General features: G+C 41.2%; 10 protein-coding genes across 21 annotated transcripts in view; 5 read left to right on the top strand and 5 right to left on the bottom strand.

Moving 5' to 3' along the window:
- The window catches only part of camk1ga (calcium/calmodulin-dependent protein kinase IGa), a 23,057-nt gene extending 8,249 nt beyond the window's left edge, over positions 1–14,808 (top strand). The window contains exons 3-13 of the mRNA XM_078249323.1: positions 1,172–1,297; positions 1,611–1,685; positions 2,851–2,989; positions 3,239–3,362; positions 4,545–4,620; positions 5,542–5,654; positions 10,540–10,618; positions 10,726–10,813; positions 11,504–11,856; positions 12,669–12,765; positions 12,869–14,808. Coding sequence (XP_078105449.1) covers positions 1,172–1,297; positions 1,611–1,685; positions 2,851–2,989; positions 3,239–3,362; positions 4,545–4,620; positions 5,542–5,654; positions 10,540–10,618; positions 10,726–10,813; positions 11,504–11,856; positions 12,669–12,732 — 1,237 coding nt within the window. The 3' untranslated portion in view covers positions 12,733–12,765; positions 12,869–14,808. The remainder of the gene's footprint in view (positions 1–1,171; positions 1,298–1,610; positions 1,686–2,850; positions 2,990–3,238; positions 3,363–4,544; positions 4,621–5,541; positions 5,655–10,539; positions 10,619–10,725; positions 10,814–11,503; positions 11,857–12,668; positions 12,766–12,868) is intronic.
- A 366-nt stretch (positions 14,809–15,174) lies between these two features.
- Positions 15,175–46,294, bottom strand: lamb3 (laminin subunit beta 3). Its single transcript, XM_078249322.1, has 23 exons — positions 46,186–46,294; positions 46,042–46,090; positions 44,108–44,262; positions 37,239–37,353; positions 36,376–36,449; positions 36,036–36,227; positions 35,031–35,094; positions 34,761–34,951; positions 32,765–32,885; positions 30,966–31,154; positions 30,388–30,543; positions 28,317–28,510; positions 26,746–26,842; positions 24,953–25,328; positions 24,089–24,249; positions 23,288–23,499; positions 21,289–21,495; positions 20,831–20,975; positions 19,242–19,449; positions 18,739–18,880; positions 18,318–18,494; positions 17,616–17,769; positions 15,175–17,054 (listed from the first exon to the last, which is right to left on the bottom strand). The coding sequence occupies exons 2-23, from the start codon at positions 46,064–46,066 to the stop codon at positions 16,915–16,917; spliced, it is 3,495 nt and encodes a 1,164-aa protein (XP_078105448.1). The 5' UTR covers positions 46,067–46,090; positions 46,186–46,294; the 3' UTR covers positions 15,175–16,914.
- Positions 46,295–53,728: 7,434 nt separating this feature from the next.
- On the top strand, positions 53,729–54,757 carry LOC144516341 (G0/G1 switch protein 2-like). The gene has a single exon (XM_078247567.1). It carries the CDS (start codon positions 53,732–53,734, stop codon positions 54,086–54,088), a length of 357 nt encoding a protein of 118 aa, XP_078103693.1. The 5' UTR covers positions 53,729–53,731; the 3' UTR covers positions 54,089–54,757.
- A 3,953-nt stretch (positions 54,758–58,710) lies between these two features.
- On the bottom strand, positions 58,711–75,965 carry ldlrad2 (low density lipoprotein receptor class A domain containing 2). Its single transcript, XM_078249321.1, has 5 exons — positions 75,761–75,965; positions 69,495–69,980; positions 66,665–66,814; positions 66,411–66,551; positions 58,711–62,863 (listed from the first exon to the last, which is right to left on the bottom strand). The coding sequence occupies exons 1-5, from the start codon at positions 75,846–75,848 to the stop codon at positions 62,568–62,570; spliced, it is 1,161 nt and encodes a 386-aa protein (XP_078105447.1). The 5' UTR covers positions 75,849–75,965; the 3' UTR covers positions 58,711–62,567.
- An 8,688-nt stretch (positions 75,966–84,653) lies between these two features.
- On the bottom strand, positions 84,654–115,409 carry nampt2 (nicotinamide phosphoribosyltransferase 2). The gene is made up of 11 exons (XM_078249319.1): positions 115,109–115,409; positions 107,378–107,513; positions 105,581–105,684; positions 105,357–105,485; positions 104,541–104,699; positions 100,058–100,188; positions 98,547–98,772; positions 97,802–97,921; positions 93,849–93,989; positions 90,910–91,035; positions 84,654–85,488 (listed from the first exon to the last, which is right to left on the bottom strand). Exons 1-11 carry the CDS (start codon positions 115,154–115,156, stop codon positions 85,336–85,338), a joined length of 1,473 nt encoding a protein of 490 aa, XP_078105445.1. The 5' UTR covers positions 115,157–115,409; the 3' UTR covers positions 84,654–85,335.
- Positions 115,410–126,014: 10,605 nt separating this feature from the next.
- cadpsa (Ca2+-dependent activator protein for secretion a) lies at positions 126,015–362,114 on the top strand. 11 transcript variants are annotated; one of them, XM_078247564.1, is made up of 30 exons: positions 126,015–126,399; positions 154,536–154,649; positions 159,447–159,779; positions 205,428–205,508; positions 206,268–206,504; positions 210,163–210,284; positions 217,164–217,275; positions 217,407–217,546; positions 226,029–226,095; positions 251,856–251,964; positions 253,131–253,338; positions 258,310–258,314; positions 261,316–261,452; positions 262,430–262,617; positions 275,414–275,515; positions 275,605–275,668; positions 276,702–276,829; positions 294,264–294,279; positions 295,071–295,175; positions 297,584–297,592; positions 301,923–302,079; positions 309,626–309,767; positions 313,727–313,882; positions 314,846–314,993; positions 319,145–319,219; positions 320,214–320,297; positions 321,045–321,077; positions 326,207–326,314; positions 359,790–359,894; positions 361,838–362,114. In XM_078247564.1, exons 1-30 carry the CDS (start codon positions 126,055–126,057, stop codon positions 362,006–362,008), a joined length of 3,801 nt encoding a protein of 1,266 aa, XP_078103690.1. In that variant the 5' UTR covers positions 126,015–126,054; the 3' UTR covers positions 362,009–362,114. The 11 variants fall into 11 exon arrangements, with proteins under 11 accessions (XP_078103690.1, XP_078103689.1, XP_078103688.1 ...); XM_078247563.1 differs by lacking the exon at positions 294,264–294,279 and having other exon boundaries at positions 276,702–276,825; positions 295,069–295,175; XM_078247562.1 differs by lacking the exon at positions 297,584–297,592.
- A 28,043-nt stretch (positions 362,115–390,157) lies between these two features.
- Positions 390,158–395,604, top strand: fezf2 (FEZ family zinc finger 2). Its single transcript, XM_078247552.1, has 4 exons — positions 390,158–390,928; positions 391,548–391,682; positions 391,816–391,948; positions 395,354–395,604. Exons 1-4 carry the CDS (start codon positions 390,158–390,160, stop codon positions 395,602–395,604), a joined length of 1,290 nt encoding a protein of 429 aa, XP_078103678.1.
- Positions 395,605–407,363: 11,759 nt separating this feature from the next.
- cep15 (centrosomal protein 15) lies at positions 407,364–413,404 on the bottom strand. 2 transcript variants are annotated; one of them, XM_078249317.1, is made up of 5 exons: positions 413,317–413,404; positions 412,786–412,909; positions 412,014–412,082; positions 409,495–409,671; positions 407,364–407,666 (listed from the first exon to the last, which is right to left on the bottom strand). In XM_078249317.1, the coding sequence occupies exons 1-4, from the start codon at positions 413,367–413,369 to the stop codon at positions 409,495–409,497; spliced, it is 423 nt and encodes a 140-aa protein (XP_078105443.1). In that variant the 5' UTR covers positions 413,370–413,404; the 3' UTR covers positions 407,364–407,666. The 2 variants fall into 2 exon arrangements, with proteins under 2 accessions (XP_078105443.1, XP_078105444.1); XM_078249318.1 differs by lacking the exon at positions 413,317–413,404 and adding an exon at positions 413,217–413,310 and having other exon boundaries at positions 407,364–409,671.
- A 16,001-nt stretch (positions 413,405–429,405) lies between these two features.
- On the bottom strand, positions 429,406–942,503 carry LOC144517283 (receptor-type tyrosine-protein phosphatase gamma-like). The gene is made up of 29 exons (XM_078249315.1): positions 942,407–942,503; positions 842,414–842,518; positions 637,193–637,375; positions 621,724–621,872; positions 582,164–582,259; positions 553,060–553,126; positions 533,935–534,092; positions 514,556–514,748; positions 505,078–505,262; positions 492,465–492,573; positions 491,840–491,889; positions 489,498–490,230; positions 481,274–481,427; positions 468,605–468,696; positions 462,536–462,627; positions 454,328–454,424; positions 452,257–452,339; positions 451,257–451,391; positions 449,053–449,187; positions 448,202–448,377; positions 444,339–444,474; positions 442,814–442,960; positions 441,454–441,547; positions 440,111–440,187; positions 437,709–437,837; positions 435,461–435,607; positions 434,361–434,503; positions 432,300–432,435; positions 429,406–430,845 (listed from the first exon to the last, which is right to left on the bottom strand). Exons 1-29 carry the CDS (start codon positions 942,501–942,503, stop codon positions 430,696–430,698), a joined length of 4,248 nt encoding a protein of 1,415 aa, XP_078105441.1. The 3' UTR covers positions 429,406–430,695.
- A 19,817-nt stretch (positions 942,504–962,320) lies between these two features.
- The window catches only part of fhit (fragile histidine triad diadenosine triphosphatase), a 417,147-nt gene continuing 416,967 nt past the window's right edge, over positions 962,321–962,500 (top strand). The window contains exon 1 of the mRNA XM_078247548.1: positions 962,321–962,350. The gene's annotated coding sequence lies outside the window, so the exon portion shown is untranslated. The remainder of the gene's footprint in view (positions 962,351–962,500) is intronic.

Below are 962,500 nucleotides of genomic sequence, written 5' to 3'. Positions count from 1 at the left end.
AAATCCAGACAGCTAGCTAGACTATCTGTCCAATCTGAGTTTTCTGTTGCACGACTAAAACAACTTTTGAACGTATACGTTCCACCAAAACAAGTTCCTTCCCGAGGCTATTTTGCAGAGGCACCGTGGCTCCGCCCAGCGCTTAGCACCAACCTTGACGATTGTGATTGGTTTAAAGAAATTGCCAATAAACCAGAGCACGTCATCCCGGAATGCTGTGTGGACTAGCCAGACCCTCCTCCACAGCACGGTGGAGGAAGGTCTGGCAATGCGAGACTACTTTTTACCTGACAAAATACAATACGTTAAAGCTAAAGCCTTGAGCAGAGAAACTCCTGCCCATCAGCCTCGGCCTGGTTTGGCCAGCCAAGGCAGCAAGGCCATCCGAGGCCGGACAAAGTATGCTTGCGGTTGGATTAACCCTGAGATTCTCAGCAACACCATAGGATGGCTGAAGATTGATTAGCATGTACGAAATAGAATAGAATAGAACACTTTCAAATCTGTTTTAAAAAAAATAAAACCTTACTGTACAGAAGTGATGCATCTTACAGTACTTCTGGTTACCCTAAGGCAGGGGTGTCACACTTAACTTCACTACGGACCACACTGGAAAATGAGAATCGCATCAAGGGCCAGACATGTTTAGTTTATTGCTTTTGTTTCATGGAAAAAGTCAAATATCTTTGACTGTGTTATTGCCTATATTATTGTCTCATATAGTCTTCTCACTTAGAGTTTACAGTGTACAGTTTGGTCAACAAAAATGTCGAAGGAAATGCCAAAAACAATCGGAAAAGCGTAGAAAAAAAGCGACAAAAACGTAAAAAGTGACTTTATTGTGAACGTAAATTTTTGTTTGAGCTTGACACATGTGCCCTAAAGCAAGTGACCAATCTAATGCCTTTGCACTTTTGGGGTCACATCATCTTTGCATTTTTGGGGTCACATCAGGTCCACAGTTGTTTCAAGGGCTTATTAATATATAATAATCTAGGCTGACTGGATTTTTGTTTGTTGAAAAGTATGGTAGTATTTGCAGATAATTGTCCATCATCCTGGAAACATTCATGTCTCTGTGTTGACGTAAAGGAATATTGAACCAGAACAGAAACTATTTCCACAGACCGATTTTGATTCATTAATTCTGTCATTACTGTTTTTTTTGCAGGGGGTCATTTTCAGAGGTTTTTATGGTACGAGAGAAGAAAACAGGACAACTGTACGCTATGAAATGTCTGAGGAAGAAACACCTTGCTCATAGCAACCTTGAAAATGAAATCAATGTACTGAGAAGGTACACACACACACACACACACACACACACACACACACACACACATATACACGTACAGGTGATTTCCATTGTGTTCTAGCCAACAGAGAGCAGTGCAGCAGCAGTTTTCTGCCATATGAGAAGTACACATTGACTTACTCTTTAATTGTATTGAATTATACATGTAGCACCTTCTTACCTTTACAACAACCTGTTCTGATTGAGAAGTTTACCAGGGCCGAGGATAACAGGCAGCATCTGCTACACCGTAAACATGTTACAACTGCGACTGAAGCGAGCGGTGATGCCTCAACCTCTTTCTTAACTATTTCAGGATACAGCATGAGAACGTAGTGGGACTGGAGGATTTCTATGAGAGTCGGACACACTATTACCTGGTCATGCAGCTGTGAGTGGACTCATTATTATCACATTTTCACAAATGATTACCTTGGTAGAACCCAATGATGCCAATGGGTCTCCTATTGAGTGTAATTAAATCTTACAATAACAACAACCATATATGGTAAGCGTGCTTCTTTTATATAAGAGTTCCTTTAGAAGTCTTTGTTTTTTTCTTCTTAAATTTACCTTCAAGTCACTGTAATGTTAGAAACATTATTAAAAAAAATCCACTGACATTTTTCCATTTGTTTCCTCTGTAGCTTTAAGCCTGGAATAATCATCTTATTCTACACAGCCTGACTGAGTTTAATACATTCTGTATCAGATTGTTCCAGCTCTTCGTTGAAACTACAGTATATGAGATTTAGGGCCCTATCTTGCACCTATCTTTGCTAGTTTAAGACCGATGCAGTCGTCAATTTCCCGTCCAGTGCCCACGTCATTTAAATAGCAAATGCACCTGCGCCCATCTGTGCGCCCATGGGCGTGCTGGTCTTACAGGGAGGTGTGTTCAGGTGCATTCTTGCCGTATTGCTATCTGGAGGCAGCGGAAAGTGATCACGTCATTGACCAACAAAAACCTGGTCTAAAGTCAACAACGCAGCATTTCATTGTTATTTTAACAGCAAATTAGTAAAATGTGCCTAGGCTCGTGCACAGCGCGCACACACTATGCTTGTTACACACACACAGGGACGCACAGCAGCACACATGCAAAAGTTGAAAATTAAAATATTACAATGTGAAATAGTATTATGATATGATCTGCTCGTGTGCTTTCACTTCACGCACAAGCAGATCAGTTTCTTCTCCTGAAAATCTCTCTTTCCTGCTCAGCAAATCCTCCATCATAATAGCAATGCTCCAAGGTCCAAACGCGCCTGGCTTTTAAAGGGAATGGGAGATGACACTCTGATTGGTTTATTGCATGTTACGCCCAAAACACACCTATGATTAATTTAGACACTAAGTACAACCCCTTTGAACCGTGCGCCTGGCGCACGGAGCATTTTTTCCACCGTCAAACTAGCAAAAGTAGATTTGTACATGCCCACATTGTTGTCCAGCAGAACTCTTTGTTCAAGTAGTAGGTCGACTTGGTTAAAGAAGGCAACAAGATCCCAGAGAAAGATAGAAACATTGATGATTTTCTTTGTGTGTGTGCGCAGGGTGTCAGGCGGGGAGCTGTTTGATCGCATTTTAGACAAGGGGGTTTACACCGAGAAGGACGCCAGCACAGTGATCCAACAGGTGCTGCAGGCTGTCAGTTACCTGCACGAAAACGGCATTGTACACAGGGACCTTAAAGTAAGACAGACACACACACAAATGAACTACATGACCAAATTACCAAAACAAATTATAGTAAAAGAAGTTTAAGCAGATGTTTTGTGAGTGTTTTCTGAAGTACTGTATGCTTTAATTAAATTACACTTTAGGTTTAAATAATAAACAATCCATATAATTAAATGCATTAATAAATGTACATCATTTTCTCTCTTTTCTCCCATCTTTTACTTTGTACCATTCTCTCTCTTTCTCTCTGTCTCTGAGCAGCCTGAGAACCTGTTGTACTATAATACAGATGAGAATGCTAAGATCATGGTCAGTGACTTTGGTCTGTCTAAGACGGTGGAGCATGGTACGATGTCCACAGCCTGCGGTACACCAAGATATGTTGGTGAGTTATTGGGGACGGGCCTATACCTGATATACAATTGTACATTGTACGTTTTTTTTTCCCGTCAGTATAATTCAAGACTAAATTACAATCCACTGTTATGTAAGTGGTGTACCTGTGGTGATGACAAAAAGAAAATGAATCCAGAAAACTAAAAGGAATCATTAAAGTTACATCATACAGTCCATCCATGCATCCATCTTCATCCACTTATCCGGGTTCGGGTCGCCGGGGCTGCAGCTCAATATACAGCGTGCATGCTAATTAAATAGTTGAAAAAGACAAGATTTTACAGCCCAGTCATCCATCGATTTTCTTGTTGTGTATCTGGGTCCGGGTAACAGTGGCTGTAAGGCTAAGTAAGGTAGTCCAGACATCCCTCTACCCAGCAATGTTTTCCAGCTCCTCCTTTGGGGGGGGTGTTCCAAGTCAGATAAGATATACTGTATAATCTCTCCAGCGTGTTCTGGGTCATCCCTGGTGTCTCTTACCAGTAGGATTAAAAGCTCCAAAGAAAGGCGCCTAGTTGGCATTCTGATCAAATGCCCCAATCACCTCAACTGGCTCCTTTTGACATAAAGGAGCAGCAGCTGTAATCTGAGCTCCGTCCAGATGTGCAGAATCTGATTGCTCCTAGATCTCTACCTCCGGCCCCCCTTTTTAAACATGGTAACCACCCTGGTCTCCAGGCGTCCATGGCCCATATGCTTATGAGGGAATTTATCATACTATGTTCAAATGCTTAAATGTATTAGCAGCTGAAAGGTACACATTGTCATAATGACACATTGAAGGTGTTTGATTGTCGTATTTAAACTGTATATGAATGTCAATGGGAGTTGTTGTAGTTGAAATGATTAATAATATCATGTGTGATATAAACGTGCCATCAAGTGAAGAGATTAAGATATTCAAGACTAAATCATGGGATCATAGTAATCATCATAGTAATCATGTTTAACATTTTCACAGTGTAATCTATTACATTCTGCAGCTGGCAGGTATAGGCAGAGATGTTTGTGGAGACATTTTAAACTCCAACAACAACACTACAGATGAACTTTGATGATCCTCTATCACAATAAAAGAAACTTAAACATTCGAGGACATCCATGGTAAAAGTAATCAGTTTTGAACTTCTTGCTCATCGTACCTGCATTACTATTGTGTGTCATTGTACAGCGCCTGAGGTGTTGGCCCAGAAACCATACAGCAAAGCAGTGGACTGCTGGTCCATTGGAGTTATCACTTACATCCTGTGAGTACATTTCTGTCCTCAAACATTAACATAGCACATAACATATACATGACTGTTCATAAATAGTCAATCAGCTACTCCTGGAGCTATTTATCCCACTATAAGCTTACATTTGAAAGTCTACTTTCAATAATAACCTAAATGTCAGAACCCTGAGGTTATGCAGTAAATACTAGGGTGGGCGGGTAAAAAAAATTGAAAATGGTATGTAATGTGATTTTTTTTTTTTTGGGACAATTTAAAAAAAAAATCTATTCATTTCCCCAGAATCAATATTTTTTATTTTTATTTTATGTTTTATTTTTAATTCACCCACATATTTTTTGCTTATACTGTAGCGCTGACGGCGACCACATCATATCCGTTTCCAGCTAAACAGACGAAAATGCAGAAAATCCATCCTCGTGGACTGACGTGATGTGCATTATTCTTAGAAAACAATTCGTTTTGAGAAATGTTGCATGATACATTGTCTCTAGATCCATCCGTTTGTGATGTAGGTGAATGTTGTGTGTGATGTATTAAGCTACTGGGACCTTGAATTTCCCCTTGAGGATCAATAAAGTATCTATATATCTATCTATCTCTAGAAGTGTATTATTCAACTTTTGTTTTTGTTAAAGGAAAAGAAAATCGCAATACTCAATACTATCTAATCGCAATAAATGAAAATGGCAATACAAAGCCAATCGGCGCCCATGTATAGTGAAAGAATCGAATCAGGACAAAAGCAATATTGTCCCAGCCCTAGTAAATACATCAACGTTTCTTTGTTGTTCTTTGTCGTCATTTTTCCATCAGTTTGATACAACCAGAGTTATAGCAAATTAAAACATATATTTCAAAACATAGATGTAAGGGATTTACAAAAGGTTGATATAATGGGATTAGCTGAGTTAGCTCCCTGTCTCTGTGTTGCAGGCTCTGCGGCTACCCTCCATTCTTTGAAGAGAATGAGACCCGTCTGCTTTCAAAGATCATGAGAGCGGAGTACGCCTTCCATTCACCTTTCTGGGACGACATCTCTGAGTCAGGTATGAAAACAGCAGAAAACATTTCACATCTCAGTCACATTTTCTCTTTTGGAATTGTATTCATTCTTATGCATTGCTTTGATGCTAATCCAAATGACTGTGACTTAGTCTAGGACCTGAGCCAGACCCAATAATGGCTATAATTAATATTTTTATAATAACTAAATCAAATGACAATGTTAAAACCTCAACAGAGAATGATCAGCTGAATCTGCAGCTTTACAGAGCTTTATGGGGAGTTTCAGCTCATTGTACATCTGTCTGGCCTGCAACGTTACTCTTCTGGTTCACTTGCATAGTTTAATTTTGGGATGCAGCATGCAGCTGTTTTCAGCTGATAGACCCAGTTAGAACTTAGCTGATGAACAAAGTGGAACATTTAGCAGTTTAAGAATCAGATGTTCTCCTAAAAGAGTGCATGCTGTTTGAGTTTCTGTTTATTCTGTTACTTTGTTACACATTTTTATTTATTATTTTAAAAGTTCCATGAAATTGCATTGCACTGTTGCACTATTGAAAAGAGTGTGTTGGAAGCAAGAAGTGTCATGTTATTGTACAGGATGAGGTCAGCATGCATCTAGTCTCGCATTGCATTCCTCCACAGCGCTGTGGAGGAAGGTCACGCTAGTCCACACAGCATTCTGGGATGGGAGAAAAACGTGCTCTGGTCATGGCGCTAAGCCCCAGACACGACGGTGCCTCTGCAAAATAGCCTCGGGAAGGAACTTGTTTTGGTGGAACATGTGTACGTTCAAAAGTTGTTTTAGTCATGCAACAGAAAACTCAGATTGGACAGATAGTCTAGCTAGCTGTCTGGATTTACCCTGCAGAGATCTGAGGAGCAGTTAACCATAGTCCTCAGAAATCCACCAGAGTTTAGAACGCCAACACAAAGAAAGAGGAAGTTAACGGACATCCGGCCAAAAATTAGGGACATCTGACGGAACTTCTGGTGGCACTGGAGCAATCCCGGAAGTGGAACATTGTCAATAAAGACTAGCATGTATCTGGACTTGCAATATTCTCATAAGTATTCTCAAAGTCTGAAGACGTAGTTTGTGACTTGCCTCCAAAGACTAAAGTCAGCTGTTGTTGTTTAAGGAAATGTAACAAATATAGTATCATTACTATGATCAACTTTGTGTGTGTGTGTGTGTGTGTGTGTGTGTGTGTGTGTGTGTGTGTCCCTCAGAGCTTAACCTAATATAGACAGCATACCTATTCACATCATACTTACATCATCCTCAGCTAAAGTGGCTTGTCCTGTTCGGATTAGGTCAGATATAAATACCGTAGTTAGAAAATGGGCAAGGACAGTTCTCGCTTGCCTGAGGGATTAAATTATCTGCTGGCATGTCAAACATCCGAAAAAAAAAAAAAGGACTGAATTCACCACCTGAGGTTTCTCCCTAAAAGGGAGTTTTTCCTCGCCACTGTCACACTAAATGCTTGCTCTTGGGGGAATTACTAGAATTGTTGGGTCTTTGTATATTATAGAGTGTGGTCTAGACCTACTCTATCTGTAAAGTGTCTTGAGATAACTCTTGTTATGATTTGATACTATAAATAAAATTGAATTCAATTCTTTCTGTGAAGCTGTGCAAATACATATGATGCTACCGGACACATCTTCAGTGATGTTCCTGGAATCATTGGGTGTTTCGGGTCTTTCAACATCATACACCCTCCTCCAGGCGACCCAGCTGAGGCTGATCAGACCCCAGCTTGTGTCCAGTTGTTGAATCTAGCTACTCTACCCCCATGGATCTCCTCTCTTTAGCCATAGCCATCTTGAGGCTTTCTCTGCCGCTTCGGTGGTATTGTGGATGGCTCTTCTCCTTCTCACTCCATCGATGCCTAACACGCTGAAGGCTCTGACCAGTGATCGGGCTGCAAAGCCCCTGCTTCCAACCTCTATTGGAGACACCTTGCTCTCCATCCGGCTTGTCAACACTCGCTAACCAGTCCCTCGTACTTGGCAAGCTTCCTTTCAAAGGCCTCTTCCAAACGGTTAGCTCCAACAGAACCACTTGTTTGGTGGATTCAGACAAGAGAACAACATCTGGTATTAAGGTGGTGATCACAATGTGGTTGGGGAACTTGAGTTGCTGCTCCAGGTCCACCAACAGCTGCCAGTCTCTCGCAGTGGCCAGGATACCTGCAGATGTTTTTGCAGCTGGTCTTGGTTGCTCTCCAGCTCTAATGAAGGTGATGGTTTGCATGGAGGGGCGGGAACGTTTGGCCCACTCGACTCCTGCAGCAATGGCTTCAGCAGTGGTCTTCAACACCTGGTCATGTCTCCACCTGTACCTTCCCTCTCCCAGTGCCTTTGAGCAGCTGCTCAGAATGTGCTCTAGGGTTCCACGCTTGGAGCACACTGTACATGCTGGTGACTCCACTTTGCTCGATATGTGAAGGTTTGATGCGCTGGGAAACACATCATATACCGCCTGGACGAGAAACTTGATCCGCTGTGGCTCTGCCTTCCACAGCTGAGCCCATGTCGCCTTCCTCTCGATCGCATTCTCCCATCGTATCCAGGCACCCTGTTGCCTCATTCCCACTGTCCTGCAGGTTCTCTCCTCCTCTACCGCTGCTCTTGCCGACCTTCCTCTCTAAGGTTTCCACAGTCGAAATTGGCCATTGATCTTGACTTGGCTGGTTTGAAACACATACGTGCCCACTCCATTAGCTTTTCAAGAATTAGCTTATTAGCTTTAGAATCCACCGGCAGCCTGGGACTGACTCTGTGGTGACTGTGAGGTCATCCATAAATGCTCTTATCGATGGCTGGCGTTGAGCTGACTTCGTCTTGGGCCCTCTGCACTCTGGTTCAGCAGACTTTGTGAGCATATTCATGGCCAAAGAGAAGAGAATTACGGAAATGGTACAGCCCGTGATAATTCCGATCTCGATCTTGTGCCAGCCTGATGTCACTGCTCCTAAAGAGGTTCTCATCATGAAGTTGTTGTAATAGTCAGCGATGAGATCTCTGACTCTGCTGGGGACGTGATGTTTTGTCAGAGTGAGCTGCACAAGCTTGTGTGGTATTGAGCCATATGCATTTGCCAGATCAAGCCAAAGCACTGACAGATTGCCCTTGTTCTCTCTGGCCTCTCTGATGAGCTGCGTCACCACACCTGTGTGTTCCAGGCATCCGGGCATTCCTGCGATTCCCCCTTTCTGAACTGATGCGTCGATACACCTGTTCTTTGAGAGGAAGGTGCACAGCCGGTTGGAGACAGCACTGAAGAAGATCTTGGCTTCAACACACAACAGGGAGATGATGCGGAACTGGTCTATCTTCCTGGAGTTCTCCTCCTTTGGAATCCAGACCCCTTCTGCAACTTTCCATTGTTCCGGAATCCTGCCCCTCCTCCAGATGACACGCAGGATCTTCCACAGATGCTGCAGGAGTTTAGGACAGTTCTTGTACACTTTGTACGAAGTGCCGCTTGGTCCTGGAGCAGAGCTTGCTCGTGCTTTCAGCTGCACGCTTGGCCCAGGAGGGTCTATCAGAGTGCTGCATTCCCCCAACTCCTGTTCTCTGTCTGGGTCGCTGTATGTTTCCTTCAGGTGGTGATTAATCTCACAAACTGAACAAAAAAAATAGTCAAAAACTATTTTTACTTTCCCTTCTTGTTTTATTTTTATTTGTGTAGCTGAAGCATCAACATAGTGCTACATTACTCCACTCCACCAGAAAGACCAAAACATACAAATGGGCAGCAACACTGGGACAGTGCAAACAAATGAACACATAAAAGTAAATGCCATGTTCAAAGATGGGCCAGAGGGCAAAGGTCCTGTTGTCTTGTCTTACTATGATGACCAATCTGAGCATTGTATTGTGGTACATGTCTTGACTTGAAGAACTTTAAACTGCAGAAAAATGTCAGAACATTTTTTTTTTTTAACTACAGAGGGTCATCTCATCCTCCTAATGGTCACGGAAAGGACATTTTTTAACATTATGCAACAAAGTTTCCTTTATACAGTACCTGCTGTTATCCAAGGCTCAATGTCCCTTAAACACACAAGCATGAACTTTTCTGTAAATGGGCTTCAGTTTGCACAGACCAGCACTTTACTTTGCACTTTACATGCCTGTGTTCTTTTTTTAAGTTTAGTTTAGTAGAAAACAAAGGTATGTACAGTGCAGGAAGAGGCAGAAACCCCAATGGGCTTCTAATATTATAAAGAACACAATATTATACAGAAAATAATACGACTACATTAATTTAAAGTGCTCATATTATGCTCATTTTCAGGTTCATAATTGTATTTAGAGGTTATATCGGAATAGGTTTACTTTTTATGATTTAATTTTTAAAAAAATACCATATTTTTGTTGTACTGCACATTGCTGCAGTTGCTCTTTTCACCCAGTCTGTTGAGCTCTCTGTCTTCTGTTCAATCTTAGTTGGGAGTCGCACATGCGCAGTAGCTAGGTAAGGACTACTACCCAGTCAGAAGCAGAGTATGAGAGCAGCTAGACGAGCATTATAACGTGTGTTGCAAATTGACTCACATTTGTCACAGAAGTAAAGGCTGGACTACAATAGAGCTGTTTAGAGCAGTTTGTGAACTGTGTTTTCTGTTGGAGATGGTAAGTCCCTTTGGGGTGGACTTTGGGCTTTTTCACTTTGTAAACCTATAATGTGCACAAAAAGATACATAACACAAAAAAGGAAAGGGAAAAAGCCAAAAAGCATAATATGAGCACTTTAAGTAATTACGTGTTTTTTGTTCCCCTGGTAGGAGTGTCTCTGTATTTTGGAACCATACATCACTTTACTGTAGGTGTGTTATTGTATGCTTGTAGCAGATCAGAGTAATGCATTCTAATTAGAAACTAACCGATGGCCATGCCATGTCTCAACAGCCAAAGACTTCATCAGGAATATGATGGAGAAAAACCCCACAAAACGCTTCCTCACCGAGCAGGCACTCAGGCACCCATGGTAAATACACACAAAAACACACACACACACACACACACACACACACACACACACACACACACACACACACACACACACAAACACTAATGCCAGCGACTTGATTGCAGGATTGCTGGTAACGCAGCTAAAGACCTGGACATTTATCAGTCTGTCTATGAACAGATGGAGAGGAACTTTGCTAAATCCAAATGGAAGGTAAGTGCTCTGCTGTTGTTTTATGGATTACTTATATTGCAACAACATTTGCTTTTGTTAGTTATGGGCAACCAACATAAGCTGAGCTAACCATGCAAGATAACAACACATACAGTGTATTTAGCCATATTTTAGCTAAATATAAGCATTTGGAACATACTGAGCAGATTGACAAACCATGGTGAAATGGTTTAAGAAGTTTTTATGGATATTCTAATAGTATTCCAATATATTTTTTACACTATGACAACTTTTCACCATCCCTATATCTCTATAAGGGAAAAAAAACTCCTTGCGTTTTTTTAGCCACCTTTGAAAGCCTACGGGGAAAGTATTTCATATTAAAAAAGACTGTCAAAATTACTTAGTTGATCTAGGGCAAAATGGTTTGGAAGCTAAAGCTTCAAATACAATATCAAGTGCTAACACGTACTGTACTTTAAGTGTTGTCAAATGCTGTAAACTGTAAAAACACTGTGAATATAATTGCATTTGACACTTTGACATTTAATTATGTCATTACCTTGTTTCCAAACTGTAACAATTTAATTGCAGTCAAGTAAATGATTATTGGCACAGTCAGTTATTATATAAAGTCAACCGAGACATGTTTAAGACAGGCTGTCGTTACTAATTCAGACAGATGTGTCGCAGTATAACCTTTTCTCTTTGTGTGGGTATTTCCAACAGCAAGCCTTCAATGCAGCTTCAGTAGTCCACCACATGAAGAAACTGCAGTTATCCCTCACTGAACCCTTCACCTCACACCTCTGCATGCCCAATATCATAGTACAGTCCACCTCCCAGTATGACCAGGAGGTGCTGGGACCCTGCCAAGATGAGGCTGATGCCCTCGACCCAAACGGGAATCCCGTTCTTGCGGCCAATCATCTATTCTGCAGTAATCCTGAGTCGGACAGAGGTCTCTGTCTACCACTGAGAGCCAATCAAAGTGAGCCTGGCAACACTCTAGTTGTTGAAGAATCAACAGAGGTCAATAACTTTCTTTCAGAGATCAATGCGCCTTTCAGGCCGTCCAAGAGGTGAGAGCTGCTAGAAAATTGTGCATGCCAGATTTACTAGAAATATAAGAAAAAAATGAGTTGATAGAATATTGTGGTAATTAAGGAATGGTTGATTATAGCTATAGATGGGAGTAAAGTAAATTGGCAAAGAGATCACTGCTATTTTAATAATAAAGCTAATTTGACTCTCCCATGAGAGTACATCATCCGATGGCACCCCTGAACATTGAGTCAAATTAACTTTCCAAATTCTAAGAAGTTAAAAAAATATCAAATTAGATTATCTTTAAGTAAAACTTATTTTAAATTATTCTTACATATTTTCAGATATGTGTTTACTTTGGACATACTATAATGTATGCCCAAATGTAAACTTATATTATGATGAAATTATTAGATTAACATCTGCAAAATGTATTGGCAATATTGCATCCATTGCATATGTGAGATCATTTATGTAAATTAGAAATAGCCATGGTTCATGAATAGAGCCTTGAGGTACCCCACAAGGGATTATACTGTATCAGTGTCAGCGGTAAGCTATTGGTCCTGAAAGTTTTTGAATAAATATTTCAAGAGTATTTATTATTTTCACATTATTTGTATTTACATTAAATGCAGTGGATAATATACTTCTAGTTTGAGTAATAATTGTCATAGAGATTGAATATTTTTATTAGAACTGTATTGACAAAGTTTGTTATTATTATTATTATTATTATTATTGTTCAAATGCTTTAAAAGTCTATTTATATCTTGAGATTGGTGCAACTAGTTGTTGCACATTTCTCTGGGTGAATCTATAATCCTGGCTGTGTGATGTGTTGCAGCCTGGACGCTGTGTCTCCGAGGAAGGACCAGAAAGTTCAGAGTGGAGTGTGTTCTGTCATGTGATTGGCTGGCTAACCTGAGATGAATCTCATGCAGGTAAAAAGTCATCTCTCTCAGTCAGAATTTAGATGTTGACTAGACAAATTTCTGACTTAAAAAATCCTGTAATTGATACATTTTTATTTGTCTTTTTTTTTAGTTTGTCTCTTGAGTTGACGGCACTCAGCAGCATCCCTCTGGATATAAAGGTGTTGACACATCTGCTGCTCGGCTTTTTCATGTCTGCTGTTTTTCTCTGCTGCAGAACATATGTTCCATTGACGGACACACACAGTATCTGCACTATAAAAAAAACACTTTAACTGTTTATATGTAAATAACACTGCATTAAAACAGACACAAGCAGGAACTCATAATATAATTCATCCAAATTGTGTTATACTGATGACATTTATTTTCTCAAAACTATTATTATGTATTGTATATTACTGTCAACATGTTACTAAATTCCATTAAAATGTATTTGTTTTGAATAGATTTTGGTGACATAAGCAATGTGAAAGCTAATGTTGGCTCCTCACTAGAGTGTAATTAGACAGATTTGGGGTCTGATTTGCCCCTCTCGACAAAGTGTTCCCATTTTCCTATAGTGTGAGGGGTTTACAGACACTCTTAATGTTACCAACTGGATTGGAGTCTTCCCGTTCCTGTAGTGTGAAAGGAACAGCGGTGGAATATTGAGCAGGAACCCGCAAAAGCCAATGACAGCGAGCTGACTGGGAAGCATCACTAAACGGAGGTTGCATACTTGTGTAGAACAGAAACATGGCAGCCAACAGCGTGAATAGGACTTTTGTCTCCCCAGCCAGATGGACAGCAGAAAAGCTTGTGGAAGCTTGTGGAATTATGGCAACAGTACTGTATGAGTGCTTGTTTGATGTCATCCTTTTTTTTCCGGTGCAAAACAGCACACGTAACTGCAACCATCTGACGACGATTCTTTGAGCTCCCAAGTCCCTGATTGCCACTCTGAAACTGTTTAGTTTAAAAACCGAGTGTGTGATCCTGACTGAATCATCTGGTGTGTTCGTTCTTACTATTAAAATATTTATTATCGGTTAAATCTGATGTTTAAATCGGTTAAGAAAAAATATCCTCTAGTGTGCACCTGGCATTAATAATTATTTTTTGGAGTTGTGTTTGACTGATGTGGCTGGACTTTGAATTCCAATGGCTTAAAGGTTTTTATGAAGCTGATAAGTTGACTCTGAAACTTCAGAGTCGTGTCATTTGTATGCTCTGTATGTCTTTTTATATCTACTGTTGAACACTATAACAACATATTGGAATGTACCTTTAGCTGTAGTGTTTGGACTGGACCTTGCAGGCTGATTTTTAGACATGTATTACTATTTTTCCATTTATGCAGGATTACATTGGTGGACTATACATCCAATTTCCACTTTACACAAAGATGGTTCTTTGTATTTATGAGATGAAACTTTATTTTGAGGTGGAGTCATTCACACACAGCAACGTGCTGGGTTTTCTATGATATTTACATAAGTGCCACGAGATGTTGTAAAGATGCTGCCAACACTAGTGATGTCATGAAGCATTCTGAATTCACAAATGTAGCGACATTTTTTTTTTTTTCTTTTCACATTATTTTCTCAAGTAAGTAGGAACCAGTCTTTCTGTCTCTTGTGATGAATGCATAGCTACAGTGTCATGTTGGCCTCTCACATGAAGCTTAAAGACATGCATCAAAGTATTAACAGGTTTTTATTTAAATATTGTGGATTCTGCACAAACAAAAGATGCAAAGCAGAAAATAAATAATGTAACATTCACCCTTTTTAAAGTTCTGCAGCACAGACGCATGTTCACAGTGGAGGGTATCGTTGCTGAAAAATAAAGCTTTGTGTTGGCTCCTTGCTGGAAGTCACAATCTGTGCTTTTTTTTCTAGATTCAATGCTAAATGATGAACATGATATTGATGAACTCATATCAAAATGTTTCTGCACAAATATTAAAAATGTAATTATATAATGTGAAAATATTGATACTTTCAAAAGGTATTAGTGGATATGTGGATTTCTGATCGGTAAATGAAACCATTAAAGTACTCCCCCCTATGTTTCACTAGTCTTACATACATATATACCAGCAGTTATGATATCTAACACGTTATAATAACATACCTTATTAATGGAAAATTGATAGTTAATTAAACTTTAGTAGTTATTTTACTGTTAACAAAAAATGACATGATAATTCATGTTTACTAATTATTAGTAATGCTATAATGTGTTATTTGAACTGTTTTGTTGCACATATATTTTATGTTATAATTTGTTAATGATAACCAAATGATCCGTAAACCTTTAAGAAATTGTTTGTAAACTGTCAAAAAACATCATTTGGATGGTTATTATAAAGTTGCAACTGATGATTATAACCACCTTGTTAATAGTTAATAAATACTCTGTAAAGCATCTATACCCATTTTTAGATATATATTTTATATATATATTTTCAGTGCACAAATAATTACAAATGTATCTCTTTTATACATCAACAAAGATTTCATGGAGCCAAATTAATGTTACTTGATGCTTTATAAACTGCTTATTAATCATTAATTAATTATAAGCATTAGTTGTAACTTTATAATAGTACAAATAATACAAATAACGTTTATAGATGGTTTATAAAACAATCATTAACCATTTACTAAGTTACTTATCATCGTCTAAATGTATGAACAGATTATTTTATATTATACTAAACTGATAAAATAACACATTTAAAACATAAGTAAGCATTACAAAGCATCATTTCATTGTTAAAAGTAAAATAACTATTAAGTTTAATTAACTGTCAATTTACCATGTATTAATGATGATGGTTAGTGTTACTAAGAGTAGTCATTGACGTCCCTCTTCTACCTCATTTAACCCTAGATAATGACTTCCTATATTTCCCACAATTATTTGACAACTGCCAGAGGAAAGGTGCAACGTTTTAGAGAAGAGTTATAGCAGTGCTCCAGAGTAGGGCTGATAATTGTTTTCAAATTGAAATCGCGATTTGAAAGAATGCCATTTGCTAACCATGAAGAGCGATCCGATGAAGAATCCAATGAGAATATTTAGTTGAATGTTTGGTGTAACATTTAACATTTAAATGCTGTAATAAAACTGAGGCATATCAGAAATTTGGGTTTGCAGAAAAGTACTAATATTTTTTATTGGAATTGTTTCATTATTATTATAACTTTGGCTTTTGTGATAACTGTTCTGTGTTTGACTGTTCAATGTTCCATGCTTATTAAAAGAAAAACACTTATTGCTGGCGGTTCATATCCATGTTCTCATCCTTAAGAATATAGAGCAGTTTTGATGGTGTTTCATGTTATAATGCTTTATAACATGTTTTATCTGTTAAATGTGCTGTAGGTCTGATTGTGAAGATCCAGGACTTAGCCAAAAAATTTGAACATCAACTTCTCAGTCCCTCCCCCCTTTCAGGTAAAGCCCAAAACGGTCTCCTAAGCCCCTCCCCCCACAAGGGAGAATGAATGTGTGTGCGTGAGCAGTGATTGACACGCAGTTAGACACCCCCCCACCCGGGCCCTCATTGGTGCATCTAAACAGGGAGCGGTGGATTTTTGTAGATCGCACTACAGGCTGCAGGTGGAGCCAGAGGAGCCAGATTTTTTTTTAAATGACCTGCTTCATGTAGTTCTACTGAAACATAGGGTCAGTTTCAGCAAATATGACAGAAAGTTAGTTTTATAAGGCTTACCTACTGCACCTTTTTTTTAATTTAAGATTATTTTTTGGGGCTTTTCCCTTTATTTTATATTGACAGTGGATAGACTGGAAAGGTGGGAGAGAGATGGGGGATGACACACAGCAAAGGGCCGCAGGTCGGACTTCAACCCGGGCCGCTGCAGAGGACTCAGCCTACACGGGGCGCACGCTCTTACTGGGTGAGCTAGAGGTCGCCCCTACCTACTGCATCTTTAATATTGAACATTAGATATACTTTAAAAAAATAAATAAATCGCAAAATGAATCGTAATCTCAATGTCTGGCAGAAAAATCCCAATTAGATTTTTTTTCCCTAAATCGTTCAGCCCTACTCCAGAGTTAGGGAGGAGGACTTTTAGTAAAGTGACATCATTTTCTGAGAGTAGAAGGTGTGAATGGTGTGGAAGGATGCTAGCGTGGGGGCTTTCAGCCCTGGCAGGTGCTGAGGTCCTGGGCTTTGTTTCGAAGTTTTCCCAAAATGTCTTTAAGCTTAGCATCGAGTCCTTCAAGCTGTTTGGACTTCAGTAAGATCTCGTCCTGCAGCCCCTTGAGGGAATCTGCTTTACCTGAAAATAAAATGAAAGTACAGGGAGTTACCTCGGATCTCATACACTCTAATAAACCCTCACAGGACCAGTGTTTTTATTTTATTTTTGCAGTTCTGGGGGTTTTAAAGACCTGTGTCCACTTATGAACATTCTACAATATATGTTACACATATTAAGTCATTTTGAAATTTTTTTTTTTGAATTTTGTCTTTTAACCAAGAAAAAGGATCCCTGCCAGATTTTTATTTCTGGCATGTTTATTGCCATGTTTATTATATGTTTATTTTCGGCAATGTAGAAAACAAAATCATTAAGACCTTAATGTAGGGTAACTTTGGGACAAACTGCCTTGAAATCAAAAAAATGAATGACATTCAAGTCAGAATCAGAGGGGGGAAACAAGACTAAGGTCCTCTCAGGTTCACCCCGAGGAACTGCTTTTCAGGGCAAAGGTGAAAGGGCAGAAAATCATCCTTCCTCAGAGAAAAAAAAAGGACTTCATGAAATGTTCTGACAGTTCTGAGAGTGACTGGCGTTACTAAAGCACATACGTGGTGGTGGTGTGGGTTAAGGTATTACCTTCCAGAGCCTTCATCATGTTGTCAGTGGTGTTGGCCAGTGCTCCGGCATCCTGCTGCAGCTTCACCAGTCGATCCCCCAGCGGCCCCGCCCCTTCACTGGCTGCAGCCTTCTCTTTAAGAAGCTCCAGCTGCTTCTCCAGAGACAACAAGTCCTACACACACACACACACACACACACACACACACACACACGCACACACATCCCAGTATTACCAACAGTAGACTATCGGGCTATACCACTTCTTCTGTTTCTGCTCTTTAAAAAAAGAAAAAGAACAGAACTTAACTTTTAAGCTATTTTACTGAAAATGTGCTTTTAAAGACCAAGCGGGGACGTGCATCCTCGAGCGATGTCTACATATCAAAGAGGGGAAGTCCATAAACTGCAAGGGAACTGTTTGTACCCATTCTTTCAATGAATGAGAAATACTTTTGTTTGTTTTTCAACTATCCTAAATGCAGATTGAAATGCATTGTAAAAAGGCCAATACTTTATTTTCTCAGCATTAAAAACATAACTCGCCATTAAAACTAATTTCATCTTTATAGTACATTAATATTAAATACAAGTGAGTCAACGTTGCAGTTTAAGACATTGATGAATACCAATAGCTATAATATAAGCCTTAAATCCTGATTCTAAACTGGCCCATGGTAAAAGGAAATGTTCATATTTCAATATAAAGCAGCTACAGCATACCTTATTGGCAGCAGCTGCTTCATCCCCAGCTTTGTCTGCGTTGTCCTGTGCATCCTGGGCCTTCTGGTCTCCGTTCTGCAGCAGTTCTTTGAGCTCGTCCAGTTGGGGCTTCATTGGCTTTATGAGTGCCGATGCATCATCCAGAGCCTTCTCCGCTGGGATCAGCTGCTCTTTGGCCTGCATGAAGAAAACCACTACAGCTCAGTAAAGCTTGGCAAGCAGCTTTTATTGGAATACATGGGCCACCATGTCACCCATGGTTTGCTTCGTACCAGGGACGTAGCACAAAATTCTGGGCTCTGTAGAAAGGCATTCTCTATGGGCCCCTCTCCGTATCCACATCTATTCATTCTAGCATCTATTTGGGCCCTGGGTACTCAATCCCATTTCCACCCCCCAGTCCGACACCCCTGCTCCATACCTTAGTCAGGCTGTTGCTCACGTTGTCTATGAGATCCATGCTGTTGTGCAGTTTGTCCTCCAGTTCAGAGAGGGAGCCCTCCACCGAGACGAAGCCTGCCAGCAACCCGTCCACGTCGGCCTTTACTCCCAGGGCAGTATCCCTGTGAATGTGCAACCAGAGAAACAATCTTTTACATAACTGTGACATCTATCATCACTAGAGAGATATAGCTGTGTTGAGAGGAAGGCTGAAGGAGCGCCCTACAGACCTCCAGAAAGACCACAGTATTTTTGGTTTTGGCCTCAAAATCTATTCCTGATAGCATCTTGATTAATCTTTACAGTTTATTCAATACAAAAAAACCTTTTATGATGTATCTATCATGTCCTTGTGAATTGATTTAATATCCATCCTGGGATTAATAAAAAACACTAGTTTGACTATCCAGGCCTTTTTAAATGCTAAGAATGTGCAGAGCTGATGATTAACAGTGGTCTGGTCCTGTGAGTGTGGAAGCCCACCTGGCGTCCTGTGCTTCCTCCAGCAGTTTCCTGGCTTTGTCCAGCTGCGGCTCGGCCTGATTCAACACGGCCGTGCTGTCTGGGAGATTGGCCGCCAAATTCTTCAGCTCCTCCAGCTTCCTCTTCAGAGCGGCCAGGCTGAGAGGCAGTTTGGCTTTCAGGATCCAGTCGCTCACCTCCTGGATGTGGGTCAGGTTGGAGGACGGGTCTGCGCAGACAGAAACATAATCCATTCAAAATGCCCTGCTACACCCTGCTATGCCCTGCTACAGTATGCCCTGCTACAGTATGCCCTGCTACACCCTGCTACGCTCTGCTATGCCCTGCTACAGTATGCCCTGCTACACCCTGCTACGCCCTGCTATGCCCTGCTACAGTATGCCCTGCTACACCCTGCTACACCCTGCTATGCCCTGCTACAGTATGCCCTGCTACAGTATGCCCTGCTACACCCTGCTACACCCTGCTATGCCCTGCTACAGTATGCCCTGCTACACCCTGCTACACCCTGCTACACCCTGCTATGCCCTGCTACAGTATGCCCTGCTACAGTACGCCCTGCTACACCCTGCTACACCCTGCTACAGTATTCCCTGCTACAGTATGCCCTGCTACACCCTGCTACACCCTGCTACAGTATTCCCTGCTACAGTATGCCCTGCTACACCCTGCTACACCCTGCTATGCCCTGCTACAGTGTGCCCTGCTACAGTATGCCCTGCTACGCCCTGCTGCTCCCTGCTATGCCCTGCTACAGTATGCCCCTGCTACAGTATGCCCTGCTACACCCTGCTACGCTCTGCTATGCCTCTGCTACAGTATGCCCTGCTACACCCTGCTACACCCTGCTACAGTATGCCCTGCTACAGTATGCCCTGCTACACCCTGCTACACCCTGCTATGCCCTGCTACAGTATGCCCTGCTACAGTACGCCCTGCTACACCCTGCTACACCCTGCTACAGTATTCCCTGCTACAGTATGCCCTGCTACACTATGCCCTGCTATGCTACAACTATTGCTTTTAGTCATGGTTCCATTATCTTTATTGTTTCTAATTGCTACTTTTCATCATATCAACTTCTGTGATTATTATGAATTATATTTCTCTATATCTGTATTAGTGTCTCTGTGTCCCAGCCGTCACCGGCAGATAGAGCCTGGGTATGTCTGAGGTTTCTGTCTAAAAGGAAGTTTTTTCTTGCCACTGTTGCACTAAACGCTTGTTCCTGGGGGAATTGTTGGAATTGTTGCGTCTTTGTAAATTATAGTGTGGTCTAGACCTATTCTATCTGTAAAGTGTCCTGAGATAACTCTTGTTATGATTTGATACTATAAATAAAATGTAATTATAATTTAAAGTGAACCTTCCCTCCATATATACTCTGGCTGTCTGAGGGGCAAGGGCGAAACAACAGCTGCATGCAGTGCAGCACCAATGTACAGAAGGTTTTCTAGCATGTAGGGCAGCACTGCATTGTGTTTTCTCCACTGGAATAGCACCGTAGAGGGCACTTCATCATGTTTTATCTATCCATTCCACCAGGGAGTCACTCATTCATCTGTCATCTGCATCAAAACAATCTTTACCTGACAGGAAATCTTTGAGGTCTCGCACAACGTCACGCGTCTCTCTCAAGTCGTCTTCTAGCTCGTCTCGGGCCTGCTTCATCCTATTGGACAGCTTCTCCGCAGACTGTCTCACCTGATTGGTTGTATCCTGTGTTTCCTGGAGCTGTAAGGAATAAAAGCTGAGTTAAATGATACTTTAGGGGTGCCTGGGTAGCTCACCTGGTAGAGCAGGGGCCTATGTATAGAAGTTTACTCCTTGATGCAGCGGCCGCAGGTTTGACTCCGCCCTGCGGCCCTTTGCTGCATGTAATTCCCCCTATCTTTCCCCTTTCAAGCTTCAGCTGTCTTGTATAAATAAAGGCCTGAAATGCCCAATAAATAAATGATGCTTTAGTCTCTGTAAACTGTTTTATAAGTCACAGTGGCGCTGCCGGTGGGGTCGACAGAAGTGAAAAGTAATCTGAGTGTGTGTGTACCTTCTCTACAGCCTCTGTTATCTTCCCGGTCAGCTTGTCTAGTCGCTCTTTCACATCCTTAGCATCAGCGTCTGCCCTCTTGCTCAGAGGCAGGGCGCCCACGCATTTCTCACCCTTTGCACAAGGTGGGGTTCCGTCCGGTGGACACAACTCTCCACCCTCACACTGGAGAGGGGTGCAGGGCTCTGAGCGAACACTGCCACATACCTGAAATAAAGTCACAGATAGATATATGGTGATTGAAAGAGGACATGTGGAAGCTATGGTCCCATTTAACACAATAGTTATTACATTATAGGTACATTTCTTATTTAGGGGGTGATACAAGTCTCAATTGCAGTATCTATCTTATTATATATTAACAACTTCTGGCCGGATCGCCTCAAAATGTGCAGTGACTGATCCCTAATGTTTTAGTGGCCCTTTGAGCTTTCCTTCAGTGCCAACATTTCCACTTGTACACAAGAAGTATCACATCTAACAGGCCCACACATTTTAGTGAGCATTTTTATGCTACCCAGATGAACCCTTTCCCTACAGAACAGATTATAATGAACATTTTGCTCATGGAAGGCATGCATCATTTTAGCATTTATGCCCCAATGGCCTTTCCTCTGGTGCCACATATTCTCAAGCAGACATCCGGGACCATTAGGGGGTCCTTAGAGATATTGCAGTGGGGCCCCAAGTTATTGTTTAATCATAAAAAAAAAAACATGATTCCAACATATTATTAGCAAAGATAAATTGGCCTATTTGCAATTTTGGTGTGGTTTTTAAATTTACACAACTTGATGACAGGCTTATCGGCCTGTAAGGTAGCCGCTAAGGTAGCCATCCACAGACATAGTTAATCTTAAACCTACATTGTGTAATTTTTTGAGTTTGTTCTTTCACAAATATGTGCTCATTCATGTGTAATTACTTCCACCAACTAATCAAAGTATTCTCGTAAGCGTAGAATCGGACATTCAGAATCATTCAGAATACATACGAGCGACTCGCTCGAAGCCATGTAGCGCCTCCATCTTTAAAATACATTAGCCAAAGAGGGACATACCTCCGCATTTCGCCCTCTTAACACCTATTGGCACTGTGACGAATGCAAGGGGGAGATTACTCGCCAGGGAAGAGTAAAAGAGAATTAAAACGACAACGCGACAGGCAAAGCAACAAGACCAAAGTTAATATTGGAGTGGCTAGAAGAGCTAATTTCGGGTTCGGCCACCGTAGGAGGGAGGGCTAGAAAGTAATATTCAGTTGGTTGTCATATACAATTCCACCGCTAGATGGGAGAAATTCTTACACAATGTAGCTTTAAGGATTCACTGTGCTACATGTATGTTTAACATTAAAACATGATGTATAAATATATGAATGTCAATAATTATGTAAATAGCTTAGTATTGTATGCACCATAAAAAGGTATATGTAAAGGCTTTAGGCAGCCCTATACATTACTGTAGGCCCAGTTTATTATGCAACTCAATTTCATACAAAATGTAGAAGGGGGTCCCTGGTCTGTCTCTTTTAGCTATGGGGTCCTTGGCCTAAAAAACCTTGAACACCCCTGTTGTAAAGAGAAGGGAAATTAAAGGTGGTGCAGATGTATACAAAGATGTAAATAGATAATTGGACCTGAATTAAATTAAATGAATTTGTGAAAGATGGCACAAATTGGAAGGTGAAGACTTGCTGATTCAAAATGAAAATGTTTCAGCCTCACACTGCTAGTTGTTCCTTTGTTTTGTCTTTACATCTGACAGATGTGTTAGATTTACACAGAATTGGAATAACATCATGATAACGATTTCTTTACTCTAAGTAGTACAAATCAGCGGACGTTTCCAAGTAAATAGTAGATCCAGGAGATGTTTGTTTCTGAAACAAATTTAAGAGCTGTAGTTTTCATCATGCCACACAACACGATAATCTGTCTCCCTGCTAGATGAAATGAGAATCCCAGCATCACGTTGATGGGATGAGGCCTGGGAGTTACCTGTTTGGCAACAGGAGTGAGGTCGGGTCGGGAGGCCATGCTCTGGTTCAGTTTGTCCAGGTCTCTGGTGTTGGCTGGCTGGACTTGGTTTTGAAGGTCCATAGTGTCTCCTCTGGCATTAGCTGACTCCTTCACCACGTCTCCGCTGGCAATTACTTTCTTAGCTGCATCTTTAGACTCATCGTAGGCGGTCTTGATGGCAAAAAATGCTCCTGAATGAGACAGAAACACTCAACTTGAGTACAGTATATTTTAATGATGTCACCATATCAGAATGTCTGTTTGAGAAACATGAGAGATGCTTCAGTCAGACATTGTGCTTAAACCAATGTTAAGTGTGTTTGCACCATATTTTACGGTGGCCTAGCCGGTTCAACACTAACACAAAAGCCACAACAAAATAGAAAAGCTACAACACAAACACAAAAGCCCAAAAGCTACAACATGAATGCAAAAACTTACAAAGATTTTTATTTTTTTATAGCCACAATGGAAGTGAGCGTCAACAATGTTAACAATGAAATAAAACCGACTATTAACATGTGGAGAAAAAGAGGTCTTAAAAAAATAAATAAAAAATAAACTTCTATTGTGGCTTACGTTTTTGAGTTGTGACTTTTGTTTGTGTTGATTTGTCTAGGCCACCAATATACTTTCAGTTTTATTAAAAAATTTAATTTTCAATTGGAGCCACTTGACGCTGATGTCACATAATTCATGCACCTAAATAACATCTGCAGTCAATGATGCCTTACTAAAAGTGTAGTGTGTAGTGGTGGTTGGTGTGTCTTTGTTTCTGACCTGCGTTGTTCTGATTGCTGGAGTTGTCCTTTGCATCTTTCTTGGCTTTGTACACCAGAGTGAGGCTGTCCAGCAGAGCCTGCAGTCTGTCCAGCTCCGGGTCCAGACCAGTAGTTGTTGTCAGGGGTGAAAGGTCACTGTTAACCCTGTCCACCCGGTTCCTGGGAGACAAAAACATCAGCTGTTCAAATAGGCATCAGTGAGAGAATCACCGTCCAAAAGTCCACAAAGAACTGACATCCATGAATTTCCACAACAATGATGGAACCAGTGGTGGAATGGAACTAAGTAGGCTACATTTACTCAAGTACTGTGCTTAAGTCCAAATGTTGAGGTACTTGTACTTTACTTGAGTTTGAGTCTTTTTCTTTTCATGCCACTTTCTACTTCTACTCCGCTACATTTCAGAGAGAAATATTGTACTTTTTACAGCTTTAGTTAATAATTACTTTACACATTGATATATTTGCACACTAAACACATGGAGTTTATAAATGTTAATGTTTTATTATAAATTAAACTAGCCAACAATATAACGGCCTACAAGTCCAACTGACATGATTAGACCATTAAGCACACTGTTTGGATCCTTTACACTTTCTAAAATGGGAGGATTTATCTGCACTGAGTACTTTTACTTTTATTTCTTTAAGTAGATTTTCCTGATGATACTTACATACTTTTACTTAAGTAACATTTTCAATGCAGGGCTTTTACTTGTCACAGAGTATTTCTACAGTGTGGTATTAGTACTTGTACTGAAGTAAAGGGTCTGAATACTTCTTCCACCACCTTTATAAAGAGCAGATTAGTGCTTTCATAGCAAATCCAAATTCTGGCTTTTTTTTCTCAGCAGTCCCTTACCTGAGCTTGTCCAGTTGGAGCAGAGCATTATCGACCTGTGTGGTAATACTGGGGGGGAGTGAGATGGAGTCCCGGATCAGGTTCAGGCTGTTCTCCAGGATGAGGATGCGAGGTCCAAAGTTTCCAGGATCACCAGCCCCTCCAGGACGGGAAGGGAATCTGGGGGAGAGTCTCTCCAGAGCTGCACTGAGGTTCTGTCTCTGGGCGTCCAGGGTGAAGAAGCACGACGGACATGTCTCGCAGCCAGGGAAGGAGTCACAGTGTCCTCGGCTACAGGAGTCACAGCGGGTTCCTCTGACGCCGGGCCGACACAAACAGGCTCCTGTCTGCTTGTCGCAACCGCCTGGAAGTGTTCCTTCAGCATCACAGCGACACGCTGTGGAGGAAGAGACAAGAAGATCAGAAGACAAGAAATACTCATTTCGGCTCTAATTCTAATTCTAATTAGCAGTGAGTATGAAGTGACAGAATTGAACAGAACTGAAATGTAGAATATGTATAAGTTCTTGTTTTGACAAATACAAATCCAAACTTTACACTTTGGGTGGGCAGTGTGGATTATTTTTGAAAAATGAATGGAAAAAGTGAGAAAAACACAAACTTCCTGAAACTACCCTCTGTGAGCTAACATAAGAGTGAATAGTAAATATGTGCAAAGGCCAGGAATCAAACTCTGGACATTTGCCAAGTAATAACAGTGCATCGCTGTGGCCAGGATAGCTCAGTTGTTAGAGCGGGCGCATATATGCACTGGTTCATGCCTTGATGCAGAAGGTCCAGGGTCCGAGTCAGACCTGGGACGATTTCCTACATGTCTCCCCCCTCTCTCTTCCCAGTTCCAACTTGGAATTGTTTCAAAAATGCCGATTCCAATGGAATCGTTTGGAAAGTTTGGTTTCATATCCGATCAGCGGTTCCAAATTTAACACGCGTAAGTTTTGGTTTCCGTAGCGGTAGTCATTGAGCACAGTAAGCGGAACTCTAGGGTGGCTTTACTTTATGTTGTAAAAGCCTGCTAAAACTGTAAATCACCATTGAATCAAAATAAAATGTTCCTCTTATCTGTAAAATAAGCATGTGACCCGTTTCAACTCTCCCTCAAAGAATCGGAATCAAGAATCGATAAGAGCCGGAATCGAAAGGAAGAATCGGAATTGGCATCAGAATTATTAAAATCGAAACGATGCCCAATCCTACGTATGACTATTACGACTTTTGTCTGCTATTTTTTTGGCATTTGTTGTCCATCCTATAGGTCACTTATAAAATACTATTGATATACCACTCTATACATACAAAATTGTATAATTGCATAACAACAAGGCTAGCACTAGACACTGACCACACCTAAATTGATGGACTTGGTTGCACTTTCAGATACATTTTTATGTTTATTTTATTTAATCACTATACAAAATGTCCAATTACCCAGGAAAAGAAGCCAACTTTAGAGTTAAATGAAGCCACCATGTGGAACTACAGTAGCAAACCTGAGTCATGTCTTCATGGAAGTATTAAGGATTAACCTGTGACTGCAATCTGGTACCAACAGTTATAATGAGGCTTCATTAGCCTGTGCTAAACATGGAATTTGTGTGTGAACCTGGGGTATTTACAAGCCCGGTTAACTTTCACTTACTAAAATGTGAGTCCTACATTAACCGAATGGAAAAATTAAACAACTTTCTACCATGACTGAGACGGCAAAGTAAACTACAACCTCCAATACATCTCACAAATCCATCAAGTGGCTTCTCAACAATAAATGGAGTAATGCGAGAGAGTTGACTCACATCGGCAGCCTATGAGAGGGTCTCCGTATGTGTTGTCTGGGCACTCGCTACATGTTGGGCCTCCAAAGCCTGGTCTGCACTGACACTGACCTGTCACCTGGAAATAAAGAAACAGTTGATTTCAGTGTTATTACTGGTGAGAACAAATCCAAACTAGATACAAACTCTGCTACAAATCCTTCTACTTATGCTCAGCTGATGATCCAGCAACATCTGCAACCTCTAGGGCTGCATCTCATGGCTCTTATTTTGATAATGGCTCTTCGATTCCTCAAGTTGTTCTGTGCTCCTCGGTGAAGGCCGTCTCAAAGGTCTTATTTCTGCCCCGAGGAGCGACCATCGAGGAGGGATCATGGAGGAGCTATAGGCGAGGAAACATGAGAGTAGCCTTCCCGGAAGTCGTGCAACTGAAGGAGTTGCTAACTCCGCCCGTACAGCTGACGTATTCATGTGATGCTTCAGAGGAAAGGACGTCTCATCCCTCTAAAACACATTTGCTCATTTCCTCTCTCCTCCCATGATTTCCTGCGTCTTTCCCGTGCCTCCTCGGTGAGATGGTAAGGACGCGAGGAAGGGAGGCAAGTGGAGGACTCGAGGAGGCAACTCAAGAGCTATGAGATGCAGCTTAGGACTAGCAGTAGTAGCACTACCAGTAGCAGCAGACGCAGTGGTAGTAACAGTCCTAATTCATTGTTATTATACATACATTAAGTTCTATCATTGTTATGTTGAACAAGGCTGTTAATCATCCATTCAACTGCAATTTTAATGAATTAATTGATACATGTTAATAAACAGATGCCAGGTTTATGTCTATAGAACGTAGCATTCTATGCTTGTGTGTGCACTGCATGTTGTGCAAATACTGTGCTCTTTTTTTACTGTACTATGTTATATGTATACTATGTTTTGCCACTGTGTAGTTTATAATGTTAATGCATGTCTGTGTTGCTGCCTGGGTGATATTCTTTGTTCCGCTGATCATTTTTAATAAGTGGCAGCTTATTTTAATTGATGTAGTCTAATAATGCTTGTTGCTCCCGCCTATTTATTGTTGGTCATTTTTGTTACATTTTTGGAGTTTTGTCTCTTTTCTGGTTGTATATTCATAATTAATGATCAGTTATGTGCACAGGCTGCTACGTGCCATCTACAGAAAAAGGACTATATTGGTGGTATGGCCATAAGGGCTCTGTGGTGTGATGTGTAAAGGTTGGCATGTTAATGCACTTTATTTTGTAGCAAAAGATTTTATTTAATAGGTCTGTCAAATAACATCATCACCAAATACATTTTTCTTTACCTTCCCTCCACCACCCCCCCTTCCCTTTTAAAATGTAATGCACTAATGTTTACTCACAGTACATTATTACAGACCTACTTTTTACTTTTATCTAAGTGCATTTTAATGTAATTAGGTTTAACTCTGACCGGCGGCCCTTCGCTGCATGTCATTCTCCCTCTAGCTCCCCTTTCATTTCTTCAACTGTCCTGTCTTTAAAGGCCTAAAAATGCCCCAAAAAAAAAATCGTGAAAAAAAGAAATGACTGATTTCTGGGTATTGATCATACCTGGTCACAAGTATCACTGTATGACCTGGTGGGGTCACAGCCGCAGGGTTTGCAGAATGATGTCAGCGCTGGTTTCCAGTAGCCTTTGGAACACACTTCACAGGTCCGGCCGTGGAAGTGGGGCCGACAGGCGCACTGGCCGCTCATCGCGTCACAGACATCTGACAGGGACCCGTCTGGGGAACAGGAACACTCTGGACAGCAGAGGGGGACATCAGAGTTAGCTACTGTCAACTTGATATATATGATATATGATATATATATATATATATATATGAACATTTGCACACATAAGCCTCTTTCCGACCAAGTAGTTACAGGAACGTAGTTATAGAAACAGTCCACTTCTAAACAGTTCTACTACACGTACTCTCCCCCAAAACCAGTTTTTCCATTTGCATTCACACTGGATACATGGGAACTGACCTTTTGTTATTATAATCACAGCCATCTAACCACTATGCGGAAAAGGGAAAAGGGAAAAGACCGTGCCCTGAAGTAGGAGCTGAAAGAGTTACAGGAACTGTGGCCAGAGGAACTTAATAATCCCCAAATTGGTCCAGTCAGAACAGGAGAAAAAAAGGGTTCTAGGAATGTTATGTTCTAGGAACTGCAAAAATCCCTCCGGTCGGAAAGTGGCTATTTATACACTTTGACCATAGCTATAAGCATTGGTGGAAGAAGTATTCAGATCCTTTACTTAAGTCACAGCTCTTTAACAGGGGTTCCGCGACCCCTTGGGGGTCCTCAGAGTCACTGCAGAGGGGCTGCCAAATTATAGTTTAATACTTTTTTGAAAGTTTATTTCACCCCAAATTAAAATATGTCGGAAAATATACATTAACATGAATCCAACATATTATTAGCAAAGATAATTATTCGTAAAAAACCTCAACAACATTGATGAGGGGCTTATCGGCCTGTAAGGTAGCCACTAAGGTAGTCATCCACAGATACAGTTAATCTTAAGGATTCACTGTGCCACATGTATGTTTGACATTAAAACATGATTATATATAAATATGTAAATAGTAGTTTAGTATTGTAGGGCACCATAAAAGGTATGTGTATAGGCAGCCCTACATGTTATTGTAGGCCCAGTTTATTATGCAACTTAATTTTGTACAGTATTATAAAATACAGGTTAAAGGTCCTTGGCCTACAAAACATTGAAGACCCCTGACTTAAGTGAAAGTACTAGTACCACACTTCAAAAATACTCTTTTACAAGTAAAAGTCCTGCATTGAAAATATTACCTAAGTAAAAGTATGTAAGTAGTATCAGATGCAAATAACTTTTTATTAAAAGTATAAGTACTCAATGCAGTAAAATCCTCCCATTTTAGAAAGTGGAAAGGATCCAAACAGTTGTGTGTTTAATGGTCTAATCATTTCAGCTGGACTTGTAGGCCGTTATATTGTTGGCTAGTTTCATTTATAATAAAACATCAGATTTTATAAACTTTCTGTTATAATTGCTGAAACCACCACCTACAGCCTGTAGTGCGATTTGCAAAAATCCACCGCTCCCTGTTCAGATGCACCAATCAGGGCCAGGGGGGGGTGTCTAACTGCGTGTCAATCACTGCTCATGCACAGTGGGAGGGGCTTAGGAGACAGTTTTGGGCTTTAGCGGAAAGGGGGGAGGGACTGAGAAGTTGTCGATGTTCAAATTTTTTGGCTAAGTCCTGGATCTTCACAATCCTACCTACAGCACATTTAACATGTAAAGTAACTAGTAACTAAATCTGTCAGATGAATGTAGTGGAGTAAAAAGAACAATATTTCTCTCTGAAATGTAGCAAGTAGAAGTAGAAAGTGGCAGGAAAACAAAAGGACTCAAGTAAAGTACAAGTACCTGGAATTTGTACTTAAGTGCAGTACTAGTAAATGTACTTAGTTACTTCCACCACTGGCTATAAGGACCTGGAGATTAGGCGTAGCTATGTATTTAAAGATGTCCCTGCTCAAGCTAAGCTGTGATAGTTAAGTGCTCACTGAAAACAGACCCAGCTGAAAGAAGAAGCCGCTGGTGTTACAAAGTGTGATATGAAGGTGTTGGATGACTCACTGGAGCAGCCCAGAGGGTTGGAGGCGCTCAGGTCGTAGTAGCCTCTCTTACAGCGCTCACAGTGGGGGCCTTCCACATTCACTTTACACTGACACGCGCCAGTGCTGTCGTCACACCGGCCCCCGTTTACTGTCCCCTCAGCACTGCAGATACAGCCTGGCAGCAACACAACAACACAAACTCATCAACCATTGTATCTACAGGGCGATTTCATATTTAGATTTAACATTTAACTTTTTATTTTACTTTTATAAACATATTGTTGACAATTACAAAGAACATGTAGGCTAGTTTTACACAAATTGATGTCTTAAATGTGAGAAAAAATAGCTAAATGTAAGGAAAGTGAGCTACATAATCAAAATACATTATTGATATATAAAATTGTGAATTTTTACATTTGGCTGAATTTTTACATTTGGCACATATATACATTTGTATATACATCAAATATTTAGCCCATTTTTGAAGTTTTAGTTGGAACGTGCACGCCACGTTCAGCTTTTTGATGCTTTGCACTTGTGAAGGACCTAACTTGAAGTTCAGAGTGCTTTTCATTTCCCTAATGAACAACTCACGTATGCAGGCATCGGGGCGGTCCATTCGGCTGCGAGGGTTTGGCTGGTAGCCCGGGGCACACTGGTCACACTTTGGCCCTGTGGTGTGGTGCATGCAACCCTCACACACACCTCCGCTCCTCCGCCCACTGGCCTCAAACACCGCCTGGTCAAACTGACAGCGCTGGGCGTGGTTGTTACACTCACAACCTGAGGAGGAGCAAGGAGGTTAGTATACAGCACGTGTCAAACTCAAGGCCTGTGGGCCAAATCTGGGCCCTCACAAATTTTGATCCGGCCCGCATATCAATTTAGATTAACGATACATTTTTACCCGCCTTTAAACCAAAAAGAGGGGAAACTGTTTTTCAAAATGTAATTACGCTCAGAGCAGAATTTGGCCGACTTTAAGACTCGTTGCTGTGAGTCGGCTGTGTTGTGGTAGCCTGCTTTTAAAAATGTAATCATTGTTTTGCTTGATTTGTTAAACTCTATGATGGCTAAGGAACGTTTTAGCTGACTTTTGTAGGGCTTTATGTCGAGAAACTGTGACAAAAGTCGGAAAAAGCGACAAAGGTGTAAAAAAAAAAAACAGCAACAAAAACATTGAAAAGAGTCACAAAAATGGCCCTTAATGTGATTCTTATTTTCCAGTTTGGCCCTTAGTAAAAGTGGTTTATCTGTGTTTTAAGCCCTCAACGTCTCTAGATTAGGATTAGGCAATGGTTATGGTTATGGGTATGGTTATGGTTAGGGTTAAGGTTAGGATTAGGTGTCTTGAAGTCAACGGCTGCAGCGGTGCCTTGAAGTCGATTAGGCAATGGTTATGGTTATGGTTAGGGTTAAGGTTAGGATTAGGTACCTTGAAGTCAACGGTCGCAGCGCTGCCTTGAAGTCGATTAGGCAATGGTTATGGTTATGGTTATGTTTAGGTTTGGTTTGGGGTTAAGGTTAGGGTTAGGTGCCTTGAAGTCAACGGTTGCAGCGCTGCCTGGAAGGAGACGTTTGGGGCTTAAAACAACATCAAGCGTAAAAGTGAGGTTGACACCCCTCATACAGTATGAGGTAATGATTAAAATAAATAAATACATTTGAGTTAAAATGGCTTTCACGTAACCCCAATGAAACATTACATACAACAACAACAACAAAAATCTAATAATACATCAGATTGCCAACATTGTGGGAGAATTTTGGCCTTCACTATTGTCTAGCTTTGATAATGGATGCTCAAAAACAGTCTAGGGTATGGTAGTCTATATCCTCAACGTTCCACTTCCAATCTGCTGGATTTTCCTTATTTAGACCGGATATCTGTTACCTTCCTCTTCCTTTGTGTTGGCGTTCTAAACTCCGGTGGATTTATGAGGACTATGGTTAACTTCTCCTCAGATCTCTGCAGGGTAAATCCAGACAGCTAGCTAGACTATCTGTCCAATCTGAGTACTGAAACGTACACATGTTCCATCAAAACAAGTTCCTTCCCGAGGCTATTTTGCAGCGGCACCGCGGCTTTTCTTCGGTGTTTAGCACCGCTCAAGACAATTGTGATTGGTTTAAAGAAATGCCAATAAACCAGAGCACGTTTTCCTCTCATCCCTGAATGCTATGTGGAGTAGCAAGACTCTCCTCCCGCGCGCTTTGGAGGAAGGTCTGGTAAAGCGAGACTAGGGGTATGGTGAAAAATGTGAGAGGCATTATTGCATTAATTCGACAGATGCTACCTCCATGTCTTTCTACAGTCTGTGGTGGGTCATGACACCATCATGCTGATCAGCTGGGTTTAGAGAGACGTGTAACAGGTACGGGCGAAGTCTTACGTTTGCAGGTATGAGTGTTGCCCTCTTCTGCGGGTCTCCAGGGCAGGTCGTTGTAGAGATCAGCACAACGCTCACAGTTGACGCCGGCAGTGTTATGCTGGCAGTCACACTGAGGATTCACCTGCAGAGAGACACAGAAGCACGTTTATCGACGCTGAGCTGATTCACTCAGGCTGGGATCAGCTGAGGACTGCTACCAGAGACATATGAGTATCACATCACTAAGTTATACCAGCAAGCTTTTTTGAAGTGAAATACATCTCGATTATATACTGTATTTAGCCTGCAGGGCTGGTTATCGTTCAAAAAGTTTCGATACTGGTACCAATTTAATGGCTTACTGGTACTGGTTCCTAAATCTATTAAATCCATTTTAAAAAATCTTTTTGTTTTTTCCTTAGCTCCTTTACACCTATGTGACTCACACACTGTAGTCAAGCCTTTAAAAATACAACACATGAGCCCCGTCTCTGTGTGTAACGTAGAGTTTTTCCTGCATACCTCTACAACGCGTAACGTTAGACAGCCAATCATTATCAGACCTTGGTAGAAGCATGCTGCGTGCTTATCGGCTCACTGACGCTGATGAGACTTACTCCTCAGGTATGGAACTTTGGTATTGAATGACACTAGAGAGGCAATTCGTTCGGTGCCTAAAACGTATTGAAGTACGGTACCCAACATGCACCTACAATGAAAATGTCAGTATGCATAAAGACGAAAGTTGAAATGAAATCCAGAGTAGATTTCAGTTCAGAACAGCTAACAAATATGTTTATCACTTATTATTATTATTATTATTATTATTATTATTTATGTTCAATCACAGGGACATGCACACTAACAGTAGTATGGCATTGCCAGGACTATATCTCCACAGCGCTCTGGATGTCTGTGCACCCAGAGGAAACCCACGCAGTCACGAGGAGAACATGAACACTCCGCACAGAAAGGCCCGGCCGGCCTGTGGGTTCGAACCTTGTGAGGCGACAGTGCTAACCACTGCACCATGCATATTAAATAATATACTTTTTTGAAATGTACTGCCGCTCTCATGTAACCCTGGTGAGGGTTCACTGCTGCTTTCCTTTGAGACTGAGTTTGAATGCATGAGGATCATTGTCCTGGTAGCCACTGAATGAGCAGCTTATTTCATTTAAAGCTATAGTGCGTAGTTTCTTTCGCCCCCCCCCATTCTAAGTAATGACAACAAAACTGTCGGCTGATACAAGCCTTCCGTGATCGCGATAAAACCATAAAACATCAAGACAGGCAATGACAAAGACAAGACACGACGGAACAAAAATGTGTAGTTATAGTTTAAAAAGTAAATAAATGAAATGTTGTGGAAAGGGAATCAGTGGATTTCATAAATTATAAGTTATAGTGAGTAGGCCAGTTTAAACAGGTGGGTTTTGAGGTGGGATTTGAATGATGTTATGGTGTCAGACTGGCGGATGTGTGGGGGGTTTGGGTTAGGGTTAGGGGAGTTCCAGAGCCAGGCAGCAGTGCAGCTGATAGGCCTCGCCCCCATGGTGCTGAGGCGTGTGGTGGGTATGTTAGGAGACCAGCAGAGGAGGAGCGCAGAGAGAGGGAGGAACTACTGTCAACTAGGGGTGTTGAGATGAATCATTGCATCGATGCATCGCGATGCAGACCTAGACGATTCTGCATCGATACTGTGACAGACCATAATCGATTATTGCCTACTGATGTAACTTGTTGATTTTCTGCTCGCTGCTTTTTTACACTTTTTTGTCTGTTGTCTGTTCAGACTCCGCTACATTCAGAAAGTGTCTTTTTTAAGAGCGGATAAAATAAAAAGGGGAGTTCATATACAGTATATCTGACTGCTTGAATTTGTCAATGAAAGCCATGTCTAGTAATATATTTTAATATTGAGGAGGTGACGGATCGTGATGCATCATGATATTGAATCGTTGAGGACAGTGAAGATCCCCCCCCCCCCCAAACCTCCAAACCCCCACACACGTACCTGTATGCTGTTGGTCAGCAGGTTGTTGTCGGCCTCTGGCAGGCATCGGTTGGCGTGTCCGTGGCACATACAGCTGCCCATCACCCTCATCTCCTTCAGGGCGTAGAACCTACTGAGAGCTCTGCCTGGCAGACGCGGCACATCGCCGAGCTCCATCAGGCTCACCCTCAGCCCCGTCACCGCAGACACATCTGGGGATGAGACAGCTGTCAGTCAGCAGCACCTACACACCTCTAACCAGGTGGAGAAACTTGACAGACAGAGACTTACCTTCAATTTTTTGGTTTGTAGAAGCAGGCACATAAGCATACTGACGCAAAGGATTGAACTGGATCTGGAGAAGAGAAATGTACATCTTATTATGATTATACCTTTATGGGACACTTCGCACTAACTTTACCTAAAACTAATGCCACACAGAAAACTGTAATGTATAGGGCGATGTCAAATTGGAGAATTTCCACTGCATTTAACACAAATTACAAGTGAGATACATTTTTTTTATTAAAAGACTAAGATGAGCAATTAGTCAAAAATAAATCATCTTAAACTGCATATGATAGCGGGGCTGTGAATGTGGATTAACATTCTGTTGTTTACCTAAGTACAGACACTAGTGTACACCGTGTCCATTGGTTATTTGTGTCAAACGGCTGTTAAGAAGGAAATGTGAATGTATCAGTAGAACTATATTTTATTGATAATGTGGAATTATTAATTATATAGTATTTATTTATTGTATTGACAATGTGGAATATTAATGTATCGTTGAATGTCTTGTTTTGTTTTATCTTTTGTGTGGACCCCAGTAAGAATAGTTGTTTGTTACTACGGTTACAAAAAAACAATTATATATATATATATATATAAATTATACTGTATATAGCATCATTGTTTTATCCATTCATCCATATACAAATCAAGAAACAAGAAATCCCAGATGAAAGTTCATTCTGCAGTTATGCACAGCTTTCTATGCCCACCCAGCCCCCACCTTCCACCCTGCCCCCAGATTCATTTATAATAAAACATTGTATTTTATAAACGACATGTGTTTTGTGTGCAAAAAGCTTAACATGTAAAGTAACTAATAACTAAAGCTGTCAGATGAATGTAGTGGAGTAAAAAGAACAATATTTCTGTCTGAAATGTAGCGGCGTACAAATAGAAAGTGGCATGAAAAGAAAAAGATTAAAGTAAAGTACAAGTACCTCAACATTTGTAATTAACTGCGTACTTGAGTAAATGTAGTTACATTCCACCACTGGTCCTTACTTTGTGATCTTGGTATGGGTTTGCTCCAGTAGGGGGCAGTGTGTAGCAGTATGTCTGGTCCAGGGTGAGAGGTGTAGTTGTGGGGATGCCAGGGAAAGCCTTGTGACAGTCTGTAGCCAAGTAGAGAGCGGGTTGCCACGTCCTGCCATTATCCCGTGTCCTCTCTATGAGAAAGGAACTGGGACGCGGACCCTGCAGGACACAAACACAGGTTTATACTCAGATGTGTTCCATAAACTATAAAATAACGATCAAATACAATATGTTTCAGAAGTAGATGCGTCAAACGTTCAACAGAACAGATCCATGGTGGTCATGTGATCAGCAGACTGTGTCCCACCTTGAAGCTGAGCACCAGGTTGTCCAGCTGGAACAGGCTGCCCAGGTCCAACTGGAGAGTGACAGGATTCACCTCTGCAGGACAAAACAGGCACAACAGCATTTCCATGTCAAATAAAAATACTTTGCTTTGGTTGAAATTATTTCCCATGAGATTTGATGTTGTTTTGTTTCCTACAGTTTAGAGTTAACAGCTGGAAGACAATGAAAGAAATGGCTTTAAAACAAGGTATGTACTTTTGGTACTTAAGTCCTGACTTGGCCACAGACATAATGTCAGCGAGCACTTTGGACTATGGATTCTTCAGGACAAGTAATAAGTCCAAGAATGGGAACATTCAGAGTTTTTTTTAGTGCCACCTGTGTTGCTTGTTATTTGTTACATTTTGCACAATGTTCTTGTAACACCAGAATAAAAAGACTCAACATCTAAAATGTGAAGTTGCACTTCAGCTCTATGTGACTTAAATGAAACTGTTACACTTAAGGTAAATAATATGGCCTAATTTGATCCTACAGTGTTGTACTCTGCACTTGCTTTTCATTACAAATAATAATAATAATGCAAAATGATCATCTTAAAATAAAAGAAATACTGTCTCTCACATCATATCAATTATCAACAGGTAAGTACAGTGGGTGGACTTGAAGAGGATTCTTATTTTCTGTCTCGGTATTGACTGTCTCTCATTTGGACTCGGTCTTGACTTGGACTTGAACCTGTTTGTACTCGGTCCTGACTAGTCCTGGTCCTGGACTTGTCTTGGACTCGACAATGGTGGACTTGACTACAGCCCTGCTTGAAATATGCCATTTCACTCCTGCTAATAGAAAAGCCCTTTCTTTCTTTCTTTCTTTGCCCACCTTTCACAGACTGCCACCATCTGTCTGGTCCAGATGTGGACAGGACATCCTGGACAGTGTGGGCCAGCTGACCATTTGGGTTTCTGGAGTCACATGGACAACACTTCATCCTCCTCTAAGAAACAAACAAACAAACATAGAAACAAATGAGTAACAATGGACGCTCCTGCAGAGTTACATTGTAATAGTTGGTGTATGGGATTGTGTCACTGTGAGTGCCAGTAGTCCTGAAAGTGACCCTTGGACCTAAGACCCAACTTCTAAATGAGTCTCTTTTGCTCCCCGCTTTGATTAGCTGGGTCACTGAGCAGGTCACACAGAAAATCAATATGCATCAGATACAGCTCTATAGATTGGGTTTGTCAACAATTTGGAGGGAAACTTTACCCCAGTAACAGATGAGGAAGGAGCACTGTGTGACACCTGTGGAACCTGACTTGTCAACACAGGCAAAACAAATCCATTGTGAAATAAATAAAGATGAAATTCAGACTCTTTCCAAAACACAATTCCATTGTAGACGTCTAATATAACTTATAATGACTTTAGTAAAATAATCTACCCAATTCCCACATCCCAAAAATTATGTTTAGGTGAAGTATTGTCTTCTAACCATGAGTCAGTGTGATGTGTGCATGTACACATGTACACACAAACACACCAACGTTATCAATGCATTAAATAAAAGTGAGCAGATCATGTTTTTCCACCTCTGATGAGCTACGTACTGTTTATGAAGACATCCACGATGGGTTTGGAGATGTATCGACTTGGATAATAATGCCCACATGACTGACAGCTCTACTTTCATCAGTCAATATTTAGGAGCTCCTCCTCTATTCTGGTGATTCTGGACATGGCTGCTTTCCCTGTAGGGAAAAGTTCCCTCTGGGTTGCTGATTGTTACGACATACTGTAAAAGCCTTACTAATGCTTTCCCTCCAGCTACGTGACTCAACTCAGTCACACATTAGGACGCAACATGACATTCAAGTTTAGCGGGCGGTCTTTACAGTTACATTTAGCCAGGAAAAGGTCAGTGGGAGCAAGGTAGTGATCACCATGAGGTGTTGGTCCTTTCAGAGGCCGATGTAGTTGAGTTTAGCCTGATGGCTTTAAAGTAATAAAAATGCAATGTTTTCATATAAATGCCAGTTTTGCTATAGTTGTGTATCTTTGATGTGAATAAGACAATACTAAACCATGTCTGACAGCCTGAAGGTTTCATATTTCAGCTGCTAGGCTACAGCCTCTCCTACTTGGTAGGAGTTATAAACCAACACAGTTTACAATTAGCACTTCAAAATATGCATAAACCTATTAAAAATAATGCATCTATCAAGTCATCAATTAACCTCAGTATTGGTTGTTGGCTATTGATGGATTATCCCTTACAAACTGATATGTAAATATGAAAGCCGTTTTTTTTCTGCTTTGGATGAAACCAGCTAGCAGTTTCCCATTCGTGCTAAGCTAGGCTAAGCTTACTGGATGCACAGTTAGCATATTGTTATCAGTCTTCTCATTTGGATGTGTTTGATAGGAGACAATAGCATTCCTAAAATGCAAGCGTGTTAGGAGTGTTTATTTGAATTACATGAATGATGCATTCAATGTAACCCTTGTGTTGTCTTCGGGTCAAATTTGACCCGTTGTCTATATCAGAAATATGGGTTTCTTTTTAACTACCTCATTTTGATTACCCCAAAATAACATGGGACATTCCATACCACGCGCTTCGCAAGTACAACAAAAATATATACTTTCATTGAATTTTGTGCTTTGTTACATTTTTTAGCGTTTGAAAAATAACTGAAATTTTTCGAAACAGTATCTCGACTGAACGTTGACATATGCCATTCTGGGATTATCCTTCCTTTAATATTAATAAAAAAAGAATCATAATTTCTGCTTTTTAAGTCAAGAATTAGGCATCATTTCCTATAAATGAACTGTACATCTAGTAATGAATTTGTGATAGTGGTGTTTATACTGTACATGGTAGTGAAAAGAAGTGTTAAACGTCGAACACAAGGGTTAAATTGTGTAAATCTTACTTCTTGATTGCAAGACTGTGAATCTAATCTCAGGCGATAAAGACTAAAGACCCTCAAGGAGTCAATTGTATCCATGTCATTTTTACAACTACTTCACCCCAGATACCCCAGATAAGCATGATATGGAGATTCTTCTTAACCTGCAGGTTAAAAGGGATTCAACTTGAAGGCTTTTTTTTACAGACAGATTTAGTTTAATAATGCCCACTGTAGACTTTATACCAAAACTGAGAATCAAACACATGTACAGTTGATGCAACAGTCAGCTGGCAACAGCTAAATGCAAACAATGTGTTTGCACGGGTGTTTGAGGGGACACGCTGTAGTGCCAAAAAACACAAACCTTTGTGCCCACGTTGACTCACTTTTAACCTACAAGTCAAGAAGAATCTCCATGTCAAGCTTAACTCACCTCAGATTCGATAACATTCACAGTTTTGCAACAAGAAAAAAGGATTTACACACTTTAAATTGAATGGATTTAAGTTGAACCAGCAGGTATCTGGCTAGAATGAGTGATTCTGAACTGCTGTTCAGAATCACATGATCTTAGTTGTGCAATACGTAGGCTATTTGGGTTGTGCATTATGTTAGTTGTGCAATATCTCATTGTGTAAGGGCTGTGCTACACTTATAGCGTAGAATGCAGCCGACAGTAGCCTAGAAATCTAGACGCACCCTAGCGGCAGCAAATGTAATTTGCAGCCAGGGGGTCTAGCAACTCTCCGTTGGCTTGCGAGCTGGAAACCCAAACTCTGGCCGGGCCAATCACATTGTGTATAGAGTTGGTGGGCAGGATTATGGCTGCTGCTGCTGGGAACAGCGGTCTTTCAAATCGGCTTTGGCCGCGACTCTGGAAGACTTGGAGTTAAGAGTTAAGCTTTTCAAAGAACAAAGAACGGCACTGAAGTCATTCTTAAAAAAGGAAGATGTGTTCAGAGTTTTGCTGACCGGATACGGCAAAAGTTTAATCTATTAACTAGCTTTGCTACCTTCTTCGTTGCTCTGCTTGGTTGTAGCACTATCCTATTGCGTGCAGAGAGAATTTGAAAGCCAACCGTTTATCCCGCCCCTCGGATTGAGCCCTGTCAATGGTGAGTTCCCAGACCCAACATCTTGATGTGGGTCTGGCTTGTCAGGCCAAGCTGACAGGGTTGTTCAATTAAAAACTCCCAATGAAAGGAGGAGTTCATGTGCTTACTATATAGGTACCTGTCTAATGTATATGAAAGCATGTTTTGTGTTGCATGAGAGTATGTGTTGAGAGATGCTTATTTTCTGTATTTTGTGTTGTCTTTGTAAAGCTGCGGAATGGACCGAGTCCAAAACAAATTTCCCCTCGAGGACAATAAAGTATATCTTATCTTATCTTATGTTATCTTATCTAGCTTTCAGCTTCATCATTGTTGGTCTTTACTTGCAGTCATGCATGTGTGTGTCAGCTCTGAGGTAGAGCTGAGTGTTCCCTCCGCTCCCTGTCTGGATGAGGTGCGGCTTAGGTATAAAAAAAAAAAGGGAAAACATTGATCAATCAGAGAGAGTCCACGCCTAACACAGCTATCCATTCCCTGAGGCAGACTCAATGCAGCACACACACACTGTGAGGTATGAAGGGTGTGTAACATCAACACAAACATTACCCTGCCTGTCTTTCTGTGCTGCTCTGTCTTTTAGGTTGGATTTGGACTGCTTAGGTTTAGGTTACCTTAGTGCACATGTGTCAAACTCATATCAATGTAGGTTCTCAATACATTTTGCCACCTATTTGTTTGTAACTTTTTCAATACTTTGTCGCTTTTTCAGGAGTTTGTGTCACATTTGCCGACGTTTTCGTCTGATTCACACCCCCGACCGGCACCGTCAGACGCCGGCACATACCAAGAGCCTAGGTCTGTCCAAGGTTTCTCACTAAAAGGAGTTTTTCCTCGCTACTGTCACACTAAATGCTTGCTGTGGGGGAATTACTGGAATTGTTGGGTCTTTGTAAGTGATATAGTGTGGTCTAGACCAGTGGTTCTCAAACTTTTTTCAATAATGCACCCCATCTGAATTGTGTTTTTAAGCCAAGTACCCCCTGACCAGCGATAGATTTACCAAACAACAACAAAAAACATTTACATGCTGATGAAAAAAGGCAACAAAAACTTGGAAAAAGTCGGTAGAAAGAAGGAAGTAAGGCAAGAAAAGGTGGAAAATAGTATCAAAAACGTAGAAAACAGCGACAAAAACGTTGTAAAAAGTGACAGACTTGTAGAAAAAACACAGTAGAAAGAAGGAAGACAACCTTGGAAAAGGCGGAATTGTTTTTTGAAAAAAGCGACAAAAACTTCGACAAACCTGGAAAAAAAAAAGAAGACAGTAGAAAAAAAGAAGGAAGGAAGGCAAGAACAGGTTAAAAATAGTGACAAAACAGCGACAAAAACTTGCAACTTCTCTCCAAATTGTTGCAGTCCTCCAAAGTACTCCTTGGGGTACATGTACCCCCATTTGAGAAACACTGGTCTAGACCTACTCTATCTGTAAAGTGTCCTGAGATAACTCTTGTTATAATTTGATACTATGAATAAAATTAATTGATGTTTTTGTCTGATGTTTTTGTCGCTTTTTTTACTTTGATGGCTAAGTTTGTCGGCCAAACTGTAAGTAAGAAAGCTACGTATATGAGACATGCAATAATACAGTCAGAAATGCTTGACTTTTTCAATGAAATAAAAGCATGACAATAAACTTAACATGTCTGGCCCTTGATGTGATTCTTATTTTCCAGTGTGGCTCTTAGAGAAACTGAGTTTGACACCCCTGCCTTGGTGAGAGTCATAATGAAAATTACTGAAAGTTGGAATACAACAGGACATTTTCCTTGTTACAGCAGAGTAGGCTAATGCTAACATGTACATGTGGTAACTAGTACTGTACTTAGTCATTTTTTTTGAAGTGCTCAAACTTTACTTATTATATAGCCTACTAACTTATTTACTTATTTCCAGCTTGGGAGACTTCTGTTTTTCCTCCGCTACATGTCTGAGGCAATATTGTACTTTATCCTGCACTACATTTATCTGAAGGTGGGAGGTTCCAGTTACATTGCAGATGAAGCTAGACTTCAGTCCAGCCCTCTTGCTCTGTGTTACACCATCCCTCTTATCATTGGACTATTGCAAAACTAATATACTGCACATATTAAATATCTTTTAGCACATCTCTTCAAAAACTCTCCATCTGCGGGAATTCTGGCAGCACAGCAGATAGCGCACAATACCAAATTTAAACTTTAACGCCCCCGCAGCACCAAATAATGTAATAACTTCACCAATAATGTAATAAAATGTCCTGGCTGATTTTGTAATAACATTTTTACTAGCTTTCATGTGGGTTCTCATTTTTCAAAACTGATGATGTAATCATGTTGAGAGATAATGTTATAATTATTAAGTATGCTTTTTTCTGGGGAATGTGCAAGTATTATACAACATGTATAATACTGTTAGTGTCACGTAAGCCTACTGAAAACATCAACATTTGACAGAGATTTCATGTTTGGAAATGTATCCTGTATTTGACATTTACAACAGATGGTAAGTGGTATGTTGCTATCAGGCAAAGATGCATTAACTGAAATCCCTATCACTGGGAAATTAATCCGCCCATACCCATGCTGATTGGTTGTCGTGCAAAGATGGTACATTAGGCCATAGTGGATCTTAGATGAGACCCCGTCAGAAGATGGCCAACGTCGATTTTTATCTCCATGGAATGTAGTTAGTCCACCGGGATTCTTATTGATTAAAGGCACTCCTTTGCCTCACCTCGCCTCTTGGTCGTTTGAAATTTCTGCATTCAAAAAGAGTTTCCGGAGCAACTTTTTGACTTTTACCTAATGCACCCCCATGGAATATGTTGTGTGTGTGTGTGTGTGTGTATGTGTGTGTGTGTGTGTGTGTGTGTGTGTGAGGACCACTGCTTTAACTTGAGTAGAATACCTGAGTACTTTTTTACACATTTTATAACTTTATAAGCTTCAGCATGATAACTGATTTAAAGAAAAAAGTTGATCTGTATGGCAAACAAAGGTTTGATCTCACATAGAGGCGCTTTTCCTAGTTTCTTGAGCGACAATAAAAATGGTAAAATAACAGGCTTAACCCTGTTCTCTGCTCTCTCTTATTTCAAAATCAGCGTTTGCATCCAGTAACGGGAGGTTTGTGCTGAGCCAGCCGATGGGCTGGCGAGTGGTTTTCAGACGTCGGTCAAAGAGTACAGTTACAACATGATGCGCTGGCACTGAAATCAGACAGCAGGCAGTCTGGCCCAAACCACCACAGCCTCCATCCTGTCTGTTCACCATGACCTCTGCACCGCTCGCCTCCTGACGGGGCAAACTTCACGTAGAGACCCACACGTGGCCCGGGTGAACACAGCTGGCCGAGCCACTGACTGTGTATGTGCTCTGGTTTGACTGATAAGGTTTTTTTATAAAGCCAATATTAATTATTATTATGTTTGTGCTGCTATGTGTCTTTTCACACATTTTTAACTGAACAGCTCTTTTAACCAGAGAAGCCTCTCTTGATCAAGATGATTTACTGAGATTTGATCACAGTGGCTTTTAGAGGTTGATACTATATCCACAACGTTCCACTTCTGGGATTGTTCAGGTGCCGATGGAAATTCGGCCGGATGTCCCTCTTTTCGGCTGGATGTCTCTCCCCTTCCTCTTTCTTTGTGTAGACTAATACTAATATAGTGTGAAACAAACTTGAGATTTGTCTCCAAACATCTGTGATTAGCAGAGATGACATCCTGTGCTCCTACCTGTTCGTACGGGGTGCAGTAGACCTCGGAGCCTGCGAGGCCGCAGGTGGAGGAGGCGTGGAGCTGCTGGGCCCTACCCAGGAGCAGGTCCCTGCTGGGTGGGTAACAAGCCCCCCGAGAGCAGTCAGTTTGGGCTTGGGAGACTGCAGCTATGGCTATCAGGAGGAAGGCACAACAAGAAATGAAACGTTACAATGAGTTGTAACTCTGTATATAATAATAATAATAATAATAATAATAATAATAATAATAATAATAATGGTACTTGAATTAATAATAATTTATACTTTATTGATTTCCAGGGGGGAAATTACAATGTTTTGACTCTGTTGTTAGAACACATTGTTATGAACAATATCAGTCATCAAAATATCTGAGTTCATAATCAATACTGACATTTATCGTGATTCATGACATACAAACACAGTCCAAAACAAGCAAGACCAATCCTATAATGATGGTCACAAAAAGGGAAGTTCAACTCAAATCTTTCCAGCATACAGCACTTGAACCACAGTGTGTGCAGACATCTTTCTGATGTGAGATGAACACAAAATGAGAATCTTGTGAGACCAGTGAGCCAAAACCTTTAGAAAATACAAATGTTCATAGTCCTATTTGTTGCTTCTCAAAGCCCCCCTTCATCTCTACTCGTGTTTCACTCCTTCAGTGCTATAATATCATTTACACTGACATGAGCCTTTCTCTCCATCAGTAGGGTGGAATTTGCTTTTTCACAAAACAAACAGTGACACAACAGTGATTATTGTCCTAAAGTTGATTATAAAATGAAACCATTTGATTCAAGAGATGATCTTATGGAAAGTACCCCATGCCAATCTCACAAAGAAAATTGGTGTCCTTAAAGGTTGGCTTTTTCCTTATTTCTTTAAATTAAGGCATTAAGATCAATTTCCAAAAGATGATTTTTTATTCCTCTTTTTAGTCAACTTTAGCATGGGTGTATTCACTTATGCTGAGCAATGCAAGTACATGTACTGCAGTACTGTACTTAAGTACAAATGTTAAGGTACTTGTACTTTACTTGAATCTTTTATTTTCATGCTACTTTCTACTTCTACTCTGCTACATTTCAGAGAGAAATGTTGTTCTTTTTACTCCACTACATTCATCTGACAGCTTTAGTTACTAGTTACTTTACACATTAAGATCTCTGCACACAAAACACATGTAGTTTATAAAATCTGATGTTTCATTATAAATGAAACTACCCAACAATATAATGGCCTACAAGTCCAGTATGAAATGATTTGACAGATTTTTGAAAGTTTTGACAGTTTGGATCCTTTACACTTTCTAAAATGGGAGGATTTTTCTGTATCGAGTACTTTTACTTTTAATACTTTAACTATGTTTTCCTGATGATACTTACAGACTTTTACTTAAGTAACATTTTAAATGCAGGACTTTTACTTAAAACAGTATTATTTACAGTGTGGTATTAGTACTTTTACTTTACTTTTAAAGGACCTGAATACTTCTTCTACCGCTGGTGTCTAGCATGCATTGGTATGGATAATATGGGATTTACATACTGATAATAACAAGGTGTTGCCAATATTTTGTTTCCTTAAAGTAATGTCCTTGTCAGGGTAAAGCAGACTACTGAAACCCCTTCAGACTTCACAACTCTTTGAACATGTGCCAACATGAAAAGAGAGCATGCAGGTTTTCTTTCCAGCCAATCACTGCAGCTGTGCTGCTCTCTGCTCGAAAATGGAGGGATCTGTGGAATCAGCTGCTGCAGTGTTTCGCTGGATGGAAAAGCTGTATACTGTCAACTCCCCACGATTTATGAATGTGAACTCATGGCGTGGAAAATTGAAGGTAGAGTTGCAGGACAAACTTGAAATAGAAAGAGGACACTAACATTCAAACATTTAAGCAAAAAGAACTAACATAAGAAATCTTACCTGCTAGGAGTAAAAGTATTTTCATGTTGTGTTCCTCCTATGAAAAAGTCTGAAACAGACGAGACAACAACAAAAATATCAGCCCGCAGAAAGAATCAAATAGAATCAAAGCCAGTGGAGTGTATTCCCTGATGTGAGGCTCACCTGGCAGTCCGTGTTCTATCAGCTCTGTTATCTGCCGTATTAAACTGTGTGTTGCTTCCAAGCGGCTGCTTTATAAACACTGTCTCACCTGGACGCTATGATACAGTGTGTGTGTCAGAGTCACACCCTGCACCTCCACTCCTTTTCTCCATGAATCAACACATACACATACAGACATGCAGCCAGACGTAGACACACACTAAACTAAACTAGGTGTAATAAAACACTATTGTGACCTCCAATAAAAAACTAAAACTGAGCTCAAATGATTCCATCTACACGTTAAAAACATCAGAAGTTTGTAGATTTGTTTCTTGTTAATGTGTAGGCTTAACAAATGTCTTTACAAAATCTTGTCCATTCAGGGTCCCAGAGGATATATCCTCTTAAATGTGGTGACCTTCTGACTTTCCATTTAGTGCCATCATCAGGTCAAACTAATCTAATATTTGTCCGATACTTTGGTTTATGACCAAATATCTGAAAAAGTACTGATGTTCCCATCAGCCTCGGCTGTACTTTATGTTTACTGCTAGTTTGCAAATGTTAGCATGATACTAGTCTAAACTAAGATGCTGAACATGGTAAACATACTGTATCTGCTAACCATCAGCATGTTAGCATTGTCACTGTGAACATTTGAATCAGAAACACAAATGGCTCAGTTTAAGAGCGTGGGGAGGATCGAGGCTGTTGTCAAAACGATGCAATGCACGATGGAAATGGGGAGAGGGTGACTTTATGCACCACTCTTTATCATTCATACAGAACAGCAAAGTATGTTCACTTCTTGTGTACTAACTGCCAAAACTGTCAACATTTGTGGTGTATATTTAATAGAGACAGAGCGCATTTAAGTCCCGCCGGCACCAGAGGGGAAACCAATTAATCGTTCTCTATTGACTTTGTATTGCGTGAAGGTTTCCTCCTCGTCAATTCCGTCTGCTAGCAAACAACAGAAAAATGCCTAAAAGCTGCTGGGTGGTGGGATGCACTACCAACAGAGTAAAGAACCCAGGACTAAGTTTTTATAAGCTGGCGAACCGAAAAACTGAACTTTTAGGAAGACAAAAGTGGATACAGAGAATAAGACGTAAGGAATCAGCAGGCAGAATGGGAAAACTGTGTGATCTGACACTAATGGTATGCTTAACGTTTACATGTGCATTAGTCTGGATCAACGGAAGTACATTTCCAGGATAATTGCCTGAATGTCCCTCACCTTCTGCTCTCTGTGTGAAAAATCCCTTTGCTTCGGGGAACAACAACAAAAGAGCAACTTAGGTATCCAGCTACAAGTCATTGTAGTCATTAGCTTGCTAACACATAGGCTATAGCTAATATTAGCATACTGTACTCACAGCTAACTTGTTCTCTGGTAGACAAAAGGTGCTAAAATAATACTTTGATATGCTTAAACCTAATGTTTTCCTAGCTACAGGCAATCTGTTAGCATCAGTGGTTGCAATTTGTGGTGCTTGTTTTCCCTCCTGTGGTCATGGCTTTCAGAGTATGACCCGTTGCGTTATACTACAGGAGTGGACACGCTGTATGTTTGGCTAACAGACACAGAGTGAAACCCATACATTCCTTAAATGCCAGAATTTGAAAGCATGTCGCCAACAAAAACAACCACGTCATAAAAACATGATGCAGAAGTATTGATCTGTAGTGATTTTGTTATTTATTTATCATAAAAAATGTATTATGTAACACTGTTTAATCACTGGTTTGTGAGTTTTCATTTCCATTCAGAAACACAGTCACACAGACAGCTCACTCGTCCCTCCCCAGACACAATCCATACCCTGTAGGCACTGTTTGCCAAGCTGCTGATCATCACCTGTGTCTGAAGTAATAGGCCGAGGGCCAGCTGAATACGCACATTATGTTTTTTCCCGTTCTCTCCGCAGACACACTGACTAAGTCCAAGTACAGGGTGTGTCATCTGACTCAACACACACACACACACACACACACACACACACACACACACACACACACACACACACACACACACACACACACACCGAGGCTACTGCACACTATACAACTTCAGACAAGTACCGTCACGCCTGCAATCACTCTGGATAGTAGCTGTAGCTGTGATTTATTTCTTGGTAACAGCCGGTTTCCTCTCTGTCAACACTGGCCCCTGGTTACACTGAAATGGAGCCAAGGCTGCTTTATTGAAGTTATTGCTATCATAAGATACGGACACAAACACGCACACAACACACACACACACACACACACACACACACACACACACACACACACACACACACACACACACACACACACACACACACACAGCCGATTCCATCTGGCTAGGTCAGAAAAAGTCATATAAAAATTCTGCACATCAAAGATATAAACAAAAAAGAAATTCTGTGACGTATAGTCTCCCTGTTATTTACATTACTTTTTTTAAAGTGAGGCACATATGCAACATTTGTGTATGCTGTCACATTGTTCTAGGCTGTTGCACTTCTGTAACAGTCAGATAAGGCAGCGCAAACTACAATTACTGTTACAAAATTATGTCATTTGATGTTGAAATGTGATGCATTAACTGTCACAAGTTCTAGACTTCTAAATATTAGCCAGTGGTTGGTAACAAGTGGATTTGCATGTAAGCGATTACGATCTAAATTGACAAAAAATGGTGAATAATTCAATAACCAGCACAAGAAGAGAACATCTGTGCAGTTACTTTTACCAAGTTTGTTATGCATTAGTTACCAACAATAGTCTTTCCCAGAAGGGGAATTCTAAAGGCAAAGAAAGCTTGGTGGACACTGCAGAAACAGCCTGTCCAGACAAGCGGGAGCTGTTTGAATAAACATCTTTTCTGAGACAAACTTACAAGGTGGGTCGAGGAAATAGCAGCAGCACTTTGTACTTTTTCTTCCACTACTCTTTGTCCCTTGACAAAAGATGTGATACGCGACATACAGCAGCTCCGTTCTCTTTAAAACAGGAATAATGCAAAGATTTTAAACTGGTAAGCTGTACAACATGGTACAAGGAACAGAATGTTGCCACATAATAACAGCCAAGTAATCTCAATGTTCTTTCTGGTTAGTTACTGTAGTCAAATAGAGTGCATTTAAAGCTACAGTGCGTAGTTTCTGCCAAAGCCCTGAGGAATTCTAAGTAATGTCGCCCCAGTCGGAGAGTCGCCCCAGTCCGACACTGAGTGACCGCTGACAGCAGCAGAGAAAGGAACAGTTCTAAACTTTGACAGCAACGAGGTCTTCGGCTCACATGATTGGTTTAGATAGATAGATAGGTAGATAGATAGATAGATAGATAGATAGATAGATAGATAGATAGATAGATAGATAGATCAATAGATAGAGCTTTAATGTCAGTGTTTGCGATACAACGAAATTGAAATTGAAAGAGTGATCGCCCTTAGTCAGCTGACTGAGTTGGAAAACCCTCGTACCATAATTCTTTATATGTATTTCCCAAGGTTTTACCCATTTTAGATCAACTTTTTTTAATGCAAACATACAGAACAGAAACAGAGAAATACAAGCTGAACAAGAACAAAAACCCTCACCCACCCCCCCCACCCTCTGTGAAAAAAAAAAACAACAACCAATAAACAAACAGAAATCGCACCTTGCCTAGTCACTCTCTAGTTCTTGTGGCGCTGATGTCATTAGGTCTGATATTTGTGCTACTTTCCCATAGGCTGATAGTTGATGATTTAGCTTTGTTAATCCTTGCTGTAGAGAGCTCAAGCATAACTATGTCCAGAAAGTATACCAAACACTGTTTTATACAAAGCGAGTGGGGGGGGGGGAGGGGGAGAGAGCCAGTGCTGAGCCATCATTTTCTTAGTTGCAGTTGAGCCGGCTAGCCAAATTTTCCTCTGTCTCCCAAGCAGGTGTAATTTAGAGTCGTCGTTAAGTAACAAAACAATCGGGTCAGATCCTATCACATCAGATATTATTGATGTTGTTTTATTCCAACTCATGCACCTGTTCACACTCCCAGACCATATGTAGAAAAGTTCCAGTTTGTTCAGGTTGACAGAGAAAGTGTCTTTTTGTGACAAGGCCCCGGCGTGCGCCAGTCACAGACTGATTGACAGCATTAATGTGGAGCAAAATAGCTTCAGTGATAATAACAGAATCATGGATGGAATCGAGAAATTTTGAAAAAAAAAAGCTATAAGACAGATTCCATAGGGCCCTACATTGAGTCAGAGCTAAAAGCTAACTGGAGAAAATATGACTTCGTCGTCTACGTTTCCAACTGAGCCGCCCACCTGTAACTGTAGTTTAAAAAACGTCTTAAAAAGAATTCCCAGTGGCTTAGGCTCGGTGGGGAGCAACTTAGGCCCGGTGGGCCACCAGGCTAGCAATACACTGGGGGAAACCCTGATTTCTAATGTTCATTCATGCCAGCTGCGTTGATGAAGAAATGAATATCCAGCTAAACTCTTTACATACAGTTCATCATGTGAGCAAATGAAACGAGTCCTTGTGCACCCAAGGATATCATAAAACAGGCATCAATTACAGCATAATATGGTTATTTACTGAAATAACTGTTTCATACTAGGACAGGTATTCTGCTTCATTTCAATGAATATACTGTAGTAAATATCCCCTATGTTGGCCCAGGAAAGGTGCACTACCTGTAAATGACAGACAATAGAGAAGAGAGTGGCAAGTCTTCTTGGGAGAATCTCTTTGACAATTAAAGTGGGTGTGCATATGCATTTAAAAAATTTATTCTGATCACACTGTTTACATGAGGCATAATTTAGCTTTCATTGGGATCAGTTATCACGGTTAAATGGAGCAAGGTTTCTACTGCCGTGAATAGAGCTGAGCCTTTTACTTTTCCTTCGTATTCATGGTTCGGCTGAGTATCCTCAGTTCTGACCTATGATTACGTAACGCCTATCCTCTGTTCCTTTACATTTGTTCATCTCTGTATCTAATCTGAATGGCCAATACTGACACTGTTGGTTAGTAGATGTACACTCATAAATACTTTAGTCTAGAAACCTACTGTTAGATGAATTTTAACTTTTTTAGCTACAAAGGAAAATCATATATTATAAAGAAATGTTAAGTGTTCTTATTTAAATACATTTGCAAATATATAGAATTAAGAAAAGGACATTACCATTTTTTGGGGGGAAAAAAAGCTTTTTTATTTTTTTTTTGATTGATGGATTGATTGTTTTTTATTTCGAATATGTAAAGACCAGAACAGCAGACAAGAAATAAAAACAAAACAAATCAATAACAACACATAACAAGACAATACATTAATAATAATAACAACTTGTGAACACTTGACGATCTTGACTTTGATTGGTCATACGCAGGTGTGACTAATATTAATAATTGTAATGATGGTACCATTTTATTAAGGTGTGTCAGGAAGCCATCCCAGCGAGCCAGCATGCACAGAACCCGGGCTCTGAAATCTGAAATATCCATGCAGCCATTTCTCCATGTTATTACATACATCTGTTTCAATCTCCAATGAAAAAAGTCTATTACAGATTTCAACAGCATTATGAGTAGAAGCAATTTGATTGGCCCACGAAACTAGAAGGTCTAGAAAAGATTAAAAAGCTTAGTTATAAAGTTATATGTATCTGCCATTTCAGAACAGAAACGGACAGGTTCCAATCAAACAGTAATCAAATAACACCCTCCTGTTGGTTTTCAAGAAAAAATGTGAAGTTGAAGTAATCATGCTCCTCTACGTGCTGTCACATGTCTGCACTTCCTGTGCTGTTCGTCAGCATCATTAGTGCGTGTGCTACGTGTGGTAGACTCTGTGTGCTATTATTTATGGCTCCACTCTGACCACGGTTCACAGCAGCAGAAATGCTGCAGGGTAAATATGGGTTTACACAACCTTTCCCCTGGTTTGGAGACTGTTGATGTGGAAGATTCACATGGACTCCAATCAGCCGAATGGAGACCCCCGGGTCACCTGTACAGGTATTAGCCTACCTACTCCCAGACGGCCAGGGGCGGGGGTAGAAACCCCCCTCTTCCAATTCACTGGGCTAGAGTGCTGTCAATCTGATTAATTGTGATTTCCATTGGATCAGAGTACTGTCACTTGGCTGCCTGTTCTGCCAATCTTCCCAGCCCTTGTCACATGACCAATTCATGTTTCCATGACAACTATCCAAAATTGTGATATCATGGAACCAGCACTGGAATTGTTTTGTTAAGAAGTGGCAGACTGTGCCTACTGAGTATGTGTATTGTATTCTGATATACAGTTGGTTTAAAATGAAAACAAGTGATATTGATAATGAATGTGATGTTTTATTTAGCAGAATTACATTGTGTTGTTCCATCCAATCCAATATTTCCTATATTTCTAAGCATATTGATATATTGAGATATTGGCTATACACCATCATAACATATAAAACTCAACATGCTCAACTCACATTTAGAGCTTGAAAGCTGGGTGCTGAAACCTTAATGTGGATAATAATATAAAGGAAATTAGGACTGCACTCCTATTCAACTTTTTATTGCCGAACGGACGTTGCATTCTCACAACTGAATGGCACTTTTTTTTTGTAAACGGGTACGACAGGTAATTTAGCAAAGTATGAATGCAATCCATTACTTCCAACCCTGCCGGTATGACCTATCCAACTTCACAGGATACATTATACACATTGTAAATTCTGAGAATGTTACTGTGACACTTAAATTTAACCTAAAATACAGCAGTTATATCTCACTTTTGCACACTGCAGATGTTCCTAATGGAATATTAGTAAGAATATTGGTGACAGGGTTGACTGTGTAATAAGCCCACAAACAACTGGGTCAAAGTTTCTGGCTCAAAGCCTATCCTGAAATGCTCCTCTATGCTTCTGAATATTCAGCAGCTGTCACTGTGTGGGTGGAGTCACTGGGGCTATAAATGACCACAGTGTCAGTAAAGGTGTGTTCTACCACAGACTGGAGCTCATGATTAGGGTCTACCTGGGACTGGAGCAAACAGCAGACTACATCACAGTAAGTTCATATGTTTTCTTCTGAGACATCAAAGTGTATGTGTTTCCAATGCAGTAATGGGATATTACACTGCTGTTACATTAGTCTATTTTCAAAAAGCCAGCAGTTGGAGTATTTACACATTTCATGTGACAAATGAAAAATGTTTGATTGAGTTGCATATAGCCTTACCCTGCGTTGAATTGCTTTTGTCGACTTAACTGCAGGTTAAATTGAAATATATTTCATGTGTAAACCCATGAAAGCTCAATTTCTAATGTTGCTGCATTGTTGCTGCAAATCTCAGAGTTGATATGTGACCTGGTCTAATGGCTGCAAGTTCCCAGATCCCAAAGAGATGTCTGAAATTGCTTTTAGTCTGACCAACAATTTCATTAGTCAAAGATATTGCATTTACAATGATTATGGCACAGACAAATGGTATATCTGCACATCTGACAACAGCTTTTAATCATCTTTAACAGGTCTACACACAATCTTGAGCACACTATTGTGTCTCAGCCATTGAAAGCATGCAGGAGTTGATCCCCTTCGCCAAAGAGCTGCTGAGTCAGAAACCCAGCCGTGGTTTGCTGAAGGTCTACCTGGTGGGTTCCGTGTTTGCAGTGTTGGGGACAGTCATTGGCCTGGTCGAGACCGTGTGTCACCCTTTCTTCTCCGGTGAGCCCATGGACGCAGAGATGCTCCTCATGTTGGCCCGGGAGCAGAGGACTGTTGAGGCCCAGATACAGCGCAATGCGGCCGGCCAGGAAGAGGAGGAGGAGGATCAGCTGGCTCATGACAATGAGGTCACGACTCAGAGCACCAACCTCCACAAAACCCATACACTCAGCCAACGTAGCGTGGCCAACCGGCTGCACGCTTCCTAAAGCCAGAGGGGTCAATCCTAAGTGACTGGAGATATTTATTAGGGAAGTGCTACTGCAACAGCACTGAGTTGTCCAACACGTACATAATCTAAAGTTTTATACAGAAGTGTCAGAGCTGCCTGCCATTCTCTTCTGCTTATTAATGATGCCTAAAGGTTCTGTCGGAAATGTGTCTTAGTATGCCTTCGAGTATGAATTGAGACTTTTTGACAGGCCCACCTACTGTCGTGAGATCATGGAAAACATGTCAATAATACAGTATGTGGTATAAGTGAAGTGTACAATAACTCAGTGAGAGCAATGGCTGTGTGGTTCCTCAGGGACCGTCTCATTGGATCCACTGGGGCCCCAGCAAACATAGGAATTGTTAAATGTTACTATTAGTAGTTTACTTAAATGACAGACCTGTTGGAAAATGGATAAATGCAAGTCATAGACACTCGAAGTTTATGAGGAGTATGTGAGGGCAGCAGCATGGTGTCCGCAGTCTGCCCGGCTGTAAGCTGCTGTGTAGCGCCACCTTCTGTCTGTTGGATGTATCTCATCTGCTAATCCACCCATGAACTGGGTACACTGAGAGGAACCTTTGTTGTAAATATTATGCTATGTGCAAATACTGTAAATATACATTGTTTTTCATACCAATAAAGTTCATTTTATTTATAAAGACTGCTCTCCCTCTGGTTTGACTCCTTCACACTTTTGAAGCACACTTTATTTGCCAACATATGAAGAATAAGCACAGATGAACTTATGCTTGTCAAGGAAAGTGTTAAGATCACTTCACAAATACCTTATGATATTTGATAAAAACCTGAGTGGATGAGACTTACACCTGTTATTACAAAATATGAGAGTGTCAGTTGGTCTTGAAGGTTAACGATTTCTTATTGTGTGTTGTTTTAAGATACTGACACCTATTTCTGGAAAGTTCCTAAATTAGGTTTTGAAAACGTGAAATTTTAACCCATTGGCAGATTTTGTATATAATTATTTCTATGACTCCATAGACAGACATTATTGTTGAGATACATGAAAGACCGCCCCCTCACTGCCAAAGGTCCATAGTTTAAGTCAGTTATTTTTTGTTAACTAGTTTTTTGTTGTTGTAATAAACAAGTGTCTTGGAAATTTGAATCAAATAACGACGATCTAAACCAAACCGAAGCCCTAATCTTGTTAGAAGCACCACTTCTGTGAATGTGTTAACTGGCACCAACATGTAACAATCTGACGTCTAATGTATCAACAATCCACGCAACTAACTTTATATGCTCATAAAAAAATGAGTTTGAGGCGTGCATGAGTGTGTGTGTGCATTTAGAGTAAAAAAGGTGGTACATGATCTTGGTAAGACATATATATTTATATATATATATATATTTGACATTGTAGTAAATATTTTTGGTGCATCAAAAAGCGTGCTCGTTAAAATACCAGCAGAAATTAGTGCATAAAAAGTCACCTCACCAAAATGAAGTATTTGAACCTCATAATTAAATACAAAATGAGGGAACAAGTGCAAAAAGGTCCACCAAAAGAACCCCCCCTTCCACTAGGCTGGCCTCGGGCCTGTAGATACCTATCCACACAGACTCGAGGCTGTGCCATTGCATCCTCAAGCTTTTCACTTCGACGTGAGGTTGTCCTCAGTCAGTCCCATGAACCATGAAAACCATGAACTCAAGTTTTACAGAATGATAAAGCATGCGGTCCAAATGTGAATCTATTATCAGTGAGCTCCAGTCGAGCACCAAGTGTAGGTTGTAGAGCTAAGTACGGTTAACTGGCCCTGCAGTCTGTGTTAACAGGAGACGCTCATATACTCACTCTAGTGTTGACTGATTGCCCTGAGCCCCATGACTGCAGAATTTGTAAGGTCACAGGACGGTCCGGCTGAGTCACCAACAGATGGAGCATGGTTCACTGAGATAGCACAGCAACAATGGGATAAAGCTGCCTGACACATGCACACACGAGTGTAAGGCCGATATAACCCTGAGTCAACATGATACTCTTTGGTCTAAGAATAGTTGATAGAGTGATGGCCTATGTCAGGGCTGAAATGGATGACACTTAAATCTCTGAACACAGTTGACCAAAACTGACTATCAGCCTCCTATACAGTTAAAAAACACGGGGCAAAGAAAATACAAACGGGGCGAAAATTGCATTTTAAGTTCAAGAACATCTTGAGCCCCCCCTTCCTTGCCTCACAGTGGTTTAGGCCCTGACACACCAAGCTGGCATCCAGGGACTAGTGGTGACAACGGCCGACTGTGGCATCACCTCACGTCGGCCCTTGTTGCCTTTGTCTTGTTAAAAAATTAGCAGAGCCTACGGTCCCTCTGCTTCACTCCACGCTGGGAAGACAGCGGACACTGGGAGATGGCTAACAAGTCTGTCCATCTCCCGTGCTGTCATCTGTTCTCTCAGCAAAATAAGTAACGACGAATGCCATGCTTGAGCTATGTTACTGGTTACTGGTTACACGGCCGTTCGACTGGTCATGGCTGTTTTCCCAAGATGGCGCCTGCTTGTATACGTGAACGCTACTGTCTTTATAATCTATCTTTTTAATAAACTGTCTGTACACCTACAAAGTTCTCAATGCTTCGGTTGACATGTAGGGACCCTCATTATGCTACCGTGGAAGTGTGGTGCTATTTTGAGCCTTGTTAGTGGTATAGAAATAGCGATTTCTTTTTACTTTACCCGTGCCCCGACGACTAGCGTTATAAGGCAATTAGCGGTTTGCGCTATCTTGTTTCAAGCTAGAGACACATTCGATTAGCATGAAAACACATCTCAGAGAACGGTCGACTCGGTTATCATGTGTTAATAACCCCTAGGTTCATTTTGAATTGTCCTTTAAGAATCAATCTCAGCTGTTTTACCTGTTAAGGTTTCTCTTTACTGCTGTATAGCTGTGATAGGTTTGTCATATCGATTGATGTGACTATGCAGGTGGTTAAACTCTGTTTAAGTCTGTTTGGCAAATGAAAAGCGGGCCAAGTACTGTCTGCTTAAGAAAGGTAAAAAAATATGCATATGATCTAATACATTCTGTGCAGAAAGGTTGCTTTGTGTCAACACATTTGACGCAGTAATGAACCTTCCAGCTGCACAACTTACCAATTTAACTAGGGGTCCAAAGGTCAATTACAGAAAGTCAAATCAAAGTGACAAAAGGGTTGGGTAGAGATTTATTTCTGTCTTTTATAGAAATAGGGGTTTGACTTGAAAGGTTGCTAGTGGATACCAGAGGCGATACACAGTGTGAAGCTGCTGACTGTTTGCCAAGCCCTCCCCACTGCCAACCAAGCAGCCTCTGAGTCACATAGAGAACTACAGGCTGCACAATGCTGCAGACCAGGATGGGATTACACTACATCCTGGTTTGTGCTTTTCTAACCATATTAAAATGTACACACCTGCAAGTAGGACAAATATGATGTGGAAGAGGATTTGTAAAACTCACCAAACTTTGGTCTAGTGAAGAATATTTCCCATTTGATGGCCATGGTGCAGCTAATGCATCTTGAGTTTGAATATTTCACTCAGTGAAAGCATCGTTTAGGTTCAGTAAAGTGACAGAAAATACTGCATGTAATCAGGGTTTCCGCAGGTTTCACCAAGTCAAATTTAAGACTTTTTAAGATCCTTATGACTATTATGAATGAAATTTGAGACCTATATCATGACAATTTTTTTTTAAAGACTAGAGCTGCCAGATACTTGGCAGAACTGGTTGATGGCTGTCGTTTGCCTTCAGTTAGAAGGCTCTCCTTCTTGCATGAGACTCCAGCGTCTGTACACCCATGCAGCGTTCCCAGTTTAAAGGCCCCATGGCATGAAAATTTCACTTTATGAGGTTTTTTAACATTAATGTGAGTTCCCCTAGCCTGCCTATGGTCCCCCAGTGGCTTGAAATGGCGATATGTAAACCGAGCCCTGGGTATCCTGCTCTGCCTTTGAGAAAATGAAAGCTCAGATGGGCCGACCTGGAATCTCCTCCTTATGAGGTCATAAGGAGCAAGGTTACCTCCCCTTTCTCTGCTTTGCCCGCCCAGAGAATTTGGCCCACCCATGAGAGAGAGAGAGAGAGCATGGCTTTCAAACAAGCGAAGCATGGCAGTTGGTCAAGTACACCCCCCCCAAGCCAGGTATTGCTAAACTTCCACTCCCCCATAGCTGAAGAATAAAATCTGTTTCATGTCTGTGGTACAATCCGAAAGACTCGCGCTAATAACACAAACGCTGATTGGCTAGGAACTAATAATAATTAAAAATGCGGGAGCTGCGGGAGCATTTCAATGAGCATTAGAGATAGTGTTTCACGGATGTAGGAAACTTAAGAATGATTAAAAATGATTTAAGACCTAGAACACAATACCTTAGTAAAATTAAGACTTAAGGACAACATTTTTAATTTAGGCGGTCTCTACTTTTTTTTTAGAGGTTTTAAGACCCCGCTGAAACCCTGGTAATACTGTCATACTTTGTGAAAGGTTTATTTTTTCCACAAATGATAGAAAATATATGGCATTAATAAACAGCAATACATTTCTATTTTGCACCATTTATTAAAACATTGTATGTACACAACAGAGACTGACACTTAGACACTGCACTGTTCATCTGTAAGCACTGACAACTGAAAACATTAGCCTATAACTTTTTTACCAATACAAAAAATGTTCTTTGTTCTTCTACAACAATCCAAGCAAATCTTCATTATTCACATTATGCTGCAATTTAGTGAAAAGACTTCCGGTTTCATGTTTCTTTTCTGCTTGAATGCAGATTTTCTGATATTCAGATGTAATGTAATAAATGTTAATGTCTTGATACTATACCTTTCAGACAAATTGAATCATTCAAACTATTTAACATTTATTTGAAAACACAAATAACACTCGTTTAAAGCTGCTTTAATTGACTTTTTTGGTGACATGGGGACGGTGGAAACACTGCAAACACAAATTATCACCGTACAAAGTTATTATGGTGAACTTGTTAGCAAACAGTTGCCTATTTACACATCCAGCAGCGTTATTATGGAACCCACACAACTTCTAAGAAAGGCCCGCCCTTCAATAGCATTCACACGCTACTATTGGCCAAGCGTCCATGCTTACGCAAGGTAACGTAAACCGATTTGTTCAGGTCCTATCCCCTGACCAATCGGCTATCCTAACCTTAACCACTCGAGGTCAATGCCTAACCCCAACCAATCGAGCTGCTTCATAGGGCGGGCCTTTTCTAGAAGTAACGTGGGTTCCATAATACCGCCATCCAGCACACACGGAGCAACATTAGCACGTATTTGTAGTTGTGTCCACCTGACGAATGCAAGCCGACTGGTTTAGTCTCCGCCAAAGCCTGTAGGAAATATCCAGCTCTTAATCTTCTGAATGCTTCACTATGTTCACCAGCTGTTAGTGTACAGCACACTGGGTTCATCAGAGCTTTTTCACTGGAACCAGCTGCCTGCTGCTGCTGGAAATGAGGTTGCTGAGAGCCAGAAATCCAAAACAAAGTGCAAAAAGAGGCTAGAAACCATAGAAGGGAACTGCAAAGTTGGTTTACCGCTTTCACTTCACACATTTAATATAAAAATATTGATTAGTGCCGCTTTAAGGCTGGGATGACCTTTCTTTGACATTAACTTTAATCGACTTTCACAGTGTTTATTAAAACACAGATGTGATAAAATCAGCCTGTAACAGTGGGATTTATCAATGAAATGATCTGAGGAGATGCTAAATATTAGCATACAGTAAAATGTGAGAAAAGTCTTGTTGGCAGGAACATCCAGCTGGAGGGCTGACCTCCACAGAGTGATGCATATGCAAGTCTGAGCATGTGCATTGACAGGATGTATACTGTACTGTGTGTGTGTTGTCTCATGAGTGTATAGTACGTGTATTCCTGTACAGTCTCAGCAGAAAGTCAGATAGATAAAGAAGTCTGCATGCTTCAGTGTGCTGTAGCCTGGCAACCTGGAGGTCAGAAACACATGGTTTGTTTAAGCATATGGCCTTATGCCTTATGTGATGTACAACACACAGTGTGGCAGAGGGAGGAAAGGTTATGGAGCTACTCCATCTAGAGGATGTCACAAAGAAGGTTTGCCTGGTGGACACATGAACACAGGCTGCCCCTCACATGAAGCATCAATCTGGATAATAGGAGGAGAGGGCAGGGACTCTATTGTGCTTTTTTTTTTTAAGATTATTTTTTGGGCATTTTTAGGCCTTTATTGACAGGACAGCTGAAGAAACGAAAGGGATAGAGAGGGAGGGGGGGGAATGACGTGCAGCAAAGGGCCACAGGTCAGAGTCGAACCTCTATATATGGGTACCCGCTCTACCAACTGAGCTATCTGGGCTCCCGACTCTACTGTACTCTTAACTGTATATGAAGCCTGCTAGAAAGACATCAAACCCACATTTGGATTTACTTCATGGCATAATATGTACATTTTCTCTTGATTTGGTTAGATCACACCCTCATTTCCGTGTTTGGATAATTCCCTTCGTTCCAATGAAGTAAAATAAAGATTAGACTACATCAGTGGAGGCTGTTGTAGCAGCATGTTAATGCCCAAACTTCTGGAATGATAAACGGATGTTCAACCGTCACATACAGGTGTAATGTTCAGGTGTCCAGCTGAGGCGCATGTGTATGTCATTAGTTTATGCAGGTATATTTGGGCATAAATCAAAGTACTGGACAAAATAAAATGTTGACCTGATGCGCTAGATAAAAAGTCAGAGGATCACCAAAGTTATTATAATTAATCCTGAGGGCAGGGGCAGAGCCAGATGTTGTAAACATTCAGGGCTCAGCCCAAATTCCACTTTATTCACCTTGTTTTAATGTATTGCAAATTATCAATACAATACAGGTTTTTATTTTCAATATTTTATTTTTCAGTTTCACCCCTCAGATATGTGCCCATTACGACTACCCGTCTATTTACTTCAGCTGACAATACTTGATTGATTTAAGTTGGTCAATTAGCAGGAATCTCTGTTGTAATTCGCTATATGTTTATTTTGTCATACAATATCATGTTAGAAGTTCATACTTACCATAAGGTTTTCCCTACAAAATGTTGACCGCTATACACTGAGTGACTTTGTGCTCTATTGTTCAAACTCCACATTGGCTTATATGTGGAACAGTGGACTGCTGGGAGGAGAGTGGAAAGTTTGAAGGAATTTCTCCAAGGGAGAACAGCTGTTGTCACCAGGTGGGTAACTTTGTAGTTCTGGAGCTGATTCCTCAGCATGTGTCCATGGCAAACTTTTGGTCCAAGATGTGGATTGAAGTGTAGTTCCACTGCATGACTAAATTGTTTCCTCTACGGCAGAGCAGAAAAGCACTTTTATATACAAACCAACATCACTAAAAACTGTTCACACCAACAACTTAACACTACCATGACAGCTGACCAAGCCTTAAAGGCTGCACTTCTCAAACGTCATAAGCAATCTCTTCAACAGAATGTGCTGCCATCACAATATGTAAGAGATAACTACAAAACAGGCTGGATGTGCTGTTAACAAAAAAGTCATTAAAAGAACCCTTAAGTCCAGTTCAGACCAAAGATTTGCGACGAGACGAGTTGAAACGTGCGACTTCTTACAATGCGTCTTCTTGCAAAGTCACGTGATCAGGATATATTATTATCAGGAGTATTTTCATGGGCTCGGGATGGGATGGGTGCGACAACTGATTCCCGTGTCACCCTCTACTCTCTAGCTTGTTCGACTGTACACACCGTGCTTGCGGGCGCTTGTTGAGACGCCGTCTACCTGCCATTTCGACCAGTTAACAGTTTGTAGCAGAAATAAAATGGATTATGGATCATTTCATTTCAATAGTTTGTAGATGACTTTACAAGATGACTTTGCTATTGGCTGTTGAAACAGGTGACGTCTCTTACGTTCTAAAAACCAGCCTCTGGAGACTCGACAAGCTGAGTCGCAGCCACACCATCAGCTGGTTTGAGTCGAGCTGAGAAGGAGCGGTTCAGACCGCTGCAACTTTTCTGTCTGCGACGTTCTAAAACTCTTGTTCTTCAAGAGTCTTCAACTTCTTCTTGTCGCGAATCTTTGGTCTGAACTGGGCTTTAATCCTGTCTTTTGAGATACATTCATATTTTTTTTTACACAATCCATAGTCATACTGTACCCTGCTTTACCTCCTCATAACAACATAAACATGGCAGTCTCATCACCTGCATCGTCACATTTAAAGCACACAAACCCCAGTTTTACCGAAACCATTCAGCTCTGTTCATTCCAGCATTGCATACTGGACTGCATGAGTCCAACCTTCACTATAAGGATCCTTGGTCATGTTGCAATGCCTAATGCAGTAACTGCTCATGTCCACCACTGATCACAGCTCAGTATCAGCATACTGTACCCACGCCCAAACTTATCAACCGGACAGTCCTTCTGCTCTAAACAGCTGCCGTGGTAACATTTTCCTCAGCAGTGTTGGGGGTGGCCGCTGTGCCTGTCAAGGTCCCGGTGACTGGTGTGTGTGGGGTGACTTTTGCCAGTCGGTGCTCCTTGCTGTGGGTGCAGCAGAGCTGGAAGGAGGCGCAGGCCGAGTTGCAGCAGGGTAAAAAGCGACAGACACTGACCCGCCACAGAAACCAACCGGGTGACCAGCAGCACCAGCAGAGCACCACGCTGCCTGCTACCACACCCAGGATGATGTAGAGAACCAACAGGGACAGGGAGGCAGGGGAGTCTAGGGATAAGAGGGGGGGAGGCAAAATACAAATGGCTTTATTCACATGGCAGCCATATTTCATTGAAGTTATAATTCATGTGGGAAACACTTACTGTATAGCTTATCTTATAATTAACCAAACTACTTTTGTCATTTTTAGGGTTTGAGCTGCCACCACAAGCGTTGCAATCCGGCAATTTTTCGCAGGGTTGTGCGGCGGTGGGTGTGTCACTGAAACAGCTCATTTGTGTGATGTCCTCATGTGTTCTTTAACCCCCCAATGTAGCACAAGTTATATTTCACAGTTACTGTTTTCCGCTTCAGATAGACTGTTTCGTTGTGTGGCAAACATTGAGCTGTTCCGCAAACTCCTGAGCAGTTTAGCGCTTGTGTGTTTAAATGTTCTTGTGGCAGCAATAGAGGCAGTGATGTTTCCTGTTTCCTGTACAGGATTCTCACACCGCCTCAAAACACCCTGACAAGTCTGATCTCCGGTGACATGATTGGCCACCCCCAGCCACAGCCTTAATACACTACCCCCCCTCAAAATGAATGGAAAGACCTGCTTTTTTGCCGCACAGTCTGATGGCCGACGCAGCCTGTGAATGCACCGGAAGGCTCCCAAACCACTCAGTACTGAAAAGGGTGTTCTATCTGCCAGGGATCAAATCTTCCCAGGGCTCCTCTCCTCCCTTTCTACCTTCCTACTGTCTAAATAAGAGAAGTTCATGGGACAGTGCTTAGTTCACTCTCGTATTTTACAACATCATTCTCTAAAGAGTCACGGTGGCACTAGTTAAAAGTAGTGCTCACCACCTTCAAACAAAATGTTTTTTTTGTCGGATGGTTAGGTAGACCACATCTTTTTTGCATACAAATCACAAGAATATCTATAAAAAATGTCATATTTTTATGTTAAATGATATAATTTATTCACTATTTACACTGGCCTCCTGTCTCTCAAAGAATTGATTTCAAAATACCGATGTTTATAAAGCGCTGAATGGTTTAGGGCCAAAATACATTTCTGATCTTCTGCTACATTATGAAGAAATCACTACATTTTTAAAATGGTCTAGAACCACCACTGGGACTAACACATTGTTGGTTTTGTTCTTTTCATGTAAAGAAACATCAGCCCTATCCTTCAAGAAAAGAAACATATTACGTCGTCTTTCTGTCCAATACAGAGACACAGGTCACAAACTATGCCCTCCAGGACATCTAAATAGGGCTGGGCAATATATCAATATTATACCGATATCAATATATGAGACTAGATATAGTCTTAGATTTTGGATATCGTAATATAGCATAATTGTCCTTTCCTGGTTTTAAAGGCTGCATTACAGTAAAAGGATGTAATTTTCTGAATTTACCAGACTGTTCTAGCTTTTCTATTATTTTCATTTACCCACTTAGTCATCATAAACCCATGACTGAGGATTATTTATCAAAACTCTCATTGTGTTAATATTTTGTGAAAGCACCAATTGTCAACCCAACATTATTGCCGCAATATCGACATTGATGTATTTGGTCAAGAATATCGTGATATTTCATATCGCCCAGCTCTACATCTAAATCTGTCTAATTGTCCTGACATACTATAGATGTAGTTCATAGAGGTTGGCTGTAACAGTCATTTAAGATACTTACTGTGCAATAAATTACATTTTGATATGCCTGGAGCCCACTGACTGTTTAGATGCCCAGTATTTACAAATTAATTCAACCATAGCTAACAAGTTGCTACTGAATCTGTCTGTCTGTTCATACAGCCTGTGGCCCCTCACTGTGGGCTGACCTGGATGCATTGAAATGGAACTCAGGAAAAAGCTGGCAATTTGTACAGCAGGCGAATGTGAATCGCTTCTGCTGCTCTCATTTGAACAGTCAGAACAGAAGAATAGCTGTGTGTTCTCAGGCCAGAGTTGGCAGGGCCCTAAAAGCAATCAGAAGCTGATCGACTGGCCCAAACTCTGTGAGAGTCTGTGTTTGTACCTGTGACGCTGGAATACAGACAGATCACTCAAAAGGCTGCTCTCTGCCGTGAGTATCCATCACCATTTATTGGTTTACGAGCCTTTAGGTGAAATTAACAACTCAATAGTCACCACCATTAGTTTTATTGGCAGTGATCAGGACTACTTTGCATCCAAATGGTTAATTAGTTTACCAACCAACTGACTGCAGGACATAGCCAGTGGAGAGTGTTTCTACTGGTTGAATTAATAAATATCTATTTAGCCCTATCTTGCACCCGGCGCAGAGCAAAGCCCGACGCAAGTGTCTTTGCTAGTTTAAGACCGACGCAGTTGTCAATTTCCCGTCCAGCGCCCAGCTCGTTTAAATAGCAAATGCACCTGCGCCCATCTGTGCGTCCATGGGCGTGCTGCTCTTACAGGGAGGTGTGTTCAGGCGCATTCTTGGCGTATTGCTATCTTGAGGCAGCGTAAAAGCGATCGCGGCATTGACCAACAAAAACCTGGTCTAAAGTCAACAACGCAGCATTTCTTTTTTTTTAACAGCGCATTAGTAAAATGTGCCTAGGCTCGTGCACAGCACGTGCACACTATGCTTGTTACACACACAGCAGCAGCAGCACACAAACATGCAAAAGATTGAAAATCTAAAAAAATTCTTAATTTCTTAATTCTTAAAATTCTTAAAAAATCTTAAAATAAAAATATTACAATGTGAAATAGTATTATGATATGATCTGCTTGGGCACTTGCACTTTACGAGCAGATCAGTTTCTTCTCCTAAGAATCTCTCCTTACTGCTTAGCAAATCTGCCATCATAATAGCAATGTGCCAAGTTACAAACTATACTGGCTTTTAAAGGGAATGAGAGATGACACTGTGATAGGTTTATTGCACGTTACGACCAAAACGTTTATCGGTGTTTAAAGCCCCCAACGTCTCCTTCTAGGCAGCGCTGCGCACAGACCCTTTTTTCCACCTTTAAACTAGCAAAAGTGGATTCGTACATGCCCTAAACACACCTGCGCCAGGCACTTCACGCCGTGTGTTTGGATTGATAAAGTTCCCATGGCATGAAAATGTCACTTTATGAGTGTTTTTAACATTAATATGAGTTCCCCTAGCCTGTCCATGGTCCCCCAGTGGCTAGAAATGGCGATAGGTGTAAACCGAGCCCTGGGTATTCTGAAAGCTCAGATGGGCCAATCTGGAATCTTCCCTTTACTATCATAAAGGGAAAGGTTACCTCCCCTTTCTCTGCTTTGCCCACCACCCACAGCTGCCCAGAGAATTTGGCCCGCCCATGAGGAAATAGAGCTACAACCGTGGCCGCAAGCTGGTCAAGGCCACACCCCCACCCTCCACCTTGCCCCACCTCTCTCCTCCTCAATAGCATTTAAAGCTACGGACACAGAAATGGCCCATACTAAGGAAAGCTCATTGTGGGACTGGCTCGTAGTGGCTGTAATTCTGCACCAAAAGCTGAAGGGGACCACTAAGGCCTATATAAAAGCATCCAAAAAGCAGCATGTCATAGGACCTTTAAACTAGAGCCCATTATGTCACAGTGCTCACTCACCTGTTACAGACTCATGACTAGGAGCGCTGTTTGGCATGCCACAGTTGATATGTGTAGGAATCGGCACTGTGGGTGGATTCACAAAAGGTGGGGGTGGGGTTCCTATTGGCGGCGGAGGTTCAGGAAGTAAAAGCTGACCTGCTGATGAAGATTAAAGATGTTGCAAAGAGATTTTGAGCGTGCTGTAATAAAATCAGGGACTGTATCTTTAAACATCAGCATCACCAATGTCACCTCATCATCCCTTAACTGACCTTTACAACCCGTAGTCAGGTTTTCCTCCAGGTCACTTCCATCCCCACAGTTGTCAATGGCTTTATCATCACACACCAGACTGAGAGGGATACACTTCCCATTTCTGCAGGTGAAATAGGGCTCATTGTTGCACTCGGATTGGTTAAAACCTAAAGAGGAAGATAACAATTAAGGGATCAGGGTATGAGAGGAAGGATCTGAGTTAACCATAAACATTGTAGGGAAGTTTAACTGTCCCCACCCCTCCTCCTCCTCCACACAGTTGCTTGTAACCAAGGAGGACACGGAGGATTAAAAAACATGATGGGCTCTTCAGAAGAGGTAACGACACAATCTTCTGAACATAGCCATACTGAGAAATACAGAGAGAGTTGTGTGGCGCTGATAGTCTTAATGAGCTTTGTAGCAACTCATTTTAATGTAACGGACGTTCATTAATATAAAAAAAGTTACGCACTAAAGCTTTCATTAAAGCAAAAGGAAAATATGGCTGCTTATGAGTTTTATTGTAAACAAAACAGTTATTTTTGAGGGCTAACAAACATGAATGCATTTTCATCTGCATAAAGCATTTTCAAAGCTTTCTTGTGGAATACATGAAACCATTGGCTGGAATATTGCAGCACGAATACGTGTGATTTCTCAGCCACTTGGTGAAGAGTACAAAAAGTCATCCAAACATCTGAAACCTCTGTTGCTTTACAGGCTGATTAACGTACGAGCTGTCTGTTGTTGGATCGATAGTAACATTAGAGTTAACACAGTCTTACATTTACACTGACATAGCATGTTTGGTGTGTTTTCCCATTTTTTTTTTTTCTCATCAATGCAACACTGTTCGGCAGAAAACTCTAATATCACAGATTTCATCTAAGCAGCACATGAACAGTTAGTGCCACTAGTGCAGTGCAGTCCAGATGCATGACTTGATGTTTGTTATGCTACTGTGAACTTTCAGCTGTATTATCATTCAACCATAAAGTACCATTCAGTGTGTGATGGACACCCAGCGAAAATAAGTTTCAAGTATCTGCATGTATATTTTCAAAGCGTACTGAAATGAAGTTAACCAATAGAGCATACAGAAACAATAGTATTGTATACCTTGAAAAATATTGGACAGTAATGTAGGGAATATTTCATTTATAGGGATCAAACAATAATGAAAGAAAGTCAGTGAACTAATAACTACTAGTATGTTTTCTTAATAGACTGCTCAGATGACTTGTACAATTTGCACAGGTTAATGAATGATGTGATATTGTTGTGCCGTGCATTAAGGGCAATGAATAATTTCAACCTTTGCGAAGGATATTTGTGCTAAATGCTATCGTTGAATCAGCACGCCTTCGCGATGGTGAAGTTAAAAGAATGCAGCAGTGGCTTCAAATTTATCAACCAAAACGCTTGACTTTTATGGCAGCTACACACCGGGCCGATAATCGGCCGTTGGACAGTCTGGCGAGGTCAGTGACTCGAAGCCCGTTTCGGTGTTCCGCCTGTCGCAACCATTTTGGCTGACCGACATGTTCGGGGTCGGACACACACGGCATGCGGAAATGGCAAGCGGACACCAGGATTGCTTCTCTCAAACTGCGCCGCTGCTGTTATGGAGACGATACGCCCCGCCGCCGTGTTCCGAGGAAATTTTTTGACCAACTCGGGGAGACTGATCAGTCCAACTGCCTTTTCTGCCAACGGTCGGCCGTCTGGTTGGTGTGTAACGGCCTTTACTGTGAACATTTTACTGGTCAATATGCTGCAGTTTTACAAACAAGAAAGAGAACAAACTTTTGCATGACTTTTTTGCATCTAGCGTCTCACGTTCATCTCATGACACAAGCTAGCGAGAGTACACAACACTCAACTTCCGTGTAGGCTACTACACTACAAAATAAAATCACTTCCTGTGACGGTTCGTAGTATTACTGATCTACTGTTAAACCTAATAAGGTTGTGTACGTTTTTCACATATTCATATTATATTTTCGCTGTTAATCGAGCACTGTAAATAATGTAAATAGTGAGTTTTAACCACACTACAATTTAACATTTCCTTTAGACTGTTTTAAACTCATTCAGTTGCTTATTCAAGTGCTTTAAATAAACAGTTTACCAGTAAAGCTAACCTAGCCATGTGGTAAACTGGCTACAAATGCACTTGGATAGAAGATCATTGAACATACCTTTACTTGAGAGGTTATTGTATGAGAGTGATAATGCACTCCTTTCCTGATTTCAGGCCATCAGGATAATTATAACATCATCATATATTGGTTTATGTATGTGTATCTCAGACACATCATCTGTAGAATGGATGGACATGTCTGCGGCTACATTACATTGTACATACGTTTTGGTTTTAAGCAGTTTTGAGCCAAAAGCGGTCTCTGTGCACACAGTGTTTTTAGCTCCAGTAGAAGAACTAATCTGTGTTTAAACTAACAAACCCAAACCACATATCTCATCAACATTCTCGTATACTAGGCATGCACGTGCTGGGGTAAACAGGAGGCAGAATGTATACTCTGCGCGTTGCTGGTAGTTGCCATGGTAACGTTATTAGCTTAGTCTCAGAGAACGAGACATTGTGACCCAATCAGGCGGCGAAACATTGGCGTCAGTGTCGGTGTTGCCAAAGGTCTCCGTTTGCGTCCGAGACTGCAACACAACCCCACAGATTCCAAACCAAAATGGGTCAGATATGTTTCCGGTTTAGGGGCCCTAAAATGCCAGAACAGGGGGGAATGCAAGGTGTAAACGTAGCAAAAGATATTCGTTTTTTAAACCAAAACGTGGCAATGTCAATGCAGCCTGTATCTTTCTTACCCAGTCTGAAGGAGGTGAAGTCTCCCACAAAGTCGACTCTGGGCTGAGTCCCCCGGGTCACCAGCCTCAGGGTCAGGTAGTTTCCTGTGGATAACACTGGCCGGGGCGGGCTCTTCCCACAAAGAGGAGGCCCGAGGGGCGGCGAGCTCCTGTCCCATCCGTCATAGAACTGAACATACGAGCCGGCATGACACGGGTCCTCCGAGCTCTCACCGGTGGTGGGCTCCAGTCTGGGGTTGAGAGGGGCGGAGCCCCGAGGGGACTCTGGGAAGAGAGGCGCCGGGCTCAGGGGGGCCACTCGTAGCAAACTGTAGACCAGAAAGAAGCGGAAGTGGAACTGGACCTTGTCTTTAGGGGAGCTGGCTTGCATGGTGAGGTGGCAGTCAGTTCCCATGGTCACAAAGTAGTACTTCTTGGATTCCTGGTGCGAGTTGACGATCATGCCGTCACCCCGGATCGTCTGGCCACAGAAGTCCACCACGTTCACTGACAAGAGAGAGACAGAATCCTCAGAGACAAGCTGACACATGGAGCATTTCTGTAAGGAGAACTAGAGATGGTCCGATACCATTTTTTTCTTCCCGATATCGATTCTGATACCTGAACTTCGGAAAATCGGCTGATACTGAGTTATGATCCGATACTATCCCTGTATCGCTGTGATATGATTGCTATCTTTGTTGTGCGGCCTATCTCAGGTTAAACCCTTTGGGAAACATGAACAAACACAAACAATGAATGCCATAGAACTTTTGTTTGACAGTCAGTCATAATGGATAAAGAACAGGAATGAACTACTTTAAAGTCGATTTTTTTCTGGGCTAAATTACGTGGTATTGGATCGGGGCATAAATTCCAGTACTCGCCGATACCAATACCAGTATTTTTCCTCTAGTGGTATCGGTATAGGAACATCTCTAATGATAACGGACGACTGTGTTTGGCTTTTTAATGTGATTTTTCATTGATCACAAAGGGAACTTTTCAGCCTTGTTCTTGCCAAAGTGCAGAAGCCTGTTTGCCAGGTAATTAGAGATTTTAGTTGTGAACAGGAAAACCACTCAGAATCTTGACATAACAGGCAAAAAGGCTTTGGCAACCATGCCAACCCAGCTCATATTTTGGGCTGTTGTAAAGTGTTTGAGTGTATGAGTGTAAGACTACTGATTGGTAGGGGCACACAAGTCATTAATGAGTGGAGAAAACAATATATGAGTCCATATGAAACAACATCACATGTTACATTTATCATCTATTATTATTATTTTAACTCCACAAGAGTGTATCTTCATGTGTTTTGGTTTTGTCGAAAGGTCTTTATTATTCTAACCATTGTCTGTCTCCTTGATGATGACTGTCGTATCAATCTTAACTTGATATGTTATTTTATCTGTTTTTATTTTAATGTTAAAGGATAGGTTCACTATTTTTCAGGTCCGTCTGTTTGTTACCAATCCTCCGCTGCAGAGTTTGTTTGTTTGAGCCGCACCAGAGTTTAGATGAGCTTTCGCACTAGCCCAAACCAACCGGACTATCTGACCAAAACTCACACACACCAGTGCTGCTAACTCAGCCATGTGATCAGCGCGGTGATGGTTTGAGAAGCAGCTCACTGCTTATTAGGGCTGCTCGATATTAGGAAAATATGCGATATGCCAAAACGTTGTTTAATATCGCGATAACGATATTACTTACATACATGCACATAATATTTCGGTTTTGGCCCTTATTCCGAAAAAGATGATATTCTAAGCTGTTTACATGGCTAATGAAGGTGAATATTCCACTAATATTCCCGTTAACATGTAGCTGTGCAAAATACCATTTTTTTCATAGTTTTCCAATGGTGGAGGACTTGTTGGAGCGTGCAAACACAGCCTCCCTCTTTCATTCCTTCAACCAGCTTCTTGAAAAGGTCAGCGTAGCGATGTTTGCTCATATCCAAAAACCTGTTGATATCCAAGTCTTTGATAATGTTTAAAAGTAGCTGTGTTTCTCCTTCTTAATGGGTCTGCAGCCTTGCAAACTGTTGGCCAGTTGGTTTGTGTACAGTAACCATAGCAACACACAGAGCTGACCATAAGCCGTAAACAGGCAAGAGGCTGTAAACTGGGCGTAAACTGCAGTAAAAACCATGACTGAGACGCATACTGAGTGCGCTGTATACACTTCCAAACAATGCCTCTAAAACCTGAATAATACCGGAATATCCCACGTCTTAATCGGAAAATGCTACATTCGGAAAAAGGCCTTATTCTGAATATCCAACCGGAATATGCTGTTTACATGACCTGTATCAAATTCGGAATATTGTCACATTCGGAATAATAGTGGAATATTGGTGTGCATGTAAACGTACTCATTGCTTGTAGAAGAAAATAATTTCCAACATTCTTTTATTGAACAAATTGAGCATTGAATTGAATATAAAAGGCAGCACTAAAAAAAGAAGAACAGTTACATTTTAAAGTCTAGTTCTCTACAGAAATTTTCTTTCAAACTAACACAAAAAATCTCTGAGTGTCTATCGCAATGACTATAAAAAGACCATATATTGTGCAGCCCTACTGCTCATCCACAGGCAGTATCAGGCCAGATGGGAAGGCGGATCCGGGTGCCCCCACACAGCCAGCCACCCACCGCCCACCGCCCCCTGCCTCTGGGCAGCAGGCCAAAAAAATGAGAAAATTTACGACCACCCCTGGAGTTTATTAGCTCTGTTTCCCTGGGAGACAACTAGATCCTCCCGCACTGACCTCCAGGAATGTCCCAAAGCCAGGGAGCCCCTGTTGGTGGGAAACAGCTCATCCCCTTTTGCACTGCACAAGTAAATACAAAGCTTCAGGGGACACTGTCCAAAACATGGCTGACCAGAGGACGCCAAGTCCCCAGTAAAGATTTTTGCAGGCTGAAAATCCAACTCTTTTAAAAATACTATCATTGTAAATGGAGTCCATTTCAGAGAGCATATCCCGAGGGCGGGTGAGGGTCAAGGTCTGGGTGACACATGGGAGACAGCATTGTGTGGAAAAGGGCAGCAGCCTCACTGTCCATCCATGTGTTGTTCTAATATTGGTGACAACACATTATATCACTTTACACTTAAAAGTGATTCAGTTCAGTGTTTCTGTACGCCAAACAAACTTTATAAACAGTACAGTGATCAACATGGATAAACTGGTCTAAGGGGGCTAAAGCAGGGCTGGGCCATTATCATATCTTATGCAATTTTATATCACAATATATATATATATATATAATGAAAGGGCTTTTATTTATTTATTTATTTATATATTTAAGTATCTTTTGGTGTCATGCCTCTGGTGTTTCCTCACTTCCTCACATGATGGCATTTCCTCAGCTTGGTTCCTGTTTTTAATGAATTCATTTTTGTCGATTTATGGGGGTTTATTGTGTTATGTGTAGATATCTGTGTGCGTGTGTGTGTGTGTGTGTGTGTGTGTGTGTGTGTCCGCATGTGTGTGTGTGTGTGTGTGTGTGTGTGTGTGTGTAGGGGGAGAGGATATTGTGTTATGTGTGGATATCTGTGTCTGTGTGTGTGTGGGGTGAGGATATTGTATGAAGCACTTTGTGCTACATTTACATGAAAAGTGCTATATAAATAAAGTCTGATTGATTGATCAAAAGGGAATTATTTTTTTTAAGACAAATCGTATAAAGACAAAAAGACCGGAATATGTGTGTTATGATCGACGTAGCGTTCTGTGTACCTGGCTTTTGTTTTTTTGTTTCAGAAAGCTTCCGATTAACTAACTGCCTCACACTCTCTCTCAGCCAGCACACTGCAGCTCTCTCTACACCACTTTCTTGTATTTAACTATGCATACTAAACTTTATTTTAACGCTTTCTCCTTCATGTTGCTTCCCCCTGAGACGGGTTGTCACAATTTGTCTTGAAAATGAGATATTTTAAAAAATGGATTACCTATATCACAGAGATGCAACATTTAAAAAACAATCCTAACACAGAACACTGCTAAATGATTTGCAACATTGGCCACAATGGTCTAATGCAAGGAAGGTATTAACGTGACAGCTACCTCTGGGATGGTCCACACATTTCTGTTATTTCACTGTATATGTTGTCATGTTGCCCAAACTTACTGTATTGTATCCATTTTAATTAAACTTAGTCTTTATTATTTACTTATTGATCAATAACTTTAACATCATTTGATCATATAACCACAGCAATACAATCATAATAATGAAGTTTGAACTTGTTTTTATCAAACAAATGATTACAAACATTAGTTTTAGAAGTGATTTAAAGGGCCTGTGGTGGTTTGACATTTACACAGCAGCTATCCATTGGCTCTCGTGTTCCAGGCGTCTTATTCCCATATGATATGAAAAGAAATGAACAGACTCTTCAAACGTGCGTGAGTCATGTGATTCATATAGTGACCATCAAGCATGCATTCATTTTAGTTGACATTCTAATGCAGTAAGACTTCAGAATGCTTTATCTGCATTTAAGGGGAGACACCCCAAGGAGAATAGAAAAAAGAAATTGAACTAATAGATATCACCATGAAACCTCCCCAGTTGATTACTTACATTAAGACAAATATCTTTTGTATTTCATGTTTTCTGAAATGTTATGTTTAAATATGGAAATTATGCATTATCTTTTTAAATATGCGCTAATTTGCATACATTTCCAGAAGAGAAATCTGAACATTGGAAAAAGCCAGGTTCAAAATTCTTCAGTTATTTTGTTGACATATTAGAGTCAAAGGTTTTTACAGACGGGATTTTGGATCTCCTTTTATCACTCCATAAATCAGAATATGGTGTCAACAGCCATAAAAAAATAAATAAAAATAAAAATAAAAAAAAAAGTACACTGTTTAGGTATAAAATGTTACATACATCAGGCTATGAATGACATCTGAACAAACCCCTCTGTAAAAACCTTCAGATTATAGATAGGAGTTGTGTACATCAGCGGGTAGAGCACGCGCACATATAGTGACACAACACATAGGCTTATTCCTCGACGCAGAGGTCCAGGGTTCGAGTCCGACCTGTGATGATTTCCTGCGTGTCTTCCCCCTTTCTCACCTAGCTGTCCTATGAATTAAAAGGTGGAGAAGTCCAAAAAATAATCTTAAAAGAATATAGATAGGAGTGAAACTGGAACGTTTGGTGTATGTAAGTGCTGCTGAAGTGGAGATGTCTGAGAAAAATCTCATTTTGAGAAAACAGCCTTTAAAGATTATAAAATTCCACAGACTTTGCAAGACATTACAGGTGATTGGGGTAAACATTTGAACTAACAGATATCAACATGACACTTCCCCAGTTAATTACTTACATTAAGACATGTTTTTGCATTACAAGTTTTAAATATGCAAAAGAGGCATTATCTAATGCTATTTTTTAGTGAATTTAGGAGAAATCTGCAGGTGCAAATAGACAAAGTGTAGTAAAATAAACACCTACATGTGTATTTTTGGCTGTGTTTTTCCCAATAGTCTGAAAGAAGACATGCTGCGGAAGCAAAATAGCCCAAAAACTCAAAATTGAAAAATTCTGGTTTTGCCTGGGGTGTCTCCCCTTAAACCACATGATCACAAAACAATACTTTGACCCGCATGCATAATTAGACAATAATGAGTATGATGTGTGGAATAAAGCTGTTGGCACGCGTCTTGAGCTATATTTCGCATCGCATACACAACAATATTATTGCCACTCACAAACACTACTACTTTTGTTACCTTTCCTTACTATCACAGTGGCACTATACTTCTACTTTTAGGCTACTACTAGATGGGGGTGGGTGATGTAATAGTGCAGTAATTATCATGTAGGATTCAATATCTCAATATTAAGGAAGAGGATGTGAAAATTGTATTTGAATTCTGAGAATTCTAACTTTAAACTAAGAATTCTGAGTTTAAACTCAGAACTCAAATACATGTTTTACATGTGGCCCTAATCCTTTTCCGTACAATATTCAAATGTTACAACAGTCACTATATATATGTTTTCTTCAGATAATAGTACATGATTAGACTTTGAGTCAAGAAACAGAAATAGAAGATAAACTTTGCTCCAGTTATAAAACTAGTCCTATTGCTCTTTCTCTCTCTCTGAAACAATAGCTCTACCACACTCATCGCAATCACAGCGTTACGCTTGCACTAAAGGGAACTGGACGCACTTTTCCCGAGTGCTTCACTTTCAACGCGATCCAAATGTCATTAGCAGTCAGTGACAAGTGTCTGAAGTCTTACCGGTCTCGATGGCCGAGCTGTGCAGAGTCACGAAGCAGAGCAGGAGGAGCAGCCTGAGCCAGCAGCTCTCCACCTCCACCTCCATCATCCACACTGACAGACAGGAGACTCACAGAGGAGACAGCAGCAGCAGAGCCATTCTGACTTCACACTGACCTGGCATCATACAGCAGTGCTAACTGCTCAGCGGAGAGGAGAAAGTGTCTGACCGCTCTGCTCTCCATCACAAACTCTCTCTGCCTGGCTTTTATTCCAGTTCAACCTCCTCCCGTTCCCGCCCTGTCATCTCCATGACAACAACCAACCAATCAGCTGCCAAGCCAGCAGAAAAAGGGTCGTATTTCAAACCAAAGCCCCCCCCCTCCACACACACACACACACACACACACGCGCGCGCACACACACACACACACACACACACACACACACACACACACACACACACACACACACAGAGTACAGAGTACAGAGTACAGTAGCAGTAGCTTACAGTAGGCTACTCAGCTAGCAATTGTTAAACGTTAAATGCTAACTTACATAGCAAAGCTTTACTTGTGACTTAACACAACAAAACAACAAAACGTCTAGTATAGGGTGACCAGACGTCCGGTTTCCGGGGACAGTCCCCGGTTTTGGTGACCTGTCCCCGGCTGGAGCTGTCCCCGGGAATGTCCCCGGTTTTCACTGTGACTGTGACAGACCCGAAATTGGAATGAAAGAAAGCAAGAAAGAAAGAAAACATTGACCAAACATATAGTCGCGCTGACTCGCGCACCTACACGCGCAAACTCAAGCCAGAGCAAGCGCTGCTCAGAGCTCAGAGATGTTCTAGAATGTCCATATTTTACGATGCTAAAACTACTGTTTATTTACATGAAGTCTGGTGGGTTTAGCGAACGCAATTTTGCGGACTTTTTTATCTTTAAAAAAAGGACCTTACTCTTTAACAGAAATATCAACCTCCTTAGAAATCCTTTCCATAATGTTGTCAGACACTTAGAATGTTAATCTGAGTCTGTCAGCGGCAAAACAGGCACTTTTATGAACGTAAAAACAAGCTGGACAATTGACGTCCTATTAACTTACACTGTAGCTTGTTTCGCCGTTGCCGACGGCGATCTCGTTTAATACTGGACCAATGCCAAAGGAAAATATTTCCTCAATAGTTTTAAGTGTATCTGATACTCAATGAGCTGTTGCAGAAACAAGCTGAGCGTGAAGCAATAAAGCAAAAGCTGTCAGATAAACGTAGTGCAGTAAACATTACAACATTTTCCTCAGAGGTGTAGTGGAGTACAAGTATGAAGTAGCAGCAGGGGCGATTCTAGGATCAGACCTTTAGGGGGGCTCAGCCCCTAATGAGAACGTGAAACGGATACAGTGCATGCAAAAGTGTTAATCTGCGCCATGAAATTACCAACTTCTTCACAACCGCACTCCTGCTCTCCCTCTGACAGATAAGACTCAGCCAAAGGCGTGAGTCTGGCACAACCACCTCAACCAGAATCTAAGCTACTGGGTTAAGCAATCCCACTTACAAATACGAATATATATTTCTACTGGTATGCTTCCTAGTGACATTAATGCAAAAATATGAAGAAAAAACTATTCAACCTGTGTGTGCATGGTTAAAATTCTGAAGTGCAAAATAGTTCAGGCTACAGCACAAATACAGTATTTCCATCCATAGATAAGAATAATCAAGTCTTACCTCTGAATTTCTCTTCAAAGTGCACCAGATTGATGCATTTTACATTAAACAACATTAAAATAGACTAAATGTTCTTACAGGGGAGCATGCCCATGGACCCCCCCTAGGGGAGCTTGTGCCCCAGTGCAGCTCTAGGTCTAGTGACGACCCTGGGGCAGTGTCCCCGTTTTAAGTTTTACGAAGATAAAAACATTACCCTTTTTGGAGGTATTTACGCTTCTGAGCCGAAAATGTCCCCGGATTTTGTCTCAGAAATCTGGTCACCTTAGTCTAGTAACCATGCTAGGAAAATACATCACAGACAACATACAGTATATGATCAATACTTACTCTTTATTGCTCTTGTAGGAATCCAGTAGTGCCACTGTTTAGGGTGTCTGTCGCCTACAAACGCATGCTAGCTGCACCGAACAGTCTGGTCAGGCACTGAGCTGTCACTCAAGTGCACCCAAAAACTCGTTAGCCAATGGGGACGCACCCTGAAAAACCCATGCAAGAGGTTTGTGTCAGAACTGCAAACAAAAAGTCGGGGAGGTGCAAACCGCAAAGCTGACATAGAGAGCAAAACACTGATCAGGGAGAAAGAAGCAGGGGGAACTGTAACAGAAGGACATATTACCAAACAAGTAAAAGACCAATAGTTGATGATTTCACAAACAATTAGTGAAGTTTGGTTTGAATATATTGCCACGAATCTTATTCCATAGTACAGTAAATTCCAAAGCTATTGTTCTTGTAAAGCTTGCCATATATTTTTGCACATACCTTACATTCATCTGATGCAACTTAACAGTGGTCTCAGTGAACATCTTTACTGTAGCTTTAAAGGGTCCTTTCACCCAAATAAAAACTCACCTTTAGTGTACGTAGCCATCTAGCTTCATTTGATGACGTTGAGATCTACAGTATCTCTAAGATTTCTGCCTCCACATGAAATTAATAGAATGGAATTACATTTGTGATGCTCAAAGCCTAAATTGACACTAATTTCAACAGAAAGTCTGGATAATCTAGTGACTTCACTGTGAAAACTATCCATCTTAGAGGGTCATGGGGGACTGAGAGGTAGGGTACACCCTGGGCCAGTGACACAGAGAGACAGACAACCATTCATGGTACGGGCCGGAGAAACACGCATTTCTTTAAACCAATCACAATCGTCTCGGCAGTGCTAAGCGCCAGACGGTGCCTCTGCAAAATAGCCTCAGGAAGGAAGTTGTTTTGGCGGAACATGTGTACGTTCAAAAGTTGTTTTTGGTCGTGCAACAGAAAACTCAGATTGGACAGATAGTCTAGCTAGCTGTCTGGATTTACCCTGCAGAGATCTGAGGAGCAGTTAACCGTAGTCCTCAGAAATCCACCGGAGTTTAGAACGCCAACACAAAGAAAGAGGAAGGTGACGGGACATCCTGCTGAAAATATGGGACACGGTGGCACCGTAGCAATCCTGGAAATTAAACATTGTCGATATAGACTAGCTGTGAGGCAACAGTGCTAACCACTGCACCCCCCATGATGCCACAGATATTCCAATTGTTTATTTATTTCACGTAATTTGGGTGACTGGACACTTTAAGTCAAGTTCTGGTACCCCTACTCCTTTTTTTTTTTTTAGTGTAGTAGTTCTCCAGACCTGGATAAAAAGCTAAGGGAAGCTAAAGGCAAACAGCAGAAACTCCATCTTCTCAAATTCAGGTTTGTTGCTTTGAAGATTCTTTTCAAACTTCATAACAGCATGAAACTCAGCTGGTCCTGTAATACTGAGCTCTGCTTCAATCAGCTCTGTGCACAAACCCCAGCTTTGTTTGACTCTGCTTCTCTCTGCTGGCAATAAGGAAAAGTGCAGGAATGTGCATGTTTCATGAACAAACAGTGCTATTGTATATGTATATTGTATGGCAGCTAAAGGGGTGCCTTTATGGAACTGTTGAAGTTAGGCACTGCAAACTGGTGCATAGCATGTAAGTTTGAAAAAAATTGTTAAAAATAATGTAATGAACAAATAAAGAATTGTGTGGTCAACATTTTTTACTGTGACTTATTATGCCCCATTAATGATGTATGCAGCTTCAGTAAATAAACTAAACAGAAGTGAAGCTAAAGGGCGCCTGGTTAGCTCACCTGGTAGAGCGCGCGCCCATAGAGGTTCATGCCTCGACCCAGCAGCCGCAGGCTTGACTCCGACCTGTGGCCCTTTGCTGCATATCATTTCCCCTCTTTCTCCCCTTTCATGTCTTCATCTGTCCTATACAAATAAACAGTCCTTCCGGAAAAATGCGAGAGTTTTTTTGTGATTGTTGCGGGCAAAAAAATCCTTCATTATGCGGCACGTTTTCTTAAAAAATGTGATGGAATATGCCGGATATTTATGCAGTTTTATGCTATGAAATTGCGGGAACTTGCAAAAACTGCGGTTTCATCGTGGCTTCATCGCGGGATTTGCGGCTTTTCGATGATGTTTACGTCGCGTAATTACGTCACTTCATAACGTTCCCATGTCAACAGGGAAAATGGCTGTTCTTGTGTGACGTAAACGCAACATTTTTCAACTTTCTGCTAAGATATATGGGACTTTTTTGCAACGAAAATGCGGGGATTATGAAATCATGCAAGCCCCGCATATTTTGCGCGGAAATCGGCAATTTATGCGGCGAAGGTGCGGCGTATTTGAAAACCCCGCATAAATATGCGGACTTTGGCTGATTATGCATTGATGTCTGCATGTCTGCTTTCCCTTTCTGCTTGGTTCTTTCAGGTTCTCATAGGCCGTGGAGCCTTTTTGATGTTTAGCATTAAGATCATTAGTTCCTAACCTCAGAAAGCCTGTGTACTGGTAGATGGTAGTCTATATACACAACGTTCCACTTCCGGGATTGCTCCGGTGCCGCCAGAAATTCCGCCGGATGTCCCTCATTTCGGCCGGATGTTCCTTCACCTTCCTCTTCCTTTGTGTTGGCGTTCTAAACTCCGGTGGATTTCTGAGGACTACGGTTAACTGCTCCTCAGATCTCTGCAGGGTAAATCCAGACAGCTAGCTAGACGATCTGTCCAATCTGAGTTTTCTGTTGCACGACTAAAACAACTTTTGAACGTACACGTTCAACCAAAACAACTTCCTTCCCGAGGCTATTTTGCAGAGGCACCATTGCTCCGTGCGGAGCTTAACAACGCCCAAGACGATTGTGATTGGTTGAAAGAAATGCCAATAAACCAGAGCACCTTTTTCTCCCATCCCAGAATGCTGTGTGGACTAGCCAGACCCTCCTCCGCAGCGCCGTAGAGCAAAGTCTGGCAATCCGAGGCTAGGTAGATGGCAAGTCTCTCAGAGCTGTAAGCGTATGCAGAATCCCTCATCTCTCAAGACAACATTGATGCCTCACCTTGACTTATTATAGCATCTTTCAAATTATTCTGATGCATACGGATGTTTGTAGAAAACGGAAACAATGCAGTTAAAACACTAGCTAGGTGCATTGCTGTCTGCCACAGTGTCTTATTTATACTACAACTCCTAGGAGTTGCCAGAGTCAAACGTTTCTATATTCTATACACAGGGACGTTAAAGACTTAAAGCTTTAACACCCCTTAAAGCTTCAGCGCGTAACTTTTTGATATTAATGAACGTCCGTTACATTTAAGCCGTTGCCAAATGAGTTGATAAAAAGCTAATTAAGACTATCAGCTCCACACAACTCTCTCTGTATTTCTCAGTATGGCTATGTTCAGAAGATTGTGTCGTCCGGCGACTTCCGCGCGCAGAAGCTCGAGTGAAGATAATCACCTCTTCTAAGGGCTCCTGCACACTGCCTGCGTGGCGTGAGCGTGGCGTTTATGTTGCGTGGCAGCCGCGTGGCGTTTTCTGTCTCTGTCTGTACACATGTACAGTATGTTTCCCATTGATAAAATGAAATAATACTAATTGCCTATGACAAAACATGCACATGTAGGCTATATATTGTAAACCTACCATTACAATAAATAGCTGTGGCAACTGCGTCCCATGCCTTCTCCTTTTTACGTACATCTTTAAAACAAGGATCCTGTGGATCGTACAGTTCTGTTTCTTCACCTCTTCAATTAACCTGCCGTCGTTCATCGTTGCAAACTCAAAGTGTAGACTTGAAAGTGTCCAGTTTCAACAAGGAAAAAAGTCACGTGATTTGGATCACCCTTGTTTCGACATATGGAGAGAGAGTTGTGGAAATGTACTGCACTCAAGCAGTAGTATACTTCATGTTTAACATGAATATATACTGATTTGATTACAGCAAAGACAACGTGGCAAAATAGACCACAGAATATTTCGTTTTGTATTGACAGGTGCAATATTTGAAAATCGCTAATTATTTATTATAATTTATATATATATTTATATCTGCATTTATGTCAAAACCTAGAGACTTTCAAACTTTGAGACGTGCGTGTCACGCAGGCAGTGTGCAAGCTCTAACCTGTTAACATGGGAGCCAAAATAAAAACTGACACGCCACACAGCCGGTGTGCAGGAGCCCTAAGGGGGGGCCATCATGTTTTTTTAATCCTCCGTGTCCTCCTTGGCTACTAGTTGAGGATGGGTGGGGGTGGTGGACAATCACGGAAGGCTTGTATCATGTGGACGCGCCGACAGATTTGTTGTCATTACTTAGAATTCCTCATGGGGTGGGGCGCCTGGGTAGCTCACCTGGTGGAGCGCGCGCCCCACGTACAGAGGCTTGGTCCTCGCTGCAGCGGCCGCTGGTTCGACTCCGACCTGCATGTCATTCCCCCTCTCTCTCCCCTGACAAATCTAAGCTGTCCTGTCAAATAAAGGCCTAAAAATGCCGCCCCAAAAATAAAATAAAAAAAGAATTCCTCATGGCGGAGACAGAAACTACGCACTATAGCTTTAAAGGAAAAGACTCGAGGAATAGCCGCAGTTTTCTTTTAACTTTTTGTTAAACACAAAGCGCCATCTAGTGGAATTAAAATAATAAGGAAAATGGTTCACGAAGCTTCATTAGGCCATCACTACCCCACAAGACTCTAAGGGTCTATGTCATATCTTAAAGTGGGACTTTTTTTTTCAACCCATTTCCCCATGCATTTGTGTCTAATAGACTGATGTGACCAAAAATCTTTGATTTCGGTCCAGTATTGAGCGAGATCGCAATGACGGTCCGACGTGAACTGAGCTGTAATGTAACCTGATGGGGCAATTGTGCACCCTAGATTTTTGTCCACTAAAAGTGATTTTGTTTTTACCACCGACAGGCTCAGATTGTTACTAAAAGTGTCTGACAGCATTATCGATCTCAGGAGGTGACTTCTCGTCCAAAGACAGCGGTGTGGAGAGTGAAATGGAGTCGGGGAAAAAGGCATTCTGGGAGTCTGTTCCAGTGTAGAAACATGCTCTGCCTCTCTAGTGTTATGGACAACTTTGCAAGTGTTTTAGTTTAACAAAATAACTCACCACAGTATGAAAGTGTTAAATTTTTTTTAATATCTTAAAAAAGGTCAGTTTTTAAAACAGGAACAAAATCAAAAAAAAAAAAGATACAGAACATTTAAAAGATAGATAAGTTAAAAGCAAATCATTTCCAAAAGTATATTCACAAAATCTAAATATATGATTAGTGCCAATACGACACAGCAGGTAAACCGTGTGTTGTCCACTGTTTCATCACTAATCCCTATAGAAAGGTCAAAATCAGCAAGAAAAGCCAATGCAAACCGGCTCAATATATGAACAAAAAAATGCTGCCAGAAAATGAAGAGGCATGAAAAGAGTCAGAAGGACTTACACCTACAAACGTACAATGAACTGGCCCTAAACAGCCGAGAGAAAGAAAAAAATAAAAATAAAAATCAAACAGTAGGTTCGGTCATCTGTCAATGCATTAAATACAACAGCAGACCAGCAGGTCTTTTCATTAGTTAGCACTTTTGTAGCTCACTTGCATCTGTTGTGACTGACATAACTGGCCCGCCCTTCACCATCAGTCTGAATACTCCAAAACACATTCTACATGTAGATACACTGCTGTATACAGCGCGGCAAAACTATTTGAAGCAACAATGCCCCTTGTGTAGAGGTTGTTGAAAGGCATTCTGGGAAATAAAATCCTTCTAACTAAAGTAGACAAGGCAGGTTGAAGGAACGTTGGTACGTAAAGGCTTCATGATAAAACAACTGGTGGAAGTGTGTCGGAGACGATCAGAGTGAATGTCAGCCAGTATATTGGACTACATAATCATTTTAGAAAATCATAGTCATTTTAGCAGTGCACAATAACAGGCGTGCATTAACCCTTGTGTTGCCTTTCTGTCGACCATTACCTTGTTGTCCTTCGGGGGACAAAATTGAAAATGAACTTTTTTTGGCGCTTTTATTTGATGAAAGACGTTTTTTGTCCCTCTTTTTAACTTTTTTTATTTTAGTTTATTTTTTAATATTCATGGTCAATAAACCTAATTTAAATGACACCATACCTAATTTTTGAGATTGAAAAAAAGAAATTATGAATTATTTCGACTAATAGTTAAGATCAGAGGATGCTGAGTGAATCACAGGCAGGTTTATGTCAAACATTAGGACTAGGCAATAATTCAATATGATAATTTATCATCTTTCAATGGAATCATGATGAAATCACATATCCAGATATGGTGACACACAGTAACGTGGTCTACATTGATAATAACGAGCACATGCTAAGTCAAATATATATTGAAATGTTACGGCAATCATTTCCAAAATTCATGTTTCATGTTTTTAACTAATGAAATATTCTGCGTTTCGCCATTCCAAAAATTTTTTTTTTTTAAAGTTTGCTCTGCCGCACACAAAGGGAGGCAGCACCTGTATTAACGGTATCTAACAGCACCATCAATTACTTTTACATGACTTTTTTTTTTTTTTATCTATTTCCGCTCTAACACCATTGCAGTAAATAACTTGTCGTTCTAAAAAAAAGTTCATATGGACTCAATAAAAAAAAGAAAGAAAGAGTCATTTAATCGGATGAATCATGACTATAACGATGAATATTCAAATTTGAGGGTGTGATTTGTCATCACCACTGTCCTGAAAAGTGACTATGATCATGTGATTATTAGGCGCTTATGAAATAAAAGCCGACTTATGATAAAGGGCACTCAAAATGTCTGTAGTAGAATAAAAAAACTCCCATAAAAAAAATAAAAAATAACAGTGCAGGGAAATAACATTCCCTCATACAGGACGTGAGTTTCAACAATTTCTTCAATTATAATTATGTCAGTGAACCAAATTGTTGGTTCATTTAGATATTTTACACAATTCATTCATATGCTTATTCATGTGGAAATGTATTTTGTATTACTCAATACAAGACACTAGGGCTTTCTGTGCTTTGTAGGCCAGTGGCTTCAGAAATCAGGAAGCACAAACAACAGCTATGGCTTCTTTGACTTTGGTTTTTTGTGTGCGTCACTGTTACTGGGCAGCACTGTCTGCTTAGTTTGCACAACTGGTCACTGTTGTGATGTCTTCATTTATACACTATACATGGCTTGCGTTTCCTAAACACAAAGCAAGCTAAAGGGCAGAAAGTCGGGCTGCAGCAGCACATTGTTCTGCTGATAAGAGGCTGCCACTGATCATGAATCACGTATTGTACGTACCATCACCTAATCGCTGAGGATTACTATAATCAATAAAAACGTATTTATATTTTGTTATAGTAAATGTTAGTGTCTTGTGAGAAAACAGCTTAAACTCCCCTTCAACATGTTCAGTTTATACTTAGATGGGTGCCTTTCAAAACCACGGCAGTCTCCATGCCAGGGCGCCCTGTTTGAAACTCTGTGTAGTATTCTCTGGATGCTGAGGGGCTCTGGGGTTGATCTAATGAATCCCGTTGATGATGTGCAGCGGCTCCTGTTCACGGTTGTGCAGGGTGGGCACCTCCTCGTCCCGCAGCCGAGCGTTCTTCCTGATCTCCTCCAGGGAGTAGTCCTGCACCAGACTGCCGTTCTCAAACACCGTCACCAGCAGGTCCTGGAGAGCCCAGTGCCACAAAGAGATGTCATTAAGTACACGAGGATGACGTTTGAAGGTATAGTAAGTGATGTTAATCCAATACACTTAGTGGCGCACGATATATCGGCCGATATGGTCATTTTTTTACACATCGGTATCGTTCCGATGTCAAAATAGGGCCGATGTGAATCATTCCTGTGTATTTGACGTGTGTGTAGGCTTAGATGTGAGTGTGTGAGAATTTAGATCTAAATCTGACCTGTGGAGGGCAGTAATACGCTTAACAGCGTCTATACTGCCGAAATCCTACAAGAAGAAGAAGAAGAAGAAGAAGAAGAAGAAGAAGAAGAAGAAGAAGAAGAAGCAGCAGCGAGTGTGGGGGCGGGGATGTTTGTTTTTGTGCGTATTATTACAGACGGAATCTGCGGCGAAGTGGTACAAAAAAAAAATATCTACCAGGAAATTTCGTAGACCACCGGCCCTCGGGGGGCGGGGAAGAGATGAATGTTTAAAAATAAGAGGTTGCTGCGGCCCGCCGTACAGGTTAGTTTGAGTGGGCGATCACGGGGGGGGACATCCTCAGCGGTGAAACGCAAACGGGGGCTGGAGTATAGCCTAGCTAGGTGGAAAGCTAAAGCTAGCCGGCCACCTGTTCCATCAATCCTGCTTGCAAGTGTCCGCTCATTAGACAAAAACTGGACTACATCCAACTTCAACGAAACTCCCAACGCGAGTTCAGAGACTGCTGTGTTTTTGTTGTTGTGGAAACATGGCTGAACAACAGTGTACCGGACTATCTAGCTACCAGGCCTGCTGCTCTGTCGCCAGGTAAGACTAGCCAGTGGAGGTGGGCTGTGTTAACACGGACTGGTGCAGAAATGGGGTGCTTGTATCCAACTAACTGCTACGTGCTGGTGGAGTTTGTGACTGTTAATATGCCGACCATTCTACATTCCACGCTAATTTACGGCTGTGTTTATACTCAGTGTTTACAGCCCACCAAGCGCTAATGCTAGGAGCTATGTGTTAGCTGAACTTTACGGAGCCTATAATGTGTGTGCACTAGCTAAATGTAGCCTGTTTCGTATGTCGTTTTTATAGATTTTAAATGTGTAACCACTAGAGCCACGGTGAAACATTGTTTCGTGTATATGGTTGAAATGACACTGGCCTACTACTAGAGATGCACCAATTGACCGGCCGGTGACCGGAATTGGCCTATTTTCAGGTCATTGGCCATGACCGGCGACCTGCCGGTCAGACTGACATATGCCGATTTTATGCCGGTCAAATGCACTCGGGCGCCGCATGATTTACATCGTTCAACAGCAACATCACACGTGCACATGCAGGGTTTTCGCTGTATGCATGTAGCAGCGGCGCACTGCCGCTCAATCAGCTGTTTATGAAATGTCATAAAGTCGTAATTATACAGGGCTCGAACAGTCAGCTGCTCTCTCTCCCCTCCGAGGCTGAAAAACTGGAACATGAAAACCGCACTCGCGGGTCCCGTGAAATATGACAGCTACAGTTTATCGGAAAATAGCGTTGGGCACACTGACTTTGATGATTTTATCAGACCCCAGATGAGACAAGAAGCTAACGTTAGCAAACGCTGTGTGGTCCCTCTGCCTCTGACGGCCCGCTGGCCGCTGTAGGAGACAAAAAAAAAAGAGACGCTGTATTCCTCCGACACGCTGTATTAACGTTACTGTTTAAAACGCTTTCCAGTTAGTGGGGGTGCATACCGCTTAAAACCAAAACATAGAAATCTTTAAAAGAGTTTAGTTTTGATGTTAAACTGTGTGTAAAATGAGCGGTGACGTTAAATCATCCGTTTCAGGTAACGGCACTCTAGGATACCGTCTATTTGCTGGATTGTTCCGAGGTAACCATCGGCAACGGTCGTGTTCACATTTATGCGCAATGACACATAAAGCAAAATTGCTAAAAAAGGAACTACACGCTGTTTAGGTAACGTTACTGTTGACATTCAAACAGGCCTGTGTGTGTGTGTTTTGAGAAATATCTATATACTGCATTAAGGCTATATTTATTTTATTTTTATTTGTTATTTTTATATTATTTTATTGCCATTACCTGTTTTCCCTGTTTTCATACATACAGAAGTTTAGTTTGCTAAATATATCACATTTGTTTAGTTGGATATTGGATGTGAAAAGAAGGAAATGGTTCTTCCATAACATTGCACTTTAGATGTGTGTTGATTTCCCACACCAGGAGTAATTTATATAGTTGTATTTTATACTTCCAGCCTTTGACCCCCCCTCCATTTCCAAAGTGTGTGCAGCAGTTCTCATTAAGTTTGAGCCTTTATCCCTCTCGGCCCTTACTGATAATGTTACACATTTAAAACCTTCAATTTGTCCTACTGATATTGTACCACCTCGTCTTTTTAAAGAGGTATGGCACACTATTGGACCAAACATCCAAGCAATTATTAACAGTAGTCTTACTTCTGGTCATGTGCCACTTTGTTTTAAAGAGGCAGTGGTGCAGCCTCTTATCAAAAAGCCAAATCTGGAAACCTTAGTTCTTGAAAACTATCGTCTGATCTCTAAACTTTAAATTTTAGAAAAGGCAGTTCTCGTGCAGCTACAATCTTTCTTAGATCTGCATAATATCCTTGAGGTGTTCCAGTCTGGCTTTAAAGCATTTCATAGCACAGAGTCTGCACTTATAAAAGTTTTTAATGATCTTTTAATCTCAACAGACTCTGGAGATTCTGCAATACTTATGCTTTTAGACCTCACAGCAGCATTCGACACTGTTGACCAGTGTTCTTATCTCTCGTCTCGAGCACAGTGTGGGGATTAAAGGCACGGCACTCGAATGGTTTAGATCATTTTTATCAGAGAGAGTGTTCAAAGTTAGCTTTGGTGGCTCTACTTCACCAGCAGCACCGCTGACGTGGAGTTCCTCAGGGTTCTATTTTGGGGCCGATTCTCTTCTCCCTGTATTTGCTTCCCCTTGGTTCCATCTTAAAGAAGCATAACATCAGCTTCCATTTCTATGCAGATGACTCACAGATCTACTTACCTATAAAAAGTAAGGGTGATAATTCCCTAAAAAGACTGCTTGATTGTTTTTCTGACATAAAAGCCTGGATGGCCTTAAACTTTTTACATTTTAATGAAAGTAAAACCGAAGTCATGATATTTAGACCCAGTAGTGCTCCTGGTGCCTCCCAACTGGACCTGGGTCCTCTGACACCCTATGTCAAGTCCATGGTAACTAACCTTGGTGTTAAAATGGACAGTGAGTTTCAACTAGAGAAGCAGATCAATTCTGTTGTAAAAGCTAGTTTCTTTCAACTCAGGCTGCTTACCAAACTGAAGCCATTTTTATCTTTCACTGATTTTGAGAGGGTTATACATGCTTTTATTACAACTCGCCTGGATTACTGTAATGCTTTATATGTAGGTATTAACCAGGCCTCCCTCTCAAGATTACAAATGGTTCAAAATGCTGCCGCTCGGCTCCTTACCGGAACTCGGAAATGAGATCACATTACACCTGTTCTTGCCTCCCTTCACTGGTTACTGGTTAGCTTTAGAATACATTTTAAGATTCTGTTGTTTGTTTTGAAATCTCTTTATGGTCAAGCCCCAGCGTATATCGTTGAACTATTAAAGCTGCACGCTCCTCTGAGGTCGTTAAGGTCTGCTGACCAGCTACTCCTTGTTGTCCCTAGAACGCGGCTCAAAAATAGGGGAGATCGAGCGTTCTCAGTCGTGGCCCCAAGGCTTTGGAATGAATTGCCTCTGAATGTCAGATTGGCCCCCAGCCTTCACATTTTTAAATCACGACTTAAAACTCACTTTTATTTATTGGCCTTCAAACCTGCTTGAGAGTTGTATTTTGTATTCTGCATTTTATTTTTCTAGTCTGTTATTCGTTTTAAATGTTTGTTTTGTTACTCGCGTGTTTATAATCATGTCAATGTCCAGCACTTTGGTCAACCTGGTTTTAAATGTGCTTTACAAATAAAGTTGGATTGGAATTTGGCATTTAGTTTAAAGTGCCCATATTATGCTCATTTTCAGGTTCATAATTGTATTTTAAGGTTGTACCAGAATAGGTTTACATGGTTTCATTTTCAAAAAACACCATATTTTTGTTGTATTGCACAGCTCTCTCTCACTGCTGCAGATCCTCTTTTCAGCTGGTCTCTGTTTTAGCTACAGAGTGAGACCTCTTTTCTTCTTCTGTACTATCTTTGATTGCACTCGCACATGCGCAGTAGCTCAGATGTAGATCAACATAGACAGTAAAAGAGAGGCTGTTTTTACAACTTCGGTCAGTTACAAGGCAGGATTAGCTGGGAGACTTCTAAATGAGGGCGCACATGTAAGTAGTTCTTTTGTAGATTATGGTGAAATTTGTGTGTGTTGTAGCAGTGCTTTGCTATTGAGAACAAGATAGCATGCTAGCGTTAGCATTAGAATGCTAACGCTAAGGCTACGAGCTAATGGTTGAGGTTAGCCAGCTCGTTTCGGCCGATTTTGAACAGCTCACCCGGAGACTGAAGGCAGGACACATTCAGAAACCGTATCTCACTCAAAACAGCATGGATGGATTTTTTTCAAAGTTTGCATGTGTGTGGAAACACCAGAGACACAAAAGAACACCCCAAATCCCAGAAAAAGTGTTTTCTTCATAATATGGGCACTTTAAAATGTGCCTTGTGTGCTCTTCAGGACATTTATATGGAATGAGAAAGAAGTCCTCGAATCCGCTTATCTCTGCTGGGCTGAAATGTCCAAATCTTTATTGGTACTATTTAGCAACACAAATGAGAACTATAATATTCTATTTTTCTTCTGGAGATGCTCTGTCATGGATGGACATAGTCAGTCAGGTTCCTTTAAAAAGGTACCATTGCATTTGTACCTGTATTCAACCAAGCTAGAGTATTTAATCTCGGCCTCTGCTGCACAGATTTTGATAGTTTTTTTTTGTCTGTTGTGATTCCCCCAACTTTATGAAAAGAAAATACTGCGGAACATTTGTGGAAAAACCACTAAACCCACAATATAAACACAACAACAGCTTTAAACTATAAGGAAAATGGAGTCGAATCAGCTGATCTTTCAATAACTGATCAAAGACATGTAATGAGAAATAGTATCACATGATCAACAGAATACAATTCAAAAATACTGTCTGGGCAATCGAAAATAAGACTCCTGTTCTCCTATGGAGCTGTCTACCAAGTGCACATTACACAATATTCCAATTAGCTAACACTTTTCAGAAGGACATGCCCTCATCCTGTGTCATGTATTATTTCACATTTAATGCCGAGAGAGAGAGAGAGAGAGAGAGAGAGAGAGAGAGAGAGAGAGAGAGAGAGAGAGAGAGAGAGAGACACACACACACACACACAGAGTACAAAATAAAAATGTTGGCACTAACCTCCTCAGGCTTGCCGGCCCCTCTCTCTATCGTCTCCAAGCAGCCATCAGAGTTTCTCCTCAGTGATAACTGACCCCGCTTTGAGCCCTTGGTTGGGTCGGTCACTGGCTGCTTGTACACGTCCATCTGGAAGAACACAGAACACAAGCAAAGCGGAGTTAAACTGTCTGCTCCAAATGCTCCTGAACAGTTTCTGTGAGGATTACTCACAGAGACCATACAAGAAAGTGTATTTGGTCTATTTATTCATTTTCTTCAAAATTTCTAATCAACATATTCATTACAGATGTGACAATTTATATCGGTAAAGCTGGAGTAGACGTTTTATTTTTGACTTTGTTGGTCAAAAATTCCATCATAACCTTTCAGCATATTGTAATTCAAGTGGTCTGAGAGAAAACTACAGTAGACCACTGCATCTCCTCTTTAGCTCTGTATTTTATTGTATGTAATCAAATGTAAATGTTTATATTTTTTATCTTTGGAGTGTAACGCTGCTTTTATCAAGTTAAAATATTTGTCAATCCACTGTGCTGTGAGGTTAAGCATACTCGCACCAGAGCTCATGAGTGTGTGTGGCCACGATAGATTTTGGGGAGAAAGACGTCGGCAAAATGACGGCGACTGGGCTGAGTGTAGGCTTCCAAACGGCTGGTCATTTAATGCGATGAACTCCATCGCCTTGTTAGTAATCCCTTGTTTGTTTATGTATGCACCAACCACCAAGGAAAATTCCACCTAAGTGTAACTTATCGTGGCAATAAACCCTTTTTCCGAGCCAGATTTAGCTTTGGCGCTGCCCCTGGAATATTGTATCCCTTTCTCAGAGCTGCGGTTATCAACGACTGAGTCTTGCTGGGGGCGGGGTATCTTTCTTTGACGCGGTGCGATACTCCCACACGGCTGACATTTTCTTTTACTGTACACAAACCACACGTGCGCACGGCACCCTTTGACCTCTTGTGTCATTCGCCAGCATCATGTCCAGTCACTGGCTTCTTCTCCAAACCAGCAGCTACAGTAGCAGCATATGCTAGCGGACTGTTGTCCGAGTGGGTAAATGCCTTCTTATTTACAGACAGGCCGATAGCAGTCAACGAGACGGCCGATACACATGTTTTGCCGATAAATCGGTGCATCTCTAATCTGTTATTGTCATGCTTTGCACTACAGAACTCTGTGTTTGCACAATAACAGTTATTATGGCAGATCAGAGTTGAAGCAGGATGCAGCTCTGCCAGGTCTACTTTACTTAAGTCTGACTAAGCCTCAGATCTACAAAAAGTCTGTACAAGTGCCCATTTAGCTGGATGATGACTACTGTTATTCAAGGGGGGATCCCACTTATACCATGGTCACGTGCCAAAGAACCAAAACTCTGAGGCCATTCATTTATATTTTCATGGGTTTTGCAACGAAAATCTAAATCTCATCCCATAACTCACACCTGAGGGTTTGACTCATACCTGCAAAAATCATTCTCGTCCTCTAAGGTTCTTATGCAATGCAAACATTGTTCACTGCTCCAGTACCTTAGATGCGTCCTGGCAACCGCATACATTTATAGTCTGCTCAGCTCAGCGACGCCTTCAGCTCAGACAGCTACGAGCCAAACGTTAGCCAGCTAACGCTATGCTAGCAAGACTCAATAAATCAGTAAATATCATGTGACAGTATGTTTATCATCAACAAGACAAGCTAGCTTTCAGCCATGACACTGTCCCCAAATCAGCATCAAGATTTTTAGGAACAAATGATTCTCCATGTGTACCGCAGCCTGAAGTAGCGATCTGACCAGCAAACGGGATGAGAGGTGATCGCTGTGAAACAAAGTCAGTTCAGAGAGACGTAGAGTGTAGTGTAGCTTACTTCTTGCAGCTCGTGCGGTGTTCAGACGACGAGGCACGGAAGGACTACACTCCCATTCTTTCTTTTAACGTAGCGCATTCATTTAGAACAGTAAACAGTCAGTTTCACCGGAACTCCTTAGTAGTAGGGGTGTAAATCACACGTTTTATTACGATATTATTCAGATTCTTAGGACAACAATACAATATGTACTAATATCACAAAGTCTGCCACGATACGATGCCGATGCGATTCAGTTCAGGGGCCTGCAACCGAGACGATGCTTAAGCCAATTTAAAGCTATAGTGCGTGGTTTCTGTCGCCCCCATGAGGAATTCTAAGTAATGACAACAAAACTGTAGGCACGTCCACATGATACAAGCCTTCCATGACCGAGCACCACCCCCACACAGTTGCTGGTAACCAAGGAGGACACGGAGGATTAAAAAACATGGACTCTTCAGAAGAGGTCATTATCTTCACTTGAGTTTCTGCACGCAAAAGTCGCCTGACGACACAATCTTCTGAACATATATTGAAGCCATATTGAGAAACACAGAGAGAGCTGTGTGGAGCTGATAGTCTTAATTAGCTTTGTAGCAACTCATTTGGCAATGGCTTGAATGTAACGGACGTTCATCAATATCACTAAAGCTTTAACACACAGTTCCATTTATATCAACTCACAAAAAGCAACAAAAATATAATTTGACAATATCATTACGGAGCTCTTCTAGACATTTAAATTAAAAACAATCTATCCTTTTAAAAAAAGAATAAATGTAAAGTGGGAATTTCAAAATAAAGGCACATCTTAAATAGGACGATGTACGCCAATATTTTCACTTTGTATAGATAATATTGGATCGTGAGGACTGACTCGATAGATCAATCCAGATTGATGTATTGTCACACCCCTACTTAGTGCTCCAAATCACTTTTTAATGGACACCCTGCAGCCAATCAGAATCGAGTATTCAGCCACGGTATGAATTAACAATAATCTGTTGATGTTAATCCATTAAAGTCAGTAAATGAAGTTTGAAGCACTCTTAAACAAGGTCATGTCCAGCAGGAAGCCTTCTACCTACCCCCTTGCCGTTGGTCTCCACGTAGCTGCACTTGAAGGCACAGTTGAGTGTATCTCGGTTGAGTTTCTGAAGCAGAGCGCTGCCACAACCAAAGAAGATGTTCTCAGCACTCCATCCTTCATCACTCAGCTTCTGAAGAATCTACAGGAAACAAAAGGACAGGAGGCTTTAAATGAATTCATTGATTTACCGGAGTTATAATTATAAACGTCTTGAGGCAAGACAGCGGAACATGAACTGTCTCGTAGTCGAGGCAACTGCACCTGTTTTTTAAAGGATAAGGTCGACTTTAATAATTGTTTGATGGACCATGACAAACACTCACTGCTGATATTTGGATATTCAGTAGAGCAATAAATCCTAAAAATGACCACCATTTTAATGCATCTCCAAAAAGGTAAATACAACATTTTATTTATAACAGTTTGGGCCATCATTCGGATGATTTAGATTTTACCTATCAACTTCTGTGCTGAGATCTGGGGATACAGTGACTAATCTCAGTCACAGTTCATCACTAAATGAGCAGACTGGTTTCAACCAACCCAATTTACCAAATGCTCTACGTCATTTACTTGGAAAGGACAACAAACTTGCTCTTCTATACTGTAAAGCTGTGGCTTTTTTTTATGAACGTGAAACAGTGACAATTGGTGTAGTCTTTGTCAGAGATCTCCAACAGGGGGTCTGGGACCCTTAGGGGGGTCCTTAAAGTTACTGAAGGGGGGCCTAAAGTTATTGTTTAATCTTTATATATATATATATATATATATATATACTCTATATATATATATATATATATATATATATATATATATATATATATATATACTATATATATCTCTTATATATAATTAGGATCCATAAATATTGGGACATCGACACAATTCTAATCTTTTTGGCTCTATACACCACCACAATGGAGTTGAAATGAAACGAACAAGATGTGCTTTAACTGCAGACTTTCAGCTTTAATTTGAGGGTATTTACATCCAAATCAGGTGAACGGTGTAGGAATTACAACAGTTTGTATATGTGCCTCCCACTTTTTAAGGGACCAAAAGTAATGGGACAGATTAACAATCATAAATCAAACTTTCACTTTTTAATACTTGGTTGCAAATCCTTTGCATTCAATTACAGCCTGAAGTCTGGAAGGCATAGACATCACCAGACGCTGGGTTTCATCCCTGGTGATGCTCTGCCAGGCCTCTACTGCAACTGTCTTCAGTTCCTGCTTGTTCTTGGGGCATTTTCCCTTCAGTTTTGTCTTCAGCAAGTGAAATGCATGCTCAATCGGATTCAGGTCAGGTGATTGACTTGGCCATTGCATAACATTCCACTTCTTTCCCTTAAAAAACTCTTTGGTTGCTTTCGCAGTATGCTTCGGGTCATTGTCCATCTGCACTGTGAAGCGCCGTCTAATGAGTTCTGAAGCATTTGGCTGAATATGAGCAGATAATATTGCCCGAAACACTTCAGAATTCATCCTGCTGCTTTTGTCAGCAGTCACATCATCAATAAATACAAGAGAACCAGTTCCATTGGCAGCCATACATGCCCACGCCATGACACTACCACCACCATACTTCACTGATGAGGTGGTATGCTTTGGATCATGAGCAGTTCCTTTCCTTCTCCATACTCTTCTCTTCCCATCACTCTGGTACAAGTTGATCTTTGTCTCATCTGTCCATAGGATGTTGTTCCAGAAATGTGAAGGCTTTTTTTTAGATGTTGTTTGGCAAACTCTAATCTGGCCTTCCTGTTTTTTGAGGCTCACCAATGGTTTACATCTTGTAGTGAACCCTCTGTATTCACTCTGGTGAAGTCTTCTCTGATTGTTGACTTTGACACACATACACCTACCTCCTGGAGAGTGTTCTTGATCTGGCCAACTGTTGTGAAGGGTGTTTTCTTCACCAGGGAAAGTATTCTTCGGTCATCCACCACAGTTGTTTTCCGTGGTCTTCCGGGTCTTTTGGTGTTGCTGAGCTCACCGGTGTGTTCTTTCTTTTTAAGAATGTTCCAAACAGTTGATTTGGCCACACCTAATGTTTTTGCTATCTCTCTGATGGGTTTGTTTAGATTTTTCAGCCTAATGATGGCTTGCTTCACTGATAGTGACAGCTCTTTGGATCACATATTGAGAGTTGACAGCAACAGATTCCAAATGCAAATAGCACACTTGAAATGAACTCTGGACCTTTTATCTGCTCCTTGTAAATGGGATAATGAGGGAATAACACACACCTGGCCATGGAACAGCTGAGCAGCCAATTGTCCCATTACCTTTGGTCCCTTAAAAAGTGGGAGGCACATATACAAACTGTTGTAATTCCTACACCGTTCACCTGATTTGGATGTAAATACCCTCACATTAAAGCTGAAAGTCTACAGTTAAAGCACATTTTGTTCGTTTCATTTCAACTCCATTGTGGTGGTGTATAGAGCCAAAAAGATTAGAATTGTGTCGATGTCCCAATATTTATGGACCTGACTGTATATAAGGGGTGTGCAAAAAAATTGATTCATATTCAAATCGCGATTCAAGCTCTACCGATTCAAAATCGATTCATAGAATTCCAAAAATCTATTCATATTTAAAAATAATAATAAAAAATTAACTTTTTTTTTATTGTATGACTACTGCAATCACATTATAGATAGATAGATACTTTATTGATCCCAAGGGGAAATTCAAGGTCCCAGCAGCTTACAGACATTACACACAACATACACATACATCATAACAGGATGTTAAAATAACAAATAAAAAATCCACATGAATGTACAAAGGGATGTGTATGTGTATGTATGTATATATATATATAAATAAAAACAAGAGTCCAACACATTATTAGCAAAGATAAATTGGCCTATTTGTGATTGGTTTTTAAATGTACACACTGATGACTGGCTACTGGCCTGTAGGTAAGCTAGCCACTAAGGTAGTCAATAGCAAAAAGTTCAGTCAACAGATACAGGTAAGCTTCAAGGATTCACTTTGCTACATGGATGTTTATCATTAAAACATGATGTATAAATATATGGATGCTAATAATTATTTATTTAACACCTTAGTATTGTATAAAAGGTCTGTATAAAGGCTTTAGACCACCCTATATGTTACTGTAGGCCCAGTTTAATTTGCAACTTCATTTTATACAATAGTAGTAGTAGGGAGGTCCCTACTCTGTCTCTCTTTCAGCTAAGGGGTCCTTTGCCTAAAAACAACTTGAAGACCCCTGGTCTATGTGTTGCCTGCTGAGCTGTCCATATTACCAGTTGGACTCCTATGACCCTTACCCACTGCTAGTACCAGCTCGACTCGGCCGCAGTGCCCCTTCCTCCTATTTCCATTGCAGATTTAGTACCGCCTCATGCGTGAGGCAAGCGTGGCTATGCGACGCCGCAGGAAACTGCCGTGACCTGAACGCGTCACACACACAGAACGTCGAAGGTGTGTTGTTTTTGATTCTCGGCATGTGGCGGTTTGCCACAGCCAGAAGACACATTTTGTTTCATAAGAAGCAAAAAAAAAACACCGCTGGCTAAACTATTTAAAAATGGCGGGTTCGTTCAGGACACCCCCCCGTCTGTCGCTAGCAGTGATGACGCAGTGATTAGTGACGATTCTCTCCTACCAATCGGCAGTCTGCAGGTTTTCACGTCACCTTTTGGTATCGCCTCAGCTCGCTTGAAACCTCGATGGAGGTGATACTAGTACCTGTTGGCAGGTACCAGGGACGGAACGGAAAAGCGAAAAAAGGCGAGTAGAGTCAGCGAGAGTCGAGCAGGTACAATGTAGTGGGAAAACGCCATTACACACAGTAAGTGTAGGGGTGTGAGTTTCCCTTCAATTTGGTTGGGTAGGGATGTCTCGAATAGCTGAAGTAATGATCAAAACAGGAGGGAATACGACAAGTACAACAACAAAACTTTTTCCTCACCTCGTCCACTGAGCACAGGTCAATGCCGTCTCCCTGAATAATCCGCAGATAGGAAGGCAGAACCTTGTATCCCATGGAGTTCAGAGAGCAGCCAAAACACTCCTCCAGAATCTTGATGACCTACAAGTGGCATTCCAACGATTTTATTTTTAGAGTTGGATTCATACATCAGCCATGTCAAGCTGGAGCAGCCTGAACATCTTACAACCTCAGTTAATCTACATCGAATCGTCAAAAATCAAGTTAAAATTAGGGCTGCACAATCAATGTTATCGAGTTTATCTAAAATTGCATTATGGACTAGAGCAATATCCAAATTGCTAAAAAAAAAAAAAAAATAATAAAAAAAAAATGTTAAAAGCAACGTGTGTCAAACCATTCTGAATGAAGTATTGTGGTGCTGCAGAGACGTCTCAGCCTACAAATCTTATCCTACAGAGTACAGATCCTCGCAAAAATCATACTATAATTATTTTATTTTTTATATTATACAATGAGAAGATCAAAAAAGATCATTACCTCCAATATCGTAACTCATATCTCAATATCAGTCAAAATAATCTCAATTAGACATATCCCTCAAATCATGCAGCAACAACAGGAATATACAGGAATAACAGTTTAAGCCAAGAACATTCAGTTGATTAGTTGAAAATATATAAAACGTAGCTGGAAAAGTAAAAATCCCATTTTCAAAGTTTTGGATATCTGTGTTTTTGCTGACTGATCCAGTGCGGTTATTCACCTCAATGAGAGTCTCTGCGGGGTCTCCGGAGTCGGGCCGGATGACCAGACACGAGTCCTGGCTGCGCTCCATGACTCGCTCCTTCAGCTTGTCTCCCCAGATGTGTTTGCAGGCGTTAAAGATGTCGTAGCTGTCGCTGACCACGGACACGGGCCCCGAGGAGAACTGGTCCAGGACTCGCTCAAACGCCTCCTTCTCCCGGCCCCGCCCCCAGGAGATGATGGTGCTGATCGCAGGAAGGAAGGAATGAGATATTAATACTGGTTCTACGTAGGCCTGGGACAATTATTACATCATTCTCTAATCACAATTTCTTTTACATAATCCCCGTTTCTTTGTTTAACCGCAATTAATTGCTAACATTAGCTAAGTGCCTAAGGGGTATGCCTGTTGATGGTAATTGTCAGTTTTATGTTCATTTAAGAAGAAAATATGTTTTATGATAACAAAGAGGTGTGTTTTACATCATAGGCTGTGTACCTGTGTTATTACATTACCTGGGTCACATGACACTGATATATAACCAAAAGATGTATTCTGGGATTCAGTCAAAACTTTCATTTGTTTGCAAAAGTAATACATTTGACTGAAACCGACAATTATAGTGTTAATCGCTATTATTTCTGAGACAATTAATTGTACGGTAAAATTTGGAATTGTTATAGCTCTAACTGGTTCTAACATTTGAACATGTAACCCCTGATGGTGTTTCCTCATAGTTCATTAACAACTCAACGGTTGCAGACTAGTGACATTCATTCTATATTAAAAGCCAAAACAAAAAGAAGATGCACGCAGGATCTCGCTCTAATTGATTATGATGTTCAACAACAATCATGACGTAAACATTCTAATCCGTGATTTAGTAGCAGGAGAAGTTTAGTTTATTTTGAACATGTTGAAACATGTACTGTACATTTCAGCACAAGCAAGGAAAAGAAAACAACAAAAACTAAATACTCAGCAAACATATCTTTCAAAAGTACTGTGAAATGATTGAAATGAGGATTCCCACGTTCAAAAAGGAGTAGGAAGACGTTGTTTACCCCCCCTTTTTCTACTTTTGTGCTTGTATGCAAACAATTTAATTCTTTACTCGTTTATATACACATGTATACATACATCTACCTATACACACTTACACGCACATATACATACCCATACATATACACATTTGGTTTTCTTTTCCAGCTATCACCTACGGGTGTCAATTTTTCATCTGTCATATAATAAACTACCCAAACTAGACATAATATATAATCCCAGGAACAATACAGTCAGTACACAATACAATCAGCTCAAGTCATTCTCGTACCCATTCAATATATTTATTTTAATAAAGTCTCTTTAAATTGCTCATTGTTGTACTTGATTTCATCTCTTCACTGCAGCTGTTCCATCAATTAACTTTTATTTGAGCTTTTTCACAAATTTACATGTATATCTATGTGTGTGTGTGTGTGTGTGTGTGTGTGTCTGTGTGTGTGTGTGTGTGTGTGTGTGTGTTCTACCTGTGCTCTGCTGCTGGAATGGAGAAGCCGGCCATGGGGCAGCCATAGTAGCGCTGAGCCATCAGCAGCCCAGCTACTGTGTCTGTACTGCAGAAGTTAACCAGGTGAGCTGCTCCACCCAGTGCTGCAGACTGGAGACGAGAGGTGAAAATGATCAATCGCATTGCTGTTAACATGGTTTCTGTGAGCTCAGTTCAAAAGGTTCATAATTCCAGCAACCGCCGATGCGTAACGGGGTTATCACATCCTGATGCTTTCTGTGGCTTCATTTCTGCCAGACCAGCATACGATGTATCGCTAATGGGGCGACGCCTGCGAGCTAGTTCAGACAGGAAACTCGAGTTGCACCGCTGCATTCACATGTGACACGCTTCAAACTCTGTATCATTTACCAAACACACCCCATTAAATTGGCGGTCTCTTTAAGCTGCTCGTCAATGGCGCTGCTGCCCTGCTCCCGTATTGCTGACTGCTCTGTAAGCCCCACCACCACCCCAGCATCCCGGGTTCCGAATTAGAACGAAAGAAAGAATGCGATTAGCTAATCGTGAAGACCGCCATTAATCCAATGTGCAATATTTAGTTTGAACGTTTGGCGTTTAACATGTTTTTTGTCCCGCTTTTCATTATATGTACTGTTGTTTAAGATAAAAGCTGGAATAATGTTACATATCACAGTTGTTGACAGAAATGTCCTATTTTCAGTGGATTTTTTCATTTATTTTGTATAACTTTATGGTAGAAGGTGCAACATGTTTGAACTGAGGCATATCAGACGTTTCAGTTTACAGGAAAGTACTGATTTTTTTTTTATTGGAATCGTTTTATTATTATAATGACTTTGGCTTTTGTGATAACTGTTCTGTGTTTGACTGTTCAATGTTCCATGCTTATTAAAAGAAGAACACTTATTGCTGGCAGGTCATATCGGTGTTCTCAGCCTTGCTTAAGAATATAGAGCAGGTTTGATGGTGTCTCATGTTATAATGCTCCATGACATGTTTTATCTGTTACACAGTGAATATTGAACTTTAGCTAAACTTTAAAAATAACAATTAAAATCGCAAATCAAATCGTAATCTTTTCTCCAAATTGTTCAGACCTAATTAGAACCCATTCCTAAATGCCAAGAACCGGATATCTGTAACTTCTTTCACAATTTTGGTTCAGCTTATCAGTTCAACTGCACAACAAACTACACACGGCGCTCTTTCTGCTCAAATCAAAGCAGTACATTGTCACACTCATCATTCTCAACCCAGTGGTATGGTTTTTCAAGACCCAAAGAATGTTCTTTTGCCTTTTTACTTGTGTGTTGTTTATAAAACATTGGCCGCCGTTTCGTGTATGAAGTTAAAAAGCCTGCCTGGGTCTGTCTCTGTGCAGTGCGCTGACAGACGCGGGCAATATACAGTACACGCAAAAGGTAAAACAACCAAATGAAACCGTATGAAAGTCATTTATAGGTTTCATGAACTGTATGAAGTGATTTGTGTACATCAATATGAATTGTGTAAACGTTTTTTTCCCTGTCAATTAAGCATGTGAGATTGAGAGAGAGATATATATTATATATATATATATATATATACACCCCGACCCTCAAAGAATCTGAATCGTGATGTTGGGTTGGTGTAAAATTACAAAATTACAGCTCATAAGTGACTAAGAAGATTCGTCTTCTAGCTAGTGATTTTGTCTTTGCAATATTTGTCAACACATATTCACAACTCTTACGAATGACAGTGATAAGGAAATTAAGATTCATCAAGTTTTATTCATTAACATTTGAACATGTTCGGTATGCACTATTTTAAAAACTGTCTCACTGTTTTCTGAACTGTGTAATTGGGATGCAGTGGGAGGCTTTTGCCCACTGGGACAGGTGTAGGTACATTCCTGAGCTATAGCTTGGGACCATTATAGAAATCTGTTTGTCAAGTGATGTCAGCCTGTCACTGGTCATGGAGAAGGCAAGTCTGAAGACCATTAAAGGAAAAGCTAACTACAGTGGTGCTCATAAGTTTATGAACCCATGCTAAAGTTGACTAAAAAGAGGAATTAAAAAAAAAAAAAAAAATCACCTTTTGGAAATTGATCTTAATGCCTTAATTAAAAAATGAGGAAAAAGCCAACCTTTAAGGAGACCAGTTCTCTTTGTGAATGAATAATGTATCGTAAATAAATAAATGTTCTTCCTTAAAATACAGGGAACATAAGTAAGTACACCCCTATGTTAAATTCCCATAGAGGCAGGCAGATGTTTATTTTTAAAGGCCAGTTATTTCATGGATCCAGGATACTATGATTCTGATAAAGTTCCCTTGGCCTTTGTAATTAAAATAGCCCCACATCATCACATCCCCTTCACCATACCTAGAGATTGGTATGGGGTACTTTACATAAGATCATCTCTCAATGCAAATCAAACCAGCTATTAGGCTAACTGAAATAAAACCATGCCAATCTCTAGGTATGGTGAAGGCTATGTGATGATGTGGGGCTACAATTAAAAATTGGTGTCTTTAAAGATTGGATTTTTCCTAATTTTTTTTAATTAAGGCATCAATATCAATTTCCAAAAACATGATTTTTTTTTTTTATTCCTTTTTAGTCAACTTTAGCATGGGTTCATAAACTTATAAGCACCACTGTATGTGAAATTGTATAGAGACATGCAAAAAGCTTGTCAATGGTTACTGAGCATGGCTGTTGTAAAGGAATCTTTTCATTGGTTTAGGAGAAACATATCCATTTGGCTGCTGCCAATGAGCATAGACGTCTTGTGCTATAACAAGTAGAACATCCTTATGTATGGACTATGATTCTTTGGGAGATGCTAGGAAAAACTGAACTGATAAGACCTTGTTGTTTTTCCTGGTGGCTTCCGTGTGATTGATCACATCAAATATTTACAATATATCACCGTAACTATCTCTCTGTGCTTTTGTGGGGGTTTTTTGTGTTCAATTATTGAGTATGTATGGATAGGTCAGTAACGACATCATCGCCGTCAGGGCTAAGCTAAGCTAATAAAGCGCTGTCTTCTTGGAAGCAAGCTGTTTGTGGCGACATTCTTTCACTGCCTTCTAAAAGTTAGAAAAACACAACAACAATATAAACAATCTTGCTTAATCGTAATACACAATGTGTTTGCAGCTGTTCTGAAACCGAAAACTCAGAGTTTCCCATCTCAGGGTAAATCAACTCAGACATCAGGGTTAGACTCAGAGTTTGTTAAACCTCCTTCCTGAAATGGGGGCCAGCAGGACAGGCACAGAATGGCAACAACAAACGCAAGAACTGACCAGTCTGGTGCAGTACATGAGGAGGAGATGCATTGCAGTACTCAATGGAACTAGAATTTTGGATGCTGATGTGATTTGTCTAACAGAAACATGGTTGCAACACAATGCATCACAGACTAATATTGACATGCCAGGATGGACATTTTATCACAAGGCTAGATCTCAATCAAAGCTACCGATTCTGTCAGTAACACTGCTGATTCACTACATTCAGCCCAGCTAGAGGAAGATTTGCTCCTTTATGAACGGAGCAACTCTTTTAGAGACGCACATAGACCCTCCTCCAAAGCGCGCTAAAGGAGGGTCTGGCTACTCCACGCAGCATTCGGGGATGGGAGGAAAACGTGCTCTGGTTTAATGGCATTTCTTTAAACCAATCACAATCGTCTTGGGCGGTGCTAAACTCCGCACAGAGCCGCTGCAAAATAGTCGTGCGAGAGAAAACTCAGATTGGACAGATAGCTAGACTATCGGTCTGGATTTACCCTGCAGAGATCTGAGGAACAGTTAACAATAGTCCTCATAAATCCACCGGATTTAAAATTCCAACACACAGAAAGCAGAAGAAAACGGAAAACACATGCACCCGGCGGAATTTCCTGCAGCACCCCAGGATTCTTCAAGTTCAATTTAAGACCTAAGACTTTTAAGACCCTGTGTGTACCCTGCATAAACACACTGCTGCTGCCTGGTTTAAAAGGTGGGACCTATGAGAATCCTCTTACCACTGAAACACCTTCACCAACTCAGTGGCTCAGTTGTACAAGAGATTAAAAACTCACATTCCAGCTTATTATGCAAGAATTTCCCTCTTTCACTGAGTTCACTGAGTTCTCTTAATCTAACCTTTGTTCCTTTAATCAGTAACGTGACCAGTGAGATGTCATGCAATCATTTGATGACATCAGCGTGACACCGCTCTATCGCAAAGCAGAGATCACATTTTCAATCTTCTGTCAAAACACAAACCAATTACACAAGGAATGTTGAGGAATTCGGGAGATTCTCTAATCCTTAGTTATAGTTACAGTGATTATGAAGACTGGTTTTTTTTTTGTGCACGGAGAGTGCTTGTAATACAGCACAACATCAGTAGCGGCAAGAGTCAGAAATAGAATGGGAAACGCCATCTGGTTTCTCACTAAATCAAAGCAGGGAAACAAAGGGTTGCTGACCTCCTGTGAGGACACTCCTCTGTAGCCAAAATCATGCAGCTTCAGGTCCAGACCTTCCAGGCTCCCCGAGGTGGCCTTCAGGTGCTTGGCCAGGATCTTCTTAAACTCCCTGGATATGGTGGCTACCGTGATGGGATACCACATCTGGACCAGCATGGTCTGCAGTCAGCAGATGGGTGTGGGGAGAAAAGAGAACACACAACCAAGTGAGTGATCAGTCGGTGAGAGAGAAAAAAATAAAATAAAAGATGCGATGGCAGGAGAGGAGCGAGAGACCAGGAGTTGAAGAGAAAGACAGGGGAGATTAAATGACTATGAAGTGCTGCAATATTGATGTCCTGTCAGGTCAAAACATCTCTCATCTGAGGGAAAAACGGTCTGAATCCCTATTTGGACAACCTTTAAAACAAAATGGGGTTGGGAGATTATAGACATTTTCAATGGAATTCCATTGCTGGGCAACAGCCTCACCCCTTGTTAACTTCCCATGTCATGACCTGGCTCAAAGGTACGACAAAATGTGGAGAAAAACACGTTTGCTCAATTAAATCAAATGTATTTAAATAAACAAAAGGTAAACGTGCTGTCAGTTTGTCAGTAATGTGTGTAGTGTATGGATGTGTGCAGGGGTAGCAATGTACTGCCCAGGCACTCCTATTTATTGACATGTGAGCAATCTTATCTCATTGTTTTGTCTCATTTGCTGCATCGCTTTCTCATTTCCCAAACTATGGAGCGGACCGAGGGCCAAATCACAGAACGTGCGTTAATCGCGCACGAAAAAACAAACAAAAAAAAACACATTTCTGGGTTTACCTCAATGTAGTTGGTGAGCCAGTAGAATTCAGGATCAGTGTTTTCCACAGTGAAGAGCACGTTGCCTCTGGGGATAATCCTACCCTCAGGCACAGCTTTGATCCGGATAGGAAGACGGCCATCATGTTTCTGACACGGTAACAAGCACATTTACTTCAGATGACATATAGGGTGATGAATCTGTCGAGACAGACAGGCTGACAGCTCAAAGTCTCTTTGCATACCTCGAGGATTTTCCTCCAGCTTTCCTCATCGAACACAGCCTGTCTGAAGTGCATCTGGTAGAAGAGCTTGGCTTCCTGAATCTTCTCCTCGGTGACCACTTGGCCTGTGGAGAACAAACTCAGTCACACGCAGGGAATACAAACGCTTAGCTCAACAGCCAGGAAACTGCCCAGCCTGCGCTACGACAAAATCGTCAATAAGCTGTAGGGCCGTCAATCAATTAAAAGATTTAATCGCTTCAGCAAATATGACAGAAAGTTAGTTTTATAAGGCTTACCTACTGCATCTTTAACTCGCAATTAATCCCACATTCTCTTGTGTGGGAGACAGACAGGCTGACAGCTTTATCAGACCCCAGGTATGACATGGGAGCGGACAAATACGCTTGCTTTATGCAAATGTTTATTATTATTATTATTATTATTATTATCATCACGCGGGTCCCGTGAAATATGAAAACTACAGTAGCTTTGAAAAAAGCGTTATGGACATTGACTTTGATGAATTGTTTATCAGACCCCAGGTGATACAAGAAGCTAACGTTAGCGAACGCGGTCCCTCTGCCTCTAGTCTCGGATTGCCAGACCTTCCTCCATAGTGTTGTGGCTAGTCCACACAGCATTCTGGGATGGGAGAAAAACGTGCTCTGGTTCATTGGCATTTCTTTAAACCAATCACAATCGTCATGGGCGGTGCTAAGCGCCGGACGGAGCCACGGTGCCGCTGCAAAACAGCTTCAGGAAGGAACTTGTTTTGGTGGAACGTGTACGTTCAAAAGTTATTTAAGTCGTGCAACAGAAAACTCAGATCGGACAGATAGTCTAGCTAGCTGTCTGGATTTACCCTGCAGAGATCTGAGGAGCAGTTAACCACAGTCATAAATCTACCGGAGTTTACAACGCCAACACAAAGAAAGAGGGAGGTGACGGACATCTGGCCGAAAAGAGGGACATCGGGTGGAATTTCCTGCGGCAACGGAGCAATCCCATGAGTGGAACATCGTGGATATAGACTACTCTGCCTCTGACTCCCCGCTGCAGGAGACGTTGTATTCCCCCGACACGCTGTATTAACATTACGTTACCGTTTAAAACCTTTTCCAGGTTAGTGGGGATGCATACAGCTCAAAACCAACGTAGTAATGTTCCCTCAGCATTTTGTTTTGTTGCTAAGCAGTGTGCAAAATGAGCCGTGACGTTAAACCACCCGTTTCAGGTAACGTTATTCTAAGGTACCGTCTATGTGCTGGATTTTCCTTAGCGGAGGTTAGCTAGCAAATAAGCCCACTGACGGTGACAGTGTTGTTCATAATTTGGCACAATGTTTAGTAGTGGCAAAAGTAGTGGTCACAGTGAGTACAAATGTGATGCGAGATGCACATTGCAAAATGTATGAAATTGTTCATTAGCTATCTGTGTGCAATATCTGTACGCTGAACAGTAGTAAAACAGGTTTTATTCTGATCCAAATACTTTCTGTGAGAGAAAGGACACTAACACCATATCCTGGCATGTACTTGTAAGACATATGACGCTTTTGAGATACGATTGTAAATAAAGCAAACTGTTGCTTAAAAGGAAGTACACGCTGTATTCACTTTGGCAACATTAGTGTTGACAGCTTCCTGTGTGTACATCAGTTTTATTACAAGGCCCTCCATTCGCCAGTTTTCTCTTTAACAGCAAAGTGCCAATATATACACTTTTTTTTCTTTTCTTTTTTTTTTAAATCTCTTTTCTTTCCCATATGTTTCTGTCAATCCATTTCTTAGATTAGAGGGGAGGATGTGAATGTACCTATGAGGTACTTCTTCAGCAGATACTGAAGACCGAAGAACACCACTTCACTGAACTGTGAGGCTTTCTTGCGTCTGCACTCAAAGTAGGAGTAGATTTTGCTGACATTTGGAGGATACTGTTTGTAGTGTGTGATCTGAAAGACAAGAAACAGACACACCGTTGTACGTTTTGTATGTAAAAAAATGTTAATCACAACAACAACAACAAAAAAAAGCACATCTTATAATGTAATTCTAATAATCAGCCTTGGTATGGCTAATGTTTATTTACCACTTTCTGATCTTATGACACCAGACAGAGTTGTATTGTGAAGTAGCATGAAACGAGACACCAGTAAGCACACTAATGACCAGCTTAAAAAAAAAATAAAAAAAAAATAAAAAAATTGAGGATTGTGTGCCCAACGTGATGCGTGCGTATACAGTAAACATGTTTCCTGGATCCACGTGGGGGAAAATAATGACAGCTTAAAGCACAAGTCTCTCTTTGTGCTCCTGCAGCACTAATTGAATAATCAACAGCAACAACCAGTCAGTCACTGGGAGAAATCGCTTCAAGAGGCACTCGCTCTACATTCTTCTGCCTCATCCTGCCTCCTACTTCAGCTCCTTCTCCTTTTCCTCTGACTAACACAGAGAACACACTGACAAGTTACCCAAGTTACCAAACGTGGAAAACTCCAGAACAGGCGGTGTCTATACCGGAAGCAACATTAAGATAAGTCCTGTAAGGAGGGTTAATAAAGTGAAAAGAAAAAAGGTAGAGGGTCATCATCAGTAACCTATTGTGTAAAAAATTCACAATATGAAGCAAATGAAGCATGTCCATGTGTCTATCTGAATATATACAGGTGCTGGTCATATAATTAGAATATCATGAAAAAGTTGATTTATTTCAGTAATTCCATTCAAAAAGTGAAACTTGTACAATGTATACATTCATTCCACACAGACTGATATATTTCAAGTGTTTATTTCTTTTACTTTTGATGATTAGAACTGACAACTGATGAAAACCCCAAATTCAGTATCTCAGAAAATTTGAATATTACTTAAGACCAATACAAAAAAAGGATTTTTAGAAATGTTGGCCAACTGAAAAGTATGAACATGAAAAGTATGAGCATGTACAGCACTCAATACTTAGTTGGGGCTCCTTTTGCCTGAATTACTGCAGCAATGCGGCGTGGCATGGAGTCGATCAGTCTGTGACACTGCTCAGGTGTTATGAGAGCCCAGGTTGCTCTGATAGTGGCCTTCAGCTCTTCTGCATTGTTGGGTCTGAGCATCACATCTTCCTCTTCACAATACCCCATAGATTTTCTATAGGGTTAAGGTCAGGTGAGTTTGCTGGCCAATTAAGAACAGGGATACCATGGTCCTTAAACCAGGTACTGGTAGCTTTGGCACTGTGTGCAGGTGCCAAGTCCAGTTGGAAAATGAAATCTGCATCTCCATAAAGTTGGTCAGCAGCAGGAAGCATGAAGTGCTCTAAAACTTCCTGGTAGACGGCTGCGTTGAACCTCAGAAAACACAGTGGACCAACACCAGCAGATGACATGGCACCCCAAACCATCACTGACTGTGGAAACTTTACACTGGACTTCAAGCAACGTGGATTCTGTGCCTCTCCTCTCTTCCTCCAGACTCTGGGACCTTGATTTCCAAAGGAAATGCAAAATGTACTTTCATCAGAGAACATAACTTTGGACCACTCAGCAGCAGTCCAGTCCTTTTTGTCTTTAGCCCAGGCGAGACGCTTCTGACGCTGTGTCTTGTTCAGGAGTGACTTGACACAAAGAATGCGACAGCTGAAACCCATGTCTTGCATACGTCTGTGCGTGGTGGTTCTTGAAGCTGTGACTCCAGCTGCAGTCCACTCTTTGTGAATCTCCCCCACATTTTTGAATGGGTTTTGTTTCACAATCCTCTCCAAGGTGCGGTTATCCCTATTGCTTGTACACTTTTTTTCTACCACATCTTTTCCTTCCCTTTGCCTCTCTATTAATGTGATTGGACACAGAGCTCTGTGAACAGCCAGCCTCTTTAGCAATGACCTTTTGTGTCTTGCCCTCCTTGGGCAAAGTGTCAATGGTCGTCTTTTGGACAGCTGTCAAGTCAGCAGTCTTCCCCATGATTGTGTAGCCTACAGAACTAGACTGAGGGACCATTTAAAGGCCTTTGCAGGTGTTTTGAGTTAATTAGCTGATTAGAGTGTGGCACCAGGTTAGGGTGACCAGACGTCCCCGGTTTCGGTGAACTGTCCCCGGAAATGTCCCCGGTTTTCACTGTGACTGACAGACCCGAAATTGGAATGAAATAGTCGTGCACCCTACACGCACAGGCTCAAGACAGCCAGAGCAAGCCTCAGAGCTCAGAGATGTTCTAGAATGTCCATATTTTACGATGCTAAAACTACTGTTTATTTACATGAAGTCTGGTGGGTTTAGCGAACGCAATTTCGCGGACTTTTTATGTTTTAAAAAAGGACCTTACTCTTTAACAGAAAGGTCGACCTCCTTAGAAATCCTTTCCATAATGTTGTCAGACACTTAGAATGTTAATCTGAGCCTGTCAGCAGCAAAACAGGCACTTTTATGAACGTAAAAACAAGCTGGACAATTGACGTCCTATTAACTTACACTGTAGCTTGTTTCGCCGTTGCCGACGGCGATCTCGTTTAATACTGGACCAATGCCAAAGGAAAATATTTCCTCAATAGTTTTAAGTGTATCTGATACTCAATGAGCTGTTGCAGAAACAAGCCCAGCGTGAAGCAATAAAGCAAAAGCTGTCAGATAAACGTAGTGCAGTAAACATTACAACATTTTCCTCTGAGGTGTAGTGGACTACAAGTATGAAGTAGCAGCAGGGGCGATTCTAGGATCAGACCTTTAGGGGGGCTCAGCTCCTAATGAGAATGTGACACGGATATGGTGCATGCAAAAGTGTTAACCATTGCTGTGACAAATTGCAAGAAAATTAACATTGAACTTACATGAAATGTTATCATATTTGCATTCTGCATAAATCTCTGCACACCCATTACTCTCTGTGAAATATCTCACAGACTCTTCACTCAACACATGCATCGGTACAACAAGCGGTTCCTGAGTAGTCCAGTTTTGAAACTGCAACATAATTTCTACATGATCTACAAAATTATAATGTATTCTCATGCAAACTATTTATGTCAGCACAGATATTTTTGGTAAATTGCTTAGCCAGTGTATTCCACCATAATGGTTATTATATTGCCAGATTCCAGACAATCCCATTTACTTATATATATCCCACTTACAAATATGAATATATATTTATACTGGTATGCTTCCTAGTGACATTAAGGCAAAAATATGAAGAAAAAACTATTCCACCTGTGTATGCATGGTTAAAATTCTGAAGTCTAGTAGAAGTACTGAGGCCAAGCCGCACCAGAACATTACATTCTGTGTTCAGCAATAAACTAGACTAAAAAATTGGGAAAACTTTACATTAAAATAAATGCAAAAACTGAAAAAGCTATCAAAGCAATAACTCCCAAATACCTTACTGACAGTGATCATCTTAAAAGATAGAAACGTTTTATTCGTATTCAAAATAACATAAGGAAGTTGTGACAGTATGTCTGAGACATACTGTATTAGAGGTGGTTTTTATGTCAATATATTCAGAAATGAGAAAGGTATTGAAATGATAACCTTTAAAAATGCATTTTTTCACTGTAAACCCAGACATAGTTGTAATTAAACTGTTTAGTGGTCACTCTTTATTCTTTTAATGTTTTGTTAAAAACTATAGTCGTTACTAAATCATATTAGTTGTTTGTAATATTCAGCTTAAGTATGCCGTGCACAGATGATGTTAGGCAGAGATAACTAAGAATCTTAAGATTCTGTATGGGAGGGCGGGGTCATTTGAACCGATCTGCGCTGTCGCGGTGCAATGACTCATGGGGGGAAAAAAAACATGTTCTGAACAGTTTCTGTCTTAGTTAAAGTGTTTTAATAATGTTCGGTTATGGTTTTGGGTGTGCATTTATGTTATCTAGGTTTCAGTTTTGTGTGGTTGATTTATTGTTTTGGTTTATTTGATGGCCTCTGGGGGGGTCAGATAGCATTCAATGACTGATAAATGGCTCAGAAATAAGTATGCAAGTAGATGTTACCGCGCCACTTAACACCATATACATTGGTCAACTGCAATGCTCCATATCTTTAATTTTTAAACAAATGTATTTATAACATTATCTTTACTTATTTTTACTAATTCACAAGTGTGAAATGTGTAATGACTCTCCCTTTCTGTAATGGAGGTTTGAGAGCTCTGTGATGAACAGCAAAAAAGGTATTAAAGATCGACATAGTTGGTATTGCAATTTTACGACGGTCCCTAAGTACGTCTATTGTGACGGGCGCGTTGGACAGACAGTCAGTTCTTTGCGCTCTTAAAAAGGTGCACTACGAGTTCCCGCGTGGTTTCAGCGCGATTTAATTTTTGTCTCAAATCATAGGCATCTCTCCTTGATCCGCTAGCTTCCTGCCCCCTGAATACTCTGTGAAAAAGCCTGGCCGCGGGAGACAACACAGGGGTCGTAAATGTCACAGTAGGGGCACGAGGCTGTGCACCAAAATACAACAAACTCATAACTCTAACAAGACTCTCAGGGTTTTATTACGATATTGGAAATTAGTCCGCGACGGTGGAATCGCTTTGAAAAGTCGTTTGGTGTAAGGTCGACAGAAGTGTCCTTGTGGTTGACCATTTCTGTGACTAAAATGTAATCATCAATGCAAATTCGAAAACATTTTTAAATAATCATATGTCACGCAATGGTTATATGCGATGCAAATTAGAGGTAATTACTAAACACTAATTACTAATTTTCAATGACAAATAAATCAAACTGAATCATATAAAGTGCTGCCCTGTAAACCCCGTTAACCCAGTGGTCTTTCAAATGAGCTAAATGAGCCAAATCAGGTTCTATTTTTAGTTGTGACGACAGAAACATTAGAGGAATCGCTTGGCTGCGATGTCGCTTTAAACTTGTTTTCAGGGATGGTTGGCGCTAATAAAAAGACCGGTTGGTCATCATCCAGACCTTTGCCATTTGGCTGCAGTGCAAACCTTTGAATGACATCTAACAGTGACATCTGACATTTAACTCTACTGAGCTGAGCATAAGCTACTATACCAACACAGCCTGCCCAAACAGTGCACTGACTCACAACTGGATTTAGGTTAGGAACTGACTGAAATGAAACTGAAAGCTTAAAACAGCCAATAGAAAGGTTGGGCTCTGTGATAAACGAAACTCAACTGCAATGTAGAAGAAAAAAAAAAAGGCGTACCTTACTGGCCAAGCATTACACTGCAATGAATCACACCATGGCTTGCATAACAGCATTTATGTTCCATTACATATGCATGCAATAGTGACAGTTTCAGGGTTTCCCCTGCTGTTATAAGGCTTAGGTGCAGTTTTGGGCACCATAAAGTCAACGTGAGCATCAAAACTAACTAAATGACCTTTCTCAGATCTAATGGCTGTAGTCGGTCCCCAGTGGACTTTTTAAGTTTGGTCTTTAAGCTTTTCGAGTGCCATTTATTTATTATCTGCTTTAGCTTTTCCACCGTTTTAGACACAGATATGGTAGTAAAAATGGTCCAAAATGATGTGAAATTGCATTTTTTTTTAATCATCATTTTCTTGAGGAGGACTCCCTAACTCCCCCCCCGGCTAAATAAATGCACCTAAGTCTTCCACAAACCTAGAGAAAAACACAGAGTTTCAATCTCTACCACAAAAACTATCTTTATGTATCTAGAAGAACTTTTACTTAATAATGCACTGTAAGCTTTCTATTCTTCCCCACACAAAGGATAGACAGTAATTCAGCGCCAAGCCTTTAAGCATTTAATACTACGTTCACAGCCACACCTGGACCAAGACTTCCTAAGTCCCTGTGTGTTAAATCTGAAATGGCCCTGAAGTGTAACGGGCCGTACATACTCCAAAGTAGACACGGACAGCAGGTGGACAGTGGACATGCCGGTGGTTCTGGTAATACTAACTTAGGTGGCTACGTTGACACAGAAGTTATATTTTAATCTCAACAACACAGTTTGTGCGGATTCGGTTGACTTTATTGTCCACCTCAGTGGAAATCTGCACAACACACCATTAAAAACATGAATATTAAAAAGCAAATGGGCAGGTAGCAGCAAATAAGCTAACTAATATAAACCAAACTGATGAGAAAAATGAACACGTGAACAAACATCAGAATATCCCATCTTTGGGAGGAAATGTAATTGAAGTGTACTTTGATTTGTTTTGTTTTCTTCCATGTACCATCAGCTAACATGGACCTACGCTTATGACCTATGCTGACCAGTCACCAGGGGTCGATCCAGATGTTTTGGCTTCACTTCTACAGTCTATGCATCAACCACTGATACCGTGCTGTAATGTTAAATGACAAAATGCTTTCAACCAGGCTTCTGTATGCCATGTCAGGTATGTGTTGGCTAATTCCAAAGCTCCACGAATTCCTGAATAAAAACAATCACTGTTTGGCTCGCTTTAAAATGCTCGCTGAGTTTTCATCAAAAGTTATGCTCTGATCAGTAATTGTGCACTTGTGTACTTCAAATGTTCTACTTTTCCTACAGGCTGTTTATTTAATATGGGAGGGACGATGTTACAGGTTCCACTAGTTTCATTTTCTATCGTTTGCCTGACACCAGCTGGGTTATTATGGTATAAATAAAACTGAAACGAAAAAAAGCGGTAACAAATACTGAAAACTGACATCTGACATTTATCTCTACTGAGCTGAGCAAGGAACTATACCAACACAGCCTGCCCAAAGGGTGCACCGACTCCCAACTACACAATAAAAGTTCAAATAAAAAGCTCTGTGAGAAACGAAACTCCACTGCAATGTTGTGGAAAGGTGTGGGTCACTGACTATACATTAGAATGCAATGAGTCACAGGATAGGACATTCAATTCATATTTTAGGGCCCCTTGCCATTCTGAGCCCCTGCTCGTGCTCCTGGTAGATCTGGCCATGCACGTAGCACGAAGTTATCTTGTTCATGGATTCTTTGAGCAGATATGACTAAATTAAAAACTAGTCTGTATTTTTCCATTTTACACTGACGCTAAGACAACGCTTGGTAAATGTGGTTAACGTTAGACAAAAACCTGTTTAGAAAAACGCATTTATACTAAATGTAAAATGTGAGGAATAGTTACGGTATGGTGATGACGATAACGAAACTTACATTACAATGGCATCGGTAAAAATGTCTAACGTTACAGATACCCATTCCTTGCCAAGTCATATGTTCTCAGATAAGGTTTCATGGATGAAAACCTTGATTAAATGCGTAGGCTACGGCTGGAACTCGAGCATAGCGTTAACGTTACACTCAATACCGTGTAACGTTAGCTAGGTATAACTACTGCTGGTGCCTTTCACGTTTTAACACACGTTACTAGCTAGCTAACGTTACAACGTTGTAGCACTGCCAAAACATTAAATTGACCAAAAATGCGACGGCTAACGTTACTCGTGATGTGCAATTGTTTGTAACTGAAACACTGCACGGAAGGTGAACGTTAGCGAACTGTGTCCCAAAATAAACACATTTAATCGGAAAACCCCCACACAACAGAACAAATGGGGGACACAGACGAGAATACGGCTCCACTCACCTTATAAGAATCTGTCGCAAGCAATAAATTAAAATCCTGTGCTGCCATTGTTGTTGTGGATGAATGAAATAACGTAAATGTCACTTCAGTCTCTTTGTAGCAAGTTAACAAGAGAGCGACCCCCGGAACCCAGACCGAGCAGCAGAGAAAATAAACCTCAACGTCGAATTATTGTGATTGTAAGTCCTGTATTTCTCCAGTGAGGTCAAATCAGACGTTACAGCACCGCTTAAACAGTCACAGTAATAACGCTAGCAGAGGTTAGTCATTTTGATGGTTAGGGGTTATTGTAAAGGGGCGGGTGGACACGCGCACGTCCACCCTCCCGCCTCCTTTCTGACTCGGTACGTCATGCTGCATTCAAGGACCGTTTTTTTTTGGAGGAGATTAGGAACACTCCGACATTTTCAACGGTACGGATGTAAGGCCTACGAGTAAAAAACAGGAGGTGGAGGCTTTTCCATATAATTCAAGTAAGTCAACAATTCTCAAGACAATTCTTTTTTTCCAGACAAAGACAACAACTATGTTAAGTCTTTTTTTTTTTTTATTATTATTATTATTTTTTTATAAAAAGCAACACAATTTGACCTTAAAAACACGGAATGTGTGAACATAAAAATATGAATGCACAAATATTCTACTTTTTTGTGGTACATAAAAATACCAAACTTTACCATATGATACATAATAAAGGTATAAAATGCTTTGTAACTAACCTATAGGAGCCATGTATATTTTTTATTCACATTTACATTATTTATGGGTAAAATCACATGGTTGGTGTGACAATATTGTCAAGCTATTGTCATGCTATGGCTGATTCAAATAATCTAAATTTCAGCTGAATTTTATTTAAACTGTCAAATCATCCTCTCAGGAAACTTTACAGATACAGTATCTAGACCACACTATATCATTTACAGAGATCCAACAATTCCCACAAGAGCAAGCATTCGGTGCAACAGCGATGAGAAAAAAACTTCCTTGAAACAGGCAGAAACCTTCGGACAGACCCTGGCGCTAGGTGGGCAGCCATCTACCTCGACCAGTTGGGGGGAGAGAGAGAGAGTATCAATATTTTCAAATGCTTCAGGATTGTATTTAAATATTAATAGATGTGACATTTTGGCCATCCACGATAATCCACAAACTTGAATTCATAATATTCCAGTCAAAAATAAAATATATATGTTGTTATTATGAGATAGATAGTTAGATTTATTGTCATTACACAAGTGCATAATGAAACTTTGTCTGGCTTTCTTCTTGGAGGGGAACTAAAAAACAAAAACAAATACTGTACATAATATATATGTCAAAACATTTAAAAAAAAATCTGTGATGATAAAAGACAGGACAAGAACAGCAGCATCAGAAAAACGTGGCAGTAACATTTAAAGCGCGTACAGTGCATATTAATACTATTTGACAATTTCACAGAACTGGGGAGTTGATTGAGTGATAGAGGCCACAGCTCTGGGATAAAAACTGTGGTCAGTCTACTAGTTGTAGTTTTGGTGATCCTAAACCTTCTGCCAGAGGACAGTGGTTCATACAGGGAATGGCCAAGGTGAATGCTGGTTGCTTTCTTGTATTACAGTTTTTCTCCATTGGTTTGGCTCATTTCTTGAAACAGATAGTATATGAGTATATAAGATCATTTGGCAAAACAGTCTTACAGTTCAGCACAACACTATAGCTCACTTGCAAAAGCTCATATCTCTCCCAAAACTGTTCACTCATGCTTCAAAACTAAATTCCTTTCCCATATAAAGAGTCAGTGCCACGAAAATGGCAAAGATCCTTCTCAATTGCTTTGGCTCATTTCTTGAAACAGACTGGACGTTCTCAACACTCTTGGTGCTTTTGCCAAAATAACCTGGATGGTTCAGCACAACAACATGGTTCACCTGCAAAAGCTCATATCTCTCCCAAAACAGTTCACTCATGTGTCAAAACTAAATTTCTTTCTCGTTTAAATAGTCAGTGCCCCCAAAATGCTTCGTCCCTTTGGCATTGTGTAAGCACTGCAAGTCAAAATGTTTAGATGTTTTGTCACTATGGCAGAGGACCATTGAAATATCCCTCATGTCCACCTTTCAGTCTTAGCCCAGTCCTTCATTGACAATGGTTACTGTACTGTTTTTTGTCTAGCTAACAGAATACAATTGTGTATAAAACTGAAAAAAAAAGAATAGGATTTTAGGGTAAGAGTAGCCTCCAAGGTTTGACGTCACACATTGCACTCATACTGCCAAGGAAATTGTAACCATTTTTATTCACGCACATAAAGTAACTTCCATACATCAGAGTAAAAAGAAAATGTATACAGCATAATATACTGTAATATAAACACACAAACAAAAAACAAGGAAAATTATATGTAGCCTACAGTGCTGTAAATAAAGCTGGAGTTTCACAACTAACAGTTCTTCACTGGTCGCTGTCCTCACCCTCCCTCTCCTGGCCACCGTCCTCACCCTCCTGGCCATCCACACGCTGCTGTCTGTCTGGCCACAGATTCTCGTCCACATAACAGTGTATATTCTCCCTTGCGATGCAACGAGGGAAGAAACGGCGTGCATGTCGCAACCATCCCCTACACTGATCTCCTGTAATATCCTCACACGCAGCGTCCATTGCATGGAGCAGGGACCTCTGATCTTGAGCCCGATGCTCATACACTCTCCACCTCAAAGCGGAGAAATACTCCTCAATAGGATTGAGGAAAGGAGAGTAAGGTGGTAGGAACACCATGACCATCCTTGGATGAGTACTGAACCAGGCCCTGATGAGCGGGCCACGGTGGAAATTCCCATTGGCCCATACAATGACATATTGTGGTAGGTGAGGCCCTATGAGACCTCTCTCATTTTCAAGGATCAAATCAAAATGAAGGCGGTCCAAGAAGATGAGGAGCTTCTGTGTATTGTATGGGCCAAGACTGGGGATGTGAGTGGCCACACCATTCTCAGAAATGGCAGCACACATAGTTATATTGCCCCCTCGCTGGCCTTGGACATCCACCGTGGCCCTGTGGCCAATAATATTACGGCCATGTCTTCGGCCCTTGGCCAGGTTGAAGCCAGCTTCATCCACAAACACGAGGATGTGAGGGGTCTCGTTTCCTTCCAATGCCATTATTCTCTACAATAGAGTAAAAAAATAAAACATCAAATCAGTCATACAGAAGAGTCATACACTACAGTTACAGAAAATTCCATAGGAATGTTCTATGTTCTCCAAAAGTTCAATATACTACTGGCCACTACTCCAGTGGCTCCAAACCTGGGGTACATGTACCCCTATGCAGAGGTACTACAGGGGGTATTTGACAGAAAGGGGAGGGGGAAAATCATCAATGACTAGACTTACTGAAATGTTACAGTAAAACCCACAGTATTAGATAGATTTACATGGGAGGCACTAATTGCAGCTCTTTGACCCTTTTTCTTATTGTATGTTATATTCTTCAAAATAAAGATTATAATGATAATTACATCATACAGTAAGCTGCAGTTTTTAGGCAAAATGTTGAAGTCAGATAAATCAGATACTTTCATACCGGGATTACCTGGATTCAGAAATCAGGTAAAGTGGGTACTGAAGCCAAACAAGTTTGGGAACCACTGCTTAATTGTAAAAAGGTTATAATGATGGACAGCCAGTAACTGACTTACATGTACATACTGGTACCGCAGCTCTTTCACTCACTCTCAATCAGAGTTCCTCTTAAATGGTACCCTGTACATTTGCTTCATTGTCATCTGATGCTTCTTCAATATTGTCTATTGTCTATTGTGGAGATGCTTATAGAGTTGACATTTTGGAATATGGCATTGTCTTGTAGGATTGCAGCGCGGATCTGTCTCAATGTGATGGCATTATTTGCAATCACCATGTTACAGATCTCTTGTTCTTGTTGTTCATTGAGAAGTTTTCCTTTGCCACCCGTGCAAGGTTGTCGTCCAATCCTAGACATAGAATTCAAAGGACAACACTCCATTCGTAATGTATACCTTATGTATTCCTTACAGAATGAGTTACCAATGTAATTGTATTGTTGTTTTACTTACAGTAACTTTACCACAATTCTAATGCATCACTGCACAGCGACTGGAATACTACTGTAAACTGTATCATCAATACTGTAGAAAATAAACTATTCCATAGTTTATTTTCCATAGTTTATATTCCATAGTTTATTTTCTCCAATGTTTTTCTTGTCATTTTTAGTATCATAACATCCCATTGAGGTAAGATATTACTGTAGGCCTATCACACACACACACACACACACACACACACACACACACACACACACACACACACACACACTAAATGAATAGGTAAATGAGTAAATAAATATAAATATGTGTCCTGTCCTATACAACATATAATTCCATCATTGACATTGACTACATACCTGTTTTCCCTGCGAACGTTTTGGATGATGGAGGAGACTGTAGAGCGAGGCACATTAGGCTGCACTCGGCGACCTGCCTCCGCCATTGTGAGGCCATGGTTGATGACATGGTCTATAATTGTGGCCCGAATTTCATCCGGGACAGCATGGTGGTGCTCCTCGGCCTCGTCCCCCTATTCCACCACCACGCACCCTTACTCCTCCTCCTCTTCTTCTTCCTCTTCCTCTTCCTCGAGCAGTCAGTTGTCCTTGTTCATTTACTTGGCCAGGTGCCTCCATGTTCAGAAATTGTACTGGTCATGCATGGTCAAGCTCTATATATACATGTTTGGCAGCATTCACAATCATGGACAGCACCTGTCAGGTAACTAAACATACTGTTTGATAGGTCATCTGAGATGTGTGAAACTCCTCCTTCGTTAGTCAAGTTCTAGTTTCAGCTGACTGTCAATTGCTGTAATCAATTTATCAAATGTTCCAAGAGATTCATATGTGGTATTCATGGTATTATGTTCTTGACTAATTTTGACAACTGAGCAGACTATTGTGCATGTGATGACTCATACAATGAAATGACGCTGACACGTTTTGGAGAGAACAACCATTAGACTGAGAATCAACAATCAGTATAGATCAACAAGATCTATTCACTTGGAAATTGTGTTAAATGTAGGCTACCTGTACTTAATCATTTGCAAAGATGTACTGAGACATTGAGACATGTACTAAGACATTTGCAATTTGATGAAATGAATGAGAAATTCAATTCTGTTGGGAACAATTGCCAAGTGGTTTGGAGGTTTGTCCATGTTGTTTTGAGAATGTCATTTCTGTTTCAAGAAATGAGCCAAACCAATGGAGAAAAACTGTAAGTGTATTATGTCAGGATGGACTCTATTGTGCTCCTATAAAAGTTCATTCAGTAATAATAGAATAGAATAGAATGCCTTTTATTGTCACTATACACATGTACAATGAGATTAAAAGCAACTCCTGTCCCAGTGCCAACATATACGAAAACAAATGAACAAAAGAACAAAATAACTTAAATTAAGATTAAATAACAAAATAAGATATTAATGTAATTGACTCTGAAGTAATGAATGGAGTCGTTACATTAAGGTGGCTGCAGACTTTTATAACAAAATGAAAGATGTTAATATTTCACTTTACCTTCTTATCTTTTTCTCTTATGACTCTTTCTTTTCTGAATTTGTAATCCATGGAGTTTATACTTGAAAAACCTTCCTCAAGCTGAGATGCGATTTATAAACTTCTGACGTCACCACAACGTAAAGTCCATGGGCTGAGCGGGAACTGGGTATGGAATTATTTTTGTGCACAAAAATAATGCGAGAGGTTTGTGCCAAACAAAGAGCGTGGAAGCGCAAATGAGAAAGCTGGGAGCACAACTGCAAATGTGGATGTATTACCTCAAAACATTGTGGAATACTGCATTGGTTGTACTTTTGCAGTCATTCGTGAAACACCAGTAAATTAAGAATTGGTCACAGCAAATTGAACAGTTCACTTTTTATAATACTGGGGACTGCAGTCAGTGTGAAGAGGAGACAGTGGAGCGTGTCCTGATTTCATGCAGGAAGTATATACAAGAAAGAAGGGTCATGTTTGCAGGGTTACAGAAGTTAGGACGAGTAGAAGTCAGGGTCAAAGATGTTCTTGATGGTGGGGTCACCATGGAAGGGAGGAAAATATGTATTACATTTTTTGAAAAACACCGGTCTAATTAAATGATTGTAATAGGATAGAATAATAGCTGACTGGTTAATTCCAGTAGGAGGCAGTAATGCAACATATGGGATGCCAACTGACAGTGTTCTGAGTGTCTCCGCTGATGCCAATATTATGTTTAAGCAAAGCAGCTGCTTCTGTAAAGCCTTCTGCAGGCTGTTGAGAAGACATGTCTGTATGAAGTAAGCGCTTCTCTCTCTCTCTCTCTCTCTCTCTCTCTCTCTCTCTCTCTCTATATATATATATATATATATATATATATATATATATATATATATATATATATATATATATATATATTAGGGCTGTCAATCGATTAAAAAATGTAATCTAATTAATTACATACTCTGTGATTAATTAATTGAAATTAATCGCATACATAATTAACGGTGCCTGAACCGATACTTTTTAAGAAAGTAAAAAAAGAAAAGAAAAAAAAAAGGGTACTAAACAACAGTTGGTGACATTAAAGAACGGCTTGTTTATTGCTAAGGCCATATGGTCAAAATTAAATGATTTAATAATAATGTATAACAATAACTTATTTCACTAGTAAATTGCTGTTGAACGACAAAAACAACAACCAGATAGGAAAAGGACATTTACAATAACTTCAAATGCACCACGAAGTGTAGTTTACCAGTTTCATTGAACGCACCGGCACCGTCTGTGTTGTTTCTCCGATGGCAGCTGCAGATTGTTACATACCAGTGTTGAATCCTCTACAGTAAAACACAGTCAAACTTTACACCGTTTAGCGTTAGCTGTCAGCATTTTAACAGTGTTTAATCCAGCTACTAGCTAGCGGTAGGCTAACGTTAGCTGCTGTTGAGTATTGTGTTAACTAGCGTCACATGCAGCGGGGTTTGTGTTTCCTGTAACGTCTGTTTCAGAGCAGCAGAGAGAAGCGCAGACATATCAGTGGAACCAGATTTTCGTCTGTATGCAAACGTCAATATGGAATGGATTAATCTGCCTTATTTTTTTTTTAACGCGTTATTTTTTCTCAGATTAATTAATCGAAATTAACGCGTTATTTTGACAGCCCTAATAAATATATATATATATATATTCTCATTAATTCAGAAAAACAATAGTTAATATCATTGACTTTAATGTGGGAGACTCAGATTCACTTTTCCCAGCCACCTTCCTGTTACACTGAGTCACCCTCCTGTTCCACTGAAATCCTCTCACACACAATACTGAAAACGCTCACATTAATGCTACTGAAACGAGCTGATAAACACAACTGAAACACACTCATGAACACAGCTGAAATGCTCTCATAAACACTACTGAAACGCTCTCACACAAAATACTGAAACGTTCTTATATACACTATTGAAAGTGAAATCCCGTTTCAGTTGTGTATATGAGTTTTTCAGTATTGCGTGTGAGAGCATTTCAGTCGTGTTTATGAGTGTTTCAGTTGTGTGTGTGTGAGGTTTCGGTATAGTATGTGAGAGTGTACATTTTCCATAGTTGCATGTCTGCCGGTCGCAGGGTATACCGAGTATAGCCCCTATAGAAACTAGGACAAGACATTTCTGGGAGCAGGCAGACAGTTCCCTTTTTGGAACCTGCTGTGTGTCGCATTTGACACCACAGACTTTTGGACTTACGGAACTTAAGAATTCTAATAATCACTAAATAAACATGTTTGACCTCTCTAAGATACTGTCTACCCCTCCTTCCTCTACTCCCTCTCTGCACAAATCACCATAGCAACAACAGTACAACAGTACATTTCTGTATTTGGTTGTGTTTTCTCCATTTGCAGATCGGCTAGGCCTGTGTGTTGTCAAATTGCTGAAGATATTTCCTTAATTGGCAGAGCGTTGAGCTCTCAGTCCATAAGACCTGGGCTGTATGCCAAGCACACAGTGGTGAAGCGTTGGTAACACTTTATAATAACCATCATTAATAGATGGTAAATTGACAGTTAATTAATCTTTAGTTAATTGTCATTTTACTGTTAACAAACAATTAAATTATAATTAATAATGTTTACTAATTATTAGTAGTGCTGTTTATTGTTACACACATTATATCCCTCATTTACTATATTAGGTATCGGGTAATGATTAAAAAATGTTTGTAAACCTTTAAGAAACCATTTTTAAAACATCTATAAACATTACATCGATAGATGGACCAGATATTCCTAACACTTTGTTGAGGGTTACTAGTTGTTTTGTAAACCGTCTATAAACAGTGTCTGGATGGTTATTATAAAGTTGCAACATATAACATAATTATATATATAAACTTAGCACAAAAGTAAGGAAATTTGTGTTTGGTAGATTATTTAAACAATGCTTTTTGGCAATAAATCTTATACCGTTGGAAAGCCTGTTTAGTTCCTTACAAATGGTGCCCCATTTGTAAGGAACATTCATTTGTGGGATTAGCAGCAGAGCTGAGTATGTGGGTTGCGCCCATGAAAAATTTGCCAAATCGTCTCCGTCAATGCCAAACAGCTTTTCTTTACTGTTGCTATTGACTCTTGTTTTGAGCTTCTGGTACCCCCAGGTGCTGACAATCAGGTGCCTGATTCTGCAACCAGTGGCAATCCCATATCTCCACAGTCTGGGACCAAACTCTATCCTCCAAGATGACAACGCTCGCCCCCACGGGGCGGGGTTCATCAGAGACTACCTCCAGAATGTGGGAGTGGAGAGGATGGAATGGCCTGCCAGCAGTCCTGACCTCAACCCCATTCAACACTTGTGGGATCAGCTTGGTTATAATTACTATATAATTATTTTATATGTTGCAACTTTATAATAACCATCCAGCCACTGTTTACAGACAGTTTACAAACCAACTAGTAACCACTGACAAAGTATTAACTATCTATCTAAATAATGTTTATAGATGGTTTACAAAGTATTTATTAACTATTCAACAAGGTATTATAGTCATCTGTTGCAACTTTATAATAACCATCCAGACACTGTTTATAGACGGTTTACAAAACAACTAGTAACCCTCAACAAAGTGTTAGGAATATCTGGTCCATCTATCGATGTAATGTTTATAGATGATTTAAAAATGGTTTCTTAAAGGTTTACAAACATTTTTTAATCATTGACCGATACCTAATATAGTAAATGAGGGATATAATGTGTGTTACAATAAACTGTTAATTTACAGCACTACTAATAATTAGTAGAGATGGTCCGATACCTGAACTTGAGTATCGGCCGATACCGAGTACTGATCCGATACCAGTGTGTCATATATTTTATTATGTTTTAACAACTGTATACTACTATCCCTGTATGGATGTGATATTTATCTTTGTTGTCAGTCTGGCTCAGGTTAAACTCTTTGTGAAACATGAACGCCACAGAATGTTCTTTTATTATGCAGTTTGACAGTCACTTATAACGGAAAAAGAACATAAATAAACTACTTTAACGTAGAGTTTCTTTAGGACATTATTACGTGGTATCAGATTGGTGCATAAACTCCAGTACTTCCCGATACCGATACCAGCGTTTTAGGCGGTATCGGAGCCGATACTGATACTGGTGTCGGTATCGGAACATCTCTAATAATTAGTAAACATTATTAATTATAATTGAATTGTTTGTTAACAGTAAAATTACTGTTTGCTAACAGTTAAATAACAATTAACTAAAGATTAATTAACTATCAATTTATCATCTATTAATGATGGTTATTATAAAGTGTTACCGAAGCTTTTATTGTGAAAGCCAAACCACTTTCATTCTGGTCTGGTGCTGTAACCTGCCGTCTTTTGACTCAGATGGATCATCAGGTGGCTGTTGCTCTAATGTGCTCCCAGCCTGATCAAACTGATCCCAGAGCAGCCGGGGGTCGGGTTTCAGCACCGCCTCAGCTCAGAGGCCAGCCTCCTCCCTAACTAACTAACTAACTAACTAACTAACTAACTAACTAACTCACTATATCTACATTATATAGCATAGTATTTACATAAGCACGGCTTGATTTGGGACTCTTACCCAAACAGCATAGCTGTGTGCTCAATACATATTTTTGTGTGTCTTATTTTTTGCAATATTAGGTAAGCAGACAGACAGATAGATAGATAGATAGATAGATAGATAGATAGATAGATAGATAGATAGATAGGTGTATATATATATATCATTCGTAATTTAGTCATCATTCATTTGATCATTTATGTTTTTGAATTTCGTGGTGAAGCTGGTGCTGTAACCTGCCGTCTTTTGACTCAGATGGATCATCAGGTGGCTGTTGCTCTAATGTGCTCCCAGCCTGATCAAACAGATCCCAGAGCAGCCGGGGGTCGGGTTCCAGCACCGCGGTCAGCTCCCCCCCCCCTCCGCTCCCCTCCCCCGGCAGGCAGCACAGCACCTACACATCAACGCTTCCTCCTGTTCTCCCTCCCTGCGACCCCTCCCCCTTTATATCTGCTCTCATGATAAATCCCTCCTATGTGCCACTGTCTGGTAGACTTGAAAGGCTGGGAAACCACGCAACCAACTAGACCAACAAGAACTAGACACTTTCATGTTTCTTGCCGAGATTGACTCGTCTGACGGCAGCTGTTTTTATTCTTGAAAAGCAACAGTCAGAACCGCTCATCAGTCAGGGGTTTTGCGTCTCCACAGCGGCTTCTCCTGGCTCTCTCCCTCTGTGGCTGACGCTGAAGCTGATCGGCATCTTTTTTTTTTTTTCTTCTACTTTTGCAGTTTTACCTTTTGCAGCAGGTAGCCTAGTCTTAATTCTCCAACCGAGCCTCGGCAGCATGTTGGATCCGTCTTCCAGCGAAGAGGAAGGGGATGAGATAGTGGAGGTGGAGCGCAAAGAGGTGGCGGCCCCGAAGAGCCTCGGAGGAGCACGGCTGTCACCGGGCCGAGCCTCCGAAGGCGACGCAGGGCTCCAGCCACGGGGCCGAGGGAGCGGCGGGGGCCGACCCTCCAGCCCCAGCCCGTCGGTGGGCAACGACAAGGAGAAAGAGGACCTGGAGAAGATGCAGAGAGACGAGGAGGAGAGGAAAAAGAGACTCCAGCTGTATGTATTTGTGATGCGCTGCATTGCTTATCCATTCAACGCGAAGCAACCTACTGACATGGCCAGGAGGCAGCAGAAGGTAAGATCAGTGTGAAAAACGAAAAACCAGAGCTAACTTTAAAACTGTTTTAATACATCTTATGTTAAATATTAAATGTTAAATACATCTTTCATTTTTAGAAGGCATCGCTAAGATACATGACACCAACTGTTGCTTCCACAGTCGCACCATCGCTGGATGCCTTTCGGTCGAATATTCAAGAATGCAAACATATATTTCAGTTTACTCAACCATGTAGGCTATAGTCTGAGATAATCTTTAACATATTGGATGTAGTCTAATGCACACTGCACGAGGATCCAAACCTTAATACTTTCATTAGGGAAGGTAGTCGACTTTGATGGATTAAAGTGCAGTCTGAGATGATAAACCATACCTCACTGCACACAAAGCATCAGCAGCAAGAACACATTTCGACTTGGCGTCTCTTTTGATTGCAAATATTTCCTTTGCCTCCACCCAACATCCTGGCATGACGATGATGACAGAGCTAAACTGTACCAGAAAGACTTAAAAAGGTTTGAGAAACAAGGAAATGAGTTAATCCAAACTAAAGACAGACAGGGTTGGACAAAAAGGAGAGGCTGAAGGATAGCATGAGAGAGAGAGAGAGAGAGAGAGAGAGAGAGAGAGAGAGAGAGAGAGAGAGAGAGAGAGCGAGAGAGCGCATTTGTATTCATGTTGTTCCCACCCATTGTAGTAGCTCTTGCATGTGTGTGAATTGCATCAGGGCTGTCCCCTCCTCCTGCTAGTCTCAAGCATCTATTAGAACACTCTGTTGCACAGGAGACATTGCTCCTCTACACCACTGCCTAGAGATGGTCCAATACCATTTATTTGCTCCCTGACACCGATTCCGCTGAACTTGCCTTCAAGTTCGGCCGATATCGAGTACCGATCTGATACCATATATATCATATATTTTATTATGTTTTAAAAACTGTATACTACTATCCCTGGTACGGTCTGGCTAAGGTTAAACTCTTTGTGAAACATGATCAAACACAAACAATGAATGCCATAGAACTTTCTTTTATTATCCAGTTTGACAGTGAGTCATAACGGAAAAGAACATAAACTACTTTAAAGCAGATTTTATTCGAGGCTAAATTCGGTGTTATGGGATCAATAAGCTCTAGTACTTTCCAAAACCGATACCAGCAGTTTAGCCATCGGAGGCTATTCCCATACGGTTATCTACATACATATCTACCGCTGACCAGTGCCTTCCTCTATATGGGAGGAATGTCAGATCAGCTTTGATGTGGTCCTTCAGGAATATCACTATACCTAACACAACCTGAGGTATTTAAGAACAATGCATTGGTTCGGGAAATACCATAAAGAACTCTTTTTTTAAAGATACACCCTGTGACATTGACTACGTTTACACGCACACCAATATTCCACTATTATTCTGAATGTGACAATATTCCGAATTTGATACAGGTCATGCATTTTCCGGTTGGATGTTCTGAGTACTTCTTCTACCACTGCCAATACCAACATGCCAGCTGGAGAAAGGATGAAAAGTAAAGCAAGATGCTGTTTGCTTGAGCCCCGCCTATTCATTATATTATTATATTGAACATTTCAGTTAATGTAGTTTTGCCAAAACAAATCATTTTGTAATTTTAGTCAAACTGACTTCAAGTAAGATTTTCATGATCTGATGAAAAACACAGGTGCTTACCGACAACGTTATCCTCACTTCACAACTGACTTTAGCAGTTTAGATAAAGGTCGTGACACACTAACCAGATAATTAGCCGTCGGACAGTCTGGCGAGGTCAGTGACTCGAGTTTGTTTGGTGTGTTCTGTACCTTTGTCTGTCCGAGGGGGCGTCGGCCTTCATTTTGGCCGATTTTACATGTTGAATCGGAAGGCGGGCACTGCCGGCAGTCGGACTCAAATGACCAATCTGATTGGTAGAGTGTTAACCCGGAAACAAGGAGCGGGATAAGCGTGACTAGAGTCTCTCAAAATCTGACGAAAATCTTTTAAACTGACCTTTGTCGATCTGAAATGAAGACAGATTCAGCAACTGCATGGCCTATTTTTTGCTTAAAATGTTTTCAGAAACACGTTTCGGTGAACTATTTTAGTAAAATATGAGATCGTATTCTGAACAAGCCGCCATGACATGTCTGGCTTTGAATTTCCGGAGAAACCAGACCCACGTGATGACTCACGTCCAATCAGCTGCCGGTTTTCATTTTTGGGCAACCATACAGATTAGGGTTGCCTGCTGTTATGGAGACGTATTACGTCTTGTCGCTTTGGTGTGTTCCGAGGCACTTCTTTGACCAACTCGGGGAGACTGATCAGTCCAACTGCCTTTTCTGCCGAGGGTCGGCCGTCTGGTTGGTGTGTCAGGGGCTTAACAGACACTTAACTGTTCTGATGTTATTACAGACATGTGAAGTCATCACAGACTTTTACCTCATTCATGCCACTTCAGAATGAAACATGGATGGATGAAACGGCTAATTAGATTTGTTTACTTATTTATCGAAGGTGCCGTAGTGCAGTTCCAGATCATTCTGGGCAACTTTAACCCCTTTGCAGTTACTCTGAGTCATCTCAGTAATGCACGGTTCAGTCGCACCCATCTGGCGAGCCATCTTGAGTTTGTCTTTGTTTGAGAGCAAGAGACGGAGAGGAGAAGAATAGGTGGAAGGCAACGAAAATAAAGAGTTTCTATTTTTTTAAGTGGAACTTTAACTACATTTTAGTCTTGTGTTTTCTTTAATGGAATTGCATGTTGATATCGCCGGATAGGTTTAGCCAGACTTTACACCAGCGCCGACACAGCGCATACACAAAATGTGGACATAGATCTGCCTTAGTCTGGATCAATGGAAGTACGTTTCCAGGATAATTGCCTGACAGCCGGTGCTATGTCCCTCCGGTATCCGCTCTCTGTGTGTTGCCATTCTCAAAATCCCTTCCACGAGAAACAACAACAAACTTCGAGCTAGCAAGCTACACGCTGAAAATATGAAGTTTTGAAGAAAATTTGGATGGTGCAACAAGGCAGGCCTGCTTGGTTCTTTCGGAGAATGATTGTAAAGATTTACACAGAATATGTTTATGGCATTTCCTCTCTAACTGGGAAGTTTTGGGTCCGATTGGTGGGATTGCTGTAGACCAAGTACACACGGCGATACACTTGTAAGAGCTAATGAGTTTTAACCATGTATCAAGCTAATTTAAATAGCTCACGTTACTGTATTGTGTGAACAGTTAACTTCATTTAATATTGTATTTGGCGTTTTCTTTTGCGGGGGTGCAAATGTTCCACCAAAACAAGTTCCTTCCTGAGACTATTTTGCAGAGCCACCGTCGCTGCGTCCGGAGCTTAGCGCTGCCGAAGACGATTGTGATTGATTTAAAGAAATGTGTAAAAACTACTGAAAAACTGGCTACTGAAATACTGGCCCGCTGTAGGGTGTCCGGTAAGAACTTGAACCAGAGATGTCTGACTTTGAGATCCAGGGAGATTTATTTATGACTTGAACATGAAGTTAACTATAGCGTTACATGTGAAGTTGGATGTGGTTCTGAAATATAAGCAAAATAATAATGCACTTTAATAAGCATCTGACCTATGAACATTATTTACCAAACTAAATGTTATAGCCACCAGCATATAACAAGAAACAATACTAAGAATTACATTAATTTCTCAGTAATAATTAACATAAATGTTACATATTGCTCAGTAACACAAACTAGGAATAAGCCACATACATTACAGCACACATTCATGATGGAGCAAACTTTAATAGCTAAGTACGTGGCTCCACAGCGCTATCTGTTTACTGGTGATTGCACGTTACTAGCAAATTGCCCTAACATAACCGATATAACATATCACCATATCATGATTAAGAGATTACATGAATGGGTGGGCATATCAGGTGTGGCCTTGGACTGGTTTGCATCCTATCTCTCAGATAGAACTTTTGATGTCTCTATTGGGGATTGCCATTCTGCATCACCGCCCCTGTCTTGTGGTGTTCCACAGGGTTCAGTGTTGGGCCCAATATTATTAATTTTATATATGTTGCCTCTAGGTCAGATTATTCGCAATTTTAACATTTCTTATCATTTTTATGCAGATGACATGAGACATCCAAACTTACTAGGGTCCTAGATTGCATAGACGCCATAAATAACTGGATGGCTGAAAGCTTTTTGCAGCTGAACCCAGATAAGACTGAGGTTTTAATCATGGCGCCAGACAGTGCTATTCCTCTGATCAAGCAGAACATTGGGCCTTTGTCATCTGCGGTCTGGCCCAGTCTAAGGAACCTTGGGGTGACATTTGACAAATCCCTATCTTTTGAAACTCACATCAAATCATTGACCAAATCCTGTTTTTTTCACTTACGCCTTCACTTCCATGCCTTCATTTCCCCCCGTATTGACTATTGCAATTCCCTTTTCTCCTCACTCAATAAATCTGTCCTTCACCGCCTGCAATCCATTCAAAACACTGCTGCTAGGCTTCTTACTAGATCAAACAGGTGCACCCATACCACCCCTTTACTCTACTCCCTTCACTGGCTTCCTGTAACCTACAGGATCCAATTCAAAATTCTCACCATAACCTATAGGGCTCTACATGGTCAGGCCCCTGATTATCTTGCCAACATAATTCACTTACACACCCCCTCCCGGTCTCTCAGGTCTGTCAATCAAAATCTGCTATCCACGCCACACACTCGTCTGAAGACATGTGGGGATAGAGCCTTTGAGGCCATGGCACCCAGACTCTGGAATGCACTACCAACCAGCATTAGGTTTGCTGAGAATGTGGACTGTTTTAAGGGACAAGTGAAGACTCACTTGTTCAGGCTAGCTTTTGGGTAGCTTATGTCTTTTATTTATTTGATAATTGTTTCTGTTGTATTTGTATTTTATTCTATTGATTATTTTAGTTTTTATTGTCTATGCACATTGTAAAGCACTTTGTGACCTTGTCTGTGAAAAGCGCTGTATAAATAAAATGTACTTACTTACTTACTTACTTACCTGAACCTGAACACGTGGCTGCACAAATAATATTAAACAATCTGCACATCTATCAGCTCAGCGCGAGTGATTGGCAGGAGATCAAAGCGATGACTCTCGTCACTGACTGGTTGAACATCTCAGGAGAGAGAGCAAGTGTTACTATGGCCTTTTTTACAAAATACGAACAACCCAGAGCGTTTTTTTTATCCCTCCTATCCTAGAATGCATCTGTGGTGTAGCCAAAACCTTACTCCACAGCGCTGCGGAGATAGGTCAGGCAATGCGAGACAACCTCATGTTTACTTCATATTTCACACAAAAGGGCCCTGGTGAGAGGAGATCACCCCCACAGTGCTCACTACGGTTCTTGCTATTTTCTGTCCGTGTCAACAGGTTATTTTGGTCTCACCATGTTACCCTGTATCTACTTCATTGTCCCCATGAGATACCCCTCCACTCTGGGGAGTGCATGATGAATGACACTTTGGTTTTATATACAGTGAGAGGCTTTCACATCACTTATCTTCATGTATTTAACAAATATTCTAAGGCACCGCAGCATTACAAGAATATTAATACTAGAATATTTGTTGACTACACCCACTTGCAATCTAGTCTCTTAAGAAAAGCAATAGGCTATGTAATACATCGGTGACTAAAATGGTATTCAGACATAACATAACATAACAAATTTCGACATCAAGTGCAGTGGTGGATGCTGTATGGACTACACACATATTAGTAGATGAAAGGCATTCAAAGCTGTAGCCTCCACAAATTACTATTTCAATTTCTGTAATATTTTTTTCCCCAATCATAAAAGCCCCCCACTCCCTATTATTGTGATCTAAACACATCCCATTCCACTATGATTTGTTTTCTTCATAATTAATAATTTTGCTCCCACACATAACTCGCTCTGCTGAGGAACGTTAGAAAAGCTGACTCATGCTTGTGCAAATACTCTTAGTAGTTGAAGTAGAAATGATGGTACAAACATTTCATTCATCTTTAGTTCATTCATCACTAACAAAAGAGGAAACTGATGGATCAGGATTTCAGAAGGGAGGACAGGATGGACAGGCAAAAACATTTTTTGTCATCAGGTCATACAGCTGCTCTGAGTGCAGAGGACACTTAAAAGGCTCTGGAATGCCAGCCATTGCAAAACACGTCAGCATCACGGTTCAGACACAATGTCAGAATCAGTCTGTGTTACGAGAGGATATGTAGAGCTAGACAGAGAATGAAAGTCTAATTTGACATTCTGTCTTTAGATCATACTTTGGAGCTTATACGCCTTCTCAAACACATTTGCCAGTCAGCTGGGAAGTGGGTGGTACTGCACCGGGCTTGAAATGCTGTGGGCTGAAAAGAGATAAAGCCATGGCTGTTCCTTGTTTGAAAGGTTTCTTTAATGTTAAAAACCTGTCTTATGAAGTCTTGTGAAGTTTTAGGGCTTCAAACATGTGTTGCAGGTAGAGCTGCCTTGAAGGCAGAAATGTCAGTGTCCAATTTAGGGGATCATTTGAATATTTTGAAGTAGAGTCCCGACACAGAAGCTAAGTAATGCACTGCTGTGGACGGGGGCATCAGCTAAACATATTTTGGCCACCTAAAAAAAAAAATCAGTATTAGTTTAATTGTACGCATATTGTAGAATATTTTCACCGCTTTACCTTGCTGTCAGCCAGCCCTTTCCTTTGGCACTACATTTTCTCAACTGTAGAACTTCTGTAGTCTTATGCAGAAGCGCAATTGTTTCTTTAGGTGGCTAAAGTGTGTTTAGCTGCTGCCCCCTTTCACAGCAGTACATTGCTTAGCGTGTTTGCCATTGTTAAAAGTAGCAATTTCACAGTGTAGAAATACTCTGTTATAAGTAAAAGTTGTAAGTACAAGTCTTGCAGTGAAACTTTCACTGATGTAAAATGCAAAAGTATAAGCATCAAAATATGCTTGAAATACCAAGAGTAAAATTACTCATTGATTTATCTACATTATATACTGCTCAATCTGTTATGATGCATCGTAATTTAATTGTTATATTATATTTTGTATTAATGATCAGAATACATGCAGTGAAGTAAAGTACAATATTTGCCTCTGAAAGGTAGTAAAGTTAAAGTATATGGAAGTATATTTTGTACCCCCAGGTTAGCCAAACTTATCTGGTAAAGAAAATGAAAGTGAACGGTAAAATTATCATCCAAAGTGTTCGTTGTAAGCGCCCATCTTTCCCCCATTTTTATTGTTGGTGCTACGTTGTCGTATTACCAAATCTCAGAAATTATTTTGCTGAGTAGAATGTATTATTTACTGAGAGAAAAGATGTCAAACTTGGTTCCATGTCTCTATGGACAGCCATTCACCAAATTCTGAATATGAGACTTTTTACAAATATTGACTTCAGTTACTTAAAAAAAAGCCCACATGTAAATGTTTACAAATGTTCAGGTATGATTTGAACTCAGAAATGATTACTATGAGGATTGTTGAATGTATAACATATGTTTATTTAATCTCATTGATGAATTTACATTGACTCACACTATAGAGACATATTGTCTCTTTAAATCATGTCGGCTATCTGTCCTAGATACCAACCAATCATTTCTAATCTGGTTTTGGTTACACTTTACATGAAGGTATCTACATAAGAGTGACATGACACTGTCATGAATGTGTCATAAACATTATAAACAAGTCATGAACGTTTATGACATAACGCTTCTTTCAGTAAGTGTCATTCGGTTTTTGTCATGACAAGTTATGGTTATGGTTAGGGTTAGAGTTAGGGTTAGGGTTCATGTGTCATGACTATGTCATGACACTGTCATGTGTTCATGACAGTGTCATGTCACTCTTATGTAGATACCGTCAAGTAAAGTGTTACCCTGGTTATCAAGATCTATTTTCAAGCAATGTAAGAGTTTTGCACCAAATCTTTGCATCTATATCTGTATGTGCCAAGAGCTACTAAGAGAACCACTTTGAACTGCTGTCTTGAGGATGGATACTCCTGCTGAAATATGACACATTCCATGAAGCGGTCAATGCTGATATTCAGCATTCATTCTTCTCTTCTTTGATCTGATGGGAACCGATACACCAGGAGCCAGGTCGGCCTCCCTCATCTTATTTGAGCTGTGATTTATATCTACAGCACATATTTATAGTTAATAGGTTCCTCTTTTTAAAACATTAAACATCTTTCATTCGTTGTATACCTGCTGTATTCTAACATCAATGATTATAGATTAAAGCTGAATTCAACTTGTTTTTACGAAATTCACACTTAAAATGGAAATAGAGACGGTACGTTCAATACGGTTCTGTTGCTACTAGCTTAGGTTATGTAATGTTTCAATCATACCCAGAAATAATCCTTTGGATTTAGTAAGAATTTGAGTGAAACCCAGACTTTGTTTTTCCTGCTGTGTGAAACACAGATGTGGGTAAATCATATGATAATGTCCTCCAGCTAATTGTAGTTCACTGCAATTAGGACACACGTTTGAGTTCAACCCAGGCTTTTCAGTCTGACAAAAGCGACTCACCTGCCACAGCTCACCATCATAGGGTTGCTAACATGGTCCAGATCAGGTTGTGCCCAGTCAAACCAAAAAGAGACACAGCGACATTCTTTTGTGCGTCCTCAATGAAATCAAATGAAATAGGCGGTGCCAGAAACTTGATGACATAGTGACTACTTGCACTCTTGGTTGCTAACAGTTAACACAGTTGATTCAAGAAAACATATAGGATGCACCATCGACCAGGGCTCGCGCTAGACTTTTGGGGCCACTAAACAGGATTTGGTTTAAAGTGAGGCCTATTACCTGATCAAGTTTGATACATATTTTACTGTTAAGTTCTCATTGGAAAGGGCTGAATCTCCCCTGTCTTCATGTGTAAGATGTCTGAATGTGAAAAGGATTATGACACATATTACACATACACATAAATAATTATTTATACTATGGCTTGGCTGAATATGGTTATGATTTACTGAAAGATGTGCATCTATATTATGCCCAGTATGCCCAGCTAATCAACATTTTCAATCCAATATTTAATCAATAGTCAATGTCAATTCATTGCTTTCCATCCCGCATTAGTCCAGAGGAAAAACTAAACCTTGACAAAGGGTGTTTTCACCCCTGTAGTTTGTTTGCTTTGGTCGTAATCAGTTCATGAGTTTGTTTCCCCTTGGTTCGGTTTCGTTTACCACCTGGAAAAATCCAAGCGGACCAAAATGCGTCATTACAAACTACGCAAGAACGTTCATCCCGCTTATTGGTCCGATGTGTCTGGGGCGGTAGCAAGAACGTGAATACAGGAAGAAGGTCCTGTTTTCTGGACTAGTGCATATTTCTTGCATCTCCATGGTCTAATCAGCTCATTTCATTTAAACGATCAGACATTGTTTCGCGAGCGACGTTACTACGTCTGCTCTGCTCATCAAGAATTCATTTTGCTCTGCTGGTGTCTGTGTTCAACTTTAGCGCTGGCTGGTTCGACCACGGAGATGCGAGTGACGGCGAGCTTAACTGCAGTCTGTTTCTGTGAGAGAAACACTGCAAGCTGCTACAGTCTGCCGCATCGCAGATCGCAAAGCACACCGCAATACAAGAGGTGTTTAGCTGCGGCGTACACATCATTGGGGCATATCATTAGGTTACTGTCAGGATCCCTCAGTCTTCCTATTCTCCCTGTTGATTCTTTACGTCTGTACACACTTTTGTCATCATAAAAGCCCCACCTCAGCAGGGGCCTGGGCCCCCCCACCAATGCCCACCTTAAAGGTTCCCCCCTTCAGGATGCTGTCTCCCCATCCAGCTTGAAGCACTGCGCTGTCAGCTGTCTCCAGTGTTCACAGACATTTTCAACACCTCACTAAAGACATGTCACGTGCCAGCCTACTTCAAGTCCGCTACTATCATCCCTGTTCCCAAGAAGCCAAGGACCACAGGACTTAACGACTTCAGACCCGTCGCCCTGACCTCTGTGGCTATGAAGTCCTTTGAGCGCCTTGTGCTTTCACACCTCAAATACATCACTGAACCCCTCCTGGACCCCCTGCAGTTTGCCTGCAGAGCCAATAGGTCTGTAGACGATGCACTCAACCTGGCCCTCCACTACATCCTCCGGCACCTGGACTCCGCAGGAACCTACGCCAGGATCCTTTGTGGACTTCAGCTCTGCCTTCAATACCATCATCCCGGCTCTGCTTCAGGAGAAGCTCTCCCAGCCTGGTGTGCCTGACTCCACCTGCAGGTGGATCACTGACTTCCTGTCTGACAGGAAGCAGCATGTGAAGCTGGGGGAACACGTCTCCGACTCACAGACCATCAGTACAGGATCCCCCCAGGGCTGTGTTCTTTCCCCTCTGCTCTTCTCCCTGTACACCAACAGCTGCACCTCCAGTCACCTGTCTGTCAAGCTTCTGAAGTTCGCGGACGACACCACCCTCATCGGACTCATCTTCGATGGTGACAAGTCTGCCTACAGGTGGGAGGCTGACCACCTGGTGACTTGGTGCGATCATAACAAACTAGAGACAGTGGAGATGGTTGTGGACTTCATGAAGAACTCAACCTCACCTGCCCCCATCACCCTCTGTGACCCCACAATTGACACTGTGCAGTCTTTCCGCTTCCTGGGAACTACCATCTCCCAAGATCTCAAGTGGGAGCTGAACATCAGCTCCCTCATCAAGAAAGCACAACAGAGGATGTACTTCCTGCGGCAGCTGAAGAAATTCAACCTGCCAAAGACAATGATGACTTCTACACAGCCATCATTGAGTCCATCGTCACATCCTCCATCATCATCTGGTACGCTGCTGCCACTGCCAAGGACAAGGGCAGATGGCAGCATGTCATTCGGTCTGCAGAGAAGGCAATTGGCTGCAATCTGCCGCCGCTCTAGGACCTATACGCCACCAGGACCTTGAATTGTGGCTGACCCCTCCCACCCCGGACACAAACTCTTTGAGTCACTCCCCTCTGGCAGGAGGCTGAGATCCATCAGGACCAAAACCTCACGCCACAAGAACAGTTTTTTCCAATCCGCCACTAGCCTTATCAACAAGGCCCGGAAACCACCCTGACTCTCTCCACACTCCACCTCTGGCTCTTCATGCCACTGTACCTACTCTGCTGTACTGTTCCTTTTTACTTATTGTATTTTACATTTTATTTTCTTTCTTTATTAATATATACTGTGTGTATATATGTGTAGTTATATTGTGTATATTCTTAGCTTTCTTACATCCAGAGAATGTGACATGCACCAACAACATCAAGACAAATTCCTTGTATGTGTAAAAAACATACTTGGCAATGAAGCCCTTTCTGATTCTGATTTTGATTCTGATTCTGATACAAAGTCAATGGAGAGCAGAGAGTTCTTTTCCCCTCTGTTGGGGGTGGGACTTAAATGCGCTCTGTCTCTATGGGCTGTTACATACTCAGATAAAGGCTCAAAGGTTTTCAAGTGTAGCATCAAAAAACAATGATAGTGGTCTTTGAGGAGTTCCGTTTTGAGAAGCTGTATTGAGACTCCCACTTGACATTCTGTTTGATGAAAACATCTCTTTAAATCAAACATGGCCCCAATGACGCCTCTGGTTCACTTAGGTAAAAAAACGTACCTCCAGCACGGCTGATTGTATTTACCATACCAATTATGTAAGACCTGGGAACATGATGATGATGCTGAAGATACACCTTATAGTAATGTGTCATGCATACACATATATAAACCAAACCTACATTTAGATTTTAAAGATATGTTTGTGTCTATAGACCATTTCTACAGTTCATGGTTTTGTCAGCGTAGTATGTATTTCTTTCTCAGTAGTCAGAGGAGTAATACTAGTTCTTAATTGGACAAGTAAACATCATAAATTGTGTGGCTTTTCTCTCCTAATCAGGCCAGGGGGGATTAGTATACCCAGGTGAGACACTCAATGCCTTAACACAATCAGGCCATCTGTCTGCCTGTTTTCTGCTCCACAATTGAGATTCTGATGAATCCACTCCTCTTTCCTCTCCTGTTCTGCTGCTCGACACTTCCTCTTCCTTCGCCTCTCATTCTGCTTTTGTTGAGTGATATTTATAAAACCAAATGTGATTGTCCTGTTTGGGCTGCAGCTTTGATTTGTAGGTCTACCAGTAGATGATGTATGAAATGAAAAACAAGATGACTTATGTTATTATTATTGGAACATTTCAGTGGCCTGCACAATTTATTTTTGATAGAAACAGAGGTTTCCAGACAAAAATATTTCCACATTATCATTGGAGAACTTGGCTCTCACTACTGTCCAGTCATGCAGGAAAGGACACAAACAAGCAGCAGGCCATTAAAATGCACTTTAAACAATAAAGATAACTGGTGTCCTCAAGCTGTGAATAGACTTTTCCCCACACTAACTAGTTTTCACTGCTTTTAGTATAGTGTGCGTGGCAACACAAAACCAGGACGTTAAAGAAATGAAAACCTTTTTGAATAATGCCATCAAAGGTTTCCAGCATTTTGCATGTGTGTGTGTGTGTGTGTGTGTGTGTGTGTGTGTGTGTGTGTGTGTGTGTGTGTTGTGTATGTAGAAAAGGATCAATAATGTCTGCATAATTCAAGAGGACAGCATGTAGGCTGCTAATGATGATAAAAGCCTTGTCAGTTGGCCTGTTGTGTTCATGTACAAACACACACCCACACAGCTAAACACAGCTAAACACAGCTAAACACACACACACACACACACACACACACACACACGGCACATACATTAAAATACACCACATGCTTCAGTGTACGGTGGTCCTTTGACACATCCACTTTTAGAAAGCAATGAGTGCTGTGTAATTAGGCTGGGGGTGAATCATCGTACCAATCTAATCCATTGAGACTCTAATATGATACTCATCCTCACCGTCTGCAGGGCTGCAGGGCAATTAGCATGACGGCTTCATGGCCTTTTAGACAGCCAACCAGAACATTCTCCGCAAGCTTTACATCACCAGTGACGTCCGAGGGCGCAGGTTTCGTTTCAACATTTTTTTTGGGGGGAGGGGACAAATATGATAATCTGATGATGATCTGGTAATCCTCCCCAGTGGTGGGGCTAGAAGGGGGCCACGGGGTGGCACCGGCCCCCGGAAGTATGCTGTATTCTGATAAAATGTCTGAGAGACGACTGGATTTGGGAACTTCTGTGGGTGACGACCGAACAAAGAGACTTGGTTGTTTGCGTAATGGTCTTATTTTTATTCCTGCATTTCCCTTATTGCAATAGTATAGTACAGCATCTTTTGTTACCTGGTAAGCGCCCTATGTCTTTCAAGCTCCATGCCCCCAGTTTATGATAGAGGCTTTCTGTTGACATTTTTTTTTTTTTTTCGATTTGACAAAGTTTCATCAGATCCACAGAAGACATTACACAACTGTGTGTACTCCCTGTGACTGGTAAAGTGACTTCAACATGTGTAACAAGTTTTTTTTGAGTGGCTTTCATCTGACGCGCCTTGCACCCCTCCCGTTCAGACAGATTCCCAGCCGACCTGGCCCTGGGTTGAGCAATCACAAGCGTTTATCTCATATGGGGCGCGTTTGAAACGGTGACTGACAGTCCATCACAATGCACCGGGCTCATGAAACTCTGGATTTCCAGCTGTCTGTGCCTCAATTCACTGATGACTCTGTGGACTAATCCTTGATCTGTCAATGCTAGATTAGTGAAATCTATCTAAATTGAAAGCTCTACACTTTGTCTACAGTGTGATACTAGCAGCTCAAGAAACTTACCACAGAAGGTTCATTTAATTCCACCGAATGGGAAAAGAACAGTATCTTTTGTCCTTAAACACCTGTTGGGCAGCCTGTTGGGCGGCCTGTTGGGCGGTCTGTTGGGCGGCCTGTTACGCGGCCTCTTGGGCGGCCTGTTGGGCGGCCTGTTGAGTCGCAGTTTAACTTTTGAGAGAATGACTTCCCAGCAGCTGATCCTGAGGTGTGTTTACAAGCTGTCGTCATACACTCTCAATCACAATGTCATTGCTCTGAGAAGATGTTTTAGACAACTGTGGATATGTAGTTTAACATGTACAATTTTAAAGCATACTCATAGTACTCAGTTTTTTTTTATTTTAGTTTTGGTTAAGGAGTGTTCAGGGCACAGCATGGGGGGAGGAGAAACTCCTTTCACATAGCCTGTTCAAGACAGGACTGTTGCGGCCGTCTGTCATTCTCTCTGCTGGCAGTTGTGCTTCTATGATGCATAAAGTTTGGGGTTGATTAACGGTGCAGATCGGCTCACACACTAGCCGTGATGTGTAACACCACATCACGCCTCTTTCTCTCCCAGAATGCCAACATGCTAAGTGAAATCACACAGTGGAGCGGCATTACGCCGCCTTTGCTTGCTTCTGTGTGAATAAACAAAGACGGCATAAGGGCAGAGCCTCATTGCGGTGCTATTGCAGAAACTCTGTGTGAAAGGGGCTACAGTGGGTGTGTGCTGTAAGCATTTGCTACTGCCCTGCACTCATGTTAAAGCCTTGTGTGTGAGTGTGTGAATATCTCTCTCAGTCCTGTGTAGGGTCTGTATGTTACGTCACCATCACCAGGGAGCTCCAGCATGTTCCCTGCTGTGCAAGAGGAAGAAAGGGTTAATGTCAATAATGATGTCTGTAAGAGCACAATGTGTGTGTGCGCTCATGCTTCATTGGATTAATAATAATAATAATAATAATAATAATAATAATAATAATAATAATAATAATAATAACAACTTTGGGAAATCAGGAAGCGATGCAGCAGTAAAGTTGAGGATGGCTACCAGAAACAAAGCTCCTTGAGCAGAAACGGATAAAGAAAAGGATCTTTTGAATGGCAAGTTGAGTTCCAAAGCCCTTCCAGATGGTTCTCTCCACAAGACTGTACTGTCGATGTGAACTGAGTTACCACTGGAGTATGTCCAAACAGGACATGCATTGTGTATGGAGAGATGTCAGAGCAAGGGGGCTGCAGTACAGCATGGCGCCCCTGAGCTCAAGGGCCCCTCGGCAGTGGCCAGGAGAGGCTGTACACACTCACCGGAGGGCAGCTAGCAGCTAACAGCTACTACCGCACTATTGTTTTTTTTAGGGGGGGAAATACACTTCAAGATGTGACATGACCTGTCCTCTGGAGGACATAGCCACACCACCGCCGCTCGGTGGATTGTTATTGGGATGATTATCACAGAAGCCTGTCTGAATACACTCACCGGACGGCAGCTAGCAGCTAACGGCTAACGGCTATCAGCTAGCAGGGCAAGCTAGCTACCGGCAGGATCGAGACAGGGACCAGGGTAGGTGAATTTAAACACTGTCTGAGTTGAAAATGCATCTTGTTGACACGTAAGGGCCCTGTTCATGTGGCACAGACATATTACTTGCATTTTGTGTCTGTTAAGAGGCACAAAGGCACTCTAAAACTTGCCCTGACAACTGCCGTTTTATAGCGATCAAGATTAACGTAAAAATTGGCCGGAATTCTCCTTTAAACTGTTCAGGGACTTGAACCCGCGACCGCCTTAATGCGTAGGTCAATGTCTCATAAAAGTCGCCAGCTACCTCACTAATTATATCATATTTAATATCTCCAGATCAATACAGTGCAGAGACTTACTTATTTTGTTTAGAAGCAGAGAAATTCAACGAGGTCCCCCATGTGATTGCAAAACTTTAGTCTTGTGGAGAGAACCATCTGAAAGAGCTTTGAAACTGAACTTGCCATTCCAAAGTCCCTTTTTTTTTAACCGTTTCTGCTGAAGAAGCTTTGTTTTTTGGGTCTTGAGCTGCTTTTTAATGATCATTGATTTAGTTAAAAATGTAAGTAATAAAGCCTGTTACTCAGAACAGAAGGTTCTTTTTCAATTTCTCTCTCTCTCACACACACACACACACACACACACACACATACACATACACACACACAGTAGTGATGTATCCGTTTTTTAGCTCCCAGATGGCAATTGTAGTGACTTGCTGACGGCCCTCCACTCACACCAGAGACTCTGCTAACACACTGTCTGTCTATGTGTAGCAAATTGGAATTTTTAGGTTTTAAAACTTTTCCTGAAGGCATTGCTTTGACACGATGCATTCAATGACCACATCTATCAACATTCATCAACTGTTTTCTCATTTAAACTTACCCACCACCAAGACTCTGTGTACTTACAGTCTATTTCTCACATGTTTACATACCAGAGGTTGGACCAAGTCACTGTTTTGCAAGTCTCAAGTCAAGTCCCAAGTCAAGACAGGCAATTCCCGTTTCAAGTCCCAAATCAAGACTAACAAGTCTCAAGTCAAGTCCAAAGTCCTAAACTTTGTGTTTCGAGTCCTAAACAAGTCATAACGCAATATTCACCAAATGTAAACTACAGAGTAGTAAATGAAATTTACACAAATCATGAATGCCTTTTAAAATGTGTATTATTTAAAAAAAAAAAAAACAAGTCTATCAAGTGCTACTGAATGTAATAACACTGACACTGCACTTTCATAATGTTTTATGTCTAAATAAATTAAAAAGATAAATGTAAAAGCGAAAACTCACTTGATGGATACATTATATGTGTGTGCATGTTTGTGAGAGAGAACATACCAATTTGCATAAAACAACATCAACAAAGGCATAAACAGTTTAATTCACCCACAAGGTTGCACATTTTCTGTTACTGAGGGTTAAAGGTCCTATGACATGCTGCTTTTTGGATGCTTTTATATAGGGCTTATACTGTATCTGAAGTCTCTTTCCCGAAATTCAGCCTTGGTGCAGAATTACAGCCACTACGAGCCAGTCCCACAATGAGCTTTCCTTAGTATGGGCCATTTCTGTGTCTGTAGCTTTAAATGCTATTGAGGAGGAGAGAGGGGGGTCAAGGTGGAGGGTGGGGGTGTGGCCTTGACCAACTGCCATTTTGCTTGTTTGCAAGCCATGATGTCTCTCTCTTTCTCATGGGCAGACCAAATTCTCTGGGTGGGCAAAGCAGAGAAAGGTTCCAGATCGGCCCATCTGAGCTTTCATTTTCTCAAAGGCAGAGCAGGATACCCAGGGCTCGGTTTACACCTATCGCCATTTCTAGCCACTGGGGGACCATAGGCAGGCTGGGGGAACTCATATTAATGTTAAAAAAACTCATAAAGTGAAATTTTCATGCCGTGGGACCTTTAAGTATGAGTTAGGAAAGGAACCCACGGAACCCTCAACACTCTGCTGACATGGCGTCTCTGTTGATGAAATGATTTAGCCTCGACTTAACGTTACCTTTCTTTGTGCAGCTACAAATGTCGAACAAAGTTGGAAGTTGTTGCATCTCCATCTGTAATTTTCGACCCGTATGTTTTTGTCTGTTTTTTTGTTGACCATCACATAGTCTTCATACACAAACGATATTGTCTTTGGTGTCATATTTTCCAACTGGCACTCAGCGACATACTGTAACTTCACTACTTCTTGCTTCTCTCTGGTCTAGGCCTCAAACCCTATTAATGGTGTGTTCATGCCACCTGGGAATAACAGGGACCGCCACCGTGATTATGTTGTTTTTCCGACTGCCAGCGTTCACATGGTCGGCATGCGTGTTCTTTTTCTTCTGTTATATTGGCGTTTGGCATAACATAACTTGTTGCATGACTGCACCAACTGTTAGGCGTAGCCTAGAACATCAGGTGTGTGAAAACATGGAGGCCACAATAACAAAATATTTGCTGCTGTTTTCTTATGCGAACATACAAACAGCACATCGACAGGTGTTTGTGTTATCTGCAGGACATGAACGGGAAAGGACACGGATAAGGTGTTGCTTTTTTATACATAGGCCTATTTATGAATAATTTGAAACATGTCTGTGCATGTTTCTTGGCAGAGGCGTTTGTTCACAATAAACAGTTTATTGTCATTGAAATATGTTCAGTGAACCAAAGTCGCCTACATCAAACGTCAGTTGTCAACAACGCGTCACCAACTGGGAAACTGTTAGCAAAATCTAGCCCCATTATCCCACCTCTGATTCCCACAGGAAGTGACGTGAATGATGACGTTTTCACTGGGAAAAAGGTTTTTCCGATGCCCATGAACGCACGGACAGTCCCTTTGGTTGCTGGGATCTGGGGATCGGCTAATAAGGACTGATGATTGACACCTGGATGAACTGATTGCTCACATTTCCATAAATAGGAAGAGTGACTGCCCAGGCACTCCTATTTATGGAGACATGTGAGCAATCAGTTCATCCAGGTGTCAATCATCAGTCCTTATTAGCCAATCCCAAGATCCCAGCAACCAAAGGGACTTAATAGGTCTTGAGGCCTAGGAGCCGTCACAACTTGCTGGGAATCAATAGCATTAGTTGATTCAGAAAATGAAAGGAAACGATTTGTTTTGTAAGCATGTTTACAATAACATACTTTTTAATCTTTTAGTTTGAGGAAAGGTATCAAGTCTTTTCAAGTCAAAAGGCTCAAGTCCAAGTGAAGTCACGAGTCATTGGTGGTAAAGTCCAAGTCGAGTTGCAGTCATCAAATTTGTGACTCGAGTCTGACTCAAGTCCAACTCATGTGACTCGAGTCCACACCTCTGTTATATACTATTGTAAAAAGAAATTACGTTACCTCCCACCGTTACAACATAAAACAAAACTACTGTAAATTAGACGGCAATTTGCTACATTCTGCAACATCTACAAAGAAACACAAAATATGCATCTTTCCCTCTACATCTTTCAAGCTGTCTCATCTTCCCTAGCCATAGTTCTATTTTCCCCTCTGTTCAGTTCTCTGTTACTCACTCCTTTTTGATTCCTTTCCTTATTTTCTGTTAAAACTCTGTTATCCAGGGAATGCTCTTCCGCCTTTTTTTTTTCTCTCTCTGCCATCTTCTCCCTGGAGTGGCAGTGGTAACAGAGTGTTGCATTATAACAGATGCCTCTCAACATGCACAACTGGAGTGGAACGATATATTCAGGAAAGAGAGCATAGAGCCTAAGAGTGGTTGCCCCAAAGGGGAAATAGTGGTGCAAAAAAAATAAAAAAATAAAAAGAAACTAAGTGCACTACATACTACTCTCATTCTACTATTAAACATGCACTCAAGACACTGTACAGTATATGAGAATAAGACATCAAACATCCATTTAGTCTGCATGTTTGAAGACTGGAAAACCCATTAGCTCTCATAAGTTTAGTGAATTATATTTTGTTGTGTTATTAGTTCAATACCCCAATAAATCACAGCACTGTCCGCAGGAAACGGTTTCCCTTCTTAATTCAACAAAAAAGCAGGACTTCTGCTCCTATCAACAAATGTTAATGTGCAAAAATATGCATTGCTAAGTAGTTAGCATTTAAGCACATTTATTGATTTTCTTTTGGCCACTTGGGGGCAGCATAACAAGCCGTTTCCTGTTTTGGGAAAAATATAAATGTTATATATAATATTCCACAGTACATAGATTTTAGATGGTAAGCGGCGCTCTGCCTGCGTACCAGCTGGGATCCATGGGGTCTGACTGCGCTCCCCATGTGAATAGACAGGCAGACGAGCGGTCTGTGAGTACACACCAGGGGCACGGAAATCACTCCCAGTCTAAAAAGGTGTAAAAAAGAAGGAGAGCATACGTACAGGACTGACAATTTTGCTATTCTGAAAGCCTTCAAAGTTGTGGGGGTACACATTTTAAATAGGACTTTATGGCGGCTCTACAGAAAAGATCAAGATTAGGCCCGAACATGTGAGGATCATAAACATTAAATGTCAACTAAATCTGGCTGGTAGGAGTTGAGTTGTCACAGACAAGGGGTTTTCAAAGTCCCCCACATCATTTAAGATTGTTTTTTTTTGTCTTATGACCACAGGTTCGCAAAACACATATCTGTACATGTTTGGGACATATTGAGCCTTAGTGAAAAAGTGAATAAAGTTTTTCACTCCTTTTAATATTCCTTGTCTTACATCTATTTGGGCTTTAATCATGCTCTAAGTTTTGGAACTACAACAGTTCCTATAATGTTTTCGGGGCTGTACACATGAAGTGTAATGCTGCCATGGTTTTAGTGAGGTACGCTGTGGGCTTCCCCTTGTCATTTTAGTCTATATTTGTTCACATTTTGGCTAATTGGCACGATTAAAAGTAAGCTAAATTAGCTATTAGCAGTTCCAGTTTGCAGTGTACCCTTGGATGTACAGATATCTATCACTGGACTATACCTTTATACAAAAGAAACAGCTCCCTAAAACTCCTTATTTGCATTGTGTGGGAGTTATACCATAATATCCTTCCTGAGCTGTATTGCATAGTCACTGGTGCTGCCTGGAACTGCTGACTGTGTTGTTGTCAAACTACCATAACTGACTTTTGTTTGCCTTACATCTCTCTCCCCCCCCCACCCCCCCTCGTGAGGCGGCTCACAGTTTGCAAACATCTTCTCTGAACCAAACTGTTGGCAACTTTTTGGCTGCTTGCTATCGGGGGAAAATAAACTCAACAAAAAGCACTTGCACTTGCCAGGCAGAACAAGTGTTTACGGAGCAAAATCACATCAGCAGGGCAAAAGAGCTTGTTTTAGGCCAACAAGCTTGTTGACTTCTCACATCTGCTGATTTGATGTTCACTCAGCTGTGTAGGAAGTGAATGATATTAGCTTGGTGATTATGTTCGTCACGCTGTTCAAACAAATAAGGTGTTTGAAATTGGCTTGCGACTTCCATCAGTGTATAATACAAATTAAGCACAAATGGCTTTATCTTTATTCCAATGATGCATATCTGTACACTTACATACAAAAAACAAACAAAAAAACAGCTGTTATAGCAGCTGTGTAGCAATATAATTTATATAGTATTATAGTATCGTATAATGATAAATGATTGCTTGCATCACTTGGCATCCTGTGAAAACACTGGAGTCTCCATTGATAATCTCTCAGAAACCATATGTGATTAGACAGAGAGTGTGAATAACGCCTGTGAGCCAAGCATGTGCACACTTTCCAATTAATTTCCTGAGAAAACCTTGTTGCCTTATCTGAACTTAAATCTCAGATACTCACTTCCCTCGTAAGTCAAATGTATTTTTGTATTTGAGGAGTTCATTATTTTGATTGAGTAATCACCTTTTGCAGGTCACATAGAGCGGTGTGCTGAATGTACCACGTGGTGTGAGGATTAGAGTTTGACAATTGTAAGTCTGTGTCAGTACTTGTGCAAAATCGATTGAGAAAAACTGTAACGGTGTAACACAAGATAGGCAAGGATTTATGGACATTTCATAAGCATCGCACATATCCCAAAAACAGAATGGATGAGAGACACATACATTCCTTTATTTGCGGTGCTATCTTGCGCTACATCGTTAATGAAGACAGAAAAACAGTTTTTCGGCCGGTAAAACTCTTGTCGACGATAGCTGTCGATCAAGGTAAACTAAGGAGGTCTATGCACGAGATTGCCTGAAGTGACCAATCATAGGAGGGCCAGTGCCTCCTTGGTTTCAGTACCCAGTGTCATAAGTCAGTTTCATTCGAGCAGAATTCAGAATAAGGCAGGAAAGATAAAGGTAGAAAGGTAAAAGTTATTGCGGGAGCATGGTAACCTGGGTCCAAATTCAGGGGCTGCGGCCCTCGGAGGCCACAGCGGGCTCTTACATATCTAGCTATCTAGCTACCGCTGCAGAGCTTACGTTAGCCTGGCAGAGCTAGCTGGCGTCAGGCCAGTTTATGGAGTTCCTCAACTAAGAAGCAAATTTGAAGTTTCAATTCGCTGTCTATTTTCATAACACTGCCTATACTCAACATCTACACAATTCGTTTTTTCGCCTAAAACATTCTCAGACGTGAATTTAATGATGAAATAGCAGACGGAAATTGTAAAAGAAATGGTGGTTGTTGACTGTGTTTTCCTGTGCTTCGGCTTGAATAGCAAAATGGATGATGGGAATCCTGGGGCTGCCAAGGAAGCAACAGTTGGTATTCTTTGAATTCTGTAAAAGGAGACCCCATTTTTGGACCCCATTTAATGGAGCCTTTGAAATGAAATGGGACAGCCTTCGTTGTGCCGGTGTGACGCAATCGGTCTATGAATGCAGCCTCCGTAAGCTGCAGACCGTGAATTGGGACGTAGCTGTAGTCAATGCCAAATGAAGTTATGTCACAGAATATCTGCATATGTGTTAAGCTGCTGGAGGTTTTAAGATATATTCTTTTAATTAAAGACACATTTGAAGGAGTACCTAAACCAAGTGAGACAACACACACTGACCTACAGTCTCCCTACCAGCTGCACATACAGTATTCCCATCTGACCCCCGCTTTAACAGCTTTTATTCATACGCTGCTGTATTGTGGATCAACAGTAGCACACAGCTGGCTCTACTGTAGTTAATCTGAACTGTGAACTTTGACTCCCATTATGGAAATGATGTAATCTCATACTGCTTCCTCTGCTGCAGTGGCCATAGCAACGGCTGCGGACGGAAACTGGCCAATGGGTGTGGAGTCTTCTAACAGCGCGGGAGGCTCTTATTGGTCATTTCATTAGAGTGGTATTGCCTTTGTTGAAGGATAATTCTGTAGTAATAATGTAAGTAAATAATATGTAATAATGCATTCTTGGTATAACTTAATTAATAAAACATGACAGCATGCACATGTATGATGTCAGTGTGTGTCTGTGTCTATGGTTAGATCTAGGTTGCAACAAAAAAATAAAATAAAAAATAAATAAATAAAGATCTAGATTGGAACTAGGGGACCGCCACACACTGCGTTGCTGACATCACCTGTAAAAATGCAGTTGGCCAATGAAGACTGTTGACACATAACACGGCCAACCTCTGCGGACACTGGAGTAGATATTTCAAAATAAAAGCTCAAAGAACAATGCAGTTTTGTACTTTATGATACAGTACAAACAGGGCTAAATTGCTATGTTTTTCACTCAGGTTGGTTGGTTTGTCTGTCAGCAGGATTACTGAAAAACTACTGGCTGAAACTTAGTGGAAGGGTGTAGCATGGGCCAAGGGAGAACCCATTACATTTTGGAGCGGATCTGAATCACGGGGCAGAAACACTAATTATTAATCACTTTCGTAATTAACATTGGATTGAGATCTCACTGGACAACACCGCAGTGGCGGGTGGTTGAAACAGAGATCCATGGATGTTGTCAGGATGGAGTCAACAAATTAAAGCTATAGTGCGTAGTTTCTGTCTCCCTCCTGAGAAATTCTACAACAACACTGTCGTTGCATCCACATGATACAAGCCTTCCGTGATCGCGCACCACCCCCACCCCTCCACCACGCAGTTACCTGTAGCCAAAGACGACACAGAGGATTAAAAAAAACATGGACTCTTCAGAAGAGGTGATTATCTTCACTCGAGCTTCTGCGCGGGAAAGTCACCGGACGACACAATCTTCTGAACATAGCCATACTGAGAAATACAGAGAGAGTTGTGTGGAAAAGGTGGACTGACTGCCTCCCCGAGGTCAAAAAAGTGCCTCGGAACACACTGAAGCTACGCTGGTTTGAGCGTACGTTCTGCGTGTGTGCAAGACATAATACGTCTCCATAACAGCAGGCGGCGCTAATCTGTATTGTCACCCAAAAAATTCAAACCGGCAGCTGTTTGGACGAACGCGTCACGTGGGTCTGGCTTCTCCTGGATTTCAAAGCCAGACCATAATGGCGGCTCGTTCGGAATACGATCTCATATTTTTCGAAAGTAGTTTACCGAAACGTGTTACTGAAAACATTTTAAGCGAGAAATAGGCCATGCAGTTGCTGAATCTGTCTTCATTTCAGATCGACAAAGGTCAGTTTAAAAGATTTTCATCAGATTTTGAGGGGCGTTAGTCGTGCTCATCCCGCTCGTCATTTCCGGGTTAGCACTCCACCAATCAGATTGGTCATTGAGTCCGACTACCCACCTTCCGATTCAACATGTCAAATCGGCCCAAGTGAAGGCCGACGGCTCCCCCGACTGACGATGGTACGGAACACACGGAACATACTCGAGTCACTGACCTCGCCAGACTGTCTGACGGCCGATAATGGGGTTGGTGTGTCAGCGCCTTTAGCCACCAGGTGAAGTCTACATATTCACTCCTTCGGTGCCTCAGTGGCTGTTTTATTTTGGAGTTTTGAGTTTCTTTTTGTAGGAGAAATCACCACTACAGGTGCTATAATGCATTTATAGGAAATAGAGTGTCTTGACACTATTATAATTGTCTTTACTTGTGTAGGGTTTCTCATTGAGCAGATGCTGTCAACAGCGCTGCCTCTCTCTTCTCGTCCTCCGCTGGCTCCTCTCACAGCAGCTTTATTGAAGCATTACGCTACAGTCTGTTTCACAGTTCATGCTAGCTCAGAGTCTCTTTTGCGCATCTATGTTGCCGACATCTTTTAATGAATCCCCTAGAAGACATCTGAGGTGTGTTTTGACATGTTTTTACTTTTATAGAAGCAGAGGGCTTTTATGGCACAACTCCACCTACTTCCACGATGCAAAGAGACGGAAGAAATGTGGAGACTGTGGCGATGCTAAATATAAATAAATATTGCCAATTACCCAACAGCATAATCACATTGTTGTAATCTTGTTGACTATCCCTTTGTGGAAAAACAGCTGATTGTTTTGCACCTCTCTCTCTCTCTCTCTCTCTAAACCCTCTTATCTATGAAAGGGGGGCAGTGCATAAAAAGTTTAGGAACCACTGCATTAGGGGATTTTGAAATATTTAAGAATTCACTTTAAAAACAAATTGAGAAATCCTCATTCGTGCGCCCTTTTGAGATCAAGCGTCTCTCTTTTTTATGACAAAATTGACATTACCACCTTTGGCTGCGTGATGCAGGACTGCGGTGGAGAAGGACTTGCCTTGGCAGATGTTTTGTCCCTTCTGCCATAGGACTGCTGAACAAACCATCTCGCTGACCTTCCGGTGTTGTTGTTTTTATGTGTGTAAATACCTGTCTTTATGTTATCCGTTGATGGATTTGTCCATGTATATGTGCATGAAACAGACTGTGAAAACAAATCTCCCTCACGGCACAATAAATATCTATCTATCTATCTATCTATCTATCTATCTATCTATCTATCTATCTATCTATCTATCTATCTACTTCTGTGCCTTTAAAAAATAAGGATGAAATGTGATGTTGCATTTCATTGAAATGTCTTAATAAACAATCTAAAAATGACCATATATCTGCTTACAGTACAACTACATTACAGTGTATGAAGTGCTTAAAAATGCTAAATAGGCGGTTAAAGTGTTACAATGTCTTGCGCTATTGTGCAAAAGTCTGAAAATATTTGATGCTGCAGTGGACACAGGCACAACTTTGCTCATAAGAATCAGTGTCAAAACAGGATTCACATAAAGTAGCCTATTGTTTATCTGCTATAGCCATAGAAAAGAGAAATGATACCATAGCAATGTTTTTCATCTAAAGCCATCAGTCTGCTACCTGTATCAGCTGTCATCAAGTCTAAAAACATGGCAAATGTATCACCAAAGTATTGATCATAGAGCCTGTTTTGCATTAGTCATGAAACCACCATAAACACACAGTGACAACGTCTGTCCTTAAAAAGGGACAGGATTACAATCTAGGACTCTGACTAGATCGCTGGATGCTAATAGCTAGTTCTACACGCTACACTGAGTAGGAATCGGCTGATACTGTTTTTTCAAGGCCGATACCGATACTGTGATAATGAAACTAATAACCGATATTTGGAAACAATATGCATTTACAGTTAAAATCTTTAAGTCAAAATTAAGATTTTGGAATGCTACAAACTCCAACACAAATATTTCTTTAAATGCTTTAAGCAATTATTTAATAAATTAGAAACTTTCATACATAATACCCAGTAAAAGGTAGTCAGATAGTGTTGTGGGCAGGACATTAAGGGGGCTTTAACACCTACCTTGTTTGGACTGGACTTTCAGACTTCTCAGTTTGATCCAAACCTAAATTGCAGGTGTGAAACCTAGCCCGGACCACCGTTTAGACCAAACAGCTGAAATTTGGCCCGACCTAAAGAGGTAGTCTCAGTCCGGATCAAACTGAACCAAGGTCCGGTTGGTTTCTAGTGTTAACATTTTTTTTGGGATGGTTCTGACTTTCAGACCAAATACAGTAAGTACTGGCAGGCTATTGTTGTGTTATAAGAGAAACATAGCTCCCTTAACCCTTGTGTTGTCCTCGGGTCAAATTTGACGCGTTTTCAACATTTTTTATATGTGAAACATGGGTTTCTTTCAACCAAATGGCCCCAAAATAACATGGATGCACTGTTATGTTCCGGGAAGTTGAGGACCCAAAGGCAGAGAGCAGGCAGGCAGGCAGGAGAAAGTTTGAGGTGGAACATTTATTAGTCCATAAAACAAAGTACAAATAAACAAAGGGAGTCCTGAAAGCAGCAGGCAAAACTAATCCAGAGTGAAGAAAACAAAAACAGGGAATCCAAAAAACAAGAGCAGAAAACAAACCAGAAACTCAAAAACAAAGAAAATACAGGGAGCAATAAAACCAGACAAGAACTGACACTGGGAGACACGACAAGCACGAGCAAACACAAAAACACACACAATGATCTAACACAGGACAAGGGGAACACAAAGACTAAATACACAGGGTAATGAGGTAACAAGAGGCAGTTGACACAAGGGCTGGGAAACAGGTGGAAAACATCAGGCAATCACAAGAGCAGGAAAACACAAGACATGAAGTAAAACCAGACAAGACAAGACAGAAAACCAGACTATCAAAATAAAACAGGAAACAGAACATGAAACAAGACCGAAAATCATACAATCACAAGGAGACAAGACAAAAAACAGGCTACAATACGACAAGACAAAACACCAAAACCATAACATGTACGGGGGAAGTCTACGTCTACAAACCAGTCAATTACAACTGTCAGGAGAAGCAGCTCACGTATGTGATGACGGCAGGACGTACTTTCGTCACATATAGTTCTTTAGCGCTCTTGCATAACTGCAGTGTGAAACCAAAATTTGCAAAAAAACATGAACCTTGGTCTGGACCTTAGTTTGGGCTTTCGGGTGTGAAAGCCCCCTAAATCAGACTCAGTGGTGAGTGAGTGGTGAGTTGAGCTAATGGGGAGGCTTCCTTTTTCAGATATTTAGAACATTTTCCAACCATGACTTCTGCCATTCGTACAATTGACGGTAAAAAACTACTTTTCCTGTTGATCTTCCCATCCCCGGTTTTAAAAACACTCCTCCATATAGCTTTCTTGTTTAGTGACCATAAATGTTCTTTTACCAGCCTTAGCAAACCGTTTCCTGTCCTGCTGGTTGTAGGCCCTTTGCACGCTCGATGGTGTTAAAGCCCCCATCGTCGACTTCAAGGCAGCACTGCGACCGTCGACTTCAAGGCACCTAACCCTAACCCTAACCCGAACCATTACCTAATCCTAGTGCCTTCCAGGCAGCGCTGCCTGGAAGATGCCATTGGGGGCTTAAAACACCAAACACCCCTTTGCACATCCAGGTGATTGGGCGTTGAAATGTCCCTGCCATTCAAGGATCATTATTTAACCCTCTGAGGACAAAAAAAACGCACTGGCGAGTCCAAACAATGTTTGACAACCCTCCTACTCGAAATTTCATTTTAGACATTTATTTACTATTTTACTCATATAGTGTACTATTTACTTTTGTGATCCCAATACTTTTGTGAACTCATTTCAAGCACCAAAACAATTAAGTGTAGGTATGTTTTCACAGGAGATTTGAGAAATATTTCTCAAATCAAATTTGGGGCCAAATTATCTCTTTACACATTGCTCTGCAACAATTTTGGGCGTCACTGTACAGAAGGCTGAGTTTGTTCTGAACATTTTGATATGAAACACTTTGGTATCAGGTTATATGCAAATACCCTTACAAGTAATAAATAAATAAAGTAAAGAAAGAAAGAAAAAAACTAAATGTATTTATGTATGTATGTATTTTTTGAAATAAAGTGTAGTTCTGTTTTTGATTTTCATAAGTTATAATATCTCATCTTCCTGTTTCCTGCTGTCTCTTTCAGATCAGTAAGCAGCACTTGCAGACGGTCAAGGAGCGCTTCCAGGCGTTCCTCAGCGGAGACACACAGATCGTGGCTGATGAAGCCTTCATCAATGCTGTCCAGAGCTACTATGAGGTCAGTTTATGATCTGTTATACTCAGTGGTGGAATAGAACTAAGTACATTTACTCAAGTACTGTCCTTAAGTCCAAAAGTTGAGGTACCTGTACTTTACTTGAGTCTTTTTCTTTTCATGCCACTTTCTACTTCTACTCTGCTACATTTCAGAGAGAGATATTGTTCTTTTTACTCCACTACATTCATCTGACAGCTTTAGTTACTAGTTACTTTACACATTAAGATCTCTGCACACAAAACACATGTAGTTTATAAAATCAGATGTTTTATTATAAATGAACGGCCTACAAGTCCAGCTGAAATGATTAGACCATTAAACTGTTTGGATCCTTTCCACTTTCTAAAATGGGAGGATTTTACTGCATCGAGTACTTTTACTTTTAATACTTTAAGTACATTTTCCTGATGATACTTAAATATTTTTACTTAAGTAACATTTTCAATGCAGGACTTGCAACAGAGTATTTCTACAGTGTGGTATTAGTACTTTTACTGAAGTAAAGGCTCTGAATACTTCTTCCACTGGTTACACTGATATTTCGCTCTAATTCTCAGTATACTTTTTTAAACCTCCTGTTGTCCTCAAATCTAATTTGACCCGTTTTCAAAGTTTCTATATCAGAAATGTGGGTTTCTTCCAACCAACGTGCCCAAAAATAACATGGTTGGTCCCACACCTTACACAAGTCAAATGAAGGATCGGATTGGTTTTCTTTAATTTTATAGCATTTGAGAAAAAAAAAATGGTTTAAATGGTTTCAAAACAGTATCCTGACTAAACTTTGACAAACTCTTCCTCTGATCTTAACTATTGGTCTAAATAATTCACATTGTCTGCTTTTTACTTGAAAAAATTGTAAAACTAGCGGTAATAAGTTGTTTATATACTGGTAGTAGTGGGGAGAAAAGTGTGAAAACATCCTGGGACGCCTTGAGACTTAACGTGGGCCGAAACTTCTCGGCCGGATGTCCCGTTACCTTCCTCTTCTTTGTGTTGGTGTTCTAAACTCCGGTGGATTTCTGAGGACTGTGGTTAACTGCTCCTCAGATCTCTGCAGGGTAAATCCAGACAGCTAGCTAGACTATCTGTCCAATCTGAGTTTTCTGTTGCACGACTAAAACAACTTTTGAACGTACACGTTCCACCAAAACAAGTTCCTTCCAGAGGCTATTTTGCAGAGGCACTATTGCTCCATCTGGTGCTTAGCGCCGCCTAAGATGATTGAGATTGTTTTAAAGAAATGCCAATAAACCAGAGCACGTTTTTCTCCCATCCCAGAATGCTGTGTGGGCTAGGAGACTGCTTTGCCTGGTAGAGAACGGGCAGCAGCTCCTCATTTAAAGTTAAAAATACTGCCTTTGTCTGTAGTATGTAGTAGGCGATTCCGAAAACCACCACTTTCTCCGTAGAATAAAATAAAATAAAGATAAACATTTGTTGTTATTTCTAAATCATTATATATAAATAGGAAATGTCTGCAACCATTATGTCATATGAGATGTGTAAACTACTTTCCGCAAGCTGTTAAGTTCCCCTTACAAGCCTCTTGTTGCTTAAAATGAATCTGTCCAAGCAGGAAAGCTAATAATTGGGGAGAAATGTATCCAAAGCTCAGTGGAGATAACTGGTCTTGGCTCTGATAAATGATGCAGAGCGTGCACTGAGCACCTCGGGGCACCTTAATAATATGCTCCCTAACGACCAGCATTCAGTGACTGGATCCACCAAGAATAGCAGAGGGAAATAAAGCGTGAGTAAAGATGAGCCAGCGTCTTCTCTGCATCTCACGTGTGTATTGCAATTTTCATTTACAACTCGACATTTGACATAGAACATCCGGAGTGACTCATAGCAAGTAAAATACACTTCAGTTCTGGGGATTGCCCACATAGCAAAAAGCCAATAAGAGGTCTGGCAGTAAACATAACTTTTGAAGTCATTTTCCAAGTGTACATGTTCATTTTGAGCTATTCCCCATATATGGTACAAAAACCACATGGTCTGTCATATTTTGAGCCTCAGCTGCAAACAGAAATTCTCTCTGGTACAATAGGTGAGTTGGTTGAACTATTTCTTTATATTCTGACATACTGCTCAGTTTTTACATCTTCATCCAGTTTAACTTACTGTAATGTTATTAAACGACTTCAACACTAAGACTGACATTACACAAGATGATTAAAATGGTTTATTATTGAAGGAAATTACATATCAAGTGTTTTAATAAGGGCATCTCCAGTATGCGGCCGATTTGATACGCATTTCGATGCATTGCCAACAATCCAACACATTAAAGATGCATATGCATTATGTCCTCCAGGAGATAACATCCCATATGTAGGAGATAAAGGTTTTGACAAACATTGGTGAAAAACATTTTTCACCTTGCCTTTCAGGGCTTCCTTAGGTCTATCATAACTGTTTACAAATGTAAAAAATAATGTTTTAAAAGTACTAATATTGGAGGTGACAGACCATAAATCAACATGTATATCCCCATTATGTTATTCTATGTATAACAGAATGGGAAATGTTACCCTATTCATACAGCTCTTTTTGTCTTAACTAAACTGACAAAATGTTTCCTACAGATATGCACAACAAGCCTGGTGTAAATGCACTGACATGCCCAGACTTCTGATTTCATCCAAGTTCTATGATGATGTATTTAAACTCAGCATCACTACATGTGTTTTCTAAAAGCTGATCCAGAAACAAGTGTTGCAAAGAAGGACAATTGAAGATTTGAGGGTGGTTGGGTGCTAGCACAAAACAAGGCAGTGTATCTGTTGGCTTGGTGGCTCTGACACATTAACTGGCACTTCCTTATCAGTTAATGTGGCAGCACAAGCAGTCCAAATTAGAAATGTGTGATATTTAACAGATGAAGCTAGTGGCACAGGTTATCCAATTCAATTAAAACCCAAAGCTCTCTGCACGACATTAGCTTCAGGCTAAAACTGACGCAGGCAGACAGAAAAAGGGTGGGAGACAGACAGAAATAGAAAGATAGAGATAACAGAGACATAGTGTTACAAAGAGCAAGGCAGTGACGACAGCAGGTGACAGGAATTCACCATCCATCAATCACAAACTGCAGTCTTTCAAATATGAGTCAGCTTTTCACTCAATGCAAAAATGTTTGCATGTTGTGGGTAAAAGTCTTCTTTGTGTCTATGGTGGTAGAAAGTCAACATGAGAAAACAACGGAAGTATAAGATGGCTCTTAAATGGGTACGGCGTTCTAGTTCAAAATACCAAGCAAATTCTCTAGTGATGCCGCGCAGACAGATTGGTTTTTATGCTCCAGGTTTTATTTGATCTGTCTCTGGGAGTTCTCATACAATGGAGGTGACTGGACTTTCATTTGTGCTTTTCACAGCATTGATAAATTACATAATAAAACATGGTCAACAGTAGGGGTGGGAATTACCAGAGGTCTCACGATACCATATCATCACCATACTTATGTCACGATACGATATTATTGTGATTGCAATGTTATTGCAAACACGATATATTGCAATTTAATATGCTGTATCGCAATATTGATCTCTAGTCAACAGTAGTGTGTCTTTTCAACAACAGTGTCCCTGTGATCCTGGAAAATCCACACACCTCACTGTCAGCAGTTTTCTCCAGTGACAAACATAATATGTCCTCAAAGTCTGTTGTATCCTTCCACTATGAAAAAATGGTGGCATTTTGACATGTTTCATTTTTAGTCCAAGATCCTCAGTACTCATAGTACAACAAATATATTACATACACTTAGAAGTGTATGTATATATACAATATAGTAAAATTAAAGCTATGTGGAAAAAGATATATACATACAATAAAGGGAGACATAAATGATGATGATGTGCATAAAAGGTAGTGCTAGTTACTACTGGTTTATATATTACAAGCAATGCAACACCGCTGTTACTAAGATCCAAAGATCCAAGATCCAAATTTTCTTCAAAACTTGCTATTTTCAGCGTGTAGCTCGAAGTTTGTTGTTGTTTCCCGAAGCGAATGGATTTTGAGAACAACAACACACACAGAGAGTACATTTCCAGGATAAAGCCTGACATCCAGCGGGTGGATGTCAGGCTTTATCCTGGAAATGTACTTCCGTTGATCCAGACTAGCAAGTTATAAACGTCACAAATTACAAACGAAAAGTGTGAAAACGGAACATATTAAGTCTGTTGCATTGCACTTAAAGTAGGGGTAGGAGGCAAGTAGGGTAGAAAGAGGAATATCAGTGGTGATAGCAGAGTGAGTTATACTCTAGGTACATGATACTAACTCTTGTCAGTTAGAGAGGTAGCTTTAGCAGCATCCTTCTCTCAAGATCCATCCGCAGATTGGAGCCAGCCTTCCTGAGTTTTTTATAATCCAATTTCAATTTGATTCACATTATCAAATCATAACAAGAGTTACCTTAAAACACTTTACAGATAGAGTAGGTCTAGACCACACTCTATATAAAAAAAGACCCAACAATTTCCCAGGATCAAGCATTTGGTGCAACAGTGGCAAGGAAAAACGTCCTATTAGGCAGAAACCTTGGAGGGACCCAGGCTCTTTGTTATCTTTTGTTATCTGTTGCTGCCGGTTTGGACACAGAGCCACGGATACAGATATACAGATATAGAGAAATATGATTCATAATAATTATAGCAGTTGGAATGATAAACAGTGGCAGTAATAGTAACATAAAGATAGTGGAACTATGAATATAGGATTGAAATCTTTTGGATTAAAAAAACAACAATGAATCTGTCATTCACAAATTGATTGCAGATCTTCCTGAAAAGTGACCGTGTGTCCCGGATGGTGCAGAGCGGCGGCTGCTCGGCCAGCGACTCTCGAGAGGTTTTTAAGAAGCACATAGAGAAGCGGGTGCGCAGCCTGCCAGAGATCGACGGCCTCAGCAAAGAGACGGTGCTGAGCTCCTGGATTGCCAAGTTCGACACCATCTACCGCGGTGAAGAGGACCCCAGGAAGCACCAGCAGAGAATGACGGCCAGCGCCGCCTCCGAACTCATCCTCAGCAAGGACCAGCTGTACGAGATGTTCCAGCAGATCCTGGGCATCAAGAAGTTTGAGCACCAGCTCCTCTATAACGCCTGCCAGGTCAGTCCTCGACTGTAGTGTGTTTAACATATCGTACGTAACATTTGCATTTTGGAATATGTGTGTGATATGTCTGTCCATCTTTACTTCATACTTGTTTATTTCTGAGACATTATGCACAATCTCTGGCATAATATCTCTATAGGAATTGAGTGTGTCCTTTGAGTCAAATCTCAATGTTGATGAGCAGGTGAAAACAGCCGTTTTACCATGTTTCTTTCATTTAAGAACACCAACATTATTTTGATAATCAGCTTGAATTGTCATTTCATTTCATAATTCAGACTGACATTTTTTTCATAGTAGCCATTTTGTTTTGTGGGAGATGTTAGTTTGTCCTAACCAATCAGTAGTGCTGTTATTTTCAGTTATTGTAACAGCTGTGGCTGTGGGTAGTTTAAGTTTGATCAAACAAACATGCTGATTTAAAGGAGACCTATTATAAGGTTCATACTTGTATTTTGTGATTCTACTTGGACATGTTTACCGGCTTTAATGTTTAAAAAAACACATTCTTTTTTTCATACTGCCCATGGATGCTGCACCTGTATTCACCCTCTGTCTGAGACGCTCTGTTGGAGGCCTGTCTCTTTAAAGCCCCCTCCCGAAAGAGCCCAGTCTGCTCTGATTGGCCATCTCCGTAATCTCCGAATCTCTGCTCTGCTGTCGCTGCCATATAGCAGGACTTTATACTGTCAAAAATCACAAGTATGGCTTGTAAACCAAATAGTACACAAGCGGACATGTTCCAACAGGAATGTGATTTGAAATTTGGGAGAAATGAACATCAGTAGCCAAGATTCCTGGTTTCTGACTTAGCTTGTAGCTACATGTAGCAGTGTACGTATGGAAAACCGGCTCGATATGACGTGACAAAAACTGTTGAAAGCGGAGCATTCAGAACAGTGGGAAATCTGTGGTTTTGGCTCACAGGAATTTCTTTTAAATACGTTTACCTCACTGTTTGAAGCGTTGGCCACGTTTAACATGAACATCTAGCATTGTAACATTATAGATATGACAGAAAATACAGAAAAGCATGTTAGGTCTCCTTTAAGAGTTATTTCTGTAAATCGACAGTAGTGAGGCCCTGGCACAGGAAGATGACATCCCCAATCTTAATCCAGCCTGCAAACTCTGAATGACTTGGGGGTGAGTTTACACACCACCAGACCCGTTGGAACCAATAACAAAATCAGACGTGGACAGTGATCCAGAGGTCTGCAACCAGACTGATCCAATCAGATCATTTCTGTCATCTGAAGATGGATTATACTCACTTTTGTACACTGTTACTAGATTACTATGTGATAGGTTATTCAGAGGTAGCCAGCTAGTCATTAATATTTTGCCCAAACATTGCCGTGGAAGCCTTGAGAGTTTTCACTTTTAATTGTGAGAAACAATACGACCATGAAGGCTCCTGGCAGCTAAATGTGCTGGAGTTGTACTGGGTTCATTCAGTAAGGCTCACTAAAACCTGCTGCCTTGGAACTTGTTCTTTTTTTATTCAGAGCAACCAGCCCGAAATTCTGGATAATCATTTTCAGCAAATGACTGCACATAAAGGAAAGCCAAAAGAATCAGTCTGTCCTTCACTTTAATATCGAGGGCCTTGCTGAGAAAGCACATCAAAAGCGAGATAAGAGTGGTGCGTGAGTCCTATTGAAGAGCTGTGTCCGTTCAGTCCACACCCAGTCGACTGGGTTGGGCTGTCTCCTCCTCAGAAGCAGCTGTCTGTCAGAAGCAGCTCCTGAGAAGCTCAAGAGACAGCAACTGGCCAAACTGTCCTCAAAAGCTTTTTACTGTGTTGAATCATTGATGTAGAGACTTTGATACATTATCATACCTTTATCAACATAAACATGACCAGATTTAACCACCACCTCCACTGACCTCTACACTGAGTATGTTTACATGCACACCAATATTCCACTATTATTCCAGATATGACAATATTCGGAATTTGATACAGGTCATGTAACAACATGGTCTCACGGCAGTTCGTGAAATGGTCACGTTATTTTTAATCTATTGATTCGTGTACACACGTTAATCTCATTTTTTTCGTGGTGGTCAGCACGTAATGGGAAGCATCTATACGGAGGTTGGGTTTAGGAAAAGAAGAACGGGGAATGACACATCACACGCCGGGACACGACGATCCGTGGTCTCTGGGGGACGCGCAACAACAACGGGACGGTTGTGTTTAGGAAAAGAACAACAGGGAATTGAGTCGTCACGCGGGGACGCGCAACAACAACGGGACGGTTGTGTTTAGGAAAAGAACAACAGGGAATTGAGTCGTCACACATGGGCCACAATCCCCGGTTTCCTGTGTGAAAGTCCTGTGTTGTTTGACCCATCCACCACCCCAACCAACCTCCCTGCGCGGATTTTCGACATTTCATACTACTCACTGGCTATATGTCTTCTTGGCTGTTTACGGCTTATGGTCAGCTCTCTGCATTGCTATGGTTACTGTACACAAACCAGCCAGCCAACAGTTTGCAAGGCTGCAGACCCGATAAGAAGGAGAAACACAGCTACTTTTAAACATTATCAAAGACTTGGATATCAACAGGTTTTTGGATATGAGCAAACTACTACGCTGACCTTTTCAAGAAGCTGGTTGAAGGAATGAAAGAGGGAGGCTGTGTTTGCACGCTCCAACAAGTCCTCCACCATTGGAAAACTATGAAAAAATTGTATTTTGCACGGCTACATGTTAACGGGAATATTAGTGGAATTTTCCCCTTCATTAGCCATGTAAACAGCTTAGTCGGAATAAGGGCAAAAACCGGAATATTATGTGCATGTAAACGTAGTCACTGTTGTGTACATTGTGTGCTTCATGGCCACAAATAAAACGTGCCAGAGTATTGTTTGTATAGAGCAATTATTGCTGTAAAATCATTTCATTTAATATGAAATATTGGAGTTTTACCATGCTACCTGAAGGATTATTGACTGAGTCCACTTTTGAAGTCCGTATAGTTGTAGCTGAACATAACCTCTACAAAAAGACGACTCGTGCTTTGTCTCTTTTATAATAAAAGTTTGGTAAACTTTAGGCACAAAACCTATTTGGTTAAAGGTCCCATGGCATGACATTTTCACTTTATGAGCTTTTTTTTACATTAATATGCGTTCCCCCAGCCTGCCTATGGTCCCCCAGTGGCTAGAAATGGCGATAGGTGTAAACCGAGCCCTGGGTATTCTGAAAGCTCAGATGGGCCGATCTGGAATCTTCCCTTTCTCTGCTTTGCCCGCCCAGAGAAATTCATGAATGAGCTTTCAAACAAGCAAAGTGGCAGTTGGTCAAGGCCACACCCCCACTCTCCACCTTTATTCTTATTTATTTATTATTCTTTATTCTCACCGCCGCATCATCTCTGCTTGTGAATCTTTAGATGTTCGGTCGATTTGAAGCTTTCAGCAAGGAATATGAACTATGGAATCAAACGATGCGTATAAAAAAAATGGTAATTTTGATGAGGTAAAAGAAGCCAACTTCATTTTTATGTCCAATTTCTTCATGTGCAAAATAAAATTTAATCCTACATGTGTTTGTGGCAAACTGGATGCGTTAGAGCAGTCTGAGCATGGAGGAAGAACAAAAAGACAGAGCTCTATACATAGATGATCTACTATTTAAATGCGTCTACGGAAAATGTGCTGCTGGATGGAAAATGAGTCATTAATATATGCAGAGTGTAATGATAATAACAGAGAGAGCGAGCTGCAAAAGCAGATTGATGTGGTAATAATGTGTCCAGCTGGAGGCTTTACGGTTAGACTATAGGTACTCGGCCAGTCTTTTGTCAGAGCTCAGTCCATCGCTGGAGAGACTGTGGGGGGGTGAACCTGCTCGCTGTCACGGCTCCTTTATCCTTATATCTTTTCTATTCCCTTCACGGTTTCAACATTCCTGGCTGAAGGAGGCTATCTTAGAGCACAGTAAAGTCCACTTTAAGCCGACTAAATCAGAAAAACCATCTCTTACCCTCTGCACAGATTAAGCTGGTATTTTTTCCCACCCCAAAACAGAGCTTTTTAAAAGAGTGGATGCATCTAAAAATGCCAGAGACGACAGAGATGAAGAGATTTTGCTGCTTTTAGTTTTAGTGTGGACCACAAACTGTAAAAGGATCATGCTTTTTATTTGCATAATTTTTAATGTTGGTTAGTTTTTGGTTAACCAATTATTAATTAATGAAATGCCCAGTTCCTAGAGTACAAAGTCATGTTTTAAATCGATTTTTTTTTTCTCCAAAAATCCAAAGATGTTTACAGTACAGGCAGAAAGAAGCAGTAAAGCTGGGAGCAGCTAATGGTTGGGATGGTTCATCCATTATCAAAATAGTCACAGACACATGACAGCTAGACATCTCTAGATCATCTCTAGAATATTGGGACCTGTGATGGGGTAGCAGGTCCATGATGAGAAGAATCTTTCTAGTCAATTCAATTATATTTAATCAACAAGATCTCGGAAAATCAACACATTGTATGGTAAAATACCATATGTTTACCATATTTGAGCCACATACTGTAAGCTATATATATATATATATATATATATATATATACAAAATTGATAGAGAAAACTAATATTACACAGTTTCAACATTCAAACTTGTTGTATAATTAATGTGACACAACAAACTGAAACGTTTGTAGGCATACGCTTGTGGGAGGAAGAAAAACACCAGATATCTGGCAAGAAGATCCCAGGCTTAAATAAATGCTTTCCTTTCAGGACTACAAAGTGTTACACTTTAAATCCTGCAATGCCAGCTTCTCTTTTAGTGTTTTCTGTTGCTATCTATACACTTCATTTGGACTGGTTTATATTTTTTAAATTCAGATACAGTGTATCCTGTGTTGGCAGCCAAGGAGATGTGTTACAAAAGAAAGCAGTGGTTTCTCTGAAGTAGCATTACGTTACATTACATGTCATTTAGCTGACGCTTTTATCCAAAGCGACTTACAATTGCTATATATGTCAGAGGCCGCACCCCTCTGGAGCAACTAGGGGTTAAGTGTCTTGCTCAGGGACACATTGGTTGATGTATCACAGTGGGAATTGAACCCACAACTCACACACCAAAGGCATGTGTCATAGCCACTGCGCCATCACCACCCATGCATGGACATGTATTATATGAATAATGATACAAAATATTAACTGCTGAACAGCCTCATTAGATTTCTTCAGATTAAAAAAGCAAAACTTTTAGTGGATGAGTCAGTGGAATGTTATTCAAGCTTACTTGGTACACCAGCACAATCTAATTCATCCAGTACAAAGGCTCTGCCACCTTTATGAAGCTTGTAATGCTCAGGATTTGTTCAAACTTTCAGAGAGGTATTCATTTAACTTTATGTTTATCAGTAAGACAATTTTTTATTTTACATTTAACTTGTTTTCATGTGCATTCATGAACAGTGTTGGGGTAGTTACTCAAAAAAGTAATAGATTACACATTACTAGTTACTTTAAAAAAGTAATGCCTTACCCTACAGTCACATTAGCTACAAGAGACAAAAGACAAAGCGACAGGCTACCATTCATTTTCAATGGGGGTGGCCGTTTGCGAGCGAAAAGCTCGGGGCCAAAATAGACAAGAAGTCTATTTTATGCAAATGCTGAGCGATGCGACAAAGAATCGGAGTGAAGGCAGCGTGAGGGCAGCGTGACGTATGTCAGTGGATCGAGTCGAAGAAAATAATTCAAGATGGCGGAAAACGCTTCAGGACATCGTATTTATATCTGATATGTTTGGCATTTTATCTCATATATTTTGTTACTTTTATTGAGAAATAAATACTTTTAAATCCAAAAACATCGTTCTTGTGACTTGACAATACCTCTGAAGTGACTTGTACGACGTGGTTGAAGGTAGCACCGCAGAATTTCTGTTTACTGTTGCTAAGCAACCAGGATTAGGCTAGGCACGCCCAGTAGCGCCCACAAGCGAGTGCATGTTGCTCCTTCTTGTAGCTAATGTGACTGTAGGGTTACATTACTCATTGCTGAAAGTAACTAGTTACACTACTAGTTACATTACTTTTGGATTATTCCATAACATCACCTGAGATGCACCTTAACTTACTTGCCAAATAACAATATAAAGTTAAACCTCATGTATGCCCAGATTAACACAAACCCTTATTATAATGAGGACATAACACAAGATCTCTCTTTTATGCTCTTTAATACATCAGAGCTGACAACAAAGTTGTGAACATCAGCACAACATTTGTCAAGAAGAACTGGCGGCCATCACCTGTATTTTGTGCAGTATGTTTCAGAAAGACTGCGATTCCACTGTCCAAACAGGCAACATTTCCTCCACAAACCCACTTATCTCTGATTTGTTTATCTGCTGTTGAATACAGTCTTGGCTGATTGGCTGGTGTTGGCAACATGCTCTTCTCATCAGCGTCAGCTTCACTCAGACTCCGGGGAACTTTAGCAACTAGCTTTGATTGGATGTTGTGTTCGTGGCGGTGGAAAGGTGTTTGTGGCCTGAGCACAATTATTAAACAAATACACTTTACAATCAAGTTTTTGTCCTTTCACGCAACTAATAACTATATAATACCTCTACCCCTCAAAAGACGTCTTAAAGCTCCATTGTGTAATTTTTTTAGTTGATTCTTAGCAAAAACCCCTTTGTTCTTTCACAAATATGTACTCATTCATGTGTAATTACTTCCACCAACTAATCAAAGTATTCCCATATGCGTAGAATCTGACATTCAGAATCATTCAGAATACATACGAGCAACTCGCTCGAATGACAGCCGCCATGTTGCGCCTCCATCTTTAAAATACATTAGCCAAAGAGGGACATACCTTAATATTGGAGTGGCTTTTCCAAGATGGAAAGAGCTCATAAGGAGCAAGGATTTTAAAAAGGGACGGCGAAGTTGCCTGATTTCTCCCCAAAAGGTAATTCTGCCTATTTGTGTAAATTCAAAGTTTTATAGTTGCTTGGCTAACTATAGCATGGTAATGCAAAGCGCTAGAACAACATCTAGGATACTTTTCTCGTGTCAGTGATGAAAAAGGATCGTCTACATACATAACATAAACGTAATCATATGTGTCATGATTTCCCTGGCAGACAACTCACGCCATGTGCAGTTGTAACACTGACTAGCTACAGCTAGAACAGCTGCGTGTAAACGATGGAGATACTAAGAGATAATTTAGGTTTCATTGACATTGTTCATACTGCTCAGAGAAATAAATTAAAAACTCAAACCTCTGTTGCTTCTCTCCTACGCTGTAAACATTGCCTTACACTATTAATCTCGTACAATATACAGAATAATGATAGCACTGATACTTTACTAACATTAACTTGCATATGTTTGGGAACCTGATAGCTGATGTTAGCAATGAAATGGTACCAAAATAACGTAAAACTATTATTACACTGGAAGGAACACTCACAGACCAAGTCTTACTTCTTGGAATAACACTGTATGAGTTAAAATGCGCTCGGAATGGGATGGGCTAGAAAGTAATATTCAGTTGTTTGTCGTATACAATTTCACCACTAGATGGGAGATATTCTTACAAAATGTAGCTTTAAGCGGTGGCTCTGACATTTTTGTTTCGTCTACTCAAAGTGTTATGGTGTTACGCAAACACGTGACGCAAGAAAACGGACGTCTGATTTGTTATTCTCTCCTCACTTTATGTTTGAAGAACGTGTAACGCAAGTATCGCGATCATTATTTGATAAGTAACTGTAATGTGATTACTGAACTATCAACAGTAATGCGTTACACCCTGCGTGAAAGACAAATGTAATCTGATTACAGTCACCCCCAACACTGTTTATTACTGAGGTGGTAGATAGCGATAGTTAGTGGTGGTGTTGTATTGGACTGCATTCAACAAGTCCTTCACACCATACGACAATATCGGTCATTTGGTCTTCCTTATTAGGGACCGTACGGTATTTATGGAATGGACCACCGGAGCAAAATAGGGGAGGGGCATGTCTTTTATTCTTCGTTGAGGGGAGAGTCATCCAATTTTTTTTATTCTACGGGGAAGGGTCACTCAACTTTTGTATTCATGAGTAGAGCAAAATTTCAAAGTGGCTTGTTTGGTGCATATTTATCCATGTAGCTCTCTCAGTCTCGGCCCCTATCACTAGCAGATGGATACATTTAGTCAGCCAGACCTGTAGCTTTAGAGACCGTGGGATTACCCAAACTGAATAAATCCCGCTCGCACATATAAACACAAAACTGCTTTGCTAGCCCAATCATGTTATAACTAAGACATCTGCTGAAAAAATAATTTTATTCATTAGCATGATTGCCGTACTGCTTAGTTCAAAAACATCCAAAACACTGTACGAAAACATAGCTGACCAGACGCAGGCTTTTATTTTGAAAAGCCGAAACTCGGGCCGCAGACAGCACCAGCCGGCAGCTGGGAGGGCATGAGACGGGAGGTATATCCTTTCGGTCCCGGTGATTATTTGTAAGTTATTTGTGAAAATGTGCAAACGACAGCCTTTTCAAGGCATTTGAGAAGGAAGAAGTAGTAACATGCAAGCTCCCAAATTGACGCTCATCTGAGAAATGGAGTTTTGGATAATGTTCAGCTTCGGCAAGCTTACCTATGTAAAGGAAGCCTAGTGACGAGTCCATAGCAACCAGTGTTGAATTACCCAGTGTGCTTTGCTGAATGGTCTCAATGTTTTATGGTTTTATTTCATGTGAATACTAGTTCACTAGATGAGTAACTTAGTATTTGAAGTAATGCAGTAATGCATGAAGTGTGCATTTAGTTTCCATGCTTATTGTGTTTCCACAACAATGTTGTCTAATCTACTGAAATGGCCACCACACCATAACAGAGGAGTGGGATGCGTCAGATGAGAATGCAGAGGTTTAGTAACATACATCATGGCTATAGAAAAACAATGGGAAACTGTACATCTTTGCCAAGTGCAAACCAGTACAATAAGTTGTTGGGGAGGGTCATCCCTTTCCTCCCAATCATTTTGGAGGGTCATAGAAAATGTAATGCTGGCGAAGGGAGGGTCAGGTCTATTTTGACTAAAGGTCCCAAAACTTCTCCAGTGGCCCCTTAATTAAATAATGAACAGTCCCTTACAACGCAAAGGAGTCGTTCGTAAATTATCCGCCTGGCTGGAAATAAGACCGTTAAAGTTGTGAAACGGTGGTTAGGTTAAGGCACCAAAACTACTTAGTTACGTTTAGAAAAAGATGGTGGTTTGGGTTAAAATCAGACGTTACTTCACTTCCAGTTACACAAGGGTGGAGCATGGCTGTCTTGTATTGTAAACAAGTGACAAGTCTGTATATTAAGCTAAAGCTGCATTTTGTACACAGAATGCAACTTGTGTTATTGGGGAATGTGGTTAAATCAGAAAGCTATAGTACTATGTTTGCAAGTGCCTTAGCTTGCTAATACATAACTAGCATTAGCTTACTAACAGCTAACAAGTCCTCTCTGGTAGACAAGGATGCTAAAATAATCGTTGACATGCTAAAAATCACTACCAGCACTTTGTGGAGTTACTTTCGCTGCTGATGGGGGCGGGACTTAAATGCGCTCTCTTTCTACGGTAGGATGGGACCCTAGTAGGATGTGATTGGCCAGTGTTCAGATGAGAGACAAACCAGTGGGCCAATCATGTGTCTCTCTCCTCTCTGTGGGCCGGTCAATGAAAGACCAAGATGTGAATGGCCAGTGTTTGCATGATAGACACACAAGTGGGAGAGCGGATAAGTAGCCCGGGGGTGGGTTATGAGGGGTCATTGCAAATATATATATAAATAATAGATATAATAATTATTGTGACTAGTATTGCCACTGTTCATCACACCCACAACCGGCACCGCCAGACACCACCTACCAAGAGCCTGGGTCTGTCAGAGTTTTCTGCCTGTTTAAAGGGTGTTTTTCCTTGCCACTGTCAGATATCACGATATTTTTGATCAAATACCTCAATGTTGATATTGCAATGCTATTGTAGGGTTGACTATTGGTGCTTTCACAAAATATTTTCACAATGAGATTTTAGATAAATAATCATCAACAATGTTGATTTAAAGACAAATAATAGAACAGCTACAATGGTCTGGTAAGTTCAGATAATGACATCACTTTAATGCAGCCTTTAAAAACAGGAAGAGACAACACTTACCATTTACAACACTTATTACGTTTTCCAAAATAAGGCAAAAATCTATGACGATATCTAGTCTCAATCAGCCAAGCCCTAATTTTATGTAAGATAAATTTGCATCTTTGCAGAAGCTTGTAGAACATCCAAGAAGTGTTATTTTCTGGTCAGTCAATATGTGTCCTAATATTATGGGGTGCCGTTTGTAAAGCGGCTCACGCTGAAAATAACAGCAACATTTTGTCACATTTAGCTGCACACAATGTTTAAAAAACTGGTATGAATTTTTGAGGGTCACTTTTTTGCACATTTAAAACAATATTTGTCAACTTAGAGATATTTGAAATAGTTCAATCCAAATATTAAATGTTACACCTAAATGTTAAATGTTAAATCTAAATGCTAAATCTAAATGTTAAATTTAAATCTAAATCTAAATATTATATCTAAATCTAAATGTTAAATCTAAATCTAAATGTTGAATCTAATGTTAAATGTTTCAGGTGAAACTAAATATTGAACTAATATGCACATTCAAAATGCATCTCGAAACATTTAGATTTAACATTTAGATTCAACATTTAGATTTAACATTTAGATTTAACATTTAGATTTAACATTTAGATTTAACATTTAGATTTAACCTTTAGATTTAACCTTTAGATTTAGATTTAAATTTAACATTTAGGTGTAACATTTAATATTTTAATAATATTAATATTTTTAAAATATCTCTAAGTTGACAAATATTGTTGTGAATGTGCAAAAAAGTGACCCTCAAAAATTCATACCAGTTTTTTAAACATTGTTTGAAGCTAAATGTGACAAAATGATGCTGTTATTTTCAGTGTGAGCTGCTTTACAAATGGCACCCCATGTAATATAGCCTAAATAGCTCTTTCCATGTCAGACTGAGGTACAAATGGAAGCTTTTTTCTGTTGTATTCGCTTGTCATGGACAATTGCCATTTCTGGAGTAACCACTCTGAATTAATGAGCTGTAAGCTGAGAAATCTGTTACTGTCTTTTGCACTGAATGAAGACATGGGGGAAGGGATAATAGAAGGTCTTGTTGGCGATGGCAAGGCTGTTACTCTGCATTTGTGATGCTGCTTTGCAATCCTAAATAAGTTAGCATTTTAATGTACCGAATGCTATTTCCATTTGTAATTCCTGACACCTATGGCTGCGTGAAAGGTTTTCTGGGCAGCGTTCTTATTACCCTAATATGAGCCTGATCTCCGGATGAATGAAAGGAGGCAAGCTATTATTAGAGACAGGCTGTTATTATTAAGTATTTTTTGAAATCATATTTTAGAAAGAAGTCTGATCTGCTTCTATTTGCCATTGTTGTTGCTGCTATTTGCTGTGAATCAAGCAGCATATGCTTATGTTTGTCACTTTTCCAGCTGTAAACACACTACATAATCAAGACCTCTTTAGAATAATGTAGTGTGGAGTTGGAACCCAACTAATGTGACTGAAAGGCTTTTATCGTGAAACATCTACAGAAAGTGCGAATATGTTAATTTCAGTTGGTGTTTAATCATTTTCTATTTAACTAACAAAGACTATGCCTCAGATATGGAATCATGGTAAACTGAAGGGTGGATCAGTCTCGCATTTCCACACCCTATCTCCACAGCACTTTGTCAGCGCTGGAGTATGATATACACCACCTATCTAGTCTGGGATTAGGGAAATAAAACACTCTGGCTTGTTTGTTTCTTTAAACCAATCACAACCGTCCTGGGCGGCGCCAAGCTCTGACAGAAGAGATAGCGAGATGGGAGGGACAACCTGAGTGCATCTCTCACACTCCGGATTTCAGGCGTTATCCCAAGCAATGTACATCCATTGAGCCAGACTAAGGGTGGAGTAACTGTAGTTTCGGCTTGTCGAGTCTCCCTCAGGTCCCTGCAGAAAAGCAGAATGAAAGAGGATAGAAAAGAGACAGGGAAAAAGAGGATTGGGGTGTGGAAGGATGTGTAAAATGGAAAGAGAGTTGGATGAGAGAGTCGGACTGTTTAAACAGAGGTGGTGATTAGAAGGAGGCTGACAGGAAAGGAAGGCCCAGGCATTAAAACAAACAAAGACATTTCCACTAAATGAGCCGTTTCCAGTTATCAGTGCTGAGAGTAAATATTGGCTTCTTGGTGCAGGACTGAACTCTGCAGCTGTACTCTGTGGCTAATAACTGCCAATTAAAATCAACAGTACCAAGCCACAGTTAAATAACTAATCTCACACAACAAAGCATATGGTTACTCTATTACAGAGTATTCATTGGGAGTGGAGATGGCAACGATGTTTGAGACTTCAGTTCTTTCATAGTATGTAAAGCCTTCTGAAAGCACTGACAGATGGCTTGCTGAATTAAAAGATGATATGACACTAACTTCTGTACAACTATTTTTAACGTGCATCTAACACATGCACATAATTTGAACAGGCTTTAAATCCAAACCCACAGCATATGAGGTAATCCTTTACAGTAATCCACATTGTGAGTTTGGAAATCCCTCCACTTACCGAGAAGTTGAAACATCCTTAGCCACGTCTTGACTTTGGTACTAGCCAGCAGGCCAATGCAGCGTGTGTGTAACCTGGAGATGACCTTGGTTTGGAACTACTACTAGCAAACATGCAAGTTATGGCAGCTGGAATGGGATTTGTCCCCTGATGTCATCTTTTGCCGCCTGTGGCTCTGATCGTACGCTTTTGAAGAAGAGCCAGACAGAGCGCTCCCCCTCCCAACGGGTTTCAAAGCAACATGATGCTGCGCTCATTAGTGGAACTAGTACAGTGCCCGTTGAAAATGTGCTTGTTTGGAATGGGCCGATTGCTTGGCCTGTGGTATTGCTGCTTGTAGAATTCTCCAAAACCAAATTGTACCCCAAAATGACTTACAGAAGGACCCCAAACCACTTCATATGCAACTCCCCTGTATACCATACTACTGACTTACAGTCTACATCTACATCAGAGGAAGACATTGTGCTACTATATTACCCGACAGAGAACGTGGCAGATTCAGAATTTAATCACAAAATATCACAATTAAAATGTGGAGTAATCAGACTTCATGGACTCATGGCAGTGCGCTACCCACCCAGCCCGTTGAGAGCTAATCAGCAAATATTTGCGTTAATCAACCACCAGAAACGGAGCGAGTAACCTACAGAGACAATCTCACATTTAGCTCCGGACTGTTTGTGTGTGTGTGTGTGTGTGTGTGTGTGTGTGTGTGTGTGTGTGTGTGTGTGTGTGCAGAGAGAGAGAGATGGAGAGAGAGAGAGAGACAGAGAGAGAGAAAACATTGTAGTGTTGTCTTTTTCATCGACGATATTGCATAATATCACCACAGTTTAATGACGGCGGTGTTATATCGTCTCGTCTCTCGTGCGATGTCCATGTGAGAAATCCGCTTTTGCTCCGGGAAAGCAAAGAACAGTTTGGTTGTTAATGTTATATCCAGTAATTATGTAATGCAAAACAGTCAAAGTCAAAGCCGCTGAACCTCCCCCCCTTATTGTGATTGTAGTAATCTACTGGCTGTAATAAATATATTGGCCAGGTTTTTGGTTTTTGTGAGGGAGATTTAGGCATAATGTTACAGGTACCCTGGTAATAGGCATATAATTTGCTTTTTTTAAGCGACGGTATTAACGTAGCCAAATAAGTTATAAGTGGTAAAAGTTAGAGGCAGTTGCGATGTTCCTGTATGCTATCCGCTCATGCTCCAGGAAAGTGAAGAAAAGTTAGTTTGGTATATCCAGCAATCATGTAACGTTGGATGTAACGTTGGAAGCAGGAAAAAGTGTACTGGAATCAAAGCCGGTCCCCCCTTCCCACCAAAGACAGACACACACACACACACACACACACACACACACACACACACACACACACACACACACACACACACACATACAGAGGTGTCCCGCTTTATTAGATAGATGACTGCTGTCTAGTCCATGCACAGTGAGTCAGATGCTGAACATCTATAGACAGTAAGCCTAGCTCAACTTTGGAGACGAGTATGTTTTTGTATCTAAGTGACTGATCTTCGAAACAATCTTTGAGATTGGTTCAGTATTTAGCATGAACGCTGTAACCGGCAGTCACAGACTGCAATGTAACCCAATGGGGCAAATGTGCATCGTCAATTCGTAAGTGCTGTTTTTGCCACTGACGGGCTTAGATTATTATTCTAAGTGTCTTACAACATTATGGAAAGAATCCCTTTCAGAGATAGACCTTTTTAAAACCTCTTTAAGGGACTGTTCGGTATTTATGGAATGGACCACCGGAGGAAAATAGGGGAGGGTCATGTCTTTTTATTCTTTGTTGAGAGGAGGGTCACCCAACATTTTTTAATCTGACCCAACAAAAATCGAGTTGCTTTCTTTGAGAATGCAACCCTATAGCTAACTGCGTTAGGTTTCACGTTGCCTCGAGCTGGAGCACCCACGGAAAATACTGAGCATCCACGTGGGCCAGACTGCCAGTAGGCTACATTCATTTCAAATTAAACATTGCAGTTGGCGCTAAGTGGAGCGTGTGAGCGCTGGTCGTGGTTACGTGTCAGTTAAACTTCTCATCTCCAATCCTATCTGTATTTGTGAGAAGTGGCGCTGTATGCAAACAGTTTTTGACTAGCCTACTTTTTTTTTTACAAGCACCCACGGAGGAAAACATAAATCGGCGCCTATGATAGAGGAAGACTGACAGATCTAATATACATGTTTTATTTACAAGACTGTCAAACGGAGACGGGTATCTCTCTGCCCTGTCAGATGCTCTTCCTCTCCTCTGCCTGCTCCTTGGCCGGTGTGTGTGAGTGACAGGCTGGTCAGCAAGATTGTTACGTTACGCCCGCAATCTCTTGTGGAGCATTATAACTTTGAAAAACCACAGGTTCCAGTTAATCTTATAATGTATATGTGTGTTGAGTTATTTAAACTAACGATCGGGGAAATAAACGCCTCTTGTCCGCGAGTCTCCTGAGAGAGCTCCAGCCAGCTCACAGCGGGTCTGTGAAGGCTGACCGACATGCCAGGGACCCCGGCAGGCACCCGCCGGCTGTCACGTCAGACTGTGGAGCTTCTGAACTCCGACACAGTTGGACCAAATTTGCAATTAGCCATCAATCTTCGTAAAACGGCCCATGTGTGAGCTCTAAGTAGTTGATTTCTTGCATAAAACAGTATCAGAAGTGAATTTAGTAATGAAATAGCAGACAAACAATGTATAAAGTTTTTTCCAGTTGTTGGCCACAACAGCAATCCATGGTTGTTGTGATTGTTGCAGTGCTTTGCACACCAACACACTTAAAGGAGAATTCCGGCCAATTTTTACGTTAATCTTGATCGCTATAGCTATGCGAGTACTTTCGATAGAAAAAACCCTGACCTGGATCGGTCCTAGCAAACGAGTTGCTGCAGCTACGTGTACAAGCTTCCACTGAGCTAAAACGGCAGTTGTCGGGGCAAGTTTTAGAGTCCCTTTGTGCCTCTTAACAGACACAAAACTGATATGGTCATAACCACTACAGTGCTCAATTACCTATTTTTGAGGGGGAAATAAACTACAATTTTTAGCCACGAAGGCATGATCTGTCCTCTGGAGGACATCCACCAGACAACCCGGCGCTCCAACTAAGGGAACTACCACACAGATCGACACTGCTAATCCTCCTACTCACCAACACCAGATCGATCACACACAAAATGGATGAGCTACAAATACACACGGAACTGCTGCGTGATGATTTTCACAAAAGCCTAGCTGAACACACTTATCACGGACGGCAACTAACAGCTAGCAGCTAGCAGCTAACAGGTCAAGCTACCCACCGGCAGGATCAAGACAGGGTAGGTGAATTTAAACAATGTCTGAGTTGAAAATGCATCTTGTTGTCACGTTAGGGCCCTGTTCATGTGGCACAGACATATTAATTGCATTTTGTGTCTGTTAAGAGGCACAAAGGCACTCTATCTTCGGATTTCCACTGGATGCTGAACGTCTGGGATCCCAGGGATTGCAAGTGACAGTGATCCCCGTAGCTCTCCGTGGGGTAGTGGAGCTGCCGAACCCGCTGGCGGCACCTTGACTGCTGCTGCTATGGGTGGAGATGAGAGCTCAGCTGCTCTGAAGCTTTATGATTTACAGCCTGGTTGTCATTTCCTGAATGTTCGTCTCGAAAAGCGACTCTGTAAAGAGAGGGTGGTTCATTACATGGAGGACAGGCCAGAGTTTAGTTTTTTGTTTATTTTTCAGATATTTCTAGCCTATATAATATAGACATTAAGAGAATAAATCGTTATGCAAGTACTTTTACTTTTAATACTTAAAGTACATTTAAAATCAGGTACTTTTTACTTTCTACTTAAGTAGGGTTGTCATTGTGGTACTTCTACTTTTACTAAAGTAAATATGTCTCTGGTTATTTGTACTTTTCCTCCACCACTGCATTTAGGTAACTATAAGTTCTTGGTTAGAGCTGCACTAAAGACAATTTCTATAATAACACTGTGTGTAATGTCAAAGGTGTCGCTTGTATTGACAAACCCACAGACATTTATTATCCGACTTTGCTGTTTTTCTTAGCTCTACAGAACTATTTAGCATATTTCAGCTCAGTGTTTTGTTTTTATGGCACACAACTGTCTTGGTCCAGGCTCATTGCTCCAATCAACCTGGTTTCCAGCTGCCGCAGACAGCTGTTTTTTTAATGAAAACGCTCTGATATACCCACTGTACACTACCTGCCCAGCACTAAACAGCAGACAGACACAGTTAGCAAATAGTGGATGAACACAGTGGAGCATTTAGCAGCTAAACAAAAAGCTGTTTTTTCCTAAATTACATACTATCTCATGAAAAACCAAAGGATTTAACCAAAAGTCAAAGAACTCTGTGTGCACAGTTATGTCAGGGGTCTCCCTGAAGAGTAAATACTTTGTTTGCTATGTGATTTAGGTTATATAAATTATATGATCATTGATTTCAATTCAATTTTAATCATTGTGTCAAATCACAATAGAAGTTATTTCCGGGCACTTTCCAGATAGAGTGGGTCTAGACCACACTCAATAATTAAATACTCAAAAAACAGAGTGAGATGCACAGCAACCACAATAATAATATAAATACAATATGACTAATAGGAATTATAGCAGTGGGTACAAGGGAATGATATGATGAACAGTAGCAATAATAACAGCAGTAATGGTATCATCACTATTAATAATAGCAGCAGCAGTGGGCGTCGAGCAGGACCACGGCAGCAGGCGCAGTCACGATCCAGGTGCCACCACAATCCATGGAAAACGGCGAGGAGAGAAAGCACAAGGGGATTTTACTTTTTAGTAAATTGTCCTTAATTTTGGATGAAGTCTCCAGGGTTGATGATTATAAAACACTTGAGTTGTTTTTTAGGAAGTGAACCTGCTACTTTTGTGTGGCTGATTTGATTTGTACTTACCAACAACTACCTAACAAGGGAGTGAATGTTGGACTTACATTCATTAGGTGGACAGAAACAGCACTCCGAATGAAGGCAAGGAGCTCATTAATTGAGCTTTTTTTGAGTGCCCTAAACCCTGACAGCAAATCAATCAGTTGTGCTGTTTTCTTTGTGTCGTTTGGTTCATTCATTCATTCAAACCTTTATTTAACCAGGATAAAAAACTCCTTGAGATTACAAATCTCTTTTACAAGAGTGTCCTGGCAAGTGGCAGCAGCATGGTTTCAAATAAATACAAAGACAATAACAAGTAAAAACATAGACACACTTTCACTCATCATATTCAAACAACGTCATCATAAAGAAAAATCTGGGTCCTAAATCAATTTATAAACAATTACAGACAGACTGCCTTTCTGCAAGATCCTTTTAAAAGCCTTTAAAAGAATAAAAAGAGACCAACTCATTCAACTGTAGTTCATTCTGAAGCTGATTCCATGCAGATGGTGCTGCAAAATTAAAAGCCCTTTTACCAAAGTCAGTGCGGGCTTTAGGGACTGACAATAAAAACAGATCCTGTGAACGCAAGTGATATGTCCCTGCAGACCTTGGGAGGATGTAAGTGTTCAGATAAGGAGGAAGTAGTCCTAATACTGCTTTATAAATAAAAAGATGCCAGTGCATCCAACGCCTGATTGAGAGGGAGAACCACTTGACCTGAGAGTACAACAAAACAGTGATGAGTATGAGATTTTAAGTTTGTGATGAATCTTAAGGCTCCATGAAACACCGTGTCCAAAGCATGAAGACACTGGGAGGTTGAATACATATAGAAAATGTCACCATAGTCCAAAACAGACAAGAAAGTTGCATTTACAAGTTGTTTTTTTGCTTCAAAGGATAAACAGGACTTGATTCTAAAGAAAAAACCTAACTTCAACTTCAGTTTTTTAACCAAACCTTGGACATGCAATGTAAAAGACAGTGATTGATCAATAATAATGCCCAAGTATTTGTAATGTGACACTTCTTCGATTTCTGTACCTGAAAGTGTACAAATGATTGGGACATTGTTTTTAGAGTTTAGAACCAATTTTAAAGTAGCCAAATTATGTTGCAAGATGTTAAAAGCAGATTGTAAATTTGTGATTGCTTGACCTAAAGTGGACCCAGAACAGTATCATCAGCATAGTAATGATAGTTTGTATTATTTATATTATTACAGAGGTTGTTTATATAAATGCTAAAAAGAAGCGGCCCAAGGATTGAGCCTTGAGGCACCCCTTTTGAAATATTTAGGGAGGCAGAAGTGAAACTATCTACTCGCACACATTGTGTTCTCCCTGATAGATAACTGTTGAACCATCCTACTGCTTGTTCTGATAGTCCAATAGAGTAGAGGTGAGTCTTTGAAGAAGTATTTTATGGTCCACTGTGTCAAAAGCTTTTGACAAATCAATAAACAGTGCTGCAGAGTGCTGTTTATTGTCTAAGATTTTGACCAGATCATTTACAACTTTTGAAACAGCCGTTATTGTACTATGTTGTTTCCTAAAACCAGATTGGAATTCATTCAGAATATGGTGGTCACTGGAAGCTCAGAAAGAAATAGTTGTTTATGAGCATAGCTACACTGCTGGACTTTGTCTGTCATGTCAATACATTTGTTTAATTCAGCTTAGAAATGACATTAATAGAAACAATACTCGATAAAAGGACACATTATTATATTTGTGGGTGTGGATGGGGGTGAAGAATGGGGTGGTGATGGCGCAGTGGATATGACACGTGGGAGATCTGTGTTCGATTCCCACTGCGATACATCAACCAATGTGTCCCTGAACAAGACACTTAACCCCTAGTTGCTCCAGAGGCGTGTTACCTCTGACATATATAGCAATTGTAAGTCGCTTTGGATAAAAGCGTCAGCTAAATGACATGTAATGTAGTGTAATGTAATTTGTACATAACATACATACATGTGTATGCCATGTTGGTTGTACCATTAGTTCAAACAGGCTAGTGAATGCCCCGGAGCAGCAGATGAGATGATTATTCTCTAACAAACTACACACATACTGTGTAAAGAGCAGTGGGGTCAAAAAGCGAGTCATATGTCTTTTGATGATGTGCCTTTGGCAGTAATGATGGCTAGAGCCGGGAGACAAATTGAATTGCAGGCCAACGCAGCGGATATGTACTGAGGGAAGAACAGAGTGGGTGTTCTTTCCTTTTATCAGATGGGTTTTAGCCATTAGGGCTGTGGTGGAGTCAGCAGCGAATGAAAGCCTCTAACTCTAACCTCTAAAGACTGGAGACAACAACACACTTGAAAATATGGTGAGTGCTGTCAAGTGAGTCTATCCATGAATTTATAGAAAAAGGATCCATGGTAATTTCAATAATTACTTAAAGTGTCAGATAACTCAAATTACTTCAACAGCAACATCCATTTCAGAAATAGTCTCTCTGTTAACCTTGATGATCCACCGTAAAAATGTTTGGAACTATTTCACAATAAAGAAATAGTCCCTATGAAAACCCTAGAGTAACAGGGATAGTGAAGTATATGTTGCTGTTGAATTTTATTTTTGTCCTTTTTCAATTATGTAAGCACCACAAACATCTCCATTGTAATGTGCTGGTGGCTAAAATCTAAGACATAGAAATCTCCAAACTCTGACACATAAATCCAAAACTTTCTACATGGATGAATATCAGTAAGTGATGATCTGGTTTCAAATTTTGGTGCCCTTCAATCGTTTGTCATTTGTCAAGTAAAGGCATCAAATATTAGCCAGTTCCAGCTTCCTCCAATGTAAAGAGTTGCTGTTTTGGCTTTACACACCATTGGTTTTCAGCCATGCTAGCAGCGTGGCTCAAGGGAATGTTGGTCAGTGCACCACTTTGCTCCAGACTGAAATATCTCATTAATTATTGGATGGATTGCCACAATATTTGTACAGGTATTTATGGTTCCTGGATGATGAATCCCACTGACTTGATGGACTTGGGGATCCCCTGACTTTTTTTCCAGCGCTACAAACAGGTCAAAGTTATCACTTATCCTGTAAAATATCTCAACATCTACTGGATGGATTGGCACAGAATTTGGTACAGACAGGCATGGTTCCCAGATGATGAATTCTGATAATTTAGTGATCCTGTGACTTTTCATCTAGCATTGCCATGATGTTGTTTTTATGGGTTTTTTACTGAAATGCTCAACAAATGTTGGATGGATTGCCATGACATTTGGTGACATGTACTGTGGTTTATAATCCAGTACAAGCGCACAGCTTTGCTGTGAAACCCTTAAATGTCTGTGCATATTTGCTCTGATGACACAAATGATGGAGGGATGACCAAATAACCCCCAACTGTGCTTCATGAAAGAACTGCTGCTGTCCTGGTTAAATAGGCACTCTGAACACTTTAAACTACACCTCAATGGTGTGTGTGTGTGTGTGTGTGTGTGTGTGTGTGTGTGTGTTTGTGTGTGCATGAAAGAGAGAGAGAGATAAATGTGTAGTGATGATGACACATATACCACAAACTCATTCCTGAAATATTTAAATTGTTGTACACGTGTAAGCACTGCACAGACACGCACACACGCATGCACGCACGCACAATACTCCCCAGTGCCCTTTATCCTCTTGTATGTGGTCACCATGGCAACTGTACACAGAGGCTACCACTGATCCCCCTCCCCCTTCCCTTGCCATGCCAACTCTTGTCCCCTTATCTGTATTGAGGGCGAGTGATTGCTTTTCTTGTAATCGCTATCAGGGTTTGGGCCTGCTAATCCATCCAAAGCAGATAGCAATTGGTTTAAATTAATGTAGAGAGTAAAGGAGGAGAGGATGAGGAAGTAGGGAGGACTGTGGAAGGAAGGATGAGGAAGCAGTGAGGTTATTAATGTAATGTTGATGCTGATCATGAAGGTCCATCAGTATTCTTAATTAAATCATAAATGTTTGGGCTGGTTATGGTACCGCTACATCTCAATTTGCTTAAGATAAATTTGCACCCAAACTAGCATCAACAAACCATCTCTATTTATATGCTAAATACATTATACTGGAATTGCTGTTGATTTTGAAGATCTTTTTTTTTTACCAAGTTGCTGCTGCACAGTTCATTATTTTCGTAGTAAATAACAATTCAGTAAATATTTATCTATGTATTTATTTGTTACATTTAGTTTTTCAAAGTTAGGAAAGCAATATTTAAGTCCAGCTTGATGTTGTCTTACACATAACAGAATGACCCCAATCGATTCCCCACAGTGAGGCATACAGCTGTTTGATTAAACACTGGTATTGGATCAGTACTCGGTATCAGCCGATACCCAAAGCCTAGGTATCGGTATCAGGACTGAAAAAGTCAGATCGGTGCATCCCTAGTAGATCTGTGTGCTGTGTCATCACTACCTCATTCACTACTCCTTACATAATAAACCCTCAATATTTTACCCGACAACTGACCAGTAGATTCCGATTTCAGACACTTGGGAATCATCATCAAATTGCATCATTACTGACAGGTGTATGCTCACATCACTGTCACGCATGCATCTATCAATGGCGAAGCAAGCTGTGTACACGATCAGGCTGTTCTTATGAACCATTCATACATATAGCTACTAAAAATGTATATGTATTCCATGTCTTTAATACTGTCCTGTGCCCCACATTGATGCGCCATCTACTGTCCGTAGTAATTATGACCGGAGTGCCTAGAATAGGACTTCGCAAATCTGTAAAGGAAGTATGTTATGGTGGTGGTTTAACTATAACCCTAACACTAACCCTTACCCTAACAACGCATTCTAATGCACGGGTCCGTATGATATCGTACGAAAATGTATGCACACCAAAACGTATGCTATCCTACGAAATTAGGAGACTGCCGGCTGGTCACGTGACGCCGGCTAGCTACGAGCTCCATGAAGCCGAGCGGCAGTTGCTAGTTGTTTAAACTGCTACAGAGCTTCCCGACGCAGGCTAAGGACCTCCGTCACAGCTCGTCGTATCAGCGGCAGTTAGTAGATGCGTTTAGCTGAAAATGGGCGACTTTGAGCCGGGTACGGAGCACCCCGAGCTGCCGCACGTTTCGGCGGATATTACGGTTAAATTAAGTCCACAAAATATGAGCGTTTTGCCGCGACGAAAGTTAAGATTAGGCACCAAAATTATTAGTTAAGATTAGGAAAAAGATCGTGGTTTGGATTAAAATACTGACAAGGAACACGCATTTCCTGGGTGAAATGCTTTAGTTTCCCCTGGGTAGCGAACTCCACTTCCTGGCTTGAGATACATCGGCCGTCAGTGTGGTGCATACAGCAAAAACAACGTGGAATGCTTTTGAAAAAATCCTTTTCACCCATGTAGCACACATGAGTGTAACAACAGGAGATTGTCCGTATTAGATACCTTCCTACTTAATGGAAATACTCTGTTTGGTTTAGGCAAGCGGTGGTGTGCAGCAGACATGACATGACGCAGATTACACCTTGTCACAAAGTCTCTTGAATTTGAATTTGTCTGACGATTTCACCGTCAGCCCTACAGACAGAAGTTCCTGAATCTTGTCGTGTCTCCAATTAGACATTTTCTTTGCCATGTTCATTAAAAACACCCACTTTCGTCACCTTTGGGTCTATGTTTTCTTCCAGGTGGATGTTTGTTTTCTTCCAGTTTTGCGAGAGCGGCATTAAAACGACGTCAACGCGCTCACTCACGTGAATTCTCACACGCTGGGCTCAATTGAAAATCACACAGATTTTGTACTCGGGAGCTGACAGACTAAAGACCGTTTGATTTCCGATCCAGCTGATTGTGACAGTTGCCTTCTCACATACAGCTCTGCTGGGTAATTTCAAGTTTGCAGTGCATTTGTGAATGCAGCTATATATTTGTCGGCTAAACTTAACTGTCAGGGGCCTAATGGTGACCAATTTTGTAAGATATAATATGAATTGTTGTGCAGAAGTTTTTTTACGATGTCATACGAACCCGTTGATGAGAATGCGTTACCATACTACATTTTGTATTATTCAATACACAGAGAATTTGGACCCTCAAATTGTCGGACAATAAACAAAGTGCACTGCACAGCATACAGGGGGGGGATTTCAGACAGAGAGACATGGGCTATGATCTGATACAAAACTGATGCATTTGTTGTACACATTGCAATTCTCAGTTGATTCGATACATTTGGAGACAGCTCAGATTTAATTTTAATTTAGCTCAAGTTTGATATGTATCACTGTGCATAGTTATTTCTTTCAGCCAGAAGGAGTTAGAGTCCAGTGTGAGTTTAATGTAATGTTAGCTGCTAAAGTTATTTTTAGCTACTTGCCTATGTTGACTGATGCTGCAGGTGACATTAATATCATCACATTGATGTGATCATGCGTTTTTCAATCTGTCTCTTGCAAGACTCCAACATTATGGAAGTGCAATAATAATTCTATGAACTACCCATTTAAAATGTAGCTCGAATGTTGTCTGCAGTTGTTTTGATTTAAGGCAGTGATGTTTTCATTCTGATATTTTCTTCCATATGAAGCATTTTCAGGAAGGTAGTTTGCAGGAAATATGTATTGACTGTTATTTTAGGATAGGGAAGGATTACTGCATTATTATTCGGCAAATTGCTTTTTGGCTGCTTGATTCATATTTTATAAATTTGCCCTTAAATTGGATTCAGCTCAGCTCAGTTTGAATTTATGTAAACATATACATATATATATATATATATATATATATATATATATATATATATATATATATATATATATATACACACATTTTCCAATACATATTGGTTAATCTTTGCCCCTATAAGAAATCTTTGTCTGAGCTGTTGCTTTATCCAACACCTGTTCTAAATATTTAGGATATGTATATTATTCCTTCTTACCTGGATGCATGTTTCAAAATGTCACTTCGAAAGAACTTATGCTTGTCAACTGTCAACTGAAAAAAAGAACTAACCCCTAACCACAATTTATTATTGTTACCTCTAATAGACATTTCCACAGCAGAAATTCAGTTGTCAAGTGCTCTGGCATTGCTCATGAGGTCTCGCTGCCATGGCTTACTGGCAGTCTATAACTCATATCATTAGTTACATCTGTGCTTTTCTCCCAGAACAAGTCATCGGGTAAGGGTGAACTTCTTCACTCAGTGAGAAAACCGTAACAAGCAGTTGCTGTACAATAACCTGTTACTATCAGTTACTAATAATTGAGTCTATATCGACGTTTCTTTTCCGAGGTTGTTCAGGTGCAGCCTGCCATGTAAACACCTTATCCTGGTTAAAATTGGAGTTATCATAACAGTGTTAACAGACCTAGAGAACTCCTTCAGGAACCGTCAGTGCTGTAAGTTGTTGCTATGATACCATACAACAAAACAGCGTTGGCTGAATCAGTGCCGGGCCATCGGTAGCAAAGACTCTGTTTTACTTCCCGCCGAGGCAGCAGTGGACACAGATGGCTAAACAGATTGTCCATCTCCGGGGCTGTCAACGCTCTGTCTCAGCAAAGAAGTAGAGGGACCGAACAGCCCCCGCTGCGACCGCTGGCTAACGTTAATGTTAGTTAGCTATCGAAGTCCAATGTGCAAGTCCAAATCGAGTCACAGGTCCAGAGAACAGCAACTCAGTCACACTCAAGTCCATGTTCAGGACTCGAGTACTCCATCACTGATACACTTTAATTTCTAATTTTACTTCATTCAAAGTAAAAAGTAAAAAGTCATGAGACAGCCAGTAGTCTGCGTTGAGAAAGTGTAAGTAGAGGCAGGCAGGCAGGGGGGGGTTATTACAGAAGATGAAGGTAGGAGGGTAGACAGGTGGCATGAGAGAATAGGAGAGGATGCTTGTTATTCATTGGGTGAAGAGGCCAGGTGCAAAGGCTCTACAGAGGGCCTGAAGGAGGCAGCAGGCAGCTCTCAGACCCAGGACTGTGGGGGGAAACAAGGACACAGGCTGATTGTTGGTGCCAAAGAGAGGAACATTATGTATACAGTGTAACAGCATACAGATTTAGTGTTGATGGACAATGTTGTCCCACAGTTTATTCTCTAACTGTGAATTTGGCAGCAGTGTTCCAACCTGACAGTTTTCAGTTTAAATGCATGTGCATTAAAACTCTAAATTTATGAGCCTATGTTTTCGCTTTGGTTTGTTTGTCCGTCTGTCAGAAGGATTACAGAAAAACTAGCATCTAATCTACTACTTTTTATGATACTTGGTGGAAGGTTGTGTCATGGGCCAAGAAAGTACCTAACAGTTTTGAGCAGATCCGAATCACTGGGCGGATACACAAATTATTTCTCACTTTCGTTAAAATTGCGAAATATCGCATGGCCTTGGTGAAGGCCTGCGTGCTCTCTGAGTGCCCTTCCAGCTGTGGCTGATGTACCCACATGCTGCTGTGTGAAGTAGTGCAAAATGAACAGTGAAAGGTCATTATTTTGGACTGAGGTATGTGTATTTAATTAGATTTTGTTTCAACTATGTTTAATTTAAGAGCATAAATTAACATAGTTGAAACAAAATCTAATTAAATACACATACAGTACATCCATGTCATGGTCTGTCAGGAATGGCTTGGACCCAAATGCAGTTTAGATGATTTATTAAACAAAAATGAAGTACATACCAAAAGTGTCCAGAAAGCAACAGGCAAAAACTAATTCCAGAACAAACAGAACAGGATCTCAAAAACCGGAACTCAGAGACGAAAGGTAGACGAAAGGTAGACTCCAGACACGAACACACTCACAGAACACACAGCAACAGAACACACAGCAACAGAACACACAGCAACAGAACACACAGCAACAGAACACACAGCAACAGACTACACAGCAACCAGCAACCAACACCCAGCACACCCAGCAACAGAAACATAATGCTCCCACACAAGACAAAGACAATACAGATACTAAATACACAGGTTAACAAGGACTAACAAGAAACTAGTGACACAACAGGTGAAACAAATCAGGGCAGAACAATCAAACAGGCGGGAAAATAAAAGACAGGAAGTAAACTAAATAGGACAAGGGAGACAAGACAGACTTCAAAATAAAACAGGAAACAGAACATCACAATCATGACACTCCGTCCAAAATAATGACCTTTCACTGTTCATTTGATAGCGCAAAGTAAGTAATTTAAGGGTATACATTAGATTGAGAGGATGTATGTATAACTAAATATTGTGCAGTAATTAATAAAACATGTTTCCTTGATGCTCTACAGAGTTACTGTTATACCCAGCAAACTTTCTGTTAACGCTGAAGGCATTTTTGTGTCACAACCCCGCTTTACTCAGCGGGGTTGTGACACAAAAATGCAAAATAATAATATTTAGCATCACAACTATTCATACCGGCAGCAATACAAATTTGCGCTAGTTGTTCTATAAAAGGTTTGAATACAAAGGTGAGAGGTAAGAACGGAAAGAGTGTTCTGGTAAACGCTGCCTTTGATCAAGGTTTAGCGAGTAGTAAAATGTTTGCTGTCTATACAGCCTCCGGTTGTTGTATTATGATCTTCATAATACCACACGTGATTGGTTGATGTCTTCATTCGCAGTGCGAAAGCTCAAAAAATTGGCCTTGTTCCGAAAAGAAATTGTATTATTTATCGCCGCATAATACTCATAAGTACTCATGATAAAAACAACATTCTGAAAAAATATATTGACGTGCAAATTAATCACACGAAACAAGGACCCTTGTGTAAAGTTGAGTTGAGATTCTCTGCCCGAGCCCGACCTGAGCCCGCCGGGCCGTTATTTTCCGCCACTATCCTCATCCCGGGCCGGGCCCTTGATCAAGCATTTGTGTTTTTTTAATCATTACTTTATTAGCCTAATTGGGTGGGGAGAAAGCTATGCCATAATCAGAAATATTATCTATATAGGCTATATTTAGGCCAAAGTAACAAATGTGTCCAAAAAGTTACACAAGTTGGACTATAGTTACAAAATGCAACACGTGTCATGCGCGGAGTCTCCTCCTCTCGCACGCATCACACCGGGCCTGCTGAGTTTAAGTGCAACATGGAGCTTGAGGAAGAAAAATAGAAAAACAGGAGAATTACCTTTGAGCAAGTTTGGAGGAAAGTCGGATGTATGGAACCATTTTAAACAAGTCGTGGGCAGTGACAATATATGTGTCGGCTTTGTCGAGTGCACAGGGTAAGTGCGGCACGCTGCTCGCCTATGACAGCAAATAAAACAGGGACTTAGATGATGAACAGACACATGTAGGAGGCTCGCCGTGGCAGAAAAGATGTTAGTCAGCCTTCAACGTCCTTTTTTTACGTTTCTTCATTCGGATCTATTTGCGATCCATTCCATTCTGAATAAACAAACAGCGCAGTTTACATGCTTCGCTCTTGTTGCATTATTCATTAAGATCATTTAAAACAGATTTCTGCAGTTCAAACAACTCTGAATTGTAGTTGAGAACGTCAGTTATAAGAATACGGCCCATGTATTAAAAAAGTGTCGGGTTGAAAATCAGGCTCAGGCTCATAATTCCAGTTAATGTGTCGGGCCAGGACGGGCTCGGACAAAACGGGCCCGATCTAAGCTCTAGTATAAAGGCCTTAACCCTAGTTTTGCATTGCCAGACCTATCTCCACAGTGCTGTGGAGGAAGGTCTGGCTACATCACAGATGCATTCTGGGATAGGATTATTAGGTTTTTCTTTAAACCAATCACAATCGTCTCAGGCAGCGCTAAGCTCCGGACACAAAAAAGTCTCGGGAAGGAACTTGTTTTGGTGGAACTTTTGCACCCCGCAAAAGAAAAAACCACATGCAATATTAAATGAAGTTAACTGTTCACACAACACAGTACAAGAGCTATTTAAATTAGCTGGATACATGGTTAAAACTCATTAGCTCTTACTAATGTATCACCGTGTGCACTTGGTCTACAGCAATCCCACCAATCTGTCCCAAAACGTCCCAGTTAGAGAGGAAATGCCGTAAACATATTCCTTGTAAATCTTTATAATCATTCCCTGAAAAAAACAAGCAGCCTGCCTTGTTGCACGACCCAAATGTTCTTCAAAACCATTTTCAGCGTGTAGCTTGCTAGCTCGAAGGTTGTTGTTGTTTCCTGTAGCGAAGGGTTTGCCGGGCTCACGCACTGGATATTAGGCTTTATCCTGGAAATGTACTTATGTTGATCCAGATGACTCTAACCCTAACCCCCTGCTGCTGAAAAAGCTCCTAAAGGAAACACTGCTCTCTATGTATGTATGTGTGCATGAGAAATGGCCGTTAGGGACTGTTTTTTATTAAATACATTTTTCTATGACCCTCCAAAATAATGTGAAAAAAAGGCATGACCCTCCCCAATAATTTATTGATGCCTTCTGTACTGGTTTGCGCTTGGCAAAGATGTACAGATAGCAACTGTTTTTTTACAACCATGACATACATCACTTAACCTCTGCTTTCTCATCTTACACATCCCACTCCTCTGTTATGGTGTGGTGGCCATTTCAGTAGATTTACTCACTAACATTGTTGTGGAAACACAATAACCATGGAAACTAAATGCACACTTGCTGCATTACGGCATTACTTCAAATACTAAGTTACTCCTCTAGTATTCACATGAAATGAAACAATAAAACATTGAGACCATTCAGCAAAGCACACTGTTTAATAACATATTCAACACATGAACTGGTTGCTATGGACTCGTCACTAAGCTTCCTCAGTCATTGTAGCATATAGGTAAAGCTGCCGAAGCTGAACATTATCCAAAACTCCATTTCTCAGACGAGCGTCAATTTGGGAGCTTGCATGCTACCACTCCTTCCTTCTCAAATGCCTTGAAAAGGCCCAGGAGGGGAGCTGTGGGCAGGCCTGGCCTGTCCAGGCATTGAGAGCTGGCCCGCCCAATCTCAAATTCAAAGTTAAATGTGTTAGTGTGCAAAGCGTTGCAACAATCACAACAACCATGGATTGCTGTTGTGGCCAACAACTGGTAACTTTATACATTGTTTGTCTGCTATTTCAATACTAAATTCACATCTGAGACTTTTTTTATCAATTATTTTAGAGCTGAAATATGGGCAGTTTTACAAAAATGGATGGCTAATTGCAAATTTGGTCCGACTGTGTCGGAGTTCAGAAGCTCCACAGTCTGACGTGACAGCCGGCGGGTGCCTGCCAGGGTCGCTGGCTTGCCGCCCGGTCTGTCCGCCTTCACAGACTCGCTGTGAGCTCTCTCAGGAGACTCACGTACAAGAGGCGTTTATTTCCCCGATTGTTTGTTTAAGTAACTCAACACACATATACATTATAAGATTAACTGGAACCTGTTGTTTTTCAAAGTTAAAATACTCCACAAGAGATTGCAGGCGTAACGTAACAATCTCGCTGACCGGGCTGTCACTCACACACACACCGGAGCAGGCAGAGGAGTGGGAGAGCACCCGTCTCCCTTTGACAGTCTTGTAAATAAATGATAACATGTATATTAGATCTGTCAGTCTTCCTCTATCATAGGCGCCGATTTATGTTTTCCTCCGTGGGTGCTCACGGGCGTGCGCCCTTTAAAAAAAAAGTAGTCAAAAAATGTTTTCATTTCAGAACCTTAGGAAATGGACAGCAGCCGACACGAACACAAACGCCTGTTAACTCGATAACAAAGCTGTAAAATAGGCTATCTTTCAACTCAGGACAGGGCCACTTCTCACAAATACAGATAGGACTGGAGATGAGAAGTTTAACTGACACGTAACCACGATCAGCGCTCACACGCTCCCTTAGCACCAACTGCAATGTTTAATTTGAAATGAATGTAGCCTACTGGCAGTCTGGCACACGTGGATTCTCAGTATTTTCCGTGGGTGCTCCAGCTCGAGGCAACGTGAAACCTTTGAGCTAGTCAGCTTCATTATATTCCATCTTCATGTCCGTGACGATACTTTGGCAACAGGTGGCGCAGTTAGCTATAGGGTTGCATTCTCAAAGAACTCTAAACTTGTATTGCTGTCATGTTGCGATTTTTGTTGGGTCAGACCCATCTGCTAGCGATGGGGGGCCGAGACTGAGATCTACATGGAAAAGTATGAACCAAACAAGCCACTTTGAAATTTTGCTGTTTTCATGAATACAAAAGTTGGACGATATGGTTTGGGTTACAATTACTACTGTGTCAGGGGTTTGTAAGGTTTAGGGAACCTTCCTTGTCATGGTTAGGCTACAATAATAAACAGGTGGTGAACGATCGCGGTCATGGTTAAAAGAAGCCCACTTTGGCTCTCGGTTGGAAACGGGGAACAGCGGCCCTGTTACAGTCTGATGTTTCGTTGTCCCTCCTTTGTTTCTCTATAACAACTTCCCACCACTTTTGCTCCTGATGGAGTTAAGCATTCACTGAAAAAACTGATGCTGTTGTTTTTGTTTGTAAAGGGTGCACTGAAAAGGAAAACAATTGGTCACCTTGGGCTACATTTACATTGCTACATTTTGGTTTGAAAACAAATGTCTTTTGCTACGTTTACACCTTGCATTCACACTGCTTTGGTGTTTCCGAGCCCCTAAACTAGAGACATTTGGAAACACTTCTGACACATTTGGAAACACTTGATTTGGAATGGTTCTGTTGCAGTCTCAACGGAGACATTTGGTAACACCAACACTGTTTCGCCGCCTGATTGGGTCTTATCGGTCGTGCGGTCTCATGCTCTGAAACTAAGCTTCCAAGGTTATCATTGCAACTAGCGACAGGCGGAGTATACATCCTGCCTCCTGTATAGGAGAACGTTGATGAGATATTTTGGTGTTAGTTTAAACGCAGATTAATTCTTCTACTGGAGTTTTTGGTTGAAAACTCCGCTTAAAAACCAAAACGTAGCAATGTAAATGTAGCCTTAGTCCGGAATAATTCAGTGAATGGCTTCCACTAGTATCCTAGGATGCCTGTTGACATCTTAGGTCACATAATCCTAACCATTAACCACTGTTGGCATTGGTCACTTCTTTCAGACTATCCTTCAGTGACACAGCGGTGTGTTGACTGACCATAGTCTATTTCTGGCAAAACCTCTGCAGTATTTAAAGGGTAACTACCATTTTTTTCAACCTGGAAAAACCCCATTTCCCCATGCATTTGTGTCTAATAGACTGATATGACAAAAAATCTTATTAAAAAAAAGATCGCAATGATGGGCCGGCGCGAACCGAGCTGCAATGTAACCTGATGGGGCAATTGTACAGCCTTGCTTTTTGTCCAATAAAAGTGATTTTTATTTTTATTTTTTACCACCGACAGGCTCAGATTGTTACTAAAAGTCTCTGACAGCATTATGAATCTCAGGACGTGACTTTTTGTCTAAAGACAGCGCTGTGGAGAGTGGCTAGCGAGTCGAGAAAAAGGCATTCAGGGAGTGTTTCTGAGTAGGCTACAGAAGTGATATATAGGCTCCTATTATCTAAACGTTTGTCAGTGACATGGCTCACTATTTAAATGATTTCGACAATGTGGATGAGGTCGTTAAAGTTCGATGACCACCTATATTCATTTGAGCCAGAGTACAATGTTACGGACGGAGAGACAGAGAGAGAGAGAGAGAGAGAGAGAGAGAGAGAAGGATGAAGCAGCAGCTGGAGGGCTGCAGGGCTTGGGATATTGGTAGTGCTCCCGTGGGTGCAGTGCCCCTATATGCCCAAAGAATATGTTGTCAGGAGTGGGACCTGTTGCTGCCAGATATCTGTGGTCTGGATTCAATTCAATTTTATTTATAGTATCAAATCATAACAAGAGTTATCTCGAGACACTTTTCAGAGTAGGTCTAGACCACACTCTACACTATAGTTTACAAAGCCCCAACAATTCTAGTAATTCCCCCAAGAGCAAGCATTTGATGGCTGTGTCCAGTGTTATTCTGTAGCTCGGACACAATGCTGTATCACCATGTCAGAGGAGGTCCCTCTCTAATCAACAGGGCTGTGAGACATGAGTAAATAAGAACCATCTTTTAGATGACACGAAACCATGGATGTACTGTATTATAGCCTATTGACCACACACAAAACACTCCGCGCAGCTGCAGCCCCTCTCTCTCTCTCTCTCCCCTCATCTGTATACTTCATCCATAGCCTATACTCCAGCTGAAAAATAATGACCCTTATCCACATTGTCGAAATCATTTAAATATTGAACCATTACAGAAAAAACAGGAGCCTATAATTTCTGTAGCCTACTCTGAAACAACAGACCCTGAACGCCACTCTTTACACCGCTGTCTTCGGACAAAAAGTCACGTCCTGAGATCGATAATGCTGTCAGACACTTTTAGTAACAATCTTAAGAAAATAAAAAACACTTTTGTTGGACAAAAAGCAAGGCTGCACAATTGCCCCATCAGGTTACATTGCAGCTCGGTTCGCGTTGGCCCGTCATTGCGATCTCGCTCAATACTGGACCAATTTCAAAGATTTTTGGTCACATCAGTCTATCAGACACAAATGCATGGTTTCCAGGTTGAAAACAGTAGATACCCTTTAAGAGTAGCAGAGGAAATGAACTCAGCCAGTAGAAACAGGGCTCTGCTAAAATTCAAGGGAACATATTTGCAGGTACACAAGAGACAGCAGAAGAACTGTCTGTGTTGTTTTGGGGGGTTTTCTATGCACTCCCTTTTTGTTCCCTGCTGATCAAACACAACAGAGAGCAACATATTTGGTAGAGGAGGTTTATCGCACTTCACTGAACTGCACTTTCTCACGAGACGGTCTCAGGAACTATTGCAGAAACTGAAACATGTCCTTCGAAGCACTGCTTTGTGCCTTTGTGTTCATGTCTAAAGCGATCAGGGATCATTTCCAATGTCATTTACGTCATTTTTCACATGACTACCTGTGTCACGACGGCTTCCTCAGTTGTCTTTATTTTAGCCTATTCTGCCTATCTGTCCCTCCTTCCAGCCACATTCCCACTTCCTCAAGCCCCTGCAGCTTTATTAAGCTGTATTGCCACGTAATGTATTTGTAATGGGCACCGTCTTGGCACCTGTTCGCCCGTTATTGAGATAATCCTGTAACAGCAGGAAAAAGTGCACAGAAAGAAGTGAGACAGGACGATGTGTTGTTCTTTCTCCATTCAACAATTATATTTTTATTTCTCACATACATACTCTTCTTTCTGTTGTATTATTTTTGCATAAATGCACTGGTCAAAACCAGTACATCTGTTACATAACTATGAAATATACTCATTCGTCATTGACATACAAATAAAACCATTTTCAGTACAAAACATATCATATATGTCTGTCTTTGTATATTAGACCTTCATTGAGACTACTAATGCAATATACAGCACAGTAACACATCAATCTTCTCATTAAGGTGTGTCTAATGTGAATACTTTCACCATTTCTCTTAGTATTTATTAGGGCCCAAGCGCCGACAGCGGCGAAGGCCCAATTGAAACTGAAGGAATTAGTCTTTCTTCCAGCAAATGAATCGCCTTTTTGAGGGGCTTAACATACTCAAAAACTCACCAAAATTGGCGGATGCATCAATTCTGGTGAAAATTTACATATTTTAAGGGTTTCAGGAATAGGCGCACAAAAATGGCTCGCTAGCGCCCCCTACAAAATTAAAACAATTGAGCCCCTACAGTACGTTTAATGTAGACTCATGAAACTTGGTACACATATGAGGCATATCAAGCCGTACAAAAAATGTCATTGAAGCCATACCCTAAACCCAACAGGAAGTCCGCCATTTTGAATTGAAAGTTCGAAATTAGTGCGATTTTGGCCATTTCCACATGTCGTACTTTAACAAACTCCTCCTAGAGATTTCATCTGATCAACTTGAAATTCGGTCTGTGCCATCTTAAGACGTTAAAGATGAAAAGTTATTAAAAGAAAAACTTTTCGTCATAGGGCATGGCAGTGGCGGGGTGGCCATTTTGTGCGTTTCGCCATCGAAACAGGAAGTGGGTGTAACTTGAGTGTACATTGTCCAGTTGGCTCGAAACTTTTCAGGATTCATAAGAGTCCAACCCTGAGGACATCTAAAGGCCGATATTTACTCAAAGTCATAACGTCCCCTAGTTGCAACAGGAAGTAGCCCTAAAGTCAAGGTGCTATACTTTAACGAACTCCTCCTAGAGATTTCATCTGATGGACTTCAAATTCGGTCTGTGTCATCTAAAGACCTTAACGATGAAAAGTTATTAAAAGCAAAACTTTACGTCCAACGGTGTGGGCGTGGTGTGGCCGCCATTTTGAGCATTTATTGATGAACGAAGAAGTTGTTGTAACTTTAGTGTACATCGTCCAATTTGACCCAAGGGTCCAGGTCTGAGGAAAATTATTCGGCCAAAATTTATTTTTGGTCATAGTGCCCCCCTCTGGCAACAGGAAATCAGCCTTATATGACAAACATCATCCGATTTACATGAAACTTATAATGTGTGGTCTACATGTGATACTGAGCCGCCCCCTGTACTTTAACCATGCCCACTTACTCAGACCACGCCCCCTTTCATGACATTTGAACCGTTTATGGTAGAGCAGAGCGCAACTCTCAGCAGAGAGTTCCCTTTTCATTGGTGATGGTTTGACCCGCCCCCCTATGCTTAAGCCACGCCCCCTTTCATATCTGGTGACCCATTTAAGGTAGTCTTGTGTGAGGTATCATTGAACTCAGCAGGGAGTTCCCTTTTCATTGGTGATGATTTGCAGTGTCTGAGTGCTGCACAAATGCACGGTCGCAAGGAGCGGCGTCGCCAGTAACCCAGACACGTGCAGAGGAGCGAGGGCCTGCCAACGCTGCTTGCAGCTTTAATTACTAATTATAACAGAAGAGACTCAGTTTACATCTGAGATAAATAAACACATTTCAATAGTAAAACATATACCTACTAACTGTCTAACATAGAGTAACTCCGTGACCCAAATACATGAGCAAGGAAAACCTGGTAAGTCCATATTGAAACGTCACTGGCGGGAACGACTCAACAGCAAATTGTACATGAACAAAAGGCTAACCCGTTAGCTCAAGCTACTGTAGCCGGAACAGGAATAGTAGTAATTAGTTTGATAAACAACTATAACCTACGCATTGATTTTCTTATTTTACCAATGTCCAGGAGCCACTGACATATAACAAACCATAGAAAATAATAGCATGTAGCTAAATCGGTAAAATAACAAGTAGACATGATGCCATTATGGGACATACAAGGTTACCGTTACTTCAGTTAAAGTTCACTTTTAACTTAATTAGCAACACATTAGCGTGCCGATACCATCTTGCTTATGACTACGATCATCTTATAAATGTCTGTATTGCATTATGTGGTGGAAACTAACCTGTATCAGCAGGAAAAAGTACACAGAAAGTGAGACAGGACGACGTGTTGCTCTTTCTCCATCCAACTGGATTATGAACTCACGTGACGTACGGCACTCACTTAGTGTACCGGATGCTGTGGAAAGCTACTACTGAGGTCACAATAGGAACAATATGGCAATATGGAATAGCATGCCCTTATTTTTGTCATTACTTTTAAATGATCAACCTATAAATTAAGGGACCATTCGGTATTTATGGAATGGACCACCGGAGGAAAATAGGGGAGGGTCATATCTTTTTATTCTTTGTTGAGGGGAGGGTCATCCAATTTTATTTAGTGTAGGGGGGAGGGTCACCCAACTTTTGTATTCATGAAAACAGCAACATTTCAAGGTGGCTTGTTTGGTGCATATTTATCCATGTAGCTCCATGTAACTTCTCTCAGTTTCAGCCCCGATCGCTAGCAGATGGGTCCCTCCTTGTTTGGTCAGCTAGACAATTTGAGCTGTAGTGTTAGAGACCGTTGGATTTCCCAAACTGAATAAATCCCGCTCGCATATATAAACACAAAACTGCTTTGTTAGCTCCACCGTGTTGTAACTAAGACATCTGCTGAAAAAATAATTGTATTCCTTAGCATGATTGTCGTACTGTTTAGTTCAGAAACATCTAAAACATAGCGGACCAGACGCAAACTTTTATTTTGAAAAGTCAAAGCTTGCGCCCCGGACAGCACCAGCTGGCGGGCATGAGACAGGAGGTCCCCAGGCTGCAGCCATACCCGACTCAAATATCCTTTCGGTCCCGGTGACTATTTGTGAAATAGTGCAAACGACAGCCTTTTCAAGGCATTTGAGCATGCAAGCTCCCAAATTGATGCTAATGTTAGTGAGAAAATCTACTGAAATGGCCACCATAACAGAGGAGTGTGATGCATAAGATGATAATGCAGAGGTTTAGTCACATTATGTCATGGCTGTAGAAAAACAATGGGCATCTGTACATCTATGCCAAGCGCAGACCAGTAAAGAAGGCATCCATATCATTTTGGAGGGTCATCCAAAATGTATTGCTGGCGAAGGGAGGGTCAGGTCTATTTTGACTAAAGATCTCAAAACTCGTCCGGTGGCCCCTTAAATAAATAACGAACAGTCCCTAAGGTACACAAAAATATGAAAATCCATCTTAAAAGCAAAACAAACTCTTAAAAAAAGCAAATATACCTTTATATCACAAAACCCTTTTTGTGATTATCACATATTCACCATCTTTGGTCCTTTTCTTGTTAAACAGCCGCATACACATATTGTTTGACTTTTTCTAAATGCAGCAAACTCTATAAAAGGGTGCTCTTCTTCTTGCTGTTGTGAGGTCGCCATCTTGTTTATAATGCACTTGTATATGCAGTCATCCTACTGTAGCATGTTTAGAAGAGCGTGTGTCCGCGTGCGAACCCCAGCTGTCAAAGTATGATTAAAGCTTACCTTCTTACCCTGAACGACCAGTACGAATGTGCACACAGCCAAGTGTGTTTGTCAGAAGGCACGGCCAAACTGGAGCTACTGCTACAGGGACCCAGAAGTCATGCTGACAGCAGATGAAAGTGAGACTCACAACAAAGTAGACAGAAAAGCAGGACATATTTGCATACCTTCTTTAAGGAGACTGACAGCCTGCAGCTTAACTGTCTTCTCTCTGTGTGTGTGTGTGTGTGTGTGTGTGTGTGTGTACCGTGCATGCCTGAGAAACAGCTGTAATTCAAAGGTGCTCCTCAGTCAGTGGTAGCAGCAGGGGTGGGTGTTCTGGCAAGATGTTAATGCAGCCAGTGGAAGAAAATCAATGGCAAGGACAGACAGGTGAGAGAGAGTGTGTGTGTGTGTGTGTGTGTGTGTGAAAACAATCCCATCAGCCTTCTGTACCTGCCTGTTTTCTTTTCTACTTACCTGTCCTGTCTATCACTACAGCTGAAGTAAAGTAGATTCCTTAAAGGGAAGTCTAAATCAGGGAAAGGACACAACACAATTGTCAAGGCAATAAATGAGTCTGAGTGAGTCCAGTCAGGTCAGTCATAAAAATGTTTATGAATATTGCACATTAATAAATCTGACTATAGCCAACTGTCCCCAATATCTGAGATGGGCATGCACTCGCATGGGAGGCTACTAATGCCATTTTTCAACAGGGCTCTGCATACTTGCATTGAGCTGAGCAATAAACAACTGCAACCATTCAAGCCATGCTGATTCATTGCAAATAAGATAAGATAAGATAGACTTTATTAATCCCACACTAGGGAAATTCCTGTGCATGATATTCCATAGGAAAGCACGGCAAGGTCAAATACGTTGTGTGTGTATGTGTTTCTACCTGCAATATTAATAACTAATCCACCGACCAAAAAGCAGCAAATATGTCCATATCTTGTTGTGTGCACCATTTCATATGCTGACAAAGCTCGCCTAATTCTGTGACAAATGCAGCACATTTCCTATGACTTCTGGTATTATATGTAGTTCACTGTTGGAGCGCTTTTAATGTAAAGCAGCAGCAGAAGGAAATGTTGGCTACAGAAGAGGCATTTCAGACACATTTTTCAGTCGTCTGACAAAACAGATGTGCTTCTATTTTAATCAACAGGCTAACAGCTGTCTACGCAGGATGTGTATCGCCTCACATTTCACTCCATTACTGTAGTGAAGATAATGGGTAGACACTCAGTCTAGGTGCTAGTTCTGGGTTTATCACCAGGTTCACTCAGGTGTGTCGGCCAGAACACCACTTAAGGCCAAATATTCCAGAGTATGAAATGAAGAGCTCAGAGATGGTTCTTATTCTGTTTATTTCTTCCTCTTTATTGTGTGTGTGTGTGTGTGTGTGTGTGTGTGTGTGTGGAAGGGAGATGGTGTGTGTGTGTGTGTGTGTGTGTGTGTGTGTGTGTGAGTGTGAGTGTGGTTTCTATAAAGAGAGAAACAAAATACAAATGAATAAAGGAAACATATGTATACACTCATTCCTCCTTAAGCAGAAATATACATTACCAAACGTAATATAAACAATAGTCAGAATATGGCTACATATCTTTTAAACTCCAATAATGTAAGCAGAGAAAAAGGATTCAACTCTTATTATATAGGATTCTCAGCCATTTTCTCCCATCCGTTAAGTTACCGCTAATATAGACAACACTTCCTGTTATCGATGATATGCTTTAAAGCCTCCAACTAACTAAATGGCTGGATGATTTTATTGTGAAAACCCCAGAACGGATGCCCTGTTCCATTAGAGCTGGCAAAGCCTCGATAGAGAAGCCTTGATAGCGGTACAGATAACAATATTTAACACCACTTCTTATTTTACTCAAGCACAAAGTACTTAACAATCCTAACAACAAGTAGTAAAAGTATAAACATGTTTATACCATGGTCTGGGTGAATACTCGATTCTGATTGGCTGTAGGGTGTCCATAAAAAAGTGATGGAGGACACCTACTAAAGGAGTTCTGGTGAAACTGACTGTTTACTGTTCTAAATAAATGCGCTACATTAAAACAAAAAGGAAATGTGAATCTGTTATTTCCAACACTGCCTCTGAACACAACAGGGTGGTGCTAACACACAAGCTGCAAGAAGTAAGTTATACTGCCCCTCTTAACTGACTTTGTTTCACATGAGAATAACGTTATCTCACATCCCGTTCACTGTTCAGGTCGCTCTTCAGGCTGCGGCCGACAGTAATGTTCTGCACATCGCAGATAACATTGTCCGTAAAAGTCGTTATATTGTTTTGGGGAAAATTACATGGCTGGATAGCTAGCTTGTCTTGTTGTTCAACATACTGTCAAATTATTTTTACTGATTGTCAACTGTACACAATGTTATTGACTTTGGATCTTGCTAGCATAGCGTTAGCTTTTCTGGCTCGTAGCTCAGCTGAAAGGTTCTACGAGCTAAGTGGACTGTAAATATCTCCCGTTGCTAAGTGTGGCAAGTCGTATCTAAGGTCTTTCCTACATCCTGGAGGAGTGAACAACGTTTGCATTGCATAAGAACCTTATAGGATGGGAATAATTGTTCCAGGTATTAGTCCAACCCTCAGACGTAACCAGGGAAATGTTTGGATAAACTTTAGATTTCGATTATAAAACAAATTAAAATATAAACTAATGTTTAAAAAATATGTTTGGCAAGTGACCATGGTATAAGTAGGTTAATGCCCTTCGATGTGTCCATTGTCAGGTATTAATGGACTTTGGCCGTTGGACGGTTCATGCCTCACCGTCGTCCATTAATACCTGACAATGGACACCTCGTCGGACATTAACCTTTACTTAAACACGATGTTACATATTTTGACCCGACGTACTGAGTCGGGTAACCGAAGGCGATAAACTAGAGTGTATGAAGGTGGATATTAGCACAATGGTCGCGTAGCGTAGCGGCCCCTTAAACTCCTAACTCTCATCCACATTAAATAGCAGAAATAACAGCTGGTTTAACAAAGAAATACAATATCACGAGTAATGCAGCAGATATACTTACTCTTCTCATTTACGCACACTCTGAAGAAAGGTGCTGCTGACAACCACAATACAACTGACCGACTAACTGTATCATACTGCTTATTAAATGTGTGACGTCAGCTATAATATACAAACCAGCACGCGCTTTGGCTACCCTGTTACAAGCACTGAATAAACGGGAGTAAACGTGAAAAATAGAAACACCATATGGTGAAATGTACTAAATAACAGCAACACTAACATAACTTGCCTTTTCTACGATTACTGTATGTGCTTAACTTCGGAACAACAGCATATTTTTACTCAAGACAATTTCTTCTCTCTTATGTCTCTACAGTAAGTGTGTGTTGAGCTCTGAGTAGTCTCGCATTACCAGACCTTCCTCGACAGCGCAGCAGAGGAAGGTCTGGCTAGTCCACACAGCATTCCGGGATGGAAGAAAAATGTGCTCTGGTTAATTGGCATTTCTTTAAACCAATCAGAATCGTCATGGGCGGCACTAAGTGCTGGACGGAGCCACGGTGCCTCTGCAAAATAGTTTCGGGAAGGAACTTGTTTTGGTGGAACTTGTGTACATTCAAAGGTTGTTTTAGTCGTACAACAGAAAACTCAGATTGGACAGATAGTCTAGCTAGCTGTCTGGATTTACCCTGCAGAGATCTGAGGAGCAGTTAACCGTAGTCCTCAGAAATCCACCGGAGATTAGAACGCCAACACAAAGAAAGAGGAAGGTAACAGATAGCTGGCCGAAATGAAGGATATCCGGCTGAATTTCCGGCGACACCGGATACTGGAAGTGGAACGTCGTGGATATAGACTAGGCTCTGAGTGATGCCAAAGCGCAGGTGACTTCCACCCTACACTGAAGGCATCCTCTGTAGACACAGAAGCTGCTGCTGCTCTAATGGCTGCTTTTGCTACACAGTTGTGGTGTCAGACGCGGCTCCTTGGTTGCCTATAGCAGTTTGACAGATCATCAATGATGCATCTCATCAAAAGATTCACTGTTTTCATCCCACGCTAAAAAAATTGATTGGGTTTACTACAAGTCACATCCTTCTGCTGGGAAAGTGAATCAAAAGATTTCCTCCTGACTGTTACATGTGTGGAGGGTTCCATGGCTGAAAAGCATGTGGGAGTCACACAGAAGGATCCCTGGTGAAAACAAAAATGAGCTTATAATAAACACTGCTTCATAACAGCCAAGTTGTGGCAGCATCATGTGTGGCTCTTCTGCAGGATGACACATGGATTAAAATTGTTTGTTTTGCTTGACCAACCGTCCAAAAACCCAAAGATATTCAGTTTACTGTCATTTATTACATAGAAAAGTAACAAATCTTTTCATTTGCAATGTTGGAACCAATTGAATGAATGATGAATTGATAATCCAAAATACTACTACTACCAATTTATCTTCTGTGTAGTGTCTACTAGGGGTGTAAATCTTTACTGGTCTCACGATTCAATTACAATTATCCTGTCAACGATTCAAGTCGATTGGATATCAGGATGCATCATGATGAGTCATCTCCTCAATATTAATACACAGTATATTACTGCACATGGTTTTCATCAACAAATTCAAGCAGTCAGATATATATGAACTCCCCTTTTTATTGTATATGCTCTTAAAAAAGACACTTCCTGAAAGTAGCAGAGTCTGAACACAACAGACAAATGATAATGACCTGATAATCTACAAGTAACATCAGTAGGCAATAATCGATTGTGGTCTGTCACTGCATCAATGCAGAATCGTCCAGGTCCGCATCGGGATGCATCGATGCAGTGATTCATTTCAACACCCCTAGTGTCTAGTAATCGATACATCGACTAATCATTGCAACTCTATTTTTAAGCCCATCAATGTTTATTCAGAAGCAGCAGTCTGCTCTTCTCAGAGACTAAAACAGAGCTAAAAGCATGGGAACAATAGACTTACATTGAGCGCACACACACACACACACACACACACACACACACACACACACACACACACACACACACACACACACAGTTGTGTGACAGCAGGGCCTTCAGCCTGCTCCGGCTGATGAATCCCACATGGTTATCAGATTGATTCCTGCTCTCTGTTGTGTGTCACTGGCCTTGGGAAGCAGCAAGCCTCTCTTGGCCAACAGGAAAGGGAAGGTATTGACATGCGGTAACAATACTGTCTCCTAGAGGGCATTCTTCACTGAGATTATGGGTACAAGTGGGCTTGCAGGACACAGCCTTTTGAGAGAAAAATCATAAATTAACCACATGCTTTTTCATGTCACATTCCCTGTCTAATAAACATAAAATGATTTGATATCATAACATGAACATTGAGCTGCTGAGCAGTGAATCTGTCCTGTCTGTACGATGATAATTGTCTTTTTAAAACAACAAGAAACAATAAAACCCGTTTAATGTCCAAGTGTATTTTTGTCTCAATTCCCTGTATATGTAACATCTGGCAACCAAAATGACCACTCAGGCCAAACAGGCCCCAGAGTATTCTGAGGCCTGTACTACGAATCAAGATCAACATGCCCTGGATTTATTTTAGTTACCCGGCTTCACCTAACCTAACAACCGCGGTCCCGCAGAAGCTGTCACGACGATGGTTAAAGCCCCAGTGTGTGACGTTTGTAGTTGTTCATTATCAAAATCTGTATTGCCCTTCACAAACTTGTCCTTTTTCATGAATATTGACCACCACCATCAATTTCCAGTATTCCTATTAGCTTGGGATTTTACATTTGCGCTTGCATGAACTGGGGTAGACGCTCCATAATGATGCGCCATCTTGAAATACGTTAGCCGGTAAGGGACATAAAGTACATACTGCTCCGCCTTTCTCGTTTAGCTGCTGCTAATGGGTATCTTCGCTTCCCGGCCCTGGCAAGTTTGAAGAAGGAAACATGGAGGACCACACGTATTAAAAATCCAAATTTTAGGAACAGGAGTCTTCTTCTTCGCCCAGAAAAAGAAAACGGATATTGAAAAGAGCAAGAGACCGGAAAAAGAGTGAACATGGGAGCTGCTTTGGAGGCACACACCAAATCCCAACTAGTTAATTATCCTCTGGACCGCTGCAGTCTCCTTTTCTTTCTCTCTCCTTTCCGTCGGGTGGCGCGCGTGCCGGCTCGTGGTGTCCGCGCCACTCTCCGACATGAATTCATGGATTTATTAAAAGAACGTATTAACTCCAACAATGACGGCTGATAGACGGCCTTTTGTACACCTTCGCTTTTTGAAGCGTGAAGGCTACCGTGCTACTGCGTGGCGAGAGAGAGTTGATTGCGATATATGATCTCAACGCTAGATGGGAGTAATTCTTACACGATGTAGCTTTAACAAGTAGTTCAGTCAACCCAGGGTTTTCCAATCCAGCGACGCGCACGTTCACATAAAAGAGGCGGTGTTTGCACAGCACGACCAATCGCAAACATCTACAGAGCCGCATATTTTACATAAGAAGAGCAAACTATAATTCTACATAAATATGAAGAATACAGACACAGTTTTATAGGCAAAACGCAATACAGTCGCTACTTTATAAAAGAGGATGGAAAGCTGGCAAAAAAGCCGATGCTGTAAATGCGTAAATCAATATCACTTCCCCATCAGTCAGGCACAAGATCTGACCATAATTACACTTGTGCTTTCCATAAACTGTCGTTGCTTTAGCCTATTATTTCAGTTGCAACCCTGGCATTGGTAAGCGATCGTGAGAGCAAATAAGAAATATAAAAACATAATTCAAACCGATGTGCGCATTGGCAACACACGGCTCAACGCTCAAAATATATATATTTCATAAAAATACCCCAAAATACCCCTTCAGGGAATGTCGGTCTCTAAATGTTTTAACTTTTATGAGCGCACCTCTCTCCGGATCTTCTAAGAACGGTGACGCCGTTATCAATCGAGTGTTGATTGGTCAGTAGGCGGTGCTTTTACACCGGTTGATCTCTAATCTCCAACCTCTAATCTCCAACCTAACCTGCTCAGGAGCAGGTTAGGTGTTTAGCATAAGTTACCACGGCGATTTAAACCGGTAACAAGTGATCCACCGTCGTGAAACACAAAACCCTGGGTTGAACCTGAAGTTACCTCGTTAACGCCAAATCTTGCTTCGTAGTACAGGCCTCTGGTGGTGTAGTTTGATTTATGCTCTGCAGGGTTTTATTGTTTAGCCTGTGATGCTGATGCCGATCCTCAATCAGTCATAGTGAAGACAGGAGTGTTTTATTAGTGTCAAAGAGTCAAAGGCCTTGTTCAGACAGCTAGCCCCAATCTGTTTTTTGGTATATCCAGATTGTATCCAGAATGATCTCAAAAAGTCTGGACACCAACAAAAAAAAACAAACATGTGAAATGCGAGTTTTACATATCGGATCCAAACCATATTTGGAAGTGGTTTGAAATGCAATTCCAATCGGATTTCTACAAATGCGTGACTTTTGCGTCATTTGCAATGTGACACACAACCTTCATCTTCACCTTCAACATCAACAACATTCGAAGCATGATTTTATGAGGAGGACTGCTTGTTGATTAGCCTTGCTGGACTTTGCGGACGTCCTGGAATATGAATTGTTTATGTATTTAGTTTGTAGTTGTGTGTATGAGTATTTGTATGTGTTGTTTGTAACTGCAAATACTCTCAATAAATTAATTGAAAGAAAAACAAACAACAAAAAAACATACGAAGCCCGGTGCACTTCCTGGGTGCCCGATGCAGACGCCTGGAAACGCTGTCCAATCAGAGCAGACTAGAGATAAAGAGATAAAGAGAATAAAGAGACAGGCGCACCAACAGAGCGTCTCAGACGGAGGGTGAATACAGGTGCAGCAACCATGGGCAGTATGAGAATAATAAAGTGTTTGTTTTTTTTAACAACAAAGCATGTAAACATGTTCTGCAAACACAAAATAAAAGTATGAACCTGATGAACATGAGCGTAATAAGTCACCTTTTAGTTAATTTATTCCTTTTGTTAATTTTCAAATTATTTTGCTATTATACTAATAACTGTTAGCCTATATTGTTGTGGTGCGGCTTTCTGACGTGCACTCTGTGTCTGTGTGTGTTTCCCCAGCTGGACAACCCAGATGAGCAGGCAGCCCAGATCAGAAGAGAGCTGGACGGACGCCTGCAAATGGCAGACCAGATAGCTCGCGTAAGGGGACAAGGATGGATGGATAGAGCGACAAATGGATGAATGAATGTATGGATGGATGGAGTGAATGATGGACAAATGGATGGATGGACTTACAGTAAATAATTGGGAATATATGAAAGAACACTGATTATTGAATATTGAATGTAAATAGCACTTGACCTTAATCAATATCCAGATGAAGTGCTTGAAGTTGTAGATCTACAGTATTTTATCACATGATTAAATGACCTATACTTTTTATAGTTTTTTTTAAGGCCAAGGACCCCATAGCTGAAAGAGAGACAGAGCACGGACCCCCTCCTGCATATTTTATGAAATTGAGTTGCATATTAAAATGGACCTATAGGGCTGCCTAAAGCCTTTACACATACCTTTTTATGGTGCATACAATACTAATCTATTAAAATAATTATTGAGGTTCATAGATTTAAACATGTTTTAATGTTATACATACATGTAGCACAGTGAATCCTTAAGATGAACTATATATGTGGATGGCTACCTTAGTGACTACCTATCTTTGCTAATAATATGTTGGACTGATTTTTCTGTATATTCTCAGACATGTTAACTTTTGAACTTTTGTTTTAAATGATTAAACAATAACTTGGGGCCGCTCTGCAGTAACTCTGAGGACCCCCCTAAGGGTCCCGGACCCCCTGTTGAAGATCTCTGCTCTAAACTCATGTCGAAGTTTGGAGTGAAGTGTTTTTTGCATGCTAATAAATGCACTGTGTGCCTACCTGTTGTGGTCAGCATGGCGGAAGGTTTCCCAGGTTCGCATCTAGAGAGATGGAGGCCATGTACATCGAGGAGCTGCGATCGTCCGTCAACCTGCTGATGGCCAACCTGGAGAGCATGCCCGTGTCCAAGGGAGGAGAGTTCAAGCTGCAGAAGCTGAAACGAGGCCACAACGCGTCCATCATGGACATGGGCCAGGAGGACGAGAACACGCTGTCCAAATCTGACGTGGTGCTGTCCTTCACCCTGGAGGTTGGTGGATTAATGATGTTGGTTTACTCACTACACACCGACACACACAGTAAAGATCTAAATCAAATTATTATTTTTTTAATTTTTTTGGGGGGGAGGGGGGGGTTAGCTTCAGCCTCCCAAAAATAGGCCTAACAATGTCCATGGTTGTCAGACACTACTCAGAATAATAATCTGAGCCTGTCAGCGGCAAAAACAGCACTTTTAGTGGATGGAAACTGACGATGCCCATTTGCCCAATAGAGCCCGGTTCATGGCTGCCTGTTACAGCGTTCTCACTTAATACTAGACCAATTTCAAAGATTTTTGTTCACATTAATGACTTAATAATAATATTACTAATAATAATAATACGTTTTATTTATATAGCGCCTTTCATGAAACCCAAGGACACTTTACAGAATTACTGTGGCTAAGCTAAAGGAGGTTGTAGGCTGTGGTATTTCAGGAGTTTTTTTTTAAATGTCCAGGGATGTAGTATTTTGTATATCTGCAGGGAGGGTGTTCCAGAGGGATGGGTGCGAACACTAAAGGCTTTGTCTCCGAAGGTACACAGTCTGGTGTGGGGAATGGAGAACAGGCCAGTTTCTGAGGACCGCAGGTTTTGGGGTGGGGTGTATGGTCAGAGGAGTTCGGAGAGGTACTGTGGTACTTAGACACAAATGCATTGGAAAATAGGGTCAATGAGTAAAGTGGCCAATAAAGCTCTCCTTCTGATTGTGAAGTCAGCCCATCTATTGCAATATGAATCCACCTCAGTGTTTGAACTGTGGATGGTGTGTCTAATGAGAGAAAATGTCTCTCAGGATTTCTACTGACTGACAGACTTTTTGAACCTCGCCCTGCTGTAATTGGTTTCCAGGACCATTTCTATGTTTGAAAAGGACATGGAGGCAGAGTGTAGTATCTCCTTACCACTCACGTGAAACATTACCTGTCCAAAATCTGTTTATCCTCCACAAGACCCAAGAAGCTTAAAGGAACACGCTGACTTATTGGGACTTTAGCTTATTCACCGTAACCCCCAGAGTAAGACAAGTCGATACATACCCTTCTTGTGTCCATGCGTGTTGTAACGCTGTCTGACGGTTCCACCGGTAGCTTGCTGCAGGCTTGCTGCAAAGCAAATCACTCCGCCCAAGTAGCAGAAGTAGCAGAGCTTCGCCTTTCTGAGAATATAGTTCCCAGTTTGTTTACATTTAGAAGATGGCTGTGTCTCATGTTACGTTGTTTTTTGTACACGCTGTGACTTTACAAATCACATGTAAACAGGAACATGTTGGCGTTATTTTGTCACTTATTCGGAGCAGTAGGCTAGTTGGAACCAGTTACCTGCAGGTTCTGTGCTAGGCTTAGCTACCGGTGGAACCGTCAGACAGCGTTACAACACGCACGGACACGAGAAGGGTATGTATCGACTTATCTAACTCTGGTGGTTACGGTGAATAAGCTAAAGTCCCAATAAGTCAGCGTGTTCCTTTAACAGTCAAGCAGCTCCAGGATTATTTTACTGCCTCCATGTTGATGATTTCTAGCATCTCAGAGAAAAGAGGCCCTTTTCCTTCTCTATAAAAATACTATGTGGGTGAGGTGGGAGAAATTCTATCTTTTGTACAATGGATGTTCTCTTTGGCCGGGCAGCACCTGCCCACAATTTGTGTTTCTCCTCTCTGGCAGTCTCAGAAGATATTTACTCAAGACAGGCTTTGGTTTCAGTAGGCCAATTCTTATTTAGATATCAACATAAACCCTACTGACACCCCACTGGACAATGTGTATATAGATGTACAGTATATAGCTTACTAATGACAAAAGCAGAAAACATTTAATCAATCTGCAAGGTTTAGAAATGTTAACGAAAATGTTTCTTTCTTGCAATATATTGACTTTATGTGTGGCCAGTTTGAAATGTGTTCTTATTGTTACTCTGTAGCTGTTTCGGCAGATTCTGGAGGTGGAGTCAGACCAGGCCCCCAGGAAGTGCACCAGGCTTTAAAGCCAATTTGACATAGTAGCCAAACAGTGGAATTGCATTTTCCGTGTCCGTCAAGTGATACCCTCTGGTCCAAATAGACTTTTTCCCATCGACTTACATGGCCACAGAGACGTCTGTAAATCAGTGGATACGTTTTTTTGAGCACCACAACCCCTGCAAAATGACTCGTTTCATTATCAGAAATTGATCCATTCAGTCTGATAACCAGTGGTGGAAGAATTATTCAGATCCTTTTACTTAAGTAAAAGTACTAATACCACACTGTAGAAATACACAGTAACAAGTAAAAGTTACGGACAAAAGTTGTCGGAGCACAAATTATGCAAGTTGAAATGTAAAAAAAACTAAAATTCAACTGTGAATCACGTTTTAAAGACAATTTCTGTTAAAATATACAGCCATACAACTGTTAATACACAGATGTTTCTTAGAGTGCAGGATGTGTGGTTTTGCTACTTCATGGAAGATAAGAGTTTAAGTTAATGAAGAAATCAGAGATGCCTTGGCCTCAGGCTGAGTCCCTGATACCCTGTTTGAAAGTAGGGTTTTGTACAGAGCCTTGGAGGTGACATGGATGTAGATAGGAAAATGATGTCCTTATAAGTCTTTTATTGAATCGGTTCTTACTTTTGTCATGATTGCTTGGTACGGTAACCTGAACATCAGGGACAAAAACCACCTCAGCCATATTGTAAAGGTGGCTGGCAAGGTGATAGGTTTCCCACAGTCCCCCTTGATGGTTATCTTTGACCACCAAGTATTTCGCAAGGCCCGGTCTATATTAGACTGCAGAAACCACCCCCATCACTCTGAGTTCGTAATACTTCCTTCAGGTCGCAGATTTAGAGTACCACGGTTCAAGAGCAATAGGAGTAAAAACTCCTTTGTCCCATGTGCAATAACTCGGCTTAGTTTGCACATGTAATGTAGTATTTTTTTGTTTTGTTTTTAGAGATTGCTCCAGTGGTGATAAATGGTGTTGTGTGTGTAACATTTCAGTGCTCAGTTACTGTATATGTAGTCAAGCCAGCTGTCATTTGGATTTTGATCAAGTCATTACAGCAATAATTTCTCATATTATGTTACACATCATACGTCAAACAAGTCATAAAATATTTGACGTCACCAAATAAGTCCTAATTTGATCAAACAATTAAAAGTTTGCTTAAAAGTACAATGGATTTCTGCTCAAAATGTTCCTGCCAATCCATTTGTTGTTTTAAAAGACTACCGGTGCAGGCATTGACTTTTCTTATTATGTTCATATAGTTACTGTAGACAACTGCTCAAGTATGAAATAGTGATTTAATTGAGGCTCATAAATGCCACACGCTAACTACAGCTAAGTTAATTCTGTGCACCGACCTTCAAATGTAACTAAAGTTACTGCAGTCATCTGACAGCATAAAGATACAGACACAGTTTGTCACTGACAGCAACTGCATCAGTTGTTTGATCAGCTATCTTGACATACAAAATGGAAGAGAGACAATATTGGATTTTCCTTCTTTTGTTCCTAAGTGTATGTTCAAACTTGTTCTAAACGTCCAGCTTTTTTATTTTTGAATGTATGTGTAAAATGTGTAGGTATATAGTATATATTAAATATATATGTGTGTGTGTGTGTGTATGTGTGTGTGTGTGTGTGTGTGTGTGTTGCAGGTGGTAATCATGGAAGTCCAGGGTCTGAAGTCGTTGGCTCCAAACAGGATTGTTTACTGCACCATGGAGGTGGAGGGAGGACATAAACTGCAGACAGACCAGGCCGAGGCCTCGAAACCCACGTATGTTGACACACACGCACACACACACACACACACACACACACACACACACACACACACACACACCATTTCATCCCATTTCACCCCACATGTAGTGAAATAATCCTTCTGGAGCTTTCCAGTTCAACACACTTTGTTGAAAATGACTTTCTTTAATGATACCACACACTGCCATCTGCTGGTCAAATAACTGTATCCAAACTGAAGACTATACGCAGTGTGTACATGATACAATGTGAATGCTTTATGTAATGAATTGTGTGTAGTACAGGTGTGAAAGTCATTTTAGTCACATCATCCTGTCCTATCATATATGTCCATATCCTATCTCATTCAAATGTGCAGTCCATAAATCAGGTTGGTGCTGATTGTGAATACTCCAACACTCACACTTCTCCCTGATGCTCCTGCACGCTTTGCTGCTTTGTAGTTGAACTCCCTTACCTGCCCACCATCCTCCAGCACCCCGTTTGGTGACAGGAGATTTCAAGTCTTTGGGTGACACAGTAGAAAGACTATGCTTGTGTACATATATGGATGAAAATGTCAAATATTGTTAGTTAGAAAGTTTGTTTTCTCAACTGTGTTTAGACTAACATTTGATTTCAGCATTCACTGAGGTAAAAAAAAAAAACTTTTTGCATCTTCACCATTTGCATGCTTATTTAAACATAATTAAGCAACAATACAAGTGACAATGCTTCGCTGTCAGATGTAATATTGCAGGTTACATCTTGTCTCCATGGTAGCCATTCATTCATTGTCTCATCACTTACACTTCATTTTTCTCTGAATTCGGTTTTGTTTGTGACTGTTTAATAGTTCAAGCTGTTTTATTAGTACAGTACAAGTAACTGATGGGAAAATGGCCAACACGAGATACCAGATCCTGGCTGGAAACCTTGCTTGTTTCTGTCAACTGGCCGGCTTCACACTGCAGGACCTTAACACAAATTAGCTTTGTGTTCTGGCAGACACGAGGACTGGGTAATTGCAACCAAAATGGTCATTCCTAAAACACACTGCAGCTTTGTGGGCATTAGTGTTCTTTAATTTGGAAAAAGACCTCATTTGAAAGAGTAAAATTAGATGAAATTTACTTACATATACTTTACATTAGGAACATTTGCAGGCCTTTTAAACAGCTTTTGACAGCCTGATCTACAATTGAAGCTTCAAGTAGCACTGTTGAGAGAAATATTTAGACAACCACTGAAATTTGTTTTGATTATGGGTATATAATGTGTACTATCAGGTTAATACTGTGCATAAAGAAACTGGTCTGTGATTGTCGACATTTTTAAATGGCAGCTGTTTACAATAATAAGTTAAGTGCTTATTTTGTTTTACATTATAGTAATATTTTTTTTTGCAGCAGGTTAAACAACAGGACAATAAAAAACACTACAAGATGTTGGCCTAACTCAGCTGAAAAGCAGGCTTGCTGTCCCACACACAGGACAAATAGCCTTTTTAATGTACCACAGACCCAATAATAACTGCATTAAGATATAGATTTAGAAAGAAAAAGTATAAGATATGACCTTATCTCACTGTAAAGATATAATTTCTTATTCAATCTCTTTGTTGTCTCTGACTTTGTGCTTTAAATATGAGGTGGGTGTCGAGATAAGCACTCTGGTTGGCCAAAAGGGGATGAGACAGACACAGAAGTTTCCTAGTAAAATTGAAATATATACATTAACATTTATATGTACAGTCAAAGTCAGATGGTGTGCCTGAAACTAGTCAAATAAGGAATTAACATCAAAAGAGTTTTGTGTTTTGTGTCAGAGTATAAGAGAAAAGTGGATGTCAACAGACTGTACAGTATGTAAGTCATTACTGTACAGAAGAAAGAGTAGTGGACCAAGAATGGTACCCTGAGGTACCCCAAAATCACAGCTCGAGGGGAAAGAGGTTACTTAACCAATTACGACCTGGGGTCTATTTGATAATTAAGAAGAGAACATCTTCTAAACAGAGGAAGAAAATTGGAAAGAGTTTATGTGAATAGTGTAGCCTACTTAAAAAAAGACTTTGGGCCAGCTGTGCAATATTAAAGGCTTTTTATTATATATAGTGCCAGAATTGGCTCCATTTTTGTGCTGTTTTGAGTCAGTGCAACTGAAGTCAATACGGTGGCTAAAATAAAAATAAAAACACAAAGTGTCTACTTATGTGCACATTTTAGTCCTCTCTTCCAATTTATTCTGTCATTAATATTCACATTGATACTGCATTTACATAAATACACATTAGTTCTACTATAGGCACTACATCATTTTATTTAGAACAAAAATATATACGTAATTCCCAGAATTTTTAATAGCTTTAACCGCATAGACATATATTGACCTCAGAAATGTATCTGTCAGAAAGTGTACTGTTTTTCTAGTCAAAGTTTTCTACACATTAAGCAAACAGGTACATTTTTAGTCACTAATAGGAATATTAAAAGAATATTGCAGGGACTTGTCTATTATCAGTCCCTGTGGTAACATTACAGGGACAGAGTTTTAAGGGGCTACAGTATAATAACAGTTATCTGCTCATTTTGAGTCTGAGTGGCAACATAATAATATGTCTAATGTCTAATGTCTGCTAATTACAAATGATTACCACATTAGAGTCTGTAATGATCAGGAAACGTGTGTGTGATTTTGTGTAATATTCAGTCAAGAACAGTTTGGGTTATGTCAGTTATGAGATAACAAAGCTTGTTATGTTGAGATGCTTTGTGGATTATCTCACGATCACGAGAATACTAGGAGGGCCCTCGGAAAGCGCCTGGAAACAGAGTTAGGAGCTAGTTCTGACCCAGAACGCAGAGATATCACACAGACAATGTAGAGCAGTTTTAAAAGGTTTAATTAAACAACGTGTACTCAGAGTTACAGTTGATTGAGTCAGGGCGGGAAAACTCCTGACTGGTCCGAGATAGAGGCGAACCGACGGGGAAGAGTCCAGGTAGTTTCGGGACACGAGGGAGACAGGCAGAGATGAGTACACTGGTGGTTTTCCCAAAGTGGAGACTGAGGATGGATGGTGAGGCTGGGAGCATGCAGGAACAGCGGAGAAAGCAGCAGGTCTGAGCGGGAGCGAGAGAAACACAGGGTAAGTTTTAGCACAGAGAACAAAGGCAAAAACTAGAATTCTTCTGGGACTTGGAGCCAAGTTACCACATGAGTTGTAGTTAACGAACTGGCGCTGAGGGGATGATCAGCCCGGGTTTAAATACTGCTGGGTTGAATCTGGATGATTAGCTGCAGCTGTGAAGATCGGTAGTGCATGGTAGAAGCGACCACGCCCCTTGACCTAATTTCCTCCAGACCACGCCTCCAGCACTCCAAACGGAAAAACACAGACAAAACACAAACAAACACACACAGGAAAAAGACATCCAAAGCAGGGCGGAGAGAGAGCTGACCATAACAAACAGACAGACAGACAAACCAATAAACAATGCAAAATAATAACATTACCTCCTTGGCAGAGGTAACAGCCTGTTAATGTTGAGTTTAGAAATGCACCGAAATGAAAAATCTTGGCCGAAAGCCGAAACAGAATATAATGAAAAACTTTGCAGAAGGCCAAATACCGAATGTGGTTTTTCGCATATTCAAATTTTTTCACTATTGCATGAATGAAATAGTCAAAATGTATGGAGCTAAATCAGGGTCAAATTTTTTGTTAATTTGAAAAAAATATATATATATATATATAGTTGAAAAACTAAAGCTTGAAATTGAAAATTTAAGTTTTGGTCTAAAACTTGAAAAATGAAACCATGTATTCAAACTAAAAATAAGTTTACCAATTTTTCTTTCAGTTTGAATAAAATTTAGATTAAATTCTGGAATTATTTTGAATAAATTATTAATTTTCATTTTTCACTTTTATATTTGTTTTCAGTTCCACATTTCATATTTTCAGATTCAAGACTTATTTTTTTTAACGGCTTCAAATCTTTTTTTTTTTTCAGTTTCAGATCAGTTTTTTCAGTTTCAGACTTTTGGCCCTGATTTTGCATATGTGATTTTTACTAAACAAACTGATGCCAGTGACAAAGTTCCATTTAAAAAACTGTTTTGGACAACACGTGGTACCAATTTCTACGGTGGCCCTGAAGTGCAAATCAAAACAGCAAATAGAAAAACACAACAGCAAATCATAAAACACAACGGCAAATAGGAAAACTTTTCAACAAATCATAAAACACAACAGAAAATATGAAAACATTCAACGGCAAATAGGAAAACACGACAGCAAATATGAAAACATCAATAAATCACAAAGCACAACTGCAAATATGAAAACACGACAGCAAATAGGAAAACACGACAGCAAATATGAAAACACTTCAACAAATCACAAAGCACAACAGCAAATATGAAAACACGACAGCAAATATGAAAACACGACAGCAAATATGAAAACACGACAGCAAATATGAAAACACCTCAACAAATGACAAAGCACAACGGCAAATAGGAAAACACGACAGCAAATATGAAAACACGACAGCAGAAGTTAATGCCGTTGTGTTTTCATATTTGCTTTCGTGTTTTATAATTTGTTGAAGTGTTTTCATTTTTGCTGTCGTGTTTTCCTATTTGCTGTCGTATTTTATGATTTTCCGCTTTGTTTTCCTATTTGCCGTTGTGTTTTATGATTTGTTGAAATGTTTTCCTATTTTCTGTTGTGTTTTATGATTTGCTGTTGCGTTCTTGTATTTGCTGTTGTCGGCAAAAGCCAATGTGTGCTTTTTACCAATATATATTTACCAATATCTTTTGCATTTCTAATCCAAACAACGTCAAACTTGGCACTGCACTTACTCGTGCCCGTAGCAAGACACCCGTCAGTTTTAAATCCATCGGACTAATGGTCCTAGAGATATGTGCATAACACACACACACACACACACACACACACACACACACAGACAGACAGATGTTCCTGCAATTTATCGATAGATTAACAACTTATTTTATTTTACACTAAACTAATAAAAAAAAAAAGCTATTAATTAAAGTTTAATTAACTATGAATTACTATTCATTTATTAATGATGGTTATTTTAAAGTGTTACTAAATATTAGATTAGAGCAGCTTTAAGGATTACAACTTTCTGGAATCCATATTCCAAAACACAAACTTAGTTAGTTCAAATAGGTAAATATCACATTTTCAAAGAGATCCGACTGCACCTTTCCTTGCACAGACACCCACACATTTGTTTGTCCACTGCTAGTAGAGAAACCCAAATATTAATCACATGTACACAGTTTGATTGTGTCTTAGCTAACAAATGAGCCCTTACAGCTGCAATCAGCAGCAGTAAGTGACAGTATGTGCCATCTCGCTCACAATGCTAATGCATTTGACACCATATAATTATCTTGTAATGAAGCATGACACAAGAATAGAAACTCAGGATGTAGCATTTAGTGGTTTAATAATAAAACAGCTCCTCGGTTATTTTCAAAGAATTACATTGGAGATCAAGAGTGCATCACACTGTATAATGACTCACGGCTAGGAGTGAAACAAGAGTTATTTTATTCTTACTATTTACCTCCGCTGTGTCTGCAGTCAGATAGCTGTTTTCTCATCAGAAACACTGACCGATACATGGGAAGGACACTTTAAGGCCAGTTTACGCGTCTGCGTAGGTGCGTACGTAGGTACGTTGAGATACAGACCCTACGCTGTAGCCTGACGTGCAGCTCTCAAAAAAAGTAACTACATGTCGCGCTGATGCAGACGTGTCATAGGCCCACTTGGCCGTGGCTTGGTAGCGTTGCATTTCCCCCTACTCATTTCCGGGTTCTCCTTCTCCATGAACAACTTGAAATCAAGGAGAGCTCCTGCTACAGATTTCCCACTGCGGTCAGAAAGCACAGAGGATACACTTTGTTTCTCTCACTATGTCTCTGGAGTCGGTACCTGCTCTGAAGCTATCCCCGTCACTCTCTCACTCACTCTACCACACACTCACATGCCGGCCCTGCCATTCTCTTAAAGAGATAGACGCACACACCAACGCACAAGTATAAACCTCAGGCCACTTATGTAGGTTACGGCGAAAGCACTGCGTGGAGCCTCTGCAGAAGCTGTAGTATGTTGTCTTTTATCTCCTTTGGTGTGAAAGTGCGATTCCCAGCACTCCTCTCCTGAGTGCCTTTCTTTAGTAGAATCCTGTGGAATGTATTCAGGTGTAACACTGCAAGAGATCTGTTTTCTGCTGCTGGATTAAAAGCAAACACAACCCCTGTGGCAGAGCAACAGCAGACTGTCCCAGAGGAAGACTCTGTCATCTCTTTACTTGTTCACACTTACAGTAGCAGCAGTGTGTCGTGTGATGCTGTTCCATCTAAGGCTCTTTGAAAGGATCATAACATTTGGAAAAATATCAAAATTATATATTTGATTAAATGTGGCAAATACCAAACATACCATTGCAAAAATTCGACCAATGTTATCATTTCGTGATGCTGAAACTGTAATCCATGCATTTGTGTCTTACCAACTTGAATACTGCAATGTCCTTTTTTTATGGTCTTCCAAATTGTGCCACTAGAGGTCTACAACTTGCTCCGAACACTGCAGCCATAATCCTAACAAAAACTACCAAATATGAAGTTGTCGCTGTTCACTGGCTCCTAGTCCAAGATAGAGCTGATTTTAAGGTTCTTCTTTTAACACAGGGATGTCAAACTCAATTTTACCAAAGTGGAAAATGAGAATCACAGAAGGGTTAGACAGTCCCAGAGACATCATCATCTCTAACACGATGCTTTCTTTCTTGTTTGTGTGTGTGTGTGTGTGTGTGTGTGTGTGTGTGTGTGTGTGTGTGTGTGTGTGTGTGTGTAGTTGGGGTACCCAGGGTGACTTCACCACCACCCAGCCATTACCTGCTGTGAAGGTGAAGCTGTTTACTGAGAGCACAGGAGTGTTGGCTCTGGAAGACAAGGAGCTGGGGAAGGTAAGAGACAATAACAACGCTGCTTCATTTTGGTCATTTCACTTGGGACAACCTTTGTACAGTATACACTGTACAGTGCACATACATTATTATTGTTATCATTATTATTGTTATGATGTGACTGTTCCCAGGTTGTGCTCCACCCGACTCCCAACAGTCCCAAGCAGTCTGAGCTCCACAAGATGGCGGTGTCTAAAGGCTGTCCAGACAATGACCTCAAGATCAAACTGGCCATTCGCATGGACAAACCACAGAACATGAAGCATTGTGGGTAAGTGACAGTGACATTCTGAATACTGGCTGAAATTGAGAAAGAATCTGAAATGAGATTTGTATTCTGGGTTGTATCACATTATACAGTTGATTGTGTCATCATGGTTCTGTACACTACACTAAGAAACATAGCCTAGGGCAATAATCAGTCAGGACCCCCTCCTGACATTTTATCAGAATACAGCATAGAAAATCTGCTTAGAAATACAGGAGAAATTGGATAGGATAGAACAACACAATGTAATACTGCTAAATAAAACATTTATTTAGGGTTTGATCATGCACAGCAAAACAAAACATGCAAGAATTAAACCCCCCTTTCAATACCATGGATATAGAGCCACTGGGCCAGCCATGCCAAAACACTTATTTCTGAACTTCAATATCCTATGGCAAATAATCTCAAAATGAAACAGCACAACGTGGTGTCAACATAAAACACAGCGCCCTCAAGCCGGAGAGAGGGGTTCACTTTGCGGTGAAAACTTCAAATTCACCCTGGAAACACTCGTTCGTTCCTCGGGAGTGTTTTAATCCAAACCACAATCTTTATCCTAAACTTAACAAGTCGTTTTGGGGCCTAAACTTAACTGTCATACAGACTTATTCAGGCTAAACTCCACTACCATGGCCACTGAAAGGACTGGCGGTGCCTGTAACCTACTGGCGGCTAAACAACTGCCGCTCGGATTTCATTGTTCTATGGCACTATGTGTTCACGTTACAGCGCTTTACTTCAGTTGTAGGTATATCATTATTATCTGTCTAGGCTATTGGTGAAGTAGATGATCACTTTGAGGGGGGGGGGATACATTTTGTCCCCATAATTCAGCAGAGGCAGGGATATGTAGACCAGAAAGGGGCAAATCACACCCTGGTTATATCAAAACTGGAGAGCATTCATTGAAAAAAAAAAGCTGGTAGTGAAGAACAATCGTTTTGGTTGAAGTTAGCCCAATCGCATTCTGCGATAGACAGATGCTTTATCCAATCACCTGCCAGGTATTTTTTGAACGTGCCTGCCCTCTTCCAAAAAGTTTCCAATGATGGCTTTTCAGATGGTTCTGTGTAACACACCATCTGGTGCGTCAGGTTAACTGCCCAGTGTTAGGCAACAAAATCTCTAAAAATATCTCCTCCGGGAGAAATAGGACAGTAAGGGTCCTTGAGCAATACAAACGCAAGCTTTTGGTTTTCAACCAAGGAGGGTATTAAATCTTTCTGTCCTACAATAACAAGACTACAAATCCTGGTTCGTCAGTTAGTTTTCTGTTGGTTGGGGTCAATGGAGGGGAAACGCCACAGAAACCAGTGTTCCTGTGAAGTTGTATGTCAGATACAGGCTTTAGACAGATGTGAAACTCTCTGCTACATGATCATTGCTTGTTTAATCATCAATATGCTCTATGTCATAGGTGTTGTACAGGAAGTGCTTTGCCCAAAAGATGATTCATTGTTTCCCTCTTGTGGTTATCCACTGTTACTACACAGACTTCTATAGTAAAATATGAGACCTGTTAACTTTTGCGAGGATAGGGTTCTGCAAAAGGTTAGAGTGGTGGATCAACACAGCAGACCAATATAAGGCCACTGTTTATCTGTATATCTGTGTCTCTGTGTCCCAACCGGTCACGAGATGGCCGCCTACCAGGACCCAGGTTCTGTCTGAGGTTTCTGCCTGTTAAAATGATGTTTTTCCTCACCACTGTCACACCCTTATGCTTGTTCTAGGGGGGCAATAGATGGGTCTCATTGTGGACATGCGTTTCATCATATCTGCCCATCCTCTGAGGTCCGTAACCTTGGTGTAATCCTAGACTCCACCCTCTCTTTCTATACTTATCACCAAATCCACCTTTTTTCATCTTAAAAACATCTCCTGCGGTCCTCAGATGCTGCCCTGCTCTCCATTCCCCACACCAGACTCTGTACCTTTGGAGACAGAGCCTTTAGTGTTGCAGCCACATCCCTTTGGAACACCCTCCCTGCAGATATCCGCAATGCTACATCCCTGGACATTTAAAAAAAAACTCACCACAGCCTACAACCTCCCTTAGCTTAGCCATAGTAATTCTGTAAAGTGTCCTTGGGTTGCATTAAAGGCACTATATAAATTAAAGTTATCGTTTATTATTATTATTATTATTATTATTATTATTATACTGTGAGATACATACACAATAGAATACAAATTTAATAAAGCTATATACACTTAGAATACAATAAAAAGAGCTATACTTTATACATGCAGGATGCACAGGAAAGATTATTGCAGCTATACATTGAAATACACACATGGTATGTAGCATTGCACTTGAGATACAAATGTAAATAAATATATTGCACAAAATCTGTCATGTTGTGGTGGGTGATGGTGACAGAGATAACAACACTGTTACATCATGTTATGACTTTTTTATTTTAAAAAGTCGGACTGCCTTGGAAACAGAGGACCTGCAGTAGCACTCCTTCTCACACTGGCTGTCGCAGTCTGTCACTGAAACCAGCTTCCTAAGGCCCTGATGCAGGGGGTTAGCGTTAGCGTTGTTTCAGGCCATTCTGTAAAGAGTGACAGAGTGGTACTGTTGAGAGACAGATGTTGTCAGTGTTCTGATACAGGAGCTGATCCTGAGATGTGGATCAAAAGTTCTGGTTGCATCAGAGCATTTTGCATGTGAGATTAACTGTTGTTCTGAGCTGCATGTCGGTAAAGAGAACTGTCTGAACAGTTCTGAAAGTCAACTCAGTATATGGAGAAGTGTGAGTTACCAATTGTAACCCACTGATGATATTCAGGCTGAATTCAACATGGCAAACTTTAACTTCATAGCACTGAGCCAGAGATGTTCACACTTCCAGTGCAAGTGTATTGCCTGTTTTATTGCATTCTTCAGACATGGGACACACTTGCCTACCTGGTGGTGCATGAATGCACTTCAGTGCTCAGAACGGCAAGTGCTGCTGTTTGGACAGACCTACCGTGTGAGACAAAGATCTCTCGACATTAGTCAGGGTTAAAACATCTGCTCTTTCTGCAAACATTCAGTGGTTCTAATCGTTTCTGCCACCCTGGACAAGTATAATCACCACTGAGCAAAACAGGTACTGGCTATATGACGGGATGGCCAATTCAGCTGTCCCAGACAAGTTTCCAGAATCCATACGTCAACAGGGTCATTATGGCGCGCCTTATCATCTCTCTGCCAACAGGGACTTCATCCTCCATTTATGTCTGTCCTGTACTCTCAAACTCATCTGAGCTGTCGGTGGCATTCTTGTACTTTGAGCATTTAAATGTAGGGCCCTTATGAAATTAGAGAATAAATATTCACAGACATTTAAAAGAGTATAGCCTCCTATTGCATGAGCGTGGGTGGAAAAGATGAACTGAAAGTGGTTTGGAGTGCTCGCTTGCGTGTCACTCAAGCAGAGTCAGCAGCTGGCACGCGCCCCGGTGACAGGAAGCGGAGCACACAGAGCAAAAGTCTGTTCTCCTGCTGCCCATTTTCGCCTTCCTCACCCCCTCCTCCCTCCCTCTCTTCCCTCCATATGCTTTCCTTTGGGAGCCTTGGAGGAGGCTGCTGGGCTGCCCTGTAAGATGCCTTCACTGTACCATGTTACCAGCCCCACTCTATGCTCAGCACACAGGCAGGGCCCTCATGTGTCACCTCATGGATGCTGGGTTATTGAGGACGACAGGCAGAAGCAGCTCTGGGAGGGACTCGGGGGAAAGGCACACTAAGGGAAACTGAGGCAGGCTGACTAGGGAGACCCACAGCTAGACTAGGAGCAGCAGAGGCAAATCAAACCGGGGTCCTCACCCTCAGATGTTCTTTTACAACAAAAGCCCTTTCCACAACACAACAAGCCTCAGCACGTACTACAGATATAGCATGCTGGCTGCTGCACTGGGCTGTATGTCGGAATGAAATAATGAGAGAATCATTGGGGTGATTTTCTTTGCGTGACTAGCTCAGAGTTCGCCGTTTCAGATTGAAGAAAATGTCTCAAGGGAATAACTGACGTAGTTCTCTAGTTAACATATTTCACATTTGATATCATTGCAAATACTACTTTTTCTTTTGTTTGTTTTCAAATGGTATTGTTTTACTTTACTTACTTTACTTAAAGCTGGGGTAGGCACATTATTTTTGGCGTCGCTGGGCAAAAATTCCATAACAATCTTTCAGAATAGTGTAATTCAAGTGTTTTGAGAGAAAAGTAACCTTCTTTACCTCCTCTCGGCTCTGTTTTCAGGCTTTAGAAAATCTAGTCCGTGACCGAAGACTTTGGCCAATCACAGGTCATTTCCGAGAGAGAGAGAGAGAGAGAGAGAGAGAGAGAGAGAGAGCGTTCCATTTGTGGATGTATAATAAGACCTGGATACTAGCCTTCGCCTAGTCTATATCGACGACTATTTACAGCCGGATGCCCGTCACCTTCCTCTTTCTTTGTGTTGGCATTCTAACCTCTGGTGGATTTCTGAGGACTACGGTTAACTGCTCCTCAGATCTCTGCAGGGTAAATCCAGACAGCTAGCTAGACTATCTGTCCAATCTGAGTTTTCTGTTGCACGACTAAAACAACTTTTGAACGTACACGTTCTGCCAAAACAAGTTCCTTCCCAAGGTTATTTTGAAGCGGCACCGTTGCTCCGTCCAGCACTTAGCACCGCCCAAGACTGCTGTGTGGACTAGCCAGACCCTCCACCGTAGCACTGTGGAGGAAGGTCTGGCAATGCAAGACTAGTGCCTAAGCAAAAACCACAAACAGCTGTCATGTGGGACCATGAGCAGATCAAATGGCGGTCTTTATGTGTGTTGATATCAGCTTTGGTGGCACAAACATGATTGAAGAACTCCCTGTTGTAGAGAACATTGAGGGCTCTAGCTTGCACCCGGCGCGGCACAAAGCCTGACGCAAGTGGTGTCTTTGCTATTTTAAGATCGTCCAGCGTCCACATCGCTTAAATAGCAAATGCACCTGTGCCTATCTGTGCGCCCATGGGCGTGCTGGTCTTAGAGGGAGGTGCGTTCAGGTGCATTCTTGGCGTATTGCTATCTTGAGGCAGCGGGAAGTGATCGCGCCATTGACCATCAAAAACCTGGTCTAAAGCCAACAACGTAGCATTTCATTGTTATTTCAAAATAACAATAGGCTTATGCCTATAGGCTTATGCACAGCACACGCACACTATGCTTGTTACACACACAGGGAAGCGCAGCAGCACACAAACATGCAGAAGATTAAAAATAAAAATATTACGGTGCAAATCCGGCATCATAATAACAATGCGCCAAGGTACAAATGTGCCTGGCTTTTAAAGGGAATGGGAGATGACACTCTGATTGGTTTATTGCATGTTACGCCCAAAACACACCTATGATTAATTTAGACACTAAGTACAACCCTTTTGAACCATGCGCCCGGCGCATGGACCCTTTTTTCCACTGTCAAACTAGCAAAAGTGGATTAAGACACGCCCTAAACGCACCTTCGCCAGGCGCTTCATGCCGTGCGCTTAGAATGTTAAAATAGGGCCCAGAATATCAAAGTGGTCCCTAGTCACTAAACGTCTATTTTCACTTAACGGCTAACACCCGCGGTTGATATATTACATTTGCCTGGACCTAGGACCTAGTGTACTGTAACTCCAGATGTGACATTATATAATGTGTGGTTGTTTTATGTTAAATGAGTTAGCTTTTTTTTGTGTGGAATTTGCTATTTTAAAGAGTTTTTGCTGAATGTATGCTTTTATGTTTGGTCCTCATATCCACATCAATTCATTTCTCAATGTCAAATAGTCTCTATACGTTTTATATATAATTATCTCTAAAATGACAATGACGGTTATCACTATCAAGGTTTTTGGTCAAAAATATTGTGAATGATTTTAATAATGAGGTAGGAAGCAGCGACAGTCATACTGACCCCTGTCTATGCTCATTCATCGCTTCACCTAAATCAAACTTCTTCATTATTACTGAAGAAGTTCTGCATTTTCATGTCATAATACTTCTGTGAAATCCCTGTGAAATTGTCCCTGTCTCATTACTGAGGTGCCCTTCAGCAAGGCCCTTAACCTCAGTGGCCAGCAGATCAGACTGTGGTTGTACCGGGCAGCTTCCAGGTATGAATGTGCAACTGTGTGAATGTGATCAGGGCGTTCCTGCAAAAGAGAGGCTGTCTCTCAGTGAACCTTCCCTGAATAAATAAAGGTTAAAAACTTGATGCAGTAAAATCCTTCCATTTTAGAAAGTGTAAAGGATCCAAACAGTTGTGTGTTTAATGGTCTAATCATTTCAGCGGGACTTGTAGGCCGTTATATTGTTGGCTAGTTTAATTTATAATAAAACATCAGATTTTATAAACTATGTGTGTTTTGTGTGTGTTTGTAATGTGTAAAGTAATTATTAACTAAAGCTGTCAGATGAATGTAGTGGAGTAAAAAGTACAGTATTTCTCTCTGAAATGTAGCAGAGTAGAAGTAGAAAGTGGCATGAAAAGAAAAGACTCAAGTAAAGTACAAGTACCTCAACATTTGTACTTAATACAGTACTTGAGTACATTTACGTAGTTACATTCCACCACTGCAAATACTTTAAAAAGGTGCATTTAAGAAGATGTGTGAATACATATATACGGTAAATCTACAGAATTTCCCGTTAGGGATTAACAGAAATGTCCGTAAATTTAACAGAGAAGGTACTAGTTATTTTCTGCCAGGACATTATCCCAACATATTTCTTTTCTTACAGTGCAGTTTGGGAGGTAGTCTTTATTTTTTGTGACTGTATCTGTACCTTGGAGACTACCTTACTCCACTTCATGTTGTTGATTGGGATATATGATGTGTCTAGTTGCAGTAATACAATGTTACCAGGAGAGGTCATTGGTGTGCTACACTACCACTCTGTGTGTTCTGTCTAGAGGAATGGACTCCCACATCAGACCTCTGTCACATCAGCTGTGGCAGTAAAGCACAAGCAAACACATTCCATTTAGTTTACAACAGCTGCATTAAGGCCACACTGAGGCTAGCGCTGCACAATTAATCCCAATTTTATTAACATTGCAATATGGACTAGTGCAATATTCAAATATATATGTTAAAGCAAAATATGTGTCAAACCTTTCTGAAATAAGTATTCTGGTGCTGCAGAGATGTCCCAGCCTACAAGTTCTATCCTACAGACTAAAGAGAACATCTTTGCTTGACACAGATCAGTGGTCTTCACTATTTTTTTCATGAGAGCCACACTGACAGGACAAAGTCAATAGGAGAGTCACTTTTACCGCAAAGTATCAAAAGTTACGAATATGAATACAAAAAAACGTTATTGTCCACAGACGTGAACATTTTTCTTCGGTTTCACCAAGAATACAAGAATACAAGAGAGACAGGACATTACAAGCAGTGCATAGCCAAGACGGCAACACATAACATACATTTCATGAAAAGTGACATTACAAAGGTTACATTTACAAAAGTAAATAAGTAAATAAATAGATAAATGTAGCCTACTAAAAATGCTTGCTTTGCATAAAACCTGCAACTCGGAAGTCTACCTCGACCTTCATTCCATTCTTAAGTACGGCTCCCAGTGTTATTTAGCACCTTCACAGCATTGTGGACGAAGGCTTTCTTAAAGCTGTTTCTATTTGCTGTTGGTCCTCTAAAAACACCTCCCTGAGGGTAGGAGTTCAAATTCACGGTGTGATGGATGGGACGGGGGTCACTAATAATTTTTTCAGCTTTGTTTAATGCGTTCCTCATAAATACTGCTTAAGTGCCTTTGTGGCTTCCCTATAAAGGCACTTAAGCAGTATTTATGAGGAACGCAATACATCCAGTTATAGATAGCATGTCTGCTTATCAATCTGTCATCCCTGAACATACAATATGCAATTTTTTTGTACATTAGCCCGTCATGTATCTTATCACCCAAGAGCACATTCGGCGTTAAGAGCTGGAAAGACCGCCCAAACTGGCAACTGTGTTATGGACGGAACGGCAGAGCAAGTTTATTTATCTTTTGTCTATATTTCTGTCTTGTAATGCCACTGTTTTGGGTATTTTTTAAATATAAATTATTTGTAATAGAGCAGACTTAGGGTTGTGTTGTAGCCTTGCTCTTTTTTAAATGTTTTTATGAAATATCTTTATCAACTGCACGATCATATCACCGTATTATTTACTGCCACACAAGCCACATATTAAAGCTGCACGAATGAGTAACACTGAAACAGATCCTTGCAAAAATCACACTTTAATTTTTACTTTTTTTTTTTCATTTTTCAATGAAAACGAGAATAATGATACAAAAAAAATGATCATTCCCTCCAAGATCGTGGATCATATCGCAATCGCAATATCAGTCAAAATAATCGCAATTAGATATTTTTCTCATATCGTGCAGCCCTAACTGAGACATCTCTGTTCTGAATCTTCGCTTCTTCTTTTTTTATATCCACAGGTACCTTTGGGCCATTGGCAAAAACGTGTGGAAACGATGGAAGAAGAGATTCTTTGTGCTGGTTCAGGTAAGTAGAGATAATACAGTCCTGCTCTCGCTGGATTTTTATTGTGGTTCCTACATTGCACAAGTCACACAGTAAAACACAGAGAATCATAATACAATCATAATCATAATACATAATACATAATGGTGTGGCATCACCACAGGTTGCCAGTTGTGAAAGGAAATGGGTTTCTGATTAACTTTCAGTCAGTGCAGCTACATGGTCTGGTGTCACATCATGGGGAATGCTGGAGATTTATAAGACTGATATTTTGACATTTGATACATGACATTGTTTGAAGTGTAGCACTGGGTCCATGCAATCTATGTGGAGCATACGTAACATGATATCATGCACACCAGTGCTTGACCCAAATACAGCCTGCCGTAGCACTCACCCCCTGCCTTTGTCAGTTCAGATACATGCCATGTCAATTAATGAATTAGTCAAGTGACAGGAAAGTCATTTGCAACTACATATTAACAATTAATCATTTAATCATTTTTCAAGCAACGTTATTTTCTGTTTATTCTGTGATAGTAAATTGAACATCTTTGGGTTATGGACTGCTGGTTTGGCAAAACAAGGACAATTTAGGGGTGGGGGTTGATTTGAATGCCGTTTCCTGCATCTCTACATACATTTATAGGGACTATAGTGATACAAAATCCAGGACATTATTAAGTTGATAATAATGAAATGATGCCAGAAAGAATAATAGGTTACTAAACTATTGCTTAAAATAGGGGCCAATCACTGAGACTTATAAATAAAATAATATCAAACTCATTTGAACGTGGGAGGGACACAAACTGGATTTTGAAAAGTGTGTGTGTGTGTGTGTGTGTGTGTGTGTGTGTGGGGGGCTTTTTTAAGCCAACGACCCCTTAACTGAAAGAGAGACGGAGCAGGGACCCCCTACTACTTATATTGTATAAAATTAAGTTGCATATTAAACTAAGCCCACAATAACGTTTAGGCCTAAAACCTTTGTACATATCTTTTTTTTTTATGGTGCATCGAATACTGAGCTATTAAAATAGCCTAATAATTGTTGGCATGATTTTATAAATCGTATTTTAATGTTGAACAGCGAATCCTTAAGATGAACTGCATGTGTGGATGGCTACCTTAGTCATTACCTTACCTAAAGGCCAGTAAGCCTATCATCAGAGGGGATTTACTGTATATTTGCTAATAATATGTTGGATTCATGTTAAGGCATTTTAAATTTTGAAAAAAAAATAATAATAATTTTGCGGCCCCCCTGCAGTAGCACTGAGGACCCCCTATGGGTCCCGGACCCTCCTGTTGAAGAACCCTGGTCTAGACAACTACAATAAAGAATGTGTTTAGTTGTTTTATATCTTGATCTATAAAAATGGTAGAAGGTGCACCTGTGATAGACTGGTTATTCGCAGCACAAATAATTATCAGCTTGGAAAAAGCTTCTGAACAAATATATGAACATGATTTCTTGATCTTTAAGAAAGATGATTACGTCTTCTTCATTTTTTATTTTGTTCGTTCGTTCGTTAATCAGTCCTTCCAGGATTTCGCGATGTCGCGATCGCACCAATTCACGCGAATTCAGCCAATCACTGTGAATTTGGTGCGACTTCAACCAATCCCAGCAGTCCCACGTGCCAGACTTTGTATCAGTATGTGACTCTGACAGCCAATGACCAAGCGGGAGTGAGAACGGGTTGACGTCACAAATACGTCGCCGAATTCATTTCCTTGTTTCTGATATGAAGACGAGACGTGTGTGACTCGAACATCTCACATTTACCAACAAAACGTACAGCGAAAGACCGTGCAAAACATTTCAGACCATCCTGCCAACCTGTATTCATTTTAACATCAATGTACGCTGTAACGTTTTTTTCACTTTGAAGTCGCTGAAAGCTGCTGCTCTGTTCCCCCCCGCGACTGACGCGTGCACACACACAAACACACACATGATGCAGGAAAAAACAAAGATGAGACGTAGGCTACAGGATGACCTAAATTGAGGACAGCTACGCTCGTTATTGTAAGTGCAATGATGAGTTAAAGTCCGATAAGTAACGTTACTTTATCAAACCATATGAATGTGTGTCCCAGTCCAGGAAATGAACTAACAATGCAAAGATCAACAAGCCACTGACACATATGTTCAGATTTGATTCATTCAATAAATTATTATTTTTTGTCTTAAATCCACCAGCCATTTTCATATTATACCAACAATTGCAGCATCCTGAGCCTTTTTGGTAAGGTTACTAGGAAATCTCAGCCCAGAGTTATTTTATTCTCCCCAAAACAAAGAAGAACAGAACAGAAGAACTACACAAAAAAAAATCACAACTTTTTTTGCAACTTTCACTGTCTCTCGCAATTCTCAAAAAAATCATTGCAACAAAAATACAAAAGACATCGCAACTTTTATCGCAATGTTTTACAAAAGCTCCCTCGAAATCAGGCATTTTGGGCCGCAACAATCTCAAAAAAAGGCCGTGAAATCCTGGAGGGACTGCTTAATTCTTTTTTGTTCATTAAGATAAAATACAATTTCAGTGTCACCTCTGATAAGAGGATGCATCCGTCATTTTGCACAGTTCATAGAAATCAAGGAATATTTTTGACTCATTCGTCTGCAGCTCATTCTATAAAAAAAATCGTGAGTTGAGTGTATCGTACCATCCCTACTCTCTAGCTGTGTTGGAAACTATTTCCTCATTCACTCACTCACTATTGCCTATAGAGTGTTTATTAAATAGTGAACTGTATTGGGAACAACCAAACCAGATTTCGGACACTACACTGAAAACATCGTTGCGTCAGGAGATGCGTCTGTTATTTGTGTGATGGAGGCATCATGTAAACAAACAAAAATACTTCTAATACGTCCCTGAAACAAACGGAGCGCTCAGGAGAATAGTAATAGGTTGTATATGTGTTGCATGTTACATTTCCAATGTTTAGAAACCAAAGCCTGCTTTCCTTTTCAATTTTCGCGGTGACTTCTGCTTCTTCTTCTTCTCCGGGAAAACACGGCCGCGTTGCATTGTGGTGGGAGTAAAATGTAGGGTACACTCAAATTAGCTGTGCATTGTGGGTATTTTAAAGTGGACTATAGTGAATGAAATTCACCGTGGAGAATTCAAACAGCACTACTAAATGGCAAACACACTATGTATAGTGCACTATTTCTGTGACAGGGAACGGTTTAAAACACTTGTACTCTCAAAACCACGACATCAAAATTTGGAATGGAGTGAATGCACGGTGAGATGCAGAATCTGATCACGTCCGAGAGAGAGAACTGTGAGCAGCCAGAGCTATCTCTAATATTTCCACTGGCCACATGGTGTGTGTGTGTGTGTGTGTGTGCAGCGGGGAGGAGAGATGCAGCCAAGCTGTCTTCCCTCGGCTGTCAGAGGAATGATGGAGAGGCCAAGCAGGCTTTTGTCAGGAGATGGGGTGGGTGGTGTGGGTGTGTGTGTGTGTGTGTGTGTGTGTGTGTGTGTGTGTGTGTGTGTGTGTGTGTGGGGGGGGGGTGGTAGCGGCCATTTCCTGGTGGCTCTGTATTGGGAGGTGGGCAGCAGGCAGGCAGGGGGTGGTGGGCGGAGGGTGGGGGGGGGGCGGCCTGTCTCTTGTGCGTCGCAGAGGATATGTCTCAGAGCTACAAGTTGACAGCGGATTGACAAAGTCGAGTGAACACTAGCTGGCCTAACACTCGCAGCTAGAAAAGCCAGAGCGCCGCCAACTTGAAGCCTCCCACTTGCTCCCAGCTAAATATATAGCAAGTGACAAATACTGGTCAATAGACTGCGCACTCGTGTGTGTGTGTGTGTGTGTGTGTGTGTGTGTGTGTGTTGTGTGTGTGTGTGTGTTTTTGTTTATGTCCGTCTGTGTATGTGCATGGATGTTTGTCTTGAGGAGCAGCGACACTATCTGGTTATTGCTGTGTGTGTGTGTGTGTGTGTGTGTGTGTGTTTGAGTGCACATGTACTTTTTGTTGCCGTTTAAGAGATGTTGCATCGTAGGGATAAGTGTGCACTGCATTTTGTTTTTCCCCCCCCTTTGCTCACTGTCTGCTTTGCTCATGCAAAGTCTCGGAGGTAAGGACTGACTGTTGGCACTTTGTTACCCATGTCTGCCTTCACCACTACACACTTCCATCCAATGATTTTTAATTTGTGCCCTCTTTTCAGACTAAACATTTTTATAGAAGTGGATTTGTTCAGATGCATTAGACTTCATTTAAGAAAAGAAATGAAAGAATGATATACTGTCCTCCACACTGTTAGTGTTAGTGCAGATAATGAAGAGAAGACACAAACACAGACCCTCTTTCAAACTACAAACACACGTACGTGGTACTGATACTAACAAAAAGGGGAGTCCAGAAAAACAAACATTTAGGAGTTAGGATAACTTCAAAAAACAGAACCAAAGTATTATAATTAAACCAGCTTACATAATACAAATGAAACAAATCTGATTATGTCAATGAATGTGAAAGACAACTATCAGATTCAATTTTTAATTTTTAATTGTCCAGTGATCTTACTAAACCTATTAATCCATACCAAAGGAATGAACTACAGTATGATGTATGTACATGTGAAAATGAAACACCTTAAAAGCTCACTAATCACAGATGCATACTCTCCAAAAAGGATTTTACTATTGAAGTATGATTTCCTTGAGAAGTGCATTTGCACTCTGACTTGCAACAGTTCTGTATCCGTGATCTTTTGAAGAGATATCTGGATGACTGTTTTTGTATATTCAGAGGAGGTAAGGAATAGTTATGCAGTGTTCCAATACTGCACACAAGTATTATTGTATAGAGCAATAAGACTTGTGAATTCAACAATCTTAAAAATCAATCAGATGTGAGACGCCCTCCCTTGTTTTAGAGATTTTTGGGAAATAAATGATGTGGGAATACAGTCTGTCATGCCTTAAAAGAATCATTTCATATTTTGGCAAATGATGATAATACAGCTGCTATAATATTTTTAATAATAATACATTTTATTAGTATATTACTTTAAAAAGGTACTCAAAGGCACTTTACAGACAATAAAACAATGACAGTAACAGTTAAAACAATAACTGTCACAGTTTGAGATATTAAAAAGAGGAGCCAGGAACAAACGCAGACAATCCAACACTGAAACAAGAGAACACCAATATACTCAAGCATATTTGCCGGGGGTTTACGGGTCCTTCATCAAGAAAATGTTACATTTTTTCAATAAAAAAATCAATCTCCCTATACATTTTGTTTCACATTTTTTTTGTACTAGCTTTATTACCATATCTGTGTCTAAATCATTGGAAAAGTTAGAGCAGATAATAAACAAATAACACTCAAAAAGCTTAAAGACAAATTTTGCTTTTTGAAAGGAGGGTGGCAGCGAGGGACAGGTGGAACACGTCAGGGCGGGGCAGACAATCACAAAGGCGGGAAAACACACAAGGCAGGAAGTAAAACAAGACATGACACATGAGCAAAATGAAATAGGAAACACAACCCTGGATCATGACAACAATGTACTAAACTATATACAACTACAACAATGAGAAAGGAAAGGAGATGGACGAGCGAGGTAGGAAGGGGCGAGGTTGTGAAAGGGGTTGGTTCTCACTCCCAACTCGTCAAATACTGACGCTTGGTCAGTGTCTCTCAGCGTCAGATAACGACGCAAAAATCACCCTTTATCGTCTGTATGGAACGCACCGGACAGAGCAGCAGCTCGACCGCAGCGCTGTAATATGACGTAATATTAAGAGAGGCAACAGTAGAGAGTAGTATGAAAGACCGTAAGGAGGTCGGTTGGGGTGGTGGATGGGTCAAACAACACAGGACTTTAACACAGGAGACCGGGGTTCATGTCACATTCTTGTCCCGTGTGTCACTGAAACGTACATTTTGTACCCCCAGCCACCATCTTTTCCTAAACCTAACTGTCACGTTCTCGTGCCCCATGTCAGTTAAACGTACGTCCCAAACCAGAATCCCCGCCGCCATCTTAAGTGTCGTTCCAATTGATAAACTGAAGTAAACTTGTTGAGATCGACCCTCCGAGGGCTGAGGGAGTGAGTGAACAACGATGGTCACTCCAGAGGTGGATTTCACCCACAATGCATTGCAGTTATGCATTTTGTGCCAGAAAATACATCCACGCTTAGGCAGTGATGTAGGCCACAACCGGTAACCATAGAAGGAGAAGATGAATAAATTGAATAAATACATTTCAACTTTTTAGGTTCCTCATTTTTAGCTTGATATTTTACTGAAACATATAATATAACTAATGTCAATTAATATGTATTTTCTACTTTTTATTTACTAGATAGGCTAGTTGTTTGTGTGATTGATTTATTTCCAACATTATCTGTAGGTATGTATGACATGTAAAAAAGCAGTCATACTTTTTATAAATATTTGTATAGCGCCTTTCATTCAAGAAATAATTTACAATTGCATGACATAAGCAGACATAGAATGGATATAAAAAGGCGGTACAATGCGATAATTAATAGAAAATAAGATTGAAAATAAAACACACAGCAATAGCGCCAATCCTATAGCTGGCAGTCGATCCATATAGTTTGGGCTGAAAATGAACGAGGGCAGGTGTGTTCTATTTCACTTCCCCGCTCATTCCCCGCCCACTTTCCCTCTGCTCTCCAAGTGGCCTCCGTGTATGCTATGACGTCATACTAAGAGCTGAGTGGAAGTGAAGGAGGGTATGTTGAAACACTAATGAAACGCAGCCCAAGTCGTCCAAATATGGTGCCAAAGGACTAGATGCTAAAGGAGACTTTTTGCGTCAGTCACAAACGCCAAAGGCATCTGATCTAGCGTGGCCTTTTTGACCCGATGGGAGTGAGGATGTGTTGGAACAGGCTATTGCAGGTGATGAAGAGGATTCTGAAGTGGATGTGAATGGGGAGCCAGTGGAGGTTTCACAGGACTGGGGCGATGTGATCTGTGGTGCGGAAGTGCCTGGATGTACTTTACTTGTTACTTGAATGTACTGTAGCTTGTTGAGGATTTTGGTGGTGCAGTAGTCCAGTCTTGAGGCAATGGAGGCGTGGATGATCCTTTCAGAGGGAGAGGGAGGGGCGAAGATGGCAAAAGGCTGTTTTTGTAATGTTGTGGCATTCCAAGGAAGTGGAGGAGAGAGTTTGATCAAAGATGACACCAAGAGTGGCCGGGTTGGTTAAGTGGGTAGAGCAGGCGCACATATACTGAAAAGGTTATGCCTCGACGCAGAGGTCCAGGATTTGAGTCTGACCTGTGACGATTTCCTGCATGTCTTCCCCCTCTCTCTCCCCCCTTTCTCACCTAGCTGTCCAATCGATTAAAGGCGAAAAAAAAAGAAAAAAAAAGATGACACAAAGATATTCACATTCTTGCCAAGAGTTAGATGAGACGATCAATACTGCTCTCATGTCTGTCTGGTAAACATGAAGCTACCACCAGTAACTTATCTTATCACAAGATTTGCAGGGTGGAAACATAGTGCGTTCCATTTACCTCGGAAGTCGGAAGCCGGAGCTGGGAATAACGTCACACCGGCGTTGAATGTGTTCCATTTACAAGTTGGATTTTTCATTGTGGGTAAGCTCTAGCCAGGTAAGCTATTGTTAGCAATGCCAGTTGATAACAACGCATTACGCTGTTTTGCGCATACAAACAAGGTAACAACGTGTCCACAGACAGAAGTTGGACAGGACTGTGTGTACAACTGATTTAGTGTGACACAAATAAGACACACAGCTTTCACTACTGTTGATACACGGAGCAGAGGTTGCCCGACTTCCAAACTCAAAAAATCTGAGTTCAGGGGGCGTATTTCCGACTTTGACCTCGGACATTCCGACTTCCGTGAACGATTGGCACTCACTAATAGCTAGCCACCTCTAAAACTCACTAATGAACTAATGCCATCTCATTTGTTTAATCTGTACAACAATTCTTTCTTTCCCCTCAGCAAGATATCGAACAAGCATATGTTTCTGAAATGTCAAACTTTCTTTAAATAGAACATTGTGACCATAACAAACTCAAGTTAGCTTAGCATTGGCCTAGTAAGGTGGTGATGTAGGACTTACAGGTTCTGACTTGGCTCTATGTGTGCTTTGACATAGGCAGGGGTCTGTTCTGCCTTCTTTTAATAAAACTCACCGACCTTATTACTCTGGAAGTACTGAAGCCTCTGAGCTTTTTCAGATTATTCAATGTCAGTAAATCTCTAAGAAAAGAGAAGCCACCTGTACAGTAGTATATTCAAACTCTCACAGATGCCGGTTCATCGAGAGGAATAACTGGAAGTCATATGTAATTGTTGAATACATATTTTCCTATTGGATTATGGCATCGGTAGTTGCAGTAATCAAGGGTATGCCTGACACTTGTGACAAACATATATTTAAAGTCTAAGTGTGGTTGAAACATGGGAACAATACATTCCTGGAGCTGTTTGTGTTGTCAACAACGTCAATACACAGGCCTCTCAGCCTGAGGCCTACATGCAGATAAAGCCCATTGCCATAGCACATGGTGGCCCAGTGGATAGCACTGTGGCCTCACAGGTCGTCCTGGGCTTTTCTGTGTGGAGTTTGCATGTTCTCCCCATGTCTGTGTGGGTTTTCTACGGGTGCTTCTGTTTCCCCTACCATCAAAAACATGTAGGTTAGGTTCCCCAGTCAGTGCCCTTGATCCAGGCACTGGCTCAGATCTGGAGTTGGTCCCCGGGTGCTGTAAATGGCTGCCCACTGCTCCCTTGGGGGATGGCTTAAATGCAGAGAATGAATTTCGCTACATGTATTTGTATGTGACAATAAAGTACCTTTACCTTTACTGTACAGCAAAGCTGCAGTATAGGGAACTCTATCTTTCCAATATTGACTCAATAATAGACACAGTCTTGTATAAAGTACTTGAAAGCAATTATTGAGTAAAAGTACACGTATCTTAACAGAAAATGACTTTGGTAGAAGTTAAAGTCACCTTTTAAAACATTACTTGAGTAAAAATCCTAAAGTATCTGATATTTACTGCAGCATCAAAAGTTCAAGTTGAAGTTGAAGTTGAAGTTCAAGTTACTTTTATTTGTCCCCCAATGGGGCAATTTGTTGTGTAGCAGATAGAATAGTACAAATCACACACAATCATACACACTATACAGAGATTGCCTACCTTGCAGGCATAGTTAAAAACAATAAAAAACAGTAAACAATCAATAAATAGTAAGTCAATAAGTTATCTATGGTTCTTTGTAGAATTAAGAAGTAGAATGGCTGCAGGTACAAAAGAGTGTTTATATCTGTTGGTTAGATTGTTAGATTAAAGGGTGATCCAGAGGACAACATCTGAAATTCAGCCTGTAAGTGATGAGGACTATCTGACAGGATAGATTCAACCCTTCTTAGCATCTGCTTCTGATAAAGTTCCTCCAGGCCTTTCTGCTTAGAACCTGTGATGCAGCTGCTCACCTTAATTAACATGGAAAGGGAGTTTTTATTTTGTTTTACAGTAATGGACCCATACCAGCAGATTAAGGAGAAGGTGACAACTGACTCAACAAAGGACCTATAGAAAAGGGTCATCAGGGTCTTGTCCACATTAAACTTGGCCAGCTTCCTAACGCAATACAGGCGCTGCTGGCCTTTCTTGAAAACAAACTAGTATTTGGTTCAAAACACAACTTGTGTATAACAAGTAACAATAATGGATAATGGATCCTAAATACTTGTACTCTTTAACAACCTCTATTTCCTGACCATTTATACTAGTTTTACAGTGTTAGTGACATTATGCCTAAAGTCAATACACAAGTCCTTAGTCTTTGAGACATTCAGTTCAAGAAAGGCATCCTGACACCATGTTACAAAGTGCTCAATGACCGGACCGTGTGAAGTTTCCTCGTTGTTCAGTAAGCTGACAATAACTGTATCATCAGCAAACTTCACAAAGTGTCAGTTTTCAGTCACAGAGTGACAGTCATTGGAGTACAGAATATAGAGGAGGGGGGAAAGAACACACCCCTGCGGTGAGCCAGTTGATGAGAGGGCCAAGTCAGAGAGGTGACCATTGACTCTCACTCGCTGGGATCTATTTGTGAGGAAGTCTAATATCCAGCCCACAAGGTTGGCCTCCAGTTGGAACTGATGCAAGAGCTTCTTCTAGTGTTAAATGCTGACGAAAAGTCCACAAACAGTAGTCTGGCATGGTTTTTGTTGCCCTCAAGGTGTTTAAGGATGAGGTTGAGTACTGTTACAGTTGCATCCTGGACCCCTCTGTTGAGTCTATATGCAAACTGTAGTGGGTCGAGGAGGCAGTTTGTCCTAAATGTCAGTTCTCTTTTGATCAGCTTTTCACAAGTGACGTAAGGGCTATGGGTCTGTAATCATTTCAAGTCTTTGCAACAGGGACTATAGTTGACTGTTTCCATAGGTCAGGGACCTTTTGTTGGCACATAGATTGATTAAAAATATAATTAGAAATGGGGCCTAGGTGTTCCGCACGACAAGAAAGAACACGGCTGCCAATGTTGTCTGGGCCCGGACTTGTTTTGGCTTTGCAGTATTTAAAGGTGTTCACAACACTTTGTGCAGAGAAACAGACAGCTGATTGGGACAGGGACTTTAAAGACTGTTTTTGGCCAACAATTCCATGGTTAAAAAAGGTTTGTCAAATCTTGAATAAAATGTATTTAGTTCTTGGGCCAGGGAAATGTCTGAGGTGAAGCCTTCCAATGCCACCTTTTTCTTTGTTTTGTCATTTAGACCCACCATTGTTTTAATACTGTGCCATGCTGAGCCTAGGAGGTTATTGCTCAGTTTGTGTTCCACTTTGAGTTTATAGTCCCAGTTTTTAGTCTTTTTGATTTCACGTTTACTCTCCTTTTGAATGCTGTGTAATTCCTGGAAGTTATTTTGTCTGAATGCTAGCCTTTAAGTCTTTAAGTTGTTGTCTCACCTAAAAAAATCTAAATCTAAATATGTCAAATAAAAAATATGACATATATATATATATATATATATATTTCTTGAAGCTGCACTTTCATATGGCTCTTTGTAGTTTTGCTTATTTAAAGCTAATGTACTTGCACTTACTACTTGTTGTCTGGAGTTTGCACCTTCAGGGTTGAAAGCACTTAATTGGAAGTCGCTTTGGATAAAATCGTCAGCTAAATGACATGTAATGTAATGTAACTTTTTTAGGAATTACAGTGTCCTCACAATATGCAACCCATGAGCTGCCCGCTTCAGTCAGTTCATCTATGTCCTGTGAAGATTGGACAAACTCCTCCCATAAGGTACAGTCCAAGCAGCCTTGCAAGGCCAGCGTAGCCTCCTCAGACCAGACCTTCACTTGCCTGGTATCCACTTTCCCCCTCTGTAGGCAAGTGCGATACGCTGGTATAAGATGCACGCAGTTGTGATCGGCAGAACCCAGGGGAGTGAGAGGGACAGATTTGTACACTGATCAAGAATCTTCCCGTTTCTGGTTGGGCAGTATTTATAAAAACATTTTAAAATTTTGTCCAATTGACCATGATTGAAGTAAATTAAAATTAGGTTTGGGGCATCGGGGGACACTGCCTGTAGTTTCTGAACAGTGCTATAGATTAATTCTAGGGCAGTGCTTTCGTTAGCCTTCGGGTGAATGTAAACAACAGTTACGAAAATCTGCGGGAATTCTCTAGGAAATAGAACGGGCACATGGAGACTGAGAGCAGTTCAATGTCTTTTGTACACAGCTTTTCTCTCACTAGCGTTGTTTTGCACCAGCGCTCATTTATGTAAAGGCACACCCCGCCCCCTCACGACTTGCCAGTGATTGCTGGAACCCTATCCATGCGAAAAGTAGCACCGAAACCATTCAATGCAATGCCAGCGTCCGAGTCTGCTTCTCCCAGCCATGTTTCTGTCAGGGCCAGGATACAGGCTTCTTTGAATTCATGTTGGTATCGGACATGGGTTTGCACTTCATCAGACTTGTTTAGCAGGCATCCTTAGCAAGGATGATAGAGGGCAAAGGAACGCGCGACAGAGGCCGCCTTGCTCGCTCACAAAAACAAGAAGTAATTCTCTGATTTTAAATTTACTTAATTATTAGAAGTAAAAGTAAACAAAAATCTTTCATTATGAACTTTATTGTGGCTTCCTTTTAGTAAAGCATACTATTCAGGGTTTCCACAACTCCTTAAAGGAGAATTCCGGTCAATTTCAACAGCTCTGTTGTTTGGAAATTTGGAGTGCTGGCAGTAGCAAAAAAAACAAAAACAATCAGTGCTGCCTACACCGTGTTATCCTCTTGCTAGCGTTAGCACCCAACAGGCTTAAACAGGGCAAGTTTTAAACGTGTTTTAAGCCTCTAAAAATGCTCGAAATGTCACTACAAGTGGGTACCCATGTGCAGTGATTCCTTCCGAGGGAACCTGACTGCAGTAGATGTGACAGAAAGGCATAAAAGTTGTGTTAATCCAGCCAGTGCACATACCTCTGTTTATTTCCTGTTTTCCGGTCAAGTCCACACTAGTCGATTGTCGAACTCATACAATTCAATATTCCAGTCAAATTTTCTGTGTTCCCTCGGAAGGAATCACTGCACATGGGTAGGCACTTGTAATGACATATCGAGCATGTTTAGAGGCTAAAAACACGTTTAAAACTTGCCCTGTTTAAGCCTGTTGGGTGCTAACGCTAGCAGGAGGATAACACGGTGTAGGCAGCACCGATTGTTTTAGTTTTTCTTCCTACTGCCAGCACTCCAAATTTCCAAACAACAGAGCTACGGGTTGAAATTGACCGGAATTCTCCTTTAAACAACTGACTTCCCCTAAGAGAAAACTACATTTTTATTTTTTTGTGAGGAAGAATCTTTCACTCCAATGTACGAACACGTTTCCTGCAAGTAACGAGTAACAGAGATGCTTAGGGGAAATGTAGTGGAGTAAAAGTATAAGTTTCCAGAAATATAAATAACGAAGTAAATTACAGATTACAGAAAATTCTACTTAATGGCAGTAACAAAGTTTTTTTACTTATTACATTACAACACTGCCTAAAGCTATAGTTAGAGATGCACCGATAGACCGGCCGGTGACCGGAATTGGCCGATTTTCACGTGCTTGGCCATGACCGGCGACCGGCCGGTCAATCTGACATATGCCGATTTCATGCCGGTCAACTAACTGACAAAATAAGTTATAGGAGTTACAGTTCTCAAAGACGCACGTCCGCAACAGCACAGTCTCTTTTTCTTTTCTCTCAACTTTTCCACCGTGTGTCACGCGTACCCGCTCGCGGTGTGAAGCGTGTGTCTGCGCTATTCTCGTACATGTAGGGAACCTCGTAAAGTAACCTGCAACATGTCAGCTGTTTGGAAATTCTTCAGCGTGTGTGAAGAAGATAACACGTTTGCAATATGCAACACCTGCAAGGACAAAGTAAGGCGTGGAGGGACAACACCAAAAACCTTTGGCACAACGAATCTAATCAGACACTTGAGACAACATCACCTAGCTGAATTTTCGAAGTTTGACGAAGCTAGCAAAGGGCAATGCTCCGGGACTAAAGGTAAACACCAACCTAGCACTGAGCCATCCACAAGTCAGCAACCTCTGTTGGATTTTTTAAGCAAGGAAAGGAGCAAAGGCATAACCGGAAAGATAATGGAATTCATTGCGCTGGATGACCAGCTGTTTTCTGACGTTAAAAATCTGGGTTTCAAAAATCTCATAAACTATCTGAGTCCAAAATATGTCATACCAAGTCGACGGTATTTCTCAGATGTTTCACTGAAAGAAATGTTTGACAACGTGTCAAAACACACTCGCAGCATCTTACATGCCAACCCCAATGCAGTGATTAGTTTTACAACTGACATTTGGACGTCAAATGTGAGCCTGAAGTCCATACTAAGCCTAACTGCACAGTGGGTGGATGATGACTTCCAACTACACCAAGTCATGTTATAATGTCAAGAGATGGTCGGGTCCCACACTGCTGCTAATCTGGCCTTTGCATTCGACAGAATGTTACAACATTGGGGAATCGACAGGTGTAGGGTGCATGTGGTGATGCGAGACAATGCAAGGAACATGGTCAAAGCACTGAATGACGCCAACTTGGCTAGTTTGCCCTGCATGGCGCACACATTACAGTTGGCAGTGAACGAGGGTCTGCTGTCGCAACGAAGCATCACTGACATAGTGAAAACTGGGAGGAAAATTGTTGGACATTTTAAACACTCACCACAGGCCTACTCGCGATTTCATGATATCCAGGAACAACTCGGCCAACCAAGGAAATGCCTGCAGCACGATGTCATCACAAGATGGAACTGTACTTTCTATATGCTAGAATCGCTGATTGAGCAGAGACGTGCACTAGGGGCATTCGCTACGGAGTATGACCTACCGGCCACTCTCACTATGCACCAGTGGGGGTTAATTGAGAACGTGCTCACTCTCCTCGCTCCTTTCGAAGAACTTACAAAAGAAATAAGCTCATCGACAGCAACAGCTGCAGACGTCATTCCAGCAATCACCGTGCTGAAACGGCTTTTGGAGAAAAGAGCTGATACAGACGTTGGAGTGCGCACCACAAAAGCAACCTTGTTGGAGGCAGTCCAGAGAAGGTTTAGTGACGTCGAGAAGGAGCCCCTTTACACGTTGGCAACAGTTCTTGACCCGAGGTTGGTTGGTTATTTATTAAAACATTTATTTATGTATTTACTTAACCTATTTTATTAATGAATTAATGGTGTGTGTGTGTGTGTGTGTGTGTGTGTGTGTGTGTGTGTGTGGGGGGGGGGGGTTATATAGGCCTATAGCCTGTTAATATCTGATTGTGAAACAATACTTTCTTAAATCCTTCTTTCTTTTGTTTGTGCAAAAGAATTGCTACTTCTCCAATGAAGTGAAAGATCAAGTGAAACAGGAGCTTCAGACTGCACTGCAGAGGGAGATCAGATGCCCACCAGAGGAACCTGCTGCTGAAGCATCCACGGCTCGTGGACCTGACCCAGAGGAAGCATCTGCATCCAAAAAGCCACGTAGCTTACTGTTTTCAGTTCATGATGAAATCCTTAAGGAAAATACTGAGCTGGCGCAACCAATGGCCAGCCCCTTGTCTGTGCAGGTACAGAGCTACCTGTCAGAGGCGCCCATTGGCAGAAGTGAAAATGCATTGACCTACTGGAGGATCAACAAAGATTGTTTCCCTGCACTTGCTCCACTTGCCCAAGCTTACCTCTCTGCACCATGTACAGGTGTTGACAGTGAGCGCTTGTTTAGCCTGGCTGGACATGTAGCAGATGAGAGAAGAAACTAAGCAGAAATGCTTCTGTTTGTGAAGAAAAACTTGCCATTGATGTACAAGTGATTGCAATAGGCCTGTGTGTGTGTGTGTGTGTGTGTGTGTGTGTTTTGACTTGAGAAATATATTTGTACAGCAAGGCTATATTTATTTTATTTTTATTTCTTATTTATATTATTGCCATTACCTGTTTTCCCTGTTTTCATACAGAGGTTTAGTTTGCTAAATATCACATTTTTTTAGTTGGATATTGGATGTGAAAAGAAGGAAATGGTTCTAACATTGCTCTTTAGATGTGTGTGAATTTCCCACAACAGGAGTAATTTAAATAGTTCTATTTCATAGTGATCCATTATCTGTTAAAAAAAAGAGTCTGTGTTCTGTGCAAAATGTTCTATTAAAGAAAAGATAGAAAATAAATATTTGTGTGTGCTGTAAAGTGGTTAGAAAAAATGAAATCGGAATCGGCTAAAATCGGTATCGGCTGGCCTAACTCAAAGAAAATCGGAAATCGGAATCGGCCTAGAAAGTTGTAAACGGTGCATCTCTAGCTATAGTGTTTCTGTCGCCCCCCCCATTAGGAATTCTAAGTAATGACAACACCACTGTCGGCGCATCAATGATTTATTACATATGAGGTGTTCGGGTCTATTGGACCCGAGTGTAATAATTGTCTAATAATTGTAGGTGCTATGAAACTTAACTGTGTCCTCTTCCTAACTGGGCCTGCTTTGTGTGTGTGTGTGTGCGTGTGTGTGTCTATGTGTCTATGTATGTTGTCTTTCTGCAGCTGCTATTCCCACACAAAGTTACAAAAATGTTACATTTCAAGCACTTTCACCTGTTCTGATTAAGTTCTAAGAAATGAGCACCAAAAAAGCTTTTTTATAATTGAATTTCCTTGTTTTCTCACAAAAAAACGAAAATGATCATATGATCATAAATGTGATCTCACAGGGGTAAATGGCAAATATGAACCATAAATGATGTATATATCATTGGTAATTGAGCTAAAGTAAACATCTGTTAGTATTTGTACATACATTGTTATGGCTGTATTGATTTAAAAGCCTAATAATGTGGTGGGTCCACATTGGCTGTGTAACAAAAATATGAACACCACACAAGGGTTAATATCAAAACGTTACGCACTAAAGCTTTAACTGTACACAGTGGTAGAAGGGAACGTCCTTAAGATACAACCTACGTACAGTAGTTTGGGCTGAATCTGGGGATGAAATAGGCGCACATGACTCTTTCTATCTCAGCTACACTTTTTTCTCCCACTATTCATGTACTTCCTCTGTCTCTTCTCTTTCATCCCCCTCTTTTTTTGACCATTTCTCTCTCGATCCCTCCTCCACATCTACTCCCCCCCTCATATCCTCCTTCCTCTTCTCTCTTCTCTCTTCTCCCTGTGGTGGATCACTTAGCTGTCATCTCTTCCTTCCTCCTCTTATACACCTCCTCTCTGTCCTTAAATCCCCCCCCCCCTTCTCCCTCCATCAGTTCATAATCAGTACAGTGGTTGTGGCTTGCCCCCCTCAGAGCATCCAGGCAGATTACAGATCAGCTGAACCTTGCGTGTTCATGCTGGGCCAAATTTAACTGCAAATATAGTATATCCACATCTGTCTTTCAGTTCACTTCAGTTTAGTTCACACAGGGCTGGGCAATACGGAGAAAATCAAACATCACAATATTTTCATCAATATTGCGGCAATATTGTTGGGATGACTATTGGTGCTTTCACAAAATATATACACAATGAAGGTTTTGATGAATAATCAACAGTCATGTGGATATAATGACTAAGTGGGTAAAGGCAAATAATAAAACAGCTAGTAAGTCTGGTATGTTTATGACATCACTTTACTGTAATGCAGCCTTTAAAAACCAGGAAAAGACAACACTGTCATATCACAAAATTATGATATCCAAAATGTAAGATGATATCTAGCCTCGTAAATGGATGTCGTTGTAATATCCATACATTGCCCAGCCCTATGTTCCCATCACTTCAATGTATTTTAATTCACTTCAATTTAGCTCAGTTACTTTCCCTTTATTTCACTTCAATTCATTTCAATTTAGTTCAAAGTCAAAGTATCTTTATTAGTCTCCCTAAGGAGAAATTTGTTTTGGACACTGAGAGAAATTACTGCAAGAGTTACAACAGATACACATAACAAGCACAGGGTTAAAACAATTAAAATACAAATGTACAGTAAACATTTGGACTACTCAAAGAGCTATGCAAATTGCAAATTACCGTTTTCTATACTTGTGCAAAAAAGCCATCCTTCCTACAATCTTCTGTTCTCCCACACGCCTTACAAACACTCATTCCCACTTCCATAAGCATCCATGCATTCAGTCATAAATAAACATTCATTTATCCATTCGTAAGTCTGAGAGAGGAACAAATGAGTGCTTATACCTGTTATATTTGCACAAAGGAACCCTGTACCTCTTTCCTAAGTTCAATAGCTCAAACTCTGAGGACAACACGTGAGAGTTATCGTATAGAATTGTCTTAGCCTGCCTGATTGTTGCCTGATCAAAAAGCTCCTGCGGGTTGAGAGGTGCAGGTGTTCCCATAATTTTGCCTGCCGTCTTAACCAGATTGAAAATCTGAGTTTTGGATTTGACTGTCAAAATCCCAAACCAGCTGGTAATACCATACTGAAGAATTGACTCTATTGTTGCTCTATAGAAGATTAACATGATATTTCTACAGACCCCAAACACTCTAAGTCAGCACAAAAGAGAGACGCTGATGAGTTCTGGCACAGACATTTGTTACATGTATGCGCCAGCTCAGGTCATTATCAATATAAACTCCTAGATATTTAAAGGAGACACCTGCTTGATGTCATAACCATGGATGGCCACAGGGCTCTGCTCTCCAGCTGATCTTGGTCTACCAGCATTTCCACACTTTTGCTTGTGTTAATATGAAGTTGGTGTGAATCACACCAGTTGACAAACTTGTCCACAGCAACTTGATGGACGCTTATATCGCTTTCTTTAGTAAGCAAACTGAGAAGGACAAGTGTCATCTGAAAATTGTACTATATGTTGGTTCAGTGAACTTGAATTCAGTTCACTTTATTTGAGATCACTACATTTCAGTTTGGTTAGGTTCACTATTTTATTTCACTTCAGCTCTCTCCAGGTCAAAGCATTTCACTTCACTTGGATTCAATGCAGTTCAGTTCACGCCATTCCAGTTTCACTTCACTTCCGTACAGTTCACTTCAATTCATCTTAAGTTAGTTCCATTCAGTTTCAATCAATTTAATTCACTTCAATTCATTCCCTATTGCAAATTTCCAATTTTATTCAATTTGGTTCAAATTACTTTAATAGCATCAATAATGTAAACCCAATGTCCTGAATTGTTTTCCCCAAAAGATAGACATTTCAACCATACTGACAGCATACATTCTTTGTTTGCTATCTTTGTACCACCTATATATATATATACACACACACACACACACACACATATGTATTGGGGCTTAAAAAGTCAGTCAGTCTGAGCGCATGTCAGGGTTTTGATAGAAACTTTTGCTTTTGGCCTCTGAAGTTTGTTTGTGAACACAGATGCCACATCCAGCAAATCATCTCCAGTATTCATGTCCATGTGTTTCCCGTAATGATGTGAACATAAACGACGTAGCAATCCCCTTCACTCTCTTCACTCTTCCTTTCTCTTTCTCCATCACCGTCTCTCCCTGTCCCTCTCTTCTCTGCTGACTGACAGCTGAGAGAGAGAGAGAGAGCGAGAGAGAGAGAGAGAGATAGATAGAGAGAGAGAGAGAGAGAGAGAGAGAGAGAGAGAGAGAGAGAGAGATGGTGTTTTGGGGTATGGGTGTGTGGGTGTGGGGGGGGGGGGGGGGGGGGTCGGTAGTTTAGACTCTGATTTGCCTTTGTGGTGTCCTGGAGGCCGGGGAACTGCTGGAGAGTGGGTCCAGTTCCCTCCATCCTTTACTTGGCCTCAGGTCTCATCAGTGCTGTTGTGGGGGAATCTCATTTGTCACACACACACACACACACACACACACACACACACACACACACACACACACACACACACACACACATACAGGGAATGCAGCTGCAGCTAGAGTGAGAGCTGCCACTTGCAGCAGAGCTGCAGAGGTGGCGACAGCGGCAGATTGGCCAGGCCCGGTGATCCGTGACGACAGGCTCCTATGACTGGCAGCTACAGTTGCAGCAGTCCAGCTACAGCTAGCGACAGAGTGTCATTACACTTCCTGTTCCCAACACAGGCAGCAGTAACAAGACACAAGCCACCAACCTAAACCAGGGCCAATGCTGGCCTTTTGTTACAGTAACAGGACTGAAGGTGTTAGCCCTGCTAGCTTCCATTACAGTGTTTGGATGGAACCAACAGCTCGCTCTGCTTTTTCCTAAAGTGTGGCACTAAAGAAAACGTTTCAAAAGATTTCATTCAAATCAAAAATCCATCCTTTTGGAACTTGAATGCGCTTAACAAATTAGATCCATTATCTTGTGGGTGAAGTTCACATGTCGGTCTGAGAGAGGCGCTAGAGGAGAGTTCATGGGAGAGTCCAAATTAGAAAGGTCTCATCTAGGCCTGTAACAATTATTACATTATTGTCTAATTTTCACATTTGTTTACGTGGTTTCTTTGTTTAACCATAATTCATTGCTAACATTAGCATAAGGTCTTAAGGCCAAATTAGATGTGCCAAATTGTAATTATATAAGTAAGTATTGGCACTTAACCCTAAACACGTTCATAACAACAAAAATGAGGGGGATGCAGTTAGAAAAAATGTTTTATGATAATACAGAGGCTTTAATTTGTTTTTAAAATTTTGACAGAAAGAGACAATTATATTGTTAATTGCAATTATTTCAGAGACAATTAATTGTACAGCAAAATGTGGAACTGTTACAGCTCTAGGTTCATCCTGAAAGTGCCATGTCCTATTCATAAATATAGCTACCAAAAGGAATGCACTGTAATTCATATGTATTCCACGTATTTATCATGTCTTTATACACCACATTGATTGCCGCTGTGAAGATCCTTGTAGGGAGGAGATTGGGGGGGATGGATGGGTCCTAAAACACAGGGCTTTCATGGCAGGGGGCCAGAGTTCATCACCCGGAAGAAGTTTAGGAGAAAACACAAGACTTTCACCCAGGAAATGGGCGTTCATGGCCCGGGAGTACTACTTAAGGGGACCGGTGTTTTAATCCAAATCACAATCTTTTTTCTAATCTTAACTAGTTGTGTTGGTGCCTAAACTTAACTGTAACGACAACTTTGTCATGTTACCGCTCAGCAGTCGCTCTAAATTCCTAAGATATACAAATTGTTGTGCTAAAGTTTTCATACGATATCATACGAACCCTCCAATTGTGCACAGGCAAATCCTTTACTTCCAATGTGATATTTTCTGTGTAAATGTGGAGTTTCGGGTTTCGGTTCAGACCTCTTTATCTAGGTTCAAATGAAGTTATATGCACCATGTTGTAGATTTAAAGATGTTTTGCTGAGCCAAGGTGTTGCACTCATGTGATACCGGGGTTACATTACAGTTTTTCTGACCTTTGTTTAACATAGCCAAGTCATAATTATGACCGGGAGAACTCGTAGATTTCGAAAAAGCTCTGAAATATCCAACTTAGCACTTCTACATATAAATGTGCCTAAACACCAAGCAAACATGGACAACTTGTGTCAGCTAACGTTTATTGTTTAAGGTAATTAAACCTAATTTTAATATACTTCTATATTGGCAATACACAGTATTTTTAAACCCTCTCATGCCCAACTCTTTAATCATACACCTGTCTTGAGTTGTCTCTGATGAAACAGAAAATCAAATCTCTCTCATCTGCACCATCATGCCATTCACACCAGGGACACAAGGACACTTATTCCCCCTTTTCCCCTTCCCCATTTCGATTAAAATATAAATTTGCATTTCTATTAAAAAATATGGTGCACACACACACACACACACACACACACACACACACACACACACACACACACACACACACACACACACAGCCCCTCTACTCATTATTGCTGGTCATGAGCACACATCTTCAAGTTAACCTTCTATTCAGCCACTTCACTTTATTATAATGTGATTATAATAACACACATGCACACACAGTGAGAGGTCCACTAAAGTAACACAGCTGTCACGGACGCACCCCCCCCTCTCCCGCTCTCTCCCTGGCCTCACACTCTCTCTCCCAAACCATTAGAAATCATCCTTTCATGGATGTGACACATAAATAGTAATTCGCAAACTCTAAAGATTCCTATGATTGTGCGTACTTTGAGGAACTGACATATCTTAACAACAACAGTCTTATATGGTTCGCCATAACATTTGGTACACACATTCATGGTCCCCTGAGGATGAAGTCTAATAACTTTAGTGATTCTCTGACTTTTTATCTAGCGCCACCAGCAGGGCAACATTTAAATGTGTCCAACAACCTTGGTTTATAACCACATATACCTGCAGAACTAATGACATTCCCATCAGCCTCAGCTGCACGCCTTATCAAATGCTAGCCCACTAACACAGTAAGGTAAACATTACCATTTTACCTCCTTAACGTCGGCATTTTAAGCATTGTCATTGTGAGCATGTTAGCATGCTGATGTTAGCATTTAGCTCAAAGCACCACTGTGACTAAGTACAGCCTCACAGAGCCACTAGCGTGGCTGCAGACTATTATTCAAAAAAGACAATGTTGTGCACATCCTTGTAGTTGCTGGTGCAGGACAAAAAAGCGAATGTTCCTTGTGCCTGTATTAAAGCATTTTTCCGGCGCATTAAGCTGTTGTGCGGACTTTACCTTCTTTGAGCAGACTCTTATTCAATTTGACTTCAGGAGTAAAATCAGGTTTGGGAAAGTCCCTTGGGTCAAAGGAAGAACAAAGCCTGAGCTCTTGAAGCACATCAACACAAAATGACAATGGGCCCCTAGAAAATCAAAGCAGCTCCATTGTGGAAAAGTTAAAAAGACAAAACGTCTTTATTTACATTGTTAAAAAAGTAAAAGAAAACTGAAGCCAACGACATCTTTCACCTTTCACGTTTAAGATGTTGCCTAATTCTTCTAAAACTCAGTAATAACACACACATACGTCTGCCAACCAGATAACAACTAACTACAAAAACATGAACACATTTAATATTTTTCACACTCCAAGCAACACAACTACACATATTTTCATATTTTCCAGTCAGGTAGATTTCACTTTTCAATAAAATGAACCTAGATACAGATTTTACACATATTAACACTGACAATGAATGTATTTCCAGTTTCTCACAGACTAACAAATGCTACATGTTTTATACACTTGACAAACCCAAAATGTGAAACCGTCAGGCGGTGTTTAGTAGTAACGCCGGGAGTGTGGCGATAAAAGGATCTAATGAGCCCCCTCTAAAAGTGTAGCACGGATATTGTGATGAAAATAAAATGTATATGCGCAGTCTTCATTGCTAATTGCTTAAAGATGCAATATCTAAATTGTATTTATTATGATCGTTATTAATATGGTTAATCAGATTTTTGGAGGACAGGTTTTCATCCCATGCTGTGTTTGTATGCAGTCAGATAGAATGGAAAAACTAATTTTCTGTTTGTAAGTTTTACAGAAAGTGTCCAACTGCAGCTTTTATCATCCTCAACATGTTGGAAACATATTTATGATGAAACACATACAATTTACATATGAAGTAAATTCATTTTATGTAATATAAACATTTCCAGACTAGCCGGCCTTTGCTTTGATAAAGTTAGTTATGCAAGTCATGCTAAAGATTTGGGGTGTTTCTGATTCATAGAGTGTGGTCTAGACCTACTCTCTCTGTAATAGTGTCGTGAGATAACTCCTGTTGTGATTTGACAATTCAAATAAAATGTAATTGAATTCAGATGATTGTTGATTGTGAATCCATTCATGGTCCTGCCATGTTGGATCTGCTTAAGGGAGGGGGGTTAAAAAAATGTACCTGGCCGTGGATTATTTTCTGGAAAAATGTACATTTAAAAAAAAAAATATTTTAATGTTTAAAAAAATAGTACATGTAATTTCATTTTGGCTGAAGATACTTTTAACAAAAAAGTTTCATAAATTGGCGCAGCTAGCGGTGGCGGAAATACAACCTCATATCTAAACCAGAGAACGTTGGTCGCGGTTTTGAGCGTTAAGGTTGTGATTTTAAGCATGTATACGTTATTTTCAAACAGCATATAAACCCCCACTCCCAGGTGAAAGTCCTGTTTGTTTGACCCATCCACCCCAACCCAATCTGCCTCCTTATGTGGAAATTTAGACTTCGTCAACTTACTTCCTGTTTGGCTCCCTTCATAACTACTACAGCCACTAGAGGGCGTAGTTTTTTTTAAAGATTATTTTTTGGGGCATTTTTAGGCCTTTATTCCTCTCAGGACAGATGAAAACATGAAAGGGGACAGAGAGAGGGAACGACATGCAGCAAAGGGCATGTCGTTCGGTGAGAGTTGAACCCGCGGTGGTTGCGTCGAGGAGTAAACCTCTATGTGTGCGCCTGCTCTACCAGCTAACCCGGCCATGATAGGTGTAAATTTAAGTCATAATTGCTGCTTAAAGAAATCACATTTGGGAGCGTTTTTCGGGGTAGGACAGTGTCTGGCTAAACTGTGAATCAATTTTCATTGCTTTGACACAAAATTAATTCAATGACCACATCTTTCCAGTTTTCTCATTTAAACTCAACAACCACCAAGACTCTGTGTACTTACACTCCATTTTGCACATTACACATACATACTGTACCATTGTAAAAACGGTTTAATTTACGTTAAAAACACAACACAAAACTACTGTACGTTAGACTGCAATTTGCTACATTCTGCTACATCTTAAAAAAGAGAAAGCTAATCTCCGAATTGAGACAATGAGCTCCTATTTTCATTCCTTTACTAGAATTACTTTTTATTTTGTGCATGTGGAATGACAAAAGCCTCCTGAAGCATACTGCAGCAGTATATGTCATTACTGTGACAAACACTCTGAGGTAGCACCAGTCATGAAATAAATAGGCGTCCTTTTTATTGTAATGGAATTTTGGTTCATGCTATTAAATGGTGTTGTAGTCAAGACCACCTAAACCGAGACCGAGTCATCACCAAGACTAGAGTGTATCGAGACCGAGACAAGACCAAGACTTTGAGGAGTTGAGACAGAGTCAAGTCCAAGACTTTGAGGGGTTGAGACCGAGACAAGACCAAGACTTTGAGGGGTTGAGACAGAGTCAAGACCAAGACTTTAAGGAGATGAGACCAAGTCAAGACCAAGACTTTGAGGGGTTGAGACCGAGTCAAGACCAAGACTTTGAGGGATTGAGACCAAGTCAAGACCAGACCAGTGCCAGACTGCCAGAGCTTCTCCTCCTGTCACCAACATTCACTTTCTTGGGAGTGCGTGTTAAGGGGGGCAGGGAACGGGGGTTAACAGTAACACATTTCAAAATAGAAATTAGTCAAATTATTGGTTGCATTTGAAGCAGGAAGTTTTACATCCAATCACAGTAATGATGTCAACACATACAATTAGACAATATTGAGGTAATTTAGTGATATCCCTGCAGTTGTGGTCTTTACAGGTCTTGAAATATAATCCCAAACCCTCTTTATCTGAGACTGAGACAAAAATGTGGTTGATTCTGAGACGAGACCAAGACCTTCAAAAAGTGGTCTTGAGACCGCTCTCGAGACCAAGATCTCAAGTACTACAACATTACTAATAAATACAAACGTACATTAAAGATACTAAAAGACAATCGTGACACATATTGTAATGCTTCCTGTTGGTAGAGTTGTTTCAGGTCATTGTGTAAAGAGTGGCAGAGTGTGTTATTGCTGGGAGACAGATGTTGTCAGTGTTCTGGTATAGGAGTTGATCCGGAGATGTGGATCAAAAGTTCTGGTTGCATCAGCGCATTCTGGATGTGAGATTAACTGTTTTTCTTAGTTGCATGACAGTAAAGAGAACCGTCTGAACAGAGTCAACTCAGTAAATGGAGAAGTGTGAGTTAACAAATGTAAAAAACGGAAATTATTGATGAATTTCTGGGAAGAAGATTCCCTCTGAGGTACAGTGACGTTTCCATCTCAAAATAGTGCTGTTTAAGAATTTGTATTTTTGTTATTGCTTACTGCTAATGCTGTCCCTGGTCCTAATGGTATTTTTCACATGGTATTGTTTCTTTTTTGTTTGTGTTTAATGTACGTAAAGCAACAGGTGATGTGGTCAACAGCTAATCAATATACCAGCATATGAAGGCACGCAGTATGTAATGTTTTCCCTTGTGAGTCAAGTGCTAAGTGAACATTTCCTCCCTCTGTGATTGGTGCAGGTGAGTCAGTACACCTTTGCCATGTGCAGCTACAGAGAGAAGAAGGCCGAGCCGGTGGAGCTCCTCCAGCTGGACGGTTACACCGTGGACTACACCGATCCGCAGCCAGGTAACACAGCTGGCCACTGCAGTCCAACAGGCAGCGCCGATGAATAATAAGTGTATAACAATAACTATTTGAAGTGCAAATGTGTTGTTAAAGCCCCTGCACGCTCACAGTCCAGCCCTTATTAGATCTCTTCTCAGGACTGTGAACGTGTGCACACGTCTTGGGCGTAGTGCTACAATCTGTTGCTTCACAAAACAAACATGTAACAGAACAAGCATTCTAAAGTCAACATAAAATCAACATAAAAACATAAAAATATAAGCATCTTAGGACATAAAGGAAGGACACATATGACTGTTCAGACAATTGTTGAAGTGCGAAAAGTGCTTGTGTATTTACTGCACTTTGCTCAGTTGTTCTTTACTACTGGAGTTCAGCAAACTGTGCTTGATTGACAGGCGGGACAATTTAGGGCAGGACAGCAAGCTAGAGAAGTATGCAAAAGTGCGGCAGGCACACCGACCTCCACAAGGAGACAAAACATTCCCTTATCATGCAGCTGCCTAGATGCCCTGAACCTATGGAGGCACAAAGTCAAAGTACACCTCTGCCTGGAAACTAGGGTTGGTCATCGTTTTGATCGTTTTTTAAAATTCTGATTCCAATTCAGATTCTTCCTTTCGATTCCATTTCTTATTAATTCTCGATTCCGATTCTTTGAGAGGTGGAGTGGAAACAGGTCACGTGCTTATTTTACAGATAAGAGGGAATTTTTTATTTTGATTCAATGGTGGTTCACAGTTTACCAACTTTTTCAACGGAACACTAGAGTGACGCTTACTGTGCTCTATGGCTTCAACACAACAAGCGCCTGGAAGTATGGAGGTCGCTACGGAAACCAAAACTTGCATGTGTTAAATTTGGAACCGATCATCGGATTCAAAACCGAATTTTTCGATTTATGATTCCAATAAAAAAATGGAATCGTAATTTTTGAAACGATTACAAGTTGGAACTGGTTCTGGATGCCCAATCCTATTGGTAAGGTTATGAGGTTATGTTGGACCCTGACCTGAATGAGACCTGGGGTATTACTGTCTCAGCTTACATAGCATGAGTTCATAAGCTGGAAATTCCACAAAATTGGACATATCTAAAGGGTTACAAACTGAAATATGTGCTCCTGTGAACACATCAATTCTAACCTTCCTCTGTCCGTCCTTCAGGTCTAGACGGCGGTCGTACGTTCTTCAACGCCGTGAAAGAGGGCGACACTGTGATCTTTGCCAGTGACGATGAGCAGGACCGGATCCTATGGGTACAGGCCATGTACAGAGCTACCGGCCAGTCACACAAGCCAGTTCCTCCCACCCAGGTCCAGAAACTCAACTCCAGGGGGGGCACAGCACCACAGCTCGATGCACCCATATCTCAGTTCTGTAAGTTTTCAACTCTTAGAGTCTAATTTGTCTTTTATGCCGACCTTACACCAAATTACTTTTTAAGCGATTCAACTGTTGCAGACTATTTTCCAATATCTGAATGAAATCCTGAGTCTGTTAGAGTTGGGGAGCTCCCATTGTCTCAATCGTTTGGTGTAAGGTGGTCATAAAACTCACACCCAGTCTGTCTTTTTCCCGTCTTGACATTTGACAAAATCAAACGTGTTTGATATTATATGTTGTACTAAGTTTTAAGTCTTGGTAGTGAAGTTATATCATGTGAACATGGTAAACAACCAATGGGTGCGCTCCCTCCAGCACCAAACAGGAAGCAGCAAACGGCTAGTGCCAGTGGTGTTAATGGTAGCTATATCGCAGCGCTAAGCTAAACACTAAAGAGGGAAAGTTGCAGATTTTTAACCCTTCTGAAGCGCGTCATCCAACAGGAGCTTTACCGGCGGATAAACGCAGACCTCCTGGTACTGGTGACATTCATCTGCATGTACAGCATAACAGAAAATCTGCAAACTTTCCCTCAAGTTACCAGCTAACGCTAGCGGTAGCTAGCTAGCTTGGTTACATTTTTGAAAAAGAATCTAGTTGTAGTCTTGCAGTGTGTAATAATGTGATCCCCAGTCTTTACATATTATGAGTCTTTAACATTAGATGTGAGATGATTGTCTTTATGTGTGTATGACTGTGGTCTTTTCAAAGTCTGTTCAAAGTATTTTAGTGTATGGTAGGCATTAGTTCACACATTACACAAATGCTTTGCCCCAAACAAGATGCAGCCATGCCATTGTCTAATTTTGTTTCACTAACTTGATGACGTAGTAGTTGGTGAACTTATTTTTTGGCAAACATTTTTGAGCCTTCATTCAAATACTTGTTATATTTTCAACAGTTAAAGATATAGTGCGTCGTTTCTGTCGCCCCCATGTGTAATTCGAAGTAATGACAACAACACTGTCAGAGCATCCACTTGATACAAGCCTTCGGTGATCACACCCCCAGCCCTCCTCCACGCAGTTGCTAGTAGCGTTTAACCCGTCAAATTAAGGAGGACATTGATTGATTGAACTCATTGTAGGAAATGGGATACTCTTGTCTATCACAGCCCCATGTTTTGTTTTGACATGAAGATCATTCCTATCGCAGCCTCGGAAGCCTACTTCTACACTCTGTATTAATATTGTAAAATATGAATATTCGGCCATTCTTTTTCATCGCTCACAGCATCTTGTTCTCTCTTCTTCTGCTCCTGCTGTACAGTTGTCCTTGCAACATTTGTTACACATTAGCCAAAGATGTTGTTAGTTTGTCCTCCCTTCCTGCTCATGTACTGTACATGTGCTCAACTGCTACTATTATTCTTTCTCTGTGTGCTGCTTGGCTCTTTGTTGTAGAACTGCTGTAGTGTTAAAGTGTCGGTGGCTTTGCTGTGTGTTTTTATGTTTCTCTGTTTGTTCCTTCTTCCTTTTTTTCTTCTTCTTCTTCTTCTTCTTCTAAACCCTGACCCTGCTATCTTGTAGCTGGATTAAAGGGTAAGTGTTTCCCTCTCCTTTCTTTCTCTTCTTCCTTTTGTTGGCCATCGCGCTTCCTCCTGTGATAACTTTCTGGTGTTTCTGTGGGAGGACAGAAATAAAAGACAGACTAACATGCATGCTTTGGCCGTTGTCTGCATATTTGCCATGTTTACATCAGGGACTGACTGTTCGTGTGTCATGGATCAGCCTACAAAAATGCTGCATTGTAGGTCAGGGTTATGTTTTATCAATGTTTCTTGAGTTTTTTTTCACAAGGACTTCATTGTGATTGCTGCAAAGCTATAGCATGTTTATTATTAGTTGGAATTTGTTTGAATGCAAACCTCGTCGCCTGACCAATGCTGTTAAGAATTAAAGTTGCTCTGTTCATTCTCTGAATGACAAGCTAACGTTACTGTAAGGCAGCTACATTTTACAAGTCAATAAAAACTGCCTTACCTTCATCAACCAGTTTTATCAACATATGACATGTAGATTATCTCATAGATACTGTAGGGATATGGGATGGGAATCGAGAACCAGTTCCAGTTGAGAACCGCTTCCAAATTGTCCTATCCATCTGGAATCTTATGCCTCAGAGCTTATTAATTCCTTTTATTGATTCCGCCATGTTTTTCTGTCAGTTGCACATTGCAATTGCTGCTGGAAACTTGCAACAAGAAAGAGGCATGGTGGAAAGTGTGGCTTCATTTCACGTAGAGTGATGACAACACTGCTGCTCTTATAATATCTGGAACATGCTCATTTGAACAAAGTACAGAAACTGCAGCAATATGCTGAAACATCTTTTTACGTAACATGGTCTAACATTCCAGGAATACCATGTATTTGACACTCTACGCACAATATGTTATAATAACATCAACACCACGCAGGCGGGCTTAGCAGAAGGTTTCTATGACTCAAACCTAAATGAAAACAAATGCTGCACAAATGTTCTCCCATTTCATCTACACTGTGTTCAGACTCAGACATATGGATGAAGCAGTTGCATTGACGCTGAAAAACCTGCTTACGCTTACTTTTTTTCACACAGAAAACTGACCAGGAATCAATATGGAAACCGATACAGAATGGGACAGATAAGCATCGATAATGACATTGGTATCAATAAAATCTTATAAATTCCCATCCCTACTCACATATGAAGGTATTATCAAATTGCTTCATTATAAAAAAAAAAAAAAAAAAAAAATAAAAAAAAACCTTGGGAAGGCATACACTTGCCTGTATATCAGTTACCAAAAACATGAAAACTTCAAGAACATTTCAGTGGACTGAATCTATAGAACATAAACACAATACAGCACATAAAGAGAACTGGGTGCAGACCTACACATTGAATAAATAAAAAGTGCTTCCTGTGTGCATTTGTCTGGTGAATCTAGTGAGCGAGCTGTTTTTGACACAACCACCGGAGTCCCACTGAGTCCCAGCAGCTGGTAATTACCAAGTTAAAAGTGCCAGCCAATGAATAATACAGTGTGGTTGCTGCACAATTAAATCAGGCAGCAATCAGTCAATGTTACCAAATAACTACTTGTCAGTTCACACCTGGAGCAGCGCAATGAATAATATAACATCATGTCACCCCCACCCACCCAACCCCCCGACTCAAATCAAAATAGACCGCATTAAAACATTGTAACAACAAAGACGGAATTAAGAGCTCTGTTTTCCGCTGCCTGAGAGGTGAAACTGATCTGCACAGTTTACTACTTTTTCTTTTTATGATGACTCATTGTTTAATTTGTTTTGACATATTGTAGTGCGGTAAAACAAGATTGTAATCATACTGTAGCTTGAGTGAAATTATAAAGTTTGAGAGGCTTTTTTTCTGTTCAATTTCATTTTGTTTTCTTTTCTATCATACTTGTTTTGACATATATGCACGTGGACAAATGTGAGTGCTAATTCTGATATATCCTGGTTCTCCTATAATAATGTTCAGTGTTAAACTTTGTAGTCTCTATGAATTACATTCATATACATTTCATTTGCACTGGCTAATACTATATAATAATTTTGGAGGCATTGAAATGATGCCTGGATTTCCAGTATTTCAGTATAACAATGAGATGCTTATACTGAAGTTACTGTTAACATATTGAATTAGATATTCTATAACATCCGCCTCGGGCAACTAAAGCACAGTAAAAGGTTTTTATTTTATGGTTCTCTTTAGTACTCAAAGTGCTTGGTTTTGGTTCAACACTCACTCAGTACAGGACAGTATGTGAAGTGCACTCTCTGGTTTCCCCCACCCGCCTTCCTATTACTTTTTCACATGATGAAATGCACTTTAAATGTTGTACTAACTGCATTTAAACAATATGTTGCAGCTAACATAATAAGCATCATGCATTACCTTAAACATATTAGCCAAAGTCTCATACTGTATAGTCTAGCTTTGCCAGACCCTCCACCAAAGCGTGCTGAAAGAGGGTCTGGCTACTCCACGCAGCATTCGGGGAAGTTGGAAAAACGTGCTCCGGTTTAATGGCATTTCTTTAAACCAATCACAATCGTCTTGGGCGGTGCTAAACTCCGCACAGAGCCACTGCAAAATAGTCATTCGAGAGAAAACTCAGATTGCACAGATAGTCTAGCTAGCTGTCTGGATTTACCCTGCAGAGATCTGAGGAGTCCTCATAAATCTACCGAATTTAAAATTCCAACACAAAGAAAGTGGAAGGAAACGGCATGCATCCGGCGGAATTTCTTACAGCACCGGAACAATCCTGGAAGTGGAATGCGAAGGATGTAGACTACATACTGTATGACAGCAATCAGTAGGAGACAATAAGTAAATACATAAGTCATAGATTCACACACTTTTTAACCAAGGGCTTTTCCATGAATGTAGTGAATGACTGCAGGTCAAAGCCTAGAGACATTTGAAATTGTTTTCTATGACATATTACACCTGTTACTATCTCAACTTTGAATTTTGAAGACATTTTGTCCATGCTATTTCTCACTTAGTTGGTGTATGGTAATGTGTGTTCAAATGTTGTGACAAGTGTGCTGATTTGTGCTTCGTTTATTCACTTCTCAAAAAACTAATGCAGACACACACACAAACACTAACGAACGAACCCACGCACGCAAGCGCGCATGCACGCATGCCAGACCTTCCTCCACAGCGCTGCGGAGGAGGGTCTGGCTAGTTCACACAGCATTCCGGGATGGGAGAAAAACGCGCTCTGGTTTATTGACATTTCTTTAAACCAATCACAATCGTCTTGGGTGGCGCTAAGCTCCACAAGGGGCAACAGTGCCTCTGCAAAATAGCCCCGGGAAGGAAATTGTTTTGGTGGTCTAAGTTTTAAAAGTTGTTTTAGTCGTACAACAGAAAACTCAGATTGGACAGATAGTCTAGCTAGCTGTCTGGATTTACCCTGCAGAGATCTGAGAAAAGGTTAACCATAGTCCTCATAAATCCACCGGAGTTTAGAATGCCAACACAAAGGAAGAGGAAGGTGACGAAAAGAGGAACATGGCCGAATTTCCGGCGGGACCTGAACAATCTCGGAAATGAAACGTCGATAAAGACTAGGTGTGCAGTGCTGTGGATTGGAGAGACTTTGTGTTAGGGCATCAATAAGGTTCTTCACATGGGTAGTGACAGAAAGATCTAAATGTCTTTCATGGTCAGTCCACAAAAAAAGCAAGCCATGTGCTAAATAGCCCCGAATGCTTTTGACCATCAAACCCAGGACCAGCAGTGTGTCCGCTGCCTCCCGGTTCCTCTCCTCTGGATCTATAAATGAATAGCAGCCATCAATCATTGTCAGGGCCGTCCTTCCCCAGCCCAGACAGACGGGGGTGACTAATGTCACTGCATGTTACTGTCCAGCCCTCCCGCCTCCGTTCCCGCTCACTCACATCAAACAGACCTGACAGGCCACCAGCTACAGACCAAAGGGGCACCACAATGTCACCTTTTTAGATTTTTGGGGGAGGGTGGGGGGACTTGTTGAGGGGACACAATCAGCTCCCAGCATCCCGCTCTTTGTTTTGTTTGTTGATTGACAGCTGGGGTGCCTTCGTTGGGCAGTGAAGAGGACTTTGGCTGACAAATCTCTTGATCACTGCGTAGCTCGGTATAACCTTCATTCCCATCCATGCCAGGTTTGTCCTGACTGATGGGACAAGGCTGTGTCCACACTCCCACTGTCTCTTCACCATCAAAGTTTAATTGAACCTACAATGAGCTGCCCAGTGTGTTGTTCTGTTACTCTTTGGGCCAGAATTGATTATACAGCTCACAGCACTGCTCCCCCCTGTGTCAAAATGTCTTTCTAAAACCGTAATTATTTTTTTTTGTGATTACATGGTGTATAATCATAAATAAAGATGTTTTTAATCAAATGACCACATACCAGTTGTCATACTAAAAAGCTGAACTGGGCCCAGATAGCTAGGACTACTGGATGTTGTTTGGGTCCCAAACAATCTAAAGTGTGCGGTTTGCACTGGATTTGTAGAGAACACAACAGTGGCCCAACAGCAAATCAGTGCTTTTATTGCACATTAAATGCAATGGGGTTTCAGTATTGATTTCTTAATACTAGCAGTCCGGTTGAAGGTGATATAACGCCGGTGTCTGTAAGCAGATTCATGGGTGGTGTAAGGTTAGATGCTAGAGTCTACTCCAAAAAACTGTTTAGGTTATTTGGCAAGAGCAATGAGGTGCGACATTAGCTCAGCATTTTAACACATCATTACAGTATATAGAATTGGCAAACTTATTGACATGTAAATCTCACATCCAAGAAAGTGGAAACTGCAGCTTCCCCATGTCCCCTTTGTACCTCAGCAAAGCCTGCTGGGGCCAGCCTGCAGGTTTGCATGGATTTACAGCCCCCAGCAACACTGGTAAAGAAAAAGCAAGACTTTCCCCAATCCCTCCTATAGCACCCTGATGTACGTAGAGCACACCACCAGGCAAGCAAGTGAAAAACCTGTTGTCAAATTCTATTTAAGCCTCCTATTTTGCGAACAATTAAGATTAGTGTGGGGCCACCACATCCTCTGTTAATTCTGAGATGTTCAGGACAGCGATTAATTAGATGCCACACCAGGGGGCCAGGGCCGGGGCCACTGCATTGAAGTGGCATTAGAAATGGGGAGGGTTGATGGGTGTTGTGGGGCTGTTGGATGGTATTATGGGTAAAAGCTCTAGACCTTGGTTACTTTTGAGTTGCAGGATTAATTAAGGTGGGTGGCGTAGCATTTAACTGACCTATCAAGGTAAACGCAATATCCTTTTATAAGGCAGTAGACTTGTCCAAAGCGTAGAGAAGTTGTAGCTTCAGTCTGGTAAAGGCAGTCCATTACAGCGACTTCTAATTCTGAAGGGTTCTCTTTTATTTACTATTAAAATACCAGTCAAAAGACTGTAAGTGCATTTTAATGAGTCAACTGGGAACATAACACTCTCACTACAGAGTGCACAGACATGTCTGGAAGACTTTTTGGTTGTTTGTCTTCTTTTTTAGAGATAGTCCCTAAAATGAGAAACCATTAGGCCATTATGCTCTCAAATCAAGATTAGTTTACAGTGTTAATCCACATATCTCAAACATGTTGATTTCTGGTGATTGTGATGGCTTTTTTTTATCCATCGTTTATGTTTATGCCAACAGCTGATTTCTCGCACCTTGTCTACACTGGCCACAGTCCTCAGTATCTACCTCATTGGATGTGTACTGCTATGCTGCTATGTTTTGACAGCACTCACAGTCCTATACAAAATCAGTGGAGTTACAAACATTGGTAGAATATAGACTTAAACCTGAAAAGATGTTTAGAGCTACATAGGTTTAATGTGATGTGTATAGACATGAATGTCTGACTGTGCATGAATACAACATGAACCTCAGACTTAAGAACTAACCATCAACCTTCAGATCAGCTCCTGAAAGCTGCCTGGAAAACTCTCCTGTCAACCTTAACCTTTTACCTGCTTGTTGAGTCAAAACTTCCAACCCTGATGAAGGGCCCATAATGGAGTCAATGCTGGACACTTTACCTAATCACTGATTGGCACTTATTTAAAAATGTGATCACTTGTTTAGATAATAGAGTGCTGTTAAATCATCACTTGTACCCACTGTAAATAATGGCGTTGATGTCTTTTCACACTTTTCTGAGTTTTAACTTAAACTTGCAGTTAACTTTAACCCTTGTTGTAAAGGTGTGAACAGCATTGCTGTATTGTTGGCACTTCATAGGATTTTCTGTTCCACATAAGAATTAAGTGAGTGCCATGGTGAACTTTATTCAGTTTTTTTTTTGCAGGCACACACATCTGCCTCCTGTTTCTTTCCTTCTTTCTTTCTTTTTTTCTTTCTTTCTTTCTTTCTTTCTTTCTTCCTGTCTGGTTCCTCATTTGATGGGTAAATGGCTGTTTACAGATGCTGATCGAGCCCAGAAGCATGGCATGGATGAGTTCATTTCAGCCAACCCCTGCAACTTTGACCATGGCTCGCTGTTTGAGCTAGTACAGCGACTCACTCTGGACCACAGACTCAACGACTCCTACTCCTGCCTGGTAAGGAAAGGCTCTTTAAAGTAACTGAGAAAAATCAAACCCTGCCTGCACAAATAGTGCATAATTGTTGGATTGTCTTTTTGGAAAGTTACTAAAATTGTTGCATGCCCACTTGATTACACTGTCAGAAAGGTGTGGGGGAGGTGTTTCAGTAGTGATTGGATGATCTCACAATCTTCGTTTGAAGGAGGCTGAGGACCTAACCTGCATTTTCCACCAGGCGCTTCTGTGCTGCGTTCTAGCTGCACCGCAGATTTGTTCCATCCTCCGCCACGCGCCGTCTCAGAAGCAGAGCGTCTTGCTGCCCGACTTGCAGATTTTATTGTCTCTACAAGTACTTGAAAGAACAATCACGTGTTTATTAAACTGGTATCTACCTTCCACTCTGAGCTCTCCTGCAATTAAACTCCATGCCTTCTCTTCTGGCGTTGTGATGTCGTATTATGTTTTTTTACATCCAAGATGAATCTCTCGTCATCCGTGGTGTTGTAGAGGTGTTTTGGTAAATTGACTGGACGCTCTCACTGTTTCACTGCCTGGCTGTCCGAACCCCCCGCGGCCTGTGTGAAAATAGACCTGGCGCGTATCTTTAGCAGAGCGCAGACCCCCTTCACGCACGTTTCTAGGACGCACCGTGACGCAGGTGGTGGATTATCAAGCATTAACTTGGATGGCTGGGATTGCCATTGGAACCCAGTGCAGACGCGCCCGGTGGAAAATAGGGGTAAGGACCTAATACAGCTACATGAATGTCTGTACAGTCTTTACAAACACCGACTGCCAAACAAAGCTTGGCAAAGGTTCACTTCATTCAAAGACCCATGTGTCCTATACACACCTAATCTATGTTGTATCTATGGGTAAAGATACCAGTATTGTGAAGCATGCTGCCAGGCTTGCAGTCTTGTATTGAATATGTATGTGTGTGCTAACATCTGTTTGCCTCACACAGCAATGTTTGTTTGTGTTACCCACAGGGCTGGTTTAGTCCCGGTCAGGTGTTTGTCTTAGATGAGTACTGTGCTCGCTACGGCGTTCGAGGCTGCCATCGGCATTTATGTTACCTGAGCGATCTGTTGGAGAGGGCTGAGAACGGAGCCATGATCGACCCCACCCTGCTGCACTACAGCTTCGCCTTCTGTGCCTCTCATGTCCATGGAAACAGGTACTAATCAATGCGCTTACTAGTCCCATGTCCTTCATTTCCCCCCATGTACAAACTACCATTGAATGCTAAAATGATTGAAGCACAAAAAGATTTTTTTATTGTCAAAACTGAAGTTGAAGGCAAGTTTATTTATACAGCACATTTCAGCAACAAGGCAACTCAACCTGCTTTACATAAAACATTAAAGAGCAATTAAAAGCAATTAAATACAAAAACTTTCGATAAAGAGAATAGAAAATAAAAAAAGCTAAAATAAAATAGGACAGGTATGACGTGCATGAATAAAAGTTACAGCGCATGGTAAGAAACGAACAATTACCTGATATATTAAAAGGCAGTGTCAAACAGAAAGGTCTTCAGTCTTGATTTAAAGAACTGAGGGTTGCAGCGAACCTGCAGTTTTCTGGGAGTTTGTTCCAGATATGTGTTGTGTAAAAACTGAACGCTGCTTCTCCGTGTTTAGTTCTGACTTTCTGGGGCTAGCAGACCTGTCCCAGATGACCTGAGAGGCCTGGGTGGTTCATAATGTAGCAGAAGATCAGAAATGTATTTTGGCCCTAAACTATTAAGTAGCATACTTTATAAACCAAGCCAGTGTAAAGACCTCAGAACTGGAGTGATGTGATCCACTTTCTTGGTTTTAGTAAGGACTCGAGCAGCAGCATTCTGAATCAGCTGCAGCTGTCTGATTGATTTTTTAGGGAGACCTGTAAACAGTAGTCGAGTCTACTGAAGATAAAAGCATGGACAAGTTTTTCCAAATCTTGCTGAGACATACGTCCTTTAACCTTTGATATATTCTTAAGGTGATAGTATTGTGACTTTGTAATTGCCTAATGTGTCTATCGAAATTCAGGTCTGAGTCCATGACTTCTACACCAAGATTTCTGGCTTTGTCTGTTGTTTTTAACATTGCCAATTGAAGTTGACCGCTGACATCTAATCGTTCTTCTTTGGCTTTTTTATTTAAGAAAGTTCTGGCACATCCAGTCGTTGATTTGTTCAATGCACTTACTCAGTGTTTGTATTGGACCATGGTCCCCTGGTGATAAGGTTATGTAAATGTGTGTTGTCCGCATGATTATGGTAACTTGTTTTGTTGTTTTCCATAATCTGAGCCAGTGGAAGCATGTAGATGTTAAACAGAAAAGGCCCCAGAATGGAGCCTTGGGGAACTCTGCAGAGTATTTAGGTGTTTTTACTGAACATGCTTTTTACATCTCTTACAGCAGAGTCACCCACAATCAGAGTTTGAGGCCGTGTCGTTAGCTTTCCCTGTAACCTTTTACTTTTTGAGTTACTAACCCTGCTGTTTGACGATGAGACGTAATCCAGGTTATCAGACGGAGATCCAGTGTCCTGCAGCAGTGTAGCAGATCTGTTGTCCAGATGAACACTTGGTTGTTGGGAGGTATTTTTGTTGCTAGTCCACGGCTGTGTCCTACTAAGTACAGGGGTTGAAGAGGCGCTCTGCCTGGATGATAATGCAGGCCATCCGGTTATATCACAACTGTGCTCAGTCCTTCCGTTTCCCGGGCAAATAATTTGCTCTTAGGCCTTGCACCAAGACAGTTCCAGGGAGGACTACCACTTGTAGTTTTATTACCCGGGACACAGCCCTCCTGTTTCTTTGTAGTCTTGTTGGTGCTAATTTGTCGTGTGTTAGCATGCTTTTGGCCACTGTTTTGGGTCCATGGAAAATTTGTGTCATTCCCACATGGTCCATTCACTTATAAGTTCACATCTAGCCGGTGAATTTTGGTTTCCAGAACTGCGATCTTCTGTAAAAGTTTGGGGTATTTCTCTGTTGAGAAGGGAGGCATCTTGCTAATAATTAGCTTTAGCTAAGTACCATGTTTCCAGTCACTGCAGTACAGGCTATTGCTGTTGGTAGGTCACGCTTAATAAGTACTGAGGAGGTTCTAAAATTGTTCTAATATATCCGCAAAAAATGTAGAGTCCCAGTGATATCTAAGGATCCAAGAGCCTCTTTTCGTAGTTTCTCACACAAAATCAAGAATATCTGCATAAAAATGCAAGTAGAGGCGAGAGTGAGCAACAAGCAGCTGTTGAAGCAGGAAAATGATGACAAATGACTTGACATGAATGACAAATGGGCCAGTCCACATATACATGTGCATATGTGCCCCCCCTTCTGTGTTTTATGCTTTTGAGTTTTATGCTTTGATTTGTTTTCATTTTGCATGCTCACTTTTTCTCTTTCTTTTGTCTATTTTTCCTGTATAACATCTTTACCTTTCCACTTTCAAAAAACTACCTACCACTGTTCCCAAAATCCTGCACTTCCACACAACCACACCTAGTCTGCGTGCGTCTGAGTTGCTAAACTGGCCTGTATCTGAGGCCGAACTCGATCGAGCCCTGCTCCTCTCTGCCCCTGAGCTTCCTGCCCAAACTGCTAAGAGAGAACTCAAAATCATTGAGTTCATGAAGAAAAAGGACTTCAGGTCCCCAATTTTCTCAGGAACTAGAAGGTAAGTTATCTCATAGTCTGACGTGGCACTAAGGAGGAAAAATGAGCATCTTTTTTAAAAAATGACTCTGATATCAGGAGATGCAGCAACATTGCTAATCACAGTTTTCCAACAACAGGAATGATCAGACAGGTTGTGAGACTAATCAGGTTTAACACAATTATCAAAACCAGTTAATCAGTTACTGTAGGCTAAAATGAAAGCACCTGCATTGTCTGTTGTCAGTCCTGTACACACAACTCCAGTAAGCACAGGGTCCCAGGTAGTAGCTCTGCAAAATCTAGTGGACAGAGGCTTGAAGTCAGTGGTGTCCAAACATGTCATGAGAGAGAAGTATATAGTCTTGGGCTATAAGCCTTAAGAGACTATCTGAAAGAGTGAGTAATAATATCAATGACAATACTATTCTATTATATGTATTTATTTCTTAAAACAAGTGAATAAATCTGCCAGTCTAGTGTTTATTGATTGTGACTCCTAATGTTCACAATAGGAACTGCTCGATATTGTCAGCGAGCCGAACATAATTTTAATTTTAAAACAACTCAAGGACCATATAATTGAAGGTATCGGGCCACACGTGGCCCATGGCCGTAGTTTATACACCCCTTTGTCACAGTTCAGAGACAAAAGAACCCAAGAGAACGACTCAGGAGGCAGAGGTACAAGCAAAGAGTCTTTACTTATCAAGGATGCAAACAATCCAGGCAGGCAACAGTACAAAGGGGTCAGACTGAGCAAAAATCTGAAATACACAAAGACAATCTGGCAGAGGGCTAGTGGAAGTGACTGTTAAATATACTAGAGAGCTAATGAGGGGAATGGAGAACAGGTGAGTGGGGAGGATGAGCAGGTAAAGTGAATGCACTGATGGGAGGGCAGGCAGATGGGAGTGGCAGGGTCGGAAATCACAGCAGAGTTAGAACACAAAGTATAAACAAGCAAATAGGAAAACAATGATGAATGAGCAAACAGAAATTCAAAACCATGACACCCTTGGTGATAATGTTTGACCTGTGCTTTTACTTCTTATCGGCTGGTGTATATAATATGGCAAAAGTAGAAGAAGAGTTATTTCCAACCTATCTGCCTGTGCTCTCTTTTGCAAATAAAATATGATCCAGGTTTTAAAAATTCTGAATCATGATTTAGTGTGTGATATTGAGTTTAAATTTAATTGATAGTCTTGGAAGATAAACAAAAAATCTTTTTTTTATATTTTGAGTTTTAAATACTCATGTAGGCTTGGAACATGGGTTGGAAAAGTTAGCAGCTTGATGTTTCGTGGAGGAAACGTTAGGAATACTTTGCCGTTAATCCAGCTCTTTGTCATCTTTGTGTGGGTAGTGTGTATCGGAAAAAATGGTGTTTGGCTTCCCTCCAAGGCGCCAACGCGTTTTGTGGCATCCGGCGGATCTTGGCAGACCTTCGCTGGTCTGCTCAGCTGGCAGCTCTGTGTGCTGCAGCCAGGGAGGGGAAGCCAAATACTCTTCATCTGCACACACTGCCCACACTGCCATGACACAGAGCTAGATCTAAATCAGCAAAATATTTATTTAAATTGACAACAGTTATAAATGGTTCCAGTGGCAACCCAACAGCATAATAAGTAAAAAACAAATAAACAAAACAAAAAGTTGACAACTGCAGGATTGTTTTTAATTTGGTAAGTGCTTGTTCCTGCTTTTGTAGATTTCTTTTTTTAAAGCTCAACATTTTTTACTTCTCAATAATACACATCTTGTGGATATATATATATATATATATATATATATATATATGGGCTGTTAAACAATTCATTTTTTTTAATCGCGATTAATTGCTGAATTTCTATAGTTAATCGCGATTAATCGCATATTTTATCACATGATCAAAATACTATTATTTTCTATATAACAGTTTTTAAGTACATATTAACAATCGAAAGCAATTTTTACCAGTGTATCTTGATTGGGAATCAAATGAATGCAAAGAAAGTTACTTTATGAACTTGATTTTAAGATTTGTAATTATTTGTTTACTGTAAACAAAAGAAAAATGTGTGAATCTGTCATTATTGCACAATTCCTCCAAGTACTAAACTAAAAAACTAAAAATCCCTATCCTTACCAGAGTCAATATAGTGTTTAGTAACTCCTAAATAATGTTGATTACTCACTGACGTCCAGTGATCACCGGTTAATGAGACAGCGTTACGGCCGCCTCCCAGCATATGAGGCGTCCTTTTCGGCCGTCTCCCATAGGTGGTAGCTCAAGCTTGACGTGCTTCGGTGATATTTTAATTCGGCTTTACACAATGTGCATGTGGCTTTCGACTTGTCTAAGAGCCATCCGGGAGTTTTGGAAAATAAAAAGCGCCATTCAGGATTTCATTGCTGCTGTCTCTGTCATCTGTCTCTGACTACATATTCAGGTCTTTGTTTATTTGTTTACGTCTTCAACAAATGTCGTCTGCTGACAAATTCACCTGTGTGTATATTAACTTAGGATTTCAGTTCTTGATAGGGTATATATACATTTATTTATATATATTACATCTATACATGTATGTATGTGTATGTGTTACATAGTTACACCACAGTCCAGCCACCTAAAACGAAACTCCTGTAAGACATAAGGCAGACGTGTCAAGTCCTGCGTTTTAAGACTCATATGTTCCTTCGATCATCATCTGTGATATGAAATCATCTGATAGGCACACAGTTAAAGAAATACAAATTGTGTGTACTAGTCAGAGTTCAATAATAAAAGCCTAAAGCACTATAGAGGATCTCTCCTGCGTGGCTCACACCAGCACTGTCAGCCCAACAGATAGAGAGCGTTACTAGTGTTTCGTTCGAAAGTAGTTTAGCCGGCTTTGCTAGCTTTCAGCACCAGAACTGAGAGGATCGGAGCAGCAAACTGAAAGGGTGAAGATAAAGGGCATGCATTGATCTGCCATCATCTTTCTCTATTTCCATTAACTTAGGTTTGCAGTTTGGACACTTTATGACAGGTTTTATGTTTGTAAAAGTAGTAGCCTGCAATCCTTTTTTCTTCTTTTGCTTTGTCTACAAGAGCACAGTTAAAAAAAATGATTGAAATAACAACATGAGGATGAAATTGCGGGCTCCTCCACTGATGACCTAACTATCAACATTTAGGGGACAGCCCTAAAATATACCTTGTGCACTGACTTAGAATAATGGTCAAAATTGTCAGTGAAACTAGCCAGCCACGTTTTTCTTTGGCTGTGGTATAGAACTAAACTAGGCAGGGTAGTATATTCTTAAACTTGGTTTCAGAGGAGCAGTTTTCAGTCAGAGATCAAACGGTGTCATTTCCTGAAGGTTCTGTGGTATGTGAAACAGGAGTCATCTGGCCTTTCTTCCAGTATGCACCCTGTTATACTACGTTGCAGTATTTACCTCTCGTCTAATCTGCTGTGATGTGCTCGGACATCCGATCTGTCAACATCCCAGTCAGCCGTCTTTGGATGATGCGTAACAAAGATAGACGAGGGCCACTCTGGCGCTGAGGGCAAAGGTCAGGGGGCGCTGTCTGTCTTTGCTTTCAACTCAGGCGTCACAAAGTTGTGTCTTTCTACCAGAGGAGTTCAGCACACTTTATTATTAATGGGGAAAATAAATACTACACACGTGTAAATTCACGTCTTGATGAAGATTCTTCCTCTCATGAAATCCAAAAATAAGTATGAGTCCTATTCATCTACATATCCACAGCCACACACATCAGACAAGAGACCTGCTCTGCCAGTCCAGCCGTCGTGCCTGGAGGTCGAGGCATGACAGGTTGACAGGTTGTCATGTGTGATGGCCGAATGCCTCCGCTGCCAACGCTGCTGCGTGTGCCCCAGTGCACACACCTCATCCAGAGCACCACCCACCCAAACAAACACACACACACACACACACACACACACACACACCCAACCCCCACCTCTGCCTCCTAATAGCCTGCTGGCCTGGAGGTGTTGGTGCACCAAGTTGGACTCGGTTGCCCGGTCGCCTGCTAAAGTGTCAGGATTTGACTTCTGTCCAGCTAAATGTCGACTCCATTTAGATTCAGTGTTTGTTAGGAATTGGCTTTAAAATAAACAATACCAGCTGCTCTTTATTTGATATAAAGTAAGGAATCATTCAATTAAATGTGAATGTGAAACAGCAATGTGTGTATTTTAAATGTATCTATATTACAGCTTCTAAAGCGACACCTTATGGTGTCTCAACAACCAGTGAGAATTCGTGTGACTTTAAATTTCTCACGTACTGTTGCAGTTTAAATTTTAGTATGAATCTAAAAAACAAAGTATTCCAAAACAGTCATTACTTACTGAAAGTGTTGATGGTCAAAGAATGGAATCTTAGATGCAACATTCACATTTTCTTGATTGATACCATCCATACACACATGCAGATGTTATGTATTTTTTAAAGTAGATTTATGAAAGTGTGGTTTGGGGAAAATCCACAATAAGTCAATAAAATAATCACAATCAGAAATAATCACAAGAGTTTATAGCCAATGTTAATATTCGGCTTTTACAGCTCAGATATCTTAGAACTGATTTAGAGCAGCAACTAAACGTTATTTGTATATATTTATTTTATAATTTTTTTGACAATCATTTTCTTTGGGTCCATTGTGTATTTCACTGTTGGGGGATTTATAAAGGATTTGGAATCTTGGATCTTGAAAACCTGTAGTAAAACATGAGAACTGACTGAGAAACTGGAACCAGAAAAGTTTTTACATTTCCCTGCTTAAAGCTTTAGTGCGTAACTTTTTTATATTAATGAACGTCCGTTACATTCAAGCCATTGCCAAATGAATTGCTACAAAACTAATGAAGACTATCAGCTCCACACAACTCTCTCTGTATTTCTCAGTATGGCTATCAGGGTTTCCCGCAGAAAATGTGTTAGTTAAGATGGTAGGGTGGGGTTTGCCGTCAGACGGGGGGTGGGTTTTTTTAAATACATTTTAAGCCAAAGTCTAATTATTATGGATGCTATCTGTAGTGAAGATAATGGGTAGAAGCTCAGTCTAGGTTCTAGTTCTGGGTTTATCACCAAGTTCTCACTCAGGTGTGCCGGCCAGAACACCACTTAAAGACAAATATTCCAGAATATGAAATGAAGAGCTGATTTCTTCCTCTTTCCTGTGTGTGTGTGTGTGTGTGTGTGTGTGTGTGTGTTTGAGTGTGGTTTCTATAAAAAGAGAAACAAAAACAAAAAAAGCAGTAATATACATTACCAAATGTAATATAAACAATAGTCAGAATATAGCTATATCTCTCTTAAACTCCAATACTCATAATGTAAGCAGAGAAAAAAAGGATTCAAACTCTTTTTATATGGGATTCTCAGAGATTTTCTTCCATCCGTTAAGTTACCGCTGACGTAGACAACACTTCCTGTTATCTATGATATGCTTTAAAGCCTCCAACTAACTAAACGGCTGGATGCTTTTATTGTGAAAACCCCGGAACGGATGCTATGTTCCGTTCGAGCTAGCAAAGGCTCGATAGAGAAGCTAACGATATTTAACACAACTTGCTTTTTATTTTACTCAACCACGATCCTCACAACAAGTAGTAAAAGTATAAAGACAATGTTACATATTACTGAGTCGGGTGAGCTGAAGGCGATAAACTAGCATGTACGAACATGGATATAATTAGCACAATGGTCGCGTAGCGTGGCGAACCCTTAGCTAACTCTTCACATTAAATATCAGAAATAACAGCTGGTTTAACAAAGAAATACAATATCACGAGTAATGCAGCAGGTATACTTTCTCTTCTCATTTACGCACACTCTGAAGAAAGGTGCTGCTCACAACCACAATACAACTGACTGACTTACTCTATCCTACTGCTGATTAACTGTGTGACAGCTATATTATACAAACCAGCACGTGCTTTGGCTACCCTGTTACCAGCACTGAATAAACAGGAGTAAACGTGAAACTTAAAACACAATTAGGTCAACTGTACTAAATAATAGCAACACTAACATAACTTTGGGGCCTTTTCTAGCGTTTCTGCTTCACATTTTCAGCATGTGCATGGGCAGCGGAGCGGCTGTGGGTTGACTCTACACGGTTCTCATGGGCTTTATAAGTCCTAACGTGAAAAAGTTTAACGTGGTTTGATGTACCTAAACAATGATCACCAAATTTCTCTCTCATATTGCTCCGCATAACCACTGAAAACTGTCAAAAAATCTAACCCGGAGCCCAATTATTATGGACGTTATCTGACATTAAGCGTTTCTGCTTTTTTTTTTTTTGACGACGACGACAACGTAGTTAAGGCGACAGGTGTGTCTTGCTCAGGCGACCCACCTAAGCTGCAAAGTGCTGCCGGAAACCCTGGCTATGTTTAGAAGATTGTGTGGTCTGGCGACTTTCCCACGCAAACTCTTCTGAAGAGTCCATAATGTTTTTTTAATCCTCCGTGTCCTCCTTGGCTACTAACAACTGTGTGGAGGTGGGGTGGGGGTGGTCCGTGACCACGTAAGGCTTGTATCATGGGGACGCGCCGACAGTGTTGTTGTCATTACGTAGAATTCCTCATGGGGGCAACAGAAACTATGCACTATAGCTTTAAAAGATGACAGAATTATCAGAATAATTGATTCATTTTCTGTCAATCGACTAATTGGATTGATTGATATTGAAATGTATCAATAAATAAGGTCTCTGCTGTATTACTGTGTTGCAAGTGGCATGTAATTGATGACAAAATGATGCTGTGGCAGAAAGCAAGCTGTATTATGGTCACTGAGTATAATTCTGTGACATTGTATGATTTACAATTACTCTCAAATGTGTCATCTGGGTGCCCATGTTTTGACGGAAGTTAGAGTAACTAGAGGGGTCAAAGGTTTTATGACGCCACTGACAGGCGACTAAATGAAACTTCCCGTATCATTAAAATAAAATAACAGATCTCTCTGGGTTTGAACCATTGACTACAGTCTATGGTTTGAACATTGTTGGAAACATTTGGGATAGTGCAAGTAGACAGCTTAACAAAATATATAACATAGGTATAGTAGTTTTTAGACATTTTAATGCAGAAATGCTACATTTTGTACCTTTTATAAACTCATTTCAGCTCTAGATGGATCGATTGGGATGAAAGTGTACAAATAAAAAATGACATTGGAATTGACCAATGGAATTGACCAATTAAGTAGAGCAGTATGGGGCACATCAGTCCTTTACAGTTAAAAGCTGAATTTTTGGATTTTTTTAAATTGAAATTGCAGGAGGTTTGTAAAGTCCTGACGGACGGTTGGTTGTCCCCTGCGTATAAACGGAGATGTGAACGTGTTGCTGGCTCGCCGTCTGTCTGTCACTGATGGCTCATTTGCTTGTTGTCGTCATCAGAACTGTGAGGTCATGAGGTCAGGCTAACATGGGGAAGCTGCCAAGAGATAACGCACGGCTGGCAGGATGAAAAAAAAGGAGCCCTGCAGGACTTAATTAGTGTGAAATTTCCCTCTTTCATTTTCTGTCACCATGTGAAAGGTGAGATGGCTTTTTACTGGGGATTTTTTTGTTAGGATAATGCATACGATCACCAGCCACGATGGCAAAGTGGAGACTTATAAACTCAAGCCAGTGATTCTCATAGAGAAAATAGCCACCACTGGGACCAAAAACTCATTTAGGATAATTTATTTGTATTGCACTAATACAAAGAACACCAGTTTGTTATGATGAGCTTTCAGGCTATATTCATTATTTCATTAATATTATCCGGTTCAGGGCTGCAACTAACGATTATTTTCCATTCACAATCGTCTTGGGCGGCGCTAAGCTCTGGACGGAACTTGTTTTGGTGGAACATGTGTACGTTCAAAAGTTGTTTTAGTCTTGCAACAGAAAACTCAGATTGGACAGATAGTCTAGCCAGCTGTCTGGATTTACCCTGCAGAGATCTGAGGAGCAGTTAACCATAGTCCTCATAAATCCACTGGAGTTTAGAACGCCAACACAAAGAAAGAGGAAGGTGACGGACATTCGGCCGAAAAACAGGGACATCTGGTGGAATTTTCGGCTGCACGGGAGCAATCCCCGGTAGTTGAACGTCGTCAATAAAGACTAGTTTTGTGTTATAAAAGAACAGGTCAATAAACTGCTGCTGAGGTCAAAGCAAGCAGTCTCCGGACTCAAACAGTTGAGCTCCATGCAGTCATCATCATCGTCTCCTCCATAGCACCCGGAGTCTTACAGGTGGCTGTTACAATCTGACAGGGTTTGTCCAAATGCTAAGGGGGGTTCTGGCTCAGGTGATCGCCGATGCTATAAGCAAACTGGTACTCCTAGAAATCTAACAACAAGCAATCATGGAGCAGTGCAGCAAACATGCTCCCCACCCCACACACACACACACACACACACACACACACACACACACACACAGTTTCTCACTGTCTCCTGAAATGACATGTCAAAGGGAGGGGTAGAGAGAGAGGGAGAGTGTCATGTCTCCTGCTTCTCATCATGCTGTCATGGCCACCAGTCCAACGCCTCTTCTGTCACATGCACTCTGCTCACACTCCGCCCAGACCCAACCATGTCACAAACGATAAACACATCACACACACACACACACACACACACACACACACACACACACACACACACACACACACACACACACACACACACACACACACACACACACACACACACACACACCTGACATGCATGTATTGAAATAATTAGAAGAAAATGATAGAACCATGATAACACATTTCAGCTGTAATGTTAATTTTGCATTATGAAATGTGTGTGTGTGTGTGTGTGTGTGTGTGTGTGTGTGTGCGTGTCTGAGTGTGTATGTGTGTGTGCGTGCGTGTCAATCTTTAACTGCCAGTCATGAGATGTACAGAGCAATCCCACCATGTATTCTCTCTACTTGTACTTGAAGTTGATCACTATTGATGAAGAGCACCTCCAATTCTGAGCCATGGTGCTAGGACACTCACAACTGTGAGGGACCAAAACCATCACTCTCATATCTGCATTTCCTTATTGCCAATCACTGCAAGAACCTGATTTTGTGGTGTGCGTTATAAAAATCCATGTTGTAACCATAGACAGTAAAAGAAATGGACAACGCAACGCCATTGTTTTCTACGGAGACCAGTGAAGTATATTAGAAGCACTTTTCCGGTGATGGCTGAGTTTTACTGCGCAGCTGCAAACTGAGCTTGCCGACGTAGATGTGACATGAGCAACCTGTCTGAAAGTTGTACGTTTTCTGGTAGCTGTGCCAAGAGAAGTCTCAATCATTCCGAATCTTGCAGAGACAGAGAACGTAGGTATATGTAAGGAGATACCATTATTGCTAACTAAAATGCTAGTTAACATTAGTAACTAAACTGAAACAGCTAATGTAAGTCGAAACTGCCTGCGAGCTTCTCCTGTACTGTACGGTCATTTGTCTACTATGCGAAAGAAAGTTGCATGGTTATGACACAATCGTTTTTACAAAAACGGCTGCTACAGGGCCATAACGTGAGATACAAGGTAATGGAGCCTTTTATACATTATTGTGTTTCTTTAGAAATAAACAATGGACAAATAGAGTCTTTAAACACTTCAGATGTAAAGTTTTTCTCTGTCAAAGTGGCGCCAAAATGAATGGCAGTCAATGGAATGCTAACGGCACCTGATGGCTTATTAGCATCAAAATGGCTCCATGGGAGGTACGCTTTGTGGAGGCTGATATACCCCCTTGGTTGTTACTTGTGGTAACTGTTAAGATCGCTAAACCTATCTGTCATTTGACCACCCTTCGTCATGTGACCACCGGTCTGAGACTATTGCAGGTGCAATTAGGTCCAATTTCTTAATCCCAACCCAAGTTCAGGAAAAGTGTTCATCTCGCCAGATTTTTAGGTGAACCACACCCATATTTAGACTAAACTGCCAATGTGAAAGCACTCTGAGATAAGTGTTAAATACTGATAAAAGAATAAACTGAGGCCCTGGACCTGAACTAACCATAACCCTAGGGTGCTGAGACCTGGCTGTGGAGCTCTTTCATATCCTGTGTCCCACAATGCTCTCTTGTTTTCCCAGAACCTGAGGAGATTCAGAGAAGCTACAAATAAACATGTGTAAATGTACTCTACATATACAGTATATTAAACATAGATATCCAAAAATATACACACACTTTACCATTGTTTTTAAACGTCTCTCATATTTCTTTTTTTTACTTGCTTCCCCAGCACTAAAACCTTGTATTGCTTGTAACTGCTGTTGTCCTGCAGGCCTGATGGTATCGGCACAGTGACCGTGGAAGAGAAGGAGCACTTTGAGGAGATCAAGGAGAGGCTACGGGTGCTTCTAGAGAACCAGATTACACACTTCAGGTAGGACCTGTACAACAACCATGCGCCGATCTCATGCCAAACGGGACTGCCGAGGGTTTACATGAAAATCCAATCTGTCACATCCATAGGTACTGCTTTCCATTTGGACGGCCAGAGGGAGCGCTGAAAGCGACTCTGTCCTTGCTTGAAAGGGTAAGTTGTTTTTACGGCTGGACAGATGCATGTTTTTATCTGCTGATGCAACCCGTTCTCACTTCCAACTCGTAATATACAGATGCTTGGTCACTGGCTCTCAGCGTCGATACCGACGCAAAAATCACCATTTAGCGTCTGTATGGAGCACCAGGCAGATGACGTAGTATTAAGAGCGACAATTGTAGCGAGTAGTATGACAGACAAAAACGTGCGTAAGGAGGGTGGATGGGTCAAATAACACAGGACTTTCACCCAGGAGACCGGGGTTCATGTCCTGTTCTTGTCATTGAAAAGTACATTTGGTAACCCCACCCACCATCTTTTCCTAAACCTAAAGCTTGATTTATGGTTGTGCGGAGGCTCCACGCAAAGCTTTCGCCGTAGCCTACGTAAGTGGCCTGAAGTTTATACTTGTGCATTGGTGTGTGCATCGAGCTCTTTAAGAGAATAGCAGGGCCGGCATGTGTGTGTGCGTGGGGAGTGTGTGGTAGAGATTAGCTTTGGAGCGAGTAGCGACTCTAGAGTCATAGTGAGAGAAACAAAGTGTTCATGGAGAAGGAGAACCAGGAAATGAGTAGGGGGAAATACAATGCTACCAATCTGAGCGTGCGTTGCCACAACGTGTAGTTAAATTTTTTGAGAGGTCTCTTCACGTACCTACGTACATAGCCACTGCGTAGATTTAACGCAGAAGCATAAATCACGCTTTACTGTTCTGTTCTTGTGCCGCATGTCAGTTAAATGTACATCCTGACCCAGAGCGTTGTGAAATGACACCAAGAGTCCCGAATAAGCACGTCACTAAAGGAGACTTTTTCATCAATAACAAACCTCAAAGGGACCTGACCAAGCATTGATTTCTGACCCGATGGGAGTGAGATTGTGTTGCCCAATGCACTTTCCTTGACGGAACAATATTTTTTCACTCAAACATACTTTCACCGGTTGACATTTGTCTTCATTTGTCTTGTAATGATAAGGTTTATTGTACACTGAAAATAAAAGCGGTTGCTGTGTCTTTCCTTTTTAGGTTCTGATGAAAGATACTGCAACTCTGGTTCCGCAAGAGGAAGTCAAGTCTGTGATCCGTAAGTGTCTGGAGCAGGCAGCTCTGGTCAACTACCAACGCCTGTCAGAGTATGCCAAACTGGAAGGTAAGTTACGGCTCCATCACTGCACCTTTCAGGTAGTGCTACTGTAGTTAAAACTCATTGATACGGCTGTTAATGTAACAACTCCTAACCTGCTGAGTCAGACAGAGTTACAGTGAGAGTTTCCTGTCACATGGAGATGTGAGAGATGTTTGGAGGGTTTCTGACCTCAATGGGGCAGATGTTGCAAAATGTGGTGATATCATGTGGTGGTTTTAAGGAAGCTTATAGAACATTGTCGTAGTAAATAGGGTTGGGGAAATAATTGATTCACGTATATATCATGGTTTTTTGTAACAATTTTTAAAATCAATTTTTCTTCCCAGAATCTACCAGAATATTTTTTATTTATTAATTCCCCAATGATTGACCTACATATTTTCTGGTCATACGGTAACACGGTAACGCTGACGGCCTTTATTTAGTTTCCAGAAAATCCATGTTATGTTCTTCTTTACAAATGAAATAAATGTCAGACTGAAACAATTAGTTGAAACAAAACTATTGAATCACAACACTTCTAGAATCACAATAAATAAAAATGAAAATACAAATCCAATCGGCACCCATATATCGTAAAAGAATCGAATCGGGACAAAAGTATAACGTCCCAGTCCTAGTAGTAAACATCCCAGCAAGGATATCATTAAATAACATTGACACACACTGATGAGTCATTGAAGAAAGTACTGTTTGTTTTAGCCAAAGTGTGTAGACACCATTATCTTCAACTGTTGAAATGATCAGTACAAATTAGCCATGCTCACATGGGACTTTCTTGTTACATATATAATGTCAAATTATGATGTTTACAGTATTATTGTACATGACATTAAAAAAAGAAAAAGAAACATTTTCACTAAGCTTTTAGAAAAACTTCAAAAAATTCATGACACTTACTGTCTCTGGTTTGCTGCTCTGGGATTGATTGCTATAAGCAATGGTGGAATGTAACTAAGTACATTTACTCAAGTACTGTACTTAAGTACAACTGTTGAGGTTTTTTTTGTACTTTACTTGAGTCTTTTCTTTTAATGCCACTTTCTACTTCTACTCCGCTACATTTCCGAGACAAATATTGTACTTTTTACTCCACTACATTCATCTGACAGCTTAAGTTACTAGTTACTTTACACATTAAGATTTTTGCATACAAAACACATGTAGTTTATAAAATATAATGTTTTATAAATTAAACTTGCCAACAATATAACGGCCTACAAGTCCAGCTGAAATGATTAGACCATTAAACACACAACTGTTTGGATCCTTTACACTTTCTAAAATGGGAGGATTTTACTGCACTGAGTACTTTTACTTTTAATACTTTAAGTACATTTTCCTGATGATACTTAGACTTTTACTTATGCAACATTTTAAATGCAGGACTTTTACTTGTTGCAGAGTATTTTTACAGTGCAGTATTAGTATAACGATTGGAATACTTCCTCCACCACTATAAGTTACAAGTAATGTACATAAAGCTAGTTTCCAATGGAGATCCTCAGAATGAAGCAGATATACATATGTATATTTTATTGTGTTTTAATGAATTTCTATTCTGAATATCTAAACAAAGCCTAACTTCTAAATCTCTCTTCACAGCTGCAGAAAAAGCCTCTCTCATAATGTACTTACTGTAATGGCTTGACAGTTTTAACACAAATGCTATGTTTATCTTTCCTGACCTTCAGCTTATTTTAGTAGCAAATGTACAGTAAGTAAAAATGCATTCAATTCAATCTTTACGCTGAGTTCGTCCACCATGCCTCAGCTACTCTTCCAGCTGATTCCTAAACTGCTTGTGTCTCCCACTCTGACCTGTCTGGTAGCTGAAGTGATGCTCCTTCTTTTCCCTTTTCTCTGCCTTCCTACTCCTTGCTCTCTGATGATTTCCATACTCACTCCTCTCTTTCCCTTGTCTATTGGCTTTTGCTGCTTCTCATTAGCTGCTGTTTGAAAACAGGAAGGCCAATATACAAGACATGATGGGACTGCCGCTTGTGGCAGTTCAGTGTTTTTTTTCTGTTGCATGGTTCAGGTTTTCTTTAGTAGGCATCATAAATAATTTGCAGACCATTTATTCTAAACTGAGTCGGACCACTTATCTGGTACCAACAGGATTTTTTTACAGGAATGTGATAATTCTTCAAAAATCACTTTCATGTGACCTACTGTATCTGTGGCTCTAAACTTCTTCAGGAACACTGACATTTGGGAGATATACTTACTTGCTGTCTTAGCCAGAGTGAAGTAAAAACTTGCATTCCTGTGTGTCCAGTACAGAGATAAGTCCTGGTTGTGTTTAGCCTAGCTTAGCACAAAGCTCAGCTGAAAGTGAAAAATACACTGTCAACAACTCCTGTCTTGTTCATACATGCTGCATCTTGTTAATTTGGAAGCAAGTCACAGATCCATTCAAGAGACATCTGGCTTTTGTTCACAGGACAGAGCTCAAACCTGGCAAAATAGAAATAAAATAGCTTGAAGGCCAACTGTTCCTAAACTTTAACGTGTCTAGGCAAACTCCTTTCCCACCGCCTGCAGTCTCTGTGCTAAGCTAGGCTAAACATGTATAAGACCTATCTCTGTACAGGACACACAGAGGTCAAACTGGTATAACTGTTCTCTAGGTCAGAGGTGCCCAAAATTCTTTCATACGAAGGGCCAAAATGTATCTGGATGAAAGGCCACGGGCCAAGAATAAATGATGTTGAAGAATTACGTAATTCTTGTAATTCTTCGTAGATAAAACTTACGTATTTAAATTTAAAATGGAAGTTTACCAGCACTGTGCTTTACATAAAACTCAGATCAAGTACTTTTTAACCGCACAAAATGTACGTTTCATAGTCATTACCGTTATGATTTTACAGCACTTTCAAAATAAGAGGACAATAAGCATGAGCATGTTAAATGCCATGGTGGTGCAAAACAAAGGGAGCACGGGCCAAACTTGGCCCGCAGGCCCCAAATTGGGTGTCCTTGCTCTAGGTAATTCATACATTAAACACATATGTGACACACTAGCAAACGTGTCATTTACCTGTATATGAGATTGCTGTCACAGGTTAACACCTACAAGTTTTAGAATAACAAAGAATAACATTACAAAAATAAGAGCCAAGGGTGTTTCTTTCTCTTTCTGACTAGTTCACACAAGTCAGAAAGAGGACATTTTCCCTCGTTAACTGTATTGAATGCCAATAAACTATAACATAAACTCCTGTAGGTCAGCCTGGCTAAGATCTGATAACACACACTGAAAAAGTCCAAGACAGCAAACAAGAGTATTTCCCAAAGTGTTGTTCTATTAACACTGAACTACTTCAAATGGTCGATTTAAGACGATGTCTGTAAAGAAACCATCACCCTCCCTGAAGACACTAAGGAAGCTTACCTTAGTTTCTCAGTTGTGATTGTAGATTATCCCTAAAACCCTTTCCTTCATACTGGTGTGCTTCCTGAACTATGGGAAAAAAAACTCAGATTTTACCTCTGCTTCGCGGAACGAATGGTTAATCCAAAGTAGACGGCCCATAATCTTTGAACCCCAGACACACACACAGGGATACAGTTTACTTGTACCTATCTCACAGTAACACCCTGTGCTCACCCTTTAAACTTGCAAAGTCTTCCAGCTTCCTGTCCCCACCCAGCTCCGACAGCCTGTAAACTGTCACCTCTAAGGATAGACTGAGACGCTCTTTTGTTGACTTTGGTATGTCAGTGAAAACCATTGACATGGGTCAGTCAGCATCATCCAACTCAGATATGAGATATGATGCAGTTCGAGTTTCAAGGACAACTCTCAAAGGTGCTTTATGCAGCATTTTCACTGGTTAATTAAATGCCATAGCAATACTATATTCACTTTGACACATCCATGTTATTTTGGTAAACATATACTGTTATCTAGTAACTTCTATCAGTACATGACATCCATGACATTTCAAAATGCAAATCAGATTTTGTTTAATTTTGATGTATTGATCATTCTCATAGATTTTAGCTACAAAAATTGTAATCAAATACTACTACCTGAAGGTATCCAAAAATGAAAGAAAGTCAATATGATTTGTTAGGAATCTGCATGTTTCAGAAACAAAGGATCAGGAAAAAAAATCATTATATTTCTGTTAAAGTGGTGAATTCATAAATTATGTATTTATCCAACAGTTGTAGTGAGGAACTTAAAAACGAGTGGCACACAGAATGAGACAATGTTTAAAATCAATTTAAAGTATAAAAAAATGTATGATCCGAATGCCATGTTGTGAAAAAGGGTAGACTGTAGTCTGTAAACAATATTAATGCTGAATTGCATTATTTTCTACTAATAATAATAATTTAAGATCTCAAAATGTGACATATTGCACCTTTGATACAATACATTTTAGATTTTAATTAACTAAATACTGATACACCAATATTCTTTCATGGCATTAAGTGTGTGAAATTGTAAGCTATTAAATAGCAGCAGAAAACATGCAGGTATGGACCCTAAAGACCCTCGTGACGTGTGTGCTCATCTCTCTGACCCCGGCCTCTCGCATGCCTCGGTATCCTCCCTCTTTCTCTGTAGGGAAAAAGAGAGAGATGTATGAGCATCCTGTCTTCTGCTTGGCGTCTCAAGTGATGGATTTAACCATTCGTGAGTACCTTCCTCATTGACCCAGCCCCACCCCTAACCTCTGCACATTTTTATTTTCCTCTACAACCAGTATGCACGCCAACCACAACAAGCGACCTCATATTTTTGTCGTACCCTGACGTCCTTTTAGTCTGTTTGTATCTGTTGTTTTAGTCTTTAAAGTCTAAAAAGTCTTAGACACTCAAACACATTCTTATCTTTCTGTGAGCTTGTTTTCTGTCCTGCCCAAACCACCTGTTCTTTGCCTGTATGCGACTTGAATGCATTTTTACTTTGCTTGTGTGTAAATCCTTTAAGTGTTTAAGATCATGGTACATTCAAACAGGACACCCACATCCTGCAGTTATTTATTTAGCTCTCAATCCTTTGCGAGAAACATCTTCGCACCCAGGTTAGACGAGTTGTCAAAGGACAGGTCGCACATTCCTATTATGCACATGCCTCTGTCTTTGAATGAAACCACCATTAAATGCTGATACTGATGGCATACATTACAACCATTTGAACAGGTTTGTATGCGGTTTCATATTTTACCCATACTGGATTTTATGTCAAAGTGTGTTTTGTGTCCTGTTTCTGTGCTTCTTCTAATGCCTTCTATATCACAAACCACACTTAAAGATGAAACCTTTGGCTCAGAGGCTGCAGATAGATGTTGAATGCGTTGCTATTGAATAGTCAGTCTAACCTTTACCCTTTTTTCAGACTCCTGTCTTCCATTACCTGTTCCTACCTGTATTGGATATTCTCTTCTCTCTCACCCTCTACCTTAAACTATCCCACCTCTCCCTACCCGCTCTTCATCCTTTCAACCTGTTCTTTAAAAAAACATTTGACTCTTACTTAGTGGAGAACTCGCAGAAAAAAACTGATGGATCCAGGAGACGTTGTACTGTATGTCTAACTCCTACTGCTAGCTCATTCCTCAGTCTATCTTAAACCATACCACCATATACCCCGTCACCACCTTCCTGATACCTGTACACAGAGGCACAGAACATGTTTCAGGAATGTTGGGAGCCCCCCCCCTCCATGTTGTGTTTCTCACTGCTCTGAATGATCAGAACGTTGATGGTTTCTTTGTTGAGATTGATCAGTTCCGATGTAAAAAATAATACCAAGGTTTGGTGTAAATCAGTGTTGGGAATTGGGGAGGTACAGATTAAATTATTAGCAATATATCAAAGATGTTTATCAATATTAGTAAAGATATGAATATGTGTATTCATAACTTTACCAAATTGACAACAATCAAAACGGGGCACCACCCTGAACTCAGGGGCCAGTAACTGAATAACTCAGATGTGGTGTTCTCTTTAAAAAACTTGATTAATCTATCTTGTAACAGGAACAAAAGAAGGATGAAAGATTGAGCACTTACCTGGATAACCAGCTTTTATTACAATACAATACACAAATAACCACACAACAACTTCTTATTAAAGTCTTATTAAAAAAAATAGGATTTATTTAACTTTAAAAATACTGATGTTCAATCAATTCTTCAATCATCCAACTCTATTGACTTGTTACAGTTCTAGCAAACAAAGCAGCAAGCAAGCTGGTGTGTGTGTGTGTGTGTGTGTGTGTGTGTGTGTGTATGCAGGATAGGAGGAGGGTAGAGGGGTAGGAGTAGCGGGGCCACGTGGTCGGGCTAACCACACAAGATTCAAGATGGTGGTCAGGGAACCGCGTGATTTGAGGCTATTTGTAGTTTTTTAGTACAAAGGCCCAAAATGGTTACTCCTAACATTGAAATGGCGGGGAACACGTGTTACAGACAAAGGGGGAACACACCACGGAGCGCTGTTATGGTGCCAAAATGGCGGTTGTGAAACTCTGTGTCTATGGTAGCAGGCAAGGCCAGCTGTTCATAAATTGGCGCGAATGTGTCCGTGTGTGTGTAGGTTAGAAAAGGGGGAGACCGAAAAGGAGGGAGACACGATTGGAAAAAAAAAGATCCTCGTGGCAGTGATAAGCACTCTCCTCGTTTACTCAAGGCTCTGGCCTAACGCGAAGTTACAGCAGAGTCTGAGAATTGGTTTAACGAGGTGAGTGTTACTTTTCTGCCTCTGTTGTGAGCTAACAGCTGAGTCTCCTTGGTAACAATAATCAAACCGTTCAACTTGACACAGGTCTACGATATAACGTCTCGTTATATCGCAGCGCCGTAGTTTGAGTGATGAAAGGCAGGATTATGGTCTCGCTTGTGCAATGATTAACCTTCTCCGTGGCGGGAGGTAGCCGTTACAGTTTCAATACAACTTCAGCCGTATCTTGATCAGTGATACATTCACAGCAAACTAGGACGCGGCCTACAACATCTGCCCAGAACTATAAAGCCTCTTACTTTTGTGTGTAGTCTGTTAAATTTTCCGGCGGGTTCTCCGCGAGATTAACGAAACTGCTCCGTCCAGGGCAGTGGAGTGGACCAGTCCAGTCAACTTTGAAGAAAAAGCAAAGTGCGATGTCCTTCTATTTCCTCAAAAAACAGGGTGATTACCCTCTCTGCAGGTTTGGTGAGATACTGGGTTCAGTGTCCCACTCTGATCCCTTTGTATCCCGAATGATACAGAACAGCTCACTCGACCAGCGAATGATTCTATTTATTCTCGTACAATGTTGACGTGGTGGTCTCATTCAGCAACGGGTTGCAAGCAAAAAGCCTCGAGGACTGGGTGGCGGAGACTCTTATAGCTTTCGTCACCTGGCCTCGGACCCCCGCTGCGTTCAGGGTCCGCTGTCCAATCAGAAATCAGTGTTCTTGACGTACTTTCGGCCATTTTGAGAACTCTTTCTCATGGATGTGCGAAGTTTTCAGGCTTCTGAAATTACATGAGGGACTTTTCTTAGTTTGAGGCCACGTGCTGGGCACATGTGCTTCCTTTGTCTTGGAGGTCACATGCTCTTTGTTTAAGATCAGTTTAAACACACTGCTCGGTTCCAACATCAGCAAGAATTAAAGTTTTCACGTTGTCAGTGAAAATCACTTCTGTTGATGAGTAACCCAAGAGAGCCACAAAGTGCAAGCATTCAAACATGGAAGAAAACATGCAGGTGACATTTTAAGTATGTCAATCCAAGAAATAGCTTGTTCTTTAAGAAGGGCGTAAGAGGAAGCGAAATTATTGTGATGGCAAAAGTTTTAGTGTAAGAAAAATAAAACAATCAGTACCCATTTATATCAGTGTCCCCAGGTTGGATGTGGCTGCCACAGTTTTTTTTTTTCAGGGAAACCTGAGATCAAAAATCAGGAAACTCAAATCAAGATCCTAGATTTCAGCTTTAAAACATCCTAGATTTCTGCTTTAAGATAGCTAGTAGGATGCCGGAGTCAGTAGATGTCATGTGTCTACTGCAAGCACTTATGAAAACCGTAATTTTGGCCACAAATTTGACAATCTCTGCTTAAGGAAGACCTTCAATCTTCCAACATATCCCAGTGAAGTGTTTAATGATGATAATCGTCACCATCAAACCCTGAGCTGTCCTATCTCAGGTATATCATGGAGCTGTTAACTTGCTGTCCTGAGTCTATGGAATGCCGTTTTATTCAATATTGAATAAATGAATAAATACATAAAAACATGAATAAATAAATATGCCTTTGAAATACATCGTGAAATAAATAAATGAGTCAATAAATACATAAATAATTAAATAAATGCAAATATTCATATATAAATGAATCAATTAGTTAAATAAATATATTTAAAGGTTTTACTTTTAATTATTTCATGGTACTTTTATTTCATAAGTCCACGTTTATTTATTTCAAGAGACTTTTATTTCATAAATCCACTTTTATTCATTTCCGTGGACTTTTATTTCCTAATGCCACATTTATTGATTTCCCTCTAGTTATTTCCAGTTCTTATATGCAAATCAGGGGGCGTGGTTATGTCTCACATTTAAAACAGAGCTGTGGGCAAAAAAAGGCTGGCGAAGTGAGAGTCAGTAGCTGAGTGGCAATCGGGAGAGTCTGGACTTTTCTCGGTGGGCCGGTAGTGTTTCAAGGCCGCGAGGGCCGGTCTGATAATAGTTATACATTGCAAGTTCATAACAACACCTTCCGGCGGCCTGGTGTGCGGCCACCGCCCGCTGTTGTGCGGCTGCTGCCCGCTGTTCAAACTGTGCAGCCTCTGCTCAACCCATACGGCGGGCCACAACAGCCTCTTATTTCAATACAAACATAGGCTATATATGTGGCTAAGCTGCAGCCTAGCAGGTAAAACATGTTATTAAAACACAATGTATTAGGTAGCTAGAAATAATGCCACATGTCTACCACTTCGAAAGATTGTTTAGATCCTGTGAAACTGCCGTTTTGGTACACTATTAAAAATTCCAAAATAAAAAGACGTATTGTGGAAGGCAGGAGTTAGGTTGTTTGTTTTGGTCGAATCCGTAGCTGTGTGTAGCCTACAGTCTTGAGCAACCAAAGCTAGAAGTACACATTGGGTTATGAAAACATTACACCTAATCAGTTTGAAACTCAGACCCTCCACTCACCTTGTCTGGAACCTGTAAGGTAGGTCAGTGGCTTTGCTTTTCTCAATTTGGTCGGCTATAGCATACGTTAGCTTGGCAGTCAGTTCCAGTGCGCTACTTGCGTTGCGAACATCCCCCCCACCCCACCCTCCCTAGTCGTGGTGCTCCGTCAGTTGAGCGGTAGATGGTGGTCTAGTTACCCCAGAATAGGTGACTGTGGGCTGGGTACAGAACATCGCGAGTTGTCGGTCGTGGTGCACTCTCACTTCGCCAGCCTTTTTTTGCCCATAGCTCTGTTATGAATGTGAGAGATAGCCACGCCCCCTGATTTGCATATAAGAACTGGAAATAAATAGAGAGGGAAATCAATAAATGTGGCATTAGGAAATAAAAGTCCATGGAAATAAATAAATTGTGGATTTAAAAAATAAAAGGCTCTTGAAATAAATAAACGTGGACTTATGAAATAAAAGTATCATGAAATAATTAAAAGTAAAATATTTTAATATATTTATTTAACTAATTGATTCATTTATATATGGCTATTTACATTTATTTAATTATTTATGTATTTATTGCCTCATTTATTTATTTCATGATATATTTCAAATGCATATGTATGTATTCATTCATGTATTTATTCATTTATTTATGTATTTATTCATTTATTTAATATTGACTAAAATGGCATTCCATAGGAGTCCACTATCAAAAATAATAGGGAATAGAAATTATATCTTTGTAGAAAACAATGTCCCTTAGTTTCCAAAACTACACTTCCAAACTATGACATCATAGCTCGCACATTACTAGATCCTAACAGTCACTCCCCCCCGGTTGAACCAGTACAGAAGTCCTATTCTGTGGAAGCTTTCGGCCATGTTAGCATGACTTAAGCTCCAGCAGGCAGTCCTCCATCATCCTGCTGTGTTGTGCACAAATTCACTGATCCACAAGAGCTCTGCCAGTAGGTGGACTGAACACAGTCATGACTCTGTTGTGGCCAATTCAACCCCTTTAAAGCACTGCGTGTGTATGTCGTCTAGCAGGATGATGATGCAGACATTAGAGTGAGACAGTAAAAACTGGACAAGCTGTTCTCATGACCCATTTGTACATAGAGCTATGGAAAGTAATGCACTGTAATTGCTATGTATTATACGTTTTTATTGATGAATGCAGCACCCGAAATTGGGCGGCCTTGCTCTAGGTAATTCATCCATGAAACACATGTGACACACTAGCAAACGTGTTTGATTGCATTTATCTGAGATTGCTGTCACAGGTTAACCCCTACAAGTTTAAGAATTACAAAGAATAACATTACAAAAATAAGAGCCAAGGGTGTTTTTTCTCTTTCTGAATAGTTCACATATAGTGAATATGTGAACAAGTCAGAAAGAGGAAGTTGTCCCTCCTTAACTGTATTTAATGCCATTTATAACATAAACTCCTGTTGATCAAAGCCAAGGAGTGTTTGAGCTGCATTCAGGTCAGCCTGGCTAAGCTCTGATAACACACACTGAAAGAAGTGCAAGACAGCAAACAAGTGTATTTCCCAAAGTTCTATTAACACTGAACTACTTCAAATGGTCGATTTAAGACGATGTCTGTAAAGAAACCATCACCTCCCTGAAGAGACTAAGGAAGCTTGCCTTAGTTTCCTCAGTTGTGATTGTAGATTATCCCTAAAACCCTTTCCTTCATACTGGTGTGCTTCCTGACCATTGGGAAAAAAACTATAATAGTTCAGATTTTACTTCTGCTTGGCGGAACGAATGGTTCATCCAAAGTAGACAGCCTTGGGTTTGTAATTCTTGACTTTCACAGAGGAAACAGATGTTTGTGATGCAGGAGTAATACTAGTGTTTTTAATCCAAACCAAAATCTGTTTTTCTAATCTTAACTAGTCTTAACTTCTAGTCGTTTGGGGGGCCTAAACTTAACTGTTGTCGCTGCATGACGGTCACCTTTTGTCAAAGGTTAACGTCATCTCACGGTAAACCGTACACGGCACCCAGTCACCTTTTCTTGGCTTAATTTATCTGTAAAGACTGCTAAATTTATGACCGGTCGTCATGTGACCAGCCGGCGATCGTAATTTCTTAGGATATCACACAAATTGTTGTGCACAACTTTTTGTACGATTTCATACGAACCCGTTCATGAGAATGCATTGAACTGGACCATAATTTCAGAACAGCCCAGTCTCACGGCAGTTTGTGATGGCATCACAAAAAGAAATCTATTAGATCGTGATACCATCACGATATTTTGAAGATTTTTGTGATGGGGTCACATTTTTTAAACTAGTGTATTTCAATGAGAAGCATCTTTCGTGATCACAGCATGGTTATTTCTGCCAGTTGGGCTGCAGCAGAGAAGCTGTATACAGCTTTGCTATTATTGGTATTTTTAGCCCAATAACTTCTGTTTTAATCAACATTTATTCACCAGATCTTATCAGGGTTTATATGTATTCCTTTTAATGTTATTATTTCGGTCTTATTGCCATGGAAGCTGGATTGCTTTGTTGTTTATTGATATTTTTAAAACTATAACGCTACATCTATCAACATTTATTTAGATGTTATCATGATATGCATTTCTTTATTTTAATATTATTTCGGTCTTATTACCAGTGAAATATTACAGTAAATAAGACAGAACAGTAGACTACGATATGAGCCGAGCTGGGCGTATTCAAAGCCGATATCCCACAATGCAATGCGGGCATTCATATCAGAGAATCGGACAGCGATCAGCGGGTCTTTAATGACAGTATCGCTTCAATGTCCATATATATAATCACTGTTTTTTGTCACCAGCAACAACACGTTGCTCAGCTTTGTTCCAGTAAGTTATGCACCGTAATAACGTTTTAAAAAATCAGCTGAAGACTCCGGAAGTGACGTAGTAATTGCAGCTCGGCGGATAGGAAAGATACAAATACATCATATTTGTAATATTTATGTTTTTGTCTAACATTGTATTTGAGGATTTAAACAATAAAGATAACAATAATAATAAAATACATTTTAATATATTTGTCTCATGTACTGTTTGCTTGGTCGGCCGGCAGGCGGCGGCAATCTGAAATGGAATGAAGCCCATTCATGGCAGACAGCAGAAACACAGGAGCTGAACAAATCCAGCCATCCACCCCAGAAGAACTACAAATACACTAGCTCTGTAACAGGTTCTGGGGCGCGTCTCCAGTGGGAGTTGTAGTTTTTAAATATATTGGTATATTTCTCATAAGTAGAAGTTGGCAGTGTAGAATTGTGGATACACCCTGGGTTTTTTTGGTATGGGGAACACACTGGTGTCATCAGATTTTAAAAATTAAAATCGTTAAATAGGTGAAAATAGCTTATTACCATATTTGACAGTGCTTACAGCAGGTAAACCTTTGGAGACCATATCTACATTAAAGCTAAGGTCCAGAGCTTTCTATAAATGCTGGTCCAATGTGTGTAGCAACTTCTGTTGCTAAATGATAAGCCTTCAAACATGTACTGGGTTCAAGGTTCAGTGGTCAATAATTCAAAGCAGGAGTAATGTATCCTCTTCAAACTGACATATGTTATTGTCGAGGTTGAGACCTTTCCAACAATGTGTTTGCTATAGTCCTACAACAACGTTTTAATTTTTACATGTCATGGAGACCACGTTGCAGGCGATACTTTATTGTCCCCAGAGGGATATCTGCTTTGAGTTCAATTGCTTCACACATAACACAATATTGACATATTGTTTCATCATACAGCTGACATATACTTACAATTAAAAACAACATGAACGAAGTGATATGTAGCCGGACTGAGACACATCACACAGCCACAATCTATTGCTCATCTTTCACAAACAGTGACAAGAGCAACCTACACAAACCCTATATGCATCATATCATGAAGCTATAGCAAAACCCCTGCAGCCTCAAGCAACATTATTTAAAGTTTTAATTTCTGGTAGGTCCATATTAGGATTATAATTTTGAAATATTTACTTTACATTGGGGTACCCTATATCTTCTGCCAGAGGATAAGAGCTCATACTTGGCACGGAGAATAAAGATCAGACCATATTATTCTCTGTGCTTGCCTGGAGAGACTGGTTTCTATTCCTCTCAACAACCGTTATGACAGTAACCTGACAAGCAAGCTTTAAATGAGATGTTTTTAGATATTGCCATGCTTTCTGACATAATAAAATGTTCTGTAATGCAGCCTTGTATAACATAAACCCTCTGATTCACCGTGAGTGTCTGCTCTAAATGATAACACACACTTTGAACACGGGCCTTCCAGCCAGGTGTTGTCCATATGAACACCAAGGTGCCCATAGGAGCAGAGCTGATGGATTGGTTAATCATTTATGACCTCTGATACCATCTGACCCATGTCACAACCAACTCCTCAGTTTGTGAAATTGTTGAATGATTGTTGGCATGGCACCACAGGTCTCTATTTTATTAGAATATGCAAAAGTACTTGTGTCTGTGTGCAGTATAGGCTGAGGTAGAAGTGTGCCAAAAATGCCAAAACACATGTTGTATATGTACACATACCCAAACAAAGCTATATACATCTTACTCTGTGAACAAAAACCTCAGCATCAATCTGCTTATCCTTTTAATTTCCTGAAAATGCTTCCTAAAACTATTCCCTCTCAGTCTCAGTAAAGGCTACAAAGGATAGGATGGTTACAAGCTGTAACCAAGGTGAATGATATGAGGATCATCTTCTGAATATAAGAATCAATATGTTAGGCCTACCATAAATTGTTATTTCAAAAAAGTAATTTATTTAAAACAACTAATAATGCAGTGTGATGTTAAATCAAGTCCCATACATAAATATGCTCATGTTTTTTCCCTTTAGTCTTTGCTATTGACATTCATCAACTGCAAAATTCGAAGGTTGCATTTTTAAATAACCATGCATGGGAAATAAAATAAAAAATGCTTCTTTATAGGCCTAAATAGTTTATTTTTTGTTTTTCACAACAGTAGGCCTACAAGTCAAAACAAATGCACATTAGTCAAACAATCCATTAGGCTGTATTTCTAAACACTCAACTGTAGGTTTTTTATATAGGCCTAGTATTTTTCTGCGACAAGGCAAATCAAAGTGCTTACCATAAAACACTATTTTTTCATTATTGGTTTTCTTATTGTATACATTTTCACGTACAACGTGCAGCAATCTTTCATAGAAGCGGAGCTGCAATTACTACGTCACTTCCAGAGTCTTCAGCTGATTTTTTTAAATGTTATTACGGTGCATAACTTACTGGAACAAAACTGAGCAACTTGTTGTTGCTGGTGACAAAACCACTGATTAAATATGTACATTGAAGCGATACTGGCGTTAAAGACCCGCTGATCGCTGTCCGATTCTCTGATATGAATGCCCGCATTGCATTGTGGGATATCGGCTTTGAATGCGCCCAGCACGGCTTATATCGTAGCCTACTGTTCTGTCTTATTTACTGTAATATTTCACCGGTACTAAGATCGAAATAATATTATTAAAATAAAAAAATACATACCATGATAACATCTAAATAAATGTTGATAGATGTAGCGTTATAGTTTATAGTTTAGTATAAAATATCAATAAACAACAAAGCAACCCAGCTTCCGTGGCAATAAGACATTAATATAATTAATAATAACATTAAAAGAAATATATATAAACCCTGATAAGATCTCATGAATAAATGGTGATTAAAACAGCGGTTATTGGGCTAAAAATACCAATAATAGCAAAGCTGTATACAGCTTCTCTGCTGCAGCCCAACTGGCAGAAATAACCATGCTGTGATCACGAAAGATGCTTCTCATTGAAATACATTAGTTTAAAAAACGTGACCCCATCACAAAAATCTTGAAAATATCGTGATGCCATCACGAACCGCCGTGAGACTGGGTTGTTTCAGACATATACTGTTGTTTTATTCCAGTATTCTAACCTCTGACCCATTGAACTGCAACTATGTAGCATGCTGACCATTACTAAAGAGTTGCTATAGAGTAGACATACAGAGCAGTACCGAGCATTCTGGCATTGACAGAAGGAAGCTGTGACAGTGCCAGTTTCATTGTAGACAAGAATGGAAGAAAAGTTCCCTTTGTTCATCTCTACCAGAGTAATGTAACTCTACTCTCCAATCCTACTGGGACTGGGGTGATAGGTAAAGTATTTTGCATCTTTGTTGGCTGCTTTATAGGATGGGTAATGGGTTACACAATGAACTTGATTTTATGTTCTACCTCACACAAACTTTGCATGCCTGCTTATTTGGTGTCAGACCATGTGTGAGTTGTAGGAAATATATAGAAACCCCAGCATTCTTTGCAATGGAGAAGATTTAAGACAGAGCTGAGAAGTCAGAATTGTGTTGTATTCAAAATGCTTCAGCACTGCATACAGAAACACAACACTGTACCATAGAAGCTGCATTGATATACAATTGATTCAAAATCAAAACGTGAATTGATTCAAATTCCAGAATTCATCCGACATCTTCTACCAAGCTCAACCTCTAACTTTACCTTGCAAGAAGTTACACTTCAACAAAATTGCAGCTTGCTGATTGGATGTTTCTTACTGCAATGCTCTCTGAGCCTCAGTTGAGGTCTCTTGTTATGTAAAATGTCTTGTGCCTTTGAGTACAAGATGATTGTCATGGCCATCAGAATGTAGGAAATGTTCCAACCTCCAATAATATAATTTTTACTTAACTTTTAGTTAACCCTGCCAACTTCACTACTCTATTGTAAGTGATAAAGCACAACAAGGTATCTTATTACTGTATATGAAAATAATGGATGAAGTGGAGACATTCTGCTTTAAGTTATGGTGTTTCTACCTCAGAATCCATTACCTCCATATCAGAAAGCCTTGGAGTGCATTATCATGCTTATACCATGGCCTCTTACCAAAGGACAATTAAAGCTAGTCTACTTTAAAACCACCGGTCAGTTGAAACCATCTCGAGTTAAGGCCACCAGGCATCTGTCAAATAATCTGAAACAAGGACACTCTTTGGCTGTGGTATAAATTCAATCCTCTCACAGAACCAGACCGTCCTCAACCAGAAAACGACCGTACAGGTCGATTGTTCAAGCAGGTTATAACGACTCATATTTACGTTTGTTGTTAGGCAGCGACCTATCGACCAATCAAGGAAGTGAGGTCAAGAAGGCAAGTTGGGGTGGTGGATGGGTCAATCAAACACAGGACTACAGTAAAACTTACTTAGTTCTGTTTTCCAATAATTACTATGGGTTTGAAATGGCGGCAATTACGTTAAATATATAATATGTAATATGTGTGTATCAAAATGTCTAAAAATGACTATACCTATGTTATATATTTTGTTGAGTTGTGTACTTACATTATCCCTAATGTCAACAATGTTCAAACCCAGAGACATGGCATTTTAATTTACGTTGGTTGACAAGTGGTTCATGCTAATGCTTGGTGGCTAAAGCGTACCATAAAGTTATAAGGTTACAACATTGTTCAATGCTTATAAAGTTAATAGTTAAGTTAAAGATTTTTTGGACCAAGTTTAACAGCGCTGGGTTAACCCACGATTAAATTTGCCACGTAACATTAGCTGCATGGGTAGTCAATTAATCTAATGCTAAGTTAGCCTGCTAGCGCACTTCAGCCCGTCCCCACTCTAGTCTATATCTTCTGGGATTGCTCAGGTTCTGCCGGAAATTCCGCTGGATGTCCCTCATTTTGGCCAGATGTCTATCACCTTCCTCTTTCTTTGTGTTGGCGTTCTAAACTCCGGTGGATTTCTGAGGACTATGGTTAACTGCTCCTCAGATCTCTGCAGGGTAAATCCAGACAGCTAGCTAGACTATCTGTCCAATCTAAATTTTCTGTTGCACGACTAAAACAACCTTTGAACATACACATGTTCCACCAAAACAAGTCCCTTTCCCGAGGCTATTTAGCAGAGCTCCGTCTGGCGCATAGCGCCGCCCCCAATTGTGATTGATTTGAAGAAATGCTAATAAACCAGAGCACGTTTTTCCTTCCTCCGCAACGCTATGGGAAGGCCTGGCAATGTGAGACTACCCACACCCCAATCGGCGAAGTAGGTCTCAAAGGAATGGTCAGAAATGTTGTTTTGGGAGTCATTGGAAATCTACCGATTCTGTTGTTTAGGTATGAGGACGTGTTGCACTGAACATACTAAAGGGCATAGTATGGAAGTCTATATTTACTCCTAATGCACTAACATGCAATTTTACAAGCCAAAGCAATCACAGGGTAGAGTCAGATACTGTGGGGATAAACACAACATAACCACCACATTGCTGCATGATGAGTGTTCAATGTACATGCTGTTTGCATCCCTCATCATGCCCATGTTTTCTCTGACTGATCTGTCACAGTGACAGATATGTGACTGATTCACTTCATACCACAGGCCATCACTACTTCCAGCCACCCAACAGTGCTGGTCTCATGGGGTCTCATGGATACAGTGTTGATAGCAAAAAATACTTACTATACAATATGAATTCTCCCTGGAATTAGAACTAGGGCTAGGTAAAACATGTTTAATGTTGTTGTTGAGCTTTGCTTCAAGAAAATATAGTATACTGTTAAATTATAAAAATATATACAACTATGATTTAAATCAGCCAAAATCTAGCCTTAGGTCCCACTTTTCTATACTTGATGCCACAAACACAATGCCTTTTTAGTCCAAATGTACTAAGGTCTGATACCCAGCCCTATTTATAACAAGTTGATATTTCATGCTTTTATTTTTGATACGACCATGAGATTGTCCCAGTGATGTGGGCTGTAGACTGGGCTGAGGATTACTTTTGAGGCTTATTCCTCTAGCTCCAGTGTTTAGGAGTAGGCAGGATAACATGCATGCTGTGTACACTTTTACAATCTAAATACTGTATGAAACAAGACCCACTCTCATATCTCAGACCAGGGATGCTTGTGCACACTATAGGTTGCATGCATGTAGTAGTAGCAAGAGAAAGGAAGAAAAAGTAGATGGTGATCAGACTCAGAGGCTTCCCACACTGACCCTTAACCTTTGTGCTGCAGAGAATGTAGGCCGGTTAGTCACCCCTGCTAAAAAACTGGAGGACAATATTCGCCTGGCCGAGCTGGTGATTGAGGTGCTTCAACAGAACGAGGAACACCATGCTGAGGTCAGTACACACGCGCACACACACACACACACACACACACACACACACACACACACACACACACACACACACACACACACACACACACACGCACATTACGAGACTAATGAGGCTAATTAAATCCAATGAGAAGTGATGGTTGTCTACCAGCCATCTGAGCTACTGATATCACAAAACTCATTAATGTCTAACAGAACTTTTCTAAGATCCAACAATATCATATTTACATGTGAGCTCGAAGGAAAAGGTCGCCCATTCCGTAATCTTAAAACAAAGGGAATGTGTCTCTTACATTGTCAACTTAGTGTTCCGTTTCCTAAATGACTTATTTAAACCATTAAATATTCCATATGCATACAAATAACTATTAGCCTTAACATGAAATGTGTTGTTTCTGATTGAAAGTGGAAAGGAGTGTGTGTGTTACATTCCTGAACAGGACAGCATTATTAACAGTTACTGAATCATTTGGATAAAAATGACTCACCATATCATTTTAAGCTTTGTCTAACATTCATATGATATAATATATAATGCTTGACGTTCTTCTGTAATTCAGAACATTAACATAGCAACATGTCAACAGTGAGTTTAGGCTATTTTTTCTTATATGAAATCTTAATAATATTGTCATCCAGTGTAACCTGTCCTGACACACCTCCATCAGTGTTATTAGAGGCCGCATTCTGGATATCCCCCACAAAATGACTGCTCAGTGCACACAGCAAAGACCTTTAACCCTTGTGTTGTCTTCCCGTCGACCATGCAACATTTAGTTTTTCTGGATAAAAATTTAAAATTCTAAATTTTTTTACGTTTTGGTCATCTTTTATTGACACTTTTGTAATTTTCTGACGTTTTTGTCATTTTTTTCCCATGTTTTTTGTCACTTTTGCCATGTTTTTGTTGATTTTTACTCACTTTTTTTGTTTTTGAAGCGTTCTCCTAAATTTTTGTCACTATTTCAATATTCTTTTATTAGTTTTTTCTTTAAATGCTGTAAAATTGAATAAAACACCCAAATTCAATGAAAGTAGTGAACTGGTCATTTATGTTGCTTGTGAAGAGGGTTGTATGGAACCATCCATGTTTTGTTTTTTTAAACAATTTGGTTGAAAGAAACCCAAATTTCTGATACAGCAACTTTTTGAAAATGGGTCAAATTGAGGACAACAGGAGGGTTAAAGACTTCTGGACAAAGGACAGTACTAACAATGACTCGCAACATATTGATGTTTGGTTGCCAAGATGGCTCTCTATCTATCAAACAAGTGGACATGGTTTTTTTCTAAAGTATCACTGTCAATGTCAATAACAACACATTATTGGTGAATTGAGAGACTGAGATGATCACCCCTTTTGCAAAATACAAGCAGTGTTTTTTAAGAGCACTATGTGCACCAAGTGCATTGCATCACATGCAAACCCTCTATAGGCTGGCAGTATATTCTCCAAATGGAATTCAAATTCTGTTTATTAACACAGTTATCCTAAAACTATTTCAATTGCATGGAATTAAAACGAAAACATGGGGGCTACAACCAGTCTTATAACATTCGCTGATCAGTTGGAGGCGATTTAGTAAAAAGAAGGTCTGCAAGATGTTCTCCTCGGCAGCCTGTGCACTGTAATGAGAGCCTCATGCTGCACTCTTGCTACATTTTGTTTGATTGTAAACATGTGTAGTGTGCCACATTTTATTTAGTGTGGAGTATTCTGTCCGCCATAGGGAGTGTTTTTATTAGATTTATCAATCACGGAGTTTGGGTTATGTTTGTGATATTGATTGAGTTGAGAAATTTCCATTGGAAATGTTTACCATTGTCTCTGCTACAGTTTTTAAAATTATCAAAAAAAACTATAGGGGATCTCAAGATTGGTTCCAGAAGATACACTGAACAAGTTATTTTGCATTCCTCCTGTCTCAAGCTTTACTGTTCATTCAGCTTCCAAATGCTTAAAGTGACCACCTGCTACTTCAAATCATCATACTGTGTCTTATGTGCACAGTGGGCCATGCCTGACAATAAGTACACACTCTAAAGTGTAGGCAAGTGTGTAGTCGCAGCGGAGAATTATCAATCAGGTCTATCCTTATATCACAGCAGAGCAGCTTCTCTGTTGATCTGGCAAACACTGAGCCGAAAAGATACTGACGGATAAGAACAATAATCATGAAGGCAAAGGGAAAAGAGATGCACATGAAGAAAACATGAACTGTGAAGGTTGGTTTTGATGTAAAAACGTTTCAATCTATCCAACCTTTTTACCCGTTTACTGTGAATGCTATGCTATTTACTGTGCATTACTGTGAATCATATCACTTCGTTCCAAATCAAAATTGACTTATTCCCTCTCTGCTTTTTATTTCAATGATTTATTTGTTTTGCGGGGAAATGTTTGAACAGGGAAAAGAGGTATGTGATTGTCTAAGTGCCATATGCCCTGTCTCCTACCCTTCCCTTACTGTAAGTCCTGTGCATGCACTTAATGATATACGGCTATTGTTGTAGAGGATCATTAATGTTTCCCTTCTCAACAATGACCCATAACCCCTTTCAACTTGGGGTCACTGCTACTCAAGTGCTTGTGGCTTGTTAGCGTCTAAGTTTTACTAACAGTTTAGCCTTTGGTGATGAAGAACAGAGACAAGCACTTAAACAATAATTGTTGGACTCATTAAACTACGCTCTTAGAAAACAAAGTGCAGAGTTGGGAATTTTGATGCTGAATGTGTCACTTTTAGTCTCAAAGAGTACAACTCGGTATCTTGTTTTCTAGGAGTCTACCCCAAACCATCCCTGAATATGCTAACCCGTTTTCCTGTGTTTAGCCATGTGTCATTTATTCTACCAATTCCAGTAAGTAAGCTTGGGGAAGGTGTTGTGTCATCTTTCCTTCCCTTGAATAAACCCATTCCGCTCCATTGGATCCCTCAGCACACACAATGGAGGAAATGCGAGGCATGCTTTGGGTGATCAGTGATAACATGATCACTCCCCTTGCATTTCAATGAAATGCCTATCCTGCGGCTCATATTATGGGAGCACATTGGTGAACCAGCCAAACCAGCGTTAGACTTCAACCCTGGCAAATATTGGTATCAATTCCCTTTTTATTTTGGTCAATTTGCAATACAGAGGTATGACAGTACAATTTACTTGTATTTTTTTAATTGTGTGGCTCTAAAGCTGGTTATTGCTCATCCTATTCACCAGCCCCATGTTGTGCCTCTCATGTAATCACCAATTTTAACTTCAATAATTTCTAGCAGATTACTACATTCAACTTATAGAAATGATCTATAGTTTTGTGAAAAACTGAGGAGTAAAACTGCTTCAGTTTGTTAAACAAAACATGCATTTTTTAAACGCATGCTCATAATCGTCTAAGACTCTTCTGTCCTGCCACTATACAAGTATTGCTCCTGCTGTACAGTGAGTTTCCTATGGGGCATCTCCCAGCAAAATGGTGACGGGAAAGAAATAGCTGCCTAAACAAAGACAAGCAAGCAGAACAGGTGTATTATTAGTTCTAAATAAAGTGGTAACGTGTCATAAGATGGTGCCCCATCAAAACCACTCAAAGAGAGTATATAGAAGGTTCTTTGGGCTTCCATAGTCTTCTTGACCCATAATATACAGTGTTTTCCCCGCCAGGCCAACAGGAACCACCGTCTAGGCAGGAAAGACTACGAAAATGAAATCTCACAGAAATGTTTTGAATTCACACAGAGAAAAATAAGATGTTTGGCTTTTGATTGTTCTCCCAGGTCTTGGCAATCACAAATATAAAACTATTTCGACTTTTTTCCCCAGAAAAGTCCATTCAATTTTATCCAAAAGTTAGTTGTGTCATCTCCAATGCATTTTCTGTGTGCTATTAGACATCATGAGGCCAAATCAGACTCAGCCACGGTTGCAGGCAGACACAGACCCTATCTGTGTCTGCCTGCAATACACACAGACAGACATACAAGGCCCTCCTGCTTGTATCAGGTTAGGGTTATCTATTGGCTGACCAAGCTGCCTGTCTCCTAACATGACTTCATGTGATTGGTCGACACAGCCAGCAGTCAAGACAGTCAGAAGCCAACAATGGTAAAAAAAATCATGCGAAAAGATGACTAAACAGCTGTTCGGTCGTGGATTTATCGTTCTGGAATTATTGTGCAAAGTCTCCGAAAAAGTCACTGACGTTCCTTGCCGGATTACTACGCTAGGGCTATGATTGCACTAAATGTCTCTTTGGAAAGGCCCTGGTGTTAGCTATAATGCTAAATACACAGAACAAGGCTAGGTTGAAGTCCTGCAGATGTATTAGATATTACGTGACTCCATTTTTGGATTCATAATTATTTATTTACTGTACAAAGACACTGTAATTCCATGATGGATTAACAAGCTTCTGCATGGCCTACAATCGCAGGAAGGACCTCGTTGAAATGGCACATTTCTCTGATTCTAAACACTAACAAATAAGTCTCTGCACTTTATTGATCTGGAGATATTAAATATGACAAAATAGAGCTCAACAGTGACCGCCTACTTTTTGAACGGCTCTGGTTCCTCCACATTCAATATCTCCATTGACGTTTCATTAAATGCTAATATAAAGAGTTTTAAGCCTGGGACCAAGATGAATCATGACTATAAAACATTTGATTTGGTGCAAAAAAACATTTTGAAAATGGCAAAAAAAAGTCAAAGGTACAAACGTTCATAGACTTCAATGATAGAGGCTCACTCTAGCTGCTTGCATGTGCTGTAATCATTTCCATGATTCCATTAACGGTGAGCTCCACCAATCAGAGATGTCGCTGTTACGCTTAGGATTGTGCTTAGTGTAGTACTTCTCGCATCACAAGTAAAACATGTTTTTCTTAAAACCAGGTTGATTTCATACGGACTTCTAGCTTCTACAAGAGCAGAAACCTTAGTTTCACAACCTCGCAGCTCGTGGTTAGTCTATCTCGGATGGTTTAGACGTGGCTGATAATCAAAATCCTTATGGAGAAAATGGGATTTTTTTAAATTCCAGAACCACACTGCTGAGCTCTATTAGTGAGGTTGCTTGCGTCAAAATAAGAACACAAGCACATGTCAGCACTGCAGTATAAGACGCGGATGCTGCCCTTGCAGAGGAGATAGTGGAAGGGATGGAGAAAGCCTGGCATGGCTGACATGGTCCCTCATGGCTGGATGTCAGGCTTTATCCCAGCACTGTACATCCGGTAAGCCAAAATATGTGGCTTAATGTGTAGTAACACATTTATCTTAGTTAGGGCCCAAGCACCGACATCGTCGGGGGCGAAGCATATAATGAGTTATAGTCATAGCACCACCTACTGGCAACAGGAAGTCAGCCATGATGAAAATCATTCGATTTACCTGAAATTTACATGATGTGGTTTAAACATGATATAGAGCAACAAACGACGTGTACATAGAGTTTTCTCTAGCGCCATATAGTGGACACAGGAAGTGGTGCGCAATTTGAAATAAGTAATTTCCAACGCTACACACTATATTGAGGGAATTAAGTCTAAATCTTGTGTGCAGTGTTTTCGACAGTAATAGAAATACACGGCAGCATCATCTGGGAGCTGCCAGCACCCCTGACGTGCGCGGAGTGCGAGGGCCCGTTCATCGCTGCTTGCAGCTTTAATTTCACATTGGATTTTTGGACCACACCCTATGTTCAACGGCTTTACTTTGGCAGATGTTAACAACATTTTCTTCACAGTTTTACTTGGGGGTGTGATAAGAAGCTATGCTTTCTGGTTGCCATCTTTGTTTGGGTTACGTTCACATTCAAAATGTTTGAACACTGCAGAGAATCGTTATTAATGACAGGAGAGTGTTCTTTTCGCGTCATGTTTTTTTAAAACACTTGCTACAAGGTTTATGTTGCATCTTTTTGAGATTAGCTTCTTATTTCTCAAATAAAATTGATGATTACATGAGTGGCACTGACTAGGTGTACCTTCGTGCGAACTATCTCACACCTACTACCCAATGCTAAGAGCTCCCATGGCAAGTGCATGCCCCCTCCCCCCCCCCCCCCCCCTTCCTTCCTTCCACCACCACCACGTAAGCCCATGGGTACATTCACATTACAGTGTTGACAGCTTGATGTGAATGAGCAAACACCATGGTACCTCAGGGGTCCCTCTTAAGAGGCCTGGCAAGAGTGGGGGTGCATGGAGGAGAGTGAGTGTTTCTGATGTGCATGAGAGAGTCACTCCACTGCGTCTATTCGGCAAGGAGATATGAGCACGACGCAGCTCGCTGGCTCCTTTCTCCTGATTGACTCGCTGAAGGAGCTGCGGGGGGAGTGTTTAAGTAGCTCCCTGCCATGCCTGTCAAGGAGCTGCTGCTGTTTCCTCTGTGGGCCAACAGAAAAGCGTGTGATTTCCGTGCCCAAGCGCTGTTTTCTCTGCTAAGAGTTGTGAAGAATGCTTCCCCGGAGATCGCGCAGTGGCACCAACTTGATTTCATATGGTGAAAAAGTGAGAGAGAGAGAGAAACAAGAACGTTTGCAATAGATCAGTGGAGTTACATTACACCGCCAGCCTTTATGGTAAATGAGATTCAAATTGTTAACTGTAAATACCTAAAGACGTGCCCATGGGGAGCACTTCTCTTTGTCAAATTTGTCACCTGTCTTTCACTCTCTTTCAATTTTCTTGCACTCCCTGCATTCTGCCTCCCTTCCCTCTCTGTGTTTCCTTCTCTCCACCCGAAGGCCTTTGCATGGTGGTCAGACCTGATGGTGGAGCACGCCGAGACCTTCCTGTGTCTCTACTCGGCCGACATGGATGCAGCTCTTGAGGTTCAGCCGCCCGACAGCTGGGACAGTTTCCCCCTCTTCCAGCTGCTCAACGACTTCCTGAGAATGGACTGTGAGTGAGAAGCTATTAACAGAAAACATGTTCAACAGGCAGCATGGGACTGAAGCAGCTTAAGTTCCCTTGCAGTTGGTGTAGTAGGTCCTGTACAGGGTTGATCAGTGAAGCAGTGATCATCAGACACTGGGGATGGACGCTGATCAGGGGTAAAATGGAATGGAAAGTCAGATTATCCACTTGCCCAGGTTATCCTAAATTAATAATTCAGTCAGGAACACGTAATAGATTTAACCATTTATTGCAACAAATGGAAATAGAGTTATGCTTGGCGCTGATAGTTCTGCTCTTGATAATGCTCCCTGGACCAGCCAAGCAGCATGCTAAGCTGAGACAGGGAGCACCATGCAGAAACCCCCCTGTATACAAGAGTGAGCCAAAAGAAAGACATTGAAACCATTTTAAACTTCGAGTCATGTTAGGACTCTGATCTAGGAAGGTGGAGGCTGGTGTGGTGGAGGCAAAGCGTTGCCAGCGGTAGCAGCAGCAGCAGTGAGTGAAGCAGTATCAGTGTAGCAGGGATCAGTGAGGAGTCACATTTAAAAGGACTACCTTGATGTAAGAATGGCTGTGATTGGTGTGCATCTATTCTATAGCCACGACGTTCCACTCCCGCGATTGCTCTGGTGCCTCCGGAAATTCTGCCGGATGTATGTCTTTGCAGCCAATGTTCGTTTCCTTCCGCTTTCTTTGTGTTGGCGTTCTAAACTCCGGTGGATTTCTGAGGACTATGGTTAACTGCTCCTCAGATCTCTGCAGGGTAAATCCAGACAGCTAGCTAGACTATCTGTCCAATCTGAGTTTTCTGTTGCACGACTAAAAAAACTTTTAAACGTAAACATGTTCCACCAAAACAAGTTCCTTCCTGAGGCTTAGCGCCACCCAAGACAATTGTGATTGGTTTAAAGAAATGCCAAGCCCTCCTCTGCAGTGCTGTGGGGGAAGGTCTGGCAATGCGAGACTAGGGTTAGGTTAGCGCAGCGCCCGTGATGGGAGCTATGAGGGGCATGAGCACAAGGGGACCACTGATGTGGAAAGCCACTTAAAACACTCCCTAAAAATCCAAGTTTTGTTATTTAAAAAACTATTTAAAAGGGAAACAGGTGGTTTTAAAAGCTGATTACATAAAAGAGCCACTGGACAGGAGGCCAGCGGGAGTCATATCACTTTAAACAAAGGCCCACCACCCCTGCCCTGGCCTCTCTTCTGAACAATAAAAAATAAAAATAACTGATATAAATCCCCTTGTGTATCAATATGAAAATCAATTCAAACGTTTAAATAATGAGAATGTATTTACATTAAAATCATTAAGACTATAATACACATTTAAAAGAAAGTTGTTAGGAGCTAATTGAATAAACGGCTTAATTTTAGGGCTACAGTTAGGCGTTAGCGCTCGTTTTCTGCAGAGTAACAACCACATGAGCTATCTGTTTGGTATCAGTGGTCAAGCACTGTTTGGCATACTCTGATCCACTGCATGACCAAAAAGGGATTCAAGTCGCCAAAGTATCAAATCAAATCAAAATCAAAAGACCTTTATTTTTCCCGTGAGGGAACTTCATTTGTGGTCAGGCACATTCAGACACAACACACAACAATACATAGTCAATAATCATACCCGAGAATAAATAAATACTTCAAAATACTAAAAAACTAAAAACCCTGAGGGAAGGAGTAGGGGGGTGGGTAGGGTGAATAGGACGAAGTCTGGAGCAACCACAGTAATGTCTTGTTACCTGGTATATCCACAGCAGCTCTTAATGTTTAAGGTTTTCTTCCCACTTTTGATACCAAAACATTGTCACATGATGTGTTTCACCAATCCATCCAATCCTGCTTTGCCAATTTTGGAAAGTGGGACATTTCTAAAGGACTGCCTTATAATTGTTTATAGTTTAGTTTGGTTTTGTGATGTGATGTGGCTGTTAGTGTTACTAATGTATTCTTTAAACAGTATATAGAAGTTTCTCATTTTCTCATCAGAAAAAATGTTCGTGATCATTGTTTGTAACATTTTTTTTTAGCACCCAGTTCTATTATTATAATCAGCCACAACAATCAAGGCCATTTCTAATGAAGGTTTACAGCTGTTGTTGCCTGTGTACTCCAATCTCCCTGAAACATCTCTCAAATGTCTCTGAAATCATTCCTGTCAATGTGAAACGTCTACTTTTAGCTTGGAGCGGTTTACAAACTGAATGCTGTGTGTGCGTGTGTGTGTGTGTGCGTGTGCGTGTGTGTGTGTGTGTGTGTGTGTGTGTGTGTGAGTGTCTGATTGAAGATAATAGTCAGGTCTTGATGCTGGTTGCTGCAGGCCAGCCATCTCTCTAATGAACTGCATGCACTTGCCTGCAGGAAGAGTGTGGAGCTGTCCGTGGTGCTGTAAAGGAAACACTTCAGTGTTCACAATGCAGACTCAATCTGCGGGGCGCTAATTGTCCCTAGGGACTTCATCCCCTTTTCAGTTTGTCAGTCGGGAGTCAAGGAGAAGGCAGAGCGGGGTCTACTCATTCAGCTGAACAGAGAGTACTGCACATGGCTTGTTATGCTCACTTGTTAGTGTCATCAAATTGGCCACCTTCTCATTTGCTACATATTTTCAATTGTGTTAAAAAGGCAATTGAAGTGCATTTCAGTGGACATAGCTACACCAGCCAGCAGTTAGGAGGAAGGAAGGAAATTCTACAGCACTGGCGTTAACACAGTGGCTATAACAGAACCCTATTGTTTCTGAACATTTCCTTGCATGCTTTAAATTGAGTTAATTCCTTTAGATGGACTCTTTGGTGCAAAATACAAGCAAAAAATACTATCAGAGCAAAATGTTAAAATAAATACTGTATGTTCAACAAATCAACAAAATCTCAGTAGTATTGGCTATCTTTATTCTATATGTTTTGTCACAAAAAACGACTGTTAAAACATTCATGAATTCATGTCTTGTAGATTACATTGATACATAATGACATACTTTGTCAGCATTCATTTGAGGGTTGAGGCAGGAATCATTCTCAGTTTTCTTTTACTGTCAAGAAATCCCATGACAAAGACAAAACCAACAATGTGGTTCCTACTGAAGATGTACATCTTTAAAAACAAGTCACAACTATAGAGTTTCATAAGTAATTTCCTCAAACAGCTGGTCACTGGAAGGAAATAGTGCATATGTTGGGGACTATTTTCATTGGGCGAATTAATCCACATTTTGTGCTCTATGAGGCAACAGGACATATCGTATGTGGGGTTGAGTCAAAATTAGTCTTGCATTGCCAGACCTTACTCCAAGTGCTATGGAGTACGGTCTGGCTACACCACAGATGCATTCTGGGATAGGAGAAAAAAATGCATTTCTTTAAACCAATCACAATCGTCTTGGGCGGCGCTAAGCTCTAGACGCAGCGACGGTGGCTCTACAAAATAGTCTCGGGAAGGAACTTGTTTTGGTGGAACATTTGAACATATGAACTGTTTCAGACTCAAGTCAAAATAAAGTACAGTGTGTATTTTCATGGTGATGAATGCACATGTATGCGAACATGTATGCGTAACAGTGTGGCTCACTGATGGAGCTCTATGGCACAGAGGAAGGAGATATATCAGGCTGTGATACACACAGTGTTATTAGTAGATACATTCATTGTACAGACTGATCTCATTAATCTCATCAATCCGTATGCCATTTTGGCGTGTTATCAAGACGCATAATCGCTTTTTAGCATGTTTATCAACGCCGTTTGGCCTCCATTGACCTACATTACATGTGAATTATCGCCGTAGCAAGTAGTATGAAAGGACAGAAGTCTGCAGAGGGCGATTGGTTGGAGTGGTGGATGGGTCAAACACAGGACTTTCACACAGGAGAGCTGGGATCGCGTCCCACATGTGGCATTTAACCGTTTTTTTTGTTTTTGTTTTTTTTAAGCCTTCCCCAATGTTCTTTTCCTAAACCCAACCGTTTATTGTTTTCCGTCCGTTTACGTTGGTCACCGTCGTGTGGCGATGCCATGTGGTGTGTATGTTTACATCCGCTGTATACAGCGTAGACATACACATGGATAGCTCAAATGCGTACAGATAACACGCCATTTGACTTTAGGAAAGTGACGTGTATGTTTACACAAAGTCATGATGCCATGTTGCATTGTACGTTTGCAGTGGCGAGGAAAAACTTCCTTTTAGGCAGAAACCTCGGACTGACCCAGGCTCTTTGTGAGCGGCATCTGTTACTGCCGGTTTGGACACAGAGACACTTATACACATATACAGATATAGAGACATATGATTCATAATTATAGCAGTAGGAATGATGAACAGTGGCAGTAATAGCAACAATAAAGATAGTGGAACTGTGACTAGAAATAATAGTTGTAGCAGTTCAGGGCGTAGCAGGGCGTAGTAGGGTGTAGCAGGGTGTCAAGCAGGACCAAGGCGGCAGCTGCAACCATGATTTAGGTGTCACCCCAATCCAAGGAAATCTGCGAGGAGAGAAAACATAAGGACTCCGGGGAATAAGCTCCCCGGAGAGAACTTAGTAACAAGCTTTTCTGGGACATGAATGCACTCAGATGGAAAGAGAGAGGAGAGAGGAGCTCAGTGTGTCAAAGGAAGTCTCCTAGCAATCTAGACCTATAGCAGCATAACTATGAGCTGGTGCAAGGCAAACCTGAGCCAGCTCTATAAGGGTTGGTAGATGAATCGGACGACTATGAAGAGAAACAGAGAAGAGGAGGGGTTCCGTGTCTGCAGCCATCCTTTGTTTTTCTGAATGACTCAATCAAAACCTCAGACCACACCATGTTATTGTGTAGCCCAATCACGTCACAGGGTCCATCTTCAATACCAATCAAGCGCCCACCTTCAGGCCTGAAAAGTAAAGCCAATGCTGAAGTTCCTTAAACCTGCATTATATCTCATTTGCAGCAGGGGGGCGACTCCACTGGCTCCAAAAAGTCAGTTTCTATAGGAGTATATATTTAGTCTACATTATATAAATTACTACTTTCAAGTCTTCTTTAATACATCATGATGTTCATTTTGTAAATTATTTTAAAATAGACACAAATCATGACAGAGGCTTAGCAATACTAACCATGCTAACACCGTGGACATTAAAATAGACCTAAACTTGTTTTTCCGTGTTTTCATCTTAAACTTTGGCCCTCTCACTGTGTGTTTTCACTTCATCAAAGTTAATTGAAATATTTTGGTCGCCTAAAAATGTCTTGTTCAGCGTTCTGCCAACCAAGCTTGCTAGCTACCGCCAGCGTCAGCTGGTAACTTAGATAGTCTGCCGATTTTCAACCAGCTCTGTGTTCTGCCGTACATGCAGATGAACGGCACCAGTAGCCGGGGCTCTGCGTTACCCTGCCAGTAAATCTCCGATGACTCGGGTCAGCGTGTTGAAAATCAGCGACTTTCCCTCTTTAAGCGTGTAGCTTAGCGCAGAGCCATTGAAAGCATACACAACACTGGCTTAGATTCGTCATCCTCCCCAGCTCCAACCTTTTGTCCAAAGATGGTCATTCCTTGCTCCAAAATACCAAGATGGTGACTGCCAAATGCAAACTCCTGGCTTCCAAACAACAGTTTGAAACCAATGGGTGACGTCAGCGATGCTACGTCCATTATTTGTACAGTCTGTGATACCAACATAAGACTCAGCACAGTCCACACAGTTTAACAAGCGCTCACTTTAGGAAAGCGTATCATCATGGGGACATCTTTTCCACAGAAGGTCATCTGCTGTATTGCCCCACAGCGGTGCACTTATGTAGCAGTAAATAGCCTTAGCACTAGACAGGCGCCAAAGTCGCGCTGCCATTCGAGGAGTTAATGAGGTCTAAAGCAGTGGTAGCTGGGCCGAGGCGAGCCCTGCGAACACACTCCTGGACACAACACATCCAAGTGGACAGCAGCCGCTCAAGTGGCTAATTGGGAGCGTGGTAATCAGGGAGCACAACAAACATCGCACCTACTGTGTATCATCGACCTTGACTCGGATGCCAACACACACAAACACAAACACATACATGCTCAGAGGGGGAGAGAAAAACAAAGCGAGAGAGAGGGAGAGGAAAAGCAGACACACTGCATGGAGCCGTGAGGCATCACATTAGCACACACTGGCCTCCATTTTATCTCCTGTGGTCTTTGTCAGTGTTGCCTTTTTACCAGTTGGGAGCCGACGGAGACTAGGGGGAATGTGTGTGACGGATTGGATTTAGAAATACCCCAAGACTCCAACCTTTTGTCTCGAAACACTGAAAACTGGATGTGCCGTGTCATACCTACTAATGAAGAGTCCTTGTTTGCCAGAAACACCAACCTCCCCTGTCAAGTGTTCATTATCACCATCTAGGAATTTTGTGTTATTTGTCTCGCTGCCCTTCAGCTTTATCTTGTAACCCAACATGCACATGAACATACAGTATAAAAGCGTAAAAAGCCCCTTTAGGTCACAGTTACATTTTGATTGTCATTCCGATACATCTTTATCAGTTTACACTGAAATTCATTTTGCATTCCCAAGCAGCTCCGCTCAACAAAAACGCAAAGTACACAGAAGTTAGAACAACTACACATGTAGTAAAAAAGATGAAAATGCATGCCAACAGCCATGGTAAAGAAACATGTTTCATGATATCCTCAGATCTAGATCTCAGTTGGAAGCACACTGATTTTGGTTTAGCAACAAGATAGACTGATGTATAAATAGTTCTTGAGCCTGTTGTATCTAAACGAAGGGGCTCTAAATTGCCTGTTAGAAGGCAAAAGTTGGTATTCATAATTTAAAACACGCATGGAGTCAGAAGAGATGCTGTTAGCAAGCCGGAGCATGCTCTTCTTGTGGGTTGTTTAAAAGTTGTGTGATCTTGTATATCATATATATGATGATGAGCGTAAAAAGTCCCTTTGGGTCCCAGTTACATACATAAAGCATGAGTGAAACATGGATGGTTGCGCTGTACCTATGCTGACATCTGTAGTGATTACATTAGAGGTGTGTCTGTTTAGTCAAATGTACATTAGACACCATTATAGACATCTTCTTCTTGTCATTAACATGTGTCCGTAATACTGCAATAGAAGAAACTCTGCAGAAATGAGATCTTGAACTGAAGTTGTTTTTCTGTGAGAGGGTCCCTGTTCTGTTTATCTCGTGCACAAGGACATACATGTTGTGGTACACATATCTGTCAATGGTTTCACACTATTCCACTGATCAACAGGTGGCAGTAACACGCCAAGAAACATAGTGATGCGCTATCAAATACAGGGAAGAGGAATACTGCCAGCTAGTAAACATAAAAAACAAACTCAAAATCAGCATTGCAAATGTTTTATGACGGAATGCATTCAACACGTTTGTTAACTCTCAAGGATACACAGAATGTGGTGTTACTGAAAAACACAATATAAAAATTACACTGTATATACTGTACATTTTAACTGCACAACTCAGCATTGCCTGCTATGTGCTCAGGTTTGCTTGGTCACTTCCATGTCTTATCTCCTCCTTCCTATGCCTTTCCTTTAGATAACCTGTGCAATGGGAAGTTCCACAAACACCTGCAGGACCTGTACGCCCCGCTGGTGGTGCGATATGTGGACCTGATGGAGTCCTCCATTGCTCAGTCCATCCACAGAGGCTTTGAAAGGGAATCCTGGGAACCTGTCAAGTAAGGATGTCGTAATTATCTTTACTTTAAACTATCCTCTTCTCCTGCTTTAGGGATCTTTTGTAGGATTAAGCCATTTTCACTTTGCACATCTGTGCACAGATTTAGCTTTGGTTTTGACTCCTTGAAACCATAATTGGGCAAGGCTATTGGGCAAAGGCGCAACTTTGGGTTTACCAACTGGGGGGGGGGGGGTTCAGACCTCCACCTATCTAGGGCGGTCCCGGGCCGTTTATGCATGTATTTTAAAAACGCGACAAAACATCGAAAAAATCAAAAACTCGAAATAGCGGCAAAAGTATCAAAAGGCAGCAAATGTCGGAAAAACTCGAAAAAAAACTCAAAAATGCAACATCATAAAAAAAACTAAAAACAAAACTAAAAAAAAAACTAAAAAAAGGCGATACAAACTTCCCAAAACATTGAAAGAATTGACAAAAGAAAGCCAAAATTTTTTTTTCCAAAAAAGTGACTAAATCTTTTAGCCCAGTTTTGATTATTGACCTCTGATTTCAGTGAAGGTTTTCTATTAATATGTATGTGATCGTGTGAGTGCTATCATTAAAAGCACTCTGCATATCAAACTCTTGACACATTGTCTATAGCACTTTGAAAAATTAAGCGAAACGCACCAGCAATGGGGATCAGAGGTGTAAAGCTCCATCATACGCTGCAGCTTCCTGCTGAGTGTGACGCTGTCACTGCGCCACATCCATCCCTATTCTCTCTTCAGGAATCTTGTGGATACACATTTTCTTCACTTTATATTTAGCAACAAATTCACCACCCAAAGAAAAGATGCCAACGGAGAAGGTAGACTTGTCTCATTTGCGCGTTGCAAGATCAGGAGAGTTGGAAGAAAAGCCCACACTGGATTTCCAAAAAGACCCGTGGAGGCAGGTTTAGGCGTATATACCTGAATACTAAAGCTGTGGCAGTGTGTTGTCAATGTCGGCATTTTATACAGGCCCAAAGCCACGTTTATCTCAACGTCACGGCATGCTGCGTGTGGATGGATGGAGAAGGCAGTGACTTGGAAATGGAATCCCAACATTTTCACTCCCACAACTGTATTTTAACTACTTCATCATTTCTAGACTCATTTCTGTCTTTGTCATTTTCTCTGTGTTTCTCAATTCATAATGTGTCCCTTGCTTGTTAATTCACCTAATTATTCCATACATAATTGTCTATTCTGTGTAGAAAAATGGTTTACAGATACAAACAAGACTAAGAGTCTACAGCCATGCTAGCAGCTCTGTGAATAGCTAAATTCTAACATCAGCATGCTAATATACTCACAGTGACCACATGTGCTAATTAGGATTAAACACAAAGTACAACTGAGGTTGATAGGCTCGAAGCCGCTCCATGCCGCTCCACTCAATATGGCTACATTATCAATTCAGTTTTCACATCGAGCTAAATGAGAGTGTGGGAGATAAGGCGGCGCTCCACCCAAAACCTTTCACTGGTTACACTAACAACATGAACGCTAAACTCTTTAGCCATGCCTCACTGTTGCCGTTGATACTGATTAATTCATTTAGAACTGCCAGCAAAAACCTGTGTAATATATTGTATGTCCGGTTACTAGAAATGAATCCACACCTAGTCTTGATTCACGACGTTCCACTTCTGGGATTGTTCAGGTGTCGGCAGGAAATTCCGCCGGATGTCCCTCATTTCGGCCGGATGTCCGTCACCTTCCTTTTCCTTTGTGTTGGCGTTCTAAACTCCGGTGGATTTCTGAGGACTATGGTTAACTGCTCCTCAGATCTCTGCAGGGTAAATCCAGACAGCTAGCTAGACTATCTGTCCAATCCACATGTTCAACCAACAACAAGTTCCTTTCGAAGGCGAATTTTACAGAGGCACCGTGGCTCCGTCCGGCGCTTAGCACCGCTGTGTGGACTAGCCAGACCCTTCTCCACAGTGCTGTAGCGATAGGCCAGCAATGCGAGACTAATCTGCACCTGCCAGCCAATCAGAAACGAGGATCCTCAGTGGCCATGGCGTAATTGTCATTACACAACACAGTACTGTATGTGACAGAGATCTTTTCAAAATCATCTCAAAATCTAAATGAATGTATTCTCTGATAATTACTTTGGCTGCATGTTTCAACAAGTATTTACAGACATGATCTCTTGGTTATAGGCTTGCATCTTTTCATATCTTTCCATTCCAAAGCTTTGCCCCCAATTATCTGATGTCGTATCACCCTGGCCCATGCTCCTCTCTACTTGCTGGGGGTAGATGGTTGAGGAGGGGCCACTTGTGTTTCAATGCACATTGGTTGAGTTTAGAAGGAAGTAATGGTCTTAAAAAAGTTCTTAGTGGTAAAAAGATACCAGCAGCTAAACTACTGTTGTTAATCCTGGTCCTAGAAGGCCTTCACTTAACCTGTATATGTGACCCCTTTTCCCAATTGACACAAAGTAAGGGTTCCCACCCATCCTGGAAAACCTGTAAACCTGCAAAAGTCTTGGGAATTCCACAAAAAGGAAAATTTCCTGGTAAAAAAAAAATTTCCGGGACATTGACATTGACATTGCCTCTTAGATTTGTAAATACCTGAAAATGATTTCTTAGGCGGAGTAGGAATGCTGAATCTAAGAAGAATAAGGCCCAGCCTGTATTATTCCTTTGCTCTTGTTTCTGTTTTTGTATGTAAATGAAATACACATTGCAAAATGTAAGCAATATTTAGTTTTTCTGAGCACACACTCTTTCACTTGCTTTGTCCTGTCCTGTCCAGAGCTGTTTCTACTAACACACACACACACACACACACACACACACACACACACACACACACACACACACACACACACACACACAAACCCACTAATAACAAAAAAGTTAAAATGATACGTCAGTCAACTGTAAAAACCTGCTTTTACATTAATGCAGCATGAGTAATAATCTGATGTTATAATACATATAAGAGTCATAGGTGACATTGTTCTACAATTGAGTATGTGTAGTAAGCTTAAATTTCATTGAGAAGGAAAATAAATATGAATATCAGTATTTCCAGTACTGTACATGCAGAATACATGTATACATTTAGTGATGCTTCAAAAGAATCTACTAGGAAACCACAGATGATTTTAGTGTGTGTGTGTTCTCATCTCTTGACATGTTGGCATCTCTTGTGTGTGGTATCCAATTAAAAATATAGTTTGTGCTACAAGTGATGCTTCTTTCAAATATTAGAATAGGTAATTCCTATTATCAGATAACTACAACATCTGTTGGTTTAATTCAAAATACATGAGACAATCTAACAGAAACTCTTAATAATCAACCTGATTTATCCATAAAATCATCTAGCTATTCAAGCATTTCATTTAGAACCAACACCATTTTTTCCCCTTTTCAAAGCTCTGTCTGTAAAATACTAAACTGTGACCAGTGGTGGAAGAAGTATTCAGATCCTTTACTTGAGTAAAAGTACTAATACCACCCTGTAAAAATACCCTGTTACAGTAAAAGTCCGTCATTGAAAATGTTACTTAAGTAAAAGTATGTAAGTATCATCAGGAAAATGTACTTAAAGTATTAAAAGTAAACGTACTCAATGCAGAAAAACCCTCCCATTTTAGAAAGTGTAAAAGATCCGAACAGTTGTGTGTTTACTGTAATGGTCTAATCATTTTAGCTGGACTTGTAGGGGTAGTTTCATTTATATTTTAATATAAACTACATGTATTTTGTGTGCAAACATCTTAATTTTTAAAGTAGCTATTTACTAAAGCTATCAGATGAATGTAGTGGAGTAAAAAGTACAATATTTTTCTCTGAAATGTAGCGGAGTAGAAGTAGAAAGTGGCATGAAAAGAAAAAAAGACTCAAGTAAAGTACAAGTACCTCAACTTTTGGATTTTAGTACAGTACTGGAGTAAATGTACTTAGTTACATTCCACCACTGACTGTGACCTGTGGCCCTGCAGTAATGGCTCGGGGACATCCGAGGATCTGTTCTGGAAGCTGGATGCTCTGCAGACCTTCATCAGAGACCTCCACTGGCCAGAGGAGGAGTTTGGCAAACACCTGGAGACCCGACTCAAGCTGATGTCCAGTGACATGATCGAATCGTGTGTAAAACGGTAAGATCACCACATCACCACCCACCCAGACAAAAATCAAGAAAAGAAGACACAGTAACTACAATATTCAAGACCATTCAAGAAAATAGTTACAAAAATAGACAATAAACCATATAAACATAAATGACAACACTAAAGCCCATCATACACGTCTCTCCCCAATACAAAACTTCCTAGGAGCCTAGCCATCTCACAAGCCCACTCCTGGATTGACGGAACCCCTTCATTCCTCCGTCCTCTTAAAATGATTTGTAATAGCTTCTTAGGCTATGGTCACACTTGGCGTCTTTTTTTAAGCTGCCAGTGTCTGTTTTACATTCTAATCCTATGGAGTAAACCGTGTTTTCAAAAAAGTCCTGAGCGCTTTTTTAAACGCCTCCGCCAACTTCTTTTTTGCAGCTCGGAGCGTCTTTTGAAGTTGAAAGTAGTTTAACTTTTCTGAAAAAAAAAGCCCTACGTCAAGCACTTTTTTGACAGCTGACCGATGACTTCACCTTCATCATTTTCATAACAACTAGAAAAAATGGAGTTGGAGCACAACGAGTTATATGGTATTGTTTTATGTAACGTTAGCAGCACCGCTAGCTATCACTCCATCGCTTTGTTTTATCTTGACGTTAGCACAGCTCCAGCTAGGATACTGTAGCAGTAGCTGTTGTTATCTCGGCTGCTTTATGGAATAAAAACGCTGCCAGCTTTTTTTCTTCACTACAAAAGCGCCCTAGTCAACTTTTTCTTGTCAGAAAAGACGCCAAGTGTGAACATAGCATGGGGTGCTTATTTACTCTGTTTTGGATTGACCCTTCTCCCATAACAAATAATCTTGGGCTGAATAGAACCTGGGTCCCTGCAGTCCAACATAGGTTATCATGTATCCCAGTCCAAAAATCCTGGACTTTATATCACCTCGGTATTTGTAAAATCCTGGCTACGGCCCTGTTCATTCCTTTTCCTTCTCTAAAGGACACGGGCAGCGTTTGAGGCCAAGCTTCAGAAGAGCAGCCGGGCCACAGACTTCCGCGTGCCACAGTCCATCTGCACCATGTTCAACGTCATGGTGGATGCCAAGGTCCAGTCAGCCAAGCTGTGTGCCATGGACCTGGGGCAGGAGGTAGGCGATGCGCAATAGGTCTTGGAAAGTAAGCTTCTTTAACCCTCAGGTAATCTTTCCATCGTGAAAATCAACAACACATGCCGCTTTTTCAGTGTTTAGCGCTTTTTTTCACATCATGTATTAACACCACTAACACCAACTTATTACCACTTTTACACAAATTTTAGAAACTCATGGTCAATAAACTAATTCAAAACTAATTGTTGAGTTAAAAAGCAGAAATGATGAATTATTTAGACTAATATTAAAAGCTGGATAATCACAGACTGGTATATGTCAACGTTCAGTCAGGATAGTGTTTCGAAACCATTTCAATAGTTTTTTTGTCAAATTGAATGAAACCCAAATTCAACAAAAGTAGAGATCCAATCATTCATTGTACTTGCAAAGCGCGTTGTATGGAACCATCCGTGGTTTTTTTAGGGTAATTAAAATTGGGTAGTTAAAAGGAAACCCATATTTCACGGGCAAAGCTCACCTGGCAGAGCGCGCGCCCGCATAAAGAGGCTTAGTCCTCGACGCAGCGGCCGCATTCTGCTGCTTTTCTCCCTCCTCTGTGTCTTGTGAAAGTTTGTCAGAGACTGGGTAAGTGTGGCTTATTAACGAATTCAATTGAAATCTCACCCTCCAGTTCCCAAATGTATAATTAGTCATCAGTTTTGCCTGTCTGTCTTCCTCCACTTGAATTGTTTGGATTCCATTAGCATATGTGTAGATAGTATTGAATATACATGGGGTAGAAGTGAGAGATCTCATATTTCACAGAATCTCGAGACTGATACCAATTGCTGACAATGAATTAATTATTGCTAATTCCTTCAGTGTTCTGTTGGTGCTACACGGCTAAACAAAAGGATTCCTCGCACTGATTCTGCGTCGGGGTTCCCATGACAGCAGGAGTCAGCATCCCAAAGTCCTTCCCTGGGCTCGGCTTCATAGCAGAACCAATTCAAATCATCAAATCATAACAAGAGTTATCTCAGGGCACTTGACAGATAGAATAGGTCTAGACCACACTCTATAATATACAAAGACCCATTAATTCTAGTAATACCCCCAAGAGCAAGCATTTAGCGCGACAGTAGCAAGGAAAAACTCCCTTTTTAGGGAGAAACCTCGGTGGTGAGAAAAACTTCCTTTAAGGGAGGGTGGTAGGCGGTGTCTGACGGTGCCAGTTGGGTGTGTGATGAACAGGAGGGGCTTTGGGATGATTAGAAAGCACTTCATTCATTTACATGCAACAAGAAAAAAAAGTAATAAATAAATAAATAGTGTAATTCATCAATAATTAGGCCAAAATTTAAACAAAGGCTATTTAAACAAACACCTAAAACAATAAATGAATAAATAGTTAATGCAATGGATGAAAATAATGGAAAAAATATAAAAGATCTCCATTTTGCAACTTGACATTGTTCTAGTAATGAGTGCTGTGCTCTAGTAACGTGTGTTGGTTCATCTTCTTGAATCCTCTCATTCTTAGAAAAAAACGATTGATTCATAATGACTTTTGATTGCAAATGAAAACCAAGTCCGTACAGTATTTATGTAGTGTTAACAGAGTTTTAACATTTCCAAATTTTACTGTACAATTAATTGTCTCAGAAGTGATTGCGATTAACAATATACTTGTCTCTTTCAGTCAAATTTCAAAATATTTATTTATGTGTTACTTTTTGAAATTAATAGTTTTGAATACATGTTTTGGTTATATCACTGTTATATGACCCAGATAATATTACAACACAAGTAAGTGGCCTATGAAGTAAACCACGCCTCTTTATTATCATAAAACATTGTGTTTTTTCCTGACAATTACCATTAAGAGTAATACCCCTTAGGACCTTTATGGTTAATGTCAGCAATTAATGCGGTTAAACAAAGAAATGGCGATTATGTTCATGTAAAAAATGTGTTTAGACCAGTGGTTCCCAACCTTTTTTCCTTGGCGCCCCCCCTACTCATGTCTAAGAAAATCAGATGAGAGACAAACCAGTGTGCCAATCGTGTGATCTCCCTCCTCTCTGTGGGCTGGTCAGCCAAAGACCAAGGATGTGAATGGCCAGTGTTCACATGAAAGACACACAAATGGGCCAATCATAAGATCTCTCTTCTCTCTATGGGACGATAAAACTAAAACAAAACTTCCCAATGACGTGCAGCACATGTAGCCCACACAAATAGACCGGCCCACCGGGAAATGTCCCGGTTCTCCCGATGATGGCCAATCCATGCCTGGGCTAATGAGACAGTGCTCTCTGTCAGCCTTATACGTAGCCATCTGCCTCATGATGTGGAGTACAAAAACACACTTCATTTATAAACAATACAAAGAAATAGAAAACAACACAGTTTCAGTATTGCTGGTCGGCAAAAGACCAGTTAAAGGAGCTGCACGCCATTCATTATTTGTTAATAATCTGCATGCTGCTGTCACATGAATGGCAACAGCAGATTGGTGTTGTTTCCTTCCTAATAAAATATATCAGAGTTTGATGTGGCAGCGTGGGCGCTAATGTTCAAAATCAAGACCACATTTCCCTTAAAAATCCCAGTTCATTCCCAAGAACGTATTGCTGGTCTCCCAAGTCTGAAATTGTTCAAGAAAATCTGGAAGAACCAGTGTTTAGCCAGAAAGATTCACATTTCCTGGTCACACATTGTAGTCACACATTGTAGACTGGTAGACATGTACATTCTCCTCAGCAGCAGTGGTCTCATTTCCTTATATTTACATGTATTTCTCAGAAAATAATTTCATGATATATTGTATTACCAATGGGCAATGACGTGTTGTAAAAATGTAAATAGCAAGGAGCCATAACTATTTCCAGCAAAAGTTATACTTCTGACTTCCAAACTCTTAACTATCTAACACTTTAAAGTAGAGATGTCAAATCAAGGTTTGAGTCGATCTGAGTCATTTCACACGGCCAATATCCAGTCTTATCCATTTCTTATACAGTTGAGGACACAGCTGCTCAGTGTACACTCAAACAAGCTGAAAGTGTTACATTCAAGCCATTGTGAAATGAGTTGATTAAAAGCTAATTAAGACTATCAGCTCCACACAACTCTTTCTGTATTTCTCAGTATGGCATGTTTAGAAGATTGTGTCGTCTGGCGACTTTCGCGGACAGAAGCTCGAGTGAAGATAATTACCTCTTCTGAAGAGTCCATCACGTTTTTTTAGCCCTACTTGGCTACTAGCAACTGTGTGGAAGAGGGCTGGGGGTGGTGCGTGGTCACGGAAGGCTTGTATCATGTGGACGCGCCAACAGTGTTGTTGTCATTACTTAGAATTCCTCATGGGGCGACTAGAAACTACGCACTATAGCTTTAAGCCACTAAATTTGGCACATTTGTTTAAGTAGCTACTTGATCCAGATACTGAAGGACTTTCTTTGGCTAAGTACAGAGAGCTCCCAAAGCTGACAATTTGAATTCATCAAGTTACTCATAGAATTAATGTTATTTACATCTGATATGATCTCCTGCCAGCTATACTGGTTATTGTATTCAATTCACTTCAATTTTATTTATAGTGTCAAATCATACCAAGGAGTTATCTCAAGACACTTTACAGAAGGTCTAGACCACACTCTATGATTCTCTTAACCCTCATGTTGTCCTTGGGTCAAATTTGATCCGTTTTCAACGTTTTTTTAATATCAGAAAATATGGGACGTTGATAAAGGGCAGTAAATGCTAAAACATGACAAAATGTTAAAAAAAGCAAAAAATAAGCACCCAAAATATTGAAAAAGTGACAAAAAGCTGAAAAAAAAAGTCTGAAAAAGCGATTAAAATGTTGAAAGAAGTGACCAAAACAATGGAAAAAAACACTAAAATGTAAAATACAAAACTTGTGACTGAAACATTGAGATAGGGACAACAAAAGTGTTTTTTTCACGGTTGACGGGAAGACAACACAAGGGTTAATAAACATCATGGTAACGATGTGATTAGCAACATTTTATTGTGATAGCGTAACTATTACAGCCAAATTTGCCCATGGTAAAAGCTGAATTCAGTACAAATGTATATAGGTCAATGTAAGTCCAGTGTTTTCCTTTAATGTCACTTGATGGTGGGGGTACTAAGTGTGGATGAGAGGAGTAACATGTTTCTTTTTCCTTTCTCTGCAGAGACAATACCATTCCCAAATTGACAATCTGATTGAAGAGACGGTGAAGGAGATGATAACCCTGCTAGTAGCAAAGGTACAAAATACTGTTGTGTCTGTGTATTGTATCGTTGTGTTCTGCCGTTATCATTGTGTTCTGCCGACAGCAGCTCTGTTCTGCTCTCTGTTCTGTTCACAGTAGAGGTGTGACGAGATCTCGTCAAGGTAAAAAGTGTCTCGCGATATCAGTACACAAGTGCAGAGCAGCAGCCTTGAAATTAGCATAGAAGATCCTCCGCCCTTTCTCCAAAGTTGACTCTGAGTTTACTTTTGCAGAAAAAAGCTGCCTGTAAAACCCAGCGTTCTCTCTCTCTCTCTCTCTCTCTCTCTCTCTCTCTCTCCCTCTCTCTCCCCCTCTCTTGGCTGAGACACGCGTTCACTGTGGCGATGTCTCGCGTAGACCACTCTCTTTCTCTGTTAAAATGAGTCGGGAAGTGGACATCTGTTGAGTGTTTGATGGTAATTTTTTGTGCTTTAGAACGTAATCAATGTGAAACAATAGTAAAATAAGCGTTATTTCTCTCTTTCTACTGTACAATGACAAATTAAAGTACAAAACATTTGGTCTCAACTGGTCTCAACTACTGCCAGAAAACACTTAGTTATGTTGTAACCTTTGTTCTCTGAGTGAAGAGACTCTCTCTCCACCATACATATGGAACAAGTTACAGTGTAACTGTTAGTTATACAGGAGAGAAGCCAGCCATTTGAGTTTGTGGCAAAACCATTCAGTCCTGGTTTTTCATTTTATGACTTTCGATTGAATAAAGGACTATTTTTCCAGTCTTATTTCTTCATTTAAGTTTTCAGTAATATATTGTAAAAATCTTGTCTCGTCTCGATCTCGTGAACCCAGTCTCATCTCTCTTTTGAGATTTGCCGAACCATGCTTAAACAGCTAGCAACTGCCACTCGGCTCCACAGCGCTCACCGGTGGTCTCTCAGTTTCGTACGATATCATACAGACCCATTCATGAGAATGCTTTGACTAGATTTGAGCTAATCTTGGTTGTTCTTCTCTTCTTTCTCAGTTTATGGTCATCCTAGAGAGTGTGTTGGCCAAGCTCTCCCGATATGATGAGGGAACACTCTTCTCTTCCTTCCTGTCTTTCACAGTAAGTAGCACATGAACATTCTTCCAACACCATCGCCCTTTTCTTTCTCGAACCCATTCCAGCAGACACTCGTCAGCTTCATTGTTGGGGATTGCTTACATGAAGGTAAATATGGTGCAAAATGTGAGAGCTTGTAGAATACGATGTGAAACCTTGCAGAACAAAAAATCTGAACTTGTATGTTAAAATTTGCACTTGAATTTGAAGTCACACAAAGAAAAAAAACACGTGAGCTTGTAAAAAAAATCTTGAGATTGCAGTCATAGAAAATGTTCACACACCTGTATTCTGAATGTGAAGTCACAGAAAAAATATTCACAAATGTGTAGATTGATATTTACATGACCACAATGACAGCTGCAAACTTGTAACGCAACATTTACTCATATACTTTTTTTCTTTTACTCGGGTTCATTTTCCATCACAACCACAACTCAGTGATTACAACCCCTGGAATCTGTCACTCCAACTTCACAAATGTGCTCTCTTGCATCACGAAGTGGCGAATCGGCGAGCCTTGACTTTTGGCGATACATGTAGTGCAAAACTAATTTGTACCTGTGGACTTAGGCAGTGGATTGAATTTGGGAGTGCACTTTTGCAATTGAAATCACCACATGAGTCACTGTTGCCACTTCAGCAGGCACTAAACTCCAGGCTGCCCAGTGTCAGCGCGGCAGCCTTTGTTCTGCGCCGCCGCTGGAGTCCCGACTGTTTCTTACCCACTTCTCTCTCCTTTGTGTCAAGGTGAAAGCTGCCTCCAAGTACGTGGATGTACCTGTAAGTGAGACTTCATCTTTTTGTCTATCTCTTTTATGTGTGTATACTTAAAGGTCAAACATCCCAATCATCCCATTAATCAACTCTGTCTCCTATAAAATACATTAACTCATTAACTACATTAATGGTGGAATGAGCTCCCTATTGACATCAGGGCAGCTGAAAGCCTACACATTTCCCACCGCAGGCTGAAAACACATCTCCTACTGTACCTTGGATAAAAAAAACAGTTGCACTTTGTGTGCCGGGTTTTTCCTGGCTCAGATTGGGTCCGGGGGGGGGGGGGCGGACATGTCTGTGTTACCTTATTAGACAGAAATCTTTGCATTGTCCTGTTATTTCTGACAATGTGATAAACAAAAATGCATATTGTGCTTGAGTGAATAAAACCCCAATGAATAAAACTGGTTAAAAAACTGAATATTAATATATAAATAAATCACCGGGAGAGTCCGGTACAGCCTGACTCTGGAGATAAAACTGAGATTAGCTCTCATATTCAAGTTTATGTCATGCTTGTTCAACGGTTGTTAGGTAAATTGCTCTTAAACACATTTAGAGAAACACATTTTCTTGTCATTTTGGAGCTGGTGATTTTCCTTTGGGGCTGGCTAAAACCACTTTGGGGGGTGCCAAAAATTCCTCAACACAATAAAAACCCTGACTTGTTTCTTGCTGTTTTGAGTTTGTACCTTGAAGGTTGAAAGCACTTAATTGGAAGTCACTTTGGATAAAAGTGTCAGCTAAATGACATGTAATGTCATGAGATTTGTCCGATATGATTTGAAGGAAAAGCCATGCCCTGCATCCCATGTGTTGTTAGGTTTGACTACTAAAAGACTTTGTTTTTGAAAAGTGGAAAGATGGTTTCTTTTTGTTAAAATATTAAAAGATACTTTACTAAAACACTCGTATCAACTCAAATCATGCTTTAGTTGCCAAGGACTGGATATTATAGGAAAACAAATGAAATAAACACAGGTAAAGTAAAACCATGAGAGGATGGTTTGGCTCACATTGCACTGGGATACGAACCTGAAACCAGTTTCCCTTTTCTATTTATTAAATTAAGAACTGATTTTGAATCACAGTTGAATTGTGAGACTCCCAAAGATTCCCACCCCTATATCTAGTGGTGGTCTGGTCCACTTTGTGATCAGATCTCAGATTGGATGAATCCAATCCATACATCCAGTTTGGCCACATACTTCAAAAACAAATCCTTATCATATGGAAGCAGAAAAGATGACTGCTCACCGATATAAAAAAGAAAATGCCGGTTTGGAAATATTCTTGAAAATTAGCTTTGGGGGTGCCTGGGAAGCTCACCTGGTAGAGTGGGTGCCCATACACAGAGGCTCAGTCTTTGACGCAGCGGCCGCAGGTTCAATTCCGACCCGTGGCCCTTTGCTACAAGTCATTCCCCCTCACTCTCCCCCTTCATGTCTAAGCTGTCCTGTCACAAATAAAGTAAAACTAAAATGCCAAAAAAAATGATCTTAAAAAAAAATGGCTTTGGAATTTTTTATGAGGAAGTCAATGTATTCAACACATTGAATATCTCAAAGATGCACACAACATGTGGAAACCGTGATAGAGTAAACATCATTGTGTTATGTGTTCATGGTATCATTAATACAGCTGTAAATGGAGTATGCACTTAACATTTGGCACAACACAAAACAGCAGTTTAAAGATCCCTATATATATATAAATGGTTCTTCATTATGTTATTGTTATTGTTATTATGTTAAAAAAATACTGGCAAATTGCACCTATGCACCTAAAATATATTTGCTCATTTAAACAAGTTATGTGACGATAACTTTGAGGAGACGGAGTTGGTAAATTGGTAAATTGAATGACTATCATTTGTTATAATGCAAACTAAATGCAATTGAAAGTCCCTCAAGTGGTTAAACCTCTTTATCATTCATGTAGAGGTGAACTGACAACCATAAACAACATTTATAACTTGCCATTGGTCTATTTTACATTCCACTACAATCTTCAAATGGATAAGAAGGATAAGAATGAAGGCTTTCTGTTCCCCAGTAATGCGCGCGTGTTTGTTTCTTGTGTACAAATATTTGACCATGCTTTCAATATTTCCACATCGAATGTCCATCCATATGCATGTGGCCAGACACTGACAGGCAGCCATGCCTCGTCCCTCGCTCTCAGTACACATTGTGAGTCCATGTTGTACAACACATGCCCATCCTGCTGTTAGGGTGGCGGTATGTGTGTGTATGTGTGTGTCTGTGTGTGCGTGTGTGTGTGTGTGTCTGTGCGTGTGCTTATGTGTGTGTACGCATCAGATCTGTATGAGCTGCCAACACATCTCCGTAGCAACTTGCCAAATTTCAGATGAATGCCTTGTCAGTGAATGTGACGAGGCACTGTGTACACTAGCAGGGGTCACAGTTTCCAGCCCAGCACGCTAATTGTGTCCTTAATGTACAAAATTAGAGTATCACTTGTAAAAAAGACACTCATTTACACATTGTAAGTGTCATTGCAGATGTGTTAACTAAGTTTAGTAGCAGTTAGCGCTCAGTTCTTTGCGTGACTTTTCAAATGCGAATGAGTTGGAGAAAAAAGAGGGCGAAACAGAGACCAAAAAGATTGAACTTATCTTGAAAATGTAAGATATGTTGATGTAAGAGAGAGAACTAAGGCACTGGTTACAAACGCTTTATCCTCAGTGAATGCTTTAGATGTCAGATTGGCAGGGCTCCTACCAATCTGCTCTCCCCATCAAACCAACTGACATCTCCAGTGCCCCTGTTCACTTTGCACATGCCCAGACTGGGAGTGTTGGTTCACAGCCGAGCTCAGCTCTCTGACAAGAGCTGACTGCATCCGTGTAAATGAAACACTTCTTTGGAAATTCAAACATTCCTTTTCGCCAAATAACTGAACATTTAAGGGGAGATACTACATGTAAAACCATCATTTTTCAATTTTGAGTTTTTGGGCTATTCTGCTTCCATAGCATGTGTTCTTTCGGACTATTGGGAGAAAAAAAAAACATCCACAATACACATACCTACCCCACTTTGTCTATTGTGGTGGATTAATGAGGACTATGGTTAACTGCTCCTCAGATCACTGCAGGGTAAATCCAGGCAGTTAGCTAGACGATCTGTCCAATCTGAGTTATCTCTCGCACAACTAAAACTAAAAAGTAAGGACATTTGTGTTTGGTAGATAATTTATCTAATATAGTTAATATAGATAATAACCGGCTTTTTGGCAATAAATCTCATACTGTTGGAAAGCCGGTTTAGTTCCCTTTCAAATGGTGCCCCATTTGTAAGGAACATGCATTTGTAGGATGAGCAGCAGCGCTGAGTATGTGGGTTGCGCCCATGAAAAATTTGCCAAATCTTCTTGCCAGTGCCAAACAGCTTATTCTGCCATTGACTCGTTTGGTGTTTGGTGGATTAGATGATTCTGGCTACGGCAGTTGGATCATAGGGTCAAAGGAGGGTCTGGCAAAGCGAGACTAGCGGAACACCAATGTCTTTACAATTCATCCTGAGGTGAACATGGCAATTTCATGGCAATCCATCCAATATTTAATACAATTTTTTACACAAAGGCATGACAGGTGGAGCCAGAGATAAAAATCAGGGAATCGCCAAACATCAGGACATCAGAAGTGTCAAACTCAGTCTCACTAAGGGCGAAATAAGAATCACATCAAGAGCCAGACATGAATTATTGACATGCTTTTGGTTGTATTATTGCATATACATTGGTTTGGTTTGGTTTGGTTTATTGGTTTTCACACATTCATAAAAAAAGAAAAATCACAATACAACATAAATCACAACATATCTCTTTCACATATAAAAAGAAAGAGTGTGTGCTGGAGAGGTCAGAAACCCGTGGGGGGCTTACAGCGAAACCTCACCAGGTTACTAAAACCTAATTTACAGAAAAAAACTAATGAAATGAAATAAAAGGACATGAAATAAACTCAATATGGTCGAAATTAGAATGAGAAAAATAATAACAGCAATAATTACAGGAGAAGAGTTCAAAAAGATGGTAAATAATTTCAATAGTTGCCAGACAGGAGGCTGGATATACACTGAGTACAATTTTTCTTTTAGTTTTCTTTTGTATACAGGTAAGGAGGATGAGCTGCATGTCAGGTGTATGTACGTATTCCATTGTAAAACATGAACCTCCAGTAGAGCAGTTTTAAGGCTGAAAACTCTGTCTGAACTAACATATGTATTCTGTATCAGCTTGTTCCAGCTTTTTAATTGAAGCTATATGACGTTCATTCACCATTCCATCAAATGCAAATATGCTACATATCTTATACTTTTTCAGCCAGACATGTTTGGTATCTTTGGCATCTCCACTACGATTCACAATAAAGTTATGGGTTTTGACTGACTGACCACTAACTGCGTGTTTAGGGGTTAACTTTATCCACTTTGAAGAAAGTGATTTAAAGCGTAACTCTCGCCAAAATGCAACCTAGGGTCTTTTTGTGAATGTAACCGAGTCAAACTTTCGTTTAAAAGCATATTTAGGACAGAAGCGCCACTTTTAAGATGTACCGTATTTTTATTTTTTGGTCAAATGGCCTTTTGAATGGGAGAGCTAGGGGCACTTTTATGCTAGCCTCAAAATAGCTATTTTTAAAACACTAAGAAGGCTCGACACAACATGAAACTTTGCTTGAAGTATCACCAGGGGCTTCGAGTTCATGTGTAGAGCCCCTGGTGATACTTGGAGCAAAGTTTCATGCTGTGTCGAGCCTTCTTAGTGTTTTAAAAATAGCTATTTTGAGGCTAGCATAAAAGTGCCCCTATTACTCCCATTCAAAAGGCCATTTGACCAAAAAACGAAAATACGGTAAATCTTAAAAGTGGCGCTTCTGTCCTAAATATGCTTTTAAACGAAAGTTTGACTCGGGTAGATTCACAAAAAGACCCTAGGTTGCATTTTGGCGAGAGTTACGCTTTAACTGATTTCCCATAGCTTTTTGTGGCGATTTGCTTCAAAGGGAATATTTATATGTTTGTATGTGTTTAGCAAATATAATTTCAGTTGAACAGTTGGCTGAGCAATGGCATGTTCTTTTTTTCCTCACCCTTTTGCAGAAGCCTGGGATGGATGTGGCTGACGGTTACGTGACGTTTGTTCGTCACTCCCAGGACATGCTGCGGGAGAAGGTCAACGAGGAGGTGTACGTAGAGCGACTATTTGATGTAAGTGAACGACACAGCGCCTCGCCCTGGAACATCTCATGATAATTTGAGTAATTGGAACTTATGATTCTTATCACATTTTTCCACAATAATTGATTTTCCAAAATGCATGTACCACAATTGATGATGTCGAAGAAAACTAGGCTATGGAGTAACAACTGGGCATGTTAAAGGAAAGGAGCAATACATGATATTATATACTATACAACATCACAGTAAAAAGTAACTAAATAAAGTAAATTAAACATTCTAAAAGGTTTTTTTGACTGGATCATAATAACCAAATGGAAATATTTTAGATGTTTTTTTCATATTGTATATTTATTCTGCTACATTTGGTATCTTGTATCCAAGGGAGTAACTTAGGGTTTAACATTGAAAGGGTTTAGATCTCCACTTTTGAGGAAAATTGAAATTTTGAACGTCAAACACTTGCTTTCTGGTGAAATTTTCTGCATCAATTTAAGGAGCAAATGTCTTTACTTATGTAAAGGAAATCATAATAGGTTTTTGGGGGCGTTGCACTGGCTAGTTTTGATTATTGGTGGGGGTTGTAACCAGGGCTTTTAAATTGACACCCGCCAACCCTTCAAATGCCGAAATTAACGTTGGCTGGTAACATTGTAAAGTTACTAGCCAATTTGGCCGGTGATGAAAGCAGCAAACAAAACTGCGTCTGTTTGAATTGTCCGGCGGCGGAAATTTTGCCAGATTGTTCTGATTTCCGCCAAGAAATTTGGGCAGTTTTGTGTGTTTGGCTTGGAAAAGTAATCTTTATCTGGCAACACTGCTCGTAGTACTAATACTAATACTCTTTTATGTTGTGACGTGTCGTACAACCGTTGTCTACGTGTCTAGCATGCGGTATTGATTAAATTAAGTTGTAAAGTTATTCAAATTTGTTGAAATTAGTAGAAATGTGGCTAGTGGAAAATCTGATTGGCTGGTAAATTTAAAAATGTACTAGCCATGTTGGCTGGTGATTAAAAAAAAGTTAATTTAAAACCATGGTTAAAGCCTATGCTTGTATCTCTGCTACTATGTAAAATTTAATTTTGTTATGATGGACCTGCACGTGAGTGAGTCTAGAAAGTTTTAAAAATGTTAATGCTGCTTGCGGTGCTCGGTGTCTGTCTTTCAGCCAACGTCTCTTGCAGACTTGTGTCTTTTTGGCTCCTTGCAAGTCACTTTGTGAAGCTGCCCGTGCTTAGTGTGTCTCTCCATAGCTGACGAACTGTAATCAACTCAAAGCTGTAATCAACTTGCAAAACAGTCCCATGAAACTGTTTGCCTCCATTACATGAGATGAGGTCAAGTAACACCAAAACAATTAGTAAATCTCTAAGCCTGGCGGCTGAGCCTCCTCTCGGCTCAAACTGGAGGATTTCTCCTGGAAATGTGCTACGACAATCACTCAGCTCTGGGATGAGTTGCATCTCTGCTTCTCTTTTCAGACGTACTGCTCCTCGCCGTTTACGCCTTTGTCTCATGGTGTTTGTGTGCAGTTTGCGCTGATCTTGGGGAAGGATTAGCGGCGCTCTCTCTTTCTGAGTCAGCAAACAACAGTTAATCAATTGAAAAAAAGGGGCACAAAAGATCACTTTGTAAGAGGGCTTAGCAGCCACCAAACCAGGACTTTACAAACAGGTTGTCTCTCCGGCTACCTTTAACAGAAGCATTACAACTCTGGGCTTAGTGACTTGGGGATTACTCTGTGAAAAGACTGAGCTGCTATATTTGAGACATGCTCAATCTTTTTGTCATAAGGTGGTACAAAGTGTGACACACCGGCAAGGGCATAGGTTTTGTTTCAACATTGGGGGGGCACAAAATAACCAAGGGGTCCTCCACATTTAAATAAATGTAAATGTAAAAAGATATATTTAAAGGAAATTATTATTCTCCTGAATTGTTTAAAACTTTCTACATATTCAAAACATTTTTTTTTGGGGGGGGGGTTCCTCCCTTTTCTAAATATTGGGGGGGACATATCCCTTGCATCCCCCCCGAAATCTCCGCCTATGCACACCGGCCAGAGCACAAACTGGACAAAATTGCTGCTTTTTTGGAGAAAAAGTTGACAAAATGTATATTGATATTGAATCTGATTTAATAGTCCTCCTGTAGTTATTGTTCAAAACCTTCTGCATGTTCAAAACATCTAGTCTGGCATTGCCAGACCTTCCACCACAGCGCTGCGGAGGAGGGTCTGGCTAGTCCACATAGCATTCCATTCTCTGGTTTATTGGCATTTCTTTAAACCAATCAGAATCGTCTTGGGCGGCGCTACGCGCCGCACGGAGCAACGGTGCCTCTGCAAAATAGCCTTAGGAAGGAACTTGTTTTGGTGGAACATGTGTACGTTCAAAAGTTGTTTTAGTCGAGTGGGTTCTTTTACATTTTTTGAGGGGTACAAACCCACCGCTTGTAAATATTATATATATATATATATATATATATATATTATCCCCCCCAAAAAAACTACACCTATGAGCAGACGCTATGTAGAAAACAATCGGTACTGTTGTTTTGTCTTGTTTTGCTGCAAGTATTCTCATGGATGCACTGGATATTAGCTCTGGATGATAGTCCAAGGTGTGGGCTTCCAGCCAGCAGGCAGCTGGTCAGAACAGATTCAGATCTTGTAACAATCTACAACACAGTGTTCACTGCTTCACTCTCCCGTCACGCCTGTCACTATCCAGTGGTGGAATGTAACTAAGTACATTTATTCCAGTACTTAAGTACAAATGTTGAGGTACTTGTACTTTACTTGAGTATTTTCTTTTCATGCCACTTTCTACTTCTACTCCGTTACATTTCAGAGAGAAATATTTTACTTTTTACTCCACTACATTCATCTGACAGCTTTAGTTACTTACTTTACACATTTCTGCACACGAAACACGTGGTTTATAAAATCTGATGTTTTATTATAAATGAAACTAGCCAACAATATAACGGCCTACAAGTCCAGCTGACATGATTAGACCATTAAACACACAACTGTTTGGATCCTTTACACTTTCTAAAATGGGAGGATTTTACTGCATTGAGTACTTTTACTTTTAATACTTTAAGTACATTTTCCTGATGATACTTACATACTTTTACTTAAGTAACATTTTCAAAGCAGGACTTACTTGTAACAGAATATCCTTAAAGTGTGGTGTCAGTACTTTTACTGAAGAAAAGGATCTGAATACTTCTTCCACTGCTGTTACTATCTCAGAAGGACTTTGTTTTAGCTACCAGATTTGTGACAGTGTTTAGGCTATGATCTAGTACTTAAATTGCTCAAGAGAGAGGCTGAATCAGGATCTGCCTGGCTAACCCCTTTATAAATACTTTCCTGGGGGGGCACCATACTACAGTAAGGATACAGTAATCTGGAATTACTGCACAGACAATAATCTGGAATCTCCAAGTGAACAGGATCTCACAAACATGTTTTCTTCGACTCTGAATCTTAGCCAAAATCAAGTCCTATCTTAACTTGACAGATCTTTAAAAAAACATGTATGCCCTTATCTCCTCTTGTTGGACTTAACTTTATCCAGGGCTCAGACGCAAGGCAGTCTCCGTTAAGATAACCCAAAACACTTTCTCAGTTCCAATTCTGTGTTTTCATTCATTTCTTTATTTACCAAATTGGTTCTGTCTGTGGTGATAATGTATGCTCTAAGTGAATTGTCTATCCAACAAGACATTGGATAGACAACAGATTGTACCTGGACGTATTGGTGCTTGAGTTCCTTGAACCGCTTACTATTCCTTTCAAAATATATTTTAGGTTTTGAACATTATGTCTTCAATCCTGATGTGTTGTGTGCAAGCATTTGTAAATAAGACAAGAATGATCCATAATTTTGGTTTGGGCAAACTTGTATGTAAAGAAGACATTAACATTTTAGAAATGGGTTAATTGACTAAATGTCAAAAGCCAGCTCACAGTCACCTATTGGTGGCTGAACACAACTACCGACTGCAGCTGATATGATGGAGCTCTGTAACCGGCCTCACTTAGTAGCGGCTTAAAACATCTACCAACTGACCTTAAAAAAGAATAGGAAAATAATGTATATTGAGGCCTTTATATATATGGACCCTTTCGCGTTTCGTATCATGTCAGTCTGTAACTATGTGGTTTGTCCAAGCGGTGTTGCATGATATGATTAACCTTAAACTGACTCCTAACGTCCTTTTGTCCAATCACATTTTGTCTTTTGTCACATTTTCAAAACTCTAAACAAAATTATCCCACGATGGGTCTGTTCATGCCAGACCATTAACCCATTTCTAAAATGTTAATGTTTTCTTTACATACAAGTTTGCCCAAACCAAAATTATGGATCGTTCTTGTCTTATTTACAAATGCTTGCACACAACACATCAGGATTGAAGACATAATGTTCAAAACCTAAAATATATTTTGAAAGGAATAGTGATAGTCCAAGGAACTTAGGCACCAATACGTCCAGGTACAGTTTGTTGTCTATCCAATGTCTTGTTCTATAGTGAGTTTTATAATTTGTTACTCTACATGTAAACATGGGTTACAGTACTGATACTGTGTTGGATAATTCTGAGAATCATGGAGTTGGAGGCTAATTACAGTAAGTTACCAAGTAACGCATTATTGTAATCAGATTATATTTGTCCTTACACACAGTTATGTAATGCATTACTGTTGATAACTCAATAATCACATTACAGTTACTTATCAAATAATGATAGCGTTTCTTGCGTTACACGTTCTTCAAACATAACGTGAGGAGAGAATAACAAATCAGACGTCCGTTTTCTTCCGTCACATGTTTGCGTAACACCATAACACTTTGAGTAGACGAAAAACAAAAATGTCAGAGCCACCGCTTAAGACATCTTTTGAGGGGTGGAGGTATGCCCATTACTTTAAAGTATTTGTGCTCAGGCCACAAACACCTCTCCACCACCACGAACACAACATCCAATTTAAGCTAGTTGCTAAAGTGTCCGAGTGACGCCGAGGCGGATGAGAAGAGCATGTTGCCAACACCAGCCAATCAGCCAAGACTGTATTCAACAGCAGATAAACAAATCAGAGATAAGTGGGCTTGTGGAGGAAATGTTGCCTGTTTGGACAGTGGAATCACAGTCTTTCTGAAACATACTGCGCAAAATACAGGTGATGAAGAGCGGACGGTCGCCAGTTCTTCTTGACAAATGTTGTGCTGATGTTCACAACTTTTTTGTCAGCTCTGATGTATTAAAGAGCATAAAAGAGAGATCTTGTGTTATGTCCTCATTATAATAAGGGTTTGTATTGATCTGGGCATACATGAGGTTTAACTTTATATTGTTATTTGGCAAGTAAGTTAAGGTGCATCTCAGGTGATGTTACAGAGTAATCCAAAAGTAATGTAACTAGTAGTGTAACTAGTTACTTTCAGCAATGAGTAATGTAGCAAAGTAAGGCATTACTTTTTTTAAAAGTAAGTAGTAATGTGTAATCCATTACCTTTTGAGTAACAACCCCAACACTGAATAGGATCATTTAATAAATAATAAAAAGTTTAATCCAGCAGCTATAATTATTTTTTATTCTAATGAAGGTTGAAGTGTTGATGAGACTGACAGAGACATCATTCAGGTTGTGTAATCATGTCACCTCTTCATCCTGACTGTTTGTGTGTGTGTCTGTACGGTTGCATCTATCTGTCTGTGCCGTTGTGTTGAGTGGAGGCCTTCAGGTGTAATCCGTCTCCTCCCTGTGTGTCCTGACAGAGAGGTGCGTCGGTGCTGTATGGTTGGTGCTTGTTGCTGCGTCTTGACCCGTTGCTTTGCCATGCATCCTTTTCCTCCACAAGAGCATTTCTGCCGGGATTTGTCTCACCCTGGCTTCTCTTTGTTGTCATCCCGTATTAATTCTCCCCGCGGCGTCACCCAGGCCGACGAAGGTGTCTCTGGCTGCTCTCTGCAGCTCTGTTGTGCTTTTCTTGTCACTCCACCATTTTTTTTTCTTTTATCTACTTCTCTCTCTTTCCTGTTTGTTTTTTTATGGTGGTGACTTACAAGATGGGACATTAGTGCTTGACACTAGGCTTAAAGGCAGAGTAGTTTTTCCTTTGTGTCAGATTTTTTTATATCATTCATCCGGAATCAAACTAGTTGCATGCCTTTAAGGTTATTGCACACTGAGTCCAAAATAAATACAACCTCACGTAATTTAATCACATTTACATACTTCCTCCACAGCGGAGGAGGGTCTAGCTAGTCCACACAGCATTCCGGGATTGAAGAAAAACGTGCTCTGGTTTATTGGCATTTCTTTAAACCAATCACAATTGTCATGGGCGGCGCTAAGCGCCCGACAGAGCCATGGCGCCACTGCAAAAAAGCCTCAGGAAGGAACTTGTTTTGGTGCTCGTTCTAAGGTTGTTTTAGTTGTGCAACAGAAAACTCCGATTGGACAGATAGTCTAGCTAGCTGTCTGGATTTACCCTGCAGAGATCTGAGGAGCAGTTAACCATAGTCCTCACAAATCCACCAGAGTTTAGAACGCCAACACAAAGTAAGAGGAAGGTAACGGATATCCAACCTAAAAGAGGTTCATCCGGCAGAATTTCTTTCAGCACCGGAGCAATCCTGGAAGTGGAACGTCATGGATGTAGACTATAGACATAGTGAATAGGTAAAGCAAATGTTATTGAGGCCCCACAAGTTAGAGTGTTACGGGCCACCAAAGCAGATACCCCAGTGTGTGTGTGTGTGTGTGTGTGTGTGTGTGTGTGTGTGTGTGTGTGTGTGTGTGTGTGTGTGTGTGTGTGTGTGTGTGTGTGTGTGTGTGTTGAGTTTGGGGGTTGTCGTCCTCTTGAAATAAGGTCAGGATGGACTCCCCTTAATCTTTGCTTTGTTAGGCGGCCCCTCCCCTCCCTTGGTGTCCTGCTGACTTCATTTATTTATCTGTTTTGTCCGTTTCCCCTGGTGAGGATTACAACAATAAGGCGGCTCATTTGATGAAACATTACGGTTTATTGGTTTTGTTTAGGTCCTTTCCTGAAATGACACTCCACCATATATTTACCGTCGACACACTTTAGGAAAGTTTGCAGTTTTGAAACAAGGTTCCCACTGTCTCCATTTTAGCAAGGCAATTGTCTATTATTTAATCTTACAATTACAATAAATTGTCATTGGGGTGAGATTTATTCAGTATTCATTTGAAAAAAATGAAAAAGATGTAAACAAAAAAGAAAGAAGAGCAAAAATAAACAGCTGAAAAGACAACAAAGTGCTTGAAAAACAATTTTCACATGTCTATATAATCCATTTGACTAGAAGGACATTTAATGATGTTTTGGTGACCTGCCAGGACACTTTTCTTTTATGCCACTTGACAAGATTAAAGTCTTTGAATTTTTCCATGGGCCAGAATGAAAGAAGTCCATCAAGTATCCCAACACCATAACAGTTGACTGTAAAGAGATTACATTTCAAATCATATCAACAAATCAAGCCCTTTAAGCACGTTTCATTTCACACATCCCTGCCAAATCTGAAGATAAACAGCAGCTTGTGTTCAGTCTGGTTACAGACAGCTAAATACAATGCAATAGAATGCAATGGAATATGATTCTGCCTTACATACAAGAAATGGAGCATAGGCTTAGCGGAGACACTTTGCACATGCCTCAAAGTAATTTAGGTTTCTTAAACATGTTTGTCCGGGATTTCTTCCAGAGACAATAAGCCTAAGGTTATATGTCATTTTAATTGGGGTTAAGACATGCATTTATCTCAGGAGGCCTTCTAATATCATCGTCAGTAAGCAGATTATTTCACTATGGCCTCATCATTTTTAAATATGTGTCTATACTCACAATTTGACATCTAGAGTGACAGCAGACAGGCCCATATGTGGTCTATGCTGATAATGTTCAACAAACAACAGCGTCTCAAGAAATAAGTTGTAATTTGAGACATATTAATATGAATATTAATACCCCTGTTTTGACACAGATTGGCGGGTGGGGGGATAGGTGCAGGACATTTTTAATTGATATTTGACCCACTTCTTTGACCAATCAAATGGGCTTCAATAGCGTATAGTGTGTTACTTTTTGGTGTTTGAATCAGATTTACTTGATGGTGTTTTACTAAGCACAATCCTTACCAGCAATCCAATCATGGAATTGTTTTAATATTATACAGTATATTCTGCCATTGTGAAAATTGCTCAGAAGGCAGATGTCCGTGACGTGTGAACTTGCTTTTATTTTTCTGACCTGTGGCTGCCTCAGGTCATGTCCATATTAAGATAGATATATTTGAAACCATTTTGTATCCACTCTAAGACAGCTTTCTCCCCCACCGAAACCAGAGGTGCTTCCAAAACACTCTCCAGAGTGTGCACATTTTAAGACAGATAGTTTATTAATCCAGGGACAGAAATTCAAAAATAATATAATATAATATGAGTTCAAAGTAAAAAACTAAACAATAAAAGTATAAAAGTTATGTTTAAACGTGCATGCATACAGTGTGCAGATTGGATGTGCATTGGGTGTGCAAAACTGAGGTTATTATAAATTATATGTAAAAACGATATATTGCTCTTTGCCAGAGTTACAGAGAATGCAATTGTGAGTCCAGTTACAGTTGGTGAGCTTAGAAGGACCTCAGCAGCCTACCAGTCCACTGATCCACAGGTCCATTCCAGGGCTCTAGTCAAGTCCACCTTTGTCGAGTCCAAGACAAGTCCAAGACCAGGACTAGTCGAGACCCAGTGAAGACCGAGTCCAAAGAGGATTGAGTCCAAGTCAAGACTAGGGCTGGGTATCGTTCAAAAATCTTCGATACCGGTAGCGATACTAATACCGTGACTTTGATACCGGTTCCTAAAGATACATTTTTCAATACCAATTTTATAAAACAAAAAGAAATGACAACATTACACTTTACGGCATAAATCTTTTTATGTATTTTTCAGCTCCTACTACATGAGCCCCGTCTCTGTTTAACGTAGAGTTTTTCCAGCCAATCACAGACATTATTACATCTTGGTAGAAGCATGCTGCGTGCTGATTGGCTCACTGACGCTGATGAGCTTTACTCCTTGGTAGGTATTGAAATTGGGTACTGAATGACGAGGCATTTTTCGATACGCAATACTTCAGAGGCAATTCAGCCGGTGCTTAAAAAGTATTGAGTTCGGTACCCAGCTCTAATCAAGACTGAGTCCAAATGAGAGACAGTCAAGACCAAGACAGAAAAAAAGAATCCTCTTCAAGATAATTTACTGTACTAATTTATGTGATGTGAGAGACATTATTTATTTTATTTTAATATGATGATTTTGCTTTATTATTTGTAATACTCAAAATGTGCAGAGTAACTCTATATGATCAAATTAGGCCATAGTATTTACTTCAAGTATAAAATAGAAATGTTTCCGTTCTTGAACTTATTACTTGTCCTGAAGATTACATAGTACAAAGTGCTCGCTGACATTGTGTCTGTGGCCTAAATGAAAATTATTGAGGTATATGATGCAGTCAGGCGTATGGAATGCAACCATGTCACTGCCCGTTCTACATGGATTTTGGATTGAAAGACCTGTTTTCTGAACAAGCGTGCTTCATCAATGGTTTTATTTTGAAGGAGGAAGTTACTTAAAAAAGCATGCAGAACTGGAATCGGTCGAGACCAACAGTGGTTCTCAACCTTTTTGAGTTGCAACCCCGCAGATTTCTGAGGTTGGTGTTCGCGACCCCTCTCGACAACATGAAAGAGAGCTGCAAACCGGCCTTCCCCTGCTGATTTTGAGTGATTATGTGATTCAACATATTATATATGTTGAATGCTGTGATTAATACATGGAAACAAATAATGCTTTGCTTGAATGACTGTTTAGTTTAGTTTTAACACCTAGCATCTAGCCTTGTCCAATGTTTGTGACTTTTTCTCTCACCTGACCCGCCTTCAGACCCCTTTCTGTGATCCAGGACCTCCAGGATTTTTTTAAGTTCTGAATATATCACATGAAATGAAACTTCACACAGTCATGTAAAAACCATTCCAGAGTCTACGGTTTTTCTCCCCAACCATCTGGCGACCCCCAGAAATGATCTTGCGACCCCCTGAACTACAATATTTGGCCAGTCCAATGGCCGAGTCCGAGACAACCCAGAGACAACAGAAAGGCGTATCTAGTCTGGACTCTACAGCCCTGGTACATTCTGAGACAGAGTGGGGATGAGTTCAGACGTTTGATGGCCACCGTCAGGAATTAACTCCTTGGGGGAATGAGTCTTTCATTGAACAAATTGAACATCATATTGAATATAACCACTAAAAAAAGAGTGACATTTACATTTTAATGTGCAGTTTTCTCCTATAAAACTCAGTTTTGTTTCTATCGCGATGTGTCGCAGCCTTTTGCGATGTGTATATTGCGCCAGTTGATATTGTGATGACGATACAAAAACCCACGCCGATTATACAAATATAGATTGGTGGAAGGTCTCAATTGGGCTGTCCTACAGTTACTGTTACAGGTATAGCATGCATGTGTTTCAGTCAAATACGTAATTCATACTCGATGTAGCAGTGAGCTGACAACAGACAGACAATGACAACACCTTATATGTGGTGTACTAAAATACAAAACAACAAATTTCATGAAGTCAAAGTTTTAAACCCCAAGGAATAAATGGAGTAACTGGCAGGGCCTTCATTAAGCCCACTTCTAACCTGAATTGCTAACACACATTTGACTGAAGTTGAACATTCATCAATTATGACAGAAAATGAACTAACGATGTTTGGAACAAGCATGGGTCTTTTACTAATTACTAGTGGGATCATCCGTCTTGCTTCCAGAAACCTGTGTTTGGTACAACTTGCAGCGTTTCTGTATGACTTGTTTTCTCTATTTGTAGTGCATTTATTTATGCTGGATATACAGTATGTTGTCAACTCAACAACATTGCTTTCTTTATTTGCTTGTGTTTTGTTTATTTGCACATTTTATTAAAGGGATATTTCACTGCTGGAAAGATGAATATGTATTTAAATTGGGTCATTTATGTAGTATAAATGTGAAATAATTTTAGAAGTTGGTGCCTTCTAGACTGAGAAAAGCTAGAAAATGTATTTTTGGCTCATGTGGATGAACAACTCCCAGAATGCACTTTGCTTCCCTACGAGGCCACTCCCAAGCCACGCCTACCGATTACAGAGGGCCGTCAAGTCAAGTCAAGTGGGTTTTATTGTCATTTCTTATTAACGGACATTTGCAAGCAGGATGGATGGGACAGGTGGCCCGAACTCCTGCCCTCGTTCCGCGTTTCTGCTTTCTCGCACACCGCTTTCGATGTCCCCTTCCCCGGCTAGCGGCATCAAGTGACACCGCAGGCTGAGGTGCTGGTCTGTGTCGCAGGCAAAGCTCGCGTAGTGTGTCGAGTATTCCGTCTGTAATAAAGTTTCCTGCATATTCTCCGATCTGTACCAATGTATCTCGGTGGTACACATGTGCTATTTGGAGTTTTTTTTTCCAGACCCATAATACAGAGATCTCTCGTCTCAGGGGGACATGAGGGAGGGAAGCACGGTCATTAGAAAATACTACTGGGTTTCTACTGATACAAAGCTTAATGCTAATCGGTGAAAAGTAAAAGTATCCCTTTAAGTTTCAGAGCATTGCCATCACTTGGCCACACAATTTGAAAATGACCTGTAGTTTGACATTGTTAGGTATGATGAGATGCGTGTGTGTCATGGCAATAGCGAGAAATTAATTTGGTCCCCCTGCACCCTTCCCCCCTCCCCCCCGCGGTTTAGTTTTTGAAAGAGTGGCTGAAGAGGCCCGGATTAAGACAGATGTGCTTAAATGATACTGAAGGAGGGACTTAGCATGGCACAGCCGGGGGATCATTGATTAAAAAAAGCCAGGTCTTTAGCCTGAGCCAAATCCAGCCCTGCACTGATACACCACAGTACCATGTACCCAGCCCAGGCAACCAACAAGCTAGCCATGTTGGGGCGGAGCGGCCAAAGGAGTGCAAGAAAGAGGCAGACAGTGATTGTGCTGTAGAGTCAGTGAGTCTTCGAGCCGCCTCCCCCTTTCCCCTTCCTTGCCCCCGGGGCTGGAGTTGCAGATACTGGGATTACACAGGTCAATTATACACTTAATCTGCCTTTGCCCGCAGGGGATTAGGAGCGTGGCTCATTGATTGATTTGAAGTATTTCCGTTGACCTTGGGTAGTTATCAGATTCACAAGCGTGGTGAAATTGCACTTCTGTGTGACGAAAGTTAAAACGCTTTCTAATCGCCGCTGCTCCTCCCGTCTCACTCTGCGTACCAACTGCCGGACGGCTGTGAGAGCGAGGGCAGGGGTCAGGCTGAGCTGCAGATTAGGGGATTTGAGATTGTTGTCGCCGCCGCTGTACTTTGGTCACGGCGGGTGGGTTTGTGGATGGGTTGGGTTGGTGCGGGGGCTTGTCGTGGTGACAGAGAATGCCAGCAGACAGCCGGGTTATGGAGCTGCCGTCATACCACTTGGCTGTCCGGAGACGTTTCACCACTTTGCCGGCTCCGGTCATGACCTGCCAGCCACACGGCCATGCCAAATGAACAATTTAATCAACACTGAGCTCAGGCAACACGCAAACTTAACTCCCGCAGCCTGCCAGATGTCTTATTCTGCTCAAATGACTCAGTTATGTGAGGATAGAATAAAGATGACATGTTTTTCCTTTCTTTTTTAGGACCATCATAGAAGAAAACTCAAACTATTATGGAAAAATCTAAGAAATGACTGAGAACTTGGAATTATAATTGACACTACTTCATGACTAGAAGGTAATACGTAATATGATAATAAAGAGTTAATCAAATCATCTGTTTGATCAAAATTGATAATGTCTTTTTAGGGCTGTGTGATATGGTTGAAATCAGTGTGAGGATATTTATTAGAATCTGACACCAAGACTGATAACGATATATATAGCCTCTATCTTGATTAGAGCTCAAAAGGTCAATTGATTAAGTAATAAGAAAGTAGCAACTACACACAGGAACTACCAGTGAGATAATTAAACGGATATCAGACACAACTCCAAACAAACAAAACTATAACTAATATCAGTTTTAGATTACAATTTGCTTTGAATCCTTATTTCATACAACATATTTTTTGTAAAATGACATGAAACATAATCTTATCATCGTGATACAATCCCACTGAAGGACTAAAGTCCAATGATATGTCACATGTATAGATAATGAATGATACATTGATATATTTCTGTATATTTAATCAGATTACATGCTCACATGTTTTCTTACCCATACCCATCTCATGAAATTATAACCCTTGATAGCCATTACATCAACCAACATATAGCTACAAATTACCTCTGCAATGTTTCGCTGTAGGATTGGCTTTTTTTTTTAGATCAGTGTGTTTTATCTGACAGACAATGACCAGATGTCCTTTACCCTTCATCTACAACGATATGAATGCAATACTGCATCGATGTTCTCTTGTGTGTGTTTCATGCCCGTCAGTAATCTCTTTTAGGTTGAAGTGAAATATCAGTAAAAGGATTACACAAGCAATGGGGAGGAAAATAATGGTCATTGTCATCGGTCACAAGAATAAAAAAGACCAGCCAGGCAGGATAGGGTAGATTGACTGTGTGACTGTTCAAAACAGGCTCTGAAAAGGTTTCACTTCCGTTTAATGAAGTCTGTAAGCAGCTTAGAGTCCTTAATAATTACTGAGAGAGAGCATTTTCTTCCCCTGCTTCATTTCCTTTCGGCTCTAAATCCTCTGGGAGCATTCCCAGCGCCATGTTGCCGGGAGGAAACGGCAAAGGACACTAAGGCCACGATCGTCCCTAGAGGAGGGAAATACCAGTTTAATGGAGACTTCTCCTTTGTCAAGACCCGCTGGTGTATTGATCAGGGCCGACGGGGTGAATTGATCGAGGACACATATGTCATCTCTCGGGTCTCTATCACCCTGTTACAGCCCCCCCCCCCATCTTTGCCTCTTTCCTTCTGCCTTGTTAGAAAGGGAGGTATGGTGGCATTTGTTTGATTAACTTGTCTGACAAAAGTGACAGCTGCTCACGGGCGTATTTGGATGAGTGGCCCAGCGCCGCTCCCTCTTTGTACATCTGTCAGAGCCGGAGCAGGGCGAGCGGGGTGAAAAGAGACAAATTGGACCCAAAAAGAAGGCCATTCACCTTCCCCAGACCCCCCTCTGCTGCTCCACCCCTCTGTCCCATTCAGGTGCTCGGCGGGACCCTCAAGTGCTTGCTGGCTTATTCCATTTTCACTCCCCCTATAGAGTTCCCTGAGCCCACAAGTGTTTTAGCCCTCTTTTTCCTTCCCTCAATCCACCCCTAAGCGGCTCTTTGTAAGTAGAATGGCTCACTTTTCTCAGGGCCTGAAGCCGGCGGCTTTTTTCTTTTTTTATTGTCTACCACAGAGCTTTTCTGTCGCTCATTGTATGTTTACTCAATGACTGGTCGCTGACCGTAATTTCAACTGTTTAGTTCCTCACAACATGGCCCCCCAACTCACTCCACCCACTGCCCCTAATATAAACCCATGCCTTCTCCAAACCGCCATGTTTATATAAAGTTGCTCCTTATTTAGTCCCTCTTGTCCGTTGAGCAGACACTTGCGGGTAGAAGGAGACGGGTGTTTTGTAAGAGAGCCAGATTGTCGTCCCTAAAAAGAAAACCCAGACCTGAGATAAACATTTACCTTTCTCCTGCGATGCTTCGCCCTGCGGGTAGACTGCCATCCTGTTCCTCAGCACTCCTTTTCTTAAACAGCTGCCTGCTTGAAATGCCCACTGAGCCTGTTTTGTTGCCGTCCCAGCTGTGCTCAGACTGCGGTCAATGGTCAGCCAGGTTTTACCTTTTGTGTCACCAGCACAATCAAAACAGTTTGAGACCTGTGAGCTCGTTGAGCCCCAAACCTTACTTTAGTCCTACTTTCAGGGCCCTTCTGCTCCTTCCTCCTCCTCTAAAATGCCTACTTCTTTGGATGAAAAGAGAGAGAGAGAGAGAGAGAGAGAGAGAGAGTCAGAGGATGACAATATCTAGTACAAGTTGCTGAGCCCTATTGAACCTCTGTGAAAAGCCCCTTTGTTGTCTGTCCACTCTGAGGCAGATACATTTGAAAACATGTTTATGTGTCCCTTTACTCTTGTGCTTTCACATCATTTTCTAAAAGTCTGCCATCCACACACCAATGACCAAACTATGGGAATAGGGTTAAGAGAAGGCGCCAAGTTTTTGCATGGGGTAGGGTGGGCTGCGTCAGACAGTTTTTGGAACATTTTACCAAATAGACAATTGGACACTTAAAGCGTAACTCTCGCCAAAATGCAACCTAGGGTCTTTTTGTGAATGTACCCGAGTCAAACTTTCGTTTAAAAGCATATTTAGGACGGAATCGCCACTTTTAATATTTACCGTATTTTCGTTTTTCGGTCAAATGGCCTTTTGAATAGGAGTGCTTGGGGCACTTTTATGCTAGCCTCAAAATAGCTATTTTTAAAACACTAAGAAGACTTGACACAACATGAAACTTTGCTTCAAGTATCACCAGGGGCTCTACACATGAACGCAAGCATTGAGAACATTGTTTGTGTACCCAGAGTTTACTAAAAAGAAAGGTTTTGAGCAACTCACGTTAGCAGTTGTTGTTTACGCTAGCCGCCATTTTCCCAGTCAAAAATAGGTGATCTGCAAATGCGAATGAACGGACTCCATAGGAGGTAATGTCATTCTTACATGATCTAATAATCTGTGATTAAGCAAGAAGTAGTAAAGAAGAAGTAGAGAGCATAAGTAAACCCTGACGTAGCGGCAAACATTGCATTCATCTACTCTAATTATTAACGTGACTGTTGTTTATCTCCAAATCGAAATTACTCTTTCCATGAGACTGTTTTTAGCTTTAACCTAGTCTCGCTTTGCCACACCATCCACACGCTGCGGAGCGGAGGAAGGTCTGGCTAGTCCACACAGCATTCCTGGATGGAAGAAAAACGTGCTCTGGTTTATTGGAATTTCTTTAAACCAATCACAATCGTCATGGGCGGCGCTAGGCCCCGTACGGTGCCGCTGCAAAATAGTCGTGCGAGAGAAAACTAAGATTGGACACATAGTCTAGCTAGCTGTGTCAATTTACCATGCAGAGATCTGAGGAGCAGTTAACAATAGTCCTCATAAATCCACCGGAGTTTTAATTTCCAACACAAGGAAAGCGGAAGGAAATGGACATCAGCGAAAATACATGCATCCAGCGGAATTTAGTGCGGCACCGGAGCAATCCCGACTAGCTTTCCCCTAATCCTCACCCTTTCCACACTCTCCAACAAAATACTTCTGCTTTTCCCAGTGTGACGTCTCTCCCCGAGGTGCACGACCACGCATTTGCGGAGCCTTTGCGCTGGAATCGACAGACATGGTGACGTCATTTCATGGCTGCGCACCTCGCTCCGGAACATTGACATAAAGGCCAAAGTATCACAAGTTTCAAGTAATTTTTGGCCATCTTTGCCTTTGTTAGGGTACATGACAGTAGAGAGCCATCAGGAAATGAAGAGGCAGGATGACATGCAACTTGGCCAACTTGGTCCTTGGCCAGAAAAGGGGACAATGCGGTTACCTGGTCTTACAATGGTAGACCACCATGAAGCCACGCACAAGGTTAAATACACATCTGCTTAATCCTCACATCTTGTTTTTGTTTTTTAAAACACTGCTAGGGCGTTGTCACATTCTAGGTTTTAAAATAGGGAAAATAATTCTATAGCGAGTCAATGGGTTAAGGTTACGATGCATTAGAGGACCTACAGTGTTGGTTAGATGGATAGCAATATTGAAGAGCTGAGAGCTGAAAAGAGCTTAATTTACTTTTTTTTCACTTTTGCAGTCTTTTCACAGCAATAGGAGGACCTGTCAGGGACAACCCCCCCGTCTGTGTCTGTGTCTGTGTGCATATGGGCTAGGTGTGTATACCAGTGTAAGCATGTGTGTTTGAAAGAAAAAGTAGTGTGGCTGTATGGCACTCAGCGGCCTTCCTTCTCCTTCAAAAGGAAGCCTGCCACTTGGCATTAGTGTTGCCGCACCAGCAATCATCATTCCATGCCTCCTGCTAATTACAGACACAGCTGGGTCTCAGCAGGACATCTCTCTCTCTCTCTCTCTCTCTCTCTCTCTCTCTCTCTCTCTCTCTCTCACACACACACACACACGACAAGTTGTCAGCTAAATGGTCATATGACCATGAAAAAGGGATCCCAATCAATACCCATTTTTTTTCTTATTATCGGTTTGTAGTCACCTGTAAATAAGATAATTCATTTATTTTGGCATATGGGCTTTACTTTAATTTGTCTTGCAATTTTAAACATTTACTTAAATCTTTCATTTTACTTCATGTTCTTTTCATTTTAACCTCTATTGCAAAGCACTTTGTAAAGTCTGTTTTGATGAGCACTATAAAGTAAATCACTGATTATCTTTCTGACGTATAATAATGATAAGTGGTATATTACTGCTGATGGTGGTTTACAGGCACAGTACATGTAATAAATGAATGCTTAAATGGCCACAGGTGTGCTTAGCGATAGATACTCATTGCTGGAGAACCTCACAACAGATGTGGCACAATCAGTAAAATGTCCTCTCTTCTTTGTTAGTGCTGCCTTTGAACGTTTCTTTTGTTTGTCAATGAAGGCCATGGCACAGTCAAAGCCTTTTAGATATGTTTCTGTTTCTGTAGAATATTTTGATCGAGGACACTGCAATCAGTGTTAGCCTTGGTTCGCAGGTTTTTATAGCAGCCAAATCACTGTTTTATACCAGTGATTCTCAACTAGGGGGTCGCGACCCAAAAGTGGGTCGGGGACCCGTTGTGGGTGGGTCGCGGACAACTGATCAATAAATAAATGATAGTTAATGTACATCTGATTTTGGACTTGTCTTTTATTTAGAACAAAACATTGTGACGGACATGGGTCAGAGCCATGCAGCAGTCTAGCGCTGTAGCCATGGTATCCATAATTTGAGTAACGTTCACTTTAAGTTAAGCAAATATGACCCGGAGTATTTAAAATGTGAATTTTTCGTACATTGAGGATAAAAAGGGACAGAAACCCCAGTGTGCACTATGTAATGAAGTGCTTGCACATGAGAGCATGAAACCATCCAAAAAGTGTAAAAGTGTGTATTTATGTGAAAAAGGCTATTTTTTAAAAATAAATTTGCTGGATTTGAATTCTACGAAAGTAGGTCACGACTTAATGACCATGGAAAAATCTGGGTCACAGGGTGAGAGCAGTTGAGAACCCCTGTTTTATACTATTTCATTGAAAGACTAAATGGTCACAACAGTGCTTTAACCTCATGAGGCCCAGCAGAGAACCCAGCCGTTTTTACTCATCCATTCACACTTCTTACCACATGGTGGCTGTTATGTGCAACTTCTGATTAAAAAGGGGAAGAAGATTTCAGCCACATTCGGACTGGATTAATTTCTTAAGGAGGGCTGAATTTTAACAGACCTAAACTACAGAAAAAGGTGGATTTTTTCCAGTGACTCCCAAAACGAGATATATGACCATTCTATTTACTGCCACACGTTGGCCGTTTTAAATGTGATTGTAACAGTGGTGACAGTTTTAATAATGTGACCATACTATTTAACGTGACGGCCGCCGTTTTAAACACATAGTTAATGTTGAAACGGAACTACTGTAGTTAAGTTTAGGCAACAAAAATACTTAGGGTTAGGGTTTTAAGTGTCTTTAGTCACTTAAAACTACTGAAATGAGAACGTAGCTATTATGAGGACTATATAGTGTGTATCAATTTGAAAAAGTGTGAGCAGAAAAAACAGGGGTTTGCATTTATCCTCATCATTGAAGGCAAAGCCTGGATCTTGGCTGCCCCCCCCCTCACAGTCAAATTAAGGATTAGAGCGCGTCTACTAGATACACAGTCATTAGCATACTAATAGGGTGGTTCATTTGTCACTGCTACTTTTTGAGTGTGGAAGGTATTTTTAACAACTACATAGCCAGGGCATCAACAAGCTGGAATTCCACTTGTACTTTTCCAAATGTGTAGATTAGACTTATTAAGACTTCCATTGACTGTATTCACTTAACCTCAACCCTTAACCAAACCAAAACCATGATCATTACAAATTCACCCTAAATATCAATCCCAAACTGCAGTGAAGTACTCAAACAAGTGTGGAGCTGCAAAATGTCATCATGTGTTTGCATTGTAGGGTTTATTTTCATAAAAGAGGCGGTGTTTGCATTTTTTCAATACTGGTGCAAATGCAATATCTTTTTTCAACCTGATCTCACAGAATTCCGTGAAATGAACACGGCCCCTTAAGTTAAGGAAAAAGTCGTGGGTGGGCTTACGTTTTCATGACACGCGAGACAACAACGGGATGGTTGGGTTTAGGAAAAGAAGAACGGGACGGTTGGGTTTAGGAAACATCACACGCAGGACACGATCCTCGGTCTCCTGGGTGGAAGTCCTGTGTTTTTTGACCCATCCACCACCCCAACCAACCTCCCTACGCAGATTTTCGGGCTTTCATACTACTCGCTTCCGTGCCACCACCATGTAATGCGGTGTTAACATTTTGTGATCATTTCACGGAATTCTGTGAGACCGTCTGTCTTTTTTTTGTCCGTTTTGTGATAATACTAAGTCAGCACTTTTTTTTGATAATATTTCACAATGTTAAGTATAAACACTTGCAATAACTTACACTCAAGAAAAACATGGTCATCTAAGAAAATAAGCAGGTGAAGAACAGATGAACAACGACGACGTAAAATACCTGACAAAATGAACAAAATTAGAATTCAAATCAGTAAAAGTGTTTGAACAAACAATGTGTAAACAAGAGCGAGTGAGTGTTCAATGCCAACTCTCTGTACTTACAATACTCTCCTGGCGTAATCCAGTCAGTGCTCAACAACTATAATGGTTTCTTACTCAGACCTACAATTAAAAAAAAGCGCGCACACACACACACACACACACACACACACACACACACACACACACACACACACACACACACAGGAGCAGCAGCAGAGGCAGAAAGAGGCAGAGTCCCAGGTTGCTTGTAATCCCCGTGTACCCCCTGTGGCGAGGCTCCTCCTCAGCTCCAACATTCCTGGCTCTCAGCAGCACAAAAGCTCCTGAGCGGCCCTACAAAAGAGGGCCTCTGACCTAACAAATCAGTTGGCTTTTTGGGGGTTTGTGTGTGTGTGTGTGTGTGTGTGTGTGTGTGTGTGTGTGTGTGTTATTGTACAGACAGTAACCTAGTCAAGTCAATGCTTTTTTTTAATGTTATTTTAGAAAGGTGAAGGTAAGATTACAATCATTAATCTGTATATCAAATATTTGGTACAGAAAAACAGCAGCATAGTCTACAATTTTAGCGCATGCAGAAGCGCCCGTGACTTTATTAATACTGCATTTTTAATGCACCCCCTCAAACTCTGTGCTCTCTCACTGAAATATCCCCTTCTCAAGCTCAGAACTTTATGTTTGCACTCAGATATACAGAGTTCCTGTGCTCTTACACTCAAACCCCTCTTCTTCATTTCAAGCTGTTTCTGCTCCCCCGCTAAACTTGTGCTCTCGGATAGTTGTAGAATTACTGAGGGGCGCTTGTTTATGACCTAAGCGCACCCCTTACGGGTGTTCCTATAATTGGGTATGCCCAGCTACCCTCCAGGAAATTATTTTAATGTATTCCCCTTTCCATTTGTGATTTATTTAAAATATTTTTGCAAAATTAACATGAATTTCAAAACTCCAAAACACCAAAATGATTTATTATTTTTATTCAGGAATTCAACCCCCCCATGTGAAATACCAAACTCCTTCCTACATACATTGCAAAACGCTTTGTTTGCATCACGTAAAACTGCAGTAATCCAGGGGTACTGTACCTACCCGGTTCTCCCGGTACCTGCAGAGACGTTTTTGCTTTTTAGCTACGTGTTCATCGGGTCCCGGGACACCAGCCTGAGCCTCCATTTCAACAATGAATGAATGAAAAATAGCAGTGCGTGTTATCAAAATTCGCGCCTAGCCGCCTACGTAGGGCCTACGTACTGTTGCAGCCAATGAGCAGCCGACGGGAGCTGGCTGCAGGACGACTCAATCACCATGAACAGTTTTTGATCAGTTCTATCTGTTCTATCAGACTATAACTACTCGAGAGTCTGCTCTTGAGACTTTGCTCTAATTTTCGGCACAATTAGGGCAGGATTCGGGATTCGGGACAACTGCTTGGATTTCGGGACTGTCGTTGATGAAACAAGTTACTCCTTGGATATTATGCTATCTTCACTTTGTCTAAGGTAATTACTAGAAAAGACATCAATGTCATTAATTCAGGCCAGTTTGCTGTTTAGTACAGAATGATCAAATATGCGTACCAGTGCCAACACACATTCATTGAACTGTGAGTAGAGTAGTAAAGTAGTAGGTAAAATGATCTATTATGATGGATGTCAGGGTTTTCCCTACCATTATAACCCCGAATTTCCACCGGCTGCAGAACAGCTGCGGATCCGCACCGGAACGGCGGCGGAGTCATTAGGTTTCCATCAGGGACGTCGTTAGGCCTATTTTAGGGGGGCTGAAGCTACCCCAAAATGTTCCTAAGCCCCCCCCAAATAATAATAAGAATTCATTTTTTTTTTACAGTGCACTCTGTATCACTCACTACGTGGAATCAATCTTCCTTCACCATTCATCTGTTCATGTCGTCGTGCACTGCAGTCTGTTTTATTTTTATTTCACGAACTGTCAACTGGTGGAAATGGCAGCGTTTTAGAGAGAGGCTTACGAGCGGCCGCTTGCACGGTAACAGTATGTGGATGAGCGAGGGTGAAGACAGAGAGCGCCAGGCAGCATTAAAACACAGCAGTAAATCAGAGAAATAAAATGTTGTTTTCGCCGATTTATCACTCGAAATGCAACTGTAGCAAGTATCTCTCTATCATCAACGTTATCCAAATTATATATGAGAAACAACAAATAATATATCCAGCTACAAAAAAGCCGGAAAGTTGAAAGTTAGACAGAAGTACAAAGAGTCAATGGCCATGAAGATGATACACCATCTTGTCTCTTGTCTCATTGGTTTAAACTGGCAGCTTTCATAACGCTGCAGACCGCTGTGTTGCAAGTAGCTGCAGGATTTATCTCGTCTCGTCGCAGATCTTTGGTCTGGACTTGCTACCGCACACACAGTGAGTGATACAGAGTGAAATTGAAAAGTTGTTGTTAATGACTTTTACTTGCTTCACTTCAGCTACATTTACTTGAGGTAAAGATAAAGGAATATTTTAGCTGGCTATAGAAAACAATTGTCTAGCTGGTGTAAACGAGTGAAATACAAGAAATAGCTCGCCTAGTAAGGTATCCAAAGCTCTCTATTCTTTACCGTTAATATAGCCTGCTTTCTCTATAGTATTAAAAACAATATCAGTCCCTAAATATCATAGTGTCACTGTTAATGCTATTGTACCAGTATAACCTTCAATTCATTGAACAAATGGATACTGGAAGATATTTTAGGAGAGAGAGAGAGAGAGAGAGAGAGAGAGAGAGAGAGAGAGAGAGAGAGAGGCACCAAGGCATAGCCTAAACTAAATTATTTCATGATAATTATTATATATGCTTGATTCTGACCAACTTAACTTTCTGCATTCCTTTGCTGTAATAAATTAAACAAGTATGTAGATGTTGCCTAAATGTAGACTAGGCTATATATGAGCATACATACATACATATACATACATATACATACATACATACATACATTCATACTAGAACTTTGATTCATCTCGCCATCAGGTTGTTAAATTCAGACATACTTTAAATCCTTGTCCACCATATTGCAACGAGCTAGTTCAGCGTATCATGCCTGACTGGAGTGGTGTGTTTTTCTTTAGGAGTGGGAAGGGCAGACAGCATGTTGCCTGTTTCGTCATTTGGGCTGCCTTGTTGAGTGCAGCGGCACTGAGAACATTATATTTCCCACAATTTAAGCTCTTTTTAAAAAAATGAAATAGGATTAGTCCTAACCACCTAACCGAAAGCCTCGTACCGAACGGTTCAATACGAATATGTGTATCGTTACACCCCTAGTAATTAAATATTCTTAATATTATTTTGACCTGCAACTTATCTAATAGAGAGAGGAATTAGGTATGGTATTACTTTACCACACATTTACACGGGCAGATAGATAGCGGTTAAGTCTTAGCCTAAAGAAGAACTCAGCAGGAGCACCCTCTGGCCTAAGTAAATCCCCCCCATGCAGCTTTGATGTATCTAAAGGCTAACATTAGAGTGTGTAAGTAAGATTTTGCAAGGGAAAGTTTTGCATAGCCTCGGGCCTAAGCCCCCCCTGTCTTTCAATCCTAGTGACGTCCCTGGTTTCCATTACAGTCAATGTGTGTATTTTCACTGACTGCAGAAAGGCTGCGTTCCGACACCTTGCTCACGGCGGATCACATTTCCCTGCACTACACCTTGAAAACACAGCACAGAGTTGTTTCCCCTCTACTCCACTGGATGGAAACAAACTGTCGTTTGTTTTGTGGTCCTATTCTACATGAATTCGCAAGATCTCGTGACTACAGCTGTCAGTCATGGCCGCAGCCGTACCGCAATAAATCCGGACCTGATGGGTATTGACAGACGGAGGACGTTCTGCATTCGGTGGAAATCCCCAGTAAGGCTTAGGCGCAGCACCCAAGCTGTTTTGGGCAGCACCTAAACCAAATGAATGTAAAGTCAATGTGAGCATCAAAACTAACTACATAACTTTTCTATCCCCAGTGGACTTCTTTTGCAAGTTTTGTCTTTAAGCTTTTTGAGTGTTTTGTATTTATCATCTGCTCTAGCTTTTCCAACGTTTTGGACATAGATATGGTGATGATAATAATGGTCGAAAAATTATGTGAAATAGCATTTTTTTTAATTGAAAATCTCAACATTTTCTAAGGGGGGTTGCCAAATACTTGCACCTAAGTCTTCCAGAAACCTAGGGAAAAGCCTGCACGTCTTCATGTGTTGTTTGCCCTTCAAATCTAAAAAAGGCCAGTTCCCTCCCATTACACTACACAGAAAATATATGCAGAAGGGTCATGAAAGAGGTGAGTAGGTGGAGGGGAGGGTGGCGAAGAAGAAGAGGTGTGCCATTTTTTGCATCAAATCCTGCTGGTGGCAGGCCCCCCCTGCCAAGCGCCATGCAAAGACTTGGGTGTGAACACTGGTTTCAAGGCGAGGTTTGTGTGCGTGTGTGTGTGTATGTGAGCTTGTATGTTTGTGTCCGTGTGTGTGTATGTGTGTGTGGGGGTTGGTTGGGGGGTATGGGTTGCTTGGTGTCAGATGGGGGCAGGAGGTCGCTCTGTCTCCCAACTATCGCTCAAAATGGAGATGGACCGGCAGATGTATATGTGCGAGTGTGTGTGTTGTGCATGTCGCCTGTGTATAGGTAGGAGTTCATCAGCATGTCGTGAGGTGACAAAACACACACACACAAATGCACACACACAAATGCACACACACACACACACAAACACACACACAAAAACACACACACACACACACACACACACACACACACACACTGATAAGCCAGTTGAAGGAATGGAAGCCCTTCCTTCAGATGGAACTCGTTAGAATGTCACAGATTTGATCCCTGCCGGGTTATGGCATTATGTATTCAGAGCCATATTACGCTTGTTTTGGCTGTCAACAAGCGCTAGCCCCCTGCTGATCCCCATGCAGCCTAATAAAAGAGAGCTTGGGTGAATTTGTCTGTCTGATGATTTTCTTTTGTTTGTTCTTGCCAAGAGGAACAAAGCAAGAGGGACCATCACTGTTCATTTGACACAGCGTCATAGTGGCTTTCAACTTTATCGATATCATGTGGACGCCACGTCTTTATTCTGCACTGAAGGACTGCCACCTTGTCCAGAGGTTTAAAGTATAACTGTGGCTTTTACATGTGGCTATTTTGAAGTAGACAGAATTGATTTGAAGAGCTCGATAGTTGCGTGTCAGAGAAAAGATCGCTCCGGAAATGGTGTAAAGGATGCAATTTGGAACGGGAAGAGGGATAAAGTCAGGGCAAAAGAAACAACCAGCCTAACTGTTTTGAAAGTATTAAAGTGGTTTAAGATAAGGAATTAGTAAAATGATCAGAAGACCCAAGACTTATTGCAAAACAGATAATCTGCATACTGCACTTCACGCAGCAGCGATCGGCCAGATGTACAGAGTTGAGAGAAAGTAGGCAGGAGTGGAACTTTCTCAAGGTCTCTTGTCATTCTTCACACAAATGCTTTTGTGACTTTTGTATCTATGAATAAGGTCAACACTCTGAATGCCTTCGAGGAATGGCTCTTCAAATGTGTGTGCAGTTATTCCCATATTGGAACGTTCGGAACAGCTACACAGTCTTTTGCCTTCAGATAGAATAGAATAGTCTTTATTGTCATTCTACATGTGCAATGAAATTGATTGCGTGTCATGGTTGTTGTTTTCTGTTGTGATATTTCCTGTTTATTTTAGCAGTCTTTCCCTGTTTTGTTGTTTACTGCCTCATGTGTCTCTGTAGTCCTTACCTGCTTGTCTCACCCTTGTCAGCCTGTCTTTGTGTTATCAGTCATTGTCGTATTGTTCACACTGTCTTGTCATTCAGTTTCCTGTTTTACTTTGTAGTGTCTGTTTCTCCTGCGTCATGTCTCGTTTGACTTCCTGCCTTGTGTGTTTTCCCGCCTCTGTGATTGTCTGCCCCGCTGTTCCACCTGTTCAGCAGCCCTCATGTCACCTGTCCCTTGTTACTACCCTCGTTACCTCGTGCATTTAGTCTCTGTGCTTTCTTTGTCTCTAGTCCGTTCATCGTCGTTTCCCTTGTTGTCGTTCCCTGCATCTCTTCGTCATTGTGGTTTTGTTTTTCTAGTCTTTAGTTTTTTTCTGGTGGTTTTGGATTTTTGTTGGACTTCCTTTTGCATGCATGCCTGCCTGCCTCAGGACACCTTTTGTTGTAAGCCTTTTTCATTTGAATAAACCTTCTGAACTGCTCACTGCTTTCCGCGCCTCCACACTCTGCACTTTTGGGTCCAAGCCTGCTATTCCTCAGACGTGACAATGCAGTCCTTTAAGTGCAAAACATCAGTAAAAAGTGTAAATCAAGTAAATAAATACATATTTGTATATATATATACTGTATATAAAAGAGTGTCTAATCATTATTAAAATATACAAAAGAGATGATGTTGTACGACTCATCATGCAAACTACTTCCTTTTAAAGGTCCCATGGCATGAAAATTTCACTTTATGAGGTTTTTTAACATTAATATGAGTTCCCCCAGCCTGCCTATGGTCCCCCAGTGGCTAGAAATGGCGATAGGTGTAAACCGAGCCCTAGGTATCCTGCTCTGCCTTTGAGAAAATGAAAGCTCAGATGGGCCGATCTGGAATCTTGCTTCTTATGACGTCATAAGGAGCAAGGTTACCTCCCCTTTCTCTGCTTTGCCCGCCCAGAGAATTTGGCCCACCCATGAGAGAGAGACAGCATGGCTTTCAAATGAGCAAAGTGGCAGTTGGTCAAGGCCACACCGCCACTCTCCACCTTGCACCCCCTCTCTCCTCCTCAATAGCTAGAGACACAGAAATGGCACATACTAAGGAAAGCTCATTGTGGGACTGGCTCTAGTGGCTGTAATTCTGCACCAAGGCTGAATTTCGGGAAAGAGACTTCAGATACAGTATTAGGGGACCACTGAGGCATAAAAAAAATCATCCAAAGAGCACCATGTCATGGGACCTTTAAGCATAACCCAACCTTCAAGTCAGGATATATGTCCTCCACTTTATCAATTCCGATCTTACTTTTTTGACCTTTTAATTTACTTGCATGTCTCCATACTGTGCAGATGTCCAATACTAAATTGCTTGAGTACCTATTCAAGCATGATCTAAATTGTCTTCTAACTGTAAAGATTGTATCATCAATGCGAACAGATACAGTCATCAGAGGTTCTCAATCTTTTTTCAGCCAAGGACCCCTTACATTATAAATAATATACCAGCGACCCCCTCATGTTTGTCCCGTGGAGTGATTTGTATCCTATTTCTTAGACTTACACCGTGTTTCGTCCCAAGTTTCGGGGGTCTTTTGAGTCCCCCAGAACTATTTTTAAGGAACTAGAAGGTTCCTTCAGCCTATTGTTGTTGCATATTCTAAAGATTCATGAAGATTAGGCAGCTTAGTCCGCTAAGCTGCCTAATCTATCTATTACTGATTTAATCTATTTGTCTATTTTTTAAAAAAATAGACAAATAAGAATAATAATGATAATACATACAATTATCTACTTATTTTGCCTTTTATTGTGGCAGGAGAAGACATATTTAGCTGCCAAACACTTCTGGAGCCAGCAGCCCGTCCTTTGCAACTTTATACAGGAAAGCTGTAGGGAGACTTCAGGGCATCCTTAGGATTCAGAGTAGGGCTGATCCATCTCATAAGCTGTAATCAACAACGCAAGGCCAGTTGAAACATCTGGGAAAATGAACAGCTGTGTACCTGATTGTGCATGCAATGTCAAGCACATGGACCATCTGCATGGAAGCATCTCTATGATTACTTTCCTAAGAAGATGACTCTCTCCAAGACAACTTGAGAATAATGCTCTCCACAAGTAATGCCTTGTATTCATGGATTGGATAATCACCCTTGATTACAGAGACTGTGGTCTTGCAAAAGAATTCCATTGATGTGATCAATTTATGGGCTTTTGAGGACCATTTCGTCATGGATATCTGATGGATTTTAAGGTTATATTCCATGGCAGTTGGACAATGCTTGCGGCTGAATGTCTCATGATTGGCTGGGAGGTGTGTTAAACTGGACAACCCACGTTAACCGACAAGCAGGAAACTGAGTTCCAGTTCACCCGTCTGGGAGGCTCGGACGCGCTTACACGCATGTGTTTAACGTCCGTGGACTGCTGACTTAATGTACCAGTAGAACAGCCACGATGTTGCGTGCATTGTCATTGACACATGCAGACACTTTCCTAGTAAGAATGGTGCTAGAAGAGAATAGTGCAAAGTTAGCGGTTAAGAAATAGATTGTTTATAGCCTATTTTTCTTTAACCATGCAACACACTTTTTTAAATTACTACATTTTTTGACAATATTGTTTTTAACTGTGCGTGTGTGTCTGTGTGTGTGTGTGTGTGTGTGTGTGTGTGTGTGTGTGTGTGAGGGTGAGGGAGGTGGGGGGGCAGGGGGGTGTCATAACCTTACTACAGCAGTAGCCTATATCATGTAGTTAACTCCATATGTCTTTGTAAAGATGGTGAAACAATAAAAAAGTCAATTTTATTTTGTATACTCCAAAAACACATACATTTGGATAAAGGGGCTTTGCAATCCATAGCACATGAGACACTATCCTATCCTTGGACTGGTATAAGGGAAGTTGTCGTAAACACAGCTAACGTTTTATGTCTTTAATGCAGAGCCAGCAGTCTGTGTCTGTAGTACTGGTTAAAATGTAAACTATTCATGCAAATACCTTCTGATGGATCAGCTGTCACTTTAATTTTTTAATGAGGAAACGGGTATTGCATTCAAACTGGCATTAAAAAGATCTTAAAGTTGATGAAAATCGCAGGCATTATGTGTACACAAGATGTCCCTGACAGACCTCCAAAATGCCAGTCATGGCAGCAAGAAGACTTGTGACAAAGCTGTCAAAGCCTCTTTTTTTTATATAAAATGAAGAGGAGTGAAGCCGAACAGGACACAAAATGGCTGCTGTAAGAATGTCTGCAGATGGGAGCTGTGTGGCGCGGTGCAAAGTCTTAAGGAGAAGCGAGGGAGGAGTGGATGATGGAAAGAAAGAGGGAGAGCAGCCAGTCAGCGGATCAGTCACTCCAGGCCTGGCCTCTCGGCGGGGGGTTGTGCTCGGGGTGAGATCACAGGCCTGCTGCCACGCCGAAGCCTTCACAGGCACACAGCGACAGATAGGAAGCTGCTGGCACCAGGTCGCCTCGCTGATTCACCCCGGCTCTGCCATCTTCTCTCTAAGCCATGTTCCACTGACGGAGCCTCACCTACACGGAGACCTGCTCGCTTCCTCTGCTTGCGGCCTCAGTCGGCCTGATCCTGGTGTCTCACTTAGCAGGTTTTGGTTGTTTGTGTTTGATCTGGCAATTCAAATTTGGACGAAAAAATCCAGATATTTTTTTTGCACTGTGATGATCATTGTTGGTGCAGATTGGCAATTTAATCCTCTGGTTAAGTAAGATGCCAAAGATATATTCCAAAAGTTTGTCTATAGCTCTGCAAAAACTCTCAATCTGATGTTACTTTAGCTGCGATTGTGTCTCTTTATTTCCACACCAACTCTCAACATGCAACACATTTGCACAAAAGCAATAGTCATGTCTTTGTGTGTCTATGGCTTCTTACACGAATGTTGGAATTGTGTTGTTTCTTCCGACGTTTCGCTATAAAAATGAGCCTTTGACCAATGATTTTAGTGTCTGTGCGTGTGTTTGGTTGTACTACCACAGAAGTTTTGAGTACTATGTCTGTCCGAGGACAGATTCGTGTTAACACGATATCGTCACAACCGTGCAAGATGCAGTCACGAAACTTTACAGGTGTGTTTTTGAGATCTAAATGAAGGCTGAGTTTGAAGATGGGTGTGGTCCGAGTAAGGGCACCGGCAGTAGGGAAGGGGTCTTGGCCCCCCCCACTTTAAAGCCCTGGCCCAATTTAGCGTTACAGTTGGTGTAGTCTGGATCAACAGAAGTACATTTCCAGGATAAATACCTGGCGACAACAAACTTCGAGCTAGCAAGCTACACGCTGAAAATGGTTTTGAAGAAAATTTGGATGGTGCAACAACGCAGGCTTGCTTGGTTCTTTCGGGGAATGATTGTAAAGATTAACAAAGAATATTTTTACGTCATTCCCTCTCTAACTGGGGCATTTTGGGACCGATTGATAGGATTGCTGTAGAAGAAGTACACACGGCGATACACTGGTAGGAGCTAATGAGGTTTAACCATGTATCCAGCTAATTTAAATAGTTCACGTTACTGTGTTGTGTGAACAGTTAACTTCATTTAATATTGTATGTGGCTAGTCTTGTTGGGTGCAAAAGTTCCACCAAAACAAGTTCCTTCCCGAAACTATTGTGCAGAACTACTGTCCGGAGTTTAGCACCGCCCAAGACAATTGTGATTGGTTTAAAGAAATGTAAACAGCCCAGAGCGTTTTTTTTTTCCTATCCCAGAATGCATCTGTGGTGTAGCCAGACCTTCCTCCACAGCGCTGTGGAGATAGAGCTGGCAATGCGCGTCATCAGCTGGTGTGAGCCCATCACAAGTTATTTTGCGTTTTTCTTTCTTGAATATTTCTTTACATCTACAACCTTGTTACTGTTGTCAATAAACATGACTACTGTGGTTGAACAACTGTTCAGCTAATGTTTTGCAATGAGCAGAATACACCTTTGACTTTCTACTTTGTCAAATCTGAGGTACAATAGAGCTCATATTCACCATGATGAGATTCAATATGATTGTTTACTTTCAAAAATAAAATCTGTCTTGTACAACTTATAAGTGGCCCCTTGGCATCTCAGCCCTCTTAAACATTAACCATTATTCTCCCGCCCCCCATCCATTCTGCTGTGACCCTGACTGTTGAAAGTCAGTCGGCTTCTATTAATATCAGCCCCGCTCATCATTATCCATCAATTAGACTGGCAACAGTCGGGGCCCACAGAGAAACATCTGCAGCCTTTTGGCTGTGTTTCTGCATGGCTGCCGTGCTCGGAGCTCCGTGTGCCTCTCAAAGCTCCCTGTTCAGAGAAGGCTGGTCTAAATAAAGCAGTGGGAGAGTGGGGACCTGTGTAAAAGACAGTAACAGGACTAGGGCTCACTGTGGTACCTCAGTACTTATGAGAGCTCAATGAATTGTGTCCATTGCGTCGCAAAGCAAAAACTGTCAAGTAGTGAAAGTCAGGACTGGCCCGAGACTCAACGCTCTGCAAAGTAAGAAAACGCACGCATATAGACATCTTCCCCAATTTAACAAGACATAGCTGCAAATACAGGAAACCCAACCAAATACAGAAACCCACATGTAATAGAGAAAACACAACTAAATATAGAAGAATATAGAGATGGAAGAAGACCTACCTGCAAAAATGTTTCCACCATTATACACAGTACACACACAGGCCCAAAATACACACATGCAAACAGGACCGATACACATCGATAAATGGAGAGATGCCAGAGCGAAGGAGCTGCCATTGGGGGTCGAGCCTTGCTAAAGGGCACCTCGGCAGTGCCCAGCAGGTGAACTGGCACCTCTCCAGCTGCCAGTCCACGTTCCGTACTTGGTCCGTACGGGGACTTAAATCGGCAATCCTCCGGTTCCCAAGCTCACTCCCCATGGACTGAGCTACTGCCGCCGAAACAGGCTGCAAGTAGCCCAGACACACACCGACGGATACTGTTTCCAGGGGACACTTAAAAGGGATGCACATGGCTGGAATACACTTGTTGTTGCTACGGTGTTTGGCTGATGAAGTCATTGAAGTCAGCTATCCGTCGGAGATGTTGTGAAGTGGGTTTAAATAAAATATTTTTGTTTAGTTTTTTACAGGACAAACATGTTCATATCCTGCTGAAAAAAAGTACAGATACAGTACTGCAGTGCTCAATATATTCAAAATACAAACAGATGACATGTAAATGTGCCTGTTTACTTCTTGTAATTGTCACTTGTAATCAATAAAACACACATCCCTTTCATCTGTTTGGCATAGTAAAAACTTGTTTTCCTTACCTAGTTACTTAAAAATGATTACTTATTATACGCCAATCACTACAGTACCAGGCTTTCTAGCAACCTCCATAGTAAGGGTTTGAAGTGCTTACAGAAATAACCAGTCAATGTAACATCATTTATCACTTCATTTGTTGCTTTGATGGTCAGTTGTTTTCAACAAAACTCATAGAGAAAGACCGCAGCTTGGAATACACTGCCAAACTGACACCTAAAAGATTTGTGTCATGGACTTTGACAAGTGCCCATGGCAGAACATGCTGCTTTGCACCAAGAGCATCAGAAGCCTTACCCTTTATTAGGATCCCCATTAACTGGCGCCTCATTGGCTGCTGCATCTTCCTGGGGCCCATGCTCCAGACTTAAATAAACCCGAAGCCTATGGGACTATCTGATGGGGCCCCACATGATTAAACTTCCCAGGCACGACTGTGTGGGCACCGCTGAACTGCAGCGGAACCACCCCTCTGCTATAGAGAAGTGCCCGCTCTGTGCTATGTGTCATTTTCTAATGGAGACACGACATGAACAGCTTCAGATTAGAGACGAGTTGTTTGTCAGCCTTGTCCCTCTGGCTTCTCCTTCAACAATCCACCAGGAAACTCTGTCATCATGATACACTGCAAGGATGACATCACCCGCTGTTTCTGCCAAATACCACATGAGCAAAGTCAATGTATTCCAACCCGTTGTCACTCCCAACTCGTCAAATACTGACGCTTGGTCAGTGTCTCTCAGCGTCAGATACCGACGCAAAAATCACCCTTCAGCATCTGTATGGAACGCACCGGGCAGAGCAGCAGCTCGACCGCGGCGCTGTAAGATGACGTAGTATTAATAGCAGTAGAGAGTAGTATGAAAGACCAAAAAGCCGCATAGGGAGGTTGGTTGGGGTGGTGGATGAGTCAAACAACACAGGACTTTCACCCAGGAGACCAGGGTTCATGTCCCATTCTGGTCCCGCGTGTCACTGAAACGTACATTTTGTAACCCCACCCACCATCTTTCCCTAAACCTAACTGTCCCTTTTTTGTGCCGCATGTCAGTTAAAACGTTCCTCCTGACACAGAGCGTCAAAAGTGACGCCAAGAGCCCCGACCAAGCGCGTTTAGATATGACGGTAAAGGAGACCTTTAGCTACAAACGCCAAAGGCCAAATGACCTAGCGTCCGTATTCGATGTGATGGGAGTGAGAATGTGTTGCCCGTTCTTGTCCACGTAAACGTACGTCCCGACCCAGAGTGTCAAAAAGTGTTGCCAAGAGTCCCCACCAAGCGCAGTGAAAAATTATGCCAAAGGGCTAGATCCTTTTTGCGTCAATAACAAACGCCAAAGGCACCAGACCAAACGTTGCTTTTTGACGCAATGGGAGTGAGAATGTGTTGATGGATTCATTGTTTTGAGTGTTGCAATGTTCTCATCTTTTCTGATGTGGGTGTTATAAAGTTAACATGCTCAACAAGACCATCAGTAGATGATATGTACTGTGTGCTTGTGTGTCTACAGCAATGGTACACCAGCACAATGAACCTGCTAGGAACATGGCTGACTGACCGCATGGACCTGCAGCTCCACCTTTATCAACTGAAGATTCTCATCAGGATTGTCAAGGTGAGAACAGCTGCCTTTCACATTTCTAATCCACTTATATCAACGCAAGCAACATGTATTGTTATGGGAATGTTCTCAAGAATCAATGACAGTTATCAAGTTAAGAGACTCTTTTATAACTCTGGTACATTATAACATTTCACTGCTGCCTTCAACCTCATTTGACATATATTATTATAAAAATGGATTTGTCTCAGTGTGGTGTTTTTGTCAGTTACACTTAAGTTTGGCCTTCCTGGTAGAGTGGAGGCTTTTAACAGTGAGTGGCAAGCGATTCAACAAAACAGTTTATTGCGATTGTCCCGATATATTCCAAAAAACATTTACATAGGGATAGCCAATTTGCTATATTAAAAACTTGAATGTTTTTTTTTTTTTTTACCTGTTGCATCAAGTTCAAACATTCAAAATGAAAAAAAGATTAGGGTCATTCATGTTTTTGTGGCCAGTCATTTCTTTTTTGAAATAAAGATTACCTTTTTCCTTACACATCCAATTAATTCAAATGTATTCATAGTATCAAAATATAACAAAGGTTATCTCAAGACACTTTACACATAGAGTAGGTCTAGACCACACTCTATAATTTACAAAGACCCAACAATTCCAACAATTCCCCCAAGAGCAAAGCAGTGGCGAGGAAAATATTTCCTTTTAGGCAGAAACCTGGCGGGCGGGCATCTGCTGGTGCTGGTTGGGGGTATGTTGAACACTTGCAATTATAGTAACAATAAAGATAATGGAACTATGACTAGAAATAGTAGTTGTAGCAGTTCAGGGCGTAGCAGGGCATAGTATGGCGTAGCAGGGAGTAGCAGGGCATAGCAGTGCATAGTAGGTGCCACCCTAATTCAAGGAAAACTGCAAGGTGAGAAAACATAAGGACTCCGGGGAATAAGCTGTCCGGAGATAAGTTAGTAACAAGCATTAATGGGACATGAATGCACACAGGCTACATACATACAAAAAAGATTGGAAGCCTAGTGTACGTGACTGAGGTTAGGGTCAGGACTCAAAATGTTGTGTGAAGTGTCTGAGTAGGAGCTGCACCCATAGGATACTACTCCTCTGTTAGTGACAGTGACAGGTAACACGCCACGTCGGGCAAGTAACTATAACCCCGTTCGGGCATCATCGTATCATAAATGATGTTATCGTTCTCTTGCCCCCTTTGGAGAATGCTTGTTGAATGATCTGATTTGAATGTGCCGTTGGCCAATCAAGAATTTAGTTGGTGCTTGACGCTTTTGACGTTTTCGGAAAGTTTTTTTACTTTTTTTTTTAACGTTCTTTCACTTTCGACATTTGCCGTTTTTTTCCGACTATTTCCGATGCTTTGGTCGTTTTTTGTGCTTTTATACTTTTTAGACTTTTTTTTTTCGAAGTTTGACAGTTTTCTTTTAAACGTTTTTTCAAATGTTCTTTTCGAACGCCCCCCCCCCCAAAAAAAACAAAACAAAACAAAACAAAAAAACAATCTGTATAGTAAGTAAAAATTGTCTTCGGGCAAGTTTTTGTTTTCACTTACCCAACATCCGGCCGAATTTCTGGCGGCACCAGAGCAATCCTGGAAGTGGAACGTTGTGGATATAGACTAGCGATCAGGCAGCTCAGATGACATGGGGACTCCCTTTTGAGACTGATACAGTGAAACTCAATGGTGGAAGAAGTATTCAGATGCTTTACTTAAGTAAAAGTACTAATAGCCCATTGTAAAAATACTCTGCAACTAGTAACTAAAGCTGTCAGATGAATGTAATGGAGTAAAAAGTACAATATTTCTCTCTGAAATGTAGCGGAGTAGAAGTAGAAAGTGGCATGAAAAGAAAAAACTCAAGTAAAGTAGAAGTATTTGTGAAGTGCATCTAATTGAGTAAATGTACTTACTAATTCCACAACTGGTGAACCTTGAACCCTCTGATTGTTTTGTTTGTTTGTGATAGAAAAAGTACCGTGACTTCCGCCTTCAAGGGGTGCTGGACTCCACGTTGAACAGCAAGATGTATGAGACAGTGAGAAACCGGCTAACCTTGGAAGAAGCCACTGCCTCGGTGAGGGAAGGAGGGATGCAAGGCGTTACCATGAAGGACAGTGATGAAGACGACGACAACTAGATCATGGGCCTGAAAACTACTACAAAGTCAAAGCTTTTCAGAGGGGGGAATGGTATACTGCCTGAAAACCCAGGCAGCCATGCCTGCAGACTGGCCTAACGTCCAACCTTTCCCCTCCATTCCTCGCTGTTTCAGTTTGTTGCATTCTTGTAATAGTTCCACATTTCTGTCTGAATACAATACAAGAAGAAAAAGCATTTTGTGTCTATAAACACTTGCAACGCGCAAGGCTGTCCTATCAATGCTATCCATTTAGAAATTCCCCATGTAGGCTCATCAAGCTTTAATTCCTCAAAACTAAAACTCAAATGTGGGCAAATGAGTTTCCAGAATATCCAAAAGAGGCTAAAATGTGACAGGAGTGTAAGACAAGCGCAGATGTGACCGTGAACACCAAGCGAAGCACTCACAAATAAAATGAGAAAGACAGGCAGGTGATTGCATCTACAGTATATGGAGTTCATTCAAAACATTTTGTTGTACCTTCATTTGGTGCAACCAAAAATGTCCACAGTCTTTGTACGGGAGCATTTCTGTTGGTTTTCGCTAAGACTGAAAAGTACATGGAGCAGTCTCTTTACTTTACACTGTTCTGCTAGAGAAGAACTTATGAAACACTCAATTGATCCAGGCCTCTATACTATGGTTCCAAGTGAAATAGTGAAATAGATACAGGTGTCTGTTTTTTTTTAAGTCTGCCAATATGCATAATGAACTTTTCACTGTTGAAGTCATATTGTGATTGATCCAAATGGCACTGATAGTTACTTGTTGGTTTTAGGTCCAAAACAACAGAGTTGAAACAAAACATTCATAAAATATTTCCCAAATTAGCCCTGAATCAAGCAATATGGTTGACTGTTTTGTTCTCAAGTTTATAACCAAGGCTACACATTTGTCTGTATGCTAAAAAACATGTGCAGTTGCATTGTTGTAAAAGGTGTTAATATGCTCTTACTTTTTTTTGGTAATGGGTTTGCATCATGTGTCGACCAAACTAAATGTTTAAAGTGCTGATATTATTTTTTTGGGCTTTTTCCCTTTCATTTACTGTTCTGTTCTGCTCTATTGTAGTCCAGTCTTTACTTCCGTGACGAACGTGCATCACTTTGTAACACACGTTATAATGCTCGCCTAGCTGCTAGCATGGCACGCCCTCATTCTCTGCAACTGATTAGCTAGTAGTCCTTACCTAACTACTGTGCATGTGCGACTCCCAACAAAGATGCAACAGAAGTGAGATGCCTCACTCTGTAGCTAAAACAGAGAGCTCAACACACAGGGTGAAAAGAGGAGCTGCAGCAATGTGCAGTACAACAAAAAATATGGTGTGACGCTGACGGTTTTCGTCAGACAGCAAACGGAATCCAAGGCATCGTCAACAATGAAGTTGCTGGGTAAACAAAGTGAGTAATTTTAGTAAAAAAGGGACAAAAACTAAGAATATCATTCAGCCAACGTTGACATCTCAAGAAAGCATTCTGTCATTTTGAGAAGTCCCATTCTTCGGCCTCTTACCTGGTGACGTATGAGATCATTATCAATGTCATCTCTCATCTCAACTCTCTGAATTAGCCTAATATGATGTAAAATGATCTAGGTTTTTGCATGTGTGGAGCATAATTTAAAAGCATTCAATTGAATTGTATTGAATAAGTGCGAAATATTTGTCAGTTTGTCAGTAATTGTCTGCTGGCTAAGCCATGCTAGTCAGGTTTACCAAGCTCAGACAGTGTCATCGGTTTGGCAAACCCTAGTCTTGCTTTGCCAGACCCTCCTCCAAAGCATAGCTGTGGCTACTCCACATTCAGGGATGGGAGGAAAACCTGCTCTGGTTTAATGGCATTTCTTTAAACCAATCAGAATCGTCATGGGCGGCGCTAAGCTCCGCACAGAGCCGCTACAAAATAGCCGTGCGAGAGAAAACTCAGATTGGACAGATAGTCTAGCTAGCTGTCTGGATTTACCCTGCAGAGATTTGAGGAGCAGTTAACCATAGTCCTCATAAAGCCACCAAATTTAAAATTCCAACACAAAGAAAGCAGAAGGAAACGGAAAATACATGCATCCGGCGGAATTTCCTCAAAGTAAAGCAATCCCGGAAGTGTAACGTCAAGGATATAGACTAGGCAAACCCAAATAAGGAAGTTTCTAGAGGTTGAAGAGCCTACTGTTTAGTTTAGTTTATTGGTTTACACATGTACAAATACTACAGATTAATATACACATAATCAATAAATGATTTGATGGAGAGATAAAAAAAACAAACTCAAATGGGGCTTAATCTGGGCACTCTCCAATAAATTCTGAAAGGTAAAACAATATCAGGAGTTACATGGGTTAACAAAGGCATCCCATAGGGATAACATTGCACAGACAAAAGCAAACCTTTAACAGCTTTCTGAAATTGTTCAAGTGTTAGCTTTGGAAAATCTAATGGCAAAGCATTACATATCACTGAACCTCTGTAATTTAAACCCAACTGAAGTTGAGATGTTCGACAGATAAGAGGTCTGAGTTTGAAGTTGAAGCATGATTATGAAGTTGGTAACTGCAAAAACAGAGGTCATTATAGAATGAATCCTGTGTGATTACCATCCACTGTTTGGGAATGTTACCGTTTTCCAGCAACACTGGAAAGAAGTTTTGTTTGGGATGATGAATGATCAGATATTTTTAACCAAAGTTGGGTACGTCTCTGGAAACAACTGTCTTTCTGCTCAGATTTTCAAACAAAATGTTAAAATCTTCTTTTAACATTGACTCCAACCTCCTGCAGTGGAAAATATATGAAACAAAGAATTAACTATGTGCGACTTGCTGTTATGTATTTGCACAAACATTACACACATTTATCAAAAATTAAAAAAGAAAAGTGTAAAATATGAATGGGAAATTGTCTGTGTTTGTGCAGTGAACTTGAAGGAGATGCTTTTGAATCAAAGGGGGGTGGGGTGGGGGTGTCTGTCTCAGTACCATCTGATGGATGGCTTCAATAGAGTCCCATATGGCCTCCAGCTATACATTTCACTGTACTACCACTTTTGTGAATGTCACAAGATCTTCTGTTTCAGAGTGAGAAAGCTGTGTGTACTCTTTACACACAAGGTGAAACTGTGTTACTCATTGAAGAATCAGTGTCTAACTGCCTGCATATAAATGTATCAGTGCCAACACAAGCTGTATTTTGCTGTTGAAGGAAACACTAACTGCTTGTGGTCTCACTTCTTCAAACGGTGGTACTTTGATTTCCACATCAACCTAACACCTTTGGCATGTCCCTCTCTTTATTCTGCTTAATAGATAAGTTAGCAATACACATATAGTTTGGGTTTTTATCACACTTATAGACCTGTTTTCAACCTTATCCATGTTTTAATTTTAAAACAAATGCTCTATTTTAGTCAAAGTTGTTGATTTGCCATCTGTTCTTGTATGGACCTTGTTCTTCATTCCAGGATGTATGATAGGGCTAATCCACATTTTTATATTATGGAATGATGGGAAGTGAAGTCTACCTGTACTTTCCCTCTGTTAGCTGTTTTCTATACTGTATTCCTAGAGCTATGTGTCGCCCTGTGTGCAAGTACTGCATGTCCCCAGTTATCACTCCCTTAGTTGTTTTTCGCTCCATGTATGAAGTTAGCGGCGGGTTCATCGTGCTTCTGTCTTCTAGAAGAGCCCACCAAGGCCCAGAACATTGAAATAAAGGTGAATGGCAAATGTGGAAAGAACGTGTCCCCTCGTTCCTTGTTGTTTATATTGTATATATGTCAATTGACTAACTGACTGACTGACTGACTGAATTCATTCAACCTTTATTTACACCCGAGAGATCACTGGTGGGCAGCCCTCATTTACAATGACATTGAGTCAGTTACAAAGACATAGAAGGGAAACAGAAAAACAAGAAAAACAAAAAAAAAAACACTAAAACTTTCTGAATTGGAAAAACAGTTTGATGGACAAATCAGGACAAGCAAAATGTAAAAGAAAGTACAACTATGTAAATTAATTACAAGTCGAAGTTTGGAGGTCCAAAATACCATTTCCAAAATGTCTAGGTCCTTACTTACTTGACTACGTTTACATGCACATACAACACAGTCTCACGGCAGTTCGTGAAATGGTCACGTAATGTAATCTATTTGATTTGTGTATGAATGTCAGCACGTTTTTTATAATACCAATTGCATAGCTGTTTTACAGCGGGACGGGTTGGGTTTAGGAAAAGAAGAATGGGACGGGTTGGGTTTAGGAAAAGAAGAATGGGACGGGTTGGGTTTCGGAAAACAATAACGGGACGGTTGAGTTTAGTAAAAGAATAAAGTTGGGTTGGGTTTAGCAAACGTGACACGCTGGACACGATCCCCGGTCTCCTGGATGAAAGTCCTGTGTTGTTTGACCCATCCACCACCCCAACCAACCTCCTTACGCTGATTTTCGGGCTTTCATACTACTCGCTACCGTAGTCGCTCTTAATGCTACGTCATCTTCTCATTGAGAATTGTGCTGTGATGACGAAAGATGCTTCCCATTAAAATACATTAGTTTAAAAAACGTGTTGACCATCACGAAAAAAATGAGATAAACGTGTTTGTGTACACAAATCAAATAGATTAAATTGCGTGACCATTTCACGAACTGCCGTGAGACTGGGTTGGTACATAATATTCCGGTTTTTGCCCTTAATCCGAAAAAGACGATATTCCGACTAAGCTGTTTTCATGGCTAATGAAGGTGAATATTCCACTAATATTCCTAAATAGGATTTTTTCAAACTTTTCCAATGGTGGAGGACTTGTTGGAGCGTGCAAAGACAGCGTCCCTCTTTCATTCCTTCAACCAGCTTCTTGAAAAGGTCAGCGTAGCGATGTTTGCTCATATCCAAAAACCTGTTGATATCCAAGTCTTTGATAATGTTTAAAAGTAGCTGTGTTTCTCCTTCTTATCGGGTCTGCAGCCTTGCAAACTGTTGGCTGATTGGTTTGTGTACAGTAACCATAGCAACGCACAGAGCTGACCATAAGCCGTAAACAGGCAAGAGGCTGTAAACTGCAGTCAAAACCCTGATATTCCGAATGCGCTGTATACACGTCGAAAGAATGCTTCTTAAACCTGAATAATACCAGAATATCCCACGTCTTAATCGGAAAATGCTGTAATCGTAAAAAGGCCTTATTCTGAATATCCAACCGGAATATGCTGTTTACGACTGTTTATGACTTAAATTCGGAATATTGTCACATTCGGAATAATAGTGAAATATTGGTGTGCATGTAAACGTAGCCAGTGTCTGGTGCACTACCATTAAAACTGTACTGGTGATTTGTTCAAAAATCTTTGAATTTGTTATAGAAAGGTTATAATAAGTAATACATTTAGTTTCAATGTTTGCTATTATTGTTACTTGTACTATTTTGCCCAAAGAGCGAACCACTTCGACTGAACAAGGATTAGGATTGGGCATCGAGCACCGGTTCCAATTTGGAATCGTTTCAAAAATTACGATTCAAATGGAATCGTTTTTTTATTGGAATAGTTTGGAAGGTTTGGTTTTGTAATCGGTTCCAAATATAACACGTGCAAGTTTTGGTTTCCGTAGTGACCTCCGTACTTCCAGGCGCTTGTTGTGTTGCAGCCATGGAGCCACTCTAGTGTGGCTTTACTTTACTTTGAAAAAGCCGATAAAAGTGTATATCCCCATTGAATCATGTGACCCGTTTCAACTCTCCCTCAAAGAATCTGAATCGAGAATCGATAAGAACCGGAATCGAAAGGAAGAATCGGAATTGAAATCAGAATTGTTAAAATCAAAACGATGCCCAACCCTAACATGGATGTTGTGTCAGCAGACTGCAAAACATACATATTTGTTAATCCATGCCCCACCCCCCCCCATACACACACACACACACACACACACACACACACACACACACACAGCAACATTTTCTGAAGAAACAGAGGCTGAGATTAATGCTGTGGATTATAGCATCAGTCATCTTAAGAGGTGATATTATTGTGGAGAAGGAGATTGAAAGAATTGCCCGAGATCAAATCAGCAATGACCGAAATATCAAATCAAGAGGCCAAAAGGCCAAGATGGAAGCTGAGACTAAAGACGGGAGGATTAATAGAAGATATAATATAGTCCCAAATTAAAAGAAGACAGAAGATCTTTTAATTATGTTATAGAAGGAGGGGGAGGGACAAATCCTTCTCAGAAGAATACAGAAACAACAGATTTAAGATGAGAGTGGGGGGAAATGAGGTTAGTGAAATTTGACTTTCTCCCTGCTCATTGCAACAAAAGGTTTATTCAGATGTAGTTGTTGGTCTAAAATGTTTGAATTATTATGCAATTAGACTGTTCATATACAAGGTATGGTTAACCAGTAGACAAACCAACACTATTATTGTGCTGGATAGTAATATTAGAAGGTAGGGTCAAACGATAGTAGTAATTTTTCCTTGTGGTTTGATGCGTTTCTAGGGAAGGCAAGGCATCTTTGTTTGTATAGCACATTTCAGCTACAAGGCGATTCAAAGTGCCTCACATGACACATTAAAGAGCAGTTAAAAACAATGAACAATTAAAAATACATGAACAGAAAATAAATTAAGACCGATATGAAATACAAGAACACAGTGGTGGAATGTAACAAAGTGCATTTGCTCCAGTACTCTATTCACTTATGCTGAGCACTGAAGTATATGTACGCCAGTACTGTACTTAAATCCAAATGTTGAGGTACCTGTACATTACTTGAGTCTTTTCTTTTCATGCCACTTTCTACTTCTACTCCGCATCATTTCAGAGAGAGATATTGTTCTTTTTACTCCACTACATTCATCTGACAGCTTTAGTTACTAGTTACTTTACACATTAAGATCTCTGCACACAAAACACATGCAGTTTAACGGCCTACAAGTCCAGCTGAAATGATTAGACCGTTAAACACACAACTGTTTGGATCCTTTACACTTTCTAAAATGGGAGGATTTTACTGTATCGAGTACTTTTAATACTTGAAGTACATTTTCCTGATGATACTGACATACTTTTACTTAAGTAACATTTTCAATACAGGACTTTTACTTGTAAAAGTATTTTTACAGTGTGGTATTAGTACTTTTACTGAAGTAAAGGATCTGAATACTTCTTCCACTACTGGTTTAAAGCTATTAAACATATAAACACAGTAAATAGAATATGACAGATATGAAATACAAGAATAAAAGTTACAGGACTTACATTTATTTACAGTGTAAGAAATGAACATGTTACTTTAAAGAAGGCCGCATCAAAAAGAAAAGTCTTCAGGCTTGACTTAAAGATTGAACAACGGGTTGTTCAGGACATTAAGGAACCCTCAGAATAAGGAAACATGATTTCTGTGTGAGGTAGAAGAGAAGATGATCGTGCACACAACTCAAGTGAATGGCTTTGCTATTATGTATATATTATTATGAGAGTCATGTACAATTATTGATATCCGCCTGCCCTACCCACTGAGCTAACCCGGCCACATAAACAGCATTTTTCTTATTTCATCGGACATTAATAGTCGGGCAATTACAAACTGGAGATTGACAGGGAGAGTGTAACAATGTGCCAATGTGGATTTCACTTTTTGATAACGTTATCCTGTGGTTAATTCAAATATGTTTGAAATGAAAATGTCATTTCAAGGGTTGGTTCTTCCACATTTCTTTGGTTATTGTTCAGTTGGTGGCTTGTTAAATTGTCATATAACATCATGTTACTCACAGTCATTCATCCTCAGAAATAAAGGCTGCCAACATTGTTGGAGGACGTGAAGCAGAATATAAAAAAAAAAAAGATTGGGCCGTTTGAGTTAATGTGACAGAGACCTCACATGCTCTTAACTGTCGGAGGCAATTCCTTCATCTCCTACACATATGAAAATAATCAACCAGCTAGCGCACAAAGCACCCCAACCTATTTCAACATCAAATCTGCATTGTCTGCCTTGGAATATCATTTATTTAATAATCCAGACATGATTGGGCAGTTCTGTGCGAGAGACGACACCAGGGCGGATTAATGGGCCCGGAGATTTATGTCGGCACGATCTGAGCTGCTTTGGCTTTTAAGCTCCAATCAAGTGGGGAAATGGGAAACGATAACTGTATCCAAATAAAAAAGTATCTCCAACTGACCATCACAGTGAGAACTGGCCCGGAGTCTTGGCGCTGACAGGCCGCTGCTGTACTGCGGGGAGTCCTGCAGTGATACGGATGTGAGAACAAGCCGTTCCGACACATTGAGTCCATCAAGCCGTCTCGGACATGATACGTGTGGAAAATGACAACAGGAAAATGAAAAGATGAAGAGAGAGAAATCATCCCATGCGTATATTCAAGCTGCCAACTAAATTGGTCTGTGATTTGTTGTGAAGAGGCATTTCATTTACCATGTTTTTTTGCAGTGTCCTTTAAGGCAGTGGTTCCCAACCTGGGGTCCGGGGACCCCTCAGGGGGGCAGCAAAGATCACAGGGGGTGCGCAAGTCTTTATCTGGTTTGAGGTTGAGGTAAAAAAGAAAATATTTGCACGTCAAACAAATGATGATAATACACTAGAATATATAATGTATACAAAAGTCTGTATAAAAACTATATATTTTTGTTCTCGCTTAAAATTGTAGGCAGACTACTTAGTAGGCCCAACCTCTGGGACCTCTTAACCTGGGACCCTTGCTGTCATCAGGTCAGCTGCTAGCTGCTATCATCCTCATTTTTCCTGCCGCCACGGCATCACTATTTTATGAATAAAACATAGCGGAGAAACGTGAAAGTGCTACTGATAACTCCTCTGTGTAAAAAAAGAAAGTAAGGCTCTATCTCGAGAGTTACCTCAACTTCGGTTTCGGAGGGGGGGGCTCAGCTTTTCTTTGACATAAGTAGGGGGGGCGCCAAGGAAAAAAGGTTGGGAACCACTGCTTTAAGGTAAACAGCATTGAATTAGAGTAGGCCCACAGCCCAGGAGACGTGGTTATTTTTGTACTGCTGCTTTGCGTGCCAGAAGTGTCAAAATTGCCTGCCATTTGAGAGGGCAGGTAGATGTCAGATCCTTCTAATAAAAGCGGCCCCCAAAGCCTCTTATGTTTCCCTCCTCATGCACCAAAACCTTCTTATTGTGGCCTTAAGAGGGGACAACAAGCCCGCTGATTAATTTTAGATCTTTTTTTCCATGAAAAGAGTAGCTTACAGTTTAAAGCAATCTCACTCAATGTTCGGGCAAAGACACTGGGGCAGATTGTGTTATACCTCAGGGATGAATATTACACAGGACTGTTTGTCCTGTTTCATGGTCGTGTACAGTACAAGCCCATATGGGGATCAACAATATTACATATAAACTGGGACTGCTGAGGCCACTGTTGATTTAGATGAATGTTAAGAGTTAATCCTCCTCCATGCAAGCACACTTGATTGTGCACACCTCTTTCTTTGACCAGATGAGTTCCCTTTCCAAAGGCTTTTTCCACAGCTTCAACTTCAACTGTCAGTGCTGACAAGTATAATATTTAATGCAATGGCATGAAACGGAAAACAAATTATTTTGGAAACCATTTTCTCTTCCAGTTTCTCTTCCATGTTTTGTTTTGTTACATAATTCAGATATTTGTAGTATTATATTATTATATTAATATATTATATTATTAAGTATTATAATATTGGTTTGCAGTATTGTTGAGACTATGCTGATGACTTTGTTCTAAAACACCCAGTTAAACATTTTTTTTCTTATTGTAATACATTGTTGTCCTACATTGTTTAACATTGAAAAGTGCATTTTCGAACTACCAACCAATAGCCCTTTTTCACGGCAGACGTGTTGACGTGTGATAGTAGGAAAAGCACAGGTGTATTCGAAACCATTAATGATGGCTGCATTCCACTTAGGAGAGGCCCTGGTATTGTGCATGATGACTCACTGAGATAGCTTACTGGGACACTTGATGGAATTGAGCCATTGTTAAGGTTATCAGTTTCAGCTGTGCTTTTCCTACTATGACAAGTCAAAATGTCTGCTGTGAAAAAGGTCCATAGTTTTGGTGGAAAATATAATGACAGTGGTTTCAGCTGTAATGCCTCCACTGTCATTATATGGTGGTTTGTTGAGTTACTTTCTCAATACGTCACATCGGTGATGAATGTCGTTTTCTTTCAGTTAGAGCTGCAACAGTTAGTCGATCAACAGAAAATGAATTGCCTGCTATTTTGACAATGGATCAGTTGTGTCAGTCCATTTATTTTCATTGTCATATATGACAGTAAATTCAATAGCTTAATGTTTTTTACTGTTAGTCGGACCAAACAGGCTAAATGATAACCTTGCCGTGCCATTTTGTCCACTATTTTTTAATATTTCATAGACTTAACGATAATCGACCGATTGCTTGATCTTGATTAATCAAGACTATAACTGTCAGATTCATTGATAATGGAAATAATTGTCAGTTGCAGTCCTACAATATGAAGAACACTTTATGGCAGGGCTTTTCCGTCTGACACTGTTCTTTCCTGTACAACACACCTAGCAAAGGCATTTCCACTGCAAACCTTCTGCTATGGAGGAAAAAAAACTGACTTCAGTCTCAATAAATGAATAAATAAATACAGAAATATATAAATGCAGAAATGAATAAATAAATGCTGAAATAAATGATAAATATATCATGCCTAAATGCCTAACTATATGAATACAATAATAAATAAATACATTATTACTTATTTATTTATTTGTTCTTTTATTCTTTTATTCTTTTATTTATTTATTTATACATGTATTTATGCATTTATTTATTCATTTATTTATTTATGCATTCATGGTGCCTATGTATAATACCCCCGGAAAGGAACTTGTTTTGGTGTTTTCGTTCAAAAGTTGTTTTAGTCGTGCGACAGAAAACTCAGATTGGATAGATAGGAGCAGTTAACCATAGTCCTCATAAATCCACTGGAGTTTAGAACGCCAACACAAAGAACGAGGAAGGTGACGGACATCCAACCTAAAAAGAGGGACATCTGGTGGAATTTCCGGCGGCACCGGAGCAATCCCGGAAGTGGAACGTCGTGGATTTAGACTGAAAAAGAGATTGACTACAGAAAATGAATCCCAGGAAAGGGCGGTCTGACGGCAAGGTAAACAGCAATGTCCTAACAGCAGGACATTGCTTAGCTTGCATGTCGGTACTCCTCTCTGCTTCTCCAAACTGGAGGTGTGTTACTGTAGCTAATACACTGACTATAGTGAAGACGAAATATCCAAACTATCCCTTTAAGTCAAATTTTAGTCATTTATTAATCTTCAGTTAACTAATAACTAAGACAATTTCATTTTCAGCAATGATGTCAATTTTCATTTTACTCAACGTAATTGTATATTTATATTTTGATTTTGTGAGGTTGTCCTTTGTTTTTAATTATTTATGTTTGAGCTTTCATCAAACACCCATATAACTGTAATACGGCGATTAATTCACTTCTGAGGAAAATATTATTATTCAATTATAGCCCAAGCCTAATGAATTATTTAACAATAGTGAGAGAACGCTCCACTCCAAATGACTGTAATGCTTCATTCAAACAGTGTTTATTCCACTCTGACATATACAATACAGTTCTCACTCTCCTCAGCAAATAGATACAGATATAAATATAGATATAGTTAAATAAATAACAAAAATAACGTTTACACAGAATAATGCCACCTTTAGGGCTTCGAAAAGGCCCGAGACAGTCACATCAATGGACCTTACATTTTTTGAAAGATTTGAATGAACTTGGACAAGCATGCATGCATCATCTGCATATTCTCTGCCAACTACAATAAGGCCCTGATCCTTGTACCAGTCATTTCTTTTTTGTAACCAGAGCCTTTGGACTCCTGTGTCCCTCACCACTGCCTAAGGACTCCTGAGCAAGGCTTGTCTTTACCTGACTCACTACAGAGCCAGAGGGTGCGCACACACACACACACACACACACACACACACACACACACACACACACACACACACACACGCACACACCTGTGTTGACCTTAGAATTGTGTAAAGCAGAAGAAATCATGGAGAGCTGCTTCAATCCTCTGTTGATGCAGAAAGAAATAAAATGGGTCACAATCATAAACATTCAAACAAAATGTCCTCCAATGTCCAAACAGTCGCATTTCTTCAGAAACCATTACGTTTGACAAAGCTAATGTCAAGATGTTTGTGTTGCTAGATTGCCGTGAACAATCAGAAGAAAATACCAGGCAACACATATATAACTATCGCTCTGCAAATGACAAACTGAACCGAGCACTGACTACAATGGAAAGCATCTTCTCATGCTGTTGCTATAGTGACTATCACTGGCTAGCTATTCAACAAAGGTCATCAACAATGCTGTCGCTAGGGGTGCTAATTTATGAAATGCTAAACAACCTATATCATCGTGTGGTTTGGAGGATGTGTTGAGCGCGGCAGACGGATCGTGTCTGACAGAGAACATTGTTTTGTTTCACTTAGAGGGAAAATGTGTGTTTTAGCATTTAAGTCACTTTTCAAAATTTGAAAAGTAGCTACATTTGTTGCTAGGTGCTTTTTGAAAACAAAAAGGTTGTCTGGGTAGTCTTAAAATGTGATAAATGTTACAAAAAAATTGCTAAATTGGCATCACTGCACCCAGCTCTAAAGGTCACACACAGAAGGTGAGCAGCCAATGCCGACCTTACACCAACAACGACTTTTCGATTCCATTGTAACAATGGACTAATTTCCAACATCGGAATAAAATCATAAGAGTTGGGGCGCGCTCCCAATCGTTTGGTGTAAGGCGGTCATTAAACTGAGTCACAGTCAGTCTTTTTCTCATCTTGACATTCCAACCAAATCAAACGTGTTTGATATTATCTATTTTCTATTATATTACATAACATTGTCATCAACCAGTGGGTGCGCTCCCTCCAGCACCAAACAGGAAGCAGCAAACAGCTAGAGCCAGTGTTGCTAAACGCTAAAGAGGGAAAGTTGCAGATTTTCAACCCTTCTGAAGCGTAACATCCAACGAAGGAGTTTTACCGGCGGATGAACATGACCTCTGGGTAATGGAGACACTCATCTGCAGAACAGAAAATCAGCAAACTTTCCCTTAAGTTAGCAGCTAATGCTAGCGGTAGCTAGCTAGCTTGGTTAAATCTTCGAAACGAATCTGGTTGTAGTCGTGCAATGTGTAATAATGTGCTCCCCAGTCTATACATATTATGACACGTCTTTAACGTTAGATGTGAGATGATTGTCTTTAGATTTGAGATGGTGTCAGACTTTAGTCTTTTCAAAGTCTTCTAGTGCAGTGGTTCCCAACCTGGGGTCCGGGGACCCCTCAGGGGGCGGCAAAGATCACAGGGGGTGCGCAAGTCTTTATCTGGTTTGATGTTGAGGTAAAAAAAAAAATATTTGCACATGTTTTTTGAACATTATTATTATGATAATACACTAGAATATATAATGTATACAAAAGTCTGTATAAAATCTATATATTTTTGTTCTCGCTTAAAATTGTAGGCAGGCTACTTAGTAGTGCTGATAACTCCTCTGTATCAAAAAAGAAGGTAAGGCTCTATCTCGAGAGTTACCTCAACTTCGGTTTCGGAGGGGGGGGCTCAGCTTTTCTTTGACATAAGTAGGGGGGGTGCCAAGGAAAAAAGGTTGGGAACCACTGTTCTAGTGTATGGTCAACCCAGTCTCACGGCAGTTCGTGATATGGTCACGTAATTGAATCTATTGATTCGTGACACGGACACGTTTATCTCGTGTTTTTCATGATGGGGTCACATTTTTTAAACTAGTGTATTTCAATGGGAAGCATCTTTCGTGATCACAGCACGATTCTTTCTGCCACTTACAGCAGAGAAGCTGTATATAGCTTTGCTATTATTGGTATTTTTAGCCCAATAACTTCTGTTTTAATCAACATTTATTCACCAGATCTTATCATGGTTTATATGTATTCCTTTTAATGTTATTATTTCAGTCTATTTCGGCCATGGAAGCTGGATTGCTTTGTTGTTTATTGATTTTTTTTAAAACTATAACGCTACATCTATCAACATTTATTTAGATGTTATTATAGTATGCATTTCTTTATTTTAATAATATTATTTCGGTCTTACTACCGGTGAAATATTACAGTAAGACAGAACACGATATGATCCGAGCTGGGCGCATGCAAAGCCGATATCCCACAATGCAATGCAGGCATTCATATCAGAGAATCGGACAGCGATCAGCGGGTCTTTAACGACAGTATCACTTCAATGTCCATATATATAATCACAGTTTTTTGTCACCAGCAACAACACGTTGCTCAGCTTTGTTCCAGTAAGTTATGCACCGTAATAACGTTTTAAAAAATCAGCTGAAGACTCTGGAAGTGACGTAGTAATTACCACTCGGCGGATAGGAAAGATACAAATACATAATATTCATAATAGTGATGTTTATGTCTAACGTTGTATTTGAGGATTTAAACAATAAAGATAACAATAATAATAAAATACATTTTAATATATTTGTCTCATGTACTGTTTGCTTGGTCGGCCGGCAGGCGGCGGCAATCTGAAATGGAATGAAGCCCATTCATGGCAGACAGCAGAAACACAGGAGCTGAACAAATCCAGCCATCCACCCCAGAAGAACTACAAATACACTAGCTCTGTAACAGGTTCTGGGGCGCGTCTCCAGTGGGAGTTGTAGTTTTTAAATTATATAAAAAATGTATTTATATTATATTGGTATATTTCTCATAAGTAGAAGTTGGTAGTGTAGAATTGTGGATACACCCTGGGGTTTTTGGGATGGGGAACACACTGGTGTCATTAGATTTTAAAAATCTAATCGTTAAATAGGTGAAAATAGCTTATTACCATATTTGACAGTGCTTACAGCGGGTAAACTTTGGAGACCATATGTACATTACAGCTGAGGTCCAGAGCTTTCTATAACAGCTGGTCCTATGTGTGTAGCAACTTCTGTTGCTAAATGATAAGCCTTCAAACATGTACTGGGTCCAAGATTCAGTGGTCAATAATTCAAAGCAGGAGTAATGTATCCTCTTCAAACTGACATATGTTATTGTCGAGGTTGAGACCTTTCCAACAATGTGTTTGCTATAGTCCTACAACAACGTTTTAATTTTTACATGTCATGGAGACCAATTTGCAGGCGATACTTTATACTTTACAGCACAAGTCAAAACAAATGCACATTAGTCAAACAATCCATTAGGCTGTATTTCTAAACACTCAACTGTAGGTTTTTTATATAGGCCTAGTATTTTTCTGCGACAAGGCAAATCAAAGTGCTTAGCATAAAACACTATTTTGTTCATTTTTTGTATTTTTATTGTACAAATTCTCATGTACAACGTGCAGCAATCTTTCACAGACGCGGAGCGGTAATTATTACATCACTTCCGGAGTCTTCAGCTGATTTTTTTAAAGGTGTGATAGAATGCAAAGCCGATTTTACCTTGTCATAGTTGAATAACGACAGTTCGGTGGGTAAATAGGACATACAGAGAAGCTCAAATCCCATTAATACTCCTTTACTATGCAAATCTCACATTTTGAAACTACCACTGAAAACGGGTGAATCTCAACAAAGCTGGAAGCTGACGTCAGCATCCCAAATCCATCAATCAAATAGTCTTTGTCACGCCCCAACATTTGCATAGGCTACACCACTGACCTGAGGTCAGCTTAGTCTTCTGAATCTAGCTAGGTCATGCAGATCTCCAGAGGTCTGCTATTTAATTACTAAATTCACTTCTGAGACTTTTTTTATGCGAGAAATCAACTACGTAGAGGTCAAATATGGGCCGTTTTACGAAAATTGATGGCTAATTGCAAATTTTGTCCGACTGTGTGTTGCAGTTCAGCAGGAGCTCAGCAGGCTACGTGACAGCGGCCGGTGCTGCCTCGCCGCCCGGCGTGTCCTACTTCATAGACTCCGGCTCGCTGTGAGCTAGCTGGACCTCCGTCATGAAGGGAAGCCCGCAGCGCTCCATACCCGATCTGCAAACACAGGATTGGAGGGACAGTAGCAGCTAACAAAATCCCTAATGTTCACAAAAATGCATTAAATTGAAATCGGACACCATTGTTTTATAAGACCTTGGGGTAGATGTTATGTAAGTGGCGTGACGAGATTCAAACTGTAAATATACTTTAATTATGCCGAAAGTGAAGCTAACTAGCCGTGATCTGTAAACATAGGATTGGAGGGACAGTAGCAGCTAACGAAACCCCGAATGTTCACAAAAATTCATTAAATTCAAATTGGACACCATAGTTAGCTTCATAAGACCTTCAAACGGTAAATACGATCTTTTCCCAGAGGATTAAATGGGACACATAGCCTAGCTTGCATTTTGTAAAGGTATTCTCTCAGTAAAGGCTACTGAGCCCCGGTCGTCCAGTAACCGAGAACCGGTGACTTTCACTGGGTATGGAGGTTGCCGTTTTCTCGTCAGACTGTGTGGAGCTCCTAAAGTCCGACAGGTCTTACTAAATTTGCAATTAGCCATCAATTTTCGTAAAACGGCCCATATTTGAGCTTTATATAGTTGATTTCTCGCTGTAAAAAGTCTCAGAAGTGAATTCAATAACGAAATAGCCCGACAAACAACGTATAACTTTGCAGTGTCTGAAATATGAGACCTGCTGTCTCGTCTCCAATGTGTTTCTATGAGGTTCACTCAAACCAATCAGCACGCAGCTCATCTAAATATTCATGAGCATACTATATTTGGAAGAAAAGCTCTTGTTCCAAATAGAGCCATATTCACAGGGTAGTTAAGGGCCTAATAAAATAGCATTCGGCAATTTTCAGCCCAACCAATGTTACATACCCTATTAGGAGACTTTAAGGAACAGTGTAAAATACCCTCAAACCCCTTTAAACGTTATTACAGAGCATAACTTACTGGAACAAAGCTGAGCAACGTGTTGTTGCTGGTGACAAAAACCACTGATTAAATATGTCATTGAAGACCCGCTGATCGCTGTCCGATTCTCTGATATGAATGCCTGCATTGCATTGTGGGATATGGGCTTAGAATGTGCCCTGCTCGGCCCGTGTTCTGTCTTACAGCATACTGTAATATTTCACCGGTAATAAGACTGACCCCTACCTGCCCGCTCGCCTCTCATCGAAAATGAATTACGAGGCGCGTCAATCGCTCCCTGTGTGAAAAGCCCTTCATGATCCTGACATGCAGGGATGTATTGGCCAGTCACATGCAGTGATGTACACATGCACTCATGTGCTTGTTTATAATAATAATTACTCACGTTACTGTAATTGAGTAGTTTTTTTGTGTACTTTTTTTAAAATCTACAATTTTACTTTTACTTAAGTTTGTTTTGTTTGAAATATTGTACTTTGCTATATTTAAATCACATCCGGTACTAAATGAAAAAAATATAGTTTTGGCTTATTTTTTTTCTCGTTTTTTTGGCTTTCTGCCCTTAAATTGCAAAAGACTGCGATTTAATTAAATAAGTATAATAAGTATAAATAAGACATTAAGTATAAATATAAATGTTTACACTTTACATTTACACTGTTAAAAAATAACTAAGTAACTTTTACTCAAATGAGCTACTTTTTACTTAAACTTCAGTAGATTTTTATACCAGTAATTTTACTTGTACTTAGGTAAAAGTTCATCAAAGTAATACTCAAGTAGAATCATTTTGTACTCTTTCCACCTCTGCGAGCGCTAGAACAGTAATGCCTGCGTACATGCACAGATGAAATGGAATTCTCCTGTGTGATTCTGATTCAGCTTCTCTGTTAATTGACCGATGTGAGCACAATGTCTGACTTTGGTGCGTGTTAATCCCATGGCAACAAACTCCTCAGAGTCACAGGAACAAAGTGAGAGCAGTCTAACTAAAATACTCGTCTTCTAACGTTTGACATCTCGTCCTGTGTGCCGCCGTGTAAAGTTGTCAGGGCAGCTTTGGATGTTCAGTTCTTTGTCTCTGGGCTGCATTCATCTCAGCATCAGCACTCGAGGAGGCGGGGGGGGGGCATCAAAGCCCCTCCCGCCTCCGCCGCACTGAGCTGTGGGCCAGTCCTACTAACTCCACAGAGGAAGAGAGGGTTAGTGGAGGGTCACAAAAATAGATGTAAAGGGCGGTTGGGGAAGTGTGTGCTGAGGAAACAGAAGACTGAAGTGAACCGAGGTGCAGTTTGCTCAAGTGGTTGCTTTATTGAACCAGTCTGTTATCTCCACACTTTCAAACTGAGCAAAAGAAAGAGATTCTGCAGAAAAATACCGAGTATGTTACGTGTGTGTGTGTGTGTGTGTGTGTGTGTGTGTGTGTGTGTGTGTGTGTGTGTGTGTGTGTGTGTGTGTGTGTGTGTGTGTGTTAGGACATTTTTGTGAAGTGAGGTCATTGTGCTGCTGCTTTCAGACAGGCAGGTAGCTCAGCAATCTTTGGCTTCATGATTAAGATTATACTTAAAATTAAGTTAAAGGATCAGGGTCAGTGATTTCTTTTATCATATCAATATAAGTACTTATATGTATTCTTAAACTATTCTTAAAAATGAATAAAGAAACCAATACCAAAATATTGGTATAAATATAAATTCAGGAGTCCCTTTCACCCAGTTAATTATATCATAAATAGAATGTAAGCTTATTAACTAAAAGGTTTTGAACCGGAACTAACAGGTATTTGGATTAAGTAATTAATGAGAAATGCGCCAGAGTTAGTAGGCAACACCTGTCATTTTGAATGGGCCTGTTACAGTAGGCCAATGCTCAATCGACATTGCATATCTTCTGCTGCTATGTATTTAATCATTTCTACTCTGTATTATACAGAGCACATTTTTACAGGATGAACTTATGACTTATGTCTTTTTCAGGTTTTAGCTTGAGCGTGCAGCTATGTCATTAAACTAAATAGGAATTGGATCTTACCCAGTAGCTGGGAAAAAAAAAAAAAAAAATGATCTGGACATACCTATGGAATAATATTAGAAAAGAAAAAAAATTGAATTAAATGCACTTTGATAAGCAGATAATGGAAGTTCCTCACAAATATAGGAAAAAAAATAGGTGTGCGTATGCGTGTGAGTGTGTGTGTGTGTGTGTGTGTGTGTGTGTGTGTGTGTGTGTGTGTGTGTGTGTGTGTGTGTGGCAATGTGACAGGCCACATGGCAGCTGGGGCTGGCGGGGTTGGGGGGGTGGGGTGTTCAGAGGACCAGGTGAAGACATGACAGGCTGAAAAAAAACCTCCACAGCGCTTCAGGACGGAAACTCAGGCTGACAAAAAGACTCACGCAAGAATCCAGTCAAACAGTCAGTTCTGCTGCCCAGCACAAACACGCCACATCGCCTTGACACACCAGCGTTTCCTCTTCGTTGGCACCCCTCGCCAAAAACTTTTCCTTTTCTTTCGGAACAGAAGAAGGAAGCAAATAGACACTGAGTACTGGACATGAAGTCAGCACTTACAGTTTGTGCTGCAACAAAAACCACCGTTTGATATCCTACAAAACTAGGACACGCCAGCTGGTCATGTGACGCCGGCTGGGTACGAGCTCTATGACACCGAGTTGCTAGAATTGCTAGTTGTTTAAGCTGCTACAGAGCTTCGTGATGCAGGCTACTGACCTCTGTTACAGCTCGGTCATATCAGCAGCAGTTAGTAGATGTGTTTAGCTGAAAATAGGTGACTTTGAGCCGGGTACAGAGCACCGCGAGCTGCCACTCGTCTCGGAGGAGATTACGGTTAAATTTAGACAACAAAATATGAGCATTTTGCCGCGACGAAAGTTAAGCTTAGGTACCAAAATGACTAGTTAAGATTAGGAAAAAGATTGTGGTTTGGATTAAAACACTCCGAAGGAACACACATTTACTGGGTGAAACTCTTTAGTTTCACCTGGGAAGCGAACTACACTCTCTGGCTTTAAAGTCCATAACCGGCTCCTCATTTGCATAAAGTTGAATCCAGCCAACTTCATGCAAATGAGGAGCGGGCGACTCGGCTCGACGCCTCTCAAAAGCTGACAAAAATCTTTTGAACTGACCGCTGTTGATCTGAAATAAAGACAGATTCAGCAGCCTTTTTCTCGCTTAAAATGTTTCGTGAACTATTTTGTAGAAACAAGAGATCTTATTCCAAACGAGCCGCCATTATGGTCGGTTTTGAAATCCGGGAGCAGCCAGACCCACTTGACGCTTTTGTCCAATCAGCTGCAGCCATAGTAGGAGGGGGTAGACTGTTTTCTTTGCTTGTCAGTGGTCACTGAAGAGAAACTGCTGGCGAGCCCACTAGCGTGCAAAGCCCTTCCATGAAAACATCACCTATATAGACACGTACTATTACACACACTATGATACACTCAGTCTGTCAATGTTTTCAAGCCCAGACACAACATTGCAGGCATCATCTCTAAGGGCCAAACACAGATGTTTAACCCAGGTGTTAATCCAGCAGGTTCCACACACAACAGACAAAAATCTCGGTCAAAAAACACATTCTCACGACATTCATATTTTAGAAAAGACAACATGGGGGAAAGTCCTGTAACGCTGGCAAGATTAAATGAGCACTTTCCGTGGGAGAATCACCCCACTGGGGCGCAAGTTCCATTTCATTTCCTCAGGTTTAACATCAGTGAAAGTTGTCACCACGGTTGGAAAGTGTGAGGACAACTGTCTGTGATTTCCTGTGCTGAAATGTGTGAGGTTACAGTTGGCCACATTATCAGCATGTTATGTCATGAGCAGTAGCTTGACATGGAAGCCTGTTGTACCTTTTGAGGAATATATGGAGAGATTAGATTTTTCCAAGGTGCTCCAAACACATTGCTACATCCAAACATCAGAGTAGTAGCTTTAGTAGGGCTGGGTATCACTTTTTAATAGCTACTAGGTACCAAAACAATCCTTTTTTCCAATAGTCTATATCCACGACATTCCACTTCCGGAAATTCTGCCGGATGTCCCTCATTTCGGCCAGATGTCCCTCACCTTCCTCTTTCTTTGTGTTGGCGTTCTCAACTCCGGTGGATTTCTGAGAACTATGGTTAACTGCTCCTCAGATCTCTGCAGGGTAAATCCAGACAGCTAGCTAGACTATCTGTCCAATCTGAGTTTTCTGTTGCACGGCGAAAACAACTTTTGAACGTACACGTTCCACCAAAACAACTTCCTTTTGCAACAGCACCATAGCTCCATCCGGCGCTTAGCACCGCCCAAGACAATTGTGATTGGTTTAAAGAAATGCCAATTAACCAAAGCAAGTTTTTCCCGGAATGCTGTGTGGACTAGCCTTCTGTGTGTCTGGCAATGTGAGACTATTTTTCCAATAACCATACTTTGTGAAATGTTTTCCGAAAACCCCTTTTTTCATTTAACAAAAGTGTTGGCAAAATTATCATTTAATCAGTACATATCTTACTAAAGAAGTAAATGAGACTGCAATTCTGACCAGGCATTCAATATAGACTTTCAGTATTATAGTTGTTGGTAGGCATACGCACGCGTCATGTTTCAGTTGATACCAAAAAGGAATTGAGTTTTGATGCCCAGAACTAGTACAGTCTACAGGTATGATTCCCAACGAGGGGTATGTGTTCAGTTTGTACAGCTTTGTACAGCTGCCACAGGGTATACATTTTTGTTTAGGAGAAACTAAACTAAATAGCTATACATGTTAATTTAGTTTAGTTGATTTTAAGGACATTAAATCACTGCCGACAATGAAAATGCCAAGGGTTACATAATTAAGTCCTTCCATTTTGGACCTTGATGCATAGCAAAGACGCAAGAGTCCATCATACTTCAGACAAACCAACAAAAAAATACCTGCGTCATTGTCAATAACATTACTCCAACACAAGCACGAAAAATACATAATGACAAGTGAAATACAAATACTTTTTGGATAAATGGTTGTAACGTCTGTATTCTGCCACTCTCGGTTGTAACAGTTTGACTGAACCTACTGAAAACAAAAAAGAAAAGCAAAAGCACACCAAACCCTGACACTGACAATTCCAGGACCATTGTCTAGATCAGTGGTTCCCAACCTGGGGTTCAGGGGAGCCCTCAGGGGGGCAGCAAAGATCACAGGGGGTGCGCAAGTCTTGATCTGGTTTGAGGTTGAGGTAAAAAAAAAATATTTGCACATGTTAAACAAATCATGATAATACACTAGAATATATAAATTATACAAAAGTCTGTATAAAAACTATATATTTTTGTTCTCGCTTAAAATTGTAGGCAGGCTACTTAGTAGGCCAAACCTCTGGGACCTCTTAACCTGGGACCCTTGCTGTCATCAGGTCAGCTGCTAGCTGCTATCATCCTCGTTTTACCTATTTTCACTATTTTATGAATGAAACATAGCGGAGAAACGTAAAAGTACTGATAACTGCTCTGTATCAAAAAAGAAAGTAAGGCTCTATCTCGAGAGTTACCTCAACTTTGGTTTCTGGGGGGGGGGGCTCAGCTTTTCTTAGACATAAGTAGGAGGGGCGCCAAGGAAAAAAGGTTGGGAACCCAACCTTTTTTCCTTGGCGCCCCCCCCACCTAAACTTAACTTAGTAGTTTTGGTGCCTAAACATAACCAATCTGCGACATTTTCCCAACGTTAAAGAAACCTTGACCTTTACGTTCTGTGGTAGATATAAGGTTGTGTTTCCACCAACGCTAGGGGCGCTTATTAATGAAACGCTCCTGTGGGTCGTGTTAAAAGGGAGGAACAAATGACTCACATCGTTGTATGGTTTGGAGGACTCGTTTATCCTGTTTTCTGGTATCCCTCCCAAAAGCCTGTCTTTAGATTTATTGTTTTAAAAAAACAGTATTTTATAACCTGGTCAGTCATGCTCCCAATGCACATGTCAAACTCACGGCTCGGAGGCCATATCCGGCCCCTCCCAAATTTTGATATGGCCCGCATATCAATTTAGGTTCACATTCAATTTTGGCTCGACTAGTTGCACACCAAACCAAAAAGACAGGAAACTGTTTTTCGCACTGTAATTATGTGACATTCAAGGCAGAATTTGGCAGATTTGCCGACTTTGAGACTCAGAAATTCTCCCAGAAGTAGAGAGTTTTCATATTCAGGCGGTGAAACAGGTTGCTGTGAGTCGGCTGTGTGGTAGCCTGCTTTAAAAAATGTAATCATTGTTTTTCATGATTTGTTAAATTCTGTGATGGATAAGGAACTTTTTTGCCGACCTTTTCAGGGTTTCTATGTCGACCAAACTTTAAGCGAGGAAGCTATATGAGACATGCAGTAATACAGTCAAAGATATTCGATTTTTTTTCGCTTAAATAAAAGCATGTTAATAAACTAAACATGTCTGGCCCTTATTGTGATTCTCACTTCCAGTGTGGCCCTTAGTGAAATTGAGTGTAACACCCCTGTGTTAATAGGTATAGCTGTCATTTCTATGCTGACTGGGCTTTCCTGTGACCCTGAAAAGGACAAGATTGAAGGAATTGCTGGATGGATAAAAGGAGGACTGAGCCCCCCCAGACACTGTGAGTCTACCGTGGATGGGTCAATGAAGACTCTTGATTCAAACTACAAATACATCTGTCATTTGCTCCAGATTAGATATCCACGAATGGTGTTGGATAATTGTTGAAAAAAAAACCACAGAGAATTGAAAACAAAAAAAAAAGCACTAACATAATGAGGAAAAGGTTGGCCACATGCAGCCAGCATGCCTGCAGGGCGAGACGCAAGAGTCCCTTAAATCAATGCTTGAGCTAATTGCTGTTAGAGCTGAATGGAGGGGCCGGGGTGACAGCAATAGGATCAATGTTTATTGTGTGGATGAGCTGGCAATTGTGCCTGAATAAACTCAAATTAGAGTATTTGGGCCCTATTTACATATGAGTGGCAGCGAGACAACAGGCATTAATCCTTCCATGCTGGGATGCAGGTGTAAAACAAAACAGAGTAGGGATGTTTTTTAAGGTTATTAACAGAAAAACTAGTGTTATAGGACAGCGACATGCTGGGCTAATATAGCACTAAGTCTGTAGGGCCTGAGGTAAATCATGACCTTCCTCCACCTACAGTATGGGCCGTCTGCAGGGATTCAACATGATGGAGGCAGATTCATTCCAAACTAGGATATATCCAACACAAAACCTTAGTTTCACTACACTTTTCAACACTTCCCACAAAATACAGTTGGGCAATGCGTCAGTGTTTCTAGTCTTAAAACAAACAGCTGTACAAGAACTTGAAATAAATCAAATAGAACAGAATCAGGACTTAAATTATCAGACACTTGATTTTATTTTTATTTTTTTTATCTCCAACAAACAGTATATTGTCAAAGATAAAAACTAAACAAAAATAAAAACACAGACAGACAAATCAGCTTTTACCTAAGAACAATGCCTTGCTCAAGAGCACCTTGACAATGCCCAGGAGGTGAACTGGCATCTCTCCTGCTACCAGTTCACACTCTGTACTTTGGTCCATACAGGGGACTTGAACCAGCAACCCTACAGTTCCCAACCCAACTCCCCACAGACTAACCACCCAGCTAGAATACTCTGACGAGTTAAGAAAATGACATCACCTCACTGTAATGCAGCCTTTAAAACCACGAAAAGACAACAAGCCACATCACGTTATTGCGATAGCCAAAATCTAAGACAATAAAACGATATCGACGATATCGATAAAATATTGATATATTGGTATAGCGGCCCTCCCAAAAGTAGTTGTTCTTGGCTCCTGACTGGTCTGTAAAACAGGTACATGATTTAAGCCGTTAGTTACCACTTATACACCCTTTATATGAAGCGTCTATTAGACAGGGGGGAACAATACTTTTTTGGTTCAGTTGTTTTTGCTTTTTTAAACCTGCAAATGCATGTGAACCCAAACGCTGCGCCGTATTTCCGTATTGTTTGGTGAAGTGGTGATGAAAACCTGACGTGGACATTTGCGACAGCATGGTTTAACCCTGGTATTGTCTTCCCGTCGGCTGTGCACCAGTTTCCCCTCCTCTGTTTCGCCCGTTTACAGAGCATAAAATAAAGTATAAATGATCATGTGTTACACCTTCTTAGCCAACTTCATTCCAACCTATTACCACCAGTTTGACTCTTCTTTTTTTTGGAAATCAGGGTCAAGAAACCTCATTTATATAAAATGATACATAATATTTGACTCAAAAAATAAAATGAATGATTTTGACTAATAGTTCAGATCAGAGGAACGTTTGTTAGTGGATGATCACAGATATGTCAAAGTTTAGTCAGCTTTGAAACCATGTCAGTTGTTTTAATGGCAGCACATAACCACACCTGTCGTCTTCCTTGGTCTGCCTGTTTATCGACATAAAGCATAAATATAATATACATAAATACCATACCAACCAAGTCTGGGTTAAACCTAGGCTTCTAGCCAACTTCATTTGGTTATTTTTTGGGGGCAATGTGGTTATAATAAATCCACATTTCTGATAAAGACACTTTGAAAACGATGACATATCTATATCTATATCTTGTCTAAAATGTCTGAAATGCTCAGGGTGCCTGTCCATCAGCTGCAGCCCCCTCCCACTCTGACAGCTCACCATTAGCGCATGTATAGGTACTGATAATGTGTGTATTCCAGGCCTGTGTGTGTGAAAACATTGTAACTTTCTTTGCAGTTAAATAAAGTCTAAATTAAAGATAGATACTTCATTGATCCCCAAGGGGAAATTCAAGGTCCCAGTAGCTTAAAGACATCACACACAACATACACATACATCATAAAATGCACATGAATAATATGGACAATAAAAGAAAAAAGAAAAAATCCCCATGAATGTACTAAGGGATGTACGTATATGGGGACTGACCCTGTGAGTCAGTATGCATGGTAAGGTGCTCTATGAGAGTGTTTGTCATGGTGGTAGTGCAAATAAGTCCGATAAATATATAATATAAAGTCTAGAGACCAGCATTAAATATGGACAATATAAGAGAATAATGTAGACATGGTAATATAAAAAACTATAGCAGTACTATAGCAAGGATAACGACAGCATTAAATATGGGCATTATAAGGGAATAAAGTAGACAGTAGGATAGACACACATCAGTAATAAAGAGGTTTGAAGTAATATTAATTAGTATTATGTATGCAGCTTTCACCAAATCCACAGAAGTGTGTCTTATTGTGGCAATAAAACCTTTTTTCTGATTCTGATTTCTGATGAGTAGAGGCGAGGTTTCAATCTAGATTTAAAAATGTCAACTGGGTGAGCTTCTTTAACACCCCCACTCCCTCTAACTGGTTCGTAGTGCCTCAGGTAAAATGGCCTGCAAACACATGAATCCAACACGGCTCTTGTTGTAACTCCCACTCAGCACTGCGGATTCCAGCAAACTTCTTGTATGCCTCTTTAGAGCCGCTCTTTTCATTTGTCCTTTCTGCCCAAGCTAAGTCTTTTCTCCCCCCCCACCGTCCCCCCCTCCTCCTCTCGCTCTCCCTCTTTAATCCGTCCCTCTATTTCAGGAAGAAGAAGAAGAAAAAAACAAAAAAAACAACACAAAACCAGGTTCACGCAGTGCTTTAGTGGCTAAAAGTGAAAGAGCTTGTGTGTGTTTTTTTTTTGTGTGTGTGTGTGTGTGTGTGTGTGTGTGTGTGTGTGTGTGTGTGTGTGTGTGTGTGTGTGTGTGTGTGTTTTCCTCCCTTCGTTGAGTTGAGCCTTGAATCGCTCTGGAAAATTGCTTCTTTTGAATAGAGGGAAGGAGGAACAACGTTTAATGGGATCCAAAGGGAGTCTGTGCTCTTAAACAGGTGGAAATTGGACGTCCTCGAATTTATACAAATAAGTAAGTAAGTATATAAGCCGGCGTGGAAAAGGAGGGAACCCATCTCCGAGGATTAGCAGCTTTCTCCTGGAGGAAGAAAAAAAAAAAAAAAAAAATCCCAAAGTGAAAAAAAAAAAGATTACTGTGTCTGTGTTGTTAACCAAATGAAAGCAGGAGGATTTATATAACTTGTTTTCAATGCGTGTTTAATGACCACAACACAATTATGATCATCATATTTTTTTTTTTTTTCTTGAGGGAAATGGTTTGATATGTAGCCGATGTCATATATTATGTAGATGTACGGAAGAGGATCAGGGCCACATGTGAAACATTTGGAGTTCTGAGTTTAAAGTCAGATGATCTCACACCTGTTTTCTTCTTCTTTAAAACGACGTTTTTTATTCATTTTACAAAGCAATTACACATGTTTCAACAACACCTGTCCCAACCCTAAACAAAATGTCTCTCTCAGAATTCTGGAAAAAAAAACAAAAAACGTCAGAATTCTGACTTGAACCCAGAATCCTCACGATTTTTTTTTTTATTTAAAGACGAAGAAGAATAAGAAGTAGAAAACTATGAATTCTGACTTGAATCTCAGATTTCTGACTTCAAACTCAGAACTCAAAGCCCTCTATAGTCCAAGGTGTTTCTGAGGGCTGCGTCTCCCTGTCACCCAGCGGAGAGTCGGGATGCCAGGCCCACTGACGTCACAGAGAGATGTGTTTGGGGCGGGTGGGCGGGCGGGCGCTGCCAACATGTGACACAGAGCATCGCACCCATCCGACCACTCCGGAGGTAAACTCCAACACAGACTCAAATCCATGCGCTCGACTTCTCCAGCAGCTCCATCTATTTTCTGTCTATTTTTTTTCTTTTTTTTCTTTTTTTTTCTTTTTTTTCTTTTTACCCCTCTTCTTTTTCTTCTTGCTCATCTTCCTCTCCCTAACGAGCCCTGTAATGTCCTGTTAATTCTGTGTGCGCTAGTTAATGAGCATTAATCCATCACCCCTGGATGCTATTGTTGCAGCGGGGGATGGCCATTTGAATGCAAATGCGTGACACCGTGACAGCAAGGTGCTTATTAAAGTGATGAGCGCTGCTGCGTGCTGTACCGGGGGACCAGCGGAGTGAGAGGAGCGGAGCGAGGGTTAGGGTTAGCTGGAGGAGCGGGGCGGACTGGAGGAACTTCTGCTCTCCTGCAAACTAAAACAGAACAACAACAACAACAACAAACTGCAAGAACAAGAATGGCAAGTTCTGCGTCCCTGGAGACGGTGATGTCCTGCGGTAGGACCGGGCCGTCCGCGGCCCCAAAGAGCCTCGCCTTCTCCATAGACCGGATCATGTCCAAGGGCTCGGAGCCGAGGGGCGGCGGAGAGGAGCGGCCGGAGGGGAGGAAGCTGCTGGGGCTCTGCTCCCCGATCCCCTGCATGATCCCGCTGCAGCCCTTCAGCTACGACCTGCAAGCCAAGGCGCTAATGAACTACTCGGAGCTGTGGAGAGCCAGTTTCCGGGGGACTTTCTGCGGCTCTGCGGCCGCTCCTTGCAAAGCCAGCTGCGGCATGTGCGCAAAGGCAGAGGCGGGCGTGAAGCAGCCGAGCCGGGTGGTGAAGCCGCAGGTGATCCAGCAGGCCGTGGCCGTGCCCAGCGGCGTCGGCGGCGGCGGCGGCGGCGGCGGCGGTTCGCTCTACTATCTCAACTACCTGGACTCTGCTTACCAGCAGCAGCCGGAGCTGCTGGCCGGACACTGGTTCTCCAGCCCGCAGGCCCACGCTTCTCTGTCGGCGCACCACAGACTCTTGCTGCTGGAGAACGCAAAGCTAGCCGGGGTGGGTGCCGAAAAGCTGCCCACGCCCCAGTACCCGCACAAGGAGCATCTGCCGGGGCAGCTGGACCAGATAGTGAAGGAGAGTCACGGCCTGAGCCCCGAGAAGAGCGGCAAGACACACAGCAAAGTCAGCGGCGGCAGCGGCGCAGACGGAAAACCCAAAAACTTCACGTGTGAAGTGTGTGGAAAGGTACGTGGTTTTGTTTTTTTGAGTGTCTACTATAGCTAGGCTATATATATATATATATATATATATATATATATAGATAGGCCTATGGTGGGTTTACATTTACATTTTAAGATTAGAATTGTATTTAAATTCCACACTTTTTAAAGTGTTATTAAATATTAGGCTATTATTGACCAAACAAAAATTGAAAAATAAAGCTAAATGTTTTCCCTGAAAAAGAAAATGTATCCTTAAAATCAGAATCAAAATCAGAAAAAAAAAAAAAAAAGATTTATTGCGCAGGGAAGTAGACATTACCAGGAATTTGCTTCGGTTGATGGTGCATACTTTAAAACACATTTAAACATTATTTTGAAATAAACAAACAATAAATACAGAAAAAAAGAACACATAGCCTACATATAATTAGCCTATATAACATTTAGGGGGGGGGGGGAAAGAGGCTAAATCCCGAGAAAAACAACGAATTATTACAGGCAGGGAGCACAATAAATTCCAGAGGATCTAACTGAGATCGTTTGACGCCAGCAGATTTCTAAAGTCGCCCGTGTTGTTGTTCTAAATAATTGTGAATAATACCCTGTTTTTTTTGTTGTTTTTGTTTTTTGTATCCTCTTAGGTTTTTAACGCGCATTACAACCTGACCAGACACATGCCGGTGCACACCGGGGCCCGGCCCTTCGTCTGCAAGGTGTGCGGGAAAGGCTTCCGGCAGGCCAGCACGCTGTGCAGACACAAGATCATCCACACACAGGTACACACACACGCGCGCACACGCGCGCACTTGTTTCTTAATCAATTTCTGCCGTTTTGAAATTCCACATTTGAGTTGATTTTTTTTTTCTTCTTTTAGTTTGAATCGTTTTCCCTTCTTGTTTCCGGTTCAGGAAAAGCCTCATAAATGTAACCAGTGTGGGAAGGCGTTCAACAGAAGCTCCACGCTCAACACGCACGTGCGGATCCACGCCGGGTACAAGCCTTTCGTCTGTGAGTTCTGCGGGAAAGGTTTCCACCAGAAAGGTAACCCTCCGCCCTGATCCCGTCTCCAAAACGCTCTGCATGAGTCTGTTACAGGCTTATTCCGAACCCTCCTGACACCTTTTTCACAGTGCAGGCTTTATTTTTAATTTTTTTTAATTTTTTTTAAAGCTTTTATTTCAATACGGTATGTCTTTAGTGACATGGTTCAGATATTCCAGAGAATATGTCGGTGCTCCAAAGCGCGTGCAGGCCTGTACAAAGCAAATCAAATGGAATCTTTATTTTGTCTGTGCATGTTGCGTCCTAAAATGTCTTCTCTAAAAGAAATAAAAAAAATAAAAAAAACTCCAGGTTTGGTAAAACGATTGAATCTGTTTCCAATAATAACGAACTTGTTTTCAAGATGCAAGCGTTCTTTTTCTCGACATCTGTTATTGATCATCTCTCTGTTTAAAGACAGTGGCGGGCTGTAGAAGAGGCCTGCTCTGTGAACAGGTGAACTAATCTCACTGTTCTATTCATAAAAAAAATAAGACTGTCAGGACTCCGTACGAGATCAAAAAAAAAAAATGTCCCATTAAATATGAGAATTCCTGCACTGTGGTCCGGTTGGGGGGGTGTTTTTTTTTTTTTTTTTCTCGTCTGTTACACAATAATGTTGCTGCTGGTGGACATTATTTTTTATGTTCTTGCTGTAGTTGTATGTATTCATAGGTCGGATTTAAAATAAAAAATAAAAATAGGTTATCATGAAAATAAAATCTGTTAATCATAATAATAATAATAATAAAAAGGGTTATTATGTGCAGTAGGCTACTTTCACTTTGACTTTAATTAGTCAGGAGTAAACCGGGCCCCCCCTAACAATGACAGCTGTTTGGTCTCTGTGGAGGAATCCTCAGTGTGTCCGCTGTATGTTGGAATAAATATGAATATGAGAGCAGCGCCATATGCTGCTGATCGGAGTTTATGTGTGATAGTGTAATGAGTGGTGCGGTCAGGGGGAACAGGACATGTCACTTTCCCCGGACTAATTCTCCCGGCATGATTCAGGACGGCGGCTTTGCTCCGGGTCAGCTGCTTAGACCCCGGCGGAGCGGGGAATCAGGGGACTTTTTCCTCTTCTGTTGAGTTGTGTCGCTGCGCTTGATTTTGACTAAGTTTGACAACTTCTTGACTTGGACGTACAAAGCCGGGATTAATGAAGGCTGGGGCAGAGCAGAGGAGAGGAACAGGCCTCCCCCATCCTCTCTTTTCTCTCTCTCTCTCTCTCTCTCTCTCTCTCTCTCTCTCTCTCTCTCTCTCTCTCTCTCTCTTCTGGTTCCCAGTAAAGTGCGGCCGTGTCTCACTTTCCCCTCTTGCTTTTCTGCAACCCTCCTTTAACCCTCATGTTGTCCTCGGGTCACATTTGACCCGTTTTTCAGAGATTTTTTTTTTTACCGTCTGTGTCTGTGATTATCCACTCAACATATGTTCCTCAGGGAGATAGGCTACTCTTAAATCCAAATAATTCCTATTCTCTGCTTTTTTTAACTCAAAAATTAGGTCCTATCTTGTCCACCAGCCAAATGGCGGTGGAGTGGGGAGTGTTCATTTACAATTTTGACCCAGGAGACAAGGTGCATGGTGGACTGGAAGATACACACACACACACACACACACACACACACACACACACACACACACACACTACATACACATATATATATATATATATATATATATATATATATATATATATATATATATATATATAGCTGTGATATGTTTATATCATGTATCACTTTATAAGCAAATAAAGTTTTGAATAAATCCCAGGATACATTTTTAGTTATATATCACTGTCATGTGACCCAGATAATGTAATTACCACTTAATTTATTTTATTTCATTTATACTTTTTATTAATCCCCAGTGGGGAAATTACAATTTACACTCTGTTGTTATTACACACTTCACACAGGCCTGAAATACACACACACACACACACACACACACACACACACGCTCAGGTCCTATGCACTAATGGAGAGCTGTCAGGGTGGGGGGGCTGCGACTGCTGGACAGGCGCCTTGAGCGGTTTGGGGGTGCTTTGCTCAAGAACACCTTGGCAGTGCCCAGGAGGTGAACTGGTATCTCTCAGGCTACCAGAACACACACTCCGTACTCCAGCGACCCAACACAACTCCCTACGGACTGAGCTGCTGCCACTCCAATTGCCACTTAGGACCTTAGCTAATGTATAATTGTTACAGGCAGTTGTGCAGCTTCATTTGTTTTTCATATGTTCTTGAATCAAGTGGCATCATTTACTAGGCCTATAGGCCTGTGCTTTGTTTTTATAAAAAGTCAGGGAACAGCGATGTTTACAGGTGGAATTAACTGGATTCCTTTGAAATAATCCAGATGGTTTTAATGGTTCCAAGGATTTACAGCTTTATAACTTTTTATAATTCTACGGAAGGACGTGTTTTATTTTGTTGTCATTCTTTTTTCATCGCATGGCGGCGTAGTTATTATTTTGTATTGATCACACGTTAACCATGTGTGATTTATCTTGCAGAGATAATAAACCTGAGGTTATGTTCGGTCAAACTCGCGTCCTAATTCCAGCCCGTTTTTTCCCAACAGAAACATGTCGGCCGTATGTTATGGTATGTCATTTTCACTTGAAGTCACAGGAAGTGGCGCCAGTTTGATGTGATGGCATTCACACTGTGAAACTGCTGAAAGGATGAGCTCCTGGTTTGATAAGTGTTAAAAAAATAAAAAATAAAATAGCAAACAGGTGGTTCTAGTTTCTTCAATCTGAAGATTTGCTGTTGGAAGTTCAAACAAATAATGAAGGTGCTTTTTGGAAGGGGAACACAAACGTTCAAAGGAGGAAAAAATGGTCCAAGGCGCTCTTCATGCAAAAAAATTAAAGAGGCCTTTATTCAAATTAGATTAGATCAAATAAAATAGACTATATTGATCCCAAATTGGGAAATTTCAGTGCTACAGCAGCAAAATATAAGACACACAGCACACCTACAGAATATACAAGCAATTAGAAATAGGATAGAAGACAAGAACAACTACTATTCAAAACTAAAGATTAAAAAAATACAAATGAAAGAATGTACTATACGTATATACACGTGGCGAATAAAAATGCACTACCTAAATGGCTATTTCATGTCAAAATCTTAGTAATAACCTCTAATGAATACCAAATTGCGGCCATGTTTTTGAGTTGTGTTTCTGTTTAATGTTCACATCCTTACTCCCTCTCATGCATGTAGGCTGTGACAAGAGCGTGTGAATGAAACATTAAGTTGTTACATTTTACTAATTTAGCGTCTGGCTGGCTGGCTGGTTTATTGTATGCCCCCCCCTGCTGTTAGACGAAATGTAAGCCCATGGTGTTCATTGTTCCTTTTTTTTGTTTTTGTCATCGCCCAGGAAACTACAAGAACCACAAGCTGACGCACAGCGGCGAGAAGCAGTACAAGTGCTCCATCTGCAACAAGGCCTTCCACCAGGTGTACAACCTCACCTTCCACATGCACACGCACAACGACAAGAAGCCCTTCACCTGCGCCACCTGTGGCAAGGGCTTCTGCCGCAACTTTGACCTGAAGAAACACATCCGGAAGCTGCACGACAGCGTCTTCTCGCCAGCCACAAACGCCTCCAGAGAGCCGCAGAGCTGAGGCGCGCTGCCGCATTTTCCCTTCCCCCCAAAAAAATGCATTTCAATAATAATCTGCCTGGGACTGTTGGCCCTCAAAAAAAAAAAAAAAAAAAGACTGGCTTATAGCTCTGCATTTGTGGCCATGTTGAACAGTTTTGTTTTGAAAGGCCAGAGAGAAGGTGCAGAATGGGGTAGTCCAATACAATTGGAAATAATCCCTTTAAAAAGAAGTGTGGTAATCCTGTAGGGTTTCAGATGCTGTCCAGGGGTCCCAGCAGGGACACTGTAAAGGGAATACAGAACAGACCGGAGCACCTCTCATTGGCTGGCTCCCATTAGGGCTGCTCAATAATGGAAAACATCATAATCACGATTATTTTTGGTCGGTACTGAAATCACGATTATTGAACACGATTACTCATTGACTTTCTGAAAGGTGTTGCGTTTATTGAAGTTCAGAAACAGTGACTCAGTTAAACAAATGAACAGTGAAAACACCTTGAACTGTGACATTTCCCACATTCAGAACACAAGACCAAATAAGAGTTTACTTGCAAAACGTAATGTGCAAAATAATCGTTTTTCTGGATCACTCTATTTTTTTGTGATCGTTAGGAGCCGGAATTGTAATCGCGATTAACATTTTCAAGTCATTGCACAGCCCTAGCTCCCGTACTGTGCGTTGGGATGTTATAGGGATTGGTCTCTGCACAGATTGAACTTCTTCCTGCATTGCCCGTTACGAGCATCAAACATGGGAGAAATGATCTGTCTCCATGATGGACCTGTAAATAATAGCTTATGGAAATAAACTAAATGTTATTTAAAATGTGAATCATTGCCATGTTGTGTATTTCACAGAAAAAAAACTGTTAATGTGAATAAATAAGTTATAACTTATAATGAAAACTGAATGTTTGAGCCATGTTGTTTCCATTTTTTTGAAGGCATTTGGAAATAAAACAATGAACTAATATCAACGTTGTATGAGTTCAGAAACATGTACAGTAGGTGTGGGGTTTTAGCTGAGGGCTGCGAGACATGGCAACATTACATTACGTTACAAAACACACACAAAAAAACATATTCAGAGTTAAACATGTCAGGAAACATATTAGAATAAATGCACAATAGCAAATTACCAAAACAAATCAACGAAACATTTGAAAAAAAACGATTGTGAGCGGCTGGGTGTTGTGATTTTTTTGTTTTCTTATTTCTTAGATGTCATTTCTTGGTTTTCGTCTTGTATGTGCTCATGTTTTCTGTTGTGTTTTGATGGATTTTCCTGGATGTGTTGCTGTGTGTAAAACCTCAAGACCAATCATCTACTGAATGCCAGACATGCCAGATGACATGACACCTTCAACAGGACAGTCTTGCTTAAAGCTTTAGTCCGTAACTTTTTGATATTAATGAACGTCCGTTACATTCAAACCATTGCCAAATGAGTTGCTACAAAGCTAAATAAGACCGTCAGCTCCACACAACTCTCTCTGTGTTTCTCAGCATGGCTATGCTCAGAAGATAATTACCTCTTCTGAAGAGTCCATCATGTTTTTTTAGTCCTCCGTGTCCTCCTTGGCTACTAGCAACTGTGTGGAGGAGGACAGGGGAGGGTGGGGCGGTGCGCGATCACGGAAGGCTTGTATCATGTGGACGCGCCGACAGTGTTGTTGTCCTTACTTAGAAATCCTTATGGGGGCGATAGAAACTACGCACTATAGCTTTAATACATATTTCATAAAAACAAAAATTTCAGGGTGAATGACAATATCAGCAAGGTGATGAATTGCATAACATTTATGTAGCTGACACTTATAAACATAATATAAAACATATAAAAATGTATTCAACCGTGTGGCTACATGTTGAGTACTTCATCCAGTCTGCTGATCCATTAGAGACATAATAGATAGGGACATTTCTATTTGATTTTGTATTTGATAGGACATGGTGCAGTCTGAACAGATGGGTTTTCAGTATGGGTGGGGAAAAAAAATCGATACAGCATAGTATCGCGATATTTTCCGTGGCAATATCGCGATACACCGATGCCAAGTATCGATCTTTTATTATATACGTGTTGGTCAGTTTGTCTGCTTGACAATCCCATTTTGCAGCAATACAATTGAAGTGAGATGAACAAACTGAGAAATGTTTCTTTGAAGATGAAACAGATGTTGGCAAAGTTTCCTTTTTGGGAACCCCTACTGTTCTGTGTTGGTCCTGATGAAGGGTTGACATTGTGGAGCGGACAGCAAACAGTGACTGTGATATGATGCTGCCCTCAGTGTGGCTCAGTGACAACATCATTCAGCCTATATTACGGTAGAGACATCTGTCTGCTAAACTTTGTGCTCTGTGTGTTTTCTTAAGGAAGTGTTGTTAGATATCCACATATAGACTCAGTGTGCCTGTGCTGTATGCGCTGCAGCCACTTCGCTTCACCATTTATTGACAGACACGATCTTTATAATGGAGCATTTACACTTGACTTGTGGCGTAGTGGCGCAAATGATCAGAGATAACATGGGCCCTTGAAAGCGAATTACATTAAGCAGCTAAACGGCTGGGGGGTGGGGTGTCGGGGCGCATCCGGAGCCGGAGATAATGGAGCACTCAGGCCGCAGCTCCTCGTCTGGGCCTCCGTGTTAATAGAGCATACGTTATTCTCCTCACGGCTCCTGGAACAATATTATCCCTGCACACATTCTGTGGAGAGGCACGTCCGTGCTCCCAAACGCCGCTCTTTCTATTAACAGCCAATTAGCGCCGAGCCGGGCCCCGCCGCGCCAGGCCCGCAGAAGCCCCGGCAGCATGGGCTAATATTGCCACATGGATGCCCTACTCACCTGTTTCATCAGTCTGCACCCGCCGCCTGAGATGAAGAGAAAATGTTGGCTATACGGTTAAAAGGGGCTTTTCCCTGGCGATATCAGCGCGTTATTGTAGCTCCGATAATGATTTTAACTTCCATAGTTAACAAAAGCCTAACACCTCTTTGGGAAGTCAGTATGGCTACATGACGCTGCAATTAAGCTGTTTTAAATGTAATAATTTGGGAATCGGGTTTCCACTGGATGGAAGTGATCAGGAGATCTGAATGGGCATGAGATGCATGCATGCGCTTTTGTCTAAAATAAGTCTCTGGGGCCTTGAGATGTAACCCTCGCCTATTCAATTGTCTAAAGTATATATGTATCATCTTTTCTATATTCCTTTAAATTGCATAGAAATGCTCACTTTCAGGTAATGTCCCACGTGTCCACATTCCAAAAAATAAAAAATAAAACGAAATGCGAAATGCCAAAACAATGCCACAATCTAAAAATAATAATGTTGTCAATGTTATCTCCTTACGCAATGGTGTATGCTGTTTCATAGGCTTATCATTTTGTTGAAGAAATACAAATGGCCTAGGTGGGAGAGCCTAAGCCTTCACCCCCAAACATATAAGAATTTGGTTTAAAACATGTGAAAGACGTGTGTATTTGCAGAATGTAGCATACAGTCCCCCTGCAGGTCGTTAAAACCTCCAAATGAACAGAAACCAGAGCAAAGACATGCCCGTGGTGTACACACCTTGTCCATCTTCACACATTCCTCTGGGGCAGACAGTCCGTAATATAAATCTACAGCTTCTGTGTCTGCGTCATATTTTCATAAACGCAACATGTATGCCTAATGAGTTGTCAGTGTGATCCACGTGACACGGAGGAAACAATATGATCTGAATTAGTATAAGTTTTTTCGTCCAACGCAATGTGTGAGAAACAGAAAAACACACACACGGCAGCCGTGTGCGTGTGCGTCAGGCTGCGGGCATGGACAACCATGTCAGAGCAGTAAACAACCCAAAGGCGAGCAGGTTGTCCTTTTTTCTGCACCCCCCCCCCCCCCTCTCCCTCTACGCACCTCTACAACATCTGAGCAACCGCCTCAGTATCCACAAACACGTTAATTGACGAGCGGGAGCATTAATTAAGGCGCGCGCATGCATGCGGAGGAGATTAGAGGCGGCGGGAGCGCGCGCGCGCTAATCGGCTGTCAACAACATGAGGACATCTTTCTCTTGCTCTCTGCGCCACCGAGGGATCACTGGGGATTCATGCAATTTACGGTCCACAAAGGAGCTCGTTTGAGACGGGAAGAGAAGAAAGCAGAGAGGCGGACTTTTGTCTGGCCGATTGAATTGATTGTAAATGGGAGATTAGCAGGAAGCTTCAGCAGCGGCCCATAAGTGCCCGATGGAGGAGGAGGGAGAGAAAGGGACCAATTAAGTCTACCAAATGTTAACTTACATCAGTTTCCCCTCACTTTAGCCCACATGAAATTCCAATTAAAGCGTCCCGCGCTAGCAGCAGCTTTTATTCTTTAGAGGAGGGTGGAGGGGTGGCAGTTGGTGTCACTGCAGCCAGCAGACAGAACGTTCCCACAACATCTGATACCATTACCTACAGCAATGGTTCCCACAACATCTGATACCATTACCTACAGCAATGGTTCCCACAACATCTGATAACATTACAGCAATGGTTCCTAAAACATCTGATAACATTACAGCAATGGTTCCTAAAACATCTGATAACATTACAGCAATGGTTCCCACATCTGATAACATTGCCTATAGTTCCAACCTTTCTGCTTTTTTATATATTTGTTGACTAAGTCGGCTTAGTCAACAATCGTAGCCTACTATTACTAGCTTACTGGGCTACTACTCCATTTCTGTTAACTATTTCAACCGTTAGCCAACTATTTCAACTATTGGCTATTTTAACGTTCAGCTAATTATTTAATATGTAAGTGTTTAGTCATCACTTTTAGCTATTTATTTCTACCATTTAGGCTATTCAATACTTGCTAAACTTCTGTGATTTCACACACTTTCTTACATAACGGCAACATGTAGCCTATAGTGCTCAGGTGTTACAGTTGACTTCATGTAAATATGTGGATATATTCTTTTAATCAAATAGTGTTTTGTGACAATGTCAGAGGGTAAAGCTTTGGGTTTCAATTTTGAGGGTGTTTGTGCATCCTGCATTTGTATATATTTTTTTACAACAGTGTAATAATCTGCCTTTAACATTCTGTGAATGTTTGGAAGACATTTTTACAGAATGTTCTCACATTGTTTACACATATATTATTAATTGTTACGATTATGAATAACTGTACATTCTGAGTGCAACACGTGTTCTGAGAATGTTGTTATGTCATCGAGGGATAACATTGAGCAGAACGTCCCTGCAATGTAATGTTGGCGGTGGAATGCTGTGACAGTGAAATTTGCTTTTCATTCATTTTGGCTTTTTGGTCATATTACTGTTTATTGTATTCTGTCCGAATATTTGGACACATTGTATTTTTTGATGCTTTGGCAACATTGTTATTGAAGCTTTTTTATGCCAATAAAGCCCCTTTGAATTGAATTGAAAATAGTGAGAATGTTTTGTGTCCAAAACACAGATTTTGAGAATTTAAGGATGTTCAATGATTGTCTTCATACATAATCTCCATCCATTTTTAGATTTGCACTTTGTAAGAGCAAATGGTAAAAAGAAAAATATGAAGTTACACAGTTTTTGTCCATCAGTTTTCATTTATTTGCTTGTTTTCTGCCAAAGTACAATGTGCAAAGTTAATATGGAGAAACATTTGTGCTTAGGATCCTAAAAGGCTTGGACTGGCTCTGGTGATAGAGAAGCCCCACCCCCACCGACCAGGCCTCGTTAGGGGAGCACTGGCCCTTAGGCACAATGAACCTCCAGGATTCATTGTAAAGGGCTGAGGGGTTAATGAGCAGTGGCTTCTCTTCACTCTTTGGCTCTATTCCTGTTTCAAATGAGAGCCAGTTGAAAGGGTGGAGAATGGAACGGCCAACAATGGAATTTAGACGTGTTGAGATGCAATTATGTTACATTTACTATAAGCACATTTGACATTATGTTTATTAAAGAAACTGCTGTCATTGACCCTGATTTGACTAAAAAGCATAACCAGAAAGGCCTAAATGTGTCAGGGCCCGGCAGCACTGAGGAATCCAGGGTGTGATGCATTGAAATGAGCCACTCAACAAGCAGCCTAACACACATATTCAAATGGAACAGCATTCACTCGCACCTCATTTAGATTCTTTTACACAGTGAACCCCGCGCCTATCTCCACCAAAACCTCATCAGGATGTCTTCAAGACAGCGGCGAGCAGCTCGTTCCGGGGATGGGCCTGCCTGCCTGCTTGCTTGCCTTGGCATGTGGAGGGCCGGTGGGGTGCAGGGAGGGGAAGGACTGGGCTGCTGGGAATGGAGCAAGGAGGGAGCTCTCATCACTGATCTGTTGTCAGACTCCACTCTCTGACCTCGATCCATCCATCCATCCATCCATCTCTCCATCCATCTCTCCATCCTTCCATCCATCCATCCATCCTTCCATCCATCCATCCATCCATCCATCCATCCATCCATCTCTCCATCCATCTCTCCATCCTTCCATCCATCCATCCATCCATCCTTTGCATCCTTCCATCCATCCATCCATCCATCCATCCATCCTTTGTGCATTTTATCCCATTTCATTTTTTTCTTCATTATTTTCATAGTTAGAAAAAAAAATCACAGTGTTTTGTAAAGAGCACATATATTAAACATTAACATAGTGGGACCATATTTGCATATTGAAAGTAACAAAAACATGTTTAAATGTATTATAGATATGCAATCATATAGCAAGCAGATATTAGGTGTACAGAGTGATGAACAGACTCAGTAACTATTTGGGGTGGACTATTCACTATTGGACACTATTATTGTCCTATTTATCAGTAAAAAAAAAAAAAAAAAAGGGATTAAATTATGCCCATGCTGTCGGCTCAGACAAGACAAATCAACACACTCATAACACATTGTATTCAGATATGCATCTCTTTGTCCAGCTAATTAAAGGCAAATTAATTTGATCATCTACTTCTGCAAACCAATAAGCCATTTTCTCCATCACGCTCTGGCTGCACTCAGCTCTTTTCTAGTGGCATTAAATCAGTGTGTCATTGTAACCGAGGATCAGTTGATTTGGGGATGTCCGGTGCCATGGCTAATCCTTTTGACCTGACCTGGCCCTGCTGGGAAATGTCCTCTCCTCCTTTACTTTAGGCCGCCATGTTAATGATGAACCACTCTGCTCGCTCACACAATTAAAAGACCACCCTCGGACTAAATACAACTCACAATACAAATACACAATACATGATGCTGAGATCACTACACCATGATCATTTGTCACACGGTTGTGTGAGGTCCTGTTTTACCAGCAAAAAAATGTGTTTCCACTGTTAAAAAACGTAAGTTCCACGTGGATGATTTTTCAACAATTAATTTAAAATAACACAGGTTACTTCTGCGAAGCATAAAAAGTGTGTGGTGGGGGTGACCGATCACGGAAGGCTTGTATCATGTGGACGCGCCGACAGTGTTGTTGTCATTACTTAGAATTCCTCATGGGGGCGACAGAAACTACGCACTATAGCTTTCATCGCTTATCTGTTTCTTGTTATGAGTTCCTTCATGACGTCACTTCTGTCGACCTTCCTAGTAAATAGCGGAGTTTAGAACGCCTACACAAAGGAAGAGGAAGGTAACGGACATCCGGCCGAAAAAGAGCGACATCCGGCGGAATTTCCGGTGGCAATGGAGCAATCCCGGAAGTGGAACGTCGTGGATATAGACTATTGAAACACAGATGTTCAAAATGTGTCTAAATCAATCGTACTTGTAAGTGCAGTAATGCGTGTTCAAAAATACAATGTGACAACTTACCCACTGATGGGTCAACTGCTCACGCATGCATGTTCTACTTAACCATTTAGAGCTCTAAAATAAGATCATGCTTGTGTCCAGATTGTTACTGAGTTTATTGTGGGCACAGGCAAAAGTGTGAAGGATGTCCATCTCTGCCCTAAGTCTCAGTGCACTGCAGCAGAAAAACCCAAACAGACAGAGAGTGATTGCCCGTGTGCTTTTTCCTAAGTAGAAACCAATTCAAGTGTATGCTTTGACTGGTGAGAGTAAAAGTGAAGTGATTAGAGCACGATAAAAAGGCCTTCATTAGGAATCAAACACAATGCGCTGGTGGCATGTGTGGATCCATGCCCAGGCACAATCAATATCAACAAAAGGCGCAAGTACACAAACACAAAATGCATCTGTGTCCTTACAGTGGGCCACTTAATCCGTCAGTCGATACGAATAGAGCTGCACATTCTGACTCTACCAGGCGACAGCGGAGAGACATCCGTGGAAGCACAATCCATACCGCGACTGGAGTGGAATTCAGCGAGCACAATCCCCCACTGGGAACCTCTAAGAGCAATAACGCAGCTCAAGTATATTTAAGTCCAGCCGGGGAAGAATTCTTACATTAGCTCCAGAAAGCTGGTTCTGTTTAAGGGCACGAAAAAAGCTTTTTGTGTCGTAAAGGGATATAGGAGAGCCAAGAGGTGTGGGATTACCTGTGGTGGAAGAAGTATTCAGATCCTTTACTTTAATACCACACTGTAAAAATACTCTGTTACATGTAAAAGTCCTGCATTGAAAATGTTACTTAAGTAAAAGTCTGTAAGTATCATCAGGAAAATGTACTTAAAGTATTAAAAGTAAATGTACTCAATGCAGAAAAATCCTCCCATTTTAGAAAGTGTAAACGATCCAAACAGTTGTGTGTTTAATGGTCTAATCATCTCAGCTGGACTTGTAGGCCGTTATATTGTTGGCTAGTTTCATTTATAATAAAACATAACTAGTAACTAAAGCTGTCAGATGAATGTAGTGGAGTAAAAAGAACAATATTTCTCTCTGAAATGTAGCAGAGTAGAAGTAGAAAGTGGCATGAAAAGAAAAAGACTCAAGTAATGTACAGGTACCTCAACTTTTCTACTTAAGTACAGTACTTGAGTAAATGTACTCCGTTACATTCCACCAATGGTGATTACAGTGACACGAAGTGAGGGGCTGTTAAAGAGGAAATGTTACACTCGTGCCTGTGCAGTCCACGGGGAGCCGAGCCAGGCTACCTTAAGGCCAGTGTTGCTTCCTCTTAGCGTACGACATGAAGCCTTCTATTTAATGTAAGACAACATGACAACAGTCAAGGCCTCTGTGACGGAAAAGACAAAGAGCTGGCAGCCCGGGCTCCTAAGTAGAGGTGACATCCCATGATCAGAGGAGAGACTGTGGACTCGCACAGGGTCAGAGGGAAGTCTCAAACAGCGCCACCAGGCACAACTTCCAGCCGCCGCTCTCATCTGTGAAATCTGAATTCAGAAACTGAGAGAGAGAGAAAATGAAAAAAAAAAAGTGCAACTCTTCAACAATAGAATTCGACAATCATTTGCAATTTCACTTGCGTCAGCAGTTGATACAAATCTGAGATCTTTCCCGAGCCCCAGATCCAAACAAGTGCAAAAGACTCTTTAGTGTGAAATAACAGGCTGCAAAAAAAAAAAAACGCAGCACGCCAAATATTTTCCCTCCTCCGTTCTTTCCCCCTCCCCTCCACTTGCCCCTGCTACACCCGCAGCATATCACTGAATGAAATGCAGCGTGCAATTACCCATTATCCAATCAACTGGAGTCGACACTTAACCATTTGCACGGCTTTGGGCTCAGCCAATTATCTGTCAGGGCTCTCAGTGGGCTCTCAATAGCGAACCGCATTGCATAATCGCACGGCTCCGGCTTCACGCCACGCCACCAGAGACGGAGGAGGGCTGGAGGAGAGTCGGCCGGCTGTCTGACGGCTCGTTGTTGTTGTTGTTGGGCGGCTGGCAGGATGAAACGAAAGTCTGGTCACTGACAACAACTGCGACTGGGCTGCAGCAGCCCCCGGGGGGCCTCGGCCATTAGAATACATAATGCAGGGCTAGTCATTTGGAAGGGCTCCAGATCGTGCTCTTCAAAACTCTTTTAGATAATTCGCTACGTGGCATCTTCATCATCCCTCCCCGTTTCAGTCGACCCATCCTGTCACCCGGGATTGGACACACAACTCTAATACCTCCCCCCAACCCCTACCTTCTTTGAATCCTGGCCTTGACCTCACAGCACTTGTCCTGGCCCCCCTACACTAAACCAGCACCCCACCACCCGGCCCCTACCAGTCCAGACTGGGCCAGTCAGTCAGTCAGTGGTGGCTAGTTGACCCCCCCGAGGGCCTGTAGCTGAGGAGCCGGGGCAGCTGCCAACCACCGGCCCCTTCAACCCTGGCTGTCCGCATGATTGCGTTTGTCAAGCCGCCACACCGAGTCAGCCCAGCGCAGGTCTGATCACCGACAATTAGGGGTTAAAGAGAGAGAGAGAGAGAGAGAGAAGGGGGGGGGGGGTCTTTATCCACCCTGGCAGTGAAGAAGCATGTGCCCTGTTTTTTTTTTGCATATGCTGACAAATGGGTGGGATGTCTCATTACCGCGAACCATGTCTCTGTCTCTGTACATCTAAACACAACTTCCAATTCTATCAGCCACATGGAACGTGGATGTGTTGTTGTTGTTGTTGTGATCCTCTGTAACACCATGGGTGGAAGCAGTCATACTGCTCATACAGCGGGAGAGAATGGAATTCGTGATCTTGATATCGACGTAATATTTATTTCAAGACTTCATTGTCTTTTTAAGGTAATTTTATGTCCATTTCCACCTTTAATGGATAGGACAGCTATGAAAGGGGGAAGACATGCAGGGAATCGTCACAGGTCGGACTTGAACCATGGACCTTCTGCGTCGAGGCATAAATCGTCATATATGTGCGCCTGCTCTACCAACTGAGCTACTGACATTGTTTTCTTTGAGTATTATATACAGTGTTGGGAGTAACGGCGTTATTTTTTCAGTAACGGAGTAATCTAATTAATTACTTTTCCCATCGTTGCAACGCCGTTATCGTTTCTGAGAATGTAAAGTGGCACGTTACTGCCATTTGGTTGAATGAGGTAGGCTTTGGCTACACATCAGCTGCCTGGAGAGAGCAGGGGTGGGGATGATGACACTGTTGCAAATACGATGATGATTGGCTGGGTGGGCGGATGCCCTGCTCACGCTGTCTCACTGCACGCTCTGACTACCACTAAACACCAGTCAGCGACAATGGCGACGAGTCGGGGAAATTCTCGAACCGGGAGTACCGGCACTACTTCTCGCTCATTGAAATTAAAGGGAAGAATGTTTATGTAACATGCACGCTATGCCCAGGAGAAAATACTTTATCCACGTCTGCCTCAAGCAACTCCAATCTTATGAAGCACCTCACATCAACACATGCTAACACGACACTTGTTGCTGCTGCTAACCCAACCCAAAGCCCAAATGCAGCTAGCGTGAGCTCCAGCGAAGGAGACGGAGCCACTCCGTTAAAACAAGCAACGCTGGATTTTTTGGGTCAGCAACAGGCGACCAAGGCCGAGCTGAACACATTGATTGCAAGGATGTTATAGAACGTAATAGCGTTATATAACATCAAAAATATCATCACAGATACTTTGCTGAGTAACTATTACTTTTACAATGTGGTAACTGAGTTACTAACTCAATAACTTTTTGGGAGAAGTAATTTGTAACTGTAACTAATTACTTTTTTAAAGTAAGATGACCAACACTGATTATATACAGTGTATATATATATATATATATATATACACATATATATATATATATACACACACATATATATACACACACACACACACACACACACACACACACACACACACGTATATACAATGCTTCAGTGCTTTGAGTACAACAGTGTTTTAATAGTGTAACATATTTACAAAAAGTATATATTTAGATAAATCGCCTCAAAGTCTATTCTAAATGTTGACACTTATAACTAAGGTTATTACAATGTTGTTAAAGTAGTTTTAGAAGGGCAGCATACACTGCCAGTCCTAATAACAACGGTAGCTTGTGATCTATAAATATGAATATAAATCATACGTTGTTGCATTTCCTCAACCAAAGGTTTAGCTTTTCTCATGGAAAGCTTTTTCTTATCTATGCCACCGGCTCCCTCTGGTGGTTCTGAAACAGCACTGCAAACAAAACCAAAAAAAGAGGACAGTGTGAGGTTATCCTGGAAGGTGTTAGTTACCCACAGTCACCGTTTTGTTTTCAATACAAATACCAGTCAAAAAAAATACAAAAACCAAGTCATGATTTTCAACAATGGACATGTAAAGTTATGAGCTTCATTTTAAAACATATTCAGTAAAAAAAAAAAAAAAAGAAGCAAAATAAGAACAGAGACAGAATACATTAAATAGCAATAATAACACAAATAATTTGCCATGGCTATAATTTTTAGAATACATCAAAAACAGTTGCATGTTAGTGCATAAGTACGATCATTAGAAGCAGCGGCAACGTGTTCCTTTTTTAAAACTTTGGTGGTGATCGAAACTTATCGTAGTTGTACACTTGTGGGCCATCGCTCCCATAGAAATAAAATGGATAGAAAGGCCATTCCCATTCAAATGAAATATAAATGGACGGTATTTATATAGCCCTTTTCTAGTCTTAACCACTACTCAAAGCGCTTTTACGTACATGTACACAGCACAGGGACCATTCACACACATTCATACATTGGCGGCCGAGGCCGCCATGCAAGTTGCCACCTGCTCATCAGATAAACATTCACACTCAATCCACACATCGATAACGCAGCATCGGGAGAAATTCAGGGTTAAGTGTCTTGCCAAGGGACACTTCGACATGGGACTGCAGGGCCAGGGATCGAACCACCGACCTTGGATTGGTAGACGACCGCTCTACCACCTGGGCCCTGCTGCCCCTCAATCATCAACATAGCAGAATGGTCAGAGCGGCAGGTAGCCGTTTTTACGGCTCCTGTATAAACTTCCGCATTCACCGACTTGCGGAAAGTCGTGGAGGTGAGACCAAATGAGCAGTGGAGTAGGAACGTTACGATGCAGAGAAATGAGTCAAACTTAACAACTCAATACTTCCTCCACACAAAGCACATTGCTATCGGCAGATTAGTGACAGCTTTGATCGGCTGGTTTTCTGTGACCAGTGTGGCGCACGGCGGAGTGAGCAAGCTGGCTAACTAGCCAGTCGTCCGCAGGCTTGCTGGTTCCGTCGTGCTTTCATGCTGCATTGGTTACAGAGAATGAGCCGAACCGTGGGCGGGGTCTAACGGTTGGCTGACCCGCTGCCGCCGGGTCTATCTGTCCCTCCCACTCACTCCCCGCTGCTCGGGAATATGTCTCCCGAGCTGCGTCGGCCCGCTCTCCTCCCAGCGAGCTGCGGTCACGGACCCCGATTTGTTCAGGTCCCCTGACCAATCGGCTATCCTAACCTTAACTGCTCGATGCCTAACCTCATCTCTTGCCTAGAACTGCAGTGGGTTCCATAATTGCGCCCCACTGACACGTGTTGTCACCATGACAACTAACAACAATCGCCATTTTGTTTTGTTCTAATCAAATGACCAACGTCCTTTCTATCCATTTTATTTTATGATCGCTCGCTTTTTGTGCATTAAATGAAGATTGGTTATCAGCAGGTGCTGGCTGTAAAAATATTAGATAAGAGTGGCCTCAGTGGGCTGATGCCTTTGCACAGGAGGTGCATGTCCTTCTGATACCCCTTCCATACAGGGGACACAGGGGAGTTGGCAGAGACGGTTTAATAACGTTGAAATGTCGGTATCACTAAATCCATTTCCATTCCCGAGAGAAAAGCTTGTTCACCAAATCCTCCAACCCTGGTTTAAGGACGCCGGTGAGGGTCTGAATGCAGGGGCTCTGAGAATCAGCAGGCCTGTGATCACCTGCACTAGCTGAGCATCAGCGCCATCTCTCCGACTCCAGTGGCAGCATCAGCGTCAGTGCTCACCTATCGAGCAGTCCTGGGTTTGGGGCGAGGAGGCAGGCCCTGGTCTTTAGCTGTGCTGGCTTTCTGTTTGGCTCTTCTGGGTGGCTGTCCTGGACCGTGAGCAGGGTGTGGGCCTTTACCCAGGAGGAAGCGCTCCCAGGCTGGGATAGATTCTTCCACAGACGCCCAGTATCTTGTCTAGAACAGAGAAACAATATGAACCGTACTGTTAGGTCACAAAACTCTAATGGCACGTGTCCATATAGGCATTGTTTTCACGGAAGGGATCGGCCCGCTTCCCAGCATTGCACGCTAGTGGGCTCGCCACCAGCAGTTATCAGTTTCTCTTCACTGACCACTGACGAGCAAAGAAAACAAGTCCCTACAAGCCTGATGGCTGCACCTGATTGGAAGAACGCGTCACGTGGGTCTGTCTACTCCCGGATTTCAAAACGGACCAACATGGCGGCTCGTTTTGGAATACGATCTCGCAGTTTATGCAAATAGTTCACCCAAACGTGTTTCTGAAAACATCTTAAGCGAGAAACAGGCCATGCAGTTGGTGTCTTCATTTCAGATCGACAATGGTCAGTTTAAAAGATTTTCGTCAGTTTTTGAGAGGTGTCGAGCCGAGACGGCCGCTCTTCACTGGCATAAAGTTGGCTGGCTTCAACTTTATGCCAATGAGGGGCGGGCAACTTGACGCCCCGCTTCTCCAAAGTCCCTGCGACACTACCAGAATGCATTGCTCCCATAGAAATTAATGGGAAACGTGGAAATGACGCTGACAATGGACACGTACCATAAGTCACCCTACTGATCCTCTAGATTGGAAAACAACTTCCCTGTTTGTAAACTGGCAGGACTGAATTACAATTTGAATGGGCAAAGGACTCCCCCCTTTCCGTAAATTGTTTGTGTTCTGTATTCGGTTTCCTATCAGTGTGAATGAAAAGCTGTTTGGCACATGAACACAGAAGACCAGCGGACCTTTCAAAACATTCGGAGCCTTCAACTGCATCATCATGCAACTTCAAATGTAACGTCCAAAATCAAATTGAGAAATCTGCTTAGAAGGTAGGGAAAAATCACCTCGCACGGCAGCTGGATTCTCGCGATATCCCACAATCACGCCAGAATCACATAGCACATGAAAATCCATCTTGTCAGGCTCCAACCTAATCAGGGCTCTAGAGTGCGACCAATTTGGTCGCACATGCGACCAAAATTTGTAAGGGTGCGACTAAGATTTTTCCTAGGTCGCACCCTTGTGCACCTAACGTCCTCGCATCCGCTGCCTCTCCACGAACGAAGCGATGTCGTTTATATCGTTATGGTTTAATGTTGCGTTACATGACCCATTCCTTCTGTAAAGCCGTGCCTGTGTTTGGATCTCTCCTCCGCGCAGCCCCGCCCCCATTCACTCACACACGGCTCCCCTGCAACATGGAGGGACACAGCGCCGCCGGTCCAAACTGCTGACATTTGTCTACAGTTTTAATTGTTATTAACACAGCTGTATATTGTTAAGTATGACAGGGAAACCTGTATTGGTACCAGTGTTTCCGCTGGTAACTCTCTGTTATTGCGGCCGCCACGGCGAAAAACACATTAGAAGTTATTAAATGCAACTAACTTCAGTTAGTTGAGTAATAGCGTGAGACGGAGCCTGCTGGACCTGGGTGAGAGATGTGACCCGTGGCCAGAAAATCATAGTTGCAGTAAAAAATACAGAGCTATATATCGTGTATCGCCATTCAGCGTTAACGGCGACGCGAGGAAAAATTTGGGTGCGCCTTAATTTTGTGCTGGTGCACCTAAATAAAAAATAATAAAAACTTAGGCGCACCAGTGCAACCAAGGCAAAAAGTTAGTCTGGAGCCCTGCTAATGCATTTGTATCTGAACTACCAGCGGACGGAACCAACCAGCATCCGGTGAGGAGCTACTGGCAGCTGAGGGTGTGGTTTAGGTGTGTGTAGTCTCGCATAGCCAGACCTTCCTCCAGGGATCTGTGGGTTTATCGGTGTTTTAAGCCCCCAACGTCTCTTTCCAGGCAGCGCTGCCTGGAAGGCACTAGGATTCGGCAATGGTTATGGTTATGGTTAGGGTAAGGTTAGGGTTAGGTGCCTTGAAGTCAACGGTCGCAGCGCTGCCTGGAAGGAGACGTTGGGGGCTTAAAACACCATCAAGTGCTGTGGAGGAGGGTCTGACTAGTCCACACAGCATTCTGGGATGGGAGAAAAACGTGCTCTGGTTTATTGGCATTTCTTTAAACCAATCACAATGAATGAATGAATCCAATCATCAAATAAACAATGAATCAAACAACAATCACTTCAGTGATGAAAGTAAATAAGATCATTTAAGAGGGCAGTCTTTTACTAAGACCCAACAATTTCTAATCTAAATGCCAAGGAGCTACTGTGTCAACAGTTTATAGTTTAAAGAAAAGGTAAGAAGCAGAATTGACCTGAAATGTGATCTTTTGATTCAAGACACTGTCAGATACTTCACACCATTATATCAAAAACGTGTTACCTCCAGAGCCAGGAGATTTGGGTGTGGCAGCTGTCTTCCTCTGAGACGATCCTCTGTCTTCTGTAAATCCTGCAGTAACAGAGAGCACACAGTTATCTACACACTCTTTAATTTTAGTGTCGCATGTCCAGACCTATCTCTACAGCGCTGAGGAGTAAGGTCCGACTACACCACACATACATTCCAGGATAGGAGGGAAAAAAAAAACTGCTCAGGATTGTCATTTCATTAATGTTACCTGTTCATACAATACAGTAACGTGAGCAATTTAAATTAACTGGACACATGGTTAAACCTCATTTGCTCTTACCAGTTTATAGCCGTGTGTCCCAAAACGTCCCAGTTGGAGAGTTAATGACGTAAACAAATACTTTGTAAATCTTTACAATCATTCCCCGAAAAAACCAAGCAGGCCCGCCTTGTTGCACCATCCAAATTCTCTTCAAAACTTCCCATTTTCTGCATGTAGCCTGCTGGCTCGAAGTTTGTTGTTGTTGTTGGAGAACGGAGTCATATAGCGGCAACACACATCGCCGGAACATCCGGTGTGATTATCCTGGAAATGAATTGTCGTTGATCCAGACTACTTTAATCTTCATGCAAATCGTGGAAAATCTTTGAGTTCCACAGAGTTGACAGGTGCAATTGAATGCAGCATGCGTTTAACGAGGTGCACGTGAACGCACCATGGAGTCCCATCGTCGCCCACATGCTTTACCTTCGTTGTTTGTTACCATAGGGGCACCCAACCCTACCTATCAGGCTGTCCTACCTGCAGCAGTGTGGTGTTCCTGAGGCGAGCGGCCTCACACTCCTTGAGCTGCTGCTTCCTCTGGATCTTCAGCTGCTCTCTGCAACTCTCCATCTGCTCCAGCAGCTCCGCTCTCTTCCCTAAACTGATAATAATTGTATTTATTTATATAACGCACTTTACATTTGAAACAAATCTCAAGTACATATTCATTGTCACGTACACAGTGGAGACAGCAACTGTGTCAGAAGGATAAGCCCCGAATATCAACACTAGTCCAGCTCACACTGACTGGAGGATGTTTTTATTACAGCACAAGCCATTGTTTAGATTAACAAATACCGAATCATGAAACGCATTCTCTATAATTAATAACAAAGGAGCAAATATTTGCGTGGTAAAAGTGTAACGCTACTTTAGCTAACTGTGTGAACAGGAGAGTTGTAAGTTACCGTAGGCGTTACTCGTCGTGGAGGAATCACAGACAGACCCCATTGACTGTTGATTAAACTGGGTCAATACTAGTTCATATTAAAGATATGACAGACTCACATTTCCTCATGTTTCTCAATTAACTCCGTTTCTTCAGATAAAGAAGCAGACATTGCTGGCAACAAAAGCGCTTCCTCGGATCCTCTGATATAGTATCAAGCTAACAACAATAGTCTGTCATAATACAACCGGAATGTGTACTTCAAAATAAAAGCGCAATTTATTTTGGGGCGAAAGTCGCATTACCTTTGAGCTAGTTTTTACTGAATAAGTCGGACTGCTGCTGCAAATGTTGTTGACATATACTATAACAACGTGTATTATATTAGAATATGACTTAAGGTGTATCACTCTGTATTAACAAAATGTATGTTCAATTAACTGAACACAATGGTGTTATTATGAAATTTCTGTTCGGAAGTTCTGCTTGCCTCGGCGTTCAGTAACCATGGCAATCAAGACCAAGGGTACCTGCTGCCCTCTGCTGGTTCTATTTTAGAAAGCAGTTGATGAATTAAAAGCAAATAGATTTCCCTTTGTGTTATGTTATCCTTAACAATCCTCTCTGTGAACTTGACAAACAATTGCAAATGGGAATATGGAAAGTTATTTTGTGAGACCATTCTGAAAGTCTTGAAGTCCTGAATCAATGGTCTGATTTAAAGGGGTGATAGAATGCAAAGCCGATTTTACCTTGTCATAGTTGAATAACGACAGTTCGGTGGGTAAATAGGACATACAGAGAAGCTCAAATCCCATTAATACTCCTTTACTATGCAAATCTCACATTTTGAAACTGCCGCTGAAAACGGGCGAATCTGAACAAAGCTAAAAGTTGACGTAAGCATCTCAACTCCTAGTCTTTGTCACACCCCAACATTTGCATAGGCTACACCACTGACCTGAGGTCAGCTTAGTCTTCTGAATCTAGCTAGGTCATGCAGATCTCCAGAGGTCTGCTATTGAATTACTAAATTCACTTCTGAGACTTTTTTTGTGCGAGAAATCAACTATGTAGAGGTCAAATATGGGCCGTTTTACAAAAATTGATGGCTAATTGCAAATTTTGTCCGACTGTGTGTTGCAGTTCAGCAGGAGCTCAGCAGGCTATATGACAGCGGCCGGTGCTGCCTCGCCGCCCGGCGTGTCCTACTTCATAGACTCCGGCTCGCTGTGAGCTAGCTGGATCTCCGTCACGAAGGGAAGCCCGCGGCGCTCCATACCCGCGCAAAGTCACCATTTCTGGGTTACTGGACTACAAAATGCTGAGGCCGTGATGGAGCTCCAGGGCCTGCAGCTAGCAGTTTGTCAGCATAAATTGTTAGCTTTATAAGACCTTGGGGTAGATGTTATATAAGTGAGACGAAATTCAAACTGTAAATATACTCTAATTATGCCGAAAGTGAAGCTAACTAGCCGCGATCTGTACACATAGGATTGAAGGGACAGTAGCAGCTAACGGAATCCCTAGCTAATGTTCACAAAAATGCATTAAATTGAAATCTTACACCATTGTTAGCTTTATAAGACCTTGCATATGTTATATACGTGGCGTGACGAAATTCAAATTGTAAATATACTCTAGTTATGCCGGCAGCTGGCAGCCAGCCAGCTCCGCGGAGCCCCGAGCCCCGGTAGTCCAGTAACCGAGAAACGGTGACTTTCACTGGGTATGAAGGTTGCTAAAATCCGACACGTCTTACCAAATTTGCAATTAGCATAAATTTTCGTAAAACAGCCCATATTTGAGCTTTATATAGTTGATTTCTTGCACAAAAAAGTCTCAGAAGTGAATTCAATAACGAAATAGCAGACAAACAATGTATAACTTTGCAGTGTCTGAAATATGAAACCTGCCGCCTCTTCTCCAGTGGATGTGTATGTGGTTCGCTCAAACCAATCAGCGCGCAGCTCATCTAAATATTCATGAGCATACCATATTTGGAAGAAAAGCTCTTGTTACAAATAGGGCCATATTCACAGGGTAGTTAAGGACCCATAAAATAGCATTTAAGCAATTTTCAGCCCAACCAATGTTACATACCCTATCTATTTATTTATTTATTATTAGGAGACCTTAAGGAACAGTGTGAAATACCCTATATAATCATTCTATCACCCCTTTAATAATTCTTGTGACTCTGAATTTGTGCTACTGCTGAATATCAGTGGGCATTTTCAGTTACATGTAGCTATAATTACAGGTTCCGTAATTATTTTAAGACACTAGAAGAGCTAAAGAGTTGGTAGACTCCGTAGTCGAAAAAGCACACTATACATGCACAAACGAGTGGTCTGGAAGATAGGACATTGTGCTGAAAAATACAATTTTTACCGTGTGTGCAGTGGAAAAGCATGTTTGAAGACATAGCTGTCCTTTCTATTAACTGATGTTTGTGTGTTACTATTCTTACATATGTGTCACTACGTTTTTAGAAATAGCCTACAGCATTAACCTTTAGTGATGTTCTCGCTAATTTCTAAAGGGAGGCTGTTTTGGAGCATATCAGCAAAGACGGAACTCCCTGTATCAGAATGCAGCTGCAGACTCTCTGATTACAGATGATAAGTTACAGTTAGTATGTCATGGTAAACACACAATCTTGTATTAATAACTGCCTGTGGGAAGTAGAAGGCGCTCTTAGTCTAATAGGCCTGCTCTGTTAAAGGCTATGACCGCCTGTTTGCAAACGTGATAATACTCCTCAAAAGATACTCTCTGTTTGTGAAGTCTTTATTAGCCTACATACATTTATTTTTACTTGTTACTGGTTGTTGGCGGTGAAGGCAGAAAGACTAGGAATAGAGTTCCTGCGATAGGGCCGATGATGTGAGGGGATGGGGAACTAAGAGTGCATGCCCGTTCTTCAGCTCTGTTTGCGGACATCTGACACGCTGTCAGCCGCTCCATTGCTCCAGCGCTGGACTGACGTCACTGCCACGGCCTCCGATCGCACATGAGCTGGGTCGGACCAGCGCCACAAGTTCAGACCCTGGGGGAGGCTCTTGACAACTTGGAGAGCAACACGGTCTCACGGCAGTTTGTGTAATTGTCACGTTATTTTTAATCTATTGATTTGTGTACAACACGTAGTGGTCAGCACGAAATGGGAACCATCTATTCAGAGGTTGGGTTTAGGAAAAGATTAACGGGGAAAGCAAACGTCACAACGGGGAAAGGACGCCTCACACACCGGGAGACGGACGCGGGGGACGCGCGACAATAACGGGGTGGCGGAGGTTGGGTTTAGGAAAAACACAACGGGGAAAGGACGCCTCACACGCCGGGAGACTGCCTCGGGGGACGCGCAACAATAACGGGACAGTTGTGATTAGGAAAACAACGGGGAAACAAAACGACAGTCGGTCTCCCGGGTGAAAGCCCGACCAACCTCCCTACGCGGATTTTCAGCTTTTCATACTACTCCCTACCGTATTCGTGCTGTGATCACGAAATATGCTTCCCATTGAAATACATTACTTTACATTTTCGTGCTGGCCACCATGAAAAATACGACAAAAACGTCCCCGTGAACACGAATCAATAGATTAAATAACGTGACCATTTCACGAACTGCCGTGAGACTGGGTTTAGAGTTAAGTGGTCACTTATAAATACAAACTGTTAAATGTCTTATGTGTAGTCCTGTATTATTTTTGTTTGTAGACCTATTTAGCCTACTAATATATGCAAGATTTTGGTGGGTTTTTAAAGCTATAGTGCGTAGTTTCTGTCACCCCCCATGAGGAATTCTAAGTAATGACAACAACACTGTTGGCGCGTCCCACATGATACAAGCCTTCTGTGAGCCCCCCACCCCTCCTCCTCCACACAGTTGCTTGCAACCAAGAAGGACACAGAGGATTTAAAAAAAACATGATGGCGTCTTCAAAAGAGATAATTATCTTCACTCGAGTTTCAGTGCGCGAAAGTCGCCGGACGACACAATCTTCTGAACACAGCCATACTGAGAAATACAAAGAGAGTTGTGTGGAGCTGATAATCTTAATTAGCTTTGTACCAACTCATTTGGCAATGGTTTGAATGTAACGGACGTTCATTAATATCAAAAAGTTACGCACTAAAGCTAGAAACAGTAGCCCAATTGACCTGTAGTCTCAGGGGAAAGCTGGGTGAGAGATAAGCCTCTTTCCAACCAACGTTGGAAAGTTACGGTTACGTTCCTGTAACCAAGTAGTTACAGGAACGTAGTTATAAGAACAGTCCACTTCTAAACAGTTCTACGAACTACTCTCCCTTTTTCCATTCGCATTCATGGCCATAGGAACTGACCTTTTGTTATTATAATCACAGCCATCTACCCACCACTATGCGGTAAAGGGAGCCCTGAAGTAGGAGCTGAAAGAGTTACAGGAACTGTGGCCAGAGGAACTTAATAATCCCCAAATTGGTCCAGTCAGAACAGGAAAAAAAAAGGGTTCTAGGAATGTTATGTTCTAGGAACTGCAAAAATCCCTCCGGTCGGAAAGTGGTTTTATCTGATTGGTACAGGTGGATACAAGCCTGTCTAGCCTAGGTTAATTAAAAGGGGCCCCTATAGTGTAAATTAAAGTGTGCTGATCTGTGGTGAACGTTGTACAAGTGTGCGTTGTACTGCATTCAGTTAAGTGTGCTTGAATGCTCTTTGCAAAGTTTGGGCATTTGCATGTTGATTGAGGTGGTGTGGTTACCTTGCATGGGGTGGTTTGGTTTGCTGTGCTACTTACGGGGGCTGATTAGCGGGAGGACAGACTTGACGAAAGGGGTACGCTATAGTTTGACCAGTCTCTGCACTGTCCACGAAGAAACTGTTATTGCCTTAGGAATTGTGCATTTTTAAATAAAGAGCCTGTATTTTTCTACATCAGTGTGGGGTGTTTGTTCTCAGGTCTGTCTCCAGACCATACCGGTTAATCAAAGGTGGTGGCAGCATAGTGTTTCCGCCCTCCAGTGGCTACATCCACTCAAAGTTTTTCCACTAACGTGCACAGATTGCTATTTTAAGTGTCTAACTACATTTGTCACAACCTGCTCTTTCATTTACCTGCTGCCATTAGACAAACACAGAAGAATGAGGGAAATAGTGAAAAATACTGAAATTCCCCTTAAGAGTAAGAAGTTCACATGTATTGTTGTGCTTCAAAACAGAACTGGACCCACAAGGTTGACAAGACTGGTTTAAACGTTTTATTGCAAAAATGAGAGATCAACAGGGAAGCTGGGTGTTGAAGCAGGCAGTCAGGGTTGCGAGTGGAGATCTGGATGCAGACTGAGAACAACAGGACGATGCTGGGCGAGGCAAACAGGCAGACGAAGCGTGGCAGAGCTAGAGGCAAAAAACAGAGCAAAAGTCAAGACGAGTTGAAAGCAAAAACAGAGAGCAAAACGGAGCCGAACGTTACCACTGCGACAAACTGGCAAAGAGTGGAATGTGAGACCGGGGCTGCGGTTGAATAGTCAAATTTGCTTAAGAAGATTCCTAACGGAGTGACATTACCTGGAAGTAGTTAAGTGGCTGCCATGATAAGAGCCGTTCTAATTGGTAAATGCTAGATCAGATCTGATAGACGTGTCAACGTAGTTAGGTTTAGGCATGAGGAGTGGGGAATGGTTAGGTATTAGGGTAAGAATATCAGGGTAAGCCAATCAGAGGCAGAATAAGGCGGGCCACGATGTTGACACTTCTAGCAGATCCGATCTAGCATCTACCGTGGGTCTGCTGGTAAAACTACACTGTTCCGAAGGCGTTCTCACGTGTTGTTTCATGCTGGCTCTATAAACGTGGTGGTTGTCATGCAGTGAGTGCTGCAACAACCTACAGCCCATGGCTTTATAATAACGACATGACATACAGTGAGTGCTTCACATGAACAGACATATAGTAATAATGCAGAATACGATGGTGATGAAGTAATATTTTCCCCCGGGTTGTCCACGTTCATAGAGCCAGCATGAAACACGATGAGAACGCACGGAGCGACGTATCCAGATGTCTTTCTGTAGTTCACCTTCGGAACAGTGTAGTTTCACTGGCAGACCCACTGTAGATGCTAGATCGGATCCACTAGAAGTGTCAACCTCACAGGACGAGCCTCGTGGCCCGCCTTATTCTGCCTCTGATTGTCTTACCCTGATATTCTTACCCTAATCCTAACCAATCCCCACTCCTCATGCCTAAACCTAAGATCTGATCTAGCATTTACCCATACCCACGTCAATAACATCGGCCGGTGCGTGATTTCGCCGCCGAGAGTAAGGACAGTCGGATTCTCCTCACACCGCGGTTGTATTTTCCTAATTCCTTTTGAATTAACACCTTACCTTGACGTCATGACGTTTACCATCGGGGTTAAGGAAAAGTGGTTAGGAAAGGACTTAGGAGGTAATTATTTTTGACTTTTTGAACGCAGCCTGGGTTAAATACTGCAGCAGGAGTAGATGGCAATCAGTGCTGAGGACTTACAGTTGGTTGAATGAACAGGCAAGTGAATGGAATCAGAATGACCACGCTCAGCCTCACACAGGAACACACAGGACAACAGAGCAAGGGGAGCGGGGAAAACACACAGGAACCACTGCAGATCCTGACATGTATACTCAGGAACAGCCAATCAGACCCACAGATTTACAGTACATCTGCCCCATTATCCGGTATTTAAATAAAAAAATCCTTGTTATACTGCAAATGCCTATTATATTTTTCTAGTTAATTTATCTTCATTAGCAATTAACATGTGAAAGAAGCAACAATCTAAAATGGTAAAAAATAACCACTTACAAGGCAGCAGCAGCTGCAAGTAGTCACAACAACTGTATTCTTAATTACATGTTTCTACAGATACCAGATTTTATTCATACATTTGTGAGTTTAGTATATTGGTGTTTATCTTTCATTTACATCACACATTTCACAGTGAAACACAGTGAAAAGAAAGCTATTTTTATATAGTTTTTATTAATGCCTCTGCACAAAGTCACAAAGTCATTTGCGGCAGGTAGACGGCGCTACAGTAACACATTCCGATGGGTCACAGATTTGGGTGTAACACAGAAAAAAGCCTGTGTTTGAGTATTAGCCAGGTAAAGGGTAGCAGGAGATGTCTTTACATAGGCCTAATAGTATATTCATGTTATTTTAGAAGTTATCTGCTGTAGTCATGGCTGATACTGGGGCATCACAGAAAAAAAGGAAATTAAACGAAGAACAACTAAAAGCTAAAAGGGAAAGTGAAAGACAACGGGCGAGCCTATCTCGGTCGGGCTTTCAACAGATGGAGACGATTACGGGATTGTAAATGATTAAAAACCCACCCTGTATTGGCCCTCAGGAATGTAATATGTCTATTTCATTCATGAAATAACTTTACAATGCACAATGTGGTTGTATGTCAGCAGCCAACATTAACTTCCGTCCCCCTTCCACATTTATTTCTTTTCACTCCGTGTTTGAGTTGGCCTACTATTTTCTTTTCCCTTGTCCCCCTGTAGTTTTGTAAAGCGTTTGTGGGTTTCGTGAAATGCGCTATATAAGTAAGTTACTTTTATGTTGGTTGCAACAACAAACTCTTATTGCTTTGGCTCGTGACAGTGACAGTGACACCCGGTTTAGCTGATGATACATCCAAAGTAGGCTAAGTTACCGTATGCAACACTTGAAATGTAACGATGCATCTGTAACTTATTCTTTTATTATAAATGACTGATTTTCTGTCTGTCTGTACCTCTTTTGGGGCCGCTGTAATCAACACAAACTGAAAGTTACATATAGCCACTTTTGTCTCGCATTGCCAGACCTTCCTCGACAGCGCTGTGGAGGAGGGCTAGTCCACACAGCATTCCGTGCACGTGCAAAACGTGCTCTGGTTTATTGGCATTTCTTTAAACCAATCACAATCATCATGGGCGGCGCTAAGCGCTGTAAGGAGCAACAGTGCCGCTGCAAAATAGCTTCTGGAAGGAACAGAAACTCAGATTGGACAGATAGTCTAGCTAGCTGTCTGGATTTACCCTGCAGAGATCTGAGGAGCAGTTAACCATAGTCCTCACAAATCCACCGGAGTTTAGAACGCCAACACAAAGAAAGAGGAAGGTAACAGATAGAGCAGCCTAAATGAGTGAAATATGGTGGAATTTTCGTTTGCATATCTATGAGGTGCCCTCTAGTGGCCGTAGAAACTGCAGCAAAGCAGGAAGTTAGGTGACAAAGTAAGAGCGCTACGTTCCGTATAAGGAGGCAAGTTGGGGGGGTGGATGGGTGAAACAAGCACACATGACTTTCACCCAGGAGACTGGGGTTCGTGTTCGTGAAACGTACATTTTGTAACCCCACCCACCATCTTTTCCTAAACCTGTCCCGTTCTTGTGCCACATGTCAGTTAAACGTACGTCCTGACCCAGAGCATCAAAAAGTGACGCCAAGAGTCCCGACCAAGCGCGTCTAAGTATGCCGCTAAAGGAGACTTTTTGTGTCAATAACAAACGCCAAAGGCACATGACCAAGCAGCGCTTTCTGACACGTTAGGAGTGAGAATGTGTTGGGAAAACAGTGAGTTTTTTAACTTTACGAACGTCACATGGGTAACCGGAAGTGAAGTAAGGTCTGATTTTTAACCCAAACCACAATGTTTTTCTAAACGTAACCAGAGGCTTGTACTACGAAGCACAATTTGGCGTTAACGAGGTAATTTCAGGTTTTTTTGTGTATCACGACGGTAGATCATTTGTTACCGGGTTAAATCGCCATGGTAACTATATATGGTATATATGGTATGCTGAACACCTAACCTGCTTCTGAGAAGGTTAGATCAACTGGTGTAAAAGCACCGCCTACTGACCAATCAATACTCGATTGATAACGACGTCACCTTTCTTAGAAGATCCGTGGAGCTGAGAGAGGTACGCTCATAAAAGTTCAAACATTTAGAGAGCGATAACCCCGTTAACATTACCTGACGGGTATTTTTATGAAAGATATAGATTTTCAGTGGAGGGAATTATGTGTAGGCTATTATATGTATACATTATATTATGTTTTTATATTTTTTATTTGCTCTCACGATCGCTTACCACTGCCAGGGTTGCAACTGAAATAATAGGCTAAAGCAACGACAGTTTATGGAAAGCACAAGTGTAATTATGGTCAGATCTTGTGCCTGACTGATGGGGAAGTGATATTGAAGCGTTGTGATTTACACATAACGGCGTCGGCTTTTTTTTGCCTGCTTTCCTTTCTGTTTTAGGAAGCAGCGAATGTATTGCGTTTGCCTGTGTCTGTATTCTTCATATTTATGTAGAATTATAGTTTGCTCTTCTAATGTAAAATATGCGGCTCTGGTAGATGTTTGCGATTGGTCGTGCTGTGCAAACACCGCCTCTTTTATGTGAACGCGCGTGTCGCTGGATTGGGAGACCCTGGGTTGACTGAACTAGTTGTTAACCACCGTTGTGACACAGATTCTGCGGGACCGCGGTTGTTAGGTTAGGTGAAGCCAGGTAACTGAAATAAATCCAGGGCACGTTGTTCTTGATTCGTAGTACAGGCCTCTGGTAGTTTCTGTGCCTAAACCTAACCAAACTGCTACTGTTACGTTACGGTTTAGATATGAGGATGGAAAACTCTCTTGTGGGTCGTATCACAAATTAGGAATAAACAACCTATGTCATATGTTTTGTAATTGATTCAGTAATGTCACTGTGTAATGAAATCAGAAACGAGTAGCTAAAGTGAGTAAAATATCTTTTTCAGAAGTTGTAGGACCAAACCAGAGCAGAAACCCTAGTAAATACTGGACGTTCAAGAACAGTAACGGAGCCTTTAGAAAAAAGCTAAAATACACAAAAAAGCACAATTATCACACAAAGGATTTCAGAAAATTACATCAAAACCCATATTTTATTTTATGTATAGCAATACCATTTACATATTAAATAACACTATAATAGAATGCTTTGATATAGCTTTCAACAAAACAAAAAACGAAATCCATCTTTTTGTCTTATTTCATGTTACAAAAGAGGAAGGAACAGCCACCTTTCCAAAAAAAAAAACGGATCAAGGGTGTGGAAATTATCTAGTGAAAGAGCTATTCTGTTGTTGGCAACAAAAACAAAGTCTCCAGTGGACGAAAACCAAAAGAAAAACAAATCAGAGAGGGGATAACGTTGTAATATCACAATCACTGCCTGAACATTAATGTAGGACGTTACGCTGGAAATTGGAATGTGATGATGACCACAAGCTGGACGCACAAACACCTGGCTTCCACACATTCCACCACTAACAGCGATGCCATGAGTGACCTCCAATGGAAGGAACAGATTGACACAGACTTATGTCAGATTGGAAACCTTGTGAGAGCTTTGTGGTACGTGTTACATCAAGAAACGGTGAAATAATTATGTTAAGGTAACAAAATCATAGACAAAAGAGAAACATGGAAAGTCTGAATAATCAAATTTCAAAATCTGATTAAACATTTCCTCTGACACAGTCGATAAGTACACAATTTCCAGAGAAGGGCTGGGTTACAGAGGCAAACAAAATATTATGTACATTTCTCATTGACGGTAGAGCTGCGTGCGCACTTGTGGCAACACAAAAACACGCTTCATTCGGAATGATCAGAATGATCAGAATGGCTTGAATATAGGGTACAAGAAAAATAATAGAACGCCCATCTTAAGGGCCCCGTCACACCAACATTCATAACAGCAACATTTCAGAAATCACTTCACTCAGCAGTACATTCAACATGGAAATCTACGTCGTTAAGCCAACTGCATACTGTCTTGAAAGTGCTAAGCATTGAGGGATTGGAGTTGAAAATGGAGGCAGCTATCATATTATACTGACACACCATCCAATTTGATTTCGCCCTGCTCTGTTGGAGAACAAACTGTTCCCCAAAAGAGATGCGGCATGGTCTGCAGTCAGTCGTAATAAAGGCATGGATAGTACTTCCTTGAAATAACCGCTTTAACCTTTTTTCCTGTTAGCTACTGGTAGCAAGCCAACCAGTGGGCTATGGCTAGCTACTTTGACTGACTAGGCAACACAGTCTCACGACAGTTCGTGAAATGGTCATGTAATTTAATCTATTTGATTCGTGTACACAAACATGTTCATCTCTTTTTTTCGTGATGGTCAGCACGTTTTTTATAATACCAACAATGGCATAGCTGTATACAGCGGGACAGGTTGGGTTTAGGAAAAGAAGAACGGGCCGCGGGACAACAACGGCATGGTTGGTTTTAGGAAAAGAAGAACGGGACGGTTGGGTTTAGTAAAAGAAGAAAGTTGGGTTGGGTTTAGGAAATGTGACACGTGGGACGTGATCCCCGGTCTCCTGGATGAAAGTCCTGTGTTGTTTGACCCATCCACCAACCCAACCAACCTCCCTACGCGGATTTTCGGGCTTTCATACTACTCGCTACCGTAGTCGCTCTTAATGCTACGTCATCTTCTCATTGAGAATCGTGATGTGATCACGAAAGAAGCTTTAAATTGAAATTAGTTTAAAAAACGTGCTGACCATCACGAAAAAAACGAGATAAATGTGTTCGTGTACACGAATCAAATTTAAATTACGTGACCATTTCACGAACTGCCGTGAGACTGGGCTGGACTAGCACTAGCACGTTATTTCATACAGTAGCTAGCATGTTCAATGTTAGCTCAGCAGCAACAGTTGCTCACCAATTTGCCACGTGCCACTTTCTGGTGTGACCGGGCCCTAAGGCAAAGTGTATATTTCACAAAACCTTTAAAAAAAATAAATAAAGAAAAATAAGCCCCAGAAACAGAAAATGTTTTGTAGATGTCTCCCTAAAAGTTGGACATTTTACCTCCTATTGCCCCTTAATTCGACAGAAGATATTGCGGGTGATGGTGTATAACAAATACTGCATGTAAGGAGTTTAATGCCTAAGTTAAAGCAAACAGATACTACAATGAGAATTGAAGCTAATTACTGTAAGGACATATACAAATACAGCTATAGTGGGAGGGGGAGAAAGGGGGGTTGGGCATCCAGTCAGCAGAGAGAAATCGGCAAAAGAGAGAGAAAAGCTTGACTAACATCTTTTTCTGCACGGGATTCAAGTCTTTGGTAAAAGTAAAAAAAAAAAAAAATCGAAACACATTTGCCCCCCCCCTCGCATTGACACATTATCTGTTTTGTGCTGTGTGAAAAAAACACTTTCACATTTTCATTCAAAATGCAAAACCACAAGTGTCATTTCACGCCACTGGTACGGTACAGAATATCATCAAAATCAGCTGCTAAATTAGAACATCCGCATGTCAAAGAAATGTATACGTGTGGAAATAATGTGTGTGTGTGTGTGTGTGTGTGTGTGTGTGTGTGTGTGTTTGTGTGTGTAAGTGTGCGTGTGAGGGGTTACTGCAGCTGAAGCAGGAAACATTTCAGACTCGGCTCTTTGCTCATAGGCCACAAAACCACAAAAAAAAAAAAACATCTCTGGAGAAATAAAGGGAGTGTGGAACGGAAACTATGTACACAAGGCCTTGGGAGGTTAGAGCAGGTGATCACACCTCTGTCAGCGAGCACGGATCTGGAACCTCTGGACCTCCACCTGTTTTCTCCAAAATGCAGTTTTTGCTAGTCGATCACTTTCATGACACACAGTGGACACAGATTGTGTAAAATGAGCGCTTGTTTTCTTTAAGAAATTAGCCACTCAGGTGTGTGAACTACATGGCAGATAAATCAGATCTGGTCAAAGCCTTGGGTTTAATGTCATTGTGGACGCCTTTGCCTAGAATCTGGTGATGAAAACACCAGTGTAAGGTCAGACAGCGTATGTTTCTGCGTGGTTACGGCTGGTTTTAGGAGAAGAGCAACAGTTTGTCAGGCCACATAGTCAATGAGTACTGTCTACCTTTAAGAAAGCCACTAGGACAGTACTAGAATTTGATGGAACGTCACCTGTTTCAACAGCCAATAGAGAAGTCAGCTATAAACTATAGAAATAAAATTATGCCTAATTCATTTTATTTTTGTTACAAACAGCTGGTCGAAATGGCAGAGTTTTAGACTGAGCTTCAACGACCGCCCGATAGCACGGTAACATTATAGACCAATTCGGAGTGGACGTGACAGTGACGTCACTGCAACTTTACTATGCATATGTAGAATACTATTTATTCATTTACAAGTGCAATACATCACATAGTCGTACAGACAAATATTCTGCTGGAAATTATTTATTCTGTTTTGATATACATTCATAGAGCTCTATTTATTACCCTGTTTTTATCTGTGTTTTTAAAACATACTAATTTTAATAATAGTATATAATATAATATTTTGTTCATGCTTTACATTTCTGTGTTTTGCTGAATGACAAAAGGAATGAAGAATGAAGAAGAATTTATTATTTGTTGTAACACAACGGATGTTTCGGGCAGCGCCCTCACTGAGGAAGGGCGCTGCCAGAAACATCCGTTGTGTGGTAGTCTATGTCCACGACGCTCCACTTCAGGGATTGTTCAGGTGCCGGCGGAAATATTGCCGGATGTCTTTCATTTTGGCCAGATGTCCGTCACCTTCCTCTTTATTTGTGTTGGCGTTCTAAACTCTGGTGGATTTATGAGGACTATGGTTAACTGTTCCTCAGATCTCCCAAGGCTATTTTGCAGTGGCGCCGTGGCTCTGTCCGGCGCTTAGCACAGCCCAAGACGATTGTGATTGGTTTAAAGAAATGCCAATAAACCAGAGCACGGTTTTCTCCCATACCAGAATGCTGTGTAGACTTGCCAGACCCTCCTCCGCAGTGCTGTGAAGGAAGGTCTGGCTATCCGAGACTAGCTGTCCTAGCAGCAGTATTTATGACTATTCACTTTTAGGATCCAGCACCCAGCCTTCAAAGCTTTCAAAGCATTTTTTATTGTCTATTCGGGTTTGCTTAAAGTTAAAGGACAAGTCTGTCAATATTCTATAAATGTTTTATTGTCAACAAATCCAAAGATGATGAAATATGTGTATATCTGCTATGTCTCAATGTGTTTTAATCTTCAGTTCACCAGTAGCCTGGCTCTGCCCTCCTACGTACTTCCGCTCAATTTTCATTTTCCTTCAGTACTCCGTCTGGGTTTGCGGTATAGTCTTGGGTTTTCTCTGACCAAATATTTGGCAGTCCAATCAGCGAACAGAGGGAGTGGCTGAGAACGATGACGTTATGGTCGTGACATGCGCTAGTTTGAGTTATAGTTCCGTAATGGCGTTGGAGAAAGATGCGGTCCGTTGTGGCAAAGTTGCCGAATATCCAGAAGTTAAAGCCCGAGCAAGAACAATCTTTGCTGAGTTTTGTTGGTGGCCATGACGTTGTGGCCCTCCTCCCCACGGGGTTCGGGAACAGTTTGATTTTCCAGCTTGCTCCGTTAGTGGTGAAGGAGTTGGCTAAGGCTAATGCTAGCGATGCTAAGCTGATAGTTGTTGTTGTCTCCCCTCTCGTTAGCCTGGCCTTACCAGACAGGGCAGAGCCAGGCTACCAGAGTGGCTCTGGGCAGATCCAATAGTTTTAAACTTCAACAGAGTACCCGCCTTCAAGGAAGTTAACACTTGTCAATGGAGAGTGGCCAGACTCTGTACAAATGAAATGTACGAGAGTCTGGTAGGACAAGGCTAAGTCCCCAGCAAGCTCACTATTTCCTCCTGCTGGAGTAATGTTTGCTAAAAACGACAGTGCCTAGGTGTTTTAGGAAATTACTGAATGTTACACACATTTCTTTAATGGGTAACGTCTTGAGTAGAAATAAATGTGCCACATGCAGGGTAGGGAAATATGCTAGTATTGAGACTAAACTATCTTTCTGGTTTTGGCCTTTTCATAGGAAATCCCTCCCTCATCAAATCCCTTTTTACATTTTTGTCATATTATCGAAGTGAGGAAAGAAAGCAAAATATTCTAAAAGCAAAACCCACCTTTAACTTGTAACAAGTTTTAGCTGTAATGTAACATAAATGATGAGGCAGCTTGTGGTTCGTTTTCGTTAAAATAAAGAAAGCCATTACCATTAGACAAATTAATATATCACTACTGTCTTTTGTGAAATTCAGTCACACCTGAGCATTACATGTTGTAAACATTGTAGGCCTACATGGGAGTTGGTACAGGCAGTGTAGATTGTCGATGAGAAGTTCATAATGTCAGTGAAGTCATAAGTGGAATGAAAAAGCACGTTTCTTAACAAACTCCCGCTCTTCATAACCAACCAACCATATTAAATGTAGCAGCTTATTGTCATTCATCAGAGAATATATTACAAATACAGTTATGGTAGTCAAAGCACTGGCTTTAGGCTTCCAATCTGCAAATTGGAAAAATCTAATGGGAACATTTTTCTTGTCAGATTCTCCATTCATGCACCACGTGCAGTTGTCAAAGATGTAGCCTACTATATGTCATGTTATGTACCTAAAGACCATTTAATGCTGAAGAGAGTTATGAAGCAGTTTTTACTCTGTCCAGACGACATGCTGTAAGTGCAAATAAAATGAAAAGATTTAAACATTTGAAAAATCGAAACCCACTGCAGTGAGACCAATCAAATCTGGACTAGACTAACACTGAGAACACAAAGACAGTTTTAAACCCCGTTTCAGATTTCTAAAACCTAACCAACTTGTTGCATAGAGCTTGTTGTTTTTGAGTCTGCTGTCCCAATGCAGATCATACTGATTCAACCCTGTAATGACACACACACACACACACACACACACACACACACACACACACACACACACACACACACACACACACACACACACAGGTACAGGCCTCTGTGTTCTTTATCCGTGCTTGTCTGTCAGAATGAAGTTTATGACAAAAGAAACCCCTTTAAAAACATGATTTTCAAAAAGAATAGCAATGTCATATCGTCGCATCACCTGTTTGTAGTTTGTCAGATGTTTGAAATCTTAAATCACTACCGGTGCTGTTTTGTATGTGTGTATTTGTGTGCGAGTTCAGGTGACGTAGCAGCATACAAGAACGCAGAGGGCCGAGGGAGTCCGCTTCCAGATAGATGGCTGTGAATCAGCTGCGACTACCGGAGCGCTCAACGATCGGCCGCGTTGGAAATCAACTGGCCACAAAGGACGTGTACAAAAATCACAAAGTTATTATGATAAGGATATATTTATATATGTATACATACAGTATTTCCATATATTAAAAAGCATAATATGAATTGTACAAAGAAATAATAATAAAACTTCACAGTAGCAGTCATTACACCACCTTAGGTATTCTAACATGGGTGTGACTCGCTAATAAAGCGGGAGTGTGACAAGAAAACAAGGCAAAAAACAAACAAAAATTGAACGGTAGGATTGGGCATCGAGAACCGGTTACAACTTGGAATTGTTTTTTTATTGGTGTTGTTTGGAATCGTTTGGAAAATGTTGGTTTCGAATCCAATCATTGGTTCCAAATTTAACACACGCAAGTTTGGGTTTCTGTAATGACTTCCGCACTTCCAGGCGCTTGTTGTGTTGCAGCCATGGAGCACAGTAAGCGGTGCTCTAGTGTGGTTTTATTTTACGTTGAAAAAGCCCGGTAAAACTGTAAATCACCATTGAATCAAAATAAAATGTTCCTCTTATCTGGGAAATACACATGTGACCGGTTTCAACTCCACCCTCAAAGAATCGGAAGGAAGAATCGCAATTGGAATCAGAATTGTTCTCATCAGAACGATGCCCAGCCCTACTGAACGGTAAAGAGGAAACTACTCACTAAAAACAAGCGCTACTTGTCTGTGGCAATAGGTTCCAAGATCTCGGTTCTTGTGATAAATGAGTGGTAATATGAGTAGGATAGGTGAGCAGGACGGAGGTGGTCACGCTGAGCTGAAGTCAAACAGCATTTTGTTACTGAGGCAGAGAGTCGGTGCCTTCCTCCGTCCACTGACTGTCTTTAAATCAACTGGTAGCTGGCAGGCAGAACAATGTCCTTCACACAAGCAGTTGATTCAATAAGGGCCAAAGCCACGGAATGTCGAAAAAAAACAACAAAAAAACAGAGCTCGAGTGGAGAAAAGCCAAGTGAGTCAGCTTTAGTATAGGCAGTAACACTGCCGTTGTATAGTGCAAACAAGAAAAGACAGAAAAGTGTTTCTCGTTGCCTACCGACCGACGCCGTCGTCAAACTTAAAAACGCAGGTGCAAACCCTTCAGTAGGAGAACATTAAGACATAAAATGGCGAAAAAAATAAATATCAAAAACTTTTTATCAGTGTAAAAAAGTAATCAGGTTATTCATTTTAACCAAGAGTCTGGCAAAAAGGCCTCAAAAAGTCTTGTCCACAAGAGTTCCTTGACGTTTTACAAATGTAAGTGGCTCCTTTCTGGTGCTCCAAGAGCCACCAGACGCCCTCTGCGCCGCTAAGCTCTGGGCCCCCTGAAGGGCATCTCTCACACCAGGGACTCCATGCTCTCTGCCTGGTCAGACTGGTCGGACATGGACGCCATGGTCCCATTACTGTCCCCGGCCAGAACGCATGAGCCGTTGTCCTTGGAGCTGACGAGGCTGAGCAGAGATGTGTATAGGTACTGGTACTGGTCCTGGGAGCCCATCAGTGACAGAGACAGAGAGAATACAGAGAGAGAGAGAGAGAGAGAGAGAGAGAGAGGGGAACAGGTCAGAAAAACTATCATTACATTTTTTAAAGCAGGCTACCACTAAGCTGACTCATAGCAACCTGTTTCACAGCCTGAATACGAAAACTCTCTGCTTCTGGGGGAATTTCTGAGTCTCAGAGTCAGCAAATGTGAACCTAAATTGATATGCGGGCCGGATCAAAATTTGCAAGGGGCCGGATTTGGCCCACGGGACTGGAGTTTGACACGTGTTTAAAGGCAGCTACACACCGAGCCGATAATCGGCCGTTGGACAGTCTGGCGAGGTCAGTGACTCGAGTCGAGTCCAACTGCCTTTTCTGCCAACGGTCGGCCGTCGGCCCGGTGTGTAGCTGCCTTTAGTTCTACTGGAGCTTCAGTGGCAGTTCTAGACCATTTCCAATGGAGGTGCCAGGCTGGGGCCCGATTTTGGGGGTCACCGAATATATTAAGCTGCTTATGTTACATACCACCAACCCTCCACAGGTTTGCAACTACAAAGGACTAACGCTACACATAAAACATTAACACAAGAAGACTCATTCAGTGTTAACCTACATTTTATCTATCACTGCACATGAATATCCCCTCTTTGGGGATAAAGATGGAGTAAAAAAAGGTCTGAAAATATTTGCTACAGTTAGGGGGGCCAGAAGGGGGGTCGAGGCTTAATATTACGGGGGTATTGGCCACTGTGTAGCTTCATAGGTTTGCCTAATGTGGATGTAACGCTGCCATATGCCTTGATAATGTCTTGTTATAGAGCTCAAAAGTGTTGTTCCGGAAGTCAAAATTCAGTTCATTTTCTTCATAAAGTCCAGTCAGTCAGACCAAAGATTCGCGACGAAAATTGCAATTACTTACAACGCACTGGTCTGCAGCGTTCTAAAACCTGCCAGTTCACAACAATGCGAAGAGACAGTGTATCATCTCCACAGCAACGACTCTTTGTACTTTTGTTCTAACTTCCAGGCTTTTTGCAGCTGGATATATCATTTGGTTCGTCTAAATATGAACGTGGATAACGTTAGTGATATTGAGATGCTTGCTACAGTTGCATTTCTAGTGATCGGGCGAAAAACACGTTTTGTTTCTTGGATTCACGGCTTTGTCTTAGGCGCTCTCTCTCTTCAGTCACTCTCTAGCTCGCTCGACCGTACACACTGTTCTTGCGGACGCTTGTTGAGACTCCGTCTCTCTGCCATTTTGACCAGTAAACAGTTTGTAACATGGAAATAAAACGGATTATGGTTCATTTTATTTCTATAATTTGTAGCTGACCTTACTTTATTTTTGGATAATTACAAATACTTGCTTCTGTTGACCATAAAAAAAGGTTTGATGCCGGAATCGCGGCCTGCGGTTGTATTTGTAGTTGTAGTTGCAGTTGTCGGACTCACAATGTCTGTGAAGACTCCGGGCCTCATGAGGTTGATCATCTTGGCCACTTGGTAGACATCGGCGGCCCCCTCCCTCTCCAGCTGCTCAGACAGGGTGGTGAGGGCACACAGCATGCCGGCGGACACTGCTCCCAACCTGACACACACACACACACACAGCCAGGGTCTGAGGTTAGCATGCATTTCCACAGTAATACCAGAAAAGCTCTTATAGTATGTTTCTCCGCTGGTTCCTCAACATATTCTTGATTTTGCTGTTTTGACAGCTGAAGCAGTAATCAAAATGGAATCTCTCGTCTTTGTAAAGCTGACAAATTACAAAAAAACTAAATCTACTGTTTTGGGCCCATTTGTAGAAGCAAATCATAGTCTGAGGCATAACACTCAATGTTGCTACATTTGATGTCAGCTAACTGTTTTTTTTTTTTTTTACATCATCATCATCAGCATGTGGTGCCTTCATACGGAAGAAGATTAGGGCCACATGTGAACGTTTTATTCGAGTTCTGAGTTTAAAGTCAGAATTCTGACAAAAAAGTCAGAGTTTTGTGATTAAAGTCAGAATTCTTTGAAAAGTGAGAAACTGACTTTTTTTTGTTGGTTTTTGACTTTATTCTAAGAATTCCGACTTTAATCTCAGAAAGAATTAATGGAATTACGATATCTAAAATCTAAGACGATATCTAAAATCTTAGACGATATCTAGTCTCATATCACAATATCAATTTATATTGATATATTACCCAGCCCTATCTGAGATTAGAGATGTAATGTTCATAGCAGGGGTCTTTAACGTTTTTTAAGCCAAGGACCCCTTAACTGAAAGAGAGATGGAGCAGGGACCCCCTGGACCTACAATAACGTGCAGGGCAGCCTAAAGCCTTTATACATACCTTTTTTTGCATGGAATACTAAGCTATTGAAACTTTAACAACATTAATAATTGTTGGCATGGTTTTATAAATCATGTTTTAATGTTACACATACAGTGAATCCTTAAGATGAACTGTATCTGTGGATGGCTACCTTAGTGACCTTACCTATATGCCAGTAAGCCTATCATCAGTGGGGATTTATATTTGCTAATAATATGGATTCATGTTAAGACTTTTTTTGTGATTAACGATTTTTTTATTTTTATTTTTTTAGCAAAATACAAAACATACAACTCGCAAACATGAACAACGCCCCCCACCCTGGGAAAAAACTTTCAAAAATGAAAAATAATTTGGTGCCCCCCGCTACCTTGACTTTGAGGACCCCCTAGGGGTCCCGGACCCTCCTGTTGAAGACCCCTGATTTATAGCAAATTAATCCACCTGAGGATGACAGCGCAGCCCGGCGTCAGGCTCCCTGGGGAACGCCGGTTCGCCATCCCAATGTAACGGCTCTCCTCCTCCATTAGCAGCCCTGTCAGGGGCGCATCACCAACCGCTGCTAACAACCACGCCTGGCTGGATAATGAGCGCGCAGACAATTAGGACCAGCCTCCAACTGACAGTCTCTGCGCTGGTGCAAGCCGGCTGCGCCATGGCAACCAGATGAAGTGCTCAATTAGTCACTTTTCTTCTCGAGGATGCGACAAGCAGTCTTCATTATTCTAATGAATAAACATGAGCCGAAGCTGCTGGATCAGTGTCGTTCAAGAACACTGTGTGTCAATACTAAAGACACTTTCATTATGTTTAATTGGCAGTTTTCCTGGGGTACCTGTTGGGGGAGTGAGGGGGTTGGAGGTGCTGTCACTTGTTGTATAGAAGTAAAACAATATGTGTCTTTCCACACTGTTCTGTACTGGCAGGATAGTCAGGCTGCCACTGTCTCTATATGCCTGTTTGGGCCATTGCGCTTGTTGTTCACATCATTCTGTTCACAAAAACATGTATTAATCTGGGAGTCAACACTACGGAACCAATTAATATTGGGGATGACAGACCCAATGACATACAGTGTTATCTATTGAAACTTTATATTTTCACGTAGCTTTTCTAATTTGACACATCATCATTTGCTGTAACTACTTCATACGAGTCATAAGAGTAAATCAAATGTATGACTGACTCATCGTGGATGATGGTTGGTCCATCGCGGGTGGCCGCCTCCTCTTTGATGACGTTGATGAGCTCGAAGGTGCTGCTGATGGGGGCGTCGGGCTTTGGCCACTTGGGGCACTGAAAGTGCCGAACCTCTAAAACATAGTCATCCTGGTGGACAGTATAATAGAGAGAGAGAGAGAGAGAGAGAGAGAGAGAGTTATTAAGCAATATGAAAAAATGACATTCTTATAACAATGTAAATACATAGGAGAATGTAACGATGTAAGATATTATAAATATGTGGATATATTTAAAGCACTATTACAAATGTGTAACTATAAACTAAACAAACCTCTCTCTCTCTCTCTCTCCTTTTTAATTTTCAATTTTTCAATTTCAATTTGCTTTTACTGGCATGACAAAAAATACATCTGTGTTGCCAAAGCATACGAACAAACATACATATAAACAACAAGGAGTAAATACATCAGATATAATAATACAAGTGAACAGGATAACTATGATATCATTGCAGATCAACATATTCAGTGTATGTCCCTCAAAAGGTATGTTGAAACAATAATATAAAAAAAGAAAAAAATTGAATAATAAAAATGATAATATATACAATTCTCTACTTATTTTGCCTGATATTGTGGCAGAAGACAAGACTCTCTCTCTCTCAAATTATAATTGCTTTATTGGAATTAATGTCAGAAAAACAATATTGCCAAAGCATTAACGATAATAAAATTCAATAATAATAAAATGAGAAAAATACATACATATAATTCATTGAGTAAACTAAGATATGCAGTATACATTTAAAAACAAAAAACTAAAAGAAAACAAGAAAATTATATAGAAAAAAAAAATCTGTGTGTGTGTGTGTGTGTGTGTGTGTGTGATAATTTCTTTATTTAGGGTCAATAAAAAACTGTATACAACAGTATATTCATTTTAAATTGTGTTGTGTCTCTCTCTCTCTCTCTTACACACACACACACACACACACACACACACACACACACACACACACACACACACACACACACACTCTCTCTCTCTCTCTCTCTCTCTCTCTCTCTCTCTCTCTCTCTCTCTCTCTCTCTCTGTCTGAGTTACCTGCGTTGCTTCCAGGATGAAGTCGTGGATGCTGATCTGCTCCTCATTGGACAGACAGAGTCGGTCTTTACTGATGAGGGTGACAGTGAACGCCTCACAGTTCATGGCCTCCTCCCGACTGGGCCAGTACACAAACTCATCCTCTGCCTGCACAAGAGAGCGCAGAGTGTGTTTCACTACTGTGTCCATTCACTCACTTCACGTAACGTTGTGTTACAGGATACAGTATCACTGTAGTATATCTTGTGTAAAATACACAGTATATTCTAGTGGGGGAAAAGGTTCACTCAACGCAACATTTGGACTGAAATGTCAACTTTGTGTGAACATTATTCACAGTTGTCTTGCAGTCCCAGTTTTGTGAAGCAGCCTCCTGCTGCTTCCCACCTCTGGTGCATCAAACCCAAGAGCAGTAGTGAAAGAAGTATTCAGATCCTTTACTTCAGCAAAAGTACTAGTAAGTAAGTATCATCATCATCAGAAAAATATTAAAAGTAAAAGTACTCAATGCAGAAAAATCCTCCCATTTTAGAAAGTGTAAAGGATCCAAACAGTTGTGTGTTTAATGGTCTAATCATTTCAGCTGGACTTGTAGGCCGTTATATTGTTGGCTAGTTTAATTTATAATAAAACATCAGATTTTATAAACTACATGTGTTTTGTGTGTAAAAATCTAGTAACTAAAGCTGTCGGATGAATGTAGTGGAATAAAAAGTACAATATTTCTCTCTGAAATGTAGCAGAGTAGAAGTAGAAAGTGGCATGAAAAGAAAAGACTCAAGTAAAGTAAAAGTACCTCAACATTTGTACTTAAGTACAGTACTCGAGTAAATGTACTCAGTTACATTCCGCCACTGCCCATGAGTCACTGAATCTGGAGTAGTTGGATGTTCTACCATTCCTGCAGAATCTTTGTCCCAGGCTGATGTTGCAACACATTCTCACTACCCATCGCGTAAAATACGGACACATGGTCAGGTGCCTTTGGCGTTTGTTATTGATGCGTCATATCTAAACGCGCTTGGTCGGGACTCTTGGCGTCACTTTTTGACACTCTGGAAAGGAAAAGATGGTGGGTGGGGTTATAAAATGTACGTTTCAGTGACACGCGGGTCAAGAACAGGACATGAACTCTGGTCTCCTGAAAGTCCTGTGTTGTTCGACTCATCCACCAACCCCAACCAACATCCCTACGCAGATTTTCGGTCTTTCATACTACTCTCTACCGTTGTCTCTCTTAATACTACGTGATGTTACAGCGCGGCAGTCGAGCTGCTGGTTTTTTGCGTTGGTGTCTGACGCTGAGAGACACTTACCAAGCGTCAGGATTTAATGAGTTGGGAGTGAGAACGGGTTGGATGATGCAATTGAGGGAATCCCATCCCAAGATTAACTGAATGCCATGGGAAATGTTGAGCTCAGCTGTGACCCAAGCTTTCAATTACAGAGTTGTTAAAAGTGACATAATTAGGCAATGTTCCAGTTAGTGAAAGTGCACCCGTTGACCTACCGTATGACTGGCAATTTGCAAAGCCTCATTGCACAGGCTGTATGTCTGGTCTAAAACTAATAAAAGCTTCTTGTAAAAGTGTAGTGTGATATTTACTTATACGAGAGACTTTGTGGTGTGTATCATCACAGAGTTTGTTTGACACGCCTGCCTAAATCAAGCACGTCGTGACAATGGCGAGTATGTTTCTCTCTGCAATGCCCTACCGTCTATGTGCACATTGCATCTTGCGTATTGTTAACTTCTGAGGACATGCATAACCAACGCTACAAACGGACGCAGGATACACCAGGCAAGCGATTGGACAGATAGTCTAGCTAGCTGTCTGGATTTACCCTGCAGAGATCTGAGGAGCAGTTAACCATAGTCCTCAGAAATCCACCAGAGTTTAGAACGCCAACACGAAGAAAGAGGAAGGTAACAGGACATCCTGCCGAAATGAGTGAAATCCGGCCGAATTTCCATCAGCAATGGAGCAATCCCAGAAGTGGAACGTCGTGGATATAGACTAAAGCAAGTATATCTTGGGCTTTAGGCTGCTTACCTCAATTACAACAAATGACACATGGTAATTTTGGCTCATGAAGACGTGTGTGTGTGTGATTCATAATACTTTAAACACCGGCTTAGAGGGCAGAAAATGCAGGTGTGTACATGCTTGTCAAAGTGGTAGATGGCACTTATAACTGCCCATAGTGTGTGTGTGTGTGTGTGTGTGTGTGTGTGTGTGTTTCCTACCAGTCCATGGTTGGCAGGCAGCATAACAATAATTTGTGCATTGTGGTCCCAGATCATTCTCCAGAAGTCTTTTGTGGTGTGAGGCAGAGGATGCTGGGTAATGATGAACTCATTACTCCGGTAGTAACCCTGTGAAAAAAAACAACAACCCCAAAACACAACCGGTCAGTGGGAGAGGTAGAGCACATTAATTTGGATTTAAAACTATAGCGTTGACATTACTGAGTACATCACCAGCTCATCATCACAGATCCATCTGCACTGTTGGGATTTGGCTTCATGTTAAAGGACTAAACTGAGCTTTGAGGGGACCTCAAGGTCAGTTTACCAGTCACAGAGAGCACTACTCAGCCTGCTGAGTCATATATTTTGTGGTTCTGGAGGTGCTTTTCTTCAACTCTGGGAAAATGTCATCATGGAATCACCAGGGCTATCTCGACTGAGCTTTAGACTTCAGAGTGTTAATGGAAAGCCTGTATTACACACTGAGTGATGAAGTAGATGAAGTAGATGTCTCCGTGGTTACTAGAAACCAAGACTTGATTGGTGTGATTCTCAGATCTGCTTATCAATATGTGTAATACCTTAATGGTTCTTAGTGGAGTAAAAGTCAGCATATTTCGGCCTCTGTTGCTTTTCTAAATCCGTCTTTTCCCCTGACTTTATGAAAGTGCCACACAAAATTTCTAGAGAACCCTGTTAAAGGAGCAGTCCCTGATTTATATATAGCAACCCAAAATCTCCACATATCTCACACTTGACGTTCTGAAACTATGAGCTGTGTTGAGCCAATATCAACATGAGCGGTGAGAGCATTTTGGGATTTAGGCATCAACACACAGCCTGTGATACTGACTGAGTGTTTACTGACTAAATAACCTGTAAAGCTCAGTTCAGAGCAAAGACTCGCGACAAGACGAGTTGAAACTTGCAAGTTGTTGCAACGAGTCAGTCTGCAGCGTTCTAAAACCTGCCAGTTCACACAAATGTGACGGGACGGTGTATCATCTCCATGACAACGACTCTCTAATAATTCATTTTCATGATGATTGCATTACTTCACAGTAAGTACAGTTCAGTTATTATTATTTCTGGAAAATATGAAATAAAAATCTCATTCTCTCATTCTGATTACTGTAGTAGGCTACTTCCCAATCAGTCACTGTTACTTACTACAGGTCACGGTTTCCTGAAAAGACAATTTATATGGAAGCAGGACTCAATTTTCTTTGAAAAATATTCACCAAAATTCAATAAAAGGGCCTTTTCTCATTCTGATTGCTGTAGTACTTCCCAATCACTCACTGATAATTACTACAGGTCCCAGTTTCCTGAAACGACAATTTATATGGAAGCAGGAATCAATTTTCTCTGAAAAATATGACCTGGGCTGGCACATGTTCACGTTAAAAAGCGTGTGCGTGCACGAGCACTACGGTCACGTGCAAAGTGTCCCGGTTTTAGTTCCGGGAAATCTAGTGTAGTATCTGATTGACCTAAAGTCTTTGGTATAATAAACATGGTTCCATTTGGCTGAGGTATAATAAACATGGTTCCATTTGGCTGAGGTATATGGTTAGAGGAAATGGCTCTGTGAGGGCAAATGGGGTTACTGATTATTGCCCCCAGGACCTGGATTCACCTACCCCCATCATAACGTCTCATGTTACACACAGCTTAGGGTATGTCTTCAGGTTTGACCAGAATAACCTCAGAGCGACAATATTTGAAGATTGGGTTGGTCGTCTCTCCGAGCTCCTGCAGAAGCTTGTAAATTGATGCTGGAATCTTTGATGTAATAAACCTTTTTTATAATCAAGAACAGTGTCAACGAAGTTCCTTCTCCACACATCGGCAACGCAGTGCTGCAACTTAATTTACCACACTAGTCACCCTATTGCTACAGTTTTATTTCTCTGATTCACTGCTTTGTTCTAACGCCGCTGGGCGTTCCCCGTCGTCAATCACTCTCTAGCTCGCTTGACCATATAACGTTACCGTAATTTTGGGCGGTCGTCGAGGCTCCGTCTGTAACTCTGCCAATTTGACCAGCTGTTTGTAACATCAAAAATAAAATGGATTATGGATCATTTTATTTCTGATGCGTGTCCTCAGAAGTTAACGCTACGCAAGATGCAATGTGCACATGAATGGTAGTGCATTGCGGAGAGAAACATATTGGCCATTGTCACGAGGTGCTTGATTTAGGCAGGCGTGTCAAACTTAGCTGAGACGGGCCGGTTCAGACCGCTGCAACATTTCCCTGCAACGTTCTAAAACGGTTTTGTCTCGTCGTGAATCTTTGGTCTGAACTGGGTTTAACCATCCTCTGAATTAAAACGTCAGGGAGAGTAAGGATTGACAGAAGAAGAAGAAGAAGAAGAAGAAGAAGAAGTGCTGACCATGATGTAAGAGGCGTTAATGTAGTCGGTGCCTTTGATGCCGGGCAAAGGTGCTAGGCCCACCCTCGCTCGCTCCGCTGCACACAGAGAGACGGAGACAGAGAAGGGGGGGGAGAGAAAGAATAGCCATTAACAGGTTATCAGAACAGACCAATCACAGTAAGAGGCCACTACGTGTGCATTCATTGGTCCTTTTGCTGGTATTAGTTGAGTGTAGACAGTTGCTGGTGATTCAGAGAAGTGTGCAACAGCCAGTGACTGTGTAAATCAGGGGTCTTCAACGTTTTTTAAGCCAAGGACCCCTTAACTGAAAGAGAAATGGAGCAGAGACCCCCTATACATACAGTATATTGTATAAAATGAATTTGCATATAAAACTGGACCTACAATGACGTGTAGGGCAGCCTAAAGCCTTTACACATAGCTTTTTAGTATATGGAATACTTTGTACTAAGCTATTAAAATAGCCTGATAATTGTTGGCATGATCTAATAAATCATGTTTTAATGTTAAATGTATATGTGGCCCAGTGAAAAACCTAAGATGAACTGTGTCTGTTGATGGCTACCTTAGTGACTATAGGCAAGTAAGCCTATCATCAGTGGGGATATATATATATATATATATATATTTGCTAATAATATGTTGGATGGATTGGATTCATGTTAAGACTTTTTTAAATAAAAAATAAAAAAACTTTCAAAAAACAAATAATTTGGAGGCCCCCCCCCCATGCATTGACTCTGAAGACCCCCTCTTCCTGTTGAAGAACCCTGGTCTAGAGATTGTGCATCAGCTGCCAGTCCATATGAAGGCTTAGCTAGAGTTTTTGAAGGCTGGTATGAAAATGATATTCTTATGCTGAAGTTGCAAACGCAGGGTTGTCCTTCACATTCACATTCATAGAAAACTCATAGCAACAAAAACTTGAAGGGCATTTAAAAAAGCATCTTTTCAAAAATGCTTTTATCTTGTGAATGAATCTTACATTTTGTAAGTTTAACATTATAGAAAAATCATACAAATGTATAGTGATGCAGCCTTTTAATTAGAAAAAAACTAACTAAATGTGAGGATGACCTGATTTGTTTGTCCAAGAGGTTTTCCTGAAAATGCATTCATGAGTAAAAAATGATCTCTCTGTATGAAACATCATTGACGTTCAGAAATAAGAATCTCTATGTACCATTCTTCTTTAATGGAGATACACTCAAATGTATTCATTGAATAATGCCAATGGTTTCTAAATGCAGCTGATTGTATTATTTTCTGCTGTTTTGGAATTACTTCTGGAGATACAGTTTCATTTAATATGTAATATGCTTCTAGAGTGTAACACTTACACGGCACCACGGAGGAATTTCGATTTTTCTCTTTGTTGCACTCCTTCTGAGCGTTGAAGCATTCCACGAATCTGGCGTTACACTGTGTTACCAACTAAAACATAAAAGAAGAAGAGAAAGTGGGTGGGTTAAAACTTTTAAATAGCATCACAACACATACTTTATTTGCTTATACACAAGATTTGGGGAAACATGCTTTGTATTGTACCTTGATGTCAAGATAAAATTGTACATATGTGTACTATAAACTATTACAATCTTTTATTGTGATCAAAATGTATGTATCGATAATGATAATGAGCTAATGAGCTAACCTGACTCATGACGGGACTCATTGTTGTTTCATATAGATAGATGGATAGATGGATGGATGGGTGGGTGGGTGGATGGATGGATGGATGGATGGACGGATAGATAGATAGGTAGGTAGGTAGGTAGGTGGGTGGGTGGGTGGATGGATGGATGGATGGATGGATGGATAGATAGATAGGTAGGTAGGATGGATGGATGGATAGATAGATAGATAGGTGGGTGGATAGATATATAGGTAGATAGGTAGGTGGGTGGATAGATAGATAGGTAGGTAGGTAGGTAGGATGGATGGATGGATAGATAGATAGATAGATAGATAGATAGATAGATAGATAGATAGATAGATAGGTGGGTGGATAGATATATAGGTAGGTAGGTAGGTAGGTGGGTGGGTAGGTAGGTAGGTAGGTAGGTAGGTGGGTGGGTGTAGGTAGGTAGGTAGGTAGGTGGATGGATGGATAGATAGATAGATAGATAGATAGATAGATAGGTAGGTAGGGTAGGTGGGTGGATGGATAGATAGATAGGTAGGTAGGTAGGTAGGTAGGTAGGTAGGTGGATGGATGGATAGATAGATAGATAGATAGATAGATAGATAGATAGATAGATAGATAGATAGATAGATAGATAGATAGGTAGGTAGGTAGGTGGATGGATAGATAGATAGGTAGGTAGGTAGGTAGGTAGGTAGGTGGATAGATAGATAGGTAGGTAGGTAGGTAGGTGGATAGATAGATAGATAGATAGGTAGGTAGGTGGATAGATAGATAGATAGGTAGGTAGGTAGGTAGGTGGGTGGATGGATAGATAGATAGGTAGGTAGGTAGGTAGGTGGGTAGGTAGGTAGGTGGATGGATGGATGGATGGATGGATAGATGGATAGATAGTCTTTGTTGTCCACTGAGGAAATTTGTTTTCCCAGTCTGAACAGGGCCTCACAAATATACATACATACACATACAGTACACATATACACCCTCACCCCAAACACCCTATGTTTGTCTGTGCTTAATGTGGAATGAATAGTAAATGCCATCCGTCCCTTCACCTTGAACTGTTTCTCCAGATGTGTCCGTCCGCTGTGTCCGGGTGTCGTGATGCTGTGGAAGTAGCTGTGAATCTGGTTGGCTGACACTTCCGTCTCCTTCCCCAAAATGGCTTCCATCAAGGCATCGTGGATGAAGATGTACTGCTCCTGGGTGACAAAAGACAAACACGATATTTAGCAGCTGGTATGGCAGATGGTGTTTGACATGCCCAAAACCATAGAACCAAAGTATCAGTTATAACCACATATTGGGGTTTCCTTATGACTTGAAACATGGCGTGCAGCAAATTGACTGTCCTCCCTGTGAAAAGGCTTTGTAAATCACACACACACACACACACACACACACACACACACACACACACACACACACACACACACACACACACATACATACATTCTGAACACATATCCTCCTAAACAGTTGCAATATGCAGTTTGGTTTGAAGCAAATTGTTATTTTCAGAGATAAAAAGAACGGAATTCAGAACACATATTGACAACAGATAAGCAGAATAGAAGCTGCTGCCAGCGGAGACATAGACAGGGAGACAGGGGATATTATTAAAGTTCTTACAATGCTCTGGCCAAACACATTGGAGATGTAGTAGTAAATGTAGTTTTTTTATTTATTTTTTTTTTTTTTAACTGCACTAAAATAATTCACATCCATGGTAGATTGTGTGAATTGGTTCTCTATGCCTTCTCAGTCTGCATCCAGATCTCCACTCGCAACCCTGACTGCCTACCTCAGCACACAGCTTCCATGTTGATCTCTCATTTTTGCAATAAACCGTTTAAACCAGTCTTGTCTGCCTTGTAGGTCCAGTTCTGTTTTGAAGCGCAAACTTAACAAATATAATGACTAAGTGGGTAAAGGCAAATAAAACAGCTAGAACAGTCATATAACGATATCACGATATACGAAATGTAAGACATATATATTGATAAATTGCCCAGCCCTACTGTCTTTGTCTAAATGTTGTACAGGGTAGCAGAAACCCCAAGAGGAAACAATAAGGCATATGCATATGTTGTTGTCCATGCTTTTATAACTCAATAGCTACACTGCGAACAAAAGCCTCCCAGACATTAGGTTCCCACACAGACACAGAGGCCGCATCTCATGGCCCTTATTTGATAGCTCCTCGACTCCTCGGTCCTCAGTTGAACCGGAAGTTGTTCCGTCCCTCCTTGATTGAAGGCCGTCTCAAAGCTCTTATTTCTGCCCCGAGGACCGAGGAGCGTCCATCGAGGAGGGATCATGGAGGAGCTATAGGCGAGGAAACATGAGAGCAACCTTCACGGAAGCCGTGCAGCTGAAGGAGTTGCTAACTCAAAAAGGAAAGGAAAGGACGTGTAATACAGCAAAAACCCATTTGCTCGTTTCCTCTTTCCTCTGATGATTTCCTCGCGTCTCGCCCGTGCCTCCTCGGTGGGAGGGACTAAGACGCGAGGAAGGGAGGCAAGTGGAAGAGTCGAGGAGCCAATTTAATCAACATGAAATGCAGCGAGAGATACAAACCTCAGTCTGGACAAGGTAGTTGCGCTGGGTGCGTATGTGTTTGAGGAAGCCCAGTACATTAACTGTGCTCTTATCCTTGATCTGCTGCAGCATGCTGTCTACGACGATGTACGTCCCTGTCCGACCCACGCCAGCACTGCAACACAACACAAGCCAGAGAGATGAGAGGAATGCTACACATATGGGAAATTAGTAGAGATGATCCGATACCATTTTTTTCTTCCCTATACGGATTTTGATACCTGAACTTGATACCATCACTGTATGGATGTGATATGATTGCTATCTTTGTTGTGTGGCTTGGCTCAGGTTAAAGCTTTAGTGCGTAACTTTTTTTATAATAATGAACGTCCGTTACATTCAAGCGATTGCCAAATGAGTTGATACAAAGCCAATTAAGAGTATCAGCTCCACCAAACTCTTAAAACTCTCTCTGTATTTCTCAGTATGGCTATGTTCAGAAAGAGGTGTTGTCCTGTGACTTTTGCTCACAGAAAGTCGAGTGAAGATAATTACCTCTTCTGAAGAGTCCATTATGTTTTTTCTTAATCCTCCGTGAAGCGCGATCACGGAAGGCTTGTGTCATGTGGATGCACCGACAGAATTGTTGTCATTACTTAGAATTCCTCATTGGGGAGAGAGAAACTACGCACTATAGCTTTAAGCTCTTTGTGAAACATGAACAAACACAAACAATGAATGCCATAGAACTATTATCCAGTTATACTGTATACAGTCAGTCATAAAGGAAAAAGAACAGAAATAAACTACTTTAAAGTAGATTTTCTTCAGGGCTAAATTACGTGGTATCAGATCGGTGCATTGACTCCAGTACTTTCAGATACCGATATCAGCGTTTTAGGCAGTATCGGAGGCTTTCTCCATACTTGTATCGGTATCGGAACATCTCTATAAATTAGCATTCAAATGGATATGGAATTACTTTTAAAAGCATTGACTACAGAGGTGACAGTAGAAAGCCTGTCAAGAAATGAGGGATTCAGACATCAACAAGCAATATTGCAAAAACATGGTCAACACCTTAAATGTGTTTTCCGAAGACATGCATTTCATTCACTGCTGTACACAACTGACATGTACTTGCAGCAGCCGTTTTCTGCCTCGGGTGGTTGAAAACTAAAATCCCTTACGTTTCTATTAGTTGTTTCTTGTGGGTGGAGACAAATTTGATAGCACAATATCTGGGGTCTATGTATGTATGAATCTAAATAGAGGAAAACCTGGTTAATAAAAAAAATAAATAGATAATGCACTTTCTGATAAAATGTCCTTCACAAATTGCAAACTCAAAACACTAATCACTCAATGTGCAAGTCCAGATATATGATATTTATGTGTGTATCATTGTGGGACTGCAATCACGACAATCATAAATATATATAATATATACATGTTTGGATTTGGTGTGTGTGTGTTTAGTTTTATTTATTTATAAAGGACAACGCACATTAATTAACATTTCTGTAAATGTGCCAGTGTTAGCCAGCCAGTTAATTTTCAACTGTAGTGTGTGTGTGTGTGTGTGTTTAGTTTTATTTATTTATAAAGGACAACGCACATTAATTAACATTTCTGTAAATGTGCCAGTGTTAGCCAGCCAGCTAATTTTCATCTGTAGTGTGTGTGTGTGTGTGTGTGTGTGTGTGTGTGTGTGTGTGTGTGTGTGTGTGTGTGTGTGTGTGTGTGTGTGTGTGTGTGTGTGTGTGTGTGTGTGTGAGACACGGAAAGGTGTGTCAGATGTTTGTTGGGTTATCTGTTGATTGTTAGAGCAGATGATGCGAGAACATTTTCTGTGTGAACAGACGATACAGTTTGATCTCATCTTATCTTATGAGTGCACAGTGGCAGATGCACAGAACTTTGGATTAGGACGGCAGAGCAGATAAAACCAGATTTAAATAAGCCTTTTGCAAACAGGTTGAGCAAACGGCTAAACCACTTTTGACTTCACGTTCTCCTAAAGAGTGCTAAACACGGAGGGATTTAGTTTAATGTAACTAACATTTCACAGTATGGATAACATTAGCATTAGTTAATGGAACAAAATGTAACCATGGTGTAAGGTATTAACATGGAAATGGTACAGTTACACATGTGTCAAAATTGTACCTTTAACTACATATCCTGGCAGATCCAAGATGAAGAATTGGGCATTGAAGTCCACAACAAATTGTAGTTTTATAATCATAAAAATATATTTAATAAAAAAACTCTGATTCGTTATTGCCTCTATTAAATATTCCATTCACAGCACTTCACATTTCCTCGAGGGCTGACTAGGCTGAGCCTATGATCCTCGCCCACTGCTGTACCCTGGGAAAAACAATTTAGAATATCTTGCAGGGATTTGTCAATGGTCGTGGAGTAGTTTTCGCCCAGGAGCAGGTTAGGACAAAATTGTCTAATTGATGTTTTGACGACATTCTCTTTAAAGCTGTATGCCTCAGTTTTGGCAGCTTCCGTCACTTGCATGCATGTGATTATCCTGTCACCTGTCACAGACTGTGACTGCATTTCAAAGTGTTGTCATTTATTTGTGACATAACTGTGAGTAAACGATGACCATGAGAAAGTCCACTTTTGACGTGCCCTTTTACTGGCATGGTAGCCATGTTAGGGTGTGCAGTCTCACATTCAAAATGAATAGTATTTCATATTTGGAAGCTTTCCCCATAAGTGATGGGATGTGTTTTTTTTACTGATCAGAACTGATCTGGAAAAGAAGAAAATATAAATAAAAGAACAGTATCTACATGGCGATAAGTTGACAGCATGGCCACAGATCCAGTTAACACTTATACTGTTCTTACAAATCCAGGACTTTAAATGCCCTGTTGCTTTCATGCAGCAGGGCAGTAGGGTGAATGTGAGTGTGTATCTGTGTGCTCTGTTTGTTGCATAATGAGTGGGAGGACATCTGTGTGTGTGTGTGTGTGTGTGTGTGTGTGTGTGTGTGTGTGTGTGTGTGTGTGTGTGTGTATGTGCAGGTACAAAATGCTAGTAATGAGTGGTGTGTCTGCAGCCACAGCGGCGAGCCACTGTGACACGTTATTATCTATGATCACAGCACAGATGATAGCGGAGAGCTTCGTCGTCGTTCTCCCCCCCCGGGGGCCACAGTCAGTGCACAATTACCAGTCTTTTCCCTGCCCACCTTACTGCAAAATGCCCTTAAATACAAGCTGGTAACTATGACAGCAGGTTCAGTGATGCTGTATAGGCTACATCTACACTGTTTTTTTTTATTTTTAAGCAGAGTTTTGAGAGAAAAGAACAATCTCCTTCCACACAAGAGTTTTAGCTAGCAGAACTTTCCAAAGGTCTCCGTTTGTACCCATCCATGCTACAAAGCAACCCCGGAGTTTTCAAACCAAAACGGGGGCAGCATTGTTAACAAATGTCTCCATTCTAAGGGCTGGGAAAATGCCGGAGTAGTGTGGACGCGAGGTGTGTAAACGTAGCGAGAGATATTAGTTTTTGAACCAAAACGTAGTAGTGTACAGTAGATGTAGCCTTAGACATGTAGCTGTGGTGAAGGCAGATGTAAGTGTAAAAAAGCAACGGTATAGGTGTGAAGTTAATTTGTAATATCTCTGCCAAAAAACAGAAAAGAAAGAACTGAATAAGATTGTGGCATTTGTTGGGGCAGTACAAAGAGTGCATTCTTTACAAACATACAAAGGATGAAATTGATGCATTTGTTTTACAATAATCCAAAAAGACCTTTTATATAATCCAAGTGTACAAAAATGAATGAAGCCAAATAGACAGATGCAGAAAGACCACACCTCACTGTGTGTGAGGGAAGTTCCAGTGAAGTGAAAGCAGTGTAGAGACATTACCTGCAGTGGACAAGCATGGGGCCCATGTCAGGCATCTGGGCGGCTGAGGACCTGCGGACAAAGGTGAGGACGGGCAGGGTGTACTCAGGGACACCCATGTCGGGCCACTGGGTGTAATGATACTGGAGCACCGTCCGTTCACTCTGGGCCCGTGCTTTAGGGTTCCCCTTCCCACCCTGGGTGGAAGAGAGGAAGGAAAGGAGAGGAGGGTCAACCATGGTCAACCTGCGATGCTCTCCTCCCTGTCTGTACAGCCACGTGGCTGTGCTGTTTTGTTTCTTAAGCTCCCAGTACTGTTGTAGCTTCTACCTGAATCTCTGCGGTTGCTTCATGTTTGCGTTCCTGTTTGTACTTTCACATATCATCCTAATTTACTGGTGGCTTTCAGCCACATTGGAACCGTGCAAATTGACTGCTGATGCAAAGTGAACATTTCCTGCTGCTGCTTCACATGAAAAGCTTTCCACCGGCGGAACAGAAGGATTATTTTATTGTGAATAAAGGTATTGGAAATACAATTTGTTTGTCTTAAAGATATTGGCGATTCATCAGAGATGTTATTCTTCAATAACAACAGGTCTAATCAACCAGATATGAACGTATTGTGATTTTCTGGTCAGCAGATCAGTTTTAAATATTGCAGGGAGGAATAGTACAAAGAGAAACAGAATGCACAGAAATGCTTTGTATGTTACACATATTCAGTGCGCAGGGGTTACATGAATAATAAGAAATACCTCAATGTGTGTTGGACAGGCGACAGGCTGTTAACTGTGGTTTGTGATTAGCAGAACACGTCATCAAGGTAAACAGCTTTACCTTGCTGTGCCACTTTTTCCTCTTATTCTCACCTTTTTGACTTTGGTGTTGCTCAGTGTGAAGCGGCGGACAGTGTAGCAGGCGTGAACTTTAGTGCTTTTCAGTGTGACTACCATGTTGCCGTACTCTTCACTGCTCTCTGTTGGCCAGTACTGGTCACACTTTCTCTGTAGAACAGTACACACACACACACACACACACACACACACACACACACACACACACACACACACACACACACACACACACACAAATCAGATATAATTATTGTCAACAAATTGTGGAGGGTGTAAAGTGTGTCAATATTACTAGTATGTGTTGCAGGAAACCTCAGTCAATTTATCATTTTACCCATAAAACAGATAAAATACCTGTTTCTATCAGCGACGATGGTATTGTTTTCAACGTGTGAGTCTGTGTGTGTGTGTGTGTGTGTGTGTGTGTGCGTGTGTGTGTCACCATGGTAAAATGTGGTCCCGGAGACACCTGCTGTAGCGGGAACTACCTACTTTGTCAGGTGTCTATATTTCTCTCTGTCTGTGGACAGATTCTTGTCACCGCGATAGCGTCACAACCGTGCAAGGTGCAGTCACGAAACTTTACAGGTGTGTATTTGAGATCAAAATGAAGGCTGAGTTTGAAGATGGGTGCGGTCCGAGCAATGGTGCCAGAAGTCAGGGGGTAGGACGTTGGAAAGCTACTTCACGCCCCTGGTCTAATTTTGCATTGTAGCTGGTGTCATCCCATAAGAATATGGTCTCTAGTGTTTTTGTGACAAGGTATTTTTTTCCAGGGCTGAACACACCAAAGTGAGAATAAGTAAATTAAATAATCTTGATGAGCTGATGTATTAAAAAAACCTGACCCTCTACCTTTTCATTTGAGGTACACGTACACAGTAGCATGTAGCAGCCGCTGCTTTTCTATACTTACTGAGAATGGCCTACCACCTTATATACAGTGTTTGGTGTTTTGAGCCCCCAACGTCGTCTTCCAGGCAGCGCTACATGGAAGGCACTAGGGTTAGGGTTAAGGTTAGGGTTAGGTGCCTTGAAGTCGACGGTGGGGGCTTAAAACACCATCGAGCCTTATATACCTCCAGAGGAATGATAAATACTTTTATAAATATAATGCTCTGTCACAGTACAAGACTCGTCCAATAATTGTTCAGGGGACACTCAGATAAAAGTCTAACGCAGCTTCCATAAACCTTGGACATGTGTATGATCAGCTCTAGCACCAGAATGCCACAGGGTCATAGACCTTTCTCGCAGTGGACGTATTTACTTGCCATAGCAGGAAAATCGTAGGTGTAACGGATAACATAATTGTTGGCTTTGGGAGCCACCAGGGTTCGGGAATTGGCTCATCTAAATCAGATTTAGCCATTAGTCTTTGTTCATTTTGTTAGTTACATTGTGTTTGACAAGTCTAAATGTCTTCTGTGGATTGATGAGTCCCTGCCACAATATGAGGCAACTGTGTTATCCTCCAACCCAGTCTCACGGCAGTTCGTGTAAATGTCACGTTATTTTTAATCTATTGATACGTGTTCACGGGGAAGTTTTTCTCGTTTTTTACGTGGTGGCCAGCACGAAATACCCTACGGGGAAAGGACGCCTCACACACCGGGAGACGGTCGAAAAGGACGCCCCATATGCTGGGAGGCCGCCACTGGGGAGGCAACTATGGGGAAAGGACGCCTCACATGCCGGGAGGCGGCCGCAGGGGACGCGCGACAATAACGGTATGGCGGAGGTTGGGTTTAGGAAAAACACTACAGGGAAAGGGCGCCTCGCATGCTGGGAGACGGCCGCGGGGGACGCGCGACAATAACGGGATGGTTGTGATTAGAAAGACTACGGGAAACAAAACGCCACACGCGAGACGCGATCCTCGCTCGCCCGGGTGAAAGTCCTGTGTTGTTTGACCCATCCACCACCCCGACCAACCTCCCTACGTGGATTTTTGGCTTTTTATACTAAGCCCTACCATTTTCGTGCTGTGACCACGACATATTCTTCCCATTGAAATACATTACTTCACATTTTCGTGCTGGCCACCACGTAAAAAACGAGAAAAATGTCCCTGTGAACACGTATGAATAGGTTAAAAATAACGTGACATTTACACGAACTGCCGTGAGACCGGGCTGTATCCTCAGCAGTACTAACAGTTTAGGAAACATTTTTTTAACTCTCCGCAAACATAAAAGAGTGTGTGAGTTGGTACATACCCTGCCTTTCTCCACTAAGTTGGTGATCATGACGATGATGCAGGTGTTTTGCTCCCAAACCATCCGCCAAAAGTCCTCAAAGGTGGACTTGAGAGGTCCCTGGGCTGCGATGTAAGCTTTGGGCTTATTATAACCCTAATGGATAAATGAGTCAGACTATTAGTTTGGCAACAAGTGGCACATAGAAATTACATCATTAAAGAGCCACTTTTAAGCTTTTTCTGGATTTCAGTGTGTTATATAGTTTTCTATGTATGTAATAGATGTACAAAAAACACCAAGCACAGACAACACTTTTTCTCAACTGCCTGAAAAGCCTTGCCCAAATTCCTGTTTGAAATTCCTCCATTAGTGATGTCAGTGACTGACAAAGCCAGCCCAGTTTGTGCTGCCCATAGGTGTTGCCTGAGCAAGCACAGCCCGCCCAGTAACCCTTTTTTTAATTTGGTTGACCAATCACAACAGAGTGGGCCAGCTGACCAATCAGAGCAGACTGGGCTTTTCAGGAAGGCGGGCCAAGAGCTCAGACATTAGGCTCGTTCGAGATGAGCCAGGCCTGCTCAGAATCGATCGCTGGTGATCTCTGCCTAATGCATGCTGGGAAGATTTGTTTCCGACTTGATCCCGACTTGCTCTGATGTCATGCACACGTAGGCAACGATGACCTCACGGGATCAAGGCGGCCGCAGTTTTGAGAGGCAGGCAGCGCAGTTGCTTATCACCGACTGCAAGACCCAGGCGGACCCAGGGCATGCTGGGAAATGCTTGGCTCTCAGCTGATCTAACAGCTGATCGGTTCAGAATTTGAAAAGGAGTATAATAGGAGCTCTTTAAAGTATTACAATCCAAATTCTTCCAAAACTTGACATAATGATGAAAATATATCTCTGGATTCATCATTGTCTTGTATTTGTTCTTGCAGTCATCATCTCCAAAATGATTCCTGTCATCAAACAAGCACACAGATCAGTGTTTGAGATATCCCAGTGGAAGCACTCACATCCACATAGTTGGCATTAATGTAGTCGGTGTGTTTGGAGTCCTTCCCAGCCAGCGGCCTGAGCTTCACCCTGCTGTGGTCATCTGAGGAAAAAACACAGAGCAGTCAAACAGTGTCTGTGTGTCTGAAATCACGGCAAGAGCTAACCTCCACTCTAACCCTAACACGGAGCTGTCCATGTTCAGTAATGCTGCTATCTTGGTGCGCTGCCAAGGCATCGCTCCAAACAACGAAGCACATTGACCTTTGTGGTTGAAATAATGGTCAAACTGGGTTGTGTAGCTTTTTACAGACAGCTAAACAGCATGGTACCTGCTCTTTGCTATTACATGCACTCTAATAAACACAAGGCTGAGCTGCTTTCAACACAGCAAATGGTTGTATGACACATGTGGAATATTTATTACAGATTGATGTAGGCAAGCGCCAAGCATGTGTGTGGTGCTTTGGGACTAGAGGTAAGGGTATGTTTTTGCTTGGCTCATGTTGGAGCCCAGTTGGTTGGTCTTCAACTTCAGACAAATTGGGCTCTAAACGTAACAGAAATCACCAGAAAATGTTTGGCCTTGGCACTAAAAGATCCACTGCTTGCTCAGGGAAATGACTATTTGAGGTCCGCTAATGATTTTATTGAACTAGATAGATATCTGGAACAAACTTTCAAAAGTACATATCTTAAAATCTAATGGGTGATGTGACATTTACTTTGGACGTTGATGCTTCTATTTATTTGGCAATTATGTGACCTTTGCTTTCATGCCACCAATTGGAAAAATCATCAACAAGGTAATAGATGACCAGATGGCCAATTTGCTTTTAATATTCATGATCCCAGAGGAGGAAGAGGAACAAAATCTGGGTGATCCAGCAGCATTTCATCTAGAACCATCCTAACACAAATGTTTCCAATTGTACTTAGGATCCTGCATGGCTTAGTACCTTGACATTTACCGAGTACATTCATGCTCTCCAGAGGAAGAACACTAAGGCTGGCTACACACTGCCTGCGTGGCGTGAGTGTGGCGTTTCTGTTGCGTGTCAGCTGCATGGATTTTTCTGTCTTTACACACCAGAAACGTGTCTGACGCGCTGCTGCTGCTAGCCTTGTCTGTACACATGTATGTTTCGCATTGATAAAAATGAAATACCATGTTAAACATAAATATATACTGATTTGATTACAGCAAAGACAACGTCGGCAGTACTGACGGCCAAATACAGCTTGCACCTGCACCTGTCAATACAGAATACTTCGTTCTGTATTGACATGTGCAATATTAGAAAATCGTTTTTTTTTTTACATTTATATCTGCATTTATATGATTGAGACTTTCAAACATCAACATGTCATTTATTAGTATGTATTCGTGTCAAAATGACATATAAACGTCTTTTCCTATTCTATTTTGCCTGGAAACGCTTCCAACAGGCTTGTGTGTCGCGTAAAAAATAGGCGTCGGTTCTATTTCTAGCATGCACGCGTTTTTGTACTTCTGAGACATGCGTGTCACGCAGGCAGTGTGTAAGCTCTAACCTGTAAACATGGGAGCCGAAATATAAACGGCCACGCCATGCAGCTGACACGCTCACGCGACGCAGCCAGTGTGTAGCCGGCCTGTTAATTCCTTGACTTCTGTTTGTTTTCTCTCTTCACATTCTACTCTTGGAAGCATTTCCTGAGCAAACCCTGATTTGTAGTGAACTACAGTGAAAAGTGTCTTATTTTGAAGAGGAAACACAACTTTTAAACACCAAAATCATAAAGCAAGAGTGCTGAACTAAATCAACGTCAGTTACAATCAAGCCCTTTCTAAGCCTATCACCACCAGGGAAAGCTCTCTGTGTTTCTCAGTATGCCGGAGTTGTGGTGTCTGGTTTCTGCGGAGACATACCTGCACAAATATGGATTATGTTAAAGAAGTACAGACACTTTGATTCAGAAAGTAACTGAGTAAACAGTGTTTTTGACAGTAATAATATACATGTTCAATACAGTATGTTTTATGGGTACTATATGAAGGACATAGGACAGGATATGTATCATGGTGTGTGCTATGGAGAGTGTACTCACAGGCCACTATGTTGATGTATCTGTTCTTGTGCTTGTTGTCAGGGTGGTTGGAGTGCTCGGACGTGATCTTCATATCGGCAGTGCACCGCTGAACCTCCTGGAAGGACACACACACACACACACACACACACACACACACACCTACGTCATTCTGATATGTCTGTACACTTTGGTGTATGGAAAGGAATCTTAAAAAATGACTGTAGGGCTGCAAATAACGATTTTTTTCCTGGATGAATGGATTAGTTGTTTGGTCTCTAAAATGTCAGAAACTGGTTAAAAATATGGATCAGTGTTTCCCAAAGCCCAAGATGACGTCCTCAATTGTCTTGTTTTGTCCACAACTCAAACATATTCAGTTTACTGTCACAGAGGAGAGAAGAAACTGTCATGCCCAGCTCCCCATCCTAGGTCTTGTTTTCAGTTTTCTTTCACATCCACTTACTTTGCTCACTTACTGTTTTATTTTGAAATTCACCGTGTGTTTGTGTTGCAGGTCACTTTCCTTCCGGTCTTTGTCTGCCTTCCCGCCTTGTGTGATCACCTTCCCAGCCCTAATGTCTTGCACCTGTGTCTAATTGTCTCCCCTCCCCCCTCAGGTGTGTGTATATATATATATATATATATATTCACTCCCTCGCTCTTTGCTCTCTACTAGTTTGTCTTATCCTTTTGAGTTTAGTGGTCCAGCCTTTTTCCCAAGTGTTTCTGTTCCTCTGCTTGTTTTTGACCTGAGTCTGTGTTTTTTTTGGATACCGTTGCTAGATTTACCTTTCTGTTCTGCCTGCCAGTGTTTTATGGAGACTGTTTCCTGTTTTGTTTCGTACCATGCGTACAATAAATACTTTGTTTGACTGTTGCTGTCTGAGTCCTGAATCCTAAGTTCCTGTTTGCCCTGCCTGACAGAAACTAGAAAATATTCACATTTAACAAGCTGGAATCTGAGAATTTTTAAATCTTACTTAAATCTTACTTTACTCAAATTGATTCAAATTCAAATTATTCAATTATCAAAATAGTTGCCAATTAGTTTAATAGTTGACAACTAATTTAATAATCTTTGCAGCTCTAAATGACTGGTTGCATTCACAGAAAATGTACTGTGGATGTCCCCAGAGGATGAACCCTAATATTTTTGGTGACCCCCTAACCTTGTGAAGTAACCATCACATCAATTGAACTTGTATGCAAGGAATGCCTAAATCTAATGGACTAAGTGCACATGATGTTTTAATCTAAATGCCATGACATTTACTGAACCTATTCATGCTCTACAGAGGACTACCACCCTTTTTTTATGACCCTGTGAACTTTGCTCTAGTGACACATTTATACTTTGCGGTGTAGTGAACAATGGGCTGCTACCTGCACTTTAGACTTAAAGCCTGTTTCCAAGTCGATTGCTCACAATCGTTTTGGCATGGTATGAATGCAGCATTTGACAAATCGTATACAGTGATGGGAAAAGCAGATAAGAAGTGTGCAGTAGATCTTGTAAAGAAAATAAGGGATCATTTGCAAAAACTCTCATATGTCGAGGGAATTTCAACTGGTGTTGGTTTCTCCATTTTAACAATGGTTTTATATTTTGTTATACATCCTGCCTTGCTTTCCGTCTAAATGAACGAAATTACTTCCCATAATTTGCCACACACCGTACGTGTTTTTGTTGTTGTTGATCCATACTGTACTTTTTGCGTATCTCACATCCACCACACGCTGCTGCCATAACTGTCCACGTCTCTTGCACACAAGCTGCTCCTCTACATTTTAAGAAATATCTGTGTATTAACAGTTGTATGACTGTATATTCATAGAACGTGACTCACAGTTGTATTTTTGTTTTTTTACATTTCGAATTGCATAATTTGTGCTCCGTCAACTTTTTGTTGGCCACCAAGGTTGGTTTTGGGAGATTAAAGAATGTCCGCTTTGTCATATTTTCTGACGTGTGTTGCGCTTTTTGGACATTTTTTAACGTTCTTTCAACGAAGTTTACTAACAGAGCAGCTTTGTATGAGAGAATTTTATATAGACCTAACAGAAAAAGTTCTGTATTTTTTACTATAGCTAGTAATGAACTGCCAGAACTTTTTCTGTTATTTTACGGATTTATTTCTTAGAGTGTAGTTCTACCTGTTTCTACTTCCACAACACCTCATTCCCTCTTTTCTGTCTTTCATTCTTCCTTTTTGGCTATAGCAAGTGTTCCTTTCCTTTCCATGTGCTTAAATAAGCTACATCCCTTGCTTGGCATAGTCATTTATTTTCACAACCTGAGGGCATGGTTCACCATGTTGGAAAGTAAGAGCTATGGTGACATGACTGGTGCTTAACTACTGAAAAGGAAAAACAGGATTCACCCTGGAGATCTTTTTCTTGTTTCTATATTTATTCTCATAATTATTTTCCTTGCTTACAGTCCTAAAGAATAACGAAGTGCAATTCTGGGCTTAGCAGCCTGTGACTATATGTCAGTGTTTAAAGCCAAGTTCCTGCCAAGCAAACAGCTGTTGGCTGCTAGCTCAGCACGGCCAACAGGGAAGGCAGGCGCTGGATTTGGCTCTGACCCCTGGGCCGCATTTCCTCTGGAGCTTTACAGGCACACCGCCCTGTTTTAGCACTACGAAACATTGATTCATCATAGTAATTGGGAATGGGATTTATTTTTGGGTGTAGCGAGCTTCATGGTGAGTATGTGTGAGCAGATCAGGTTGCAGGTATGATAGGTTGAGATATGACTGCATATGATATCACACAGACAGGTGATGTGATCAACAGATGGTACACACACACAGATACACAGAGGCTATATGTGCAGACAGTTAAACTCAATCACATTCACACATAAACACATCCCTTTTCTGTTGCTATCTTAGAACAGAAGGGGTGGTAGATGTCAGCTTCTTTCTATAGTGAACTAATGTAACTTAGGTTTGAGCTGCAGTTCAGTGTGGTGCATATACTGTACTTTCAGGATGACAGTGACTACGTTTACATGCACACACTATTCCGGTGTTTGCTCTTGAACCGAAATAAAACAATATTCCAACTAAGCTGTTTACATGGCTAATGAAAGTGAATATTGCAAAGTGCAAAATAGGATTTTTTCAAAGTTTTCCAGCAGTGGAGGACTTGTTGGAGCGTGTGAACACAGCGTTCCTCTTTCATTTCTTCAACGAGCTTCTTGAAAATTTCGACACTGCGATGTTTGGGCATATCCAAAAACCTGTTGATATACAAGTCAATGATAATGTTTAAAAGTAGCTGTGTTTCTCCTTCTTATCTTTTGGCCATGCATCTCTACCGCAGCTGTGCAAACTGTCAGCTGGTTGGTGTGTGTACAGCAACCATAGCAACACACAGAGCTGACCATAAAAGTAAAAATGCAGTAAAAATCCTGATTGAGAAGCATATATTCCCATGCTCCGGATACAGGTCCAAAGAATGCTTCTAAGACCCGAATAATATCGGAATATTTACATTTACAGTACATTAGTTACATAACCTTATCATCAGAGGACTACAGTCCAATACAAGCACTGAGTAAGTGCATTGAACAACTCAACGATTGGATGTTCCAGAACTTTGTTAAATTAAGTTTTTTAAGCCAAAGAGGAACGATTAGATGTCAGCACTCAACTTCAATTGGCAATGTTAAAAACAACAGACAAAGCCAGAAATGTTGTTGTTGTTGTTGTTGTGGTTGTGGAAATTTCTGTTGTCTGTTTGTATATTTCTGTTGCTGTTTCCAGTTTTGTATATTAGTTGTTGTGATTGTGTATCATTATGAGGATTGTTTATGTTTCTGTTTGGATCGTGTATTATTCTGCTGATGGTGTATGTTTCTGTTTATCCTGTTTTGGTTGTGTATTATTCTGAGTAGTGTATGTTTCTGTATCCTGTTTTATTTTGGTAGTCCGGTTTTCTGTCTTGTCTTGTCCAGTTGTACTTCCTGTGTTTTCCCGCCTGTCTGATTGTCCTGCCCCGCCCTGATGTGTTTCAACTGCTGCATCACCTGTCCCTTGTTTGCTCGTTACCTTGTGTATTTAGCCTCTGTGTTCCTTTTGTCTTGTGTCAGATCATTTTGTGTTGGTTCCGGTCGTGTTTCCCCGTGTCAGCTCTAGTCAGTTTCTGTGCTTCCTGTATTTTCCTGTTTTTGTACTTCCTTTGTTTTTTGGATTCCTGGTTCTTTTTTACTACACTCTGGGATTAGTTTTTTGCCTGCTGCAGGTCATAGGACTCCCTTGGTTTATGAGTATCTTGTTTATTTTGGTCTAATAAATCCTCAAAGTTTCTCCTGCCTGCCTTCCTGCCTGCCTGCCTGCCGCGATTGGGTCCTATTGTTCCCTGCTACGTAACAGTTGTGGTAGTCTGGACCTGAATTTCGACACATTAGGCAATTACAAAGTCACAATACTATCACCTCAAGAATATATCAAAGGTTAAAGGACTTATGTTTCAGCAGGATTTGGAAAAAACTTGTCCATACTTTTATCTTCAGTAGACTTGACTACTGTAATGTCAACCAACCTACTCAAACTGAACAGCAATAAAACAGAGCTCTTCGTTGTGGTCCCCAAGGCGCTACTTCAGAAGGTTGGAGATCTCATCCTGGATGTTGACGGGTGCGCCATCTGCCCATCCTCTGAGGTCCGTAACCTTGGTGTAATCCTAGACTCCACCCTCTCTTTCTATACTCGTCACCAAATCCACCTTTTTTCATCTTAAAAACATTTCCAGACTCCGGCCATCACTCTCTGACTCCGTGGCAGAAACCCTCATTCATGCTTTCATTACCTCCCGTTTGGACTACTGCAATGGAGTCCTGTCTGGGGTCCCCAGCAAAACCCTAGACAGGCTCCAGTATGTCCAAAACTCTGCCGGCAGGGTCCTCACCCACACCAAGACCTGGCAGCACATCACCACAACCCTCATCCACCTTCACTGGCTCCCAATTAAGTATGGCATCAAATATAAACTCCTCCTTCTCAACTACAAATCCCTCCATGCCCTGGCCCCACTGTACCTCTCCACCTCCTCCATCCATACACCCCACCCCGAAACCTGCGGTCCTCAGACGTGGCCTGTTCTCCATTCCCCACACCAGACTCTGTACCTTTGGAGACAGAGCCTTTAGTGTTGCAGCCACATCTCTCTGGAACACCCTCTCTGCAGATATCCACAATGCTACATCCCTGGACATTTAAAAAAAAAATCCTGAAACACCACCTGTATACCACAGCCTACAACCTCCCTTAGTATAGCCACTGCAATTTTGTAAAGTGTCCTTGGGTTTCATGAAAGGTGCTATATAAATACAAGTTATTATTTTTATTATCCTGTGTAGACCAAGGTTATAATCGTTAACAAAAACGAACAAAATAATGAAAACTTAGTGGGAAAAAAAATTGTCGTTAACTGAAATAAAAATAAAAACGTGGAATTACAAAAAATCCGATAACTAATTAAACTGTAATGTCTGTTTGCAAAATAAAATAAAATAAAATTATAGAGTGTCCTTAGTTTTTGTCTTTGTCAATGTCTTTCATAGAGCAAATATATCTTTCAGAGTTGACATTTCTGACCATAGACATACAGTTTCCGACTGGGAACCCAGAAATTCCGACATTCCATGACAAACTGAACACAGCATAGTCCATGGTGTCATGGCGGTACCGAAAGTCTGAAGAAAACGTACTATTTGATTATGACCTATGTGTGTCAGATAAAAGCAAGAGCCTTGCAATGGAAAGTAGTAAAATATGTGGACAATTTATTAAAGGGAAAAATCCCACGAACTTTGAAAGAACATTTGAGAAGCGCACACAAGGAGGCTAACCTAGCTTACCTTAACAAGGTAAAGGAGAACGCCAAGCCCCCCTCCCCCAAAACAGAAGCTAACCCCGGTAACGTTAAAGGGCATGGATGTATGGGTACAGGGCCAGGCAGCATGACGGAGACAACAGCAGGACAGAGAACACTACAGGAGGGCTTTCACTGGCGACCCGATAGCTGCTGGTTGGTAAATACGCAGGAACACCAAAAGCGGGACGAAGCGTGGGTTAACGTGTGTATTAATACTGGGATGACTACACAACTGTGTGACTCGATTGACTTCAAAACGTTCACCACTTTACTAAAACCAAAGTTCAAAACACCTGTTCATGTCTTCTTTAGTCTGTTGGCTATTTAGGTTTTTTCCTGCAACACGTCACTTACACATTTTGCACTTACTGCCGCATCTTGTGTAGATTGTTTACATATTTGTGCTCATATGTACATTTTATGTACTGGTGTTGTTGTTGAATACATTGTGAATAGATATTTCTAAAATTGCACAATACTTTTTCTGAAAATGTTGAATCTTGCCCCTGACAAATAACCCATATTACAAAAAAGACTACGGGCCAGATGTACTAACGCTTTTGCGCCCACTTCAAGCGTATTTGTTTCGCAACGTGCGCATAAAAGCATGGCGAGGTGTGTACAAACAGGCCGTACTGAGGTAAAAGCGCAGCTGTCGCGGGAACTGAAAATGGCAAATTGCGATTTTCCATGTCATGCATATGCATTCACGGGAGGGTCAAGGGGAAAGTGGGAGTTTCCCATAAAGAGATGGGAGGGGAAGCGTAAAGTGCGCCTAATTAAAAGCAGGTGTAAACCAGCTGCAAGTGGATTTCCTCGAATATGCCTCCTGGTGAAATAGCAGCAGTGATCCGAGCAAGACGGAGCCATAGGCCAAGGAGACAAGCTGAAAAGATTTTTGCCACAAGGCTCACACTTTTTCAGTTGAGTGAACACGAAATCATTAACCGTTACAAATTAAGCAGCCATGCAATATTACAGTTACTGAAAGAAATCAAAGATGACATTGAGTCTCCGACTCAGCGTTCACATTCTATTCCAGCAGTTGTCAAACTCCTCGCTACATTACAAATATTGGCATCAGGATCATTTCAAACAGTCATAGCATCAGCAGTGGGACTTGGTGGCTGATCCATGATAGAAAGAGAGAAGGAGGTCCATTCAATTATGCTTTTAAATGCGCGCAATTTACGGTATAGTGGGCCGAGAAAGGCGCTGAATACCCATATATTTTATTCCTGTTCAAGATACATATGGTAACACGTCTGATAAATGATGACTAAACAATATATCTTTTAGAAGAAAAAAATAGTGCTCAGAAGCTCAAGCAAGGTCCAAGGCACTTTTCATTAAAAAAAAATTAAAAACCCTTTATTTAAATCGCTATTTCAATGTACTACAATTTCAATATGAAATAGCCATTTCAATTCTTTTGCAAGAAGAATGCCTTGGATCTTTTTTCTCTTTTAAACAATATGTTCTAATGACCTGCTATATCTGAGTTTTCTCCATTTTACATACTGATGTACTGTGAACAATATGCCAGTAAGAGCTTTAAAACTACAACGGGAATGCGATAACGCTACTTCTGAGCTGACACAGTGGACTGTGCCAGGATCTGTGCAGGTAATCTGCTCTTGCACAATCTTTAAGTTTATCATTGCCTGGCCGTCAGTATCTGATAGCGTGTGTGTTCATGTGCAGGTGTGTTCCTAAAGATCTACACAAGGTATGTAGGCAAATATGGTGCAAAGTGCAAGAGCTTGTAGAAAACGATGAGAGAACTTGTAGAACAAAAATCTGAACTTGTATGTTGAGCACATTCGCCGCTTTGTGATGTCACATGTGTGAAGTTGGAGAGACCGATTCAAGAGGCTGTAATCGCTGAGTTGTGGTTGTGCTGAAAAAAAAGCTCAAGTAAAAAATCATAATATTAGTAGAAGTTGCATTACAAGTTTGCAGCTTTCATTGTATTTATGTAAAATCAATCTACACATTTGTCTTTATTTTTCGTCCGACTTCACATTTTCTGAGAAACAATTTCAACATTTCAACATACAAGTTCAGATTTTTTTCTTTCTACAAGCTCTTGGACTTTTTCTTTCCCTTTCCATGGCTTAAAATGTTGCTCACATGTGTGTGTGAATATTTTATACACGTGAAAAGTTGTAGCATACAAGTTCAGATTTATGTTCTCAAAACGTATTTTACAAGTGCTTGCATTTTGCATCATATGAAGGACTGGTGTAGTCTGAAACAGGAAGGACCCTGCAATTGCAGTAAAGATTGCAGCAATTTTACATTGTGTTTGGTTTGCACAAACAAGACTTCAGTGCTTACCTCAAAGTCTTCCGAGAATCCATGTTGGTTATTTGAGTAGAGTTCTGAGACGTGTTTGATGAACTGCTTGACTGGAATGGCCTCCATGTCATCTGCAGAGAAGAGACGAGGCCAGGGTTAAACTCTGGCTCTACAGGAGTAGTAACTCACCATGTAACCATGCACCTGCTGAAACTGAACACTGGGCAACTATTTCACAGTGCATTGCAGCAACAGAGCAGCCTGCCTTTGACAAATAAAGGTACTACTACTACAAAAGTATCACATGACTTGTGAGGGAGGCTGTGCCAGACCTTTGCCATTGTTCTTTCAAATCAATCCATACATTACAGAGAACAGTCTAGGGTTACAATTCATTATGTGAATGAGTGATGAGTGGAAAGCCAGACTACTGCTACAACCCACTGGCTCAGCTTTCACTATACAAGATTCTGGGAGCTGAGATTTTACTCGGCAGACCAATCTGTGAGGATGTGACTCACCACTTACGTACGCCTCACCTTGTAAGCAGGTGTTAGTGTTAAAGATCTCAGCAACTGCACGGCCTGTTTCTCATCTCAAATTGATTGAGAAACTGATGTTGGAGGTTTAGGAGAAATGTGATAAGTTTTCTTCCAGTTTGATAACAGAATGCAAAGACCAATGACAGTCCAGCGAGTACGCCAGATGAAAGAAGTGTTGGGATGGTGATGTCTGACTGATGGAGAAATCATCTTCAAAATAATCTCATTTAGCAGCTGTTATGGAGATTCCATTTGTTTCACACCATTTTCCTACACAAATGGAGTTCCCCATGCAATTATACTGTAGATGTTCAAATGTCAATTTTCCTTCGAAACTGCAATTGAGAAAACAATTTTGCCACGCAGTGTAGTAGCTGTTTGTGTGCAATTTTGTGTGTTTTAAAAAAAAATGGAAATTTGAACATCTGCAACTCCATGACAACTGTACAAATGTTTCACAACAAAAATGCTTGTTGGGTCTCTGTAAGTTATAGTTAGTGTGGTCTAGACCTACTCTATCTGTAAAGTATCCTGAGATAACTTCTGGTATTATTTGACACTATAAATAAAATTGAATTATAGTGTATTGGAGAGAAAGATTGTAGCTGACCCCTCCCACCCTGGACACAAACTGTTTGAACCCCTCTCCTCTGGCAGGAGGCTGCGGTCCATCAGGACCAAAACCTCATGCCACAAAAACTTCCCGGCTGCAGCGGGCCTCATTAGTAAAGCTCGTAACCCCCACTGACACAGACCCCTGAACCCCCCCACCACTTGACACTACATGTTACATTAACATACTTCCTGGACTTTATAAGAGAAACTTTATTGAGCCCCAGGGGGAAATTTTTACACTCTTTATGATCAACATTTCATAGTGAACACACACAAACGCACACACACATGTATAACATGGTGATGTTTTTTTTTTTTTCCTTTTTTCTTCTGCTACTTGGGCGGAGTGATTTGCTTGCAGCACCTGAGAAGTGCCGTGGTGAGGAGCAGAGAGTAGCAGTGCTTTGCCTTTCTGAGAATATAGTTCCCAGTATGTTAGAATATGTCTGTGTCTCATGTGACGTTGTTATTTGTACACGCTGTGACTATACAAATCACAACATGTAAATAGGAAAATGTTGGCGTTATTTTGTCACTTATTGGGAGCAGTAGGCTAGATGGAGCCCGTTACCTCCAGGATCTGTGCTAAGCGAGGCTAGCGGTGGGAGCGTCAGACAGTTACGACACGCACAGAGATGAGAAGGGTATGTATGGACTTATGTAACTCTGAATGAGCTAAAGTCCCAATAAGTCTGCGTATTCCTTTAATACAGCAAATGCCTATTGAGCCTTAGTAAACCACTAACAGAGAACATTGTGTCCGTGTGTTGTGATGATAGATGCTGATGCAGAATTTCTTCAAAGAGAAGCACGTCAAGGCAAAATTATCATTCATTTGTATTCAGTGGTGTCTTTGTTAATTACCCTAGATACTGTTAAGAAATAAATTGATGGACATTAATTAATTAAAATGCCAGGGTTAAGGCCAAATGCTAACATATGCACTCATGGTACGGAGTGGTGCTTTGAGTAAACCCATTCCCTACAATGATCTCTGCCGAGTAATGCAAGTTCAGTAACGTTTCAGTTCCACTGCTGTATCACAGAGGAGCAAGCGGTTTAAAACATACAATAAAGCTTGCATAAGTCATTTTTTGTTGTGATGTTGGGTTGCTTGTGGGAGCTTTAAGCAGGATGGCACAGGACTGTAGTGCATGTTTCATCAGCTTGCATACAAATTGTTGCAAAGTGGTAGTCGTTCTTCAGACACTGAGAGCATAAAAAGCTGAACTCGACCCAGATGATTGGAGCCTGTTCAGTGAAAAGGATGAAAAAACATCACACAACAGCTAAAACTCTCTCACAGCGCCGCTCAGTTTAGTCTTCATTAAACATTAACGAGAGCATACACTCGCTAGCTCTCACTTTGTGTCTTGCGAGATGCTCATTTAGGTATGCAAATATGTCTAAATGATTTGTTTGTCAGTAAACCCAGCAGTCGGTCTTGAAAAAACTATTAGCTACATGGAAAACTGATCCAATCTCTTACTTTGGCTTTGGTATTTTCTACAGACAGTAGAGTACAATCACTTACACCATAGCATGTACACAGTGGCGCCTGTAGCCATAATCATTTACGCACTGTGAGTACATTTCTTTTAATGATGATGCTCATACATTTGGGAGTTCTGGATTAGCAGAGCCAGTCTGTCATCTCTCATCTCTCTGCCAATCATGCACTCTAAGAAATCTCTGTGTATTAACAGTTGTATAACTGTATATTTTAACAGAAATTGTCCGTAGAACGAGATTCACAGTTGTATTCCTGTTTATTCACATTTCAAATTGCATTATGGGACCTCTATCTGTGCTCCGACAACTAACGTAGTAAGCTATTCACAACGTCATTTGTAAATTATTAACCAGATTAGCGAGAGTCAAAAGTCCCCAAAAGAAGTGCCTTAAGCATGCGCCCAAAAGATGTACCTTAAGCATTAAAAAAGCATCATAGTGTCGAAGTGTAAAAAACAAAGTGTCAAAAAGCATCAGAAAAGCTTTAATAATTAAAGAAGCAGACTTCATTTCAGAAATGTACGAACTGAGCAGCTTTGTCTGAGATCTCAGTAAAAATGTTCTGTACTTGAACTGTATAGCTACACACAAAATTTCTGTTACAAAGTCCGGGTAAGGAGCTGCCTGAATTTCTTCTGATTATTTTATGGATTTATGTCTTCTTTTAAAGTGAGATTATTGTTATGGGGGCTTTTTTCCCCCTTTATTTTAGAGTGACAGTGGATGGACGGGAAAGGTGGGATGACATGCAGCAAAGGGCCGCAGGTCAGATTTGAACCAGGCCGCTGCAAAGGACTCAGCCTACATGGGGCGCACGCTCTTACTGGGTGAGCTAGAGGTCGCCCTGTGGATTTATGTCTTCGAGTGTGGGAATGCGTGGCACATGCATGGTCAGTGTGTGTGCTGGTGTTTGGTGGAGCAGGTGGCCTGGCCCGTCATTAACATAATCTCTGTTGTCATTGTAGGCTGCTGAGTGAGAGCGCTCTTTTCTGTGAGACATTGCGACACATTTGTAAGTTTTTCTTGGCACTGTTTTGGGTGTTTTAATAAACCGGTTAATGCGAGAACTTTACTCTTGTCTCCGACTCGTAGTGGAAACTTACAGTGAGCATGTGTAACTGTGGATAAATGGATCGCCGAATCCAAAATTATACAGTGCACTGGACATTGGTTTATTTTTAGCCCAGAAAATGCATCCAAAAGATGTTCAGCCATCCCTCAGTGGCTTATTTAGATATATTAAGTTTGTTGAAAGTCACTACAGATATGACTATATTATTTCAGGTTCGCTGCATAGAGAAAGTTTTGGAGCCCCTCAAAGAGGTTTATAGCCAGCGCCAAGCTGATAAGACAGCCAAGCTGCATTGTTTTGACTGGAACTGAACCCTCAGCTGTGAAGTTAGCACTAATGGGATCTCCGTTTGCAGAGTGTTCAAGCTGTACCTGACTCATCACGGTGATCATACTGCTCTTGGGGACCGGCTGCGCAGCGAGAAGCCGCTGCTGACGGGCGCAGAGCTCCACCGGAGCTCGGACTACTGCCTGTCCATGCGGCCATCTGACGGCATCAGTATTAAATTGAGACAGTTTCAGGAACGGCTAAAAACATCTTGTAGTCACGTTAAATAGTAGTCCAATTCCGTGTTTTGGTACAGTTGGTTTTAACACCTGCCCCTTTCACGTAGTGTCACATTTTATACTATGAAGGTTAAACTCTGCAATTAATCTGCGGTTCACATGCGAGCGTGAACTTTCCTCGCTTGAGGACATTTATCAGACGTCACACAGCTCCCTCTAGAGACACTAAAGACATTTTTTTTTTACGTCAACTTTGTTTGCATATGCAGATGTACTGGCCAACACTGCAAACACACTTTGATAGGGTACAATTGGTGGAATTTCCCTTTAATGTGACAAACAACAAGGTGACTGTATCATTACACCTCAATAATCAATGATTGATTGTAATAACTGTGACTTTTCATAGGTATTAATACCAAATAAGCAGCATTTGATCATCAGATATTGATCTTCCCATGCTCATGAAACACATCTGTCATGTTTGTGTGTGTGTTTACCGGAAGCTTCTGTAGTAAGTGGCTGCTGCCTGCAGGTTTTAAGGCCTAAAAGAGGCTTATCGGATGTGCAAGGCTCTAGCTATAAGCTTATTGAGACAATTACCCAAGTAACATATGGCCATCCACCAGCCTGTATGCTGCAGTGGAATCTGATGTCCACACAGTGTTTCCTGATATTTAGCCTCCACACGTCTGTAAAGCTACATGTACTCATCTACACTTCCAGTGGTTATCAAAAAACAAACACATCCTACCACAGTGATGTGAAATTAATGGTGAATCTAAAACAGGAGCATAGAGAGCCTTTTGTTCCCGCTGGGGTATAGGACATAAGCTCAGTGACAGAGCCCTTTTTGTCTGTGCTGGACTCTGCCATGATGGACACACTGGCACTGGTGTGTGAATGGAGGCCTTTGGACTTAGCCAGGGCCCATTGTAAAGAGGCCCCACAAGCTTTCAATTGATATGACGGGTTTGGATCCAAATCCTGGACCTGAAGACGAGAGCTGGAGCAGCTTTCACACCCTGTAGAGGTTTTATATACACTGTGTGTTTGTTGTAATTGGTGAACTGGGCACAGCCTCTCTATCACTCTGTCACTCACACACACACACCCACACAGGGAATCACTTAAACCTTTTTACTGACACAGCACAGGTTGTGATGTGGCTACAGATCATATTTCCGATATTTGACTGAAGGCACTACCAAGCTCTACCATACCTTAAAGCCTTTTACTCTTCTGCATGCACACTTTTGTGTAAGGTAAGGTGATGGTTCATTAGTCAAGGATCATCCAGCTGTATTGACAAAAGGCCAATAGGACAAGTTTGATAGCTGAGCATATGGTCAGCTTTCAGATATGAACACCACCTGCAACATTGATGGTGACTACAGAGCAATTAAAACCCTTTAAACTGACCAGGCAGAGGAAAATTTCAGAGGAAGAGAAAGTGGACGCACTGTAGAGTGGATCCATTTAGGAAAAAGCAGGAGGTCCAGTCAGATTCAAAAAGAGAATTCCCTGCATCCTTTGGCATACATGTGTTTTGATTCATACTTCCAAAGTGGGGTGTGTATGTAATTAGGGTCAAATATATTGTATTCAATTAAATCTACGCTTGCACACATGGAAACGTATTATATTCAACATATCAAAAGTGGACACCACTGAATGGACCAAACCATATATGTATTGATTGCTACTCTCAAACACCAGTAAATATGTCCCTTCTACTTAGACTTACATAGCAATGGTGGACAAACAAACAATCAGACAAATAAAAATATGGCAAGGTATGCCAGCCCATCAGGCCTGCAGCTTTGCATGGGGACATACAGGTGCTGTGGTTGGTTGTTACCTGGAATGGGGATGACAGGGATCGTCTCATTGGGTACCACCCTGGGTGAATTGTGGTCTTCCACATAGAAGTGGGCTGTCTGGAAACAGCGTCTAGCAGAAAGAGAGAGAAGTCACATTTTAACAATGTCTTTTATTTCCATAGTGCAAGTAGAGAGCTTTTCAAACACCTGGCAAATTGATGCTCTCGCTCGTTGTAGTTCTCATTTGAGGTCAAACACAAAAACAAGTTCTCCTTTCACCTGAATTTGGAGGATAGAAAAGGTGAATCCTTGGTGGTCATCAGTATCAATAAATGCTTTGTGCACTTGTCACTTGTTTAATAGTAAATTCGTACATGTCAACTGGCAAGAGTATTTACCCATTTTTTCCATATATGGTTTTTTTTTTTTTTTCCATTTTCTCTTCAATTTCCTAATGCTAACCCCGCTGGGTGCAGATTCCAATGATACACATGAAGTCACCAGCTCTCTCTGACTGGATTTTCACACTATCCCCCAGCTTCCACATTGGTCATGCACAACCACTAGCAACAAGGGCTTGATCCCTCACCTATTTCCCACTCACAAGCATGGTTCATTTTGTTCAAAAACAATGGCGTTGGTCATTTGTTTAAGTGCTTAAAATAACCTGCATTTACATTTTCCTGACCACTTGTGGTTTTTACAAGTAATGACCATTGCCTTTGGGACACAAAGCAAAATGATAGCGAGATGCTGTTGTAGCATCACAACTTTCAATACAACCTTTTAGCAAGGAGGTCTGTTGGGTGTACAAAGCATCTGACTATGGCACCCGAGACAACTGTTTACATCCCGTCTTCTTTCAACAGTCAACATGGTCAACTTGTTTTTATTTCTTACCATGTTGACCATATTTCCCCAATTGTTAGCAAGTGGGTATGATTGCCTGAACTTAAACAAATCTTAACCATGGAGATGGCATCCAGAAAGTCATTTAATTGAATTATTTTTGTAACAGTTTTTGAAGGACTAATGATGGGGAATCCTGGTCAGAAAACACTCACATTGGTCATTAAGGAAGGCAATGCTATTAGAACTATTTTGTCATTAAGTCTGGATGACTTGTTGCACTAAATAAACCATTCGTTTCGATCTTTTTTGTTGAAGAGGAGCAGGATCAGCCTGGCCTTCGGTCCTCTGGTGGACACACCGTAGGACAGATCCTTGTAGTGAACTTTTTTTCTAACCTACTTTAGGTTACTTTGCGGCCACTTGACTGAATGATGAAAGCCTCGATACAACGTTGACTGTGTTGTGATTGGCTAGCAGCAGCGCTGGGTCTAACGTACCCCAGCTGCCTTACTCCCTGTTGCTACTATAGACTACATTCCCGGGATGAGAGCACCATGTAAGCATGGTTGAATTAGTGAACTGGCTAACTAGCTACTGAATGAGTACAATTCAACAGCTTAATGCTTCATCCACACCATGAATCCATGGCTCAATGGTGTTTTTTGCCCCCAACTGCTCCTTCCAAGCAGCGCTGCGAAGGCTGCCTTCAAGGCACTTAACCCTAACCTTAACCTTAACCCTAACGTTAACCATAACCAGTGCCTAATCCTAGTGCCTACCAGGCAGCGCTGCCTGGAAAGCGCCGTTGGGGGCAAAAAACACTGATAAACGAATCCATGATCAACACACTTCCAACGAGTAATAGCCTATCACAGCAGAGACAACGCTGTGTCGAGGCTTTCGTCAAAGCTGGCGTGGTTTCATCTAAAGTGGGTTGGAAAAATGATAGGCAAGTTGATCTCTGCTAAACAGTATGCTTTTTTTATCCACTAGTCCGTATACAGTACATCTCTTAGAGAGAGAGAGAGAGAGAGAGAGAGAGAGAGAGAGAGAGAGAGAAACCATTATCTTATCACGCACACACACACACACAAACACACACAATTAAGCATCAACACAAATGCACACTACAAATGCTAAGTTTGTCGGAGCTTCTCATGAACGTCAACACTTCCTGCACATATCATCGAAAACTTGTCTAATTTCAAAGCATTACAGTGTGTACTGTAGCTGACACACACACACACACACACACACACACACACACACACACACACACACACACACACACACACAGAATGTGCCTCATTCTCGTTGTGTTTGAAGTCACATGCAGTATATGTAGAAGCAGTCATACAGGGAAGCTTTCAGGAGCAGACACATCAGCAGGTCTCCTGTCTTGTTTTTAGTCAGTGATGGTGACTTTGACAATTCACATATGGGAAGTTTGACATCAGACTGCTTTGAAATGGAGATCTGCATCAAGCATTTAGAGACAAGTTTGAGTTTAAATACAGCAGAAGGAAGCAAAAGAGGTATCATAGTCTTCTCTCTCAGAAAGCACTCAAGAAGTTCACAAAAATAGTAGTAGACTAGCTATATTTACATCCATCCTTTTTTTTTACTGTTTGTTTACTTTTGTTTACTTCCTATATTTAGCTAAAAGTTTATTCTTATACTGTATTTTCTATACTGTATTTTTTTTATACCTCTTTATTTTCGGTGTTTTGTAAGCTGCTGAAATATGCTGCTGGAAATCTAATTTCCTTGCGGGAGTCATCCCAAAAGGATCAATAAAGACAAGTCTAAGTCTAAGTCTAAGCTGCCAGGCTGCTTTGACAAACATTTGAGTCTACAGATAAGAGATGTTTTTTATTACTGTACCATTATAAATAGCCTACATGTAATGACAAGTATACTTTAATTTTTTGTTACCATCCAAACCAAACAAGTTATCTGTTAAGGCCGAACTGGACTGAGAGGAGGTTTTGAGATTTAATTTGGGAAAGATGAAATCAGTGTGTCTTCAAATATTACTGCTGTGTTCTAGTGGTCGACCGATATGGGTTTTTCAATTGCCGATGCCACAGATTGGTTCTCGAGTCTGAGACTCGGACTGAAGTCACACTTAAAGGACAATTCCGGCGCAAAAATGAACCTAGGGGTTAATAACAGATGTGTACCCACTCGATCGCTCTCTGGGACATGTTTTTCATGCTAATCGAATGTGTTTGTAGCTTGAAAACAAGCTAGCGCGGACCGCTAATTAGCTTACAACACTAGTATTCAGGGCACACAGAAAGTAAAAACAAATTGCTTATTAAACCACTAAAAAGGCTCAAAATATCACCAAACTTCAACGGTAGCATCATGAGGGTCCCTAAATGTTAACCCGAAGCATTGAGAACATTGTACAGACAGTTTATTAAAAAGATAGTTTAGAAAGACAGTAGCTCCCAAGACGGCAGCCGCCTGTATACGAGAACGCGACTGTCTTTATAATCTACCTTTTTAATAAACTGTCTGTACACTTACAATGTTCTCAATGCTTCGGTTAACATTTAGGGACTTCATTATGCTACCGTTGAAGTGTGGTGATATTTTGAGCCTTTTTAGTGGTATAATAAGCAATTTGTTTTTACTTTCCCTGTGCCCCGAATACAAGCATTGTAAGCTAATCAGCGGTCCGCGCTAGCTTGTTTCAAGCTACAAACACATTCGATTAGCATGAAAACATGTCCCAGAGAGCGATCGAGTGGGTACACATCTGTTATTAATCCCTAGGTTCCTTTTGTGCCAGAATTGTCCTTTAAGTTGCACGCACAGTGACTTCAGACTTGACTTGAGACTCGTCCTCAAAAGACTTCAGACTCGACTCAGACTTGAGATGCGGGAGTCGTGAACAATCTTTAATTTTAGGAAACATCTGATGAGCTGCATGTTATTCCCCTCCCTGCGTAACCTCTAACCTACCTACGTAACACGTAATATGTAACGTATCTACTGCGCGTGGCTACACATGAGAGAGGACAAACATGTAGACCGAACCGGCAGCTGCTGGATCATTCATCGGAAGCTTTGGCTTTAAAAACTTCAGACAACAAGGCCCAGACAAAAGAAGTACTGAATGCAAAATAGACTTGAGACTTGACTTGGACTCTCGCTGAGAGACTCGAGACTTGACTTGGACTCGGCCTATCACTATATCCTTCTGAATGGTTCAGTCAATAGGATTTTTTTTTTTTTGAAAGGCTTCCAGTAGCCTTCATCACTACATGAATCCATTGCAATAATATCTTTATTACACCTTGTGATTGGTTGTTCCATTTTCTCAAAACATAGTCATGATTTATATGAATGAATGATGTTCAGTTGGTACATCAAAAATCTGAATGGAAATGCCAGAAATACATGCTTTTCTCTTGGCTATGGAAGAAAAGGTAGTATATAGATAAAGACAAGAAGAGTAAGAGGTGTGTGTCCCCACTGCCCTTTCTTGTTTCTCTGTTTGTCAGGAGCAAAGGCAGAAGTAGCATGATATATACGTACAGTGGGGTACTTTCCATAAAATCATCTCTCAATGCAAATCAAACCAGCTATCATCTTTTGGAAATTGATCTTAATGTATACCCACATACCCTTCACCATACCTATAGCATGTTTTTATTTCAGTTAGTCTAATAGCTAATTGAGATAACATCCATATCAATGCAAATCAAACCAGCTATTAGACTATCTGAAATAAAACCATGCCAATCTGTAGGTATGGTGAAGAGGATGTGATGATGTGGGGCTATTTTAATTCCAAAGGCCAAGGGAACTTTATCAGGATGCATAGTATCCTGGATTCATGAAATAACTGGCCTTTAAAAATAAAAACCTGCCTGCCTCTATGGGAATTTAACATAGGGGTGTACTTACCTATGCCCCTGTATTTTAAGGAAGAACATTTATTTATTTACGATACATTATTCATCGAAAGGAGCCAGTTGAGGTGGTTCGGGCATCTGGTAAGGATGCCCCCTGGGCGCCTCCCTAGGGAGGTGTTCCAGGCACGTCCAGCTGGGAGGAGGCCTCGGGGGAGACCCAGGACTAGGTGGAGGGATTATATCTCTAACCTGGCCTGGGAACGCCTCGGGATCCCCCAGTCGGAGCTGCTTAATGTGGCCCGGGAAAGGGAAGTTTGGGGTCTCCTGCTGGAGCTGCTACCCCCGCGACCCGACCCCGGATAAGCGGATGAGGATGGATGGATGGACATTATTCATTCACAAAGAAAACTGGTGTCCTTAAAGGTTGGATTTTTCCTCATTTTTTTAATTAAGGCATTAAGATCAATTTCCAAAAGATGATTTTTTTATTCCTCTTTTTAGTCAACTTTAACATGGGTGTCTTTTTTTTCACATGACTGTATGTTATAGTGCTGTACAACTAGGGGTGTTAATCACAAGGTAGCTCATGATACAAAGCACGATACAAGGCTCACGATACCGATACAGTAATTCTGCGATAATTAATATTTTGCTAGACAATCCTCTAATCACAATATCGGTCTAACTATGAATACAAAATGGCTGCGAAAAGGTTGAGTGAAGGTTTTCTCTCTAAATTCACAGTGAGTCCAAACTGTTAGAAAACAGCACAATTCTGCAGGAAAAGTTATTCTGTAAAATACAATTACAGAACTACAGAGCAACTATGGGTCCAGACTTTGAACTTAAACATGACTGGGACATCTGTTATTTTCCTCAAACTGCTGTCCACCATCCCGTTGACAACCGCTTCCTCTTCGGCTAGTTAATGTACTGTCGAGGAGCCAAGAAGTAGCGATGCTGGCAGCAGGGAAATCTATTTAGAGCCCTTTATTTTATCCATTTAACATCTTTATTTGGAACCAGCATATCGATTCTCTTATCTCACAAAAAACGGCAACGATATATTACAATATTTTGTCCCAACCCTATGCAAAAGGGTTGGGGTCAGGCGTGGTGTTTAGGTGAACAAAGTGTTTGACTTTGACATGGGAGACTGCTGTTGCCATCCTGTCTCCTACCAACAGTCATTGTTGGTTTCTTTTCACCATGACTTCAGTATTCCTCTAGTCTCGCATAGCCAGATGTACTCCCCATAGAGGCACCAGATCAGAAAATGGGGGATTTTAGAAGGCAATAACAAACCACCTGTTTTGTCATTTAGATGGGAAGACTTGTTGAATGAGGGCTGATGTTAACCTGATTTTTAAATCAATATAGGACTGTAGAGCCCTCCACTCCAGCAAAAATATACAGAACAAAAAACAGAATCAAAAGAGTTGCTGAGAAGAAAACGTCAGTGAAACAGCAATGACTTCACTATTTAACAAAAATACAGAAACTGATGCTCTTTAGTGATGTCATCCTTTGCCTACTTGACACATCGAAGCAGACTAATTTGTATTTTGTACCCACATTTGAAAACCTACTGAGCTACACTCCATTCCTATTACAAAGTGTTAACATGAAGGACTGCCAAATGCTTTTGTCCTTAGCTACTAATACAGCGTCCAGTGACAACAACAGTTACTCAACACTCACTGCATCTATCAGTGTGTGTGTGTGTGTGTGTGTGTGTGTGTGTGTGTGTGTGTGTGTGTGTGTGTGTGTCCATACAATCCCTACCTGTATTTGATACAGACCAAAGAGCAGAAAGTGTTCATTCTGGTGAACAAGAAGAGGATGGAGGTTTCCGCATGCTGTTGCTGACATGAACTATGAATAAGTACACAGGGGACGGAGGGACAGAAGGAGAGAGAACGGCTTTACTAATAACGCAAGAAGGGGGTTGTTCCCACACACACACACACACACACACACACACACACACACACACACACACACACACACACACACACACACACACACACACACACGCAGGTCAATCCCAAGCCACTTCCTGGGGTGAGACAGCTGGTGTCATGATGCATTCAAGTCACCTGGGACAAAGTTGACAGAATCATTTTGTGGTTGGTAGAACAAACTAAGATAAAGCCACAGTAAGTCAGTAAATTACTATTTGACCAAGAATTCAAAGCCAACCTTCAGTACTTCGTAGTACAGATAACTCACTCTGTCCTCAAAAAGAACAAAAGGTTCCTGTTCCCAGCCCCCATGTCAAAAATACTGCAATTACTGTAGTGAGAAATGAGGGGCTAGGGGCGACCTAGCTCCCCCGGTTCAGCTTGACATGTAGGTTGAATCCTTGGCAGTGGTCCGGGTTCAAATCCAACCTGTGTCCCATCACTGTGTGTCATCGCCTTTCTCTCACTCTCTCCCCCATTTCCTGTTATTATCCAGCTGTTCTATATTACAAGGCAATAAAAGCCCCAAAAATATTCTTCTTAAAAGAAATAAATGGCTAGATTAGGAACCTAAAGGGTTTTATCTTTTTCTGAACACACAGCAGAAGACAACACTTTAAGAACTTACTGTGTATACACAGTAATTCTAGCGATACCTAGAAATGCACTAAAGTCTTTCCTAAGTATATTTTCTAAATACATGATTTAAAGCTATAGTGCGTAGTTTCTGTCTCCCCCATGAGGAATTCTAAGTAATGAGGACAACACTGTTGGCGCATCCACATGGTTGAGTGAATGAAATAGCAATAATTCCTACTCCTACTAAGCTGTTCAAGAGCCGTAAGGCGACATCCGTGTCTGACCTCAGTCCTTTTCCTTTTTCATCGCTCTCCAACTAGGAAAAGCCACACCAATGGTTATCCATGTTTGTCTTCGCCGTCAGTCACTTTCTTTTTTCAGATTTTAGTCTTTCTGCCTAACGTAAAGGTCTTTCCTTAGCAGTACAATCACTGGCATTTGACATCACTGAAACATTTCGTTGGCGCTTGTTCTCTTTTTTTAGCCATGCCTTCTTCTGTTGCAGTATTCCCCTTCGTCTCGCAAGCAGGAACGCTGCTGACTGTTTCCTTTCTCAGCGGGACATAAAATGCATCACTCCAGCTGCTGTGCGAGAATGTCGCCCGACGACACCATTTTGTAAACGTAGCCATACTGAGAAATACAGACAGAGTTGTGTGGAGCTGATAGTCTTAATTAGCTTTGTCTCAACTCTTTTGGCAATGGCTTGAATGTTACGGACGTGCATTAATAAGAAATAGTTGTGCACTATAGTTTTAAATAGATTTTGGGTTGAAACTAAGAAAAGTCTTTTACACCATTTTACAAGTATGTGTATAAATGACATTGTTGTTTGCAGTGACAGTGTGAAGATGTGAATACTATCAAATTGTTATAAAGAAGTATCATCCCACTGTCCTGCATCTGTAGATAGGACTTATCAGCTGAAGTCCAATGTGCTTCCCAGCAGCATTTACAGACTTAATGTAAATTAACTGTATTATCAAGTAAGGTAAACCTTTCATGTTAGGAAGCTCATATTTACCTCTTTCCAATTTTACGTGAATGCAGCAGAGCCAACTGCTGCCAGAGGGCCAATAGGACGGCAGCGGGGGAGGAGTCTGTGTTGGACACGGGGTTGTGAGTTGAGCTTTGCTCCGCAATAGGATTACATACCCCAACACACCCTTAGCACCTGCCAGGCCTGCGTTTGTGTGTGTGTGTGTGTGTGTGTGTGTGTGTGTGTGTGTGTGTGTGTGTGTGTGTGTGTGTGTGTGTGTTAATAGGGTTACACACAACTTCTCAACACTTGTACACTAACCAGTGCATACCAGTGTTCTCAAGAACTCTGAAAGCAAAACTTGATTTTAGTCCAGAGATCATGTGATAGGTATCTGTCAGGCACCACGTTGAATACCTTATGATTGTTGTGTCAGTATAGCTTACTTTCATGTTCTGTCTTTTGTCACATGCCACAGATGATTTTCTATGTTTCAGATTTCAATGAAGGACCACATTTTCCAAAGTGATTCAGCCAATTAGTCCTAGTGTTATTATCATCACCTGCTGCTTTGTTTGTCTACAATGTAATAGCAGTACTTTAAACAAGGAAAGAAAATGATGTGTAAATCAAACAGGAAATGGCTATAGTCAAAACCTATTAAACAGATATTTTAAAGTGCTCATATTATGCTTTTTGCATATTTTATATTATATTGCATATTTTTCTTATTGAGTTGTTAAGATATATACAGTATTTTTGTGCATGCAATAGGTTTACAAAGTGAAAAAGCCCAAAGTCCACCCCAAAGGGACTTACCATCTCCAACAGAAAACACTGTTCACAAACTGCTCCAAACAGCTCTATTGTAGTCCAGCCTTTACTACTACCGTGACGAACACACGTTATAATGCTCGCCTAGCTGCTAACGTGGCACACCCTCATACTCTGCTTCTGACTGGCTAGTAGTCCTTACCTAGGTACTGTGCATGTGCAACTCCCAACAAAGGTGGAACAGAAGTGTGATGCCTCACTCTGTAGCTAAAACGGAGAGCTTAACACACAGGGTGAAAAGAGGAGCTGCAGCAATGTGTAGTACAACCAAAATATGGTGTTTTTTGACCATTTAAACCTATGTAAACATATTCTGATATACCTCTAAATACAATTATGAACCTGAAATTGAGCATAATATGAGCACTTTAATAAAACCAGAAGGCTGCTGACATGACAGGCTCTTACTTTGGTACGAAGACATTCTTAGACCACAAATACAAGTAATTTTCAGCCAATAATGAATTTAGAGTTCCACGTCTTTACAATATGCCAATACACTAGACTGTAACTTTTGTTTCTCCAACCTAAAAGCCTGTGTCAAGCTAGGAAGGAACATGTTATAATCATGTCTTCTTCATAAAGCGTAAAACATTTATCCTGTGCTCAGTGCTTTGTTCACATGTCCACTGATTTGCACTACCATACACTGCTATAAGATATACTTCTGGCTTCCTCTGGATCTGCCTTGGCCTTTCTTTGAACCCATGCTAAAATCGTCCATGTGAGTCTTATCAGGTTGATAAATCGTCTCCCCCCTGTAGACTGTCAAAATAGTTGACGTTTGGATGTGGTCATTGTAGCTTGTGACACAACAATTGTATGGTGTTGTTGGTTCCTTCAGACATTCAGTCTACCACTCGGACTAAAGCCAGTCTAATACAATCTGACAGCTGGTCCATGCAGGGTCAACTCATCATGAGGTACCTTCATGAGTTGGTAAGGCTGGTTTATACACTTGGAGGGAACTTAAGAAGCGTAGGCTAATGTTACATGTCCATACACACGTTGTTTTCACGGATGGGATCGCCCCTCTTCCCAGCATTGCAAACAAGTGGGCTTGCCCCCAGTTTCTCTTCACTGACAACTGACAAGCAAAGAAAACAGTCTACACCCTCCTACAACCATAATGGCTGCAGCTGATTGGACGAACGCGTCATGTGGGGCTGTCTGCACCCAGATTTAAAAATGGACCATAATGGCGGCTCGTTTGGAATACGATCTCTTATTTAACGAAACGTGTTCATGAAAACATTTAAAGCGAGAAATAGGCTATGCAGTTACTGAATCTGTTTTCATTTCAGATCGACAACGGCCAGTTTAAAAGATTTTCGTGAGCTTTTGAGAGACGTGTCCAAATCAGACAGATGTCATGTTACAGCATCTCCATATGGAGCTTATGAAAACCTAGGAATTTCATGTCAGAAAAGTTGGACAAGACGTTGAGAAGCCAGGGACTGGATTATGTCTGCCTCTGAGTTTGATTTCAGAATCGCCTAAAAAACAGCACCACTGCTCTGCTAACCAATGCAAATGGTAAACCTGTGTTTTGGTAAATTATGTTGTGGTAATCTTTCATAACAACATGAAAACATGGCAGTCTACGTCTGTCTTAGTTTCAAATGTTATCACTATATTGAATAGGCGTTACCATTGCTTATCAGCCTCATGGATATGGATTAGAAGGGGCCTGTTACACCTATTAGTAGGTTCAAAAGGCTATTATCATCTATTGATATTGTAATAGTTGCCGTTAGCGTCCCCTTGGCGTCACTTTTTAATGCTCTGGGAGTCCTGTTGTCTATTGAAACAAAACAAAAGCTACTTGGTTAGGATTAGTAAAAGATTGTGGTAGTTAAAATACTAACAATAATGGCGTTAGTTACTGTAAGAAGGTAAGATAGGGAAAGCTACATAAGTAAGTTAACTTAAAAAAAAAGAAAATGTTGAAAGTTGGTTTCACACGGGACAAGAACACCGCTCTCTCGGGTAAAAGCCATGTGTTTTTTGACACATCCACCACCCTAACCTTCCTGATTATGCATATATTCGTCTTTAAGTACTTCTCCCTACCATTGTCGCTCTTACTATAAAACAATAATAATAATTTATACTTTATTAATCCCGCGAGGGATATTACAATTTTTTTCACTCTGTTATTAGAATACACATTACACAGTTAGAGGGTTTGGTGCCTTGCTCAAGAGCACCTTGGCAGTACCTAGGAGGTGAACTGGCACCTCTCCATCTACGAGTCCACACTCTCTACTTTGGTCTGTAGGGGAACTAGCGAACTTGCGGTTCCCAATCCTACTCCCTAAGGACTGAACTTCCACTACGTCATCTTGGTGGTCGAGCAGTTGCTCTGAGCATCTAATATGGACGCGGATGGGTGAGCCAGCTTACCAATGGATGATGACGGCCTACTGAGCCAACTAGGAGGTTGAGTAGCCGCCTCAAATATATGGTTGTGATAACAACTGATAACACCCATTCAATCGGCTGGTAACATTCAAAGCGTGTGCAAACATAACCATATGTATCAAATGTTGCTATGTGTGTAACACTGGTTTCATTGCCAGAATACACCAGGGAATCCTAAAAATCTGGACTTGGTTTGTCTATGCCTTAAATGTAAATTAATTCTGAAAAGATACATTTAGTGATTTGAAATCCTAAAAAGCTTATTAACTGTGCTAAATATTATCTTGAAACATGTTTTCTCCCCATAATAGGCCACCCTGGAGGTTTCAGGTAATACTCTTTGTTTTTTTAATCAATTTATTAAGCTTTAATTAACATAAGTTTCGGCATCCCCCGACACCATTACTGAAAGGATAAATTTACACTGAACAACTCCCAGTGCCTCCAAGTCATGAAGCTGGGCATTAAAGCCATTCCATTGTGTCATTTTTTGAGTTGATTCTTAGCAAAAAAAACCTTTATTCTTTTACAAAAATGTGCTCATTCATGTGTAATTACTTCCACCAACTAATCAAAGTATTCTCGTAAGCGTAGAATCTGCCAGTCAGAATCATTCAGAACACATACGAGCAAGTCACTCAAATGACGGCCGCCATGTTGCGCCTCCATCTTTAAATACATTAGCCAAAGAGGGACATACCTCCGCCTTTCACGCTTCTACACTCAGTGGCACCGTGACGAATGCCAGGGAGGGGGACAAGATTACTTGCGACTGCCGGCAGATTTGAAAGCCTGTTGAAGACGGAGGATCAAGCCTATTCTCGAGGACATGTAACGGAGTCGCCAAGGAAGTTAAAAAGAGAATTAAAGTTTTGCTGTGTGTGTGTGTGAAGGCAAGTGCAGAAACAAATTCACTGTGTCATGAAAAAATAGTTTAAGTGAATCAGCAATAAACACAGGTATTTATATACATTTAAAAAAAATTTCATGTTTCATGACATGACATGACCAGGCTGGTTTTTCACTCCTCACTATCTCTAATGTAACAAGATTGGCAATGATGTAATGTGTATTACCCCCTTTCCCATCTTCAACCATAAACAAATGGAGTATCAGATATATAACTTTCCAGTCAACCATCCACCTTCCAACCTCGTGTCCGCCAACTCAAAAGTAGCTGATAAGTGCTGGTGTTGTTGCACCCACCTCCAGTAGACGAGCACAGCCAGCAGGAGAACCAGGCACAGGAAGGTCAGAGCTGAAACCAGCACCAACGGTACCAGCCACTCCACCCGGCCCAGCCCCGCCCCAGTGCCAGGCCTGGCATGGTGGGTCAGGTTGGTCACTCCACTGGGACCGTCTGGAAGAAAAAGATGGAGAGAAACTAATGAGGGAAAGAAATGTCCACAGGCAGAATAAGGACATGACTGAAAAGAAGGTAGACAAGATGGATTCTATTAGTAGAGAAGGGTGAAAGAGTAAAAATTAGCAGGAATGCAGAATCTTAATATTATTAATACATGTGGACAGTTACAATGCAGTCTGCAGTCTGGGGTAGGCTGCTGTGTCTAAGATGTTTAAATGATTGGTATGTATTTTTTGCTCTTTTTTCTTTCCTTGTTTATTGCTATTTTTGTCTTAGTGTGTTTGGGTATTGGTGATTGATTTACTGCTGAAATGTCATGTGACTACCTGTCCACAACAATCATGTGACTCTTCTCCTACTGACCATATGACCTCTGGCCAATAGGCTATAAGATACAGTTCAAATGCAAACATGTTACACTTGCCTTGATGAAGGCCGGCCAAAACGCTTTGCCTTGTTTAATGATATAGCCAAGACATATAATAAAGGCTTTTTTAAACTGAGTGCCTCAGTGTCCTTAAACCCTAATATATGTGGACATTGGGATTGGATTAGAGTGAAAGTATTAAGTAAGTAAGTAAGTAAGTAAGTAAAGTGTATTTATATAGCACCTATCACAGACAGAGTCATAAAGTGCTTCACAGGCCAAATAAATAAATACATTAAAAACAAATCGATAATGATAAAAAGCACAATAAATCATAGTAGAACACAAAAGCATAAGATATAGAAGTAATGCAGTCAACAATGTGGCTAAACGAACGCCTGACTAAAAACATACGTCTTTAGCAGCAGAGGCAGCCACTCTTAAAACATGAGGCAAAGCGTTCCACAGTCTAGGAGCAACTGTTTCAAAAGCTCTGTCACCTTTAGTTTTCAATTAAGAAGTAGCAATAACGAAGAAGAGGGAAGAAAGCAAGTAGGAATGATAAAGTTACTGTTTATAATAACACTTTTGTCTTGGATCATACATGATCAATGGTTTAGGCTTTCATATATTTGCCTTCACATTACAAGACAAATATATGAATTAAGTGTGAACCACGCTTGTGTGGTTTGATTTATATCCTAACAAAATACAACTGACATAAAACATTACCTAACTAAGACTATTTTAGATGTTAGGAGAGAGACCTGGCTGGCACCCTTTGACTAAATAAAAACTTTCTTAAACACTGCAGGCTGGAAACAAAATCAAAAGTAAAAAAAATCACCTTCCGACAACTGTCAGAAGACATTTCCTAAAATGTCAGACTGTTCCTTTGAAGACGATGGGACTTCATTTGTTTTGTTCTTAAGCTGACATTTAAGTGTACCCTCTAGTAAAGCGTACAGCTGCCCTATGCAATTTTGCATGTTTAAAGCACTGCAGTTGCCAGAAATCTTGCCACGCTGGTTGACACCAACCAGCTTGTGACTGCTCTAACATTAACATACTGTACACCAAGCACATGTCACACAGTCCAGCTTCTTCGAAAAGTGGCAGCAAAAAGCAACATCTAAGTTAAAGGTCCCATATCATGCTGATTTTCAAGGGTCATACTTGAGTCTTAAGTTTCTACTCAAACATGTTTACATGCTTTAATGTAAAAAACCCCCCAAAAAAACACATTATTTTTCTCATACTGTCTGTACCTGTATTAACCCTCTGTCTGAAACACTAAGTTTTAGCACCTGTCTCTTTACCTGTCTCCCTACTGAAAAGCCCAGTCTGTTCTGATTGGTCTGCGTTTTCGGGTCTTCAGCATCAATATGAGATACTTTAAGACTTTTACTGAAGTAATATTCTAAAAGGTGACTTTAACTTCTACCAAAGTCATTTTTCTGGAAAGATACGTGTACTTTATACTTAAGCAGTGCGTTCAAGTACGTTATGAGAAAAAGCAAGACTATTGCTAAGCCAGGCTAAACACATCCTGGACCGACTGCATCTCTGCATGGGACACAGAGATAAAACAGATCACTATCTCACGCTGGGTAAGACAGCAAAAGTGGCATATTTCCTAAAAACATGAGGGATGTTCATTTACCTACATCTAACTGAAAAACTGAAAGTGCTGCAGCAAAAACAAACCATCAAATAAATAATGAAAATGAATACAGGTCTTAGCTGCTGTCCTGCCTGGCCTGAGCCATGCACACTCTCTGAGGAGGTGCAGCCATAACTGCATAGAAACAACACACACCTCCGGACAATTTGAGTCATTTGTAAGAATCCAACTTGCTTTTCCGTGTCCCTTTAATCTCCACCCCAAACCATCACCGACACCTACCCACTTCAGCGGCTGCAGCCGTGACGTTTCTGGAGCTGACGCCGGCCCCCATGGCCTTCACTCTGCAGCTTTGCCTCGAGCCGAAGACACTACATTAGGCTGGGCCTCTGCACTGCACCACAGCTGGCTCGCATCACCACTAACTCTGCATCATCTCCTTCCTTACATCCACACACACAGACATGCACAGTGCACACAGAGGGAGCCATGATGCTGCCTCTGTCTGTTGTCCCCTTCTCTTTTCCTTCTGCTTTTCTCTTACGATTACAGCGCTCTGCCAAAAATAAATATATAAATAAGCCCTTGCCGGCAGCACGCAAATGCATAACACACACACACACACACACACACACACACGCACACACACACACACACACACACACACACACACAGCCAGTCACTAATGTGCAGTGAGATACATACTGAACAGGCACTAATGCCACACACCCAACACACACCGTACACACACATGTAACTATGAATGAAGCAGAGTTTATTTTTTATTTTTTTCATGCCCTGCAGCTGAGTCAGGCCTGCAAGCCTCATCTCCTCTCGCCATGTCTGAAAGTAGGCCAGCACTCAGATCAGAGTGGGGAAGAGAGGGAGGGGCAGAGAGAGGGTGAGGGAGAGAAAGGGAGGGGTATAGTGGGTAGAGGAAAAGAGGAGAAGGGATGAAAAGAAGAGATGGAGAGCGAGAGAGCGAGAGAGAGAGAGAGAGAGAGAGAGAGAGAGAGCAAAGAAAACAAAATGAAAATTATTGAGAAAGTATGGCTACGTTTAATCGGCAGAGAACAGGGCAGGACGCAGGAGCAGGAGAGAAACGAGGACAGATAGAGGGAGATAGGAGGACATTTGAGGATAAACAGAAGAGACGTTTGGCTTCCTTTTGCAGATTTTCCAATTGACCGGAACTTTAACATCCCAGATCCACAGGTTGCTGAATCAGGGTTCTTACTGTGCGCGTCTTCTGTCTTAACTTTCCACTATCCAGTGGTGGAAGAAGTATTCCGATCCTTTACTTCAGTAAAAGTACTAATACCACCCTGTAGAAATACTCTATTACAAGTAAAAATCCTGCATTTAAATTGATACTTAAGTAAAAGTATGTAAGTATCCAAACAGTTGTGTGTTTAATGGTCTAATCATTTCAGCTGGACTTCTAGGCTGTTATATTGTTATATTGTTGGCTAGTTTCATTTATAATAAAACATCAGATTTTATAAACTACATGTGTTTTGTGTGCAGAAATCTTAACTTGTAAAGTAACTAGTAACTAAAGCTGTCAGATGAACGTAGTGGAGTTAAAAGTACAATATTTTTCTCTGAAATGTAGCAGCGTAGAAGTAGAAAGTGGCATGAAAGGAAAAGACTCACCTTGCAAAGTACAAAGTACAAGTACCTCAACATTTGGACTTAAGTACAGGATTACCGGAGTAAATGTACTTAGTTGCATTCCACTGCTGCCACTGACACACCACTTCTACAATGTTAGGTGGACTGAATATTTTAAACAAGCGCAGTTTAACAGTGGCGGGAAAAGTGTTTGGATACTTTACTAAAGTAAAAAGTATGTAAGTATTATCAGCAAAATTTATTTTAAGTATCCAAAGTAAAATACTCATTTTACACAATGGCCCCTTTCAGATTGTTAGGTTTCATATTATGTCATTGAAATATAAGTAGGCCTACTGATGCATTCATGTTATCAGCATTTTAATGTTGTCTATGGTCAAAGTGGAACAAATTTTGACTAATATGCAGTCTGGTCTAGCGATGCATTTATATACTGATCATGTTATTTTGTATTATGTCAAATCTTAATCTGCAAAGGAACTACTAACTCCAGACTGATGAATGTAGTTGAATGAAGTACAAGTACCCCTGGTAAACTGGCTACTAACCCTGTGCTACATCCTGCTAGCTTTAGTTCTCAGAACATGCAGTTTTAAAATAAATAGTTTGTTCAGGTTAAAAGGTAAATACTGTTTTTTTCAACCTGGACCCTATTTTCCTGTGCTTGTGTGTCTAAGTGGCTGATGGGAACAACAATCTTTGACATTGGTCCAGTCTTAAGCGAGATCGCTGCAGTCGGCAGTGGAGAAACAAGCTGCAATGTAAGTTAATAGGGCAATTGTCCTGCTTGTATTTACCTTAACAAAAGTGCTCGTTTTTGCCACTGACAGGCTCAGATTAATATTCTAAGTGTCTGACAACATTATGGAAAGGATCCCTTCAGAGATATACCTTTAAAACCTCTTTGAGACCTTTCTGTTTAACCAGAAACAGCTCTGAAGTCGCTAGCGTTAAACCCACCAGACTTTGTTTAAAAAAGCAATACTTTTAGCATGTATAGATGCCACATGTCACATATTGTCACATGTAAATCGGTAAAATATGTGTTTATTTCAACCAAAACTAGAATTGTGATGGTTGGAAACATGGAAAAACGGCCCAAAATGGCTTTTCATAGTTTAATTTTGTCTCTGTCGACTTTGAATGAAGTGTATTTTACGATGCTAAAATGACGTATGGAGTCTGGTGGGTTTAGCGAACGCAATGTCGCGGATGTTTTTATGTTTAAAAAAAAGGATCTTACTCTTTAACAGAAAGTTCAACCTCCTTAGAAATTCTTTCAATAATGTTGTCAGACACTTAGAATATTAATCTGACCCTGTCAGCGGCAAAACGAGCACTTTTGTGAAGGTAAACAAGCTGGACAATTGCGATATTAACTTACATTGTAGCTTGTTTCTCCGCTGCCGACTGCAGCGATATCGCTTAATACTGGACCAATGTCAAAGATTGTTGTTCCTCACTCCAGGTTGAAAAAAATGGTAGTTACCCTTTAACAGTGCTGACTCCTATTAAACTACAGCTCAGTGTTTTGGAGTAGAGTTAGGTTAAGTGTAATTTGAATTTTGAATTAAGGTTGTCTAAATTTTGAAACAAAATTAACATGATGTGGCCTATAGATCATAAAAACAGACTACAGTATGTTGAGAAACAAATACATCTTTTTGAATGATCTTGCTATTACTCACACTTCCAGAAGAGACAGCCAACAAGGAGCCAGACATGTTTGTTAGGAGATTAGTTCATGTTTCCCTGCCTTGAAAACTGGGATTTGTAGTTGAAAGCATGCACTCAGCATAAAAAAGACAGCTCCCATAACAGCGGTTCTTAGCAGAATGTATACATTCACCCCTTTTATAAAGTTGTGCAACAAATTTTAAGCTTTTGCCCTTGAGTCCCTCAAGCTCTAACAGAATCAAATTAGCTAAATGTGCTTTGACAAAGAGATTGAGAAAGCCATTTCTGGGGGAATATCAGAAGATTGCTTTTGTTCATAATAATGTCTGGTCTTGCGCTCAGACTGTTTCAAAGCACTTGAAATTGAATCGATGTCCCATGGTGGTTGCTTGGCTAATGCAGTGCCATGCTGAAAGACTTGGCTGGGAGTGGGGGAGGGGAGGAAAAGCATTAGGTCTGCTCTCAGCTCCTGCTGCTAACACTTTACTTTGCTCTACATCACTGCAATTCATCCACTCTATATCACTGCAATCCATCACCACTTACTACAGTAATGCCTTTAGTTTGGATATATAGTCCTTTATGCAAGTGCCCATCCCCCTCTTACCCATATTCAACTCTCTACTATTCATTTTTTTTTTTTTTTGCTCCATTTACGGCAGTTCATGCACCACTTTTTTGCATGCCATTTGATAATAGAATGCCTAAAAATGTGAACATCATTTGGGGAAAAACATGATAGTTGCCGAGACAAAGAATCATTCTGTGGAGAACAACACCCTATTTTGTACCAACTGGTAATTGATCTCCAACTGTTTTCATCATTCTGAAACCAGAACACAACAAATGTTGAGGATGACTTATTTTCACTCCCGCCACCTAAAAAGAGACAAATATTGTCTGATATTTCTATTTTTAAGCTGGTAGGGTAGGCATTACTTATCTTGAAACCTATTTTCAGTAGTTCACAGAATGAACGGCGATATTTACCCAGTAACAGAACTTTTGCCCTCTTGATTTACCCGTCCAGTCAGAGAGACTGAGTGGAAATAACACAAAGTTGAAGTTATTTTAAAACCCTCAAAGATTAGGGGCTTTTTGAGAAAACATTCAGGGCTGGATCCCCAGAGCAGCACCCCACCCCCACCCCTCGCTCAAACAGAAACAAATTCCATCTTCTGAACTGTAACAAAGTCATATTTGTTTACTTGTAAACATCGGTCATTTACTTTAATTTAAGTATCTTTTATCACAAGAATTGTACGTCGCTATGTTGCAAGTCACAAAAAAAAGTAACTGTGATGGAACGGAACAAAAAGAAAGGAATCAAATCAGAAGTTTAAGCGAAGAAGAAGCTGGTGTGTCTGTCTGCGGCTGACACTCTGGAATAGATCCATGTTCTGAATGTAGGTTGCGGCTTACAGCTTCAAAAAGGCACAACAATGGATGGCGTGATTATGTATATACACAGTATACAGTTTATAGGTTAGCATTATTGTACCTCGGCATGGTTAAAGAAGGCATCTACCTTAATTAATCACAGATTCATTGCGAACATGCCAATGCATCTTCAGGCGGTGTAATGTGCTTTCACTGAGGAACTTTTCCCTTCAGTGAGCAGTATGTTAGAAAAGCTTGAGGAGCGCAGCGGGACTGTAAAGTGCAGTCTAGAGTTAGTTTGGACATCTGGGCTCAGTGGCTTGATGTTGTTCCACTAGTGTATGCGTTGACATTAGGGGTGTGAATCTTCATTGGTGTCACGATTGTATTCGATTACGATTATCATGTAAACGATTTGAATCAATTCGATATCACGATGCGTCACGACGCGCCACGACGCGCCACGATTTCTTGTCTTTGTTTTGGTAGTTGTGCAGTTTGGTTTGGCTTCATCGTCTGCTTTACGCTTACCTGTCAGGTAAGTGTCCTTTCTCAAACCTGTCCATGCTTTGCTAGCGGCGCAGCAGAACCGTGCTTTTTTATTTTTATTTATACTAGTACAATGCCCGTTTGGAGTGCGTGCCTGTTCGGAACAGGCTGATTGCTTGGTTCCCGGTATTTTTTTTCAGAAGTTTATCTATCTATAAGCACGGTTTAATCAGGCGCAGCTCGGTTGCGGCCCATCTAGAGATTCGGCGTGTACCCTTTTTTCGTCTAGCCGTCACACATCCAGGTAGTGATGTGGCCCGGGCAGGGGGAGGAAGGGAGCCCGGTCAGACTGCTAGGGAAGCCACTAGAGCACGTAGCTGGAGAAATGTGCGAAACTGCCGGTAACGAAAAAACGTGCTAGAGCGCCCAAGAGCCTGGGCGTACATCTACTTCGTGTTTGTATACAGTACGATTAATATTATCATTTCCATGTAGGGTAGACTGCAATCAGTTTTGGGCAGATGACCACTTTATGGCACGACAACGGTAGCCGGTGAACTGCAATCAATTAACCTTCTATGGATGTAGCCCCCGCTGCTGTAGATTCCTTGATTTATTGTTAGATTTAGCGTCTCTGCGCCAACCTGTTATAACTCCGGGCCCCCTCACCCCAGTTTGGGAAACACTGCATTACACATATCATAGACAATGTCATGTAATTGCAGCTGGCGTCGCCAAACGAGTTGGAACATTTTTGACAAGTGATCAAATTAGTACGAGAAAGGGGAAAATGAATGATTCGGCAGTGATGCAAATTCATCGACTTTCACCTTTCATGTTCCTGCTCTACAAATGATCAAGGCTTGCTGTTTAAATGAGCCTTTAGACTCACCAGTGTGGATGGAGAAAGGCCAGTGCTTCTTGTCCCCCCCTGAGCTGGGTCTGAGCGTCGCCGCTGGGTCTTGGGACGACTCTGCCATTTCATTGGCTGCCTCTCTGGCGGAAGTGGAGTCAAATGGATTGTGGGTATACACCTCCAGTTGGCCTTTTTTACCAGGTGGCGTGCTAGTTGGATCTGGTTCTTTCTCCTTTGCGGTAGTGTCGGGTGTCTGGCTGGGTGGCTCATTCACCGCTACGCTGTTGTCCTTCCTCCCGGCCTCGCCCACACCTCCTGATCCCTTTCTCTCCTTCTTCTCCTCTTTCTCCTCCTCTTCCTCCTCTTCGTCCTTATCCTCTCCTTCCTTCTCTCCATCCTCTCCTTGGCCCTTGCTGTTCTCTCCGTCCTCACCCCCAGCTTCGCTATTATCTGTGGCTGCTACCGCAGCGGCGCCTTTGGCGGGCTCGGGGGCATCAGTGCTCTGACGCGTGGAGATGGGGTTTTGGGTCGGCGCTCTGCTCGGCCAAACAGAGCTAGGGAAGGAGGAGATAACACCGCCGCTGAAGCCCAGGCCGGCCAGCAAGGTACTGGTTACTACGGAGGCCACTGTCGCCTGACTGCCGCTGGAGGACGGGTCGATTCCTGTCGCCATGGAGACGAAGGAGAAGGGGATGCCTGAGGAGGTCCAGGTAGATGAGCCAGAGGAGATGGGAGCCATGTCGGCCGAGGAGGCTGGAGACACCGTCGGCTGAGAAAGAAACTATTTACTGGTTAGAATTTGTTTATACTCCTAAACTTTGATATTACTGACTAAAGATTTTAACCCCTCAAGGCAGGGGTCTTCAACGTTTTTTAAGCCAAGGACCCCTTAACTGAAAGAGAGACGGAGCAAGGACCCCCTACTACATATATTGTATAAAATGAAGTTGCATAATTAACTGGGCCTACAATAATGTGTAGGACAGCCTAAAGCCTTTATACATACCTTTTTTGCATAGAATACTAAGCTATTAACATTGTAATTGTTGTCATGATTTTATAAATCGTGTTTTAATGTTAAACATACATGTGGCACAGTGAATGTATCTGTGGATGGCTGCCTTAGTGACTACCTTATCTATGTATAGGCCAGTAAGCCTATCATCAGAGGGGATTTATATTTGCTGATAATATGTTGGATACATGTTAAGAATTTACATGTATATGTGCTCTTTTCAGAAATCATGACCCGGTTACTCAAGATAATGCACAGACCTGGTTGTCAGCAGTTTCATGTAGGAACTATTTTCTTTTTTTACCAAACCCGCCAATGCTCACGTGAGCTAGCAGCATCGGTAAGCTATGAACTAGGCTCACATTGTCAGACCTTCCTCCACAGCGCTGTAGAGGAGAGTCTGGCTAGTCCACACAGCGTTCCTGGATGGGAGAAAAACGTGTTTATTGGCATTTCTTTAAACCAAGCACAATCGTCTTGGGCGGCGCTAAGCGCCGGATGGAGCAATGGTGCCGCTGCAAAATAGCCTCCGGAAGGAACTTGTTTTGGTAGAACATGTGCACGTTCAAACGTTGTTTTAGTCGTGCAACAGAAAACTCAGATTGGACAGATAGTCTAGCTAGCTGTCTGGATTTACCCTGCAGAGATCTGAGGAGCAGTTAACCATAGTCCTCAGAAATCCACCGGAGATTAGCAGGCCAACACAAAGAAAGAGGAAGGTATTTCTGTAAAAAAGAAAATAGTTCCTACATGAAACTGCTCACAACCATGCCTGTGGATTATGTTGAGTAACAGGGTCATGATTTCTGGAAAGAGACTTTGCTGTAGAGTTTTTTAAATGTATTTTCAGACATCTTTATGGTCGATATCTCCAACACTGGGCCACTCACACCAAAACTATCTCCACTGATAGATTGCACTACATGTAAGTCTAAAATATATATTTTTGATTTTGGGTTGAACTGTCCCTTTAAGACATAAAACTAAGCAAAATAAAGAACCCAGAATGTACTTCAAGTTGCGTGTGCATATTTAGATACAAATATGCTCGATGATGCTTGATGATTGATGATGCTTGATGATTGGATGTTTGTCCCGTAGTGTCAGGAAGTACAAAGGGATTTTTTTGTATTTGAATGTATTATTTCTACAAAACAAAGCGCTATCAGATTATACTGTTGTGATCAAGAATGAATATCCCTTTATCTTGTTACATGTTAACCGCTGCATTTCTAATCCCGACTTTAATTCCCTTTGAGACATTCCTGTCCACACAGGGAAGAATAATGCTAACACAGACACTGCTCTCTGCTGGATAAAAAGTGACAAGACAATAGTAGGTATTCACCTCTGCTTCCCTTACCATTCCAGTTTTCACGATCCTCGTCCCCTCAAAGATCCTGGTGGTGTTCGCTAAAACACAGGAGATAAGAAGAAAAACAAACGGGACAATCCCCAGTTAAACACCGGAGAGACAACCAGGGAACACTTCACTCGAAGGGGTGTTTATAAGACATCCATGAGTGCATTGCAAGCGCATTAATCACAACATGACAGAGTGTAAATGCAAGGCGCTGAATACTTAATGGCTCCGCCGATAAACTGAATGTAGCTCGATGAAATTAATCAATCTCACTGCATTTCAGCTTGCTTACTAATAGTTTATGTCTTTCCTTTCCTCTGGTATGTTTCCTTTAGCCTGCAGCTGTTGATATGAGCTCACATAAATAACCGGAATATGAAAGATTTCAGGATATTATGATGAAAGGAATCCTAACTGTCCGAAAATGCTGTTTGCACAAACGTAGGACAATGTGCAGGCATGTTGAAAGAGGGCTGTGTACATGAAAGAGATACATACCGATGCTCATATTGACCGTTATGATGACATTAACGATAATTAATGAGCACTTGAGGTCTAAGCGGTCTGTGTGTGAGTGTTCGTGTGTTTCTTTGTGTGTGTGTGTGTGTGTGTGTTGCTTTGTTACCTCTGAAGAGCATGCTCTGGCTGAAGTCACTGCGCATGTCATTCATGCAGATGGCCTGGACTCGAAACAGGTACAGCACATCAGGGGAGACGGGAGAGATGATGGCCTCCTGGACAACACACAACATGCACGCAAACAAAATCAGTAAGGTCCTCCAAGATTGTATCTTATAACAGTAAGTCGTGTTATTTCAGTTACAGGGCAAGGGGTTCATATCAAGAGATGGGTTGCATAGATTAAGATGTGGTTAAGTTATTCTTAAGGATGTTTTGGGATCTGGGGAACAAAAACCCCTTAATTACAAACCTTAAAACCAATATCAATATTTAATTAAGATTCATATGAAATATGCATGGCATAAGTAACTTTAAGGGAGCACACTACTGGAACTAGATTTTTAACCCTTACTACAAATGCACGTGGGTTTTTGTTTTAACATTTGAACTTTTTAAGGAAAAAGAGTTTTTGTAATATTACTCCAACTTTCTATAAGTGGGTCAACAATTACCTCCATGCATTTTCTGTGGAAATGAATACGGGTATTTTATCCTTATTAGTTATTCTAGCAGGTGTAGACTCCAAACAGCCGGAAAGACTGGACACACACACAGTGGCCTGTTTTTGGGCATAGCTGGACTTATTGGTTGCCTGGAGGAACACCAAGAGGACGGAGAAAATAATGGCTTGGGATTCATTTATCCATCAACTTTAAAATGTCCTACAACATGGGGTCCTATTTCCCTGCTTCAATTGCTAATCAAAATGTGTGCACAACACAACTTAAACAAAAAAGTAAAAAATAACGACTGCAGAGTACAGAACAACAGAAAACACATCTAAGGAGCAGTCTTGGGACTGAACCAGACTGGAGTATTCCAGCCTGGCATGCTGTCTGGTGTTCCTCTAATGAAGCTCATTAGGAGAACCAGGGTCAACCAGGGAGACCATTTCATCCCCATACACACATCAGTTCTCACACTTTTAATACAGTCCACTTCACATTATTACTGTAGCTATCCCAACAACAGACAATGCACCTCTCTATCCGTGGTTCATCCTAAATATTTCATCCTAGCTGTGTGTGTTCTCTTGTTTCCCCATGGTTACACCCTCATCATTATCTCCCTGTCAAATACACACGATAATAGGAGCTAAGAAAATGCCTGCTTCTTTCTTCCTCAGCAGATGGAGCTGGCCTCTTGTGGTGGTTGTATATGTGGGAAGATTCTAACCACTAACTCCTGTCTCTGTTGAAAGCCCAGAACGCAAGGAAGTGAACCTTTGAGCTAAGATTCTTTTTTCATATAAATGTGATGGTATTTCCAGCTTACAAACTCATGCTACGTAAGTTGAGACAGTGGTACCCCAGGTCTCATTCAGGTCAGTATCCAACATAACCTCATAACCTGTCTCAGGCAGAGGAGTACTTTAACTCTACAGATTCAGGGAATCTAGGCAGCTGTATGATAAGGGAATGTTTTGTTTTAGGACTGTCTCCTTTTGGAGGGCGGTGGAAACTTTTGCATACTTCCCAGAGAGAGAGATAGACTCAACTAGATTTTAGGTAAGCAGATGTGTTTATGATGCCTGCAATATCTTTGTTGACATTAAAGGTTCAACAAAACTTAGTCTCGCATTGCCAAACCTTCCTCCACAGCGCTGGGGAGGAGGGTCTGGGGAGGAGGGTCTGGGGAGGAGGGTCTGGCTAGTCCACACAGCATTTTGGGATTAGAGAAAAACGTTCTCTGGTTTGTTGGCATTTATTTAAACCAATCACAATCGTCTAAGCGCCGGACACGGAGCCACAGTGCCGCTGCAAAATAGCCTTGGGAAGGAACTTGTTGTTGGTTGAACATGTGTACGTTCAAAGGTTGTTTTAGTCGTACAACAGAAAGTTCAGATCGGACAGATAGTCTAGCTAGCTGTCTGGATTTACCCTGCAGAGATCTGAGGAGCAGTTAACCATAGTCCTCACAAATCCACCGGAGTTTAGAACGCCGACACAAAGAAAGAGGAAGGTAATGGACATCTGGCTTAAAAGAAGGACATCTGGCTTAAAAGAAGGACATCTGGCGGAATTTCCTGCGGCACCGGAGCAATCCCGGAAGTGGAACATCGTGGATATAGACTAAGCTAAACGTAACGCCTCCAGCTTGAGTTGAAATACACTTTCAGGAAGACAAGAACTTCAGAGAGTTGGGGCGTCAAGACATGATAACACATCGTGGTTAAACTGTACTGCCTGCTTCAATTTTTCCTAAATTGAGATTCCATTAAATGCTTTTGTGTAATTCATCAAGGTCTCCCAAACCTTCATTACGTATGTGAATATCAATTGTGTTGCTCCTGAGTTTATCCTTAACATTAAAACTCGAGAATGGTTGTCCGTGCTCAAACGCAGTCGTTATGCATGCTCATCATCCCATTAACGCCACAAGACTCCCCCCTCATTCCAATTAACAGCGCTATCCTCGTGACTGGCTTAGCACTGGTCACAGCCACATCAGCTCACACTCATTTTTTTCAAACCCCTCTGTCAAGTTAATAAAAAAACTCACGCTGCTTTGGATCAGCATAATGATAAAGTTATCATGTACTGTACATGCACTAATCTTAAAAGCAGTGAGAGATGAATTCCAGAAGAGCCTTGTTTTAATGGTATATTAGACTCCCACACATTATTCCTATACTGCTTCATTTTAATTTCATTATATGACTAAAGTCTCGTTTTTTAATCAAGTCTGACAAATTTATCAGCTGGCCATTTCATACGCTTTATATGTTTTATCTTTGCAGATAGTCCTAATCACAATTACAAAGTAACGAGATACAGCAGGCCATTGGAAGATATCACACACTGTTTAATGGGTTCAAGAGGTAAAATCAGTTCAGTCAGCGAAAATGTTTAACCATCACTATACCCAGTATGTCATCCACACCATCACATTATATCACCCCTCCAAACTTTTGATTTCTCAATGGGATAATACATAGTATTTTGAACAATTCACAGATCATTATCAAACTGCCCATGGTCTATTTAATATCAACAAGTGAAAGCGTGTCCTAGCCTCTAATGCTAATGTTGTAGTCTGTTTACTTTTCAACAAATTAAGGAACAATTTTTAATAATCCTATACATTCCTTCCTGTGAAGGAAATAATGTTTCACTCAATAAAGCTGCACTAATCAATATTTTTATATAAACAATGGACCAAACTACTGTGAGTAATGCAAAAGGCTGCTCGTAGTGACATACCTACAGAGAATCATCACCAGTTTTCCCCTCAGCCCTCCAACATCTTAGTATCTTTTAGCTTATTGTTTTGGTTTGATGGACTGCAACTTTACAATTTTGATTCAGTCTCACAACTCTCATCAACCTGGTTTCCAGCAGCAGGCAGCTGTTTTAAACATAAAAGCTCTGATAAACCTACGGTACCAGTGCCCTCCAGTGGACCAAACAGAAAAAATAATAAGTTAGAGACTAGCTGGTGAACATAGTGAAACATTTAGCAGCTAAAGAAACAGATATTTCTCTTTTAGGAGTTGGTGGAGACCAAAACAGAGCTAAAGTGAGAGTTAATATTAGACTTACATTCATCGGGTGGCCAGAAATACAACCCCAAGTAAATGCTAATGTTGCTCTGTGTCTGCTGGATGTGTAAACAGTAGTGATGGCCAAACAAAGCTTCATGAAGCTTTGTGAACCGTTTTATTTATTTTCTGAGCCTACTAGAATGCAATCTTGGTTTAACGAAAAAGTCTCAAGGAATGGGAATTTAATGCGCTTTCAACCCTTTGTTGAACAGAGAGCGCCATCTAGTGGGCTTAGAAAATAAAGAAAATGGTTCATGAAGCTTCATGAAGCTTCATTTGGCCATCACTAGTAAACAGATAATTGTTTGCTTAACATATTCACCAAATCAACTTTACAAGGGAAAAACATGTGATTTTCAGCTTGTTGTGGAGTTTTGCCCCCAAGTGGACAAAAAAACAAAACTAAATAACAGATTAGTACAGCTTTAAAGAATTTAAGAATTCTTAACTTGAGTGCCTCCAGAGGTAGTGTTATACAAGACACTGGCAAAGCGCAATCCCTCCTCCCAACAAATTTAATCTGAAATGAATGGGCTAAAAACCGGGACATAGGCATATCGTCCCAGCACTACATATTTCCCTTTCAAATGTGTCCCAGATCAGGCTGCCCAGCCTCCTACGACGCACTTGGCCCGAATAGGTGTGTCCTTCAGAGATACTAAAGGCTAAAACTGCACCTTCTGCCAAATGGACGATCTACAGAGGATCCAACATCAGCTCCAATCCTAAACGAAATCTAAAGGAGTTTGACATGATATGTTTCATGCTCATTTCTTGCAGTCAGGCATGGAATGGTCTCCTCAACCAGTAATATTGTTTTTATCTTTACATGCAGACTTTACAGGCATTGGGATATGCATGCAGCAAAAGGCTGACAATATTCTCAGCGTCAGCGCCATTTGGTTACATTATTCACACTGATGTGGTAATGATATACTGGTGTTAAAATGATACAACTTCAATAGAAACATGCACATGTTTTGACTTTGGTAGTTTAACTGAGTTAATTATAAGTTTTCCTCTTTTAGCTGTGCATTGCCACACAACTCCTTTAATCTCCGTCATTCAAAGGGCACGATATCATCACCACAAATGCACCATGGGACCGTACATAAAATTTGACGTGCAACTGATAGCTTTCATGAGAAGGCAGCTCTCTGTCAGATGGGGTGTTGCTGTTTACACTAACACGGTGGAGAATCCACGCTTCCAGCTGACTCCTGCTCTCACACAGATGGGTGGCAAAGATTGAGTAAATGAAAAGGTTTCATGCAAACAACTCAGGGCTTTAATGTACAGTGGCATCAACAGCAGCTGATAAACAAACTGAATGTCTGAGGAGTGTGGGATCAGATTACTCTTCTTTACAGAACTGATCTGCACCGTTACTGTATTTATACCCAATATGTGTACCCAAAGTGTCTGAGTATATACATCATTCATACAACTACATTTTTTATTTACAATTAGTCTCACATTGCATGACTCACGCATGGCTAAAAGGAAAAAACGCTCTGGGTTGTTTGCATTTTTTAAAACCAATCACAATGGTCTTGGGACGCAGCAACGGTGGCTCTGCAAAATAGTCTCGGGAAGGAACTTGTTTTGGTGGAACATTTGCAACCGGCAAAAGAAAACACCACATACGATATTAAATTAAGTTAACTGTTCAGGCAATACAGTAATGTGAGCTATTTAAGTTAGCTTGATACATTGCTAAACCTCATTAGCTCTTACCAGTGTATTGCTGCGTGTACTTCGTCCACAACAATCCCACCAATCGGCCCCAAAACATCCCAGTTAGAGAGGAAATGTCGTAAACATATTCTTTGTAAATATTTACAATCATTCTCCGAAATAACCAAGCAGGCCTGCCTTGTTGCACGATCCAAATTGTCTTCAAAACTTGCCATTTTTAGCGAGTAGCTTGCAAGCTGGAAATTTATTTTTGTTTCCCGAAGCGAACAGTGTTAAGGAACGGAAACACAAAGAGAGCGGAAGGAGAGGGACATCCGGCGATTATATTGGAAATGAACTTGAAATTGAAAAACTGGAAATGTCATTGATCCAGACTAATATACATATATATTTCGTAATAACGCTTTTTGAGTAGGAGTGTTGTCAAACAACGCTTGGAGGACTCTTTTGTCCTCAGAGGGTTAAAGATAAATAAATGTATAATCTTAGTGTTTAGTGAAGAAGTGATGGTGCCTGTGTACACGGTGCTTTTTTCTGTAACAATCTGCTGTAGATATCGTGTGGATATCATTTTACTGGACCACTTGTTTTAGCACACTACCAATAAAGTTGTAAGGATTTAAGTGGACTGCATTCATGAAGCGCTTTTCTAGTCTTAACGCCTACTCAAAGCGTTTTACACACTACAGGCACCATTAACCATTCACACACACATTCACACACTGGTGGCCAAGGCTACCGTACAAGGTGCCACCTGCTCATCAGCTAAACATGCTCAAGGACATGTCGACATGCAGGGGCCAGATATCAGTGGCAGTTCTAGACCATTTTAAAGAGATGGCCCAGGCTGGGCCCAAGATGCAATTTTAGGGGGTACCAAATATATTAAGCACAAGCGTTACATACCCCCAACCCTCCACAGCTTTGGTTCTACAAAAGACTAACGATACACATATAACAATAAACACAAGAATACTCATTTAGTGTTAACCTACATTCTATCTATCACTGCACATACACAATACTATCCCATCTTGGGGGATAAATATGGCGTTAAAAAATGTGAAACCAAAAGTCAAATGTAATTTTGAAAATTAACGGACCTTAGTATGTGACACAATGACGTCGTATGTGTCATTTTAAGGAGTCTTTTAAAATCAACCTATAATGTCCTTTAGTTATACTGTAGGGATGTGTTGTAACGGGATAAGATAACATTCTGTCTTGGAGCATTAAAGGGGCGCTATGCAGTTTTGGCCATTTCTTTGCTGTTTTCTCGCTTTTTGCTCACAGGTTTCTCTATAGAGCTCCCCCTACAGCTTCTGAATAGATATTTGGCAGCTCCTATGTTTACTTGTGTCTGACTCCCCGCTCGGTCCGTCTGCCGTTTCCTCTCTCTCTGTTCCTCCGACAATGCTTTCCTAGCTTTCTGCTTTTTCCGGCTCAGCCATGATGATAGTATGAAAAACTCCATCACTACCTTGTTAGCCGGTTACTGAATGGGCGTATGTGTGCAGTGAAGTGAAGCAATTCGTTACATTGCAAGACCTGATGTTATGCGATTCTTCCTGACGCTGAGGCCAGCGGGGTGCTGGCCCGAAAGTTGCAAAGGTGGTTTTTCCGCTCACAGTCGCTAGAGGGAAGCGAGACGACCACCATTCAACCCGAAAAAAAAGTCATATAACCATTCTAATGACTCCGAAGCTGTTACAGCTGTTGTTAAGGTAAATCAAGCTCAAACTAAAAGCTAAACTGAAACTGCATAGTTCCCCTTTAACAGAACATATGCTTGACTTGAAAAAAAGCTTCATTATGTAGTGTATTGTACTGTATCTTTCTCTATCTGTCTGCCTGCCTGCCTGCTGCCTGTCTGTCTGTCTGCCTACATGCCTGCCTGCCTGCCTGTCTGTCTGTCTGTCTGTCTGTCTGCCTGTCTGTCTGCCTGTCTGTCTGCATGTTTGTCGATCCCCCCGCCCCCCCATACAATAGTCCAGTCCAGAGTGTTTCATTACATTGATTGTGACAAGGGGGATGTTTCGGGATTTGGGGGTCCTAAAGCCATGTAAGTCCCTGTTGTGACCTAGATAGAGGCGTCAAGGGAGAATATGAGGAATAAGAGCAGAATCAAAGGGCTGACAGAAAGAGGGTAGAAAAAATAGTGTGTGAGAAGGGCCGTCGGGGGGAAGACGCCAAGGGGAGGAAGAGCAGGAAGGGCGAGGGAGAGTGAAGTAGATTTCAGAGGGAGGGATAGTCTCTTGAGTTAATGATGAGAGGATAAAACACTTCCCACCTCTCTCCCTCCATCTCTCATCGTGGCAGAATCACAGTACTGAAGGCTGACGCTGCTTCCACAGCCAGGGGGCACTCTGATCCCTTTTTCTACAGCCATTCCTGTTTCTCCACAGAGCCACTGGCCCAAGGTCATGCTTTTTTGCATGCCCTCCAGCTCAGCATTAGTATTCTGCTAGCCGATCGGCAGACCACAATGTAAGGGAATGAAACCTTCTGTCTGCTCCACAGCCTTCTCTGATGGCTCATTTTGGCTCCTGATGAGACCATTTGTAATGGAATTGATAAAGGATGTTGCTTGGTGTTTGTGTGTGTGTGTGTGTGTGTGTGTGTGTGTGTGTGTGTGTGTTGGCATTTGTGCGTGTTTGTGATCAAACGCTTTTGTCCCCAGACAAATGAATAACTACTTTATTAAAACCTCTGCCAACATTTTTTCTCATAATACGTTTTATTTTGCCAGAGGTGCGTGTATGTGCCATTGTTAAACAGAAAAAAAAAACCTCACGTTTTAATGATGCAAATAGTGCTGATTTTGTACGTGTCAAAACAGTTTGGTTCCAAGTTATGAGATTTCACAAGACACTCGCGGTCCTATTTTTGATGATGTAAGGTCCTCTGTATTTCTGAAATAACACACACACACACACACACACACACACACACACACACACACACACACACACACACAGCATGCAGCCTTCCAGTGCAACTGCATTTGGCTGTCCGTTAGTCCAAAATCTTCCCATCATTATTTACAATAAATTTGTCTGGGGCTCTATTCAAAGTAGACAGTTTCACTGTCTAATCAGAAATCAGTCTGGACAGTGACATCTTAGCACATGGGAACGCACTGGATGATTAAAATATGTTCATAAGTGCAGTGTATCAAAGTGATGAGGGTAAATCATAGTACATTAATCAGTTTAATCCAATAACATATGGCTGTAGGCCGCGGTGGTGTGTGTTCAGCTGGCAATGTATCATCAGGGAGGGGTTGAAGAAGGAAGGCGGGAAATTAGGGGCATGAAAAACAAAATAAAGGAAATCTCTTGTGAAAACATACCTACACTCAATTGTTTTGGCACTTGAAATTAGTCTACAAAAGTCTTTGGTTTACAAAAGTAGCGTAATATATGAACTAAAATAAAATTTTGTAATATGGCTTTTTGAGTAGGAGTGTTGTCAAACATCGCTTGGACACGCTTGTGCGTCTTTTGTCCTCAGAGGGTAAAGGATGAATGAATGTAATAATCTTAGTGTTTATCAAGGACGTGATGGTGCCTGTGTACACGGTGCAAAGGAAGTAGTAAAAGCAACTACAGTTAGAAATATGGAGCACTTTGTTATGTGGGTGGGTGTGTAGTTGGTGCTGAGGGAAATCATCTGATTACTGTCTGATGAGCAGTTGATGGTTGGCTGAGCTAGAATCTGGACGTTAATGTGACCCATTTGGGTTTTTCAAGACTTTTGTATAGAAGCCCTCCCAGATTAGGAGGCATTATTAAGCACAACAGTTTGTACTGTTAAGCCCTAAAATTCCCTACAGCCCAAAAATATTCATACATCATCATTAAAACAAAATCATAAACAATGGGCTCTTCCAAGGGCGTAGCGGGACATGCCCCCCGCATTTAACCTGTCGGTGCCCTTCGTCCCCCACACTTACAACACGTCTGAGAGTATTTGAATACACCGTAGGTAGTCGAGTATGTACGTTTCTCAGGCTGCGTCATTTGATGGATAGACTCATATAGATATAGGCAATAATAAAATAATATATAAGAAAAATATCCACAAAAATATAAGGAGGAAAACTCATTTAAATATGCAATAATTAGGATCAGTGTATATGATGGAATAGTGGCATTAGAATGTGCCAGAGGCCACCGAATTTGGGATATTACGGCCAAAACGGTCCCGGGAGAGGCACGCTCCCGGACCCCCCTACCCTAGTTAACTGTTCTTTATCTCATCTGAATGCAGAGCCAGACCATTAATTGAGACAGGCTGTACTAGAGACAGGTCTTTATTTTATATATATATATATATATATATATGTGTTACGATACCGTTATCAGTATCTGAAAAGCCTCCGGTACTGCCTAAAATGCTGGTATCGGTATTGGCGATGCACCGGCCTGATACCACGTAATTTAGCCCCAAAGAAAATCTACTTTAAAGTGGTTTATTTCTGTTCTTTTTCCGATATGACTGACTGTCAAACTGGATAATAAAGAAACTTCTATGGCATTCATTGTTTGTGTTTGTTCATGTTTCACGAAAGGTTTAACCCGAGCCATACAACAAAGATAGCAATCATGTCACACCCATACAGGGATAGTAGTATACAGCTGTTAAAACATGATAAAATATATAACATGGTATCAGATCGGTACTCGTATCGGCTTAAGTTCAGGTATCGGAATTGGTATCGGGAAGCAAAAAATGGTATCGGAACATCTCTAGTCTTCATATACAGTATGTGTGTTGATCGCTCTATGGTGTTTTTTGCCCCCAACTGCTCCTTCCAGGCAGCGCTGCGACCGCTGCCTTCAAGGCACCTAACTCTAACCTTAACCTTAACCCTATCCCTAACCATAACTAGTGCCTAATCTGCCTGGAAGGCGCCGTTGGGGGCAAAAAACACAGGGTAGGAACAAACGGCAGATATCGTCGTAGGGTTTGGAGGACTGGTTGGAGCACAGAGTGGTGAGAATGACATGACTCCATTATAGGACAGGTGATAGGTCATCTTGTTATTGTCCTTCTTGCCAGAGGCCTTTATTTGGGGCCAGCCTGTATCTAAATACTAGCTTTTATTACAAAATCAGGTTTTTATTTCAATTTCAATTTCTTGGAGCCAATGTCCAGTGGCTGCTGCAGGAACTGCAGTGTGAAACATACCAGCACTGGCTTCAGTATTCATTATTCAGCCGTAGTAGTGGCTGCTGTTTGATTTCAGTGTTGGAAAGCCCATGGACTGACAGGGCTGGAAGTTGAAATAAACTCCACTGAAACTAACTTCACACACACAAACACAGTGGTGTGATGAGGCACACAGGGCTGTGGACATGATGACGTCTGAGCTGTGTGAAGACGAACTGAAAGGATTAATTGTTCTTCTGTATCTCTGTGGATTATATAGCAGCGTAAACATGGCTATCAACAGCTCAGAGTCATAAAAGTCTGAACAGAGGTTTTTGCTTTTAGTTTTTTGTCGCACAAACCAGGCTGAGAAAGCACATCAGAGAAAGGCTGCAAGTGTGTGTGTGTGTGTGTGTGTGTGTGTGTGTGTGTGTGTGTGTGTGTGTGTGTGTGTGTGTGTGTGTGTGTGTGTGGGTGGGTGAAAATCTCATTTAAAGACAATTTAAAGCACTGAACTCATTATATATGCACTCATATTTGATGTTAAGCAAATCTGGTCCATGCTGGTGATTTCCTGTATGTTATGATGTATGGAAATGTCATGAGTGTGCATGTGATTCTACGTTAATGCATAGTTGTTTATTTTATTTGTTTTTACATTAGAAAAAACTTCTGCCAATGTGCATGTTGATGTCTCCACATATATCACATATTTTTTATATTTTTTAATTTTTATATTTTACAAATGTCAGTGTTAATGTATGCAAGTGTAGACTTATTGGATTCCATTGGCAACTAACAGTATTATTGTGATTGCAATCTCTTTTAAAAATATGTTTTTATCTTACAAATTTGATTTGCTACATATAATTTGGAGGGAATTTAATTGATTGATTACTGGCAATGATTTTTACAATTTCGGAAGTGTGATGTGTGAAGCGTGAGGAGCCACACGGCCCAGGACTATGGATTTTTTTCACAGCAGACATTTTGACTTGTCATAGAAAAGCACAGCTGAAAGTGATAACCTTAACAATGGCTCAATTCCATCAAGTGTCCCAGTAAGCTATCTCAGTGAGTCATCATGCACAATACCAGGGCCTCTCCTAAGTGGAATGCAGCCATCATTAATGGTTTTGAATACACCTGTGCTTTTCCTTCTATGACAAGTCAACATGTCTGCCGTGAAAGAGGTCCATTGACGGACCGTAGGGTTCACATCCTTTGTCACGTACTCTGTCGTACAGGTCTTCTCCACGCTTTATACACCAAACATTTTCGCCCATCTTGCCTTCAGGGAGGTGTCTGAGACAGTAGATTTATCTGTCAAGTAACTTATAGATCACTATAATATTAAACAGACAAAACAACATTATTCATACTGTATTCTTTAAATACTTCATACAAAATACAGTATTTAATGCCACTATTTTTCAAACAGAATTTACTCAAATCTTTTACATTTCTACTCCACATTTCTAATGCAAATTCTAGTTGATCTTAGTCTATATCCACGATGTTCCGCTTCTAGGATTGCTCCGTCACCTTCCTCTTTCTTTGTGTTGGCGTTCTAAACTCCGGTGGATTTCTGAGGACTATGGTTAACTGCTCCTCAGATCTCTGCAGGGTAAATCCAGACAGCTAGCTAGACTATCTGTCCAATCTGAGTTTTCTGTTGCACAACCAAAACAACTTTTGAACGTACACACGTTCCACCAAAACAAGTTCCTTCTCGAGGCTATTTTGAAGCGGCACCATGGCTCTGTCCGGTGCTTGGCGCCGCCCAAGACAATTTTGATTGGTTGAAAGAAATGCCAATAAACCAGAGGACATTTTTTCTTCCATCCCAGAATGCTGTGTGGACTAACCAGACCCTCCTCTGCAACGCTGTGGAGAAAGGTCTGGCTATGCGAGACTATGGCCACTTCCAGCCCTGACAAAATGTAGCAACGTGTGACACAGCCAATAAACCAGAGACACACACACACACACACCATATAAGAGAAAACATAACTCAACGCTGTTGCATACCGTTTCACACTGTTCAGAGGAAAATGTTGTTCAACCAGGAAACTGTAGCAAAACGGTGCACATTGTTTTGTGATTGAACTTGCCCCAGGCTGACCCTCCCACTCCACACTCTAGTCCCTCCCAGTCTCACCAGTTTGTGTTTGGCGTCGGTGAGGTGCGTCTCCTCGTAGCTGTCGTCGTGGGTGGTCCAGCTGTACGACACCAGGAAGTGGAGGATGGGCGGGTGGTAGGTGACCTCGGGACGCGCCCAGCGCACAACCAGAGCGCTAGCGTTCACATGCTGCACCTTCATGTTGATGGGAGCACTGCTGCATGCTGGGAGGCAGGAACAGAAGACAGCAAGGAAGGATGGAGGGGGACATTTACAGGAAAGGAGGATGGTGGAAAAAAATAATGAAAGGGAGGAATTAAAGAAACCAACAAAGTGAAGGAAGGTGAGACGTGAGTAAAATCAGATAAAGAAAGGAGAGATGAGAAAAGTGGAAATGAGAGGATGTCCCGGAAAGGAAAAAAGGAAGGAAGGATTGGGGTGAAGGAGGAATTAGGAAAGCAATGAGAATTAAAGGGAGGAGGAGAAAAAGAGAGAGATTTAATGACATAATACATCAGCTCAGCTTATCTTAAATAATACACTCAGACAGAGAGATACTGAGAGAGAGACTGAAAGAGAGAGAGAGAAAGAGAGAGAGAGAGAGAGAGAGAGAGAGAGAGAGAAAGCGGGAGAGGTGGAGAGAGAGAGAGAAAGTGAGTGTTATGTGAGCGTGAGTTGTATTCATGATGTGTTATTAATATTGCCGTGAGACATTCTGAGTCATCCAGACACACAGACACACACACACATTTTGTCTAAAGGGTCCAGTAACCAGTAACAGACACGTTCATATATAGTCTCCTTCAGGCAAAAGGGAGCCAACTGACTCTGTCTTTAACTATCTGGCAGAGGCAGAAATGAAGCCACACACAAACACACGTTTTATTATGAATTTAACAATACACACTACTGCATAATAACGCTCCATTCATTGTAACTGGGCCAGCCCTGCACTGACTGCTACTGAGCACTATATGTCTCTGTTTGACCAGTGAGCTTTCCTGCCCAGACATACTATGGATGGCAGTATTTGATTTCTGATATTTTATAATTATAACTGTAAATTCTTAAATACTGAATGGGGACCAGGCCTTTGTCTGAAACAGGTTTAAATGGCAAAGGGCTTTTTCATTTCCCCCTATACCTTGGGGTAAATGCAGAGGGTACATTCATGTGTAAATGCACTTGGTAAATAATGGAAATATTATAAGTCAAATGCAAATTTCAATGCTAACTTCCTGTATGTTTATCAGATTTAACAATACGTAGTATACATTTCCACAGACTTATTTCATCAGTATAACACTATGTCATACTCACACTTCAGTGTATCTTCTCTTACAGAAATACTGTACAATATTTCAAACTTTTCTTTTTCCATTCTGCCATTTGGCAATTGCTGTTAAGCTACCGTCAGTGAAACGTGACACTTTCTGTGCAGATGTTTTCCATTAAAAGCCTTTTAGCAACTCAAAGGACATTGTCCCTGTTGGGCTTTTAATGTGACACATCTGCAGGAAGTATTCTGTTCATTTCAGTGATGGTAGAGCAACAGCGACTAGAAATAAATAGAGAAAGAACAGTTTTTGTGTTAAAAAAAGAGACCTATAGAAGCATTGTGGTGAGCATAACATGACTGTGTTAAGTGATGGAATTAGTGCTGTAGAAATATATACTATGATAAATATGAGAATGTATCATGTACACTATTAGAGTACAGGTAAGTCCCCCCATCCCATTATTTTACTACTGGCCTTTTTTTTAATAGTGGCCACACACTAGTATTATTTGAATACCATATGAGAATTTAAAACATACAAGATGATACATAGCAGTACGTCTAATATTAAGGTAAACGTGGCCTCAGACGTTTAATTACATCATTTGTGCCGAGGAGCATTCAGTTTCTGAACACATCAGACACTGGCACATAGACATTTTATAATGTGCACTATTGATTATTTATTTAATTATTTATTGATTCATCTTAGCTATTGGACTATTTTTTGCATGTCACCACCATTGCTGCGTTGTTGTTGTTTATGTTCTGTTTTCTGTATCCTCTACGTCTTCAATGTTGTTGGATGTTTGGTGTGGTTTATATTGTTTTTGTTATTTAGCCTACTATTGTCTGTGCTCAATGTTCAATGTGACTCCCTTGAGTGCAAAACAAATTCCCCTCGGGGGCAATAACGGTTTCATTCATTCATTCATTCATTCATTTAGTCGTTTAATTAATGTTTCTGGACAAATCGACCATTGACATGAAATCCAGAAGATAAGATCAAAAACAGCAGTTTTCTGTTTTGTTTTTAAGTAAATGGCCAAAGTATGTGGACCCTTGTACTTCTGGTCTGAAGCTCTGTTTTTCAAGGTTGGGACTCAGCCCCTCAATTCCACAGCAGGGAACTATTAGTGTTACAGTCGACACGTCGTTTAGAGAATACGTGACAAAGGATGTGAATCCTGCTGTCCGACTGACGTCCTGGGCCCTGTAGCTCCTCACACTTCACACATCACACATCACACTTCCTACATTTTAAAAATCACTGCAGTAATCAAAATCCTGTCATTAATTAAATTCCCTCCAAATAATATTTGGCAAATCAAATTTGTAGGATAAAAACACATTTTTTAAAAGAGATTGCAATCGCAATAATGCTGTTAGTTGCAACAACAAAAAAATCTGATAAACAACCCAATAACCCATGAAACTTTATAGCAACAGGTTAGGGAAGGCCCTTTCCTGTTTCCACCAACAAGTCCTCCAAACCTTTCAACGATATATGTTGTTTATTCCTCTAATACATAGGAGCCTTTCATAAATTAGCGCCCCTAAGTGTTAACAGGAAATACGACCCACAGACGCATTTTCTGTTCTCATCTCTAAACAACAGAAATTAACGGTCGCGGTTTTAAACACGTCATTGACGTTCACTGTCACAGTTTGGTTAGGTTTAAGCACCAAAACTACTTGGTTAATTTTAGAAAAAGATCCTGGTTTGGGTTTAAATCAGACGTTAAGTTACTTAACTTGCGGTTACGCAAGTAATGCAGAAAATTACGTTTGTTCCTTAAAGTAAAAAAAAACTCACCATTTACTAGTGATGGCCAAATTAAGCTTCTTTTTATGAGCCCACTAGATAGTGCACTTGGAGGAAGGACTGTGGAGGAAGGTCAATGCGAGACTACTGGTAGACAGTCTCGTTTCAACGTAACAATGCCCCCGTGCACAAAGTCAGGTCCATAGAGAAACAGTTTTCCCAGTTTGTTGTGTGGAAGAACTTGACTGGTCTGCACAGAGCCCTGACCTCAACTCCATCCAACACTTTTGGGATGAACTGGAACGCTGACTGTGAGCTAAATACTGTATGATCACCCAACATCAGTGTTAGACCTCATGAATGCTCCTGTTGCTGAATAGGGGCAAATATTATAATCCCTGCGTGTTCTAAAATGGTGGAAAACTGGAAAGAGTGGAGGTTGTTGTTAGCAGCAGACTGATGATGGAATAACATGTTTAACATCACTTATTGGTGGAATGTTTGAGTGTCCACGCACTTTGGTCAGCTTATCGGTAGTGTAACTGTATGCGAAGCAGCATTAATTACACTGCTCACTGCTGCATAAGAGGGAGTAGCGTATTACCATCAAGCAATGCACATAATGATTATTCCAAACACTGTATCATATTATGCAAATGCAGAAGGTAATTCGATGATGAACACGGGTTGATTGAGAATAGAGCTCACGTGCCTGGTGGAACCAAATTGATTAGCTTGCTCATAAAGAGCTGCAGTGGAGTTTTTCTATTCATAACCTGCAGTCAAGCCCCATGTGGCTTAGCATTACTAAAGCCATTAGTCACACACACACACACACAAAGGCACACACGTTCACAAAGTAGAACACACACATGCACATACACCATTTGGAAGTCAAGCAGTGAATGACCTCTATGCAGGGAAAACATATTTAACAGATTATATCAACAGGCCCAGTCGGACATGCCCTGTATGTGTGTGTGTGTGTGCGCATTGTCACAAGTTAGAACATTAACACCACCATAACTTCAGTCCTAGCAGCATAGGGCTACATTTACAATGTGAATTTAAAGCTTATGGAGGAATTCTAAGTAATGACACCCATATGATACAAGACTTTCGTGATCGCACACCACCCCCACCCCTCCTTCACACAGTTGCTAGTAGTCAAGGAGGACAAAAACAAGATGGACTCTTCAGAAGAGGTAATAATCTTCACTCGAGTTTCTGCGCTGAAAGTCACCGGATGACACCATTTTGTAACCATAGCCATACTGAGAAATACAGAGAGAGTTGTGTGGAGCTGATAGTCTTAATTAGCTTTGTATCAACTCATGTGGCAATGGCTTGAATGCCACAGACGTTCATTAATATATTTCTGTTTAGAAATTGGTGTCGTCCAGCGACTTTCGCGCGCAGAAGCTTGAGTAATGTGTTTTACGTCACCGCTGAGAATGGGCAACAGCAGCGTTCATCTTTGGAGACAAAGAGGACATACAATTTACGAGATAATTACATCTTCTGAAGAGTCTATCATGTTTTTTAATCCTCCGTGTTAGCAACTGCGTGGAGGAGGGGTGGGGGTGGTGCGCGATCACCGAAGGCTTGTATCATGTGGATGGAACAGTGTTGTTGTCATTACTTGGAATTCCTCATGGGGGAGACAGAAACTACGCACTATAGCTTTAAATTTAAAAATAAGTGAAATAAAGCAGTAAGTTAGAGGAGTAGCCCAAACAGTAAAACATAACAAGTAATGGTAATAAAACAGGGCATTTTGTCCTGCTTTTTTGAATAATATACTTTCATAATTCCAAACACATTTACAGTAAAAAGAAAAAGGGTTTCCAAAGGTTTTCCCATTTGAATGTGACAATTCTGTGATTCGGTTATAGTTTGATTTCAAAGGGAGTGTCACCTTTAAACTGGTCTTTCATCTTATGTACCTGTTGTTGTGTTACAGTACTTGTCAGTCAGTTCAATTACTATTTGTACCACAAATGAAGCTTTCCACCGTCACTTAAAGGATATTAATAAATAAATAAACACCAAATTACAATATTTTACGGTTCCATCATAAGGTTTTATCCAGGTGACCTGATTTACGGCCTGGGGCAGCCGAGTGGGGTGGGGTGGGGTGGGATGATGTTTGAGGAGATCATATTCTGCTTATGGCTCCAAAAAGTCAGCCGGAGAGGCCAGTGGAAGTCTTGGACAGCCTGCTCTTCACCAAGGGTGTATGTTTTGTTTCAACTTTGGGGGGGGCGGGGAGACACATAACAACGGCGGGGGGTCATCCCCCATAATAATAATAACTTTGGGCATCTAACTTTTCAATTCAATTGTTGCATTCTGGTGAAATTGTATGCAACAATTTACGGTGCAAATTGTCTGCATATTCAAAACATCACGCGTGTTTCCAGATGTTTTTTTTTACAAATAATGTTCATCTCAAGAACAAATTTGTAAGAGAATAACACCTTGTTAAAGCCAGAAACTCCAAAGTTTAAATCTACATACATCTTCAATCAGGGTAAGATATCAAAGAAGTATATTTCCAACAATTTTTAAAAGTGGGTTATTTAAAATGGTAGTACCAGTTATTTACCAGAAAGCATTGCTGTGCTAATCTGAGATAAAGTGCTTGTGTCTTCATCAGCGTACCTGTGCTATAAAGCTGTTACTACCGTAGTAAGGTGATGAAGAGACCTTCTTATGGCTTTCATCAATGATAAACGGGCCATGACGCACACACACACACACACACACACACACACACACACACACACACACACACACACACACACACACAGGGGAGAGGTCTGGATGGCAGTGAGTGATGGGGACTATAGAGCCCAATCACACAGAACAGAACATGCGTAGAGGGGGTGTCGGACACAGGTACAACCCACATAGGACGTCTCTGTCTGTCTCTCTCTCTCCCCCTCTCTTTCTCCCTCTCTTTCATAAGTCTCCGAGAGGCCATTTGGAGGAGGAAAGGACATCTTTGGCCCTGCAGCATGTTGACCACAGTTGATCGATGAGCGGGTCTTAATTGTGAGTCGGTCTGCGGGGCTTTGCAGTCGGATGGATTGGGTGGGAACTCAGTCACATACAGGCCTCTCTGCTGTTAGTCATGCACCATATGTACTGCAGTAAAGGGGCTGGTGCCAAATCCTGCTTCATACTGTTATTAATTGTGTACAGTTAAAGGAGTATGGAGATCATGAGCATCCAAAACCCTTTGTTCAAAGCACTTTTGATTTATCTTCATTCTTCAGCACCCACTGAGGTGCCTTTAAGCAGGACACAAAAAGTCCAACTTGAACTGCTGTTATTAAGAACTGTGCATGGCAGTCATCCAATGAAGAATATGGGAAGGCAGTGAGAAAGGGAAGGAGGATAGTCTACATTGCTTCAAACTCTGTGTAACAGTGTTGTGTACCCAGGTATCAACAGTTAGCGAGTAACCTGATCCAAACAATAGGACTAACGACCCACACTATGAAAATAAGACCCAGATTGTAGAAAGAAATGATTTATCCTTTAACAATGAGCTAGGTCCAGGAAAACTTCAGTCAGCAATGATTGCTGCACACATTAACACAACATTTACAGTACAAAACATACTGAGGACATTTGGATGACATGTCAACTTTCCTAAATACTAACCTTGTGTTTTAAATGAGGGGGAACGCTGTTCCAGGAGTAAAAGTCGGAATGGAACGGCGTTCCCTTTCAGTTTAAAAAATAGAGTGACATTTTTTTTTATTTGGGTAAATCATTTATAACCATTTTACCATGTATATCTATGCATCTCCGCATCTTTTGCAGTGTTTCTACAGTTTTTTTTTCCCGAGCTTATTTGAACGAAGCGCAGAAGCTTGTTAGCTTTGCCGCTTGTTTTCAGACACAACAGACAAAGAAGATGTGGCTCGCTTTGAAATTTCTTTAAACTTCAGTGGCGTCTTTCAGATGTAACATTTTGATTACTTGGCCGTTCATGTTTCTATTGTTGAAATTGAAGTCAGCGTGCCTTAGGTCTTTTTAAAATGTCCACTATTGATAGCTAAAGTTAACGTGCGTCACGTAACGTTAGTTTACTAGGCTACAGACTGGATGGAGGTAGGATGGCCTACAATTCGGCGCAGGCCTACAATTCTGCCCTTTTCACATAATTTAATATCAGAATTCCAATACAGGTGGATAGTTAAATAGCCTAAATGGTTTGTATTAAAGGGGTGGTTCAGAATTTTGGACATAGGGCCTCATTTTCAAGTTAGCCAGTGTGTTATTTATCAGCGGAGACCGTTTTCAACACTTTTCATCCAGTTCCTTCCAGTAGCGCAAGTCAACAGTGATCTGCCAGCTTGCCACTAAAAACTGTTTTACCCACTCCACAGTACACCCAAGGCAAATAAATTATAACGCCAAAATATCGATGTAAATGTCTGTGTTGATAGAATAATGTTAGAAATAAAACTACCCGCTTCTGCTGGCTGAGTTCAGGCTGAGTTTCAGGAAAATGGAATAAACTATCACAGGGAGGGGGGGACTAGAAAGAAAATGACTCATGCACTTCAGCTGCTGCTGTATAGGTTTTCACTTTACAACAGCACCTGTGTGTTGTGTGTTTGTATGTTGTCAGGTTCGGGGGAGTGGTGGGTTTAGAAACCAACGAAACACTCACACACACTTTCGAGTTGGACCCTTCGCCCACTCAGCTGTGGCTATGGTTTTATAGCTCAATTGTAAATCTTCTCTTTGTTTTTTCCCCAGCCGTCCTTCCTCCTCCTCCTCCTCCTCCTCCCCCTCATCTGCCTCTTCTGCATTTCCTCTGCAAGCCTTATAGATCTGCTTACAGCAAACATGTCCCACTTCAGTGCTCAAGGACATACTGCAAGCACAGTGTGACAGGACACACACATACAGTACATGTGTGTGTGTGTGTGTGTGTGTGTGTGTGTGTGTGTGTGTGTGTGTGTGTGTGTGTGTGTGTGTGTGTGTGTGTGTGTGTGTGTGGCCTAGTCGGCCATATGGAAGTGTGTATGAGGGAAAGGAGGGGAGGAATCCTGCTAGGACAGTTGACACGGCACAGATGCTGGGCCACGTGCAAACACTTACAAATACACAGAGAAACACTCACACACATGCACACACACACACACACACACACACACACACACACACACACACACTGTACAATGTGTGGTGTTGTTTGAGTGGTAATGAGGCAGGAGTGGGAGGACGGCTGGTGGGCCTCCCACTGCCTTATGGTAGGGGAGTTACCCAGCTCGCCCAGACCACACACACACACACACACACACACACACACACAAGGCAATCAGCTTCCTCTGGGCATATGAGCAACACTGAATATCCCTCATTTATTAACATTAAGAAATGTCACCATCCAGGAGTAATGTGAGAATGTTGAAGCAGTTTAGAAAGAGAAGAGGGGGGAGTTTAATAGATCAGTAGGATGAAAAAGAGGTAGCACTATATGCACTATGAGAGTGTCTTAGTGGATGAAGTTAAACATATGATCACGCTGAAATATAATAGGAATAAAACGAACAGTGTGCAGTCGTAAAACCAGTAATACATTCTATGTAATATGCAGTGCAGCATATGGAATTCTTTTGTAAAAAATAAAAACCTTAATGTGTATGTGTTTCTTATTTTAGAACTCAAAATAAATCAAATAAATCTACATCTCAAATTAATCTATCTCATATTCCTTTCAATTCAGCACTTAAACATGTTCATCATCATGTTGTTCATTACTATCATGACCTAATTTAATGATTCATAGAAAATAATGATTTTAAATGACTCGAGGCAGCAATATTTCTCTTTTTTAAGACTTTTACAGTGACCAGGCTGAGTATTTTCTCAATCTATGTTGGCTTGTAGTCTTGATCAACACATTCTCACTCCCATCGCGTCAAAAAGAGACGCTTGGTCAGAAGCCTTTGCCATTTGTTACTGACGCAAAAAGTCTCCTTTAGCGTCATATTTAGATGCTCTGGGTCAGGATGTACGTTTAACTGACATGTGGCACAAGAACGGTAGGTTTAGGTTTAGGAAAAGATGGTGGGTGGGGTTACAAAATGTACGTTTCAGTGACACACGGGACAAGAACCCCTAAATCCTATGTAGTTTGACCCATCCACCACCCCAACCAACCTCCTTATTCAGATTTTCCGTCCTTTATACTACACTCTACCGTTACCTCTCTTAATACCACGTCATCTTACATCGCCGCTGTCGAGTTGCTGCTCGGCCCGGGAGTGAGAACGGGTTACCTTGGTGTATAGTCTGCATTACAACTGAATTGAGTGAAAACTTTAAAAACTTGAGTTACTGTAGAAATTGCCCTATATTGATTTAAGTGCCGGGTCAAAGAGGATCTGTATGGACACCTAAAAAGTCGAAGTGTACATCTGAAAGTCTTAGCACCACTACTGTACCTTTGGAAGCCTCGGTGCCGTACGGCCCGCTGCCGCTGTCAGTTAGATCCGGCAGCCAGGCGTCTTTGACTGCTGACTTGAAGACGTGGCGGTTGTCCAAGCTCTGGATGGGCCTGAAGTTGCTGCGCAGATACTCCACTGACTTCACATGGTCCTGCTGCTCTGTGGTGAAGATGGAGTAGAAAGCCTCCAACTGGTGCCGGCGGAGAGCACAGACATGGTAGAGACAGAAATGGAGAGAGAAGAGTGGAACACGAGAGGAGTTAGCGCCAGGCACAACTCCCATCCTGTGGCCATTTGGAGTTGGTGGTTTTTTGCATCCATCATACAGCAGCAAGAACCACTTTTACTCACTCCCCAATATACACATTGTGAGAATGCAACGCAGACATCTAATTGATATACAAAAGAGAAAATAAAATTTTAATGAGCCCCATGAGGAAAGTGGGTCACTGCTGCAGCAAAGCAAAGACCTTTTTTAAGACATCAAAAACATGGAATTCAAAGGAGAATATTCAGAACACATGACCAATAATCCCAATATATGAAAAGCATATTCAATAATATATCCAAGTGAAGGATATGAATAAATACTAAATACATTGCAGAATATCACTGGGACACATTTATACTGTGGGAACATCATTGTTTTTTTCCATTTCTGTTTGTTTATGAATTAAACAAATTAGATACAACATGGTATGCAGTGAGCATGCTGGCAGGTATATTTTTTCCAGATTTGAGTTTTTATGCTAAGTTATAGGGGTGTCCCCGACTAAGTCGAATCAGAATTGTCAAGTCTTGCCTATCGTTGACTGATCATGGTCACGGATCATGGAAAGTGAAACTTAAATCTGTCATGGGGCGGTTGGATTTATTTACCCACTTTAAAAAGATTTTTTTAAAGCTTCAAAGATTCTCGACAGTATGTGGTCAAGCGAGCAAGAGAGTGACTAAAGAGAGCGAGCGTCGTCATAAAAAAGCAATGAATCAGAGAAATATAATGTTGTTTTCGACGATTCATCACTAGAAATGCAGCTGTAGCAAGCATCTCACTATCACGTAACGTTATCCACATTCATATTAAGATGCAACAAATGATATATCCAGCTACAAAAAAGCATGAAAGTCGGAAGTTAGAACATAAGTAAAAGACTTGTTGCTATGAAGATGATACACCGTCTCATCTCGTCTTATTGGTGTAAACTGGCAGCTTTCAGAACGTTGCAGACCGGGCGTTGCAAGTAGCTGCAAGTTTCCACTCATCTCGTCCAGAACCTTTAGTCTGAGCTGGACTTTACGGTGCTGCGAGGATTTGACTGTGAGACTCGCAGTCGAATCAGGCTCTTTCCAACAAAGCATTGAATATTCAATTAGTTGGGTTCACCCCTGCTAAGCTAAACTACATTTTCTGCTATTCCTTTAAAAGAAGTGCATCTGTCAAGTCCAACATGTGACATAATGTGTATCCGCTCGTAAAAGAAGATAAAACAAACTTAAAGAGAGGTTAAAACCAGGTTTATCAGGATGTCCAAAGCCATGGCCTCTGCCATGACCAGAATCCAGAAACATAACAGGAATATAGTCTGTCACTGCAGGGAGTTCAGTACAAGCATAATGAAGTGACATATGGATATAACAAAGATGCAGTCAGTGTTTTTTTGCATAAAGCAACCATAGACATACTCCAAACAGCACTACAGGTATTGTTTGAGTTGGCCAAGTCCTTGAAATAGTCAGTGTTTTGATAAACACATTGAAATAAAGAATTGTTGTCACAAGTAATGCCACATTATTTGCAGAGACTGCATCTGAAAGAGCCAATGCCCAAAAAGCTTGGCCCATCAGCATTCTAGATCCAGTAAATCTAGTTGCCAAACTCATGCCAGATGCATGATGAATGGTGAGTCAGAAATATTCAAAGTACACTGGTCTGATTCTGGTGGCCAATTGTGGCCCAAAGATGCAGTCACAAAGAGGCAGTCATATTGAACTGGCCATGAAACACAATAAAATACTAAAATGTAACAATCTAATAAGATGGATATTTGCATATTCAGATCATTCAGACAATTTGAATAAGAAGCTTTCAAAACAAGTCAGATTTCCAGGCTTTAAACCAGACAATTAAACCACCAGATAGATGAAAAGTCACCTTCCTGATCCAGACCTCAGGGCCCTGAGGGTTTTCGATCCAAAAGGTCTCCTACCAGAGGAGATGTTTGAATCTGTCGAGTGCCAATCCTCCCTCCACCTGTTACTTCAAAAACATGAACTTTCAGTGAGTGTGGGTCCTCGTGGCCTGTATCTCTGAAGTGCTGTCCCAGGGAATAATTGCGGTTTTGGAGTTCCGAATGCATATTCATGTACTGCCAGTCTTTCTTTCAGGCTGTATTTTTTTTGCATAAAGCAACCATAGTCACACTCCAAACGGCACTATAGATAGGGTTGAAGTTGGCCAAGTCCTTGAAATAGTCAGTGTTTTGATAAACACATTGAAATAAAGAATTGTTGTCGCAAGTAATGTCACATTATTACATTATTTGCGGAGACTGCATCTGAAAGAGCCAAGAGCCAGCCCCAAAAAGCTTGGCTCATCAGCATTCTAGATCCAGTAAATCTACTTGCCAAACTCATGCCAGACACGTGATGGATGGTGAGTCAGAAATATTCAAAGTACATTGGTCGGATTCTGGTGGCCAACTGTGGCCCAAAGCTACTTCAAGTGCTGCTAAAAGGGCTGATTATCTGACACAACTGGCCCAACCCCCGAAACCTGGCCAAATCTAGCAAAGATGTATGAGCCAAAGCAATCTTACATTCAATTACACCCGACTGGATTTGGCTGAATACTTGGTTTGGGAAACTAGAAAGTCTTGAAAGGCTGGACGTCAATGCAAGTAGAAGAAATTTGTATACTGTAGTTGCTGTGATTGGTGAAACGGTTCCCGAACTTGTTGGAATATGAATTCAGCTGCCATGTTATCAAGCTGTGAACATTTTGTACTGCTTTGGGTTAATGTTGAAGTTGGCCTCTTCCTGCATGTTGCCATTTGTCAGATGCGTGCTGGGTTGCAAGACGTGCGACCAGACATGGATTTGCACTGTGTGACTGAAGTGTCATCTTTCTGTCTGTGTTGGCAGATGGATACTCTGTACAATGTGTTTGGAAGCAATGCACGCAGACAAACAGCTTGTGTGCAAGGGAGTGTTGGAAAGAGGAGGGGGTGTTGAGAGGCAGATTTAGTTTATAAAAGGTAAATATCTCAGTGAGGGGATGTCTGAGCACAGCAAATTCTTTCTGTGACTGTCTTTGTACGACAATCAGATGCTCTGAAATAAAAAAATTGAAAAACAGAAACTAAACCACAGCAAAATAAGGGGTGAATGAATTTTGAGGGATTGTCCTTAACTGATTTGACTGATTATTGTGAGTTAGACTGACAAAGTGACTCTCCTCCAAACTCCATTCTTGTGGAGAACAAAAAGTTGGATTAAAAAGACAGCGTTTATGAATTCAGATTGAAATTACACTTTTAATCCATTAATCACTTCTCTTGTAGTGGAAGCCTACTAGGGGTGTCACGATTCTTCAAATCCACAATCTGATTTGTCTTTCGATTTTAAGTTCACGATTTGATTACATTTTCAATTTAAACATTTTCTTTTCAGCGGTGGTGGCAATGCCACAATAGAAGCCACTAGATGGCAGAAGGGTTCTTTACAACAGTTTGAGTTTCTCATAATTAATGCAATTTAATGCACCATTAGTTTAACGGGATGCACATGAATGCAACATGAAGTCCCGTCGGCACCCACGTGCTTTGCCTTTGTTGTTTGTTTCCATAACTTACTCATGGAAAAGGCAAAATGTTGCCAAACTGGTGATTTCAGGGAAGTAGGAGGATTTAACAGTTAGTAGCCATTGTGTCTAGAAAAGAGCAGCTGCAGGCTACCGTTTAGATAACGTTACCCCTGTCTCTTTAGCTGCATGCTACCTGCCCGTAAGCTACCATATGTCTGTTGTTTTTTATTCAGATGTCTGCAAGTAGGCGGAGAGAAAAAATACTGCGGTGGAATCTCCGTTTCTGCTTTTGATTTTGAGTTGAAATCCAAAGCTCATTTTTGATTTTCAATGTAAAATCAAAATCATGTCTCCCCTAATTCAAACACTGATTGGAATCCTCTGAGGACTATAACTATACATACTAAATGTTATGGCAATGTGGACAGCAGGTGTTGGGATATCTAACTTTGGTACAAAGTGTGATTGGTAAACCTCCCCATTCTCATGCCCCAACTTTTGCAAAGGAAAAATAACAGCAGATAAGAAAGTCAGCCAGTGTTTTTTTTTTTTTTTTTTATCACAAGCAGAATGTGATTGCAGCAAAAACAAATCCCACCCCCTCCCCCCAAGCTGCTGCAAAACAAATGTAAAACGCCCATAAAACATCAGCCTGCCAGCTTTGGTGACCAGCTTTAGGGGTGACTTTCTGAGATGATGAAAGTCAAATCTGAGCGTCAAAGCAAAGGATTAATAAGGAAAAGCCAGAGTCTGGTTCCACTGTTTACCAAGCCGTAGTAAGCCCTCAGGGTTTAGGCTGGACAAAAAACTAAAGACAGAGGTAATACTGTACGCCTGCAAGAATAAACACAGATCCACGCACAGCTCTTTAGCCTACTGCTTTGTGTTAGGTTTGCAGGGCTTTTTTAAGGTGTAGCTTTGTTGTGAACTGCTGATTTATCTTTTGGTTTAGCCCATTTTCCCTTGTTCAGGTAGAAGGTTCCATTTCCCATCATGCCTTTGTGAGGCTTTGGAAACAGGCAGGGATTTGTTGTATGATTAAAGTGTGTGTGTGTGTGTGTGTGTGTGTGTGTGTGTGTGTGTGTGTTTGTGTGTGTGTGTGTGTGTGTGTGTGTGTGTGTGTGTGTGTGTGTGTGGGGGGGGGGTGTTGTTATTAGAAAACTAAAGAAAATACTACTACCTAAACAACAACTCTGACAATATTCATATCCTCTAGGCCATTACATCAGTAGTCACTAACACAAGGTTAGGGTAAGAGTTAAGGCTGTTTTATACTAATGAGAGCTGCTGTGGAGCTGCAACACCTTTCACCTGACAGTCATTTGATCCATTATTTTCCTAAATATAGTAATTATTGGAGCTTTAAGGTTGGATGAAGACTGTACTGTACTGGACTGTAAGGGACTGCAAGTAATGCCAGTGCAATGTCTTAAAAAGTCTGCTAAACTAAAGTGTTCTAAACTCCTCAAAGTGTGAAATCATCAGGGCCTCTAAATGTATGTGTATGTGAGTGTGTTTGAAAGTCGGAAAAATTGAAGTCCCCATAAGGGAAACCCTTTTAAATAAATGCTGAAGTTATTCTGAAGGAGCCTGTGTGATTTTTAGCATTGTTCCATAAAACATGTTTTTCAATCAGTGTGTGTGTGTGTGTGTGTGTGTGTGTGTGTGTGTGTGTGTCTCTCTGAATGATTACTATTCATGGCTTGCCTCCAATCTGTGTTTCTCCTCACACAGTAGACTGCAGTAGACTGAGAGCTTTCAGCTCTTCCTCCACATCTGAATCAAATGCAGACAGTACTGGCATATACAGCACAGCACGGCCTCACTCCAGGCCATGTTGAAACTCCAACCTTCTCATCAGCCTCCAATCTGAGTTGAAATCACTATACCATCAGAGCATCAAGCCTCGGTCACAGCAGAAATTAGCAGAGCAAGATACCTTGGACAATATCGGCATCTTGTAATCGTAGAACAATATAATCTGTCCGAGAAACAGACTAAACTTTTAAAGACAATAAATGAGACTTCTTCTCAAGTCAGAAAACAGCACCAGTTTTTGCATTTTTTTTTATATATAAACAAAATATCCAACAGCCGTACATAAATGTTTATGTCCCTGCGCCTTGAGGCAGACATATTTGAAAGATTTATGAATCAGGGTGGAGGGCAGGAGGGATCAGAATCACTGCAGCACCAAGTGGAAGTAGTACATATGTAATATTGCTTCAAATCTTCCAAGAATTTGGGTAAGCCCTGTATGAGCCTCACTAAGAATAATAAAAAAAAAAATGTTCCTTCACATCTGCATCTGTCAATATGCTGTGTTCATCCCCATAGAAACAGGCTGCAGTTGTAAAGGAATGAGTCCTGGATGTGGACCAGTCCAGAGTGTTTTACTGAGTATGAACATGGGCTAAGGACATGAATGTGAAAAGCTTAAACTGCACGGCTGGGTCTCATGGTTGATTTAAGTTCACTTTAATTTCAGTATATTACAGGGAGAAAAGAATATATATATATATTTTTTTTTTTAAAAAATTTTTTTTCTTCTCCCTTTTATATTACAGAATATGCAAGCTAGAGCCTTGCTGGCCATATGTCAGCATTTGAATACTGTGATCTTTATAATACTAATGGCTCATGGTCAAAGAGCCACCTTTTAATGTTCACATTTTTCTAAATAAATGACAAAAGTGGAGAGGTGATTGGTGGATTTGTGTGCATTAGGTTAATGATACCCAGTGTTTCTCAGCATTGCAGTGAAATAATCAATGTGTAATAAAATAAAGACTGAAATATAATAATTATGATCCTCCTGAAGCAACAGTTAAGTGTATTTTAGATGTATCGTAAACTTGTTTTTCCAGCAATTCAGCCCATGTTTAATCTAGATGCGTACATGTATGTATGTAAACATGCAAATCAACAAATCAGTGCCACCCGACGAGGCATTTTACAGCCGAACAGTGCTAAATCTTCTGAAAGACCTCAAGGAGAAAAAGAAACCCATATGGCTGCGTCAGAGCTGCTTTCTGGAAATCTTGGCACATTTGCACACAATGCCAGATGGGAAATTATAAGAAATTCCCAAATGTCCAACTTGGAATTGCAACTAGGAGGCTGCTCTCAACAGTACTTCCTATTTGGCAGCTCATATTTAGGGTGAATGTGATGTAAGACCAGCTTGGCATAAGCCATCTTAGGTTGGTAACATCTGAGACAGTTTTCTTCTCTTTGTCTTTCTCTCTCTCTCTCTTTCTCTTACACACACACACACACACACACACACACACACACACACACACACACACACTTTAATCAGAGTGGCAAGTCCAGTGCTGTTTGCGAGGAAGGCATTTTGGGTGAGTTGTGTAAGAGCCTGAGCATTGATCCACTCTAAAAGCAGGCCCAAAGCAACGGCTGTCACTCCCGCTGACCTACTTCAACTATCATCCAACACAAAAGACAGAAAGAAAAGGGAGAGAAATAAAATACGAAGAGGTAGAGGGAGACAATAACTAGAGTCACCATCTGTGTTAATTTTCTTTCCAACCTCCTTCTTTTATCTTTCGCCGTAATGTTTTCTCTGGAGAGTCGCACAGCAAAAAGGACAAACAAAAGGACTTCAAAAGAGGCTGTAAAACATGTTGAGAAAGACTGGCTAATGGTCAGGAATGCTCAGCCAGAGAGCAGGAAGGAAGAATGATGCCCCCATCGCTCGCTTCCTTGTTGACTCTTTTTTTGATTCTTTTCCATGTTTCATATTCCGTCTGTCTTCGCATCATTTCCTACGTGTTGACTTCTTGATTTTTATGATAGTTGAGTAAAGTACACTGACAAAAATTGCCAAATGATGTCAAAGTTGGATTAAAACAAATATTAAATGGGATCACATGGAATTACTCATCATGGCTGTGATCTGCAGTGCCAAAATCATTCCTGTAAAAGAAGAGGTGTAGTGCCATACGCCATACCCTTCGTGCCATCTATGGTGTTTACTGCGGACAGTAGAGTGTTGTGCCCTGAGTGCAGCCTTAAGGGCAGGGCATCCACCCAGGCAACAGGTGCACTGCCCTAAAACAGAGACTGTTGTTTCAAGGCAACGCATTCTCATGAACAGGCTTGCATGATAGCATACAAAAATGTATGCAGAACAATTCATAGGATAGCCTACAAAATGATAGGGATAGACCGATTAATGGCCCTGGCCAATTATCGGTCCGTTTTTTGGCAATTTGCAGATTATCTGTATTTGCGTTTTATTTGCCTGATAACCAATAAAGTTAATGAATTAAAAGGTTTGCTACTTTTGGCTCGGCTACAGCTCTGTGTCTGTCCCTCTGCTTCGGCTTCACTCAGCACTGAGTCTGACTTAATGTCCCAGCCACAACACTATCTGACTCTCTTTTACTGGATATTATGTATGAAAGTTTCTGATTGAATAAATAATTGCTTAAAGGTCCAATGTGTAGGAATTTCTCCCATCTAGCGTTGAGATCATATATCGCAATCAACTCTCTCACACCACGCAGTTCAAAGTACGTATTACAGCTACGGTAGCCTTCACACTTCAAAAAGCCGGTCTCTTGCTCTTTTCAATATCCTTTTTCTTTTTCTGGGCGAAGAAGAAGACTCCTGTTCCTGAAATTTGGATTTTGAATACGTGTGGTCCTCCATGTTTCCTTCTTCAAACTTGCCGGGGCCGGGAAGCTACGATACCCATTAGCAGCATTAGCAGCACCTGTGAGTTTATCATGTGACAGCGAAAACATGAAAGGCGGAGCAGTATGTCCTGTATGTCCCTTACCGGCTAACGTATTTCAAGATGGCGCATGACTATGGAGCGTCTATACCAGTTCATGCGAATGCAAATGTAAAATGTCAAGCCAAAAGGAATACTTGGAATTGATGGTGGTGGTAAATATTGATGAAAAAGGACAAGTTTGTGAAGGGCAACACAGATTTTGATCATTGAAATTCTTTTATTAGGATAACCCCTACCATCTTGTTTTCGAGACTAAACACGTTACACACTGGACCTTTAAAGCATTAGGGTTGGGGTTATAAGTTTTGTGTTGGAGTTTGTAACAATCCGAAATCTTAATGTAGACTTACAGATTTTCATTTTTACTGTAAATGCATATCGGTTCCAAATATGGGTTATCGGTTTCATTAACTACGAATAATCACTATTGGTATCGGCCTTGAAAAAACAGTATTGGCTGATCCCTTCAAAATTATCCTACAACATGATGGCAACCGCCGACCGCAAAAGTTAAGCCCCCCAAATGACTGTCAATACAGTATTAGAAAATATTGTGTTTGGGTAAAGTAGTTCTCCCAGGACACAAACACCCGTTTCAAGGGTGAAAGTATTGCGTTTCCACTTATCTTCTTAACAAACTCCTGTCTCCGGCTTGAAAGCCTTTTTACACATCTAATAAGGCTATTTTGATGAGAAATCTTCTGTATGGATGCTTGAGTATAGAAACTACTGAAGTGCTAAAGTACTTTGCAGTTCAGGGGAGTTGCAGTATGCTCTCTTCATCTTTGTATGCCTTTCTTTTTGTTTTCTTTGTAATTCACCACTGGCTAACCCAGAAAACCTGACTTTTCCACCTGTTGTCACATGATGGGCATCGGCAGAGCATCACACAACAAATCTGAGCTATGTCCTAATTCAGGCTCTGCCTCCTTTGAAGGACCTGACCTGCAAATGTGGGTCCATTAGAGCAGAGATTTTCAACAGGGGGTCCGCAACCCCTTGGGGGGGGGGCCTCAGAGTTACTGCAGGGGGGCCTTCAAATTATTGTTTAATACTTTTTTGAACTTTTTTTCCCACAAAATGAATATTATAATATGAATGTCTGAAAATATACACAAACATGAATCCAAAAAACAACAACCTCAACAACATTGAACAACACGCATACTGGCCTATAGGTAAGGTAGCCACTTAGGTAGCCATCCACAGATACAGTTAAGCTAATGGATTCACTGTGCATGTTTGACATTAAATATATAAATATGTAAATAGTAGCTTAGTATTATAGGGCACCATCAAACAGGTATTTGTAAAGGCTCAAGGCCGCCCTACACGTTACAGTAGGCCCAGTTTAATATGCAACTTTATTTTATACAGTATGTACAGTAGTAAGGGGTCCCAGCTCGTTTCTCTTTTAGGTTAGAGGTCTTTGGCCTAAAAAACATTGAACCACTGATTCTCCCCAATGAGACAGCCTATTCACGCGGACTGACTTCAGGTGCCTAAAATCAAGTCAAAACTTTCAAAGTTTGCTGCCAGGAATTTGTCGTCACATGGCCAAAATGTCTAGGAAAGGATCTGAGGAAAAATGTCTGAGTAGAGTTGGTGGATAAGATGAAAACAACAAGGATTGTATACTTTGCAGAGCAGCCTGTTTCCAGACCAATTTGGTCAGTTATTCAAATAAGTCTGGTGTTGGGCTTCTTCTGGGTTAAGAAACTATTTTGATTAAGAATGAGAACATCTCCCTACAGCTCTTGCTAGCTACATAGCTCCTGTGCGTCCATGAAAAATACCAACATAAAAATGGCGACAAAAATAGTGACAGGTATGGATGAGATCGATGTAGCAGATAACTCTTAAATTAAAAAAAAATTTCTTCAATTAATCAGCTGAAGTTAACTGCTTGTAGGAGCTACTACCACAGCTTCTGTGTAGACTGAAACGCCAATGGCCTCAGTCCAACTTGGTCTAATCAGTCTCACAAAATAACAAGAGAAACTTTTGTCATCAATCCATTTGTACGATAGCTTAATCATGTTGAAAATACCAAACAGTAACTGCTTCTATTCTCTCTGATGTGTTCTAACTTTAAGGTGGAGCAGCTTCATTATCATTTGGCTCGCTCCACTGCTGCCCTAAGCAAACTCATTTGGTCTTATTAGGGGGACGAGTCTGCCAAGTGTTCTTCAGACTGGGTAAGGAAGACGAGAGCTTAAGACTTTTTCCACATTTTCTCATTAACAAATACTAGGGCTGCTGTTCTTTTTAAAATGACAACTCTTATCTCAGTTTAACACAATTTTCGGTGAAAAGTCGCATTATAATATGACCTATACATTAAACATTGCAACGTCTGCATTAAAATGTTTTTTGCTTTGGTATTTGATTTAAGAATCAAACGTTCACTGCAGAGTTCATGTATCACACAGGAAGTTTTAGACTTTCTATTTTTACAGCTAACTCATTATTGGCAAGAGAATAACAAATGTTCTCTATTGTAGATATACTGTGAATTGACTGCGAAGAGAGAGAACTAAATGCCACTGGGTTTGGTGAACAAACTTCAGTTGTGTGACCGCTCTCACAGACACTAATACTTGATTTTGTTTATGTCTTTTGGTTGTGTTTTTTTATATAAGCCATTACATGTTTCTGCCACACCCTCAAATGTATTTGTATTTCTTCATGTAATTAGTTTTTTATGTTCTGTGAAACAAATTAAATAAACTAAACTCTCTCCAGCAGAGTTGCAGTGGACGTGCTGAGAAAAATGTTTGATAGGAAAGTTCAATAGAGATCTTTTCTCTCATATTTTTCTTGTAATCCTATTTTTGCTCCAATCTTTAAAGTCACTTCCTCTAGCAACAGTAACTAATAAGTGCAGGGCTAAGTTAAGAATCAGTTACAAACAACATATTTTGTAATTTCGTTTGGGGGATTTGTTGGCTTTTTCATAACCCAGTAGCTCCAACACCTGCTGGTTCATTAATGGAGTCTAATCTCCAGTTCTTGCCTTCTCAGTTAATACTTTTAAACATTTCCAACTTCTGTCTGCTAATACAACTATCTATAAAAACCAAAGGATCCAAATTCCAGCGCACTCCAGGATACTAGGATTGGCAGTATTTTACTAACAGATGACATTAAAAACACAAAGGAGCTACTGTTAGGACATAGTTCAACACTTTGTTGTTCTGGATTAGGTTCTGTGTTATTGTTATATTTCAATCACCGTGGGTGTAATGCCTTTGTTTCTTATGTGATTTTCTTTTTGCTGTGGCGAGCCACTCACTGTATCTTGTTCTATAACACAAAAAGCCTCATCTACAATCCCTTCTGTTATCTCGTCGCACAGCCAGGTCACTTTGGCCATTTGGCGTCCTATTGAATTTTTTTTTTCCCTCAGGGCTCAGTCACACCAGCATTACAATAGTGGAGTTCTGGACCAGAAAATCTTAAATTCACTGCAATCAGTCAATTCCCTTTTGGAGCTAGCTAAGTCAGTTTGTGTAGTGCTTTCATGTGAAGTTCAAATTTGCAGGCTGTTCTCATGAACCATTAAGGCCGGCTACTCACTGGCTGCGTGGCGTGAGCGTGTCAGCTGCGTGGCGTGTCCGTTTTTATTTCGGCTCCCATGTTAACAGGTTAGAGTTTGCACACTGCCTGCGTGACACGCACGTCTCAGGTGCGGCTCGAAAACGGCTCGAAAACATGTGCATGCTAGAAATAGGACTGATGCCTATTTTTCATGCGACACTCAAGGGAGTTGGAAGCGTTTCCATTCAAAATAGAATAGGAAAATATGTTTTTTGAAAATATGTCATTTTGACACAAATAAATTTAATAAATGACATTTTAATGTTTGAAAGTCTCTAGGTTCAGACACGTATCTGGTGTGAAAAGACACGAAGCCGGCACGCAACTGACACGCAACAGAAATGCCACATTCACGCCACGCATCCAGTGAGTAGCCGGCCTAATACATATAGCTGCGAAATGTAAAGCACTGTAATTTGTATGTATTACACATATTTATTAAAGGGGTGATAGAATTATGATATAGGGTATTTCACACTGTTCCTTAAGGTCTCCTAATAGGGTATGTAACATTGGTTGGGCTGAAAATTGCCCGAATGCTATTTTATTAGGCCCTTAACTACCCTGTGAATATGGCTCTATTTGGAACAAGAGCTTTTCTTCCAAATATGGTATGCTCATGAATATTTAGATGAGCTGCACGCTGATTGGTTTGAGCGAACCTCATAGAAACACATTGGAGACGAGACAGCAGGTCTCATATTTCAGACACTGCAAAGTTATACATTGTTTGTCGGACTATTTCGTTATTAAATTCACTTCTGAGATTTTTTTATGCGAGAAATCAACTATATAAAGCTCAAATATGGGCTGTTTTACGAAAATTGATGCTAATTGCAAATTTGGTAAGACGTGTCGGACTTTAGGAGCTCCACACAGTCTGACGAGAAAACGACAACCTCCATACCCAGTGAAAGTCACCGTTTCCCGGTTACTGGATTACTGGAGCTCTGCAGAGCTGGCTGGCTGCCAGCTGCCGGCATAACTAGAGTATATTTACAGTTTGAATTTCGTCACGCCACTTATATAACATCTACCCCAAGGTCTTATAAAGCTAACAATGGTGTCTGATTTCAATTTAATGCATTTTTGTGAACATTAGGGATTTCGTTAGCTGCTACTGTCCCTTCAATCCTATGGGTAAAGATTGCGGCTAGCTGCAGGCCCTGGAGTTCCATCAGGGCCTCGGCAGTAACCCAGAAACGGTGACTTTGCGCGGGTATGGAGCTCCGCGGGCTTCCCTTCGTGACGGAGGTCCAGCTAGCTCACAGCGAGCCGGAGTCTATGAAGTAGGACACGCCGGGCGGCGAGGCAGCACCGGCCGCTGTCACGTAGCCTGCTGAGCTCCTGCTGAACTGCAACACACAGTCGGACAAAATTTGCAATTAGCCATCAATTTTCGTAAAAAGGCCCATATTTGACCTCTACGTAGTTGATTTCTCGCATAAAAAGGTCTCAGAAGTGAATTTAATAATTAAATAGCAGACCTCTGGAGATCTGCATGACCTAGCTAGATTCAGAAGACTAAGCTGACCTCAGGTCAGTGGTGTAGCCTATGCAAATGTTGGGGCGTGACAAAGACTAGGAGTTGAGATGTTGACGTCAACTTTTAGCTTTGTTGAGATTCACCCGTTTTCAGCAGCAGTTTCAAAATGTGAGATTTGCATAGTAAAGGGGTATTAATGGGATTTTGAGCTTCTATGTATGTCCTATTTACCCACCGAACTGTCGTTATTCAACTATGACAAGGTAAAATCGGTTTTGCATTCTATCACCCCTTTAATGTTGGCACCACGTTGACTGCCGCTATATAAAACCACTTATAAGATCTGCGTAGGGAGGAGATCGCCGTGGAAGGGTGTGTCCTAAAACACAGGGCTTTCAAGGCAGGGGAGCGGAGTTCATGTCCCGGAAGACGTTAAGGGGAATAGACAAGACTTTCACCCAGGAAACAGGTGTTCGTTTTCCGGGAGTACTACTTTAGGGGGCCGGTGTTTTAATCCAAACCCCAATCTTAACTGGTCGTTTTGGTGTCAAACGTAACTGTCGTCGCTGTAGGACAGTCAACTTTTGTCGGCTAAACTCAACTGCAACGGCCTTATGATGCTCTGTACCCGGCTCACAGTCACCTTTTCTCGGCTAAATTTGACTGTAAATACAGCTTAACTTAACTGTCACGTGACCGGCCAGCAGTCGCCGTAATATCGTAAGATATCATATGAATGGTTGTGTATACGTTTTCGTACGATATCATACAAACCCGTTCATGAGAATGCATTGCACTTTGGTGAACTGGCTACACTATCTTTTGCGCCATTGACAAATATCTCACAATGTGTCATTGTGTCGACAGTGCTGACCAACGACAATGTTTCCCATCATCCAGTTTAATATAACCACACTGTTTATGTCCTCGTATCCATTTGGAAACTATATATATAAATTTATAGATATTTACAGAGTAGCAGTTTAATTGAACGTGAATAGGTGCAGTGATGGACAGCTTAGTCAACAGCGATTTAAACATGGGGTGGAAAAAGCAGTCAGCAGACAGTATGTGTGTACAGACCTGTCATCCTGCCAATGAAAAACAAACAGGAACACATTTCACATCTATTTAGACTGAAATAAACTGACAGAGGATTAAAAGGAATAGAGGCAAATTCATTTACACTTATATCCTATGTCCTATATATATATATATATGTATATATATATATATGTATATATATATATATATATATATATATATACATATATATATATATATATATATATACATATACATATATATAAATTAATCCATTACTTTTTTACATTTGAATAAAAGACAACAACCTGTGATATATAACTGTGGCTACTTTCATGTGTAATGTTTAATTTAGGCCTTCAATCAAGTATAATCTGATCATAAAGGTCTGTCCCATTAAAACCACTAATGTCAGAGGTCAAGAGTTTGATTTATTATAGATTTATTATAACAAGTGAAACCCCTTGAGATGTATCACCTCATTTTCTAAGGGGGTCCCAAAACAAACAATTACAAGAACAAAAAGAAAAGAAAACAAGGAACCACACATAACACAAAAATGAGACAATCTACCTAATAACAAAAATCAAGATAAAACCTTAGGATAGATTCTATCTAACTAAAATGGAAGGAGTCTATGTCTGTCTGTCTGTGTGTGTCTCTCGTCTGTCTGCCTGCCTGTCTGTCTTTCCTTCAATTTTCTCGACAACCGTTCATCCGATCGAATTCACACTTGACAGGTGTATGCTGAGGACCCAAAGAAGTGAAGGGTCGAGTGTGAGCTCTTAAGGATAGATATATATTTTTATATATTCTGCCTTTCATCATTAGGACAGCTCAGATATGAAAGGGAAGAGAGAGGGGGAAGACATGCAGAAAACTGTCACAGGTCGGACTCAAACCCTGGAGCTTCTGCGTCGAGGCATACACCTCTATATAGGTGTGCCTGTTCTACCAACTGAGCTAACCGGCCACCAGGACATGTTTATTAGTCCGTTAATGTACACACTGGGTAGTCTATTCAGAGGGGACCACTTTTAACTGTTACACCGCCGAATGACATGCTAGGTACATCTCGGTCTCATTTGCTCACTGCAGTACATTCAAGAACAGATAAAAAAAGAATTGAAGCAAACTCTAACATTTCACGCACCAGTGATGTAAATTTTGTTCCTGGAAATAGACTTGTCTCAAATAGCTAGCTGTTAACAAATGATGCGTATACTCTAGCATTGCTAGGGGACGCAACTATGTCATGGCGGGTGTATGGTTTGTTTAATTTTGTTGTAATGGATGGTTGATCTTGTTTTTTTATGTTATGCACTAATTTTAAACCAAACGTGTAATTTTCATGACTATTTGAACTATTATTGCCTTTCAAGGGGCTTGTTTTTGGAAATTAGCTTTACCTATTTGCATGTGTACAGTGCAATTTTGTGTGGGAGCAAAACAGCGGTTGTGAACTGGATAATTTAATAAAGAAAAAGTGTGGTAATTGGTAAAATGTGCAAATACCTGTACTCTTCCTTTGCATACTTATTGCAATAACTGGATGAAAGTGTAATTTCTTTGAAACACAGGGATCTATGAGAATTGTTGGAGGGTCTGGTAGAGATGCTGTTTAGCACATTGTGAAGTTTTGAAATTCATCTCAGCCAGTCACAGTCAGCTGTGGTGGTTGCTGCATCCTTGACAAGCTTCAACTAAAGCTATGCTCAATCACCCATGGCAATCACCCAGGGGGCATCCAGATGCGGAACCACCTCAGCTGGTTCCTTTCAACGCAAAGGAGCAGTGGGTCGACTCTGAGTTCCGCACGGATGACGGAGCTTTTCACCCTATCTCTAAGGGAGACGCCAGCCACCCTCCTGAGGAAACCTATTTCGGCAGCTTGTACCCAGGATCTAGTTGTTTGGGTCATAACCCAGCCTTCATGACCATAGTTGAGTGTAGGAACGAAAATTGAACGATAGATCAAAAACTATGCCTTCCGGCTCAGCTCTCTTTTCGTCATTTCAGAGGCCCCAAGGCTCAGTTCTGGGGCCTCTTCTGTTTAACATCTACATGCTTCCACTGGCCCAAATTATGGAACAATAAAACAATAAACAACAATAAAATAAATTACCATAGTTATGCGGATGACACATTAGATATAACCTTATTGCCAGGGGACTATAGTCCAAAACAACAACTAAGTGCATTGAACAAATTAACGACTGGATGTGCCAGAATTTTCTGAATTAAATGACGAACAAACTGAGGTGGTTGTTTTTGGAGCAAAAGTGTAATGATTAAAAGTCAGCACTCAGCTTCAAACGACAATGTTAAAAACAACAGACAAAGCCAGAAATCTTGGTGTAGTCATGGACTCAGACCTGAATTTTAACAGCCACATTAACACAATTACAAAGTCAGCCTATTATCACCTTAATATATCAAGGGTTAAAGGACTTATGTCTCAGCAGGATTTAGAAAAACTTGTCCATGCTTCAGGAGACTTGACTACTGTAACGGAGTCTTTACAGGTCTCCCTAAAAAATCAATCAGAGAGCTGCAGCTGATTCATAACGCTGCTGCTCGAGTCCTCACTAAGACCAAGAGAGTGGATCACATCACTCCAGTACTGAAGTCTCTACACTGGCTTCCAGTGCCTCAAAGAATTGATTTCAAAATACTTTTGCTGGTTTATAAATCACTAAACGGTTTAGGGCCAAAATACATTTCTGATCTGCTACTACACTATGAACCACCCAGACATCTCAGGTCGTCTGGGACAGGTCTGCTCGTTGTCCCCAGAGTCAGAACTAAACAGGGGGAAGCAGCGTTCAGTTTTTATGCTCCACATATCTGGAACAAACTCCCAGAAAACTGCAGGTCTGCAGCAACTCTCAGTTCTTTTAAATCAAAGCTAAAGACCTATCTTTTTGATGTTGCCTTTCTTTAAATAACTGTTCATTTGTTATACTGAATATGCATTGATGACACTGTATGACATTCTATAACTGCTCTTTAATGTTTAATTTCTTATACTGCACTGTAACTTTTATTCGTGTATTTGATCTCTCAGTTCTTTAATTTCTTATACTGCACTGTCAATTTTATTCTTGTCTTTTATCTAGTGGTATTTTTGAACAGATAACGGACATATTTCTGAGAATTTCTCCAACGATTAAAAACAAGATTTAGAGGAGGAAGAGAAAAAAATTTCCTCCGGCTGTGAGAGCTATGCGAAAGCCTCGAAAATACAGATAACGGACATATTTCTGAAATATTACCTCTCAAAAAACACGGGTGTGACAATAGATTATCCATACAAGGACCACGTCTGTGAACTGGTCAGATTTAGTCTGTGAACTAGGTCAATAAGAAAGACAACGTCTGTGAACTTGTCAGACATTTCTGTGAACTTATCAAGAGACAGTCTGTGAACTGTTCTGGATTTAGCAAGGTTTACCGAGATTAAACTAAGCTTTGTAGCGACGGCTACATCGTAGTGAAAAGTAGAACTACTGCAATCTGGTAATGGGTAACAAAAACACCAAGTAACCGCAGCCAAAAGGACCTGTGGTCGGAGAAATGTTTTTATTTTTATTTATTTTTTTTAATCATTTTTACCTACTCTTTAATGTTTTAATTTGTTTTTTTTTAATCGTTTTCTAACTGCTCTTTAATGTTTTATGTAAAGCACTTTGAATTGCCCTGTTGCAGAAATGTGCTATACAAATAAAGCTGCCTTGCCTTGCCTTGCCTTGCCTTGCCACAATAGTGCAGTAATGCCAATGTAGTACTGCCCCTTAAGCTCAGAGTCTTTGGCTAATCTCCCGCTTCATTGCCCCCTCACTTGCCAACAAGACCCCTAGGTACTTGAACTCCTTCACTTCCATCAGGACCACATCATCTGCAAAAAGCAGCGATGAGATCCCCAGCCTACCGAACTGCAACTCCTCCCCACCACGCCTACGACTCCATATCCTGTCCATGAATATCCTAAACAGGATTGGTGACAAAGTGCAGCCCTGGTGAAGGCCAATCTCTACCTGGAACGAGGCCAACTTACTGCCGAGGACCCAGACACACCTCTCGCTTTGGCCATACAGGAATTGGATAGCCATGAGAAGGGAGCCACCTCACCCCATACTCCTGCAGCACCTCCCCGCAGGGACCTGGTCATACGCCATCTCCAGATGTACAAAACACATGCTTCCAGGCCCCCTCCACGATCCTTGCGACAGTGAATAGCTGTTCTGTTGTTCCACGACCAGGATAGAATCCGCATTGTTCCTCTTCAACCCGAGGTTCGACTATCGGCCAAACCCAGCACCTTGGAGTAGACTTTACCAGGGAGGTTGAGAAGTGTCATACCCCTATAATTTGCACACACTCTCTGGTTCCCCTTTTTGAACAAGGGAACCACCACCCTGAGCTGTCACTCCTTGGGCACTGTGCCAGACTTCCATGCAATGTTGTAGAGACATGAGAATTGCTGTGCATAAGTTTTCGTACGATATCATGCAATAACCCGTTCTTCTGATGAGATAGCAGGCCGAAATGTGGCTGCACTAAGGTTCCATACCTTTTTACCTAAACAATACATACGTGTAACATCTACCTTAATCAAATTAATGTAAATCATTGTAAACAGCAAGTGCAATATTCTCCAGCTGCTTTTGTGTTCTCACCTGTTTGTAGGAGACATAGATAGGTCTGCTGAAGATGATCCACTCCACTACCTTACTGCAGGGCGGGGTGGTCAGAGAGCCAGTGTAGCGATAGTAACTTCCCAGCGCGGACGGCAGCAGGTCCTTCAGCACAAATGGCTCCAGGACAGTCTCTTTTTCTGAATGAGAGAGGTCAGGACAGATCAATATAACAACATGATCTACACAATACTCTTTATTTCACTGCAAACTACAGAGACCAGGCTTCCTGAAGCAGATCCAAGTATTACTGTTTCACAGCCTTTACGTTTATGCTATTGATTTCATTTGCATTGTGCCTGTTTCGTTCAATGTCCCCTTTTGACAGACATAATTGCACTGAACATCTATAATTATACCTCTCTTGGTGTTTGATGGCATACGCAATACAATCGATGCTATATCATCACATCTCCAAGCCCACATATTGACACAGTAGAATTTTTCACCGACTAACAATGTGAGCTCTCCAAACAAAAAACATTTCTGAAATGAAGCACACTGTGGAATGTGGAGAGGAAGGAAATAAGGCTGTTCATGAAATGATAAAACAGGGCTTCCAGCAAGAACGTTTTTCATTTTTTATATTATACCTTTAGTAAGAGCAATCAAGATTCCCCAGAAATGGGCATTTCAAACAAAATAAATGGAAAATCTGATAAACACATTTACAGTATAACTTCTATTAATTCCCTTTCTGTTGAGTGACACATATCTGTGCAAAGAAAGGTGGATTGAAAAGAGTACCAATGAGGATATCCCAAACCTGTAGAGAGGATTCCTGCACTTTCGGAATTACAGCTAATGATCTTTTTATGAAAGCAATATCCCTAAAATTATTTAAGCATTATAGTATTGATGGAGGCTCAGGGGAGAACCATGAGTGCAAGTCTCCCCCTTTAAAAAATACAGTTTGGTCATGATTAATTAGCTTGCCCACATATTGTATGTCTTAAGTCTAATTCTGTTACTGACATTAGTGACGTATTTTGGTCATGATGAAAGGACCCCTTGTCTAGGACATAATTAATAGAATCTCATTTTTCAATGAAGCTATAATTTGAGCTCTGACAAAAAAAATTTGATAAGCGTAAACAATCCTAAAGTAAAACAAGAACATTTGGGTAACAGGTCCTAATGGAGTTTGGATTGAATTAATGGTGGAAAAATTATTCATTTTGTTTTAACATGGCAGCTAGAAGGGTCTACTTGAACTTTCACTCTGATTGTAATATGTAACTCTTGTACGGTGGATTATGAATTCAGCTTTAGCCTTGAGCAGATTATTTGATTAAATTTTCTCAAGTGAGTTGAGTGATTTTAGTCAGAGATCTGCCGCTTTTGATCAGATTTTAATGCCTGAGCACCTCAGGGCTGTGTTCTAAGCCCCCTGCTGTACTCCCTGTACACACACACAATTGAGTAGCCATTTTTACCGCCAACACCATCATCAGGTTTGCTGACGACCCAACAACAATGAAGGTCAGGATAGTTTATATCCACGACGTTCCTCTTCTGGGATTGCTCCGGTGCCGCCGGAAATTTGCCAGCCAGATGTCCGTTACCTTCCTCTTTCTTTGTGTTGCCGATCAGTGGATATATGAGGACTATGGTTAACTGCTCCTCGGATCTCTGCAGGGTAAATCCAGACAGCTAGCTAGACTATCTGTCCGATCTGAGTTTTCTGTTGCACGACTAAAACAGCTTTTGAACGTAGGCATGTTCCACCACAACGTACCATGGCTCCGTCCGGCGATTAGCACTGCCCAAGACAATTGTGATTGGTTTAAAGAAATGCCAATATCCAGAGCAAGTTTTTCTCCCATCCCAAAATGCTGTGTGGACTAGCCAGACCCTCCATTGCAGCGCTGGGGAGGATGGTCTGGCAATGCGAGACTAGTTCATGACTAAAAATGCAAAAGACTAAAAAAAGACTGGGTAGCACTAACAGAAAGGTTAATCTCTGGGAAGCATTATTTAGCTCAGGGCTAGAGCTGGCACCAAAGGAAATCTCAGTGAATTAGCATTACAACACCCGCAACATGTTTAATGAAAGTCTGACTAGCTATACCAAATTGTTGCATAAGCCAACAAGGAAACCCACTGACTAACTGCACTAGCCATTTTATTCCTCACCATCCCTGCTAAGATGCATTGAATAATCCTTTTTGCCCAAAATACATTTGGAAGGTGGCCAGGTTAGCTCAGCTGGTGGAGCAGGCACACATATATAGAGGTTTAGTCCTCAACACAGTAGCCACAGGTTCAACTCCAACCTGCAGCCCTTTTCTGCATGTCATTCCCCCTCTCTCTCCCCTTTCATGCCTTCATCTGTCCTATGGAAATAAAGGCCTAAAATGCCCAAAAATTATCTTTAAAAAAGAAAAAATGTTAAAATACATCTGGAAGTCAGTCAATGATGAATATTTTTGTCCAGTTGAGGGCGATGGAACTAGCTAAAAACATCTGACATGTTGCTGTAAGAAAAAAATGATTGCAAATAGTTGCCTACACACATCCAGAAAGACAAAGCAACATTTGTGACATAAATATGGACAAATTAAGTCCAAATATTTGCTCTTGTCTTAGCGTTCTATTTTCCTTGCTCTTTAGCTGTAAATTGTTCCAGTGTTAACCAGCTCATTGCTAACTTTGCTTGTTTGCTGTTTGGTGCTGAGCCAAGGTTTTTAGCTAAATAGCGACCCATTTCAAATTGCAAAGTCATTTGATAATACAAAATATTGAATGGTGCGGCTTTAAATGATGATTTTTAATTTAAACATAAAGTGATTCCTGAAGAGCTATAATTGAGGGTTGTATTCAGAGAAAGCTGCATAGCTGCAAAGCTGGAAAGAAAGCCGTCCATTAGATCCTAAAAAAATCTAAACATTACCTGTTACTGCCTTTTGAGGAAACCATTTATATTACCTGGTGCAAAATAAAACTTTTCGTAAGATTATCATATTTAGGATTGGATATCAGCTATTGGCATTTGGCAGAGTAGAGGTAGTGCAAGTTCAATGATATAAAATTAATAAAAAGTACTCTCATCATTTTCATCAACTCGTCATCATTCATCTGCCTCGGAACTCAAAAAAGCTTTGTAGACAAGGAGAGGAGGAAGAGGAGAGGAGAGGAAGGAGAGAGTGTGACAGGAGGGTGGAGTTGTCATCAGGGTGAAGAAGGAGGAGGAAGTGAATTATTAAGCACAAGGAAAGGTGTGGGAGGAGGGGTTGAAAAAAGAATCTGGCAACAAAAGGAGAGAAATTATAATAAGCGATGAGAAGAAGGGGAGAAGGGGATGGCATTCGATCCACTGTTGCGATGAAAACATATGACAAAGGAGGGTGACAGGAATGGAAATGAAGGGTGAGGAAGTGTGTACGAGTGTCTGGGGCACGGGGTGATGCGTGCAGCGGGGCGGGTCACTTGACAGAATGGCGAGGGGCAGAGGGGTCTTCATCGACAACAGATAGAACCGCTGGCCCCCCCTCCCTACATCCACCTCTTCCTCTGACTCCCCCTCCCTCCATTTTTTCCCCACCCTCCTGCTGACAAGCCTTGTCTCCCACTGCCTCCCCGTCACCAACTTCAGAGATGTATTTTCAGCTCCGTCGAATACGTGTGACAGAGCGAACCAGGGAAGGAGGAAGAGCCGGATCCAAGAGAGGGGGTGTTGATAGCAATTCAGTGGGGGTTGGTTGAGTGTACTTGGGGAATGGAGGATAACAAGAGAGGCTTTCGTATCTAAATTAGTACTCTAAAGAACCAAACACTACTTTGACATGTCTCGCTTCAAACACAATATTCAGTGCTCTGTGCCACATTCAAGCATACAGTGCCTAAAAAAGAGAAAAAGGATGAAGATTTAACATGGCGAGGCAGCTCGTGCAGTGAGGGCCTGTGGGTCATTTTTTCTCCTGCCAGCACCAGCGGTTGAGACAGAGGTGGTGGTGGAGAAGAGCCCAGAAACATTAATTGGAGCAGAGTGAGGCTGCAATCACAAGGCAAGTACTTTAAGCTCCAAGCCTCCTGCGATGCGTCACAAAAGCTGTCCACTCATCTAATCGTCCATTAGGTTTCTCAGTCACTCAAGTCTTTATATTTTATCGCACGGCATGGGGATAGCATACATATTTAGTGCACAGTCACATATGGGAGGCACTCAAGGACCTTGTCACTGATAATTGATGCAGATATTGGTCTACATTTGGGACATGATTATACTGTCTTGGTCCAGCTTGTTACAGTCATCTGAAGAACTGTAAAACTGACAAAAACAAGAGTGAAGTTGCACAGCACAGTGGCCCAATCACATGTTTTTTTGCAGGTGAAGCTTCATTGCATTGTTGTTTTTGGAAGATCATTGCAGTTTGGGTTAACCAATGCCACTTTTTGTTTGACTGCAGCGCAACAAGTCTTCCAATCTAAATGACAAAACAGGTAACCAAATGACCCGTATGAGAGTTTTCTGATCTAGCAGCCCTATCAGCAGGACAACATTGTTTGTCACTGCCTTCCAAAACATAATAAGCATTAACTCAAGGTCCAGTTGCTAGCTTTATCTGGAGCTTTCAACCACATGTGACTTTGACAATGGGGACCACATTTTGCAACCAGTCAACGTTTCTGGAAACCATGATCACCAGCTTTCTTTAAACTTACCCAGGTTGAGTATTAAAGTTATTTTTGAGATAACTCAAGTTCCATACTTAGGTTTCCTAATGGTAACTAAACTACCTGACCAGATTCTCTGATTAAGACCACAAGATGTAATTGAAAACTCTGGAACAAGCTAGCAAGTTGACCTTGAGTTGATATTTTTGACAAAGTACTGTTTCCAATACCCCTTTTCCACCAAAATTAGTCTGAAATTACAGGATTTAGAAAAATAGGTGATAGAGTCCTTTCCCATTGCCAGTAGACAAGTATGTTATAGAGATGTGCGTCATAGCATTGCAGGAAAAGGGGCTGTGACTACTGCAGAGTCATTTGTCCAGGGAATGAATGCTGATTGTAACCTTTCCCACAAAAGACAAAAGTCAGATGTTAGTGGGTGTTAGATGTTTTTGTTGACCTGTGGGAAATTGGGCTTAAGAGTAAACTTTCACATTCTCTATTTGGTTAAGGTTAGGAACTTGTCATGGTTAAATCAAATAAATGTAGGAGACAGAATGCAGACCACATCATTTTCAGCATTCAAAGAAATGACCAATGTAGTGGTTTTCTGGTGAGGACAGTCTCACAAATGAGTATATGTCAAACTCACAGCAACTACTGGTCTCCAAACAGTTGCTTAAGGTAAACTCACATTAGCCACAATTACCCAGCACTCATCCTGGAAATATGACTTGAAGTCACCATTTTCATGGTTGTCACAAATATCTATCAGAGCCATCCAAAACTGTAAACCGTGTGTGAAAGCAATGCAATGCTTTGAATTCTGGTAGTGAAATATATGGGAGATGAAGTGAAAATGTCATACTTTTTCCTGTTTTATTTTGTGAATTCATTCCCTGTGTTACAGTTTCCCTGTTATTTGTTCATGGTTATGTTATACCCGTGTTCTTTCTGTTTTGTTTTCCTAGTTCCATCCTTGTTTTCATGCTTCAGTTTCCTATTTTACTTTGTAGTCTCTGTTTCTCCTGTGTCATGTCTTGATATACTTCTTGCCTTGTATTTTCCCGCCTTTGTGATTGTCTGCTCCGCCCTGATGTGTTCCACCTGTCCCTCAGCCCTCATTTCACCTGTCTCTTGTTACTACCCTTGTTACCTTGTGTATTTAGTTTCCATGCTTTCTTTGTCTGTTGTCTGATAATTGCCATTACACGTGTCTTTTCCTGTGTCTATCCCTTGGTCTTTCATTGTGTAGTTTATTCCTACAGTGGTTTGGTTATTCTTGTTTTCAGTTTTCCTAGTGTATTCACACCTTTTGTTTGTAAGGCGTTACTATTTTAAATCCTGACAGAATATTCACAGGACTGAAGTGTAATGAGACCGCACCTTTACATCCATACTAAGAGATTGACTGGATTAGTTTGAACTTTAATTAGCCATGCTAATGTACATCTGTGGTAAAAGTGATTGATTGATTCAAGGGGTCAGCTTTTGTGGGGTTTCAAGAAGGAAGAGACAGATGGAGTTTTGTGATATTCAGACAGTGTTAGATCATAATTCAAATAAATGAAGGGAACAACAAAAGAGTAAAACTGTATCTGTTGTGTGGGATCCTTTTCAGGTTTTTCAGTATGATCTTGTAAAATGTACCTCCTGTGAGCAGCATCTGCCCCACTGCAATAGCATCTCATCAATAATGATCAGTGTTTGTTTATTCCCTGAGAAATGTTCTTGAAAATGAAACCCTTGAAAAAAAAGAAAAAGAAAATTATTTTCTCAAGAAAAAATCCCAACAACACTCTTTAATATAATCCTTTCACTAAATAAATACTACCCATCTTTTCCCGAAACTACGATATGAAAATGTTTATAAAAGTCTGTATTGTGAAACAAGTTGATAATGTGTCATAGCTAATACAGCTAGCATACAGACCAGTAGGACACTGGAATGTGCAGTACGTCATAAGTGTATTGTAGTGTAAAAAGTGTACCTGGAGTAGAGTAAGTTTAGAGCCAGAATGGGAAAATTACAACATGCCCGTTTTTAATAATGTTGCATTCTTCCTTTAGAAGCTTCAGGACATGGCAGTTGAAAAATTACTGTACGTGTTTCCAAAGATCCTGTAATACAAAGGAGGGAAATTGAATTGGCAGACAGCTAAAGAACAGCAGATTGTTTTTTTTTGTGATAAACTTTTTAGTGAATTTGTCAAATGAAAATAGTACACATGGTACCATGGATATGGAGAAACAGCATTTAACACATACTATATGTATCGCCATTACATTCTATCTACATTTTATAAGTGACACCTATCTGTGCAAAGAAATGTGGATTGAAAAGAGAACCAATGAGGACATCCCAAACCTGTACAGTGGATTCCCGCACTTTTGGAATTACAGCTAATGATCTTTCTATGAAAGCAATATCCCTAAAATTATTTAAGCATTCTTCTATTGATGGAGGCTCAGGGGAGAACCATGAGTGTATTATGGTCTCATGCATAAAATAAAAAATAATATAAATGCAAAAAATCCAGTTTGGTCATGATTAATTAGCTTGCATACATATGTTTTAAGTCTTCTAACTGAAACTTTAGTAAATTCTGTTACTGAAATTAGTGACGTATTTTGGTTATGATGAAAGGACCCCGTGTCTTGGGCATAATTAATAGAATCTAAGAGCAATGGCCCGATAACATCCCATAACTCTAGGAACAGCTCCAGTGGCAGACCATCGAGGCCTGGCAATTTTGCTCTTTGCATCATGTTCAAAGCCTTTTTAAGTTCTTAGAGAGCAAGCAGTACTTAAATGTATTCTGTGTCCTCATTATTCAATTAAGCTATAATTTGCACTCTGACAAAAACTTGATGAGCATAAACAATCCAAAAGTAAAAAAGAAAACAAAAAACAGCTGATGGAGTTTGGATTGAATTAAGTGGTGGAAAAATTATTCATTTTGTTTTAACATGGCAGCTAGAAGGGTCTACTTGAACTTTCACTCTGATTGTAATATGTAACTCTTGTACAGTGGATTATGAATTCAGCTTTAGCCTTGAGCAAATAATTTGATTAAAATTTCTGAGCCAAGTGAGTTGAGTGATTTTAGTCAGAGATCTGCCGCTTTTGATCAGATTTTAATGCCTGAGCACCTCAGGGCTGTGTTCCGAGCCCCCTGCTGTACTCCCTGTACACACACACAATTGAGTAGCCATTTTTACCACCAACACCATCATCAGGTTTGCTGACGACCCAACAACAATGAAGGTGTCAGGATAGTTTACACAATGACGACTGTGTAGCCATTTTTAACTCCAACACCATCATCAGGTTTGCTGACAACACAGCTGTGGTGGGCCTCATCACAGACAACAATAAAGTTGTCAAGATAGTTTATATCCACAACGTTCCTCTTCCGGGATTGCTCTGATGCCACCGGAAATTCGCCGGATATCCTTCTTTACGGCCGGATGTCCGTTACCTTCCTCTTTCTTTGTGTTGCTGTTCTGAACATCGGTGGATTTAAGAGGACTATGGTTAACTGCTCCTGAGATCTCTGCAGGGTAAATCCAGACAGCTAGCTAGACTATCTGTCCAATCTTTTCTGTTGCACGACTAAAACAACTTTTGAACGCACACATGTTCCACCAAAACAAGTTCCTTACCGAGGCTATGTTGCAAAGGCACCGTTATTGCATAAGCGCCTAAGATAATTATGATTGGTTTAAAAAAATGCCAATAAACCAGAGCAAGTTTTTCTCCCATCCCGGAATGCTGTGTTGCCTAGCCAGACCCTCCTCTGCAGCGCTGTGGAGGAAGGTCTGGCTATGCAAGACTATTATGAAACTGACCCCATACTGTAGAATCTTGATCTCTGTGATCCCAAACTTTCCCTAACCTTAACCAAGTGTTTTAGTTGTTCAGTTTGCACTTACATTAATGTAACAAAACATTGTGATTGAATATGGTTTACAGAATCATCTCAGATAATTTTTCCGTCTGGTGATAGATTTGAATTGTCTCAGGATTAACGGACCAATACCTTCCTGTGCTGCAAGAATCTAATCTCCTCACCGCTGGTTTCTTCTTCCCAAAACAAGTTTCTCTTGACTGACTTATGCTATTGAAGGAAAGATGAGAATAATGACGGGCTGTTGTTGGTGATCATCATCATAAGGGAAAAAAAGGAACGTGGGCCAATAAATTATAAGCATCTTATTAATATCTACAATATTTACAATAACCATTCCACATGAATGATCAATAATCAATGAATCATAATTCAGGCCTGCACTCTTATTTACTAAATAAAAATAGTGTGGAAGTTATACATTTTTTCTTCTTCTATTTGACCCTTTTTGGGAGGGCATTGAACTTTCATGCATGGCTGATAATGATTAATATTCCATATCAGACAGACCCTGTTAGCAGCCTAAAATAAGTGCTGGTGTCAGAATGAATTAGGTGTTTGTTTGCCTCTGGGTTACCATGAGCACACAACCATTAAGCATCTATAATGAAAGAGTGTAAATACAGTAGTGTCATAACTGCTTTTTCCTTGTTTTCTGAACTCCTGAACAGTGCTGCTTTTTGGAGAAAGTGAGTCCTAGAAAAGTCATACAGGTACAGTGACACATGTTGCTGAGATATTTCAGTTCTAAATCTATTCTAAAGTGTTCAAGAACTGTTTAAAGAATAAAAGAACCAGGGACTTCTTTATCTGCAATGCAGTTAGATTGCTTCATTTGCACATGAGATGAGGTGGCATTTTATGTCTGGATGACAACTTTGTATTTTGCAGTGATAAGCGGATTTTTTCTGCAAAACACCGAGCTAGTGACATTCTATCCAGTCTTATCAAGAGATGGGAAATGTTGGGGTATATACTGTGTGGATTTATTAGGATTTCATGTTGTTTGTGTTTAAGTTTTTTGTGAGTTTTGTATTGAATTAATTTAAGGGGTTTAACGTCTTGGATGATACTTCTCTTGGCATTAGAGCAATATCCTTTGCATTAATTTTGCAAAATGTGTTGTTTTTTTCATGCGATTTTCCGGTAACACTTTATAATAACGATCATTAATAGATGGTAAATTGACAGTTAATTAATCTTTAGTTAATTGTCATTTAACTGTTAGCAAACAGTCATTTTACTGTTAACAAACAATTAAATTATAATTAATAATGTTTACTAATTGTTAGTAGTGCTGTAAATTAACAGTTTATTGTTACACACATTATATCCCTCATATACTATATTAGGTATCGGGTAATGATTAAAAAAATGTTTGTAAACCTTTAAGAAACCATTTTTAAAACATCTATAAACATTACATCGATAGATGGACCAGATATTCCTAACACTTTGTTGAGGGTTACTAGTTGGTTTGTAAACCGTCTATAAACAGTGTCTGGATGGTTATTATAAAGTTGCAACATATAAAATAATAATATATATATATATATATATATATATATATATATATATATATATATATATATATATATATAAACTTAGCACAAAAGTAAGGAAATTTGTGTTTGGTAGATTATTTGAACAATGCTTTTTGGCAATAAATCTTATACCTTTTCTTACAAATGGTGCCCCATTTATAAGGAACATGCATTTGTGGGATTAGCAGCAGAGCTGAGTATGTGGGTTGCGCCCATGAAAGATTTGCCAAATCGTCTCTGTCAATGCCAAACAGCTTTTCTTTGCTGTTGCTATTGACTCTTGTTTTGAGCTTCTGGTACCCCCAGGTGCTGACAATCAGGTGCCTGATTCTGCAACCAGTGGCAATCCCATATCTCCACAGTCTGGGACCAAACTCTATCCTCCAAGATGACAACGCTCGCCCCCACGACAACCTCCAGAATGTGGGAGTGGAGAGGATGGAATGGCCTGCCAGCAGTCCTGATCTCAACCCCATTCAACACTTGTGGGATCAGCTTGGGCGTGCTGTTCGTACCAGAGTGACCAACACAACCACGTTGGCTGACTTGCGACAAATGCTGGTTGAAGAATGGGATGCCATCCCGCAGCAATGTGTGACCAGGCTGGTGACCAGCATGAGGAGGAGGTGCCAGGCTGTTGTGGCTGTGTATGGTTCTTCCACACGCTACCGAGGCTCCTGTTTGTGAAATGAATCAATTGCCAATATGTCTTGTTAACTTCAATCATCCAATCCACCAAACACCAAACGAGTCAATGGCAGAATAAGCTGTTTGGCATTGGCAGAGAAGATTTGGCAAATTGTTCATGGGCGCAACCCACATACTCAGCACAGCTGCTCATCCCACAAATGCATGTTCCTTACAAATGGGGCACCATTTGAAAGGGAACTAAACAGGCTTTCCAACGGTATAAGATTTATTGCCAAAAAGCATTGTTACCACAGAGAAATAATCTACCAAACACAAATTTCCTTACTTTTTGTGCTAAGTATATATATATATATATATATATATATATATATATATATATATATATATATATATATATATATAAACTATATCATTATTTTATATGTTGCAACTTTATAATAACCATCCAGCCACTTTTTACAGACAGTTTACAAACCAACTAGTAACCACTGACAAAGTATTAACTATCTATCTAAATAATGTTTATAGATGGTTTACAAAGTATTTATTAACTATTTAACAAGGTATTACAGTCATATGTTGCAACTTTATAATAACCATCCAGACACTGTTTATAGACGGTTTACAAACCAACTAGTAACCCTCAACAAAGTGTTAGGTTTATCTGGTCCATCTATCGATGTAATGTTTATAGATGATTTAAAAATGGTTTCTTAAAGGTTTACAAACATTTTTTAATCATTAACCGATACCTAATATAGTAAATGAGGGATATAATGTGTGTTACAATAAACTGTTAATTTACAGCACTACTAATAATTAGTAAACATTATTCATTATAATTTAATTGTTTGTTAACAGTAAAATTACTGTTTGATAATGGTAAAATGACAATTAACTAAAGATTAATTAACTATCAATTTATCATCTATTAATGATCGTTATTATAAAGTGTTACCGAGTTTGACCTTCTTACATAATGAACAAGTAAATGAGAACATTTACACAAGTACAAACACATTTTAATGTACAAACTAGTTATCTCAGTATGTGTGGAGAAGGGTAGTCCAGATATTGAGGCATTTCAAATGTCTAATCTTTATTGATCCCCAGTGGGGAAATTACAATTTACACTCTGTTGTTATTACACACTACACACAGGCCTGAAATACACACACATGCTCAGGTCCTATACATACACTAATGGAGAGATATCAGAGTGAGTGGGCTGCAACTGCTGAACAGGCACCCTGAGTGGTTGGGGGGGTTCGGTGCCTTGCTCAAGAGCACATCGGCAGTGCCCAGGAGGTGAACGGGCACCTCTCCAGCTACCAGTCCACACTCCGTACTGCGGTTCCCAACCCAACTCCCTACAGACTGAGCTGTGACCTGTGTCTGTCTCCAGGGGCTAATATTGTTTTGGCCACCCCAGGTGCCACCTAAAAACCATGAATTGGAGGGACACCAGCCATTTCATACACTTTTTACATATGTTTGTGTGTGTGTGTGTGTGTGTGTGTGTGTGTGTGTGTGTGTGTGTGTGTGTCTCTAAGATCACAGACATCCTCTGTATGTATTACAAATGACTAGAAGTCACCAGGCAATACTAGCCCTGTGGGAATAGGGCTTGAGTAGGAAACTGCATGTCTGTAGTTCTGTGAAGTGTCTGACATACAGTCCAATAAACTGGAGAAGACTGACATGAGTAAGCAAAGTACAACACTGCCTGTGGTCAGATTTCAGGGGATTATGCTCTAAGTAGTGTGTGTTTGGAGTATGTCTAGTAGAGGACAGGGCATAGAGGGACAGAGAGTTAGGCTTCCATTGCTAAGGTGTTGCATATAGCTGTATATTTACACACTTCTCTGTGTCAGCATTGTGTCATTTCCTCTGTTTATCTACTCGGGCGTCTGTGCTCCGGCTGCTCTCATGTCACAGTGCTGAAATGAAGCCATCCCTCCTCACCGGCACACATTACAAGTCCATTAATTCACTATCTCACTCACTGCACAAATTCTCCACTGACTTAGCACTCTGTGACCCTGATTGGCAATGCATTTTAAAGGCTGTACAAATCCTATGGTGGTTTCTGACACGGTTGTGGTTTTCAGTTGTGGTTTTTCCTGTTTTATTTTGTCAATTCATTCCCTGTGTGTTACTGTTTCCCTGTTATTTGTTCAAGGTTATGTTTTACCAGTGTTCATTATCTGTTTTGGTTACCTAGTTCCATCCTCCAGTATGTTTTATTCTTTAGTTTCCTGTTTTACTTTGTAGTGTCTCTGTGTTTCTCATGTCGCTTATTTGATAGCTCCTGGGTCCTCGGCTGAACCGGAAGTTGTTCTGTCCCTCCTCGGTGAAGGCCATCTCAAAGCTCTTATTTCTGCCCCAAGAACCGAGGATCGAGCATCGAGGAGGGATCATCAAGGAGCCACGAGCGAGGATACATCAGAGGAGCCCTTGCAGCAGAAGGAGTTGCTAACTCCGCCCACACAGCTGACAAATTCATGTGACGCTTCAGAGAAAAGGACGTCTCATCCCTCTAAAACACATTTCCTCGGTTCCACTCTGTTCCACTCATTTCCTCGTGTCTCTCCCTTGCCTCCTCAGTGGGAGGAACTACGACGCGAGGAAGGGAGGCAAGTCGAGGCAAGTCGAGGAGGCAATTTAAGCAACATGAGAAGCACCTCCTGTTTCTCCTGCGTCATGTCTTGTTTGACTTACTGCCTTGTGTGTTTTACCGCCTTTGTGATTGTCTGCCCGGCCCTGATGTGTTCCACCTGTTCAGCAGCCCTCATGTCACCTGTTCCTCGTTACTACCCTCGTTACCTTGTGTATTTAGTATCTGTGCTTCTTTTGTGTGTTGTCACATTGTTGTGTTTGTTACTCCCTAAGTCTTGCCGGTCCTTGTGTTTTTTGATTCCCTAGTCTTCAGTTTTCTTAGTGTTTTTGGAACTCCTTTGGCTTGCCTCTACTGCTTTTTGCCTGCCTGCCTGCCTGCCTCAGGATTCCCTTTGTTGAAAGCCATCTTATTTAATCAATCTTCAAAATCTTCCACTGCCTCCTAGTCTCTGCACTTTTGGGTCCAAGCCTGCATCCCTAGAAGCGACAGTTTCCCCTGATTTGAGGCACTGTGTCAACCCTGATGCACTTCTATAGGAAATTGAAGAAGAGAAATTCAGTGTTTGTCTTTTTCTGTCCGTCTGTAGGCCTACCACTGTACCAGTATGTCTGCCATTCCTTTGCTGATGGGGGTTTAATCCCAAAGCGCTCTCTTCCACATCAGATGTGATGTGGCTCCACTCCACAGTGCGTGCACGGTAAGCTTCTTTTTCATCCTCTGCTCAATAGGATTTCCAGAAATTTGGGGCAGACACATCTATTTATCTGTCCTCCTTTCTTTCTCATGTTGTAGTTTTTGTGGATTTTATTCACAGCCTGTATCTTGATTTTAGTGGATACTTGAGCAGTTTGGGCACAATGTTATTATAGTTAATATAGTTATGCCAAAAAATATTTTAAGACTATTTTGGACTAGTAGGAAGGCTTTAAGAGAAGTTTTTGATTTTGGACAGCACACCTTTCCTTCAGACTGTCTGATGCACTGCAACTTCAAATGCCCTACATCCAGCTGTGCTGTGCATTACTGTATGTCAATGTGAGAATAACTTTGAAAGAGGTAAGAAAACTGTCTCTCCCAAGAATAATTCTCATGTGCCCTCACACTGAACAGAATCCTCATCCTCCTCCTTCAGGAACAATATGAACTAACTTTATTTCACTTCAGTATTTTGTTTTTTTTATATATATCTCAAGTCCTAACAACTACTTTCCAGGTTGCAGTGAAATTTAGTATTGGTATTAATGCATTTGGACATTCTATCAGCTTTCCTCTGCTTAACAAATTTAGCACAATAATCTGATGGGTGGATTGCCATGAAACAAATGCTGTAGATGATCAGGATGGTGATAGCAAGTGATGCTTACGATGCCAATGATATGGATAATGTGAATTCTGAAACATGTTGCTTATACATCACTAAAATAGTAGTGAGAGCACCGTTGGGCTTAGTTATTAATGCCGTTAGCACCGTTTGTTACTTGGCTAGTTCATGACAAATCGTTTTGGCTGTGCTTTCCAACATGATGTCATTGTGCTAACCGAGCGCCGTTGGCCTTTACAAAAGAGCCGCTTCAATACACTTGTTAGATAATGTTTCATTACAGCGTTCTCTGCTGATTTGTGTTTGTCGCGCTGTGCTCGTGGTGGAAAATTAATGTAAACAACATTGTGTGCAGGTCACCTTCAGGGCCAGGCTAATGTTAGAAGTCACTGTAGTGGACATAATGTGTAACAACCACATGCTTATAGTGGCATTAACAAAGCATAAGCCTGAGTAGTGTAGTACAAATTATTTAACCGGCTGCATTTGAGCATTAAATATTAAAATATTAAAGTAACAAATGGAATTTGATTGGGAGGAAGATTGAAGATTGACAGCTCTATACTACATACGCTATTCTGACAAATTTTTGTTTTGTCAAAAACTGACAAATGTATTTTGACAAGTTCAGGGGACATAGTTAATACATCAGTAATACACTAAGTGGTGTTTTTTTTGTGTGTATATTATTTCCCATGAAATCAGTAATACTTTAATATTGGAATTTACAGTATTGACATAGCAAATATATTACACACTATCTTTTTTTATATCATATTGCCTGAAGGCATAATGTCATGTGTTCTATGTTCTATCCAGTCCAATCATCCCCCTCCCCTCATTCCCCCGAGTTAATGATGACGAAAACACTTAGGCAGCAGTCTATCGTGCTTTTCACTACAGTCAACATTAAAATGATGAAGTATGAGAGCATGTCTTTACCATCATCCCACCACATCATTATCAGTCCTTGCATTTGCCTCAAGTCCCTGCAAACCCTGTGTCGACTATGGGCTCCTCTTTCCTTTCATGAGTCCGCCATGTAAATCACTCTCGGCCTTTTTACCAGGCTCATTTTCCAAGCCGCTCGCTGGCAAACTAGTCAGAGGGCATTTGTTCCATCGAGGTTTCATGTAAAATGCAACAATGCATGGGGTACAAAGACAGAGGAGTCAGATCTGCGGTGCATGTCCGCCAGACAAGCCCGGCAACAAGAGCACCGAGCGCTGTGAAAGATTTAACCACCCGTTGCTCCACAGAGTAACGCTGGCGGAGACGGAGCAAATTAGCCAACCACCTTCCCTGTGGGAGCGATGGGAGCGCGGCCTTGATTGAACTTCAATGGTCTTTGTGTTAGATGAATTATGGAGGCAGGGTAGTTTTTCCAAGACAGCTGAGCAGGAGATAAAGTGCAAGTATCATGCGGTGATCAAAAATCAAAGTTTTATTTGTGTATGCTGAAGCTCTAAAATTCACTCTGAAGCCGTTCTGTTGTTGCAAGGCGAGCGGGCCCCTTTGGGGCGGACAAGACAGAACATTGCTTTAGGATAAATCTTTTGATCATGACAGGGATGCACTTCAGGGCTGCGTGCGGGAGACAACTGTTTTTTGACTAAGGGCATACAGTGCTAACAAAACATGGATGTAAAATAATTTATTTAATGTGAGGGGGGAACTCCCAGAAGTCCTAATTTATTGTGTGAATATAAAATATGAGGCACTAAATGATGCAAAAGGCTAAAACTTTTTGAGTAGTACAGTCAAAGCTTAAAATACCCTGCAGTTAAAAGTTTGATAAAATAGTATAGGTAAAACGTCATGGTAGGAGTACATTAAAACAAATTCATGCATGACTTGATTCTTGTAGTACTTCATGATCACTTCATGATCTCAGGATTGTACACTAATTAGTAGTATCTCATGCATGACTTAATGCAAGAATAATGTGTGAATTATTGAGTGAAACAACTAAGGTATCTCCATCATTATGATTTCTGTGTTTTTAATTATGTTCATGTCTTCATCACAGGTAAGTCTGCAGTTAAAGGGACAGGCCAAAACTGACCAGTCACAGCAGTGCCCATGTATCCTGTTGTAATCATCAACCAACAGTTCAGTAGTTTCGATGCATCTCTCTCTCCCTCCCAGCCCGATAAATGAAGTATGATCAATGGTGGTGTATTTACCATGTGTTGCTTAAGAATCCATCATCTACAAAGTACTAATGCACAGGTATACAGTACATTCTAGTTCTCTAGGATACAGATTATTTTTCTGTTAGGTAAGTAATATCACATTTTCACACCTGAGGACTTATTTGAGTTAGAGAAAGTTTACTTCCTTTTTTATTATTATCCCGGTCAAGAAGGTTATGTTTTCGGTTCAGTTGGTTTGTCTGTCTGTCAGCAGGATTAGGGGTCAAACAACTGCTGGCCCAATTCTCATGAAACTTGGTGGAAAGGTGTAGCATGGACCAAGGAAGAGCCCATATTTTGGAGTGGATTGACCATAGTGGAGGTCTGTGCTGTGTTTCTGAGTGTGCTTTGAGTCTATTTAATTTTTGATTTGGGCACATTTGCCTAACCTGATGCCATCAGTTTGTTAAGACAGAACCATCTGAGAAGCCGTCATTGGAAACAGTTTGGGAAAGGGGTGGGCACTTTAAGAAAATACCCGGCAATACCAGGTATTGGACGAACCACGTGTCTATTAAACTCTTGCAGAAGCCAGGCGGTAGAAGAGCGAAAACATCTTTTCCATTGAGGAAAACATACCGTTCCATTCTTTGCTCTCTTTTAATGATGAAATATTCTCCAGTTATGACATAACTGATGCTATTGCAGCATCGACGCTAACCTCTGTAGGAGCCACCATTGTTGTTTTGAACAAACAGCTGTCCAGCACACACACCTAAACCATGCCTGTGCTGCTAGTAGCTCCTGACAGGACGCGGATAGGTCTGAACTGCTTCTGGTTCAGACTCAAACACGTTTCTTGAAGCCTGACAAGATGGGTTTTCGTGTGGTCCTTGATTCCCCCCCCCCCCTGTTTTCGTGATGGGTTTTCATGTGATCCTTGAAACTCCGGTTTTCGTGTGGTCTTGCGATATCTTGAGACTCCAGCTACTGTGCACCGTAAATATTTGCCAGCCAGTTATGCTTTTACAGTTTGCCTCTTTTCATTCCATTTCAATATTTACATATATTGGATCAATTTAAGTTAATGTTTAACTCTTACCAGAAATTATTTTGGTACAATTTCTCATTACCTTAATGTTACCTCCCTTTCCCTTTAGAGTTTGGATTGTAGCATTCAATAAAAATAAAACATTCTGTCTCTCTCTCTCTGTGTCTATGATGCCACCATAGCTCAGATAGATAAAGGCTATGTTAGCAGAACAAATTTACCATGCTAATTCCACATCCCTCCTGAGTACAGTGAGGAAATTAGCAAAGCAAATTTACAGTTCAGATATTATGCCCCATCAGTGTGTTAAGCGGGTCTGGACTCAGGTCTAGTTTTTAAATATATCATGCCTCACGACAGGAATATTATTCTGCTGTAATAGTTTGCAGATAAATGCAGCTGCACATTGAATTTAATTAGTTCAACTGAATTAATCTGGAGTCGTCACAATACTGGGACCTGATTGGCTGACAGCAGCAGTTCTTCCGATGACCAGTCCAGGAGACCAGGTAAACCTCCCGACTTAAGGCCTTCCAGTTCAACTGCTAAAAAAACTGGCCTGACTGAACACAATCCCCGTGTGTGTGTCCCAGCAAACACAGGGAACTGAATCTAGGACTGATGTAGGCTACGTAAGTCCATAGTTCAACACAGAATGGTAATAGCAGGTCGACAAGGCCAATCTATCAAAGGCTGGTCACTGATGACAGAAGCTTAAGCACAGCAATGCTACTGAAAACAGTAGTGTCCTCCATCTTCTGGCCACCAGGGACAGAACAAGACTTAATGATATGCTAAATCTGTGGGCTGGAGAAACAATTAGCTAAAAGGGGCTAAAAGCTTGAGTAATGACTCCATGCATATTTTAAACTATGAATACCAACTTTTGCCTTCTAACAGGCAATTAAGAGTCCCTTCATTTAGTTAAAACAAGCTCAAGAACTCTTTCATACATCAGTCTATCCTGTTGCTGAAAAGATCTGGATACGAGGCTATCATGAAACATGTTTCTTTGCCATGGCTATTGATGTGTCTTCTTTGTATTATGTGTGTAATTGTTGTCTAACTTTGTGTGTAATCTTTTTTTTTTTTTTTTAAGAGGAGCTGACTGGGAACCCAAAATGAATTTCAGTTTAAACTGAAACTAAAGTTGTAACATAATAGTGCAAGACGAATGTATGTACATTTAGAAAATCAAAACTCCTACAATCCTGGCTCTATAATGAGTCAGTGTTGGGTGGGGGGACTGCCACTCACCATGATGGACCACCCCCTTCAGGCCGTGGATTATGGGGTTGACAGCAGGATTGTCCTTCCCTCCCACCTGAAGAACACAAAAAGGAACAAAGCATTATGTAAAGCAGACATGATACATTTTTCGTATTTTTTTTTTTGTAGTAAGTCTCAAAATATTGTACATATGTGCTTGCTCCAACAAATTATATTGGCATGTTTTTTTATATGAATTGGTTTATTTAATTTTTTGTATATTTGTGTTTCTTAGTACCTATTATACATTATACCCTCTGCTGCTGAAGTGACTCAATTCCCTGCATGCATGAAGTGTCCACTTATCTAAGCCTACATGATGCACACATCTATGAACAAGTGTGTGCATATGTCTATTTTAACTGGACTAACATGTTTAAAGGATGAATATACTTCATGTGGTTAAAAAAGCTTGTTTGGCGACTCATTCTCAGTTATAACAATAGTGCAATGCATGTAAATGGTGCTAAATCTGACGAAAGAAAAGGGCAATTAAAGTGACAGGTTTGAGGAGATGCTGAGAAAACAAGTGCAGTGTAATTAAGAGGAACAAACAGGAGCAATCAGCAAGCTCTCGAATGCACTCTCCGTCTGAACTCAAAGAGTGTGTGATGTCATAGTAACACATGCGTTTTCATTGTTTTCATTTTGTTATTTTTGTCATGGATTCTGGAAATCAAATCGGACCAAAACAATACCTTAACGGCTAAATACACCAGTGCCTTTCAAAAGATCACTTATAAATATACATGACAAAAATTATTCATATGACTGTTTTCTGATCTGCCACTGGTTTGAAACGATTTGATCAGGATGGTTTTGTGGGTTGTATCATCTACTGGCTCGACAGTGTTTGCTAAAAATGTACATACAAACATGTTTGGTTGCTTAGGGATGAGTCAAGTCGCAGTGATGTGTTCTGTAGAAAGAAATCTTTCAGACTACAGAAAGTGGACCTGTTTTTACACGGCAATAGTTTGTATCCAAATACACGTCTCCCTGGTAGAGCCTTTGGAAAGCTGGATAAGATACGGTTGATGCTAGAATGGATGGTCCTCGTGACACTTGAGTAACTCAATTGCAAAAAATCAACGCTGCAAGCTTTGCATAATCAATGTAACTATACAAAGCGCACTGTTTCTGCACGGATGATTATTACTGTTGCACAACAGGCTTACGCTGTTGACAAATGCGGTGAAGAAGACGTGATTTGATGGTGCGGATTACTAAATTTAGGAACAGAGAGAAAATAGTGTGGCTTCTCCCCTGGAATGAAATGAGCTTTACAAATGTAATTTGCTTAGCTTCACTAACTACCAGAACAACTACAATTAGCTACTGATAATACTACTACTGTGATGAATGCTACAACTACTGCTACTACATTTACGGTACATGTCTGCGGCATCTACCACTGTGGCATTTTTTCATGCAAGGGATGGCCCCGCTTCCCAGCATTGCACGCTAGTGGGCTTGCCACTAGCAGTTATCAGTTTCTCTTCAATGACCACTGACAAGCAAAGCAAAAAGGGGCTACACCCTCTTACAAACGCAATGGCTGCACCTGATTGTACGAATGCGTCACAAATGGGCTGTCTGCTCCTGGATTTCAAAACGGACCAACATGGCGGCTCGTTTGGAAAACCATCTTGTATTTTATGAAAATAGTTCACTCCAAATGTGTTTCTGAAAACATTTAAAGCGAGAAATAGGCGATACAGTTGCGGAATCTGTCGTTATTTTTGATTGACAACGGTCAGTTTAGGAGACTTTCGTCAGCTTTTGAGAGGCAGCAAGTCAAGCTGGACGATCCTCATTTGTATAAAGCAACCTGGATTCAACTTTATGCCAGTGAGGAGCGGGCAACTTGAAGCACCGCTTTTCCAAAGCCCCCACGATGCTACCAGAATGCATTGCAAGGCTGCTCATTAGACAATCAATGGGAGCCGTGAAAATGACGCTTGACAGTGGACACGTTCTATTACAACTACCACTAGCCACTACTAATGCTAGAACTACCACTGTGACTACTACTAATGCACTTTAATTTGTCATGTATTCTTACGAAAATTGCTACTACAGTGTTCCTACCACCACTACTACAACAACCACTGGTAGTAGCTACATACAGCTACAACAACAATTACTACTAATGTCATAAACATGATTTATTTATTGTATTGTATATATTACATATTTTTTATCTTTCTTAATTGTATATATTACTTATTTTTTTTATCTTTATTTGTATATATTTGTTATCTTTTATCTTTATACTTGTTGTACCTGTTCTTATTGCACCGTATGTCGGAGAGAAATGTGTTTTCGATGCCTATGTATGCAGAATTGATAATAAAGTTGACTTGACTTATGGTACACACATAATCAAACTGCAGCATATGTAAGAGCAGTCACAGAATGTCAAGAGCATTCTTTTTTTTACTTAGTGGTCATTGAAGAGGTGTTATGTTTTAGACACTGAGAAACAACTTCTTGTGAATAATCCAAACTTCCGCAAAGCCAATGCCAGCATTCATATCCAACGTGCTGCATGGACAGCTGAGAGACCGCCAAGACTGCTGTCATGCCTCCCTCCATTCCCTAGGCTCTCCAAGTTTCAGTTTCTTTCCAAAAGCCATAACCACTTTGAACTCACACATGCACTGACTTCAGTCTTACCCCCGACCCCCAGACTTTCTTCTACCCACCTACTGTGCAATATTAATATTTAATATTTAATACTTTTGACAATATTGAAATTCTGGGCAATTTCATTACTGTGCAATATCATTACTTCACACTGTATATCACCCCCCCCCCCCACACACACACACACACACACACACACACACACACACACGTGTATAATGACAATAAATGGCATTCTATTCTATTCTGGAAACACACACTTGTTGGCTACCTGGATTTCATTGGGATTTGTGCTTTCGCTGCCTGCCTGCTTGGACCATGGAAAAAGCACATTGAACTAAAGCCAGCCGGGTCAATTTCTGTGCTTTTATCAAGCACTTAAACAAATCCTATTCCAAAGCAACCCATTTTTGTGGATTATATGTTTCACAAATTCATATAATTTCCTTAATCGGTCCAAAAAAACCACTGAATTCGTTCTATTTACTCGCAAAGCTGTGCGACACAAAAATGTTACTGTGTGCCATGATGCATGAAGAGCTGATTATGGCGGCAGCTACATCCTCCAGGTGCCGGGAATGGCTGCTAGATAGACTGTCCCTGTCGCTCACTTCCAAACTTCTGATTGGCTGTTTGTCCAGGAGAACAGCACTGCTTCCTTCACTGGGTTACAGTTCTTCTTGGACAGAAGCAACACATGTTAACCTAATGTATTATCTCTCCCAGAGCATCTTTTATTGAATCTCATTTTGGTGGTTTTGTTAAGGTGCTGCCTATTCACTCATGGTGACTCAGCAGTTCACACATATGAGCTTCTTTGTTGGGTGAAGCTTTGGTGACATGCTCCAGATTGCCATCACCAAAAACAGCGTTGTGATTGCTTTTAAAAGTACTACTAGTCTGATTAATAGCATGCACTACTGCACTTAATATTACATTTCTCCTAAATCCACTCCTCTTTCCAAATGAATTGCAGGTGCGCTACAAGTGTCTGTCAACAAAAGCGCCAAGCAGTACCATACAAAAGTAGCAATCACCATATCATTTAAGGGTGTAGGTTTTGTTTCAACTTTGACGGGGGACACATAATAACGGTGGGGGGTCCTCCCACTTAAAAAAAAAAAAAAAATGTGGGCTTCATTTCCTGCATTCTGCTGAATCTTTCTGCAACACATTTACGCTGCAAATGTCTTTAGTTATGTAAATTCAATTATTTATTATTTCCTGGATTGTTAAAACATTTCTGCATATTCAAAACACCACACTTGTTTCGGGATGTTGTTTTAGGAATAATGTACATCTACAACAACAAATCTGTTAGATAATGAGACCTTGTTAAATCCAGAAGATCCAAAGTTTAAATTTACATAAATCTCTTTATTTCCCACGCTCCTGCTGTGTTCTTAAACTCCCCGATGTATCAAAGTAGACATACGAGTTTTGACATGTTTTACATGTTTTGAGCCCCCTGAATGGTTATTTTTACTTAATTTGGGGAGTGGGTTGTCTTTCATATTTTTCCGAGGGGAACACATCTCCCTTTTTTTAAATCTTTCTAAAGCTTTTGTAACTACGTGTTCATTTAGACCCACACAGGCTGCTGGCTCTGGAGGAAAAATGTGTGAGTTTGGGACCTTTTAAACTGCATGTGTATGAAATGTTGCATTACACACTTGTATACTGCATACTACCAGTAAAGTACAAGATTAAAGGATACCTGACTCTTTCTAACATGTCATCTGTATACCTTATATCTTAGCTAAATAATCTGATTATGGGCCTTTGCGTTTGCACATGGTACTGATAAGGGGTCATGTTAGTTCAAATCTGCCCACAATGTGATTGAATGCAAATATGCAAATTAGGTCAACACACATCCTTAGTCAATTAAATGATGTGGAATACTCTCAAGGGATTGAGAAACAAATTGGGAGGGGAGGAACAGCAACAAGCATCTAATAACCTATTTAACACTAGAACGGCCACAGCACACGCCGTAAACCGTTGTGATTAACACATGGAATTATTCCGTCATTGTTAATAATGCAATGTTTCCCTCCTGCCCTGACTTTTCCTTAGTACATATTCTGCACATTCCTATATCGGCATAATGATAGAATAATTGTTAGAGCTTTTTGGTGTTGTTTTTCACAAAAACACCCCCCCTTCAGCTGCCACGAGCAGCAGAGATTAACATTGGTAATCTCCTCTGCAGACGAATTCATGCATTTGCATGCGCATTGAGACAATCAATAGAACACTAAAAACTAATTTGCATGCCAATGTCCACTCACATGCACTTATAGTCACTTTTAATCACAATAAGGCATGTAGGCCTGCAGTAGTTACTCGGTCATATGTGCAAAATATCAGAAATGAAAGCGAAACTTATCACGCTTTCTGTCTGACTAAAAAGTTGTGTCCCGACACAGGAGTCAGGAGTGTGTGCGCTATACTCTATAATTATATCAGGAATGTTATTTATGTGATGACTCATTTGACCAAAACACTAACCTTTCTAAACTGTATTATTTTTATAGGTTGGATGTGTGTAATCAGATGGAATGTTGTGTGTTGACTGTTGAACTGAAAGACGCATGGATAGTGCATGCCACTGAGAGTTTCCTGAAGTGATGCTGCTGTACTTGTTTTTCCTTTGCAGTTGAAGGGCTCCTCTCCACCTCCAAATGCAGTCTGGCCATTCCCTTAGTATCCTGATTACAGTGTTAAAACCAAATATTAATATCAGCGGGAAATAGGGTCTTTTGTCTCAGGCTGTCTGACTGTGACATTGAAGACTGTTGTGACACATTGAGCCAAACAAAGTTTAGAGTATTTAAACTTTTATGAACAGCTAAAAAGCAATAGGAGACTTTGTGACAAATGAGGAACACAAGTGAAACACTGAACTAGAAAGTAACCTAAGGGAAGAGAAAAAGTTTAATTGTGGCAATGTTAGACACAGTTTTTAACTTACCCCCATCCAAACACACACACACACACACACACACACACACACACACACACACACACACACACACACACACACACACACACACACACCATAATCATTTCAAATAGCAGAAGAAGTTAATAACTGGAACTGCAATAAAGAGCTTGTTTTTGGTACAAGGCAAGACAGAATGTGGGTGAGTAAAAAAGTGTGTGTGTAAAGGCAAAGAAGATTAAGAGAAATAAAGGCGGCCATGGAGACAGAGAGAGAAAATGACATACAGAGAGACAATGAGGAGAAGAGAAAGAAAGGAGGACAGAGGGAATTAGCGTTTCATTATTAATGTTTGTCTCTGAAAGCCCACAGGCTCGTCCCCCGAGATCCTCAGCCACCGGGCCTCACATCACAATGTCCTACTCTCTATCTACCCCTTTATCCCTCTTAAAATCCCGCATCGCTCGCTCTTTCTCTTCATTCCTCCCCATAGCTCCGATCCCTCTTTCTCCCCAGGGACAGGCCACTGCGGTGACAAGTCAGAAAAAAATGAAACGGTGGTACAATGTGACATGTCCTCATATTTCTCTCCTTCACAACTTTTCTTTCTCTCTCATCGCCCATCATCCATCCAAGATCCCTCACTATGTATCCTCTCTCTCTTGACTTCCTTCACCTTCATCTGTGTCTTAGAGAGACTCAACACCCCCCCTTGCCTTTGGCAGCACTAACTGCTGAGAAAGCAATGGTGTAATGGATGTAATCGTCGAACTTCTTTCAAAGAAGACACATTGGAGTGCAGAGTTACTAATTACATAGTCTCGCATTGCCAGACCTTCCTCTACAGCACTGCAGAGGAGGGTCTGGCGAGTCCACTCAGCATTCTGGGACGGGAGAAAAACGTGCTCTGGTTTATTGCCAAAATCTATATTTTTCAAGCGCCGGACAGAGCAATGGTGCCTCTGCAAAATAACCTCGGGAAGGAACTTGTTTTGGTGGAACATGTGTACGTTCAAAAGTTGTTTTAGTGGTGCAACAGAAAACTCAGATTGGACAAATAGTCTAGCTAGCTGTCTGGATTTACCCTGCAGAGATCTGAGGAGCAGTTAACCATAGTCCTCAGAAATCCACCAGAGTTTACAACGCCAACACAAAGAAAGTGGGATCCAGCTGAAAAATGAGGGACATCTGGCAGAATTTCCGGTGGCATCTGAACAATCCCGGAAATTAAAAGTCGTCAACATAGACTACTAATTAAATCAATGACCAATTGGTCAGTAGGTGGTGGAAAACACAGAGAAAGTCCGCCAAGGAACTCTAGCAGCTAGAGCAACACAACAGACTAGTCTTATGGTCATTTAATGTAGATATTGTGGTTGTTGTGGTCATTCTTAGTTCTAGACTAAGACATACTTGGCTTTTTGACATTTTTAGATTTAGACACAGGGATTGTGGGCCTTTTGTGTATTTCTCTAGTGGGTCTAGACCAAAAATAGATTGGGCCTTCCAGCCATTGCTAGGTCTAGATTAAAGGAGACTGATCTTCTTGTCATTATTAAACTAGTCAAAATGGTACTGTCATTTCTTGCCATTTTTTAACCTAGGCTACAAAAGACTGGCCATTCTTAAATCAAGACGTCAGGAGATTGGATCAACAACCCATTGTCATTCCCAACTCATCAAATAATGATTTGTACTGCTTGGTCAGTGGCTGTCGGCACCAGATAGACGCAAAAATCTCCCTTTAGCGTATGCAAGTACTGTATAATAATAATAATAAATTTAATTTATATAGCGCTTTTCACGAACTCAAAGTCGCTTTACAGGGCAGGTAGATAATAAAGACAAACAAAACAAAACAAAACAAAACAAGATTCAGGGACAGATGAAAAGGGAAGGGGCGTGGGGCTACGGATAGGCAGTGGTGAAGAGATGGGTCTTGAGGCGAGACTGGAAGATGGTGAGGGACTCAGAGGTGTGGATCTCTTGGGGGAGGGAGTTCCAGAGCCTGGGAGCCTGCCCTGCAGAATGCTCTGTCCCCAAAACTGCGGAGGTTGGACTTTTGGATACAGAGGAGACCGACTGAGGTGGATCTGAGGGACCGTGAGGGTTGGTACGGGGAGAGGAGGTCAGTGAGGTATGACGGGGCCAGATGGTGGAGGGCTTTGTAGGTGAGGACCAGGATTTTGTAGGTGATCCGGTGGGAGATAGGAAGCCAGTGGAGTTGTTTTAGGACTGGAGTGATGTGGTGCCAGGATTTGGAGCGGGTGATGAGTCAGGCAGCTGAGTTCTGAACCAGTTGGAGCCGGTTGATGTTGCTAGAGATCATGCTGAGAAGAAGTGAGTGGCAGTAGTCCAGTCGGGAGGAAACAAAGGCGTGAATGAGTCTTTCATCAGCGGGGGGTGTGAGAGAGGATCTGATTTTGGCGATGTTGCGGAGGTGAAAGAAGGAGGTTTTAATGACATGACGGATGTGGGGCTCAAGGGAGAGGGTGGAGTCAAATATCACACCAAGGTTGTGGGCCTGGGGAGATGGGGAGACAATGGTGCCGTTGATGGTGAGAGTGGTGTTATTGATTTTGCTGAGTGTGGATTTGGAGCCTATGAGGAGGAATTTTGTTTTATCGCTGTTGAGTTTGAGGAAGTTGTGTTGCACCCAGGTTGTGGGGGGATTTGGTGCTGAGGTAGATCTGGGTGTCATCGGTGGTGAGCAGGATGTTATGGCTCACGGTATCGAAGGCTGCACTCAGGTCGAGGAGGATAAGGATGTTGAGGGAACCAGTGTCAGCAGAGGTGAGGAGGTCATTGAGGACTTTGAGGAGAGCGGTTGGAGAGGTTCAAATTGGTTATTTGCATGAAGATGGGTTTGTAGTTGTGAGGCAACTCCAGAGTTCCAGGGTTTTAGACAGAAAGGGGAGGTTGGATATTGGGCGGTAGTTGTTGAGGGAGGAGGGATCCAGACCAGGTTTTTTAAGGACTGGGGTGACAGCGGCAGTTTTGAAGGCAGAGGGGACAGTTCCAAGGGACATTGAGGAGTTGAAGAGGTTAGTGAGGTAGGGGCATAGGACGGGGAGGCAGGACTTCAGGAGTGGAGTAGGGAGGGAGTTGGAGGGAGGGAGTTGGAAGAGCTGATTAGTTTAGAGATTTCAGGAAGGGTGACCGAGTCAAACTGGGAGAGGAGGCAGTGTGGAGGAGGGGTCGGGAGGTCAGGAAGGATGGGGAGAGGAGGGGCCGTGGTAGGTGCTGGAGTAAATCCTGGGAGGTCGGATACAGGGGATAGGGAGTGGCAAATGATGTTGATTCTGTCAGCAAAAAAGTGGAGGAATGAGTTGCAGAGATCCGGAGTAGAGGTAGGGAGGGTGTTGGTCCGAGGCTTGATGAGGTTGTTCACTGTGGAGAAGAGGGTTCTGGTTTTGACAGGGGTTGGTGAGGATGATGGAGAGGTAGGCAGATTTAGCAGCAATGAGGGCATCTTTTTAAGCAGTGAGGTGGAGTTTATAGGCTTCATGGTGGACTGTGAGTGATGATTTTATTGTCAGACAATAAAAGTGACGTTTTTTGTTTTGAGGGGGGCCCAAGGTGTTGAGGGAGGTAGACAAGGTGGAGTTGAGGTGGTTTGTGAGGTCATCAGGTGAAGAGTGGTGGAGAGCAGGTCAGAGAGATGGTGTGGATCGATAGATTTAAGATTGCGGAAGGTGATTTCTCTGAGGAGGCGGGGGCGTGGGGTTGGAGAAGGGATGGTGAAACGTATCAGTTTGTGATCGGAGAGGGGAAAGAGGCATGGATGGAGGTCGAGCACTGGTTGGTTTGTGGAGCAGACCAGGTCGATGATGTGTCCTTTTTCATGGGTGGAGAAGGTGACATGTTGGGTGAGAGTGAAGTTGTCCAGTAAAATGGTGAATTCTGATGAGAGCTTGCAGGTGGGGGAGTCCATGTTGATGTTTAAGTCACCGAGTAGCAGCAGACGTGGAGAGAGAGATGAGGATAGTGTAAGGAGTTCATTAAAATCAGAGAGGAAGGAGGGATTTGGTTTAGGTGGCCGGTAAATGAGGATGACTGTCATGGAGGAAAGAGCTTTGAAGGCGAGATATTCAAACGATGATACTGAGGGGAGCGTGAGTTCTGTGATCTGGAAGTTCTGATTGAAAATAACAGCGAGGCCACCTCCACGGCGGGAGGTGCGGGGTTTTCAGATGTAGTTGTAGCCAGGGGGGGATGCTTGATTGAGGGAGAAGAAGTCATTGGGTTGTTGCCAGGTTTCGGTGAGCAGAAGGAAGTCCAGAGTGTTGTCGAGGATTAGTTCATGGAGGGCAGGGGCTTTATTGTTGAGCAATCAGGTGTTGAGGAGGGCAAAGTTGGCATGGTGAGAGGGTGGTGGGATGGGGGCAGGCTGGAAAGTTCTGAGGTTGTCCCGGTTAGCAGTGCGTGTGGTCGGTGGGGAGGGGCGGTATTGCAGTTGAGGGGGGACAGTGAGCAGATTTGCAAATGATTGGAGAGTAGGTGTATGTGAAGTGCAGAAAGCACTATAGCCCAGTCCGGGTTTTCTGTGCAGCCTGACGGTGCGTTTAGGTTCAGCTCTATGTGATCCAGTGGGTAAAGCATTCTGATGATGTGGGAGAGGTGCGACAGTGCATGGGAGTGAGAATGTGATGGGAGCAACCAATCATTGATGGAGCTAGACCAAAGGAACCAATACATCAAAGCTATTCTCTTAATTAGAGTTGAACGATTCAAGAACACCATTGTAAAGTCATGTGTCAAGCAGTAACTCATACCTTCATCGCATGAAAACAGCATGTCTGTTTATATAACTTTTGTCCATCAAATGCTCAGTGCTATGCTTATGTCCATCAGACAATCAAACCTTGATGGGTGCATCTGTCCTAGTAGTTGACATTCTAGTCATTCATACAGTAAATTGAGACTACTCAGTAGGTGTAGACTAAAAGAAAGTGAGCCTTCTCTCATAGAGTAGATTTAGACAAGATGAGTTCAGGCCTTCTGGATATTCTTAGATCTAGGCTAAAAGAGACTGGACCATCTGGTGATTCTTAGAATTAGAATGATACACCACGTTGAAATATCTTGTGTAACATCATGAGTCAATCAGTTAATCATATCTTACTCACATTAAACAGCATGTGTGTTCACATGAGCAACTTTCATCTGTGACGCTGATAAGTTAGCTGATCATTGTGTGAGAGAGACTTTTAAAGTTGTTGGTTTTGATGGGTTTTAAAGATGAAAAGTATACGCAGCTTGACTGAAAATGTGAAGCGATGCATTACATCTGAATGGTATGCAACATTGCTGCTCCTGTCAGTGCATTAACTTTTCATAATGTGCGCCCTGGAGATATATATCAGGGTTTTGAACCACTTCTCAAGATTTATATATTCCTACAGACACCGTTTGATGAAATTATGTTGCATTTCTTCTTGGTCCACTATGTGGGATTGTGGGTATACTGTAATCATACCCACACCACACCAGCTACAGTCCTTTTCCTCTGAAAATGGTTTTACGTCCCTATTGTGAAAAAGTCTGATCACGATTGTTTTGTGGTTCGAATCCTAACACCTGCTGGCTGGCCCTCTGTGAGTTGATTCTGAAAGCAGTGGCGAGATCTCGGAGGAAAAAGTGACATGAAGCAGGGTTCAGTTCACAATGTTCTAAACGTTTAATAAAAGGATATACACACAGACAATCACTCCATTCATGTAGAAGGCACGTAGAGAGAGCACAAGAGGATTGGTTCAAGGTTGGTTCACACAGACAGGAAAACAATGATACAATTTATGATACAATAGAAGTGATGAGAGAGGCTTTCTTCAGAGTTCTCACGAAATGGAACAAACATATTCACAACATAAGGTTAGACTTAAAGCATTATCAACTTGCAGACATGGACACAATTCTGTTTCAGTGCCCTTGTTGCTGCACATGAAAATGATCAAATTGAAAATCAGCATGAAGGGATCATGTTTTTTGGGTGAGATAGAGGAGAGCGATGACAGTGGCAGTGGATTCTTCAGTCTGAGCGATGGTGTGTAATAAGTAGGGCAGCGGTCATGCAGGGAAGGGACATTGCCTTTCATCACTCCGTCAGAGTGAAGAACAAAAACGTGGTCGATTTAAACATCATTAATGAGATATCTTCTGAAATTCATGGCAAAAAAAAAAAAAAAAAACGACAGACGGCAAATTACATGTAATGAATTCTCTTTGGCTAAAACCTGCTGAGGCTAATGTTTCCTCAAGTGGTGTTCACTGTGCAGAATTGGAAGCAGCTCAGTGGTGGTTAGCAGTGGCCTCAAATACTACCTAATTACCATCAATGGGGGGTATTGGATTAAGAGCAGAATGAAGTGGTCTGTGGTCCTGCATGTCTTCAAACCATACCTTTCATCATGCTGTTCTTACTCCTGCTGAGTGCCTTCCCTTTGGCACTGCTACCTTTAATGTGAAGAACAGCCCCCCAAGCATGGAACCAATTCAAATGATCCTCAAGGTTGTCTAGGTATGAATCCATCCAGGACTTTATACTATTCATCTTTTTTTTTCTAAAAAAGGCAAATTAGTTTCTTTTGCACTTTTGACTGTATTTCAATACTGGAGTCAAGTAGTGCTAGTGACACTTGGTTTCCATGATACAATAAGGTGCAGCATACATGACATCTGTAATTTGGTGTCTTATTATTTGCCTTGACTACTTTGAAGAATCAGAGCAGCAAATCAGATGTCATAAGTATTCACCTAAAAAAACAAGCTGTCAGTTCAGTAACTTACAAAAAAGATTGTTCATTTGAAGCAAAAGCATTTGCACCAATGTTGTCAGAAGTGACACTACTAACAACTTCTGCTTATCTCACATATATAATATAGTACAATACAACAAGTACAGTATTGTACATTTACAAGGGTCCATGACTAATTCTAAGGTTTGTGTTAAACCAACTCCAAATCTAACAGCAAAATATGTTGTCTGTTTTAAAACTGCACATAGAGGCCTTATCTGATTTGATGCTCCACATCATTTCTCGGTGCCTTCCAAAACAGTTACACAATATTGAAAAATAAATTGGTTTAGACACAAAAATTACTTGGTTAGGTTTAGGAAAAGATCTTAGTTTGGGTTCAAAGAATCCAAACTAAGGTTTGGGTTCAACTTTGTTTGGGTAAGGGGAGCTCTGTCATCATGGTTACACTAATACACACCTGAGGCCTGTACTACGAAGCAAAATCAACATGCCCTGGATTTATTTCCGCTTCAACTAACCTAACAACCGCGGCCCCGCATAAGCTGTGTCACGACGGTGGTTAACAAGTAGTTCAATCTTCCCAGGGTTTCCCAATTCAGCGACGCGCGCGTCCACATAAAAGGTGCCATGTCATTTCTCAGACGCTCCATTGTTCCGAACTCTCAATATCCCAAAAAATTCCCTTTGGTCCCACAGCCCACTAGTCCGACGTCCACCAGCGATATTACGAATCCCACTATGGCCATGCCAAGACCCGCCCTTCAAAAGCATTTATTGGCCAGGCATCCATGCTTGCACAAGGTAACGTAATGGCATTTGTATAGGTCCTATCCCCTTACCAATCGGCTATCCTAACCTTAACCACTCAAGGTCAAATGACTAACCCCAACCAATCGAGCTGCTTCGTAGGGCGGGTCTTGGCGTGGCCATAGTGAGATTTGTAATTTCGCCACCAAAGGAACGTCGGATTAGTGGGCTGTAGAACCAAAGGGATTTTTTCGAGTTATTGAGAGGTCGGAACAATGGAGTGTCGGAGAAATGGGCAGTCCCCCACATAAAAGAGGCGGTGTTTGCACAGCATGACCAATCGCAAACATCTACCAGAGCCGCATATTTTACATTAGAAGAGCAAACTATAATTCTACATAAATATGAAGAACACAGACATGGTTTGACAGGCAAAATGCAATACAGTTGCTACTTTCTAAAACAGGAAGGAAAGCTGGCAATAAAATACCCAACACTGTAAATGCGTAAGTCACAGCGCTTATCAATATCACTTCCCTATCAGTCAGACACAAGATCTGACCATAATTACACTTGTGCTTTCCATAAACTCTCGTTATTTCAGTTGCAACCTTGGCAGTGGTAAGCTATCGTGAGAGCAAATTAAAAATATAAAAACATAATTCAAACCGATGTGCGCATTGGCAGCACACGGCTCAAGAAGCCGACAAATAGCCTATACGTAATTCCTCTCATTCATAAAAATACCCATCAGGGAATGTTAATGGGGTTGTCGCTCTCTAAATGTTTTAACTTTTATGAGTGCACCTCTCTCTTTCTCTCTCTCTCAGTGCACCGAGCTCCACCGGATCTTCTAAGAACGGTACGTTATCAGTATTGATTGGTCAGTAGGCGGTGCTGTTACACCAGTTGATCTCTAAATTCCAACCTAACCTGCTCCCAAGCAGGTGTTCAGCATAAGTTACCACGGTGATTTAACCCGATAACAAGTGATCCTGAAGTTACCTCGTTAATGCCACATCTTGCTTCTGGTTGAAGTTAGAGAACGATTGTGGTCATGGTAAAAAAAACAAAACAAAGCAAAGCAGTCCCTGTGTTGAAATCTGATGTGTTGTTGACTAATTCATCCACTCTGACCTCTTCTCTAAATGGGCCTTGTCCTTGTCCTAAATCACTTACTACTCACTATATAGTCCACTGTATAGGGAGTTCACCATTTGGTAGTGCTGTCCAAATATATATTGAGATGTATTATACCCTATATCAAGGCCGCCCACTTCGGGGCCTGCGGGCCAAGTTTGGCCCGTGCTCCCTTTGTTTTTTTTTGGCCCACCATGGCATTTGACATGCACATGCTTGTTCTCCTCTTATTTTGAAAGTAGCCATGGACTTTGTGGCGCTATAACATATAATATACAAGTACATATAATGGTGCTTACATTACAAAAATTACTTTAAAATTCACTGCTTCCCGTTTCACCCCCTTTTTCAATACAGCAATCAATGTCATCAGAACGAGGCTGTTTAGAAATGTCTTTAGATTTATTTAATTACTTATTTTGTTTTATTTTTTCCTACTCCTTGTCCTTGTCTAAATAGGCCCTGCAGAATGTGTATGACTCACAATAAGGAACTTAAGTCAAGTCCAAGAAAGCTTTTCCTTCATTCTCTTTGTTCTGTTTCTTACTTCGTCTCCATCCAATGCCTCTCACTTTAATATTAAATTGAGGTACAGATGCCCCCAAAATCATGTGAAATGAGACTCAGTGTGATTCTTCTGTTAACATAAGAAACAAAAAGTAAAAAGCAGAGTGAATATTCCATGTGATTTACATCCCAGCTGGGCCTCGGTTTTGCATGTTGCTGTGTCTAGCTGAATGCGTGGAAAACACAGTGGAGGCATGCAGCGGTGTAAATAGGCAAATAAAAGGCCAATGAGAGCTATCTATTTCAATCAAACGCCTCAGTGCAGTGCAATGCAATGCAATGCCGGGTCATTAAAAGGGTGAAATGCTGAGCTCTGCCGAGATGACGGGGCCCAATTTGTCCTGTAACACCAGTGTGATGATTTAATTAATACATGACATGGTAGCTACGACACACAGCTGCACAAACACACTGATGGGAAGGGGAGGGGAAAGCTTCCAAATGAATGGAGGCACACTCCGGAGGAAAAGAAAACAGGAGACAGAAAGAGAGGTAGAAAAATTATATGAATAAGAAAGCAGGAATAAATAAGCTGGATTACTTTATTATGGGCTGGATGGTTACTGTACACAAGGAACCATTTACAATAGCTGAAACAGCAGGGCCAATCATTGGTTAACATTTAAAATAAAAGAGAAAAGACGGTAATACATCAAGAGGGCTAGTAAGTACAGCTATAAGTTAATGTTACAGCCAGCCTAGTCTGTATCAGAATCAGAATCAGAATCACTTTATTTGCCAAATGCATCAGCAGACACACAGGAATTTGACATGGCAATCAGTAACACAGAAGCTTGACAAACAATATATGCGTATAGCAGCATAAACATGCTCATATCCACGACGTTCCTCTTCTGGGATTGCTCTGGTGCTGCCGGAAATTCCTCTTTATTTGTGTTGGTGTTCTAAACTCCGGTGGATTTCTGAGGACTGTGGTTAACTGCTCCTCAGATCTCTGCAGGGTAAATCCAGACAGCTAGCTAGACTATCTGTCCAATCTGAGTTTTCTGTTGCACGACTAAAATCAGAACACGTTTTTCTTCCATACCAGAATGCTGTGTGGACTAGCCAGACCCTCCTCCGCTGCGCTGTGGAGGTCTGGCAATGCGAGACTACGCCCAGCCAGGCTACACTGAACACGCTGCTGCAATACTATGCTTGCACTGTAATCACTGAAAGAGGCTACACCAGGCGTATCGCCATGGAGATTGACTCTACAAACTGGATTGTGGAGGTTAGCACGCTGTACATTGCTACTAGCACACACACGTACTCCCCCTTCTCCGCAGAGAGCACAGAGGTGTGTGTGTGTGTGGGTGTAATTTCCTCTGGGGACAGGTGGGACATGACCCCCCCCACACTTTTCAATATTCCATTTGTGCCCCACCCTCTTTCAAATTGTGAACATTTTTGACTCTATAAAATGATTCTCTCAAGTCTTGGCAATCGCCCCTATATTAAACAATAAAGAGAGTAAGACATGTTTTTCTTATAGGCTAGATAGTTTAGTAGTCTTTCTGGCATAACTTATCATTATGATCAACTTAATTATTTCCTGGATTTTGTATCATCATAGTCCCTAAATGTATGTAAAAATGCAGGAAATCAAAATCAAATCGAAAACATTTTTCTGGCGGGGGACCCCCCCCCAGACCCCCTGTTTTTGTGTCCCACCCACTTATAAAACCAAAGTTACACCCTTGTCTTTTACAGTTTTTTCCAATTGCTAAAATGACATGCATAGCACAATTTTTTAAACTGACACACAGAGAGCAAAACCTCTTCTCAAGTCTCCAAAAGTCTAAACACATTTTCTGCTTTACACACATTTGCAATTCGAAATGGGACTTTTTAAATGCACTGAACACGGTTCTCTGCATAAGACACAACAATCTGACACCAAGTCACATGTTTGCCATTTCAAAACACTGCCATTCAAAATGACACTACATGAGCGAATTGGCCAACATATGCACCACCTGGCCAAACACCTTAACGCTTAATTGTTACCACTTCAATCAGGACGTAAGCACTATAAAAAGACCACATGTGAGCACCTTTTGGTTTTTTTACAACAACAAAGGAAGACATTGCAGAGAGAGGAAGAGGACGAGGGAGGGTAAGAATAAGAGGGGGAGGAATAGTGAGAAGTAGGGGTAGAGCTGGTAGGAGTTCATGGCCAAAGAAGAGATATATATATATATATATATATATCAGTCCTTTAGAAATATCTATATATATATATATGTATATAGATATATCTATATATATATATATAGATATATCTATATATATATATAGTTATCTATATATAGATATATATCTATATATAGATATATATATCTATATATATATATCTATATATATATATATATATATATATATATATATATCTATATATATATAGATATTTCTAAAGGACTGAGAGACGCAACCATGGTGGAGGAAGGGGCCAAATGTTCACTGGGGTACAGGAAGATGCCATTGTAAACTTGGTTTTGGAAAATAATGAAATGGTCACTAATGAAATGAATAAATTAAAACTCTGGTTTGTTTCAAATAAGTTATCTTTAAACTTGAACAAAACTAAAATCATGATATTCGTAAATTGCACTATAAATAGAAATGTTAAAATAGTAATTGAACAATTGAAAGAGTCTATGAAAATATATTTGTGGGTGTTGTTCTTGACCATAAACTCTGCTGGAAGCCACACATTAAACATCTGTGCATAAAGATGGCCAGGAGTATTGGTATATTGAGCAAAACTAGATACATCTTGAACAAAAATACATTTCATACTCTGTACTGCACACTTATAGTACCATATATGTTATATTGTGTGGAAGTTTGGGGAAATACTTACAAAAGCAACTTCAGAACAACCAGGATAATAAATCACACCGGGTATTATGAGCACAACAATCATCTGTTCTTTAATTCACATTTGCTGAAATTTATGGACATTGTCATATTCAAAACTGCACAATTGATGTTTAAAGTTAAAGAAAATAATTTACCATGTAACATATGTGCAATGTTTAATGAAAGAGACGGGATATCATCTAAGAGGTCATTGTATGTTCAAACACGCTCTTGTGCGAACTGCTGTTAAAAACGTGCGTTTCAGTTTGTGGGGTGACCGTATGGAATGAACTGAACAATGACATCAAACAGAGCCATAATATCATTCAGTTCAAAAATAGATTAAAGACATCATTACTTGATCAATACAGAAAAGAATAAACTGAAACATAGGATTGGAATTTGTAATTTAAAGGTATTGTTGTATATTATTGTATTGTTGTAAATTATTGTAAGACCGAAAGATTGTATGCTGTATTTGCATATTTATTTTACTTTGTATAATATGATTTTGTGAAATAAGGGGCAGGACCAAATAAGCTATTTGCTTCCGCCTGCTCCTTCTCGAACTAATCCCTTTCATATTTTTATTTTGTTTTTTGTTGTTAGATTCTGATTGTTTGTGTTTTATTTTATGTTTTTATGTCTTGCAACATTGATTGTTCGAGATAAATAAATGAAATGAAATCAGATTACGAGAAATTCAAAGCCACATCATCCAAGACAACACCATATTCAACAACATTCAACGAGTCAGTCTGTCCACATTGGCTCGCATTCTCAAGCGAAACCAAATCAGAATGAAACAACTTTATAAGGTGCCGTTTGAGAGAAACTCTCAAAGAAACAAAGAGCTCAGACGAGCATATGTAGATGTAAGTACAATATTGACTGCAGTACACTACACACAACATTGTTTCTCAGTGTACTGGATAACAGCATATTGACTATTTTTTGTTCTTTGTTTTCAGGGAGTAATGGAAATGGATGCTCATGCAATCCCACATGAGTTCATCTTTATAGATGAGGCTGGGTTACAACCTAGCAAAGACCAGAAGAAGGGGGAGAAACGTCATTGGCCACAGAGCTATTACAGATGTTCCTGGCCAAACGTGGTGGGAACATCACAATGTGTGCTGCTATCTCCAACACACATGGTGTCCTCCATCGACATAGCAACTTTGGACCATACAACACAGCCCATATTCTCACATTTCTGGACAGACTCCACAACATTCTGATACCACCAGAGCATATGAATGATGCAGACCATCAAAGAAACCGGTACGTTGTAGTATGGGACGTGAGCTTTCATCGTGCCGCCCCAGTCCAAAACTGGTTTGCTTACCACCCACCATTTCTCGTGCAATACCTCCCACCATACTGACCATTTCTGAACCCCATAGAATAGTTCTTTTCGGCATGGCGGTGGAAGGTATACGACCAGCAGCCGTTTGTGCGCATGTGATAAGATTGATGTGGGTGTGATTCAGGGATGGATAAGGCACTCAAGGCGTTTCTTCCCTCGATGTCTGGCAAGGGAAGATATTGCCTGTGATGTGGACGAGGCGTTGTGGCCAGACCCAGCTGTGTGGCAAGATGCTGCTTAATTATTTTTCTTGCCTCTTTTTTTTTCTATATATTTTTTTTCTGCACATTTTTTCCGCCATTTTCTTTTTCAGTTCACTGTTTTTTGTGAGCATATTTTTGTTCAATCCAATGTAAATATATCTGCTGTGCATATGTTGCACTGCCTTGTTTGGTGAAAATTAAAAAAAAAAAAAATGTTTCAACCACGTGTGTGTGTGTGTGTGTGTGTGTGTATCTGCAAATATTTCTGTGCATGTGAACAATCTGAAGAATTTTTTACAATTTGAACTATTTTAGTATTATGGTAAAGCATACTAAAGATGAGAGTGCTTTTCATTATGCCCAACAGTGTGTAGTTGGTTAGACAAAAATCTGGTAATATGAATGAAGTGTGTGCCATGTGGTGCAAAAGTTAGATTTTTTATAATGCTATAAGTAGTTTTGGTTGCAGTGCTTCATTTTGCAGGATATGTGAGATATTTTGCAGTTTGGGTGTGTGGTTTTGTGAATTGTGTTGAGTATTTTCATAAAACCACACTAGTTTGCAAAATTGTGTTTTAGCAATTGGAAAAAACTGTAACAGGAAGGAGAGGTGAAAAACACGAAAAAGCGCCTACTTTTAACAGACAGACAGTCTGTCTGTCCAATCAGGAGGGTCCGTCCTCTGCTAGATAGGCCCTACTTTTTCCGGTAGAATTTAATGCAGTTGTCTGTTATGATTTGTTTAAGTGTTTTCATATTTGCTGTCGTGTTTTCCTATTTGCTGTTGTGTTTTCATATTTGCTGTCTTGTTTTCCTATTTACCGTTGTGTTTTATGATTTGTTGAAATGTTTTCCTATTTGCCGTTGTGTTTTATGATTTGCTGTTGCGTTTCTCTATTTGCTGTTGTGATTTGCACTTCAGGGCTACCGTAGGCACTTGCAGTGCAACAGGAGAAGACAACCATCATACAGACATATGTAAGAATACTTATTGTGAACGTTTAGCAGCACATGCAGCCATGGGTTTTACCTTTACTTTAGCCATTTACTGTATGAGCATACAGTGGGAGCCAGTGTTGACCAAGACCACTTGTCGAAGGCCTCTGTTTCGGAATCAACCACATTTTTACTCGGTCTTACTCTGTCTTGTCTCGGTCTCAGATAAAGAGGACTCAGGATTTTATTTCAAGACCGGTCAAGACCACAACTGCAGGGACATCACTAAATAGCCTGTGTATCGTCTGATTTATGTGTTAACATCATTACTGTGATTGGATGTAAAACTTCCTGACAACTGTCTTGAGCTCTCTGTTTTAGCTACAGAGTGAGGCATCACACTTCTGTACCATCTTTGTTGGGAGTTGCACATGCGCAGTAAGTACTGCACTGTCAAGTTTATTCTTATCTTTTATCTAGTGGTATTTGGTATCTGGTAACAGATAACGGACATATTTCTGAGAATTTCTCCAATGAGGGTGTGACATAGATTAGAATTCAAAAAACACGGGTGTGACAATACATTATCCATACAAGGACCACGTCTGTGAACTGGTCAGATTTAGTCTGTGAACTAGGTCAATAAGAAAGACAACGTCTGTGAACTTGTCAGACATTTCTGTGAACTTATCAAGAGACAATCTGTGAACTGTTCTGGATTTAGCAAGGTTTACCGAGATTAAACTAAGCTTTGTAGCGACGGCTACATCGTAGTGAAAAGTAGAACTACTGCAATCTTGTAATGGGTAACAAAAACACCAAGTAACCAGAGCCAAAAGGCTTTTTTATCATTTTTATCCGCTCCTTAATGTTTTATTTTGTTTTTTTATCATTTTCTAACTGCTCTTTAATGTTTTATGTAAAGCACTTTGAATTGCCCTGTTGCTGAAATGTGCTATACTAATAAAGCTGCCTTGCCTTGCTAGCTAGTCTGAGGGTGTGCCACGCTAGCAGCTAGGCGAGCATTATAACGTGTGTTACAAAGTGACACACGTTCGTCACGGAAGTAAAGGCTGGACTACAATAGAGCTGTTTGGAGCAGTTTGTGAACAGTGTTTTCTGTTGGAGATGGTAAGTCCTTTTGGGCTGGACTTTGGGCTTTTTCACTTTGTAAACCTATGATGTGCACAAAAAGATATATAACACAATACAGGAAAGGGAAAAAGCCAAAAAGCATAATATGAGCACTTTAATAGAAATGGAATAAAAAATTATCCGTTGCCCAACTGCTTAGCTGTTCAATTAATTCACGGAAGTTAAAAGACAAATACAATCATAAGACTTAATGCAAATATGTGAAATGGGACACCCAGGGGCCTGTTTTACAAAACCAAGATAAGGTATTAAGCCGGGATTTATCAGTTATCCTGGATGATTTAAGCCTTGACTCGGTTTCACGAAAGTGGAGGCACATAAATCACCATGGAGATTTATTCTGTGCAGCTAGCCTGCTCCCGACCAGGCTAACAGCCAGGATTTATTTAATCCTGGAGCCTTTTCTGATCACCCAGCAGTAATTTTACCCTATTGTTATCAGCCTGGATTAAAATACAACAGGTGCATATTGCTGTTCATTTAAGTACTGTTGTTATTTAAAGTTGTGACCATTATTTTTTTTAATAATTATTCATGTGACAGTCATTGTTACTGTTATATTGCTGTATGAAGACTGCTGTTCATATTGTTGTTAGAAAGAAATATATTATGGGAGTTGTTGAGATAATTAGAAAAGGCTGATACAATTTCAAATGTGTTTTAAATGAAGTCTGTTACTAAAGGCAATACATACAATGCTGTACATTTCTATAGTTGACCATACTCTTTGAATTATTTTAGTTGATTCATTTTTTTAAATTCTTTAACAATAAGGATCCTCTTCCATGTACATTGTATTTGGCATTCTTAGCACACAAATTGTGTTGTCCAGTAAACTGGGACTATAATTTGGGAGGATTGTACAATTTAAAGAACATATCCTAATTGTACAATCCTTATATTTTGCTGGGGTGGGAAATAACTGATCAATATACTCTGTTCCATTCATGTTTACAGTGTGCATGGAATTTATCACTTAATTATCTTTATAGTTTCTAAGGGAGCAAGGCATATAATATGTAGAGAAGGAAACTCGTCCTCTATAAAAAATAAAAAAAACACGAGAAAACGCGTGGCAAATAATAGCGGACAGACTGAATGATAGTCTAAAAATACACATTTATGAACTGCTGCTCTTAACTGAAACCATTCAATGAGTCACTGTCATTTGCAAAAACGAACAGTTGTACACTTTGCATTAAAAGCGAGCAGTGGAAGTAAATATGACTTAGGAAATGTATATTTTAGCCCATGAGAGAGAGGGAGGAACAGAGTGAAAGAGATATTTACGCATCATACTCTAGTGTTGTAGAAAACTGATCTTCATGGTAAATTTCCTGAGTAACATTATCTTCTGCTTACTTTTAAGGCAAAGAGTACAACTGTTAATTTGTGCAAATGATTAGTAGCCTAATCCTTGAATGGAATGATTATGACGGTTTCAATTCAGAGCAGTGGTCAGTTAATGTATATATTTAGGCTGCTTACGCATTCATTCTTATGCCACGCTTTCTCTCGCTGTTTCATTACAGCGGCCGTGTTTCTTTTCTTTTTATACAAATAATGTGTTTCACGTCAGCATACTTCCACAAGAAGCTGCTGCTCACTCTGTATAAAGTATGTACAATGCGTATTCTCCATTTTGGCATCAGTAAATCTGTGATCGACCTCGCGGTCTTTTGAGGAAAGCCGTGGACGCGCATCTATCTGAATTACTTCAGCCTGGCTCGACCTAGTCGCTCCTCCTCAGCCTGGCTTGGCCTTCGTGAAACGCACCAAGCCAGGATGCACAGATTAGACTAGGTCAGTTATCAATCAGTTATCCTGGATGTATATATTCTGCTTTTGTGAAACGGGCCCCTGGTAAGCTATTTCAAGCGTGTGTAAAGGGGCCTATACACTAGCAATAATACACATTATAAATATTATAATTTAGTTTGGATAAAAAAGGAAACATGTATTGTACAATATCATTTACAACCTACAAGAAGAAGAAACCATAACTATCCTAACCTTACCTAAGTGGCCCCAAGAAATTTAGTCCATCAGCCTGAGCATTGGATAAATATATACAATGCAATAAACATAAACCAATAACAAGAGAAAATAACAGTAGAAATAAAATAAAATGATTTCAGAGTCACTAGTTTAGAAGTCCCCAGTATTACAGCTGACACACACTGAATTTACTGCCTGTATGGAGTGCTGTGTGCAGCCTGGCAGAGGACACACACACACACACACACACACACACAATACTGGCTCAAAAAGTTAGTTAAAATGCATAGACAATGTTTTTACTCAAGCGACAAAAACTACTACAAGTGATGAAAATCTTTAGGTAACCAGGGTAACCCTGGTTCTGTGATAACCGAGTAAGGTATCTCACTGTGGGGAGTAACATACAAACACACACTTTATCTAAACACAGTGACATATGCACATACTGTACAGGCTCACAATCTCTTAACTTATAAAGCAAAAATGATTGGATTATTATTAATGCGTCAAATCAACACACAGCTTCAGAGACATGAAAATGTGGGTGCTGTACTTGAGTTTGAATTTGGCATGCGTCATACAATCTGAGTTTTTACCACTGAGTTGCGCCTGCTGCATACACACACACACACAGTTTGTCTTCTCAGGTTAACAAATACAAACTGAAGCATGTGAGCGTTGCAGGAGAGCAGGTGGCGCCTGGATAAGTATAGAAAATGCACTTCTGAGGCCGGCGCCCAAACACACTCCTCTTTGCATAGAAAAAAAACCACCCAAGCACAACCTGTCTATCTGTGGTAGCAAAGTTATTGAGGGCACGGGTTCAAATCAATCTTTGAGGTTGAGAGCTGCAACTGCACACTATCATCAGGCGCAGAGGAAATGTGTCCGTACTGCCATATCATAAATCAGAAGGGTGGTATACTAAACGAACCCATAGAATGAGTCATGTACTTGAGAACAAAATGAGTCATCTGTCAGTAAAGGTAGCATGTTTGGCTCCTTTTCAAAATAGAGTAGGCTTTTTCTGCCATTTTCATCCGGCTGCGTCGAGGTAAGCAATTTCTCCATCTGCCTACTCATCTCCTCTGTTTTGTCATAACTGCAAATCTTTCCCTTCAAACTGCCTACTCATTTATTTATTTTTTGCCAACACATGGTCCTCCAGATAATTATTACTTCAGGTGACCCCACTGACCTTTCCTTCAACAACACCCTCAGGTCAACATTTGAGAAAGCATGAGCACTCAATTAAGAGATCTTATCAGCATTTCTTTAAACATTAAAAAAAACTAAAAGAAAAATAAGTATTATCTCTTGTTATATGCTTATTATATGTAAAAAAAAATAAGTGTCAAGTACATACTGTATTGTGATAAGGAAATGTGGGGTTGGGGATCTATTACCCTGTGGACACTCGCTGGGAAGATTACTGATGACTGTCACCTGTGTGGGAGGGTGGGAAAACCAGGGAACCAGGGACAAAGGTGTGCTGGAAACGGCCGGACGGGGCGTGAGAGAGATTTATCTGCTTTTTGGCTGTGGCATTGGGGCGGGAGATGCTGTAGTCAGTGAAGATAGCAGGCAGGGGGTCCGTTCCTGTGCCAGGAGGGGAGACTGTACCTCCTTTAGGTGGATAGGGACTGGGAACTATCAGCGCCTGTGCCTGTGCTTCACGTGCCGTATCATCATGAATCAACACATCACTTCACGCCGCTATGCCATTCCAAGCGGGTTGTCGGCTGTCAAGGTTTGAACATCACAGCTGCAGCGAGTGCTTCTGTGGGTGCTTCCCGGTTCCATTGGAGATTCGCGTATCTCTTTCAGAGAATAGCAGATCTGGTGGGAAGTGTGTGGTAGAACGAGTGAGAGAGTGACCGTAGTTAGCTTCAGAGCGAGTTCCGACTCCGGTGGTGGAGACGAAAAAACAGAGTGTCTCCCCTGTGCTTTCTCAAAACGGTCGGAAAGCTGTAGCAGGAAAAGTTAACCCTCTCCTTGATTTCATGTAGAGAAGGAGAACGCAGAAATGATTAGAGGGAAATGCAACACTACCAAGCCACGGCCAAGTGGACCAATCACAGTTGTTGTGGTCTGCCTCGCCGGAACGTTAAGTTACATTTTTGGCGAGGTGCACGTCAGGCTACGGCATTGGGTTCGGCGTATGGGTCCGTATCTATGCGCAACTACGTATGTACCTGCGGCTAGATTCAATTCAGAACCACCAATTGGGCTTGAGGTGGCCAAGGGGGCCCTCTGCCTCCCCCTATTGGTGGAAGGGGATCTGACCTGCCTACAGTTTAGTGGGGTCCCTATTGATTGTTGTGCATTTTGATATTGGGTCCCATTAATGTGCAGTGTACTGATTGCTGTGTGTTTAATGCCAGTTCAGTGATCCGTATGGGAATCTGTATCCAATCATACATTTCTAAGTAAAAGCTTGTTTTTAATCAGCTAAATGAGTTTATGAACTCGCACAATATTTTTGAAAAATACCCATCAGGTTTTTGGACCAATCATCGCACTGAGGCAACACTAGTTAAGGTTGTAAATAGAGATGCACCGATAGACCGGCCGGTGACCGGAATTGGCCGATTTTCACGTGCTCGGCCATGACCGGCGACCAGCCGGTCAATCTGACATATGCCGATTTCATGCCGGTCAATGCTACAATTAACTGACAACATAAGTTATACGAGTTACAGTTCTCAAGGACGCACACACACACGGACACGACAGCACAGTCTCTTTTTCTTTTCTCTCAACTTTTCCGCCATGTGAAGCGCGTGTTCGTGCTATTCTCACACATGTAGGGAACCTCGTGAATTAACCTGCAACATGTCAGCTGTTTGGAAATTCTTCAGCGTGTGTGCAGAAGATAACACGTTTGCAATATGCAACACATGCAAGGAAAAAGTAGGGCGTGGAGGGACGACACCAAAAACCAAAATCTAACCAAAATTTTTTTTAGTAATGGTTCTGACATTGCACTTTAGATGTGTATGAATTTTATATAGTTCTATTTTATAGTGATCCATTATCTGTTCACAATTTTTTCTATGTTCTGTGCGAAATGTTCTGTTAAAGAAAAGATAGAAAATAAATATTTGTGTGCGCTCTAAAGTGGTTAGAAAAAATGAAATCAGAATCGGCTAAAATCGGTATCGGCTGGCCTATCTCAAAGAAAATCAGAAATCGGAATCGGCCTAGAAAGTTAGAAAGTAGAAAGTAATCGGTGCATCTCTAGTTGTAAATAACCTCATGTCCAATATGGATATGAGAAAACCACCACTGCAATTCGCAGCGCAATTCCTGCTGGAATTTAGGGGTAAAGCTTTGAAGCTTTGAACCCTTACTTTTGTTCTCTACACACTTTTTTGTTAATTGCCATTATGGTCTAATTTGAGAATAAATAGTAAATAATCACTTGTTTGACAGGTGTGACTATTATGGACAGACAGTATGAATTAGTTGTGAGGGGAAAACGGTATGGAACATAGCATTACTATAGTATGACAGTAACAGGGGTAGAGTGTAATGCATAAAAAAAAAAATCATGTAAAAACTAGGGCTGTCAAAATACCGTGTTAATTTCGATTAATTAATCTGAGAACAAATAGCGCGTTAAAAAAATAACGCAGATTAATCCATTCCATATTGACATTTGACCCGCAGCGATTCTAGCAACCATTGGACTGTAAAATGAAGGAGGGAGACGAGAATGTTCTGCCTGGATTATTAATTGGAACATTTACTTGTAAAAATCTTCTTCCTGCCAACCCTGGCTACCGAAATCTGGTGCCACTGATAAGCAATCTGCGTTGTCTCGGATGTTTGAAACACAAACACCGCTGCACATGACGCTAGTTAACACTATACTCGACAGCAGCTAACGTTAGCCTACCGCTAGCTAGTAGCTGGATTAAACACGGTTAAAATGCTGACAGCTAACGCTAAACGGTGTAAAGTTTGACCGTGTTTTACTGTAGAGGATCAACACCGTATGTAACAATCTGCAGCTGCCGGGCCGGAGAAACAACACAGACGGTGCGTTCAATGAAACTGGTAAACTACAGCCTCGTGGTGCATTTGAAGTTATTGTAAATGTCCTTTTTCCCATCTGATGGTTCAATAGCAATATACTACTGAAATTAGTTATTGTTATTGTTATACATTATTATTAAATCATTTCAATTTGACCATATGGCCTTAGCAATAAACAAGCCGTTCTTTAATGCCACCAACTGTTGTTTAGTACCCTTTTTCTTTTACTTTCTTAAAAAGTATCGGTTCAGGCACCGTTAATTATGTATGTGATTAATTTCGATTAATTAATCACAGAGTATGTAATTAATTAGATTACATTTTTTAATCGATTGACAGACCTAGTAAAAACATTGAACTGATTATAGCAACAGACTCAAGCATAAAATCAGTTACAAAGGTTGCTTGTATGGAACTGTATTGGGAAAGCTAAAGAAGAACTAGAAGAAAGAGAGAGCTGTCTTTACATATTTGTATGCACAAGACAGGCTATACACAAGGGAGTGAAAGAGAGACGAAAGACACAGAGAAAGAGAGACTGAAGTGAGAGGGGGAAATATTAACTGGGGGTTAATGGTCCAAGTAAAAGCCCACTTAGGTAATCGATGGCCTCAAATGAACTTTTATTCCTGCCAATTGAGAGTGATAGAGCTGACAACGATCCCAGTCCACCCACAGCTCCACTCAACAGGCCTAAGAGGACTTAATTGGTGACTTTGATCCTGATCAACAGGTTTTACAGCTCATACTTAAGCCACCTGCACATGATCCGCGTGGAAACTGCTCTCCACTGGCTGTGCCATTGGTTTCCTATGGGGGAGAGTGGTGGAGACAACTCGCAAGAAGCGCTAACCTTGGCGTGGCGCACCGCTTGGAATTGCCGCTGAGCAAATTATTTCAACTTTGACCTTGTTGCCGCTGACCTTTTTAAAGTGCAACCTAAGCCAGAAGCAATGATGAAATATACCTGCGCTGCGCTTTGCCTCTGTGCCTGCAATAAGTTCTGCACCCTACCTCGCGGTTTTACCTCTGATTGTGTAGGCGGCATCACGCCATCACAACACTCTGAGAAGAAGAGGAAGAAGTAATAGTATTGAGTGGAGTATTTTCTGTTAATGTGGTGTATCTAGTTTTGACTTTAAAAGTTCAACAAAATGTTAAACTTAATTAAATGCTTAATTTTGGCTTCAAAATGTTGGCTTTTTTCACTCAAGTTTGATAACCATCCCCCAGCCATATGGTTTGATCAATTTTGATCAATGTGTTTGTGCTCAATCAAACCCTGAATACTTATGAGCCAATCGCAATCTGAAAATGTTTAGGAACAACTCATCCCTAAATAGAGAATGTCAGTATTTTTTCACTCATTGTCAGTCGAGCCTCCACAGACTTCACACAGTGAGTTCACATCCATCTAATAGGTTTTAGCTTAATAAGGTTTTCAAAAAAGAACATCAAAATACTAAGCCCTACAGCTGCCCTGTGAGTCCACATGATCTAGATTTCCGTTGTTAGATAATGTCACATAATAGTCACAAACTGCGAATAAACTCTGACCCAAAGAGAAACAGATAATGACAGAAGTTAAATTTGAACTCCCATACCATGAACATTGAAGTCCAACACACATACTGGCCTCTTCCTTATTTTTTTTAAATAAAAGTACACACGCACAAACACAAACAGGCTAGCGGGACATAAAGGTTCCTACCTGAAAAAACACAGCCATGGCTGCAATGATCCTCTTCTCGGTCAGAGCTGCACTGAGGCTGTCAAAGTCATCTGAGTTGTACATGTAGATCTGCATCTGTGAGAGACAGAAACACTGGGTTAGGTTGGGGACACATTAGATTAAACCTTCACATCAAATTCAATAAAGACACTACAGCAAATTGATCTAAGTATTTCTATCTCCCTCACAATTAACAACTGTGATTATGTGTTGGCGCCTGGATGGTGGTTGCAGCTGCTGCCGTGGTCCTGCTCTACGCCCTGCACTGCTACTACTATTATTATTATTAGTCATAGTTCTATTATCTTAACTGTGTCTTAACTACAATTGTCACTGTTAATCGTGTCATTCCATTGTACCCACTGCTATTATTATTATATAATAATTATATTATATATCACATATTTCTGTCTCTATCTCTCTCTCCCCCCAACCGATTGCCCAACAAGAGCCAGGTTCTGTCCGAGGTTTCCCTGCCATCGTCGCACCAAATGCTTGCTCTTGGGGGGAATTGTTGGGTCTCTGTAAATTACAGAGGGTGGTCTAGACCTACTCTATCTGTAAAGTGTCCGGAAACTTCTGTTCTGATTTGACACTATAAATAAAATGTTATTTAATTGAAATAAACTGCTGATGTCACCATCACTCTGGGAATTTGTATCTGTAGCAAAACATAAGGGCATGAGGGAAAAAAAACTACAGCACATTGCATGTATCGATAAATGCTATTCTTTGTATAGAATAATACTGCATATAAAGTGTAAAAAGTGTCTGCCTCAAAGAGGACCGACCATGACTCTTGTTGCAAGAAACAGCTGCAATATGAAGGCTTACTTGCTTTATGTCAGCACATCTGATATATATTTAATCAGTTATTGACCACATCAAACCTCCACACGGGTATCAAAACCAAACATCACAACATGATACAATATGGCCAGCCGAAGCAGGGCACAGTCTACTCTGCAGAGTAAGGGAAGTTTTGATATTCTCCCGCCATGCTTTGATGGTGATGGCAAGAATAGCATGCCGGTATCTTCATAAAAAGTTGAATTAGTGATGAAACGCCCTCATGCATGAATCATAAATCAATAATAGCCTAATCAAACGCATGATCCATGACGAGGAAGATACAGACATTTAAATGCAAAACATAGACAGGCAGAAATACTGTTGCATCCTGTCAATATTATAGAGACACCCCAGAATTTCACAGATGTTTTATGGAAGCTCACATCTTATTAAGAGGAGCCCAGCTCCACCATGCTGCCCTGTAGTTTGCACCCTGCCTTTATGCAGATGACCCTGCCTTTAGTGTTACAACACAGGCACTGGCTATTTTTTTTAAATGTATTTCTAAGTGGATGTCTCAACATTTCCTGCAGTTAAATACAAGCAAGACAGAGATTCTAATTATTGCTTCTGATAATATACTTGCATTTCACATAGACTTGTCCCACTATCCTCTGCAACCCAGCAATTGCTGAATTCAAATATTATACTGCTGGGAGCATTGCCTTCATGTGAAGTACGGCTCAGTTTTTAAGATTTGAAATTGATGAAAATGCCCAACAGAAGAAAAACCCCACATTACAGTTTTTCTGTGAAATATTTTTGAAGTAATGTGGGCAACACAATCTGGCAACAAATTAAATCAACAGCTTTGACCTTTATGGAGTCTATGAAAATAGACTTTTTTTTTTTTTTCCTTAACTATTGACACAAAACTCAAATTTGTTTCATGCTGTTATTATTCATAATTAGGTATACATTGGTTAGATTCCCATTAAATTGAAGTAATTTCAGCTGGGCACTGCACACTGTTTTTTTTTTTTTTTTTTAGCAAATGTGTCTCAAACAGGACTAACATTTTTTCGAGACTATTTTTAAGAGGGGTGGAGAAACATGATTTGGACTTGAGTCAAACTCAAGGATGTGGTAGTCTATATCGATCACGTTCCACTTCCGGGATTGTTCAGGTGACGCCGAAAATTCCGTGGGATGTCCCTCTTTTTAGGCCGGATGTCCATTAACTTTTGCTTTCTTTATGTTGTAATTTTAAACTCTGGTGGATTTATGATGGTTAACTTCTCCTCAGACCTCTGCAGGGTAAAACCAGTATGAAACCAATCTGAGTTTTCTGTTACACGCCTAAAACAACCTTTGAACGTACACATGTTCCACCAAAACAAGTTCCTTCCAGAGGCTATTTTGCAGAGGCACCGTCATTGTGTCCGGCACCGCCCAAGACTATTGTGATTGTTTTAAAAAAATGCCAATAAACCAGAGCATGTTTTTCTCCCATCCCAGAATGCTGTGTGGACTAGCCAAACCCTTCTCCACAGCGCTGTGAAGGAAGGTCTGGCAATACGAGACTATGGATCTGGTGACTTAAGACACAACAAAATAAAAAATCGCAACTTGACCCTGACTTGAACACCAATGCCTCATGTATTCACTTGACCGTTTGACTTGGAATGACTTGATATCCTGTTCAGGTCTAGGCTGATATCCTAAACAAAGCAAGGCAGTGTATGTGCGATTGGGCCAAAACAAACTACAGTGTGTGTTCATAATGAAGGAAAATGTCAATGTCCCAGTGCAACATAGTAGCTCACCGATGTGTTTTAATGGTTTTTAGACAGCAATGGAGCTCCATGGCACAGAGCGGGAAGATATTTCAGGCTTTGATTCACACAGTACTGGTTAGAGGATGCATTCATTGTTAGTTTGGGTCTTGGGATGGGATTTTTTACTATTAAACCTAATTCCCTGACAATCCATGAAATATTAGTGAGATTATATAAACAGAGACATATAAAGTGATAGATAACAATTTAATTATAATTGTCCGTCTGCTATTTGTGTTGAAGAGATAACCAGGTTGCATCATGAAGTCAATAATACTGTGAAATGGACTGGATGATGTGCTCCGTGAAAAACAATGAGAGAACACACACACACACACACACACACACACACACACACAAAAAAACTGGGCAAACAGTCAGGCACTTTTAGTTGTCATGGTGATATGGAGGCATGACGCATTTGGGCACACAGCAAATGTTGAAATGAAAAAAAGACATTATTGTGCCTGTTTGTGTGTGTGCATGTATATAGAAATTGTGTTCATATGCACACGTGTTTACATGACTTGCAGTGTCTAGAACACCTTTGCGCATGCTAGAAGCAATTCTGGGGTCTTTTTCCTTGCCAAGAACAACACTGCCAATATCACTTGTCTCGCATTTTCTCCAGCTTGCTAATCCTCACATAAAGAGCCCTGTGCATCGCTGTTTGATCTACTTGTGAAGTAAACAGTTGTCAAACAGCCTGATATAGAGTCTGTTTGGTGAATTTATAGCAGAGAGAGCTCAACTGGAACAACACATTCCCCCAAACGGGTATTCATTAAAGTCAATGTGGGGGATTGTGCTTGTGAATGTAGCAGCGAGAGCAATTAGAATCAGTTGAAACACAGCAGTATCATGGTGATGGCTGCTCTCTCTCACATAGTAAAATGGGACAGTGAGGACATAAGAGTGGACACAAGACATGCATTTGACTCTGCTGATGATATCAATGCAACATTCAGCCATCTGTTACAGTTAAAGCTGAGTGACATGGAGCACAAGAGTTCAGGGGCCCTGAGGCAGCATCATTTAGGAACAGACGTTGCAGCGAAAAGCCGCAGGGTTGTGCTGCAGTGTTTGTGTGTCCATGGTGTTACACTCCAGTCTGTTGTGTTGTGTTGTGTTCAGTCTGATCGCCTGTTACGTGATTGGCCACTGCAGCATGGCATCAGCAGTGTTGTAGTACTCAAGATCGGTCTTGGTTTTGGTCTCAAGACCACTTTTTGAAGGTCTCGGTCTTGTCTTGGAATTGATCGCATTTTTACCCGGTCTTGTCTCGGTCTTGGATAAAGAGGACTCTGGATTTTATTTCAAGACCAGTCAAGAACACAACTACAGAGATATCACAAAATTGCCTCTGCAGTGTCTAATTTTATGTATTAACATCATTACTGTGATTGGCTGTAAAACGTCCTGCTTCAAATGCAAACAATAACTCAATTCTAATTTGAAATTTGATACTGTTAACCCCCTCTCTCCGCCCCCCTTAACACCCATGCCCAAGGAGAAGCTCTGGCACTGGTCTGGTCTTGGTCTTGACACAGTCTCAACCCCTCAAAGTCTCGGTCTTGTCTCGATCTTGGTGATGACTTGATCTCCGTTTTGGTGGTCTTGACTACAACTCTGGGCATCATGTTGCGTTTCTTCAACAGTCAAATATGTTTTAACTTTTGTACTACTACTTTTCTACTACACAGTTTTTTGGAACTGGAAGTGCTGTCAATCTGACAACTGAGATTTTCATTGGATCAGAGTGTCAGGGTTTTGGTATTTTTCTGTCTTATTGTGGTAGTCTTGTTTTTCTGTTATGTTCTGTTTCCTGTTTTATTTTGTAGTCTGTCTTGTCTCCCTTGTCTTGTCTAGCTTTCTTCCTGTCTTTGTTTGTTTCCCTCCTTTTTGATTGTTCTGCCCGACCCTAATTTGTTTCACCGGTTGTGTCACCTGTCCAGTGTTAGTCCTCGTTACCTGGTGTATTTAGTTCCTGTTCTGTCCTTGTCTCTTGTCGGATCATTGTATTTTGTTGCGTGCTGTTTCTGTATGTTGGAGTCCGTGTTTCGTTTGTTTCCTGCCTGGCTACCTTCCGGAGGACATTTTGTGTGAGACTGTTTTTGTTTTAATAAATTACTTCTAAACTGCATTTGGGTCCAAGCATCGCCACACACTTGACAGATCGTGACAGAGTCCTACACTTGGCTGCCTGCTTTGCCAATCTTCCCAGCCCTTGCCACATGACCAATTCATGTTTCTGTGACTCCTATCCAAAATTCTGATACCATGGAACCAGCACTGGACATTTTTAATTTTATTATTAAAAAGTGGCACAATGAGCCTATAGAAAATGTGTATTGTATTCTGATAAACAATTTGTTTAAAATGAAAATAAGTGAAACCAATAATGACTGTGATGTTTTATTTAGCAGAATGACTATTGATGACAGAATTCTATCCAATATTTCCTATATTTCTAAGCACATTTTCTATGCTGTGTTCTGATAAAATGTTTGCGGTCTTGACCAGTCTTAAAATATAAACCAACGTCCTCTTTATCTGAGACGGAGACAAGATCGAGTAAAAATGCCATCGATTCCGACACAAGACCTTCACCGTCTTGTGACCTGTTTCGAGTACTACAACACAGTGCCTTAGCCTATGTGAATGCTGCCTTAAAAAGGTTGCTGGGTCCCACAGTAAAATGCCAAATGCTTTATTGATGTGCCATTTAAATCATGAGAAATGAATTACAATGTTGAATTAGCAAAACTGAATACTGATACATGAATTAATTTTGATGTCATTCCATCAAAATACCTCAACGCACATAGGATTACACAACACATAGATTAAAAACCCCAATATTTAGATCATTTAAAATATCCTGCTAGATTTTCCTGTGGTGTGAGGTATGTTACAATGTTTTTGACATCCTCTGATCTGCTTGGAAGTCCATCCGGGCTGCACCAATATTTACGATCAAATATCCTGTTGTGTGGGGGGAACAGCGAGGACAGTGCAAACAGAGCAGTGTGGGCAGGGTATTACTTTAGACGTGAATGATTATCAAAATGTCTACTTAAAATTCCTATTTATTATTAAAAAATATTCTTTCTTTACCATGTATCCATTTACTGTAGGTCAGCCCTGCCATTTAAAATGCCACTCCAACGATTAAACTTTGTTAGAGGATGATGCCCTAGACACCTAGAGTATTTTAATCAGATGGGATGTTGCAGCCATATAACCAATGGCATCTTGGGTGGGAATAACACAACATCACAGTGTTAGCATCATATACTGTACCTTCAAGGAAGTTTTGGTACACATACATACAGCATGGAATAAAGTTGGGTCTTTTCATTTTTTAGGTAAAAGTCTTATTGAGATTAAAATAAAAATAAAAGAGTGACCTGGGCAAAAGGGCAATAGGGGAACAGTCTTTCAGAATGTCCAGTATAAAAGACAGACACACGATTATCAAGTGTGTATACTACTGAGGAATAATTTTGTCATTCACACACTTGTTTGTTTCCTTTCAAAATCAAGCTAACCCTGCTGCTCTCTCTGTATTGAGACAGTGTGTTAGGGATATTACTTGTAAAGCAGTCGTGTTGTGGCCTGCCCTGAGCCTTCACCCTGCCAACACAAACCTGTGTGTGTGTGTGTGTCACTGCTCATTTAGCATTTGGCCAACTGCACCACTTCTCTATTTTTATAAGATAGGGAGGCTTCCTGCATGCAAACACAACTACTGGAACGTCTGCCAAGACTTGTTGACAGACAGTGCAGGCAGAGGATTCAGACCGCCATCACCAACATCATCGTCGATTGGTCAATAGGTGCTTGCCGATGACTAGCTGTGCTACCAACTGTGCACAGATGGGACACATCACCAATACTACAGGGTGTCTGCAGATGGCTGGTTCCATTAAGTACATAATGAGGCTTATTTAAGACCAAATATAAATAAATTTACGTCTGAGTTTTGAACAAATCACCATAAAAATGGGGGCTCTATGGAGGTGATCATTTGCTGAGAAGTGCCAATTTCAGGCCTTAAAATACAATATATGTCCAAATAATGAGCACATACTTTTCTGCACTTTTCTCTGGAGCTGTTTTTTAAATCTAAATGTGAATGCTAAAGCATACCAAGGGCCATTGCCTGCCCTTTCCCTGACCTGCACAAAGCCAGGTCCGTAAAGAAAGGATTTTCCCAGTTTTTTGCGGAAGAACTTGGCTGCAAGTATGCAATAAGTAAAGCTAGCTAACTACACCCAACACCTTACTAACATTACACCTCACTAAGCTAACTAAGTTAGCAAGATTTGAGGATGACATATAACCTGCAGATTCTATTATATTCAAACGTCATATTCCCGTTTTAGCAACAACCGTATTGTTTTAACTTTGAGAACAAAATTAAGTTATTTGTCAAAAAATATTTGAACAGTGTGGTTAGTCAACATTGTCAGAAAATGACTCAGAAAATATGAAATATCAAAATGTAAAAATACCCTGGATGGGGCCCATGGGCGATTTTAGACCCTTTTTTGGGGGGTTCAAGGCCCCCTAAATTTAATCTCAGCCCCTCTAAAAAATATAATAATAATAAACTTTTTTTTTAATGAATTTTGGTGCTTAAAGTTAGAGTTGCAAACTTGTCTGGTAGTGACAGAGGATAAATAATTACAGGTTCAAAGGGCTTGAAACAGGTTTAATATCATGTGTATCTGTTGCCGATGCTATGCACCTGTAACCCCATCCAGGAAAGGGTTAACAGAAACGTAGTGTTGGCCAATCGGAGGGGGTTGTGCCAGACTCCCACCTTGGCTGAGTCTCTATCTAATCTGTCAGAGGAAGATCAGGAGTGCGGTTGTGAAATTTAACGTTGGTAGTCCCCAGAGAAGAAGTTGTTTATTTCATGGCGCAGATTAGAACCAAAATTGAAATGTAAGCAACTAAAATTGCTGAATGTTAAAACATTGTGTCAAATTGGTCGTTATTACTGTGACTTATAAAGTTTCAGGTTTAGTTCCATCATAGTGTTAATAGTGTCAAAAAACTTAGCTGACATTGTTGTTCAGTAACTAGCTTAGAGATTATTGGCTAATAAAATTACTGTTTTAGCAGGGGGGGGTGTTAACACTTTTGCACTATATCCATGTCACATTCTCATCCTAAATGTCTGATCCTAGAATCGCCCCTCATGGGGCCTTTCAGTGTCAGTTGGAACACGTAGCTATTAACATTCTAGAATGATGTTGCTGCTTACTGTTAACAGTTGCTGTGAAATTCCATTAGCCCCGTTACACACTTGCAACTTAGCCCCAGGTTTAGTAGTTTTTCAGGGGATAACCTCACAAACTTGGGGCTAACTCTACTCCATAGCAGGGCCAGCAAGCCCTAGGCTAATGTCGGCGTTAGCCCACTTGGAAAGTGCCAGGATTGTGCGAGTGTTAATGTTTTCTTAGCCCCAGGCTAACAGCTCCATTAGCCTGGGGCTAAGTGCAGTGTGTGAAAAAAACTAAAGACAACAAAGACTGAAAATATGGAGCTGGAGGTGAGAGAACCTCAGGTGAGCTGGATCAGCACTGAAACATGATGAACTAGATGTTCAAATAATTGTCAGTCACGGCACACCACACACCGTTTTTTATTTTTTTCCTGTGATGCAATGTCCAAGGACCCAATTAGCATCATTAATCAACAACTGGTCCAAACTGAAATGGACTGACTCACACTTTGTCCAATTAGTCATTAGGCCCAAATCATGACTATAATTGGCATTATAATCAGAATGTGTGAGTCCATCTTTAGCTGAGAGCCAAGCATGCCAGATTTGGGAGATGATGCTGGGCCAAGACATAGGCTATGGCTACTGGGTTGTGACATGGATAGGTTATAAGATAAATAACACTTTGTCACACATCTTTTGTGTTGTTAAGTATATTTCACCGCAAGAACTTCTTTACTTGCTGCACATTTTCCACGGCAGTAGCTGTGTGTGACACCCATTCATTTAAAAAGGCAAAATAAATGTAGTAATGTACACCTCCTGTATATTACTGTTCTATCTAGTCCCATGCTGTTACGAATACAACATGACCAAAAAGATGACAGTTCCATAGCACTGAAAATGATCAATTTGTCTTGTACCAACTTCATAACTCAGCTCTGTTCAGTCCTGATCCCATACAGAGCCACAGCATGAGTTGAAGAGGAAGGACTTGTTTCATAAGTTGTTCTGGATAAATGTGTCATCAAAAATGTAACAGTCTTCAATCACTCTGCTGCGCTGCTCATTAATCCAGCCACAGGCAGACATGTATGTGGCTCAGGTCTGTAATTGACTCCTTCTAAAGTAAAGTCTTTTATGTTGTAGTGGTGGGAGTCACTACTTTGTGGGCATGTTTGTCTTTGAAATGTCTTTGAACGGAGTCTACTTGCATATCAATATTCCCCGCTGGCACCATAATAAGTCTGTCAAATATTTGAGAGCTCTGTCTTTTTGCCCTCACCTCAGTGTGATTCCTATGCTGTACCAGAATATTGAAAAAAAACCTTTATCAATAACAGAGGCAGGAAAAGCTATAATTTGTAACAATGGAGCAAGGGGACAGAAAGACAAAGACCGAGAAAGAGTTGGGTAAATGGTGCACTGAGAGGAGAAGAGAGGGAGAGGAGGAGGATGCCTGCCTCCCTCTCGGCGATCAGCCTCAGGGGTCCTGTAACAGCACCGCTCCCTTCCTGGAGTTCAAACGCCTGAGTGGGAGAGGCAGACGCAGAGACACTGTTGAGCCTGGAGGCAAGCCATCTCAACACCAAACAAGTGATTTATTTTCAGCTAAAAAAAAACACTTTAGAGAGGAGAGGGGGAACCCCCCGTTGCTCCCCAGGCACGCAGGGTCCACTTTCCTACTTTTACATCTTCACATCAGGCGAAAAGACATCATCACCTAGCCAGTGTGTGGCCTGTCCGTAAACAAAGCTGCAACCTACAATCAGAGCTGGAGGGAGGCTGATGGGCGGGTCAAGGCCTTGGTAAAAAATACCTCATCTATGCTCCGTCCCCCCAAAGTGAACAAGCACACTCTGGGTTTCACGTCTAGAATAACACCCCACAGTGCAAGACAATCACAAGCACCTCAAACGCACTGAAAAACAACCCAACAAAAGTGAAAAGGAAGTGACCCGGCCAGCTTATTAGAACCAATCAGAGCCTTCCTGTGTCCATATGACGCTAGTCTCGCGTTGCCAGACCTTCCTCCACAGCGCTGCGAAGGAGAGTCTGCCTAGTCCACACAGCATTCAGGGATGGGAGATAAACGTGCTCTGGTTTATTGGCATTTCTTTAAACCAATCACAATCGCCTTGGGTGGTGCTAAGCCCCGGATGGAGCCACGGTGCCGCTGCAAAATAGCCTCAGGAAGGAACTTGTTTTGGTGGAATATGTGTAGGTTCAAAATATGTTTTAGTCGTGCAACAGAAAACTCAGATTGGACAGATAGTCTAGCTAGCTGTCTGGATTTACCCTGCAGAGATCTGAGGAGCAGTTAACCATAGTCCTCAGAAATCCACCGGAGTTTAGAACGCCAACACAAAGAAATAGGAAGGTGACGGACATCCGACCTAAAAAGAGGGACGTCCGGCGGAATTTCAGGCGGCACCTGAACAATCCCGGAAGTGGCACATCGTCGATATAGACTACCATGAGGCATTCTGCTTACTGAAGAGGTGGACCAACAGTGGGAAGACACCTGTCAACCAACCAACCGAGCACCATTGCTTTGCCTGGTTTCAGATCTCTGAGTCACTGCCCACATCACTGATTTGTTCAGGGATTCAAAGAGATCTGTGAGTTGTGTTCACTGATGGCTAGTTCAGCTCACTGGAGAAACAACTGACCAATCAGAGCTTTGCAGGATTAAGAATGTTACACAGGTTGCTAGCTACCCAGCTACATCCATAAAAATCAACAGATTCCATCAATCAACTTTGGCAACAACAGTGGATGAGACTGATGCAGTCTGTGCTTGTGTGTGTGTGTGTGTGTGTGTGTGTGTGTGTGTGTGTGTGTGTGTGTGTGTGTGTGTATGTAATATCATCAAACACTAATGTGATGTAGTGCAATGTACTCAATGAAGCATTAATATGTAGGAAGGTAAGCACAGGAGACAGACTCTCACCATGAACAGGCTGCAGTAATAAATAAGGCAGCCTGCACTGCTGACACCTTAATGCATCATTATTATAGATGTTCTAAGTGGTTTCTGAGGGAGGGGAGGACGAGCTGATTTAAAACTAACAACCAACCTGAAAACTAAATATGCATGCATTCATTGTATGATGTTACGAGATTCTATCTATAACAACTCTCGTCAAGCAGGAAGTAAAAGCCTGCAGAGAACAAAGCCTGCATCCATCATGTCTGACGGAAAACTGGCTAAATCACACACACACACACACACACACACACACACACACACACACACACACACATTTTAAAATGGAAGAGGACATATGGATTTCAAATATATTTTGGAAGTTAAATATAAAATGTTTTATCAAAGACAACGTGTGTCCTACAAATTACATTCATATGGGACTACTTGGATGCAGAATACTCTTTGAAGGACACACTGCGCTATTCTTTCACTTATTAAACTGCTCACATCATTATCACATCCAGCTTTTTTTTCAATACTTTTTATTTACATTGCCAACAAATAAACCAATTTCGACAAGGTTCGAACCATTCAAACGTCAAGTATGTGACAGGATGTAAACATGTGACACTGGTGTAATGCAGATTTTAGGGCTTTTTTTCTATCTAGAGAAATCACTGTAGTTTAACTGGTCTCCACTCATAGACATAAACCCTATTCACACGGGACTAGTATTACCAGGGGACCTCATTCCCCCCCAGGTCTATGTTTCGTGTGGCCCACTTACACAGAATAAGCAAAGTCTGTATTTTACTCAAATTTACTGACATTATCCCCCCACATATGATGTCAACGCTCTATAAAAACTTTCATTTATAATTGCTAATGCAGCCATTACAACCCCGAATCACAGAGATGGCGATTCACACAGGATAATATTTTTACCCCACCTCTGTGTTTGGCACAATATTGTAGGTCATTCGCAGTGGAATTTTTACTTGACAAATTACAGCCATGGCAGATTCACACAGGATTAAGATCACAGTAGACCTCCGTAATTATTCCAAATTACTAGAGGTATGGGGGATACTGGATGCAACCTGCAGTGAGGGAAGCAAGTTGCGTTGCCCTGTTTTTAAGATAAATTTAATGAAACTGCACTCATGAGAACATAATTTGTTTGCCTAAGCACGACTTATGTTTACCTTGATCTCTAGCTGCTGTGTGAATTATGACTCCGGTCTCCTTGGATCAAAGATGGAAGTAGCGTAACATCAATAGTGCCAAAAAACCTTTTAGGGAGAACGTTGGGGTAGATAGATGGTGCAAAAAGGCTTGTGACTTGAATACAGGATACTTTTCTTTTCTTCTTACAGTCAACAACCCCCCCCCATACAAAGTGGATTTTGTGTGTAAACCTTAACCATATAAGTCATATTTGTCATTTTCTTTATAGTAAATCATAGTAGTTTTGGAAGGCACTGATGAACAATGCAGTCCGCAGGGTGTCCAGTGATCAGATCAGAAATAATATAGCCATTTTGGAAGGCAGCAACAAACATATTTTGTTGTTTAGGTGTAACCATGTTTTGCCCTCTTAGGTCAGACTCAACATCTTTAGTATGACATAATTAAACGGGGCAGAGTGCAGCAAAATTCCCAAACCAGGAGAGGGTGGTATCTAACTCCAGTTTTCATCCGCCAAAACAGCAATAATAGCTTTTTATTGGCACTGCAGACAAAAGGTATAATACTGATAGAATCTATTTATATATAACTTATGAGTGTATATTAATGTGTTCCCAGCACCAAAATAGACAGCATCTGTCTCATTACTCTAAACATAAAACACTCCCACCTTCATTAGCTCTGAATGTTGGCTTTGTGTGTGAAATTCAACATCTTTCTCTTGAACTATGATATTGTGCGAAAACTTATACACAACAATTTGTATGATAGCCTATGAAATTATGGTGACCGCTGGCAAGTCATGTGACGATCGATCAGATGACAGTTAAGTTTAGCGGTCTTTACAGATAAATTTAGCCGAGAAAAGGTTACTTTGAGCCGGGTACAGAGCACCGCGAGGGGATGGTCGTTTCAGCGGCAGTTGCTGTTGAGCTGAGCCGACAAAAGGTGACTGTCACGCGGCGACAACAGTTAAGTTTAGACATCAAACCGACTAGTTAAGATTAGAAAAAAGATCGTGGTTTGAGTTGAAACACCGGTCCCCTTAAGTAGTACTCCCTGGACACAAACACCTGTTTGCTGAGTGAAAGTCTTGTGTTTTCCCCTTATCTTCTTCTAGGACACGAATACCGCTCCCCTGTTTGAAAGCCCTGTGTTTTAGGACCCACCTATCCACTCCGACCAGCCTGGTAAAAAGCTAACACTTGGGTTGTACATGTATATAATGTATAAGAGATAAGGTTACCATCCATAACTAAGGCTGTGATTTAGTCAGTGGTGTCTATTTTTCTTTTAAGATCTGGTTGGCAAGTTCAAAGTCCATTAAGTTACAGGTCTACCGATTCAGACCAGGCTATCAGGATTTAGTTTTGTGTGTCTGGAATGGTTTTAGGTTTTGGCAACAGGTCTCAGGATCAGGAAGTGTTTGCATCCTGTTATTCTAGATAGATTGGGAGGATAACAAGAAACTGTGTCAACATTATGTCAAAGTGTCATGTAAACAAGAGTGTGAAGAGATAAGAGGGGGTAAAAGAGAGAAATTGATAGCCTGAAATATGGTGTGATGGGAGGATGGTAAAACGAAAGTGCACTGGAAGTGCAATTATTTGGTTTTTCAGTTTTGAAGGGGACTTCATATGAGGAATTCTGTTATTTTCAGCCCAATGTCTAGAATAAGAAAAATGTTTTTTGCTATTTTTGCCAGGGTAAAAGCTGCATACATAAACAGAGAAACAAAAAAAACATATTAACCATTAATATGAAATAAACAAAAAACTAATATATGCATACAAAGTAACTGTTGCTTAAGAAGAAAAGCTAAATGGGTTGAGTGCAAAATGTGCAAAAAATATATAGTATATAGACGATATGGTTTATTTGAGAATAGGCAAGTTTAAGGAGGATCATTTGTTTATAATGAAATAAAGTCATGGCTCTCATTTTGTGTAGAGATTATTTTGAAAACCACACACTGACAATCTTGTTTTGAAGCTCATAAAGCTAGCATGACAGGCAAACCCAGAGGGGAGCACTTGTTAACTCCAATCACATCACACACTGTCTCTTATGTTGCCAAGTTCAAGTTTTCAATACACTGGTCAATTGCATAAAACCTGTGGGACCTTCGAGGCAGCAGCGCTGGAGTCTGGCCTTTTGTGTTTTACATATAAATGAATTCCTGTGAGGCAGAAATTGCTCAAACATTGAGTGGCATCACGAGAGTAGAAAGAGGGACGGATGCACAGTGGCCTGACTTCATTTCACTCTGCTCTCTAGTTCGTCCTCAGTCCAACAGTACGAGCCCTAGGGTTACCGATGGCGAGACTGAAGCTGATGAGGAAGATCAGTCACCGAAGGTACACCCTGTGGCCCTGACCCTTCAGCCTTTACAAACTGCCTGTCCAGGCCGAGATAGTGGGCAGGAAATTGAAAAGTTCCACATATACGTAGGCGCAGCAGTGAACTGAAGGGTAGGGAAAGACAATCCATATGGATTTACTTTTGCATGTAGTCAGGGGGCGATTTTTTTAAAAAGCATAGGGGGGGGGCGGGAGTTCATGCAGGAATTAAATCCCTCTTTCAACAGGCCTACCATGGATATAGAGCCTCGTGGACAGCCATGCCAAAACACTTATTTATGAACTTCAATATCCAATGGAAAATAATCTCAAAATGAAATAGCGAGCGGGGTTCACTTCGTGACGATAACAAAATTCTTTCACCCAGGAAACGCTGGTTTGTTCCTCAGGAGTGTTTTAATCCAAACCACGATCTTTTTTCCTAAACTTAACGGGTCGTTTTAGTGCCTAAACTTAACTGTCATCGCCGCATGACGCTCACTTTTTCAGGCTAAACTCCACCTCCATGGCCCAAGAAAGGACCGTCATCTGGCGCTGCCTGTAGCTGGCTCACAGTCACCTATCGGCGGCTAAACAACTGCCGCTGGTAGCCGGTGTCCCGGAGCTCCGTAGCGGCTAAATACAACCAGCAACTGCTGCTCAGATTTTATTGTTCTGTGGCACTATGTGTTCACGTTACAGCGCTTTACTTAGTTTAAAGTACTTCTGTTTTAGGTAAATAATATATGGTCTATTGGTGAAGTAGATGATCACTTTGGGGGGGAAGGACAATTTTTCCCCACCGGGGATAAAAATAATTCAGCAGAGGCAGGGATATGTAGACCAGAAAGGGGGAAATCCCACGCATCCCCCTGTAGTGCATGTAGTGAACAAATTCTGTAGGTCAAAAAAACATCCACAACATGCACAGGTTTTTGGCATTTTGAAGCCTGGATTTGGGATTACTATGCGTCGCTATTTTACAGTTACTGGAGACAAGCAATGTCAATTTGGGCACAGAGGTTGAAAGCCTGAATGAAGCAAGTTGTGACCAGGGGTTGATGCTGTGTTAGATTGCAGGGAGAGGTGAGGGGAGTGGTAATTGAAGGAAGGTATCTTGCGGCCCGTTGGCTCCAACCCCCGAGCCTTATATGGACTTCCTGTGTCGAGGACTGAGCCTCTGCATATGGGCGCCTGAACACAGTTTTTAAAACTCTACACACTTATCCCATGACTTTAACCACAACCGGCACATACTGTGGATTTACATCACACTGCTGTCAAAACTGTTAACAATACATTCAAAACAGGCCAACCAGGTTAATTTCAAACACTGCTGATTGCAATTTCAAACTGAAAGCCTAAGCATGTGTCTTGTTTTAGACTTGTTAGTGAACACATGCTGTGTGTGTGTATATACAGGTGCTGGTCATATAATTAGAATATCATGAAAAGGTTGATTTATTTCAGTAATTCCATTCAAAAAGTGAAACTTGTATAATGTATAATTGCTGCAGTAATTCAGGCAAAAGGAGCCCCAACTAAGTATTGAGTGCTGTACATGCTCATACTTTGCATGTTCATACTTTTCAGTTGGCCAACATTTCTAAAAATCCTTTTTTTGTATTGGTCTTAAGTAATATTCTAATTTTCGGAAATACTGAATTTGGGATTTTCATTAGTTGTCAGTTCTAATCATCACAATTAAAAGAAATGAACATTTGAAATATATCACTCATCAACTTTTTGATGAGATTCTAATTATATGACCAGCACCTGTGTGTGTGTGTGTGTGTATGTATATATATATATATATATATATATATATATATATATATATATATATATATACACACACACATACACATACACATACACATACATACACAGTCAGGGCCATAAATATTGGGACATCGACACAATTCTAATCTTTTTGGCTCTATACACCACCACAATGGAGTTGAAATGAAGATGTGCTTTAACTGCAGACTTTCAGCTTTAATTTGAGGGTATTTACATCCAAATCAGGTGAACGGTGTAGGAATTACAACAGTTTGTATATGTGCCTCCCACTTTTTAAGGGACCAAAAGTAATGGGACAATTGGCTGCTCAGCTGTTCCATGGCCAGGTGTGTGTTATTCCCTCATTATCCCATTTACAAGGAGCAGATAAAAGGTCAGAGTTCATTTCAAGTGTGCTATTTGCATTTTGGAATCTGTTGCTGTCAACTCTCAATATGAGATCCAAAGAGCTGTCACTATCAGTGAAGCAAGCCATCATTAGGCTGAAAAATCTAAACAAACCCATCAGAGAGATAGCAAAAACATTAGGTGTGGCCAAATCAAGAAAACAGATTGAGAAAACATTCTTAAAAGAAAGAATGCACCGGTGAGCTCAGCAACACCAAAAAGACCCGGAAGACCATGGAAAACAACTGTGGTGGATGACCGAAGAATACTTTCCCTGGTGAAGAAAACACCCTTCACAACAGTTGGCCAGATCAAGAACACTCTCCAGGAGGTAGGTGTATGTGTGTCAAAGTCAACAATCAAGAGAAGACTTCACCAGAGTGAATACAGAGGGTTCACTACAAGATGTAAACCAATGGTGAGCCTCAAAAAACAGGAAGGCCAGATTAGAGTTTGCCAAACATCTAAAAAAAGCCTTCACATTTCTGGAACAACATCCTATGGACAGATGAGGCAAAGATCAACTTGTACCAGAGTGATGGGAAGAGAGAGTATGGAGAAGGAAAGGAACTGCTCATGATCCAAAGCATACCACCTCATCAGTGAAGTATGGTGGTGGTAGTGTCATGAGCGTGGGCATGTATGGCTGCCAATGGAACTGGTTCTCTTGTATTTGTTGATGATGTGACTGCTGACAAAAGCAGCAGGATGAATTCTGAAGTGTTTCGGGCAATATTATCTGCTCATATTCAGCCAAATGCTTCAGAACTCATTGGACGGCGCTTCACAGTGCAGATGGACAATGACCTGAAGCATACTGCGAAAGCAACCAAAGAGTTTTTAAAGGGAAAGAAGTGGAATGTTATGCAATGGCCAAGTCAATCACCTGACCTGAATCGATTGAGCATGCATTTCACTTGCTGAAGTGAAAACTGAAGGGAAAAATGCCCCAAGAACAAGCAGGAACTGAAGACCGTTGCAGTAGAGGCCTGGCAGAGCATCACCAGGGATGAAACCCAGCGTCGGGGATGTCTATGCGTTCCAGACTTCAGGCTGTAATTGATTGCAAAGGATTTGCAACCAAGTATTAAAAGTGAAAGTTTGATTTATGATTGTTAATCTGTCCCATTACTTTTGGTCCCTTAAAAAGTGGGAGGCACATATACAAACTGTTGTAATTCCTACACGTTCACCTGACTTGGATGTAAATACTGTATATACAGTCAGGTCCATAAATATTGGGACATCGACACAATTCTAATCTTTTTGGCTCTATACACCACCACAATGGAGTTGAAATGAAACGAACAAGATGTGCTTTAACTGCACACTTTCAGCTTTAATTTGAGGGTATTTACATCCAAATCAGGTGAACGGTGTAGGAATTACAACAGTTTGTATATGTGCCTCCCACTTTTTAAGGGACCAAAAGTAATGGGACAGATTAACAATCATAAATCAAACTTTCACTTTTTAATACTTGGTTGCAAATCCTTTGCAATCAATTCCAGCCTGAAGTCTGGAACGCATAGACATCACCAGACGCTGGGTTTCATCCCTGGTAATGCTCTGCCAGGCCTCTACTGCAACTGTCTTCAGTTCCTGCTTGTTCTTGGGGCATTTTCCCTTCAGTTTTGTCTTCAGCAAGTGAAATGCATGCTCAATCGGATTCAGGTCAGGTGATTGACTTGGCCATTGCATAACATTCCACTTCTTTCCCTTAAACTCTTTGGTTGCTTTCGCAGTATGCTTCGGTTTCATTGTCCATCTGCACTGTGAAGCGCCGTCCCAATGAGTTCTGAAGCATTTGGCTGAATATGAGCAGATAATATTGCCCGAAACACTTCAGAATTCATCCTGCTGCTTTTGTCAACAGTCACATCATCAATAAATACGAGAACCAGTTCCATTGGCAGCCATACATGCCCACGCCATGACACTACCACCACCATACTTCACTGATGAGGTGGTATGCTTTGGATCATGAGCAGTTCCTTTCCTTCTCCATACTCTTCTCTTCCCATCACTCTGGTACAAGTTGATCTTTGCCTCATCTGTCCATAGGATGTTCCAGAAATGTGAAGGCTTTATTAGATGTTGTTTGGCAAACTCTAATCTGGCCTTCCTGTTTTTGAGGCTCACCAATGGTTTACATCTTGTAGTGAACCCTCTGTATTCACTCTGGTGAAGTCTTCTCTGATTGTTGACTTTGACACACATACACCTACCTCCTGGAGAGTGTTCTTGATCTGGCCAACTGTTGTGAAGGGTGTTTTCTTCACCAGGGAAAGTATTCTTCGGTCATCCACCACAGTTGTTTTCCATGGTCTTCCGGGTCTTTTTGGTGTTGCTGAGCTCACCGGTGCATTCTTTCTTTTTAAGAATGTTCCAAACAGTTGATTTGGCCACACCTAATGTTTTTGCTATATACAGATATGTATATATATATATACACACACACACACACACACAGTATGTGTTCACTAATTATATAAATGACTTCATAACAATATATATGAAGCAAACTGCTGATTTTCATTCCTTCTTGTTTATGTAAAAAACTGAAAAGTTAAAAAATAAGAACTTTCATGTGAAAGAATTTCACTCTTTTCTTTAAAGAGAATATTGATTAGTGTAAAGTCACTTAAATTATTGAAACTGTAGATGAAAAGTTTGTCATTTCTGTATTGGTGTTTGATGCTAGTGTTTTTACTCTCAGTGTGTTCTGAGTGACAGTGTGTGTGTTATCTCAGTGAGGGTTGTTCAAAGTGTTTCGCTGCACTGAGCCTGTTTTGAGACGAGCTTTAAGAGTTGTGTTGCTTGGAAGGAGTTTTGCAGGAGATGTGAACTGTTTAGCTCAGGTGGCTGTTGGTAATGCAGACTGTAGTTAGACTTACCATCTCCAACAGAAAACACAGTTCACAAACTGCTCCAAACAGCTCTATTGTAGTCCAGCCTTTACTTCCGTGACGAACATGTCACTTTGTAACACACATTATAATGCTCGCCTAGCTGCTAGCGTGGCACGCCCTCATACTCTGCTTCTGACTGGCGAGTAGTCTTTACTTAGCTACTGAGCATGTGCGACTCCCAACAAAGATGGAACAGAAGTGAGATGCCTCACTCTGTAGCTAAAACAGAGAGCTCAACACACAGGGTGAAAAGAGGAGCTGCAGCAATGTGCAGTACAACAAATATATGTTTTTTGAAAATTAAACCACGTCCACCTATTCTGATATAACATCTAAATACAATTATGAATCTGAAAATGAGTATAATATGTGCACTTTAACACATTTTAATAAAAAAACAAACAAACATGCAGTGTAATTTTTTGATGGGCGCAGAACATATTTAAATGTCAATATCGCTGTTGATCGTGTTCATTAAATTATAGGAGGCCCAAATCGTGATTGCGATTCATTTCTTAATAATGGTGCAGCCCTAACACCCTGTCTGTATCTCTCAAGTGTGATCACGGAATTCCCATGTGAATATTACATTAAAATTATACTCTATTAAAGGCATAGTCCTGATATTCTGAAGTGAGGTTGTATGAGCTACTTCTCCATTGTCAGAGTGTTAGCTTCAGTAGATGGCGGTCGGCACGCCTCCAGTTTGGAGAAGCAGGCATGGGGCAGAAGCTAAGACATATGTTAGCCACCTAAAGACCACCTAAAAAACGTGTCAAACTCAAGGCTCGGGGGCCAAATCCGGCACCCGCGCAAATTTTGATCCGGTCCGCATATGAATTCAGGTTCACAACAAATTTTGGCCCGACTAGTTGCGCACCAAACCAAGATATTCAGGCTCTGAAACAGGATGCTGCTGGATGTTGGCTGTCTGGTAGCCTACCTCAAAAAATATTTAATCATAGTTTTTCATGATTTGTTAAATTATATGATGGCTAAGGAACTTTTTTGCCGACCTTTTTAGGGTTTTATGTTGACCAAACTGAGTTAGAAAGCTATATGTGACATGTAATAATGCAGTTAAACATATTTGACTCTTTTCGGTTAAATAAAAGCATCTTAATAAACTGAAAATGTCTGGCCGTTATTGTGATTCTCATTTCCAGTGTGGCCCTTAGTGAAATTGAGTTTGACACGCCTGACCTAAAAGAATCTACATCAGTTGTAACTGTATGCCATATTTAGAATATTTCCACCACTTTACCTTTTGCCGTCAGAACACTCTTTGTGTGGGAAAGTCTCTCCTCTGTTTACGATAGAGACAATGATTCAAAAACATGTGTCCTGACAAAAAAAACCTGCGAACTGCCTTTATTCTTTTATCCACCTTCAAGTGTCTCCTGGGAAAACTCTGTTGCCTCAGGATGAAAATGTAAAGCAGGAGGTATACTCTGGGGCTGGCGAGGCTGCCACAACCCCGCAGAGAGAGCAGCGAGGGCAGGCATTGTCGGCCTACGAACACCCCACCTCAGGGACTGACAGATCTGACGCGACATAAGCAAGGCTTTGTGTGAAAACAGACAACAGAACGCGCCGTATGGAGCGCACGTCCTTGCTGAGAGGAGAGAGCGAGGACATCAAGAAGAAGGGTTGATGCTGCCTCTCTCTCGGTCTGAGCCACGCTGCGGGGTTTTTGAATTCCCCGTCCCCTCTCGCAGCGGGAGAAAGGGCGTCCATCAAAGAAGGTCATGCGAGGCAGCGTTGCCGGTCACTGATGCCACAGACACACCTGCACACACATGCTGCCTTTCATCTCCCCCACCACCGCGGCGGCTTTACAACACAGATCGGAGACATGGGGACAGGGCTGTGCAATCTGGGTTATGAGATATGTTTAGAGCACGGTGTGACCTCGCGCAATCTATCTTAACAACCCAATTGAAATGCAATACGTGAGGAATGGCCCTGAAAGTCAGCTTGCGCTTTTTCAATTTCATGAGTGTTACTTTTTTCATATAAGCAAGGGGAGGGGGGTGACAAAATATTGCTTTTTCCCAAAACAGTTTCCCAACAGAAAAAGGTGGTGCGTTCCGCCCCAAGTCAGCAAGCCAGATTATTAAAAATAGTATGGAACAGGCTAAGCAACTGGGAGAGCATGTATTTGCCCTCTAGGTAGCATTGGGCTGCTTAATGTTTTTTTCTGTCATTGAGGACAGGAACCAGGAAATATAACATTATGTTAGGAATGGTATGTGCTCCCTATCTGGAGGGAAGGCCAATCATAAATAAAAGAGAAATAAAAAAAATTAAAAATAAATAAAAAACAAGCCTGGCAGTCATCAGTTATCTTTGAAGGTTTAATGGAATGTAGCTGGCTGAGAGAGAGGGAGGAAAGACGGAAGAGGCAGAACAAAAAGGAGAGGGAGAATAAGAAAGACAAGGCGATAGATGAGGAGAGCACAAACAACATAAAGCAGAGAGGCCTGGATATAACAATAAGACAAGAAAAACTCCAAATATACCATTACTAATAAGATCAACAGCAGAGAAAAAACAACAACCTCCATCACCATAATGTGGTTATGTACAGAGCACCTCCATGTGTTAGCCTGCAACATCCAGTTACACTGATTTACTTACTTGTGTTGTGCTACGGGAGAAGAGAACAAATGCTGTTTTTTGCTCTGTCTGTCTGTCTGTCTGTGTAACAGCACAGTCATTCTATATTTCTTCTCTCCTGTCACTGACATGCTGCTGCATCCCACCAGACAACTGACTGCTCACCCTTCCTTCCATATCCAAATGCACAGACACGTCCCGAAAAACGCTCCCTAAGCAGGAAGAAATGATGACACCAGTGTGGTTTCCATCAATGTATTTTTAATGCGCATTTTGAAGTATTGCATTAGAAAATGTTGATGGAAACGGAAAAATTCGAAAAAACTTCCTCAAATTCGCAAAAAAGTTTTTCCGCTCACTTGAGGTGGTTTTTGCCTTTTTCGAAAAAAGAGTTAATGCGCAAACGGTAGATCGAAACAGCTTTGCCGAATAAGATGTGACGTAGCGAACATGTAACTTACATGACTATAGTCCCGGTATCTATCAGATGGGGAAGGCTCGGGAGACGGGTCCCATCCAGTGCGGCGTACACTTGTCGCACAAGCTGCGTAGTGGAGTTGCGGTGCGCTGTTGCCTGTGCCTCAGCCACGTCGGGAAAATTGATGAATTGGTTCAACAGCTTGAATCTTATGGCCCTGCACACAGGGGCGCCGCCAGGAATTTTGGACCCCATGACAAAAAAATCAAATTGGGCCCCCTCTGCGCAGCTGTTGTCACCACATCTCTAGGACTTAACTGTCCCATCAAAAGCTTTACATACCTCTAATTAAAGGCTTGCAACTGTCTTGATTCTTGTAGTTCAATACTAGTACTAGCACAATATTTACTGCTGGTGATTTGTACATGCATGCAAGTCTAGTATGCAGTTCACTATTTTGATCAAAATTATTATTATTATTATTAATTATTATTATAATTATTAATGAAAGACAGATAAATCCCCACAGACTCCCTGCAATGATGCTAACTGGCATGTCATTGAACACAATGCTGCTCACCTTCTTCACTGGGACAGGGAGGGGCACAGTTAGGGGGAGAATGGCTCATCTGTTAAGTCTGCTAAAAGGGGCAGTGACAATGATTTAATATGAATATCTTGCTAAACGTTTCCCTGCACTGATTAAATGGTGATTAAATGTAGGCTAACACTAGTCTGTAGCAAGCTAGCTTATTTCACTATGGACATTAAGCCAACAGGTTAATACCACTCACAGACTATAGGCTACCCACCTTTCAAAAAAACAAAAAAAAAAACTGGTTACAGTTTGATACCCTTTCCTTTGTCTTTCCGCTCTCTCTTTTCTGTCTTTCCTTTTTTGAAAACCAAATTTTGATTTAACGTTACTTGGCAACATTGTGGTCACTGTAGTTCTGGCGCATCTACTGACTGCAACTAAACACCGTCACTGAGTGCACTATAGCAGGACCAAACCATTTCATATCGGGGGTTGGTCAATATGGATGTTTACTTTTTGGTCAATGGGGATATTTAACTTTTACTGCCAAAAACAAGTAAAAACAAAGAGATAATTAATGTTATTATTATATTTGAAATATATGTACACTGAATGGTGATGGTTTCATAATTTTATATTAGTTTTTACCTATTTTTTGGGGCCCCTGTCAGTCATGGGCCCTTGGAATTGTCTTAACTTTTCCCCCCTATACGGCGCCCAGTTACTGATTTAACGTTACTTGGCAACATTGTGGTCACTGTAGTTCTGGTGCATCTACTGACTGCAACTAAACACCGTCACTGAGTGCGCTATGGCAGGACCAAACCATTTCATGCAGATACAGGGGGGTGGTTGGTCAATATGGATGTTTACTTTTTGGTCAATGGGGATATTTAACTTTTACTGCCAAAAACAAGTAAAAACAAAGAGATAATTAATGTTATTATTATATTTGAAATATATGTACACTGAATGATGATGGTTTCATAATTTTATATTAATTTTTACCTATTTTTTGGGGCCCCTGTCAGTCATGGGCCCTTGGAATTGTCCTAACTTTTCCCTCTATACGGCGCCTCCCTGCCTGCACACCATGTATACACAGCGGTGAACGGTTGTCTCGCTGACACCAAATGTCTCTGCCACAAGCCTGTATTCTGCACAGGTGGCCAACTTGTACAGTGCTGCCTCTCTTCATTTAGCCAAAGAACTTAGCTTCTAAACTCTTTGATTTAGCAAGCCAATTTGCAATCTACAACCATGCGTAACGTCAACTTAGACCAAACTACGCTTGCGTAGTCTAGTTTATTCGCTCTGAATCAGTTGATGGAAACGCTTCTACTCGCATTTTCTTTTTTCTTTCTTTTTTGCGACATTGTAAATGTTCGCTTAAAATTTGCTTGACAATTAGATGGAAACACGACTTAAGTATAAGAGCGTAACGTTAAACAAACAGGACTTTCATCCAGAAAAAGGGGTTTCATGTCCCTGCTTGGAATTCAAAGTAAACTTTACGGAACAAATGGAACAAACAAAGCTACGCCAAGTTTTGCATCACATGCGTAATCGGAAGTGAAGTAGCATCTGATTGTATCCATGGATGTAGGATACTGGATGCAAGATGACAAAATGGAGCCTATAGACCTTTTTTTCACGGCACACATGTTGACATGTCATAGTAGGAAAAGCACAGGTGTATTCAAAACCATTAATGATGGCTGCATTCCACTTAGGAGAGGCCCTGGTGTTGTGCATGCTGACTCACTGAAATAGCTTACTGGGACAATTGATGGAATTGAGCCATCATTAAGGTTATCAGTTTCAGCTGTGCTTTTCCTACAATGACAAGTCAAAATGTCTGTTGTGAAAAAAAGTCTATTCAGTTCAATGGAGTTGCTCGCCTGGCGATACGCCAAAGAAGTTTCTAAGCTCCGGATCTACTTTCTTTAACTCAAACCATAATGTTTTTCTAAACTTAACTAAGTAGTTTTTGTGCCTTAACATAACCAAACTGTGACGTGTTTAAAGCCACGACTGTTACGTTCTCTGGTTTTACATATGAGGACGGTAAATGCTCCTGTGGCCCGTATTAGAGAGGAGGAATAAACAACCGATATCCTTGTATGGTTTGGAGGACGTGTTGCGAAAAATGCCTCCCTCATTCAATACCCATTTTCAATACCTAAGGGGTAAATCTCATCAGCCTCAGTGAGCCAATCAGCATGCAGCATGCTTCTACCAAGATCTAATAATGTTTGTGATTGGCTGGCTAACGTTACACGGCGTAGAGGCAGGCAGGAAAAACTCTACGTTACGCACAGAGACGGGGGTCATGTAGTAGGAGATAATAAAATTGGTATCGAAAAAAGTATTGTTTAGGAACCGGTATCGAAGTCGCGGTATTGGCATTGGTACCGGTATCGGTATTGAAAAACAATACCCAGCCCTAATCATTAATGCCTACAGGCACTCCATTCATAAATATACACAATTAAGAAATGCACACAAGCTTTGATGCCCCAACACTGGGCATAACACTGTGCTTTTCATGTAATATATCACAACAATAATATATCAATATCTGGTCCTGAGGCTTCTTTTGCCACCAATCAAGTTGATCTGGACATGATCACACCAAGACTTTGTTTCATCGATTGCAACTATCAATGGGAATTGAATAGAATGTATTCCACTTTTGGCTGCCAGGCCAGCAAGGAAGTATTATCTGTACATTTTACTTCCAGCCTGTCTGTTCACCTGAATTGATATCCTCGTGGACCGCCCCACATCACTGTGCATGCCTTTGTTGATGTGATCAAAACTGATGTAATGAGCAGTCATGTGTTGCACAGTCACGGCGGTTGTAAAAACCTCACAGTGGCAGCTCACTGAGGTTTGTTGTTTGACAAATATATGTCAAATAAAAGTTTATGCTGTCAGTTTACGAGTTCAAGTGAATAATTGTGTTCGTGCTGAGAACATTGATTCCAATGCTGTTTCTAGGAACTCGTAGAGCAAATGACTTCAGGCAAACAAGCGGTACCAAAAATAGAGGAATATGAATTGAGCTGTTTTATTAGTATGTGTCAGAAAGGTGTTGTATTTCTCTTATTGTAAGTAAAAGGAGATGTACTTGTATTTTCTCTGCCTTGTAATTCTGCCACCGTGTTGGTGGCAGGTGAATTAGAAGCTTGCTGCCCTCCGGTGTGATTAAACAAGGTAGCCTATAAACACTAGTTAAATGTCTGCACCACAGTTTGTGAGCTCAGTATGCATTTTTAGCTGCAAAATGAAAAAAAGACAGACATATACACACACACACACACAAACACACTCACTACAAGCGCTGATAGAAACAAACTGTTTGCATACGGCGCTTTGCAGACAAATAGTGCGACAAAATGAAAACTGCTACCCAGTGTTATCATTATTCATCTGATGATTTAGGAGCTGGGATGTGCTTTCCATTTCCCACACAGCAAAGGTTGATGGGAAATAAAATCCCATTCATCAATGACACATCTTTATCTGCGATACCTGCGGCAAAGCAAAGAGAGGAAGTGTGTGTGTGTATGTATATGTGTGTGAATGAGTGCACAACCCCCCCCCCCCCAATCCACAGGCACACACCACCCATGCTCTGATCCCCCCCCTATCGCGTGTTAATTTACAGTGCCTCTCTTATCTAGGCAGGTGGGTTAAAGCTGGCAGAGCAAGTTCTGGAGCCACACACACATTCGTCCCTTCCTCCTCCATCTTTTCATCCTCCGCTCCTCGTTTATCAAGTCTGCTAGGCTTGGGAGCGGGTAGAGATAAAAACGAGCCTTGGCAAGAGGCAGTCAGACGGAATGGATAGCTTAGCGCCTGGGCCAGCTAGCCCTGATAGCACTCTCACCTGCTCTGGGGTACGGACATGGGAGGCGTCATAGGGGGAGGTAGCCTTATACTGCGTTCCATTTACCTCGGAACTCTGAAGCCGGAGCTGGGAATGATGTCACACCCAAGTTAGTTTATATTCACAACCTTCCACTTCTGGGATTGTTAAGGTGCTGGTGGAAATTCCGCTGGATGTCCCTCATTTCGGCCGGATGTCCGTTACCTTTTGCTTTCTTTGTGTTGGCATTCTAAACTCCTCAGATCTCTACAGGGTAAATTCAGACAGCTAGCTAGACTGTCTGAATCTGAGTTTTCTGTTTCACGACTAAAACATATTTTGAACCTACACATATTCCACCAAAACAAGTTCCTTCCTGAGGCTATTTTGCAGCGGCACCGTGGCTCCATCCGGGGCTTAGCACCACCCAAGATGATTGTGATTGGTTTAAAGAAATGCCAATAAACCAGAGCACGTTTTTCTCCCATCCTGGAATGCTGTCCAAAGATAGAAGTTGGACAGGACTGTGTACGGCTGATTTAATGATAATGTTACTGCTACTGATACTGTTATTGCTATGCTTTTGATGCACGGAGCAGCCATGTTGCATTTGGAGGTTTGGCTTGCTTGGGGTACTGTGAGGTGCACGACTTGGACTTGGAAATCAGACTTCAGGGGGTGTGTTTCCTACTTCCGAGTACAAATGGAACGCAGTATTAGACCGACACGCTGGTTTATTGATACTTTGGGGCCCATATTTTAATAAATATGTGAATGTGTGAAAGTCTCTGAAATAATAGGGGGAATGGTACCAGATTTCATGATGGATTTCATGTTCGTGGTGAATAGATGTCACTCTGGTTCAAGTGAACACCATTCTAAAGTGGGGTATTGATGATATTTCTGCTGATGGATTTGAGTAGTTGTGTTCCATGTACAGAAGTTGTTGTTCCCCATAATAAGACTTGTTGTCCTCATGTACGCACGTATCTAACATTTTAATCAGGGTCCAACAGTCATGGACATCAGAAGAAAACAATTGGGACAGTGAAATCTTGGTTGTTTAATTATGTCCTCTTTTCTTCTTTCTTAGCCAATTTATTAGCCTGTTCATATTTTGAACTCTCTTGATTGGAGTCAATGAATTTGGCTGTATGAATTGATACAAAAATGTCTCTGCATTTGCATGCACAAAAGTGTTGGCTACGATCGGGTCGAAAAATATCGAAACAAGTTGACAGACCTATCGCTGGCTTTGATTTGATTTTAATATGCAGTGCCAAAAATGTTAATGTGATACTTTTTTACTTTAGAGGTTCTCTGTGTTAAAGAACATCATACATTCCCAAATTGAACCCAACCAAGTGTTTGAACATGAAAAATATGAAGTCGTTTCATCACAGTATTTATATGCTAAACCTTCTGTTACTCCATGTTCAAGGCAAATTATCTCCAACAACTAAACAATGAATTTCGCCCATCACTAACAACCCCAACCACAATCCCCAGTCTTGCTGTGATCCATCTATTAACTTAACCAATGAAACATTTCATAAAAAGCCATCTGTATAATTCTCAGGTTAAATCAATTACTGACCTCAAAATCAAAAGATACATTTTCTCTGCCATTCAGGCTGAAATTGGCACAACTCTAATTATGGGCTATCAGTGTAGTTTTGTTGTTTTTGTGGCCAGATGTCAAAAGGTTTTGGTGTGAAATTGCTGCTGTTGGATGGAAATATCACAGCTTTGTGTCTAAATAAGAGCAGTTTTTGAAAAAACATATACTGTAGCAAGATTCATTTGAAATTTCATGGAAAATTGAAGGCGGAGGCTGGAGTGTGAGGAGTTCATCTCATTTTGCTCAGATAACATACAAAACAATGAGAAGTAAGAAAACAATGGGCTGTCAAGTGTCACCAAACGTTTACATTCTGATCAAATAAACCCCTCATAATCTCATCTTGACAATGTAGGCAACCAAAAACTATTCAACCAGATGCATCAACATAAACTGTTGTATGCTAATGTTAACTGACAGTTAGTATACTGATGGCAAAGAAAAAAATATATAACGCAGTTTACACTTCTGTATCAACAGGAAATAATTTGAGGCATGCAACCAACCCATTCTCACTCCCAACTCGTCAAATACTGAAGCTTGGTCAGAGTCTCTCAGTGTCAGATACCGACGCAAAAATCACCCTTTAGCGTCTGTATGGAACGCACCGGGCAGAGCAGCAGCTTGACCGCGACGCTGTAAGATGACGTAGTATTAAGAGAGACAACGGTAGAGAGTAGTATGAAAGACCTAAAACACAACATAGCACTTTCACCCAGGAGTTAAACGTACGTCCCGACCCAGAGCGTCAAAAAGTGACGCTGAAAGTCCCGACCAAGATCGTCAAAAAGTGATGCTGAAAGTCCCGACCAAGTGCGTCTAAAAATGACACCAATGACGCTTTCTTTCCGAGAGCTAGATGAGAAGATTGATAACACACTCATATCTGTATGGTGAATATGCAAGCAGGAGGTAAGCTTAGCTTACCACAAAGAATGGAAACAGGGAGAAACTGCTAGCCTAGCCTTGTCTGAAGGTAACAAAATCAACCTATCAGCACCTTGAAAGTCCACTAATTAACAGTCAGATATTGTTTGTGTGATTTGTTCAATAACCAAAGTGTAAAACCAATGATTTGTGGTTTGCAGGGTATTATGTGGTGGAATTATTATTGGCCGGGAGCAGTAACTACCTTCCTGTCTCCACTGGTTAATGAAAAGAAAGAAACATACCCCCTCCCAACAAGAAACTGGCTTACATGAACATCACGCAGGCAGGTCATTTTTTACCCCCGCTGTATATTGCTGCGCTCAGCATTCACAACACGACCGGTCGCCTAGCAACACATATTGTTTACATGTCTTTATAACAAGCTAGAGCAAGCTAGATTTGAGTGATGGAGAATTGGGGAGATTTTTTTTTAATCTGTGATGAAAGAGCCTAAAGGCCATAAACTGACTTTTAAAAAGTTACTTTGTCAAGTTGTACTTATTGTTTAAAAAAATGGATAAAAATGAACAAATTAACTGCTTCCAGAAATGCCATGTTTGCGAGTGCTGACACTATTTCCGCAGCAGGTAAATATTACCCGTTTGGCGGTTTTAGGAGTAAATGAAATGCTGGCCTTTCTAGTATTAAGCCAAGGACGCCCTAACTGAGACAGACGGATCAGGGACCCCTTACTACAAATATTGTATAAAATGAAGTTGCATATGAAACAGGGCCTACAATAACATGTATGTAATAGCCTTTACACATAACTGTTTAGTGCATATAATACTCAGCTTTTAAAATAATAGTTCACATGATTTTATAAATCATGTTTTAATGTTATACATACATGTAGCACAGTAAATCCTTAGGAGGAACTGTGTCTGTGGATGGCTATCTTAGTGTCTACCTTACCTAAAGGCCCATCAACCTATGATCAATGTTTATTTCACAAATAGGCTGATCATTTTGCTAATAATATGTTGGATTCATGTTCAGGACATTTTAATTCTTGAAATAACTTTGAAAAAATTACAATAATTTGACACCCCCCCCCCAGCAGTTACTCTTAGGGCCACCCTAGGAGTCCTGGACCCCCCCTGTTGAAGTCTCTGTTTGCTGTAAAGGCAGACTGAATAAAGTCTAAAATATCCTTTCTACTAGCATCCAAAGAAAAGAAAGTCCAGAGTGTGTGAAGTGTGTTTTTCCAGTCAGATGACCTTGGGTGTGGCTTGACAATTTCGAATCGATCCCACACCGTCCTGGTTGAGAATACCTGTGACTGAATGCATACGTTAAAACTTGGGATGAAAAGCACGCAACAAGGGAATGCGAATGTATTTGACACAGGGGGGTGCATGCACACACAGGATAAGTAACACACTACAGCTCCAGACATGTGCTGTGCTGCCTTTCAATGCTGTGCCTGGCATATTAACCACAACATTACTGTTTAAAACAGCAGGTAGGGGAGTAGCAGGTCCCTACTTCATTATGCTATTCAAGGGCCCTATTAGGCTACAATTACTAAATGGCAAGGCTTGTAAATCATACATCATTCATACCGAGCACTCAGAGAAAGCACAAGAACATGTCTCTACTTCGCCGCCCACTGCAACACAGTAATTTCTGCTGAGAAGTCCTGGGTGGAGCGGAAAGGGAAAGGAACAATAAAAAAAATGAAAAAAATGACAATACAAAGACAATCGAAAGAAAATGTAAGGAAAGTTAAAAAAAAATGAATTTGATGATTTTTATGATTGCAGAACTATCAGCTTGTTCCCTTCTTCCATGGGGTGTTAGTATTGCAGCATGCTGCTAACCCTAACCACTAACCCCAACCCCTTTACCACGCCTCCTTTCGCTTTTACACGCCCCTTTTCGCTCTTCACACCCATCCATCTCTTCTACTCTACACCCTACCCCCTGCCTTTATCCCACCCCTTAACTCATTCCTTAACCCTTAACCCTAACCCTTCTTCACACCACCCCCCCAACCCCTAACCCTTTACTTTGCTTTGTCGTCTTATAATCATTACTACTATAAATATTATTTTTATTCAGGGTAGATGTCGTCATATTCTGCATTGTAGTACAAACAACATTAAGAGTATACAGCCAAGATACTTTTACTTAGGCAACAAAACATATAAACTTAGCACAAAAAGTAAGGAAATTTGTGTTTGGTAGATTATTTCTCTGTGGTTACAATGCTTTTTGGAAATAAAGTTATAGCATTGGAAAGCCTTTTTAGTTCCCTTTCAAATGGTGCCCCATTTGTAAGGAACATGCATTTGTGGGATGAGCAGCAGCACTGAGTATGTGGGTTGCGCCTTTGAAAAATTTGCCAAATCTTCTCTGCCAATGCCAAACAGCTTATTCTGCCATTGACTCGTTTGGTGTTTGGTGGATTAGATGATTGAATTTTGAGGAAATAAGACATATTGGCAATTGAACAATTGATTCATTTCACAGACAGGAGCCTCAGTAGTGTGTGGAAGAACCATACACAGCCACAACAGCCTGGCACCTCCTCCTCATGCTGGTCACCAGCCTGGTCACATACTGCTGTGGGATGGCATCCCATTCTTCAACCAGCATTTGTCGCAAGTCAGCCAACGTGGTTGTGTTGGTCACTCTGGCACGAACAGCACGCCCAAGCTGATCCCACATGTGTTCAATGGGGTTGAGGTCAGGACTGCTGGCAGGCCATTCCATCCTCTCCACTCCCACATTCTGTAGGTAGTCTCTGATAAAACTCGTTTTTCCAGTGAGGGAGATGCCGCTCTACACCATCACACTGCCTACACCAAAAGGTGTTACTCTATCGGTGCAGCAATCAGCATAGCGTTCTCTGTGTCTTCTCCACACTTTTATCCTATGATCCAACTGCCGTAGGCAGAATCTGGACTCATCACTGAACATAACGTTCCTCCACATGTTCAAGTTCCAGTGCACATGTTGCCTACACCAGCGCAAACGGGCCTGACGGTGAAGGGCAGTCGTGGCAGGACTCCTGGCAGCCCTATAAGACCAGAGATTGGCTGCATGCAGTCTGTTCTGCATTATCTGGGCAGAGAGCCGTCGGCCATATCGTCCTGCAAACCTTGACTGCAAATCTGTAGAAGACAGCCTACGGCACCTAAGTGCTTACAGGTTGGGGAAATTGTCTTCTTGGGGTGTTGTCTTCTTGGGATGCCCACGTCGGGGCCTGTCTTTGACATTCCCCGTTATATGGAACTTGGCCTTCAGTTACTAGGGCTCACTCCAAATAATGCCGCAACTTGGTTTGGTAACTAGGGCCCATGCTCACAGGTGCTGCCAATCAGGCACCTGATTGGCAGCACCTGGGGGTACCAGAAGCTCAAAACAAGTGTACACATACTCCCACATACTCATACTCATACTCAGTGCTGCTGCTCATCCCACAAATGCATGTTCCTTACAAATGGGGCACCATTTGAAAGGGAACTAAACAGGCTTTCCAATGCTATAAGTTTATTTCCAAAAAGCATTGTTACCACAGAGAAATAATCTACCAAACACAAATGTCCTTACTTTATGTGCTAAGTTTATTATATCTAAAGAAAACTTTTGGTTTCGTAATGTATGGTAAAGGCTTCAACTGAACTGTGGTTTGTCTGCCATTAATTTATTAAAATTCAGATTTTTAGCTTCTGCGTTCAAATCAGCTGGGAAAACCACATCGACGCACATCACACCAACTCTGAATCCAGGTCAGTTGAAAAGGGAGAGAGACATTGTACCACAACTGATGTAACAACTGCGCTCAAGCTTTGAATTATGTTATGCAATATTGTCAACTGCAGCACCAGCACCCAAAGATGAATACATGGGATTAAGGGGAGAGGAGTGTTTCTGCTTTTAAATAGACTAGGGAAAAAAAATTAATTGCACAAGCAGATGCTAAAATAAGCATTGTACAAACCCCAATTCCAATGAAGTTGGGATGTTGTGTAAAATGTAAATAAAAACAGAATACAGTGATTTGCTAATCATTTTTCAACCTATATTCCATTGAATACACTACAGTACAAATACACACTATTTAATTGATAAACTTTATTGTTTTTTAGCAAATATTCACTCATTTTCAATTTGATGCCTGCAACATCCAAAAAAGCTGAGACAGCGGTAACAAAGGACTGGGAAAGTTGAGGAATGCTAAAAAAAAACCACCTGTTTGGAACATTCCACAGGTGGTTAATTGTCATGATTGGGTATTAAAGAAGCATCCCCAAAAGGTGGTTCTCAGGTCGTTCACAAGCAAAGATGGGGCAAGGTTCATCACTTTGTGAACAATTGCATGAGCATATATTCCAACAGTTTAAGAACGTTTCTCAACGTACAATTGCAAGGAATTAAGGGATTTCATCATTTACAGTTAATAATATCATCTAATGCTTCTCTGGGCCCAAGCTCATCTGAGATGGACTGACGTAAATTGGAAAAAGTGTGCTTTGGTCTTACGAGTCCACATTTCAAAATGTTTTTGAAAATAATGGGACGCCATGTCCTCCGGGCCAAAGAGTAAAAGGACCATCCAGATTGTTATCAGCGCAAAGTTCAAAAGCCAGCAACTGTGATGGGCAACTTGCACATCTGTGAAAGAACCATTAATGCTGAAAGGTACATACAGGTTTTGGAGCAACATATGCTGCCATCCAACCAATGTCTTTTTCAACGACGTCACTGCTTATTTCAGAGGTGTGGCTTCATAGTAAAAGAGTGCGGGTACAAGACTGGCCTGCCTGCAGTCCAGACCTGTTTCCCATTGAAAATGTGTGGGGCATTAATAAACGCAAAATTTGACAATGGAGACCCCGTACTGTTGAGCAACTCAAGTCGTACATCAAGCAAGAATGGAAAAGATTTCCACCTTCAAAGCTTCAACAATAAGTGTCCTCAGTTCCTAAATGCTCATTGAGTGTTGTTAAAATGAAAGGTGATGTAACAGAGTGATAAACATGCCCCTGTCCCAGCTTTTTTGGAATATGTTGCAGCCATCAAAATCAAAATGAGTAAATATTTGTAAAAAAACAATAGTTTGAACGTTACATATATTGTCTTTGTAGTGTATTCAACTGAATATAGGTTGAAAAGGATTTGCAAATCATTGTATTCTGTTTTTATTGACGTTTTACACAATGTCCCAACGATTCCAAACAATGGGGCGGTGGCATGTGTTTCTGTGTTAATCAAAGGTTGCGTACTAACGTCTCAACTCTGTCACAGTCATGGTCTGCAGAATTAGGGACACTGGCCATAAGATGCAGAACGTTTTATGTTCGCAGGGAATTTGCGTCTTTTATCTTGATAGCGCCATCCCTCCTCAGGCTGCATGGGCCACGGCTGCTGCGCGGCAGCTTTTGACCCGCATCATGGACTCAAACCCAGACTCTGTCATTTTGGTGGTGGGGGATTTTAACATAGCTAACAGCCTGAATAGGAGCCTGAGTTATACAGCTGTCGCCTTAACATCTGTTATAATAAAGGTCCTACTTGTCCATTGTTGCCCTTGAACCTCATCAGTTTGAATGAAGCGCAAGTTGGTCACACAGGGAAACAATGTTCTTGATGACTCCTCTCACCCTGCCAATGTCTTTATAACTTCCTCCCTTCTTTTGAAAGACTAAAAAGTAACAGAACTAGTACAGCCAGGTTGTGCTATAGAACTTACCCAGAGGACACAATTCACTCCCTTAACTCCTTAATTACTGCTGTTATTAGAGACACTGTGAGGATATGTTTAGAATGGTCATCATCATAGCTTGTTGTGTAATGATAGCATCCCCATGGGAATGCTTGTTTTAATTCATTTGTATTATTATTTAATTTACTTGTACTTGTGTATGTGAGGTGAGGGTTCAAGATTTTATTTTGTGTGAGCTCCCCAAACTAAATTCCTATCAACTTTGTTGAAATGGCAATAAAGTCTTTGTCAGTTTACATAAATCACTTAGGAAATAGGATTCCACCTACCTGTGGCGGAATCTCACCATGCAGATAGTTTTTTTTTTGCAGATTATTTTGAATATGTGCTGTTGAGATTTCCACTCACATACAGCAAGGACCCTTGTCGACTGTGGACTCACTGTGCCTAATGTGTGTCCAGATATTAGTTTCCCATCCTCTCCCTGCATAGATAACATTGTGCAATGTAGCAGGCAGGCAATAACGTTGATCCAGGGGCTAGACTGCAATGAAACCCACTGTATTTCTCTGCTGCTGCTGATGCTGCTTGGGTTTGTATGAGCCAGCATCAGAGGCCATACTGAGAGCTTTACAGTCTGATAGCCACTCACTGTCAGGCATTTCCTCTCTAACCGCAGATACACAAAACAACTTGAATATCTGTTTCTTTGCATTTGATCCTTTGTGGAAACATCATAATGTAATGTTTTCCACTCAATACATTTAGCAGTGTTTTGAAGAGAAACACTCAAGGTTTCTGCCTAAAAGGAAGTTTTTTGTACATTAGAGAGTGTGGTCAACAACTATTCTATTTGTAAAATGTCCTGAGATAACTCCTTGTTATGATTTAATACTATAAATAAAATTGAATTGAAAATGTTTAGTTATGTAGAGAGTAATTTGGTGCAGTCTCATTTGAAATAGATGATAGAACTAGCAGAATAAAATTAATACAGTTTGGTTGAATTGGTATCACTGCTTGGTGTTTTTGCACTAAGGACTAACACTGGGAACACACTGCCCGCGTAAGTGTTGCGTAGCGTAGATACGGGTGTTTGGTGTTTTAAGCCCCCAAACGTCGCCTTCCAGGCAGCACGCCAATGGTTATGTTTAGGGTTAAGGTTAGGGATAGCTGCCTGGAAGGCGACGTTGGAGGCTTAAAACACCATTGAGCGTAGATACGTGCCTGATTGTGCGCCTTCACACCGGACGAAGTCAAAGCAGCCCAAATCACCATGAACCTAGATGTTTTATTTTGAAATGTGCTTTATTTTTGTAAAACATCCGGCTGCACTGTGGTCTTCCTGTATGTGATTACCTGCCTGGCTTGACACATACGCTCGTGTATAGCTTACGTAAAAATAGAGGAGACGCTGATACTATACGTGACGCTTACGCACCCGGTGTGTTTTGGCTGTAATGATATATATATATATATATATATATATATATAAACAATAACATAAGGATGTCAGTTAAAATTTTAATTTGGCTAAAATCTGCACAGAATCTTGCCTCTCAGCAGCTTCACTGCAGAAATACCTATCAGTTGTGGTGGCCTTAAAGGACGGATCAGCTGACTCATGCTGCCAATACTGTGTGTGTGTGTGTGTGTGTGTGTGTGTGTGTGTGTCTGTGTGTGTGTGTGTGTGCGTGTGTGTCTCTGTAAATTAATAGTATAGTTGACTGAGAGGATCAGTCAATATTAGAAAACAGTCTGGATTTTCACTGGACCTTCATAAAAGTGCTACATGGAAACTTTTCCTCGGCAATGTCTCACTGCTAAATCAATTGTGAAGGCATATTATAAATCTAGCAATTTAAAAACAGCAGCCTCAGAAAGCTTCATGCCTTCATATATGAGGTTTTGTGTTTTCAGCACAATCTTTGACTTCTTCTCCGGCAGACAGGTAGGCAATATTTCTACACTGAGTAGTGAGGACAAATGCATCACTTCCACACGGGGCTATCTCAACCAATGATACAAAGGCACCTTTATGCAACTTTGTGGAAAGGTTTGGGAGGAAAAAAAGAATTAGGAGCGGAAGGAGAAGATTACAATATCAAGCTGAACTGTCAGCGTGCTGATCCACCAAATGTCAAACAATACATATTCATCTGTTTGGCCAGCCACAGCAAAGAGACAGTGCTCTAGGAGAAGTCCAAACTGAGATGGCTGACATTTTCAGCATTCAAGAGACTGACAGCTGCACATAAACAACATGCAAATACACTCTCAGAAACACCCACACACACTCATATTTACACACTTTGCATGCAGTGAGTTTATTTGCTAGATGTTGAAGCCAGATGTTAAAATAGTGACGCTTAATTACCAGTAATCAAGTTGGAGATGGGAGGCCTGGTCTTCACAGCTAAAACCATCTACCTGCTTTCAGGTAATGCCACCTGTGTTATGTTTCCTTCAACCTACTGTATCAACCTTCATACTGAAAGTATCGATCAAAGGGTTCTCTACCTAGTTACATAGTTTATTACCCATCCACAAAAACTAAAATGAAGATTCCCACTCTTTTAAAGAAATCATTTTAAATTACTTTTCTAAAAGACCTTGAGACAAATGTGTGTATGAGGCATATATATGTGTGTTTATTGTGAGTTTAAGTGTCATTTAAAGATAGGTTAGTCTAACTGAAACTTAATGAGCAACATGTGGCAAATCCAGATTTCTCAGTCAAGGTACAGCTTCATATCAGTTTTGGAAACAAAGTTCACTCAATATCTGGATCTAAAGAATTTTACAGAATCACCCGAACACAAAAAGCATGATCATATATGATTTAAGTAAAGCTGAGGCTAAACTGATTATAATTAGGGGTCCAAGCCCGAGTTGCCTTGCAAACGTGGAACCTGTGGAACCCTATTGCTTTCCTAAGGATTATTATTTTTCTGTTGATAAAACTGATGCTATAGCCTAAACCGTACATGGTGGGGGGGGTGCCATTTTCAGGACTGGTCCAGATCCCTGCAAGGCTCTATATATCCTAAACCGTACATTGCACATTAAAAATACTTGTATCCACGCGTTCCCTGAATTCAGCTGAATCTTCTGATATAGGCCACGCCCATTTCCGCCTATAGTTTTATGCACGAAAAATTGCAATTTATCGTAAACCTACTTTTTCACACTCTTCCTAGACCGTGCGACCGATCTACACGAAACTTGTTACGTAGTATCTCCAGACCAACCTAACAAAAAGTAATGACAATAATTTCCATGGGATAAAAATTGCGCAAATTACGCACAAACAAATGTGTGTAGCTAGCTATGAAAACACAAACTTTGCCATATCTCGGCCAAAATAAATGCTATCGAAGCCAAACTTTAGATTCTTGTTTGCTATGATCCTCTGGGCCAACAAAACTTTTTTAAAATTTTATGAAAATTAGCCACTAGGGGGCAAGTACAAAAAGTTGATATCTCCGAGGGTACCATCTGAGGCCACGCCTAAAGTGAGGTACTGATTGGTCAAAGTGGGCGTCAAATTTACAGTGTAGATGTACAATGGCTCATGGACCTAACTTACCAAAAATTACACATATGGACCACTAGGTGGTGCTATAATGACATCACACGTGTTTTCCACATTACACATTGCACATTAGAAAACCTTACATCCACGTGTTCCTCAAATCGAGCTGAATTTGATGATATAGGCCACGCACATTTCTGCAAGTTTTTTCACAATATCGTGCAATGCGCAAAACCAACTTTTTCAAACTCCTCCTAGGCCGTGCGACCGATCTGCCCGAAATGTGGTACATAGCATCTCCAGACCGAATTGATCGGGTCGTCGGGGGCGACTCGTGTATGACTTGTGTATGTGTGTACACTCAAATCAGGCTCGGTCAAAACTGACATGAAGCATTTGCATACAATAACAGCTGTTATCTTTATAGGGTTATTTTATGTAGGATTTAAAAAGACAGTACTGACGACTTGACTTTATCAGGCTTTTTTCTGGAAATAGATTTAAGTTATCCTTGCGCCCAATTATGTGGTGTGATATGAAGCACAGCGGAGGACTGAACAAAACCACGTCGCATCTGCGCCTGGTGGAATCCCCTGGTTAATGTAACTTCTTGTTGTGTGCCCTCTTGACACTTCTGGAGGATATTTTTCCAGTAAGGTTATTGGGCTCTAAAAATGGTTATATTTGTGGGGGCGTTGCCTTGATAGATGGGTGTCTTAGTCTTTAACACTCAGCCATGGTTGCTCTTCCTATGGCTGCTCTAGCTAGACTTATCCCCCTTTACGCAAATTGGATTTTTCTGGCTCCAGTATCTGACAAGGGCTATCCAAACTCTTGATCGTATGGATCCTGATCTCAAAATGTACACCCTTTGTACGTCGAGGCTTGGTAGATTGTGCTTACCTCCACAGGGTAACGGCGGCCGTTAATGCTGTGTTCAGAGCCTTCAGATCCGTTGTTTGGACCCCAGTGAAACTCCACTTTTTCTGCCTTAAACCTCCCTGGTAGGCCTGCTCCCCGTACAAAGTAATCATCCTTCAACATAATGGCCACTGAAAGAAAGACAGGATAAAGAAAAACAGACAGAGCGAGAATGAGTCATTTTTTTCAGCATACATACATAAACAGTATGTAATCATTCCTGTCAAAAAAACTGAAGACTGGCGTCTTGCCTAAAATTGGCATCTATTGTTGATCAAATTTCAATGATTGCTCAAAAACTCAATCAAAGGTGTGTGAGGACGCATTCACATTGTGAAACCTCTTTAAATTCTGAAAAGACAGACATTATTTATTCTGAAAACATGCTTAAGGTATATATGTGTTTATCTTTTAGATTTGCTCTGAGGACACACATGACCATTTCTGTCATTTTCCATCAGCCTCTAAGGCAATTTCTCAAATGAGGGGCTAATTTGCCAAGTAAAATCTTTCGCTTCAGTCAAAGCAAGCTGCCCTTGCAGGGTCCTTTGTTATTCCATCACATCTTTCTGAAATATAGTGAGAATTAAGAGAGGTCCTTATTTTCATATTCATAAATGTCTCTGAAAGGATGCCCATGTTCCATCAACCAGTGCAGCCAAACTTCATCACACAGTCATGTCCCATTAATAGCAAGGACTCAAATGAAGAGAGTTACCTGGTTCATCATGACATTGGTCACGACGTCACAAAGTCATTAAGTATCACATACACCTGAAGACATTAATAGACCCACTTTACATACTCTGTGCTTATGAAAGTTGCTAACAAAGAACAGTCCCTCCAGGATTTCGCGATTCGCAATTTTGCAAATTTCACCAATAACCGGAGTTTCCCGCGTGTGCCAGACTTTGTATCAGTATGAGACTCTGAGAGCCACTGACCAAGCGGGAGTGAGAACGGGTTGACGTAACACACGTACGTCACCAAATTCATTTCCTTGTTTCTGATATGAAGACGAGACATGTGTGACTCGAACATCTCACATTTACCAACAAAACGTACAGCGAAAGACCTTGCAAAACATTTCAGACCATCCTGCCAACCTGTATTCATTTTAACATCAATCTACGCTGAAACAATTTTTCACTCTAATGTCGCTGAAAGCTGCTGCTGTTTCAATCTTGTCGGCTCTCTGCAGCGGGCGGGGCTGCTGCTCAGTTCACCCCGCGAATGACACGTGCACACACACAAACACACGGTGGATGCAGGAAAAACCGGAGATGAGACGTACAGGATGACCTAAATTAAGGATAGCTACGCTCGTTATTGTAAGTGCAATGATAAGTTAAAGTACGATAAGTACCTTATGAAACCGTATAAATGTGTGTCCCTGGCCAGGTTAGGAAATTAACTAACAATGTAAAGATCAACAAGCCACTGACACATATGTTCAAATTTGATTCATTCAATACAATATTTTTTGCCATTTTCATATTATACCAACAATTGCAGCATCCTGAGCCTTTTTGGTAAGTTTACTAGGAAAACTCAACCCAGAGTAATTTTATTCTCCCAAACAAGTTTCCTTTTCATTTTTAAAGAACTATACAAAAAAATGTCACTGTCTCTCGCAACTTCATTGCAACAAAAATACAAAAGACATCGCAATTTTTATTGAATTTTTTTACAAAAGCTCCCGCAAAATCAGGCATTTTGGGCCGCAACAATCTCAAAAAAAGGCTGCGAAATCCTGGAGGGACTGCTAGAACATGGAAATGCACACGTAAAATAGGTTGCCATACCTCAACCCAAACTCTTCGAAGGGAAGTCTACAACAACTTGATTCTTATTTGTTCATCATTTCTATCAGGTATGATAACACTGTACTCATTGAAGTAATTGTTGACATCTGAGAAAACTGAAACCTTCAATTACATTTGTTAAAGCAAGAAACATGAGCAGTCAGATGATCAGACCGGTTGTAAACATGGTTTATCCGGATTATCAAAAACATTTCAATTTGGAGGTAGGTGCAGGAAGTCAGTGTGTGAACTGTGATGGACGTTTACATTTTGGTTGATAAATAAAAAAATTTAGAAACCGTTCACCTTCATATTTCTCTTCCAAATTAATTTGTATAACCTATGGCCTATTGCTCATGTTTGTCCTTCACATATCTCAGCAGTAAACTTTCTGAGTACAGTTATCAACTTCAAGTTAACTTCAACTTTATGTGTCTACAAAGGACAAATGTTGGCCAAAACCTGAGCCATAGCATTGACTTGATACTTGAGGTAATCAGTCATCCCCAGCACAACCCCACCCACCCAATGAATTGTAACTTGCCACCATAAACGAGTATACATTTAGATTTTTCTTTCTTCACATATTGTGTATTTATTTAACTGTTTAATCATCAATGTGCACACCAATGAACGTTGTGCTTCTGACTTGTTCCATGCATGAGCTGTTGCTAAGGAGAGTGTGGTGGACAGTGTGGGCCGATTCTCATCTCTTTTGTTTTGTCGACATTGAGCGGTTGTTTCTTCACACCAGAGTGCCAGCCGCTCCACCTGGCCTTTGTACCGTGTCTCACCATCCCTGCCGAAGAGGCCCACCCGTGGCGTGTTGTTCGCAAGCTTTATGAAACGATTGGAGTCACATTTGGTGAAACAGTCATGGGTCATTAGGGAAAACAGCAGTGGGCTGAGCTCACATCCCTGGGTGGCGCTGGTGCTGAGTGTGGTTGCTGCACAATTGATGTTCACTCCTCTACTCTAGTCTGAAGTTCACTGATGGCGCAATGTGCAAAAAAACAACCTTAGACTGTTCAAAACGTTGCTATGGGCAACCAAAATCTTGATTTTCATCATCAGTTGATGTCCACATTAGCTGCGTGGCTGCCCCAGCTCACTTCACATGAAAAGGTATGGTTTTTTTTCCATTGGCACCTTTGGCCGTGTTGAGTCAAAACATGACGCGCTGATCTGAGTTTCCGTTAGCCATGTGTCCAGTTTTGCAGAGTCGCGCCAGAGATGGACCATCTCCGGAGACAGGCCAAAGCGCGCCAAACCCGCTTTCAAGCTGGTTGCGGTTGCGTCATTGCTGGCCGCGGCCAACCCGACGACCCGCTTTCTCCCCCTAAAATAAGAGTGTGTTGCCAGGCTGAACGCGTGTCTGCGCAGGAGACCAGAGAGAAATACTTTGTGTGCTCTCAGTACTTTTGTAGCTTCTAACTGAATTTCTGTGGTTTCAAGTTTAGTTTTTCTCCTGCGACCCTGTTTGTACGCTCAGATATCTACTTTATTTGACTGTTTAATGCTCCAGCTTTCAGCTGTATAGGTTCGTGTTATTTCCTGTTTTTGCAGCTTCATATTAAAAACTTTTAAATAACAAAATAATGAGGGACCTTAGGAAGGAATACAATGTTTTTATCCTCCATTTTATAGCCAGTCCTTTGACCACCAGTCACAGCCATCAAAGATTCTTCATAACTGACAGACTAAAAGACGCTGCCCCAATGGTACGAAATGGTACACACTTCCTTTCATCTATGTGGACGCGGCCTCGTTTGAAAGTGTGGTGAATGCATGTAGATATATTTGCATAGTCATATTTGCATAGTTTATTAATACTTTCTTGTGCTAACATTAGGTATTTACACAGCTAAAAGCCATATTTAGCATTGCAAAAATTCCTTTTGTTAGGGCATTTGCGAACATTAGTTGATGTTAGCTTATCTATGTCGCTGGATCTCGCAAGAGTTTGTTCCTGAGACAGAAACAGGTCACGAATAAGTTAATTTATTTGTCTTCTTTGTCCTTCTGAAAAATGCCATTTTAGTGTAAAAATGTTTTGGATATATGTGGCTTGTAAAAAATGGTTCCAATATTTACTTTGGTGACCATGGGGCGAGAGAATCGCTCATAATCTGTGTTCACGTTCACTTCTCCCATTGGAATCCATATACAGGGACCTGCCACTAGTCTCCTAAAGAGGCGCGGCAGGAAATGACAGGAAATGACTGAGTTGGGGCGACTCGCTTTTAAACTGTCTCTGACAGCCATGGATCAGTCCGCCGCATTACTGTTAAAGACACACTTTCAAGCAGGTCGCCCCGTTGTCATGCTCCCAGCTGCCACGGGGCTTAAATGTGGAGGAGCTGCATTGCCTCAATACTCAATAAAGGAAGAGTGTTCTTATTTTAAATCTGTTATTGAACCCAAAGGCTATCAACAAGGTACAAATTATCGTTGTCGGATTCTCCAGTTCCTTTCTTCATGCATCACTCGTCTGTTTCCTCCTTTACCCTTAGATCGCACCTTTCACAGTCCATAGCTTGGAGAAGCTATCACATTTTCAGGATTGATATACTGTTAAGATGGTGCATTCTGTAGTTCCGTTGATTTGGCTCCTGACCATGAACTGCCAACCTAAATTATTTCTGCAGTTTTAAAGTTGGACAATGGGCATCTTCCTGTATTCCTGGTTTTCCTTTCTTTCCTTCCAGTCAGCCCTTCTGTCTTTATCACAAAATAAGGCAAAACTACACCGAAAGATCTATGACAAAAAAATTATTTTTAGATTGATGGAGCTGCAGATATTCTTCCTTACATGCTGGTTGATATAGTCATATTTGAGTATTGGAGCTGCTGAAGTAGATGTAAGGTATGCACAGAATGGTTCATATAGTCTACATACATTATAAAGCATGTTTGCTTAGAGCTCCTCAATAATTAATAAAAAACTATTTTGGAAAAGGGTGTGAACTTTGTTTCTTCCCATCCCATCCATAACATGTTGTTAACTGCACATGCAAGGTCAAGACGTGAGCTGTGAAGACAACTACTGCGATGTCTCTGAATTGAGTTTGTTCTGCGGGAGGTGGGAGGTTATCCACCCCCTCCCTGCCTGCCTTCACAGCTCCGTCACAGCATTCAGCCGCCTCTCCACCAGGTGATCCCTCCACAGATAAAATGCTCATCTGTCATTTGGAGACGGTGCCGAATCCATGCATAGTTTGTGGCAAAAATGCATTTGTCTTGTTAGCCATGCATAATGTAGCAGGGGGAGAGAGCACGAGCTGCACACCATTTTGTTTCACAGCTGTTGTTTGTGCGTTTTTACACGGCTCTCTACATGCTGCGCCACCCCAAATCCATTTAAATGATGCTCTGCTGTGTTTGCAGGTGGCCATCGTCATCATCATCTCCTTTTCTCTCTCTCTGTGAGCAGCCTGGGTGGCCTTAGGGAGACGGTTTGAGTTGCTAAAGGCCTGGGCACGCTCTGCATCAAACGTGTAAGGGAATCTTTTCATCCTGACTCACTCTCATCTTGGTGATTGTGCGTGTCAGCACTGGTGATCCTCTACCGGAAGGCCAGCTCGTCGGTCCACTCCCACAGGGCAGAGGCGGCGTCAGCCGATTTTGCCGGGGCTTCAGCCCCGAATGTTTTGAGTGTAGCCCTGAATGTATTTTGAAAAGTTGACTGACAAATATGAAACCAGACAATAGCCTATGTAAACGTGCCTGATCGCCTGGCCATTCATACCTGACGCTTATTTCTCCGTGACTGTCACAAAGCAATCCCTCCCCTCTCTGCTGCTCTCTTTCTCTCTATCTCTCTCTTTCTCCGATAGAAAGAGACAGGATGAGTGGGGAAAACTGTGGTAATTGTAGCCTATATGTGGCTGTGTGTGTGTGTGCATGTGTGTGTGTCTGTCTCTCCGTGTGCCTGATCGCGTGTCTCGCTGTGAGAAGTCAAGACTATGAACCTACAGTGAGACCTCGCCCGCTCAGCACGGGTAGGAGAGTCCTACCCGCTGTAGGCCACCGATTCGAAGATCCAGCAGATCAGATAAGCAAATCCCATGACATGTTGTCGCCATAGCGACTGCAAACAACGGTGATTAGACTGTGTTGAAAGCGCAACTTTTCAAGCTGAAGCCAAGAAGCGCTCTACCATTAGGCATTCAAGTTAAAGTGGTGTGAGGAGTGGTTCAACTTGGAACTTGCAACTATAAGGACTCAGCTCTATTAACCTTGCATTACAGCGCTTAGCCTACATGTTTTGGGGATGAATCTAACGTGCTGGTGTTTAGGGTTGTTACATGCTACAAGGTGTAAAGAGGAATCCGTTTTGAGTATAAGGTGAAAGAAAAGGACAACATAAGTTTAAGTACTCCTCCACGACTCCTCCAAATCACAGAGAACACAGATGGGATGGGTTATATTTTGAATGTGCACAAAGTTTTGAACATGAGCAGAAATTGCTTGCTCAAACACATCTGAAATAGTACACATCAGGGCTTTATTAATTCATTAAAATGAATTAATGTATCATTGAGGTGAATAATTGTCATGTGCACATTTAAGGAGGTTGCTTCCTCAACAAAAGACGCAAAAGAGGAGGGAAGAGTAAATTATAGGCTACATGTGTGCTGACTCAGATATAAAGTTGATCCAAAAGAGAATAAATAGTTGAAAGCAACACAGAATGCCTGAGAGCCTTACTGAAATATATTCCATTATGTTTTTATATTTTGAATTGTTCCCCTATGTTTCCCTTTACATATTTCCAGCATAAATTGATTCAGAAAAAGGTAGAAATAGGTGCATAAAAATTCACCTGAATGCAGGAAATGAAGTGTTTAATCTTCAACATTTTCTGGGGGAGTACTCCCAGACCCCTCCCATCATAGGTCGCTACACAGATCTGGAAACAAAACCTTGGCCTTTGGGCTGCCAGGCCAAATGTTGGTGCCATCTAACTTACACCTACAAACTGGAAGCTAAAATGAACATGCACTGACTATTAACAAGCTGGGCAAGCCAATTGCTGTTTTGCATTGCATTCAGTTTATTTAAATGGGTCCGCTCTAAGCCCCGAACCTCCTCTAGTCCTAGAAACGCCCCTGCCACAGGGGATGAGAACACACACTGTGTAGGCCTCGCCTGATTGAGCTACCTGCAATCTGGTTCTCACGTACTGCCACCGGGACTGGGAGGTGGACAGGACACTCTCTGTGACCTTAATCACTCACTTTAAAATGGGAACAAAAACAGGTAGAGCAACAAGGCTGCTGGGGGGATTTGCAAGCATAGAAGGATACTTTGTTCTTCGGCTTTCCTGTTCTTTAACGGTCACAATGTGAGGAGGATTATTACAGCCATATTGATATTTGCTATATTGTTACACATCCCATTTTCCTTCAGACATTCTGCATCCGTATTAGTACATTATGTAATTTTTTAGGATTTGCAGCCCAAATATGTTACTTTTAACATATTTTGAAAAGAAAACAGATTATTTTATTCTAACTGCTTTTGATTGATTACACAGTGTACTTTTTCAATTCTGATTAGGCGAGCAGTTTCCCACGCTTCCAGTCTTTCTGTTAAAGAAGACTTTTGGTATTTTTTAACCTAGATCCTATTTTCCCATACATTGGTGTCTGCGTGACTAATGTGAAGAATAATTATTGAAATTGGTCCAGTATTGAGCAAGAACTAATACATTTACTGTTTATTTAAATGTAGTCTGGTTACTACGATTTTGAGTTTTCATGTTAACATTACATTACATTTAATTCAGCTGACGCTTTTATCCAAAGGACTTCGAATAAGTGCATTAAACCATGAAGGTACAAACTCAGAAGAGGAAGAATAAAGTACAAGTACATTAGCTTCAAATAAGCCAAACTACAAAGAGCCACATGTTGTAAGTGCATGTTAAACAAAAATGATCTTATTAACAAAAAGGTCTATCTCTGTAGGGATCCTTTCCATAATGTCTCCAGACACTTAGAACAATAATCTGAGCCTGTCAGTGGTAAAACAGCACTTTTAGTGGATGTAAATTGAAGGGCACATTTGCCCAATAACTTACATTGCAGCTTAATACTGGACACATTTCAAAGATTGTTGTCAGTCACTTAGACACAAAAACATAAGAAAATGGGGTCCAGGTTGAAAACAAGTTACCCTTTAAGCTAAACACATTCTGGACCAATCACTGTACTAGACACACACACACACACACACATATTAAAGTGTGTTAGACAGCAAACAGGTGCACGTTCCAAAGTGTTGCGTCTGTATTGTCTACCATCACACTCTGGCACTCTGTGGCCTCATACTTCAAGGATGAGCTCCAGCATGCTGTCCACAGTGCTGAGCAGATTTGTGCTGTCAGGTGACTTCCAGTGAAGAAGCATCACAACAACAACAGGGTGAAGGAAAGGACATCCTGCCACTGTCCATGATCAGGCCTGCAACCACCTGTCCCAAACACTCCTTCTCTAAGTGATGGAATGGTCCTGGACATCACCCTCTCTCTTTCAAATCACAATGTTGTGTACTACAATGTACTATATTGAGTGGTGGAAGACATACTCCAATAAATTACCTAAAATAAGAATTTATGATACCACACTATAAAAATACACTGTCTTACAAGTAGAATAATTATTGGTCATACTATTAGCCACAACATGTACATAAACTATCAAAAGTAAACTTACTAATTATTGGATAATTAATAATAGTGTTATTTTTTGGTTCAAACAAACAAAGACCTTCACCCAGGAGACCCGTGTTCTTGTCCCATGCATGGAAGTCAAATTTTGTCACTCTTTCCACCAACCATCCACTACTCCATCCATCTGGACCGTCCAGGGTTGCACGGCACTCATCAGTAAACAAGACTTTGAAAATTAGTCTTCATGTATTTCTGGGCCCACTGCAACCATTTCTGCTGGTGAGCATTGGTTAGGGGTGGCCGAATAGTAGGTTTATGCACAACTGCAAGCCTCTGGATGATCGTACACCTTGAGATTTGCAGCACTTCATTGGCACCAGCAGCTTCAAATAACTGTTTGCTGCTTTGTAATGGCATTTTAGCAGCTGCTCTCTTAATCCAATGACCTTGTCTGGCAGAAACCTTCCTCATTATGCCTTTATCTGAGCGAACCCGTGTGTGCTCTGAATCAGCCACAAATCTCTTCATGTAACTCGCCCTGTTAAGATGGGTTTGATTGAAATAGCTTTTGATTTCAGTAATGCTGCAAATTCAGCAAATGACCATTTTCAGTTCTTTACAACCTATAAAATGTTTTGAAACTTTTTTGTGCATAATAATTTGGAACAGTGCATTTTGAGTTTTTTTATTTTTGAAAAAATACTGTTTTCATTGGGTGGTTTGTTCAATAAAATTCGACTTATACCCTAACGGTTGGTGACTGGAAAATTATACTGACTATCATTTGCATCAACTATTTAGGAAAATCAGTGTAAAATATAATTTGCATAATCATTTCGAACACAGTGTATGTGCATGTGAAGTATTCAATTTTGGCCTAGGCAGCTTGTCACAACTTTTGCCTGCCTCGTCATGACATTGATGTATTTAACAATTTGATCGACATCTATAATTTAACATATAAATTAATTTCCATTTGGGGACAAAATGGAAATTTATTTAGCTTTGGTCAGTACCATATTCATAGACAATACTACGGCAATAAATAGATAAACAGCACAGAACACAACATGGTTCTAAAAGACCAGAGTATTAAAAATAAAGGCAAAGCATTCCACTAACTTATTATGTGAATTTGTGATTGTGTATGTGTGTGCCTCCATGGGGAGTGTCCAGTTCTTCCAGGTGTAGGGGGCAAGGGGATTCTGAGGTGGTTTATTTGTAAGGAACATAATGGCAGAGGGGATGAAGCTGCATCTGTTGGTTTTGAATACAGGGGTAGCCAGATCTGGAAGCAGGTGCTGAAATTATCACTTGAGTCCCTCGCAACAGTGTTACCAACCAGTAGTCACCAACTGTTGAGTCTGAGTCAACTCTTGAGTCCCCAGTGTTTAAGTCCAAGTCAGAGTCACCAAAGAAGTAGTCAATATCCACGAAGTTCCACTTCCAGGATTGCTGGATGCATGTCTTTTCGTCGATGTCTTCTTCCTTCCGCTTTCTTTTTGTTAGAATTTTAAACTCCGGTTGATTTCTGAGGACTATGGTTAACTGCTCCTCAGATCTCTGCAGGGTAAATCCAGACAGCTAGTTAGACTATCTGTCCGATCTGCACCATCTCTTGGTCATAGAGCCGCTTGAGATTTGAACACTGTCTCCCCACAAAGCTTAGACCCCAGAGTGATTGGCCCCCCCATCCCAAGCCAGAAAGAAAAGGGGCGGCTCTCTGTTTGCATATAAACTAATAAAAAATATGGATGTTTAAGCTGCGGAGGATCATTGCTTTTCTATTACTGAAGCCTTCGCCCTCACTTTCAACTTGAATCCAAATTAGCTCTCTAGCAAAATGCAACACATGACTTTAACCTAAGTCATAAAACATAAAAACAGCTGTCAGAGCCATATTTTTTATTTCTCTCTCGTTTCCTCTTTGTAACTGTTTTGACAGTTAGTTGACATATGCCTGCATTGGAGAACAGTGTAATTATAACCAACTGCAATGACAAATGGCACTGTTGGCATTATGGGATGTTTTATCAAAACATTGGAAATATTCAAACAGTCTGTATATGATAATGTGAAAATATAGGACTCGCAAGAAAATAGCAGCCTATTCTGAGTAGGAAATGGACACATCCAGAGTGACGGTGTATCTCCCACCGTAAAGATACTGGGAGTGAGCAGCTATTAGGACCGAATTGCTGCCATTTTAATCAATGAGCATCAGATGAACACTACATATGTTGATGGTCTAGTTCCTGGTTATATCCTGACATATAAAGTAACATCTTTAAAGGATCAAATATCCTGAAACACTGCATGGTCAATTTGTATATTACATGGATATGTGACTATAAGATTTCAACTGCAGTTGACGATGAGGTAGCTTAAACAGATTTCTATGGAATTGCCTGATGATTGACATTTTCCGCAGAGGATGAATATTCTGTTTCTGTTGGCTAGCTTTCTCCATCAGTCCAAATGGTCTGCCAGGGTTGGGTTTTAAATGGTTTAATTGGGCCAATTTGATACCTGGCTTTTGGAACAGATGCCAAAACTATGCTTTAATGTGGGAAACCATGTCTTTGTGTGTGTGTGTGTGTGTGTGTGTGTGTGTTGTGCTGTAACCGGCTCAGCAGCAGATGGGGATGACTGACAGCTTATTTCACCTGAGCATGACATAGCCTACTGTTTCTTTCCTGCATTACGCTGGGGAAGACAAATGCCATGGGGAAGTCTGACCTAATGCCAGATGATTTAGCCTGCTGTGAGCCTCACACATTTATGCTACATGACCACAACATCCTACGGTATACAGTACACGTACAGTCTGGGCACAGAATATGAAAACAAGACAAAAAAAACAAAGTCCTTTTATAGTCTCCTAGAAGCTGCAGTAATTGACATTGGACAGAAAGTGTTGGACAGAAGTGGTAGGACTAAAATGTGCTCAGGAAATGACCTGGCAGTTTCCCTGTTACATTATGCAGGATTGTGTGTGCAAGTGGAAATGTTAATGTAAGGCTTTTTGCTAAAATAAAAAAAATAAATCAAGCTAATGCTCTCCTCCATCCCATATGTAGTGTGGACGCCATCATTTTAGCCTCGGGACTGGCTCTCACATGTTATATTACATTCATCACACATTTTATGTTTACCATTTTTCTATAATAAATACCTCGTGTTATAATGGCCCAATACACTGCTTGACTCTATAGCCAGCCTAACAGATATAACATTTTAATCAGTGAGATTGTTACCTTTGGACAAAGGCTTTCCCCTTTTCTTTTTCTTTTATTTGTGCATTTAAAAAAAAGAAGAAGAAATACAATATAACAAAATAAAATGCACATATGAGATAGAGAAAGACAACCCTGAGTGCTTGTAAAGGAACCCACCCAACATTGAAATTAAAGACAGCTGTACATAATTGATATTTTCTCATGGCTGTAGTCTTTCATGTAACTGACAGACATAAGAATGGTATCAATCTTCTCATCTAACTCTCTCAGAAAGCAAAAAAGTGCATTTCTACAATGTCAAACGGTTTCTTTAAAGATACCTAAGTACATATTAACAATGGAAAGCAATTCTTACCAGTGACTGGGAATCAAATGAATGCAAAGAAAGTTACTTTATGAACTTGACTTTAAGATTTGTATTTGTTTATTATTTATTTAATGTAAACAAAAGAAACGTGCGAATCTGTCACTATTGCACAATTCCTCCAAGTACCTAACTAAAAAACTAAAAATCCCTATCCTTACCAGAGTCAATATAGTGTTTAGTAACTTCTAAATAATGTTGATTACTCACTGACGTCCAGTGATCACCGGTTAATGAGACAGCATTTGCACTTTGCAGCAGTTCCAGTTGGGCTGCTTTCTCCGTGTTGTATGCGTGAAGCTACTGTCCCCCTCGTCTTTAAGACCCGAGTCTTCTACGATGCTGACAGGTCTGCAGTTAATTGCCACCCATTTCGCAAGAGCTGTAGTCATTTGGTTTCATTAACAGGTCGGCGAGTAGTACTCTCCAAAATAGTGCTTTGCCTGAGCCCGCTAGCATCAACCTGAGTCACGTTAATTAGGTCGTAGGTGGTAGCTCAAGCTTGACGTGCTTCGGTGATATTTTAATTCGGCTTTACACAATGTGCATATGGCTTTCGACTTGTTTAATGAGCTGTCCAGGAGTTTTGGAAAATAAAAGGCGCCATTCAGAATTGTGTTTTCTGCTGTCTTTCTCCATCATGCCTGCAGCCTGCAGCAGCAGGATGTGTTACGAGGAAGTATGGCAGCTTGATGATAAGTAAAGGTGCAGCAAAGGGTCAAAATAGTAGCCTGTTAGGCACGACGCGAAGCCGAGTGAAGCGTAAAATAAATTAATAAATGGCGGCATGCGATTAATGCGATTAAAAAAATTCACGCGTTATGCTCGGCCCTTAATCGCATCGCGATTAACGCGTTAATGCTGACAGCCCTACTTTTTAGCCACGCTGTCGCTGTGGCTTTGGGTATGGCAATGTTGGGCAGTCTGTCAGTCGGTCGGGCCATAACAAAACATCTCAATCACTATTGGCCGTTTAATTGCCATTAAATATTATGCAGAACTTATTGGTCCCCATTCTTGGACTACTGACTTTGGTGATCCCCTAATCCTTTCCTCTAAGACACCAAAAAATCTGGTGCACATATTCTTGGTGTTTGTGGTCTATGGTGATCACTCGACTTTATTATGTGTCTGCAGCCGATGCACAGGAGCACCTTTCTGATTCCTCACATCATGTTATTTAAGATGTGTCCAAACTTGTGTCCATGTCCAAATATTTGTTAGATCTGTTAGTATCAAATATTATATATATTATTCGGATATGGTGTCTTTGAAAGGATCAGGCAATTCTCTTCTTGTTGCAGTCTGTCTCTGTGATTCATTTTACAGAACACAATCTGCTTAGTGAAGCTACAGTGAACCTAAAAACAATTTGGCAATTTATTCAAATGTGTTATCATCAAAAAACGACTCACACAGTCTTTATTGAGCAAATGATGGGATGCTAAGCATTATTGTGCTTAACACACAGCTGTGCTCTGGGCAGCACTCAAAGTGCTGTCAACAGCAATGCCAGCCACCTGTGGCCTGTGCCTCTCAAAGCTTTTCAACTCCATCTCTCCACTACGGGGATAGCATCATCCATCTTACTGACAACCTGGAATTGTGAAAAATACCTGTGGCTGACAAGGAGGCTCCTCGAGATGCCAAGAGAGCTGAACGCAGATGGCCCAGTGCTGAATCCTACAGGCAGTGACACCTGCCATGGCACTTTGTACTAATACGGATGCAGAATGTCTGAAGGAAAATGGGATGTGTAATCTTCATCATAAATGACTTGCTGCATATTGCACCTGTCTTGTTTCATAATCCAGTGCGGGGAAAGTGACGTAACAGATGGTTGACATGCAGACACCTGCCAATATGAGCTGGGATTAATAGAGGTGTCATACTTGAGCTTTTCATTCTCTTTGTGCTGTGGTCGGTCACAGGATTATCTGGTTACAAACATTATGGCATTAAAATCTATAACTAACATTTATTTGACAAACATGGCTCTGACTGCTATTTTGGGGCATAGACTGTAAAAATAATGGACAAAGCTTCAGGGTCTAAAAAGTGAAGCATTCTATCTAATTTCCAGCAGGGGTTGATTCCACTGGCTCCAAAAAGAAGTCTGTTTCTATAGGGTTAGGGTTAGGGTTAGTCTATTTGATGAGGAGGCTACTTCTCACGTTAGATTAATTACCTCAGTAAACATTTACATAATGAGTTTATGGTCTTAGTCGTTAGTTTCAAGTCTTATTCAATACAGCATGATGATCATTTAGTAAATTATAGTCCCATTATTTAAAAATAGACGATAAAGCAGGGGATGCTTTCAAATCTGTTAATCAGGACAAAGTGTTAGCAATGCTAACCATGCTAACACTGTGGACATTAAAACACACCTCAACTTACCTTTTAGTAATGCTGCCATGTTCCCAGACCTCAGCAATTAAGCCTGTATGCCAAACGTAATATTTATAGACTACATAATAATTTTGGACATTTTGGAGGAAATGCAAATTCTGCAACATTACTTAAGTCAAGGAAGTGGTTTATGTTGTTATACCTGGATATGGGTTGGATGGTTTGGTGTACAAAGCACAGGACTGTGATAGTGGAGATCAGCGTTCACATCCTGCATCCCACATCCTACTTGTAGATAGTTGGGCTACAAAAACCCTTTGGTTAAGGTTATTGAAAGACCATGGTCCCTAGAGTTGACCACTACCACCTTGACCAAGTGGTTTGAGTTGCCAATAAACAGAAACATGACAGTCCTGGTAGCAGCTGCTAGATAGCTCTTATCTGCAGTACATCCCACAACACAAAAGAGTCGCACAAATGGAAATCATTAGGATTCATTATCTGGGGACAATTAATGTACACAGAACATTTTAAGGCAATCATGTTAGTATCTCATGTCCAAACCTGATGATTTCAGGTGATGGCGCCAGTGGACAAAAGGTTATCAGTTCGGAATCATCCGATGAATATCCTACCACATTTGATAGCAATTGGACCAGGAAATGTCAAGATGCTTTGCTCTGGATCAAAGTGTTAGACAAACTAATAGATTTACTGACAATCATCGCAATCTCGAGGATTTGCTAATAGTTGGGCAAAACATAAAGTAAATGAGAAATACTGGAAATACTGGGCATCTACAAAGTGTTTCAAATGCTCAACAACTAATATCAGCACTTGTTTGCTTCTCAGTGTTGCCTGAATTGTCCATATGCTTAGTTATTCCTTTTCAACATGTAGCTGACTTTTTCATTTTACAACTTCAACAACTCAGTTGTTTGAGTGTAGGAAAAAATCATATCCCACATAAACCGGGATGAATCCAGTCTGCAATATGAGCCTTTGATGCCTTTACCTGTTTTGCCGGTGTTCTTCATAGATGTCTTATTAGAGGATTCAGTATCAAAGCCCTCCAGTGTCAGTTCCTGATACTCTGTGGATACTTTGGTATCCTGGTCCGCAATGTTGATTGGTGACTGGTTTCTCTCTCTGCATGCTGGATAGGATGATGCCCAGCCTTCATCTGGCCCGTATATACCTGAGGAAGACAGGAAATACAAGAAGATACACTTGGATGTTAGACTGAGTAGGCTTTAGAAGGATACATCAGAGGAAAATGACATTTCGGAACCATCTCATGTCCTCTCAAAACAGCTGACAGTGTGCAATGCCAAGTCATCTGAATTCCAATTAAACATTACTCACAGAATAAACGTCATGAGCCCCAAACAAGCATCTGATGAAAAAGCTAAACATTTTCATGCATGTGGTTAATAGAGACATTCAAAATGTCATTATGAGGTCTTGATGTGCCCCCTGCTGCAATTTGAATTCTACATTTGGTTTTGCACTACTGACCCCTCCAAGAACCCCTCTGCATTCAGCATCAATCACAGTGTTACTGAGCTGACAGGGAACCCCAAAACAACTCAGTCGTGAGGAAGCCGATGTGTGCATGTATGGGTCTCTACAGTATGTGTGGAGAGACATCCTTTCACAATAAATATCCACAGAGTGAAAAGAGCTAGAGCCAGAGGAGCATTGGAGTCACTTTTTGCAGAGGCTGTGAGAGAGAGATACTCGAGGGACGGCCAGGACTGAAATGTCACAGGGCCCTGCTTTAACACCTGAGTGTTCAACCCTTTCTCAATCCCAATCGTCACATACTGACGCTTGGTCAGTGTCTCTCAGTGTCACATACCAATGCAAAAATCACCCTTAAAGGCTGTTTTATGCTTCTGCGTTGAATCAACGGCGTACTTCTGCAGACCCCTCTGCGTCGCCGAGAACCCCCCTCCGAGCCCTCCACCGTAGCTCGACGTGCACCTCCAAAAAAGTGAAACTTCGCGTCGAGGCGACGCAGACCGCAAGGACCGTGATTGGTCAACTCATCCTGTGTGTTGATAGTCAATGTTTCAAGCAGCCTACTGTGGGGAGTAGCAACATGCTAGTTCACTGACATAAGCTTTGCAAATAAACCCAGACATATTTTGGTTAGAATGACGGGGTTATCCGTTTGTGAAGTGTCTATATGTCAGTAACGTTTTGAAATTAGCACTTCGCCAGCAAGCAGTACTTTGTGGACAGTTGCGCTAAAGTTTGCTTGCTAACATAACATAAACTGGCTAGCAGACACCTCGCAAATAACCTCAGACTTATCACCCCCTAGCGTTATGAAATGTGAAATGCACCGCGATACAAAGCAACCCCGACGCATAACTCCAAAAGGGTCACGACGAGGTAGGAGTGACGCCGTGGGTACGGCGTGGAGTTAACACAGAGGCATAAAACAGCCTTCAGCGTCTGTATGGAACGCATCGGGCAGAGCAGCAGCTCGACCGTGGCGCTGTAATATGTCGTAGTATTAAGAGAGACAATGGTAGAGAGTAGTATGAAAGACTGAAAACCAGTGTAGGGAGGTTGGTTGGGGCGGTGGATGGGTCAAACAACACAGGACTTTCACCTAGGAGACCGGGGTTCATATCCTGATCTTGTCCCAAATGTCACTGAAACATACATTTTATAACCCCACCCACCATCTTTTCCTAAACCTAACTGTCCCGTTTTTGTGCCGCATGTCAGTTAAACGTACGTCCTTACCCAGAGCGTCATAAAGTGGCGCCAAAGGCACCTGACCCAGCGTCACACTGGGAGTGAGACTGTGTTGGAGTGAGTACTCAAAGATCAGGGCTGTAGCTACTGGGCACACTGGGGGCTAGATGTTGCCTGAGGACCACCCAACCCCAGCCCTGGACACAACAATATTCAACACTAACAGGAAAAAGAGATCAGTTGGAAATAAATATGTCTATGGATACTTAATGGTATCAGTGTTCATGATTGGCAGTGTAATTACACATCTTGGTGGCTATAAAAAGGTGAATATGAAACTGGAACTTCTAGATTGTGTTAAAGGATTGAGAAACCTATGTCAGAATGATAATGACTCCGTTTTCTCATGTTAATAGGTACAAGAAGAAGGCTATTGAATTTGGGATGGTGATTACGAAGAAATTGATTTTATGTGTGTGGAAAATGGACTCTCTGCCTACATATGACCTGTGGCTGGTAGAAATGTCTGGCGCATTACAGTTGGAGAGAGAGGAGATGTGTTTGATAAGATATGGGACCCTGTACTCCAGCTGCTTTATAGTGCCTTACTGTGCATATATGTACGTATGTGGCTATATTTTCAGGCCAAAAATTAAACGGCAAGCTGTATAATTTGTAAAAAGGCCATAAGGTACAGTGGTAACACAACTAATTTATACAAGCATATGACATTTTTTTTCCTGGGCTTTAATAATCCAAAATTAACACACTTAAAGGTCATGAAAATTCATCCAGATTTAGCAACTTTATGATGCATTTACCTTAATTATTAAAAAGTATCAGTAACATATCGATATCAGCGATACTGGCCCTGTATTTACTTGGTATATATGTATACATGTAATATATATGTATGTATGTGATTTTTTTCTTTCTAGTTTCTCTTGTACTGGATATCCACTTCTTGTGTTTTTGACAAGACATCAGTTTTGTTATTAATTTCTGACCATGCACTGCTGCTACATATTCTGATGTGCTACGTTATGTTGTATAGTTGTATTTTTTATCTGAAAACAATTAACATATATTTTTTTAAATATAATGATTAAAACATTAGAAATCCAGCCTTGGAACATAATAATACTCAACAGTGTGTTGTTGAGTTCACTGGTCTAGCCAGGGATGGTTATTTTTTTTAAACTATTGCAGCAGCTGGATCGAAACGGGGCGAGCTTGGCGCCTGATTTTTCTGCCTGCAGCGTGGTTAGGGGGTGTGCCTGTTTGAAGCATGTGCACATTGGGAATGTGTGCCCATTCGTAGTCCGATTGCTTGCCCCTTGGACGTGCTGCACACCCTTGGGTCCTCAGCAATACACCTGCCATGTGTGAAGTTAATTGGATGGACATTACTTATATGTAGAACAGTCATACATGCATACACAGATGTCTAACTTCATGGTTAGGGACCGTTCGGTATTTATGGATTGGACCACCGGAGGAAACTAGGGGAGGGTCATGTCTTTTTATTCTTTGTTAAGGGGAGGGTCACCCAACATTTTTTAGTCTAGGAGGGGGGGGGGTCACACAACTTTGTATTCATGAAAAGAGCAAAATTTCAAAGTGGCTTGTTTGAGAGCTACATGGAAAAATATGCACCAGTCTCGGCCACCGCTTCCAGATGGGTCTGACCCATGAGTTTGCTGGGCGGCAGAGGGAGCACTGCTCCCCTGGTGGCTGAAACGGGTAATTGCATTATTTAAAACATTTGTGGAATAATTATGTTTGGCATTACCAGACATTTTATAAATATTATAAATAACACAAAACAACTAAATGGTGATAGGTAATACATCTGATTTCATATATTGCTTCAGTAAAAAAAATATTACCTGGCTGACAATGGGAGCAGCAGGACGCAAAAAACGAAAGTTACTGTTGCACTATGTCTGGACATCCTGCCGTGCCAACCTTGCAATAAAGGTTTCCTAAATGCCATGTATATACATGTGATGTCAGCTTACTAATTGATTGCAGGTTTTGTGTAGATTTGGACTTTTATACGTTTATTCCACTTTGTTTAAACGGCGAAGTGGAGAGGCCTCGTTCACCTGTTTGGAGCTGGCTGGTGAATGTGACGCTCGTATAGGCCTTGCTGGATACACCGTGTCATTTACCTTTTCGTGGATCTACTGATCGCTGTGGAATACTTTTTTTCCGTGTCATTGGATTACGGCGAAATACGGATCTTTTTTCTCAACGTGTCTTAACGTTGTATGGTGAGTTTGGAGAGGCATCTCAACAGACTGTAGGTCCAACACTGATTGTTCACTGTTACATTTTAGTTGAATTTAAGCGTCTGTCTATTGCGTTCCAAGACAGCCGTGCCATGATTGGATTTCATAAGGGAGAATTGTTAAATTGTTACAATGTAACTTAAAATCTGCTTTAAAAATAAACATATATGTTTTGGATAATGTTTTGGATAATGTTCAGCTTCGGCAGCTTTACCTATATAGATAAAATATACAATAACCAGTTTGTGTGTTGAATTAATTACCCAGTATGCTTTGCTGAATGGTCTCAATGTTGTATTGTTTTATTTCAGGTGAATACTAGTTAATTAGAGGAGTAACTTAGTATTTGAAGTAAAGCAGTAATGCCTGAAGTGTGCTTTTAGTTTCCATGCTTATTGTGTTTCCACAACAATGTTAGTGAGTAAATCTACTGAAATGACCACCACACCATAACAGAGGAGTGGGATGTATACAATGAGAAGGCAGAGGTTAAATCATGTATGTTATGGCTGTGAACAATAAAGGGCATCTGTACATCTTTGCAAAGTGCTAACCAGTACAGAATGCATCCATAAATTGAAGGGAATGGTCATGCCTCCTTTTACAACCATTTTGGAGAGTCACTGAAAAAATGTTAGTGGTGAAGGGAGGGTAAAGTCTAATTTTGCTAAAGATCCCAAAACTACTCTGGTGGCACTTTATATAAATAATGAACAGTCCCTTAGATGATACAGTGCCAGCTATTGGCCAAATAGCACCAGATTTGCCATGGCCACTCAAACATCATACCTACACATGTCCACCAAATGCGGCTGCCATAGCAGTGTTCAGAAGATATGCATTATTTTGGAATATGAGCCCTGCCCACAGCATTTGAGCAAACTTTGTTTTGTTGTGCATGATCAAAAAACATCCCCCCCCTCTGCTTTTTTAATAAAACACGCCCTGACTATGAGGCCAGTTTCATCTTATCTCAAGTGGGCACGACTCACCATAGGCTATAATACAAACCACGAGTCCACTGCTATACCTTCCTGCATGTGGCCTAACAAAAAATATCCAAAGGCTTGTGTATTTTCTCTGAATTAATGAGATGAGACAGACTTGGGCATGACATTTGAAGAAGGTGTCCATCTGAATTTGCTTTTTGACAAACTATTCTTTCAGTTTTGCTTTTGATATGACTACATACACACATACCTTTTTCAGACCTTCAGACTTTCATGAGATGGAAAACCTATGCCACACGTGACCCTGATTAATTGCCCTACATCCAGCCCTACATTCAGAAAATCTCATTTGTGTTCGGCACAGAGCTGCTTTGCTTCAGTGCCGTTTTCCATTCAAGCAGCTTTGTGAGCAGCACAGACCTATAATTCTCCTGTCAGTAGAAACAAGTTGATCTGTACGCAGTGGACGATTAGACGTGAGCTGTTAAAAGCAGTTTTCATTGCGATGTGACTAAAAATCATGGCATTTACTGGAATACATAGAAAAATAGCTCAAGTTGATGCATTGATACAGCTCTTAAAAACAGTAGTCACCTTTCCTCTGAAATACATCTGTCGTGGTTTCTGAACTGTGTAAAGGCCAATGAAATGGCAGCAGATAACTACCCTGTCGCTGGCATATTTATTGTGTCTTACTTTACTTTGAACTGTGATTTCATTTCTGTCCAAATTTGGTGGTTGATAATGTTGTTTAACCCTCTGAAGTCTAAGGGCATTTTCAGATGTCTTCTTAAATTCACCTTTTTAGGGTATTTGCATAAAACTGATCCCCATGTATTTAACATTAAAATGTTCAGAACAAACTCAGGAGTACGGATAGTGAGACAAATCTGTACCAGAGCAATGTGTAAAGAGATAATTTGGCGCTTACGCTGAAAACGTTGACATTTGTGTGGCACTGTGTGTTAAATATTTGTGTGTTAAGTATTTGCCCCCCCCCTCTAAATTTTGAACTGAGTGAAGCTAAAGTCTAAAAACAGGATGTAACTACTGTCTCTATTGTCTATAATATACCACAAGGGATTCTGAATTAATGTGTTTTGAATGGGTGATATTAGTCTGGCTTAACTCAGCTTTGCCAGCAGAGGGCGCTCTAAGCTTTACACTTGACTGGGTATCAGTAGCTGACGCCAGTAGTGCCGAAGTAGAAGTCAGTACGTAAACGAGTTTAAGTGTACATGCTACAGCTCCTGATCTGAACTGTGTTTTCATATTTCCTACAGGTAAGCTGACTGTAATCAGAACCCGGGTAATAGACATCATTAGTTTGTTTCATTGTTAGCTTTAGCTAACAACTGTGACATTAAGAGACATTGAATTTGACCGTGTTATGAGTGTGTATGTTTGCCGCCTCGTGTGTCTAAGATGGCGGACGCCGATAGTAATGACTTCGGTCGCTAAACACAAGCTACTACCTTTCTGTGTGAGCTGAAACACGTTTGGAGACATGTGGTTAAGACAGTAGTGAGGACAAACGGTGTGAAACGGGATGAACCGAGTGAATGTTGTAGGAAACTGTTTAACTGTGTGTATTGTTTAGCAGGCCAAGCTAATGCTAATTACCGGTAAATGCTAACGCCACAGCCTGAGCGTCATGAAGGTTAAAGGAGCATTTCGTGATGTTTTGATAAGTGGAGTGTGCGGTAGTCAGTGTTTAAAACGTTAATTGTAAAATTGTGAAATATTTGTGAAAATAATACAGTAACTGGCTGTTAGTTAAAGATTAGTTATGTTAGATAATTCAGTTCATAAACATAATTCATACAGGTTTAAAAACAGTAAAAGCATTGACATTAAAGAGACAAGTTCATAGAGTATTCAGTCTGGAGTAATGTGGTATTACTGAACTGTTATTTTCATGTTTTTATGTCATTTCAAGTTATACATTACTTACCTATGTGTATGTTAAAAAGAGTAATTTGACACTAAAAAGAGACAGTATTTTTGTAGCTACGGTCACTTGCTAAATACTTACCTGTAGTCCCTGTAAGAGTAAGTAAACATGTATTTGGGTACTTAACATGGGTATTGACACAAAGTAACAGTGGAAGCAATAGTGAGTATGGTACCAAGAGTAGCATGTTTGTTTAGTGTATGAGTTGAGTTGTGTATGAGTTGTGTATTATGAAGTGTATTGTTATTGATAGTAATTGAGTAAGAGTTATGAAAGTATATGCTATGAACCGAAGTAGAAGTCAGTACGTGATGAACGAGTTTAAGTGTACATGCTACAGCTCCTGATCTGAACGGTGTTTTCATATTTCCTACAGGAAATAAATGTGTTATTCCAAGAGTGAGCATCGCCTCATTCTTAAAAGTGTAACATTTGCTATTTGAAATTCCTCAAATCTAGTTTGAAAACAAACCTTAACTTATTATGTGTTGTACGAATTGTTATGGTGCTTGAAATGAGTTTAACAAAGTCTTTAGGTCCACAAAGTAGTGTAATATATGATAAAAATAGTAGATCAATGTCTGAAATGAATTTTTGTAATATCGCTTTTTCAGTAGGAGTTTTGTCAAACATCGTTTGGACGCGACGGTGCATCTTTTGTTCTCAGAGGGTTAATGCTGCTGCTGAAACTACAAAGATTGTTAAGTTTGTATAAAGGGGCAATCCACAGATTTCTCGTGATGAGTGCTACTTTGCCTGTGTCTTCTGTGGCTCTAGAGGAGCTTTGTTAAAGCATAACTCTCGCCAAAATGCAACCTAGGGTATTTTTGTGAATGTACCCAAGTCAAACTTTCGTTTAAAAGCATATTTAGGACGGAAGCGTCACTTTTAAGATTTACCGTGTTCTCGTTTTTCGGTCAAATGCCTTTTGAATGGGAGAGCTAGGGGCACTTTTATGCTAGCCTCAAAATAGCTATTTTTAAAACACTAAGAAGGCTCGACACAACATGAAACTTTGCTCGAAGTACCGCCAGGGGCTCTACACATGAACACAAGCATTGACAACATTGTGTATACAGAGTTTACTAAAAAGAAAGGTTTTGAGCAACTCCCTGTAGCTGTTGTTCTTCCGGTCGCCGTCTATCGAGCCAGTCAAAAATAGTCGAGGGAGGAGAGTAAAGATGGAAAGCTCCAAAAGTTTAGTTCCATAAAAATGCACGGATAATTCGTTGTTTTGTCGTTAGTGAAACACAATATTGACCTTGTAGTTGAAAAAGGAGCCTCATATAACAATGACATTTCCTCCTATGGAGTCTGTTCATTCGCATTCGGAGATCGCCTATTTTGGACTGGGAAAATGGCGGATAGCAGAAACAACAACTGCTAACGTGAGTTGCTCAAAACCTTTCTTTTTAGTAAACTCTGGGTACACAATCAATGTTCTCAATGCTTGCGTTCATGTGTAGAGCCCCTGGTGATACTTCGAGCAAAGTTTCATGTTGTGTCGAGCCTTCTTAGTGTTTTAAAAATAGCTATTTTGAGGCTAGCATAAAAGTGCCCCTATTACTCCCATTCAAATGGCCATTTGACCGAAAAAACGAGAATACGGTAAATCTTAAAAGTGACGCTTCGGCCCTAAATATGCTTTTAAATGAAAGTTTGACTCTGGTACATTCACAAAAAGACCCTAGGTTGCATTTTGGCGAGAGTTACCCTTTAAGTCTGACACAAAAATCTGATGATTTCATAGTGATTATGTATATATATATAAACTCAACTACAACGGCCACTGAAACAACAGTCACCTCAAGGTGCTTTGTAACCGGCTAACAGTCACCTTTTTTTTGGCTAAATTGAACTGTAAAGACCGCCAAACTTAACTGTCATTTGACGGCTCATTATGTGAGCTGCCGGCACCAGTGGTGGGCGGATCGATCCAAATATCAACAATATCGATACCAACGTTGGTATCGATATTGATCAATACCAGTGTAATGAGATCGATACTTTAGTTTTAGTTTCTCTTCAGTATGTACCGCTGCAGTTTCATCAAAGAGGCGACCTGGCTGTCTGTGTCTCCTGTCACACTTTGCTCCTCCTCCCCTCCTCTTGTGATTTTATGTGTGCCGTCACGTGACTCAGCGACGCCAGGCGAACAAGCAAACAGACAGCCAGGCCCGGCGTTGGCCAGCACTACACACACACACAAGCAGGACAGAGACGGCAGAAGAATGGCAGAGAAGAAGAGGAGCGCCGTGTGGCTATATTTTCAGGCCAAAAACAAAACAACGGCAAGCTTTATCATTTGTAAAAAGGCCATAAGGTACAGTGGTAACACAACAAATGTAAACAAGCACATGAAAATCCAGTCATCCAGTTAAATCCAGTTAAAATCACACTTAAAGGTCATGAAAATTCATTCAGATTTAGCAATTTGATGATGCATTTACCTTAATTATTAAAAAATATCGGTATTGTATCGGTATCAGCGATACTGGCCCTGTATTTATTCGGATATCGGATCGTATTGGATCAATACTAAATATTGCAGTATTGCACACCGCTAGCCGGCTCTCTGATTGGATATTATACCAGTTGTTGTATGTTTTTGTACAATATCATACATTCAGGAGAATATAGATAGATAGATAGATAGATAGATAGATAGATAGATAGATAGATAGATAGATAGATAGATTAGATTTGTTTTACTAGGGACCGGTTGATTATGAAAAAAATGCTATTTTTTGCATTATGGGAAATGAAGGAATAAGGGTTTTTGGGCGATTGACCTTAACAGTGTCATGATCCTGGGTTTTGTTTAGTTTCCTGTTTTATTTTGTAGGGTCCTTTGTGTGTTTTCCCGCCTCTGTGATTGTCTGTCCCTCCCTGATGTGTTCCACCTGTTCATCAGCCCTCACGTCACCTGTCGCTCATTATCACCCTCATTACCTTGTGTATTCAATCTGTGCTCCCTTTGTCTGGTGTCAGTTTGTCGCCTCACCAGTGTCAAGATGACCTTTTTCCTCTAGCGTGTCTCCTAGTGTTTCCAGGGTTCCTGGTTTTTACTGTTTTTTTAAGCTTGCTCCCTTTGTCGACGTTATGAGTTACCAGCTGTACCTGCCTGTGTTTGAAGTCTGTAAGCCTTTACTTTATGACATTATTTTACTGTTGACTGGTGCAAGTCCTTCACCTGCATTTTCCTGCTGCCTGTTCTGAAACCGTGACAACTCGGCCTAAAGGTCAGGGTATCTCAGCCTCTGCTGTTTTCATTTTGACCATTATTTTCCGTCTCTCGTGAGTCGCCCAACCTCACGGAAGGGCAATACTAAATCATTGGAACAGCCAATGCACCACAAGGAACATTTAGTAGCTGTTATTTTTATTTTATTTTTTTACTGTAATGGAAAAAATGTTCTTAAAACAAGTCTGTTTCGAACATTGATGTAGTGCTTCCCACTCCCACTCCACTGCCTCTTTGGGTTTTCACTAGGTGTGAATTACACCCTGAACACGTGATACATGGGGACAATAGATCTTTTTCACGGCAGACATGTTGACATGTTGTCGTAGTAGGAAAAGCACAGGTGTATTCAAAACCATTAATGATGGCTGCATTCCACTTAGGAGAGGCCCTGGTACTGTGCATGCTGACTCACTGACATAGCTCACTGGGACACTTGCTGGAATTGAGCCATTGTTAAGGTTATCAATTTCAGCTGTGCTTTTCCTACTATGACAAGTCAAAATGTCTGCTGTGAACAAAGGTCCATCCTATCAGAAAATCAGTCTGGAATTGGCATAAGGAAAGGTGGTAGAGATCCATGTACTGTACATACAGGTCTGCTTTTGAAACTGAAGTATTATTTCAAAAAAATCTGGTTGTTCTTAGTTGTGTTGCATTTTCACTAAAAGGACATAAAGCAAATCTATTTCAGAGAGGAGCCATGCAGGTGTTAGGGCCTTATTGGAATGATCTAAGTGCACGGCATGAAGCGCCCGGCGCAGGTGTGTTTAGAGCATGTACAAATCTACTTTTGCTAGTTTAACGGCGGAAAAAAGGGTCCAGGCGCATGGTTCAAAAGGGTTGTACTTAGTGTCTTCATTAATCGTAGGTGTGTTCTGGGCGAAACATGCAATAAACCAATCAGAGTGTCATCTCCCATTCCCTTTAAAAGCCAGGCACGTTTGTACCTTGGCGCATTGTTATTATGATGGATTTGCTAAGCAGTAAGGAAAGATTTTCAGGAGAAGAAACTGATCTGCTTGTGCGTGAAGGGAAAGCGTGATCAGCAGATCATATCATAATACTATTTCACATTCTAATATTTTTATTTTGAATCTTTTGCATGTTTGTGTGCTGCTTCCCTGTGTGTGTAACAATGATAGTGTGCGCACACTGTGCACGAACCTAGGTGCATTTTACTAATGCGCTGTTAAAATAACAATGAAATGCTGCGTTATTGACTTTAGACCAGGTTTTTGTTGGTCAATGGCGCGATCACTTTCCGCTGCCCCAAAATAGCGATACACCAAGACTGCACCTGAACGCACCGCCCTGTAAGACCAGCACGGGCATGAGCGCAGGTGCGTTTGCTATATAAACGACGTGGGTTCTGGACAGGTCTTAAACTAGCAAAGACACTTGCGTCGGGCTTTGCGCTGCGCCAGGTGCGAGACAGGGCCCTCTGTGTTATAACCCCGATACTACACTCCATCAGCCTTTGAATCTGCCAATGAATTTGAATAAAGGACAAGTCAGTCCACAGTTTATGGAGCTCAGCGTTAATTGTGGCAGCAAGACTTCTAAACTTAATCACATTTCTCTCTCTTCTAAAACTGAACAGATGTTAGAGGCGCTCACTTTTAGCTAACCAATCAGAAGAGGCCCTGCATTTCTCAAGCCAATCACAGCACGACACCCCTGTTTTAAACCTGTCTCTCTCTGCTGCTCAGTTGTCACTTCAGGCTAAGAACACAACCCTCCTCCGGCCTTCATCCTGCACGGCTCCTGGTTCCTCCTCCGACCAGACTGCGTCGGTTCCTCGGTTCGATATTCGGGTTCCTCACACCGCCATCAGTATCTAGACTCCATCGGGGGATCAGCTTCTGGCCTTCTAATCCCCTAATTATATATCATTTTATAATGATGGAGTCTAATCTCCAACGACTGTACATGTCATATCATGCATTCGTACAATAAATCTTTGCATATCTGCAACGAAGTCTCTCCTGATTGAAATAGTCTTATACGTTTCCCTGGACATAGCTGTTGATATACAGCTTCTTTCTAAATAAAAATGATTTCTATGTTTCTTGAACATAGACATAACAGCTGTGACCTGACTGACTGGTTTCTTAACCCTTGATGCATTGATGTTCTTCGCAGGTAAAATGAAGGATTACTTTGGATTGAACTTTGGGTGTTTTATCCAATTTTATAGCATTTAAATAAAATGCTTTCAAAACAGTATTCTGACTAAACTTTGACGAGTCTGTGATCTACTCAACACCCTCTGATCTTAATCATTTCAAATAGTATAATTAATAATTTCTGCTTGTTTTGAACTTTAGGTATGATATCATTCATCATTCATTACTGACACTTTATATTTATACTGTATCTTCAAAACACTCATTAAGGCACACATTTATAAGATCACACTGATGAGTACTGCATGAGTTATGTTACCTTCTCTGCCTTTTTTCAAACAGCTTATAATAAGAACTTTCATAATCTTTCAGTTTGAAAATGCATTAGAGTTGATTTTCATTGACTCTGTGTCAAACTAATTTCAAATAATTGCAGAAAAACACGTCAGCTCACAGAAATCCCACACATCAGGACATGTTTATCTGCTTCTGTATGAAGACCAAACTGAATAAACACAAGGTGTTATGGGAACTGGTTTCTCTGTAGATGTGGCGTATAGATATGTTTTAGCAGTTTGTCGTGAGGCCTTTGATGCCAGTGATTACACAAAGATATTGCCTCAAAGTTATACATCTATGGTGAATCAACTCTGCTACTCGACTACAGTAGCAGTTTTGTGACTTCCCCAAGTCTTTTTTTGAGTAGCACTGTAACCAATTTGGATGTTTTATTTTATTTCAGTATTTGTTTTTTTAGCCACTCCATCAGCAGCATCCCATAATGCATTTGTTTTCCTCCATTAGTTGGAAAACAACAACAGTCAGCCTCTTGCTAAAGGATCATTGTCTATATTTCATGGTGAACCGGTTAGTTAAGCGTTACACCGACTACTGCAGCAAAAAAATTGGCAATGTCAACAGAAACTGATCCGAGCTCTGTCACAAATTCACTTTCTCTGGTTCACCCTCCTCCTCCTGCGCACTACCACTAGCACCCACTATATGCATCCCACTCGCTCTAACACTGCCCTTAATTGAAAGCAATACTGGGCTCCTGGGCTCTAAAATGAATTTGTCCATGATTACTCATGCCCTGGCGCGTTGCGAGCGCCGGGTAATATCTACTTCATTGAATTAGGCGGCTTCCTGTTCTCCTTCCCCTCTTCTCCATCTCCGTCCTTGCCCGGGGGGAACGCGGCTATTGATTGAGGTGGTCTGGCTTTCGTATGAGGCTAGCATTACCTATGGATCCAGACAGCTGCGGCCTGGCTGGCAAATGCAGCGGAAGGGAAAACGTGAAGCGATTAGTCACTGCCTTAATACAGATAATTTCTGCTGAAAGCAGCAGTATGAGGGGGGGGGAGTGCAAAGGTAAAGGAGGAAAGGAAAGAGGAGACTAGCATGACTGCTAGAGCGCTAACCTCAATCACGCACCTGGCGAATGGCTAAGAAGCTGCGTGCTGAATAGGCAAACTCACGAAAGGGCGTTGAACCTAGAAATTTACTTCCCTCTTGAAGTTTTCCCATTATGCTCCTGCACTGGGCTGCATGTGTTAATGGAATAGAATAGAATTAACTTTATTGTCCAACCGAGGAGGGGAAATGGTCCCAAGGTTGTTGACCGACCAAGTGCAATAAAGTGCTTGTACTTTATTAGTTATGCAATGTTCAATACTTCCTTACTTCCATACTTAAATGACATGGTGCAGGATCTTAACTCTGTTGTTGTTATCAAATCAATAACAGGCATGGGTGATGCAGTAAATGAGCTACTTTTGTTATCTGGCACAACAAAGAAGCCAAAAAAGGCCATGAATGATCAAATTCTGCTAGGGCCCCCCAAAAAGCCAGCCCTGCTTGCGCTTGTACTTGCACTTTATATAATTAAGTTACTCCTGGGTTTTCATTTTCCGTTGTTGCTTCCTCCTTTCCTGTTTTCAACTGTTAAAGGAACAATGTGACTGTGCTTTACTGTTCTTACCCAGCATCAGATGAGCGGATTGATATCCATCTCTATGTATCAATACAGAAATAGTTTGCACTTTAAATGTGTTTAGCCGCCCTTAACACACACACTGTAAGGAGGGGAAACTGCAAGCTTAGCCCATTCGAAGGTGAAAAATAGATTTTCTACAAACGTGAAAAGGTCTTATTTACCTGCTGAATCCCCAGCAATGTGGCATTGTCTTTCCCAACAAGATCACAATCTTGGATTATTACAGAAAAAACAAAAACAAAAGCAAGAACATCATCAGTAAAAAAAAGACTGTGTTGGACCTTTCCAGTCAAATGACTGTGTTTTGAGTCCCCTGCTGTACACACACAGACACGACTGTGTAGCCATTTTTTACCAGCAACACCATCATGAGGTTCGCTGACAACACAGCCGTGGTGGGCCTGATGCCAGACAACAATGATGGTGTCAGGACAACAAACTACTCATGAATGTCAGCAAGACTAAAGAGATGACTTTGGGAAGAAGCAGGGAAGTAACTGCACCCCCCTTTAATATCAATGGTTCTTCGGTGGAGAGGGTGAACAGCTTGGTGTACCTCGGTGTCCCCGTCACGAGGGTCTGACCTGGGAGCTGCATTCTGACTCAGTGGTGAGAAAGGCAAGGCAGAGACTGTTTCACCTCGGATGCCTGAGGAAATTCCGAGTTTCCCCTCAAATACTGGGGAATATCTACTCCTGCATCATCGAGAGCATCCTGACGGGGAACATCACTGCCTGGTACGGAAACAGCACCGAACAGGACCACCAGGCCCTGCAGAGAGTTGTTTGTTCAGCTGAACATACAATAGGCAGCGTCCTACCCCACCTAAAGGTTATTTACAGAAGGCGCTGCAGGAAAAAGGCTGGGGGAATCATTAAAGATCCAAATCACCCGGGTAACAACCTCTTCTCCATGTTGGGGTCAGGTACAAGGTACCGGATAGAACATGAGGAGCTTCTACACTCAGGCATCTAGGATCCTAAATGAAGACACTGCCTAACAGGCTTAACACAACGGGCGCGTTAGCGTCGCATATAGCCCGGGAAGTGTAGGTACGTGCCTGATCGTGCACCTGGCTATTCATACCGGATGCGTATTTCTCCGTGCCGGTCACCGTGCGATCCTTCTCCTCTCATCTCTCTCTCTCTCTCTCTCTCTCTCTCTCTCTCGCTGATATAAAGAGACGGAAAACTGTGGTAATTGTAGCCTCTGTGTGTGTGTGTGTGTGTGTGGGTCACTCTCTGTCCGTCCGTCGGTTTCTCTGTGTGCCTGATCGCGTCTCCCTGTGAGAAGTCAAGACAGCCGAAATCACCATGAACCTAGGCGTTTTATTTTGAAATGTGTTTTATTTTTTCGATAAGTATCCGTAGTCTTCCTGTACGCAATTACCTGCCTGGTTTGACACATTGGCTCGCATCTGGCGCAAGAAATAGAGGAGATGCCAAAACGATCAACGCAGCGCGAGCCAACGTGGGCGCTCCGTGCCCAGTATGAACGGACAGATTGGAGAACATGGGCACTGAAATAAAAATAGCTGCGCTACGCGGCTATTCGCGACGCTTACGCGCCCGGTGTGTTTTCACTGTAAGACTGAACCTGACTGAAAACCCTCCACAAACACACCACCACCCCCTTTTTTTTTTTTTTTTACACATTTTAAGTTCACGATAGGATTTTCAATTAGGATTTTCTTTAACAGAATGAGCTGCAGACAAAAGATTCCTCGATTCATATACACACAGATGCGTGTCCTCTCATCAAAGGTGCACCTGGAATTACATTTTATCTTAAATAACAAAAATGAAATGATTAGATTATTAAAACAAATCAAAATAACTACAAACATCTCTTGAAATAAATGAACTAAGAAGTCCCGATGCACCGTTAACTCCCTATTGAGTGATTGAAGATGAAGAGAAAGCAGTATAGTGTCATCAGTCTCTACAGTATTTCTGGTAGCTATAGGACATAACACTGTCAACCGTTTTCACTCCTGGTGAGGATGTGAAAGCAGAGAAGGGTTATGGGGAGTTTCGTGCTGACTGCGTCCAGAGATGACAACTAATACTCCCGCCTCACTCGATTGCTTCTTCTCCCGCAATTCCAGGCCTCCTCGACATACGGGCCAATTCTTCAGTGCATTGATTTCTGCCATTTCCTCACTAATCCTGATTGAATCAGAGCATGGAGAAGATCTTAGTGCCTGCTGAGAGGAAGCTTCCTGTCAAATGGTGAAGAGAAACACTCGCTCTCTTTCTGCTTGTTTCCATGCCTGAGAGCTCCTTTTCCGGACGTGAGCCGGTTAATTGCAGGAGATGGACATATGGCAAGAGCCATCTCATTTTCCTGGACAGAACATGAAAGATCGCCCTGTGTTTTTCATCTTCCCCCAGCCGCCCTCCTGTCCTTCGTCTCATTAGGCCCCCCTTGATTTCATTTTTATTCTCGAGTTTGTCAGATTTCTTTTGACAGCAAATCTCTCTCAAAGGTGTTTTTTTTTGCCTTTGGGTAAACAATAGTTTTTATCGTTAGAGGCTCGCAGTGTATAATTGTGATCTTCCGGCATACAGAGTCTTGGGTTTGTTTACGCTGCAACTTGGAACCATGGCAGGCTTTTCAGTGAGAATTGAACGAGGTTGCCGGCACGGCATCTGATTTGAAAAAAATGGCTCTTAATTGACTGAAAAGCCTCGAACTCTCTCAAAGGTCAGAAGCAGTAGCCAGGTGTATTTACAAAGTGAATAATTGATGGAGATGAAGAGTGGGCTCTCCCTGCGGAGAGTTGTTGACAATCTGTGACAAAAGTTGCACAAAAGCAACATGAATCTCTGATGAGAGAACCATGTCTTCCCTCCCTCTCTCTCTCTCTCTCTCTCTCTCTCCTGTCAAGTATTTCAGCATGTTATGGGTCTACAGCGTTTTCTTGACAATATATTCAATCGTGCGGCTCCATTATGAGTGCTTTGGTATGACTTTTAGTAGAAAGACAACATGTTTTCTTTTTCCTTTTATTTATATTTTGGTTTTTCTTTCACATAGAGAATAATAGAACATTTTGCCAGGAGTGCTGAAGCCAACTCCTTTGTCATACCTCGACCTACAAACATCAATAAAATGGTAAATGGGTCAACACATAGAATGCAATTGTTTTTATTTCTGACTGAAACTAACAGGTTTGCATCCTCTTAAAGTAAGAAATTAAAGCGATCATTTCACACAGTATTATATTTCTATTAAGTCACATTAAAAAAAAGGCAAAAGCCAAAACGCCAGTTTTTGATGAATATATATTTAAACATTTAAACAAAGTGTGTCATGTTCCATGTGGTTTGTTTGTATGACATGAACCATCTGAGTCCTGAATGGCTAGTACAACTTTTAAAATGCTTGTTTCCTTAATGAAGTTCGTATCAGTCAGGGCTATGCTAACATTGTAGCTGCTCCTTCAACACAACAACAGACACATCGTTTTAGAACTAACAAGGTAGTCCAACTTCCCCTGCTTACTTTTCCCCAAGAAATGCTTCTATTTATCCGGTCTCTGTGCAAATAATGAGATACTATAGAGCTCTGGGTGTCACAGATAGCTCCAATCATTTGTTCCTCCATTTCTGATTCAACAACGTCAGGACATCAGGAGACTCTAAACACTAATTGGCTTCCGTGACACAGCGTCAAAGGAATTTTCTCGCACAAGTTTATATAACTTCATATGTGAATGCTGGGAATTTTGTATCAACATAGTGGAGAACTTAGCAGCTAAAGACTCACAAATAATGATCTGTACGGGACTGAAATCAATCACTGAAATAAATGGCTGGGTACTGATTTCAATACTTTGTAGGCACTGCCTCCTTTGTATTGAGTATCGAAAAATGCCTCGTCATTTAATACCTAATTTCAATAGAGTAAATCTCAGAGTCAGTGAGCCAATAGGCACGCAGCATGCTTCTACCAAGATGTAATAATGTCTGTGATTGGCTGTCTAACGTTACATGTCGTAGAGACACGCAGGGAAAAATTACGTTACGCAGAGATATGGGACTCGCGTAGTAGGAGCTGAAAAGTAAATGAAAACATTTGTGCCATAATGTGTAGTGTTGTAATTTGTTTTTGTTGAAATGGATTTTATAAAATTGGTATGAATCGTATCGCTCAAGGAACCGGTTTCGAAGCCACGGATTGGGAATTGGGAACGATACCCAGCCCTACTGAAAAATCCTGATTTAAACTCCTCCGGTTCCACTGAGGACTGAAGACAGATATAGTAGAGGAGGGAGTGAGAAGGAGACAGTGGTAGCAAACAGAGAGCGGAGCAGCAAAGGATGGACTGTGCTGAGTGGATGTGCAGGTACATTACGCTCCCTGAACAATGTTACCCAGAGTCCTCCCATCACATTACATTATTACGGGACATACTTCTGAATGCTTTGTCCCTGAATCCATTAATCTGCCGCATTGTGTGAGCATTGTTGACACCAACAATGAAAAAAGGGGCATTTTCTTCTGTCTCTTTATCTTTCTGATGCCTTAGTGCTCAGCCCTAGAACACCAACCGAATCCACAAAAAGTAGATCAGTGAATCAACCCACTAAATACACTCAAAAACGTACCAAAATTAATTCAGTTTTCTTCATTTGAAATCAGTAATCAGTTGGTGATTAATAATCACAAATGTGTAATCTGGGAACAGCCTGCTAATAAATGTAGCCAGTGATCTGCCTAGGGCAGCAGCTAATTGTGTTAACTGCTCAAAGTGCCTGTCAGCATTACGCTTGTCAGCATTACGCTCAAAATGGCTGCCTCATTATCTCCTCCGAGAAGTCGGTTGTCATTCAGCGTGGCCAATTACTGAGCTCCGTCATCAACACATGAGAGAGGAGCTGGGGAAATGTGCCCACCGGCCATAATAAGACATGATCAGTGCCACACGAGTGTCAGAAAAATAACTGCCCACCCACTGCAAGGCCAAAAAATCACAAGGCTTTGGGGATCAGTGGGTAACATTAGACACATGATAGGACAATACTCATGACATTATTTGGAATTGCACAATTTCCACACCTAGAGCCCCATTAAATATAAACACGCACATATGGCGGTGGAAATCCTATTTGTTTGTTTTTTTGTCTTGAGTCACTAATATTTATCATTAGTCATCCCAGAACAGCAAAGAAAACCTGAATACATTTTTTTTTTTTTTTTTTCACATTTTAAAAAAAAAAACTAAAGTCTAAATCAAAAATAAATGGATGACAGGTGTAAAAAAAAAAAATATTTAGAAAACAGTCTAAATGAAATTAAAAAAAAAAGTGTCATGCTTATGAATTATAAAACTAGGAAAGCACACAAAAATGAATGATGAATTGACTTGATGGAGCAAACATAGCCTGTAGATGTGGATGCTGGATATAGGCTCCCATGAGTGCTTACTCCTGTCACCTTGAACACAAGAGCCATCCATTCAGCTTTGTGACCGATGGGGGGGGGAGGGGGGGGGAGCTGGCTGGAGTGGGCGCACATGTGGGTGGAAAAATGCAGTCTGAGGAAGCTGAAATGGCACTCAGCCTTAATTAGATATAGTAAAAGTCTGTTTGTGTGTGTGTTGGTGTGTTTATGTGTGGACTAAGTGAGACAACATAACCGAGATAGAGGAATAGAGAGTGTGTTGACAGAATGTACTGGGTATCCTTGCTTACCAGTAAGTCTGGTTGAAGCCACTGTCGCAGTCCATTTCATAACTATTCAATACACGCACGCACGCACACACACACACACACACACACACACTCTTTAAGCATGCTATACACATGATGCTTAAATATGCCCCAAGCAACATCATAATTCATTGAGTATTCATCTGAGACTGGATCCCAAGCACACACAGATAGACCAAGACACATGTAACAGCTTTGCAATTTTGGAATGGGTCTAATCAACTTAAAAATATACAAAATATAGTGGAAATCCCCCAAAAATGCAAGTTCCCAAGAAAAACATATATTGCCTGAAAATAATATTGTATTTGGTTTAGGCAAATCAGTTAACACATCACTTTGACAATAACAGAAGTTTAGTAATATATTATTTTGGACCCCACCATAGTTAACGTGTGTACATATATCAACATTAGATCAAATGGCTGTTTAATGGGACCCATTAAACCCTGAGCTTTTTAATATTTTTAAGCTCAGTGCAGCCAACTCTGCTCTCATCACCACTGGGATAAACCCACTGTACTCTACAACAGAAAACCTGGACAAAAGGTCAGAAGGCACTGCAGTCTGTTGCACTTACGGTATAATGACATCAGACAATAATGTGTAATGTCTCATCCGGTTTGAATGTTATCAGCTAATTGATTATGTAAGTTTTAATGTAGAGCGAACTGGTCATTATTGCGAATTAGAAGCCCGACAGGGTGATGCAGGACTCACCCGCTCTTCATTATCCGGCTTATTACACGGCTGCTCATACAGAGGTTACCCGCTGGTGACGCCTGCGTCCCGGTCATGATGGTTAACTTTACCACTGATGAGCACGACACTCCAAGCCAGGTCAACCCAGTGAGTGAGCTAACTATGGAGCTAAATCTGTTTGCACCTTTGTCATTAGTGTTCCTGTCCTTGTCCACCCTCTTTCTCCCTTTGCAATCTGCTGATCAGCGGCATGACCTCCATATGAGCACAAATGTTGATTTAAAATTATTTTATTGATTGAAAAATGGTTCGCCAGAGTCCATGATCAGAACTCAGTCCATAAAAATGGGCTGTTATAGACCAAATCACTGTGACGTCATGCTAACACAAAACTCCCTTCCACGTAGACAACTGGCAGTGAATGAGCAAACTTGTTTTTGCTGGAGTCATTCTCAGCTGTAACTGTAACATTTAAAGATATATACAGTCAGTGGCACCTAGAGATTGGCATGGTTTTATTTCAGTTAGCCTAATAGCTGGTTTGATTTGCATTGAGAGATGATTTTATGGAAAGTACCCCATGCCAATCTCTAGGTATGGTGAAGGGTATGTGATGATGTGGGGCAATTTTAATTCCAAATGCCAAGGGAACTTTATCAGGATCATAGTATCCTGGATCCATGAAATAACTGGCCTTTAAAAATACAAATCTGCCTGCCTCTATGGGAATTTAACATAGGGGTGTACTTAGTTATGCCCCCTGTATTTTAAGGAAGAACATTTATTTATTTACGATACATTGTTCATTCAGGTTGGATTTTTCCTCATTTTTTAATTAAGGCATTAAGATCAATTTCCAAAATATGATTTTTTTATTCCTCTTATTAGTCAACTTTAGCATGGGTGTTCTAATTTCCGACCTGTTGTCTCTGCTGTGCTTATTGTTTGTACTGTGTTGCTTTGCGTCTTTGATAAACCAAATCTAACTTTACAAACAGCAATATCTCACCACTGGTCGGACTGAATGCTAGTCTGCGTGGTGTCATTTTCTTTAGTCTGTGACCCAACAGGTAAATTAGATCTCCAAGCTAACGTTAGTGAAAGGGTTGACTTATAATAGCATCACACATGCATTTTAGATGAAGGATGTGAGTATATCCAGTTGTTGTTCTTCCCCGTTTGCTCAGCGCCGTTAAATGGCACGACAATTTAGTTTGGTGGCTTGTTGCACCTACTGTATAACAATGTATTGAGCAATATCAACCTGGTCATAAATGTATTAAACAAATTTTACATTAAGGCTTTCCAGGTACAGTATTTCAGGTTTTTTAGGATGCATGGAAACAATGCTGTTTTACATCAAACTATATCAAACCATTAGTTTTCAGGAACCATAACTAATAATATTTATTCTGATAATGATGGCCTGGCCTCTCAGCTCTGCCGCTGGGCCGCGGAGAAGTGATTTCACACCTCGTGCCGTGTCCCAATGACCCTGTCAATCTGCACGCTGCCAACCATTAATACCATCTGACTGTGCAACTGAGCGTGAAGAGATTGAAAAACAAAACGCTCCTTCCACACATGACAACTATGTTCACCTCCCGCCCACCATCACAGACACACAAGCAAAAACAAGAAAAGAAAAAAATAAAGTCACACATGCACCCAGATACTGGGCACCTCCCACCTCCATTATCTCTCCACATGACGTGTTGGGAAGGACGGAGAGGACAAACACTGATCCAAGCAATGAATAGCAATAACTTCATGTTTTTTACTTTTTTTTGGCTTAACTTTGTCTTACGTTTAAGGCAAAACCAAAAAGCAAGCTGTTCTGTTTACTCTCAGTCAAAAGAAAAGCGAATAGTCCTGGGTTCCATGTTGATCAGACTCTTTAATGCACAGTCTGTAGGCTATGTATGATTGCCTGGGTTACACATGACTTTAAAGGTTGAAGTGAGGAATGTATTAGAATGTGCTTTGTTGAATAATTTTAAGTATTGGCCCTCAGGATGCTGATGACAGCAAGCAGCCATATTACCTATTCATTCTGTAAGACTCTTGGTCTCCAGAGGATGATTCCAGTGGTGGAAAGTTACTAAGTAGAGTGTAGGTGGAGTGTAGTTGAGTATACATGTGGCTTGGTCAGGACTCCTTGGCGTCAGTTTTTACCGCTCTGGGTATCCCTTTGACGTCATGTTTTAACGTGCAAGGTAAAAACACTTAGTTAGGTTTAGGAAACGATCGTGGATGTGGTTAAAAAAATTACATTTAGGAGACACGAGGGACAAGAACAAGACACAAACCCCGGTTTCCTGGGTGAAAGTCTTGAGTTGTTTGACCCATCCATTACCCCAACCTTCTTTGTTACGCAGATTTTGGGTCTTTAAAAACTACTCCCTACTGTTGTCGCTCTTCATACTACGTGATCTTACAGCTGCTCTGCCCAGTGCGTCCCATACATACGCTGAAGGGTGCCTTGTGCCTCGCTATCTGACTCTAAGGGCCACTAGTTGGTAGTGAGAATGGCTTGACCTGTATACATGTAATGGAGTACATTTACATTATTTAAGGATCTGTGTTGTTCCACGCAGAGCCTGTTCGAGCAAGCAGTCAGGAAACAAGCAGAAAAAAACACTGCAGACTCTCAACACCTTCTCTTTCCTGAATATGAACTTCTGCCATCAGGGAGAAGATTCCGTGTGCCGAAACAAACAGACTTAAGTTATCATTAATTTCAAACTCTATCAAACTGCCGAACTCCAACAGTAAATCTTAGCACAAAAGTGCAATAAATACACCAGTAATTTTTGCACTTAAACTATTGTAGTCACTTTTTAATTTGTTGTATTGTTTGTACAGACATATATGTGTCCTATTGTGTCCTTTATGTCCTAAGATGCTTTGTTGATCTTATGATCTTATGTTTATGTTGATTTTAGGTTGATTTTAGAATGCTTTTTCTGTTACATGTTTGTGTTGTGAAGATTGTAGCACTATGCCCAAGACAAATTTCCCCTCGGGGACAATAAAGTGTTTTCTATTTTATTCTCTACTGATGATTCCTAATGATTGTGGTGACCATCCCACTATCGCCACCAAATGTGACATGTTTAGCTACAAAGAGCAACTCATGGAAGAAAAGCTTTGCTGCACTGACCTATGTGAGCTAAATAAAATCCGGCATGTGGTTTCGGTGTGGTCTGCGGTGCTTGTAACCACACCCAGCTGCAATGTTGCACATAGAGTGCATGGTAGAGGTTGCAACGTTACTGCATGGCAGTGTTGTAGTCAAGACCACCTCAAACCGAGACCAAGTCATCACGAAGACCAGGATGTATTGAGACCAAGACAAGACCAAGACCAGACCAGTGCGAGTCCCACACTGCATGACACGATAAAATGTGGAAACAGCTAACCATAGTCACTCCTTGAAACGATCTGAAAGATCCACATTCCCATACACAAAACCATCCACGGAAAACAAATTAATATTCTTCTTTATTCACCACTACTACTGCTACAGGCGTATCATGATAAATGCCTTGATAAAATAATCAAAAGGCAGTTGTGGTCTTGACCGGTCTTCAAATAAAATCCTGAGTCCTCTTTATCTGAGACCGAGACAAGAGAGTAAAAATGCGGTTGATTCCGAGACAAGACCGAGACCATCAAAAGGTGGTCTCGAGACCGATCTTAAGACTAAGACCGATCTAAAGTACTACAAGACTGCTGCACGGGGTGTGGAAAAAGTATCCATCCATCAAGTTTTCACGGACAAAATCATTCACCCGAATGAAGTTAAAAATGCAAAAGTGTTCAATGTTGTTTGTTCAACAAATGTAATGGACAACGTCATGGGGCTGCTAGCAGGGCTTTTGACTTTCGATATTACGACTTTTGATATTACTTTTTAAAGTTAATAATTCAAATTTCCAAGCATACAGTACCAAATAATGCCCGGCGTTCCTGAAAAGCTGGCACTTTTTGGAGATGAAAGGTTTCCTCCTGACTGCAGCAATATGTTGCCTCCATATCTGACATATTAATAGCTTCGGCTGCATAGCTGCACATCTGGACACGTTTCAGGATTTGTTCTCCCATCTGTACACCTGGTGCTGATGCTCACTCACTCACACAAATGCTACAAACCTGTAGATGTGTCAGTAGTGATGTTTTGTTGATTCAATCACGGTGTCATTTTTAGTACTTCATAATGGCCATGCAAACTTTTTAGTGTACCAAGTCTATGCAGGTAATATACATGTCCTTCATTTATATATAATCTGGCAAATAATGAATTATGATGAAAGCGGATGTTGGGCTTTTCATAACAATGTTACTATAGCAGACAAAGTCACAGAAAGTCCTGCATTATAATTATTATTAATATTATAGGGCTGGGTGTTGTTTAAGAAATGACAATACCAGTACAAATACCAGTACCATTAAAGTGATACCGATACCAATAGAGTACTTCTTTTTAAAACCTTTTTTCTACTTCATTCAACACACATCATGTGTATGCGAGCATCTAAACTGCTAACTCTGTCAAATAGCAGCGGTGGACTTCACCCCATTTATAAATATTGTTTTTATTCGGGTTGTCTTGGATTAAATACATTTTTAGTCGACTAAGATTTATGTGATTTCATTGATAATCAATTACTTTTAAAGAAACCCTATTATGCTTTTGGATTTGTTCAGTCTTCTAGTTTGTTATGGTGTGTTTGTTATAGTTTTTGTGTATGTAATAAATGTTTACAGTACAAAAAAATCATATTCACTCCAAATGGAGCACAGACAGCACTTTATTTCAACTGCCTGAAATGCCTCGCCCACATTCCTGTTTGATATTCCTCCATTAGTGATGTCACTGATGGAGAATGCTGCCCATAGGTGCTGCCTGAGCAAGCACAGCCCACCCAGTAGCATGTTTGAATTTGGTTGACCAATCAAAACAGAGTGGGCCAGCTGACCAATCAGAGCAGACTGGGTTTTTCAGGAAGGCGGGCCAAGAGCTCAGACAGAGTGTTTTAGGCAGAGGAGCTGCAGCAATGGGCAGTATAAGAAACATAACATGTTTTTTGAACATCAAAGCATGCAAACATATTCTATTAGACCCCAAGAGTACAAATATGACACTGAAAAGAAGTATAACAGGAGCTCTTTAAATCGAAGGATCTGTAAAACTGAGTTTCTCCACAGAGTCATGCAAAAGCCCAACTTTCATTCTTGTGTTTACCAGAGATGCGCTTATACGTTTTTTGGGAAATAAGTCATTCAGCATAAAAAAGCATAAAAAAGACCAAAGAAATCTTAGTCGACTAAGACCATAAACGACCCACTAGTCACCTTATCGACTAAAAAGGGGGCAGCCGTGGTTTTTATATAAAACACGAAAGATTCAAACTCCAATGTCAAGAACAAACTTAAGAAATATTGTTTTATTTATTTCTTTACTGCAAGAGCACTGTTCTTTACTGCATTATCTTTGACTGATGGTCAGTTGCAGCATCTTTTTAGGAGCATTATCTCATAGATTATATATTTTATTACTGTTTTCACCAGATAATGCAAAGGTGTTGGGGATATTTATTCAGTATTCAGTCTTCCTCACAAGCTGCACACAGCCCCAACAACCTCCACCACGACTGTAGGGCAGCTTGTATGTTGCCTGAGATGATCTGCAGCAAAAAAAAAGGCCAGCAAATCACTCGCTACTGCTTGTACAGCCAAAATGCTGTGAGCTCGATTATAACTGGAGGTAAACGCAGATGAGCATTTTGCTAAAACCAGAGCTTCTCCCATCTACACAGTGAGAGGTTTAGTGGTCTTTCGGTGAATGAAACTGTGAAATCCCTAGTTGAAAATATGCCTATATATCTTTCTCTTACCAAGAACCTACTCTCTGCAGCTGTTCAGCTCATTTCGTCATGGAGATGAATAGAAAGGTAGATCAGGTTAAAATGAGCCATTTTTTACTTGAAATGTTTTCTCAGTAGAAACAAAAAGAAGCCAGAACTAAGAGCCCCATTGTTCTGGATGTTGACTTTTAGCAGTGCAGTTTATTAACAGAAGTGGCCCACACTTGGCCACGTGGTAAAGGCGTAAAATTGAGCAAATAAGAAGCAAGTACCAATAGTGATGACACATCCTGGAAACATGTATTCAATGCTGCTGCAACAATGGAAATTAAACCACGGGAAGTCAGCACAAACAAGGGTCACTGATGTAATCTGACATCAAATGCCCATATACTAATTACACATAGTTCGACAAAACAATACAGTGCCAAATCTCACCAGCCTAATAAGCATAAATATGCCACCGACTAGAGCCAACAAACACATTAAACAAGCAAATGAATGCAACATTGGCTCTTTATTTAATTGTTTTTCAAAGATTTTTGTGACGCCTAAAACTCAAATCTTTGTAGGCTGCAGGGGAGTGCGTGTGCCCCCCCCCCCCCGCCTCTGTGATTATTTAAACATTGTTGTTGATCATAATAGTGTTTCCACTCATGCCATTCTCCCTAATCTAAATATAAAACGATACTGCGGGACTGTTATATTCCAAGAGTGGAGCTAAACAACAAACAAAAAAGAATGTACCAATGTATCCAAGATTTTAGCAATACCGAGGAGATTTTTTATTTTTTATTTCCCTGATCTTAATCTGCACATTTTAAGATTGTACAACAGTAGCTTCAAATGCGAGACTAGGTGGCACCAAAAACCACAGCGTTGACCAAAGATCGTATAGTTACGACACGATAATCCACATCACCGCCTACTCAGTCACCCACCACCCACAAGCAAAGACGGTTATGATGATCAGACCGTATCTTGTAGGGTTGCTGCAATCAATCACTGCATCCATTCATCGCGATGCTGACCTAAACGATTCTGCATGGATGCAGTGACAGACCATAATAGATTATTGCCTACTGATGTTACTTGTTGATTATCCGGTGATGCTTTTCTTAGTTTTTGCCTTTTGCCTGCTTTCCACTGTGTTCAGACTCTGCTACATTCAAAAACAATAAAAAATGTTTCTTTATCAGAATACAGCATCGAAATATAGGAAATATTGGATAGGATTAGCCTGACATGGTCATACTCTGATTCTAGTCAGAATGTGAGTCTGAAACCGCTCCGTTGGGCTGTGATTATGGGGCGTGTTTCAACCGAACAGGGAAAGAAAATTCCTCTGCCCTCATTGGATAGACCTACAACCAATCAGAGCAACTCAACTGTCAACAGACGCGACGGTGTTTCGTCTCCATAGACGCCACTCTTTGCACAATGCACTTCGGTCCTAACTCTCGACTTCTAGACTTTTTTGAAGCTGGATATATCATTTGTTTCGTGTAAGTATGGATGTGGATAACGTTAGTGATAGTGAGATGATTGCTACAGTTGCGTTTCTAGAGATGAATCAGCGAAAACAGTACATATTTCTCTGATTCACGGCTTTGTTGTAACGCCGCTGGGCGCTCCCTCTCTTCAGTCTCTCTCTCTCTCTCCACCATATAACGCTACTGTGCTTTCGGGCGGTTGTTGAGGCTCCACTCCGTCTAAAACTCTGCCATTTCGTAAAGCTGTTTGTAACGTAGAAATGAAATGGATTATTGATAATTTCATTTCTATAGTTTTTAGCTGACTTTACCAGCTGACTTCTCTATTGGCCGTTGAAACGAGTCTGACAGGTGAAGTCGCTTACGTTCTAAAACGTCGCTGCGATTAGAGTCGCAGCGACACCATCAACTGTGTGTGTGTGTGTGTGTGTGTGTGAGAGAGACGTTACTGTTCGTTACTGTATCTGTCCATCATTGTATAAAGCCCGCCCTCACAATTTCATTGGTCCGAACAGATCTTGTTCGAGCATAATTGCTCCTCAACGGATCAAGTCCAGACCGAACTTCCCGACCTCGAATGTTGTGGGCGGGGCTAAGTTCGGCTGGCATCCAGGCTAGGATAGGATAGAACACGATGTTATTCAGCTAAATAAAACATCACATTGATTATTAATCTCACATTTTCTATACGCTCAGTCTGACACTTTGAAAAAAAAATAATTCCAGTGCTAGTTCCACGGTATCAGAATTTTGGATAGTCATCAAGGAAACATGAATTGGTCTGGGAAGATTGGCAGAACAGGCAGCCAAGTGACAGAATCTGATCCAATGGAAATCAAAATTGTCAGATTGTCTAGGCCCGCCCCTGGGTGAGGGGATAATATCCTCAATGGTAGATACGGCCATGGCTGGATGTGAAAGCCAAGTAAATAAAAGACAAAGTGCAGTAGAGATATGTGTGGTCCCCAGCAGTCAGGCTATTATGTACGCTTGCTATATTAATTCCTGCTGCTGAGGAGCTGCGCCCACGCTGCCGTACGCTTCCCTCTCTCTGCCTCTCACCTCGACACAACACACTGCAAGTGAGTGTGGGATGACTTTTGTTGGAAAAAGTTTGTAATAAACGGCTGAGTGGGAGTGCGAGTCGGAGGCGCTTTAAGTTGAACAATCATCGCTGGAGTAGATGTGTTGCTCTGACTGACAGAGGCCAGCCTGTTTCTGGCTTTAGGCTCTCCACTCCAAATTGTTAGTTCACGGTTCCTTCTTTTTTTTTTTTTTTTAAAGGTGAAGAAGCAAAAACGAGATGAAGGCAGCGCAGTGTCAGAGCTTTGTTAATACAGATGTTAAGCTGGTCTCCTGCTCCTCTGCTTCAAATCACAACTACATAGAGAAGAACATGACATCTACTGTGAAGCCTGTTCAAGTCCAGTTTTATGGCCCGTCAGATTTATCTATTATTTCTCTCTGTTGATGATGTTGAAAACAGTTATCAAGGTTTATTTGCACCGCCTGATTTTGGTCAGCATTTTCCAATTGACTCAAAATGAATTCCCTGGAAAAATTGGATTATACTATATGTGTAATAGATAGATTTTGATGGATGTCAAACAAAACACAACCTGTTTAACCATTTGAACCCAGAACCATAATTGAATCTATCTGAGAATAAACATCCAGAAAGTTGTGGTGTTCATTATCACATCTGCTCAATCCTCATAATCATCCGATTTAGACGTTTTCTTCAGCGTCAGAAGTAATCCACTCTGTGGTTACAATGCAAACAGGGATCACTAGAAGATAATTTAACATTACTTTTCATGATGCATAGCCTCCAAAATGTAAAGAATTATAGCCAGGTGAAGGTGCAGCCCACAGCAAACTGTCCACAGCACTACTTTCTGCTAACAATCCAGCAATGCAACTCAATGCGAAAATAACAGTTGTGCAACTCTACAGCTGTCACTATGATGACATTAAATGATAAACGAAGCATGATGGGAATCCTGGTGTCCAAAACTATACACATCCTAAATGAGAAGAAGAAATGATACAGACGTCATACAAATTTTTTTTACACAATCATTTTTCACAGAACTAAGGCTCATAACGTCCTATATATATTGTTCTTACATCCCTGGAACACTGGGACACCCTTATATATATTTGTATGTCATACAGATCAGTGTGTGCTAGAAATGTGGACATACGCACCAAAAAAAAAACACACATTACAAATAATAAAAGAATACAGTTCTAATGTATAGTACCACTGACAGGCCAAATATGAGTAACCTATCTTATTCTGAAAATAACAATACAGTATGACATGCAGTGACTACAAAAGCCTATATGTAGAGAGAGTAATTACTACTAAGAAAAAATAACTTAAGAGTTTGGAAGTGTTAAGAGCCATAACGTAGAGCCACATAGCTCAGTCCTGAATCAAAAACTGTATTAAACACAGGCAGCGCATTTAGATTGACCACCACCTGACAATTATCACAGCTGATTGTGCACTGCATTATAACTAGAGATGGTCCGATACCATTTTTTGCTTCCCGATACCGATTCCGATACCTGAACTTGCGTACCGGCCGATACCAAGTACTGATCCGATACCAGTCTGTCATATATGTTATTGTTTTAACAACTGTATACTACTATCCCTTGTATGGATGTGATATGATTTCTATCTTTGTTGTCGGTCTGGCTCAGGTTAAACTCTTTGTGAAACATGAACGCCACAGAACGTTCTTTTATTATGCAGTTTGACATTCAGTTATAACGGGAAAAGAACATACATTAGCTACTTTAACGTAGAGTTTCTTTAGGGCATTATTACGTGGTATCGGATCGGTGCATGAACTCCAGTACTTCCCGATACCGATACCAGCGTTTTAGGCGGTATCGGAGCCTAACATCTCTAATTATAACAGTGACACTGGATCGCCTAGCAACCGAAACCTGGCCTGCAAGCAATAAACAAAGAGTGCTTACAGATTAGTGTGTCAAGGAGAAAAAAAATGAAATGACTTGTGATAACGATATTCATTTGAGATAATTAATTCCACAATTTGAGGGCATGATTTAGTAATTCCAGATCGTGAATTATTAATTTGAGGGAAGAATTAAGTATCTTATATTGATTATACCGAAGGTACAAATGACTCATTTGTGCTCTACAATTAGCAAACATTTTACCCTTGACACCTGCCGGGCTCTGTAGGTTTTATTCCAAATAAAGGTTAGTTTATTTCAAACCTGGGGCCAATATGGATATTGGGTCCAGTAGTCCTGTGACAAAAGGCCTGGCGGGATTTGAAAATGCGAATGCTGCAGTTGTCCAGTGATAAACAAGAAACATACAGAGGTAACAGTTTAGTGTGTAGCCTCTAGTATTTTATATCCATGAGCCCGGTCTGTGACCTCTGGATTCCCCTGTTTCCTGTTTGTTTCCCTGTCTGTCTTTCCCTGTTTCTCCTCCCCTGTGTGTGTGTGTGTGTGTGTGTGTGTGTGTGTGTGTGTGTGTGTATGTGCTCATCAGCAGGGGCGTGGCTCTACAGTCGTTACCAGGCACACCTGACTTCCATTTACCAACAAGCTCAGTATAACAACGGCTCTCCACTCACTCATCACCAGCTTGTTTCCGCTCACTACGTTATAACTCTTCAGGCTTAAAACTCCAGTGAAGAATCTGATTTTGAACCGTTGTTGTGACTCCGCTGACAATAATCTCACCTGTGTCTCTTCCGTCTCCAGCACCTGCCTAAACTGAGCCTGCCTCCTGCTGATCCACTGCAATTGCCTGCCACAAATTCCCCGCCACCGGATGCCATCTGCTTCCACCAGGATTACCACCTCACCACCTTGTTTTACTCACTTCACTCGCAATTACTGAGATAAAATAAAACTACAATCTCCAATCCATTGTGCCTGAGTCTGATTCTGCTTTTGGGGTCCAAACTAGGAGTGAATCGTAACACTTTTTCTTGGTTTATTAAATGAATTTTTGTTTAAGCAACCATCTAATAATAACAATAATCAAAGGTAGTTATGTGATTATATATAGAAAACTAATCTTAGGGTTAGGGTTGTATGGAACTTTTCATTAAATCGCAGGACACAGAACAATTATGTAATTAATTTGCATACAAATATGTCGCATTCAAGACGTCACGTGTCGGCTTCATTGCACACAGATCCTTTTTAAATAGACATGCGTGATGTGGTGGGTTCGTAGGTTCCTACAATGAGTGAGAGGAGCTCAGCCTCATTCTGTTTTATACCATACCTCCGTCCGGCGCTTAGGACACTGTGCACCATCAGCTAAAAGTACTTTCAGCGCCAATCCAGACTCAGTAGGAACATCAAGTCATGTGATTTCTGGATTTTCTCAACACAAAATTTAGAGAACCTATCGTTTAGCTAGGTTATTATTCATGTACAGTATTGTGGTTTACTCCAGCACCTTTTTAAAGAATGCGGGAAGCCGTTAAACATCAATACAAACTGCAGACAGCTAGGGGACGCCTCCGCAATTACTAGATGGCTCAGTGGGATGCAGTTCATTTTTTATTAGTGTAGATTCATTTTGGAAAACATTTTCTCAAAGCAACCATTAATTTAACCAGGTGTTTTGGACGTTTAATTTTCACAACTGCTTTGCGGGGTATTGTGAAATGTTTCCTCCTACTGTTTCCCTCTAAAATCATCCAGAACAGAATACACAAACAACATACCTCCCACAAACACAAACTTAAATGCTCCTCCCTAGAATTCTGAACAAGACCTCCAAATGAAAGGGCAAACGTGCCCTCTGAAATCACATCATCCTGCTCCTGTTGGCAGATAGACATGATTGGTTACTGTGCTCCATAACCATTAAATATGACGCCGTGAGAGTTTCCCGACCTGCCACTTTAGATTAGAACTACAGACAAGTATGTTACTTATTTTTCTTGTTAGGAGAAAATCCTTTATAAATATTAGCAATGTCCTTTGGATTTCAAATAAAGCCATAGAATATTTAAGTTAAGTAGCTGTGGGATAAAAGGTTTAATTATTCTTCTTTGACATTAGAAGTTAGACGTCCACAACGAGCTAAGATTAGTGTTAAGGTTATTCTGATAGAGACTTTAAGTGTGCCAGTAATAATAAAAGTGACTTGCTGGATTTACCTGTACTTAACCGGTATTATGTTTGGGCATGGGAACAGTTAAATACTGTTTTTAAATAGTGAGTCCACAATATTTAATGTTGCTTCAAGAGCTTTACAGCGAAGACATCAGCCTCGTCCATCATAAAGCCCTCATCTGTATGCTGGCCGGGCTTTACAACTGTGTGCCTGAATGCATTGCGTGTATATATGGCTGAATATACGTGTGTGTGTGTGTGTGTGTGTGTGTGTGTGTGTGTGTGTGTGTGTGTGTGTGTGTGTGTTTGTGTGTGTATATGTCCGTATGATGGGGGTTTTACAAGCTGAGACAAACAGCCCTGATCCGGATTGTGAAAATAAAAACATTTCATTTTTTAATGGCCCTAAATCCCTTTTGACCTTGCTTTGTTTGAATCCTCCTCGCTGCACTGTTCCTGGATTGTTCCACTATTATTTGTTTTGTTTTTTTTCCCTGTAGTTTGCTACTTATAAATAAAAGATTAACTTTATGTGTGTGTGTGTGTGTGCACTCAAAAATCAATACAACAGTGGACGTCGGCATTGTTATATATTCACGAACAGGGGACTTCTTGCTAAGGGGACATTTTGGAAGTCCCCTATTGGTCAGGCTTTAGATCACCAGGTGTGTGTAAGTATATATATATATATATATATATATATTTGTAGCCTATGTATGATATGTGTATGTATGTATATATGCAAATGTCTTCAAGAAAATTAAGATTTTATGTATGTATGTATGTGTTAATTATGTACTGTATTTAACTGTAATGTTACTATGGGTGTGATAAGTATGTCAGGCTCTATAATTGTATAGAACTTTTGCAAATATTGATTTAGCGTTGGTTTAATAAGTTTATACTTCTTCCTACTCCTTTTCACGCATGTAAATTAAGGAAATTTGCTAAGGAAATTCAGTGTTATTTTTTTCTCTTTTTCACCCTTTTTTTCTATTTTGTTGGATATGTTTTCAACAAGTGCTGTTGTCTTTTATGTTGAATGTTACATGCTCGAAATAAAAGAAATGTCTTAAGACCTGTGTGTGTGTGTGTGTGTGTGTGTGTGTGTGTGTGTATGTGTATAAGGCTTAAGTGACACTGGAGAGAATCTCTAAAATTATAACAGCCGTTCTCGAAAATGTGATAGAGAGGAGGCAGGCACAGAGAGAAGTTTTGGAAATGGTTCATAACGATATAGTCAATACGTGAAAGGTCATATCTAATGAAAGGCTTCCCCATATAGAATTTCAATATTACTCCATCATTCAGCCTCCAGAAGGTTGTAAAGACGCTTAGATTGATATTCAAAATTACACAGAATGTCCTTTATTTGCTTTCACAGGCAATATGGAGATGTAGCCTTGAAGGGCTAATTTCACCCGGCAGCTCTCTCTCACTACAGGGCGCAGTGGATATGACAAATGCTGATGGTGTGGGAGACCTGGGTTAGATTCCCATTGCAATACATCAGCCAATGTGTCCCTGAGCAAGACACTTAACCCCTGGCTGCTCCAGAGGTGTACGACCTCTGACATATGTAGCAATTGTATGTCGCTTTGGATAAAAAACGTCAGCTAAATGACATGTAATGTAAAGTTCCAGGCTGCTATACTTAACGCTTTAGTGTACTGTACAAGGTGAAACGTAATCCATTTAAAGGAGCATTCTGTTTTCTCTAACTCTTATTAACTTTGCCATTTACAGCTCAACTATGTTCGGCTCTTAAACATCAACTGACATTTCAACAGCTGCAATGCAAACAGTTTGAACTATCTCCTGCACTTTCACCGACTGATAATCAGTGTTGGGGAGTAACTAGTCACGTGTAACCGCGTTACGTAATTTAAAGGTAAATGTAATCCGTTACTGTTGCCGGGAAAACATGTCTAATTAAATTACAGTTACCTGTGACAATGTCAATGATTACACTGGGAGTTAAATGTATTTATTTTCTGGAAAAAGCTAGACTATATGTGAGTGTATATAATGTTTTTTTGTTTTTTTTGCTGTGATTTTAAATGTGTGTCCTCTGAATGATCTCATGTTTAAAAGAGGAGCTGAAGGCGGACTTTGTGGTGGCTGTTCTTCAATGTTTAATTATTATAATCTTAATTCATGTGATGAATTAATGCGCTGCGTAGTTCTTCTTCATATATATATACACATATTGTAGCCTATGTATGATATGTGTATATATATATATATATATATATATATATATATATATGCAAATGTGCAATGCGTATCTATTACTCTGTCTTCAAGAAAATTAAGATTTTATGTATGTATGTATGTGTTAATTATGTACTGTATTTAACTGTAATGTTACTATGGGTGTGATAAGTATGTCAGGCTCTATAATTGTATAGAACTTTTGCAAATATTGATTTAGCGTTGGTTTAATAAGTTTATACTTCTTCCTACTCCTTTTCATGCATGTAAATTAAGGAAATTTGCTAAGGAAATTCAGTGTTATTTTTTTCTCTTTTTCACCCTTTTTTTCTATTTTGTTGGATATGTTTTCAACAAGTGCTGTTGTCTTTTATGTTGAATGTTACATGCTCGAAATAAAAGAAATGTCTAAGACCTGTGTGTGTGTGTGTGTGTGTGTGTGTGTGTGTGTGTGTGTGTGTGTGTATGTGTATAAGGCTTAAGTGACACTGGAGAGAATCTCTAAAATTATAACAGCCGTTCTCGAAAATGTGATAGAGAGGAGGCAGGCACAGAGAGAAGTTTTGGAAATGGTTCATAACGATATAGTCAATACGTGAAAGGTCATATCTAATGAAAGGCTTCCCCATATAGAATTTCAATATTACTCCATCATTCAGCCTCCAGAAGGACGCTTAGATTGATATCCAAAATTACACAGAATGTCCTTTATTTGCTTTCACAGGCAATATGGAAATGTAGCCTTGAAGGGCTAATTTCACCCGGCAGCTCTCTCTCACTACAGGGCACAGTGGATATGACAAATGCCGATGGTGTGGGAGACCGGAGTTTAGAACGCCAACACAAAGAAAGAGGAAGGTAACGGTCATCCGCCCGAAATGAAAGCCATCCGGCGGAATTTCCAGCGGCACCTGAACAATCCAAGAAGTGGAACGTCGTGGATATAGACTACCAACGGAGTAGTCGAGTCTCAAATACCACTTAAAAACTTGAAATATATCCCTCTGGAGGTGGGCGTGGTCTGCAATCAGCTGCAGTGGAGAGAGGTGTGGGGATGGATCAGGAGAGCAGTGCCAGGTGAGTTAATAATCTCAGCTGATAATTACACTCCCCCCCCCTTCATATGCAGCAGCATGCTGTACCTTCACGTGACTGCCGCACATCACATAGACTGGACACTGGACTGTGAGCTATTGTTTTGGTTCTTCTTTGTCAAAAAGTTATGAGCGGCGGGCTGCGCTCCTGACAGTAGCCGCGCAGACAGAGGCGCACGGTTTCGTGGTTGGAAAGCTATGTTAAAAGTGTGTGTGCGCGCAATCAAAATAAATACTGTTGCTTGGAAATTGTCTGTCTTGGCGGTGACTTGTGCTGAGGGGAACCCACGGTGGCCGCGAGTCCTGCTTAAAGTGCATTTAGAGCGGATAAAAAAAGAAGTGTGATTCATTTGCAAGTTATCTATGGAAATCACGCGATTAACTATTTGAATTGATTGACAGCCCTAGTCTTAAGGTTTACCAGAACAGGGCATGTACTGCCCCATTTAGAGTTTGTAGCAACTTGACAAACGTGACAGACCACAGTAACTGGTATAGTCTCACAGACGTTTCACACCTTCCCTGTCACCTCCTCTTAATTTGCCTCAGTTTCACAGTTCTTGAGGTTTGCTGGGAAAGCAAACATGACCATTTATAGTCCCATGCGTTTTGTGGTTCCTGAACGTTACTTACTTGTTAAACCTATGTTGTTTGTCATATGCAACATTGCATACTTGGAGAAAAAATAGGCGCCTTTAATGCAGTAACATCGTGTGCTCTGGCTACACTCCTGGGCATCGTCCAACTGAACTAACAAATGCATTAATAATAATAATGAAACAATGCATTTGAACCATAATGACCATAATCCCAGATGTACACACTAACAATCTCATAGGTGAGCACATGCAGAGCAGATGCACCTTTAGCAACATCCACACACCAACACTGCAACCACGTGTGTAGACTGTGTTGTACATTTTGTAGCGACATACATAGCTGTTAATGTTGGTTATGTCACTATTCACATTATATCAACCTTAGACATTATACACACTGTGCAGTAAATCCCCACTGCACGTATAAACATTTCACCATCACCCCACTCTCTACACGTAATCTGAATATTTACACATCTGCTACCCAACCACACAGTGATGCCAATTCTGTCAATGGTCCACGCTTACAAATCGGTATGTCAATACAAAGGGTTGACATAAAATATCTCTTAAGATGTCCTGGGTCCTTGGGCTCAGTGGTGGCCTAAAGTGATGGCCTAAAGGTTAAAGAAGTGAGCTTGGGACCGGGAGGTTGGCAGTTCTAATCCCGTGGGGAAAGTGGAAGAGCAGTGTTTGTCCGTCCCTCATTTCCACAACTGAGCTGCCCTTGAGCAAGGCCCTTAACCCCAACTGCTCCAGTGGCCAGCAGATCAGACTGTGGTTGTCCTGGGCAGCTTCCAGGTATGAATGCGTAACTGTGTGAATGTGACAGGTCATTGTTGCGAATGAGAAATTGTTCCCAATCGACTTACCTGGTTAAAAAAAACAAAAAAATAACATCCGAAAGCTTTTTAACACCGGTCATGGATATCTGTGCGGAGAACTGGTCTGAAAGACACTCCAAATTGTTGTAAATGTAAGACAGAGGGATGGCCAATTACTTCACGTCCTAAAGTCCTGTGATAAGGTCCAGGAATGTTGGACCGGGATAAATGATAACCTATGTCGGACTGCAGCGACCCAGGTTCCATTCAGCCCAAGATGATTTGTTCTGGGGGATGGGGAGCACATGAGAAACTGGGTCCAGACTAGTTCAATGATAAGCCAGACAGATTATTTGAAGAGGATGGAAGAATGAAGGGGTGGCGGAATTTCCCTCAGCAACGGAGCAATCCCGGAAGTGGAACGTCAAGGATATAGACTAGTTCCAGGGCTACTGTAGCAATCTACATTAAAGTGGCCCTTGATACAGGATAGGTTGTGTTTTGTACCTTCAAAGCTCCTCAAATGGAAAGGTTTAGCCAGATTTTAAACCAACGAAACCAAACACACAACAGAGTACAATCCAACACTGAGTTAAAAGAGACATTCTCTGTAAGTCATATGATAAAGCCATGTCCTAATGCTCTTTTTTCTCACTTTCCTGTTTATACAAATAGTGTAATTGCTGCAAAAGCCAGCAGATTATTCATTTTTCAGTGTTCTATGTGATTGAAAAATGGTCAGACAGGTGAGAAAATACAATAACTTAACTTTAGCAAGACTTCCACTAAACTACTACTAGTAAAATAACACCACTATTATGCTGTACGGATTATTAATTGAGCCAAACATGTTACCTATTACTACATGCTTCCGCACCTTCACATCATAAATGATGGTTTTATTAGGAGTCTGTCTTAAAGTAATAAATCATGTATTGCTTTAGGTCTGATCTTTAAATTTCAGATTGTATCTGTATCTTAAAGCAAGGGCGTTAAGTAATAATAAGAAAAATCAATTTTCCTCATTAACATGCTAATTTATGCAGCATGGTGCTCAGAAATTTAACAAGATCGTCTGGAATCTATGGAGTAATATAAACTTTCTGTCAAATACTCTTTGTATTCTAAGGACTAATGAGACCACACACACACTCACTCGCACACACACTCACACACACACTTGCACACACACTCACACACACACACACACACACACACACACACACACACACACACACACACACACACACACACACACACACACTGGCACACAAACACACGCTCCCACACACACACACTCACACACACACACACACTCGCACACACACACACACACACACACACACACACACACACACACACTGGCACACACACACACGCTCCCACACACACACACTCACACACTCACACACATGCTCGCGCATACACACACACACACACACACACTCGCATGCATGCTCGCTCACACACTCGCACAAACACTCACACACACTTACTCGCACACACACACACACACACACAAACACACGCTCCCACACACGCTCCCACACACACTCACACTGGCACACACACACACTCACACACATGCTCGCACACACACTCACACTGGCACACACACACACACACACACTCGCACAAACACTCACACTCACACTAACTCACACACACACACACACTTGCACACACACTTGCACACGCACACACACACACACTTGCACACGCACGCACACACTTGCGCACACACACACACAATTGCACGCGCACACACACACACACACACACACACACACACACACACATGCATCCAACAAAATGATCCCATAATATTCCTATAACACATTTTCTACAGCCCATACCTGCAGTCTAATATGTTAATGTGTTTAAGATTATTTTGATATATAACACATGATGAATTATGCACAATGCTTTATAGGATAAGCTTTCAGAATGCATAATGACAACAGTCATAAGTCATCACACGAAGCCGACTGTGTATTCTGCCCGCTCTGCTCTCTCAGCTCTCACAGACCATCTCACACCCTGACACCGTATGAACATCAGAAATATGGTTGTTATTTACTGTTCCACATCTGTTTGCAAGTTATTCTGACCCTAGCTATTTCCATAGCAACACGGTTGAATTTAAAAACTGACTGTTTGACCTGATCAACCAGCGTTGATAATTGAAAGACATTTATTTTGTAATTACCACAGATTTGATCTGATAATTAAAGATATTCTTTTTCTCATTTACGAGAGTTTTTCTCATAAATCTGAGCGACAGATCTCATTTTGAGGTGCCCTGAGTCCTAACTGTGATAGTTTTTTTCTCATAATGACAAGATGATAATACAGAATAATGAGATGTGGATTAAGTATCTTTATGTACATATTCGAGGACTGTCCAACATGTCTTACTTCTTGGGCTGATAGTTTAAAACTGAAAAAAATGCACCAGTGACATAAGACCTAAGGGGCAGGGATACCTTTGCCAAAATGTTTTGAGATGTCTGTACATGATGTACTTACACATAAACAATTATTTTTTACTCGTAGGCTAGTTTACTCTCAGAATGGTTTTCTAACAAATCAACACATTCTCATGAACGGGTCCGTATGATGTCATATGAACATGTATGCACACCAAAACGTATGATATCCTAGGAAACTAGGAGACCGCCGGCTGGTCACGTGACGCCAGCTGGTCACGTGACGCCGGCTGGCTACGAGTTCCATGACGCCAAGCGGCAGTTGCTAGTTGTTTAAGCCGCTACATAGCTTCGTGACGCGGGCTACGGACCTCCGCTGTATCAGCGGTAGTTGGTGGTTCAGTAACCCGAAAACAGGTGACTTTGAGCCGGGTACAGAGCACCACGAGCTGCCGGTTGTTTTTGGCGAATATTACGGTTACATTTTTTCCACAAAATATGAGCATTTTGCCACGACGGAAGTTAAGATTAGGCACCAAAATGACGTTGAGATTAGGAAAAAGATCGTGGTTTGGATTAAAACACTACTAAGGAACACGTATTTCCGTGGGTGAAAGGCTTCAGTTTTCCCCGGGAAGTGAACTCTACTCTCTGGCTTGAAAGTCCTGCATGTTAACATCTACCCATCCACCACAACCTCCTCCCTACACGGCCGTCAATGTAGCAAATACATCAAAAAAACAACAAAAAACAACCAAAAAACGTGGAACGCTTACGAATTACAGCGCTTAACCTTTTGTAGCTTTTTGAACGAAGGGTTCACGAGAACAGGCTGAACAAATTACAGCACAAATCTTATAAATCGTATTGTATATAGTTTGGTCTCGTACTGATCGTTATAAAAAAATAGTTTTTGCAGTTAGTTTAGTCAGTTAGTTAACGTACTTTAAAATTTTTGTATTAACAAAATGCATCATACAAAGATTCAGGTTAACATCAATAGCACAAACACAAGTGTAATTCTTAAAAAGATACAAACAGAAAAACACAAAATAATACAAACAATAAAATAACAGATTTATTACATATACAAAATAAAGAGGTACATATGAATTCATTATTTGTCAGAGGGGGGGAAAAAAAAACTCTACAGTTTCCACAAGTTTTTGTTTTTAAAGTGACTTGGGTAGAGATTTATGTTCTATGAGAGAAGGTACACCATTAGGAAATGAATTAGAAGATTTCTGCTTGTGAATATAAAACGTGGCCGTGTTATACTGCAGAATGATGAAATTCATTAGATCGTCGAGCAGAATTTTTCAAAATGATCCTAGAGTTTAGAGCGTACTGTTTTCACACTGACGGGAAATGATGCAAATGAAGATTGAACTGCAACTTTAGAACGCCGCTGTGTGTTCATCTTCACACAGACGGGTACATTGTTTTTATGATGTTCGGTTCTTTCTAGAGCTGTCTCCTCACTTCCCTGTTTGTTTTGTTTTTCTAGCTGTAGGCAGTTCCTCCATTTCCTTTGATGCATTGCACTGTGGGACAATAGTGCACGTCAGCAGCACGTTAACACAAAACAATAGAGAATATGTACTACTCTTTCCTGTATGCAAAAGTAATTTTGTATGTATATATTGCTTTCTGTATTTATTATTTGCTTCATATTAATGTTTAATATGTGTGCTTGTTTGTTCATGTACTGTATGCACCATTCACCAAGGCAAATTCCACATAAGCAGGTGTGTGTGTGTGTGTGTGTGTGTGTGTGTGTGTGTGTGTGTGTGTGTGTGTGTGGCTTGCTCCTATTGATTGTGCAAGTGATCTTAATAGAGTTGGTTTAGTCTTCAGACGTCCCCCACCCTTTTTTTTCCTGTCGATATTTATCTCTGTCTCGGATTCCCACTCTTCCTCCAAACCCCATGCCCCCTCCTCAATGCACCCCCCAGCCCCACCCCCCAACAGTATTTCTGGGCTGCTGCAGAGTCTTCATGGGCTCTACCCAGTCCATGATCAGCCAACCTTTTATTCCCCATGTTCTCCATTTGTATCTGTACCACTGTAGGCGTGATACTGCAAAGTAACCAAGCATGCAAAGCCCTCACTTCCCAAACCCAGTCACACGCACACACGCAAACTCACACACACACACACACAGCCTATCCCAGTTGGAACTCAGCAGCCTATCAGCAGCTGAAGTAGATCCATTGACCCCCTGTGTGTTCTCTGTGTGACTGCTAAGGCCCAGGATAAGAGACCCTTAAGCCTTCCTGCCTATTACCACTGTGCTTCCTCGCCAGCCTCCATCCTCAGTTCCCATATCCCCTGTGACAAGTTTCCAAGCATTATAAGGTATTACCATCATCCCCTTGTTGCGTTTTCAACCTTGGACAGAATACGCAGACTTTTTGGAGGATTGTCTCATCGCTCATTTTATAGCTGAAAAGTGATGAGAGCGCAGACTGCTAAACTGCCTACTTGTTCCAACATACTTTATTATCATTACAGAAAGGGAAACTACAACCTAAAGAAGAAATTCAATCCATTACTTAGATTAAAAATGACACCGACAGCATTTCCCATTCCTGAAACTAAAATGTGTTTATCAAATTGTGGTGCCCCTCCCACTGTCACGGAGGTTTTCGTGTGGCGTGTTCAGCCCAAAGAAAACGTAGCAAACCATTTATTTAACCCTTGTCTCCTCTGTTGTTTAAGTTGCTTTTTTCAAAGTTTTTTTTTTTTTTTTTGTCAACGTTATTGTGGGGGGGTTTAACGCTTTGGTCACTTTTTTAAAATATTTTTATGGCTTTTTCCTGATGTTTTTGTGACTTTTTCAATGTTTTTGTCACTTTTTCTTAAGTTTGTAGGTCTTTTTTCAGTGTTGACAGTTTTTTCATCGTTTTTGTTGCTTTTCCTAACGTTTCTTGTTGTTTTTTTTTTTGTTTTTTCTTTACATTTTCAGCGCCTATTTCAACATCCTATATTTTCTGTTATAAAAAAAACTTTGAAAACGGGTCAAATTTGACCCGAGGACAACATCAGGGTTAAGCTGAAAAGCACAAGCTCACTGCCTTTGAGTTTATATATACGTCGCTGCTGATAGGGTAACACCTCTGACACACCCACTACACAAGATGAAATATACCTCACCGCCTGTTTCACACCGTTCTGAGGAAACATGTCATTCACCCAAAAACCATAGCAAAACGGCGCATACCGTTTGAACGTGCTCTTGGCCAACCGCAGTAGACAGCCAGTGGTGGGTGGTCATATATGATTAAGCTCACCTGAGCCAATGGGCTATAAAGGATCGGCTCCAGCCCACCCGCAACCCTACCAAAAGAATAAGTGGGCAAATCTGATGGATGAATTTAAATTATTGCTTTTTCGTTTATTTAACTAGAAACACAATGCACATTATGTAGACCAATGTATAACAAAACATTTTTTTTGTTACTTAAGACTAAACTTTCTTTGAAAATCTGTACTACTCAACTATTAAAACAGAACATCCAACAGAAAAAACATTAGCAATAAACAATCTCTTACCAAAATAGAATCCAGGTAGACACAACAACTATTTTGCTACTTCCATTAGCTGCATATTGGCAGAATTCATTGGAGGAAAGATAGAAATGGAAAAAAATTAAATGTTATAAAAGCAGTTGGGCCTACTTTTGACTAAAAATCCCAGATATCAGCCTCTTAAATAAAATACAAATTCTGAAGTAGTGAAAGTATCATAAATGATACTAAAATAAGCGAATGAGGCCGGGTAGCTCACCTGGTTGAGCATGCGCCCGTTTACAGAGGTTTAGTCCTCGAGGAAGCGGTCGCAGGTTTAGTCCTCGAGGCAGCGGTCGCAGGTTCAATTCCGACCTGCGGTCCTTTGCTGCATGTCATTCCCCTTCTCTTTCCCCTGTCTCTCTCATGTCTAAAGTTGTCCTATCTAATAAAGGCCTAAAAATGCCACTTAAATAATTCTGTAATAAGTGAATGAGCAGTTATGGTGCTCCATGCTAATACTTAACCATGGGTGGTGAGAGCTAGGTATGTTGTATGACTTATTTGGCTTCCCTACACACACTGAGGGACTAAAAGGAAGTGGGCGTTCCGGAGCAGTAAGATCATCCAATAAAAGCCACATATCTAGAAGGCACGCACACTTCCAGGACATCATAGCTGTGCTGAGAACTCCCTGTGAGGAGTTGTTCTCCAGGAAGGTGGCAGGTTGTTAGGTGACGAATGAGAGCAGGGAGTCAGGCCCTCCTAATGGCCCCTAAGCTGCCCGCATTGATTTTTATTTCCTCGCCAACAGTCTCTCGGGAGAACACAGCTATGGCCTACAGCGCCTGATGTATCTCATCCAAAACGCACACCCTCAAAAACACACTAGTGCACACAAAGTGGGCTACACGTGTGAGCTGACTGATATTGGCTGGTAGTGTAAGAGTCAACCCCGTGTGCAAAAACACTTAAAAGCTCCCTGGTCGGAGAGAAGAAGAGCACCGCCGGAGCTCTCAAGAGCTGAGAAGGATTGTATATATTTTGTGTGCTTGATGTTATGAAAGAAATATTCTGCATAATAGCAATGAGTAGTCTAAAATAATATAATATATACAGTGTATATATATATATATATATATATTTTTTTTTTTTTTTATATACATATATATATATATATATATACAAAGTAATCATTTTATCAAGTTTGACCCCAGCCTCTTCCCGTTATCGCAGCGCTTTGGTCGTATCAGAGGCAGTTATTAGCAACACATTCTCACTCTCATCGCATAAAATACAGACGCTTGGTGCCTTTGGCATTGTTATTGATGCTAAAAGTCTCCTTTAGCGTCATATCTAAACGCGCTTTATCTAAACGCGCTGGGTCGGGACTATAATTGGCGTCACTTTTGACGCAGTTGGGTTAAGGAAAAGATGGTGGATGGGCTTATAAAAGGTACGTTTATGTGACGCGAAACAAGAACGGGTTAGGGTTAGAATGGGACATGGACCCTAGTCTCCTGGGTTTAAAGTCCTGTCTTGTTTGACCCATCGACCACTCCAACCAACCTCCTTACGCGGAATTTTGGCCTTTCATGCTACTCTCTACCGTTGTCTCTCTTAATACTACGTCATCTTACAGCGCCACGGTCGAGCTGCTGCTCTGCCCGGTGCGTTCCATACAGACGCTAAAGGGTGATTTCTGCGTCGGTATCTGACGCTGAGAGACACTGACCAAGCTTCAGTATTTTACGTTGTGGGAGTAATAACGGGTTGTTTTACTGCACAAAGTAATAGTAGTAGATGTGTTTTGTGACGAGGGCTAGGGTGCTCCGTGCACAGTGCTCCGTCGTATCAGCGGTAGTTGGTGGTGCAGTTATCCAAGAAAAGGTGACTATGAGCCTAAATATTAATCATTTGCTAAATATGTCTGCAGTTCATATGGATGCCTCAACAAATTAAGATTTTTATTGAACACTTGTTTAATAAATAAAAATGAAGAGTCTGTTTTTTTTTAAACCAGTCTGTCAAGCATTAACCATATTTTCCGGACTATAAGTTGTACTTTTTTTCATACTTTGGCTGGTCCTGCGACTTATAGTCAGATGCAACTCAAATATCAAAATATATATAATTTAACATGTTTAACATGTTATTTCATGCTGAAAACATTACCGTCTACAGCCGCGAGAGGCGCTCTAGGCTTGTGACAAGTATATGCTGCTCCTAAAGACAACTGAGAAAGAAAAGAAACTGCAGGCGACTGCATGTAGTAAAATACGCAGCCGAAAACGGTAATCGAGCAGCAGAACGAAAGTTTGGAGTGAGTGAGAAACTTGTGAGGGACTGGCGAAAAGGTTAGTCTTACTGCAATGAAGAAAACAAAGAAAGCTAGTCGCGCTGAAATCCAGATGGCCAGAGCTGGAGGAACGAGTCCACAGATGGGCGCTTGAACAACGTGCTGCTGGGAGAGGCTCGTCAACAGTGCAGTTACGTTACGTTAACATACCGGACACCTACCGTATTCAGCCCCTTGTCCTGTGTGCTATTGTTTAGTTTAATAACTTGCCTTTCCAGATTAAATGTCTGTTCTTGCTCTTGGATTTTGTGAAATAATTTCTAAATAAATGCGACTTATAGTCCAGTGCGACTTATATATGTTTTTTTCCTCTTCATGACGCATTTTTTGACTGATGCGACTTATACTCCGGAGCGACTTATAGTCCGGAAAATACGGTATGTATTTCAGCACTGCACGTTTACAACTAAATGCTTAAAACTTGCGATTAATCGTGAATGATCACAGCCCATGACTGTGATTAACTTGATGACATGTTTTAATCGATTCAAAGCACTAATATATATTTTTATTTAATTTATAATAAAAGAAATTGAGTGTGCAAAAGTCTTAATGTGTAAAGTAACTAGTAACTAAAGCTGTCAGATGAATGTAGTGGAGTGAAAAGTACAATATTTCTCTCTGAAATGTAGCGGAGTAGAAGTAGAAAGTAGCATGAAAAGAAAAGACTCAAGTAAAGTACAAGTACCTCAAATTTCATACTGAAGTACAGTACTTGAGTAAATGTACTTAGTTACATTCCACTATATATATATATATATATATATGAGGATTTTGCTATAGCTCTCAACAGTGCCCTGTAATTATTAAATCTTCAGGCATACAGTTGATGACAAAATATCATCATTGAAAACATTCTTCCTGCTGTATATACAAAAATGTTGAAATATTTATGAATTTATTGTTAAGTGTGAAGTTCAAGGAGCAGATATTGTGACTGTGAAATTATGAGCTTGATTTATAGTTTAGTCAAAGTTGTACATCTCAGAAATCATTTGGTGAACATTTGGTGAGATGCTGCCTGACATATTGCCATCTGGAAATTGCCAATTTGTCCAGATGGAGATACTATTCAGCATGTCCAACTGTGGCGTGATGCACTCCGGAGCCACTTGCCAACAGTTCATGGCTGGTTTGTATTGGCTAAGTGAGTGTTTAGGAAAGATGGCCATCTCCTGACACAGTCAAATGGTTACAATAAATCAGTTCTGTGGAAAGTTTAAATATGTTATGTGTAAAATTTGCTGAAGATTAATTAAGGTGCCTCGGAGAAATGTGAGAACTAGCTGGGTGGCCTCAGAGTGGTGCCATGAAGCAAAACCAATGTGTTCTGTCCCACTGTGGGCTTGGGACATCCTTGGCTGTGGGCTTGGGACATCACCACATACTGTAATTAACTAGATATTGTGTTTTGCTATTATGATGCCATGATAAAACATGCAAACATGCAGGCTGTGGTCATGAACCTTTCGTATATGGAGCTACTTAAAGTAATGCACTGTAATTTGTATGTATTTCACATATTTATTACTGTATGCACTGCATTTACTGCTGCTGTATAAGATCGTGAAGATCCACATAGGGTGGAAGTCGGGTGGATTTTAGAATCCTAAAATACCCAAAGAGTTCGTGTCCTGGAAAAAGTTAAGGGGAAAACACAAGACTTTAACCCAAGAAACAGGTTTTAATGTCCCGGGAGCAGGGACGTGCACAGCCATTTTGGGCGGCAGGGGCTCAAGGAAAAAAAAGGCCTAATAGTTAATGAATAATTATTATTAGTTGAAATTTAAACAAAACGTTAAATATATTAACACAACTCTAACTACCTTACCAGTTAATCTGATTTCTGTTACGCAATTGTTGATATGAAAACATGAAAATGTAGTTCCAGTATTAAAAGACAAAGTACTCAACGTAGAAAAATGCCCCCTGTGAATGTTATATTATTAAATATTAAATAACTGAGTTATTAATACCCATGCAATAATCTCAAAGCAGGATTTCACTGTTGCAGTTGAAATCCAACTGCAAGTTATATTTTCGCAATTAATCATTTGATTGTGAAAATTCAGAAAATGGTGAGAAATGCTTAACAAGGTCACATAATCCATAGTGACACTTCCACAATACTTGTTCTGTCCAACCAATAATACAGAATTAAACATCATCAGGCAAAAAATGAAATCAAAATCCAAACTTTTTAAAAGGAAAAGCAGCAAATTCTCTTTTTTGGATCCAGAAAATGTTTTTGAATGAACAGTGACTGAGATTAGTGTCAAAATAGCTTTCAATACATCAATTGTCAATTGACCAATGATGAATCAACTAATCGCCCAAATGAAATGAATTCAGAGATGAAATAGTGCCGCGTGTTAGGGTTTGTGTATTGAAGTATGGAATATAAACACTTTATAATACAAAAAGTACCACTAAAAGTGGGAAACGCCAACAGCAAGTGCATAAAACTGTCTTTTAAGGAGTGATTTAAAAGACAATAGTGAATAACAACTCTAGTTCCTCAGGCAGGTTGTTCTGGTGTGGGACTTCTGCTGGCGCTCAATCACAAAGCATAAATTTAAAGGAAAAAAAAGAAGTTAAAAATCACTCGTGCCTTGGAGACTAAACTTCCCTGAGTAGCAGGATGTGCCTCTTTGGAGAGGCGTCTGCATATATGTGATGGAAATGACGATGTGAAACATATTACTGTCTAGACAATCTGGCTAACTCCGTCCCAGGGCGCCTCCCCCTCCACAGACTGAATATTTTATCACCGACAGATGGCGGATCCACAGAGAGGAAATGACTTACACGACGGCTAACCTGAGCTGGGTTAAGATGCAAAGACAATAGAATCCACCAGCTGGTTAACACACCGGAGACTACAATAACAAAGTTTGTGTGCTAGCAGAGATTTCTAATTGATTTGTTTTCCCTCCGGCACACCAGCTGCTGGTGCCAGATTAGCTAAACTGAGTGTCAGCCTCCATCTGAGGAAGACTCTCAGGGTAACACGGTTATAGTTGCTCACCCAGAGCTACACATGGGGATAGTGTAAGGTCAGCCATGAACATAAGTAATCTTTAAGACAGCAGGGAAACTTCCAAACCTGTTGGGAAGAATGTTGAATATATTGAAATGTATTGAAATTGTTGAGGATATACAATCCTCTATCCCAGACTCAAACAACACAAAAACAAAAACGATATGAACAAATCTGAAGCACATTGATTTCAGAAATCACATTCATTTCATGATTAAAAATGACTTACATTTTTATAAATAAATTAAATAAATTACAAGCAAGCTTTATAGTTGTTCATTACATCTTTTGACAGTTTAAATGTATCCAATCTATTCTTGAAAGTGTTAACTGATAGGGGAACGCACAACTTCTTCTGGAAACTTGTTCCATGCTTTGACCTATCACATTCTAACTCTCCCATGCCTAAAATACAGACAATTGGTCATGTGCCTTTGGTGTTTGTTATTCACGCTAAAAGTCTCCTTTAGCGTTGGAACTCTTGGGTTGGGTCACTATTTGATGCTCTGTGTCGGGATGTACGTTTAGAAGAAGAAGAAGACATGCATTTATTTATCCCGTAAGGGGAAATTCATAATTTTCCCTCTGTTAGTACAGTTGCACAAACATTAAACACAGGCCTGAATTACACACATGCTCAGGACCTGGAGAGATGTCAGAGTGATGGGGCTGCTCCTTGGAGGAGCACGCCGAGCAGTTAGGGGTTCAGTGCCTTGCTCAAGGGCACCGTGGTAGTGCCCAGGAGGTGAACTGAACCTCTCCAGCTACTAACCCATGCTCTGAATTTTGGTCCGTACTTGAACCGGTGACCTTCTGGTTCCCAACCCAACCCAACTCCCTACGGACTGAGCTACTACCACCTAACCCTTACTGACATGCAGCACAAGAACGGGACAGTTAGGTTTAGGAAAAGATGGTGGGTGGGGTTACAAAATGTACGTTTCAGTGACACGAGGGACAAGAACGTGACACAAACCCCGGTCTGCTGGGTGAAAGTCCAGTGTTGTTTGACTCATCCACCACCCCAACCAGGGGTGGTGGATGAGTCAAACATGAGTCAAGTTCTTCTTTCATACTACTCTCTACCTTTGTCTCTCTTAATACTACGTCATTGTACTGGGGACCCTAACCCTAACCCTAAACCACAATCTTTTTTTCTGATCTCAACCAGTAAATCTGGTGCCTACACTTAACTGTAGCGCTGCAGGACAGTCACGTTTTGTCGGCTAAACTCAACTGCAACGGCCGCTGAAACGACCCTAACCTCACAGTGCTCTGTGCCCGTCTCACAGTCACGATATTATACATATCCGTTCATGAGAATGCGTTGTGTTCATTGTCCAATATACCGTAATTTTCTTTAAGATCTGCATGTTATCATTTACAATCTCATAACCTAGCACTTACTCAGTGGGGGAAGCACCCAATCAAATTCCTCCTGGAGCCGGAAACAAGCTGAAGATGATGTAATGAGAGAAACTGTTTCAGTTCTTGCACTGTAACTACATTTGACTCAGGTCTATATCCCTCACACTCTAACAGCTACTTCCTGTTCCCTTTTAAAAGGAGGGGAATAAACAGCTAATATGGTCTTGGACTTCCTCTCCTCTCTCCACTGTGCCGTAGTTAAAACCCCATCACAACAGCACGCAGCTTCCTTCCCCAACGTGCCCACCTTTGGCCCTCCGCACTATGCGTACCATAAATCAACACTGGCAACAAATAACATTACAATCATTCAGTAATGGATTGCACCTTTCACTGGGGGTATGCGTGATCCATTAAAATTCAATTTGGCCCCCACACTTATTTCTCCAAACAAGTAAAAGTGCCAGTCATCATTTTGCGATTGCAGGGAGAGACCCGGGCACTTCGGGGCTGCGGAGATTGATGAGAAGAGAGATTAACACTTCATTTTCAAAGCCACTGGAGATAGCCAGACCATAATGAGATAAATGGACTGAAAAGAGAGTTAGAAGGAACGAGAAAGAGCAGAGAGTGCACAGACAGAGTGAGGAAATATAAAGACCCAGCGTTAGAGTAAAGAGTGTTTGCGCAGCGGGCATGTCTGACAGGGTTTCAGGCCCAGGGCAGGAGGTGCTGGGCCCGAGCGGGTGGGGATGGATGAGGCAGAACATGGACGCTACATCTATTACAAGACAAGCAGGCTGACACTCAGCCCACTATTTTTCAAGGCCAACATTCACCCCGTCTACCTTCTGACCTCACAAAGCCACCTCAAATCTGACAGGCTCAGTTTTCACAGATTTCAGTCCGTAGGAAATCCTTTCAATAGCAACTCAGCTCGCCAGGTACACGACTCACAAGTAGGTGATCTGTGAGCAGTAACCTGTTGCCTCTCCTATGTCATAAAAATCAAGGACAACTAACCAATGGAAATAAAACATGACTGAAATTTGAAAGATTACAACTAGAAATGATTAAGTTGGAAAAGGTAGCTTTCAAACTGCAACATAACATGACAGAATATGGTTAAACACGGACGCCATTGGAAAATTAATTAATGTCACAGTAAGGGTAAGTCTACATCCACGACGTTCCACTTCCGGGATTGCTCTCCTTCTGCCGGAAATTCCGCCGGATGTCCCTCTTTTCAGTTGTCCCGTTACCTTCTGCTTCATTTGTGTTGGCGTTCTAAACTCCGGTGGATTTCTGAGGACTATGGTTAACTGCTCCTCAGATCTCTGCAGGGTAAATCCAGACAGCTAGCTAGACTATCTAATCTGACTTTTCTGACTAAAACTACTTTTGAACGTACACGTTTGACTAATCTGCAAGCCTTCACTTCTACAAGCCGTCTTCTTCCTGACATCATTTATATGCCAGGGGTTTGAGAAGCAATAAGACAAAGTTTACATATAACTGTGGAGATCGTTTCCATAATAGAAGCAGTGTATTGCCTGGCAGGAGGTTTTAATATAATAATATTCCGTCTGACAATTCATATACAACTTGAAAGCACAGATTGCCTTTTATATCTTCCTCTGTATTCCCAGTATAGTTTGTAGATCTGCTGCCTCTATAATTATACACCATGGTAAAATACTGCCGCACTTTTAGAGCGTTATATATATTGTGTTGTAGGTAATAGTTTAAAGTTAAAAGAGTTTTCTCTCCCACAGACAGCACTGCCTGAAACGCCTCGTCCCCACCTCCCTGTTTGAAATTCCTGACTGTCACTGACTGACAAAGCCAGCCCAGTTTTTCATATGTGCTGCCCATAGGTGCTGCCCGTGCAAGCACAGCCCACCCGGCGGCTCGTTTGAATTTGATTGACCAATTACAACAGAGTGGGCCAGCTGACCAATCAGAGACAGAGGGCTTTTCAGGAAGGCGAGTTCAGACAGAGTGGTGGACAGTGGAGCTGCAGCAGTGGGCAGTATAAGACACATAACGTGTTTTTTCAACATCAAAGCATGTAAACCTATTCTAGTAGACCCCAAGAGTACAAATATGTGGCTGAAAAGAAGTATAATTGGGGCTTTTTAAAGTGTACTCTTGGTTGTTTCAGCGATCGCATGCCCGGCTCACATCTCAAATTGCGAAGCTATTAGCCGAAGAGTGGCCCATGTTTATAGCCTCAGCTGTTAGTGCTCTGGCTGCCTTATGCTCCTTTATGCATTTTGTACAGCTTTAATGGTCTTTAATTATGAATGTGTGTGTTGTTCTTTACTGTTTAATGTGTAACCTTTCATGTGGCGCCGTCTTGTCTTAAAAAAAAAGATGTTCTTCTTAGTGCAGTTTAAGTAAAGGTCAAGTAAAAGTAAAATAGAAAATATAAATACAGCCAGCATGTCAGGAGTTCAAATGAAGCATTTAAAGGGCTGTGATTTAAGCTGGTAGTAGCAGGGGGTGCCAGTGCTCGGCAGGGGGTTAAGTAGGAGTGTCGCCACTCTTACACCCCTCTTTCATCTACTGCAGCAGTGCATTAAAGTGGGTATGTCTTTTTCTGCCCCGCTTCCCCCCAGTTAATGAGGCTGCATGTTGCTCCTTTCAGATCAATATTCACCGCTGGATGACAAACACAATCCTGTGTTAGCCATTTAATTTGAATCAAAACACGCTGTACATCTCTATCTCATTCTGCAATGCACATGTTGTGGAAGTGTATCGCTTAAAGAGTGAGAATTCTTCTCAGAGTACTTTTTTTCTTTTTTTTTAAATGTCAGTGTCAGCTGTAGTGTCATATTTATGACTTAGAACTCTATCTGGACAGTGCCATATAATGTCAACCTCATGACTTCCAATACACTTACAAATGCAGTACATTTGATTTTTATCACATAACGTAATTTATCATTTTAAGTGGGAAAAACTTCACACTTTGGCATATATGCTTTTATGAATATTTCACAAGTAATACAGTACATTCACATGATTTAGGCGCGTGTCATTTTTGTCAAGTGTAAGACACGTTTTTTGAAATTTACAAAAAAATAACATTAAACAGGCACACAGGGTTCCTGGACATTTGCACAGGTCACATATGATAAAAATGAATATGTCATATGCAGGGCTGTAGTACTCAAGTCTGGTGTCTCGGACACTTGGTAAATAATATGGCCTAATTTGATCCTATAGTGTGTTCCTCTGCACTTGCTTTTTGATTATTACAAATAATAAAGCAAAATTAAGATATACTGTCACTCACATCACATACATTATGAACAGGTAAGTGAGCGGTCTTGGTCTCGGTATTGACTGTCTCTCATTTGGACTCAGTCTTGACTTGGACTTGAACCTCTTTGGACTCGGTCTTGACTGGGTCTCGACTAGTCCTGGTCTTGGACTTGTCTTGGACTCGACAAAGGTGGACTTGACTACAGCCCTGGTCATTTGTAACATGTCTTCTTTTAGACTAGTGGGGGGAAAAAACATCTAAAATACACATTTAGCTGTTTATTTTACCACAATTTGTCTATTTTGTGTCTGTAGATTGTTCCTAAATCCACCAAAAGCTAGCATTAGATAACGCCCCATTTGCAAATTTATACATAAGCATTTCAGAAAACTTGTAATGCAATAAATAATTGTCTTAATACAAGAAATCAACTGGGGACGTTTCATTGTGATATCTGTTAGTTAAAAATGTTTTACTCTATTCACACTTTTGCTCTACGTCTGACACCGGCACCAGCTCCTCCTAGAAATCATCTTACAAACTGACCTACAGTGGCAGAGCTTCTGGAGCCCAGCGGGAATGAGAGGAGACTGTCTGGAGACTCAGAGCGATTATATGAGATGTTTATGAGACATGGGGTGACATTCAGCGTGTCCCTGCTGGAGCTATAGAATACGTGGTGTTGTGTGTTAAGCAGTGCTTTTCGCACTGATGATCTCTTCTAGTCTTTTTTTTTGTTGTTGTTGTTGTCCATGCTGAGAAGAAACTCGCATATTAAAGTCATATTTCACACAGGATGCAGACAGATATCACAGAGATGCTAACATTAGCATCCAGCCTGCCAACCGGTACTTGCTGGCGATGCACACTGTTCTGTTCATACACACGCACGCACGCGCCCATGCCTTCGGGGAATGATTGGGCTTTTAGCACGTCTCATCCTGTCTTGTCAATGTCACTTTTTGTCTTCACACACGCAGCCCTGGTCCTAGCATACATCTGACCCCAGCATGACACACACTTGTACTGCGTATACACAGTTTATACTTTAGGATATGATTGTTACACTGAAAAAAACTGATTACGTTCTTAATGTGAACAAAGGAAAATCCACACTGCAGGGCATGACTGCAGACTAAAGCTTACACTTAACTGAACAAACACTGAAAATACATTTTTAGTAAATTAACTCAATGAATTAACTTGTAAATCTTACACTACTACTACTACTACTACTACTACTACTAATAATAATAATAATAATAATAGTGCACAACATTTTCATCTAAGCTCTTATGTTCCCATCAGACTGTCTCAAGGGAAAGAAGTGATTATTTCATGTTTCCAGTTTGGTTCGCAGCGTAAGCAGAAAAAAAAAAAAAAAGAGTGTCATCTGTGAGGAGTCCAGAGAAACGAACACTTGGCGTAAAAGAAGGGGACAAACTCAAAGGGAAAAGTTAGGATTGAGGATTACTCTTTAAATCTTCGTCTTTGACCGTTCGTTTGACTAATCTGCAAGCCTTCACTTCTACAAGCCGTCTTCTTCACGACATCATTTATATGCCAGGGGTTTGAGAAGCAATAAGACAAAGTTTACATATAACTGTGGAGATCGTTTCCATAATAGAAGCAGTGTATTGCCTGGCAGGAGGTTTTAATAAAGTAACTTTGCACAATATTCCGTCTGACAATTCATATACAACTTGAAAGCACAGATTGTCTTTTATATCTTCCTCTGTATTCCCAGTATAGTTTGTAGATCTGCTGCCTCTATAATTATACACCATGGCTAATTAAAATCTAATTACATTTTATCCAGGCTTGGAACATGTATTTAACATTTGTTCTTTATTGCACTCCGAAGCTTTATTTAACCTGAAACAAGGGGGTTTAGCTAGTCATATTTCAGGGGGGGGGGTGGCCAGTGCCACCCTGTGCCTCCCTTCTAGCCCCGCCCCTTGGTCCTTCCCTTACCGTGTATTATATATTCAATTGAATGTTATCTGCAGATATCACTAAAGTACTAAAGCCCAGAAATATTAATAACATTCAGACCCACACAAAATAAATCCCCCATACTTTGAATGGACTGTCCATCCCCTTTTTGTAAAGCTGTAATGTGGAGCAACTTTCTCCAGAATCCCTTAAACATAGAAGACATTCAATGATATTAACTAAACAATGGCTATTGTGTTCACTGTATTTCATATCACACAACATTTGCACTTCGGTAACTTTCACCAGCAAAAAAAAAAAAAAAAACGAAATCCAAAACAAAACGCGGGACAATGACGACGTCACCGCAGTATTGCATTGATGCGGATATCTTCACAGCCCTACTGGACTTTTTTAGATGCTTCATGCAGTGTACATCCATGCTGGGCAAGAAACAATATAGCATGTGAATAAGACAGCATTAGAGTTGTTGGAAGGTTCATTTTTTTCACTTTTGTCAGAGCTAGGCTTGCAGTTTCTCCCTGCTTTCACTCTTTGTGCTAACCACAAAGATAATGTAATATTGATCTCCTCTGCATCCCAGTTAGACATAGCATACAAGCATGTGTTTCCCAATATGTCAGGGTGTTCCTTTAACATGCCCTTTCTGACCCTGATTGAACACAGGGTGCATGTTCCACTCTGTGGCCCATAAGCCCTCTCTGCTGGAGTACGAGCCATGTTAAATGGACTGCTCGCTGTGTCTGAGCGACCCTGGTTGGAGATCCCATAGAAAGAGTCCGACTCAGCTAAATGAACAGCAAACACTTTCATTATGCTGCTGTCAGGAACACACAGGCTGGGGTCAGCCTCAGCCGGACACACACACACACACACACACACACACACACACATTGCAGCCGTTGTGTTCTCCAATGGCAGCAACTCCTGCTTTAATTACTGTTGTTCTTGGTATTTCTCAAGCAGTGATGGCATGATCCCAAACACAATACAGGTGCTGGTCATATAATTAGAATATCATGAAAAAGTTGATTTGTTTCACTAATTCCATTCAGAAAGTGAAACTTGTATAATGTATACATTCATTCCACACAGACTGATATATTTCAAGTGTTTATTTCTTTTACTTTTGATGATTAGAACTGACAACTAATGCAAACCCCAAATTCAGTATCTCAGAAAATTAGAATATTACTTAAGACCAATACAAAAAAAGGAATTTTAGAAATGTTGGCCAAGTGAAAAGTATGAACATGAAAAATATGAGCATGTACAGCACTCAATACTTAGTTGGGGCTCCTTTTGCCTGAATTACTGCAGCAATGCGGCATGCCATGGAGTGGATCAGTCTGTGGCACTGCTCAGGTGTTATGAGAGCCCAGGTTGCTCTGATAGTGGCCTTCAGCTCTTCTGCATTGTTGGGTCTGGCACATCACATCTTCCTCTTCACAATACCCCATAGATTTTCTATAGGGTTATGGTCAGGTGAGTTTGCTGGCCAATTAAGAACAGGGATACCATGGTCCTTAAACCAGGTACTGGTAGCTTTGGCACTGTGTGCAGGTGCCAAGTCCTGTTGGAAAATGAAATCTGCATCTCCATAAAGTTGCAGCAGCAGGAAGCATGAAGTGCTCTAAAACTTCCTGGTAGACGGCTGCGTTGACCTTGGACCTCAGAAAACACAGTGGACCAACACCAGCAGATGACATGGCACCCCAAACCATCACTGACTGTGGAAACTTTACACTGGACTTCAAGCAACGTGGATTCTGTGCCTCTCCTCTCTTCCTCCAGACTCTGGGACCTTGATTTCCAAAGGAAATGCAAAATGTACTTTCATCAGAGAACATAACTTTGGACCACTCAGCAGCAGTCCAGTCCTTTTTGTCTTTAGCCCAGGCGAGACGCTTCTGACGCTGTGTCTTGTTCAAGAGTGGCTTGACACAAGGAATGCGACAGCTGAAACCCATGTCTTGCATACGTCAGTGCGTGGTGGTTCTTGAAGCACTGACTCCAGCTGCAGTCCACTCTTTGTGAATCTCCCCCACATTTTTGAATGGGTTTTGTTTCACAATCCTCTCCAAGGTGCGGTTATCCCTATTGCTTGTACACTTTTTTCTACCACATCTTTTCCTTCCCTTTGCCTCTCTATTAATGTGATTGGACACAGAGCTCTGTGAACAGCCAGCCTCTTTAGCAATGACCTTTTGTGTCTTGCCCTCCTTGTGCAAGGTGTCAATGGTCGTCTTTTGGACAGCTGTCAAACCAGCAGTCTTCCCCATGATTGTGTAGCCTACAGAACTAGACTGAGGGACCATTTAAAGGCCTTTGCAGGTGTTTTGAGTTAATTAGCTGATTAGAGTGTGGCACCAGGTGTCTTCAATATTGAACCTTGTCACAATATTTTCTGAGATGCTGAATTTGGGGTTTTCATCAGTTGTCAGTTCTAATCATCAAAAGTAAAAGAAATAAACACTTGAAATATATCAGTCTGTGTGGAATGAATGTATACATTATACAAGTTTCACTTTTTGAATGGAATTACTGAAATAAAATCAACTTTTTCATGATATTCTAATTATATGACCAGCACCTACATACATGCATACTCAGTGCACACATACACACACACACACACACACCCCTGTCTCAGAAAAAAAAACAGAATAAGGCTCACTGCGCTAGATTAACACATTTGGTTAAACTATTTTGTATTATATGAATCTTATCTTTAAGACCCAAGTCATACAGATGCACACGTGTAAAAAGGAATTTAGAAACCCGGGTACACATAGACATGGCTAAGATAATTTGTTTTCTGTAATCGTGATTACTGAGACTGGATTTCTATTTACTAATATGACACTGAAGAAATGTGGAGATCCAGCAATAACCTGCAAATACATGCAGTGAATGACACGAGATTTAAGACACTTCTAAAAGACTTTGATTTCTTTTAGAAACATTTTAAACTAATCTCAGTCATCACACTGCAAGATTGTAGTTGTTTTTGAGAGAATGAGCTTTGATGGCTCAGTATTGTAGCCCAGGGCTGGACTGGCCATCTGGCATACTGGGCATTTTCCCGGTGGGCCGACGCACTTTTGGGCTGAATCGCCGATATAAATAAGCCTTTTATTTATTTTTTTTGGGCCACGCCGGCCCATAAAGAACTCCTAGCGGCCCACTGGTTAATTTTCTTTATTGGCACTGGCCTGACCCAATCAAATCCAAGAACCCCCTTCCCCTCTCCGGGCCACAAATTTACGAATCCCACTATGGCCACGCCTCCCGGCCCTGAGACACGAGCTGTAATAGTTATGCTTATGCTGGAAGTTTAGCATCCACGTTAAAATGGACGAACGACCACCAAAGCGTAAGGGAGGTACAGAGAAATTACGGGAGAAAAAGATTAAGAATCTACAGGCGGATTCCTCAAAATGTGCCAAAATTTCTGACGTTTGGGGCTGTAGTAGCTGCTTCAACATCAGCATTACCTGAAGTAGAGGAAGGATTAGAGGTGGCTGGCTACACAGAGAAGCAGAAACAACATCATGACAGCGAAGACGCCGAGGAGGAGAGTGACCATGACAGGGCCATGGGAGCGAGTCAGGAAAAGATGGAAGAGAGAGCAGTTGACGACGTTGTAAGGAGTAGACAAATTAACAGGGACTCTCAGGAAGGGAGGGAGGCTGTGTGTGTGTGTGTGTGTGTGTGTGTGTGTGTGTGTGTGTGTGTGTGTGTGTGTGTGTGTGTGTGTGTGTGTATGCGTGCGCGCACGTTATGTGCGCCTCATGTCATAACGACAACAAGCAGTTTGGCTGTAACATTAAAGTTAGCAGCTGTCAGGTAACCTAACTGTTTAAGCTTACAGCGGTTGGCCTGTTGGGTAGCTGAAAAGTCTGCGTGATCTATAAAATCAGTGTTGATACAAGCATCAGTGTTCCTTGAATTGCTTCATTAGCTCTTTTCCAGGGCATATACTACTCCCAGCTTTATTGTAGCTTTTGGGAAGGGTTATGATTATGGTTATTGTATTCAGCAGACACTTTTGTCAAAAGCGACAAAATCTTACAATAGTTAAAATGAACAGTAAACAGTTTTTAAAGTTGCTAAGCCAATATTAAGCAAAATAGTAATAATAACAATAATGGCAATACAATATCAAATATCAATAATAATAAAAAAATTAATAAAAATACCATAAATATACAAATCATAACTTTAAGAATGAATTGATTATTTAAGTGTAAGTCTTGAGACCCCTCTTGAAGGACCCAAAACGATCACATGAACGCAGAACACTAGGAAACTCATATCATAGAATGCACGCATATTTTAAGAGGACTGTCTGCAGGGAATGTGTCTGACCAATCACGGTGGGTGTGGACCGCCTGGGCCAACAATGCCAGGGCCAATTCTTTGTCCCAGTCCAGCCCCGTTGTAGCCTATATCTGTCTCCCACACTTTACACACATGCTGTGAATACTTTCCATCACAAGGCGATGCGAATGAATGTGTTAATTTTCAGGTGAGATGCCTACGCACAGTGAAAGACACAAAGGAGTCACTTTTCTCATAGTTATGGTCTTTTTAGTTATGGTGACAATTTAACACTTTTCTGAAGCGGCGCAGGAAAAACAAAAAGCTAAATATAAAACAATCCAACAATGTTGGAAAGAAGTGAGCTGGCTCATGGAAGGTTTACCTCTGCTCCGGCTGCCTTCACCTGGAGAGGCAGAGGAAGTGACAAGAACATTTGAGCGCTATAATTCCTACGAACGCCGACAGCCCAAGCCTGTCTCGTCAACGTCAAGCTGGGTGAGAGAGCTGTCAGGCTGTGTGTGTGTGTGTGTGTGTGTGTGTGTGTGTGTGCACGGCGTGTGTGCGCGTGTGTCTGTGTGTGTGTACACGTGTGTGTTTGTCTGTGTGTGTGTGTGCGTGTGTGGATGTCTGTGTGTGTGTGTGTGTGTGTGTGTGTGTGTGTGTGTGTGTGTGTGTGTGTGTGTGTGTGTGTGTGTTGGTTATGTGAGCATTAAAGGGTTGAGGGAGTTGCCATGGCAGCAGAGGTGAGTCTGATGAGAATTGGCAGGCAGATTATAGTGGCGTTTGTGTGCTCTGCACCGATGGCGGGCGGCTCGTCCACTCCCAAGGCTGGCGACGGCTTGGTCCAACACCTGGGTGTCACATGGCCTGAGATGTGGAGAATGGCACCGCCAAAGGACAGGAAAACAGCAGGTTTTTTTCCACCTTTTGGTTCAACCTGTTGTCTATTTTCCGTCTCTATTAGAGGCTAGTGTTAAAAGGCTAACACTTTGCTTATACAGTACAAACAAAATGGTCCAAAAACCAGATGCCACAGCAGGACATTTAACCTTTACATTTTTAACAAGGATTGAGAACAATTAACTGAGATGTAACACTAACAACCACCGTTAAGGCAAACGAGTGCAAAGTCCAGCCAGAGTCAATATAGTGTGCAGTAACTCCTAAGTAATGTTGATTACTCACTGACGTCCAGTGATCACCGGTTAATGAGACAGCCTTTGCACTTGGCAGCAGTTCCAGTTGGGCTGCTTTCTCCGTATCATACAGGCTGTGTATGGTGAAACTACTGTCCCCCTCGATGGCAGTGTATAAGACGGGTCAGAACATGTCAACCGTAGCACTTCTTTAAGACCAGAGTCCTCTACGATGCTGACAGGTCTGCAGTTAGTTGCCACCCATTTTGCAAGAGCTGTAGTAATTTATTTGGATTTGGTTTCATCAACAGGTCGGCAAGTAGCACTCTCCAAAATACTGCTTTGCCTGAGCCCGCTAGCATCAACCTGCGTCACGTTAATATGCTTAGCTCGTAGGTGGTAGCTCAAGCTTGACGTGCTTCGTTGATATTTTAATTCGGCTTTACACAATGTGCATATGGCTTTCGACTTTTCTACTGAGCCGTCCGGGAGTTTTTTTTTAAAGAAAAGTGCCATTCAGAAGTGTGTTGCTGCTGTCTTTCTCCATGCCGGCAGCCTGCCTGCATTCTGCAGCAGAAGATGTGTTATGAAGAAGTACGGCAGCGCCAAAGGGTCAAAATAGTAGCAGTTAGGCATGACGCAAAGCTGAGTGAAGTGTAAAAAAAATTAATCGCAACGCTGACAGCCCTAGTTATAACAAAAACTTTTAAATAAGTGGGATTATGTGTGGTTGTTAATTGTTTTCATTTAGCCAAGTCGTTCCCAAACTTTTTTCGATATTGTACCACCTTTGACATTTCTTTTTTCATCACGTACACCCTGACCAGCACAAAACATTTTTGGTTGGAAAAAAAAAATATACTGAAATGCTACATTTTAAATGTTAAGAATCACTAAATTCATTCATTATTATAGTGCATATTTATTTAAATTCTCACATAACCCCTGCAGTACTCCAAAGTACCCCTAGGGTTACGCGTACCCCTATTTACCGGAACACTGATGCAGCGTGTTTGAGTCCTTACGTCTCAAAACAAGTTCCAAAAATGTACCAATGTAATGTAATCACAATATTTCATACTGATAATAAGTTAAATCAAATTGTGAAAGAAGTGGACGTAGCCACTGTGACGTCACCCATTGGTTTGTGGACTGCCATTTTGAAGCCTTGACTTTGACCTTCTTGTTGCTCTTGTTTTATTTTTTGGTGCCAGAATTGACCATATTCGGATGAGAGGGTGGAGCTGGTAAGGATGCCCCCTGGGCGCCTCCCTAGGGAGGTGTTCCAGGCACGTCCAGCTGGGAGGAGGCCTCGGGGGAGACCCAGGACTAGGTGGAGGGATTATATCTCTAACCTGGCCTGGGAACGCCTCGGGATCCCCCAGTCGGAGCTGGTTAATGTGGCCCGGGAAAGGGAAGTTTGGGGTCCCCTGCTGGAGCTGCTACCCCCGCGACCCGACCCCGGATAAGCGGATGAAGATAGATGGATGGATGGGTGGAGCTGGGGAGGAGCGAGGGCTGGGTCTGACTGTGAACCCTGAGGACACCGCTGTGGCAGCGACATGTCAATCACAAGGAAGCTGCACGCCCCTAAAGCATCCCCTGCTTTATCATCAATTTTAAAATAAATGGGACCATATTTGACAAAATGAACATGTGTTGTGTAGGTGTGTCTGTGTGTGGAGTTTCTACCTATTTCTGTCTTGTTTGGGTTTATGAGTGTCTGTGTATGTGTTTCTGTGTAGTGTGGGTGTATGAGTGTCTGTGTGTTTCTGTGTAGTGTGGGTGTATGAGTGTCTGTGTGTTTCTGTGTAGTGTGGGTGTATGAGTGTCTGTGTATGTGTTTCTGTGTAGTGTGGGTGTATGAGTCTCTGTGTATGTGTTTCTGTGTAGTGTGGGTGTATGAGTGTCTGTGTATGTGTTTCTGTGTAGTGTGGGTGTATGAGTGTCTGTGTATGTGTTTCTGTGCAGTGTGGGTGTGTGAGTGTTTGTGTGTTTCTGTGTTGTGTGGGTGTATGAGTGTCTGTAAATGTGGGTGTGGAATTCCTGTGGGCACCTGGCTTTCCTCCACACCTGCCGGCAATCATCGTCGTTAGCTGTCTGCTTAAAAGCGCCCGGATGCCCGACTGCCAGCACCAGATTGTTTTTCCCCACAGGCAGTTGGCCTACTGGTGTTTCGGCCAACTCGTAATTTCCTGATGTGCTAGTGTCTTCTTGTATGTTTACTGGATTGCTTCTAACCACTTGTGTGTTTCCTTTTTGCTCAGAGCTCTTGTGCCATTTTTAACCACACTACTTTTGCCACGCTGCCTCACCGTCCAGACCACAAGCCACACTGCACCGCTCCACTTCCTCGCCTGCCAACTCTGGACTCCATCCTAACGCCACAATTAATAGTCCAGTTTGTAAATAAACTCACTTTTGCTACACCTTACAATGGGTCTGTGTCCGCCCACAATTGAAACATAACAAGTAGCCTGCCAATTTAAACAAAAGTGTAGTGTTGCTGTATCCTAACTACTTCCAATAATGAGCTAGTAGCTTGTTTTAGCTCAAGGTCAAAGAAACTTCCCAAACACTGTTACTTGCCATGGGAGTGTACAGTTTAGAAGTGGAGTTAATTCATATTTGAAAGTTGTAAGGCTCAGAATTTATTTATATTTGAGTTAATTTACTAGAAATGTATTTACAATGTTTAGTCAGTTAATCATTTACATATTTATGTTACACAATTATTAGTTACATATTTACATGTTTAAATATTTAATACAGTCAGGATATTCTGTTGAATCTGCCTCTCTGATTCCCTCATGTTTTCTGATTGGTTAGTTCAGTCACGTGGAAGGTCCGAACAAGGAAGTGTTGTTGTTGTGAGCAAGGGGGTAAGCTTCCCCTCGGACCGTGAACCTCCTATGGCGCCATTTTGATGCTACAACTTTCAGACAGGTTGCTCACGTCACATTTACGTTGTCTCTCTCAGTTGGAGGCTGCGCAGTAAAGCTCGGCGCCACTGGAAAAGTGCTTCTAATGGCCTTCACTGGTCTCCATCCAGAGCAACGGGATCTGTTGGTCCTTTCTATATACAGTCTATGGTAGATCCTATGGCGCCATTTTGATGCTAACAAGCACTCACCTCCCGTTAGTATTCCATTGACTGCCATTCATTTTGACGTCACTTTGACAGCGAATAACTTTACATCTGAAGACTCTATTTGTCCGTTGTTGATTTCTAAAGAAACACGACAATGTATAAAAGGCTCCATTACCTTGTATCTCACGTTATGGCTCCGTAGCAGGTGTTTTTGTAAAAATAGGCTAATGATTGTGTCATAACCACGCAACTTACTGTCTTATAGTAGAGGAATTACCGTATAGTACAGGAGAAGCTCGCAGGCAGTTTCGACTTACATTTGCTGTTTAAGTTTAATTACTTATGTTAAAGCATTTTATTTAGCAATAATTAGCCTGTACCTATGTTATCTCCTTACATATACCTCCGTTCTCCGTGTCTGCAAGATTCGGAATGATTGAGATTTCTCTTGGCACAGCTACCAGAAGACTTACAACTTTCAGACAGGTTGCTCACGTCACATCTACGTCGTCTCTCTCAGTTGGAGGCTGCGCAGTAACGTTCAGCGCTCACCGGAAAAGTGCTTCTAATTTCCTTCACTGGTCTCCGTCCAGAGCAACGGGATCTGTTGGTCCATTCTATATACAGTCTATGGTTGTGAGTGGTGTTCAGTAAAGTACCGCTTGAGAAAGTCTCCATCCTGCTGTTTATTCTCATAAAGAGTGATCCACCACCACATGCCGAACCCTCACGTTACAGGAGTATTTACATAAGCACTTTACAGAGCTACATTTAAAATATTAAGGCAGGTTATGAAAATACTGTCTATGACTGAGCATCACAAAACAAGACCGCACAAACAGGGACAACAGCATATTGTGACAAGTTATGAACTATAGAGCTCAGCAGGTGACAGGCCAAGCATAGCACACTGCACCATTTTACAGTATGCATCAGCTAGCATACAGGAAAGCATTAATGTGGTATGTATCAGCTAGGATACAGGAAAGCATTAATGTGGTATGTATCAGCTAGGATACAGGAAAGCATTAATGTAGTATATATCAGAGAAGCATTAATGTAGTATGTATCAGCTAGCATACAGGGAAGCATTAATGTAGTATATATCAGAGAAGCATCAATGTAGCATGTATCAGCTAGCATACAGGGAAGCATTAATGTAGTGTATCAGCTAGCATACAGAAAAGCAGTAATGTAGTATGTATAAACTAGCATAGAGGGGAGCATCAATGTAGTATCAGCTAGCATACAGTGAAGCATTAATGTAGTATGTATCAGCTAGCATACAGGGAAGCAATAATGTAGTATCAGCTAGCATACAAGGAAGCTATAATGTAGTATGTATCCGCTAACACAGGAAGGCATTAGTAGTATGTAGCCTATCAGCTAGCATACAGTGAAGCATTAATGCCAGTAGCTGATATTATTTTGATAGAGGTTTAAACGCTCCAGGGTCTAAACCATTTTTTTTGGTGGCCTGGTCTCCTTGTGTAATAATGCTTGTATAAACTCAACCCTGTGATGCACAGTCAAGTTAAAGAATTTTTTTTCAACCTGGACTATCAGGATATGTATGCTGCAGGGATGTCACATGGATGTATACATTTTGATCTATAAAGTCAATAAAAGATTCATGATTATGAATTTATTGTGCAAAGACACTGTACCAGGCTGGATTAAAATGTTTCTGGAAGGTCTAGGATCGCACGGAGGACCTCATTGAAATGGTACATTTTTCTTCTTCTAATCATAAAATGACAGAAGTCTCTACACTGTATTGATCTGGAGATATTGAATATGACATAAAAGGTGTATTTTATTTCCTTATTTTAAATTTAAGAGAGTACTTTCCTATTCACCAGTTCCTCTTGTAATTCCCTTTGCTTCCTTTCCTACTCTCAACTCCTCTTGTCTCTTACTCTTCATTCACTTCAGGGACTGCTTCCCTCCTTTTGGCAGCAGGTAACCCAGTTTAGTAGTCTTGAATCTCCTATGAGTTCTACATTTAAAACACATAGGTTGAACCTTCTTTTGTGTCTTTATATGGTAAAATCTGCTGGAGAAAATGTTTTTCCCCTCGATTTTCTGGGAAGGTTACCTAACTGGCACCTAAATAAAAGACACTGCTTGTATCTTCTGAGGAAAGACTATACGAAAGTAGTGCAAGGGCATTTCTGTGTTACTGCAAGAACACAAACCGAGACTCTGATAATAATGGGCACATTGTGCTGTCATCTTTGTAACACAGTCATCTTCATTTCTCAAGGGCCTTAAGCTAGCGACTGTAAAATGTACAGTGCTCGTGCAGCACACAAGCTCTGGCATGCTAGATCAGAGGGCAAACAGGAATTGATTTGGATGCTTCTTTGCTGCCTGAAAATAAAAGACCTTGTAATGAAGCGTGTTTACTGCCAGAGCCTTACGCAAATGTCCCCTAGGAACCATGTAATGTATAGAGAGGGCAGGGGAGGGTGGTGTTTATTGGGACACACTGCCCACCCATAACAGCTGCTCAAATCTGGCAATGCAGCAGTGTTTCCACATAGCCTACTTCAGATTCAACTCGCAAAGATAGGACTGTCAGAAGCATCCCAGAGCAAGTGCAGTACAACGCTCTGAAAATCTGTAGAGACATCGTCGTGCTAGGGATCGGGGGAGGTGGGTGTGGGGGGGAAGAAGGGAAGGCATTCTTATATGATGGCGGTGAATGAGGCTCAACACATAGGTTGCTTTCAAACCTAAGCTGTTTGGGCATTTTTAACCAAACCCTGGAGTGTTCAGTTGGATATTCCGGTTGGTTTGGGGCGGTGTGAAAGATCATTTGAACTCTGGTGCGGACCAAACACATTTTACCGACTTATATATGATTTTGGAGGAAAACCTTCAAATCCACAGCCTAATATGACCATACTTCTCATCAGGGCCGCCCTCTCCATCACTCGCTGTCTGTCAGCTGATCACATTGTTGGTCTTCTTCTAAAATATTAGAAACACTAAAGCAGAACCAGAAAACCCAAGACGTTATAAATTTGGTGTTGCTCCATTATTATTGAGACCAGAAGTGTTTGTACAGTAGATTCCAAATTAACATAAACTACAATACAATTTCAGTCCTCATCTTTAGTTCCCCTGTGGTAATATAAACAGAATATTCAGAAAGAACAGAATTTACTAAGTCTTGACTTGTCACACTTTCAATGTCTCGTCACAGATGCAGCATTCAGTGGCAGCACACAACTACAGTACATGCCTAACAATTCTTGGGAGCAGATCACTTTCTGACCAGGAATAAATTAATGCTATCCAGCCAGCACCAAGCCAAAAACATATGGATGGTGACAACAACAGCCTTGCATACCACTGAGTGTCTTCTTGCCTGCTTGCCCCTCTGATGGAGCTTACGCCTCCGCCTCACACTGTTACTTTATCATTTTACAGTTGGAAATATCCTAGAACACTTTGCCATTGACCAATTATGCAAACTAATGTCAGATGGCCTAAACAATGTTTTGAAAAATATCACACGATGTAACGGAACTGCCTGCAGTAATATATATGAGTGCATTTATGTTTCTAAACAATACATTACCATCCGTGTGGCACTTAATAAACCTCACATTGAAGGTGTCAAAAAATAATGTCTAATAATTCTTAATTACAAAGGTTGTGATCAGTCAGCAATAGGCATGGTTTTAAATATGAATAGCTGTTTACAATGTGTGGGCTAAAACACACGAGAAGCCAAATTCTCCTTTGAAATAATTGTGGAAAAGTGGCATTAGAATGTGCCAGAGGACCACACACACACACACACACACACACACACACACACACACACACACACACACACACACACACACACACACACACACACACACACACACACACACACACACACACACACACACACAGTTACAGCACGCCCTCCCAGAAAATAGTCCCGTATCATGGCCAATTAGGCCGGCTGATAATGTGAGTTAATTAACCGTGTGTTGGTGCTCTAAGGAGCTCTGCTACACTCTGGAGAGCAAAAGGTGCAAAGCAGGACAGAGGAAAGAAAACAGGCATTATTTCCTTTTAATTCTTACAAAGCCAACCTCCTGTATGACATATGACATGCAGACATAGAGTAACCTGCTAGAAGTAAAAGGCTGTAGCAGCTAAAGCCTTCTACACCTGGAAGGTAACCCTCTGCCGGGAATCGACATTAGCTCCCGAAATAGCTAAACTCAAGTCAAACTAATCCCCCTAAGCATTTGCACCAACTGGCATTATCTGAAACCCCACAGACTGCATTTATTCAAACTGTAAGCCCTGGTCCCCGGGAGCCTGCTTCCGATCGGTAGATGCACACCCGCGCTGAGCACAGGGTATCGACTGAAATCAATTATAGGCCCATTTACTTAATGAGCTCTGTCAACATCTATGTCGGCTTGGCCACCGTGCACCACGCTCGATCGGCCCGGCTTCTGACGATGGTTGAGTCCAGCGTTGAACCCCTGAGCTGCCATCTATTGTTCGGACAGCATAGTCTGTTCACAGACTTGGCAACAATGAAAAGAACCCTATACTGACAACATTAATTTGAGAAATCCATGCCCATTTGCACTCATGGAACACACCGTTAATGACCCTTTGCATAACAGTAACTAGAAGATATCTGCAGTCGGCCTCAACCCCCAGACCCCCACTGACATAGACTGTTAGGCCCTGGACTATATACCTGCCCATTGCACATCCTGTATATCCGAACTTTTGCACATCCCTCAACATTTCGACGCATCCTGGACTAAACCATGCAGCCTTCATTTCTTATTACAGTTATATTGTACATATTTGTTTCTGTATTTGTTTATTTCATATTAATGTTCAATATGTTTACACTGTAAAACGTTTCACCGTAAATTTACAGTAACATACTGGCAGCAGGTTCACCAGTAAACTACTGTTTATTTACAGTATACTGTTTAAGATGTTAAGGTATTTTACTGTAAACAGACATATACTTTCTTTCTGTATTATTTGAATTTACAGTAACATACTGGCAGCAGTGTAATTCCTGCCTTTTACTTTTTTTCCCCAAGATGTATTGGGAATGTTACAGATTACTGTTAATACCAGTAAATACATGCAATCTGTAACATTCGCAGATAGTGCTGTAATATTATCATTTTCTCCCAGAATGCATTGCCATTTACAGTATGATCCTGTATTACATTAAAACAGTAAGAAACTGTGAGATTTTAGCTGTACACTCAAAAAACTGAATCGGGGGGTTGTGCACTTTAAATAGTTTTTTAATGTTCGGTTTACTTAAAATGTCTTTGTTAAGTTAAAATGTTATTTTCAAGTAAAGTCCATGTAATTGTGTCAATTGTTACCTGTAAAAAAGATGAATGTGTTGATAAATCCCAAAACATTTAACTGAAGTGAATTAGGATTGCAATACTTGTTACATCCTGAAGACAGCAGTATAAAACACCAGCTGCCATTTAAACCAAAAAAGGGGAAGAAGTCTTAGATGCGTCACACTGCGCATACGTATAGCCATTTGAACTCCTGACCTGACCCTCCTTGGGTTAATTTCGTTAATTCTGGCAGAAAAGTTGAAGTTGGTGTTTGGTGTCTGATTTGTAAAACATAGGAGGACATTTTCTTTCATTCAAACCTGTTTAGTAATATTTTCATGTTGAGCATGATTGTACTTTTTGTTTGTGATGCAAACTGCTGTAAAAGTAGGTGGTTCTTCGACATGTTCGCTAGCTAACGTTAGCTAGCTGTATGACCCAGGTCGGTTTGCTGTTTATCCAGCAGGGCGCCGCTTCTATCTAAATGTGTGTAGTGTTTCTAAACTTGAATTTAGTGCTGGTGGCCCAATGTAATTAGCTCAGGTTAGCGGTTAGTTCCAGTCAGCTCGAGTTTAGCAGAGGGAGAGGGTGAACAACCTGACAAATGACGTTCGGGGGCGCTTCCACAGCGGTGTGGCTGCGGCGCTTTCGCGGTTTATTAGTACAGGTAATGCGGCAGGTCACAACACCACAAGCAGCATGCTGCTACTAACGTTAGCCTCTGATCCTGAAGTGAATGTTGTGACTGTCATGCTAGCTGCGCGCTAAACTTTCTGCATTTAGCTAATACAGATAAACAATAGAAAAGGTGCCCATTTGTGGACCTGAAGCATGGTTAGCTGCAACACTGCATGCTACTCATGTTTAATTTCAAAGCAGTTGGGCAGGACCCATCCGCTTATTTGTAGTGAATTTGAAAGTTTACTTTGCACATTTATTAAGAGTATAAAATACATAGGCTACCCAGCCAAATCATTAGTTATTTTTTCATTATTTTTTAATCGGGTTGAGTGTGTGAAAGTCATGCTAAGTAATGTAAAAGCAGGCTTAAAGGAAAAAATATTTCATGTTGTAGCTCAGCAACACTATGTAACTACAGCTACCCGCCGCTTCGGTCCCCCTACAGGTTGTCTCACTGGAACTACAGCTGCAGCTAAAAGTTACATAGTGTTGCTTTAAGAACCATGTAAAAGGTGCCCCAATAATTGATCTGTTAACATCTTTATACATTTATTTGTCTCTTTCAGTAATCATTATGTTGCAACATTTCAGATCCTGAACAATTGGTTCGTTGATGATTTGTGCTCCTGTCTGGATAAGACCTACTCATAAAAGGTAAGATCACAACTAGCTACTGAATTACTGCAAAATCGTGTTTTGCGTATTTTTAGGAACATTTATTAGATGACAGCTTAATTCTCTTGTTCTCAATAGATTGTTTTAATTTTAAGGTAATAGAACTCTCTTAAACGCAAGTAATGCAATTCAGTAGTTGATGGCTTCTGTTAATATGTTGAATTTCAGATCCAGGCTGGGATAGCCTTTGTCAGCTCCCTCTTTCATTGATGTGTTATAGCTGGACTGCGGAGCTCGCATGTGGTACGTTATGGCAGAACAAAGAAAAACCTTTTCATGAGGTATTACTAAAATAATGAATGTTGACTGTTTTAGTAGGTACCATTAATATATTGTGTTTTCAGATGGAGTCAGAATTTGTCATGATCAACACTACTACTCTCCTCTCAAAGTTACTTACACTTACACTACTTAAACTTGACCAACGCACTGAGCAGCTCATGAAAGGGTTGAAGAACAAAGGAGGCTCTGCGGGGAGGAAAATCAGGATCATTACGGCCCCAGTGACACAGGTATGTTTTGCTGTTGGTAGAAAATATTATGGAATTATAAGTTGATGTTGACTAGTGAATCTGACTGACTACACAGTATCTGTGAATGCGCCCTTAAGAGTAGGCTATAAAGTTGGGTTTTGATAGTTGCCTGAACAGCAACTCTTGTGCTTCTTTCAAATTATTTTTTTATTTGCAGCCAGCTCTGAATATAAACACAGATCAGTCACTGTAGCTGTGTTTAGGGATCAAATGTATTAAAATGTGGAATGAGAAACAGAAGTTTGCTTCTCAACATACAGCACTGACTCACACAAACGATGGAGGTTGTATCTATTAGTGAGTGTTGTGAAAAGGTAAGGGATAAAAACTTCAGTTTTCGTGGATATCTACAAAGTGGTGGTAACCTTGTTTGAGATGTCATCCAATTCACGTGTTTATAGAAATGTGAGGTGGGTGTTTGTCTACGCACTCCTAAAGTGTTAATCTGTCTATCTGTTTTTTTATACTAATAAATAAATGGATTTAATTTGAAACACTCCACCACAGCAACTCTGCCATGCATTATTGTATTAAACTTCTAGTACAAGTACCAGTTTTTTTAACAGTAAGGTGATAATTGTACTTCCAGTTGATTACTGATGTTGTAGTGGGTGGTGGCGGTGTACAGTTTTAATGTAGAACTGTTTTATTATTATTATTATTGTGTCTACCTACATGAGAATATTAGGAACACAATGTAAACAAAAACTGAAAATATCTAAGCATAGTTAAAGGGAAAGTCTATAGCAGAGCTGTTGGATTGCATTAGATTGCCCTACCTAATAAAGTGCTTGGTCAGTGTTTATTAAATAATGTAAATGATAAAAATGATCTCTAGTTTGTTACAATCACCCAGCATTACTTCATCTTATTTTTTTAGACACATACTGTTTAAGGTGTGATGCTATTAAAGTTATTATACACAGGAAATCTAATATCATATTGTTTTTCTCCTTGCTCTCTCTCCTCTGTAAAGGATGCCGATGGTACAGCTGTTGAGAGGGAGCTTGAGCAAGTCACCTTTGGCATGTACAGCATCAATGTTGAGGGAGGTGATACCACCACTCCTCCAGCCGATGGTGGAATTGTGATTGAGGGTGTTGAAGTTCTGCACGACTTGGGAGACATTACCTCTGCATGTGCATTCAGTTATCGTAACAGACTGAAAGCCTTCTTTGAAGTACTTCAATAGCTCTTCCTTCAAATGGATGCTTGCAGACTCTCAACCAAGGTACAGCTGCTCAAGAACAAACTGTATGAGTGAGTCAATCACTGATTTGGATGCTGAATGTTCCATAGAACAGGATAAATATTTTGGGCCGAAACTGAATAAAATGATTACCTGTTTGAAAATAGAGTAGATAAACTACACTTGAGGAAACCAATTTTTTTTTTTGCAAACTTCTGAAAATCTTTTACCGTACATGAAAAGTGCTAGTTGAGTGGCACTACTAGAGAAGTGATGTAGAATTGAGAGACCATGCAAAAACGGTTGATATATAACTATGGATATTTTGTGGATGTTTTAACACTAAGCTGCATCAAAAACAACTGCAAGGAAGTTCAATCATCAGACCATCTTTCACATACCCGTCTGTTAAAGAAAGGCTACTTTAACAGAGAGCAGCAATTTGAGTAGATGTTTGTTAAAGTGTTAACATCTAAAATAAAGTTGACAGTGGCAAGGCTGTTAGATGGAGATACTATTATTTTGTTGTAAACTAATTTGAAAACTGTAAAAGGTATGAATTATTTATTAAAAACTGTAAAAAGTATGAATTATTTATTAATTTTCTGTCTATCAGTCGATCGACTAATATTTGCAGCTGTAACTCCATGTGTTACAAACTTGTACATGCATTTAAATGTTACTTTATTGCATACAATGTAACTGTAGTGTGTAGAATTGCACCACAATGTTACTGAATAACTGCTGTGTTGGTGAATAAAGGAAATAAGAAAACTATGTTGGATTCATTTGTGTGGAACCTGTTGACAAACTTGAATTATGTCAAAGTAAATAGTAAAACTTATAGTAGATGAAAACCTAATGTTTTCATTAACTGAACTTCAATGTATTATTTCATGACGACAAATAAGATATATGCTGAACTGACAAATGTAAAATATGTAGCCTGTACATATATTATTTAGGTCAATATAACATGACTGACTTCATTTGGTTAAGCTTAAATATCTCTTGTTGATCAGAAGTAAAAACAATGTAATTAGCTGAGTTTACAATCGGGTTACTGTAACATAAGTTAATTAAATTAAATGACCTTAATACTTTTGCTTTTAACTAACCTAATAAAAATATGTGGAACCTGTTGACATAAAGTCAATGTTTCAATTTTTTGAGTGTACATTTACATCAAAGGTTTACAGTGTATGCACCAACAACCAAGGCAAATTCCTTGTAAGTGCTAGTTAATAAATCCGTTTCTGATTATGATATCATTTTTCATTGCTTGGGCCACCCACATGTATTTGTCACTGTTGTAATGTCACCTGAGATCCATACATGAGTGAAGGACAAACCTCCAGTTTCTCAGGTCCTTGAACTGGCCTTTCTGCTTTGTTTTCTTTCTATTTTTTTTTTACCGGTACCTGATGGCTAATGAAAGCAGAACAAGAGCATGCTGTTTTTATCATTCATTGGTAAGTGAATAAATGTGTAAATTACTTCTAGTGCCACTGAACTGATGACTGAAAATAAGGACGAAAGCAGGGTAAAATCAAGAGCAAGGTGATAAAAAGGTGAGAAAGAGACGGAGAGAAAGAGAGAGAGAAAGAAGCAGAATGGAGGACTGAGTGCTAAATGGTGTGAATAATTGAGTTGGAGGTGGCAACTTAATGAGGTGAGCAAGAGAGTGATCACGAAGAAGGCCAAGACTCCCAGTGTGGCCTTCCCAGCACGACCGGCTAACAATTCCTGGCTCGCGCTAATAATGAGAGACTTCACACACGCACAAGCACTGGAACAAGTGCGACAAACACTGAAAAGGAAAGGCTTTCTCGAGTCGCTACTGCTGATGAAGAATTGGTCACATCGGCGGTACAACTTTCACATTCAAGTTATATGCAAAGGTGCATTCACACATCTATCTGTAAAAGGAAGCAAGGGCGTAGGTTTAGTTTTTATCATGGGGTCATGGATCAATTTATGCGGCAAATGTCTTTATTTATGTTAAGAAAATGAAGAAAATTTGTACTATTCAAAACTTTCTGTATATTCCAAACATCACGCGTGTTTTGGGATGTTTTTTTTTAGGAATCATGTACATCTACAACAACCAATGTTATAATCGTTAACGAAAACGAACGAAATAACTAGGTGGGAAAAAACATTGTCGTTAACTGAAATAAAAAATAAAAACGAGGCATTACAAAAAAAACGATAACTAAACTAAAACTGTAATGTCTGTTTGCAAAACTAACTAAAATAAAATAATCGAGTAAATGTCCTCCTTTGTCGATGTCTTTCATAGAGCAAATAACATTATATCTTTCCGACCGTGACATTTCCCGTAGACATGATAGTTTCCGACTGGGAACCCAGAAATTCCGACATTCCACGTCAAATTGAACACAACATGTCCGTGGCTCAGTCCCCCTCGCCTGGCATCATGGCGGTACTGAAAGTCGGAAGAAAGCGGCGGTCTTATTGGATTATGACTGTGTCAGATAAAAGCAAGCGCCTTGCAGTGGAAGGTGGTACAATATGTGGTCAATTTATTACAGGGAAAAATCCCACGAACTTTGAAAGTACATTTGAGAAGCGCACACAAGCTAGGAGGCTAACCTAGCTTACATTAACAAGGTAAAGGAGAACGCAAAGCCCCCTTTCCCCGAAACAGAAGCTAACCCCGGTAACGTTACGGCCATGGATGTATGGATACAGGGCCAGGCAGCATGACGGAGACAACAGCAGGACAGAGAACACTACAGGAGGGCTTTCACCGGCGACCTGATAGCTGCTGGTTAGTAAATACGCAGGAACACCAAAAGCGGGACGAAGCGTGGGTTAATATGTGGATTGATACTGGGATGTCTACACAACTGTGTGACTCGATTGACTTCAAAACGTTCACCACTTTACTAAAACCAAAGTTCAAAACGCCTGTTCATGTCTTCTTTAGTCTGTTGGTTATTTAGGTTTTTTCCTGGAACACGTCACTTACACATTTTGCACATACTGCGTCTTGTGTAGACTGTTTACATATTTATGACCACATTATGGACTGGTGTTATTGTTCAATACATTGTGAATACATATTTCTAAAATTGTATGACGTTTTTGTTGAGTTATTATTTTTGAATCCCCCGACAAATAACCCATATTACAAAAAAAAGACTAAAACTAATAAAAACTAAACTAAAACTAAGCATTTTCAAAAAATAAAAACTAAACTAGCAAACCCGCTTTAAAAACTACTTAAAACTAAACTGAATTTGAAAACAAAAAGTCCAAAATGAAATAAAAATAAAAACTAATGAAAAATGCAAAACTATAATAACCTTGACAACAACACATCTGTTAGAGAATGAGACCTTTGTTAAAGTCAGAAGCTCCAAAGTTTAAATCTACATGAATCCATCTTTATTTTCCACGCTCCTGTTGTGTTGTTTAACCCCCACCGTTTAGACACAGTTCATGGAGACATATCCCCTGTACCCCCCCCCCAAAAAAAAATAAATAAATAAATAAATAAAATGAAATCTACGCCTACTAAAGGAAGGACTCTCTGTCCTGGGAAACGTTATACAAGTGAAGAATCTCACCTGCACAACTTCTTTTTTATTTTATTGTTGTGTTTCCGTTGCCTTGATTTTATTGTGCAAATGAATAAATAAAATTTATATCCTTTTGAAGAAGGCCTGAGGGCCGAAATGTCTTCAGAATAAATAGAGATATGCATATGGAGCAGTAGTACTCTGCGCAACTCCGAATACCTGCAGTACTTGAGTAAAACATCTCAAACATGGAAGAGAATAGAGATATCAGTTTGGTTTTACACATTCCTCAGTCTGATCTCCATGTAGTTCATAGCTTCAGAGTTAGCTGCCATATAGAATGTTAATCCCCGTTAAAGGGTAACTACCGTCTACTATTTTCCCATGTTCTTGTGTCTAAGTGTCTGATGGGAACAACAATCTTTGACATTGGTCCAGTATTAAGCGAGATCGCTGTAGTCAGCAGCGACGAAACAAGCTACAATGTAAGTTAATAGGGCAATTGTCCAGCTTGTATTTACCTTAACAAAAGCGCTCCTTTTGCCACTGACAGGTTTTGTTCCATCATCTGCCAGGCACTATACCACACCGGTAGTATCTCAGAAATGGAGCGTTTTGCCTGTCGACTCGCTGATTTAAGTGTTTGGGGCATTTTTCCTGGACATTTGTGCTTCAACCATGAACGTAAATAATCTATATAGTAAATGGTTTCTTCCATTTAGTCCAGTTATAAACAACAATGAAAAATTCACTGCATGCTCTAGCCCTTCCACTCCCTGACCGGCGCATTAAACGCATGGATGTAAATTGGTTACACACCCCACGGTTCCGTCAAAAATAGACCTGGCGAGTACTTTTAGCGGAGTGGAGTGGAGAGCTGCTTCTGGAACGCTGTGCCGCAGCTGGTGAAATCACAAGCATTGTCTCGGTGGCCGCAATCGCTGGTTGGCGGCTTCAGCGCCGTTGGAATGCAGCGCAGACGCGTCTGGTGGAATCTAGGGGTTAGTTATGGTTGGACCCTCGACACATCTAGGGAGCCATCACACGTTGAGTTTACAACATCCCTAAGCCAGGAGAATAATTCAGCTTTCACACATGACTACAACATCTGCCCAGCCTTCATATGGAGCTCGATCTATAAGTGAAAAATGTCATCTATGAGTGCTACACCTTCACTATCAACATAAATCCACACAAAGATATCGCATCTTTGACCAAAAGTACAAGACGTGCTGTTCAGTATTATGGATTATAAGAAAGTTTCAATAGCATACTAAAATGACATAAAACAAATTTTAGACCATTAGAAATAAGATCAACACTAACTGCGACCCAATAAATATCCAATCGCTGGCATGCAGGGCCTCTTTCCAGCTCCTTCACGGTTTCCCTCACTCAGAGTTAAACCTGGCATTCATGTCCATCTCATCTGTAGCAAATGAGCTAAAAAATGCAATAATATGGATATGGTCCTTTATATTTCTCAGCAGACTGCACCAAAGAACAGCTAGAGAAAGGAAATGAGGGGGTTGTGCTATATTCGGTGAAAGTCCAAGTGAAATATCACTCAGGCTGACAAAGACACTTAGTTGACATTAATGGCTAATTGGCTGCTTAGGCTCTGCGGCAATGAATGTTTAAGTCGAGAAACAGTGAGGTCCGGAGAGGCAAACCAGAACTGAGAGTTCAGATAATGAGGCGCAGAAATAGAGACATATTCCGTTTAATTAAAACACACGCAGAAGAAAAACAATAACCAGCAGACAGCAACTTGGGGTGCGTGTGTGTGTGTGTGTGTGTGTGTGTGTGTGTGTGTTGGGGGCTAGAATATCATTTCTTGAACAGTGCATGTCTACACACAAAAAAGAGATTTAACCTTGGGAAACTGATGAGAGGGGAAACAAAATAAAATCAGGGCCCTTTTCAAGAGGAACTAAAAGTCTTGTCAGGTTCTGTCAGCCTTGTCATCGTCAATTTGCTTGTGAGCAGCTCTCAGCAGAGGTGTTCATCCGAGTTCATGACAGGCTTTTGTTTTTGACAAACGAGATCCAAAGACAGACTCTGTTTATCAATGGAGACTGCTGCTTTCTGGATTGTTCTTCATGCTGTGTGACATGAATACTCTGGAATAAAACATGTTATTGTTCACTTCTCATTTTAACCAACTAACATGACACTTGTATTGACGATGTGTGTGATGGGATTGGCTGCAGTTGTTGCAGCTGAAGTTTGGATTTGCCGAAGGCTAAAAAAGCTGGGCACTGTAGTTTAAACATTTCTCAAACATTGGCATAGAGGATTAATATAAATCCGGCTTTTTTTATACAGTACACACAATACTCGTATTCATTGTTGGTTCAAGGCTGCATGGTTAACCAGCAACTGGCTGCTTACTATTCAACTCAGCACATCCAGTCATATAGTATACAAAAAGCGTATTACCTGTTGTGAAGACAGCGTCCCAGCACATGCAAGAGAAACAAGCAGAAGAAAGGAATTAGAAGATGATCACAGTTTCGTTTTGCGTTCAAACGTACAGAAATTATGTCAAAACATGTTCACATTCTGTGGAAATGCTGCCTGTTTTTGCGGTTTGTTCATGTTCAAGACCAGAGAAAGATTGATTTGCACTATAATTTCAGGTAATTGGCAACAACAAATTGTTGTGAACATTTCTGACACCAGAATTGTTTGGCTCATTTTGGAGATAAGTGACTGAAAAATGATTCTCCAATACACACGACCCGTGAATAAAATGCTAAAATAGGCATAAGAATGAAGAGTGTTCCAGTAATTAGTGCAGTGACAGCCATGGCAATCCAGGAAGTAATATTTCTGATCAAATGTGTGCTTGTAACAAGAGTATCCAAAGAGCTTTTGTGCTCTTTAAAGAACAACATGCATCTTGAATGTCCTACTGAATTTACACTTTTGGGTTTAAGGAAAATTATAATTTGAAAATAGTCCATTTATATTGTTTTAAAAGTCACATGATAGAGATAAGGGTGAAAGGTATGTGTGCATTGAGCCATACCCCAAAAATGCTTTCTAATGAAACAACATGGATATGAAAATAGATGGTAGACATTTATCTGTTCTCAAATAATGCTTATAAAAGGATTTTATTTCGTCACTGACAAAACACAAGAAAAATCTGAAGATTACAGGGACTGACATTTATTTTTTACGGTGTGTTGACAGCACTGATATTCATTTAGGCGTCTTGCTAATACTGGTAACACCTCTGAAAAACCAGCGGCTCCCAGTGTTTACAGCGGGGAGATAGGGGGGTCCGAGTATGGCCAAGGGTAGCGCACGGCTAATTCACCACTGTTAGCTTCCTTTTGCCAGCTCTTGTAAAGACAAAGCTTAAGTCAATGGTTAAAATGATAAATTGTTAGAAAGGTTAGACGTGACACTGTAGTTTGACACTATTAAATTAGTTGAAAACATTACAGGGTAATTTATATTCACATTTAAACGGATATTCTAATGGAACATTAGCTAAAAGGTGTCCAAGCATTCTGTTAACAGCCTCAGCTGCATGTTGTGCCTAATGCTAATTAGCAGATTTTAACAAGCTTAGACCCAAACACTAAGCTAGTGGCCATGGTAAACATGCTGTATGGGCATGTTAACATGCTAATGTTAGCGTTTAGGTCAAAGAGTAAAGCAATTCCAGGCCTTTGTGTATGAGCTTGCATGTTTTGACTGGACTGAGTTATGACCGAGATAAGAGCTACACTTTTTGATGTGAATTGTGTCAATAAGGTTCAAAGTGTTGCACTATAAATTTAAGGATGTACAGTATGTTAAACATGGGATCAGTATTGTTATCACAATACATTAAAACTAGAATTAACGCCATGCGGTTGTATGCCTACCAACCAGTCAAGTTGCAGTTACAATTCATGTCTGTTCTGTTTTTTGTTTTGTTTTGTTTTTTATGGACCTAGAGTCTAACAATAAAGCAATTAACAATAATATATCGGCTATAACATTTATGAGAATGGGACAACCCAAAAACATGCCTCCGCCCATGGCAGTTGCTGGCGCAGAATCATGAAAAATGTTGCATCATCCATCACAAAAAACAATTCTAACTCAAATTCACAAAGACAATTCTAAAGACAGGTATGTTTTAGAAAGATAATACTATGTGGCAACCGTAAGATTGACAGTCCTGCTGGCCTCCACTATGCCTTTTTATAGTTTACATTGCCACTGGCAAGAAAATCTGCTGTATGGTACAAAACGGGAGGATAAATACCTGCACATACACTAAATGCACCATACGTTCAACCCACAGCAGGCCTTTTTTCCTTCTTTTTTCTATCAGAGGCATATGTAAATGTTTGCATGGGCTTTGACGAAAACAAGTGGTTGACTGGGAGGCGAGGTAATAGGCAGCCGTCAGCCCATCACCTCTCTGCTCTCCTGAAATATGGAGGCGATGTGGAAGCCTTTCACTGACTTCAGATGAGCTTGTCTTTTTCCCTCTCCTCCCTCTCATCAGTGATTATTCGAAGGCTAGCACATGTTTCAATATTAAGAGGACTGGGAGACAAGAGCTGCCTTGTAAAACAAATCTTCAAGGATGAGAGAAGTGTGCTATTGACAATGGAGTAAATGTAAGACCAGCTGGCAGACCATGGAGCCTACAATGTTCATTGCACATCAAAATACAAATGTCTTGGACAGAATTAAGAACATGATGATTTTGCCAATAGTGGGGCTTAAATGTTTCCCCCTGGCTTGCACTCAGGTAAAATCACACAGTTAATCCATTTGGGTGCATGACATGAATATGCTCAGAATATATCATGGCAAACCACATGTATCCTGTAAACTTTTAGAATATAAAATATTATATAGTATAGTATATTTTGTACATACTGTAGGTAGCATTTTCACCTGAGGGTGGTCATAGTGAAAGGTTCATGGAAAGTCTAAAATAGAGAGGGTTTATCCTCTGTGGAGGATTTATCCTCATGTTATATTTAAATGCACTATTTCTATACTTGACCTGATTTTGGCACTAGAGGAAAGCTCAAGGTGTCACTAGAACTGGAATGTTGAACATGAATCATCCTCAGGAGATCATGCATATCCAAACTAAATTTGAAGGCAGTCTGGCCATTGTGGACCTTCTAGAGACTGCCTTCACCAGCTAATCGTCAGCATCGCCCATTTCTTCAACACTTGAAATAGTACATTGTGTGTACAATGTGTACATTTTCCCAACGAGACCTCTTGTGGTTGTGTGTGCGAGTAACAAAACCCTATGTGAGAAGCAAAGTAAGAAGTAGTATGATAGTAGTGCTCATGATAGACAATTCTGCGCCTCATGATTCATGTCTAAATATAGTGTGCCCTAAAAGTAGCATGGTGGAAAGTAAGGGTGTCATGGCCAAATGAAGCTTCATGAACCATTTTGTTTATTTTCTGAGCCTACTAGATGGCGCTCTTGGTTTTAAAGAAAAGGGCTGAAGGAATGAACAGAGAGCGCCATCTAGTGGGCTCAGAAAATAAATAAAAAATGGTTCATGAAGCTTCATTTGGCCATTTCTAGGGTGTGACAGTAAGAGATGCAGGAGATTGTAGATGTTGTCCTGTAACAGACCTGCAATTGACTTTCATCTTTTTATTGATGGTAAACAGAAATTGTGGCAATTACTGTTTATTTGCCTAAACTTAACCATAACAATGGCATATTTGAAAATGCTTTTGAGTGTGAGCATTTTCTCCTTTACCACCTCAACAGCAATAAAAAGTGTTTGACTTTGTTACCCGGGACCTCTATTCACATCTCATTACATACCATCATTCAACATTGGTTTCTTTTAACCAGGGCTCTTGGTTTTTTCTATAATCTTATCTAAGTAGTTGTAGTTAGTTTAGTTTTGTAATTTAGATATAAGGATTTGTTGACCATCTGACAGACTACCCAACTGACCATTTCTACCCAGGCCCTTCTGATAACTGCATGGTTAAAAATCCCCAAACATTATTGGAGTGGAACATTGCCTGTTGTCAGTAAGAATCCAAAGCCGTATTGAAGCAAATGAGCTTAGATAAGGCTTAGATGTAGGGTAGAGAGAGGATGGTGTGATAGTGGTGTTTGGGGGGGGAGGGTTCTACAGAGAGACACAGAGAGAGCTGAGGCAGGCACAGGGAACAGGTAATTAATTGTATTCAGGCCAGTGTAGGTGGGAGATAAGCCCTGTCCCTCTTATTGCACACTTTCCCCAGGCCTTCCCATTACCTGGACCAACATAATGACTTTCTGAGCACCTCAACACCCAGCTTAGCCCCCATACAGCCTTCGTTCTCTCTCTCTCTCTCTTTCTCTCTCTCTCTCTCTCTCTCTCTCTCTCGGGTGTCAGTGTCAGGGAAATGGATGAGAAACACGAAAAGCAAAATGGCCACCGTCATCACTGTGGAGCATTTCAATGCTCTGTGGTGGTGCTAATTATCACTGTGTCATGTTTGTTCCCTCTCATAATGGATCTAATAATTATTTTTCAACGGGGCAATAACAGCAGGGAGCAGCTGCTAAGGGGATGAAAAAAAATAAAGAAGGATTTCTTTTTTTTCGGTCAGTTTTCATGTCAGGATTACAAAAAAGAATTACGGGAATATTTGTGGAATGATTTTCTCCTGACCAAGTGGAGTGCAGATTCTGCCATATCAGGATATGCATTTGCAACATGAACACCACTGCTGGATAAGCCTTCTGAAATCCCCAAATAGCATGGAGGACTATGACCTATTAAATCAGCTGAAGTTGACTCTCTGCAGACACATTCGAAATAGCAGTGAGTCTTTGGTAGGCTAGGAGTGAAAACTCACCAAATGTGACTGGGGAAAAGGTGCACTGCATGCTGAGTGTGTGTTTGTGGTTGTGTGGGCTTGTAGATGCTTAAAGTGTCCTTGGATTGGGATTTAGATCCACAAGACTCAAGGATACAGTTTTCTTTGTGTTCGTCATTTTGTTGCAGTGTCTTTAAAAAGGGTGGTGTTTGTTTGATAAAAGGATTGTGGGACGATGGCCACCCAAGGGCATTATAATGTAGGATTAATAGTGTGATCGGTCTTGTCTTTGTCTAAATGTATGAAAGCTCCATATGATCACCATGTGTTTATCAATGTTCTATTATACACAAGCTATCATCCTTTCAGTTTTTTTGTATCTTACTTTCAGGGCACACACAAACACCGTTTACCCAACTCTCACATTCTGAAATAGTGTTTACACAGTAAACACAAAGTGGGTTCCTTCTAACCGTTTCTCTCGCAAATACTAGGGTTGCTCATTTTTTTCTCTACTGGAACACTGTGTCCTTCAGTAGAGCACTGAAACCATTAGTATCTTGTGAGCCTTAAACCACCACCACTTTGTGCGAGGCATAAATTAAGACAAAACACCAGAAAAACCTTCACACTGAAGCTAGTACGCAAACACAGGGTGGAGCCAGTTCCATGGGGCAGACTCAAAGTTGAGAGGATGGGAGACATTGTTTAAAAAGTACTGCATCAAATGATAATCTACCAAATATAAGACTCAGCTCTCAGCTCTTATTTTATGCTAAAGATTTTGGAATCAGTGTTAACTATGGTTACTGTGTTACTGTTCAATGTAAGTACCTTGTTGTTGCTTTAACGTATTGCAGACTGAGTTTGGTTAGTTTAAGGTTGCTTCAATGTCAACTTAATGTACTATATACTAGTAAAAGTTCTTTCAAAGGCAACAAATCTAAGCCAAATGTAAACTAGAGGTTGTATATCTGCCAACCAGTCAAGTTGCAGTTTACATCCACATCTGGAGTTAAAGAAAACAAAACACGGAGGCTCTGTAGTCCGAGCCAGCGTGAACCAAGACAGCGTTATTTACTTCCGCATTGTCCACGGCAGCGCAGCTTTACTCGTTCCGGGTTTTACCTTTCACAATAAGAGCCCAACTTAAATTCACTCCGAGCAATTTGCTAAAGAGGCAACGCGACATAATGCTTAAAGGTGCAGTAAGGGATTCTGCGCAAAGATTGTTGATATTTTGACTGTTGATAACTGCCAAACAAATACAGCCCCCCCTTCAAAAGCTCCGGCCCCCAGATGCACGGACAGATAATTACTGGCCGACATGCTTCCACCCACTTCCCCCACTTCCCCCACTACAATCAACTGTCGCCGCCTGTTGCTGATTGGCTGGAATAGTGTTTTGTGGCTTGCGCACTCATTTCTGTTTGTTTTCCATTTACTCAGCCAGGGCTGTGTATTAACACCAGATTTTATTTTCAGCGCACACAGAAAATAGAGAGCTAGGTGACCGTGAGGGGATATTCGCTGAATTTGACAAAAGGTGTATTGGATTAACATAAATTACTATACATTTAACGTTACTCGCAATGGGAAGTCCAGAGTGACGGACAAGCAGAGGCTATGTAGCACAACATGGTAGAGAACCGCTTTGCCTGCCGTCTGAACGAGCCCATGTCTCCATGTGATTGCATCATTATTATATTGTACTTTATCTGCATCATACCCTTTTTGCATGTACTGTAGCTTAGATTTTTTTATGCCCATACTAACACTTAACAAAATGTTTTTACTCTTTACTTGTTTTTTCAACCTTTAGTGCTCCTTTGACACATTTCTCCTGCTTAATTTCACTGTTGCTCAGTCGTTTGTTCTGTTCGCGTCCTCCTTAAAATAAGATGAGCTTTTGTTGCTACTTGACACGTGTTTATTGTACAAAAGACTTCAATAAGAAGTGTCTAAAAAGACAGTGTTTAGTCCCCTGTTGTGTTTGCATGTCACACATTCCCTCTCGTGTGCATGTGGCGGTGCCAGCATATGACTGCAGCTCTGGGTTTCGGTCTCACAATGAATGTGCTCCCATCCCCTGTGATGTGTGTATTTTTTGTTGTTGTGTGTGTAGGTGTGTGTGTGTGGGTGGCTGGCTGGCTCAGAGAAAATAGGTCATGGGTGGAACAATAACAATTTAGAGAATAAAACAATGAATGTGACTGTGACAGTTGAGGGAAAAACATGGCTTTTAAAAAACTGCACTGAGAAAAATGGACTGATAAAAACAACCAATAAAAGGCTGCTACAGAGGTGGGATTCATGCTGACCCACTGCAGCAGGCAGAGCTGCTTTATGCCCCCTGAACACAGCTTCATAACTTCACAAGTAAACTTTGCTATTGTAAATATTCAGCTGTGCTTTAAATTGATTATGTGTCAACACAAACTGATAAAGAACAAGTTGTACTGTGTGCTCTTCATTTGCGCGTGTGATCCTATAAAACCAGCTCTGTGTCATGTCAGTGTGGGCAGTGTGTAGGGCTGGGTATCGTTAAAAAAATATTCTATACCGGTACCTTTACCAATGCCATAACTTTGATACCGGTCCCTAAACAATACTTTTTCAATACTAATTTTACAAAACAATATTATTTTTGAGCTCATACTACGTGAGCCCCGTCTCTGTCTAACGTAGAGTTTTACCTGCCTGCCTCAACGACGAGTAACGTTAGATAGCCTATCGCAAACATCTTGATAGAAGCATGCTGCATGTCTATTGGCTCACTGAAGTGGCCGCAGCACAAGGAGCTCTGAGCTGAGCAGAGCAGCGAAGGTCTGCCGAAATTCTGGGCGCAAATGTTCCAGCAAAACAGGTTCCTTCCAGAGACTATTTTGCAGAGATGATTGTGATTGGTTTAACCCTAACCCTACCACTTCAGCTATCTGTCTGGATTTACCCTGCAGAGATCTGATGAGCAGTTAACCATAGTCCTCATAAATCCACCGGAGTTTACAATTACAACACAAAGAAAGCAGAAGGAAACGTCGGGCCCAAAAGGAGGACATCCGCACAATTTCCATCAGCACCGGAGCAATCCCGGAAGTGCAACGACATGGACGTAGACTAAGCTGTGTGTAACTCCATGGTTCCATACTGACCACACAGCAGACAGCTGCTCCACAATGATTTCTGAACTCTAACAGTATCATTTTCTCTCCTCCTTCCTGACTCTGCCAGCAGTGTGAAGGCACAGCTCTGCCCCAGTTGTCTTATTGGCTCCAAGAAGTGCAGCGGCAACTGCACCTCATTGATTCCTTTATTATTGCTCTTCTCATGATGACATTTCCCATTTTGTCAGTTCAGCTTTTTTCCTCCCTCTGATTTCAATTGCTGATTATTCCGCATCAGTCGGCTCTGATTTGATGAGGGAGCCAGCGGAGTTATTGCTTCCCTCATTCGCAGTTATTGCTCTCTGCTCTCCCCCCAGCTGGCCCGGCTCAGGCGGCATGCAGAGCGGCAAATAATATCGACGGAGGAGGCCGCCGACATTTTGACACATCAGCAGAAGGCTGTGACTGACAGAGGACAATACAACCACACAATGGATACAATATACACACACACACACACACACACTACACAGCAATCAACACATACTGTACATTCTCTATATTTCTATGCTGAATAAACTCAAGCATGTGGTTTTCCAATTTCAGCCTTTCCTAACTCAGAAAACGACCATATAGGTTGATTATGCAAGCAAGTCATAATGACCGACTAGCAATTATCACGAGATCAAACGAGGAATTGAGGTGACAAAGTATAGGAGTGCCAAATTCCATGTAAGGAGGCAGATTGGGTTGGTGGATGGGTCCAACAAACACAGGACTTTAACCCAGGAGACTGGGGTTCATGTCACATTACGTCCTCATTTTAGCAGTTTTGCGTGACTCATTTGAAGCCAATCCCTGATGTTTTACTAACCCTAAGTATTTTCGTTGCCCGAACTTAACCAGTTCCATTTTACGCTTCACGTGTTTAAAACTGTGCCCGTTATGTTAAAGAGAACGGTCACATGATTATACTCTACCATGCGGCAGTAAATAGAATTGTCATATGTGTCGTCTTGGTAGTCTTTGGAAATATGAGGTATGAGGATGTGTTGTCCAATTTTAATCACATTTGTATATGTAGCTGTTGAGAAATCACACATTCATTTGGTGTTTGCTTTTCATAAAACAAAGTTATTGTCATTGTTAAATCACGGATATATCATTTACACCAGAGCAATTATTTCACTCGGGTAACAGGAAATTGGTAACACGAAAGAAACATACATTTTGTGTCGTTTCCAATTAAGTGTCGTTAATTGCAATGATTACAGACACCTGAAAGGCTGCAGATGCAATTAACCAGTTTTATATAGAGATTCATTTATCTTTCTATCTATCTTTTATCAGAAACATTGCAGGCCTCCTTTGTTTCAGAAAATATACAGGTTTGTGCACCGGTGAAGCACTGTGTAACTATGGTTTTGTATGGTGCTATGAACCAGGCGAAGTTAAGCACATTCTGTAAGGCCCAGATGTGATATATTCATAAAACATCAATACATACAGTATGCAGTGATGAAGTGCATTCCTGTGCATTCACACAGTGGATTATGCACAACATCATTATACATGATTGTGTTAAGATGAGCTTATGCACACTAATCTGTTTCCCTCTGAAGCTCTATGTTTTTTTTTTATAAATAAATGTGTGAGAAATATATTCTGCCCTCGAACCTGTGAGCAGCTGCAGCACATTCAAGAACAGATGAAGAAAGAGAGACAACAGATGTGACAATGAAGCAAATTCAAACATTTCAAGCATCAGCAATATAACTTTTGGAATGAAAGCTTTTGTTCCCAGAACAAATAGCTAGCTGTTAGCAAATTGCACTTATGCTAGGGGAATCAACTATGTCATGGCAGGTGTATTGCTCGGGACCAAAGGAAGCGCAAGGAACCCAAGTGTTTGGATGAGCGGTTCTAAAGAAAACTGCAAGCAGCAATCCCACAGGCCAAGCAATCAGCACATACAGCAGGGAGTCTGAGGAGGAACAAAGTGTGCGTTAAAATGCTTGTTTGTGTCACACATACTCTCTTCCAGAGCGTCAAAAAGCCGCACTTGGTCAGGTGCCTTTGGCATTTGTTACTGATGCAAAAAGTCTCCTTTAGCGTCTAGCCCTTTGGCGTCACTTTTTGACGCTCTGGATCGGGACGTACGTTTAACTGACATGCGGCACAAGAACGGGACAGTTAGGGTTAGGAAAAGATGGTGGGAGAGGTTACTAAATGTACGTTTCAGTGACACACGGGACAAGAACAGGACATGAACCCCGGTCTCCTGGGTGAAAGTCCTATGTTGTTTGACCCATCCTAAGATAAGACAGATTGTATTATACCGAAGGAAATTTGTCATGGACAAACAAACAATATCTGCTGTTTAAAGAATTCAACACAACAGGGTGCATACATACAGACATAAAGTACACAGACACAGACTGCTGCATCACACTGCTTGGACATGCTCACGTTGCATGCAGGGACTGCCACTAGCCAACAAAATTGTACACTGCCCGTTGTTCAACACAACATAATGGTCGTCATAATATGTGCAGTAAGGGTAAGCCGCCTTATCAACATAAAATCCTGATAAAAAGAAAATGTACATGTGTGTGTGTCTAATATTAAAACAGCATTTCAGGGGTTAGGCTGGCTTGCCATTCAGGGCTTTGATGGACAGGGGGACAAATTAGTTCTTAAAGCGGTTGAGTCTGCAGCGAGGGACTCTGAAACGTCTGCCTGAAGGGAGAAGCTGGTACTCATTGTGGGGGACATGGGTGGGTTCTGAAATTATCTTCAGGGCCTGCCTGAGGATGGTATTGTCAAAGACAGCCTGGAGTGTGGGATGCTGTCTGACTCCCATGATTTCCATGGCTCTTTGTGTTGGCCGGGTAATCTGGGTTTTCAGCTGAACACTTTTTGAAAACCAGACTGTGATGCCGTAACGCAGGATGCTCTCAACTACGGCATGGTAGAAGAGGAGCAACACTTTCTGGTTGACACCGAAGACCCTCAGCCTATGGAGATAGTGTAGCCACTGTTGGACCCTAGTGCAGACTCCACCCCAACCAACCTCCTTATGCAGATTTTCCGTCTTTCGTACTATTCGCTATCGCTGTCGCTCTTAATGCTACGTCATCTTACAGCGCCGCGGTTCCATACAGACGCTGAAGGATGATTTATGCGTCGCTATCTGACACAGAGACACCGACCAAGCGTCAGTACTTTACCAGTTGGGAGTGAGAACGGGTTAGCCTGTTCCCAACATGCACGTTTTGAATGAGCACTGCTAAAGTTTTTACAGGCTTCGATGCTTTGTACCTCCAACTGCATACAAGTCATTGTTCTATCAAGCATGTGTATGAGACTTGCTCTTGTTTTAAGACAAATTCCATTCTTGGATTTGCTTCCTGGCATCATTCTACAGGTGTATAAGTGTGTTATGTTTACCCTTGACATTTAGAATCAATGAACACTATTCTGCTCTCAAACTCCATTGTAGATGCACAGTGCTTACCACTGTAGGAAAAACATAGAATACACCAGCAAACCTCACAATGTCTGCACACGTACCTCAAAAACCCACAGAGACACAAACACGCATACACTTAGTTAGCTGCTTTGCAATTCCGTTTCCAAGTCTGCAGGGTGTAGAACAGACAGGGTAGAGTGTATTGTGTACCAAATCAGTGTAGCTGCATCCTCGCTATATAATCCATTTAGCTTGCTTCCAGCCCGGCTCTGCTGGAATGCACTGAGACTCAGCAGAGTGAAGCGACAGGCCAGACTGCATGGAGTATATAACTCCCAAACTCTGGGCTAAAAATACCTTTTGCAACTTTTGTCTCTCCAACACCACAGCTTTGTTGACACACCTTCCACATTCTTTGATCCCTCAAAGTCACATCTCACATCACGACTCAGTTCTCCCTTTCCCTTCACATTTAACACTCTGAATGCAACAACTTGCAGTCACAGCACGGGGTCATTTTCCACGCTATAGTTATACCACAGGTTATTTTATAGCGACATATCGACAGTAGTGTAGTGCAGTGTGATTTGCCGGGGGGGATGCGTGGGATTTCCCCCTTTCTGGTCTACATATCCTTGCCTCTGCTGAAATATTTTGAATCCCCGGTGGGGACAGAATGTATAAAGTGATCAATGCTACTTCACCAATAGCCTAGGCCATATATTAATTATATACCTAAGATAGAATTATTTTACACTAAGTAAAGCGCTGTAACGTGAACACACAGAACAATAAAATCTGAGCAGCAGTTGCTGGTTGTATTTAGCCGCTACGGAGCTCCGGGACGCCGGCTACCAGCGGCAGTTGTTTAGCTGCCAATAGGTGACTGTGAGACGGTCCTTTCAGGGGCCATGGAGGTGGAGTTTAGCCTGAAAAAGTGAGCGTCATGCGGCGATGACACAAAAAACGACTCGTTAAGTTTAGGGAAAAGATCGTTGTTTGGATTAAAACACTCGCGAGGATCAAACGAGCGTTTCCTGGGTTAAGGTATTTTGTTTTCGCCGCGAAGTGAACTCCGCTCTCCGGCTTGAGAGCGTGTTTTTTGTTGACACCACGTTGTTCTATTTTATTTTGACATTATTAAATTAAATATTGATGTGCATATGTTTTGGCACGCATGGCCGAGTGGCACTATGTATGGTATCGAAAGGGGGATTTAATCTTAACCGGATCTTTTGAAAACGTGTTTTTGTGTTTGAAAATGCTTGGATAAACCCTGAAATTACTCCTTCAATCTGTTAAATTTTAATTCAATTCATAAAATAATTTTTACATATAATGGACTGTGCTGTTATAAGTGTCTTAGGTCTCATTTATTAAAAATAATGTACACTTTTGTATTACCGGAGTGGATTATTTTATCATAACGAATGGAGTTTGGGGACGCTGGGGCAAACGTTTGCTTTAGGTCCTGAATGGCATCCTATTGGCTGCTGCTACCATCCGCCTGGCCTCTCTCATCAGCCCGGATGATAAACGACTCGGCTCCACGCCTCATTTCACATTAGACACGGCAAATCGTCAGTGGGACAGATTAACGGGACGTGGGACGCCGGCGCCCTGGGTGTAAACACTGTATTAATCACACTGGGCCTTTCTGTTGGACGGTCTCCTTCTTTTCCATTCACCTACGTACAAGTACACACACAGCATGTACACTTACACAGACATTCACACACAAACATATACAGTGCAATGTTGTGGCTGTCTTTTGCCCCCTCCTGTTATTTCACGCTATGTGAACCTGCCAATTGAAGGCCTGCGCTTTGGGGACAGGGCTGAGTGTGTGTGTGTGTGTGTGTGTGTGTGTGTGTGTGTGTGTGTGTGTGTGTCAGTGTCAACAGGGAAAGTAGGGCAGCATCAGGACCTGAGGCCATGGAGGCCGGCCTCAGGGATACACAGCACATACAGCAGGGAGTCTGAGGAGGAACAAAGTGTGCGTTAAAATGTTTGTGTGTGTGTGTGTGTGTGTGTGTGTGTGTGTGTCTTTGTTCATGTTTATGTGTTTCTATGTATATTAATAGAGGAAAAACAAAGAATCCCTCTGGGTACTGTCATACTGCAGACACACCTACCTGGAGCTTCCTAGCTTGCTTTCTCTGCCCTCATCTTTTATTAGCAGCGAAAACAGAACAATTGGGATAATTACAATAAAGCTTTTAGTTAGCATGGAGATTTGGGAAGACTTCTGGGCCACTGTAATTTTTTACACGTTTCTCATAGTGGTGTCAAAATGTATTTATTTAGTGTTAAATGTCTTTGATGTAGTTGCTGCTCTCAGTTTTTCTAAAGAGCCCAAACAGCCATCGCTACTTCACTGGAGCTACCAGGGCAATACAGCAAACTCACTGGCCCAAAAACTGGATTTAGCATTAAAAGGAAAAATGCCATAACATTTGTTCTGATTGGTCTAAAGTCTTGAAATAAGATAAGGACATACGTTGGGCACGTATTTAACAGTACAACATTAAACTTGTTAGATCACATGAAAAATAACCTGTTTTAGAAATAGTCAAAGTTAGGCTTTTTTGAGAAAGGAAAACTAAAACAGTGTGGTTATGAAATGTCTTCCATATTAAGTTTTTATTTCACTGCATGTGTGCATATCTTTGATATTCAACTTGTTATGAGTTCATAGATACCAACATACATGATTGCGCAACACTGCAGTGCAGTCCCATGTGCCCGAAGATTAAATATAGTATGATATATAGTTGTACACAGACTTAGTTACAAATATAATTCATTGGCAATACTATATACTACTAACTATGTCCATTAACTTTGAGTTTAATTCCAATGAATGACAGACGTTGGCTGGCGTGCAGAATTCGTACACTTTCATATAAGTTACCATTAGGTTTTATATACCGGAGTTTTCAGAACAAGACTTTTGCAGTCTTAATTCCAACTTGGGTACGTACAGAGGCTCTGTCTTCTCCACTTTGTGTGATGAGAAAAAAAGCCTAGATCTGCTAAAGCGGAAGAGCTTTCATTCTCTCCTCTTACCGATCACTATCACTTTTATCTTTATCCCCAAACAATAAATATGATTTGTGACTCGCCCTGTATAGAAAGCACTATAATTAAAACAAGAACTGTTAAAATCTTCCCATATAGGTCCCCAGAGAGAAATCGTATCAGTCAAACGAAATGGGAGTCATGGCATGAAAATGTATGAGAAGCTCTAATGCAGACAGCAGTCATTTCTAAGAGGGCAGATGCTGGCCACTGTATATTACACCTACACCACCCTGCAGCTGATGCTCTGAAGACAGGGTAGGGGGTGCTAAATCATGTAAATTGTGCTGGGAATGTTGACTGGGCAACGCAGAAAAAGAATACTGGAATTGGGAACGTGCCCATGTTCCCACAGCCCTATGTTCCCACATTTCTAAGATTTTGTATCAGATTGTATCCCCCTTTTCTCCCAATTTGGTAGCTAATTACACCTAACCTATTATCCAGTAGCAATGGACTACAGATGGAATCTAGCTTTTAGCTAAATCTGGTAACTAACCTTAACCCCTAGCCCTAAACTTGGGAACATAGGGCTGTGGGAACAAAGGGGCTGACCCCACTGGAATTAACATTTAACACTTAAGATGCTATTACTACTACGCTTACTAATGTTTGGTGTGGTCAGACACCAACCACTCCCTATTTTCAGATCAGATCATGTTTTTGTGGTCTGCCCTTTATCCTTGTACTCTGCATTACAGTAGCTACCCATTCCAAAGCAACACATTCTCTCTGCCAGCGCGCCAAAACGTTTGTTACTGACGCAAAAAGTCTTCTTTAGTGTCTAGCTACTTTTTGACGCTCTGGCTCGGAACGTACGTTTAACTGATAGGCGGCACAAAAACGGGACAGTGAGGTTTAGGAAAAGATGGTGGGTGGGGTTATAACGTCATTACGATCTTTTCCTGAACCTGAACTGTCCCGCTAACAAACACCAAAGGCACTTGACCAAGCGTCGCTTTCTGACGCAATGGGAGCGAGAATGTGTTGTGAGAGCAGGAGAGAGACTTCTATACTTATTAACAGTCTCTTCCTTCGCTTTCTCCTTCACAAATACACATCCACATACATACAAAGTAATGCCTTACCCCTCCTACACTGGAGTTATAATGTTGCGTAAGGCTCTAGGCTGAAGTGCAAATGTGTGTTTAAGTTGAGCTAAGAAACAAACCAAAAACTAACTTTATTTCTGGCGAAATTGTCAACAAAATCCAACTCCTGGTGGATTGTTGTAGTCAGGGTGTTTACAGTTTCCACTACTTCCTGATGGATCAGTAATCATGGTGTTGGGCTGTTGGTGTGTGTATAAGTGTATATAATGTGTGGATGTGGATGTTTGTTGAAGGGGAACTGATGATTCTTCAGCTGTGAAATTCATGCCGTCCCCTTCAGACGCTCAAGGAGAAGCTGTAATTTATTCTCTGAAGCACCACTACTGCTGAGAACACACACACACACACACACACACACACACACACACACACAGTATACACAACACACACACACGCACAGATCTGACTAGCTGTAAATCCATCATGCTCAATGGAGGAGAGCTTTTCTTTAACCAGGGTCTACATTAATTAGCGGTACAGGGTTCACTGCCTCTAATCTACAGGGGCCTCGGGGCTCTATCCCAGGGACCCCTTCTCCCTGCTGCCACCCACCCACAATGCATCTGTCCCAGGCTTAATCAATGCAGTGCCTTGCAAAAAAGCCCCTACACTGAAACCAAGATGATCGCTGTTTTTTTTTTATTTATTAAAGAAAAGTCTCTGCTGCACACATAGAAGACAACCACGCACGCGCACACGCGCACGCACGCACACACGTACACGCACTCACACAGTTCTCACAACATATTCTGTAATTAATAGAGGCGCTGACCAAAAAAAAAAAAGAGAGACAAAAAATAAAAGAAATAACACTGAAGCATGAGTATGTATCCTCCTCCCACCCCTACAAAGCGCTGTTACACAACTGACAGTTTGTCCTCTTATGTAACAGCAGCAAAAGGGGTGCTCTAAGGTGGGAGGTGGTGGGCGGGCGGGGGCTATCAGATCAAATATGGACTCATGTAATGGAGCGTGTCCTTTCTCCTGCTAATTGGAGGAAGCTGGTTTCAGAAAAGAAGAGAAAATATGAGCTGTAGGCTAAGGGAAGATGCTCATAAGAAGACATTCATATCATGAGGGAAAAAGCAAGGGGGCACTACATCCAGAGAGGTGATTGTAATCAAATTCTAAGTGAGTGTAAGTAAATAGCGGGTTAGCCCAAATCAAATCACAGCCACAGTCCATCAATAGGAAGTAGGGGCAATCTTGATGCTTTCATTTTTCATGACTGAGCATTCACCTGATCCAACACAGGAATCACTGCCTTTTCCACTATACACAAGATTCATATGTTCGTATGTCAAGGTCTAACTCAGATGAATCACATTTACAGATTACTTTTTAACCCTCATGTTGGCCTCGGGTCAAATTTGACCCATTTTCAAAGTTTCTACAACAGAAATATGGCTTTCTTTTAACCAAATGTCCCAGAAACAACATGGATGGTTCCATGCGCTAATTGATGATCACTACTGTCATGGTCTACCCGGGTGAAAATCTGTGATAATCCATGAACATATGTTCCTCTGATCTTAAAGTGCTCATATTATGCTCATTTTCAGGTTCATAATTGTATTTAGAGGTTGTACCAGAATAGCTTTACATGGTTTAATTTTCAAAAAACATCATATTTTTGTCCTACTGCACATTGCTGCAGCTCCTCTTTTCACCCTGTGTGTTGAGCTCTCTGTTTTAGCTACAGAGTGAGGCATCACACTTCTGTTCCATCTCTTTTGGGAGTTGCTAGGTAAGGACTACTAGCCATTCAGGAGCAGAGTATGAAGGCGTGCAACGCTAAGACTTTTTTCTGGAATGCCCGTTGACATTCTGTTTGTCTCGAGGTAATAGTACTGACACTAAGGTATGGTGTATTGAACAATCCCACGTATGTGCTGCAGAACCAGACGCATCTGTGCGCTCCTGTTATATTCAGGGCTGCATGATTAATGTAATCGCAACCACGGTGTCACTCTGGGCGATTACATAACTGCAAAAATTGTGCCAAACAAAAAGGTGCGCTGTATGCGTGACACTCTAATTTCTGTGCATTGCAGTCTTTACGTTGTGCCACCCTTCACCTTATTCACGTCATTGCACATTTTTTGTTTATTTCTTCTGATGTTCGTTGAACTTTGTATGTTCAAGTTCAGCGCTAAAATGTAACTAAGTACATTTAGTCCAGTATTATGAGGTTTTATTATGAATTAAACTGGACTGATTAGCCGATAAAAAACTTAGTTGATTGACAGAACTGTTTGGATCGTTTCCAGTTTCTAAAACTTTGAGTACTTTTACTTTTAATACTTTAAGTACATTGTTCTGATGATACTTACATACTTTTACTTAAGTAACATTTTCAATGCAGGGCTTTTACTTGTAACAGAGTATTTTTACAGTGTAGTATTAGTACGTTTACTTAAGTAAAAGGTCTAACCACTGTTCAAGTTGAGAAATACACATTTCAAAATGGTTGTATTTTTATGCGTTTTCCTTGATCATCTAGCAGGTCATGATACCATTACATCACAATCGCGATCGCATTATTGTAAATCGCAAACACAATATGACTTTTTATTAGTGCTGTCAGTTAAACGCGTTAACGGTGTTAACGCAAACCCATTTTAACGGCGTTGATTTTTTTATCGCGAGATTAACGTTCTTTTTGGCATAGCAAACTTTGTAGTTTTTTTTCACATGCTGTTGCAACAACTAGAAACGTTAGAAAAACTACAACACCACATCGGATCTAGCTAGAAAGGAAACAAAACAACAGGCACGCCGCACACACTTGTTTGGGCTTGCGAGCCGGCCAAAGAGTAGTAGGCTAACGTTACGTTTTGAGTGGATGGCGAGCGCGAGACGCCGAAATGGACGCCAATAAGATTCTGAATGGAAAGTTTACTTTTAAAAAGTTGCCAAATGGTTCCATTGACAAGACCAAAGTGCTCTGTGTGTTTTGTCGTTATGAACTGAGCTATCATCGCAGCACGTCCAGTCTGAAATACCACTTGATGCACACAGCTGATGCGAATTCTCGTCAAAGCCAGGCGACAAAAGCACAAAGCAGTTGATCCACTTTTCCATGTTGATGAGAGTATTAAAATGAGAAAAAAGAAATGGACAAAAAGAAATCTAGGGACATTTAGAATAGATAAAAATGTGTGATTAATTGCAATTAATTGTGAGTTAACTATGACATTAATAAGATTAATCGCGATTAAATATTTTAATCGTTTGACAGCACTACTTTTTATCCATCTCGAGCATCCCTAGTTTTATTTGCTCTGGCAGATATGTGTGTGCCTCTCCCCCCTCCTGTTCAGACAGATTTACAGCCGGGTCGATCACAACGGCTTCTCTGACACGTGGCGGGTTTTATACAATGACTGAGAGCTTGCAGGGCTTTCACTATTTTGCTCATTTTAGAGATTAGTTTTTAGTTTTTGGACAGTGTGCCCCAATTTACTTTGACTTTCTTAGTACAATACTTCAAATCAAAATCAATTTGTGTGTACAACTCAAGATAAATCTTTGTGCATGAACATTTCAACATTTCATGTCACCAATCATCAAGTAAAAACAAACATACAAACATAAATTTTTTTGAGGCTGGTCAATGGCAATTTGAAAAAAGAAGATGAATAAGACCAGCAGCATTGCCATTATCTACAAACTGTATTATGAAATGAACACAGGGTCTAAATGTCTCCAGTTATTACACTGAAAAACACATTTGACCTTATCAATCCTATTTTATTTGCCATATTTCATGTTCCCTTTGCTTCACATTCACTCTGTTCCCCTTTGCTTTTGTTTTTCTTCTTCCTTTAAATTCACAGTGTTCCTGTTTCTCAAAGCTTTCACTTATATTCTCTCTGTTTGTGTTTCACACTCTTTTACCTTTGCCAAAATAACACATCTAATTATAATGTTGGATCAACATAAATCTGCTAAATAATGTTTTGGGCAAAACTGCAAAAATAAGATATTATAGTAAACAACGTGCCTCCTCCAAAATGATGGAGTCCAGCAGGATGATGGGCTGATATTTACCTAGCACGACAGTCTGTAGACTGATAAAAAACATCTCAGGCTAGATGTCTAAGATCTTCTTAAAACCAGTAAAGTAAGTAAATCAGCAGTCTCTGATAGAGGAACTACAAAAGCCCAAACATTTTCTTTTTCTTAAATATGAATGAGTTGAATGGAAGCCAACAAGTTACTTCACAACAAACCTTTAACAACTGCCCATATAATTGTTTCCTGGTCTGATGACCCAATCATCTGGATGACATTGTGCATGTGTGTGTGTGTGTGTGTGTGTGTGTGTGTGTGTGTGTGTGTGTGTGTGTGTGTGTGTCGGTTAAATGAGAAATGGGCTTCACACCATGCACACTATTATTGGCTGGGGTTACACAACCACGTGGGGCACAATGACTCTTTGTTACCGCCCAGAAAACGTCCCGCACACAGAAAAATAATAAGTAAAGGGAGAATCCAGGCAGAGGGCAGGGTATCTGCAGACACCGACACCACCACACACTTCTAGTGATGATTGAGAAGGATTAAGGGTCGACAGCCACACTAGCAGCTCTGTGAGGCTGTAATATACCACAATGCTTTGAGTTAAATGCTAACATCAGCAATATAACATGCTCACAATGACAATGTTAACTTGATGATGTTCAGCAGGTATGACCACCATCTTTTAGTATGCTAGCATGCTAACATTTGCTATTTAGCACTAAACACAAAGTACAACTAAGGCGGATGAGAATGTAATTAGTTTTGCAGGTATGTGATGATAAACCAAAGGGCTGGACAAAGATACATGTTAACCTGATGATGGTGCTAGATGAAAAGACAAATCACCAAAGTTATTACAATTCCTCCTCGTCTGTACCAAATGTCCTCCCATAAACAATGTGTTTGAGTTTCATTTTAACCAAGACATACATAAACGTAGACAAACCCTGAAAAACAATAGAAGCAACTACTCTATACACAGGAGTTGTTTCGGCCACGTCAGAGTCTTCTGTCTCACAGGCGTCTGACGAAACAGATACGCTTCTATTTTAATCAATACAGCTGTCCAACAGGCTCGGCTACGGCTCACGTTGCACTTGCCTTATGGAAACGATCACTGCTGCCTAAACACGGGTGGCCTACTCTCAATACTGTGCCTGAACCGTAGACTGTAGGGGACAGCGCATGTGTGACGTCACCCATTGGTTTGTGGAGATCTGCTATCCGTCGTCGAGTTTGCCGTTACGGGCGCAGCCATCCTGGTTGCGGATGTGACGATTTTAGACGAGAGGGAGGCGTGAGGGAGGAGCTGCTTACACTCTACGTTACACACTTTCACTGGCAATCACATCACAGCCACGCCCTAAAACAGCCCCTGCTTTATCGCCGATTTTAAAATCGCCGAGACCATAATTCAAAAAAATGAACATCATTCTGTGTTGCACAATACTTAAAATTAGCGATTGAGACCATCAACTCATTATGAAAATGTTTACTGAGGTAATAAATCAAGTGAGAAGTGGGTCACTTTCTCATTGACTTCTACAGAAACCGACCTCCTTTTGCAACTGCACGTGTCGCCCCCTGCTGGAATTCAGATAGAATGCAGGTTTAAGGCACTTGTGCATTTGCAGCATTTCACCGAACCGGATGCGCTGTCAGCAGTCTATGGCCTGAACGCATCCTGTGTAGACACAGATGAAGCACTGAAGCTGCTGCTGCTGCGAGCATTTGGTACATTTACATGTACATGCTATTCCGGTTTTTGCCTTTATTCCGAAAAAGACGATGTTCCGACTAAGCTGTTTACATGGCTGACGAAAGTGAATATGACACTAATATTTCCGTTTTCATGCAGCCGTGCAAAATCCAATTATTTTAGTTTTCCAGCGGTGGAGGACTTGTTGGACCGTGCGAACACAGCCTCCCTCTTTCATTCCTTCAACCAGCTTCTTGAAAAGGTCGGCGTAAAGATGTTTGCGCATATCAAAAAACCTGTTATATATAGTCTTTGATCATGTTGTCTTCTTTTCTTTAGGCCATGCATCTCTACTGCAGCCTTGCAAACTGTTGGCTGGTCGGTTTGTGTACAGCAACCATAGCAACGCACACAGCTGACCGTAAGCCGTAAACAGCCAAGAGGCCGTAAACTGTCAGAAACTGCAGTAAAAACCTTGACTGAGACGCATATTCCGAATGCGCTGTATAAATGTCCAAAGAATGCCTCTAAAACCTGAATAATATCCCACGTCTTAATCAGAAAATGCTATATTCGGAAAAACACATTTTTGTGAACATCCAGACGGAATATGCTGTTTACATGACCTGTATCAAGTTAGGAATATTGTCATATTCAGAATAATATTGGAATAATAGTGTGCATGTAAACCTACTCAGTGACAGTAGGAGAAACGGCAGCCTTCCACATCTACCTACTCCCCACCAGCTTTTCCTTTCTCTCCTTCCTTTGATGCTGACAGACCAGAGCCAACATATAAAGGTCATTTCAGGCATTTTCAACAAAACTAATGCTGCCGATTTTCTTTTGACGACAATCGCATTGAAGTCGTTTGGTATTTGACACATCAGCAGTGCATGATATCTGAGTCACATGGAGAGCTGATCACATTACTCCTTCCGCTCTAAGTCTGCCGGAAAAGGTCAGAGGGATAATTAGGGCTGTCTGAGGCCGGCCGGCTGGCTGGCTCATCCCTCCCCTGGTCTGTCCGGGACATCAGCCGCATCTTCCGGTCAGCCCTGCTCTCTCCTTCAGCCCCTGCCCATCACTCAGGTTGGCTTAGAGTGGATCTGGCCTGACTGGACTCACAGGAGGGAGAGTAGGGGGGGGGGGGGGGGTGGAGGGTTGGAGATACCGTAAGCAGCCTCAGCATTAAGACATTTTCGTTTTAGCAGGGCGCTAACCTAATTAGCCCTGCTACCCCGCCGCACATATCTGCAATCTAATAAGTAATTAGCATCCAGCACTGCTTCTGTTTCTGCTCGGCATGTGGAGAGAGAGAGGGAGAGAGAGAGGGAGAGAGGGAGAGAGGGAGGGAAAAAGAGCCCCTGGCTATTTCTCCGTCCTTTTTTTTCCTTTCACCACATCTCTCATTCCTCCCTCTGCCTCTCTCGCTCTCTCTCTGGCTCGTCATGTCCCTCGCTCTCTCTCCCCTCAATCTATACACCAAGCCCCCTCTCCCACCTCTCTCTCTCTCTCTCTCTCTACATGTCTTTTACTCTCCTTTTCTCTCCCTTTTGCTCCCAGAAGGAGAACAAGGAAAGCGAAGGCGGAGGAGGAGGAGGAGGAGGAGGAGGAAGAGGAGGAGGAGGAGGAAGCGGGCGAGGCTGTGTTAATTTTTCTTTCATGTACCAGAGGGTTCTGGGAAGAAAAAAAGGGGGGCAAAAGTTCCAAGAAAGCAGGAGCGGTGAAGAGAATGTCAAACATTTGTTTTAAAAATACCTTTCTGTATTGACTGAGGATTTGATGAACAACAATCCTATTTCTTTAAGTGTTAAGGACTATTCCTTTACGGTTAGTAGTAGAGACTACTTTAAGTCATTTTAGTCAGTGGAAAGTCCTCAGGAATATGGCACAACCACAGCTGTGTGACGGGACTCAATAGGGGTTGAACAAACAAATTCAATTCACATTGATACGGCAAGATGAAAGGATGCAATTTTTGCCTTGCAAAAGTCCACAGCATAGCTGTTTTGTTATGATTCTTTTTTTCCAGAAACACCACAATTACTGACTCAAATGTAGAGCCTGGAAAAGCATCTGGCAGATGAACCTCGCCGCATCATGATAATAACCAGTAGCGCCACATGTGTACACACACACACACACACACACACACACACACACACACACACACACACACACACACTCTCTCTTCAGGCTTCTTTTCAATCCATGCAGAGGAAAGAGTAGGCCTATCATCTCAATTATCACTACCTGCTCTCTGGCCATGGCACTCACAAACACAGCAACACTTAAACCCCACATGCACATGCACTTGTACTGTCAGTGCACAAACTAGGTAGGAAGCACAGCGAGGTCTCAGTGGGTTCATATCATATAGCGAGGAGCAGGAGTATGATCACAGTAAAGATGAGCTTTGTACAGCCCCACACATCTTGTGAGCTCAGTTTTTTTACCACAAGATATAGAAATGGCCAGTCACGTAGAGTTCAGCCTGCTCAGCCACACCTTCCTCCACAGCGCTGCAGAGGAAGGTCTGGCTGGTCCACGAAGCATTCCTGGATGGGTGAAAAACCTGCTCTGGTTTATTGACATTTCTTCAAACCAATCACAATCGTCTTGGGCGGTGCTAAGCTACGGATGCAGCGACGGCGTCTCTGCAGAATAGCCTCGGGAAGGAACTTGTTTTGGTGGAACGTGTACGTTCAAAAGTTGTTTTAGTCGTGCAACAGAAAACTCAGATTGGACAGATAGTCTAGCTAGCTGTCTGGATTTACCCTGCGGAGATCTGAGGAGCAGTTAACCGTAGTCCTCATAAATCCAACACAAAGAAAGCGGAAGGTAACGGACATCACGCCAAAGAGAAGGACATCCGGAAGGAATTTCCGGCGGTACCGGAGCAATCCCGGAAGTGGAACTTCGTCGATATAGACTAGATGTTTACTAGAACAATTAATGAAGAGAAATTCTGATTTCTAGCAAATTTTCTTCATTGGTGGCAATCATTTCTATCAGATGCAGATTAGTTGGGATAGCATTGTTCTAAACAAAGTAAGTGCCGAGATCTGGGAGCACATTGAAATCGCTACAAAAGTCTGACGGGGCAAGAAACACAAGCAGTCATATACGATCACAATGGTGGCAACAACAAAAGAAGTATTACTTTTAATTATTACAATACTAAGAGTATTGATTATTTGAATGGAGTATAATGGGTTTGGTGATGGCGATTTCGGGGCCGTTTCACGTTAAACAAAAAAGGATCTTACTCCTTAACCAAAAGGACTATCTCTGTAGGGATCCTTTCCATAATGTTGACACTTAGAATAATAATCTGAGCCTGTCAGCGGCAAAAACAGAACTTTTAGTTCACCGACGGTGAACACTTGTCCTATAGGGTTACATTACACCAATTTCAAAGATTTTCAGTCATTTAGACACCAATGCATGGGAAAACAAGGTGCAGGTTGAAAAATACCGAAATTACACTTTCATTTGTATCCCTTCAGATTTTTGACACCTGCGGCTACTGCATCTGAATAATACAGGCCATGTTCGAACAGAACAAGAGTAACATGCTCTGCAGTAGGCATTGATGACAGAAATGATGGACAAAGCTAACACAACAAGTTGTAATAAGCAAAAATTGTCCTTTTATTATGTAAAGACGTACGATCCTGCAAATGCATTGGGCATTAGTCACCTTCAATTCATTCAGGCAATGACTTTTTGGAGATAATGAGTTGATATTTAACCGTAATTTATTCTCTCCTTTGAAATGAACTAGCATCCAGTTTTTTTTCCAATAACAGCCACTTGATTTTTATGGCTTTTTCTTTGAACTTCAACATTTATTCAACCAACTCTCCAATGCAACTCTGTTTTTTTCTCTTTGATTTGAAATTGTAAACCAACCTTTCCAAGAAACTTTAATTTATATCAACAACTTTCTAGGAAATTATTAGGAGACAGACAAACAAAGGTGTTATGACACACATTAGAACACCAGTACTTATTGTTGTGACGTGCGTCACTGTGGGATGATGGGCATTGGTACTTCAAGATGTGCCAATGTCCTATTTCCTAGTACCAGACCCTCCAGACAAACAGCAATTTGCTGTCTGGATTGGCGTATCCCAGGTACTGCAGCATGACTGCTTCTTCTGTCTCTGAGGTGTGTCTGACGTGTGCTACAGGCTTCAAATGGCTGCCTCTGCATGTTGGGGGCAAAGGGACCCAAAATCTAAAGAGTTACCAAAAGAAATGGAACTATTTACTGCTAAATTTAGGCCAGCAGTCCTTTGGTTAAATGTAACAAGTGGGACATTTTGTCAGCTGAAAAAACACTGCAAAGGTAGAAATCTGTGCATTATGAATGCATCCATCCAATGTTGAACAACTATGCTAAAAGAGTGTTCATGTAACAAGAAAATGGAAAAGGCCTCAGAGGGTTTCAAGACGGTCTCACAAAGTGGGGAGGGATCTGCGCGAGGAGAGACAGTGGCAGACTGAGTGACCGAGGTGCACAGGGGAAAACAAGGAGGACGTTTGCTCCTTTCACACATGAAGGAAGACTCTGGCTCTCGATATTCAGTCTCTGTGAGTCTCTCTGAACTCCTGTAAATGGAGCTTTCTAATGGCTCAGCCCCCATGTTCTGTACTTAAGGGCACCCTGGTTACATAAGCAGTGCCTGGGCCTGATTAGGGGCTTCCACTTCTGGCTGCTTACACAATATAGTTCTAGGGCTGGGACGATACGCTTTTGTCCCCGTTTCGATTGTATTGTGATTTTCATTTATTGCGATTCTAGGAGTATTGTGATTTGATAGTGTTGAGTATTGCGATTTCCTTTCATAGGTGAAAAAAGAAATGTATAAAAAATATAAATTCTAGGGAAAATAATTGATATTAAAAAATCCTCACACAAAAATCACGATACATACGTGAATCGTTTTTTTTCCCCCCACCCCTACATAGTTCCAAGAGCCTCACGCACACACGAGTTAGCAGAGAGACCAAACAACTTCTCCTCAACAAACAGTCAGACATCCACAGCACATCAAAGCAACGTCCTTTAATTCAACCTCCTGTCCTTAAAGCAACGTCTCATGAATCAACCATCGCCCGCGTGGCCCACCTCGCATTTTTACAGCATTTTAAATCAATTCTTCTGCAGCTCTGTTTCCCTGCCACTTTCCGTGATGTAAAATCTGTCGACAAAGTGCTTTACTCATATTCAAAGCGCCTAAAGAGACAGGGTGCTGTGATCAGAGATTCAGGCCTCCTGTCTGTCTGTCTGTCTGCCGTGGCCCTGAGCCCCTTGTCCCCATGAATCCACTTCCCTGTCAGGCCCTGCGGCTCATCAGCCCCTTTTGGTTGTCTAACTTCAGGGAGATCTTACATTTTTCACCCTTCGCTGCTACTAAAAGGCTTCAAAAGCGCACGCCACAGCCGTTGTTCCTGCTGACTAGCTCTGCTCTGATCAAATGTTTGGGCTATGGGTTGAATTGTGTGCAAGAGCGAAAAGAAGAAAAAAACGAGTTGTGCAAACTCGGCTGGCGGCGAAACTTGACATGACTGTTGAGGCTGATGTTTAGAGGACTTGAAAAGCATTCAGCTGAAGTACCATAGTAGTTTAATATCAGAGAATGGATGAAAGCAGAGTGGCATTCAAGTCTTGAAAAATGAGCTATTTTCTGTGACAAAAACACAGCAGACATGACATCACACTCTTAACAAGTCACACATTTGGAAGCGGCTACTGAATTGAAAGCCTCCATTCGGTTAAAAAAAAAATAAAATAAAAAAATACAAGATCATAAAAGTAGGTGTCTCGCATCAGATTATTACAAATGCAATCGTACAGTTACCCCTGAAAAAAAGCACATCACACAGCATCAGAGCGTCACAGGACAGCGATACCAACCCAATTTATGCTCTGGAAAGCAATGTTGTCAAGCAGCACTATCTCTCACACTCAGCTGTGACAAGTCTGTCATCTGCGATACACAAACTGCTACTTTTTGGGACTGGGAAGGATATCAAGCCAATCCTCATCCAGGCAGTAGTTTATCTAGCCAGGGAGGGGTACCTGCTGCGGGGGGATCGGCTGGAAAAAGGATGGACAGCCGGCCTCATTTTTCAAACAGTGATATATTCTCATATGATGAATATATGTATATATATATGGGATCATACAGGCTGTTCCTAATGGACAATGGACAGCTACAAAAAGTTAAGCACAGTAATTTGTATGTATTCCACATATTTTATTTTGCTGTATGCACCACAATGACCGCTGCTGTATAGCAACGCTGTGGACTGTGTAGGGAGGAGGGTCGGCGTGGAAGAGTTGGTTATAAAATACAGCGCTTTTGAGTCGGGGAGCGGAGTTCCCGTGTTTGTTCCCCGGGAGTGTTTTAATCCAAACCACCATCTTTTTCCAAAAACGTAACCCTCCTGTTGTCCTCGTGTCAAATTTGACCCATTTTTAAAAAGTTTCCATTTCAGAAATGTGGGGTTTCTTTCAACCAAATTATCAAAGAAAATAACGTGGATGGTTCCATACAACCATTACTCTTCACAAGTAAAATAAATGATCAGTTCACTACATTCATTGAATTTGGGTGTTTTATTTAAAGGAACACGCCGACTTATTGGGACTTCAGCTTATTCACCGTAACCCCCAGAGTTAGATAAGTCCATACATACCCTTCTCATCTCCGTGCGCGTTGTAGCTCTTTCCGACAGCTCCACCGGTAGCTTAGCCTAGCACTGATCCTGAAGGTAATTGGTTCCAACTAGTCTACTGCTCCGAATAAGTGACAAAATAACGCCAACATGTTCCTATTTACATGTGATTTGTATAGTCACAGGGTGTACAAATAACAAGGTCACATGAGACACAGACATCTTCTAACCGTATATAAACTGGGAACTATATTCTCAGAAAGGCAAAGCAGTGCTACTTCTGCTACTTGGGCGGAGTGATATGCTTGCACCTGAGAAGCACCGGACAGAGAGTAGAAATACTTAGCTTTTCTGAGAATAGGGCTTCATTCACCAATATCTTCTTAAGTTTTCTCTTAAATATGTTCTTAAGAAAGTCCCTAAGAAAAGTCTACGTCGGATTCATGATGTGTTTTTAAACAACAGAATTGTTCGCACCTGTGTTCTTAGGATTGATGAATCCCACGTCTTCGTAATTGAAAGCGTGTGCCAGTTGTTACTAATTATAGTAGAATATAGTTCCCAGTTTATATACGGTTAGAAGATGTCTGTGTCTCATGTGACCTTGTTATTTGTACACACTGTGACTATGCAAATCACAACATGTAAATAGGAAAATGTTGGTGTTATTTTGTCACTTATTCGGAGCAGTAGGCTAGATGGAACCGATTACCTTCAGGATCCGTGCTAGGCTAAGCTACCGGTGGAGCCGTTAGAAAGAGCTACAACGCGCATGGAGATGAGAAGGGTATGTATTGACTTATCTAACTCTGGGGGTTACGGTGAATAAGCTAAAGTCCCAATAAGTCGGCGTGTTCCTTTCATTTTATCGTATTTGAAAAAAAAAAAATTACAAAAGAAATCGCTGGAAAAAATCGACAAAAACATAAAAAAAAATCACTAGAAAAAGATTGGACTAGAGAAGACATGGAGAAGGACTTTCAGTCGGCACCAAGGTGCTTCTGGAAAACCGTTTGCCACCTCAGGAGGGGGAAGCGGGGAACCATCCAAGCTGTGTACAGTAAGGATGGGACGCTGTTGACCTCAGCTGAGGAGGTAATAGGGTGGGTGGAAGGAGCACTTTGAGAAACTCCTAAATCCAACTAATATGCCCTCTATGGTAGAGGCAGAGCTGGAGGATGATGGGGGATTGTCGTCAATTTCCCTGGTGGAAGTTGCTGAGGTAGTTAAACAACTCCACAGTGGCAAAGCCCCAGGGATTGATGAGATCCGTCCAGAAATGCTTAAAGCTCTGGGTGTGGAGGGCTTGTCTTGGTTGACGCGCCTCTTCAACATTGCGTGGAAGTCTGGGACGGTGCCTAAGGAGTGGCAGACCGGGGTGGTGGTTCCCCTTTTTAAAATGGGGGACCAGAGTGTGTGTGCCAATTACAGGGGTATCACACTTCTCAGCCTCCCCGGTAAAGTCTACTCTAAGGTGCTGGAAAGGAGGGTTCGGCTGATAGTCGAACCTCAGGTTGAAGAGGAACAATGCGGATTCCGTCCTGGTCGTGGAACAACGGACCAGATCTTTACTCTCGCAAGGATCCTGGAGGGAGCCTGGGAGTATGCCCAACCGGTCTACATGTGTTTTGTGGATCTGGAGAAGGCGTATGACCGGGTGCCCTGGGAGATACTGTGGGAGGTGCTGCGGGAGTACGGGGTGAGGGGGTCCCTTCTCAGGGCCATCCAATCTCTGTATGACCAAAGCGAGAGCTGTGTCCGGGTTCTCGGCAGTAAGTCGGACTCGTTTCAGGTGAGAGTTGGCCTCCGCCAGGGCTGCACTTTGTCACCAATCCTGTTTGTAGTATTTATGGACAGGATATCGAGGCGTAGTCGGGGTGGAGAGGGGTTGCAGTTCGGTGGGCTGGGGATCTCATCGCTGCTTTTTGCAGATGATGTGGTCCTGATGGCATCATCGGCCTGTGACCTTCAGCACTCACTGGATCGGTTCGCAGCCGAGTGTGAAGCAGCTGGGATGAGGATCAGCACCTCTAAATCTGAGGCCATGGTTCTCAGCAGGAAACCGATGGAGTGCCTTCTCCAGGTAGGGAATGAGTCCTTACCCCAAGTGAAGGAGTTCAAGTACCTTGGGGTCTTGTTCGCAAGTGAGGGGACAATGGAGCGGGAGATTGGTCGGAGAATCGGCGCACTGGGTGTGGTATTACATTCAATTTATCGCACCATTGTGACGAAAAGAGAGCTGTGAGCCAGAAGGCAAAGCTCTCAATCTACCGGTCGGTTTTTGTTCCTACCCTCACCTATGGTCATGAAGGCTGGGTCATGACCGAAAGAACAAGATCCAGGGTACAAGCGGCCAAAATGGGTTTCCTCAGGAGGGTAGTTGGCGTCTCCCTTAGAGATAGGGTGAGAAGCTCAGTTATCCGTGAGGAGCTTGGAGTAGAGCCGCTGCTCCTTCGCGTCGAAAGAAGCCAGTTGAGGTGGTTCGGGCATCTGGTAAGGATGCCCCCTGGGCGCCTCCCTAGGGAGGTGTTCCAGGCACGTCCAGCTGGGAGGAGGCCTCAGGGAAGACCCAGGACTAGGTGGAGGGATTATAGCTCCAACCTGGCCTAGGAACCCCTCGGGATCCCCCAGTCGGAGCTGGTTAATGTGGCTCGGGAAAGGGAAGTTTGGGGTCCCCTGCTGGAGCTGCTACCCCCGCGACCCGATACCGGATAAGCGGACGAAGATGGATGGATGGACTAAAAAAAGACTGACAAAAAGATCCAAAAAAATGCTGGAAATAAATCAACAAAAACATACAAGAAATCGCTGGAAAAAATCAACAAAAACATCCAAGAAATCGCTGGAAAAAATCTGACAAAAAGTGTCGAAAAAGAACAAGAAAATGATGAAAATTGAAACCGGCTCACAGTCCAACCCGTTCTCACTCCAAACTTGTAGAATACGGACTCTTGGTCAGTGGCTGTCAGCGCCACATACAACGCAAAAAGGTCCCTTCAGCATGTGAGTAGAACACACCAGGCAGAGCAGCAGATGATGTAGTTTTAAGAGCTACAACGGTAGTAAGTAGTATGGAAGCCTGAAATTCTGCGTAGGGAGGTTTGTTGGGGTGGTGGATGGGTCAAACAACACAAGACTTTCACCCAGGAGACTGGGGTTCATGTCCCGTGTGTCACTTTTCATAAACCCAACTGTCCCGTTCTTATTCAGCGTGTCACAGAAACATACCTTTAATAAGGCCATCCACTATCTTTTCCTTAACCCAACTGCGTCCATAACAACGGCAAAGGCACCTGACCAAGCCACCGTATTTTACGCGATGAGAGCGATATTACAAAATTTCATTTCAGACATTTATTTACTATTTTATTCATATACAGTATAACCTACGACTTTGGTAAACTCATTTCAAGCACCGAAACAATTTGTACAACACATCATAAGTTAATATTTGTTTTCAAAAGAGATTTGAGGATTTTCAAAAAGCCAACATCGTTTCAGCTTTAGCGCCAAGTTATCTCTTTACATGTTGATCTAGAAAAAATGTGGCATCACTATACGGAAAGCTGAGTTTGTTCTAAACATTTTGATGTGAAACACATGGGGATCAGTTATATGCAAATACCTTAAAAAGGTAAATTTAAGAAGATATGTGAAAATGCCCTTAGGCCTCAGAGGGTAAATAAGTGAGATTTTTCCCTGATGTTGGCTCCAAAGTGTCCCAACACATGATCTGATTGGTCCTCTGAGCAAGTGTCCAGTAACTGCTCTCTTGTGTTCCAGGTGCTGCTTTACATTGCAAAGTTTTCCATCTGGTGGAATCCTGCAAGGCAGTAGGACCACATAAAGCAACAGCAGTGACTTGCAGTGAATAATTCAGTGCAATACACGCAGCTCAGCATGCAGTGCAAGCTGTCACAGTAAACACACAAACACCTCACAGGGGCTTGACTGAAGATCAGACATATTGCTTTTTTTTAATATCTACAGTATTAGGTTCAAAATTAAATTTTTTGTTTTATAGATTTTTTTTTTTTTTATACATTGTTTGGAATTTGAAGCAGGTTACCAACATCATGGTTCACATGTAGTCCACATAGCATGTCAGAAATGGGAGTAGTGTCTGTAATACATCCATCACCCTCACTCACTCACTATGGAGAATGGTAATAGAGTCAATGGAAAGACACTGGTATGGCTCTTTATACCATGGTCTGGGTGAATGCTCGATTCTGATTGGCTGCAGGGTGTCCATAAAAAAGTGATGGAGGACACCTACTAAAGGAGTTCTGGTGAAACTGACTGTTTTCTGTTCTAAATGAATGCGCTACATTAAAACAAAAAGGAAATGTGAATCTGTTATTTCCAACACTGCCTCTGAACACCACAGGATGGCGCATACACACAAGCTGCAAGAAGTAGGTTATACTGCCCCTCTGAACTGACTTTGTTTCACATGAGAATAACGTTATCTGACATCCCGTTCACTGTTCAGGTCGCTCTTCAGGCCATCGCGGTTAAAATTGTCCGTAAAAGTCGTTTTGGAGACAATGACATGGCTGGATAGCTAGCTTGTCTTGTTGTTCAACATATTGTCAAATTATTTTTACTATAACTATCTCCCGTTGCTAAGGGTGGCAAGTCGTATCTAAGGTCTTTCCTATTTCCTGGAGGAGTGAACAACGTTTGCATTGTATAAGAACCTTATAGGATGGGAATGATTGTTCAAGGTATTAGTCCAACCCTCAGGCGTAACCAGGGAAAGAGTTATTGTTAAAAAAATGTATTTGGCAAGTGACCATGGTATAAGCGGGTTAATGCCCTTCGAGGTGTCCATTGTCAGGTATTAATGGACTTCGGCGGAGGCAACGGTTCACGCCTTACCGTCGGCCATTAATACCCGACAATGGACAACTCATCGGGCATTAACCATTACATAGAACACACACATACATTTTTTTTAAGGATGCTGTTATTCTACAGTATTGAAGAAAAAAAAAAAAATCCCAAAATTGAAAACTGAACACCTACCCAACAGACAATATTCAAGTCCAGCCCTACTCTGTACTACACAATATGTCCTTGTACTACAGTTAAGAGCAGGCTACACTAACAGCTGCTATGCAGTTGCCATACCAGTGTTTTCTCCCCTTTAGAAAATGGTATATTGAAGTTATAAGAAAATGAATATGAAGTGATATATGCCTTTACGTCTGTGCTTCAAATTTATATCGGGATATATATTTTAGGCCATACCGCCCAGCCCTAGTCCTGACCCTGAATTAAAGGGCTCTTTGATATGACTTGTCTCTGAGAATATTGATTTATCTTTGTTATTTTATATATAAAGATAAATAATAATAATAATAAATATGTTGGAAAACGGTCAACATTTGTACATACTCCATTTGGAGCTCTTTCCGTGCTCATGAAAAAATAGAATATTATAATATGCCACACCCAAATGCTAACAGCCATTGACTCAGAGCTTCTTTTATGTTTTTATCTAACCAAAAACTTTTTCTAATACATACAATCGTGACAATATATTTATTTATACAAATATGTAGCAGTTTCTTCTCCGGGAACCATCACCTTATTGTGGTGGAGAGGTTTGTGTGTCCCTATGAACCTGAGGGCTGTGTTGTCTGGAGCTTTGTGCTCCTGGTAGGGTCTCCCAAGGCAAAGTGGTCTCAGGTGAGGGGCCAGACAAAGAATAGTTCAAAAATCCTATGAAAAATCGAGGAAGGGATGAAGTGACCCTGCCCGGAGGAAGCCCGGGGCCCCCGTCTGGAGCCAGGCCCAGATGGAGGGCTCGTCAGCGAGCGTCTGGTGGCCGGGTTTGCCACAGAGCCCGGCCGGGCACAGCCAGAAAAAGCTACGTGGCGGACATCTCTCCATCCCATGGGCCCACCACCTGTGGGAGGAACCGCTGGGGTTGGGTGTGCTGCCACATGGGTGGCAGTGAAGGTCAGGGGCCTCGACGGACCAGACCCGGGCAGCAGAGGCTGGCTCTGGGGACGTGGAATGTCACCTCTCTGTGGGGGAAGGAGCCGGAACTTGTGCGGGAGGTGGAGCGCTACCGGTTAGATCTGGTGGGGCTTACCTCTACGCACAGTCTTGGTTCTGGAACCATACTCCTGGATAGGGGTTGGACTCTTTTCTTCTCCGGAGTTGCCCAGGGTGTGAGGCGCCGGGCGGGTGTGGGGATACTCACAAGCCCCCGGCTGAGCGCCGCTACGTTGGAGTTTAACCCGGTGGGACGAGAGGGTCGCCTCCCTACGCCTGCGGGTTGTGGGGGGGAAAACTCTGACTGTTGTTTGTGCATATGCACCAAACAAGAGTTCGGAGTATTCGGCCTTCTTGGAGACCTTGAGTGGAGTCCTGCATGGGGCTCCAGTCGGGGACTCCATAGTTCTGCTGGGGGGACTTCAACGCGCACGTGGGTAATGATGGAGACACATGAGAGGCGTGGCCTCCTGATCTAAACCAGAGTGGTTGTTTGTTGTTGGACTTCTGTGCTAGTCATGGATTGTCTATAACGAACACCATGTTCGAACATAGGGATGCTCATAAGTGTACTTGGTACCAGAGCACCCTAGGCCAAAGGTCAATGATCGATTTTATAATCATTTCATCTGATCTGAGGCCGTATGTTTTGGACACTCGGGTGAAGAGAGGGGCGGAGCTGTCAACCGATCAAACGGGTAGTGCGGGTAAATTGGGAACGTCTGGAGGAGGCCCCTGTCCGACAGACTTTCAACTCACACCTCCGGCGGAGCTTTTCGTGCATCCCTGTGGAGGCTGGGGGCATTGAACCCGAGTGGACAATGTTCAAAGTTTCCATTGCTGGAGCTGTGGTCTTACGGTCTTAGGTGCCTCAAGGGGCGGTAACCCACGAACACCATGGTGGACACCGGTGGTCAGGGAAGCCGTCCGACTGAAGAAGGATATGTTAACCCAGACGACTCCGGAGGCAGTTGCAAGGTACCAAAGGGCCCGAAGGGCTGCAGCCTCTGCCGTGAAAGAGGCAAAGCAGCGTGTGTGGGAGAAGTTCGGAGAAGACATGGAGAAGGACTTTCGGTCGGCACCAAGGTACTTCTGGAAAACCGTTCGCCACCTCAGGAGGGGGAAGCGGGGAACCATCCAAGCTGTGTACAGTAAGGATGGGACGCTGTTGACCTCAACTGAGGAGGTAATAGGGCGGTGGAAGGAGCACTTTGAGAAACTCCTAAATCCGACTATGGTAGAGGCAGAGCTGGAGGATGAGGGGGGATTGGCATCAATTTCCCTGGTGGAGGTTGCTGAGGTAGTTAAACAACTCCACAGTGGCAAAGCCCCAGGAATTGATGAGATCCGTCCAGAAATGCTTAAAGCTCTGGGTGTGGAGGGGTTGTCTTGGTTGACACGCCTCTTCAACATTGCGTGGAAGTCTGGAATGGTGCCTAAGGAGTGGCAGACCGGGGTGGTGGTTCCCCTTTTTAAAAAGGGGGACCAGAGGGTGTGTGCCAATTACAGGGGTATCACACTTCTCAGCCTCCCCGGTAAAGTCTACTCCAAGGTGCTGGAAAGGAGGGTTCGGTCGATAGTCGAATCTCAGGTTGAAGAGGAACAATGCGGATTCCGTCCTGGTCGTGGAACAATGGACCAGATCTTTACTCTCGCAAAGATCCTGGAGGGAGCCTGGGAGTATGCCTCCGCCAGGGCTGCGCTTTGTCACCAATCCTGTTTGTAGTATTTATGGACAGGATATCGAGGCGTAGTCGGGGTGGAGAGGGGTTGCAGTTCGGTGGGCTGGGGATCTCATCGCTGCTTTTTGCAGATGATGTGGTCCTGATGGCATCATCGCCCTGTGACCTTCAGCACTCACTGGATCGGTTCGCAGCCGAGTGTGAAGCGGCTGGGATGAGGATCAGCACCTCTAGATCGGAGGCCATGGTTCTCAGCAGGAAACCGATGGAGTGCCTTCTCCAGGTAGGGAATGAGTCCTTACCCCAAGTGAAGGAGTTTAAGTACCTTGGGGTCTTGTTCGCGAGTGAGGGGACAATGGAGTGGGAGATTGGTCGGAGAATCGGCACAGCAGGTGCGGTATTACATTCAATTTATCGCACCGTTGTGACGAAAAGAGAGCTGAGCCAGAAGGCAAAGCTCTCAATCTACCGGTCAGTTTTTGTTCCTACCCTCACCTATGGTCATGAAGGCTGGGTCATGACCGAAAGAACAAGATCCAGGGTACAAGCGGCCGAAATGGGTTTCCTCAGGAGGGTAGCTGGCGTCTCCCTTAGAGATAGGGTGAGAAGCTCAGTTATCCGTGAGGAGCTCGGAGTAGAGCCGCTGCTCCTTTGCGTCGAAAGGAGCCAGTTGAGGTGGTTCGGGCATCTGGTAAGGATGCCCCCTGGGCGCCTCCCTAGGGAGGTGTTCCAGGCACGTCCAGCTGGGAGGAGGCCTCGGGGGAGACCCAGGACTAGGTGGAGGGATTATATCTCTAACCTGGCCTGGGAACGCCTCGGGATCCCCCAGTCGGAGCTGGTTAATGTGGCCCGGGAAAGGGAAGTTTGGGGTCCCCTGCTGGAGCTGCTACCCCCGCGACCCGACCCCGGATAAGCGGATGAAGATGGATGGATGGATGGATGTAGCAGTTTATCATCAGATTACGCTCCAAATTCACATACCTATACTTAACTCATTACTGCTGGGATTCTGAAAAAATCTAATTGTGAACTTGGGCCAGAACATTTTCGAAATGACATTACGCACTGCGTGCGTGATTTCAACTCTTGCTCTAACTGTCATCTAATTCTAATTCTAACCCTAACTTTATATCCAAGGCCCAGCTGACCACTGGAGAAGATAAGTGAAGATGTCTTCACTCTCAAGCTCAAACACTAGTCACTGGTCCTCACAGAGACAGACATATCCCAACACACACACATCACACACCATGATCACTGCACGCTTCGTGGTGAGGTTATGAACCCATCTACTCCGAATCTAGCAGAGAGAGAGAGAGAGAGAGAGAGATGTGTTGGTCCAACCCGTTCTCACTCCGAACTCGTATAATACTGACGCTTGGTCAGTGGCTGTCAGCGCCAGATACGATGCAAAAATCACCCTTCAGCGTCTGTATGGAACGCACTGAGCAGAACAGCAGCTCCACAGCGTTGTAAGATGACGTAGCATTAAGAGCGACAATGGTCAACAACACAGGACTTTCACCCAGGAGACCGGGGATCATGTCCCGCGTGTTCCTAAACCCATCCGTCCTGTTGTTGTCCCGCATGTCACGGAAATGTACCTTTTATAAGCCCACCCACCATCTTTTCCTTATCATAACTGTGTCCAAAGTGACGCCAATGGTCCTGACCCAGCGCGTTTAGATAAAGCGCGTTTAGATATGATGTTAAAGGAGACTTTTAGCGTCAATAACAACGTCAAAGGCACCTGACCAAGCGTCCGTATTTTGCGCGATGGGAGTGAGAATAATTTGGGTGGTTTGATGGGAGTGGGAGCCCCAGTGTTGCGATGGAGGGTATACGCAGGTAAACGTGGCAGTATAAAGTATACCCACCCATCAGTCAAAAAGCCAATGGAATATACAGGAAAGTATACCCACTCCCTCCTCTGTAACCTGCCCATCTACCACTACACCCCTGGGTAACACTAGTGGTAGTACAGTCGCTGTGGTAGGAGGAGGAGAACAGAACAAAACAAGAACAAAATTCCCCAAAAACCTTGGCTAAATACAATTAAACCCTACTGAGAGATAAAAATGAAGCAATTAATAGACCACCAAATAAAGCCTGTAGTAGATACAATATTGATAACCTGCCTTTTAACCATCTTAACAGCAGGAAATTACCAAAAAAGACTAATTTAGACCATAAAAAGACCATCTTGTTTGGACCCAGTTTTCCATGCAGCACCAGTTTACGCTACATGTTACAGAATACATGTTTAAGATCATTAAAGAACAGTGGTGAGCGTTAAATCATGTGTTTAGAAGTTGAAAGACCAGTTTAGAGCATCATAGTTCAGCAGCAAAATGATGTCGGTCATAACAACTAACTCGGATTTTCTCCAGAGTTAGTCCCCAGAGTGAAAATATTATACCTGTTCTCATGGGGCTCCACTGGCATGCTGATCTGGGGAGAAATTGGCTGCCACCTGTGGAAGGCTTTTAAGCTGTTTAAGAAATGCAGTGAGTGCAGCCTGGAGTGTGCCCCTACCTTAAGCCTGGGCCAACTATATGAATGAATTACAATAATCCAAGCATTTCACTATTCCAAGCAACCTGGATATCTGGAGGCTTCAGATTAGCGAGGTGCAACTGTATTTTTAATGCTGTAAAAACTCCATATAGTGCAGTTTGGATTGCAGCCCAGATGTGGCACGCATAATTACAACAGGCACTCTCAGCATGGCGGGGTCACAGCAGTTCACCGCAATAATTACAACAAAACAAACAGCAACAAAAAACTCACACCGCTAATAATGATAATGAGAGCAAATAAGTTGATGAGGTTGACTTTATTTACGACTTGTGTGAATTTTTTATAGTGTATGAGATTCATGACTGCATGCCAACTTGGCAGCTCAGTAGTCAATTAAACTTGCACACACTTCAGCTGCATCTTTCTCCTCCAGTTTACTCAAGCACATACAGTTAGTGCATATGCAAACAAGACTGAGGTATTCATGAAAGATACATTAACACACACTACAGGAGGCTGGTGTGCAGAGCCACTGTGATTTGTGCTACTGACAGGTGGCGGGAGGAAAAACGGGGCTGCTTCACGTAAAAGGAAGAAATCCCACATGGTTCTCATTCAGTGTCTGCTGAGACACGTGTGACCTTTTCCTGTTGTAAGGGAGGAGCTGCGAGCAAGTCTTCCACCTTAGTCTGCAATGATAAGCAGAAGGAAAATGTATGGGATGTTTTGTTGTTGTAATGGCTGATATAGTGTAAACTTAGTTTCTGTAACTTTCATTTTCGTATGAAAGAATATAATTCATGTAACAAGGGTAGGTGTAATAAGCTTAGGCTTCAGCCTACACCTTTTTGGTCCTGTTTGTTTCTTTTATTTATATATATATATATATATATATATATATATATATATATATATATATATATATATATATATGATCCAAGCATTTGAGGAATCCCATTTTCAAGGGTCAGTGTTGAGATTCCCGTGTGTGGAATGAGACGCTAGAGAAGAGAGAGAGAAGTTTTTAAGGACCCAGTTTCGCCTCATGTTCTCAAGGCGACAGTGCTGCGGTGTGTACTTAGGGAAATGGCAAATATGAACCCATGCCATCTAGGGAAAGAGAAATTGTAAAGTTAGTATTTTATTTTTTGAATTCAGGTTGCATTTTATTTTATGTTTTCAAATATCTCATATTTACCTGACTGATTTAAAACCATGTATCTTCACATTAATGTTATCACACAAAGGCAGATCTAATAAATGTATTTATTTATTTCAAGTTCAGGCAAGACTAACCTAACCAAGAAGCAATTAGTGTTATTGTGCAGCAGACAAAGAGAAACTTTCTGTGTTGGAAGCAGATTTTTTGTATGCTCTGTAAAGCCCTGACACATCAATATGTCTGTAGTGTACACAATATATAGCCTGTTAGTTCCATTTTTTTTTAGGTCAAGCAGACTAATTTGCCTCTCAGGGAGACCAACCAACAATTTCTACACTGCTTACTGCAACCACAATAAGTTGCTTTCCACTGAGACAAAAATCTCAGTCTTCAAGAATGGATTGCTCCCAGCCTGAAATAATTTTACATTGAATAATAGTTGTGATACATTCAGCTGGAATAACTGCATCTCAAAGCCTCCTCAGTGTTGGTAAACCCTACAAAGAATGAGTTACACAGAGCTCCCATATATCAATGCTGCATGAAAGGGACAGGTTCAAACTTCACAACATACAATTTAGTTTTGCCAAAATAAAATGTAGGTAAATCACACTACAGGCATAAGGGATAGTCTGGTAGTTTAATATCGTACTCCCATGAAGTTGGGACATTTCTTAAAACACATATTTTAAAAAGGATGGTCAGCAATGGAGCAACGGATATTCTGACTTGTAGTCCCTAGCATGGATTGTTCTCCAAAACCCCTGGACACTTGATGACATCATTAGGGTTATTTTCTTAGCTTTTTCTTCTCAGGCTAAGTAGGTTGTGACGAGTAAACTAATCCTATTGTGTAAGTTAATGGTTTGCCCCTTTAAAGCTGGCGATGCTACACACTTAAAATGAAGCCTTGATAATGTGAGGGGAGTCCTCCTTTAGTCCCCATGTCTTAAAGGAAGGGTTGGTAACTATTTCCAATATACACTTTGTATATGCTACACCCTCTAACGCCATTCAGTGCTACGCCATGAACTACTACAACTACTATTTCTAGTCATTCAATTCAATTGTATTCATAGTATCAAAGCATAACAAGAGTTATCTCAAGACACTTTACAGATAGAGTAGGTCAAAAAACGTCCTTTTAGGGAGAAACCTCGGACAGACCCAGGCTCTTGGCGGGCGGTGTGTGTGATGAACAGTGGCAATAATAGTCACAATAAAGATAATGGAACTATGACTAGAAATAGTAATTGTAGTAGTTCATGGCGTAGCAGGGCACTGTAGGGCATAGCATAGTCATAGTTCCATTATCTTTATTGTGACTATTATTGCCACTGTTCATCACACCCTCACCGTCAGACACCGCCTACCAAGAGCCTGGTTCTGTCCGAGGTTTCTCCCTAAAAGGAAGTTTTCCTCACCACCTGAGGTTTCTCCCTAAAAGGGTGTTTTTCCTCGCCACTGTCGCACTAAATGCTTGCTCTTGGGGGAGTGTGGTCTAGACCTACTCTATCTATAAAGTGTCTTGAGATAACTCTTGTTATGATTTGATATTATAAATAAAATTGAATTGTATTGATTTGAATGCTCTTTACACCCTGACAGCAATAAATAACTTCTGGCCTCTGAAAAAGGAGTGAAAAAGACCCGTCCTCTGTAGTTGCTGTAATCCAGTAAAAACGCCCACCAATCACAGCCTCGCGGCCCACTTGGAAAGAACCAATGAAATCTACCCCTCCTGTGTACGAGCCTGAGATTAATGCACGTTGTCGCTGCATTGCTAACAGTAATCGTGTTTGTTTCAAACATTTGGTGTGATAATATTAGGTGTTTGCTTACCGCTATAGGAGACATGAGGTCAAATGTTCTTTCTCCGCTCTGCTCTGAAGCAGCGGTGCTCGTGCACGTCGGTGAGCTTCGAGTGCAGGGGGAGGGGTTAGACGGAGCCACAAGGAGATGCTGCTTTCAAATCTCGCTAGCTTTTCTACATTACCAACCCTTTAAAGGTGCTGTAGGTAAGATTGGGAAGATCCAGGACTTAGCCAAAAAATCAACAACTTCTCAGTCCCTCCCCCCTTTCTGCTAAAGCCCAAAACGGTCTCCTAAGCCCCTCCCCTCACAAGGGAGAATGAATGCGTGTGCATGAGCAGTGATTGACACACAGTTACCCTGATTGGTGCATCTGAACGTTGAGCTGTGGATTTTTGCAAATCACACTCCAGGCTGTAGGTGGTGCCAGAGGAGCCGGATGTTTTTTTTTTTTTTTTAAATGACCTGCTTCATGTAGTTCTACTGGAACATAGGGTCAGTTTCAGCAAATGTGACAGAAAGTTAGTTTTATAAGTTTACGTACTGCACCTTTAAGCGGTGCTTATGGGATCCATTGTCGGATTGTATTTATTTTATTTCTCTCTCTGTACATGTACCAGAGCTGAGGTTATAGCAGTATTCTTCACCTGTTAAAGTACAGCCAAACAAGCTTATAGACACACATACCTGATCTGTTGTTACCTTATATGAATGGATATATATTATAACCTGTTAGCAAACTGTTTCATACATGCCTAAGACCAGTCTTGTTTTTGCCCTAGTTTTGTTTAACCAAGCCGGGAATAAATCCAGTTAAATAGATTATGAAGATGCAGGCAATGTTTAAACTAAGCTGCTTACTGATCAACATAAATCATGCCAGATAAAAAATAATCTAAATCCAGATGATTTAAACAGTGGCTGCAAAATGCCAGTGATGTGAAGGTTATAGATTTGTAGCAATATAATTATTGTCTTTATCATGTCCTCTGTCCAACAACAGAAAAAGACAAACACGCACGCACGCACACACACACACAGACACACACACCAATATTACCAACAGTGGACTATAGGGCAACACAGACCAAGTGTGGCCTTCTTTCTGGTCATTTCAAAAAACGAAAAGAGTAGAACATTGACTTTTCAGGTATTTTCTTATAATATTACTGCATTACTGGGCTTGTAAATACCAAGAGGGGACTTGCATCCTTGAGCACTGTCTACACATCAAAGAGGGGATGTCCATATAGTGCAGTGGAACTGTCCGTACCCATTCTTTCAATGAATGTTTGTTTACAGCAAAGCCTTTGTTTGTTTCTTTCCAAAAATAATAATTCAACTTTAATGTTATCAATATTTAAACATCTCTCTGTTATACAAACATTATGAAAAATAACCATGGCCACTTAAATTGAGAATAAAATGTTTTGCAAATGTTTCCTGCAAATCAGAAGTAACTTGGCTGCATGCACGCACACGTGCACGCGCACACACACACGTGCACACACACACACACACACACACACACACGCACACACACACATACACACACACATACGCACACACACACACACACACACACACACACACAAAATACACACACACACAAAATACACACACACACACACACACACACACTAAAAAGGTATTGCCTCTCCAGGCTGTAACATAGTGCTCCTGATGAGGCCCATGTGGTAAAAAGAGAAAGCGTAGAATAGGATACGGTCCACCGGCTGACACTCCCTGCAGGAACAAAGCCTCTGACCTCGCAGCCTCGTTTGAAGAATGAGAGTCAATGGCTTGTTAGTGTGATCCAGGTGGAAGAGTGGCTCAGGCTTCCACTGTTACAAGCTATTAAGGTGTCTCCTATCTTCACACACAGTACAACACGTCTCTTAGAAATTACATTTTCATTTTTACATTTAGCACTTGAAATGATAAGCGCATTTGCAAATTACAAAAATGTAAACAATGCAATGGTGTGTCATTTTTACCTCTGATCTTTTCAAACTGTTAGAATCATTTCCATTATCAAATAATAGACAGGGCCACTGAAGATATACCAAAGTTCATTTTACTTGAGAACCAAACAAGGAGGCAGTTTCCGCACTACAGAATAGTACAGACAATGACCTAATGAAAAGCTCTCTACAGCTGCTTTTTATAATTACTAAGTGAAATGTAATAAATCATGATACAGAGTAGACACAGACCGTGCTTAGACAAGGACAAAACAGTGGCTCCCATGTTATCTTGTTTAGAGTATTCAGTATATGTATGTATGTATCATAATTTCCCTAGCACAACCTTATTTGTTTCTTCTAAAAAAATGAACCAAAACGCTGAAAACGAAGCCGATCTTGGGCAGACAATGAGAATAAATATGAAACAAAATTCAAAGTTGTTCAAGCCGCTACAGAGCTTTGTGACGCAGGCTAAGGACCTCCGTCACAGCTCGGTCATATCAGCAGCAGTTAGTAGATGTGTTCAGCTGAAAACAGGTGACTTTGAGCCGGGTACAGAGCACCGCGAGCTGCCACTCGTTTCTGCGGACATTACGGTTACATTTTGTCCACAAAATATGAGCGTTTTGCCGCGACGAAAGTTAAGATCGGGCACCAAAATGACTAGTTAAGATTAGGAAAAGATCGTGGTTTGGATTAAAATACTCCCAAATAACAAGCATTTCCTGGGGGAAAGGCTTTAGTTTTCCCCGGGAAGTGAACTCTGCTCTCTGGCTGGAAAGTCATGCAAGTCAACGCCCACCCATCCACCCCGACCTCCTCCCTACGCATCCAGACGCGTTCTTATACAGGGGCCGTCAATGTAGTGAATACAGCAAACAAAAACGTGGTATGCTTCCGAATTACAGTGCTTATCTTTTAACAGGCTGATATAAACATAATCCTAGAAGGCAAGGTTGCATTGGAAATCAAAACTATCTCCGTTTTCTATACTCATCATCTTGTAACTGAAAGATCTGTCACCCTTATAGCTTTTTAAGTCATTAATAACTAATCTTCTATTATGTCATTTAGTCACATATTATATTATGTCACCTATATATCTTATATTAAGATGATTTAGTTAACTAGGAGAAACTAAGTTATGATAATGGCTTACTAAATAACATATGTAAGACAGTGAAATATGGTTGTAAGTCATATATATTTATTATTATTATTATTATGTAGTATTATTAAGTCATAATTATGAGATCCATGTCATAATTCTAACATCCTTGTGAAAGTTTTTATGTTTATCACTCCTCACTTCGTAATAGGAAAGGATGTCCACACCCATCAGTCTTTGCTTGCAGTGGGAAACAAGATATCATATAATATATCAGTGAGTTACAACATATCGGAGTAATCATGGCTGCTGAAACGCTTCCAGAACAAATAACATCAAGATGCGATGAGCTGCATAGGCAGAAATATCTGCACAGACACTTAGACTAATTTAGATTTAGCAGCACTGCATTATGAATGCTCCCGAGTCCAAATGGGTACATGGTTACAGTAAATGTTTATGTGGGTCTTAAAGTGTTCTGTTAAGACCACTCACGATCAATAAAATCCATATGGTGTGCCTTGTAAAAGACAAACGCTGGCACCTAATGGCTTGGCGAAAACCTCCGGAGTTAATATGCATAATTGACCCGCTGCTGAAATCAAAAGGTACAAAAAGTGTTGCACGCACACAAAGGAAGCAACCTTTCAAGCTGTAAGGAACACATTTTACCAAGTAAATGATTGGCCATTCAGACTGTTTGCTAAAGAGGATGTCTTGAAAGACCTATGGAGTTTCTACTTACTTTAAAATGTGTATTTTGGTCGATCATTGTCTGACCTTTTTCACAATACTTACCGGAGGGAAGAAACGACATAGCGTGCGGTCAGTTTTGCATAATTGAATATCCATAGCCAAGGCTGTTATTTCAACACCCAAAATCGTCATCAAAAAGTTTATTTTTACAGGCTGTAAAGTGTCTGTACCTAATAGATTTTGATTTGGCTGTAGTATTTGGCAGCTTCATGTACTTGTGTTTGTCCTGGGGACAGAGTTCACTCTGTTCCAAGCCACTGTCTCTGCTTAAAAGTAGAGCTGGAGATTTTTCAGCCCTCTTAAAGGCTAAATGCAATCCAAGCCCTGAGGGTGTTTCATCAAAGGAACTGTAATATCAAAGCAATATTTGTGAACAGCTGCAGTGATTTTGCAGGTATCCTCTGTGGCCATGATTTGCAGCTTCATTGCACAGGTCTACATCCATGGGCACGGCTACAGGAACCTGGGAGCTCTGGGAATTCTCTGCCTCAGGGCAGCACGTGCATGCGTTGGAGGGTAACACCTTCAAGGTCAAAGTTTATTCCCCTTGCTAATCAAAATAAAAAAAATCTGCTTACTATTCAATACAAAAACAAGTCTAAATGAAAAAAACATGAGACAACATGAGAGTAGGGGGGTTTCCTCTTTATTCCTCTTTTGGCATGAAATGTACACAAGGTGTTTTTAACGATATTCTTATTTTATAACTGACAGTAAACCGTGTACAGTAAAGAGATTTTTATGTCTTCAGAAACAACACCGCATCAGCAATTAGGTTATGCTTTTTTTATTTATTTATTTTTAGTCAATATTTATGTCACTCCCTGTTTTATTTTATGTCTCGTTTCAGGTCGCTTCATGTTCGGTCTTTAGCTGTGTTGGAAACCGTTCCCTCATTCACTCACTCACTATTCCCTATAGAGTGTTTATTAAATAGTGAACTGTATCGGGAACAACCAAACCAGATTTCGGACACTACACTGAAAACATCGTTGCGTCAGGAGATGCGTCAGTTATTTGTGTGATGGAGGCATCATGTAAACAAACAAAAATACGTTTCTAATACGTCCCTGAAACAAACGGAGCGCTCAGGAGAATAGTAATAGGTTGTATATGTGTTGCATGTTACATTTCCAATGTTTAGAAACCAAAGCCCGCTCCGTTTTTCCTTTTCAGTTTTTGGGGTGACTTCTGCTTCTTCTTCTCCTCCGGGAAAACACGACTGTGTTGCATTGTGATATACGGGTATGGTGGTATACGAGTCAAATGTAGGCTAAATCATATGCACATTCAGATTAGCTGTGCATTGTGGCGACCACACTATATAGTGCACTATTTCTGTGATAGGGAAACGTTTTTAACACAGCTTTTGTCTGCTTTCCCATCTGTGAGATCACCTGCCATGATGGGTTTCACCTGTGTCTGATTGTCTCCCCGCCTCCCTCAGTATATATTCTCCCTTCTCACTGGACTTAGTTGCCAGATGGTTTTGTACCCCGGTGACATTGGTCGCTCAATGGTGTTTTAAGCCCCCACCGTCGACTCCAAGGCAGCGCAGCGACCGTCGACTTCAGGCACCCAACCCTAACCTTAACCCTTACCCTAACCCTAACCCAAGTGCCTTCCATGCAGCGCTGCCTGGAAGACGACATTGGGGGCTTCAAACACCAAACACCATAGCGGTCAAGTGTCCTTCCACTTTCTTGTAGTTAAGACTATTGTCTGTTTGTTTGCTCTGCCTTTGTCCGGTCATTTCGATGCCTCAGCCTAGTCCTTTTGAACTCTGCCTGGTTTATGGATTTGAATTTGAGTCCATCCTGCGACAGACTTGACACTTTATCTGCATCATTGCTCAGATTTATCTATGATTTATCTATGATCTATGTTTCATCTCTACATTCATCTCCTGGCCTTGCTGTGCCATAAAATATCTTGCCACTATATGCTGTAACACATGTAATGCACTGCATTAAATCACAACAAAAAATGTTCAATGCATGGTTGTGCATTTTAACTTCTGTGCTTTCAAATGAACAGCCCCCTTCGTTCTATCATAAGGATCTGTGCAATATTCACTTAAAGTGCCCATATAATGAAAAAAATCACTTTTTCTGGGATTTGGGGTGTTCTTTTGTGTCTCTGATGCTTCCACACGCATACAAACTTGGAAAAAAAAAACATCCATGCTTGTTTGAGTGAGGTACGGTTTCTGAATGTGTCCTGCCTTCAGTCTCCGGGTGAGCTGTTCAAAATCGGCAGGGCTTTTTACGTCACTCACCGAAACGAGGTGGCTAACCGTAGCATGCTAGCGCTAGCAGGCTAGCTCGTGCTGAATGGCAAAACACTGCTACAACACACACTAGTTCACCATAATCTACAAAAGAACTACTTACATGTCCCTATTCTGCAGGTATTCCAATCAAAGTTGGAAGTGTGCCCTCGTTTAGAAGAAGTCTCCTTCCTTGTAGTAATCCTGCCTTGTACTACTGAAGTTGTAGAAACAAAAAGCTAGCTAGATGATGTGATCTCACCTAGCTACTGCTATGTGCGACTGCCAACAAAGATGTTACAGCAGTGACACTCTCACTCTGTAGCTAAAACAGAGACCTGAACACAGGGTGAAAAGAGGAGCTGCAGCAATGTGCAGTACAACAAAAATATGGTGTTTTTTTAAAGTTAAACCATGTAAATCTATTCTGGTACAACCTCTAAATACAATTATGAACCTGAAAATGAGCATAATATGCCACTTTAATAGCAGTTAATTTAAAATAATCACTCTGAAACTGCTACATTACTCATTGACTTATTCTAATAGCATATATAAACGAAGGCGGGACCCGTGTAATTACACCAAAAAAAGATGTGTAATATTGCACTGACCTTGAAAAAAGTAAAACTGGACTTAATTAAAAACAACTTTAGACTGCTTAATATTTGAGATGACTTAAATAAGGATGCACCAAATCCAGATTTTTCGGGTTCGGCCAAATACCGAATCCACTGGTTAAGATTCTGCCGAATCCGAATACCGAATCCTACTCCCATCCTCAGACCATTAACACAGTAAACACATTAATGAATTAAACAATGTTAGCTAATGAGCAGCAGCGGGCCGTTTGGTCGCTCCATTCCCCTCCCACTGTAGGGAGACTAATTTGCCGAGAGAACAGCTGACAGCCCGGGAGAGGCACTGTTTTTAGCTGTGATTGTCCTTCCTCTGCCTTACCTGAAGTTGCTGCTTTTTGGCTGCTGTCTGTAGATTCCTTCATGTACAAAATGGTTAATGAAATACCAAAGAGAAATACAGTATACTACATATGCAAAGGTATTGATTATCAGAATTTAAATTCTGAATATATCAGCTATGTCTGGCGTCACTGGGCCCTGGCTTGGAAGAGAAGGAAGAATAACCCTGCATGCAGACATTTGTAATTTAAATGCACTGCCAACTGCATTCTCAAGCATCTGCTGTCATTGACTCCCATTTCAAATCCAAAATGAAACACGCTTGTTCCCAACATAGCATTACAAACCTCAGCCTCTCTTACTTGCATTGCTGTTTGTGCTGTAAAATAGAACATTGTCCTATTTCCTTCCTTCTGTGTTGCAGCTAGTCAATCACTGCCCACTGTGACACCAAACACGGTGTCGTTTTGAAACTTAGGTGAAATTCAGTGGAGGGCAGAAAGCTCATACTTGTGGTTTGCAGTGCGTTTCAGCCACATGTCTGCATGTAATGTAAGAAGCTGTGCAGAGGGTTGCAGTCATGCCACAAATAGCCATTTCTCTCTCTCTCCACCCAGAACAACCACCTGCCTGAACTCTATAAACTATATATATAGTATATATATATATATATACTATATATATATATATATATAGTATATATATATATATAGTATATATATATATATATATATATAAAGTCCGTGGCCAGTCAGGGAAGGTGAAAGAGTCGGAAAGAAAGAAAGTGAAGAAAGACTGTCACAACACTCCATGCCAGATTGCAGTGCGATCGGCTCACATTTTAATTGTCTAATCACACAAGCTACTGTTCATGACAGTGACTTCTCCTAAAACAGGCAAAGTGTGAATCTCAACCTATCTTCAAAGTGTGAAAGCGAGCTAATATCAGCTGATTGCCTCCCCTGGCAGGCAGACAGACAGGCAGAGGAAGGAAGGTGGCAGCAACATGCCAGAATGAACAAAGGGAAGAAAGAGGGGAGGAAAAAGGAAACAGTGGACTTGTGAAATGGAAATCCAGTCAAGCCTGACTCCCCTTGGTCTCCAGTTACTATTTACAGCGATATCGTTCCTGCTACACTCCAAGCTCAAGTTCATGAATATTGCAACAGCCAGCAGTTTACTGTAATGCAGAAGACATCGCTCTCCGCCCGGAATCGACGGGGGTCGCAGCGATGCTTTAATGGGGTGAAAGGAAAAGGGAGTGAACGGTTAGCTGTTTCCTCGATGACCCCCGCCGTGTGCACTGCACACAGTGAAATATACTTACAAAAGGTAAAGGAAAGGAAATAAGACAGGAAGACAGAATGCCTGGCAGCAAGAGAGGAGATGAATCATGAATAAAGGCATCCACAGCACAGTCACCACCCAGGGACGTCCTCGACCAAGTCCACCGCTGCTGGCTAACACCTTAACCTTTCATCATCTCAACTGTCCGGCACAAAGTGTGTGCTGTCAAGCCTCCACATGCAGGGTACCATCTCGTGTGACAGTTTTGTTAAAAGAGGAGAAGGGGAAAGACAGAATCAAGGGTCCTAAGTCTTTCCATAGAATCTCTTTTATTTTACCCTTCCGAAGAGTTATCATCCAGGGCATAAAAAGTTCCCAGTAAGAGTTACCTCTTGACACAGGCCGACTCATGATGCCACTGAGAGCAACTTTAAGTGAGATTTGCATAGTATATGTAACGGATGTGCACAACAACACTGAGATATACTGTATGCAAGGTGTTGTATAGCAAATGTGGAATCTCAAATGTGGAACATTGCTGCAGTGTCATAGATTTCAGGTTGAGTTGCTAATGAAAAAATAAAGAAAATATGACTGCGACCAATGAAGGAGTCGGTTTTACTGTGAACAAATGAAGAGGTGCATTGGCGAAACAAGAGGTTATTCTTCATATTCCCATTTTGACCTATTTGAAGGTTGCCATCTTCTTTCAATGCTCCCTTTTTGCAGCAATGGATAGTCGTATAACACATCTCTCCACAGTGGCTATACTCACATTACGATAAGATAAATGCTAAGGTAAAAGTCCGGGTGGACCTTTCTGCTGTGGATGGCAATGCACTTTACGAGAGCTCACAGAGTCAATATTGTGCAAGGTCATATTTTATGGTGCAAATAACTAAAGGTACACGTAATGTATTATTGTAGCTTTTATCAAATAAATACCACCAAAAGTCAATTAAAGTCTGTACAATGTGTATGCATCTTAGTCTAGTTCATGGGGACAGTTGCAAGGACTTCTGTATTGGTTCTCTTAGTTAGTGAGGTCACATTCGCTCCTCTGAGCAGCACATTTGATGGGCATATTTCGGCTGAAACATCATCAGAATAAATAGAGAAATGCATATGGAGCCAGAGTGTGTGGCACTTTGTTTCTTACTTTCAAGTCTACTTCCAGTGATCAGCACCTAATGACAGCCCTTTGTGTCCATTACTTTTCTATTTTCTATTAGATTTGACTGGCATCTACTAACAGTTGTGATATCCTACGATGCTACATGACATGTGTTGGGCTATTCCCTAACCTTTTTCACTGGTTTAGAAGCTGGCATTAGTACTAAAATCCACTTTACTGTTCACTTGGAGCTCTTAGAAAGCTAGGACTGAAGCATCCATCTTTGCGTTTACAGGTTTATCCTTAATAGGCCAGTTAGGAGCTCATAGACTAAATAAAGATTAAACATGCTTTATAAATACAGCCTCAAAACCATGAGAGTACAACAACTACTGAGGAGTCAAATGTACTGATTGACCAAATGTTTGCCACTTTAACCATCCACAATTGGGTAAGAAAGGGGGGAAATGGAGAAAGCCTCTGAGTGGTCTCTCTCTTTGTAAATGAAAGTTAAAATGTGTTAGGTATTTCTGGGAAATGCATTACGCAGGGAATTCATTTAACTGTTTTTGGCTGGACGAGATAAGAAACTTTATTGTCCCGTAGGAAATTTGTCTTGGGCAAGAAGCGCATACAAACACATGCTTTGTTTATCAATCATACACAGACATGACAAAAAATAACAAGACAACAATGTACTTCAGGACAAGAAGTTATGAGGAGTTACGAATGCAAAACTGTGTCACTGAGTGACAAAGTACCACCATTGGTCAGAGTCAGTGTGATGACGTGAGTGTTGGTGTTTTCCAATTGACCATTTTCCTTTCAAACTTTATTGGCTTAACATAGGCTTCTACCTCCCATACCGTCCATCATTCAGCTGATTAACTTCCTCAAGTCACGATGGATGTTGTTGCTGCTGCTACCCATTTGTGTGGTCTTCCCACTGACCATGTCCTCTCGGGTCAAAACCACTTTTTTGTCCCTTTTTTTTGACACTTTTTTGCTATGTTTTTGTCACGCTTTTGTGAGTTTTTTCAACGTTTGACACATTTTTTCACTTCCACTACCACTAACCAGAGATGGGGACTCGAGTTGCATTTAATTCGCACAAACAGCTGACTTCAGACTTGACTTGCGACTCGACCCAAAAGACTTCAGACTTGACTCGGACTCGGACTCGAGCTTCGAGACTCGTCAACAACCTGTTTTCATGCAATTATTGCCTTTTAAATCTATATTTATTCATGTATTTCTATTTTCTTTTATTGCCACATATACGTTGGGGAAACATATGACGAGCTGCATGTCCCCTGCCCTTAACGCATGCGCTATGCCTTATGTGCGCACACTCAGAGTTGTGACACGCTGTGTCGGGTGATGCGTAATTGATCCCGTGGATGATTTGTAAGCTACTAAGTGAACAAGGTGTATCCGGTCCAGCAAACACTGGGCCGTCTTGACTGTCTTCATTCTGCACATATTTCTGTTACTGTAGTCCTTTTTACTATTTCATTATTACATCCATGCGTGGTGTAGCGGATCCGTGTGCACTGTCACCTGCCGTGGAGACGCTGGCCTCACTATCCTCTCCTCCTCTGAGTCGGATCTCCCTCGCGCTGGACTCAGTTTCACTGAGCGTACTAACACTTAGAAAAGAAATGGCATTACATCAGTGAGTTCAAACTGCTTATTGTGCGTAATTTGGACTGAGATGCATGTTGTTCTGTAACTGGTGTGACGCTGCCCACTATTCTCTTGATTTCCACTTCGACATTAGACCTTTTTTTGAGGGAAATAGACGTTACATTTAGCATATATCGTCACAGGTAACAAGCTAACCATCGCAAAGTGTTGTGCTAATGCTGGGAACAGGCACATTGTAACTTTATAGTTGTATCCATATGATGTGACAGACTTAGGTTAATATTTCACCAGGTCTGAGGTTTAGAGGGATGTGTTAAGTAGACTCCATAAAGTTATCCTACAACTGATTTTGATACTGTACTGTATGGATGGTAGCTACAGGACATGCTTTGAATTCATAAGATTTAACAATACACTGTTAGGGACAGATCAGGTGGCCAGAGACTTGAGACTTGACTTGGACTCGAGCTCAAAGACTTGAGACTCGACTTTGACTTCCAGAAAATGACTTGTGAACATCTCTGCCACTATTACCAACTTCTAACCACTATAGTTTCTTATTTTTGGAATTCATGGTCAATAAACCTTGTGTATATGAAGTTATACCTAATTTTTCAGTTAAAAAAGCTGAAATTAGGAATACTTTTCCTAAGACTTTCCGAGACTGGTGTACAGTATGTCAAAGTTTAGTTAGGATACCTTTAAACCGTTTACATTTTTATTCAAATGCTATAAAATGAAACACTCAAAATTCAAAGAAATTAATGATCAGTAATTGCACTTGCAGAGAGCGTTGCAGGGAACCATCCATTTTATTTTTGGGTAATATGGTTAAAAAGAAACTCATATTTCTGATATAGAGATTTTGAAAATGGGTCAAATCTGACCCGAAGACAACAGGAGGGTTAATGCACGGACAGATTAGGCTACATACAGATGAACGGCACACCACGGTGTGTGTGTGTGTGTGTGTGCGTGCGTGCGTGCGTGCGTGCGTACGTGCGTGTGTGTGCGTGCGTGCGTGTGTGTGTGTGTGTGTTAGCTGGCCACAGCAGTAGTGATGTGAGGTAGTGAAACAGTTCAGAGAGGAGGAATCAAGCTAAATATTCAAATATTGGTAACAAACTATTGGTCACACTCTACTCACAGCCCAGTCTCATGGCAGTTTGTGAAATGGTCACATTATTGAATCTATTGATTTGTGTACTGAACACGTTAATGACGTTATTTTCGTGTGGTGAGCACACATTTTAAAGTAATGTATTTCAATGGGAAGCATATTTCGTGATCACAGAACAATTATGGTAGCGAGTAGTATTGATAAGGTGAAAATCCACGCAGGGAGGTTGGCCAGGGTGATGGATGGGTCAAACAACACAGGACTTTCACCACGGAGACCGGGGATTGCGCCCCGCGTGTTGCAGTTTCTTTCCGCGTTATTCTCTTCCTAACCACAACCGTCCCGTTGTCGTCAGCATCTCCTGCGTGTGACGGTTCCTTTCCCCGTTCTTCTTTTCCTAACCACAACTGTCCCATTGTTGTGGCCGGTGTGTGGCATTTAATTTCCTCCGTTGTGGCGTTTAATTTCCCCGTTGTTGCGTCCCCCAGAACAGCTCAGTGTCATGGCAGTTTGTGAAATGGTCACGTTCAAAAATCGTGACCTGTACACGAATCAATAAATCAAAATAACGTGACCATTTCACGAACTGGCGTGAGACCGGGTTGCTACTCACAATAATATAAGTGATTACTATATATAAAAGAAAAGTCCATCCCAAGTTGTATTCAGTGCACACTTTTTAATCAGTGCAAATGCAAATCGGTGGATCTTCCCATCCTTAATTTACATCATATTTAATATGGCTTCCATATTGTTTATAATAGACTACCGTGTTGCAAGATTCGCTCATGAGAAAAGTACATGAGACACCAAAACAATCATGGTCTTGTCTGTTTAACAAAGTAACATTCATTACACAACACTTTAGATAAGTAATACAGAACAACTTGTTGAGAATAGCATGGTTACATTGAAAAGTCAGTCGTCACTTACTTGTCTCTTTACCATGTCATGTGACATGCTATTTCAGTACACAACAAACACATATTTAAAGCAAATGTATTCATAAAGATTTGTCTTGGTTAAGGGCTTGTGTTTCGGGATGTTTAATGATAAATATTTCAGGATCAAATAAGTTAAATACTAATATGGGTGCAAACAATGAACACAAGTGTTTTGTAAATATTTGATTGGTTCAAATATTCTCTCCTGTATTCAGTGCATGTAAACATGTCGTCCTTCAGACATCCTAGAAAAAAAACTTGAAAACGATACATTTGCTGGAATCTGCTGATATTACTCAGACACAATCATGTATACACCGTATTGTGTTTACTGTTATTATTATGGCAGTTTCCATGGTAGCACCCTCAATACTGGGGCACAGAGATGCATATGAAGCACATTCCAAATAAGATATTAACCAGTAATATAAATCATCCACAACACAGGATGAATTCAGTAAGTAGCGTCCCAGCAGCAGTAACACTTGATTTTAGACAGAATTTTACTGTCTATTGTTGATCTATTGTCTTTAACGTTTATTTATGTTCAGTTTGAGTGTCTTTTTTTAGGACGACATTACTGTCTGGCTGCAGAGTGCCTCCTCCGACAGGCAATCAAACTGCTCTTATTTGGCCTATAAGTAGAAAACACTGAATGCTGTGAGAAATGTGGAGCAACCCACCGCAAATTCATTTTCTATGAGAGGCAAATTGCTCTCACAAGACAGGACTATAGGCAGACAGGGAGAGGCGAAGGGCTGCCTCTGAATGTTGAAGATTGAAATCATAAGTCAGAGACCTCTCAGTCGACTGAGATTCTTCAAGTTGAGCAGTTGTGTTGTTTTAGTTTTTAGTCAGTCAGTGTGCAGTATACTTCTGTGGACATTTCGGTACAGGCAGCTGTGGACGCGGACCCAGGGTTGAGTCTGAGTGAGATGGAGGCATGGATGTACAATAAGAACTGGATACAGCGTTGGAGGCGGAGCCCCGTTCATTCCTATGTGAGTTGCTCAGTGGTGCATGAATCCAAAAAAGTTGAACTGATAAAATGACCCGTATAATCGGCACTGCTTCAGCACTGTGCGTCCAGTAGAGCAGGCGGACTAGAGTCCTCCGCTACTCCCAGTTTAGCGCTCCGCTAACTTGAATGGGGATTGAATGACCATGCAGCTCTTCTAGACTTTCCAAATGGTATTGTACCAAATGGATTAACTTCTGATAGTGAAACGAGTCATTTCGTTATGATCAAAAAATATTATTTATTGATTTAGCGGCATCTCTTTCGCCATGTTTATGGGAAATGGCTGCATTCAGTGAGAGTGTACTGCTAAAGGTTTGTGAACCAATTCCAGCTCTTTTGAGACCTAGGAGTAAATGTTGGCATGGTGGAATATGGACTATATTTCTCTATAAGCTTTTGGTGTGTGAATGAATAAATGTTAATAAAAGTTGCATTTTAAGCACCTGTACTCAAAGATATTGAAAGTACATGTGGAAACTACCCTCAGGTGTTTGGGATTCATTGGCTGTTAACTCAGCTAATGTAATGCTTGATCAGTCAGGCCACAGTTAACAGGGATTGAGCATGAGGGTTAATGGTTTTAGGCTGGCCCCTGAAGTGCCTCCATGTGGTGATGCAGGTTCCTGGGTCGGATCAGAGTAAGTGGACGGTAAAAAATAGCTGGCGACCACATGGCTCTTGGCGGTAAGAGCGAAAAGGCTGGATATGGTGTGACACCCCAGCCATCCATCATGTGGCAGGAGAGAGGGGAAGCCCTAACTACCCATAAATCATCTTCCTGGAACACAGAGAGCCGATGGTGACATAGCACTTTAGTCTTTGCTTACAGAGTAAGACCAACATCCCCAATCTGTTAGAAATATATTTCCCCTTTGAATTTTGAGAGTATTTTTTTACATTTAGAGTTTATTCACAGTCACCTCTTTGTACAATACATATGTTGAATGTATTCAAAGGGTCATCAATCCATCTATTATTTACAGTTTACCCACTTTTCCTGTCCATGGTTGGCTGGAGCATATCCCAGCTCACAGTGGGCAAAAGCCAGAGTACACCTTTCACATGGCTGGCACACACACACACACACACAGAGATAGAGAGAGAAGCATTCAAAAGCAAATTGACTTGCATGCCTTTGGACTGTAGAAGCAGCCTGGTCGCACAGAATTCGTGAAATGATCACAAATTGTTAACAGCATATTACGTGGTGGTGGCACGGAATGTGTGAAAAATCTGTGTGGCCACCACGGAAAACAATGCCAATGTAAAGTCAATGAGAAGATGACGTAGGATTAAGAGTGACTACGGTAGCGAGTACTATGTAAGGCTGAAATTCCATGTAAGGAGGTTGGTTGGGGTGGTGGATGGGTCAAACACAGGACTTTCACCCAGGAGAGCGGGGTTCGAGACCACGGTTCGTGTCCCGGATGTCAGGTTTCCTAAAGTTACTTTCTTCTTTTCCGTCTCGTTCTTCCCGCGTGTCACGGAACCGTAAGCCCACCCACGACCTTTTCCTGAACCCAACCGTTCTGTTCTTCCCGCGTGTCACGGAACCGTAAGCCCACCCACGACCTTTTCCTTAACTTAAGGCGTGTTTATTTAACGGAATTCTTCCGTAGGCCCATCACGGAATGTTCGGCGATCCATGTTCATTTCACGGAATTCTTCCGTGGGCCTATCACGGAATGTTTTGCGATTCCGTGAAACTGCCACAGATTTTGCCACAGATTTTGAGTTAAGGAGCCGTGTTAATTTCACGGAATTCAGTGAGATCAGGTTGGTAGAAGGAACCCAGAGTACCAGAAGGACACATGCAAACTCCTCAGAGAGGGGCCTGAACCCAGGACCTTCTAGCTCGGAGTCCACAGTGACAGTGCTAACTCCTAAGTCTCCATCAGTGGAGGAAGAATTATTCAGGTCCTTTAAGTAAAAGTACTAATACCACACTGTGAAAAATACCTTTGTCCTCTACTATTAAAGTATTACAAGTAAAAATCCTCGCATTTTAGAAACTGGAAACGATCCAAGCAGTTGTGTGTTTAATGATTTAATCATTTCAGCTGGACTTGTAGGCGGTTAAATTGTTGGGTAGTTTAATTTTAATAAAATATTGTACTTTGTAAACTACATGTGTTTTGTATGCAGAAATCTTAATGTGTAAAGTAACTAGTAACTAAAGCTGTCAGATGAATGTAGTGAAGTAAAAAGTACAATATTTCTCTCTGAAATGTATCGTAGAAGTAGAAAGTGGCATGAAAAGAAAAGACTCAAGTAAAGAACAAGTACCTCAACATTTGTACTTAAGTACAGTACTGGAGTTAATGTACTTAGTTACAATCCACCACTGATCTCCATGCAGAACTCCAGAAAGCCTTCGTCATTTAAGTTGTAAGACTTGCTGTGTTACCACCAGGGAGGGAGACAAGGTAGAGGTCGAGAGGGGATTCAGTTAGAATAATTTCTGTCCAGCCCCCTGACCCTTTACCATAAATAAATCCATATAATACATACTGTTTCTTAGGTTAGTATTATAATGCAGCAGGATATCTCTATTTGCAGTACTATAAATAAGGGTTGAATGAATACAGAAAGTTTGTGTAATTGCGTAAATGTGTGAAGCCATAACAAAGCCACAACACTGATTCCACTGTCATCCATGTGAATGAAAGCAGGAATGTCTTCTGTTGGTGCGATCAGCCATGAAGCACTCACAGTTCCCGATACACACGCTCCACAATGGCAGTAATATAGGTGGCAATGAGCACTCACATTAACAAATATGGGTCAGTGGCGCTCCAATATTATGATTTATTTTGCTTTTGTGAGCCTGAGGTCCTAATTTATCTGCCTCTGGCAGTTCCAGAGGGAATGCTCCGCGGGCTAACTCAAATCTCCCTCGACACAATGTGCCTTTGAATGTGCTCTTGCAAACACAGACATAACCGCATGCTGAGCCATAATTGGCCCGCGTCATTTGCATTTGAATGGAGGGAAGCCATGCATGGGAGGCCTCCTCGAGAGAAATATCTACATGTCTCACCACGGAAAAGAAAGCAAGGAGAGAAAGGAGACTGGGAAAAATTAATTAAAGTAGGGAAGAGGGCAGAGTTAACAAAGACAGAAGGAGGAAATCTGTCTGCAGGAAAATAGGTAATCAAGGAAAATGGGAAATCAACAAAGAGCGATAGAAGATAAGATACGGGAAGAGAGTAGAGCAATAAAGACAGAAATAGAAGGAAGAATAGGCTGTAATGAGAGAACGTGAAAGAGAAGCTGTGATTTTAGGAAAAAAGAAACTGAGTCTGAATGCGATTAAAAATAAATTGAGACAATCATCTCAAACCTGGCAGACAATGATGAAACAGAGTTTAAGTTGAATTTGTCAGCAGCGCCAACACATTTTCACACCCAACTCGTCACGTTCAGCCACTTGATCAGGACCCCTTGGTGCCACACTTTACCGCTCTGGGTACCTGTTTGGCGTCATTTCTCAACGTGCAGGGTAATGTATATTACAAACATGAGGGTTAGGGTTGCAATCAGCGGTCTTCTGGGTGAAAGGGTTAGGGTTAGGGTTACAAGCAGCGGTCTCCTGGGTGAAAGGGTTAGGGTTACGGTTACAAGCAGCGGTCTCCTGGGTGAAAGGGTTAGGGTTACAATCAGCGGTCTCCTTCGGAGTTAGAACAGGTTGGCAGGGCAAAGGTGAAGAGGAATATACTGATGATTTTCTTTGCTTGTGATTATAGAGTGGCTAAGATCACCCCACTTGTATTCATGAATATATTTCATTATTGAACAGAAGAACAAAAAGGTCCCAAAACCCAAATGTTTAAACATGCTGAGAAGCACATTAGCTACATGTCCTGGAAAGCGTCATTGGATTGCACGTTTTCTCTGGTGGATGTTTCCTTGATAGCTCAATCAACAAGCCAAGAGGCAACAAAATATTTGTCCGTGCTTAAAGATAAGATGGAGACATGAGCTTGAAAGCTAATGTGGGTTGTTGTTCAAAGTCTGTGGTTGATTTTATGATGTGCACTCTTGCCTCAGCCTATAACTGGCTTTATAACTGGCTTTACACAAATAAATGACAATCTTATGTTTTTGGCTATATCAGAATATTGTTAAAAAATCAGACTTTTTTGGGTACTGATTTGTAATAAGGAATGAACAATACATTTTAAATTTACAAAATAGATCTGTTAAATCGACACAAAACAGACCGATGTAATTAGAAAATATCAGTTTTGATTCAGTCATTGGTTATATGGTGACACCTATCCTGACACTTAAAGAAGGACTCTTGCCTAGAGATAGAGTAGAGAGTGTGTGTCAGCGGCAGTGACTGGAAAGGGGGCCAGTGACGGCAGGAAACCGAAAATAATGTCACAAGACAGAAAAAAAGACATAACAGTGCTCGATGCAACACAGCACAATTACTCACTCACACTGACACACACACACACACACACACGTAACTCCCATGATGCCGTTGGCCAGCTGTTTAAAAGGTGTCCTCGGAGAGCGCGTCCTAACCCCCACCACCCTACCCTACCAGCGTCACCTGGCCCTGTCATGGCCAATCAGAATGGCTATTAATCACGCCTCATGTAAACGCTGTCACCCCCGCTGCAGCTCTGGCACCATCCCTCTCGCCTCCCGCCTGGCTCTCTCACTCGCCTCATTTCCCTCGACTCACCGAGCGTACCCTGGATTCAGGAAATGTCGTTTCCTCACCTTTCGCTTCTGACATTCCTCTCCTTGGCACGACTAATGTCCCCCAAACCTACTACACTTACATGAAAACGTTAGCCCTGCTTCAAGCTGCTCCAGCCGAGAGAGCTCCTTTAACTCTGGGACAAGCTGACACACACTTTCAAACCGGGAAAATATGTTTTAAAGGAGGAAAGCCATGACTGACTGAGGAAGTGGATTGATTTTGGACCATTTGGACCTGACACACCAAGTTTGTTACACAGAATCATCTGAGAAGCTCTCTTTGGAAACTATTTGGAAAAGAGCAGGCCCATTCATAAATAACCTGGCAAGTGAATGGATGAACCATCCGTCTATCACCGTCACAAACACCTAAACCATGCCCGTAGCTGCCTGTAGCTCCTCAAAGGACGCTCATTAGTTTGGTAAGCTGGTAGTTCAGACACAAACGCATTTATTTAGTTGCTATATGTAACTTTCAGCTTGTGTTTGATTTTGCCCTTTGGACAAGAGCGGTAGTGTTTTTACCCCACCTGCTGTCGTAAAGGTCTTTTCCTTTTTGTACTGCATTACCCGCTGTATTACTGAGTTAGCGTTAGGTCATAGAGTTGCGATGTATGTTTTGCTCAGACAGAATATCATTAATTTACAATACGAGAATACGTTACAGATGCATCGTTGCATTTCAAGTGTGGCATAGGGTAATTTAGCCTGGATGTATTGTGAGCTAAACCGGGTAACGTTATTACTGTCACTGTGTCACCAGCCAAAGCATTAGAGTTTGTTGTAGCAACCAATGTAATAACTTTGATTTATTTAGCGCATTTCAGAGAAAGCCTAGAGGTAAACGGGCAGGTATCAGAAACAAGCTGAGGAAGAGTGCACACCGCACACCACTGCCCAGCATCCTGCTAGCTAACGTCCAGTCAATAGAAAACAAGCTGGATGAGCTCAGAGCCAGAATTAAATACCAGAGGGACATGCTAGACTGCAACATCATCTGCCTCACTGAGACATGGCTAACGCCCTCGATACCAGACCATGCAATTCAACCAGCGGATCACCGCTCAGTTCACCGCATGGACGGAACGAGAGAGTCCGGAAAGTCGAGGGGAGGAGACTCTCATTAACCACCAGGCTGAACATAAGGATGCAGCCGTCATAGTAGCCGGGGATTTTAACAGTGCTAACCTGAAGAGAGTCAGACCTGACCTTCGGCAGCACATCACATGCCCCACCAGAGGAGAGAGAACCCTGGATCACTGTTACTCACCCTTCAAGAAGGAGTTTCTTCCCTCAGGCTGTCTGTCAGCGCAATGAAAACTATGGCTAGCCCCCCACCCACCACCTCATTTTCTTGTGTTACGTAGCGCAGCGTAAATTCTGTCAGGGAGACTTCTATTACGTTGTCTCTCTTCTCTTTAACTGATCAGTTGGGCAGTGGGTGTTACGGTTCTGTATACCAATTAGAATCGGGCACTTATGTTCATACCAATCACAGCATGATACCATGTTTTAAATCTGTTCTCTCTCCTGCTTCTGTCAGTTGTATTTTCAGACGAGAGTGCGACCCGCCTTATCCCCTTCCACCTCCAGGCATTTTCGACGGTGTTCTCGGTCTTCTCCCGGCTGACGGCTCGTTTTTACGTCTTCGGATTTTTCTCACCACCACCAGTGTCTAGATTCCATTGGGGGATGTGTTTGGTTTTCCTAAACATTACATTTGTATAGATACCCCTTTACAATCTAATCTCCAAATAATTATGTTTGTACTTACTTGGTTATATCTTATTAATAAATGTTTGCATATCTGCAACGGAGTCTCTCCTGATTGAAATATATACAGTATTACTATTTTTATGGATTTTATTGTTATTGTTTTTATTGAGATGGAACAGGTACACAATACATTTCACTGCACATTGTACTGTGTATTATTGTGTACGTGACAAATACATTTGATGTGATTTGATTTCATGAAACCCACGGATGCTTTACAAGTACAGGGGGACAAGGGAAAAGAAAATAGGCCAACTCAAACACGGACTGAAAAGGAATAAAACGTCCTCACTAAATGGAAGGGGGGGGACGTAGGTTAATGTAGGCTACTGACGTACAACCACATTGCATATTCAAGTTATTTTATGAATGACATATTACATACTTGAGGGCCAATTCGGGGTTTTGATTCATTACAATCCCGTAATTGTAATCTGTTGAAAGCCTGACCGAGTGTGAGTTGGGTTTCGCACGTCGTCTTTCATTTTTCCTTTTAGCTGTTTAGTTGTTCTTCGTTTAATTCCTTCTTTTCTGTGATGGCCCTGCCCCAGTATCAGCCATAACTACAAAAGATTACTTAAAATACAGTTAGGCCTATATAAAGAAATCTCGTGCTACGTTTTACCTGCATTCTCACTAACACAGGCTTTTTCTGTGTAACACCCAAATCTGTGAACCATCAGAATGTGTTACTGTAGCGCTGTCTACCTGCCGCTAATCATTTTGTGACTTTGCAGAGGCATTAATAAAAACTACATAAAAATGTTCAATTTGTTAACGATAATACGAGACGACACGAGACAACGCCGGCGTCATTATACCGTGATATCATGCAATATTGTTGACGAAAAAGACAACCGTACAATGTTTTCTCTCTCTCTCTCTCTCTCTCTCTCTCTCTCTCTCTCTCTCTCTCTCTCTCTTGCTGCACAAAACACACACACACACACACACACACACACACACACACACACACACACACACACTATAACAGTCCGGCACCCGGCTGAATGTGAGATTGTCTCTGTAGGTTACTTGCTCTGTTTCTAGTGGTTGATTAACGCAAATATTTGCTGATTGGCTCTCATAACGGGCCGGATGGGTAGCCATTAGGACATGAGGCAACTGTCTGATTATTCCACATTTTAATTGTGACATTTTGTGATTAAATTCTGAATCTGCCACGTTCTCTGTCAGGTAAATATAGTAGCACAATGTCTTCCTCTGATGTAGAAGTACACTGTAAGTCAGTAGTAGGCGATACAGTGGAGTTGCATATGAAGTGGTTTGGGGTCCTTCTGTAAGTCATTTTGGGGTACAATTTGGTTTTGGAGAATTCTAGAAGCAGCAATACCACAGGCCAAGCAATCGGCCCGTTCCAAACAAGCACATTTTCAAAGGGCACTGTACTAGTAAAGTTAATTTGGTCTAATTTGGTTGAATTTAATTTAATGAAGTATTGTTTAAACATTTAACATGGTGTCGTGTCCCTCCTTTGTTATGGCCATTTTAGCCAGGTCATGACACTACATGTTTAGGTTTCCTCTCTATAACTGCTGTGGATTCCCCGCTTCACCTGTGATGCTTAAACGTACAAAATAATGTTGGCTTTTTCTCATTTTATTTCCTATTCATACTAATTTGATGAAAACAACATTTTAAACCCTGCCTAAAGCTTTTGAGTTCATACATAATGGTTCAGTTGTTTGTTGTTTTTTCACCCATGCACACTATTGCTTTAATATATAACATATAATATCCCTTGAATAATATATTTCATAATAGTATGAAAATCAGCTTTTTAAGGCCTTGAAACCTGCTTCAGTGAGGCAATAACTCAAAGTCAACACCATGTCATCTTTTATTCTGGTCAATGTTAAATTAGTTTGGCGTGGTAATGCAGCAGAAAGGGCTGATTGATTTGAAAAGTCAGCACTGTATTACCATGCAGCACTAACTTTAACAAAAATAAAAGCCGACCTGGGGTTCATTGTGATGGATTACAAGAGGTAAACAAGTTTCAGGTCCTTTCCTTTCCTAGTCTTTTGGTGAAACCATAGGCTGTCCTCTACTTAAAAGAGCTGTGTTTTGGGACCCAGAGCAGAGCAGCAGCTCGACCGCAGCAGCTCGACCGCAGCGCTATAAGGTGACTTAGTCTTAAGAGCGGTAATGAGTAGTATGAAAGGCCGAAGTATTGGTAAGGATGTTTGTTAGGGTGGTGGATGGGTCAAACAACACAGGACTCTCACCCAGGAGACCGGGATTCATGTCCTGTTCTTGTCCCGCGTGTCACTGAAAGGTACATTTTGTAACCCCACCCACCATCTTTCCCTAAACCTAACTGTCCCGTTCTTGTGCCGCATGCCAGTTAAACGTACGCCAAGTGACGCCAAGAGTCCCAATATGTGTTGATTTGTAGAATTAGTTCATGAGAACAGCCTGAGCCCGGTAGCACACACAGTCTACGGTAGGACAGCACACACACCACGTTAGTAGTGACATTGTTTTTACACAGTGGGGGAGGGATTATGTTAAGCATGACTCCAGTGTGTCATTGAACCATGATTTCATACCACCCAAAAACTTGACACAGAAATGGTGAAAAACTCCAGACTCCAGAGTTCAGTACTCCACAGTCAGTCGGTTCACATGTTTTTATCAAATATTTTCTAACAAGTACAAAGAAATCACTGATTTTGCTCTACCCGGACGTTTAGTGTTTATGTCCACAGATTTGTACTTTCAACTTTTAATCAAAGAACCAGATTTTCTAAAACAGCTGTTTATCATCAAGCCCATCCAAGCCTTAATTAGGTTGTTAGCTGTCAGTTATCTAACCGTGAACATGAAGAAAATTAACAGAACTTGTAGTTCCAAACCCCTGGTACTTCCTACTTGCAACTCTACTCAGGTCTTTTGTTTCCTTTCATTTCCTTTCCTTTCCTCTGGTCTGTTTTGCCAAACTAAACAGCAGCACGTTAGACAAACGCCAAAGAACATGACATAGGAAATACTCTTCACTGACACAAGATGGCTATTTTAGCCTTGTATTATCCCACAAAAACTAAAGAGAAAGGCTTCATGCACAAACCTCTGTGCCACATGAGTTGCATTTATTCTATTTCCGTAGGATAGAGGTAGTGAGGAGGACGGTGTGAGTGTAATAAATAACACAGAGGTTCTTACCTGGATGTGAGAAGATGTCCGGCAGGATCAGGGTACATGGAAAACACAAGAACAGAAGGAGACAGAACAAAACAAAGAGAGCATTAGAATTTGCTAAAGTGTGAGTCAGAAGATTTCTGTGGAAAGAGACACAGATAGAAAACAAGAATATGAATAAAGGAGGCCCGTCAGCATCACATACTGTTGTTGTCATTGATCAAAAGCTCTTAACTGCTCTGCACAAACACCTTCAGGCTGATGGAACTCTTTCAATACCTCATTGAACAAAGTACAAAAAATGTAATCACAGAGTGAACAACAAGGCTGATTTTTCCAGTTGTTAAACATATTGCAAATTTGACACTTTCACCCAACTGAACCAATGCAAAAGATTTGTGCTGTTACCAACATTTTTAAATAGGACAATTAGTATGTAACCAATAAGTAAAGCATCGAAGGAATGAATCTGTCTCTCGTGAGTTCCCCAGCTTAATGGATATGCATGAGTACCCCTTTAATAGATCAGCGAAAATGAATCGTAGGTCAACAAAGAATTAATTAAGTTGAGGACAGCCCTAGAGCACAGATCAAGTGGTGGACCACGTCATTTTATTCTTGGCCTTTGGGGACAGTATGTGATGAAACCTTCTTAACACGTCATACATCAGCAAACAGAACTCATGTCCAGCATTTATATTCTAACGTCACCTTCTTGACTCTGGGAATGTTCAGTTCAAAGACCTGCTGGCAAGGGGAAAAAGAACAGTTATAGGGCTGAGCGATATGGAGAAACTCAAATATTACGATATTTTTGACCAAATACATCGATGTGGATATTGCGGCAATGTTGTAGGGTTGACTATTGGTGCTTTCACAAAATATTAACACAATAAAAGTTTTGATAAATAATCACCAATAATGTGGATACAATGACTAAGTGGGTAAAGGCAAATAATAAACAGCTAGTAAGTCTGGTAAGAAAAAGAAATCACTTTACAGTAATGCAGACTTTAAAACCAGGAAAAGACAACACACGTCTCATATCATGATATTACGATATCCAAAATCATGATATCTAGCCCTATATATCGATGTCAATATAATATCGATATGTTGCCCAGCCCTAAACACTTCCTCCAGCCACTGTCTGGGATTGCTCCGGTGCCGCCGGAAAATCCGCCGGAGATCCCTCTTTTTGGCTGGATGTCTGTTACCTTCTGCTTTCTTTGAGTTGTCGTTCTAAACTCTGGTGGATTTATGAAGACTATGGTTAACTGCTCCTCAGATCTCTGCAGGGTAAATCCAGACAGGTAGCTAGACTATCTGTCCAACTAAATCAACCTTTGAACGTACACGTTCCACCAAAACAAGTTCCTTCTCAAGGCTATTTTGCAGAGGCACAGTGGCTCCGTCCGGCGCTTAGCACTGCCCAAGACAATTGCGATTGGTTTAAAGAAATGCCAATAAACCAGAGCACATTTAACTCCCATCCAGGAATGCTGTGTGGACTAGCTAGACCCTCCTCCAAAGCGCTGTGAGGGACGGTCTGGTAATGGGAGACTATGCTGTAAGTAATAATGTCATCTACTCCTCCAGCTAAAAACATAGCGGACAGGTCGTCATACTCTGACAGGCCTAGCAACCCTCAGCTGGTGTCTCTCTTTACCTTCCATGGCCCTGGGTGTAGGGCCCCTAGCCTGTTAACCCCTGCTGCTCTGGGACACCAGAACCATCATGAAGCCAAATCACCTCCCACACCTTGACGCTAGCTCGGTCTTTTAGAGAAAGAGAGAGAACACAGCGGCCTGCTTCAGTGACCATCGACTGTCTTCCTGAGTGCAGCTTGACCCCAAAGGAAAGAGACTGAATAAAATCCGTACAGATACCCACAGAGAGGTGGGGAAAACACACCAGAACCCACACAAATCACACATCAACAGGCTTAAGCAAAATACACGATGCCGAGCTCACACATGCTTCCATGTGAAATGCTCTGCAATCCAATTAATACTTTGTGATTTTCACACAAAACTGTGTGTACACAGCTATAATGATTCTAAAACACATTGTTTGAACCATGCTGCTGTTTTAGAATTTCACCATGAAGTTTAAAAGACTTTTTCTGATTAGAATTATGGGTGAATCATCCCGACTATGGACCAAGAGCAGTCACCATGACACTACTAAAGGCTGACAGGATTAGCTCCAGAGCGAGCACCGACTCCGGCAGTGGAGACGGAGAAACACAGTGTCTCCCCTGTGCTTTCTGATATGACACTACCAAGCCACAGCCAAGCAGACCAATTACCGTTTTTGCAGTCTGCATTGCTGCAATGTTAAGTTACATTTCTGGGGAGGTGCACGTCAGGCTACTGCGTAGGGTAAAGCATATGTCAGATTTTGGTATCACTTCAAAATCAGAAAGACTAAGGAAGAGCTTCTTCTCCCAAGCCATCTTTGAACTCAGAACTCTGACCTTTGTTCATACCTTCTCTTTATTGCGTCTTTTTATATTTCCCATTTGTTTTTTGCTTCTGTTGATGCTTGTCACATTACATGCCACTGCACATTCTAAGATGTGCACGTGACAAATAAAAATCTTTTGGATCCTTGAAACTCAAAGATGAGTAATTTCTTTCTAGATCGGGACATCGCTGACAATAACCAATCACACATGGATAACTATGCTTAGATAACATCAGGCAAAAATGGGCATCTACCAGAACTGTGTAGTACAGTACATAGATTTCTCCATTACAGCTGCAAATGTTTGGAGTACAATACCCAGCACTATCAGAGAATGCTCTTCTCTTGTTTTAAAACTAAAAATATGGCTGCAACATGACCAATCATGTGACCATTATCCAATCATGCTTTGTACGGTGTAAGGTTTTTAAATGGAAAGTGTTTGTAATTGTGTATGCTGTAGCCTATAATGTTTATTCGCTGTACCCAAATCATAACATTGGATGCCATATCTCCTATTTGGATTTGCCTGCCCAGGGACTGCTGATAACATTTATATGGTGAGCTAATTCTGGGACAGTCAATGACTGTCCATTGCTCCTGTTAAATGAACAAACAAATGAATCCATCAGAGAAGAGGAAACACACATTCCACTTTCTGCACTACATCCAAAAAATGTTTGGAACAAAGACCATGGCACCGGCTCTGCTGCTTTTACTCTGCTGCTGTCCACCAACACATATAACCCACAGTTGTACACGTACACATATAACCCACAGCTGAACACAACCAGTGCATGCCCTTGTCAAAGGTACTTCTGGAATATGTATAGAAAACCACTCACTGAAAGAGGCGTTGCGACAGAAAAACAAAACAAGTAAAGGCTCGTGGAAAGAAAATGAGTGCATCAGAAGAAAAAAACACAATCATCACATCATTTTTTTTTTTTATTTTAGAGCAGATTTGCCTCAAAGAATAGGCAGAGGAGGTGGCTGCAAGTTGCCATTTTCAATCCCATTACCAAGAAATGATTAGGCTGGGTGCCACCAAGGCAGCTCTGGCAATTACTGCAATTAGTGGCCTTAGCTAAGACACTGTCCCAGTGGGTCCATTTATAAAAGAGGAGACTTAAGGTGCTACATTGTTGGAGGATGCATTCTACCATAAGTGCATAAAAGCTCTCAATAAAGCCATTCCAATATCTCAGAACATCCTCAGAGCTGAAAGGTCACACAGGAAATCATGATTTTCACAGTTTGGGAAGTAAAACATGCCACGACCAGGCAAAGCAAAAATAAGAAACTGCTTGTCATAGCTAGCATATTTTTCCCAGATGATTCTCATCTAGGAAAAAACTGGTTCCCGACAGGAAACGTCAGTGCTGAGTCAAGCATCCACCTGAATATTCCAGGGGCTTAGGCTAGAATGGTGTAGCTAGGCACCTACGAATCCAATTAGTGGGGCAGGCTTAGTTTACTCAGCATGCAGCACTGGGGGTTCATTTAGGAGCAAATATGGATAATCTGGAATGAGGAATGAAATTTGAGAATATGAAGGTCTGAGAATATTAAATGGACTAACCTTGTGTGTGTGTGTGTGTGTGTGTGTGTGTGTGTGTGTGTGTGTGTGTGTGTGTGCACGCTAAGACGGACAAAGCTCTACTTTGGTCCTAGCCTTCAGGTAGAGTTTTCCAAAGCGAAGGTCACATGATGTGTGATGTCATTTCCCTTAGCAGTGCCTGACCCCAGTGCCCCCCCCTCCTCCATCCCATTGCAATTACAGTGTTTATTTAGAGCCCAGACCATTTAAACGGCTGAGTAAGTCTCCCTCGGCATCTGCTCAATTATTCAGCAGCGGCTGTGTGTGTGTGTGTGTGTGTGTGTGTGAGTGAGAGAGTGGGCATGTCAACCTCAGTGCAAGAGGCAGAAAAAAATGAATGTATATGTAACATACAGCACAGTTCACGTGTGTGTGTGTGTGTGTGTGTGTGTGTGTGTTGTGTTCTATCAGCAGTGCAGAGGGCTGCCCAGGGAGCAGTAGAGAACAGGTTTGTTAGCTGCCAGACACAAACACCAATTAAGTCCACAGACAGAGGTAGCTTGCCTTCAGTGGATCCACAGTAGGCCGCTGTGTCCGGCCTACATATCCTCGAAACACACACACACACACACACACACACACACACACACACACACACACACACACACACACACACAGACATTGATTGAAAAACTTCAACACAGGCTCTTCACACAGGCTCCTTCAGAATAACTTCAGCATTTATTTAAAAAGGTTTCCCTTATGGGGACTTAATTTTTTGTCCCCACACTGCAAGACGTCCCCATGACGTGACTGTGTCCCCATAACATGATGATTACCAGAAAACACACACACACACACACACACACACACACACACACACACAACCAGAGCTGAACCTGCTGCACCACTGTTCTACATTTGTTAATATAGGTGACAATAAGTTTCCCTAGCACGCATATTAAGTTGCTGCAGCGCCTTATGAATTAATCTAAAACAAGAAAAAAATGCATTAATTTGTAATTTGTTCTTTACACAAACACCTGCACAAGATTAAATGAATGTAAAAAACAGAACCTGTGTGATCCAAACATATGTAAATAAGATTTGACATTTTGACCATTAAAAGTAAGCTTTTATTCATGTTTGAAGAAACATATCGTGTCAAAACCAACATTGTGAATATGCATTATGTGCATATTAAACAAAAGTGAGGTTGGAAGATTCCAAAACAATTCTAAAGGAAAAGAAACTGTGTGAGCTGTGTGATATAGGATTTGTGAAAAGTGAGTCCCATTTTCTTTGGCATTGTACAGACTATAATAATTTTAGGGTCAACTCTCCATGAAATGACTCGACAAAAACACCAGAAATCAGAATGGCAGTTTAATTCTGATATGTTCAAGTTTTGCAAGCAATTCCATTTTAAAATGTCCAGTAAGAGGAAATACAAGTTATTTGATATTATTTACTGTATCATTTAAACAGCCAGAATTCAGGAATTCATCTCCATTTGACTTAATTAATGATCCTTCATACCAGAGCAGCTTACTTATAGCTGAAGCTGAATCCTCTAATACCATGACATCTATTTATTTATGTTCAAATGAGTGTTGGTAAGTGTCATGGATTCGGTGACCTTTCTGGTTGGTTGGGATGTATAATTAAAATATGTTATGAAATCTCAATTTGAACCGTCAACATTGCAGGGATGCATATAAAATCCATTGCACAACAGCCCCTTCCGTCATCACCACCCACCCAGACAAAAATCAAGAAAAGAGGACACAGTAACTACAATATTCCAGGCCATTCAACAAAATAACAAAATAGACAATAAACCATAGACCAAATAAACATATGTATAAATGACAACACCATAACCCCATCATACACGTCTCTCCCCAGCACAAAGCTTCCTAGGAGCCCTCCAGAAAGTTCAGGTACCTTCCCCATTTTCTAGTATAGACATCCAATCTGGCAAACCGTTTATATGACATCTTTCCACCTTAGGCATCTTACAAGCCCACTCCTGGATTGACGGCACCCCTTCATTCTTCCATCCTCTTAAAATAATCTGTCTGGCTATCATTGAACTAGTCTGGACCCAGCTTCTCATGTGCTTATCCATCCCGCTTAGGGTCGACCCATCCCCCAGAACAAATCATCTTGGGCTGAATGGAACCTGGGTCTCTGCAGTCCGACATAGGTTATCATTTCCAACAATTCAGTGTGTCTTTCAGACCAATTCTGAAGCAATGCATAATCTTGAACAGAATGAGGCGCACCCTCACATCACGTGGCATAGTTTTAATGTTCTTACAGATTCTGTCCCACTCCTTATCATCCAGTGTAATACTCAGATCTCTTTTGAAGTCCGTTTTTTTTCTAAACGGGACGATTCTGGAGGGTGAGAGAATGTAGATTTATGTAGTAGCAGTTCTGTCAGAGTGTGTGGCACCGAGCTGTTCCAGTAATGAAAAGTGGCCCGTTTCTCCCCCACAAAGAAAGCAGAGTGTTCTCCCAGGGAGAGAGAGAGAGAGAGAGAGAGAGAGAGAGAGAGAGAGAGAAAGCTGACAGTGTGACTTTCCGCAGAGGTCCTTCCTGCCCAGGGGCACAAACCAGAGTAAATGTCAGAGTTTTCATCTCCCCCTGCATTGATCTCACACTCGGCTGTTCAAACGGCCAGCGGAGCCCTTTATGCCCTTTATGAAATCAATGCATCCCTCTGCCCACCTCATAAAAAGTCCTGCAAATGGTAAGAAGGCTGGACACACACACACACACGCACACACACGCACCCACACACACACACACACACACACACACACAGGGGTCACAGCTGACTTTGCCAGACTTTTTTTATATGGATCATTATCTTAATTAATTTGTCCGGCTATTTGCTGAGCCAAGAGCTGGAAGCCGAAATGGACTTTCCTCCTCCTCTCCTCTCCTCACCTGACCTTTCTCTCCGCCTCATCCCTTCTTCCCGCCTCTGTCTCTGTTGACTTTCTATTCTTTTCTTTTATGGCTCTCTGTCCTCCGTTTACCATTTCTTTTCATTTTCTCCATGCCTTTGTATCGTGCCTTTTTTTTCCCCCCTTACCTCTCAATCTTCTTCTCCCCCCTCCCTCAGTACTACATCATTCCGTCACTGTCGGGCATGTATCATGAATCAATGCTATTGGTCACCCTTTAAGTCTGTCTGTGGGTTTTTACAAAGATTTCAACAGTGACGAGGCGATTCTGTCTGAGTTTGTCTGAGGTAAATAACTCAATAAAATGATTTCAAATAAGCCTATTTTCATTTTCTGAAAAACAACAGTTTTGGACATACAAGGTTTACCCTTTACCCGACAGTGACGATTTGCTTTCTTCAACACCTCTCTATCCATTCAGACACATCTAAGACTCTTTAAGGCATTTTTATTGAAATCTGGAAGTAAATGAAAGACATATTTAACAGCTTAAATAAAGAATGAAAAGGCTGGCAAAGGCAGCCTCTTTTGCAAATGAACACACAGCCACTGAAAGCGGAGAAGGTATAAACGGGCAGCATAAGAAAAGGGACACTTGTTAAGGAACATTAAGTGCATTTACAGTGTGATTAGAAAAGCAGGCTGAATGCGTTTTGTACAAATTGACCCGCCGTGTATTTATCCAAATGAAATACTGCTTTTAACTTGGTGTTTAATTCTTGTAAAAGGATTTGAATCTGAATTAGTTATTTTATTAAGAGTGTGAAAGACTAACCGGTGCTGTGGCTCTCCGTTCCATCTCTCTGTCCTGTTAAACGATGGTCTGCTTTGCCTCAAGGGAGATTCTAGGGTCAGAGCTTTAGGGATGCCTGGCACCCTTTTAATTTAATGTTATTCTACTGTGCTAAGTGTGGACTTTAACATCATTTTGTACCATCATGGAAGGGCAAACACTGAATTGACTAGAAAGCAGCGTTTGAAGAAGTATTCAGATCCTTTACTTCAGTAAAAGTACTAATACCATACTGTAAAAATGCTGACATACAAGTAAAAGTCCTTCATTAAAAATGTCACTTGAGTAAAAGTATGTAAGTATCATCGGAAAATGTAAAGTATTAAAAGTAAAAGTACTCAATGCAGAAAAATCCTCCCATTTTAGAAAGTGTAAAGGATCCAAACAGTTGTGTGTTTAATGGTCTAATCATTTCAGCTGGACTTGTAAGGCGTTATATTGTTGGCTAGTTTAATTTATAATAAAACATAAGATTTTATAAACTACATGTGTTTTGTGTGCAGACATCTTAATGTGTGAAGTAACTAGTAACTAAAGCTGTCAGATGAATGTAGTGGAGTAAAAAGTACAACATTTCTCTCTGAAATGTAGCGGAGTAGTAGTAGAAAGTGACATGAAAAGAAAAGACTCAAGTAACGTACAAGTACCTCAACATTTGGACTTCAGTACAGTACTGGAGTAAATGTACTTAATTACATTCTACCCCTGCTAGAAAGACAACAACAACAGCTAATGGTTAGCACTGTGGCCTCACAGCAAGAAGGTTCTGGTTTTGAATCCAGGTCGTTTGCATGTTCTTCACATGTGTGCGTGGGTTTCCTATGGGTGCTCTGGTTTCCCCCACCATCAAAAAACATGTACCTTATCGTATCAGTGGCCTTGATCAAGGCACTGGCTCAGATCTGGAGTTGGTCCCCGGGTGCTGTAAATGGCTTCCCACTGCTCCCTTGGGGGATGAGTTAAATGCAGAGAATGAATTCCACTACATGTATGTGACAATAAAGTACCTTTAACATTACAATTCTGAGAAATCCTCAGCTCACAAAAGATTAAAATTTTTTTTTTTTAGCAATTATTTGTAAGGGGTGCCGCGATCAACTTCAGGGGTTCACTAAAGAAGAGCACAAATCGCCCCTGCCTCTTAATACAGCTCTCTCACCTTCCTGCTCCTTCTCGGTCCCACACCTTATCCTCTCAGATCTCCTTCCCGCCGTATCTACCCCCCCTCCTCTCTGTCTCCCCTCCTCCTGTAACAAGCTCTCTGAGGCTTGCCTAAGGCTTGCCTGAGGCTTTACTGGCCTCCCTTTCACACTTAAACCATCCCTTACACAAACACACACACACACACACACACACAGTGCAAAAACCATCAAAAGGTAGAAAATCAAGTTCAACTGAAAAAAAATCTCCAATATTTTGCTGCGTTATTCTTACACTAGTCTCGCATTGCCAGACCTTCCTCCACAGCGCTGTAAAGGAGGGTCTGCCTAGTCCACACAGCATTCCGGGATGGGAGAAAAATGTGCTCTGGTTCATTGGCATTCCTTTAAGCCAATTCAATCTTCTTGGTTGGTGCTAAGTGCTGATGCAAAATAGCCTAAGAAGGAACTTGTTGTTTTAGTCGTGAAACAGAAAACTCAGATTGGACAGATAGTCTAGCTAGCTGTCTGGATTTACCCTGCAGAGATCTGAGGAGCAGTTAACCATGCATAGTCCCCATAAATCCACTGGAGTTTAGAATTCCAACACAAAGGAAGGAAACAGACATCGGCTAAAAGACATTTTTAGCCGGAATTTCCTGCGGCACCGGAGCAATCCCGGAAGTGGAATGTCGTGGCTATAGACTATTCTTACAGTAACTCTGCAATGATAGGCTAACCCCACTGTGGTTTCAGGCTTAACCCGTTACTTACCTTTGAGCAAAATCTGGTTTATTAAAACCTGGGACTTATTTTCATAGTTTTGGTCATCATTTCTTCAGTTATAATGACATTGTATCCAATAATGTCATTATTGTCTTCCTGGAGATTGGCCACACAACAAGTGCAACAGAGCGATTACAGACAGGTTGTACAAACAGACACTGAAATGTCTGTAAGGACTCCTGGATTTACCACATTAGACTGCTTTTTTTGCAATTTCACCAAATTACCACATCTTTTACATTATTAGAAATAATGACCAGAGCTATGAAAATAAGACCCAGGGAAAGAAAGATAGTATCCAATGGTGTAAAGGAAGGATAGGAACGTCCAATGGGAGCCAGTCTAAATTAATGAGTAAAAGAGCTAAGTCCCTCCTCTCAGAGCTAGCAGTCACATGACTGTGTTTTGTGAGAAAGAAGAACATCTGAATGAATGTAAAAAGGTTTTATAGTTATCTAAAGGCTTCAGTATGTGTTTTTTCAAATGTCACAGAAGTGAATAAAAGCATTTGGCATTATTCGGTCACTTGGAGAGGTTTTGGAGAGGTTGCATGCGAAACATTCTCAGAAAGACTTTAGGTTTCAAATGAAACCTCATACTTGCATTTTGGCCTTGCAGTTCTTCTATTATAAGCTTGTGTGTGTGTTTAAAAATGTGTGTGACTCCGGGGTCGCCTCTAGGTCACGGTGAGGAGGAGGAGTGCTCTTGTGGTGATTTATGGCTCTCACAGCACTGTCAGGCAGGCCCTATTTTCCCAGAGGTCTTTGCAACAGGAGCCAAAATAACACTCCTTTCCCTACACCTCTGCGTCTTTCCTGCCTGCCTACCAGCCAGCACCCTCTCCACCCTCTCCACCCATCTCCCTCTACAGCTTCTTACTATTTACTTCCAGTCACTCATTTCCTGCTTTACATTTGAGTTTGTCTGAAATTAATCGTTATGGCCTCACTTTCTTACAGTACATCATACTACGTAAGTTGTGAACGTAATCATTTGAGGATTAGATCATGTCAGGTCTGATTTGCTGCTGCTGTGTTGCTCCCACAAAGACAAATGTAGGCCTACTACTTCGACATTTGTCTTGTGTCAGCTGATCCTCATCTGTCAAATCTCTGTATTGTGACGTAAATCTAATGACTTTTTGTGCATTTTCGGCCACTAGTTTTCAGGTCTGAGGGGCACGTTCAGTCCCAACGAAAGCAATCTAGCGATTCTACGCAGGGTGGTGTGGCCTCCAAACTTCGGTCTTGTCCCAAGGATAGTCTCGCATTGCAAAAGCTCTACAGCGCTGCGGAGTAAGGTCTGGCACTTCAACACAACATTCCTGGATGGGAGGAAAACATGCTCTGGTTTATTGGCATTTCTTTAAACCAATCACAATCGTCTTGAGCAGCGCTAAGCTATAGCTATAGCAACATGTGATAGTTTCAAGAAATATGGTGGTAGAGGCGAGCTGCACCATTATTTTTTTTATTTAATGCTGCAATGATTTCCCAAAAAAAGCATTATAGCACCACTGTTGCATAAACGCAAAGTTAAACCTGGAGTTGTGACGACTGCAACGGTCTACTCACTGACCATCTACTCACTGAGTCAGGAATTCATTTCACTGCTTGTTGTATGTATGACTATGCATGTGACAAATAAAGAAACTTAAACTTGAACCATCTGCAACATTATATGCAACTACATCGCATTGGATTTTCTAATAACAAGGGTAACCACACAACCACACGTTTGTTTGACGCTAAGCCTATAAGCTCTTTGCACAATGCTACTACATGGCAACAACAAACTGCGTAAGCATCATGTATCCATCAATATAGCAGTGTGAGAATAACAAAGTTCAGCTTCATTTATAAGCTATTGTTACATTCACAATCCCTCAGCCAAGAAGGCAATAGGCTGCACCAGCAGCTCCCATTTCAAAAATGACTGCTCCCATCAAAAAAAAGAAATACATTTATAAAAAAAAGCACATTAGTTTTTTTTACATGTGTGTCAAACTATAAAGGGGTAATACTAGCTACATACCACCACACTTTAACAGTTTGAAAGAATTGAGTAAGTGCCAGTAGCATAAGCATGATGTACTGTATCAAACAATACAGCAAAGTGTGTAATTAACAAAGGTCAGCTTAATTTATAAACTATCATTACATTCATAATTTCTGAGCCAACAAGGCAATACGCAGCACCAGCAGGTCCAATTTGGAAAATGACTGCTAATTTGTACAAAAAGCACATTAGTATGACTTCCATGTGTCAGCAAAGCTATAGGCTACCTAAAAACCACAGCAGCACAGTGCAAGACAGCGGGACACAGTCTCCAACAATGAAGTCATTTCATTACAATCCAAAGTGTTTGTCAGCTCCTTTTCAAATGAAACAATAGAAAGTGGTCAGTCGGCCTGTGGGCATAGTTGCTTGTTTTGAACCAGTGGAAAACAGCTGTGCAGCTTGTTATAGGAAGAGTAATGAGGTCCCGAAGTAAACAGTTGGAGAACAGTGGAAAAAAAATGTCTTTGGGACACGAGTGGAGAAACTCAATCAGTGAGGGGTAAGAATGACCCCCACTAGTGTCTTACTTTATATCGGTCATTTTCAACTTATATAACATTTTTGACAAATAACAAGCATGTGATTGACAAAGGACAAAAAAGCTAAATATTCAAAGCGCAGAGCATGGCGCAGCATTTTCTACAGGATATTTCACATAATTAGCCATAGTTAACAATAAGCAGTTTTAACCCATTGACTACAAATCCTGTATACCTGTATGCATAATGTCTCTGACAGCCATCCATAATTCACAGCACTTTTGTTACATGTGTAGTCTATATTCACGACCTTCTACTTCTTGGATTGCTAGAGTGCCGCCGGAAATTATGCAGGATGTCACTCTTGTCACCTTACTCCTTCTTTGTGTTGGTATTCTAAACTCTGGTGGATTTCTGAGGACTATGGTTAACTGCTCCTCAGATCTCTGCAGGGTAAATCCAGACAGCTAGCTAGACTATCTGTCCAATCTGAGTTTTCTGTTGCACGACTAAAACAACTTTTGAACGTACACACGTTCCACCAAAACTTCCTTTCCAAGGCTATTTTGCAGAGACACCGTTGCTCCGTATGGCACATAGCACCGCCCAAGACGATCGTGATTGGTTTAAAGAAATGCCAATAAACCAAAGCACGTTTTGTCTGGTCTGGCAATGCGAGACTATTACATGCGTTTCGCTCAGTTAGAGTCAGGCAACTTGGCAAGTGTTGGCAAGTTCAAATGAGGGGGCATGCAAGCCCGGATTGCTCAAAGGTTGCAACAGGACACAGATGGTTGATCCTATTATACATCCAAGGGTGGGATAGACAATATGGGAAATCTTTCTTCATTAGAGTTCATTCGTTTTAAATTTTAATAATTATTTTCAATAGTGTCCGTGTGATTTATTTATTTTTATTTGCAGCTAACTCATACATTTGTAATGATTATGCTGGGTGTGCCAGCTTGAGATTAAGATGGCACAGGCACATCTGGGCACCGCCGTGGCTACACGGGTGCTTTAGATGCCACAAGCAATGCTTTAGACCAGGGGTGTCAAACTCAATTTCACTAAGGGCCACACTGGAAAATGAAAAACACATCAATCACATATTGACATGCTTTTATTTAGAAAAAGTCAAATGTATTTGACTGTACTGTTGCATGTCTCATATAGTCTTCTCATTTACAGTTTGGGCCACATAGAGCCCTAAAAAAAAGCCAGCAAAAAGTTCCTTATCCATCATAGAATTTAACAAATCAAGTATGACAATGATTACATTTTTTAAAGTAGGCTACCACACAGCCAACTCACAACAACCTGTTTCACAGCCTGAATATGAAAACGCTTCTGGGGGGATTTCTGAGTCTCAGAGTCTGAGTCTCAAAGTCTGAGTCTCAAAGTCTGAGTCTCAAAGTCGGATTCAAAGCCAAATTCTGCTCTGAGTGTTGCGTTTTTGCACTTAAAAAAATGTGTTATCTTTTTCCTTTGGCGCACAGATAGGCGGGCCAAAAGTTATTGTGAACCTAAATCGATATGCGGGCTGAATCAAAATTTGCGCAGGGCCAGATTTAGCCCGCGGGCCTTGAGTTTGACACACGTGCTTTAGACTCTTGAGGTGTGTTGGAAACCGTTCCCTGTCATGGATAAAGTGCACTATATAGTGTGTTCGCCATTTTGTAGCAGTGTTCAAATTCTCAGCAGTTCATTTCATTGACTATATAGTCCACTATAAAATACCCACAATGCACAGCTAATTAGAGTGTACATATGATGTACCCTACATTTTACTCCCGTATACCACAATGCAACGTGGTCGTGTTTTCCCAGAGGAGAAGAAGAAGCAGGAGGACTCGCTAAAACCTAAAAGGACAAATGGACCAGGGTTTCGTCTATGAACGTAAGTCCTTTAACCCTTGTCTGTGGGACCCGTTTTCAATGTTTGCTAAAAGAAAAATTATGCTATTTATTATTTCTTCTAACTCAAACTCATTGGCCTTGGCTCATTTTCTGTGAAGAACATAAACAATAACTTATTTTCAATGACTGCACATGGTACAACCCCCCTACTCATAACTATTACATATGAGGTGTTTGTGTCTACTGGACCCGAGTGTATTTAATTGTAGGTGCTATGGAACTATGTTGTCTTTCTGCACCTGCTATTCCCACACATTAAGTTCTAAGAAATAAGCACCAATAATGATCAAAAATCGAAAATTATCATATGATCATAAATGTGATCTCACAGGGGTAAATGGCAAATATGAACCATAAATGATGTATATATCATTGGTAATTGAGCTAAAGTAAACATCTGTTAAGTATTTTTACATAAATTGTTATGGCTGTATTGATTTAAAAGCCTAATAATTTTTGGCTGTGTAACAAAAATATGAACACCACACAAGGGTTAAGTATAAGCATTTTCCGTATTTGACACGTTAGTGACCTAGCTTTTAAACATGTTTTAAACTGTTTTAGGACGTATTATAAGTATTTTTGTTTCCGTTTGCTTACATGATGCTGAGCTTCTGTCACACAAATATCTGCTGATGCAACGATGTTTCGAAACTTCCAGTGTATTGTTCGAAATCTCGTTTGGTCGTTCCCTATATAGTTCACTATTTAATAAACACTATAGGGAATAATGAGTGAATGGTTGCGAACGCAGCTCTTGTCTGTGTGGGTGATGTCGGCTGGGTTAGAAATAGATTTTGTTCCCCATGAAGGATAATTATCAATCCATTCATCTGCCTGTCTATGTACCTGTGAAAAGACCATTTATTTTTGACAATACTTTTGGCTGTTTGCGTTGCAATAATCATCAACTCACAGGTGGATGATTTATGTAACCTAGCTATAAGTCTGCACCACTGCAGAAATTATTCTCTGCTCTGTCTTTTTCTGCCTCTCTCTGCAGTGTCCTTGTGTTTCATCCTCTTGTTCCTGAGAACATGTCACTCACCAGGTCACTACCGCTCTTCAAGGATCCTTCATATCAGGAGACTATTAAAAAGCCCTTGACTCTGCACCCTGGCATTACCTGTTGCAATCTCCTCATTTCGTTTTCAGCGGCAGAATCCTCGCTCACAAATCAATATGGGAGGAGGACTGCGAGCCGTGTGAAGAAAATGAGTGGCAGAAGTAATAATCACCATCTATCCTCAGGAGAGGGATGTTGAAAACATTATAAAAAAAAATGTGTGAGAAAGATTATCTGACCAAAGCATTACACAGGACTCTTTCCAAAACCAAATAATCACCCACCCACCCACCCAAACTAACAAACAAACACAATCATTTCTTTTCTATTTTGGCTCCCATGACTGATGAGTTGCATTGACCCCGGCTACTGTGGCCTCGTTTCGCAATACTTGACTAACGCCAGCTTTATTAATTACCTCATTAGCAAATGAGAATCATAATGGAAGGCTGCGTTTGCCGGGCACGGTGGCCCGAGTGAGGCGGATGGAAAGCATGACGGTCAGCGTCTGAAAGCTCGGGCAGCATTAACCTTTGCATTTGTTCAGAGGGAGGGCCTGTCACAGGAAGGAGAATTCAGTCTCTGACGATGGTTGCCAACAGATCAGTGAGTATCAGTGGTCACGCTTAATGAGATGACACTAGGAAATGCTTTCCCTCCAGTTATGTAGCACTTGATGAAACTTCATTAATTTAGTTGTCCTTTCCTCAACTAATTAAGAGCATAATGTTCTGCTGGATAAAAGCTATTTTGCCCTATTCACATGCTGAGAACTGACTGAATTATTTATAACTGTTACAATTGTAGAATGCATGAATGCGTAATCAGTTCTCACAGCTGCTTTGGAAACTTGATTGTTGCACGACAACATAAATCAAAAGAAATCAATCTCAACTTCATGACTGTCAATTTTGACCTTTACTTTGATCATTACATCATGTATGAATGATAATTGAAGAAAGCACATAGTGTAACATTATATGCAAACCACTTTTTTGAATTAACAGGAACCAATACTTTTATTTCTTTGAGAGAAACGTAATTTCTAGACAAAAACAAATTGTAAATTAATTTCAACAGACTATTTAAATTGATTCCTGTTTTTCAAATGTGTATCTCAAGTCTCTACAGAGCCAAGTGCACCTTTTATATAGTAGGATAGACTCATCCATAATGCAGAGCTCATCCCATATTCCAAATGTGATGGGGCCTGACAATCTGATGATGTGTCCTCCATGGATGAGGCTTATGGAATTCTCTTGTATGTGGCATTTTTTACCATTATAGGCTACCGTTCCCCTACATACAGATACTCAAATGGTGTCTTCTTCCACTGGCTTAAAGAAGAACTCCAGCTGTTGGATCCTATTTCCCAACAATACAAATCAATCAATCACTTTATTACTCTATTCATTCTGCATACTGTCGAAATGAGAGACTTCCAATCAACCTTCATTCACACAGGTCACAGTATCAGGCAATGTATAGTAATGGCCAAGCTTCAAGTAATGGGCAGTCAGCTAACATGCATTACTGATGCCTTTCAACATGCCACTCTAAAGCCCTATATACAGTTGGAAATTCTTTGACATGTATGACCAATGCCTTCATGACTTGTTCTGGTGCAACCTTCATCTGTAAGCGTTGACATGTATTAAGTTTCAATTTAATTGTAAAAACTGCCAATCCTTCATTTGTATTGGCCATTAAGTGTTGGTTATTTAGAAGGCTACACATACTGAAAAAAGCACGATACAAGCTTTGAAAGACAAACGTTTGGTTGGAAAGTAGTGTCCAGTTTCAAAATGAAACCGTTTTAAGGTTGGAACAGTTGGGAAAGTTGTTTCCTAAGTTTAATGGTCTTATCTAGACTTACTAATTCTGAAAATCAAACCAGAGTTCAGGGAACAAAATGGTCAATTAAATGATTTGAGTTTGAACTGACGGCAATTACCATGCCCTGTCGCATATTACTGAGATGGCACCTTGGAGGCATAGAAAATGACCAGAGGACCTTACACGTCTCTAAAGCCCATTAGGTAATTGCGGCTGGTGGTCGGGGAATTCCAGTGGCACTGCTGTTCCAGATGGGATTAAATTCATGGAGGTGCTCAGGTAATAATTACAATCATTCAGCCTCCCCCAGTGATAGTAAAGTCATCCGGAAATGGCTTGTTGCACGAAGGCCAACTGAGTGTTACGACAGAATTAAAATGATTCCATCTAATACTTGTATGACCCTTGAGGATAAGCACCTCAGAGGATGGAGGATACACCCCCTGAAAGCCCTCATGGTAATAGCCCTTTTTAATGCTTAGGTCATTTCTAGTTGTATATACACACATACAGTTAGATAGGGAGAGAAAATATATGACAGGATTTTGGCTTCACATATATTCATTGAAACCTTAACAATACAATATTCACTGAGGCAGAGGGTCTTTTTTCTAATGGTAATTAAAGTGTGCTTGCCTCGTGGGTTGGTCCAACTATAGCACCAGTGCTTTCCAAGTTCAGACAGTGAACAAAGGATCAAGTGTTGGTTAACATTTGATTAAACAGGGACTGTTATGGGTGTATGAAGGGTCACCTGTCTACAATTATTAGCCATCTTGGGGAGGCTTTAATCTGTCATACCAGTGGAAGTCAATGTGAAAAGGAGCAACCCTTAAACAACATGGGGCTAATTTCACTTGCAGAAGAAGAGCTGAGTTCCCTCAATGGACAGTCACGGGCCTTCTTCCCTTAACGCCCCTCAGTAATGAAGCATGAAACTCATTCTGCACACACACGCACACCTACCTGATACAGATCAGTAATTACGGTCTTTCCCCTGCTATGAATGTGCTAGCAGTCACCACAAATATTCAACAGATGCAGATGAGATGCATGGCATATTCCTGGGGCCACAGCCCTGGCGTAACACTTTAATGGACACACTTAGGCTTCAGTTAGACAATAAGAACATATTTTCATTGCCTGCATTCTCTACTGCATCATTATTTTCATGTATTTCTCCCTATCTCTGCCTTTCTTCCTGCAGACATGAAGCCGCTGAGCCCAGACAGCCAAGGTGATCTTGACTGAGGCCAATTAGCCCCCCCCCCTGCTCAGGCTGAGCTTCACAATGGAAACGCTTGGGGAGAAAAGCAATAGGTTTACTCTCTAAACATGCCTGGCATAAGGACAGAAATCAATAGGCACTTGTGTAATTCACTTTGCGGCAGATAACTGGGGGGTGGGGGCTGGCAGTGGGGGGATTAATGAGTCTCTCACCAATGAGACGAGGAGAATAGACACTTACGGCCCAGGCCTCATCAGGGCTTTGCCAGTGTTCCATGGCGAGCAGATAGAGGGCTGGAAGGGTAGAGGCATACTGCCTACTACCGAACTGGACTGAATTTGACTAATGCTACGTATGAATTATTAATGCATTATCCTAAATTGAGTGATGTTTGTATTTGACTGGAAATCATATTTCTGAACATCCCTTTGCACATTTTGACTGATTTGCATCTGCAATATTGGAACTATTGCAGATGTTTATAGTTATTTTCTTATAAGATGTTTTATTTGAAGTAGTTTTAATTATGTTTGAACATAACATTAAACGGCCAGCTCATGTTATATATATATATATATATATATATATATATATATATATATATATATATATATATATATATTGTAATTTAATGCATTGATGACAACTTTTGCTTATTTTGGGAAGTGGAAAATTGTAGAAAAGCATATTTACCACAACAAAAGAATGTATCAATAAAAATATGATTTTTGTCATGGTACTAAAAGTCTGGAGTTGGAACAGCACTGGTATCAAAAGCCCTACACTGAACTACAAGTCACAAATTATATCTGCTGCACATTTGAGGTTGACTGAGGCTTGGATGTTTTCAATGTCCTTTGGCTGGTTCTACACCAACACACAGCACCGATTACACACACACACACACACACACACACACACACACACACACACACACACACACACACACACAATTACAGTGCAGTGTCAGTTCAGGGTTACTCTAAACTAAAGCTTTCTTAATTTCAAAGAAACAGGATGCCCTACCACTTAGGGCCGAGCTGAGGAGCCAAACTGATTCAATTGCTGTATATCCTCAGCAATTCTGTTGGATCTTCAGAGGAAGCCGCTTGACGCGTATCTTCATAGAACAAAAGAAAGATTGCATCTTTTATTGACGCTTTCTCCTCAGGTTTTTTTCTTCTTCTGCATAGCTCAACATCGCTATTCTGAGACAATCAATGTCTCCACTGCCTGGACGGATCATTTTTACCTGCATGGCGATCAATCGCCTTAGTATTCCACTGACCAATGACCCGATAATAAACCAGAACCTTACCATCCTTTTACCCATACACTCCTCATTTTCAGTTACACATTGCTAAACACGTGCAGCGGCAAAGGAGCTCCAAGCAGCAGCATCAATCACAGGCCAGCATGATGATAAGGCTGATAACACAGCTGCAGCTGATAGCCCACCAGCTGAGACACACACACACACACACACGCGCATACACACACACACACACACACCCACACACACACACACAAACTAGTCTAGATAGCATGTGCTCTATCTCTCTTTCAAACATACACAGATAATGTAAGCTAATGTACTTCAATGTGATTCTTGCTGTTCTGAGTTTGTACCTTCAAAGTTGAATGCACTTATTGGATAAAAGAGTCAGCTAAATGAAATGGAATGTAATTAAATGCAGTGATTCTTAATTTTAGTCTCGCCACCTAGCTTAGTCATGACGTTTCAAGATACTGACTAATTTCTTGAAACATTTCTTAATGACAGATAAGAAAGCTTAACGTGTGGTAAACAGGTTAAAATATGTTACTGCACTGGCATAATTTGTAATTGTGTTACTGCTTGTCTTCATTGTGTCTTTCCACTAAGTTCAACTAACGACATGGGTTTGTTTCCAACGTGTACAATCATCTGACTTCTGCTTTATTGTAATGTCACCATATTCCCAGATCTCAGCTAATAACTTGGTTTAGGGCTGTCTTCATCTAAAGAAATTCTTAGTCAGCTAACACTCATATGATTTTGACAACAAATTGATTAGTTACATTTTATATATGTAAAGACTGGGGATCTTGCAGGGTCACACATTGCAAGACTACAGCTAAATTCATTTTGAAGATTTAACCAAGCTAGCTAGCTACCGCTAGCGTTAGCTGGAAACTCGACTCGAAGACTCACCTTTTTTGTTTTTCCATTATGAAAAAAAGTACCTGGTACTAGCTAACAGGTACTTGTTTTAGTATCACCTCCGTCGAGGTCCCAAGCGAGCTGAGGCGATACCAAAAGGTGACGTGAAAACCTGCAGACTACTGATTGGTTGCAGAGAATCATTACTAATCACTGCGTCATCATTGCTAGCGACAGACGGGGGGTGTCCTGAACAGTGGCTAAGCGCCATAAAACTGCAAAAATAGGACCTAAACTGTATGAACCAGAATTAAGATGGATAAGATTTTTGGCAGTGCACCCCTTAACAACCATCACGTCCTCTCTCTTCCTCCCTTTGTTCCTCTCCCTCCAGCTTCCCTTCCATCTCTCCATCTCCTGCTCTTCAAAGGCATTACTCTCTATTTCTGTGCTCTCCATCTGTCACTTCCACTCTCTCTACCTCTAGTCATGATCCACTCGGTTCATTCACAATGTAAACACACACTGCCTCTCTCTGTCTCTCACTTGTAGCTCACCTCTAACCTACTCTAACTCTGCTGTGTGTCTTCAGGCGTTGTTTGTCCATGTCAGTGCTAAGCCGCTTGTCTCAGGGAATTCACTCCATGCCGTCACGTGGAAGCTGTGTCGGGCATATTAAACAGTCTGCCAACTAATAAAGCCGGCCGGTGTGAATTTTAGAGAACCACAATAATCTGCCCTGAGCCTCTGTAAGAGATTTACTGTGTTCTGGTTCCTCTGCAATGTGTGTTTGTGTCTGTGTTGATCTTCTGGAGTCTCTCAAGTTGATCTGCCACTTAATTTGTAATGTATGCAGGCTTGGGGTGATGAGTGATGGTTTCAGGTGTCTGCAGGTTTAATCAAGCTTCATTTACAGCCACAGCAGGCAGCATCAATAGAAAAAAGTGTGCTAATGCAACTGGGCTACTTTGGATTTACCTGACTTTACCAAATTCAATAGGGGAGATTCTTTGCAGTCGGTGGTGGCAATTTAAATATGAGTAAAATTCAAAAATGTTTTCTAAACCGCAGCAAGCAAGCACTCCAGGGATGCTGGATTCACTTATAATTACCAACATACAAATGGAGTAGAAAATGGAAGCCTGCTAGCTTGTATGTGTCTACATAGATTCAAAAGTTTGGTCCAACTTCTCTAGCTCCTTATTGACTGTCACATAATAGGCAAGAGTCTAAGGTCCATTATGTAAGTTGACCTCCCTGACTGGTAGCAGCCAAGTATAAAATGCGGAGCACTAGCTTACCATAGCAGTGTGTGCCTTTCACACAGAGCTGCTATGCATTTGCAAGACTGATAAACACCGGAGGAAAAACGTATTTTGCCTGGTTTAAGCTACACAATATTTCTGTTAAAATGGTCACTGTGTCAGAGCAATCTGTTCTAATGAACCATTCGTACATATAGTTACAAAAGGTAATGAAATGTTATTTGTATGTATTCCACGTATTTATTACTGTAAGCCCCACATTGAATGGCACTGTATAAGACTAACCCTAACCCTAAATAGGACTAACCATAGGCGTCGATTTCGGTGGGGACGGTGGGTACGCGTACCTACCAGATTTTCGTCATTTTGTACCCACCACTTTTTTTTAAAACCTCAAGCTCAATTTAGTTAACAAAAAAAGTCCATAAGACATATAATTCTTGAGCGACAGATGCCAAAAAATCCACAACAATCTCTATCCCCACAGAGCAGACACAGCCGCTCTGCTGCTGCACTGGCTGCACGCTTCTCTGTTCACAACACTGCCTGTCAGGACATTCTGTTTAACGTGAAAAAAAGCTCAACGTGGTTTAATGTACCTAAACAACGAGCAATCATCACCAAATTTCTCATGACCATATCTTGTAATGAACCCTTAAGCCTGTCAAAAGAACTAAACCGAAATCCAACGATTATAGAAGTTATCTCACATTAGCGTTGTCTTCTTCATTGGTGCCTATGGCGAGGAAAAAGCTTGTACCTAAACAATGATTACCAAATTTGCCTCTTATATTGCTCCTCATAACCACTGAAAACTGTCAAAAATGAAACCAGAAATGTGGTGATGATTGATCGTTGTTTAGGTACATTAAACCACGTTAAGCTTTTTCACGTTATGACTTATAAACCCCATGAGAACCGTGGGGAGTCAACCCACAGCCGCTCCACTGCCCTGCTGAAAATGTGAAGCAGAAACGCTTAATGTCAGATAACGTCCATAATAATAGGACTTTAGATTTGATTTTTTGACAGTTTTTGACAGTGGTTATGAGGAGGAATATGAGAGAGAAATTTGGTGATGTCTGATCGTTGTTTAGGTACCTTAAACCACGTTAAGCTTTTTCCTTACATAGGCTCTAATGAAGCAGAAACGATTAATGTCAGATAACGTCCATAATAATTGGACTTTGGGTTCGATTTTTTTGTCAGTTTTCAGTGGTTATGAGGAGCAATATGAGAGAGAAATTTGGTAATCATTGATCATTGTTTAATTACATTAAAACATGTTTTTATTCATTAGAAAGCTACAGGACAGCGTCTTTCAAAACATGACCTGCGCGAAAGAGAAAAAAACAATTAATGCGTCATTGTACCCAGCACTTCTGGAAATGTACTTCCGAATGCGTCTCTGTCCCCACACATTTCAAACCAAACTGACGCCCATGGGACTAACCCTAACCCCAAAACTAGGGTGACCAGACATCCTGGTTTGACCGGGACAGTCCCTATTTGACCGGGGCAGTCCCGATTTTGAATTGCGTGTCCCGAGTCCTGACAAAAGCCTGTCGGGACGCTAAAATGTCCCGGTTTACACCAACCACCACACATGACATTGTCCCGGTTGTCAGTGGTTACATAGCCAACGTGGTCTTATTATAGCCCGATCATTAACTAAACCCGTGTAGAAAGACTAATAAAGCGGCCAGCGTATGATTTTAACAGTGTGTGTGTGTGTGTGTGTGTGTGTGTGTGTGTGTGTGTCAGTCAATCGTAGCGGTCTGCATAATCTGTGCAGCCAGCATTACAATGTAGGCTATATTTGTAACCATTGTTGCAATGCCTCTTCTTATCCGTCTGCTGGAAAGTCAGCGGACGAGCGCTGGTTGGAAATGGGGACATTCTAAATGTGAAAAAGCTTAACGTGGTTTAATGTACCTAAACAACGATCAATGATTACCAAATTTCTCTCTCATATTGCTCTGGTTATGAGGAGCAATATGAGAGAGAAATTTGGTGATCACTCATCGTTGTTTAGGTACATTAAACCAAGTTAAGCTTGTTCACGTTAGGACTTAAATAAAGGCCATAAGAACCGTGGAGAGTCAACCCATAGCCGCTCCGCTGCCCTGTTGAAAATGTGAAGCGGACACTCATCACATGGGCAAATTTTGCTGACACCTGTGCGCAATTTCACAGTAGGCTTTCAGCCAACAAATTGATTATTGAGCAAATTCACTCCTCTAACAAATATACGGAATGAATGTTTCCAGTAGGGAAGCTATCTGCTCTATCAAATGGGATTACATTTGTGTGTGTGTGTGTTGTTGGTTAGAATAACACTTTACGGTAAGGTTACATGAATTGTCATGAATTCATGCATGAATTAATTGATGTATGTATTATTATGTAATTAATGATTTATGTGTTACTGTATTCCTTAATATCCCATGAATCATCAGGAATTGACGTGTTCATAGTCTGTCATTTGTGACCTCATACGTGAACAACACAACTAAAGCATTAGGTACGTGGGCACATCATTATGAATTATGATTTATTAAACATGATCATGATTATTTTTCTGCAAAAAAATGTGGTCATCACTGCGAAAAATTCTGATTTGAACACAACTTGTGCATAATGATGTAGGCTAACCACCTTACCTAATGCTTTAGTTGATGTGTTGTTCATGCATTAGGTCATGAATGAGAGGCAATGTCAATTCCTGATAATTCATAAGATAAAGGAATGAAGTAATGCACAAATCATGAATTCATGCATTAATTCATAATTCATGTACCCTTACCGTAAAGTGTTACCATAACTTTAGTTCAAGCCTGTGGCAGCAGTTCCAAATAATTCATTTAGTGCCATGCAATGAAAAATACCTTTTCACAAAGTTTTTCACAAGTTCAGTGGGTGCATTTTCCAAAAGAATGCTTTAATTCTGAAAAATAAAGTTGGTCCCACACGAAACTCACTCAATGTCTTTTAATATTATTTCTTAGATATGTAGGCTACATACAAAGAATGTTCATGAATATTAACTGAGATAGACCATAATGTTGTGAGCAGTAGGCCTACGTGTGCTGTTGGCAAAATTATGTCTAATCTGTCTGTGTCTATCTGACCTGGGCTGGCACATGTTCACATTAAAAAGCGTGTGCGCGCACGAGCACTACGGTTAACTAACCCCTAACCCTAAATACTGGCAAACTACTGTAGCTGGCAAGCTAGTGGCTAACATTTAGCTATCTAGCTAGCACTGGTCAGTCACAGTAGCTTTCATGGCTTAATGGCTTGCTAACAAGAAGTAAGCAACTTGAATAAACAAGTTACCACAGTTTATTCAAGATACTTGAATTGTATCATTGACGTATGTATTAAAACAAGCCTTTTTAACACCTAACCCTCAATGGTCAGCACTGACAAGGTGGTTTTCTATTGGTTGAGGGGGCAAAAAATGAATTCACCTAAACTGAATTTAACACAAGCAATTTGCAAAGATTTATTTTGAGCCTAGAAGCTAATCTGTTTATTGTGGTGATTCAATTGACCTGATTTGAGTTTAATTGTTAAAGCTAAGCCTCAGCTAAAATAGCACCGATGAAATCGCTGTGATATCATCAGGATTAATTTCTCAGATTTGAAAAGAACCAACTCTTCCAGAACCACAGAAAACATTTTACAACTGTTTTCACAGGCTGAGTGGTACTCCTCATGACTAATAGAATCCTCCCTCTAGTTGAAATTAGGGGGTACCCCTTAATTCTCCTCTGTGACAACAGCTAACATGAGAAACTGATAAAATCATAAAGAGCAATGATGAAAAAAAGCACACCATGCATAAACACAGAACTATCTGAGACATGGCTACCTCCGCAGCACCAGCTGTCTTGGCAGGCAGCTTCACAAAAACATAAAAAATAATCAGTTATGTTTCTCTAGCAGGATAACAATCAGAGCAGGCATAAACAAACTAGAATATTATTTACCCATATGTCTTTTATTTGCTTCAGCTATTGAGGGCAATAGTTCTTATATACAATAGTTCTCTCTGCAATCACAATGTATTCCTTCATTTCACTTTTCGAAGTCATTTACTTTGTCTAACAGCAACATTTCGTTCCTAACCTTAACTTTAACTCTATAATGTATGGTACAAACTGTAAACAATGAGTTTTGTTGTGCAATTATGGAACGCACTGCAGTTCTAGGCAAGACCCGCCCTACGAAGCAGCCTGATTGGTTGAGGTTAGGCATTGACCTCTAGCAGTTAATATTAGGATAGCCTATATCCATGATGTTCCACATCCGGGAGTGCTCTGGTGCCGCCGGAAATTCCGCCGGATGTCCGTCACCTTCCTCTTTCTTTGTGTTGTTGTTTTCTAACTCTGGTGGATTTCTGAGGACTATGGTTAACTGCTCCTCAGATCTCTGCAGGGTAAATCCAGACAGGTAGCTAGACTATCTGTCCAACTAAATCAACCTTTGAACGTACACGTTCCACCAAAACAAGTTCCTTCTCGAGGCTATTTTGCAGCAACACCGGGGCTGCGTCCGGTGCTTAGATTGTGATTAGTTTAAAGAAATACCCATAAACCAGAGCACATTTTTCTCCCATCCTGGAATGCTGTGTGGACTAGCGAGACCCTCCTTCGCAGTGCTGTGGAGGAAGTTCTGGCAAAGCGGGACTAATGTTAGGATAGCAGATTGGTCAGGGGATAGGACCTGGACAAATCAGGGTCTGTTACATTGCGCAATCATATGCTTGGCCAATCATAGTCGGTGTTGCTTAGAACTGCATTGGGTTCCATAATAACACAGTTTTCTCTGACTGAATCACTTGTACAGTACGTAATAGCATTGACTATTTCTCAGGGTGTGTCTCTGTATGTTCTAGTTTCTAAATGACTCAGTCAAAAGCAAAAATGCTTTCACTTTGCTCTCACCTCTGCTAGGACCACTTGCTAAGGTGCTCTGTATTGACTTGAAACACATCTGACTCTCATCAACAGCGAGCCTAATCCTGACCAAATTAAAATGGCTCAGTGGTGTATCTGCTCGGCGAGCAGCAGTGCCACATGTGATGTTTTTATGCTGTTTCAATTTAACTGATCCCAGAGTGGCAAGAAGGATCAATTGAAGACAGACACCAGCGAAGAGCTTTAGATCGACTTTGATCATGAGAAACCATGAGCCCTGAGCAAAACCAATCCACTTCATCTGCTGTGGAGTGGGGCGCAGAGCACACCACATCATGAACTGGGTATAATGATTCTCTGCTCTGATTTAAAGCAGGCTGAGGCCACATATGTACTTAAAAAGAACTATTTAGTATTTAGTTTCATTAGGTTTTGTTGGGTTTCTGGGTGATTCTATGGGGATTACAGGATAGGCAAAAATAAGCCTTGGCTTCATCTTTTTTTCGTTTAGCCACGGTGGCAAATTGTGGGAAATAATTGCTTCTTTCATGTATGTTAACCGAATCAAAATTATTCATCATCACTAAATTTGAAATAGTCATAGTGGTAAAATACACCCTTGTCTAATTCAATACACTCAGGGTTTTGCTTCTACAGCCGTAAAGCTGTCGTAGGCACTTGATTTATGGTGTCGTTGGGTAAAGATTCCATAATATTCTTACAGCATATTGTACTTCAAGTGGTCTGAGAGTAAACTGGATTTATGCACCGCCTCTTGGCTCTGTTATAAGGTTTCAAATAATCTAGCCGTTCACAGGAGACTTTGGCCAATCATATTTCAGAGAGAGGTAGCGTTGGAAACAGGCACGTCAGTCAGTTTTATCGGTTAGGAGGGCTTACATACCTTTCAGCAACAGTTCCACCTCGTCATTTGTCCAAGCTAATGAATCCTTTTTCTTACTTTTCGCCATTGTTGGTCTCGCTCCAAAGTATTTTCGGACTTTTCAACTTATACATCCATGATTTTCAACTGCAGAGTAACATCAGACATTCTGCTTCCTCTTTACGCCAGCACGCACATGCCCAGTGTGTGCGAATGATCATGTGATATGCGTTGTCAGATTTGTTAATATGGACAGAGATTAGATTAGATTCTGCTACTGGAGCTAAAAATTAAAATGAATACTTGTAGATGTAGCCATGGTGTTACTGTAATTAACCAACCGAGCGACTGACATCATCAATTAACATCAGGCCCCGCCCCCCGGTGGACAGACACTAGAAAGCGACTGATATGACTGAACACCCGTGCAGTGTGACTTGGTGTTAGCCAATAGGAGCGCTGCAGGGATGCTCCTTTGGCATCCCCACTGAATTGTGTTCAGAATTAGGGCTAAAATCCTAATTCCATGGCGGATTAGCTATGTAGGGATGAAGTTAATTTGCTCTGCATGCAGAGGAGCTTGTGTGAGCTCAGGGGATGATCCAGGATCCCATTCACTCTCCTAATACGGCATATGGTTGGGTCATCTGCAGGAGTAAATAGGCTCTGTCGATAGGCTGTGTAGGGAAGCACACATCCACTCCCTGAGGTGTGTTTGAACGATTGCATGTGAATGACAGCAACCCCCCTGTCCTTGTTTTGCTCCCGAGAGTAATTACAGCCCTTAAAGATGAAGGATCACTCACTATTAATTAATCAATAGACAACACGCAGGGGGAAAGAGAGGGAAAGCTAACGCAAGCAGTTGGTACATTTCCAGAAAGCAATACATCCATTTTCGGGAGGTAAAAATCGTTATCTGATGTTCAGCACCCAGTATATATAAAATGTACAAGGAGCAGTGGTATCATTCTGTCAGTCATGGACATAAGTTAGCCTACCTAAAGGAGTGGGTTTCAGTCAGTCAGTCAGTCTGTGTGTGTGTGTGTGTGTGTGTGTGTGTGTGTGTGTGTGTGTGTGTGTGTGTAAGATGAAAACCAGGTGGATGTTTTCAGTGTTTGGCACGTAAATTCATTATAAACAAGATACACAGACACACTGGAACAATGACAAAAAACAGCTGCCAAATACATTTACTAGAGTAGTAGAACGCTCAATATTCTCTGTTGTTATGGCATTCAGTAAAAGTAGTTTCATAAATAAAAATGCTCAGTAATTTCCTTAAACACATTGGCCACTGTAACTTTGAGCAAATGTTACTCAAAGAGTAGTCAGGATCAATGGAAGTACATTTCCAGGATACAGCCTGACTTTGCCCCTCACCTTCCGCTCTTTGTGTGTTGCCGTTTTCAAACTCCCTTCGCTACTGGAAACAACAACACACTTCGAGCTAGTAAGCTACACGCTGAAAATGGAAGTTGAAGGAAATGTGGATGGTGCAACAAGACAGGCCTGCTTGGTTCTTTTCGGGGAATGATTGTAAAAATGTACAAAGAATGTTTCCCGCATTTACTCTCTAACTAAGACATTAGAAGTTTTGGGACTGATAGCCGGGATTGCTGTGGATGAAGTACACATGGCAAAATGCAAACGACCCAGAGCATTGTTTTCTCCTATCCCAGAATGCATCTGTGGTGTAGCCAGTCTGGCAATGCGAGACTAAACAGAAGTAAGCAGTGCATTGGTTTAGAACTATTTTCAGCTGCAGGTTGTAATATGGTGCTCTTGTGAGTATTCAGTAGCAAGGTGGTACATATGGGATTTACTCAAAAAGTAGAGAACTGAGTAAATTTGCTTCGTTACTGCTGCCTGTTGTTAATGTGTTTGAAGAATAATTGTGGATGGAATTTTTGAAAGGCTCTGCTACATGTCAGCCTGGGGCTGCTGTCTTTTAATCAAAGAGGATCACCCAGTACACACATGAACACACACAAGCACACTGTGAGTCATGACTTAGGGCACATCAATAGCCCTTCAGAAACACTCATTAGACCCTCAATTAGCACTGACTCCTTCGATTCCCGGCATGATGTAGCAAATGAAGGCGCAGTCATGCACACACTCATGCATGCTGTGCATCTTGGAGCAAAGCCTACTGAAGTTCATTAACAACAAAGCTATTGAGGAAGCACAAAACAAATCCAAACTTAAAAATAGTGTACAAGTTGATATTTGACAGCGTGCAGGGACAGAATCATGAGAGCAGAAGGAGGAAGCGTGGAGGAAGGCGTGCTGAGTGTGATCAATGCTCCCAGCCTCCAGAGGAACTTGGTCTGTAGATTTGAGTGAGCAGAAGGATTAATTTTCTTTCTAGCTTCAAAGCAGCTCCATCTCAGTTGTGGCATAATAGTATAGTTTGAATCGCTTGCATGCAAACTCCAACCAAGAGAAACTCCACTGGATTCCACCTGAGTGTGAAGCCTTACAATGTTAAACCGCACCGTTTAAATAAAATCAGGGTACTTCCAGTGAGCTGAGCTTTTACTTGTATTATGCAATGTAAAGGTTAACAGAAAATAGAAGTAAAAAAAGATATTTTCTTACAGAAATCATCCTAAACATTGCAAAAATAAAACCGTACAATAGTTCCCTAATATTTCCCCGTTTCTCTTCTATGACCATAGACTGTAAAAATATTGGATGTAGCAGCAGTGATGTCACCCATTGGTTTTGTAAACCGAACGTGACGATTTTTTGATGAGAGGGCGGAACTGGGTAGAATGACGCTATGGCACCGCGCTAAGCTAAACACTAAAGAGGGAAAGTTGCCGATTTACAACCCTTCTCAAAGTGAATCATCCAGCAGACATTTACAGGCAGGTAAACGCAGACCCCCAGGGACTGGCACCATTCATCATTGTGTATGGTAGAACAGAAAATCTGCAAACTTTCCCTCAAATTGACATTGGGATTGGACAACAGCCAAAAACAAGTTCAGGTCTATTTTAATGTCCACAGGGCCATGGTTAGCATTGCTAAGCCTCTGTCCTGATTGACAGGTGGGCATGAAGCCACGCCCTAAAGAATCCCCTGCTTTATCGTCTTTTAAAGTAAATGGGACCATAATCTACAAAATCAACATCATGCTGTATTAAAGAAGACTTGAAACTATCGATTGGGAGCATAAACTAATCAGGAAATAGGCTCATGTTCTCACAGACTTCGTTTTGGAGCCATGGGAGTCGCCCCTGCTGGACATTAGATAGAATGCAGGTTTAGGGTCATTTTTCAGACCCGAAGCTTCATCCATTATTTTTACAACTGCTACATAACAATGGTACTTCACACAAAAGCTCTTCCTGTTAAAAACCTGGAAAAAGTATCATGTTGAACTAGACAGCTTTCCTAGTTGTATGAAAATCTGAATGTTCAGAAATGTATTGGCCAAAAGTACACAGGAATTTGAACGTTAACATTTATGAGCATTAAAGCCAAAAACGGGTATGTCCTGATGACAAAAAAAAAAAAACCTTTCAAAAGAATCCAGTAGCCAGTTTTCCAGCCAACTGTTGGTGGTCGACACTAATCACAGAGTGGAGCAGGACACATGTACACATGGAAACAAGCTAACTGTAATTAGGAACAGAAATACCCATGAGTAGGTGTGTGTGTGTGTGTGTGTGTGTGTGTGTGTGGCAGTAGTAGGATGTGAGGTGAGGCCATTGTTCTCATGTTGTGTTCATTTCAAGGAATCCTATTCCATGATGTTATCAACAACCTACAGATACAGCCACTCAGCCCACTCTTCTCTCAGTAGGGAGAGCTTTTGGCTGCCAGCCGGCTGCCAGCTGGTTCCCAGCCAAGTGCCAGCCGTTGGGAGTCTCTGCCCCCTCCTCCTGTTTCCTGACAGGGCGTGGTGATCCACTGTAAACACGCCCATTCATTCACCTGCAGGGTGTCACCATGAAACAAAGCTACTCTGCTGCTACAAAAACACATAAAGCAATGTGTAAAGTACACTGAAAACTTTCTTTGTTCAGGTCATGGTTTGCACAAGTATGATTCCCAGACTTACAGTGGTTGCTGGAACTTCAACAGCATAAACCCTAATTTTTAGTGGTGGTAGGTAACTAATTGTATTTAGTCAAGTGACGTGCTTAAGTACAATTTTGAGATACATGTAGGCCTACTTTACTTAGTAGTATTCACTTTTGCTACTTTAAACTTCGACTCCACTACATCTCAAAACTTTTACGTTTTTCTCCGATGGAGTTGCTTGACTGATGTGCCTGAAAAGTCCATGAGTGTGCAAGTGCAAAGAAGTCTGGAAATTTGGATTTAGACAACATGAAATCTATTTTGCTAGTATGAACTGATAAAAAAGCCGAAAAATGTTTTTAGATTAAGAGGAAAACTAGACTTTATTATAGGTTTGGTTTGTGTGATTGACTGAATGACGCTCGGTTTGTTGCCCCATTGGACAAATTTTTACCATAGCCGGTGCATTCGGAGATTTCAGCAATGACTTTGGTAATTTCAATGACCGATAGAACTAACAGCTCATATGAGATGAACACGATTGCATGGTTGCTGCACATTACAAACCTCCCTATTTGAAACATTTCAGTCTAGTTTATAGTTTTCTAGGACTTTTTTGAAGAAGCCTGTATAGCTGTGTTTAAAAGAAGTCCAGGTTTTCTTGATTTTCAAGGACATGTGACTACGCTGTCGCACTAAAGTCCTTTGGGAAAATGTAAACCCAGTCACACACAAGGAGAAATAAGCTTCTTAAACGATGCACATAGGCATGCATGCATTATAAAAAGGACACACACACTTCAAAGTCTGCTGGCAGCAAAAAAAGCTTCATGTTTTGGCAGCAACACCGCCGTCATCCATCAATGCTAAAACAAATCCTTCAATCCCTGTCGATACAATATTTCTACTAGCTGGCAATTGCAGCGTATACTAATTCATTTACATTGCTGATGTATCAATGTATTTTTTTTTTCAGCGGGAGCAGGTTGATAGATGGCTGGATGGGTGAAAGGAGGTGATTTGGTGATTTAAGGCCCAATTCTGGGCGCTAAAATTGGTTCCTGCCAGAGTAATACATCAAAGGGAATTAAAAGGTGATTGTGGTGTGTTTGTGTGTGTGTGTGTGTGTGTGTGTGTGTGTGTGTGTGTGTGTGTGTGTGTGTGTGTGTGTGTATGTATGTGTGTGTGTGTCTGTGGCAATGAAAAGACAGGGGAAATGGGTTGGTTTGATGGTGCTGTGGTAACACCCCCACACACACACAGCAGATGGATTAGGATGTGGACGTACAAAGGAATTGGAAGAAAAGAATGGGGAAGAGATTGAGAGGATGCCTCAAACACTCATTGACCTTAGCCTGATTCAGATTGCCCCAACACACACGCGTGCGCACACACACACACACACACACACACACACACACACACACACACACACACACACACACACACACGCACGTCCACATGCCCTCGTTTTTTTAGCCCTAAACGGTGAGTGATGGGGCACTTGTCTCGTCATCATGGCTGACATGTCAGACACAGAGGATAAACGATATCCAGGAGAGCAGGCCAGTTTGGCTCAGATGGGGGAGAGAGAGGGCTCACACTGAGCTCCAGGCTCTCCATATACTATGATAACAAAGGGGAAAAGACCCTTTTCTTGACATTGCAGTTACATTTCACATACTCCTACTCCTGCTCTGAAACCCCTTAACATCTAAAGCCTCTATAGAGATTACAATGGTCATTGCACAACACAATACAAAAACTGCCTGTGGGCAATCTTGCTGTTCTTAGTCCCTGTATATCAGCAGTATGAGTGCTGTGCTCCCAATAGGGTGCAGCGCAGGTATAAATTAACAGCCTTCATCAGGTAACTGTAAAGCACTGAGAAATTTGGAAAACAACACCACAACCTTGCAAAGACCATTGGAGAATATGACATTCAGTTTAACACAAAAGAAGACTGTAGCAATTGCCCTTGAAAGCATCAGAAGATGGGTAAGAACCCAACCATCTAGAGGGGTTTGGGCATCGCCCTGCGTAGGTCTATAAGGTTAGTTGCAGACAGCTGTAATTTCAATGGTTTCACATTCAAAAGAAACAAGGTCAATGTTGAAACGGATTTAGATAGTTCTTGTACAGCCCTGTCGCTCAAAAAAATATATTTGTGCTATTTGTGTGCAACAGCAAATACATTTTGAGATAAATGTAATGTCACCCAGATAACAGTTTTCATCAACATTTTGAGAACCTTTTTCACTGAACATATCAGTGAAATGTTCACTGACAACATATTTCATTTGGTTTTGTAAATGTTTTCTTGTATCAACTATAGCATTACTAATCTTTATGAGTATATAGTCTATATTAAGGCTCTTCAGCACAGTTAATATTTAACCAAGATTGTGGTCTTGGTTAAATATTAAAAAGGTCAACCTGAAACACGAGTGTACACACATTTCTTTATCAACATTACTCCAAAACCACACACTGTAACTAACCTTAACCAAGTGCTTTTATTGCATAAAGCTATTTACACATGATACTTAGGAGGAAACCCTGTAATCCGGTCTCGAAGTCCTGCGCTTTGGATAATTACCATCCACCCCAGCCACCTCCCCTATAAACTTCCTACATTAGAGAAAATGTTGCCACTTCACACACATTGGCACTATAAAATCATAATTTCAAGTGGACTGTGTTTTGTGTAAAGGTGGAAATTGTGGTCAGATGGTGGCATCAAAAGAAAGATACAGGTGCACCAAAATATTACTAATTAATCTTTAGGGAGTTTTGAAATCAGACCAAATATTGGTCACAAAAGGAAATTCTGACATGATGTTGCAACAAAAGCAAAGGCCATGTGGTCACTAAAATCATCTTATTTTGGGGACCATCTAAATCCACAACAACATCCATGACAAGTTGTCCTGATATGGTCCTGATTTGTTGCTCTAGACCAAAACGTTCAATGGAAATTCAAATTGAACGGAAATTGAATGGTTCACCTCCTTGAAAACATGGTTGTGTTTAGCAAATTGCATGGCAATCTGCTTGTCAGAGTATCAAATTATAAGATATACTTAAGTTCACATGTTGGCCTGGAGGTGGCACTAGAGCAAAGCTCAAGGATGCCCAAAGTGGAGAAGGTTTATCCCCTGGGGATCATGGTTATCTATCGGGGTAAAGTCACTGAAGATCAGTCTATTATTTTTTGAGATACGATTACAGAGAAATGTGTTGGTGAAGAGGACGTTTTAGTGGCACTATAGAGAAAAGGTATTGGGTTACAAACATCATTAGGATTGATCCTCTGGGATCTGGAATATCCGCAGCAAATTCCATGATAATGTGACACAAAGCGGCACAGATATATTACTCTGGTCCAGAGCATTGGATGGACAGAGAGAGAGACCAATATCTGACTGACATCTTCTTCCTCCTGCTGTCAGCAGAACAAAAAAAAAAAAAAACATTTTTTGACAAACTGTCTTGACTAGCCACTTCTAGTCACACTTACCTTAAAGGGGTGATAGAATGATTATATAGGGTATTTTACACTGTTCCTTAAAGTCTCCTAATAGGGTATGTAACAGTGGTTGGGCTGAAAATTGCCCGAATGCTATTTTATTAGGCCCTTAACTACCCTGTGAATATGGCTCTATTTGGAACAAGAGCTTTTCTTCCAAATATAGTATGCTCATGAATATTTAGATGAGCTGCGTGCTGATTGGTTTGAGCGAACCCCATAGAAACACATTGGAGACGAGACAGCAGGTCTCATATTTCAGACTGCAACAAACTATATCGTTGGGCTATATCGTTATTAAATTCACTTCTGAGACTTTTTACAGCGAGAAATCAACTATATAAAGCTCAAATATGGGCTGTTTTACGAAAATTGATGGCTAATTGCAAATTTAGTAAGACCTGTCGGACTTTAGGAGCTCCACACAGTCTGACGAGAAAGCGGCAACCTCCATACCCAGTGAAAGTCACCGGTTCTCGGTTACTGGACGACCGGGGCTCGGGGCTCCACAGAGCTCCGGAGCTGCAAGCTAGGCTATGTTTCCCATTTAATCCTATGGGAAAAGATCGTTGCTACACTTTCGGCATAACTTTCCTATATTTACAGTTTGAATGTCGTCACGCCACTTACATAACATGTACCCCAAGGTCTTATACAGCTAACAATGGTGTCCGATTTGAATTTAATGAATTTTTGTTAACATTCGGGGTTTCGTTAGCTGCTACTGTCCCTCCAATCCTATGTTTACAGATCACAGCTAATTAGCTTCACTTTCGGCATAACTTTCGTATATTTACAGTTTGAATTTCGTCACGCCACTTACATAACATCTACCCCAAGGTCTTATAAAGCTAACAATTTATGCTGACAAACTGCTAGCTGCAGGCCCTGGAGCTCCATCAGGGCCTCGGCATTTTGTAGTCCAGTAACCCAGAACCGGTGACTTTGCGCGGGTATGGAGCGCCGCGGGCTTCCCTTCGTGACGGAGGTCCAGCTAGCTCACAGCGAGCCGGAGTCTATGACGGCGAGGCAGCACCGGCCGCTGTCACGTAGCCTGCTGAGCTCCTGCTGAACTGCGACACACAGTCGGACAAAATTTACAATTAGCCATCAATTTTCGTAAAACGGCCCATATTTGACCTCTACGTAGTTGATTTCTCGCATAAAAAAAGTCTCAGAAGTGAATTTAGTAATTAAATAGCGGACCTCTGGAGATCTGCATGACCTAGCTAGATTCAGAAGACTAAGCTGACCTCAGGTCAGTGGTGTAGCCTATGCAAATGTTGGGGCGTGACAAAGACTATTTGATTGATGGATTTGGGATGCTGACGTCAGCTTCCAGCTTTGTTGAGATTCACCCGTTTTCAGCGGGAGTTTCAAAATGTGAGATTTGCAGAGGATAGGGGTATCAATGGGATTTGAGCTTCTCTGTATGTCCTATTTACCCACTTAACCCACTGTCGTTATTCAACTATGACAAGGTAAAATCAGTTTTGCATTCTATCACCCCTTTAAGTGACTCCTGCTCTCAAGTATAACAAAAGAATAAAAAAGTTATTGCAGTTATTGATCCCCTTATGAGGAATATTTGTTATCTTACCATAAATCCCATATCTATGTTTCCCAGGCCTTCCCAGCAGACTCAGAAAGATATTTTTTAAACCAGAGCAGGGCTGATGTACTGTTTTTGAGTGGAGATTTTCACTTCTGATCATACCAGGATCCCCCAGTGGTCATGGTGGAATTTTCTTTCCTAGCCTGTGAGAGTGATGTGTTATTTCAAAGCACTACACACAGCACTTTTCTGCCTTGAGGGGGCATGGCAGGGAGTATGATTTTCAAGTTGTTGCTAAAACCCTGGACAGTAAGGCTGTATCAGTAAAACCATGCAGGGATCAGCAGCTTCACACAGGCCTCAAATGCCAGCTTTTTGTATCTGTTGGGTTTCTGACTCAGAATGACAAAATAACACCTAGGAACGGTTGAATCAACGAAGCAACTTTGACGACTGAGACTGCAGTTTCTGTTATCAGTTATCTGGTCGCCATCACCCGTCAGCATTCGTTTATTTTAACTATTTATTGTAACTATATTTTCAATCCTAACCAAGCAGTTGGTGAAAATTTGTATTATTCCATTTACTTCTTATTGTCGAAGACCCAAACCAACATGTTAGTCTGTCTCTCAATACCCTGTCTGTGATTCTCAGCAACGCAGATCGTTGGTGTTGAGTTGAAGCCAGATTGTATAATGATGCCTCTCACACGTTTAATTTCACTTAATATCATACATTAATTACAGATCCACATTATCATAAACATTTAAAACCAGCAGGGGTATTTGTACTTGCAGTGAGCCATAAACATTTCATAAGTGCCTTTCAGTTGCAAAAGATATAAGCCAACTCAAATCTTAAATTGAAGTCAGCTCAATGTCTCACCATCAAAACTCCCCACCACAAAACACCACAAAGTTAAATAGAATTAAAAACTGCAGAACAGAGCATCAGTAGTTTTTAATAATAGCGTGCATCACCGAATACGATTTTAGTTGTTAGTTGCTGTTTGCGAACCCACTGCTGTGACCACCAAACAATAAGTGCTTTCTAGTCTCGCATTGCCAGACCTTCCTCCACAGCGCTGCAGAGGAAGGTCTGGCTAGTCCACACAGCATTCGGAGATAGGAGAAAAACGTGCTCTCGTTTATTGGCATTTCTTTAAATCAATCCCAATCGTCTTGGGTGGCGCTAAGCACCTGACAAAGCCCCGGTGCAGCTGGAAAATAGCCCCGGGAAAGTGTTTTGGTGGAACAGATGTACATTCAAAAGTTGTTTTAGTCGTGCAACAGAAAACTCAGATTGGACAGATAGTCTAGCTAGCTGTCTGGATTTACCCTGCAGAGATCTGAGGAGCAGTTAACCATAGTCCTCAGAAATCCACCAGAGTTTAGAACGCCAACACAAAGAAAGAGGAAGGTGACGGACATCCCGTGGAATTTCCGGTGGCACCAGAGCAATCCCGGAAGAAACACTGTTGATATAGATGTGCTTTCTATCCTCCCCATCAACCTCCAGCACCTTGATTTCTGTGTCAGAAACATTCCTTTTCTTGGTCTTCCTTTCAATTGTTGCCGTGATTGTAAAGAACCCTTGATGAGTCAACCTTCATGAGGTGTTTGTGGTTGAATGTGGGCATGTAGAGGACGTGCATGAGGCTGATCCACATGCGCACACTTTCATATTGAAATGGGATTTCTAAAGTTTTATAAATCAGAATATTTGTTGAAATATACATATGTCTATGTTTATATTACAGTGAGGCATACAGAAAAAGAAAAAGGATCGGTTCACCCCTACTCGAAACCTCAAATTATTCCAAAATCTATAATCAGTTTCTGAATTTTTCAAATAAGAAAAATGCCATGCATTTGTTCTTATTTTACAGTTTTTGTGAAATATTTTTACCTGGACAATGACAGTGATAAAAACACTAGATAGTTCAATGCCTGCTCTGTGGGGACAGGAACATTTCCATTTGCATCTATACAGTACAACCTGTCCTCTGTCATCCAGGCCTTGTAGAGTATGAACAATAGTGACTAAGTGGCTCTGCAACAAGACCATTCATCCCCCTGTGAGGAAAATGTAGTTTCACTCTAGCAGGACGTCTTGTGATCTCTGTCATATCTATCAACTTACACACTCTGCATAGCTGCCTGCAAACATATTAAACTGTATGCTTAATGTATAGGTACACACACACACACACACACACACACACACACACACACACACACACACACACACACACACACACACACACACACACACACACACACACACGTTACCCAGTCAATACTACACTTGTACTACTACACTACCAGTCACACTACATTTATTTTTAATTTTTTTTAAGTTGTGACAATCATTCAAGGTGCATTATACAATTAATAATTTACACACCAGCTTCTTCCATTAGGGAGAGGCAGTGTCATCATGGAACAGATGTGTGTTAAAGAGCAATATGCTGGACTGTATTTTTATATTAATGGATTGCAATCATCCTTAATCAAATTTAAACTCAACCAATGGCACTTTGGGACTGCCTTGCTGTCCTCTGTCGGATGCACCAAAACAGATCGCTAAATCGATCAAAGATGACGGATTTAGAAAAATGAAGCAAAGTAAATTAAGTTTCTGAAACTGTGATTTGCGAACTCTGTCGAAGCTGTCAGTGCGATAGAATTTTCCTCACAACTACAGGGCTGTACAAGAATACATTTCGCATTAAGTTTGTCTTAGTAATCTTTTTAGTAATTTTCTTTTAGTTAATTGTAGTTTCAAATTTAAACTTCTCAGTTTTTTCCTCCTTGTGAAGAACGGCAGGCTGTCTGTCCATGACTGGTACGACAGATCTGAACACCTAGACCTAGACACCCAACTAGACATCCCTCACCAGTCAATGACAGGGCTGTCACATAAACATGGAAAACCTTTTTACACTTATGGCCAATTTAAAGTTGCCATTTAACCTAACATGTATATTTCTTGACTACGTAAGGGAACATACGAACTCCAGCCAGCTGGTGGGTTCGGACCAGGGGATGATGCATAGACTATATAAGTGAAGCCAAAACATCTGGATCGCCCCTTGGGGGCTGGCTGGAGTATAGGTCATAAGCTCCGCCCACTCCATGTTAGCTGATGGGACATAGGCCAAATTAAAAAGTCAAGGTACACGTCAAATACTTTTTCCCCAAAGATGGTTTCTTTCAGTTCAAGTGTTCACTTTTTTGATCATTTTGTTTTTTAGTTATTAGTAGTATTAGTTATTCATGCTATCAAAACTGAAACGTCATCATTTATAGCTGTGGTTGACTCGCGATTGATCGGGACTTTGATACCGCAGCTCCACCATCCAATCACTACTGGGCAGACTCTGGCTCCAAAATTACAAGATGTCCGGGATATTTTGGCTTCACTTTTGTACAGTGGGAGGAAGTGGAGACGCGTCGTCCATCTTTTTTTACAGTCTGTGGTTTGGACCGGGAACCGTCTTGCTGTGAGGTAACAGTGCTAACACTGCACCGTGCCGCCCAAAATCATTAGACCTACTTCCTGGTTGACCATATTTTAGACGTATTATCAAGGTCAAAAATTCAAATTTGCAAATCAAAATACAGCCAAGAGTGAAGGCATATACACACACACACACACACACACGCACACAGATGCAATTTTTCACTTTGTGTCAAACCTGCACACACCTTGTATTTACAGGGATATAACACCCTGCTTTTCACTCCTGCAGTGTTGTCACGGCCTCGTCAGATGATGTATGACAAGGCTTGGAAATCTTTAGCCGGGATGATCTAGGCCAAATGAATTAATAATTCATGTGTGATGGAGTCTTTTTAATATTTCAGGCATAATTAATAAGCAGGGGCATCGCTTCCCCTAAGCAGAGGAAATCATACTCAACGTCAACAGCAGATAAATGAGACAGAGTGTCCTGCCCCAGCCCGTTATCTCACACACACACACACACACACACACACACACACACACACACACACACACACACACATTTTCACACACTGACACACACAAATGGATAAGACAGGGGGCCTAGGGCGTAGTCTGGCTTACCATTAGTCAAAGAGCGAGGAATGAGCGTACACAGTCACACACATAAGTTTGTGAGTGATGTGCGGCAATGTGGAAGTGGAATAAAAAGAGACGGGGAGGAGGAGTGTACATCATCTCACTATTAAGTTAAAATCCGACTCTCAGCTCATAGAAAATTAATTCCCAAACTGGATAGAATGACTTGTATTCCCAATAGCCTACACAGCAGCACAGGATCTTCCCGGGTCGACATGCACACACACATAGCTCTGCGGGTGGAGGCATTAGATGAAGTACAACACCCAAATGTAACACTTGTGTTTTTTATTCGGTACCCCTAAAATTGCATGTAGTACAAGCCTGGCCCCTCCATTTGAAATGGTCAGGAACCTCCACTGAGTGTCAGAAACGCTGGCCTCTTCAGGTAACCCATCCAGCTGGGTCTGCAGCAGGGAGGTGCTGCTGTTGGGAAGGTCAAAGGGACGGAGGGAGCAGAAGTGTGCGCTCGTTGAGCATCGCGCTGGCTTGATTGCACCCACGTCCTCAGCCACAAGAATGTACGAGGGGTCAGCAATGGAGGTCAGCAGAGGTGGAAAAGACGAAAAAAAGCACCAAACAACATAATTCAGTACTGACTGAGCTGAGCAACAGTTCTGTCAGGTTAAACACCAGTTTTTCTCTCTGTCTCTCTCTCTCTCTGTGTCTCTCTCTCTCTCTCTCTCTCTCTCTCTCTCTCTCTCTCTCTCCAGCCTATGTGGTGATTTGCTCGTTCCACCACCACATCTATTTAATGCTTAATAACTTCTCATGTAAAAACCATGCATGGTAAATTGGTTAATTGGGTAAGTGAAAAAGACACTTGTACCATTACATGTATTAGTATACATTATTTACACACATGTATTTATCTCTATGAAAATACAGGACATTGACCTAACATTTAAAAGAACAAAACAAAAAAATGAAATTTTTGTTTTCATTGAACATACTAAAATTCTCTAAACCCCACAATGATACAGGTTGTTTGTTCCTACCCTCTAATACGACCACAGGAGCGTTTCATAAATTAGCGCCCCTAGCGGTGGCAGGAAATATGACCCACAGGAGCGCTTTCAGTTGTCATATCTAAATGTAACGGCTGCGGTTTGAAGCATGTCGTTAATGTTGGGAAACATTTGCAGTTTGGTTGGGTTTAGGCAACAAAACCATTTAAAAAGATGATGGTTTATATTGCTTTGGTAATAGAATGGGACCCGGACCTAGTTGACCGTATAAACCATGGATCCAAACACGCACACAGTGTTGTAGTTCAGTCATCAACTGTTGAATCTAAGTTAAGTCTTGAGTCCCCAGTGTTCAAGTCTGAGTCTAAGTCCGAGTCACCATTACTTGAGTTTGAGTCCGAGTCAAGTAACAGGTCCGGAGAATAGCGACTTCAGTCGGACCAGGACTCGAGTACTCCATCTCTGCCTATTACACATAAAAGTATTCAGAAACTTCATCCAACTTCCGAGTCCTATTTCATGAGTACTCGAGTCCGATTTCATAAATCCTCGAGTCTGAGTCCAAGTCCAAGTCATCATTGTGCGAGTCCTATTTGAGTCACGAGTCCAGAAAATAGCGACTTGAGTCGCTATTTTTCTCCATTACTGCCCACGGGACCCAGTTCGGGTCTCAGGTTCTAGAGTTCAGGTCTCAGGTTCTAGTGTTCTGGTAGGCCCGTATAGACCTTTACAGCGATGGTGCCCTTGCAAAATAGATAGCGGAAGGGTATCCCCGCACTGTACATCCGGTAAGCCAGACAGGGACCAAGATATCCTGGGTCTCTAGTATGGGGGAAGGTGCAAAAACAATGGAGACTACATTTCCCAAACTGCAACAAATATTAAAACATATTTTCTTCTCTGGAGGTCCGATACACTGGGGATTATTTTAGCTCAAACACTCTGGAGAGAACAACCTGAACTAATACATTCCTCATTATACTATTGCACAATCAAGCAACCGTTAATCTGCATTCAAATATTCCTCGTTTTGGCAAAGGTTTTACCGTAATGAGCACATTTTGTTTGTTTTTGTTGAACCAAACTGAGTGTATGTGTTTGTCTTGACAGAGCCGGCCAATTAATTCCAGCTAAGAGGCAGCTGCAAAATCTCCAAGACACAAACCACTAATACATGTCAATAAAACCTTCCACTCTTTTTTTGTGATTATTTTCTTCACCACTAATGTATACATTGTGCTACAAAATACTAGTACTGGAAAACTTTAGCAATGAAACGGAACTTCATTAGCCAGAGTAACGTGCAGCAGTAGAGCTGGCAGAAGCTGCCAGGCTCCACATCCATGGCCTCATTTGTTCACACTAATCATACTAATGTGTGGGAAATTAATGTGCTAATGATTTATTGATGCTAAAATGCTAGCACCTTTAGCTGTGCGGATTAAATGAGCGGCCAACATTTTCACCAAATCACATGTCATGTTCATATGGACACCTAACTCCAGCCAGGGCTGACCTTTAATTGGCCAGAAACACTGAGGAGGAAGTGCAACAAGCAAACACACACACACACACACACACACACACACACACACACACACACACACACACACACACACACACACACACACAGGTTTGTGGCACTATCTTTGTGGGGACCTGTCATTGACATAATGCATTCCCTAGCCCCTTACCCTAACCTTAACCATCACAACTAAATGCCTAACCTTAACCCTTACCCTCACCCTAACCATAACCTAATTCCATCCCTAATCCTACAACCAAGTTTTAACCCTCAAATATCCCTTTAAACTTGTGGGGCCCAGCATTTTGGCCCCACAAAGCTGTCGGGATCAACAAGTATACTGGACCCCCAGTTTTTGGACCCCACGAATATAGTTAAACAAGCCCACACACACACACACACACACACACACACACACACACACACACACACACACACACACACACACACACACTTGCAGTGACTTTTTCATTATTCCAACTGTTGAGCCATTTACCACTGACTGATGACAACCTCAACTCAAACACCTGGTAAATACAACTTCCTAGCATGCTTTTTGTCTGACTGTAAAAGTTGACCAAAGCTGCCTGAACACAGCTTTAAACCAATAAGTGGACCACCATGAGGCCAGACAATAATACATAAACATAAACACACATAGCATGATTTCTGTACCATGTAATTTCAGACAAGATTTATCTCAAATGACAAAGGTTGTGAGAAATAAAATCTATCTGCTTGTCTGCCTGTCTGCCTGCCTGTCTGTATGTCTGGCTGCCTGCCTGTCTGTCTGTCTGTCTGTCCGAAAGAAAAAGTGGTTTGAGCTAAAAAGGATGAGAAGAGGAGGAAAATAAAATAAAGACTATGGTATCTAAGATTATCTAACCAAATTTGCTCTTACCAGTGTATCGCCGTGTGTACTTCGTCCAATCCCACCAATCGGTGCCACAACATCCCAGTTAGAGAGTAATATCTTAAACATATTCTTTGTAAATCTTTACAAACATTCCCCGAAACAACCGAGCAGGCCTGCCTTGTTGCACCATCCAAATTGTCTTCAAAACTTGCCGTTTTCAGCGAGTAGCTTGCTAGCTCCAAGCTAGTTGTTTCCTGTAGCGAGGGGATTTTGAGAAGGGCAACACATAGAGAGCAGAAGGTAAAATTACTTTATTGTCACATACACATACATGTAGCGAAATTCATTCTCTGCATTTTCTCTGAAACCGGAGTACCAAGTAACAGTGAGTAACCACAGGTGTCGTCAAATCAACCAGGGCTGGAATCGTTTCAAAGCAGCTTGTGTTCTTTGGATTTGTGTCTCCCTTGATGTAATAAGCTACATTTGGTTTTCCTCTCTCTCTCTCTCTCTCTCTCTCTCTCTCTCTCTCTCTCACACACACTCTGATGGTGTGTAACTGAGTAATGATGTCAACAGCAAAGATCTCATTGCCAGAAGCCCGGCAGCTCAATGTGACCTACATGCTTTATCTACACCTCTCACTCTCACCTCTCCTTCTTTCTCTGTTTCCTTCTGTCTCTCTCTATCTCTCTGTCTCTCTGTCTCTCTCTCTCTCTCTCCAATAAGGGGTTGCGGCACAAAACAAAGAGATCACTCAAACAGGACAAAGTCATATTCAATTACAGCATAGGGACATTGGCTGTACAGTAAATTGAACAATTATGTGGCAGGGCTACAGTGGCAAATGTGCACAGGGCCCCGTTTTAGTGGAGTGTGCTGTCAGCAGTGCTGGGTCATTCCATTACAGCTGCAGGCTGGGAGGGAGGCGGTCGCAGCATACTTATTAAACTACACGCACGCGCGCACACACACACACACACACACACACACACACACAGTCAAGAGCTGGAAGACAGGGTGCCTGGTTAGCTCACCTGGTAGAGCGGGCGCCCATATTTAGAGGTTTAATCCTCGACGCAGCGGCCGTGGGTCGACTCCGACCTGCAGCCCTTTGCTGCATGTCATTCCCCTTCTCTCTCCCCTTTCAAGTCTAAGCTGTCCTATCCAAATAAAGGCCTTAAAGTGCCCAAAACTAATCTTGAAAAAAGAACTGGAAGACAATGACAGAAAAAGAAAATATGTATCTAACAATCTGTACGAACCACATGTTCCATTTACATTGTGTCCCCATTAATTAGTGTGAATCCCTATTAAAGTGACTCAAAATAATTATTAATGTGGTATAATACATAGTATATAATAGATTAGAACTATACTTCTTACATAAAAAAGTAGCAGTGTTGTTCAACTGACTCATTTACTTTACCAAAAAGAGTACCGAAGTTCCAAAAGTTTTGGAATAGCAATTGAATGTAATCAGCAATGGGTCATTTAATGGATTTAGAAAACGGATTAAATATAGATTATGACTTGAAGTGTTTTCTGTAAGGTACCTCTACTTTTTAGATGTTTAGACAAAGTTGTTTGTGATGTTCATCTATCTCTTAGCATGTTTTTTTTCAATATGTATTTTTTTTTACATTTAAACAGTGTATGTCCAATTGAAATCTTTATACATGTTGAAACAGTGGCTACCTTCAGTGGCTCTTGTCATTTTGTTTGAAGAAATGTGATTGGCTGCACCTTTTGCCACTGTTTGCTTGAATTTTGGATTTGCCGAAGGCCTCTTGATTGTTGTTCTCCCCCTATAATGATTATCTAATGGCCATCAGATGTGTGACTAGGGTGTGGCCTATATAACACCAGTGCATGTGTCTGAATTTGTTGATTCTGAAGAAGGCTTGAGGGCCTGAAAGTCATCTAAATAAAACACAGAAATGCATGTGGAGCCAGAGTGTGTGACACTTTTTAATTCCAGTGATCCTCAGCGCACTACAACCTTTGGTGTGCGTTACTTTTTCTATATCAGAGTAAGTCCCAAATTAAACACGTCACAATTAAAAGATCTTCACTTATTGTCAACATTTTTTCACCCCTTTCATTCTAATTTTCACATTGTCTCATTGGTGTTCATCCCCTTTCAGTCTTCCTTCCCCATGTTCTCACCTAATGTTTCACCCAGTCTCGCTGCCAGTGAATTTATTAGCACACATAGTGGAAACAAAGAAGAGACATAGGGTGGGACCAAGAGAGAAAATGATGAAGTTAGAATAAACAAATTTGTACGTGCAACAGAGATGTTCATGTACAAATGTATCCATGTCATAGAACAGGAGGTACAGTTGAAAGGTCTACATGAGGGATGGGCAACTGGCAGTCACAGTCACAATCTGGCCCTCAGGTAGTGAGGATAAAATGTTTGTAGCCCTCTCTATCATCAATTTTCCCCGTCCCTGGTCTACATGAAGGGACAATGAAGTTCTTGAGACTATCTCTCCACCGTTATATATTCCATATGTACGGGGATGATACCCCTGAGGTCAGCTACATAGTAGTCTATATCCTCGACGTTCCACTTCCGGGATTGCTCCGGTGCCGCAGGACATTCCACCCGATGCATTTTCGCTAATGTCCTTTTCCTTCTGCTTTCTTTGTGTTGGTGTTCTAAACTCCAGTGGATTTATGAGGACTGTGGTTAACTGCTCCTCAGATCTCTGCAGGGTAAATCCAGACAGCTAGCTAGACTATCTGTCCAATCTGAGTTTTCTGTTTCACGATTAAAACAACGTTTGAACGTACACATGTTCCACCAAAACAAGTTCCTTCCCGAGGCTATTTTGCAGCGGCTCCATGCGGAGCTTAGTGCCGCCCAAGACGATTGTGATTGGTTTAAAGATATGCCAATAAACCACAGCAGGTTTTTCTCCCATTTTGAATGCTGTGTGGACTAGCCAGACCCTCTTCCGCTCCGGAGCGTGTGGATGGTCTGGCAAAGCAAGACTAGGTACGTGGGTACTTCTTTAAGACACACCGGCTTGCCCGGCCACGCCCTATGGTTGTCTATAAAGCCCCTGTGCTAGCGTGGAATCACTGCTAATTTGATGGGAACTGTCTCCGAGCGGCCTAAAACTAGAGAGAGATAGTCTCTTCCGAGCAATTCACTGTAATTTGCCTAAATAAACGTGGAACTGGTCTTAGGATTGTGGCAAGAATTCTTCTCCATAGAGGAAGTGAAAATTAGGTGAAATTTAAAAGTGTGTGTGGTGAACAGCAGCGACTGACGGATTGACAGAGCACACAAAGCTGGAGACAGTTGGAGAACATTGGTGGAACCTCCTCATCTCTGAATGTCTCTTCAAATTGCAGTTATATGCAAATATATTCTACATTAGCATACAATGTTTTGGGTGAATGGAATACTGCCTTATTTCTGGTTTCCCTAAACATATAACAGAAAATGTTTATATCGATCGAATCCTAGTATGTCTGACACATAAAATCTGTAGTTTTGTGATGTAATTTAAACTACAAAAGTAATCAGTATTAGCTGGTACACCCACGCATCACAACTTCTTATATCTGGAAGAAATATGGACCTTTTACTAATCTATTGCTCTATTTCTATGGCAGAGATACCATCAGTAAGTCAAACTACTGAAGGATAGGGAAAGATCATTGCAAATAGATGATGTATAGTTAAGTTTACACAATGTCAATGCTGACTCTAGTATGAGATGGGACAAGAACCCAGGACGATGATGTTAATATAAGTCTTTCTCAATTTTAGCCTCTGTATGCAGCAGGGGCGATTCTAGGATCAGAGCTTTAGGGCTGCCTGGCAAGTAATTTATTTAAACGTTATTGTTAACTGTGCTAATTGGGCATTTTAACATCATTTTGGACCATCATAGTAGAGGAAAAACTGAATTGTGTAACTAGAAAGATACCAACATTTCTGAGAAAACATCCTTTAATGCTGAGCCACAGGGCCATTACAGAGGTGATGTGGTATAACAAAAGAAATTGGATATTTATCCATGGAAAAGCAGACATTTCCAAAATGCTGTATCAATAACTTAAAATTTGAGAGTCACTCAATTTTGACTAATGGCTGACAAGCACTATTTTCTGAGAATGGCTCAGAATGTTTTTCGGAATGATCTAGGCGTCTAGATTCTGGGTTAAGTCTCACGATGCTGGGGTATTCCCAGAGCACAACTCCTTAGCTCACAGCTTCACATTAGATTAACACTGTTTTTTGTTTTTGTTTTTCTTAGCAATTTTCTTTTAGGGGTGCCGGGATCAAGTTTAAAAAAGAGCTAAAATCACCACTGCTGCAGTGTGCTTCTCTGTTAACATCTAGTGTAACTTCAATGCAATATTTCTGATCATTTAGGACAGCAGTGCTGTCGCTTGTGGATGAAATATTATTGACTTTATGAAAGATGTGTCACCATATTGTGATGCATTTAATGACGCACGGTGCTATAGTAAAGGCCTCAGTATAATTATATAATGTGCTTGTCTGAAACTATCTTTCTGGCAGCAAATTACTGGTGGACTGCGTCCGACAATTTTTGTAACTTTCGAAAAATCTGTCACTGTCACTTTAAAATTATTATAATAATGTCTGATGAAACCCATTAAAAAACAGTTTACAGAGTCTGAGAAAACAATCTCACCCTGAGATCCATTTAGTAGCTGTTTCTGGTGCTTTCAATCATACCACATGATCTTTATCGGCAGATGGTGTTTGCCCACTCGTCACTGTAAAAACCTGTAGATGTTCACATTTCCAATATTGTGATATAACTATTGCAGTCTGTTCTCAAGAAGATTAAGTTCTATTTCGTATAGGCTTCGCCCTCTAAGGCTACGCTATTCGTGCATGCGCAGTCGTGAAGATTTTCTTTCCCGCCCTTGCGTACCGCTCAGGCTTCAACTACGTCTGCAGATACTGTACATAAACAGAGCGGACCCTTTGCTCTACTCCCACTTTTTCTTCAAGCTAGCAGTATGAAGAAGACTCTCAAAGCGTCCGCCTCTGCCCCGCCTGCCAGTCCGGCTACATCATGTTGCCGGATCTCCACCCCCGCTGCGAGACCTGCTTGGTGCCGCTCACGCCGGCAAGGCTCTCACCTCCGACGCCTCCTGCCCATTCTGTGCCCGCCTGCCATCTAAAGACGGCGGGCGGAGGCTTTTCTGGCTTTTGAGGTCGACGGAGAGGGGGACGGCAGCTGGGCAGACCGACGTGACACCGTCGACACCCTGGGCCTGCTGGAAGAGGACGTCTTCGACGTCTTCCTCCCTGCTAGGAGGACGGGAACACGAGACAGGGATCGATGCCTTCCCTCTACGGCTCTCCCCGTCTCCAGAACGGCCTTCCCCTCTGCAACAGACGGCTCCACCCTCCACCACCAGGGCTCTTTTTCTGGACCTGCCGGACATCATAAAAAAGGCGGCGGACCAGAGAGGCATAGCGCTCCCGGCAGAGCTTCCAGCCCCCACTCGTGGCCTCTTGAGCGGTGATGTCTACACACAGGAACTGCTGTCCAAACGGGCTCCACTCTGGCCGCGCTTTACGGAGCTTCGGCCATTCGTGGAGGAGGCTCTCTCCCAGTCTCTCGCTATGCCCCGTTCACCCGGGTTCAAGGCGACACAGAGGCAGGCTTCCCCTCGGTTCCTCCCGTTGAACAGAGCCTGGAGTCCCTCCTGCTTCCGAAGGCTACTTTTTTCGGCCACCGGAAGCCGACCCCCCCCCGTCCCCCCAGGACCAGGTCTGCGCCCAGGTTACTGACCAGTCTCACTAATGTGCGGCCCAGGGCTTGGTGGCGCAAAACAACGCAAGGAAACGCTCCACAGCCTCCGCTGCAGCTGCACCCTCCCAGGCTTCGACCTCCGCTCCTCCGCCCACCCCCCCCCACAGCGGCAGCCGGCTCCTGACCGGCAGGTTTCATGGGGCCGAAGGACCATGAAGGCGGCTCCCATCTAGTCAAACCCGCTCCCCGAGCCACCCAGCAAGCAGCGGCGACGGTGGCAATGACGGGGCGCGGGGAACGTCTGTCCCTCCATGGTTGAAAACTGGAAACACAACTCCAATCTATCTAAAGAGCAGTTTCCCCTCAACCAAGCAGCCCTTGTTGCCACTGAACATTACGCTGATAACATAGATGACAGATGTTCCCCACACAAGCACACACCAGCCCTCCGCTGCTCGCGGAGCTCCACCGCTCTCTCACTATGCAGACAGCGGGAGCAAACGCCCTCCCGCTACAATTAGCGCCGCTCAGTTATCCTCCTCCCGCCGGCTATGCCAGCAGGATGAGGACGACGATGACCCGCCACCCTTTCGACAGGGCCCTACCATGGGCTCTGCGCTCCTTGCTGGCCATGTCTGTAAACAACACACAGACATGCGTGCGCCTGCTCTCAGAGCACAGCGCGGCATGGATCAGGCTAACACACATGGACTCGTGGATGTCAAAACTGATAACACGGGGCTACACACTCCAGTTTGCCTCCCCACCGCCTCGCTTTGCGGGTGTGTTGGAGACAACTGTGTCATCCCAGGCAGAATAAGACGCCATGACATCAGAACTACGAGAGCTGCTGTCAAAAGGAGCAATTTCCCGCGTTCTTCCGGGAGAGGAGAACGAGGGATTTTATTCCCGCTAATTTCTCACTCCAAAAAAGTCAGGCAGGTTACGCCCCATCCTCGAACTGTCCCAGTTCAACCGGTGCATCATGGAGCACCCATTCCACATGCTGACCATCAGACACGTGTTGGAATGCGTGCGCCACCAAGAATGGTTTACATCTGTGGATCTGAAAGATGCATACTTTCACATCCAAATCATTCCCAGGCACAGGAAATTCCTGCGCTTCCTTTTCCAAGGGGCCCATTTCCAGTACAACCGACTACCGTTCGGATACTCACTGGCCCCCCGCACTTTTTCCAAGTGCATGGAGACGGCACTTCAGCCGTTGCGGAAAAAAAGGCGTCAGAGTCCTCTTTTATCTGGACGATTTGCTTATTCTTGCTCCCTCTCGGGAAAAGGCAGCGCTGCACACTGTGGCAGTTCTGCAGCACCTGCAGACACTGGGCTTCGCCATAAACTGTCGCGCAACACGCGCGAAGGTGTCAGCGCTGTCCGTGATGCGCTTTCCGGGCATGATGTCCGCGGGCTACGTGGTAGTCCTCCTGGGTCTTCTCCACATGAGAAAAATCCAGAGGTGGTTCCTCCTCCAGTGCCTCGACCCCATACGCCACAAGTGGCGAATGCTGACCATCGCTCTTTCTCTTCAGTCAGACCTGTCATATTGGGGGAACCCCCGGACCTTATCAGCTGGGGTTCCCCTGGGCAAGGTGACGTCCCCGTGGATGGGGAGGAATGTGCGAATCACAAGTGGTGGGAGGAGTATGGCCACCCCCCCCCGTCTCCCACACATAAACTGCCTGGAGCTGGCCACGGTGCTGAAGGTTCTAAAACACTTCACCCCGGTGGTAGCGGGGAGACATGTCATCGTATGGACAGACAATGTTACAGCGGCAGCATTCATAAACTGCCAAGGCACCGTACGCTCGGCCCGGCTATTGGAAATAGCCAGGAGCCTTCTGCTGTGGGCACACAGTCATCTGTTGTCCCTCAAGGCTGTTTACATCCCCGGGATGCTAAACCGGGCAGCAGACCTAATGTCGAGGGGAGGGCCCTCTCACAACGAGTGGAAATTGAATCCCACTATCGTTCAGAAGCTTTGGAGCAGGTTCGGGAAAGTGGAGGTGGATCTGTTCGCCTCACGAGAAAACGCACAGTGCGCTCTGTGGTTTTTCTGTGGCACACGGGCCAATCCACCCCTCAGCGTGGACGCCTTCTCCCACCATCCCTGGCCCAGAACCCTCCTATACGCTTTTCTCCTGGTCCCTCTGATTCCTCTTCTCCTGGAACGCATCCAGGAGGAGAATCTGTTGGTCATCCTGGTAGCACTGGAGCGCACGAGCACATCCTGGTTCCCGATGCTGGTTCAGTTGCTGACGGGTCCCCCCCGGCAATTGCCGTGGCGCGAAGACGCCCTGTCACAGCTGGACGGCGCGATATCTCACCCCTTGGTGATAACCCAGCGACTGTGGGGCTGGCTGCTGAGCGGGAACGCCTGCAGAGGTTAGGCTTGCCTTTACATCAGCCAAGAGAGTGAGCGACTTATGTGCGTTGTCAGTTTCGTCGTCCTGCCTCAGTCAAATGAAACTGCAGTGCTCTTGCTAAACTTGTTACTGGAGAATAGTTTATGATGACACACACACACACACACACACACACACACACACACACACAGACACACAAAATGCCTGGATGATGATTTTTCAAAAGTCACACAGTTCAATTTGTTTTTCATTCTCTTAGTCACTTGTCTGATCATAGCATCCACTCAAGTCAACTGTTCCCTCTTCTCAAACCTTACAGGGGGTCTCTTTGTCATTTATATTTCTCATTCCACGAATCTTAAAATGCCACTTTGTTTTTATCTCTGTTCAAAGAAGCCCCATTTTCCAGATCTCTGTCGTATTTATCATTTCACCCTCCTCCCTCCGATCCAAGCCATAACACATTTATGCACGTCATTTACATCCGTCTCGCTGGTGTTGTTCCCATCACCACTGAATTATGTCTCCCATCAAGGAAAGCAACCCGAGTCACAATACTTCACACAGGCTGAAAAGTCAGTTGGCTCTATTTTGGCAGACGATGTCCTGGAGATGCCTGGAGGTGCAAAGCGGGCCAACACACTGAAGAGTACATTAAGGGACATTACTGTCAAAACGGATGTGCCTACACACTTAAAAAATCCCAGCTCTATACTGAAGAGCAGGGAGTTAAAAGTGTGTAGAAGAAGTGAGATGGCAGAAAAGCTTCACTTTCAATACATTCCGAGTATTCATCTCACAAAAAGCCCTAAAAGCCTTTATTGTAGCAGCTAATGACCTCCCATCAGGCACCACTAAAATTACAGCTTTTTACAATACTGTATCTATCTCTTTTTTATATATTGATTCCCCAATCTCAAATAGCTAAAGCCCTATTTCCCCTCTGTGCATATGAGTAAAAGAGATTGCTCTGATTTTATGAGCTGTTACAGTCATCACTGTCCTTGAATGGTTACAGCTCTGGGCAATGAATTCTCTTCTGTTTATTACATTATTCATTCTGTTTTACTTATATATATATATAAAGAAGCTAGGGTTGAAGGTATCTGTTTGACTAAACATAGATGACTAAGACTAAGACTATGTCATGACTAAACCCCATCATTAATAACACACCAACTGCTGTGGACAACGACTTGTTCAAATCGAGGTTGTTGCAGTGTTGTTGCAATGAACCGATTCGACTAGTGCCTCAAGCTAAATGACAGACCTATGTTTAGGAGCTTCATGAATGCAGAGCCGGCTTACCTGATATACACACTTGATGGATACTATCCTCCGAATACAATAGAAGTCAAGGCTACTCAAGGACTACTTGAGAGGTGTAGAAATATTATGATGTCTGTGAGGGCATCGAATCGATGCTTTTTTCCCAAGGACCAAGTCAGTTTCGTCGTGCATTAGACACGCAGCCACTGACGCAATCACAGAGAGTACTCGTATAATGCATCACCCCTAACACCTTGCACGGACAGCTCAAATGGTTGCTGCCATTCATGTAATCAACATGCACACACAAACACAGGACTGTATGCACATACATATACAGCTATGGGCATTTATGTAATGACAGCAGCAGTATAGAAGTGACAAGGTTGATTGAGAGCAGCTTCGTTTGTCCTTTATGTCCTCTAAATGTATTGAAGTTCACTGTATTTGTTTAAGTGATTGGTGGACGGACTATAGATACAAAGGCAATGGATATCATTGTCCATTGCAAATACTGTAAAAAGCCAAAGGTTTGTGGACCCCCACACATTACACCCATTTGTGGATGTCCACAACCATATGCATTGTTTTTTGGTTCCAGGAATTCCACCAGATGTTGGAACCTGGCTGCAGCGATTTGCTTTCATTCAGCCACAGAAGCATTAGTGAGGTCTATCACTGATTTTGGGTCATAAGGCCTGGCTCAAGTCTACGTGTTGGTCCATGGTGTTTTTGGCTTTCTGGTTTAGCCATGACTTGACATGATGTCATGTCAATTTGAACATGAACAGTTTTATGTTTTGGGTTCAGGAACATGCAAGCAGCTCCAGATAGATACACTCTTTAGGAACTAAGTTATTTTCAAAAAAATGTGTTTTATTCAGTCAATTGCTGACCCCAGGCATGCGCCCCAACCAATGGTTAAAACAGTAACATGGAAATGTATCTTAATTGATTGTGGTGTGTTAGATTGTGTGAGTCTAAATGTTGAGCAAGTTGGGGCTAAGTACAGGCCAGTAATGTTATTTCCCCACCAAACTGGCAAAACCATTTCTTTATGGACCAGCATGAATTTGTATTTATTCGTAGGGGTGTTGTTCTGTTGAAACAGGAAATAGTGAACCCACGTTGAACACATTGGTGAGATCCCTGTCATAAGTTAATGACTGAGGCTCCAGTCCACGGTGTAGTTCCATACACTTCTTCTAAATCATAGAATAACACATCATTTTTAATAATCAAATAAAGTTACAATTTAGTTGTCCACTCCTTAGAGAGCTTGATCCCCTTTCGATTCTCTCTGTCTTACCATCATCTACTGGGGGCATCTGTTAAATTACTTTTAAATGTTAATATCATTAAGTCAATATTCATCCCTAATAGAGATGCTCTCATCAAAGCCAGGTCATTTCTGGATGACATTAACTATGGTTTAGGAGGAATGGCAGATGAAAGGAATTGACCCATAGTTATAGTTTTTGCTTATATTACTGTGTTGCTATTAGTTAAATGGACAAAAATGTCACACCGGCTCCCTCAGTTGTTTTTTAATTTTGCATTGTCTCCCCCTTCTGTCCCTGCCCCAGGCCACTGCTCACTTCCCCCAGACCCATGCGTTTCGGAGGAACTTTTCAGGCCTGCCACCAGATGAAGGAGATTGTATTTCCTGAGATGCTGTGTAGATCCCTGTGGGGAGGTTGTTTTTTTTCTGCTGGCCCCCTCCATAGTGGAGTCATAGGTCAGAGGTAGCTTAGCTACAGAACAGATCCCCAGAGCAGATAGGGATTTTGTAGCACGGCAGTAGAATGAGCTAAGTCATTCGGTTGTAGGACTGAAATATATTTTCCTCCTTAAACTGGAATCTCCATGAAACGCATAAAGCATCACAATAAAACCAGTCCAGTGGATTATTTAGCTGTGTATGTAGCTGGATAACTTTTTATTCGCAAGATTGAATGCGTTGACAGTAAGAACCCACTTTAAAAAAAGAATTTCTCTTTCACTGACGTTTCTAACAATAGCAGATAACAATCTGTAAAGATTTCCAAACTAAAAAAGGTCAAAACGCATGACAACTGCCAATTCTCACAGTTAAAACAGTGATTTATATCATCAGTGGAAGGGTGAATCATGACCCTTTTCTTACAAAATGCTCTTCCTGTCTTAATCAACAGTGCCTTTAGAAAAATGTGTCATATAACACAGTGTTTGTTGCAACATCTTATCCTATCTTTATGTTACAGGTATCTGCAGCAGCCCTTTCCATTCTTGTCAGTGAATGTCAAAAGAAACAGTGGCAAGAACAGTCAGTGTTGTAGTCGAGACCACCTAAACCGAGACCAAGTCATCACCAAGAACAGAATGTATCAAGACCGAGACAAGACCGAGACTTTGAGGGGTTGAGACTGAGATAAGACCAAGACTTTGAGGGGTTGAGACTGAGACATCTCCTGTCTCCCGCATTCACTTTCTTGGGAGTGTGTGTAAAAGGGGAAGGGAGACGGGGGTTTGCGGTAACATATTTAAAATTAGTGAAGTTATTAACACGTAAGCATAAATCAGACAATGCACAGGCAATTTAGCGATATCCCTGCAGTTGTGGTCTTGACCGGTCTTGAAATATAATCCCAAGTCCTCTTTATCTGAGACCGAAGTCAAGACTGAGTAAAAATGCGGTTGATTCCGAGACAAGGCCGATACCTTCAAGACCGATCTTGAGTACTACAACACTGAGAACAGTAGAGTGGTTTGTTGTCAATCTAGGAGGTAATGTTGAAGGCACAGTCAAACATTTTGGGGAATTATGTTGTCTAACCTCTCACCTCCAGTCAGATAATAAATGAAAATCCACTGGGACTTGTTGAAGCTTGTTTCTTTTACACATGGAAAAATAAAAATGGAAAAATGGTTTTAGCAGCAGTTAGCATTGGAGCTATATGTGACCAACAATCGTTGATCGTAGTCCTGTCGACATAATTCTAACATGGCAGTACCCTGCTATCACCTTGATAGACTTGAGGTGACTAGCTCGCCAGCTAAAGCTAAAATAATACTTTCTCCAACTGCATAGCCACATGGGTTTGCGTGTTACAAATTCCATTCCATTGTCTGTGATAGTCCGGCAGTCTTGTTTGTGAAAGACAACCACTTACTGTCAGACTAATAAAATGACTTTCCCTCATGAGTAAAATGTACACCATATCATCAATTTCCATCTTCATTTGCCCACTTCAAAGCAACAGCATAAAGGCCTGATGGTAAAAGGGCTCGACAAGGAGCACGCAAATTGGATTCCCCTCTCCTGTCAATAGCGAGCCTTGAAATTGTGCAGGTCTGAAAATTAATTTCCAGTCAAGTGTGTGTGTGTATGTGTCTGTGCAAATGTGAATGGATTAAGAAGGGGGGTTGTTAATACCAACATGTGTGTCATACGAAAAAATCTTTAGTTCTGCTCTTTCGATTGTACAGCAATGAGGTTAATGTGTGCAGTTAAACTTTGAGACTCATCCTCATAATGGCTTCCAGTTAAGTTAATTAATGTTATATTCACATAATAATCATTTTGATTCATCTGATGACAATGCCACTTGATTGCACCATAACTTCATGTCAATAAATAATGAATATAGAGTATAGAGTGCACCGATAAATCTTCATTATTTCTGTATGAGAAAGCTGTAGTATATGTGAATTAGCAATTTGTATAATTAGCTTTAGATACTGACTGTCCAGATTTGCTCAACAGGCCAAGCCTCGACTTTACGATGCTGCAGGGGCCTATAGTTGATAGATCTTTTCAATACAAACAATTCACTATTCATTATTTGCTCTACAGTCAATTCTATGTAGAACACCACACATATTGGGCACCATTTAGGTCTTCCGTCTGCAGTGCATAACTATAGTTGGTGCTTGGTTAGTTCATCATTTTCTGTGGAAGCATTATGGTTATGGGACTATGTTCCCCATCGTACATCTCAAAGTCTTTCAAAGTTTCGTGTAAAGGAATGGTTCAACATTTTTGGGAAACATAATCATGATTTTGACATGTGAGCCAGGCTAACTGCTACCAGTCGTTATGCTATGCTAGGCTAACCATTGTCCTGATTCATCATCTACTACTGATCATCTACTCATCTTACTCTCTGAAAGAAAGCATTTTCAAAAACTGTTGAACTTGTCCTTTCAGAATGTAAATGTTCTTCAACAAAGAGCCTCTTGGATGATTTAACAATACTAAAGGTTTACCGTTGGTGTCATTACTTTTAATTCTCTCTACTTAGTTTTTCAAAAATCATGTATTTTTTACTGTGAATAATATGATACCCGTGAGCCTCAGCGCTGCCGTTGCTATGGAGAAGATGTCAATCAGAGTTGGAAATTTAGAACACAAAGTCACATCTGTAAACCTAAGCACAACCTAATGGTACAGTCCCTGATTTTGCTGTTGCATCTAATAAAGTTCCCTTTGAATACAATTGTATTTGCCAAAACAATAAAATGAAAGGACAATTCTTCTTTTTAACATAGCTTTCTCATATAATAATAAATATATTTTTTTAGGGCTGTTTTCCATTTATTTCAGAGTGACTGTGGATAGACAGGAAAGGTGGGAGATGACACGCAGCAAAGGGCTGCAGGTTGGATTTGAACCCCGGCCGCTGCAAAGGCCTCAGCCTACATGGGGCGCACGCTCTTACTGGGTGAGCTAGAGGTCGCCCTATATGATGCTTTTTTTACAACATATTCATGTTCAGTTTTTATTTTAGTTCCCATAGTGTAAAAAGTGAGATTACCATGTCTTTGTTTAATTATAAAGCAATTTAAGGCTATATATAAATACTGTAAAAGTATCAAAATGCTCAATCCACAGAGAAATGCACAAAATCCGTATTTAGAAGCTGTGCCTTTAAACGAGCCGTCAGGACTTCCATACCGTTGTGATGTCACAACTATACTATATACAGGAAGATAGAGCCGTTACAGTGCTGTTAAAGTATTTCCCAGGCTGCAATGACGGTGCAGAGATGCAGAGAGCACAGATGGCGAGAGCACAGATGCGGAAGACCCGGAAACACTGACCAATCAGAGCAGACTGGGCTTTTTCAGGAGGGTGTCTTAAAGCGACAAGCACTAAAAAAAAACGGAACATTTCAGACGGAGGGTGAATACAAGTATTCAGACAGACATTATGAGAAAAATAATGTGTTTTTTAACTAAAGCGTGTAAAACATGTTCTAGTAGAAACCCAATATACCCAATAAGTATCAAGCTTAAAATGAGCATAATATGGAACCATTAAATTGTCATAATAATTTCCTATTTGCCTCTTGGTATACAAGGCACGCATACATCACAGATAAAATTGTGATCCCGCAGTGATAGTGAAGCACAAGCAAAGGTTGACTGTGTGATTCTTGTCTCGTTCTGTCTCTTTGTCTCTCTGTCTCATTCTGGAGGTATACGGCCGTCCCTAGATAACTCTGGATTTGTCAGCATTGTGCCAGGTTTTAATCTGCCATTCTGATCAGGCAGAGGGGAGAACAGCCATGGCCCACTGAGGTCCTGCCTGGAGTTTGTCAGACCTCTGGATGACGCGATTAGAACAAGCTAATTAGGACAGAAGAAGTTTCGGAAACATTGGAGAAGTCATCAAAAAGGATGCGAACAAGAGGGAGACACTGTGTGTGTGTGTGTGTGTGTATGTGTGTGATATCTCTCAAAATCATCTATAATGGAAAAAAGAGACTTCTTTTGTTATTTTAGTTTGTATTAACAATGAAAACACACTGAATATGAATTCACTTAGCTCTTTCTGTTCAATGATTCTCAAAACCAGAGAAAATAACAAAGCACTCATGACAATGGTTCCACGTCCCACTGCAGGCTCTTCTCATGAACCATTCGTACATGTAGCTATGGAAAATAATGTACTGTAATTCGCATGTATTCCACATATTTATTACCGTATGTACCTGAATGAGATAAGAAAGAAGAAAACACAGGGCTTTCAAGTGGGGCAGCAGAGTTCGTGTCCCGGGAGAAGATAAGGGGAAAACACAAGACTTTCACCCAGGAAACGGCTGTTTGTGTCCCGGGAGTAGTACCTAAGGGGACCCTAACACTAAACAACAATCTTTTTTCTAAACTTAACTAGTCGTGTTGGTGCCTAAACTTAACAGCAATGGCCACTGAAACGACCATCCCCTCCTGGTGCTCTGTACCCGGCTCACAGTAACCTTTTCTCGGCTGAATGTAACTGTAAAGACCGCTAAACTTAACTGTCATGTGACCGGCTGATAATTTCGTAGGATAGCAAATGAATCGTTGTGCATACATTTTCTTACTTATTATCTTCCGATAATATACGAACCTGTTCATGTTTTTGTCCACAGTAATGAGTACAGTCTTGTGCTAACCTTACGAAATACTGGCCTATAGGACCTAGGGGAAAAAACTAATTTTCTTCTAACTTTCTTTCTCCGTGGCTCTTACAATGATCGAAAAATAAAAGATCTACAGTATGCCAGCCTGCTGTATCTCCATTGTTTTCCTCTGTTGCCTGGATCCGGTGCACCGTTACATCAGCATCTTATGTAAGAGCTGCCATCAAACATGTGTGTGTGTGTGGGGGGGGGGCAGCAGGAGAGCATCGGTAGATCTTAACATCAGCAGCAGGAACACTAAATGAAACTGTCACCGGCTCTGTTTTTACCCACAAGCTCCTGCACTCTCACAGGCAAGACAGGCGACCAATTAGGGTTAGACGAGCGAGGGGAAATATTGAAATAAATAAACTAAAAGATCATTTGTGGCCCAGGGCTTGTGTCGCTTGCATGGTGAAAGATTAATGCTGCCCCTCTGAAAAACCAAAGGCTCTAAAGGGACAGGGAAAGTGGCTTTTTTCTCTTTTGAAGCACTGGTAGAATAGGAAAAGGGCCCGGAGACGCCTCCAGGCCAGAGGAGCACTGAGGAGAGCGGCTCAGAGAGGTAGAAAAAGAGACTGAGAGAGGAAGAGGAAGGCAAACGTATTGTACTGACAGTGGCACATAACTGCCTTAACTCTAAAACACACTGAAATAAAAGCCAGTATTCAGTAATGGTTGAGTATTTCATATTAGCCGGGGGTGTGTTACCTTGCACGACGGATGGATTCTCGCGAGATCACGTGAGAATCGTGGGATTTCACATAACGAAAATCCATCCTGTCAGGCTCCAACCTAAAGCATTTGTGACTAAACTACCAGCGGACTGAACCAATCAGTGTCCGGCGATGAGCTCCTGGCCGCTACGGGCGTGGCCAACCCGTTCTCACTCCCAACTCGTTAAATACTGACACTTGTTCAGTGTCTCTCAGCGTCAGATACAGACGCAGAAATCACCCTGAGCGTCTGTATGGAACGCGCAGGGCAGAGCAGCAGCTTGCATCGCTTTTTGACGCAATGGGTGTGAGAATGCATTGCGTGGTGGACGTGATGGACAGATGTTTCATCCAATCATCTACCAGGTATTTTTTTTTGAAAGTGCCTGCCCTTTTTCCAAACAGTTTCCAGTGACGGCTTCTCAGATCGTCAGGTTAAGGGGCTTGGCCGGCACAATAAAGTAAAGGCTGGTCACTAATTTCTTCCAATTATTTCTACTCCTCTGTTCTTATTCTCAGTTACAGTAAGCTACATTCCTGCAGATGTTTCACATTAAAAGCTTCCAAGGAAAGGTGATTATGCACTTTGAGCTGTAGGAAGGTTTTTAATGTGATGCAGGACGTGTTTAGTTTCATTGACGGTAGCTTAGCAGATCGAAAAAATTGCCAAGTAGAAGCAACTGCCTGTAATTAGGGCAAACTCAGAGCATGGAAATAAATCTTGCAGAAAATAAAAAAAAAATGTCATGTCATTTTCCAGCTGTTTTACCAGTACTGAAAAGGGGCAGGCTTTCCAAATGTCCCATGACATGCTTGAACAAGTGGAGGCAGGGGCGTAGCATAACATTCTGGGCCCTGAATGGCATTCTCTATGGGTCCCTCCCTGCATCCACAGCTATTCATTCATTTCTAGCATCTTTTTGGGCCCTCCTCACATGAAGGCCCGGGGTACTCAGTCCCCCGTCCGACACCCTTAACTGGAGGATCATCACTATCTCCACACTGGAAAGAGTCAAGCTGGTTCTCAAAACACAACCGCACATGCAGAGTGGTTCTCACAGAGGAAAAAGTACACAACCACACACACAGACTGGTTCTCCCAGAGAAAGAAGTACACAAACGCACACGCAGACTGGTTCTCACAGAGAAAAAAGTACACAACCACACACACAGACTGGTTCTCCCAGAGAAAGAAGTACCCAGACACCCACCTGAGTAGGCCCAGTAGGTCTCCTCGGCTGTGGCTCTCCGGAGTCGTGTCCCGCTGCGAAGGCCTTGGACAGGGGCTTGGGACTCGGCTTGGCTTCCTGTCAGCGCTGCGGGGGAGGAGGAGACGCAGACAGGCGGGTTAGCATAAACAGCAGCAGAGAAGCAGCAACAGTCTGCAGCCCTGCCCGGACACCTACCGGGCAGGAAGACAGCCAACTGTGTCCTTATCTGCCTTCCCATGCAAGCTGCATCATAATAACACTCGCAATAGGCACAAAGGTCAGCAACACAGAGATAACTAGGCTGGGGGAACTTTACTGTCCAGGAAACCAAGCTAGCTCACATACATTTAAGGACAACCATCACTTTTGAGTAATTGAGTATCTGATTCATTGGAATTTATTTTGAACATGTAAAAAGAAGAAAAACGACAAGGTCATAAAGAAAAGGAAATAAAAATATTACACAAACTACAAGCATAGAGAAACATGAATACTTGAGATATATATATATATATATATATATATTTGGGACATGTCTAAAAAGTAGTGACAAGAAGTATTCACTTATTTTATCCCACCTCTTCTCCATAATTCATTGCTAGTTAGTTAATATCTTACTCTGTCATACTTTTCTTTCTTTTTATTAAACTTAAAGTATCTTAAAAAACACAATTTATTTCTCATATATTCATATCAAGTGTATGTTATAATGTATTTATTTGACTCAAAAATATTAAACGTATTGATATATTTTGGTGTCAATTTAAAAAAATTATAATAAAAAAATAAGTACATAAAATACAATGAAAACAGGGAAACTAAGATAAATACCAATCTAAATAAGTGAATAAAAATAATCAACCCCTTCATACCTGTACCCTGTGAGAATCATTTCTTTATATTTCGTCAGAAAAATACCTACAGATATTAAAGAATACAGACAGAAAATCATCAGAAGGAATTCTGTTGGGTCTACATGTTAGTGTGACTGTAAAGAACAGGCCCGAGGTGTTTTGATACAGTATACTGTATCTTGTGCAATACTAATCAAAGATGACATGTACAGTGTTTACTTCAGACAGTTCTCCGAGTAGCTACATTAAGGCATGTCCTCTGCAGTCATAAGATGAAACATAATATGGTGTTTTTACATTATATATGATATGATTACATTTGTTTTTCTTGTGCTCTAAAAAGTGATGCTGTAAATGATGATGTTGGTTTGAGGTAAGCTTGAATTACAAACGAGGCCCAAGATGACCTCTAGAGGGCCCAAAAGTCCCAGGTTCACTGCATGTCAATCACTTTTTCTAATTTGATTTATTGCAAATCTGTAAGAAATTCTGCACCATATACGTACTATATCAAAAAATGCGGTACCAGAATTTATTTGTCTTAAGACCTTGATTATTTTGAAAATCTACAGCCTGTTTATTATATTCCTATTTTATAAATCTACGGCCTAATAATAATAATCTTCTCTATTGGCTGTTGAAACAGGTGTCCGGGCGACTTTCCCACACAGATACTAGAGTGAAGATAATTAGCTCTTCTGAAGAGTCCATCATGTTTTTTGCGAGACCACGGAAGGCTTGTGTCATGTGGCTGCGCTGACAGTGTTGTTGTTATTACTTAGAATTCCTCACAACTACACACTATAGCTTTAAATGTCAAAGATTAGAATAAAATGATCTTAAAGGGGTGGCCGGTGTGTAAGAGTGTGTTCTCGTACTGGGATGTGTGCTTTTGGGTTTCAGGGGGGAATCTCGCCTCAGCCATCTACAAATACAGTCAGGTCCATAAATATTGGGACATCGACACAATTCTAATCTTTTTGGCTCTATACACCACCACAATGGAGTTGAAATGAAACGAACAAGATGTGCTTTAACTGCAGACTTTCAGCTTTAATTTGAGGGTATTTACATCCAAATCAGGTGAACGGTGTAGGAATTACAACAGTTTGTATATGTGCCTCCCACTTTTTAAGGGACCAAAAGTAATGGGACAGATTAACAATCATAAATCAAACTTTCACTTTTTAATACTTGGTTGCAAATCCTTTGCATTCAATTCCAGCCTGAAGTCTGGAAGGCATAGACATCACCAGACGCTGGGTTTCATCCCTGGTGATGCTCTGCCAGGCCTCTACTGCAACTGTCTTCAGTTCCTGCTTGTTCTTGGGGCATTTTCCCTTCAGTTTTGTCTTCAGCAAGTGAAATGCATGCTCAATCGGATTCAGGTCAGGTGATTGACTTGGCCATTGCATAACATTCCACTTCTTTCCCTTAAAAAACTCTTTGGTTGCTTTCGCAGTATGCTTCGGGTCATTGTCCATCTGCACTGTGAAGCGCCGTCCAATGAGTTCTGAAGCATTTGGCTGAATATGAGCAGATAATATTGCCCGAAACACTTCAGAATTCATCCTGCTGCTTTTGTCAGCAGTCACATCATCAATAAATACAAGAGAACCAGTTCCATTGGCAGCCATACATGCCCACGCCATGACACTACCACCACCATACTTCACTGATGAGGTGGTATGCTTTGGATCATGAGCAGTTCCTTTCCTTCTCCATACTCTTCTCTTCCCATCACTCTGGTACAAGTTGATCTTTGTCTCATCTGTCCATAGGATGTTGTTCCAGAAATGTGAAGGCTTTTTTAGATGTTGTTTGGCAAACTCTAATCTGGCCTTCCTGTTTTTGAGGCTCACCAATGGTTTACATCTTGTAGTGAACCCTCTGTATTCACTCTGGTGAAGTCTTCTCTTGATTGTTGACTTTGACACACATACACCTACCTCCTGGAGAGTGTTCTTGATCTGGCCAACTGTGTTTTCTTCACCAGGGAAAGTATTCTTCGGTCATCCACCACAGTTGTTTTCCGTGGTCTTCCGGGTCTTTTGGTGTTGCTGAGCTCACCGGTGTGTTCTTTCTTTTTAAGAATGTTCCCAACAGTTGATTTGGCCACACCTAATGTTTTTGCTATCTCTCTGATGGGTTTGTTTAGATTTTTCAGCCTAATGATGGCTTGCTTCATTGATAGTGACAGCTCTTTGGATCTCATATTGAGAGTTGACAGCAACAGATTCCAAATGCAAATAGCACACTTGAAATGAACTCTGGACCTTTTATCTGCTCCTTGTAAATGGGATAATGAGGGAATAACACACACCTGGCCATGGAACAGCTGAGCAGCCAATTGTCCCATTACTTTTGGTCCCTTAAAAAGTGGGAGGCACATATACAAACTGTTGTAATTCCTACACCGTTCACCTGATTTGGATGTAAATACCCTCAAATTAAAGCTGAAAGTCTGCAGTTAAAGCACATCTTGTTCGTTTCATTTCAACTCCATTGTGGTGGTGTATAGAGCCAAAAATATTAGAATTGTGTCGATGTCCCAATATTTATGGACCTGACTGTACATGGTTGCAGCATCTGGAGGAGGAAGTGATATTTGTGTGTGGTGTGTGTGTGTGTGTGTGTGTGTGTGTGTGTGTGTGTGTGTGTGCGTGCGTGGTGCGTGCATGATCTGAGGCAAACTGAGAACGTCAATCATGTTGTAATGGAAACTCAAAGTCGCCAGCATTTTGCAAAGCATAGTGTAGGAGATGTAAAGGCTCAGGATGAACTAAGAGTTTCAATGACAGATACCTCTGACACCCCTGCCCCCTCCTCCCCCCCTCCCTCCTTCTCCTCCCTCTTCTTGTTTTAATTCTTGGGGATGCAAGCCTGGCTCATGTCGGGGAATGCCAATGAGCGGCAGCTCCATGGCTTTTCTATGAATTACATTATTGATTCCCAATACGGCTCAGAACAGAAAATGTAATTATGCAAAGACCCTGCCCTTACCCCCTTCATCCTCGCCAAACACATCTTCTTTCCCTTCCCTTCTGTCTTTTTTGTCTTTCACTCAGTGGCTTTTCATCAATTTGTCTTTCGCTCCTGCCTTCACTAACATGCCCCCCCAATCATTTGCGGGATTGCTCCTATGCCACCGAAAATTCCGCCGGATGTCCCTCATTTCGACCAGATGTCCGTTTCCTTCCGCTTTCTTTGTGTTTGCATTCTAAACTCCGGTAGATTTCTGAGGACTATGGTTAACTGCTCCTCAGATCTCTGCAGGGTAAATCCAGACAGCTAGCTAGACTATCTGTCCAATCTGAGTTTCCTGTTGCACGACTAAAACAACTTCTGAACGTACACAAGTTCAACCAAAACAACTTCCTTCCTGAGGCTATTTTGCAGCGGCACAGCGGCACTTGCAGTCCGGCACTTGCAGTCCGGTGCTTAGCACCGCCCAAGAAGATTGTGATTGGTTTAAAGAAATTCCGATAAACCAGAGCACATATTTCTCCCATCCTAGAATGCTGTGTGGACTAGCCAGACCCTCATCAGCAGTGCTGTGGAGGAAGGTCTGGCAATACGAGACTATGAACGAGGCAACTGTCTGTGGTTAGGTCACATGTCTGTAATAAAACCAGGACAGTCGTTTTATCTACCTAGCCTAACGGTTACAAACAGGCTCGCTAACATGCTGATGGATTCTGTGTTTGTAGCTGGACAGAGGGAATTTGGTTAAAACAAGATTGGTGATGCTGTTTTTCCCTCACAAGTGATGCAGCATTTTTTGTGGAGTGAGCACTGCACCGGACTGTGTTTAAAAAAAAAAAGAAGCCTTTTAAAGCTTTAGTGCATAACTTTTTGATATGAATGAATGTCCGTTACATTCAAGCTATTGCCAAATGAGTTGCTACAAAGCTAATTAAGACTGTCAGCTCCACACAACTCTCTCTGTATTTCTCAGTATGGCTATGTTCAGAAGATTGTGTCGGCCGGTGACTTTCGCACACATAAACTCAAATGAAGATAATTACCTCTTCTGAAGAGTCCATCATGTTTTTTTGATCCTCCGTGTCCTCCTTGTCTACTAGAAACTGCGTGGAGGAAGGGTGGGGGCTGTGCGCGATCACAGAAGGCTTGGATCATGTGGATGCGCCGACAGTTTTGTTTTCTTAATTTAGAATTCCTCATGGGGGCAACAGAAACTACGAACTATAGCTTTAAAAGCTACATTGCTTGTAGGGAAATAACGGGAGTAACAGTGTCCTTGCTTGTACTGGGGCATTGCAAGGCAACTTGGGGTGACTGGAGCACCACCAGCCAAGCCTGACTGCTTCTCCCACCTTACTTTTTAATGAAAATGTGACCAAAAAGTCAAAGTTGTAAAAGTGACCTATTTTCTTTTTAAATTAGTTCCGTGCGTTGGATCCAGTTCATGCCGATGTGAAGAGTGGTTCATCTGGATTTCAAAAAGTTACTGATAAATATTTGAGAGAATTCCAAGTGTTACACTGAGAACGTAACTTGGCATGACCTATCCACCAGGCTAAAGCAGTCAACCCAGGGGAACCACTAACCACTATCTGCACACCGCAAAAATAAAGAAAAGAAAAATGTAGCAAGTTATTATGTGTGTTATAAAGCCTTATATTAGCATTATAACAGTGAAACAATCAATTTAATTTAATTTTGGAAAACAACCGCTGAGAATCCTTTTCTGTCTGGTCACACCAATTGGACATTCCCATGCTAATTTCCTCATTATTAACACTTTACAATATTACTGATGTCTTTTCTCAAATATAAGAAATGTGTTATTCACTCCCTTGCCCAGTTGCTGTCAGTTCAGCTGCCCTTCACTCAACTCCTATAGCAGACACATTAGTCTCCTGTTTTACCTGGAACACATTTGTTTCAATTCAATACAACTGTATTGGCCCTGGAGGGCAATTCAGGTGCAGCATAAAAAAACAGAAAAACATTAGAAAACATACAACAACAAACAACGTACAACAACAAAAACACACCATCGACAACTAACAGGAATCATGTCGTACATAGGGCAGCAACAACGACATTCTGAAAAACAAGTAATTGCAAACATCAAGTTTGCAAAGTGCAATGAATTAAAGAGAGCAAGTAGTAGAAAATTCAAAGTGCAACAATAAAAAGGTGGACTACAGTTCATGGCTGATATCAGTATTTGCCTTAGGAAAGAAGGAGCCTGAAACTCCAGAGCTCCAGAGTTTAACTGCATTCAGATTTCAAAAGTTAGATATCGGCACAGTCAAAGGAGAAGTGTTCGTCCCGGTCATAGTACAGTTATAAAATCCTAAGGCACTGCAGCGTGTTTCTTCCGCCTGGAGGGCAGGGAAGGAGGTTGTACCAGCTCCTGGGCCAGAACTAGTTTAGCCAACCTGCTTTGACTAACAAAATGAGAGTCGACTCGGGGTCTTCTCGAGTGATGACTCAAATCATTGACTTCTAGGGGGCAGCCCCACTCTTTGCAGAATGCAACGAGAGAGGAAATAATTCCTTTGCTTGATAGATATTTACCATCTCCAGAAAATTCAGAAAGGTTGAATTCAGCCAAATTACAGAATTGATATTACAAATATAGTATCAGATTTCAGTCCATCTCCAGTTTTGCATTAGTAGATAGTAGATCTTAGAGACAGATATCCATGGGCAAGCAAAGTCAAAACTATTTGCATGACTAGATACAAAGTGTTCTCATGAACGGGTCCGTATGATATCGTACAGCAATGTATACACACCAATACATATGATATCCTATGAAACTAGGCGACCGCCGGCTGGTCACGTGACGCAGGCTACAGAGCTCTGTAGTATCAGTGGCAGTTGGTAGTTGAGTTACTCGAGAATAGGGTAGCTTTGAGCCGGGTCGAGGGTACCAAGAGCTGCCAGTCGTTTCGGTGCACATTAAGGTTAAGTTTAGGCACCAAAACGACTAGTTACATTTAGGAAAAAGATCGTGGTTTGGATTAAAACACTCCCAAGGAACACGCATGTCCTGGCTGAAAGTCCTTTGTTTTTCGCGGGGAAGCAACTCCGCTCCCTAGCTTGAAAGCGCTGTGTTTTATGACCCACCCATCCACCCCGACGTCCTCCCTAAGCGGTCCACAGCGTTCTTATACTGTATAAGAACGCTGTGGGAGGAGGTCGGGCTAAGTCATTGTTGTGTTGATAGCAAAAAAAAAAAAAAGAAAGTGGAATGCTATGAATTTCGGTACTTAATTTTTGTAGATATATATGGTTCATGAGACCAGCCTGCTAGATAGCACTAGAAAAATGCTTAATTCATCCAGACCTGATGCCCCGTTTAGGCAGACAGGCTCAAACTTAATCTCAGGGAGGAGGAGGGCTCACCAATGGGCTTCTACCACAAGAATAACAAATGTTTAGGTCAGTGACAGCGAAAAGAGACAGCGTGCAGATTGAAAAGAGAGGTGAAGGACATTGAAGGAGACGAGGAAGGAGAGGAATGACAGACGAGAATGAGAGGAGGAGGAGGAGGAGGAGGATAAGACAGGGATAAAAGCAAAGAGATGGGCTTAAAGAAAGCCAGGGAGGGGGTGAAGGAGAAGACGGAGAAAGAGGAATATGGAGTGAGGACAGTGCATATAAGAGAAGAATTAAGCACAAACGATGAAATGACACTCCTCTCCTAGCAACAGTTACCAGGTCACTGATGGACAGCCGGCTGCATGGCAACCAGTCAGCGGCAGAGGATGAGAGGAGAAGAGATGAACAGAGGCCCAGTGTTGGGCTGAGAGGGGAGAAAGAGGAGAAGAGGAAGAGAATGAGACGGAGGGAGGGAAGCTGTGATAGTGTAAAGGGGGACATTTTCACCACAGAAACAATGCAATGTTCTGCACAACTACTGTATGCATGTATAAATATTAACATTATCGGCATTAAGATGATGCTCTCCCCCACAGAGAAAGAGTACGCTCTGTTTAAACAAAGAGAATAAGCACTGAGGCGAGTGTTGGAAGTTTGATTTACAGGCTTTTCACATTGCTGTGTCAGTCTCAGTAACTTCTGGGCTCTAAAAATAAGAGAACTAGAGGAAGGCAGAGCTGCTGTTATGACAGGACGGTTTGAATGTTATTACTACAAGGTCTATATTGTCAAAAGAAGAAAGCTTGCTCATGATAAGGACATTATTCCGCAGATAGTTGGATAGATAAAATCACTAAGAGGAGAAATGGATTGGAAAGATTACACAGATAAGACAATGACAGAACAAGCTGTCCTATAAGGAACAATAAAACATATTGCATGTCACTTTGTGTAACCAAAACAGAACATTATCTCTGACAGAGCTTCAGAGTAGACACAAATCCTATTTAGTGTCCACATACTGATGACGATCCCGTCTACAATGCCTCACAACAACAAAGACACTATTTTAGTCGACTATGTGACTGATGTGGGTGCCAGAGCCTTCAGCTACCAGGCTACCAGCTCCCAGTTTGGGTTCGGGAGGCAGACACCATCTCCACATTTGACAGTAAGCTTCAAACTCTCCTCTTTGATAACGCTTATAGTTAGGGCTGGCCCAGGTTTGCCATGGACCAGCTCTTAGTTATACTGCTTAGGGGAAGACTGCCGGGGGACTTACGAAAAAATAATAATACACAGTCACATACAATTTGACAGTACAATGCGGTGACATTTAATTATTAGGATCAGTGGAAAGCTATACATACAGCATACGGGGTTCAACTTGGGGTTCAGCTTCTTGCTCAGGGAAAACTTTGACACGTGGTTGGAGGAGCCTGGGATTGAATTGCCAATCTTGTAGTTGAGAGGCAACCACTCTACCTCTGAGCCACAAGCAACCTGATCTCACAGAATTCCATGAAATGAACACAGCCCCTTAACTCAAAATCTGTGGCAGTTTCACGGAATCGCAAAAGGTTCTGTGATGGGCCCACGGAAGAATTCCGTGAAATGAACACGGATCGCCACAGCCTCCTTAAGTTAAGGAAAAGGTCCTGGGTGGGCTTACGTGGGCAACTGGCAGCGTCAAGATGGGCGACCACCAAGAGTCAGGGTCTGCCGGAGGTTTCTGCCTGTTAGAGGAAGTTTTTCCTTGCAACTGTCGCAGCAAATGCTTGCTCTTGGCGGGGGGGGGAGGAACTCTAGGGTTTCTGTATCTGTAATCTGTTGATTGAGTGTGGTCTAGACCTACTCTATCTGTAAAGTGTCCTGAGATAATTTCTGTTATGATTTGACAATATAAATTGAATTGAATTATATGGAAACTATCTGTGGTTGTAACCCATGGTTAGGTTAGTTTGTGGTAATGTGGCAGGAAGCTGCAGCATCGTTGAAATTTTAACAGACACCTGCTGCGTAAGTATATTTTTCTAGTACAGAGAGCTATGTTGTTACCTTTATTCATTAAAACATCAAACATGTCATCAAACACACACTATTGTTTTTATAGCTATCAACCTTTTATCACAAAATAGTATCAACTACTGTTTTGGTTTTTTACATTGACCAGTAGGCACACATAGAAACTCCCATTTTCTTTCCATCCATCACTCTCCTCCCTCCGCTGCCTCTGCCCCTGTGCGCTCTCAGACTAACCCTCTCTGTCAGAGCTCATCTGCATCACTACACAGCACAGTGACAGAGAGAAAGATGTAGAACATTCCAGCGATATATATGGAAATATATGTACCATCCTAATGCTTAAAAACAAATACAGAGGCAATTGAAGTTTGCAGCAATGTGTATGTTTTAACACATTCATGTATACATAGAGATGACTCTTTGAAATGCTCAAAACCACAGCCTAATGCAACATGAAGATGTCAAAAGTATTGATACTTCAATACTTTTTCGATACAATGTGTTTAAAATTATACGATTTCTGGTAAATATACATTTTCATAGTATTGAAAGTACCGAAGCTAAAAAAACAACACACAAAGACAACAAAGCATAGCTTACCAACATTTGTGATAATGTTACATCCCATTTTGTGAGAACTCTGAAGACTCTCTCATCTGTTTTATTTGTTTCATGAATTGTAACACTGTTTTCCTCTCTGTGTGAACCAACCTTGAGACAATCCTTCTGTCCATCCTGACTCTTTCTTGTCTTACTACTCATCATCAGAATGAATGGAGCGATTGTTTGTGTGTATATCCTTGAGTGTCTCATTAAACCATTAGAACATTGTGAACTGAACCCTGCTTCGTGTCGCTTTGTTCTTGGCGACCAATCCAACCAATGAGGGCAACAAGTATTAACCAATCAGATGTAGAGTAGGGTGGGTTATGCTTTCAACATCCAAGGAAATGCAAATTTGCTACCGGCCGGTGGCATGCAGCTGAAGACACAGGGTAGCGTTAGCTTACCAGTAGCCTGGAATTGCACTTTTCCAGACAGCGTAGCCACTGCCAGAGTCAGAGATGACGGAGAAACAACAGAACTGTTAAATTCTCCTGCTTCCCTGAAGTCACCGTATGGTAACATTTTGCCTTCCACATAAGTGACTTATGGAAACAAAGAATGAACCATAAAGAGTGCAGGCACTGATAGGAATTTATTATGTGTTCAGGTGCACCTCGTAAACTCTAACAAACTCAACCTGCCCTCTGCCATGTAGAAGTAACTTTCTGTAGACACACTGTGTGCAGGTTGTTAATACATCTTCTGTGCCTAGGACCTTTTTTTTCCTTTTTGCGGTTGTATCAAAAGAGGTATTGTGACAACCTTAATGCAATATACAATTTTCAGCACCAATATTGTAATTGTAATTTATTTTTATACATTACTTTTCTGTTAACCACAGATGTTCTGAAAGTCAGTACAACCTCTAAGTCTCTAAACATCAGCTCTGAGTTGGCATGACATTGTAAGGATTTGGGGGCACTACTGAACAAGGGCTGCATCTTCAACAAGATACATTTCTCTAATGCACTAGTGTTTGATGCTTTTTGCAGAAACCAGCAGTTTCTTTAAATAAAATGCAGCACAACATGAACAGAGGTTTGAATGAAAATTTCTGATCATAGAACACAATAAGATTTGTTACCAAGCATTCAGTGGCAACTTTCAATACCTGACACTTTTTAATGCCTACTGTTATGGACACAATTCAGTCAGTAGTAAAAATATATTGAGGTTCCATACCCAGCCAAGCATCCATACAGACTGCCACACACACTCACACACAGTGCCCATGTTTTATTTTCCTTTGTCAGACTTATTAAAATGCTCTTCCTCTTACACCACAGAGGCCCATTGAGCTGTGCAGCATCCCAGTGCAGTGCACAGGTTGTGGAGTTATTGCTCCCACTACAAGTCCCCTGTGATGTCAAGAGCCACTGATCAGACTCAGCTGTCGCCTAGCGGTTGATAGCGCTATGGAGTGGTCTTGTTCTTCCCACATTAAAGGAAAATGCTCTTATGAAAGCAAAAAGGAAAAAAAATGCCCCCCAAAAAAAGGTATCTGCTCATAGAAAAAAGAAATCAATGAACTTTTACAACAAAAATGCTTCTTGATGCAATCCCAGTGCTTTTCATCATATTTATAGAAGATGATGCATTGCTACAAATGAAAATACTGAAAATAATAACAAGTCATTACAATTACCACCAGACCAGCTCAGGCTGTTCTCATGAACCATTCGTACATATAGCTACAAAAAATGAATGCACTGTAAATCATATGTATTCATTGTATGTATTACTGTAAGCCCCACATGGATGTTTGCTCTAACGTAGCGCCCTCTACTGCCCATAGTAATTATGACTGGAGCAACTAGTTTGAGGCCATGGTGGATAGGTCCTAAAACACTTGGCAGTGAAGTTTGTGTCCCGAAAAGAAGTTAAGGGAAAAACAAAAGACTTTCACCCAGGAAATGGGTTTTTAAACCCAAACCACAAGCTTTTTTCTAATCTTAACTAGCCTAAACATCACATCACGGTAGTGATGGCCAAATGAAGCTTCATGAAGCTTTGTGAACCATTTTCTTTATTTTCTGAGCCCACAAGATGTGCTCTTGGTTTAAAGAAAAGGCTCAAGAAATGGCATTTCAGTTATGTTTTAAAACCCATTGTTGAACCAAGAGCGTTATTTAGTGGGTTCAGAAAATAAATCTCACTCGCTTCATTTGGCCATCACTTCCTTATAGCGTTAATGAGAATACGTTGTAGAGCTACACATAATCTACAATACATAATAGACAAAATCCTGCTTACACATAAATTTACCATAAATAACCAAATAAAATAGGCCACCTGCTGCATGCTGAGTACTTTGACTTTGAAAGTTTTATTTCACAATTTAATTTGAGTGTATACATTCTACGTGTAACATGTGTGTACTACATAGTGTCCTCTAGAATTCCCTTCACTAACCCTTCACTAGTGAAAAATAAAGTGTATATTGCAGTGTTCAGACTGTAATTATGAGCAGCTATGGTATATGAACAACATAGTATGACCAACAGTAATACTCTTTATTGTAAACAAAGTGTTGGAGTGGAGTGAACAATTAAGTGATTTCAGACACAGCCTGAGTGAAATATTCGATTATTCATATTTTGAATGGCTGCACCATTCCATCAATTTGAAATATTCTAAATGTATGTTGTTTGCACATTTCTTCAAAATTCAAATTCAAGTTTGGGAGAAAGTTCTGTCCATTTGAACAATGAAACGTTTGTGAAAATGGTGCGGCACTGGGTCCGCAATATTGTTGAAATGTGAAATATTTGTACAGTGGTGAGTTGTGGGGGACAGATTATTTTTACTGACACAGTACAAACACACAGCGGCACACACACAAACACACACACACACACACACACACACACACACACACACACACACACACACACACACACACACACACACACACACACACACACACAAACACAAACACACACTGAAAGTGCATAGCAGATGCATTGGAGATGTGTACCAAGGTAACTCATTTTCTTTCTAACACTCTCCCTCGTCTTGTGGTGCCAGGAGTCAATAAAGCTTAAAGGATCGGGGACTTTGGCTGGCCTGGCCTTTTGTCCAAACACACTGCCGCTCGCACAAAAGTTCCTCTTGAGAAGAAAAATAGACAACACTGGTTCCTGTCATCCATCACAGGGGGGCATTTAGGAGAATTGCAGAGTGTTTGCTCAAGCCTTAATTAAAATGCACAGCCCATCACTGTGTTCCTGTGCTTAACCTTGGCTCGCCCACTTCTCACTTGCTCCATCTTCACTCGACTTGAGAGAGGGAACATCAGGGTGTTCAAATGCATGGGAAAAGCACACACACATGCACATGCACAATTACAGTGTACTTATGCCAGGGCTGGCTAAGTCACTCCTTACTCTGGTGATTCACTTCATTAGCATTCTTTACATCTCCCTCCAATGCTCTTAGCGCTGAAGGACATCAACCAAACACACACACACACACACACACACACACACACACACACACACTCACGCACACACTGATGCTAGCCTCTGGATGAGGTGTGCTGCTTTATCATAACAGCTGTCGTGCTACTGGCAGGAAGGCGGGTGGGGGGTAATGATGGTCCTGCATCCTGCTAGTGGCTAACCAGATACCCTGGCACTGGAAACTGAGGGGAGTGGGTGTGTGAGGGTAGTATGATGGGGTGGGAGTCGCCATAAGATATAAGGTCTGCAATGACAGAAAATTTGAAGTCTAAAGCTCTACTAGCAGCTCATAGAAATTGTTATGTTTTTGATCACAAATCGCTTCAAGTCATTGCTTGGACAACATCATTTTGTAAAGCAATAACGCAATATGATCATAGTGCATAATCCAAATCCAATTACACTGAAAGTCAGAGGATGATCATATTCAAATGCATAATTTCTGTTTCCAAATTAACAGAACATCAAACAATATTGTTAACATTTGAACACATCTTTGAAAGACGCCAACATAACATTTTTAACAGATAAAATCAGAAGTATATCTGTTGTATTATTTTACTTCTCCTGGTTAAATAAAACCTCCAGGTTAAATAAGGTTATACACATTGAGGAAACTGTTCTGCCCTGAAGAACAACCACATAGAGTTGAAAATCAGTTTCTGATCTAAAGTTTTGGATGGAGAAAGGGTCAGTAAGATTACCATGACTATCATTAGGCCCTGCAAGCCAAAGAATGGCAACAGAGAAGGATTTTGGGAAAGAGAGACAGAGAAAATATTGAGGTGAGGATGAAAGAATGAGTACTACGAAGCAGGAGAAAGGAAGGAAAAGGGAAGAGTTTTGAGCGAGAGTTGGGGCGGGAGTGAAAGTGTAAAGCTGTGGGGAGGTGAACAAGGAGAGGAGGAGGAGGTGCTGGGGGGGGGGGCAGCGGAAAGGGATCGCAGGCTTTTGTGGCTGGCTGGACGTCGATCAGAGCAAAGCAGAGAGAAATCACTCGCTCATGGAGTCTGCCCAGCATGACTTCATGTTTTCTGGAGCTACGGCCAAGGGCAGAGAAAGACACACACACACACACACACACACACACACACACACACACACACACACACACACACACACGCCCAACAAGGCACATCATCATCTATGAAGCAGAAACACTGGGAGGCAACGCCATGCAAGGAGGATAGGGGAGACAGAGGAAGCGTGGCCGCAACATATAGCTCAAACAGCTCTTTAACGTCAGGCAAAATGCCCTTGCATCTCGCCTCCAAAGCACTCTCCGCTCCCTTCCCGCCCTTCCTCCTCACCTTCCTCCAGCTCATTGATCGTATATAGACAGCCAGGCAGGCTGCACCAACGGATGCCACTCACACCGTCCTCCCCTCCAGACACCCAGCTATTACCCATCACCCACCACCTAGCCCCCAGCAGCGCGCGCACACACACACACACACACACACACACACACACACACACACACACACACACACACACACACTCGTATGCTTGGCTAATTAATAGCCAGTGTTGAGTGAGACAAGGTCAGGCTGCCAGGGAGCTAAACACAACGCCACGAAGCTGACACCTCTGCTGGGACACCACACAGAAGCTGTTAATGCACTCCTCCATTGTCCTGTCCCAATGGAGGCTGTCCCCTGTCCTCTGTCCCCACCCGCCTCCACCTACACCCACCCACTCCCTGGTTTTTATTTTATTTTTTCAGTGTATGCCGCTGTGATAGCAGTAAGTGATTGTTTTTTCTTGGGCAGTGAAGGTCACATCAGTCCCACACCAGGTCCAAGTGGGTGTAACCATCTGCTGCCTGCATCCGTTTGCTTTGCTTTTTTTTTTCTTCCGGTATGGGTATATTCCTACAGTAGGGTATCCACAGGCCCAGTTCTGCAAAGGCATTTTCAGTAGGGCCTTAATATAACACACAACATGTGTTCATTTAAAAACTATAAGGCACATGAAAAAAGACAAATGTAACGACTGAAAGAATGTCATAGGAATTAAGTTCATACAGTGCACTACTATTAAGCATTCACAATTACACTTTGGGGGACACAAAACAAAGAAACAAAGAAACATTTACAGAATTTTTGGTTGCATCAGTATGTGGCCGCTGCAGTACAGTTACAGTTAGCCCGTATAACGTTTTCCATAGACTCAATCACCGGGATGTCGCGCTAACACTAAAGTCCAACATATTAGCTAGTTGTGTATATTCTGTATGTTATGGCAATAAAAAGAGGTGTTGTGCAGGGTAAATCCTGCAGAGATCTATTTTGCAGAGGTACCGTGGCTCCGTATGGCGCTTAGTGCCACCCAAGACGATTGTGATTGGTTTGAAGAAATGCCAATAAACTAGAGCATGTTTCTCTCCCATCCCAGAATGCTGTGTGGACTAGCCAGACCTTCCTATGCAGCGCTGTGGAGGTGGTATTGACTACAAGACTGCCAACAGGTAAATTAGCTCTTGTATCGTTTTAACACCAGTATCAGAAAAATCTTAAACAATACCCAACCCTTACCATGACCTATTCTGAATCATTACTGTATAGGTCTACTTACACACACACACACACACACACACACACACACACACACACACACACACACACACACACACACAAGGATACTTTGTGTTTCAAATCATTATTTGAAACCAAACTGGGGTGTGTATGAATTGGTCAACAAGGTGTTAAACCTTTAAAAAAAATAGTATTCTAAAATCTGTTTTGGAACCCAGTGTTCCAGCATCTATACATTAAGAAATGAATCAATGGAATAATTCAGTCAATTAATCATCCAAATGTCAGACTGGCGTATGACATCAGTCATCAGAGTCTAAGGAAATCTAAAAGCAAAAGCACAGGCTTGGACTTGCCCACACTGCACTCTTGAAGCAGTGATACAGGCAGTAAATGATGTAGTGTGCACTCAGTGAAATGTTTTTCACCCATCTCTGCTCTTTATACATGATGCTCTACTGAATGCCGCTGAAAAGGCTCCTAGCTTCAGCCGCGACCTAAATGACAGCGTGATGGAGTAGACCGCGGCCTGCTGAACTTCACCCAGAAGGCCCCAGTCCTCCCCATAAGTATTCAGAGCAGGGGACTGTGGGTGATCTTTAGTAATGTTCCAGCTGATTGGTGTAGGACGGCAAGGGTGATTTGTTACCATCATCTTCCTACGACAAAGGGAAGGGCGGAAAAATCTCGGAGCACATCTTGTGCATTTAACAAGCACGAGAGGCGAGGGGAAGAGAAATGAGACATACTCTTCTTTATCTCTTTCTTACTCTTTTCTAAGTAGGCTTGAAGGTCAGTGCGTATGAAACAATCCATAACAGATGTCTCTTTGCAGAATCCGAGAGGAGACAAAAGGCATCTGCTGCTCCGTCATGCTCTCTCCCCGAAATGGCCCTCTTTTCTTAATAACTCACCGTCTTCTCATGTGACATTTCAATATTCACAGACACACGATCATGCTGCAGGCTTTTTTATTGTCCAGCAACGGCCCCGCGCAAAATGTCAATGCGTTTGGTGAAGCTGACATGTTGTCAGGGCTGCACCCTCATGCTCATGTGGCCCACAGGGCCGCTTCAGCCTCTGTGTTTGATGCACCATGTGGACGTTGTATGTCCTTAGGGCACCTTTTCCGAAGTAGACAAACAAGACGATCACAGAGAGCACTACTATCATCGTTGCGATTTTCTGTTATAGTTTTTCCTGTTTTATTGTGTTAATTCATTCCCCATTTCCTTGTTGTTTACTGTCTCTTGTTTTCTCTGTTGCGTTTTACCCTGTTTTCGTCCCTGTGTATGTTTTCTGCTTCAGTTTCCTGTTTTCTCCCATGTCTTGTCAGGTAATTGTCTGCCCCACCCTGGTGTCACCTGTTCCTGAGCCCTCGTGTCTCCTGTCCCTTGTTTCACCCTCATTACCTTGTGTATTTAGTCTCTGTGTTGACTTTGTCTGTTGTCAGATCATTGTGTGTGTATGTCTACCCCCTTTGTCTCGGTGTGCCAGTTTATTTTTGGATGTCTGGTCTTTTGGTTCGTCAATGGTTTTTGGTACCGTTTTTTGCCTGCTTTCTTCAGGACTCCTTTTGTTGTTTCCCTTTTTATTTTATTAAATCCTAAAGCTCACCACTGCCCTGTTGTCTCTGCATTTTTGGGTCCCCCATTTCCCTAATCTTAATAACTACCAGCCACAGAGATGCCAACTTGTATTCAAAACAAGTGCTATTTTGTGTCATTTTGTCTCAATTTAAAAAGTGATGGTTAGTAGAGTCATATAGATCAATTTAAACCCCCTATTGTAGTTTAAACATGTATCCTTTACAAATATATATACATTTTTTTTTTAAATGCATTTGAAACCCAGACACACACCTTCACTGCTCTGCTCCTGAGGTTACCATCTGACTAGCCTATATCCACGACATTTCATATCCAGGATTGTTCAGGTGCTGCCGAAAATTCCGCCAGATGTCCTTCTTATTAGGCCGGGTGTCATGTTATCTTCCTCTTTCTTTGTGTTGGCGTTCTAAAGGAGGACTATGGTTAACTGCTCCTCAGATCTCTGCAGGGTAAATCCAGACAGCGAGCTAGACTATCTGTCCAATCTGAGTTTTCTGTTGCACGACTAAAACATATTTTGAACGTACACATGTTCCACCAAAACAAGCTCCTTCCTGAGGCTATTTTGCAGTGGAACCATTGCTCCGTCCTGCAGTTAGACGATTGTGATTGGTTTAAAGAAATGCCAATATACCAGAGCATGTTTGTCTCCCATCCCGGAATGCTGTGTGGACTAGCCAGACCTTCCTCGACAGCGCTGTGGAAGGTCTGGCAATGCAAGACTACCACCTGACACTCCTACCCCCCTCACAGTATAGTAGTACGTAGTCTCTACGCAGAGCCTACGCCGCTGTGAGGATTTATACTTGTGCATGTGTGTCTGCGTCGATCTATCTTGTTAAGCTACTATTTAAAGTAGGGGAGTAAAGATTTTGGTGAACAACAGCTTTGATTGGATATATATTTTACTCCTCGTCATCTTTTCCGTCCATCTTTAGCTATATATTCAACACATACAGACATCTGTCGCTTCATAATGTGAATTACAAGTGCAGTAACATGTATGTGAATTCATGGGTGTCTGGCCCCGGACACAGAAACAGCCCTGGGACCATGTGTCCATTGTCTGGTGTCTGCTCTACTCTGCAGCCTTGGACAGGTGTCTTACAATCTCTCAACGGAGCAATTTAGCCACATAAAAGTCGCATCAGCTATGCACACTGAGTTGCATTCAAAAAAGTGACAATATGGCAGATGTTACACAAAGCTCTGGGTTCTCAGACCAATGAAAGTGTGCTATTAGGAGATGCGGTGGTGTGTTTTTTTCCAGAGCTCCTGGGGGTTAAGTGGCTGCTTTAATTAGGCAAGCATTATTGTGCACTCAATCAGTAGACACTGTTAAGTCAAACAACTCAGTTAAGCCTTGCACTCAGTACAAATGTAGCTTAATTGGGAGTTAAAAGTCTAACGGCCTGGTTTTCAAATCTAATCAGTATGCCTTTGAAAGGCCAATCTGCTCGGAGCAGCCAGTACTTGTGTTTGTAATGTCTCCGCTTGAACCCTGCTTGATCTATGAGTCTGTTTTGGTTTGTTTCGGCTTGGTGGCAGCACTGAAGCTGATTGTATAGCAAAGACATATTACATTTAGGGCGGTCTTGATCACTGACTGTGGAGTGATGCAGGCAAAATTAAATGGAATTGATGAACTGATGAAATCTATTTATCAAAGAGCGCAACAGTCAGGAGACGATACGAGCAGCAAATCCTCAGTTGAAACATTTGGAAAAACCTGGAACAAATAGTTGCTTTCCCTCATTTCTTTCTTGATATATAACTTGAACGATTACCAAAACAGATGACAAAATAAAGAATTCAGTCGTACAGTTGCTTCCCTGGTCTTCCAGTATTTCAAAGGGCTTTTCCTACAATGAGGCATCTTATGACTTTGGACAAAAACATTGATTTGTAAAACCTGCAATAGCCAATTTCTTTGGTCACTTAGGGGGCAATCGGAAATAAGTTATGGTAAATTTATTGAATAATCAACTACTTGCTTCACAGAAAAAACATTTGAAAAAAATTTATCAGCTTATCATATACCATAAAACATGTTACTGAAGCCAAACCTAAGAAGAAGATTAAATCAAACAATAAGAGAGGTGGACCGAGACATGATAGAGCATTCACTCTGTGTGTGTGTGTGTGTGTGTGTGTGTGTGTGTTTTGGGCATTGATGTTTTGAACAAAGAGCTGTAGATCAAAAACCCCCACACACGTTACTTTGTCCTTGCGTCATCTGGGATGGTGAACGGATTAACATCTATTGCATCAAGCCCTGACACCTTCCGCCCGACAATTATCGCTCATTCAATTGAAGGGCAGGAGTGAATCAGAAATTAAGCAGCTTACTTTTTCCCAGTCGAACAAAAGGAATTGTCAGGACGGACAAAGAGAAAGACAGGCGCATTAGAGGAAGGCAATATAATAAAAATGGGTTGAAGAACAGAACTGCCTTTACACTGCCTTCATTGTTATTATCTGAACGTAAAACGTGAAAATGAGCAGGTTATTAAACGCCTAAAAAAAAGGTCAATGCTACGCCAAACTGTGCCTAGAGGTGCAAACAGGATAGGTATAAAGACAAAGTGAGGGAAAAGAAGAGAGAGGGAAAGAGAAATCAAATGCATACTTGAACTGGTGTTGGAGTGAAAGATAAGGAAGGCCAAGCAGATGAGTGATTGTGAATCGATAGCCTCTGGGCACGCTGCTCGTCTCTGCCTTGCCAAAGAGGTAACCTTGCGGGTCAGCACTGATTCAATACGCCTCTGTTACCAATATGCCTTCGATCCCTGAGGCACACAAACCCCTTCATTAACAGCCTGGCATTAGTGAATCATTGCTTCTACTGTAGTCTCCACATTAGGCTCACTGCACTGTTTTTCTTTAACCCCTGTTCTGTCTTAGAGAGTGCAAAAACAGTTCAGCACGGTTCAGCGGGTGTTTCAAGGCTGAAGGCACTTTTACAGTGGCTTGCATAAGTTTACACACCAATGCTAAAATTGAGAGTAAAAAGAGGAATAAAAAAACATCTTCCCAACCTTAAAGTGTATGACAGAGCCTTTCAGCTATGGGCCCTTAGATTGTGGATGGACCCCTCATCTACAGTTCCATGGTGAGAAATACTGGAACTGGAAGTCTAAGACTGCAAGACCTTGCCTTTGCAAGTGTGTGTCCAAATAAGTGTATGCTAGCCTATGGCCCTAATATTACCAGCACATTGACCAACTTTAAACAGGTGGAGGATCAACTGAGCTACAACAATAAGTGGCATTTGAACACCCCGATTTGGCACAATATACACTTAATATCTGGTAACAAACCCTTTGCTTGTAAGCAGTGTAGTGACATTTATACTGTAAATCAGCTATTCAATGAGAAAGGTATGTTGAGTTTTGAAGACCTGAGAGCTAGGTTTGAGGTCCCCAGGACATCCTTCCTCTTGTCCTTCTTGTATCAGCCCTAAAATGTTATGGCGTGCCATGGGGAAACCCATGTCAGTCATTAAATGGTTTGTTGATTTTCCTGTGAGAGGATTAGCGTCCAAGATCTATGTTAAACTGATGCAAGTATCCATAGGAGAACTCCCAATAGCAATGAAATGGGAGCGAGAGCTGAGCCCTGAGGGGAATGCAATTAATTGGGAGACAGTATGGGACACTTCCCACTGTTCCAAGAACCCAAATCACCAGCAGATCCACTTCAACATATGTCATAGGACATATTGGACTCCTCAGAAGAGATACGTCTCTAAAGTCATTCCCACTTCCTATTGGTCTATCAACCTGAACAAACTGGAACTTTCCTGCACATGGTCTGGGAGTGTGAACAGGTGCATGAGTTCTGGAATAAAACAACATCAATAATATCTGATGTGATAGGATCTGACCCGATTGTTTTGTTACTTAATGACGACTCTAAATTACACCTGCTTGGGAGACAGAAGAAAGTTTGGCTAGCCGGCTCAACCGCAACCAAGAAAATGATAGCTCAACACTGGCTCCCCCCCGACTTGCTTTGTATAAAACAGTGGTTGGCGTATTTTCTAGACATAGTTATGCTTGAGCTCTCTACAGCAAGGATTAACAAAGCCAAATCATCGACTATAGACCTATGGAAAAGCGCAGCAGCACAAGTATCAGTCCTAATGACCTCAGCATCACAAGAATTAGAGGAGAGTGACTAGGCAAGGTGTGATTTTTGTTTATTTGTTTGTTTTCCTCGAGACCGCAGAGGGTGGGGGGTGGGAGAGGGGTTTTGTTCTTGTTCAATTGTATTTGTCTGTTCTGTATGTTCAAAAATATAAAAACAATAAAAAGTTGATCTAAAAAAAAAAATCTTAATGCCTTACATAAAACAAATAGGAAAAATCCAACCTTTAAGGACACCAATTTTCTTTGTGAATGAATAATGTATCGTAAATAAATAAATGTCCTTCCTTAAAATACAGGGGACATAAGTAAGTACACCCCTATGTTAAATTCCCATAGAGGCCAGTAAAAGCCAGTTATTTCATGGATCCAGGATACTATGCATCCTGATAAAGTTCCCTTGGCCTTGGGAATTAAAATAGCCCCACATCATCACATCCCCTTCACCATACCTAGAGATTGGCATGGTTTTATTTCAGTTAGCCTAATAGCTGGTTTGATTTGCATTGAGAGATGATTTTATGGAAAGTACCCCAGTATCCTAATGTTTTTAATTAAGGCATTAAGATCAATTTCCAAAAGATGGATTTTTATTTTTACTTTAACTTTAGCATGGGTGTGTACACTGCAAGCCACTGTATTTGGCACTTTTATTTTCCATTTAAGCTGTTCATGTTTCTAAAGCTTTTCTTTTCTGGCCTTATTCATATGACCTGTACAGAGTACGGAGTATATAGAAATGATAATACCTTCAAAGTACTTCAAATGAATAAAACACCAGTTTGAGGTCTGAGGGCGTTTTTATATATCTTATTAAATTTACCTTTTAAGGGTATTTGTATATAACCTGATCCCCATGTGTTTCGTATCAAAATGCTCAGAACAAACTCAGCTTTCTGGGTAGTGAGGCCCACATGTGTTCCAGAGCAATGTGTAGCGAGATAATTTGGCCTTAAAGCTGAAAAGCTGATGTTTGCTTTTTTTAAAATTTGAAAAGGCGAACTGAAATCAGAGCCAATAGTTCAAATCTTAGCCTTTATTTTATAATGCCAGTGTGACCACATGTCCCATATGCCCTCTTGGTGTTTTTCCACTGTCCTTTCACCCCTTCCACAATCTGTCCCTGTGAGAAACTGTTAAATTATGATGTATCTGTATAGTTGGTGATGATCCATGTTTTTAAAGTGGCTGAGATAATGCATCTAACCTGGTGTATGATTGTCTGACTGCTCGTGTTTCTACGCCGTCGGATAGCATTGTAGTGATGCCGTCGTGTTCCCAGAAACCACAAATTACAAATCAGAAATGTACTAATGTCTCACTCTTTCCTGTTGCTCTGGTTTTCAAAACATCTGGCTGAAGCACTACAGTTGAAAATAAGCCAGCTGGCTAACACTGGCTCATTTACAGAAATGTTGATTACTGTAAGTTAGGGTTAGGGGGTTAGGGTCCTTATGAATAAATACATGAAATTGCTTTTGTGAGTACAGTGTTATTGTAATCCAAAGAAAACCATGGACAGAAATGGAAAAATAAGCCCCATGTTGTAATAAATCAGAACTCTCCATTGAAGCCGTGTTTCAGGTTTCCCAGTGAGTTCACGGGGGGGTGGGGGCAGACATGGAGAATCCACCAATACGACTAACTAATATCCAAGTCTTAATAAAGGACTGTCACTATCTGTCCAAAGTATTGGCAGAGCCATATATCAGTCACACCCGAGCACTCTATCTGTTTCTCTCTCCTACAGGATTGCGAGGATCAGCCGGTGTGATTCCTTGTCCACACTGACTGTCCTTTTAACTGACTACACCTGGGCGACATTCAGCCCTGACAAAACGTAGAAACACTGGTACGGGGGTGTGAACACCCTGTTGTGTGCACAAGCGCTCTGCCTTTTTATTACCAAAAGTTTACATAGCAACCCGTTTTCACTCCCAACTCGTAAAATACTTGTCTAAAATGTCTCTCAGCGTCAGATACCGATGCAAAAATCCCCCTTTAGCGTCTGCATGTAACGCACCGGGCAGAGTAGCAGCTCGGCCACGGTGCTGTAAGATGACGTAGTATTAAGAGAGACAACGGTAGAGTGGAGCGTGAAAGACCAGGGTTCATGTCCCGTTCTTGTCCCGCGTTTTCACTGAAACATACATTTTGTAACCCCACCCACCATATTTTCCGAAACCTAACTGTCCCGTTCTTGTGCCGCATGTCAGATAAACATACGTCCTGACCCAGAACGTCAAAAAGTGACGCCAAGAGTCCCAACTGAGCGTGTCTAAATATGATGCTAAAGGAGACTTTATGCATCAGTAACAAACGCCAAAGGCACCTGACCAAGCCGCGCTTTTTGACGCCATGGGAGTGTTGTACATACGCATGCGTCTCTTCTGATTGGGTATCACCTGTGACACAGCCAATAAACGAGAGACACACCCACCAAACAAGAGAAAACTTATCTCAAAGCCGCTTCACACCGTTCGACGCACACCGTTTTGAGATTGAACGTGCCCCAGGATTCGTCTAGGTAGGAAGGTTTTTCCTGAGCGTGAAGGATAGCTCACGGTTTATGCCCTTTTCTATCCATAAAAAACAGACATGTGGGGGCGGGGGGGAGAGAGAGCTGGAGGAGGATTGGAGGCAGCATGTGACTAAATTTCTTCCTTTTTCAATCTTTTTTGTTTTACTATAATAGGCTATTAATAAAATAAAACAAGAATAATTAAATGAAAATAGAGAATCTACAGTATAAAACAAATTAATAAATACATACATAAAATAAGAATCAAACAAAAATAAAAGATAAAGCCAACAGAACAGAGCAAATAGTGGCCTACATTTGTTCATGTTTTGGTGTGTGTGTGTGGGTGTGTGTGGGTGTGTGTGGGTGTGTGTGTGTTGGGGGGGGGCGGTTGAGGGGGTGACTGGCAGTCGTGCAAATTAATATAAAATAAAACAAGATTAAAAAGAAGTAATTAAATAATTGGATAAATAAAAGAGAACAGTGAATACAAAGAAGGATAACTATTGCCAAAATCAGTTTGCTGCCAATTCAGATCTGGATCCGAGGACATCGTGAAACATGTTTCTTTGCCATGTTCTGTTGATATGTCTTCATCTTTGTACTATATGTGTAATTGTTGTCTAACTCTGTTTGTATTTTCCTTTTTTTTCTTCTTCTTTTTGAGCCGAGCTGCTCGGGAACGCAAAATAAATTTCAATGTAAACTGACAATAAAGTTTGTATCATATGTTTGCTCCTCCCCTCCTTCCCTCCCTCCCTCCCTCCCTAACTCCACCACTCCCTGACATACGTGACTGTGGAGGAAGGAGGCAGAAAAAACAGAGATCCGACCGCTGGGGGCGCACGACTCCTGACCAGATTAAGACACATGAACGGATAAGAAGCAGCACGCCATGCCGCAGCCGCCGCCGCTGTGGCTTTTAAAGGTGCATTTGAAATGGCCTTGTTGAGCTGATAAACAGAGTTTTTGGCAGGCAATGAGAGTTTGCGGGGCATAATCTCTCACAGTGGGGATGCGCTTGAGTGCTGGACAGCGAGAAATTCGATTAACGCCCCCTCCGGGATCCCCCACACCTTCCCTCAGCCAACAACCCCCACCTTCCACCCCCACCCCAGTCTAAAGGGTGGATCCAGCTCTGGATATGGACCCCGCAGAGCTGCTGTTCCCTGGCTGCAAAAACCATCAGGCTTTAAAAGCAAAGATGGCTGTCAGGCTAGCTGGCTGGTTGCTGTGGGTATATACAGTATGTATGTGTGTATATATATATATATATATATATATATATATATATATATATATATATATATATATATATATATAATATATATTTGTATGTGTTCATCATCACAAATGTGTCTTTTAAACCTCCTTCACACCTGACAATAATGCATTCTGGGTAAACAGATTCAGTCTGGCAGCGGAAAATCTAAATGCACTAATTCAAAGTGTAACTGCAAGCCAGACGTGTGAAAGAAAATGAATGCGAATGCAACATGTCTCCGCTGCATATCTCGGAGGTACACAAACACAAATTGACTTTTAACGCATGAATCCAGCCAGGACCTGCGTGCAAAGCAGAAAAGGGCTCAGGCACCAACCTTAATGGTTTACCTCTCTTTACTGCTGTGGACAGCTTTTACTGTTTAGGAAATATAAACAGGGGCGATTCCAGGATTTTCTAAGTGGGATGGCATGGAGCGGGGGGAAGAAGACCAATAATCAATGGGGGGGGGCATTTTGTCAGAATACAGCATAAAAAATCTGCTTATAAATATAGTAAATAATGGATAGGATAGAACAACACAATGTTATTAGTTCCACTTGTTTTCATTTAAAAAAAACTGTATATCTGAATACAATACACATTTTCGATAGGCTCAGTCTGCCACAAACAACTCTTTCAGTGCTGGTTCCATGGTATCAGAGTTTTGGATAGTCGACATGGAAACATGAATTGGTCATGTTTTGGTCAATTGGTCAAGGGCTGGGAAGATTCACAGCCAAGTCACAGTACTCTGATCCAATGGATTGGGGGGGGCAATCATATTTCAAGGGGGGGCGGTGCCCCCCCTGGGCCTCCTTTCTAGCCCCGCCCCTGAATGTGAGGGGAAAATCTGTGTTCATGAAATTTACAATGATCAGATGATGATGTGTATATCGGAGCTTCATATTCATTTCAGGTATAAATAGGCAACAACATAAGCCCTGCTTACACAAGGGGAGAGTTTGTAGTCAAATCTGCAAAGGCTCTCGTGTCTTCAAATAAAAAAAGAAAAAGAAATATGCACTGAAGCTGTTTGTCCCGGCCGAGTCCCAGTGTGGATCTCTATAACAACGGCTGAAAAAAGATGTGCATTCTCAGCAAATGCCATCCCTGCATGGAAACACACGCAATGGCTTGTCCTAAAAATATTACAGTAAGAAGGGCCTTCATGTTCGCTGGTCTTATGCCCAGATGCCCTGATACACACACACAGACACACATGCAGGCACTTATCCACAGTCATTACTGAGAGATCATTAGCCATCAATTACAGGCTGTAAGTTGCCGCACCACACATAGCAACCACTTATTGGGTCGAAATCTAGGAGGAAATAAATATTATTAGCCCAAGCTAATTGCCATTAATATACAAATAATAACCCCAGTGATTGCCTGGACCTCCCAGCCTTAATTTACAAAAAAAGTAATTTGAGCCCCCAGATTCAGAATATCTGAAAAAAGACATTTCTATTTCTTTCTAAAACACAAAACATCTGAAGATGTTGTAGAAACCTGAAGTAAGGCGCTGTAGCATGAAAAAACTAATTTGTCTTTTTTTTTCTTTTTGGGGTTGCGTCTCGCCACGACACGGCTCTTGGACAAGGCAGCGGCCCCTCACAGCCAGACTGACGGGTGGAAATGCATAAATATTCTGTCAATTAGACATTTAGTGTAACCTGCTCCCAGCAGTTTGCGATAAGGTGTGGGAGTGGTGAGGTGAATCCAGCTAATAAATCACTAGAGCTGCTGGAGCCACTCCTTGGAACGACAGATTAAAAAAAAAAAAAAAACAAGCTACCTGGCAAATGTATTTCTCTTGGGACCAGCCCAATCTAATTATGGAGGGAGATCAGGGGTGGAGGTGGCAAGGAAGGGGCCTGGAAGGTGGAACCGTGTGTGTGTGTGTGTGTGTGTGTGTGTGTGTGTTGTGTGTTTGCATTTCTTTAAACCAATCATAGTCTGGATCAACGACAATTCATATACCGGATAATCGCCTTGTAAAACTCTTTCGGGAAACAAAATCAAACTTCGAGCTAGCGAGCTACACGCTGAAAATGGCAAGCTATGAAGAAAATGTAGATCGTGCAACAAGGCAGGCCTGCTCAGTTCTTTCGGGTAATGATTGTAAAGATTTACAAAGAATATGGTTAAGGCATTTACTCTCTAACTGGGACGTTTTGGGCCCTCAGGATTTGCTATGGAAGGTGGCTCTGCTAAATAGTCTCGGGGGTAGAACATTTGCACCCCAGCAGGGGCCAAGCAGGCCTGCCTCTTTGCACGATCCCAATTCTAGACAAAACATATTAATTAATACAGAAGGTCTCCTGGTCTCCTTAGTGCTTAAGATACTTGCCAGAATTGGAGGGGAAACGTTGTTCTTATGGTTGGACTAAAGGAAATTAGGATCATCATTAAGATCAAAAGGGATCATCCTCTTGGAAGCATGAACATGCTCAGCAGAATTCATGGCAGGCAATCTGTCTCTTAGGGCTCTATCTCGCACCTGTCACAGCGCAAAGCCCGACGCAAGTGTCTTTGCTAGTTTAAGACCGACGCAGTTGTCACTTCCACGTCCAGCGCCCTCGTCGTTTAAATAGCAAATGCACCTGCGCCCATCTGTGCGCCCATGAGCGTGCTGGTCTTACAGGGAGGTGTGTTCAGGTGCATTCTTGGCATATTGCTATCTTGAGGCAGCGGGAAGTGACCCCACCATTGACCAACAAAAATCTGGTCTAAAGTCAATAGCGCAGCATTTCATTGTTATTTTAACAGCAAATTAGTAAAATGCGCCTAGGCTTATGCACAGCGCGCGCACACTATGCTACTATGCTTGTTACACACACAGGGAAGCGCAGAAGCACACAAACATGCAAAAGATTACAAATAAAAATATTACGGTGCAAATCCGCCATCATAATAGCAATGCGCCAAGGTCCAAACGCGCCTGGCTTTTAAAGGGAATGGGAGATGACACTGATTGGTTTATTGCATGTTACGCCCAAAACACAAGACACTATGTAAAACCCTTTTGAACCATGTGCCCAGCGCACTGGCCCTTTTTTCCACCGTGAAACTTGCAAAAGTGGATTTGGACACACCCTAAACGCAATTGCGCCATGCGCTTCACGCCGTGCGCTTAGATCGTTAAGATAGGGCCCTTAGAATGTAAGAAACCGTGTGCAAAGTTCACATGTTGGCCTGCAGGTGGCCAAGAGGAAATTTCAGAGTAGATCCAAAATGGAAATGTTTAATCACTCTGCACAGCATGGGTATAAAGCAAGGGTGGATTAGGCACCATTCAGTAAAGTCTAGACAGGCAGCTCCACAGAATGACAAAGAGTGGCTCGCTGAATCCAGGTAATGGATAAAAAACTGCCGTTTAAAAGAAGGAGCTGAGATCACAGCTGCAGCTCCTGTCACCATGGGAGCAACTGGAGTTTGGTGTTTCCAGTTTGATGATAGAACGGTGTTGTGTGTAGTGTTGAAATCCCACCTATCAGTCAGCCTGCCGAGTGAGCCGTTCCTCTGCTATGTGTGTGTGTGTGTGTGTGTGTGTGTGTAATCCTGTCTGATGGAATTAAACCCTTCACATCTCACACTCAATGCCAGAGCAGTGAAGAGACTGATTAGAAGCAAATATCTCACACACACACACACACACACACACACACACACACACACACACACACACACACACACACACACACACATATACACACACACACCGGTGCATGAAGGAAGAACTGATGGAGGCTTAAATTCAACTGTCCTCCACAACAACAGCACTGCGACACCAATGCTTAGAAAGACGATTGGGAAAAGTCAACAATTAAGCTTACTTTGATATTTTACCAAATAAACCCAGCTATTGCAACCACAATTTAAGCCATACCCTTAAAATCTGTAAAGAGTTAAAAGTCTTCAGGCAGTTTACAGTAATGTTTCCCTCTTTGAGAGAAAACAAACCATCAAGCATCCACTTCATGATTTTTTTATGAGCTCTGTGTTGTCTACTAGAGTTAACGTGTTAGTGCTGGCACTTTCTTGAAAACTGAGATAAGTTGTTGCAAATTTGAGAACTGTTTCTCAGGTCAGCTTCTCGCTTAAGTGGCTTACAATCAACCCTTAAAACATATGGAAGCAAAAGCATGATTGACTTATGAGCATGAGCATCAAACACTGAGCTTATGTTCTGCATTGTTAAAAAAAATGTATAAAGAAATATATAAGAAAACAACTGATGGTAAAGTGATGCGTCTTCTTCGCAGAGCTAACTCTTGCACTGCGACTCACTCGGTTTGTTCAGCTTGAGAAACAATGCAACAGTGTTGAAGAAAGAGAATCATTTGTATGTTATGAGCCTAATGCATATACAATACAAAGTACAAGTAGTTTTGTTAACACGGTAATTGACCGAGCTAATCCGAGCCATGCCTCTTTTTGGCCGTCTTTCTAGACCTTTTTGTCGATTTTTTTCAACATTTTTTGTCACTGTTTTCAATGTTCTTTTTTTTTCTACGTTTTTGAAGCTTTTTCTGACATTTTCGTCGCTTTTTTCAACATTCTTTTATAAAAAAAGAAAATGTAAATACTATAAATTTGAATATAACAGCCAAATTCAACGTGAACTGATCATTTATTTTACTTGTGAAGAGCGTTGTATGGAACCATCCATGTTATTTTCTTTTTGACAATTTGGTTGAAAGAAACCCAAATTTCTATTATAGAAACTTTTTGAAAATGAGTCAAATTTGACCCGAGGACAACAGGAGGGTTAAGGAGAGACACCCCTCATGAATAATTAACTAATAGATATCACTGTGAAACCTCCCCAGTTCATGTTACGTATTTACATTTGGACGTACATTTTTGTATTACGTTAAGTTTTTCTAAAATGGATTTTGTTTACAAATGCAAACAACGCATTATTAGTTGCATATGCATTGTTATTATTAAAAAGTCTAACATTTCTAAATCAAAATTTGAGCCCTTAAAAACTCTTAAATTAGCTGAAGTATTGTGTTCTATGTCTTAAATAATTTTTAAATAATCTTAATTTTCCTACATCCATGCAACGCTACCTCGTTATGCTCATTTTTTTTAATTCCGTGGTGTTGCTATTCTTTCTTTTGCTATAATTTTGCTGTATTACAACTACAAATGAGACCAACATGCAACTTATATTGCAGCCAAACAGCTTCTGTCACTGGTGCGAGTCTCTTTCGGATCGTACCACAGACATAAATCTGATTTTATTCTTCAGCTATGGGGAAGTGCAAGTTTAGTGATACTTGGCTTGAAAAAAAATCAATTCAAGGCTTAGTTGATGTTGTGATAAAGGTCTTAAACTTCATTCATAATTGTCTTAAAAAGTCTTAAAAAGTCTTAACTTTGACTTGGTGAAACCTGCAGGCACCCTGATTATCTAATGCTAACTTTTGATGAATTCAGGATACATTTACAGGTGCAAATAGACACAAGTAAACATCTAAATGTGTATTTTGGATGTTCTTTTTACCCAGAAGTCTAAAAGAAGACATATTACGGAAGCCAAATACCCCAAAAACTCAAAACTGAAGAAAATTATGGTTTTGACTGCAGTGTATCCCCTTAATCAATTTATTAAGAAAATGACTTCTGGTTGAATGTATATCATTTTCACATTGTATTGTGTTAGTCTATATGCAAATATATGCAGCAACGTGCGCCAAAATCAAATCAGACAGCCTACACAAGAGGAACCTCGGCTGTGAACACACCGTTTCCATCAAAGGCTGATCTTGTGTTGTTTTCCCACGACTGTGACTACACAGACACACAGACAGCCCTGTGATGACATCATATTCCAAATATCATGTTAACATGCCTGAGGGGAAAGGAGGCAGAATCCCTTAATCACGTTAAAAGCCCTCGGAGGAAAACCGAGGGCTGCGGCAACAAGAAGAGTTGTGCTACAAGTCTCATTCATACAGCAAACATTTTTTTCAAAACAGTCTTGACGTGAACATCTCTGTGTAGGGCTGAACCTTTAATCATTTTCAAATCGAAATCGAGATTAAGAATGCGATTAGGTAGATCAGGAAGGCCGCGATTAATCAAATGTGCAATATTCAGTTGAATATTTGGTGTTAACATTTGGTTTAACATTTGTTATTCCTCTTTTTATTTTATATTTGCTGTTTTTTCATAAAGATAGATGCTGGAATAATGTTACATATCACAGTTGTTTACAGAAATGTCCTACTTTCAGTGGATTTCTCATTTATTTTGTATAACTTCATTTAACATGATGGTAGAAGGTGCAACGTGTAGATGCTGCTATTGAACTGAGGCATATCAGACATTTCAGTTTACAGGAAAGTACTGATATTTTTTATTGGAATAGTTTTTTTTATTATAGTAACTTTAGCTTTTGTAATAAATGTTCTGTTTGACTGTTCAATGTTCCATGCTTATTAAAAGAAAAACACTTCTTGCTGGCAGTTCATGTCCATGTTCTCCTCCCTGCATAAGAATATAGATGGTGTCTCACGTTATAATGCTCTATAATGCGCTGTTTTGTCCGTTACACAGTGAATTTTTTTTCGTCCTTAAAGTAGCAAATCGAATCGTAATCGCAATTCATGGCACAAAAATCCCAGTTAGATTTTTTCCCCAAATCGTTCAGCCCTATCTCTGTGTGGTTCATAACTGGGTGACTAGACCACATTAAAGTATGCTCATCACGCTGAGGAAACGTGAAATGAGTTTGTCCTCCAGCAAATGGTCCTGCTGGGGACAGAAAAGGTCAGGCTAACTGTCCAATGGCAGAGTGTCTCTCATACCTTTACATGTTCCAGTCTCAGGGCTCAGACTAAGCTCTTTAATGTAACCTCTGATGCTTCTTCTTCAACCCAAGATAAACGTGTCTGTCCGTCCTACACATTCGCACAAAGTAAGACTTCTCACTATATTTCAATCAGGAGAGACTTCATTTAAGAGTGAAAATAAGTTCAATGGACATGGTGCGTGATAGGTTGATATGTTTAGAGTGTTTGGCGATTAGACTCCATCGCAATGTTAAATTATAAGGGGCATAGAGGGTGTGGATGTATAGGAATGGCCCCCGATGGAGTCTAAGAAGCGCGATGGATGGATGTGATGTGAAGCTAGGCTTGTTTTGCTGCGTGTCTTTTGTTGTAATCGCCTCCAGGTGTGCTGGTGACGTCACTCCCGCAGCTGAAGGTGCTCAGTTGCAATCAGAGGGAGGCATTAAGTAGCCGTGGAGAGTTTCAGTGGGAGCCAGTTTGTGCCGGAGGTCCTGCGAGTGCCAAACGGCTGTGTGGAAGCCGTTTGGGAGTTGCTGTGTGAAGCATTATTTCGATTGTGGTTGTGTGAACCGTGTCTTTTTTGCACCTTATTAGAAACTAAGCTGGTTAGTTTTACTTTACCTTTTGTAAAGTATTTGTCTCCGTTTTTTTGAACATCGCTTTAAGTTGTTAGTCTTGTTTTTAACAATAAATTATTTGATTTACTCCTGAAGTGTTTCTGCCTGTCCATTGTTTTTCCCCCAGGTTTATTTATTTGTTAAGTGTCCTTCGCTCCTAGAAACAAGGCAGTTTCGTTGGTCAGAAAGTTCATGTGACCATGTGTTTAGGAAGGAGATCGGAGTGAATGTTTGCCTGTGGTTTCCATTCACTTTCCTACAGTCGCTGAGTATGTTTACAAGCACACCAATATTCCACTATTATTCCGATTTGATACAGGTCATGTAAACAGCATATTCCGGTTGGATATTCTTAATAATGCCTTTTTCCGAATATGGCATTTTCTGATTAAGATGTGGGATATGCCCAGATTATTTGGGTTTCAGAAGCATTCTTTGGATGTGCATACAGGACATTCGGAATATGCGTCTCAATTAGGGTTTTTACCGCAGTTTACGGCCTCTTGCCTGTTTACAGCTTATGGTCAGCTCTGTTCGTTGCTACGGTTTCTGTACACAAACCAACCATCCAACAGTTAAGAAGGAGAAACACAGCTACTTTTAAACATTATCAAAGACTTGGATATCAACAGGTTTTTGGACATGCGCACACATCGCTACGTCAACCTTTTCAAGAAGCTGGTTGAAGGAACGAAAGAGGGATGCTGTGTTCGCACAGTCCAACAAGTCCGCCACCGCTGGAAAACTATGAAAAAATCATATTTTGCGCTGCTGAATGTAAACGGGAATATTAGTGGAATATTCACTTTCATCAGCCATGTAAACAGCTTAGGCAAAAAATTGGAATATAAAGTGCCTGTCAACGTAGTCACTGTTGAAATCGTTGCCTGAAGTCAACCAAATGATAACCGTACAAGCAGCAGATCAACCAACAGCACAACTGTCCTGTTCAATCGAGTATGACAGTGAAATCATGGAAATAGTGTTTTTTTTATTTTTTTTATTCACTAACTAACTGCATCAATGATTGGAGTTTGAAAAAAACAAACAGCTAAAAGGTCAGAGAAAAGCTAGTAACTTTGTTAGGATTTCTGAAGTGCAACAATCAGGCCAAACATTCCACCTGTACACAAGAACCTTTTGAATCTAAATATAAAAATCGGTTGCAATATGATTTACGTAATACATTGTTGTTCTCCAAAGGAGAAACCCTTTAGGTTGAAATGACCCAGTGGCTATTTCACAATCGTCATTTTTTATTTTTTTATTTTTTTATGTGAGACAGAGAAAGTTTACATCACAGGCTGCTGCTTTTCTGAGGTCTACCATGACAAAAACAACAATTACTGAACAAAAGACTCCAACCATTTGCATAAAGCTCAATATGTCCACAGACTGTGAAGGAGGCCCAGTATTTTATCAAGGGATCACCTTGGCTTCATTTGAATAACATTGGGCTCACCTCTATTTTCTATGCTCATTTGGACTCCTTGCATCAGCTTTATACATATATAAATATAAATGTATAAATGACTCAAGCCCAAAGACCTATCAGCTGCCACATCTCAGTCTTTCAGTCTGTGGTGCATGGAGTGTGGAAAAAGGAGAATTGACAGTTCATTCCTGATTGGGTCAGACTGACAGGAGGGCCATATTTCACTATAGGTAGCATACACACACACACACACACACACACACACACACACACACACACACATACGTGCACATACCCCGACCCCTCTCCCCCTTGAGACTGGCTGTTAAAGGAGAGATAAAAATGAGGAGATGATGAATTTACTGGAGGAGTGCTTTGTCCCCTATTCTGTTCCCATCACTGTTGGCTGAACACGGGACAGAATGATAGATGTCCAACTCCTCAACCCCCCAACCCCTGATCCCACAATCCTGCCAGCGCTTAATGGTGCATTCCAATAAACCTACATTCAATCTACGCATTATTGGTACAGCTCCCACTTATTGACCTGGGCGGTTATTACTTTCTAATGTAGTCGGTGCCAATCTGAAAGTTAAATTTGAGATGGAATCAATAAGTGCAGGATGAATGACTTGGGGAGTAAATTATGTACTAACCTCATCCCTCTGACACTAGAAGAAAAGACGAGGGGCAAAAGAATAGATTTGAGATATAAATATGATTCCACTGAGAGGCATTAGCACTTATTAGAGCTTATCCCTGCGTTATGACAGCGTAAACTGAGGGTGATTCTTCTTCCGTCTGAACGTGTAATCAAACTCTGTTGTGTCAGAGTGCTGACGGAGTAAATGTAAATAGCCATTTGCATCGAGAGAGAGAGAGAGAGAGAGAGAGAGACCTGTACAAAGGCAGCGGCAGACAGATATGTTCAAAACATCTCCATATATAATTAGTTTTTGCTCTCTTAGCTCTATAACTATTATTTTGTTATTATTATTTTTTACAACTTCTGGGTTACAAATATATATGTGTTGATTTTTATTGGTGCTTTTTACTATGTAAACTACAAGGCCAATCACTTAGCCCAATTAAATCCTTTGAATGTGACCCATAACTGAGTTAAAGACAACTTTAAAAAAAGCAAGAATTGAAACTGAACATGGACAAATATCGTATTTAAAGATACTTATAAGATAACCCAGTTTTTTTTTTTGTGTGTGTGTGCTGCCTAGATCATAGAACATAGGATTCAACAAGCCATTCAGATTTGGCTCGTTTTTTAAAGTGTCACACATAGAAAGCCTATAGAAAATGTGTATTGTATTCAGATATACAATTTTTTTATTTCCTATATTTCTAAGCAGATTTTCTATGCTGTATTCCGATAAAATGCCCCCCCCCATGTGCCCCCCCCCACTTTAATAATCCTGGAATTGCCCCTGTTGGCACCCCATTTTCACCTATCAACATGTGATCTGTTGTCTAGGTTCTGACAATCTGATAACGAGCCTTTGCACTTACTTACACACTTACACATAGAATTAATAAATGGATGCGTTTTATAGAGAGTTTGTATTCCGTACACACACACACACACACACACACACACACACACACACACACCCTTACACACACTCCGACCATCAGGAGCAGTGTCTTGCCAAAGGACAAGTGGACAGGAGGAGCAGGGGAATAATGATAAGCGTTCCTGTTATCTCAGTTTTGTTTGCATTGGTGATACAGTGTGGATGTCTTGAAGTGATTCTGATGTATGGGCTCTACTTATTTTTCCTTTGAGAGGGGGGGACCTGTGTGTAGTGTTTTGACTGGCAGCTTCAGATAGCAGGAAGAGGCGGGGTCAGGTGTCCTTTCAACATGTTGGGTAGATTACTTTTCATCAGAAGGTGGCCAGATTATACAGATATCATTTACACTTTCTTAGGATCAGATCACAATGTGAGCAAGACCACCTGTACATGAAGTCTGGCTAATCATTCTGTTTGCAGTGTGTTCCATAGCATTTCCACCCGCATCAGTGTGTTTATCACAGCAACGGCTCTATTTTTTAGGGAAACTGCATAGTTTTAATGCAGACACATTGTTTTATTTAACTTTCATTCAGAGTATGGTGACTTTTATCATCCAGTGCTGGAGGGGGATGGCTTTCTGTCCAGAACAGGAAGATGCTGGACAAGGTGACTAAATTGGGCAGGCAAATTACTGGATCCGATGTTAAAAGCATGTCCAACCTCACAGAACAGTATACCCTCAATCTGGCCTTGAGGATACTGGATGATCCATCCCACCCACTTTTCTCAGAGTTTTCCCCCCTCCCCTCTGGATGTCGATTTCAAATGCTACTAACAAAAGCCAAATGTGCCATTACATCATTTGTGCCGAGGAGCATTCAGTTACTGAACAGATCAGATACAGGCACATAGACATTTTATAATGTACACTATTGATTCTTTATTTAATTATTTATTGATTCATCTTAGCTATTGGACTGATGATTGCTTGTCACCACCATTGCTGCGTTGTTGTTGTTTATGTTCTGTTTTCTGTATCCTCTACGTCTTCATTGTTGTTGGATGTTTGGTGTGGTTTTTATTGTTTATTGGTTGTTTATGGTTATTTACTATTGTCTGTGCTTAATGTTTAATGTGGCTCCCTTGAGTGCAAAACAAATTCCCCTCGGGCAATAACGGTTTCATTAATTCATTCTGATACAAATATAATACCCAAATATAATACCCAGATTAGTTAATACCAGAGGCCTGTACTACGAATCAAGATCAACATGCCCTGGATTTCTTTCAGTTATCCGGCTTCACTAACCATAATAACCGCGGTCCCGCATAACTTGTGTCACGACGCTGATTATCAACTAGTTCAATCAACCCAGGGTTTCCCAATCCAGCAGCGCGCGCGTTCACATAAAAGAGGCGGTGTTGGCGCACCTGACCAATGGCAAACATCTACCAGAGCCGCATATTTTCAACAAGAAGAGCAAACTATAATTCTACATAAATATGAAGAGCACAAACACGTTTTACAGGCAAACTGCAGGAAGGAAAGCTGGCAAAAAAAGCTGACGCTGTTTTACATAAATCACAACGCTTATCCTATCAATATCACTTCCAGTGGTGTAGTCTACGTGATAGTAAGCTCCAGGATTTCTATATAGGCTACCCACTTAAAAATGCCCAATGACACGTAACAACATAGGCTACTTACCATTATATTTTTGACAAATTTTGATTTCATCCGTGCTTTTTTCTTAACATCTATAGGCTGAATAAAGGTATTTTTACTGTAAATTGGTGCATTAAAGTGTATCGGAATGCAGGAAATGAAGTCGTTGATGCTTAAAACTTTCCTAGGGGAGGACACCCAGGCCCCCCCACTATGATATGCCCCCTTCCTCCCCCAAAGGCAGATTCTGGCATATATACAGTAGGCTACAGTACACCCACTATAATAGTATACATTAGACTACACTAGTCACTTCCCCATCAGTCAGGCACAAGATCTGACCATAATTACACTTTTGCTTTCCATGAACTGTCATTGCTTTAGCCTTTTATTTCAGTTGAAACCCTGGCAGTGGTAAGCGATCGTGAGAGAAAATAAAAAAAATATCAAAACATAATTCTAACCAATGTCCGTATTGGCAACAAACGGCTGAAGAAGCCGACAAATAGCCTATATGTAATTCCCTCCGTTTAAAAATCTAAATCTTTCATAAAGACACCCATCAGTGAATGTTAACGGGGCTAGGTACAAAAAAAACCACATTTGACTCCAAATGGAGCTTTCTCTCTGACAGACAGCACTTTTTCTCAACTGCCTGAAACGCCTCGTCCACCTTCCTGTTTGAAATTCCTCCATTAGTGATGTCACTGACTGACAAAGCCAGCCCAGTTTTCATATGTGCTGCCCATAGGTGCTGCTTGAGCAAGCACAGCCCACCCAGTAGCTTATTTGAATTTGGTTGACCTATCAGAACAGAGGGGCCAGCTGACCAATCAGAGCAGACTTGGCTTTTCAGGAAGGCAGGCCAAGAGCTCAGACTGTGTTTCAGATAGTGGCGCTGCAGCAATGGGCAGTATGATAAACATATATTTTATAAACATCAAAGCATGTAATCCTATTCTAGTAGACCCCAAGAGTACAAATAGGACATTGAAAAGAAGTACAATAGGGGCTCTTTAAAAACAAAGCCTAATCAATAACCCTTCAAAGCCCTGAGAAGCAAGGTGAAAATAAAATTTTTATGTTTTGTGTCCCCATTATCAGGCTCCATTTCAGCTCTGTCCCTATTACACACCACAGCCCATACACAACAGCGCTGTCCATGGTTCTGAAACAACAGAGAACGATACTCACTTGTAGGCTCTCGGCCAATCATTTTGTTATGTTTGCTATATTTTTAGATACATAAAGCTTAAACAGAAGGGGCCCCTGACTCCGCCACATTACGCATAAATGTACAGATGAAACAGTAGCAAACAACATACATCCAGTCCACAACCAGAACACATTCTGCTGCAAGTCTAAACATCATATCTGAAATGTTCGAGTGTTTTTCAATAATTATTACTGAAAGCAGCTTTTCTAATCATAAGTCGTTACAAAAAACATGCATATGTTGAATCCAACATACATCCCCACTGCTTAGTGGCCTATAGTACTAATCCCATCCACAGATACAGTTAATCCTGAGGATTCACTGTGCCACATATGTTTAACATGAAAACGTGATTTATACAATCATGCTAACAACTACTAGGCTATTTTAATATCTTAGTAATCTCTGCAAAAAAAGCTATGTATAAAGGCTTTAGGCTGCCCTACACATTTTTGTAGGCCCTGTTCATTTTATCCAAAGGTAGTAGGGGGTCCCTGCTCTATCTCTCCTTCAGTTAAGAGGTCCTTGGCTTAAAAAAAAACGTTGAAGACCCCTGCTTTAAGCTATAAGCCGTTTCGGATGGCGTCAGAGCCGATCCGTGCATCACTAGTGTACAATAATCAATCAAGTTGACTGGTTCGATGTGCACATAAGTATTCTGTGGTTATTGTACCACAGTCTGATGCTGGCTGCACTAAATTGTAACCGTGCGTTAAGGGTTGACAGTGCACACATCACTCCAGTTAGAGACTGCAGCATAGTACTGAGGCACAACAGAGAAGTGTTGATATTTGCATTTTAAATAGAACCCTCACCAGCAACTGCCCAAAGGAGGGTGGAACATGCAGTCTCCTCAAGATATGATTTTATCAGACCATTCCATTGTGTTTTACAGTTAGCATTTGTGGTTAACTGAGAAGGTTAAAGATTTTAGTTTTTTAAATGTATACTGCATTTGGCGGAACTTTGAAATCCCTTTGTATTGTGCACTAAGCCCTTTATTCTGCACAGCCTTCCCACTCTCAAAACAGCCTAATTAAGCCTAAAAGTGTTTTATGTACGCAGGATATAACATCCCATACATAGGTGATAAACTGGCCAACTTCGTCCGCAAAAAAAAAAAAAAGTCACCTTGCCTTGCAGGGCATCGGTAGTTAAATACAGCAGGGAATAACGAAAAAACAACGTGAAGAGAGGATGGAAATGGGGAGAGAGAGAGAGAGAGCGAGAGAGAGAGAGAGAGAGAGAGAGAGAGAGAGAGCGAGGGAGGGGTTGTGGTGAAACTGCCAAGTACATAAAACCCGTCTTCCATTTGAGACTGATAAATGAAAATAAACAAAGACTGGTTACAGCATGATTGATGAACGCATCAGGCTGCTGCCTCACACTCTCTCTCTCTCTCTCTCTCTCTCTCTCTCTCTCACACACACACACACACACACACACACACACACACACACACACAAAGACTTTCTCTCACATACACAGCTCACGCTAATTGAGCAACCATTGTGTCTGTGAATCAGCTGATGTGACCAGATTTTGTTCTGCATTTGTGGTGTTTATGCAGGTGTGTGTGTGTGTGTGTGTGTGCATACACGCGCGCCAGTGGGCGCTTTTATGTTGACAGAAGTGTAAACCACAAAAATGACTGGTTAACAAGATGAAAACACACTCATAGCGAGTCTATGCTGGTGGGGCTTATATTACTGCAACCTGGCACTGCTGTTAGAAACACAAACATGTATGTACATACACACACCGATATTCAGTCTGGCTTTGTAAACAGCAATGAGTCAGAGAGGAAAAAAAAGAGTTGAACTTCAAGGGCACAGAAAGCCTTTAGCTTCAGAGCAAGTGGAGGAGACAAACAACCAGCCAACAAACACGCAGCCAAGGGGGAAGTTGAAGCAAATCCCTCTTCTCCCGACCTCTGATCCCCAACCTTAAGCCTACACAGAGCTGATCTGGGGTCAGCTGCAACGGAAAGCAAATCTCTCAAGGCGGTTTTCTGGCCGTCTCAGGCGACACACGAGAGACCAAACAAACAACAAACGGCTGGATACACAGGCTGGAGACCGAAGCGGCTCACTGCATTGTATAGAAAGCCATGAGAGACAAAATTAATCTGCAAAGTTATCTTAGCTGCTGTTAGAAAAAAAAGGTTAGGCTCCAATAGCAGTAGTAGTTGTTGTCTTTGCATTGATGTCATTGTTCATTGATCATTATCATTGGTTTTGCTATTATTATAATTGTTGTACAGTGTTGTGGCATGAGGTCAAAGGTCGAGAAGATGAAAGAGGAGCCCTGAAGAGATTCATGACGGCCAATCAGGATACAGGTCACAAGTGACCCAAAACTGTCCAATTAGAGCTGAGATTTTAGGGTCAGCAGCATAGGTGAAAGTGTGTGTGTGTGTGTGTGTGTGTGTGTGTGTGTGTGTGTGTGTGTGTGTGTGTGTGTGTGTGATAAAACACAAGACATCCACACCTCTCCTTCATGTAATGACCATTAAAGCTGAGTAATGTTTTTAAAAAGCAGTGTCCAGATGATACTTGAGGTTCAGAATGGATACTTTGCTAAGTAAAACCATACCACACAGTTATATATATATATATATATATATATAATTTATGACATCATTTCCACATTAAAATCTCTAAAAATAGTTAGACCTGTTATGTTTAGTTTAGTTATGTAATTCAATTTATTTATAGTGGCAAATCACAACAGGAGTTATCTCAGGACACTTTACAGATAGAGACCACTCTATAATTTACTAAGACCCAACAATCCCTTCCCACGAGCAAGCAATTGGTGCGACAGTGTGGCGAGGAAAAACGTGCTTTTTACAGGCAGAAACCTCGGACGGACCCAGGCTCTTGCCAGTTGGGACACAGAGACACATACTTACATTATCCCAAATGTTGTCCAACAATGTTCAAACTCAGAGAAATCTGTCATTTCATTGTAGCGGCCCGTCACAATATCAACATTAACCGCCACATATTGATATTTTTTGACTATTCAAAATGGGTCAAATGTTATTTAGTTGTAGAGCTGTGCACAGGCATTGATTCGCTCAGCCCATCCTTTCCCTGCTCGCTCTCTATCTCTCTCTCTCTCTCTATATATATATCTCTATCTCTATCTCTCTCTCTCTCTCTATCTCTATCTCTATCTCTATCTCTCTCTCTCTCTCTCTATATATATATCTCTATCTCTATCTCTCTCTCTCTCTCTATCTCTATCTCTATCTCTCTCTCTCTATCTATCTATCTCTATCTCTATCTCTCTCTCTCTCTCTCTCTCTGTTCATTAGACCGCAAATGAGACAAGAATTAGCGAGCCAGCACACCCTGTTAAATAAAATAGAATAATAAAAAAAAAAAAATCTGATCCAAATGAGGAGATCAGAGGAGTTACGGTCAGGCTGTACATCAAGCAAATTGTAGAGGGGGTTAATGACCGAAGAAGTTTTGAGATCAAAGTCAGAGCTGTCCACATATGCAGGCATCTATACAGTAGGTGTATTGATTGTTTGTGGAAAAAGACCTATGAATAACTCCAACGCCAAAAAAAAATACAGGATTCTTTTTTTTGTTGTTGTTCAATTTAATTCAATCAACGAGAGTTATATCAGGACACTTTACAGATAGAGCAGGTCTAGACTGCACTCTATAATTTACAAAGCACCCCCAACAACCCACCCCAAGAGCAAACATTTGGTGCGACAGTGACAAGGAATCCTCGGACAGACCATGACTCTTGCTGGGCAGCCATCTGCCGCTGCCGGTCGGGATCAGTCTGAAAGCCATTTAAAGGCCAGAGCAAGAATTCAGCACCAACTTGTATTTATTGTAAGTCACTTTGGATAAAAGCATCAGCTAAACAAACAGAATCAGAATCAGAAAAGGTTTTATTGCCAAGTACGTTTTTTAACACATACAAGGAATTTGTTTTGGTGTTGTTGGTGAACGTCACACATTCTTTAGATGGAATATTAAACAATATAAGTATAGGTACAAACAATATAAGTATAAGTATATTTACACAGTATGTATTAAGTTAAAAATAAAGAATAATAAAGATATAAATAAAAAATAAAGAGCAAAGAGCATTACAGCAGAGAGAGAACAGTGGCATGAAGGTGGAGAGTCAGGGTGGATTCCGGGCCTTGTTGATAAGGCTAGTGGCAAAGCTGTTCATGTGACGTGAGGTTTTGGTCCTGATGGACCTCAGCCTCCTGCCAGAGGGGAGTGTCTCAAAGAGTTTGTGTCCGGGGTGGGAGGGGTCGGCCACAATCTTTCCAGCACGCTTCAGAGTCCTGGTGGCGTAAAGGTCTTAGAGCGGCGGCAGATTGCAGCCAATCACCTTCTCAGCTGACCGAATGACACGCTGCGGTCCGACCTTGTCCTTGGCTGTGCTAGCAGCGTACCAGATGGTGATGAAGGATGTGACGATGGACTCAATGTAATATAACGTATAATGTATATACCCACTGATATGGAAACAACTGGGGGAAACTGTAGGGTCTTTGTAAATTATAGAGTGTGGTCTAGACCTAATCTATCTGTAAAGTGTCCTGAGATAACGCCTATTGTGATTTGACACTATCAATAAATTTGAATTGGAAACTGTAATCAGGTTCCAGTAATCAGGTTCCAAAAGCAGCACTAGGGCTGAACGATTTGGGGGAAAAAAATCAAATTGCGATTTTTTTCCTGCCAGATATTGTCATTATGATTCGATTTGCGATTATTATTTTTTAGCTACATGGTGCACCTTCTACGATCATGTTAAATAAAGTTATAAAAAAGAAATGAAAGATCCAGTAAAAATAGGACATTTCTGTAAACAATCTGTGACATGTAACTTTTTGTCCAGCATTTATCTTATGAAAAAACAGTAAATATAATAAGGAAAAGAGGAATAAAAAAAATGTTAAACCAAATGTCACATCAAACATACTAAATATCATCACCAACTAAATATTTCACATTCGATTAATCGCGGTCTTCACGATTAGCTATTCGCGTTCTTTCAGATCGCGATTTTTCGATTTGAAGACGATAAATGGTTCAGCCCTACGCAGCACTACTTCTCAATGTCTCCCTCTTTCTCCTTCACACACACACACACACAGGCGCACACACACAGGCACACACACATATAGGCACACACACACAGGCACACAGGCTCCATTCATTAGGTCTGTCTACCTGTGGTTCGCAGCAGTGTGTGATGCCAGACGTTCTCTGTGGGTTAGGATCTATTTGTAGCCTGGTGGAGGTGGAGGTGGTCTCCACAGGCTAATTACTCCATTTAGTGTTAAAGTGAGCTGCAGTTCAGATAGAGCCAATGAGGAGTAATTATGTCGACCAAAAACAAAAGGCAGCACCGGCTACAGTTTAGTACAGGCAAGTTAAAAAACAATAACAGCTTTTTAAAAGTTTCCCCTGTCGACAATGAAGAGAAACACCTTTGGTGGATTTATCAAACAAATGTAGAGAAAATAGCCTAGGACAAAAAAAGGAATGTAAAGAGAAATACAGAATGCAGATAAACTATGATTTGAAATAGGTTACCGTAGTGTTTTTTACTAATTCTGTGATTGTCGATCTTTATTACTATCTAATCTAAAAAAAAATTTCACAGATAAAAAAAAAATATATATATATATATTATATCTATCAACTAAAGACAATAAAGTGGTAAAAGTAGCAAGTCCAAGCTGGTAACAACGCTCACTTAACTGTGAGCTTGAGACGTGAAAAAGAAAAGAATGAGTGACAGGTCCAGTGAAAGGAGTTTCATGTCAACAAATGCCTGGGTTTTTCTATGCGTAAAGAATTTTGAAGAATTGGAGCATTGTTGAACTCAGTGTGAGTGGTTAAAGGTAAGTATGACAGCATGAATGTGGCAAAATGTTCAAACAACTTATCAAATATGTGTAAAGAGTTGTGAAAAATGTGTACCAAATGTTTTGGTGAAATGTGTGCAAATACACTCAAATCAGAACTGAGCAGCTATCTTTCTTGAATGGGATTTGCTTTGAGTCCAACCACGGCCCAACTCGATATTTCACGCAATTTGTGTCGTACCCCTTCCTATCAGAGCAATGCAGCCAAAAAGCAGACTGCACAGATAGCTTACATATCCAGGCGGAATCCACAAAACATACTCTTTCCAATAGTTGTATTACCCAACCCCTTTCTCCTAACTCGTCAACGCTTTGTCAGGACCCCTTGGCGTCATTTGTCAACAGTGCGTAGCCCTGCGCTTCAAACTGTGTCGCTTCACTACGGACGCTGTTTTAAACACGGGGAATACATGGTTGTGAACGTAGTGAATTCAAATAAAACAACTTGGTCAGGGTTATGAAAAGATTGTGGGTGGGGGTTCAAATGAGTAGTTTGTATCATACATTCTCAAGTAACTGGTTCGTACCATATTCTGTGAAAATGTATGCACAACAATTTCTTATGATATACTATGAAACTAGGCGACCGCCGGCTGGTACAGAGCAGCATTGGCTTTCGCTCATATCAGCGGCAGTTGGTAATTGAGTTTAGCCGCCAATAGGTGATTGTGAGCCGAGGAGCCAAACATCCACCCGACCCTATGAGGATCTTCACACTCTTATACAGCCAGAGTCAATGTGGGGCACACAGCAAAAAAATACGTGGAATAAATACGAATTACAGTGCCTTAATTTTCGAAGCTATATGTACGAATGATTCATGAGAACAGCCTGGTTTGTAACGTAACTAAAGTGACACACGGGACACAAATGAAAGCCCGGTGCATTTCATACATGCGCTTGTGGGTGCCTTGTGCCTCGTATCAAACGCCGGGGGGCTATATCAAAGCGTCAATATTTAACCCTCTGGGAATGACAACGGTGTGGTATGACCAAAGAGGATAGCTCTCCATAAATCATAACTCGCTATGGGTTCATTCCCCCCACGCCCCACCCCCCCCACTGGTATGAAAAGTAATCCAGCCAGTCTGTACATAGATTGATAGGATACAGATGGAACAAGAACTGATGGTAGCGAATACAGCACGACTTGACAAAAAAAAAAAAAAAAAGCACAAGCTGATATTTTAGGAAACAAGAAGAGATGAACCAGAGAGCACACACTCCAACACAGCAGCAGTTAAACTTGGCTCCTTATCCTCCAGTTGAAAATAAACTCTATCCATCAAAGACCTTGGTATTAGGTAGTGTAGGTGTGCTGGGGTTAATTGAATGTACTAAATAAAAAGATGCTCACACATCCTGCCCTCCCAACACAAACATACACACACACACACACACACACACACACACACACACACACACACACACACACACACACACACACACACAAATGCATTCCCCCCAAGTGGTAAACAGAGCCCAGTAATCCTGGCGGGTACCGTCTTCACTTCCTCTCAGGTTCAACAGCCTCACCTCAGTCATTTCTAGCTGCAGATAGGAGGGCATGATTTTGAAGTATTACTTAGTTGTTCTCTTTATGCTCAATGATAAACCGAGTAAGACAGCTTACTCTGCTAAGCCGAGGCTTCCTGCATCAGTCTAGAATAGAGTTGTCTCATGTCCATCTTCAGAAATTGTTCCTCAGCTTTAGATTAACTTATTTTCAAAAAGCCTGCGTGGGCTCGGAATGATTCAAACAGGCCATATGAATACAAGCCAAACACAAACAGCACAATTTAATTTCAATGTGACCGCCAACTCAACCAAAGCCAAATCTCGATAAGGTAGGAGCCCTCGCAAAGATTGGACAAGCTTTGTAATCAAACTTTAATTTGGCTTACATGTCAGCTCAGGATGTAATAATCATAGCACATTTCTGTCTTGTCTGTTATAGATATACATAAATGTATGAATATATTGTTTTGATCTAAAGCAAAGGCTTCTATTTACTGCCACATATTATGCAAATGAGAAAAATGCAAATGGTCATTAAAAACAGCGGAGCGAGCCCGTGTTCGCTGTGCTGCCACATTGTGCCGATGGCGCTTTCATGTTTTAATCAAAGCCCGAAAAGCCAAGTTGCTATCAGTGATATCAAAGGCCTCTTCTGAAACACAATATAATCTTATATCTATCCCAATTATGGGACTCTTTTTCTTCCATAATAAAAACAACTGGGAGCTTGCTTCAAAGAAAAAGAGAAATTGTGCAGACTGTTAGTCGGAGTGTGTGACACAGAGGAGCATCAGCACGCCAAGACGTACAGATAACACAATGTGTACACAGAGGTCAGAGTACAGGCACTGCATTAGCTCTCTACTTCAGAAGCTTGCTCAGCGGCTCAGTGGCAGGAAGATGCCAGCAGACTGATGCCCCTGAATGCCATGTGGACACAGTGACACTAGTCTGGATCAATTACAGTTCATTTCCAGGATAATCGCTGGAAGATCTGGCGATTTCTGCTCTCTGTGAGTTGCCGTTCTTAAACTCTGTTCTCTTCGGGAAACAACAACAAACTTTGAACTAGCAAACTAAATGCTTAAAATGTCAAGTTTGGAAGAACATTTGGATTATGCAACAACACAAACGTGGTTGGTTCTTTGGGGGAATGATTGTAAAGATTTACAAAGTATATGTTTACTATATGTGTATTTCCTCTCGAACTGGGACGTTTTGGGACCGATTGGTGGGATTGCTGTGGACGAAGTACACACGGAGATACACTGGTAAGAGCTAATGAGGTTTAACCATGTATCAAGCTAATTTAAATAGCTCACACTACTGTGTTGTGTGAACAGTTAAATTCATTCATTCACAATATTGTATGTGGCGTTTTCTTTTGCGGGCTGCAAATGTTCCAACTAAACAAGTTCCTGATCCACTATACAAGTCAATCTGGATAGAAGTCACAGAAACAGCCAACGGGATTTCAGCTCAAGTGGGAAAAAAAGGGAAAAAAATAAACTTGATGAGATTCACTTCCTTATTTTCCTCCAAATATGCTGTATTTGTTCATTCACTCTGCCAAATCCCTCGGCTGGCCTGAGACTAGGTATAGACCGCCATGTGTGTTCCCTAAAACACATGGAGTCACCAGCTGCTTCTCTTCCCCTGACAGCCTGGACTACTCAGTTACTCTGAGTTTTAGGACAGAAGAGCAACCGACTCATGAAAACTGGCTGAAGTGTCTACGTTGGTGGGCGGTGGGTATTTGGCATCCAAATTCTACAGAAACTTCCAATGAGGTTATTCAAAGAAAATGATGTTCCTAACCTCCTTCCAGGCTGTCTCCAGTAAAATAACAGTGAACAGTCAACCAAAACTGCAGCCAAACACAGCCAAGGTTTTCTACAGTCTCTATAGTCTACATTAGATATTGTCTGCACAGTCTGTAGAGAAGAGCATTGGAATGATCAAGTATAAAACACTATGGTAACCAATTTCAAATGTAGTTTAATTTTGTTTTCGTCTTGTAGTGTGCCTCAGCAGTGACTGCAGGGACATCAGAGTAATATAGTGGCAGTTTGGGGTGAAATGTGTAGTCTTTATCTGTGCTTTGTATAGGGTTGGGTATTGTTTGGGTTTTTACCAATATCGGTGCTAAAACATACTGAACGCATACACAGTGCCTGAACCAATATGATACAAAATGTTCAGTTGGTGACATAAAACAACAACTTGTTTGTTGCTAAAGCCATGCTGTCAAATTGAAATGATTTATGCAGAGACTTCCTCATATTTGATGTTTGGTGTTGATAAAACAGCTTCTCAAACAGAATTACATTTGATGTGGTTTGAAAGTGTGAACCAGGACCAGCATCAACTTGACATGAAATTCTGCATGAAGTCTTCCACCAACAAGTTACCCTCAACAGCTGACAATGGTAGTCTTTAACAAGTGACCAGTGTGCAACGCTTTTGGGGACACTGAGGGCTGCAAAGAACACATTGGTTGCTCATCTTACAATAAAACGTGTAGTTTAAACGGTGTGCCTTAAACTGTAGTGTTGTAGTCAAGACCACCTAAACCAAGATCAAGTCATCACCAAGACCAGAGGGTATCGAGACCGAGACAAGACCGAGACTTTGAGGGGTTGAGACCGCGATAAGAGCAAGGCCAGACCAGTGCCAGAGCTTCTTCTCCCGCATTCACTTTCTTGAGAATGAGTCAAATTAGAAATGAGTCAAGTTATTGGTTGGATTTGAAGCAGGACGTTTTACATCCAATCAAAGTAATGATGTCACCACATACAATGAGACAATGCAGAGGCAATTTAGTGATATTTCTGCAGTTGTGGTCTTGACCAGTCCTCTTTATCTGAGACCGACACAAGACCGATTAAAAATGTGGTTGATTCTGAGACGAGACCGAGACCTTCAGAAAGTGGTCTTGAGACCAAGACTGATCTTGAGTACTACAACCTTGATGAAATAGATTTCATTAATCATTCCTGACAGTATAAACATGTTTTTTTATTGAAGGATATAAAGTTGTACTTGAAAATGAAATCTTAAGAGATATTGGGTCTCCAAACAGCAAAAGGGAAGGGACGTGCAATTATCCAAAACATGTTGATAAATGAACATTTCCCTCTATATTGAATAGCTATCAAATCAAACACTGTGTGGTAGACACATTGCTCTTGAAATTGAGGTATTGTTGATCTGGAGGTGCAAATTATTATTTTAGTTTAACTTAAAACTAATATCTGATCAGAAGGACCTCCATAAAAAAAAAAGACTTAAAGTGAATCTGAGAAACACGCGCACACACACACACACACACACACACACACACACACACACACACACACACACACACACACATCTGTATTTGCAACAGTCATTTACAGTAAAAGCAGGGTAAGGGACAACTGTCCTCGTTTTAGTTCCAGCAGCTGAGTGCTGATGCATGCTTTACAGCCTGACCAGAAAACCAAGGCGAGCTATGAGCGACCTGTGATTTGCTTTGTCAAAAAGGAAGGCAGCCTGTTCACTTCTTCCTGTGTGTTATCATAGTTTCGCTGATGTTTTGTGCAGCTACAGTATATACAGCTCCATTAAAACCCAGGGGGGTGGATCAACTACTTGTCACACTTTTATTGCTGACATAACTCTTGGCCAGCATCACAGTACATCGTCCAGGGCCCCACGATCATCACCTCCTTTAAGTGCTACAAGGCTGCTGACACAATGCACACAACACCACTATGGATTAATACTAGTTTCTGGTACTAATATAGTAGCATCATGAACTTCAAACGTATCAGCATGAGATAGTGTCTTCACAGGAGAATGCAGAGTTTCCTGCAGCTGCAGGCTATTTTCTATCATCCCCTTCCCTTTTGTTATTTAACTTGTCCTGTGCATTATGGCCAGTTTGTACAGTGTGTGTGGGGATTAGAGCTACATGCATGGAGCAGTGTTTGTTCATTGTCAGCAGTGTAAACCCTAAACAAGCACTCACAGGTCCTCGAGGGCCCCCGAGCTCTGAGCTCAGCCGGTCAGCAGGGGAAGAACATGGTGAAAGTGTACTGTTACGAGAGGTCTTCTGAGTTAGCTGATAGGGCAGATGCTAGTCTATATCCCCGACGCTCCACTTCAGAGATTATTGTGTATTGTGTTCTAGGTCTTAAATAATTTTAAACAGGCCTTTATTTTCCAATGTCAATGTATCACTACTTCAAATGTTCATTGAAATGTTCCTGCAGTGCTTTAGAATGTTTGTTTTTTAATTCTGTGGTGTTGTAGTTCTTTCTTTCACTAGGGCAAATACAATTTGCTGTACTACGACTACAAATGAGACTAACATGCAACTTATATCTCAGCCAGTCCTATAATGCCAATGAGGAAATTGTTTCAGACAATGTTTCCGGACTCTGCCATCTGACTTTGTTTTTGATGTCGTGATATAGGTTTTGAATAATATAATAACATTACTAATAATAACCCATTCATAATGGTATCAAAAAGGTCTTACAAAGTCTTAACTTTGACTTGATTTCACCTGTAGAAACCCTGCACAGAGTGAACCTCAGGTTTAGGGACCCTGATGCAGTTGCCTACTTTGTCCAGGTGGGTATCCATCTTAAGGACACAGTCCAAAACCTACTAACTTACGACAAAAAAAAACTGAGAAAGAGTTACAGATCCTCAAAGCTCAAATGAGCTGTTTGTAACTTTTAAATTGTAAAGTTTTAAAAAATGACCTTAGCAATTAATCAATTCATCCAAGTTGTTCTTGATTCATTTGTCCACCGACTAATTGTTCTCAGTACTTGTTTGTGTTTTGTCAAATAGGTGATAAAATACAACAATGTAATTAAAGCTTGACCCGTTTTTAAACACCGGAAAATCCTGACAGGAAATTGGCTAACAAGGTAAAGAAAAGCAAAGAAAAGTCACATGACATCAGGGCTTTTGCTGAGCACAATTACTCAGAACTGTGTCTTTTAATGGAACTTGATTTCCATAATGGCCCCATGGCTCCCCAGTATCGATTACAGCTTCCAGCAAACCTTCCTCCACCAGCAGCACCAGCAGTACCAAAACTCAATTTCACTAGATTGAACCAACTCGCAGTGATTATGCATATGATACATAAGAAAAGAGCCGGGAGTGAGGAAAGACAGACAGCAAGAGAGCAATGAGACGATGGAAAGGAGAGGAAGAGAAGCAGCTGCCTGGCTGAGAGTAATGGAGGAGAACAAGTTGACTCTGATTGGAGTAGAGTGGGGAGTGTGTAGTATGTGTCTGTCCCTATTGATTCCACTGTGCACTTGCACAGTCATGACACCCATACTTTAACTAAGTAAAGCTCTGATTTATTTTAAAATCTGAGCAATAGTAGCCATTTATGTGAAACAGCAACGTGCTGATGAGGCCGGTCTCCTGCAAGGCTACGTTAACAACTGGGGAAAGCAGCGTCTGACGTCCAAATTAGTTTATTGTAGGGCTGTGCAATTAATCAAATTTTAAATCCCAATTGGAGATAGGTCTGGCAATGCAAGACTAGGTTTAGTCATCAAAACGACTAGTTAAGGAAAAAGATAGTGGTGTGGATTAAAACTGTCCCAAGGAATGTGCGTAAAAGTAATTTTTTCCCCCGGGAAGCGAACTCCACTCCATGACTTGAAAACGCTTTGTTTTATGACCCACTCATCCTTCCCGGCCTCATCCGTAGGCGGTCCACAGCATTCTTATACAGCAGCAGTCAATGTGGTGCATACGGCAAAAACTATGTGGAATGCATACGGATTGCAGTGCATCACTTTTTGTACGAATGGTTCATGAGAACAGCCTGTGTGAAATGAGCTCAGCAGGGTTGAAGGATCTTCTCTGACAGAAGACAGAACAGGACAGGACAGAAGAAGGGTGAGGAGGACAGAGGGATGGAGGGAGGACAGAAGTCAAAAGAGGAGGACAGATGGCAGGAAATGGGGAGGAAGCTAGCGTTTACATTTCCAGGTGCCACCTGGAATAATAGGTATCATTAAAGAAACGGGCATCATAAATAAAGGATTTAGTGATGCACCTGTGTGCTATCAGAACCTACATCAGGGCTAGGTGTATCCCTAGTTTGGGATTGATATGCAGGTTATGATATAATTAGAATGTACGGGTTATTTGCGAGTTTAATCAATAACTTGTTCTATCCATTTTCACACTGAGGGAAATGATTCCCAAAGGCTGACATTCAGATCAGAGATAGGCAACAATGTGTGGCACACAGCCATGTGTCACACTATCTGATTTCACTGATAAACCTTCCAACCAGAGAGGAGGTAAAAGCAATCAGTGAAATAAGCCTCTGTGGCATTTGCTTGAAATGAAAATCTGCGGAGCATGAGCGCACATCACTGATTCAACACGCCTGACGAGGGGGAAAGAACTGGTGAAAGCGATGTTTACTGCAATGAAATCTCACATGGAACAAGTCGTTTGCAGAGCTAGTTTTAATCTTGCAGTTCAATCTGCCATGCAGCCCCAGCGAGAGAGGAGGAGGTGCATCATGTTCATTCTTTCTTGGTTCTGATTTGAACCATGTGATATAAACTCAATGCAAAACTAGCACACACAAGAGTACAAATACTAATATAAACACACTTACGTATTGAACGTGATGAAAATGCAACAGAGTCAGTTCATTTAATTGGCTTCCCAAAGACAGCCAGTGTCATATAAGGTTGCTAACTCTGGTACTGATCAAATAACTGAACCCTGGTCCGCTGGAACACGGGGGTCTCTGTTCTCCTCCAAGTGAACTAGAGTTCGGTTCATTTTAGGTGAGAACACGAACACGACCCAAATACAGGAAGTGAACCTAAAACGGAGCATTTACTGGCCTGCAATTTCAACCTTGCACAAAGTTTACCAACTTATATATGATTTTAGGGATGATAACTTTTAGATCCATTTGCTGTTCTGAGCACACATCGCTGGTCCTCCGTGTTACATCACCATCTCTCTCTCTCCTTCACTCACTGTCTGTCAGCTGCTCACATTTGTCGCCTTCTTCTAAAATATTAGAAACACTGGAGCAGAACCAGAAAACCCAAGCGATCTTCCGTCTAAAAAAGAAGCAACCGTCACGACTGCGTCGGTGTGTTTACGGTGTTCGGTGCGTTTGACAAATTGCGGTGTGGAAGCAAACCGAACCAAATGAAAAATGCAACAACGTCGCAACTTCACCCCCTAATCGTGAGACTACTTCAAGACAAACACTCACATCCCGTCTATGCACTTGGGAGAAGATCATTGGCGATTTCATACCTGGTGACAAAGGAATAAGATTCACCTGAGTGGCTTGTCAAAGCTAGTTTGTTCGTGAGTGTGTCTAGAACGGTCTTATTATTGCCCTGTTGGCTGAAAGGGGAAAATCCACTATACTCACCAACTCTTCCCCCCTCTCCCCCTCTGTTGTGCCACAGAAAGGTGAATGTTATGCTTTATCTTGTTTTGAGACAGTGTGTTGCAGTTTTACAAGAGCAAAGACTTCAAGGATGAGGACAAATCAAGGCTGGTTAACTTCCTCACCTCTGGTAATGTCCTTTGCATGGGCTGCATCCAAAAGTGTCTCCAATGCAATGGATCAGACAGTCCTGCATTACTTCTAACCTTCCTCCACAGAGCTGCAGAGGAAGGTCTGGCTAGTCCACACAACATTCCGGGATGGGAGAAAAACCTGCTCCGCTTTATTGGCATTTCTTTAAACCAATCACAATCATCTTGGGCGGCGCTATGCACCGGACAGAGCTATGGTGCCTCTGCAAAATAGCTTCGAGAAGGAACTTGTTTTGGTGGAACGTGTGAGCTCAAAAGTTGTTTAAGTCGGGCAAGACAAAACTCAGATTGGACAGTTTAAAGTTACAACACAAAGAAATAGGAAGGTACCGGACATCTGGCCAAAAAGAGTGAAATCTGGCGGAATTTCGGGCGGCACCTGAGCAATCCTGGAAGTGGAACGTTGTCGATATAGACTACTAACCTTACTTCACATTCTGGTGCTCCACGTGAATGCACTTCTTCCATTCACATCTTGCAGACATGTAGCATTCATGTTTAAAATATGCACACAAGAAATGTGCTGAGGGAATACAGGACATTGGCATCTTGCGCACAAGAACACAGATTTAAAAGCAGAGTGCTGTGTTTAAAAAGAACAAGCCAAAGATTCTCAGTGTCTTCAAAACACCTCATTTTGTTTGACCAAAAGTCTCCAAAACTAACCTGGTTCTGAATGAAACAGAAATGGATATTCAGTCTGAAGTTCAGGCTACACTACATTAAAAATGTAGGTCACATTTATAAAAGTTTGGCAGTTTTACCAGATAAATGAATGAAAACATCTTAATCGACTAGTCATGCATTTCTTTATATTCATCACCGCCAAGTTCTGTATTGTTGTATGTTTGCTATGCTGGAACATGGCATTATTTAATGATAAACATTTAAAGAAAGGCAGCAGATCTTTCATCAATATTCTGAGATGTGGAGGCTCTTTATATATGCAGAGAACTGCATTCAGTCATTTCACACATTCACCCCCACAGCTATAGTGGCGTATTTGCACAGAAACTCATTGGTGCTATTTCAATGACTCCATGCTGTGCATCGGCCTATGTCATGGGAGGTGTCACATTTGTTTACTGTAGATGCCGCCAAGCCCCAAATCCACCAACACCACCCTCAACAAAACCCCCAGCTACCCCAGGCCCCATTCTCTCAAAGCCATACAAATCTTCAGCTTTTTCCCTTTTGATTTAATGCCCATTTTGAATGCCCACTTTTCTTTTCTGCACATCTCCCCTCACCTATTGCTTGATTATGTTTGTACATATGTTTTTACAAAACGGGCAGCACACGTATCTAAATGCATTAGCTCTAAAAGCATCTGTATCTTCTAAGAACAACTACATACAGTCCAAGTGTGTGTGTACTTTTCTTCTTAGATGCTATTTAGCATTTTTTTCCCCTGCGTACTGTATTTGCTGACAGCAAGGCGGAAAGGAAATGAGAGATCCTGTTACTTAGGTGATAGTCTGGACTGCAAATATGCTAACCACACTAAAAGGAATACATTGGAAACCACTTGAGTCCTTTTAAAATCAGAGGGAACCTGGAGACCAGATAATTATCTAGCAAAGGGAAGAAAAAAAATTAACAAGCACCAGGCTCGTACCTTTGCACATTCAGATGTGTAACTGTAAAAAAAAAAAAAAAAAGAGCGTGATAAAAGGAGAGTGCAAAAAAGGTGTAAAGGCACAGACAGTGTTTAGTCTGAGCTGGTAGCTGGTACAGCGAGATGTTCAACTGAAGGAGTAGTCGCCATGGAGATGATTAGTAGGGCCATCAGTAGTCCTGCTGGACCACTGTCCACAAAGGAGTCATTGTGAAGAAGAAATGTGGTATGTGAATGCCTCAGTTAACCGCTCCTCAATGACATGTCTGCCCTGAGAGGGATACTACAGTGGTTTCCTCAATGCATTATGAGAAACATAATAGATGGTGAAGTTTTTAAATGGCAGTGTGTGAGTGTTATAAGGTTCTGGACTCAACCTGACACTGACCTGACCTGACTTTTCATATATGGACCCAAGGACAGCCAAACCCAGTAAGAATAGGCCAGCGGAAAATTAGACTTGATCCAATACATGGTTAGTCTATATCCACGGCCTTCCACTTCTGGGATTGCGCCGTTGCTGCCAGATATTCCGCCTCATGTCCTTCTTTTGGGCTGCATGTCCGTCACCTTCCTCTTTCTTTGTGTTGACGTTCTAAACTCTGGTGGATTTCTGAGGACTATGGTTAACTGCTCCCCAGATCTCTGCAGGGTAAATCCAGACAGCTAGCTGGACTATCTGTCCAATCTGAGTTTTCTGTTGCACGACTAAAACAACTTTTGAACGTACACATGTTCCACCAAAACAAGTTCCTTGCATAGAGAGCTGACGCCATGACACCATTTCACGTTTAGGGGACAAATGTCAGTGTGATTTTGAATTAATGTTTTATTTCTACGCAAACATTTACATATGTTCCTATTTAAGTATAATATTAAGTCTCTGAATTGCCCATAGGTGTGAATGTGTTATCCGTCCATACTATGTGTCAGCCCTGTGACAGACTGACGACCTCTTCATGGTGTGCCCTCTGTGCCTCTTGCCCAGTGCATGCTGGGAAAGGTTCCAACCCACTATGACCCCAAAACCAATTCGCTGAATTTCCAACACGAAAACTATGATTTGCAACAATTTAAAACAATTAATCTCGCTCAATTTTGGAAAAGAAAAGTCCTGCTTGTGAGCCATACATGAGCTCACAAGCACATCGCACATGTATCTGGAATTTACATCATTTCTGAAAAGTAGTGCTGCAACCATTTGCGATATGCACGTACAGTATGCAATGGTTTTGAGAATGTAGGCCTCTTGTCAGGATCAGCAGGTATTAGATGATGGATGGAAAGAGAGATGGATGGATTTTCTATCGCGAGAACAAGAAACAGCGCTGAATGCTTAGCACAAGCAGCAGCAGCAGACATGACTGAACCAAGACAAACTCCCATACATAAACCAAACCTCACCAGATTCTTTCATTAAAAAAAGTCAGTGCTGCTCAGACTTTTTTGATTGACAAATGATCTCGGGGAGGTGGTGCGCAAAAACACCACAGCAATTAGCACTTAGCATCGCAGACGGGAAGGGAGTATTAAAATTCTGGTCCACGACCTGTCAGACCTTTTGCATATCGAATGATCGCAGCTCTTGACAAATGAGGTCCAGCGAGTTTAGCTGAGGATGTGAAGTGAATTTCATTGAATCATGACGGACGGACGGTCTATGCCAGCAGGGAAAGTCCCTGGGATCTGGACCCGGTCCTCATCTGCCTACAAACCGTGCTGCTAATACTGGAAACAGATGTGATGCTAATCCCACACACACAGACACACACACACACACACACACACACACACACACACACACACACACACACACACACACACACACACACACACACACACACACACACACACACACACACACACACACACACACACACACACACAAACACTCAGAGTTTCAGTGTAGACAGGACATTTGAATTACTGAAATTGAGTAGTTTTTTTTCTGTACTTCTACTTGTTTAAGTTCTTTTTAAAATCTGTATGTTTTTACATTTACTTGAGTATGTTTTGCTTGAATTATTGTACCTTGCTACATTTTAAATCACATCTGTTACTGATTAAAAACATGAAATCAAAAAGGTCTCTCACTTCTAACCAAACTGAAAGGCTAAATAAGTATGAATATAAAATGTATATCTCCCCCGCTGTTAAAAAGTAAATACGTAACTTTTACTCTGAGTACATTTTAAATAAGCTACTTTTTACTTTTACTTGTGTAGATTTGTATACCGGTAATTTTGTTTAAGTTAAGTAAAGGTTCATCAAAGTACTTTTACGTGAGTAGAAGATTTTTGTACTCTTCCCACCTTCTGGCCATCAGGACAGAACTCGCAGAGTTCACATCGAGAGCAAACTCTCGGGCGAGCAACATAGACAGAGAATAAAGAAAAAGTGAGAGAGTGTTTTAAGTCGATTTTTCGCCGCCTCTCCAGGAACTTTGTCATATCTCGTTGGCACACACCACACACCTATTCTCCATAGAACCCGACGATAATGCCGCTGTTATCTACTTCCGTGTGTTTAAGCCTTTGAGGGTTTAAGTACCCTTGGCTGAGGGCACAGCGGTGCATTCCCATGAGAGAGAAGGTTTGAGTAGATGGCTGCCGCAGTTCTGCTCAGATGAGACGAGTGCAGTATTTCCTTGGGGATATTTCCCTTCTCTGCTCCGATGTGGCAGCAGGCAGCGGGAGGTATGAGGGAGGAACCCCTGGGACTTCAATTAAAACAGTGCCAGGAATTCCTGCTGCTAGCCCAGCATACATTAAATTACAGTATATTATGAAAACACCTCTGGACTTATACTAGAATGTATATGTATGAATTCATGCACCTTTAGGCATAGGCAGGTAAAATGAGTTTTCCATTTACACCAACAGCCAGACTGCTGTGAGAAACCAGGTTAAGGCTATGAAATTACATAACACATGTACATGTGCTGCTTTCGACTCCTCTAGAAGCCCACTGTACATGCATGTTATTTAACTCAAGCCCTGAGACAACTGATCTGCCTGGGTAGCATGGGAAAAGGAGCCACTGGACATGCTGTAGATGAGTACTGGAAGCGATGCAGGGACTCTCTCTTTTTACATTTTACAGTATAAAGTTAGACATCAAAGAGTCAAGAGGATTACTATTATGTAGGGTGTGATTAGGGGCAGTGGAGTCCGAAAGGTTGGAGATGCAACTGTGATTGAAAGGCCACTGGTTTGATCCTCAGACTGGCAGAATTAATCTGTAGGAGAAGTGAAAGACTACTGCTAAAGCGCCATTGAGCCAGGCAACTGCTCAGACTGTGGTGTGGTTGGACTCTAAAAGGTTGTAATCATGAATCTGCTGAAAGCTTTGTCCTAATGAATAAAGACAAGACTACCAAAGTGCCCAAAGACCTCCACTCTCACAAAAGCATGTCCAATCACATGTATGAGAATTTCTTTATCTGATGCCCCTATTAGCAGGATGACAAAATGTCATTTATATGATAGTTTTCTTATCTGCCATATAAGGTCAGGTCAGGTTTAGAAATAAAAACTACTCAGTTAAGATAAAGGAAAGATCATGGTCATGGTTAAAATAAATCAATGTTGACTGTTAGGAGGCCAGAAACGAGCAAAGCAGCTCTCTGACGCATTTTTGACTTATCCATCCACCGGGACCTCTTCCCAAAGAAGCTTTCGGTGTGAAGAATAAATTACACTTCTTCTGCCTTTGCACCTGACAGGCGACAGTCATAACTCAACCGACCACTACAGGGCATAATCAGGTAAATGTAAGCACAGGTCATTTAAGACATTTAAACAAATAACAAGTGCAGAGAGTGATTTCTTTGAGAAGCAAAACACTCTATGAGCTGTTAGGCTGCCTTGACTGCCTTGGTTAACATTCTTTACAAAACATACCGATATGCATACTGATTTAAAATGCACCACGTCAATGCTCTGCCATTGCCACTCATCTCTTACAATCTATATACCAAGACATGAGAAAACTGATTGGAATTGTCTTGCACAGTAAAAACTAGGACAAGTTGTCCAAGGCATTTCAGGAAATCTTTTCCTCTCAATCTCATTTTTCCAGGACTACTGTTCTAGTTTTGCCAGGGCTAGTTTTCTAGTTTTGCCAGGACTAGTTTTCCAGTTTTGCCAGGACTATTGTTCTAGTTTTGCCCGGACTAGTGTTCTAGTTTTGCCAGGACTAGTGCTTTAGTTTTGCCAGGACTAGTGTTCCAGTTTTGCCAGGACTAGTGTTCCAGTTTTGCCAGGATTAGTGTTCTAGTTTTGCCAGGACTAGTGCTTTAGTTTTGCCAGGACTAGTGCTTTAGTTTTGCCAGGACTAGTGTTCCAGTTTTGCCAGGACTAGTGTTCCAGTTTTGCCAGGATTAGTGTTCTAGTTTTGCCAGGACTAGTGCTTTAGTTTTGCCAGGACTAGTGTTCCAGTTTTGCCAGGATTAGTGTTCTAGTTTTGCCAGGACTAGTGTTCTTGTTTTGCCATGGCTAGTTTTCTAGTTTTGGCAGGACTATTGTTCTAGTTTTGCATTTCAAGATTGAATGGAAATCCTGCATGTAGTCTACAGATCCACAAACCTACACTGACTTTGTTTCTAGTCACACTGTGTGAGAGAACCCAGTGCACCACTCACCACTCTGTCCAAGACCATCTCACCTAGAAAATGACCGTATAGGTCGATTATGCAAGCAGCTTATAAGAGTCATATTTACGTTTGTTGTTTGGCGGCGACCCCCACAGTTATCACAGGAGCAAACAAGGAAGTGCGGTGACAAAGTATAAGAGCACCAAACTCCATGTAGGGGGGCAGGTTTGGGTTGTGAATGGCTCAAACAAACACAATAGTTAAGGCTCTTTTTTTTTTTTTGTATTAACTGACTTTTATAGACCTAAGTCCGTGATGTATTAAGATCCTCATTTTATGTGACTTATTAATAGACGTTTTGAAAACATGGCAAAGTAAATAAAAGGTTCAGTACATTTATGTATATTTTTATTTTTCAGATTTAAAGAAATTTTGAGTCTTTGTTGTTACAGTGTTGAAACACAGTATAGCCTTCAAAAATCCCAAATCAGTCAAATATAACCAGAGGTGGAAAGAGTACAAACATATTCTACTTAAGTAAAAGTACAATTATTTTGATGAACTTTTACTTAAGTACATGTAAAATTACCGGTATAAAAATATACTCAAGTAAAAATAAAAAGTAGCTCATTTAAACTTTACTCTGAGTGAAAGTTACTTTTTAACAGCAGGGGGAGAGATACTTTTTACATTTACACTTATTTAAGTTTTTTTTTTTTACTTACCGATTCGATTTAAAATGTAGCAAAGTACAATACTTTAAACAAAACATACTAAAGTAAGAGTAAAATTACAGATTTAATAAACTACTTTAAAAAGCAGAAGCACACGAAAAACTACTCAATTACAGTAACGTGAGTATTTTTAATACGTTACTTTCCACCTCTGAATATAACACACACCCACACACACACACTCACACATACACACAGAGTTCATCTTGTTGCCGCGGTCTCTCATCATCTATCTCACGCAACCATCAGAACAATCCCCGTTCACTAATTGGCCTATTAGTTTTGGCATTGGCCATGGGGGAGGGTCCTGCAGCCATTACTGCTGCTCGAGCCTCTGACTGCAGCACTGTTTGACTAGTTAGCTAGCTAGCAGGCTGGAGCGTAGTGAATATGACTAATGCTGGAGCAGCCAAGCCATTAGCCAACTTATACAATTATTGTCCAGACACTTTCCCCCTAATGACACACACCTCGCCTCTGGAACCAATTACTCATAAATGTGTGAGGAAAGCCCGGTGGGTTGCATCTGCGTCTTTGATTAGCACTTTCTGCTGCCTTTCTGCTAAAAACGTCCTGTCACATGGAGAACGCCTGCATAGCATCTGAGGCCATTTGTCAAAGAGCGTTAAAGCCTTTATTTACAGCTCTGTGTCCAGTGCCAGTGACTGAGATGGCGGGGAATTCCAAAGAGCGTGTATTAAGTGGCTGTGTCAATGATTTATATTTTTTGAGACCGGGAGAAAGGTGTCAAAGAATACTGGTGGGGTGCTTCTCACATCGAAAGCCCAAGCACAAGCTATTAAAATGAGTTATGGTATGAACACAACTCTCATTCAGTCTCAGTTATTGATTTTGGATCATTTTTTTGGGCAAGAGTGTATTTCATGGCTGGGGGGAGGTGATGGCTGTCATGAATAAAAGCAACCTGACAAGATAAGAACAGGACAGGAGCACAGAGAGGCAGAGTGAAATGGAATCAAATAAAATGGAGGTAAGTGGTGTAAAGACAAAGTGAACAGCATTAGTTGCACCACCAACAGAAGAAGAGAAGTGCAGATGTGAAGTTTATTCAGTTTTTTTTTGTCTCCAAGAGACACTTTTTAAACAAGTGTGAACAAAGAAAACAGATGAGCGAGACACAGCGAGTGCTTTGTTGTTGCAGGAAACATTCAGCTATTACACAAACTCCCGGGCAATTCAGCGCTTGTGTTTAGTTTTTTCCACTTATAGTGTTTTAAAACTTTCTTGTGGCAGCATTAGAGGCAGTGATGTTTCCTGTTTCCTGTTTCCTGTACGGGATTCTCACACCGCCTCAAAACACAGCTCAAAACACACTGACAAGTCTGTCTCACCGCAGGCCCACCGCGAGTGTCGCCCCTGTGGCAAAACCCGCGCCGCACTCTAAACGCACAACCCCCATTCAAAATGAATGGAAAGACCTTGCATTTTTGCCGGACCGTCGGATGGCCGAGGCAAATAGTCTACATGCAGCCTTAAACTGCGTTCAGACTATGTGTCATGATAAAGGAGAGGGTCTTTATGTCATCTACCCATGTCTGCCATGGTCCACCAAAGTATGACAGGTTTTTGGCTGAAAACCTAATGTAGTATAAATAGAGCTATAGAGTATAGCAGGGCCTTAAGTCTCAAGTTCTCAAAGCATTCATTAGACAATATTAAAGTGTTGGACAGAAAATAATATTATAAATATAATATACATTCTTACAGGCTTGACATGACCAACATGTTAAAAAAAGTCCTGAAGGTTGTGCTATGGAAAGATAATGGAGTTGAATCAAAAAGTATTATCCTCTGTGAATAATATGTGTGTTGAGCATATTTTAATGACAATCTGCCCTTTCTGAAAGGAAATATCTTCTGGGTAGATCTCATTTTGGCCGGAGAATTACACTTGAGAAAGGCTCATTATGTGTCCTGAAGTCAAAGAGTTCATCCTCTGGGGATAAATATGATGGCAATCTACCCACTTGATTTTGACATTTATGTCAACTAAAAACCTTTAAACTTTTACCATGACTGTAACACCAGGGGTCAGGGAGTCTAGAAAATCATTAGGGATGATCCTCTGGGGACATATATTATGCATTCTAAATGAAATGGGTATGTGAAAGCTTTGAACAGATGGACTAAACATCAACGTCATCTGCATCGCCTCTAGTGGGGGCAAAGGCATGTGTTACTTCTATGACGTCAGTGTTTATATATTGGATTGCCAAGCTCATGACCATGACCGTATCACATTGTGTTATTTTGCTCAGTAGTAGCAGTATTTCAGCAAGAATGAGCTAAAAAGAAGAAAAAATAGCAGAGTAATGAGACAAATCCAGTAAATATTGCCGTTGAGCCCTGGTACAGATAGCAGATTTAGCTTTTCGTTTTGTCTCCGATGGGTGACCCTCTCTTCTTCTCTTCTTTCTACCCCCCCCCCCCGTTCTCAGTCTCTGACACCCATCTTCTCCCACTTTTCACTGCTGGATCAATATGCTCCCTAAGTGCTGTCTGACTAAAGGCATATTCCACATTTAAGTTCACTTCACATAGCAGTGGCTGTAATTCAATCTCCACATTATACCACTCCCTGATGATGCTCGGTGCCATTTCTCACAGCTCCTCTAATGTGGGCTGATGCCTCTGTGAGTGTGTCTCTGTGTGCACTCTAATACTGAGTCAGAAATTTCCTGTGTCATATGCATTTTAACAAATAGCTATATCTATACATACATTAATATCTTCACATTCCATTAGGGGTGGGAATCACGAGGCCTCACGATACGATATCATCACGATACTTATGTCACAATACGATATTATTGCATATTATTTTAAACATATTGCAATATTCAGCGATATATTGCAATTTATTACCTTTTTTCCAACTTCAAAATTTCAAATGATGTCACCAAAAGGAAACTTTGTCAACATCTGTTTTATCTAAAAAGATACATTTCTCTGTTTGTTCATCTCACTTCAATTTTATTGCTGCAAAATGGGATTGTCGAGCAGAAAAACTGACCAACACGTGTATATATATAAGAACATGCATCTGTGTATCGATACAGTATTGGCACGGAAAATATCGTGATAGTATGCTGTATCGTTTTTTGCCCCCCACCCCTATATTCCATGACCTTTACTCTTACCAAATCACCCATGTGGTAAATAGCTCAGACTTTTTCTTTCCATATGGTATTGATGTGGGAATTTAAAACCAATTGGAATCTGGCCGCCATTTGGGATGTGTCTGACAAAAATTAAAAAAAGCCTTGAGACATTGATTGACCCTGAGATTTTTCAGCATGTGAGCATCATTCGGTGTTTGCCTTCATGTAGTGGAAACCAGTGCATGCTGCTCACAGCTTTATTTAATCTGTTTGTTATTGTTGTCATTACTTTTGAATCCATACTCATTTTGTATCATCATATCCAGGCAGTCCACAGTCTGTCCGGATGTGTTAACAGTCTGATGGATCCAACGCTGCTTCACACATTGAAATGAATAGTAGCATACAAGTAAACCCAACAATAGGAATGAGGGGAAATATTGATTCAGTCAGAAATCCAAGTTACTTGTTAGAGGTTTCCATATCATCATATTGATTTGAGAATCAAAATTCCTAAGAGTTATTTTTGAGGATTATAACCATCATTTATACTGTAATGAAATCAGATATGTGTATATAAATGATGGACGACACGTCTCCACTTACTCCCACTGTACAAAAGTGAAGCCAACATATCCCGGATATGGGCGCTGCCATCTTGTAGTTTTGGAGCCAGTCTGTCAATCATGACGTTTCAGCCCGTTTAGTATAACATGAAATAACTAATAAAAACCAAACATATTTGCCAAAAAAATGTATGTGCTGACTATGGTTAACTGCTCCTCAGATCTCTGCAGGGTAAATCCAGACAGCTAGCTAGACTATCTGTCCAATCTGAGTTTTCTATTGCACGACTAAAACAACCTTTGAAATGTTCCACCAAAACAAGTTCCTTCCAGAGGCTATTTCGCAGCGGCACCGTGGCTCCATCTGGGGCTTAGCACTGCCCAAGACAATTGTGATTGGTTTGCAGTCAGCCACCAGGGGGCGATCCAGATGTTTTGGCTTCACTTATACAGTCTATGTGTCTATCAACCCCTTAATGAAATACGATGCTGTGTACATGAATGACACATTACAGTTATGTTATTGTTGTAATGAGCACAGGGAATGAGAAGCTAAACCACATAATGAGGATGATGATGCACACTCTAACCTAGACACTCAGAATGAGTGAATCTTTGTACTCAAAAAGTACATTTTAGCTGGCAAAGCTTTAACAGGTGGGAAGCCAGTGAGGGATTGTGTCCTTGTTGCAGCACTATCGCCTTCTGTCCAAACTACTCTTTGCAAAGCATAGTTTATTAGCTCCAGGAGAAGACTTTTCTGCTGCAGTCCCACTTGCTGCTGAAAGCTTTAGGTCATGTTTGAGTCTCTTTTTTATCATGTTTGAGCATGATAAAAAAGAGACTGTAAAATGCTTGCTCTTGGGGAGGGAATTGTTGGGTCTTTGTAAATCATAGAATGCGGTCTAGGCCTACTCTATGTGTAAAGTGTCCTGTGATAACTCTGTTATGTTTTGACACTACAAATAACATTTCATTTGATTTCATTTAATTATAATAGTGAATAATCAATACTGCTACTGCTGAATATTCCAAAAAAAACGAAAGATGACATTCTACCTTCAGGCCACATTTCAACGTCTTGGAATGTCTTGCCACATTCCAAGACGTCTTTACAGTCCAATGTAAAACTGACCAACAAAAAGACATGCTCTGGCTCATTGCTGCTGTCCAGGTACAATCCCCGCCTTCAGCTGGGATCTGGTGTCTTCCTCCTTTATCTACTCCTTCAGCTCTTGCCTTCCCCTCGCAGCGCATCTTAAGTCAGTCAGCCGGCCTCTTTGATGTTATTTTGGGATCAATATGTTCTGGAAGCTCGTGAGCCACTCTTCTGCTACTGCAGGGAGGGAGGGAGGGAGGGAAGGAAGCGTGAACCAGATTTCAAGCTACGACATATGAGGAAGCATTGCGTCTCCGTTTTCCTCAGGCAAATTCCTGTTGTCTGACGCCCTTCCTCACCAGAGTGTACACCGACTATGGAGAACACATTCATGGTGTTAACGAGCAGATGAATGCTAAGGTGCTGTGTGTTTACACATTGACAGCCCTCATTCACACACATAAATCAACACGCAAACACATTTGGATCACACACACACACACACACACACATATATATTATAAGGAGTTTTTTTATGTTACACATCAAAGGTATTAAAGCTATAGTGCGTAGTTACTGTCTCCCTCATGAGGAATTCTAAGTAATGACAACAAAACTGTTGGCGCATCTGCATGATACAAGCCTTCCGTGATCGCGCACCACCCCCACCCCTCCTCCACATAGTTGCTAGTAGCCAAGGAGGACACGGAGGATTAAAAAAAACATGGACTCTTTGGAAGAGGTAGTTATCTTCAATTGATTTTCTGAGCGCGAAAGTCTCCGGACGACACCAGTTCCTGAACAGATATCCAGATAGAGTTTTGTGGAGCTGATGGTCTTAATTAGCTTTGTAGCAACTAATTTGGCACTGGCTTGAATGTAACGGACATTCATTAATATGAAAACGTTAAACTAAAGCTTTAATTTTTTTAGGTATTTATCAAAACACCTATGTGGTTTATACTTTTTGTTAATAAATGGCTTCATCTACAAAAATCTGGAACAAAAGCAGCAACTTCAAAACAACACATCTGTGGCAGTATCAGCCTTTGCATCCCCACATTAGCTGAAGCTCAACATGTGTTTGTACAAGAACACACACACACGCACACACACACACACACACACACACACACACACACACACACACACACACACACACACACACACACACACACATACACACACTCTTTGATGCTATTACCTCAAGCCATAGTCCCTCGGCCACATTTCAATCTGCATTCATATTAGTGTCAAAGCTGCCGAGTTGCTTGCCGACCCCATGAATAGCCATTACCAATCCATTTGGACTGGGTTATCATCAGCTGGCACCGGCCCCAAATCCCATTTCACCCCTTCTACAAGCGCTTTCTCTGTCCCTCCCGCACCAACATTAGCTTATCTGCTATTTGCAAAAATAAAATCATCTCGTGGTATATATATAAACAGCTCCGAGAGGGCAAAACATACTGCCACATTGGCTCAGTTAGTTCCTGTTCTAGTTTATACTATCATATTTCATATTTCATATTACTCATCAATCATTAATGTCTCCAAATCCACATTTGTACTTGTGTCCCCTATTAACAAACGAAAAAAAACGATATACTACTATAAAAAAATATTGTTATTATAATAAGTGTCTCAAAATTCACATTAGTATTAGTCTGTTAGTGTGATAACAGGAACTTAAGATCCATGTGTTAATGTCTGTTAGTGTCATTGCACAAAGTCCAGATCAGTTGTTTCATATCTATTTATTTGGGTGAGGGGTTACGACAAAATTAATATAATCTAAAAATGTTAATAATAACAATAATTGCTGAGCCTTATTTTGATATTAATATAAAAAAAATTCTATGAAAAATTCCTAAAGACGATGTTTTTTGTCTTTTATCACAATACTCCATGTAGATACACAATTGTTTCACCCTGGCAACAAAACATGCTCCTTTCTGGCAGCTTGTTTCTCTGATAACTTAAGATCCAGACGTCTGATTACTAAAATGATCTATCCAGTTAAAAATATATAGTTTAAAACAACCAAGATCTAAGACGTGTATGTCTTAAAACTGGAGAAAAAAAAGTTCTTACAGTGCAATTCTTTTAAACTTTAACAGCTTCTAGCAGACAAACACAACACTGACGCATGCACAAAGGGGATATGATGTCATCGAAAGGCGACCAAATGTAACGGGCCGTTATCTTGAATAAACGTTTGAAATTTCTTAGTGTTTGAACTTTGTTGGAAACATTTGTGATAATGCAAGTACACAACTCAACAAAATATATAACATATCGGTAAGATCGGTTTTAGACATTTAAATGCGGAAATTCTTCATATTTCAGGCTGTGCCATTATTTGTTATTACAATGTTGATTTATTATAAAGGCAGGAGCAATGCTCATAGGAAAAAAAAAAAAACATAGCATATGATTTACATCATGCAGTGAACCCTCAGAGCCCTGTATGGAAGAGTCTGGGTGCATAATGTTTCTATACAAATGCATTCATGTTTTGTTACTTTAATTTGTAAGTCATCTGCATATAAGGACACTTTGTTGACCTCATTGCATCGCTTGTTTATTAAGTTAACATTAACATTTGTATCATGATGTCATTCCAACCATGATCTTTCCCTCACATAAACCATACATCTCAGTTTAGTTGCCACATGTACTGCATATAGACTCTAAACTACAGGAATACCTGATTGAAAAGAATGTCGGCAGTGAACATTTTGCATGTACATATAACATAAAGGTTCTGTTTGATAGGTTGACAAAAACAGAAACCAGACAGCATAATATTTCCCAGAAAAAAAGAACATATTTTGATAATGCAAATAGTCACAGACTGTGTGAACCTATAACTGCACACACACACAGAAGCAACAAAGTGTCTTTTTGGCTCTTTATCCATCCATGCATCTCTCTGCATCTCGTCTTCGCTACTCTGTAAGCACGGCTTAGACTTTGCTGCTTGCCTGTTGCATAATAAACACTGCCTGGTTGGTTCACATGGGATCACAAGCCTCTGCATTAGCATTCCTCACTCATACACACAAACACACACACAAGCGTGGCTGACAGCAGTGACATCACCAGGCTTGTCAACCTGAACACACTCTCAGCCTTTATACACAGAGCCGACTACAAACACCTTGATGCTTTCACCTCATCTATAGATCCCCCTCTGACTGAACTACCTAGATGTATACACAGATTACAAATGGCTGGAGTCCGTTTGGAGTCCGAATTTCCAAAGTCACTGCATACATATTAATGTGTTGACACAAAATACGAAATAAGTTGTGTTAATTTCCTGAAAATGATCCACTAATTTGCCATACAAACACTGGGGAGGGGTATACGTGCAGGTCTTTATTTTCTCTGCAAGGCCATTCTTTATTGTTGATAATTGATTATTTTCTAAAAAAATAAATAAAGGAAAGACAGCAATAGTCAAATTTGAAAAGATGCAAACAGCAAAGTCAGATTTTTTTTACTTCAGACACAACTTATTAATCTCAAGTGGTATTCTGAATAGGGCAAGCAGTAGGATGTAAAATACTGTATATGTCATGATCAATTTGATTTGACATTTGTCATGAAAAAAAAAAATGATATAATGATAAAGGATGATACCATGTTTTGTAATACATTAGGGCATGCAATTTCCTTTCCTTTCCCCTATGACTGATGTGTTTGCCCCCATTAATTACAGTCTAACCAGATACAGATCACGGGCTCCTTGTGTCGACTGTGGGCGGAATGGCTGGTTGAACTTGTGGTTAGAGTTCGGTGGTACTATGTTGTTTTCATTTGTTTATGCATGGATAGAGAACCATGTCAGCGTGTCAGGGATATAAGAACTATATTGATGGGCCCCTGCTTACTATCACTACAATCAAATAGAAACAATAAATAAAAGCTAATTTCCATGGGTCATTCGTGTCATCTTTTTATATTTATTTTTCTTGTGGAAGAAATTTCAAAATTTAGCTTCTTTTTTTCCAAGTCGGTATTTCATTACATTTAGCTGAATCTGCATAATGAAAAGTCATGATGCATTGGCTACTTGAAGTTATGCACTGTAAACCTACACGCACAGACAACAATTCCTGGATCATTTAATTCCAGCAGCAAGTGTGTGTATGCAACGCATTCTCACGAATGCGCAACAATTCGTATGATATCCTACGAAAATTACGGCGACCACCAGCCGGTCACGTGACAGTTAAGTTTAGCGGTCTTTACAGTTAAATTTAGCCAGTAAAAGGTGACTGTTGGCCGGCTACAGAGCACCGTGAGGTTACGGTCATTTTAGTGGCTGTTGCGCTTGAGTTTAGCCGACAAAAGGTGACTGTGAGCCGGGTACCGGTCACTGGGTACCAGTCACTGTGACAGCGGCCGTGACAGTTGAGTTTAGCCACAAAAATTTGACATGTTGTTGTCATGTGCCAACGACAGTTAAGTGACAGTTAAGTTTAGGCAAAAAAGATCGTGGTTTGAGTTAAAACACCTCTCCTCTTAAATAGTACTCCTGGGACATGACTGGGTCAATGTCTTTCCCCTTAACTTCTTCCAGGACACAAACTTTGCTCACCGCCCTGTGTTTTAGGACCCATCCATCTTCCTGCTCCTATACAGCAGCAGTCATTGTGGTGCATACAGTAATAAATATGTGGAATACATACAAATTACAGTGCATTACATTTTTGTAGCTTTATGTACAAATGGTTCATGAGAACAGCCTGGTGTATGACATGATATGTGTGTGTTCTGGTTTGACTAAAGCCCTATTCGCACGGATAGATTAGTATCATCTGGGGTCCTCATGTGATTTAGAAATGACCTTACTGACTTACATCTGAGTTTCGTGTGGCACATTCACACGGGATAAGCTAAGCCTGCTTTTACTCTGATTTTCTGACATAGGCTATCAGTACCCCGAGAGTTGGGTACCAGGAGGCGCTCAGATGACGGCCAGGGCGAGGCTGCCGCAAAGCACTTGGGTCGGGGATTGGTGTCTTTTTGGACCAGGCCCGGTAGAGGTTACCAGAGGCGCATACTCTATCATCCCCGCCACAGCGACACCCGCACAGCATCACCGTCAGCCCCCAGATGAAGCCGCAGGGAGCACTTCCACTCGGAGCAAAGGATTCCGTTCGGACAGTGGTCCAGACGAGGTTGATCATGAAAGGCGGCACCCTATCCGTCTTCACGATAGAGGGATAAAAAGGTGCACGGGAAACAAGAAACCCTTGAAGAACCCTTCAAGAACCTTGAAACAATTATATACCCCGCCAAACCACAGACATGTGGATTCGCACAGGACTAATATTATCACATGACCTTGTGTAGTAGTCATTTGCGGGGGGATTTTTACTTGGCAAATTACAGACATGGCCAATTCACATGGAATGAAGATCACAGACAACCTCCGTCATTATTACAAATGACTAGAGGTCACCAGGTAATACTAATCCTGTGTGAATAGGGTTAAAGTTATGACTCTTAAAATAAATGTTCAATTTTAGAACAAAAGAATGTGTCCATCAGGTTCATAGGGTTAATGTCCTGGAGAAATTGATAATGTTGGTAATTCCATATAGTGGATTTATTGGGCAGCCTTTACTCAGAAAGTATTGAGGTTCTACACTCAGCCCTAATGAACAGTCACATAACTTTGGTCCACCTCCGAGCTGTCCATTCTCCATCCATCCTCCCTGGATATGGGATGGATGTGAAGGGAGGGCGGAGGGGAGGAGGGGAGGTGCTGGCTAACGCCGATGAGGCCTAATTAGAGAGATTAGAAGTGGAGGGAGTGACTCACACTACAATAGCAGCTCTGACCTAACTGCTAATGTTCTCCACCCAGCCCATTTAATCCAATTCACATCCATTATCTTTAGCCTCTTTGTGCTCGCTCCCCCTCCGTCCCGTCACTTACTGCTGAATGTCATCCTTTGTTTGTTTTTTTCCTTCACATCCTTGGACGAGGAAGAGAATGAGTGCAGATGTAACCAAAGGATGGTGAAAGATCTGGCCTTTCTAACGAACATCTAATTCATGCTTTTATCAAACGCAAACCAATGAGGTTAAATAATATGAACTACTATTGCATATGCTTAAGTTTAGCAAATTACTAGCCAAAGCTGCTTGCTAACTAGGATTGGAGGTTCAATCTATGAAATATGGATCCATCAAACCCTTAATTAAATGAATTACGTTTAACTTGTAACATGTCCTATTAACTACATTTATTAAAACGTATGTAAGATTCAGTTTAGAATGTACTTTGTGTTGGCTGAGAAAGCAGGAATACTGCAGGTTTAGTGCCAGGCTACAAACTCAAAATGAGATGAGCAGCAGTACTGTAGCTATGAAATGTAGATTAAATATGTATCTGACACACTGAAACAAGAATGGCAATTCACGTTTCTATTATGCTACTTCCAAATCCTGGAATTCCTGATTCAGAACTATTGCTAGGCATAAGACTCCATTTACATTGCTAAGTTTTGGTTTAAAGACAAATATCTTTTGCTACATTTACACCTCTCATTCACACTGCTCTGGTGTTTCTGAGCCCCTAAACCGGAGATATTTGGAAAAACTTCTGACCCATTTTGGTTTGGAATCTGTGGGATTGTGTTGCAGTCTCAACGGCTGCAAACGGAGACCTTTGGCAACACCGACACTGACGCCAAGGTTTGCCGCCTGATTGGGCCTTATCGGTCATGACGCCTCGTTCTGTGAGACTAAGCTACTAACGTTACCATGGCAACACCCAGCAATGGGCGGAGTATACATGCTGCCTCCTGTTTATGCCCAGTATACGAGAATGTTGATGAGATATTTTGGTTTGGACGTGTTACTTTAAACAGAGATTAGTTATTCTACTGGAGATAAAAAAAACACTTACTATGTAAATGTAGCCCAAGTTATGCTGTTAAGTTTCATGTGGACCTTTTGTTATTACTCAACAAGACAGAGCAGAACCATGTGTTAATACAGCGGACATATTCTGCTCCCAGTGAGTTTGTCATGTTGACCGCCACAAGTGACGGTCACTGACCTTAAAAAACTGAGACAGCTGCTGATGTTATCTAAATCTTTTTAAATTGCTCTTTGCTAATAAAAAAAATGAGAAGAGGTTCAAAGTTGAATATGAGATTTGATAGCTTCAGAGCTTAGCGATTATGTACCCGAGTACGGGGATTACAGTCGGCCAAAAATACTACTTTCAAATGTGAACCCAACATAAATATTTATTTGCATCATGATAACATTGAACTGTTTTGTGCTGATCATGACATGTCATTATAGTTGGCTTCTGTTCGTCACGGACTCCTCAAATGGAACGAATGACCATGTGTAACCCTTATGTATATGATTTATTACAATGATACAATGTTGTAATCACAAAATAACCATTTAATATATTTAACAAGATATAAAACTGTTTTCTCAGAATAACTCTTAACAGGACAAGAAAACCATATTTTGTCTGAAAATGTGAGTCATGTTTTTGAGAAAAAAAGCTGTTCATTTTTGAGTTAATTAGAAAATGGCTTGATATGTCAATATGACCATTAATAATCTTAAAAAAAAATTTTGGTCTAAAAAAAGTGTGTGTTGATGTGCAACTGATATAGTACTGGGCTGGAATAATTTCCATCTTGGATATAAAATAGATTAAAAAAGACATTTTGCATGCACAATAGCTGACAAAGTTATCGCTATTAAATTTCTAATTAGCATTGCAATACTGTGGATGAGAAAAAATCTGAGTCAATTCAAAAATGGAGTCTCGCATTGTATAAGAGTTTGAGGTTTTCATGGTGAATTCTAACAACACTAACTCTCACCTCACTCAAGTGAGTCTTTATTTGCAAGGGGGAGCGAGTATCAGCGGCCACCAGTCGGCTCCATCAGCAGCAGCTCACACTCGCTCCAGTCCCACATCAGAGAAGGCCTTTTCAAAGCACTTCCAAAGGCTCAGTAGCACCGAATGCCCAGGCAGGCAGCTGCAGCAGGCCGAGGTTGGGTCAAACTGATAAGGTTCAGGCTCACTCCCTGCCTAAGCGGGGAGTCCGGAGTCTGGCGTGCGGAGAACGTCATGTCTTTGATTCACTGCAATCGCCATACTCCTGTCTGCGATAGCAGCTCAAATCCAGCACGTCTTTGATCAAATAGATGATTTCACGGACACACATGTGAGCGCAAGGTTGCCTACATGCACTCTGGGACACAAATCCAAAAACACTGTTTCAAATAAACCCCGGTAATAAAGAGTTGGCCCTATGTGTCGCACTTTTTAAGCCCAATATAATCAGAACGGATGAGCGTTTCAACAGAGAATCCTAAACATAAAGATTAAGACACAATCAGGGCATGCACAAACAGCTTAAAGATGGCATTTGTGTGTTTCAGTTGATAAGCATGTCGACTGCTCCAGATGGCTTACACCAGGGTAGCTCAGGATTAGGGAAAAATAGAAAGAAAGGGCACATCATCATAGCAACAGCCAAAAAAATCGGAACCTTGGAATTTCTCCTGCAGTCTATGTGTATATACTGCACAACATGGGGGCAAAATCCAGAAACGTAATCCTCAAGAAGATGCACAAGTAAAGTAAGGAAAAAAGTTGCAGTACAGAAAGATGTAATTGCCCTAAAATGTAGTAATGTCAGTTTTGTCAAAAGGACCACTAATAAAACTTTCTAAATTTCTCAGAGCAGCCTGGAACAATTCATTCCGCAATATAGTACTGATCATGACCTCACTATCCACAGCAACTCATTGTATAAAGCATTTACGGTGGATTTTATCATTTTTCGGGATGCATGTGAACTGATGCAAAAAGTGACAGAGTTTCAAAGATTCCAGCTGTATGTGTGTAATATATTTGTTTAGACTTGACTAAGAAAAAGACTCACTGGGAAAACAACCAAAAGATACATACAAAAAATAATATGCCACAAATTCGGATGCCATTTATGTCTATAAATAGTGCATTATCGGCTCATATCCAAACAACAAATTTGTTATTGGTTACATGACCCATGTAGTGCATATTTCAAAATGAGATTGTCCTCCGAAATACAACCCCATAGGGCCTTTATACTCACAGTTTATTACCACCCATATTTCCCTTTATTGTTAGGTGTCCCTCTAGTGGCCGTAGTAATTTTGACGGGAGCAAAGCAGGAAGTCATGTAACATATTATCAAGACCAGGCCCCCAGGAAGTGCACCGGGCTTTGAAGCCAATTTGACATAGCAGACAATCAGTGGAATCACAACTTCCATGCTCGTCACATGATGCCATGGGGTCCATAAAGACTTTTTCATAGACTTACATGGCGAGACATTTGTAAATCATTGGATACATTTTTTTGAGCATCACAACCCCCGCAAAATCAGGATTTGATCCATTCGGTCCGATAACATTTGGAAAGTCTAGAAGAGCTGCACTATTAAATAATTCAATCCCAATTCAAGTTAGCGGAGTGCCTAAAGGAAAGTAGCCAGCTTGGCAGGTGGTGCGCCTGCTCTATGGGCACAGTGCGGAAGCAACGCCAATCATTCAGGTCATTTTGTATACAGCATCTGAACTTTTTTGGCTTTCTGTGCCACTGAGCAGCTTTCATTGGAATGAACACAGGACTTAGACCCAGGAGACCGCTTTTTGTGTCCCGTTTGAATGTTGAGCTATTGGTCGTGTGGTTTGGAGGTCTTTGGAGGTTTAAAATTATTCCTCAGCCCTACAATGACCACACTCACTTCACAAAGAATGTACCTATCCTCTGAGAGGTACACTGGATATAGGTCTGCATAAATTCTGCTGGTGACTGGGAGGATGAGTGGAACAGGATGAAGTAGCTGACAGGATCAGTCTCGACACCGTAGCTCTGCAGTTCAGAAATGGGTCTCAGAGGGAACGTAGAAGCCATTTATTTCACTCTTATTATTCCAACAATTATCACTGCACCTAGGAACAATGACTTTCTCTGCTGGCGCAGGAGTGGCTGGAAGGGGGGGGGGGGTTTAACGGAGGATAATAACTTTGGGTAGCCATGGCAACCAAGCCGATGACGCATAATGACCCCCACCCACCCACCCATCCCCTCTTTGAACCGTCTCGATGTGGTGTACAGTGTTACTGCTTCTTTCTGTTCAATATTTACAAGACAGTGTTATATCCTAAATGTGTGTGTCTGTAATGATAAGTTGTTTCTTTTGTTTTCTTTGTTATATACAGTGTTTTTGGTTGACACATTTGAATTGAGTATGCCATTTGTCACATTCCATCATTTACTGAGGTGGTGATGAGAAACAAAGGTGATGCATTTACATTTGTCACACAAGTTATCATTTGCATTTTTGTACAGTCAATGGCCTCCATAGTCAATTCAAATGTATTTTTAGTGTCAAATCGTAACACAAGGATACTTCATACAGACCACTGTCAATCTCTGTCAGTCTGTCTATCCAACATTTTTATAACTTGGTAGCACTTGTTTTCAACTGCCAGATTTTTCTATACCTGTTAAATATATTTGGTTATGCTATTGCAAGCAATGCTTCTGGTTAACTAAACATACTACATAGTTTCTCAATGGCTATTCCAGGAAATATACTACAGTTCCCATGATATACATTGATATTGCGAGATAAAAATGCATATATAGGAGATTTTATCAACATCACACACCCCCAATGTCAATGAACTGACGGGGGATTACTGAACTACACATTAGTCTAACACAGAGATCTTCAACAGGGGGTTCTCGGAGTTATTCCAGGGGGGCTGCCAAATTATTGTTTGCAAATTTTAGAAAGTTGCTTTTATTTTTCAAAAATGTAAATTAAATAATGTAAATATACATTAATATGAATCCAACATATACTTAGCAATGATAATTTGACCTATTTGTGAGAAAAAAGAAAAAAAAATGTAATTTACAACATTGATGATGCTTACTATAGGTATGGTAGTCACTATGGTAGCCATCCAGATATAGTTCAGCTTAAGGATTCTTCTGACAAGATATAGACTAAATGATTAATCAATTCAATAATTCAATAATTGGCAGACTACTTGATAATGAGTGCCCTATAGTGTCCCAAATACCAAAGTTTCTCCCTGACTGCTGAAACGTAACACTTTTAAATCTTTTTAAGTCTACATTCTAAAAGCTCCAACCAGCCGATGGGTAGTTTTTTGGAATATATATAAAGTTCATCAGATATTACACCAAAATTTAAAAAGGATGTAGGTTATAGCAATTTACGATAACTGTGTTTCACACTGTTACTGCTAATTTCCCTGCAGAGTGGAGCTATGCTTTGTCTTCCCTGGATGATAACGCTGTGGTTTGGTCTCCATGCTGCAAAGTTCAAAGTCTTGTTTTATGACTGAGCTGCCAGCACGAGTGGCAAGAGGAAACATAATGGTATTGTGTTACCATCCATCTGCAATGCAGCTTAAAACACTTAGCCTGCAACCCAAAACGCCTGTGTGTGTGCACAGCTCTGCCTTTATTCTGCGGTCTCTTCCGACTAGAACATGTAATGCATCGTCCACACCCACCTACCATACAGCTCAAAACAAGGTGGGATCAAAGCCTAACACACATCATAATGGACAAACTGTGTATCACTTCCAACAGCAATATCGGCTTCAATGTGTGACTCAGGCAGTGTTACCAAAAAGGATGTAAGAAAACCCCATCTAGATGAGACAACATGCACTGCCTGCACCAAGGATTTCGATTTTCACCTCCTGAAAGTTGAAACAAAGTGAGGAGGAGTGTGAAAAGGGGGCTTGTGGCAAGGACGGATATATGTCGGACTGTGAAGAGGCTGCAGGCGAGGCAAAATGTGTGTGTGTTTTTAATGTCTGTGAGTGTATGTGCTAATTTTGACTAATAGGCCTGGGAATGATGTTACTGGCTAAAGCATGACTCCCTGGTTTAATGGTAATTAGATTTTGCATTTGGTTGGCTCGCCCAGCGCCTGTCAACATCATGTCACAGCAGTGGTCTTTGGAGTGACACCGCCTGAGAGGCTTTAGTCACTGGCCAGAGCCCAGAACAGGGCCACAGACATGAGGGCAGAGCCAATTACCCAGCACTACAAGACACACAACTACAAAGAGGGTGAGGAGAAGGGCAAAACCGGAAAACATAGATGATAATGGGAGATTAAAGGAAATACAATTCAGAATACTTAAGTAGAAATACTACTTGAGATATAGTAAAGCTATAAAAACGAGTGTCAGGTATGTTCAAGTGTACAAGTTAAAGGTGTGTTCATCTAGCGTGAAAACCAGACGAATCTGCCAGCTCATTTTTCATTTGCTCTGGCAGATACGTCTGGCCCATCTACCGTTCAAAAAGATTTCCATAACCTGGACGAGCCAATCACAACCGTTTATCTCACACGAAGCGGGTTTAAGACGATGACTGACAGAGGAGTGTCATGCTTGAATGTTATTAGTGGACATAACTGGCCTTCTCCGTCCAGCACAAAGCACCAAGCCCAGGAAACTCAGATCAAGCTGTCAGACTAGGCGATGCTGATTAAATATGAATCAATATTCTGTTACTGTATTGCACATTTGTCGCATAAAATGTTTTCAGAAACACGTTTTAGTGTGCCATTTAGCTGTAATTTGAGAAAGCTTGCGAGCCGGCTTCCTGCTTCAAAACGAACCAAGCACTGACCCAACTTGCATGTGTCAGTCAGAGCTACGTCGTTTCATTGCTCTGATTGGTTGTAGGTCCACCAAATGTTGTCCAGTGTCATTTTCGTCTTGGACCGTTGATAACGCCCCGTGAAATTGAAAATAAACTCAGACTAATACGTATTTGCAATTAGTCTGGCTATGCCAGGATAGTGTTTACCAATGGTCCAACCATAATCACTTTGTTAGTGATACACTGGGTGAGGGTTTGGCCAGTCTCCAATGAGAATTCATTGTTGATTTTTTTTTTTTATAAATTTCACAAAGAATTTGGGTCCAATCAGTTCAGCCTTACTTCTGAACCAATACATGTGATGTATCACCAGATTTGCTAATTTCCCTTTCAAATTAGTGCACTCTATACAGTGACAAGTCTGCAACAGATGAGGTGTCTCCTAAGAGGAAACTTGTGTCCTTGTGTGAGCAATGCAGAATCAGTGACTACAGAGAATCTTCAATAAAAACAGCCCGGGAGTGATTACACATTTAGCTACTTTACGGTGGTTCTAGCAGATTCACTGGCTCATTTCGGAAGCAGTTCAGAGTCATTAGAGAGAGAGTAAAACATAAGTTGGAAGACAGCACTTGAGGACACCATCCACCTGCCACTCCTTGAAATCAAGAGACAATACAGTCACATGCACAATCCTTACTCTGTGGGTCATGGTGCATCCTGACAGGTCATACTCAACAAGTATTCCTTCCTTGCTTCCATCCTTCCATCCATCCATCAACTTGCTCCTATTCAGATCTGAAACACCTCTTAGTTAGTAAATCACAGTACAGTGAATTAGATTACAGACTCTGATTACTGATTAAATGAACATTCTGACACTGATGAGTCAATGAGATGCAATTTTAAAGCAGCACATGATAATGATGTCAGTGTGCACCGGTGCTGATTACCCATACTCCGCCATCCCTAAACCAAAGGGCACGTGCCAGAGGATGGAGGGGAAAAAAATACAAATTTCAGTTCTAGTTGCAGCTTGTTCAAATGTTATTTTGATTATTCACGTAATCTTTTGCCAGTGAGATTGGTTGGGGAAAGAGCCAGTGAACTACTGAAACACACACATAGGCAGAGAAGGATTCCAAACAGGACTCAGCCTGGGTGCCATCCCCATCAGGCTTTTCTTTATAGCTAAATGTGTGACAACACTTCAATGTACACTATAAAAAAAATTACAAGGTGAAACTATAGTCAGCTGGAATATCATAGACAAACCAACAACTATGCTATTTGATTATACAGCTTTCTGTTCCTCGTCCAGGAAACATGAAGCATGGCTATATCAATGCTGCTTACTTTGGGGGTTAATGACTAGAGTCTTCCCTTTAACGAGTAACTTGATACCATATCACAAGTCCTAATACATTGACTGATACATTGTTTTTTGCTGTCTCTTATGAACAGTTACTGGTCTGCACCTCTATGGTTAAGGTTTGGTTTAATTTAGGCAACTAAGACTACTTTAAGGTAATGGAATTGGCATGTTAACTGCTTGATAAGAGACAGGACACATACCACTGTATCCCGTGTCCAAGTTGTACGCTGTGTAATACCACACCTAAAACTGATGCCAGGGTGTTTAAAGTATACAGTATAGGCTATTCCAGCAGGGTAAAACTTCAGCTAGCACAGACAAACATTGTCTAATGTTCTGGAAAGTAAAATGGTACTGGTTTCCTGATCACCAATAACACAGGATTATATGTACTTCACCTGGGCTCCTCCCTATTTTGGCTCAGCCCTATGTTCCCTCATTTCTATGAAATTTCCCCCCATCAAAATTAGGTCCTGTGTTCCCTCAGCCCACATACCCCCCAAAACCGGTCATATTTAATGTTTTGGATACGTAACCTTGAATTTGTTGCTGCAGTAATACTGATCATCTTGGATTAGGGGTTAGGGTTAGGGCTGACGGAGCATAGGGTTGAGGGAACACAGGGCTGAGGGAACGTAGGCCTAAGGGAACACAGGGCTGAGGGAACACAGGGCTGAGGGAACACAGGGTTGACGGAACTTAGGGTTGAGGGAACATAGGGTTGAGGGAACATAGGGTTGACGGAACATAGGGCTGAGAGAGCATAGGGCTGAGTGAACAAAGGGTTGAGGGAACATAGGGTTGAGGGAACATAGGGCTGAGAGAACATAGGGCTGAGTGAACATAGGACTGAGTGAACATAGGGTTGAGGGAACATAGGGCTGAGTGAACATAGGGCTGAGAGAACATAGGGCTGAGTGAACATAGGACTGAGGGAACATAGGGCTGAGTGAACATAGGGCTGAGAGAACATAGGGCTGAGGGAACATAGGGCTGAGTGAACATAGGGCTGAGTGAACATAGGGCTGAGAGAACATAGGGTTGAGGGAACATAGGACTGAGGGAACATAGGGCTGAGGGAACATAGGGCTGAGGAAACATAGACACGCTCCCCTTCACCTAATGCCTGTAAAATCATCAGTTAATTTCCACTTCTCTTTTAGGATCACAGTAAATCCACTCTCTCTTTCTGTCTCTCCTTCAAATAATGAGCAAGAATCCAGAAAGCTTAAAACAAAACAAAAGCATGAATACTAATGCCCTGTTGTGGAGGCAAACATAAATGGCTCCAGCAGATAATTCCTCATCCAATACACAGTTCATAAGCACTTGGCGGCAGAGAGCTAGGGCCTGTTATGATTCTGCTGACATAATTACAGGCCCTTAACATGCAGCAACATAAAGGCACCAGGTCCATGTTTTCTGTTGATGTCAGTGGTGTTATCACTGTATATTTCTACATTGATGCATGATTGCTTTTCAAGGTATCTGGTTTTCTTGAATTACTGGCAAACTGATGGGTGGAACCAAGGCTGGAGTACTAATCAGGCAAAGCGAGAAACTGCCTCAGGGTCCCAGACCCCCAGGGTCCCTTTCTCCTGAATGCCACAGATTCAGTGTCTGTAAGTTGGTTTGTAGCAAATGGATCACATGCAAGTTACTTTTCTAACGTTCTGAATATGCACTACTCAAATACAATTGTTTTTAATTTTGTTTTCATTTAATGTAGCCTTTATTTTACCAGGAAAAATTCTGAGTTAAAAAAACAACTGAAAAACAAGAGTGTCCTGGCCAAGGCAGGCAGCAGTAAAATCCCACATACACACAAACACAAAGTATGCAAAAACATTAAAAACATAAAACAACTGAATATTCAAGGTCAGCCACAATCATGAATACATCAGGCAAGACATCTACAGCCAGATGTGTCTGCCTCCAAGTCATTTACCATTCTGGTACACTCACTTTGTTCTATCTTCACAACCCCAGCTTTTTTTTAACTTAATCCTCAGCCCCAACCGGCATTGACTCAAGTGACATCACCAGAGAACATTTATCAGATTTCGTGCAGCTCCCTCTGGTGACACTAAGAGCTTCAGACAACTTTTTTTCACATATGCAGTAGTACTCATCAATACCTGTGTATAGACTTTAATGTGTCAAATTGGTGGAGTTCCATTTTAACAACCTACATTTTCTTTGGCTAATATTGTCCTTAAAAAGTGCATTTTCTGTTTTCTTTTTACACCTGTGGCATGTGGTACTGGCTCTTCACTGGGTCTCTACAGGAAATAAAATGTTTCCAGCTGTCATCTGCAGTTTGCGCTGCACAGGCATTGTACGGAAAGGTACACAATGCACAGGAAGAGGGAGGAACAAAACGTCAATAAAGATCTTTATTTTAAATTGTATAGACTAAACAATGAATTGCTTAAAATGAGACCAAATGTTAATGGCAGCTCTGCATTAAAACAGAATGGAGAGATGGCAAACTGTATGTTCAATAGCCAAATTGTAATTATTAAAAAATGCAAAAAATGTTGACCAACAGACTCCAGATTAAAAAAATATCTGAAAAAAAAAATAATAATTATGTATTAGTAGTAAAAGCTGTGTTCTGGCTTTTCGTACACATACACTGAATTACTTTGCTGTCCTATTCTCTCTCAGTGTGGTACCTAGAAAGTACTTCAAGAGCGTCAGGCTTGGTTGGCTTCCATTCGATTTCCCCTGCGGGTCATCTATCGGCCTGAGGACGTGAGGAGCCGGAGTGCCAAGCCCGAGGTGATTAACGGAAGAAAGATGGCTGCAGTTCGCAGCGTAAATCCAAAGGCGTTTCAGGTGGAACACGGGTGCTTGTCTAGCAATGAGGAATGGGGGAAGGCTTCACCCAATCCAGCAACTGAATACCTCTCTCCCTCTCTGTCCTGACTCCATCTTCAGCAAACATCTCAAAACAAAAGAGAGGCGAAGATATAGAGGGGAAGTTAAAAAAGGATATTTTTTTAAGAAGACCACAACATAGGAGGTAATGCATGATAGAAAGCTACACTGAGAGAAACGACAAGAGTGACAGAGGCAGAGGAGGCCTGAGTAGAATCCTGTGCACCCAGGGGTGATATTAGTGAACCCCATCTGTTGAACATCTGGCGCGGAGAGCCAAAACACAGAGTGGTTAGCAGCCATGCACTCACAGAGGGCAAGACAAGCCTCAGTCCTGCTGAGACTGATGGAGACGACAGCAGGGTAAACTCTCCATTCATCATCCACCTGACATGTTCTCCTGCAAAATGAGAGAATATCTCTAGATCTGCAATTAATTGTCACTTAGTTATCCATTGATTATTTGAATCAATCATTTACAACAACAAAAAACTAACAAATGTCCATGTCAAGCTCAGGCTATAGAGCCAAAGTGATCTCTTTAAATGTGGTCTGACAAACATTCAAATAACCTAAAATGTTCAATGTTACAATGATATCAAACATAATTCCTCACACACTTACAAGAAACTATAAGTGACTGACTCAATCATATAAAAATTGCAGTTGCTTAAAGCTATAGTGCGTAGTTCCTGTCGCCCCCATGAGGAATTCTAAGTAATGACAACAACACTGTCGGCGCGTCCAGATGATACAAGCCTTCCGTGATCGCGCACCGCCCCCACCCATCCCCCACGCAGTTGCTAGTAGCCAAGGAGGACACGGAGGACTAAAAAAACATGAAGAAGAGGTAATTATCTCCACTCGAGTTTCTGCGCGCAAAAGTTGCAGGCCTACACCATTTTCTTAACATAGCCATACTGAGAAATGCAGAGAGAGTTGTGTGGAGCTGATAGTCTTAATTACCTTTGTAGCAACTCATTTGGCAATGGTTTGAATGTAACAGACGTTCATTAATATCTAAAAGTTACGCACTAAAGCTGTAAAGCAACTATGTATATAGCTGATTTTGGTGCCACCCATTGGTGGGATCAAAAAAGATAACCTGGCACAGACCAATGAATGAAGTTCTAACATTCCTCAGTCTGACAGGGAGACTTGACAATGAGATGGTAATTGAGCCGATGAGGCGCTGTACACCAAAATGGGCCTTGAATGTCTACTCACTCACACAAGTATCATGTGAGAATATTGTGTAACCCTTGGACTTACCCTTAGTGATGGCCAAATGAAGCATCATGAGGCTTTGTGAACCATTTTTCTTTATTTTCTGAGCCCACTAGATGGCATTTTTGGTTTAAAGACTCAAGGAATGGCAATTAATGTGCTTTCAACCCTTTGTTGAACAGATAGTGCCATCAACTTGGTTAAAAAAATTAAGAAAATGCTTCACAAAGCTTCATGAAGCTTCATTTGGCCTTCACTACTTACCCTCCAACCAGTTGTGAAACACTTTATGCAGAATCCACCCAAGTGACAGGTGTCCTAAACAACTGTATACCATTACAAGTTTGACAACTATCGTACCCTTTCCATTTTTAGGACTCCACTGCACTGCCCTGCACAGTTTCTGCTGTATACCGCCCTGCTGAAACCTCCATTCCTTGATTCATTAATATGTTTATTTTCACAATTCAGCTGGACCGTTGCATTGGATGATCTCTCATCTCAAGAATCCAATCGCAGTCAGATTGAAGGTTTAATTGTCATTGCACAAACCAGTTAATTTGATTTAACAGTATAATTAATCCTCTTAGCTGATTGTTCAGTGGCAGCAGTCACTGACAATTTGTCAAATTGCTTTGTTACAGTAAAATTACATGATATGCTAAAATTGCTCAAAGCAATATCCTTGGTGAATTATCATAACCCGAACTCTATGATTGATTTCTAATCCAGGGGTTTGTTGTTTCTGTCCATATGTATCTGTTGGAAGGACAGGTGGAAGTGATTACAGGGAGGGAGAAGTCCTTGATAACTGGAGTGTGACTGCTTTATAGGAGAAGTCAAAGTTGCTATTAGATCTTCAAACCCATTCATTAGTGCAACCATGACATGTCCATGTAACTGACAGGATTCATGCCTGACTTCACCCCAGCTGTTTGGCTCACTCTGCCGGTGGAGCTTTTCTCCTTTTTCACAATATCAATTCTGTCCTTTCTCTTTGCAAGCTTTATTTGTGTCAATGGAATTCTTGCATGTTCAGTTGTTGAAGAGCCAGTATTTATTATGAATTGGCCATCAAGATAGGTTTGTTAGTTTGTTGTTCGGTCTGGATGGATTGCTATGGAATTTGATACAGACATGTATAACGGTTCCATGGAGGAAGAACCCCAATTACCAACACGGTGGCTCAGTGGTTAGCACTGCTGCCTCACAGCAAGTAGGCACTGCAGAGTTCGATCCCTATCCGGGCAGGGCCTTTCTGTGTGGAGTTTGCATGTTCTCTCTGTGTTTGCGTGGGTTTCCTCCGACAAAGACATGCATGCTAGGTCACTAGGACTACAGTTGAAAATTAGCCCGTTGTCTAACACTGGCGCATTTACAGAAATATTGATTAAAGTGCATTGTCCTAATAATGAATAATTAAAAATATTTTCATCTTGTGCTAACAGTAGGGTAAAGCTTAAATTATTCAGTGAAACATCTCAACATGTACTAGATGGATCGGCCCAAAATGGTTCCCAGATAATGTGTAAAGACTTTGAGACTCCCCTGACTTCCCATTTAGCACTACCATGAAGTTGACATGTTGAGTTCAGAGAGAAATGTCTTGACAACTATTGGGTGGATTGCCATGGAATTTGGTACACCCATTAATGTTCCCAACTGGATCAAATATGATGATAATCTCTTAAGACATACAGTTATTTCTGTTTCCATCAGTGAGTCACCTGTTGTCAAATGTTTCAAGTAATTTAAAGAGGAAAGTAAACTGAGTTGGTAAAATCCACCACCCAATCTCACATGGGGTCATTAGGAGAATTGGCTAGGAGATTGAGATACAAACACACTACACAAAGTCAAATAAGACAGCTCGAAGAGGACAGAACACCAAAGAGCAAAGGAATTTAAAGCCCAACAGAGATGTAAGATAGAACGAGGGAGAGGTCACCAGAGATAAAGAAAGAGGAGAGGGCATTGATGTTTAAACCACCTCCTCCTGGATCTAAGACAAATTGTGCTATGCACTCGTCTCGGTGGCCCCAGTCCCTATCGCTCTCTGAGGAGGAAACCAGTGTCTCCCAAGCATTAAAGTGGAAAAACCAACGCCACTGCAAGAATTTAATGAGGAGGGCTCTGCACTGCTCTGCGCTCAGTGTGTGACACAACACTTCTTGGCATGTAGTGATTTCCTCTCTTTCTCTCTTCTTTATTCACTGCCTTTATTCCCGCTGCCTACACTAGCGAATTGCAGTGGATATCCAGGCTTGAAACCAGCCCTGGCCCACTCTGTCCTCAGTGGTAGGCTGCAAAAATATCATGCTCCCCCCCCCCCAGAACTGAGTGTTACACACACATACTATTAGTACTACACACTTCATCAACTCTCTAAGCACCAAGTCCACTGTACACAATGAGAAATATGAATATTCACTTATTATTGGGTTGGTATTGTGATGTAATTTAAATTAATAATACTCCCACCTTGGGGAATTTTAGGGCCATTATCCATTTGTTGTGCTGTTTTTCTTTAGGACCAAACTTCCAGAAACATTGGAAGTTTGGTTTTATGTAATACAGAAACAAACTGTACTTGTACCGCTTTTCCACCCAACCTTCCAGCTCGCAAAAAATACATTTACTACTGATCATCTTCCATCTCACTGGGCTGACGCTCCCGCATTGACTTTAAACAGATCACAGCGGAGTGGCTCGATGGCGCCGTGCACAACACAAGAAAAACTGAAAAGAAGGTTTATGTTTCCCTCTGTAAATATTTCATCAAGGTACAAACCATGAGATTGGAGTGCAGCACTGACTTCTATTTGGGAGCTGCTTATATGATATTGGGCCAGTAAAATTAATTTAAGGTGTGGGAGGCAGGACAGCTTTGTGGGGGGACTGTGTCAAAATGGGGGAAGGAGTTGATGGATGAACATTCCCAACACTGGTGTGATTGAGTGGTAAAACAAGCCTCGTGAATTAATGCTTGGTGATTATCCACAGTAAGCACACTGAGGCTGGACTGACTAACTGTCAGTTAGGTTAGGGACTTGTAGGAATTGTGCAATAACGACAGATCTTTTGTTTACAGTAAATAAATAATAAACAATTACAAATCTTAAAGTCAAGTTCATAAAGTCACTTTCTTTGCATTCATTTGATTCCCAATCAAGATATACTGGTAAGAATGGCTTTCCATTGTTAATATGTACTTAAAAACTGTTCTGAAATGCAAAATAATAGAATTTTATTCATGTAATAAAACATGCAATTAATCGTGATTAACTATAGAAATTTGGCGATTAATCGCGATTAAAAAAATGAATCGTTTGACAGCCCAAATATATATATATATATATATATATATATATATATATATATATATATATATACAGTATGTAACACAGATTGGCCTGTATTCAAACTGCATAGGATTTCATGAGTCAGCTGTCACTGTTTGTCACTGTTAGTAGAAACCCAAGTCTGCTGTGTCTTTCATACTTTACACTTCACTTATTAACCACAGAATTATATGCTCTCTCTCTCTCTCTCTCTCTCTCTCTCTCGCTCTCTCTGTCTAACAGGATGATATGTGTCCTGATGCCATTAGGTTACATACATTTATTTGGGAACTTGAAAAATGTCCTAGATTAAATAAGACTAATAAGCGTCTCCAACCACACTCGCTGCGGTGCTTTGAGTTCAGGTTTATTACAAGTGATTACAAGTCATCATGTGGGGAACATGAATGTCTGAATCAACTTTAATGGCAATTCATCCAATTTTCAGAAATTTCAATGTGAACCAAACAATTTCAAAGTCATGGTGGCACTAGAGGAAAAATTCTGTGGATCACCAAAGTCAGTAGGATTTATTCTCTTGACGTCTCGTTCTTTAGTCTAGACTAAGCTACTAATGTTACCATGGCATTACCAGCAACAGGCGGAGTATACATGCTGCCTCCTGTTTATGCCCAGTATATGAGAATGTTGATGAGATATTTTGGTTTGGGCGTGTTAGTTTAAACACAGATTAGTTCTTCTACTGGAGATCGCTTTTGGCTCAACACTCTGCTTAAAAACCAAAACGTAGCAATGTAAATGTAGCCTCAAACACAGCTTCTTCCCCACAGCTATCAGAACTCGAAATGGACAAAACAAGCACAAGTTGAATGTGTTTAAACCAATGTGCAATATTCTAACAATTTCAGTTTTTAACTGCTTCATTTATCTATTTATTTATTTATTTATTTATTTATTTATTATTGTGTGGAATGTATGAATGAATGTGTGGAGAGAATGAGTTTATATTGTTTAACTAGCGGCACCTTACAGGAGTAGCACTCTGAATTTCCTTTTTAATGATATGACAATAAATGGCATTCTATCTATCTATCTATCTATCTATCTATCTATCTATATATCTATCTATCTATCTATCTATCTATCTATCTATCTATCTATCTATCTATCTATATATCTATCTATCTATCTATCTATCTATCTATCTAAAAGCATCAGATCTCCCTGCCTGGTAGAGATCCACATTTTTTAAACATCACTCCTCCAGTTCGTAACACTGGCTTTGTGTTAAAAAAAAGTCTCCAAACTGAGACCTGGTCCATGTCACTGGAGCAGGTTTCTTGACAAAGTAAATGATAGAGTCATACTTCTCATAAAAGGTAAAGCGATCTTGAGGATTAACATTTGTGTCCTCCTGTATTTGTTTAAAACTTGTGTGAACATCTGGTTGTTGCTGCTGCTGGTGGTGCTGTTTTACTGAAGCCAGATCTCAGCAATTAGCCTTCTGACTAAAAAGACGATTATCACTGATGGGAAACATGGCCAAAACTAAGAAAATCAGATGCAGGCTGTAAATTCCCAGATGAGTTTGGTTTCCTCTGTCATTATTTATCTTCATAAAATGATCATATTATATTTATTTCCTCATTAACAGCCAACGAGGAGGTTTTAAAAGGTGTCCGTATGTCTTCAACACTTTGCATCTTGATGCCGACTTTGAGATTCATCCTGAATCCTAATTTCCATGGCTTAATTCATTAATGACTTTTACTGCAAATACACCTTTATGTGCACTAAACAAATGTAAAATAAGTGTGTGTGTGTGTGTGTGTGTGTGTGTGTGTGTGTGTGTGTGTGTGTGTGTGTGTGTGTGTGTGTGTTTGTGTGCGTGCATACATTTCTTCATTTTGGTGAAAAATGGGATTTAAGTTCATGGACATTAGTTTGGGCTGTGTTCAGAATAATAATCCATGGTTACAGCAGCATGTAAACCAGAGAGCAGAGAAACCCAGGGGGATGGAAACAAGAACCAAATACAAGAATAAATAAAGAATGAAAGAAAGAAAGAAAGAAAGAAGGAAAAAAAAGAAAGGGAAATGACAGGGGAGACGAAAAGAAAGACAAGAGGAGAAAGAAATTTAAGAAGAGATGATGAAGAAAGAAACAAGGGCAGAATGAAAGTACAGCAAAGTAAAAATGATGGGAAAAGTTGAAATAATGAAGTGAAGGATAAACGGGACACAGGGAACAGAAAGGAGGCCAGTAAGAGGAGATGAAAAAGAGCGAAGGAAGGAAAGACAATAAGAAAAAAAAAAAAAAAATGGTAGAACAAAAAAAGGGTCAGAAGAGCAGAAAGAGTGATACAAAGACAGAAAGATGAAAAGGACAGAAGGAGGGACGACAAAATGAAATAAAAGGACGTAAGGTGATTTAGAAAGAGTATAGGAGAAACAACGTGAAGAGGGGGGGAAAAAGCAGGAAAAGGGAAGAAAGAAGGGAGTTAAGAGGCCAAGAAGAAACAAGAGGAACGGAGTGAAAAGCTGTCTAAACTGTTCCGTAAAACATGAGGACTGTCGTCTGACTGACACAACATCACCTAGTGAGATGGTGACATTTCTTTCACCGTTCTCCGGGAGAAAGCAGCCGCTTCCATTCCTCTTTCAGCGCAGGTGACTGATGGGAGTCGAGTGAAGTGCATTTCAACATTCAGAATGAGAAAACGTTCTGGCAAAATGGCAGGAACACCCATCTACACCTTTCACCGGTGCATCGGAGAGCTGTCACAGCTCCGGAGTGAATGTCCACCTATCGAGCCTGACAAAAGAACACAAAGTGTCTGAAAGTCCTGACATGTGCCAAGGTGGAGCCGGAGGGAAGTGGGGGTGCGAAGGCCCATGGCCAAAAAAAACACCACCTGGCATCCGTCAGCCGCCTCTGTGTCAGCAATATCTCATCACGCTGCATCTTAACGGCTTCCAAAAACGACTGGCGGTGTCACAAGTTTCAATCTAAAGGAAGGCGGGGGGTGTGTGTGTGTGTGTGTGGGGGGGGTGGTGGTGGTGGTACAGTGGAATTCTAACTCTCTTTGGCTTTTGCCCTGTCCATTTGTTTTCCCGTCTCGGTTCTTTCTCTTCTCACCTCACGCTGTTTGTTTGCTGTCGCCGTGGGTTACGCTCGTCATCCTCCATGGCGTTGGACAGCCTGTCAGTCTAAGCTCCTTTTAACACACTGCAGCCCTGCACAGTGACACAGAAGCTCTCCCCTGGCATCCCGCTTAGCAAAAATGAAAAAAATAAATAAAAAGGGAGCTCGGCTGCGTACACCTCTCGGCTCTCATCAGCGTCTCGTGCTGTCTCTGTGTCTTTCTCCTTTCTCTTTGTTGTGTTTCTGCCTGCACGCTATACCATCGCATTCCAGGGTGTGATGCAGCATTTTATTGGTTCACCGAGACAAAATGGAGACAAAACAAGTGTTTTTTGCCAGAAGTATGTTCAGCTAATCTTTAACTCTGCTGCTGTTGTTGGCCATAGGGCTGGGTAACTCCTAAATTCATTTCCAAACCTGTACTGTTCAGTCCTTCCAGAAAAATCTAGAAAAGAGTTTTTTTGTGATTGTTGCGGGCAAAAATCCTTGATTATGCGGCACATTTTCTTAAAAAAATGCGATGGAATATGTGGGATATTCAAGCAATTTCATGTGATGAAATTGCGGGAACTTGCAAAAACTGCGGTTTCATCGTGGCTTCATCGCGGCGTTTGCGGCTTTTCGGTGATGTTCACGTCACGCAATTAACGTTCCCATGGCAACAGGGGAAAATGGCTTCTCTTGTGTGAAGTAAACGCAACATTTTTCAACTTCCTGCTAAGATATACTGTATGTGACTTTTTTGCAACGAAAATGCAGGGATTATGAAATCATGCAAGCCCCGCATATTTTGCGCGGAAATCGGCAATTTATGCGGCGAAAGTGCGGCGTATTTGAAAAAATGCGCCCCCCCCCTGCATAATTACGCGGACTTTGGCTGATTATGCATTGAATTATGCAATCCCATAATCGTGTTTTTCTGGAGGGACTGACTGTTTTTGATACCTTACTTTGACAAATTCAGAGAAAATGTTGTTAAAGAGAACTTATCCATGCAGAGTATTTATGACCAGGCTTCTTTGAGACAAGCCAAAAGAATTGTTAGTGACACGTCTCATGTTCTGCACACAGAATATGAGAATATGAGGTTTAGAGTACCTCGCTGCAGACTCAACCGATTCAAAAACTCATTTATTCCTGTGTCTATTAAACTTCTAAATAGCTGCAGATAAAAGCCAGAATAGGCCCGGGTTGATGATGGGGATGGGGATCAATTGTTATTGATGCACTTGTGATCACTGCGCTGATATTTATTTGTTTGTATTACTTATTTTTAGAGTAACTATATGCACTGCGTGACACCATGTTGTGTTTTACACACCATCAGGGTCATATTATGGTTTGTTGTATGGTATTGTATGTTGATTGTGTTTTGTTTGTTTTATGGCTGCAGCATGGGTTAAGTGCCCAAGACAAATTTCCCACCTTGTGGGACGATAAAGTTAATAAAGTTAATCTTGATCTTGATCTTAAAACACATTTTTAAAAACAACTTTAAAACAACTTTTGAACGTATACATATTCCACCAAATAAACTTCCCTCCTGGGGATATTTTGCAGCGGCACTGTGGCTTCGTACGGCGTTTAACGCCACCCAAGACTATTGTGATTGGTTTAAAGAAATACCAATAAACCAGAGCATGCTTTTCTCCCATCCCAGAATGCTGTGTGGACTAGCCAGACCCTCCTCCACAGTGCTGTGGAGGTAGGTCTGGCAATGCAAGACTATGTTTAGACACCAAAATTACTAGTTAAGTTTAAAAAAAAAAGATTGTGGTTTAGGGTTAGGGTTAGGGTCCCCTTAAATAGAACTCCCGGGACACAAACACCTGTTTCCTGGGTGAAAGTCTTGGTTTTTTTCCCCTTATCTTCTCCCGGGACACGAACTCAGCTCCCTGGCTTGAAAGCCCTGTGTTTTAGGAATGGTTGATGAGAACAGCTTTCAGCCTCTTTAAGCTATTTATTTTAGTTTTCCAGCACGGAAACTTCACTCTCAACCTCAAGCTCCAGCAGCAGCAGACAGCTGTTCTCTGGGAGAAAGCCCTTCTAAAGCCACTGACACTACATGCCTGGCACCAAACAGTAGACAGACAAAGTTAGCGACTACTGGAGATTTTGCAGCTAAAGAGCTGTGCGTTATAAGTTGGTGGAGACCAAACCAGAGCTAAAAGGAGAGTGAATATTTGACTTACATTCTTCTGGTGGCCACAAACACGACTCCAAATCAATGCTTATGTTGCTCTGTGTCTGCTGGATGTGTAAAAAAAGTGTGTGTGTCATTTGTTGTGGTATAAGTGGCCAAAAGCTCCAAGAAAATCCAAGTTTATCAGCTGTTGTTTAAATACAAGTGATTGTACAACAACTTTGCATCACTCAAACATCCGAAACTGCCAGACTTTTAATTTGAATCAGATGAGTACAACAAGATTACAAATGTACCCAGGCATTTAATGCCAGTGTTTGTTAGTCGCCGTTTTTTTGTTTTTTTTATGTACTAAGTGCTATAAACACATTTTGGCATGTGCCAAAAAAGTATTGGCGTTTGATACCCAGCCCTTGTTACTAGCTGAGAGAAATGGCAGAGTCGTTGCTGGGTACAAATCCGTCCAACAAGCCGAGCAGTGTGTTCTACTGCTGTTTTTCTTTAAAGACAAGCTAGCTAGAGTTATGTTGGAAATAGACTACTTCAAAGTGTGTTTGATGCCGGATGTAGAGTTTTTTTTCCGGCATTAGTCAGACGTATGAATGAAACGCCTGCTTCAGAAGCATGATGGTTTATCACGGCAGAGGGAAGCGGAACATATGGCAGCCAACACGAAACCCTGCCGGAAGCAAACAAGACTTAGCAAAGCAGAATAAGCAGAGTGAGAAAAGTGGAGAGAGATGGGAGGGGGCTGGGGGGGGAGATGAGTGGTATGGGGTGAATGCTGTTGGAGAGCAGCTCTCACAGGCTGGACTGAGCTAGAAATCAGGAGGCACCTTCCAGAAAATGATAAGGGGAACACCCCATCTTCTTCTCCAAATAATCCAGCAGTGGACTTGATTAAAACAATGAAGTGGAACAAGAAAAAAGTGCCTGCTGCTGTTGGTTGAAGAGGGCATATTATATTCAGCAGCCCGTTAAGTGTGAGAGAAGCGGGGCCCGGCAAGAGAAGGCCAGACAGCTCCAGCTTTCCCCACTATTCTCCTTTTTCCAGGCTGCATTGTGGGGCCACTGGCATATTAATACAAAAAGAAAAAAGGAAATCTGATGAGAAACAGATTAAAAACCTAACAGGCACGCTCGGCTGAGCAGAAACGCTGATGGAAAAAAAAACTAAATAAAAGACGATTGCTCCACGCTCGGCTCGTGGTGTTCTCGAGATATCATTAGCGCCTCTGCACTTAATATCATCATTACTATTGTTATCATTATTGGTCCTATTTATCTTTACTTTCCCCCTTTTGTGGAACAAAACAGCATAATTTCCCCGCTTAAAAATCAATAGCACAATAGAAGGGATGTTTTCTTTTTTTCTCCATTCATCTGGTTCCCCATCTCTCTCTCTCTCTCTCTCTCTCTGTCCTTTTCAGGCAGCTAGCTCCTAATGACAAGGCGACAGCTACCAAAGCAGCATCCTACATGGATAACTGCCTGACGCCACCCCCGCTGCATCTTACAGACACACACACACACACACACCAAAACATGACACCATATCTTTTAATCAATCTATTAAGGAAATCTTGGACGGTGTTGACAAGCCCCTCGCTGACTGATACAGTGACCCGTGAGCCGGCGTGCAAGCGTAAGCGCCACAGCGGAGGCCAGATAATAGCTCGGTGAGCACTGAGATGATGAGGATGATAACGTTGGCAACCGAGGGCCACCAAGCATATCCAATCCCCTTCCCCTAAATGTCAACCTTCTCCCCCCGTATCGCTGCGACAAAAAAAAAAAGGCTCTGGGTCTGTGACACGGAGGCCTGCTTAGAATGGTTAACAAACCCGCTTGTCTCATTTGTTCCTGCATGTGTGTGCATGAGCATACACGCTCTAACAGCAGAGATAAAGGAGGGTTGAATGAAAAAAAGGATATGGGCGGAAAGAGACAGAGATGGATGGAAGGAGGGTTTGTGTGTTTGTGTGGATGAAAAGATGTGCCAGCTCAGGCGCTTGTTGTGAGATTACAATGACTGTTCTGTTTTTCCTCCCGGCCACGAGCGACAGGGCCTATTCATTTTTTTTTTTCAGTAGCGGAGAGCGACAGATTGAAGGCCAGACATCTCTTTCTTCCCCCCCCCCCCGTCTCATCCCTGTCTTCTTCCTTTTTCTTCCTTCCTTTCCCCCTAGCTCTCCTTTGTGTGTTTGGTTAACCCAGGGCTGAAGTGCAGCGCGGTGACAGGGGCGTGATGCCTCGACGCTGACACCGCACGCCTAAGATGGGAAAAGGAAAAGTGATGCTCTGTGTCAGCTAGCGGACGCCCTGCGGTGATGTTCAGTGCTTTCCATCCCCTCCAAAAGAAAGAAAGGAAGAAAAAAAAAGAAAAAGAAAGCAGATGTTTGCGTGGCTGCAAACCGGCCATTATGTGGGCGACCGGGGGATGTGTTGGCAGCGGGCAGGTCACTCGGGTACACACGACAGCGCTGCATCTTCCTGTATTTCTAACAGCACTTGACTGAATCATGGCGGGTGTCACTCTGCAGCGAGGTATGACATTATTACGGTGTGTGTGTGTGTGTGTGGGGGGGGGGGGGAAGCTCCAGAGTAAATAACGCACTCCACTCTCTTGGAAAGCTCAGAGGATGAAGCGCCCAAGGGTGTAACTTTGGGTTCAACATTGGGGGGGTTGAGATCTCCACCTGGGGTGGGTGGAGGGGGTTGGGGGGTGGACGACACGTTATTATTTTTTCTGCAACAATTTGTGCCTTCTCTGCACGCAAATGTCTTTATTATTATTTAATATATATATATTAGGAACGATGTTCATCTTAACAACAAATATTTGCTTGCCACAGCATTTAAACTCTTTTCACTTCATTACCCCGAACAGTTTTGAATATTGGCGGGAGTTGTAAACACACCCCCCCCCGTAAATTACACCCATGCTTTCCCAACACCGCAGGTTGGATGTGATGCTTTTTTGCAGTAGGCTATACAAAGCTTATTGAATTGAATTGGAGCGGAGGCCATAATTGCGGATGTCAGAGCCTCCCCGCAGAGGAAATCACAGGCTGCGGATTCTGATGAAGATGAGCTGTTTTGCTTTATGATATAAGACATCTTATAATCAGCAGGAAAAAACAAAAGCCGCATGGACAGGAAGTGAGAAAACAAATCACTGGCGTCTTTCTCACATGGCTTCAGTTTGCATTTCCTTGAGCCTCCCCCCCCCAACGCGTATAGACGTACTGTATGTAAATCTTAAAGTGAGAACCTTTACCAAATTTCACTCAGGTTTGTCAAATTCACAAACCTGACAAAGCTCAAAAGAGGAGACAACATACATGGGGCACTACTGAACCAGAGCCTCATTATCATCTGAGAGAGATCTGAATCTGATCATAACCACCTACGTCTTCATCTCAAGACATTCAGTGAAGCAGCGCTGAGAGGAACACACCACGCACCGCCATTTCAATGATCTCCATCTTGTGAAAAATCAAAGTCTCGCTTTTCATTTTTTTCAATTCTCTGTCTTATTTTTCACTTTCACATTTTTCTCAATTTATTGTATCCAGTGTGATCATCTGCTAGTTTTTTTTTTTTTCTGTCACAGCGCTGACACTCATTTCCTGAGCTGCTTTGTGTTGGACACAGGTTCAAACGGGTGCAGGTAGTTTTGAGACTCAATAAGACTACAAAATGATTCAACATAGAAAAATTGATGTATCTGGATGTATTTACACATTTATCACAGAAAGGCTGTGTTTCAACAGTACACAACATCTTCATACAAAGAGGGAATCTTTCATTATCTTCTCTGGACTATTAAATAGGTCCAGTAAACCAGAAATGCTAAAGATGAATCCTTTGTATGCCGCTTTTTTTTCTTTTTTTTTCTCCCTTTTTCTTTTTCCTTTTTTCTTTTATAACTGATTATAAATCATCAGCCACCAAAGCGATTAACATTTGCAAGTGGTCCACGGGTGACGTGTTTTTTTTCTTCTTCTTTTTTTCTTTACAGAAAGCCTTTCTTTCCTTTCCCTGTGCTTTCCCAAAGCCAATCTCCTGGATAAGAGCCTTATTAATAGAAGAGATGAGCAGGCTGGAAGGTAAGCAGAGCAGCGCTGAGAGCCCGGGTGGATGATGACACCCAGCAGGAGAGAAGCACACTCGTCTCTGTTTCTACATCATCTGCCAGCCGGTGGCATCAAGCAGCTAACTCGGGCTCACTACCAGCCGCTATCATGATGCCGATGAGGTGGTAGGGGGGGGGGCATAGAAAGAGGAGGTCAAGAGAGATTATCAATGTTCCACGTCCTGAGCCGTAGCTTTGCTCTTTGGTGACAGTGCCCACTTCTTTTCCAGCAATCTGTCATGTCGCTAACCCAGGGGTCTTCTACGTTTTTTTGTTTTTTTTTAAGCCAAGGACCCCTTAACTGAAAGAGAGACGAAGGAGGGACCATCTACTACATCGCAGAAAATGTATTAAATTGAGTTGCATATTAAAATAAGCCTACAATAACGTGTAGGGTGGCCTAAAGGATTTTATAAATCATGTTTTAATGTTACATACATACATACATACATGTGGCACAGTGACTCCTTAAGATGAACTGTATTTGTGGATGGCTACCTTAGTCACCTCTAGGCCAGTAAGCCTATCATCAGTGTATTTATTTTTTTCACAAAGACGCTGATTTATATTTACTTATAATATGTTGGATTAATGTTAAGAGATTCAAATTTTCTTGGAAACAAGAAAAATTAAAGAATTAACAATAATTTGGGGCCCCCCCCTTCCCTGCAGTAGCTCTGAGGACCCCCTGTTAAAGATCTCTGCTCTAAAGCGTCCCAAACTGGAAGCTGAATTTCAATCTGTCTGTTTTTTTATTCCTATTTCCTATATTTACATAGTTTATATTTCATTGAAATATATTTTCCCCATCCCACTTATTATTATTATTTTTTTTTTTATTAGATTTTTGCATTCGTTAGATATCTATGAAAAGACAAAGTGGCATGTGGCTGATTTTGTCATTGTGCATTAGGATTATTGTGCTGTGAAAGAAGCCCCAGCTACCCTGTCCCATTTCCTCTCATAGCAGGCAGTTTTTTTTTTTTTTTTTACTTACTTGTGTTGTTTTTTTAAATCTGCAAAATGATATGACAATATTTTACCTGTTGTTGTTTTGTGTCTGTTCCATGTGTTGTGTTTCCTTTCAATAAACACGCTGACAACCAGACGGTTTTACTCGCTAATGAGCCTCTCTTTTTAAATGAGTAACTGCTGCATCTTTACTGAAAAAAAAATGTATTACTCCATTTGGTTTCACTCATCCTGGGTATTTGGTCTGGGAAAAACATTCATTTCCAAGCAGAACAAACAACTCGTGTTTTCATGAACCGCCGCAAATAAATGAATTCTCAACCTGTGGGACAGACTATTATTCTTCCCATCCATCTATCTCTGCCTCCGCCCGTCCGTCAGGACTGTCCGTCTCTCACAGCAGCTCGCTCTCTTCCTCCTCGGCTCACTCCACTTCATTTCTGTTCAGGTTTGTGATCAGATGGAATTAAAATGTGAAAAAAAGAGAGGATAAAGGGGCAAAAAAAAAAAAAAAAACTAAATGTCTAACAAGAAATTGAAGCCAATTTATCCATCCTAAGTGTATATAAATACTGGGATGGATTTGTGTTAGACAACAGGGCAGTGTCATCTTTTTCTACTCTCTCTCATTCTGTGTGTGTGTGTGTGTGTGTGTGTGTGTGTGCGTGCGCGCGCGCGCCTGCGTGCGTGTGTGTGTGTTATTAGAGTCATAAGACATGTATGAGCTAATCTGGTTGAGCTGAAAAGTAGGCTAATACAGTCGGTCTGTGATGTCATATCTACAGGCAGCTCCAACACCAGCTCGGTGAATTTCAACATCACAGTTGGCTCCTCTGACTTGGGGCTGGGGGGGGGGTTGGGGTCCCATAAGGGTCCACAATAATGAACTTCTCTGATTTCTTTAAAGAAAGAATAAGTGAGGCGTGTTTGGCTCACACCGCCGTGCAGAGCTGGGTATTATATATGGATATCAAACTCAGGACATGACACCACACTCCGACTGGGTCAGGGCTTTCTGTCATCCTTATGCAAATGGCTCCATTGGATCTGAGTCATTCTGTCGTTTCACAGGCTGGATTCCATCCCCGTGTGCTCAGGCTGAGTGAAACAAACCTCTCCATCACACATATGTACGCTGCAGATGCATCATTCTCTTTTGCTTGATTTTAACGGTGCGTAAATATCTTCTGAAAGCAACATCAGCGCCGTGATACAGATACGGTGGTATATGCTTAGAAATATTGGGGTATTACCTTTTTTATTTCCCATATGCCTCTATTACTGTAAATACGATATCATTTTACAAATATGAATTCATATCAGATGACGAAGATGCTCACAGAGGGAGTAAAAATATGATCACATACGTACATAATATGGATCTATTGTGTGGTTGGGAGGGGGGGGGAGATATGTTTAACTCCAGATTTGAACATATCCAGCTCCTGTAGGGCTGGAGAGGCTGTGAGGGTGTCTGAGACATGTCTCACATCGTCAACAGCTGGACAGTGTGTATGGACACTCTGGTCAAGGTCAAATGAGATTTTTTTGGGGGGGATTTATTTTCCAGTTTCATGCAGCTGATTTCTCCTCCCGACTGTCTGAGAGTAAACGCAACAGAAAAAGAAAAGGTGTTGTTCCTCTTCAGGTTATTTTGGGCCCCAAAAACAGGCATGGGCTCCAAAGGGGGGGGGCCGGGGACTCTTTGGATTCAGCTGTGGTTGAAGCAGACCCTTCCCTTTTGCCAAATAAAGGTGGGGAAATAGTTAAATTCTAGTAGGCGATATAACAGCTGGAGATTAGTTAAATCAGAGAAAGTAAGCATTTACTACCGGACTGTTTGTTTCTCACCATTCAAACCCCAAAAGAAAGTGTCACACATGGGGTATCATAACAGAGTCACATCTGATTGTTGGTGGAACTCTTCTGAAGGCTCTACATCACCATCCTTAACAGAGACACAGGTATGCTTCCCCCCCAGGCATACATTTAAGCCTCAGCTGCACATTTCGGGCTCGTGTGCCTGAGTGTGTGAAGCGGCTTCAGCAGCCCTGCTGTCTTTGCTCCACGCGCCGCGCTGAGATAACGCGCCGCCGGCTGACAAGGCGTCAGATCTTCCTCATTTTTATCCCGGACCCAACTCCCAGCCTACCCTTGCCTACAGCTCCTTTGATGATATCCCAATACATTGTGCCCTCTCCCCCCCCCCACAGGTTGATTGCTATTTAAAGGGTTAAAAAAAAGAAAAAAAAAGGAGAGAAATAAGGTGGAATTGGAGAGTCAAAGAGGGAGAAATGAGTTCCATCAGAGGGGGAGAAAGCAGGGGAGGGGGATATGAGCTCCTGTGATAGAGTTGTGCGTTTTAATGGATACGAGGAGGTTGAAACAGGTCACTCAGCTGCATACTAATCCTGTTTTTTTTCACTAACTGCCTGTTTTGCGTCTCCGACAGTTTTCTAGAGGACGAGCCCGGTGCCGGGGATGCGCGTCAAGCCCCAAAAAATAAGGCACGGGCTATTCCCAGCCAGTGACCCGCTACTGAATATTCCACAATGATAACCACATTCCTAGACATACCATTCCGTAGACAGGAGCAGCAGAAGGGGGGAAGAAAAAAAAGCCCCGTGTTTGACTTGGAGGGGTCTGAAACTTACCGGGATGACAGTCGGCCCAGAGGAGCACGAAGGCAGGCAAAACCAGAGAGAAAATCCAGCAGCAGCAGAAACAGCACGATTGCAGTAGCCTCCACATGGCAGTAATATGCACGTCGACATGCAAACAAAACGCAGCAACAACTGTTGAGTTTCACCTCCTTTTTATATTTGTTGCGGGCAAATCAGCGACGCCTTGGCTGCGTAAAAAGCAGCGCCGGACACGCAGCGCAGACGGAGCCTGGGCACGGTGGAGAGGTGGTGGTGGAGGGCGGTGGATTATTACAATTTTTTTTAGAGGTCCAGTAAAGAGTCTTTCCGTCCCAAAATCCCCCCGAGATCCCTGGATATGATCATAACACTGGGATCCTGAATGGTGATGGTGATGGAGGAGCGTGTGTGTTTATATATATGCAGCAAAGGGGGAGACTAGCAGCGGTGGTCCACACAGCGCAGCGTCGCTCCGGCGGCTGCGGTGGTGGAGGCAGCGCTCGGCGGGCACACACAGAGGGGAGAGTCGGTATCGGTGGTGGTGGTGGTGGTGGAGAGGCGCTGGAAGCTTTCCATTCCTCCGTCCATCCAGGAAATAGCGTGTGAGCCCAAGTCTGGCAGAGACTTTAAAACAGTCTTCAGAAGGGGGGGGGAGAGAGAGAGAGAGAGAGAGAGAGAGAGAGAGAGAGAGAGAGAGAGAGAGAGAGAGAGAGAGAGAGAGAGAGAGAGAGAGAGAGAGATGGGTCATTCCTCTGGATCCTAGCGCCGGCTATGGAACGCACAGTCGCTCAGTATAATAGCACGCACATGTCCCATAATAATAGGTAATAATAGATATGAGCTCTCCAGGGGATCCTCGATCTTTTTTGTTCATATTAATGGCTCCAAAATAGATCCACATTAGACAAAGCCTAACCCCCCCCCCCTCCCTCCTACCAGTCACCACTCCAGAAGGTTTTGTCCTTAGAAGGAGCCCAGTCTGTGTTTAGTGGTGATGTTTTAGGCCTATTTCAATCAACCAAATGCATCAATTCATGCTTTGCAAGGTGCAGCATTCTCCACATAACTTCACCTAAACAATGCTGTGATGATGCTTTTTCTGTCTGTGAAGGCAAGCGAAGATCAAAGAAAAAGTATTCAGATCCTGTACTTCAGTAAAAGTACTAATACCACACTGTAACAAATACACTGTTACAAATAAAAGTCCTTCATTGAAAATGTTACTTAAGTATGTAAGTATCGTCAGGAAAATGTACTTTTTTTAAAAGTAAAAGTAATCGATGCGGAAAAATCCTCCCATTTTAGAAAGTGTAAAGGATCCAAACAGTTGTGTGTTTAATGGTCTAATCATTTCAGCTGGACTTGTAGGCCGTTATATTGTTGGCTAGTTTAATTTATAATAAAACATCAGATTTTGTAAATTACATTACATACGTAACTAGTAACTAAAGTTGTCAGAAGCAAGATGAATGTAGTGGAGTAAAAAGTACAATATTTCTCTCTGAAATGTAGCGGAGTAGAAGTAGAAAAAAGACTCAAGTAAAGTACAAGTACCTCAACATTTGTACTTACGTACAAGTACTGGAGTAAATGTACATGTTACAATGGTGCAGGGCCAACCTTTTGTGGCACTAATCAGAATTTGACCCAGGCCATCCCTCTCACCCACTCCTTCTTTGTTGGTGTATGAAATGCATCAAAATACCAACAGATAATGTGTTATGTTTTATTTATGTAACTCCGCACCGGTGGCATCTTGTCAACCTGCATCTAAGCTGCAATTTCCACATTTGCTCCACAGATCAGCACATCCCAGCTCCCATACCTTGATCTAATTACTGTAGGAACAGCGTGTGCTATGCATGCCAAATGACGCAAAGCAGTCGCAGCACTTTATCTGGCTATTTTAATGAAAGGAGACATTACTCAAAAAGAAAATATTCTCATGAAAGTATCATCCAATCACACCATTTATACTACCACAGTATTTTCTAAAACTTCATGTCACTTCTTTCTCCTTTCCAAAACATACCGTTTGCTTGATTCATATTTTTTTAAATGATTTGACCGTCCTGTCCCTAACCGTTATCCCGTAGGATATCGTACGAAAAACTATGCCCAACAATTCGTATGATATCCTTCGAAATTACAGAGACCGCCGGCCGGCCGGGTCACGTGACGGTTACGTTTAGCAGTCTTCACAGTTCTGTTTATTATAGGCATAGCCCTCTAAGAGCTGTTGCTATTGGGTTTATCCCTCGCACATGCGTAGTCGTGAAGATTTCTCTCGCGCCCCTGTGCCCTGCGCGGGCCTCTCTTACGTCTGCGGTTACTGTATGTTACAGCTCCCACTTTGTCTTCAGCTACAAGCAGTATGAAGACTTCGAAATACAGCAGTGTCCATCTGTGAACCGGCTGACGGACTAGCTACATCCTGCCGTCAGATCTCCACCCGAGCTGCAAGGTGTGCCTCGACCCCGTAAGCCGGGCTGGAACTTACCCCGCCGGCCGCCAGCCAGTTCTGCGCCCGCCTAGCGATGGAGGAACTGAAGCGGCAGGCAAACTCCCTCTTGGCGCTTCGGGTCGAAGGTGACGACGATGGCAGCCTGGGCGGACCATCAGGACACCATCACCGGCGACACCCAGACATCGCCGTGAGGTTACGGTCGTTTCGGAGGTCGTTGCAGTGGAGTTTAGTCTACAAAAGGTGACCGTCCTGCGGCGACGACAGTTAAGTTTAGACACCAAAATTGAGATTGACATTAGAAAAAAAAGATTGTGGTTTGGGTTAAAACTCTGGTGCCCTTAAGTAGTACTCCCAGGACACAAACACCTGTTTCCTGGGTGAAAGGCTTATGTTTTCTCCTAAACTTCTTCCGGAGTTCTTACATGAACTCCGCTTCCCGGCCTGAAAGCCCTGTGTTTTAGTACCTAACCATCCACCCCAACTTCCTTCCTTTGCAGATCTTCACACTCTTATACAGCATCAGTCAATGTGGTGCATACAATAATAAATACATGGAATACATACAAATTACAGTACATTACTTTTCGTAGCTATATGTACGAACAGTTCATGGGAACAGCCTGACTGGTTACGTTTGATGTGAAATCACTTTATGACAATAACCCACATGACACAGGCATTGAAGTGGTTGACTTATTTATTATTATTTATTCACAGTCCTCTCAAATCCATGTTCTGGACATTTTGATTAATAGAGAACAAGACAAATTGGTAACAGATCTCTATAGGAACACATTATTACAAGGCAGGAGTTTCCATCCCACAAGGATTTAGGGATAGGTAGCATGAGGAAGCCTGGATATAAAATGGGGAAGAGAGACTTAAGAATGTCAATCAAAGTGTATGTCTCAATAAGAAAAAGATTGATTCAGATAATGGCATTTCCTTCTGCATCACACAACACTCTCCAGCATTATTGGCATACTTTTTTTTTAATTAAATCTGCTCCTAATCTTAAATCAATCTCCCACGCATTGTTTAGAGACATGCTCCCAACATTCGGGACCCTGAGGTCCTTAAACTCTGGATTAAAATACAAGGGGGACAGAGTGTTTGCCATCCGGACCCAGTGATGGAGTACCAGAGTCCTGGACTCAGACTCGAGACCGACTGGAGTCCCTATTCTCTGGCCTCGTGATTTGACTTGGACTTGGACCCGAGGATTTATGAAATCGACTTGAGCATTCATCAAATAGGACTTGGAAATTGGATGAAGTTCCTGACTACTTTTATGTGTAATGGGCAGTGATGGAGTACTCAAGTCAAGTCAACTTTTTTTTGTCAATTGCGCAACATGTGCCAGACAAACAGAGCAATTGCAAATACGTTTCTCTCCGACCCAGGCTGCAATAAGGACACGTACAACACCCTGGCTGGGGTCACCCACAATGCTGTTTGCTTTGCGGGGGGAGGTGGATTCTGTGAATGACCTAGACTCAGACTTCGAGAGTCCAACTCGAGTCGCTTTTAGGACTCGACTCTGACTCAGCCTCAAACTCAGGGTAATGGTGACTCGTCTCCGACTCTTCTTTGGTGCCTCAGACTTGGACTCGGACTCGACAGTTGGTGATTTGAGTACGACACTGGGACCTCCAGGCTCGGTCTATCTCTTCATTTAAGTCTCTTCTAAACACACACCTTCATCGTGTAGCCATCCTGTGATCCCACCCATCTGTTTATTGTCTATTATTACTGTGTTTTATGTGTCATTGATTATTCTATGCATTGCTTTACTGATGGCGTCTTTTGAGCTCATTGTTTTATGATTAACAATTTCATGATTGTGTTATTTTTATCCTGTGAAGCATTTCATAAACCTTGATTTGAAAAGGTGCTATATAAATAAAGTTTGTTATTATTATTATTCGTGATCTCATAGTCAGAGCCAACCGTATTCTTGAACGACGTCTTATCGGACATTCCAGTGTGTACAGTACGCACAATGCAACTTTACTCATCCGCCGTACAGAAAGACCTAAGAGTCTTAAGACCCGTTCAGAGCAAACAAGTAGCATACGCGCTAACAGTGGTGGAAGAAGTATTCTGATCCTGTACTTCAGTAAAAGTACTAATACCACACTGTAAAAATACTCTGTTACAAGTCAAAGTCCTGCATTGCAAATGTTACTTAAGTAAAAGTATGTCAGTATTATCAGGAAAATGTACTTAAAGTATTAAAAGTAAAAGTAGTCAATGCAGAAAAATCCTCCCATTTTAGCAACCGGAAAGGATCCAGTTGTGTGCAACAGTTGTGTCTTTAATGGTCTAATAATTTCAGCTGGACTTGTAGGCCGTTATATTGTTGGCTAGTTTCATTAATAATGAAACATCAGATTTTATAAAGTGCATGTGTTTTGTGTGCAAACATCTTAATGTGTAAAGTAACTAGTAACTAAAGCTGTCAGATGAATGTAGTGGAGTGAAAAGTACAATATTTCTCTCTGAAAAGTAGCGGAATAGAAGTAGAAAGTGGCATGAAAAGAAAAGAAGAACAAGTACTTAAAATTTGTACTTAAGTACAGTACTTGAGTCAATGTACTCAGTTACATTCTACCACTGCGCCCTAATGACCAAAAGAACCCTGCGCATGGCTGTGCGTTGTAATTCATTCATACTCAATCTATCCACACTGGGATTGAACATGTGTAAACCCCTCAGAACGGGAGGCCACATCAACATCCTTCTGAAAAGAGACACTCTTTATCTCTACTCTAACACTCTATTAACGGCCCTTTTGTTGGTGTTGCTTTTCCTGTTGCAGGTATCAATAAAAATACTGCCAGGTTGTACTTGAATTATTTTGGCCAAGTAAAATTCTATTTTGTATTTTCCAGTTTCTATGATATTATTTTCTTCTGGATGATTTATGTGATTCATTTTGTTGTGTTAGATTTGATAATATGTGTCTGTATAACATTATGTTGTCATCTGGTTGCCATTTCTATGGTGGCATGTTTTGTCCCCTTACGTGGGAGTATCAGACAGTGTTGTCCAGCTCCTCTCTGATTGGTCCAGTGTGAGAGTATAGATTGACTCTGAGTCATGCAGATCACAGCCACCTGAGTGATGAATGTGTTTGTGTCTTGATGTGTTCTGCTCTGTGATGGTGATTTCACAATGCCTGATGAAAATCAGATCGAAACGTTGCTCCATTAAACTAAAATAGCTGGGAGCTATCAGTACAGCGTGCATATCTACAGGGCAGATTTTTGCCTTCAGTTTGCTTTTTGATCAGGCACCTGTTGTAAACTAAGTTTAACAAGTTGTATAAAACACTTTATTTATATGATATCACGATAAACATAGGTGATTGTGAGGGTGGGTTATTATACTGACTCTGCTGGGATGGGTGATGGGTTGTTTTGCTGTTAAAAAAATACTGTATATTTGCTATCTTCAGGGTTTCCCCCAGTGTATTCCAATCCTGGTGGTCCACCGGGCCTAACTTGCCCCCCACCAGGCCTAAGCCACTGGGAATACATTTTTTTTAAACTACACTTTCAGTCGGGCGGCTAGGTTGGAAACTTATAGTCATAATTTCAAATCTCCATTCAGCTTTTAGCACTGACTTAATGTGCGGCCCGATGGAATCTGTGTTTAGCTTATTTAAATTCTTAATTTTGTGATTCCTTCGATGATACTGTTATCACAGAAACTATTGGGCTCTACAGTAATGCTGCCATCAGTCTGTGACTGGCCCACAGCCGGGCCCTCGTCGAAAAAAAGACACTTGCCACAGTGCTAAACAACTTTTCTGGGGGAAACCCTGATCTTGCTATGAATATATTAAAAATATAATGATATAAATATATTTAGAAAATATATAATATACACAGAAACTTTTTAGAGTTGAACAAAGGGTGGGAAAAATAACAAGCATTGCACTGCAATTGCACATATTGTTTATGTTGTTTTTCCTTATTATTATTTTTATTATTGCATTATTATAGTTTTATATAATAATACAAACGTATTTTATTTTTATTTATTTTTCAAAATAGTCTGCATTGTGTTGGACTGTGCCTTCTTTATTATCAGGTATTTCTCCTGCGATCCTCATCATTTATAAGCTATATAGGGAGGGGGCAACTGTAGAGGAACTGATTATATGAATGTCTCTGTCCCAATGACGTCTGCCTAACCCCCTGGAGTGTCCATTGTCACGGACATTCTCTATGTTGTATTACCAAGCATTGGTAAAACATATGTTTAATTCAACCCTAAAGTTCCCAAACATAAAATATTTAAGTATGGATTTTGAGAAAAACAAGCACACAGCATCGAGAATTGTGAATATGATGGAGTGGTGCAGCCATAATAAACACTACACACGACATGAAATGTCTTAGTGTAAGCATCTACTGATATGTTATATTGTCATACAATGTGTATGTTTTTTTTTTTTTTAAGGAAAAAAAAAACTGAACTATGAGATTCAAGAGGGAGTTTAAGAATTTAGAATGCTTCTGATTCATGAAAATATGTGCTCTGTGTTTCGGACTTTTAGGAAACAGTATGCAGAAATGACGTGGAGTGGATACAACACAAAACTTGCTGTGAAACCAAGACAACCTGGCTGTTCACCGGGTTGGTTTATCCATAGCACAATCTGTCGACACGTTCTGTTGAAGCAACAGAATCAAACTTTTTGTTATTGTTACATACACACAGTAAAATGTAGTGAAATTGTATTACTGCATTTTAACCCATCCTAAGTATTACGAGCAGTGGAGAGCTATCGATAGAGCATCCGGTGAGCAAAATGGGGTTCAGTGTCTTGCTCAGGGACACTTTGACATGTGGCCGGAGGAGCCTGGGATTGAACCGCCAACCTTGTGGTTGCCCACTGGTAGCTTGGATCCATAGGTGTACATGTACAGTAACAATACCAAAGATCGTCAACAGTGGAGGAGAGGATGAGGGACGGAGCCAGATGTTAACATTCAGGGCTCAGTCCAAATCTAAAGGGGGGTACGGGGTATGGTCCATTTACGGCAGTAATGTGCACTATTTCTCAAGCCATTTGATAATAGAATGCCTAAAAATCTGTACGTAATTTGGTAAATACACGATAGATGCCGAGACAAAGATTCATCCTGTAGACCCTTCATCTTAGTTTGTATCTAACTACTCTCCAACTGTCTTCTGTCATTCTGAAACCAGAGCACAACACATGTTGAGAATGACTCATTTTCACTCCTGCCACCCAAAAGGGGGAAAAAATTGATGTAACGATTAAATAATGCACTGTAGGCAGGGTGGGAATTTGTCGTAAAAAAGCATCAGAGAGATGGAGGGGAAATTACACAAAGTTGAAGATATTTTAAAACCCCCTCAAAGATTCTGGGATTTTGAGAAAACATTTGGGACTGGAGCCCCAGAAGCCGCCCCCTTTTTTCCGACCCTGGAGATGATCAGTAAACTCCCACATCTAATCAAATCTAAAACAACTAGTGCAGAGAAGCTAAAGGAGACTGTCACGGTCTCAGTTTGGACACTTAGTCTCCTTCAGCAGCCTGGCAGAGGAGTTGTGTACAGTCTATGGCTCATCAAGAGAGACAGCATTACAACAGGGCCAAATCCCAAGGCCCCACAACACTACTGGCTATGGCTGTTATCAGCTGCCAATTACAAAGTCCACTCTGTCATTGAGTGAGCTCAGAGTGTGTGCTGGAGTCATTTGTAGCTGCAGGGTAAAGCATATAACAGAGACTGTTTGTGACCAGTAGGTACTGGTGAGAACCAGCCTACCATGTGCACCAGAGGCACCTCTGCCTGCATGCCAACCAGGGTTCCATCATTCTTCCTCTAACCCACTGAGGTCTAAGGGCATTTTTAGATATATTTGTGAATTCTCCTTTTAAGGGTATTTGTATATAGCCTGATCCCCATGTATTTCATATTAAAATATTGAGAACAAACTTAGCTTTCGGTATAGTGACGCCCAAAATTGTTCCAGAGCAATGTATAAAGAGATAATTTGGCCCTAACGCAGAAAGATTTCTCAAATCTCTTATGAAAACATACCTACACTCAATTGTTGTGGTGCTTGAAATTAGTTTATAAAAGTCTTGGGTTCACAAATGTAGCACAACGTATGAATGAAATAGTAAATAAATGTCTAAAATGAAATTTTGTGTGTTGTATGTATCTCTTGGGCTCACCGGTGTGTCTTCTGTGCTCAGAGGGCTAGTTAACAGATCATCTCCCTTACATGTCTGCTATTTGACTGTACTCAGGTGTATCTAAAATAAAATGTTAATGTTGCATTCAAGATTCATGATGGACTACATACTTGCAGAATTAGGTTTGCCTACAGAAATTCAGTTGCAAATTGTATTTATTGAATTCTGAAGGTGAATATGATGATTTCAAAATAGTAACTAGTAATAACCAGGGACACGCAGAATCTGCGGCTGCAGAAAATCTCTGCAGAATTTCCTGCAGATTTTACACAAATAGAATAAAATAAAAATGAAATTGTATGTTACCATATCTGAACCCCAAGTAGTAAAACACACACTGCTAAATTCTGCAGATTTGCATTCTGAATGACCACTCTGAACTGTAAAAAATAAATAAATAAAAACAATCTGCAGATTCCGTTTGTGTGTTCTAAAAACAACCACAAGCATTCAATGACATGTGGAGTTCCAATGCATTTACACACTTAAAAGTTTAATTTGCACGTCAATGTATTTTTTGTCAAAACCGCTGGTTTTGACACTAGTACTTTTCACACTGAAAACTTGACAAAGACAGCGTTTACCAGAGACGATCTTTCCTTTCTACCTTTCACAATAAAAGCCTTGGAGGGTTCAGGGATCTCAAACAGGTCCCACCCATCTGGTAGATGAGCTGGCACGGATATTCAAAACCTTTATTGAAAACTGTCGCAATTTTGCCAGTATGAAGAGTTTTAATGCGAAATAGTCGCAGGCGGTTATTTGGCAATTTTCGTGTTGTTTATTCCTCACGCCCCGGTGTGTAACGCACTAGTCAATACCCACAATGTTCCACTTTTCGGGATTGTTCAGGTGCCACCGGAAAAAATCCGCCAGATGTCACTCTTTTCGGCCCGGATGTCCGTTGCTATGGAGCGAGCCCCGGACCCCCCCTTGAGATTTGGGCACCGAATGTTTACAATGGCTGGCTCCGCTCCTGCTACAGACCAGATTTAGTGACTATCACAACAGATGTGTTGGCTTTGACTGCTACTGTAAAACACCTGTTTGACATTTATATTACCTGCACCAAACCAACATGATAGTCTTCTGGTAGAAACATGAAGAATGACTCAACCCTTATGTAACAACAGAAACACTGGATCAAGAATATCAGCCAAGCATTTCTTTTTCACTTTCAGTTCTTGTGGAAATCCAAATTTGGGCTGTGCTGCGCAGTTTTCCCTGCAAGACAGAGGTCAATTTATATTCTGACGTTTCTTTGTGGGTTTACGGTGTAGGATGTTTCCTGTTTGCAACAACAAAGAAGACACTACACTGTTGACATTTCTCAAAGCTGGATTTTTTTAAAAGAAGCGTTTTGAGACTTTGTGTGAAGCAGCTTCAGAAAGAAAGATGGTCAGTTTGTAACAAGCAAAGGCGGGGGTGGCAGTAGCTCAGTTGGAGTTACTCACTTGCCTTGGGCCTTGGGAACCAGAGGGTTGTCGGTTCAAGTGCCCGCGCAGACCAAGCACAGAGTGTGGACTGGTAGCTGGAGAGGTGCCAGTGTCTAATGTGTGTAACTGTCACAACGAAGTGAAACAAAATGTAATTTCCCATGTGGGATTAATGAAGTATGTCTTCTTCAATGCCGCTGTTTGGTTTTCTTCTGTTTTAAAGGGGGGGGTGTTTGGACACCCACTTCATGTATATAAATTAATATATTACTTTACACATTCAATATGTATTTCTTTGCTGGGGATTTTTGTATACTGTTTCTATCCCAGGGTTACCGCGGGGCCAGTGGATGTAAAAACCCTTATTGCCGCAAGGAATGGGCGTGTGGCTGAGGCCGGCACATCCGCTGCTATGTAGATATGATTGTGATTCATTAGAACTGATTCTATTAGAGCTGTGTCATATAAACTCGCGTGGCTCGCGAGTTTTGGGGGACAAAGGGTGACACATTGTTATTGACAAGTTCCTGGAAAACGCTGCTATCTTTTGTATAGTAGAGACTTAATCAGCCAAACAAGACCTAGATAAACATATCTGTTAATAATGATTTCCAAGTGACAAGTGGGAGTCCACAACAGACCTAAGCACAGGAATAGCGCATGGTAGAATGACTGGGGGAGTGGCCATTGTTGTGCATGAGCAATATGATCCACTGATCAGTGTGATAGACTATATAGACTGGTGCATAGCAACTAAAGTTACATAATAAGGTTTTGTAATTCTAGATGGTTGCACTCCTTATGAGTGTTACAGAAACCAGGATGAATATCTTTACAGGCTCGCTTTTGTAACTTTTTTTTCATACAGAAAGTGCATATGCATGTATATTTGTTGTCACTGATACAAACATTGATATCTCAGATAATAACTCCCTATTTGGTCAACACCTAATCCAATTTTGTCAAGATAGCAAGTTGGTTCTTTCTAGTAAAGTGCTGTTGCCTGGAGATAGCTACACATACACAATTGATGCATGGCATCCAACATCTTGGTTGGATCACTGCATGGCCACAGCGCATCACTTACCTGTCTTTATATTATATATTAAATGTTGAGAGTCTGCCTGAGTTGATCAGGTATTATCGCCACACAAAAAGTGTTAGAATTAGATTGCTCAAAGCCTACAGAAGATGACGTCTGAGCTTATGATTCACTGACTGATAATAGCCTTGGTAATATTGATATACCACTTGATGTTATTCTGTGCGTCAGCATTAACTGTAAGCACCATAACGTATGATAACATTATGAATTGTCTTAATACGACCAGTAAAACATTCCGCCCAAAAAGGGCTAAACGACATTATCTCAGTGTCTGAACTCCATGTCGCGGCCAGAGAACAGGGTTCTTTCACCATTCCGCCATTTCCATATCAACATCACAGAATTTAATCAAAAGCTATTTTTGAAACATTTGTCTTCATGAAAATAAACCAGGGACCACAGTGGAACACGCAGAAACTCTCCAACATATTTATATAAAGTGATTAGTTTTAAACGACTCGCGTTACTGGAAATGTTTGGATCACATCAGCTGGGCCACTGACAGGGCGCTATGTTAAAAACTATAAGCTATACGTGTGAATTTTGCAGACGTACAGGAGCTAAATCCGTCAATAGAAAAAAAGGAAAATCTGCAGATATCTTAGTTACAACATAACGGGGTAGCAAAGCAGTTTTGTGTAAATATGTGCGCTATTGTTTGGAAAATCTCACTAGCTCTACAAAGCTAACTTTTATTTTGTTGGTAATGTTAAATGTATAATTGTGTCAGCTTACCGTGTGAAGAATCAGCCCAGTCTCGATGGCAGTTCGTGAAATGGTTCCGTTATTGAATCTATTGATTCGTGAACAGGACACCATTACGTCGTTTTTTTTTATCGTGTGGTGATCACGAGTTTTAATTTAATGTATTTACATGGGAAGCATGTTTCGTGATCACAGCACGACAAGGTAGGGAGTAGTATGAAAAGCAGAAAATCAGCGCAGGGAGGTTGTTCGGGGTGGTGGATGGGTCAAACAACACAGGACTTTCACCACAGAGACCAGGGATCGCGTCCCCGTGTTACAGTTCTATTCCGTGTTATTCTCTTCCTAACTTTTTTCTTTTCTTTTTCTTTTCTCAACTGTCACGGTTGTGGCCGGTGTGTGGCGTTTCATGTCCCCGTTGTTGCGTGTCGCAGAGACCGCGGATCGTGTCCCTGCGCCCGGGGATCGCGTTCCGCGTGTGGCAGTCCGTCCTGTTGTTGTCGCCACCTTGTGGTGTTTAATTTCCCCATTGTGGCCGCGTGTGGCGGTCCATCCTGTTGTTGTCGCCGGCGTGTGGCGTTTAATTTCCCCGTTGTTGCGTCCCCCAGAGCAACACAGTGTCATGGCAGTTCGTGAAATGGTAACGTTCGAAAATCGTGACCTGTAAACGAAATAAACGAGAAAATTGTGACCTGTACACGAATCAAAAAATCTAAATAACGTGACCATTTCACGAACTGGCGTGAGAATCCACAACACCTCTGCGGCAACACAAAACCACTCAAATCCGCCAGTTGAGAAGCAGCGAGGGAGTCTGAAATTTTTGTTCTGCTTTGTTGAAACAACGCAGGCATTATAGGCATAGCCGCTGACTAGCAAACGTAACATAAAACTCCTGAAAATGCTGCAAGGCCTCATCTCTAATAGACTACAAATGGCTACGAAGGTGAGGTAACCAAAGACACATTAGGTGATTTACGGTGGACCATCGGCGACAAATTACTCCATCATCTTAAAAACGCGGTCAGCACATTCAATACCTACAGCAAATTGACAGTAAATTTAAGACATTTTATTACCTTAATTTCACGAATTTTTATTTAAGACATTTTAGGACTTTTTAAGGTCCCGCGGGAACCCTGCAAAAGCTTTTAAAAATGGGGTTTCATCAGGAAAAAGCTAGGCATGGCCCAGAGTACCAACACAAGAAATGCTGCAAATGCTACAATAGATGTATACATGCTGTGGGCTTTATTAGAGGAAATGAGCAGCAGAATAATGTCTACAGTATGAGTTCTGGAACAGCAGGATGTCCTTCCCATCCAATATTCATTGGGTTACTGAGTCTGAAAAGGTTGCTGAATGGTGGAGAAAACACTATATTTTAACTGTGCTAAGTGTGATGAACTTGATGTTGGTTTCTAATAATAATGGTGTGGTTAATAGACATGATGAAGTGTGCTATGCTATTGAGTGTGTTCACATGGACATGAAAGACCCAATTATGATCGGGTTTTTGGAGTTTCCCGTTCATGTGTTTGAGCATGTACAGTTAACACCATATTCTGCTTTCAGAAACCCAGATGAGCCATTCTCTCTTTAATGAGCAACCTGAATATGCTACCTGGAGTACTCCAAAAGAAACCTGGGTACTGCTGCATGTATACACCTTAACCTTATTGAGCTGGCGCTGTTTTATAAAGAACACAGTGCCTGTGAAAAGCCGACAAATATAAAAATATTAGTCTTTTATCAGTCTTATAGAGGCGATACGGTATCACAGCTTGGTTTTCGGCCGGATGTCCCTCACCTTCCGCTTTCTTTGTGTTGGCATTTTAAACTCCTCCAAGCTAGAACCGACAATCAAATTATATTTATCTTTTTTTGAGTGAAATTCTCATCACAAACTCGACAGCCATTTTAATTCCAGAGCTTGTCTCCCTACGTGCACCTTCCACCAAAAAAAGTTCCTTCCCGAGGCTATTTTGCAGCGGCACTGTTGCTCCGTCTGGCGCTTAGCACCGCCCAAGACAATTGTGATTGGTTTAAAGAAATGCCAATAAACCAGAGCAGGTTTTTCTCCCATCCCGGAATGCTGTGTGGACTAGCCAGACCCTCCTCCACAGCGCTGTGTAGGAGGGTCTGGCAATGCGAGACTAGACACATGCAGACTGCATGGAAGATTAGGGTTCAAATAGCATACATCCTTGCAGTCTACTTACGAACAGACAGCCCCAAGAAAAGCCAATAGAATAGTAACAGACCCATCCCATGTTCTAAACTGCAGTACCAGCTCCTGCCCTCTGGCAGCTGGTTCAGAGTCCCTGGTAGCAAATTAAATAGATTTAAAAATTACTGTATCCCTGTGTCACTAACACTTTGAAAAAGTGGCAGATAAGGAACGGACCCTGGATGATTCTTGTTTGATTTTTTTAATAGGATTTTTTAGGAAAGAGGTATTTCCTCGGTTTTTATATTCTTATTTTTGATGCGTTTGCTTTGTACGTAGCCTATGTTGTTTGCATGTGGAATGCTGTCAGATTTCCCATTCTGTGGGAAAATTAAGGTTCATTTTGAATCTTGAATCTTGTATGCTCAAGCCAATATGCTGGCACGTAAATTTCATGAGGGAGCCTACAGTAGTCCACTCTGCAGCCCGCTTGCGGTGCAGGTATAGTAAAGCACAAATGAAACAGCTTCAGGTGGCGTTTAATAATGCATTCAGAATCTTCCTCAAGCTCCCAAGATGGACAAGTGGCAGTTATATTATTGTTCCTAGTAATGTTCCTACCTTTCATGCTGTGTTGAGGAATTGTATGTACAAATGTATGTGTCAAGTAATAAATATATATTTTTTTTAAACTTAATCACAATGGCCTTAGCTGGGGCTTCTAATCACTGTGGGCTTGTGAACGGTAATGATTATATCTCTGTGTTCTTGTCCTCGTATTGTATTTATTTATTTTTTCATATTTATTATTTTTTATACTGATATGGACCCATGTGTTTGAAATAAAGTTCAACTGTAACTGAATTTAGACTCTCCCTCTCTCTGTTAAGGCTGGACTTTCCAGACCATGCCATGCCACATATCTCTCTCATTAAATGCTCTCACTGTAATGTCCTGTCTGATTTAGTTGTAGGCTTGCCTATGTTGCTAAGTTGCTGTAGTGTTTTCTGTAAAGGGACACATTTCGATTACAGTTATTTGGGTGTCATTACTGATCGGATGAAGTTGAACAGTCATCTAAACTTAGAATTTCCCTATGTTTGTTTGCCTTTTTCACGCAAATTACATCATAAATAAGCAGGTTTGCAAGTCACATTCACAGTTTTTATGTTTTTGCAGGATTTGACGGGGTTGCCTAGTGACGTAAGTCGTATTCTGTTGTCCGTTCATTCACTCAGGTACAAAAGACCAAAACAATCTGTTTTGGGTTGGGGGAAGTGGTTGGTGTGTTAAGTCTTTGTACTGTAGGTTTTAGTATTATTAAGTCGTTCCCAGCTTAACCTGTTTCCTGATCACTCCTGATTCATGGTAACTGCGCTTTTAGCCAGTTAGTGGCGTTGATCAAGGAATGACAATGTCAGTTTGGTCCAGACTGAAATATCTCATTAGTTATTAGATTGATTGCCATGAAGTCATTCGTGGGACCCAGAGCATGAATGTAACACATCCAGATAACTAAACGACAGAATAGGTTGACTGTCAGTGACTTCCAAAACAGCATATATGACCATTCTATTTACTGCCACACAGTGGGCGTTTTAAACATGTGATCGTAAGCCGTGACTGCTGTGAACATTGTTTTTTTTTTTTTGCAACGATTATTTTTTTGGGCATTTTAAGCCTTTAATTCGACAGATGAAGGCGTGAAAGGGGAGAGAGAGGGGGAATGACATGCAGCAAAGGGCCACAGGTCGGAGTCGAACCCACAGCCGCTGCGTCGTGGAGTAAACCTCACATATATGTTTGCCTGCTCCACCAACCGAGCCAACCTGGACACCGCTGTGAACATTTTAATCAGTGCACACTTTTAAAACACGTAGTCGCTGTTGTGAAATGAAAATAGTTACGTTTAAGAAACAAAAATACTTAGGGCTAGTAAAACATTGGGGATTGGTTTAAATTAAGTCACGTAAAACGACTAAAATGAGGATGTAATTGGACACGGACGTCATTGTGTTCACAGACGAAGTTCTGTAAAACCAGGTTAATTTTAAAAAGGACAGTTGACTTATGGTTCCACACACTGCACAAACTCCAATCTCCTGTGTTTGTTTGACCTATGAACCAACCCAACCTGCCTTCTTACGAGGAATTTGCTGCTCTTATACTTTGTCGCCTCGTGTCCTCGCTTGCTCTCCCGATAATTACTATGACCATGACAGGTCACCGCCTAACAACAAACTAAGCTGCTTACACAATCGACCTATATGACCGTTTTCTGGGTGAGGACAGTCTGGATGAATGCTACTGATCCCCTGACTTTTTCTCTAGTGCCATCATGAAATTTGAGGTTTTGAGTAGGGCTGCACGATATGTCGTTTCAGCATCGACACCTCGATGGGCGCATGCACAATAGTCACATCGCAGAACGTGCAATGTCAAGTCAGGCAAATTAACTCAAACACGTCATGCTACAACTTTTTGCTGCTTAATACAAAAGAAAGGAACGCAGGGTTATAATTTTCCATGACTAATCCAGTATTTCCCATTAATTACCTACAGTTTAAGCTCGGTAGAAAGTAGTTCCAATGCAAGTGGCAGAACAATATCGCCAGGCATATGTTTTACTGCTAGCTAGGTCTTAAAGTAATGCCTGCAACTTGTGGAAAAATGAAAACAAAAATTGCCCTCTTAAAGCTTCAGAGGTTTTCAAATCTTTTGTTAGATCAGAATAATGATCCTCCTTCAGAGACAGTGCTGTGAGACAGAGATTTGACTGGTAGGATGGTGGTTCTTTCAACGGGGAGATATTTTAACACGGTGTCTGTCGTGGGACGCAGACGCTGAATCACTCCTGTCCCACTTCTCCTCTCTCACATCTGGATGACAATTCATCAATACATCTATCTGCTGCTATCAAGCTCTCATGCTGAGGCTGACAAATTGTTACTTTTATATGACACTAGTCTCTGATTGGGGGTTGTCTGACAATGACAGGCTCTTTTTCACTTTCATGGCAATTAATTTACAACTGGTATAAAAAGCTTCATAAACTTTGCAGCTGTTCATGTAAAGCGCTCTCTTTCACTCATTTAGGCAGATCCACAATCACCCTTCCCTGGTAACTCTTTTTTAAATGAATACAGGGCGTTAATGTGTCCCATGATGACTATTATGTGCAACTGCATGGATTTTATTTTCTACTGACATGGTATTTTACTATTGCAACATGACACCATAATGGCCGTCTCTGCATTACAACACATTTTACACAAAGGCTGAATGTTGAAGGGGGTCCAGGAGTCCTCAGAGTCACTGCAGGGGGCCTCCAAATTATTGTTAATTTCTGAAAAAACATGTAAATGTCTTAACATGAATCCAACATATTATTAGCAAATATAAATCCCCACTGATGATAGGCTTACTTGCCTATAGGTAAAGGCGCTGACACGCCGATAATCGGGTTGGTGTGATTGGTGGAGCGCTAACTTGGAAATGACGAGCGGGATGAGCATGACTAACGCCTCTCAAAATCTGATGAAAATCTTTAAAACTGACCTTAGTCGATGTGAAATAAAGACAGATTCAGCAACTGCATGGTCTATTTTTCGCTTAAAATGTTTTCAGAAACACGTTTCGGTGAACTATTTTCGTAAAATATGAGATTGTATTCCGAACAAGCCGCCATTATGGTCTGGCTTTGAAATCTGGGAGAAGCCAGACCCACGTAACGTGTTCGTCCAATCAGCTGCCGGTTTTCAATGACAATACAGATTAGCGCCGCCTGCTGTTATGGAGACGTATTACGTCTCGCGCACGCGCAGAACATACGCTCAGGTCGGTGTCGTTTCGGTGTGTTCCGAGGCACTTTTTTGACCAACTCAGGGAGGCTGTCAGTCCGACTGACTTTTCTGCCGAAGGTCGGCCATCAGGGTGGTGTGTCAGAGCCTTAACCTTTAAACACTGTTTGTTGCTACCCCCCTTAATTTACTGTTTTCGGTCAAATTTGACCGGACAGTTTTAACTGCTCTTATTTTAAATTAAATGCCAATAAAAATGACAAAAAGTATTTGTAATAGAATATTTATTGTAAAAGAACCTTTTTATAACATTAACATCTACAACGTGTGTGTGTGTGTGTGTGTGTGTGTGTGTGGGTGTGTGTGTTTCTGTGTGTGCGTGCATGCATGTGTGTGTGAACATTGGTGGTTCACATGCACAAGTGGCAACATGACACATGAACTTTGTGTGTGTGTGTGTGTGTGTGTGTGTGTGTGTGTGTGTGTGTGTGTGTGTGTGTGTGTGTGTGTGTGTGTGCGTGCATTTGTGTGCGAACATTGATGGTTCACATGCACAAGTGGCAACATGACAACATGAACTGTGTGTGTGTGTGTGTGTATGTGTGTGTGTGAGTGTACGTGTCTGTGTGTGTGTGTCTGTGTGTGGCAACATGACAACATGAACTGACAGCATGAAGTGTGTGTGTGTGTGTGTGAGAGTGGGTGTACATGTGTGTGTATGTGTGTCTGTTTGTGTGTGGGTGTGTGTGTTTCTGTGTGTGCGTGCATGCATGTGTGTGCGAACATTTGTGGTTCACACGCACAAATGACAAATTGCAGTCATGGTGCAGTGTCCCTTGCAAATGGAAGCTTTGCACCTGTGACTGGGTACACAAGCACAGGAAAGTTGTAGGAGTGTGTGTATGGAGATGTCTTTTATCTCCTGGATGAATATTATACTCTTTCCCATTCATTTCCTATGGCGGTCATTTTTGACCTTAAACAAAAGAAGTGTGACTAAGTTGAATAAATCACTCAAAATTCAAAGAAAGTAGTCACAATGAATGTTACGTGTTCAAATGCCTTTTGTGAAGGATATCATAAGGTCTTGAGGCAATCTGATGAAAAATGCCATATTTATGGTACAGGGAATGTGTAAATCTGTCATTTTTGACCGGAACAGTGTTAGAAGGTTAAGGTAGTCACTAAGATAGCCATCCACAGATACAGTTAACCCTAAAGATTGACTGTGCCACATGTATGTTTAACATTAAAACATGATTTATAAAATCATGCCAACAATTAATATTTTAATAGCTTAGTATTATATGCACAAACAACGTATGTAAAGGCTTTAGGCTGCCCTACACGTTATTGTAGGTTTAGTTTAATATGCAACTTTATTTTATACAATATGTAGTAGGGGGTCTATGATCAGTCTCTCTCAGTTAGGAGCTCCTAGGCTTAAAAAACGTTAAGCTCTGATGCAAAAGCAGAAAACTATCTCCGCTCTCTGATCACATCTAAATTCAGTAAATATATCAGGTCAAATGACATTTGAACCTTATCTCTACCACATGTTCAAACAGAACTTGAAATAAAATGTTTTAAATGATGTGCTTCTACCAAATGGATGAGTTACAAAAGGTTTTAAAATAAAAATCTCTGATTTCTTTTAAAGATTTTTTAAAGACTTCGGTGAATGCTTTGTTGTGAATTTTTACGGGCTTTGTCCACCATGCTGTAGGCTGTGTGTTTCTTGTGCACAAGTCTATCTTAAAAAAAGAGATTGTGATTTCAATGAGACTGTTTAAACAACGGATACAATTAAATAAAATCTCAGCGATATAATTATATTTAAAAAATATTGATTCTCGAAGCTGTCAAAAATATTCCCATCCGCCGTAAACGCAACATAAAGTTTGAGTTCCTTTTACTGTGGTACTTGTAGTTTTATGTAAGTGACACAGGGTTGTTTTCCTGTCTAAAGCGCGAACTTAAAACTCCACTTCCCATAATGCAAGCGTCCAACTCTCCCCGTCATAGAAGGTGAGTGTACAAAAGCATTCATTTGTTGTTTGAACGTGCTGTTAGAAATAGCATCCCCTGGCAGTTTAGTTTAGCGATTTAAAAAAAAAAAGCCTTGGCCGCTTTGTTGTTCATTTTACTAAAACTGCTGAGTAACAGAGCTAACAGCAT

The sequence above is a fragment of the Sander vitreus genome, chromosome 4, assembly GCF_031162955.1.
Source record: "Sander vitreus isolate 19-12246 chromosome 4, sanVit1, whole genome shotgun sequence".
Taxonomy (NCBI): domain Eukaryota; kingdom Metazoa; phylum Chordata; class Actinopteri; order Perciformes; family Percidae; genus Sander; species Sander vitreus.
Note: the sequence above shows the minus strand (reverse complement) of the source record. Positions and strands in the feature narration are given on the sequence as shown.

What these genes read in the sequence shown, in the direction of transcription:
- lamb3 (XM_078249322.1), bottom strand. Translation starts at nt 46,066, where the DNA reads ATGAAAATACTTTTACTCCTAGCAG. An exon ending in CCTCAAAGATTTCCTGTCAG is followed by an intron (nt 19,450 to 20,830) that starts GTAAAGATTGTT and finishes CTGTCTGCGCAG; the next exon opens with ACCCGTCCTCCAACCTGACC. An exon ending in AAGCAGCTGCTGCCAATAAG is followed by an intron (nt 17,770 to 18,317) that starts GTATGCTGTAGC and finishes GTGTGTGTGTAG; the next exon opens with GACTTGTTGTCTCTGGAGAA.
- LOC144516341 (XM_078247567.1), top strand. Translation starts at nt 53,732, where the DNA reads ATGCAGGAGTTGATCCCCTTCGCCAAAGAGCTGCTGAGTCAGAAACCC.
- ldlrad2 (XM_078249321.1), bottom strand. Translation starts at nt 75,848, where the DNA reads ATGATGGAGGTGGAGGTGGAGAGCTGCTGGCTCAGGCTGCTCCTCCTG. An exon ending in CAGCTCGGCCATCGAGACCG is followed by an intron (nt 69,981 to 75,760) that starts GTAAGACTTCAG and finishes CTCTCTTGTCAG; the next exon opens with TGAACGTGGTGGACTTCTGT. An exon ending in CTTCACCTCCTTCAGACTGG is followed by an intron (nt 66,815 to 69,494) that starts GTAAGAAAGATA and finishes CTTCCTCTTTAG; the next exon opens with GTTTTAACCAATCCGAGTGC.
- nampt2 (XM_078249319.1), bottom strand. Translation starts at nt 115,156, where the DNA reads ATGGCAGCACAGGATTTTAATTTATTGCTTGCGACAGATTCTTATAAG. An exon ending in GCTGAAGAAGTACCTCATAG is followed by an intron (nt 105,685 to 107,377) that starts GTACATTCACAT and finishes TGTTCTCCACAG; the next exon opens with GCCAAGTGGTCACCGAGGAG. An exon ending in GAGGAGTGTCCTCACAGGAG is followed by an intron (nt 100,189 to 104,540) that starts GTCAGCAACCCT and finishes TCTCGTCTCCAG; the next exon opens with TCTGCAGCACTGGGTGGAGC.
- cadpsa (XM_078247555.1), top strand. Translation starts at nt 126,055, where the DNA reads ATGTTGGATCCGTCTTCCAGCGAAGAGGAAGGGGATGAGATAGTGGAG. An exon ending in ACGAGGAACACCATGCTGAG is followed by an intron (nt 295,176 to 301,922) that starts GTCAGTACACAC and finishes CTCCACCCGAAG; the next exon opens with GCCTTTGCATGGTGGTCAGA. An exon ending in GAATCCTGGGAACCTGTCAA is followed by an intron (nt 309,768 to 313,726) that starts GTAAGGATGTCG and finishes GTGGCCCTGCAG; the next exon opens with TAATGGCTCGGGGACATCCG.
- fezf2 (XM_078247552.1), top strand. Translation starts at nt 390,158, where the DNA reads ATGGCAAGTTCTGCGTCCCTGGAGACGGTGATGTCCTGCGGTAGGACC. An exon ending in ACAAGATCATCCACACACAG is followed by an intron (nt 391,683 to 391,815) that starts GTACACACACAC and finishes TTTCCGGTTCAG; the next exon opens with GAAAAGCCTCATAAATGTAA. An exon ending in GAAAGGTTTCCACCAGAAAG is followed by an intron (nt 391,949 to 395,353) that starts GTAACCCTCCGC and finishes GTCATCGCCCAG; the next exon opens with GAAACTACAAGAACCACAAG.
- cep15 (XM_078249317.1), bottom strand. Translation starts at nt 413,369, where the DNA reads ATGTCTGCTTCTTTATCTGAAGAAACGGAGTTAATTGAGAAACATGAG. An exon ending in ATTGAGAAACATGAGGAAAT is followed by an intron (nt 412,910 to 413,316) that starts GTGAGTCTGTCA and finishes AATTATTATCAG; the next exon opens with TTTAGGGAAGAGAGCGGAGC. An exon ending in CAAATCTCCTGGCTCTGGAG is followed by an intron (nt 409,672 to 412,013) that starts GTAACACGTTTT and finishes TCTCTGTTCTAG; the next exon opens with ACAAGATACTGGGCGTCTGT.
- LOC144517283 (XM_078249315.1), bottom strand. Translation starts at nt 942,503, where the DNA reads ATGTGGAGGCTACTGCAATCGTGCTGTTTCTGCTGCTGCTGGATTTTC. An exon ending in GAAGAACACCGGCAAAACAG is followed by an intron (nt 621,873 to 637,192) that starts GTAAAGGCATCA and finishes TCTTTCTTTCAG; the next exon opens with TGGCCATTATGTTGAAGGAT. An exon ending in GATTCTCGGAAGACTTTGAG is followed by an intron (nt 454,425 to 462,535) that starts GTAAGCACTGAA and finishes GTGTCCTTCCAG; the next exon opens with GAGGTTCAGCGGTGCACTGC.